The 1,153,433-nt window shown below is 41.4% G+C and overlaps 4 protein-coding genes and 1 pseudogene across 12 annotated transcripts; 4 read left to right on the forward strand and 1 right to left on the reverse strand.

Annotated features, from left to right (window-relative positions):
* Window positions 1-66,977: 66,977 nt before the first annotated feature.
* Window positions 66,978-67,655, reverse strand: LOC308242173 (small ribosomal subunit protein eS27-like; the record flags this gene model as incomplete). The annotated part of the gene is made up of 2 exons (XM_080656038.1): window positions 66,978-67,144; window positions 67,583-67,655. Coding segments are annotated over 2 exons (240 nt in total), but the record flags the coding sequence as incomplete, so codon positions are not given.
* A 66,083-nt stretch (window positions 67,656-133,738) lies between these two features.
* On the forward strand, window positions 133,739-193,617 carry DHX15 (DEAH-box helicase 15). Its single transcript, XM_080641246.1, has 14 exons — window positions 133,739-133,971; window positions 141,324-141,750; window positions 146,854-147,047; window positions 165,162-165,321; window positions 166,946-167,164; window positions 173,280-173,447; window positions 176,745-176,831; window positions 179,033-179,182; window positions 179,570-179,678; window positions 180,193-180,384; window positions 183,232-183,354; window positions 186,947-187,137; window positions 191,212-191,381; window positions 193,050-193,617. The coding sequence occupies exons 1-14, from the start codon at window positions 133,901-133,903 to the stop codon at window positions 193,165-193,167; spliced, it is 2,379 nt and encodes a 792-aa protein (XP_080497372.1). The 5' UTR covers window positions 133,739-133,900; the 3' UTR covers window positions 193,168-193,617.
* Window positions 193,618-231,164: 37,547 nt separating this feature from the next.
* On the forward strand, window positions 231,165-886,861 carry PPARGC1A (PPARG coactivator 1 alpha). 8 transcript variants are annotated; one of them, XM_080640301.1, is made up of 14 exons: window positions 231,165-231,710; window positions 427,560-427,624; window positions 794,406-794,585; window positions 848,948-849,142; window positions 851,126-851,248; window positions 852,118-852,322; window positions 856,784-856,829; window positions 856,894-857,012; window positions 869,149-870,064; window positions 870,653-870,757; window positions 870,908-871,028; window positions 880,515-880,636; window positions 880,969-881,120; window positions 886,286-886,861. In XM_080640301.1, exons 2-14 carry the CDS (start codon window positions 427,607-427,609, stop codon window positions 886,387-886,389), a joined length of 2,406 nt encoding a protein of 801 aa, XP_080496427.1. In that variant the 5' UTR covers window positions 231,165-231,710; window positions 427,560-427,606; the 3' UTR covers window positions 886,390-886,861. The 8 variants fall into 8 exon arrangements, with proteins under 8 accessions (XP_080496427.1, XP_080496430.1, XP_080496426.1 ...); XM_080640304.1 differs by having other exon boundaries at window positions 856,939-857,012; XM_080640300.1 differs by lacking the exons at window positions 231,165-231,710; window positions 427,560-427,624 and adding an exon at window positions 585,791-585,958 and having other exon boundaries at window positions 856,939-857,012.
* Window positions 886,862-1,084,766: 197,905 nt separating this feature from the next.
* LOC308242184 (basigin-like) lies at window positions 1,084,767-1,085,564 on the forward strand (the record flags this gene model as incomplete). Its single annotated transcript, XM_080656045.1, has 1 exon — window positions 1,084,767-1,085,564. The coding sequence occupies one exon, from the start codon at window positions 1,084,767-1,084,769 to the stop codon at window positions 1,085,562-1,085,564; it is 798 nt and encodes a 265-aa protein (XP_080512171.1).
* Window positions 1,085,565-1,129,677: 44,113 nt separating this feature from the next.
* LOC308242193 (swi5-dependent recombination DNA repair protein 1 homolog) lies at window positions 1,129,678-1,130,592 on the forward strand (annotated as a pseudogene). Its single transcript has 2 exons — window positions 1,129,678-1,129,990; window positions 1,130,249-1,130,592. The product of its transcript is annotated as a swi5-dependent recombination DNA repair protein 1 homolog (transcript).
* The last annotated feature ends 22,841 nt before the right edge of the window (window positions 1,130,593-1,153,433 follow it).

Genomic DNA, 1,153,433 nt, shown 5'->3' on the forward strand with positions numbered 1-1,153,433 from the left:
ATATATAAAGAACTCTTACAACACAATAATAAGATAATGCAATTTTTTAAACGGATGAAAGAATTTAACCAATGCTTTATAAAGATATACAAATTGCCAATAAACAAATTGTTCATCAGAATAATGGAAAACAAAACCACAATTGAGTATCACTGCACATCAGTATGCTTCCCTAAAAATAAAAAGATTAACAATATAAATATTGGTGAGATTGTAGAGTAACTAGATTTTATGTTACTGGTGAGAGTTTAGAATGGCACAACCACTTTGGAAAACTGTTCAGAAGTTTCTTATAGGGTGAAATATACACTTAATATGTGACCCAATAATTTCATTCCCAGGGATTTATTTAAGAGAACTGAAAATGAATGTCCACACAAGACTTATACAAGAATATACACACAAGCTCTATTCCTAGTAGTTCCACTGGAAACATCACAGATTGTCCATCAGCAGGTAAATAGATCGTTTGTGTTATAGTCCCACAACTGAATACTATTCAGAAGAAGGAATACACTACTGGTACATACAACATGGATGGATCTCAGCAACATTGCCCTGAGGGAAAGAAGCCAGACACAAAATAATACATATTACACGACTATGCCATGAAATTCTAGAACAGGTGAGCTAATCTATTGTCATAGAAATCAGAACAATGGCTTCCTAGGATGAGGTGAAGGGGCATTGGCTGGGGGGGCAGGGGATGTGCTAGAATTAGCTCCAAAGGGACATGAGAAATCTCTCTGGGATGACAGAAGTGTTTTATACATTGGACATGGGATGCCGACATGAGGATTTGCTTTTGTTAAAGATCATGCATTTTATTTATTTTTTTTATTTTATTATTGTCTAAAGTTTTACATAAGTCTCCTTTACCCCCAATTGAGATCATGCATTTTGTTGCTTATAAATTGTACTTCAATAAATTTGAAAAGCAGAGACGTTTGCGAACATTAGCAGAGTGACAAGGCTGGCTGGCAGCTGTTGGGCTGACCTCATGGTGTGAGGATAACCTCAAGTTCAAATTCTTTCCAGTTAAGGTTATTGAAATGGAATTTTGTATCACATGTTGTTGGTCCTTGAAATTCAGTTTTGCAGAGGTTGAGATCAGACCTCTAAAGAGCAAGAATTCTAGAATAAACAGAGAATGCTTTCTTATTCATTGCTGGGATGGTTGTCTTGTTGAGGTCCTAAATAATCCCTGAGACAATGGCTGCTGGACAGTTGACCTCTGATGGAGACATCAAGAGTGGTGAAAGTGCTGCTCCTGACCTCAGGCAAACTAACCCTCAGGCCCCTCACACGGGTCATCCACTCCAGCCTCCATCCTCCCTTGTGAAGACCAGACAGTAATTGTGTAAGGTTTAAATGAGAAATGTATGTAAAAGTAGCCAGCAAAATGCTTGGCATATTGTAACCACCACATTTTCTAGTTTTATTACTTGTTTGTGAGGCTAATTCATTTTCTGAATTGAGCTAGGGAAATACACAAAGATCTCAGGGTGGGGGTGGGAAGATTGTTGTGAATATAAAATGAATTTCTTTATATCATCACAGTTGTCTATTTCTCTTTCAGACTCAAGATACTAGTATGTTTTGCTTCTGTATTAACTAGATCTCCTTAAGTTGTAAGGGACAGAAAAGCCACTCATGCCAATTTTAGCAAAAAGGGGATTTTATCGGTTCATATAACTGAAAAATCCAGAATCTTATATTCCAGTAGCTCTCCAACCCCTAGTACCTCCAACAGAAGTGTCAGGCTGAGTCTCATAGGACCTTTGTGGGTCATGTTCCCATATCTGAACCAACTACTATGTGATGAGGATGGAATGCAGTTCTGTCATAGGCCTATCCCGAGAGCCAGGCATGATGGGGTCAGCATCACCAGAACTGCAGAGGAGAGAGGCAGAGGCATGGCTCCCAGAAGGAAAACACAGGTGCTTCTCTGTTTTTGGACCAGTTCTGTACATCTGGCAGGTGCTTCCTAACACTACGAATCAGTCCCCCCCGTGCATGCCACACTGAATGCCACAGTGGATTATGCACAAGCTGATTAGTGTTCTGGGGAGAAGGAACTCCTGTGAAGCTGCCTACACATCGCATGATCCTGCTGCTCAGTTTTCACATCTATTCCCAGTGAGGCACCAGTTCTTAAAAGTCCTGAAAACATTAGCCCCCCGCTGGAAGCAGACTATTTCTAATAAGTGTTCATGACATTGTCTTGTTATTGTCCAGACTTTGGAAATTTCTTCCATTTAAACAGAGCTTGGGTTTACTTCAGCACCACCCTTTTGTACAGTGAAAGTGGCTTTGTTGGGAGGAAAAGAAGGGAGGGATTGTTTGTTTTCTCAAATATTCTATTTTTATAAGTGGACGACTTGGTCCCTTGGGACACTTTAATGGCTTCCTGTTATGAGACCAGTCAAATAGTATGAATGAATCAGACTATTCAGTTGGAAGCCATGAATGTTAGCTGAATGAACAAGAAAACAAGCCATCTTTTCAGCTGGTAGCCAGAACATGTTCAAAACAATGCTGGTGCTCAGCTGGCAGAATTGTCATCATCGTTTTGTATGTTGGGGCTTCCACATTTTGCAAAGTCCTTACACATGTGTGCCATGCACACTTTTGGCTTCCCATGATTATCAACCCCTGCTTTTCTTTCTAACAGGTAAACAGCTTATTCAGGTATCTAAGGCTACCCAACAGGATTCAGAGGGTCACCAAAGAAAGTTGCTGTCGAATCTAATTCAATTAGCACATGGGGTTCTCCAAGGATGGCCGATCAGAGAGTCTGAGTCCCCGAGGCTGTGATGGCTCTGTGATGATAGCTTTACCTCTGGACTTCCCACTATGTGATCTGTTCTATAAATTAGTGCAAGCCAGGGGTTTCTTTTATTTGTAGCCCCGACTAATACAGTGTGCCATCCCCTGTGAGGAACTGGCCTTTATGCAGGTAATGCTCAATAAAGGATGCTTTTTCCTTTCCCTAGAACCAAGACTACAATTTTAAATTGGGTCAACCCAAGAGTAACTGCCAGGAATACTCTTGGCTGCAAATAACAGAAAATATGATAAAAAGTTCCTTAAACATATAGATGTTTGTCACATGGTGCAAACATAGAAAAATAAAGTCTACTGCTGGCAGGGAGGCTCCATTACATCATCAGGACTCAGGGCCTTCTCATCGTTCCTTTCCATTATCACCAGTGTGTAGACTTCCGCCCTCACGCATGTTGCCTCATGGCTGTAGGTTGGCTGTAACAGCTCCAGACATGGCATCTCATTTCAGAGGCAGGAAGAAGAAAGGAAGAAGAAAGAGTACCCTATTTCCCAGACGACTTTAATTCATGTCTCATGGCCAGAAATGTATCACAGAGCATCCCCAGACCCTTGGGAACCTGGCAGAGCAAGTGTTCTTGTCTGAACATATGGCAACCCTAACAAAATGTAATGTTCCTTGTTAAGGAGGGAGAGAATGTCTATTAGATAGGCAGCTAGCAATGTCTGCCACGCTTGTTCGGATATTTATCTTTAGTTCTTCAAGAAACTAAGGAGGTTCTTTAATTTGGGATTTTATAAAGACAGAAAGAAGATTAGATCAGGAGGACTAAGCTCATTCATGGAATTAACTGCTGACAGTTAACTTAAGCATAAAGAGGCCCCCAACTAATAACTATAACATCTTCTATATTCCTTATCTGAAGGGGAAGGCTGTAAACCCTATCCAGATGAGCTAAGGAAAATGTTTCTCCCAGATCCTCTTCATCCCTCCTCATTTTGTACCATTCACAGACTTTTTTTTTTTTTTTTTGGTCCCACAATAATAAATGGTTGTTTCCCTCTAGCAGAGCTTGTGGGCATAATTGTATTCTCAGTATACACACACATCCATCCATCCATCCACCCTTCCATCCATCCATTCTCTATCCATCCATCCTTCCTTCCATCCACCCATCATCCAACTATTTATTCATTCAATCTAAGTTTTCTGGGCTCAATCAAAACATAGTGTCTTGTCTACAATAGCTTCATAACTTTAGTTTTACTAGTGCCAAGCTACTACCACACAGGTCTGTGTACATGTTCCTTCAATGTGCTCTCAAAATGCTTTGCTTTGCTTCCTCACCCTCAGCGCTGTGTGGCTATTTTCTACCTATCTCTGTTCTGAGCAAGCTCCACTCTTCACGGTAGGGGTGGAAGCAGTTTCATTGTCTGCCCTCGCTTTTGACAGGAACAGAAAAACTTTCAAGTTGAGTATATCTTGGCGCGGAGGGGGGATCTCCTTAGAGAGCTCTCCCTGACTCTCCAGAACTTAGGGGGATGTTCAGTGCAGCATAACTAAGCAACGATTTTCATCCCTCTTCCCAACCAGCCCGCCACCCAGTTCCTAAGCACTGGGTTTTGCTGTTTAACCCCATGTGAGGGGTTAAACAGCAAAGAGGTCACCTGTCTAGCTGCCACTGGGCTGGACATGTGAGCCTCAGATGTTCCTCCATGTGGCCACTCACCCTCCAAGATTTTTGTGTGGCTTTGTTCTACAGCAGGGGCACTCAGATGTCTTATCTGGTGGCTCAAGGCACTGCAAATGGTTCCCTGGGCTCAGAAATCCCAAAACCTCACTTCCTTCCAATTCCATTGGTCAAAGCAATCACAGGCCAAACCCAGATTACATGGAAGGAAGGAATAAACAGAGAAGTTTTAATGCTTAGAATGCCACGAAGAAGAGAAGGCACCTAACAAAACTGCTTCACAGCTTGACTTGTGGGCAATCACCAATGTTCCCTAGCAGACTGACTTAGGGGACAGCCCTGACTGAGGGGCCTGGGTTGTGAAATAGGGCGGTGTAAGATTTTGGAGTCAAGCTCAGAGTCGGTCAGACTTTCAGTAATACACTCATTTCCTCTCACTCACATAGTCATTTCCCCTCACTCATACAGTCATTTCCTCTCACTAATACACTCACTTTTACTCCGTCATCCCACACATGTTTTGAATAACCCTGCCCTCGGAATGAAGAGAAGGCCAGCTTTAAAGCATTTGCAGAGCCGAAACCGGTTTGGCTCAGTGGATAGAGCGTCGGCCTGCGGACTGAAGGGTCCCGGGTTCGGTTCCGGTCAAGGGCATGTACCTTGGTTGCGGGCACATCCCCAGTGGGAGGTGTGCAGGAAGCAGCTGATCGATGTTTCTCTCTCATCGATGTTTCTGGCTCTCTATCCCTCTCCCTTCCTCTCTGTAAAATATCAATAAAATATATTAAAAAAAAAAAAAAAAAAAAAAGAAAATGCAGAGAAATGGCCTCATTTTGCTCTGACCAAGGCAGTCTTCATAACCACCTGTAAGAGCAATTTATTTGCTTATTTAAGCAAAATGTGTTGATTATTTTTAGCATAACGGAAGCCCCGGGAGACTAATGAGGTGTTAACAGTGTGTGTTAATTATGTGATTTTTGCTGTCTTCATTAAAGTTAAGATTCTCCATCCTATTTGCCACCTGAACTCCCAGAGGAGTGGCATTGCTTTTCTGACCCTGGCATCTTTCCGTTTCCCATGGTGCACACAATTCCCCTGCGGAGGAGCAGATGAGCCTGGCTCACACGCCGGGAAGACCTTGAATACCCCCTTGTAAATTTGTATCCATTTTTAATCTCCGTTATTAGTTATCGGAGCTTACAGTAGGCTCCTCGTGCAGGAAGCTAGCAACATGAGCTCATTTTGGATCATTTAGAACTGACTGTCCTTCAAGTCAACAGAAAACTGCCAGAGAAGCTGAAAACCAGGAAGAGGGAGACGCACAAAAATCAGCTTTCGTTGCTTTTCGCAGCATTTTAATTAACCAAGGAATTGTGTTGCTTACACACGACGCTGGTTATTTTAAACTTCTGCAATATATGCTATACCTCTATCCTGGGTAGCAATGCATCCCATCCGGAATAACCTGTTCTCAGGAAGAGATAATCACCTGTCCCGGACTCATCTGAAGCAGCAATCAACATCCCTTTCACGGCTTTGTCTGCGTTGATGATGTGCTGGAGAAACTTTACTTGGCAATGGTGTGAGGGGCCTTCCTGCAAGTCCAGGAGGTAATGGAGCTCAGGATTTCAGCTGAGCGCGTCTTAATGATGGCCTCATCAGGATGTATGAAGTTGGAATGAAAATAGCAGGTGAATCTGACTGCAAATAGCACATTATGAGTCTTCCTAGTCGTTAGAGCTGTCTAAAAACGGAATGGGCCATCACATGAGGTAGCGAGCTCCCACAGCAAAGAATCAGGGATGTTGAAAAGAGGGTTCCTTGTCAGGAAGGGGTTAAACTCGATATTCGTTTGGGCCTCTTCCAACCTTCACCTAGAGTCTATGGTTGCTCTCAGCCCACACAGAGCAGTAGTCTTGACTTTGGGAATTTGCCAGTTGGGTTCCATGATGGAGTGTGCTGGGTAGAAAGTCTGGAAGTCTTGAGTTCCAATTCCTGCTTTGAGCCTTACTAGCTGTGTGACTGTGAGCAGGTTACTTAAAATCTCTGTGCCCTATAAAGTGATGATAGAAATATATTGCTTCCAGGGCTTTTGAAAGAGTTAGAAATAATACATTGAAAACATAAAGCACAAGGTTAAACACTCAATAAATCCCACCTCTAGTTACCCTTAGGAGTCTAGTTCTTTTTTTTTTTTGTTATTCATTCTCTACTTCAATGACAGTCTTGATTGGTTAAAAAGAGAAGAAATGGAGGGCTCACATAGACACTGAAGAAAGATCGTACTAACAGCTGGTCTAGCTGAACAAAGAAGGCTGAACAATTCTTCATAAGTCACCAGGCAGAAGCCTGAGCAGGCAGAAGCCTGCAGCACTGTGCCCTTCCTGGGAAAGGATACTAGCATTGCTGAGTGCCTGCAGTGTCCTGGGCACATCCTTATGATATCTTAATTCTATATACCATTGTCATACCAACTCTGAGAGGTAGATCTGATCATCCCCACTTTACAGAGGGAAAAACTGAGGCTCAGAGAGGTCACCTGTCTAACCCACGGACTTGTGGCCATTCTCCAGATCGACCTCACCCACTCTACCACTGAGCATTCTGCATCTTCCATCCACAGGGCAGACCTCACCCAGATATCCAAGCCCCCACCTGAGGCCATACGGTGAATTTAGCCCAACCAATGGGAGTCTCTGCAAACTTAGTGTTTGTAGATTCTAACTTAATTGTGATCTGCCACTGACTCCTTCTTTATCTATTTAGCTTGGCCTTTGCAAAGGGGAGGTATATGTCTGCTAGACCTTCATACCCTCTCTTGTCCACACAATTCAAAATTTTAAATTATAAAAAAAAAAAAAAAACGCACAGTGAAAGGTCACCCTTGCACCCTGTCTTCCAGGTGCCCAGTTCCCCTTCCCAAAGACAGTTAGTTTACCAGTTTCTTGGTATAGCCTCCCAGAGATTTGTGGTCTTGCTTTTGCCAAACCGGAAGTGAAATTCACATATGGCCTTTAGAAAGTGTGCAATTCAATGGCATTCACAATGTTGTGCAACACCACCTCTCTCTAGTACAAAATGTTTTCATCGACCCAGAAAAAAAGAGACAAAAACTAAATCACCCATTAGGTAATCATCATTTCCCATTTCCCCTCCCTGACTCCGTGGTAACCGCTAGTCTGCTTTCCATCTCTATGGACTGCTTTCCATTTCTTCTGAACACATCATATCAAAGGAACCATGAACCTGTGACCTGTGCTGTCTGGCTTCTTTCACTTATCATGATGTTTTTTAGGTTCATCCAAGTTGTAGTACGTATCAGTACTTTATTCCTCTTTATGCCTGAGTGACATTTGGGTTGTTTTCACCATATTGGCTATTACGAGTAATGCTGCTATAAACATTTTTGTACAAGTATCTGTGTGCACATATTTTCATACTAGAGGCCCGGTGCACTAATTCGTGCAGAGGTGGGGTCCCTCGGCCTGGCCAGCAATCAGGGCTGATCAGGGCCATCTCACACAGTCTGGGGGGAGGGACCGCAGGAGGTTGGCTGGCCACGGGAGGTTGGCTGTGGGAATGCACTTACCACCAGGAGGCACCTCCTATATTGAGCATCTGCCCCCTGGTGGTTAGTGTGCATCATAGCAACTGGTTGACCAGTCATTTGGTTGACCAGTCATAATGGTCGCTTAGTCTTTTATATATATAGATGTCTTGGGTGGGATTGCTAGGTCATACAGTAACTCTGTGCTTAAACATCGAGGAGCCAGAGGCTTTTTGAATGTCCATAACTCCCCCTATTTTTGCACAGTTGTTACCATACCATGCACGCTGTCTGTGCCTTGCTCTATTCACTTGACAATGGGTTTGGAGGATCTTCTCAGTGTTGCGCTAGTACATGTTTAATAACCATCTCTCGTAGGTTAGGAAGTGCCCTGATTGGTAGCATTTATGATTTCCACAGTGTAACTCCTACCACGGCCACTGCCACTATGTGAGGTCTCTGGCCGCGGAGTTAGGAGATGTTAATAGCCTGCCCTCACAAACGTGTCCAAGCCCCTCCAGCAAACGACTGGATCATTCCATTCTGCAGAGCTGCCTCATTCCTTTTTATGACTCCAGAGCATGTCATTTTAGGATGTACTATAATTTTTTAACTAGTCCCTCGTGGTAGACACTTAGGTTGTTTCCAGTCTTTTACTTCCACAAACCAGGCTTTAATGGATAACCTTGTGTGCACGTCATTTTGCTCATGTGCAAATATAGCAGTAGACATGGTTCCATGACTTCATAAGCATCGCTAAGGGAAGAAATTCTCAAAAGGCAATTTATTCCTTCACTGGACAGTTATGGCTGCGAGGAAGCACTCTATGCAAAGAAATTGTCTCTTTTTGTCCCAGTTTCCTTGTGAGTCAAATGGATGCAAATTAACTAGCTCTTGCCAGCATTGAAGAATTAATGTAAAGCCTTGAAATGAAATTGAAAAGCACGTTTTTCTTCTTCAAGATAGGAATTTGTGTGTAAATACAAAGTGGCATGGTTCATACTTGGTGACAAAGAGCTCTCACAGTAGGTTGGTGAGAAAAAATACATCCACATTGTACTCCTACTCTCGAGTCTCATAAAGATAAGATTGCAGGAGAGGGAGCCAATCAGCTGATGAGGAACTTAGCATAGTTAAAGTGTTTTAGCCCAGTTCTTACTTAGAACTTCTGACCAAGTTCGACAATGTTTCTCAGCAGTGATTACACTTTAGAATCATCTGGGAAGCTTCTACAACCTTGATGCTCAGGCCACAGCCCAGACTGAGAGTTGGGGGTCCGGGCATCTGTGTTTTTTAAAGCTCCCTTGGTGATTCCACTGCTCAGCCAAGGTTGAGAAGAGAATAGAAGGAGGTAATCAAATCAGGGACACGGAGAAACATTTGTGTATTAGTCGAGGTTTTCCAGAGACACAGGACCAATGGGGTGCATATACACAGAAAAGGAGCTTTACTTTAAGGAATTGGCTCATGCAGTTATGGAAGTGGAAAGTCCAACCTGTTCAGGGTGGGCTGCAGGCTGGAGACCAGGGAAGAGCTGATGCTACAGTTCAAGTGTAAAGGCTGTCTGCTGTCTTGCTTAGGGAAGACAGTCTCTTGTTCTATTCCTGCCTTCAATTGATTGGATGAGGCCCATCCACATGATAGAGGGCAATCTGCTTGACTCTTGGTCTACTGATTTAAGTGTTACTCTCATCCAAAAATCCCTATCACAGAAACATCCAGAAACAATGTTTGGCTACATATCTGAGTACTATGGCTCAGTCAAGTTGAAACATAAAATTGACCATCACAATTTAACAGTTGTTTGGGGATATCAAAAACTTTCTCTTTAAGGAGTAAATACAGGAGTTCGGTGGTTATTTGAAATTGTAGCTCGGTTGCTCCCCCAAGAAGAACCATGTACTTGTCACTTGTAAGCCCTACTCCCAGAGCTTACAGATTTTATTAAAATTAAGAATTATGAGAAGATAAAGTAGTTTGTTCCATCAGCTTGGAATTGTCTATTTTTATTAGAAGATTATCAATTTTTTTTCATTAGCAGAGTGAGTGTTGTTAATTGTGCAAGGAGATTCACTAGAGTGGATATTAAAAGTTGATCTTAAGCCATGAATATATTCCTTTAAGAAAATCTGATTCCTTCTGCTCTCTTGAAAGAACCACAGTATCAAAACTCAGAATTAAAAAAGATTAGTGGTGAGACTTGTATAGGTCTCAGCAGGAAGGAAACGTGGTTTATTGGGGAAATCATGGGCAGCCTAATTATCCTTTCTCTCCTTTAAAAAAGGGCTTCAGAGTCTTTCCAGGTCACCAGCAGAGGCTTTACATTCTTTCACAACTAACTGGAGTTTAGTTGAGAACCCAGATTTTCTCTACACCTGACCATCAGGTTGCCTGAATATCCCAAAATATTTGATATCAAGTAACAAATGAGGAATTGAAGACCTTTGGCTCAGCAGCAACCTCAGCTCTGTGCTTCCAGCTGTCCTTGAACCTCCTACTATTGCTCAGGCTCCCATTTCAGAGTGAAAACTGGAGAGATTCAGCCCTTTGAGAAGACCCAGACCATGAGTACAATGCAGGGCTGGGGAGGGGGGTGGGGGGAGGAGGTCTGAGGACTCACACTGAGGCTCTCACAGCATTGCCATATGCAATTGCTCTGGTTCTCCAGGATCTTGGGTTCTGCCCAAGCCACTTTTAACCTATAGAACCAGCTGACTGATAAAGCTTGGACTGCTGTGAGTTAGTAGGACACTGAGTCAGCCTCATTGATTTGGAGTAGGAGGGTGTGGGTTGAGTTGGTTGAGGACCTTGGGTGGGTTTTTGTGGTCATGAAAACAGTTTCCTTTTGCCAGCTACGAATCAACTAGCATTCAAGCAGGCCCAGAAGGAGAAGAGCTAAAGTTAAAAATAAGTCAACCTTTTATTTTTAGGCGAGGCAGAGCACAGCCCTAAAATGGTAATTGGGGCATGCGGACCTGCCTCACTTTGAAGATACAGGGGAAAAGGGCAATCCCACGTAGCTTTCTTATCTATGCAGGAGGGTATGTGGAAAGACCTGCCTGAGCATGGGAGGTGCCCTGAACTGAAGCAGGATTGTCCTCCTATCCAGGTCCCAAGTAAAGTTCAGGGGACTGAGAGCCTCAGTTGGCTATCTAAACCCTCAGGCAATGATATCGGGGTGAGGACACCTCTGCTGTGTGTAGGTATGGTGCATATAGGTAGAACTGGTGTGCATCAGTACCCAGCTGCTCCGGTTATTAAAACATTGGGAGAGTTTCATGCTCCTTGGTAAGTAGACATTGATCCAAGTCCTCTGTTTACCTCCTCATTACCAGCTATCCTGGGCCCTCCTCTGGGACCTCAGAGACTTTCCCAGTGTCCAGAAACTAAAGAGTTAATTCCCGGCACACTGGGCCATCCAGAAAATCAGATGCCCTCTGTTTTCTTGAAAGAACTCCAGTATCAAAATCTAGAATTCAAAAAGATTGGTCATGAGAATTCTATTGTCTCAACAGGAAGAAATCTATATTTTATTGGGAAAATCATGGACAACTCAATGATCCTTGCTCTTCTTTATAAAAGAGTTTTGGCCCTAACCGGTTTGGCTCAGTGAATAGAGCGTCAGCCTGCGGACTCAAGGGACCCAGGTTCGATTCCCGTCAAAGGCATGTACCTTGGTTGCAGGCCCATACCCAGTAGGGAGTGTGCAAGAGGCAGCTGATCAATGTTTCTCTCTCATCGTTGTTTCTAACTTTCTATTCCTCTCTGTAAAAAAAAATCAATAAAATATTTTTTTTTAAAAAAAAGAGTTGTGGAGCTTTACTATGTCATCAGCAATAGGATTTACTTTTTTCCACAAATGTTTGGAAGCTTCAGCACCAAGGCTAGCTACATCCTTTGGGATTGGTCCTTGTCAGTTCAGTAGTGGTTAAATACAGTGACTATAGCCAATGGCTATAGATGGATGTGGGTTCCATCAAAGGTCAGTGTTGGGTCAGTAACACAAGGTACTATATTCATGGCCCTGCCTGCTTAGCAGAATATACTCTATTTCACCATAGCGTTTTCCTGTTATTTCAGTTCTCTGGGTGCCTTCTCCCATGAGCTCAGGCACTGACCTTTGAGTTCTGCCACTCAGTCCTCTTCATCATGTCCCTGCCCCCAATGATTCTTTGCTGGTGACTTCGAGGAAGCAAGGGCTCTGCTCCTTATGTCCACTGAATCCCAAATAAAGGTAGGCCTTTCCACTTGGTTCCCACAGGGGATCAGAGACCAGGTTGTCACTTTAAATGAGACCTAGCATAGCTGTAGAGGCAATGACAGTGAAGTGAAATGCAGAAAAAAGCTCATAGCTCTGATGGGCCAGGCATCCTTCACAGCTCAGCTTCCCTGACATGCACCCTTCTGCTGCTTTGGGGCTAAGATCAGCTTCCCTCTGCAGCCAACAGAAAGGGTCCATATGTCCCCCGATAAGGAAGCTACATAGGATTGCCTTTTTCCCCCTTTAGGCCAAGCTGACTCAGCCCAGCTCTACAATAAGGAAGAAAGGATTTTCTCACTGAGCTGTAGGGACTGCTAAGAGCCATAGACAGCTTGGTCAATGGGAAAGAGCACAGGTTTCAGTCAGTCTCTCTCCAAGAATCCAAGCATCCTGCAAAGGAGTCTGATCTGGAGTCAACCAGGTACAGACCCCCTCTTACCATGAGAGTGTTTGTTGTATTGTCATTCCTATTTTATAGAAGAAAAACTGAGGCTCAGAAAGGTTTAGTAACTCAACTAAGCTTACACAGCCTATAAAGCTTCTAAGGCTTGTACCTGCACAATCATTCCAAAACTACTCCACAAAGCACGTCTCTTATGCCGAACTGGGAAATTCTTAAACTCTTCCGTTATCAACGTGCTACAAAGGTGAAAAGGCATGTGGTGCTCTCAAGTTCAGCATGAAGTTAACCTTGAAGACCTCTGGTGGGTTCATGTGGAACAGAAGCCAACAATGAGAAACTCAGAAAAGGACACATCACCAGAACGCTTTTGAAGACTTCCAGCTGATTTCTTTACCAGCTTACAGGTGATACCAGCAGCAGCAGCTTCAGCCACAGCACTAGTGTTCTCCAATTCTGCAGTTGCCTTGTTCCTGCAAACATTACTCACGAGCAGCTGTTTAAGATCTGCAAGCACAGGTGTGGTGATCACAAAGACCTTGACCTGCCACATGCTGTAGTTGCTTTTGTATCAGGCTTCCTTCTGCTGTAGTAACGCTTCATTTGGCATGAGTATGATTGTCTCTCCTGATCTTTTCAAATCAGATTCCTCACTGCTGTGTCTTTCTGCCTTCTAGCTTTTAAATATTTCCATCATTTGGGTCACTAAATGAGTCTTCTGATTTACTTGCCAGCACCAAAAAAATGTCCTTATATATTTCAGGTAATCCCTTTGGTTGTCCACACATATGAGAATCTATCCCTAGTTTTTCTATTCCTTGAGGACAGGGACCATGTCTTAAACATCTTTGTCTTCCCCTCAGCTCCTAGCTCTGTGCCCTCCTGTAGACACGCTGGAATTATTAGGGATTCATTTATATGTTCTAAGTTTTTCCTCAAAGGACAGTTTTCAGTTTGTACATGGCCCATTTCAATGGGATAAGCTCTCCATTTCTCCTTGCCAACCACTTCAAGTCCATGCCATGGCAACTCTGTACCATTTCCACTCATCTTTGTGGTGCAGAGGTGGTAAGAAGTGAACCATCCTCATCCTTGAAACAGCTCCTTGTTTCCTTAAGTTTCAATTAAGTTCATTTTCAATATTTGTTCCATTAGAAAAAATTGCAAAGGAGTATTTTTCAAGATTTTTTTCTTCGTCCTCATGGCAGGCACACAAACTGCCCTTCCAGGTAACATATTCACAGGTTTGGAGGATTAAGATGTGACCATCTTTGGCGGGGGGGGGGGGGGGGGGGGGGGCGCGGGGGGGGCAGGTATTGTTCTGCCTACCACAGGCAGGGGAAGCATTAGATGATGTAAAACATCTCATTGTGTCAGAAAATAAAGAAGTGCTCAATAAATGATAGGGGCATGTCCAAAGGAGACTAGGAACCAGTTGGAAGGGCCTTGTATTAGTCTGCTCTGATTGCCATAATGAAGTAGCACAGACTTGATGGCTTAAACAACAGAAATTTATTTTCCCACAGTTCTGGAGGCTAGAAGTCAAAGATCAAAGTTTTGGCAGGTTGTGCTACTCTTGAGGCCTCTCTTCCTGGCTTGCAGATGGCCACTGTCTCTCTGTGTTCTTAAGTGGCCTTTCCTCTGGGTGTGTAAAGAGAGAGAGAGAGAGAGAGAGAGAGAGAGAGAGAGAGAGAGAGAGAGAGAGAGAGACAGATCCTTGTTGGATTAGGGCCCCACCCTGATGACCTCCTTTAACCTTAATTATCTCCTTATACAGTCACATTGGAGGTTAAGGCTTCAACATATTAATTATTGGAGTACACAGTTCTTTTCTTTTGTACTAGAGGCCTGATGCACGAAAATTCATGCACTGCGGGGGAGGGTCCTCTCAGCCTGGCCTGCCTTCTCTCACAGTCCGGGAGCCCTCAGGGATGTCCTACTGACGGCTTAGGCGACTGGGCTGATCAGGGGAAGATGCCACCCCCATCACCCCGCTGCTGCTGCCACTGCCGGCCAGGCGGCTGCAAGGCCTGAGCCCCAGGCCTCGAATCCACTGGGACCCATGGCTGCCTGAACCCCGGGCCTCGCAGCTGCTGTGGCTTTGTCCGGATGGACGTCCAGAAGATGTCGCTAATTAGCATATTACCCTTTTATTAGTATAGATTATAATCCAGACCTGCTATGTGAGCAAAAGCATGTTAGGAAACTGCTCTCTAGACATCAGAATGTGGGGGGCCAGATGTGATGTGGTTTGGTGTATAACGCATAGATGGCTTTTGACTCTGCATTGATTGCCTGACTGAATATGAGCACATTCTGTTTGGACAGGTTTGTACCGTTTTCCAGTTTCATCATTTGATCTATTTTCTCCTGTTAATTGTTTCATGGGTGGGGGGCAGGATTGGATTGTAATGAATGTATGGAACAGAGTTCTTGAACCTGCAACTAAGAAGAACACAACTTTGGGCTTCTTGCTGGCCCTAAGTTAGGCTGCCCTAGAGGTGTCACACAGAAGTCCGAAAACCACTGCTTGGCTGATTCCCACCATAGCCAGCACTGCCTCCATGTCTGATCAACCATATTATCAATGCCCCAACTCACCCCAAAACCAAGTTCTAAGTGATTTTCATGGCTATTCTAAGTGTAAACTACAAGAACAATGAAAGAAAGGTAATGATAAAATAAATGGAGACAAACAATAACAAAATAATCACAATAATTTTGTGCATTCCTTCCCAGTGTTTTCCACATACCCATTTTTGTGTGTCTCCCCTCAGTGGCAGTGTCCATGCAATTCTATATCCTGCTTCTTGTACTTCATCTTAGAAGAGTCCATATGTTGTGTGGCAGTTTGCAAAGATACCTGCATTCTTTGTCACTCCTTTCATAGAGAGGTGGTGTCTATGTGGCATAAAATTAGACACACAGACCAATGGAACAGAATAGAGAGCCCACATACATAGTCAACTTGGAATCTGCAATGACTTACTGACCTTGTTGTAGCCCATGGAACGATGCTATACAACTTTCAGAACTGGGTCAGAAGAGGCCAGGCAGCTTTTGCCTGGTTCTTTGGGGGTGTTAGCTCTGGGGGAAACTAGCACCATGTCAGAAGACAGGTATCCTGAGACTGCCATGCTGGAGAGCGCACCCGTAGACACTCTGGTAGACGGCCCAGCTGAGCTTGCAGCTGACAGCCAGCATCAACTCCTAATTGTGCAAGGGAGCCATCTTGGATATCTAGCCCAGGCAAGTCATCGGATTTCATTTTATTTTTTTGCAGCCCCAGCTGACATCTTAGTGCAGCTGCATGAGTAACCTCAAGTGAGAACTGTTCAGCTGAGCCCTTTTCAAATTTATGATGCACAAAATTATAAGCAAAATGAAATCGTTGATGTAAGCCACTAAGTTTTAAGGCAATTTTCCGCACAGTGGTAGTAACCAAAACAAATTTTGGTACCTGGAAACGAGGGACTGCTATAATTAAAATGTAAAACATGTGGTACTGGCTTTGATATTGGGCGAGAGACAAGGGCCTTGAGAATTATGTCAGTGAGAGCTGAAGGGAAAGGGAGAAAAATGTTATAAGAAGCTGAAGGAAAGGAGACCAGTGTTATGTAGTGGTGGAAAGTTAGCAAAACCATCACCTGCAGTAATACAGAAAATAAAAAAAAATGCACTCAGTGAACTCTACAATCTAACCAAGGAAATGTAGGGGCAGAGGGTTGAAGGTGCCCCCTGGTTTCTTCCAGTGCCTATAATAAAATGAGAGCAGAGCCGAAACCGGTTTGGCTCAGTGGATAGAGCGTCGGCCTGCGGACTGAAAGGTCCTGGGTTCGATTCCGGTCAAGGGCATGTACCTTGATTGCGGGCACATCCTATGTGGGAGGTGTGCAGGAGGCAGCTGATCGATGTTTCTCTCTCATCGATGTTTCTAGCTTTCTATCCCTCTCCCTTCCTTTCTGTGAAATATCAATAAAATATATTTAAAAAAAATAAAATAAAATGAGAGCAGAGAGGTACAAACAGGTAAACTGAAAAACCAACTATTCAGTGTTCAAGTGCAATTTGGAGGAAATACAAAGGGCCCAAAACAATATTTTCAGTCAGTAGAGGGTTTGTAAAATAAAAAGGAGCCTCAGGAGAAAGATTTTTAAGAAAATGTGGTCAGAGGGTAAGAAGGAAGCCAGAAGAGTGACTTTAAAACACTTTTTAAAAGATTTTCGAAAAATTCAAGATGATATCTCAAGACACTATCATCCAGATAAAAAGCCTCTAAGGATCTTAAGGTCATGCTTTGTAGATCATACCTCTTAAATAAAAGAGCTTCTAGGCTTGTATGGATATTGCCCCTGGCAGCCGTACAGGGAGTCCAAGACAGAGAGGGTCTGTCTCAAAGACCTTCTGTGGTTTTTGTCAATGAAGGGAACTCTAATAAGATTCATAATAACCCACAAAATTTTCAAGAGAATTATATTGGCAGAAGCAATAGCATCCTGAACTGCAAGAGACAGAAGCAGAACAAAATGAAAAGAGGACTTTGGATCCCCAACCATCTGCGGTAAGGAAGCAGAATAAGAAAGCTACCCAGCTGCAAGCACAGGCTATTTATTATGGAAAAGGAAGAACTACCCAAAGCTATCTATAGAATCCATGCAATCCCAATCAAAATTCCAATGGCATGTTATAGAAAAACCAAATCTTAACATTTGTATGGAACGACAAAAGGCTCTGAATACCAAGACAATCCTGAGAAAGAAGAACAAGCTGGAGGTATCACACTTTTTTATTTCAAACTATGCCCCAAAGCTATACTAATAAAAACAACACAACAATACGGTAATGGCATAAAATTAGATACACAGACCAGTGGAACAGAATAGAGAGCCCACATACATAGTCAACTAATATTTGATAAGGGAGCCAAGAATACTCAACGAGGAAAGAATAGTGTCTTCAATAAATGATGTTGGGAAAACTCGATAAGCACATGCAGAAGAATGATATTAAACCCCTACCTCCTGCCACTCTCAAAAATTAACATGAAATGGATTAAAGACTTAAACATAAGACCTAAAGCCATAAAACTCCTAGAAGAAAACATAGGGGGAAAGCTCCTTGACATTGTTATTGGCAATGATTTTTCTTATATGACAACAAAGGCACGTGCAACAAAAGCAAAAATAAACAAGTGGGACTACATTAAACTAAAAAGAAAAGAAACCCTTGTATACTGTTGGCGGGAATGTAAATTGTTTCAGTCACTGTGGAAAACAGTATAGAAGTTCCTCAAAAAATTAAAAATGAAACTACCATAGGCCCAGCAATTTCACTTCTGGGTGTGTATCGAAAGGAAATGAAAACAAAATATCAAAAGATATCTGCATTCTCATGTTTATTGTACCATTATTCACAATAGCTAAGATAGGGAAACAACCTAAGGGTTCATCAGCAAATGAACGCAAGAAGAATGGATATATTAAGTTGTGTATATATACAACGAAATATTATTCAGCTATTAAAAATCCTACCATTTGTAACAAATTAGATGGACCTTGTCTTTTTCCTCTCAGCCACCTTGTAAGGGAGACTTTATTCCTCCTTTTCAGATAGGGACTAGGGACACATAATTTGTAAGTGATGGGGACAGGGTTCAAACCCATGTGTTTGGCCACCATACTTCACTGCCTCACCTGAACTGCCCATGGTCTAAGTGTTTCCTTCCCACTCACCTACACTTCCTGGGAGGAAGGTAGAAGTCACTGGAAAATTCCCATTCGCTCGCTTCAAATATTGACCTGATCCCTATTTTTAAACCATCCTAATTTAAAGTCCATGTCCAGGTTTTAACGATGTCTACATCTCTACATGATGGTGGCATTAAGATGCATCTAACATTTTGTTGGAAATTATTCACAGAAAGTGAGTATAGTATGCATATATGTATATATATACATATATATACACATATATATTTATATATGAACATTTCTCTGAAAAATTTATTCAGAAGACTAAGAAATTTTATACTTCTTAATATGAAAAGAAAAAAAGTATTTTAAGTTATTCTACTTTTCCACAGTCTTTTAAATTTCTTCTCCTTCCTCGGGATAAGCTGTGATATGAAATGTGAAGCCAAAAGAAGAATCCTCTGAGAGACTGGGGAATGAGCTGAAAACATGATTTTACTTCTCTGTAAGGTGAATTCCATGAAAGTGAGGGCTTTGCTTGTTCACTGCCGTGTCCAGAGCACCTTGAACAGCACCTGGCATCCAGTAGGCACTCATACGTGTGGAATGAATGAACTACCTAGCTCCCTGCCCAAGAGTCCTCTAAGTCTCTACAGCTAAGATAATTTGTCATGTGACTTTAGGCTCAGCATCTGCCATGGAACCAGCCCAGGGTTTTTGATACTCAAAGCCAGGTCCTTGAGCGAGCACCTGGAAGCTTGTCCAAAAATGCAGAATCTCAGGCCCCACCTCAGACCCACTACAATTGAGCAAGATCTCTAAGTGATTTTTACCCACATTAAAATTTGCAAATGACTCGATAGAACAGTCTCAAAGTATGGTCTCAAGACCAACATTGTCAGCATGACCTGGGAACCTGTTAGAATCTACTGAATAAGAAGCCCTGGGAGTTGGGGTCCAGCAGTGTGTGCTTGCAACCTCCAGGAGGTTCTAAAGCACCCTCCCATTTGAAAACCACTGGCACAGGCTCACCAACCTTGCTCCTAATTCCACTCAGACTTTAGATCTGAGTTGTAGCAACTAGACTGTTTCCTGATTTCCTACAACCGAACCTGTGGTTGGCCCCCTCTAATGATAGGAAATCCACTTTGTCCTAAGGCTTTACATTTTAAATTTGGATAATTCTGGAAGTTCTTTCTTACCAATCCTTGCACGTGATATGACATATTCCATTCCAAACAGAATTTATCACCTCATTCTTCTAACCCAACCTTTAGAGAGTTCAGATACAGAGTTCTAAATATGGGTTCCAGACCTTAGGAATGGATCCTGTCAAGACTCTTCAGGCCTGTGGATACAGCAATTCCCTGCACAAAGATGCTCCACACAAGTGGTGTGAGAAAGCTGAACTCTAGCCCATGTTCTACTAAGTAATTCACCTCCAGGCTGCATGGCCCAGTAAGATGTCTTTTTCTAATTCACCCAAAGGTTTTGGGTGAGCTAGCCATGGTGCTGAGTCTTACTCCTGTGACTTGTAGATGATCATTTAAATGATGGTATACAATAGGGCCCTACAGTCCCACATGCAGGCAGTGCACAGAGTTCTAACTCTCTGTGCTGTGCCTGTCTGCCTTGATTACAGCTGATGGATGGCTCTCCTCCACTTCTAACTGACAGATGTAGGGCTGTTTGCTCTTCTTCTAATTTCCACTTTCCTCCAAGTTTACTGTTAGCCTTTCACTTGTCAGCTATTTGATCTCTTCTTTAAGGTTTTATTGGTGTATCTTCTTCCATTTCTCAGAGCTCCTAGACATGGCTATATAAATTCTTTTAAAACTCTTAAACACCCATAGGCAAATAAATGCCCAAAACATACATAGTTCTTTTATAAATAAGGTTTGGGCACTGTATTAATTTCAAAATACAAAACACCTATTTGCTACTACAGGTTACAATCTATAATACAACTGCTAAGCTTAATTTTTTTTAAAGTAAACAAAACTCAAGATAAATATGCATAAGTGGTAGAGCTATTGCCTACTGTCACTTATCAGGGTCAGTATTTATAAATTAACAACTTCAGTGTTCACAATAATATATTCTTGGACTGGAATTACAAGGTGAAAATCTATTTCCAGATGTCCTTTGGAAAAACATATTTAAGCATTTCACAGAGAAGGATATGGAATGAAAATGTGTCTGTTTGTAGTGTCTTCCCAGTGATCCTAGATCTGTCTCCAGGGGCAAACAGAACAAACTTTATCCTTCTTCCACCTGTCAGACCTACAGATTTTAAATGTGTGTTTTTTAAAATATATATATATTTGTACTAGAGGCCTGGTGCATGAAATTGGTGCACGGGGGGGGGGGGGAGGGGGGAGGCGGGGTCCCTCAGCCCAGCCTGCACCCTCTCCAATCTGGGACCCCTCGAGGAATGTCCGACTGCCCGTTTAGGCCTGATCCCAGTAGGATGGGGCCTAAACAGGCAGTCAGACATCCCTCTCACAATCCAGGACAGCTGGCTCCCAACTGCTCGCCTGCCTGCCTTCCTGATTGCCCCTAACCACTTCTGCCTGCCAGCCTGATCACCCCCTAACCACTCCCTTGCCAGCCTGATTGATGCCTAACTGCTCCCCTGCCAGCCTCTTTGCCCCTAACTGCCTTCCCCCGCAGGCCTGGTCACCCCCAACTGCCCTCCCCTGCAGGCCTGGTCTCCCCCCACCACCAACTGCTCTCCCCTGCAGGCCTGGGTCCCCCCCAACTCCCCTTCCCTGCAGGCCCAGTCGCCCCCAACTTCCCTCCTCTTCCAGCCTGGTCACCCCTAACTGACCTCCCCTGCAGGCTTGATCACCCCCAACTGCCCTCCCTTGCAGGCCTGGTCCCTCCCAACTGCCCTCCCCTGCTGGCCATCTTGTGGCGGGCAACTTGTGTCCACATGGGGGGAGCCATCTTTGACCAGATGGGAGCAGCCATCTTGTGTGTTGAAGTGATGGTCAATTTGCATATTACTCTTTTATTAGATAGGATAGAGGCCTGGTGCACAGGTGGGGGCCAGCTGGTTTGCCCAGAAGTGTGTCCTGGATCAGGGTGGGGGTTCCCTTGGAGTGTGGGGCAGCCTGGGTGAGGGGCCTGTGGTGGTTTGCAGGCCAGCCACACCCCCCGGCAACTCAAGCAGAGGCCCTGGTATCTGGGATTTATTTATCTTCTACAATTGAAACTTTGTAGCCTTGAGCAGAGTCAAGCCTCCTGCTTGCTCCGTGGCTGCAGCCATTTTTTGTTGGGATTTATTTATCTTATATATTTGAAACTGTAGCGGAGGCCAAGGCAGGCCAGGGCTGCAGAAGCTTGGCTTCCTCTATTGCTGGGGGCAACCCAAGCCTCCTGCTCTTTACAGCTCCGTGGCTGCCACCATTTTTGTTGGGATTTATTTATCTTCTATAATTGAAACTTTGTAGCCTTGAGTGGAGGTCTGGGCCCACCAGAGTGTGTGAAAAGCTTGGCTTCCTCCATTGCCAGGGAAACCCAAGCCTCCTGCTCGCTCCGTGGCTGCAGCCATCTTGGTTGGGTTAATTTGCATACTCGCTCCTGTTTGGCTGGTGGGTGTGGCTTGTGGTGTAGCTGAGTGATGGTTAATTTGCATATTACTCTTTTATTAGATAGGATTGATTCCAGAGAGGAAGGGAGAGAGAGAGAGAGAGAAACATCAGTGATGAGAGAGGATCACATGCCCCCCACACACACCCCAAATGGGGATCAAGCTCGCAACCCAGGCATGTGCCCTGACTGGGAATGGAACCATGACCTCCTGGTTCAGAGGTCGACACTCAACCACTGAGCCTCACTGCTGGACAAACCTGCAGGTTTTAAACAATATCTTTCATACCTTCCCTTCTCTATTTTCACTCCCTCATTTTCTCCTCTATAAAATAAATACCTGTCCCTTTCATTGTTCATCACATGGTAATTTCCATCAATTTGCTATCTTGATTGTTCTCCCCTGAATGTGTTCTTGTTAGTCTATAGAATGCAAAATGTATAGGGCCCAAATGAAGATACACTTTCCCCTGAAAAGCATGAAATAGAGGACTATCACCTCCCTTACAATAATATACCTCTACTTCCCAGCGGTATGGTTCAGTGGGTGAGCATCAACCCATGAACCAAGAGGCCATCAGTTTGATTCTCGGTCAGGGCACATGCCCAGGTTTCAGGCTTGATCCCCCGTGGGAGGCGTACAATACTTCTCTCTCATCAACATTTCTATCTCTCTATCCCTCTTCCTTTTTTCTCTCTCTAAAATAAATAAAAACATATTTTTAAAAAAGATAATATCCGCTACTAATGCTACTTGACATCACAGACTGCTTACTTTGCACCCACATCCTGCTCACATCAAACAAAACCTCAATTGCCATACATGATGTTGTTAAGTAAGGCTACCATAGCCTTCTGGGGTTTCCTCCAAAGTTCATGCCTCTCCAGAAAAGACTACCATCAGCCATGTCCCTCTATGCCATGCTCCTAGGCCCAGTCACAACCAACCACAACAGCCTTTATAACCATTGCTGGCTGCTTATTCACCAGCAGACATGAAAACTTGATTTTTAACAAGAACAACAAAAAAGAAGTGCTATCTATGAGGAAATCTGGTGACAATGATTTGTTATTATTACTGCTATTCCCAGCCCAGATGGCTCTCCAGATGAAATGAATAAAAATTGGATCCTCTTTGTGGCTGGTGACAGGTGCAGACTTGGCCCCTCCAGTGGGATCTCATCAGACACACAGCACACCGCCGGCTCAGAAGCCTCCCACAGGCACGTGTGTGTTGTGGCAATTCCGAAAACTGTCAAGTGAATAATTGGCCTCTTATCTGGAGTCTTTATAAAGATTCCCTTCTGCACATCCCTTCAAAAGCTGTATCAGTCAGGTTCTTTGTTTGCAAGCAACAGAAACAGGCTCTGGTTAACGCGAGCAGAAAAGGTATTTTTGGATGGACATGGGGGTCCTTCCATGATTGATCAAAGGTTAGAGAAACAGGCTTTGTATATGGTGGGAACCAGGGGAGTGCTGGAAATGTAGGTGTAGGGGAGAACTGAGAATCTTGTCAGGGTGTGGCTAAAATAAATGAAGTGCAACCTTTTATTTTCTGTTTTTGTATCACTCTCATCAAGATTCAAAATTTGAGTCAAGAGAGTTTGATGGCTCAGTTTTTGTCTTAGGAGGCGATCTGGGCCTCTGGTTACCAGTCTCAGCAAAGCAGTGCACAATAGAGAGATAATGACATAAAATTATATTGAAGAGGTAGGGTTTCCAGAATGGCAGAGAGAAGAGCTCAGCAAATTCTTTCCACCAAAACAACTATAGAGCTGGACAAAACTGTCAAAAACAACTTTGACACACTGGAAATTGACCAAACTGGCAAGAATTTTAGAAATGTTTATTTAAGCAAACCTACTGAAACTTGGCTGAGGGCAGTTGGACTCTGATATCTTCACCTGGGGGTGTTCCATTAGTACATGTAGCAGGTCTATCAGGGCAGGGCAGGCTTTTCTACCAGAGGAGGCTGACTTGGTTTGGAGTAGGACATGGGGAAAAAATCGCATGTCCCTGAAATCATGGAAAACAGAGTTGACTTCATAAGCAAACAAAAGGGAAAGGCCAAAATCACAATCACAAGCAATAGACTAGAAGCATAGTCAGAAATTAGACAAGGAACATCTAGGGAACTAGATAGTCATAGTGGGTCTAGAAAAATCCATCCTATCCCTAGAGGTCTGAAAGGCTATAATCATGCTCAAAGGCTAAGTGCATGCTCAGGAGAAACTAGAGAAAACTCTAGCTTCTACACATTCCTGAATAATGTGACAGCCTGTGTACATGCAGAGAAGACACAAACAGGTCCAACAGAAAGTAAGAGCAGAAGTATATTTCTAAATTCCCTAAACTTGAATGTGTTCTCCAATCCATGTAGAGATCCACCAGCAAAGGGTAAAAGTCTCACTGGCTCAATGTGTTTGAGTATAACCTCTGACCAACAAGTAAGCTATTCTGAACTAAAGGTGAATAGTAGAACACCAAGTTTAGAAATAAAAACAAGACCAAAAACAAAACAAAAAACTCAGCAAAGATATCAGCTGTCACACACTGAAAGACTACAGAATAAGTACAGTCAAGTCAGTGAACAAACAAACAAACAAAAACCCCACAGCAATAACAATTCCAAGTCAGGAAGTAAGAATCCAGAATTACTACAATATATTATCTAAAAAGTTCCTAATAAAAGATTACAAGATTAAAAGATCCAAGGAAATGTGAAAGTGGAAAAAGCCCAGGAAAAAAGCAGTCAAACTGTCCCTGAGAGGTCCTCTACAATGATGGACTTAGCACAGAAAAACTTCAAAGTAGCTAGTAAAAATATGTTCAAAAACCAAAAGAATTACACTTTAAAAATGAATGGAAAATATGATGACAATAACTAATCAAATAGAGAATTGCAACATACAGGTAGAAATTATATTTGTAAAAGAACAAAGTTGAAATGGAATCCAGCAAGTTAAATGGAATTTTCACTGGAGGGGCTCAACATAATATTAGAGATGGCATAATAAAGAATCAGTGACCTTGAATATAAATCAATAGAAATTATCTAATGTGAAGAACAAAAGAAGCAGAAGCAGAAAAAGAAGGAGGAGGAGGAAGAGGAAAGGAGGAGAAGGAGAAGGAAGAGAAAGAAGAGGAGGAGGAGAAGGAGAAAGAGGAGGTGGAGGAAGAGGAGGAGGAGTGGAGGAGGAGAAGAAAGCCCTCAAAAAGCTGTAAGACCCCATTGAGCACACCAACATACATGTAATGGGAATCTCAAAAGGAAATAAGTGTGAGAGAGGACAAAAATATTTGAGAAAAAAAGGCAAAAACCTCCCAAATTGATGAGAAATATTAATCTACAGATTCAATAAGTTTTATGAATTCCAAGTAGGATAAATATAAATAGATCTGGAAAGCTAAAGACAAGCTTGAAAGCAGCAAGAGAAAAATGACTCATCACATACAGAGTGACATAAGTACAATAAACATCTGACTAATTTTAAACATGGAGGCCAGAGGCAGTGGGAGGACATATTGAAGGTGCTAGGGAAAAAAATCAATCACAAGGAATTAAATTAAAAATCAGCAATAGAAATAAAATTGGGAAATCCACAAATATCTAGAAATTAAATAAGACACTTCATAATAACCAATGAGTCAAAGAAAAAAATCATGATGGAAATTAAAAAACATTTAAAATGAAAATACAAAATATCAAAAATACTAGAAGCCCGATGCGTGAAGATTCATACAAGAATAGGGCTTCCTTCCCTGACCGGTTTGGCTCAGTGGATAGAGCATCGGCCTGTGGACTGGGGGGTCCCGGGTTCGATTCCAGTCAAGGGCGTGTGCCTTGGTTGCGGGCACATCCCCAGTGGGGGGTGTGCAGGAGGTGGCTGATCGATGTTTCTCTCTCATCGATGTTTCTGGCTCTCTGTCCCTCTCCCTTCCTCTCTGTGGAAAATCAATAAAATATATATTTAAAAAAAAAAAAAAAGAATAGGGCTTCCTTTCCCTGGCTGCCAGCACCGCCTTCACTCTGGCCCCGGAGCTGCCTTTCTGCCTTTCCACGCTGCCCAGAGGCCCTGACCAGCTGGGGCGGTGCAGAATGCCTGTGTCGTCACCATGGTGATGACGCAAGCATCCTGCCCCACCCCCAGCTGCTCGGCGCTTGCATATACAAATTAACCCTCCATCTTTGTTGGGTTAATTTGCATACTCACTCCTGATTGGCTGGGGGGTGTCACAAAGGTACAGTCAATTTGCATCTTTCTCTTTTATTAGTGTAGATATGGATTGTAGCTAGAGACATGCTAAGAGGAAAATGTATAGCTTTAAGTGCTTATATTAAAAAATAAAAAAGGATCTCGTATCAATAACTTAATGCTTCTACCTTAAGAAACTAGGAAAAAGGAGCAAACTAAGCCCAGAGCAGACAGAAAAAGAAAATAGTAAAAAATTATAGTAGACATCAATGAAACAGAAAAAATAGTAATACTGAAATATCAATGAAATCAAAGTTGGTCTGTCAAAAGATGCAAAAAATTGACAGCCTTTAGCTAAATTGACCAAGCACAAAAGAGAGAGAGAAATCAAGAGATAGAGAGAAAGAGAGGATATAAATAACAAAAGTCAAGACTGAAAGAGAAGATATCACTACCTACCCTTCAGAAATTAAAGGAATTATAATGGACTAGTAAAAATAATGTTATGGCAATAGATTCAACAGTTTAAGTAAAATTGACAAATTCCTAGAAGCACACTAATTATCAAAATGAACTTCAGAAAAAATTTTTAAATAAGAATAGACCTATAACAACAACAACAACAAAAGAAATTGAATTATTAATTTAAAAAGCCACACACAAACCCCTCCAAACCCAACTTGCTTCATTAGTGAATTCTATCAAATATTTAAATAATAAATAATACCAATCCTCAAAAAATCCCTTCCAGAAAATATAAGTAGTGGAAACACTTCCCAAATCATTTTATGAAGCCAGTATTACCCAGATGTCAAAGTCAGACAAAGATATCACCAGAAAATAAAACTGTAGACTAATATCTTCATGAATATAGACACAAAAATCCTCAACAAAATATTGGCAAAATGATTCTTGAAATAAAAAAAGAATTATACACCATGACCATGTAGGACTTATCTCAGTAATGCAAGATTGGTTTAAAATCTGAACATTAATTAATGTAAAGTGCCATGTTAATAGAATAAAGCACAAAAGCCACATGATTATCTCAATAGATGCAGATGAAGCATTTAACAAAATTCAACACCCATTCAAGTAAAAATTTTCAACAAACTAGGAATAGAAAGGCTAAATCTCCCTCAACCTGATAAAGTACATCTATGAAAAACTTACAGCTAATATCATACTCAGAGGTGAAAGACTAAATATTCTCTCCTTAAGTTCAGGAACAAAGTAAGAATGTTTCTCTCCTGCCACCTTCTATTTAACATTGTGCTAGAGGTTTTAGTTAGCGAAAAAAAGGGGAAAAGTTTTCATTAAAACCATTCAAGTTAAAAGTAAGAAGTAAAATGGTCTTTATTTGAGTCTGTATAAAGAAAATCCTAAGAAATCCATACAATTTTATCTTTAAACTACCAGAATTAATATATGAGCACAGCAAGAGCACAGGAAATAAGATCAATATACAAAAATCAGTTGTTGGAGAAACCAAGATGGCGGCATAAGTAAACACCTAAACTGCTGCCTCACACAACAATTTCAAAACTACAACTAAAAGACAAAATGGACATCATCCAGGACCACAGGAAAGCTGGTTGAGTGGAAATTCTACAACTAGAAGGAAAGAGAAAAGCACACAGAGACTCAGAGAAGCTGCAAAAGGCTGAGGTACGGAGACATGCGTGCGGAGAGGACTGGTGGCTGAGTGCCTGGCTGGCTTTCTCAAGTGGGAGGGAGACGGAAGCTCCTGCCTGCACTAAACCCCAGTTCCAGGTGAGATCCTGGGGACCCAGACTCATACGGGGGAATCTGGACTGTCAGGAAAAGAGAAAAGCACATGCAGACTCAGGGGAGCTGCGAAAGGCAGAGGTCTGGAGGTGCGCGCGAAAGTGCGAGTGGAGAGGACTGACTGCTGAGTGTGCCGCTGGCTTTCTCAAGCGGGAGGGAGACGGAAGCTCCTGACTCCACTGAACTCCAGTTCCAGGCAAGAATCTGGGAACCCAGACTCATTTGGGGAGAAACTGGACTGTCTGGCAGCGGGCGAAACTCGAGAGCAGCTTTCTCTAAGAGGAGCATGCAGCAATTACCGAGGGACACTGAGACCCAGGGGCCTCACAGGGCAGGGCTGACGGGAAGCCAAGGCTGTCTGCTCCACCCTGAGACTCCGCCCCATCCAAGCTGAGCACAGAGGCTTTTGCAATTTTGCAAGTCTTGTTTCATAAGGGTGTCTCCAGCACAGAAGTTCTCCCAGCATAGACACAGCTGATCCTCACAGCCAGTTGGCCTGGAGGTCAATTCCTCCCAGTGATACCAACAACAATCAAGACTTAACTACAACAAGGCTGTGCACACAGTCCACAAAGGAGTGCACCAAGAGTGTCCAACTCAGGTAACTGGGGAGGCTGAGCCACTGGGCCATATAGGACACCTAGCACACAAAGCCACTCTACCAACTCAGGGAAGCAGCAAAAATGCGGAGACAAAGAAACAGATCACAAATGAAAGAAATGGAGGAAAGCAAATGACTGGATATGGAGTTCAAAACCACAGTTATAAGGTTTTTTCAAGAATTTCCTAGAAAAGGCCGATAAATTTAGCGAGACCCTCAAGGATATGAAAAAGGACCAACTAGAAATTAAACATACACTGACTGAAATAAAAAATATTATACAGAGACCTAACAGCAGACTAGAGGACTGCAAGAATCAAGTCAAAGATTTGAAATACAAAGAAGCAAAAAACACTCAATGCAAAAAGAAAAAAGAATCCAAAAATTTGAAGATAGTGTAAGGAGCCTCTGGGACAACTTCAAGCATACCAACATCAGAATTATGGGGGTGCCAGAAGAAGAGAGAGAGCAAGATATTGAAAACCTATTTGAAGAAATAGTGACTGAAAACTTCCCCCACCTGGTGAAAGAAATAGACTTACAAGTCCAGGAAGTGCACAGAACCCCAAACAAAAGGAATCCAAAGAGGACCACACCAAGACACATCATAATTAAAATGCCAAGAGCAAAAGACAAAGAGAGAATATTAAAAGCAGCAAGAGAAAAACAGTTAGTTACCTACAAGGGAGCACCCATACGACTGTCAGCTGATTTCTCAACAGAAACTATGCAGGCCAGATGAGAGTGGCAAGAAATATTCAAAGTGATGAATAGCAAGAACCTACAACCAAGATTACTCTACCCAGCAAAGCTATCATTCAGAATTGAAGGGCAGATAAAGAGCTTCACAGATAAGAAAAAGCTAAAGGAGTTCATCAACACCAAACCAGTATTATATGAAATGCTGAAAGGTATTCTTTAAGAAGAGGAAGAAGAAGAAAAAGGTAAAGATAAAAATTATGAACAACAAATACATGTCTATCAACAAGTGAATCTAAAAATCAAGTGAATTAAAAATCTGATGAACAGAATAAACTGGTGAATATAATAGAATCAGGGGCATGGAAAGGGAGTGGACTGACATTCTCAGGGGAAAAGGGGTGTGGGGGATGTGGGAAGAGACTGGACAAAAATCGTACACCTATGGATGAGGACAGTGCGGGGGAGGTAAGGGCAGAGGGTGGGGTGGGAACCGGGTGGAGGGGAGCTATGGGGGGAAAAAAGAGGAACACTTGTAATAATCTGAACAATAAAGATTTATTAAATTTAAAAAAATCAATTGTATTTTGACATAATAGCAATTAATAATTCACAACATGTAAACAATTTCATTCACAATAGCATTAAGAAGAATAAAATATATAGGAATAGATTTACCAATAAATGTAAGACTTGTACACTGAAAATTATAAACCACTATTAGAGAAATTGAAGAAGAGCTAAATATAAGGGGAGATATTCCATATTCATGGATTGGAAGACAAAATTGTTAAAAAGTCAGTTTTCCCCATAATAATCTGTGAATTTAACATGACCTCTATTAAAATTCCAACAGTGTATTTCAGAAATTAACAAGCTGGTCTTAAAATACATGTAAAATGGCAAAAGTCTCTGAATAATCAAACCAATTATGAAAAAGAAGAAAAATGTGGGGAGAAATTTCACTTCAAAATTTACTATAAAGCAATAGTAATCAAGAGAGTGTGATACTGGTGTAAGGAGATATGTATATATTTAAATTAAACATAATTGAGTCTAAAAATAAACACATTTTTGGTCAATTGATTTTCAACAAAGATATCAAGACAATTCAATGGGGGAAAGAATAGTCTTTTCAGAAAACAATGCTGAGACAATTGAATATCCCATGTGCAAAATGATTCATCTACACCCTTACTCCACACCACACACACAAAATTAATTCAAAATGGACCATAGACATAAATTTAAGAGGTAAACTATAAAACTTCTAGAAAGAAATAACAGGAATAAATTCTTAGGACTTTGGATTAGACAAAACCTCTTAGATATAATACCAAAAGCATGATCCACAAAAGAAAAATTTGCTAAATCAGATTTCATCAAAACAGCTTTTTATTGATGGTAGCCATTCTGGCAGGTGTGACGTAATATCTCATTGTGGTTTTAATTTGCATGTCTCTGATGATTAGTGACATTGTGCATCTTTTTATATATATTTTTTATTGATTTCAGAGAGGAAGGGAGAGGAGAGAGATATAGAAACATCAATGATGAGAGGGAATCATTGATGGGCTGCCTCCTGCACACCCCCTACCGGGGATCGAGCCCGCAACCCAGGCACGTGCCCTTGGCCGGAATCAAACCTGGGACCCTTCAGACCGCAGGCCGATGCTCTATCCACTGAGCCAAACCAGTTAATGAGCTGCTGGACTAGAGATAAGGACTGGAGGGGACTGCGATGCCTGGAAATGTGAGGCACTGAAGGCTCCTATCATCCACTCTTAACAGGAATATATCTCCTCGGCCATGGAAATGTAACAATTTCTAAGTTCTGCCCACTTTTTCTTGCCCTTCAAATGAATCCAAAGATGCTGCTGCTCTCAGCGAGTCCTTGGAGGGGCCATCACATTATCCGTCTGAGAGGTAGGCTAGGAAAATCTGTTACCGCGGCAAATAACTCCATCTCCACGTGCTGGAGGATGAAGGGTTGCAAACCACCAGTCCCTCCCCTCTAGGATCTTAGAACTTATTCTGGACCCTGAAACATGAGGCTATAAGTAATGTTGCTCTTATGTGTAAGGAGTACTTCCTAAATGCCAGGCACTGAGCTGAGGACCTAACATGAATTCCATCATTTACTTTTCACAATAACATCACCAGGTTAATATACTGCTATTACCATCTCACAGACAAGGGAAAGTGCAGGAAGTCACCCACTGTCTTTACTAGCAGAGAGGTGTGGACAAGGAACCCGGAATGCTGGTGACCCTTGAGCCCTGGCAAAGGTCAGGGCTGTACACCCACTGTTTAGTCCAGACAATGGTAGCTGAAGCAACTTCCCTACCAGATAGTCATGTAAATCCTTACTGATAAGATACTCTGTCTGTTACTGGAAATTGCCTGCCTAAGGGCTATAGGTATATCCCAAACTGAATAAAAGGATGGCAAGGCCTGAGCCTAACCAGAGTCCTTCCACTTGAGTTGGGCTTCCGCCTGGTCCCCCAATATTTCCAAATTACTATTTCTTGTCCCGTCTCTTTCATTTGCGTGTGGCCCCTCTTCCAGAGCCCGAACCCTGAACCACGTGGGACGTGGGTCATTCACAGGAAGGGAAGCTCAAAACATTCCTAACTTGCTAAGTGTAGATGAGTGGTGGACTTGGGACTCACTCTCAGCTCTGACACAGCGTCTGCATTCTTTTCCATGAATGTGGGGAAAGAGAAAGGTATTGGAGTTTGAGAAAGAGAAAGGTCTTTGTTTTTGGGGTACTGATAAAGAGCCAAGATCTCCTGAAAGTAGAGTAGTTGAAGGAAACTCACCTGGAAAGAGTAAAAGAATTTATTATAAGCTTTTCTTTCTTTTTTCCCTCAGAGTGAGACAGTGAGGCACAGCAGGGGACAATGAATCTTCCAAGGTCATGCCACAAGTCACTAGCCAAGCCTGGCCTGTCACTCACAGTTCTGAATTCCCAGCTCACTGAATTCAGCAGTCAAAGCAGCCGTGGAGGGGCTATGTCAAATAGGTCTGGAAGACAACACCTGCCTGCAGTGTTTCCCTCTCTCCCTCTCCCTCTCTCCCCACTGTGTCCCCTGCCCCCTCCACACACAACCCTCTTATCCTCCCTCCCACCAGCCCATAAACTGTCCCAGGAAATGCCAGGATCTGAACACCATATTGGCCGTGAGGGACTCGGTCAACTTCTTTGCCTTCTGTCTGTTCTAAACAAACAAAGGGCATTGCCCAAGTTATTAGTAAATACCAAGGCTTAGTTTATTGTATAAAACTTCAATCCAACAAATAAATGAGCCATCAAGTTTGAATTTATGTAGCATTCAAAACACATTAAAGCCATTTGACCATGACAAAGGCCTTTCCTGCTTTGAATGATGAAGCCAGCGCTTGCAAATACCCTTCGGATGAGACATTAAGCGAGGTCCTTTCAGTTTGTCTCTGGAGACTGTCAAGGTGGAAGGGAAAGGTTCTGGCACTCTTTCTAAAGAATTCTTTTGGGAAAATCCCATCTTGGCTAAGTTTCCTTCCTCTGAAAAAGCATTTGTGAGCCCATTCAGAACAATTACAATCACTCGGCTAGGTCATCTAGCTGACCAGCAGGAGGCCCTTACTTACCTTGGGATAATCCCAGGGAGACATCAAGGAACAAGTTCTCATTAAAGGAGGCCGGTCACTGATGTCACGAGGTTCCAGCTGCTTTTGTGGCCTGTCTCCGAGCAGTTTCTCCATCTGCAAATTGGTTATAAATAATACCTCCAAGGGGTTGGTGAGAAATTAATGAGATAACACAAGAAAGAGCCTTTTATCAATCCCAAAGTCCTGTTCCAATAAAAGGTGTTATTATTAATAATATGTAAAGGTAATAAGTCAGCCCCACCTTCTCACTCCATTTCAGTTTGTTTGTTTGTGTGTTTGTTTGTTTGTGTTTTGCTACAATGGGAAGTTTCTCATTCAGCTGGTGTTTCTGCTCTTGCAGGGAGCTCTTGGGGCCAGCAGTCGCTATTAATGACTGGGGCTGACCCCTTGGAGTTGAGCTCCATCTGGCCAAGGACTGAGCCTCTCCATAAACAGGCAATTTTCTGGCAGACATTGCCAAGAGACGTAGAGAGCCTGGGAGAAATTATATTTGTCTGGGCTTCTTCCTATTGCACCCCCAACTGCCACCCAAAGGAAGATCAAAAACAACCTTAAAAGTATCTCCTCCCCAGCCAGGCTGGTGTGGCTCAGTGGTTGAGCATCAACCTGCGAACTAGGAGGTCATGGTTCAATTCCTGGTCAGAGCACACGCCTGGGTTGCAGACTCGATCCCCAGTGGGGGGCATGCAGGAGGCAGCTGATCAGTGATTCTCTCTCATCATTGATGTTTCTCTCTCTCCAACTTCCTTCCTCTCTGAAATCAATTTTTTAAAAAAATACCTCCTCCCCAGAAAACACCAAAAAAAGTAGATGTTCAGTAAATCTGGGTGAGAGGGGTTAGAAAGAATAGTCACTCAATAAACTGATTGGACACCCACCATGTGCCAGCACTCTGTCCAATGCTGAGTTGGAAAGATGAGGAAGACACAGGCCCTGCTCTCCAGGGAAGTTAGACATTAACAGACGTGCCGGTAACAGATATGCTCTGGCTGGAAGCTGGGACCAACTAGCTGTGTCTTGCGGAGTCCAGCTCCATGCCCTTTGTTTCAGCACCTTTGGGGTTAGGACTGATTTGTATATATCAAAGTTTCAGGTCATTTTAGCATCTCTCTCTCTTCCAACTGTGAAAACCTGGATCATTTCCTCCTCAATCTCAGCCTGGGGTGATTGATTTCGCTGGATACACGTTAAGGGACAACCCATGCACATTCTCTGCTAGAAGGAATACTGGGTGACATGGGAGAGCTAAATATCCAAGGGTTCAAAGAGGACAAAGAAGACAGATCAAAGGGAAGAAATCCAGTCCTTGCCCTCCAGATGTCTGAACTGTTGTGTAAGAGCTAGAAATAATTATAAATATGCCATACTCTCAATCTCATTTACGCATCACAACAACGCTGGGGAGCAAACCTTCACTGCCCTGTTCTACAGCTCAGGAGTAAATATTTTTCCCAAGATCCACAGCTAGTGAAGTCAGGATTCGAACTCACACCTTGCTGACTTCCAATCTGGACTTTGAACTGTGCCATGTGCTGTCCCTGCCTGAATCCTTTTACCTTGAGCTCCCTGGTAAAGGCCTGATATTTTGGAAAATATGCTTTGAAGGTTAAAGCTCAGATGAGATGATGGGTGTAAAGCACCTACTGTAATACCTGGAACCTAATAAGTGTTGAATATATGACAGCTTCTTCTCCTTCTACTATTATTATCATGCCATGGTGGGAGCTCAGAGAACAAACTCCAGCTCTGGGAGAAGATGTTGGGGAGAAGCCATGTAGGTTATCAGTCTATTCAGGGCAGAATCCAAGACCTAAGAAAACACAGAACTGGGCAATTTCCTGAGGCTGCCTATGGAAAGACAGAACTTTGTGCCTAAGCAACAAGGTTCCAGAGTGTGTGTGTGTGTGTGTGTGTGTGTCCATTCATCCATCCATCCATCCATTCATCCACCATCTATCCATCCATCCATCCAACAAATCTTTCTAAGCATATCTCATGTGCCTGGCACTGAGTATAAAACGATGAATGAAACAGACATAGCTCTGATCCCATGAAACTCATTGGTGGGGAAGATGGACAACAGTAAACACAGAAACAAATAAATATGTCATCACAATTGAGAATAGCATCATAAAAGTGATGTGCTGGGTGCTAGGTTAGAGAACACCTGAGGAGAGAAGCTATTGAGAATATCAAGGAAGGCCTGTCCAAAGAGGTGACATTTAAAATGAATTTGAAGATAAGAAGTCAGCCAGGAGAAGGAGGGGGTGGGGCAGAGTGCATTGAGACCTGCTGCTCATGGAGCTGCCCAGTGGACCACCTGAACAGCAGATCCTGTAGGCACAACAGCTCACCCGCAAGCCCGCAGTCCTGTGGGAGTTGAAGCTAGTGAATGACTCTCCCTGCACCATTGATTTGGAGACTAGGGGTTCTCTGGTTGTAAAGGTAGCCTGAGAGGAGGTCCTGAGGAACCCAGGATGTCAAAAATAAGGATACTGATGAGTTGCCATCCAAATGCTTCCCGAATTCCTCATGAGATGCATTGAATGAAAGGGTTGGGAGTGGGTCTGGGGAATCGGGTGGGGACAGGCCACCCAGTGAACTCTAGTTCAATCTGCTTTCCAAAGCCCCACAAAGAGCATGACTGCTATTTACATTTCAATGTAAACCAAGCCGCCTTCAACCAGCAAGGCTGTGTAAACTTGTGTTTAATGTCAGGTTTATATTAATATTTGTATTAACAAGATTGATCATTTACATAACAATGCATACGTAGAGTCACAGCTAGGTCTGGGTTTACACACATTTGCATAATGTTTACAGATTGATTGATTGGACAAACTGAGCATAAATCCAAGTAAACTGCCAGCTGTTTGTTTGTTGTTTTCTGTCGGGCTCGGTAGCCTGTATCTTAATGAATGGGCTAAACTGAACCTAAGTCCTCCGTTATAACCTTCACAGAGATTTAATAGTTCTGAAAAGTAATTTTCATTGAGAAGAGTCAGATGAAATCATCAGGGCTATTTTTCCCTTTAATCTCTGCATTGAGCAGTGACGAGCACACTGGCTTTAAACTCCGCTCTAACAGAGATAAAACCAGGCCGCAGGCAGAAAATTGAGATTCCAGACTCCTTCTGCCTTAGCCCTGGCAGAGAAGTTCAGGTTTGTCAGGGACCTTCATGGGCCATCTGCAACTCTGTTACCCACTGGTCCCAAGAAGCCAGGACTGAGTGCAGCTTCCTTTTGTGCCTTGAGCGCCTCCTTCTGGTTGAAGAATATGGGGATTCATGCAAGGCCCTCACCTCTATTCCAATTCTTTCCTCGCCTTCATGGGGTACCACTTGAATTGCCCGGGAGATCTATGGGGATCATGAAAACAAATGAAGACCAACGTAATGAGAATAAGCAAAGGCTATTTATTCTAATTTTGCTACAGCAAGGTCAGCCAATATCACTCACATTTTGACAAAGACTTCAAGGCAGGCAGAAGAGTGAGAGTCTTATAGTAGAAAAAGGGGAGGCTTCAGGTGCAACCTGATTGGAGGCTGTTGGCCTGGGGCAGCTGAAGGTGAGCTAAGTAGAAGGGAGGTATTCTATGTGTTCAGTCAGGGATTCGTATTTGGCCTTCCCAGGTTGGTATCCTAAGTTGGAAGTGGGGACAAAAATTAGGAAAGATGTCAGTTATGAAGTCCTGGCCTTTTGGGGCCAATTGTTAACAGAAGTTCTTGTTTAGCATCCTAGACTGTTTAGCAGTCTGACTTCCTGCAAGATGACTTACAGCAAGCTGCCTTCCTGGGCTGGTTATTTTATACAACTACTGGTTGTTGGTTTCCTAGGCAGGTTGCTGCAGGCTGTGGGTCAATGTTCCAAAACCAATTATAACTTAAAGCTTTGTGTTCAAAAAGCAAATCATTGATAGTGGTCAAATATCTCAGAAAATATTGGCTATCCTAATCTTGGAGGCTCTGATCAGGGTTAAATATGGTATGCTAAGAGCTTTTCAGGGATCATCTTGACTCGTCTTTTCAATGAAGTCCTTGAAATGGGGCTGCTATCATTATCATTGTCATCATCATCAACAACTTTATTCCTATTTTAAACATGAGGAAACTCAGGCTTATACTATTTAAGTATTTTATCCAAGCTCGGTGTATCTAGAAAGTAATGGCAGTCAAATGCAAATCCAGGGAGATCTAATGCCCACCCAAACACTGGAGAAATCAAACTCTTCCCAGTACTTTAAAAATAATGATTAGAAGCTCGGTATTTCCATCAGTTGAGGTGCTAGTCTCAAGTGGTTATGAATTATTTACTGAAACAATTCCCAGTGGGATCTCTATTTGCCAAGACTTGGTCTCATTCTCTTTATATTCTGATCTCTGGAAAGACTTCATTTCTTCAGAAATGCTCTTGGTCAGACTTCGTTAGTTCAAACAGGGAACCCTCTCCCCTCCAGCTTTCCCCTTTGTAACACTCGTGATTCAGAATGACGGAGCTTGTATTTTCCTGGGATGCTCTGCGGTGGCTGCAATGGGAGACATTGACTTTGGAGGGCTTCCTGGAGAAGGTGCCCGCTGGTCCTTAAGTACCACACTCCCCTCACTCCCGCCACATTGATTTCTCTGGGGTGGGTCAATATGCCCAGCTTGCTGGCGCCTCAGACTATTTGCATTAGTTTCCTCAGCCTGTGAGAGCTGTCTCCCAAATCTTCCATCAGCTGACTCCTCTTCATTCAGGTCTCAGCTCTGTGTTACCACCCTCAAAGGCCCCTCCATGATATCCATATCTAATATATGCCCCTACCCCATTCCCGGCCCAGCACATGCCACTCCCTAGTTTAAATTTTTGTCTTTGTAGCATGTTACACTGTCTGTAACCATCTCATTCATTTTAAATGCTTGCTGTTGAAGTCTCCCATGAGAATATTACTTGTATGTGGACAAAAACCCTGTAGCTTGTTCCTTAACATCCCTGTTCCTGGCACCTATGAAGTTCTCAGTAGAGATTTGTTGAATAAATTATCCCATGTAATCTTCCCAGCAACCCACAGGGCAGGTCCTGCAATGCAGCTGAGGGGCTCAGGGAAGTTAAAACATTTGTCCAAGTCACACAGCTAAAGACTGGGGGAGCACAGAGCTCGACTTAAACCCAGGTTCATCTGCCTCCTGTTGTTTTAATTCCCTCTCATTCAACCTGTTGGTGAGGGAGGGAGTCACTCCCCAGGGCTATGGGGCCACCAAATACAAGACACCTGACACTGGACAGATGAAACCAGAGCAGTTTATAAGTCACAAACTCACAGCCCCAAGGGAGGAGGACACTGTGCCGTGCAGGGACACAGGGGGTTGCACTAGGGAACAGAGTGAACCACAGGGGACTGTGGAAGGTTTATCAAAAGGGTGGGGAGCCCCTGGTTCCAGCGGGAGGACACGATTGGCTTGTGTGAACGTCTTGGAGCTGGAGAGGAATTGAAACCTGCTCCTTGAAGATGAGCAAGAAGCACACCCGGTCTGTTTACTAAGGCAGGTTGTGTGGCTGGGAGCCCTTATCTGTGGGAGCAAGGTGGGAACCTCGGGGTTAGGCCACTGAAGGCCCTCCCCACTTCACCAAATGCCAAGGCAGCCCCTAATACAGGACCTTAATTTTAGGCCTTCCTCCACACTCCGATTAAAAACTGTGCTGATGGGTAAAAGAGGACTGGGAGCAAGGAGACGAAGTAGAAGCTGCCATTGAATAAGGCAACCTACATTTGAAGAGGGTCAGCCAGCAACCCTGAGAGGAGTCCCCAGCTCTTTCCAAAATGTGTCGCAATCTACAGAAGATTCTATCTTATTTCGAGAGTACTGGAGAATTGGCAAGCCTGGTCTTTCTGAGAGGAACCTCAAGGGCACTGTGTTAGGGCATTTGAGCTCATGTAGATTATGGGTGTTGGCAGACTTGCATCCTGGAACCTATTCAACACCTACCGATATAGTACCCGTGGGTCTTGGTAGTGTGATTTTAAACACCCATAAAAATCAAGCTTTATTGATAGGGAAAGCATAATAACTCCTTGGAAGTGGGCCCTGTTTTTGTGCAAAGAGAGTATACACGGTGTTCCCATTATAGATAACTGACCCAGGAGTCCTCTGGGGTCACTGAGGCCGCGAACATAAACTCATCTGAAGAACTCGTTAAAAACAGTGATTAGCATCCAAATCATGGCACTCTTGCCTGCATTTCAGATGCTTTGTTGGGTCAGACATCAAATTATTTCCATTATGTGAATGAAGAGATGTTTGCATTTCTTTTTCATTTTGTTTTGTGTGTGTGTGTTTGTTGTTATTTTGCATCTTCAGTTCATTGCGATTGAATTCTTTCTCTACTTTTACATCCCCACCCAGGAAAGAGGAGGTGGACATCAGCCTGCATCCCCTGGCTTGCTGGGGAAAGGTGCAACCCCCTTATATGCATCACTTGGAGAGGTATCTCCTATGAGCCCTTCCCCTCTACCTAACATGTGAGTGCATACATACACATGTATGCACATACACTTACACATACGTACACAATACACACATATGCGCATGCACACACACATACTGTAGTATACTAATGCCACAGACAGCCTGGGTCTGGCCTACCTTTTGCCACTTACCACCTTCCTCTTTCACTCCTGCCAGAGAAAACATGGGCCACATCACGATTTCTCCACCCCCTGACAGTCCTTCTGGATCTGTTCCCTTCCCCTTCTCTCTTTTTACCTCCGACCCTTACTCTCTTTCACTGGCTGACCCATGGCCACCCGTCGGATCTCACTTCCTCAGAGAGATGCATACGTGAATTATGACCTACATTTCCCATCCTGCAATCCTCCATGTTCAGAGGCGGCCCTGGGAGGTGCAGGCAGCAGCCGCTCGATCAGAGTGGGCAGGGGCCAGACCGCAGCACCAGCTGCGGGGATTGGACCTGTCAACGTCTCTCCTGAATTGTTCTCTCCATTCAACACTGTTTTCTCCACCTTGGTTCAGACCACCACGAATGTCCAATGAACTACGGTAGCAGCCAATCTGATTGGGTGACAGGGCATGATCCCTACCCTTGGGCTTCTGGCCTGGGCTACATACTGCATAGGGTCCAGCTCTGGCTCTCCCTCAGCTGTGCCCCACACTTGGGGTGAGGAATCACCATGGGACCAACAGTCTTCCGGCCAAGGGGACGTTCCCACCAAGGCCTGTGTGTGCCCCCATCCCCCAACCCTGCCGCATAATTTGAGACCTTGATCCACATACCCAGGACAATGCATTCCTGATACTCCAGCTCTGAACACATTCTGACCCTACACGGGACCCCTCCCAAGTCCACTTCCCTGAAGGCAGAGCTTGACCAGTGTACACACCACCAGGCCTGGGGAGTGGCCAAGGCAGCTGTTTGCCTGGGAGTGGGCATGGATGAAGCCTGAACATCGGGTGCAGAAAGCACAGGTCTGCCGAGTGGGGCAGAACTGGGAGGAGAGGCCACAGGCTGGGGTCCCTGTGGTGTGAGGGACAAGCCTGAGGGCACTCCCTGTGGGACCATCAGGGACTCCTTACTACCCTCAGGAAACCATCCAAACTCCTGAGAATGCGATGCAAGGCCCCAAAGGTCTTTCCTTTCTGTGCTTCTCTAGACTCAGCCTCTTCTCCCAGGCTCCCTCTCCAATTCGCATTCCAGATCTACTGGACCATTTGCATACCCTTAGCAGATAATTTACCCTATTTTATCATAATTTCTTTACTTTCTGATCCCCTTCCTCCCCTCCACCCCCTGCCATGCCCTGGTGTCTCCCTAGCACTCAGGACTGGGCGTGGCACATGGCAAGGAGCAGCTATGAGATCTGGGTTTTCCGCCCAGGAGATGGATAGCCTAGAACCGTGGTCGGCAAACTGCAGCTCGCGAGCCACATGCGGCTCTTTGGCCCCTTGAGTGTGGCCCTTCCACAAAATACCACGGCCTGGGGGAGTCTCGTTTGAAGAAGTGGCATTAGAAGAAGTTTAAGTTTAAAAAATGTGGCTCTCAAAAGAAATTTCAATCGTTGTACTGTTGATACTTGGCTCTGTTGACTAATGAGTTTGCCGACCACTGGCCTAGAACCTCTGCGCAGCCCCAGTCCATACCCCAACACCCAGAAGCTTCTGTGAGTGTTATGCTGGGGGAGGGAATGGGAAATAGAGACATGAGCAGAATAAAGAACATCAGTAGGCATCTCCATTATTTTAGTCCTGGTTCCCACATTTGCAATCTATGTCAGAGGTCAGCAAACATTTTCTGTCAAGGGACAGATAGAAAATATTTTAGGCTTTGCAAGCCTAACCTCTCAACACTGCCTTTGTGGCACAAAAGCGGCCACGGACAATGCATAACTGAATGGACATGGTTGTGTTCCAATAAAACTTTATGTATAAAAACATACAGAGGGCCAAATTTGGTCCACAGTTTGCCAACCCCTGATCTCAGTGATCTAGAGCCTATCAAACCTTGTCTGAAAACCATTGGGGACATAATATCTACTTTATAGCAGGTGAAGAAATGTTACTGGAATTACTCTGAAAATTATAATGAAGTAGAGCACTAGGGAAGTAAACATTATTAGTATCAGTAATGCTAATATGCTATGGCTAGTCCCGTTAATAAATTTATTGAGTACTCACCTTAGTGCCTTGTATTCATGATTCAATCCTCACAAATATCTTGTGAAAAAAATACATCTTACCAATTTACTGATGAGGAAACTGAGGCTCAGAAAGTGGCTCAAAAGTCACCCCGGTGGTTGGAGGCAGGGCTGGAGTCTAACTGCTTGCAGTTTCTGCATCCAAAACAGTGGCCTCAAAAAGGGAAATGTAGCTGTGTGGGGTGTGAATAACAGAGAAATAGATGGTGGCATGGCTGCAAACAGATGGGCCTGTTGTGTTCCAATAGGAGGGCAGAGCCAGGTCATATGCCCCTGGCTGTCACATGAGTGCCTGTGTTTGCCATAGCATCTGAGGCTGACGTTCTTCTCCGGAGGAAGGGAGCTTTTCCCAGGCAGGGTCCCAGGTCTAAATCCTAAACACAGCCAGCTACCTCTGCCAGCAGTGCAGAGCTGGCCTTCTTTGCAAGGGGTTTCCTGAGTCACAAGGCAACTCTCCAGAACTTTCTGGGCCTGCCTCAGTCCCGAAGGGAGGCTTGAGAGCCGGTGCCACTTGAACACAGAGTCCCCTGCCTTGAGGAGGCCGGATTTAGCAATCTGTCACACACAGCCCACCTCAACGTGCCACGGGGCTCAGAGAGCAGGCAGCTTGGGCAAGCAGACAGGGACTAGAGAGCACGGGGGAGGGTAATTATGGCACTTGCTTGCCTCTAAAGCGCGCATCAGGAGGAAAGGATTAAGCGAATGGAAGAAATCTCCAGCGCTGACGTCAACGGTGGCTGCCGAGCGATTGTTTTATCTGCATCTCACCTGCTTCTGAGAGCCCAGCTTGGGGAGGCCTACCCACATACATCTCCGCTTTGTCCCCAGCAGCTCTTTTCAGAAATAGTTTGAGTTGGCGTTAGCCATTCTGCAAAGGAGAGGGGAGCTAAAAATAAGTGCATGCGAAGGAGGTTCCTCGCCTTTTTTTTTTTTTTTTTTTTTTGAAACTTCCAAAGCTCACATCATGTTCCCCAGAGGAAGATGGAGTTGATTTTCCTGAGGTTTCACTTACGTGTGTGTGTGTGTGTGTGTGTGTGTGTGTGTGTGTGTGTGTGTGTGGTTAAATCATGGTACTGAGAATGCAAGTACTACACAGGGACAGGTGGCCGCCACTCTCAAACTCTCTCTTTTTTTCCTCTCTCTGGAGCCTCCGGAAACCTGTGCTCCTAGGGGCCATGGTCATGCAAAGAGAAAGCGAGGACTCCAGGGCCATTGACCTTGCTCTCCGTCCTCCAGCGCCACCTTCAGACCCAAGCATCTCCAAACGCAGAGCCTGCGAGGGGTAGGCTGCTGTCTTCTGCCCTGCAGTGGGACTCGGGTTCTAGGTGCCTGGTGACAGATTTTGGAGTCCTCTCTGTAACGAATTGGAAGAGGCCGTAAACAGTAATAGAAAGGTTTCTTCTTTTAGTTCAAGGCATTATACTATGTCTACCAAATAATATTTGACACATGGACTGCTGTTTCCTGACAAATAAAATAACACATCTGAAAAATATAGCCAATTGCCTAATGTGTGCCATGATGCATTCTTAGGCAGCCTTAGAAAGCGGATTGCCAGGTGAATCTGGGAATAGGCATTTGAGTGCTTAGGCCTGGAAACCTGGCATCATTCTCTGTCACTCTCTCTGACCTTGGGTGAGTTATTTCAACTCTTTTTGATTGTTTTCATTGGTGACATGGGGGGATGATGCTCACTGCAGGGGGTTGTGAGGATTACATGGGATGGCTCAAGAAAAGCATCTGGCACATAGTAGGCGCTCAAGAGTGGGGGCCATCATCATTGCCATCATCATCTGCCAGAAAATCCTAAGGCATCAGGTTTTGTATTAGTCAGGCCTCCCCAGAAAAACAGAACCAACAGGATGTGTAAATAACATATATTTGGATTTTAAGGAATTGGCTGGTGCAATTGTGGGGGCTGCTGGCAAGTCCGAAATTTGCTGGCTGGCTGTCACGCTGGAAATTCCAGTGGGAGTTGTTGTTGCGGTCTTGAGTCCCAAGGCAGTCTGAAGGTGGAATTCCTTTCCTCTGCCAGGGACCTCAGCATTTGCTCTAAGGCTTTGAACTGATTGGCTGAAGGCCACTCACATTTTGGAGGATAATGGGCTTTACTCAGAATCTACTGATTTAAAGGTTAATCACATCCAAAAAAATACCTTCACAGCAACACGTAGACGGGTATTTGACCAAACAACTGGCTGCCATGGCCCATCCCTGTTGACACACAAAATTAACCATCACAGGTGTCAGCTCTCACTTCAGGAAAAATCATACCTGACCAAATTGTGAGCATGGAGATGCAGAAATAACGCAAAACGTACAACCAATCCCCTGGGCCAGTGGTCGGCAAACTCATTAGTCAACAGAGCCAAATATAAACAGTACAACCACTGAAATTTCTTTTGAGAGCCAAATTTCTTAAACTTAAACTATATAGGTAAGTATATTTGTTATTAACTTAATTAGGGTACTCCTAAGCTGGCTTTTGCTAAAAACTCAAAGGGCCAAAGATATGCATGTGGCTCGTGAGCCGCAGTTTGCCGACCACTGCCCTGGGTAGCCTCTCAGAACCTGCCGGAAGTGGTGTGATGGGAAGCACTCCTTGCTCAGAGCTGACAGCACAGGTTCCAGGCCGCCCCCACCCCTGGATGAGTGTGTGGTTTTTAGGCAGATCACTAATGTCTCTAAACTTTCTCAGCTGCAACTCATAACACACACATCTGCCCTGCCTGCTGCACATGGCGATTGTGAGAATAAAATGAGGCAACTGTTGGAAAGGGCTTTGAAAGTAAACTGTTAAGTGTCCTAATACAGGGCATTGTCCTACGAGGAACAGAATGCTCTTTATAAAGAGTCCAGTTCTGTATACCAAAGTAAAGAAAAGGCTACCAGGTCATATGTTTGACCTAATTCTAATATGTTAGCCGACATAATCATTAATGTCTTCAGTTAAAGTCAATTGTCTTGCCTTCTTGGGATTTAGAATGATTTCTTGGATGTGAATTCGATGACCAAGTGGTCTGAACATTAAACTTTTTCCCCCTCTCTCAATAAATTTTCATTGCGTTTGAGCAGAAAGCATTTCATTGCATTGGAACAGGGCTTAAAGCAGCAGGTCCAACAAATGTTGTCGTGGGTAATTCATTCATTACAGAGATATTTATGGAGCTCTCACCATGTGCCGGGCACTGCTCCGGGTCCTGGTTGCAGAGGCTTGTGACTTTAAGTGCTGAGCTCAGTCATGGCTCGGCGTAAGTGCTTGATAAATGCCAGCTATTTACTATTTGTTCATACATTACTATGTGGCCATTCTTGGAAAAGAACGACAGGATTCATGCTTTAAAATGAAGACAACCTCTGCAGGTTCCCAGACCTGCAGCTCAGCATCAGGTCATTATCACTCTGAACTCCAGAAGTCGAAATCCGGGCGAAATCCGGGCGCCAGGAGCCCAGAATAGTGGAGCCCAAAAGACTGAGGCAATCGCTCTTTGGAAAACTTCACCATCAAAGGTAATTGCCCTGTGCTGTCTCTTAGAACACTTCACACTTCATTGAGAAGCTATAAAAACAATTACCAGGTCATTAGTAAAGGTTATTATATTTTTTAAGATCCAAAAGATTCTCCCAGAGTGACCTTAGCAAGCATTTCAGGGAGACACAGTTGCTTTAGTGGAAAGAGCGAGAGCTTTGGAGTGGAAACCGAGAGGCCCTGCACTGGGCACTCAGCCTTCTCTGAGCCTCAGTTTCCTCAACCCTGTGCTAGAGCTAGGAGTTCCTGCCCATGTCTGTGGGGCGCGGCTACAGTGTTGGGACAGGTTCAAGCCTTGGACTGACGAGAGGGCACAGTCCTCTTGTGGCCATGTGTGAGTCCCAGCTTGGAGGGCAGAGCCCTCCCTGCACAGTTATAGCCAACAGCTATAGTTGTAAGCTTGAACCTATGGCTCCAGGTGCCTAAGTGATAGAGGCTGCAAGTAAACAAAGCTTGGTCAGGTGCATGTAATTAAGTAGGATCGAAATTCACAAGAATGTTGTAAACATCTTGACCACGCCCTTACGTTGCCTCGTGGCCCCTGCTATAAAATAAAGACGGCTTGTGGGCGTCAGCTCTGTCTCTCAGGGAGCAGCGTCCCACCGAGACCCAGCTTTCCTTCTCTTGTCTGTCTTTTCTAAGCCTTTCAGCCGCCCCCACTCAGGTTCAGCCTTGGCCGTGCTGGCGCGGCACAGAAGGCGCCCTGGGGCTGAGTATGCCATGGCCCTGCCGGCGCGCCACACATGTCGTTGGGCTGTTGGAGAGGTTGAAATAAAATGGCTTTGGGAATCACACCTAGCACCACCCTGAGCACTTGGAAGGCACGCTGGAGATGCAATTCCTTCCCTCCCCTGGCTCCTTGTTGCCTGTGTTTGGGGTCAACATATAAATGGATAAAGCAGGAAGCATTGAAATGGACATTGGATCTAACAGGACAGGCTGGTTGTAGGCTAGGCTGCAATTGTGATCTGAAAACCTCAGCAAATCCATTTAAAACCACCAAGTCCATTTCTCACTCACACCTCCTGTCCGTCATGGGCTGAAAAACAAGCTCACTTCCCAAAGCCACTCAGAAATCTGACAGACAGAAGCACTATCTTGTCACGTGATTCCAAGATCATAGGGGGAAATAAAAGGAGCATGATGAATTATGGTGGTTCTTAAAACCTCTGCCTGGAAGTAATGCACATTAATCCCACTCTCACATCACAAAAGCAAGTCATGTGACCGCACCTGAGTCTACCAGGGTGGCAAGGACTGGAGGTGTAGGATCAGACTAGCATATAGGAACATTGAATTCATCCATGTCACACCATTGGACCAAGGCAATGTTCATATACAATAAAAAGGAGGTGGGACTCTAGCAAAAGTTGGGACTTTAAATATAATCCATCCTGTCACATCAATGCAGAGTATTTTCTTTAATAAATAACTTCCTTTAAACATACAGTCCTTCACTTACTCAATAATTTGGTTACACACCTGCGATGTACCAGGCATCACTCTAGGCTCAGTGAACACTAACTAGTCTCTGCTTCTTATGCAGTGGATCTCCTAGAAGGAAGGCAGACCAAAAAAAACAAGTAGGAAATATATACTGTCCTTTCAAAGCATAATAAGTGCTACAAAGAAAAAGAAAGCTTGGTCAGGGAACCCAGGGTAACTAGAATGAATTATGAGATTCAAGATGTATGTTTGAGGACATTGAATGAGTTCAACGGTATCCCCTCAAATTTTATTTTATCTCCCTTCAGCCCCTTAATGCTTTCTGGAAGATAATGCAGCTCAACATCATTGGTTATTATTTATCAGGCTCACATTATATTCCAAAAAATGTGCTAATAACTTTACATATATTATACACTACATATCACTTCATATTTAGTAGATTATGTTTATGCCACATCAAACCTAGGAGGTGGGTCATTGCACTCCCATTTTGCAATGAAAACAGAGGCTCTGAGAGGTGATGTCAGAGGTTCTAGAGGTGACTGCTTTGAAATAATGGCAGTGACAACAACTTTAAAGTCATTCGCATTGACTTTACAGGAGAGCTACATGTTTTTCCTACTCCTATTGTGGACCCCGGACACTGGGAAGTGCTCCACATTCCTGCTGTTCCAGAGGCCCCATGGGAACAGAGGGTGGAAGCCCTTAGATTAAGGCAGGACAAAAATATGTAATACCTTAATCAATAAAGAAAGAAAAATAAAATAAAATAAAATGCAGAGCAATCTTCCATTAAAAACACACACACACAAAAAAAAACAACAGCCTCCACCAGTGCCTGGGGTGATGACATAACCACGGGCAAGACCTCACCCTTCCTGTGCATCTGCACTGATCTAGAGCATCATTTATTTACCTTCACCTGTGTAAGAGGCATTAGGTCACTGGTCAGGAGCAAAGACAGAACTGGAATAGTGGTGGGTGGGCTGTGAGAGAGGCAGATGACTTTCATTTACTGAAGCCCTCCACTGGGCCAGCAGCTCTACAGACATACCTCCTCTGTTTAACCTTCACAACATCCCCATGAGGTATCCGTGTTTAGCCCCAGTTTGCAGATAAGGAAACTGAGGCTCAGAGAAAGAAGGTAGTTTGTTCTAAATCACAGGGTAAGTGCCAAAGGTGGGATGAGAGAAACCCAAGCATGTTCTACTCATCCGTGCTGACTTCCAACTCTCTGCCAGGCCTACCCTTTCTCCCTTGCATTGCCTTTGGGGCGGCCATTATCATCAGTAGTTCAGCCCTGCAGGTGGTTCTCCAAATGCACCTGGTCATTGATTGTTATTTTTCAAGCTCATATTATATTCCAGAAACTATGCTAATGACTTTACATATATTATACACTACAAATCATTTCATAGTCAGTAGATTATGTGTATCCCACATCAAACCTATGAGGTGTGTCATTATAATCCCATTTTTGCACTGTTTTCAATGCAATGTCAGACTCTAAAAACCACCCTTTCACCCACTGTGTCACGTGGCCTCCAGAAACCACACTGCTTTTCCAACAGGCCTGCAGGCTGCTGTCACTCTCTCCTGCAGCCTCCCACAAGTGAACTTTGTTTGCTGTCCCAGACTCCTTTAAAGATCTGATGAAAAGGATAGTCCCTCCCCAGAAAAAAATGCTCATAAAAACATAAATGGGAAAAAATTACATGCAATACTCTTATTATATTAAAAATGTATTTACTTCATATATGTTTGACTTTTTTTAAAAAATTGATTATAAAAAATGAATGATTAATTTCAGGAAGAAAAAAATGCCATAAAATAACATTCTATCTCAAATTTGCTCAAAAATAAGTTTCAGTTTTAAAAGCATAGTGGTGTTGACCTTGAAATAGAACTTGAAACTGCAATATACAGTTTGACATGGTCTGTGCATGTCATCTTTCATATCCAATCAGTTTGACTTTTCCTTTGGAAAATGTTAAATGCTGACTCACAAAAGGATCAGTGGCCCCATAGCTCTTTGCCAAATGAAGGAAGACTTATGCCAAAGAGCACCAGCACCATTCTCCAAGACAGGGTTCTCCAATCACGGATCCTATCTATTTGTTAAGCTGCTTTGGAAGGCAAGTAACAGAATATTTAAAGTGATTTAAGCCTTAAGATTGTATTTCTTCCCCAGGTAATAAGAAGAAAGAGAGTTCCAGTGTTAGTTCAGCAGCTCCACAATGTCAGAATTCTGGGTCAGCTTCTCTGCAATTCTCTTGGCCTTACCCTCATGGTCACAAGATGGCTGCAGCCGCTCTAAACAACACGTCCTTAATAGGACATCACATTAAATGAAATGTCAATCATCCCAGGGAGGTGTCATCATTTCACAGAGGTATTGCTTCAATTTTCTTTATTTATGGCAAGTCCCAAATAAGCTAGGTCAAATTCACAAAACAAGGACTTCTCCAAATCTCTCTATACATATATGGCTACTTTTTTTCTTAAAGGTTGAATAAGCAATTGTGTAAGATAGTTCAACTAAATGATTTTGTCCCAAGACAATACAAGTTTAAACACAGTCCAGCCTTTAAAAATTAAGCCTTCTCATGAAAAGTGTCCAACATATTTTAGAATGAACAGTCATAATTTTGTGACACAATAATCATCATGGCTTTTGGGGAAGTGTGGGGAGGGAGTTCTTATGATTATTGAAAAAAAATTATGACTAGGCCCAACATAAGAAAGACAGAAGTGCACATTCAATGAGAGGGTGTAATGTCTCCCATTTTTATCAATGGATGCTCCTCTCATCAACAGGAAGTCAGGGTAATCACTAGTGTATCTACTACTAACCATCTATAGTAACATCCTTTCCATCCCACATTTGTTTGCAGTGAAACCACATCTATAATAATAAAAGTGCAATATGCTAATTAGACCAGACGTCCTTCCAGACAAAGCCAGGGCCACGAGGGAAGCCCGGATCCCGGGTGCTGGAGGAAAGCCTGGGTCCCAGGTGCCAGAGGGAAGCCAGTGCCGGCAGCCAGGGAAGGAAGGCCTACTCTTGCACAAATTTTGTGCATCAGGCCTCTAGTATCCAAAATATTTTTACATTAAAAAAATATTATTTTCATAAAGGTAATTTATAAAGTGGCACCAAAAAAAAAAAATCCAAAAACTAGAAAAAAAATATTTTTCATCCCACCAGGAGATCATTCATGGACCAAAGATTAAGAAACTTTGCTTATAAACAATTCCCCTCTTTTCCCAGTAAGACAGATGGTAAATGCTCCTCTACATGTGATCTCAGAATTCAGTCTCTAAGAACACCACCTACAGAGGACAAGCTAACAGACTGAGATACAACCAATTTTCAACCCTTTGCTCATTACTTACTCAAGGGTAGGTTAAACAGGCTGGAGAGACAGTGAGGGTCTCTTTGTAGAAAGGAAACAGTGTGATCTGCAGAGTGACACAGACTTGTGTCATGGGTTTGAATCCTGACTTCCCCACTTTCTACCTCTAGGACTTTTATGAAATCATTTGTTTTCTCTAACTTTAATTCCTTTAGCTGAAAAAAATGAGGATAATATTTCCCTCAGGGGGACTGAACATTTTTAAATTACTAAAATTGGTACTCTGCTTAAGACTTTAGTCATTTTTAAGTGATCAAAGGATGTTTTATTATCTAAGAGTGACTTGTGAGTTAATCGGACCGGCCTCAGTTTCTACCTACAAGCCGGGGAAGATGCAAACATAATTCTATCCCCCCCGCTTGTTCACAGTTTCTGTTTCTTATACATAGAAATCCATCCTGGGTATCCTAGCCCTCCTGAGAGGCAGCAGGGAGAGGGAGAGCAACCAAGGCTCACATTTGTAGGCAACTCACATCAACCCCTCAGTCCCACAAGGAGAAGATGTCCTGCCACCCTGTGGTCTACAGACAAGTCAATATAACGGTGGCAACAATAGGATGGGCAGGGCAATGTGGGAGGCACCAGCACTTGGTTTCTTTATTAATTTTTTTAAGTTTATTTGAGAACAAGAGTGAAAGCTTTTGCACATCTGACCAGCTAGAATTGCTCTAATAATAAACGCCACCCATATTCAGCTCTACCAATATTATCACAAGTGGAACATGTTTTTTCTAACAAAGATATAGGCATAGGTAAAGGACTATGATGAAACAGAGCCAACGGAAAGGTGAGGCCCCAAATCTTAACCCTTACATTGATTCACCATATAGGATTTAAATCACACCATCCAGTGGTTCTTAACTTGGCTTCCTATCAGAATCCCAGGGATTTTTGAAAGGCAATTAATTCCCATAACTAGATGGTACCCTTGGCCAAGAGTCTCTGGGGGTGGGACCCGGGCATCAATATTTTTTTAAGCTTCCCAGGTGATTCCAATGTATAGCTGAGGTAGATCGCCACTGCTCCAGAGGCAGGTAGCAATTATTAGAGAGTTCCTCAGGCCATCATTTGATCAGGCCAGAGGGAGAAGCAATGGCTGTGTGAAAGTCCAAGCTCACAACTCTATGTCTTGGGCAAGTCACTCGACCTCTTGTCTTCTCCCACCCTTTCCATTTACTTCATTGCATGTGGTTTTGCTCATTAGCATGACCAGAGTAACCAGGAGAGAATCTGGTGCCATCCATCCTTAGCTGAAACCACGAACATATGTGCTTAGTCTCTACCTGCATTCTTAACGCACTTCATTTTGTAGGTTGCCAGATTGTAGAGTCTCATGTATTTTCACTATATTGCTCGTCTTACTAGTCAAACATGCTCTTCTCAAACCACTTATTGAATACTAGAGGCCTGGTGCACGAAATTCATGCACTGGGGAGGGGAGGGAGGTTCCCTCAGCCCGACCTGTGCCCTCTCGCAGTCAGGGAGCCCTTGGGGGGATGTCTGACTTCTGGCTTAGTGCTGCCGCGGAGGTGGAAGAGGCTCCTGCCACCGCTGCTGCGCTTCCCAGCTGTGAGCCCGGCTTCTGACTAAGTGGCGCTCCCTCTGTGGAAGCACACTGACCACCAGGGGGCAGCTCCTGCATTGAGCATCTGCCCCCTGGTGGTCAGTGTGTGTCATAGCGACCAGTCATTCTGCTGTTAGGTCAATTTGCATATTAGTCTTTTATTATATAGGATATTTATTTCCACATACATAGCATAAGTTTTTCTGTGTGTGGAAATGAATGTATACATATATATGTACACCATCTTATGTACATCAAATACATCTTATGTATTTACTATCTAACCAAATAAATGTCTTTCCCCCTGTTCAATAGATTAAGTTCTTGAACAGTAGCCATCCTTCTACTCGTTGCAAATTTCAGAGCCCACTTTCTTTAAATGACTTTAAAGTTTGCCTTTGGTTGAATTCTCTGGTTTCTGAAAATGAATCAGAACTCAGTCTTACTAGAGCATTTTCTACGGGGTTCTGACAAAGGCAAAGGAGAATACCCAGAATTCTAAAAAAGAAGCATTTAGAGTCACCCCTAAGAGTTGCCAGGAAAAAAAATGCTCCCGCCTGACTCTTCTTCCATTTCCCTTCAATTCTCTCTTCTGATAAGCAGAATCTAGATGCTGGTGCTTCCCAGATATAATTGCTTCTTGCTGAATCCCTGAAAAGCCCGGGCAGAGATATTTTTCAAAAATCTGGCCACTTTGATATCAACGGTGACTGGGGCCCAGTGGAGAATGTTGCTTCTTATTGCCAAATTGCAAAAACGTCCTCTTGAGTTTCCAAAAATACCTCTTGGCTGAAGAGTCCTTTGCCTTAGAGAGGAAGGGTGATGGGTCGAAACAGCCACTGAGTAGAAGGCAGCAGACATTAGTCACACAGGGGAGAAGTTGCAGATAAATTTTAAGAGCCACTGCAAACACGGGACCATCTGGTGTCCGGGGGGCATTTTTGTTTTAGCAGATATATCTTGGGATCTCCGAAGAAATGGTTGCACTGCCAACTCGTCAATTAATCAACCGTCCCAAGGTCACCAGGGACGCTGTGGATTGGGCCTGGGCAATAGGGGCCTGGAGGAACTGGCTTTAATTAAAGGATTTGTGCAGTAATGGAATCCTGAAATCCTTTGAGCAATGTTGCATGAACGGGGCCTTTCAATCCCTGTGTGCATTTTCCATGGCTGCAAAAAAAAGCGACAAATATCCTGACCAAGCACTTCGAGGGAGGGTGTTGTTAACCCATTTAGAAACCCCGCTGAAGGACACATGGTTGGGAAACAAGCCCAAGCAAATGAAAAAGAAGGAAAAACCCCTCAGTCTGCAGCAGCGGGGAGGATATCTATTCTCCAAACTCCAGCGATAAAGTCCTGATGTGGTCGTTACTATTTTAAAGAAGAATTGCTTTGTGGACGTTAAGTGTTGGCATTGCCTGCACTTGAGTACTCGCCAGTTATCTTCATTTGAATTGTTAGTTATGGTTTGGATGGAATAATGGATACCTGAGAATAATAGTCTTGCTGTTTGTGAGGCCCACAGCCCGGGGATTCTCCAGATTAAATCTGCCTTCCATGGCTTTTGGCGTGCAGAATATTCTTGAAGGGCATCTATTGGCTTCTGAAAAGATCAGCTACCTTCTTTGGACCAGGTGTGTACCCTCGGGGCCCACTCCACACACAGTCCCCATCTGTCTGGCGTTTGAAGGTATTTTTTCTTTTGTGACCTTGACTAGACATTTTTCTGAAGCTGGGCTAACCTCTTTTCCTTCATTTGGCACATGTAAAATTCACGCACATGCACACACACACACACGCACACACACACACACAGACCATTCTCTCAGGAGTGTTTCAACTTGTGAGCTGCAGCACAGAAGGTATGGGCTGGACGTAACACCAATTCCTGGATGCCATCAGGAGCTGCACCTTGCAGCTGATGGCCACACACCTCTTCTCCAGTCCCATGGCCAGGAAGCTCAGAAACTGTCTCATGAGACTTGGTTCCCAAAATCTCTTCAAAGAACTGCGACTGAGCTTTCAGGCATCAGCTTTTTACCAGGAGCTGTTACAAGGTCACCTTACAGTGATTTGAGACGCTGCTATCAATGCTAATGTATTGTTCAATGCCTCTTATCAGAGTAACCTGCAGACTGGGTTACTCTCAGGGCTCAGAACTGGGAAAACAGTTTGTTTTTTTCTTGATAATCAGACATGTACAGTACATGTCTTAGTTAGCTCAAGCTGCCATAGCAAAATACCACAGGCTGGGTGGCTTAAACAACAGAAATTATTTTCTCACAGTCCTGGAAGTTTGAGATCAGGGGGCCAGCAGGGTCAGTTTCTGGTGACATTCCCTTCCTGCCTTGTAGACCCCGCCCAGAAATAGAGAGAGCTCTCTGGTGTCTTTTCTTATAAGGACACTAACCCTAACAGGTCAGGGCACTAACCTATGACCTCATTTCACCTTAATTGCTCCTGTAAAAATCCTATCTTCAAATACAGTCACATTGACCATTAGGGCTTTAACATATGAATGGGGAGTTGGGAGGAATTACAATTAAGTCCATAGCAACACATGTACATAATCCATTCAATTTTCTTTCTTCCTTGATGTTAATTAAGAATATCATAGCAAAGTTTTGGACTCAATTCCATTGACTTCTTGAACCTTCTCAAATACATCCATGTGTGTAGTTGTGTTTTAATGATAAATCTTCCAAATAAATTTTGGAAGCTGATAGAATGTAAAACAATGATCAATACAAGAAAAGATGTATACCATGACACCATGAGGAAAGATACTCTTCAGAAATGCTTGTTCGTCTTGGAGATCTGCTCAGCTTGTTTCTGAAGGTCTTAGCTCGCAGCACCCCTAACGCTAATAACGGTTTGTTGGAAGGCACAATAACAATGGGTGGTGATGCTGAAACACAGATGAACTCTGTCTTCTGTACTTTTCTTTAGGAAAGTTACTCCAAACAAAGGAGTTTAGGAATCAGGAACTGGATTCTTCATCAGCCATTGACTCAATAACTAGTCATCATCTGCCCGGCTGACATGGCTCAGTGGATGAGCATTAACCTATGAACCAAAGAGGTCATGGTTCAATTCCCGCTCAGGGCACATGCCCGGGTTGTGGGCTCAATCCCTAGTGTGGGGCGTGCAGGAGGCAGCCGATCAATGATTCTCTCTCATCATTGATGTTTCTATTTCTCTCTCCCTCTCCTTTCCTCTAAGAAATCAATAATATATATATATATATATATATATATATATATGTGACTAGTCACCTTTTGCTTAAAATCATAAATATTTGACCTGTAACTAGATTCTTCCCTCTTATTTTCATGCTTCATATCCAATCTGTTACGAATTTCTGCTGATTCCACCTCCTTATTATCTCTTAAGTGCATTTCTCCTCTTCATCTCCTCTACCCTCACCTTAGTTCGGGTCCTCACTGGCTTTTTCATGTACTTGTCATGTTTTTAGACACCTTTTCTATATTTTGTAAATGTCTTTATCTTCATTAGACAGAAGCCAGAAATAGTTTTCCCAGCATCCCTTGCAGCCAGGACACAGGCATTGATTTGGCCTCAATCAAACATCCACACATGAGACTTTGAATGAGAAGTGATTCAGTGAAGCAGAGGCCACATTGAATTTCCCTGCCAAAGGTAAGGGCAGAATCTTCTGGTTTCCAGGAACTGTGGCTCTGAAGGTCATGCTCAGCATCTGTGCCCCGTGATGGCACAGTGATGGTGATGGTGGCGTCACCACTGCCGCTGTTCCCAGGTGTAGTTTGGGTCTCATTGCTGGCTTCACAACTCCTCTGAGGCTCTCCACGAGATGCTAGGGCTTGTCGATTATCCTCTAATAAGCCGTGTTCTGTTAAAACCTTCTCGAGTGGTTTTCTGTTATTCACCACTAAGTTCTCTATGTCAGACAAGATTTTAGTTTTACACGACAGAACTGACTCTGACTGATTCAGTAGAAAAGTAGTTGATTAAAAGGATACTGAATGACTTGCATCTTCAGGAAGATGCAGTAGACATTCTTTCCCCTATTTTCCCCACCAAGGACAACCGAAAACACTAGGCATTACGTGGGCAAATATAAAAAGTCTCTGAAACAAAGCTGACTAGTTGGGGAACATGAGATCCAAGCAGTGGTGTAGGGATGAGTTCCCTGGGTTATCTTTTTGCCTTGCATATTCCAGATTGGGTATTGGAGACGTTACAAATCTAGAAACACCAAGGAGAACCGACCAACGGTCTCTGCAGAAGCCTCCCTCTCTACCGAAATGACTAGGACAGAAAACATTTAGACAATGAGTACCCTACTCCAGCCAAGTGCCACAAGAAAACACTGTGGCTCCCCTCCACCTCTGCCAGCAAAGGCAAATGCCCTAGACACCCCCTCTTTGCCCCGCTGTAGTGTGGTACCCCAACCTCCCTCCTGGGGTAGTGTCAGAAAAGGCCACGCAGGGAGCCAGGATTTCGTCCCCAGCGGGTAGTAACCTAAGGGAAAGGAGGAGGAAGCCACTATTTCCCAGCCCACGCCCGGCAAGGTCTGGCTATGCTTTCTACCCTTGAGTTTTATCAGTTTCCCCTCTTTTAACAAATTCTGCTTTTAACTTAAGCAGTTTAAATAGGTATCCAAGTCTCATATCTAAACGTATCTCTGCTCAGACATACAAAATTCGGCAGGAAGCCTGGTACCTGTACCTAATAATTGTTCAAAGATAGTGTTGGTCATGCATCTGCCTCTTAAAGTCCTCCCCACACCTCCAGCACAGCTGCCTTTCTCCAGTGAAATGCCACTTTTGCAAAGAGGGTTTCTCTAAACTGCAGCTCCAAATCGTGCCTCTAAGCGGCCTCAGGCCCCCCTTTGAGTCCTAATCACAGGGGTCATTGCACATTCCTCCATGACTGCTGGGGCCCCCTGGGTAGAGGCAGCATGCTATGGGTCAAGTTCACATACCCAGCAAGCTACAAAGCACAAGACGCACAGTAGGTGCTCCACAAATAGCCCTTGAATAGATGAGTCTCTGAAGCAGGAGGAGCAGCCATTCCCTGAATACCTCTCAGGCTTCTCAGGATAACAGGGGAGGTGACACCTGGCCAGGTATGCAAAGGCGGGTGGGTCAGCCTCCTAACAACAACCTGTCTTCTGGTCCCCTCCCTGCTCCCTGGCCAACCTGCTCCCCTCACTGGGCAAACTCCCAAAATGGAGGGGCTGACTCGGATCTCCCTCCCCACTTAGTCCATCCCGCCCGGAGAGGAATGGCCAGGAAGACAAAAGGCTAGGAGGCAGCACACCCATTTTCCCCAGAGGGAGGACCTGGTGGAGTCTGCGGCTGCGCGCAAGGACGGCTCGGCAGCTCCTGCGATCCTGCCAGGAGGCTAGAGAATAAACTCTTGGTGACCTGCAGCCATGAACTCTACGCCAGTGTCGAAGCAATCCCCTCCGTCTTCCAGAATTCAAAATATCAGTGTGTTTTGTCGACCTCCGTCATTTTAAATTGGTCACATAAGGAGCGCGCGGCACTGGCCGTGGTTTTAAGTGAGTGGAAGATACGTTTGCACGGAGACCTCTCCTTGGCCGGCTGCTGCCCCGAACAAATGTTGCGATCAAATTACAGTCCCCTGGAAATAGCAGCCTAAACGGGAAATGCTGACAACGTCTAACTTGAGCCGTGCAAATGGCATTGATAGAATATCTGAAATAAATGAATATAGGACAGAAAAAAATTAAAAAGCCTGAGGTATGGGTTTCCTTAACACAGCAGAACCATGTGACTCTGGGCCTTCTGTGAATGGGAGGGAAGGAGCCGCCAAGGCATGCGGTGGGGAAGCCTTTGCTGACCTTTGCACAGTATTGTGTTCCGACAGCATTGTTCTAAGTAACAGAAGGGACTCTGTAATGAGGGCTGGTAATCGGAGAGGCCCTGTCTCCGCTGCCACCGCCAGAGGACAGTGCCTCTGGGGCCACAAAGAGTGCATGAGATCTTATGTGCATGAGGTCCTGCATTATAGAGCTCTTTATCTCATTCCGGGTTCTTCTGAAAGAGACAGGACAGGTTTTTAACTCTTCATTTTACAGGTAAAGAAATCAGCATCTAGTCACCGCTCACCCAGGTCCAGAGCTCCCACTTTATGGTCCATAATCCAGTGTTCATTCCACCAAAATCATGTTTGGAAGCTTAAATGTGATAATGATCATTATAGTAATGATGGCTGTCATTTATTGAGCACTCATCATGTGACAGCTACTGCAGTATGTACTGCAATGATATCATCCCATTCCTATGAGGTAGGCACGACCTTATCTACATTTAATGGATGAAGAAAATAAGCCCAGAGAGGTTAAGTAATTGTCTAAGGCAGGGGTGGGCAAACTTTTTGACTCGAGGGCCACAATGGGTTCTTAAACTGGACCGGAGGGCCGGAATAAAAGCATGGATGGAGTGTTTGTGTGAACTAATATAAATTCAAAGTAAAGGAGCGGAGGGGAGAGCAAGAGAACCAGATAGAACAGCCGGATCCGGCCCGCAGGTCGTAGTTTGCCCAAGGCTGGTCTAAGGTCACACAGCTGTCGCAAATGGCAGAACTCAGAGCCAGAGGCTCAACCCCTGTACATGAGTTCAACATTAAGAGAAAGAGGAACACTGTTTAACTTATTTTGTTTTATTTCTTTCTTTCCTTATTATAAAAGCTATTTAGTTACATGGTTTAGAAATTAGGGGAGGTTCACTCAATGGATTCTTCCAGCCAAAATTGGAAGATTACTTAATAGAAAGACGTACCTGATAAACATTTACATCTAAAAGCAGGATACAAAATTGTAAATACACTAGAATTATAACTGTATAAAATAAGCATAGGAAAATAAAAATAAAGCTATAAAGAAACACACCAAGTTTTTATCAGTAGTTGTATTGGAGTTGTGTAATTCTATGTTGTTGTTTTTTCTTAATGTTCTCTATTTCTAAACTTTCTGGGCTTGTGGTTTTATTTTTTGAAAATAAAATTAAGGAAATGTGAAAAGCCTCCCAAAACATAGCTTGACTTAGAGAATCTATTCTCGGGCATTTTGGGAAGCACAGAGAAAAAAAAAAGTGTATAAAAAGCAAGAAAGGTGGGTGCAACTTATGTTTTTTCATTTTTATTGTATCAAAACTTCAAGGAATTTGTCTTGATTATACTAGTAAAAACTTGTCTTCATTGCTGAGAGAGAGAAAAGAAGGAGGAGGATGAAGAGAAAAGAGAAGGGAGGGAGGGAAGGAGGGAGGGAGGAAAGAGAAAGAAAAGGGGGTGAATTTTGTCGCACAGCAGAACCATTAAATTCCATTGCTTTGTTTGGGAACTACTTAAGTCCACAAACGCTAATCTTGCCGGGCAATTAAAACAGTGTAAATGTCACTGTTGCGATCTTTGACATTTGGTTGGGGTCCTGACAGGGCAGAGTGAATTACAGAGAAGGAGTCTGCCTGTTGTGAGCACATGTGTTTATAATCCGGGCACAAGGCTTTACTGTTCCTCTAGATATTTGAGCAAATCTGTACAGCTAGTTATATGCCCTTCCTTCCGCACTTCATCACACGCTGCTGGTGGCGCCTCCTCTGCTGCTGTTTGTGCTGTTGTGTGGTTGTCTTGAATCATTTTAACTTCCATGCATGTGCGTCGGGATTTGCCCTAAACATGGCATCTTTCCTGAGGGCACAGATTGTGCTGTATTTCTTAGTAACATAATGCCATATACACCAGAGAAGGTCAACCTCATTTTAATAATCTTATAATAATAAAAGCATAATATGCTAATTAGACCGGAAGACCTTCTGGACGAAGCCGGGCGGCACAGGAAGCACAGGTCCCGGGTGCCTGCCAGCGGCTGGAGGGAAGCCCGGGTCCTGGGTGCCAGAGGAAAGCCGGTGCCAGCAGCCGGGGGAAGGAAGGCCTACTCTCACACGAATTTCGTGCACCAGGCCTCTAGTAAGAATAATAATAGCTATGACTAATTGATCACTTACTATGCACTAGACACTGTGCTTTTTTACGTACCAAACACTTGCTCATTTAAAGAGAATCAGTGTGTGCAGTGGTTAGAGCAGGCAGCCAATCCCAAGTCTACAATTTACTAGTTCTATACTCTCTGACAAATTTCTCAGAGTCTCTGTTTCTTAGTATCATCCTCAGTATAATGAGAACTCTTTCCTCTCCTAATCCTGATTTCTACTCTAGGCATCCCCATCTCAGTACATGGGACCACCTTCCTCCTGAATGTCCATGCCAGAACACAAGGCATCATCCTTAACGGCTTTCTTTGCCCTTCTCCAAAAGCGAAGTCCTGAGTCCTCCCACTGGATTCCCTGCTGTAGCCTGGCCTGGGTTAGGGCCTGCTTCCCCATGTGGTAATGGACAAAGTACTGGAATTCTCATTTGGATAAAAGTAGAACCTCCATCAGAGGGTTGTTGTGAGGACACAAGTAATCCACGTAAAGCACTTGAGAGAATTCCTGAATATGGAAACCACTGAGGCAATGATAGTCATTGTCAGTGTTGTCATTACGTCCATTAATTCCAGGCCGGTCCAATCTGCAATCAGCTCTCACTTGGGCTGAGGCTGTGGCCTCTTAATTAGTCTCCCTACTCCAGTTCTTACCCTTCCGTCCCTTCCCCACACAGCCACCGAAGGGTCTTGTTAATCTATAATAATAAATATGCTAATATGCTAATTAGACCGGACAGCCGAACAACTTCCGGACGACCTTCCAGATGTAGCTGGGGCTGCGAGGGCCAAGCCCCTTGCATGAATTCCGGGCCTCTAGTATGTAAATAAAACTATATCTCTGCATTGCTAAGAATCTTTCAATAGTTTCACATTACACTTGGATTAAAAAAAAAACAAACCCTCAGCTCTGGCTTACAAGTCCCTGTATGCGATAACCCTGTCTACTCTGACCTCAACTTGGACTGTTGTCCTCCCCTCACTAGAATCCCGGGGCACCAGCCATTTTTTTAATGATCTCACTTAGATGTGGAATCTAAGAGTCAAACTCAGAGAAGCAGAGAGGGGGGAGCAGGAGGTGATGGTCAAAGGGTTCAGAGAAAGTTTCAGTTCTGCAAGATAAATAGGTTTTGGAGATCTAACATACAGCATAGTACCTATAGCTAACAGTGCTGTACTGTATCCTCAAAATTTGCTAAGAGGGTAGATTTTATGTAAGTATTTTTACAATAATAATGATGATGATGAAGGTGGAAAGAAACTTTAGACGTAATGGTTACATTTACGGTCTTTATAGTGGTGATGATTTCACAGGACTATACTTATCCTCAAATTCATTGAATTTTATATACATTAAATATGTATAGATTTTTACATGTCAAGCACACCTCAAAAATGGTTTTAAAAATAGGCATTTATTCATGATTTGGTTTGTTTTTATTGCTTGCAAGGGTGTTTAACATAAACTAAAAATCAAAGAAGAAGAAGGAGGGAATGTGGGATGGCAGATACTGATAGAGACGTCATGAAATGCAGCCAGCCCTAGAGCTCCGTGAGAGCAGTGGCCTTGCCTACTTCATAGCTCCAGCACAGTGTCTGTCACATAGTAGATGATCGATCAATATGTGTTGAGTCAAGGAATTAAATGCCCTATAAGTATATCATCTTCATGTTACAGATAAAAGAGTCGCTACTCAGTGAATGACTCAAGTAGAAACCCAGGTCTGGCTCCAACAGCTGTTTCTCAACAAATTCCAGACTCCATCCCCTGCCCAATATTGAGCACTGAATCAACAAAGAAAAGAATAAAGGGTCGAATTAGTCTATGTCTTCCCTAATGAAATTATTCTAGTATGACTAATTACCATTCGGATTCTATCATGTCTCCAATTTTCTTCCCAGATATTTATTTCCCAAATGTTTTAGTGCTTATTCTTAACACAGATATGTACCACATGTCCTTTTTCAATGGGATCAGGATGCCAAGGCAGCTGCCTCCATGTAAAAGACCCTGAGAATGGTTAAGCACAGCTTTCCACAGACTCCAGCCAAGGACTGTCTAACCAGCCTTCCAAACTGAAAGCATCTAAAGACTCCTTTCATTGTCACTTTCTGTAGGTTAGTTTCTGGTCTCAGCTGGTGATGGGGTAGTAGGGAATCTGGGTCATGGTTCAGAGGAAGAGCGCCACCTACTGATGACCTGCTCTACCTCCAACACCTCTATAGTTGGCTTACCTTCCCCTTCATGGTCAAAAGGGTGTGGGAGGTCTTCTGAGCAGAACAGCGGAATCTTGGTTTTGACCTCCAACTCTCGTATTTAAAGTAACACTGATAGAGACAAAAATCATAGCACATTGAATATAGGGCAGGCCAGTGTGGTTCTATGAGGAAGAATGGTAACTCAAGTGGGAAAAGAGTCTTTCCAAAATACAGCTTGCACTTTTCTGGCAAGCTTCTTCACTGAACACTACTTTATTAGGGAGAATAATCCCATAGCATATTTAACATTATAAGAAATAAGATGGACTGACAAAGGCATAGAGAGATGGATTGATGTGTTATAAAGCAAATGGACAAAAGGTTAATCACTGTAGGATCAAGGTCTTGTGCATATGGGTGTTCACTATACGATTTTTTCCATTTTTCTGAATGTTTGAAAATTCCCAAAATAAGTAAAAATAAATGAAAAAAGTACCCAATCTGATGGAAATTGTACATGTACCCACCTCCAGGTTGAAATAACTTAATAAAATATAAAGTTTGGACTGCTTTGGGCTAAAAGGATCTCAACTCAGTTATTTTCGTCAGAAGAACAGATTGGGTATTTCAGTTGTCACCAATTAATTGTTTTGAATGAGACAATTTTTGATTCTTAGGTGCCTCTGAACTTCTTGATACATCCCTGTAGTATTGGTGGGCTCTCAAACTAAAGTAATGAGGCCAAGAAAAAAGATACTGCTTTACCAATTATTTGTACCTTTCTGTAACCTCTTAATCAGCAAGAATGTTTTAAAGAATGGCTGGGACCTGGGCAACAGTATGGTGATTATCTGAGGAAAAGGGGATGAGGGACGGTAGAAGAGGGCAAAAGGGGAATAAATGGTGATGCAAAAAGACTTGACTTGGGGTGGTGAACACACAATATAATATCCAGATGATGTATTATAGAAGTGTACACTTGAAACCTATATAATTTTATTAACCAACTAGAGGCCTGGTGCATGAATTCATGCACGGGTGGGGTCCCTCGGCCTGACCGATCAGGGCGACTGGGGCTGGCCATCTGGGAGGAGGGACCATGGGAGGTTGGCCAGCTGCGGAAGATTGGCTGTGGGAGCACACTGACCACCAGGGGGCAGCTCCTGCATTGAGCATCTGCCCCCTGGTGGTCAGTGCGCATCATAGCTACTGGCCGGTCATCCGGTCATCTGGTTGTAAAGGTTGCTTACGCTTTTATATATACTAGTATAGATGTCACACCAATGAATTCAATAAAAAATTAAAAATAAGAATATGACATAAAGAAGCACAAAACAGAAAGGAAAAAAAATAAATAATAAATTGGATTTTTTTTTTAAAAAAAAAAAAAAAAAGAAGAAGAAGAAAGAAAGAATGGCTGGGAGCCTGTCCTTCCCCAAGCCTATCACCTTCCTAGCTTTGTACTTTTTTTTTTTTTTTAACAAGAAAACCTCCTCCTAACCATCCTGTCTCTGGAAAGAAGCTGCACACAAAAAATTCTTACTTAGGAGAGCCAACAAAGCTTTTTAAGCCATTGAGTGGTTTAAGCAAAGATGAACCAGAAGTATACGAATTAAATTTCCCCTCAAGTCCTATAGAAATCCAATAAATAAATTAAATGCATGTGGATTTAAAAATTAAAGGCCGAGAAGGCTTGAGGCAAAGTGCATTTGACATTTGAAATAATAGAAACTTGAGAGGAGGCATGTAGCAAGATGTGCCCTTATGTGGTGTGATAGGGGCCCTTGGTCACCGCTCTGCCTGACTCTGTGTTTACAGAGCATAATGGCATTGTAGGGAAATTCAATAAAACTCTCTGGGCGCCAGGTGTGACTTGAGTGCCATCATTTAGAAGACAATGTCAGCGGGCTCCAGCTCAGCCTCAACCCAGGAGGGCCATGATTGCTGTGGTTCTTAGTTCCTTCCCAGTTGCCATTCCTTTAGAAAAGGTTTGCCTATAGTTCCAAAGCACACCTGCAAAGGGGGCTGGCAATAGATTTCAAGAGCCTGAAAGATGTCCTCCACTGTGAGGAATTTATTTATTTATTTTTTTTTTTTTTAATATATTTTATTGATATTTTACAGAGAGGAAGGGAGAGGGATAGAAAGTCAGAAACATCGATGAGAGAGAAACATCGATCAGCTGCCTCCTGCACACCCCCCACTGGGGATGTGCCCGCAACCAAGGCACATGCCCTTGACCGGAATCGAACCCGGGACCCTTGAGTCCGCAGGCCGACGCTCTATCCACTGAGCCAAACCGGTTTCGGCGACTGTGAGGAATTTAGCTTAAGCAAGGAATTCTGAGACATAGCCAAACTGTGTGGACAAGGATATTCATTACTGTGTCTTTCAACACAGTAGAAATTTTTAAGCAAGCGTATGTCCAATAAAAGGGGGTTGGACAAATACTTGTTGTAGATCCTGCTTAACACAGTAGTTAAGACAATAAGTATGAATTTGAGACCTGGCTTAGCCACACCCAGTGGCTTTGGCACTTGGGCCAGTTCTATATGTAATTTGGCTGAACCTCTGCTTCCTCATCTATAAAATGGGGATAACATTACCTATGGGCCTGTTGGAAGAATGAATGAGACAATACAAGTAAAACCCTTATTCAGTACTTGATTACTATGTATGATTATAGATATATATAGATAGATAGATATAGATAATAGATATTCATATGTATGTGCATGCATAGTATTCTTATGTAACTTCTAGGGGCCCAGTGCATGAATTCGTGCACCTTGAAAGGAACTGTGGGCCATGAGGCTGCCATAGGCACAGGGGCAGGTCTTGGCCCATCCTCTGTGCCCCCTCCCTTCCCCTCCTGCCAAGGCCCCCAGTCCCCTGTCTGCTGGCAGCCCCGTTCCCGCTGCCACCGCTCCCATGTACTGACAGCGCTGGCTCCACTCCCACCCACTGGTGATGTGGAGTAATTGGGGTCAACGCCAGCAGCGGGTGCGAGCCGCAGATCTGGAGCCAGCTGCGAGTGTGAGTGGGGCCAGTGCTAGCAGTGGGTATAAGCAGCAGCTCTGGCACCAAGAGCGTGTGCAAGTGGGGCCAGTGCTGGCAGCAGGTGCAAGCGCCCGGCAGGACCGTGGCATGTGGGAGCAAAGAATTTTCAGTAACCACCAGAGGCTCACCCCAATGACAGTGACCGGCACCCCACCTTGGTCTGGTGCCTCAGCTCGCCTGCTCCACCATCCCGCTGTGGCCAATGCCCGCCATGTTCCGCACACAGCCCATGGTGGTCAGCACACGTCATAGCGACCAGTAGTTCGGTTGTTCTATTGTTCTGGTTGTTCTGCTGTTTGGTCTATTTGCATATTAGCCTTTTATTATATAAGATTACAAATTATATTATTTAAAGAATATTTAATAGCATGGGAAATGCTATATCTTATTAAGAAAAAGAAATAATACAAAATTGAACATAAAATACAACTCAATTTTATTAAAATAGACATTTAATGGACATGAGAGAAAAAACTGGATGAGGCAACCATCAAAATGCTGTTATTATCATGTCTGATTGGGAGAATCTGGATGATTTAAATTCTGTTTTTTATGTTTTTCTCTATTTTCAAAATTATCAATCCAGATCACATATTACTTTGTGCAAGTTCCTTTCAAATAACATCTATTAGTTTACTTCAATAGTTGAATATAAAGAAAAGAACAAAAAGAGGCCCACTATCTTATTACCCAGAAAATTCTATTGGCATTTTTAAAAAGGTAATATATAAACATGATTAGAAAATTGAGGGCCTAGCAAAGTACAAAACTAATAGTGGAACTTCCTGTCTGCTTACACCCTCTGTCCATCTCCCCAAAGGTAAACACAGTTAATGGTTTCCTTCGGGGGGTGGAGGGGAAATAACCAAAATTTATCAGTGCACGTAGATCCATCTCATTCTTTTAATTTTTATCAAATTTTGTTTACATTCCATTCAAGGAAAACTGTTGCTTTTGAAACCCTGTACCCATCACCCAATCTGGGGCACCCTGTCCAGCACAACCACAGGTAGCAGCTCCTTTAAGAGTCCTCTGATGTCAGTTCCTATGCATTTACTTCCATAATGACACCCTCACACAGCATGTGGCATTGCTGTGGGGCCTTTCTTTTTGATGTAAACAGTCTCACACTCTGCACATAGTTTAACCACAGCACAGTTTTCTCCAGTATGGCTACCCCATCATGTTTATATCATTTCCCCTATGCATGGGACTTAGCCTCATTTCTGTTTTTATTTATTAGTTTCATAATCAGAAGGAAATATTGTTTTTAGGTTTCCTTTTCACTAAGCCTAAAATAGATATACACATTTTAAATGGGATGTTGGAAGCAGAGAATTCAAAGCCATATGGCTTATTGAGTATTGAATTAATGAACCCTCTTGGTGGTTCCACGGTGTTCATCTCCTCTGGGCACTTCGAATGAACTGTGCAACCTCGATCACACTGGACCTCAGAAGTCAGCACTCCACCCCAGGGACTGCTCCAGGCTCCCTCCAGGTTCACCCCCTCCACCATGAGGATGCTCTTCCCTAAATACATGCCTTCTTCTCTGACCTCCGCTGAGCCCCACAACCCAGTCTCCACTTCTCCTCCCAGCCAGGAGGTAGCCAATCCAGCTTTGGACTTGCTCTCCCATGTGACTCAGGTTTAAGTGGTCCATCTTTCAGTTCATCGCCGGTCTTTTGTCGCCTCAGGAGTGCTGACTTCTGAGGTCCAGTGTGATCGAGGTTGCACAGTTCATTCGAAGTGCCCAGAGGAGATGAACACCATGGAACCACCAAGAGGGTTCATTAATTCAATACTCAAGTAAGCCATATGGCTTTGAATTCTCTGCTTCCAACCTCCCATTTAAAATGTGTATATCTATGTTAGGTTTAGTGAAAAGGAAACCTAAAAACAATATTTCCTTCTGATTATGAAACTAATAAATAAAAACAGAAATGAGGCTCAGTCCCATGCATAGGGGAAAGCTAGTCACCAGTAGACAATGAATAAAGGGGTCAGAAAAAAAGAACTTTCTCTTGTTTTTACACCTGAACAATAGAGAAGTCGATACCTTGAAGTAGGGTACCACTGTAATATCCCCTTACCTAGTACAGAAGTTTGTATCTTTTTTTTGTATCCAAAATGTGTTTGTTGGATGGTTTCCCACTCATCTTGATTCAAGGCGCTTTTAGTCCTGCTTCCTTCTAAAGGAGCATCCTTCTGTAAGCCTTGCTTTTCCTCCTGTTGGCTGACAGGGAACAGTGGAGCAGCCAACACGCAAAACGACCGTTTCTGCATGGCTAACGGCGGTGGTGATTTTACAGCACCCTGGGCATTTCACTTCCATGAAGTAGTGTAGGAACCCCTTTCACGTCCCGCGTGGTTCAGGGTTCCGGTTCAGGGTTCGGGTTCTGGAGAAGGCCGCACACAAATGAAAAGAGACTAGGAAAATATTAATTTGGGAAATGGGGGCCAGGCGGGAGTCCACCTCTAGTGGGAGGACTACCGCTAGGCTCTGGCCTTGCTATCCCTTTTATTGAGGCTATGGGAAACACCCATTACCCTTAAGCAGCTTTGGGAAACACCCATAGCCCTTAAGCAGGTAATAAGCGGATTATCATATCAGTAAGGATTTACATGATTACATGATGGGGAAGTTGCCTCACTTACCATTGTCTCAATTAGATAGGGAGTGGTTGGCTCTGACCTTTCAGAGCTTCAAGGTTGGCCAGCCTCTTTCTATTAGTGAGACAATGATTGGTTTCCGGCAAAGTAGGAATTGGGGCTCGGCACCAGGCGGTTCTTCTTTGTGTTTCCTCTTCTCCCCTTCTGGAGAGGGATGGAGGAGATCCTTAGCCAGAGGTATATTGTTGTGGGGAGGTCATGACCACCGGAAAGGCCAGAAGTTTCTCTTGAGGTTAGCCTGAAACATGTGGCTCGGGTTTAAGTGGTCCGTCTTTCCGTTCATCACCCGGTCTTTTGTCGCCTCAGGAGTCTTTCCAAGCTCCAGTTCAGCTTCCATGCTGCCCACTACTCAATAGTTAGTGGTGAGTGGGTCACGACGCTGCTGTCCATTTTCTGAAGCAGAAACAACGTTAAAAGAGAGAACAGGAGTGATCTGCCTCGTGGGGGAATCAAAGATCCCAAATATTGTTACTGCTGGAGGGGACTTAAGATATCCAAAGTTCATGTCCATTATTTTACAGATAAGAACAGAAGCTTGCCCTAGCCGGTTTGGCTCAGTGGATAGAGCGTCGGCCTGTGGACTCAGGGGTCCCGGGTTCGATTCCAGTCAGGGGCATGTACCTTGGTTGCGGGCACATCCCCAATAGGGGGTGTGCAAGAGGCAGCTGATCGATGTGTCTCTCTCATCAATATTTCTAACTCTCTATCCCTCTCCCTTCCTCTCTGTAAAAAATCAATAAAATATATTAAAAAAAAAAAAAAAAAGAACAGAAGCTTGAAGAGGGGCATGATTATCTGAGCCCCTACAGGTAGTTAATGCTAGAGGAGGAAGGGTCTGCATCCCCAGCATGAGGGCTTCTGCCACGATCAGTTCAGATACCTGGTCCCAGATTGCTAAGCATTTCCCACATTGCCCTGAATGCATAAAGGAAGTATTTTTCATTTGGATAAGTTTCAAATTAAGAAGCAGGAGACTAAATCAGAGTAGGGGAGGGGCAAGGGGATTGTGTGTGAGCATGTCTGTGCATGTGTGTGCGTGTGGTGTGTGTGTGTGTGCATGTGTGCATGTGTAGTGCAGAGAGGAAGTGATGTGAGTTCAGGAGAGCTGCTTCCACACTGACTTGCCTCTTCTGCTCCAACCACTTGGCTTCCTGGTCACACCAGCTGCACTTCCCAAAGCTCATCTCTTCCTGGCCTGCCACTGACAAATCGCATTGATTTACAAAACAGATAGCTCTGAAATTGCCTGAGTACATTTAATCTCTTCAAATTAAGCCAACTTCACATTCGGCATACCATATGGAATTCTTCAGGGTGTTTATAAACACAGTTACACTTAGGCCCTCGTCCACTCTGCTTAAACTGTAGCAGAAATAGTACAGAGAGCCAAAAACGTACAGATTGAAGGGACAGCCTGCTGCTAGGCCAAATCCTTTCCGATGGGGCAAAGACTTTGGACAACATCTAGTCCAGAGGCTGCACCCTCGAGGTTCCTGGGCTGAGTTCGGCACACAGATATATTGAGTTTGGCTCTCTGTGTTTCTGAACATGTTTGCACCAACATTTTTTTTATTAATTTCTTTATTGATTAAGGTATCACATATTTGTCCTCATCCCCCCATTCCCATCCCAAACCCCTCCCCATGCATGCCCCCACCCCCCTGTTGTCCTTGACCACTGGTTAGGCTTATATGCATGCATACAAGTCCTTTGGTTGATCTCTCCCCCTTACCCCCACCCTCCCCTACCTTCCCTCTGAGGTTTGACAGTCTGATCGATGCTTCCCTGTCTCCGGGTCTGTTTTTGTTCATCAGTCTATGTTGTTCATTTGCACCAACATTTAAGAATTGGAAGATTTCACATAAAAATCCACATTCCCTGCATCTTTTGAAAAAAAAGTGGAAATGTGGCCACACTGAGCCCTCATTCCCACACTAAACCATCAACTGAAGACAAGTAGTAGTAGAAGGCAGGAGTACCCTTTCCCATTGGCCATAATTTTTGTAACTCCCTATTATCTTACACTAAAGATTTGCACCCCTCATTCTCAATACTTGCCTGACCCTGAAGGCATTTGAGTCTGCCATCCTCATCTAAATCACAACCTTCATTTACGGAAGAAGAAACTGAGTCTCGGAATCCAAACACGACCTGCCTAAAGTCACATAACTGGCAAGTGATGGAGCCGGGATCAGATTCACAATGCATAGCAGGAACAGCAGGCTGACCTTGGGGTAGGGAGGCTGAGGGAGATGTTGAGAGCACAAGGCTGCCCTGAACCCAAGAATTTGCAGACAGTCCAGAGAGAGCTTTGGACTTCCTCAGCCCATGGAGTTGGCTGTGAGGAAGATGGAGGAAGGCAAGTTAATTTGACCTACATTTTGAGAGCCCGAGAGACCAACGATGACTTTGGGATTAGATGAGAAGGTGAGATATTTGGTCCTCAGCCTTTGCAGATGTCCATTCATTCATTCATGCAACATGTATTGGCTTTCATGAGCTGCTTTAGGCTCTGGGGAGACAGAGATATGAAATCGTGATTCTGGTCCTCAAGGATCTTACAGTTGAGCAAAGAAAAACAGACACATGCAATGACATGAATTCCAAAGGCCCTTCTCCCCTCTCTTCTTGTCAGATCTGTAGGTGGAGGGCAGTACAACACAGTGGTTGAGTGTAAGATAATAGAAAATAGATATTGGTCTCTGCCTCGTGTTCCTCGCATAGAGCTCCTGAAAAGCTTGTCATTTCCTGGGTGATAGGAGTGCCTTTTGTTATAATGAGCTGACCCTGGGTGAACTACTGGTTGGCTCCTAGATGGGGTGGGCATGAGAAAGAAGAAGCCATGATTCGAAGCTTGGAATTTCCAGCACCACCCCCCATTCTTTCAAGAAAGGAGAAGGCCTGGAAATGGAGTTAATGATCAATCATTCTTCTGTGATGAAGCCTCCATAAAAAGTCTAATAGTTTGGGTTTCAGAGAGCTTCCAGGTTGGTGAGCAGGTGACTGTGCAACTCTGCACCCATTCCCACACACCTTGCCCCTATGCATCACTTCCTTCTGTATGTTCATCTTTATTCTTTTTCTTCTCCTTTTATAATAAACTAGAGGCTCGGTACACAAAATTCGTGCATGGGGAGGGTGTCCCCTCAGCCCAGCCTGCATCCTCTCCAATCTGGGACTCCCCAGGGGATGTCCATCTGCCAGTTTAGATCCAATCCCCGGCAGTCGGACATCCCTCTCACAATCTGGGACCACTGGCTCCTAACTGCTCACTAGCCTGCCTGCCTGATCGCCCCTAAATGCCCCCCCCCCGCCAGCCTGATCACCCCTAACCACCTCTGCCTGCTGGCCTGATCACCCCAACTGCCCCCTGCCGGCCTGGTCACCCCCAACTGCCCCCCCCCCTGCCAGCCTGGTTGCCCCCAACTGCCCTCCCTGCCAGCCTGATCACCCCTCACTGCCCACCCTGCCAGTCTGGTCGCCCCACATAGCCTGCTGTTCAGTCGTTTGGTCGTCCCTCACTAACCCCCCTGCTGGCCTGGTCGCCCCATGCAGCCTGCTGTTTGGTCGTTACTGTGATGGCATCCTGACCAATTTGCGTATTACCCTTTTATTAGTATAGACTAGTAAATCTAAGTACCTATTTCCCTGTGTTCTGTGAGCCATTCTCTCAAATTAATCAAATCCAAGGGGTAAAGGTCAAGAGATCCTTTGATTTGTAGCCAAGTCAGACAGAAGTTGTGGGTAACCTGGGAGCCTACTGCTTGTGATTGGCATCTGAAGTAGATGGTATCAGAATTGAGTCAAACTGTGGGACACGCAGCTGGTGTCCGAGAATTGCTGGGTTGGGGAAAACTGAAAGTGTCCGAAGTGAAGTGTTCTACATGAGTGATAAAGGCAAAGACACGCAGGAGGCAGACAGGACTGGGCTGGCTTTGTTTTTGTTTGTTTGTTTGTTTGTTTGTTTCACACATTAAGGGAACACACTTTCAAACTTGGATTCGAATATTAATCCTGTCCTTTCTTAGCTTGGACAAAATGCTTCTCATCTAAGCCTCAGTTTCCACATCCCTATTAAATGCCTAATGTGTAGCATTCTTGTAAGGAAATATTTGAAAAATTCCCTGCACGGAGTGAGCATTCAATAATTGGTGAATTCAATAATTCTTTTTCTAGAATGAATTCTTCCCTCTTCTGTAACTCCTTCTTCTTTTCTTTTCCACCCATTTCCTTTCTCTCTTTCTCTCTAGTTTGTTCCAGACATTGTTTTAAATAAGGTCTCCAATATTTTCATCACTGGGTGACAGGCAAGCCTTACAATGAAAGGTGCCTGCACTTATTAAAATAAACCCATGTGGCCTTGACTCCTGCAAGCAGTGCATTGTTTGTGTTACTTCATTGAAGGACAGAAAATTACTAAGGAGTGAATCCTTAATTATTTGGTATCTTATTCTCATGGAGTATCTTGGTTGACGGTCCTGCTCTGGGGTTCTCACACACACAAAAATTCTTCTGGGCCTTGAGCATTCCAGATTCAAAGGTTAAACAAAGAGCCAGAAAATCTTACATGTTAATCCCAGGATAGATACTGGTTCCCTTGTTGGCCACAGGCAAATTATCTCCCCCGTCACTTCTCCCACCAGAAATGCAATCAATTATTTCCTGGCCTCACTTGAGGGCTGAGAGAGTTAATTAAGCTTTTGGAAGATGGTTGTTAGTTAACCTAATTCTCTCCATAAACTAACAATCCTCTGCTTTCCTAATCGCACCTCCCAAATTTTCATAAATTAGTCCACTTTTCCTAAAGTCAGAATGTCGGATGACCCTTCTTTTACTCATTCACCTCTATAAATGGCTTTTAATTATATTATTACCACTCTCCTATAAACAGGCCCCTGGTAGAAAAATTCTGATGAAGAAACTATAACCTCAGGGGTAATCAAAACCAGAGATGCTGGAGAAAGACCCATCCTCTCCAGAGAGAAGTGTTATCTTTGTCCTTGAAAACTGAGAAAGGTCTTGGGCCCTTTAGTCTTAATCTAAAGAGAATTGTGGATTAGATTAAACTCGCTTATTCTGCAGTGGCATAAACAGAGTCCCTCCTGGCATAAGCAAGAATCTCTTAGACATACGGTAGGTTCAAATCCTGCCTCCACCTCTTCCTAGCTGAGCGACCTTGAGCATTTACTCAATTTCCTAATCTGTTTATCTGTAAAATGACAATTATAGTCTCTTTCCCAGGCTTGTCATAAGGAGGAAGAGAAGACAAAGGAGTTCTCTCTTCACATTCCCTTTTAGAGATTTGGACAAATGTCCAGTTTCCACAACTAGATTATGATAAATCCCTGGAGAACAGGGATTGCTCAAGTGTATCCAGCCTTTTTCAACAGAGGTTCCACAAGAGAATTAAACTCCACGGAAAATTAGGTGAGTGACTATTTTCTAGCACCATGTTAGATGCAAAGGACAGAAGTTAATTCATTTCCTACAATGGTTACCTCAGGGCATTAGGGATTAATTCTTTCCTGCAATCTGATTAAGAAGCTCTGGTAACACCAGTCATTATAGAAGATAAACTCCAAATATTCAGTGGTTTAATATAATAGAAGTTTGTGTCTAATGGGTGTTCCAAATTGGCAGGAGCAAAATCATTTCAGAGCTTCCCTGCTGTCCACGCTCAACTGCATTAACAGGAAAGAGCGGGGAGGAACAGGTTTTCTGTTCAGATTCCATTAGCTTAAATGCAACCTCAGTGGAGACTGGGAAATGTAGTTGATCCGTAGAGCCAGAGAAAGGAAGAAAATGCTAGCAAGTCTCTGCTATATACAAGCATTATTCTCCTGTTGTTTATGTTTTCTTATAGTATTATACAGTCGGTGACAGCGTTCCATAAATTGTTACATTGATAAATGAATGAGTAAACCAATCCTCACATCTTCACTTCTCTGTTTATCTCATGTCCTGTTTCTTCTGGAATAAGACCCTGACCAATTGATCCATAGCATGAAACAGTGTTTGGAAAGAGTACTTGACCTCAACTTTCAAAACCTTGGATTTGAGTCTCAGCTGGGTGTTACCAGCTGGGTGACCTGGGACCAGTCACTTTTTATCTGTTCTTACAGATAGGTATTACATGCTCCTTTGTCTGTAGTGAAAACAACGGTTTGTGGCCCATCTCATGGTTTGGGGGGAAGACCACAAAATGTAATACACGTTAAGATACTTGGGTAAGTGTAATACACATGTAAATGTTATTGATATTCATCCTTAAGTTATTAGCTGGAAACACTCAATGCATTTCTCCTCAAAGGGCATCTGTGTTATGACAGAATATTCTGAACAGATTTCTAATGATAAAATATCAGGCACTTCCTTACAACGCCGTGCTTTCTACTCAATGTTTCTGTTTCCCAGTGGTTACACGGTAAAAACTTCCAAAACTGCCATCACAGGGGAACCAGAGTGCAGGCTATTGTTTGAATCTGTAAGGACGATGAGCTCCAGGATAGGGAGGAAAATGCAAACATGAGACCGTTACATCAATGAGATTCAACCCAATCTGGGGACAGGGAAGGGAAGGAGGGAGAGAGGCAGGGAGGGAGGCACCTGTGTAGTGTGTCTCTGGCAACAGAAATGAATATCAACGGACCCAACTGGATTATTTCCTTCAATTATTTCCTCCAAGGGAAGCGCTATAGAGAATCAGGGAGAAATTCAAGGTTTAAGGACTTTCCAATGGGGCAGAAGTAAAAGGCCTTTGTCATTTGCATGGAACTAATCCAGGTAAATTCTAAATCAAACCATTTCCCTTTTGTGGAACAAGTTCAAAGGGCAACCTACTGCCAAAAGGGCCTCTCTCTCTCTCTCTCTCTCTCTCTCTCTCTCTCTCTCTCTCTCTCTCTCTCTCTCTCTCTCTCGCCTTTTGCGAAAGGGAGGGGATTCGCTGTCATAGAAAAACACTGCTGCTGGAGCCAAGCAGAGCTGGGCGCAGATTTTTGCTCTGCCACTTATTTCTAGTTTGATTTTAAGAAAACCTATCAAATTTTTGGAGATAATTCCTGTGTCAAGAGTTTGTCAAAAAGACTAGGTATAACAATATGCCTGTTGGCCTGCCTAGCACATAGTAGGTATTCAATAAGTGTAAGTTTTTGTTATTAAAACAGACCAAAGCATCCATCTCCCCTAATGATTTAGTGACCAACATGCTCATTTCTGGACAGAAAAGAAACTTTACAAAGAGAATGGCATTGAAATATCACTGTCCCTGGGGGAGGGGTTTTTCCTGGCCACCCCACCCATTGTAAACCCTCCTGGTGACCTCAGAACTGGGCATGCGCCCTGACCGGTTTGGTTCAGTGGATAGAGCGTTGGCCTGTGGACTGAAGGGTCCCAGGTTCGATTCCGGTCAAGGGCATGTACCTTGGTTGTGGGCACATCCCCAGTGGGAGGTGTGCAGGAGGCAGCTGATCGATGTTTCTCTCTCATCGATGTTTCTAACTCTCTATCCCTCTCCCTTCCTCTCTGTAAAAAATCAATAAAATATATTTAAAAAAAAAAAAAGAACTGGGCATGCATTTGTGTGCTTGGGTTTCTTTCTGTCTTTTTAACCAAAACATAAGCTCCAAGAGGGCAGAGAGCTTGCTTGTCTTGCTCATGGGGGTTCAGTGTGTGACACAGCCTAGCCTGTCACATGCTCAAAAATAGCTGTTGGAAGGAAGGGTAGGGAAGAAACCAGGGCCGCCTGAATGATTAATAAACCCTTTAACACTGACAGCCCCCGCATCCCACTGAGAGCTCTGCATCCTGAAACGCAGGTGCCCCTGGGAAAGGCCGTGGTTGACTGAAATGCGTTCTGACGCGTAAAGGACTCCTAGGAGATCCCTGCTGCAGAGGAGTCTCCAGAGAAGCGGGGCTGGGTGTTGGGGGCAGGGAAAGAGCTTGCCTGGCTGCCACCTGGGCACAAGAATCCAGGTGTGCAAGTGGGTTAGGAAGAAGCCCTCCCCAACCCAACCTGCCCAGGCAGAACCCAATTTGCATGCCTCACCCACGCCCTCGGTGCAACATCCATCTTCCTTTTCATCAGCGGCGGTGGGGCAGGGAGGAAAGTACCTTTCAAGACCAGACATGAATCTTGCAGTAAACAAGCTTTACTCTGCCCTGTTGTGTGGGTTTCAGCCGTTCATAACACCCAAGGGCAGATGCGGGGCTGGGGGGGTGGCTGAAATAATTCGCAGTAAGCTTCCATGCTAGACTGGGGACACTCCAGCTGTAAAAAACAAACAAATAAAAACGCATGTAGACCTACATTCTTTGTTTGCTAGGCTTTCTCGGGTGCCATCCCTTCTTCCTGCCAATTTCTCTCTCTCTCTCTCAGGAAAGGACCTGACATTTATGAAGCATCTATTATGTGCCTGGCACTGAGTTGCTGGGAACACCTACATGTATCATTTCATTGAAACTTCCCAATTAGCCACCGAGCAGTCCTTGTCTCCACCATATACTCAGACTGAGACTTAGCAGTTAATCTGTCTGAGATCCCACACCTAATCTCTCAGACTTCACTAGCCAAACTGCTTAAATATTTTGAATGTCATTCAAACTGAAGATAAATGGCTATGCTATGTCCTTTCACCCATTAGTGTCATTTCCTCTGGAAATAATCAAAGGTATACACAAAGACACAACCATGAGACCTAATTACAGCATTATCTTTGATGGCAATAACAGGGATTGGTCGAGTCAATTATGAAACACCTATGAAGTGAAATACTGCATGAATAATGATTGTTTACCTATTGCCAATGAAACATGTTGCTGACTTGTTATTTAAGAGAGAAAAAACAGGTTTGAAGCACTATGTAGAATACCATTTGGCAAATAAATATACAGGCAAATATATGCACCTAAAAATCCAAGAAAAATGTAAAAAATGAATAGTTTATCTTTAACGGTAGGATTACAGGTCGTTTTTATCTTCTTTTGCTTCTCTGTACTAGTATATTGGAATATGCTGCTACAGTGAGCTCGCCTACTTTGGGCAGTTTGTTTGAGTTTTTCCTTTTCAGGAGTAATTTTTAGAATGATTAGAAAGCTGCTTTCTAAAACTTTTTGCTTGAGGGCCCAGCATTTGGAAACATCTCTCTTCTTTTTCAGCCACTACTGAAAGCAGAAAGAGAAATCCTAGCCAAACGCTGACAGTTGGCCAATATTGTTTCTTTTGGTAATTACACTGTAAATCGCTGATTAAAATGTAAGTGCCTGAAAACAGAAACGTGTCCTTTCTTCCGCTTTAATCCGTGTCCTTTTTGGTGATCAATGACTATGCCCGCTGGTTTGATTTCTTCCCTTGACTCCTCTGGTTTTGGTCCGGGGTTGTTTTTTGTGGAGTTTTTTGTTTTGTTTTGTTTTGTTTTCCTATTTTACACAAAGGTTTATTCATTTGGATCCTTTTTAATTATCGTTTGTGAAAATTTGGAAAATTCAGACAAGACTGAAAGTGATGTTTTTTCTTTGAATAAAAGTTGGGTTTGTTGAGTGAAGTGTCCATGTAAGCAAATGAGGTGGGAGGGGTATATTCAACCTACTTGGAAAAATACTTTTGAACTCTTTACAAGATCCTTTTGTGCCCAGTTAATTAATGGGCTAATGGATTATAATTCATTGAGTTGATTTGGCAGAATTTCCTGCTGGCGGCACTCAGCTTCCTATGAGTTTGTGCGACTTGCCAGCATCGAAAGGGACAGACACATCTACTTTGCCTTACAAAATATTCACTAACTCTGAGCCTGTCCAGAATCTGACTGGGTCTTCCATACTCTTCCAATTTTTTCAAACGTTACTGTGCTTCAGAACCCAACCTACCCCTCTTTAACATAAAACCATGCTTTTTAAAACACAAAGGTGTTTTTTTCTTCCCTAAAAGAGATATAGAACACAAGGTATGAATGAAAGTATCGCTCGTGTTCATGGAGGAAAACCAGTGCCACAGTGTAACCGGGAAGGCCCACCCACACCCAACTCTCCCATCTCCACGAACAAGAGCGGAGGACTTGCCCTAGCTGGTTTGGCTCAGTGGATAGAGCATCGGCCTGCGGACTAAAGGGTCCCAGTTTCGATTCCCGTCAAGGGCATGTACCATGGTTGCGGGCACATCCCCAGTATGGGGAGTGCAGGAGGCAGCTGATCAATGTTTCTCTCTAATCGATGTTTCTAACTCTCTATCCCTCTCCCTTCCTCTCTGTAAAAAATCAATAAAATATATATTTAAAAAAAAAAAAGCGGAGGACTCCTGCCAGACCTGCCTTGTTTCTGTGCAGAATAGACTGCACTTGCACTTCCACTTTCACGTGTCCAGACCCATCCGCAGGCCCGGGGCTGGGGCCTCCTCGTTCAATTGAGGCGGTTGAACGCTGTTTGGAGCCTCTCATAGGACAGCCTCAGACCTTACACAGCCACTTCGTACCAAAATGCCAATGTAATAGCCTTATTGGTTTTCTGGTTTTGCAGACTGGCTTGTTGTTTTGTTCTGTTTGCCAAAAGCAAACTCTTTCATCGTCTTCCAACTGACAACATGCTTATCAGGTAACTACTTCCTTCACTAAAAACCCGGCACTATAATAAGCATAAGAATTGACATTAAGAGCACGTGGAATTGAGGACGGCCCCTCAAGGTCTGTACTGACCAATAAAGTAGCCAGCAACACAGGTGGCGATTTACATTTAAATGACTAAAATTAAATAAAATTTAAAATCCACTTCCTCAGTCACACTAGCCACATTTCACATTCTCGATAACCACACGTGACTCGTGGCTACCACAGACAGCACAGATGGAGAATACTGCATCACTGGAAAGTTCTATTGGACAGCACTGATCTATATGAGACAAGACATGCGATACCACTAGTGAAAGGCCTCCCTCAAAATATACCCTGAGTGGCCAGATTATTATGATCTCTGAACGCATAATAATCTGGCCACTCAGTATATATATATATATATATATATATATATATATATATATATATGTGTGTGTATATATATATATATATATATATATGAGGCCCGGTGCATGAATTTGTGCATGGGTGGTGTCCAGCCAGCCTGGCCAGGGGGAGGGGACATGGGCGGTTGGCCGGCCTGCCTGCTGGTCGAACTCCTGGTCGAGGGGATAATTTGCATATTAGCCTTTTATTATATAGGATATACACTGAGTGGCCAGATTATTATGCATTCAGAGATCATAATAATCTGGCCACTCAGTGTGGCCAGATGTATGTTTTATTAGTAAATGTGGCTACAGACATCTTTTACTTCGTAAAACAGCTGTCTTTCAGAATATAGAGCGTAACTGGAAGAAGGGGGGGTATTCCAGGCACCTTCCATCCTAGTTCTCATTGTTGTGGAGCAAGCCACCCCAGAAATTAACACCTTAAAGCAACAGCAATCACTTGATTATCTCTCCAGGTTCTGGGGCTGGGCCCAGAGGCGGGGCTGAGAGGCAGTTCTTGGGTCTGAGTGTGGTTGCCAATGGTGGCTGGGGCGGGAGTCAGCCTCCTCCCCAGTGTCTGGAGACTGATGTGACTGTGGGCTGGGACCTGGGCTGGGGCCTGTCCTGGAGGAAGCGGTGACACCTTTTAGGACCTGGCTCGGGAAGGTGCCTCAGCAGCACACACCCAAGTCCTCACCCTCCCCTAATTCAAGAGGAAGGACAGGAGGAGAGTTACCATTGTGTTTCGGGGTGTGGGGTGGGCGAGCTTGGGAACCACCATCTGCCGCACCTTCTCAGGCCAGGCCAAGTGTCCCTCTCCGCATCACCGCCCTCCTGGGCCCTGGCCCTGGCTGCAGATGGGAGCCCCAGCTGGGAATTGATCGCATTAAAGGAAAACTAACCACATAACTTCTGTAGTGCTTTTTCCTGCCAAAGCACGGATTCTGAATCTTCCCTGTGCCATGGGTCCCTTCGGCAATGCGGTGGAATCTATGGATGGACTCCTCGGGATCATGTCTCCAAGGGGGTAAGATAAGCCATAGGATCGCAAAGGAAATCAGTTCTATGGAAACCAGTTACCAAAATGGTTAGTTAAATCATAATTTAGTAATATCTGGCAAGCTCTAGCAACAGGTCTCATGGATATAATGATTTCAAAATTCTGATGAACCTGGGTGATATTTTGAGATATCTGCTACAATTATATGTGATATAGAAATATCGGTGACTTCCATTGATGACATATTCACAAATTCTGCTAAAACTGTGGTGCTTTGTTCCTTACATTCATCTTTAGGAAATGCTAAAATCCAGATAAAGGCTGGTGAAAATAAAGATGTGGGTTTTTTTCTCATCAGATTGTTGCTCCCTGAATCTGTTTTGCTTAGGAGCCTCTGAGCTGGGGGGAGGAGGGGGGGGTGGGGGAGGGGGTTGGGGCAGGAGTCCTTTGGGTACCAGAGCACCAGAAAGAGCTTTGGGTAGTGCAAGGGGAGGTATAGGCTGGGTGCGGGCTGGATGGAGGGCTGAAAACAGGCTACCCTGCTAGGGACAAGAAAATAACAGGAATCTGGATGGGGAAGAAGAAGGTTCTGGAAGGACAGAAAGCTGGAAGAAATAGTCAAAGTAGAGGCCCGAGGGGAAAATTCCCTGGAGAGGAAACTGCTTCTGGCTAGGATGGCCAAGGAAACACTTAGGCCTCTGACTGGGATCCCTGTACTAGATTTTGCCTCCTCGCCCCCAGGCCGTGGTTTGAAGTTACTTATTGTGGCCACACCGAGCTACTTCCCTTTTCCTGCTAGTCTAGACTTTCTCCCAGGGTCTGCAAGCGGAGTTGTTACCACAGCGCCTTCCCTGAGCTGGTTGATCCAGTCACTTCCGTCGGAGCTTGAGGGAGCTAATTAACTACATTGCTCTTCTCGGTGCCCAAATCAAAATCAGAGAAGAGCCAGGAATGAATGAGTAGCAACATCTGCTTTGTTGCTACTAAAATCTGGAGTGGAGGGTACAACTTAGATGTGGGCTTCCTGCTTCTCCCTGTCTCTACCACCAGCTCTCCCTCATTCTCAAGCTGGGCACTTGCAGGGGCAGGTGGAGCCTATGGACCAGACACACCTCTCCAGGAGTGCTGCCTGGCACTGATCTAAGGGAGGGGGAGGGGTATTGGCAGGAAGAGGGGAGGGGGTGGCAAACACACACACACACCCCTTTAGTATTCCTCCCCATCTGAAAACATAGACCAATGACTGTCACTTACCAACCAGGTAACTCACTCCATCTCCAAGGAGAGGAGTAAGGGGCATGATAAGAGGCCAGGAGTGCTTAAGGAAAGCTCGCCATGAAATCTGAGAGACGGAGACAGAGACATAACCCCCCTCCAACGTTCACACTCTAAACTTTCCTACCCAGGTATAAATAATAATTAAAATTTTATTATTATTTTTATTTATTGTCATAAAAAAAAAAACAAGAGAAAGATCAAGAGGGCTCCTCCCTACCTTGTGATGGAGACTCGATGAAAACTTTTAATGCATAACCTCATTTAATATTTATAATGAACCTCTATCATAGCTGGGTGAACCATATGAGATTATTGACGTTAGACTTACAAAAATGGAAGTTTTGTGTCCTTTGACCTAGGGGCTCTCCGCCTCACAGGCAAGGTCACTGAGATTTACAGAAGTTAAGTGACTTGCCAAGGTAACACATAGCCAGGGAGCCATCTGAAACTTAACTCGGGCCTGGCCCAGAGCGCATGGTTTGAACTGCTGTAGTAAGACAGAGGTGCCCTGTGTACCTGGAGGTGCACCTGCAGGATTCTGAGTCCCATTTCAAAGAATAGCAACACCCAACTTCTCTCTTCCAAGCCTGTGCAAGGGTCTGAGAATAAAGAGGTAAATAATGTACAGGTCTGCCTTGAATGGTACCTGGCCTATAGCAGGTGCTCAAGGAATACATTTTAATAGGCTAATTAAAGCCTCCAGCCTTACATGGTCCAGCCCTTTACAGTTAACAAGGCTCATTCTCACCTATTCTTGGAGCTGGTATGCCTCTTTGTTAAGTGCCTGATGCAAAGCTGAAACTGATGACTTGGCCTGCCTCTGGAGGAAAATCTCCCCTGCTCAGAATTAAGCAGGTTTGCAATAGAAATCAAGGTCAGAGTGGGAGTAACCTTGGGCCAACTGAGAGAAAGGAAATGCTAGCGATTCAGATGCAGGAAAATAGCATATTCCTTTTTGCATTTTTCCTGGGCATGAATTCACCCTGGAGATCGTGTCATGACTTCAAATCACTCCTGGGAAACAGGTTCTACATCAGGTACAATCCAACTGGGGATCCACCTCCTTGGGGACCCTGGTGGTAGTAGGACCCTGGGGTACCGAAACCCTGCAGCCCAGGCTAGGAAGGCTGTGTCTGTGGCATTTCAGCCCTTCACTCCCAATTCCGCAGTACTGGGGTCTGGCCAGAGGACCATCCCAGCCTGGCCATTCTGCCTCCTAAGTACCTTCAGGGTGTATCCACTGCTATTGCTACTGTCACCACCTAAGTCCAGATGGCAATAGTCTCTACCCCACATTTTTGATCTGTTAAACAACAAAAATCAGATTGTGTCATCATCTCTTTCCAGACCCTTCAGAGTGATTCCCCACTAACTGTAGAATCAATCCAGACTCCCTCACCTGTGCCTGCCTAACCCCACAGCTTACCTCTTCCTCCCCATCCCCTTCTCTCACAGCCAACTAGACTTTTTTTACTGCACACATATGTCATTCTCAAGAGAGCCTTTCCTCCAGGCTGCCATGCCCACTGTACTTCTGCCTGGAACATTCTCCCGTCTCACTCAGCTTAGCCACTACAACCTCTGATACTTTCCCTGGTGCCCCTTTGGGCTCCTATGTTACCCTGCATGTCCTGCATCCTAATGCTTTCACTGTCCATCGTACTTTCTTGTTCCGTTCTCCGCCTCTCTCATCGGTGTGTCTGATTCATAGGAGGGTTTCAGTATATGTGTTGAATGAAGAGATAAATAAATGAACAAATAAAAGATGAAATTAAAGATCCATACGCCAGAGGATTGAAAGGTCTTTAAAATATGTAGCCAGTTATGGACCTGAGAGAACTTCAGTTCTGCTCTGGGAGAGAGACAGACAGTACACAGGCTCAAATGACACACATATATCTGGATGGATCCCAAACCCCATGAATGGCTCAGCACCCGCCAGGCCATGAGGCGTCAGGGCTGGGTTCCCATTGGTAGTGGCTATAAATCAGGATTCACTCTTCATGCTACAGTTTTAAGCCATTCAACAACACCAGGCCTAAGTCTCATCAGAGATGCATACGACTTCTTAATTTGCTTTTATTTTTCATTTCAAACAAGGTGAAAGCAGGTTTTCCCCAATTTAAATGAAGAGCTCAATTTCTTGGCTGTCTAAATGAACACAAAATGGGAGCAGCCTTTTTCAGGGACCATTTTGCTTTAACAATGTCATTGCTGCTGTGTCCTCAAGGGCAGAGGCTAAGGTCCCGTGTAAACCCTATGGAGACCAGTGCTGCCCACCCTGCAGAGACCAGGAGTCAGGAAGTAATTGTTGCTCACTGCAAAGAATCTGGTGGTTGGCATTTTTAGACAAAATCACTAAAAGCTAAGACTAAAAAGTTATTTATGCCTTAAGGACAACAACAACGCTTTTAAAATCTATATTTCATATATAAACTAAATCCAGGAAATAAAGTTGCATTACATAAAAGTTCACACAACTAATTCTTATGGGGAATGCCTTCTACAGCCAAAAGATATGATGACTAAAGCTCTGCTGAGCCAAAAAGGAGCATTTCCAAAGTGGAAACATCCCATTAAAGACCCCAGAGTAATCCTGTTGATCTCATCCATTAGCCTCGATGTCACAGAATGAATCAATGTCAGAGAGACCAGGTCCCAAGCCACTGAGTGTTGTGAGAAGATAATAAACATACAGTATGGGTGTATTCACACTTGGCCTTGCTCCACAAAGCTTTTGGAAACAAATAAATAAAAATAGTAAGACTTAAACAAACGAATCAGAGAAATTAGCCATGCAGATGGCATGTCAGGTTTGGATTGAGCATAGTTTGAAAAACCAAAAAGGTTTATGCGTTATTATAGACTAGAGGCCCAGTGCACAAAATTCGTGCATGGGTAGGGTCCCTAGGCTTGGCCAGCGATCAGGGCCGATCAGTTTCCCCGCCTTCCCACCTCCCCGCCTCCCTGCCTCCTCCTTCCCTCCCTCCCTCAGGGCCCCACCACCGCCATCACCGCTGGTCGCCTGCCGTGTTCCGCACCGCCCCTTGGTGGTCAGTGCATGTCATAGCGAGCCATTGAACTCCCAGTCTCCCGGTCGAACTCCCGAGGAGACACTTTGCATAGTGGCCTTTTATATATATAGATGAGCTGCAAATTTAGTGTTGAGTGTTCAAGTGCCCTGCATGAGAAGGGAATATAACTAGTGACAGTCAACATAGTACCACAAGTTGTCTTTTAGATCTGCACATCATAGGGGTAGCCCTTGCCAAAGAATATGTCCATTGTCTAAGAACATTGAAAAATTCCAGGTTCTAGCAAGACAGGTATGATGGAGTTCTATTTTACCTTAGTGAACCGCTCACTTCTTGCTGCTCCTAAATCACATTGTAAAGGTGACAATGTAGTTTGTCCCTTGTAAGTCTGTCCCAAGGCTCTGATTGGGTTCATTCATTCAACATGCATTTACAGAGAGCTCCCTCTGTGCCAGGCACTCTCCTGGTATGGTGGGCTCTGATGTGCTGCCCAAGGCCCCTTTGGGCACGAAGTGTTCTCCTTTGGCTCCCAAGAGCCCTGCCGGCATCCAGCCCTGCTGTCCACTCGCTTCAGGAACTGCCTGCAAAGATGGGAACCCCCTCGCCAGGGGTGGCCCACATCTGATGACTGATCAATGGGGGAATATAAAGGCCCGGCCCCCTTTTCTCAGCGTGGGACAATTCTGAAGGGATATCCGGGCTTCAGAACACCCCACAGAGTTGTCTGAGCGCTCCATAGAGACTGCATCACAGCTCAACTGCCACCTCTGCCCAGTCCTGCTTCCTTCCTTTCCCTGTAGAAAGGCACCAATCTCAAGAGCCCTTCCTAATAAACCGCAGGCATACTACATCCATCTTGAAGCAAACTTGCAGGGAAGAAAGAAGAGCATCTATACCTGGTTTTCAGTTGCTTCCTGTCTGGGAAGTCATAGCAGAAGAAAGGAGGGAGGGAGGGGGGATGCTCCCGTGTCCCGGTGTTCAGGAGCCCAGGTGGTCCAGCTTCCACTATCCTTCACCTCTCTCCCCACTTTCCTCCCTCATTATCAACAAATAATCTTGGGCTAAGTTTTCCTACACTTAAAATGAGAGAAATGGAATAAATGGTTTGTAAGCTCTATAATTATGATTCTTTGCGCATTTTAAAACAGAGTCACGTTCCTTTAAATCTCAACCACTTATTTTAGAGAGTGCCAGTTTATGCAAATGCAAACTAAAGGACATCACAATATACTATTTATTTTTTCAATGCAGTATATTTTCGTAAATACATTTTACGTCACCATCATTGAACAACATTCAATGAGCGCCTGCCAGATGCATCGTGTTGCACTTGAAAAATCTGCAATTGTTGAGATGTTGACATGTTTAAATTTGGCTCATCTTACATGAAGCAAATGAGAGTGCATAACTTAGATTGGGAATTACATTCGTGCTACAGAGCTGTTGTTTCTTCTTTCTCATCTTCTTTTTCTTCTCCTTTCAAGCTGCCAGATGGTGTGGATCAAATTATTCTAGGCTGCAGAGAGCCTGGGTTTCTGCAGATGAGCATAACTGCCAGTGCAGACTTCTGTTTCCCTCACTGCCACTCACAGTGGTGTAATCTGCTCCCACCAAGACCCCCCAGCCATCCATGCTGCTCAGGTATGAGGGTCGTTCCAGCGACAATTTTAAGTGCACTTTGAGAATTTCTGGAATAAAACTTTCGTTTTATCTCTTTCACTTATTTTGTTAAACTCTGAGAAATATAAAATTTATCTTTAGTTTAAAAATAAACTGAACTACTAAGATGCACTAAAACTTAGTGATTAAAATCCCAGCTTGAAGTGTCAGATAGACAATGATGATAGACAAATTTTATTAAGAATTGTCTATCTATTAACTTACTACCCTCACAATAGTGTCTGCATTTCACAGAGGAGCAAACTGAGGCACAGAGAAAAGGACAACTTGCCAAAGGTTGCTAATAAGAGGGAGAGCCAGGATTTTAACCCAGGCCATTTGGGTTATATAGATCATGCTCTGAACTTCTTCCCGCTACTAATACATTGTCAATTAATATCTCTGTGACTCCACATCCCCATCAAAACACAGGGGTACGGACATCATCTTCAATATAGGGTTGTTGTGACGTGGAAGCAAGGAAAGCATTTGGCTCCCTGCCTGGCACATAGTAAAGACTAGAATTCATTTATCACAATTAAATTTCACGGGGGCTCTATCCAGGAAAATGTATATATCCCCTCAATATATCATTATTGAATCAGACTTGGAAACCTGATCCTTGATGAGCTCAGAACTTTGTTCCTTAATAACACTTAACCAACAAGGATTCTAACTGTTGAGATGAGCATGGCTCTGCTGTGTGTACATGTGTGTTCACACCTTCCAGAACAACCTGGGAGTCTCATGCTCATGTCCCCCGACCTCCAAGATACAGAAGAGACCAAAGCATGAACAAGGGCGACAGAAACATTCAGCTCCATCTTTTTAGTACTGAGTTCCTACTCTTATACTTGCTGGTGAGAAGGTATAAACTGGTACAGGATTTATACAGAATGATTTAGCAGTGTCTGTCAACACTTTAAGTGCACACACCTCAGGTCCCAGCAGTGTCACTGGAAGAAATTATATCAACTGTATAATAGTCACTTCAGCAATATTTATTAACACAGAAGATTGAAAATCATGTTGATGTCCACCCAGTATGGTATAGCTATACAATAAAATGACAATATCGCCAATAAAATAATGAGATAGCTCTCTATGTTGACAAGGAACAATTAAGTGAAAATGCAAGGTGCAGAATATTATTATTCATGTAAAAATAGATATTCATATACATACACATGCACACATATGTGTATGCATAGATATACATAATTTTATATACATATATACATTTTTATATACACATATATACATAATTTTAATCTGTTTGGAGTGCTATAACAAAAATTACTCAGCCAGACATGGCTCAGTGATTGACCATCAATCTATGACCCAGGAGGTCAAGGTTCAATTCCTGTCAGGGCATGTGCCTGGGGATGTGGGCTCGATCCCCAGTGTGGAGTGTGCAGGAAGCAGCCAATCAATGATTCTCTCTCATCATTGATGTTTCTATCTCTCTCTCCCTCTCCCTTCCTCTCTGAAATCAATAAAAAATATTTTTTTAAATTACCATAGCCTGGGTGGCTTATAAAGAACATGAATTTATTTCTTTCAGGTCTGTAGGCTGGGTAGTCCAAGATCAAAGTACCCATAGATTTGGCGTCTGGTGAAAGCCCACTTCCTGGTTCATAGTCATCTTTATGCTGTATCCTCACATGGCAAAAAGGGCAAGGGAAATCCCTGGGGTTTCTAGGGTCTCTTTTATATAAGAACACTAATTCCATTCATGAGGGTCCACCCTCATGATCTAATCACATCCCAAAGACCCCACATTCATATACTATAACATTGGTGATTAGGTTTCAAAATATAAATGTTAGGGGAACACAAACACTCAGAATATACATGCAGTATTCCATTACATATACAAATGTATATGTAATATATAATTATATAATATGTAATGTAATATATACATGTGTAATGTAACCTATACATATATATTACATATGTATTGTTCACCTAGGCAGTTATTTTCTCAGCAAAATGTGTTCATTCGGGATAGCGGAGGAATTTAGTTCAGGACAGGCAAATAGAGCTTGCTTTTATAAGGGAAAAAGAGGAAGTTGGGAGGGGCTGTTTTAAATAATTCAGGATGGTAATAGCTTCTCATTGGCTGAGCATAGAAGCTTCTCATTGGCTGGTTGTAACCAGGAGCCCAACCCTGAAGGCAACCAACTAAAGAGGTTCAGGCTGCAGTTGGCAAAGGTGGAGGAGTTTTGTTGGGCAAGAAAAACTTCCTTCCTCCTGCTACGCTATGTCCTCCTATTTGGAGTCTGCGTGGCAGTACCTGAGAGCGCCCCCTTCAGGGCTTCCTGACTCCGTTTTAAATGAGGTTCATTTATTTTTAACTGTTTATTACATAACATATACGTATATATTACATTATATACATATATGCCCAGGGGATGTCTGGAAGGAGATTTAATCTTACTCTGTCTGCCCCTGCCAGAAGTAGGCTCCACAGTAATGGGGGTCATTCTAGTCCTGTTCTCACTGTTTCTCCTGCATCACGAACACTGCTTGGTTCAAAAGAGGTGGTTGTTTGAATATTCCAGAGTGTTGGAGAAGGAGAGAAAACACAAATGATGATGGGGGGAAGAAAAGGGACAAGGCAGGAACCAGAATGGAGATGCCGTGGAAGGCACCAGCACAGCTTCTACTGCTCAGAACTGGAACGAGAGGAAAGCTTTTTCCCCAAAAGGAGCTCTGATACCTTCCACCAACTCCTCCCCACCTTCTGCCAGGCGCCTCCCAGAAGCTAGAGCTGGACCACGATTTGTGGGGTGTAGCGTCGTCAGAGGGAGATGGCGTCTCTGTAATGACTGATTTTTGATGCGTTCAGATGGCTTTGTGCCCCATTTACCAGATCCGTGTACCTTTTGCCAGTGCTGCAAACAGGCAACCGAGAAAAAAGGAGTCTTTGTTTCATCACAGTGAAGGCCTGCTCCCCCTGAGACTGAACAGCAGAACTGCCATTGTTTGAGTCATTGCTGAGCTATACTCATTCTCCCTCCCACTGTGGATCAAGTACATGTCCCTGCTCCATAGACGTTAGGCTTAGCTTCATAAGGCCAATGGAATGTGAGTTATAACATGGCTAAAGGCCTTAAATGCACCAGCCTATTTGGCTTAGTTCTTGACTCTGGTGACCCCCCAAGGAAAAGCATACCCTGCATGACCACTGCCCTTTCACCTGGGAGTCAACCTGAATCCTGACTCCCAGCCTGGAGCCTTTTCACAGAACCCGCAGCCTGAAGCAGAGTCACCCACTGAGTCCAGCTTTGATCACCCCAACGGCAGTCCACCCACAGACCTGAAAGCATGAGAATAAATGCAGGTTACAAGCCACTGAGTTTGCCGTGGTTTGGTAAGCAGCATTATTGTGGTGATAGATGGTTGCTTCATTGGTAATACCTGCTCCAAAGTCAGGCATGACCTTTAATAATGGCGCTTTCCCTGCCAGCTACTTGGCCTTGGGTAAGTTAACCTTTGAGCCTCAGTTTTCTAATTTATAAAATACAAGTAATATTAGTATTACTCTGGGCGTTGTTGTAAGGATTAAATGAGATAATCTACATAAAGGCACCCGGCCCAGAGTAAACATTCTATAAATCAGAGGTCAAAAACTGGAAATGTGTTTTCAAAAAAATTCAATCAGTGATCTCTATTGGGATCAACTCTCAACTGCCAACTGGGGGATTGCATGTGAAAAAATAAAAAAAATCTAGACTGCAGGGAGTGGGGGTGGACTGGAAGAGGTTAATGGAGGAAAGGGGGACATATGTAATACTTTCAACAATAAAGAATTTTTTTTTAAATCTAGACTTACATCTTCTCTTGGAAAATCAGATCTGGGGACACTGGGCCAGCATTCCTACATGGCAAGAATGGATAGACCAAGAGGAGGGGGCAATAAATCTCTGTGTGAACAGCAGAAAATCTGACCCCCGGGGCTTAAACAGATAAGGGGTCAATTTTTCTTATGCAGCAAGAAGTCCGAGAGTCAGAAATCCAGGGCTGGCGCTGAGGCTGAGCAATGTCATCATAGACTACTGTCCTCTGCTCTGACACCTTCAGCACGTAGTGTTTGTTGCTACTTATCTCAGGGTGGCTGCTGCACATCCGGCTACGGCATTTGCTCTTCAGGCAAGAAAAGGGGGTGGAGAAGGTGAAGGGACCAATAACATAATCTCTCCTAGCAAGGCTTTGTGTTTTTACATGGAAAGATCTCCCAGGGACTTCCCTTACATCTTAAAGATTGGAAGTGAGTTGTATCTACCACACCTAGCTGTAAATTTGGCTGGGAAATCGAGCATTTCATTATTGCCTCCATAGTTTACAAGGGAGGGAGCTGGAAAGGTGTTGAATAACTCCAACTGGAGTATCTCAGCTTAACACAGACCTTTCCCGGGCAGGTTTATCATTTCCCTTCCCTCCATGGCCCCTGGTCTGTGTTTGCAGCTCCTGACATATATGGTACCTGTTCTCATTATTCCCAGCAAGTCGAGCATTGTTTCAGAGAAGGCTCTTAAACCTCTCAGCTCTGCCTAGGCCTTTCTAAGCTCACAGCAGATCTGAATTTCCAAGGCCTCCCCCTCCCCAGATAGTTTGTCCCATTCTTCATCTTTAGCTTCTCACCGGGGGCGGGAGAAATATACAATATGCTCAAAGAAACAGCAGAAAGTTTCTGGACCACCACTTGAATGTAGCTCTGACCACACTAGCCACATTCTTGCATGGCCTTGGCTAATGCTGAGGAAATGGTCTTTTCCCTCTACTCCATTTGTCCTATTTTTCCTTCTGATGGACTTTGATAGTTTCATATCATTTTTCAAAGCAGACTATAGAAGTTCCAGGAGGTGACCTCTATTTACTACAATAAAATTCATGATTTATAGGAAGTCAGCATTCCACAATCCCCCACACTCCCCTTTTATCCCTAACTCCTGTCAACAAAGCACCCAGCATCCGGTACGGTTCAAAGGTCTGAATTGTGTTGCAAAATAAATCATTTTTTAAATCCCAATGGTAATGTATGGTGGGAGCACTCTTAACTTGAACTGAGCAGGGAGGAAGAGGGCCAGCGCAGCCAGCCTTGGCTGTGATATTACTCAAGTTGATGTGGGGCAGAGAAGATTGGATATTTAATGCCAGTGACACCGTGAGGGGGTACGGGGTGGGGGGTGTGTGAAAAATTCCAAGTTCCACTAGAAAATAAAGAAGGTAAAATTTAGGTCCCATCAGCCCTTGCTTCTTTTTCCCTTCCGCTCCCCCACTGACATTCTCCCCGTTTTCTTTTCTTCCTCCTTCCCTCTCTCCCTCCCTTCCTTTCTATGTCTACTGTTGAAGGCCTTAGCAAATGTTTCACTACGTTGGGGCCCTGTGTTAGGTTCAGTGTTGACTTTCTAATACTTGCTTATTCACATGCACTTGATGTTGTACTTTAGATCACAACGTGCAAACCTAAATCTCTGGAGCGTGCAGAGATTTAGCCCAAAAGCTGTATAGAGTTTGCCTCTTCAGGGCAAATTGGCACATTCAAGGTGGCACTCACTCCAGGAGGCTCAGGAAAAATAGAGAAGAAAGGGTTGTCCTTAGTGGGATAGACTTGACTGCTCACTGGTACCAGCTCACTTCAGTTCAACCAAGTTGTTTTAGCTCCTACTATATCCAGACACAGAAGTAGGTGCTGGGGATACAACGATCCAGAAGATAAGATGGATCCTGCCCTCAGGAAGTCCGCTGTAACTGATCCCCAAATAAATTATTTACCCCTCCAGAAGAACTCTAAGTGCCCCAGCACAATGCTTCTCACACTTTAACGTGCACACAGATCCCCTGGGCTTCTGTGGAAATGTTGATTTGGATTCAGTAGACTTGGGAGGGGCCTGAGGTCCTGCACGTCTAACAAGCTCCTGGGTGATGCTGCTGGTCTGGGCCTCACATGCTGTAGTGAGGTTGTAAGGTTGGATATCAGCTGCGAACAGGAAGCCTCAAGGGATGCCACAGTGAAAAGCCCCAGGGAGCAATTAGAAGCTGCTTGTCTGCACCTCAGAAGCATGTGGCTTTCACTCGGGAAGTATAAACAGCCGTCCGGGTTTTGGCCATCCCGCTGCAATCGCCTGTCACTGTGTCACCACAAACCAAAGGAGCATTTTTCAGCTGTGGGCTGAGGGATAGCGCAGTTTCAGGAGGTAAATATTTGAAAAGGAAGCAGCAAACTATTGTTTAGGGTTCGGGGCTTAAGTGCACTCCTGTTCTCCTTAGGACATGCTTCTTTTTTGTTTTCATTGGAAAAGGAGTTTTTCAGTGCACTGCAAATTCTGTAGTTCTCCTATTGTAGAAGACCGAAGAAACCCAAGCGACGCTTAGAGAAACGGAGTTACACAGCTTTATTACGCCAGCGGTCTCAGAGGAGTTGCCTCCAAAGTCTGAGCAAACCAATACGGTGGAAGCCCTTCTTTTATCCCTTTTGGTTTCTTTGTCCCCCAAATATGGTTGGGGCTTCCGGACCTTTCGTGGGCTTTGCAAAAAGCCCCGTGGGTTGGGATGGGGGTCTTGAAATCATATCTAAAGGCCTGGCCTGGTGCCAGTGCTGATAACCCCCGCCAGGGGTTGTGTAGTGTTCATGGTTTATGGCCTCTGTAAAATGTGAGCATTTAGGTAACAGGTCTTGCAAGACCAGATTGTGGAGAAAGGGGAAGTGACTGAATTATAGATTATCAAGAATGTACATTAGGTACAAGAATGTACCACAGATTCAGATTGCTAGCCCCCCAAAACCTCAGGGTTACATTGGAATTAGCCTATTAGCCTTCTCACTCCACCAACACCCTTTTCTCTGTAGTCCCTCCCCCACATAAAGTTACTATACTTGTCAGAATTTATATGGCACTGCATACACAGTAGGCACTCAATAAAAGCTTTAACAGTCCTGAGCAGAAAACACATGGAGATCGCATTTGCCATTTACTTTTTAAAGCCTGAAGCCAGACTCTAGGGTCTCTTTTGTTCTTCTGACTCTCCACTTAGAAAACTTTTTCTTTGCTTTGCTTATAAAGGATTGTGACAGGAATGCACTGTGTGAAAAACCATTAGAGATCAATGAGTTTCCTGTTCATAAGACTCCAAACGTGTACTATTGTGTCAGCTACCTATTGTCATGGCTAATGCTGTGTGACAAACAAGCCCTCAGAAGCCATTTGAGTATTATTCATGCATCTGGTGGTTGGCTGGGGGATTTTGCTGATCTGGACTGGACTCAGCCACATAACCAAGGTTATCCAGTTGTCCTGATGGACAAATGGGGCAACTGGACTCTGTTCCATGTGTCCCATCTTCCAACAGGCTCTCCCAGGCATGTTTTCACAGCAATTGTGGAGGGGGCAAGAGTGCAAGCAGAGACATACAAGTGATTTTTTTCAAGCTTAGGCTTGCATTATGTCTGCTGAAATCCCATCGGTCAAAGAAAGTCACACGACTGGGCCAGAGTCACAGTTGGGAGGGAGGGCTCTTCAAGGTTCCATGGTGAGGGCATGGGTACAGGGAGGGGAGAAAAACCGGAGCTGTGAATGCAATCTAGCTATCACAGCTTTCACATGCAACAGAGTCACTTTCCGGTTCATAGTTAAGCTGATCCAAGCAACATCTTTGCATACAGCAAACATCTACCCTTCTCCGCCCTGGGAAAGGCCGAGCAGCTGCAGAAAGTCCAGGGAAAACAAAGGCATCTGAGAGGAGGGGGAGCAAGCGCGTGTTTACTGACAATGCTCTATTCATAATCCACATTTAATTCAAACTCTAAAGGATATATTTACAATCTGCTAGGTTTTAATATTCCACCCTCCCCCCTTAAGTGGCTTCACTGCAGCCATAGAAATATCAAGCTTCCTGCCTCTTTCAAAAGCAAGGGCCTGCGCTTGCCAGGTAAACAAAGGGTAATGAAACAGCAAATGGCAGAGTGTCAGGTTGTTGGAAGGTGTCTAGCAGGATGCCACGGGGATGTGGTTTCATTCTGCTCTCATTTAACATCTTCATTAATGACCTGGAAGAGGGAGTAAACAGCACATTAGTTATAATCACAAGTGATGCTAAATTGGGATTTGTCGCCTGTACCAAAGGAAGGGGGAACTGAGCAATTAGAGGGATCCAGCTTGGATAAGGCCAATGGCACCAAAGAAAACATTGCAGCACATGGCTGGGGAGGGAGCAAGTCATTTGGAAGCAAGGAGGCCCCAAAGCAAGGAAGCTACCTGAAATCCTTTCTGGAGCAACCCAAGGTATTCACAAATAAACCACATTGGGGGGGGGGGAGGGGCGGGTGTAGATCAAGGAGGTGGCATCAAGAAATTAGATACAAGCCTGGCTGGCATGGCTCAGTGGCTGAGCATTGACCTATGAACCAGGAGGTCTTGGTTCAATTCCTGGTCAGAGTATATGCTGGGTTGTGGGCTCGATCCCCAGTAGGAAGTGTGCAGGAGGCAGCCAATCAGTGATTTTCTCTCATCATTGATGTTTCTATCTCTCTCTCTCATCTCCCTTCCTCTCTGAAATCAATTAAAATATATTATTTTTTAAAAAATGAAATTAGATGCAAGTAAGCTGGAGAGGAGAGGGGAGGAAGACAGCCATGGTTTAGAGTATGAACTTGGGAGCAGGGGTGCTTGCCTGTTTTTCTTACACAGCTTCCTTCTCCCACCAGGAGAGTAGCTCCCCAGCGCATGCATTTGAGTGGATATGTTTTCTGCTATGTCCCAGCTCTTGGAAGTATGCTTGGGACATAGCAGCCACTTACTGAATACTTGTACAATGAATGCCCAAATGAATGAATGAATGAATGAGGAATGGGGTGTGACTTCTGAAGAAGGAATCAAAAGAGGCTTTCTCTCCATAAGATACAAACCAGTAGAGACTGATTAAAACAAAGACACAAAACAAAAACTGGGTGGGAAGGAAATAAAGTGAAAACCAACAAAGCTCCCTAGAGAGCAGAGACCCTGTTGGTTTGATTTTACAGTGCTAGGAGTAGTAGCAGTAATAATATTAATAATGGTGGTTGTAGGTGTCTAGCACTGTTCTAAGAGCTTTGACATGCATTATCTCATTTAATCATCCCAATGAAGCTATTGGGGGGGGGGGTTCCATGACTGCCCTCATTTTACATATGAGGTACAGAAAGATTAAGTAAAACTTCCAATGTCCTATAAGGACCGTGGTGGGATTTAATTATATGTAATCTTAGCCTATGCTCTTTACTACTCTATTACATTGCCTGCCACACTGGTTTAAGGGAAAGAAGAGAGATGTAGGGGAGGGGACAGGCGGGCATAGAGGGAGAAGGAAAGGGAGGGGGGAGGAGAAGGGGGAGAGAGAGAACAAAAAGGAAAAGTAAACAGTCAGAACAGGGCAGTCTTTCCCCAGCATGAACCTGGGACCAAAGACCTAATGCGGCCCTTCTCCCTGTAGCTGGGCTCACACTGAATATCATTGTATAGTATTTAAAGATAGAGGGGGGGGGGTTCAAAATGCCCCTTAATTCTAAACTGAGTTCTTTATCTGGTGGAAACCATCTGTAGTCTTTATTTTCTTCTTTATTACTTTATTTCTCATCTCTCTTTTATGAGTAAAAAATTTGGACCTTTTGTTGTGTATGTACTCGCTGTTTCTCTGTACATTATTCATTGTTTTCTGCACCTGACTACATGCTCTGTCATTTGTACATATTGAGAGTTGAGAACATAGAACCACAGATACTGTTCGGTACTTTATGAGTGATTTAAGGGATCATCAGGGGTAACTTTCTTTCGTACACTGTGATATTAAAACAAAACCCCATTGTCCTGGGCTTCTCCTCCTTTGAAACCGCTCTATGTTACTTAACATTTTTGCCATGGTTCTCATTTTTAAATAATTGTCCTTGTTTTGCCTGATGTTTATGTGACTCCTTGGAAGTCATGAATTTGACTTCTGTAATCACCAGCATCCATAGAGGCAGCATGGTCTGTGGTAGGACAGACTGAAGCTCAGGCAGAGACCAGTTCTGGCTGAGAGAGAATCCTGGAGGCATCAAGAAACTGGGTCCAGCCCCCAAGGACCCAACGGTGCTCTGGTTCCTGAAGTATTTCCATCTGTTTCTATAAGCTTCTTCCCCAAATTACTGTACTTATCTATTTATTTGTTTGTTTTTGCCTATTCAAATTGAGTTTCTGTCTCTTTACAATTAAACAGTTCCTTAATAATACAATATTAAATTGGTCTGTCCAATTTTAAACAGTCTATGTTTGATTCTGGGATTCTAAAGCTAACTTTAATGGGAGCAGGGGGTCAATTTAGAAGTGTTCCAGGTTACAATGGGAAACCATTGTTCCAGGTCATTTTCATCTGGTGCTCAACTAGAGATTACTAAGAATTGATTCTACATCTACATTTAATACCTAAGTGATAAAACTATGCCATCAAAAAAGAGTTCCTAAGGCTGATCCAAGGTGATTCAAAAGAAAAATAATACAAAAACATTTTCCAAAGCATGGTCCTGTGAGAACAGGGCGACCATATAATTTACCCTCCAAACAGGTCCACTCTGGGGAATGAAAGGGGGTGCCTTAACAATTATGCAAGGACAATCGGTATAAAACAGAACTGGTCACCCTATGTAAAATACACCTTAAGGGGGTTACTTGGCCCAAAAGTCTTCATACTATCATTCCATTTTTAAGGATCACAACACCCCTTCTATTAAAAGCTCTGAGTTCTGTAGTGAAGAAATCCACTGAATGTCATCTAAAACAGCATTTTCCAACTGATTTGATTATGGAATCTTTATTTTTAATAACACTTACTACTATTCCAGGGACTTGGTGTTCCATAGAACATGCTCCAGAAAATGTTGACCTTGAACATGTGTTAATCAGATACAGTGTAATCTACTACCTGCATGAATAGCCTGTATCTGGAGGCCTCCAAACCAAAAATAACTTCCCTCCAGCTCCCACTTGCCTGAAATTACTACTATTATTTTCTTCTTTAAGGAGCTTTTAAAGGATATGCACAATGTAACAGGGTTAGGCATTATGTCATCTGGAAGCAATAACTCATTAGCTAGCTAAACATTCATGATAATTAGTTTCTCTGAATAGCCACTTACCTCCCATAGATTCTGAGTGGAGAATGGGTCCCCAGGAATTGTCTTCATGGGAGGAATGGGAAAAAGGGGTCTGGAGCATGGGACACTGGCCTGGCCTGTGCAGTACTTTAAGGGAGGGTTCTACAGGGGTTGGCAAAAGTAGGTTAGTAATAATAATTATTATTATAATTATTACTATAATTAATAACACAAGAATAAACTCTGTGTTTCACATACTCACAACTATAAACCCAATTTTGCCCAACTCTGTATATTAGTACAATTCCCAACCTTCACTCCACCAAAGATCACTTCTCTGTATATTAGTACAATTCCCAACTCTGTATATTAGTACAATTCCCAACCTTCACTCCACCAAAGATCACTTCTCTTTTCCTGCTCCCCCATATCCCTAATTTTAAAAAATGTTGCCTCCCAAACAAACTGAACTTATTCAGCAGTAGCATTTGTAACTTTATTATCACCTATTTTTTTCACCTGCCCTTTACCTTCCTTATTCTTAGAATGTTCCTTCCCAACTTCACCCATGAGGTTCTAGAAAGGGCTTCCATAATCTTCTAAAACCCCCCTTTTCTGGATCTACAAATTAATCTAGGAGTGAATCTCTGGACCAAGCTGGGCCAATCAGTGTCCTTCCCTGGGATTTTTGACATTTGAATCAGAATAAGCAAGCCTCAATCCCTCTTGGGCTAACAAAGTTGTTGGATGTGGGCCTGGGAGGGGCCAGCAGCCATAGTTTGGGCCACAAGGAGGTAGCCTTAGAGCAGGATTTCTCAACTACTATTGACATTTAGGGTCAGATTAATTCTTTGTTGTGGGGGCTGTTCTGGGCACTGTAGGATGTTTAGCAGCATCTTTGGCCTCAACCCACTAGTTATCAGTAGCACCCTCCCCCCAGTTGTGACCAACAAAAATCATCTCCAGATATTGCCAAATGTCCCCTGGGAGGTAAAATTCCTCTCCAGCTCTAGCGGAGAGCCACTGGTCCAGACAATAAAGTGCACTCATAATAAAGAGCACAGGTGACAGCTAGGGAGTGAGAGTGTCCTGGTGACATTTAAGGCCTCAGTTCCAGCTGTCCCTGAGGCTCAGCACACCCCAGTGCTTGCTGTGGATTGATTTCATGAGCCAATTAGTTCCATCTCTTTTCCTAAGCTGGCTCAAGTTGAATTTCTGTAGTTGCACACAGGAGCACTGTGTTCATCTATAATTTCCATTTTGATTTTGACAAACTGAAAATAGCTCATTTCCTTGCTCTCCTCCTGTCCCCTCCCCTACCCAGGTCCATGATTACATTCAAAGACCCCTGTGAGTCTTGCTCTACATCTGCACTAGACTGAGAGGTTTGAGGCATGAGCACAGAGGTAGAAAAATGAGCCCTGTGCCGGATGTAATCTACATACAACCAAAACACTTCCTCTCCTTTCTCCAGTAGCAGTAGAAGTGGGCTTGCCTAAAGAAATTTTCTTGATTGGGGGAGGGGAAAGAATTTTTTTTTCTTTCATGGTGGGACTGAGCTAAGCGAAAGTTAGAAAGACTAGAAAGCCAAAATCTCAGTACTGAAGGAAGCCTTTTCCTAGGGCTGCTACAGGCTATAGGGAATGCCCTGAGCACTAATGCCAGTGGGCATGCCTGCTGGGCCTGGGGAGAGTCTGGGGCCTGTCTTGCCAGCTCTGAGCTCTACAAACATAGCCTTCCTGAGTCACCAGGCCCTGGGCCTCTGCAATAGAACCCCCACAACTGCCTAGATTGAGCTCACTGACTCCCTCCTCCAAAGTGCATTGGCCCCATGCAAGGTAGAGCTTTCATAGGCCCATCTTCATGCTAGCTTTGGAGCTTAGAGCAGGGTGCTTGGGAAGGGACACAGGCCAGTACACAGTCAGGACACACCAGGATAGCCACAGGCTGTCAATATTAGACCACTTCCACACTGGTGGGGAAATAGATCCTCCGGAACTAAAGGATTAATGCTGCCCAGCAGTGGGCTCAGGACACTGCTTCTGAGCAAGGCTGCTTCCATTCTGATTGGTTCATGCTGGTGTCTTACTGGTTGTTACATATTTTTAATATTGCACTTGAAAGGGACAACAGGGGGAAAGGGTTGGGAGGGTGGCAAAGACTTCATTTATTTTCCATTTCTGCCTTGGAATGGTCCTGCACTGTCGCTTATTCTATATCGATGTGTTTCTTCTGAAAGCTTTGGATTTGCACTTAGAGATGGGACAACATTGACTCCTGCCCAAGGCACTCATGGTCTAGCAGGGGAGAGAAGAGATGCTCGGTGGGCATGGTAAGCAGGCATAGGTGATGGAGAAGGTGCTCGAGCTGAGTCTTGGGGACTCAGAGGACGGATTCCTTTGTTTCCTCTAGCAGTTGCTCTGGCCTTCTGCAGTGTCCCTGGGAGTTGGGACAATTGGTATAGTGCATCCATGCTCTGGTTTGGTCCCTCCTGATGGGCTCACATTGGCAAGTCCATTGGTAGGAATATTCAGCTACTCATCATCCTGGCCATGTCCAGGCTTTGCTGCCACCAAGGCCATGTGTGTGCCATGAGACTGATGTGATCAAATGGAGCTAAATTTAAACTGGAGAGGGTTCCTTTGTAGCTATTTCCTTAGATTACTTCAACTCTTTCTAATTTAGGCATGGCAAAGTAGAAAAACTCAAGCATCCCTTCTTAATTCAATTTGTGCTCAGGTCAAGGAGAATAAACCAACCATTGTAAGGCTAATCCTGAGAAGGCAAAGAAGAGGGCTAGGGTAATGGTGAGCAGAGTTCATTCTGGTCAAAATATAAGAAAGACCCAAAAATGACCCCTTCAATAAATGCTCTCTCTCCTTCTTCCTGAGCCCATTTGCCCTTCCGCAGTACCACCCCATCCCTCAGCAATCTGGCCCCATTAAAGCAGGATCCTATGTTCATGCAACAGTCAACTATTAACTGATAAGGCTGAACAACTCCCAGTAGGTATTTGCATTTTAATAGAGAATTATTGAAGAGCACAAAGCTTTCAGAACCCAAAAGAACAATGCACAGAATTAGAGGCTGTGAGGTGGATATTTGGGGACACAGAAAATTGTCCTAGTTGTTCTCAAGTTTTATCAAGTCTATTTTGTCTCCCTTACAAGAGACACCAATTTCCCAACCTTCTTTTGAAGTTGACCCCTTCTACCCCCATCCCAGCCATGTCTGCTAACACATTAGCCATCAGTGGTTTGTCTGTGGGGTATCTAAGAGAGAGAACTGTTTTTATTTAGTGAAAATTCCAATGGGCCATTCTGGTTAAGCCCTCAGGGCATAGCCTGCCTGGGTGGGAGGGAAAGGAGGGAGACTTGAATTGCTTGGCTTAAGAAAATATCAAGAAGAGAGGATAGCTGGATTGGTGACTATCTGCTAAAATGGAGGAAGTAAGAAGAGATGCAAAAAAAAGAAAAGAATGAAGAATCCTATATAATAAAACCCTAATATGCAAATCGACCAAACAGTAGAATGACTGGTCACTATGAACTGACCACCAGGGGGCAGATGCTCAATGTAGGAGCTTCCCCCTGGTGGTCAGTGCGCTCCCACAGGGGGAGTGCCGCTCGGGAGTGCCGCTCACGGCTGGCAAGTGCAGCAGCGGTGGCAGGACCCTCCACGGCAGCACTAAGGAGCAGCGAGCCAAGTGGTAGGGAGCAGCAAGCAGGCAGGCAGTAAGGAGCCAGGGGTTCCAGACTGCGAGAGGCCACAGGCTGGGCTGAGGGACCCTCCCACCCCCACCCCAGTGCACGAATTTCGTGCACCGGGCCTCTAGTATTGATATAAGGCAGGGGTGGGCAAACTTTTTGACTCGAGGGCCACAATGGGTTCTTAAACTGGACCGGAGGGCCGGAACAAAAGCATGGATGGAGTGTTTGTGTGAACTAATATAAATTCAAAGTAAACATCATTACATAAAAGGGTACGGTCTTTTTATTTATTTTATTTCAATAGTTTTATTCATTTCAAACATTTTAACAAGAAGAATGTAAACACTAATTATTATAATTTGAAACTTCAAAAAATGGAGGAATCATAGCACAATAACATACCTTATATTGAAGATGGCAAAGGCAAAATAAAATTGCCTAACAAAGGAAAGTTACAAAAGCCTTTCAAATTAAACTTAAATATAATAAAATAATTTAAAACTAAAACAAATAGAAAAGAACAAAATGTGTAAACAGTAAATTAAACATTTTCTTTAGTGCAACTTCCAAATTATGCCCAGGACGTAGATGTAGATGGCAATGTAGACTGGGTTGAAAGGTTTTTGGTCTTTAAAACATCAACTTCAGTGGGAACAGTGTTGTTGGTCTCCTTTTTATCTAATGCTCTGATACTGTGCTCTCCAGGGGCGTGTCTCCCTACATCACCACGATAACGTGTCTACGCATTCCCAGGGTGATGTCGGGGGACGCGTCTGCGGGCATTACAAGGAACCTCTGGAAGATTGAGAGGTTGTTCCTTCTACTGAATGGGTGGATATAAATCCGCCCACTCAGAAGAAGGAGCTGCGGCCGTGTTTCCCGACGTTGCCATGTTAACACTGCTGCTGGTGAAGGAGCGGAGGGGAGAGCAAGAGAACCCTCTGCTCTTTCGGCTCCGCGGGCTGGATCCGGCCCGCGGGCCGTAGTTTGCCCACGGCTGGGCCTCATTTCTACATGAAAGACTGGCCAGTAAATGAATTTTTAAATTAGGGATGTTTAATGTTTGATTTTAAGTTGGGAATGTGTGTGCTCTATTGAGTTAAAAACAACCCTCTATACCTTCAAAATGTCAGAAAAAGTTTGCTATCCTTATGTCAATGTGGAATTTTAGGGAAGAACATATCTGAGTAAGCAATGCTAGCTGCGGCAACGGATACACCTTACCCCAACAGGTTTATTTCTCTCTCTGGTCACAGTCCAGTGAGGACAGGACAGTCATTTGGTAGCTATGCATCTGAAACATGTGGCCTCCAAGGTCAAAGACCTGCGTGGTGGTAAGAATGAAATCCATCGGGCAACGTGGAAAAGGAACAGCGTGCCCAAAACAGAAGGCCATAGGATGGAGATGGAGAATTTGATGGAGGCAAGAAATTAAAGCCAGAGGTGAAGAGAGGAATTTAAAGCCACAGAGACTTGTAAAGGATGCTGGGAACAGTGCTGGTTCCCAACAGAAATGTGATAGGAATCTGAGTTGATCTTTAAATCTTAAAGGACATAATGACTGCAGGGTGAGAGAACTGGGGATGTCTAGATAGCCAACACTGAGTCACTCTGAGACAGGGTGTTTATCTGCCCCTCCCCGGACTCTACTTGGAATATGCGACTGTTTCAGATATTCTGGCCATCTTTACTGTGGTCGGGGAAACAATTTCCCAGGAAAAATGGGAAGCTGAGCCCCAACATTTCTGCTCTTGGATACAAAACCACAAAAGAACACAAGCTGCAAGCTGCAAACCATTGGGCGTGAAGTGCTTGCAGCAGCAGCATCCTTGGGTAGTGGTGCGAGGCTCTCTGCAGGAACAGGACACAGGATGGACGTGCCAGACCACGCCCAGAGGGAGCTCGGCTTTCAGACCAGGTTCCAGGTGAAAAGAGATCCTTTCCACCAAAGAGGGTTCAAACACTGCTCACATGATTACACATGGGCTTGGGGAAACAGACCAGAGAGAGGGGGAGAATTATGAATACTACACAGGACTTCCATGGGCTCTGCTCAGCTGCAGAAACCCAAGCTGACCCAGGTCTGGCCAACACAGAGAGAGTCATAGGCCCAAGAAATTAGATCAAAAATGTACAAAAACCATGGGAGAGAAGCCGAGCCTCCCTAAAGAGAATACGTAAAAAGGATTTTGAGCATTGTGGATTCAAGCACCAACGTCTATCTGCCAATAACACTAAAGGCAGGGGTTGGCCATCCTGGGATCGTTTTTCGTCCTTCCCCTGCTCTGCTCTGCATCCTGCAAGGTGTGTGTGTTAGAGGTGAGATGGGCTGACTCCTACGATGTGGTTCTCAGGTTGCCTGGGTCCAGCCGCTGGTAGGCAGTGGTGGGAGACTGGAGCAAGAGGAAGGGAGAAGTGGGGGCTTCCCTGGGCTCTGGAGAGCTCCCAGCTGCCAGCACAAAGCTGTAACTACAGTACTGTTTGCACAAAGATCATTTAGACACCGTGTCCAAAGGTGGGGGAAGGATTAAGTAAAACTATGGTACACTCACATGATATAATATAAGGCAGCCATTAGGAATTCGATTTTGGGGAATTTGTTAATATTATAAAGTGCTTTTCTTCTGATATTAATAAGAAAAGAAGAGTCCAAAATTAAATATATAGTATACATGAAATATATTAAGGTATGCATACAAGAAAGCCTAAAAGGAAATGTAGGAAAACATCTTAGTAGGAGTTGCCTCTATGTGGTAGGATTATGTGTTTTTCCCCTTCTTTTTACTTTCCTTTGCATTTCCAATTTTTCTACAATGTGCCGGCACTCCTTTTAGAGTTAGAAAATATAATTAAAAATAAAAAGAATCAGGAAAATGTCCCCATGCAGGATGAGTGACTAAGCAGGCGGTATCTCATGTTTGCTCTGCCTGCTACATGTTTCAAACTCAGTCCCAGGTTCTGCAAAAACACTTCTTGACAAACAAAAAGACCAGCTAAGAATGGCTTCAAGGCCATATTGTAGCAAGATCCTGTACCTGGACCCCTGCTCCAGCCTCCATTGTCTATCTGTCAATATCTTATCCATCCTTTAAAGTGGATAAGTTAGCAGAGCCTGAGACAAGGGCTTTGATGCAGGTGGCCTTTTTGAAGAGGAAGGCGATAAGGCGTATGTTAATTTAGCTCAGAGCCTAAATAAATATTATCCCCATTCCCTGCCACCCAGGCTTAACCTGGTGGAGGAACAGTCTCAGAACTATTTACTAGTAAAGGACTGGTTAGTGATTACAAGGTGCTGTAAAACCTTCAGAAGGAAGGAGAATGTTTGGGGGACTATTTGGGGTTTTGTGGGTGTGGCAGTTTTTAAGTTATTTGTTTTTAAAAATAGTACTTTTTAATGAAAACAACTTGCCCAAAAATCCATCACAGAATTATGAGACTCATTAAAACAAAGTTTAATGAGATAAAAAACAAAACGAAACAAAAAACACTCTCACACAAGCATCCTGGAATGTAGCCCGGGAATGTAGCACAATCAATCGCCTATTTTTGGCTTTTCCCAGAGATGTTTTTCTCGTTTTTCATCTGTTGTCTTGTGCCGGGGAACTGTGGCCCCTGTGTTTTAAGAATGAAATTGATGGGATAAAAAAAGAAAGCAATGATTTAAACCATATTTTCCAGCTCTCTGTCAAAATTGCCTATCTTGTCTTTGATATATTTGAGCATATTAAGCGTAGTTATTTTAAAGTTCAGACAAAAAAAGGTTACTACAGACAGTCACCTGGGGCTCAGTCCCTCGGAGATCGTGGGAGCAGCTATGTAACCTGTGGGACAGGGTAGCTCCACTGAGGAATGGAAGAGTTGGGGGACTGATGCTCGGCTCCTGTTCCACCTGGGTTGAGAGTTGCCCCTGGAGGCATTAACACTGACACCTGCAGGCTGCCCTGCAAGAAGGTGAGCAGACTTAGACAGAACAGGAGGAAGGCTGGAGCAGGGGAGCGAGCAGTCCCTTGAGGTGAGAGGCTGGCAGGCTGCCCACCACAACTGCGGAGAACTCAGGACTCGGAAGTGGTCCTGGTGAGAACTGGGCCAGGCATCAACAGCAACGGCCAAGCGTCACTGCGTCCCCACACCAAAGAAGTTTTCAAATCTCTTGTAAAAGCACCACGCGCCCCCTTCACCTATACGTCCAGAGCCCTTTTGCTTCTGATGCCTCTACTTTCTGTGTGAGCTTAGGTACCTCTCTATGCCTCAGTTTCCTCATCTGTAAAATGAGGATAATAGTCCCTGTGGTAGGTTACAAAGGGGGCCACAATTCTTCACCCCTCTGGTACCCATGCCCTTGACAGCATAACTTTGCAGCTCCTCTTATCAAGAGAAGGAGCCACGGCCCTAGCTGGTTTGGCTCACTGGATAGAGTGTCCACCTGTGGACTGAAAGGTCCCGGATTCTATCCCAGTCAAGGACACATATCTCAGTGGCAGGCTCGATCCCTGGCCCTGGGCAGGGCATATGCAGGAGGCAACCAGTGGATGTGTTTCTCTCTGTCTCTCCCCCTCCCTTCCACTGTCTCTAAAAATCAATGGAAAAATATCCTCCTCGGGTGAGGATTAACAAGAGAGCGGGGATGGGGGTGGGGGTGTGTTCCCCACCATTCCCTGAATCTAGGTTATCCTCGTAAGTTTGCTTTGGCCAAGTGCACATGCAGCAGAATTGATCGTAGGCCAGTTTTGAGGTCTGGCCCCCAGAGGTTTGTGTGCTTCCACATGCTCCTTGGACTCCTGCTTCTGCCCTGAGAATAAGCCGGAGCTGGGCTGCCGGAGGAAGAGTGAGCCGGTGACACGGACCCCAAGTGTCTCATCTGAGACCTTAGACCAGCCAGCCCCCAGCCACCCAGATGCACAAGAGAACCCAGCCCAGGTGCCTCAGCCAAAGGCAGCTGCCCCAGAAGCAGAAGCTCCCAGCCGATGCACAGACTCATGAGCAAAAAGAAATGTTATTGCATGCGGCTGAGGTTTCATGGTCGTTACACAGCATTATTACGGTAATAGATAGCTGATACAGCACCAGTTTCACTCAGGATTAAAGGAGTAGATCAACACGGGCAGGATTTAGCGCAGCGCCAGGACCATGACAATCTTTCCTTAAATGTTAATTGTTCTTGCTATAATATTAATGCGCTGTGTGCCATGGTATCAGATTATTTATGTATAGGTCGGTTTCTCCTACTAAACCAGGGGCTCCTGGGTGATGGAAAACCAGATCCAAGTCATCCCGGATGACATATTTCCCACTCAGGAGCCCATCATTCCAGAGGGAGACAGATGTGTGCCTCAAGTCTGCCGTGGGGACTAGAGAGAGCCAACATCCGGAAGTGCTGAACAGAGGGCTGAGCGAGAAGAAGATGCCCAGTCATGATAAAGCCGAGCATCCCATGTTGGGGCACTGCTGGGGAAGGTACGCTCGATAAGGACCAGGCTGACCATCACCTCCTCCTCGTGGAGCCACAGGCAAAGGAATGACGGGCTAATTTGGCCGTTTTATAGCCATAGCTGCGGCTCACGCTTTAATGCTCTCTCTGCCTCCAGAGACCAACCATCACATGATGAAAAACTAATTAGAGCAAGCCTGGTGCCCAGAATAAGCAGCCTATTAGGGAAATCGGAGTCAAATGAAAGCAAGAGGACATCGATTATAAACATATCCTTAGCAAGTATTTATTTTGGTTCCCCTCCCCCAAACTTTCCTAAGGTACTTTATTGTTTGAGAAAAGGCCTGGTAAAAATCAGAATATTTTTACAGTGTCTCCTGATCCCCAGAGAGGATCCCGGCATAGGGGCCCAGCCGGCTGCATGGCGTGGCTCCCAGCAGGCAGCTCGTGCTGAGCTGGACAGCAGTGTAACAGAGACCCAGACAAATTCACCTTCATTTCATTTCTTCAACAGCCTCTCAACTCAGGTCAAGTCAGAGGCAACCCAAGCGGTTTTACTAGGGGCAGGGAGAGGTGGTGGAGAGCACGTGGGCTAACGTGGATTCCATTCCCAACTCCACGACCCACCCGTGGGGGGGGGGACTTGACCTAATTACTTCATTTCTCTGCGTCCCAATTCCCTCTTCTGTACAATAGAGATAATGAGAGATCACCTTGCTGGTCCGAAGAAGAGACGCCAAATGTCTAGCTTCTCATGGCAGGTGTGTAGGGGCAGGGTAGCCTTGTGGCTAAGCAAACAAGTTCACTATCCACGTGGCCTGTGTTTCTATTCCAGCTTTGGCTCTTGTTAAGGATCCTTACTTAGCCTGTCTGTGCCTCGGATTCAGAAAAATCAGTAAAGGGTGGGGGCAGATCATTGCTAGCTCTACTTAGACTGTTGTGAGGATTGAATGGGTCCGCATGTGTAAAGTCCTGGGAGTAGTGTCTGGTACATGGCAAGCACTTGGTGTTAGCTATTCTTCTTCTTCAAATAGAATTAGTGAAAGAAATCTCTGATGGCCAGAGACCTCCTCCTCATCTCACTTTGGTCCAGATATCAGCTGCAATACATTAGCGCGTGGGCACAAATGGCAAGAGTGGATGTAAGCAAATCGTAATTCAGGAAGTCACGATTCCAGTTGATAAGCAGAGAAGCACAATTCGATTTCATAGGCAGCTGGGCTGCTAACTAAGAGGAAGCCCTTCATTACAGCGCCCAACGTAGGAGACCTGCCTCGTGCTCCCTCGTTCGCCTTGTTTTTTCTCACTGCTTCTCTCGCAACCTATCACCCATCCATTTCTCTGCGTAGTGTTTGTTTCCCTGTCTCCGTAGAAGGGTTGTCATTTGTCTAGAGACCTAAATACTGAAACTGCTCCCTGGCTCTAGAACTCACACATCTGGGCTTGAAGTAAAAACAGTGCTCAGCTATCCAGGCTGAGGGGAAGGGGGGTAGGAAGGGGACGGATCCTGAGGTTAAGGCAGAAAGACTTGGGGGAGTAACAGGAGTTTGGGCTGAGAAAATGGTCCGTAGGATTTGCCCAAGGGAAATGAAGACCTGTGTTCATATAAAAGTATTCGTACAGATATTAGCAGTGGCTTGATTCATGATCTCCAAAACCTGGAAACAACCCAAATGTCCTTCAACTGGTGAATGGATATGCAAACTGTGATACAGGCTCACAATGGAATACTGTTCAGCAATAACAAAGAACAAACCACCAATCTCTCTCTCCCTCTCCCTTCCTCTCTGAAATCAATTTAAAAAAAAAATTTTTTTTTAAAGAAAAAAGAACAAACCACCGGTACAAGTGCATCATGGGTGTATCTCAAATGTGATAGCTGAGAAGAAGCCAGATGCAGAAGGCTACAACTTCTGAAAAAGGCAAAACTATAGGGATTCAGCCCTGGCCGGTGTGGCTCAGTTGGTTGAGCATTATCCCATGCATCAAGAGGACTCAGTTTGATTCATGATCAGGGTACATGCCTGGGTTTCGGGCTCGATCCCCAGGAGGGGTCATGCAGGAGACAGTTGATCGATGTTTCTTTCTCACATCAATGTTTCTCTCTCTCCCTTCCTTTCTCTCTAAAATCAATAAAAAAAATTTTTAAACTATTTTTAAAAAACCTATAGGGATTAAAATTAGATCAGTGATTGCCAGGGCCTGGGTTGGGGGATGGGGTTGGCTACAAAGAGCCCTAGGGAACTGTAGGACGGACTGGAAATGTTCTCTGTACTGATTGTGGTGGTTACGCAACACATGTGTTTGCCAAAACTCATAGAGCTCTAGACTAAAACAGGTAAATTCCACTCCATGTAAATTAGACTTCAGGAAACCTAACTGTAAAATAAAATGGTCCATAGGGACCATGGAGCAGCAAAAAAAGAACCTTAGCATTTTCCAAAGACAAAGAAATACCTTTATTTTTTCCTGTCTTTTATTTTTACTCTAGGCATTTTTTTTTTACATTCTTGATAGCATTCTTAAAATATGCATTTGTAGCCAAAACCGGTTTGGCTCAGTGGATAGAGCGTCAGCCTGCGGACTGAAGGGTCCCAGGTTCGATTCCGGTCAAGGGCATGTAACTTGGTTGCGGGCACATCCCCAGTGGGAGGTGTGCAGGAGGCAGCTGATCGATGTTTCTCTCTCATCGATGTTTCTGACTATCTATCCCTCTTCCTTCCTCTCTGTAAAAAATCAATAAAATATATTTTAAAAAAATATGCATTTGTAAACTGGGGGCAATTAATCTCATCACATGGAGTAACACTAGCATAAGAAAATATTTATTTTCCCAAATAAAATCAGTCTTTTAGGAAGAACTGAGTATAAATTCTACTGGGCAAAAGCTCTTACCCATGGAAGATGATACCCAGGATGGGATGTAGGTATTCCAGACTCTGGAGTAGAGGGAATAAGGGCTGTCAACATGTTTTGTCCAACTGACTGCAATGCACAGTGACCTCAACACCTAGGGAAACTGGTCCCACAAAACTAGGGCAAAGTCAAATATAGACAAATGCCAGATGGATAGTCCTAGAAGAATAGCTTTGTCCAAGTGAAAGATGCCAGCATGGATAACAATGCAAGAATTCCCATTCAGAACACCCCAAACTGCCCAGCGTCTAGCTTTGCAGAAAGAGACCTGGTTTTCTCAGTTCATCACAAATGAATAAAAGATTGTGGATTGATTGTCATGAGCCTTTTTCACCATTAAAACACTTTATCAACTTAAAACAAACTTTATTGATGAATCATTAGTGTCAGCTTTTCAAAGAACACAACAGCTCCAAAAAGCATCTGGATAAATGGGTGGAGTAGGGAATGGCAGAGTGATATGAGCCACCAACACTGAGTATTTGCTAAGCACAGTCATGCATGATCTGGTCTTGTCCCACCACAGTCTGTTAGGAAGATGTCATAATCACCACTTTACAGACAGCAACTGCAAATGATGACTTCTGAATTAAATTCAGACAGAGGGGAGGGGTGGCAAGAGGAGAGAAAACAAAATCATAAAGAGATGGGTAGAAGTGTGCTGGTAAGTGTTTAACAACTTGCTCTGGGATAGAGAGGGCTGGGTTATGGCACCTCTACCATGGCCAAGTTGACCTCCACGTGTGGTCAACCAGCTTGCAAACTTCTTGACAATTTAACAATCAGCTAACCTGAGAACTACTGGTAGGAAAATTTTTGGTGAAAAATATGTGCAGAGAAAACCTCAAAAGAAACCTGGGTAAACTAGAATGCAGGATTGCGACAGCAGGGTAAATGGAAAAGGAAAGAGACTGAGGATATGGGGGAAATAATAGGGGAAGACAGAATTCAGGGGACATATTTAAGACTTGCTGATGAACATGTGAGACCAGCGGAGGTTCTGCTGAGGAGTTAATAAAGGCAGGAAAGGCCCGAATTACCTTTTCGGTCCCATGGCCCCCAAAGTTTAAGCTGTGGGTGGACGGGGGGACTGAACAGAAGCCCCAGCTTAAGGAAAGGCCAATGGATTTGCTTCTAATGACTAAATTCTTGTATTTTTTTTTAATATATTTTATTGATATTTTACAGAGAGGAAGGGGGAGGAATAGAGAGCTAGAAACATCGATGAGAGAGAAACATCTATCAGCTGCCTCCTGCACACCCCCCTACTGGGGATGCGCTCGCAACCAAGGCACATGCCCTTGACCGGAACCAAATCCGGGACCCTTCAGTCCGCAGGCCGACGATCCATCCACTGAGCCAAACCGGCTTCGGCTAAATGCTTGTATTTTTAAAATACAAGCATTATTTTTCAACATTTTAAAATTTGATTACAAAAATACTTCATACTTATAAAAAATAAGAGACCATAAAGTAAAAAGCAAAGTCTCTCATATCTTTCTCCTCTCAGTTCGTTTCCAGAAGTGGCCATTGTTAATATATTGTGTATTCTTCCAGATAGTTTTTATATAAATGCAGTCATGTGCCGCATAATGATGTTTCTATCAATGACAGATTGCATATATGACCATGGTCCCATTAGATTACAGTATCTGCCAACCAGCAAATCCATGATGAAAAGAAAGAAGCAAACCACCATGAACACAGTTCTGAAAAGAGCAACAAGAAGAGCCTCAGGCTGGTCCTTCAGGATGTGTTCCAGAACAAGGCCTTGTTACCTTAGGAGAGGACAGCTCCCTGGCTGTGATTGCCTCTGAAGGGATTTGTCCAGGGGACAAAGTGGAGGTGGGAGGCAGTGAGTGATGCCGATGACCCTGATCCTGTGCAGGCCTCAGCTGATGTGTGTGCCTTTATCTCAGTTTTACCCCCAAAAAAGTTTAAAAAATAATTTATGAAATCAAATAGAAAAAAGGTTATAGAATAAGCTAAGTGTTATTACAAAGAGTCAAAACATTTTTATAAATTTAAGTTTATAAAGTTAAAAAATTACAGGAAGCTAAGCTTAATTTGTTGAAGAAAGAAAAGTTTAAAGAAATTAATTTAGTGTAGCCTAAGTGTGCAGTATTTATATAGTCTACAGTAGTGACAGTAATGTCTTAGGTCTTCATATTCACTCACCACTCACTCACAGACTCGCCCAGAACAACTTTCAGTCCTACAAACTCCATTCAGGTGTACCATTTTTTATCCTTACACCATATTTTTACTGTACCTTTCCTATGTTTAGGTATGTTTAGATACATACATACTTACCTTTGTGTTACAATTGCCTACAGTATTCAGTACAGTAACATGTTGTACAGATTTGTAGCCTAACCTAGGTGTGTAGTAGGCTTTACCATCTAGGTTTGTATAAGTGCACTTTATGATGTTCACACAATGACAAAATTGCCTAACAATGTATTTCTCATCGTTAAGCAGCACGTGACTGAATATGCAAAGTATACTTTCCATATATACACTCTAAAAAATTAATGGGGGGGGGGGCCTGAGTGGGAAAAGATCAACCAAAGAATTTGTATGCATATATGCATAACTCATGGACACAGACAATAGGGTGGTGAAGACCTGAGATGGGGGAGTGGGACAGAGGCAGGCTAGAAGGGGTCAATGGGAGAAAAAAGGGGACATATATAATACTTTCAACAATAAAGATTTTTAAAAAAGAAAAGAAATGGTGGGACATATGACATAGCCAAAAATATTAACATAGATATCAAGTCTACAATCCATATCAATAAAATAATAAAATAATTTATTTGATGCACAAGTAAAAAAATAAATAAATAAAATAAGTGGGATCATATTGTACCACTGTTCTGAACTTGCTTGTTTTTTCAATTAATGATATAATAGACACTTTTCCATATCCTTCTATTCCAGTATGTTCTAATTGAGCTGTATAGAAATCCATTGCATAGCAGTTATATCATAGTTTAATAAATCAGTTCTCTACTGATAAACATTCAGGTTGTAGCTAGCATTTAGCATTTCAAACAATGAAACAACAACAAAATCCTTAAACATATTTTTGCATGTTTGTTCTAATTTAAATTTTTAAAAAATATTTGTTTATTGATTTCAGAGAGGAAGGGAGAGGGAGAGATAGAAACATCAATGATGAGAGGGAATCATTAATCGGCTGCCTTCTGCATGCCCCCTACTGGGGATCAACCCCACAACCCGGGCATGTGCCCTTGACCAGAATCGAACCCTGACCTCCTGGTTCATAAGTTGATGCTCAACCAGTAAGCTATGCTGGCCGGGCCTAATTTAAATTTTTAATAATTACAACAAACATGCCCCTACCCCCAATTTTTTTTAAATCCTCACCTGAGGCTATGTTCTTATTGATTTCAGAGAGAGAGGAAGGGAGAGACAGAAACATCGATGTGAGAGAGAAACATCGACTGCACCCGTTCCAGGAATCAAACCCAAAACCTGAGTATGTTCCCTGACTGGGAATTAAACCACAACCTTTCACTGTATGGGATGAGGCTCCAACCAATTGAGCCACACTAGCCAGGGTAGCTTCCCCATAATTTTATGTTTCTTTTCACCTTTACTAATTATTTTGGGAATTCCCCCTCTCTGTAGTAAACATTATATGTCATCTTGTTTTCTTTTAATTTGCTAATCTGATAGGTAAAAAAGGTAACATCATTGGTTTATTTTTATATACTTTTATTACCTTTTTACATATTTATTAGTTCTCCCATGGATTTTGTGTTCATATCCTTTGTCCACTTCCTATGAATTTTATTGCTGTCTTTGGATTCGGTGTTTATATCCTTTGTAGATCTCTCTAGGTCATTAATCTTTTTCATATACCAGTAGATTAGCATGAACTCTTTGCATATGAAAGAGGTTAGTTAGTCCTTCATGTATTACAAACATTTTTCTTTCTGATTCTCATTTGTCTTTTGATTTTGTCTATAGAGGGTTTTTTGTTTATTTGTTTTTTGCTGCATGGAAATTTCAGGATTTAAAAAAAGTTTTTTAATAATCTTATCATAAGTGGTTTCTTAATTTCATGTAATGCTTAATATGGCCGTCCTTATTATTTTTTAAATTTACCCATGTTTTCTTCTAGGGTTTTGTTGTTGTGTGGCATTTCTTTGAAATTTTAAGGCACTGAATTTCCTTCCATGAAAAAAGTGATGTACAGACCTTTGTCAAATGGCTTTCCATATTTTACAACATAATTTACCAGATAGGACATTTTTTTACCACTACTTTTATGAGGCTAACTTTATCGTATAATATGTTCATATATACTTCTGATCATTTCTGAATTTCCCATTCTATTTATTTAATAGAACCTTTCTGTTTCCATATTAGTTCATAGCATGTTAATTACCATAATTTAATAAAACATTTACAAATTTGATAGGATTATTTTCCTTCTTTATTTCTGTTTACCTGTGGGATTGTCTTCTGGTTTTTATGTCATTTTTGTTTTTACTTGAAAAACAAAGTTTTAAGCTTTTTTAAAACCCTGCATTCTGACTGGCATTACACTGAATTTATAAATTAATTTCAGGAGAATTCCTATCTTTTTAATAATATTTATATCTTTTTAATTCCTAGGCAAAAAAGAATACATGCCATCAATGACTTCTTTTTTTTTATTTTTTCCCATCACCAGCCAACAATGTCTTCTTGAACAAAGTGTTCTTGGACAAATTATTGCATTGTGTTGCATATCTTTGGTTAAGAGCTTGAGGAGGGAGATCTTTTCTATTATTCTATAATTACTATTTACATTTGTTTTACTCTGAACTAATTCATTCTATAAGCAATTATGAGGTACCTACTGCATGTACCACACACCATGTTAGGCAATAAAAAGATAATAAAGCAAAGACATGGTCCCTGATCTAACAGCTTCTCAGGTGGTCATTTCTAGGAGAGAGGATAGTCATATAAATAATTGCAGAATATTGTAGTGACTGCCATAATAAGAACAATACAATATGTTATGGAATGTAGAATCATAGCATTTGAAGAAGAGCTTACTTTTCCTAAGTGTTGGTTAGGGGCTACCAAAACATTGTGTGTCAACTAAATTTTGAGGAAAAGAGAGTACTGGTTAATAAGACTATTATCCATTCCTGTATCTATTGGTGTGTGATGTTACTCAAAAATATTGTTTTAATTAAAAATTTTTTTAAAAATGAATATGACAGTATTCATGAAAAATTGGATTTTATATATAAGCAAATATTTATATATAGGAGTAATCCTTTAGATAGTATAGATATGAATTTATGATGGTTATATGTGATGCAAATACCATCCCAGCCAGCTTTATTAATTTTCATGGTACAGAGATTCAAAAATTTTAGATGGTTAAAGCTGTCATTTCGCATTTAATTTCTCCTATTGTTTCAATCTTTCAAAAACTACCATCTCTACAAAGGTTTGGTAAATAGGGTCCCAGCTTGGCCACCACGTTTCAGTAATCACATGAAATTGCTGAATAGCATCCAAAAATGATAAGAAATGAAACGCAGTTTTCCAATTTTTCATGAGTAAAAATTAAAATAGAACAGACCAAAGAGAGAACTTGTGCATTACGCTCTATATTATTCTCTAAGAATAATATAGAGCATAATGAGCAATGATTTTCCATGTCCAATAAATTTTGATGAAGAGAAAGTGAGTGTACAGTTGTCGATGAATACAAAAAAGAAGTTATTTACTATCAGGTTGCAAGAACAATGGAAAACACTTCAAAATAAGATGAGGGCCTCCATTCCCATAGATTTTCCTAAGATATTAGAAGTCATTTATACCAATTGGTTTACAAACTGGAATTCTTACTTGGAGTGTCCTGGGGAAGGTAAGGGAAAAGGATAAGACTCAGCAGGAGGCCAAGGACATGAGTCTATTGGTTGAACATAAAGATCTGGAAAAACTGGTCTATCCAGTTGACAGACAGGGTGTTGATAGGTGGGGTGCTGACCCAGCTGATAAGCTCAAGGTCTCTTCTCAGTATTGGCTGACATGAGTAGACAAAGGGCAAGTCACATTCTTAAAAGTAATAATTTTGGCCACAGTTTGGTGATTTTGTGATCTGTATTAATGCATGTTTGGCCTTGGACAAAAGGGTTCACAGTAGAACTTTTCCCTGCAAATCCAAAATAGTCACAAATTGTTATAAAAGTGAAAATCCAAAGGCTTTGAGAATATAAACATTTTAAAGGAGGGAATAAGCATGTTTTTCTGTGGTTTAGGAATGCTATGCTGGAAAGAAAGTTAGATAAAAATAGTTTAGCACACTCCCAAATTCCCAAATTAACCAAATTTATTTTCATAGGGCAAAGTCTGGTCTTTAGTGACTTTGAAAATAGGCATAAAAAATGTATATTTTACATTTTGAAAAGTCTTTAATTGAGTAGAAGATCCATGGTAAAAGGAGATTAGAAGTTTTTTTAGCTGCATAAGATTTTCAATGAGTTCCCTAAGGATGTGGGTGGATATCTTTAATTTTAAGTTTGGGTGGATTAGTAGAAAGGAAATGTGGTGTCAGGCATTAGAACCTCATTTTTATTATCTAGCATTTATGCAATTCATTTCCTCTGTGAATTAAAAAATGCTTTATAATATCTTAGTATGAGAGCAGTGGTCCATTTAACCAGCTGGAGCTGGAGATATTAGAGGAAGGCCAGCTGGTGGCCAAGCCAGGCCTCACAAGGTTACATTATATTGATGGGGTCACCAGGGCCCAAAGTACAGTAACTCAAGTTCATTAGATTCACTCAGACTCGGAGACATTGACGCACACTAATAAACCTCAATTCTCTGAGGTCAAGAATGGCGAAAGTGAGTACACTCATCTGCCTTTCCTTCCTCACCAAATCCTGTGAAATCAACCAAAGGAGGACTTTTAAAAAGAATAAATCTATAACAGTGTGGGGAAAACAATAAAAACCTTCATTAGTAAACCAGAAATTTGGAATTATTTCTAAAAGAGAAATGGGGGGGGGGGGTGGAAATCCTGTAGAACATCACAGCTCAAAACACATGCAAGAGAGAAATCGTAGCACTGGGAAGACTGTTTTGAGGGGTGCTCCATGCTTTTATTCAACAAATATTTGCTAAGCACCTATTATGTGTCAGCCACTCTTCTAGGCATTTGGATAGTCAGATCAGTGAACAAAACAAGATTCTTGCCCTCTTGGAACTTATGTCCTAGTGGGCTGAGCTAGACAAGGAAGGATACTCGCTAAGCATTTCAGTATATCAGGAAAGGATGACTGCTATGAGTAAATGGGGGAAGGGAGATATGTCAGGGTGGGGTAAGAGGGGCTGTTTATTGAATGACATGGTCAGGGCAGACCTCATTGAAAAGAAGAGGGTAGAGTTACCGAGCAGCCATCTGGAAGAAAGACATTCAAAACAGAGGAAGCAGTAAGTGTGAAGACCCCAGGATGGGAGTGGTGTGTCCTATCATATTCTAGCAACTTCAAGGATGCCAGAACGGCTGCGGAGGAGTAAGCTAAGAGGTGAGTAGAAGGAGATGAGATCCACAGGTCAGAGGGAACTGGATTGTGTAGCCCTTGTATGAACCTTGGGTTTTAACTAAACAAAATGGGGCCACTCTCAGGGGATCTGTGTAGGAGAGAGAGAGGACTGCAGATTTTTGAGCAAAGGAGTGATTTGACCTAATATATATTGTAAAGGGTTTGACTCTGGGTGTCATGTTGAGAATAGACTGTAGAGGGCAAGAACAGACTCCAGATGACCAGTAATGCAGGTGAGGGAGGATGGAAGACATGGAGGTAATGAAAGCAGTCATTTCTGACTATATTTTGAGGGTAGAACAAACAGGATCTCCTGATGCATTGGGTGTGCAGTGTGAGAGAAAGAGAAAAGGCACAGGTGACACATTTTCTGGTCTGAACAACCAACCTGTTAGCTGGGTTAGGTGGTTGTCCCCACTGAGATAGGGACAGCGGCAGGTAGAGTGAAATTTAGGAGTGGGGGGTGGTAGTCATGAGTTACATTCTGGATGTGTTGAGTTTGAGATGTCAATTAGACAGTCAAGCAGAGATGTCAATAGGCAGTTATCCAGGATGTGGCATTTGGGAGAGAAGTCTGGGCTGGAATATATATTTGGTAGTTATTGGCAGATGTATGATGTCAAAAGCTACAAGACTCGATATGGTCACTACCTGGGACAATATAGGTACCGAAGAGTAAAATGAGGTATGTGCCATAGCCAGTTTGGCTCCGTGGATAAAGCATCAGCCTGTGGACCAAAGGGTCCCGGATTCGATTCCGATCAAGGGCACATACCTCGGTTGCAGGATCCTTCCTGGGCCTGGCCCTGGCCCTGGTCAGGGCGCATGCAGGAGACAACCAATTGATGTGTTTCTCTCACATCAATATTTCTCCCTAAAAATCAATGGAAAAATATCCTTGGGTAAGGATTAATAAAAAAGAGAGAGAGAGTGAAACCAGTTGATCATCTCAATAGATACCAAAAAGGGTTTTGATAAACTTTGAATAGTCATTCCTGGTTAAGAAAACAACTATAAGAACAAAATTCTTAGCAGGCTAGAAATATAAGGAAACTTTATTTAAGAGGAAAGAAAAATACCTCAATATATAATGAAAGATATTGTGTTCTCTAGATGGAAGACCCAATATATATTTTTTCTGCTTGATATTTCTCAAATCACAAAGCAATGCAGCCTTATTGTAACAAGTGAAACAGTACAATGATGTGTAAAGAAAAAGTTAATCATCATTTTATCCCCATCTAAATTCCCTTTGAAGTAACAAATGTTAACAACCTGGCATTTATTCCTTCATATCTTTTCCATGGCTCATTCAGTACTGGTATTACAAGCATTATGCAGCCTACAGAAATTGAGGGCTTTTTGTTTGTGCTTTGTTTTGACAAAACAGAATCATATCATACACATCAGCAGCTTTTAAAAATTTAATAACTTATCATGAACATCCCTGCAAATATGTAGATGTAGATTCAACTCTAGCTCTTTTCCAAATATATATCATATATGTACCGATACATACGTTATACATATATACTGTAACTATGTGTACATATATAATGTACATACTGGTACATATTAATGTGTATATATAATATGTAATATATAATTCTAATACATTTAATATATACACATTAATAGACTATCATTATTCTAGGATATCATTTAGCTATCATTATGCTATAATTTAAAAGAATGAGATCAGATTTTTTCTTCTACCCTTCTTCCAGCATCTATTCAAATCTTATCCCAACTCCCAACCTGGCATAGCCCCGTTAACAAACCCATGCAGGACATTTTATGTTTTTCCCCCCAAGCTCATCCTATATAATAAAAGAGTAATATGCAAATTGACCATCACTCCAACACACAAGATGGCCACCACAACTTGGCCATCAGGGGAGGGCAGTTGGGAGGGACCAGGCCTGCAAGGGAGGGCAGTTGGGGGCGATCAAGCCTGCAGGGGAGGGCAGTTAGGGGTAACCAGGCCAGCAGAGGAGGGAAGTTGGGGGCGTCAGGGCCTGCAGGGAAGGGCAGTTGGGGGGGGACCCAGGCCTGCAGGGGAGGGCAGTTAGGGGTGACCAGGCCTGCAGGGGAAGGAAGTTAGGGGCAATCAGGCTGGCAGGGGAGCAGTTAGGCATCAATCAGGCTGGCAGGGGAGTGGTTAGGGGGTGATCAAGCTGGCAGGCAGAAGCGGTTAGGGGCAATCAGGAAGGCAGGCAGGCGAGCAGTTGGGAGCCAGCAGTCCTAGATTGTGAGAGGGATGTCCGACTGCCCGTTTAGGCCCGATCCTACCGGGATGGGGCCTAAACGGGCAGTCGGACATTCCTCGAGGGGTCCCAGATTGGAGAGGGTGCAGGCTGGGCTGAGGGACACACACCCCCGTGCATGAATTTCGTGCACTGGGCCTCTAGTGTAAGTATAAACAAACAAGTTTGTATACAAATTATGCATTTACGCACACACACACACTCATATACATATACTAGTTTATCACTGGGAACCATAGTATACACAATTCTTGGCATCTTGCCTTTCTAACTGAACCTCTTATAGAAACCCTTCTAATTAATGGGCAGTGGTTCTAATTCCTTCTTCTTAGTAGCTGCATAGTATGTGATGGTGCAAACACACAATTTGTTCAACCATCTCCTTATGGGTGCATAGTCACTTTGTTTTTAGGTTTTATTACTATAACTCTGCAATAAGCAAGTTTACCTTCTGTACTGGTTCTTTTATTTCCACTGGCTACATTCCCAGGAGTGCAATCATTGGGTCAAAAGGTATAGGGATTCTTTATTTCAATAGGTGCTGCTAGACTATTTTTTTCTCAAAGGGCAATAACAACTCACATTTTCACAAGCAGTGCATGAGATTGCAATAGATGATATCACTCTTTAATTTTGCCACTCTGACTTGTGTAATGTCTCATTATTACTTTAATTAGCAGTTCTCTGACTGCTAGTGAGTTTGGGTACCTTTTAATATGTTTATTAACCATTTGGATTTGCTCCTCTGTGAATTACCTGTTTATACCTTTTGCCCTTTTTAAAAATAATAATAATAATTCTTTATTGTTGAAAGTATGACATATGTCCCCGCTATCCCCCATTCCTTTTGCCCTTTGTAAAAATAGGAAGGATTTATATTTTTCTTATCACTTGGTAAGAATGTGTTGTAAGAAATATTAACCCTTTATCTGTTATCTGCATTGCATATCTTTTTCTAAATTCATCTTTTGACTCCTGACTTAGTTTATAGTATCTTTTGCTGAATAAAAGTTTTAAATTAAATATGTCTGCTATCTTTTATACTTTCCAGGTTTCTGGTGTTAGTAAAAAAGGCATTCTCTGACCCCTAGATTCGCATGCAGTCACCTAAATGTTCTTCTAAGATTTATTGTTTACATTTAAGTTTTTAATCCACTTGGCATTTATTTTTGGATTTGTTGTGAAATTGGGATGCAAGTTCATTTTGTTCTAGATGAATAACCAGTTATGCCAGCACTATTTATTAAGTAAACCATTCTTTCCCACAGAATTGAAATACTACCTTTGTCACATATTAAATTATGATGTATACTAAGGTCTATTTTTGGATCCGCTCTTCTGTTCCACTGATTTGTCTACTCTTATGCCAATACTATGTCGGTTGTATTACAGTGATTTTTATTGCAGTACCTTTCAGTTGAAGGCAAAACTCTCATTATTTATCTTCTTCATAGTTTTCTTTGCTATTTAGGCATTTATATTTCCATATAGATTTTAAAATAATTTTATCCAATTCCTTCCACCCCTCAAAAAGAAAACTGCTGGAATAGTAAATGAACTTTATTTATTTAGGGAAGAATTGTGTGGTTTTGATATGTAAGAATTTCTGTATTTATTTCTTTTTTAATGCATTGTCTAACATAATATATTTATTTATTTTATTTTTTATTTTTTGATTAATCTTCACCCAAAGATATTTTTCCACTGAATTTTTAGAGAGAGTGAAAGAGAGGGGGAGAGACAGAGAGAGGAAAACATCCATGTGAGAGAGACACATTGATTGGTTGCCTTCCTCACGCACCCTGACCAGGGCTGAGGATAGAGCCTGCAACCGAGGTACATGCTCTTAGTAGATTCCATGGAATCTAACCCAGGACCCTTCAGTCTGCGGGCCGAAGCTCTATCTACTGAGCCAAATCCACCAGGGCTGTATCTATTTCTTTAAAAAAGAAATATCATGATCACATCTTAAAAATTAACAATTTCTAGCCTAGCTGGTGTGGCTTAGTGGTTGAACGTCGACCTATGAAACAGATCATGGTTTGATTCCCGGTCAGGACACATGCCTGGCTTGCGGGCCTGATCCCCAGTGTGGGGCGTGCAGGAGGCAGCTGATCAATGATTCCCTCTCATCACTGATGTTTCTATCTCTCTCTCCCTCTCCTTTCCTCTCTGAAATCAATAGAAATATATTTTTTAAAAATTAACAATTTCTGAATATAATTAAATGTGTATTTCAGATGAGCTGCTTTCTGTGAATCCTCTAAAGGTGACCACTAAGTTTTTGTTCTGTTAAGAACTTGTGGGCATAAACAGATTGGATGTGTCTCAGTCTAGTATAGTAATTATTTTTATGTTTTATGGCCATGTGGGAGCCTCTTCAGATTGGCTTGTGAGGCCATTGGACACAGCCCTGGGGATCTCTGAGGTCACACCAGAGAGCAGGAAGCTCAGATGCTCATGGCAGGCAGTGTGTTCCCTGCCCTCAGCCCTGTCACGGCTGAAATCCTTGGGGCCTGCTGCCTTCTAGGAGAAATGGGATTTAGGACAACCATCTGGGCACTCGATATTACTGGTTTAGCCACTGTTTCTGGACTTTTTCAGTGGACAAAATACAAAATGGAATTTGTTGGTAAGATGACATATGTCATGGGTTTATACTAATGATTGCAATTCAAATTAAAGACCACAGTGTTTTCACTTAGCTCATCGTTCTGCTTTCTGTCGCACTGAAAAACGTTGGTTGTTGGCAATCCCAACAGAACTACTGTTTACTTTAAGCCTCTGGTATAGCACAGTCTCAGAAATAATGACTCTACAGTGACTGTCTTTAACACATGAGATTTCTGAGCTTCAGATCTTTTCCGAAATTCTTTTTATGCCCTTAGGGCATATCCCACTAGGGATGGGCTATCAAATTACTGTGCTTTAAAAGTCACTTTAAATTGGTTCTCTCTGTGTAGCTGGGCCACCAGCCTGATTCCAGGTGGGTTAAGTTCATTTGCTTTCTTTTACTTTTAGTGTTTAGGGAGCGCTCTTTAAAAATGTAAGTTTGATGTATAATTGTGTAAAATATATATGGTTTTAAACTCCAACCTGAAAGTGAGGTAGATAGTCAGAAAAGTCCACCATCTGTCTCAGCTTGTGCACTACTTCCCACACAGGAAGAAAACTGCTTTATAGTTAATAAACATGGCATTTTTTAATTTAAGTTGTTATAGATTTATGCACATACACACACTGTCTATGTGCATGTGTACCTCCTCTTTGTTATGGTAGAAAACCACATATACTTCTCTCCATCTGGTTTTCTCATATAACAAGCTGTCTCAGAAATCACTCTGTCTCCTTAATCTTTACTATTTTAGTGTTTTTATCCAGTGGAGTCCTCCTTCTTCCCCAACCCCCCACCCCTGCCAGCTTCTCAGCCTTATCTTGGCCAGATGTCCTTCCATTGGGTCTTGTGTGTGTGTGTGTGTATGTTGTTTTTATTTTATTTTTTATTTTTATTTTTTTATTTATTAATTAAGGTATTACATATGTGTCCTTATCCCTCCATTGCCCCCCCACCCCACCCCCACTCATGGCTTCACCCCCCTGGTGTCTGTGTCCATTGGTTAGGCTTATATGCATGTATACAAGTCCTTTGCTTGATCTCTCCTCCTTACCCCCACCCTCCCCTACCTACCCTCTGAGGTTTGATGGTCTGATCAATGCTTCTCTGTCTCTGGAGTTTATGTTTTTCATTATGTTCCACAAATGAGTGAGGTCATGTGACATTTATCTTTCTCTGACTGGCTTATTATTTCGCTTAGCATAATGCTCTCCAGGTCCATCCATGCTGTTGCAAATGGTAAGAATTCTTTTCTTTTTTACCACAGCGTAGTATTCCATTGTGTAGATGTACCACCGTTTTTTAATCCACTCATCTGCTGATGGGCACTTAGGCTGTTTCCAATTCCATTGGGTCTTCAAATGCACATTCCAATCTTTTCATGTGTCCTCCCTTTCAGGCCATCAACAGCACTAGCAGCTGAGAAGTTATTTTATAAAATCAACTTTTCCCATCCAACTGCAAGGTATATGCAAATGCAAAATATTAGAGGCCAAAGATCATGGAGCCATAATCCTGCCTATTACACTGGGCTTCTTAGAAACATTTAACATTTCCTTCTTAATATGCTAATTATCCTTGACTTAAGATACCTGGTTTTGACGGTTGATTCCTTTGTCATCTTTGCTGGTTTTGGTAGTTGATTCTTCTTAGTTGCCATTACTGACAAGTGAAAGGAGGACACCAGAGCCTGCTTCTCACTCTCCTTCTCAATGTGGATGAAGTGATCTCACCTAGTTCCATGTTTTTATTTTTTATTATTTTTATTTTTTATTTTTTAAATATATTTTTATTTATTTCAGAGAGAGGAAGGGACAGGGAGAGAGAGACAGAAACATCAATGATGAGACTCATTGATCAGCTGCCTCCTGCACACCCCCCACTGGGGATAGAGCCCACAACCTGGGCATGTGCCCTGACCTGGAATCGAACCCTGACCTCCTGGTTCATAGGTCACTGCTCAACCGCTGAGCCTCGCCAGTTGGGCTTCATGTTTTTAAATAACATTTTTTGCTGATGGCTCCCAAATTTACATCCCAACCCTAAGCTCTAGACACTTGTTCAGCTGCCTACTTGATATCTCTATTTGGATGTCTAATAAGCATCTCAGACTTACCATGACCAAAATAGAACTCGTGATTCATTCCCTCCAAGCCACCCATCACAGTTCTCCCATCTTAATAAACATCCATCCAGTTGATCAGACATCCTATATTCTTCTCCTTTCTCTCTGCTATCCTGAACTTCTGCTGGGCAATCCATTAGCATGTCCTGTTGGCTTTGTCTCTAAAATATATCCCAAAGCCTATTACATCTTATCTGCATTATTGACACTATCCTAGATTTAGTCACCATCATTTCTCACTTGGGCTACATCAATAACTTCTATACCAGTCTCTCTGCTCCCACTTTTGCCTTTTCCCCCCATAGTTGAGTCTCCAACAGCAATTGAAATGATTGCCCACCCAGCGTAGCTCAGTGGTTGAGTGTTGACCTGTGAACCAGGAGGTCTCAGTTCGATTCCTGGTCAGGGCACATGCCTGGGTTGCAGGCTTGATCACCAGAGTGGGGGGTGCAGGAGGCAATCAATGACTCTCTCATCATTGATGTTTTTATCTCTCCCTCTCCCTTCCTCTCTGAAATTAATACAAATATATTTAACAAGTACAACATAAAATTGCTCACTTGTTTAAAATTTTCCAATGGATTTTCTTCAAGATTAGTATAAATCCAGCCCTAGCCTGTTTGGCTCAGTAGATAGAGCATTGGCCTGCAGATCAAAGAGTCCCTGGTTCAATTCTGGTCAAGGGCATGTACTTTGGTTGCAGGTTCCTCCCCAGCCCAGGCCCTGGTCAGGGCTTGTGCAAGAGACAACCAATCAATGTGTTTCTCTTATATTGATGTTTCTCTCTGTCTTTCCCTCTCTCTTCTACTCTCCCTAAAAATCAATGGAAAATATCCTCGGGTGAGGATTAACAACAACAACAAAAAAAATAGTATAAATCCAAACTACTTAGATGACCCATGGGCCCTACACAATCTGGCTCCTGTCTACCTCAATGACCTCAGCTTAGCTCACTCCCTGTTGTTCACTGCCTCCCTCCACTCTGGTCTCCCTTTTTCTTTTTTACACTCATACTCATTTCCTTCCTCATACATGCTCTTTTCTCTGCCTAAAATATTCTTCCCCAGTTCCTAAAAGGCTGAGTTCTTCTTATCTTGGCTCAAATGACATCTTCTAACCAGCTTATCAGTGTAGCCTCTCATACTTTCAGCACTTCTACTCACTCTCTATCATCCTATCCTGTTCTATTTTCTTCATGGCACTCACCAATATCTAAAATTATCTTACTTGTTTCATACTTATTATTTGATAACCTCCACCAGAATATAATTGCTACAAGGTCAGGAACCTTTCTATTTTGTTCACCATTGTAGCCTTAGCATTCAGAATAGTTCTTGATGTATAGATGGTGCTAAAAAATATATTTGTTGAGTGAATGCATGTATATATTAAACATTCAAACTTTCTGACAATTTATTGAGAATTTTTTTGGAGGCTGTTTATATTGAAAATAAAGAATCCAACCATAATATCTTAAATTGAGTTTCCCAGGAAGCAGACCCTGACACTGAGATTAACATACAGGAAGTTTATTAGGAAGTGCTCCGGGGATCAATGCCAGTAGAAAGGAAGGGAAGAAATAGAATGGGGAAGAAAGAAAAGGTTGGCTGTGAGAGTCCCCAAAAAGCCTAAGTCAATCCCAATAGAAACTAAAGCTAGGATAGCCTTTTCAATTTGGCCCAGATTGTGAAGGGGACCAGAACTTATACACTCATGATGATTAGTCATCAGACATAGGCTACCCTGGGAAGCAAGTGTGTCATTGGGGTCATCCACAGACACCACCACTGCAGTAGGTCTCAGTACTTTAATTAACACTCATCATCTCCCTCCTCTGCTAGCCACCTACTTTACCCTCACACTCAGCAAGCATGCCTGGTGCTCCTGGTCACTTACCTTGTAGAATGACCCAGACCCTCAACTTTTAAGAGTCTGAGTCCCTGGTCACTATGCTATTCTCAGGCTATAGCTGTTACATGTGTCTATTTACTATCAAAATTGCACAAGAGAGTACTAAGAGACACTCAGCTGGATCACCTATGTGGAAAACATATTATATTTTGCCCCCATTGTATAACCACAGCCTTACCTCCTTCTTGTGACCAGGATGAATTTTACTTCTATCAGGCTAGTTCTTCTGCAGTATGTGATATGAACAGTGGATCTCATAGTCATGTGCCTGTTCCAGCATTTCCTTTAATGTTAAGTTCCTTTGTCTGACACAACCATATGATGCATTTTATACTAGAAGGTTAAACATTCTATATGCTATTGGATAATGGTACTGGCTGAGGCCCTGCAGGCAGAAAAGGCAAATCCATAGACTATGAGACTATTTTTGTCATAATGAATGACTACCCCTTCCAGGGTAAATGGTATCTGATATAGTTAACTTATCACCAAGTGGTTGCTTGATGTCTCTGAGCAATTGTATCATCTTGGGCACTCAGCAGTGATTTTTGTTGCTAGCAGGTTGAACATTCAGTGATGGCAGTAGCTACATCAGCTTTGTTAAGTGGAACCCATGCTTTTGCATCAATATATAGCCTCGATCCCAGCTACCAAGTGAACAGTGGTGGATGATATGAACTATATGCATGCTATCTGCTCTTGCAGCTTGCTGTGCCTCTTGTCTTATTGACGTTCAATCCTAGGTGCACCTCTTCCATCTGAATCTACCCCTATATTATGGCTTGGAGAGTGTGATAGAACATAGCTCACAGAGTAGTCCTGGTGTGGCAGGCACAGGAGTGGCTGATGGCAGAGGCAGGCTTGTTTCAGCTGAATAATATGTGGTTTTCTAGTGCCTCTTCTATGATGGATGCTCTCTGATGGTCATTAATATGAGAAATAAAGGCCCTCACATTCTATGTCAACTTCCATATATTCATCCACATGGTTTACCCTTGTCTTCATTATCCCCCAATCTTCCAAGTTTTCTGCTTCCAGACCCCTGACAAGGTGGCCTAGCTATTCAGTAGCCCACGAGGCCCTGTGTGTTATAATTTCAGGCCACTTCTCTTTCTAGACAAAGTGGCTGACCAGGTGGGAGGAGTTCCCCTTACCACATCTTTCAAGACCATGCTGAGTAGGACAGCAGTGCAGATGTCATCCATTTAGCTTATACCGACAAACCATGTTGAGTCATTTGTGAATAAAGCTCAGGCTTTTTCCTCTGACATCAACTGATGATCAAGGATACCGCCTCCCCCTCATGCAGTAAGAGATGCAAGTTGAGCAGTGATGTACTGGTAAATATTTAACAACCAGTTTTCTGAAAAGGAGAAAAATATCTAATTTGTAGCATTAGCTAATTTTCATGGTGTAAACGCTTCCACTATGGTCAGTTTCAAACTACCAATGTGATGTCAATGTCTTGACGGTTTAGCAATGAGTTCTCATGAGCTGGTACAGACTGGCTCAAGCCCACCACTAGAGCTGAGGGAGAGGTGCTGTGTAACAGTGGTGGATGATATGAGCTACTGCATGCCATCTGCTCTTGCAGCTTGCTTGTGCCTCTGATCTTATTGACATTTAATTCTAGGTGCACCTCTTCCATCTGAGCTTACCCCCACATTATGGCTTGGAGAGTGTGATAGAACATAGTTCATAGGGTAGTTCTGGTGTCACAGTCACTTGATGTTCCATGGTGAGGCATTTGTCTTTATCAGGACGTATGGATACCCCTAATACTATATGGTCTGCTGGTCTGTGTGCAAGAAGTCAGCTGCTTGCCTGGCATCCTGGACTGTTATAGAGTCTTTTCCTGCTATGTCCACCCCCCGCCCCAAATGGCATCCTTTGCTGTCAGGTGTTATTGAGCTAGAGCAGTACTTCTGGAAATATATTGCTTCCAGAATCTGATGAGGCCTATGTAATAGGCATTGCACTGCCTTGCTCATGATGGAAGCCACAAGATGCAGTAATTACTCCCTTATTTTGGAGGGGCTGTTATGGCATACCCAAGATCACTGGACTCCAACCTTCTAGTGACTTCTTGTTCATTTGGTCCATCTAGCATGATGTCATCATTTTACTGAACCAGTGTGATATTCTGCGGGATGTCCAGCTGGTCTATATCTCTTCAGACTATGTGGTGACAGAGGACACCTGAGTTAACATAGCTCTGGGGCAAGGATATAAATGTATCCTGTTGCACCATCCAAAGGAATGTGAATTGTTTCAAATTCTCTTTTGGATAGGGATAGAAAAAGAGTTGATTTGTCAGGTCATTGGCCATGTTCATGCTCTTGAGTCCATGCTAATCTGCTCTAGCAAAAGTAACACACCTGACATATCAACTGCAATTGGGGACACTATTTGGTTAGGTTTATGATAGTCTATTGCCATTCTCCAGAATCTGTCGGATTATGAAGAGGTCAGACTGGTAAAGTAAATGGAAGTATGATGGGGACTACCACCAATCTTTTAGGTCTTAAGGGAGGCAACCATTTTTACCTTTTTTTTAATATCCCAAATATATATAACATAAAATGTGCCATTTTGGCCATTTGAAGTATGCAGTTCTGTGGCATTAAGGACATCCATGTTGTGCAAGCACCACCACCGTTCATCTCTAGGCCTCTCAGCATGTCATTTCACTCAGCATAACCTCTTCATGTTTCATCTATGTTGTACATGTGACAGATTTTAATTCCTTATTAGAGTTAAATAATATTCCATTTTATGTATATGTCACATTTTATTTATTCATCTGTCAACAGACATTTAGGTTGTTTCCACATTTTGGCTATTGTGAATAATGCTGTTATGAACATGGGTATACAAATGTCCGTTTCAATTCTTTTGGGTATGTACTCAGAAGTGGAATTGCTGAATCATATAGTAAGTCTATATTTAATTTTTTGAGGACTCATCATACTTATTTTCACTGTGGCTTTTCATCTTATATTCCCAATAGCAAGGCACTTAGTTCCAATTTCTCCACATCCTTGCCAACACTTACAGGCTTTTTGTTTTTTAGAATAGTCATCCTGATGGGTACAAAATGGTTTTTCACTGTGGTTTTGATTTGTAGCTATCTAATGATTTGTGATATGGACTATCTTTTCATGTGCATATTGGCCAATTCTTTACCAATTTTTTAAGTGAGTTTTTTTTCTTTTCTGCCTTCCCTGGTTTTAATTGAGCATTTTATGTGATTCTATCCTATCTCTTCTCTTACCATATCAATTATACTTAAAAAGTTTACAACTCTAATCAGTTTGGCTTTGTTGATAGAGCGTCACAGGTTCAATTCCGGTCAAGGGCATGTACCTCAGTTGTAGGTTTCTTCTCTGGCTGTGGTCAGGGCATGTGCAGGAAGCAACCAATCCATGTGCCTCTCTCACATTTATGCATATCTTTCTCTTTCTCTGTCTCTCCCCTTCCCTTCCACATTCTCTTAAAAAAAATCATTGGAAAAATATCCTTGGTTGAGGATTAACAAAACAAAAAAATTTTACATTGCCTTACATTTTTACTTATTTAAGTCCATCTTAAATAACACTATACAGCTTCATGCAATGTACAGGTAACTTAGAATATTCCAATTCCTCTCTCTCTCATTTATCCCTTAAGACTCTGCTGTTATTTATTTCCCTTATCCACTTGCTATAATCACCCAATACATTATTCTATTATTACTTTAGCAATAAACTGTTATCTGTTAAATAAATTAAGAATAAGAAAAATAAAAAAATATTTTACCTTTATTTATTCCTTCGCCAGTGTTTTCCTTTCTACTTGTAGATGTGTGTTCCTGACTTACATCATTTCCTTTTTCCTAAAGAACTTCTTTTAATATTTTTTGCAAGGCATTCTTCATTTCTGTTACAGTGTTTTAAAATTCTAACATTTGCTTTTGACTCTTTTTTAAAGTTTCTATCTCTCTACTTATATTACCCATCTTCTCTTGTACCTTATCTACTTTTTCCACTAGAGCCCTTAGCATATTAATCATAGTTATTTCAAATTCTCTGTTGGATTCCAATTCCAAATTGATTGGAATTTGGATTGGAATTAGAAATCTGGCCTTAATTCCAAAATATGTCATATCAGAGTCTGATTCTATTACTTGCTTTGTCCTTCAGACTTTGTTTTCTCTTGTCTTTTAAACTGCCTTGCAATTTTTTGTTGAAAGCCTGCAGGATGCATTGGGTAATAGAAAAGTGAAGTCAACAGTTGGCTTTATGTTAATGAGGTTTTATGTTAATCTGGATAGAAGTTGCGCTATGTTTAACATTTTCTGTAACTGAAGGTGCTAAAGTTTTCAATGTCCTTATTTAATCTCCCCCTGTTAATGGTGGGTTTTCCTAGATATTTGTCCTCAGAGTCTGCATCTTACAGCTCTTTCAGTTGTAATCCACTATTATTATACAGGAGCCCTATTGGTGTCTGGTAAGGAGTGGGGAGGGGAAGTGTTATGGTGTTGTAGACTCCTTGCTCCTAGGAACATGGCTTCTCCTTTAATCAATGTATTCCAGATCCAAAAACTTGTTGTAGAACCAGTACTAAAATGGAGTCACTTACACTGGGGACAAAATGGAGTTTGTCCATGCCGGTATATTAAAGGGAAATGAAACTCAACCTTACCTAAGGAATTTACAGCTCTCCTCAGAAATCAGCAGAAGACTCCAGCCAATTTCCAATATCAAGTCTGTTCATGCCATCTCTGGATTTTCTTGTTCCTCTGACTCAGCTACCCTGGTCCAAATAAGAAAGGAGACCACTAGGCAACCAATCAATTAAAAAGCCAAGTAACTTCTGCATTTGTCCCATAAAAAAACCCTTTACTAGTCTTTGAGCAACTCAGAACTCATTATTCCAGTCGTCTTGAGTTTTCCAGCTTTCAGGTCAAAATCCTCGCCATGAACACATCTTTCTGCTTTGTTTTACTCAGTGTGCAGGTTTTTGTCATGGTTCGAGTGCAGAAAATGCCAGTTTTCATTGGAGCAACTGCTCTCAACCTTCCGATCATCCAATCCTAACTTATTTTGGTTGTTCAGATAGAGACCTTGCTTTGATGGTTGCTCATCCAATTTGCCCCAGAGGCCATGTTCTAATTACCATCTCTATTTCCTCTGTGGGACAGGGCCCTTTGACTATATTCCCACCTTAAAGCATCCACCTGGCTTCTGATGTTTCAATGTTGCCATGTGACCTCTATGTTACAGGCCCCTATCATCTCTGCTGATCTCAAGGAGCCCAGTTCTGAAATGTCATCTTCTGTCTTCATCCTGAACTACAGGGAGAGCCACTGCTGAACTTCTGAGTGATGTTGATACCTCCCTCACTAGAAAATTCCTTATTGCTTTGGTAAGTGGTATATTCTCTGAACTTTCCTGTAGAACATATTCATATGCTGGGTTTTCCACCTGTATATAGGTATTTTCACTGTAGCACATTCACTTCTTTGAGCTACTTAATCCCTTCTTACATTGTTAACCACAACAGTTCTGGCATTTCTACCTAACTTGGTGTACCTGGCCATTGATTTTGCCACACTTCAAGATGACATCCTAAGTGTGTTTTCACCATCGCCTGGGTTCCTTGTATATGTTAAATCATGTATCCTGTGCTACTACTGCCAAATTGATAAATTTTCTCTTATTTAACTTTATGTTCCACTTCCCCCCCTCTCTTCTTTATCCAGAACCTTCAGGATTCATTCCCATGCATACTTTCCTGGCACCTGCTGGTACTTCTTGGTTAGGTTCTAGAGCTTCTTTGTGATTGCTTTCCAATATTATCAGCCGCAGGAAAAGTCCCTGGAATATCCTATGTTGTGACTTAAACCTAATTATTGCCTGGTATATCCTGAGAAAGGTGCGTTTTGTCCCACAGAGAGGAGTCCTCCAATTATCTCACATGGAAGGAGAACTAGCTTTCAACAGGGAGGAGTGGGGCATTTTGGCAGGTTCACCAGGTGGAAAGGAATCTAGGGATTTAAAATTTTTTCAGGTCTAGCAAACTAAATGTCCCCATCCCATGTGTCAGAGGCCCACTCTTTCCCAACCAGGGCACTAACCTTGACATTTCCTGCCTGCCTATGTGGAGAATTCAATCTTCTTTGGAAGTTTCCACTTGGCCTTATGTTACTGATATATTTGAATCCTGGGAATAGCCGTCAGATTTCTCTGTCTTCCCACCACAGGAGATGAGAACCTGTTTATGTTCTCCCCTGAAGGTCTTCTGGCTTTCATACTTAACTTTGAATTGCAGATTAATCACTCTCAGACTTTCATTATCTCTCTCCAAAGTATCAAGTCCACTTATCAATACTCAATCAAATCCCAATATTCTTAGCTATTATTTCCTCCATACTTTGACAACAGTGCATGCTCTTTCCCAGTATAGCACTGGTGAAAGTTTTAACAATTGCTCTGCTTTCTTGTGGCAATTATGTTCTACCTGTCACCAGTGAGTCATTGCCGGCCAGCAGTGGGTGGCCAACTCCAGAATCCAAATCATAGTGTCTGCTTTTTTGGACCATTCCTGGCACCAAATCTTTCAGGCTGGGTTCCATGAAAAGTAGAATCTGAAGCAAAGATTATTGCCCAGAAAGTTTATTAAAGAGTACTAGGGTCAACACCTGTGGGAAGGTAGACGTGAAAGTGGGATCAGACAGAGGGGAAAACTGGGCTATGATGCTGTAGAGGGGCTGGTGGATGGCTCTTCTCTATTCTGGAGACTGTTCTACCTGAAAATCTAAGGTGGATCACCTAGACCCAGAACTCTACCCCTCCACAGAAGGAGTGTGAACATCCTGGAAGATTCTGGCCCTTAGTTACCCTTGTAGATTCCAGAAAGGCCAATATTACAGCTTTCTATAGATGAGCACTGGGATCAGGGAGAAAGTCTCGTCACCTTGATTTCAGTTCCTCCTTTACCAAGTCTTATTGCCACTTGGGAGAGGCTGATGCCTCTAAGGGTGGAGAGCTTCTATGGGGAGAAGTCTAACCTTCCCCCTCATTATTTCTCCAACATTTTAGAATACTTTATAGTTGTCCTCAAACTGGGAACCTGGAATATTTAGACTGAAATCTGAATTTTAATTCTGACTTTGGCACTAACTGGCTGTATGAGCTTGGGCATGATCTGGGGCTCAGGTTTACTCATTTTAAAATGACTTAAAAAGAGAAAATCAGGTGGAAACGTTTTTCTAGGTTTACAATTCAGTGTTTATGTATCATGACCTCTGATAAAAGTCAATATACTGTTAATTAGGGTAGAAAGTTGTACTGTATCTGTCATAAGTGAAGATATTCACTTTTCTTTGTGCTGACTTTGAAATGTGAATTTGGTGCAAAGATTTTTTAAAAATATATTTTATTGATTTTTTTTACAGAGAGGAAGGGAGAGAGATAGAGAGTTAGAAATGTGGATGAGAGAGAAACACTGATCAGCTGCCTCCTGCACACCCCCCACCAAGGATGTGCCCACAACCAAGGTACATGCCCTTGACCGGTATCGAACCCGGGACTCTCTAGTCTGCAGGCCGACGCTCTATCCACTGAGCCAAGCTGGTTAGGGCGGTACAAAGATTTTTTTTAAAACAACCTCTTTATCAGCTACAATATTAAGGTTGTATTTAACCTTAGCAATTGCAGTTCTGAGGATTGGATAAGATCCTGATTAGGTCTTCCCAGGCATCCAAACATTCATTTTCCATACTACATAGATCATCCAGCTTGGTTTGGTCAACAGATCTTTTTCTTGTGCATTTTTTCTGGGGATGAATGCAATTGAGCAAGCAGATAGAGTCTCGGGGAGAGATCCACAAAAGTCATAAGAGTCATCTTATCCCCAAAACTTGCTACGACTTTAGGGACAGCTCTAATGGCTGTGAGACTTCTGAACCTTCCTCTGCCTTAGAGTCCACATCTATAAAATAACACCTATCTTGCAGGGTTACTGAAAGAATGAGGATAGGGGTAGGGTTAAAACACCATGGCAGTGTATTAAAAAAGCACACGGGGAGGGGCGGGGAAGCTAATTACGTCCTTACTACCAATTTTCTCTATTCCATGTTAATATTAAAATACTAATAGGTTGAGCACATGTTGTTCGGGTTGGGTAAAAAAAGAAGGAAAAAATGGGTTATAGCTAGTTTTGACATTTTTCTCAGCTCATTTTCTTCCCTGCAATTGAGAGTGTCTCGTCGGTGGCTTCAAGTTCTAGAACTGGAGTTATAAAATAGTTGGGTTCCAGTCCTGGCTCTGCCCCTTACCAGCTGTGTGATCTTGATTGGTTTCTCAAACTCTCGGAGTGTCAGACTCTCCTAATGCCGGGGCACTACAGATAGATAGGATTTCCTCACTGGGACTGATGGTTTTCCTCTCTCAGTTTCCTAATCAGAGGGGCGTGAAGGCCTTTGGGGATCATCCGCTTAGCAGCAGCTCCAGTGCCATACAAGCCTGGAGGAGGAGGAGGCCTGCGGAAGAAGTAGGGCGGGCCTGGAATTCCCGCCTCCGATGCGTGCGCGCTCACGTACGCACGTACGCACGGCACGCTGCGGAAGCGCGTACGCAGGCCCAGCCCTCGTCGCCGCCGCCATTTTACCTCCTGGTTCCGGCCGCACGGTGTAGGCTGTTGTAGCGGGAGGGGTAGGGGCCCTCCAGAGTTAAGTAGCTGCCGTCGACTGCGCCGATAAGGCCGCCAGCTTCTCTGTTTTACTTCCTTCGTAATCGCACGCTCGAAGATGTCCAAGCGGCACCGGTTAGACCTGGGGGAGGATTACCCCTCCGGCAAGAAGCGTGCGGGGACCGATGGGTAAGCCAGGCCGGGGGCGCGAGGCAGCGGCTCGGGCTTTGTTGGGCGTCCCGGCGGGGAGCGGGCCAGGGCCAGTTTGGCGGAGTGGGGCCCGGAGCCCGGCCCTTTGTTTTCCTTTGGGCTCGCTTTACTAGGGCGGGTCGGGGAGAACGGCGCCACTCCGGGCACTCGGCCGGGCAAGGGCGCGGGGAGATGTGTTGCGCGGCCACCGCCCGGCCCATTGGGGAGGGTGAAGAGGCCTGTGGTGGCCACGAGGGCGCCTCTCCCCGGATTGAGCCAAGCAAGAGTCACTTGGAGGGGAGCGGGCGGGAGGAAAGTGCGGACCTCGTGGCCTGGGTTCCCGGGGTGAGGCCTGATGCCCAGGGAGGGGATGAGGCGGGAGTATTGGCTTCCGAGGGCATCAGGCACTTCTCTGCCCGAGCGGCCGGGGAGAGGGCCTTGGGGGCCGGTGGGGGTCCAGCCAGGAGAAAGGAGGAGGGCGGAAAGTGAGAGCCGCGCGTGGGTTCTTGGTGGCTGGTATGGGGGTGGCGGGAGTTGAGTGAGGCATGCCAACGGGGGAAGGGAGAGGAGAGGGCCGGCCGGGAGAGACGAAAACGTGGAGTATACCTGATGGGCCGGGAGGCCTGTGCTTTTATACTTTGGCGGGAGAGCGCGTGCCTCCGTCCATTCAAACAGTGCAAAGTAGACACTAGGCAAACTTCCGCTTTCTGCCCACGCTCCCGCCATCTCCTTTATTTCCTGCTTTGACCAAAACAGTGGCTATTGGGCATTCCTGGGATAGGCATTAGAAGGCATCGTTTTTTGCCAATAAGTTCTTTTTTTATTTTATTTTTTTATTTCTACCCCTCCCGCCTTCATTCGTAAATAGCTTTTGAAACAAGAAGACCCTTTTCAAAAAATGTTTTTAGTATTTCTGGCAGAATATCGCCTGTGGAGAGTTTGAGAGTCCAAATACTACAGACTCGTGGTGTTTCAGATTCCTTGCCCTTAGCGTTTCATGAAAGGTACAGATGAATTTAACAATTGCATCAAAATCATTTCTTGTTCAGTGTGAACTTTTATTCCTGAAGTAAAGGTATTTATTTGGATAATTCAAGCAAAACCACAAAAGTCTGGGTCTCCAAATAGTTTTATGGTTTTATTGTGTGTATTTGTTTCAGAATCACTGTTTCAGGTCATCTATATAACTTTGGTGAATTTTTGTTCACCCAAAGCCGTGTCTTTAGTATAAGCCAGGACAGGTTAAGGGTGTACTTTTTGACAACCTCCCTTGTGTTGAATACAGGAAGCAGAAGTATGTAGCATTTTAACCGTGTAAATTTCTTAGTTTACAATGTTAAATTTAGAAATCTCTAGTCTTTCCCTCCCCCCCAAAAAACACACAAAACTTTAGAGTGTTAGAGCTGCTTGTCATAGACTGTTTAGAATTGGAAGTGACTTTAAAAGAGAGTGCAATCAACTCCGCTTCAGGGATGAGAAAGGGAGACCCAGAGTTGTTAAGGTGGCTTATGCAAACTTACACAGTTCACACAGCTGGATTTAGATCCTTGATTTTTTATTTTCATTCTTAGCCTCTTTATTACAGCACACATACTATGACTAGTTAAGAGTCATTAAAGCCTATTTTAGGGACATTTATGATGGATCAGTAAAGTGGGGAACACTTGGTTTTTGGTTCCTGTGAAGCAAAATTAATTGTCATCTGGCTCAGATGCAATTGATGTCTATATGTGCACCATTAAAATGCTTTTCTTGGCATTAGTGGTCCCATTGCACATGGGTTGCTCCCTTTCTCTTGCAGAACAGGTATCTTTCTAGGTCAAAGGTGGTGACCTTATGATTGATTCTCTTGGTTATTATATGACTTCTACCTGTAATAAGGCCCAAGTTCTGAGATATTTTGGAGGGACATTTGTATAGTTATTTCTGTGTCACCTGAATATCATCTCATAAAACGAATTTTCGTTAGCAGTGAGTTTACCACGTTTATTAGTGCTTGGTTTTTTCCCCATGTATGTTTTATAATTTAAAAGTCACATTTGCCCTAGCAGGGATGGAGCGTCAGCCCTTGGACTGAAGGGTCCCGGGTTCAGTTCTGATCTGTTGGAGGCTTGGATCCCTGGCCCTGGTGGGTGCATGTGGGAGGCAATCAATGGATGTGTCTCTCACATCTATGTTTCTCTCTCCCGCTCCCTTCCACTCTCCCTAGAAATCATTGACAAAAATGTCCTCAAGTGAGGATTAACCAAAAAAAAAAAATCACTTTTGTTGACTGTCATGCAGTCTTGCAGATTATTTTTTTTAAGCCTTGGTATTAGCAGGTGGTTTTATCTGAGAGGGTAGGGTTGTCAGTATTGTGAACTTCACTGCCAAACATGGCTGTTCCATTTCCCCAGTACTGAGAAGGGAAAGTGATTGATTCAGGGGAGATTTCACTCAGATTCAAGCTCCCAAACTATATACAGGTTGGGGCTAACGTAGGTTTACAGCTTTGAACATGCAAAATAGTTTATTCTTTTTTTTTTTTTTTTTAAATATATTTTATTGATTTTTTACAGAGAGGAAGGGAGAGGGATAGAGAGTTAGAAACATCGATGAGAGAGAAACATCGATTGGCTGCCTCTTGCACACCTCCCACTGGGGACATGCCCGCAACCAAGGTACATGCCCTTGACCGGAATCGAACCCGGGACCTTTCAGTCCGCAGGCCGACGCTCTATCCACTGAGCCAAACCGGTTTCAGCCAAAATAGTTTATTCTTGTATTATTTATTAGTTATTGTATTATTTTCCATACAAACAATTATAAAATTACTTTTTCCTCCAGTCTGTATAGATTTACTCCTGTGTAGCTTTATTTATTCCTGGTATATTTTAATTTTGGGATCAGGTGGATAAGTTAAAGGTTTATGATAGAAACTGACCTCATTTTTTCCCCCATCGTCCCACAAGTTTATACATATAACTGAAAAGACAACTTACTATTGAAGTATGGGGGACATTTTTTGAAAATAGGGACATTTTTCACTTTGATGTTAGTTTAGATCAGTGGTCGGCAAACCACTCGGTTGCCGCTCTGTTGACTAATGAGTTTGCCGACCACTGGTTTAGATGCTTTATATGTATAAGCAACAATCACTACAATCCTCTGATGTAAGTGAGATTAACTTGCTCCATACATGAAGATATAAACAAAAAGGCAAAGAATTCCATGAAAATTTCATCTGTCTTTAATCCTCTGATGAACTTTTTAAAAAGATTGAATATTTGTTCATAAATATGAATTATATTTAATATCAGTGGGATGTTTCGATATATGTTTTTATTTATTTAGAAATATGTCAAATTATAGAATAGGACTACATTAACCTTTTCATTGGCTGCATAGTATTCCACTTGTGAAGGTGTGTCATAACTTTTTAACCAATTTCCTGTTCTTTGATGCTTTGGTAATTTCCCAGTCTATCATTTTGTAAATGAAAAGTGTGATGAACATCCTATGTGTACATGTTTGCACACTTACATCCTTATGAGAAGTTCCTGGAAGGAAGATTATTCTAGTACCTGTTATTCCATGTGGAATTTTAACATGGTATTGTAAATTAAAAAAAAAAAAAAAACCTTGAATGATAAGCAATATTTCATTTAATTCTTGAAATACCCCACAGGACATATGAGTAACCACTTTTTAAAGAGGAGGAAATAGATAACTGGTCATCTAGTTAGCTTAATTGCTGAGCTAGGATTGAGTACAGAACCACTGTTCAACAACTGTCATATTTTCCCCTTGCCAGTATTGTGGCTAAGTAATTATAAAGCACTGCTTTGATAGTTTTAAAGCATTATACCTCAACTAGTATATCTTCATAACAATGAAACTCCTTTATAATAAAAGAGCCTAATTTGGTCTAGCTATGTTGGCTTAGTGGATAGAGCAGCCTTGGACAAACTACGGCCCACGGGCCGGATCCGGCTGTTCTATCCGGTTCTCTTGCTCTCCCCTCCGCTCCTTTACTTTGAATTTATATTAGTTCACACAAACACTCCATCCATGCTTTTGTTCCGGCCCTCCGGTCCAGTTTAAGAACCCATTGTGGCCCTCAAGTCAAAAAGTTTGCCCACCCCTGGGATAGAGTGTCAGCCAGTGGACCAAAGGGTCCCAGGTTCTATTCCCGTCAAGGGCATGTGATTTGGTTGCAGGTTCCTCCCTCCCGGGCCCTCGTTGGCTTGTGTGGGAGGCAACCAATCAATGTGTTTCTCTTACATCAGTGTTGTAGCTGCCCTGCCCACCCCCGGGACCTATGGAGTGCTATAAATGTGAATTGTTTTTACTTAGATCAGTTCTTTAAAGATTCTTTTATGTTCTGTGATTTTTAAAGATATCCAGTCTTTGAACCATTTGTGGCTACAGTGCTTCTTATTTTGCTGGGCACATTTCTATTATAAACTGTTCCTCATTCACATTTTGGGGCAATATAAATACTTATTTAATTAATGAGCACCTTAGACCAGAGGCAGAATGAGAGAAGCAAAGAAAGGATAACTAATAGAATGTTTCAAAGATAGGCTAGGAAGCTTAAGATTTGAATTGATACTTCATCTTGTATGTTTATTAAGTTTTCCTTTTTTTCTTTGAAATCCTTTTGTGCCAAATGGGATGCGAGACTATCATCCCAGCTTGTATGTCCTGTGGTGTGCATTGGGATATATGTATGTGAATATAAATAAATTCCCATAGAATAAACTCTTCTATACTAATAATAGACATATATGTAAATTGACTGTACCTCTGTGATGCCTACAGCCAATCAGGAGTGAGTATGCAAACTAACCTGACAAAGATGGGGTGCCTGTGGGCAGCGTGCAAATGCGCAGGCACCAAGCAGCCAGGGGCAGGGTGGGACGTCCACCCACCCTCCATGTAGTTGGGGCGATGCAGTGGGCATCCCCGGGACCCCACCCGCTTCGAGCCTGTGGCCGGGGTCCTGGGACGATGCTGGAGTGTCTGGTTCTGTCAGCCCAGCCTGAGGGCGGCTGGAGTTCGCAGTCCTTTGGGTTTGTGCAGCCCCTGGACCAGAAGCGGAAGCCCAGAGCGCGGGGAGCACCAGGAATGCTGGGAATCGTAGTTCTGGTGGCAGACCCGTTGCGGGATCTCCTAGACACTAGAGCAAAGTGAGCCTGGAGCAAGTTACTGTTGCGGGTGGGGGATGGAGGGAATGCAAAGGTGAGAGACATAAGTAAAGTCACAGTATTGAGGAAAAATTAAAGGGAAGATATCCTGCAACTTCTAGGAAATCTCCACCAATGGAGCAAAGAAAAAAAAAAGGTCTCTATTCTGTGAGCAACAAACCAAACTGGGTCGGGGTCTCAGACAATTCACTCATATGATTGCAAAGACAGAAACTCTCAGATTGGAGAGGGTGCAGTTTGGGCTGAGGGACCCACCCCCCATGCACGAATCTTCATGCACCGGGCCCCTGGTCCTATATAATAAAAGGCTAATATGCAAATTGACTGAACTGTAGAATGACCAGTCACTATGACATGCACTGACCACCAGGGGGTAGACACTCAATGCAGGAGCTGCCCCCCTGGTGGTCAGTGTGCTCCCACAGGGAGAGTGCTGCTCAGCCAAAAGCAGGGCTCACAGCTGGCGAGCACAGCGGTGGTGGCAGGACCCTCTCCCACCTCCGAGGCAGTGCTAAGGATGTCCCACTGCCGGCTTAGGCTTGCTCCCCGAGGGCTCCCGGACTGCAAGAGGGTGCAGGCCGGGCTTAAGGAGCCCTCCCCCACCCCCCAAGTGCACAAATTTTGTGCACCGGGCCTCTAGTATATATATAAAAAGCCAGCGACGGGAACGCTGTAACGACCCGTATCTATGACATCCACTGCGGTCAGCGAACCGGCCCGATGGGGGGTGGGGCCAGCTGGCCAACCTCCCGTGGCCCCCCACCCCCTGGCTAATCCCACCCCTAATGGGGCCTCACCATCCTGATCGGCCCACAGCTCCTCCTTTGCTCGGCCTCCTATCGGGCAGGGCTGTCTGGCCAACCTCCTGCCATCCTCCCCACAGGCCCGGCCCTGATCCGCCCTTATTGGGGCCAGGCTGGCCGGACCCCACCTGTGCACGAATTCATGCACTGGGCCTCTAATTTATATATATTTGGGAAGGACGAAATCAAATTGGTTAGTTTATTTCTGTAATTGGGGCACCATCCTTCCTTCTCTTGGGTTTAGCATTTTAGCTGTATTCTACCAATTGGGGGTTACTGTTGCCCAGCTGATGTGCTGTTACAGAGAATTAATGGTCTTCCACTCTGCTTCTGACAATCAGGGTGTAGGAAATTTGTATGTCTTTGAGTGTTATGAATAAGGAGCAGTGACATATCTAGTGGCTTTTGTCATAGCTCCATGTTGTCTATTTCAAGTCTAGGTCCAAACACCTTGTGGCAAGTTTGTCTGCCATAGGACTTGGTCTGAAGTAAACTGGATTTGTAGAATGAATAAGCATAGATTATTTTTAAATTACTGATATAGGGATCATCTGTAGTAACGAAGTAGATACTAGAATTGACTATTTAAAATTGGCCTAGTTTCATATAGTGCACATCTGTACAATTTTAAATAATGTAGTAGTGTACAGAGGTTTACAAAGTACTTCCAATGTTTTACTCTTGCTTTAAGGATATCATGCAAGAGTAAATGAAACAGAAGAATAAAAACTGTTTATTCTAAGAAAAACTAATTTTAGTTTTTCTTATACAGCAATGTATGCTTATTGAACAAAATTGGGAAAATGCTGAGAAGTATAATTCATATTACTATAATGTGAAGTGGAATTGTCTTTGTGTCTAGAAGCAGTATTCTTGCTAAATTTTGAACACAATGCTAAGTGCAAAAAAATACCTTTTTACATACTTGGAGGACTCTGGGCGTTTTTGATGTCATCCTTTCTTTTTATCTTTTTCTTTTTATGCCTGATTGGCTTCTATCTTTTCCCCACCCTGCCCTCAGTATTGAACTTCTACCTAGAAAGGGATTTTATTTTACTTGCAGAAGATTGAGTTCTTGTGTTATCTGATGGCTAAAGGTTGTGAAGAGACTGTCCCTTAACAGAATTTGAGGTGTCATCAAGAAAGGGGGAAGGATGTTTAATGCGTGAGGCATGGAGAGTCCTTGGTTATAAGTTCTCTTTTATTCTGGTACTTAAGTAATTCATTGAGTTTTATATCAGTGTATTGATTTGGTTGTTGGACATTTACTTACTTTGTGAATATAACACTGCTGTGAACATAAATTTTACATAAAATTCAGAATGTGAATTCTAATTTTCTTTCTTTCTTTTTTTTATAGGAAGGATCGAGATCGTGACCGGGATCGTGAAGATCGGTCTAAAGATCGGGACCGAGAACGTGATAGAGGAGATAGAGAACGGGAGAGGGAGAAAGAAAAAGAGAAGGAATTGCGAGCTTCCACTAATGCTATGCTTATCAGTGCTGGATTACCACCTCTAAAAGCTTCCCATTCAGCTCACTCAACCCACTCAGCACATTCAACACATTCTGCTCATTCAACACACACCGGACATGCAGGACACACATCACTTCCACAGTGCATTAATCCATTTACCAATTTGCCCCATACTCCTCGATACTATGATATTTTAAAGAAACGGCTTCAGCTCCCTGTTTGGGAATACAAGGATAGGTTTACAGATATTCTGGTTAGACATCAGTCCTTTGTACTGGTTGGTGAAACTGGGTCTGGTAAAACAACACAGGTGAGTTATTGTATACCATGCTACAAGTTTTATTAATGTTTAAGTTTATTAAATTATGTTTATTTGATCTTCCTGGTCATTCTCATTGTCTGCTGCCTGGTAGGGTATCTTGAAAAATGGCTGCTTTGGTGTTTCATACTTTTTAGTGACTTTCAGAGTTGGAATCCAGTAGGGAGTACCTATTTTCTGGAGTCTGTAAGGGGAAATAGCAGTGCTGTTTTTTTTTCTGGTTTTGTTACATTAAGGATGGCAGAGTGGTGTTCTCCCTCCCATTTTGACTCTGGGGTTGTACAAAATTGGGGTTAAGGTTTATTTTCTAGTGCTTGGGTGAAGAAATCTGAACCTTTGAAATGGTTTCCACTTTTGTCATTCTTGCTTGTTTCTTTGCATTGATTTGTGTTTTGTTTAGTAATTGTTTTGAACCATGTGATTATTATCTGTTTTTAAAATGGAAGAGCTAAAGTTAAAGTCTCTTTATTCCTGACCTCCATCCACCTAGATAACCACACACACACACACACACACACACACACACACACACCCCTCCCCCCCCCCCCCCTCTAAACACTTACTAGTATCTTGTTAGTAATACAGCCAGAGCATTTTCAAACATGGGTGAGCCATTTTTGCTGGGTCCATGTTATTGACATCTAGGCTGCTCTAATGGTTGCTTTGTATGAGCAAGTATTATCTGTAGGATAAATTCCCAGAAATGGGAATTGCCAGGTCAGAGGATTATTTGTGTAATTGTGATACATAAAGCCAAATAGCTTCCTATAGGTAACATATTAGTTTACCTTTCCATGAGCATGCATGACAGCATATGTGGGAAACGATTAGCATGTTCTACTGAACTTGAAGCTTGACAAATCTGATAGGTGAAAAATGGTATTTTAGTGTGATTTCAATTCACATTTTCTTGCTAAGACTGAGGTTAACCATATTTTCATATGTTCTAACGATCCATCAGTTAAAATTTTCAACTTGTAATTCTTGGCCATTGTAGGAAATTTGGAAAATTCAGGGAAGTGTTGAAATGAATTTAATGATTACTTACAATTATTAATATGTTGTGTTTCCTGCTGGCCTGTTTTCCATGTTACGTACCTATGATACATGTTTATATTTAAGCATACTGCATGTACAAGTTATCCTTATTTTAAATTACATATGCCACAAATATATCAGTTTGAGTATTTCATGGAGGCATTTTGAAGGCCACAATAGCAATTAATGTAGGAAGCTTTTATTAAAGTCTACCCATAGTGATTTTTCTTTTTAAATGAAGGAAAACTTAGTGTTGATATTAGGAACTGAAACTTGGTTTACTTTTATCACCTGACAGAAATTTAAAGAATCAAATACATGAAAAGATATAACTCTGAAGCTTATTAATATCATAGTATTTTTAATAATCAATTCAACTAGCTTATGTCATTTGCATAGTATTAGCACCCATTTAATTAGGTAAAGCCAGGCACTGTGTACTTTGTATGTATTATTTAAGTTTTTCAACATTTCTGCAAGGAAGTTGTTAATCACCATTTTATGGATGAGCAAAATGAGGTTTAAATTTATGAGAATATTAGAGAGGCTTAGTGGATTTCCCTGGGTTACATTGTAGATTTAGATGGGCTCAATATTTAACTTTTTCCCTTTGTCTCACAGCCAAAGTTTTGTGTTGTGTTTTTTTTTTTTTTTAGATGAGTTGAGTAGCAGTTAGTGTAGAGAAAGGTCCATTCAACTCAAAACAGGTTTATGATTATTTTGATTTTTTTGTTTGTTTGGAGATTTAAAATATTTTGATACTTAGGATTGCAGGAGATTTGAGGGGAAACTGAACAGTTAAATAATGAATTTCACCCAAATGCTCTTTGGTATACTCTTAGTAAACTCAGAACCATTAAGAGTACTCAGCCATATTTTGTTTATCTTACTGTGCCTAGCAGAAAAATGAAATTCTCCAAACAGAATCAAATAATGACTGACTTGATTGAAATTCAATAAAGACATTTTACATTGCAATTCAGTATGCACATGTGGTTCCCATGTATAAGAAACTAAAGCTAGTTCAGCTAAGGGACAGTATGAGCAATGTCACAGGTTTAGAGAATGGAAAGCATTGTATGCCCTGGATAGAGTGTTGTATGTTTAGAGTGAGGTGGGGTTGGTGAGACTGGAGCAGTAGGTTGGGCCTTAATATATCTTGTTGTAGATTGAGGTGCCATCAGCTTTTCTTTTTTTTCAATCTTTATTATTGAAAGCATTACATATCCAGCAAAGCTTTATAATTGGAGGGGAATGACAAGGATTTTTACAAAATGTCCTGTCTGGTAAGAACGTTGGTGACAGACTATATAGGAGGTTAAACAAAATTTTGACTCTGTATGGGGTAGTAGAGTGGAGAATTAACGATAGCTAGGAATTAAGGTGTAACTTTTTATTAAGTAGGGGGCCTGGGAGGAATTAATAAATATTTGGAAGAAGGTGAAATAGTTTTGGTTTTAAACTTGTTGAATTTGGGATAGCAATAAAATATTCTTCAGGTGGAAATGACCACCAGGTTAGAGTTAGGATTGACATTTGATGTATTATAGGTAGTATTAGAAGTCAGAAGAATAAGGCCACTCAAGATAATATATAAAACAAGAAGACTAGAGGGTTGAGGATCTGTTTTTAGGAAGGTGGTCACAAATGGAGGAAGGAAGGAGCTGAAAGAAAGAGTTTTAGAACATCTGATCCCTGGCGTGAATAGCCAGTAGCCTGCATATTTCAGGGCCTACTTCCTTTCTCAATGCTATTCTTAGAAATATGAATAGATGGATTAACTTAGCGACTCCTTAAATATTGTCTGGGAACCTGTGAAAGTCCTTGAAACTTACAAAGTTCCTGGATTTTATTTGTACTCATACATGCAAAACAAAAGTATTGCAGAACATTCAAAATAGAAGCAGATAAAAGAATCCAGTTGTCTTCTGTTATCCTAGACAGTAGAGATAAGCAAAAATGTAAAACATGTATTCTTGCTAGGCGTTTTTTGCTTTGGAAGATGTAGTTATTTTCATAGAAAATGTTTGTTAACATGGTATGAATTTTTATTAGGAATTAATATTTTAACTTTAATTTCCTAATACATAAATCTATTAGTTGTTTGGCATCCTAAGTTATTTTAAGAGTATAAAGAGTTTCTGAGATCAAAAGTTTAAAATGGCTGAAGTAGCCAAAACTGTTTATATCTTATTTTTAAAGTGAGCAATCCATTTCACTGGGGTGAATTTTAAAAACCTATGAGCATTCTTGCCTTGAGAATTTTGAAGTAATTTTAAATAGCTTTAATTGAGCAGTGAATTTTTTTTATTTCATTTTGTTTGGTTTTATGAAGTACTTTTTGTGTTTGTGAGAGGCTTGCTGAAATGAAGACTGACCATCTGACTGGTAGCTATGATGCGCAATGACCACCAGGGGGCAGATGCTCTTGCAATCTTCTGTCTATATCTGTATATATGTCCTTGAAGGAAAACCACTTAAACTTTTTGGCCTGTAGGTTTAGACTCAGAGAGCCACTTTTCTTGTAGTTGAGTATTTTTATTCATTTACAATCCTTTAAAGATATGCATTGCCCTGGCTGGTTTGACTCAGTGGATAGAGCATCAGCCTGAGGACTGAAGGGTCCTGGGTTCGATTCCTCTCAAGGGCACAGTCCTGGGTTTCGGGCTCGCTCCCCAGTAGGGGGTGCAGGAGGCAGCCAATCAATGATTCTCCCTCATCATTGATGTTTCTATCTCTCTCCCCCTCTCCCTTCCTCTCTGAAATAAAAATATATTTTTTAAAAAAAGAAATGCATTGTTGTGTTCCTAGAGAAGCAGTGTAACCACCCTTCCCTCTTTCAGATTGTCAGTAACAACACATCCCAAAGTTATAGAAGTAACCTAACTAAAACATAATACTAGTACGCAATTAGTATTCTTTAGGTATTATTGTACAAATTCTATATATAAAAAAAAATCCACATGCTTTTTTTTTTTTTTTGCATTAGAGTCTGATGGGTTTTTGAAAGCTTTGATGGAAATCCATCATGTCCTTGTATCGGTGGATTCCCATTTAATGTAGAAAAGTGCCTAGAGTTTTCCCATGTGTTTTTTTTTCCAGGTAATGAGTGAAGAACCATGAAATTATAGACCTAGTAGCTTTTATTGATGAAATAGGGAGGAAATGCCCTGTCATCATGGCAGTCAACCAACTTGTGCTTGCTGGTTTTTCTTCCTTTCTCCTTGGCTGCCCTCCTTTCTTCAGGGAAATGCTGCTGCTGCTTCTCTAGGTCCTGTTAAATCTATACGACAGTGACTAAAATTGACTTTTAGTATGGTACCTAAGGTGTTGCCAGTTTGCATACCTCTCCTAGGTTCTGCTGGCTTATGAAACAAATTTGAATTGAATTAAAAGATAACAGCTATATAATTATAAGTGGATATGATTTCCAGTTTCCTGCATTTTGTAACTCAAATTGTATAGGAATTTAAGTTATAGTTTCTTTGATTTTTTCTTTTTTTGAAACTAACCTTTGTTATAAAGTAGAATTTTTTCTTAGTTGGATTTTCCCCCCAGTGAGTAGAGAAATGGTCAATGGTGGAACTATTGACACTGTACAGCAGGGGTGGGGAATCTTTTTCTGCCAAGGGCCATTTGGATATTTATAACATCATCCTCAGGCCATACAAAATTATCAACTTAAAAATTAGCCTGCTATATTTGGTCAAACATGTAACTAACTCACTCTAATACCTTGGCAGGGCCAGACCAAATGATTTTGAGGGCCTAGTGCCACTGTTAGCCGCATGTTCCCCACCCCTGCTGTAGAGCATATTCTGGAAAGCCTCAGTGGACCTAGCCTACTCAGGAGTACAGTTATGTCAGTGTTAGTCATTGACCCTTCCTTGGCTTAGAGTGCTCATTCTATTATAAGTTTGAGTCATAAAAAATAATTTGTGGTGTGCCTAATTGAATTTTGTGTTCAATTATTCGAATGTGGTAAAGTACTTAATGTTAAATATACTTGATATGCAGGCAGAGTAGAATTAATTTAAATGTGAAATTATTTGATAGATTCCACAGTGGTGTGTGGAGTACATGCGATCATTACCAGGACCCAAGAGAGGAGTTGCCTGTACCCAACCCAGGAGAGTGGCTGCAATGAGTGTGGCTCAGAGAGTTGCTGATGAAATGGATGTGATGTTGGGCCAGGAAGTTGGTTACTCCATTCGATTTGAAGACTGCAGTAGTGCAAAAACCATTCTTAAGTAAGTACTATCTTTAAAAATGGACACTTTCTCTGAGTTTTCTGGTGGAGTCTCAAGTCACCCAAATTTAGAGTAGTCCAGAGTAGACCTTAGACTTACTAGATAGCATTTTATTATAGATTCTGTTTCTTGGTAGTAATACATGTTCAGTAGACATTGACATTCAAAGGTCAAATTTTAGTTGGTGCCAAATTTTAGGTGAAATTTTATATCATTTAAATGTGATAGAAAAATAGACATACCTTAGTAAAGGGCAGTTACTTTTAGAAAGAATGATGTGGGGTGGAATACGATTTATTTAGGGGAGAAGGCTTCTAATGTTAATTATACAGCTTCTAGAGGCCCAGTGCACGAAATTCATGCATGTGTGGGGGCGGGGGATGTCCCTCAGCCCAGCCTGCACCCTCTCCAATCCAAGACTCCTCGGGGGATGTCTGACTGCCTCTCACAATCCGGGACCACTGGCTCCTAACCACTCACCTACCTGCCTGATTGCCCCTAACCCCTCTTACTGCCTGCCTGATGGCCCCTAACCACCTCTGCCTGCCTGCCTGATCACCCCTAACTGCCCCCCTGCTGGCCTGATCGCCCCTGACTGCCTCTGCCTTGCCCCACACCCAGGACCCAGGATTCTCTCCTCCAGCTGGTCACAGGCACTCAGGACTTGGGCTTCCCTCCCTCTGGCCGGCTACAGGTGCCCAGGACCACAAGGCGGGTGGCTTGTCCCTCTCCCGGGCCACAGTCTGGCTGGTCCCCATTCCTCTCTCGCAAGCTCATTTGTGCCTGGCTGGTCCCAATTCCTCTCTCCCCACTATTGAGTGTCTGAGCCATGATGGCTTGACAATGTGAGGGTGTGATGACCATTTGCATATTAGCTCTTTATTATATAGGATTACCACACATGTTATGAACTAAAGGGAGGAATCTTATGTTCTGTAATACACTCTTGGAGTCTCCTCAAAAGTCCTCATTCCTCTTCATTATTGCATGGCACACGATTGACTTCCATATTGAGCTTTCTAACATTTTATTTAGCTTTCTTAATATTTTGTTTTCTTCTTACTTGCGTTCTGCATAAGTTGTGATATATGTTGCCTGATGGTAATTCTTTTGAAAAATCTTTCCCTTTTATTGCTGTTTATTCTGTATATATTTGACATTTAAATCATTTTCTAAAAATGATTTGTCACCATGCAATCTTTCCCTAGAAGTTGTTTATAAAAGACAATTTTGGAACACATTATATGGGCAGTAACGTGAGTCTTTGATGGCAGAAATATCTACAGTGTTATGGGAGGGAATGATATATATCATATAAATTTTTTAATGTATGCAGAAGTACAATAGAGTAATGAACTTCAGTGTATTTATCATGAATCTTTAATCATGGCCAGTCCTGTTTCATGCATATCCCAATCTTTTCCTATCTCATAATTTGAAGCAAATCCTAGACATCATACTGTTTCATCTGTAAATACTTCTGTGTATGTCTCTCAAAGATAAGGTTTTAAAATATGGTAACTGATATCTCATCTTAAAATTTTTTCTCAGTCAAAATACCCAGCTAGTTTCTTTGATATATATTTTATTTTATTAGAACTTGAGATTAATGAATTCAGTATCATTTTAATAGCAGTTGAACTTTTATTTACTTAAATCAGCTTGTCTATGACTTAAACCATTGAATAAACCTTTTAGTCTAGTGATAATCACAGGCTTGTGGTTTTATATTACTTTAAAATGCGATAATATCCAGGATTTGTAGATAATAAAGGGCAGCTTTTACTCATTTTTAGGAGGAATACTCTGACATTTACTTCACTATGCATTGGACTTTTCTTGGGAAGCCATAGTGGAGCAGGGAAAACAGAATTTGGAAAATGGGAGATGAGAAAGTTATATGCAGTATTGGGGCAGAGAGAGAGAGAGAGAGAGAGAGAGAGAGAGAGAGAGTGTGTGTGTGTGTGTGTGTGTGTGTGTGTGTAGGAAGTGGTGGGCTTTCAAAAGATGTATGCTTGTGCCCTGACCGGTTTGGCTCAGTGGATAGAGCGTCGGCCTGCGGACTGAAGGGTCCCAGGTTCGATTCCAGTCAAGGGCATGTACCTTGGTTGTGGGCACATCCCCAGTGGGGGGTGTGCAGGAGGCAGCTGATCGATGTTTCTCTCTCATCGATGTTTCTAACTCTATCCCTCTCCCTTCCTCTCTGTAAAAAATCAATAAAATATATTAAAAAAAAAAAAGATGTATGCTTGTGAAAGAATCTGGTTCCATTACTAGGGATTAACAAGTAACAGATTTGATAGCTCCAAATGAAGGTATTTTTGACATTGTGATTATTTTTTTAATGGAATGGTTTCCAAAGGGCAAAACTAAACTTTAAAAAAAAATTTACTCTGGCCAGGGTAAAGTTATTGGGATTTCTTTTCAAATCTTCTGAAGAGACAGGGGTGGGCAAACTTTTTGACTCGAGGGCCACAATGGGTTCTTAAACTGGACCGGAGGGCCGGAACAAAAGCATGGATGGAGTGTTTGTGTGAACTAATACAAATTCAAAGTAAAGGAGCGGAGGGGAGAGCAAGAGAACCGGATAGAACAGCCGGATCCGGCCCGCAGGCCGTAGTTTGCCCACGGCTGAAAGCTAACCTAGTAATATCTTTAAGTGATGTTAAATCCTGTTTAATAGTACTGGTCTAGTGGTAGTTTTCACTAATGGTAATGCTCCATTAAAAATAGTGTTTATGAATCCCTAGATATATTTTATATTGTCATCTATCAACTCATCTTGAGAACATAGATGTTAAAAACAGTTAGAGCCTTAATTAAATGAATGAAAATTGGCTACATAATTAGGTAGGAAAAGTGAATACATTAGATAACCATCAATACCTTCCATTAGATATTTTCATATGTAGGTTTTAAATATTTATGTGAAGCCTTTCATTTTTTTACCAAAGGAGGATGGTAAAGAGGACTAACTTCTGAAGTTTCTGCCTGACGGACTCAGAATTTAGCCATTATCTTTTTTTCATTCATGTTTGACAATAATAAGTACTATTTAAATGAGTTTGTTTGAGAGTACTTTAGCTAAATTAATCTTTAATCATCTCTATACAGATTAAGGGTCCAAAGATAGTTTCTTCAGTGTTTGGGACACTATACATAAATTTTAGGTTCTAGGTATAATATTGTGTCAAAATAAGAGCCCAGGGCAACACTGCTACAATAAGGAGCTGACTGGTACAGAACCTTTAAGGTTGACATTGGGGAGGATTATCAGGTACTGCTACAGCAGATGCTTTGGGGCCCCTGGAAACAACAGTTTGAAGCACCAACTGCATATGGCCTATGTAGAGATTTCAGAGTGGTTTTCAACACAGCAATCTCATTTCAAAATAGGTGGCTTAAGGAGAGAATCAAAAGGAAATAGATCCTGGAACACAGGCTTCAGAATCAGTGCCTGGTTGTGTGCCAGCTCTGCCACTTGTTAGCTGTGATCTTGGCTACATTAATGAACTTCCCTGTGCTTAGTGCTTTTTCGGAAGATGGAGCTAAAAATATCTATTTCATAGGGTTGTTCTGAGATCAAATATGTTAATTTGTGTACGGCCCTTAAAGTAATTCCTGTCACCCAGCAAGTGCTAAGTCAACATTGCTACTCTGCTGCTGCTGCTGATGATGGTAGATTTCCGTTGTGAGAAATTATTAGATCTTATTACCAGTTAACTTAGTTCTCCCGGTTAATTAGAAAGGGGTTTATTAAACCAACTTAGTGAAGTCCTTTTAACACAACAATTGGATTACAATTTGGGGGATTTGACTTGAATTAGACCTTGATATTACTTGTCACTATGAAATGAATGAATCCAAATATTCTTTTAAGGCTGGAGGTATGATATGGAAATAGGCCTGTTATTTTGGAGATCAATAATTATATAAACATTAATTTTAAATTAATTTATTGAACATCTGTTAATTAGTGGTAGGCTTTGTTTTAATTTAAGTATAGCACTGAAGTTAAAGGTAGTTTTACTGGATATTTAGAAAGGGTGTGGGGCAGGGGAAAACACTGTACTCACTCTAGAATTAGAAATCTATTGGCTTGTGTTAATTTATAGAAAGCTAACTTGATTTCCTAAAGGTCTGCATATATTATTACACTAGGGGCCTGATGCACGAAATTTGTGCATGGGTAGGGTCCCTAGGCCTGGATGGCGATCAGGGCCAATCTGTGGGGCAATGGGGGAGGGGGCGCTGGCACCTGTCTTGGCTGGCCTGGGGGCAGCTCCTGCGTTGAGCATCTGCCCCTGGTGGGCAGTTCGCATCATAGCAACCAGTTGTTCCACCGTTGGGTTGATTTACATATTAGGCTTTTATTATATAGGATATGATTTGAACTTTGTGCTTATACTTAAGCTGTGCAGGATATTAGTTATAGAAGGCCTTTTGTTTAGAGTGCCAATGTCTTTAAAAATGTAAAACAACCTAGCTTTCTGTAAATTCTCTTGTGAGGATAGTTAGGCATTTTCTTCAAAACCTGTGAAAATTTGAGGAATGGATAGTGGGGTGGGTTGTTTGGTTGGTTTTTTGATCCTCACCAGAGGATTTTTTTCCCATTGATTTTTAATAGAAGGGAGGGAGGGAGAGAGAAACATGAGTGTGAGAGAGACACATCGATTGGTTGTCTCCTGTACACATGCCTCAGCAGAGGATCTAACCTGCAACCCAGGTACTTGCCTTTGACCAGGAATAGGTTTGCAGACCAATGCTCTAACCACTGAACAAATCAGCCAGGGCTGGATAGTGCATTTTGAGGGGGAAAATTTTTTTTCTGTTCTTCTAACTCTGAAATACATACTGAATGTATTTTTTAAGACATCTTAAAATTTTATTTATTTGTTTGTTTGTTTGTTTGTTGTGTTAATCCTCACCCAAGGATATTTTTCCATTGATATTTAGAGTGGAAAGGAGGGAGAGATACAGAGAGGGAAACATCGATGTGAGAGAGACACATCAATTGGTTGCCGCCTGCAACTGAGGTAAATGCCCGTGACCAGAATCGAACCCAGGACCCATAGGCTAACGCTCTATCCACTGAGCCAAACAAGCTAGGGACCGAATGTGTTTTAATTGCAGAAATAAAGCTGTGTGCTTTGACTGCTGATATTCTGTCTACTTTTTGTCCATTTTTTGTTGTATTAGGAATGCATTAAAACATTGCAGATTTCAATTTATTCAAAATAATTTGTTGCCTTTCCATGTGACTGTTTACATCTACTAGTTCTCATTGTAAGTTCTCATTCTTATAGTAAGACTAGTGTTGCCTCATACTGTAATGTTTTCCTAGGAATGTGTCATATTGAACTTGAACCTATGTAAATCTTTGTTTATCCTTTACCAATGAAAAGAACATTAAGTATATAAAGAAACTGTTACTAGTGTCACTGGCACTTTGCCTTGGTTGGGGAGGTAAGCTGTGAAGCAGTTAAGTCTATCCACTAAGCCAAACCGGCTAGAGCAAGATTAGGTTTTAAATAGGGTAGAAGTTTCCATGCTGCCTTGATTTGCAGCATGCTTAATGTCAGTAATTTTTTTCATAGTACCCTAGGTCTAAAGAAATAATTCAGAATTCTATTTATGTAGTAGTTCAGTCCTAACAACTTAAGTATTTATGTTCTAACAACTTAATAGCACTTTAAACGAATACCACACACATAAGTTGAAAGAAAAACAACAACATTTTAATTTCATTCTTAACCACCATTATTTACTAATGTGATGTCTGTGCCAGTGGAACACTGCAATTTCTTAAATGTTGGAATCAGATTGGGCACTGCCACCTTTATTTTCTGTACTGATTTTTGCCTCATGCAGTTGACCCTTGAACAACCCGGGGGTTAGGGTGCTGGTCTGTCATGCCCATGTCAAAAACTTCAGTTGTCCTTGGGTATCCACGGGGGATTGGTTCCAGGGCTACCATCCCCGCACAGATAGCAACAAATGGCAAAGATCACTGTATATTCTGCATCCATGGACTCCCAGCCTCAGATGGAAAATAGTGCAGGTATTTATTGAGAAAAACCTGTATAAGTGGATCCATGCAGTTCAAAACTATGTTGTTCGAGGGCCAGCTACACTTTTCTTTTTAATTAAAAAAAATTCTTTTATTTAGATTTCAGAGAGGAAATACCACCACAACATGTCACTTGCCCCTTCCAATTCATCCTCAACCCAGGCGCCAAAATGATCCTTTAAAAACAAAGGATCTTCCTGTCACTCTTTAGTGATTTCCCATAGCTCAGGAGTGGTAACACCCAGAAGGTATAGCATGATTTGGATCTAATACAATTTTTTTCCTTAATATGTTCTTACTGATTTCAGAGATAGAAAGGGAGAGGGAGAGAGGGTTATAAATATCAGTGATAAGAGAGAATCATTGATTGGCTGCTTCCTGCATGCCCCTACTGGGGATCGAGCCCACAACCTGGGCATGTGCTCTGACAGGGAATCTAACCCGTGACCTCTTGGTTCATGGGTCACACTCAGCCACTGAGACATACCAGCTGGGCAGCTGTACTTGCTTTTTAATCATAGCAACTATCAAAAGTCCAGCTTTTCAAAGATGACATCTTGAAAAGGAATGTAGCATGATACATAATTGAAAGTCTGAACTACCTCAGGCTAGTCCTGTGGTATCACATGTTGAGAGTATGGGAAACTAATATAAATTGCTTTGAATCTTTAAGGGCGCAGAACATAGTTATTCTTCTCTGGAAATAGGCTAACATTTAACAGATTGAATATGTACATTTCCTTTATTGCTTAAGTAACCTATTTATACCCAAGAAAGTAGTTTATTCTCTTGACTGTGATGGAATAGCCTACTACATACCTAGGTTATATGGTATGTGTGGTCTGTTAACATTTTTACACAGTGCATGACTACATACATCTTAAGGTTATACAGCAATCTAAACTCAGATTGTGCTGGGGGGTTATACATAAGCATCCTTGAGATCTTAATATTGAACTACAAAGGTCTTGTTTTTTTTTTTAAAGCTGTTGTATTCACATGGATCAGGTTTGTGAAATTGTCTTAATTTCATAGACGTATATAATTAAGAAATACAGTGCTGTACCACCACAGCAGGCATATAGTAATAGTCATTTTAAATCCAAAAATAGCTAGATAACTTCATTTTAAGCTAACATGTATACTTAGATGATCAATTTTTTTTGTACCTGTGGCCATACAGAAGTAACATTGGAAGAAATTGTTTTGAATGAAGGGAGATAATTTGATAACATTTATCTGTAGTTATTGAATAAGTATAGTAGCATTCACTGTGATCATGTTTGAAATTGTTTTCTTTTTTTGGTAATCAACCATTGTATAGTGTTGACATTGTGAAGGATGGTTAGGGTGCTTAGTTTTACCATATTTAGTAGTGAAGAGAGCTGTGTTTTAAAATTCATTGTACTATACATAGTCTGTCTTCTAAAATAGTTCTTGATAAGTGAAAGCTGTTTTTAGCTTTGTCGTTCTTCTGTTTCTTACTGTTGTCATTCAAAAAGTATTTTACCAGTAGGTGCTAAACACAAAAATATGTTACATGGTAGGGAAAATAAAAGAATAGTTATTTATTCTGGTTTGGTCATAGTCTCTTTCAGAAGTCTTAATCTATTATAACTTTGAAGAAATTACGAAATGCAAACCCATTTGTGTAAGCATTTTAATTTGTGGGTGGCTTTTCTTTAATAGAGGCACTGGTGATTTGACTGGATTGTAGTGGGTTAACCTAAAAACTTAGTGGTAGATAGGAAATTTATACAAACCTCAAATATTTTCTTTTTCCTTTTTATCAATTTATTGATTTAGGACCAACGTCATTTCCTGAATGTGGAGCCTTTGTTTGGAGTTCCATTATGCAGTAAGATGTCTAGTTCTATTTTATATGTTTTTATTGATTTCAGAGAGAGGAAGGGAGAGGGAGAGAGAGATAAAAACATAGATGAGAGAAATAGCAATTGGAACATCAATTGTCTGTCTGCTGCACATCCCCTACAGGTGATCGAGCTACAACCTGGACGTATGCCCTGATCAGGAATCAAACTTGTGACTTCTCAGTGCATAGAATAATGCCCACCCAACTTAGCTACATCTGCTGAGCTAAAAGTCTAGTTCTTACAGTGAAGTATAAACTTCAAACACTTGCAAAATAAACAGGTGTTGCTTTTCTGGAATTCCAGACTCCTTTCTTTTATAGTTACCCTCATCCATTTGATAGTTTTTATGTGTATGTGAGACTCATCTTTTTAAAAATTTTCTGAAGCATACAGCTTAGAATATGCAACAATGTTTTTCGGTGCTAATTTTGTTGCTTCATGTCAATTATAATTAATTCAACTGGTAGGGATAGAAATGTAGCTATAATACTACAGTATGTTTTATAGAGGGTAAGGTTATCTCAGTTTATTAGGTGAAAGTTAAGACTGTAGTACACGATTCTATATTGAATACTTTCCAAGTGCAAGGCAGTTGGTATAATAAGTGCTTTATATATATTGTTTTGTTTAACACTAGCCACCATATTCTCATTTTACAATGGAGCATTAGAGAAGTTGAACTTGTTCAAGGTCAGACAACATTAAGAAAGCAGGAACTTGAATTTATGCAACAAGGATGTCTTAACCACTGTATGTGTTATTCCTTTCCATCCTTACAAATCTCCATGCAAATCTCTGTGTGTTAAGGATCTGTAAATCTTTCCTAGGGAAGGCAATAAACCTAATTACTCAGATTAACCAATGCCAGTCATTTATAATATACTAGTGACCCGGTGCATGAAATCTGTGCACATTAACGGGATTAATTAGCGGAAATAATTTAATATTACTATTTGCCCTTTCTCTATAATAGAAGTGTCAGAGATGAAAGAAAATTAGTAAAATGTATATGAAAACCTTCCTCCTGTCAGAGTCTGGGGCACACCACAGGACCCAGAGTCAAGTTCCCGCCCACCCACATGCACCTCAAAATCGCATGAGATCAGACCCGGCCATTCCCACCCTTGTCAAGCCCTGCTGGGCAGGGGTCATAGCCTCAGGTCCCCTGGCCAGGCTCCAGGATGGTGGGGCGTGGCCTGAGGTCCTCCATCAAGCCCTGCCTGGTGGGGGACACTGCCTGAGATACCCTGTCAAGCCCTGCTGGGTGGGGAGGCATGGCCTGAGGTCCCCCGTCAAGCCCTGCCCGGCTTGGGGGTGCAGCCTCAGGCCCCCGTCAAACCCTGCTGGGGTTGCAGCCTGAGATCCTCTGTCAAGCCCTGCCGGGCAGGGGGTGTGGCCTGAGGTCCCCTGTCAAGCCCCACCTGGTGGGTGGTGCGGCCTGAGGTCCCCTGGCCTGGCGCTGGGGCGGGGGGAGCAGCCTGAGGTCCCCTAGCCCAGCACCAGGACAGGAAGCGCACCTTGAGGTCTCCTGTCAAGCCCCACGGGGTCCCTGCTGATTGCTCCTTAAGGGAACTTGGCCTCAGCTGTGGGTGCAGCCATCTTTATGATGGAATGATGGTCAATTAGCATATTCCCTCTTTATTAGATAGGATACTTTTTAAAGCAGATACTAAGAATTTCTTTGCATCGTGCTGAGGCAAGTTTTAGATTATTTAAAAACACTGTTTTTATTTATCTGCATATTTAGTTATCCAGGGTAACACCTGTACTTTGAAAGGTAACCAAATCTTAACAGTATTGGAATAGCACTTCATAACTAGGATTTTCAGAAAAAAATTACCTTCAGAGTTTATATCAGGGCTGTTTATATCAAGACATACTGCTGCTGCCCTGGCCGGTGTGGTTTAGTTGGTTTGGTGAACTTCTGTGCACCAAAAGGTTGCAGGTTTGATTTCCGGTTGGGGCACATGTCCTGGTGGAGGTCTTGAGGCAGGGCGGGGGGCAGGAGGATGTTTGTAGTTCACAGTGATTCCCTCTCTCTCTCTAAAAATCTTAAAAGAAAAAATACAAACCGATGCTGGTTTCACTTACATTGCATTTTGGGGATTGTTCTAGAACAGCCGTGGGCAAACTACAGCCCGCGGGCCGGATCCAGCCCGTTTGGCTGTTCTATCCGGCCCGCGGAGCAGAAAGAGCGGAGGGTTCTCTTGCTCTCCCCTCCGCTCCTTCACCAGCAGCAGTGTTAACATGGCAACGTCGGGAAACACGGCCGCAGATCCTTCTTCTGAGTGGGCAGATTTATATCCACCCATTCAGTAGAAGGAACAACCTCTCAGTCTTCCAGAGGCTCCTTGTAATGCCCCCGACATCACCCTGGGAATGCATAGACACATTATCATGGTGATGTAGGGAGACACGCCCCTGGAGAGCACAGTATTAGAGCATTAGCTAAAAAGGAGACCAACAACACTGTTCCCACTGAAGTTGATGTTTTAAAGACCAAAAACCTTTCAACCCAGTCTACATTGCCATCTACATCTACGTCCCGGGCATAATTTGGAAGTTGCACTAAAGAAAATGTTTAATTTACTGTTTACACATTTTGTTCTTTTCTATTTGTTTTAGTTTTAAATTATTGTATTATATTTAAGTTTAATTTGAAAGGCTTTTGTACCTTTCCTTTGTTAGGCAATTTTATTTTGCCTTTGCCATCTTCAATATAAGGTATGTTATTGTGCTATGATTCCTCCATTTTTTGAAGTTTCAAATTATAATAATTAGTGTTTACATTCTTGTTAAAATGTTTGAAATGAATAAAACTATTGAAAAAAAAAAAAAAAAAAAGACCGTACCTTTTATGTAATGATGTTTACTTTGAATTTATATTAGTTCACACAAACACTCCATCCATGCTTTTGTTCCGGCCCTCCGGTCCAGTTTAAGAACCCATTGTGGCCCTCGAGTCAAAAAGTTTGCCCACACCTGTTCTAGAACAATAAAAATAAAGTTGCCTCATTCTTTTTAATGGCTGCATAGTTTATTTATTTCTATTGATGGGGACACAAATTTGCAGTTTTTGTTATTAAAAATTGCCTCAGCCTGCGGACTGAAGGGTCCCAGGTTTGATTCCCATCAAGGGCACAGGCCCAGGTTGCGGGCTTGATCCCCAGTGTGGGGCGTGCAGGGGGCAGCCATTCAATGATTCTCTCTCATCATTGATGTTTCTATCTCTCTCTCCCCCCTCTCCCTTCCTCTCTGAATTCGATAAAAATATATATTTAAAAAATTGCAGCTGTCCATAGTACCTCTTACAACCTTATACATACGCTGTTTTTCACACATTCACAGTTGTATTACTGAAATGAGTTTATTACAAATCAAATTGGTTGGGCCAAAGGGTATGTTTGAATTTTATTAACTGTTGCCAGATTGCCCTCCATAGAGATTTTACCTACTCTGACCAGTAAGAAATGCACAAATGGGCATCTGTTTGTACCCTTGCCAACAATGTTTTTGGAACTTCTTTTATTTTTGTCAGTGTCTTAATGAAAAATGGAATCTCATTATTGTTTTAATTTGCATTTCTTTTATATGAAATTGAGCGTCTTCACATGTGCTTATGAGCTCTTAGTATTTTTGCAATCTGAGGCTTTCTTTCCAGAAGTATTGCTGCCTGGTTGACAATCACTTGTAAGGTTCTATTTAAAATGCACCCCAGTCCTGGCAGGTTTGGGATTTGGCAATTTGGGATTTGGCTTAGAGCATCGGGCTGCAAACCAAAGGGTTGCTTGCGGGTTCGATCCCTGGCCCTGGGGTGTGTACAGGAGGCAACCAATTGATATCTCTCTGTCTCTCTCTGTCCCCCCCTCCTTACTCCCTTCCACTTTCTCTAGAAATGAAAGGAAAAAATATCCTAAGGTGATTATCCTATCTAATAAAAGGGTAATATGCAAATTAACCATCATTCCATCACAAATATGGCAGCGCCCAGTCCTCCCAGTCCCGGGGGGTCGGCTGCTGAGAGCGGGCAGCATGAGCCTCCTGGTGGGATGCTTGCTTCATCACTCAGACGACAAGGCAAGTGTTTCGCGCCCAGCTGCGGATAGGTCTCTGGACCCCAGAGAGCCTCTGGGCAGCAAGGTGCAGAGCGGCCAGGCCCCGCAGAGAGCTACTGGCGCACGGATTCGTGCGCAGGGCTACTAGTAATAAATAAGTAGATAGACAGATTGCATCCCAATAACACAGAAGGTAAATTTGAAAAAATTTGTGGTATTATAGGATTAAATTTAATGTCTTCCTATTTTTTGCCTGTTTATGATTGTTTGGCCTTTTTCTTAATGATTTGTAGGAGCTTTTAACAAAATTAGCATTCTGTATATAAGATGCAATTTTTGTCCAGTTGGTATTTTGCTTTGTTTATTATACAGGGGTGGGCAAAATAGGTTTACAGTAGTGAGTACATAAAACAGCTTATTCTTTTTTTTTAATTTCTTTATTTTTTAAAGTATTACATGTCTCCTTTCTCTCCCCCCGATTGACCTCTCCCTGGCCACTCCCACCCCCCAGCACATGTCCTCACACACACACACACACACACACACACACACACACACACACACACACTCACACACACACACACACCCCACTGTCTGTGTCCATTGGTTATGCTTATATGCATGCATACTAGTCGTTTGGTTTGATCTCTTATCCCTAACCCACCCCCATTCCACTCTCCCTTACCTTCCCTCTGAGCTTTGACTATCTGTTCGATGCTTCTGTGTCTCTGGATCTATTTTTGTTCATCAGTTTATGTTCATTATATTCCATAAATGAGTGAGGTCATGTGATATTTATCTTTCTCTGACTGGCTTATTTCACTTAGCATAATGCTTTCCAGGTCCATCTATGCTATTGCGAATGGTTAGAGTTTTCTTTTTTACAGCAGTGAAAGCAGTTTATTCCTGTATTATTCATTATGATTAAAACCTTCTTTTGCCAACTCCTCTACTTAATGCCATACAGAAACCTTGAGTTTTATGCAAGTATTTAATTAACTTTTTTTTTTTTAATCCTCACCTGAGGATATTTTTCGCATTGATTTTTAGAAAGACAGAAACACATAGATAGGTTGCTTCCCACATGAGCCCTGACCAGGTCCAGGATAGAACCCTCAACTCTTCAGTGTGCAGGTCAGTGCTCTAACCATAGAGCCACCGGTCAGGACAACAACATATTTTTTAACATTGGATTATACATCATACCCTGCTCAAGATTTTAAAACTGTATATTCTGGTATTTTGTCTTAAACATCTCTGATAAATCAGGCATTGGGGGGCGGGGTGGTAAGTTTTAAGAGGGATTTAAGAAGGCTCTCCCCCTCCTTTCCATTCCACCCCACTGCACTCCATCCCCCTGCACCAAATAGCATAGCACTAAGTTACTGGGGATTGCTTCCCCACATGGACAGTTTTTTTTTTTATCACTCATAACTTGAACATTAGTCAATATCATTTTTAAAGTTATGAATATGTGGTGTATTTAAAAATTTTTATGAATACAGAACTATAAACAACACATTTGTAGTACATAATGTTTTGTCATGCTTTATATCACAGTTGGTGATGTTGACTGGGGTCAGGGTTGGCTGTTAGCTTGTAGTTGTACTATGCCATCTGTGTGTGCCCATTGCAAAAATACATAAATTGATACTACTCAGCACACTGGGTTTCTTTTGGTTTCTTCATTAAACAGTTGTAGTTGGAAATATAAACTCGTTCTGACTTACTCCAAGGATTTTTTTGTTTGTTTTATGTAACTACTTTGCTTAATCTACCTCTTGTTAAACTTGATTAATTTAGACTAGTGCTTCTCAAACTTTAGCAAGCATCAGGATCACATGAAAGCTTATAGAACAGATTGCTATGCCCTGCCTTTAAAATTTCTGATTAAATAGGTCTGGGATGAGGTCCAAGTTTTGTATTTCTAATCAGTTCCCAGGATATGCAGATGACTTTTACGTGAGTCTTTGTCCCAAAACAGTTAGAAAAACACTGGATAGTAGGGTATCCAGAAAAATGCAGACTTTGGCCATCCTATGCAATTTTTGTTTACTTCTTCATTATTGAAACTTTCAAAATTATATAATTACAATTCTATTATTATAACACCCTATTCTTGTGACTCGCCCCTCAGACTGGGTAAATTATTTCATTACTACTATAAAATATAGTAAAAGTTAACTTAGGTAAAGGAAAATGACTGGTTTTTATAGGAACACCAGTACCTAGTTCTGCCATTTTTTCTGTGCTATGTCAGGTTCCTTTGTTTTTTTTTTATTTGTTTTTTGTTTGTTTTTTTTAGAAAAGGTGTTCATGCATCTAGTAGTACAGAGAATTATCAGCTTTTGCTATCTCTATATATAAAGAGGTAATATGCTAATTGGTCCTAACAGTGTCACAGTAATGACCAATCCAATTTGCATATTGACAGACCAGCAGGAGGTGGCGCGCACAACAGGGGGCGGGCGGGCGGCCGGAGCCAAGTTCCTGGGGGTCTGAGGAGAGTGCCTGACAGGAGCCCAGACTGCAAAGAAGGAAGAGGAAGCAGCCACAGGGAGCTCTTCCAATCCCCCTGCACAGACACCCTACCCCAGCCCCCGCACCCCTGGGGGGACGGGGAGAAGACCCAGCCTCCGGGGTAGCTGCAGTCCACTCCACACCTGTGACTCCCGATCTCTTCCCCCAGCACCCCCGGGGCCTGCAGCCCGCCACTGCCGGGCCCCCTCCACTGGGGCCGGGCATGCCTCTTCTCCCTACAACTCCAGACCCAGGTGGAGGCAGGCCTGAGCCACCCCCGCCCCCCCTCCCGAGTCAGACCCTTCTCCCCCACCCCCACCCCCCCAGCAGCACAGCCATCTCCAAAGCCGAAGCATGCTGAACCTCACTTGAGGCGCGGCTAATCCCACCCACCTGGCTCTGCCCTGGCCCAGCCCCAACCCTGCTCCCACTCCAGGAGATTGGAGCCCCACCCTGAGCAGGTACAGCTGCGAAACAGCCACATACAATTTAAAGAGTGGTGCCAAGCGGGAAGGTTTAAGTGGGGGCAATTTGAGAATGAGATAACTGAATTTTTTTGCATTTCTTAGGTTTCTAGGGGGCCTCATCTACAATGTAGCCTACATAATAAAAGGCTAATATGCAAATAACCGAATGGTGGAATGACCGGTCACTATGATGTGTGCTGACCACCAAGGGGCAGACCCTCAACTCAGGAGCTGCCCCCTGGTGGTCATTGTGCTCTCACAGGGGGAATGCCGCTCAGCCAGAAGCTGGACTCACGGCTGGCGAGCACAGCAGCAGTGGTGGGAGCCTCTCCCACCTCGTGGCAATGCTAAGGATGTCCGACTGACGGCTTAGGCCCACTATGCCATCAGTTGGACATCCCCCCAGGGCTCCTGGACTGCGAGAGGACACAGGCCAGGCTGAGGGACACCCCCCCCCCCCCCCAGTGCACAAATTTTGTGCACTGGGCCTCTAGTGTGTGTATATATATATGTGTGTACACACACACACTAGAGGCCCAGTGCACAGAATTTGTACACTTGGGGGGTCCCTCAGCCCAGCCTGCTCCCAGGGCCTAAGCTGTCAGTCGGACACCCTTAGTGCTGCCGCGGAGGTGGGAGAGGCTCCCGCCACCACTGCTGCACTTGTAGCCGTGAGCCCGGCTCCTGGCTGAGCGGCGATCCCCCTGAGGGAGCACACTGACCACCAGGGGGCAGCTCCTGCCTTGAGTGTCTGCTCCCTGGTGGTCAGTGTGTGTCATAGCGACCGGTCATTCTGCCGTTCGGTCAATTTGCATAGTAGCCTTTTATTGTATAGGATGTGTATGTATGTATAAACACACATATCTATCTGGGACTTTATGGAAAGTGTTATTGTAGGAGGGGCCCAAGATTGGAATTGGTAAACTGATACCTAGTCTTGGTAAGCTATTGACTGGATTTGAGACCTTGGAAAAGTTAACTGCTAATAATTCGTTTTCTTCACTGTAAAGGCAACCAATTTGTATCTTAAGAGATCTTCCAACTATGACAATGTCACTTTTTCCTGAAACTCTATTATAAAAATGGCAGTCTTCTCATATTAACTGGTGATGTAGTACATAAGTAGCATCTCTGTGAATTGGATGTTCCTGGGTGATGATCAATTAAATAATGAGGAATATCCAAGAGTCTGACTCTGGAACCTAGAAGTAAGAGGATTCGGGCTTATGCATAGTTGTTAATAAAACAAGGAAAATAATGGTGTCATTAATCTAATACACAATATTTATAATCTACCATTTGTAACATTTTCCTTCAGAAAAATGTAAAAGAATGAATATTTGGGTCAGCTCTGCTTTTGAATGCCTCTATATTGTGGTTGTCTGAAGCTTGATGAATGTGAGAAGGTAAAAGATCAAAGTAAAGAGAGTGGCTTTTTTTAAATGAGTTTTAAGGAGTTTTCAAGTTAAAGTTTAATACTTAATCAGTTGTGACTTTTTCTCACATTTTTAATATGTGAAATTTGTATTCATTTTATAATCTATGAGAGTCTTATAAACTGTTGGTACTTTGGTTGTCACTGCCTATGAATTCTTGAACTTGATCTAACTATACGTATTGTCACTTCAGTTAAGTAGTGTACATATTTTGAACTACTTGTTGAGTTATTTGCTAATTAAAATGCCTTCAAAAATATCACACTAGGATTCCATGTTGAAATAAGTAGGCTTGGAAATTAAGCACAGGTTGTACATTTCATCATATTTAAGCAAATATTTGTTGTTGGAAGAGTGACCAATTCTTTTTTTTTGGCCATGAAAAGCAGCAGTCAAGAGCTTTGTTGAATCCAAAGAAGTTACCTACAAGAAGATGAAGCTATTATGTTTTGCTATTGAGATAATGTGCAAAAGGATTGCTTAACATCTAAGACAGAAGAAATTACTAAATGTCCTCAAATAGATCAAAGACAACTAGACTGTAATGTAGCTGATTCATGCTACACTATCATTAAGCCATTGAGTCATAGTTTAATTGACACTTTTTCTTTCATGGTCTTAATATAAAATAATCTTGCGGATAATGCTGTGTCTATTCCAGAAATGTGTTCAGTTGAATTTAAGAGGATTCATTTCTCTTGTACATTGTCAGTTTGTTGAACTTAATGCTCCAACAGATGGCATCAGCTAAGAATATCAAGTTGGTCCATGAAAGATTAGGTTAGACTAATTTATGAAAAATAGAGCCAAAATAGTTAAGTCATAAAGATTCCTTCAGATTTTTATACCGCTTTTAAATCTGTAAATAAAATCATAGATTTATATTTAAAGGAACAAGCTGTGACATCGGCATTTTCAGGCAGACTTTATGTTCAGGCGCCAAATTAAAGGTAGTTGTTTTGTATTAGTGACAGTAATAGAATCGAATGGACAGGAGATGGCTGACCCATACAACCATTCTGCAAACCACCCTTCAACTAGTTCCTGGATTCTATACTAGCTGACTTCTCTTGAGTCATCCCCTAAGCCTGGTTTCCCTCTCTTTGGTTCGTTCATTAACCTAGCTGGTGTACATAGCTCTTCCATATACTGTGTATTTGTCAGCATTTCTTTATTACTAATGCTGCTCTTCATTCCGTGAGTGTATTTTTGTGCTTCTTTATGATTACTTCATTGAATTGGGTAGGGCAGGAGAGAGATGGTAGACACATGTGCTCTCTTAGCCCTTTTGAACCAGGAGCCTGTTGTAGTGCAAGTGGAGAATTTTAAAGGTTTTAAAGAAATGCACATTTGCATGTAGTAACATATGCTTCGATTTTGCTTTGGCATTTGTGTGAAACCATGTGACCATTATATTTTGTAATCAGACTTGTTTTCTCCATGTATTTCAGTATTGCAATCATACTTGACTAGGTTTGATAATGTATAGCTTTTCTTATATACACTGTAAGTTTTTTTTCTTAAAGCTTAATTTTGCAAATGATTATGAAACAATAGCACATTTATTTTGGGCAAAGGTTTTGGGCAAATTTTGATTTACCTGATGTTTTTACATTTCATTTTTATGTCACAAAGTTTAGTTTTAAAATTCCCTAAGTGAAACTTGACCAACCACATTCTTTTTGAATACAGATACATGACTGATGGGATGTTACTTCGTGAAGCTATGAATGATCCCCTCCTGGAGCGTTATGGTGTAATAATTCTCGATGAGGCGCATGAGAGGACTTTGGCTACAGATATTCTCATGGGTGTTCTGAAGGAAGTTGTAAGACAGAGATCAGATTTGAAGGTGAAGTAATCTCTTTACTCATTCATAAAGCATATGTTGTAAATACTGCTGTTTCTAATCTGTTTTACTTTGTCTTCATTTTAGATTTGAACTATACTTCTACTTTTGAGTAATGTATTTTTAAGCCAAACCTTTTCAATTTCTAACCCACCCAGGTTTTTTTAGTTTTTTAACGATCTAATAGCAAGGTAGTTTTGTAACCCTTCTGCTCACCCTACCCTTTATTAAATACAGAGATTTCTAAGGATCAAATCTTTATCCACGTCCCAACACAGTGCTGATGAGTGGGAATAGCTATACCCAACCCACTTCTTAGAAATTCATTTGCTTATCCTAGTGTGTTTGTTCTTTCCGACTGTTATACCAGGTGTGCTCTGACCAGTTTTACTATGTTGATAACGGCTTAAAACTGACTAAATGTTCTGACTTAATTTTTTAATGTCTATGTTTTTCTTACAAAATCTAAATTATGCTTTTAAATAATGTATTTGAAGAACTATGAATACTACCTTATTGATTAAGCTTTATTAGTTATTGAAGTTTTTGGGAGAAAGGCAAGTAGAAATCAAGTAAAAATTAATTCTGTAGTGTAGAATGTTTTGGGGGGGGGGTTTCTATTTAAGTAAATTTTTAATGAGCTATATAATGTATAACTTACATAGAAGGATGGTAATTACACAGTTGTGCACCTGCACCTGAACAACCTTTTGTAGTTGTGGCTTTTAAAGAAGGAAACCTATGTTTATTTTAGGAATCTACCAAGGAAATCATGCTTATTAAAAGAGATTTGGAAGAAAGGATAAAGTTTATATCTGCCACTGATTCTTTTTATTTTTTTCCCCCCATATACAAGGTTCTTGTGTTCTGTTTTAGTAAACGGAGCAGTAATCATACCACATATTAATTACTAGAGGCCCGGTGCACGAAATTCGTGCACTGGTGGGGGGGGGGGCCCTCAGCCCGGCCTGTGTCCTCTCACAGTCCAAGACCCCTCGGGGGATGTCTGCCTGCCGGCATAGGCCCACTCCCCATGAAGCTGGCAGGCAGACATTCCCCCCAGGGTTCGTTAGCGCTGCTATGGAGGTGGAAGAGGCTCCCACCACCACTGCTGTGCTCCGCAGCCATGAGCCTAGCTTCTGGCTGAGTGGCGCTTCCCCTGTGGGAGTGCACTGACCACCAGAGGCAGCTCCTGTTTTGAGCGTCTGACCCCTGCTGGTCAATGCACATCATAGCGACCAGTCGTTTTGCCATTCGGTCTATTTGCATATTAGCCTTTTATTATATAGGATACCTTTTACCAATCCCTTTTACATGTTATGTAATTTTATAAATTTTTGTTTTTAAGGTATTGCTTCATGAAGATAATATGGTAGCCCATTTATTGGATATCAGGTTTATGTCTCGTTTTATTAAATGTAAATAGCTTACTGTAGCTCAATTTTACTATATTTGATTTTTTTAATCACAATTTATTGGTATGAAGACTTGTAGATTTTTTATGACTGATAGACATTATAAAGAATGGGAAACATTACTTGTTTTTTCTTTAAGACCACATTAGAATCCTTGACAACTTAGATAACTTACGGTTTTGTTTTTGTGTATGTGTTTTCTTTTTTGCCAGGTTATAGTTATGAGTGCTACTCTAGATGCAGGAAAATTCCAGATTTATTTTGATAACTGTCCTCTCTTAACTATTCCTGGACGTACACATCCTGTTGAGATCTTTTATACTCCTGAACCAGAGAGAGATTACCTTGAAGCAGCAATTCGAACAGTGATCCAAATTCATATGTGTGAAGAAGAGGAGGGAGATCTTCTACTTTTCTTAACTGGTCAAGAGGTATCGTCATTATTTGCTTCATTATTTAGCCATGCCATATTACTTCTATATGCAACAACTTTTAACTTAAGAAATTGGCATATATTAACCATTTTTAAATCCCAACATTAAAATTATTTCTTCAGCATGATTATATTTATGTATCAAGTAATATAAACCTTTTTATCCATGCACTCCTAAGAATACTTTTTTATACCATTATTGTTTTTGTTCTAGTTATCCTAAGAATGTTAAGTACTTTTAGAATTTCAAGATTTAACAATTTTGTCTTGGTTTTGGAAAGATTTAGATGGTCAGTAGTATGTGGTAATTTGCACTTTTGCTGAAGTATGAATTTTAATCACAGCGATGTGAAATCAGGTTATGATAGTTATTTAAGCTTGTGAGCGAGCTCGGGTAACTTAGGTGCCCATCCACAGTCCAAGAATGTTTTTGTCTTCTTCCACATGCTCGCTGAGGATTGGAAGGAATCACTGAAATTTCTTAGAATTTATCTCATTTTAAGATATGAATTTTAGCCCTGGTGGGTATGGCTCAATTGGTTAGGCCGTGTCCAGTGCACAAGGTTGCTGGTTCGATTCCTGTTCAGGGGAACATTTTTTTTTTAAATATATTTTATTGATATTTCACAGAGAGGAAGGGAGAGGGACAGAGAGCTAGAAACATCGATGAGAGAGTAACATCGATCAGCTGCCTCCTGCACACCTCCCACTGAGGATGTGCCCGCAACCAAGGTACATGCCCTTGACCGGAATTGAACCTGGGACCCTTCAGTCCGCAGGCCGACGCTCTATCCACTGAGCCATACCGGTTTTGGCTCAGGGGAACATTTTTAAAAATCTTTTTTTGAAAGGTATGAATTCTCAGGTACAGCAAACTCGTTTTTTCAAACTCGTTTCCAACAAGATGTTTATAGTTTATAGATGTGCTGTGAAATTCTTAAATGCGTACATAAGGTCAGGAAATACTATCTGTATAAAATGCTTTTTATAAAGCCTTTTAAGAAAGGTTTTTCTTAGAGCTTGTCATTTGTTCTAATGGGCTTTGTGAATTTCTATAGAATGTGCTCCTCAAACTAGTAAACATGCAGATCACTTAGAAAACTTGCAGATTCTCATTCAAAGGTCAGGTGGGGCCTGAGATTTTGTATTCTTAACAAACTTCCAGGTAATGCTGCAGTTCTCAAGGGATAAGTAGCAAGGTTCAAGAGTGAGCAGTGCTGTCCCATTAGAACATTCTTCAATGCTGGGATATTCTTATCTCTGCTGTTAATGTGGTAGCCACCAATGACATGGCTTTTGAGTATTTTAAATGTAGATACTGAGAGGAGGGACTGAATTGCAGTATTTTAGGATTTTCATTAATTTTTAAATTTAAGTATCTACATGTGCTGCCCCCCTCTCTCTCCTGTTTGTATAACTACTGGTTAATATTTGCTTTTACGTTTTTAAAGAGTTGTAAATTAAAACAAGGAATATGCCACATGGGTAATATATGGATACAAAGCCTAAACTGTTTTGGCCCTTTATAGTGAAAGATCTGACCCCTGTTCCAGAACATTTTTGCTCAAGTGTGGTCAGTGGATTGCCTGCCTAGGAGCATAGAGTTTGCTAAAGCAAAGGAGGTTCTTGACCCTGTTCCAGACTTGCTGAAACAGGTGAAATTTGAGAGTGAAGTATAGGAATCACATCTTCCACAAGCTCCTCAGGCCATTTTTATATTTCCTTAGGTTTAAAGTTCTCTTCTCCAGAGAAATGTTTTAGTGGCTTTGGTACGCTACTGCCACCACCTAAACAATGTTGAGGGAAATTGCCCTAGTTATCTCAGAGGTCTGCTGTGTTACTGCCTGTCTCCACTAGAATGTGAACTATTAATTTGTATTTATTTCTACAGGAATCCTTGGTATATAACAGTGGTCGGCAAACTGCGGCTCGCGAGCCACATACGGCTTGCCGACCACTGGTATATAATATTGGAGTAATTTTTTTGTTCATTTCTTCAGTATTGTTTGTATGATTTATAATTTGTGCCCCATTGGCTATAGTTTCTTTTCTGTAGAGTAAATTTTTTCAATCTCAACACTATGTTGAAGACCAATTAGTTCTTTGTTGTGGGGTGTCGTGTGCGTTGTAGGGTATTTATTAGAATATCTGGCCTCTATCCCTAGATGCGGTAACACTCCCTCCCCTGGTTGTCATAACCAAAAATGTTTATAGACTTTGTCAAATGTCCCAGGAGGGATTAAAAATCATTCTCGGTAAAGAATGAATCATACTTGTTTTTTGGGGGGGAAATAAGATGTGTTGCAAATTTAGTTTTTACAGATAAACCTCTGTTAATATTAGTCTTCCTTTCTATGCATTTTGAATGAAAGAAATTTTGTATATTGTGTAAGCAAGAGTACCACATGCTTTTTTGATGGCATATAAACCATATTTTGTTGAGATATTCATTTTGTCCTTTTGTGTCTGGTCTTTATAGTTTCTCACTTCTTCCGAAATGCATAGCATATTTTCTTAAATGACTACTAAAAATAATTATTTTGTCCAGGTAACCAAGCATATTAGAATTCTGTCAAAAATATCAGATGTCCTCATGAGGACCTGAAAGACTTTTATATGAGTTGACTAGAGAGGCCTGGTGCACGAAATTTTTTTGGGGGGGGGGGTCCCTCAGCCCAGCCTGCACCCTCTCACAAACTGGGACCCCCACACACACCAGGGATTTCCGACTGCTGGTTTAGGACATCCCTAAACCGGCAGTCGGACATCCCTCCAGTAATCTGGGACCGCTGGCTCCTAACCACTCTGCCTGCCCACATGCCTCATTGCTCGTAACCACTTGCCCACCTGCCTCACCGCCCCTAACCACTCTGCATGCTTGCCTCATTGCCCCTAAGCCCTCTGCCTGCCTTCCTGGTCATCCCTAACCGCCTCTGCTTGCCTGCCTCATCACCTCTAACTGCTCACCTGCCTGCCTCATCGCCCCTAGCCGCCTCTGCCTCAGCCCCCGCCCACCATGGCAGCAGCCTCTGCCTTGCCCCCACCACCGTGGCGACATCCAGAAGGTTGTTCAGCTGTCCAGTCTAATTAGCATATTATGCTTTTATTATTATAGAAGATACTTTGTGCAGTTGATATTTTGGCAACTTTCCTATAGCTCGGGGAGGGAAAGGAGCAAGCTCTATGGTTTTCAGTGTGTTCTAGAGGGGGAGTATAATCTGTCTTCCAATGGAGTGTCATGGTAATGGCGAACTAGGTTTATATGTGCCCTTTAGGTGACTAGTCTTAAAGACCTTTGGGGAGAAATTAGCAAAGAGCCTAATGTACTTTGTCTCATTGATTGTGTATAGTAGCCCTAATTTAAAGATATGTAAGACTAGAGGCTCGGTGCAGGAATTTGTGCATGGGTAGGGTCCCTAGGCCTGGCCGGCGATCAGGGCCGATCAGGTTCCCGGCCTCCCCGCCTCCTCCTTCCCTGGCACCCTCAGTGCCCCTGCCGTTGCAGCTGGTCGCCCACCATGTTCTGCACCGTCCCCTGGTGGTCAGCGCAGGTCATAGCGTGCTATCGAACTCTTGAGGGGACAATTTGCATATTAGTCTTTTATTATATAAAACTAGAGCCCCGGGTACACAAAATTTGTGCATGGGGGGGTGTCCCTCAGCCCGACCTGCACCCTCTCCAATCTGGGACCCCTCGGGGGATAACTGCCGGCAGCCGAACATCTCTCTGCAATCCAGGACCACTGACTCCTAACCACTCGCCTGCCTGCCTAATGCCCCCAACTGCCCTGCCCTGCAGGCCAGTTTGCCCCCAGCTGCCCTCCCCTACTGGCCTGATCGCCCCTAACCCCCTGCCGGCCTGATCTTGCCCCTAACTGCCTCTGCCTCGGCCCCCACCACCATGGCTTTGTCTGGAAGGAAGTCAGATGCCTGGAAGATGGCTGGTCGACCAGGTCTAATTAGCATATTATCCTTTTATTAGTATAGATAGGGTAATTATTCCTCCTGTTCTTGACCTTTTGTTATTTATTCTTAGTTAAATGGTAGATTCTGGGAATTCATTATTCATAAACTTGAATAGCGTCCATAAAGTGTATCTTGTGAAATTTTAAAATGATTTTTAAGAACATATTAAATTACCATTTTGACTACTTAAACAATAATGCCTCTATAATCAGCTGACTTAATTTGGAAGAGACCAGTTTTAATTGGTGAGAGGTTGGGAAAGATTTGAATTGTACAATGTTTTTTATGTTATAGTAATGCTTAAAATCTGAACTTATGAAGTCTTTGGGGAGCTACACTACTGAATTAGATAAGGGTGTAATTGGAATAACCAATTGCTTGTAAATGCATACTTGAAGATGTTAAAACCCTTCGTTCTTTAAGCAACATTCTTTTTAATTTTCCTGAGTAAAACATCTTACACATCTAGTGAGTTCAGATTTTTTATATTAGTGGTGTCCAAATTAACATATATGATCCTTTTAGAAGTGAAAGTCTTCTCAAATCAGATATTTATGTCTGAAATTTCAGTATCGCTCATGACTGAGCAGATGGTTGCTTTATGATGATGACTGAGTTTTGTGGTCTTCTGAACAGTGTGTCAACTTTATCAAAGTTGTGTAAACTTTAGGAGAAAATTTTGTTGCAGTTTAGATTGTGCTTAGCAGATTGGATAGTCTAGTCCCCTCAAGTAAAGCTGGAATTATCTTCTTGTTAAAATTCTGGAATCTGCAAATTTACAATTTTGCAGATATTAGCTTAGCTTTCTAATATTGTATGTGAAATCTGGTGTTTGGTGACTTCTAACAATTTATTTTCTGTCCAAATATATGATTAAATTAATAAAGTTGTGACTACTCGGGATATTTGCAGCCATTTTCCCTTTTTTATTGTTGAGAATCTAGTTTTGCATTTGTATTCAAACTTTTTGATTTGGAAGATACCTAATTTTGTGTTTGTATACCAGCAGGGGGCATTCTAATCTCTATACAGCATTTGAAAACAGTACTTTTTAAAAAAAATTGTTTCATTTGTTAATTATCTTTCAGAGAATAACATTCTTTGATTTTCTTTTAGAAACTTTAGGTCTCAAAGGGAACTGTTAACATTGAATCCTTGATAGTTTTCTGTGTCTATACCTGTTTAAGAAAACTAGTATGCTTAAAATGATCCCAAAAATTTTTTTAAGTATCCAAGAATTTTGCATGATTTAACACCAAAAGTTGCACTTTGACTTAAAATCATTTCAAGGAAAATTCTAGTTTGAAACAATGAAAATATGCAATAAGTTTACCTGATAAGTTTTTTTCTTTTATAAAAATATTGCCTTTTGGATAAAAGATAATTTTTTGATAAAGATAGCTTATGATTGGGTCCTTCACTGGACAGGTTGCCATTTGTTCAACATACTTCTGAGTTTAACTGAATTAATGCTTCAGTGAAATTTAAAACACATCTCCCTCCTGATTTTTAACTTCCTTTGCCAACTGCTAGAGCCTCTACCTACTTTACCTTTCTCTGACTCTCACACTCTCAGTATTCATTGTGTGTCCTCTCTTTAAACCTGGATTTGAATGCAAATGTATTGAAATAGTTTTCTGTGATGGGGACATGTTTGAAGGTGCTCTAAAGATATTTAGGTTAGCCTAGTTCTTAAGTATGTTGATACTGTAAAAGGTGTATGTTCTCATTAGGAACAATGAAACAAATCTTCCATATAATTGCATTAGTGATAACAGGACATTACAGCCTAATTGGCTTCTTTAAAAATCTAGCACATCAATCTCTTTTAGGTTGTGAAAATTGAAAAGGTTATGACTGCAGTTAAATATTCCTGAGTGAGAAATTCAATTTTAGTACAATTTGTTGAGAATTAATTAGGACATCCAACTTTGAGAAAAGGGGTGTGGAGTCAATAAGGCAGTTGTATGTTTGTTTGGCTACAGAAATCAAAGTTTTTAAATTATTTTAAAAATCCCAATGAAATTTGCTAAATTAGTTTGATTACTAAATTGAAAATATGCCACATAGAAATGGGATTGTGATAAATACTTAAATTGTTTTAGGGTGTATTTGTTTTGTTTTCAGACTCAAACTTTATTTTGTAGGAAATTGATGAAGCCTGCAAGAGAATAAAACGTGAGGTTGATGATTTGGGCCCTGAAGTTGGTGACATTAAAATCATTCCATTGTACTCTACACTCCCACCTCAGCAGCAGCAACGCATTTTTGAACCTCCACCTCCAAAAAAACAGAATGGAGCAATTGGAAGAAAGGTAGCATAGACGTGCTCTGTATAAACATTTTCTGTATATTATGAGAATTTTTTTAAGAGATCAAACTATATTGAATTACACAGAACTAAGTTATGGGTGATTGTGAACTGGTTTATACACTACAAGATAGCCTATAGTTCAAAAGAAAATAGAAAAAATATAGTTAGGTGGAATTTTTGTATAACTCTTGACCTGAGAGAAAGAGCAGTAACTGCTTTCCATCTGAGCAAATAGAGGTTGGCTAGGGTGAGTTAAGAAAAGAGGAATATGGCCAAGTGCTATCTTTCTATTAAGTCACATGGCCAAAACTAAGCACTTTTTCTTCAGTGCCTTGGCTTCTGCTTAGAATTTTCTTTAAGGTCTAACCAAATATCATGTCCACAGGTATGAACTATTGATTGCACAGATCTCTAGTAACAGTAGCACAAACTACACTGTATAAATATGTGGGTTTCTCGAGTGCCAGAACTATGGATCTTACTGGTGTAGATATGTACCTGGCACTGGAAGGGACCAAGGGTTTTCCAACCCTGTTTCTGGGTGTTTTGTTGGGGATGGGAAAGGGATCTGAGTTTTCTAGTTTGAAACATTGCAGCCATGCTTTTGTATTTAACACATGGTGACTCTAATAGATTCTTTGAAAATAAGATTGTGTTGTTTGAAAAGGATTGAAAACCACTAAATGGAAGGTATTGGCTGCCTTTTTTAAGAGCCCAGTCATTGATTAAGTTATAAGATAGCTACATGTAGATTTCAGTAAGGTAATTAATCTCTGGTTTTAAAGTTTCGCTTTTTAAAGTAGGTATCATTACTTTCATCACCTTGACAGATGATTGTCAAGGATTAAGCTTGCTGTATATAGTTACTAACATCAAGAACAGACTAGGTCCTCATGGTATTTACAAATTTCTTGAGCTTTATATGTGTAGAAATAAGTCTGACTCGAAATATTACTCATTTATGATATACTTGTCAAATATGGTATATACTGCTTTTCTTACTTCTGTGTTCAGAACTAACAGATCCACAACTCTTTTTGCTATATTTTTTTCAATTTTTATGCTAATATTTTCAATGATTATTAACAAATTACAAAATAATGAAGATATTTAACTGTATCATGGCTAATTCTTTAACATGGCTCTATAAAAGTTAAATGAACCCAAAACACTTTTTAATTGTAAGAATTTACTGAATGGATATGCAACACCAGCCTAGTGGAATATGAATTAACAAAAAATTGACAGGGGCCCCAGCTGGCGTGGCTCAGTGGATGAGCATCAACCTATGAACCAGGAGGTCACAGTTCGATTTCTAGTCAGGGCATATGCCTAGATTGTGGGCTCGATCCCCAGTGTAGGATGTGCAGGAGGCAGTCTATCAATAATTCTCTCTCATCATTGATGTTTCTATCTCTCCCTCTCCTTTCCTCTCTGAAATCAATAAAAATAATTTTTAAAAAGTTGATGGGAGTAAACCAGTTTTTTGAGTTTTTCATAGATCAGCAAGAGTAGTGAGCGACTAAAAAATAGTCTGATCCTAGTTTCATTATGTTGAACCTTCCAATTTCATAGTGTCTCTAGAACATGCTAAGATATTTTTCTTTTTGTTAGTTTATGTGCATCCTGAACTTTGGGGGATACTTTTAGTATAACAGTTTTCAAGTTGATTTTGTTGACTAAAAAGTACTAATTCTCTGTGAAATTTTTAGCTTGATTCTATATTAACAGAAGTATGTAAACTAGCTATTTCTTACACATTTCTGTAGGCAAGAGGAGTTAACGCATCCACCAGGCTAGGGGATTTTTCTTGTATGTGCATTTTTGCATTCGTTTTAATATTACAATGGTGATTTTATTTATTATTGCACAAAATTGTCATGCAGCAAGAGTTACTGTTGTCTTTTCATGTAGTTCTCTTCATTCTGTTTTGAGTTACTTTGAGAAGTATGGGTCCACACTGATTAATCTTATTTTACGGGTGTGCCCTTCTTTGCTCTGTTAATTTAGGTGCCAGTTCAATGCATGATACATTTTGTAGAATCTACAACTTAAACCCATGGAGTAGAATTAGTTATTTAAAGCTAGTCCCAGCTTGCTTTTTGTGTTCTAGTAAATCCTAAGAATATTGAGGAATATTTTTCACTGAAAAGAGAGATTCTTCAGCAGCTGGTTGTAATACCTTAGCTTTTAATTCAGAATCAAAGCTAAGGGTCACAATGTCACCTTGTCATCCATTGATGGTGCTTCATTCAGCTAAAGCTACAGGATTTTTTGCTGGAAAATATTTTATCGCTTGGCATGAGTCATATTCATCTTTGAGGTTAAGAGCACTGCCATACCCTTCTTCGATGATAGAGGGAGGGAGAACTTTTTTGGCAATTGATACATCATTCTTATTTTGAAGAAGAACCCTTGAAGCCCATGTTTAAGGGAAAGTGGAAAATTTTTATAGAAGGGTAGTTCATACAGGAAGATTTACTCATCAAATCATATATTTTTTATACTGAGTAGGGACGCTGTCTGAAAGGAGGTGGGAGGGATGCTAGTTTTCAGCTCGAGATAGCTGAAACACACTGGTCAAGCACTACCCATGTCTAATCCTCCTTTACAAACTGTAAAAGCTATAAGAGCAGACTATCTGGTTTATCTTCTCAAGTTTCTAACCAGTTTCCCAAATACATCTAAAATATAACAAAACACAAAAACGCAAGCTATATTTGTATGTAGATGCTTTAATTAAAAAGTTCAACTGGTTCTTAATAATTGCTTTGAATGCAGTGATATAATACATGTTATCTTTGATATTGTATATTTACCCAAACGTCTATTTTTGATTCTCATGATCTTCTTGTATTATAATTTGAGTTTTCCCCTACATGTGCCATTTTGCTTAAAATGTTGAGTTGAGGTTTGGTGATAGAAAAATTTCCTTTGTAAATATTGCAAGATGTACAGGTGTGGAGTAGGTTATTAACCAAGGAGTGTTCTATTAGGGAGATAGTCTACATGGTAAACTGATATTGCGTTATTAGTGATTTTCTTTTTATGGTATGTTTCTGTTTCAATATTCAAAATGTACTACCTTTGTTGAAAAAGAAAGTTGCTATGATGAGGTAAATGAAATTTTGAATTGTTAAATATAAGTCTTTTTATAACATTGGCCATTGAACATCAAACCTTATTTCAAGTTTATTTACTGGATTGAAATTTGATCTTAGTGAAAGTTAATGGCTAATGTTACTGTCGTTTGAATTTTACTTATAATAAAATTTATATACTGCTTATTTCTAAACAGGTAGTTGTGTCAACTAACATTGCAGAGACATCTTTGACAATAGATGGTGTGGTGTTTGTGATTGATCCTGGATTTGCGAAACAAAAGGTACATGTTTTAGTACAATAGTCATACACTTTATAAATTAGTATAAGCTTAACAGTAGTTACTACTACTCATTTACTGGCTGAAATTTACTTTTTAGACTTTTTATATCATTTTTAGAAGACTGTGTTAAGAACCCTTTGTATTCTACCTGTCTCTCAAAAATTAAGTCCATTTTAATGTTTACTTTTAGAATTTTTAAAAGGTTTTATTTCTCTTGAAGGTTTTATTTTCTTTGTTTCTAAATAATAATGGTAAGTGTTTTGGTTTGTATGTTTATTTAAGGAATATGGGGTTACTAATAGTATAAGATTATCATCCTTGCAGATCAGTTACTTACCACTAAATTGAAATTTCTATGAGATGACACACCTAAGTAGTAGTACTAAATACCAAGTACTTTTGCAAAATGAAGTGACTACTCAATAAATACCGTATGCTTTATTATTCAAACACATTTGATTACATTTTATGGGTATGGTTGAGAGAATTAATGGTATATAGTATTCATATTTTTGATGGAAAACTTTCCTTTTAAACTGAAAGCATGTAACTGACTTGGACCAAGTTTAAAATATTTTTCTTGATGCCCACTTTGAACATCAGGTGTTGGAATTGACAGATTCTTTTTAAGGCAAAAGTCTTCAGCACTATCCTATCTAATAAAAGAGGGTAATATGCAAATTAACCATCACTCTGCTACACCCACAAGCCACGCCCACCAGCCAATCAGGAGGGAATATGCAAATAAACCCAACCAAGATGGCTATGGCCACAGAGAGCAGGAGGGACGCTTGGGTTTCCCTGGCAATGGAGGAAGCCAAGCTTTCCGCCTGCCCTTGCCGACCCAGGCCTCCACTCAAGGCTACAAAGTTTCAATGATAGAAGCTAAATAAAGCCCAACAGAAATGGCGGCAGCCACGGAGCTGGAGAGAGCAGGAGGCTAGGGTTGCCCGTGGCGACGGAGGAAGCCAAGCTTCTGAAGCCCTGGCCTGCTTTGGCCTCCGCTTAAGGCTACAAAGTTTCAATTATAGAAGATACATAAATCCCAACAGAAATGGCGGCCACCACGGAGCAAGCAGAATGCTTGGCTCCACTCCAAGTTTCAATTGTAGAAGATAAATAAATCCCAGATCCCAGGGCCTCCGCTTGGGTCACTGGGGGGCATGGCCGGCCTGCAAACCACCACAGGCCCCTCACCCAGACCACCCCACACCCCAAGGGAACCCCCACCCTGATCCGGGACACCCTTCAGGGCAAACCAGCTGGCCCCCACCCATGCACCAGGCCTCTATCTTATCTAATAAAAGAGTAATATGCAGATTGACCATCACTCCAACACACAAGATGGCTGCCCCCATGTGGTCAAAGATCCTGCCCCCATGTGAATACAAAATGGCCAGCAGGGGAGGGCAGTTGGGAGGAACCAGGCCTGCAAGGGAAGGCAGTTGGGGGCGATCAAGCCTGCTGGGGAGGGCAGTTACGGGTGACCCGACTGGCAGAAGAGGGAAGTTGGGGGTGACTGGGTCTGCAGGAAAGGGCACTTGGGGGGGACCCAGGCCTGCAGGGGAGAGCAGTTGGGGGGGGGGGGGTACCAGGCCTGCAGGGGAAGGCAGTTAGGGGCAAACAGGCTGGCAGGGGAGTGGTTAGGGGTTGATCAGGCTGGCAGGCAGAAGCGGTTAGGGGCAATCAGGAAGGCAGGCAGGCGAGCAGTTGGGAGCCAGCAGTCCTGGATTGTGAGAGGGATGTCCGACTGCCCGTTTAGGCCCTATCCCACTGGGATTAGGCCTAAACGGGCAGTCGGACATCCCTCGAGGGGTCCCAGATTGGAGAGGGTGCAGGCTGGGCTGAGGGGACCCCCCCCACACACACATACGAATTTTGTGCACCAGGCCTCTAGTTTACTATATAAGGACAAGGTAAAACTGGTAGAAATGAGATTTTTAAATTAGTAAAGGTGATCTGTGTGTTAGATAAGAGCTTTTCCATGTTAGCTTGAGTCTTTCAGAATGATGGAATCAGAAATGGCTGAAAAAAAGTTAAGGTAAAGGATGACAGATTCTGTTTCTTGCGGGAGCATGATTTGTGGTGGTCATCAATACAATGTTTATTTTAGGATTAGCTGTGGGCTTTGGGTACTTCTGTAGATCACAGTTTTGAATTTAATTGAAGAATCATTCTGCTGTTTATTTATGTTCGAATAGGTGTACAATCCTCGAATCAGAGTTGAATCCCTTTTGGTGACAGCTATTAGTAAAGCTTCAGCCCAACAAAGGGCTGGTCGTGCTGGACGTACCAGACCTGGGAAATGCTTCAGACTTTACACAGAGAAAGCTTATAAAACAGAAATGCAGGTAAGAGATTTACTGTATCCTTCCTGTGTGTTTGGAAGGTTAAGCTGAATTTGTTACCAGAAGAAAATGGCTTCATTTAATTCATCTTCCCTTTTGGCACCATACGCTCCTTAGTTTTTTTCCTGAGTCAGATTATGGTGTAATCTAGCAGTGCAACTCTTGTTACAGTTTGAAGTTGAGGTGGACAGCAGCAGTAATACTTAGAGTACTATGAAGATAGTTTACAGAAAGTGAGTGCTCTCAAGTCTGTTCCACAGGTATTTTTCTCATCTGAGTCAGTGGTGTGGGAGTAAAGAGCTAAGGAGGAAGAGAACAGATATGTTTTGTTTTCTGGAGCAAGATGATTAAGGAATATTTAACAGAACAAACATTTTTGTTTTTTGCTAGGATAATACCTATCCTGAGATTTTGCGTTCTAATTTAGGATCAGTTGTGTTACAGTTGAAGAAACTTGGTATTGATGATTTGGTGCATTTTGATTTTATGGATCCACCAGGTATGAATTCTCAGTATATTTCATCAAATCTTATGACCAAAATTGGCTGTTTTTCTCTGTATTCTATTTAGTACATATATTAAAAATATTTTACCTTTTCTTCCAGTAAGCATCAAAATAAATCCTGTGTGTGAGCATTAAAACTAAAAGAGTGACAATTATATGAATCAATTTTTTCCCCTTCAGAATAACTAAATTATTCTGGGAGCTATTGACTAGTCATGAAAATGTGAGAAATTTTCTAATTTATCTTTTATAAAAAATAATTTAATGAACACATGTTGAATGAACAGTTACTTATGAAGATGACTATTTTAGCTACTATACAGGAAAGTTTTGTAATTCTATATGATTCATTGTTTGCTAGATCTCGGTAATTGAATTTGATGACAATTTGAGTTTTTAGTTTGGTCAACTATAGAATGAAAAATAAGACTGCTTATAATGCCTTTTACTTGGTCACACTTTTGCTTGCTGAAAACAGCTTGACTAATAGATTATCTTTACCTCCTAGCTCCTGAAACTCTGATGAGAGCCCTAGAACTTTTGAATTATCTGGCTGCTTTAAATGATGATGGAGATCTGACTGAATTGGGATCCATGATGGCAGAGTTTCCTCTAGATCCACAGCTCGCTAAAATGGTTATTGCAAGTTGTGACTACAACTGTTCTAATGAGGTCCTATCTATTACTGCTATGTTGTCAGGTAATAGAGGGAAAGGAACTAAAAAAAACCCAGCTCTTCAAAGTTTGGGTGGACTTCACTTTTGGTTTTGTTTTTTAATATTTAGTATTATAGTGCATTTTATAGATGGTCTTAAGGAACTCATTTTGTTTCCTAAATATCTTGTAAATAGCTTTATAATTACATACAGTATTTAGAAAAGTAAAGTAAATCATTGTGCACAAAATATAGTAAAAACTTTGGCTCCCTTTAGTGCAAATAAAAATTGAAATAAGAAAAAACTAAGTCTGAGCACAATTGTAACTGAGTTCTTTGGTAAGTCAGTCAGTTTTGCGCTTTATTACTGACAATTCAAGAAGAACTTCGTTCTGTACTTCGCACTATTAAGTCAGCCTGAGACAAACCCAAACTATCATTTAAAGTAAATTTTTCCTGCTTGTGTACATATGTATTTCTGTGGCAGTCAAAGATGAATTTCAAGCTTAGTATCAGATAAATAGAAATAGTAATGTATAATTTTAGCCTTAAGATCTAACCTGGTAATTCTTTTACCATGGAAGACAGACACTTGATAAAAGAAATATACATGAGATAAAATTGTTAATTTTGAAAATTGGATCATTAAGCAGAATAATAGTGCTGTTTTAGTAGCAGTAAAGATTAATCCACAATTGAGTAATAACTAGGAAATTACATTTTCCAAAAAGAAGAAATATTGTTTACATACAAAGGAATACTGATTGTTTTGATTAAACCTAAGTTTTTATTCTACTAGTTTTAGTACTGGGAAGAACTGACTTCCAGACATGGAGTGGTTTATTGGTCTTAATTACAACTTAATGCCTCAAATAATTCAAAATCTTATGGAATTAAAGAATAAATTGAAATTTTTTCCAAATATAAAAAATTTTGGCCTACTTTAGATCTATGGTATATTTTAATGGTGTGAAATTTGTTTTAAGAACTAGCTAAAATGTTTTTTGCAGAGTTATGACTGATCAGACTCAGAGCAGATGGGCAGGGCAGTGTATTGAATCATTTTAATTAAATTGTAGTCTCACTTGCGGAGGTGGTGGTAGGTTGTTGTCTGCCTTTCTTATTATATGTTGTTTGATAGATTCTCCCACTGTGCTTATCCCAAGATTTTAGTTTTTAGGTCAAGAGCAGGACAAGAGTTAACAGATTATTTGTGTATTTACTGTATACTTATTGTTACCTATCTAGTTTTTATTTTTCCTAGTTCTCTTATCAGGCATACAGTTACCATTGTTTGAGTTAATATTAGTTCCTTTAAAAGGTGGTCATTGTGATGCAGTTGAAATCTTCCAACTACATGTCTTATTTGTAATAGGAATTCTACAAAACAGGGTTTACTGGTCGTCATCTTCAGCACATTAAGGGAGTGAATATTTATGTGCAGCAGTTCTTAAGCATGGCATTTGGGGGTGGGAAATGTTGAAAGGCAAGGAAGATGTCATGGAGCAAAAAGATTGCTGAGCTTGGAATGCTTTGTTTTCCATTTAAGTAGTTTCTGAAGTTTACAATGCAAATCCAGTCATGGAGTTCTTATTCCCACTAACTGGTAGCTAGTTCACGTTAACTCACAACTCTGCGAGGTTTATGTACTTTAATGAATTACCTTGCTTCAGTTACATTAAGCAAGACTTAATATTTACTGTGATCATGTGTCTTTGTCTCTCTTTGGCTTCTTTGGCATCTTTTTAAAGGGGAAACTGTATGGAAACAAGTAATTTGATACTGTATATGATTTCATTGTCGGTTATTCCCATTAACTTCTATCTGAACTGATAATTATTTGAATTGACAAGGTTTTAAAAGCTTTAAAAATGTGTTGACAAAGTCCCAAGCTGTTAAGTAATTTTATTTTCATATTGCTTTTATGACTATGGAATTGCTAAAGTGAATTAAGGAAAGTTGTATTTCAAAAAATGTAGTGCACGCTTTGTAACAACTTCAAGTTTCATGTGAATTAATATTGAGGCTCTAAACACTGTAGTTACACATTTTGATGACCCTTGAAATGATGACTGTTTCAGACTAATTGTCAACTTTTTAAATACTGGATTTTGCTTTCATGTTGAGGTTTTTTACTTAAATAACTTTTTTTTTTTTTTTTTTTTTTTTAGCTTGGGACTTTATTACTAATCTTTTTATTAAAATGCTGGAAAACTAGGCTGAATATCCATCCAAGCCTTTATGAATTTTCTTAATTCAGAGGCGGTTTAACCTTCCACCACTACTGCTATCATCAAAACCCAAGATTTCATGATATTTTTTATGTTACATATGCTTCTGCTCACCGGTGCTAATAGTGATACCCACCAGTTGGTAATAGCCACAGCACTTGGGAAAAAATTAAAGTAGGAATGTGGCAGTAGACTGGTTTGAAAGTTTTTAGCCCTGCAAGTGTAGCTTCGTAACTTTCATAGCCATTCAGTAGATTCATTGGATGGCCTTTTGAAAAATTACATCTAGCTAAAAGGCTATTGACACCATAATTCTGGTTATTGGTAGAGCTATCAGCACTGGTTTTTTGAAATAAGTTGAGCTTTCTAGTATCTTGATGGCCTTCAGAATAGCTGTCTTTTAGATCTACTTTTAGATGCCTACTTTTAGATCTAGTTAAAATAATCAGGTACTCTGTAGCTTTGCAACCCTCTTGTCTTACAGATGTGGTTAGGTGTTGATGTACCAAATCAAGGTAGTACAGTCCAAGATGCAGTTGGAGGCCATCCTGCCCTGCCCTATGCTCTGTGAACTGACCTAGCTAGGCCTTGTTCCTCTATCTGTGAATGCGTGACTCATCGATATGGGCGTTTGTGTTGGGCCCATACCAACCTTGTTTAGTCCCACAGTGTTTTGTTCGCCCCACGGAGGCCAAGAAAGCTGCGGATGAGGCCAAGATGAGATTTGCCCACATAGATGGAGATCATCTGACACTGCTTAATGTATACCACGCTTTTAAACAAAGTAAGTGAAAAACAGATTAAAGGCACTTTTTGTCCAAATGTCATGTGCATCGTATATGTCTTCATCTCACTTTCATATATTTGAGACAACTTTACATTGGAAAGCCAGAGGTACCTTTTAGAAAAACTCCTGACTAGCATTTTAAGATAGAAATTGATTATCTTTTTTTAAGTTTTGCTTTTATCGGGGTGGGGGGGCAGTTACAGAAAGCGAAGTTCAACTTTTCAAGATGCATTATTATTATTATTATTATTATGTACCATTTTCTTACCTATATAATTCGCAAAGGCAATTAAAAAAAAACAGCTGTGTACAAGTGGGTTTAGTGGAATAGTCATACAACAGAAGTTGGAATATAAATTGTCATCTTTGTGAAAAGCAGTAGATCTTGTGTTATCAAGAACTTTAAGAAATTCACTCTTTGACCCAGAAATTATCCTTTAGTATCCTGATATGAATAAAGAATTTAAACCTAAGAATTATTTAATATGTTATAAAAATGGAAACTACCTAAATGCTCACCAGTAGAAAGATGATTTAGTGATTTATGCTACAGCCACATGATATTCTAGCTTTAAGTCATGTTTTCAGGCAATATTTAATGACATGAGAAGCATGTTATAGTTACTTGAAATTGCAGAAACATAGTAATAATAAAGTTATTGCTAGATGCTGTTGTTGTTATGCACCATTTTTAAAATTAGATGAGAGGAAAACCTAAAAAGAAAAATACAGACATAATGGTGACTGTTTCTGAAAGTGTTTGATTTCTACATATATGTAGGCTAACCCTGTTGGATGACAGGCAGTCAAAGATAGCCCTACATCATCATCACCATTACCAAAAATATGGGGTTCTCAGTCATGCTGAGTTTGTGGTTTCTGCTAATGTTAGATTTTTAATTTATAACATTGGTGTTCACATTTTGCACCTCTTGCTTTATTTGTAACTCATTTCTATTATCTCATGAGAATTCTATTTATACTTCTAAAGTAGTCTGTTAACTTTGGCACCTCTCTGTAGGAGTGATGGTGAATTTACTCATCTCAGGGTCCAAAAAGTGCTGGAGGGCCAATATGTGGAACAAAGAGCATAGCAGCCAAGGTTCTGCACATCTGTGTTTTACCTGTGAACCCTGGTATGAGCTCGATAGAATTGATGGTGTCAGGTGAGAAAAAGTGTGGAACCCTTCTCTGCCCGGGTCTGACAAATTAGGGGCAGGTAAGGGAGGTAAATGAGAATCTAAGAGATAGTCAGTACATAGTTTACTTCAGAGCATTTATTTTATCCCTCTTGTGCCTGAAGTATTGGAAATGCATAATTTTAAAGACTATCACTTATAGGATAAGTCAGTTCAAGAAATCTCTCTTCCTGTTGTGTGCCAAGCTGTATCATACTGGTTGATACAGTGTGACCATCAGACACATCACCTACTCACAGACTGACACCTGCTGTAAAGGGAGGGCTTTGAGAAGGAGCAGATTCACTTCCATCATGGTTCTCAAAATCTTTGATAGTATTAAGATACTGTTTTAAATGGAAATTAAGATTTCTAAAGGAGCAGATGGTTTCTTTAGCCTATTATTCTCACAGGATATTTTAATTCTTTTAAAATGAAGAGATTCTATTTTGTCATTAACTGCACTAAATGATATTAGGAATTTAAGATTTAAAACTGACAACATTACTAAATAATACTAGTTCTTTATGCTGTATTTATACTTGGGAGATTCCTGTGAAAATATTGAATAGTAGATACCTACAAAAGCTTTTTCCTACTCCTAAATAGGACTAGCAGTTAGAGGAAGTGTCATGAGTTAGAATTGCAGCATGCACTCACAAGTGCAAATATCAAACTTCTAGGCATATTTGGACATTTCATAGCTATTGAATTTAAATGTTTTCACTAATGATTTATTTCTAAACAATGCTATATTGTGTTAATTGAAACAATAAGTATATTTGAAAAACAAATACATTTCTGATTAGTCAAGAGGATCTATTTTATTAGATGCAATGAATGATTACGTAGTAAACCTAAAATTCATTTTAATACTATTTGTTTATATAACACTTGAAAAACAACTAGATTGGAGTTATTTTGCAATGCCTTAATTTCTATGTGTGTTTGTATGATTTTACTCTGAAATTGTTTGCTTTAGATCTTAAGTGTAGTTTACTGTATTGGCAAGAAATATATAACTAGAATTGTTTTTAATAAATGTTTCTTTTATTTTATCCCTTCCATTTCTCACAAGTTTAGATAATGTCTGATAGTTCTGTATATCTTGACAACTTAGTTTGTTTGTTACTCTTTGTGTATTCTAAAACTTTAGAACCTCAGAAAAGCTATACTCCAAAGCGTAATCAACACTTTTCAAAAGTTCCCATTTTTATTGTTTTAGTTTTGACATTGTCATTGCCTTTGAGCTTGTTACAAAGCATCAACATAAGCAAAAATATCTCTAAAGCGTACTTTCTGTTTAATCTGAACATATTCAAGTGCTTTGTTTTAAATGTCAGTAAGTTCAGATTGGTACCTTTCATTTCTCATTCTAAATGAGTTAATTAATGGACATTTTAAAACACTTCAATTTAAAGATCCATTTTACTACCCCACCTACCCACCTATTCTGTTTATGAATGTGGCTGCATTTTATAGTATGTAAACATTTATTAATATATCTGTTGTTCCTCTGAAAAGCTATTAAGAAAATGAAGATTATAATTGGTAGAATCCTGAAACCAAGGAGAAAAGAGTATGTCAAAGATTAATGAATATCACAGTAGCTGGAGAAGGAGCAACATGGTTCCAATTTTTAGGTCCCCATTCCCTCCGTTTTGCAATGACCCTCTTAGGTTTATTTTTCAAAGGGCCTCCTTGTGATTGTCTTTGGTACATAAAGATGTTACTGTATATTTTCATTATGCTACAGTTTAACTCTTAGTGAGCAACACTAGGTTAGTAGGAAGCTTGTCAAGGGTTCATCAATGGGGAAATTCCTTTGATAATAAATACTTGTAGGGAAATTACTTAGATGTGCTTAAATATAAGCCTTGCTTATTAAACATGTGAGTGGGGGTTCCTGACATCCTTGTAAACTTTATCACTTGCATTTTAAACTCTGTCCAACACTAAGAGGCACATAGTAGTGAAGGCACAATATAGTGAAGGATTAAGAAGTACAACCAATTGATGATTCTCTCCCCCTCCCTTCCTCTCTAAAAATCAGTAAAAACATATTTTTTAAAAAAGAAAGACATGGCATTTTACCAAATTCCTTCTACTTACCCCCTCTTAGACCATGAATTGGAAACAATAACTCAATTCATTAAAAAAGGTTTATTAAAAACATCATTGTTTTGTCATCCAGTTGCCTAAAGCCATTTATTTCTGGTTTTGACCCTCGCTTAAGGGTTTTTAGTAAAGTGATAACATTGTGATTCATTTATAAAGATGATTTGGGTAAATCCCCTTTCTGGGTTACTTAGCTTACTCTTTATAACAACTTTCCTGTTTAATTAGATGATACACCTGTTTGGATGATTCATGTGCCTTCTTTTCCACCCCCTTTCTCTTCAACTTTGTAGATCATGAATCGGTTCAGTGGTGTTATGACAACTTCATTAACTACAGGTCCCTGATGTCAGCAGACAATGTTCGCCAGCAGCTATCTCGAATTATGGACAGATTTAATTTGCCTCGTCGAAGTACTGACTTTACAAGCAGGGATTATTATATTAATATAAGAAAAGCTTTGGTTACTGGTTATTTTATGCAGGTATGTGGAAAATGCAGGAATACAATATCAATATTTACATAATATTGCTTGTTTCCTATAACAGCCCTTTGAATCTACTTAAACACAAGTCAGTTTAAGGAAACCTATGAATATTGATCTTAAATGTTATGCCTAGAGTCTCAAATGAACTAATATACTAAGATATTTTATATGTCTAATGAATAACAAATTCTCTAAATAGCAAATTACCAATTCAGTTAGGTAGAAATCATTTTTAGAATTCTTTATTAATGGAGTGTTTTTTATACCAAATGGATATGTTGGCTGTTTTCAGGTGGTATTAGCTATTTATTCAGTATAAATTTCAACCCTTGACTTGGATAAATGTATTAAAATTTCCTTGAATCTAGAGCACCGTTGGAGGCATATCATTGTAACAGTACTGAATGGAAGTAGCTGTCTGGGTTGGTCCAGAAGTATAGTTCACTTTCTTCTTTATGTAGAAACTATCACTCCAAAGTTCAAATATTCAAACAGTATAGATCATTGGTATTTATAACTAAGACATTTGGGTGTTACAAAAGCCAAAAAATGTCTTTTGAACTAAGTAATAAAGATGAAGTCATTTTAAAATGTTTACCTTAGTTTTAAGTGTACTATATTGGAAACTATAGGAACGGAAGTGAAACTTTTCAGGCAAATTTAGTGAACATTTATTTTAAGGAATTTAAAATTATGTTTTAAAAACTCAAATTTTCTGGTGATAAAAGTAAAAACAAATCAGTTTATTACTTGGAATGTAATCTCTTCTGTCTCCTTCTTGTTTGTTCATTCTCTCCTGCTATGTCTGTTTAGCAGGATGTTGTGGCTGGCCTTAAGGCCATATGAGCTCAATAAATAAAATGGACTTAAAATGCACTGAGTTCAAATAAAAGCATATTGGTGCCTTGTCTGTATTTGAATTCAAAGTAACTGTAAGAATGTTTATACCAGCATCCTATATAATAAAAACCTAATATGCAAATCGGCTGGTGGAATGACCAGTCACTATGATGAGCACTGACCACCAGGGCGCAGATGCTCAACACAGGAGCTGCCTGCAGCCCCCAGGCCAGCCAAGGTGGGTGCCAGCGGGGGGCCCCGAGCGCCCCGCCAGTCGCCCCACAGATTGGCCCTGATCGCCGGCCAGACCTAGGGACCCTACCCATGCACAAGTTTTGTGCACTGGGCCTCTAGTCTTATTTTAAGATCTTACGCTTATCAGAGTTAGTTGAATAGAAGAGTTTAGTTTAAAAGTTCTCCAGACTTTTAACTGCATAATATGTACTAGTACAGTGGTCTGCAAACTGGCTCATAAGCCACATACGGCTCGCAAGCCGCTGTTTGCCACTCCGTTGACTAATGAGTTTGCCAACCACTACTAGTATATACTAGTGTCTTTTTTACATGTCCTTAAATTTGCTTTTAATAATTCAAAGAAGATGGACAAAGCCATATTCAAGCATTAATTTGTTAGAAAAAGGGCATGCATCACAGTACCTTGTCAGTAGGTGCTTACTAATTATTGATTGAAATTGAGTTCATTTTATATTTATTAATAATTTTTATTTATACACTTATTAGAGTTCTAGAATTAGAAGGGGCAGTTATCTGCTTTAGCATTTGTTAAATATTAGATGAAAATCATCAATCAATGTCTTTGATTATAGATAGAAGAAATATAGGCAAATCCCACATGCATCTTCTCTTTTTCACCCTTTGTTTTTCTGATTACTCAAAGTTGTTTTTTTATAGTATACTAGAGGCCCGGTGCATGAAATTCGTGCATGTTGGGGGGTGTCCTTCAGCCCAGCCTGCACCCTCTACAATCTGGAACCCCTCGAGAGATGTCCGACTGTCCGTTTAGGCCTGATCCCGGTGGGATCAGGCCTAAACGGGCAGTCGGACATCCCCATCAAAATCCAGGACTGCTGGCTCCCAACTGCTCGCCTGCCTGCCTTCTGATTGCCCCTAACCGCTTCTGCCTGCCAGCCTGATCACCCCCTAACCACTCCCCTGCCAGCCTGATTGATGCCTAACTGCTCCCCTGCCAGCCTGATTGCCCCTAACTGCCCTCCCCTGCTGGCCTGATCACCCACAACTGCCCTCCCTTGGAGTCCTGGTCCCTCCCAACTACCCTCCCCTACTGGCCATCTTGTGGTGGCCATCTTGTGTCCACATGGGGGCAGGATCTTTGACCACATGGGGGCAGCCATCTTGTGTGTTGGAGTGATGGTCAATCTTCATATTACTCTTTTATTAGATAGGATAGAGGCCTGGTGCATGGGTGGGGGCCAGCTGGTTTGCCCTGAAGGATGTCCCAGATCAGGGTGGGGGTTCCCTTGGGGCATGGGGCGGCCTGGGCGAGGGGCCTGTGGTGGTTTTCAGGCTGGCCACGCCCCCTGGCAACCCATGCGGAGGCCCTGGTATAGGGTTTATTTATCTTCTACAATTGAAACTTTGTAGCCTGGAGCGGAGCCAAGCCTTCTGCTTGCTCCATGGAGGCAGCCATTTCTGTTGGGGTTTATGTATCTTCTATCATTGAAACTTTGTAGCCTTAAGCGGAGACCTGGGCCAGGCAGGGCTGCAGAAGCTTGGCTTCCTCCATCGCTGCGGGCAACCCTAGCCTCCTGCTCTTTCCAGCTCAGTGGCTGCCACCATTTCTGTTTGGTTTTATGTATCTTCTATTATTGAAACTTTGTAGCCCTGAGTGGAGACCTAGGCTGGCAAGGGCAGGCAGAAAGCCTGGCTTCCTCCATTGCTGGGGAAACCCATGCCTCCTTCCTGCTCTCTGTGGCGGTAGCCATCTTGGTTGGGTTTATTTGCATATTTCCTCCTGATTGGCTTGTGGGCGTGGCTTGTGTGTAGCGGAGTGATGGTTAATTTGCATATTACTCTTATTGGATAGGATTGCCTGGTACTGATGGGATGGGATGGATGTGGGCACCCATTTCCCTGATTGGCATTGGATGCCCATCTCCATAACCATGAATGTGGCCAAGGTGCCACTACTCTGCATCATGGTTTTCCCAGTCCCACCCATTGGCTCCCCACCCAGCATTCCAATTTGGAGACAGGAATAGGTGCCCCAGCCGCCATGCCCATGGCATAGCCCATCACAAAGCTGGTCTTCAGGCAGTAGAAACAGCTTGTTTGCAACTGTCCATAGGGACCCAGGACCACTGGCATCTAGCTCTTGGCCTTGGTGGCTCAGCTCTGCCTTTTTCTCCAGTCTTATATCTTTGAGGTACTTTTTGCTTCTCCATTTTTACTCTTTATTTTTCTACTAGAGGCCTGGTGCACTACATTTGTGCACTTGCAGGGGGGAGGGAGTTCCTCAGCCCAGCCGTGCCTTCTCAGAGGATGCCACAGAGGCCAGCCGTGAGCCCAGCTTCTGGCTGAGGGGCATTCACCCTGTAGGAGCACACTGACCATCAGGAGGCAGCTTCTGGGTTGAGCATCTGCCCCCCTGGTGGTCAGTGCGCATCATAGCAACTGGTCATTGTGTTGTTTGGTCGATTTGCATATTAGGGTTTTATTATATAGGATTTTAAATGTGAATCTTCTAGTAATTGCTAATCTACTCCATAGTTGTCACCTGGTGCTAAAGAACCCACTCAAAGAGTCTACCGCAGGGAAAAGGACTGGATAGTATGTGTGTCAGGCTTTCTGGCCCATTGGACCCCTGTTGAAACTACTCAGCTGTGCCTGCTCTTCTAGTGCAAAAGCAACTATGGACAAATGGGCATGCCTGTGGTCCAACAAAACATTACTTATGGACACTGAAATTTAAACATTATGATCTTTCCGCAGTACCAAATGTTGGTAGATTTTTTTACTCCCCTACCCCAATTACTTAAAGATGTTTAAGCCATTCTTGGTTGACAAGCCTTAAAAATACAGGCAGTGATTTGCATTTGACCTGCAGTACTTTGCTCATCCCTGCTTTTATCAGGCAGTGATAAATAAGGCTAGCCATGGAATAAAAAGCAAAAGGTGAGGCCTTTACACCACTTTAGTTTTATAACCAGCACATCAGAAGCATTGTATTAATTTACTGTGTTTTGGTTTCAGGTGGCACATTTAGAACGAACAGGGCATTACTTAACTGTGAAAGATAACCAGGTGGTTCAGTTGCATCCCTCTACCGTTCTTGACCACAAGCCTGAATGGGTGCTTTATAATGAGTTTGTTCTTACAACAAAGAATTATATTCGGACGTGTACAGATATTAAGCCAGAATGGTAAGCAACATCTTTTGTTCATTAGCTTTTGTTATGCATTTTGCTTCAAATGGAATCTGGTTTTATTATAGGAGAGACGTTCTTCCTTTCTCTCTTTAAAATATATATATCGGAAAGGAAAGGAGAAGGAGAGTTAGGAACATCAATGATGAGAGAGAATCATCAATTGGCTGCCTCCTGCACACCTCACACTGAGGATCAAGCCCACAACCCGGGCTTTTGCCCTGACCTGAAATCGAACTGTGACCTTTTGGTTCATAGGTCTACGCTCAACCATTGAACCAAGCCAGCTGGGCTTTCCTTTCCCTCTTAAAGGAACTTCATATTCTATATACTTCAGTGTGTAGTTAGTGGCATTGACCTCATAGTATGGTTGATCTCTTAAAATCTTAGCTTTGGTAAAAGGACAGGGGGATTATTGGTACACATATGGGCAGGATTTAGAACCAAATATAAAAAGCTACGGTTGACTAACATCAAGAGTGTTTTTGGAGCCATTCTCCTGCTATTGTGATTAATTCAAATTTCCCGGTTCCAGAAGTCAGTCAGTCTTTGTATTTTATCTGTCCCGTTGTAATTGGCTCTCAATTATTTATTATTTATATGTGGGTGCTTTGGGAGCTAAATAAGCAAGCATAAAAATTATGCCTGTCTTTGTATCTTAGCATACTTGATCCTACAAAATGTAATCAAACTGTGTAATTTTAAGCAAAATTAGCACACCCCCCACCCTTTGTGTGTGGGTGTTTTGGGGCTTCTTTTTTCCCCTCCAGGAATCCATTCAATAATTTATGATGGCAAACATCAGCCAAGAATGGTGGGACTGAAAGCACTTATTTAGTTGATGTCACTTTGCTATATATTGTGAGTCTTCTTTCATACAGTGATTTATGACTTTTGACACTTAAATTGTATAGGACATTACCATTTTATCTTACATGCTTTGTTGAGAAAAAATTATATGGCTAAACATTAAAAAGATTTCAGTCAACTGTATTCTTTGGGATATCTACTTATATTTATAGTTATTAAAACTTTGAAAATGAAAAGATCCAATCATTTGAATACCAAGATGTTTCCTTTATAGGACCTGTATTACTATAACCTCAGAGAGATTGGTTTAAAATAGTGTTCTAGAGTGAATAAATGAATGCCTTTATGTTAATAGCTTTAATGTAAATAAAGGGTGGTTGTTTTTTTTTTATTTATCTTGATTTTATTTTTAACTTTATGGAAAGTCCAACATTAGAAAACTTAGAGCTTACTAGAATTGTACATTGCTGAAAGAAGTGTTTATAAGGATTTAGGCAATTTATAATTTTAACATTGATTTGGATTTGTAGATTTGCCTATACCCATGGTCGGCAAACTGCAGCTCGCGAGCCACATGAGGCTCTTTGACCCCTTGAGTGTGTCTCTTCCACAAAATACCACGGCCTGAGCGAGTCTATTTTGAAGAAGTGGCGTTAGAAGAAGTTTAAGTTTAAAATTTTGGCTCTCAAAAGAAATTTCAATCCTCGTACTGTTGATATTTGGCTCTGTTGACTAATGAGTTTGCCGACCACTGGCCTATACCATCAGTTTATTCATGGGCAATGCCAATCTTATTAGCACTCCAGAACTTAAATTAAATGTTAATTTGGTAATTTTTTTCCCTCCTCTGGACAGGTTGGTGAAAATTGCCCCTCAATATTATGACATGAGCAATTTCCCACAGTGTGAAGCAAAGAGACAGTTGGACCGCATCATTGCCAAACTTCAATCCAAGGAATATTCACAGTACTGAATTCAATGCTTAGAACTGAAGTTATTCAGAGGACAGCTTTAAAAGATGAATGAACTGAAAAGTTCAAGTTGTGCTCTTCACGTTGGTTCAATAATGGCCTTTATTTGAAAGCTTTTTAATTTTTCTTTACAGTAAATATTCCATTCTGATTTCATAAATTAAACATTTATGCCTCCCTTTTGTGTTGACACTGTAGCTCATACTGGAAAAGTCGATCAATGTTTTGCAGTTTATTGAAAGTAGTTCTATATATAACAATGTTATAAGCATTTCTTTAGAAATGGTTGAAAATGCTTCTAAAATGTGATTATCGACCATGGTATGCATGATCGTTGTAATTGTTGACATTCCTTTTTAGAAGTTGTGAAATGTTACAACTTGTGCTTATGTAGACACAATCTTCTGTCTCAGTACAGAGGCACTGACTTCAATAAAGTCTATTTATACTAATTTTGGCCAAAGTACTTTGATACCTTTGTTCTATTCTCTTTAAGTCTGGCTTCTTTTCTTCCCAAGTGTGGGCTTGTTTAAAAAGTGTAAGTATACTCTGATTACATATTTAGCATCTTCCCATAAAGACTGCTCTTTAGATAAAGTAGTCTTTAAAGCAATAGTCTTAAACACACAGCTTTGCACTTTATTAATTGATTAGGATCTGATCTAATGGGATAAAGTATGTGGTTTTTATTCAAAATTGGATCCGAAAAGGAGAGCTTTCTCTTCATCTTAAAGTTCATTTCATAAGTTTGATAATTTATTATTTTTGTTAACCACATTTTTAGCAAATCTTTTTGTTAGAGAAACAATCCAAGCACTATACTATGGAAAAAAAAAATGTTTATTTGTATTGAGTAGGTAGTAGGGAATGATACTATATGGTAGATCTTGGTCTTGGTTTCAGTATTGGGTGTTTTATATGTGATGTACAAAAGTAATTAGTATAGTGTGTAAAATGTGCATTTGACTTTCCATTCCTGTAACAGGCAATAGACAAGTTACAAAATCTTTCTTAAACCATAAATAAAATGTTTTTGGTGTGACCCATCAAAGGGTCTGTAATTACTTCCTTTCGCTTAAAAACTAAATACTGTACTCATTAATGCCTGGACACCCTTCTTCAACCTCTCCCCCTTTAAAAATATTTAAATGTTAAAGGAAATTTATAAATGTGTGTATAGTTGGAATTTAAATATACTTTGAAGCATAAATCTAGTATGTGATTTGAGGGAGTTAATTGGGCAAATTAAAGAGTATTTCAGGCTACGACATACTTTGGAGTGTAGGTAGTTGTTATTAAATGATGCCTGGTGGCTTAAAGGAGTTAATGTGCTTCTGTAAGTATCTGATTTTTGTTCCTGTGGAACAATTTACATGCTGATAAAATATTTTAGATTACTTTTAAATTGGTTAACATTTTATCCTACATTAAGTATTGGCGACATTATCTGCTAGAGTTTTTTAGAGTTAGGTTAAGAAAGTACTTGGTCCATCTCTTTCACAAAAAAGGCAGCTCTTGCCAAATTTATATGTTGCCTACTCACTGTTTCCAGTTTTGCAAGTCTGGTCACATCATATAAAACTGGCAATTTAATATTTTGTTAACCACATTTTTAGCAAATTTCTTAATCATTAATGTTATTGGAAAAGCTATGGCTTTAAAGCTCGTGTTCTCCAACCCCTTTGTTTTATAGATTTGGCAACTGATTACTAAAATGGTTACAATTTCCCATGTTCACCTAGGTGGTTGCAACAAGAAAATTAAAAACTTTTTCTATAATGTGTAGAAAATTGTTTTTGAAGATTTTCTGAAGCATTACCTACAAACACTTGGGATTCTCTTTTGAATAACTTTTAATGGCCATCCCTCTGCTCAGATACTTTAAAGAAGTCCATTACTTTGGAAGACAGCTTAATAGTTCTGTTAGAAATGCTGAGCTAAAATCTGTTTCTAATTCTTCCTTCCAGAACAGTTAGTTAAGTAAGACTGTTTCACAATGCCATTTAACTGTCACCTTCCTTTATTCTTAGGCTGAATCACCTGTTTTCCCCTCAGCCTCCTCCTCTTTGACATGGTTTCTGTATATCCTAAACAACCTCTGCCAGGCATTCAGCACTGTGGTCTAAAATGGGCAGCGTGCAGTGGAACTTAAAATTCCCAGGGGACCAGACATGCCATCATTTCTGTTAATGCAACTTATGGCTAACATTATAATGAAGTTTGATAACATAATATGATTTATATTAACCTTTCCAGCAAGCACAGCACGCTTTCAGCTTATAAATCTTATTATAAATTTAAGGCATCTAATTATTACATGATAGTTTTGGATGTGGCTCAGGGCTGAGAAAAGACCCTTACAGACCTTGGACCATGGTAATCTTTGGAGACTTCACACATTTAAATGTATCCATAGTTGATCCAATAAACTTTAAAATATCAAAGACATTTTTAAAATTGCTTCTAAAATTGGGATAGGAATGTCTTAATTATGCATAATTTATAATGAGAAACATGCATTGTTTTCAAATTCAGTTTTTATCAATATTGCATTTAAAAATAAAGTTAACAGATTTGGTATATACTTCATTAAACATCTATTTGAATTTTATAATTTCTTCTAATGTTAGAGAAAGTATGGGAGGAGATAGTGTTCAGAATTTTTAGTAGTGGCCTGCTACCATACCTATGGGTAAATGACCTTGGAGATAACCATTGCACAAGTGGTCAAGTTATCGTGCCATCGCCAAGACAAACATGTTTATTGAGCATTTCTTATTGCAGTGATTTAATTGTGGTATACACTGCCCAGATTATGGGAACTTTCTTATTTTGTTTACTTGAATTATTTAATTTGAACTTGATAATTCCTCATTTTTAGGATATTTGAACTTAACCAGCAAAAAACTCTAGCACCTGTATTATTCACTTAGCCCAGGGGTTTGCCACTCTGTTGACTAATGAGTTTGCCGACCATTGACTTAGCCCAAACCTGAGAGTTACTTATATTTAGCAAGGTTGTTTTCTTTAATTACTATATGGGCATATTTTACTGTTTGAAAAGATGCTATTTTTGTAGTCTTCATTTATAATTAATAGTAGACTAATAAATGGAATCTGATTGAGAACTCAAATCATAAACATGGGAAAACCACATTTATGTATGTTGGTTTTGCTTTTGATGTTTTCAAACCTATCCCCTGACTCCAGTTTTGTTTTGCTTATAGTATTCCTTTATAGAATTTCAGTATAAACTGCTCAGTGATACCCGATCATTGTTCATTTCATTAAGCACTAACTATGGAAGGCATTGTGTGAGACTATAGAAATAGGATAGCTCGAATTATGGGCTAGTTGTAGCTTTAAAAAATGTGCAAAGACCTGTATTGTAAAGAAAGGTATAGTTAATGTTTTAGTGAAAAGATTAAAGAGCTATAGTAATCAGAAAGGAAAGGTGTGTTAAGATTAGGCAAATATTGAGGAAAGTGATATAAATAAGCAAATGAAACAGTTAAGTGTGAGAAATTGGACTGAGATTAGCTTACATCCCTGGTTCTAGCCAGTTGTCATGTCAGAATTCCTGATAGTATTTCAAACAAAGCTGGAAATCCAAATTTATATATAAAATCTTGTTAGAAATTGCAGGGTTCCTCTATTTTTTGTTTCTCAAACTCTTAAAGCTGGATTCTGGGCAGCTGTATATAACTTCTGCATTAAGTAATCGGAAAATTTTTGTGAAGGAGGTTTAACTGGACTTCAAAACATTAATTTCAACAGCACTAAGGATTTCTTAGATGATTAACAGCATTTCAGGCCATGGGCAGTTTTTAAAGTTGGGCTTTAGTTGAAGTACACATACAGTATAAAGTATCACTTTTTAGCTCTACAGACAAATGTATACAGTAGGTCCTCGGGTTACCTCAGAGATCTGTTCCTATGGCATGACGTGATTTTCACCATAAGTTGGAACCCACCTACATAAGCACCTATGTCACATGGCGCACATACACAGCTGTAATGAAGTAAAACAGTAAAAAGAAAAAAATTAAAGAACAATTCCTGACCTTTACTTGTGGTAAATCATCTATACTAATAAAAGGGTAATACGCAAATTGGTCACGACACCCTCACAGTAACAACTGAACAGCAGGCTGTGTGGGGTGACCAGGCCAGCAGGAGGGTTAGCAAAGGACAACGAAAGACTGAACAGCAGGCTGCGTGGGGCGACTAGGCCAGCAGGGGGGCAGTTGGGGGCGACCAGGCTGGCGGAACAGTTAGGGCAATCAGGCTGGTGGGGCGGGGGTGCAGTTTGGGGTGAAGAGGCCAGCAGGGGGTGGCAGTGGGGACAACCAAGCCAGTGGGGGGGGGGGGCACAGTTAGGGATGATCAGGCAGGTGAGCAGTTAGGAGCCAGCGGTACTGGATTGTGAGAGGGATGTCCAACTGCCAGTTTCGGCCCAATCCCTGGGAAACCGGCAGTCGGACATCCCCCAAGGGTTCAGGCTGGGCTGAGGGGACGGACTCCCCCACGTGCACAAATTTTGTGCACCAGGCCTCTAGTATCTAATAAAGAGGTGATATGCTAATTGACCCTCACACCATCGCAAAGATGGCGCCCATAGCCACAAGATGGCTCCCAGTCCCCTCAGCCCTGCTGGGGTGGCTGGCTGCTCCATGCACCTGCCTTCGGAGTCCCCCAGTCCACCCAGCCACCCAGGGCCACCCGAGGCTCAGGTAACCAGGGCTGGCTGAGGCTTGTGCGGCCGGCAGTGGCAGCAGCAGAGGTGTGATGGGGCATCACCTTTCCCTGATCACCAGGTCGCCTCCTGCCCCTGAGGGCTCCCGGACTGTGAGAGGGGGCAGGCCAGGCTGAGGGATCCCCCCTGCAGTGAATGAATTTTCATGTACCGGGCCTCTACTAAATAATAAAAAAAAGCACATAAGTACATACATCAAAATGACAGAACTTATTTTTTTATAAATAAATGGGAGATGGCAACATAACCACGAAACAATGTATGTCGAGTCCGATGTAACCCAAGAACTGTCTGTACAGTTGTATAATCATTATAATCCATATATAACATTTTCAACACCCCAAAGGATTTTCCAAGTGCTTGGCAACCACTAAAGTTTCTGTCCTTTTCGTTTTTCCCCAGGTCATAAATGGAATCATACTCTGTATAGTGTTTGTGTCTGGTTTCTTGGGAATAATGCTTTTAAGAGCCATCCATATTGATATATCAGTAAATTCCTTTTTATTGCTGAATTAGAGGCCCAGTGCACGAATTCGTGCAAGGATGGGGTCCTGCCGCCCACCCTGATGGGGGCCTAGTGGGGCCAGGCCAGCAGGGGGGAGGGGACGCAGGAGGTTGGCTGGCCAGCCACGCCCCCGATTGGGATGTGGGGGCCAGTTGGGGATGGGGCCAGCCTGGGGAGGGGCTGCGGGCAGTTGGCCGGCTGGCCCTACCCCTTATCAGGGTGGGGGCCAGGCCAACCAGGGGGAGGGGCCGTGGAAGGTTGTGGGGGGGGGGGCCAATCAGGGCCCCAATTGGGCTGGTTAGCCGCCACAGTGTACAACATAGCGACCAGTAGTTCAGTCATTCCCTTGTTCTGGTCACTTGGCTTTTATATATATATAGATAATAGTTCCTGATGTGTATGTGTGCTCCATATTTATTTCTGTAATTACCAGTTTCTAGAAAGGTGGGCATTTCTAGCCTTTGGCTATTATTAATAAGTAATTTGTATACTGGCCTTTGTGTGAATATAGGTTCATATTGCTCTTGGGTAAATACTTAGGAATGCTAGGTTGTGTGATAAGTTCATGTTTAATTTTAAGAGAAATTGCCAGATTTAGGGTATATACATGAATGAATGGCTTGGTGTGCCAACTGAATCTAAGCTTCAGATCATTTATTGAGATCCTAGTTGCCACCTAGAAAAAAATGGCAGAGATTATAAGTATAAAATCTTTAATAAGGGAATGAATGGGGTAGGTGAGGGGGAGACCAAGAAAGAAAACAATTTAGATAGTGCAGTTTCGTGTTGCAGGGAGATAGGATGGTTGAGCGTTGTGAATCTAGAAGGCAGTTGGAGTTGGTAGTTTGCTCTTTAGCCAGCTTATGTAGGTTTCAGGTAGAGGCTACGAACAGGTAGCCAAAAGAACCAGATGTAGCCTGACCATCTGTTTTATGGAGCCTCGTGGGATGTGTTAAATCAGAGCCACTGATTAGAAATGGAGAGATATCACATAGTTTTCAAATTTTCCATAGACCGAGTAAGGACAGGCCTAGCTAGCCGCATTGGGGTTATGGCTGTCCCCTGTACGTAGGCACATGTTCTTCAGTTTGCCAGATCCCCTTGCATAAATTTATCCCACCTACCTGGCCTCTGTAGGCACAGCTAAGTACAAGGGGTTTTTAAGTGGAGAAGGCTTGCAAAGGCTACTTTTTTTTTTTTTTTTAATATATTTTATTGATATTTTACAGAGAGGAAGGAAGGGAGAGGGATAGAGAGCTAGAAACATCGATGAGAGAGAAACATCGATCAGCTGCCTCCTGCACACCTCCCACTGGGGATGTGCCCGCAATCAAGGTACATGCCCTTGACCGGAATCGAACCCGGGACCCTTCAGTCCGCAGGCCGACGCTCTATCCACTGAGCCAAACCGGTTTCGGCTGCAAAGGCTACTTTTTACAAGAAATTGTGTGGTTAAGACACATCAAGAAGAGGGATACTTTTTAAAGAAAGAAACTACTTTACATTTAGGCAAAACTTCCACCAATGTCTTAGGAGAGACTGGGATTGAGGCCAAGCTTGGTGGCATTAACCTTGGGAATGAGAAAACTTTAAGGTAAAAATGGAAGGAAGGGTAAGGGACCTCAACTCATGGCTTCTTGGCAGCGGGGGGAAGGGGGGTATCTTGATCTGAGTGTGAAGCAGTTTAAGTTCATCTTGAACGGAGGGGAATAATGTCTGAATGAGACTTGCCAAGTGATTTGTGAATAAGCTATGGATTATCAAAGGGATCTTCAGGTCACAGTTGGGTTTAGAGCTTAGAAGTTGGTAGTGGGTTCACTCTCTAGGGTTCTCTTCAGTCATCTGTAGCCTGGGAACTGAAAAGAAGGAGCCCCGGGTTGTTGAGGAGGGGTATTGTAGACATGGAGACAAGTGGTAAAGTCTAAGATCTTGCCATTAAAAATCATCAAGCAACGCCAATGTTCTTTAAACTTAAGGATTAATGCATTCTGCGTACTTAGATTTGGGTGGCAATTACACTCATGAACTCATCTAGTATCTGTGAATTCTTGTTTTCCTATGATTTGGGGTTAGTGGCATTGGTGAACACATTCTACTCAGTAATAGATGTGACATCTTTACTAAGAGATGTCCTCAGATTATTCATAAGAATTGTTGGACAATGGAAAGAAATTTTGACTTAGCGAAATCTGAGGCATGATCAGAATGAAATGAGGTATGCTATCATTTTTAAGGAGTGACTTGTTTAAAACAGTGGACATTTTAATGCTTACAGAGGTGTGTGTTTTAATCTAGATTATATAAAGAAGTAGAATTGCTAAATTAGATGCCAGCAACTATTTCAGCTCTAACACTGGCATTATTTAGTGCATTGTCAAAGAACTGAGTATTTGACTCACAGGGAGAATTTACCAGTGCTGACATTCTTCTTTAAAAGGGAAACATTTTGCCTTAGCTGGTTTGGCTCAGTGGATAGAGCATCAGCCAGAAGACTCAAGGGTCCCAGGTTCACTTCTGGGCAAGGGCATGTACTACCTCTGTTGCAGACTCTAGCCTCGGCCTGGGTCGGGCACATGCAGGAGGCAGCCAACCAATGTGTCTCTCACATTGATGTTTCTGTCTCTCCCAACCCCTCCACTCTCTAATAATCAATGGAAAAGTATCCTCAGGTGAAGATTAACATAAAATCAATAGATAAGGCTCCACAGCCAAATAAATAAATAAATAAATAAATAAATAAATAAATAAATAATAAATAAAATTTTCATTTTTACAGAATGATAGATAAACCTTTACAGAAAATTATAAATGAAATGATTAGAATTTCATCTCTGAATTGCAATAGTGAGTTATATTGTTAGTGTATTTGCTTTTCATTGTACAGTCTCAGTCTGTTTAGTACAAAAACAAACAAGACTTTTGTAAAAAGTTTACTTAAAAATTCTTAAAGCTATATTTGGCTGTTTTGTATAATTGCTGCTTCTCAAGATTAATTACATTAATGAAATTTTTGTGATTAAAAAATTTACATTTCATTTTGTTATTGTTTACCTTTTTACATATAAAAGGGCCTGGACTGATGGCTTTAAAAGTGTTTTTTTAAAGCAGTGAATGTCTGAGTCTGTACTTTCCTTTCTAAAGACATTTAATTACCTTAAAGAGACAGGAATTTGTACAGAAATGCCGACTGCTTTAGAGATGTCTCCTTAAAGGAATGTAATCAGGATCTGCTCATATCAGTTTTGTACAAGGCATTTTGTCTATCAGGGGTAAGAAAAGTCTTTGAAGCCCACATTTCCCCCAGTTTTTGTTTTATTATTATCTATATATATAAAAGCCTAAGCGACATTTACAACTGGTCAACTGAACCGGTTGACTGGTCGCTATGATGCGTACTGACCACCAGGGGGCAGACGCTCAATGCAGGAGCTGCCCCCTGGTGGTCAGTGCACTCCCACAGCCAACCTCCCACGGCCAGCCAACCTCCCACGATCACTGGCCAGGCTGAGGGATCCCACCCATGTATGAATTCGTGCATCGGGCCTCTAGTAGAGAATCTATACTAATAAAAGGGTAATATTCTAATTATACCGGGTCGACTGGACATCTTCCAGACATCCAACTTCCTTCTGGACAGTTAGGGGGCAACCAGGCCAGCAGGGAGGCCGTTAGGGGGTGACCAGGCCAGCAGGGGACCAGTTAGGGGGTGATTAGGCCAGCAAGCAGAGGCAGTTAGGGGGCTATCAGGCAGGCAGGGGTGCAGTTAGGGGGCGACCAGGCCGGCAGGCAGGGGACCAGTTAAGGGGGGATCAGGCTGGCAAGCAGGGGGGCACTTAGGGGGCAACCAGGCCAGCAGGGGACCAGTTAGAGGGCAATCAGGCCGGCGAGCAGAGGCAGTTAGGGGCAATCAGGCAGGACAGCAGGGGGCAGTTAGGGGGTGATCAGGCCGGCAAGCAGGCGAGCGGTTAGGAGCCAGTGGTCCCAGATTGTGAGAGGGATGTCTGACTGCCAGTTTAGGCCCCATCCCTTGAGGGGTCCCAGATTGGAGAGGGTGCAGGCCGGGCTGGGGGACCTCCCCTCCTGTGCACAAAATTTGTGCACCGGGCCTCTAGTATAATAATATTGGTGCCTTTTACTACAGAGGACTTTTTCAAGGAACAGATAGCTCTTGGACAGTAAGGTAGACAGACTGAAAGAGTAGAAATGATGGGGCCTGGTAGAGAAAGAAAGTGATCAACAGCAACTTTTCAAGTAATTTATAGGAACTCTTCAGAGTCCTTGATCAGAACTGAACCTCATAACTCTGTGGTAGATTGCATTATTCCCATTTTTTCCAGAAGTACTGAGGTCCAAGGTCATGTGGCTGTTTACCAGCAGAGCTGGCCTTCCTCGCTCTGCCTCTAACCTCTCCTGGACTTCATGCGTTTTCCCTGGGCTGTGTATTGAGGAATTTGTATCTGTAAAGCCTGGTTGGAGTCCTTGATTCGCTGCCTGGTTCTGAGATTGCGGTGCTCACCCCAAGTTTAGAACATTTTACCCACATTACCTGTTAGGCACCCGTGTGAGTGAGGTGAGTCTGGTTCTCCATTCTGGTTTAATGTTCACACGAAAATGGGGAAGGAAAGTGCACTGCATCCCAGGTCCATAAGTGAGAAGGCGATCTTGTGTTACTTGTGACTTGCTTCTTCTTTGCCGCGTGGATTTTCAGCGCAACCCTTTCTTGATTGTGTTTTAGAATGGGTCGGTGACATCCTAGTTGGAAGTGAACAGAATCCAAAAGTCACTTGTTCCGTGTTAGGATGAAAAATACTTCCAAACCAAAACGAAGCACATGTCTTCTTGCTTATTCACATGAAATGCCTTCCCCCGGGACGTGGCGCCTTCGCGGTGACCACTGTGGACTCTGCAGCTGAGCTTAGGAAGGGCTGGAGCAGGGGTGGGCAAACTTTTTGATTCGAGGGCCACAATGGATTCTTAAACTGGACCGGAGGGCCGGAACAAAAGCATGGATGGAGTGTTTGTGTGAACTAATATAAATTCAAAGTAAAGGAGCGGAGGAGAGAGCAAGAGAACCCTCCGCTCTTTCGGCTCTGCGGGCCGGATAGAACAGCCGAAAGGGCCAGGCCATGTGCCACTACGTCCCTCGAACCTACCCCTAGGCCTGGTGTGCACCTACCTTGTCAGCTGATATTTACAAAACACACCTGCTGTGGTTTCTTGTGTTTTTTTTTTTTGTTTTTTTTAAAATATATTTTATTGATTTTTTACAGAGAGGAAGGGAGAGGGATAGAGAGTTAGAAACATCGATGAGAGAGAAACATTGATCAGCTGCCTCCTGCACACCTCCTACTGGGGATGTGCCCGCAACCAAGGTACATGCCCTTGACCGGAATCGAACCCGGGACCCTTCAGTCCGCAGGTCGACGCTCTATCCACTGAGCCAAACCGGTTTCGGCTTGTGTTTTCTTTTTAACAGTGTGTTTCCTTCCTCACCGAGATGATGGGACTTCTTAGGCCTGTCCTTCTACCCAGTTGGCCAGAAGCCAGTTTGCCCAAGGAGGAGGGTAGGAATATGAGGTAAAGAACTTCATAAACAAACTGATTGGTTTTAAATCCCAACTCTGCCCTTATCCAGCAGTGAGAGCATGGATTTGTGACTTACCTAACCTGCCTCCTTGTTTATAAAGGGGGGATTGGTTTTAAAACTTTGCCAAAGGATTGATTTCACTAAACGAAATAATCCATATAAGTAATACCTGGTCCAGTGGATGGATGCTTGTAAGTGGGAGGTATTTCTTGGGACCTGACTAAGCCCAGTCTATACTCGGACTCTGAAATATTTATTGTGACCTCCGTCCAGAGAGGTCTGTCTTGCTTAATCCCGGACTCTAGGATTCTTAAAGTCACCTGGAAAGAGATTCCCCTGTATAAACAAGGATACTGCTATGAATATGACAAGATTTAGGAAACCTGAATGCTTTCCTTCCCTGATTATATGGCAGGGATGCTTGCAGGGAAGTTTCCAGAAAGAATGTATTGAAGGAATCCCAAGCTTTTCGTGGATAATCCACAGTGTGTCTGTGAATTGACAGTGTGGTGCCCCGTGCCCGTGGCTGTTACAGATGCTGTGCTGTGATCTGCTGAAGTCGGTGTCTGATTACAAGTAAAGGACCCAAGTATTTGTCTGCAGGGCGGGGGGCAGTGCAGTTAGGTAGCAGGAGCACTCAGATTTTTTGAACTGTTCGGCAGAAACAATTATTTTTCTTCTGCAGCATCTTTTTCCAGTCCTATAAGGGAAGACAGAAAAATAATTCAATGACATAAGTAAGGACATTCGCTTACTATATTTTATATTAAACAATAATACTGATAGTGTTTATATAGGTATGATATCTAGAGAATCATTTTTTTCAAAATTCATTTTCATTGTGAGAAGGAATATTAGGTATCTTTTGCCAAATTTATCTGGTTAGTGACTATAAGCACTATTGATCATAAACTCATACTTTTTATTATTATATTGGAACAATACAAAGACCTACTAGACGTAACCTAAAAGTTTTCTGTGTTTTTGGGGTTTCCCAAAGAATTTCTAGGCCTGCTAGATTTATGTTTTCAGTTTAAAGTTTTTCTCTCTATTAAAAAATAGAAAACTTAGAAAAACTGATAAATGGCAGTTCATCACTTTCCCACTTTTTATTTCCAAGTCATTATCTCGTTTCTGAATATGGCATTGCAACCCTAGTTTGGTTTTTTTTCTTTCTTTTTTTTTTTTTAACGTTTTGCACTAAAGCATTTGAGATAAGTCCTAGTGTTGAGGAAATCCTGAATCCTAGCCCCCTGGGGTTAAAAGAAGTACAGTGACAGGCTGTGAAATAGTGTTGTCATAACTTATCAGTGGCTAGTAAATAGGGTAGTTGCCTTCTGACACCATTTTGAGTGAAGGCGGTTTAATTGCATTGCCTCTGTTTAGATAAGCATTTGGGATGTGTGAATGCTGTGGTTAAAGTATTTCCATTCTATGAGATTTGATTTCTCAAGTGATTTTTCTTTCTAAGTTCCACTTTACTCAAAAGTTATTTGGACAATGTCGTTCACTGTATGTGCACATGGAGAAACAGCTCTAAGAATGTATAAATCCAGCGACTGTAAAAATCAAAATGTGCAAACACATGATTGACAGTTGGTGATTTACCTCCATGCATCACCCTCCCCCCTTCCCCCCAAATACTAAAATCCTACGAAAATAATTCTGATTAAGAATTTGTAATCTTTAGTTGTGTTGTTTTCCCTTGGAGAAGACTCCCTCCCTGCCAGATGAAGATCCCGGTTTCCAGGCATATCACAGTCATGCTTCCAGCCTCATTGCTTCCTGTAGCATGAACAGTAAACACTTAACCCACCAAGCTTGTACCACTCCGAGAGGAGGACTACAGCTCTTTGCGCTAATTTTTGCTTGCTTTGTCAATTCACATTTTCTACTAGTGGTTGAAAATCCACTCTGGTTTGCAGTGGTGATGGGTTTTATCCTGATGATTCAACCTTTTTGATTTTCGACAGAGAAGAGTTTTAACCTCAGCAGTTATGTAGCACTTTAAAATGCAAAACAAGAATTTGATTCTGGCTCTTAAAATGATACTCGGCGGGCTGTTTTTGTGGAACGGGTGGGCCACATGGATGGATAGTTTTTGTTGCAATTGCAACAGCTGTCATAAAATCAGTGCTGGAAGGGACCTCTGAAGTCACCGATTTCAAACCCTCCTTTTCGAAGAGAACCAAGGACCTGAGATAACGAGGTTCTCTTCAAAGTCATTCAGTTTGTTATTTTTTCATTCTAAGGGCTGACTTTGCCCCCTCCTGCAGTTATATATACATTGTAGCTTTTATGTATAATTCCAGTTGATTTCTCCTTTCCCCTGGTAAACAAAAAAACGTTTCAATTATGCCAGTGGCATTAAAAGAATTTGGATAATAGTTACCCAAAACATTTGTGTGTATTAATGGAGTGATTTAACGGTGGAGGAAGTTTTTTGTTTTGTTTTTTTATATATTTTTAAAAAAATGTATTTCAGAGATGAAGGGAGAGAAAGAGAGAAACATCAGTGATGAGAGGAAATCATTGATCGGCTGCCTCCTGCACACCTCATAGTGGGAATTGAGCTCCCAACCCAGGCATGTGCCCAGACCAGGAATCGAACTGTGACCTCCTGGTTCATAGGTCAATGCTTAACCACTGAGCCCGGGGCCAGGCTGGAAGAACTTTGAACCTTTGTTAATTTCAGCCTTTTTTTTTCTGGTCATTTGATTAGCATCTGATATAGATGTGAAATCTTAGTCCTTTACAACTAAAGATGAAGTATATTTCTCATTAAATTTTCAGATAATACATCACCATTTCTTGACTTTCTTAAGGAAAACTGTTGAGTTGTGGAAGAAAAACATGTTCTGATTTGCCCTACCATTTTTTGAACACGACTTTTATGTACCAGGTACTGTGCTAATTCAGCACTTAGGCACTAAATTTATCAGTTCTTCACAACAGCCCAGCCACGGAAAGTGAGGTGCAGTGAGGTTATGTAACCTAAGTAAGGTCTAGGACCAGTAAGTGAGAGAGCTGGCTTTGAACTCTTGAAGGTGGGGGTGGAGGTGGGGAGAGTGGGGCCCCAGAGCCAACTATATCTAGAGCGATGTTCTTTCCCGTAACCCACCTTGCCCACTGCAAAGCTGAACCTCATTGTCATATCGGTGCCACCTGGGATGTGCTCTTTTGAAGGCTCAGGATTTATGTAGAAATTGCAGCTCTGCTCCCCCCTTTCCTCCCTTTCCTCCTGCTGTCTTGCCAAGTTTGGCAAATGTCAAAAGCACACCCAGTCACACGTCCATATTTGAATTTTTAGTCCTTCCATCCTCATCCTGGAGGTTTCCCCTATTTTTTCTGACTTGCTAAGCTATGCATTTTGAAAAATATTACATATATTTATATTTATTATGTGTTACATATATTCCCCCTGCATTTCCAGGTGTTACAGGAAGTTTTCAGGTTATGTGGATCTAGAAGTTGACCACTCCCCGTTAATCTTTAAATTGAGAGAAAATATTGCGGTCACATCACAGTGCCGTCTAATGAATTATTTGTACAGATGCAGAAAAGATAAATATTTATTGATGTGAGCAGAGGAGTGAAGTTTAGTGAGCTTTCCCTGACATTGACATACATGGGCCATCCAATTCTCCCTCCTTTAACAAATCTCACTTGAGCTCTGTTGGCATAATTAAATGGGCTTGGTAAACCCTCTCTCTTTTCTTTTCCCCAGGTGCCTGACACCTAGCTGTCGGGCTTTGAAACCCAAACACTTCCTTGCCCAGGTTAACTTAGAACAGTGAAGCCAGCTCTTAGCCTCATGCCTCTCACACTCTCATCTCCCCTGTGGACACAGAAAAGGTGGCTGAGACACTGAGTCGGGAGCCAGCTGGGCGGAGCCACACAGTCTTCAGATGAATCTAAGCTCTGCCTCACAGGGACCTGCCTTGAGAAGATGGGGATGCTGAGCCACCTTCTTGCTCAGTGTCCTTATTACTTGACTGTTGAGTTTTTGTTTATCAAAGGGATAAGGTAGCGCCTCTTCTTCCCTCCACCCCCAGGGGAGTCAGAATCTAAAGTCAGTCCTTATGGCAAAAATCATGATATACTACTAGTCCAAATTAAATCTCCCCGAGAAGTGATGTGTTAGCTGTGATACATGCTGGGCTATTTTAAAGAGGGTAGGGGAGAAGACCAGTTTTTCCTCCAATATTGAAAGATCACAGTATTTAAGGTGATACTGTAATAGGCCATCACTCAGAGGCCATTTTACAGACAAACAGCAAAATGAGAATTCCATTCACAAGAAACACTAAGAGGCAGGCAAATCTTAAGCAAACAGCAGGTTCACACCTATTTCATAGACTCAAGGTGTTTTCACTCAGAATAGTGGGCAGCTATTCAAACTGTTTATATTGGGTTTTCTGTTTTTCTGGGTGTTTGATGACACCTTATAATTATCACGTTTAATTAATTGATTGCTATCTTGGATATGTGAGAATTACATTGGATAATCATTGTGACAAATGCTCTATAAACTGAGATCCTTGTGGTTGTCATTAATGCGATTCTCCAACTATATCTGGTTCCAGGCATGTGGTAGGTTTTCATATCTCCCTAGGAAGTTAGGTATGGCCATGTGACTTACTTAGGCCAATGGGACAGAGCAGAAATGACATGGTTACATCTGAGTAGAAGCGGTAAGTCAATATCAACTTCCCTTCTCCCTCTCCCTCTGCCATGGCAACATTCCAGAGTGTGGTGACCACAGATGGAGATGAGCAAGAAATAAATGTGGTGTGGGAGCCACTGAATTTTGGGGATGTATAACTTAGCCCATCCTGACTGATGTACACACACGCATGCAGGTCTTATGTGGTCTTGTGCTATTTGACACAGGGCCTGAGCCAATCAACAAGGCTTATGGTGAGGGTGCAATTTGAATAGAGTATTTAAAAGGAATACTTTTCAACTTTAATGGAAAAAAGATAGCCCTATGATCCTTCAAGGATATGTTTGAGTCATGCCCTATTTCCACTAACCTAACATGAGCATTCATATAAAAGGGGGGAAATTGCTACTTAGTGAGTCCCTTCTCTGTTCCTGGTACTAATTGCACAAATGAACTCATTCAATTCTAAGTAGCACTGGGGAGAACCTTGGGTATTATTTCTATTGCTCAATATAGAACGTAAGCCTGAGAGATATTCAATGTCCCAGGTCACACAGCTAGCTAATAAGCAGATGAGAAAATTATTCTAGAGGCACAAAATGCTACTTTAATGTACAGTGACAACTTCAGCTTAAATCTAGAAATTGGATAGGAGTACCTGCTTGCTGAAGATGAGTTGCCCAACTTAAGGGTTAATTATTCTTATTCTGAGTTTAAAGGGGAAAACACAAATCATCCCCACTATACCTTGACCTTTCTCAATGACCTTGACCTTGCAAAAAGTCACCAAAATATAAACTTCAACATAACAAAGCCCTAACTCCCCTAGCAATTTGGAAGTTAACTTCCTCCTGTTTGGGTGAAATTGTTGGCTAGACATTGTTTTACCAGAGCTGTCTGTTTTCATTGTTTGATTCATTATCCCTAATTTACATTATATCTTCTCTCAACAACAAAAAAAGCAGCAATCCAGCCCTAACTGGTTTGGCTCAGTGGGTAGAGCATCCGCCTGTGGACTCAAGGGTCCCAGGTTCGATTCCAGTCAAGGGCATGTACCTTGGTTGTGGTACATGTTTCTCTCTCATCTCATCGATGTTTCTAACTCTCTATCCCTCTCTCCCTTCCTCTCTGTAAAAATCAATAAAATATTTTTAAAAAAACCCCAGCAATCCAAAAGGATGTGTTATCAGAATACTACACCTTTAAAATTCAGATTTTTAAAAAAATTGCTAATCAAACATAAATATGTTCATGTTTAATATAAAATAGTATGAATAACTGAGATGAACATTTAATTGCTTAAGAATGTCATTTACCACACATTATGAAGCCAGCCATCTTATTTTAGTTTGTTATACAGCTATATGAATTCATCCTTGCATTTGTGTGCATGAACATGGAATGAGAGGTGAGCAATTTTCCAATTTTTAATGAGGGGCTATTTTAAAATACAGTTAATAGTTCTCAACCTGGCCCTCACCTTAGACCAAATAAATAAAAATCTAGACATCTGGGTTCCAAACAATCTTTTTCCCCCAGAACTCTGTATTTGGTTCTAAAGTAAATGAAGAGTTGGGAATCACTGGGTTAAAATCATGGACTCTTGCTGATGAGACAGACTTGGATTCAAATTCTGGGTCCACTGAGGAAGTTACTTAATGTTTTAGTTTTGTCATCAGTAAAGTGGGAATAGTAGTAGCATCTACCCCAGACATTTGTATTACGTAAAGAAGTGTGTAATATGTGTAGAAGAGCATAGTCTGTAGCCAAACCAAGCACCCAGTGAATTGTTAGGACCTGGGAATATATCAACTTACATTCCAATGGGGACTTTGCAGGTGTGATGAAGGGTTTTGAGATGAGCAGATTGTCCTGGATTATTCAGTGGACCCAAGGTAACCATAAGGGTCCTCATTAGAGGGAGGCAGGAGGGACACAGAAAGGGACATGATGACTGAAGCAGAGAGGTTGGAATGATTCAAGGAGGGGGCTCGAGCCAAGGAATGGAGGCGACTTCTGAGATCTAGAGGAGGCAAGGAAGCAGGTTCTGCTCTGAAGGAATGCCAATCTGTCGACACCTTGATTTTAGCCCACAAGACCCATTTTGGACCTGGCTTCCAGATCTCCTTCCCTCCCTCTCTTCCTTCCCTTTCTTCTTTCCATCCCACTGGAAGCACTTGCTTATTCAGCCCCAAGCACTGACAGCACTTAGGCTCTGGCTATGCAAGAGAAACTTACAGACTCGCATGAGAAACACCTTTAAGCCATTACAATACAACGTACAAAGAAAGCAAAGGGAAATCAGCAAGCCAGTGGGGCCAGGGAAGCAAACGTATAGGTGGTGTCTGATAAATATGAATTATTTGGTGATTGATTTGGCTCTGTTTGCTCCCCAGGACAAGCATCTGCTCTCATGACTAACAGAGCATGTGGGTAAAGTAGTTTGTAAACAATGAAGCACTTACAAATGTAAGGAAACGTGCCTGGGGTCACCTGGCAGGTGAAGTACCTGAAGCAATGGAGACACGTTCAGGGTTCAGGTTCAGGTTCGGGTTCTGGAGAAGGCCGCACACAAATGAAAGAGACTAGAAAAGTATTAATTTGGCGATATTGGGGGCCAGGCGGGAGCTCACCCAGAGTCAAGTCCCCACTCACCCACATGCACCTCAAAATTGCATGAGACCCTGACCCGGCCACCCCCCACCCCCATTGGGCTAGATCCAGACCCGGCCAGTCCCACCCTTGTCAAGCCCTGCCGGGCAGGGGGCATAGCCTCAGGTCCCCTGGCCCGGCAGCAGGAGGGGGGACAGCCTCAGGTCCCCTGTCAAGCCCCATCGGCAGGGGGGCGCAGCCTCAGGTCCCCTGGCTCGGTGCTGGGGCGGGGGGTGCAGCCTGAGGTCCCCTAGCCCAGCACTAGGACGGGAAGCGCACCTTGAGGTCCCCTGTCAAGCCCTGCTGGGTGTGGAAGGTGGCCTGAGGTCCCCTGTCAAGCCCCACCGGGTGGGGGGCGAGGCCTGAGATCCCTTGTCAAGCCCTGCCGGCCTGAAGTTCCATCAAGCCCCACGGGGGCAGGGCATAGCCTCAGGTCCCTGCTGATTGCTTGTTAAGGCTCCTTATGGGAACTTGGACTCAGCTGTGGGTGCAGCCATCTTTGTGATGGAGTGATGGTTAATTAGCATATTCCCTCTTTATTAGATAGGATGGGATACACCCATAGCCTTTAGGCAGGCAATTCCAATAATAGGCAATCAGCATGAATTTACAGAAGAGTAACAGGTGGAGGCTGCTTCAGCTACCAATGTCTCAACTAAACAGTGAGTGATGAGCTCTGACCTTTCAGAGCTTCCAAGGTTAACCAGCTTTCAGGGTTCCTTTCTGCAGCCAGCCAGAAGGAGACCATATGTTCATGAAAATTTTCCATCACCTACAACTTTTCTTTTCGGCGGGAATCTGAGGTGTATCCAGACAAACTCACCATTCACTCTACTTTTCTCCCACCTATATGATCCCTAGCATATTCTGTGGATTCTTTCTCTAAAGGGCTTTCCTTGTCATAAAAGATATTGTAGACAGACAAAACAGTGTTCCTGTGTGACTTTGGGTGAGTTTTTTAAAAAATATGTTTTTTATTGATTTTTTTAGAGAGAGGAAATGAGAGGGAGGGAGTGAGGGAGAGAGAGAAAGGGAGAGAGAGAGAGAGAGAGAGAGAGAGAGAGAGAGAGAGAGAGAGAAAGAGAGAGATTGTGACCAGGGACCCAACCTGCAACCTGGGCCTGTGCCCTGACCGGGAATCCAACAGGTGACCTTTCAATGTACGGGAAGATGCTCAACCAACTGAGCCCTACTGGCCAGGGCTGGGTGAGTTTCTTAATATGCCTGAGGCCAAAGCCTTAATTTAATCCTCACATTTGTTCGGTTACATACCTACCTCCGGAAGGCTCTTAGGAAGATGGCAGGTAACAAAGCACCTACTTTGGTGCCTACCAGATAGTAGAAGCTCAATGAAATTGTGTTCCAGCCATCTACTAATTTTTGTCAAATGACCTCAAATTCAGTGGGTTGTAACAACCATTGCTATATTCCGTGAATGTAGGGTCAGGTGATTGAGGGAAGGCTTGGCAGACGGCTAGTTAGTAACTCCCTGGCTGAAATGGCTTGAGGGGGCAGGCAGATCCCCTGCCAAGATGGGGCCCTCACCTGGCTGACAAGGGGGTGCTGGCCGAAGGCCGGAGCTCAGCCCGAGCTCCACGTGGCCCTTCCTTGGGCAGCTTGGTCTTCCTCACACAGAGTGGCTGGGGTCCAAGAGACTGTGCCAGGAGCTGCAATGTTTCCTAGGACCTAGCCCCAGAAGCCGATGAGCATAAATGCCGCCGAGCATAAATGCCGCCATAGCTTCTTGGTCAAACCGGCTCGGTTTCCAGGGGAGGGAAATTAGACCACACCTGTTGAAAGGAGGAGGCCTGATGGATTTGCACCTGGCTTTCCCCAGCCAAGAACAGCAAGTACTTCTATTCCGTGTGGTCCTGGGGCAGGAGGTCAGCACAGGCTGCTGGGCTCTGTGCTGACCAAGGTTCTACCCAGCTCGGTCCCGCAGCTGCTGCAGCTGGGAGCAGCCGCTGGGGCCCTGCCTTGTCTCCCGTGGCCGCTCGCTGAACTGGAGAGAACAGACTGCAGAGCCAGCCGTGGGACCAGCTGTCCCCGGGGACTCCACTCTTTCTCTCCTTTTTTCCCTTCTCTCTCTGTGTGTGTTGATAACTTTTATCTATCAATCTATTCATAGTTCTCAATTTTATTTTACTGATAATCCTTGAAGTACTGGTTTCCATTTTTTTCAGTTTTATTGAGATATGATTGAGACACAGCACTGTGTAAGTTTAAGGTGGACAGCACAGTGACTTGTATTTAGTGGTAAATGATGATCACAGTAAGTTAACATCGCCACCTCATATATTTATAAAAATCTTTTTCTCCTTGTGATGCGAACCTTTAGGGTTTACACTCAGCAGCTTTCAAATAGAGCAGTGTTAACTAAGTCATCATGTCGTGCAGAACATCCCCGGTACTTATTTACCTTATGATTGGAAGTTTGTACCTTTTGACCACCTTCATTCAATTCCTCCGCCCTCCACCTCCCATCACTGGTACACAAATCTGATTGCTTTTCTATGAGTTTTTTTATAAGATTCCACATATAAGTGAGGTCATACAGTATTTGCCTTTCTCTGTTTGACATAGTTCACTTAACATAATGCCTTCCAGATCCATCCATGGTGTCCCAGGTGCCAGGATTTCTTTTTTTTATGGCTGAGTGGTATTCGTGTGTGTGTGTATGTGTGTGTGTGTGTGTGTGTGTGTGTGTGTGTGTGACATTTCCTTTATCCATTCATCTGTCAGTGGACACCCAGGCTGTTTCTACGTCTTGGCTGTTATAAATAGTGCTACATGGACTGCACTCTTCTAAGCTATTCAAATGCACAGCCGTAGCAAAACCTCTGGTTATGTTAGTGAACAGAGCAGCTTCATGAATAAACTTGCCTTCTGTGCTAATTCCTTAGCTCTGACCCCCCTGGTGTGAAGCAAAACTTAATGGCGATTTTATTTATTTTGTCTTCTGGATTCTATCTGGGAGTCCTGGCGAATGCTGAAATGGTTTCGCATAATGTAAAGACTATAGGTTTCTCTCCGGTTCTGGTTCAGTTTTTGTTTTATAACTTGGGTTTTCCATTCGTATCTTGCACGGACACGTTTTTCTCTGTCTTTGAGGCATCTGTATCTATTCACTATGCAAGTGTTTAAAGTCTTATCTCGTCACTTTCATTCTGCTCCTTATTTGACAGAACCAGCATGTCTCAGCGTGAACATTAAAGGATGTCATGTGTCTGTAAAAACCCTGATGTCAAAGAGGCCGAGGAAACGCCGACTGGCTTCAACAAAATCCAGCAGACCGTATTTTTTTGCTGCAGGACTTCTCAGGACCTTTAACAAGTGACTGTGTACGTTGTATTTCAGAGAAAATAGCGAAGGTCACATTTTATAGATTGTATGACCCTAGACCCTTTTCAGAGAGCACCCCCCGACCCCCCAAGGACTTACTTTCTATGGAACACACTTGGGGAAATGTAGGCCTAAACTGATGCTCCTTTTGTGGTGATGGGGGAGCTGCACGGGACACACCATTGTGTGAGCGTGTACATTTCAGGTTTCTGCACACCTTCCCTTCCTCCAGGCAAAGTTGAGTGCTGCCCTCTCCTGGGGTCCTGGCGGGCAGCCTGGTAGAGTAAGAAATTGGGGTTCCATTGCAGTTTCTCCTCTTAGCTCTGTGATCCTGGGCAGGTTAGGTTCAGATCCGCCAGGTACGATATGGGGTTAATAGAACTTCCCGAGCTGGGGCAGTAGTAATACACACACAAGGTGGGGCTGGAGTAGGTGTGGGCATATGCCAGCTTCCCTTCCCCATCCTGGGACTGATCCACCACTGGGGACAATGAATGAACGCGCTCGCCCCCTAGTGGGCACTGATGTCTCTGCCACCCGAGTCCACCCATCCTGATAGAGGACTGGATGGCTCCTACTGTTGGCTCCTTAGTGATTGTTCCCATTGGTCTGTGGGTGATTCATTTTAGATAAATGAGTCAAATTATTTGAATGAAGGTGACAGATTTGAGAGCAGAGATTGTGGGTTCTCTCCCCAGCAAGAGACGAAGTACCATCCCCATTTTACAGATGCTGGCCTTGAGGTCACACAAATGTGACAGGGTGACCCTGGGACTCATGGATGGGCCATTTCCACACAGCTGAATGCTTTGTAGACAACCAGGATCAAGATCCTCTTATTCCCTTTATCAGATGTGGCTCTTAAATGGGAGAGGAGAGAGGTGTGATTTGCCTGATTCTACCTGTGATTCAAGTTTATCTCTAATACCTATCGGCCTTGCAAATAGTAGGCAGTCAGTGATAACAAAAGTTATTGTTCACTGAGAGCATGGTCTGCGAGAAACCATCGAAAGTGTTTTACTTCTTTAATCCTTACAACAAGCCTTGGAAGATGGCAGACTGTCTCTCAGTCCCACGTTAGAGCCGAGAAAACAAGCCCAGAGCATTTGAGTAACTTGCTTAAGATCACACAGCAAACGCGGGACAAAACCAGCAATCAGACCAGCACAGTCTGATTTAGCACCTCGGCACTCCCACAACACCCCCCACTCGCCCCCAACCTGCCTTTCTAAACATCCCTTGTCGGCCCCCTTGGTCACAACAAGTATTTACTGGGTCCCCGCTGTGTGCCCACCCCTGTGCCAGGAGCTGTGGAGGGTACAAAAGATTCATGAAACTATTTGGTATCTATGATTGCTCCAAAATTGGTTTTGACTTCTTAATAAATGGTAAAATCCCCGAGGAAAAAACTGAATGAGGACATTTAAAAGAGCAAGTTTTTCAGAGTAGGAAGAAACTGGTTAATAGCAGGCTGAAGGGCAAACATGTTTGAAAAAAGAACCAACGCAGGGAAAACCAACACTGTGTTAGTGACACATATGATCTGTATGCCTGTGAGAGGAGGACGGGAAAGGGGAGAAAGCCGTCTTCCCGGTCCGTGAAGCCTGGAGGCTCACGGGGACCATAAGGCAGTGTTAAAGGAGGAAGCCCTGCCTTGGGGGTGGCAGCGGGCTGTAATAGAAACCGCGTCAAGTAGGTGCAAATTGGAAGCGGGGAGATGCAGAGGCACGATCTGAGGAATACATTTACCCAAATATCAGATAAATAATAAATTATTAAATCTGTTAAAAGCTAAAAGGATCTTTGTGTCTGCAAGGCTCTTACATTCAAGAGGAAAACAATGGCAGGTTGGTCTGGTCCGAGAGGGTGAAGGGAAGGGAATGGAGCCGGTCTGGCTGGACCAGTCCTTCCTCTGAAGACGGAGATTACCAGGCCCAGGCCGCACGCAAGTCCCCCGGGGAAGTGACGGCACAAGGTAACAACACCAGGGCCCCGGAGAGAAGGGGAGTCCCTGCCCTGCTCTCCTTCTGTGCCCAGGAGCCCCGGGGAGGAAGTTCCCTCTGCCTGCACAGGAGGTCTGGGCCCACCAAGGCCCTGTGTCCCCCCAGGCTGCCCTCAGGCCCTCTCGGCCACTTGGTTCCCACCTGCTCAGGACAGTGGGAGACAAAAATCTTCAGATGGCTGTGCCCCGGGCTGGGAGAGCCCTTTGGAAGGTCGCCTCCTAAGCTCTGTGGCCCCTCTGCTACCTCTCTCACCGGTTTCTACCCTGCGGGCAGGAAGGAAAGACTCCTCACAGCTCAGGCCCTTGGTCAGCTGGGTGACCTGGGACAAGCGACTCCACAGCTGGTTTGTAAAAGGAGAATGAGGATGGTTGCACCTGGCTGGGCCCTGCAGGTGCTGTGGCAGGTCTGCTCTGCCAGGGGCTGCACTGGACGCTGGACTGTCCTGTCCCCTGTCCCGTGAAAGTTAGTGTCAGGGGCTCCCCCTTTGGCCCCTCCCTACCTGTGTCTCCCCCCCCTGCTGGGCATTTCCTCAAGCACCTCAGCAGCTTTAGTTTAGTTCAGTGGTTGGCAAACGGCGGCTCGCGAGCCACATGCGGCTCTTTGGCCCCTTGAGTGTGGCTCTTTCACAAAATACCATGGCCTGGGTGAGTCTATTTTGAAGAAGTGGCGTTAGAAGAAGTTTAAGTTTAAAAAATTTGGCTCTCCAAAGAAATTTCAATCGTTGTGCTGTGGATATTTGGCTCTGTTGACTAATGAGTTTGCCGACCACTGGTTTAGTTCATGGTCACCCTCCTCCTGGGAGGTCATTGCTACTATGTCCCTCAGGTTACAGACCAGGAGGCCGGGGCAGGGACAGGCTCGGTGGGGACGAGGGGGCACTTGCTCCAGTGGATGCCATGCCAGATGTGCTGGCTGCGCTCTCCACCCCGACTTCATACGGGACGCCAGTAATCGCAGGGACAGTGTGCAGCTGTCGCCCCGTGAGTCTCGAGCAGCACAGTGGAATGGTTTTTCTCACACCTCAAAACCGCAAATCACCTTGTTCATGTATTTGCTTACTTGTTTTTTTTGCATGGCTCAACGCACTGGGCAGCAACTTCTACAACAGTAAGGATTGTACTGGTCCTCCATTCTCCTCTGAGACCAGCAAATTCCCTGCGCACAGTGGGTGCTCAGTGTCTCTGTTGGGCGAACAGAACCCAGAGTCCCAGGCAGGTCATGGTTGTTCCCCTTAATTTCTGCCAATCTATTAGCTTCCCAGTCTCACTTTTCTCATCTGTAAAATAGAGTTCATAAATAGACAACAGAATACTATGCAGGCATAAAAAATGACATGCAAACACAGGGATGGCCGGAAGAGATATTCCGATGTGGTAAAGGGGGAAAAGAAATCAGGCCATAGAACAGCCTGTCAGGGTGACCCTGCAAAGGATGCGGGATATAGAAATTAAAGGCCCAGGCTATGCTTCCAGGCTGCCTGGTCTTTAACCTGAATTCCCTGTTTACTAGTTGTGTGCCCTTCGGTCAGTGACACTGTCTGTGCCTCAGTTTTGTCTTCTCTAAGATGAGGATGATAAGAGTCCATCAAAGTGTTGTGAAAATTAATGAGTTAAGACGCTGACTGTGTGTGAGAGGGGTATAGCACATAGTAAGAACCTACTAAAGAGGATCTGTTGTTATTATTGACTAGAGGCCCCGTGCATGAAATTCATGCACGGGTAGAGTCCCTAGGCATGGTGGCGATCTGGGCTGATCTGTGGGGCAACTGGCGGGGCGATTGGGGGGCCCCTAATGGTACCCGCCTTGGCTGACCTGGGGCCTGTGGGCTGGGGGCAGCTCCTGCGTTGAGCGTCTGCCCTCTGGTGGTCAGTCCATGTCATTGTGACTAGTCATTCTGCTGGTGGTTCCACCATTCGGTCGATTTGCATATTAGGCTTTTATGATATAAGATAACACTACTGTTGTTTCTATGGTTATTGTGATGTATCAAGTGAACATAAAAGATTGTAAAATGGCATGTACAATATAGTCCCATTATTTGAAATAGATGTGTCTATATGACTTGGAGGTATGCAGATCAAAATGTCATGTGATCTCTCTGGTATATGTTTTCTTATTTTATTTTGTTCTTTCCTCTTTCCCTCTGTCTCTCCCTCTTTACCTTCCTTCCTGTCTTCCTCCTTTCTTTCTTTAAGCAAACAGGTATTACTTTGTGTCATGAGAAAATTAAATCAAGACAATAATTTAATACTAAAAATAATCCTATATAATAAAGAGGTAATATGCAAATTGACCATCACTCCAACACACAATATGGCCACCACACGATGGCCGGAGTGGGAGAGGAGTTAGGGGCAACCAGGCCTGCAGGGGAGGGCAGTTGGGGGCTACCAGGCCAGCAGGGGAGGGCAGCTGGGGGTGACCAGGCCTGCAGGGGAGGACAGTTAGGGGCGACCAGGCCGGCAGGCAGAAGCGGTTAGGGGCAATCAGGCAGGCAGGCAGGCGAGCAGTTGGGAGCCAGCAGTCCTGGATTGTGAGAGGGATGTCCCAGATTGAAGAAGGTGCAGGCTGGGCTGAGGGACACTCCCCCACCCCCATGCACAAATTTCATGCACCGGGCCTCTAGTGAAATAATAAAATGGGCAAGGCATTCTTCCCAGGCGGTAGGGGCAGTGGGCTCTGGTCTCGATGCTGTCACTATTGGTGTTCCTCAGTACAGGAGGCCTCTGCACCAGGGGACACTAAGTAACACTTTCCAAATGCTTTATAATATGCCAGGCATTACTCCCAGCCCCTCACATGCATTACACAATTTAACCCTCTTGGCAGACCTGTCCGATAGGTGCTGTCATCGCTGTTACACAGATAAAGAATCCAGGGCTCAGAGAGGTCAAGTATTTTGTCCAAGAGGCCCCAGCCACCAAGGAGGCGGTCCCCAGTCAGGCCTATTTAACTCGGAGCTTGAGGTCTAAAGCCACATCACTGCAATCATGTGCCCCCGGCCAGTAGCATCAGCATTGCCGAGGGGCTTGCCAGAAAATGCAGAATCTCAGGGCCAACTCAGCCCTACCAAGCCAGGCTCTCCATCCTGACAAGATCCCTGGGTGGTTCCTGTGCATGGTCAAGCTTGAGAGACCCTGGTCCGACCACCACGCAGCCCAAGACTCTCAGGCCACCTGTGCCTGGCTCCAATGCCTTGCCCTACCTGTGGTCCCACTGTCCAGATCTCAGCGGGGGAAGTGGTGGAAGCTACCTCCAAATCACTCTCTCTAGTGACTACTTAGCAGCTCTGGGATGAAGGTCTGAAGAAGAAAAGATGTTTGATTCCACAGACCTGATGCGGGGATGATCGATGGAGTGTCTTCTAGACCCATGTTATCCCTTTCCAAATACTGAGCTGCAAATAGGATATTTTTGTTATTCAAAGAAAAATAAATACCGCAGGCTTCATAACCAGAGGCCCTCCTGATATGCTTCAATGCAGTTCAGGGCGCACTGATGTAAGGTTTAGCGGCAGAACAGCGAAGGTGCATTCTCCCGGCTGGCCGTGGGTGTTTATAGATGATGATGGAATGCAAACAAGCATTGTTTGGCTCTGAGAGCAGAACCGGGGAAAACTTCATCTAGGCATTTAATTATGCGGGGCAGGGTGGAAATGCGCCTTTATTTCCTCCCCGGCCCATGGCTGGCCACTCTAAATCAAAAGGCATTACAGTGTGTCAGAAGGAGCTGGAACATAACATTTAGCAGAAGTTTTCTGCCATTTCTGGTCGTGTTCTTTCCTGCTAAGGCTGTTTGCACTGTGTAATTCATGGATGGAGGTGAATAATGTGGTTGGTGCGCGGGCTGGTGTGCGCATGCGCGCAAGCACACACACCCAGATACAGGCTCTGTAGGGTTTACGTGAGAAAACAGAAGGATCAGATATGGTAATTGTGCATTTAACCCCGCCTAGGTAAAAGTAGGGTTGGAGACGAGCATTTCTCCCGGGTATGTATGTGTATGGGTTGCACACATAAAGTCGAGGTGCTGGGCCATCGTGTTTGTTTTTGCCAGTTTCTGATGAAATATCAGGGTACATTCTCTGGTGATCGAGCCAAGGCAGAGAACTGGAAAGATAAATGATTTAATTCGGGCTGTCAGGTTCTGTTTGTTTGGAAGCAAGGATTCACGAGGAGAAAAAGCACATTAATTGAGGTCTCAAGGTGGTAGTAGAACACATTTTGTTTATTACTGCTTTCTGTGCAGGGGGATTGATTTTTTTTTTTTTTTTAGCTTAGTTTATTTGGTCAACTTTTATTGAGTAGGTAGGTCCTGTGCTAGGTGGGAAAAACAGAGTGAATAAGAGCAGCTTGCCCACCCGGCGTGGCTCAGTGGTTGAGTGTGAACCTATGAACCAGGAGGTTTGAAAAACCATGCTAAAGGCCAGACTTGGGGTGGGGGCTGGCGGTTAGATTGGAGGAATTGGAAGGGGTCATTTTAAGCATTACGGCTTTGATCCAAAGAGCAGTGGAGGCCATGGAAGGGCAGCCATGATTACATATGGGCTTTGAAAAGATTGTACTATTGGCAGCATGGGGAATGGTTGGTAGAGGGCAAGAGTGGATACAGAAGGACCTGTCAGGATTTTACTGGAAGGTCCTGGCAAGAGAGGAAAGTGGACTGGCATACCAGGGTGATGGAGAGAAATGGACAGAAGTGAAAGTACTTAAGGGGAAGAAACACTGGATATAGGTTTTGAAGGGGAGAGATGTCCAGATGGTTCATACAACACAATCCAGACGTCTTCCTAACTGCCTTCCACAAACACAGCGTGCCAGTATCATGTGTGTCTTCAAATGGCACCCGGCACTGACAGGTGTGTTCCAGGAGGGGTCTGAAGAGTACAGGCTTCTGTGGACACCTCAGCTCCTGGCATCTAGAGCTTCTGAATTTTATTTTATTTTATTTCATTTTAGCAAATGTCAGAGCCATGTCAGACAAGCCAGTGTGGCCCGTGATCAGGTCTTAAGTCCAGCCTTGATTGCTTCTCTCTCACTGAACTCCCCTGATCAGCTCTATGGTCGATATTGTAAACCACCTCATCAGGGTCTACTGCAGCACTTCTTAATTAACCATGTGGCACTTAGACACCAGAAAGCTGAAAACTACATTTCCCATACTCCTTTGCCGGTAAGGTCATACATGGGATGGTGCCTCCAAGAACACACACCTGCTCCAGACTGACAGGCAGAAATGAGCAGTGTATGGTGGCTGCTAAGTTCTGGCCAACCAGGTGGCAAAACCTTCTTGTTCTTCCAGGGTGTCAGCTTCTTTCTCTGTTCCTATTAGTAGCATCCAAACCCAGTTCTTGAGCTCTCCCAGGAGTATCTACTTAAAAGTATTGAAGTGGATTCTATTGCCTGCAAATCAGAATGTGTAATTACCTTTCTTTATTGCTGTATGTTTTCTCTGTTGCTCTATGTGTAGTGTTACTCTTCTCTGGACAAAGTAGGAGCCCATTAAAAGCAAGGAAGAGGTCATGTGTGATGTCAACCACTGTGCGGATGTGGATGAAACAATTTTGGCCTGCTTGACAGCCAATTATCATTCTTCTAGAAATAGGAGATTACCAGATTGTGCCCCAATTTTCCTCTGGGGATCCACTTCTTCTCCAGTCTCAATTCATGTGCGTTGGTGGTGTTGACTCCACCAAGAGAGTCAGGGAGGGGCCTGTGACTCAAGTCTGGTCAATCAGTGAATTGCATGCCACTGGCTACCATAGTTAGTGGAAAGATGGGCTAAGCACCAATCAGAGCCAGTGATCAGAAACCATAGGGTGTTTGCTGGGACTGTTGAGAGAAACAGGCATCTATCTATTCTGTCTGTTAGGACCACTGGTAAAAAGGAAGAGGTGAACCAGATGCTGCTGGAGGCTCCGTGTGGGGATGAGAGTGAAGGCGACCCAAGGCAGGCAAAACCAAGAAGCGGTGGTGTAGACGTTGCTTGAGCCTTTCCTGGGGACAACGCTATTCTTGGTCTCTTCAGTTAGGTAAGCCAATGAATTTTTTTTTTTTTGCTAGTAAAGGGTTTTTTTGTCAATTGCAACTGAATTCTAAAACAGGAGTTGTCTCCTGGCTGGCATGGCTCAGTAGTTGAACATCAACTCTTGAACCATGGTTCGATTCCCAGTCAGGCACATGCTGGGTTGCGGGTTTGATCCCCAGTGTGGGGTGTGCAGGAGGCAGCCGATCAATGATATTTCATCTCTCATCATTGATGTTTCCCTCTCTCTCTCTCCCTTCCTCTCTGAAATCAATAAATATATATTTTAAAAAAAAAGAAAAGAAAATTGAAGGCCTTAACTCTATATTCTTTTTAAATTTGTTGTCACTTTTGCTCTGGCCTTTCTTCAAGTGACCATCAATAAGGCATGGCACACTTTTAATGATTTGATGGAACAAACAATTCAAATAAGGGCGAGATGCATCCTGATCCATTATCCTCTTAAACAAATTGGCAGCGGCTTCTGGAAGGAAAGAGGCTGCAAGTGAAGGCTAGGCAATGAGAAGGGTGATGTGGCTCTGGGCCCTGGCCTGTGGTAGACGCTAATTGCACTGTGGAGCACTATAGTTAAGAACATGGGCCGGAGCACTCTATGGGGAAGCAGGGTTCCTTGGGTTTAAATATTACCTCCACACTCATTAGCTGTGTGGTCCTGGCCAAGCTGCTTAACTTCTAAGAATTAAGCTCCAACTGACTTACAATAAAAGAGGAGTCCATTGGTTTACGCACGTGGAGCTTCCAGGGAGGTGTCTAGCTTCAGGTGGGGCTGGATCTAGTTTCTCAAAAGATGTAAATGAGGAATCTGTGATGCTTCTTTTCAGTGCTGGCTTCTCAGGCTGGTTCTCCTCTGGGCGTGCTTCACTCTCAAGCAGCTGGGATCATTGTTATGGGAGTAACATGACCTAGACACGCTCCAGGCTTCTATCCTTCCAGCTCTATTTTCTTGACAGGAAGAGCACACCCCGGGCCCATGGCTCCAGCGAAAAGCTAAAGTAGAGCTCTTCTCAGGTCAGCTTGGGTCACCTGTGCGTGCCTGGAGTGAGGGAGTTAGGCCGGATCACTGAGGCGGAGAAGGGAATGTTTCCCAAAGGGAAAGGCAGGGAGGGGGCTGTTACCAGAAGAGGGAATTGGTGCTAACTGGGTAAAAACAACAGATGCCACTTCTTACGCTCCTAGCCTGTGTTCTCTTAGGAAAAGGTAGAAATGTAATAGTTCCCACTTCATAAGGTTTTTATAAAATGAAGTGAGTTAATGTTTGAGTAGCAGATGCTCTTGATGCCCTATCCCCTCACCAGGTTCTCACATCGGCCTCTGCATCTATTTGCCTGAGGACTTTCTCTGGCTGCCAGACCCACTATGTGCTACAGGTTGAAGGTGCTGGGGAGTTAATAACACTAGGGGAGCAGAACTGCAGCTGAGTTGGAGGATCAATACCCTGGATTCCTCACCCCTTGAATGGAGTAACTTGGAAGTGTGTGTTCTCCACTGCCTCCCAGTGGTTCTCAAGAAGGATTCAGCTCTGGTTGCCATGGTAATGCTTCCTTCATTTCTTTATCTCACTTCCCCTACTTCCTTACCTGTGTTCCCAGGATCTCCTCCCAAACTAACATCTAGCACTCCAAATGTCGTCTCAGGAAAGTCCAAAGAAAGAAAGACTGTCCTGTGCCTAACTTCATTCCTGGCCTATTTTGAGCATTCTGTTCATTATTATTACTGTTATAGTTACTTTGAGGTTCATTTTTTGCCTTAGTTTCTTTAAAAAAAAAAAGTATTTATTTTTGTTGATCTCTGAGAGGAAAGGGGAGGGAGAGAGAGATGGAAACATCAATGATGAGAGAGAATCCTTGATTGGCTGCCTCTTGCATGCCCCACACTGGGGATCGAGCCCGCAACCAGGGCATGTGCCCTGACCAGGAATCGAACCATGAACTCCTGGTTCATATGTTGATGCTCAACCACTGAGCCACGCCAGCCGGGCTCTTCCTTGTTTTTTATACCCTTCCTCTGGCCCCCAACTTTTCCTTGTCTCACTGCTTTTTTTTAAAATCCTTACTGAGGATTTAATATCCTTACTGAGGAGTAAGGATATTTTTCCATTGATTTTTTTTTTTTTTTGAGGGAGTGAAAGGGAGGGGAGATGGAGAGAGAGAGAGAGAGAGAGAGAGAGAGAGAGAGAAACACTGAGGTAAGAGACACATTGATTGATTGCCTTCCACTCTCACCTGGATCAGAATGGGGATGAATCTGCAACCGAAGTACATGGTATGCTCCTGACTGGGAACTGAACCCTCGACCCTTCAGTCCAAGTACCAACGCTCTAACCACTGAGCACACTGACCAGGGAATCTCACTACTTCTTTGTATTTATTTTTTTACTGTCTAAACTTTTACCTAAGTCTCCTTTTCCCCCAATTGACCCCCCCAGGCATTCCCACTCCGGGCAAGCCCCCACCGCCCCTGTGTCTGTGTCCATTGGTTATGCTAATATGCATGCATACAAGTCCTTTGGTTGCTCTCTAACCGCCCCCCTCCCCTGCCATTTGTCTCTGGATCTATTCTTGTTCATCAAATTATGTTGATCATTATATCCCACATATGAATGAGATCATGTGATATTTATCTTTCTCCGACTGGCTTATTTCACTTAGCATAATGCTCTCCAGTTCCATCCATGCTGTTGCAAATGGTAAAAGTTCCTTCTTTTTTATAGCGGCCTGGTATTCCATTGTGTAGATGTACCACAGTTTTTTAATCCACTCATCTGCTGATGGGTACTTAGGCTGTTTCCAGATCTTAGCTATTGTAAATTGTGCTGCTATGAGCATAGTGGTGCATATATCTTTTCTGATTGGTGTTTCTGATTTCTTGGGATATATTCCTAGAAGTGGGATTACTGGGTCAAATGGGAATTCCATTTTTAACTTCTTGAGGAAACTCCGTACTGTCTTCCACAATGGCTGCACCAGACTACATTCCCACCAGCAGTGCACGAGGGTTCCTTTTTCTCCACATCCTCGCCAGTACTTGTCATTTGTTGATGATAGCCATTCTGACAGGTGTGAGGTGGTATCTTATTGTTGTTTTGATTTGCATCTCTCGAATGATGAGTGACTTTGAGCATGTTTTCATATGTCTGTTGGCCTTCTGTATGTCCTCTTTTGGAAAGTGTCTATTTAGATCCTTTGCCCATTTTTTTTGATTGGATCATTTATCTTCCTTTTGTTAAGTTGTATGAGTTCTCTGTAAATTTTGGAGATTAAACCCTTATCTGAAATATCATTGGCAAATATGTTCTCCCATGCAGTGGGCTTTCTTGTTGTTTTGTTGATGATTTCTTTTGCTGTGTAGAAGCTTTTTATTTTGATGTAGTCCCATTTGTTTATTTTCTCCTTAGTCTCCATTGCCCTAGGAGCTGTGTCTGTAAAGATATTGCTATGACATATGTCTGCTATTTTGCTGCCTATGGAGTCTTGTAGGATTTTTATGGTTTCCCATCTTACATTTAAGTCCTTTAGCCATTTTGAGTTTGTTTTTGTATATGGTGTAAGTTGGTGGTCTAGTTTCATTTTTTTGCATATATCTGACCAAATTTCCCACCACCATTTATTGAAGAGACTGTCTTGACTCCATAGTATGCTCTTGCCTCCTTTGTCAAATATTAATTGAGCATAATGGCTTGGGTCGATTTCGGGTTCTCTTGTCTCACTACTTCTTAACATTAATCCTTCCCCGGGGTAATTATAATTTTGGTGAGAGGATGTAAAATGTTAAACAATTACCAAGAAAAATTGGTAACTGAAAAAAACAAAAACGGGTATACCAAACAATATTTGTTGAGACTGTAAACTTCTTGAAGGGAGGAATGAGACGGTTTTCACTTTGCATGGGATGGGCACACATGAGTTTGTATTCAGAGGGCTTTTTAAAATAAGACAAATTAGCAGACTTTATTTTAATAAAGGAAGGAGACTGAGTGAAATCAAACTTCCTCTGTACATTACATCTGCTTCCCATCTGCAGTTTTAGCTAAAACGATCATTTTTTATCCACATCCACAACAATTTGGCCTCTCGCATCTGCAGAGCAGAGCAGCCATTCACTAAATGATACCCTAGTGGTATGAGCATGTTAATGCACCTCATTTATAAACAAGGAAACCGCCCAGCATCATCTGGACTACCAACCAATTACCAATATGAAATTAATGCAGAACTTATTTCTTGTGGGGGGGAAGGGCTTATGAATAAAGATGGATTTTCTCATTAATGGAGTGATAGCAATTCAACAAATTACACATTTTCAAGTGTGGCAAATTGTGACTTGGCAATATGACAGGAGTGCATGCGGAAGAAAGTTTGGTTTGCCTTGAGAAAACCAACCACAGTGGATTTGGAAATCAAGAACTTTCTGGTTTGGGTTTCCATCTTCAGACTTTTGTATACTGCACAGCAAGGAGTTGGCAAGGTGGCCCGGGTGATCTTTTCTCAATGAGCGTGCGGCTCCTTCTGTTTCCCAAGGGGTTGGTTGCCTCCATCTGTTCTGGGCCCCTGTGGGGGCAGAAGGGGTTGGCTTGTTTTTCTGTTGTTGGGAACCAGCAAACAAACCTCCATATTACTGTGCTCATGCCAGATGAGCAAACCTACCGGGGAAGAATTCCTTCGGAACTGAAGGGCTGCCCGCGGGGAGCAAGCTGGGCAAAGAGGAAGGCATTTTATCACAAGTCTATCCAGGTGGCGCTCTTTGGGCCTCTCCTGTTTAAAGAAGAGAGAGCTGGAAATTTAAGGGGAGCCAAGTGTTTGTGGCTAGAGGCCAGACTTCATTCATACAAATGTTCCCCTGTTGCTCAGAGGAGAGCCCACCTGCTCCTGTCTCTCCCTCACTGGATGTCTCTGCAGGCCCCGGGCCTGCTTGGTGGATCCATGCGTTTGGAGATGGGATAGATTAAATTTCAGGGAAAGAGAAGTCACGAACCAGAAGTCTTTGGTTCAAGACCCAGCTCTGCCACCTGCTAGAAGGAGGTAAGATGAGGGAGTCGGGGGTCTCTTCCTGAGCCTCAGTTTCGTCACCTATAAAACAAAAATGATAATAGCTTCCTAACAGGGTCCTCTTGAAGAGCAGATGAGCTAGTGAAAATGCAATCAGTTTATTTTTTGTTTGTTTTCTTAAATATATTCTTATTGATTTCAGAGAGGAAGGGAGAGGGAGTGAGATAGAAACATCAATGATGAGAGAGAATCAGTGACTGGCTGCCTTCTGCACGCCCCACACTGGAGATGGAGCCTGCAACCTGGGCATGTGCCCTGACCGGCAATTGAACCGTGACTTCTTGGTTCACGGGTAGATGCTCAACCACTGAGCCATGCCGAGCAAAGACCAGGTGGCTGCAGGAACAGATGGCAACTTGAGCTAAAACACTATACAGTATATAAAAAGCACTTTACCTAGAAGGGGTCACAGGAAAAAGGGGGACATATGTAATACTTTCAACAATAAAGATTAAAAAAACAACAACATATCCTTGGGTGAGGATTAAAAAAAGATAAGGGGCCCTGGCCAGTGTTCTCAGTGGTTAGAGCATTGTCCTGTGCACTGAATCTATGCTCTGGATTCCATGTGACATGGATTTGGTGACCACATGTGTTGGGACACTTCATATACACAGCTAAAAAAAAAAATGAATAAAAGCATTTTACAGCCCTAGCTGGTTTGGCTCAGTGGGTAGAGCATCAGCCTACAGACTGAAAGGTTCCAGGTTTGAGTCCAGTCAGGGGCACATGCCCAGGTTGCAGACTTGATCTCCAGTAGGGGGTGTGCAGGAGGCAGACAATCAATGATTCTCTCTCATCACTGATGTTTCTATCTCTCTCTTTCCCCCTTTCCTTTATTCTCTGAAATCAATCTATACTAATAAAAGCCTAGGTGGTCCTCGAGCCCCCGCACAATGCCCTCACATCATCACAAGATGGCCAACACAAGATGGCCGGCAGGGGAGGGCAGTTGGGGGCGATCAGGCCGGCAGGGGAACGGTTAGGGGGCAATCAGGCTGGCAGGCAGAAGCAGTTAGGGGCAATCAGGCAGGCAGGCAGGCGAGCAGTTAGGAGCCAGTGGTCCCAGATTATGAGAGGGACCACTGTCTCATAATCTATTATATGGGGATCAAGAGCCCTGATTCTCCCAGGATAATTGTGAGGAATAAAGCCATTCATTCAACAAACAGGAAAGGGGATCCCAGAGATAAAATTAACTTCTGTGGGAGTAGAAGTGGGACCCGAGCTGAGACCAGGCCCTAAACTGGCAGTCAGACATCCCCTGAGGGATCCCATATTGGAGAGGGTGCAGGCCGGGCTGAGGGATACCCTCCCTGTGCACAAATTTCGTGCACCGGGCCTCTAGTAAAAAAATAAAAAAAAATTTTAAAAAGCATTTTACAAATTTCTATGGTGCTTTGTATATATATTATCTAAAGGACTTTATGTAGCCAGGAAGCCTAAGAAATCCCAGGTGTTGGGCCCAATTTTATATTGTCCAGTCCCTTTACAATTAATATTTATAGGAGTGGCACTGCAGTGGGATTAAGTGGGGGACAGCATGAAGAATGCATCCCTCTTGCTCCCAGCCTGGAGGCACCGGAAACAATAGAAGGAACAATGGAGGAGAAGCCCCTCTGTTCAATATTGGTGAGATCAGCACTAACTTTGATAACAAAATAGAATTTCTGTGAGTCTAATACTTTTCTTAAAAAACGATTGTATTTTTGAAGCCAGGTCAGTCAGCATTATTTGGGCCTGAAGTTAGTACATTAAATTTCATCTTTCAATGTTCTTTCTGACACCATTTTTTAGGAAAAAAAAATCTTTTTCTCCTTTATTAAAATCTATGGTGGCCAGTGCAGGTAAGGACCACAGATTTGAAGCACCATTCTTCAGGAACCCAGAAAAGAGGAGGATGACTTACTTTATTTTTTAAGATCATCTGGCACATGTTTGAAAAATAAGTCCATCTCAGAAAAACAAAACAGTATTTAGCCAGAAATCTAATATATTTCCTGAATCTCTAATAGAAGCAACCCTACTCGCAAGAAAACAGCAGCTGTCTGTCTTCCTAGAGAAATCTTTTTCTCCTGCTTTAGTTCCCCTCTGAAATAATGAGCCGATGTTTCTGACATCACTGGGTTGCTGTGGGAATGTTTATTTCACAGAGGATTTGAACCTCAAGTGGAGAATTGACAAGAGGAAGTGTGAACTCTTAGGAAAACACAACTGGTTTGAAGAAAAATGGACAACATTTGGAAAAAGATTCAGAAACAAAACAAAATAAATTGCCTGTAACAGGTTGTTTCAAGTATTTTTTGTGAGGACTCAAATACTTGTAAGAGCATCTTACACAGATATGCCCATTTTTATTTTGAAATTTGCTTACTATAAATACTGTACAAAGAGTTAGGGGGGGAAGCAAGTAAGGAATGTCTTTTTGCAGAAACAAACTTTCAGCTACACCAATCATTAAGATTGAGAAAAAGGTTGGTTTGGTCCTAATATACCATCGTGTTGTGTGTGTGTGTGTGTATTTACATTTTTATAACATATGATAGACTTAATAGAACAGCTCGATGTAAAGAATTGCGACTGAAGGGCCTGAATTTTAGTGCAGGAGCTACAAAATCCGTTTTCGTTTTTAACTGTTAAATCAACAGAATGCCAAATTGGAGCCTTTCTTCCTGCTGGGGCAGTATTGTCCCCTAAATCCACTTTCCAGTTCTCTCAGCCTAGCCTAGTTTGATGTAGCGTTGACTTAGCTTAACTACAGCAACTGGCAAAAGGAAGTGGGTTTGCATTTGGGATGGGAGGCGGCGGCCACGGGTGTGCCTGTGCCTGCGTGTGTGTGTGCGCGCGCGGGGGACCAGCGACGCCGGGAAAGAAAGAAAATCGAGACGTAGCAACTGTGTGAAAAATAATTTCTCCGTGGCTGGAAGAGGGGTCTCTCTGCATGGGAAGGCAATTTTAGGAATTCAGGGGGGAAAAAAAATCTTCCAAGAGGGTGGGAGCAAGGCCAACCAGGAGGGCTCGGGGCGTAACGTGGAACCTGTGCGTCTCGGCGGGCATCTCCCCCCAACCCCCCCGCCCGGGCTCCGGACCCCCCACTCCCCACCTGTCCGCGGGGCGCGCACGGCCCGGCGGGGAGGGCGGCCTGCGACTGGGGGGGCGGGGGGGGCTGCAAAGGTCTGGCGGCGCTGGCTGATTTAGTGGCCCGGGCTGTAGTACAGGCTGTCCCCGGCAGCCGGCGGAGTCAGCGCGCCCACGTGACGGCCCTGGCTCTCCGGTGAGCTCCCCAAACAGACGCACACCCAGCCACACGCGCGCGCGCGCGCACACATACACACACACACACACACACACACACACACACACACACACGCACACACACGCACGCACCCCCCGCGCGCGCACACGTCCGCCCGCTCCACCACTGCGCCCTCCATCCAGGCTCGCTCGTTCTCCCGCCCTCTCGCTTCCCCTGCGGTCTCTCGCTCTGCGCGCACACATCACACACACGCACACGCACACGCACACACACACGCGCACACACGCAGCCGGCACAGGCGGCGGCGGCGGCGGCGGCAGCGGCAGCGGCTGCCCAAGTCAGGACGAACCTCTCTAGGTACCGTCTTGAGAAGGCGGCGGCGGCGGCGGCGGCGGCGGCGGCAGCCCGAGCATCACTCAGCCGGAGAGGCAGCACCGCCAGAGTTTCCGTTCCCTTCGCCGTTTCCTTCCCCTCCTTTTCTTTATTTTCGAGAGAATTTCTTCTTCGCTTATTGGTTTAATTTGATTTTGAAAAATTTTGGTTGCTTTTTTCTGTGTGCTCCCTCCACCCCCCCTTTCCTCATTTTATTTGCATCCAGAGCATGGCGGGCTGCGGGCTGTCGGAAGATACCTTCTTCTCTTCCTTCTTTTACAACTACGGCTCCTCCTGGGAAACCCCTTCCAACCAGGTAAGGGGTGGCTCAGGGCCGGGAGGCGTCGCGCCCCATGCCCCCCGCCGCGCTCTCACTTGGCACTCGGCGGGGAGGCAGAAGCTCGGGCGGGGGTGGGGAGGCTGGGGGGCCAAGTGGGTCGCACTGTCTGGGTCAGTGCCAACCGGCGAGAGGAGGTGTCCCTCTTCCCCCAGCACCAGCTCTCCAGTCTCCAGGGTCTGTCGCGTCCCTCCGGTGCCCAATCTGCCACCGACACCTACCCCGCCCCCACCTCCCAGCCCAGCGGGAACCCAAGAAAGAAGCTGGAGCCGGCACGTTACCCCGAACAACTCCGGGCAAAACCAAGGAACTCGAGCGCAACCTTACCCAAGTCGCCGCGGGCGCCGCGCCCCTGTGCGCCCGGCGCCTGCCCGCCCTCCAGTTGCGCCGAGGGGCTGCGGAGCAGCGAGTCCCCCGCGATGTGCTCTTCCTCCTCCACTCCCCCCGGGCCCGGAGCCACCTCTTTCCCTAAAATGGCTGCAATCTCAAGTGGAGGCGTCCCCTGACCCCGCGGATGGGGGAGGGCAGAGTGGATGCTCCGGTGCCCATAACCCCGCGCCTCCCCCAGCGCGCACAAACACCCCACAACCACACACACTTAACTTTGATGACTGTGCAATGCAGTCTGGCAGCATCGTGCCCTCGACACTCCCCGCCGCCGGCCTCTAGGTGTGCATGTCGGTGTGACGGGTGGGGGGTGGGAAGCGGGGGGTAGACTCCGGAAGGGGGGGGGCGTGGAAGCAGATGGGTGTTAGCGGGCCACTGGTAACCTGGAAAGGCAGGCGTGTGCTCAGGTTCTAGGGGTGCAAAAGCTATTCTGGGAGGCAGAGCGAGAAAGAGAGAGAGGAAAAATGCCTTTTAATTAAATAACTGTTGTAGTCTGCTGCCCCCACCGCATGCTTGGTGAAAGTCTACAGGCATCTGTCATTCCCAAACTGCACGGGGAAGTGGAGCTGGAGTCGAGGGAGGAGGTGTGTGTGTGTGTGTGTGTGTGTGTGTGTGTGTGTACGCGCGCGCGCGCTCGCGTGCTCTGGTCCAGGCTGGGAAAGTTGGGGCCGGAGGCGAGGTGAAGGAGCAATGGTGAAAGGCACAGCAACTCGGTGGGCGGTCTGGGGCGCGGGGGATTCCCAGGCTGGAGGAGCGCGCGCCGTGTGGCGGGTGGGGGTGGGCGGAAGAACGGGCCGGCGGGGATGCGGGGTGTCCAGGAAAAGAGCTCAGTTCGGCCCGGCTCGCCCGGCCGCCGTGGCGTCTCTTCTTTCCAGCCCGCCCGCCAGCCTCGGCGGATCGCAGGGCCGCCCGCCGCACACGCCGGCTCGGCGCGCTCCCTCCCGGGCCCCGGGCTCAACGCGCTCCTGCGAGCTCCCCGCAAAATAATCCAAACCTTCAGGGCAAAACAACTGAAAAAATGTGCTCCACCTCACCCGCGTCACCCCCAGTTTTCAAAAACCCTGAAATCGCCCAACTAGTAGTTGCCAGGTGAAGACCTGGAGTACCCGGAGTGGCTCTCCAGAAAGCGCCGTGGCCGTCCCAGTGAATAATACATAAGGGCGCCTAGGGAGCCTTGGAAAGGCTCCTGCCGCCGCGCAGCAGCGGGAGACGGCGGCGAGCTCCGGCCAGACCGCCGGGCCGCCGCCGCGGGCGGGGGCGTCTGGGCCGCTCCCGGGAAGTGTGCCGGCCGCTCTGGGGGCGCGGAGCTCCGGGTGGAGCTGGAGGGCGGCCCAGGCAAGTGACAAGGGGGTTCCGGGCGAGGCAGCCGAGAATAGGGAGGCCCTGTTGTGAGTAGAAACTTGCAGGAATGCCGGGGTGGTCGCGCCAGCGCTGGAGTTGGGGGGCTCGGGGAGTTCTATGGCTTTCCGTGGCCGGCCCTGGGGGCCTTTTCCAGGCCATCCTGCCCCGTCTGGCGGGGCCTGGGTGCTCTCCACGCCTCCGGGTGCGGGGTGCGGGCTCCAGATTGCTGGGAGCCAACAACCCCTTTGGTTTCGCAAACTCCAGCTCTCCGGGAGCGGGCGTCCGCGCACCTGTGTGTGTGTGTGTGTGTGTGTGTGTGTGTGTGTGTGTGTGTGTGATTGTCAATGAGTCAGAAACCGACCGCAGCTCGCCGTTAAGGACCAAGACCCGTAGGGAAAGGCTCGACCCACGCACCCGGCACAAGCCCGGCGGGGATTCGGGATTTCTCGGCCGCGGCCCCCACCCGCCTGCCCCGGCCTGGAGTCAGATGCGTTAGGATAAGTTTCCCTGTGTATCTCCGACCTGCACCTCGGGGCCGCGCCACTTTGTTTTCCTCCGAAGGAGACCGAACGGAGACTCGGGTGTAAGAAAGCACGCAGTGATACAGCTTTCCAGCGACGGGAGGATTGGCAACAGCTTTAATGAGATAGGAAACAAGTCGTTTAGAGCGTTTGAAAGCGAAAGGCTGCGGCCAGATTTTGCAAGACAGGCAGTCACGTGCCAGCTCCTTGGAAACCATAGGAGGTGGGCCAGAGGGAGGGGTGCGGAGCAAGATTGGAGCGAAGGAAGGGGAGAACCAGAGAAGGGGGTGGGGACAGCGTTTTAACAAGAGGAAAACTGTCGGGTTCTTTGGGTAAAGTTAGTTAAACTTGGCTTGGAAAAGCATTTCCCCCCCTAAAGGCAAGATCTTTCTTCTAGGAAGGGAGCCTCATGCTGCTAAGAAAATCGGAAAGAATTTCTGATACAGCGGCTGGCGCTGCTCTGGGGAGGCCGACTCGCTCACAGGCGGGGGATTGGGTGGTGTGCTACCCTTAGCGCAGTGGAGTGGTCTGGTGGGGAGAAGGAGATTATTTGAAATATTGATTTCTTCTTCCAGTGGTGCTGTATGAACTTTAAGATAAAGTACAGAAACAAATGAGCGGTGGACATCATTAGAGGAAGGTGCCCTCAAGTGCTACAGAAGCTTTAATCGCTGGGGGTGAATGCAGCCAGGCAGTGCGGTTTCCTACGCGGCCACGCCACCATTTCCAGGGATGAGGCACATACGTGCGTAAGGACCAAGGTTCTTATTGATTCCCAGTTTGCCCTTTCAGTGTTTGAGCATGGGCAAATGACTGAGAAACCTTCTCCCAACTGTTCCTACGGAGGAAACATACACACACACACACACACACACACACACACACACTCACACACACACACACACACACACACACACACACACACACACAAACATCCAAAGGCAACACTTTAAATCGCATCTTGACTCTGGGCAGGGCTGCTAGGGAGAGGCCCAGGCCAAATTTGAAAGAGTAAGACTTATTCATGATTTTTTTTTTTTTTTACCTGAATTGCTGCCAAAAAGCTTACAAATCCTCCGTTCCCTAAAAATAGCAATGCTCTTCAAATATAATTTGTTTACTCTACCTCAATTAAAAATAAAACTCTCTTCCTAGTGTATAAAGTACTTATGAAAGTAAGGGTTGCCTGTACTAAAAAAAAAAATCAAGCTTTTTATTTCTAGATCAATATGATGTGCTCTCAACATCTAATACCATGTAAAAGGAGCCTTTTTACAACATCAATAGCAGGCAGGCATGTCTCCCTAAGAAGCTCGTTTCCTGGAATCACAAGGCATTTTTGATTACTTTCATTTTCACAGGAAACCTGATTATGACACCTCTGGTTATAAACAAGCAAGTGGAAAACATAATAAAGGTGGGGGTTCTTTATCGAGAGACCTGGACATTTGGGAACAACGAGGGTATTTTTTTTTTTCATTGCTGAACACAAAAACAAAAACAATCATCGTTGGCTGGAAGGATTTTAGTTATTCTGTGACGTTCTATTATTAAAGCTGGGGGTGGTGGGGATTGGGGTGATTTTTTTGGGAGAGAGCCCAGTGTGTATTAGAGCTGAAACTGCATCTGTTACCATTTAAAAACCGGGAAATTCCATCTTATATCTGAGTAGACCATGTTGTAGACATTTTGCACCCACTTGCCAATGTGTAAAACATACCATAGGGAGAGAGTGTGTGTGTGGGACAAGCATCTGCTTAGGTGGAATTTATTTCTTCAATTAAAATGAAAACCCCAATTAAAGTGTGTATGTGAAATGCCTCTGATTTGGCTCAGTGTAGCAGACAGCAGACCATTCTTTAATTTACAGTTTCACGCCTAGGGATGGCAGTAGTGCCAGCTTCCAAACCCAGCTTTATCTTTTCATGTTGTGCTTTGCAACCTGCAGGTCTCTCCTGTAGTTGTTTAAGCTTTCTGTCTCCTTTGTGAAGCTGACTGCGGAGTGGTCATTACGGCCTGCAGTGTGGACCTAGGTCACCTTATTAGTTGTCACGATGTAAGCCCAAATCGAAGCAGGCCAGGTCTGTATGATATTGAATCAATCCATTGAAAGTGAAAAATGGAGCCAATTAGCCGACTGCTTGGGTGTCCATGAGGCCAGACATCTGACTCGATTCACCTGATTGACCAGGTTTTTTGTTGTTTTTTTTTTTTTGTTATTGGGTAGCTGAACTTCAGTTTGTGAAAAAGACATTACCAACAGACTTGACTATGCTTTTTAACTTTTCTTTCTCTCTCCCCAAACCCCTGCCATTCCCCCAGATTTTCCAGACTGGCAATATAAAATGGCATCCTTATAAGGAGACACATAACTTCTCCGAGTAGGCAGTGTCTGTGTGGAATCCAGCCCTGGACTTTTGTTAGCCAGTACCTGTAATTCTTTGTATTCCCTCTATCTTTTCAAGCAGGATAGACGTTTCAATGCAGAATCATTAATGGATGTGGGTAAGTTGTTGAAAGCTTGTGCTGACTGCCATTTTTTTTTTGGCTTGGCACTACTTTCAGGCACATGGATAGCCAAAGTGGAAAGCAGCCCACTGAGGAACAGGTCTTTCCTCTCCAGTCCAAGCACTATAAAGGATTTAGTATTTCCCCCATCTTCTCTGGGTGTTTCAGAATTTGTAAAGTGGTAACAATGTTTGGATCCCTGGACATGAGCCAAGCCTTGTAAATGTCCTCCATTTACAAAGTTGTTAGAAAGCCAATATCTCAAAGTTAAAAAAAAAAAAAAATAGAAACTGGGCTTCTATACATTGCAAACATTTTTATTTTCCTGAAGATGTATTATGATCTACAAAAATAGGTGTCAGGTACATTTCTACATACTTGCCTTTAGTAGATACGTTTTAGAAACCCGCCTATAAACCCAGCTCACCTGACCTCAGTTTTTCAAATGTTAGGTTCTTTTAGGGAGACCGAACAATACAAGAGACTTGTAATAACTTGGGCTTGTTGGGAGGTCTTCCAGTAAGGCTAGCTTCCTTAAGGCAACCTCTTGAAAATGTTGCTTACTTTCCTTTGTAAAGTTCTATGAACCTAAAGCTTGGGAACCAAAGAGTGGTGACAATAGCTATCCTTCATCAATGATGTTCCAAACACTTTGCCTGTATTTGACTCATTTAATCTCCATGGCAACATAAGGGGTAGGTACTTCTATTATTATTCCCATTTTACAGATGAGGAAAGTAAGGCAAGTAGAGTTACGTACCTCGCCTAAGCTCTCAATGCTACGTAGAGGCAAGACTGGGATGTCCTCCAGGCAGGCTAGTTTCAGAGCCCAGAGTGCGGACTTGCTCTTACTTGCTGTACTCAGCTGACTCCAGCACAACCTAGAGACATCGTGCACATGTCTAGCAAGTGTGAGATGGTGCCATTCATTTGCCGGCTTCATGAAATAGTGACGATCTCCTCTGTTGGCCAACTTTGCCCGTTTTTTGTTTTTGTTTTTTTTTTCTGGTGTTTTATATAATCAAATAGAATGCTCTGGTGAATGAGGCAAAGTCTTCTTTTTTAAAAAGAATATATATTTTATTGCTTTTTTACAGAGAGGAAAGGAGAGGGATAGAGAGCTAGAAACATCGAAGAGAGAGAAACATCGATCAGCTGCCTCCTGCACACCCCCTGCTGGGGATGTGCCCACAACCAAGGTACATGCCCTTGACCGGAATCAAAACCAGGACCCTTCTGTCTGCAGGCTGATGCTCTATCCAGTGAGCCAAACCGGTCAGGGCGGCAAAGTCTTCTTTTTTGGTGAATCAACTATAACTACTTGATCTTTCTTTTTTCTTCTCACGGTGATAGACTAAAAGTTTGCATTTACCATTCTTTTTGGTTTGGAATGGCTGATCCAGTGTGAGAGACAGACAGGGTCTTCAGGTCGGCAGCTCCCAGCCTCAAAGGGTTATGATTTCGTGGCAAGCTCATTTCAAATGTACACATCAGGAAAATAACACTCGACAGAGGAAATGCAATTTTAAGATTCATTAATAGAAGAATTCTATAAATAATCATTCAGATACAGCAAAATCCTATCACAAATATGTATATATCTATTTACTTTCACGTATATATTTTGAGGCATAAATTCACTCTCTCATAAGCAACCCCATATCATTTTGGGTTTTCACTGTATATATTTATGCTTGTGGTTTAGCCTGAAATTCACCTTTCTTATCATGGCCATGTTATCAGGTGTCCTCCGTACCGAATCATGCACCTAACATTTATGCCCGTCATGAACTAATGCCTTTTCGTGGTTCATCCCTCATATTGTGATCTTCCAAAATACAGGGGAGGGGAAATATTAAATGTCAGTGGTCACAGCAAGACAGTCTCCAAGAAGAAGGCGGCGCGTTTCCGCTGGCCTCACGCGCCTGGGCCCTCGCGGAAATGGAAAAGTGCAGGCTTCGCGTTGGAATGAGAACGGGGTCACCTACCCTCTGTAGTCATCACCCAGAAAGCAGAACTTCCTTCCAGGGAGACCATAGGAAATCGATGGCCACGCTTTGCCAGTGAAGAGGTGAGCGTGGACAGCAGCTGGCACGAACTAAAAGGGCAGCAGCGCAGTGATTTCCTTTAGAAGGCAGTGCGGCTTTTTGGTCCCTTCAAAGAATTCACATGTTTGATATCACAATTACATTGAAATATTTCTTCCTTTTGGATCCTATGCTTGAAAAAATAAAAAAGGAGCGGAGAAAATGCCATTCGGCGATGTTCCCATCGTTGCACTTGAAGGTGGTTATTTCAGGAAAGCACAGTGCGTGGAACAGGGTACCAGACCCCACCTGCCCTTATTTTTGCGTTCCTGAGAATTGACCTGGTTTGTTCAAGTTACTGGATTTCTGTTGGTCTGACACGGAGGGGAAGCTTGCCGTGGGGGAAGGCTCACTTTGACAATAAAGTGTGCCCCAGGGGTCCAAGGACGGGAGAGGCTCAGGGTGGGGAGCGGTTGATCGCTGATGTGAAGGGACATGTAGTTGTGGAAGCTTAATGAAACGTGGCCGCGCAGGTGTGCCGTTCCGCTATCTGCCCCTCTTTAGCGTGCGCTTCTGATTGCTTTGTGAGCACATCTTCTTGTAAGTTTGAAATAGAGAACTGCAGGTAACAGGGAAGGGGCAAAGTGAATGTCTGGCTTACAACTGGGAGAAGACCAAACATCCTTGTCATCTCTTGCCTGAAAGAGTACCAGAAAGTGTGTTACTTCTGTAGCAGTGACTCAAAACGGGCAAAAAAACCCCCCAAAAACACACACACACACAAAAAAAACCACACACACCAAAAGGCACAAAGAAAAAGAAAACTCTCACCCAAAAGCTTGACCACATTTTGCTCCACTTTTATTATTTCCAGTAGCAGTTTAGTTCCTGATGTTAACAATGAGTGATTATGATTCCGTAGTTTCGTTTACAGCATAAATTAGCGTTTTGTTTTCTGTTACAGCTCTTGAATGAGGAATTATAATGTATAATTTGCCGAAAATAGATGTTATCTCTTAGGATGAGAGCAACCACATAAACTTGAACAAATGATAAAAATGGAATCAATTACATTTCAGATGGAAGTAGTTTACAAACCTCCAAATACAAAGTGGCAGTAGTAACTGGTTATTGTAACAAATAATTAGGTTTTTTTTTAAACAACATTTATTGAATTCCATTGATGATTTTGGTAATTGTTCCCAGTCGACCTCGCCCTCCCTCTTCCAAAATGAAATGTGGCGGGGAACGACGGCCCTTTATACGTTGTGGCCTGCCTCATTATTTAGTGTTGCAACCAGAATGTATACTTATTTGCCTGTGGAACCCTTTCTGAGTAACAGGAAAACACGGAATTGAATAAGATGATAGTTGGTGGCTTAATAGAAACACCCAAGGGATGGTGATTGAGAGTGTTGTTAGGTTCCAAAGGAAGAAAAGAAGCGAGAAGTCAAAATGGGTGTGAGTACATGTGGGAGGGGGGAGCATTTTAAATGATTTAGCAGAATCACATTATATTTTCACTTCAGCAAGAATTAATTTCACTTTGCCACTCCAGCACTCTCATCGCCAGAACGCTTCTCTCTGGTATTGTCCTTGTTTCTGGGTGACTCTCAGCTTCCAGTGGACTGAGTAAGCTCCTTGCGGGAGGAAGCATGCCTGCCTCGGTTCTGGATCCCCATCATGCCTGGCCTGCAGCAGACAGAAAAGCAGATGGGTTGGATAGATGGCCGAAATTTCAGGAAACAATTTTCATAACATTAACTATCTCATTTTATTTATTGTTCTTTGTTTCATCTCTTAGGATGATGATGGCAATTCTGCCACGTTATTGAAAGTTTATTATTATTATTGATTTCAGAGAGGAAGGGAGAGGGAGAGAGAGAGAAACATCAATGATGAGAGAGACTCATTGATTGGATGCCTCCTGCATGCCTCACACTGGGAATCGAGCCCGCAGCCCAGGCATGTGCCCTGACCGGGAATTGAACCGTGACCTCCTGGTTTATAGGTCGATGCTCAGTCACTGAGCCATGCCAGCCGGGTTGCCATGTCATTTTTGAAAATGGAATTTGACTTGGAGAATAAATGAATCCGGTCTTCATTTAAGCGTCCCCAGGGAAGACCATGGTTGGTTTACGAGACTCACTAGACCACTTCATTTTTAAAATAAAAAATTATGAAGTATATACTTCAATTAATAAAGTCAGAAACGATAAAGAAGGAAAAATGGGGATCTGAGGTTTTAAAATTTTTACAGTTTTTTTCTTTTGGTAACTGCTGCATGCTGAGTGGGTCATTCATTTTTGATTACTTCTAAAAGATTAATCTATTTCTTTAAAGTTAATATGCAAAGAAATATGTTCAACATCACTATTTTTAGACCCCACAATTTAGTCTGAAACAAATCAGTGGTGCATTATAAACACACAAGAATGTATCTAATGGCAGGAGTCAGGCTGAACAGATGCTAAGAAAGATGCTTCGTGTGAAGTTGAGGGAGCTGCAGGAGGGGATGGAAAAAATCTACAAGTCGGGGGGCTTGTGAGGTGAACTGTGGGGAGACTCACCATCGAGTATGTGTGCGCGGTTCAGAGCAGAAGAATAGGAGTGACACCCATCCCTGGAATGGTTGTAAGGATTAGATGAGGCCATGGACTTGGGAAGACCTTGTTATTAGTGAATAAAGGGCCGAGTCAGTCGGTCCTCAAATGGGGAGGCAGCCTAGCAGAGTGCCTGGCAGGTGGTGGTCTCTCAGTAAATGCTAGTATTGCATCAATGATAATAGAATCCATGTACTGAACACTTACTATAACATTCCAGAAGACGTTTTAAGTGTTTTACATGAATTAACTCATTTAGTTATCATAATAGCCCCAGGAGGTGGGTACTATGATTAGTATTACAAATGAGGTGCGGAGGCACAGAGAGGTGAGGGGACTTGCCCAAGATCACAGGGCTAGTAACCGGTACAGCCAGGATTCGTATCCCTCATGTCTGGCTTCTAAGCCTATGTTTTTTAATTTCATTTATTTTTATTTTTTTTTTTATTGATTTCAGAGAAGAAGGGAGAAGGAGAGAGAGATGGAAACATTAATGATGAGAGAGAATCATTGATGGGCTGCCTCCTGCACGCCCCCTACTGGGGATTGAGCCCGAAATCTGGGCTTGTGCCCTGACCGGGAATCAAACCATGACCTGTTGGCCCATAGGTCGACGCTCAACCACTGAGCCATGTCAGTTGCCAAACCCATGTTTTAACCATCATGCTAGGCTGCCTTCAGGTGGATGAACCGATGGATGACAGAGGAGACTCGAAGATGAGTAAAATGTGCTGTCTTCAGCATGGGTGTGAGTTTCAGGCAGAACCTTGCCAGGGGTGAGAGAATGGCTAGCTAGATTTCTTATATGGGTGTGGGCAAAGGTAGGTTTATAGTTGTGAGTATGTGAAACAGTTTATTCTTTTAAAAATATATATATTTTATTAATTTTTTACAGAGAGGAAGGGAGTGGGATAGAGAGTTAGAAACAGCAATGAGAGAGAAACATCAGTCAGCTGCCTCCTGCACACCCCCTACTGGGGATGTGCCTACAACCAAGGTACATGCTCTTGACCAGAATCGAACCTGGGACCCTTGAGTCCGCAGGCTGATGCTCTATCCACTGAGCCAAACCAGTCAGGGCGAAACAGTTTATTCTTGAATTATTATTTGTTTATTACTGTGTTATTTCTTTGTTGTTTTTTTTTATATATATTTTTATTGATTTTTTACAGAGAGGAAGGGAGAGGGATAGAGAGTTAGAAACATCGATGAGGGAGACATCGATCAGCTGCCTCCTGCACACCTCCCACTGGGGATGTGCCTGCAACCAAGGTACGTGCCCTTGACCGGAATCGAACCTGGGACCTTTCAGTCCGCAGGCCGACGCTCTATCCACCGAGCCAAACCGGTTTCGGCTGTGTTATTTCTTTGTATTATTTCCATATGAACAACTATAAACCTACTTTCACCCACCCGTGTGCGCTTCAAGAAAGGAGCAAGATAGTATTGCTGTGGTCATTTGGACGAAGGGGAGTTACCCTTGGCAGGAAGAATCACAGAGGTTTTAAAGAAGGCAGTGGCATTTGATTTGGGCTTTGAAGAAAGGAGAGGATTTTGGCAGGGGAGAACCGGGGTGGGAATCGGGGGGCATGCAAACAGGTGGGAGGCACAGGGGGAATTTGCCAAGGAGTAGCTGTGAACGGTTGTCCTTTTTTGTTGTTGATTTTTTTCATTCAGCAAGATTTACTGAGCACGTACAGTGTGCTTGTTCTTGCCCTCATGGAGCTTTAGTCTGGTAGGAGATATAAATCCCACGGTGTGCATGACATATCCAGCCCCCCACTTCTCTGCGGGGCATCCCTCCCAAGTCCCCCATTCTAAGTACCATGGATAGTACCAAGCCCTATATATACTGTTTTCTCCTAGATGCACATACCTATGATAAGGTTAAATTTATAAGTGAGAGACAGTAAGCGATTAACAGCAACGATAATAAAATAGAACAATTACAACAATACACTGTATTAAAAGTTATGTGATCTTTCTCTGTCTCAAAATACGTGAGCACTGATCTGATAACCCAGTTGGCTACTAAGTGACCAATGCGGATAGCACTGGTAGCATGGGTACACTGGACTGAGGGATGACCCACGGCCCTGCTCAACGGTGCCAGATTTCGTTTCGCTACTCAGAATGACACATCACTTAAAACTTAAGAATAGCTTATCGAATTGTTTATTTCTGGAGTTTTCCATTTATTATTTTCAGACTACGGTCGTTGGTGGGTAACAAACCACGGAAAGAGAGACCATAGATACGGAGGAGACTGCTGAATATAAATCATTTTGTGTTTATATCTATCTATCTATCTATCTATCTATCTATCTATCTATCTATCTATTATCTATCTATCTATCTATCTATCTATCTATCTATCAGCTATCTACCTACCATCATCTCCTTTAAACTGTGTAAAGTGCCAAGAAGGGAAAATAAAGAGTGTGTATAGCTAATAGAACAAGTGAGGGGCAGGGTCTGCCCTACTAATTGTTTCAACTTTGGAAATTTCCAAGTGCGGACCTCTACGGTAAATCTCCACTTCGCCCTTGGTGGTACTGATTCTCCCACCAGCAGTCCCCCGCCCTCTCTCTTACTCAGCGAAGGGAAGGAGCTGGCAGAGCTGGAGTCAGTGTCTAAAGCGGAGTTGCTTTCCACTCTTGTCACAAGCAAGCATGAAAGCTTTCAAACTTACCCGAAAGTTAAGGTCCTTGCTTCATTTAAATCTGTTCTATTGACAATGTCAAGGGAACTGTTTAATTAGTAAATCAAACGTAAAGTTTTATCTTGGATTTTATTGCACTTCAGTAGTTTACTAAACTTTTTCTGGATTAAAATTAGTCACCCAAGCTAGAGAGTGAAATAGCACCTGAAGTTGGGGACCCTCTCTGAAGACATTTTCACTTCTCTCTTTGTGTGATGTCCCAGTAAAAGGGGTACTTTGCTTTGTGAAGAGCCAAAAAAACATTGTAAAAGGAAATGGAATCATCATTACAGTGGAGGCATCCTAGGAAGTAGGACTCCATTGCTAATTGATTTTTTGACCCTGCTCATAACAGTTGCATTAGGAATAATTTTAAAATTATTTTCCCCAATTAAACTGGTCTTAAAGAACAAGTTGCTAGGGAAAAAAATGGGTTGATTCTTTGTTCACAAGTATTAAAATACTGACTCATTTCCTCAAATTTTGGCCATATTCTTTCTTTTCCTGTTCTAGCATAATCAAGTACGATGATGTTTGGGGAGTGTTTGTTGGTAAACTGTGAAGTGCTTTCTTAGTCATTATTGTTATGCTGAATGGAGAGTTTCTCTTCTGAAAAGAGAGACTTTTGTGTGTGTGTGTGTGTGTGTGTGTGTGTGTTATAGTAACATTGAATACAGGCCCAGAACTAAAATAAATGTGAAATAAATTCACAATATACTCACTTAGGTAGTTATTTTTAAAATGCTTGCTTACCGTGATATTAAACATTTGCATTGTGTTGCCTCACTCCAGGAACAATGACTGAATCTATATTAAATCTCTCTGCCTTCTCTGTGACCCATCCGGTCAAGCGACCTCTCCAAGCATCCCAAACAAGCATCGACCGAGGTTGTTTCAGGCAAATGCGTCTTCCTTCAAGCATTGCTTACTTGTTTAAATAAAGTCATTAGATAATATTCTGTCATCTGAGAGCCTTTGAAAATACTTGAATATTCCTCTTTTCTGAAGAATTTTGGGAAAGTGACTCATCTTACCTTTGGGCACATAGAGTATTTAAGAAGATAGTAAGCACTGATTGAATGCTTGTTGTTTTTATTAATTCTTTCATGCCTAGATTGTATTTAGGGTAAACAGCTACAGTTTTTTTTTTTTATCTTAGTTGGTGTATAAATATATTTTTTAAACATTATTTGCATCACCTAAAACAGCGCTTTTCAACTCTTGTGCTGCAAGAATTTTTTTAAAGTTCTTTTTCTCTCTCTCTTTCTTTAAATCTTTATTTTTGAGATTATTACAGATGTCCCTCTTCACCCCCTGCCCCTCCCGCTCCATAGTCCTCCTCCACCAGTTTCCTACCCGCCCCAGGCCTTTGCCACCCTATTGTTTGCATCCATAGGTAATGCTTTTATGCATATAAGATCTTTATTTAATCTCTTCTGCCCACTGCCACTCCCCCCCCCCCCCCCCCGCCACCTTCCCTCTGAGAATGGTCAGTCTGTTCCATTTCCATGCCTCTAATTTTATTTTATTCATCAGTTTATCCTGTTCATTAGATTTCTTATACGTTTATTTTGATTTTTAGATTCAATTGTTGATAGATATGTATTTGTTGCCATTTTGTTGTTCATATTTTTGACCTTTTTCTTTTTCTTCTTCTTTCTCTTCTTAAAGAATACTCTTCACCATTTCATATAATCCTGGTTTGGTGATGATGAACGCCTTTAGCTTTTTCTTGTCTGTGAAGCTCTTTATCTGACCTTCAGTTCTAAATGCTAGCTTTGCTGGGTAGAATAATTTTGGTTGTAGGTCCTTGCTATTCATCACTTTCAATATTTTTTACCACTCCCTTATGGCCTGCATAGTTTCTATTGAGAAATCAGCTGTCAGTTGTATGGGCACTCCCTTGTAGGTAACAAACTGCTTTTCTCTTGCTGCTTTTAAGATGCTCTCTTTGTCTTTTGCCCTTGGCATTTAATTTAATTATGATGTGTCTTGGTGTGGTCCTTTTTGGGTTCCTCTTATTTGGGGTTTTCTGTGCTTATTGGACTTGTAAGTCTTTCTTTCACCAGGTAAGGGAAGTTTTCTATCATTATTTCTTCAAATGGGTTTTCAATATCTTGCTCTCTCCCTTCATTTGGCACCCCCATAATGCAGATGTTGGTACACTTGAAGTTGTTCCAGAGGCTCCTTACACTATCTTCATATTTTTGGATTCTTTCTTCTTTTTGCTCTTCTGGTTGGGTGTTTTTTGCTTCCTCATACTTCAAATCATTGATTTGATTCTCAGGATCCTCTAATCTATTGTTGAATCTCTGTATATTATTCTTTATTTCAGTCAGTGTATGCTTAATTTCTGACTGGTCCTTTTCCATTTTTTTGGCATTCTCACTAAGATCCTTGAAAGTCTCACTAAGTAACTTGGAGGTTTCTAGAAGGTCCTTGAGTACCCTTATAACTGTGGTTTTGAACTTTATATCCAGTAGTTTGCTTTCTTCCATTTCTTTCATTTGTGACGTGTTTCTTTGTCTCCGCATTTTAGCTGCTTCCCTGTGTTTGTTTCTATGTATTGGGTAGAGCTGCTATGTCTTCTTGAGTTGGTAGAGTGGCCTTGTGTAGAAGGTGTCCTTTGGGGCCCAGTGGCTCAGCCTTCCCAGTCACCTGAGCTGGGAATTCTAGGTGCACCCCTTTGTGGGCTGTGTGCACAGTCTTGTTGTAGTTAAGACTTGATTGCTGTTGGTTTCACTGGGAGGAATTGACCTCCAGGCCAATTGGTGTGAGGACCAACTGCCACTATAGTGGGAGAGCTGCTGTTCAGGAAACACCCCTATGGAGCAGGACTTGCTTCAGTGGGGCTTTGGTGCTCACTGAGTCTGCACCTTGAGTGTGTCACTTATGGATGTGAAGAGTTGTAATTTGGTATGGTCTGACATTGACCACTGAGTATACTGGCTCTTGGGTATCCAGGGAGGTGCAAATTCAGCCACTGCCTGGGGCCACCCAGCAAGAGCTAAAGAGAGATCTGCAGATTCCTCCTATTTGTTTCTGGTTTGGAAGTGCTTAGACGAGGTCCGGCTGTGAAGTAAGGCAGACTGGTGCTGGTGCTGGGTCTTGGGCCTTTTATTTATAGGTTTGGGGCTCCCTGACCCAGCTGCAGCTTGTTTGAGAGATTTTAGCTTGAGCAAGGACAGGCCATTCAAATGCAACAGCTTGGGTGGGTTTGTAAATTGGATGAGGCAGGGTTCAGGGCAGAGCAAACAGAAATGGCTGCCAGTCAGCCCTGTGACTGGGGAGGTCTCAGCTTAGGAATAATGACTTCTGCCAACACCCACATCTGGGAGAAAGCCATCCTCAAGTTCCTGCCCCGATGCCAGACAATCCAGTTCCTCCTTGTATGTGTCTGGATTCCCCAGAGTCTCGCCCTGGTGCTGGAGCTCAGAGGAAGCAGGACCTTGTAAGTTTAGTTCATGTGCCAGCCTTTTAAGAGGAACAGCTGGATCTCTAGCAGCCTCTATGTCACTGAGCCCCAATCCCCGCTGGTTTTTACAGCCTGTAGTTACAGGGACTTCTTTTCCCAGCTCTGGGACCTTGGGCTGGGCTTCTGGTGTGGGGCTGGGACCCCTTGCTCCTCCAGGTGGTCTCTGCAGAGATGATCTCCCTCCCAGTTTAAAAAGCGGCCCACGTGGGTGCCCGACCAACCTCTTCTGCTCTTTGCGCTTCCTACCAGTCTCATTGCACTTTCTTCCTACTTCTCTGCTTGGAGGACTTCCATTCAGCCAGCTTTCCGGCGGTTCTGGATGAAGGTTGTTCTGTATTCCAGCTGTAATTTTGATGTGGTTGTGGGGTGGGGGGGGGGGGGGGCGGCGAATACAGGCATTTGCCTATGCTGTCATCTTGGTTCTCTGCAAGGATTTTTAAAAGATGCAAAAGAGGGCACTGATCTCTTTTCCCTTAGATTGTCAAGTAAAAAAAAAATGGCAACAGCCAACATAACAATAGCCATCTGATGTGAATGAATAAAATATTTTTGGTGTTCTGTAGACTTCTAGTAATTAGTTTATGTGTGCCATGAGATGATAAAGTTGAAAATTGCTGACCTAGAACATTAAATACAGTATAGGGAATGAAGTAGGTGCTAACTAAAATCTTTATTGATGATTTAAATAGGGACATAACCTTTGATTCATTCTGGGACTTTAAAGATACCAGCCCTTAATTCAAAAGGGGTTAGAACATAGAGGGGCAGGAATGTTCCTTTAAGCATCAGCCCAAAAGGACATTTGCTAAAAATGAAGTTTTCCCCTCGAAATGTGGACCAATAACTCTTTTGTTTTGCATTTTCAGGTATAGGAAATACTTCCTTTATATTTTACTATTTAATTTAAAAAATATATTTAAATTGGATTTTATAGGGTACTATTTTTGAATATCATAGGCTAGGAAACTGATAAAAGCATATTATTACATTTTCTTATTGCAGACGTGATACATTTTTATTTTGGAAATTTTTCTTAGACAAATTCTTAAAAAAAGAGGAAAATTAAAACCATATATATAATGCAAGCACCTAAAGCTGATCACAGATAATATTTTAATATGTATCTTTCTATCCTTTGTTCTAGGCCTCTGTGTGTTATTTTAAAATTAAACTCCAATGTAACTGTATGATTATAGCTTTCAGTTCTGTCAGTCATTCATTTCCAGTATCTTTGGTCCCTGCGCTACTCTCTCTTTTTCTTCCTTCATCAACAGTCCCCTTCCCCTCACTCTTTTTTTAGCCAGCCCAGAGTCCATGATTTATCACTTGAACCAATCTCTTGCCAAAACCTCAAAGCCCTTAATCTCTTGGCCTTCTATATCTGTCCACAAAATTCCAGTCTTGAGTTAGTCCAGCCTTGCTTGCTTCTGCATGTAAGCTGTTGCCTGTTGTTGGAAAATCCCCAGTCGTGCCAAGGAATGCCACTTTAATTTTATTGTCTTCAAATCAGTGCCATTCAGTAAGCCTTGTGTGGGTCATCAAGCTCATTCACTGTCCACATCCATAACTGCAGACACTGCCCACTGTCCTCAACTCCCTTGCCTACCACTGGCCCCCTTCCCAGGTGATGATGCACTGTGGTGAAAGTCTTCTGACAATGACTTCAGAATTCCCAGATGCTGGGGACCCGTATGTATTTTTTTTTTTTTTTACATTTCTGTGACTTGACCCTGTCAAGAAATTTCTTTGTCTTTGGTGACATCTTCCTGTCTTTCATCATGTCTGCTCCTCTCTCTCATTGACTCTCTGGCTCTGCCTGTCCTTAAATGTATTGTTTCTGGGCTTCTAACCTGGACCTCCCCTTCTTGCATTCTGTTCTTACTCTCTGGGGTAATCTGCCCGTGCATAGAAATCAGTCACGTGACTGTCTTTCAGATCTGTATTTCCAGGCAAGATCTCTCTCCTGAGCTTCAGAAGTATTCAGCCAGCTGGGCTATTGACAGCCCCATCGATAGTCCAAGCACATTATGCCAAAGAATTCCTTATCCAGTTTGCATTTCTCTGGAGTTTCTTATCTGGGCAAAGGGTGACAGTACTCATCCTACATGTTCTTCGTTATCTTGCACTGTATTACAAAATTATCCCAAAACTTTGTGGCTTAAAGCAACAACCATTTCTAAGTGCACAATTTTATAGGTGAGGAATGTGGGCTGAGATAAGCCAGGCGGTTCTTCTGCTGAATCCAGCTGGGTTTGCTTCAGTCACAAGACAATTGATGGCCTCATTCAACAGCAGATGGTTGGCTGTTGGCTGGGGATATAGGGCTAACTGAGCCATGTATCCATTGTCCCACCAGCTAACCCAGGCTCATTTACCTAGTAGCAATCACAGGATTCCCAAGAAAAGCAAGAGGGAGAGGAAGGTGCCAGGTCTCTGGAGGCCTAGGTTTGGACTACTACAGAATCATTTCTGTGCATTCTATTGGTCAGAGCAATTCACCAGGCCAGCCCAGATTCAGGGAGTGGAGAAACAGATTTTTCCCTCTTGATGGGAGGAGCTGCAAGGCTGTGTCACAAGGATCTGCACGTGTGGGATGGGGCTAAGGGGTGGGGAGATGGGGATGAGTGGGAGGGAATTAGTGGCTACTTTTATAATTTCCTACACCCATGACTCAAGTCAACCCAATCTTGCTTTCCTTCTTGTTTCATGTCTTTCAGTCATAAAATGAGGCCAATTATGCATTCGTGGTAACTCGCTTATTTGTTCCTATGTTCAACCACTGGGCTAAATCATTCTTAAGCTTATCTCTGTCTGCTAGGGCTGCTGTAACAAAGACTGGGCGGCTTACACAACAGAAACTTATTTCTCACAGTTGAGAAGTGTGAGATCAAGCTGTCAGCTGGGTTGGTTCCTTCTGAGGCCCATAAGGGAAGAATCTGTACCAAGCCTTTCTCCTGGCTTGCCGATGTCTGTCTTCTCTATGCTTCTTCACATCATCTTGCCTCTGCATGTGTCCATCTCCAGATGTCCTCTTCTTATAAGGATGCTAGTCATATTGGATTAGAGCCCGCCTGAATGACCTCGTTTTAACTTCATCACCTTTGCAAAGACCCTGTCTCCAAATACAGTCATATTCCAAGGTACTGGTGGCTGGGACTTAAACATCAATTTTTTTTTGAGGGGGAGGACACAATTCCAGCCATAACAGCCTCCCTCAAAATCTTCCACTCCACTCTAAGATAGCGATTTTATAGTGGTAGGGTAGAAATCTCAGCTCTTCGTTAGGATTGTTAAGGCCAAGTGATGTTATATTTTTTGCCATTACTTTTATTTAAAAAAATTTTTAAAATATGTTTTTTATTATTGATTTCAGAGAGTAAGGGAGAGGGGGAGAGAGAGATAGAAACATCAATGATGAGAGAAAATCATTGATTGGCTGCCTCCTGCATGCCCCACACTGGGGATCGAGCCTGCAACCCGGGCATGTGTCCTGACTGGGAATTAAATTGTGCCCTCCTGGTTCATAGGTCAATGCTCCACCACTGAGCCATGCCACCTGGGCTTTATTTATCTATTTATTATTTTATTTCTTTATTGATTAAGGTATTACATATGTGTCACCTGGGCTTTATTTTTAATTTTAAAATAATTTAAATTTTTCAATTACAGTTGACATACAATATTATGTTAGTGTTAGGTATATAACCCCGTGATTAGATCTTATATAACTTGTTAAGCCATTATTATTTTTTTCAGCCACAGTTTACATTCAACAACCAGTTTCCGATGTACAGCAAAGTGCCCAGAAAACCATGCACTCTACAGAATGCCCCATCTGATCCCATACCTCGTTATCTCGACATTATTGACTATATTCTCCACATTTCACATCTCTGATTTTGCCGTTATTCTTTATGTCTCCCTACTAGACTGTAAGCTCCCTGAAGGCAGCACACTGGTCTTTGTGTCTCCAGCACATGGAACAGTAGACCTGCGCAGTGTTAATTTAAATGAATGACTTCCTGCTTGTGAAAAAATAAGTAAAACTAACTCTGGGAGATGGCCTCCCAGAAACACAGTGATGTCAAGATTTGTGATTTAGAAAAGGATATTGATTTTTGTGGCCTCGTGCCTTTTGACTGATCATCAACAAGGAAGTGAGATGATTCCAGCTGTCACCCATTCAGATCATGTTAGAACTAGTGCAGAATGATTGGAGGTTGAGAGACTAGAACTTCTTAGACCAACCTGTGCAATCAGAACATGTTCTGTTAACTAAAGAAAGAAGCTGACACCACATTGCAAATGACAGCAACGTTAGACTTTTCAGAAACAGTCTGTATTAGGATTTTCTAGAGAAGCAGAAGAAAGAGGGTGTGTGTGTGCATAGGGGGAGAGAGAGATGTTTTAAAAAACCGGTTCATGCAATTGTAGAGGCCTGGTAAGTCCAAAATCTGCAGAGTAGGTCAGCATGCTGGAGATCCCGGTAAGAGCTGCCCTTCAGGTCCAAAGGCCATCTGCTGGCAGAATTCTTGCTCAGGGGAAGTCAGTCTTTTGTTCTATTCAAGCCTTCTGATTGGATGAGGCCCACCCACATTATGGAGGGCAATCTTCTTTACTCAAAGTCCACCAATTTAAATGTTAATCTCATTTAAAAAACACCTTTATAGAAACATTCAGAAGAATGTTTGATCAAATATCTGGGCACCATGGCCCAGCCAAGTTGACACATATAGTTATCACATAATCCAACCCTCCTGGTCCCATGAAGTGGTTCATGAAATAGAATGTAATGACTGGAATGTAGGCAGAAGGATTGGACTAAAATAAATAAGCAACTGACCTACATACATATGTAAAAGAGACTCCTGATGAAAGTACCATTAAGGTCTTGCCTGATGTGGATGTCAGCTGGCATTTGAAAAAGATAATTAGTAGTCTAAAAAGGAACAGCCATATGATGTTCTGAGTGTTTAAAGAAAATTTTCAAATTCTTATTTTATGGCGAACTTAATACCAGTTGATAAGACACAACACAAACATAGATACAATATTCATTTTTATGCAAAAGTGAAATCAAAGTTTCTGGTATGTTCTGGGAAGGGGTATAACAGATTAAACAAAAAATGAAGATCAAAGAATTATTTGATTAGAGACCCAGGCTGAAGTGCTGATTATGACAGCTTAGTAATTTCCCTTTACTAGTACTCTTAGATCTAGTTGTGATTCTAATCAAATTCCCTGCAGTTTCTTGACTTTGAGCAGACTCAGAGGAGTTGTGAAAGGAAATAATTGTTTTCTTAGACAGTGTTTGGATTCTGAGAAAGTCTTTCATAACAGAAGAGGCCTTGTGGGTGGCCATTTGAGGGGCAATTACAGGCAGGGAGCTACATTTCCTTTAAGCCTTAAGAACATTTATTAGGGTGAGGAATTTGAAGAAAGCTATTTTTTTTCTTCAAAGCTGAATATTCAGATGGTGAAATACTGTTTTCAAAGATGTCTCTAGGCATCTGGCCCAGACTTAATATGCAGTGTTTATGAAGTCAAGGGAAGAGAGAAAGGTTACTTGTAATGATGAATTTAACACAATTATTAATACTGTCATAGTGTTTACTAGTGATTATCATCCTGGCTTCAGATTCCTCCATTTTTACTCAGAAGCAGAGAATCTTTGAAACATTTATATCTTCCCAGACAGGTTTGTATACGAATTCTAGATTGCTCTAAAGTTTTGACCACTCCAAATTGAAATCTATCCACATAGAAGTTCTAGAAGAAAATTCAAGTATAGTCTAATGGTGGAGGTCTGGTACTTTACAGCCAGCTCTGCAAGTTACTAAGTGTCAGTGTTGTGATCTGTAAAATGGACATTGTAACATCTACCTTCTGAGGTTATTCCAAGAGTTTAATGAGATAATACATGTGAAAAGCTTAGGGTAGTGCTTGGCATTTGGGAAGCAACAGAGCTACAATAATGATCTATACTAATAAAAGAGTAATATGCTAATTAGACCAGGAGACCTTCGGGAGACCTTCCGGACATCCTTCTGGACAAAGCTGGGGGCTTGGCAGGCCTGCAAACCACCCCCAGGCCCTCGCCCAGGCCACCCCGCCCCCCGGCCTAGGCCATCCCGCCCCCAGTAGGAACCCCCACCCCATCAGGGGGCTGGCCAACCTGCAAACCACCCCAGGCCCCTTGCCCAGGCCGCCTGCTCCCCAATGGGGACCCCCACTCCAATGGGAGTGTGGATGGCCTGCAAACAGCCCTCAGCCCCTCACTCAGGCTGGCCACGCCCCCCAGCAGAGACCCCCACCCCATGGGGGCGTGGCCAGCCTGAAAACAGCCCTCAGCCCCTCGCCCAGGCCGGCACTGCCCCAGTGGGGACCCCCAACCTGATGGGGGCATGGCCAGGCTGCAAACCACCCCAGGCCCCTCACCCAGGCCAGCCCTGCCCTCTAAGGGGACCCCCACCCTGATCCGGGACCCCCTTCAGGGCAGACCAGCTGGCCCCAACCCATGCACCAGGCCTCTATCTATACTAATAAAATGGTAATATGCTAATTATACCTGATGTCCTTCTGGACAAAGCCATGGTGGCGGGGCCAAGGCAGAGGCAGTTAGGGGTGATCAGGCTGGCAGGGGAGAGCAGTTAAGAGGGATGTCTGACTGCCAATTTAGGATGACATCCCCTGAGAGGTCCCAGATTGGCGAGGGTGCAGGCCGGGCTGAGGGACACCCTCTCCCTGTGCATGAATTTCATGCACCGGGCCTCTAGTGTTAGTATAAAATGAGAGCCCTAACCAGTTTGGCTCTGTGGATAGAGCGTCGGCCTGCAGACTGAAAGGTCCCAGGTTCGATTCTGGTCAAGGGCATGTACCTTGGTTGCGGGCACATCCCCAGTGGGGGGTGTGCAGGAAGCAGCTGATTGATGTTTCCCTCTCATTGATGTTTCTAGCTCTCTATCCCTCTCCCTTCCTCTCTGTAAAAAATCAATAAAACATATTAAAAAAAATGAGAAAGAGGGACACACACACACACATATGGCACTTGTGAACAGATGCTAACCAGGTTAACGAGATAATTTGGGGGAAACTGTAATATCCATGTGACCCCATTTTTTCTCTGTCATCTTCTGAATTTCCCCCCACAGACCACGGCGATGAGGTAAATTTCAATAAAATATTTTCTGGAAAAAAGCACATTTATTCTTTTATTGAGAAGACTTCTGTCCTAATATACAACAGTCAGGTCATTTCTAGGTTTGTTCTCTGCTTCAGACTTTAATACTTTTTTCCTGATTTGCAAACAAAATGGAAAAAATTGCCCATTTATTTGCAGGGAATAAAAACATGTAAGACCAAAGAAAATTAGAAGGTAAAACTCCAGAATAATATGATTCTTCAAAAAAAAAAAAAATACAATCCAATTATGTGAGAAAGGTAATATCCAGTTCTTTTTTTGGTTGACCTATAATAAATGTAGATTGCTTAGGTATTTAACATAGAGTGGTATTTCAACCCCAAATGGTGACTATTATTTCTATTATCAGTGGAAAAGAAATGTTAAGGTAGAAATTAGCACTTTGGATTTATAAATGGCAAAAAACTGTTTCGAGTATAACCACCTGAAAAATTGTAACTGCATCTCAATCATTGTTTCAACAAGTATTTTTGGAGGCTCTGTTGTGCTCCAGGCACTGTGAGAACCTGGATAAACAGCAGAGAGCAAGGAAAAAGGCCTTGGCTTTGGTGAGATTTGTAATCTGGCAGGTGGAGCCAGAATAAAAATAATAAAATTAGCTCAGCCTGCATGGCTGCGGAATTGAGCGTTGACCCATGAAGCAGGAGGTCATGGTTCGATTCCCAGTCAGGTTGCTGGCTAGATGGGGGTGGTGGGGTGGTGGGAGGGGCGAGGGGGATGCAGGAAGCAGCTGATCAATGATTCTTTCTCATCATTGTTTCTATCTCTCCCTTCCTCTCTGAAATCAGTAAAAATTAAAAAAATTAAATGCAGGCACAAGATAATTTCTAAAAGTGATACATGCTATGAAGATGATAAAGAAAAGGGTGTGATGGGGATGGGCTGAGTGAGATGGAGGGGGGTTCCGACTGGGGGTGGTCAGGGGAAGTCCCCGGTGGAGGTCTCTGTGGAGCTCTGCAGCCTTGGTGTTTGGTGCTGGGCCGATGTGAGAAGCACGCAGCCGCCCCCCCCCCCCCCCCCCCCCCCGCCGTGGCTGCTGCTGGGTGAGTGTGGGGATGTGGCCAGAGGGAAGGATAGAGGTTAGTGGAGCCCAGATCCTAAGGGACTGCAGATGTAATGTGAGGCATTTAGAATTCGTTCTCAGTGGTAGGGGCATCCGCTGGAGGTTTTGAAGCAGGGGAGGGCTCTGGCCTGGCTTACGTTTTCTAAAGATCTCTCGGCTGCTTGAGGAGGGTGGGTGACAGCGAGGCAGGGGTGAGGCAGGGGCAGGACTGACCCCTGGGAGGCTCTTGTGTAACCGGGGAGAGAGCCGGTGGAGGCAGAGACCAAAGATGGAGAGTCCTTAGCCTAAACAAAGAAGAGTGTGGGCGGCTGCCTCTGTTTACCAGCATCAGAAGGACTTCTGAGTGGTAAGCACGCCAATGAGGCCTGCCAGCATGGCTCCGTGGGAGAACACTGACCTATGAACCAAGAGGTCACGGTTTGATTCCCGGTCAGGGCATATGCCTGGGTTGTGCGCTCGGTCACCAGTGTAGGGCGTGCAGGAGGCAGCTGATCAGTGATTCTCTCTCATCACTGATGTTTCTATCTCTCCGGGAAAAAAAAAAAAAAAAGGAAAAAGAAAAAAAAAAAAAGGTTGCATATTACTGACTTGAAGTGGGCAACTCAGACATTAAACTGTGTACAGAACCCCTGGGCCCAGGCCAGCTACTGTCTCATGCGTGAGACTGTCATAAAGTGTGGAGCAATGTTACATCCAATTCTATAGGAAAATGGCGTTTGTTGGGGGAAAGGAGAGGTTTGAGAACACTTAGGGTGACAGAAATGAAGTGGCACCTTCAGGACAGGTGCCCGTGGTTCTCAGCAGGGAGTTGAGTGCCAGGGGTGAATGCGCAGGGGTATTCTCGAGAACCGTGTGCTGTTTTCAGGAATAAGTGCTTTACCTGATTAAATGGGTGGGCCTCTGTGCTATTGTTACTGTGAAGAACGATCACCCAGTTTGAAAGGTTTGGTGCTGACGTCTTTAGAAGCTCCTGGTCATTGTCTCCATTGTTCTGTGGGAAGGGAAATCTTCTGGCACTGTTTCATGCCAAGGATTTCTCCTCTCTTTTAATATAATATATTATTTATTGACTTCAGAGAGAGGAAGGGAGAGGGAGAGAGAGATAGAAGCATCAATGCGAGAAAATCATTGATTGGCTGCCTCCTGCACGCCCCACACTGGGGATTGAGCCTGCAACCCAGGCATGTGCCCTGGCCGGGAATTGAACTGTGACCTCCTGGTTCACTCAACTACCGAGCCACGCTGGCGGGCCCGCTCACACATCTTTGGTGGATATTGGATGTATGTCGGGGATTCAGACACATCATAGGATTCAGGGTCAGAAAGTGAAGCCACGTGTCCTGTGAAGCAGGGCCAGGCCCTGCAGAGTCGGAATAAAAGCTATTTCCCTCACCACCTCAGGAGCCTCTTACTCCCCTGACTCATGGGGCCCAAATGCCAGCCCAAATGGCTGCCGATCCTTTAACCCCCAGGTCCCTATCCCAACTAATGTTCCTTCTTTGCCTTATTTTGATCGGTTTCCCAGAGGGCAGTTCTGTTTGGCTCAGCCCCTGCACTCACCTGCCTGGTCCTGGTTCGCGGTGGTGGCCTGGACTGGCCCCTGTCTGTGCACCTGGGGTGCTGGGCAGATCAGTGAGATTCATGACAGATGAGCCCAGTGTAGCTGGTTGTGAAGTAGAGCATCTGGGCTTCCCCACAGCCTGGGCCACAGGAGGTAGAGGAGGGTTTTGGGTCATGCCGAGCAGGGGGAGAGGGCCCTGCTGGTGCGGGCTGGGCCTGTTGGAGCAGGGGTGGAGGAGGGTGTGGCGGTGCGAGCAGTCAGATGAGAGATGCTGCCTCTGGCTGAGGCATCTGCTCTCCAAGGGATGCTCTACATGCAGTGGTCAGATGTTCACTCATAAAATAAGGCGAAGACATGAGACAGTTCTCCAGTAAATTCAGCATTTCCCATCCGCCATCGTCAGGCTGGGCTGTGAGGCACCGGGTGGCTTAGGAACGACAGACATTTATTTCTCCCAGTTCTGGAGGCTGGAAGTCTGGGATCAGGAGACAGACAGGGTCGGGTTCCGGTGAGAGCCCCCTTCTGGGTCCCACAGCCAACTTCTTGCTGTGTCCTCAGGTGCCCGAAAGAGTGAGACTTCTGGTCTCGTCCATCCTGGGGGCTGCACCCTCATGACCTAGTTACCCCCCAAAGGCCCCACCTCCTAAAACCAATACATTGAGAATGATGTAATGAATTTTGCTGTAATGATAACAGCATGTGGATTTGGAGGGGACACAAAAATTCAGCCCTAACATCCTCACCTTATCTCTGCTGACAGAGCCTTACCTCTTCATTCTGGCCATAGGAGCTCCTTAGCACCTTCTGTGTGATTATTATGTTAAAAGTGTTTTTTTTTTTCTCTCTTTCCTCCCCTTGAGGGAATTAAAATATATAAGGAACTCCTACATCTAAATAGGAAAAAAACTAATAACCGGATTTTAAAAAATGGGCTAAAGACTCGAGTAGACATTTCTCCAAAGAAGACACACAGATGGCCAACAAGTAAATGAAACGATGCTCAACTTGACTAATCATCAGGGAAATGCAAATCAAAACCACAATTAGATGTCACCTCACACCTGTCAGGATGGCTGTCATCACAAAAACAGAAGGACAGCATGTGCTGTCGAGGATGTGGGAAAATGTATTTCTCATCTGGCTTTGATGTGTGCCAGGTTCCAGGACAAGGTGCTGGTGGGTGATAGCAGGTGGGATGAAAGAAACGGCTTCACCACTGTCTTAGTTCAGGCGGCTTTAACCCAAATACCACAGACATGGTGACTTAAATGAGAGCCATTTATGTCCCATAGTTCTGGAGGCTGCATGTCCAAGATCAAGGTGCTGGCAGATTTGGTGTCTGGTGAGAACCCACTTCTTGCTTCATAGATGGCCATCCACTCCATGAGTCCTCATGTGGAAAAAAAGTTGCGAGAACTGTCTGGGGTTTCTTATAAGGGCACTAATCCCATTGGTGAGAGCTTTGCCATCATGACCTAATCACCTCCCAAATCCTCAACTCCAAATACCATAATTTTGGAGGTCAGGACCTCAACATATGAATGAGGGCGGGGGGGGGGGGGAGGGCTCACAAATATTCAGACGATAACAATATGGAGTGAGTCATTTCAATGATATTGAATGATTATCTTTTAACCAAAAATGTTCTCCAGAGTCTCAGAATATTATGTGGCAAAGGTGGGGAAGTCCTTCCTGCCCAAGAGAAATCCAGAAGTGCTTGATGTTGGGGTTTTCTGTTGGGTTTTGTGTCCCCCTCCCAGATTGAGACCAGTTACAGATGTGCTGTTAACCTCTGAAATGCTTTCGATTCCAAGCTTAGCAGGTGTCAACACATTTCTTGAGAAGTCTGGAAGAACCGAACCCTACGGATGCAAATTGTTATTATTTTGTAATCCTAAAGCCCACAGCTCTATTCCGAACAAGCCCCCCCACCTCCCCGTAAAGCACTCGGAGCCAGTTCTGAAAATCTGGCCTCGTCGTCAGAATAGACAAAAAGGAATTGTGAAGATATTGATTTTATATCAACACAGGCCTCCTGACACATGATTTAGGAAACATTTAAATAAAAGGCCATTCAGAGAAAGGGGATTGTATGAGTCTTCAGGACAGGGAGACGATCAGTCTCGAGATCGGATTTAATGTTCACAGGTGACTGCCGTTGACTGCACAGGGCTGGGTCCTAGACGGTTGGGGTGAATGTCTTCACATTCATGGGTGTTTTCTGTAGGGTGGGTCATTCCGTCACGGGGGTGTTTTCTGCACGTTCTGAGAGAGGATATCAGATTTGCTGAGCTGACTGCTTCGGTGGGAAACTCTGCTCTGTAGCATCAGGCTGGTGTGAGGCTGCCCAACAGCTGTCTCCTTCCTTTCTCTCGAGCTAACACACTCAGTTGCTCACCAAATCCTCACCAATGTCTCCTGAATCACTTCTCGAGTTGAAGTCTGGTCTTCTCAAGGGGGCCAGTCCTGACTTTCTAATTCCCATCTTCCCTAAGGTCCACACAGTTATTAAATGGATTGTGAATGACCTTGAACTGCTCTGTTTTCACACATTAGTTTTATCTTACAATCTGGACAGTAGGCAACTTGGGGTAGAAACGGCTCTCAAAACCGGCCCTCAAAACCAGCCCATCCTTTTGCCACAGTTCGCACTTGCATCAACCTCTTTTGCTGGATGAGAGCAGTAGATTCTTTACGGATCCACCTAAAAATAAAGTTTCTAAAACACCCGTCTGGCTGTGGTCATGCCTTGTTTAAAAACCCTCAGTGAGTCCCGCTGCCTCGGGTTTAATGTCGTACCGCTGGTCCAGCCCTCCCAGGCCCGGGGCTAGTGCCTCGGCTCACTCCCTTCCCCAGGCCCCAGCCGGCTCTGGGTGTTTAAGACCAATGTGATCTCATGCCACGGAACCTTTGCTCCGACTAGCCCCTTCCCCAGGCCTCCCTTTCCAACTCTTACAGTTCTGTAATTTTTAGCATATTATTAAAAAAGTGCACATTTTCTGGACTAAAATAGTGTGACATTAAAACTGAAGGGAGAGAGGTAAAGGATGTATGCAATCATGTACCTTATTTGACCAACCAGACAAACATATAATTTGTGCAGGTTAAAAAAGCATATTAATAACTTCATGAGGTTAACCAATTTAGGGCTCAGTTAGAAATGTGATCCCAGGAACTTACATACAAATTATTATAATTACAGTGACAGGAAATGGCGCTCCTAGGAAAGGGTAGGAGGCAGAAGTTTAAAAGGGAAATATATTATGTAAAAGTCGGGCAGCTTGTCTTTGCGGCCCTAAGCGTTGAATTGGGAAAATTAAAGATCTCTGATCATAAAACTACCAGCAGAATGAAGTACTGAGCTAATCCACTCAGCAGAGAGCAGCTCACCACCATAATTGGAAATACAGGCTTGTGGTTCCTTAATAGAAGCGAACATTTAATCATGTCAGGGCCACTGTGTGCCATAGATTTAACACACCATCTCTAACATATTTTGCAACTTGGGCAATTAATTCCACACCTGTACTGCCCCGTATCCAGATTTATAAAACATGTCCTCCCCATAAAAATAAATGTATGTGGCAAGTAGCCCTCTCTCTTGTTTGCCAAAAAAAACAGATTACTATCAGGAAGGCCGAATTATCACCTGCTGTCAACAAATGGATTACCCAAGTTAAGGTCATTATCATCGCTGTCATTGTCTTATATATTGAAACGGTAATGTATGAACACAGGAACGAAATGGATGGACTTGAATTTATCTGGGGTTTCTATTAGACCTTTTGAACTTCATTTTGCATGCGTGTAAGATTATGAATTAAACTATCCATGCAGCCGCACATTTTAAAAAATGAAATCTTTTTCCTTACTGCTAAAGGTTTTAGATTAACTCAGCATCCCGTGAAACTTTTCATGTTGTCATCTACTGACATTTTTCTTTCTGGATTTTCAGAACTATAATACAAGATAAAAATGCACTTGGAGGGGAAACAGCCAGAGGTAGAGATAACAAGAATATTTATTTCGTTTACTCTTGCGCTTTTATTTTTCCCTCATTATTTACGTCATTTGTGTTTCTACTTTCTTTAACCTCTACAGTCTGTTTTGGTTAACTTTGATCTCCACGATTCTATTTTATTTAATTAAAGTTTCTGAAGACTCCCCCCGCCCCCATTTAAATGAAACATGACTGAGGAGGGAGTGGATATAAACATCTTTGTATAACTGATACGTTGAAAAATGCATGACTACTTAAATGTCACAACTCGGGGAAGCACTTCTTTTTCACTCCAGTGCTACTGAATTTTAAGGACAAGCCACATTTGCATTTGTAGCTTTGCTAAAACCAGGCAGCACAGTTCTCTTGGGCTAAGCACCATCTCAGCGATGCACATGCTGAGATCTCAGAGTTTCTCCCACCCCTGTCCTCGTCTCCCCTCTCCCCTGCCTCCTGCCTCGCCCCACTCCTTCCTCCCTTCCTCCTTTTCTTTGGCAAATAGCCAGGGCTGTGGGCATGACAGGTGTGAGGCCAGCCTTGGGCTGAGGCAGCAGGGCCCACAGTCAGGGCAGCTGACCCTCCGGCTTCCTGTGCCCCCCCCCCCCCCCCCCCCCCGCCCTCAGGCCTGCTCCTGAGTCCCGCGGGTGCAGGAAGGCCCCAGGTTACTTTGCTGTGGCGGTGCACCTCTCCCCGCCCCAGGTGCTCATTGACTTGCTCTCCAGCAGTCAGGCTGCGGTCGCTTAGTCTCCAAGAATGAGGTAAGGTCTGATTCAAACGTCCTACCAGCAGGATCCCATGCACAGAAAAGGGCAGGGGAATACAAATCTGAAAGGGAAATCCAAGGGCACAGAAACAATTAGGCTATTTTGAGACAAAATAAATGAGGTAGAAGAAGAATGTAAGGACAGGGGAAGTGGGTCAGGATACTATGGTTTCCTAAGCACTTACCACGGGCAGGACGCTCACATGACTGTGGGAGCTACTCGGCAGGGACACGTGGCTGAAGTGTGATGGGTGGGTGGTGACGGGGGTTGGGGGTGGCTTGTCAGTTTGTCACAGTCCCTACCGTTCCATAGTGTCTCTCTAACACACAAATGATGACTTTTTAAGGGACAAGAACTTTTAGATCATCTCAGATCTTGACTTAACATTGCATGCGATTGCTTGGAAATGAGGAGGACACTGTGAATCAGAAAAATCTATGCTTCTTAGCTCTCGCCAGTTGTTACCAGGTAGGAACCCATGTAGAGTGACGAGCTCTGGTTTTCAACAGAAGGCGTGTTGCAAGTTTGTTAGAGTGCATTGTGTGAAATCCCCCGATTTTCAAATGTTGACAGTGAAGTGAACATTTAAAGAAATAACGAACACTATCAGATATATGTGTCCCTGGGGCTGGTGGTTTATGACGGTGTTGTGCATGAACTAGCCCGCTTCCTTCTCAGCCCAGCCTCATGGGATGGGTATTGCTATGCCCTTTCACAGGAATTAAAGAAAGCTGACAATGAGCTTGAAAAAAATTGAATTCAGCAAGTCTCTCCTGGGCACCTACTATGTCCCAACTGCCATGTTATTCCCTGTGCAAAGAGGTAAGAGACTTTCTGCCCTACAGATACTTCTGGTCTACCTTGGGATCCTGGTAGGATGTATGAAAAGTTAATCGCCATCACAATCTTTAAATAAGCAACAATACAAGGTCTCCCATGATTAATTGTCAAATGAATTGCACAAATAACCATTGCTATAGGAACTCCCAAGAGGAAGAAAGACCTCCATTTGGGCAAGGAATTTGAACCAGGATCAAAAGATTAAGAATATTCTCCAGAGAACAGGTTGGATAAGGAGGACAGAAAGTCAGCGTGAGAGACTGGGGCAGCTTCTATTTTGGAAGAACTTCTTCTGGGGATAGAAAGTCTCCTTGGCCATATGGGATTTGACCCAGTGGGTTGGGTCACTTGTCTGTGACTATACAGTAAATTCATGGTAAATCTGGACCTAGAAGTCCAGGTTTGTTTGTGTAAATAGGCCATTTTACTGGCATCTGTCTTGGATCTTTGATGGGAAAGATCAGGACAGTTATAACAGGAGTCTTGACAGAGTGACTCCCTGTGCCAGCTGCTTAGAAGCTGTCTAATGCTGTCTTGGAATTATTCCTATTCCTTCTGGAAATCCTTTTTTTTTTTTTGTGTGTGTGTGTGTGTGTGTGTGTGTGTGTGTGTGTGTGTGTGGAAGCTCTTGTGGTAGCATCCTGGATAGTGGCTGTGCAGTACCAGGAACCAGGTCTGCCCAATAGCAGTTGAACACATAAATAGTCATTGAGGCTGCTTTAATGCCTTCTAGCTGGGACCTGGAAGAAGTCAAGAAGATAACAGGAAACAGCAATGCAGAGAGCGGAAGGGAGCATACAGGTAGCCTCTGGCTGGAATGCCTACCGAGTCCTGGGCTGCTCTGTAGAGTAGCGATTTCCAAACTTGATTGTGTTCACTACAAAGCCCTCTGTTCAGTTGAACTTCTCACTCAAAAATCCCCCAATTTAAACAGATGACACGACCCTCCTGACTTTCTCGTGGCCTCTGCACCTAAGCCCTTAGGGTTCTGCATTTAGCCCCAGTGACTGGGAATCCATGATCCAATCACTTCTCTCCAAGAATGAGAAGGAGGGATAGAATATGAGATGGGGGAGGGGTGCAAGTTCTAGGCCTGTTTTTTCCAAACTGTGGGGCATTAATGGGGTGGGGGACGTGGAAGAGCAATGCAGAGGGGGAAGAAGGTATTAGAATTTTGTGTCTTTTTCTTTTGTATTCCATCCTCTTCAAGTTCTTTTTGGTTTATATGTTAGAGGCCTGGTGCATGAATTCGTGCACAGGTGGGGTCCGGCTGCCCACTCCGATCGATCGGGGCCGATCAGGCGGGGCTGGCTGGGGGGAGGGGACTCAGGAGGTTGGCTGGCTGGCCCTGCCCCCTGCTCGAACTCCTGGTCGAAGGGACAATTTGCATATTCGCCTTTTATTATATAGGATGAGTGCTGTAGAAGTAATTTATAATTAGGTCACATTATTTTATAAATTAAAAGGCACATTTGGGGGATATGTGCTCAATTTTATGTTTTGTTTTACTAATGAGGTACAGGGTCAACAATGGAGACTGCTATCCTAGCCTGTGACTTTCAGCCTTTAGTATTTCAATTCTTTTACTAAAGGGCCCCGATTTCTCCATGATAGAAACAAGAAGCTCCGTTGTCCAGGAAGTGCATTTAGCTGCTCACAGGCGTTCTGTAATTTGTCATTTATGGCAGGTTTTGAGAACATCAACATTGCAGTGGTATTTTTGAGAGGAAATTTTTATCATTATAGCTCCAAAACACATCACAAATAGAAACAATAATTTCATGAGTAGTTGGAAATTGCAATAATGCCGTTGAATATAAATTTCACTGCTATGGTAATTCTAAGACACAAGGATGATGAATAAAAAATTGCAGCAGTATTATTGGGAATAAACTTTATTGCCATGAGTAAGACACAAGTGGGAGGATTGATGGAGACTAAAATTTGTGGTGATTGTTTTCAGCCAGTAGGTATTATCAGTGGGAAGGTATGATTTTTTCCTCCATTATCTTACCCCCATCTTGGATGGGAAAATCCCTCCTCCACAGGGAATGGGATAATGGTCTTCACTCCAACCCCAACTCACATCTGTTTCTTACTCAGCCTCTCATTACCTCAGTAATGCTATCCCGTTTCTTAAGCCAAAACCAAGCACTGTTTTTTCTTTCCCTGTCCCTCCACATCAAACTCATCACCAAGGGTTATCAGTTCCAGCTTGAGTCAGCTTGTCCTCTCCATCTCCTCTGCTACCCCAGGTCCAGTCCTGGACCACACAGTAACCTCCTTCTATCTGCTCACTCCCTGTACTGCTCCCTTCTAACCAGTTCTTCACTGGTTCTTTGCCATATGGTCATTGGATCAACCACTTTCCAGCTAAAGCCCTCACGTGTCTTCCCCTTATTTACAGATTCCAACCCAAACCCCTTATCGTGGTCTTCAAAGCTGCAGGGTGGCCAGCCTCCGCTCCTGCAGTTCTTTCCCTGGACCACCGTGTCTAGCTACTCACGGAGCCCTTCTAGTTCTTGGATGCTGCTATGGACTGAATCATGCTCTCCACTCCCCTCTTCACATGTTGAAGCTCTCAACCCCCTTTGGTGTGATGGTGTTTGGAGATGGGGCCTTTGGGAGATCATTACGTGTAGATGAGGTCATCAAGGTAGGGTCCCCAGGCTGGAATCAGTGTCCTTATAAAAAGAGACTCCAGAGAGTTTGCTTTCCTCTCTGCCATGTGAGGGTACAGCATAAGATGGCTTTTTGAAAGCCAGGGAGAGCACCCTTCCCAGGAACCAAATCAACCACCTTAACTTGGGACTTCTCAGCCTCCAGAATTGTGAGAAATAAGTGCCTGTTGGCATCTGTCTTAGCTCATTTTTTTTTCCCGTCAGTTTTAACCTATTGCAATAAAATATTATCTTGATTACTGAGATTTTGGTGCTGACTTAAGTTTTGCACCCAAGGCAAGTACCTGACCAGCCCCGCCCTCTTCCTGGCCCCGGCTGGAAACCTTATATTGATCAAGACTATAAAGGAGTGTGTGAGCAATCGAAGGCCTCATTTTGGCTCCGTGAGAGAGTGATTGATCAGTAACGTGGGCTGTGGTTTGCATGGCGTTGGATTGCCCACCCTGCTTTAAACCGACAGACAAGAACAGTATACGTCAGGGGCTAGGACAGTTCACAGGGTTACTCATTAACAGCCCAGCATTGACGGAGGCCTGGGAGCAGGGTTAGGCAAAACGGCCAGGAGCGCAGCGCTTGGGACTTTCATGGCCTTGGATTCAAGTCTCACTTTTGCCAACTTATTAGCTGTGTGATTGGACCAAGGGATTTATCATTTGTTAACATTTCTTTTTTTTAATTTCTTTATTGATTAAGGTATTACATATGTGTCCTTATTCCCCCATTACCCCCCACCTCCCATTCATGCCCCCACCCCCCTGTTGTCTGTGTCCATTGATTAGGCTTACATGCATGCATATAAGTCCTTTGGTTGAACTCTCCCCCTTACCCCCACCCTCCCCTACCTTCCCTGAGGTTTGACGGTCTGATTGATGTTTCTCTGTCTCTGGATCTATTTTTGTTCATCAGTTTATGTTGTTCATTATATTCCACAAATGGGTGAGATCATGTGATACTTATCTTTCTCTGCCTGGCTTATTTCACTTAGCATAATGCTCTCCATCTCCATGTTGTTGCAAATGGTAAGAACTCTTTCTTTTTTACCGCAGAATAGTATTCCAATGTGTAGATGTGCCACAGTTTTCTAATCCACTCATCTGCTGATGGGCACTTAGGCTGTTTCCAAATCTTAGCTATGGTGAATTGTGCTGCTATGAACATAGGGGTGCATATATCCTTTCTGATTGGTGTTTCTAGTTTCTTGGGATATATTCCTAGAATTTGTTAACATTTCTGAGCCAAATGTCCAAGCAGCTCTCATGGGCTCTGCCTACTTTCCCCATGACACAGTTGAGGTTGGGGGACATTTTAAATGTTTCATCCGCTCACGTGTTTCCAGGGCCTGTCATGAGTGGACAAAGACTAGGTGAGAGGGTGAGTCAAACTGTTGAACTTGAAAAGTAATTTGAAAAACGCATGGAGGGGGCATTTGCGTTTCTAAATGGCTTGATGTTTGGCAAAGCTGGAGGTCACAGAACAGGTGGAAAGGGCCGCTAATTCCGTCCCTCCACCTCATGCTTTCCCAAGCCCGGCGTGACCTCAGAGAGCGTGAGTTCCCAAGCTTTTCCTTGAGACACTGTGCAGTTAGGATTTGTCACACAAGTGCCATCTGTGGCAGCTGATGGGGCCTGGAAACTGTCCCGGAGTCCACCCGAAGATAACGGCTTCCATGGTCTTTTGCATCTGAACTCATGACCCCGAGGTGAGAAATTCTCGCTCCATTCCTGATGCCCTTGCTCTCCCAGGCCTGCTGATACAGACGTGACGCGCAGAGTCATGTGTGGCAGGCTGCATGGGCTCAGGTTGGAAAGCCACTCCAGACTGAAAGCGGATCCTCCATGCAAATCCCAAGATGCCAGCCTAGCAATGAACAGCTCTGACTTTCCTGAGGGGGCCTGCGGGGAGCTTACTCATTGCCAAACTGTTCAAAATCCCAAAAGAGGGCTGGAGAGGTCATAGCAAACACCCTCTGTAGTCTGTTGTTTATGCCTCTCATTAGCTTAAGTGCCGTCTTTCGCTTTCTTTCCTTTTTGGGGGAGAGGAGGTGGTTCTAATGGGTGCTCTGCAAGGGGTCAGGGGAAGATTCAGGGCATCTGGGAGGTCGCAGGATGTTTTGACAGTGATGACAAGAATAGCAATCAACAGGTTGTCCTCCCCATCTAGGGTCTTCTGTGGGTGGGAAAAGGCAGCCATTATGGAGGCCAGTGAGGCTTGGTGTCATTTTGTTAATAAAGGCTTTGTAAGAACCAGGAGAACACCATCTGGTCCTGGGGCTCTGCCAGGTTGAGGAGACTTTAATAGCTTCTTGAGTTTCAGCAGTAAAAATTGGGCTACCCAGGGACCGGAGCATGTGCTCGGGACTGGTGAGGAGTCAGAGCTTACTTAACAAGTGAGGGGGCCTCAGCTAACCCTTTGCATTGGCACAGGCCAGAGATGGACTGCGAGGCCACAGCAGCTGCTCTAATGATGCAAAAAAGAATAATTTATGGCTGCAAGTTAGCATTCCAGGTGACACCATTGTCTGGGATCTGCGCATCCGCAGCAGGAGGAGACTTGTTATGTAAAAGGCTGTCTAAGAATCCTTTAGGCAAGAGACCTCATTCATAAACTCAATGCCCTAGAAAGGAGCGTTTCAGGGGAGGGTTTGTATGTTCCTTTTGCAGATCATGGTAATTAGCATAGGTGAAAGGAGATGGGAATTTCTTTAGTTTATGAAACTTGTAGGCCAAACTGAAACCCGGTGACCTATTTCATGAAGTAAACTGTCGAAGAGTTGACAGTCACCCTGCAGAGAATTGCTTGTCCCCCCTAGAGCAAAGGAAAATAATATTTATTCATGGTATTAAAATATTTAAATTAAGTCATCCCATAGCAGTTTCCTGGAAAGAGAGAAAAACGTACAGGGACACTGGTTAGAAATATTGCTATAGATTAAGACTATGGAGGCAATTAATATTGAGACAAAGTCAATCTAGCAAGGTAAGAAATGGAAATATTTATATAAAAAGTTTAAAAAATATCCTATTAGCTATTACCCAGGTGGACATATCTCCATGTAATTATGGATCTTGCTAACACAAGCAAATTTCTCTCACCTTGGTTCCATCTCTAAGGCATTGGGGTTGGCAGAAGTTCTTTTCATGGGGAAGTAATTTAAATAGATGCTGAAGGAGGCAAGGGTCTCCTCTGCAAACTGTTCTATGCTCTGGGTAAAAAATGTGACTCCCGTGGAGCAAGGAGAATAGTCAGAGAGAAGGAGACAAGCAGGTGTCTAGTAGGTGTTAGGTGCATCCTTGTTGACCGGTATTAAAAACATGGCAAAAGACTGGTTTAGGGGAGCAACAAGGCGAGTGACCTAAGGAATACGTAGGAGTTGGCAAAAGTCATTCAAAGATATTGTCCTATTTGAGCCCCCCACAAGCCACTGAGACTAGAACAACATAGTTATTGAGAAGGAGCTCATAGAGGTATGATGACTTGCTCAGGACCTGGCCACATAAAGGGGCTAAAACTGGGACTAACTGCTCTTATTCGTAGAGAAGAAGGGTAGGCTTTCTCCCAGGATAATTTTTGTCACCACACTGTGGCAACATGGTGAGTCTATTTTTTTTTTCCTTTGCTTCTGCTCTGGGCTCCAAGCTTTGCTAAAGAAGTTCCATGACCATCTGATGGACCACACCTTGAAGTTATGGTTTCTAGTTTTGGTTAGATCTTTGGTGCTTCTTGAAATCTCTCTTTTTTTTTTAAAAAAAAAATATATTTTATTGATTTTTTACAGAGAGGAAGGGAGAGAGATAGAGAGTTAGAAACATCAATGAGGGAGAAACATCGATCAGCTGCCTCCTGCACACCCCCTAACTGGGGATGTGCCCGCAACCAAGGTACATGCCCTTGACCGGAATCAAACCCGGGACCCTTCAGTCCACAGGCCGACACTCTATCCACTGAGTCAAACCAGTCAGGGCCCTTCTTGAAATCTCTTTGCTCTCTCCTAGTTAGCCACCTTTTCCATCCAAAATGAATGATTCCTTAACTTCTGAAGATTCTGCAGGTAATCTTGCCTCATCTTTCATAGAATAAAAGAGAGAGTCTGTCTATTTGGGGATTTCCTCATTTTCTTTGCATATCCCTGCTCATTTACCCATGGCAACCCACATATTCTTCCCTCCTCTTCTGTAACACAAAAAGCTTATGAAAGTCAACTTCTGCTATGGTCTGAATGTTTGAGTCTCTCCAACCCCAAATTCATATGTTGAAATTTTAACCCCCACTCTGATGGTATTAGGAGGTAGAGCCTTTGGGAGGTAATTAAGTCATGAGGGTGGGGCCCTCATTAATGGGATTAGTGACCTTGTAAAGGAGACCTTAGAGAGATTTCCTTGCCCTTTTCACTAAGTGAGGACACAGTTAGAAGATGTTGTTTCTGAACCAGAAAGTGGGTCCTCACCAGATACTGAACCTGCTGGTGCCTTGATCTTATACTTACCTGACTTCAGAACTGTGAGAAATAAATTTCCATTGTTTACTAGTATAAGCTACCCAGTGTATGGTATTTTATTATAGCAGCCTGACAAGACAAAGACAACCTTTTCATTGTATACTTGTTTTCACTTATAGACTTCCTAACTCTTTCCACCCTTTTCACTGCCTTATTCCATTGCTTTCCCCCTTTTTTATCTTAAATTTCCTAGTCATGGAAATGTATACATGATCTGAGATTGCTTCCATCTCTTCTCTTGCAAATTAACCTTCTCCTGACATTTCCTTCTATTTTCTTGCAACTGGGGCCCTCACCCCATTTTCTTAGAAACCATAACAATTTAGCTTTTATCTGAACACTTATTGAAATGACTCTTGCTAATGTTACCAACGACCTAATTTTCAAAACTAATGACCTATTTCAGTCTTCTTCCTTCTTGATTCTTTTAAGCAATTGCCTGTGTTGACAACTCCCATAATGTGAAATACTCTCCTTCCATGGCTCACATTCTTTTCTGTATTCATTCACTCACTCAACAAATATTTATTGGGTCCCACTATGTGCTAGGGGCACTATTCTAGGTTCTGGAGGTACAGAAGTGCATCATAATCTAGTGGCAGAGGCAGGCAATAAATAAAGGTGGAAATGAATATGCAGTATCATGCTGGATAATGATGAAGCCATGATGATGCTCTCTCTTCCAATGCCTTTGGTTCTTCTTCCTGGTTTTTCAATTTGATATTCCCAGGGTGACATGTCTGTTCTTCTCTCTGCTTTTTTAATATGACCCTCTAGGAGATCTCATCTGCCCTCAAGGCCTTAATTATCATAATTATACCAATTACAGCTACATCCACATTTCCATTCAGACATACCTTCTGAAACTTGGAAGCATCCATCCAATCATTCATTGGAAATGTCCTATAGTAAACTCATTTACCAAATCCAGACAGACAGCCTTCTATCACCCAAACTTGTTGTGCTTTCTGTGTTCTCTATCCCAGTTAGTGTTGGCATCATCCCATTAGTCTCACTCTCTCTAGAAACTTTATCCTCATTTCCACTGTAATAAGTCACCCAAGTTAGTTGATTCTGTGGCTTGAAGGATCCAGAACGTGGGTCTGCTTTCCATTTTTGGAGTCATTGCCTCCGTTCAGGTTTATATCATTTTTTCCCCCCTTAAATTTATTTTTATTGATTTCAGAGAGGAAGGGGAGAGAGAGAGAAACATCCATGATGAGAGAGAATCATTGATTGGCTGCCTCCTGCATGCCCCCTGCTGGGATTCAAGCCTGCAACCCAGGCTTGTGCCTTGATCAGGAATGGAACCATGACCTCCTGGTTCATAGGTTGATGCTCAACCACTGAGCCACACCGACCGGGCTATCTTATTTTTTGTGGATTGTTGCTTCTAGCAGGCTTCCCTAATTCCAGAGTTTCAACTCCAACCCACCTCTCACTTTGCTGCCAAAATTATCATCCTAAATTTACCTGGTTTTGTCAATTCCTAATTAAAAAACTCTCTTGCCCTCTCTGTGGCCTGTAGCAGGGCTTAACAACTATAGGATACAACTGATGTGTATGGGGTTTGCATCAAACATTCAAAAATATGAAATGGAAAACAGAATGAATTTAACGTAGAAAGTGTGAGTGTTGTTTTGTAAATGTTTCTTTCAGTTATAAATACATATGTGTGTGCACCAAGTTGTGATGGAAAACGTATGTCTTATCTGGGCAGCACCAGAAAACTTAAAAAAAGTTCTGGCTTCTAGAATGTAATCTAAATTCCTTGGCATAAAAGTCCCTTCTCATCTATGCCTCAGTCTTCTTCAACTGGTTCTTACATTAGGCCCAGCACAAGAAAATGCTCCCCAAGTCACAAGTAAGAAAAAATCTCACTGTCTCTGAGCAAGTCTGGGTCTTTGTCTCTTTCATGCCTTTGGCCATGCTGCTCTCTGTGCTGTCCTTCTCTTCTGCTGCAAACCTCTCCTTGTTTTTCACGTCTCAGCTTTGATATATACTCTCCATGGGCAGGACTCTTCATCCTCCTCCTCTCGGAGGCAACCCCCGAGCTTCCAGTGGGGCATTGATCTCTTTGGAAGGTGATTTACCTGTTGATATGTCTTGGGCCCCTCGTAGGCCATGTATTGGATGACTGTGAGGCCAATTCAGGTTTGTATCTTTGGCACCTAGCACAGGACCTGGTACATAAAAGAACTCAGGAATGTAGGAGAACATGTGTGCGTACGGGAAGATGCATGTTAGTTTTACGGCATTAAAAATATGGTTGTGTATGCACACACAGCTCACTTCTGAGGTCGTTTACTTTTGTATATTTACCACCTCGGCCCAGTGCCCTTGAGACCAGGCACTGATCACAGGGTGTACAATGCCACTGTGGCAGGTGAGCTAGATGGGAATTTGTGATGAAATTCCACGTGCATTTTGTCAGATGCTAGCAGCACTGTGACACTGGTCTCTGCCCTTGTGTTGGGTCTCCTGTCACTTACTAAGGCCAATGGCTTATGGTATTGCATCCAATGTCAATAATGCTCTGTCCCAGAAAGCCCGAGATTACCCCATGACCCGAGGCTCTTAAAAGAAGGCATTTGCATAGATAGTGATACAAAAGATACAATTTCATTTTTCAGCCCCTGAATGAATTTGGCTCATAATCACTACAGAAAAGAGGGAGAAAGCGTTGTCCTGAAGGGAACTCCCTAGTACATGATCCTTATTCCTCAACTACTTACGAGTATTTTGGAATTTGTTTTAGAACAGGGAATGTTTGATGTTTCTCCCTCTCTCCTTTCAGCATGACCAAATAATGTCCCAGGGCGTCTTTTACTGGGAGAACACCTGGCCCTGGAGTTTGTCACACACAGGGTTTCACCCTACTGACTTAGTGACTTTGGTGACCTTTGACAAATTACCTTTTGTGAGCTTCAGTTTCACTCTGTAGAATTAGGGATATTCTACTTCCCTTGTAGGGTTGTTTTGAAGATCATTTAGATTTAACTGCTTTGGGAACTGGAATACTCTCCAAATGAAGCATTTTGAAGGCAAAGAGAAAGAACAGAGAGTAGAACAAGAGAGAGGGAATGGGGCGTGGTGAATGGGAGAGAGCTGGAAACAACAAATGGAAGAAAATGGGACATAAAGTAGGAAGGAAAAGCCTGGGCTGTCTCTTGACCCTCTTGTCATAGGTTGCTTTGATAGTTCTCCACCAGCATCAGCTAGACACCAGGGAGGTGCTGGGGATGCATTCATGAACCTGTCCTAGACAGCAAGGAATCCAGCCCAGTTTCTTAACCTCCCCACTATTGGCATTTGGGGCTTATAATTCTTTGTTGTGGGGGTACTTTCCTGTGCGTTCCTTAGCTTTATCCACTAGATGCCAGTAACCCCATTCCCACTCCCCCAGATGACAATCCAAGATGTCTCCGGACATTGACCAGTGATTACCAGGGCCAAAATCACACCCATTGAGAGCCACTACCCTAGACAGGTATTCGCCCATCTGCCTATGGCCTGTTTAGCTGTGAGGCCGCTCTGATGGTGTTGGGTAGATTGCCACTGGCATTGTAGACCCTGAGCTCTGTACCTGAAAGACTAGGTGGCTAAAGCTTTGAAGCAAAGTTGACTTTTAGCTTCTTCAGGAAAGACCCTGCCAACAATCAGTTAAGTGAAATAGCTTTCCAGATAGGCAAGGAGAGAATGAGAATGCTAGTAAGTAATAAGAAAACTAGGAACAAAAAAGGCCCTATGTTGATTTTGTGAGCTATTCACAGCTTTCGGCTGCAAACTTGTGGTCAAGGGTTGAGAACCTGGGTTCAGCTGTGACCCAAGGAGCCAGTGCAGATGTGTGTGTGTGGATGAACTAGCTCATTGGAGTGGAAGACGGGGATAGAAGCTGGTGTCAACGTGTTCCTGCTTTTGTGTTTCAAACAACTGAAAACAATATTTTTGCTATAACTGGGTTTATTTCATGTTTTTGAGGAAATGCCCAATTTTCTGTATTCTATCCACCATGGCTTTGCCAAGAAATAACCAGTGGACATCTTCAGAAAGCTGGTAATTCTTGATAAAGCGGTGGGACTCTTTGCTCAAGTCTTGGAGCGGAACATGCGAAGAAGGCTTTAGATCTAGCTCCTCCCAGACTATGCAGCCTTCCAGCTTGGCCAGAGACACATTTACAAAGATTATTTCATGTAAAAAAATTAGTTGAGCAGAAAGTTTACAAAGAAGAGAACAGATGCAACATTCCCTGTACATTTGAAAAAAAAAATTAAAAATGACCCAAATCCCCTAGTTTGCGCGAGGCAGGAAAGGCATACAACTAGATCTATGATGAAGGCATTTAAACGTTGTGAAAATATACTTTCTTGCAAGAACCCAGGTCTGCCCAACAAAGCAGTTAATTCTCAGTGTCATTACCGTGTCCCCTGCCCAACAGGTCAGGTGGCTCACCTGCACCTCACTGTTTTGACTGCGAAAGGGGAATATTGTTATCACCCCATTTCGCAGACATGACGAATGTATTAACTAAGATCCTTGCAGCTTTCCTGAGAGCTGGGCCTTCAGAAGGTCAAAAGATTCTTCCGGAGTCTTCAAGGTATAAAACCAGTGCAAGGACCTGCCTTCCGTGTGTGGTTTCAATGACTTGGGTCTAGGTATTTGTCTCTGCAGTGCAACACAATTACCCTCAAGTATGCGTTTACCAGGTCATTCTAAGGTTCCTGGTGTGAGAACGCTGGCGAGGGAGAGATCATGCCTGTGAGGTGGCCTGGAGCAGTTGGAGCCTTTACAGCGAGATTGTATTGCTTATTTCTAAGCCCCACATCTGCGATGCGCACTGGCCCATACTTAAACCATAATGTATGGGTTTAAGGTCGCTGCCGGTTATTATCTGACCGGTAATGACCACAGAAGTGTACATTATGGCTACTAAGAGTCATTTTTGTACTATTTTCAGTTTTCCTTTCTATTGAATTGTGCGGACACCCCCAGAGCTTTAGAGTTGGATTACAGTGGCTGAAACGCTCGGTAATTCCACCGGGGTTTGGGGTGAGGCTGGCACATAGCTGCTGTTTTTGTCCAGATGCTGTCAAGGGACTTGAAGTTTATTTGAAATGTTCCTTTTATTTGGAAACGGCACGTGGGACTTCCCACCCTCCCGGCCATATTTTCTCCCTTTTAAATTAGGGATTGACGTTGGAGGAGGAGTTGGCTTTGTTTATTTTCTTTCTTTCTTTCTTTTTTTTTTTTTTTCTGTTGTTGTTTTCTTTGCTAATCCTCACCCGAGGATATTTTTCCATTGATTTTTTTAGGGAGAGTGGGAGAGAGAGGGAGAGACAGAGAGAAACACCGATGTGAGAGAGACACATCGTTTGGTTGCCTCCTGCAGGTGCACCGATCAGGGCCCAGGCCTGGGAGGAGCGTGCAACCAAGATAGGTGCCCTTGACCGAGTGGAACCCGGGCGCTTTGGTCCGCAGGCCCACGCTCTATCCACTGAGCCAAACCAGCTAGGGCGGATTTGTTTATTTTCTTACCCGTTAGGAATATTTAGCTGTCGCGTCTCAGGAATAATCACATGTCCACATTGTGTATGCCGGAATGGGAAAGCATCCGTCAGCGGCGTCACCTGTCGATGAGAAGGAATAAGAATGGGGTCCAACATGGGCTGAGTGTGTTTCCCAAGACTTGTCATTTTCAATCACATTGATGATTGTTTGTGTTCCCGATCTGACTGAGAAAGCAGTAGTGCTGGAGTTCCAACCAGTAAGATCTTTATTTTTCCGAGGCATAAGCATTCCTTTTCTGGAAATTTTTACTGTTCGAGAAAATGCTGGAGTGGTTTGCTGCGTGTACAAGCTCGTTATGTCGTGTTTGGCCTCAGTCAGCTCTCATTTCCTGTGGAGGGTCATGCGGTTATTTGGAGAGGAATACAAGGGGAAGGAATCAGGAACGTGGCACCCCGACAGTTTGATCCCAGTTGCGGATTCTCTCCCTGAAAGCACACACGTGATAGGGAAGGTTTTATTCAGCCCAGCAGCTGGCTATGAAGGTCTTAATAATGAAACCTCATTTTGACAGCTTTGGCCATTGGACAGCAAGCTTCATTTTATTTGCCGTGTTGATTTATTATTGTTAACTTCTTTTACATATGTATGCACGCGATGCAGCAATCTCAACTGTATCTCTCCCCCCTCTTCGCTCCCCCCCACCATCGCTGTATGGCCTTATGAAGGGATAGATTAACACTTTTTAATGGGAAATTTTATGTAGGAATAAGAAACAGCAAACGAACATTAATTATTATACTTGTCTAAAGTAGAGAAGAATCTCCACCGTATATCTTTGTCTATTTATGTAACTGTCTAATGGTGGATAAATTATTCCCTGGTTGCTGCTGCAGTAAATTAAAAAAAATAATAATAATCCAAGCTAGAGAAGCAGTTTTATAAATTTCTGGCTCTACAGAAATATTTCAGGCGATGATGAAGTTCCTCCAAGACTTTGTTATTATGTCACGTACAAACCTTTGCTAATGGGTGTCATTGTGGTGCAGTTATTGAGAAAATAATGATGGCCGGTGATATTATAAAGTATCCTTTACCGTATTTACCCTCCTCGTCTTTCCTCCGATAAACAACAGTCAGATGGGTGGAAAGTTACGCTTGCTGTGATTCTTTGTCTAACTAGAGCGTTTTTGAGTGTTTGGATGATGACAGAACGATCTCTCTTATACTCTTAAATACATAATCCCAAGAAGGTTTAAATCAATGTGTTAATTGGTAAGTGATACTGTAATTATATGCATAATCAGGGACATTTTGAATCCAGATTATTTACTGGCTCTCAGGAAATTAATCTGCAGAGGTCATATATTAGATTGCTTGTTTATTAAGTGGAACCCCTGTAGTCACAGCGTGCCGGCTGGCTCTGCCCTCCACGCGGGTTCTTCTGGATGTTCCCAGCAGGTGTCCACAGCACAGAGCTCCAGTGCTTATCGATCCAGATTCAAACAGTTCATTAATCTAAGCACACATTATATAGATTTTCCAATGTAATTTTGAAAGGGTTGAAAAACTATATTGAATGATGAGAGATGATACTCAAATTATGCTTTTTATAGCGCGCCTCCCCGGGGATCGTGGCATTCTTACAGGGAGGTACTGGAACACATGGGATTGAACATTTCTTTCGCTTCCCTATTACCAGGTGGTTACTTAAACAGCTTGCCCGGCATTGCTCTTTTATAGTCCCCACCCCCCCTTCCTATTTGGCATAATCAGTGAGGCTCTCCCCAAGATGTAAAAAAATAAAAATCGGCTATAGAGGTATGAAGGCTGCAAAAAAAAAAAAAAAATCATGTAGAGAACAAATTCTATTTTTTTAGAATGTTTTTATCTTTCTCATGAATACAATACAATTTTCCTTGGAGTTTTTCACTTCTCCTCTATGTCTTTATTTTTTATACAGGTACCAGATAGTTTCAAATAATATTTTTTTCTGTTCTGAAATGAATGAAGTGTCTCTGAGATCTGGAAAGAGGGCTAAAAATGATCACCATGTGCATTTTATTCTCCCCATCATTGCCGCCCTTTTGTACATCTCTAGTTGAGCCAGGGTAACATAGCACCTAATCAGACTTGACCTGTAGGCAGAGGTAGGTAGTGTTGGATTCTTTCTTGGCGTGTGGCACAGGTTGCCAGTTCCTTTAATTTGGGATAATGCCTTTAGAGCCTCTGCTAGAATTGAGGCTGGGAGAAGTAACTCATTCTTATTCATACTAATGTGCAAATGACGGATATTGGCTTATTTCCTAAGAGAACAAGGAGAGTGGTAGGCAGGTGAGAAGAACTCAACAGGAAGAGAAAGGCCCCTTCCCCAACATGGCTCAGGGTGCATCTTGCCTTGATCGTCATAACTTGTCCACCAAACTGGATTACAAACAGAATGTTTCTTCAGTCAGTATGGAAAACATTTCCTTAGTTTTGCTTTATTCTGCTAGTTTCATAGAAACTTGTGGTCATATTCTCCTTGGATAATTTTATCACTTCTTTTAGCCAAGACATATCAAGACCTATCACGTGGGAGGCACTGGAAAAAGCAAGCCAAACAAAGACCTTGATTTAGAGGCAACTGATTTGTCACCAGATACAGGAATAAGGCGAGTTTGTGAGGCCTGGATTTTTAAAAGCAACCAGAGTCTGTAGACATCCAGAAGGAGGGGCAACGAATTTTGCCTGGGCCGGTGTGGAAAGGTTGATTAGGGAGGTGACATTGAGCTGGAATTCATGTATCTGGTAGTTTCCAAGGTGGAGGGATTTTTAGAAACATTTAATATCTGTAACAGCACAACAGGGGCTGTATTTTAGTTTAACTTAAATCCAAGGTGCCCATATCTTCTCCTCTTAGTGGGAATGGGCTTGAGATGCTTCCGTACTGCTGACCTGTTGGATTAGGATACATCATGCTTAAGGATGCTTAACTAGCGGGTGCAATTGTGCTTACTCAGACATTTGCAGCTGATTAAAGCTTTATTTCCAGAGCCTACCCATTGTTTCAGAAGTAATTTTTGCATGATTATGGAAGTTACTGTTACCTATTTATGCTAACTTGAACATATTCTGCACTAAAATATTGAGTTATTGAGTTATTAAAAAGGGTTTGCCTAATATGGCCATATTTCTCTATAAGAACAGATGGCTTAAAAAAAAATTCTCACCTGAGGATAGGTTTTTATTGATTTTAGAGAGAGAGGAAGGAAGAGAGAGAGAGAAAGAGAGAGATGGTTGTGAAACATCGATCGTTTGCCTCATATGTGCCCTGACAAGGAATTGAATCCATGGCCTTTAGATGTACGGGACGATGCTCAAACAGCTGTGCCACCCGGCCAGGGCTTTCTTTGCACGTTTGGGGAGAACATGATAAAAGGCATGTTGGTGTGTTTCACGTAACAGTTCCTAGAACAGGGTGTAGGTGGCTCTGAGTTAATAAGGGAAGGCTTACTGGAAGAAGCAGATCTAACTCCAAACCTTAAGCATGAGAATGAAGGAGGGAAAGCCTGGCAGAGGCAGGCATGGGAAGGAGGTTAATGAAAAGAATCTGAAATGGGGAACGGAGGACTTGTCGGCTTCAGCCTTTGTTGTGCCATATATTCGCTGTGTCCAAAAATAGCTCCGTCATGGGACTTTCAGAGTTCTGTCTTTCCTTTTGACTTTTTGGATGAGTGACACTTTAGGTCATGGTCAGCAATTTTTTGTAGAGGGTCAGAGAGTAAATATTTCAGGCTCTGTCAGCCAGATGGTCTTTTTTTGCAGCTACTCAGTCCTGCTGTTGTTTCATGGAAGCAGCCATAGGCAATACATACGTGAATGGTTGTGGCCACATTCCAATAAAACTTTATTTATAAAAACAGTGGGCCAGATTTTGCCCTGCTTTAGGCCAGTGTTTCCTGAACTTCAGTCCTTTTGTACCATTGTCATGATATTGCTCAATCTGAGCAGCATTATTGTTTACTTAATTTTCTCTCTTACATTGATTCACTTTCTTTTTTTTACAATAAAGACAGTTTTATTTTAAAAGGAATTCTACATCACTACCATAAACGGAAAAGCAGCATTATGTGTTATTAGTAAGGGGTCACCCAATAACAAATACAATGAAAACAAAATACAATCGTGTACTTCTCATGGTGTGAACACTGTGTTTGGGGAACCATTGACTGAGGCTAGTATCCGTAACCACCAAGATGGCTGAACATGAGTCTCTCCGAGTTGATGACTGTTCACCTAGATGTCCTGAAAGAATGACGTGTGGACTCCTCTCCTTCATCGTGGAGGAGCTGCAGGGGTGGGGGGGAGACTGTGGGGAGCGGGGACTGTGGCATGGAAGACTGGCTCATTATGGGACACCCAAGAGGGCCCTGGGCTGGGGTGGGTGGATAAAATACAGAACACTCATTAAATCTGAATTTCACGTAAATAGCAAATAATTATTTTAGTATGAGTATGCTCCAGGCAATATTTGGGACATACTTGTGCTAAAAATTTATTTGTTGTTTATCTGAAAATAAATTTAACTGGGTGTCCTCCCCTTTTTCTTTTTTGCTAAATTTGCCCATGGGCAAGGGGTCAGTGTAAGAACACATGGGTTCGGGCTGAAACCGGTTTGGCTCAGTGGATAGAGCGTCAGCCTGTGGACTGAAAGGTCCCAGGTTCGATTCCGGTCAAGGGCATGTACCTTGGTTGCGGGCACATCCCCAGTGGGAGGTGTGCAGGAGGCAGCTGATCGATGTTTCTCTCTCATCGATGTTTCTGACTGTCTATCTCTCTCCCTTCCTCTCTGTAAAAAAATCAATAAAATATATTTTAAAAAAATTAAAAAAAAAAAAAAAAAGAACACATGGGTTCGGAATGGGTGACAGAAAAGCAGCAACTCAGCCTCCTTAAAACTGGGGCTATGGTAGGTCTCAGCAGGGGACAGGAGAGAGTCGCCCTGACCAGGAGGTATGGGTCAGAAATGAAGGCAAGTTCTTGCAACTTGGGGTCCCAGCCAGGAGTATGGACACAATCTCGTTCGGCCCTCGAAACCACGGGAGGGTCAGTGCTAAAGAAGGGCCTGTGTGAGGGGACAGAAAGAATCTTTCCAAGACCTTGCCCGGTAGCCTATTTATGTAGCTGTATCATGCTCTGGAAACATAATCAAAGGGAATTTAGAACTGTTCTCGGACTGTCAGTTTTTCATCTAAAAATGTTAATGTACATTTAAACTTTTAATTAAAAAAAGCATATCCCATCACTAACTATTTTAATAGGGAATTTTTAGCGGCGCTGCACACATTCTGTTCTGAGCTCTGCCAGGCTATTAGCCGGAATAATTTGGGTTTAAAAATGAGCTGAATTAGGTTGCATATCCCCAGGTTAAGTCCCAAACAAATTGCATTATTGAAACTGCCATCCTGGCCGTGCGCGGGCGAGTGTTTGGTGGTTCTGTGCAGGATGAAGGCGCAATTCCGTTGTGCGTTTCTGATGGCAGCAGGCGTGGCAGCCGTGGGCAGGGCCATTTGTGGGGAAGAGAAAAGGCGGGTCTCATTACAGAGCTGCAGAGCCTGTTTTTCATCTTCCTTTTTGTATTAAAATGACCTTATGTATATAATTGCAGGCCGTGAAGACTTTGAAGGCCACACATGTGCCTGGATGTAGACTCCATAGTGATGCACGTTTGTGAGTTTGTATGAGGATGCATTTGGACATGAAAATCTAATGCTGACAGGAATTTCCTAGCCTCTTGTCTCTTCCCAGGGATTCGGATGTGGTTATAATCAGGAACTAGTTTGAATAGGATAGAAGCCCGGTGATTCCTAATTCTAGCCGTCACGTGCCGCAGCCACTTCTGTTTCTCTTTGGAAATGAGCAGAGAGTCAGGGGATGGAAGTTGCTTTTCCAGACCGAGGAGTGCGCGCCTAGCTCACCTGGCCACCAGGTGGCGCTGCAGCCATAAGGAAGTGTGGTCACAGTTACATTGTTTGGCTGTGGCATTAAGGAAGTTCTCCAAGGCTGGAATTGGGAGAGGGACAGCCTTTGTGTCTCTGGCTTCTCTGTATTGTAGGGTTATTTGGAATTGGCTGCATATTTTGTGTAGCTAGGAGGCTGCTGAAAGGGGAGAGGATTATTTGATTAAGGATGTGATGTTTCTTGCCTTGTGTTGCAAAGTACACACACACACACACACACACACACACACACACACACACACACACAGATTTGCTAGGGATGGGTGTTAGTTGGGGAGTGGGAAGTGAATGGAAATATCACACTTGCATAGTTTTTGAGCCAGGTGGTCTGTTCCAACTGAACAACAGATAGTGTTCTGGCCTCTGGCCCCTGGGCCAGAAGAATGTCCCTTTCTCTGGTGTGTATCTGCTGGAGGGGCCATGGGATGTGTTCTCTTAGAGACACCAAACTTCTGGGTGATGGTAAGTCTCATAGTATTTCTCATTACTGCAGTCTCCTCCTTTAGCTGTTTTCTCTCGGTTTGTAACTAAGAAAAAAATACCACTGTCCAAAAGAATATTTTTTTTTGTTTTCCCTTTTTGAAAAGAAGCCAAGTATTTCAAAACTAGATGCCCACTGTCTCCCCAAAGAAGAAAAGAAACGAAGGGAGCACCTGGTAGGAGTGTCAAAGAGTGAAAACTCAACACCAGCAACACAAGTTGCTCTCTGAACACCAGAATTCTCTCAGAGAGTCAGCAAAAACATTTCCTAAATAGTGAAAGAAGGGGTATTGATCAAAATTGAAGTGTGCGTGGTGAAATAGAAATTGCTATCAAATGATTTAAAGACAGATTTGCTGAGGGGATAGTGATAATTAAATCAGTAATCAATGGGATTTATAATGAAAATGGTAATAGCTATTGAGGTCCTACTATATGCCAGTTCCTGGGCCAGACACTTCTGCATAATGGCTTAACCTTTATAATTTTTTTTTTAAAATGGGTGTTATCACCCTATTTGGCACATACGGAAATGGTGGTTTAGTTAAGTCAAGTTCCTGGTTTGGGTTCTTAGACCTTTAAGAGCTCCAATTTAGAATGAAGTCCCTTAGGTTCCAACACTGGGTCTCGGTGTTTAGGAAATGGCTCCATCAGGGACTATAGAGGTAGAGATACTGTCTGTGTCACTTCTTGCATCTCCAGGACCTACCACAGGGACTGACTCATAGAACGACTTTGGTATGCATTTGTTCAACCAATAGATAAATACCAGAAGACTGAAAGTTATCCCCGATGTTTAGAATGCAGTCATAGCGTTGCATTTGGGTGGTCCTTTCCAGGTTAGGATGGGAACACTTTTTATTTCATTCAACCAACCGCAGACCGAGTTTGCTAGGGTGGGGAGTGTCACCACATTGTGCAAAAGGAAGAAGCTGGAGCTCTGTGGTTAAGGAAGCTTCTGGAGTTCAGGTTCTCCGACTGGCGAGCAAAGGGCCCGTGGTCCATGGATGGCCACATCATTTTCTGTAAATTAAAATATGTATAAAGAATAACATCCCTGTTATTTTTGTTATGTATATATGATAAGCACTCCTACAGAAAACCCAGACTACTGTAGGTAGTCTGAGGGAAGTGGGTAGGGTTATCCATACAGAGAACATTTTACTTTTAAGATATGTTTTTTTGAAACTCTTACCTATTATAAATATTTAATCTCGAAACTTAGAAAATATACTAAGAAGAATGAAATATGATGAAAATCACCCATATGTCCTCTACTTTAGAGATAAACATTTATAACCTCTATACTTTTTTTCTATGCATATATATGTTTTTAAAAATGAGATCATGTTCTTACAGCTTGCTTTTGAAATTTAATACATGGCACACATTTTTATGTATAAACAAATTATTTCTACATCATGATTTTTTAGAAAATCCTTACCAAGGATTTTTAAAATTGATTTTAGAGGGAGAGGAAGGGCAAGAGAGAGAAACATCGATCAGGTGTCTCCCATACTTGCCCTGAGAGGGGGTGAAACCTGAAACCTTTTGGTGGATGGGACGATGCTCCAACTAACTGAGCCACCCAGCCAGGGCTCTACCTCATAACTTTTAAATGGCTACAAAGTGAGCTGCTCCGTGAACATACTATAATTTATTTAACCAATCCTTCATTATTAGACATTTGGGTTGTTTCCCATTTTTTACTGTAATAAAGCAATACTACAATGAACATCCTTGAATATATATCTTTGTATAATTAATCCTGACCCATCATTTTATAGATGAATCTACAGAGACCTAGAGAGGTTATGAAATTTATATGACAGACAGAACTTGGACCGGACTCCAGGTCTCTTAGTTCTTTTTCTGTTACATCAGTGGAGGCCACTGATCGTGTCTGGTGGCTGTGGCTGTTTCCTTCCATGGAGAGGGAGGGAATCCTGGCTTGTGCTGGGAGCCATTCAGCATCAGAGCTAAGCTATTCCCAGAAAAAAAAAGCACATTAAAAAAAGACAGATATAGTTATTTTATGCTTTAATAGTATTAATACAATTCTTTCTTTAAACCCGTTTCTTCTCTCTTCTATAACATTATATTCCCTTAGTTTCTCTACGGCTTCTCTGATCTTTTTTCCCTCCCTTCCTCCCTCCCTCCTTCCTTCTTCCTATCTGCCAATTGCCCACATTACTTGAGTTTATGTCTTCAAATTTCTTTTCTCTCTACTCTTTCTCTATTTTATGGCTTCACCTATCACTTCCAGATAAATGGCTGCCAAATGTAGACCTTCACTTCAGATGGCTCCCCCATAGGCCAGATCTATGCATCCTAGGCTTGCTCACATCTCACATTCCTGGAACCAGCACTTCCAACGACAGCCACTCATTTCCTCAGGCTGGACCCTGGAGCCCTCTTATTCCTCCCTTGTCTGCAGTCTAATCTCCCACGTCTTGCCAAGTCTAGTCACTTCTCTGTTCTGGCGCTTAGCCTTCCTCTACATTCCCACTACCTCTGCCCGAGTTCCGACACGCGTTACCTCTCGCCTGGACTATTGCAGTGGCTTCTTCTGTGGTCCCACTGCCCTTCTTCTCTCCCTGGCCATTTCATCTTGCCCACGCTTGGCAAACTCATCTTTGAGGTCACTGCTTTAGTCCACACTGTCTCCTGAACAGATTCCAACGCTGGCCTCCCAGACTCTATGTCATTTGACCCAGAACTACTTCCATAGCTCCATCTACCCTTGTTCTTTAGTGTAGACACTGTGCTTTAGTCAAACCGGACCCCCAATGCTTTCTTAACTGGCTCTGAGCCTTGATCAGGCCAGTTCCTGGGCCTGAAGGGCCTGTCCCCCTCAGACTTTTGAGATCTTAAAACATGGATGCCACCTCTTCCATGAAGCCTTCCCTGGTTTCTTAAGCCAGAGGTGATCTTTTTCTTCTTTAGTTAACCATCACCCTTTGCTGGCAGTTCTAAGCATCCACTATAGCTATTTGTGTACATGTTATGTTCCACTCAGATGTTAACTCTTTGTGCAAACCCTTTCTCAAACCCACTTCCCTTAACAAAGTGTCTTCCCCATACTAGGTTCTCAGAAAGTATTTGTTGAGTAAATAAATTAAAATAATTTTGGATTTAAGAAATTTTACATAAATTTATCAGAAACAGAACTGTAGTATAATGGAAATTTTAAGGGCTCACTGTTCTTAAAGAAAAAAAAAACCCCAAACTTTATTTGTATTCATAATAGCTACTACTTATCAAATCTCCTTGCTCAACGATCTGGCAACACATATGAATGGGGTTCAAAAATAGCTGGTCAGAAGGTCAGGAGAGTGTTCTGGAAAGATCTACTTTTGTAAGAACCGACTTTCTGTCCTTAAAATATCCTCTGCCCCATTACCTCTAGCAGAAAGGTCATAGGAATGGAGTCAGAACACTTGGCTTTTGTAACTTATAAACTGTGTACCTCTGGGCAACTTTCCTCATTTGTGACATACTGATGCCTATTATGTTACTGAAGAATTGCATTTGGCTGTTGGTCACAGACATTTGATATGGCGGCTTGAAAAAAAGGAAGATTTTTATATACATATTTGCCTTCAAAACTAAGTCTATAGATAGGCCTATCGATGACACAGCCCTACTCTGTTTTCCCTCTTGGTGTGTGGTTTTTCATCTTCAAAGGTAGCCTCACAGACCAACATGGCTGCTTGGGTTCCAGCGGTCATGTCAGCATTCCAAGCAAGAAGGAGGAAGGGCCCAAGGTCACCGCCTCCTCGCTGAGTAAGCTCCCTTTAAACAGTTTTAAAAGAATTTACCCAGAATTCCACCCAACAACTGTGGCTTAGAGCTGACGCAGTGCTTCTCAGCTCCAAGTACATGTTTGAAACATCCTTTAAAAAGTACTTACGCTTGCCCAGCTCGTGTGGCTCAGTGGTTGAGCGTCAACCTATGAACCAGGAGGTCACGGTCGGATTCCTGGTCAGGGCACATGCCTGGGTTGCGGGCTTATCCCCAGTAGGGAGTGTGCAGGAGGCAGCCGATCAATGATTCTCTGTCATCATTGATGTTTCTATCTCTCTCTCCCCTTCTCCCTTCCTCTCTGAAATCAATAACAATATATAAAAAGTGCCTACACTTAGGCCTCACAACAAATGAATTAAGCCAGAATCTCTGTGGTTGGGGCCAGGACTGAATCTTTTTAAATGATCCCAGGTGATTGAATTGCGAAGCTGAGGTTGAGAACCCCTTAGCTGGGTGTCCACATAATTGATCATCTAAATGGGGACTCCTGAGAGTGAAGGAGGGACAGTGGGCTTCAGCTGGGCTAGTCTTGGGCAAACTCAGAGGGACAGGGATCCAAACGGTCGTTCACCTCTCCTCCGATCTGTACGGCAGCGAGGCACTTAGTTTGCTTCTGCTCTGGAGTGAGAAGAAAGAAGGGGAGAAAAGATATTGGTTAGGCATTCAGGGTTTCCTTCCATCCCTACCTACCCAAGCTTTGGGCAGGATGAAATGAGAGGTATGGGCATGAAAGCACTTGGTAAGCAGCAATGTATCAGAGATGTGTTTGTAAGTATGACGATCACAGTGTAGTGCAAATAAGCACACGTGAGGGCCGGAGGAACACGGTTTAGATTCACTCAGCACATGTTGGGTTACTTGCCTTTGAGGTCGTTTTTGTACCCAATGCTCACGGGGAGATGGTGGCTTATGGTGGTTTTGATGGTGGAGTGTGAACTTTGGAGGCTGGTAAAAGCAACCTGGGTTCGAATCCAGCTCCTTCCCAGTCTTGACTGTTGACTGCTCAAGGTCACTTCAAAGTCTCCATGATGGTACTCAGCTCAAAGGGTTGTTACAACGGTTAAAGAAGGTCACACACGGGAAGGATTTAAATTGGGGCCTAGCTTGTCGAAATGTTCAATAATTGGCCACTGTTATTCATAAGGTTACTTTGGGGGATGCAAACCCTCCACCCCCCCACCCCCGCCAAAAAGGCCATCTTTCCTGTCTCTCTATGGTCTACAGAGTCAGTGTTTCCAGGCTGGCACTGGCAGTGAGCTCTGAGCTCTCTCCCTCCCCTGGGCTGGAGCTGAGCTGCGGCCAGAAGGAATTACAGATTCACCAGGTCTTCCCATTCCTCCGGCCCCCTGTCCTCACTGACCCCCCAGCAAGAGCCTGGGTTGAAATACCAGTGGGGATCCCAGCGGCAGAAGAAGCTAATAGTCAGAATTGCCTCCATTACTTCAGCGACTGGATCCACCCGATGGGAGATTTGCGCATTTGAAATAACCTTTGCCTGTGGCGGTTTTGTCTCCAGCGAGTCTTCCTTCTGGCCACCGTGTTCACACGTAATCTCCCTTTCCATCCACTCAGTTGCTAACTTGTAAACTCTCTTCCCTGGGGCTTGCTCCTCTAATCTCGCCTTCTCCGTGTTTTGCTGTAGTCTTGTCTTCCTTTATTCATTCTGCATCGCTTTTATCTCCTTACCTTTCCGCCTGCTGAGTGTAAACAAACCTTAAGGAAAAAAAAAAAAAAAAAATGAAGCCGGGCAGGATGCTGCCGCGCTCCCTGGAAGGGGAAAGCAGTCTAAATCTTGGAGGCTGTGCACTTTGCTGTTGGCAGTCAGAATCCAATACTTTCTTTCAGCTGGAGCGTTGCCACCTGTCCAGGCTACTGTCTGGGGAGAGGCAGAAGGGGAGTTCCGTGGGGAGGGAAGCGCAGAAGGAACCTGCTTTGGAACAAATGTTCCAGTTTGTTGATCGAAGACCATACAAAGCCTAAGACTGTCTTCCTGGAGATGATACTTCCTTCTAACCGGGGCGGATTCTTCCCCGCAGGGCTGAGTGGACGTTTTTCGGTAAAGGACCAGATGGGAAAGATTTTAGGCTTTGCGGGCCTTGTTCTCTCTTGAGCAATCACTCAGCTCTGCAGGCACAATGGATAAACAAGGAGTGTGGCTGTGTACCAATAAAACTTTATTTATATAGACACAAAAATTTGAATGCCATATTTCAGTTGCCAAAGAGAGAGCACTGGTGATGCTACAAGTGGAACGTTTTAAACTCTGGACTTCGGGCGCAATGATGTGTCAACGTAGGTTCATCAGAAGTAACGAAGGGCAAGGTGGTGGGGAAGGCTGTGTGCGCGTGCGTGGGAGATGGGAGGAGGGTGTAGGGGGGACTCTATACTTTCTGCTCCATTTTGCTGTGAACCTGGAACATTCTAAAAAAAGAAAGTCTATTTGAAAAGCAGGGCTAATGACATCTGCTCAGCCTAACTCATTGCGGTCCAGCAGAGTTAGCTGTGAAGCACCCAGTAAACAGGAAGTGAGCTACTGAGAACGAGCAGGCTCTCTTCTTCTTTCTGAGATGCTCAGAGGAGCAAGAGTCTGGAGAGAAGTCTTCCAGGAAAATGTCTCTGGGTACCTCTAGAAGGTTATTTATTTATTTATTTATTTATTTTTAAAATATATTTTATTGATTTTTTTACAGAGAGGAAGGGAGAGGAATAGAGAGTTAGAAACATCAATGAGAGAGAAATATCGATCAGCTGCCTCCTGCACACCCCCTACTGGGGACGTGCCCGCAACCAAGGTACATGCCCTTGACCGGAATCGAACCTGGGACCTTTCAGTCCGCAGGCCGACGCTCTATCCACTGAGCCAAACTGGTTTCGGCTAGAAGGTTTGTTATTTAAAACAACAGCCACAGAATGCAAAACCCTGATTAGGTTGCTTAACCTGTCATTTCCCAAACACACACATGACTTCCAAAGACCACTAATACCGCTCAGGTCAGGCGGCCTGGGGGTCTACAGTGTTTCAGTTTGTGCCATCGAAAAGATAAACACACGGGAAACTCATTATCATGAACCTTCCCATCTAGTAGACAAAGGCAAGGACTTATTTTATTTATTTACTTATTTTTAAAGATACGTTTTTAATGATTTTAGAGAAAGAGGAAGGGAGAGGGAGAGAGATAGAAACATGGATCAGCTGCCTCCTGCGTATCCCCTACTGAGGATGGAGCCTGCAACCTAGGTTTGTGCCTGACCGGGAATCACACTGGCGACCTCTTGGTGCATGGAATGACGCTCAGCCAACTGAGGCATCCTGGCTGGGCAAGGTCTTGTTTCATACTGACATTTGTTTTATGGCAATTTGATGTTACCTAGCATATTATATTTCATTAGAAAATTATGAGCCATTGGTAAATGTGTGGATTTAAGCTGCCTTTTTAAGTTAGATTATTTTATTAGTTTTTTTTTCACAATTTATTTCAATAATAACAGACCACTGGAATGGAAAGGCAACTTAATGGAGGAATCTGCTTCAGTTACAGATATTTGGTTTTCTCTGTGCTCACTACATAAAGAGAGATGTACACAGAATTTTAGTTTTCCATATAGCAGCACACATATCAGTAGATTAATTTAATTTATTAGCGAAGTTAATGACTTGTTAGCCTCGTTGGCATTGTTTGGAGCACAATCAGCTCCTGAAATACGTGCATTTCTGAGCTGCTCCCTCTGCAGGAACCTATGTGGAGCTGCCCGGAGTAAGAAGCAGTTTGATTGACCTCTCCTTTGTGACACACTTCTTTGTTGTTGTTTTTTAATTCTTTACGGTTGAAAGTATTCCAGATGTCTCCTCCCCCCCGCTTGACCTCTCCCAGCCCGCCTCTGCCCCCCACATGGTTTTCTTGTCCAAACATGGCACCGGTTCCTGCTGCCCTGGGTGATGAGTGCCTGTCTCTCCAATATGCACCCCAACTCCCAAAGGAGCCTATCATAGCTTGCATGGCTTATATTTTCACCAGACATCCCAAATGCACCCACTAGCATGAAAACAGCTCCGTCCAGCTCTTGAATGTAATGTAATGAACACAAATTCAATGTTATTTACTCTGGTAGGCAGACGACCTGTAGTGATATAATAGTGCCAGGGCCTTAAGAGTAAACAATTTCCTTTCCATTTCAGCTTGCAACAATAACATCTAGACTTTTATAGCACTTTAGAGTGTACGTCGCCCCTTTAACTGTTAAAGACTCGGGCAACCTCATCAGGAAAATAAATCCTTTGCACATGAAGCAGTGAAGCCCAGAGATGTTGGAGAACGTGCCCGAGGACTCGCAGCTAGAAGGAGGTGAAGCTGGGGTTGGAATCCTACTCCCAACTCCAGGTTCTGTCAACGCTACTGGCTGCCTTCTCAGAGATGGATGTCCTGTAGTTGGACAGGTAATAATGAACATATCAGTGCTGCACATGGAAATGATATCTGCAATGCCTACCACATAGAAACACCTAGTAGCGAATATTCTCTTCCCGGTAGCCTTGAAACTCCGTCTTGATAAAGCCAGAGCTCTTAAGAAAATTGTCATTAGAAAATGTTTCAAAAATATTCAAGGATGGAGAGAAGAGTATAATTGCTCCCTATGACCCAGTTTCCCTGTTTTAACAGTTAGCAACACATCGGCGAGCTTGCTGCAACTATACCCCCACCTCAACTGGATTCATTTGAAAATCCCAGATACTTAATGTAAATGCTTAGGGAGAGGGCTCTCAGAGATAAAGCTTTCTGATGACTTTGTGCTGCATAACAAACCACCTATGAATGCAGTGGCGTAAAACCGTCGTTGATGGTGATCTCCTGTGCTTCTGTGGGCTGACTGCGCGCAGCTGGGCAGTTTCCATTTGGGGTCTCTAATGCGATTATAAGCAGATTTCAGTTGGGGTGGCAGTCACCCAAAGGTTTCACTGGGTTGGATCTGCAAGGTGGCTCACTCATATGACTGTCAACTGGGAACTCAGGTGGGCGGTTGACTCTTTAGTTCTTGCAGATCGTCTCTCCACGTGGCTGGGGCTTCTCCCATCGTGATTGCTCGGTTCCAAGAGGGAATGTCCCAAGAGCAAGCGTTCTAGACACATGGGTAGAAGCTGTAAAGTTTCTTACAATTTAGTCTTGGAGGTTATGGCCATGGCTTCCATCACATTCCAGTGGACAAGGCAGTCACTGGGCCATGCCGGAACCAATGGAGGAGAATCGAAGAAATTCAGAATCAGTCCTTAATATCACAAATGTGCAGGTAGTGTTCAAATTGCCCCATTTGAATGACTGGTATTTTATACTGGCTTTGTTCAAAGCAGGATCAAAATGAGGTCCACATTGCATTTGGTGGAGATGACTTTTATTGTTCTTTTGACCCAAGATACTCCTTTTTAAATTCTTTGCCTGACACTCACTTGTCCTGCTGACTTCCCCACAGCCTGAGTTTTGCTGCTTGCCTCCTCGAGTTCCTCTGTCCCTGTTATATTTTCTTCTTGGAAACTGTTAGATTCACAAGCTTGATCCAGTTCAGGTCCATGATTTTGGTAGTAACACTTCATAGGTGGTGATGTGGACTTTTTATTGCATCACACCGGGAGGCACAAAATCAGTTTGTCTCTCTTTGGTGAAGTTAAAATCGATTTGTGGGTTCAGGTGTTGAATGACTCCAATTGAGCTTTTTAGAAAAAGCTTTTAAATAGTTGCCTCCATTTTGCCGGCTCAGGAAGTGGAATGAGTCTCTATTTATATCTCTCAGTCTGCATTACCGCATGGTGACCATGCGCCAGGCATCTGATCAGAGACTCTACATAAACCGACTGATTTATTTTTCATACCACCCCTAGACAAGAGGTATGATGATTATCCCCATTTTACAGAGAAAGAAACTAAGCGTTCCCCCCTGCCCTGCTGACATCCAGACAGTGGATGCCTTCAGCTAAGTCTCATTTACAAAAAAGGATTCATTCTCATTTTCAGGATTCCTGGGGGAAACCAACTTGGGTCCATGAGCAATGGAATAAGGTCAATGGGAGGACAAAACACGGGAGTCACCTTTTCAGTTGCCTCCTCTTCAAACCCAGAGACTGGATCAGGAGGCTGGCCAGGCTAATTCTGCCCCAGCTCCCCAGGGTAGGAGGATAATTTATTTAACAATAACATTTCCCGCTTTGCCTTATTCATTGTGGAATAGGGTCAGCAGGGCGTGGCCGGCTACCTCTGCCATGGTGGGGATGGCGCCCCGTTTCCGTTCGTGTTACTTGCCTTACCCAGACACTGGGCGCCTGCAGGAGGCTCAGAAACGCAATTTTATTTTAAAGAAAATATTTTCAAATGCAATTTGCAGTTTGTACATGAAGAGTAATGAGCAAAATGGATGCAGCTGTCTTTTAAATTAACCCTGCAATGTTACCCCAGTTTACTTTCCTACAAAGTGATAATGTAGGCAGCTTTTGTGCCTTTTGTTGGGACTTCAGAGCCATCCAGAGCTAGAGAGAGCAGAGAGAGAGAGAGAGAGAGAGAGAGAGAGAGAGAGAGAGAGAGAGAGAGGAAGGAGAGGAGTTGGGAAAAAGTGTGTGCATGCCTGGAGGTGCCTGGCGTCTACGGCTGCCATAGCTGAGGAAGAAAAGGCTGGAAGGAGCAGAACCCGAGCAAAGCACAGCGAGGCTGCTCCTGCTGGAGCATGCGTAGCGAGGCTGGCCATGGAGCCCTGAAGGGCGCTGTCTAGGAGCAGGACCGCTCCCCTTCCTCCAGGGAACGTTTGAAGGACACAGCAGCCTTTCTTGCGAGTCTGTGCAGCTATTTAGAGCTGATGTGGTGCTGGATGTCCAGGCTCACGTGGTCTAAAGCAGATGCCATGCTCTGCCAACCTCAGGAGGCTGTGCTCCGCCTTCTCACGCAGGTTCTCCTGCACTGTTGGCGCTGGTGGAGCCAGCTGTGCCTTCCCCGGACGACTCAACATCCTGGAGACCCTGACCTTTGGGTCTCCAGGCTCATGGGCATTGCATGTTACAAAGCCTATTCTACTTCTTCTTCTTCTTCTTTTTTTTTTTTTTAAATATTTTTTATTGCTTTCAGAGAGGAAGGGAGAGGGAGAAAGAAATAGAAACACCAACGATGAGAGAGAATCATTGATCACCCCACCCCACACTGGGGATTGAGCCTGCAACCCCTGGTTCATAGGTCAATGCTCAACCATTGAGCCACCCCAGCCAGACACAAAGCCTATTTTTAATAGTGATTGAAAGGTGGGGGAGAGACTAGTTTAGAAGATGCAATTTCTTGGCATTCCTAGCATTTGCTCTTAGTTAGTTTAAAGGACACTGAGCGACTTAAATCAGAGAAAGTCCCTTTACAAAGGCAGTGAGACAGGCACACACTCACATGCTTTAATGTTTTGGTACCCGGTTTCCATTGCTCCAAGCAGACACATAAATGGTGCGGATGACACGGGGAAAGAAGGTGGACACCTTGGGGGTAACTCAGGGACACAGATCCCCAAGAAGTTTCCATGGTCCGATGAAGGAGCTAGGATTCACTTGGAGGCATGTAATGGCTTATTCATCTGCAGCCTCAGTTCTTGCTGTGGGGCGATGGATGGCTGTGGCTGCCACATGGAGCCTCCAAGTTAACTCAAACAGATTAGCCACTCAGGGCCGGGGCATTTTTACTGACCAAGCAGTTGCCTCATTAAGAGAGTGATGACATTTTATGTGAAGCACTGTGGTGGTTGCTTATTACTTAAAATATTTTTCTGTAGCATGAGCCTTTCCCATGGACAAAGAGCCCTGGAATAGCATTTCTTTGCCTGATGTCTTGTGACTTAGGAATTGAGCCTTATGTTCTGTAGGAGAATAGCAAGGAGGAGAAGGAAGGGAGGGAGGGAGGAAGGAAGGAAAAAAGGAAGGGAGGGAGGGCGGAAGGGAGGGAGGGTGGAAGGGAGGGAGGGAGGTAGGAAAGAAGGAAGGTGGTCAGTCCATTGGCGCTGATTTGAATAAATCGTTGAAAGATTTACTTTTCCTCTCCTGTGTTCTTTCCCGAGCTAAGAGCATTGGCCACACTGTCGGGTTGGAGGCCAGGGAGGCCACCATTAGGCCCATCTTCATCTCTGGGTAGCAGTGCCAAGTCTCAGGCGGGGCAGAATCCTCAGCCATGACGTAATGAGAGTGTCTACCTCATGCTTCTATGTCATTCACACAAGTGGAGCATCATGGGAGCTGGGCTAGATCGATGGCCCCTCCAAGAATAGCACTGGTTATAGAACAGATTTTCCCATACACAGGGCCATTTTTAATCGACTGCCTACCACAGCTGCCAGCCTGCGAAGATAATTCCTTCCAGCAGAATAGCTCTCGATTATTACAGGGAAATCAAATTTGCATAAAAGTGCACTCTCTCTTTCTAAGTTGCCAAGCAGATACTGTCAGTTACTTTTGTTGGAAGAGCTTTTTCAGGGGAGGGAAAATATATTGTTTACGATGCCACATAAAAACTTTCCATGCAACTTTGCAAGATGTTGAGGACTAACATTTAGTGACACTTCACATTTGATCCGTGCTCCACTGTATTCACAGTGCTTTTCAGTTCAGCAAACTTTATTCTATTTTGATTGAACACAGGCCCTGGGGACCTAGAGAGGAAGGGCTCCTGCTTTTGAAAAGCTTCTTTTATTTGATTCATGGAAAAAAATTGTGTAAAATGAGTAAAGCGGACAGACATCCTTAGACCCACTTCACAGATGAGGAAATCGAGGCCCAGAGAGACTTAAGTGACCCTTTGCAGGTGTGCTTAACTGAAGGATTGAGAGCTGGAGCCCGTGCGCTTTTCTGGACTCGTTCTGGGGCTCCACGACGTCACTCAGGAGGGGAAAGGTTGCAGTTGAAAGTTGGCAGCCTGCAGTTGCTTGACCAGGCCGTTTGGTTTGACATTGAAAAATCAGAAGGAAATCAGAAGGTTTCATTTCTCCCCACGCCCACCCCCCCAAAAGAAAGAACTTCTGACTTCTTCAGAAAAACATCCAAAAATCAGACAACACGGAGCCTGTATTGCATGAAAGTAAGCCTGGTCCATCAGACCAAGCATGACCAGCGGCCACCACTCCCCACCACATCCTGATGCCTTGGTCACTCATTTAAGTTACCGGCTCTTGGCCCAGAAGGTTTGGAGTGGCCCCCGCTGCTGAATCTCGAGAGAAGAAGAATGTGGGTATTTTGTCGTGGGAGTAGCATTCTTGCACTGTTCTTAAAATCATCTTTTAGTTTTTTCCATTGCCTCAAATTTTAGCTTAAAAAACACCTTAGCAAATTTTCAGCTTTAACAAAAAGAGCGTCCCCTGATGATTCGGGATGTGGAGACCCACAAGAGAGTTTTCCTGTCCTAGCCACCGTAGGCTGATACTCTACTTGTGATCTGGAAGACTTCTGTGGCTACTCTTTTATTTAATTGCCATCTGTTCTCTGGTCTGTTTTAAGGCGTCTTTTGGGAGATTAAGAGTATGCAGAAACCTAGCTAGCCTCAGTTTTGCATTTGGGCTTTGCTTTGTCTGAATTTGTTGGGCAAATTTCTATGCTGAATAAAGGTTCTCATTAGGAAGATGAGGATAAGCCATTACACGAAGTAAATGGAGAGATGAGACTTGGTGTTGAAAACGCCTTAGCTACAAGGTGTTGCTAACTTCTAATTTACCTCAGAAGCTTAATTACATCGTGTGATTTAACCGTGGAAGTTACAGGTTAGACGGATCACCCAGGATCTAAACACAGCCCTAGCCTAGAGCATAGGGGGCCTCCGGGAAGGGACTGTATAAACACATTGAGTGGGTTCTGAGCCCCACCTGCAAGTATACCTCTTCCTGCCCTTACGCTCTCACTCTTTTGTTCCATCAGAGTTGAGGTGACAATCTGTTGAGGGTCCTGCAATGGGTGGAAGGTTGTTTTGGGTGCCCTTTGCATAATCCAAATCTGGGGATTCTGCGTGCCACCCAAAACCTGGGACGGTGGCTGCGTGCAGGCAGTGTGGTTTGATTTCAGAGCTAGGGACAGCCCTTCTCCCACCAATACCCCCATTTCTCCCCAGGGCTTAAAATTCCACATACGTTGTGCTATTTTGGTGTTAGGCTTTGATTCTCTGTTAAAAATCGGTTATCAACCTTTGCAAGTGCCGAGTTTGCAAAGCACATTCACATACCTTATCTCATTGGATCTTTATAATAGCCCTCTTAGGTAGGAGAGTGGCAGTGTCTCCTTTTGGGAAAAAGAAATACAGAGGAAAGGGTATGATTTGGGAGCTAGAGATGTGGGGTTTGAGTCCCAGCTATAACTAATTTCCTGTGTGACCTTAAAGAGGGGATACAACCTCTCTGAACTTAATTTATTTCCCTACAGACTGGGGATTAAAATTTTACTTTACAGAGTGGTTGTAAGGATTAGAGAGAATATTTTCATTCATTCATTCATTCATTCATTCATTCATTCTTCTACAAATACCTATTCAGCCCCTACTGAGACCCAGGCACTACACTAGGCTCTGAAGATAAATTAGTAAATGTGACAGACCCTGTTCCTACCCTCATGGGGCTTACAATCCAGCCCTGAGCAGTGTAGATCACATAGTAGTTCCTCAATAAATGGTGATTGTTACTAATGGCCGGTCCACAGTCACTTGGGGAGCACAGAGCAGAGCAGGAGCAATGCTCAGATTTTCAAGTCTTTGGCTCCAAAGTCTTTGACTAGTGAGTTCTGTCCTCCAGTCCTCGGGGGGGGTGGGGTGGGGGTGGAGGGAGGGAAGGGAGCTTCGTACTATTGCAACCTGAGCCATTTATTGCAGCCGTTGTCTCTGGTGTCCACTGTCACAGGAGAGTGCCTCAGTCTGCTCAGGCTGCTGTAACAGAATCCCATAGACTGGGCAGCTTAAACAGCGGACATTTACTTCTCAATTCCAGTGGCTGGGAAGTCCAAGATCAAGACATCAGCAGATTGGGTGTTTGGTCAGAGCCTGCTTCCTGGTTCACAGACAGCCTTTCTGGGGAGGGGTGAGGGAGCTCTTTGGGGTCTCTTTGATAAGGGCACTAATCTCATTCATGAAGGCCCCACCTTCATTACCTCCCAAAGGCCCCACCTCCTCTTATGATCGGGTTTCATCCTGTGAATTGGGGGGGTCAGGGTGGGGAAGGCACACATTCAGTTTATAGCACCGTGTGTGATTAGATGGGTTATGAGCCAGCTCTGGACTGAGCCTGGCTCTGCTATTTAGTTGCATGCCCTTGGGCAATTTACTCAACTTCGCTAATCTTAAAATTCCTCATCAGAGGAATTCTTGTGATCGGGTTGTCATGGACTTCAGGTAAAGAAGTCCCTGGAAGGTGCCCAGCACAGTACCTGGCACACCATGAAGTGTTTGTTGTTCTTGTTGGTTGGCCGCTCAGTGTAGGTACATGTCAGTGGGGAAGACGTGTCTCTCGGTACTGGCTGCCCTTTCTGTGGCCACGGGACAGAACTCACAGCAGCCGCTGGATTCTGGGGGCTTGTGGCTTATATCTTCCTCCTGCTCAGTCCACATCCTTCATTTTGCAGCCTCGCAGGACCGTGGCAGGTCCTGGAGGGGGGCAGGCTAGGGAGACAGGCTTTTCTGGGGCATGTCTTGGTTTCCATTCATCGAACCTTGCCGGGTGGGGTGAGACACTTACGTTTGAGGGGGAGGCTTCAGAGCCACACTGGAAAGGATGCTGTGTGTCAGGCTTCTGCTTTATGTTGAGTCTGAAGTCAGACTGCCCAGCTTCAAGTCCCAGTCCTGCTTCTTACCAGCCAAGTAATTTGATCTTAAACCCCAGTTTCTCCCCCTGAAAAGTAAGGATAATCACAGGTAATACGTGTAACATTCACTATGTCCTAGGCACTTCGTGTATACCTATTCACTTGTCCCTGCATCAGTTCTCGGAGTTAGCACCAGTGTTATGCCTGCCTGCAGACCAGGAGGCTGAAGCATAGAGGGTCTAACTCGCTTTGCTCAAGGTCAGTGACAGCTGGGATTCAGACCCAGCCAGGAGACTCCAGGGCCCTGTGCTCTTAACCCCACTCTACTATGCTCCTTCCTCAATAGGGAAGGATAATTAGCATCTACCATATAGAGTTTGTGTGAGGCTCGGAGGAGATAAGCAGGAAAAGCATATAGTATGTGCTTAGTAAACACATTTTTGTAATGAACAATTTTAATTTTGTGCTAGCTAGTGTTTCTTTACCATTGCTTCGGATGTTTAAGCTTAGAATTCCATCGCCCTTTTGGATTTCAGCTATATTTCTTTATTTCCCATGTTTTCACCTCTTGCATTTTGGATATTTAATTATATTGGTCACAAACAAGTACAGGTTTAGAAATGTTACATTTGCCCTAGCTGGTTTTGCTCAGTGGATAGAGCATCGGCTTGTGGACTGAAAGGTCTCAGGTTCGATTCTGGTCAAGGGCACATGCCTGGGTTGTGGGCTCAACCCCCAGTAGGGGGTGTGCAGAAGGCAGCCGATCAATGGTTCTTTCTCATCATTGATGTTTCTATCTCTTTTTCCATCTCCCTTCCTCTCTGAAATCAATAAAATCCTATATAATAAAGAGGTAATATGCAAATTGACCATAACTCCAACACACAAGATGGCCGCCCCCAGGTGGTCAAAGATGGCTGTCCCCATGTGGACCCAAGATGGCCACCACACAAGATGGCCAGCAGGGGAGGGCAGTTGTGGACGATCAGGCCAGCAGGGGAGGGCATTTGGGAGGGACCAGGCCTGCAAGGGAAGGCAGTTGGGAGTGATGAGACCTGCAGGGGAGGGCAGTTAGGGGTGACCAGGCTGGCAGGGGAGGGCAGTTGGGGGGGACCAGGCCTGCAGGGGAGGACAGTTGGGGGGGACCAGGCCTGCAGGGGAGGGCAGTTGGGGGTGACTGGGCCAGCAGGGGAGGGCAGTTAGGGGCAATTGGGCTGGCAGGGGAGCAGTTAGGCGTCGATCAGGCTGGCAGAAGAGTGATTAGGGGCGATCAGGCTGGCAGGCAGAAGCGGTTAGGGGCAATCAGGCAGGCAGGCAGGCGAGCGGTTGGGAGCCAGCAGTCCTGGATTGTGAGAGGGATGTCCGACTGCTGGTTTAACTGGCAGTTGGACATCCCTTGAGAGGTCCCAGATTGGAGAGGGTGCAGGCTGGGCTGAGGGACACCCCCCCCCCCCCAATGCATGAATTTCGTGTACTGAGCCTCTAGTGTGTGTGTGTGTGTGTGTGTGTGTGTGTGTGTGTATAAAGTTACATTTAATTATTTGTTTTAAAATTTTATTTAATTGTGGTAAGAACATTTGACATGAAATCTACCCTCTTAACAAACTTTTAAATGAGCATGTTGTTGGCTAGAGGTACAATATTCTACAGTAGATCGTGAGAGCTTATTCATGTTGACTGAAACTTTATGCCCTTGGTCAGTACCTTCCCATTTCCCCCTCCCTCAGCCCCGGTAGGAATATGTGCTCAGTAAAGCTAACTGTCATTCTTAGCTCCGAAGGTGGGTAAGCAGCGGTCCCTGAGAACCCTGGTGTGGGGCCTTCCTCAGAGACGGGCTCCTGGGTCCACGTTTCTAGCTTGGCCTCCTGCTGGAAGTTTGAAACCCAATGCTCACAGTGGCCCCATAAAAATACTGTGATGCCCTCGTGGCAATACTCATATTTACTGTCAATGTGAAATATTTATTAAGTCCCTACTTAGACATGATGCACTTTCAGATGGCTCCAGGTACAAGAAAACAAGCCTGTTTCATACCCCTCTGGACTTTTACGTCCGAAACAAAGAAAGCTCTGTTTGTGCTGCATTGATTTTAGTTTCCCGTCATTTGGCACATCCATCTCACATTTTACATGGCGCCTTTAAAATGATCAGCATCTTCATCATCATTACTATCATCCTCTCCACCATCACCATTACAAGCTCTTACTGTGCACTCAGTGCTTTGCCTGAACCATCTCATTGAATTCTCACGTTAAAACATAAAGTGAAGATTTATGCAATTTGGTCACCTACAAGTGAAAGCAAATGTTGTGTAAATATCATTGCTAGCAATAGTTATAACAGCGGGAAGGAGAGAGAAATATATTTCAGCTCTTTGAGTATTTAAGAATTGGGCTATAGCCTGGCCAGTTGGTTGAGCGGTCGACCCATGCACCAAGCAAGCAGTCTCTCGTTAGATTCCTGGTTCCTGTCTTTCAGGCTCGATCCCCAGTAGGGGGCGTGCAGAAGGCAGCTGATGGATGTTTCTCTCTCATGGATGTTTCTATCTCTTTCTCCCTCTCCCTTTCTCTCTCTCTAAAATCGATAAAAACGTATTTATAAAAAGGAAAAAATTGTGCTATAGAAAATTTGAGGCTATTACTTTGGTATAAATGTCCACCTGCTTAGAATAATAGGATATTATGAATTCAAAAATTTTGACAAAATTCTGCTAGTACCCATTTCCAAAATATTGCCTAGTGGACATGAGTTTTTAATTTTGTTAATATAAATATTTAATGAGCAGCTACTATGTTCTGACAGCTCAGTGTTCTTCCATACCCTACTTTCTCTGCTTACCTGTGGAAGTTCTTGACTTACATGTGATGTCCTCTCATTGTGGTGATGAATTAACAGTTAATTTTATTCTCATTAGGTGCAGGGATTTTCCTGGAGCTGTTTCTCAGTGCTGAATGAGTTTTAGTGATGGAAAAGCAATCTGTCAAGGGAAGTTTTTAAGATAGTCAATAGATAGGATTCTCTTCGTTTCATAGGGGAAGTTTTTTTTTTTTTTTTTTTTTTTTTTTTTTTTTTTTTTTTTGCGCTTAAATTTCTTCTGATTATAAAAGTAACATAAGCCTAAACTCTGATTCTGGCTGTACTCTGAGAAATCTTCCTGCTCAAATGACCTAAGAATGCTGGGAAAAAAATGAATGCTGGATAAAGTATAACTAATGACATGTTTAGTGATATCTGCAAAAAAGCAAGTGCAGTTCCCAGGGGCTAGGGAGAAGCATAAACTGAGGCTCTGTCTGAGGGTGTTTGCTGAGAGCAAAAACTTAGACTTGAGTTTTGACTATTGTACTAGGGTTCAGAAACCAGGCTCTGGGCCCTTGCAATATGGGAAGTCGAAACTGAGACCATACTATAAAGCTGGGGCTCTCCAGGGGCACACCCTCCATGAAAAAGGTAGTTAGAAAAAAATCCCCCTGCTGGCCAACAGAGATATCTGATCCTTAGCACTGGGGGAGGGGGGGGGAAGGGAGAAAGGGGGTGGGGGTAGGGAAAATTCTCCTTCCCCATATTTTAACGACAGTCCTGCCTTAATTGGGTTTGTGAGGTTGAATTTATACTATTGGGTGATTTAAGTGAAGGCCCAGGTTGGTGGTGATCAGAGTGTCTAGAAGATAAGAATGCAGATACTCTCTGAAGAAATGCACCTTTATCCCAGACCCTATGGCATCTCTATAGTTTCAGATGAGTCTCATGTGATCTCACAGTTAGGAATTATAAACACACAAAGAATTTAGTTCTCAAGTATTTAAAAGTCAAGGGAAACAACAGATAGCAGGATGAGACCCTCAAATATTTCCTATATTGGAATTATGACGATACAGAAAAAGAGACAGAAGATAAGTAAGTAAAAAATGTTCAATGACATAATAGAACTGAAAACATGAGCAAAGGCATTGACTATTCCCTAGTAATATATGTTTGAGAAATCCATTAAAAAGACAAGAAAAGATTTTTAAAAAGCCCAAGTAGAACATCTAGAAATAAAAATAAAATTTTTGAAATTCAAAGTAAAATATGCTCTTTGTAAGATATAGGTGAAAATAAAGGAGCTCCAACAAATTAACCATTATTTTATCACCCAGGAGCAAGCAATATTAATATTTTTATGCAACTCATTCAGTTTTTTCTATGAATTTTTACAAAGTAAACATCATATTCTATATGAATATAATTTTATGCTATTAATAACTTTCTACATAGTAAACAGCTCCCATTGTGCTGTATAAATATGTTAATAAAGAAGTGCTATAATATAAATGTTCTCCTACAGTTGAGTTTATTTATTTATCTGTTATTTATTATTTATTTACAAAGACTATTTTGGCAGAAGCTGCCAGGCCTTCTTAATGCTTAGGCTAGAACTAGCACAGTGTCACTTTCCCCACATTCTACTGGTTTAGGTGAGTCATTTGGCAAGCTCAGATTCCATGTGGGAAGAGACTATATAAATGTATGGATAATGGGAAGCATGATTCATTATGGACTTAGCTACCACATACATAGTGTTTTTGTTTTCCTTTTTGTATACAATGGTAGCATATGACACTGTTCTGCATCTTGCTCTTTTTCAATCAAATATTTTGTAGTACATTCAGTATTAATACGTACATTTTTGGGGATTAGGATTGACTGCAAACAAAACTCCAATTTATAGTGGCTTAAACAAAGTGGAAGTTTGTCTTCTGAATTTAAAGTTTGGAGGTAATTGGTCCTGCTTTTTCTATTTTGTTGCTTCATGACATGTAAATTCCATTCTCAAATCACCTCAATATCTAAGATGGCTGCTGCAGTTTTAGCCATCACGTCTGCATTCCAGCCAGTAGGAAAAGAGAAAGAGGAAAATAAATTATGTCTTTCTTTAAGGGTACTACCTGGAACGTTCAATGATCATTCTAACTTACATTCCTTAGTCTAGACTAGAACATATTTATAGGGCCATACTTAGCTGCAAGGAAGGCTAGGAAAATACAATCTTTTAAAAAATATATATTTTATTGATTTCAGGGAGGAAGGGAAAGGGAGAGAGAGATTGAAACATCCATGATGAGAGAGAATCATTGAATGGCTGCCTCCTGCACGCCCCCTACTGGGGATCAAGCCCGCAACTGGGGCATGTGCCCTTGACTGGAATCGAACCCGGGACCCTTCAGTTTGCAGGCGGACACTCTATCCACTGAGCCAAAGCAGCTAGGGCAGGAAATATAATCTTGATTACAAATGGACATATACCCAGCCAAAAAATTGGGTTTTCTATACCTAAAGAAGAAGAGGAGAATGGCTATTGAAGGACCATGGTATGTTAAGGATTGCCTCATGTTTTATACATATGAGTTTCAACTTAAGACTTTGGATATATTCTTCTTTATTATTTTTAGGAAGATTGTACCAATTACAGTCTATTTCAATGCCAGTTTTATGCCACCCTCATCAGCACTGGGTATAATGAAGTTTATAATATTAGCAGTCAGTTAAGATTATGTTGTGTTCTAATTTAGCCTTTGATTATTGGTGTGGATTCAAATTTTATTCTATTGTTTATTAGCCATTCATATTTTATCTTGTGTGAACTTCTGTTCATGTCCAATGTCCATGGATTGATTGGGCTTATTTGTTTTTCTGAATATTTATTAATCACTTTATATTAAGGTTACTGACCCTTTATCATTTAATTAAAGAGCAAAAATAATGTTTCAGAGAGTCCTGGAATAGGGTGTATGTGAGAGTACCCTTTTGTAATTGTGGTGAGTAGTGAAGAACTCTCTTCATTGCACTGTAAGAGGGCTAAGATTTGTACAACGTTTATATTTGAGATAGTAGACTTTTTTTTGGCAGTTTTTTAATTGTAGAAATTAGAGTATCTTTCTATGAAGGAATCAGAAGAACCAGAAAGGGCATGGAGAAAGGTGTGCCATAGAGTTACATTCAGTGTTTTTTAAACAGCTGTGGAGGTCAATACAGTGTTCTTTGACATGTAAACTGATTGCCAGGGCTTCCTGAATCCTGGATTTTCAGGTCTCAGAAGAAAAAAATATTGGACACACATACTAAGATGTGAATTCTCTTATTATTTCCATGATAGTGAAGGTTGCAATGATACCACCTATCCATTAGAGCAGTGGTTCTCAACCTTTCTAATGCCACGACCCTTTAATACAGTTCCTCATGTTGTGGTGATCCCCAGCCATAAAATTATTTTCGTTGCTACTTCATAACTGTAACTTTGCTACTGTTATGAATCGTAATGTAAATATCTGTGTTTTCCGATGGTCTTAGGGGACCCTGCTAGCGGTTCTCAACCTGTGGGTTGTGACCCACAGGTTGAGAACCGCTGCTGTAGAGCCTAAGACCATCGGAACAATGACCTGCTGAATCTCCCAGAAACTTGTTTCATCTCATGAAAGGTGGGCGAGAGATTGAGAGCTACTGTGAAAGCTTGCAGGACCCGCGAAGAACAAGTCACGCACCAAACATGAGAAGACAGAATGTGGATGAAGAGCAAAATGGTGTATGTATGTATGTGTGTTTATTAAAAAAAATTAAATATATTTTTATTGATTTTCAGAGAGGAAGGGAGAGGGAGAGACAGAAACATCAATGATGAGAGAGAATCATTGATCCGCTGCTTCTTGCACGCCCCACACCCAGATGAGCCCGCAACTCGGGCATATGCCCCTGTCATGAATTGAACCGTGATCTGATTCATAGTTTGCAGCTCAGTCACTGAACCACACTGGCAGGCTGTCTGTGTTTATTTTTATATTGTTTTTATGATGTGGGAGCATGGAGTGGGTGGGAGGAGCACCACATTTAGAGCCAGATTTGGGCTTTCTTCCAGGCCCAATGACTTACAATGGGGTGACCTCTCTGGATCTCAGTACCCTTTTCCATGAGTTGCAACAATAACGCCAGAGCTTTCCTAATGCCCAGGCTCAGGATGAGGCTCCGATTGTGTTGCAGCTTGAATGCAGTTAGTAAAGTGACTCACAAACTAAAGAGATGCTTCTCTGTCAATAGGAGGAACAGCTTCCTCCTTCCAGGGGTTGCATTGGGGTAGATCATCCCACATTTTCTCTTCAGGCCAACTCACATTTACAGAGTTATTGGTATCCAGGAGTGTCTTGGAATAGGAAATTACAAGGAACTGGAATCTGGGATTGTAAATCAACTCAAACAAACCCATCTGTATGCGACCCAACTTTATTTGTGACCAACCAGTCCTCATATTTCAATGTATTTAAATGAGCACCTATAAAGCAGGCAAGGATAATCTAAAATCAGTTAGTACAGTGGTTCTTTTTTTTTAAAAAAATATTTTATTGATGTTTTACAGAGAGGAAGGGAGAGGGATAGAGAGTTAGAAACATTGATAAGAGAGAAACGTTGATCAGCTGCCTCCTGCACACTCCCTACTGGGGATGTGCCTGCAACCAAGGTACATGCCTATGACCGGAATCGAACCTGGGACCCTTGAGTCTGCAGGCCGATGCTCTATCCACTGAGCCAAACCGTTTAGGGCAGTACGGTGGTTCTTTAGGTCTAAAAAGTATAAAAGGAAAAAAGTTGTTAACTATATTACTACAAATGGTAATTAGCTTTCATTACAAATTAATTGTGACAGATCTGGGCAGGAAAATGTCCAGGTTTCTTATCTTAAGTTTTTTACTGGGTGTGTGTGTGTGTTTAAATATTGAAAAATATAAGAGCATTTTACAGATGAGCCAACAGAAGCTTTCAGGGTGTGTTCCTCATTTAACATGTCACATGTACTAAGTGGCAGAGGCAGGACTTGAATCCAGGGTCTTCCCAGCTCTGCTCTGAATCAATGCCCTCTATTGTTTTGTCTCCAAAGTCTGATAATTTACTGTTCTACTTACATCAAGCAGGATGTTGTACCAGATATGCTTTTTCATTGTTTTCTGAAAACCAATTAACTTCCAAGCTTTATATTATTTGCTTTTAAGCAATAGTGATTAATAATGTGTCTCATTGATTCCAAGACAAGCATCCCCCCCCCCACATTTTAACATCTCTGAAATTGGATTACTTCTTACAAGTGATGGTGTATCATCATTTAATTGGCAACATTTTTCTTTCTTAGTGGCATATAAAATAATGGTGCATCTCACAATGGATAGTGTCTTTGATGAAATGCAGTAACAATGACTTGGTTTATATAAAGAATACAACAGTGTGCAGAAACATACAGCTAACCATGGGGTGTCCTTGGGTGGGGTACCATTGGGGAACAACATTACCTGTTATCTGTCCCTTCTATTTTTCTAGTTAAGACCGTTGGCTTCTGTCAAATGAGCTAATATCTTAGCTTTTATCTCTTCTCTGCCATTTTATCTTTTGTACCACAATCAGTTTTCTTCTTAAAGAACTGCCTACCTGTAATGATTTTCTAGCACCTCATGTGAAGGCCATCCACTGGCATGAACTTCAGGGCCCACATGAGTCCAAAATCTGCTTTCAGCCTTATTTCTCATCACGTCTCTTCTCAGTCAGCTCTCGAGGGTCTTTGATCTAACCTAGTGTTTTCCAGAGTGTAGGACAGTGATGTCAAATGACTTTAGGTGCTATACTAACATTGTATTGGAATTCTCTCAACCTTCCAGAGAAGCTTGAAGAGAAAGTCTTTATTTAGTGCTAGGAAGTCTTCAGCCTCTTGCCATGCTAGCTTCCCTTTGTGACAAAGAGAGGGCAGGCTCATCAAAAGCATTTAGGTAGAATGTCACTGTTTTGTTTTCATTTATTTTTTACTAGAGGCCCAGTGCATGAAATTAGTGCACTGGGGGGGGGGGTGTGTGTCCCTCAGCCCAGTCTGCACCCTGTCCAATCTGGGACCCCTCGGGGGATGTCCGACTGCCGGTTTAGGCCTCATCAACTGGCAGTCGGACATCCCTCTCACAATCTGGGACTGCTGGCTTCTAACTGCTCACCTGCCTTCCTGCTTGCCTGATTGCCCCTAAACTCTTCTGCCTGCCAGCCTGATCGATGCCTAGCTTCGCCCCTGCTGGCCCGATTGCCCCAACTGCCATCCCCTGCCGCCTGATTGCCCCCAACTGCCCTCCCCTGCCGGCCCGGTCATCCCCAACTGCCCTCCCCTACTGGCCTAGTCACCCCCAACTGCCCTTCCCTGCAGGCCTGGTCACCTCCAACTGCCCTCCCCTGCAGGCCTGTTTGCCCCCAACTGCCCTCCCCTGCAGGCCTGTTTGCCCCCAACTGCCCTCCCCTGCAGGCCTGGTCCCCCCCAACTGCTCTCCCCTGCAGGCCATCTTGTGGTGGCCATCTTGTGACTACATGGGGGCGGCCATCTTGTGTGAGGGTGTGATGGTCAATTTGCATATTACCTCTTTATTATATAGGATAGTTACCTTTTACTTGGGGCAAGTGACACTGGATTTCCATTTATAAAAATGACATAAAATTTCCTTTAAAAAATAAACTTGCCCTAACCAGTTTAGCTCAGTGGATTGAACATTGGCCTGTGGACTGAAGGGTCCTGGGTTCTATTCTGGTCAAGGGCATGTACCTTGGTTGTGAGCTCGATCCCCAGTAGGGGGTGTGCAGGAGGCAGCTGATCTATGTTTCTCTCTCATCGATGTTTCTAATTCTCTGTCCCTCTCCCTTCCTCTCTGTAAAATCAATAAAATATACTAAAAAAATAAACTTATGTCAGCAAAAATGGAGTCAATTAAAAAATATTAAGTAAATACCAGTACAGGTGATATGTAGATACGGCAAGAATTGTGAATGTGGTACTCATGCTAAAGATGTGGGCAGCAGCGATCTGTTCCAAATACTTCACTTCTCTATGTATTTGTGCATACTTGTCCTTAATTCGGGGTGCTCTTTGCCCTACTTACTGATGGAACTCCATTGCTTCCTTTTCCTTGAAGCCTTCTCTGATTTCTCTCATCAGAATCAATTGCGGCTGGCCACAGGACATTGCTTTAAATTTGATTGAGTACTTTTGTTATTCTCATCCTAATTATATCATCAAATGCCCATATCTATTGGGATTGGGAGCCTTTTACTGGCAGGGACCACTTCTCTATCCATCTCCATGGCTTCTTCCATGCCTTATATGTGGTTATAGGAAAGAATGAATGGATGCGCTGGAAATTCATGTCAGCAATTATTTTATGCAGGTTCCCCCATTCTGCAGAAACCTGGCCTGGTTTTAGACAGCTCATTTGCTTGGCTTATATTTCAGCTTCAGTGTAAGTAGCAGTTTTTGAAGCATTTATCGAAACTGCATTGTTTTTCAGCATAAATATTTTGTAAGGAAGGTCAGAGAATCATTGGAAACCTAAGGTAAAGTCAAGGAAAGGCCAGGAAGAACTGTGCCTCTGTGTGTGCCTGTTTGTGTGTGTGTGCATGTGTGTGCACACTCGTGCGCTCGTGTATGCGTGCGTGTGCTGACAGAGCCGTGATCGATTGGGTTTGGAGCTGTACCTTCTGGTCTCCCTGCTCTTTCTCTGAAGCCCAAAAGACAGAATTCAGTGACCAAAGAGAATGGTAATCTAAGCAGAAAGAAAGGGAGAGAAATAAAATACTTGCAGTTTTTATACTCGAGCAGCCCTGTTATCTTTTTCAGTCTTAGATAAGGAGCTTTGCTCAGCCTGCCTGAACTGAGGCAATGGGAAAGCGTGCAGAATTACAAAGATAGGTGCTGTTTCTGGGGAGAGGTCCGAATCCACGACTGAGGCTGTCTTCTGGAGAGACAAAGCGGAAAAAGACCTGGTACCACGACACCAAAAATGACATTGGATGTCACTTGGTGTTCCAAGCAGCTCCTAATAAAGCCCACTGCCTACTCATCTTATCTCTGCTAAGGAGGGGCGATGTCCATGTGGGACAGTGCGCCTGGGGAAGGGGCCATGATAAAAACAGGAGGCAGGTTTAAGGGAACACACCTCTATCTTCTTATAACACATTCAAAGCGTATCTGGCTGCTTCCTATCAAAAATAGCACTGCTCACTTCATAGTATATTCTTCATGATTAGCCATCTGTTTTTTTCTCTTTCTCCTTTTAGGATTCAACTGCATTGAGGTGCAATCAACGTGATAGTTTAATTGTTCTCCAAGGAATGCTCTAGTACAATCAAGACTGACATATGATGGTCCATGAAATGAGGATCTTTATTTAAAAAAAAAAATCTTCACCTAGTTGTCAGTCATTTACGAAAGAGAGTCCGGTTTTAATGATTGATGGAATTGGACACATCTCACTGTCCTTCCTGGACTGACTTTTTCTGGGCTGTTAGTTGGCAGATCTTGGGGAGAAGGGAATAGCAATAAAACTCTTACCCTGGCAGGCTTTCCTAGGGCCTCCCTCGTGCCCTGGCAAACTGAATCGGAATAATAATTAATTTGATAAATTTTACATTAAAAACTAATTTCTGCTTGTATCTGCCATATCCTTTGTCAGGGTACAACCCCGTGGTCTGCTGATCTTCAAAAGAATATAGAGCGTATCTGTTTCTGAGTCCATTGAACGTGGCTTACTATTCACGTATTAAATGTATGGGACAGTTGGTCTTGCTGCAGCAATACAATTATTCTGGGAAAGAATTTTCAATGATGAAAATGAAAAAAGTTAAAGTAGTCATAATTTACTGCTCCAGAGTGCCTGCCGGGCAGCTGTTTTCTGCCTCGATCTGTATTCTAATAAGTCTTTTAAATGAAGAGATTTATGAGATTATTTTAATTTTGATGTCTTTTTAATGCTTCATGCATTTTAAATACAACCTTTTAATAGTTTTTGAGATTGAAGAATTTAATTTTGTTTTATACTGCAGAAATAAATGTATTCTCAGGAGACCGCACCATTATTGTAGCTCTCTCTTTCTCTTTTTAAAACCGGCGTATCTGCTACCTACAGCTCAATTGCCAACCAGAACCCACAGTCTTTCTTTAGTTGGGGAGCCAGGAAACTGGAAGAGAAATGTTCATCACTAAGTTACCTTGTAACTGGTGCTACTAGAATTTTTGTGGGTTTGGATGTGTATTTACTCCCCAGCAGGGAAAAGATTTCCTGATGAAAATGACCCAACTTTATTTGAATGGGTAGTCACAGATGAATGTGAATTGAATATATACTTGACCCTTGAATAATACAGGGTTTAGGGGGACTGACCCTCCTCCCATCCAATTGAAAATCCACATGTAACTTAAAAAAATTAATTTTGTTGTTGAGAGTACTACAGATGTCCCCCATTTGGGAAGAGCTTAACCACGTGTAACTTTTGACTGCAGTTGGCGCATGGCATGCAGGGATTCAACCAACTGCGGATCTAAAACAGTATTTTCGCTCCACAGTTGGGTATCTGAAGTTGGTTAACTACTGCTAGGAATGCAAGACTACTGTTTTCAAACCACGTTGACTCTGCAGAGGCGAAACCTGCAAATAGGAAGGGATGACTATATTGAAGCAAATGCAGGTGTAAGTGGACCTGCCCAGTTCAAACCCGTGTTCTTTAAGGACCTACTGTACATGTAATGCATTGCTCGTGACCCAGATATGACCAAGTTAAAGTCAAATTTTAGATCGCTGTGGTGTATATGACCCATAAACTGGTTTTAAAATTACAACATCATGGCCAACTGGCGTGGCTCAGTGATTGAGCATTGACCTATGAACTAGGAGGTCACGGTTTGATTCCTGGTCAGGGCACATGCCAGGGTTGTGGGCTCCATCCCCAGTGTGGGGTGTGCAGGAGGCAGCCGATCAATGATTCTCTCTCATTAATATTTCTATGTCTCCCTTATTCTCGGAAATCAATAAAAATATATTTAATAAAATAAAATAAAATTACAACATCATGGATAATATTCATCCAGAGATGTTAGAAAAATAGTAACTGTTACTATTAACTTCTTAAGGCACTGAAGAAGCTAAAGAATTGGATTGAGAAGTGGTCCCTGCCCATAAAAGGCTTGCAGTCACAATCGATATGGGCATGTGGGCTTCATAGCAATATTTTACTTTTTTTTTTCCAGGCAGGGGAAAACCATAATGCTAAGGAAAGCTGACATAGCCAAAAGGTTTCAATTACTCAAGGCAGGTCTGTTAAAATGCACACACAAGGGATTATCTCTAAATAAAAGCTTCCCCCTGATATTTTAAGGTACAGCTTGTTACATTTCTAAAGTTGTTTTAGACAACATTACGTGTATTTATTGCTGTTAACAGGGGTCATGACACTTAGAGTTCTATATTATGTCAGAGAGATTTGAAATGCAGAAAATTCTTCAATCGATGTACTATTTTAAAAAGAGGAGCTATCCAAACCTAAAAGCCACAAAATATAGTTTCAAACAATGTTTAATAACACGCGCAATACTCTTGATATCATGTTAAATGAAAAGCAACACAAAACTGCATATACAATAGTATCCCAGTGATGAGAGGGAGCAATTTTCGTGTGACATTTAAAAAGTTATAAGCGGCAGGAAACTGGAAACCAAATTCTGTCTTGGGGCCATGTAAATAAATAGATGTCCACATAGGCACATCACACATGCACAGAACATTACACAATTAAGAGTATTTATTTTGAAGTTGTGGATGTTACGAGGAATTTTCACGATTTTCCACAATAAACGTATGTTGTTATGTAGTACCAAAAACTAATAAAAATACCTCTAGTTGTGTAAAATAAGGCATAAAAGGAGCCAGAATTTATTATACAAATTGCTAAAAATCCCATATTCTTGTTGCAAGCATAGGTGTTTTCAAATAGCAATCTTCTCTTAATTTGAATTTGAGGGGGAAAAAGCGCCAGCTTCCTGTCATGTGACTCTGGTCTAATTTTGCAGCTGGAAACAAGGACTTGTTTGAGGAATAATCACGTTGTAGGAACTTCCAGGATATTGCTGCTACAGTACAGTTTTCATGGTGCTGCTGCTTTCTGTGGCTCGCTCTTTCAGTCATTTTTTTCTGAAAAAATAAGTTGCTCACGATTCCCACTGTGATTAATGATTACTCAAGTTTTACTATACCATTTAAAATTCCAAACCCATGCAAATTGCTTTGTCAACAAAAGGGCAGGCCATAAACTCTCAACCAGTTCCCTCCCCACCCCCACCCGTGACACTGGAAGGGTTGGCCACTGCTTATATATTTTCCTCTACTCTGCAGCTTTAGAACAAAACCTACCTCCACTCTTAACTAAAGTCGTCATTTGGGGGCAATCCTGTCAATGGCATCACTCTCCAAGGCTTTGGTTTCCTGAGCTATATAATGAGTTTAAGACCTGTCTTAAGAGGTAGCAAAATCAGAGGAGGTAATGCATGGAAATGATGGCATGCCTGGAGAAGTATAATAATACTAGTATCCTTATTTATGTCATCATCAGTAATAGTAATAACTGCAGGCTCCCTCTAGGCCAGAGCTGCCGTGCTTCTGTGTATTCTTACAACATCTAATAATAAGATCAGCGAATATGACCTGTGTGCTTTTTGGGTTCCAGGCATATCTCTAAGTACTCTCCATACGTTAATCTCACTTAATATTCACAAGACCTCATGAGCTAACTACTTCATCCCCATTTTGCAAAGAGGAACCAGTGGCCCAGAGCATTCCTGTAACTCATCGAGGGTCTCCCAGGTAATAATTTTGGAGCTCCAAAGCAAACAAGCCCCTCTGACTCTGGGCTCACCTTTCTAACTAGTACAGGCTGTCAAAATCATAAGCGAAATAAATAATTGTCATGTGAAGCATTATTATAGGTGGCAAGAAGGTCAGTTCTCATGGAAATGTTGGGAAATAGCTTTTGTTAATCTAAAGTGATTAAAATTGAAGCAAGGCCTGGTGACAACAGGCTAATCCAATTCTACCTTAGTGTTATTTGAGCATAATAAAAAAATTACTAGAAGTATTAAAAAATTAAGTTTATTGTAAATAGTATTCAGCTAAAAATGCAGAGAAACTTGCTAACTTTAGCACTTTGCTAACAATAGTTTACTTATGCTGGAACTGTCTGCCATGTTTTTTTTTGTTTTCCTTGTCAGTAAAATTGGTTAAAATATTTTTATATCTCCAGATGCTGACTGTAGAGATACAAGGTACCTATTGGTATCATTCAATGAGTCATAGTTGCAGATGGATAACTCCATTTAACCTGCTGTCAGTTCTAGACAGGGCTTTAGAGTCTACAAATGAGTCACAGTCTACAAATAGTCGACAAATACGTCGAGGTACATTTTAGAATTCTTTTTTTCCTTAGGACTGTTTTCTCTTCACTGGTTTTGATCTTCCGTTATTTTCCCAATACCTTTCCTCCCTCCCTTTCTTCCTCCTTCCCACCCTCTCTTCCTCCCTTTTAGTTTCTGAAAATTCTTATGACCTTAAAGGAAAATTGGAAAAAAGACAAAATCTTCCTTATTCCTGCAACATGACTTTTTTTCTTTTTGAGTTTTTGTGTTACATTACCTTTAAGAATTTTTTGGTTTGCACACATAATTTACAATTATATGATCGTGGTCAAAGTCAACAATTTCATTCAGTTTTGTTTCATGCAATTAATGACTATATATTATTTCATCAAACAGATGTTCATAATTCATGTAGTTTCCTTCCCATTGTTGAATTTTTAAATTGTTTCCATGCTTTAGATATTCTAGATAATGTTCTAGTGAATATGTTTGTGCCTATGGCATTTTCTACTATTATATTATATGACAAAGTCCCAAGAGCAGAATTATTGGGTTAGAAATAATGAATCTTTTTATGGCTCTTACACATATAATGAATTTGATATTTCTAGGTGAGTTGAAGGAAAGAATGGTATAGACTTTGACTTCATTAAGGGCTAAAGTTCCTAATAATTAAATAGACCTATGAGAACCACAACAAAAATGAAGTTTTTAAAATTTCTATGCAAACTTCTTCAAGTAGTTTATACTATACAAGTGGATTTTTATCTAATCAATCTCAGGTCTACTTAATGTTGAAAAAGCTATTCAGTTAATTTAAAACATCTTGGCCATTCAGTAGATAATTTAGCTAAAATGAATTCATTCCTGGTTCTAAATTATTTATAGTTATCAATTATATTCCTTATATTAGCCAACTCTTTCAATTACCTGAGTAACATTAAAATTTAAGGTGATACTTTGGAAATGGGATATCAGAATTTTTTTCACACTGACCAAAGGTCTTGTGATGTGGATGTTAGCACACATCTGGATAAATGTCATACTTTTTGTTTTGTGCTCCTTCCCCGCCCCCCCCCCCCCCTCTCTCTCTCTCTCTCTCTCTCTCTCTCTATATATATATATATATATATACACACATACATATATATTCACACACATATATATATACTAGAGGCCTGGTGCATGACATTCATGCACTGGAGGGGGAGTCCCTCAGCCCAGCCTGCACCCTCTAGCAGTCCAGGACCCCTTGGAGGATGTCCGCCTGCTGGCAAGCCCTAAGCCAGCAGGCAGACATCCCCCGAGGGGTCCTTAGTGCTGTTGCAGAGGCGAGAGAGGCTCCCGCCACTGCCCCTGCACTGGCCAGCTGTGAACCAGGCTTCTGGCTGACCAGTGCTCCCCCTATGGGAGTGCACTGACCACTAGGGGGCAGCTCCTGTATTGAGCATCTGCCCCCGGTGGCCAGTGCATGTCATAGTGACCGGTTGTTTTGCCATTCAGTCTATTTGCATATTAGCCTTTTATTATATAGGATATATAATTTTAATCCTCACCCAAGGACATGCTTATTGATTTTTTTTTTGAGAGAGAGAGAGAGAAAGAAAGAAAGATCCCATTACATGCTCCAACCGGGGATCAAACCTGCAACTTAGGTATGTGCCCTGACTGGGAATTGAACCCGCAACCTTTTGGTATATGGGATGACTCTCCAACCAAGTGAACCACCTTGCTGTGGTGATATGACTATATTTGTATTAGGTGAAAAAAAGGTGACTTCACTTCCTTGGTAGACATTACTGTGATTACAGGGCATCACCTATTGATAAACAATCAATGCCCTTCTTTCCTAGTCATAAGTTCATCTTCAATTTTTCACTCTCCTCTTCAGGTCTTAGTTTAAATTTGTGGATTATTCCCCAATGCGTTATAAGCTTCTGACTATACTACCCACCCAAACTACTCCAGCAGTGGTCAAATGAAGATTTTTATTATCAAATCTAAATGATGCATTTTGGCCTTTGCTTATTTGACCTTTAGAGCCTTTCACAATCTTGATCACTTGAAATTCTTGAAATTCTCTGCTCCTCGGCTTCCGTGACCTCGTTCTCCCTGCGCATTTCATTCTCCCTGCCCATTTCATCATGGTTGCTTTTGCTGGCTCTGCATGCCTGTCCCTAAATGTCGATGTCCCCCTGATTTCTGGGCTCCTTAACTCACCCAATCTTCTAGGGTGGTTCTATCCATTTATAATCTGTTAAGCACCTAGCTGTATGCTGAATGTCCTCAAGTGTTTCTCTGACTTGCATACTGATCCATGCAGCCTACTGCTTATGCTTATGTGGGTATCCAGAGTCACCTTTAATTTTACATGAACAAAATCAAATTCACTGGCTTTTTGCTGAGATCCACTTCTTTTAGGTGGTGGTACCACTGTCCATCCAGAAAGCTGGGAATTATCTCAGGCCCTTTTTCTCATTCACCCACATCTAACTGGCCACTCAGCTATGCCTATTCTTTTTCTTAATTATCCCTGGAGCCCCATCTCTCCTTTCTGGTTCCACTGTTCCTTCCAGAGATAAACCTATCAGAACCTCCTACCTTGTCCACCTGACTCTAGTCTTGCCTTCCTCCAGTTCTCTGAGCTGGAGCTAGCGATTTAAATAACTCATATAATCATAGTACTTGTTTTGATCTAACCCCTCCCACGTCCCCTTCCCTAGCAGGCTTTACCGGGGATGTAAAAATGTTGAAGTTGGATCTTTTCCACAGCACTCAAGGTCTTCTAGGAACTGGCATGTGCTACCTCCATCATCATCTTCTACAATCTCTGGCCATAGCCTTTGTCCTAATGAAGTCCATCCGCCCCATTTCCCTGTGCTTTGTGCTTCTGTGCCTTTGCATATGTTCTTTCTAGACTGCCCTCTCTGTTATTATTGAATACCTGCTTACCTTGCCAAGCGCCGTTCAAGGGTCTCTTCTGTCTATTCTGAACCTCTACCTTGGTTACTCCCATGGTACTCTATACTCTCTCCTTTCACAGAGATTATCATACTGACTGATGCTTTGTACTTCTCCAGGAGAGTGGAAGGTCTTGAAGGCAAGGATTGTAGTTTCGTTTTCCCTTAGAAAAGGTTCATGTTCCATGATTTAAAAACAATGTGTTGTCAACAATTTAAGTAATAAAGCCTAGAGAAGGAAATAAAATCACAGTACCCTCAGCACTCATATTTATTTCATCCAATTTGCTTATGTGTCTATATACAATTATTTCTTTTGTAAAAATGTCATGATTTTTAGGTAATTTTGTGACATTAAAAAAAACTAATATTGTATTGTGCAAATTTTTCCATATATTTAAATAGTCTTAAAAATAGAATTTTAATGGCTGTATTGTAGTTGAAAAAATTAAATCATATAAACATACCATAATTTATTTAACCATTTCTCATTACACATGTTTAATTTTTTTCAATTTTATTAGATAAAGCTTTGTTGAGCATCCCTTTTTGTTGATATTTAACAGATTTCTTGAAATTGAAGGAGACAAAGATCTACGATAATATAAGTCTAATTTTCTCAAACTTTACAATTCAGTCAAAGGGAGATTTTTATGACTAAGAACAATTGCCTGGTATAGTAAAAGCTTTGTTAACCCTTTGGACAGTTTTGTTAACAATATTGATAATTAAATAGGTTTTAAAAAACATAACCTTTTTTGTAGATTAAATATACAGGATGCGTGAGGGTGACTTGCTGAGAGAAGCTGAGCTTCCCCATTTTCTGACTTTGCAGTAATGCAGCCTTTTATATAACTAGTTCATATTTGTGAAGAGCTTTGAAGATGAAAGCTATTATGTTGGGGCAAAATCACTTCATAAAAATGTTACATATAAAATACGAAAATCCATAGACAGACTTTAAGATTTTCAAAGTAACATCAACTCTTTCATGTAATCATTTATAACCACCATCTTTAGACCAGTAATCTAGGATTCATTTATAGATTATTCTTGGAGTGTTTTAGTGTTATCCATTACAGTGAAATTGTTTTTATAGTCCCAGAAAATGGTTAGCAATGACGTTATTCTTTTTAACCATGGCTATTGAAGTTGTAGCACAATTTATAAATAGGTGAGGATAAATAAAAATTGGCCATAAATATAAATCTTTCTTTCTTCATCGAACATTGCCACCTCGCAGATTGGTATTTTAAAGAAATAGATTTCATCATGTGTTGTTTAGGTTTGAAAGTAGTAGCAATCATAAATTACAGACCATCTGATATCTGTAGCATATTCGAAGAAAGAGTGTACAGATTGTGTGAGCAATGGCCCTGGGGAGTTAGCCAGGTGTTAACATAAGGATTTTTCCCTGTGTACAGCACTAAACAATATTCCACACAGACAGTGTGTCATACCTACACTGAAGGTGTCCTGATGTTACCATGTGACTCTTCTATGCACACAATGCTTTTTATTTTAAAACATTGCCTTTAAAGTTTCCCTGATGTCCCTGCCCCTTCCTACGTTGGCATTACTAAAGTGAGGTAGTACTGCTGTGACCTGGAACTGAAGGTATGTATTTGCAGTGATTGCTTTCAATGACAGTAGCGCTCTTCACACAGACACAACTCGACAGACTGACTGCAAATGCTCACTGAGCCATCCTACGCTACGCACTGTCTTTGGCCAGAATTGAATCTCACATCTAAGATCAGGAGCCAGAATAGTAATAGTGCAAGGAACCAAGAATCAGGGTTAACTTCGGGTAGAACTGGCATGTCGTGGGTGAAGTCCCGTCATTTTGCTTTAGTTTTTATGCCTTTTAGACAGTGTTGATGTATATTTATGCAATATGACTTCAGCTTTGGGAATTGAAACCAAATGAAATATTTTCTATCTAACTCCCCCCTCCCTCCTCATTCTTGGTTCTTACTTCCCCCTGTACTGGGCTCCTCTCTTCTATCATTACCCTGCATCCCTGCCGCCCCAGTCTGGGCCTGGTTGGTTTCTGGGGGTATTTAAACCCAGGCATAATATGAAGTATGAGAAAATTAATGTTCCAGAAATCTTTTTCTTTTTGGCTTCTGACCTTTTTGTGCACTTGAAATTGCATTTAATATTTCATTACTACAGGTCTTTCCATTTAATTTCCTGGACTTTTTTTTTCCACCTGAAAAAAAAATCTACAAATTTGGTTTTGCAGTACAGAATTATGGGGGCTAATAATTCTCCGGCCATGACAGTTCAGTAACTGGTGCCCTCCAGCATTTTATTGCGCACAATTTTATTGCTAAAAGGTTAGGCCATTTGACCATTTTTTTAAGGCTTATCCATCAAACATTGCTCAGAGAGTACTAAAATCATGCACAATTTAAAATGTAACCAACATCTAGTCATTTCCTTGAAAGGGATGTCCTTAAATTCATTATGAGAAGAACCACCTAGAAACAAAAGAGATGGGTTCATGAACATGGGAAGGTGGGTACGGATATAGCATAGGTATGTCTAGTACTTCATGTAGTTAACCAGGCTGTAGTGAACGTAATGAATACCGACTACTCCAATAGTCTTCCCCTTTTAGTCACCCATAAATATTTCCAGAACATTGACCTTTAGTCAAATGGTGAATTCTTTCATCCTGACACGACAAGGGAAGACCAGTGAGCTAGTTAGGAAAACTCTCCTGCAATCCATTTTCTTTTCCAAATGGCTTAAAAGCAATCAAGAAAACTGAAGATTGGAATTCCATAAAATTTACAACTTCTCTGGTGCTATGGACGGGTGCTTTGTACAGTCGGGCACATCCCTTCGTCTGCCTGGGCATTGACCTCTATCCACATAGCCGATTGGGTGCATCCTGAGCGTGACCAGCTCTCATGGACAGCTGACCACTTCTGCAATCCCTCCTCTTCACTCCCAACAGGGCCCAAGTGCCCTTGTGCCATTTGCTCCGGGGGACATGCAGTAAATACCCAGTTGCTTTGGGATTTCCCTGATTGGATGAAGGCTTCTTCCACTGTCTGTCGTGGAAAGTTTATGTGCTGTGTGCTAAATGCATTAAAGAGCTATGCATCACACTTACAAGTTCCTTAGTGAGGCTGGTGATCATATTTAATAGTGATCGTTTCTCTATTCTAAGGAAAGTAGAATGTATGAGCTGTTAGGTATTATTTAACGTGTCAACGGAAAGTCCCTAAAGAGAGAAGAAAGGCACCATGTGCAGTTTTCTTTTGAATGTAAAGTCTCCCATTTAGTGGAATCGGCACAGATGATTTCTAATGGTGTTGCTCTTAGTATCATCAGTGACGTTTGGTGTTGCAAGACACAGTAGGCTTGCCCTCCTCCTTACCTTCCAGACCTGTGTGTCCGTGACCACAACAGGTCTCACTCAGGACCTCCCAGTGTGCTCTTTATTTTGTGTGGGACCCTCTTCCTTGGCTCTTACCATGGCTGCCTCCACTCCATCCTCCCATCTCAACCTAAATGCCTTCCTTCCTCGTCGAAAGGAAGCTTGCTTTATTTTTCTCTATCACAACAGATTAATTTAATTCCATGATGGCTTTAATCTCAGTTTTTACTGATTTTACTGAATTATTTCCCCAGCGCCCCCATCATAATATAAGCTCTACACAGGCTAGGCTTTTGCCTTGTGATTTGCATATCTCAGACTTTCCCCACTGTCCGGCACAGAGTAGGTGCTCAGTAAATATTTGTTGAACGAAGGAATAGATACACAAGTGACCCACTTACGCATCATTCCTGCTGCAACCGGTTGACGTGACATTTTCCTTTTTGGCTGTCTTTCTGGTCTATCCCATGTTCAACTCTTCAAGAGGCTGACTGATTTTGATGAAACTGGGTACCCTGCTCTGTGTAAGTCCCATCCTGAATTGGATTTATAACTTCGTCTGTCATCTTGAATCCAACTGGTGGCAGATAAAACTTGACAAATGAGACTTGGAGCAGATTTCAGTATAGTTTGGTACACGGGTCGATGTCCTATTTAATTGAAATGTGTGGAGTCTGGATTTCACGGACCCTTAAATCCTAACCTTAGGCTACCCCAACTCTACTTTCCCTTTTAAGTATACCGCTTTCTCCGAAACCTAACGTTTGTGGCTAGCTTAAGGTGTCCTGGGAGGTAAGAATTCACAAGGAGTTTCAATGGTGGATATTTAGCAGTTTTCTCTGAAAGTCCCCCCTTCTCGTAACTGGGCAGTGCTGATGGGAGGCACATGGCTTCTCCATGAGTGCTGGCAGCCGGGCCAGGCGGGAAGGCCTCTACAGATAGTGACAGGGTGGGATTGCTCTCTAGCTTCCCCCGCACTGAGCCTGTGCCAGCAGCCAGAGATAGATGCTGATGGAAATGCTGACCGCAGGTTAGGGACAATGGAGCTCTCCCGCACGGAAAAACCTGTCCCTCCCCAGGGGTGGTAACGGCCATGGTTTTGTCCCAGGATGCGTTTTGAATGTTGCAGGAACATTTTAACTCTGACACCTGGGATGGCCCTCTTGGAAGTCCCTGGCACCTTGTGTGAAGTCCCAGGTGTTTTTATGCTGGAAAAGCACTGGCCAGTGATGTCTTCTACAACATAAGCCCCTCCTTGGCTCAGTTTGGTTTCTGTGCTGTGCTCGGCGCTGGGTTCCTCGGATCAGCATTCCTCCGTGTTCGGTTGTGTTTGCCCTCACGCAGCAAGTCCCAGCTTCCGAAACAGTGGAAAAGCCAGCGTCAACACTGCAGGCAGAAAGGTTAAAATATGGACTGCCGACTTCCCTGCTCTTTGCACTGGTTAATTCTGGCCCCAGTTCTCCCAGAAAACATGGGCTCATGAATGGTTAACCCGCCCGCTCTGTTTGATCTTAGACACACAGCTCTTTTTGCTGTCTTAATCTTGCTTCCTCCCTCTTCACCCACCATGAGCCTCTTTAACTCCTTGTCTTTCTCTCGTTTATAAACGTGTATGACATCCTTCATTGGCTCCGTTTCTTTTTTTCCTGATAATAAAGGACACTCATATTCATTATGGATTTGCAATCGTACATCGAAGAGACTAGAAATGACCCACAAGTCCACTGCTTGGAGGCAAACCCTAGTAGCATCTTAGCCTGTTCTCTTGTAGCCTTTTCCCTATGCCTGTGTGTGTGTGGAGAGGGTGAAGCTCACTCCCCGCCCCCCATCTGCTCCCCCCTCCCCCCAATCTTATAGCCGGCCTGAACATTTCCTTGCTGCTTATTCTCAGTGGTCTGAGAAATTCACTCCACGGCCCTGCCAAAGCTGGAAAAGGCAAATGTCTTTTATTTTCCCAGCTTTCCCTCCCTCCATCTGTTGCAGAGGCTCCTTGCCTCAGTCGCACGAGACTCCACTGTTTCCTCACCAGGCCCCTCTGACCCGTTGCCCCTCTCTCCCTGCACATTGGGCTGCAAGAGGCCGAGACTGGCCTCCTTGTCTGCACCCTGCAGTTCAGCGTGCTCACCTGTAGCTTCTCTCTCCTGGGCTGGAGGGCTGGAGGGCTGGAGGGCTGGAGGGCTGGAGGGCTGGAGGGCTGGAGGGCTGGGTTTAATTTCCACTTCTCTGCAGCTGAGGGGGAGGGAGGATGCTGCTGCTTTGAAGCTCCAAGTGCCTCTCTGGCCAGCATTAATCTGCTCAGCCAGAGACCACTATTGGGTTCTAGAAAGTCAGCCGGGTTGGCCTTCCTCCAGCAATTCCCTCTGTGAGCACCAGACCCCTGGCGCTTGCAGATTGTAGGGAGGGAGGGGCATCGAACATTTATTCAGCATTTACATACCTGTACCTTGCATGCATTTTCTCCAGACAATGGCCCGTGAAATAGGCATTACCGTCACATTTTGGAGATGAGAGGGCTGAGGCTTAGTGAGCTTACGAGGCCTGCTCAAGGCCGCAGCACTAGGATTCAAAAACAGGTGTGTGCAGTTACCGAGCCTGTACTTACCCAACTGCCAAGGCCCCTTTGGTAGAAGCATGAGCGCCAACTCCTTGGTGTTGGCCGGTCTCTGGATGAGGCTCAGAACTGCAATGGTAGCCGAGGCAAGCGCCTTACAGAGAGAGATGGGAAAGGAGAGAAGGCTGCCAGACCCTGAATGAGGTTCAGAGGTTCCAAGAAAGAGCTGGGCCCATCCTTAGAGGTCATCTATGCCAGGGGTCCTCAATCCCCACCTCGAGTTACAACTATCCGGAAAGCTTTAAAAAAAATACAAATGCCCGGTCCGGGCTAGCACAGGAAACCATTTAATTAAACAATGAAACGCAGCGAGTTTCTGAAGATTAAAGCTGGACCCATCCTCCTGACCTTGCATGCTCTCCGGAGGAAGGCACAGGCTCCGTGCTCCCACCTGACTCTTGGATTCCTCCCACCCCCCACCTCTACCTTTCCCTTCCCTCCTAGGCCCTTGGGACTCCTGTTGGCAGAGCTGTCCTGTGGCCTCTCCTTTGGAGAGGGTGGTGGGCGGGAGCCGGGGACAGTGCGGGTAAGGGCTGATACCACCACACAGATCTTTTTCAAGTTTCTAAGCAACTTGATTATTCTGAAGGAAGTGTATTAGGGACAGTAAAGTGCGTCAGGCTTGGAAGCAGGATGAAATTGTTTCTGATGGATTGAAGGCGGTCCGTGTGTTTCACGTGTGGTCTAACAATGAACATGATGGCGATGAGAGAAGGCAAGAGGAAGGTGACCAGAGGGAGGGGGGCTGGGTGTCCTGTGGTCTTGTTTCTGCTCTAGCTGATCTGGAATGAATTGGATGGAGCACATGCTTCCCCTTTGTGACTGGCCCGGGCCACAGGCAGTAAAAATGAACTTTTAGAGGGAAAACGTTTCTTTTATCCCTCATCTGAGTTTGAACATGAGGTGGGAAGCCGTTAGACTTCAGTTCTGTTTAGACTTTGATAGCTTTTGTCTGAGTGTAAAATAATGTGCCTGTTCTATTAAAACATTGACAAAACAGAAATACTCACAAAGAAGGAAGCAGCAATTGCCCCTGTTCTCACGATGCCCTCCCGGTCTTTTTTCTCCGTGCTCATAGCAGTTTACATGTATCTTTGCATTTGGTGGCCTCAGGAAGAGACCATACATTCGCCCAGGCTTTAGTCATCTTCTGAAATGGCTCTTGTCAGAGCAGCTGGGGGCCAGCAGGGGGTTGAAGAGGGAGAGTGAGGCCCAGGAAGGTAAGGCTCATCCCATTCCATTGTCAGGAGAGTCTGTGTGTCTTCTCATGACAAAGAGAGCATAAAACTCTTTGAAGGAACACACTCAACAGGCCACAAGAAAATGGCCATCTGCCCAGCCCATGTGGCTCCATGGTTGAGCATTGAACTATGAACCAGGAGGTTCTCAGTTCAGTTCCAGTCAGGGCATGTGCCCGGTTGTGGACTTGATCCCAAGTAGGGGGCGTGCAGGAGGCAGCCGATGGTTGATACTCTCTCATCATTGATGTTTCTGTCTCTCTCTTAATTACAATGTGAGTCAGTTTATTGCACAGCCTGTTGGGAGCAGAAAACTTAAAGGTCTTGTTCTTTGCATTTTGGTAGTGTGGATTATATGATCCAATGTATAGAGTAATCTATTAATATTAAAAACAGCACCTTGTTCAGAGGCTCTGCTTAAACTTACTAGATCTGATCTTGAAGAGAAAAGCCCCCGAATTAGATTCCGTTGTTGTCGGGATCTTAGTTGCCCAGCTTCAGATCACAATGTAGAAAGAAGAAAACTAGAAGTGGTATCGGGGGGGAGGGGAGAGGACATTTTTTTTTTTCTTTTTTGAAAATGGTTCTAAGTTTGCATGCAGGTCACCATGACTACAAAATGTCTTGATCACTTATTGAAAGTATCTGCTAAATTTCCGTGGCTGTCCCGTCCACGGCTACATTTCAGGATTGCCACCCGACAATTACCGGGTATTTCACAGCTGCCCTTGTCGCAGATTACTGCCTCTGCGTTGGAGTTGCCCAGCTTTTACGCAAATGGAGCTCAGAACTCACTCCTTCCTGCGGTTCCCAGCTCACGTTTGACTCAGATGGTTAAGACGATTCGAGTCTGACATCGCAACATACAGCAGTGTTTAGGTCTCTGTGGTGTGAAAGTGAATTGGAAATAGTCATCGTGGCCGGTTGTGGGAAGGAGTTTTTAGAAAACCTTGCTTACGTAATTCTGATGTCTTTTGTGTTCTCTCTTCTTCATGTGGAAACCATCGGTGGAGGTACGGAAGTATGGCGTTTCGAAGAGCAAAGATGTTTGTGTCCCTTGAATGAAAGGTTCAGATTCTTGGCCACCACCCTGGAGGGCTGGAATCTGATGGCCGTGATCGCCCTGTTCATTGGAATGTTTTATGGTTTCTGATCATGTGGTTGTTCCAATCACGATCTACCTCTTCAAGCACAAAAGGAGGCTAAAAGTGGCCAGGTCTATCTATCTACTATCTGTCTGTCTAGCCATCGTTCTTTCTTTTTTTTCTTCGTTCCTTCCTTTTTTTTTTTTTTTAAATAGTAACAAAGAAACAACAAAACCTTTTTTTAGGCAGTATACATATTAATACAGGGCTACTCAATAACAATGCTTATAGAAATTAACGTCTGCTTTGAAGCAAGCAAGAGAGGGAAAGGCTTTTTCAGGTGTTTTAAGATGCCCATGCCATCTCCCCACTGCTTCCTCTACATTACTCATTATTTGTCTTAATCTGGAATTACTCTTTTCTTACCTAATTGAAGCCCGAGTTGTTTGCAATCAGGGGTGGCTTAGCCGACCATCTTCCTGGCGTATTTGCTCACTGCTGAGCCCATTTCATTTGGAATTTTCTTGTATGTAAGCCTGTCCTGTGGCTTTTAAACCGGTGCCTTTGAAGTCCAGGTGGCCACTGAGGATCAGAACGTTTCTGCTCTTTCAACCTTGATTCTGAACTAAGCCGTTGATTCTCGTGACTAATTTGGTGCAATTATGGCTATTTAGTGTGCGTTTCTCTGATGATGGAAATTTGGGGTTATCTTCCCTGGTGATTTTGCTGAGGACTCTCCCCCCATTTCTTCCTTGGGCGCCCACTTTCCTCCCACAGGAGTGGTTACTGACCTTGGGCTACCAGTGATTGCCAGCCATTAACCCAAATGCTTCTCTTGACAGCGATTGCTTTCCAAAAGGACAAAAGCTGCATTTCAACAATTTTCTCCATTATGACCTATTTTGAACGTGCACACCGGAAGAGAGCCAGAGTGTGGAAAAAATACGGCTGGTGGTTTCTCCATGAGTGTGCACATCAAATAACGGTCCCGCAGACACTCTCGCCCCTCCTCCTAAATGTCCCTGGATGGAATCCCAGCATAGTTGTCATCTTGTGAGCACCATCGGATTTGGGATGTAGCAGAAAAGGGAGGGAAACATGCATTTTTATTTTCGAGAACAAGGAGACCCTGCCTGGTATCTGTGGAAATCTCCTGTGAATGACCTCGCAGAAGGGCCCACCCATGTTAAGTTTTGCTGGCTCCTAATTCATCACAATGGAGCACTGACTACAAATACATACGAATTTTGATCTTGAGAGGGCAGAGTAGAATGCCTTGCTTGAACCAGGGTTAGGTCTTTTATTTTTTAAAAAAATATATTTTTATTGATTTCAGAGAGGAAGGGAGACGGAGAGAAAGATAGAAACATCAATGATGAGAGAGAATCATTGATTGGCTGCCTCCTGCACACCCCACACTGGGGATCAAGCCCGCAACCTGGGCATGTACACTGACTGGGAATAGAACCCAGGACCTCTTGGTCCATGGGACGATGCTCAATCCACTGAGCCACCACAACCAGGCAAGTCTTTTGGGTACCATCTGTTGTGGTAGGCATGGCCTTTGGCACGTCCAAAATATTTAATGCTGCTAGTTTAATCGGCATGAGTTTTGTGTCATCCAGTTCTTCTGAGCCAGAGGAAAAATATTTGCTGTTGGTCCTGGTGTGAGGAGGCTTAAAATAGAAGATAAAGGCAATAAAAAAACCCCAAACAAACTCTTTTTCTTCACTATATCACTAGCAGTTGAGTCAAATATTATGGTAGGAAGTTATCAATCAATCCTTTCCGGAATGGAAAGGCTCCAGGTAAATATCAGCCCTCACGTACATTGTACAGAGTCAATAAAAATTGGCCTAATCATTTCAATAAACATGACATGATTTCTTCCCTCATTAAAGATTTAAGGAGCAATGCTGTAGGAATGATAACTCTCTTCAACAAATGAAACTGAATAAAATATGTGAAAAGAATATTTTGGCTGGTTCCAGGGAGGAGAGGCTGGGGTTTGGGTTTAAATGCCAAAGAATCCTATTTTCAAGTGAATATTTCGATGCTGTGAATTTCAACTCTTGGTAAGGCGACTTCTGACTGATGACTCTTTCAGACTGGTTCAAGCCCAGTGGTTTTCATCCAGGAGATCAGAGAGAGAGAGAGAGAGAGAGGGGAAATGGTCAGATCTTTTCTCGCACTTGCTCTCTATCCCTCCCAAGTCGGTGATTAGGAGAGAAGCCAAAATTGGAAAAGTGTAGCACATACTAAGTGATCTGGCTGTTCTGAACTTTTCATTGTATATTCTCTAATTTTGAACCTGTCAAGTATAATCTGTCAATCATCTGCATATAGCTTGTTAAGATTACAGAGCCGTGAATGTGCATAGGAGACTGACTGAATCCTGTGATTAGCAACAAAACCCTTAAGAAAAAAAGTTGAAGCATGTATTAAAAAACCTATTGCTCATAAAGACCTCGATGTTTACTTATGAAAAATAGAAAATAAGTGATTGGGGGGCGGGGAGCGGAAAGGATGTTGGAGAATGCAGCGCACACTGGAATTTATCTGATGTACGTTTAATAATAAAATGACAATGCGGCTGCACTCATGATGCTTAAGAACAAGAGGGATTATTAGATTTGTGCGTGGAAGGTAAAATTACTGCAAAGACTTGCTTGGGGGAATATGCAAGATACAGGGTATGAAATGAAATAAAACAAATACAGGGCAGATGACTGGTTTCTCTGTATTGCTGGGCAGATTTAATTAATTGCTAATAGAGCATTGAGTCATGAATTACTCAATCATTGTTTCAATTGTGGAATTTTCCTCTTAAGTACAGATTCATTAGAAAAGAAGAAAATGCCACTGAGCTGTTAAGTACTGAGCCATCTTGTGAAGATATTTTGGAATAAGTTGGAAGCGTTCTGTTTTCTTATTTTGGTGCGAGGCCTTCTTGTCTTGAGGAGTCCCATCGAAATTTGAAATAAAGCAGTGAACTTTTCAATGACTCCATGCCATCTCGGCAGTAACGTGTGCTTGTAGGCATTTGAGAATCGGCAGAATGACGTGGTGAAAAAGGCCAGGGGTTTAGATTGAAAGCAGACCTGGTTCAAATCCCAGATTTAGCATCTGTCAGAAGTGTGACCCTCAGGAAGCTACATAACTGCTCTGAGTCTCAGTCGTCTGCTGTGTATGGGCATAGTATGAGGAGGCGTGATCATTCCTTCATCTGCTGTTACTGAGGACTGACAATACATGAAGCGCTGTGCTAAATGCTCTGGGTGTAATCCAATGATCGTAACGGTAGCTAATGTGTATTGAAAGCTCGTGAGGTGTTGGATATTGTGCTGATCGTTTCGTGTATCAGATCTTGTTCAATCCTCACAGCAACTCTGTAATACCTACCTGGATGTAGGTAGGTACATGTATACACACATATATGAACAAAACATATACATAAATAATTTCATAGTAGAAGTGGAAGGATGTTTTCTCTGGATAGATCAGTTTCCTCATCCGAGTGCCTTTAAAATTCTTCTTTGCTTTTTCTTCCCTTCTTACTATTCTTAGAAGAAAGGCTCGGATATTACTAACCTGCACAATGAGAGAGAGAAACAGTCAGAACATGATGTCATAGGACTGCAGCCGCTGCCCTCCTGCGGGGCTGGCGGCTGGGCGCTGGAGGCCGCGGCGGGGATGTGCGGAGTCAGTGCTTGCCACTGTTCGTGTGGCACTTGGCGTCTGAGCGCCCCTCCCGCGAAGGGTTCTGCCGTTTGAAATGTCATGCAAAGCAAAGTTTGCCACGTATTAATTCAGAGAGAAACGGGGTGGTGTCATTGCCCACAGGAAATCCCTTCATAGAGTTTGAATGTCTTTATTATAAATAAGCCTCCAGCACCTTAACTGGAAACGCTTTATATGCCTCGGCATGGCCTGCTTCTCTTGCCATGTTTGAAAGCTGGGGATGACGGATCATCCGCTGTGGGTCGTTGCAGGCCGTCCATTCTGCAGCTGTGGTGGTGGTTACAAGAGGTGGGCTGATTCCTGGCCATCTTGGGCATCTCAAGCTTAATCTCCTAAGAAAATCTTCAGCCAAGTCAGGTTTTCAATCGCCGTGTTAGTCATCCTACTGATTGCATAAGGAACACCGTAGGAGCATTTCAAATGCCACCCGCTCTTGGCAGCGGAATGACAAGGAGGATGAAGTATGAAAAGCGAGGTGCCCATAAAGGCAGGCTGGGGAGAGGGCCTGCACTCTGCTCCCCAATCCGCCTCAACAGTAACTCTGCTCCCTTACCACAGTGTTCGCTGGAAGAAAAGCATCATCTGAATTAATTATTTGCCCATATGGTGTGTTCCTGATGTCAGCTAATGCTACATTAAGGACTTACATGCTGGGCACCCATTAAATAACCAAGTAAATATTTGTATTGTTCATGAAAAGCTGGCTCCTCCTGTGGGTATGTTCGGTGCCTTGGTAAACATTCCTTTAGTGGGCAGACTCTTGGGGCTTCATCCCAGGCTTAAATCCGACAAAGAGGCCTCACCCCCACTGTGGGCTTTTGGAGCTCAGTGAATATTTAGCAACACTTCAATATAATAGCGGTATTATTATGGTACGTTGCCGGACTGAATGCTACGTGAATGACATTAGTCATGTGGACCCATTCTTCTTCTTCTTTTTTTTATATGTATTTATTTAAAAATTGATTTCAGAGAGGAAGGGAGAGGGAGAGAGAGAGATAGAAACATCAATGATGAGAGAGAATCATGGATTGGCTGCCTCTTGCATGCCCCCCACTGGGGATCCAGCCCGCAACCCCGGCATGTGCCTTTAATTGGAATCGAACCTGGGACCCTTTGGTCCGCAGGCCAATGCTCTATCCCCTGAGCCAAACTGGCTCGGGCTCGTGGACCCATTCTTGTCCTCGCCTGCCTGTTCTGTGTACTTCTGTGTGACTTCCACAGTATCCCGTAGTAATTAGGGATACAGTTCCTGCAGCTGGCACCCAATATTTATACTGAAGCAACATGAGTGTTAGGTTTCAAGGTAAAAGTGGGCCCAGCCTCTGAAGAAAAGACTGGGGCGAGGCAAGTGACCCCGTTTTTCTCTGGTGAAATACATTATGTAACTGGAACATACACACGGTTGATAAGTGCTCGGAGGACATGAATGAGGTTGACTTTGCACAGTGTTCACCGAAGGTCACATTGTCACGTTGTCACATGGGGAAATATGTCAAGGGATCATCGCGAGGCACGTTTTTCTGAGAAGAAGCCAGTGTTTGAGAAAAGCGTGACATGAGACTGGGAGACAGTGTCATCGAGTTTAGGAGGCACCTCAGGACCTGTGCTTGGCAGTTGGCTGAACATACATTCCTAATGATCGGGGGGCTTTTTGGAATAAGGTCCTTATGAGGGTTCTTTTTCAGAGAGCTTTAGGACATCTTGGTTTTTTGCATGCTTGATATTTCAAAGGGGCCTCTGTATGCACTCTCGAATGCCTTTTTTTTTTTTTTTTTTGTCTCACAAATGGAAGGTTTTCGCCTGCTTGGTATTATTCTACTTAAAACTAAGTTGTGGAGGTGATGGTAGCACTTCCCTTGATTCCTGGGATCGACCTGTGCCTGACTGTCAGCTAATGCAGATTAGTGCACCTGGGTGAACAGACTTGCAAACAACCTCTGCACATTTCTGGGAAAGTGAAAAGGATCTCATTCTTTTTCCAAAAGTGAGGAGAATAGGCCAGTAAGTACTTCTGTTTATTTTAAGGCAATGCGGCTTGTCATTGGCTGCTTCTTGACTATGGAAATTAATTTGTGGAGGGAAGAAAATCTAATGATGCTATCTTCCCCTGCACCCTACTTTTTAAAAAACTTCTAAGTGAATTTACTTCACTACCCCTAAAGGCAGATCTCTGATCTCTTAATAAATGAATTCACCCATTCATTCATTCATTGATTCACTTGTTTAACAAAGTTTCATTGATTGCCTGCTAGGCCTCAGGTATTGTGTGTGATTCTGAACTTGGCCCAGGATCCGGAACCTCTAGTTTGGGGCAGCAAAATGAGATGGTGGGAGATGTATGTTCAGAAAACAGGAAGATTGCCCTGGCCATTGTGGCTCGGTAGGAGTGTTGTCCTGTGTACTGAAACATTGCCAGTTTGATTCCCAGTCAGGGCACATACCTAGGTTGTGGGTTTGATCCCCAGTGGAGGGGCATACAGGAGGCAACTGATCACTGTTTCTTCTCACATTGATGTCTCTCTCTCTCTCTCTCTCTCTCTCTCTCTCTCTCTCTCTCTCTCTCTCTCTCTTCCCTCCCCTCTCTAAAATCAGTAAAAGCATATCCTCTGGTGAGGATAACAGAAAAAGAGAAAAAAGGGAAGATGGTCACAGCTAGTATCTGAAGTGGATAAGCTGAAAGGCAGGCACTGGGGAGCAGACACCCACAACTGGAGTCTCTTCAGAATAGGACACCAGGGACAGGATGTGAAGAGCCTCCTGGATAAATTGCAAGACTGAAGGAATATGAGTTTTGCATGGGACTTGCTCTTGCTATTCTTAAAGTTTATGATAACTGAAGAACTCCCTTAGCAGGTCAGGTCAGGACCAGCTTACCTTTTAGCCTTTATTCCCGGACAATGCATTGGGTTTGAGGAGACTGTTTGGTCCAAGAAAAGGAAGGTGCTTTATGTTCTTCGTGCCTGGAGCCACCCTGTTCCCTCTGCTGCCTTCTGTCGGGGTGTGGTTTTTTAGGGGGTCATGCAGCCTTTCTGAGCTCAGCACATGGAGTGCACACTGATACGTGGGCTAGGAATGCTAATTCTTTCTTTGTGTTGAGGTCCTGAATATCAATTGTCTAGCCTTCACCTGGGCATCTTGCATGTAAAAACAACACCAGCTTTTTGTCTTATTTTTTTAAGCTAAAAAAGATAAATCAGAATTTATTTCAACAGTACATTATTAAATGCAGGTGTTACATATACAATCTATATAGAAAAGGATATCGAGAGAGAGAGGGAGGGAGGGAGGGAGAGAGAGAGAGAGAGAATACAAGAGAATGAATTAATCTCCATTGGGAAAACCTCATGAAATTCGCCCTGATAATGGGTGAGAAGGGAAAGACATCTCCGTTTCAGGCCTTACTGACTATCTTGCTATAGGAACTTAGCAGTTCAACTCTCAGAGGTAAACTGGGGCCCTCTAGGTTCTCACCGACTCCCTGATGTGTTTCCTATGGGCTGTTTCCCCGTTTGTCATTTGAGTCAGATCATGTCTCTCCCTGTCCGAGAATGTCGTGGGGGATCTGGCCTGTGATCCATCTCACTCATCGTGGGCTGCCTTCCCTCTCCTCTGTCTCTTTCTGGCCCCTCCCTGGCTGCCGTGGTTCATTTGTGTCCCAGCCACACTCACCACTAGCGAGTAGTTGTCTTCAGACCTCATGCAGGTCCCTGCCTCATTACCTGCTCGCATCCGCCTGCAATTCCTGTTCTCACCCACCCGCCCACAGGTAGTTAAATCAAAGGACACCTTATGACGCCTTCCCATTTTATTGAATTCTTACCTGTACTGGGCCCTGCACACCACACATTTTTTATCTCTATTTAAGCTATATATAAGCTATATATAAGCTATATACCTGTATATATCCATATTTAAGCTATAGAGTAGTTGATTTAGACTGCGCTATAGCTCAGTGACTTTCAACCTGTATGCCACAAGAATGTTTAAAACAGGCAATACCTGCCTATTTAGTCAGGGGCACTGACCTTTACCCCCTTAGATCATAAAAAAAAGAAAAAGAAAAGAAAACAGACAGCACAACAATAGCCATCTGGTGTGAATGAATCAAATACCTATTTTTTGGGTCAGAATTTTAGTAATTAGTTTATGTGTGCCATGAGATAAAAAAGGTTGAAAATCTCTGCTATACAGTATAGCTGACTTAGACTACACTAGAGCTTATGCTATATGTAAGCATTGCATATCCCAGGGGATAAGTGCTATTATGATTCCCCTGTTAGGGATGAAAAGAAACCTGAACTCTAAGGTGGAGTTAGGCACTGCCCTTGGCACCACCCCCCCCGCCACCCCACTGCTGTGTGAGTGCTCTCGTCAGCACTGCCTTGCTCAGCAAATGGACTGAAAGTCTCAGATGAGCCCAGTACTGTTCCAGTGCCTGTTCCACTGCCCTGTGCTCACGGAGCTCCTCTTCTAGGGAGGGAGACAGACACTACACAGGCCCATGTTTAACACCCCCCGCCCCATTGATGCGATGAGTGCCAAGGAGGCAGATAGCAGGATGAGGGACAGAGTGAGGAAGGGGTGCTGTATCGATGGCCTCTGACCCGAGGGGAGGTTAGTGTGGCTGGAGCAGAGTGAGGGATGGAGAGAGGCCGGGAATGAGTTCAGGGAGGGGATATGGGGCCACAGGAGCTGGGGTGGTGGTGGGGGGGACAGTTGTGAACTATGGTATATTGTCTGGATTTAATTATGGAGCCATGGGATGGTTGAATCAGGAGTCAAATAATCTAGCCCATGTTATACACACACACACACACACACACACACACACACTGAGTGGCTAGATTATTATGATCTCTGAACACAGATTATTATGATATATATATTAGAGGCCTGGTGCATGAATTCATGCATGGGTGGGGGGTCCGGCCAGCCTGGCCAGGGGGAGGGGACATGGGCAGTTGGCCGGCCTGCCTGCTGGTCGAACTCCTGGTCGAGGGGACAATTTGCATATTAGCCTTTTATTATATAGGATATATACTGAATGGCCAGATTATTATGCATTCAGAGATCATAATAATCTGGCCACTCAGTGTGTGTGTGTGTGTGAGTGTGTGTATATGTGTGTGTGTATATATATATATATATATATATATATATATATATATATATATTTCAGAGAGGAAGGCTGCTTCCTGCATGCCCCACATTGGGGATTGAGCCACAACCTGGACATGTGCCCTGATTAGGAATCAAACCCTCATCTGCTGGTTCATAGGTTGACGTTCACCTACTGAGCCACAAGAGGAAAAGTAATGGAGAATTGGCCCGACCACCAGGGAGAATGGATTTACCTTCCACTCAGATGGATGTGTGGGTTTTTGTGGGTGTACTCATTTTCTAGGGCTGTTGGAACAAGTCATCACAAATCTGCGTGGCTTAAAACAACAGAAATGTATTGTCTCACAGTTCTGGAGGCTTAAAAGCCCAAATTAAGGTATTAGCAAGGCTATCCTTCCTCTGAAGGCCCTAAGGAAGAAGACTTTTTTGCCTCTTCTAGCTTCCAGCCGTTGCCATCCTTTGCATTCCTTGGCTTGTAGATGCATCACGCCAACCTCTGCCTCTGTAGTCACATGGCCTTCTCCCTGTGTCTCTGTCCAATTTCTCTCTTTTTATGAGGATACCATTCATTGGATGAGGGCCCACCTTAATCCAGTCTGACTTCATTTTAACTTGATTACTTCCCCAAGGACCTTATTTCCAGACAAGGTCACGTTCACAGATACTGGGGAACACAATTCAACTCACAACAGTGGGGACCACGAATTTGATTTTAGTCAGGTTAAGTCTAAGACAGAGAGATGGGCATGCGGGCGCTTGAACAGAGGGATGTGGAATTGGGGCTGAGTCTGAGCTGGAGGAACAGATGGGGCAGCACAGTGTAGAGGTGGTGGTGGAGGCTACAGGACTCTGGAGAAGAGGGTGTGACCTGAAAAGGCGAGGATTAAGGACCCAACCTGGAACGCTCTAGTGTTTAGAGGTCAAGAGACAGAGAGGAGGAGGATCTGGATGGAGGTGATTTGGTTCTGTGTCTGTCTGTCTTACAGACTCTGAGCTGCTGGAGAGCAGCAAACCATCGTTATATTTCTAGCTGCAGCACGGGCGCTGGAGTAGAGAGGCTCTCCTTACATGCTTGCTAAATAAATGGACAGTGAAATTTCTCTGTTTTAAGCCATATGTAAATGTACACCATCACTGGAGAGGTAATACCAACAGAAATTCAGGTGCTGACCTGTCTGTAGCCAGCTAATATGTTTGTAATCACAGATACTCGTCCATGCTGTCCGCCTGGGATGGGAAAAGGACATTTGTGTGAAAATGGGCTTGGAACATGATGAGAACATCTACTCTCTGCTGAGCTTCAGCGTGGGACCCAGTGCTAAAAACGGCCAAGGCACCCTCAGGCTTCACTAACAGACCCATGCCCTGCACTGGCGCAAGGGAAGCTATTTTCACATTGTGCTGTGCAGTGGTCAGCCCACCGGAGAGCCCCAGTGCTGAGAACTTGGCACCTGGGACGTAGAGTTTCCACAGGGCTCGGATGATAGGGTGAAGGGTTTTGAAGTTGAGGCATTGTTAGCCAAGGGAAGGCCATGTGAGAAGAAACAGGATCGCCATCTTTAAATGTCCCTAGTTTTATCAAGGGGAAAGGGATGAGGCTAGTTTTATATTCTGGAAGGCAACACTAAGAACCATGGGCAGAAGAGACATCAAGGACATTTAGATGTAGCCTAAGGATTTGTGTCCATACAGAGTGTCATGGTTAAGAGAGTTACCAAAAAGTAGTGTTTCAGAGCATGAGCTGCCAGAGAGCGTGCGTTTGATTCTGGTGTCTGCCATTCACCATGTAACCTTGGCAGAGGGAGTATGGGTGGGCTCTAGCAACATCTGCCAAGATAAGTCGCTTGAACTCTCTAAACCTCGTCTACTACTCTCTAAACAGGCATAATGATAACATAAGGCTCATGGGTCTTAGTGGAGATTAAGGGAGATAATGAATATTCAATGTTTAGCTCACCACTTGGCCATGGAAAGCCAGCAAGGGTAGCTAGTATTGTTCTAAAAGAGAAATGTATGAACAAGGAGACCGTGCCTTTCAAAGAGTAGTGGCCATGGACTCTACTGAGGAAATAAATTATTAGAGGGAGTTTGTGTCCACTTAATTTGCTTGGAGAAGTGCCCATAATAGAATCTTACACACTTGGTCACTTAAAAGAATTATGTGTGGCTGACACACTGAAGTCCCATTTATCCACTCGGAGAGAAGGTTCATCTTGAGTATAGAGCTTGTAATTTACTTACGGGTGTATATGGTGGGATAAGTCAGGTTAATGTCTGGGAACAGAGACCAACAATTAGCAAGTTAATTAGGGTCCTGATTTCTGTAGTGAAGGATAATCATTTATTAGTTTAGGTCAGACCCTGGGTCTTCCTGCGACGTGACTTTCTATGAAAATATTGACTGAGAGGGACTCCCTGTACCTTCCCCAGCACAATACACACATGCTTGGGAAACTCATTATCTCTTCCAGTGACGGCAGTGAGGATTACAATAAGTTCAGGAGGCCTGGCTTCAGCTGGCCTGTTTGAAGTTGATGGTAGAAATAGAAGTAAAATTCTAATATAGGCACACCTCCTTTTATTACACTTAGTTTTATTGTGCTCCACAGATGTTTCATTTAAAAAATATATTTTTATTGATTTTAGAGAGGAAGGGAGAGGGAGAGAGAGATGGAAACATCAATGATGAGAGAGAATCATTGATCAGCTGCCTCTCGCACGCCCCCTACCAGGGATTGAGTCTGCAACCCGGACATGTGCCCCGACCAGGAATCAAACCGTGACCTCCTGGTTCATAGATTGATGTTCAACCACTGAGCCATGCTGGCTGGGCCTATTTTTTTTTTTTTTCAGTGAATTGAAGGTGAGGCCCTCCACCAGCAAAAAGATTACAGGTCATTTTATTGCGATACTGGCTTTATTGCAGTGGTCTGGAACCGAATCTGCACTATCTCCGAGGTAGGCCTGAGCAACAGTAGGAACAGCAGTCCTTGGACCCTACCCAGGCTCTTCAGGCGCCGTGATGCTGGTTTGTGACTGGCACTTTCCTCTTTTCCAGCCAATAACCTCACATAAATGAACACGATCATTTCATTTGAGGCATTTGTTGAAAAAAACAATGTAGAAAGAATTCTATTATTATGCTTGGGGCTAAAAGCATTAGGATGTGGGAATCTTCTCTTTTTTCTTGTTTTTCACAGTGACAGCCATTGACCTGTACCTGGGATTCAGTAGAAGGGGCTGGAGATTATAAATCCCATTGAGAGAAGAGGCGAGGGCATGGGTTGAAGCTGCGGATGGAGATAGGAGCGTCAGGGGGCTCCTCTTCTTGGCAATGAAAGACCCGGCGTTCATTGTGTTGCTTTTGTCTTCCTACTCGACCCTTGTAGCTTCGCTGTGGCACTGGCGCCCACTGGGCCTGGTTGGAAAGTTACTTAGAGTGTCCCTGGATTAATAAGGTGGAGGCTTGGCCATGCTTCACGAGCTATAGAAAGGATGATGGACAAGGCTTTTAAAATCTGTTTGGCTGCTGTTCTCGATGCCATCAGTCATGGGTTGTAAGAGAGTTGTTTCTGTTTGTCAAGTAGGAGCCGAGATGAGGTCGTGACAAATGTGGCTTTGTAAGTCACTTCGGCTTTCTGATGGGAGCGGAGCCGGGCGAGAGCGCTCCCGCTTCTCTCCGCGGGGGCAGATGACCTCAGCACTTTCCCCATTTGGGTTTAAGCTGAATCTGCCAAAGGAAATGCCTACTATTAAAAGTCCAAGCCAACAACAAAGGGGAGGTTTTAAGTGACATGTCACCATTGTTTTTTCTCAACGCTACCTGGGTAAATGGAATTTCAGCAAATAAAAGAAAGCAAAATGGTGGCAATAACTGCCTGTGGTCCAGGTCTCAGCAATCCAGGTGTGGATTGGTGCACATTTTTATGCATTGTTGATATTTAACAAATACTATTTTTTAAAAAAATATATTTTATTGATTTTTTACAGAGAGGAAGGGAGAGGGATAGAGAGCTAGAAACATCGATGAGAGAGAAACATCGATCAGCTGCCTCCTGCACACCTCCCACTGGGGATGTGCCCGCAACCAAGGTACATGCCCTTGACTGGAATTGAACCTGGGACCTTTCAGTCCGCAGGCTGATGCTCTATCCACTGAGCCAAACCAGTTAGGGCAACAAATACTCTTGTGTGGTAAGTAGAATAATGCCCTGGTTACCACCCCCCCTCCCCTGCCAGAGCCCCTACAGAGCCTCAAGAGTTGACTGACATGGCCAAGGGCACTTTACAGACGGGGTCAAGGTTACAGACCCTGAGATGGGGAGATTGTCTTGGATTTCCTGGTGGACCCAGTCCAATCACATGAGTCCTGAAAATCCGGAAAATTTCCCTGGCTGTGCTGAGAGAGCAATGGCAGCCTGGAGGATCCAATGCCCCATGGCTGGGTCTGAGGTACAGGGACTGTGCCCAAGGACTACATTCTGCCAGCAGCTTTAATGAGTGAGGAAGTGGCCCTCCCCTGGGGCCTGCAGAAAGGAAGGCAGCCCTGCCAGTGCTTAGATGTGAGCCTGGTGAGATCGTGTCAGGATCTGACAGATAGGACCGTAGGAAAATACGTCTATATTGCTTTAAGCCACAGAGTTGGACGGAATGTGTTGCAGCAGCAATAGCAAACAAATCTACCTTAGTTTCTCTGGTCTAGAGTTTTTCTAATGATGATATGGTTTCTGAACTCGGTGTGTGCCCTACAACCTGTGGTCTGGGTTGCTAGAATGTCAGAGGAGGCTTGGCTGAGAGGACCCAGCAGAAGTGAATGACTATTTTTAATTTGTTTATATTTTTTATTGACTTCAGAGAGGAAGGGAGAGAGAGAGATGGAAACATCAATGATGACAGATAATCATTGATTGGCTGCCTCCTACACGCCCCCTACTGGGGATTGAGCCTGCAACCTGGGCATGTGCCCTGACAGACTGTGACCTCCTGGTTCATAGGTCAACACTCAACCACTGAGCCACGCCTGCTGGCTGAGCAGAAGTGAATGACTATTCATGGAGCATCCCCTATGCTCTAGGGGCAGCCATCCTCTCACTTAACCCTTTAATAATCTCCGAGGTGGATATTATTCCATTTTACAGATGAGAAAGTGCTTCCCAGTGGTTCATTGGCTTTTCTGGGCTTACAGAAGCTGGGACACAGTGTGAGCTCAGAACCTCCAAAGAATGTATCCTTTCTACGTCCTGCCCTGCTCTTGCTTCCTTCTTAGCAAGCCATAGGAGTCAGGAAATCAAGAACGCAGTGGCTGAGTCTTCTGCTGTAGAAAATAAGAAGAGGGAACCACTTGCCATCTCTCTCCCATGTTTCTTCAGTTGATGAAACATTGATGAATATGAAAGACACCGTCCCTACTCTCCCTCTTCTTCCCTGCTTCCCTCAAAAACCCACAGTGGAGGGAGCAGGACCCAGCGGACTGGCTTACCCCTCCTACACTCCATTTCCCTGCTATGCTCAGCTTCTTAGCTTCAGTGCAGCTCTGTGGCTTGCAGAATAAGCACCTAGTTTGTTAGCAAAAGAATCAGGTTGGTATTTAAGACGTAAGAGTATTTGGAAAAAAAAAGATTGATTATTTTAAAGGGTCCCTTGGGACTGGCTTTGCAGATCTTACTGCATTAAGCCAGATTTGGGTTCGATTGCTTGCAATGCCATTTGCATTAGATGTGTGCATCGTGTTTCCGAAATCCCAAGATCCTCTGCCTGCCATTGAGCAGCCCTCCATGTGGTCCAGAGAGAACATGGACTGTCAGCTAAGGAACCCCAGCATCCCCTGCTCCCTCCCCATGCAAGAAGATGGACTTTTTAAATTGAGCTGTAATGCTGGCAGAGGCCTCCAGACAGGATTTGTTTAATGGTCGGTTTTAAAGCACTCACTTGCAGCATTAAGTTCTGCGCGAGCAGGAGCAAAGCATGAAGAGTGCTACCTGCTTCGAAGGAACATCTGGTCTAGAGGGAGCGAGAGGGCTGTTTTAAAAGATGAACAGGTTGTGGTAAACATGTAGTCCTGTGCTCCACAGGTGAGGAGACTCAGAGGCTACCTGGGCACATGCAGGTCTGGAGCAGGCAGTCAGGTGTTGGTGGCATGCGTTTGTTCATGGGTTGGTTGGCCAGGATGCCTAAAACAGTCCCAGCACCTCCTTGGCTGGAGAACTGAGTCCTCTGACCTTGGCCGGACCTCAGTGTGCTGTTCAAGAGCCCTGCATCTGGATGGACCCCACCCCTGAGGTCTGAGGTCTAGAGGGTGAGCTGGGCATCCTCATCCATAGGATGTTGAATGGTAGCTTGTCTATTAGTTCTTCAGAATTCCCTTCCTAGAGCCGGATCATGCTTCTAGAACCTTCTTTTTTGCCACTGCTAGAGTTTTGCCTACTTGTGTGGGCCATTCCTGTCCCACGTGCCCCTTCACCTGGCTCCTGGCTGGAGCCGGTGCTTTCTGTTGGATTGATGTTTTTGTGTTACTTGCCTCAACTTATAACTTGCTTTTCAGACTCAGAGCTCTCTGCCCCTTATCCATCTCTGCCTCTGGGTCAGCTTCCACCCCCACCCTGTCCCTCACATCCTGGGCTGCCTCTGGCCTCTGGCCTCCCACTCTCTGGTGGTTCTGTGTTAAAGTCCCAGTGTGCCTCATTTGGGAGTGGGAATAGCAACAGAATGGCCCCCCAATTCATCCCTGTGGGCTCCTTGATTTACACCCATGAGGTTTACAACTCCCCTCCAAGGCTTTAGCAGTGACCCTAGAACCCAAGCAACACAGGACCCAGCTCTGCAACTTCTCTTTGAAATGGCCTCACAGCCTTAAATAAGATTCTTACTGAAATAAAACAAGTGAAAACCTCTCTCTTCTTTGCTGACTGCAGGAGGCCTTTTTATAGATGATCATATTATTAAAAAAAAGAAAGTTAGAAAGGAAGACACCAACTGTGAGTTTTCGGTTAGGAAACAGTCTCAGAGTACACTATGCCCCAAATCAGGTGGCTATGTGTTTTCTATTCCATGAGATCTTTCCCTCTCAGCTCAACTCTTAAACTAATTTTAAATACTTCACACTAAACACTTCTTACATGAGATAGTGTCTTTTTGGAAAGAGTTCTGGGTTATATCTGGGTTTATTTTTGTAAACCAATTTTTTTATATTGAACTCTACAATGTGCATTGTAATCGTTTTTATAAGCACTCTACATCAAGGGAAACATCTGTAGTCGGAATAATCTGTTTTAAACACCGTGTTCAGCATATCCCAACTCCGCTTGGAAATTTTGGGTGGCTTCCTAATCTCTTTTCCTTTCATTTAAATTTGAGTATCTGACTTTCCAGGTCTCCTGGCACCCGACCCCACTTGACCTTTTCTTTTCCAGCATGTCTTTTTGTTGTCCTTTCTCCACGTTCAGCTCAGAATGAATGAGAGGTTGTGTTATAATTAGTGACAAAGACCCCAAAGCCAGAGTTCCTGGTTCAGGTCATGGCTACGAACTGCATGTCTTTGGAAAATGGCCTAACTTGCCTGTTTCAGTTTTTTTTATCTGTAAAATGGGATAATAATGTGACTTACCTTCTAGGGTTGAGATGAAGTTGGAATCTGTTGTGATGAAAGTATGAAAGCCTGCTTTCTAGCACACAGTGAGTGTTCAATAGGTGTGAGCTATTATTTTACACCCTCTTGTAGGGGTGGAGGGGATTGGTAATTTGGATACCACAGGTGTAGGTATCCTTATACTTGGTTTAACCTGAAATTGGCATATCACTTGGAACATTTTTTCCCTTTATTTTTGCAGATGCAGGATAGATTCGGGTACCTTTGACCATTTAGAATGTACTGACTAAAGAATTTTTCTAAAAGTAGCCAAATCTCTATCTTCAGCCCTAGCCATTTGCATATGCACACAAGGTATTACCTAGAATCCAGAAAGTCAAATACATTTTAGGTTTGAATCATTTTTTTCTGTGTCCACCGCGGTATCATTGAGACCAGCTTGGGAGGTATAGGTACAGGGTAATTCATCTTTGATGAAGGGTTGGTTTGAATCAGGAGCCTGTAGAAGCAGAGTGTTTTAGTGGTGGTTTTTGCTATTTTGGAACTTTCTATTCTGGTTCCCTAGCCCCCTTCCTCCAAATGAATCCCACAAGCCAACTGACCTTCAGAGCTTGGTTTGAAGCTCATTGAGAACATCAGAAAATGAGACTGCCACAGAGGGCCCGATTTCCACTCTCTTTAGCCCAGTTTTCTGTCACCAATATAGGGGGAAGTGTTTTTGTCTTTTTTCTTTTTAAAAATATATTTTTATTGATTCCAGAGAGGAAGGGAGAGGGAGAGAGAGATAGAAACATCAATGATGAGGGAGAATCATTGGTCAGCTGCCTCCTGCACGTCTCCTACTGGGGATTGAGCCTGCAACCTGAGCATGTGCCTTTGATCAGATTTGAACCCAGGACCTTTCAGTCCACAGGCTGATGCTCTATTTACCGAGCCAAACTAGCTAGGGCAGAAATGTTGGTTTTTAGGAGAATATGTCATAGATCTACCACAAATGATCTTCAGGAAGTCAGGGGCTCACCCTAACAGCTAGCAAAGCCAGGGACCCCAATGGGTCACATTGGGTTGGATACCTGGATGGAACCTAAGGAGGAAGTCAAAGGCTCAAAGTCAGATGCTGTGAAGTTTTTTAACTGACTCAAAATGTAGTTTAATGAAAAGAAAATAGTTTTGTTTTTTATCACTTTGCCCATTTACTTTACAGAACAATCCCCTTTCATTTTACCATAGCTGAATGCATTTTTTTGCATTATGAATTTAAGTCTTGGTGATATAACAAAGGAAAGACTTCCTTATATATCATCCAGTAGTCATTCTATATATTTCTCCCTGAAAGAGAATTCAATGGGGTTCTTATCTTTATATTTTAGTTGAGGGATATTATTAAGTAAGAGACCAAATTATTCTAGGGGGTAAAAGATTTGGTAAACATCATCTTGGGCAACCTCTGGAGGCCTTTGTCTTCCCATTTGTAATTGGAAACAAAAATAATGAAAGATTCTCTCTCCCTCCCCACTCCCCCCCCCCCCCCCCCCACACACACACACCAGATTTGTTTTTGAAACTTGAGTGAACCAACACACACGAAGTGCTTAGGACGCTACCTGGCCTATCTCAGGATGCAGTAAATGGAAGTTCAGTCAGTAAAAAAAATACGTAAGTCCCCTTTTATTCTGTGCATGTAAAAGGCACAGGGGCCGCACAAGTCAGTAAGAAATGCCTTCTGCTTCTGAGAATCTTACACTAAAGACACCAGGTATAGGAAGTCTGTGGGTTTAGTCAATAAAAGAGGAAACACTTAGTTGTGGGCTTGTTAGGTGCTGGGATGAGCTGATGGCACTATCTTCACAAGGGCGGCAGGGCCACCCAAGATGTGGCTTCTGCCCATGTGAACAATGTGAACAGCCTCATGTTAACTGCTCCTCTCCTCACTTACAGGACCCCAGCCACACTGGCCACCTCTCCTCACTCAACAGCCACTTAGTAGATATATATTGAGCATCTTCCATGAGCAAGACACTATGAGCAATATCAGAAGGCTGCTTTCCTGGAATGTATGTGCTGCCAGTGTCTCAACGTGCTAAGCTCTTTCTCACTTAAAGACCTTTAATCACATGTCCCCCCTACCAAGATTGGTTCCTCTTTGATGCCTTCTTCACACTAACTTTCCTACATTCCCCACTGACCCCCTCTAGTTTACACCCACCCCCAACCCTCCACCCCAGGCCTTCACCATCTTATTGTTAGTGTCCATGGGTTATGAATATATGCATACAAGTTCTTTGGTTGATCACTTCCCACCCACCCTCACCTGCCTTCCCTCTGAGATTCTGCAATCTATGCTTCTATGCATCCCTCTTATTTTAATTGTTGCTTTCTCAGACAAGCCTTGCTGATCTCCTATCCCCAATCCGATCCAAATGAAATCCTGCTTTAGCATTTCTCACTGTATCCTCACCTTTTATTTAAAATGCACTCACAATTTATTTGTATCAATGTTCTTTTACTGACTCATCCACTAGATCAGCCTTGGGCAAACTACGGCCCGCGGGCCGGATCCGGCTGTTCTATTCGGTTCTCTTGCTCTCCCCTCCGCTCCTTTACTTTGAATTTATATTAGTTCACACAAACACTCCATCCATGCTTTTGTTCCAGCCCTCCGGTCCAGTTTAAGAACCCATTGTGGCCCTTGAGTCAAAAAGTTTGCCCACCCCTGCACTAGATGGCCAGCTCCCTGAGGTCACAGACTGTATTGATTTTATTAATTGTATCTACCACATCTAGGACTTAGCTGATTAACAGTAGGTTTTTTTAGTGGATCACAATGGGTCGGATGCCATTTGTTGATTTAGTCAGAATGGACAGCATTAATTTTATGAGCACTGATGGAAAATGTGTGCAGATTTGGTGATAATGCATTTAGATAGGTAGCCTTATTTTGGTTCTGCTAGCTGATTGTTTATAAGTGTACATACTCTTTTAATTGCTAAATTATGATCCCGGAGACTTATTCTTTATATTTGAAGAGCTTTCAAACAGTTTTCTTTTCCTCCCCACAGGATTGGCTTTTAGAGTGAATTTTTCTTGGGTCTTTGTCATGTTCTATAATCTTTATAATGGCCCACGTCACTCAGTATAAAAGTCCTTGGGTGTTTCAGAGGCTCATTCTTCACATGGAAAATGGAAATTTGCTCCCTTGATTGCCTGTGCTGTCAGGGTAACCCCAAATTTCCAGATAATGTTGAGCAGAAAATGAAAAAATGGATAATGCACCAAACACATGTCATCCCTTTGTTTGCCTGCTGGAGTGGGGAGCAGATGGGAAAAGAAGTGTTTGTTGGGTTTGCATGTCTACAGCTGACATTCGCTGGAAGCATTGGTCAGACAGAAACCTCTTTCTTTGGCAAAGTTGATGAGGCCAGCCCACTGTGTTCCTCTCCTCTTGGAAAGTGTTAGTTGAGGTTTCAATACTACTGTGAAAACAAAATTTGCCATCATGGCAAATGATACCCTTGGATGTGGACGGAAACCCCATAAAATTGTATGGGTGATATTAATTTAGTTACCTAGGGCTTAATAGTCATTTTATGGACAGTAAAAAAAAAAGTTTTGGAGCCATAATGTTTTATCTATCTTTATGGTCTCTTATGCTGTGTTTAATCAGTGTAATTATGTTAGAAGATAATCAAATGTAGTACTGTACAGTTCTTAAGATTTTAATGCTGTTTTACGAATTTAACCACAAAAAGGATATATAAAATCGAATCATAAAGAGAACTATCCAGTCAGAATTTTCAGTAAGCAGTTTAACAATGAAGGTACAGTTGTGTCTTTTTTTGTTAGTTTATTTACATCATTTACTATATTCTTATTTATAACTGAGAAGGAAAATCAATAGGAGAATATTTATACTGTTCTTTGAACAAAAGATCTCTCTTTAGTTCAAAATGGTTACCTTAGAAATAGTCTACCGCCCCCAAAGGCTACTCAGGACTACAGTTTAAAGCTGAGATCGTGCATGTAATAAGAACATTTATTTGAATGAAAACAGGGACTGATGAAGAATTGGGGAATGTGTTCTGAACTGTCCTGCTTTAGCGAAGCAGCATTGAGGTCCCATTTGCTGGTATTAAGTTCCTGCTGCTCTTATGAAAGCACATGTCTGACAGCTGGTCTGATTGTAATTGATGGGTGTCTTGAACATCGTGGGTGCCTGATAGGTCTCTCTTAATCCATGCTCACGTGGACCTCTGTGATGGAGCAGGTACTGAGTAGAGCTCACAGAAGAACAAGGATTCAAGAATGCAGGGTGGAGGGTGTGCTGGGATGGGGAGCCAGTGTGAGCAAAGGTGAAAAGGCTTGAAATTCCTGGGGAAGAGGCAGAGCTATGTAACGGGAAATCAGTTAGGGGAAGGAAAAAAAATCAGACCAGAATGTGAAAGCTTAAAAGTACTGGACTAAATACAATGGAATATTATTCAGCCTTAAAAAGGAATGAAATTCTGGTACATGACCAACATGGATGAACCTTGAAGATATTAAGCTCAATGATATAAGCCAGACACATAAGGGCAAATATTATATTGTTCCACTTATATGAGGGACTAGAATAGTTAAATTCATAGAGACAGAAGGTAGAATGGATGTTCCCATGAGCTGGGAGGAGGGGGAAGGTGCGGCTATTTACTTAATATACTTTTATTGATTTCACAGAGGAAAGGAGAGGGAGAGATAGAAACATCAATGATGAGAGAGAATTATTGATTGGCTTCCTCCTCTTTGCCCCCTACTGGGGATCCAGCCTGCAACCAGGGCATGTGCCCTTGACTGGAATAGAACTCTGGACCCTGCAGTCCACAGGCTGACGCTCTATCCACTGAGCCAAACCGGCTAGGGCAGGTGCGGTTATTTTTTAGTGGGTACAGGATAGTGGCTCCACAACACTGTGAATGTACTTAACTGCTGCCGAACTGCACACTTAAAAATGGTTAAAATGGTAAATTTTATGCCATATATATATATATATATATATATATATATATATATATATATAATTTTTTTTACTAGAATAATAAATAATTTAAAAGTACTACAATGAGCCCGGCCAGTGTAGCTAAGTGATTGAGCATTGATCAATGAACCAGGAGGTCATGGTTTGATTCCCTGTCAGAGCACATGCTGGGTTGTGGGCTCGATCCTCAGTGGGCATGCAGGAGACAGCTGATCAGTGATTCTCATCATTGATGTTTCTATCTCTCTCTCCCTCTCCTTTCCTCTCTCCAAAAGAACCCCACAAAGGTACTGTGCTGAATTCTGTAAGCAATGAGAGACATTGAAGGTTCTTGTGAAAGGGAGGGTAAGCTCCAAGTGGCTTTCCCCCCACTAATATGTTTTATTAAATTTTTTTAAAAAAAGAACTTTAAATTTTATTCTTTAGTTACAGTTTAAATTCAGTATAATTTTATATTAGTTTCAGGTGTGCAGCATAGTGGTTAGACAATCATGTACTTTACGAAGTGTTCCCCCCAATATTTCCAGTATCCACCTGGCACCATACATAGTTATCACAATATTATTGACTATATTCCCTACCAGTGGCATTTTGGGATGAGGACACTAACAGGGCTGATGGCTGGAGAATGAATAATTCAGAGTGGAACTGGGGTGGCAAAGAATGATGGAAACCAGAGCTGGTATCCCATATTGGAAAGACTTCTTGGCAATCGTGAAGAAATTTAGGTTTGCCCATGTGCTTTAGGAAACAAGCTGGGTGAAGCACCGAAACCTCATGTTGAAAGTTATCAGCCTGGAATTTATGAAAAATGTGAGACCAGATCCTTAGGTTTCAGAGTGGTTTCGTGCACTAAATTGATGTTGTGTTCCTTTTCATTTTCCAGCAAATATATTCTCATTGTGCGCTCCCAGGAAATGATTCAAAAATATCATTAAAACACTTCTCCTTTATTCTTCATTGGAAGAGGCCACAAGTGTCTGCTTTTCCAATTTGAACCAAAGCCTCGCTTTTGCATTCCGATAGCAGCGCTAAGTGCTCATGCGTGGTTCAGTGGCTCCTGGGATTTTACACCAGGCAACTTGCAAAGGGGTGCACTCATCATTGTTTTGATCTCCTCGCTTTAGAGACAGAAGCTGTGGCCCGGAGAGTCATCATTGGTGCTTTCAAAATTCTATCCATTTTCTGGCAGTTAGAACAAATTTATAGCCAAATGGCAAGGCTGGCCAAAGAGAGGCATTTCGGGTGTATCAGGCTCTGGAGAAAAGGAAAGTCCACACTGAGCGATAGGAGAGTGAAGGAGGGAAGGCACCACTTGCAGGACAAAGCAAGGGAGTTAGCGGGAAGGAGGCAGGTTTGAGGGATAGATACCTCTTCCCCATTACACGTGGAGCCAGGGAGTTGGATCAAGTCAAGGGAGCTTTATTTGGGCTGAAGGACACTGAGTGGTGGGCCTGGGATGAGCTTGATGGTGGAGCTTTGAAACTAGATATGGGGTTACGTTTGGTTTCATTGCTTATTAGGTGTTCTTGGTCAAGTTATTTATTTCTCTAAACCTCAGTTTTCTCATTTGTGAAAGAACAATGGAAGCTCCTTAGTGGAGGGCTCTGAAGAAAAATGAGGCTGTGCTGGTAGGAACAGAGGAAGGGCCCAGGAAGAGGAACTGTTAGGGCCCTAGTTGTTTTGGTTAAACGGCTTAGGGGATAGAGCATCAGCCTGCAGATGGAAGGGTCCTGGGTTCAATTTTAGTCATGAGCATGTACCTCGGTTGTAGGTTCCTCCCCAGCCTGGGTCCTGGTCAGGGTGTGTGCAGGAGGCAACCAATCAATATGTTTCTCTCACATCCATATTTCTCTCTGTCCCTCTTTCTTCCAGTCTCTCTAAAAATCAGTGGAAAAAATGGTGAGGATTAAAAAAACAGCACAAGAGTAACTTACCTGTTATCGTGTTGTTGGGGGAATGGTCAGGTGTCATTTCCACTGGGAGGTCTTTGGACTCCTCTCCCCCACCCTCTATAGGTGCTCTTCTAGGAGGCCCTGGAGCACCTGGAGCCCTTGGGCCTCCCTTTGTGGAGCTCCTACCTCCTGGTGGTGGAGTTTATTTATGTCTGTCTGCTCCACCACACCCACGTTCCATTAGCTTAGCAATGATGTTCTACTCATTTTATATCCTCAGCACCTGGCACAGGGCATAGCAAATAACTGCTCAACAATTGGTTGGATGAATGTGTAAGAGAATGGCATTATTTGACTTGTCTTGGGAAAGGAGTGACAAAACTTAGAGGGCATAAGTGGTTGACCCTTCAAAGGTAGCATGAGGAAGTGGAGGTGGTGAGAGTCAGAGGGAAGAGGGACCTCGATTTTTTTGATCTGTTCAGAAATGACAAATCAGCAGGTGATTGTATGCTTCAAAAAAATATGTATGTACACTAATAAAAGAGAAACATGCAAATTGACCATACCTCTGTTACACCCACTAGCCACGCCCACAAGCCAATCAGGAGTGAGTATGCAAATTAACCCAACCAAGATGGCTGCAGCCATGGAGCGAGCAGGAGGCTTGGGTTTCCCTAGTGATGGAGGAAGCCAAGCTTCCTGGCCGGCCCTGGCCTCTGCTCAAGGCTACAAAGTTTCAATTATAGAAGATAAATAAATCCCAACAAAAATGGCAGCAGCCACAGAGCTGAAGCAAGCAGGAGGCCTGGGAAAAAAAAGGGTGGCGGAATAAACAGATGTGTCCCGAGCCTTGTCCTGGAGCAGATAGAAAGAACAGCTGGGGGTTGCAGGGGAGTGTTTGTTGGTGAGTTGAGGGACAGCTATACTCCAGGAGATGGTGAGGGACTGCTGGATGGGGCTCCCCTGACCGGGCAGCCCCCACTGCTGCTGGGTTCCCTCCCAGAGTGACTTGCTCAGATGCAGAGACCGCACCATCTTGAAGGGGAAGTGGATGTTATCAGAAGCCTGAAAATCTACAACTACGGCACCCATTGAATAGCTGCGAACCCCAGAACACCGGTCCCCAATTGGCACAAACACACGGATTCAGAGGAGCTCTACACTCCACCACGGAAAGGTCAGATTTCGCCTGGGATAAGGAGAGAGAGAACTACATAACCAGACACCTGGAGAAGAGAGACCATGGGGAGACAAAGAAACAGCCTGCATATGAAAGAAAAGCAGGCATCAACAGAAAAGGAGGCAAGCAACCAGTCAGAGAAAGAATTCAGAGAAATGGTCATAAGGTGGCTGAAAAGAATGGAAGACAAATTTGACAATATGAGTAAGAACCAAGAGGAAATGAAGAAGAACCAACAAGAAATGAAAAAATGACATTGCTGCTGTAAAGAACTCAATAGAAAGCATCAAGAGTAGACTACAACAAGCAGAGGACTGCATCAGTGAGCTAGAAGACAAGGCAGGAAAACATATCCAAGTTGAGCAGCTTCTAGAAAAATAAATTAAAAAGCAGGAGGAGAGCCTAAGGGAACTTTGGGACAACATGAAACAAAACATCCACATAATAGGGGTTCCAGAAGGAGAGGAAACTGAGCAAGGAATAGAAAACCTCTTTTAAGAAATAATGACAGAAAATTTCCCTGATATAGGGAAGAAAACACCCACACAAATTCAAGAAGCTCACAGAGTACCAAGCAAAATGAACCCCAAAAGACTGATGCCAAGGCACATTATAATTAAATTGGCAAACACCAATGACAAAGTAAGAATCTTAAAAGCGGCCAGAGAAAGACAGAAAGTTACCTACAAAGGAACCCCCATCAGACTAGCGACTGATTTCTCAATAGGAACTCATCAGGCCAGAAGGGAATGGAATGAAATATACAAAGTCATGCAAAGGAAGGGTCTGAATCCAAGAATACTGTACCCAGCAAGGCTATCAATCAAAATTGAAGGTGAAATCAGGAGCTTCACAGACAAAAAAGGACTAAGGGAATTTATTACCACCAAACCAGCAATGCAAGAAATGCTAAAAGGTCTGCTGTAAAAAAAAGAAATAGGAAGCGAAGAAGGAACACAGGGGTAAAGAATAAAAATGGCTACAAATAAGTACCTATCAATAATAACTTTAAATGTAAATGGATTAAATGCCCCAATCAAAAGACATAGGGTAACGAATTGGATAAGAAAACACGACCCATATATATGCTGTCTACCAGGAACCCACCTCAGAAAAAAAGACGCACACAGACTGAGGGTGAAGGGATGGAAAAAGTTTTTCAGGTGAATGGAAATGAAAAAAAAGCTGGGGTAGCAATATTTATATCTGACAAATTAGATCTCAAAGTGAAGGACAAAACAAGAGATAAGGAATTATCTATTTAGTACACTTCATAATACTAAAGGGAGCAATCCAACAAGAAGAAATAACTCTAGTAAACATATACGCACCCAATACAGGAGCACCCAAACACATTAAAAAAAACTCCTGGAGGATATCAAGGGAAAGATTGACAGCAATACAGTCATAGTAGGAGACTTTAATACCCCACTATCACCATTGGACAAATCCTCTAAACAAAAAATCAGCAAAGAAACATCAATCCTAAATGACTCACTAGACCAGATGGAATTAATTGACATCTTCAGAACATTTCACCCCAAAGCCACAGAATATGCATTCTTCTCAAGTGCACATGGATCATTTTCAAAGATAGACCATATGTTGGTCATAGGCAAAGTCTCTTCAAATTCAAGAAGTTAGAAATCATATCAAGCATCTTCTCAGATAACAGTGGCATAAAACTGGAAATCAACTACAATAAAAACAATCCAAAAAAATCAAACACATGGAGACTAAACAGAATGCTATTAAACAATGACTGGGATACCAGAGAGATCAAAGAAGAAATAAAAAACATCATGGCAACAAATGACAATGAAAACACAACAATCCAAAATCTGTGGGACAAAGCGAAAGCAGTCTTGAGAGGGAAGTTCATAGCTCTACAAGCCTACTGCAAAAAACAAGAAACAATGGTAATAAATTACCTAACCCTACAACTCAAAGAGTTAGAAAGAGAGCAGCAAGAAAAGCCCCGTGTAAGCAGAAGGAAGGAAATAATAAAGATAAGAGCAGAGATAAACAACATTGAGACCAAAAAAAAAAAAAACAATACAAAAGATCAACAAAACCAAGAGCTGCTTCTTTGAAAGTATAAACAAGATTGATGAACCTCTAGCCAGGCTCACCAAGAAGCAAAGAGAGAGGACCCAAATTAACAAAATCAGAAATGAAAGAGGTGAAATAACAACAGACCCCACCGAAATACAAAGGATTGTTAAAAAAATACTATGAACAACTCTATTCCAACAAACTGGACAACCTGGAAGAAATGGATATATTCGTAGAAAAATATAACCTTCCAAAACTCAATCAGGAAGAATCTAAATATCTCAATAGGCCAATAGCTATGGAAGAAATTGAAGCAGTCATCAAAAAGCTTCCAGCAAACAAAAGCCCGGGGCCAGAAGGCTTCACAGGGGAGTTTTTCCAAACATTCAAGGAAGAACTAAAACCTATCCTCCTCAGACTATTCCAAAAAATTCAAGAGGAAGGAACACTTCCAAGCTCCTTCTATGAAGCCAGCATCACCCTAATACCAAAACCAGATGAAGACAACACAATGAAAGAGAATTACAGGCCAATATCCCTCATGAACATAGATGCCAAAATCCTCAACAAAATTCTAGCAAATCGGATCCAGCAGTACATCAGAAAGATCATACACCATGTACCAAGTAGGATTTATCCCAGGAATGCAAGGATGGTACAATATCTGCAAATCAATAAACGTGATACATCACATAAACAAATGGAGAGATAAAAATCACATAGTGATATCAATTGATGCAGAAAAAGCATTTGACAAAATCCAACACCCTTTCTTGATAAAAACTCCCAACAAGGTGGGAATAGAAGGATCATACCTCAACATAATAAAAGCTATATATGATAAACCCACAGCTAACATCATACTCAATGGGCAAAAACTAAAACCATTTCCCCTAAGAACAGGAACAAGACAGGGATGCCCACTCTCACCACTCCTGTTTGACATAGTACTGGAAGTATTAGCCACTGCAATTAGACAAGAAGAAGAAATAAAAGGCATCCAAATTGGAAAAGAAGAAGTAAAGCTGTCCTTATTTGCAGATGACATGATATTGTACATAAAAAACCCGAAAGACTCCATCAAAAAACTAACAGACTTAATAAATGAATTCGGCAATGTAGCAGGATACAAAATTAACACCAAGAAATCTATGGCATTTCTATACACCAACAATGAACTTACAGAAAGAGAGACTAAAAAAGCAATCCCATTTTCCATCGCACCAAAAAAATTAAGATACTTAGGAATAAACCTAACCAAGGAGGTAAAAGACCTATATGCGGAAAACTACAGGACACTGAAAAAAGAGATAGAGGAAGATGTAAACAGATGGAAGAACATACCATGTTCATGGATTGGTAGAATCAACATCATTAAAATGTCCATACTACCCAAAGCAATCTATAGATTCAATGCACTCCCCATTAAAATACCAACGGCGTATTTCACAGACCTAGAAAGAACTCTCCAAAAATTCATCTGGAATAAAAAAAGACCCCGAATAGCCACAGCAATCCTGAGAAAGAAGAATAAAGTAGGAGGGATCTCAATACCAGATTTCAAGCTGTATTACAAAGCCACTGTCCTCAAAACAGCCTGGTACTGGCACAAGAACAGACATATAGATCAATGGAACAGAATAGAGAATCCAGATATCGACCCAAACCAATATGCGCATTTAATATTTGACAAAGGAGGCATGAGCATACAATGGAGTCAAGACAGTCTCTTTAATAAATGGTGTTGGGAAAATTGGACAGATACATGCAAAAAAATGAAACTAGATCACCAACTTACACCATACACAAAAATAAACTCAAAATGGGTACAGGACTTAAATATAAGACGGGAAACCATAAAAATACTAGAGGAATCCACAGGCAGCAAAATCTCAGACATATGCCAAAAGAACTTTTTCAGTGATACTGTCCCTAGGGCAATGGAAGCCAAACAGAAAATAAACAAATGGGACTACATCAAAATAAAAAGCTTTTGCACAGCAAAAGAAACCATCAACAAAACAACAAGAAACCCCACTGTATGGGAGAACATATTTGCAAATGGTATCACTGATAAAGGTTTAATTTCCAACATCTACAGGCAGCTTATACAACTTAATAAAAGGAAGATAAAGGATCCAATAAAAAAATGGGCAACGGACCTAAATAGAATCTTTTCGAAAGAAGACAGAAGGAAGGCCAAGAGACACATGAAAACATGCTCAAAGTCACTAATTATCCGAGAGATGCAAATCAAAACAACAATGCGATACCATCTCACACCTGTCAGAATGGCTATCATCAACAAATCAACAAACGACAAGTGTTGGTGAGGATGCGGAGAAAAAGGAACCCTCGTGCACTGCTGGTGGGAATGCAGACTGGTGCAGCCACTGTGGAGAACAGTATGGAGTTTCCTCAAAAAACTGAAAATGGAACTCCCATTTGACCCAGTAATCCCACTCCTAGGAATATATCCTAAGAAACCAGAAACACCAATCAGAAAGGATATATGCACCCCTATGTTCATAGCAGCACAATTTACAATAGCTAAGATTTGGAAACAGCCTAGGTGCCCATCAGCAGATGACTGGATCAGAAAACTATGGTACATCTACACAATGGAATACTATGCTGCTATAAAAAAGAAGGAATTACTACCATTTGTAGGCACTTGGATGGAATTAGAGAACATTATGCTAAGTGAAATAAGCCAGTCAATGAAAGAAAAATACCACATGATCCCACTCATTTGGGGATAATGAAAAACATTATAAACTGATGAACAAAAAGATAGTTACAGAGGCAGTAAAGCATCAAACAGACTGTCAAATTACAGGGGTAAGGTTAGGGAGAGGTGGGGGAAATAAGAGATCAACTGAAGGACTTATATGCATGTATATAAGAGTAACCAACGGATGCAAAACATTGGGGGGTGAGGGCATGTATGGGAGTGGGGTGGGGGTGGGGGGCAATGGTAAGATATGTACACATATAATACCTTAATAAAAATTTGAAAAAAAAACAAAAAACAAATGGAGAGATAAAAATCACATAGTGATATCAATTGATGCAGAAAAAGCATTTGACAAAATCCAACACCCTTTCTTGATAAAAACTCCCAACAAGGTGGGAATAGAAGGATCATACCTCGGCATAATAAAAGCCATATATGATAAACCCACAGCTAACATCATACTCAATGGGCAAAAACAAACCATTTCCCTTAAGAACAGGAACAAGACAGGGATGCCCACTCCTGTTCGACATAGTACTGGAAGTATTAGCCATTGCAATTAGATAAGAAGAAGAAATAAAAGGCATCCAAATTGGAAGAGAAGAAGTAAAGCTGTCCTTATTTGCAGATGACATGATATTGTACATAAAAAACCCGAAAGACTCCATCAAAAAACTATTAGACTTAATAAATGAATTCGGCAATGTAGCAGGATACAAAATTAACACCAAGAAATCTATGGCATTTCTATACACCAATAGTGAACTTACAGAAAGAGAGACTAAAAAAGCAATCCCATTTACCATCGCACAAAAAAAATTAAGATACCTAGGAATAAACTTAATTAAGGAGGTACAAGACCTATACGTGGAAAACTACAGGACACTGAAAAAAGAGATAGAGGAAGACGTAAACAGATGGAAGAACATACCATGTTCATGGATTGGTTGAATCAACATCATTAAAATGTCCATACTACCCAAAACAATCTATAGATTCAATGCACACCCCATTAAAACACCAATGGCGTATTTCACAGACTTAGAAAGAACTCTCCAAAAATTCACCTTGAATAAAAAAAGAGCCCGAATAGCCACAGCAATCTTGAGAAAGAAGAACAAAGTAGGTGGGATCTCAATACCAGATTTCAAGCTTTGTAACAGTATTACAAAGCCACTGTTCTCAAAACAGCCTGGTACTGACACAAGAACAGACATATAGACCAATGGAATAGAATAGAGAATCCAGATATTGACCCAAACCACTATGCTCAATTAATATTTGACAAAGGAGGCATGAACATACAATGGATTCAAGACAGTCTCTTCAGTAAATCGTGTTGGGAAAATTGGTCAGATACATGCAAAAAAATGAAACTAAACCACCAACTTACACCATATACAAAAATAAACTCAAAATGGATACAGGACTTAAACATAAGATGGGAAACCATAAAAATACTAGAGGAATCCACAGGCAGAGAAATCTCAGAGATATGCCAAAGCAATTTCTTCACCGATACTGCTCCTAGGGCAATGGAAGCTAAAGAGAAAATAAACAAATGGGACTACATCAAAATAAAAAGCTTTTTCACAGCAAAAGAAACCATCAACAAAACAACAAGAAAGCCCACTGTATGGGAGAACATATTTGCAAATGTTATCACTGATAAAAGTTTAATCTTCAACATCTACAGGGAACTTATACAACTTAATAAAAGGAAGATAAATGATCCAATAAAAAAATGGGCAACGGACCTAAATAGAATCTTTTCGAAAGACGACAGAAGGAAGGCCAAGAGACACATGAAAACATGCTCAGAGTCACTAATTATCCGAGAGATGCAAATCAAAGTGACAATGTGGTACCATCTCACACCTGTCAGAATGGCAATCATCAACAAATCAACAAACAACAAGTGCTGGCAAGGATGTGGAGAAAAAGGAACCCTCATGCACTGCTGGTGTGAATGCAGACTGGTGCAGCCACTGTGGAGAACAGTATGGAATTTCCTCAAAAAACTAAAAATGGAGCTCCCATTTGACCCAGTAATCCCACTTCTAGGACTATATCCCAAGAAACTAGAAACACCAATCAGAAAGGATATATGTACCCCTATGTTCATAGCAGCACAATTCACCATAGCTAAGATTTGGAAACAGCCTAAATGCCCATCAGCAGATTAGTGGATTAGAAAACTATGGTATATCTACACAATGGAATACTATGCTGCTATAAAAAAGAGGGAATTCTTACAATTTGCAGCAACATGGATGGACCTGGAGAGCATAAGTGAAATAAGCCAGGCAATGAAAGAAAAATAACACATGATCTCACTTATTTATGGAAAATAAAGAACATTATAACCTGATGAATAAAAAGATAGATACAGAGGCAGTAAAGCACCGAACAGACTGTCAAATTCCACGGGAAGGCTGGGGAGTGTTGGGAGGGAGGGAAATAGATCAACCAAAGGACTTGTATGCATGCATATAAGCACACCAATGGACACAAGACACTGGGGGGATGGGATGAGGGCATGTGACAGGAGGTAGGGTAGGCTTGGGGAAGGTCAATGGGGAAAAAAAAGGAGATATATGTACTAATATATGTAATACTTTAAACAATAAAAAAAAAAATTAAAAAAAAAGCAGAAAAGCAGGAGGCTTGGGTTGACCCCGGCGATGGAGGAAGCCAAGCTTCCTGGCTGGCTCTGGCCTCTGCTCAAGGCTACAAAGTTTCAATTATAGAAGATAAATAAATCCCAGATTCCAGGGCCTCTGCTTGGGTTGCCGGGGGGTGTGGCCGGCCTGCAAACCACTACAGGCCCCTCGCCCATGCCGCCCCATACCCCAAGGGAACCCCTACCCTGATCCAGGACACCCTTTAGGGCAAACCAGCCAGCCCACACCTGTGCACAAGGCCTCTATCCTATCTAATAAAAGAGTAATATGCAAATTGACTGTCACTCCAACACACAAGATGGCTGCCCCCATGTGGTCAAAGATGGATGCCCCCATGTGGACACAAGATGGCTGCCACAAGATGGCCTGCAGGGGAGGGCAGTTGGGAGGGACCAGGCCTGCAAGGGAGGGCAGTTGTGGGCGATCAGGCCAGCAGGGGAGGGCAGTTCGGAGGGACCAGACCTGCAAGGGAGGGCAGTTGAGGGTGATCAAGCCAGCAGGGGAGGGAAGTTAGGGGTGACCAGGCTGGCAGAGGAGGGAAGTTTGGGGTGAGGGGAAGTTGGGGGGGGAGCCAGGCCTGCAGGGGAGGGCAGTTAGGGGCAATCAGGCTGTCAGGGGAGCAGTTAGGCATCAATCAGGCTGGCAGGGGAGTGGTTTGGGCGTGATTAGGCTGGCAGGCAGAAGCAGTTAGGGGCAATCAGGAAGGCAGGCAGGTGAACAGTTGGGAGCTAGCAGTTCTGGATTGTGAGAGGGATGTCTGACTGCTCGTTTAGGCCCGATTCCGGTAGTATCAGGCCTAAACGGGCAGTTGGACATCCCTCAAGGGGTCCCAGATTGGAGAGGGTGCAGGCTGGGCTGAGGGACACACCCCCCGTGCACGATTTCATGCACCGGGCTACTAGTATATATATAAAAGGCTAATATGCAAAGTGTCCCCTTGGGAGTTCAACTGGGAGACTGGGAATTCAATTGCTCGCTATGACATGTGCTGACCACCAGGGTTCGGTGTGGGATGAAGGAAGACCCTGGCTGGCAGCTGGAAGGCCCTGATCAGCCCTGATCACTGGCCAGGCCTAGGGACCCTACCCATGAACGAATTTTGTGCACCAGGCCTCTAGTTTCTTTATAAAATTTACAAAACAATTCATGGCTTGGGAAGAGATTTTGAGAGAGCACAAACTTCTTGGAACACAACTTAATAATACAAAGAACCTTAAAAGGGCTCATAACCTATGACCCAGTGATTTTACTTTTGGAATTATTTCCTAAGGAAATAACAGAAAATTACAGAAATAATTTTTTGCACAAAGTTGTTCATGGTAGAATTGTCTATAATACTAAAAAAAACTGAAAAGAAAAAAAAAAGTTAATTATCTACCAAAAGGAGTTTGATTCAGTATCTTCTGGTAAAATCACACATTGGAAAAAGATGAGAATTTTAATAACCTAGACAATGTATGTATACATGTAAAATTAGTGATATATGCAAGTTTATGATATATGTTAAAAAAGAGGAATAAAATACATGCACACTTAATAGTAATTGCTTCATTCTGCAATAATAATGGGCACTAACTTTCTTTATATGTATATAAAATCATTATTAATTTTTGTTTATCCTCACCTGAGGATATTTTTTCCATTGATTTTTTTGAGAGATAGAGGGAAAGAAAGAGAAAGAGAAACATCGATGTGAGAGAGAGAAACATTAATTGGTTGCCTTTCACAGCTGCCTCAACCAGGACCAGCATTGAGCCCACAACCCAGGTACACGCCCTTGACAGGGAATTGAACCCGAGACCCTAACCACTTAGCCTGCCAGGCTCTTTATATTTTTTATATTTTCAGTAAATATTTATTAATTGTATAATCAGAAAATAACACTAAAAAATCCAGTTGCTACAACCCATTTAAAAAGAGACGCGGGGCACAATTCTCATTGTGCATTCCGGGAGGCATATCCTAGCCCCGAGGTGCACCAGCTCCATCCCCATCTCCTCCCAGGAGCAGAAGAGGCTGATGAGGCAATATGTCTGAAGTGACATAGAGACACAACAGGGAGGTGGAGACGCTGCCACTCCGACGTCTCATCTTGGAACCAGACACAAAATACCAGGGAGAAAGTGCTCAGGAGATAAAGGACACAAGAGTCCTTGAAACGAGAGACAAAAGATGAGATTGAGAGGAAGGATGTGGAAAACAGAACAACCTAAGAGGAAGGAGAATGGAGGCAGAGAACGGGGGAAAATAGGAATGACAGAGAAAGACAACTAGTGTTTTGGGGGCACGTGTAAGGAAGCCTCAATCAGTCCCTTTGATGGCTCTGTGCCTCCATGATATTCTGGTAAAGTAATACATCAATAGGTGCTTTTATTTATTTGCTTGTTTTTATTTAGTAGCGGTATCATCAGGCAGTAAACAAATGGGCATATCCACCTGAGTCTCTCCAGGAAGCATTTGTAATTCAAATCAGAGGCAAGACCAGTTTTTTCTCCCATGTATCTCTGTCAGCTCCAAGCAGCTGGTTCACACTGTGCTGAGAACCTCGGCCGTGGGTGATGGACTGTCGTGTGACTGTTGTCTACACATAAACACTTTGTTTTCCTAAATAAAGGATCCTTTGCAGTGGGCCCCAGTGCTTATGGCAGAGGGCTGAGGCCTGGGGTTTAAGAATGCATTCCATTCTGAAACCTCTGACCAGTAGCTTTGAGGGATCACCTTTCCCTACTATGAGCAGATCCATAAAATGGGAATACCTTACTAACATTTGTCATCGGCTGGCATTTACAAAGACTTCTGGTATCTGGGGAAGGCCCTCGATGGAGGAGGGAGACAAAAAAAGGAAAAGCAGAGAAGCAAGGAAGGAAACGGCTTAGTGTAGTGGAGAGAAAATTGCTTTTGGCGTCATGCACCTGTGGGCTGGCATCTTAATTCAACTACTTACCTAATGACCTGGTAAACATCACTTAACTTTTATGAGTCTCAGTTTCCTCATCTAGAAATGAAGATATTCATGCCTAATTCAGGGGTTATTATGAAGACTCAAGGACATAGTATGTTCAAAACACCTAATGCATACGAGGTGGTCATTTAAGGGGCTCCCTGGCCCACTTACTGACTGCCTACCTTATGCCAAGAACTGTGCTAAGTGATTTCCAGGGCCCCTGCCTCGTAATTTAAACAGACAACTCCCATTATTTCCTCTGAATGCAATAAAGTTGTTTTGAGGATATCCTGATAAGTAATTGCTTCCCTTAATGATACTCCAGTGGAATACAATATGGAAACCTCTGAAGGTTCTTATTCTTGAAACTAATTTTTAAGTACAAGTGCTTACAATTAGTCTTGCCTCGCCGTGATTTGTAGCATACCAAAAAGCCCTGGGTGTCTAAATAGAGATATCAAGATACCTTGAATCCTGGGAAAGCCAAATCAGAAAGCCTTCCACAAAACGAGGGTGTGCTCACACAATTCTCTAACACAACTGCTTTATCACATTATCAGGAACCCTGTCTATTCAGTTACTCAGTGTCTTAGAAAGGGAGGTGTTCGAAAGAAAAAAAAAAAAGACACAACAGAAAGGGAGGTGTTTGATTTGTTATTAACTAATCCCCCATCCATGCACTCTACACGCCCCTCCCACCTTACAGCACACAGGAAAGTTCTTGCAAAAACAAGCTCAGTACTTAAAAAAAAAAAAAAAAATCCCAAACCCATGGATGGCAATGCTCTGATGGCTAGTACTTTGCCAAGTTGCTGGTTAAAAACTAGCCACGCAGAAAGAAAAATGACCGAACTGCGGGCACGTGCCGAGTGAGATTCCTGGAATTCCACCACAGTGAGTTATTCTGCAGCGGGTTGAGCCCCGTGATGGAGGAGTGTTCCGGGGCTGCCCCTGCTTTTGACCTTGCTAAGCACGTCATAGATACCATGTCTTTTTGATCCTCATAAGATTTCTGACAATATTTTTTTGGTAATAGACCTTATGAAGGCTGCCCTGAGTTGGTGAATCGCCAGGCTGGACACAGAGCCGAGCGTATTGTTTGGGCTTCAGTTTCTTCATATATGAAATGGGTGTAATAGCACTTACCCCACAGGATGCTGGGCAGAATCGAGGAGGTTCATGGATGAGAAGACGGGATGCTTGGTTCTCAGAGTGTGGTCCTGGGACCAGCAGCATCAGCGTGTGGGGCCGCATCATCCCAGGCCTCTAGAATCACAAACTCTGGGGGTGAGGTACGGCGACCTGTGTTTTACCAGCCCTCCAGGTGATTTTGATGCCCCCCACCCCAAATCTGAGAATCACCGGGTCAATTTCTCTTGCACCGATTTCTCTTCTGATGACTAGTTTGTTGTCCCAGTGGTTACTGGTCCTATTTTAACCCACAGACTAGGTTGCCAAGAGTTTCGACTTTCGTTTTAAGTGCTATTGGGTTTGCTTTGTTAGGTTTTCTCATAAGCCGTCAGTAACTCTTGTATTCGTCATTCACTCATTCATTCATTCATTCATTCGACCTCAGCAAGCATTCAAACTTTGATCATTCAAACACTGGGCGCTGCACCGAGGGCTGGGTGAATAGGACGGACACAGCCGCTGCCAGTAGGGAAGCCGAGTTTTAAACCAATAGGCACCCATAATGAATTGTTTGTGACTGTGCTAACGTCTGTGAAGAATGAGCACACGGGCCCCTCAGGAGATCCTAAGGGAGGACCTAGCCAAGTCTCTGCAGATAACAGTCAACCTGGAATAAGAGAGGTAAGGCAGAAATGCCAGGTAAAGAGCCCCAGGAGCAGGGCCCAGCTGGAGCAGAGGCTGCAGGTGGAGAGGAACACCTGGTGCTCGGTTCCACGTGGTGACCCTCGTGGTTGAGTGCTGTAGACTTTGGGGCCAGTGGCAGGAGCAGGAGCTGGCGAGGCGGGCAGGACCCCATCCTGCAGGGTCGCGCAGGCTAGTGGAGAATTGCCGATTTTATCCCGAGGGTAATGGGGTTCACAGGAATGGCGGTACTTGAAGAGGTCCCCAAATTGCTAAGTCTTTTTGTCTGAAGAAGAAAAAAAAGTATCTTGAAAAGATGGGAGATGGTGTTGAGGGATGAACTTGGCTGGTTTCACTTGAACAAATAAATCACCGGCTGCCATTTATCCCCAATCAGCAATAATCTCAGCATTCTCACCCCGGGTCAGTCTGGACAAAAGCTGCCCACACTGCTCCGTTCCACATTTGTCAGCCCGTAATAGCATCCTTATCTGGGGAAATCTCTAGATTGCTCCCTAACGTAAACTCTTTGCTGGGCAGCCAGGGGCAGCTGTGCCTGCTAAGCTCCAAGGCTGACCCAGGCGCCCTCTTTGAACTGCAGAGGGTTCAACGGAATTGAAGCGGCAGGCCGAGGCGGTGATGTTTACTGATGCAGGGTTGGGTCTGGGACTGCAATTTCCTGGCGCTTTGGAAAACCACCTGCAGTAACCAGTTCACAGGCTGAATGGTCAAGTACTGCTTGCAGCCCAAAAGGACACTGCCCTCAAAAACCCAGAGCGTTTATTTGTTGTTTTTATTTTTTTAAATCCTCACCTGAGGATATTTTGCCATTGATTTTTAGAGAGAGTGGAAGAGAGAGGGAAAGACAGAGAAACATCCAAGTGAGCGAAACACATGGATCGGTTGCCTTCTGCATGAGCCCCGACGAGGGCCCAGGCTGGGGAGGAGCCTGCAACCGAGGTACCCTTGACCGGAATCGAATCCGGGACCCTTTGGTCCACAGACTGACGCTCTATCCACTGAGCCAGATAGGCTAGAGCAAAAACCTAGACCAGTGGTCGGCAAACTGTGGCTCGCGAGCCACATGCGGCTCGCGAGCCACGGTTTGCCGCTCTGTTGACTAATGAGTTTGCTGACCTCTGGGATAGGGGCTTAATCACAAGGAACAACAACAGCCTGTAATTATTGGAATTGAGAGTCTCAGCCGTTGGCAAACTACGGCCCACGGGCCGGATCCGGCTGTTCTATCCGGTTCTCTTGCTCTCCCCTCCGCTCCTTTACTTTGAATTTATATTAGTTCACACAAACACTCCATCCATGCTTTTGTTCCGGCCCTCTGGTCCAGTTTAAGAACCCATTGTGGCCCTCGAGTCAAAAAGTTTGCCCACCCCTGGTAGGTCAATCGTCAGCAAACTCATTAGTCAACAGAGCCGCAGTTTGCCGACCACTGACCTAGACCATTTAAAACCAGCTTCAATCATGCAAAGAGCAGGGTTTCTCATAGACGAGGCTGGGTGATGTGGAAAAAACTCCTCAAATTACAAAACCAAATACAACCAAAAAAATACACACAGCCTCCACCTTTTTGGGGCCGACATGGGAAGGGAGTGGATTTTAGTAGCGAAACTCCTATAAATTATCTGCTGGATAGGCTGCCTGGGTCTAAATGCTTTATTTCCAATGGGAAGTTTGGGCTGAAAAAAAAATCCTCCTTGCCCAAAGGGGTTAAAAAAATGTAGACCGAGTTTCCTAGGCCTCTTTTCTTTAGTTAATGGGAACTGACATTGCCTACAATCAAGTGGGCCTGAGCCTAATCATATTCTTCCTGACAGAAGAAATTAAGGTCTGTGGTGGAAGACATTATGATTGTGACAGAAGTTTCATGCTCTCCAAAAGCCCCAATTACTCTGTTTACTAAAATCACATGTTGGCGGGTCTTTGTTTTAGTGCCCTCATTCGGGGGGCCTGCTCATTTCCGTGTTGTGGGGAAGAGGTGGCCTTTGGCGTTGTCAGCAGCCTCCCACCATTTATCTTCAGATGAGCCTGAGCAGATAAGTGGCTCCATCCTCTGGGCCTTTGACCAGGAAAATCTCCCCCATGCTGTCTGACTTCGGGGCTTGGGCTGGCTGAAGGCAGCAGTGAGAACTGACTCATTTTGTTTTTCTCCAAGGCCCAGCATGGTTTCTTCCTTCCCAAATGATCTGTTTGGGATCTACCAGCAGTAGAGCTGTAAATTTATTCAGCAGAGTACCTCAGGTATTGAGTTGTACACTCAAACCAGGATGGTTTTGTGAACCAATGTCACCCCAATGCATTCAATTTAAAAAAAAGAAAAGAAAAATATATATACATATTTCTGGTGATGGATGATTTGATAGTACCTGCTGTTTTTCGATTATTATATCCAAAGAAAAAGTAGGCTTGCAGCACCATTATTTTGTTACACATGGCTGAGGATGAGCTTCAAAATGTTGTACGTGACCAAACACTGCAGCCGGTCAGGATGGTGCCTGTGTAAACATCGGGCATAGCTGTAGCCATGGAGGGCTGATACATATTTAACAACTTAATCTCCCTCCAAAAAAATGTCCCATAAGCCCTGACTCATAGTGCATGCCGATTTCTGTGGTGTAAATACTCCCACCATAGTCAATTTCAATTCACCGAGATGATGTCCATTGGTTTGCACAGTTCCTGCAAATTTAACAGTTAGCTCTTGCACAGCCAGTTCAAGCCAGACCTGCACAGCACACGCCAGTTTAATGGTATCTCTGCACACATACACAGGGATATGCATGCATCTGAGAGCTCCTTTTCTCCCTCCAAAAAAACGTGCAGTTAAAAATGACACAGAGGAACAAGTCAGCTGGGAATAACGTGTCTGAAGTGTTACCAGATGAGCCATCAGGGTTGTCAAGAGGAAAGCCCCAGCTTGATTACTTTCTGCTTCCCCATTGCGGTGAAGCTGCAACTCAAGCTTTGTTTGCAAAATGCATTTCTTACTCAAAAATCTTTTTAAATACCTTTCATCTGAGGGGAGAAAATAATGTTGTACCCTGGCCACCAGTGAAGCTAGCTCAACAGTCACCAGCTTTAAAGAACCATTTTCCAATTGGGTATGTGGACAAAATAAGCGGAGGCTGTAATCAGGAACTCTGCTTAAGAGCAAATGGATCTGAGCTGATTTTAACTCGGTGGGTAATGAATTCTATCGCATTGTAGTGGGAATAATTCCTTGTAAGGCTTCTTGGGGCAGCTGCGTTCTAAAAATGCATCTCTTAGGCCCGGTCTGTGTGGCTCAGTGGTTGAACATCGACCTGTAAACCAGGAGGCCATGGTTCGATGCCCAGGTGGCGGGCTTGATCCCCAGTAGGGGATATGCAGGAGGCAGCCGATCGATTCTCTCTCACCGTTGATGTTTCTATCTCTCTCCCTCTCCCTTCCTCTCTGAAATAAATAAAAATATTTTTTTAAAATGCATCTATTTGGTTAGTGTTCTCCATTAACCCATGACCTATTTTGGAAGGAAAAACAGTCCCATGCAGCCGGTGAGATTTTTGATTTGAGCACCTTGGTCAGAGGCGGGTTATTTCTCTTCTGTGGACAAGCCCGGAGTTGCTCCTTGCAAGTGCAGTCCTTACAGGGAATTCTAATAGGCATCCTGCTGGGTGTTGTCTGTTCTTGAGTCTCTTTTCATTTGAATTGGAGAGAAATAGCAGTCAGTTGAAATACTGGTCTCTTTGGCAGTGACCTTTGCAGAACTAAACAATACGAACCGGCGCCCATCATCGCACATTACGACAAAATCATTTCAGTCAAGTTGCACGTAGCAGATGGATGGTGATGTGTGTATGGTCTACCTTCTGACACATTTCCCGGTCTAGCCATAGATGTCTCTATCGGTGCCCCTCCGCGTTCTGGAAAAGTGGTTCCAGCAGGGTACCGCTGTGAAGAAATTAACGTCAGGGAAAAGTTGTCCTCTTTGCCTTGATTTCTTTACCGATTGCGATGACTTTCAGATTCCCACTTGAGAGAAAGTAATACAGAAGCTGCGAGTGGAAAACCTGTCTTCAGTTATATTTAGCAGGGGAATGAGTCAAACTCTTGAGGGACTGCCAACTCCATCATTGTGGGATTACGCATTTTAATGGGCCACGTGTTCTATGGCCTCCGGGTTTGAATGTTGCATCACAACACGTTTTATTTTTCCAAGCATTTGCAGGCCTGGAATTCTCCGTCATTTTTAAAAGCCAGGTGTTGGGTGACTTCTGTTTCTTTTTGCTTAATTTTATTAAAAAAAATAGATTTTTTTTATTGATTTCAGAGAGGAAGGAAGAGGGAGAGAGAGATAGAAACATCAATGATGAGAGAGAATCACTGATTGGCTGCCTCCTGCACTTCCCGCACTGGGGATGGAGCCTGCTACCCATCCATGTGCCCTGACAGGGAATCGAACCGTGACCTCCTGGTTCATAGGTTGATGCTCAACTACTGAGCCATGCTGGTGGGCCTAATCACTTGATCCTCCTTACACTGTATGGTTTGGGATAAAGGAACCAACACCATCAAATTTGATTAGAAGGGCACCTCTATTTTGGAAGCTTGACATGATGACTTAACAGAGGAGTGAATTTCCTCCTCTTTGGAGCTTGCTTAGCTAACTCAGCTTGCACAGGGAGGAGTCAGGCCTTACGTCTGGCAGCTCTTCGTTAGTACAGCTGGACTAGGTCAGAGAAAATGGGGCCCACATAGCTCCATGGCCTTGAAAGGCTTATTTCCCAGAACTGCTGGGAGGAATAACGTGGTCATTCCAGGGCACCATGAGGGCCGGCTTCCTGGGACTCATTTTCTGGCGACTGATCGTATTTGTACAAGTGCAATTTTTGTCAGATTAACAAACAGGTCTTCAGAAGTTTATGAACTAGCTTCTACAGTCATCTATGTGTGTTTGTCTTGGCTAAAACCCGTGAATCTGGCTGGTCTCCAGGACACGCCGAGAGGTGTCCTTATGTAAAACCTTTACACCGAGTCCCGGGAGCCTCTCTGAGCTTTTTGCAGGGGAGACACCTGGGTACCGGCTTGGGCATCAAAACCCATCTCTCTGTTTTTATATGAGAATGCCCATTGTTTCCAAAGGACGTTCCTTACCTGGCAAAATACTTTATTTTCAAGTCCCTAACGCCTAAATATGTATTATCTGGGAAATGTCAGAAAGAGTGAAAGCCACGTCTTCATTTTAAATGCATTGCCTCCTGGAGAAAAGAAAGGGAGCGAGAGGAGGAGTGTGTATTTTGTGACTAATGTTGAATGCAAAGATTGTTTGCTTTCCTTCGGACCTTACCGAGTAAAAAGAAATCTCGTAGAATAGAATTTGTGAAGCATATTACTAATGGCATTGCGTTTATTTTCTGTGAGGGAACTATATTAAGCTACATTATTTATTCTAGAATTGAAAAAAAAAAAGATGCAACCTTTTCTCTCTCTTCCTTCTTATGATGTGAAACGGAAGCTAGCAGATCATTTTAGAAAACATTGCTGAAAGCTGCAGGTGACAAAATGCCTGGGGAAGGTTTCAGGGAGGCGGTGGCAGTGGTTTGCAGCACGGACAGTTTTCTAAGGAAATCCACTGTTTGGAAAATGAGGTTTATGGAATGAAGGAACAGGAACCCGCTCTGGCGTTCCGCTCAGTGGTGCCTTCTCCTGGCGCTGTCTCAGTGCACTGTGAGTCATTCCAGTTGTTTTATGTGGACGTTTTCTGGAGGCCCTGTCTTACAGGAACGTGTCCAGAATGACTCTCACAGGGCAGTTGTCTTTCTTTTGGATGAGCCACCTTTTAGACCACAAAAGTGAATAAAGTAAAAAAAATAAAAAAATAAAAAAAATTAAAGAAAAAGAAAAGAATTACTATGAAATCAGAGCTATCCCTGTGGACAGAAACAGGTATTTTAGATAAAAGGAACATATCCTTATAGTGCATTCAGCTCGTTCTGCAACAATGTAATCGGATGAAGACACTCCTCTCCATCCCAAATGTCTGCCTCGAATTATGAGTTTCAATGACAGTAGGCAGACAGAATGGTTACTTGGATGAACACATAATTCCATTAAAAAATAAAGCACACTAAGCTACTTGGGACAAGAGTATCCATAGAAGCGGATCCCAGAAGCTAATAGTGTTATGTTCAAAGTACTTCCTCAACTCATTTATTTCCCCCTCTCTTTAATTTCATGGGGTGTTTCCTTGGTCGTGCATTGTGGCACAAGGTAACTAAGAGTATCCACCTGGTGTATTCATGAAACCTCATTTATTAATTACTTTATTCGTACTTTTTATCTTTCTTGACACTTCTCTATTTTCACAATGAAGTAACTCTCTTCCCAGGACAAAGTAGGTCTTTTCTCAAATGAATGACTTCATTTCTGATCTCTTTACCTCTCTGCTCCTGATTGTTTTTTTGTTTTTTTTTTAATATGGAATCATCTCTATGTTCCTATCCATCCATGGAAATAGTACTTCCTCTTAAAGTTGACACCTGCGTACTACCTTGTCTGGGAAGTTCTTCAAACTCTGTTGGCTGCGTTATTTATTAATGTGGCACAATCAGCAATACTCATTTCTTTTGTGTTTGTGAATATACTGACCCGATTGCAGATTCTCTGGATAAAAGGATTCAGGGGCTCCCCAAATGACACACTCTTGGCTTAATCAGTATTTGTTGTTTCATTTCATAAAGACCCTTCTGATAACATCGGAGATAAAGATAGGATATAAGGCTGATGCAGGCCACAGCCTAGGGATACGTTGCTGTGTATTTTTCAGGGCTTTGAAAAAATTGCTGCGTAGGATTTCCTGGCACTTTTGATGATGCCTGACTAAGAATAGGTGTTCTCATGTAGCCGTCCACCGGGATGCTTACAGCTTTCTCTGAAGAAATGATCACTTATTCGGAACCAATCGAGACGTACAAAAATAGCAGGGCGCAAAGGTCCCCCTTTGCCTTTCCCGATGCGCCTTTTCATCATGGATGGCTCAATTTCCTTCATTCTTTTTATTCCTCGGGTTCATCCTCAACTTCCAGTTGAAGAGTGTGAGCTGTTTTCACAGGTCTAAGAGCCCTTAGCCCATGTCTTGTGCAATCCCATCACTTCACAGATAAAGCAAGGGAGGCACAGAGACGTGTCCTGAGGTGTCCGGGTGGGGCGGGGCTCGCTGATGCTCGGCCAGCCCAATGCTTTCGATGCTTTCTCCATTCCACCGGGCATTCTCCTGTCATCGCTCCCTGCATTTTCCTACTTACTGTACTTTGTTTGACAAATCATTAAAAATAGATAGCACAACACTGGCCTCAGGGCTAGTCTTTGAGCGGCCCCATTATTTTCAGCTTCCCATGTGGAAAACGGGCCATTATTCCTGCGCTTACTTCCCTCCTTCCTTAAGAAGCCTTTAATCACGACAGAACTTGACCTTTCACCCTGCCGTTCCAACCTGCCTGCCTGGCCTTAACAGCCTCCTAGGAGAGACACCTTCTCAACAGCCTTCAGGAAATCTAAATAAATGATGCCCACAGACTCCTTTTTATCTGCTGTGTTTCACACATAATTTTCGCAAATAAAAATGCAGGCCAGGTGCACATCCGTCCTGGTCGGTGCTTTGAAATGCCTTCCTGTGGGATTTATCCTGTTCTCGTGGCCCGGGAAGGATGGGTGCTCCTCGGTGTCTGGGTCTGGGGCCCCGCCTGTGAGTGAACAATCCGCCCCACGACTGGCTTCTCTGTGCACAAGATGCCACGCAGCCGGTCTGACTGCATATGTTTTTAGGGACAGCCCTTTCTATGCTTGTAGTCTCCGCTTCTTGTTTGAGTCCTGCTAACACTGACTCCTCACAGTCAACTCTGCTAGGAAGCCTTTTCGGATCTCCATCCCTTTATCTCTTTCCCTCCTTCAGTCCCCAAAGCAAGTAGGAAGGAACCCAGCTACTTGGGGTTCCCTGGTTCCCTCTCCAAACTTCATCCTGGAGCCAGCACTTTGGCATTCTTCCATTTCCCTGATGGGATCACACCACCGGCACCAGACTTCCCTGTGCTGTGAGTGACGTGCAGTGAGCACACAGTCCGAGCCTGCTAAGTGAATGCCTCCTGTATCCCCAGTGCCTGGCCCAGAGTTAGCATGTAGCCAGAATCCAGCAAATGTTTCTTAATGTTTGAATGAATAAATGAACGAAGAGGGTTGAGTAGCCATGGTTAAAGGAGGCATGCTCCCCAACTAGCTGAGTGGCCAAGGGTAAGCTACATCCCTAACCTTTCTAAGCATTGTTTTTCTCATCTGTATAATGGGGATAATAATATTATCTACGTCATAGGGCGATGGTGAAGGTTAAGCCGTAGGACAGACCTCAGCTACAGCGTGATGTCTTTTTTTATTTTTACTCGTGAATCAAAACGAAGTGATTTTCTTCTTTTCCCACGTGCACACACAGCAGAAATGAACGTGGGCCCTGCCGGAGGGTGGCAGAAATGGTAGAAATGTTTGTGGTCATAACTGTACAGAACCAGCCCAACACATGATGGCTTAATCAAAGCCTACCTTTTTCAGACGACTATTCACAATTCATTACTGTTGTCAGAGTTCTTACCATGAGCCAGGCAAGTTACATATGTGATCTCACTGGTTTCTCAGTACCAGTCATCAAAGGTGCGCGTTATTCCCACTTCACAGATGATGAAACAGGAGCTCAGAGCCCTCCAAGGCAAGACCGAGTGAATGGCAGAGCCACTGTGCACTGTGTCTCACCACAGCCCCGGTGTGGCAGCACAGCCGGCTGTGCCTGATTTGAAAGACACTGTTACAAAAGTGGACATGGAAGGTTTAAAAAGTACTCTTAGGTTAGTGTTTGAGGATCAAGTTCATTTGCAGCTAAGCTCCCTCAGCAGTATAATCATGCCTCTTCATTAATTATTATTATTAAAATAATTTAACCTGTACTTTTAAAAATTGTTGACACATTTATAGATGTCCCTCATATCCCCCGCCTTTACTCCTCTCCTCCCCTTCCCCACTCTGGCCATCACCGCACTGTTGTCTGTGTTATGGGTTATGCATATATGTTCTTTGGCTACTTTCTTCACCTTCTTTCATCCAGTTCCCCCACCTCCTTTCCCTCTGACCTCTGTCATGCCTGTGTATTCATGCCTCTGGTTTTATTTTATTTGTCAGCTTATTTTGTTCATTTGCTTCCACATATTAGTGAGATCATATGGTGTTTCTGTCTGGCTTATTTCGTTAGCATAATACTTGCCAGGTTCCAAACATGCTGTTGCAGAAGGTAAGCATTCCTTCTTTGATACAGCCACGTAGTATTCCATTGTGTAAAGTACCCCAGCTTTTTCACCCACTCATCTACTGATGGGCACTTGGGCTGTTTCCAGTTCTTAACTATTGTAAATTGTGCTGCTATGAACATAGGGGTGCATACCTTCTTTCTGATTGGTGTTTTGGGTTTCTTAGGATATATTCTTGGAAGTGGGATCATTGGGCCAAATGGCAGTTCCACATTTAATTTTTTTGAGGAAACTCCATACTGTTTCCATAATGGCTGCACCAGCCTGCATTCCCATATTATAAATTTGTTGTATGTTTTACTATTGTATTTTTCACTCTTTACTCATCTATCTATCTATACACACACACACACACACATACATATACATACATATACATATATGTATATATATGCATTTGTAAAAAAGTACTCTATTGTTTTAGGTGTTATTTAAAACTTAATACACAAATTTTGTCATACTATTTGTATCCTTCTGTCAACTTGCCTTTTCCAGTCAATATTTTGCAACTTGGTACATGTACATCCAGTTAATTAGGAGTTGAAGACTTCCTTTTGTATTTCATTGTATGAAAATACTTTATTTATCCACTAGGGGCCCGGTGCACGAAATTCGTGCACTTGCGGGGGGGCGGGGAGGAGTCCCCTCAGCCTGGCCTGTGCCCTCTTGCAGTTCGGGAGCCCTTGGGGGAGGTCTGACTGATGGCTTAGGCCCACCTAAGCTGTCAGTCGGACATCCTTAGTGCTGCCGCGGAGGCACCCCCGGCTTCTGGCTGAGTGGTGCTTCCCCTGTGGGAGTGCACTGACCACCAGGGGGCAGCTCCTGTGTTGAACATCTGCTCCCTGGTGGTCAGTGTGTGTCATAGCGACCAGTCATTCCACAGTTCAGTTAATTTGCATATTGGCCTTTTATTACATAGGATAACTCTATTTATGAACATTTATACTTTTACCAATTTTTCACCTTTAGAAATAATCTTACAAGGAATGTTTTCTCCTAGAGTTTCTTGAGTGTGTGTACCTAGCAGTGAATGGGTAGTTTGTTTGGCATACACCCATTTTAAACTTCACTGGCTGTTATAAATATTCTCTAAAGCAGTATGAAAATTTCCTTTTCCATACATTGTCCGATGAACTGGATTAAAGCTACCTCCTCATGTTTGACTTTTGATCAACAGCCAGTTGGGTTATAAGATACTGGTTGGATATTTTGCAGCCTGGAGATCATTTTACTATAGAAATGGAGTCAATTTTCCAACCACAAGAGAATATAACTTGCTTTCCAGTTCACCAATGTAGGCAGCCTTTTAAATGGCAAATGATAAAGCCATAAGGACACAGAGATTACAGGCATCCTGTGCTCCTGGACTCGCTGCCGAGGGCCTTCTGCTTAGGCTGGAACATGGCAATGCCTTCTCTCACTTTTCATTGACTCATGGATTCCTTTGATGTCTCAATCTGAGCTGAGCTGCTCTTCCACATAGTAAGATTTTCCTCCCTTGCCTCTGTTGCCTTATTCTCCAGCGTGAAAACGGATGTAAATACATTATTTAGTTTCCTTGCAATCTCCTTATCCTTTTGAATATCTCCTTTGTGCACTGCTTGTCTAGGCGATTCCCTGATCGCTTTGCAGCAGTCTTATTTCTGATATACTTAAAGAATTTAATATTATTTGTTGTGTTATCATTGGCTGTTTTCAAAAACCATGTTTAATCCTCTCTAATCTTCACTTTACATCTCACCTGCTAAAGTTTATTCTTCTGTAAGCCTCACACTGGAATGAATTTCAATTTTTTTAAAGATTTTTTTTTTCTTTTGGTCTCAATAAAATTCTGAACCTTGTGGGTTTTATGGTTTGTTTGTTTTTTTTGCCACTGTTTTAATTTTTTGTTCTGATGTGACTTCTGTTCTGATTATAGATTACACTTTAGTATTTCTCTTTTTCAGGGGACTTTTCATGATAGAATTCCTGGGAGAAGGTAATATTCAGTTTCATTTTGGGATAAAAGAATAAAAAAACTAACAAAAATTATAGGAAAGCAAATTTCCTTGTGTTTTAACAAATCACTGTGCTTCATACTATTGTTCCAGTAACAAAGCAGAGATAGAGGTATTGATAGTGGGTCAATGAGGGACTTTCATGTACTAAAAACAAATGAAATAAAGTTGCAACTCATTGGTGACTGGATTTGTAGAAATAAGACAAAGAGAAAAGGAAAACATCAAAGCTGATTTTCTGATGAATAAGAAAAGTAAAGAACATCTTCTTTGTTGATTCTTCCTTCAGTGGAAACCTGTGAATACTGCAGTGCTTGAAGGCATCATCCTTGAATCCCTCCTCTCCTTGGTCCACCTAGATGGTCTCATCTAACATTCTAATTATATGTACATGTTAAAGGTTTTGATATTGCCTCACAGGTCACTAAGCCTCTATTCATTTTTTCCCAATATTTTCCTTCTGTTCTTTAGATTGTGTATTACCTATTGATCTATGTTGAAGCTCATGGAATCATTTCCCTGTCATCTCTATTCTGCTGTTAAGCCCATCCAATGAATTTGTTTTTAAAATTTCAGATGTTCTATTTTCAGTTCTAGAAACTCCATTTGGTTTGTTTTTCTGTGGTATCTATTTTTCTTTGTGAAATATCCTATTTTCTAATTCATTATAAGCATGTTTCCTTTTATCTCACTGAGCAAATTTCTAATAGTTGCTCTAAAATGATACTCTGTTAAATCTACCATCTGGGTCATCTTATGGTCACTCTCCATCCATTGTCTTTATTTTAATACTGGGTCACACTTGTCTAGGTTTTTGTACTAGTATGTTGAGTAATTTCAGATTGTATCTCAGACATTGCATATTTTAGGTCATGGAGATTTTGGATTATGTTGTCCTCAAAGAATGTTGATATTTTTTGTTTTAGAGGCAATTAAATTTGGTTGTTCCCAGTCAGAAAACTCTATTTCTTGCGTACCAGCAGCTGAAATCTCTGTTTATTTATTTTATCTTTAGTTGGGTGGCTTTCAATTGGTCCCATGCATTTGTGGTCCAGGGTCACATAGATTTGCTGTCCTCTAATTCTTTAAGCCCAAAACACAGGTTTTTTTTTTCTTCCCCTAAATAAACTAAAAGTGGTAAACTCACCTATGAAATCTTTTTCCAAGTATTAATTCCTTTCCAGAATCTGCCTTCTTGTAGTTGTTTTGTCCAGAGTTCATAGTTATTATCTATGGATGGGCAATCTGATAGGAGCATTTATGCCACATTGGAAATGGATCTCTTCAACTTCATGTTTTTAAATGCCATCTCTATCCTTATGAATGCCACATTTTTAGCTGCAGCCCTGAACAACTCTCTTAAGCTCTGTGTGTGTATAGCCAGTGGCCTATGCATCATCTCCATTTGGATATCTAACAGATATCTTAAGCACAAAATACCTCAAATGAATTATTTTGGTTTCTTTATGCAAAATATTCCTCCCCCAGCCCAGCTTGCATGGCTCAGTGGTTGAGTGTCGACCTATGAACCAGGAGGTCATGGTTCGATTCCAGGTCAGGGCACATGCCTGGGTTGCTGGCTCGATCTCCAGAGTGGGATGTGTAGGAGGCAGCCGATCAATGATACTCTCTCATCATTGATGTTTCTCTCTCTCTCTCTGCTTCTCCCTTCCTATCTGAAATCAATAAAAATGTATTAAAAAAAAAAGAAAAAGAAAAGAAAAAAATATTCCTCCTCTATTCTCAATAAATGGCATTTAATTCTCCTTGATATTCAACTAGGAGTCACTCTTGACACATTTTCCCTCACTACTCCTCCCCATTCGATCTAGCAGCAAACCCTATTGGCTTTACATGCAGCATATCCTTTGAATTCATTCACTTTTCCCCATTACAACATCACTACCCTTACCACTATCTCTTTCTTGGCTAATGCAATAGCCTCTCAATATTGGTCTTCATTGCATCTACCCTACACCCCCTACAAACTAGTTATAACACACCAGCCATAGTATTCTTCCAATATAAATCAGATCATGGCTAAAAACTCTTCAGTGATTTACATTCTTTGCTCTTAGAATAAAATCCAGTTTTAAACCTTGGTCCACATGGCCATCTGTGATCTGCTTCCGTTTACCTTTCCAACCTTATCTTGACCATCATCTCCATCGGGCTCTGGCCACACTGTCCTCTTCTCTGTTTCTTGAATAGGTCCCAATCTTTCTTGCTTTGGTGATTTTGCATTTAGAATTCTTTGTATCTGGAATCCCTTCCCTATCCCTTTTGCATGACTGGCTCCTTTTCTTTCTCCTGCTTAAATTCGAATATCACTTCCTTAAAGTGACTGTTCTTAACCAATTTGTAGAGTTACTTCTATCTCATGACCTTATTTTCCTCAAGGTGTGTATCACATCTGTAATTATTTTGTTTATTTATTGATTAGTAATTTTTTTTCTTTTTCTCCCACTTTGGAGTGTTAGCTCCCTGAAAGCAAAATCCTTTCCTGTATTTTAAAAAATATATATATATTTCATTGATTTTTTACAGAGAGGAAGGGAGAGGAATAGAGAGTTAGAAACATCGATGAGAGAGAAACATCAGTCAGTTGACTCCTGCACACCTCCCACTGAGGATGTGCCCACAACCAAGGTACGTGCCCTTGACCGGAATTGAACCTGGGACCTTTCAGTCCACAGGCTGACACTCTATCCACTGAGCCAAACCTGTTTCAGCCCTTTCCTGTCTTGATTGCTGTTCTTCCTCAGTGCTGGGCGCAGCATCTGGTATGTAAAGGTACTCAGGAATATTTCCTGAATAAATGAATGAAGTCGGGAATAATGAGCCTTTTCCTTTTCTTTTTTTAAAAATATATTTTTATTGATTTCATAGAGGAAGGGAGAAGGAGAGAAAGAGATAGAAACATCAATGATGAGAGAGAACCATTGATCAGCTGCCTCCTACACACCCCACACTGGGGATGGAGCGGGAAACTCAGGCATGGGCCCTGACCAGGAATTAAACCATGATCTCCTGGTTCATAGGTCAACGCTCAACCACTGAGCCAGGCTGGCTGGGCTGATTTTTGTCTGTCTGTTTGTTTGTATAAATTTCCTTGGAGATTTTACCCTCAGTCTGTTACCAGTGAGCTGGATGATCTTGGGTAAGTCTCCCACCTTCCTGGGGCCAGATTTTCCCCATTAGTGAAATGAGGGAGTAAAATGAAAATCAGTAGTTTATAATGCTGTTTGTAACACTGTTAAAAAAATAGCAGCAGGAAACCTTTGTCTCTTTTATTACCATGAAGTCTTATGCAGAACCTCAGACAGCTCCATTTAAAGTGAGATGGAAGGCCTGTGCTCCTCCTCTCGCTCTCACATTTGACCCGGATACCCTCAGTAGCACCGGAGGTCTGCAGGATGCAGCCTGAAAACTAGTGTGCTCAGCTCAGGCAGCCTCTGACTCCATCTGAGATGAGCTCTAGGTAAATAAGTCCCTTTCTTTCCGTGGGGTAAAGAGCATAATTAATCCCTGTGCATTACATACATCAAAAATATTTGCACTTGTTAAAAAACTAAAGCAAGCAACTACAACCCCCAAACCCAGCAAAGGAAATAAAAGTTAACCTGATTTCAAGGTACTTCACAGAAGACATGCTTTCAAAGTCACCTGTGTTTTCTTTCCTCCTGAGGGAAGAGCCGTGCCCCCTGTTCATTGGGAAAGGCAGGGATTTGGGCTTTGGAGCTCCTGCCGGCTCTCTAAAGGATGAGTGGGTGTGTCTCTGCTGTTGAACTGTCTTGGGGATTCATTAAACAGGCGGGGCAGGCAAGGGGGAGCGCGGGGACTGGACGTGGAGGTGGCTTCATGAGCCAGCTGGGACTGCGCTGTTAATTAAGGCCTCGAACAACTTCGTTTTCTGAAACCCCTTCTCTGCGGGGACCAAATCGAGACTTCCTTTCCTCTCTTCTACCCGTGCTCCTCAGAGAGTCTGCCTTTATCAACTCATACTATCTTTTTAGTCTTTTTAAAAATATGATTGATTTTTAGAGAGAGAGAAGAAAGAAGAGGGATAGAGAGATAGAAACATTGATGAGAGAGGGACATCATTGATCGCTGAGCCCTGCACTCCCCCTGCTGGGGATCGAGCTAGGAAACCCCAGCAAATGCCTTGACGGGGAGTCATACCAACAACCTCTTGGTTCCTGGGTCAGCACTCAACCGCTAAGCCACACCAGACAGGCTCTTTTTAGTCTTTTCAGTGCTTCCCACAGGCTCTTAAGTCTTCTGATTCTTTTGAACCATGTCCAGTAGCAAAATAGAATAGTTTTTAGCTTCTTGCTTGCCTCTCCATATTTTGGGGGAAGAGTATGAGCTTCTTGATGCCAAGTTGGGATATTGGAGTTGCCTGCAATTCACAAGAGTGCCTAACATAATGTCAGGCAAACATACTGTGCCTTTGGTACATTCAATTCAAGCAAATGTTTAGAAAAGTGTATTTTCCTCTCTGTGAAAGTAATATATATTTATTGTAAGAAATTTAATATAAGCAGAAAGGAAGAAGTGTATCCAAGTGTCAGCTGGGAAGAACTGCCACCAAGGTCTCGATAGATTGGGTGAAACCCACTGTACAACTAGTAGGAACCTGAGGCCCTTTTCATGATACCACGGCCTTCGGGCCATGATGATACCTCATAGGTGTCTGTCTACTTTGGACTGCAGACACCTGGAAATGAACCTCTTCTTCCTTGACTCAATTTTTTTTTAAGTCCCCACCTGAGGATATGTTTATTGATTTTAGAGAGAGAAAGAGAGAAAGAAACACTGATGTGAGAGAAACATCAATTTGTTGTATGGACCCCAATCTGGGATCCAACCACAACCCAGGTATGTGCCCTAACCAGGAATCAAACCTGTAGGCGCTGCAACCACCTGAGCCACCCGGTTAGGGCTAACTTCATTTCTTTTCTGATGGACTATTAGACTGATCAAGCAGGCCATGCTGTAGATAGTGTGACTATTGGTTTTATCAGTGTATTTGACTAAGACCCTGAAGGTTGTTTTTCTTTTGGTTGGGAGATAATAGCTAAGGTGGAGAATGGGAGAGTGATACATAGAAGAATCTGCCGATCAAGAACTATGTCATAGATTTTGATATGTCAGACTATTGTGGCCTCTAGGCTATCACCTCTACCCCATAAGCCTTCTCTGGTTAATGGCATCATTGTTCATCTTTTTTTTTTAAATTTAATAAATCTTTATTGTTCAGATTATTACAATTGTTCCTCTTTTTTCCCCCCATAGCTCCCCTCCACCTGGTTCCCATCCCACCCTCTGCCCTTACCTCCCCCACTCTCTCCTCATCCATAGGTGTATGCTTTTTGTCCAGTCTCTTCCCTCACCCCCACACCCCTTACCCCCAAGAATTGTCAGTCCACTCCCTTTCTATGCCCCTGATTCTATTATATTCACCAGTTTATTCTGTTCATCAGATTTTTTATTCACTTGATTTTTAGATTCACTTGTTGATAGACATGTATTTGTTGTTCATAATTTTTATCTTTACCTTTTTCTTCTTCTTCCTCTTCTTAAAGAATATCTTTCAGCATTTCATATAATACTGGTTTGGTGGTGATGAATTCCTTTAGCTTTTTCTTATCTGTGAAGCTCTTTATCTGACCTTCAATTCTGAATGATAGCTTTGCTGGGTAGAGTAATCTTGGTTGTAGGTTCTTGCTATTCATCACTTTGAATATTTCTTGCCACTCCCATCTGGCCTGCATAGTTTCTGTTGAGAAATCAGCTGACAATCGTATGGGTGCTCCCTTGTAGGTAATTGTTTTCTCTTGCTGCTTTTAATATTCTCTCTTTGTCTTTTGTTCTTGGCATTTTAATTATGATGTGTCTTAGTGTGGTCCTCTTTGGATTCCTCTTGTTTGGGGTTCTGTGCACTTCCTGGACTTGTAAGTCTATTTCTTTCACCAGGTGGGGGAAATTTTTTGTCATTATTTCTTCAAATAGGTTTTCAGTATCTTGCTCTCTCTCTTCTTCTGGAACCCCATAATTTGGATGTTGGTATGCTTGAAGTTGTCCCAGAGGCTCCTTATACTATCTTCAAATTTTTGGATTCTTTTTTCTTTTTGCTTTTCCAGCTGAGTGTTTTTTGCTTCTTTGTATTTCAAATCTTTGACTTGATTCTTGTGGTCCTCTAGTCTATTAGGTCTCTGTATAATATTTTTTATTTCAGTCAGTGTATATTTAATTTCTAGTTGGTCATTTTTCATATCCTTGAGGGTCTCGCTAAATTTATTGGTCTTTTCTAGGAAATTCTTGAAAAACCTTATAACCGTGGTTTTGAACTCTATATCCAGTCATTTGCTTTCCTCCATTTCTTTCATTTGTGATCTGTTTCTTTGCCTCTGCATTTTGGCTGCTTCCCTGAGTTGGTAGGGGAGCTTTGTGTGGTAGGTGTCCTATAAGGGAACAGTGGCTCAGCCTCCCCAGTTACCTGAGGTGGACACTCTTGGTGCATCCCTTTGTGGACTGTGTGCTCAGCCTTGTTGTAGTTAAGTCTTGATAGTTGTTGTTATCACTGGGAGGAATTGACTTCCAGGCCAATTGGCTGTGAGGATCAGCTGTGTCTACGCTGGGAGAAGTTATGTGCTGGAGACACTCTTATGAGACAAGACTTGCAAAATTGCAAAAGCCTCTGCTTAGCTTGGATGGGGCGGAGTTTCAGGGCAGAGCAGACAGCCTTGGTTTCCTGTCAGCCCTGCCCTATGAGGCCCGTGGGTCTCAGAGTCCCTTGGTAATCGCTGCAAGCACCTCTGAGAGAAAGCCGCCCTCGAGTTTCGCCCACTGCCAGACAGTCCAGTTTCTCCCTGAATGAGTCATGGTTCCCAGAAATTGCCCGGAACTGGAGTTCAGCGCAGTCGGGAGCTTCCATCTCCCGCCCGCTTTAGAAGGCCAGTCGCGCACTCAGCCGCCAGTGCATTCAGCAGTCAGTCCTCTCTGCGCGTGCGCGCCTCTGGACCTCTGCCTTCCGCAGCTCCCGAGTCTCAGTGTGCTTTCTCTTTTCCTGACAGTCCAGATTCCCCCTGAATGATTCTGGTTTCCCAGGGTCTCACCTGGGACTGGAGTTCATTGCAGTCAGGAGCTTCTGTCTCCCTCCCACTTTAGAAAGCCAGCCGTGCACTCAGCCTCCCATGCACACAGCCACCCGTCCTCTCCGTGTGTGAGTCTCCATACCTCAGCCTTTTGCAGCTCCTCTGAGTCTCAACGTGCTTTCTTCTTTTCTTCTAGTTGTAGAATTTCCACTCAGCCAGCTTTCCTGTGGTTCTGGATGGTGTCTGTTTTGTCTTTTAGTTGTAGTTTTGATATTGTTGTGTGAGGCAGCAGTTTAGGTGTTTACCTATGCCGCCATCTTGGTTTCTCCATCATTGTTCATCTTGATGCTAACACTTAAAAGCACAGGGGCATCTTCAGTGTAAGCTTCCTTCTCATTGTCTACATTAAATCTTGTCAATTCTAATTCTAAAATGTTTGACTCTGTACTTTTCAACATCACTGCCACTATCCTGGATTAGGCCCTTGTTCCTTTTTACTTAGATCAGTTCCTTTTTACTTAGACCTTGTCCATAGAGTGGCTTCCCTCCTGTATTAGACATGAATATTCTTTCCTTGTTACTCATTTGACCATATCACACCCCTCCCCCCAAACACCGGCTAGCTTCTCACTCCCTACAGTTTGGTTTATACTCTCCTTTCTATTGCTAGTGCTAAATCCTTCTGACTCCTCTCGTCTTCTCTTTTTTCCATTATTAATCTGAGAATACCCACCACTTCTCAAAGTGGTGCTACTGGGAGCTTCAACTTTGCTATATTATTCACTCACTCATTCACTTGCCCAATGAGTTTCAGTGAACATTGAGTTAGGTATTAGGGAGATACGGATGGTAAGACATAGTGCTAGTTTTCAGAGATTCTGCTACAATCACATATTTGAGTAGTTGCAACTGAGACTGGATAGCCTGCAAAGTCTAATCTTTTTACTATCAAGTCCTTTTCAGAAGAAGCTTGCCAGCCTCTGGCCTAGACCATCATTCATAATTTGCAGATAAAGGAACTAATATCTGGAAGTTCACTGTGTTGATGGAGGTCTTGGGGTAAATCTATCACACAGACAAGAACCCAATGAGCATATTGACCATGTTTCCTTTTGAGCCATCTGTTTTTATGGATTCTTAACTTAGGGGCACTATAAGTTAAGAAATAACTTGACCATTATCTTGTCCATTTTTGGTGTCATTCAGATTTTTTCCCACAGTTTGAAGAAATATCTTCGATTTTACTAGACTTATCTCTTTTAGGCCACCTTCAGTTTTGTACTAATTCAACCAGATAAGTATCCTTTAAATTCTATACACCTGCTGGATTTTGAATCTATGTAGGGCATGAGGACCCAGGCATCTCAACAATGATAATGACCACCACCTTTTAAGCAGTGTTGAACAGTGTGTTAAACATGTAACATACATTATCTATAATTCTCACCCACTTTGCATTGAGAATTGATTATATTTTGTAGAGAATAGGAGACCCAGAATGGTTAATTAATGTGCCCCAATTCACACAGAGAGTAAATGGTATAGGCCAAATTAGAATCCAGTCCTATTTCCCTGCCAAATTTATATTCTTTCCACCATAACAACCTACTTCTTAGCAATAGCTTAATGTACATGTATTCCACTTTAGAGTGGCCTCAAACAACCATTCTTGTGTATGTTATTTCATTTGATTGATTTTAAGCCTCACAACAACCTACCAGAATGTAAGCTTCAAGAGGGCAGGCAAGGACATTGTCTGACTAATCTCAGCCATAATCTTAGCATCTGGCACAGTGTTGGACATGTATTGGCACAGTGGGTACTTAGTAGTACTTTCTTGATTGAGTGGGTCAGCTCACTATCCCTCTCTACCCTTTCTTACAAACCAGTTACACATCACTTTTGCTTAGGTCTTCTGTTATCATTCACTCTCTCTAACGTGCACCTTCTTTACAACCAAGGGGATATGTTTCCCTATTTGTAGTTTGCGTCTCTTGCTTTGGCACACTTATTAATAGGACACCCTTTTACTTTCAGAAGGGTCTTGATTTGGTCGATGAATTGTATGCTCATTCACATATAATATTTAAAGCATTGCTGAGCCCAGAGGGGTTGAATTTAGAAGTCTGGTGGAGAAATGATTGTGAGTTCAGACTCTGGAGTCAGACCACCTGGGCATGGATCAGCCATATATTCGCTTTGCAGATTAGACAAGTAACTTAATCTCTCTGTGCCTGCATTTCCTTATGAATATAAGACTAAGGAAGACCTATCTCACAGGGTTGCTTGTGAGGATTACATAACATAATTATGCAAAATGCTTAGTGCAGTGCCTGGGTCATAGTTAAGATGCTAAGTTATAGCTGTTAAGAGTACTCTGGTCTTTAACAAGTTATAGTAAGTTTGGGGCCCATTATTGGAAATTTCTATCCTTCAACACTTGCTACAAGTTAAACAAAATGTATAAAGCTCCCCTCCAAAAAGCTTCCCCATTGCAACACAAGCCGATAAACAGCCAAGCATTTATTAGATCAAAATACCCTCATACAGAACAAGCAATTTTACTTCAAGCTCTCCCAGCCATCCCATATAAGTCAGCTTGTTCTCTGGTGGATGGAATCTTCCAGAACAGAAACATGTCCTTCCAGATTCTCCTTATATTTCACGGGAGTTGGGGTGGGGGCTTGCAAAAGGGTGTCCCCTTTCAAGGTCTGCCACTAGAGCCGATTCATAGTCTCTTTGTGCATTTCTTACCGGGACCAACCCCACAGCAGGAAGAATTTTGCTTGTACATTTCCGCCCCCTTCCTGGCATTTGCTTTTCTAGTGAAAGCAACACAGAATTCAGTTAAGCTGGACATGAGTGCCTCTGGTTTAAAAGGCACCAGAAATGAACAACAACCAATTTCAACCTTTTTCCCCTTCTTCTGTACAACACTGTTTATTAGACCAGATGATGTACTCAACTCCAAAACATTCGTATAGAAACAAAAAAATTGAAGAATTGTGATTAAAATTGATTTTTTCCCTTTGGGAAGTTGGAATCAAAAATGGTTACCTGCTCATTTATGAAACAGATTTATTCTGTTGACATGGAGGCTTGTTTGAAATGTAATTGAATTTCTGTTACCTAATGGAAAGTGACAGTTAACAGTATTTATTTTCCATTTGTGTCTCAGCAGATAACATAACACAATTTTGATTTGTAGTTAGCTTCGGAATCTGAGATTGTTCTATCTCTGTAATTGAAAAGATGGGAGTGTGATGGCCCCAATACAATCCTTTTTTTGTTTTTATACAACCAGTAAAGGTAGCTTTAATACAGCAAACAGCCTCTCTCCCATGATGCTAATGGTTCTATTCAGATGTACTGCGCGCAGCCTGTCTTTCTTATTAGGCTCTAACACATCTTTCTATGTTGATAATCTCTCCATTTAGAGTCACATTTTTCTCTCTCTGCAACTAATTTCTGTAAATAACCTCTCCTCTGTCTTCTCCCCCTCCCTTTTGTGCAAAAATAACTTCTGTCTTGGAAATAAGGACTATTCTCTGCGAGGATTTCAACTGTTCCTGTCTAGCTGACATTTCTGGGCACCTGTGTACAGGAGGTGGGAATTGTGAGGAAAGGATGACTTTTGAATGTGGTCGTATTTTGATTTAACACAGGGGGTCGGGTTTTCATGTCAGGTAACGGAATGCTCTCTGACTTGCTGCTACCCTTTCTCTTTATCTGAGTCTAGACCAAGAGGTACAAGACTATGACTTTCACCATAGACTGAAAATGGGAAAGAATGTTCATTAAGATGGTTTTCTGCTTCATTTAGAGAAGTTGAAATCAGAGCTAGAGCCTGTCTCTCCAGGCATAGACTCATTTGTCTCCCTGTAACTTTATTCGTTGCCCCCCCTGCTTTTCCAGAAACCCCTTGGGATGGATAATTTATTTTTAAAAATATGTTTTTATTGATTTCAGAGAGGAAGGGAGGGGGGGGGAGAGAGAGAAACATCAGTGATGGGAGAAAATCATTGATTGGATGCCTCCAGCACACCCCACACTGGGGATCAAGCCAACAACCCAGGCATGTGCCCCGCCTGGGGATCAAACTGTGACCTCCTGATTCATAGGTCAACGTTCAACCACTGAGCCACTGTGGCCAGGCGGGATGGATAATTTCTGAATGCCACTTGAGAAACACTGAATGTGATGACAGATGGCAGAAATGGAGGTTTCATGGCCATTGGACTCGATTATGGAATGCCTCGCTTGGCCCTGCCTTTCTAAGTGACCATGGGAAGTTCACTTCATCCACCTGCTATAAATGAGGGCCTTAGAGGCCTTCAACAGTGGTTGAATGAAAGGTCGTCAGTGAAGCTACTGTGTTTTAATTCAATAAAACTAGTTCTCTGCCTCAGGGTTGTCTCCATCAAACACCCTGTCTAAGTGCCCAAGCTTAAGACAAGTAGCCACGATAGCCTGGGAGGTGGGAGCAAAGAAGGGATCTGCCAGGTGCTGACCATTCATAACAACAGCCTGCAAGGGGAGAACAGACATGGCAGCTCTTACTGATTTTAACATTGCCCATCAGTCTCTGTGGGCTGTGTTGCTCTTTAGAAATATAGTATTTCAGCAAGGACGTCCCTCAGGACATTTTTTTGGGGGGTATATGATGTTTGTAAGCAGCAGCCATGAAACCACACCTTTTATACATCAGATATCATAACCATCAATTATTATTCTATCATCAAACCAGTTCATTGTTCATGCTGAAAAATGAATCCAGAAGGAAGATGGATTTTCAGAGGTGACTTGAATCTAAGAATGGCGAGGGACTCCTGAGAATGCGGAGTGTCTGCCCTGAGAGAGGGACAACTTGGGGGGGATTAAAGAGACCAGGAAGTGGCTGCTCCCAATGCAGGAATATTGTCACTTCAAAGTGCATGTTTAATTTCAGGAGCAGTATGCCTCACAGGATGATTTTAGAAAGTGGCTCTTCAGCCAGTAAACATTTATGGGGCGCCTATCACCTGCCCAGCACTGTGCTAGGTTAGGGGGCAAATGATAAGAAGACAGACAGGATCTTTGCATTTGAGTCAGTGGTTCTAAGAACCAAAACCTCTCAACTGCCTGCTTCAAACACATGCACACACTTTTTATTTTTTTGGATATGGGTGGGGAGGGTGCATTATAAATTTTTCATTAAATGCTGATCCTCAAAGAATCCTCTTTGATGGCCTTAGACGCGAACTGAATTCTCTCTCAACTGCTGTTGTTCACGAAATAGACCCCGGGCTATTTAATGACTTGATGACTCAGTTTCTCTGTCAATAAAATTATGTAGTAATTTCACCTACCCCATAGGGCTATTTGCAATTTGCTACAATTTTAGGGATGAAAGGCTCTAAATCACTACTGGTGTTATTATTTACTTAACAGCCAGACTTCAGTTCTCATCAACATGAACCTCATTAACCCTGGACTTGGGTGGCTTTGCCAGATAAAACCCTTTCCAATCATGGGGTCTGAAAGATCTTCTGCTTCTTTTTATGATAAATATTGAAAAAGAAATAAACTTTTATTAAGGTAAAATCTGAATTGTATTTATTTATTCACCATTAATGGGATAGGAAATGATGATTTTGACTTTTAATGTGGTTTCCTTTATACATACTGAATTAGGTAGCAATTACACACAATTAGCGGTTTGTATTTGTTCTATCTATAAATGAAGACCAGAAATAGGCCCTTTAACACATTATGGTCACGCCAAAAATTTATTAGGGACCCAGGTTTTTGGTTTTGTTTTAATCTTTCTGTTCTTTGTAGTGTATGGGTTTCCTCTGGAAGATGAAAGACCGTGGCTGAGTCTTTAGCCATTATTTCCATGTTTCAAATAGGAAGGAAGGGGAAGGGCAAGGGGCAAAAAATGGCAGTTCTAGTCTTCTGTCATCTTTGAAGGACTTTTTTTTGGACATGCCAGTCAATGACTTCTGCCTGCATTTAATTTGCTAGAACTTACCTCGCTGCATGTAGCTGCAAGGGAAATTATGAAGTGTAGGCTCAACTGGGTACATGTGTGCTCCAAATGAAATAGGGCTTTATTATTAAGGAGAATGGGAGAATGAATTTCAGGTAGGCAGCCTACCTAATAGGTATTGGATAGACATTCTCTGTAGCATACATGTACCAGTTTATAATGGGTCACGTTAGTAACAGGTTTATTGCAGATGTCAGCTTACTACCAGGTGCCAAAGGATGTGTGTGAATACACACCTATTTTTTACACAATCATGTATTTGATATATGCTCATGTAATGCTTCATCACATAAGTATGCATGCACGCTGGTGGGCCTATATCATGTTAGTTTTTAACTTATGCAAAAAATGCTCTCGTTTGGAAAAATACCATTGCTTAAAGGAAAGGAAACATAAAAACAGTAGTAAAGCAGTATTGCTTTATTTCTAGTGAGGTCCTATATATCAAAATGTGCCAAATGGAACAATGGTATAAAAATTTGAGGAAGATACAAATAACTAATGCAAATTGCTCCTGTAAAGAAGCCGAGAGGAGATACTGAAGGCGGGAGTGCAATCCTCACGTTTATTTCATGCTGCTCTCACCTAATCAGACCTGACCTTTAGAAGGTCTCCATGCATGGGACCTTCATCAAATTGGAAATAATGAATTAAGTAAAAGCTTAAATTGCAAATATGGAAATGTTTAATTTGCACACCACAAATACAAATCCACATGATTTTTATGCAGACTATAATTTTTTGGTTAATCCTCACCTGAGAATATTTTTCCCATTGATTTTTAGAGAGAGTGGAAGGGAGTGGGAGAGACAGAGAGAAACATCGATGTGAGAGAGACACATTGATTGGTTGCCTCCCACATGTACCCTGATCAGGGCTGGGGATCAAACCTGCAACTCAGGTACATGCCCTTGACTGGGAATCACACCCGTGACCCTGCAGGGCGTGGGCCGACGCTCTAGCTACTGAGTATACCTGCCAGAGCATCACCACACATGGTTCTTATAGGTGAGGTTGACCAAGATGCAATTAAGATACAAAGATTTATATTTCTCCGAAAAGTGCTTTCTCACCTGGACTTTCTGGCCTGGACCTTGCCTCTAGTGATGCTGTTCGTATTTTAATGTCCGATGGGCCTTTCTGGAAGGATCCCAACAGCCTAGTTAAATAGGCTTGTGACAGTTCCTAAGATGGAAGTCACTTATGAATGAGCGTAGGGGTGTCCTTATTTCATCATCGTCTGTGACATAGACATTTAATTGGGTACCTATCCATGTACACATGATCATTTCACCGAGTCATCTTTTGACTTATTTGGAGGAGGACCCAGTTATGGCCCACATTTCCCAGACTCGAAACAGTGAGCTAATTGTTTAGCTCCACTAGGGCTGAGCAAGGTGGGTAACCATTTCAGCCCCCTGAGAAACTTCATTCGGTAAATTACTATCCAGGTGCATGCTCCAACCTTAAAAAGCCCACATACCTGCCTCTGTGAACAAACCTCCACTCCAGATAGAGCTGAGACCTTTATGTCACAACTACTTAGGTGGTAATGCTCATGCACAGGATGTAGGCTTTTTAACATTGCAATGTCAATATATTTTTCATTGTACTGGAAACTATGGCTTTAGTGAATACTTTTTAATAGAAAAAGTCCCATTCATCAAGTAGGTTCTGGGGTCGGCTCTAGCGATCTCTGCTGACAAATGAGGGAATCAGTGACTGAATTTAAAATCAGGTCCTTAGAGAAGTTGTACAATAAAGAGCACAGAAATTTCACTACAGCTGTTCTTTGTGTTCAGTCTGTGTATTTGGCTGTGACTTTTGGCAGCGTGTATGCATTGGTTTTGGTATAGAATATTTTATCCCCTTCTTTGTAATGAGACCTATGGATTTAGTTGACTCAGTTCTGTACTTCTTTTTACTGCTCAGTCCACCAGTGGCCTATTAGCTGCTGTGTTACTGTAGCAAGAAGAGTTGTTTAGGTTCTTATCATTAAACATTTAGCAAGCACATTTATTAAACACATATGTAGTGTAAGTGCTGTTTCACAGAAGGGAACTCAGGTACATGCCCTTGACTGGGAATAGGTGCTTCTAGATGTTTACCTTTTGAGAAGAGTAAATTTGTACGACAGATTCCAGTAAAGCCCAAGAACTTTATAGGAACTGTGCCTGTTGAACATCTGTTTCTGGGTTTTATTTTTGGTGTGGAAGTGAGCATAGAAAAAGGTGTGTTTTATAGAAACAGTATACATTTTCTACCACATTTTAAGCTCAGACAGTGCTTTTTTAAATGAATATTCATCGCTTTAACCAAAATCTGGTACTGCTTAGTGTGTGTTAGTTGAGTTGAACTAAACAATCTGGAAGGTAAAATACCTTGTTAGTCAGGATAAGAGAGATTATGCTGCATTGATAAACAATCCTTGGGTTGTGGTGGTCAATAGCAATCATGTGTATTAATGATAAGAACTATGGAGTAGTACAACTAGTAAACATTATTCTAAAGAGTTTACATGGATTAACACTTTTTAAAATCATATGTTTATTGATTTTAGAGAGAGAAGAAGAGAGAGGGATAGAGAGATAGAAACATTGATTGCTACCTCCTTCACGGCCCCTACTAGGGATCGAGCCCACAACCCGGGCATGTGTCCTAACAGGGAATCAAACCTGTGACCTCTTGGTTCACGGGTCAACACTCAACCACTGAGCAACACTGGCCAGGCTGGATTAACTCTTAATACAACAACTAAATGAGATGTGTGCCATTTTCATCCCTGTTTTATGGTGCAGGAAACACAGGCACCAAGCGGTTAACCTTATCCAAGGTTAGATAGTTTGTGAGTCTCAGTGTCTAGATTCTAACTTTGGAAGTCTGGTTTCAGTGTTCAAGCTTGTACCCACTACACATTATTTTTGTAACCAATTAATGTTTTTGTCTGCTGAAACCTCTATCCTCCCCATCCCTTCTTTTGGTAATATCACATGAATTTTATTCCCACCCTCCAACTGGCTATGTGATTAAAACCAGGCCAATCAGAAGTTGTCTCCCAGGTCTGAAATATTGACTGTAATTGGAACTAAAATATGTCTCCATGGAGGTGGCTGGTAAGAAGATGGATTAGTTCCTGCTGCCTAGGTCCCTGTTCTTTCTGAAGCCTGATTCTACAGTCTTTCCTTTAGTACTGTGGTTACCATGTGTCCTCACTTTCTCTTTGTAAAAAATTAAGTGGGCTTATATTAGCCGATGATGGTTTCTGTTGCTTACAACCAAAGAACCCTGATTGACCCAGGGCATAACCAACAGGAGAGGGTTACATCTTAGTGACACATTTCTTTTTTGTCTCCACTTCTCTGGATATGAAACAGTAGAGGCTTTGGGTGCAGGCACACTAGGCTGATCCTATGGACCAATGGGATACTCACTCAGTGGTGATTGAATTGAATCAAATTGTGATGGGATCTCACTTCCGCTACCTCCCTCAAAGCTTATGACAAGCTCCAGCTGTTTGTTAGTTACTTTCTGACTCCTGCGATGGAAAAACAACAACACAGTTGAAATTGGCTTTGTCTGACCTTATGGTAATAAATCCTACCCCCCTTTTTTTACAGTGACCCTTTGCTTCTAGATAAAAAGATTTATTTTAGATATGGATGAATGAAATATGTTCATTGACTTTTGTGGAATATTTTACATCCGTTTAACACTCCCATGACGGCTCATGAAGGCAAATTGTATGTTGGTATTTTGAGGTGAGCTGAAGACTGTGGAAAGCTCATGGGAAGAAAGATGCTTTTAAAAGTACATTTCTGAGACGAATCTATATCAAAGCATCACAATCTTGTGGTTTAGAGCAGCAGTCGCCAACTGGTGGTCCTTTCGGTTGGCGACTGCTGGTTTAGAGTATGGATGAGCTTTGTGGGAGTGGCACCATAGGGATGTGGGTTAGAGTCTTCTGGAGCTACTACTAGGCATCTCTGGGAAAACTATTTATTTAGCCTCTGTCTCATTTCCCCATTTGTACTAGTAAGGCTGTAATGCCTACCTTGTGCCTATTGTAGAGCAGCTGTTTATCAAATGATGCTCATTATTAGTAATATTGACTTGATGTCCAGACCCGTTCTAGTTTCAAGTGAGAGTCACTTTGACACTGCTCTGCTGTCTTGTCATTTATTGTGCCTCAGTGCCTTTGGTTTGTCTTCTTAGCAATACTCAAGTCCCTTGTCTTTTGCCTTCTTCCCCCACCAGCAACCTGAGTCAATCCCCAGCATCTAACACAGTCTTCCACACATTACATATTTACAATTGAAAAAAAAAGTATTGATTTGAATGATGAGATAGAAGGATATACTCTTGGGAGTCGGACAGACCTTGATATCCATCCTGGCACCTCCATCTTACCAGCTGTGTGACCATGGACAGGTTTATGCAACTTGCTAAGTGAAAAATAATTCAAGCTTCACAGAGAGGTGAGGATTACATGAGCTGGAGTTATAAAGGACTACCACAGAGACTGGGCTCAAAAATGAAAGCACTCTTGATGACATCATTTTTTGCTTGAAATGTGAATGGGCTACCACTTTAAACCCACATCTCAGGGACACACAGCTAGGAATGCTGAAGTGGTAAAATTTACAAAGGTGACAGCAACCGACCAGGTTGCCATGAAGACTAGGTCATGAATTTGTGAATAATTTAAGCAAATTCTCTACCAGCCTAATTGATTTAGATGAAGAGGCTAGCCTTTGATGAGTTTGCCAGTGTGACTTAACTCGCTTTCTCAGGATCAACTTAACTTGTTTGGAGGTAGGATGGAAAGATACAATACAGGACAACCAGTTAACTTAAACTCCAGATAAACAATAAATATGTTTAAGTATACTAGTAAGTATGTCTCATGCACTATTTGGGACATACTTATATGAAAATAACAATTTCTTATTTATTTGGCATTCAAATTTAACTGGACACCATCCTGGCCAAGTGGCTCGGTTGGTTGGAGTGTCGTCTCATACACCAATAGGTTGTGGGTTCCATTCCTGGTTGGTGCACATACCAGAGGCAACCGATGGATGTCTCTTTCTCTCACTTTAATGTTTCTCTCTCTCTCTCTCCCTCCCTCACTTCCTCTCTCTCTAAAATTAATAAACATATCCTCGGGTGAGGATTAAAGAAATAATAATAATTAAACAAATTTAACTGGACATCTTCTATCTTTATTTTCTAAATCTGGCAACTCCTTTGTGGCCATATAGAACAAGCCTTCAGGATAAAGATGGGTTTGTCTCTCCACTGGCCCATGGAGAGACATCAAGGCTGTCTCTGATGCTTTTCCCACAAACGTCAATAGAACCCTGTTTTACATTAATTTTGTGTTCATCTATTTTAATCCATTTGATCAGATGAACAGCATTAATTTGTCCTATTTATATATAATCTATTTATAAGCACTGAAAAAAAGAGGGTATATTTGGCAGGAAGTCCAATTCCTCTTCAGCAATTGGCAAGTGCCAAGAGAGGTTTTGCTTCGCTAAACATCTCTAAAAGTTGTGATGGAGAGAAGGAGATTATTACCACCCTCTTCCTTTTTGGGTAAACTTAAAAAATGAAAACAAACACACACAAACATCTCATGATAAGGAACGGAAAGAGGTTTTGCTTTTATCCTTACGGAAAATTCTTTGAGGCTGTTTCTGAGTCCCAACTCTCAAGGCACTAACTAAACAGCTTTGCATTAATTGAAGCGGCATCTGGGTTGAAAGCCGAGATTGATGCCTCTGATTGACCACGGCATGGCCAGTGGCCCATGAAACTGCCTTTTCAGAAGCCTTCCCAAGGGCTTGCTGGTGCAGGAGGGGCCCAGGGAAGGCAAGGGTCCTGGGGCTGTGCTGTGTTACTGCACAGACTTTGTAGCTAGGGCTGCCACCCTCAAAAAGCCTGCTGGTCATCATCCCAGGACTCCAGACAAGATTGGTGGCAAAGAACTGGGAGCACCTATCACCTTGTCATTGCTTCTTTGTGGCATTGTGGGGAAAAAACATGGATGGAGATCCTTTGCTTGGTTTCTTATCTCTCAAAGGGAGTGATTAAAATTTCACTGTGTAGTCATTTGGTAGCTGTGGGTGAAGAGACCCATGTGAATGCTGACTCTTGTTAGAAATCTCCAAAGTCAATGATTCTCTATCCACAGACAGCTTGTTTGGGTGGGGGTGGCAGCAGGGTTAGATTTCACAGGCTTTCTTGGCAACTCAGCTGGTTTATGTTCATTCTCACTTATTCTTTTATTTGTGTCCTAACTGTACTTCTGAATTGCTTCCTATTTATTTTAGAAAAGAGAGAATTTTGTAGCAATAGATATGCAATATTTATTCCCAGAGAGAGACTTTAGAAATGAAAGCTCATAAAAATTAAGCCTTCCATGGAGATGCTGTAATATGCATTTTAGGGACATTAACTGTGTATTCATGGACATTAAAGCAACATTTGAGTCATATTTTCTGAGCGTTAACTATGTACCAGGCAAGGCACTGGAACTATTAAAATAGGGATAATAGTAACAAACAGTTATATACGTTTTCTACCTGCCAGGGTCTATTCTAAAAGTTTATACATTTATATATGTATCTATCTCCTCATTCACTGTATAAAAGTAGCCTCAGCCATGGTCCAGGCCTTCTCTAAGAAAACGCAGAAGGGAGGAAATAGAAAAAACACCATTTCTACATGGAAAGACCTGGATTTAAGTACCAAGAGAAGGCGTGCATACCCTTAACAATCAGAAACAATTTAGGGTGACTTGCACTACCAGGATTCAGAGCAAGGGGAAGGTACTTGGGAATGAGATTATTCTAGAAAGCACGGAGGAAAATTATCATCCTTGATTTAGGCTTTGAAGAAAGCTTGGGCTTTGAAGTGGTAGAGAAGATCGGAGGAGAAAAAGCACCTGGGAGGTGGGGGTGGGAAGAGCACACCTTGGTAGAGAAGCGAGGCAAGCATGACAGGGTGACATTTCCCAAGTTTTTCTGGGAAAGGGCATCCCTGGAGATGGAACGTCACGTCCTGACCCACCTGCCTATTTGTAATTGACATTTTCCATAGAATCGTGGGCAGCGGTCCTGATCTCTTCTTTCTTCCTAGGCCCTCCCTCCCGCCCCTGCTTTCTTGAAAGCAACCAGAATTGACATAATCAGGCCATTCAAAGCAAATCCTAATATTCCTCTTTCAGTGAAGGACATATTTGTTGAGCGACTGTTTTGTGACTGAAAGTTTATATGTGTTTTCCTGGGGTTCCTCTCTATGCTGGGGGGAGAATAGAGGCCCAATTTTCAGGACAATGCCCGTGTAGCAGTAAGTGTTAGAGAGGCTGCTGTGTGGATGTACCTGTCTGGTCATTTCAGCCCTGCACCCTCCTCTGGGCCTGTTTCCCTGCCTTCTCTGTCTCCTGCCTGCTCTTTCTTCATAAGTTTTTAAAAAAATATGTCTTTCTTTATCGATTTTTAGAGAGAGAGGAAGGGAGAGGGATAGAGAGATAGTAACATTGATGAGAGAAACATCATTGATCGGTCACTACCAGGGATTGAGCCTGCAAACCCAGGCATGTGTCCTGACTGGGAATTGAACCGGTGACCTCTTGGTTCCTGGGTCGATGCTCAACCACTGATCAACCCAGCTGGTCTGCCTTCTCTTTCCTCATCTTCACCCACTTCTTCCCGTCTGAGGAAGCAAGGCTCCTCTCCCCCATTTTCTGTGCTCCCTGCTGCCCAGCATCTAAAGTGAGAACCCTTATTGTTCTGTGTCCACCGTTTTCTCCTCACATTCACTTATGTCTTCCTTTCTCACATTCTCCATTGAATCCTGTCTCCAGCTCTTTCACTCTTCACTGATTTCATACCAGATGTTTCCCTCGGACTTCCTGCTTTCTTTCTGCTCCTTTTCTCTTTTAATTAATTTATTCTTCAAGTCTCCTGGCCCCCACTCCAGGCTCCCCGGCCCCTGAATTCAGCTTAAATGTTCAGGCTGGTCCAGTGTGCAGGCCTTGGGATTAGCTGGACCTGGTATAAAAGTGACTGGTTTGGTAGCTGTGTGTTTGGTTGGTTCTCTGAGTGTCAGGATTCTCATACTTGGGGATCAAGCTCCCTATCTCCTAGGGTTTTTGTGAGATTAAATGTGGTAGGATGTGTGTGGGGCTCAGCATCATGACTGGCAGAAAGCAAGAGCCCAAAATGAGTGGCAGCCACAACTCTTGTTTACTGTTTAATGCCATCCTAGTTCAAGTTCAAGGACTACTTTTTACCATTTACACGGTACATACATTACATAGAATGGGTGCACGTGACCTCTTGTCCACTACAAAACTAAGGTGGGGGAAATGAGGGGAAGAAGTTCATTTGCTGTGTCACTAAGAGATATTGAGAGACGAGAGAGAGAGAGAGAGAGAGAGAGAGAGAGAGAGAGAGAGAGAGAGAGGAAGGGGGGAGAGAGAGAGAGAGTTTTAAATAGGCAGTAGGCAGTTTTATCAGGCTCAGGGGTTTGGACTTGTTATAAAATGTGAAGGAGGCAAACTTCTTGAATAAGAGAATAATACTAGATAATACTAGGCACCCATTTCCAGGGGATTTGGCTGGCTTTTGCGTGGGATACTTTAGGGAGATGGAGATGGGAAAACCTCTCAGGAGGCTACAGTGATGGTCTGAGAGGCAGAAAGTGGGATCAAGACCCAGATTACAGTGACAGCAGAGAGGAAGGATGCGTGGAGTACAGGATAGTAGGGGAGTAGTAGGGGGCAGGAGAGAGTAAAATGTGAACCAAGATTTTGTCTGTAGGATATGGTGAAAATGGTTGTTTCAAATAATAAAAATGAGCTCTTTGTAAAGAGGAATCAGTAAGAGAAGAGAAACTAAATTCAATTTTAGGCAGACTGTGACTCGAATGTCATATGAAATGGATCTTAAAATCAAATTCAAATAGAGCCAGAAATAGGGGGTGTATTTTGGAATTACCAGCACTGAGTCATTAATTGAAATGTTCTTTCTTTTCATTGGTTCAAAATATAGTTTTTCAGTGTCTAATCTGTGCAGGCATGTTTCTATGAGTTAGAGATATAGGAGCGAACAAAACAAAGTCCCTGCCTGCTTAGCGCTTACATCCCAAGGTGGAGACGGGAATGGGTGCTCAAGGAAATGATGCTCATAAATCACATTGCCTCTGGGATGGCACCATGCTCAGCACTTTATTTGGATTATTTAGTTCTTTATTTCTTAAAACAACTCACTGAGATAGATACTATAAAAATTTCCATGTTATAGATGAGGAAATGGAGGCTGAGAAGCTAATGCAAGAGGAAGGGCTGAAGCTTAAGACCAAGTTATACAGGATATTGACCAATGGAAGCAGAAAGGAGAAGTAAGGAAGAAAGTGAGAGAAGTGGGAGAAAAATCAGAAGTGGCTGGTAGCAGTGATCAATGTCAAGGGCCCTGGGAAATTAAGCAGAATAAGAAATGACAAAAGACCTCCAGATTTGTCTGTCTGGAAAGATACTACTGATGACTGCCCTGTGGTCATTCTCCCCAAGTACTACAGTGGATGCTGGCTATCAAATTCCTCCCCAGATTGAGGAAATGTCTGGTGAGAAAAATGAACACAGACCACTCAACTCATGAGTTAGACAGAAAAGGAAGCAACATAAAGTAGCAGTTAACCAATATGACCATGTGAAGTTATTCTATTATGTGGAGACAAATTTTTTGGGAGGGGAAGTACGGAACCAAGAATAAGATGCTGGCCAGGTAAAGAGAAGGAAAAGCCCACGTGACTCGAGGAGATGGGACAGAGAGCAGCAGCGGAGGGGCCACTGTTGATGGAAGGGCTCAATTCTTGAGTGCAGGAAAGGATAAGAAAGATGTATCGTGGGGCTTGGCTGAAATGAAGCAAAGTAATGGATAGGTGGGACTCTTCAAACAGTAACATTCCATGTCATCCAGGTGCAAGTCTTGGTCAGCAGACCAGATTGGGTTCTGAAAAGAGGGACGAATAGTCTTACCATTGAGACTTACCATTCACTTGGTTGTATTGTTGATGTCTGCCACTATTTATTTACTTATTTTGGACTTTTAAAATAGCTGTTCCTCTTATCCTGTTGGTGCATGTCTCGTTCTTGTAGAAAAAGGCTGGTGATATTAAAAGGAAATTTGTATTTGCAGTTTCGTTAGTCTTTTGCATCCTCTTCCTGTCAACTTTATTAGTGTGAAATGCCATTAATCATTACAGTGTCATAAAACACATTTTACGATAATGTTATTTCCCCTTAAGGTTTATTCCTACCATTCTAAGAGATATTTGTGTTGGAAATAGCTTTCATTTTGAGCCTTTTATCTTGAACTCCATAGTTATTCCTGGGGCTGTTGCCCCTTAGTTGATAATTGGTTTTGGATGCCTGTTATAGACTTTGTAATCTCCTGAGGGAGCTCCATGAAGGAATGAGTTAGGCCAATAAAAAGACCCTTAGTTTTTGAACAAAAATCACCATATGGTCCTTCCCCAGGACCAGGTGTTGAAAGCCTGGGGGGCTGAGAAACCCAGCTGGGGTCATCATAAAGTAGAAGGGAGTTCTTTGCCTCTGGGAGGCTATACAGAGTGGTCAGCTCCTGAAAGATCTGACGAATGAAAGGGTAGTTTGTAAACTTAATGAGTTCCTATAGTTCAAGTTTGGGGTAAGTTAGCCAGAGAACTGGAGTGGGTTGAGAAAGAATCCAAGTTAAATAAAGAGTATTTAACTTGGAGGGCACCCTGAAGAAGTGGGGTATGTGTATGGTGAACAGGCACACATATGAGAGAAGGTGCTACAGGATCAGCTGGTTATCATTCTCCTTTGCTAGATGGTCAATGTTAAAGTCTTCTGAATGGTAGATAAGTCTTTTTCATTCAACTGTATACCCAGTCAGGTCAGGAGCAGACTTTTTCTGAGCATGTGACATTTACTAAATGCTTAAAAACTATAACTGGTTATTCTTTTTTTGAAGTAGCAGCATTTTTTAATTGCTGCCCCTAAGATTCTGACTTTTGTGTTGTCACCATTCAATGAAAATGCACAAGATGGGGGCAGTTAAGGTCTTTGCTTTAGAAACGGTGTGTGTGTGTGTGTGTGTGTGTGTGTGTGTGTGTGTGTGTGTGTGTGTGTGTTGTGAGTGCTGAGCACTTTATTGATCTGGAATGGGAGCTATTGGTTCTTTCCCAGGACTCAAGTGCTGAGTCATTTCATTGGAAAGCCTGGTGCATTGCTGGACTTTATTTAGCACTCTTGAAAGATGGGAAAAGTAACAGTTGTAGTAGGAGGTGAAATAAGTGACTGGTCCCTTTGTTTCAGTTAGGGAGATGTTGGCTTTAAATAATCAAAAGATCAACTTTCAATGGCTTAAATATTAAAGAAGTTGATTATCTTATAAAGCAAGTATGCAGGCTCAAAGATGGCTCCCAGTGGTCCTTGCTTCTTGGTATTCATGCCTTTGTGTAATTATCTCCCCTTGGTGTAGGCTAGATTTTTTCACTCAGCTCAGGGTGATTGTTCCCCAGGGACATTTGACAATGTCTGGTGACTTCTTATTTTCTTACAATTGAGGGTGGCGGTGGTATTACTGCCATCTAGTAGATAGAGGCCAGGTATGCTGCTAAACATCCTATAGTGCACAGCCCCACAGCAAAGAATTATCCAACCTGAAATGTCAGTGGTATCAAGGTTGAAAACCTGTGCATTAAAAGAATAGACTATAGTAGCAAGTAACCGGGTGTCACTTCTAATATTATGTTATAAAAAAGACTGTGGCTTTCATGTTGGGTATTCTCCTATAGTCTCTCTTGTATTGTTTACTCTGGAGGAATCCCCACCCTGTTGCGAGGCAGCCCTTGGAAGTGGCCTGTGTGAGTGACCTCAGAAGGTCTGAGGCCTGCAAACTGCCACATGAGTGAGTTTGGAGGTAGATCCTCCCCCGGTTGAGCCTTGAGGTGATTGCAGCCCTTGATGGTAGCCATGTGAAAGACTATAAGTCAGACTCCCTCACCTACAGCACCCTTGGATTCCTGATCCACTGAAGTTGTGAAATAATGTTTGTTATTTTAAGCTGCTAAATTTGTTACACAGCAATAGCTACCTAATACAGGAGAAATCTGGAGGCAAGGTGATTCTGGAACTGGATCAGAGATTCAGTGATGTCACCAGGCCCAGGTTCTCTCTGTGCCTTTATTCAGTCATCTCTGTGCACTGGCTGTTCCTTGGGCTTTCCCTTTATGATCGATCATAAGATGGCTGCTCTGGGCATTACACATTCAAACCCAAGAGCAAGAAGGAAAGTTACTTCTGGGGCATCTCTTTTTATTCTGATGACAACTTTTCACAGGAGATACTTACGACGCTCTTCTCAGATTCCTGTGGACATGGTTAAGACATATACCAATCTCCTAGATTAAGGTGGATTGGGAAAGTAAATACAGGGGTGGGCCAAAGTAGGTTTACAGTTGTTCATATGGAAAAATACATGCAGGTTATGATGGTTACAATAGCTTTATCAACTCAAAGAATGTCACAATGCAACTGCAAACCTACTTTTGCCCACCCTTGTTTTAGGCATTCTTAGCCTATATGCTGGCAAGTGGTATCTCTGAGCGAAAAAAAAAAAAAAAAAAAAAAAAAGAGCAAGGCTGCAGAAGAGACAACTCCATATTTTTCCCGCTGGGAGTGAACACCTGTAGCTTTGGGTAACTTTCCTGTGGTGGCAATAGCCATGTCCCCAGTTCAGGACTCTAGGTCTCTGGGCCCTGACTGCTTAGGCAATTATAGGTGCCATTTATTCCTTCCCTTTTTGTAACGGATATTTTCCCACTGCAATAGGCTTGCATGCAGGGACTCAGTAAGGAGGGAGAGAAGGCCTGGGTTGGTTCAGGTATTTTGCTTTTGGCTGCTGGATGAATCTCAGGGGACTGCTGCTGTAATAGGGAGCATTGTTTCCATGGAAGTGAGAGCAGAGTTGTTGAAGAGGGATGGACTGTGGTTTAATAGTTTTGCTTTCCTGTAAGCTTCAGTGCAACCCCTGCTGCTTCGGACTGTGACCATCGCCTTCTGAGGTGGAAATTATGGAGAGAAACAGAATCACATATTTTATCTTCATGACTGCTTTTGAAGTGGTGGGGAGATGAGGAATACATACAAGGGGAAAAGTTTGTAAACACACTGATCCACAAAGGGATGGTTGAGCACAAATTCTGGTTTAGTAATAGAGACCCCTGGTGGTATCTGAGTTTCAAGAGCTGGTATTCAATAGACAGGCAGAGGGTTTAGAGGTAAGATTATGGGATTTGGAGAAAAACGTGTTCACATCTCAACTCTGCCCCCTATTAGCTGTGTGATCTTGGGCAAGTCATTTAACCTTTCTGAGGCTCAGTGCTATAATCTGGAGTTCATAAAAGCACCTAAAATAGAACACAGTAACTACCATGTATCTGTCTTTCTCATGAAAAGTCAAATCAAGGGGCTTCTCTTTGGTGGAATTTTGATTTTTGTTTCCTTTCCCGCAAGCTGTTTTTTAGGGCCCCCTGTCACCCTTTCACCCCTCATTCCTCCTGAGTACATCCACGTGCCTATATCTCTGGCCATGTGGGAAGGGATCTGAGGAACACAGCCACCACTGGGGACGGGAATTTAATTTCTTACTCATCAGAGGTATAGTTGCATTTGGAAAGAGGAAGACCAAGTGGATACAAGCTAAGTGCAAAAGCATAAATCATGAATAGCAGGATGTCAGTAGATAAATACTTTTTTTTTTTTGAGAGGGGAACTGTGTCTTTCCATGGCATCTTATTTAGGGAACCCTATTTAGGCAACCACCTCTTCCTCCTCTGCCCAAGCCCAACTTTACAAATGCAAAGTTTCATTAGAAGAAAGGCTTCATGCAACAAAGTGATGTCCTCTTTGTCTCAATGGATGACTTGTGACTTCTTTCTTTCCTTTCTAAGGAGTGAAAACTGTGCCCTTCCATCCTGCTTCAAAGCAGGGACAGCCTGGGAGGGTTCATTCATTCTTGATAAAGGGTTGGAGGAGATGGAGCTGAGCTATCCCTAAGTCTGTAGTACTTTGGGGACCTCTTCCCTGCTGGCCCTCTGGAGATACCTTCTTATTATGGCTTTGGGCTGCCCTGTGGGGTGTTTTCCCTTTCAAAATATCCATCTTCAATTGATCTCAAAAGGCTAAAGAAGTCTGTTGGTCCAGAAACTCACAGCTAAAAGCTGAACCCAGCAAAAAACTAATGGAGTGGTTAAGAACTTGGGCTTGAGACTTAGATAGCCTGGATCAACTCCCCATGCTTCTGCTCAATAGTCCTGACCTTCAACATGGCATTTAATTAATCTCCCAAAGCCTCTGTATCCTCATCTATAAAAATGGATTAATAATAGTAATAACATACAATGGTTATCTAAGCATGTATCCCATGCCCAGATCTGTTCTTTTTTTTTTAAATAAACACTTTAAAAATATATTTTTGTTGATTTCAGAAAGGAAGGGAGAGAGATAGAAACATTAATGATGAGAGAGAATCACTGATTGGCTGCCTCTTGCACCCCCCTCACTGAGGATGGAGTCTACAACCTGGGCATGTGCCCTGACTGGGAATCGAACCGTGACCTCCTATTCATAGGTCGATGTTCAACAACTGAGTCACACCAGCCAGGCACCCAGACCTGTTCTAACACTTCATAGACATTGATGCATTTAGTCCTAATAGCAACCTTAAGAGCTTAGTATCATTATGTCCATTTTGTGTGCAGAGCTGAGGCAGGATAAAGTTAAGTGACTTGCGCAAGGTCACACAGCTAGTCAGAGAAAGAACCAGGATTTTAACCTGAGTAGTATGGGTCCTGCTCCTGACCACTCTACTGTCCTGACTTCATAGGAAACCTCTGAGGTGTCATTGAGATGTTACAAGCAAAGTGATCCAGTGGCCCTTTTGTTGCTAATGTCATTACTATTTTCTATTTATTGGGTTACTTTCCAGACAAAATCTGAAGTGTGTTCTTAAATGTTGATGAGGTTAAAGAGTTATCTATTACTGACCCTTAGAAATTGTCAGAAAAAAAAGTAATGAAGTCTTTTTCCATCTTTTGTTCCCTCTTTCAAGTTCAAATGCTAGAAAGAGCACTTGAATGTTTCAAATATCTGAAGGTGGAGAGGTAGGTTTTACAACCCTCGTTTAAAGCACGAGAAAGGGGAAGCAGTGATGGATCACATGGCCAGTGGTACAGTGGGGACTTACTCTCCTGGCAACCCCCCGACCCCAGAGGGAGGTTGACTTGGATATTGTGGGAAAGTAACTAACTGGAACCTCAGTGGTTGAGAACAATTATGTCTGGTTTTAGATCTCGACCCTTTTGGATTCAATCCCAACGCCATGTCTTTGTCACTACATAAAGAGCATCACAGGAGGGTGGCTTGTGGTGGAGTCAGTCGTATGTCTTGGCCTTCAAATGGCTGCAAAGGAGAAGTGAAGGCCAATGAGTGAGTTGGTTTGTAAGGACCATGGGAAGTAGCAGCCGTATTATTGAAGCTGACCTGCTGCTTAAACCTGTAGCCATTTCATCAATCACCCACCTTTGGGTCTCCTCAAGGTCAGTCAAATGATTTCGTTAATCGCCTGCTCATTCTCTGGTTCTTGCTTCAGGAGTAATAAATTTTTTAAACTTTTTAAAAAATGAAAAGTTGGGTGACAGGTGTGTATGGAAGAAAAATAATCAGACGGAAGAACAGTCATTTAGGAGCGAACCGTCAGAGCAAGTGCTGGGGAAATGGAAAAGTTTTCCAGGGCTGACGAAGACCTCCCTGACTCACCGAGCCTGGGTGAGAGCGGGGAGGTCCTTGATTTGCCCAGGGTATGTAGTCAGCGCCTCTCTGTTCTGTATTCCTGGGGATTGAGTGTTTCCACTACCGAGTAAGCAATGCCCAGAGCCCGAGGCAGGGACATTCGTTACAGAATTAACCACACAGAGAATGTCCTCCTCGGTGACAGGCTCTGATGAACAGGCTCCTTTGAAATCAGAGAGCTGCCTGACCCACTTCTCACTTGTCATCTAAAATATCAGCCTTTCTTTTGTTATACAGCTTATTGGGAAAAACAAAAAAATCACACAGACCCTTAAAGAGATATGTCTGCTTCATTGCAAACAGGTTTCTTTGTGTGCAAAACCAGATGCCATTATGTATAAGATGGAGAAATGGCACCCTGAATAGAAGCACTAAGCAGGGAGTTGATTGGTCACATGGTTTAAAGCACCACAGTTTTATCAAGATCATGGACCTCTGTGTTCAAAAGGCCTGAGTTGAGTTCTCATTCTGCACACCTAGCTGTGTGACCTTGGGAAAGTTAATTGCCCACTCTGAGTCTTAGTTTCCTAATTTGGAGGTTGTTGTAATGCTTACATGTGAGCCGTTATTCATTCAAAAAATGTTTATTGGTGCAATAACATCCTGCAATAGCAAAGAGGTTAAAAGCATAGATTCTAGAAGCACCATATCTGTGTTTGAATTCTGGTTATATCACTACTTGAACAAGTTACATAAAGCCTCTGAACATCAATTTCCCCTCAATTAAAAAGTAGGGAAAATAAGAATGTCTACCTCACAGGGTTGTTGTGAGGATTTGATGAGTTTCTATCAGTGCTATGTGTTAGCCATTATTATGTGGTAGGGACAATGGCAAACCAAAAGAAAAACAAAAGGAGAAAGTAACAGAGACAAGTTCTTTGCCTCTCATGGAATTGCAGGCTTATTGGGAGAAGGTGAGATACTATAGGGAAGGTGAGTGCTATAGGGAAGAGCCTGGCATGTAAGTATTCAATAGGTGGTTGGCTATAGGTATCATCATTGTTACTAAATTTATTTGGCTTGAGTCACCAGAAGCCAGAATCTGAAAGGCAGAGATGAGCTGTAAGTCACATCTAGTCCATATGTCATGCCTACATCTCCTTCTCATTCCTCATCTTGCACATGGGATGGATGTATCCTTTGAGATAGGCAGGGGAATAGAGGTGGTTGCTGACGGCCCACTTGTAAGGTCTATTTTTACCCATGATGAGAAATGTTGGGTTTCTCCATCTTTTGTTGGTTGATTCAGTTGTACATTTCCTTTGCCCAAGAGGACACACACTGCAGCATGCCAGAGTGTCTTGAGTGATTAACTCCATAACCCTTCAGCAAGGACTTGCTGTTGAGAAACAGGTCACAGGAGGCCAAAGGACGAGATGCAATAAAGAGGCCCACCCAGCAATGTCTTCATATATGTAACGGATACACGCCCGAGGTTGGGGACCAGGTGAAAGGAAACCTATTTTCTCATGGTTTCATTGCACATTTGGAGATTAAGTCCACTTAAAAAAATTGACTTCCAAATCTCTGATTCTCATAGAAATGTGTGCTATAAGAAATAGCAGGCTGTTTATTGTCTTCTCAGCCAGTATTGTCTACTTATTAGTTGGGAGACAAATAATGGAAAAGGTTTTATTTCCCTTCCCTCTTCCCTCCTTCCCTCCCTCCTTTCCTTCTCCTCCTCTCTTCTTGCCTTCCCTCTCCCCACTCTTCCTCCTACTTTCCTTCTCTCTCTCTCTCTCTCTCTCTCTCTCTCTCTCTCTCTCTCTCTCTCTCTCTCTCTCTGTCTCTCTCTCTCTCTCTGTAAAAGAGCATGCAAGGAACAGGATAACAGAGACACATCTAAGCTGCCAGGATGCAACTCTGAAGCAGGTCACAGCATATTTCTGAGAACAAAAACTGTGATCTCCTGCCCCTTCCGCTTCCTGGGAAGTTGGTTTCTTTATTTGGCATTTGTTTAGAATTTATTTACAAAGTTTAGACAGCAGCTGTGACTTCAACAGGTACACAGAGAGAAGAGCTAGCAGGTTGCCAAGTTCCACAAGTACAAATCAAGTGTGATGCCCTGTTCCTCGAGCTCCTCATATCATGTGAAATTGAACTTTGGACCGTTAAGTTGCTGTATGAGAAGGGATGCTTCCACTGATGTCTGCAAGCCCGTGGTCACCGTTAAAGATGAGACACGTGTCTGGTTGGGATGCATCAGCGCAGTCCTATTTGAAAGGGGGCGTGTTGTGAGGGGCACTGTTGTGGGGGAGGGGGGTGGGAAGAGCCAGCGGATGGGCTAGATATTGGCTTTCTGGTTGAACTGGGCTGGCCTCTCTAATAATAGCTCTGGGAGGGAAAGGCCAATTTGCTCCCCTGCTGCTTTCTAGAATGCTTAAATTCCTTTTTCTCAGTGGCCCAGTTATGTACCTTAAGCATATGGGGACTCCAGCAACTATTTGCCCCAAATCATACATCCTGAGCACGTTTCTCACAATGTGCGTTTTGCTGGGGTGCAGAGAGAAGGGGAAGGGGGCGTTGAAGATGGCCCCATGGCAGCTGAGAAGGGGGGGCTGTCTGCCGCCCTTGCAGAGGGACAGCAGGGGAAGTTTCTGGGCCTCGGGGTGGTGGGCACGGTGGGTGTCAGCGGAGCACTGCCACCATCTGCATTGGGAGTGGGGAGTAAGGAGACCATGTGTGAATCGAGGCGGAGAATCTGGTTCTGGCTGGTGAATTCTTTGTTTGATTTTACACTTTTTTCGATTTAGAGAGCTAGACACAACAATAACAAATGCTCGGCCTAACTCTACAGGATTCAAGACAGAAGACATTTTCTCTCTCCCCCGGTTACTTCTCTCCCTCTCATATGAACCCCTCAGTGTTCCCTCTCTCTAGTTCCAGCCTTCTCTCCCTGTGACCCAAGAATAGGGTTGTACAAGGACCACTCAGTAGATTCATTTCCTTCCTTCCTTCCTTCCTTCCTTCCTTCCTTCCTTCCTTCCTTCCTTCCTTCCTTCCTTCCTTCCTTCCTCCCTCCCTCCCTCCCCCCCCCTCAATATTCCGGGGAAACCACTAAAACTTGCTTTGTTCTTTGCCCAACGTTGAGTCAATTCAAGTCTTCTTGTTCAGCGGCACCATTTCTTTTAGGGAAAAAGGGAAACTGCCAGGCTATTGGCTCACTCTAGCCAAAGGCCACTGTATTGTTCCAGCACATGGGACAGAGGGGAAGGTGGTTTTTGCCACGTGGTCAGATCGCAGAAGCTCAGTTAGAATGCCGAAAGGATCAGACGGAACAAGCAGCGGCCAGTGTTGCTGAGCAGTGGAGTGACAGTGCTAACACCAACAACATTTTTCTCAGCCTTGTATGCTTTCCTTTTCGTTTTAGGAACAACCAGGTTGTGCGTCATATTTTGCTGTGGGAGATGTCTGGAACTCAGCGGCTTAAGCTCAGGGACGGGCTTTCTGGTCACTAGGGATATCCTAGGGGAGGGGCGACCTGGGGAGGGGTGACCTAGGGGAGGGGTGACCTAGGCGAGGGGTGACCTAGGCGAGGCTTTCCGTTTAGAAGCAGAGTCCCAGTCGCACACACTCGCTGGTGAGGGAGGGGAGAAAACGATGAACAGGACTTTGTCTCTTGCCTTATAAAGCTCTCAGCGAAGGGGTTTGCTAGTTTGTTAAATCAAAATGGTAACACCATGTGGAAATTCTGGGACCAGCCTTCGTTCGGGAGCTAAGAGAGCCCAGGGGAGGAGCTGGGCTCAGGTGTCTGAAGGCTTCTGTGAGGATGGTCACACTTGTCTGGATTCACGAAGGACACAGAGGACTTAGCCGAGTGCAGTGTCTGGAAGTCTGCAAAAATACTACGATTCCCCCACCACCTTCTTTTCTTGTGTGTCATCTAAGTGTTGGTACTGTAACCTTTTAAATTAGCGGTTAAGCTTGGACAATGCCCAGTACCTAGGACAAAGCCCGACACATAGTTGATGCTCATAAATATCAGTTGAATGAATGCAAATATCTCATGGCCTGTTGCTTGGATATGTGTGGATTTTTTTTTTTTTTGGGGGGGGGTAGCTTATTATTTTCTCTTTTTAAAAATGTGTTTTTATTGATATTTAGAGAGAGATGAAGAGAGAGGGTTAGAGAGATAGAAACATCAACAAGAGAGAAACATCGACTGGCTGCCTCCTGCATGCCCCCCACTGGGGATCAAGCCTGGAACCTGGGCATGTGCCCTGACCAGGAATAGAACTGTGACCTCCTGGTTCATAGGTCAACACTCAACCATTGAGCCACACCAGCCAGGCTTCTCTCTTTTTTTGTATTATAATTTTAAAAATAGGGATGTGCTGCATGTAAGAGCCACCATCTCGAGCTCCAAACATATGCTTTATGTATCAACACAGCAACGGTGCCAGGGAGTTTATTACCTGTACTTTAGAGGTGACAGAAATGAGACTCAGAGAGGAGGCAGCCCGTGAGGAGTGCAGGGAGCCTGTTTGGTCCTGTCTGTCTGACCCCAACCCACCCCTGTCCCCACGCCCCTGCCAGTCTCATGCTAACATTCACAGCTGACTGTGAAGTCCGTCTTTTAAACAAGGGAATCCGTGAAATGAGGGCATTTTATTTCCCATCAGATTTCATCTCTCTTAGAGAGATTTATGTCCCTGGATCATATTTCATGGGGCCTTTTACCAGGAGCCAGATTTATAGGTAATAATCAATAGAGTGCTGCGCCGGGTTCTGTTGCATACATATACCTTTCACAAAGAGCAGGGAACACGGATCAGGGAAGAGCTGGTCTTCATAGTCTCCCGCATCCTAACTGAGCTGACACTGGTGGGGGGAGGGGGACAGATTCTACCCTGGGAGATGCTCAGGAAATGGGGGTGCAGCTCTGAGTTTGGAGAAGGCAACCCATCAAAGGAGCCATCTGTCAGGAGGGAGCATGCACGCACACCAAAGTCTCTGTGTGTAGGTTTTTTAAAAAAACCATCTGTTTTATTGATTTTTAGAGAGAGGAAGGGAGGGGGTAGAGAGATAGAAACATCAATGACGAGAGAGAAACATCATTGATCGGCTGCCTCCTGCACATCCCCTACTGGGGTTGAGCCTGCAACTTGGGCATGTGCCCTGACCAGAAATTGAACCGGTGACATCTTGGTTCATGGGTTGAAGCTCAGGCCCTAAGCCACACTGGCTGTGCTGTGTGGAGGTTTTTGAAATGGATACCCATGAAGGAACACCTGTTTGGAGCTAAGTAGATGCTGGAACACATTAGGGACTTGCATGTGAATACCTTTCGATGTCAGACTGCACTCAGCAGAAGGAGATGGAGCTGGGATGCTTGACCCTGATACCCACGCATTTTGTGCAGATGGTGAAGACACTCACTGAAGCCATGTGTGTTTACCTTATGTGTGCAGGACTGGGTCTGTTCCTGTGTCTTGATAACTTCCTTTTATGGATCACTTTCTTACCCTTTTGGGGGTGTCTTGTTTAATTTCTGCAGGGCTTTAGCATCTAACAAGACGTGATCTGATAGGAGAACTTAAGCTATTTTTTCTCCTAGGTATATGTGAGTTAATTTCAGTACCCTTGGAGACCAGAAAACCTTTATTTTTTATTTTTTAAAATATATTTTATTGATTTTTTACAGAGAGGAAGGGAGAGGGATAGAAAGTTAGAAATATCGATGAGAGAGAAACATCAATCAGCTGCCTCCTTTACACCCCTTACAGGGGATTTGCCCGCAACCAAGGTACATGCCCTTGACTGGAATTGAACCTGGGACCCTTGAGTCCACAGACTGACGCTCTCCACTGAGCCAAACCAGTCAGGGCCAGAAAACCTTTAAAAGGCAAAAGAATGAATTACTAATTATGAGATTCCTGGGTATGGAGAGAGCAGTGTTATAATAATTTCTGGGCCAAAGGGCTCTTCCTACATGACTTTCAAATATGATCACAGGCCACTGGGTCCTAAACTTGGAGATGCATCAGAATAACTCGGGGATCTTATTACAAATACGAGAGGTCTAGAATAGGGCTCATAGTCAGGACATGCATGTTTGGAATAGGACTCAAAGCTCCAACACTTCAGACCCTGCAATGGAAATGGCTGCTTATTTTGCTTTTTCTGTGAGGACTGGAAGTCTGCGCTGTGAATGTGTGTGTGCATGGGCATGTGTGTGAGTGTGTGTGCACGTGTGTGTGAGTGTGCATGGGCATGTGTGTGTGAGTGCATGGGCGTGTGTGTGCATGGGCATATATGTGTGAGTGTGCATGTTATTATGTGTGAGTGGGTGGGTGTGCATGTGCATGAGTGCGTGCATGTGTGTGCATGTGTGTGAGTGTGCATGAGTGTGTGCATGTGTGTGTGAGTGGGTGGGTGTGCATGTGCCTGTGTGTGCATGTGTGCATGTGTGTGTGAGTGTGCATGGGCATGTGTGTGTGAGTGCATGGGCGTGTGTGTGCATGGGCATGCGCGTGTGAGTGTGCATGGGCGTGTGAGTGTGTGAGTGGGTGGGTGTGCATGTACATGTGTGTGTGTGCATGTGTGTGTGCATGTGTGTGTGTGAGTGTGCATGGGCATGTGTGTGTGAGTGCATGGGCGTGTGTGTGCATGGGCATGCGTGTGTGAGTGTGCATGGGCATGTGTGTGTGAGTGGGTGGGTGTGCATGTGCCTGTGTGTGAGTGTGCATGAGCATGTGTTTGTGAGTGTGTGTGCATGTGTGTGTGCGCTCCCCTAGTTGCACATGTACTTCAGTACTTCGGGGTACTACTTTAACTGCAGACATGGCTTCTCTCTCAAGAAAAGGAGACCAGGAGGCATTTTCCTTATTTACTGGAGGGATTCAGCCACTGCTGTCTGTTTTCCAAGTCTTGGAAGTCTACTATAAATGTATTCCCAACCCCCTAAACTTCCATCAAGGCATTTCTGTGTCCTGGATAGCCAGGAGCATCCAGTGGTAGGATGTAACTGTTACCTTACAATGTGTTTATATTTATGATTTCTATAGCTTTTCTTATTCAAATACAGTATCTTCCTTCACTCCTTTCTTCTGTCCTTCCTTCCTCATTTCTTTCTTTTCTCCCTTCCCTTCCCTTCCCTTCCCTTCCCTTCCCTTCCCTTCCCTTCCCTTCCCTTCCCTTCCCTTCCCTTCCCTTCCCTTCCCTTCCCTTCCCTTCCCTTCCCTTCCCTTCCTCTCTCCCTCCCCGCTCCCTCTCTCCTTCCTTTTATCCTAAGATAAGGAATCGGTATGAAACTTAGTATTCTGAGAAGCATCTCTGTAGTTTTTCCATTAGCCGGTGTGTATTATATATGCGCCCATCACTTGTGCATTTGTATTGGAATGTGTGCTTATAAACGCTGCCATAAACTCCGCTCTTCCATTGGGATGAGAATGGAGTTGTTACAGACAGTTGATGAGGTGGCATCTGTTGGCTAACAGTTTTACGCTGCAGTAGCTCTGAGCAGATAACATTAATAGGAATCACATTTTAAAGTTGTAAATTTGATGTAAAATACTAAATTTGACAATAATTGCGTTTTAAAGCAAAAGTTCTATTTATTAAAGGGCTCCGTCTCTCCTTCGTGTGAGGGGCTCTGGAATTCTTGCTCATACCTGCCCCTAGCAATTATCATGCCTTCTCCAAAGTTCTGTTTTATTTTTCCATTTTCATAACAACTACATTATGATGTGACATATTTTTTTCCAGATATTTTGCTTGAATAAATAAATAGGATATTAAATTCAACTGGGGTATTAGATTATAAATTAGTTCTGTAATAGGCGTCATAATGTTATTTAGATTTTCAGTTTACACAGACCTTGTAGCAACTCCCCAGAGCTATGCTACAGAATTAGAAGTAGATAGAAGTTGATGCAAGAAAATTGGTTTTTGTAATATGCTGATGCCAGTAGAGTTGTGCTGTGTGTAAAGGTATTTAAATGCAGCGTTCCTACTTACTTCGTGGCACAGACAAAAGATTGATGGTGATTTCAGGGACAGACTTGTTGGTGCTAATATTGGCCACATGCGAAACTAAAATATTTCTTCCCCAAATTCAAGCAGTGTTTATGTATGAAGGCTAAAAGTCCAGCAGTAGAACATATATCAACTGCTTCATGGATATTTTTCTTTTATCTGGGCGGGTATAATAATAATCTCACAACTGTTTCTTGGTGACCAATTCAGTGCTTTCAGTTATATTTCACTGAAAGATGCCCACCAAGGAAAATACTCACCCAGGAGCTGGGAATGATTCCTGAAGTCACCAGCTAGCAGGCTGTAACTGATATGGTTGTAATAACCTGGTTATTATTTAACAGGGAAGGAGCAAAGGAGAGACTAGATAACATAGACATGCCATTTATATAGCTTTGCCAGGAAGCTGTGGTTAACCTTCTCTAAGTCTGTTCCCCATAGATCGCTAAGGGAAGGGATTGGACAAAGGCATTTTAGACGCATGCTCAGTAAGGTCTGGGTGATGTGGGAAGATGCTTACCTGTAGGTCACACCTGGGAGTGAGTCAGTGGCTAGAATAGGCGTGGCCACTGCAAAGGCGCGAAATCTGATATTTAACTCTTTCACTCACGTGCTCTTGGGACTCCTGTTGCAGAGGACGTGCTCCCCTGCATTGGCCCATGTGGCTCACGGCCGTGTGGGACCCACACAATGGACCAGTAGACTGAATCCAGCTCAGCCGTGGGCAAACTACGGCCCGCAGGCCAGATCCGGTCCGTTCGGCTGTTCTATCCGGCCCGCGGAGCCGAAAGAGCGGAGGGTTCTCTTGCTCTCCCCTCCGCTCCTTCACCAGCAGCAGTGTTAACATGGCAACATCGGGAAACACGGCCGCAGCTCCTTCTTCTGAGTGGGTGGATGTATATCCGCCCATTCAGTAGAAGGAACAACCTCTCAATCTTCCAGAGGTTCCTTGTAATGCCCGCGGACGCGTCCCCGACATCACCCTGGGAATGCGTAGACACGTTATCGTGGTGATGTAGGGAGACACGCCCCTGGAGAGCACAGTATCAGAGCATTAGCTAAAAAGGAGACCAACAACACTGTTCCCACTGAAGTTGATGATTTAAAGACCAAAAACCTTTCAACCCAGTCTACATTGCCATCTACATCTACGTCCCAGGCATAATTTGGAAGTTGCACTAAAGAAAATGTTTAATTTACTGTTTACACATTTTGTTCTTTTCTATTTGTTTTAGTTTTAAATTATTTTATTATATTTAAGTTTAATTTGAAAGGCTTTTGTACCTTTCCTTTGTTAGGCAATTTTATTTTGCCTTTGCCATCTTCAATATAAGTTATGTTATTGTGCTATGATTCCTCCATTTTTTGAAGTTTCAAATTATAATAATTAGTTTTTACATTCTTCTTGTTAAAATGTTTGAAATGAATAAAACTATTGAAATAAAAAAAAAGACCGTACCCTTTTATGTAATGATGTTTACTTTGAATTTATATTAGTTCACACAAACACTCCATCCATGCTTTTGTTCCGGCCCTCCGGTCCAGTTTAAGAACCCATTGTGGCCCTCGAGTCAAAAAGTTTGCCCACCCCTGATCTAGCATGATGCTCTGCTGGACTCAACTCCACCATGGGACGGAAGCTCTGCACACTGGCTCTGCTTCTAGCTTTATTGAAGCCCCAGCTGTATATTTCCCAGGACTGATTTGAAGACAATGGGACTTTGGAAACAGAGAAATATAACTGCAAGCAAATAAAAATAATTCATTGTCCCATGCGAGTCTTAGAAAGTTCCTTTTCTGAAGATATCACAAGAACCCCATCCCCACTAGCGATGGAGGAATTCTACCCACCCAGTCCTCGGACAACATAACCTCATTGAAGTAATCCCTGTTGCACAGCAGTGGAAAAGCATGCATACTTATTAGGAAGTCAGGCTTAGCCAGGTGAGTGCTAACGGCAAGGTATAAAGAGAGCATCTGGGTAGCAAAAGGAAGTCTTCTTTGTGGTGAGAGCTGTCATAGCTCCAAACGGGGTGGCAAGCGGCACTCTGGGGGACACAAAACTGGCCCCTGGCCTTTATGGGGATAGCTCATGAGCTGAGAATGAATGGCTTTGTGAAAATCAGAAGAAGAAGAATGCTTTGTGACACAGGAAAGTTATTTCAACGTGGATAAACAAAGTTTTAACAACACAACCATGCTCATTTGTTTACACATTGTCTGTGGTTCCTTTCACACAACAGAGTTGAGTAGTTCAGATCGAAGGAATGGCCTGCAAAGCCTCACATAGCCCCTCTCGCCCTTTATGGAAGAAGCTTACCGACCCTGCTTTCAACCCAAACCGGGTGGGCTGCGGGGTGCTGGCCTCTCAGAAAGCCCCAGCCTGGGGAGGGACTGAGGTGGAAGCTCTGGTCACCGGCGCACAGTGGTGCTTTACTTAAAAGGGAGAAAATGAGTTAACAAATGAGGAGAATTGTACTCCTGGGCCTTGGTTAAAAAATGCCAAATGTAGAACCAATCCAACGAACTGCTGTAGCGTGAAAAATATCCCTCTGGGCTCCGCTCCCTTCCAGTTTTATGGAACTTTTATCTGAACACCAGAAGGTTGGTGGCCCACGAGACTTATAAAGGCGCCCCAACAGGGCAAAGTCTATTTTAGAGTCTGGTCAGCCATGTGGCACTCCTGGAGGGCGGCCTTGGTGTGGCCAGGCTGGACCTGGGACTGTTTGTCGCCTGCCGCCCTCACCAGCCCCAACACTTTGGAAAAATCTTGTTCTCTCTCAGGCCTCAGTCTGCTCATCTGTAAGCGGATGAGTGGTTCATCCCAACGACCGCTAAGGCGAATTCGGTTCTGAGATGACACGGTGTCTCTGACGATGGGCAGCGGTCACTGGCATAAGAAGGTTCCAGGCCCGGGGAAGGCGCCTGCTGGTTTTGGCTTCTTTTGTTGCTTCCTCTTGCCTCCAAAATGCTGCCTCCCTTTAAGGGTTCACAAGTCCTGACATGTTTGTAAAGAGAGGCAGGGCAGGAATTCATACGCCTCGCCTCATAACCAACATGTTGTGAATAACCTATATTTGGAACACAATTTGTCATAGGGACGCAGGCAGAGTTTTAAACCCGCGCAGCCTCTGCAAGGCAACGCTTTATTCTTCTCCAGCAGACCCCGGCCTCTGCGCTCTGCACCTCCTGGAAGGGACGGGAGCCTTTATTGGAGAAACTGCTCTCCATTTCCGAAGAATGGGAACATTTGCATTAAAAGATGCAAGAAATGCCATTGTAATTTCACGAGAATTACCCTTTCCAATGAATGTTAGATGAAGAACCAGGTTAAAATCCCTTGAAAGTGGCTGGAAGATAAATGAGAGCGGAGCTGCAGTTAGGTAGAAGTAAATTTTATTCCTTCCCTTTAAAATGGTTTTTAATTGATTTGGCATACTTTTTAAGTTAATAATGAATACTGTACCGGCTCTGCATGATCACTCCGGTGAATTAGATCTATTGCATGGGAAAGAGCCTTCCCTTACAGAGGACGGCGGTTTTAATGAAGAATCTTTGCTTATTGCACCGATGGAAATGTGGCTCGCGGTGGCTTCAGATAGTTCTCTAATTAGCAGTCCAGTCTGCTCCCCTCAATATTTTACCTGAAACAGTTTGAAAATGTAGACAGGAAAGGTGCTTTATCATTACGCGGGGAGTTCCGCCCCACGTTGCAGGAGACCATGCAAACGCAAGGAGACCTGGGAGCTGGAGAGTCCTGCAAAGGCCTTATTATAAGACCCAGAGATCTTTTAACTTTATTTATTTTATTTTTTAAAAATATTTTTATTGATTTCAGAGAGGAAAGGAGAGGGAGAGAGAGATAGAAACATCAATGATGAGACAGAATCATTGATTGGCTGCCTCCTGCACGTCCCCCACTGGGGAACGAGCTGGCAACCCAGGCATGTGCCCTTGACCGGAATGGAACCTGGGAACCTTCAATCCACAGGCCAACGCTCTATCCACTGAGCCAAACCAGCCAGGGCTTAACTTTATTTTTAATGTTGAATAAGTCCAGAGATCTTGAAAAGGGGTGAGAATAGGTAACTCTGAATACTCAAATGGGTTTTATGTTAGAATAATAAATTTAACATTTTTTAGGGGGGGGGTTGGAATAGATGGGGTGGGTGGAAGGTGGGGAGAAGGGCATTAAATCCCTAAATTAGGGCCAGTGATCAGATGTTAAGTTGTAATATGGGTGGAGGTGGGCGTTTCATGGTTCCTCTATTCACTTGTGGGATTGGAGTTTCTCAGTGTCTCTCCAGTGTTACCGTTATTGGAGCATGCGGTGTGTGCTGGACTATTTAGAGGCCATGGTCAAAGCCAACATGGAGATAGAAGCCAAAAACAGGATGAGCCAAAGCCAGACATTCCTGTGAGGTCAAAATATAAAGAACAGGTCTTTCCACCCACTCACAACACTGAGCGAGTGAGAAATGGAGAGAACATGGGGAGGGGGAAGAAAGGAGAAACTGAACTTTGGAGAAGAAAGTGTCCTGAGGGATAGAAGCTAACATTCAGCACATTCCTACTTTAAGTAAGATATCTGGCCGAAACCGGTTTGGCTCAGTGGATAGAGCGTCAGCCTGCGGATTGAAGGGTCCCGGGTTCGATTCCGGTCAAGGGCGTGTACCTTGGTTGTGGGCACATCCCCAGTGGGAGGTGTGCAGGAGGCAGCTGATCGATGTTTCTCTCTCTTCGATGTTTCTAGCTCTCTATCCCTCTCCCTTCCTCTCTGTAAAATATCAATAAAATATATTTTAAAAAAAGGATATCTGGTTACTAGTATTAAGACTGTGGTCTCAAGAGTTTAGGAAAATGATTGATCAGGTTTATATTAATGTAACATGATAGACACCGTGTTCCAGGTGCTAGGATAAGTACTACACACAGAATGATCTAATTCAGCTGCTAGTAGCATCCTCAGGGGTAGGTAGGTCCTACTAGGTTTTCCATTTCAAAGACAAGAAAACTGAGGCATAGAGAAATTACTGTTAGCCAAGTTCACGTGGCCAGAAAGTGATAGCATAGGGATTTAAACCCTGGAAGAATACTGATTCTGCAGGAGAAACTGGGTTCACCATTTGCAGGTGGAGAAAGAATTGTGCATTTCCTGAACTTGGATAATGGGAGTCAGAGCTAGGGCTGAAGAAGACCTGCTGGTTCCCATAATGCACTTGGAGCTGTAGACGGCTGCATGTGCTCTTGCTACCTAACTATAATTAAAATTGTCATACAGTATAATGATCTCTAATACATTTCAGAACAAATCACCATCTTATATCTGACATGTTGTTAATGTTTACTACCATAATTACCAATTTGAAATATAAGGCAGCAATTTTTATTAGTGTTTGGTTATGTATAATTATGTCAAATATGAGACTGCAATTTAGATTGAACTGTATTAGCAGTGATCATATAAAATGATTACGGTGTATACTTGACACCCCGGATAGTTTATGTTTCTATAGATTTCCCCTCGCTCCAAACCATAAAGAATTATTTAAAGATCACCCAAAGGTTATTTCTAATGCTTTTCATTTAAAGGTTTTTAAAGTGTGGGGATGTACATACTAAAAATGGAATATTCTGAATCACAGTTTAACAGAGAGGAATGGAAGGTTCCTATCAATGAACGTGCCTGATCTGCCAGACCCGCTTCTGGGTACTTTGTACATGTAATTTCTAATCCTTAAAATGAGCGTGTTATTTTCCCCACCCCTGGCTAGATAACTGGGGCCAGAGAATATAAGATGTGTTACCCATGTAATGAATAGTGGAGCTGAAATTGATGATCTTTCTGGGAGTTTGTATGCTGGGAGGTTAGAAAAGAGGTCATTTTATGGCAGACTGTTGTCTGAATGTGCGTTTCTATCAAATTAGTAGCATCCTGTATTTAATGAGGTGTGTACATGCTGGTCCTTCCATATACATTATCTCATTAAATAAGTTCTATTAGATCCATTTTAGAGCTGGGAAAACTGAGAGAGAAATTTAAGAGTTTTCTGCAAGTTTGCACAGTTAACACGAGAAGTGCTAGGACTGTGAATGAAATTCTAATGTTTTCTCAGTAAAGATGGTTACCAGCTTCCTCTGTAGTTGTAGCCAGGATACTCTGAAGCCGCCCTTTATTACAGTAGCCCTGGAGTTCTTTTTGTGGTGGTGGTGGTGGTGGTGGTGGTGGTGGTGGTGGTGGTGATGATGACGTAGTGTGGTGATGAAGGCAGCTAGCAGTGATCGAGGACTACAGGCTAAGCTATTTATATTTCTTATACTAATTTAATTCTTGTGATATCCCCCATTGTGGATGAGAAAACTAAGATGTGGAGAGATTCTCACTATAGAGTCATAGAGCCAGGACTTGGATATAAAATTTGTCTGCTTCCAGAGTTCATTCTCTTCTATGCTCATTTCCCACAGACACAATAATCAAGTTACTTCTTGGGATAAATGACCCTGATTCCTTATCCTTTTCCAAGAAAACCCATTTTCTACTCCTCAGTATGTTTTTTGTTGTTATGTTTTCCTGAACACTATTTTCTTAAAATATTTCTAAAATTCAGTGATTAAAATTTCTTCAAATGTTAACATTTCAATGAGTAATATTTCAAAAAACAAATGAACAAACAACAACAACAACAAAAACAAGATCCAGAAAGATTACTTCCTGATTCTGGTGTATAATCAAATTATTTAAAGGAAATACATATTTAAAATTTTAAAAACAACAAAACTATATTAGAAAGAAAAGAAAATAGAGTAGTTATATTTATTACTTCAGTTACTGATATGATTTGGTGACTTTCTCCTCAATTGCTCATTTACACATCCTTAAAAAAGTTAATAAGTACTACATAGGTAGGGACTATATCTGTTTTGTTCACTGTGCCTGATACTTTATACAATACTTGATATATAGTAGGCATTCATGAACGTGTACAAATTAAAGAATCAATGAAATATAAATATTAGTTTGTATTTTGCTAGTTAGTATGCCATATACATCTTTAATTATAATTCTTTTAAATCTTGCTTAAAATTAAATTTACAAAATAATTGATAATTAGTGGAGAAACATATCTTAATCAAGAGTGAGATTTTATCTTTTTTAAAAAATAATTTTATTGGTTTTAGAGAGAGAAAGAGAAAGGGAGAGGGAGAGAGAAAGAGAAACAGCCATAATGAGAGAGAATCATTGATTAACTGCCTTCTGCAAGTCCCACAATGGGGGTCGAGCACACAACCAGGTCATGTTCCTTGTCCCATAATGGAACCCTGACCTCCTGGTTCATGGGTTGATGTGATGCTCAACCACTGAGCCACACCAGCCCGGCAGATTTTTATCTATTTTGATGTTCTCAAACTGCATCTTCCTCTTTTGGAAGGACTCAAAGTCTTTGTAAAACCAAAGACTGCTCTCTCTGAGGTCCTATTTGGTAGTCATGGAAATCTTTTAAACAAATATCTCCCTGTTTTGTCCCTCATCTATAAAGCCTGCGCCCAACAGGAGGAAATTTATTAGGAGTCCCTATTCCATCAGTGGTGAGGGGTTTGTTGGCTCATCCCCACCAGCTTGGCTTGCGCTGGCAAGGCCAGCATTCAGAGCTGCACAAGGCAGGGTTTGACCATGTGTCATAACTGAGTGAGCTGGATCCTGATTCAATGTGTGGCAGTGACCTTGGCTAATGCTGGCTTCTATCTGAGCCACAGGGCCACCGGATCAGATCACATTCATTGACAATTAACTTGCCCTTTCAGCCAAAATGAAATAAAAGAAAATCTTTTACTTATGATTACTTTTCTGGACTTTATAGTAGAGCCTCATCCTGCTTGATTAAAAAATGTCCAAGATCCAGACCCTTACCATTTTAATAAATCAAAATTACATTTTGTCATGGTTGTTTTTGTTTATCTGTTTCAAGTGCTTCCAGTGCCACAGAGATGTAGGAACAAGTCCTTTTAAAATTTATCATGAAAAAAAAAAAGCCTTAGAAATCCTTTAACCCAGTTTTAAAATTGATCCCCTAAGAAAAGTTAAATATCACCGTTGTTTGTAGATTGCTGGATCACTACAAAGATAATTCTTTCATAAATACAGATGGTGCCCTTATGGAAATTACATGACAGTAAATAGATGCCAAAAGGAAAAAAAAAAAAAAAAAGACACGTTGATTAGCTAATAAAATGGTGTTCAGTAGAATTATGCGTCTCTGCCTAATTTATGGCTTATTTGAACTCGTGATGCCCTGTTTTCATTTCGGCTTTGAGGAAGTGTTCCTTTAAAAACTTTTAAAATGTAAAATAATATGATTTTGATTGTCTTGAGCATAAAATGCTAATTATCGATTAGCAGTGAATCACAGCCATAAAGCTTCCACCTCCTCACCCCCTCTTCTCACTGCAAGACATTCTTATGAATTGATGAAGCTGAATCAATTGCCAGCAGGCTGAAAACACAGCACTAGACTGACAGTGAAAAAATGAGCCAATGAATATGTTATAGGCAAATTATTGATATGAAAATCAATACTCAGGGTTTTGGCATGCAAGGGGAAGGGGAATGGGGAAAGGAACCAATATTTACCGAGTGCCTAGTGTGTCAGATCGTGGGAACAGCTTTATATTTGGGTCCCTGCAGGCGCTTTTTTCTTTTATTTTCTCTGAGATATATTGTATTAAAATAGCCACCCCCCTTCCCCCCCCTTTCCCCCGCACCAGCCCCCTGCCTTTCTTAACATTGGTTGAAAAGGGTGGAGAGAAATTTTATCATGGGATCAGGACCTGGAGGGCATTTGAAGAATTAGCATTATGTTTTTTTGTTTTTCGCTTTCACGACTCTTGTTTGTTGGTGGGTGGAATGTTGAGCAATGTTGCCCAACCTTTTCCAAATGGCACGTGAATAATCCTGTAATCAGTGTAATGTATTCTGTTATGGGGGTAATCAAGTCATTCAGCTTTGAAGTAAGACCCAGTTTTTAAAACGTGGCTGATGAATGCAGTCTCATTTACGTAGAGGAGGCTGCTGTACCTGGGCTATTTGGGTCTTCTGGTGGAACTGGGGAAAAGTACTTGAGGAAACTGAAGTGGACTATTCTAAAAATATCAGAGTTTCAGGATACATTTTCCTAGCAGGTGAAGTGCGCAATTTAAGATTTTAAAATTAAACATGTCAGTGTGCTTTTGAATCTAGTATTGCCAAAGCTCAGTTGATTGGGAGTGAGACGCCAGAAGGTGGTGGCCTCTACTAAGCCTGTTCTTTCCCTGGATCTTTGCAGGTGGGATCCTTCTCCTTATTCAAGTGGCTTAAATGCTCTGTCTTCAGAGAGGCCTGCCTGGACACATTTTCCTGCCCCAGACCCATAATCTTCCTCAATCCCTCCTTTCCTTTTTGATTTTCTTCATGACTCTTGCAATAGAAATTCTTACTACTTGCTGGTGCCCCTTCTTTTTTTTTTAAATCTTTTAAAAAATATATATATTTTTATTGATTTCAGAGAGGAAGGTGGGGAGAGAGAGAGAGAGAGAGAGAGAGAGAGAGAGAGAGAGAGAGAGAGACATTAATGATGAGAGGGAATCATTGATTGGCTGCCTCCCGAAGGCCTCACACTGGGGATCAAGCCTGCAACCCAGGCATGTGCCCTTGACCAGAATCGAACCTGGGACCCTTCAGTCCGCAGGCTGACGCTCTACCCACTGAGCCATGCTGGCTGGGGCTGGTGCCCCTTCTTTAAAGCTCCCTGAGACAGGACTTCGCCTTGTTTACCACGGTATCTGCAAGACCCCCAAAATTTCCAATAGGCTCTCATGAAAGACTGATCATCGAAAGAACTTGCTTGATTCTAACTCAGAGGGTGCCCCTCTACGTGCCTCAGTTGCATTGCTAAAGGATTCAGCAGAGGCCACCGCTCTCCTTGCTCCAACTCCACCAACCAACACCACCAGGCGACTCCTTAGTGGCACACCTAAGGGTGAAGGCTCACCTAGAGGGTCCTGTTCCCGGTGGGACGCTGCTGTTTACTGGGCCACTTGGGTTCCCAGCCAGGCTGTGAGGCGGCAGCAGGCATGCAAGATGCTTGGAGTCTCTGCTAGTTTAGCTTCATATTACTTAAAACGCCTTTTTTTTTTTTTAAACCAACTCCGGCATCTGTGGTTATGTCTGTGCTTGATTCGCAAAGCTTTAGCAGTCCAAATCCCACCAATGCCAGAGACCTTGCACAAAGCCTTTGATACTGACTTGGGTCAACTTCATCTATGGCCTTGTTCTCTCCCCCAACCTTAGGCTTCTCAACAACTCTTTTCCTTACCTCTCTCTCTTTTAAAAAAATATTTTTATTGATTTCAGAGAGGAAGGGAGAGGAGAGAGAGATGGAAACATCAATGATGAGAGAGAATCATTGATCGGCTGCCTCCTGCACACTTCACACTGGGGATTGAGCCTGCAACCCAGGCAAATGCCCTGACTGGGAATCTAGCCATGACCTCCTGGTTCATACGTCGACGCTCAACTACTGAGCCACACCAGCTGGGCTTGCTTACCCCTCTCTTGTTTTCTTTCTCTATCTTACTTATTCTTCCTCCCATCTCCCCATCTCACAATTGAATTCTACACATGTAAGGAATAATCTTGGCCCTAGCTTCCCCCTCTCTTCCCCCTTCCTCTTCAGATGTATCTAGTGTTCTAACATTAAGTAAGATCTTCATGAAAAAGCTCATATATAAAAATCTCCATGTCCAAGTAGGTAATCTGGGGACTAATCATTGGTGTATCAACACCTCCCTGTAGCCTTTCTTTTCTTTCCTTTCCCAGCATTGATTTTCTGTTTATGAAAGTAAGGCGCGCTCACTGCGAAGCGTTCTGATAATAAAGAAAACCCAGAGTGACTTTAAGCAGCAGGTTTCCCAGTGGAGCCAGAAGAGGATTTGGCTTTAAAGAGCATAATTAACAGAACTCGTTTTAAGAGCCCATTTATTGCAGAAAATAGGGGAATTACCTGTCCAAGGGAATGAGAAGTGTTCAGATGCTGCCGACTCTTCCCCCAAATGCACTGTGGTCCCAGAATAATGGCTTCTTTTATAGGAAGAGGAGGGGACATTGCCCTGGTCCAGCGGGTAGGAGACACTGCAAGTAAACTTCCTTGGTTTACAGAAAATATGCCCAAGTCATCCTTTTCAAAGAGAGCCACCAAACCACATAGAGTCAAATAGGGTATATATTCCTTATCTTTTTTGTTGTTATTCCTCAGTAGAGGATATTTTTCCACTGATTTTTAGAGAGAGAGTGGAAGGGAGGGGGAGAGAGAGAGAGAGAGAGAGAGAGAGAGAGAGAGAGAGAGAAACATCAGTGTGAGAGAGACACATCAATTGGCTGCCCTTCACAGGCACCCTGACCAGGGTCAGGGATCGAGCCTACAATCCAGGCACATGCCCCTGACTAGAATTGAACTCTGGATCCTTCAGTCTGCAGGCCGACACTTTATCCACTGAGTCAAACCTGTTAGGGCTATCTTCCTTACCTTTTGATTCATTTGTTACAGCAAACTCACATTTCCCAAAGTCTGTCCCATTGAACACCTGTCTGTTATGATTTTTCCATGCCAGAGGGTTCCCCAGTCAAATAACGTGGGGACACTCATCCCATTGTACCCATTTCTTGGAGACTCGTGATGCACATCAGCACAGTAAAGAATAGGAGAGCTTCAAGGACAGAGGCCTGGGTTACTTCGTTTCATTGGTTGTTTCTAAAGGCAGAGGAGGTTGGGGGCGGGGGGCTGTAAGAGATCAACCGAAGGACTTGTACGCATGCATATAAGCATAACCAATGGATAAAAGACACTGGGGGGGGGGGGGGAGCAGGTAAAGGCATGTACTGGGGGGAAGGGGAGGCCGGGGGGAGGTCAATGGGGGGGAAAAAAAGGAGACATATGTACTACTATTTGTAATACTTCAAACAATTAAAAAAACAAAACAAAAAACAAAAAAAAATAAAATGCATTTGATGTGGATTTTATTTTCTTAAAAGTAATCTGCTAATTCCTCCTAGAACTATTTGGTTACAAAACAAAGAAAACAAATAAGAAAAGTAGCTGGTGCATACAGTTGACCCTTGAACAACACGGGTTTGAACAGCACAGCGTCACTTATATGCAGATATTTTTTTAAACAAATGCAGTAGCCTTTTGCATCTTCAGGTTTCATGTGCCAGGTTCAGCACATCGATGACTGGGAAGAGTATTTTCTCATTCCCACCTGCAATTTCCCAACCTCAGATGGAAAATACTGTTTTTGAGCCAGGATTGGTTGAATTTGCAAGTGCAAAGGGGTGACTATAGAATCAAAAGTTATACCCTAATTTTTGACTGGGAGGGTCAGCGGCCCTAATCCCTGTGTTGTTCAGGGGTGAAGCATACTTACTCTGGGTGTACAGTCTTTTGTTTGGGGCTTTTGAATTCTGATTCTTGTTTTTTTGTTTTTTGTTTTTTTTTGGGAGGGGCCTGGATGAGAAGATGAGTAGGTTAAGGGCTAAGCCATCAATTCCTTAGTGCCAGGCACTGTGCTGGGCACTTTCTTGGCATCATTGCCTTTGAACCCCACAGCAACCTGTGATCCTGGATTTGTAGACATGGATCCTAAAGCTCAAAGAGGTGATGAAACTTGCTTCCAGCTACTCAGTGAGGTGAGAGGTGGAGCAAAGCAAGGATCATGATTACTGACCCCATGCTTCCGATGCTCAGTGCTTCCGACACTCAAGCCCTTCAGCACTTCAGACACAGACCCCACTTCACCTGTCCCACTTTTGGGGTCCCTTAGAGGCACTCACTGGTTGCCCTTTAAAAGAAACTGCGGTCAGGAGTGTACCATCACACATGGATCCCTCTTGGTGGGATCCATACCTTTCGCATGTCAATAATTGGAAATCACGCATGTGATGTGCATATATATCCATATCCACACCTATTCATCCAACCATCCATATATCTACCTCCATCTCCATCTCTACATCATCCACATCCATATATCTATATATCTATATATCCATATATCTATATATCTATATCTATATCTATATCTATATCTATATCTATATCTATATCTATATCTATATCTATATCTAATCATCTATATCTATCTGTTCTGGCTTCCCCAGAATCCATTCCAGGGCTGGGAACAGTAGTAGGAGCTTGGTGACAAATGTGCATTGGCATTAAATGGAGAAATCTGCTCTATGAAGTATGAGTTTATGCCCTTATTATACACTCTAGCCTCCTCTGCTTTGTTTCTCTTCATAGCATTTATCTCCACTGGACATATAGTTACTTGTTTATTTGTTTTACATTTACTTGTGTATTTGCTTACATGGTGTCTCCCCACACTTGGAGGTGAACTTTTTTGGGGGAAAGTCCTTCAAGTCATTTATTCACTACTGTGAACCTAGAGTAGGTGCTCAGTAAATATTTGGTGAAAGAATAAATGTTCAAAACAAGTTTTTATCATTACTTCTCCTTCCCCCAAACTCCTCAAATTGCTTTCTTTATTCATCAACTTCTCTATCAGGAGTAGTTGAAATCTACTTAGGGCTGTACATAGAGGAAGTCTACATTCTTAGCTACTCCAGTGTAGCAGCTACTGAAGGGCCCTAGGTTAATGGGCATGGGCTGTCTGCAAGGCAGAAGCAGCAAGGCGGTCGAGTGCACAGGAAGGCGTGTGGTCACAGGGACGCGTGCGCAGTCCCCACGTCATGCTTTCTGTATGGCCCATCACTGTCACAGCACAAATCTCTTCAGCAGAAACCCTGAGTTTTCTTCTAAAAAGTGCAGATAGCAGCTCTGCTTCCCATCCACTAAAACCACACCCTGCTGGGCTTCTTAACCTGGGATGGAAAAGTATTTCAATATAATTAATCTCCTTTGCAATCCTTTAAAAGCCATTCTTCTTGGAAGGGGGTCCACAGATTTCATCAGACAGCCAAAGGGATCTGGAAAAGATAAGGACCCCTGAGCAGCCTGGACTAATATAGGCTGGGAGCAATATTTTACTTGGTGCTTAGGTAAGGCAAAGGGTTGAAAAATGGGCTTCCTTTAATCTTTGAAGTAAAAAAAAAAATTGTGCGTTCAGCATTTGCCCATTCTCTCTTCTCCCCTCCACTTGTGGGTGGGTATAGTCAGAATCACACACACACACACACACACACACACTTCACTCCTTTATGGCAGAAGTGATTCTGATATCCTGAGGTTTAGGAAGGCAGGTGACTCGTTGTTTCCAAGGCAGGGGGTCCTGGCCACCTCCACTCTGTAAAGGCATGGGAAATGATCTCAGGACTGGTGCGGAATACAGAGAGCAGTTGAAAGGCATCCTGCCAAAAATGTTTGCCGACCCAATGGTAGTGATTTAAGCCTGCCCAGCCTTGATTGAATTACCTCAGTCCCAGAAGCACTTTCATCTCAACTGCTGCTCCTTGGGGTGGGGAGGGCATGGGGAGGAGAAGTGATGATTGAGATGTGGGTGTTGTGGAGGATCCAGAGGCTGGAGCCTCCCAGCTGTGGGGCTGGAGGTGGGATTGGTGAAGTGAGGGGTTCTTACGTATGGGTCTGTTGATTACTTCCCTTTAACCTGGAGTCTGGTGTATGCGATTTTTATCCGAACAGGTTTTAGCACTCACAGCCTGGTGGAGGCAGGGTGTGTCTCAGGCTGATTACATTTGGGGAATAAATGTAAGCTTTAAGTAGTGATACACTTTCGTAATGGGCGTGTGTTGGTGGAAAGGTGAAGGGGAAAAAAGGCTGGATTCTTAAGAAGCAAGGAACCGTTTAATAGCCAGAGACAGCAAATTAGGAGAAAGGAATGGAATAGAGCATGAATGAAATAGAATAACCAGAAAAATACCACCCAAATAAAAGTTGTTTACCCAAACACATACTCGCATCTAACAATAAAGTAGTTGAAAAAATTTAAAACACCTCCTTGGAACACATTTATTTTCATAAGCCACATAGAATAAAGGAAATTATAATAGGCTATGATTAATTACATACAAAGTAACAAAATGGGGATAAACCATCATTTCTGCCTTTTGGGGCTCACAGTCCATATATAAGGGAAGGCGTCCTGTAATTAGAGGTGGACACCTTGGTCATGAGAGAGACCAGATGACCAAAAGGGTTGGGAGGGGAGCTGAGGACTGAGCGGCTGTGGTCAGGAGAAGTCCAGGCTTGGAAGGTGGAGCCATTTACTCTCTCTCTCTCTCTCTCTCTCTCTCTCTCTCTCTCTCTCTCTCTCTCTCTCTCATTCTCTTTTTAATATATTTTTATTGGTTTCAGAGAGAAAGGGAGAGGGAGAGAGAGATAGAAACATCAATGATGAGAAAGAATCATTGATGGGCTGCCTCCTGCACGCCCTGCACTGGGGATCAAGCCTGCAACCTGGGCATGTGCCCTGACTGGGAATCGAACCGTGACCTCCCGATTCATAGGTTGACAGGTTGACATTCAATCACTGAGCCACACTGGCCAGGCTGGAGCCATTTACTCTTCAGGCTGAGAGAGAAGAGTCCAGGGCAGGGTTTAAGACTGTGGTCCTAGGGAGGTAAAGAGATTTGCCTGGCATTGGTATTTCAGATGGATGCAGAGAAGAAGGCTAGGAAATGGGAGGCAGGGAGAGTGACAGTGGAAACATTTATTACTCAGGGTAAAAAAAAATGGGGGAGGGGTGTGCTGGTTTCTGGAATGATATTTACGAAAACCAGGTCAGGAAAACTTACAAGGAGGCAAGTGTAGAGCTCATTGGAATAGGAATGTCCCTGTCTTTCTATGTGCTCGGGAGGGTGGGGGGTGGGGGGGATGTTTGAACCCATGGGGATGCAAGTAAGTGGCAAAAGTTATTGGGGAAGTGTCAAGGTGGAAATTCATAGCTATTATTTTCGTGGCCTCTAGCTACAAGAGCTAACAGGTGAAGGTAGTCTAGAGACCCAAAGTGGGGAAAAAATGACATTTTAACATTTTTGTCAGGTAGGCAATTTAAAAATAAACTTGAATTTAATATATACCATTAATGCTAGAGGTTGTGTTATAACGATGCAAAAATGCCTTCTTTTTCAATAGCTGTTAAAAAAGAAAGTATGTTGAAGGGGGCTGGGATTCATATATAGAAGAGCCATATACGGTACGGCTGGGACAGCCACCCTACACAGCTATTGAAAACATACCAAGCATCTGCCCTCCAGAAATAACACTTTAACCTATGTCAGGGACTCACCATTATCCTAATATCTGCTCTTGGATTCTGTCCAGTCCCATTAGCGATTCCCATGTTGATTGCTCTGTTATTCGCCAATGTTAATTGCTTCTAAATCCCGTTGGATGTTCAGATGCTTGGGGAAAAAAATTCCAACTGGCGAAGTTGTGAGTTTTATTAATGTGCAAGTAAACAAGAAATCTGACTCGAGATTCCAGTGAAGTGGCTGTGATTCAGGATGTCATAGACAGCGGATATGGCATCTTTCTTGGCATGTCTGTCGTGTGTTGGTGGTGAGATCATAGGGGGAGGGGGAGGGTTTCAGTGATATTGGTGGCATTGGTTCAAAATGAGCATGTTTGTAGATATTATTAGATAACCAAACCCTTCCCTCTTGGATTCCTACTTGCTTAATAGGGAAGAACCTGGCTACCTTTGACATAGTGCTAAGCTTAGACATAGTGCTATTAAGTCAGAAGATGTAGACATATGAGTATAATTTGGCCCACCAGCTATACATTGATCTTCATAATTTCTGAACCAGAAGAAACCTTGGAAATAAGCTTCTGAAGCTTCCTTATTTTTCCACTGGAAACAAAAGCCCTGGAGGATGAAGAGGTCAAAGCCTCAGAGAAACTCGCAGTAGAACTGGGTGGAGAGAGAAGAGAGTGAGGTTGCCTGACTCTTGGCCCAGTGCTCCAGCAATCAAGAGAAGGGAAAAGAATAAAAACTGGTGTTTATTGTGTTTTCAGGAACATTTCATTTCAGTGAGTGTTGGTGGAGACCTTCTAACCACCATGGGTGGAAAAATTTATGATGATCTAGTATGGAATTTCATTTATTTGTAATTATAACGGTATCCCGGTGAGAATAAAAGGAGATGCAAGAATAGGGCAGAGCACCCATTATAGCATTGTGATTAATTCATTCAACCATTATTTATGGAGTGCCTTGACCCTGGGATTCAGTAGTGAACAAACTGTTTTTCCTCTTATGGAGCTTATGTCCTAGTTAGGGGGAGGCGCACATAGGAGAGTAAGTTAAGAGAGGGAACAAGTAATGGTAGATTGTGGTGAGTCTGATGAAGAAAAAGGAAGGGCAGCAGGGGACAGAGTGTGATGAGCTATTTTAGGTGAGTGCTCAGGGGAGACCTCACTGAAGAGGCTTATGAGCAGAGATCATGGAAATATCTACAGAAATATAGTCCCAAGAAAAGGGGACAATTGGAAGGACAAAGTTCATGAGGTGGGACTGTGCCTGGGGATTTGTGGATGAGCCAAGAGTCAGTGTGAGAAGATAGTGGGGGATCATGACCCTCAAATCATGGGCTTTGGGAAGGCTCTGGGTGATACATTTTTAAGAAGACCCATCCATTTGCATTTCTGTAATCCCAAGTAGTATGGCTCATAAACAGAGCCCAAAGTCATCTTTTTGGAGAATATTTTCCGAAGGTGCCATCCTCCTGGGATTGGTGTCTATGCCTCACCAGGAGTGTCCAGAAACCATCAGATCTTTCTGGGGAGTTTTATATCAGAGTGGTTTTCACTGTACTCACATCCTTGAAACATACGTTGATCAAGTATACATAGTAAGAACCCAGCAAATACAGATTATTTGGTCAATGCATGAGTAAATAAATGGCCTGAGAGTGGTAGAAAGGATGGTTGTCCTAGAAAGAGTTGTTAAAAATATACCCTTCTAAAAATGTTGTTAGCAAGATTGTTTCTGAAGCTTTCTGACTTCCTTGGAATAATTTTTAAAGACATGTCCATATGCTGACATGTGAACATAAGTATATAACAAACTGAACAGTAGTAACGTTATTTTCAGGCCAAATTTTTTCTCCATGTTAAAACTGGATATGGGGAGTATTCCAGTCTTTTCTCTGGTATTAAAGGAATATTGGAGTCTGGGATCATTCAACTAATGGGTTACTTTCAGCACTGTCTTTACTCTGAGTAAAATGTGTTCAATATGTTGAGATCATGGTGAAACTCGCATGGGAAATATCAGTCCCCAAGGAAAAGGTGGGTGAGTAAGTTGTACTGTGATGGGGAAAATGAAAGTGCAATTCTTGTCCTCCTGTAACTGAATTCTCTCGCTATAATGGACCAGTAATTTATTTGTCTATTGCATTTCAATATCCCCAGCTGTGAAGTGGGGGTAACACAAACTTACCCTCTGCCTTTCAGGTTTTTTGCGAAAATCAGTGAACTAATATTGGTAGAATTGGAGCCCCATGGATGAAGGGTACTTTGTAAGTATAACACATTATTGTCATATTCTGTTCTGTTACTGCAAAGTGCAAATATCAGATGTCTGTTCTTGCCATATTAGGAAATCACTAACACTGAGTTTCATAGCCAAATATCAATAATCTGATTTCTTTTGAGGAATTTAATATTTCTGAAGTCTCTAATGGTCCATCAATATGTTGGATGTAGAAAAGCCTGACCCACTCAATAGTCAGTCAATGTTTACTAGATAATTTAGAAGAATACACGTCTGCATGTTGTGTAAAAATGTTGATATGATCCCTGGATATGAATGCAGGTATTTTTATTTCTCTTCCCCCACCTCTCTGTCCCCCTTTTTGACTTGCATTTAACTCTGTGTTTTGAACAGTGGTTTGTGTCTTAAAGAAATGGTTGGTTTCAGGGAGAGATTGAATGTTCCACTGAGGTCAGCAATGTTTTGTTAATGATGAAACTAAATGAGACATTCCTTAGGCAAGTTGCTAAGTATTGTGTTTCCAGACTGGATAAAGGAGGAGGCCAACTAGAATGATGAGCTAAATGTGGATCACCCCTCCCTGACCATGTTACCGCCCAGGTGGCTTGGGAGTGGCCTCCTGTCCATGGAATGGCCAAGGGCTGCAAGCCACAAAACTGGAGAGCAGGCAGAAACTGCAATCCCAAAGTGATTTTCCCTGCTGAGTGTTACATCTTTTAGTTTGCTAGGTCAACCAATGCCCTGGCATTGTGTGGACAACAGTAGACTGGCTGGTGACATGCCCAGTTCTTAACACGTGGTACTTTTTTGGAAAAGGTGGTTGCACCCTTTAAGAACTCCTGACATAGAGAAATACAAAAAGTATTGTCATTGTATTGAAGCCCATTTTTGTGAGTCACCCTGAGATTCATGGGCCTTAGGGTCTTATGTCTGGAAGGGTATACATGCCTCATCTAGTGCTATTTCTACTACAATTTGAGGATTCCTCTGCTGGGTGCCCAAGAACCTCCAGAGCAGGGGTGGGGAACATCCGGTCCACGGGCCGTATAAGGTCTGGCCCTACCAAGACCAACCATAGATGGGACTAGGAATTCAATAGGCCTAGGAGCTTTTTTTCGTAGCAACATACATTTATATTAAGTGAGTTATATTAATCAAATGAAGTTGTAAATATCCAAATGGCCTTTAGCAGAATGAAGGTTCCCCACGCCTGCTCTAGAGGCAGATTGACTACCTCAAGAGGCAACTCTTTGTTGTTACTCAAGTTGAACCCAAATCCACCCTCTCTGTATCGTCTACCCTTGGGCCCTAATTTTATTATCCATCCCTACAAAGAACAAGTTTTCCTCCTCCGAAGCGACATCCTTTCAAGTGTTCAGGGCTCTTATTGGGTCCCCCTTAGAGTGGTATCTGTTAGCTTCAACAACTGGAGCTTGTGTGCCCTGACTCCAACTCTACCCTCTGGGAAGGTTCTCATTTGTCTGTATCTTTCTTAGCAAGCTGCCCTGAGACTCTGCCTCCTCCAGGCCCCATTCTGCATCTCAGAGTCAAGAGATCTAATCAAAGGTATGGAAGAGAATGACCTCGAAGAGACCATCTGGAGTCACGTGCGCCCATGGATTGGTTTGAGTAACGAGACAGCAAAGCCCACATCCTTCTGCGAGGTGCAGATGATTGACAGGGAGAAAGTTGTTTTGGTTAATAATACAAACTGCTTGCCTCCCGGAGACACAGCAGCAGCTTACTAATTCGTTAGAAGTGAATTAAGGTTGTTTACCGATGTTTTAAAGTAACTGTCAGAGTGAAGAAAAAAAAAAAAAGAGTTGGTACTAGAGGAGACCACTCTCCCACTTCAGAGTTGCTGTTTATTTTAAGCCATGTGCATAAATAATATATTGAGATACGAAGGGTGATTTGAAGCCTTAGAACACGGAGCCTCCTGTTTACTAACTGTCATTGGGCTGAAGAGCATTTAAAAGGCACCGAACCTTTGTGTCTGTGAATACGAGGCATGAAATTAACTTTCCTTTCATAGTTAGCGGAAATCATGATGAAGGCAGTCTTGTTAATGTGTCTGCTGCCGATCTGGGTCTCTCGCTATGCAAGACAAGCCTTGGCGATAGGATGCTCCCCGTGTCTCCATCGAAACAGACCGCTGCCACCCAACCCCCAACTCCCAAAACAAGGATTGTCTGGGTCACTGAGTCAGTTTGACTAGACTCGGTTCCAGGGGTTCTAGTCCTCACCTCCAGTAGCCCTTTCTGAATATCTCTTTTCTCACCTGTTGAATGAAGGTAATAGCATCTGCTTCCACTCCTTTACTTGAAGATGGTGAGACCCTAATGGGGTCATCGTTGTGAAATGGCTTTGAAAGGTATCAGGTGTCATATCTGGATAGGAAAAGGCTGTGTTTTAGGTGACTTACCTGTGCTAACTCATTTCCTCTGCCTGACAGCCCTCTGGGATAGGTACTGTGATTGTCCTGATTTTGTCACTGCAAAAACTGAAGCACAGGGAAGTGAGGGGACTTCTCCATCATCTCAGAGATGACAAGGCAGATTGGGATTCAAATGCCAGGCAGTTGGAGTCCAGAGTTTGTGTTCTTAACTGCTACTTATTTGGGAGAATGGATTTGTGTTCACCTCATTGAAAATGTAATTTATACAACTGCTTTTTTATTTATATTTACATTATATTTATATGAATGTCAAAAGAGGAAAGAACCTCAAGTGATTAATGCAAACAAAAATGGTGGGAATTTGCAGCTTGTGTTCCTACATACACTTGTGCCTCTTAGTCATGCTGAAGGAAATGAAACATCATCACGAATAGCCTGGACCCATTTTAGCTTGAGAAAAAGCAGGTATGGCTTTTCTGTGAGTGATTATCAGCAAGGAGGCATCCTATTGGCTGGAGATGTAGCCGACCCTATGGAGTAATTAAGTTTTATGTGTAAAGAGCCAGGCGATTCTTAGATGAAAAGCCGTAAGTGAAAAAAAAAAAAGATCTATTACTCGTAATGGTTTCAGAAACAGGGAATTTGATTCACTTTTTGTCCCTGTAAACTTGAAAGTGTGGTAGCCTATTTTGGAGTATGGAGAGACTGTTAGAGAATGAATAGAAAATGTATGGAATGTTTAATTTTGCATGATTACATTTCATATTTGCCGAGGTAACTGTGGCAAACAGAAGTGCGCAATAATATCACGGCATATCTATTTTAGATGTTTTGATGAATACTCTGGGTTTTACAGTCTGATACATGAACCCTTTGGGATAAGTCCTTATTATGCAAATGAACAAGAATGGATTTGTGTTCGCCTCGTTGAGAATATGTAATTTATATAACTGCTTTTTTATTTATATTTACATTATATTTATTTGAATTTCAAAAGAGGAAAGAGCCTCAAGTGATTAATGAAAACAAAAATGGTAGGAATTTGCAGCTATTCCCTCCTGAAATACGTTCAGTCTGGAGGGAGGTCATACTCAAAAGTTAGAGTGGCAAGCCTGGGGCCTGATTTGCTTTGGATTTCTGAATGAAGCAGTTCAGAAATAGGATCATTTTCATAATCCCAGAAAAGTGGACGGACTCATAAGAAGTAAGCAGCTGAGGGGAAGAATAAATTCTGCAGCTCCTAATGGCCCAAATCTCAGCGATGGCTGCTGTGCCCTAGCACTTGTTCATACAATCAGATAATTGCATAATTAAACACACGATGGAATGCCAGTAATCCGGAGCTTAGTTTTCTCATCACAATATGCAACTTGCTGGTGTTGGAAATCATCTCGGCCTTTTATGGAGGGAGGCCGGCTCATTCTTTCACCTCACATCCTCTGCGGCTCTGCTGGCGGGTCTGAGCCACTTCCCCTCAGTTATTTTTAGTTGGTTATATTTAGACAAGGTGCAGTTAGGCAGGAAGTCCCCCCAAGTCTGCCCTGCCTGCCCAGGCTGTGAGAGGTGAGGATCATTTTGCTAAAAAGTGTCCCTGTGCCTTCTTGATCTTTCTAGGTAATAATGGGCGCAAGGCAAGCTGTAGAGGAGTGCTGTTTGAAGTGGGTTGTACCTCTTTTTGTGTTTTTTTTTTTTTTTTTTTTTTTAAATTCTCACCCAAGGATATTTTTTCCATTGATTTTTAGAGAGAGTGGAAGAGAGGGAGGGGGACCCAGAGAGAGAAACATCGGTGTGAGAGAGACATGTTGACTGGTTGCTTTCCACAGTCTCCCCGACCAGGGCCCGGGATAAGCCTGCAACCAAGGTAGGTGCTCTTGACAGGAATCAAACTCAGGATCCTTCAGTGCGCAGGTCAATGCTCTAGCCGCTGAGCCAAACCAGCTAGGGTTGGGGGGTACCTCTTTGGGTCCTAATTCTGAGCTTGCTCAGTGGAGTGCCTGAGAGGACAGACTCTAGAGCTGGGCTCCTGAGGGCAAACCCTGGTGTGGCCTCTTCCACGCTGGGCGACCTGGGAAAGAAACTCACTCTCCCTCGGTTGCTTGTGTGTAAAAGGAGAATCTTAGTGTTGCTGGAAGGCTAGACTAAGTTCATGTATGGAAAGAGCTCGGAAAATACCTCAGGCAGGCTGTAAGCACCCAGTAAATGCTAGCTAGTAGTATTAGGCAGGGAGTTTCATATCCATCTGAATGTGGCAAATCTTTGAGGAAGAAAAATAAGTAGATTTATGGTTTCACCCTTTCAAGAAAAATTTATTGATCACTTTATCTGCCACCATTTGGGGTGTCAAAAAATAAAGATGAATAATAGCTCTTCCCTGCCCTGGGAATTGAATTGGGAAAATAGACATGTCAACAGATGATGATGATGATGATATAAATAATAGCATTAAAACAAAGTCTGCCAGATAGTAAGATAATTTACTTTAGCAGGACCTGGTCTGTCACAGTGACCCCAGCATGTAACATGTAGACAAATAAATGGATGACAGAAATTTGGTCTAAGATTAGTTTGTCTGGAGTCAAATGGTTTATCAGCACAGAGTAGGTTCCTAGTTGAGTAGTCACTTAGCACATGGCTGGGACTCAGTATATGTTTGAAGACTGAGTCAATGAATGCATGGGTAAAATTGATTCTAAGCTTCTTCTCTTTTGAATTACTACCGTGAGTTTCAGAAAGCAGTGAGTTTGCTAATGTTGAGTATTCGGTCTGGCTCTAGGGTGAGGCGAGTGAGATGATTAAGGTGCGAAGTTGACGGAGGCGCTCCCTCTCAGGGTCCTACCCATGCCTCCTAAAATTTTGCACCTTAGAGCCTCACTTTCCTCTCCCTCGTCCAGGCCCTGTGGAATATCCTGGTCCTACCTGTGTGACTCTGCTTCAGCTGGATGTTGGTTCGAAGAACATTTCCTCCAAATTTTATTTTGAAAAATTTCAAAGATACAGAAAAGTTGAAAGAATAGTACACGAAGCTGTTCTTATGAATGGTCAATGTTTGGCCACGTTGACGCTATCTCCCTCTACAGACATGGCTTTGAACCTTGTCCTAATGCACCGGAGAAATCATGAGCCCACGCGGCATCCTCCCGGCTCTAGTGCACATCCTGTAAAATATACTTTCTAAACCCTGCAGCCCCAAATGATAAATTTTAGAAGAGAAAGCCACAAAGAGCATTAAGAGAAGTTTGCTTAAATATTTTTTTCAACTTTAAAAACTGCTTCTGGAAACATATTGGTAGGCTATTAATATACTGAAATATTTAGAACATGGCCAATGTAAGATGCCTAAAGTTTGAAAGGTTAGAAAGGTTTTCTTGCACTGACATTCTCTTTTACAAAGGAGAGACTTTTTTTTTAAACGCAAATTATCTTGATCATTATTTTTCTGAGAGCCTTTCAAAAGTAGACAGTAGGCCAATAATTAATACAATGACATTATCATTTTCCCTGTTAAGACTGTTCACTGTAAGAGGGAACTTTGCAACTATAACATAGGGGCTATTTATACATTTGATGATATGCTCCCAGATAATAAGAAATACACACTCGACTTCAGACTACACAAATTCATGAAAAAAACCCTTCTCTGATAAACTTGAATGTTTATAAAAAATGAAGTGTCTGTCACTATAAAAGTATGGCCAGGGCCAGCTGATGTGGCTCAGTGGTTGAGCATCGACCCATGAACCAAAAGGTCACTGGTTCGATTCCCAGTCAGGGCACATGCCCGGGTTGTGGGCTCGATTCACAGCAGGGGGTGTGCAGGAGGCTGCCAATCAAAGATTCTCTCTCATCATTGATGTTTCTATCTCTCCCTCCCTCTCTCTAAAATCAATAAAAAACATATTAAAATAAAGTGTGGCCAGATCTGCCAGAAGGTTGTGTGATTGGAGTCAGGGGAGGGGCCTCAGAGGCACCATAGGTGGTGAGGGCCTTAGGGAAGGCAGGACGGCCAGCTCTTGGGAAACCAGGCCACTCATTCCATTGGCGGGTCTCGGGTATTATGTGCTTCACTTTGTCATTTGCTGAAGAATCAGTTTCCAGGAATGTGTTTTGAAGCTGAAAAGAAAGAGTTTGGAACCCACCGAACCAGCACTGGTGGCTGGAAGAAGGAATCGGAACGGCTCATGCAGCAGTGTGGGTTGGCCGTGAGAAATGATAGCTGACAGGTTGCAGGGTGGGAGAGGTCAGCAGAACCACGAAAAGCAGCTGCAAGAACTGAAATGCAGTCCTGTCTGGGAGCACTCAGCAGGTCCAAATGCCCATACAGAGCCTAAGGTGACGATTCTGCAAGGGGGTGACTCCGGTCTTTAACCCAGAGATTCTGATTCAATAGGTCCAGAGAGGGGCCCCAAGAGTCTGATTTTTTGAGTCACCCCGTACCACACAGGCAAAAACTATCCTAAAATCATGTTTGTGTCTTAGAACATGACAGTATTTGGTGTTGATAAAGATGACTGGAGTTATTACAAAAATGTTTAATTCAGTCCCCTGTAATGCAACCCTTTTTCAAATATAGGGACATTTTAGAATGATTTTCTTGCACAATGCTTAAAATAGAAAAAAATTATCCTGAGGAATAGAAGGAAACAGGCCAACAGATAAAGCATGATATTATGAGGTAGAATTTACTAAGTCTGATGGGAGGGAAAGAAAGCTATGTCTGGGTGGATGCCATGATGATTCTTGGAAGGACTTCATGGTGGGGCCTCGTGGCTTAACGTGATCTGTCTAGGCTGTGGAGTCAGATGGACTTGGGTTTGAATCCTGACTCTCCTACATAGTAGTTATAGGACCTTAGGAAAATTACAGGTAAATTAAAGATTGAAAATAAAAGCTAAATGAGATGATATACTCAAAGTACTGAGCACAGAACCTACAAAATAATAGATGTTTAACAAGCCGTTGTAATTATTATTATATCTATTTAACACTGACCTTAAATAGGTAGGCATCAAGAGGGTAGGAATGAGAGTGTGTTGTCCATTGGTTTGTTTTGGGGTTTTGGAAGAGGGGAAAGAGGGAGCACTAGAGTACCCCCAAGAAGGCGAATAGCGTAAGCAAATCTTGAGGTAAGAGATGGTATATCCTTTTGTGCCTTCAGTGTTCCCAATAGTGTTGCTCATGTAGAAGGTTCTAGATGATACAAATATTATACAAATGTTAACTAGTTTAATCCTCATTGTGACTGTGTGACATAGGTATTATTATTTAACAGATCATGAGGCCAAGGCACAGAGAGGTTAAGTAACTTGCCCAAGATCACACAGCTGGTAGTAGTAGAGCCAGGGTTTAAAATCAGGCGGCCTCTTACTTCTAACCACTTATGCTATGCTATTTTAATAATAATGACTTATATTAATGTGTATTAGGAAAATCTAGCACAGGAAAAGCCATGGTTTTGTAGATAGGGTTGCCTGGAACAATGGTAAAACTTAAAGAAGTAACTTGATTTAAAGGAGTCACATAAAAAGAATGATAGCAGGGGTGACAGCTAATAACAGGAAAATCCCCAGATGATTCTGGCCTGGGAAATTCTGGGGCGAGGAAAGATTAAAGCTACCCCAGGGGACTGTTGCCTCCCAAATCATTGTTGTGTAAAATAACAATAAAACCTTCAAGTTCTGGGGAAGAAGCAAGTGGTCGACCCTAGGGTGAAAAGCTAGGGGAAGGGAAGGCCATGCTAAGTTCACTCCCATTCCGCGCCCCCTCCCCCCACAGTTCCACTGGGGAGGGGAAAAATATCCCCCTGGGCCCTGAAAGTCTGTGGAGGAGCCTGACTGAGATCTGGGCTACTTTGCAGTTCTTCAGTTTCTCCTCCTCCTCTCCCTCCGCCCCTTCCCCTTCCTCTGCCTTCTCTCTCCTTCCACCCCTCCGCCTTCTCCTTCTTTTTATTGTGCGGAGGACAGGTTTTCAAGAGGTCAGGCCCCAAGGATGCCAATGCTTAATGCAACCCAATGGGAAAAAGAGTTTTGATACTTGACATGGCGTTTTAATTTGCCTTTAGCTTTCCAGGATAGTGCTCGTGTCTCTCCTCTGGCTGTTTAGGTAATCCTAAACTAATCCAGGCGCAGGCTTTTTTATATTTGCCGCAGATTTACCTTCCTAACAACTGTTTGAGGCCAGTATTAAAACGAGTTTGTATTCCCTGGGCAGATGAGCACAGGAGTTAGTCTACAAGTTGCAGGAAATCAGAGTGTACCCGGCCACCCTTGGGCAAGGAATTTGGGGATAATTCTAGTCTTCCAAACCTGGGGGTGGGATGCCTGGGCTGCTGACCTAGAGATAACGGTGCTCTGCACACAGTTCTGTGCATTTCCTCTGCATTACCCCGAGGACTAGCATCATCCTTTGTTCTTATTCCCACCATTTAGTACTGGACATGTGCTATGCATTCAATACAGAAACTTTTGCCCGTTGGTTCAGGAGTGATATCCGTAATTCAGTATTTCTTGCTTCAGATTGTTTGAGCACTTACTATGTGATAGGCATTGTGCCAGGGGCTCCCACACTATTCTCACAGCAGCCCTCTTCACCTGTCCACAATGGGGAAACGCGGGCTCAGGGAGGTTAAAAGAGTCAACCAAGACCACACATGTGGCTCTGCACACAACATTCAAACCCAGATATCCCAATTTTCAGGTTCAGATTTCTATTTTCTTTATGCTACTTTCCCGGGCCTTGCAAACAGTGAGTGGGTTTCCCCACCCCCAATTAAACTGGAATTTCCTCACACCCATCTCCCAGGATCTCCATCAACCTCACATAGAAGGAAAGCGCCCCCCCCCCCCGCCCCCCAATCAATAAAGACTCTGTCTTCCTGGCAGGAGACCCTGAGTATCACCAAATGCCACTGCCCACAGCGAATCTGGGAGCAGAAGCTGCCATGGGAGCAGGCTGTGTGAGAAAGGACCTCAGGATCAGCCCTGCACACGAGTCCCCCAGGGCTGCCTCACAGAATAACATAGTTGTCCTGGTGACGAGGCAACTGACTTGGTTAAGCCTTGTGGTTTTAGATTGTTTTTGGAGAGTGAGTAACTATGATTTTTACTTGTCACTGGCTAAAAGGGGGGGATAAAAAGTAAGAGTGAGACTTTGTAGCTGTTTTTCTTCCCTGTATGTTCATAGTGGTTATTTATGTCGGGGAAGTTTCTGTTGGGCTTCAGTTCAGGGTACAGAGCCGGCAGGGTGGCGGCTGCCCTCCGTGCTGACATCTGACAGGCTGCAGGCCAGGCAGGATGGATTTCTGGTACCTAGGTAGATGGCGCTGAGGGCCAGGTGTTGGGATTGTACTGTATTATGAAATGGATTTATTGATCGAAATCTAAAAGTGGCCCGTTGCCTGTCAATATCAGATCTGTATCAATAGGTTTGATGAATTGGGGTCCCGGACCCTTTGTTTTGTTTGCTTTATCAACTCCACTTGGCAGGAACAATAAAAGACTCCAGGTGGTGCATTGCGCATGGCTTATTGCACTCGTCCTGTGTGCTGCTGACCTAAGGGCCCACAACACTGCCTATTCTGTAACCACTCCCAAGTGCACTGCTGTGCCCGACATCCTCCCGCGAGTTAAACATCCCCCCACAATGCTGTGTTTCAATATCAGCTTCGTGCATTAACCTTGAGACGCTGTGCCCATGCGGTAGGTAGCATCTTCATTTTCCAGATGAAGGAATTAAGACACTGTGAGGTTAAATGAGCTGCCCAAGGCCACACGGTAAATCTCTCATGCAGCTGGGATCCAGGCAGAGGTGTCATGGTTCCTGGGTGAGGGTACAATACTTTCCTTCTCTGCAGTTGCAAAGTAAAAGGATTTGAATGTGCAGAAAGCTTGCGATAATATACGTTCTCTCCAGATGTGGTCAGGCTGTCATCTGATATCTGAGTCTTTTGGGGAAGAAATCATCCCTGAATGGGAAGCAGAGGGTTCACAATGTGGTTTATTTGGTCTTTGCAGCCATGGACGAAGGTGTGGACTTCTGTATCTCATGGGATGCTCACTCCCATAGGATGGTTCTTGTCATGCCGCAGGACTCTTTTGGGAGGCAGTTACCTATCCAGTCAGGTGTTAGATGATATAGGGGGTCAGAGAAACAGAAGACACAGTGCTCCCCACTGAAGGGCTTCCATTTCAGTTGGTGGGAATGGTTGAATGAATGCAAGAGATCTTTGGTAAGTGATCGAGGCCCTGTGGCTCCATTTATCAGACCACAACCACAACCGGTAACAACGAATGATTGTGCTGTGCTAAGAAGACACTTGGCACACACTCATTCAGCCAGCCTGGCCACGGCCTGGAACAAGGTTAACAAAGGTGTCTGGAGTTGGCCATCCCTGTGTGTGCCATGTGGGGCTCAGGGATAATTCTGAAGATAGAGCCCATCTCCTTGGCATGCATTATGCCACTTTTTACTTCTGAACCTCTTCTGGAACTCTGAATTAAGCCACTTGACTCTGCCATCATAGTGATGATGAGCTGGAATAGAAAACCAAAGAGATAACTTACTGGCAAAATAGAGCAAAACCTTTAAGAACTAGAATGCTTAGGAGGTAAACTGAGTTTTATCAAGTAAAATTACCACCCTCCCCCCCATCTTTTTGGTTGAAAATTCATTTTATAGTGAAAAAATATATCATGGAAATAGGCTTATAGCTCTGTTTTCATGCCTTTTTCTCCTTGCTGAGCCTCAGGGATATCATTCTGAAGACCAGAATATTTTTGTAGGTTGAAGGGATGTAGGGCATTAACCAACTTATAATCTTTAGCACCGATTTTTTTAAAAAAATATATTTTTATTCGTTTCAGAGAAGAAGGGAGGGTGAGAGATAGAAACATCAGTGATGAGAGAGAATCATTAATTAGCTGCCTTCTGCATGCCCCACACTAGGGATCTAGCTCACAACCCGGGCATGTGCCCTGATGGGGAATTGAACCGTGACCTGGTTCATAGGTCGATGCTCAATCACTGAGTCATGCCGGCCAAGCATAGCACCAGATTTTTGACATCATTTTATTTTAAATGCAGTGGGTTAACAAGTACATTGCCCACAATCTCAGTCTCATTTGCTTCCCCTGTGCCCTGGAAGATTGTCTATTAGTATGTTTTTGCTTTCTTTCCTTTATCCCTTCAATCCGTATTCCCCAAGACTCAAAGAAGAATGCCAGTTTCACCTGAACGTATTGTTAAACACGCAGATCCCCCAGAGATTCAGATCCAGTTGGTTTTGAATGGCATCTAGCAATCTCCATTTCTACTAAGCACCCCATCTTTTCTAACAAGCACTCTAACAAGCTTATTAGGATCTTTCTTTCTTTCTAGCAAGCCGTGTTCTGAGGCCCACACTTTGAGAAACTGTTAGAGGCCGAGGAACTGCCTCCTGGGGAGGTGCCACGTGGAGTGTGAGACGGGATATGTGTTCGAGGTAAAAGTCCCTCTTCCGCAAGGTGGTTTCATGAATGATTTGGTGATGGCTTTTAGTCAATGGCCAACTATACGTACATCTTACCCCAGACTGAAGTTTACAAACATTTGTTGAACACATTCTCTTGGGATCCCAGGATCTGAATGAGACAGTATACTATTGATCGCCAGGAAATATATTTATTATGGGAGCGGTTTTGCATAGTAGGGAGAGTTTATTTTATGCAAAGAATATATTATTTGATTGTTGTTATCAGATTGTAAGAAGTCTATGAAAAAAGAAACAATAACACCAGGAAATTATTACATTAGAGTTGTTCATCCAGCCATTTGTATACCATATAAGTAAGCACTCTTCAAAATCTTTTGTTACTCTGTTGAATAGAGAAATTATTCACAGAAAACATTTTCATTATTTTCAAAGCAGCAACACTAATATAACTAGGAGAGAGAGAGAGAGAGAGAGAGAGAGAGAGAGAGAGAGAGAGAGAGAGAGAACATGGCTTGTGGGTGTATATCAGCAAACAAGTCATGAACTAATAATAAAACAACAAATTAGCAGCAATTTAATTAAGCACAATTTATGTCAAAATCTCTGAATAGGGAGATGATTACATAATTATATGTAAAAATTTGAGGGGAAAAATAGATCTTTTTATTCTTATATTCAACTCCACTCTCCGCAATTGTCCGGCAGCTGTTTTCTGAGCTGCCAAGCTGGGTCCCAACTTGGGCCAAACAATTTCCGAAGGAATGGCTTGGGCGAGCTGGCGGCTGTCAAGCTGTGTGGTCCTCGCACTAGCAAATGAGTAAATCAGAGTTCTAAGTTGCAAATGTGCCTCAGATTAACTTCTGCATTGTAGGGAATGAGCTGGGCATAATTTAAAGTCCGGCTCAGCAACAGCCTTCTCCCGTGGCAGCCGCATCAAGGAGATGATGGAAAATGAAGGCATGGTGGGCCACGGAGCTTCCATGGGGCATGCACTCGGTGTACTGCGCTGGAAATGTCACATTCCAAGAGGTCCTGGAATGAGCAGGCTCAGTGTCAGATCGCTCTGTGGGCTCTGTTCACATGATGCCGGCCTTTGCTTATCTGACCAGGCCTAAAATAAGACGCTCAGATGCTTTATTTATGAGCTCAGGCCACCCAGGACCGTGATGGAAGTAACCTTGGGCTACACAGCATTTGATCACTTCAACTCCCATTAACTACCTGTTTCTAAATGGGGAAAAGCATTTACCCAGCACATTGCGTTATTCATGAAGACACAAAAGCAGCCTGTTGAGCTGTCACCGGGGCGGATTTCCATGTAATGCAATCCAGCTGTTGAAGGCTGCAGTGTAAATGTCTAATGTTAGTTTTCTCATTTTTTTTTTCTTCTCTTTCCTTTCTTTTCCTTCATACTCCTTTTTTTTTTTTTTTAATTCTTAAAAAGAATCAGCCAAGTGCAGACATTGTTAAGCATATAACTGTATGTTAAGAAGTCACTAGCTGTTTCCTTTTTAAACACAGAAGGTCATACGTTGGTGGCAGAGGCCCCTTTTACGTAATAACAGAAGCCTCTTGTGTAGAGTTTCTCGGCTTTGGCACTGTTCCTATTTCGGATCTGAGTATTTTTTGTTGTGGGGCTTTCTGTGAATTATAGGATGTTTGGAGCATCCCTGGGCCTCTGTTCACTGGATGACAGTTGCACCTGCCCACTTGTGACCACGAAAATGTCTTCAGACATTCCCAAATGTTCCCTTGGGAACCAAATTGCCCCTGGTTGGTCTAGTGTGACAGCTTACTGAGGTTTCATTATTGAAAAACCTCACTGACTCTCTCTGACATGTGGTTATCAGATCTGGATTTAAAGGCAGAAAACCTGGGTTGGAACCCTAGCTCCAACAGTAATTGGCACTAACTGGTGTGACTTTGGGCAAGATGTTAAAATTCTTCATCTATAAGATAAGGATAAAAAGACTTAACTTATAAGATAATTGAAAATCAGTGAATGAATATGTGTAAAGTATATGGCATATGATCCATGCTCAAAAATTGATGATCTGATTATATGACTTGATATATAAAATACTACCATTGCCAACATCGACATGCAGTGAAATAGAAGGCCGACCTGTGAGCTACTTTTAGCATGTGTTGCTCAATTCTTATCTTGACCTTCTTGTCTTTCTCTTTACTTCTATCCCCTAGCCATTCTTGTATTGCAAAACTGACTAATTATGACCAGAGCCCTGAAATGGGGAGAAAGGAGAGAGAAATGGAGAGGGGATGGAAGAGAACAGTTTCCTGGTAGGATCATTCTATGAGGAAGCCCCTGGAAGAAGCATGGGCAATTCATTAGAAAGGTTGTAGAAACTAAGGAACCCTCCCCACGACATTAATCTGAACCCCATTCTACACTCAACCAATGCCAAATCTACTGTGTTTTTGTTTCAGGAGAAAATGAAATCACTTTCCTTATTCGGGAACTTGGTGAAGAATGTGAAATCTGTTTTCGTAGGAAACAGCTGAGAAAACAGTTAAGTGCTGCCATGTGACTCGCACAATTTTCTGCCTGGGTCTTCAAAGTCTGGGCCCCTTTCAAGTTGCATCTAAATCTCAAAATAAGGGCCAGGCTATCAATAAGCGAGTAGGCATCAGCGAGGGAGTTAAGACTGTAACTTTGACATCTTCAGCCATCACACGCCTGTTTTACAGAGCCTCTCACGTCTGCTACTTGCCAGCAATTAAGAAAACATTGGCAAAAAACCTACTCTTCCCACTTTCCCTGAACCCCTCCTGTCTGGTAGTGTTACAATTTCTTTCTTTCTTTCTTTCTTTCTTTCTTTCTTTCTTTCTTTCTTTCTTTCTTTCTTTCTTTCTTTCTTTCTTTCTTTTTTTAAAATATATTTTTATTGATTTTTTACAGAGAGGAAGGGAGAGGGATAGGCAGTCAGAAACATAGATGAGAGAGAAACATTGATCAGCCACCCCTGCACACCCCCCACTGGGGATGTGCCGGCAACCAAGGCACATGCCCTTGACTGGAATCGAACCCGGGACCCTTCAATCCGCAGGCCAATGCTCTATCCACTGAGCCAAACTGGTTAGGGCAGTAGTGTTACAGTTTCACTCGTGTTCTGTAGCTCTCTTTTCCTTATATCCATCCTTTTCCTAACCCTTTCTAGTTGCACCATAGAACATGAGGGTTGGCAAGGATAGGAACAATGATCAAGTCCATTGGTTGAATTGCTTCTAGACCATTCCCAGCATGTTCTGTCTGTCCTATTCTTGAATGATTCCAAAGATGGGAAGCTCACTGTTATGTAAAGGAGGTTTCTCAAATGCTGAACCACTCACTCTACTTGTTAGAGGCATAGAAATCTGCCCCCTCCCCCCACACTCAGTATTAATATGACAAGTGCATCCTGAGGACCCCCAGAATGCCAGGACCCAAATATGAATAAAATATAGCTTCTGTCCACAAGGAGTGAATTGTAGTTTTGGTGATATTTTGCATGGGTGTAAATCATTCATTTATTCATTCAACAAACATTTATGAGCAGTTTTGATGAATTAGGTACCTTGCTAGGGACTGGGGATACAATGGAGCAAGAACACCATTTCTACTCTCCGTGGAGCTTGCAGTCTGCTAGAAGAGAAAGACATTAATCAAAAGTTCACCTTCATAAATATATAATAAGATTATGCTAACTTAAGTGCAGTGAGGGAAAGGGGTGTGGTTCTGTGTGTATATAATCATGAAAGCTGACTCAAATCATGTTGAAAAGGAGGACCGGGAAATATTTCCTCACCAACCTGTTTCTCTGAGCTGTGAAGGATGACCGGGAATTAAGCAGGATCTCAGGTTGGAAGAGGAAGAGTAGGTTCAAAGGGTGAAATTGCCTCCTGTTTACCTCAGCCTTGTAGCAACATCCCCCCCCCCCCTTCCTACAGGTGATCAGGGGAATGGCAAATGGTGCAACAGGAGTGAACATGGGGACCCAGGGGTGATGGAGGCCACAGGACTGGACCAGACAGCAGAGATGGATGAGGTCAGCAGGGTGTTGGAAATGATAGATTTTGGTCTCTACCTTAAGACCAAGGCTGTTGAAGGCAATTTGAGAGCTCCACAGGGGGTAAAATGAACCGACTTGGTCATAGTTGGATATGGACCAGATCAGACCAGTGGATGGACAGGATCCATGGAGATCCATGCTGTGAGAACACCAAGGATGAGCCATCGACCCTGCAGGTGTGGACACAGCAGGCTTCATGCAGACGATAACACCTGAATCCTTGTGATATAAGAGTGGACGTCTTCCAAGCTGGTGTTCAGGTAGGGAAGCAGCAACTACACAGACAGGCTGGCCTGAATATTTACAGGAATGTTCCAGAACACAGCAAGTCATCCTTCACGGGCTGGAGCGCGGGGCCAGTGCTGGTGGTGAGTCAGGATGTGTGGCTGGAAGTGGGGGTGGCTGGCCAGCCAAGAGCCCCATGGACGGTGCAGGGGTGTTGTGCTTCATTCTGGAGATGAGGCTTTGGGGAGCTTTGAGAGGGGGATCCAGATCCCCAGCAGGGGGCTTTAGAACAGTCACCTGGCTGTGGTGTGGCGGTGAAGACGGGAAGCCAGACTCCCCAGTGATATCTCTCCACAGGGCAGCAGCTCTGGGCTGGAGCTATGAAGGAGAGGGAATCTACAGGACTTAGTGTTGGGGCTGTAGCATGCCACGGACACCCTGACTTTTGCTTCCCTAACACCTGGGGGCGTGCTGGCTAATGCTCACATTATTCTATACAAAATGGGGCTTGGAAGAAAGCCCTATGGCAGAGCAAAAGGACAGGAATAAAATATTCCAACGCGTCTCTCCCACTTTATCTGCTCTTCTGGATTGCCCACGCACCTCTTCATTTTCTCTGTCAAAGGCGGAATACTATTTATAAAATGCTGTCCTCTCCCCCAAACATCTGGATGTTTGGAGTAGCACCAACCAAACATCTGGGTTTAGGCCTGAAGTTTTGTCTCTCCTTCCAGATGCTCAGTGTCCCATGCACAACGCCCACCCGCCCGTGAGTCTTTGTGAAGAGACAGCTCACAACACTAGGTGCTAACCAGGGCTCGAGGCCGGGGAGGAGTTTTAAGGGGGTATAAGAATAAATAAACCTCATACAAAGGTGCTATAAAGTAACCAAACTCATTATGGATCCAAGGGTCTGAGAAGTTCTCTGGTTGACCAAAAGGGATATGAAAGAGTGCATGTAAGCTTGTTAGGAATACATTTTCAGGGGCATATTTGTTTTAAACACCTGGGGCTGGGAGGTCCGGGGAGATTAAAATGTTACGCACCTGGTGGGTTCTCCAGTTGAATTCAAGTCTATCATTTAACTTGGCTGGCTGACAGAGAGTCCAGGGACTGGAAGGCGGAGTTCATTTGATCCTAAATAGTGCTTTTCATGACAAAAGTACTTTCTAGGCTTTTTGGTTAACGCCTTGTGATCTTTTGTAAAAGAACATCCATAAAGAGTTTGGGCAATTATTTACAGGAATTAGTCACAAACTTTAGAAAAGTATAGCTTCTTTACCCATGGGGCAAGAGAAACATGGGAGAGAGATTATGCTAACGATGTTGATATATTGTGAGTCAACAGTCTTAGCCATTCCTGGAACTAGGGGTGTGTGAGTTTATTTTCTGCACCCTCCTGCTGCCCTTGTCACCAGAGTTTCTCTTGTATCTTCAGATGTTTTCATGTTTGGATGGGTTGGGGGGATGTGACTTGGATAGGTCATGCCACAGAAGCCCCAGGGTTCTATGAGGCTGCCCCGGTGGACAGGGGGATGCCCTCTCTCTCACCCCACCTCCTGTGTGTCCCCCCTGAAGAGTCTTGGCTGAAAAACCACTCCCCCTTTCCAGATAGGCCGCTGCCCCAGGGCCAGGGTGTCTCTACATTCCTGTGCTAGGACCGCCTTCATTTGAACTACTGTCAAGGCAAAATTGCTTTATTTTCTAATTTTGATAATATTAGCAAATCCATGTAATGGGAAATAAAATTAATCAGTCTGTGCTTGTGAAATTGCCTCCTGTTTACCTCAGCCTTGTAGCGCCCCCCCCCCTCCTTCCTACAGGGGTTATTTTAATTAACAGCGTGAATTTTTGGTACTTTAATTTATTTTATGATTGCGTAAAAATACTCCTTTGTAAGGGTTTATATATAACTAGCCAGCTAATTAGCAGTAATATTTTAACAACAGCTGTAGAAGCAGGGAGTCCCATGAAACATGGCTTCTCCCCTCAGACCGCCGGGATATTTATTGGTGTCTTTCCTTATCAGCGCTAGCTGGAGGCAACAAAGGAGGTAGTGTGAGCATCAGATAATTAAAAGAGAAGTAAGCTTTCAAGTCCTCCTCTCACCTGACACACACAACTTCCTAAAGACTTCTGTGTCTCCCAGTCTCTGATTTAAGGCTGTCTCCTTGGCATCGAGCTCTTGCAAAGTCTATTATATATTCCTCGTGGGCCTCAGATAAGACCTACCTTTCTGGAAATTATGGGGAGTCTTTTAACGACATGCACTTGAACCAATAACAGTCACTGGTATTTGTACTACACTTTCCACGGCTGCAAAGCATAAAGGGAAGTGAACCTTGCATTCGTTTACTTTACTGGGATTCTAGTATGAAACAGGAGAGAGAATGGGGGTGGGAGGAGGGTAAGGGAGAGGGTGGGAAGAGTTGGTGTAGAGACACAGACATGGAGAGAGAGAGAAAAACAAAGACAAGCAGAGGCAACTCTTCACTCGGCAACCCATGATCAGTTCCCTTCCACCCCCTCCTTGTCCCCAGCACGGATTGTGCTGCTTTGGGCTTGGGTTTGAGGAGTTGGTGAGGCCATACATGGAGAGGACTGAGGAAATGGAGATGCTTTGGGGGACCAGCCGAATCAAGGGCTTCCACTGTTCCTCTGTTCAGGGTGCACGCTCATTGGCCACCCTGAGTGAGACTCCAGAGTTCAAAGAAAAGGGGTTTGTTTTTCTCACCTCATTTTTTATTCCCAAAGGCAAGCCAATCGCTTGCTCTGGAGCTCAGCATGAATTCTGCCTGCACAGCTCTCCCCGCTACGTGTGTAGATTTTTGATTCGAACTCCTGCAGGTGTGGGTCATTCTCATATCTGTGGGAGGGTGGATCTCCTTAGCATGATTTTGTATCCCTAACCTGATTTTAGAGCTAGGGACACTAAGGGCTGGAAAAGTCAAGTAACCTGCCCAAGATCACACAGAAAGTTGTGGTAGAGAGGCAACTAGTACTACACTCAGCCCTTAAGTGTTTGTGTTGTTTTGTCTCCGAGAACGCTTGGCAAGCATTAGTATTTCTTCTGTGCACCCATAGCTTTTCCCCTTGAGTTTAGGACAGTCGATCCCCATTTTCTTGTTGTGGTTAATTTGCATGTTATTCCTCTCACCAGCTTGGTGTCAGGTCCACAGTAGATGCTCAGTAAATAATTATTATGTGAATGAAAAAAATCATAGTAAGTCAAATCTGACTCTTCCAATGCAAATTTCTTTAGAATAGTGAGTTGACATTTCTCATTAAGTGCTTGTTATTCAACTCCTTATACTGTCAGTTGTGTCTAAAAATACTAGGTATGCCAGGGGGTATAGTCCCTAAAACAGAGTAAGGGTCCGAGTGTTAATTATCATTATTTCCTTAGCTTTAGTAAATTAGAGGAAAAGTATCTATAGAAAGTACAATGCAAAAGTTTCCAAAGAGAGTCCAAATCAATAAAATATGGGGAATCAGTAATCACACACACACATACCCATGCCCCTGGTTTGATCAGATTTACTTAAGAGATCTGGAGAGGGAAAATGCCCAGAGGGGGATTGGTAAAAGTTTCCTAAGAAGTGAAAATCTTCTTGTGCTATATAATCACTCCTATGACCAATATAATGACTTACAGTTTTTTAAAAATATATCTTTATTGATTTCAGAGAGGAAGGGAGAGGGAGAGAGATAGAAATATCAATGATGAGAGAGAATCATTGATCGGCTGCCTCCTGCATGCTCCCTACTGGGGATCGATCCTGCAACCCAGGCACGTGCCCTGACAGGGAATCAAACCATGACCTAGTTCATAGGTTGACACTCAACCACTGAGCCACACTGGCCAGGCCTAATGACTTACATTTGTAAGTCACTTTATATTTCACATCCAAACAGAGGAACGGAGACATGCAGAGTCAGGGAGAGAAAAAGCAAGACAAAGACGACCCCTCCCTCTATGCCTAGCACAAACCCTCAACCTGCTCTTCTCCATGCCTTTATTGTCACCAAGCACCTAGTTGCTGTTTTGGGTTTGGTTTCGAGGATGGGGCACAGGAGCAGAGAGGCTGCGTACCTAGCACTTTAGCAGTGCCTAGCACATACTAGTAGTAGGCACTCAGTTAAAGACTGAATGATTGTATTTGGCTTTCAACATAATCCTTCAAGGCGGGTATTGTTATTGTCTGTATTTGGCCAATGAAGTTAATGTTTCTGATGAAAGTTCCCTAGCTAGTCAGTGACAGAACCAGGAGTTAAACCCATGCCTTGGTGTTCCAAAGTTTATGCTTTTTTAGTTATTGTAAAATAGCATCACTAAAAATGCATTTATGTATGTGAATATATAATAACTAAGTATAAGGTCAACTGGTGGTAATATTGAGATAATAGTTCTGTGTAGTCATTACAGGTAAGGCTCTTGGATTCAAGTCTTGATTCTGCCTTATTATTATCTTGACACACTTATCATCTGTGTGTCTTTGGGCAAATTACCTAACCTCTCTGTGCATCAGTTTCTCAGCTCTAAAATGGAAGAACTATCAGCATCTACCTCATGAGTTGTCTTGAGGATTATGGGAGATGATGCCACTGGCTGAGTGTTGGGTGCAGAGTCAGGGCTCACTGGTGACAGGTCCTGACTGTCCTTAACTGCAGTGTGAACGTCCTGGGTCAGACTGTCCTCATCTGGAAAGACAGGCTGGATGACATGACCCATAAGGACCCTTCCAACTCTAAGATCAGTGATCCTAGCATAATTTTGTGGTGTATCACATCTAATGTGATTTCCCCTCTGAATTTCTGAAACATTTTTATTTTCTGATTAAGGGAGAAAATAATAACATGAAATAGAAAGAGAGGAGAAAAGTGGAATTATAAGAGCATCGGTAAGGGATGCATACAGGAGTGGGTATCATATGACAAGTAGCTGAATTGACCATTATGGGTATCGAACTCCATTTGGCGTGTAATAGTAGGTGAGTACTTGGCCATATGAAACTCATATCTATATATCACCTTTCTCCAAACACCATCTCAATTAATGAGCACTGAATGAGGAATGGAGATTTGCCTGGGCAGAGATAACGGTAGAAAATATGAGAAATAGAGGTATAATATTGTAATTAAAGGAAAACCGATGTGACTTATGGCCTCCATCTCCATTCCTTTTCTTTCGTTGCCTGTTAAGCAGCATGAAGCAAGAACTGTTATGGAAAGTAGATAGAGGAAGTGACATTTCTTTAAAAATATTTTTTAAAAAAATTCAAACTGGGGATTTCTATTGATGGGGAAACAATAAAGTGTTAGATAATTCTGAGGTTCTCACTGCAAGAAAACAATAATTGCATTTTGTGTTTTATTATAATAATAGGTTCCCGGCTAAATGCACAAATCTAATAAAACCATAATACCAAGCTACAATGGGCTTCATGAATTGGAAATGGAATGAATTTAAATGTTTTTGGCACCTGCCACCCAGTTCCCCAATAATAAGATCTATAATTTCCTGATAAGGGTGTGCACAAGTCTTGTGAACTTATCTCTATTGAAGAGCCAAAGGCTGTTTTCAGTGTTTATGTCAATTTCTTACTGGCCTTGGCAGGCCTACTCCTTCATGGCTAACCCTTTTGCCATTTAAAAGCATTGAGAGTACTGAGATAGATTTTGTGACTTTTAAAGGGATTCTGGAACATATAATTAGCTGTACAGGACCAGAAAAATGGTGAGTCATCCCGGGCTTATTTGAGTGTTTTAAAAGCACGGGGTGTCACTTATACGCATTTAAAGCACTCTCTGTGTTTGCAAATGGAGCAGGGATGTTAACGTGCACTGCTAAGGCTCAGGGCACAGTGGAAGAAAGCTGCTGTTGCTTTGAGCTGAGTGCCCTGAACGTTGAGTGCAATTTTCCTGAGTGCAGGGCACAGGTGTGGGCGTGGTGAGCGGGGTAAGAGAGAGGGTTTCATTTCTTTGCTCAGGCCCTTGGTCCCTGGCAAGGCCTCTAGGCCTATAGCAGGTGCTAATTGGGCTCTCACACACAGCATTTCCATATACATCCCAAAATCCTCGCAAGTCCCCTTTCTTCCAAAAAAGGGGGACCTCATTGGTGGGGCAGACATCACGTTGGATCCCATTTGATGACTTTCCTAGTGCCAAGTCCCCAGGGCATAGATGGAGGCGCCACCAGGAGGGCCTTCTGCCTTCAGATATATCTTGTTCACCCCACCCAGACTCAATGCCACCACGTGGGTGGCTGCTGATGGTCTGACACGAGGGTCTGGGAACTGCAGTCTCATTATAGCTCCCCGGTGCATGACGAAGGTTTCAGCACTGTTGGCTCATCACTAGAAACCAGTGGCAGGTCTAGCTCCCCAGTTCTCCTTCCCCCCTCCATTTAGGACAGGCCACCCCACAGCAGGGGTTTTGTTCCTTTAAGCTCCTGCTGAACCTTTGGATGTTGATGGTAATTTAATTGCTAGGGGTGAGGGTTTGAGATATTTTGAGGTAGTTTGAGAGACAGGACCAGGATGAGAAAAAACACACCTCTGAAAAACTTGCAGTATCCCCCTTCCCACCTCTGTCCCCCAACACTGCCTAACACTTTCTGCTTTCCTTTCTAGCCTGCGGGACACACTTCACTTCAGCTGAGTCACCTGCCTCTGATCACTTCCTTATCAGCTGCGGATGAGTCTACCTTGACTTTGCCCCCCAGTCTCATTTAATTAGATATAAGCCTACCTCAAAGTCAATTCATTCTGTTTCTTAACATTGACCGCAGTCTCTCTTTTGGCTAACTCCTTGCCTCTCCCTGTGATTGAAGCAGTGGAGGTTGATAATTCATTTTGTTCCGCCATTATTGATTTGGTGGCTCTGGTCCAAAATTGGAAAATTTCTCCACGTTGTTCTTGCCCTTGGTTTTTACAAAGACATTGCATAAAATGAAGGGTGTAGGTCAGAAATAGAAGCGTCAGTGCTACTTTAGGGTATGAGGGTCCACTTTCAATCGTGAAAGAGGCTTATTGTTAATTACAGAGGTTTCCAAGGGTATCACACACTTCTCCTGCGGCGGCTGGGAAAAATCCTCCTTACAAATGCTTTCTAAACGGAGAATGGATTTGAAAGACCATTGTCTGCCCTCGCTCAGAAATTATTCCCTCATAAAGGACTTGGGTAAAGGTTTTCAAGATACCTTTATGTGGAAGATAAACTATATTAAGGGCCCAAGAGCTTCTGCTCACCACATTTGTACTGAAGGGTTCCTTTCTTGATTCTTATAAATGTCAGTTTCACTGGAGAGTTTCTTAAAGTCACCACCTCCCTTGTAGTAAGGATTCTGAACCCAAAACTAGAAGCTTCTCTGACATCCTTTCTTTTTATTCTGGGTACCTTGGTGGGTGTCAAGTGTCCAGTGGATTTTTTCTTGATGGCTCATAATGAGATTATTGGTGGGCTTATAGATCGCCTTAAAAATATTTTCTGTACGAGCAAGAATTTGTGTTGTGGGGCACTTGTGAAGGCTTACATTTCTCCATGATTCCTCTAGCATGTGTTTTTTTTTTTTTTTTAAATTTTATGTTGCAAATAGTTGTCATAAGGCCTATCCCTAGGAGAAAAAAAAGGTAAAAGCCTATTTTTCTTTGTTTCATTTCCCCCAATTAATATGGCATGCTGAGTCAGGGACCTGTTAGGATCTATTTATTGGATGGTATGAAAGAGCAGTGGAAATGAGCAGGATGCATTGTTTTCCTCGTGTTACATTACTTCCCTGCCAAGATGGGTCCTTGGAGTTAGTTCCCAAGCACAGTGGTATGTAAGCATCACACTTCCCTCCTTTGATTTTTCTAAAGGCAAAGATGGAACCCGTGACATTGTCTTATATCTTTAGAAAACTTCCAGAGACACTGATTCTAAATAAAGCGAAATTCCTCTCTCTCCCCCTTTCCACCTAATCTGATATCGCAGGTCTCTATAAATAAAACAAGCCTGTAATGCCAATTTCTCATTGGCTTAGAGATCAACTCAGCCTTGACCTCATGCCTATACTGAGCTCTGTTTCCTGTGATCAGATCGTGAAATCATAACCAAAAAAAGTATTTTCCTGAAGCTAAACAGAGAACCCAACGATGAAACCATCACCTAAGGCCTTTTTAAAACATTTCCCTCCTGTCCGTCACGACTGTTATAAACCAGGTAGTGCAAAGATGTTCATAAGCCTCGCTGACTGTCAGCTGCCAATGTATCCAGCCAAAATTGGGGAAAACTCTTACTGTGTTAAGTATTCTGGCTCCATGCAGCAAAATCCAAATCTGCCCTTTGTGCTTTTGTTTCAATGGGCCCTTTAGATTCCTAATTACCACACGGGCTAATTATGCAGTCAAAGTTCTGAGCAATGCTAGATTGTCGAGTGCGGCTTTCTTCTTCTCCCTGCCATTATTATATTGGTTTTCCAGACCCTGTCAGACTGAGATTTAAATTCTTAACCTCACGTTCCTTGTGTTCTGTGCACCAGCCTCTCCTGCCTTTCCGAGTTATGTGCCCAATAAAGTTCTCATCTCTGTTGTAGGTCAGGACTTGGTCTTTTATAAATTCTGAGGCTGGGGTCATTTAAATTCTGCTTTTGATTTTATCCTGCCTCTTGCAATTATTTGCTCTGTATGTATTTTAATGTTTTGGTCGTTAGTTCTAGCTTCTTAGGCTATTGTTATTATTTTTAACCTGTGTGACCACCGAAGCAAATTTATAGAAAATCTCACTGACCATGAGGTAGTTGAATTCTGGAGAGCGAATAGAAATATTTGGAAGATCTTTAAATGGGAGTATTTGCCAAATCTGGTGTGTGTGTGTGTGTGTGTGTGTGTGTGTGTGTGTGTGTGTGTCTTCAGTGCAGGTCACCAAGGGAATCTCCAGCTACCCTACCAGAGCCTCTTGAATTTGACATGTAGGGTATTCTGCATCTATGAATTTCCTCCAGAAAATTCTTTGGGTGATGGGTTTCAGTTTTATTGGGACAACGTCTTAGTGCTCTCTGAATCTAATTGAGAGAAATGAGAAAGAGAAAAAGAAAGGAAAGAGAGAGAGAGAATGAATAGGTTTGGTACTATGAAAGGCTTATGATACATGAACAGGACATCATATTTGCTTGGTTACTGGGTGACTGGTCAGAATATATTTGTATCTTTGTTGTGAGTTGGAGAGGAAATTTTCCGATCTCATTTTATTTGCATATGCCTCCAAGTGAGACTCTCTGGGCTGTGCCTACAAATTCCAAAGACACATTAGAGCCACATTGTTTCTGGGTTTTATTCAAGAGGAAAGGGGGCCAAGGCAATATGGAAGAGCAGACATCGATAGGCCTGTCCAGCCCTGTGACCCGGATACAGCCTTGGGGCATCTTTTGTTGGCATTCCAGCCACCGGACATTCTCCATCAACTTCTGCCTTCCCTGGATTGCCCTCCATCCTTCTCCTCATCACACACACCTGCCTTTAACCCCTGTCCTTGAAAATTTGCTTTCTGCCAGCTAAATCCAGAGATATATCCGTGAAGTATGTTAGAAGCTACTATTTACCCAACATGTTACTCCTTCTAGGTAAAATATTTGCATTTTAACAGAATGCTTCTGGAGACAATGCCTTGGGTAAAAATGATGGTTGGTGTTCAGGTAAGAATTTCATTTGCATCTGTGGGGATCTCCAGTGCGGTCAGGCTGGAAGCCAGCTTCTCTGTGTAAGCATAAGAGCTAAACCAATTTTACCTGGAATAGCAGCAAATCTTTCTTTGTCAATTTTTAAAAACAGTGCAGTTATGTAATACATATATATATATATATAAATGTGTATATACATATATATGTCTATATATATATTTTTTTTCTGGGTGGATAACTTATTGATCCCAGCAGCCGTTGAATTTTTATATGCCATTTATGATTATTCTTGTGATATAATTAGATATTCAAAGCAAATTTGATCAGTGTTTCTTAAAAAGGTCAAGTACTTCTATATAACTTTAGTCTGCAGACATTGCAAGGTGTTCCCTGCCCGTCTGTCCAAAGGGAGGTGGACAGGTGTATGTAACTAATGGACTCACAAATTGGAGGCTGGCAAAGTGGCGACAGAAGAGTTTAAGCAAATGCAGTTCTGCCTCAGTAGCTGTCCTTCCCTGAGACCTGATGGGGATAGGGGGTGGTGTGGTCCCACAGGGTCACTGTCCTGGGCAGATAATCAGGTGCGATTCCGTTTCGGGATTTTGCCAGTGACTCCCCTCCACCCCCCACCTTGGGAAGTAAAGAATGGAGTCTGACAGTGATAACAGCTGGTCAGCTGCAGCCTGATTCAGTCATGTCACAGCCGAAGTGTCTGGTAATTTCATTGTCAGACTCAAAGACAGATTGAGACATATTTCAAAAAAGTGTTCCGTGGTGACCTGAAAGGTGATGCATTTGAAGACGGCCACAGAAAAGCAGACATTGTAGCTCCCATTTTGTGTGAATTTGAAAAGTTTTTCTCTTAAATTGAGGGGAAACAGGAAGAAAAGAGACCAAATGTAGGGCTATTTTCTTTGCTAGAATAGTGGTTACTTTTTTTTCCCCTCTGGAAAATGAATAGGTTACTATCTAGGTCTTTGTGTTTCTCTTCCTCAACTTTGCGGTGTCTTGTCAGTTTCACTTTGGCAGTATTATATTTGAAAACACAAGGATTGGATTTTAAGTTGGCAAAATATAAAAAGTAAAAAGTACATATCCCAAATATCCAAATGATGCTTAGTGGCAACCTCATTCTCAGTTTTCCCTTATGGAAATATAATTGCTTCCTGAGTGGAAGTTTCTGGAAATAGGTATTTGATTTTCCCCTACAAACTGTGGCTTAACAGCTAATTTGGGGAGGATTACAGTTCCCTCTCCAGAGGCCTTTTTATCTAGGGTGAAGTTTCCATTTCCTAAGATTTCTGGTATTGAGCACTTTGGAATGGGCCACTGTGGGCGTCGTGGCGAATCCCCTGTGCTGGGAGCCCTTAGAGGAGATATCAGGCCCGACTGGAGAAAGCCTTGTGTCTGTTTGAAATATTTTTATCAGGGCTCTGGGCGGCGGGGCTGGGGCGGCGGGGGGGGGGGGGGTCCAGACTTTTTAGTGGGATTTATAGGTCAAGATCCCAAGAGACACAATGTGTAGGGCAGTGAAGCACCGCCCTGGTGTCACAGAACAAGTGAAGAGTGGACCCAGGGTTTCAACCTCCAGTCTTTCGCTGTAGAACACTGACTCTGCTCTCTCATCTTCGTAGTATGGTCCATAGCTGCAGCGAAGGTGTTGGTCGTGGAGAGTGAGAACAGGAAACTACGGCAATAGAAAGGGGCTGGGTAATCAAGGACTTGGGATTTAGACTATGGACTTTGGGCATTCTCTTGAAAGCGCTACAGAGCCTTTCCCCCTGTCATGGCTTTGGATCATTTATTTGTTCTCTGTTCTTCTGCATCTGATGAGAGCTTTCAGGTTATAAACTTGCAGTGACACTGTAACTTGTCAAACAATAAAACCTTTTCTTTTTGTCCGTGTATTTGATCATCTGTCTGGTTCCTTTCCCTTCCCTGTGCCTCTCCGTGAGGGGTACAGCTCCTTGATCCACACTCCTCCCCCACATGTCTATAGCATGTTTTGGGATCCATACTGAGCCAATTTACTTGACTTACACAGTTGGATATTAACTCTGTCAAGCCTAACGTCCTTTGTCTCAAGATAGCAAGATGCGGCCGGCTTGTGTTGCTCAGTGGTTGAGCATCGATCTATGAATCAGGAGGTCACAGTTTGATTCCTGGTCAGGCTATATGCCCTGTTTGCAGACTCAATCCCCAGTGTGGGGCCTGCTGGAGGCAGCTAATCGGCTATTCTCTCTCATCGTTGATGTTTCTATTTCTCTCTCCCTCTCCCTTCCTCTCTGAAATCAATAAAAATATATTTTAAAAAAGATAGTAAGATATAAGTACCATCCTTGCTTTTGTCCACTGTTGAATCTTTCCTAACTTCTACCTTGAGTTCCCTTTCTCTTCTCAGTATCGTTCTACTGTGGAACTTGGTCTAATGTTCCCAGATTTCCTCCCTTCTTTTGGTGTGCACTAATGGTTCAAGTTAGAGACCAAATCTTGGGATAAAGGCAGGTGCTCTATGGGGTGGGTCCAAAAGTACCAGGGAGGGGTTAAGACAAAGTGTGTTCTGCTCACTGCTCCACTAGTAACCATTTGATGACCTTAGGTGGGTTAATTTATATCTCTTATCCTCACATCCCTCATTTTTTAAATGAAGCAGCCCATAGAAGAGGCAGCTGACTCCTATTAAACTCAGGCTCAGACCCTTGTCCTACCCATGCCTCTCCCCAGAAAGAAAATCTAGAGGACCAAAAGAAGAATCCCCAAAGTGGGGGGCTTTTACTGTCTGGGGTTCATTTCCCAGGCAGGCTAGGGATTTGAAGATGATCTTTATCACCCCAAAATATATGCTAGTTTAAATGCTAGGGCTTGTATACACCTATGTGGTCACTCACTAATGACGATGGGTACAAAGTTGGAACTTGGTGCTAAGAGCAGAACCTGAATGCATAGGATTGCAATGTTGATAACACCCAGACATCTGGTTATAGAGATAGACATTGCACTTCATTTGGAAGTGAGTTAGAACTACAATAGAGCAAGGTGGGATGAGGGCCTGGGCTGCCATGAGTGGTAATGCACTTGGATGATGGTGCTGGGACTTTGGAATTTTGGTCTGCGTTTCCAAAAATGCCTTTGGCTACCATGTTATCTGCAGAGGAACAGGAACTCTGAGACCAGGAGGTGTCCAGGGAACTGAAGGCCTTCCTGCCATCATCACCAATGCTTTAAAGAAATATTTTTTTAGAGGGAATGTACCAATGGGTCTCACCCAGATTGCACATTAGCATCACCTAGAGAGCTTTAAAAAGGCCAGCCTCACACCCAACCAATGAAATCTGAATTTCTGGGAGTGGGTCCCAGGTGATCAGTACATTTTAGAGCTTTGCGGGTTATTCCAATATGCAGTCAAGGGCAAGAACCACCAGCTATAGACCTTACTTTCCAAAGAGTGGGACTGCCTTGGGAGCTTGGAAAGGACACAGTGACTGACTGAGAAGCCCAGGAATTGGAGCCTGCGCATCTGCATTTTAAATTCCCCAAGTGACCCTGACCACAACCACTAGCAAACAGAGAGATGAACTTTGGTGAAAAATATCTACTTTTGAGGACATAAGCAATATGGCCTTCACTGGTTGGTGATAATTCTTATTCCCTGTGATGGGTGTAACTAGATAGCATTAGATCAAACACCAGAGCTGATCTTCACTGTTGGGGGCCTCAGAGGGGTCCTACCATTTTCCCTACTTGGGTTTTGAACAAATTGAGAAATAAAGGAGTCAAAGGAGGCCACATCTCATCTTTATTTCCACTGGGGCTGATATTAATTAGGCTTGGCTATGACAGGCAAATGGCCCATCACTCTAGCCCTGGATGAGGTCAATATATCCCCCTGGTCATGGCGGGATGTTCCCCGCCCCACCAATGCCATTGGCTGGAAGAGCTGGGAATGCCTACTTCCCTAGGGCAGGCCATGGCCCGGAAGGATGGAGCTGAGCTGAGCTGAGCAGGCTCAGTTGTTCTTCCCAAATTCAAGCAAAATGAGTCACTCAACTGCTCCACTGGAATGGGATGGGAAAGGCAGCTGTTTCCCACGGAAGCACATTCCCCATGGAAATCACGAGTTAGGGAAAAGCTGTTTCTGTCTACCATTAGAAAACCCTGTTAAGTTCTGTTTTGCCTCCCACCCCTGTTTTGTACTTCCAGGGTTTAGGTGCTCACTGTCCTCCTCTCTGGAATCCGCCCTCCAATTTTTCATTCATGTCCAATTTTATCTCCCAGGTACAAGGACTCTGGAGTGCTTGGACCAGGCTGGGTTCGGAGGTCTGGAGCCTGAGCTGAGGTTTGGGTTGGGGTGATAATGGGTGGTTCTCTCTCAGTGGAGTAGTGGCCCTTTGTAGCAAATCTCCCCTGTTTCACTCCTATAGTGGTCTCTGTTTTTGTGACTGGACCGGTAGAGTTGGAATTTTACTACATATATATATATATATATATATATATATATATATATATATATATATATTAATCCATTTCAGAGGGGAAGGGAGAGGGAGAGGGAGATAGAAACATCAATGATGAGAGAGAATCACCAACCAGTTACCTCCTGCACGCCCCCTACTGGGGATCAAGCCTACAACCTAGGCATGTACCCTTGACCTGACCCTGGACCCTTCAGTTTGCCGGCTGACATTCTATCCACTGAGCCAAAATGGCTAGAGCACATTTATCCTTTTATTTAATCTTCTCAGAAACCCAGATTTCTTCATGTTATTCTATTTCCATTTTACAGACGAGTCCACAGAGATGTAAAAAGAAATTTGTTCAAGGTTGTATTTCTAGAAGTGCTGGAACCTAGAATTCAAACCCATTCTGGCTGAATGCGAAGAATATGGTTTCCCACTATTCCATGTTCCACCACCTTGCCCAGAATGAAGATCCAAGAGAGGATTTCTTTTTTTTTCTTTTCACTCAAGATCCCACAAGAGAGTCTTCTTGGAGAAGGTGTGGAGGGTGACTGATCATATCTGGTCCCTGCACATGGCTCTGAACTCCTGCCCTTGTGCATTTCACAGCCTGTGAACATCACACAGCCACAGACCTTGGAGCTGGAACGGCGTGAGCCAGATCATCTGGCCCAGCAGCCTGCCTCCTGGCAGCTACCGCTAATTATCATTATTTTTCCAAAAGAGACTGCCAAGCACTGACAGGTTGTGTGACTCGCCCAAGATGACACAGCGAGGAAGTGATAGTGCAGGCCCAGGCCCCAGGATTCTGGGGTTGATTTCAGCTCTCTCCAAACACAGAGCCAGAGAAATCAACCCCAAAGGAAAAGCTGTGAGATAGCTTTCCCAGGATCAATCCCGAAGAACTACTTAAAAAAATACACACACACACACACACACACACACACACACACACACACACACACACACACACTAGAGGTCTGGTGCACAAAATTCGTGCATGGGGAATGTGTGTCCCTCAGCCCAGCCTGCACCCTCTCCAATCTGGGACCCCTCGAGAGATGTCTGACTGGCCGTTTAGGCCCGATCCTACTGGGACAGGCCTAAACGATGCTCAGTCAGACATCTCTCTCACAATCCAGGACTGCTGGCTCCCAACTGCTCACCTGCCTGCCTTCCTGATTGCCCCTAACCACTCCCCTGCCAGCCTGATTGATGCCTAACTGCTCCCCTGCCAGCCTGATTGCCCCTAACTGCCTTCCCCTGCAGGCCTGGTCACCCCTAACTGCCCTCCCCTGCAGGCCTGGTCACCCCTAACTGCGCTCCCCTGCAGGTCTGGTCCCCCCCAACTGCTCTCGCCTGCAGGCCTGGGTCTCCCCCCCCCCCCCCCGCCAACTGCCCTTCCCTGCAGGCCCAGTCGCCTCCAACTTCCCTTCTCTGCCAGCCTGGTCACCCCTAACTGCCCTCCCTTGCAGGCCTGGTTTCTCCCAACTGCCCTCCCCTGCTGGCCTGATCGCCCACAACTGCCCTCCCTTGCAGGCCTGGTCTCTCCCAACTGCCCTCCCCTGCTGGCCATCTTGTGGTGGCCATCTTGTGTTCACATGGGGGCAGCCATCTTGTGTGTTGGAGTGATGGTCAATTTGCATATTACTCTTTTATTAGATAGGATAGAGGCCTGGTGCATGGGTGGGGACCGGCTGGTTTGCCCTGAAGGGTGTCCCGGATCAGGGTGGGGGTTCCCTTGGGGAGTGAGGTGGCCTGGGTGAGGGGCCTGTGGTGGTTTGCAGGCTGGCCACACCCCCCTGTGGCCCAAGCAGAGGCCCTGGTATCTGGGATTTATTTATCTTCTATAATTGAAACTTTGTAGCCTTGAGTGGAGTCCAGGGCCGGCCAGGGTGTGTGGGAAGCTTGGCTTCCTCCATTGCCGGGGAAACTCAAGCCTCCTGCTCGCTCTGTGGCCGCGGCCATCTTGGTTGGTTTAATTTGCATACTCGCTCCTGATTAGCTGGTGGGCATGGCTTGTGGGTGTAGTGGAGGTACGGTCAATTTGCATATTACTCTTTTATTAGGATTTATTGATTTCAGAGAAGAAGAGAGAGGGAGAAAGAGATAGAAACATCAATGATGAGAGAGAATCACTGATCAGCTGCCTCCTGCATACCCCACAGTGGGGATCAAGCCCACAGCACAGGCATGTGCCCTGACCAGGAATAAAACCATGACCTCCTGGTTCATAGGTCAATGCTCAATCAGAGCCACATGAGCTGGGCTCAAGGACCTACTTCTTTACTCTACAGCAGCCTTCCCACCTAACTTTGAAGGCAAGGGCAGGGAAAGCTGCTGACTGGGGGTACTCTACCTCATCTGTCCTCCCTCTACATGTCTTCCTAATCCTCCTTATTGATGGTGAGCAACTCTTCCCCAACCTGTCTACACAAGACGCGTAGAGGAAGGACCTTGGAACAATTCCTCTTGCACGGCAAACCGGTTTTCAGAAGCTGGGGCTGAGTTGACAGCGTGTGATGCAGAGGGCCGGCTGCCTCTGCCCCATGACCAGATTTCCAATTTCCATTGATCCTACAGCCTAGCCTGAATGAGCACCTTTTAGACACAGCTGCAGAAAATCGTCTTGTCACTGGTGTTCCCTGTGTCAGAGAGCAGCAGGTTCAGACACGTGCTCTTAGCTTAGCACAGTGAGGAAAAGGTTGGGGAGACACTCAGACCTCCACAGAGGGTCACGGGAGGGTGCCCGATCCCTGACAGCACACCACTCAGAGCCAGCTCTCCCCTCAGGTCCTCACTCTCCTGCTCTAACCTGTTTTATAGGTTCTCTCCTCCTTTCTTTTATTGAAGGATGAATATTATGGTTTTAGCTTTCTCTCTCCTTTGTTTTTGTCCCATTCTTTTTTAATTTTTCTGTTCTTTGACCATTTGTTCATATATTTGTTCAACCTAACGTTGTCTATTGGACAACTCTGCTTGAATACCTAATAGTTGTGAAAGCTTATTTTTGGTCCCGAGAGCAGACTCTTGGTCTTCTCAATCCAAACCTTACCCATCTCAGTACACAGAAGCCCCATTTGCCTTTTGTTCAGGCCAAAAACCTTTGGAATCACCCTTGACTCTTCTCTTTCTATCATACACCATATGTATTCCACTTGCAAATCTTGCAGGATCTATTCTTAAAATATCCCCAGATCCAATCACTTTTTAGTGCTTTTTAATCATCACTTTGGTTCAAGTCTCCTAGCTGGATTATTAAAATAGACTTCAAGCTGGTCTCCCTGTTTCTCTTTTTTGCTCTGTGGACTATTCTCAAGACAGCAGCAGATCCTGTTGACTTTGGTCAGATCATGTCACCCTTGTGCTCCAGACTCTTCAGTGGCCCCCATTTTACTCAGAGTGAAAGCTTTAGTCTGAAAATGGTTTGTAAGGCCCAACTTCTCCATTCCCTATCTGAGCCCATCACTCTGCTTCACCTGCAATGGCTTTTTTACTCAACTTTGAACATCCTTTACACACTCCTGCCTCAGGACCCTTGAATGTGCTTTTTTTTTTTTCTGGCTTCCACATCAACCTCCTGGCATCTTGCTCCTTTTTGGCCACCTGTCCTGTTCCTACTGCCTTATCTTCACTCTCCTCCTCTCTCTGTGGAGCCCGGCTGTCTTTGGTCCAATGTGGCATTAGGTCCGCAGTCTACCTCAGGTCCCCAAATCTACCTTAGGAGTTTGGCTTGGTTGTAGACTTCCTCCCAACCCACTGCTGCTCTCAGGGGACAATGTACTCAAGGATTACCCCTCCCCATCTCTGCCCCTACACATCCCACTGGAAGGTAAGGAGGAGATCAAGATGAACAACTCTTAAGTTTCTGGTTCTATGAACAAGACTTTTAGGTGGCTTTTCTCTCCCATCTTGTTTCTATTTCTGCCCAGAATTTCATGGGACGTGGATGTCAGAAATGGCCTTTTCATTCTTAAAAAAACACACAAAACAAAACAAAAAACAAAGCATGGAAGAAATGTTAACACATGCATGATATCATAGTAACATTAATGGAATTCTGAGTGAGAGGAAGAAACAGTATTACTTGCAAATCAAACTCCACTTGTCTACATTTCCTTTCTACTCTAAACCATAATCATAGGAAATTTATTGTGGTTGCAGTCTATATTTTCATGCTTTTATACAGCCTCCGTGTTACTATTTTTAATGGCTACATACTATTGCATTTTCTGGATCATAACATGCTACTGATCTTAAGATATACCATTTCCTTCATAACAACTTTTCAAAGAGGAGAAGAAATATGACTACTTTAAAGGTGCACTTTAAATGCACGATGTAGTTTAATTTCAGAGATGTTGAAAATTTACCAAAAAGGGTGTCTTAAAATTGAGAAAAGTAACACAGTTCACAGTATGTATATTTATTTTACATTTACACTTACTTTACATCTATATTTACATAATTTACTACAAATAACACTGCTGTGAAAGTTTGTGCCTATAGCTTGTGTCTTTTGAATTGTTTCCTTGGTATAAATCACAGAGGTACAAACAAACATTTTTATGATTTTGAAGCATGTTGCCATGATGTTTTTCAAGGGGCTAACCAATTTTAGCCTGTTACCCAAAATGTATATTTGAGTGTCCATGTGTAATGGCAACTCTGCCACCATTAGGTTTTACCATTTTTATTTTTTGTGTTTTTTTAGCTAACTTAAATATATAGGTTGTTTATTTGCATTGTTACAATTATTTGGGAAGTGGTATAAGATACCTTAGTAGCAAATTTAATGCTATATTTGAACTGCAAGGTGTTGATATAGACAAGGTGGTATAAGATTATCTTATTTAGATGACAAAGACTGGAATTTGTTCTTCCAAGTTCCTGCCTTTGGCTGGGGTGGAGGAGAAGATTCAGTGACTAGAATTATTGAAAAAGAAAATCAATTTTTGTTTCTGAGAACAAATCTAATTAGACTTTTGCCATTTCCCAAGGACCTTTAAGAGAAGGTACCACAGTCTAACCTTGGGATTTTCAAGACTTTCTTTTGGGAGCTTGGATACTGCTTGTTTCTGTTACAGAATATGTAAGGAGGGATTTAGTTTAATCACTTTGAACATATGCTAATAACAGCAACAAACATTCATGTATGGCATTTACCATTTCCTGGACAAAGTTGCAATCACTTTGTATACTCATTGAATTCTTACGATGACCCCATGAGGTAGGTATTATTATTATTTCCATTGATGGCTGAGGAAATTGAGACACAGAGAAGTTAATGTACCTAGTAAGTTAAAACACTGGGATACCAAACCAAGAAACTGGCTTTGAGCCTATTTTGTTAACCACCCAAAGTTACTTCGTTTAGGAGAGTAATGTGCTATGGTATAGACAGGAGGCCGGGAGGTTGATGGAGATGCTAGATCCCGGAGGACTTTCCACTCTGTGCTACAGAGCTCACTGCCCATGTGTAGGGTGGGATGATGAGGTTTTTTTCTCTTGCCACCTGAAAGTACATTTTCCAGCTACCTCTGCCTTTTGACTCACGTTCAGAGCTAAACACCCTGGTGGTATCTTTTGCCCTTGGAGATGGCCCCTGGATTATACCCTTTTATTGTACCCTTAACCTTTCTCCCCTGCCCCATATTATTAATGGGTGCCTTGCATAAGACAGATGTTCAAAATACTGGGACTTGCTAAAATTAATGCAAACATTCCAAATGCTGCAACTTCTGGGATGTTTCTAGAACAGTTTATTTCTCTACTGGACAGAATGGTGAATTTTGAGCAAAGAAAGGTCTTATTGTTATTGGGACAAATAATTTAAGCTAGCTAATTTAACTGTAATGATTCCATTGCTCTTTAAAACTTATCATTTTATGCCTTTCCTTGTGCTTTTCTGTCACACGCAAATATCTCCTGTGTTTGGTTGTCAAGAGTTAGGCATAGGTTTTACTTATATGAAATTGTATTCTTATTTGGAAGATAATGTAGCCTAGTGAATAAAGAGCATAGGTTTTGGGGTCAGAGAGACCTGGATAAAATCCGAGTTTTTACACCTTTCATTCTGTGACCTTAGGCAAGTTGTCCAGTTTTCTCAGGTATGAAATGAGGGTAACACCATCCTACCTCATGGGTTTACTATAAAGATAAATAAAACCAATGAGCTAATTATTATTATAAAATACACTGGCAGTATATGGCACATATTAAGTGTTCTATAAATAAACTAATAATATATATGTAATACAATTTTATTTATTTATTTATTTTTAAAATATATTTTATTGATATTTTACAGAGAGGAAGGGAGAGGGATAGAGAGCTAGAAACATCGATGAGAGAGAAACATCGATCAGCTGCCTCCTGCACACCTCCCATTGGGGATGTGCCCACAACCAAGGTACATGCCCTTGACCGGAATCGAACCCGGGACCTTTCAGTCCGCAGGCCAACACTCTATCCACTGAGCCAAACCAGTTTCAGCTGTAATACAATTTTAATGCAATGTAATAAATATTTAGGTAAAATCCAAACTCAGATCTCTTCTGGGGCAGCGTTTCATTATTTTCCCATTTCTCTTTCTCTAAGTCAATATCTGCCTGCCTCTCTCACAGTTGAATTTTGTGATCTCCTCTCAAAAAGTTTCCCCTAAAAAGAAGAATAAATTAAGATTTATTTTGTCTGTGGAATTTTTAAAAATAATGTCAGAGATTTTTATGAACATTAGAAACATTCTCATTTATTCCCCCATCTGGGGGTAGGATTTACTATTTCTTTTAGTAGTTTTTGGAGTTCTACAAAGGAATTGTAAAACAAGTGGGGTCATGTCCAAGGAGTAATTTTCAAACTTCATGTTGACAACTGGTCCAAATAGGGAAATCACATCTGTGTGGCAGTGGGGCCTCTTTCTGGGATCATCAGGGAGGGCCACTCAGTAGGAGAGATGGACGGAGCAGGTATGAGCTCCAGAGTGTGGCAATGGCCTTGGTGTTGGCTCATGTCTGAATGGCCTTCAATACCAGATCCAAGGTGCCACTCATAGAGCTTCAACTATCCGAACATCATCCCTAGCTCCACATCTTTAGCTAGTCTCAAGAGCATCTGTATTCCATTGAGGGTGGGAATGGGCATCTGGAGTTCAGCCAGTGGCTGCACCTGTTTAGTGAAAAGCAATAGGAGTTAAGGGGATAATGGAGATAACTCATTGATTGATTGTTAACTGAGGCTTTATCTTGGCTCATGGGGTGGAGGTAGTGATGCAAGTGGTGACACAAAAATGCCCACATCACTGAACAGTTCAGAGGAAGCAAGAACCCAGTATAACAGAGCAGATAACCTGGCTGCTGCTGTTTGCAAGATTCTACCTGGGACGTAGAATGTAGCAATCCCAGCCTGCGGGCATTGGTCTGACAGCTGCTCTCAGTGATGGAGAGAGATTTTGGACAGTTGCTGCCAGATAGAAAGAGTTCAGAGCCTGCTGGCTCAGGTTTGACTGCTCCCAGCTATGTTCTGGCACTTGCAGAAAAGCATAACAGTCTCTCTGGCTCCATAGCCAAGCGCTGTGGGCCTGAAACATCTCCAGGACGTTTGACTTGGTACCACTCACCCTGTGTGCTCATGGTTCTGCCATCACTACCCCTGAGTCAGCTGAAAATTTGAGCCCTAAGCAGAAATAAGTACCCTTTTCTTACTCCACCCCTGTAGCAGTAGTGTTGTTTTAATTGGAAGAGGACTGACTGTGCATTCACCATCTTGGACTTGGCGGTTGCATTGGTAAAGGACTGACACATTACCTCCATTTCAGACTCTGTGAGATGGAGACCTACTATGTGTCAGGCACTTTGCACTATTATCTCTTATGTGGTCTTTACAGCACTGGTAGTTATGTTATTTATTTCTGTTTTAAGATGAGGGATGGGCACAAAGAACTTAAACCATGTGCCCAGATCACTGTTTCAAAGCCGGTTCCTGATGCTGTGAACTCTCTCTTCTCAGGGAGAGTTTTGGATGATTAGAAAGTACAAGGGCTGTTGCTAACTTACTCTCTTCCTGGGTAAGATGTCCTTTCTATCCTTTTTCTGGTAGTAAGATTTGTTTCTAGGTTCTGGAAACTGTCTCTTTCAAGCAGGTCAAACTCGCGGCCCGCAAGTTTGACATGCTTGTAAGAGGCTGGGTCTCCCGATTTTTTTTGAAAGCTTGGTTTCATGGATGAAAAAAATTTAGCCTAAGAAAAAAACAGAAGGGCAAAAAAATTCTCAGTGGATCTTCTCAACTATCGAGAACCTCATTATCTCCTGAAGAAAAGCTGATTTTGAGTAAGTCAGCTCCGTGATGTATCATCATATAAGAAGTCAGTCTGGGCCAAACTGTAAGGTAGTTCCAATACAGTAGGGACGTCTGGCAAGGCTGGATAAAAACACCAGCCCAATTATAAAACCTGCCTCAGCATTTTGCCCACAAATTTAAATAGGAGCAGAGAAATGTTGACTGAGTTGCTCTGGCCACAGCACCTCCCCCCTGAGGCATTTACCGTCTCACTTATTCTAGTCTGGGACTTTGGCTACAAGAACACATGTGCACAGGCTTTGCCCTTTTCATAGAAAGCACATTCTCACAGACACATCCCATTGCGTGACAATCCAATCTGCCTAGGACAGTGACTGCTTGATAAATGTTTCTCATGGTAATTCAGTGTGGATACTACAGTGGGGGGAGGACCATGGGCATTCACATGTTGTTATTTCATTTACTCTCCCTGTCAAACCTTCCTAAGTTTGTTGGAAAACTTTGTCATTTATGTCTCCTTTATCTTCTATATTAAGTGTAGCATTATTTTAAAGTTGCATGCAATCCCATTAAAAAGACATCACACCCCCATTGATAAAAAAGGTAAACTCAACTTCCATGAGATTAAGTCACTGGTCATTGGCAAAGGCAAGGGTCACTACCAGGATTATCTGGTTCCTAATGCTTTTTAAAAAAAATATTTTTATTCATTTCAGAGAGGAAGGGAGAAGGAGAGAGAGAAACTTCAATGATGGGAGAGAATCATTGATTAGCTGCCCCCCACTGGGGATTGAGCCCACAACCTGGGCATGTGCTCTGACTGGGAATCCAACCATGACCTCCTGATTCATAAGTTGACGCTCAACCAGTGAGTCACACTGGCCAGGCCTAACATTTTTTCCCCCCTCTCAAGAAGGACCCTAGTAAATTCCTCTAAAATCATTTATTTTATTTTATTTTTTATATATATTTTATTGATTTTTTACAGAGAGGAAGGAAGAGGGATAGAGAGTTAGAAACATTGATGAGAGAGAAACATCGATCAGCTGCCTCCTGCACACCTCCTACTGGGGATGTGCCCGCAACCAAGTTACATGCCCTTGACCGGAATCGAACCTGGGACCTTTCAGTCCGCAGGCCGACGCTCTATCCACTGAGCCAAACCGGTTAGGGCAACCTCTAAAATCATTTAATGAGGCCAACAATAACCACTGCTTCCATCAGTGAAATCCAGGGAGGGTCTTCTTAAATGAATCAGGTGGCAGCATCCTCCCTGTCCTATTCTCTCTGCATGTGACTCTCCGTGGCTGTGTGACGTGGGAGCTGACAGAATGCTGGTGAAATCACAGGATGGTCTGAAGCCATTTGTTTATTTACAGCCTGGGCTCATCCTGGGGAGCCCAGGCCCCCTCTCTCTAGTCTAGAACCAGTGCCTCTGGGGAAGGGAGCCAGGGAGGTGAGTATTCCTTGTCTTTTGGCTCTGAGATTTACTGCTAACAGATGTATACTTCGAGCTCTCTGTGGTGGTGACCGGAATTCTTTCTTCCATTGAAGCCCCAGCCTTGAAGATCCATGATTCAGAGCCATTCTTTCGCTTACAGAGAGTGAGGAGCAGCACACTTGTATGTACAGATACCAAGAACCCAGACTCCCCTGTGTAATTTCTGCCGTTTACATGCTTTGCCTTTTCCCTTCTTTGAGCTCAGAAAATGCTTTGCTTTCTGCTTTCAGAGCCTTCCCTTCCTCGGAGTGAGAGTTTTAGTCATGGAAGAGCGTTAAGGATTATTGTTCTAGTGCTTGTGTCTCTCCCCTTGGTGCTCTGCTTCCTGTTCTAGGCAGACAGGACCAGCCTCTGCCTGAGGGGACAGGCACAGCCTAGGGATAGCTGGAGATTTGGAGGGCAAGACTGGGGAGGTGGCACATGCTAGTCAAGGAAGTGACTGAGAAGAATCTGTAAGTCTGTATCCTCACCATCGTGCAGCTGTTGTTTGGGGTCCATCTCATGCCTCTCTCTCTCTCACAAGATGATAGTACCCACCTCTGAGGTTTTTATGTTCTCTTCCTCTTCTCTGCTGCCCAAATTCTTCCAAGACATTTCTAGAAAGCCCTATTCTGTCATTCTTTCTGCTCAACTTTTCGATGGTTTTAAAGGCACGCATCAAGCCCTACCACCCACTCCAGCTTTTCTGAAATCCTTAGGAAAATCATGTGCAATAATGCTGTTGTTTTCGGGGAAGCATGTCATTTGTTTTACTGGTCTGTAGTTGATTAATTTGCAAATGATATTCCCAATAAAGTGCTTAGAAGTAGATAATTACAACTATATTAACAGTTCCCGGGGAAGCAGATGGTATTCTGAGGAGCTGCCATGTAGCATTAGCACTGACGCTCCACCGTAATGTACCATCTACCCCCGAAAACCACAGACAACCAGCACAAAGCCTGCTGATCATCCAGATTGGGAGGAAATTGTGCTTTTGCCTCCCATTCCAGTCTTATCGGAATTTTTATGTGCACTTTCCTGATCGCTACAGTGCTCAGTGAACTGGTGAGTTTTATGTTGAGTCCCATCACTCTCCAACTCTGTAATTCTGAATTATCCCTATATTAAGCTGGCATGAAGCAAGTTTTTAAGCTATTCCTCCTACCATACCAGATATTTATAAGCATAGATTATCTCTGTACAAACATATCATTTCAATTTCCCAAATTACCTGAGCCAACATGCCATGTTAGATAATCAATGAAGAGTGTTTAGGTGCAGAGGAATCTCTTCCTCCTTCTTTCTCTCTCTGTGTCACACACACACACATGCGTGCACACACATATGTGCATGCATGCCTCTGTGCACATGTGCACATATGCACATGCTCTTGTCTAGTTAACATCATATTTTATTAAGCTGCCTGATATAAAAGGATTGTCCTTCAGCTTCCAGCTTGGAGGAGAATGGCCACATGTCACGCATTCCTGTCTGTACATCACAGTAGTCCCTCTTAAGTAGGCAGGGATACATGTGTTAATACACAACAGGACACAACAGAAAAAATAAGCATTTGTTCTGTGGTTATGTGAAGACTATTGGGCCATGAGAAGAGCCAATGATCACCAAGAGCAAGGTGTAGGTGTGACACAGATCCTCTCTGGTGACCACTGTTGGGTCTTTGCTCTAGGCAAGGCTAGCAGGAGGCCACCAGCCTTGTCATGTCTGGGGTCTCCCTTCAGTTGCTGTTACCTCCAGGTCACTGCTGGCCTGGAGAGGCTATGACAGGCCATTGTAGTAGGCCTGGAATGACCACTCTCTTCCTTGCCCAGTTTCATAGTCATTTCTGCTGAGACAGCAGGAAAGTCCATTGTTCTCTCTGCTTTCCTTAGGGGAGAATGGTCTGGAAGCATCCTTGTGGGCTGTTGAGTGCTCTGTGCTTTATTTAGAGCTGTCTCTGAGCATATGCTCACTGCCTTCCCTAGACGCAGGCCTTGTGGTTGTTGCTGGAGGGGCCTTACACATTAGGGGGCTTTATTTGAGATGTGAGTAAGACTCTAGGGTTCCCCCAAAATTGCCCAATTAATACCATAAGCCCTTTTACTGTTAATGTATGTTAGAAACTCTTAGTTTTGAGACTGCATCATGCACTAGGCACTGTGAGAAATAACTTGAACACGTCATTCCACTGAATTCTCACAAAATTCTATAAAATAGACAATAGCTGCATTTAATTAAAGAAGAAATAGAGGCTCAGGGAGGTTAAGTAACTTGTTCAAGGTCACAGAGCTAATAAGTGTCAGATTTGAGATTGAAACTCTAATCTGCCTGCCCTCAAAGCACAGGCTCTTACCCATGCCACTATTTGGTATTCAGTGATTTTGTGAAGTTAATTCAATGAACATCACCTAGTATGCTTTTATAGTTCTGTGCAGGTCATATAGGGAAATGATGCATCTCCTTGGTTTTGCATAGGGTGTGCTCAGGATCAAGAAAGTAGACCATGTGAAATGATATGGCTTGAATGGGAGTTTAAGTTAGACTAAAAAAGATCTTGACAGTCACCTGAAGGAGTTTGGATAGGCCGTGGGGAAGCCATGGGTGTTCAGGAAAGTGAGTAACGTGATCAGATGAGGATTTTAGAAAGAGTTTAGAAAGAGGATGCTTCAGGAAAACGTGTACAATAGAGAGGCAATCTAGTTAGGAGGCCTTTGGGACAATCCAGGTGAGGAATGCTAAGGCTCTGGCTCACATAGGTGATGGAGAGTGGGAAATAGCATCAGGGAGGTAGGATATATCAGTGCAGGAATAACAGCAGCCAGTATTTATTATCCTATTACCATGTACCTATCATTATTTTAAGCATTTAAAAAAAGTGTATGAACTCATTTAATCCTTACAACATCCCCTATAAAGTAAGCAGTATTATTTCTTCCCTTTAACAGATGAGGAGATAGAATGAAAAGAGTGCCTGAGGTGACATCAATTATAAGTGACTGAGTTGCCTTCAATTTTAGACACACTTACCCCAGGTCTTAATATCTGGCTAGCATGATGTCAGACCTTAGACCCAGGTGTCAGAGTGCAACTCGTCTTTTCCTAGACATGCCAGCCATGCCCGACATAGGGACATGTCCACCTATCCACTTAGGATAAAGTGCATGCAAGGCACATGGGAAGGGAACTGGCATTAGCAACTGTGATGATTCTGTTTGTCCTCCTTTAGGTATACTGGCAGCTCTTTCAAGGCTGTACTCAGGGGAGGGACATTCAGCTTTCTATTTACCTTCCGTATTGGTGCCGCTGGTGAAATTGAGATCAGACAACCTGGGTTCAGGACTGTCTCTGTAATTGACCAGAGCATGTTTTGGGGCACATGACTTAAGGTGTCTGAGTGTCAGGCTTCTCATAGTTAAGGTGAGGATGATAATATTCCTTCATCTCATCATGCTTTCAGGAATGGCTATTGAGCACCTACTAGCAGTCTTACGCATACTGGGGAGGCACTGGGGGACCAAGACTTGAACAAAAACAGGACCAAGGCCTGTTTTCTTAAGGAGTTGAGTTTAGTGGTTGAAATACGTAAATAACTAATTGCAATTCAAAGAATCAAGGAGATAACATTCATTACAGCTTTTAAAAATCTAAAGTGCTTTAAAATGGTGTGCTATTATATTGTTATTAATTATACTAGGGGGAGTGGAAAATCAGAAAATGCCAGAGAAATCTAGGTTGGGGTTGAGTTCCCTGCGTCTCCAGGCTCCCACTGGGAGAGGTTCCAAGAGAGCAGGCCCCTCCAAGGAGGGTGCCATGGCTCCCGCCGGCTTTTGACCTTTGTGGAGAGTGCTTACATGAACACACTTCATTTTCAAAAGTTTAAAAATATGCACTTGGAATTGTAGATGATCAAGCATGAACCCCAGGCCATATGTGTGTGGGAGAATTGTGCTGATCTGGGAGTGTGCAAGGCCATGCGCCCTGCAATTTGACGTCAGCATAGTCCGGGAGGCACGCAGAGTCAGTGCCCCTCTGCGTGGTCAGTCTGTGATGCAATGTGTTTTCACAGCCTGTGAATCAATTCCCTCTAGGAAAAGAAAAAACACACACAAAAAGCACACACCATGCTGATTAATGCGATATACCACTGTTGAAATTCCTGATTTTGCAATATTTAAGCATTTTTTTGAGCTAAGACGGTGAAACAGGATAAGGAGAAAATAAAAAGCTACATGTATTTATTAGAATTAAGCCCTTTCCTTTTTTGAATGTTGACCTTTGAGTTTCTAAATTGGGCAAAGGAATAATTATCAGGAATACCTTGATAAAAGTTTGTATGACCACAATGTAGAAAAACAATTTCATATTTATAAGTCATTTGTAGCTTTGGTAGCGCTTTAATATAAACTAATTTAATCCTTCATGCCAGTTCTGCAAAGTAGACAGAACACTCATAATTAGGTCATAGATGAAGACATGTGGGACAGAGAATTTGTGGCCTGTCCAAGGCTCTTACACCTAGGACAAAGGGGAGAGGGAAGAAGGTAAAGAAAATGAATGTTTATTGAGTAGCTACTATGTGTTAGGTGCTTAATACACAATTGAATTGAATCTGTCATAGATTCCTGGGGGGATGAGTCTTCTTATTCCCATTGTATAGATGACTGAGTTGGGTATTGAATCCCAAATATCCTTTATTCCAAATCTATAGCTCTTTCTCTACATTTTCAACATTCTCTGATTATTTGCTCTTATCAGTAAAGTGTTTTGAACATTTACCTCATATATATATATATATATATATATATATATATATATACACACACACACACACACACACACACACACACACACACAAAGTATTTGCACACACAAAGTATTTGCATGTACTATTGTACTACTAGTTTATAAACATTATGAAATACATGCAGGGAATCTATACTAATAAAAGGGTAATATGCTAATTAGACTGGGAGACCTTACAGGAGACCTACTGGATGTTCTTCTAACAAAGCCATGGTGGCAGGGCCGAGGTAGAGGCAGTTAAGGGCCAAGAGGGGAGGGCAGTTGGTGGTGATCAGGCCAGGATGGGATGGCAGTTGTGGGTGATCAGGCCGTTGGGGGGGCCATTGGGGGTGATTAGGCCGGCATGGGGGGGCAGTTGGGGGCAAGCAGGCTGGCGGGGGGGGGGCAGTTGGGGGTGAGCGGGGGGGGGGGGGCAGTTAGGTGCGAGCAGGCCGGCAGGCAGAGTTGTTAGGGGCAATCAGGCAGGCAGGCAGGTGAGCAGTTAGGAGCCAGCAGTCCCTGATTGCGAGAGGGATGTCCAACTGATGGTTTAGGCCCGATCCCACAGGTCCCAGATTGGAGAGGGTGCAGGCCGGGCTGAGGGAGCGCCCCCCCCCCCCATGCATGAATTTCATACACTGGGCCACTAGTTAAAATATAAAAATGTAAAAGTATGAATAGGAGACATATTATTTTCTTTCTGTACTTCATTTTGAAGACTGCCATCTAGGCTACACTCTTCTCTTGGCAAGTTAGAAGCACAAAGTTTATTCCTGTGGCTCATTTTCTTAGAAAAATCCACTAGGCAGCATAGGGATACTTTAGGACAGGGCTTCTAGTAGTGGCACTTTGGACCAGGTAATTGTCTGTTGTGAAGGGCTGTGAATCACAGGATGTTTCAGTGGCATCTATAGCCTCTATGCACTAGATGCCAGTAGCATCTGCTCCCCAATGTGACAACCAAAAATGACTCCAGACTTTGCCAAATGTCTCCTGTTGGGGGTCGGGGAGCAAAATCACCCCCAGTTGAGAACCACTACATTAGGGTAGTCAGTAGGAATGTTCTCTTTGCTAAAGCCCAAAGAAGAAGGCATCAGGCAGCACCAGGATGGAAGACACCCTTTCTTGCCCAATGAAAATCATCTGGAGGGCCCTTGGGCTTGTTCCACTTGTATTGGGGAACTCCTGAGGTTGGTCAACCAGAATGGAGGTCCAGCTGTTCAGTGATGATATCAGCCTCTGGTTGGCTCCTATCCCCATACATATCATGTCTAATTTTAATGTCTGTGTTTCATTGCCAATGGAATTTGACAAAGCTCAGTGTGGGAGATCACGGTGGTCCAGTGTTGGGTATGGTATGGCATGGTGGTAAAGAGCATGGGCTTTGGAATAAGGTAGATCTGTGTTCAGATCTGTTTTCTGCCATTATTATCTGTGACCCAGATAATTCCATTGATCCCCCTAAGCGAGTGGTCGGCAAACTGCGGCTATGTGGCTCACGAGCCGCGGTTTGCCACTCTGTTGACTAATGAGTTTGCCGACCACTGCCCTAAGCTGCTGTTTCTTCATCATGATAATACAGATAAGGGAGAAGGACACTTGTATCATAGTATTCAACCCATTGACTGTTACTGGCTCTTAATAAACAATAGTAGCTATTATTTTGATTATGATGATGATTGTAAAACACTTAGACTCTTGCCTGGGACATAGTAAGTACTTAATGAATGATCCATATTATTATAATGTTCAGCGTAAATATATGTATTTTGAGTTTAATGAGTTTGATTACAGATTCTATGCTACAGGGATCAGACCTATCTTATTTAATACTTGATCCCCATTGCCTACTTCAGACTGGCCTGCTATAGTTGGTCAATAATTATTTGTTGTGAATCCTTGAATGCAAGTGTTCTTCATTGGAAGCCATCAAACATTATGATTACTATCTCTTTTGGTCTACGTTAATCTCACCCATCATGGCATTCTCCCAGAAGGTCTCCTGTGCAACTTAATGTGAATGAATATGTTTGGCTCTACCTTAGGAGGAAGGCAGCTCAAACTTTTCTTTTTTTTCTGATGAATTCAAGCTCAAGGAGAGGGAATTCTTTATAATTCTGTCCAGTCGATGGAAGTGCAGAAACGTCATCATCAGGATTGTCTAATGGTTCCCTTGGATTTGACCAAGATGCTCGCTATCATGGTATCTTCCTGAATTCCATTTCATAATGCAAGTTTGCTTATCTGGTTTCAGGTTTTTGATTTATTCTCTGCTTTTTTTCTGGCTAGTTTTAGAAAAATTAGAACTCTTTTTCTGGCTTTACAAAAAAAAAAGATAATGTATGAGGTTGAGGAAAATTTTTTTTTTATTGGGAATACATAAAAAATCATCAATAATTCAGACATAACAACACTTGATAAATTTAAGAGAAAATTGATTGCAGCAGCAATAGCGGATTTAAACTTGTGCCTGGTTGCATCATTACTCAAACAAACACAGGAACCACATCAGTTTTAATTTCTGTCTTGTTTAAAAATGAGCGAGTTTCTTTTCAGCAAATGCCTGTTGATGATCTGCATCTTTACATTAAAAAAGGGGGGAAATTTTCCACTATCATCTGACTCATTGGTGTTGTATGTTCTTCCAATTTTTGGCACCTCAAACCTGTAATTTTCAGAATATGTTTTATAAAAGTGAAATGAGCAGTGTGGACTTGTTTTTGTGTTTGTATGGGTATTAGAAGTGTGTTGGAGAGGTGTGTACGTAAGTATGCCTGTGGTTTTTGTCGTTTAACCTAAGAGATGTGCAATTGGAATGTTCTTTTTGTTCCAAAAGCATGTGTTCAAAAAACATATTGCCTCTCACCTTCACTGAATAACCTCTCTTTAGGTATTAATGGAGTGAATGAATAGAAGCTTCCATTTTGCTGTGTCTAGTACCATTCAAAGACTGATTTTATGTTAAATTACATGTAATTGCCTAGCTACATCCAAATAGTAAAAAAAAAAATTGAGAGCAAGAGTAACCAGCTTATTATTCCTACTGTGTCTAGAAAGGACTTTGAGATTCAAATGACTGAGAGACTGGGGGTTTCAAATTTCTCTCCGTCTCCCCAATTATAATATGGACAGAAAAAAAAGTCAAAAGAAAATACTTAAAAGTTACATAAAGTTCTGCCATCTAACAGCAATGGCTGTTAGCATTTTCATAAAGTCTCAGCCCTTTTTCTGATAGACGGGCTCTAATAAAAGAGCTGAGAGCATATTGCACTTGTGTTTTTGTTTCCTGATTTTTCTTTCATGTAACCATAGTCATGTTTTTGTGTTATTGCAAATTTATAGCAGTATAATAACTCTATCGGTGAGTACACCATAATTGACTTAGCTGTTCCTCTATTACTAGCTATTAGGTTGTTTCCATTATCTTTGTTACACAAAGTTGAGGACTTCTTAATTAGGTGAGAGTGCTCTGGCCCAGATATTTATTCCCTTTCTCATACTTTTGTGATTTGCTTACACCTCTTTCTGTGGTATCTTAATCCTGCTTTTTCACTAAGCCAAATGGCCTGGTCTACTTGGCCCTCTATCTTTCTAATACAAATTTCACATCTTTACCAGGGGCTAGTCTCAGGCCTAGAGGACCCCAGTGAATTACTGCAATTGACCTCCAAGTCTTGACCCTGGTATGGAAACATTATTGCCCTGAGCCCAGAGGATGGAGCTATGTTGCCTTTAACCAAGAGAATTTGGCTGTACTTGGCCTTGCCTTTTAAAGCGGAGTCTTAATAATTCAAAGGTTTGCTTCCCCCCAAACCTACTTTAAGTCTTAAATTGTCAGAAGTTTCTTATGTTAAGCAATAAATTGCATTTACTGAACATGGGTTACTTTATACAGAATATGTATGCTTTATTAATCTGAACCTGCAGTGGAATGATTCCCAAATATCCCAACTCTGATTTTAGCATTTTCTACATAAATATTGTGTTTAGAGCAAAAGCCGTACCATATGCTGATCCTGTATCCAGGTTGGAAGCCTAGAATCACGTGTGTATGTCAATTTATTGTGTGGCGAGAGGTCAAGGGTGAACATTTTGAACGTCGGCTTTGTTAAGGTTCAGTTTTCCCTAATTTCACATTGTAATTTTCTTGACAGATAGTATTTGCTAGATGTCTGTACATTATGTTTAATATGTATCTGCACACCTGAGGTCTCTGCTTTTGGTTGGTAGTTCTGGTTTTTCAGCCAATTTTTCTTAGTGTTGTGTAACCTCTTGTTCTTGTCTTGTTGACTGTTGATTACACTGGTGATACCCACAGCTGCTCTAGTCAAAAGGAAGTTTTCCTTCTTGAAAGGTGTGCATTGAGCTCTTGCTATGTTCTAAGAGACTGCCTATAGGAGGAAAATAATTTAGTATGAGATATGAGGGGCCAGGTGATGCCTTTAAGATGCTCCGGATCAATACCAGTAGATGTCCATGTGGCCTACCCCATCTAAAACTAAGAGGAAAACATGAGGTCCGTTGCATGGAGTTTTCTGCTGTGAATACTCAGTTCTAAACTTGCTAGGCCCCTGTCTATGTCTCTGTCAGGCCCTGTTTCTCAACGGGCAGGATTAGGTAAGCAAACTTATAAAACAACTAGTAAGGCGCAGAATGGTAAGTGCTTGAGAAGGGTTGTAAACAAATGTTATGGCATCACAAAAGAAGGGTGATGAGTTTGACTCTCATACCCTGACATTCACTGTTCCCCGGTCAGCTTTGCTTCTCTGGTTCCATCTTTCAGGATCCTGAGGGTAAATGGATATTGGAAGGAGCAGTGTCCTGGAAAATTATCATAGGAAGTCCATTCACTGAAGAAGATAGGCTTCTTTATCTTCTTTACCATGAGCTTGGCCTTCCCGCCTTTCCCTTCCTTCCTTTCTTCCTTCCTTCCTTCCTTCTTTCTTTCTTTTTCCTTTCATTTATCATTTAATTTATATAACAAATATGTGTGAAGCAGCTACTATTTACCAGGATGGAGACATAGTGATGATGAATATAGATAAGGTTCTTGCCCTCAAAGGGCTTATATTCCAGAGGATCAGCCCTATTAACACCAATTGAAGGAGCAAGTGGCAGAGCTCCACATGCAAACATTTCTGCCGCAGTCAACTCATGCTCTCTTAGCAGAAGAGCTCCCACTGGCCTTTTAAGTCCTTTAACTCTTTGCTGGCCCCATGTGAGATTTACTAATATCATGCTGTGTTCATGGTAGGACCTCATTAAGTACTTGTTGAGCAGTACTTGGCTAATTCTGAAAGTTTCCTAATAGAAAGTTTAGTTTTTCTTTAAAATTTAGTCTTCTACATCTTTGACTTATCTTATTTTCAGTCTCTGCAGGAGTTGACTCAGTGATGGTTTCAGTTCTAAATCTATAATAAGCAAATCCCTTAAACATTTATTTTTAGAGGTTATGCTCTACTCTTACAACTTAATTTCACAGCAACGAGGAACGATATATTTTCCAGTGAAGACTTTCAAGCACCCATAGGCATAGCGTCAAGTTCACTGCCTGCAAGTAATCCAGAATTTAAACTACTCTAAGTCAGTCCTTTGCCACATTCCTTTTCTTTCAAACAGCTCTGAGCAACTTGCCTGCTTTATCTCCCTGATCCTCATGTTACCCATCAGACGTTCACGATGGGGTTTCATCATTACCTCACCCTCTGTGAGTCTTCAGGCAAAAGGATGGATTTTTATATTCAAAGATGTGTAATGCTTTTGCATTTTAAAGGCAAACTCATAAATACTTCTAATTCTCGTTCCATATTCCCTTTCTTTTTCTTTTCCTTGTCTATCTTTCTCTTTAGTTTTTTTCTTCCTTCACTTTTTTTGAATAGTTCATTATTGCTGTAGTGACAGAATGGGTCTTGAGTATTGTCCATTCTTAGTAAAAAGCAGCCATGCGGAGGATTTCTGTGCTCCCACTGGCTGGTGATCCGTTCATTATCTCCCACCATGAAGTCTTCCTGTGTGTGGACCACAGGCCGTATTTTAAAAGCCATGCTCTGTTAAATTGATAATGGTTCATTTTCAGAGCTGCTTCTGTGGTTATGGATCCCCAATCTGTCTTGTAAGTCCTTTCGGGGGCCACAGACCTCTTGGGAGGGAGAAGCTTTTCTTGGTGAGGAAACAGACACCACCTCGGCTTCTCCTGCTGATTTGATGACTTGGCCTCTCAAAGGTTGTATACCTGGTGGGCTCTTTAAAGCTTGTTTATCTGGGAAAGGACTATAGATGGGAGATAGAATCCCTGCTGTCAATGACTCTTTTCTGAAATAGGGCCAGGGAGATAAGGAGAGTTTCTGTTGCCAGGTAATGACCTTGCCTGGACCCACTTGAGAGAGGAGCTTGGCAGCATCTTGTTTGGAGGGGTCTGGCAGAATGACGAATGGGTTGACTCTGCTTGGGAGGAGAGGACTGTATCCTCTCTGTCCCCAAAAAGGAGTAGGAACAAGAGAGTTGACTCACTTTCTGGACAGTTTGCCAGCTTTCTGGAACAATGCTATTTCATTCAAGTTGTCGAGGCCATTTAATATCTATTAAAGTGTCTGCTATACATGAGATGCCTCTTGTCAGCTTTCACCCCAGCACACTCCCCCATGAGAGGACTAGAGAGAGTGGGAGTGCCAAGGTCACAAATGTATTCAACTCATGAGCATCTCTTGAGTTTCTTGCATGTGCCTGGCTCTGTGTTAGGTTCAGTAGAACTACAACAGAAGCATCCATGGCATACTCATTCCTTCCCGACTGTTGCTTAAATCACATTGGGGCCTGAGGCAGAGATATATGAAGCCACTAGAAAACAATGCCTGGCTATGTAGAATTGAGTTTCACAAGCCAATTAATTGCAACATTCTTTAAAATTGCAATGAAATTAGAAACACCCTTTATGTCCATCAGGATGCTTAAAAATGATGCTATAAGTAGGATATCCTGCACTTGTTAAAAAGAATGCTATAAACAGAACTATAGGCAATGATATTGAAATATTGCCAAGACTATCAAGTGAAAAGCAAGAATTTTACTTTCACTATAAGCCATTTAAATTAAAAATATGTATCTATGTTCATGAATGCAGATAAATGCATTGAAGAGAGACTTCCATAATATTTACATGGGGACGTTCATTTTTCTGTATCATAAGGATAACATTTCTAGTTTACTGACACAATTTAAAAAGTTAATAAGGAAGCAAGCTCTGGGTTACACAAGATCAGAAGAAAGGAGGGACAGAAGGAGTGCTCTTTCCTTGCCTCTGGATATTTGGGGGTCTGGAGTCGCTTGTTTCCAGTCCCAGCCAGGGGAGTCACCCCAATAATCCACATGACTTTAAAAATGGCTGACTCTACTTGTGAACAGCACCCAGGAGGGACCCACCATTGTCTTCATTTTATCCTTCTAGCCAAAGTGTTTGTGATAATGGGGTGAGGGCTGGCAATGGAACGTTTAGCTCCTTGGCCTCCAAAAAGTCATAACCGGAGTGTGTAAGGTTCTTTTCTGCTGTTACGTTTTTAGATCTTGACAACTACTGAGATATGAAAGAGCCATATCATATTTATGGCTGCAATTTTATTTTGTGCTGACACCAACCATGTACTAATAAAAAATAAGGTGAATTAGGATAATGCAGTTTTATGGCATATAATTTCTATATAGTTAAGTATTTGGGGCTACTTGAATGTATAAGTCCTTTGTTGACAGATTATATACTCATTGAAGTTGGGGATTTTGACTTTTGAGCTAAAAGCATCCCCTCTAGTTATGTAGAATGGTAGCTTTTTATATAATGGGCACTTAATAAATGCTCATTTGAATAAATATTTGAATTAGTGAATGGAGTAAATAGTCTATGCCTTTTTGCTTTAATTGAGAAAACAGAGTCATCTTAATAAAAATGAGGCCATGGACTTAAAACTGCATAAAATAAGTCTCTTTCAAGTGAAATTCCTTAAAAATATGAAGTCTTTTTGAACAGTAAAAAACCCCCAAAACACAGACTAATGTAACAAATACCCAAGAAACATCCGTGTGTCCAACGTCCACATTTAATAAATGCTCACAGTTTGTCATGTTTGTATTAGATTTTTTTTGCTTAAGGAATAACACATTTTCAGATAAAGTTCCATTTATCCCTTCTCCAATTTCATTAGCCATTTTTTCCCCTCAGAGGTAACCACTACTCTCTTCTAGGAAGCTATACATTGGGTACTTCCACTTTTTACGTAAGAGGACACTGCACAGTCTAGAGCTTTGTGAGTTTGAAGTTTACATAACAGTGTCATAATGCATGCACCCTTCTGGGACTCGCTTTCTCTTCTCAATTTTAGAACAGATTTCTCCATGTTGATAACGTAGACCTAGTTATTTAATTATCACTTCCCTATAAATGAGTTCCATGATTTATTCATTGCCTATTGATAGATATCTAGTCCCCTATTGGTGGAGACATAGATTCCCTCCCTCCCTCAGTTTTTCATAATTATCATAATGCTGTGAATGACACCCCCTATGCTTGTGAGAACATTCCTCTTGAGCATGCGTACCTAGAAGTGACACAGCTCAACTGTGGCAGAATTATACTTTCAACTTTACTAGTTATCAATTAATTGTCCTCCCAAAAGGCTGTACGGATTGGCACTCTACCAGCAGGGCAAAAGAATGCTTGCCCTGTACATTTTCACTAACACTTGGTATCAGAGTTTTCCCCTTTTAATATGTAAGGGGATTTATTTCTGGCTGATGAAGGCAATGTTACAGAGTTCAATCCCTGACAATGTACCTCATGTTCCAGAATTGTGTCATGTCACACAGCCCTCTGAACATCACAAAAGCCATTTCCTTGGCCAGGAATGCATTTGTTGCTTTTGAGTGGCAAACTCTTACTCATTCATCAAGTCCCAATTAAAATGGCCCCATCTCTGTGGCACTTTCTCCGATTCCTCGGTTACTTATTGTTCCCTCTCCCAGCTTTCAGAGATTTCTGTATACATCTCACTGTTGTACTCATGACATTATATTATTATTACTTTCTATGGCTGTTTTCATCACTGGACTATGATATTCTCCGTGGCAAAGACAATAGGCATGGAGCTCAACTCAAGCATCTCTTGATTTGACATACATTGCATGTGTCTGACACTGTGTTAAGTTCCATGGAACCACCATAACAACAACAAAATGCATGATATAGTCCCTCCCTCCCAAGTGTTGCTTGAATATCCTTGGAGCTCAAGGCAGACATCTATGAGGCAGCCTGAAAACAGTGTCTGATTGTGTGGAATTGAGCTTCTGTCACTTCCGACACCCTAGCACTTAGCCCAGGTATAGCTCAGTCAATGTTGACTACATACATGAGTCAAAAAACAAACAAAAATAAAAACAAAAACAACCTTATCCAACAAAATCTTCCTAGCACTTTCTAGGTGTTGGGGATGTATGTAGCAGAGGACTGACCTGTTAACTCTCTGTTCTCATTGAGCTTACTGTGTGTGTTTGTTGTGTAGTGTTTGTGGGGAGGGAAAAGGGATAGATAGTAAATAAATCAACAAGTCAATATCCACTAAACCAGGGGATGGGAGCTGCTGGGAAAGAAACCCAAGTGAAAGAGGTGGCAGATGCTGTTGTTGCCCTATCCCACATCCCTTCAGCCACCTCTGACTTCAGCAGAGGAAGAAGTCCTTTGCTTATGGCAACTGCCCACATGCAGCATTTTCTCCAAAGCTGAGGAGCTGTCTGGCTCATCCTGAGTGGAGGACCAGCCTTTCCTCTGGCAAGTTTGAGCTCCACGGCCCACGGCCCACAGCCCACGGTAGTCTCCAGCTCCTTCACTGGCCCTCATTGCCTTTCTCTCATGCCCTGCTTCCCTCCCCTCGCCACCCCCTCCCCCACGCCTTCACATCAGCTGCCTAGAACCATCTTTCAAATAAAGTTTCAGCTCACAAGTTCCTGCTTGAGGGAGGAGCTCAAAATAAGAAGAGGATGCTAGAGGGGCTTCTAATTAATAAAGGGAAGGATTCTTTGAATGAAGAGAGTAAGCTGTGGACATCTGGAGGAAAGGTGTCTCAGACAGAAGGAGCCTGAAGGTGACATGTGCTTGGCATGTTTGAGGAACAGCTAAAAGCAACAGCTGGAGCCCTGGTGAGCAAGGGAGGGAGCAGGAGATGATCTTGGAACAGGATTAGGGACCCTGTAAGCCAAGGTAAGGGGTTTACAATTCATTCCAAGTGAATGAATTGGATGGTTTTGAATAGAGGTGAGGCAGGATGCAACTGAGGTTTTAAATGAATGAAGTAATTCAGGCATGTGTACTTATGATTGAATCAGACCTAACAAATAATTCAGTTGTTTTAGAGATTCCAGTTTACACAGATCTGAGGAACAATTGTATTTCAGGAGGCAGTGTTGAATCACAACCAACTCCTCTGGTCAGTGCTGATGTGATTCCACACTTAGATATGCCTGGAGTTAGCTGCTGTCGAAAGTGGCTTTGCTTGGGTAAGTCTGTGGAGGAGGGAGGAACAGGAAGGGGGGAGCAATGGGGATTTGAGGCCAGTTGGAATTTTGCTAGGTACTGAGGGTTTTGAAAGTGATGTTGGAGACTGCAAAAAGGTCACAGACTACTTGTTGCTGTGTGATGGGTGCGTTGAAGTCAGGATGTCCTTTGCTTAGCAATGTTTTCTTACAGGTGGGCTGCAAGTGAAGGTAAGCTTACTTCACACAACTCAACTTCACAGCAAAAGGGCACGTTAGCTAATTCTTAAGGTTTGTAAGAAACTGTTGACAGCTCGATTACTTTTGCGATCCCTGTGGCAGAGCCAGGTAGGGTTATTGGGGTCCAGGGCAGTTTCTCTTTTGCAAAGTGGCACCTTTCTGCGTCATTGCTGGGGTTTTGGAAAGATGCCTTTATGGTGTTTATTTACTGCTCTGTTGAAAAATGAGCACCCTGATCGATCACTAAATGAGATGACTCAGAAAAATGATTTCCCTTCCTTTTTAAGTCGTAGGAGCAAAAGGGCCTCGTGGTGTAGGAATTCAGAAAGACTGGATAGAATTACCCCAGGCCAAGTGGTCAGGGTGTGAGCACCAAACTACAGCTGCTAGAAGGAAGATGGTGGAGGTCCTGAGGAGAGAAATGCTCCTTCCCTTTATGGGAACTCAGGAACAAATAATCCCACACTAATCTGATTTTCTCTGGGCATCTCCTTCATTTGCTCTGTGTGCGTTAAATTGATCATCACCGGCGTGGCTGGAAAATGGAGGTCAAATTTCATTTTGGCCTGCAGTGTCATAAAAATGACCCACAAAAGGTAGATGACAGGTTGTTATTTTATGCCCTGAAAAATAGCAAAATCGGATATGCCTCCTCTTTGTCCTCCTCTCCCCCACCTCTTGGATGGCTGATACTAACTTTCGTTAGTATCATAAATGCACATCCTGATTTGTGAGAAGGGTGGTCCGGGTTTAAAACAAGAAAGATCTGTTTCTAACTAGCCACCTCAGCCAGTACAGGTTGACTGGGCACCTTTGGCTGGGCCAGTTCTTTTCGGAACCACTGACAAGTCATAAAAATATCCAGAGCACAAGCATGACATTCAAGCACACTGTCGTCTCTCTCCTGCTCATAGTTCATTGACTCCCAGAAGTCATCTATTTATAGCTATTAATGATTTCTAAGCAATTAGATCTCCCTGTTTCAACAACTATCATGTTGTAGGCTAAGTCCTTCCTCCCAGAAATGCATGTGGCAGGCAGTTTCGGATATGATAACTGAGGCCAAAGTTAGGATGCATGAGGCAGGGAAAATATCTGTTTTCCAGCACTTGAGGTGGGTAGAGTTCACATCAAATAAGGACCATTGGGAATTGCCTCTATGTCAAGTGGTATTTAACCTTAGGACGGATTTACCCTCCACCTAGCCTTGCCCTCCAGAGCGAGAGTGATAGCACCTGCCTGTCACTTTTCTAGGGGACAGTCTGGCTGCTGCCTGGCAGCCTTCTCCACTGGAGGTCCTTCCTGAGTCAGTACTGCTTTGCTTTGCTTTGCTTTGCTTTGCAAAGATCGTTGCAAGGGCTTATCTTGGGTAATTGTTATTACTACCATCTGCGTTACGGCATAATTACCTTTCCAAAATGCTAGATCTCTTTAGTTGATGCTTACAGATAAGTAATAGGCAAATAATTGCGAAGCCTTTAGATTCCGAGCAGGAGCTCTGCAATAAAAGGTGGGCTGTATTTACGACACCTGCTTTTTCTCTACCGTTTTCACGTTTCCTTTTTGCTCTGGGAGGGGTAGAGGGGTGACTGGTTTTCCTCCCCAGCTCTCCCTTTATTTTTACCCAGACTCATGACTAAGTCATTGTTGTAGAATTTATCCTTGTGTCAATCTGATCTCCAGCCTACACAACCGGTGGATGTGGACTGTGACATTCAAGAAAGTCAACTTCCGGCCCGGCTAGCGTGGCTCAGTGGTTGAGCATTGACCTATGAACCGGGAGGTCACAGTTTGATTTTTGGTTAGGGCACACCTAGTAGGGGGTGTGCAGGAGGCAGCAGATCAAGCAGATCAATGATTCTCATCATTGATGTTTCTATCTCTCTCCCTCTCCCTTCCTCTCTCTGAAATCAATAAAGATATTAAAAACAAAAAAGAAAGTCAACTTTTGTTCATCAGAAGTCCTGGTCATACATCCTCTCTCTGTTCCTGAGGACCGAGAGTGAGAGACAGTGACTTGCATTAGAGAGACGTTCCGTGCTCTCATTTGGATCAAAGAGCAATATTCGGTGTCATCTCGTTCTGACTCCTCAACTTTGGAATATGCTGTTGGTTGGAGTTTCTGTTTTTGTGGAGCCGGATGCACTGAGATTTGGGGTCCGGTTTAGTACTGAATGAGCATGATCCCTCAGCAGAACCTTAGCCACATGGGAACCTGGTACTTTTGCTGTAAGTCCTAGAGTATCTAAGACACAAAACTATGGACAGGGAGGCATAAACTTGAAAAGAATGGAGAAAATGAAGAAATCTGGGGAGAAAAGTATGGATTAATTTGATAATGCAGAGGAAAGAGCACGACAGTTTTATGATGGTTTGCTTAAGGGACAGTGTTGAATTTATGGGTTTAAAATTGCTGTTTTAAATTTTGCTTGCTGTTTGACATTCTTGTTTTTCTGGAAATTCATTTGATTAAGCAAATCTGGTCCAAATATTTATCTCCTTAACTTCTTAAACAAAGAGGGCAGATGAATTACTCTGAGCCATGCAAATTCAAATAGAAGGTAACATATACCCACAAAAGTTGGGGTAAGTTCTAGCTTATGAAATACCATCATTCCCCAATTCACTTTTGCTGTGAAAACTTATGGCAGACATAAGAATAATCATGATGGCCCTGGCTGGTTTGGCTCGGTGGATAGAGCATTGACCTGTGGACTGAAGGGGTCGCAGGTTCGATTCCAGTCAAGGGCACATGCCTGGGTTGTGGGCTCCATCCCCAGTGGGGGGCATACACGAGGCAGCTGATCCATATTTCTCTCTCATCAATGTTTCTAACTCTCTGTCCTTTTCCCTTCTTCTCTGAAATCAATAAAAAAATTATATAAAAAGAATTCTCATGATGAAGATACTTAAAAACTACAACCATTTGAGAGTTAGTTACTTTGTGTGAAGACCTATGCTAGGCTTTTTATTAGCATCATCTCATTTAATCTACACAACAGTCCCATGAGTAAAATTATTATCCTTTCAATTTTATAGATGAGGAAATGGAGCCTTAGAAAGTTTAAATAACTTGACTACAATCATATTAGTTAGCAGAGCTGGGATTTGAACCCAGGTCTATCTAACTTAGGCCTAAGTCTCTGCCGTAAATTGCTAACATATGACATATGTACTCTAGTCATCTAGCAGATTAGATGAAATAGCTATATTTATATTCATATCTATGCAGATTATATATATATATATATATATATATATATATATATACACACATATATGTTTATCTGTTATTGTGTAATATGACCATCAGATACCTATTTATCTTTTGTAAGCCAGGATTTATATTGGGCAAACAGTAAAGAATGTTAGTTTTTAAATCAACCTCATTCTCCACCCCAGTGGAGAAGGTATTTTTGGAAGAGGTTTTGTGGGCTGGTATTTATTTGCAAGGCTCAATGAAGCAATCATTTGAGGAACATTTCCTATAGCCCCATTTTAAGAAATATCTGCACCCATCAGAGCTGACATTCAAACAGACAAACTGTGTAGCTTCCTGGTGTGTGTGTGTGTGTGTGTGTGTGTGTGTGTGTGTGTGTGTGTGTTAAAGCAGAAGAAAAATGTGCCTTACTCCCTAAAACACATTCCTGGCCCATCGGTGTTGGAAATTCCTGTTAAATCTTTGTTCTTTTGGCATAACATGTTCTTCCATGTTCAAGGACAAAACTTCTAGAAGGAGTGTGGTAGTAAATCTTGTCACTTACCATAAGTATTTTTAAAAAATATATTTTTATGGATTCAGGGGGAGGAAGGAAGAGGGAGAGATAGAAACATCAATGATGAGAGAGAATCATTGATCAGCTGCCTCCTGCACATCCCCTACTAGAAATCGAGCCTGCAACCTGGGCAGGTTGATGCTCAACCACTGAGCCAGCCAGCTGGGCACTGTAAGCATTTTTATCAGATGTTTTCTAGAGAAACAGACTTGGGTGAGAGCAGGTAAAGAAAGCTTGAGGAGAGTAGAAATCTCGTGGGAGTCGGGGGGCCAGTGGGGTTGGAGTATAGAAAGGCAATGTTAAGAGACATGAAGGTAGACTCCACCTTCCCCACTTGTCATTAAACCAGCTCTAATTCTGGTCATTTAATTGTATTAACAAAGGAAGGAGTTGAATCAGTGCTGGCTGCTTTACTTCAAGTTTTCATACTTAGCACTAAGTTTACATTCTTCATAGTAGAGAGCTGCCTAGTCTATGGTCTTTCTTCTTCCTCCCTTTGGTTTATTGGAGGACTCTTGATTGTGTCTCTGCTTTGTAGGAGGCACTGTGCCTCCCTGGAGCAGGACAGAGAAAGGCACAGGGCCTGTCCTCATGGAGATCCAGCCTCGGTGGGCACACTAGGATCAAAATGCCTTGGGCTTCATGAAGCTCAGGCAGGGATTGACTCCGCTGGAGTGATAGATTTCATAAAGGATGATATTGAAAGCATGAATGGCATCTCCACGTGTGGAAAGGAGACAAGGTGCGGAACATTCTCAGGAAAGCCTCATTCTGGAATCAGAACTTTCAGGTCCTGATGAAGCCTCAGAGAGCTTGCAGTGAGAAGAATAAACCAGCTCAGTCCCACTGTAGGATGCTCACTGCCAGGATGTACTTCCCAGCAAGGTGGGGCTGAGCTGAGCGGCCTGGGGTCCTCTCCCTTGCATTCCTCTGGCGTCTCTGAAATGGATGCAGGTTAAATTTAAATTCCTCCTCTGCTACTGTGGTGAACATCTCAGCCACTGAGAACTGGCATCACCCATACATCCCCAACCTCGCCTCAACTCAGGTAAAGGCAAGTACATCCCAAACAGGTACATTAATGCATTTTCAACAAAGAAATCTAGGAAAGACGCCCCAAAATGAAAAAAAAAAACAACAAAAAACAGCAACATACCAAATAGTTTGATATTTTTTAGAAATGTTATTTATTGAACACTCTAAAATTTGCATTACACCTTAAACATGCTAAGGCTTTTGCATTTATAAACTCAGTAATTGATCTAGATACCTCTTCTTGCTTTCTCTTTTTCAGTGTTCTGGTTCTGAGAAAAAAAACAAAACACCACACAACATTTCTAATTTACATGTCCAAATTAGTTTCAACTTACTTATATTGAATGATAATAGATTTCTTTTTCTTATAATTAATGTTGTCTGAAAACATAATACAGATTTAACTTATCATTGTAAAGATCTTAAGATTTTAATATTTTTGCAGAGGCATAAATACAGTGTAGCTATAATTATTTCATTATGTATGTATAAAAATAGGATACAGCAAAAAGTGCATGCTTTCCCTCACTGATTACTCTTAATGTCTCCCAAATTTCCTGATTTACAATATTCTCTAAGGATGTAGATTTTTCTAATTGAAGTACAGTAATTTGCATATTTTTAGACCTTGTTGACACAGTTAATTGATATGTCATTACTTATATCATGCTGAATATAATTTACACTCTTTATTCAAGGCAGACTTACAATGCTGTCCTTTTGGGGAAGAATTCACAAAGTAGTGTTCTTTGTCTCGCTTTCTTCTCTTTTGCTTAGCCAGCCTTTGCCCAAGGAAAAACAAAGGGCATAATGGCCAATTGGCAGGGTTTTCTGTTCAGCGAAATATTAACCCCTAACATAATAATCTAATCAACTGTAGCAATGGGGGTAAAGTGTACATTTTTCTGGTAGTTTGCTATTTTCCAAGGCCTTTCACATATTATTATGTCAGTTAGTCCTATACCCCATGAAATAGGGACAGTTACATTTCTTTTCCTGGTGAACAAGTGGAGACTAAGGAGACTGTGAAGACTGGTCCAAGGTCATATAGTTAGAAGATGCAGAGCTGGGCTTGGAGACATTGTCTCCCGGTCCCTGGTTTTCCCAGTGCACAGCAGATTCCACCAGAAAGGTAAGGAAATAGGAGTAGAGGAGTATGAGAGAAAGACCAGGAAGTCAAAGAAGAAATTCTAGTGGAGCCATGGACCAAAGGTATAAGCACATCAGTGGTGTCTGGTTAGGTGTGTCTGAAAAGTTAAATGTTTCTCAGCACAGTTGCTCATTTCCCTCTCAATCTGAGAATTCTGAATGGGAGTGCTGTGTATTCCCTGTGGGTTGGGCCCAAGCTTTTTGCTCCTTTGTCTCTCCCACGGTGCTGTGCTCAAAAGAGGCACTCAAAAATAATGATGGAGTGAATGAATGGCGTTCTTCAGACATTGGAGTTACGGCTTCATGGTTCTCATGGTGCGCTGTGACTATGTCTGTGCCAACTTCGGATGCCCAGACCCAGCCACATCATATAGGCTTCCTCTGAGGGTAGAATTATTTTTTGTCTTCTCCTTTTCCTTTTCTTTTTAAAGCCCCATTACTCAGGCTAGAGGGTTCTCTTGATAAGACGATGGTTGGAGTACGGCTGAGCGTTGACATGGATTGCTAAAGATGTAGGATCTGCTTTGGGTGGATTTCAATGTGTGCAATCCATGCGAGCAGCTGAAAATCACAACAAATGGAGTTCAGGCAGCATGGAAAGGCGAAACATTATCGGGTAATGGAAAAAGCAATTGGCTGGGAGCGAGACAGACCTGGGCATGGATCCAAAGTCTGCCATTTGCGAGCCGTGTAACCTCTTGCAGATCACCTCCCTGTGCCTCAGTTTACTTTTCTGCACAACAGGAATCTGGCTAATGCTTCTCCCTGAAGGCAGTTTAGAGAGAAGGTAAAATGCCTAGCCAAGGGCCTGCTGCCTGTGGATGCTCTTTCCCTTCCTTTGTCCATGTGCAGGCAGGACACTGACCCCATTTAGATGAGTCATAACTTCTGTTCAAGGAATGCGCACAGCTCAGTTCTTCATCCCTGGATGCGGGATCTCAGGACTTTCTCCTGCCTTGTTGACGTCATGGTTTGTGCTGAGAACTGGGTGGGCACGGCCTGCTGTCCACTGTGAGCGCAAATGGAGGGGCTGCTGCTCTCTCCCCAGCAGCTCTAGGGCTGTTCATCACACTGAAGCTGGGGGATCACAGAGCTTCCCTGCTGTCTGGGTGGGGGCAGTGTTTGGGCCCGTGTAGGACACTCCTCGCTTCGCTGGGAAGCTCTTTTCTGACGAAGGGCAGGCTGATCTTCCTGTTGAGAGGATGGCAGCAATGGACCACTTGCACCAGTGGTGGGGATATGCTGAGCTTGAGAGGAAAAGAGGGCTGACGACTTGTGGTGGTGGTTTTCCTTCATTTCTAGAGGAGCGAGGGGGTAGAGAGAACCCAGGCAGCGGAATCCTGCCTTTGGCACTAACTATCTGCATGGTGGGTTTTGGTAGTAGGGGGTTGGGGGGGGCAGTCACTTCCTGTCTTTGAGGTTACATTTCGCCTTTGTGAAGTGGGGCTAGTAAAGCTGAGTATATAGGCTTGGAGAGCATTAGACTCTGGATGTTAGGAGTTCAGGAAATTACAGAGATTATTGCTTTTATTATTTTTAAGAGATGACTTACAGGCCAGTTGTGTCATGAGCAGAGTTGGTAGCACCCCTGTGCTGTGGTTTACCGAAGACTGACTGCAGCAGGGGACCCCATTGCTAGCCAGGGGCTCACAGTTCTCACAGATCTCCTGTAACTGGGCATTTTGATTGGGTTACGGCATGATGCCTCTGCAAGGGAACCTCCTTAGCTAGGAACTATGTTATCAAAGACTCATTTATTGGAGCAACCAATTCCCATCCCTGAGACTTTGTGGGAAGTGGTAGGGTCGTGCAGAAATGGGATGCAGAGCAGATGTGCTTGGGCAGAGGATGCTGGGAAATGGTGGAAGGAGTAGTGCTGTCAGGTGAAACCCTTTGGTTCCACAGTCTGCCATGGATGGGGCATAATGGGCGGTGAAGGAGAGTTAGTGCTACCCAAGATTAAACCCATTACACCAAATACATGCCAAGTGAGGGCTCCTCTGTGCCAGGTGCCAGCAAAGAGACCTTTGGCTAAGTCAGCCTCCTTTCTCAAATTGCTTACTACCTGGTGTCCTTTTTGCATTTCTGAGACATTTGGCCAGGTGTATGCCTCTGTCTCTGCCTGTCTGTCTGTCTCTGTTTGGGTGCCTCCCTTATCTCTCTCTTGCTCTCCCTCACTCTCTCCTCCTCCCTCCACTCCCCCCATCCTCTCTCTGCCTCACACAGGGCTAAAGTCTCCAATCTGCACACAGTCTGATAATTGACATGTTCGGCAGCGGTATCTCCATGCCACAAATTCATGGACATTCAAATTGAACTTGCGGTATATGAGTGAGCAAAGATAAGTTTAAGAAAATTTCTTCCTTTCTCCACTTTCCCTCTAAATATCTGCAAATAGAATCTGGCCTAGGGACGATTCCTCATCAATATAATGCTTTTGCTGCAAAGGGGAGGAAAAAGGTAAAAATTCTGAAGCCCTGAAAGAAAGCAATATTCTCTAAAAAAAAAAAAAAATAATAATAACATCCAATAAATCACTCATACAAAGGGCCTAATCTTTAAACTGAAAGTTGGCGGCTGCTCTAACTTGCTTTTGAGACTGGTGAGGGGAGAAATACAAGGCCAATGTCAGTCCTTGGGAGAGGGCATGGGGGTACGTATTGATTGTGTACATTCCGAATATTGCAATTTAGTAGATGAGCATGTCCGGGGTTCCGGGGGTGTGCAGTCTTGGCTCTCTGAGAGAATTCCAAGGCTTGCTTTGTAAATATGAGTCTGATTGAGTCTTCAGTTTCAAGATAAAATCATCTACCTCTTGGTTTCTCAGGTATATGACTTAAGAATTTTAATGATTTTGGAGTTACATTGAAAGAGCTCAAGGTTTTTTTCTCTCTCTCTCTTTTTTTTTTTTTTTTTTTCCGGAGGGTGGTGAAGGACATAATTACCCAAGTTTCAGGAAATATCTGGTATTTCATAAGGGAAAATGTCAACATTTGGTACATCTGATGATTTCATTTTATATGTGTGAAAACAGAGGCAAATGCCTGTATTTGAGCAGAGTAATTGTATAGATCAGTGTCTGTACTTTTCTCGAACGCACTGTTAAAATAATAATTAAGCCCTCACACCTGTTAAACTGCGAACAAAATCCTCTTCTCAGAAAACAGTGCCTTTCAGGAAGCTTGCGGCATCACCGAGACAAGGATGGGGTGGTATACAACCCCCCCTGGCTCTCCTCCTTCTCTCACTCCTGTTTCATTTTCTTTATTCTTTTTCCTTATCTTTCTGCCTCTTCTCAGAACCCTCTCCTTTTTCTCATCATTCCTCTTTGGAAGAAAGTGATTTCTTCATCCTAGAAAGTATTTTGTTCTGAGCCAGACTGGGATTCAGCACCTCCTTCTATGTTTCTCAAGCTAAGTGGAGTTTCAGGTGGGCTTTGAAGAGCCTAGAACAGTGCCTGGCACACTGTCAGTCATATAATAAGGGTTTTCTTTCACTACTCCGTCATTCACTAAGGTAGGCATGGGAATGAGGCTACCTCTTCAAGATAGTGGCTGCAGCAATTTACCTTGTCATCAAAAGTGCACAAGGGTTCCTTTTTCTCCACATCCTCGCCAACACTTGTTATCATTTATCTTTCTTATGACAACCATTCTAACAGGCATGAGGTGATATCTGATTGTGGGTTTTGATTTGCATTTCCCTGATGATTTGTGATGTCAAGCACCTTTTCATATACCCATTGGCCATTTATGTTTTCATTTCAGAAATGTCTATTTAGGTCATTTGCCCATTTTTTTAGTCAGTATTTTTTTGGTGTTTTGCTACTGAGTTGTATGTTTATTGCAGCATTATTCACAATAACCAAGATATGTAAATAACTTAAATCTGTTGATAGGTAAATGGATAAAGAAAATATGGTGTATTATCCTATATAATAAAAGTCTTATATGCTAAGTGTCTGGTCGTCTGGTTGTCTGTTCAACCAATCAAAGAGTAATATGCTAATGATATGCTAAGGCTGCTCAACCGCTCGCTATGATGTGCACTGACCACCAGGGGGCAGTCGACCAGTTGACCAGTCACTATGATGTGCACTGATCACCAGAGGGCAGACACTTGGACTGGTAGGTTAGCTTGCTGCTGGGGTCTGGCTCATCGGGACTGCGAGATGGACCAGACACACTGTGGAGCCCTCTTGTGGTCCTTGCCTGGCTGGCCAACTTCCTGTGTCCCTCCCCGGCCCTGATCGTGCAGTGGGGTCCCTCAGCCTGGCCTGTGCCCTCTCATAATCTGGGACCCCTTTGGGGATGTCGGAAAGCTGGTTTTGGCCTGATCCCACAGGCCAGGCCAAGGGATCCCACTGGTGCACAAATTCATGCACTGGGCCTCTAGTAATGGAATATTATTCAGCCTTAAAAAATAAGGAAATTCTGCCCAGCCAGCGTGGCTCAGTGGTTGAGAGTTGACCTATAAACCAGGAGGTCACGGTTCAATTCCCGGTCAGGGCACATGAGTGGGTTATGTGTTCGATCCCCAGTGGGGGGTGTGCAGGAGGCAGCTGATTAATGATTCTCTCTCATCATTGATGTTTCTGTCTCTCTCTCCCTCTCCCTTCCTCTCTGAGGCCAATAAAAATGTATTAAAAAAAAGAGAGAGAAGGAAATCCTGTCATTGCAAAAACATGGTTGAACCTGGAGGACATTATGCTGAGTGAAATAAGCCAGACACAGACAAATACTACAAGATCTTACATGTGGAATGTAAAATAGTCAAATTCATAGAAACAGAGAGTAGAATGGTGGTTGCTAGGGAGAAATGGGGAGATGTTGATCAAAGGGTACAAAATATCAGTTATACAAGATGAAAAAGGTCTGATGATCTAATGTACAGCAAGGTGACCATAGTTAATAATACTGTATGGAATGCTAACAGGATAGATCTTAAGTGTTCTTACGACAAGAAAAGAAAAGAAAAGAAGAGAAAAGAAAATGGTAACTACGGTAGTCACCCCCCATATGTGATTTTGATTTCTACAGTTTTAGTTACCCATGGTCAACCGTGGTCCTCAACATAAGCCTGTAAGTATTAAATGAAAAATTCCAGAAATAAACAATTCATAAGTTTCAAATTGCATGAAAAATGGAAGTTGTATACATGTCAAAGAAAGTGCTTTTTTTTTAAAGGAATATATCAAAGTAAGATTTTGTTTTTATTTTGATAAGCCAGTTGTTTTCACACCAGGGCCCTATGTTCATGGAGTTTTATGCCTTTTCTTCAACTTGCAAACTGGTCATTTCCCAGAAGCACTCCTGTAACATTTCATTACAAAAAAATCTCTTCCAGCCAAGGCACTAAGTCTCATCTTGCATTTTCTCTTTCTATCACAAGCAGATCCTTCTCAAGATCAGATGTTCCTGATATAGGTAACAAGGTCATTGGAGGGAGAATGAAAGAGCAGAGTAAGGAATAAAAAGCAGTGCACATGATAGGATTATATCACAGGAACTGCGAGTCAGTTCTGAATATAAACATTTAGTTTTCATCACAATCTAGTACCCAGGAAGGTGTCGGAAGCATGCCCGATGTCCAATGACCATTTGTTGATTGATATTCACAAAGCTCTTTTTTAAGACCTTAAAGAAACATCCTAACTTTGGTTCTGTTTCTGCCCTCTGGTCTACCTCAGAACATGGACACCCACTTTCCATGAGCTGATCCTTTAGTACATGGAAGGAACAGTAGCCAAGAGTTCATGCTTTGGAGCCAGGCCATGTGGTCTAGAGCCTGGATCTCGCTAGTTTGCAACTATTGCGATCACAGGTAAACTTTATTGTCCCAGAGGGGTCATGTTTTTGTCTTGATTTTGTAAATGACACAGGGAAGTATGGCTCTAAACGCTTCTACTTACAGGCTTATGTTGAGTATCAAAAATATTCAAAAATAGTGTGGGGCCTTGGGAATACTCTAACAGCTTTGCACATCCGTCTTCTAGTCCACGTGGATGAGAATGACCAGTTTCAAGGCCTCCAAGCCATTTAAGGGTTGGCGATTTACCATGCCCTGCCCCAAGTTGCTTATTCCGATCACGAGTGCCGGAAAAAGTGAAGAACACAGGTGGGACCAGTGAAATAGTGTCTGCCTGTTCTGCGTAGGGCTAGAATTCCTGTTCATGATTGGTTCTTTAGATGGCAGGGTGTTGCTCAAGTAAGTGACCAATAAAATGGTCAATCCATCAGAGTTCCCTTTGGCCTATAAAAGCCTTATAAGCTGCCCTTCCCCTGTAGCTGATATGCAGAGGTGACGATTGAAGTTATTCAAATGTGGGTAATGCGATGTTTCTCAGAGTATACTAAGCAGGATGATTTAGGTGGTATGCAGATGAGTGCATGCATTTTTATTTTAACAGTTATGCACAAAAACATATAATTAGTTTATAAAACAAGTGATCTTATGGGTATTATTGCTGGGGATTAGGCAAAGTGGAAAATGTGAGTGAATTTGAATTTCACTTAAAGAAAAACATTCAGTAAATAACAATCTAGGCAGTTTGCAGATTAGCAAAAATTATGAAAGTAATACATAAATGAATAAGGTTTGGAGAATATTGGACTAGTGCAGTGTTGATTAAAAATGTAATGTTATGTATGTAAATGCTATTAAAAGTTTTTCATGCTTATTTTATTTTCAGAGCTCAAATTGGGCAGGTGGTCACAGTGGGTGAAGACATTCACTGCAGGAAGAAGGGCTGATAAATTGGAGAAGTAAGGCAATAGTGATGGTAAATCCTAGAGAGACATCACTCCTTGGTAGGATGGTAGGTAGGATCTGATAATGAAACACGCGCGCGCACACACACACACACACACACAGACACACACACGGTTAATTAACCACTACTCATTGTTTAAATAAAATAATTTCATGTTTTTGTCTTTTGGTATTACTTTAACCCTCCCACCTTCAACATTTATTTATTTTTATTTTATTATTTATTGATTTTAGAGAGAGAGAGAGAGGAAGGGGGGAGATATCAATTTGTTGTTCTACTTATTTATGCATTCATTGGTTACTTCTTGTATGTGCCCTGACTGGGGATTGAACCTGCAACCTTGGCATATTGGAATGGTGCTCTAACCAACTGAGCTACCTGGCCAGGACCCCAACATTTATTTTTGAGTTATAAAGTAATCTAGTTTTTCTGTAACAAATAAAAATTATACTAGTTGAAACTGTTTGAACTCTGTTTTCAGCCGTGTCACTGTATCAGTCAGCTCTTGCTGCATAACAAACCACTCAGAGATTTAGTAGTTAAAATAACAACCATTCTTTTTTCTCACAATTCTGTGGTTCTTCAATTTGGGCTTTTCTTATCTGGGTACATGCACACCTCTGCAGGTATGCTGATGGTTAGCTAGGCAGCTGTGCATCTGCAGCTCGGCAGGCTATCACCTGGGATGATGCGGGTGTCTGGGCCATGTCTCTCATAACCCACCAGGCTGCCTGGCTTTGTTCTCTTGGCAGAGGAAGGGTTCTAAGAGAGAGAACATGGAAGAGTACAAGACCCCTTGAATCTCAGAACTGGCACATTGCTGCTTCTGACACATTTGATTGGTTCAAGCACGTCCCAAGGCCAGTACAGATTCAAGTGGGAAGAGATTCTGTCTCTTGGTGGGAAGCACCGTGACGTTACGTGGCGAAGGGGAGTGGTTACCAGGAAGGGAAACACCGTGGCAATATTTTGCAGTCTATTATAACCACTTGGCAAACATGTCACCTTGGACGAGTCACTTTATTTCTGTAGGTCATGGCATCCCTATGTGTAAAAACAGAGATGGCATACTAACTCCTTAGTCTCAGAGTTGCAACCAGGCCACACAAATCAAATCAGACCAGCTATGTAAAAACACTTGAAAATGACTAAGTCTCTAAAAAGGTACAGTTTTGCACTTGCTTTGTACAGATCCTTCTGTAGAGCAGGACATCCTAATAGGACATGCCTCATAAAGAGACACAAAGAGTCTGTAAGATGACGATTGCAAACTGCTTAGCACAGTCCTGGCACAAGGAAGGATTTCATGAACATCAGTGGCTATTTTTATTATTAATAGAAAATGAACAGAAGCTATTGGTGGGGAATACTCAGTGGGTTGTGATTAAGAGAAAAACAAAGAAACAAGCAAGCAAAGATAAAATAAACCCATTGTAGTGAAATATGAGCTTACCCCCACATCTCCAACAGCTTTACTCTAAAATGTATTTGTTCCTCACCAGGTGATTGCTTTAGAAATCATTTATTTTTATTGTCTAACAAAGGGCGCTTTGTCGAGTGCTTCATTATCTGTAGAAATGCTTTAGTGTTTGCACCAAAGCCCTGTGCTCAAATGCTGGCACTGGCAATACCTCTTAGTGATAATTTTCGAATTAAGTGTTAATACGTCTGGTAAATGATTGTGCATGTAAACGGGCATTTTAGATTGTGCATTAGCAGGTAGAAATGGACAATCTTTTCCAAAGAATATTCAACTTTTCCTCCGTACAGTTAACTACATCACGTAAGATTGTAGAACATGCTGTGATGTTGTGCAAAGTCAGATTAAAAAAAAATAATAAAGATCTGAAAGCCGTTAGCTCTTCCAAGAAAGGACTTGGTACATTTGATGTTTCCTTTTTCCTGCTGCACAGCCTCCCTGACGTTTATGGTGTTATTTGAGCAAGGCTACTAAAAGACACCTGTAGCCGTGTGCCATGTAGAACCCATGGCCTTTACTCCTCACAGGGCTTGTTTTAAAGTACAGACACCCAGATCTTATAATAGCCTGGCTCCCCCTCTATCCAATGTGCTTCTGGGCTTGGTCTTTCTGTCACTAGATTGTATGGCTCTGGAAGGTATGGGTTAGATTTTCCTTACATCTCAGTGCATTGTAAATAGTAGGTGTCAAGTAAATGTAAATTAAAATGAAGAACGAATGAATGTATGATGGTGGTTTATGGAGAACAGTTGTGTCTCATTTAGGCAATATTCTTGAAAGCCATCTTTTAACCAAAATCTTACATAGTCCATTAAAGACACAAGAATACATCCCACTAGGGCAGTGGTCGGCAAAGTCATTAGTCAACAGAGCCAAATATCAACAGTACAATGATTGAAATTTCTTTTGAGAGCCAAATTTTTTAAACTTAAACTTCTTCTAACGCCACTTCTTCAAAATAGACTCTCCCAGGCCGTGGTATTTTGTGGAAGAGCCACACTCAATGGGCCAAAGAGCCGCATGTGGCTCGCGAGCTGCAGTTTGCCGACCTCGGCACTAGGGGTTTCCACTGTGCTGTCACTCCCCATGCTGTTTGCAGGAGTATACTCCTAAAAGGTAACCTGTATAGACATACAGAGAAACCAGTTCCCTGAGAAGGTAACCTTCAAAATTGTAGATATTTTCTTGGAAATGGAATTTGCATGATGATACGTAAGTGGTGATTCACTCATTGCATTCTTCTGTTCTAAGATGCCCCAGATGTAACTAAAGTGACCTGTTGGTACCCTTATTGAGCGGGTCAACTCCTTGAAGACAGAGAAACTGTGCTTTGTCACTGGTATGCCTGTCACCTCTCAGAATGCCTGTTATCTATTAGGCACTAAGAAGTCCAAGAATTCTCCGATAGCTTGAAGGAATGACCCAGCATCCTCAAGGAGCTTCTCACGTGGTGTAGAGGCAGCAGAGAGGCATAGAGGAGTTTTTTTTAAATTCTTTATTGTTTAAAGAATTACATAGAATATTACATATGTCTCCTTTTCTCCCATTGGCCACCCCCACCTCCCAGCACATGCCCTCAATCCCTACTGTCTATGCCCATTGGTTATACTTATATGCATGCATACAGGTCCTTTGGTTGATCTCTTACTGCCCCCCCCGCCCTCTCTCCCCCGCCCCCCCACACACACCTTCTGCTGGGGTGATATCCAGGATCTGGAAGGGTTCAGGAATCTGGAGAAGGACTGCATGTAAATTAATAAAGAGACTAGAAATATAATATAAATTTGTAGTCCATAGGGGAGCCAGAGGAGGGCTTAGCTTCAGTAACCAAGTTCTTTGAATCACTGGACCCCTCGCTCTTTTTTTTAAAATTTTTTTTAACTTTTTAAAAATATATTTTATTGATTTTTTTACAGAGAGGAAGGGAGGGGGATAGAGAGTTAGAAACATCGATGAGAGAGAAACATCGATCAGCTGCCTCCTGCACACCCCCTACTGGGGATGTGCCTGCAACCAAGGTACATGCCCTTGACTGGAATCGAACCTGGGACCCTTCAGTCTGCAGGCCGACGCTCCATCCACTGAGCCAAATCGGTCAGGGCTGGACCCCTCACTCTTTATTAACACAAATTGCCCTAAAGCAAAGCAGATATACATATCAAAGGCTAGTACACAGAGGCATTGTCAGTTTTGGGGGAACTGCCTTCAGCTGTTCAGGTGTTTGGCCAGCAGGAGGCAATAACATGTAGAATAAAATGCCCTCAGCTGTCTGGTAACAGGCAATAATATATGCAGATCTTTAGGTTTGGGGAAATGCCTTTGGCCATTCCTGTAGGTAATAACATGTATTCAGCCCTGCTGAAGCCTCAAGGTTCCATCACCCATTTGATGAAACTTCTTGCATTTATGACATGCTGGAATTAGCCTCTGGCAACCTTCCCTCTGAAGTTTGAGGTCTGTTCCATGCTTCTCTGTCTCTGGATCTATTTTTGTTCATCATTTTATATTGTTCATTATATTCCACAGGTGAGTGAGATCATGTGATATCTATCTATCTCTGATTGACTTATTTCGCTTAGCATAATGCTCTCTGTGTCCATCCATGCTGCTGCAAATGGTAAGAGTTCCTTCTTTTTTACTGCAGCGTAGTATTCCATTGTGTAGATGTACCACAGTTTTTAATCCACTCATCTACTGATGCGCACTTAGGCTGTTTCCAAATCTTAGCTATTGTAAATTGTCCTGCTATGAACATAGGGGTACATATGTCATTTCTGATTGGTGTTTCTGATTTCTTGAGATATATTCCTAGAAGTGGGATTACTGGTTCAAATGGAAGTTCCATATATAATTTTTTGAGGAAACTCCATACTGTTCTCCACAGTGGCTGTACCAGTCTGCATTCCCACCAGCAGTGCACGAGGGTTCCTTTTTCTCCACATCCTCGCCAATACTTGTTTGTTGATTTGTTGATGATAGCCATTCTGACAGGTGTGAGGTGGTACCTCATTGTTGTCTTGATTTGCATCTCTTGGATGATTATGACTTTGAGCATGTTTTCATATGTTTCTTGGCCTTTTGTATGTTCACTTTTGAAAAGTGTCTATTTAAATCTTTTGCCCATTTTTTGACTGGATTGTTTATCTTCCTTTTGTTAAGATGTTTGAGTTCCTTATAAATTTTGGAGATTAGGCTCTTATTGGATATAACATTGGCAAATATGTTCTCCCATGCAGTGGGCTTTCTTGTTGTTTTGTTTAAAAAAATTATGAGGATCTTTAAGTGACTTTTGTGCAGAATGGGTAAAATAGAGCAAATTGGCTTCCCACCAGGGGTTTGAGGTATGTTGCTTGCACTCCTTACCTTTGACCTTTCTTCCTTGGCTCTGTCTCTCTGTCCTCAGTTCTGTCTTTTCCATGTGGTTCTCTTAGTTGGCATTGTTATTATTATTATTATTCTAAAATCTGGGGTTATGCTTCTCTGAGGAAGGTGACAATGAGGAGTGCAGTGGGTCTTTGGCCAAGAAGTGGCATCTCTTTCCATGCCTCATGGGGCTGTATTTGACACAGGGCTTTGTTCATGATACAAGTTCAGGAAATATGGTTGTTTCTTGTTAATGGTCACCTGAAGATATTTTTTCCATTGATTTTTAGAGAGAGTAGAAGGAAGGGAGGGGAGAGAGAGAGAGAGAGAGAGAGAGAGAGAGAGAGAGAGAGAGAGAGAGAAACATAAGTATTTGAAGTTCAAAGACCAGACAAAACCCAACAACCTTGGCATCTGAAGTAGGATAGTGGTCGCCCTTGCCAAGAGAAAGATAACTAGGAGAGAAACATTGATCTGAGAGAGACACATCAATTGGTTGCCTTCTGCAAGTGCCCTGACCAGGACCAGGGTTCAAACCTGCAACCCAGGTACATGTTTTTGACTGGGAATTGAACCTGCAACCCTTCGGTTCATAGGCCAACACTCTAACCACCAAGCAATACTGGCCAGCACAGGAAATATAGTTCTAAATGATTAAATAGAGTCAATCTTTGGTTTAGAGCTGTTTTTATGATCCCTTCCTGTTACAATTTTCATGATCCTCTTCTGCCTGTCAACAGCATCATATTGCTCTCCTTCACCCCACTCTACACTCAAGGATGATTCTTGTGTGTGTCCCCATTCCCCTCTTCCCATGGCATCTTTTTGTTGTGTGGCAGGACAAATGAGGGATAATGGAGACTCAAGAATAGGCCATGCCTGCCCAGGGTGGCTCAGTGGATTGAGTATCATCCCATGCACCAAGAGGTCACCTGTTGATTCTTGGTCAGGGTACATCCTAGGGTTGTCAGTGCGATCCCCAGTAAGGGGTATGCAGAAGGGAGGGGTCAATGTTTCTCTCTCATTGATGTTTCTATATGTCTCTCCCTCTCTCTAAAAATCAATAAAAACACATTAAAAAAAAAGAATAGGCCACGTAATAAAACAGTTGAGGCATGCCACAAAAAGGAAAAACAAAATCACCAACTGAAAAGGCAGTTGTGCTCTGTGTCAGCGCTGTGGTAGGAGCAGGGACAAAGCAGAGGATAATGTGACTGAGTCATAGGATGGTAGGGCTGGAACACACAGAAACTGAATAGCCTCAGATGCCAAGAACCGTGGGGAGTGCTGGGAATACAGCCATCCTTAGTCCAAGGTTCTGAAGAGGGGCTGTTTAGGGAGGAGACAAAGCCCCAGCTCAGCAACCCTCAAGACTCGAGTGAAGGTCAAGTCCTTGCTATTCATTGTGTTTCTAGTTGGAATCCCCTGAGTGGCTGCGTGTGAGGATTGGTCAGTTGACTCTGTGCCTGTAGCTTCTTAGCTTCTGAAGGCCCTGGAGACGAGAGGATGCCATATGCTGCCTGGTTAAGTGGTCATTACTGGAGCCATGAAATAAATGAGATTTCGGAGGATTTTTGTGCTCTCTTCGGCTAAATAAAGCTATGAATGGGACTACGATGAATTCCTTAGATATTATTTATGGTTAGCTTGGAGCCATTAGCTATCTATAAAGTAAAAGACAAGCTGTAAAAGTAATTCCCAAAATCAGAGGAAGCTCAATGGTTGCTATCGCAAAATGGGATCATCTCTTTATCACGAAGAGCAGGGATGGGCCTTCATGCCTCCCCGGGTGACGTTCCATTTTCTCCAGTAAATAATACAGGGTTTCCCCATAATTACCTGCTAGATTGGAATAGCTCCTTGGGACCCATTTCAGTCCATTGGGTAAATGATATGTTTTCTTATGGCATTTTTATCCAACAGTGAGCGTGTGAACTAATGATATATACAGTGCGGGCTCTGTAGGGAGCAGTGTTGAGGCGGTGGTTACTTTTATAAAGTTATCCTCTGGGCCCAGAGCTACTAGATTCCAGGGAGACACCATTTGTATTTAGTATCACCAGAGAAAATAAACACTTTGCAGGCGCATTCTCAGGGCATTTTCACAGGATGTCTACAGAGGCCATGCGTCGGGCAGGGTGCCATTTCCAGCCAGTGACATCCCATTTGCTGTGCAGCTGCTCTTTGCTGCTATGAAAGACATGTCGGAATTAGTCTGGGAAAATCCCATGACTAGTCCCATATGGCTGCCTGGATCATCGGCCTGGGAGTGTTGATGGAGGAGTGATTTAGATTGCTGAGGCAACCATGAGGTCATGGAAAAAGGCCCCGAGTGGTGGGCATGAGTCACAGGTTGAACCCCAGCTCTGGCATTGACTGGGCACATCACTCACCTCGCTGAGCTTCGGGTCTGTCTTTAAAATGGGGATAAGCATCCCTGCAGCACAGGGGAATTGGGAGGATGAGAGGTATGCCTCATTCGCATTTCTGCGGGAAGGTTCCTGGCTCACATCAGGCCCTCAGTGTGGGGGGCTTATTAAGAAACCAAAGTGGCCCTAGCTGGTTTAGCTCAGTGGATAGAGTGTCAGCCTGCAGACTGAAGGGTCCCAGGTTCGATTCTGGCCAAGGGCACATGCCTGGGTTGCAGGCTCGATCCCCAGTAGGGGTGTGTAGGAGGCAGCCGATCAATGATTCTCCCTCATCATTGATGTTTCTATCTCTCTCTCCCTCTCCCTTCTTCTCTGAATCAATAAAAATATATTAAAAAAAAAGAAATCAAAGGGACAATGAATGGTTTGGCACTGGAACAAGTATTGTCCAAATTTGCCTGCTCCCATGAATCACCTGGGACTTTAAAATACAGGGTCCTGCCTGGCCAGCATGGCTCAGTGGTTGAGCGTCGTCATATGAACCAGGAGGTCACAGTTTGATTTCGGATCAGGGCACATGCACAGGTTTCAGGCTCAATCCCCAGTGTTGGATATGCAGGAGGCAGCTGATCAATGATTCTCTGTCATCATTGATGTTTCTATCTCTCTCTTCCTCTCCTTTCCTCCCTGAAATCAATAAAAATATATTTTAAAAAAGAAGGTATCTCCAGAGGGCCAGCAGGGAAGCGGTTCCCCCAAAGTGCTACAGGGTCCTCCTACCTGGCCCATTAACTAAGACTTTGCAGAAGGAGTACTGGGAACCTCATTTACTAAGCATCCCAGCGACTATCAAGGTCAGACCTGGAAAACAGTGCTGGAGACCAGAAGCTGCAAAGGTTTCATCGTCATCTATGGGGCTGAATCAGGCACATGGTTTGGTTATCTGTCCCATTCGAGTAGCCCTGGTCAGTTATACACTGATTCAGGTGTGTGTGCTGATGTGGCCTGAGACTCCGTCACCACCACCTTAGCTGGTGGCTTGGCTGCTATGTTTCTTTGAAAGAAGGATTTTTATTTTCTTTTTGTGAAATTCCAAATTGCAAGGCACACACATGTATTCTAAACTTAAAGTATCAGTCTAAGAAGCCTGATTCCCCAAAGAAATAGAAATCAAAGTGACAAGCCTGCATCGCTCTCACAGCCCTGACCCAGACTGCTCCCTGCTGCTTCAGTGCTGGCTGCCTGTGGTCTGCAGCTTTCTTTAAAATGCTCTCCCTGGAGTGGCAATGAACCCACCGAGGGGTCTGCTCAGCCAGACACTTCACAAGATGCCTAAGAGGTGCCCATGGTTCGAGCTATGGTCTAGCCAGCCTGGCATTTTACCCGGGCCTGTACCTCCCTAGTTCTGTTTGTGGAGCATCTGATAGTTTCCATGCTGACCATCTAGAGAATTGGACACTTCAGTGGAATAAGAATTGATAATCAGCCCTAGCTGGTTTGCTCAGTGGTTAGAGTGTCGGCCCTCAGACTGGAGGGTCTCAGGTTCGATTCTGGTGAAGGGAACGTACCTAGGTTGCAGGCTCAATCCCCAGGCCCCAGTCAGGTGTGTACAGGAGGCAACCAGTCAATATATCTCACTCACATTGATGTTTCTCTCTCTCTGTCTTTCCCCCTCCCTTCCACTACCTCTAAAAATCAATAGAAAAAATGTCCTGGGGTGAGGATTAACAACAACAACAAAAAAGAATTAATAAATCATGGTCACAATATCCAGGAAGCGTCATATATACCGCTTTTCAAATGTTATTCCATTTAATCTTTGAAAAAAACCTCTGAGTTATTATTCCCATTTTACAGATGAAGAAACTGATGTTTAGAAAGAGGTTATGCAACTTGCTGAGCTACTATATCAAACTGCGGAAGTGAAACTAGAACCCAGTTCCAACCTCAAACTTGCAACCATCATTCTGTGATAGTCTCCCCCAAACGTACCCCAGTGTTGCAGACTTTTCCAAAGCTGCGGTGTACAGGTGTAGCCCCAGTGCTATTAATGCACCCAGGCTCCCCTTCCTTGACTTCAGTTTGTCTGGTCTTTGACAATCTGCCTCTCTACAGATGTTTCTGAAAATTTCTGTGGGGAGGAGGCTTATTTGTCCTGTCCAATACTGACTGCTGCTATTTTGCTTTTGTAAAATCTTATGGATCTATAGCCCACATTTTGAATAACAGAGTTTCAGAATGAGAAGGACTTGACCGATCTGCCTCTTAGACCAACCCTTGAGCAATGTCAGAATGATGACTCACCTATCTCTGACCTATCACTGCATCCTCTGTGTGAATGCCTCTGGGGATGGGCAACTAGCTACCATCAGAGGCATCTGTGACAACTCCAGGCAGACAATACAACCTGTTCATGTTGTTGATGTAAGAAACATCTAAACCTGTCGAGAATTTTTATCAGAGTTTATTTGAGCCAAACCAATGACATATGTCAGAGAGTAAGATCTCAAATGCTCCAGAGAATAAGAGAAATGCAGTTTCTCTTATGCATTTGAAATTAAGGAGGGCCCGTAAGGAAGATTACATGGAGGTGGGAGAGAGCAACATGGGACTCAGATGACCTCTTGCATCCTTAGAAGGAGGGGTCTGACAGGAGGCATTTCAAAGGGGTGTTAACCTAGATATGCAGAAACCATGGACAGGCCTTGCTTCAGGCAAAGATAAGCTTCGTAGTAACCATGACCTGCCCATTTATAAATTTACTAGAGGCCCAGTGCACGAATTCGTGCACCAGTGGTGTTCCTCGGCCTGGACTACGGGATTGGGTCGAAATTGGCTCTCCAACATCCTCCAAGGGGTCCCGGATTGTGAGAGGGCACAGACCAGGCCTAGGGACCTTATCAGTGCACGATCGAGGCTGGGGAGGGATGCGGGAGGCTGGCCAGCTGGGGAGGGACCGCAGGAGGGCTCCAGGGTGTGTCTGGCCTGTCTTGCTCAGTCCCAAACGTCCGGACCCCAGCAACAAACTAACCTACTGGTTGGACCGTCTGCCCCCTGGTGGTCAGTGCACATCATAGCAAGCAGTTGAGTAGCCTTAGCATATCATTAGCATATAATGCTTTGATTGGTTGAATGGCCGACTGGATGACCAGACACTTAGCATATTAAGCTTTTATTATATAAGACTAGTAGCCCATTGCGCGATGCATGCAGTAGGCCGCCCACTATTTCCACGGGAGCTGCACTGCTTCTGTGGGAGGCGGGCCTGCCATCTCCTCTATAGGCCTGCGCTCAGTTGCAGAGGCTGTAGGCCGGCCGCCCTGCCCCCAGAGTCCCTCTGTGGCCAGGTGTCACCACGGTGATGAAGCAAGCATCCTGCCCTGGCTGCTCCACGCCCACTGCCCAGAGGCCCTCCGTTGCCCCGGTGATGAAGCAAGCATTCCACCAGGCCGCTCATGCTGCCTGCTCTCAGCGGCAGCCACCCCAGGACTGGGGGACTTTGGCGAGGCTGAGGGGACTGGGTGCCACAATCTTGTGGCTATGGGCACCACCATCTTTGTGACAGAGTGATGGTTAATTTGCATATTATCCTTTTATTAGATATGACTAGAGGCCCGGTGCACGAAATTCGTGCATGGGGGGGTGTGTGTGTCCCTAAGCCCAGCCTGCACCCTCTCCAATCTGGGACCCCTCGAGGGATGTCCGACTGCCCGTTCGACTGCCTAAACGGGCAGTCGAACATCCCTTTCACAATCCAGGACTGCTGGCTCCCAACTACTCACCTGCCTGCCTTCCTGATTGCCCCTAACCACTTCTGCCTGCCAGCCTGATCACCCCCTAACCACTCCCCTGCCAGCCTGATTGATGCCTAACTGCTCCCCTGCCAGCCTGATTGCCCCTAACTGCCCTCCCCTGCAGGCCTGGTCACCCCTAACTGCCCTCCCTTGCAGGCCTGGTCCCCCCCAACTGCTTTCCCCTGTAGGCCTGGGTCCCCTACAACTGCCCTTCCCTGCAGGCCCGGTTGCCCCCAACTTCCCTCCTCTGTCAGCCTGGTCATTCCTAACTGCCCTCCCCTGCAGGCTTGATTGCCCCCAACTGCCCTCCCTTGCATGCCTGGTCCCTCCCAACTGCCCTACCCTGCTGGTCATCTTGTTGTGGCCATCTTGTGTCCACATGGGGGCAGCCATCTTGTGTGTTGGAGTGATGGTCAATTTGCATATTACTCTATTATTAGATAGGATGATCAGGTCACCCTGTGAGGTTATTTTCCCTGGAACCCCCCTTTTTGTACACAACATTTACTTCCACATACAGCCCTCTGTTGGGCTGATGGGGAAGCTTGAAGGTCCTAAAATACCATGTGCAATAAGTAGTGGTTGACTGAATCTGGGGCACAGGATCTCTGTGTTTTGGAATAGTTACTTTCAAAGGGACTTCACATCAGAGCTGAGGAGAAGGGTAAGATGGCAGAAACCGAGGAGGCTTTTAAATCCCCAAGGGGGTGATGCAAAGGAAACACTGGTGTTTTCAGGATGAAGGGAGAGAGTCTAAACCAGCCAGGGTAAAGTACCATGTTTGCATTTTATTGATTTCCTAACCTATTGATTTTAAAGGCTGAACTGTCTGCCAGAGAGAAAGAGACTGACAGTGAGGTGGGAACCTGGGCTGCCAGGTCTTCAAGGGAGGGAGGAGTTACATAAACTCACCTTAGGTGCTCACTTCTTTCACAGTCAACCTGTGAGCGCATCCAGGGTGTTAATCCTTCCCTTGGATCCTGGGGGAGATTGGTCTGGCCACCTCCTCCTTTCTCCTGGGCCTCCTCCTCCATCCTCCCAGGAAAATTCAGCTGTAAGAAGAGAAGACTAGGGGCTCCCATTTAGATCTCACTGAACTTTGAGTGACAGTATCAGAACTATTCTGGGCATCACTGTGTTTGATGCAATTGTGTGTCCCCAACACCTAGCTAGTGACTGTACAAAGTAGATGCTCAATAAATATTTTGAAAAACGAACAAAGGAATGCATGCTGAATTGCTTTCTTTGGGGGGCTCAGGCATTCAAATATTCTTAAATTGGGAGTTTGATAAACACCCAGAAGGGTGGGCTTACTCTTAACTTCCTTTTTTAGTGCTCTGCTGGGATATATACTACATCCTGGAGGCCTTGGGGTCCAGGATCACCCTTTCCTCCCTTTGATGAGACTAGGGGTAGTTTTTGCTATAGCAGAGGACAGATGTTGGAGTCTGTTCTTCCCAGGCCTCTTCCCTCTGTATTGACTGGGAATGCAATAAGATAATGCAATGATAAGCTAAGATGGTTCCTGAACACTTTTTAAAAAATTTAAAACATCTTTATTGAAATATATTTAATATTTAATAAAATAAATAAAATCTACCTGTTTTAAGTGTACAAGTCAATGACTTTTTTTATAAATGAATAATTGTGCAATCATCACCTTATCCAAACTTAGAATGTTTCCATCACCCCAGAAAGATTCCTCACGTCTATTTGCAGTCAATCTTCAATCCCACCCTCAGCCCCAGGCAACCACTAATGTACTTTGTGTCTCTATAGATTTGCCTCTTCTGTATTTTTAATATAAGAGGATTATAGACTATGTGAGTTTTGCTTCTTTCACGTAGTGTAATGTCTTGTGGTTTCATCCATGTGGCAGTATGTATCAGTAGGTCATGTCTTTGTTTTGCTGAATAGATTTCCATTGATAGACACACTACGTTTTGCTTTACCATTTACTAGTTGATGGACATTTATATTTATTTTTGCTTTTTTATTATTATGCTGCTATGAACATTTCAGTACAAGTCTTTGTGTGGACACATGTCAAAAGCAGTGACCTTGGCTCTGAGTAGAAGAGAGGAAGGAGAAATGAATTTCACATATATTTCTGAACTTCCCATTCAGTACATGAGTAAGAAACAAAAGAAACGTGTGCCATTATAATCACGTTTAATATGTATTTTCTACACCAAAAATCTTAAAAAGACTTGTTGATTAAGCTTATAATATAAAAGTGGAATGCCTTGTATGTATCATGAATTAACATTTTTATAGTGGTGGGGTATAAGGTTTTTATAAATATGACCGGCTCACAAAATAGAAAGTTTTGCCTGAGAGCTAAGAATTTATTCATTTATAAATTTATATGAATTTAGTGACACATGTCAGCCACATTTCTGAATGCTAGGAGTATAGCAATGAGTAAAAAATCCTGACTTCACAAAGTCTATACTCTAGAGGGGAAATTAATGCAATAAGAAATAGTTAGGCCTGGCTGGTGCGGCTCAGTGGTTGAGCGTTGGACCATGAACCAGGAGGTCACGCTTCCATTCCTGGTAAGGACACATGCATGGGTTGTGGGCTCAGTCCCCAGTGGGGGTGATGCAGGAGACAGCTGATCAATTTTTCTCTTTCATCAGTGTTTCTATCTCTCTATCCCTCTCCCTTTCTGTCTCTAAAAATCAATAAAAACATATTTTTAAATAGTAAAAATATAGTGTGTTAGATGATGACAAATGCTGTAGAGAAAATTAAGCAATTAAGGAGGACAGAGTATGGGGGATGGAGTATGGGGCAATGGGAAAATTTAAATAAATGGCCAGGGAAAGCTTCACTGAGAAGGTAACATTTGGGTAAAGACATGAAGAAGATGAAGAAGCAAGTCATGTGCGTATATGGCAGAAGAGCATTCCAGGCAGAGGAACAAGCAAGTGCAAAGGCCGAGGCAGGGGTGTGCATGGAGGACATAAGCAACAATGAGGAGGTCAGATGGTGGGATCAAGCTGGGCCAATGATGTCCTCGGAACATGCCTTGAAAGGTAGGGAGGTCCTTGTTCCAAGGAAAGGCTGAAGGAGCCTTGGCAGGGATCCTATGGTGATGGATCACGTGTCAAATGATTCTCAGGATATACCAGCTTTTCAGGTCCCTTGCAAAACTGAGACAGACCCATGCTTCTTTGAGAATGAAAATGGCTATTCTCAGAGTGGATGAGGTTTGAGCCAGAAGGCCTCCACTCTGTCAACAAGCTGATGGGATACTGCCTGGCCTTTGCTCTCAGTGGGGGATGTGAAGTGAGCAGGCTCGGAGGGTACAGCCCAACATCTCATTTTATCGCCTGGCATCTAACTTTGGTCCCTCCCTGCCCTGGCATTGCAATTTAGCTCAATTTAAAAATCAAGACTTATCCCCCTCCTACCTCCCCCCGCCCAGTAGATTATACCCTCTTGGTGTATAGTAGGAGGGAAAATAATTTAGCTTGTGAGGTTCCAACAGGTACTTTAGAGCACATTAATGTCCACTTAGCTGCCACATGGATGGCACTGTCAATACTTGGTGCATTTCAAGTTGCCATTTTAGGATCCCTTTTGCCCTGGGTGTAGTGAACCCCTTTCACGACCCGCGTGGTTCAGGGTTCAGGTTCAGAGTTCAGGCTCTGGAGGAGGCCGCATGCAAATGAAAGAGACTAGACAAGAAAGTATAAATTTGGGAATATTGGGGGCCAGGCAGGAGCCCAACTCAAGGGGAAGGAATCCACCCTGCTCTGGCCTTGCTATCCTCTCTGCTAGTGAGGACAATGGGCGCCTTCCAACACCTGGGTGCAGACACACTCCAGCTGAAGCCGCTGCCTCTTCCTCCCCCAGCTGTGAGTGACCGCTTTCCCTCCACCACCACTAGGATTGTTGGGGCTGGAATCGGAGAGCACAGGTGGTACCTCCTGCCACGCTTCTCGATTTTTAAAGCTTTCCTTGTTTCTTTAGCAAATGTAGCTTCAGTCTTTTACTGTTTGGCTCAATGTTGATGAAGGATGGCTCACAGGTTAAGGAGGATCTTACGATTTTTAAATATTGACTGTAAACCATTTAGTGGCTCCAGCTTTGGGGCTTCCATGATGGTCAGTGCATAGCAGTCATTGAGCTTCCTCAACTGAATTAAGGCCTATTCTTTGATCTTGTGAAATGGTTTATGTGTCACATATATGGCATGGGTAGAGGGAGGTTATATTTATGTATGTATGTATGTATTTAAATGTATATTTTTATTGATTTTAGAGAGGGAGAGAGATAGAAAACATCAATGATGAGAGAGGATCATTGATCGACTGCCTCCTGCACACCCCCTACTGGGGAATCAAGCCTGCAACCTGGGCATATGCCCCAACCGGGACCTTCTAGTTTTTAGGTCAGTGCTCAACCACTGAGCCATGCCAGCCAGGCAGGTTTTCTTTCTTTTTTAAAAAAAAATATATTTTATTGATTTTTTTTCACAGAGAGGAAGGGAGAGGGATAGAGAGTTAGAAACATCGATGAGAGAGAAACATTGATCAGCTGCCTCCTGCACACCCCCTACTGGGGATGTGCCCGCAACCAAGGTACATGCCCTTGACCGGAATCGAACCTGGAACCCTTCAGTCCGCAGGCCGACGCTCTATCCACTGAGCCAAACCGGTTTCGGCCAGGTTTTCTTTTTTAAAAAAATAAATATTTAGTTGTAGATAGGTTTTAAATTTACAAAAAAAATAGCAAAGATAATTCAGAGTTCCTATGGACCATTCACTTAGTTTCCCCTCTTATTGGCATCTTACATTAGTACAGGATATTTGTTACAATTAGTGAACCAATATTGATGCTTCACTATTAACTGATGTTCATATGTATTGAGCTTTCCTTGATTTTATACCCAATGTCCTTTTTGTTGTTGTTGTTCTAGGATTCCACCCAGTAGAATACACTACATTTGGTTATCACATCTTCTGAGATTCCTCTTGGCTGTGACAGTTTTCCCAACTCCTCTGTTTGTGATGACCTTGACAGTCTGGGGGAGGGCTCATCAGGCATTTTATAGGTTGTCTCTCAATCGGGATTTGTTTGAAGGTTTTCTCATAACTAGATCTGGCTCATGGGTTTTGGGGAGGAAGACTGCAGAAGTAAAGTGCCATTTTCATCACATCATATCAAGAGGACATGCTATCAACATGACTTACACTGTTGACGTTGACCTTGATCATCTGGTTGACGTAGCATTTGTCAGTTTTCTCTACTGTAAAGTTGTCCTTTTACTTTCCCTTTTCCATACTGTATTCTTGGTAAGGAAATCACTGCACAACAGCCCACACTTAAAGAGTTGGAGGTACACTACACCTGTTCGAGGGAAGCATATGTACAGAAATTAGTTGGAATTTTGCTGCATGGGAATTTTGCTGTATCTTCTCTTTCTCATTTACTCATTTATTCAAATCATTTACTTATATCACTATGAACTCATGGATATTTATTTTGTACTTCAAATTATAATCCATCCTATGTTACTGATCTTGTCCCAGCTTTGACAATTGGAAGCAATTTTAGTTGGCTCCTGGTTCCCTTTGACATGCTCCTGTCATTGTATATGTGCATGAGTGTGTGTGTGTGCATGAGTGTGTGTGTGTGCGTGTGTGTACTTTCTTACTTGCTGTCACTGCAAGAAGCTGCAGGGTCATTTTGTGTATTTCCTGCCCCAGTTCAAGAATCAGCCATTTCTGCGAGGAGCCATGACTTCTTTTATTAGAGAACGGCATAGAAACCAAAAACTAGGCAATAGGAGTGCTCGTGGCTAGGATGTTATTGCTTCTATGCCCGGAGGGGTATCTTTAGCAGAACATTTTTGGAGGAGACAAAGTTGTGATATGGTAGAAGGGGCTTTGAACTAGAAACTGTTATTTGGGGCACTCACCTGCCCTCATCCACGTAACTGTGTGTGCAATGCGAGCAAGCCTCTTAGCTGTGAGCCTCAGTTTCTTCTGTGATATATAAAATGGGGACAATAAAGAAATTTTAAAAAAATGGGGACAGTGGTGTCTTGCCCACCTCATTTACAGGGTTGCAACAGAGACTCAGAGAGTTCATATCATTTCAAAGTATTTTGTGAATTGAAAGTCTCTATACAAAAATTTGTTTTTATTTTCATGATCCTAATGCTTTTGCATATATAGTGCCTTGTCATTGTCCTAATTCTAGTTTGACCAAATTTCATGCATTTTCAGGTACAGGATCCTGAATACCAACATTCAGTTATTTTATTTTATTTTTTATTGATTAAGGTATTACATATGTGTCCTTATCCCCTTATTCCCCCCACCCCCCCACTCATGCCCTCATCCCCCTGTCTGTGTCAGTTGGTTAGGCTTATATGCATGCATACAAGTCCTTTGGTTGATTTCTCCCCCTTATCCCCACCCTCCCCTACCATTCAGTTATTTTTTTATCTTTAATCTTGAAATTTATTTGGTAATATGTCCATTAGAAATTTTTTGTTGTTAAAAAATTCAAATATTTTGCTTAAACTATTTTTCTTTTCTCAAGTGCTTCCATGTTTTAAGAGGTTTAAAAGGAGCCAAATAGGTCAGATACTAATCAGGAGGCTATTGTAGTTGTGTCAGAGCACTTGGAGGGACTTTGAACCTTCTCCCACCAAGTGAATGTGCTATGTCGAAACAGTGCACTTCCAGTGCAAAATGTCACATTGAGACGGCTCCCTGCAACCCCCTTTCCAACCCTCCTCCCTTTATAGAAATTCTGGGTCTTCACTGTGCAGAGCCAGCAGGTTTATTTACCCTCTCATCTGTGCACCAGGCACAAAGCAAAGACCAAGCCACACTTTGCCCCATGCGCTGCAAGCTACGGAGGCTGTGCATCCTACGCAGTGTGGCGGAGCTCTCGATAAATTGAAAACAGATTCTCCAAGGCAGCTAATTGGAAAGGGCACAGCAACATCAAATCTAGCCCTTTCTGTTTGATGTCCCTCGTGTAAACCAACTGAATGTACGCACATACTGAGGAGATGTAGATGCCATGCAGTTGATATATATGTGGCATCAAGGAGATAGAGTCCGAGTCTGAGGATGGGAGGCCTAGCTCAAAGCTATCAGTCTCTGGGTATTGCTCCCTGGCCTGGTGACCCCGTGGAATAACCCAGCTGTGGGCTATTAATCTATAAGTGATGTAGAAGGGGTGGGGAACCATCTCAGCATAAAAGGACACACATTTTGCTGGCGCTGATGTGTTTGTGCTGCTTACTGGAATTTTAAAACATGGTCTCATCTGGAAACAGGATCCCTGCTCTGTCCCAGCAACCAGCGATGCTGAGATTTTGCTTCTGCACTGGTGCCAGTACGACTTTGCTGTTGCCTGACTCAACTTCGTTTTCCTCCACAGGGAATTCAGCCCGCTCATCATATCTGTTTACATCAGTTTATTCATCTTTTCCTTTAATTAAGCGTTAATGTCATAGAGAGGAAAGACAGAAACAGGAAGATAGTTGCCTATTGTACTATGGACACAATACAGAGATCCTCATTGACAATGAGAATTACTTTGTTGGAATGGGATTTTCATTTTGCCCGGAAAGTAACCAGCCTAAGGCGAGATGACCAAGGAAAGCAGGGCGGTGGAAATCCAGACTGCTTGCAAATGTGTGTATTTAAATGAGCCGGCATGGTATTCCAGGTCTGATGTGGGACGCGGGCCTTCTCATTGGTTTGGGAAGAGCTCCCTATGGGCTGTTCCTCTTAAACACAGCCTAACGGAGTGCTGCTTAATGAGAGCAATGCGGATCCCGAATTCAATTTGGTTTCCTAACGGGCTAAAGCACGCATTTAACTTTGATCTGTAAGTAGGAATCAGCAGCGCGATTGGCTAATGTTTGACTTCCAGTTGGCCTAATGAGATTTTATGAATATCAGTATTGCTACAGCATCATAATGTATTTGCTGGCTTTTTTTTTTGTGGTGGTGAGAAAAACATTGCTGTCTATTAGTCTAATAACTGGGTTTCATAATGCCACAGTAATTAGTCCAATTTCTCTTTGGTGAGTGTGGGCAACTGCTTCTTAATTTTTGGAAAGGTCAGCATATTTTTGAAATTGATGCTTAGTCTGACTACATCTAATGTCAGTCAACTGTTGTTAATAGCTCTATTATAACACAGAAGTGCTGATATTTTAAATGTACTTGGTGAACCCCACCAGGGCTGTGTATTCAGGGCCTCTCTGCAAGGTAGCATTAGTCATTCCGCAGCGGTTCCGAATTTATGTCGTTAAATTCATTTCAGCCATTGAAACTTGACAACTAATTTTGGATAAGAATGATTGGAATTGATAAACTCTCTTATTTTTGGAAGTGGCTGTTTTTCAAAACAAATCTTTTATCTAGCCTGGCACATAATTTAGTGGAAGCATACACAAATTGGCATTGCTGTTGATCATGGGGGTGGGGAAGCATTCAAATCATTAGATCCTTTATTTTTCAGAACAAAATAAAGAATATTGTGTGAGGGCCATGATGCCCACCCAAAACAATACACAGTTGACAATAGTTGTCAAAGTATTACTTTTTAGAAAGGGAGATGGAGACAAATACTCTTGATGTCTGTTTTTCATAAATCTTCTATTATTACATTTAGACGAAAACAAAACCCTTGGGCAATTCTGGCATGGCCTAAAACACCACCAAGAAGGAAAGAAGGGAAGGCCATTTCATAAGTGCCTTCTGCAATAGGAAAGGCTCTTTACATATGCATCCCACTTAATCTTTGCAAGAACTCTGTGAGGTAGCTAATATTAACCTCATTTTCCAGCTCGGGAAATAGCTTTGGGGAGGTCAAATCACTTGCCCAAGACCAATTGCTACAATATGGCTGAGCTGGAATTCACACCCGGATGGGCCTGGCTCCAAAGTCCATTTCTTCTCATTAAAAAGGAAGCTTCATGCACAAGTGGGTCATATCGTTTTTGTTCATCTCCGCGTCTCCCAGGGCCTGATGCGGCAGAAGGCACTCAGTGACATGATCGCTCCCGTCAGTCCCTTCCCCGACCTTCCAATTTACCATCTGAACTTCTGCATTCTGTCTTTTCCTCTAAGCTACTCCTTCATATTTCATCCCCCAATTAAATCAAAAGCCCCTTGACTTATCATTTGTTGCCTGTCTAGCGCCATTCCCCTTTCTGAGAATCCCCTTATGATATTTCACTACATTCCCACCAATGGGTTAGGTCCTTTAAGCTTCAGTTTTCAGATGAGGAAACTGAGGATCAGGAGAGTTAGGTGGCTTCCCATAGGTTCCCAACTTGTATGGGATGGACCTGGTCTCTGATTTCAGATGTTCCCCACTCCAATACCTGGACTCTTTTGGCATGGAATCTGGGTTCTGTCTTGAAGGTTGAGATTGAATTGTGTTGAGTTGGACATTGTAGGGGAGGGCAGGCTGGGATGAAGAATTATGAGCAGAAGCTCAGAGGTGAGAGAGCACCTGGCCGGTCCCCAGAAGAGGGACCCTTGAATGAAGTCATTAGGACCTTGGTGTTTTTGATTTGTTTGCTAAGGGAGGACCTGGATCATTTAACAATACTCTGCTCTTTCTTTCTGACCCAGTATCCTTGCTCTTCCTTACTTATGATCAGCCAGTAGCACTTGGGAACCAGCCATTGGAGGGTACCTCTAACTCTCTGACAAACTCCTTTTCTACACCCAGCAGCTGCCTCCCTCCTGTTTAGAGGGCTCTACACCCACACTGTGCTATTGTTGCCTTTTCCTAGGAATAGAGGAAGATTTGGCACAGTCCTCACTTGGAGTTTTCACTGTAAAGGCACAGCAAGGTACACCACTTACACTGTCTTTACTGTCTCCTACTATGTCTTCCACAGTTATGAGGGAGAACATTTGATGGAACCACAGGTTCTCAAACGTCCACCCCTGATGAAATGGTTTTTATTTTTCTCCTCTCATACTGTTAAGTTTTAAGTCTCTGTCTAGGAAACCTAGTGTAGTTAAGAAATGAGACCACAAACACTGTCACCGCTGGGCTCCCGTGATAAAGTGGTGTAATGTGAAAGCCCAGAGACATGAAGCTTGTCAGATGTTTATTGGAGACCATGCAACAGAGGAAACCCCTTGGCTGTTGGAGTCCTGCCTTTGGAGGCTGAGGGAAGCAGATGTTCTCACCTGACAAAGGCTTCTGTGTTGGCCATTGTGTTGGTGCTAGAAATTAGCCCCCTTTTTCCTCTGTCCCAATTCTTTCCCATTGTCATGAGAATCAGAAGCCTTAACTGTTGTTCTTGGCAAACAACCCATTGTCTGCTCAGGTCTCAGGAATGAAGACCAAGGCTGGGACTCTTTACCCCTCTCACCCAATGCCTCTACCTTCTCCAGAGCCTTGCAATGCAATGGAAATGTAGGTCAGCTGTGCAGTCCCCTTCCCTCTATTTTACAAAATTAGCACCTATTATGTGTTAGCTCTGGGCTAGATCTGGGGATGCAGTGACAAACAAGAGAGATAAGGCCCTTGCCCTTCATAACCTTTATTTTTTTTTTACTCTTCCTAGTCAGGTTTCTGCCGTTCAAGAGTTTTCTACACATAAAAAGCGACTCCTTTGTTATTTTTCTGATCAGCAGGTAGCATTGTGAACTCTTTCTGCCCTTTTATTCAATCAGCTCAACATTTTATTAACCTGAAGAGTTTGTTTTGCTCAGCAGAGCTGGGGCACTGGGTGTGTACTTCTATTCAGATCATTTCTAAAAATATTAAAGAAGGTCAACATCAGCATAGCCTGTGGGGCTCCCCCAGGCTTCACCCTGCCCTATCCTTAAACCAAGTCACGTGACACAGGTTGGGTGTATAATACATGTTCAATAAATTTCTTGTTGATTGATTGCTCCTTTTTCCTGGTCAGGCTAGCTCCCCCAATCTCAGCATTACTCAGTGTTTTAATGCCCCTGGATCTGAATATTGTCAGAAAGCCTTTCTGAGGCTAAATAAACCATATGAATTCATGTCTCCTAGTTCCTTCTGGCTTGCCTTCTCATAGGAGCTACAAGCAGATCTGAATTCATTGCCTCTCGCCTCAAGCCTGTTCCTATTCTCCTGTTGGTTTTGTTGTCTTCAGCGTGCAGTGACATGAAAACTTTGATTCTGAGAGTTTTTGGGTCTCCAAATGCAATGGAGGGATTTGTCTTTCCAGGGTTGGGAGCCAGCCTCTGTAGAGCCTTCTGCCAGCGCTGGATCACATTGGCTGCTACTAGCAAAAGTTCCAGTGTTTCGCTCAGGTGGTCCCCAACTTTAGCCTGGAGTCCAGCGTGTTTATAAATTCCAGCTGATATCACTAATGCTCATTCATGCAGCTAGATATTCAGTGCCAGACCTGCTCTAGGGGCAAAGAGCAAAGGTCACTGTGCTCAGGGAGCTTCCATTCTAGTGGCGAACAGGACAAGAAAGAAGCAAAATTAGAAACTGGGAATTTCAAACTGTGATGAGGGCTCTGAAGCCAACAACTGAGGTAAAGTGGTAGAGAGATGGGGCCAGGCAGGGAAGAAGAGGTTGGTTTAGACAGCATCTCATCTTTAGTTTAAACAGTGACATTGGACTGGATATGGCACGAGAAGGAGGCAGACATGGGACGATCTTGAAGAAAGTTCTTGGCAGAGGAGACCCTGAGGTGGGATCTGCTTGGTGCTTTATAAATAATTCCTGGATGGATTTTAGCTGAATACCAGTTTCAATCATATTACCTGATGTTAATACTTCTATTTAATAACTTTAATAATGACTATTATTTTTTAATAACCACATAATATGCTAGATGCTCTATATCCATTCAGACTAGTTAAAATGTAAGCCAAAGGGGGCAAGGATATTAATCTGTTTTGTTCACTGATGCAGCCCACATGCACAGAGAAAGTGTCATGAATATTTATGAACTAAACAAACCCTCACCCCAATTCTACAGAGGAAGAGGCTCCTCTCCTAATTCACATATCAGAGGTCCAGAAACATGAAGAAGGGGAGTTGGGGTTTGAGGTTGAGCCTGTCAGACTTGAAAACCAATGCCTTTCCTCCTATGCTCTACCTCTCCCCCGACAATGCCTGTTCCAGTTCATTCAACCTACCTGCTTCCAAAGTCTAATCTTGTTAGCGTTCCTCTGAGTCAAGACTGAGCAGGGAGTTAATTTGGCTACTCTGCTCTCCCCTGTTCATCACAGAGCGGTCCTCTGGCAGCCCCGTCATTATATGGCCCCACTGATTTCTGAGCTAACTCGCTGCCTTTGATGCGGGCTCAGATCTTTTCAAAAAGCCAGACCTCAGCCTGACTGCCAAGGTTTGCCCTCTGCGAGGTTTTACATAAATCATGGAATCAGGGCATGGTTTCGCTCTTACATTGAGGCGCAAAAGGAGCAGAAGGAAAGGGAGCGCACACGGACTGGACATCTGCTATGTACCTCCCTTGTGATGGGCATCAATTAAGTTATTGATTTAATAATTAATAATTGTTGTAGCAGAATGGTGATGAGAATTGGTTTGAGGGTCAGATAGATGTGGATTCAATTCTGGGCTCTAACCCTTAGAAGCTGTGTGACTTTAGAAAAGTTCCTTAATCTCCCTGTTCCTTAGTTTCTTGGTTATAAACTAGGACTAATGTTATCTATCCTGTAGGCTTATTATGAGGGTTAATGGGATAACACTTGTTTATGCTTGCCTAAAGCCAACATTCAATGAACATAACTTATAATAAATTACCATACATTTTTGAGTCGAGGATGGCATCTTTTAAGTATCATCATTTTGTATACCACTAAGAAAAGGTGTTTCCAATTTAACTACCATGTATCAATTGTAAGATACATTCTGATACCAGAGAGGTAAAATGTGGGGGAAATGTGCATTTTAGAATGGTTGAAATATTGTGTATGCTACAGGTTATGTAACCCACTAATAATGACAGTATATTAACAAATTCCTGAAGCATCTGAGGCAAATCATTGGCTGTTTGTCAAGTGCCTTAGGAATTGAGTGCTGACTCAATTCCTTTCTTTACTGCTTCTCTCAATTATCTGTGACCCTCAAAACCAAAAGTTTTTTCTTACAGCACATCAAGTTGCCCCACAACAATTTCGGCCAGATTCTGCCTGTGTATTCCATTCTGCAGACAATAAACAAGTAGTCAGTATCCTCAGAACATCATTTAGTTGCTTCTTAACTTACAACTTAACATACCTTTCTTTCAGATTAATTACCATATTATCTAGGCCTGCAAAACATCTCAGCAATGCAATGTGGGTAAGTTCAGGGAATGAAGAGATTTTAAAAGTTTGCTCTCCATTCATTAAAAAGTATTTATGAAGAGCTTAAGATATGCTGGTTCTTTAAGAATATTGGGACTAGGACTGTGAACTTGACAAGGTGCCTGCTCTTACGGGAATTTGGAGGAAGACAGGTAATAAATGAGTAACAAAGAAATAATATTTCTGATAGTAATGAAGTCTATGACAAAAATAAAGCAGGCTAATGAGCTAGAAAGTGACTGATGTTGAGGCCATTGTAGGTAGAACAGTAGGGAAATTTCTCTGGAAGATTACTACTGAGCAGAGACCTGAATGGGGCTGAGGAAAGGAGATAATCTGGTCAGAGGCAATAGCAATTGCATAGACCCCTAAGGCAGAAATGGGCTTGGACTATTTATGGAAGAGGAGGAAGTGGAGCGTGTAGTAAATGTGGGGGAGAGTAGGAGAAGGAACGTGGAGAGGTAGGCAGGGTCTAGACCACAGTGGGCATTGACAAGGCCAGGGGAGAGAGAGAGAGTTTATTCTAAATGTAAGAGGAGCAGGGTGGGTCATTGAACTGGGGAGTGAGCATATCTAATTTGCTTTGTATTTTCTTTTTCTGATTTCCGTGGCTGTGGAGTAGAGAAAGAATTGTGGGGTGGGGGACAGGGGCAAGAACAGAAGGAAGGAGATCAGTTAGAAGGATGCCATGGGGCCCCAGAACAAATCTAAAATGGCAGGGTTAACAATGGAGAGATGTGATCCCATCAGGCAGATTTGGGAGATGGGGTCTGGATTTGGGAGGTTGAAGAAAAGACTCCTCGGCTTTGGGACTGAGCTGTAGAATGGATGGCCCTGCCACTTACTGAGGTAGGAAGAGCCGGGAAGAGCTCATTCAGGGAGACATCTGTGGTTAGGTTACCGAGATGCCTATTAGCCATCCAGGTGGAGGGGCAGAAGGCAGCTCTGTGAGGCAGGAGTTCAGGGCAAAGTCACTGGGGTAGTATTTAAATCTCAAGTGAGATGTTCTAGGGGAGAATGCAGAGTTGAGATGTTTAGAGGATAAGGAGCCCACGACAGAAGGAGCCCCCATGAGGGTTGATGCCATGAGAAGATGATGAGCTTTGCTGGTCAACTGAGAGGAGGGAAATGAGCAGAGGATTAAAGACATGGAGGCTGGACCAGGCCTGAAAAGTGATGGACTCATGTGGGCTGGGAGTCTGGTAGAGAGAGACTTTTCCTGTGAACAATATCGATGATCAAAAGAACAGCTACCTTTCATCTTATAGACCATGGGTGGGGAACCTTTCTTTCTCTGCCAAGATCCCTTTGGATACTTATAATGTCATTTGCAGGCCATATAAAATTATCAACTTAAGAAGTAGCCTGCTATATTTGGTCAAACATTTAATTAACTCATTCCAAAGGCCTTGGCAGGGTCAGACCAAATGATTTCTCAGGCCTTATGCAACCATTGGGCAAGATGTTCCCCACTCCTGTTATAAAAACTGAAGCACAGAAAAGTCCAGTGACATGGTTAAGTGACTTGGTGAAAGTGACAGAGTGATAGAGATGGCCTCCAGCATCTGGGTTGGTAACCGGAATACATACTGGCTCTCGGTGGGATTCTCGAAGAAGTTCCAGTTAAATGGAGGGGAAGCGAAGGAATGCTCTGTCTCAAAGCAGCAGCAGGGTTGGCTTAGTGAGAAGGTACATTAGGTCCACTTCGCCATTTGGGAGACAGTGCCATCTTGAAAGAGGCCAGGAACATTCATGATGAAAATAGATGTTGTTTGCAATGAAGAGAGCAGGCAGAGTTCATTTTCTCCCCTTTCCTTTCATGTAGTTCTGAGCAGTAAAGACCACCAACCACTATTCATATCTGATTAAACAAAAGGGGAAAAAAATAAAAGAAAGCAGAGAAAAAGTCTGCAAGAGCAAGTGGCAAGCTTAATCTTTGGTATTTAGAATGATGAAGAGAAGCAATATGTGAAATCCACTTAAAATATGATTTCATGTTCTAATATACATTTTGAATTTATGGGGAACTGACTTCTGCCATTTATTCAGGGAGCAAAAAAATGCATATGCTATGCAGCTGAACTTATCATACCATAATGGGACACCTAGCATTTTTCACAAGTGATTGATCTTTCCCACCCCCGAACAGTCCTTTCCTAACTGTTACAAAAAATGGAATTCATTTCAAGCTTCTCTTGAGTTGAATTGAGCAGAAAACCAAAGAAGCCACTAATGCTTGCCAGCTTTAGTAAGAAAAAAATAAAAGACGTAGGGGAGTGGGGAGAGTGTCTCCTTCACTTTACAGAAAAGGAAGAAAATTTCAACGGGGAGAAACACCCCGGGGGTGGATATGTTAATTGGAATATTCCCCACTAAGGTTAAACAGAACTTAAACACTGTTTGAAGCCTGTGTTATAGATCCCAAAATACATAGTGAACCAGGAGGTAAAGAAACTGGGTTTCATTTCCAGCTGTGTCGTTGATTTGAACAAGTTGTTGAACCTGTCTCTGGAGCTCAGTTTATCCATCTTCAAAATGAGAAAAACAGGGCTTGCCTGTACCCAATAGAACCCAAAGCCAGGTTTCATATTCAGAGTTTGGGGTTCTATTTAAATTTAGATGTTACGGTGAGTGAATCTTCTTTAGAAAAAAAATGTGCAGAATTCCGAGATCACGAAGGAAGTGAAACAGCTGGATGTAGAAGTCCAGAATGTCCTTACTTGGTACCAATCCTCCTTGATCATCCAGATCCTTGTGCTAGTTCCTTTTTTTTTGGAGCTTTTGTGTAAATTGTAACTTGTACCTGTCCAGTAGGATGACCAACTCATGATGTTTGTCTGGGACTTGCCTGGACTTGACTTTCATCACTGAAAGCCCCATGTTCTGGGAACTAGCTCAGTCTGGGTCAAACCTGGACCACCCTAATTTCCATTGAGCAATGGGTCACACTTGCCTTGTGTGTATGTGTATTTGCAACCTTACTGCAAGTTTCATGCAGGCACGGAAAGTGAAGTGTACATATTATTCATACTCCCCTTGTATTTTTGGCAGTGAGTGTTGGATCCATAGAATGTTCCTCTTGCATACTTCATTGATTGGTTGGTTTCCCAAATGCACCCTAAGTTCTTTAGCCTTTGCCTTCTACAAAATATTTGGCCAGGCAATTTCAAATACAAGAGTCCATGGAGGGGAGCAGTGACTTTCCTACCTGTAGCTACATAAACTGGAGTTCAAAAAAAGAGTGGTTCGCGTAAGGTCATCCATCTTCTAAGTGGCTGACCTCAGACTAGAACCTGGAGCTTCACTGAGCAACACCCAGCCCCTCTCCTCCAGAAGGTCACAGTTTGGCTGGAGAGCTTTCTGTGCTTGTAATATTCTTGTCCTGCTTGTTTAGTGGGTGTCTGATACATTTCTCAAAACTTAGCTCAAGCAACTACTCCAAGAGTCTTTCTCCAATGCCCTTGCCTGTTAACATCTCTCTTTTGCTTGTGTTGACATCATTCATTTTTGCTCTGGGACTTAAGCTTACCCTACCTTTTATGATGTTGGTTTTCATAGTTGTTTCTTGCTTTATGTTTCCTGAGTCATTGTGTGCTTCTTGAGGACAGAGATTAGAGCTTCACTCATTTTTGAATTCCCAGGTCCCGAGTACCTGCCTATTAATTTGTTCACTCACTCATTCATTCAAGGTTTGATGACTCTGTTTACCAACATGTTGATTGTAAAGGGACAGGGACATGCCCTTCACCTGGCTTGAAGTGAGTGGAAAAATTTGATACTCGAAAGCAGAGAAGAAGTCTTTAATCAGGTTGGCTGGCCATGTATCTTCAGTTTTATTCAAGTGCCATACCACCATGACTTGCAAAAGACTCTTCACATAGCATTTTCCCCAAGTTTTATTACAATTTCTTAAAGCACAAAGAATCAGACAATAAAAATGTTCAGATCCTCTGAATATTAGAAGAAAGTCATTTGCTTGATTAATTTACTCGACAGGCACTTTTTGGGCATCTGCTGTGGGTGGGATGTCAGGTCCAGGTCCTGGGGGATTTGTAAAGCTCAGTTCCTCTCCTCCAGAAGCTCACGGACTGGCTGGAGAGACCCCTCAATCACTGTGGTAGAAATCAGCTCTGAGTTCACAGGTTGAGAGGGAAAACATCTTGCAGGTGGTAACACTGGACAACTTCCTGGAGGAGATGGGATTCAAATTGGGATTTGAAATTTGAATAAAATAAAGAATAACAATGATTATCAATTTCAGATGCCTTAGTGGGAAGGGTGGCTCCTGAGTTTGGGTCTGTGGGTTCCTTTTCTTTGTTCCATGATCCTCTATCTTTCTTTTTGTGAAAATCTGGCTTTTTAGAGATAATTTGTCCTAAACTTCTCCCTTCTCTCCCTTTCACATATGTCTCCCCCTCCCAATTTGTTATCTGGAGGATTCTTCTTTTGTTTGCAATCTCAGCATTCTTCTCTGGGGCCAATGGACCAGTTTGTTCTCAATTTGATCTTGTTTCCAGGCTTGTAGTGATAGAAACCTTACAGTTGAGCCCATAAAATTCTGATCCCACCACTTCATTCATCAACAGAGTCACCGTCCACCCCCATTAACATGGCACAGGAAAAGATATCATTAGGTTTCCATGTAAATGAAGAACATGGGGAAATGTTTAGAGCATTTTATGAAATTTTTATAGACTAAACAGTGATTGACATGTTAATAAACAGCATAAAAATGGTTTGGGTTGCTTTCTAGTTATCCTGGTATTGGAAACCTGTTGTCGACAAGCATATGTCTTCCATGCCCAGTGTACACATGCCTGCTTATAATTGCTATTTATACTTCATTTACAAAGAAATTCTGGAGGCACATTGGAATACCAGCCTGCACCATCTAGTTTCATTTTTATTCAGATCAAATATTCTTGTTGCTGAAAGGAGGGTGGTGCTAATGCTTTGTATTTTTTTTTTCAAAGCATGCCAATTTTTTCAAATGTTATTGAAATTATTTTATTTATGAGTGTTGAAAGCCTGGCAAAAGTAATAGAACTGTCAGTATTTGGTGCAAATTCTAATATCCATTGACTAGGTATTCCATTTACCAGTGTCCTGGGTTCTCTCCTATGTAACCGTGTGAACAGCGATGGTACAATCGGTGTTTTCAAACACTCTGTGATCCTCTTCGGTGCCTTCTCCACATCTGAGCTCATTTTGCCTCCAATAGCCAAGTGTCTCTCTGAAATCAGAGTCAGTGCTATTATTATTGTTGCTAACAATAGCTTGTGTCCACAGCAGGGAAGAACAATTAACAAATTCATGAATTGTGTTTGTTTACATGTCTGAGCTCAAGGCTAATTATTTAATTAATGTCTTCGTCTTGTACAGAAGTGTTAGCACATGGAAGAGTAGCTGATTGGCAAACGAGGTGAGATTTGAGAAATTCCGACTTATTTGTATATGTAAATAGATATTTAGTCATTGAAGATCTGGAGTTAGGGTAGGAGTGTTTTAATCTGAACAGTTGACTTGGGGAATGCTTGATAAAGAGTTAATGAACTTAGCTAATGTCTTTGGTAGTCATTGGAAGGTACTTCATAGCTATGACTAATCATTATAGAAGTAGTAGTAATAATAATAATAATAAATGGCAAATTATTCAAATGTTTCAACAAGGGCTTTGTCACATTTCATGTCGTAGTGTTGGACAAATGTATCTGTTGATTGTTCACCACCTCAAAGCCCAGACTCAGTCTTGTCTCTCCCATGTGCTCCCTAAGCTCCTCATGTATATTTTCCATGTTAGTGGTACACTTCTCATTGTGTGAAAAGGTACCCTCTCTCTCCGCAGTGTTATTTTACACCTTGGTGTCTCAAGATCAGTCACAGTGTTTCACACATTTCAGATGTTCCATAAACGTTGGCATAATGGAGGCTGATTTTCAGAGTTTCATTGATTTTAATACCAACTAAGGAAATAGTTTGCCTTTAGAGCTGCTTCTTTTTAAATAAGTAAGTATAGCTAGGATAGTGACACACATACCAGTCTTCTATAGATATAATAAAAAGTTTCTTTTAAAAAATATTTTTATTGATTTTAGAGAAGAAGGGAGAGGGAGAGAGAGATAGAAACATCAACGATGAGAGAGAATCATTGATCGGCTGCCTCTTGCACACCCTCTACTGGGGGTCAGGCCTGCAACCTGGGCATGTGCCCTGACCAGGCCCTGACCAGGAATTGAACTGTGCCCTCCTGGTTCATAGGTCAATGCTCAACCACTGAGCAATACTGGCTGGGCATAAAAAGCTTCTTTTTACAGTTATTTTTATGTTTAGGATGGAAGTAGTTTATAAAAAAGGAAGAAGAACCTTGAAGTTTCCAACAGTCCCTCAGTTGAGGAGCAGTGCTTTCCTCAACAGAAGACCAGCATTGGCACCAGGCCATGCATTTCCCCTTTCTGAGCCTTATTGTTTCAATAAGTGGACCAGTGGCATCTGGAGACCACACACTCTGAGTTGGGTTGAGTGTGATTATTCCAATCACTCTGTAGGTATTTCTATGTTCCTGACTATGGCTGAGGCACTTTGCTAAGTACTCTTTTAGAGGCATGAATGTGTATGAGTGTGCCCTCTGGAACCATATGGTCTATGTTCATTCATTAGCTCCACCTTGTCTGGGCTTCCTTACTGACCACTCTGTGCCTTTGCATCCCCATCTGTAGGACAGAGACAGTGCAATAGTACCTATTCATAGGGTTATTGTGGTGAATGAATGAATGAAGATATCTAATCAATAAATGAGCTTGGGAGAGTGCTTGGCACAAACATATGTACATTCAGTCAGGGGTCCTCAAACTACGGCCCGCGGGCCACATGCGGCCTGCCGAGAACATTTATCCGGCCCGCCGGGTGCCGCTGCCTGTCCTGCTTAACAGCCGACTCGTCCCAGGCCCACAGTGCGCATAGGAATTTGTTCATAATTTTTTTTTTTAAACTATAGTCCGGCCCTCCAACGGTCTGAGGGACAGTGAACTGGCCCCCTGTTTAAAAAGTTTGAGGACCCCTTCGGGTGATATGGACTGAAACTTTGTTTCTGTAAAATTTGCATATTGAAGATCTAACTCTCATGTGAAGGTATTGAAGGTAAGACCTCTGAGAGGTCATGAGGGTAGAGTTCCCAGGATGGGATTAGTGAATTTTTGAGAAGAGGAAGACACCCTCTTTTTCTCTCCCAAGTGAGGACACAGAAAGGAGGCTGACACCTTCAAACCAGAAAGAGGGCCCTCACCAAGACCCGAATCAGCCAGCACCTTGATCTTGGACTTCCCAGCCTCCAAAACTGGGACAAAGAAATTTCTGTTGTCTAAGCCACCCAATCTATGGCATTTGGCTATAGCAGCCTGAGCAAACTCAGATACTAGACACACCGTTTCTGCCCTTAGGCAACATCTAGTTAGTGATGGGGAGGAGAGGTAAGGTAGAGAAATGCAGAAAGGGTAACACGTTAGATGGTAGTAGGAATGCCTTGTTGGCAGCACCGAGAGGCAATAGGAATTTAGGGGAGACAGTGCTTACAGCAGAACTGGAGGGATGATAGACTCTAAAAAGTGGAGGGGATCCCCAAACTGAGGAATTCCATGTGAAAAACTGTGCAAGTGACAAAGCACAAGGTATATTTGGGACATTAAGGAGATATGTGAGAATAGAGAAGAGAGAGTGTGGGGGGAGGCAGTGGAAAATTAGGAGGGGCAAATTGTGAATAACAGTATCCAGCCATAGTATAATGCATGAGGAATGGGCTTTGGAATCAGACTGACCTGTGGTGTATATGACCTTGGGTATGTCCCTGTACAGTTCTAAGTGTCAGCATCCTCTTCTATAAAATGAGCTTATTTTTACGTAAGTCCTAACGCTCCAGGTACTCAAAAGATGGCCAAAAATGAGCACATTGGAGTTTTTGCAATTCAGGAGTTACACTCCAACAACAATCTTTTACAGTTAATTGGCAGGAGAAAAGAAAGGTTGTCAAATTTCAAAGGAGTTGGGCTAATTGGGGTGGATTAAGCCCTCTAGTTTTAATGTGAAGGGTTGAGTCTATGTTGATAGGTTTTCTTCTGAACATCATTTAATCAAAAGCTGAAGCAAGAGGTCTCTCACTCATACTCCCATGAGGAGAACAGAGGCTTCAAAGCCACCAGAATACTGGCTAATGGACATTTATAGAAGAATAATCCATAATTTACATTTGTGTAGAGCGCCCTTTTAAGTTCTACCCACTTGTCCTTTCCGCATTGCAAATTCCCACAGCGAGTTGGTCTCCACTGACCTTACTTGGTAGTTCCCAAGTGCACCATCCTGGGAGCAATTTTAAACCAGGAAACTCAGCCCCATGTACATCTTCAGTCCGTGACTGAGGATAAAACAGGATTCTCTCATCTTGTTTGCACTGCGATTTTTAGCTCTTTATTGATTTGAGATCGCAATGCACAATTTGTTTTTCATCTTAAGTAAGGATATTCTGTACCTGTCATCCCATCTGTGAGTTATTGATTTATTATGATTTGTAAAAACTCTTCCAAAAGTTGGGGGCACTCCACCTTCCTGAAGGGTTTTGGAAGGATAGTCATCCATCCTATTCCAAACAATGAAGTTCAACTCCCCCGACCCTGAGGTTTGCTATTACTTAAGGAAAAATTAGATTTCAATTTGGATGAAAACAGTCAAGGCTAGGATGGCCCCCTCTTAATTTCTATTATTTCATAACTGGCTTGTTGGGGGAGGATCTATAAGTATATATAAACTGCTGAACAAAGCTTCCACTCTGCTCAGAATTCATTTCCATTTGTTGATAGTGGTAGGCATCATGGCATTTCTATTCTATTTCCATTCTGTAAAATCAAGCGCATTTTAAGAAAATGTGCATCCATTGCACCATTAGAGGACAGCTTGTCTGTGTGCTTACAAACTGCAGCACTCATTCACATCAGGAAATGTGTGTAAATTGTGAAATATATGAAACCCAAGCCTTTAATGGCAGCGAATTGATTCCCTAAATGAGCAAAGTAAATTAGTCATAAAAATGGTAACCCAATAGGCCTTTTCGCTTTAACCTCAGCCTAATTCTGTAGACACAGATTCTGCCTTTTTCTTGCCAACTTATTTTTTATTAGCAGGTTGTCATAAAACATGCTAATATTAAAATCTTTTGGAAACTTCTAAATCTAACAACTCATTAATACTGCTTACCTTGGCCTTATCTTAGAAATATTGGCTTTAGGAGCAAATAATGAATTATGGAAATACATACAGGTGGCATGTCTTCATTATTCTTGATTTGCCACGCAAGATGGATAGAACTAATAATAACTGTACTCATATAGAAAACCCTTGATCGGGAGAGCTATTTTATTCTTTAGTTCCATGCAGTTGTGAGCATTCGCTTTGTATTTTGACAATTTTATTTTTGTCATTAATTTCAGTGTGCTTTTTCCTTCCCATTTAAAGATAAGTGCAGTAATGATTCCAATGGGCCTGGTGAAAGGGGAGACCAGCCAGTGATTAATATTTGGGCACAGCATGACTTGGATGCTGTCTTTGATGCCACTGAGCATGTTAGAGTTTTGAATGATAAATCAAGCACGTGTTTACATTGTGTTTAGTCTTATGTCATTAATGGGTCATTTCAGGTACTGCTTGTGAATGTCCTTACTTATGAAGAGGAAGTACTTTTTATCTGCCTTGACAAACATGTATCATGTCATGTCTACATGACATAAGCATTTCTAAGTACATTTATCTCCTGTGTTGTGCAGACACCTTTAGTTTTGATATGGTGGAGCAAATAATTCCTTTCCCTGATTCATCCTGTTTCAATTTAAGATTCATTACAAACGGGCACCATTTCTGACCCTAAACCTACCCAGGAGATCTCAGGACTCTCAGCCCGTTTGTTGCTCTGTTTAGTTCTTAAAATTTTGTGCTGCAATTTATGTTGATGGGCTAGTTTCTTTCTTTTTTTTTTTAAATATACTTTATTGATTTTTACAGACAGGAAGAGAGAGGGATAGAAAGTTAGAAACATCGATGAGAGAGAAACATCGATCAGCTGCCTCCTGCACACCCCCCACTGGGGATGTGCCCGCAACCAAGGTACATGCCCTTGACTGGAATCGAACCTGGGACCCTTCAGTCCGCAGGCCGACGCTCTATCCACTGAGCCAAACCAGCTAGAGCGGGCTAGTTTCTTTTTATCCTGCTAGGAGCTCCTCGAGGTCAGAGACCATGTCTCCCTCATCGTCATACCCAGAACCTGATGGAGCATGTAGTAACTGCACAACACACAGGGGAGGGAATTTCAGTAGGTGCCACATGGGGTTTGAGATCATGACTGAGTCTGCAAGGGGAGTGATAATTTGTTCTACTGTGGTTCAAAGAAGACTTTAAAAGGAAGGTATGGTTAGAGCAGGGCCACAAAGGAAGGGTAGAAAACAGAATTTATGTGGCTAGCCCTGAAAACACAGATGCCAAATGTGAATGCCAATGTATCTTAGATCCAAAGAAGGTGCTGAAGGCAAGAGTATATTTGAGTGGGAGGCAGGAAAAGCCACACAGGCAGGTTTAAGTAAAGGGTGTGTGTGGCAAGGTTGGGGGAAAACTCACATGTACAGGAAATGAAAACTGGTCAGGCCTTAGGTGAGTTTGAATTTGGTATCTGCTAGGGGTAGAGGGCATCTCTAGCTGTCTCTGAGGGGGTGGGGCCTGGCTTTTCAAATTTCTTAACAACAGAAGCCATATAGCATCTTGTTCCTGCTTCTCTCCAGCTCCCCAGTGTTTTGATTAGTCCCACTCCCTGATTGGCTAGGACCTCCCAGTTGTGTAGTTCATCACCAATGGATGACAGCTTTTGTAGCTCAAAGATATTCTCTCAGGAGAATTTGAATTGATTGGACACTGGTCAGGCAGTGGGTTGTCAGGCTGTGACCTTGTGGTCATTTCTCACCTAATTGGCCAAGATTGGGTGAGGAGGCATGCAGACCCATCTGGGGTGTTTGAGTGATTCAGGTTCTCTAGAAGGGATTTTGGGTCAGACAGTCAATAAAATATGCCCAGTGCAAGAAAAGGCACAGGGAGGGGTCCTCTGAAGTCTTTAAAGGCCTTGACATAACCCTTGTGGCCAGAGGGCTGTATAAACGCTTGGTGTTGTCTACTCTGATGCAGGAAGCTGGGAAAAAATCTCCTTTTTTGAAGATCCTGATGGTGCCTCTACTCGGGTTCTGCCTCCCTCACCCTGACCCCCCCCCCTTTTGTCTTTTCTTCAGTAGGACAGGAAATTAAAACCCAGGACTGTCATCCCTTCAGGCAGGGTATCTGATCACCTGAATCACAGTTTCCTAAAAGCAAATCGTTCAATCAATGTTCAACAAGTATTTGTTGAGTGGTTACTCTGTGGCCAGCGTTGCTCCAGGAATGGGGACTATGGTGATGAATGTATATGACCTCAGTGAACTTATATTTTAGTGGGTGCACACAAGCAATAAAAATGAAAAATAATATAATATTAGACCATAAGTGCTGTAGAGAACAACAGGGAAATGGTCTGGAGAGCCAATGGGGCTCTCTCTTCAGATAAGGTGGTCAGGGAAGACTTCTCTGATGATGGGGGACTCTGTCAGAAGGTGCTCAGGTCTGTTGCATGGAATTCACCTGGTGCCCATTCCAGAAAGCCCCATTCCAAGCTGCTGTGAAGGTCCAATGTTGGTTACTGTGTTGATTTCATCTTTCAGACCTCATTTAGGTTGCACACAGCTTATTTGCTAAGAACAGTCCATCTTTGGGAAAATGTTGATCAGATTAGGATATTTAATCTGTATATCCTTTAGCATCTAATAACACTGTGCCTCCCTAGTCAGTGGGTGAAGGTGCCTGTGGTCCCTAGTGTAGGGACACTTGAGGTTATATGAAACTTCCAGCTGACATTGAGAGTGGGGAAATGCTCGTGTGGACTTTTGAGGTTCTTTGTTGAAGCCCTGATTCTAATTTTATCGAGTCCTATTCACTTAGGACTTCACATTTGCAGAAATGTGCTTTCTCAGGTAATCCACAGGAATGCTTCCACATGAGGATATACAGCTTTGCTAGGCCCAGGCATACACATGGTTGATGCTAAGGAATGAACCTATGTAGGTTTTGTTTATATTTTGGTTATGATTCAGTACTGGTGTATGCCACCATTCTTTGATTTAACATCATTACACTGGTGTTATATGGACTAATAACCAGAGCTGTCTTCTTTTGAAGAAAATTTCTTTGGTCCATATTCAGAAAATCTGACATAGTATGTGCCATCGTGGAGATTCAGAGGACACATTAGCATCTTACACAGTGTTAGAGATTTTGAGGCAAATCCAATCTGTTGCACTCTCTTAAACTCACAGTCCCAAACTTGTTTGGCCATGAGCCTAAGGCCAAATAGTTGTATTAGGCATGTACACATGAAAATACTCATCGGACTTTTATTTGCCAACTTTGAAATGTTAGGCTTAGAGAAAGTACCACATAGTTGTGGAAGTTCAAGCACATTATCACTCACTTACAGGCACTAATGACTCCCATAATGAGTGAAGTTTAGCATAAATAGGCTCATCATTAACGTTGATGGCAGAAGTATAAACAAGGCCCACACTATTAAATTTGCTATTTGTTCATTATGTATCTGGAATTATCCTCCTGTCTTTAGCTGTCTCTAACTGGGTGCTTATAAACTTAAATAGAATATGTTATTATTTTATTGTTTTGTGAGTTGATTTTTTAAAACACTACCTCTTCTACAAATGGGATCACCAAAGCAGGAAAAGATGGATTTGGGCTTTTCCAAGGCATCGTCTGCCATTCTGGTCATAAGCTTTCAGAATATCATGGTTTTATAGAAAAGACCAGCAGTAGATTCTGGGAAATGGGTTAAGGGTCTGAGGGTATGACCTTGGCAAGACCCTTAGACATGCTGCATCTCTGTGCCATTATCTGATACTAGAGATGGTAAAAGCAGCATTCTCTACATGAAGGGTGACACAGGCACCTTGCTGTCACAGGCACAGGGTGGATTTGGAGCCAGACTGGCTGGGTGTGGTTGCTGGTATTGGCTGAGGGACTTTGGGCAAAGTTCTTCATGTCTTACTTCCTTTATAAAGTGAAGATGATAACAGAGAAATTGTGAGGATTGAATGTGTGAAGACTTATAAAGTGCTTAGACCTGTATCTAGTGTGTGTGTGTATGTGTGTGTGTGTGTGTATCTATAGATATAGTTACACACACACACACATATATATGTACATATATATACAGTATGCATGTGTATGTATATATATTCAATAAACACTAGCTTTCACATAAAACATATGTATTTGAAAGTGTAGAAAAGTGTGCAGTCATGCAAGATATTAATTATTCTGGCTCTCAAGGATCCAGAGACTAAAAGTAAAAAGAAAACCCGAAACACGTTATTTGCCCTCCCAGAGCTAGCGCGTGAAAACACACGTGCCCCTAGCTGAGATACAAAATCACATTTGGGTTATTTTGCCCAATTCCAACATTAGAGGAGGACTGATGTTTATTTAAAAAGTACGGATATTTTGTAGGGATGCTGGCTCTGTTCTTTTAACACCTGGATGAGGTGATTGACAATGAAGGTTTGAAGGAGGCCAGATAAAATGGAGAAAGTGGAGGTAGAGGGGACAGGCTATCTGGGCAGGAAGGAGGAAAGGTGACCATCCTTTGCCATTCCCTTCCATGCTGCCTGATCTCATAGTCTGACCTCAGCCAGGAGTCCCCTCCATGCAGCTCTATAAAGCAACAAGCAGGCTTCCTTGGGTCAACACCTAGGCCAGCAGCAGTAGGCAGAAGGGTCCTTGCGTGGCTGCAAGTGTCAGCCTACAAATCTGAATATGGAAACTCTATTTAAAAAAATAGGTTTTTATTGAATTTTTAGAGAGAGAGGAAGGGAGTGGGATATATATATATAGAGAAACATCAATGAGAGGGAATCAGTGATTGGTTGCCCCCTACCTGCCCCCTACTGGGGATTGAGCTGCAACATGGCATGTTTCCTGACTGGGAAGAACCAGTGACCTTTTGGTGCATGGGTTGATGCTCAACCACTGAGCCACACCAGCTGGGCAAGGCTTCTTTAATTCCAGTTTTCTTCTAAAATTCAGCTGCATCATCACTTCCCCTAGAAAGTTGTAACTAGGCTGTCAAGCAGACCTTTCCCCTACTTCTTAATTGCAGATCTGTGTATACCTCCATCAGAGTGTTTCTTAGGCCACTGAGTGTCCTAATAATAACATGTACCTTGGGGAAGTTTACATTGTAGATCATTTATGCTGCCACGGTGAGGACAGTGAGCATTTGGAACTTTAAGATAATCCAAAGAGTTAGCATCAGTCCACCTTGTTTGTTAAAGTGGAACGTGTTACTCATTACATGATGAAATTGTGCTGACACTTCCCTGGGACACTCTCTATATTGGAAATGTTTGATGTATCTCATCAAATAGGCTGTAAGCTACTTCAGGGGAAACTTCCTCCATCTCTATAGCTTTACCTCTTAGCACAGTGTCAGCACAGAGCATGTGGTCCCTAGGGACTGGCTGAATGTGAATATGAATATGAATAGGTGAGATCACATAGTCTCATTGTTCAGTCCAAAGCATGCGAAAGAAAACCAGTTTAGCTGCTATTTTTGCAGCAAATTTGGTGTAAGACTGCCAGGTTTCTGAAATCCATCACTGGCTCATCCCCAATTTGCTCTAATGCCAAGTGGGAGTTCTGAGATCTTGGTTTTGCCTCTGATTTGACTTAAGCCTACCTTAGAGCAGGTACTGTGTCTGTGTTATTTATAATTGTATTCCTAGCACAGTTGCTCCCATATACGAGACAGTCAATAAATGCTGGTGAGTGAATGAGTGATCAAAATACTTGGTAGAGTCATATAATCAAGTAAGACTACACACACACAAACCAAGTGTGACCACACACACACACACACACACATACATATACACACACACACATTATAATACACATATATTTTGTATATATATCTTTGTGTGTATATATATATGCTATTTATATCCACACCATTTCATGCTATTCGGACTGACATTCCCTCATTTATCGTACCTTTATCTTACTTCCACAAACAGGCCTCTTTCCTGCCTCAGGGCCTTTGCATATGCTAGTCCCTCATTTAGAAAGCTCTTCTGGCTAGTCTTACATGATCAGCAATTTTGATCCTTTTGGGCTCAACTTAAGTCACCTCCTCACTGAGACTTCCTCACCTCTTTCTCCTTTACCCATTATTCTCTATCTCAGCTATCATTTGATTCTTCGAAGCATATGTCACAACATGTAATAGTTTTGATCATTTCCTGTTATGAATATTGCCCCTCTCCTTATTAAAATGTCTGCTCAGGAGAGAAAGGCCTCTGTCTGTCTGTTCATCATTATGTCTCCAGTGCCTGATCCATAGAAGATTCTCCATTTACATTTGCTTAATGAACAATTGAGGGAATCAAAAAGAAGGGAACAAAAATAACTTTTAATCTTCGTAATTCTTTCCCTCCAGAATAACCACTGTTAACACTTTTGGTGTATTCTCATATTTTTAGAAGATAACATTGTACATATGTGTTTTAGTAAACCTAGTTTTACCCCATGCTGACAGCTTTTTTACTCAATGTTGCTGTTACTAACCCTTTATTACAGTCACAATGGCCTCTTTCCTATTCATTGACCATCCCCGCCATGCTGCAGCCTCAGGGCCCTGGCACATTCCACTTCATCTGTCTGGCATGCTCTTCTTTGAATAGCCACATGGCCAATGCCCTCATCTCCTTTAGATCTTGTTCAATTGTTCAACTATCTCATTCTCTGTGGGATCTACCCAGACCACCCCTTTCCCACTTCTAAATTGCAATCCCAGCACACTCTCCTTTTTTTCTCTTCCCTGCCTTTCCCCCCATACTGCTCATCACTGTTCAATATAATACACATTTTACTTACTTATTAGTGCTTCATTGCCACTCCTCCTAAAATGCAAGCTCCATGAGAGCAGGAATTTTGTCTTCTTTGCTGCATTCCCTAGAGCAGAGTGCCTGGACTACTTCTCTGATGTTGGTCTCAACAAGTCTTTGCTGGATGAATTACCCCTCAACACCATCATTTTAGGTGGTTGGACTATGTGGGCCATGATGATTTAACTTGAGTGAATGTAATTCCATGTGCTGACTCTCTTAGACTAGAATAATATTGTGAAGTGAATGAGTTCTTTGAGTGCCACAGGAAAGGGTCACAAATTAGTTATGTGGGTGGTGGTTTTTAGCATGATGCCATGTGTTTGAGACACTGTTTGATAGCAGATTTTGTGCCCTGATTAGCAGTGGGGTCCCTTTTCCTGGTAGCTGTTCTTAGAACTGGTCGGCCTGTGGTGTCTTATTTTCACTGAAGGAAACGGAATGTTTCTTTGCTTCAGTTGGTCACATCTTTAGATCCTGAAGCAAGAGATGCAGCTCGTTCTCTCAGGAGTCCAAATGCAGCAACAGATTTTGCCTCCAAGCAAGTAAAATATGCCATAAAAACAAGCAACTCTCCTTCACCAGCCTGGCTCTCATTTGAATTGTTGATGCCTCGGTGGTCATTTCGAAAAGAGAGCTAGCAGTAAGACAGCCTCTGCATTGGAAGAGGAATGCATGCCCCGTTTCCCTCAGGGCCTGCTGCTTTTGCTTGATAAAGTAATTTTTTTGGATTCCATATTCTCCACCTCTAGCCCCTTTGCTTGGAATCCCTGCTGGTTTCTCTGAGAAATGCATACATTGACACAGTCAGTTAGTAAACCCCAGATCTGGGGTCAAAGTCTATCAGCCCAGCCATTCTGCCTGTGACAGCTGTGTAGATGCTTCTAGCAATGCATTCATTCCTGGGGGGGGGGGGTGGAGGGGGGTGGGCGAGCTCAGAATAGAGCATGGACTCTGAGGCCAGTTGACTATCAGCTTGCTCTCCACACCTCTTCACAGTCTTCTGAACCATAGAAGGCATTTTTTTTGTCTCTTACGTTGAAGTTCTCCTGGAGAGACAGATGTTTCCTGCTCCCCATTTCTCTCTAACTCACTGCATCTTTCGATGCCTCTAATGGCTGTGTGAAGCCCATGTGTAGCGATTAGCCTTCCCGAGAGGTCTTCCAACTCCTATTAGTCCCTTTGTTACCCAGAAAATTATTCATTATGGTTCAGGGGAGGAAAGATGATAAGTCTGCATCGCCATGAACACACTCCATCATTTTTGGGTGGGACTCTCTGTCTTTGTTTTCTTTGGGAGAGTTTCATGTGGGATGGGGATAGTGTCTCCTACTAGTCTAAAAGGGCTGGTGTCTCTTGGTGGTTTTTGAAGAGAGTACATTCATCAGGAACTTGGGGTTTGAAAGAATCCTCTTAAGTCACGCTTCTCTCAGGTGTGTGAGCACAAAGAAACAGATTCACCTTCCTTTGTCTCTCTTTTCATCAGCAGAATCCTATTTTTAGGCCATTGGCATACAATCCAGCTGCCCTTCCAGCCAGGTCCTGGCATTCTTTTTAGGAATTTCTCGAGCCATTAATGGTATGTGACGGAGTTGAGGGCAGAGTGTATTATCTCAGTCCTCTTCTGGCAGTACAAACGTTGGAAGAGCGAGCTATTTTCAGAAAGTTTCTAACGTGTCACTGTCCGATGATCAGGTCACGAAATCACAGATCCTTGGCGTTCTCGTGAACAAAAGAAATTCATTGTTTCTATCTCAAGGCAGGGTCATTACAGGGCCTGTGATCAGATCAGTGAGCCAAGGTGGATGCCTTCCTGAATGTGACTCAGGTTTATCTGTACCTGTTCCCACCGTTAGCTCTGAGAATGTCTTCACATTGGAAGATGCATGCCCATTGGATATATTTCCAGTCCTGTCCTCCGCCGCACCTTGAAGTCACCCTTGGTCCTTGGCTGAGGGCAAATCATTCTCTTCCTCATGCCTCTGTGGTCTAGTGTCTCACACAGCCAGGTGGCAGGCAGGCATTGCAGGCATTGCAGGCAGTTGTGCTCCTGACTGAGGGATGCTCTCCACGTGACCTCTGAGTGGTGGGCAGAAGATAGAGCTGTCTCTGCTTGGTACTCTGAGATACCCCAGCTCATCCCCATTCTCCACTGGGAAGGGGCAAACCTGTTTCTGTTTGTTTGTTGAAGGACCTTCCAGTTGGGTTTTCAGATGACCTGGCTTCAGAAATGCCATCTTTTAGGTTTAACCATGTGGGTGATTGGGCCATAATTGACCAGAGTTTTACAGCCTTTCTTTGGGTGCACTCAGTTCCAGCACTTAAGCTCACCAGTGGGCACTTCCCTGCGAATCATTGAGCCTGCAGTTTGCCTGATGCTTGTGTTCAAGTGCTTGTTAATATGTGGGAAGGAAGGAAGTGGACCCTTCTGTGCGGCAGGCACAGGATCCTGCCACACACCATCAAGAATCCTCAGGTATCCTCAGGGCCATGAGAATGGGAAACAAGTCAAGGGGACAGCCAACAATGATCTTCCTGCTGGGAGTCTGTTCCTTCTCACTAAGACAGGCTGGTCGGGATGCTATTGCACCAGCTACTAGCCCAAGTCCGTTTCTCCACTTACTCTGTAAAGAAGAAAGTGATGTTTACCCAAGCAATCTGTATTTCACACTTAGAGTCATTAATGTCAGTTGATTTTTTAAAAAAATAACCATTTAGCAAAAATTCACTGGTAAACATATGAAATTAAAAGTTTCTGACGGTAGAGAAAAAAGACTTCATAGCTTGCATCTTCTGAAATAGTTTAACTCACTTTTTGCATTCATCATCGATTCAAAAGAAGAAAACGGCACTGGAGAGCTCCACAGAGTTGAGGAGGAGGCACTGGTAATGGAAACAGGCTTCCCTCGGCTCATCACAATATATGGCCCATGCTATAGATGTTAGGAGAGGCGCTGGATAGAGGCCACAGAGTGTCTTGTAGGTTAAAGGAGCCTTCTCAAAATCAATACTCTCTTGTAATAGACAGTTTCAGGCAAGGGGAAATGTATTCACATGCACGCACTAGGATCTTTGCATTGACAGGATTTCTCCCCATGTTTCTAGTTGAATGGAGTTGGCAGGTTAAACGGAGAGCTGGCCATCTGAATGGCCAAAGGCTCTTGCTGTTGTGAGAAGAGAGAGAATTCTACTCTTTTGCTTCTTAACAGGAACAAGCAGGAACTGAAGCCTGTGAGGCCTGGTAAGACTTAGGATTTGCAAAAGGGAATGTTTTTCATGTGACCAAGCTGGTTACTCCCAGGTACATACTTTGGGATTTCACCAGGAACAACCGGAGGCCCCAAAACAAACAGCCTTGAAGGATTTGTGAACAGGAAGCGTCTTTCCCTTGTTGACCTTAACTTATATGTTGAGTAAACAAGTTCCCGCTCTGTCGACCCTGGTGTGTCTAAGGCAGCCTCTAATTTCACTGCAATTGGATGGCCTCCAATTGTCCCTTTGGTTCTGGTTCTTAAAAATGCCAAGAATTGGAGGTTGGGAGAGACCTGACTTAACTAGAGACACTGACCTGGAACAGGCTGTAGGTGGCTATGCATGTTTCTTAGGTCTTGGGTGAGTTACCTGACCTTCAGGGGGGATTAGGAGGGGCACATATGACCTGGTGTCCCTGTCTGACCATAGTTTAGCTGCAAACCTGGCAGTGTGTTTGTTGTTCTAACTTTTAGATGTCTCATAGCTGGTTTAATCTGGTGAGCACATGGACGATGGGTGTGGGCATTTATATACTCAGGATCTTGGGTTCTGTGCCAACCTTGGCCTTATGGTGCCCTGGTTTTCTCTTTGGCATGAAGTTCAATGCATGTGACTGAGAATGGTTTTCACAGTCATGTTAGATGGCTTTTTGGGGGAGGGGGTGGTAGTTAGGGTCTGGGCTAGTTTTCATCACAGAATTGTCAGCTGGTTTTGTCTGTAGATGAGGGAAAAGAATGGGTTACACATGGCTTGATTGTTTGAACAGCACTTCAGAGAAGGGATTTTTGACAAAGCTATTTGTTTGTACACAGTGATCTTCTGCTGACCCCTTGCTTGTGGCTTAGAAACGTTGATATTACATTGAGATATGAATCTGCCCTTGGCCAGAAGCCAGGAATGTCATCTAGGCCTTTTGTTTGACATGCTTCCCTACACCTGCTGGGCTCCCATTTCCTTGTGGTGGGCAGGAGGGTCCAGTAGACCAGGTGTGCCCTGGGAGTGGGGACTCTGAAATTTGGAAGGTGACTTCCTCCTTCCTCACTCACTCTATCACCTCTAGGCAACTCATCTTAACTGCTCTGTTTCTATGTATAATGGGGTTGGGAGCGTGGAATGGGAACTCACATCCCCCAAGTCCTATGCTATGCTGAGCACCTCCCTGTTGAGTCTGACGGCTTCGGAGACTCAGAAGCATTTGTCTGTTGGGGCCACCATAACCACGTCCTACCAACTGGCTGGCTTAAGCAACAGAAGTGTATTTTTTCATAGTTCTGGAGGCTGGAAGTCTGAGATCTAGGTGTGGGTGGGGTTGATTGCATTCTGAGGCCTCTCTCCTTGGCTTGAAGGTGGTTGTCTTTTCCCGCCTTTCTATATGGTCATTCCTCTGTGTTTCCTCTTCTTATAAGGACACCAGTCATAGTGCATTGGGCCCCCATATGTCCTCATTTTGCCTTAATTACCCCTTTAAAGGCTTTCATCTCCAACTACAGAACATTCTGAGGTCCTTGGGGTTAGGCCTTCAACATGTGAATTATTGGGGTGGGGTGGGGACACAATTCAGCTCATAGCATGACCCCTCTGAAGTGGGTCTAATATTACAATTTTTAGGTGAGAAAACAGGCTGGAAAAAACCATGTAACCTGGCTTACGTAGAGAGAAGCAGGGCCAAGAATGAGTCCCTCTCTGATTTCTCACTTCGTACTCTATTTTGTTTTGCTGTTTGTGCTGAAGCAGACCCCCCTCCTGGGCACAGGCAGTGCAAAGACTCCACAAGCCCAGCATGTCCATAGCACTGTTCTCATGGTTCTTCACTGTGGATTTGGACCTTCTGAAGGGGGTTGGATAACTTAGAGTCTGCTTGTCTCACACTCAACAAGAGATTCTGTTATGCTGTTCACATGTTTAGCAATGCACCATAACTCATTGTCTTCCTCTGCTGCATCAGAAATCCACTACAGGGCCATGGATCTTGGAATTTAAGATTATGCTCTGTGAAAAAGGCAAACGCACTTGTCATTCCCTTTGCATCACCTCTTCAAAGCCCGACTTCACAGAATAAACGCTCAATGACCCGGTTGACGATCTCCTTCATAATCTTAAAACAGTTCAATTAAGTGCCCGTACAGTGGGGCTCCATATGTTGGCTGGATGTGAGGCGCCAGTATTTCGACACTGCTTTCTCATTAAAATGATCAGAGCACAGGACTGGAAGATTCCAGTGTGGGCCTCACCTGGGACCTCCCCCAGGGAAATGCGCCTGCCAAGGAAACCAGAAATAGTGTCAGAGAGGAAGCACCCCCCTCCGCAGGCTCCCCTCCTGGATGAGTCCTTAATGAGCACTTCCTACCCTTGGCAGGACCAGGTAGACTGGAGAAGTGTACCTACCTCCTGTGGTGCTCAAACGCGTTCTGGTTACTCCCATGATAGGGATGTGCGAAGCATCAACATATTGACACCCCCCCAGAGTATATATTAAATTCTGAAGGATTAATCAAACCTGCACCATGTGTGTGCAATTAAACCCTTGAAAGGAAAAATAAATTTGCTGGAGCAGGAGCAGCTCTCATACCACTTCTTGCTGGAATGAGGCGTTTTTCAGTTCAGTTACTAACAGATGAGTTTTCGCTACGGTGTATTTTTCAAGAAGTGGGATGGGTCAGGAGGAGTGTCTGCAGAACATTTTAGGGATGGGAGGGGAACAGGGCGGTACCCTTTGGTACTGGGTAAGTACCCAGCTAAATCCTTCCATTGGACGGAGTACTGGATTGTGCCATTTATCTTATTAGAGGAAATAACCCAAAGAGTCGTGTCAGGAATAATGGAGGATGTAGAAGCTGAGCTATCTGCTAGGCTCCCCCCGCCCAACCCCCCCAGTGGGGATGGGTGTGCCCCACAAGGAGGGCCTTAGGAAGGATAGCTGCTCGCTTAGCCGTGCTCCTACGTTAATGAAAGTCACCGTGTGGTGGACATTTCCAAATCCAGTTTCAGAGACTTGGAGAAAATTCTCACGGAGGAAAAAGGGGAGTCCTGGAGGAAACATTGGGAGCTCTGCACTCCTATAGAGATGTTTCGGTAGTGCCAAAATTGCACATGGTTTAGTCATTTTAGTTTATTGTATTTTTTAAGGATTCAATCAGACTGTGTTGCAAAGAGCTAGGGAGCTGTACATTCAGTTCACTAAGGAGTGAAGAAGGAAAAGTTAGGTGTGGGAGCCATGTAAGGTCTGCCAGAAGCGGGTTAAGAAGTTGAGCTAGTCTTAATGGAGGCATGAGTGAGAACAGAATTATATTTTTCTTCGCCCACTTTTTTTTTATTGTCTAAAGTTTTACATATGTCTCCTTTCCCCCCAATTGATCCCCTCCCCCATCCCTTCCCAGCCCGGGCAAGCCCCCACCACCCCAGTGTCTGTGTCCATTGTTTATGCTAATATGCATGCATACAAGTCCTTTGGTTGCTCTCTAACTTCCCCCCACCATTTGTCTCTAGATTGATCTATTCTTGTTCATCAAATTATGTTGATCATTATATCCCATATATGAATGAGATCATATGATATTTATCTTTCTCTGACTGGCTTATTTCGCTTAGCATAATGCTCTCTAGTTCCATCCATGCTCCTGCAAATGGTAAAAGTTCCTTCTTTTTTATAGCGGTGTAGTATTCCATTGTGTAGATGTACCACAGTTTTTAATCCACTCATCTGCTGATGGGCACTTAGGCTGTTTCCAAATCCCAGCTATTATAAATTGTGCTGCTATGAACATAGGGGTGCATATGTCCTTTCTGATTGGTGTTTCTGTTTTCTTGGGATATAGTCCTAGCAGTGGGATTACTGGGTCAAATGGGAGTTCCATTTTTAACTTTTTCAGGAAACTCCCTGCTGTTCTCCACAGTGGCTGCACCAGTCTGCATTCCCACTAGCAGTGCACGAGGGTTCCTTTTTCTCCACATCCTCGCCAGCACTTGCCGTTTGTTGACTTGTTGATGATAGCCATTCTGACACGTGTGAGATGGTACCACGTTGTCATTTTGATTTCCATCTCTTGGATGATTAGTGACTTCGCCCACTTTTGACAATAAGTTTCCTGTGCTAACCACAGTGCCAAGGCTCAAGGAAGACTCATCAAGATGGAGAGTGGAGCACACCACTAAAGGCACAATTTGTCTCCAGGTCTCCTGTTCCACCGGAAAAGAAAAAAGCAAATCAAGGTGCCTAAGTTGCTCCCATAGATAATCCAAAATTGTATTCACTGCAACAAAAAATATTATGTAGAATGATGTGAAATCCTTGAATTAATAAATTCAGAAGCTCTCACCGTGCTAAATGTAGCAATTAGAAAAATAAAGATAATGTGCTTAATTTATACAAAGTACATTTGTTGTTTTTTTCCCCAAAGTTCGGAAATAAATTTTATTGGGAGCTGCATTGAAAACTCTCATGACATCTGGAATATGGAGATCTAATTGCTGATTCAATGGCATTGCGAACACGCAAACATATTTCCTTGGTGAAATGTCAAAAAGGCAGCAATCAAAATGAAGCGTTTAAGCATTAAAATGAAGAAATGATGACTGGGTTGATTTGTAAACATTTATCTCCAAGCTGACTTTATGAAAAAGAAGGAATAAGTTTAGGAACATGATGGCAATTTTGCACATTCTAAGTCCTCCTATCGCGAGGTTGTGGAAATCTCAAGATGCATGGGGAGTTCAATCAAAATGTGCATTTCCCTAAATCCCCATCACCCCACTTGGCTTTTTACGTGGGGTTTACTGCACTTTATGGAGCAGCAGGGGGATGCCAGGGGATTAGGGAAGGAGTAGGCTTCTTTGGAATCCCCAGTTTAGTGATTCCGAGATGGAACATTTCTCTATCTTGGAAATAATTACTTTTTCATGTATTTTGGAGCCCTTTCCTTGTCCTGTGATGTTGGTCGGTGACAATATTTACTTTCACTTGTGTTCTTGAGGAAGCGAGGTGAGGAGCCCCTGGTTCTGGCCTCATCAAACTTCAGCTGGACGGGGCAACCCTGCAGCTCCTTGTCCCGAGCAGCCGTGTTCGTTCTCTCTGACTATATTCTGAAGAGACGGGTATGATTTCAGGATGCATCTCAAGTTTATCCTCCTTCTGGTAGAAGAAGCACCTACCTACTGTTAACTGGGGGCATGAACTCTAACCCAACATATGCTAAGCCATCGCATAGAGAAGGCAAATAAACTCGTCGCTGAAAGAATGTTGCTTTGCTTGTAAAACCTCTGCTTCCTAGAAAAAATGGCCCAGAAAGAAGTTTCTAATGAAAGCCAGGGGATTGTTACATCTACGAAATCCCCCATCTAGGGAGCGGCTCACACTTCCCTCGGCCACTACATGAATAATCTCCCCCAGATGCATATATTTTCAGAGTCCCAGATTATGCCAGTCATACCCAATGGGACCCCTCTGACGGGGTCCTGAGAAGGAGCTAGTCACCTGCCGTCTTTCCCGAAGGCCCTGGTTGTGTAGGGACTCCACTGTGTTGTGCTTGCAAATGACATATATGCCTGCAGTGTAAATATGCAAGAGTTCATTTTAATAAAAAAGTAAGCCCTAAAATAAGATAAAACCCATGACTAGACTTGCATTGGAAGATTTAGAGTGTATTCATCTGCTGGTTTTCGGTATAAATATTCATTGGTTTGGAGCTCTCAGGTGCTGGAACTTTTAATCTGCATTCAGATGGAGGTGCTTTAATCAGGGAGTTCATAAAAGTCTGCAACTCCCCCCCTTCCCTATCCTCCCACCACCAAGAGTGAGAAAACAGAGTAACAGGTAGAATGAAGGGTGCCAGAGCTTCAAAATAACCCAGCACGCTAGACTGTACGGCTGGAGTGGGCAAGTAAACACCAAATGCCATTTTGTACCATAATATCGATATTCTATTAAAAACATATCTCTTGCTGTTAGACTGAAAAGTCTCAAAAACCTGTCACTCGCCTGCAGTCGTCCGAGATGACTGATTATGGGGAAAGAATCCCATAGCATCTGTTTACCATGTACTCACACGCACTGGTAGGAGGTTTTTAAATGTCAGCAGTAATGCATGCCTGTGTATTAGCAGTCCCAGAGCAGTGCTGCCCCAGGGACGGCATCAGGGACCGCTCTAAATGAGGGAGGTCAAGGGACGGAGGCAGTGGAAGAGCCCTTTGAAAGGATGCTGTGTGTCTGGGGTGGGAAAAATCTGAACTGCAAATGTTAATACGTGAATACTTGGGGAGCCTCCTAGTGGGTTTTGAATCCAACTTTAAGTCACAGGAGAGTGGATCAGGACCCTCATGCTAAGGTCAGGGTGGGGAGAGCCGAGGGTACAGGGGAAGCATTCCGCATCAGATGCATTTCCCATTAGCAGGCTCTCAGATTTCTCTTGGTAACCTAAGCACATATCAAGAGAAGAGAGTCGTTGAGATACAAATGCTGACTAAACAGTGGGATGGTGACAGCATGGTTAGCAGCTGCTGTATGACGTGAGAATCCTGCGCTATTTAACTACTTAGAGGGGAACACTGCCTGTCAGCCCAGCAAAGGCCTGGGGACTCCACACAGTCTTCACAATGGACTTGAAAGCATTATCACTTATTTCTAAAAACAAAAAGAGGTTTGGTCAGTGATTTTGATAATGGGTTTTATTTTTTTCTGAAATGGTGAAGGCCCAGGAAGGTAATATGGCAAATTGGTGGTTGGGGGGATGTAGAAGAAAGAACTGAGAACAGATTTTGGTTCCATCATGTGCAAGAGTGATGTTGTTCATGTTTAACGTTTCACGTCTCTGCCTCAGTTTCTTCTTTTTCAGTATCGCGGTGATACTAGCATGCCTTTGTGGGGCTGTTGGAGGGATTTGGTGAGATTCCTCAGCCCTCAGTAAATGCTCCAGGCGAATTCAGTGGAAGGCCTGTGTGAATTAGTGGAAAACCTACACTCTACCAAGTTTAACGTAAATGTGGGTTTGTTATTTTCAAGTGTGCGTGAGAATCACACCATGCTGTCCAGAGAGTTTTGCCCTAATGATTCGGTGGCACGATTTGTGATCCACACATCACAGCTGCTGGCCTCTGTGTGTATCACCAGGGGTGTGTTTATGTACAGAGTGGTTCTTCCTCAAGAGCTTACAAGAGTCAGCTTCCTTTCTGATATCACTTTGAGCATTAATTGCCTTATTAAACGCCTTTTAAAAAAATTGAACCAAGGTCACCTTTAAAATACCTTACATTCTGGTTCATATTTTAAATTGTGGTGCTTTCACGAATGTGGTTTTATTTTGTTTGACCAATCCTATCAGTCGCAGAAGGGAAAACATATAGAATCAAAGTAAGTGATTTCTTTCCTTTTGTCCAATCTAATTACTTGGGGAGGTATTCAGAAGAATGCTTAACCTTCTCTCCTTTGTCCCAGTATAACATTTATCTCTCATAATGTGTGTCCTGTTGCAATATCGTTACTGATGCACACAACAAACCTGTCTTCCCAGCTAGCAGGATTCTACCAGGGCAAGGACCATGCCTTATGTAGTGATGCAATATATACTCTCAGAGCAATGCCTGACACTTCATAGGCACTCCTCTATCTTTTGTTGGCTGATTATAGTTGTAAGGGTATGGTGGTAATGGAATTAGTGAAGTCAGTTCTTAATGCTTTTAGAGCAACCGGTGGATTAAATTTTGGGTGCAAGATATAACCTTGGTGCTCAGATTAAAACCTTTCTTTTTTATTCAACTTATTGTGGTGACATTGGTTAATAAAATTATATGTTTCAGGTGTACAATCCTATAATCCTAATATACATCGTCTGTATATTGCATTGTGTTCACTACCCCAAGTCAAATCTCCTTTTATCAGCATTTATTCTCTCTATACCCTCTTCTAGCTTCTCCCATCCCTCATTTCCCTCAGGTAATCTCTATACTGTTGTCTTTGTCTATGAGTTTTCTATTTTTTTCCTTAATCCTTCACTTTTTTCACCCAACCCCACACCCATCTCCCCTCTGTCAGCTGTCAGTCTGTTCTTTGTCTCTGAGTCTATTAAAACCACTTTCAACACTTTCTCAGATTCTAAGTATTTTCTCTGCTCATTCAACAAACATGTTTCTCCCAAGCCCTGTGTGCCTAGCACTGTGCTGAGTTCTGAAAATAGACATGATCCTTGGGTGCAGCTGAGGGAGGCAGCCATCAGTTAAAATAAGTGCAGTGAAATAGAAGCGGGGTTATGAGGGGCCCAAGACCAGGAATTGGTCAGTTCCATCTGAAAGAGAAGCACTTCCTGCAGGAAGTTAGTGGGGAAAATCTCAGTAGGTTTTGCTGGGTGAAGAATGATAGGGGGAGAGTATTCAGGCTGAGGGAATGAAGTGCAGACACATAGCTCAGCAGGCTGGGTCTGGGTGTAGGGATAAGGTGGGTGCTTGAGAGATGAGCCGGAAGAGAGGAGTGGGGCTGAGGAGGTTGGACTATATCTTGCAGGTAGTTAAGTGATTGCTGATGGGTAGTAGGTTGTGGCGTGAGTTGACTTTCAATTATAGAAGCATTGAATGTTAGAGCTGGATGTGGATTTAGAATAAATATATTATAATTTATTCTAAATAAATTTATTCTAAATCCACCTATTTTACAGATGACGAAATTCAGGTCCAGAGGTGTGAAGTAATTTGGAAGTGATGATCCTAATAGAAAGTCTGAGGGTATTTCTTAGAGGACAGTATGTGGTCAAAATAGGGTCTGACCATCTTATTAATTGTATTTTATTGAACAAGTCACTTAATTTCTCTGAACCTCAGTTTCTCCATTGTTAAAATGGAGATCATCATTTGACCTGCCATACGGTCGGTGGGTAGGCAGGTATTGTTGTGGGGCTCAGTGAGGCAATGTTTGGAAGGGCCTTTGAGAGCCTGATGTGCTGGAGAAATGTGAATGTTTGTTAAATTGGTTGGGTTTGAACTTTGGCTCCTCCACTTTCTAACAGAACAGTGCCAGGCAAGCAGCATAATATCTCCATTTCTCAGTTATACATGGAGATAATAACGGTACCTACCTCATTGATTGTTAATAAGTGTTATTATTTTAGTTATTATTAGCATTAAATGTTAATACACACAAAATGCAGTTCCCTGCACATTGCAAGCTCTTAACAAATTCTACCCATTATTAATTTATTTTAATTATTATCAGTCTAGAATTCTTTCCAATATACCATGTTATTTTTCTTTTGACCCTAAGATAGCTTTAAAGATCTTGGAATTAATCAGATGGATATTCTAAATGTTACAATGATGAGCCAACGTGCAGACTTTGGCTGTTCTGTCCTAATCCCATGGAAAGTCAGGCACCAGTGATAGATCTTTACCAAGCAGTTCTCTGGTTCCAACTAAGGTCACCTTCCTCACCCAGGTGGTCTTGGTCTCAGTGGTGTGTAGAATTGAAATCTGGAAGATTAAATCTTCTACCAGCCACCCATTAGCATTACTTTAAAGGCAGTTTTGTTACACACACACACACACACACACACACACACACACACACACACACTTCAAATGACTAGAATATCCAATAGGTTCATTTTAACCTTAATACAAAATATAGAAGTTCTTAAACTATGGATTCACCTTTCAAATTGTTGCCATACTTATATGATATATTTCTATCATTTCATGTCCTATTGAAGTAGTCTACTCCTCTGGCAAAGTAGTCTGGGTTGCCTACCTTCTTAGAGGGTGAAGAGTGTTTTGTCATTTTCTGCTGTCATTTGCTGGGAGAGGCTTCATTAGTTATTAATGGGGATGCTACTTCATTTTACTCCAAATTTCTCATCCTTTTCTCAGATCCTGGGTGATGAGTCAAGTCCTGTTTGGGGCACCAAGCTATCATGTAGGCCCTTCCCTAGCCAGGCTGAAGTGGTTTTTAAGAGAGGATGGGGGAAAGAAATGTTTGTTTTTCTAATTTCTGTAAATCTAACATAATGATACTAAAGAAAAAATTGAAAATAAAGGTAGACATCACCTATATATTAGTCCATTTCCTCCCTGTCATTGTCCACACAATGTGATAGGCTTGGCAGTTGATTTTAGCTCTGGGGGCTGACATTTATTCTTTCTTTTACTGACATGCAACTTCTCAGGACTGGATCCATGATTCACCCTTGCAGACAAATAATAATAATAATAATAACAACAACAACAATAATCACCACCACCACCACCACAACATGTAATTTATTTAATACTTAGTACATATCAGACACTATTCCAACAGCTTTATACATATATCATTTCATATAATTTTAACAACTACCCATATGAGCTATGTCCTATTATTACCCATTATAAAAAAAAGAAAACCTGAACACTGAGTCACAGTGAAGTTAATTGACTCAGAGCTGGTGAGTGATGAAGCCAGGATTTGGACTAGATTCTCAAGGACCACACTGGGCTTCCAGGTGATGGTGCACTGAGCCTGCGTCATAAAGGAGGCTCTGCTGTGGGATGGCGGCCTGCACTCTCTGTTTTTAAAACAAAAGATATTTTTATTGATTTCAGAGAGGAAGGGAGAGGGAGAGAGAGATAGAAACATCAATGATGAAAGAGAATCATTGATCGGCTGCCTCCTGCACACACCACACTGGTGATTGAGCCTGCAACCTGGACATGTGCCCTGACCGGGAATTGAACCATGGCCTTCTGGTTCATAGGTCAATACTCAACCACTGAGACATGCTGGCCAGGCGACCTGTACTCTCTTGACCACCTGTCCCTCTTTTCTATAGATATGTTTGGAGGATGCTAAGTGAGATGCAATGAGATGCAGGCACACAATGACTTGGGTTCAAGAACAGTGTTTAGGATTTGTGTTTGGTCTAAACATTAATTACAGAACTATTATGGGCATGGAAACAACCTTGGAAACTACTCTTTGTCTGATTTTATTTTGGGGACTCATTTGGTCCTTTATGACTTATTGTTGGTCCTTTGTGATTCTTTATAATTGTTGTATTGAAATTCTAATTGCCAAAGGACTATCCATCCCATTTCAATACTTTCCCCACCCAATAAAAATGTTTCTAAACAAAGACTTTGATGTGATAGAAAAATCTTCAGATTTGGTTTATGATGTAAAAAGGTTCCTGATCCCCCAACCCCACCCCAATTTTTATTAGGTGAATCTTCTAAGCACAGGGTACATTTGAAACTTTTCAGATACAGCTACTGGTGGATGATGTCATGATTAGGAAGTTTCTCAAAGCTAATCATTTTTCAAAGGGGGAAAAAATAAAAACAAAAAAAACCATGTAGATTAATAAAAAGGGCACGGTGTTCTTGATGAGGCAGGCAAAATCTCAAGGCATGGCTCATCCTCTCTTTTAATTATCCAGTTCATTTAGTCAGCTGTGATCCAGGACTTCGGGAGGTCATCTGCAGTACAAAAAGGAGCTATGGCAGCTCTTGACCCATGGTTTGGCTCAGGGATGGAAAATGGCCTCTCAGGCTGACTAGTCCTTTTACAAATGGAACCTGAAGGGCAGGGTTCCGGGTCTGATGTGTGGGGCTGAGAAGACCTCCTGATGCCCTGAGGTTTCCTGAAATTCATCATAAAAAAGTAATTATGTATGAAAAATTGGCAGGTCAGCCAGCTTTTGTGATGGCTCATTCACTTGAGCAGAGAGAGCTCCAGAATTGAAAGTTACAGGTAATGTACCTGGAACACAGCCCTTGGGAAGTCACACTGGACATCAGCACTGTTGTCAGACCTGTGGGTGCCCCCACCTTTTTCCCCACTTCTGCTGTACACTGGGCAACTGATAGCTTCCTGCTATCATGGCAAGGCCACCTCTGAGACATTATCTTAAGGCAGGGGGAAAAGGCCAGGAAGACTCACCCACTTTCTGCTTCACTATCTCTGAGACTCACTTGTTCTAGGATGTCTAAGGTACCCATCCCACTCCCAGGTTTCTATTCAGTCCTCTTGAAGTAATACATCCCAATTAAGTGATACATCCTTTCACCAACTTGTGGCCCCTTTAAAGTATGTTTCATCCAAGGAACTAGAGAAACGATTTAACCCTTATGTAACTTCAGACTGCAAAAGGGCATTACGAATTAGTTAACCTAGAATACCTTTTGGGTCAATTTTCCCATGTAAAAAATGATGGTGTCTTTGTATGGTGACAAGCAAAGCCCAGTCAATGTCAACACTAGGTGAGGGGGGAGAGTTACTCATTGTCAAATGGTATACGATTGGCATCTAGACAGGGTTGTATGAGCCATGCTATCTGGACTGGAGTCTGGTCCTGTTATTTTGAATGGTCAGTTACTATCCTGGGTATATCGCTTAACTGCTCTGTTTAATGGTTTTTCCTCATCTGTAAGATGATGACTACCTTGGCAAGGTCATTGCGAAGAATAAAGAACAACCTTTATTTTATAGCCAAGGGTTTAACAAATTACACTTGTGAGTGCATCCTCTTCTTGGTTTGGTTTCAGTGTCCTAGAGGCAACGAGAAGTATTCACTGATTTAGTCAAGGAGCCCCATGGCACCTCTCGGTGGAGGTAGGCAGGTCAGACATATGAACAGAACCCTTTACCTCATTTCAAGGAACCAAGGAGCTAGTTGTCACACTGTAGAAATAAGTCACATTTAGTAAATCTGGGGTACAAGCTTTCTCTCTCTCTCTCAACTCTTCTTATATGAATTTCTAATGTTCTACAAAACTTTTCAGCAGCTTTGTGGATTTGATGCCATGATTTATAAATTGCTGGTCTCTCCTACAGAGATAACTACAAAGAAAGGGGGTTAGGAAGTAGAGATGGAGAAAGAAGGAGTGCTGGAGTGGAGTTTTCCACAGAAGCCTAGTGGCTTCATGAAAGTAGACGGGTTGCTGGACTTGGAGAACTGTTTCTGTGTGAAGAGACGGTACCCAGCCAGGCATCCTTGAAAACAATGCGGATGCGTTAGGGTGTGTGGGGCTCCCCTGGAAGACTCAGAGACCAGGAGTCCACAGATCTGTATGACATAATCAGAAAGATGGTGCACATTTGCCTGGAGACCACCTTGGGGAAGGGGATGGAGAGGAAGCACCTCTATGCGCTCACTGACTGTGACAAAAAGAAATGAATTTATAGGCATTTTGTTGGCACTCTAGTGGAGGGAGGACCTGGCGAGTTTCTCCAAAGCCCGGAATGTTAATGATAAGTGGGATTCGATTATGTGCTCCCCATCCTGACTAATCTAAGATGTGTAAAACACCATTGTTGAACTCCATATAACAGGGGATCACTAATTCTGCATGTAGGTTGTGTTGGTCATAAAACATATTTTGAGAGCTTTTCACAGTGCCGTCCTAACATCAGGCTGTCCAACCCAATAATTTTTATGAAGCCTTAAGTTCCCAACTGTGAAATTCAGGCGTTTCCTGTACTAACTGCCATCCCATGTTTTCTTTCATTCAGAGGAGGAGTGTAAAGTCTTTACTCTGAGAAATTGCAAGACTCAGGGAGGTTCGCTAAAATTCTGTGCTCCCCGTGTTTACCATAAATCTGAGACAGTGATATGATCAGCAAGCTTATTTATGTCTGGGCATAAAACATGCATACAATTTAAACAGAGCAGGCTCCCTTCCTAGCATCTCTCATCATAGGTTGAATATGACTCTTATAACCACGGTGGACAGTCTGTCCCACCATCAGATATTGATTGGTAATTTCGTTTGCAGTAAATTGTTCTCTGGACTAACATTTGCATCTCCTTCCTAAAAAAATATGTTTCTACCTTCAGCACCCTTTCCAATGTCATTTGAAGACTGTATCTGGCCAGCAAGTGAGGGCTCCCTCCTCCTTCTTCCCCCTCGGGCTTCCTAGGGAACAAGTCACTTCCGGCAAAGATGCGCAGCTCAGGGTTTCGGTGCTGCTCTGAAGTGACACCCAGATGGCAGGTCAGGGCTGTCAGCGTAAGGTGTCTGTTGGCATCAGGAGGATGACTCCTCAGGAAGTGAGAACTTTAAAAATGTATGATGAGTACCACTGAATTAGACAGATGGGCTGATTTGTGTTATTCCTAAAATAACTGGCAAGTAGGTGTTTATCTCATTTTACAACAGGACGAAATTGCTTTTGCAGTGATTCATTTGTGATCCCAGCTAAGCTGTACTATTAATTTGCTTTACTTCTGACTGGTGTATTTGCCTCAGTATTTATTGTGTTTCCCATCAGTATTGTCAGACAGAGGTGCTGCTATGACACCTCGACATTTACATTTAGATTATGGGGCTCTGAGTTAGCACTGTCAGATAGTGTATCCAGGTCTAGCGTGGCTATTGAAGGTGTATTCATGGCCACTTCGGTCATCTTCCCTCCAGAAAGTTCCTGTCTTACCCTCTCCCCATTCCCATCACCCATTCTGGACACACTGTTGCTTGAGTGATTTTTTTAAACATGCAAATTTGATTCTGTCACAGCTCCATTTTTTTTTTTTTTAAAGCAAACCCAGATTTCTGAGGGATCAGGCTTACCAAGGGCTTGAATCCAAGTAGGTGTGATGGGGCCTCTGGTGACTAGGAGAGAATACCCCATCCCCCCAAAGCAATACTATTCCAGCTAATGGGAAAGTCAGCCCAGCTTGGTAAGGAAGGTCAGCCCAGCTTGGTAAGGAAAGTCCAGGTTTATGCAGCTGTCTTGATTTTGAAAACTTTTCATAGACCAAACAAATTGCAACTGAGTACAACTTGACTTTGCATCCCTGTCTTATAGTTTTTTTCTGGTCTCCCACTGGACTTCAAGATAATGTCCAAACTCTTTAGCCTGGAATACACAACTCAATAATCAGGCTTTGTTTCCATGCTTACATACATATTTTTTACATTGCATGCCATTCCCATTAGTTTCTGTGCTATTCACACTGAACCAACTATAGTAAGACCTTCCATAAGGCAATGAGTTGGGTTCTAAAAAGTTAACTGTGTAGAATGAGGGGGTCGGGGCATTGGCTATGAAGTGGACGAGATGACTGGGGCGAGCCTTTTCATCTAGGCATCTGGGTTTCAGAGATCTTGCTGCAAGATCCAAATCCATCCCAGTCCCATCTGTAGTTTGGTACCCCATGGTGATGGTGCCTGAGCTCTTCTCTGGTGTAGTTCTTGATCGGAACCCTTCTGGTTGGCTGGGACGTTCAGGATAGCAGAGTGATATCAGGAATCCCTAGGTAGTTGTCATCTGTTTGGTTGGCCCACTCTTGGGACAATTGAGGTGAGACAATACTTGGCATGTGGGGCCCATTGTCAGCCTCCCTTTGTCTGTGTGAATACCAAGTGCATGTGCAAGTGTGTACACACTCTGATGGACACATACACATGTGCACAGTGAACTTTAGCTGTCCCCATTTGAGAACGGGGGCTGGATGGAGAGCAGAAGCTGATTCTTAATTATGTCCAAATTCACATTATTGCCCAACAAAGCATCCTGGGGTCTTCCTGTGGTTGTAGTTCCTCCAAGGTCAGCATAAGCTATGTGTAGCCTCTGGGCTGTTGTAAGGACTGTTCTCTCTGGTGGTGTCACTCTGATGAACTCCTCTTGATCATTAGGATTCTATTTCTATTTAACCATCTCCTTGATGGCACCTCCACACCCCTATGAGGAGTCAGGCACTTCCTCTTCAGAATTCTTGGTACCTCAAAACAACTTATCATGTCTCTGTAATTGTTTCAGTCCGCTCTGGGTCCTAGACTAGCCCTGGGCTGCTCAGGGGCAGGGAGCATGTTCTCAATACCCTTTTCTTTTCCTAGTACCTTGTGGTACCAGCAAGTGCTCATTAAATGTCGAAGGACTGAAAGAATGGGAAAAAAATGTAGCCACGTGGCTGCAGAAAAGGTTGCCAAGTAAGAATAAAGCAATTAGTTTGAAAAAAAAGGATATACATTGATATATTACATATAATGTATAAAATATTCAGATATCTATCTATCTATCTATCTATCTATCTATCTATCTATCTATCTATCTATCTCATGTGTTTTGGCTCCTACAGAGGAGCTAAGAAGCTATCTTGCCTTTTTCTCCCCACCCCCCCACCAGACATTATTCCATGTTTTAGTTTTGCTCTAAGCTTCCTGGCCCAGAACAAAGGTCTCCAGGAGTGAAGCCTTTTTGCTGCTTCCTGGCTTGGCCCGAAGTCCGATGCCACAGAAAGGAACCTCACAAATAGGCCTGCTCTTGCCAGGTCGCCAGCCAAATTGAGGAGACTCGATACGCTCGTTGAAGTTCTAAGCACCCTGTCGCACTGTACCCAAACTCTGCCTTCCTCTCCCGCCTCCCCATCCTGAGCATTAAGGTTTTCTAGCTCATTTCCTGCCTCCTCAACCTTCCCAGCCCCTTTGAGTCAGCATCAGTGACATGCTCTTCCCAGTCACCTGGAAGCTTGAGTCTTGCTAAAACGAGGTTCTCGGGAACAAAGGGAACTCAAGTTCAGGGTTAAGATGCTAAAATGAGATTGTTCTCCTCTGGCAGTAAATTGGTATGCCACTCTCTCCACTGCCGCAGATAAAATTAACCATGCGTTGAAATCATTGCAATAGGCAGTGTCATCAAAGCTTATTTGTAATGAAAATATGATGTTTCAAACCTAAACTCAGGAGTATAATGAATGTAGGACCATATGTTCCCCTCCCACGTAGGGCTGCAGAGAGGAGAGATGCTGTTTAAAATACTAGGATAGAGCTGTGGATGGGGCTCAGGTTTTCTCTGCATTCCTTGCCCCTCCTCACCTGTAGGTGGTCCAGAAAAGAGGGCGGGTGGGGAGGGGGGCGGATCATAGGTGCCCAGGCCTGACAGAAATGGCTCCTCAGTTGGAGGTCTTGCCGGTGGGGTCTGTGGCTTGATCAGCTTCTCTTCTTGTCTTAGTTTTTTAGCAATCTTCCCCTGATTGCTACTTTGCCCCTGGCAGTTGTGCTTAGGCAGCTATTGTACCGGGGAGGAGAAGGGACTGGTAGGAGGTCAATTCTAGTGAGTGTGACCCCTGAGACATGATCAGGCTCAGAGGATCGTGAGGGCGGGGTTGGATGCTGTTGTAACTTGTTTGAAACCCAGCAATGGAGGAAGAAGGTTTCACTCCAAAAGCCAGAAGCCCATGTTCTTTGTCGCCAGCTTTGGCCAGGCTCTCTGAAGGGCTGAGCACTGTCATAGGGCCATGAATCCAGGTGCTTGGCCTCCGATGAAGCCACACTGGAGGTCCCAGATACGTAACTCTGAGTCCTCACAGCAACTCTGACCTACCCTTGTTTTTCCCATGAGGAGACTGAAGACCAGAGAGGTTAAGTAGCCTGATACAATGATGACCAGCAACCTGAGAGTAAAGCAGAAGAGTCTAATTACCTGGTGTGAATTCTGGCTTTGCCATGTCATAGCTATAAGACCTTGGGCGAGTTACTTATTCCGAGTCTTGATTTTCTCATCTTTACAATGGGAGTAATGCTGACCTCAAAACTTTTTGTGGGGATTAAATGAGAGATAGCAATGAATGGACAGGAATTGGTGCATAGTAAGTGTTCATTAAATCTTGGTTAGGAATATCGTGCTGTTGCCAGAGTTTGTGGAATGGCTCTCTGTCTGCTGTGTCGGAGCCACGCCTGCCCACACCTCTGCTCCCAGCTTGGTGAGATAAGACCAGACAGTGGTGTTAAATGTCTTCTTTAAGAGTGTGTGTGTGTCTTTGTGTGTGTGTGTGTGTGTATGTGTGTTTAAGGATTAAATGAGATGATATATGTAATATTCTTGGTACTAAGTGAGTGCTCTGTACCTGTGAGATGTTTCCCCCTCTCCTATCCTCAGCTGCCTTCCTACAGTCCTTACATTGCCTGCAGGACTTGTGCAGTTTCATCTGTCCCAGGTATTCTTACAACCTAAGGAGGCGGCTTGAGAGGCCCAGAAAAGAGTTGAAGACTCCAGGAGTACATTTCTGACGGAGGAATTGCAGGCCCCTTTAACAAGTGTACAGTGACTCTGGATGCGTGAAGAGGGGGTGGATTTTCTGCGGGGTTGAGTGGCCCTGGATGACTCCTGCAGTCATTCCCATTTCCTCACCTCATCACAGATACACGAAGGTGGATAAAAGCATCCATGTCTCCCCTTCTTCTTCTCCCCACTGGAACATACTTCGTATTATCTCAATTAAAATTCTCTCACCAGTTGCTACTATTTTCTTTGCCAAGTACGTACCCTCCATTCCCATAGAATTGGGCAGGCCTTCAGCACTTGGTTCAGCCTGTTGAAGTATTGAGGCGCAGGTGAGAGGAGATGGGGAGCTCCCTGCATGCCACTCTGATCGCCTGGCAGTGGGCTCAGGGGCCTACAGAGATGCATTTTTTCCTCCCTTCAGTGTTTACAACAGAAAAGTTGGCAGGCTTTCAGGTCTAGCAAACAATTACTTTTGGGGCATCATTCTGACTGTGTGTGTGTGTGTGTGTGAGAGAGAGAGAGAGAGAGAGAGAGAGAGAGGGAGGGAGGGAGGGAGAGAAACAGTGGCATTGGGAGCCACCAGGGGTCTTTAGACCCGACCCTTAGCTCTAAGATGGAGAGGTTTTGTTGCCCAGCCATGCGGGCCATGTGTGGGGGCGGGGGTGGGGGAGGAAAGTGTCCCTGTCTCATCCTCTTGGTTTTGATCAAATGTCATTTAGAAAAGCTTCCCGACAAGAGAGCTTCCCTCGCGCCGGCAGGGGAAGCGGGCTCGGCATTGTGTTTTGCGTTGAGACAATGCAAAGCAGAATCCCTCCCGGATGACCGCCTGCTAAAGGAATAAATTGACTGTACAAGGTGATGCATTTGAGAGGTCATTCTGGCGGAGGCACCAGAAACACCTTCTATTAAGAACAAAATGAGGACAAATTTGTTATGCACCTTCTGTTATTTTTAGATTGCATTCACTCCCCCCGCCCCCAGGTTGGAGCTCCCTAATAAACAGGAGTGACTTAGAAAGCGTTTCATTGTGTTGACCTTTACTTAATTTTCTATGCAAGTGGAAAAAAAGAACTATTAGGGAGGACCAATCAACACTTTAAATACCTCGGGAGTATATGTTATGCTTATAAGTAGGTGTGGGTGCAGCTTTTGAGTATATTTTTATCAGCCTGTGTAAGGGTAAATGGCTTATTTAAAAAAATATATATGTCTCTATACTTATCTGTTTCTGAGAATGGGGAAAATGGTTCATTTAGGACCATTGCGGTCCCAGGGATCGCAGGGCTGCTGAAATGTTAAAACCGGGTAGAGTTCTAAAAATAATAACATTCCACTGTGGCTTGCCGTTGGTGAGAGCTCTGCGTGGGGCAATTAGACAGAAATGATATTCCGTTGCACTCTTTCCTCTTCAGCAGAAGGGCAGCGGCCGGGAGTTGAACGAAAAGTGTTCGCAGGGCCAGAGAAATACCACAAGGAGAAGCACCCTTTGGGGAGAAGCACCTTTTCACGTTTGGGGATTTTTCTTTTCATTTCCTTCAAACGTGCAGAATGTGTGGGAGTTTTGGGTAACGCAGCTGTTCTTTGTAGCTTCCCCTCTGGCAGACGGACAAGAAAATCGGAGGGCTGCTTGGAGTCCCCAGCGTGGCCCATAAATAGCCACCCAGCGCAGGGGTTTGAAATGCCTGCGAGCTCCTGGACCGTGCGCCTCGGCTGGGATGCTGATGGTTTATGTGGCCTGCAGGTGACAGGAAGATTTCTGCAGGCAGGACTTTGTTGTAAATCCAGTCCGCCTCGCTGCCTCCTCCCATCAGAGGAGGTTTCCGAGTGATCACCCGCCTCGTGAGTTACCGCGTGGGCGACAAGGTGACTGATGGGCTGGCCTAACACAGCTGTTGCTCCCGGCGCCTGGGATTCCAGCAGACGCCTGCGAAAAGATTGCGCTGCCGAGATGCTGGAATGGGAAATGAGGCCCACTGTGTAACGAAGGGGGGACTTTGTGGGGTGACCCTGTAAGAAATGCTGTGGACTTGAAGGTACCGCTGCAGAGCGGCAGTGGACATGAGCATCATTCATCCAACACACGTTGATCTTCCTTATTATGACTGACTGTTATTTACCGCGATCGTATCTTGTTCCAGCAAGGGACTGGCACAGTGTCCTCATATCTCTCATCGCAGTTTATCCTCCTACCAAGTGGCGGGTATTTATAGAGGGGCTGTGGTCTCTCCCAGGGAGCCACTGGGCTCCTTTTGAAGTGCCTTGTGCAACTGGCACAGTTGAAAGTTAAAGAGACACATTTCCTGCCCACTGGGCACTGAGAGGCAAGAAAAACAGGAACACTGCAAATGCTAAGCGTGTAATAGCTGTCCGCCAAATGCCGTTGACAAAGAAGGAGAAAGGGGTGAAGATTCTTTTTTGTCTGTTGCTCATCTCAATGGACTTGCTCCTCGAGAAATAACGCTGGTAAACAGTAGCCCATTTAAGAACATTAGTGTGCGCCTGGCCCTGTGCTTGCTGGCACCTGGAGTGGTCTTCCTCCTTTAGTGGCCACAGCAGCGGACACGCTGGGCTTCCCAGAGCTCTGCTTTACCAGCCAGGAAGCCAACGCATAGAAGCAGCCCAGGGCCACGCAGCTGGGAGAGGCGCTGGCAGGACTCGAATCCAGGCCATTTGGTCTTCTTGGAAATGTGGGAAGCTCTCTGTTTACGGGGATACTATTATTTTATGCTTCCAAAATGCCTCCGGGATCCCCCCTGCTCAGCACAGATGCGATCCTCTGAGAGGAATCGAAAGCGGTTTCTTTCCGATGATTAGTTACCAACTTCACTGGGTAGCTTTCTGTCACCATCATCTTCTTTTTAAGTTTGGGAAGGCCTGAGGAGAGTTCCGTGGGGAGTGCAGTACAGTTCTGAGGGTGGGCTCCCCGAGGGCCCCTGGGAACAACCCCAGGATGCGAAGAACAGGGCTGTGGTGTGGGGAGAGGCAGGGTTAGAGGTCTGAAGGGCTGAGATGGAAATTAGGGAGTTTTCACAGAATCCTGTCTGGGCTTTGGTTTCATCCCTTGCAAAACATAGAAAATCATATTCTTTTTGCCTGTTCCTGCATGTTCCTTGGACTTGCCTAGATGGTTCTCCCCTCTGAGCCTTTGCATATGCTATTCCTTCTGCCAGGAGTACCCTTCCCAGGTCTTTGCAACATCCCTCATCATGCTCACAAGTCAGCTTCCAGAAAAGTCTTTCTTGACTGCATTGCTAAAGTAGCAGCCCTCTACTCTTGAGCTCCTATTGCATTATATTCTTTCATATTTTTATTGTTTATTATATTCTTAGGATACTTATTGCTTCTGGAAGCAATCTTTTTAATTGCTTGCTTGTTGGTCATTCATGACCCCAGATGCACTAGAGCAGTGGTCGGCAAACCGCGGCTCACGAGCCACATGCGGCTCTTTGGCCCCTTGAGTGTGGCTCTTCCACAAAATACCACGTGCGGGCGTGCACGTACAGTGCGATTGAAGGAGTACCCTAATTAAGTTAATAACAATGTACCTACCTCTATAGTTTAAGTTTAAAAAATTTGGCTCTCAAAAGATATTTCAATCGTTGTACTGTTGATATTTGGCTCTGTTGACTAATGAGTTTGCCGACCACTGCCCTAGAGTGTCAGCCCCTAAAGACAGGGACCTTGACCATCTTGCCAACTATGTCATTCTGGTGCCTAGAACTGTGCCTGGAGTACAGAGGGCACTCAATAATATCTGTTGAAAGAAAGAATGAGCAGATGATGGCGTTATCTCATTGGAGGGTAAAGTAAATGAAAACCGTATGTACAAACTACCGTAAACATCAAGCACAAATACAGTGCAAACAAGAGAGCAGGTTTTTGAGATGCTGCCATATGTTTTACCAGAAACTGTGCTTAGGTGGCCGCATTGGACTCTTCTCTCATCTGCTTGTGTCATTTCCAATAACTGGAAGACAACAGCTAACTTAACATTAAGAAGCCGCTCCCCCACTATCCTCATCATAATGCTGGAACCGAGTAAGTAAGTTTCTTGGATATGTTCTTGATTGGAATTGAATAAAAATCAATATAAAGTGAAACCCCAAGCCTTCCTTTAGATCTTCCTTTAGACAAATTTTCATGTCTCTGATCTTATCAGGGAGGACAGTGAAAGAGAGGATGTGTTGGGTCAGTCTTTGGATAAAAGGGAACTCAAGCATAGCCATTAACGGTCTTCTAATACTTGGTCAGCACGAAAGGGCTACATCATTGATATACGAAAACAATTGCATTCCTGGTAGTCACACAGAGATCTCGTTTTACTGGGAACTGTATGAGAGCCTCTTAGGTACACTGCCACTTTGCACTCTAATTTATTTGGAATAATATGAATCCTGGTTGATAGTGTTCAGAATCAGAAAACCCTCCAAATAGGATAGCAGCTACCATTCAAAAAAGGCTGAAACGGAGATGTTTGTCTCCACATATCCCATGGGGAAAATGATAGACACGAAGATACTCATTTTTTTGCAAGCAACAGGGTCTTCCAAGGCACGGATGACTGTCTTTGCTGTCTCTCCTTTACAAAAAAAAAAGTTTATTTAAATATTGTTCCATCCCCACAAGCACTTTTATTATTTACCGATTAAAAAAAATGACATCATTACTTTTCTTCTGAATTTTTTAAAGCGACAATTGTGCAATTAAATTACTGAATTCATTTATATTTAATTGTGCTTTTGGTTTTAATGTGCTATTGGATGGCGTTTCTTTCTGGGGCTGTTAGTTTTCCACGCAACACGGAGAATCTCAGGCTATATCAAGGAAATATACTACATGGGCAAGACAAAGTCTCATTAGTGTTATTTATAGCATGCTGAAACCTCATTAGGGGAAGGTATGCTGGATTCAAAAATGCATTACCGGGAACGCTTTATATTTTTGTACTGGAGAAATTGCTTTTATTGTGTTTCTTTGTCACAAGCATAGTGGCTACCGGACTTTTTGGTTTCTTAAAGTATGAAATAAATTAAGTTGGAAGAAAAGAGTAATTAATCCACCAGCAAGTGTAGCCTCATCATATTAGTAGAATGGCCTCCACATGGTTTTAAGGGATTTCTATTTACCCATGTACCTTACCCTCGGCCAACCATTAATTTGTAATTTGTTTCACCTCAGGTAAGATGCAGTATTTTTCAGGGCAGTAGTTAGCATCTTAAAGAGTAATAATGGGCTTTTAGTGCATCTCAGATCAGAGATGAGTGAGACTTGAGGTGCAAAGTCACAAATTTCCCAATTTAGGAAGTCGTATTTGTTCTAATGTGAGCCATACATCCAATCCTGCATAAATGTTGTTCGGGAGACATGCCAGAGGACTGCGATTTGAAGAAAATGGGAAAAAAGAATGAGTCCCTAAGTTGTCCAAATGAAACTCATTTGGAGTGTGTGGTAGCCTGATGAGGTGGAGCAAGGAAATGTTGGACTGTTGCGGTTAACATTCTGCTTTTGTTCCAAGACTTTGCCCTGCTAAGGGGTGGGATAGTGGAAGTAATTCAGACCCAGCCACTAATTTTTCTGCTCCATTATCCTCCTGACTATGGTTGTTTATTGTCATCTGTTTGGGGGTGAAAGGCTGTATCCATAAGGAATAATTTCCACTGCAAGATTCAGAAAACTCAACTAATATGATATAATTCTATTTATTATTTACTTAATAGGAGGTATAGGTGGTGGTTTCAACATTTGTTCATTAGCTCAGCTGTGTCCATTAAGGATTCAGGTTCTTTCCATTCTTCTTTTCTATTGTTCTCAATTTTCTCTCTCTGTGCTACTGCCACATGGTCTCAAGGTAGCTGCCACAGCTCCAAGTATGACATCCTCACACTAAGTGTTGCAAACAGAAAGGGAAGGGCAGGGGAAAAAGTCTCATAATTTTGTCTGTTGTTTTTTTCCATAGAAAGGAAGCTCTTTTCTCAAACTCTGCAGGCTTCTTTTTAAGTTTCATTGACCAGAACTGGTTCACTTGATCTTCTCCTCCCCCAAACAAATGACTAATTAGCAATGAAAGTACTAGCATTGGACTAGGGAATGGAGAGGGATCCATGATGCCTAAGATCAAGGGCTCTCTCTGCAAGGAGAAAGTGGGCTGTTGGGTAATGAGGATGCAATATTTGTTGTCTGTCTTCTTAGCCACAGAGCAATTTATAAGATGGTTTTTGCACAGCAAATATTTTCATTAGTCACATTTGTAATCATGCTCTTTGTACCAAGATAGAGAAGATTTTCCCCTCTCTCCTTCCTCTTTCCTTCCTTCCATCCATTTATCCATCCACCCACTCATCCATCTACTGACCTACCTGTATGAAGAATAGCTACCACTTAATAGGTACATATTAATTGCTTTGTGGGATAGAGAGATAAACCAGACATGAATTCTGCTCTAAAAGGAACACTGACGTATTTTGGAAATTAGACATAGGCTCAAGTAATTGTAATTCTAGATGGAAAATATGAATTGACCTGGGAGTTCAGAGGTGGGAGAATTAGGGAAGCTTTCTGGAATAGAGTGGATTTCAGCATTTTCTATCTAACCCCGTATTAAACTCAACAGTCCCTTTTGCAGCCTTCTCATTGGAAAAAATTTCCTTGATTCTCTCAGGAGTTTTGTTTTTTTTTTGACAGCATTTTGTGGCCTAGCTTCCTGTGGCTGCCAGGGACACATCTGGGCGTGATGTGGTCTCTGGTTAAGAAAGAAGTGCCAGAGGTGGGTCTTGATGTTCTCTTGCTTCTCTTTCTAATGAGCACATTTGAATTTGTGGATGGATTGGGTGACTGGTTTTGATGAGATTGCTATTGGAATTATGTCACCAATGACTCCATGTGATGCATCCTGGACAAGCTCACTACAGCAAAAACCAAGAGAAAAATAGAAATCTTCAGCCACATTAGCGGTGATGAATGACCATGGCATTGGTGTGGCCTTTTTTTCCCCTCTTGGAAGCAGATAGCCCTGTACCTAACTACATTTCCAAGACATAATGACAAAAGTAGCTCCTAGTGTACATCTACAGGTGGCCTACCTGCCAGCTTAGACTTGAAGTCAGAAACCATTTAGGGCAGATGGGCAATTGAAGCTTGTGGGTCACATCCAGCCTCTAGTTATATTTTGTTGGGTAAATAGTATTTTAAAATGTGAAATTTCAGCCCTGGCTGGTGTTTCTAAGTGGTTAGAACATTGGCTTGCACACCAGAGGGCCCTGGGTTTAATTCCCAGCCCCAGTCAGGGTGCGTGTGGGAGGCAATCAATTGATGTGTCTCTCTCAAATTGATGTTTCTCTCTCTCTCTCTCTCCCTATCCCTCCCTTCCACTCTCTCTGAAAAAAAAAAAAAAAAAAAAAGGAAAAAATATCTTCACTCCGTGAGTGAGGATTAAAAACAAACAAGCAAAAGTGAAATTTCAAAAAATATAATTTCAGATTTTGGGCTATTTTTTTAAAAAATGGAGCGATTCTGGGTCCACATATTGGCACCTCTGCCTTAGAGGTTTTAGTTCAGATTTAGGCAAGAGAGAACAGATACACTGTGTCCGTGTAGAAATCATCCTACTCTTCTTACCTTTCAAAGTTCACAGAGGAAGCTTACCTGTATCTTCTAAAGGCTTTATTGTTTTGTCTAAAGCCACGAATAACTTTATATTTGAATTGCTAAGAGCCCTCTTTATGATGTGGTGACATTTCGGTTAGCTTTCTTTGTGTTTTTAATTTTTATTTTTCATTTAAAGTTTACTTTCAATATTATTTTGTATTGGTTTTTGGTGTACAGTATAGTGGTTAATCAATCACGCTTTACAAAGTGTTCCCACTGATAAGTCCAGTACCCATGTGGCACTATACATAGTTCTCACAATATTACTGAGTATATTCCCTACGCAGTACTGCATCCCCGTGACTATTCTGTAACTACCAATCTGTACTTATTAATCCCTTCACCTCTTTCACCCAGTGCACCAAACCTCCTCACCTCTGGCAACCATCAGTCTGTTCTCTGTGTCTGAGAGTCTGTTTCAATTTTGTTTGTTCATTTATTTTGTTATTTAGATTCCACATATAAGTGAAATCATATGGTATTTGTCTTTTTCTGACTGAATTACGTCCCTGAGCATTTAACCTCTAAGTCCATCTATATTTTAAATGGAGTAAAATTGGTTGGGCAGAATTAATCTAGCTAGCTAAGTGTTCATATGAATGAACACACAACACCCCCCGCGCCCCCCCACCCCCACACACATACACATGAACTCTCTACTGGGAGTCATTTTGGAAAGCAATTAACTCTTTTAAGAACTGCCATTAAACCATCCCAAGTGGTTTGAAAGAGTTAATGAACTTCCCAAGTATGCAATTTACTTCGTTGGGACACTACAAATTACAATCTTGGAAAATTGGTTTGAGTTATTGTGTTGTCACTATTGCTGATACGTAGTAGTAATAGTGGATTTATGTAGCACCTTGGCACCACAGAGCTAAAAACAATTACATTTAAATATCAATTTAATTTAATGTGAAAACAAGTTTTGTCTAATCATCATAGCTAATTGCCATCCTCTGAAAGCAGTTTCCACAACACTTGTATTAATGGTCTGCTAGCATGTTAGCTGTTTGGAAGTTTCTTGCATGAAGTATCATACAGCCTGAATTTATGTGTCAAAAACATCTCCTTGAATGTATTTACTAGCTGATGTGTATATAATGTATGACCTGCTGAAGATTAGAAATGTCAGTGGAGTGAACATGTCTTTGAATCAAATGTGTCTGGAGAATGTTCATGAGGATAAGGTGAAGGCTTCAAATAACAAAGTCAATACACAAAACAATGAGAAGGGGCGGTTGGCCCACCCACTCCTTCTGTCAACTAGGGATCCCTGTTAACAATCAATAGGTGTTCAGTGAATACCCAGAGATCAAAGAGGACTGTAACAAGTCATGTTTTCGATAATCTCCTGGAGCAATGCAAGATGTGTGATGTCAGAATAACGCCAAATAAATAAATAAAGAAAGAAAAGATTAAATACCTTAAATGCTTTCGCCCTTAAACCCTTAAGATAAGAGAGGATCAAAAAGCCAAAGTCAGTGGGAAATAAACCAATAGCTAAGTTGTTTATATATAATGACCAGACAGGCTGATGGGCTTTGAAGTCAGAAGACCTACTTTTCAGACCTGATTCTTCCTCTTTTGGACTGTGGGACTTTAAGCAAATTATCAGACATTTCAGAGTCTTTTTCAATATCCCCCTTTTCAATAAAGATAGTTCTAACATATATTTCAGAGGTTTGTTGAGAAGTTTAAGATGATTTACGTGCAGAGCTTGCACAGTGCTGGGCACATTGGAGATGTATAATTGGGTTTGTCAAGTGTCGAGTCCAATTTCTTCACAAGAAGAAAAGCGTTTTTGCACCTTGTATGTTAGGAATTTTCCAGAAATGGCCAATATTATTGGACCAAGTTCATGGAAATGATCTGGCTGTTCCTACCTGTGTTTTGTGCCTTGTCCGAAAATGCCTAGGTCAGCACTTGAACCTTCTTTCCTAGTGATCATTTTCCTGATGATTGGGTGATGCCTGTTGCAGAGCTGGGGTAGAGGTGGTAGGTTTGGAGCGAGACTTGAAGTCCCGTAGCACTAAATTAGGTGATTTAGACAGGTGTTTGTTTAGTGTGTGCTACTTAGGCAACTGTCAGTCTCTTCCTCATTCCACATTCAGGACAACCTGTTTCTAAAAGCAGTCTGGCTGAGATATGATAGTTCCCCCTATCCATGGTGGATACATTCTAAGACCTCCCCATAGATGCCTGAAACCCTGATAATACCAAATCCTATAGATAATATGTTTTGTCCTATGCATACATATGATAAAGTTTCATTTATAAAATACACACAGTAAGAGATAAACAACAACTAATAATAAAACACATAAATTATAACACTATATTGTAATAAAAGTTATGCAAATATGGCCTCCTTCCCTCTTCTTCTCCTTCTTCTTCACCCTCTTCTTCTCCTTCTTCTTCACCTTTTTCTTCTTCTTCTTCTTCTTCTTCTTCTTCTTCTTCTTCTTCTTCTTCTTCTTCTTCTTCTTCTTCTTCTTCTTCTTCTTCTCCTTCTTCTTCTTCTTCTCTCTCTTCTCTCTCTCTCTCTCTCTCTCTCTCTCTCTCTCTCTCTCTCTCTCTCTCTCTCTCTCTCTCTCTCATCTGATAACCCAGACAGCTACTCAGTGACTAACATGTCCCAGGTGGGCTGGAGCAGCTGGTGCGAGATTTCATCGTGACTCTGAACGGCGCGTAATTTAAAACTTATGAATAGTTTATTTCTGGAACTTCCCAGTTAATATTTATGGATCATGGTTGATTGCAGGTAACTGAAACTGTGGAGTGAGAAATCATGAAAAGTGAAACAAGGAAGGGGGTGGGGGACTACTGTATTGGAAGTGAAGCAGGGCATATCAAGCTCTTAGGTTAAAAGCCGGTTTTGTTTTTGCCACATTTGGGCCACACTTAATATGACCCATCGGTCTTGAAACCTAAAGCTAAGTCATGTGGTCCAGATGGGTAGGGTAGATCAGCTGGCTAGCTGAGGCCAAGTTGCTCAGGCTTGATGAGGTAGCCAGCAGAACACTAGGCAAGCACAGAAATGGTGTGGAAGGATGTGCAGTCTGGTCGCCACCTGTGAAAAGGATGGGATGCTCGGAGGGTAGAGTCAGAGACCCCTGGTGTGAGATGAGTGGTAGGAGCCCCCCTCCCCTCATGCCTCACCTCTTCTCTAGGCTCCTGGGGCTTCTTCCTTCTCCTCTTCCTTTGTGGGAGTGTTGAACTCATCTGCAGCTGCAGGGGAGGATCCCTCGCTCTGTGCCACCACTTCTGAGGCAGCAAAGGTAGACCAGGGAATGGAGTTTCAATGAGGGAGGCTCCATGTGCCTTGCCTCCCTGCCCCTCCCCCCTTCTCCCACATCCTTGAACTTGCTCCTCCCTTCCACCCCATTGCTCACATCTGCTGTGGAAGTGCAATGAGGAAAAGAGGTAGGGGCTACATTACTACTTAGCATCTGTTTTTGATATCAATTGTGGGGATCAATAATTGAGCAATGAGTTTTAAATATGAAGTGCCATATGAATGCTAAATAGACTTTCAATTGATGGGGACTCTTAACGTTTCAGATACCATATGGTGGGATGGGAACATATAGATATAAAGGCTTATTCCATAAATATCATGACAAGGTAATATACTCATTGGTTCAACAAATATTTGTCGAGTGCCTGAGTGCCTCCTAGGAACCAGGAATTATGGTAGGTGCTGGATACAGAGTGAACAACCATAGAAATCACAATTGGCTCTCCACCCATGCCCAAAGAACTTAGTGCTGATGGGGAGAGATAAATGATAAGCAAAGGAATAAGTAAGAGATATAAAATGACAGAGTAGTATTAAGTGCTAAGGAGAAAAATAAAGCTGAGAAGGGGATAAGGAGTAGGAGAGCAGTGAAATTTTAAATGAGATGGACTAGATAATTATATTTTAATAATCATTTCTTACCAAGGAGTTTAGATTCTCCAAATTAAAATCTGTAATTGGGTAAAGGATGACTTTTCTGTTATGTAGATATCCTTTCTAGAAATGACATTTATGGTTGCAGATGTGTGTGTTTGTGTGTGTGTGATATTTCAAAGCTCCCAAATCAGGATTTCTGTTTTCACCAATACTTGTAGGCTCCACTAATTTACTAATCCTTTTTTCCAATTCTTTCCAGTTCTTTCAGCCTTCCTCTTCCTATCTCATTCTTTCCACATGTCTGTTCTGTTCCCTAAGTTTAGTAGCATCCACTGGCCAAAGTCACCCCTGTGTGTGCTCCTAGAAAATCAAATTTAGAGGCCCTTGAGAATTCATGAATGTACACCAGGCTCCACTGGTGGTGTGTGAAAATGCACACAGCTGTGACATGGTGGTCAAGAGCAAAGGCTCTGGAGTCAGGACTGAGGTCTTGGGCATGTTATTTGTTCAAGGTCATCTTTCTGGACCTCAGTTTCCTTGTCTGCAGAATAATGATACCTCTTTCAGAATGCTGTGGTTAAATGAGAAGACTCCAGGAAAATGTATAGCATGTTGCCTGACCTATGATATGCTTAAGAGGTATTAGCTGCTCACCTCCTGATTGTTTCCTCATTCTATATATTCTACATTTTGGAAGATAATTAGTATAGTATTTATCTTAGAGCTAGCGTGGATCATGGGAATCATCTGGTTTAATGGTTTGCAAATGGTTATTATTTTTTCAAGTCACTAGAAGGAACCCTGTTTTTCCAAATGAAATTCAGCGTGGAACCCCAGTACCTAAGGAAGATCAGTGGGATTAAGCTTGTTGAAATGGGAGCAAGAAGTGTAGTTCCTGCTCACTCAGTGTGTGTCCCTTGAGACTTCAACCTGCTCATTTCTTCCCGTAATAGCCTGTGGGGCACTTCTGAGAAAGACTGGGGTTTCTCGGGTCTTTTAGAGGAACCAAAGTCATTTATCAGAGGGAAGGTAACTCTAATCTCCCCTCAAACGTTCTGTATCCTTAAATCCTCTTTGTAAACAGTCAATATTGCCTCCTCCCTAGAAAAATTGGGGGTGGGAACTGTAGTTTGGATTTCTCACCTATCTATTTCATCCCATTCCCTTTCTGTATTCTTCTGAAGTTTTTTTTTTCCAAGGCCACCAGAGGCTATCTACTTGGCAAATCCAATGGATTTTTCAACCTGCTTTACCTTTATGCAGAATCTGCAACTGACCATCTAATCCTTTCTGAAACTCTAACACTGGGGCTTCCATGATCCTTCAGTAAGGGCCTGAGGCATCTCAATAATGTTTTCTATAGCTTTTATTATGTCACTTCCTTTCTCAGAAGCCCTCCATGGCCCCCTATTGCCTACAGAATCATGTACACACCTTGTGGCCATATTTACTTTTATTGATTTCAGAGAGGAAAGGAGAGGATGAGAGAGATAGAAATGTCAACAATGAGAGAAAATCATTGATCACCTGCCTCTGGCATGTCCTCTATTGCAACCTGGGCATGTGCCCTGACTGGGAATCAAACTGGTGACCTCTTGATTCCTGGATCAACGCTCAACCACTGAGTCACACAAGCCGGCTTTATCCTTAAATTTTATGACTGCCCTGGATTACCTGAATCTGCTCTCAACCTCACAAAATGTATTTTCAGAGTTGAGAAGTTTACTTAAAGGAAAAAAAAATAAGGTTCAAGTTAGGAAAGATATAAAAGAGAAAGGACCCTTCATCCAGACCTGGTAAGAAGGTAAGGTTTAAAATAGTAGAGATGGCAGTAAGAGCTTGATGACATAGAGTATTTGCCTTTATCAGTCCTTCTAGATAGAAGTTATTCGAGATCAGGGACTGATGTGTTATTCATTTCTGGGATGCCCACAGTCCTGAACTCGCAACTCTGCTCACCACAATCCTCAACAAATGCATGCACAAAAGAAAAAATGACCCACTCAATTAGAAGTCTAGTGAACTTAAAAAATTTGTACAAGTTAATATAGCCTATTAATAAGTAGATTATAAAACCTTTGAAAAATGAGAACTAATATAGAAATGTGTTTTTATTAGCTAATTCCCTAATGTGTTTTTTGTTTTATAAATGATGCAATTATGTTATTACAGTGTATTTGTTTTATTAATAATTTTGTCAGGGCAAAGCCAGTGTCCTGTTGGAATTATTTGTATACCTGGGCTTTTTATCAGGGCTTTTCCAAAGGAAGTATATCAGTTGTTTATTTATTCTTTTTTTGTTGTTGTTAAATCATGCTGCATCACAAAGCACTCTAAAATTTAGTGGCTTGAAGCAACCACTGTTTATTATTTCTCATGAGTCTAAGGGCCATCTCTGCTATTTGGCTAGTCTCAGCCAGGCTCAGATGATCTCAGCTGGGCCCATTGTTTTGTCTGGGCTATTAGGTGGCTCAGGTGGGAGCTGGCAGGTCAGAGGATAACCTTGACTCTGCTCTAACTGGTCTCAGGCTAGCCTAGGCTTTATTTCCTTGGTGAAAGCAGGCGAAAAAGAGATAGAGAACATCAGTGTACAAGGCCACTGGGCTCAGATCACACACACTGTCCCATCCATACATTCTACTGGCTAAAGCAAGAGACAAGGCTGCCAAGATTCCAGAGATGGGTAGATAGACCCTATTTCTCAATGGGAGAAGCTGTTGAGTGGATACAGGGAGGGGGAGAGAACTGAGGACATCCATCTTTATAATCACTCTTCCACAGGTCTACATACTTTGTCAGTTTTTCTGGGACTGAGGAGACCAGGGAAGATGTGCATGACTCCAGCTGGCAAGACCATGAGCTTCCTTTGGCCTCATCAGTACTCATGCTGCTACTTGAAGGTGCTCAGAGTCTCACCATTCAATCCGGCCCTGAAGCTGATGTAGCTGTCGAACAGCTAATTCTATATTCTGTCCTTTTCATGCCCTCTTAGTTTCTTATCTCCTAACATAGGAAATGATAGATCAGTTGATTTGTTGCCTTTGTGTCTATAATAAGTACAGAAAATAAAAGACTTTGGGAGGTTCATAGGAAGCAGATATGTAGAGAAACAAAAAGAGGTATCTTTGGTTTGCCTCTTTCTTATTTCTTAGAGGCAAAATCTGAAAGAAAGTAGAGTCTTGGGGCATATTGTTTGGTTTGGGGAAGAGGTAACTGGGTGTGTGAAGTGTGTGTGTGTGTGTGGTGAGGGGGAGTGAATGGAAGTGCTGATCAGGAGTATTGGAAGGTATGAGAAAGAAGGGTCTGATCAATAGCTATTTTTCAAGTGCGGAGCATAATTTGTGGCAGGCTGCTGAAATGAGTTAGTGCTTCGCAGTTAATGGCTGTGAGCACATTCCTTTATTGCACACTCTCCAAAATGTTTGCTGTCAACAATTCTAAAAGGCTGTGAGTGACTCACAACGTGAGTAATGCTGGTGCTTCGTGAGCTGTGGCCTCTCTTCCGAAAACCTTCCACTTGGACTTCGTGTCTCTGGATTGTCATCTCTGGTTTGGCTGTCCCTCAAATCAGCCAGCATTCTTGCCATCTGGTTTGGACGGCACTCTTTTGCAAGTTGCCCTTTTCCTCGCAGTTCTTTAGTAAGCCCTCAGGAAACACCATTCTCCTGCTATTCAAAGTGTAGTCCAGGGACCAATAGCCTAGGTGTCAGCTGGGAGCTTATGCATTTCAGGTACCACTCCAGACCTACAGAGTCAGAGTCTGCACTTGAACATGGTCCCCAGGGGATTCTCATGCACACCAAAGGATGAGGAAACACTGTATTGTTGATTTTCACCCCTGCTATTTCTGTTCCCTCCCTGTTAACCTCTTCAAGGTCAGAAAACACTCCTCAACTTTTCACTGACCTCTCCAAGAGGGATTCCAAAGTGTGATGGGCTACACTGGCAGCGGTTGAAATCAAGTCCCATGAAAAAAATATACACAGGAGTGGACATAAGTAGGCTTGCAGTCATAATACACATAAACAATGCAATGATTAATAGATGATAATATAAGAATAAATTCTGTGTTTCGTGTACTCATAACTATAAACCTACTTTTGCCTGCCCCTGTATGGCTTTCAAGATTGAGTATTTGTTTTGGTCATTGGAAAGTGGTGGTGGCTGTGGAATCTTATTCCTCTTTATAGTGGTATAAGGCACAAAGGAGCCTGAAAATTAGACATCTACAAAAAAGCAAAGGCCATGCTAACCTTACTGTCACCACACCCTAATGAATGTTAACCAAGAGTTTCTGCCAGAAGAGTGGGGGCTCCTGTGAGTAGAGGCACCTTAGAGATTCTTTCTAATTCAGAGAGCCCCCTATGGAGTGAGATATATGCATTCATACAGTGCATTCCAGAAATCATGTGCCACGCACAGAGTCAAGCATCATATATCCATGACATGACTTAATCAGCATGTCAGCCCAATGGTGTATGATCCCCATTTTACAGACGACAAAATTGAAGCTCAGGGAAGTAAATTGCCCAGGGTGGCACAGCTGCATCCTTAAATTTTACTAGTATGTGATTTCTCCAACCGGAAGTTCCTTTCTTTGGTTCTACAAGGCTTTTTTCTCTGAGTTTACCAGGCATCTATTTTGAGAAGAGCCGTTATGCTAAGCTAATTCCTGACCTTCTTCCACACCTGTGCTCAGGTATTTTGAGTTCCCCATCATCATCCTTGTCTTTATTGTCTGTTTCTTTCTTTCTCTCTCTCTCCCTTTTTTAAAATCTTTACTGTGGAAAGTATTAAATGTGTCTCCCCCCACCCCCACTGACCTAGCTCCCCCCACCCCCTCCTCCACCCCAGGCCTTCAGCACCCTATTGTCTGTGTCCATGGGTTATGCATATATGCATACAAATTCTTTGGTTGATCTCTTTCCACCCAGCCACCTTCCCCTGCCTTCCCTCTGAGGTTCAAAAGTCTGTTGCATGCTTCTATGTCTCTGGATCTATTTTGTTCATCAGATTCCACATATGAATGAGACCATGTGATACTTTTCGTTCTCTGACTGGCTCATTTCACTCAGCATAATAGTCTCCAGGCCCTGTCTGTTTCAAATGCTGCCTCTGAACGAGCTCCATTTTGATACCTTCCAACAGGATGTCACCTTTCTCTTTGAATTCCATCACCTGTGGTTGTCTGAAAGCTTTACTTACTCGTGGAATTACCTGGCACCTTCTCTAACAAGGAAGTTCCATCCTTTTCTCCTCTCAGCACCCTTTGCCCTGCCTGGCTCTGTGCCTGCCACATCACACACAACACATATTTGTTCAGTGAATTGAATCGGAGCGGGTTTCTCTCTGCCAGGGACCTTGGGAGTGTCAGCACTCCGCTGGACAAAAGGTTGTTAACAGAGGAGAATTTCTCTACGCAGACTATTTCACACTTTTCACCAAGATTGCTCTTAAACTTCAGTCCACAAAGAACTGAGGCCCAGGGGTTGATGGGTAGGAGGCAGAGCATGTTACAAAACCTCAGTAGCCACCTGCCTGGGCCTCTGAGCAAAGGGGAGCCCATCCCACTGCATTGGCTCCTTAAAAAATCTCGACTAGAAAGCAAGCAAAAAACGTTTAAAACTTCCTCTTGGAAAGCGCTGCTGCCTTTGATTTCTCAGGATGTCTTCAAGTGACTTGGGTCTATTTTTAATACCTGTGAGACATGATGTTGTAAGGAGAGCTAAATATAGGGGCCACATCCCCGTCTCTTTTATTCATTGGCCTTAATCTTCCTAAGAGGGGAAAAAAACGCACGCAGTGTTTCACCACCGAGTTGTGACGTTTGCCCTGATGCGCCCCGCTGGAAGAAAATTCATAAATACTGTGTCGGAAATAAAGGTAATGAATGGGTTCTTTTTTGGAGAAAACGTTAAGTGGGAGTTTATGTTAGACCTCCCCTGTCTGCTGAAGACTTCGAGATAGTTCCTTTCATTTGCCTTGGGGTCCTTTGGGGACAGCAGCCAGCCTGTGTTACTAGAGCAAGCTTCAGCACCCGCCACCAGAATGCAGAGGAGCAGGACGCTCAGCCAAAAGCAGCACAGGCACGGGCAGCAGCTGCCATTCCAGTTCATTATGAATGTCCAAGGCTGCTGCTGCTTTTCCTCCTCCCTCCTCCCCCTCCTCCCGCTCCTCCCCTTCCTCCCCCTCCTCCTTTCTCTCCCCCTCCACTCCCTCCTCCTCCTTCCCCTCTCCCTTCACCCCTCCTCTTTCTCTTCCTCCTCCTCCTCTCCCTTTCCTTCTCCTCCTCCTTTTCCTCCTGCTTCTCCTCCTCCTCCTCTCCCTCTCCTCCTCCTCCTCCTTCTCCAACCTCTTCCTTCTCCTCCTCCTTTTCTTCCTGATTCTTCTCCTCCTCCTCCTCTTTCTTCTTCTTTTTTTAAAAAAGGGCATTAAGTGCATGTTAAGAGCAAACAACTTTATGTGTAACCACTGGACCAGAAGGGAGAGACTAGGGCTTCTTGCACCAGCTGTAAGCCTGAGGGATCTGTGCTGGGAGGCTCTGCTTTCTCCATTTTATGTTTTTTGATGCCTTCACGTTTCCCACACACCTTCAGGATCCATCATTTACGATGGATCCCCATATTGTCAGTGTCTGGGATGGGGCCTGGAAAAGTCCCTGAGGTGAGTCTTTGATCTGGTGCCGATACCATCACTGCCATTAGCTGTGGTGGAGGTTGACGAAGACAAGAAGGCAGTTGGGAGTGTGGCTAACAGCACGGGCTCTGCAGTCCCCCACTTGCTCTTGGCCTCACTCCTGAAAAACCATAGGAGCTTTGGAAAGTTATGTAACATTTCCACGCTTTGGTTTCCTCATCTGTCAAAGAACGATTGTGAGAATAGCTAGCAGAATTGTTTTAAAGATTGAAGAGCATGGCACATAGGAAGCACTCAAGCTTTGCCTTTAAACCTACCACAGTAATGAAGGGTGGGGCCTGTGAATATTCTAGAGCTGTGACGTGATTCAGGCTCCTGCTGGCATTTACATTTACTGTTTGGACAAGCACCTGCAAGGATGGTCTTGGCTTACTTTGCTTCTTGGTCCTGATGCCCAGTGTTGCTCCAGGTAGGATGGCACATGTGGTATCTGTGCTCCAGTGGGCTGCCTGTTGGAAGCGAGGTCTTCCACTCTTTGCTTCCTTGGCCATTCCTCAATAAAGAAGGCCACCCACACGCCCTGCTCAAGGGATAGGTCTGCAGCTGGAAACACTGGAGGATTCCTTCCAGTGAGGTAGAAATCAGAGGTCTTGAATAGATAGCATGCTTTCTGCCCAAGTCCAAGAAATTCTGTCCCACCTACTCCCTAAACCTTCCCAAAGAAGCTGCACTTTATAATCTCTGCTTGCTGTGCTCCTGTCCCTCTGTCTTCAAGAAAGGAGTGTTCCCAAGGAGGACAGCTTTGTTAAGTGCCTTTGCTTAACAAAGAGTCATTAATGCATTGAACAGACTGTCCAACCTATGAGGGAAGACGGGGGTGGGGGGGTGGGGGGGCGATGAGGGGGGCAAGATATCAACCAAAGGACTTGTATGCATGCATATGTGGATAGCCAATAGACACAAATTGGGGGGAGCATGAGCTGGGGGGTGGCGACTGGGGAGAGGAATGGGGGGAAAAGGAGACTTATGTAATACTTTTAACAATAAAGAATAAAAAAAAAGACCGTGAGCTTCTCTGCTGATTTCTTGTTGCTCTGCCTCTGAAAGAAACCTTTGGGGAAATAGCCTCGGGATGATTAGGTCAGAAGGACCCTTGTTCCCCCAATTTGTCTGTTTATACAAATCATTGACTAGAAGCTAGCAGAGGAGAGTTTGTTTGTCTTATAGGCATCCATGGATATTTGGATTTGGAAATGAATCTAAAAAACAAAAAAAATTCAGGGGTCAGAGTGCCATGAAGTATTGTCACTGGTTCTGTGGTCTGCATAGCTGTAGAAACATTTCAGAGCTGTTTTATTTTAAAACATAGCCACCTAAAACCTTAAACCTCGATTTTATACTAAGGGTTGGGGCAGGGACTCATCTGTGCCACTCTTCTCCAAGGATGTTGTAATTTTAGCGGGACTCCTGGAGATGAGCTATGTCCGCGAGGAAGGATGGGATGGGTCCTTGTGTTCCCTTCTCCACAGCTCAGGTGCTGCTTGTGGCTGAGATGGTTTGCTTACCTGGCTGTCTCCCTCACAGGATGGTAAGGGCTTGTGTGTGCTTCCCTCATCTCTCAGTCACCAGTACCCAGCACCATCCTTATCACACAGTAGGCGTTTAAGACATGCGCATTAAAATGATGTAAAAACACCACTTGGCATCTGTTTATTTATAAAGAAAGACATTCATCTTGATTTCTGTTATAGGGCTGAATTTATCTCTGATGTCAGTGTAAGACCCAGAAAAAACATTTGAATTTGAATTCTATTTGGTCTGTCTATGCATTTATGGTTTATTTGATAGCTCTAAGAGACACATATAAAAATCTAAAATGAAGTGAATTAAATAAATTGTAGAGTTGGTCTCCCTTCCCCTACTCATACCACCCTGAAACTGTTAAACCAATGTGTGCTCAGTTTCATTGTTGCCAGGTTAATACCTGGTCTGCACCTGCAAATTGGAGTTTGTTGTAGAACCTTCAACAATTACGGCTGTTCAGACAGAAGCTAGAAAGTATGGGTTTAGCTCTGATTTTGTAGTTCTGTCATAATGCTTTCCTGGAAAAAAATAAATAGATGAACAGCCATGTTTGTCACAAGAGGCCTTACCTCTAAATTATATTGTTTTGTGGTTTTAAGCCAGATCCTTGATGTTACTTTAACTTGGTTTTCATGGTTTAATTTATTTTAGTTGGTAAAGATTATTCATCACTCATTTAATTCCAAGGTTATCTATTGATTCTTTTCTCCTCATTTGGTATTTTCTGACATTTTGTGGCACTTGGTATTGATTTATAGAACAACATCAGTCACCTCAATGTTCGCAGGAGGTGTCGTTCACTTGTCATCAGCTGTTTTTCTGAACTGGTAATCGGGATAGTTATGTATGTCCAGGTTGTTGGGTGAGAGTCCTGCCCTTCCCACCTACTGGATCCTGCTTATAAAAATCCTTACATAATTTTATAACTGAAATCACTGACAAGGTTCTCCAGAGGTAGCACCATGCAGCTTCTTAGTGGGGGCTCAGTTCTTCCCTGTAACATTTACCAGCCATTCTGTTGTTAAACTGTGCTAAATCTCCACTCTAACTTAAAATAATAACAATAATAATAAAGCCTGCTGTGCAGATAGACCTTTAAGGTAAGTCTCCCTAGCCCATTGTTTCCTAAACTTAATGAATCAGCCTCGTTAAAATGCAAATGAAATTCTGTAGCTTTGCAGTGGGGCCCCAGATTCTGTGTTTCTAAGCTCCTAGCTGATGCCAATCTGTACAGTTTGAGTCACAGGTCCTTAGCCCATCTTCCAACCAAATTCCCACCCTAATTTGCCTCGATTTTGAAGTCCTCAACCTGTGTCTGAGGTTTCCCTTGCATTAAGATGTTAGGATTAGGAGGAAATACAGAGAGATGTGATGTGACTCACTCCCAATTTCATTTATATTTTAAAACAGCGATGAGAACCTAGTGTGTTACAAATATGTAAACCAGGGGTGGGGAACGTCCAGCCCGTGGGCCGTAGAAGGCCTGAGAAATCATTTAGTCCAGTCCTGCCAATGCATTAAGGGAGAGTTAATTAAATGTTTGACCAAATATAGCAGGCTAATTTTTAAGTTGATAATTTTGTATGGCCTGAGGATGATGTTATAAATATCCAAATGGCCCTTGGCAGAAAAAAGGTTCCCCACTCCTAGTCATTGTAAACCAATTGTGTAGTTTCTAAAAGTCTTCAATCAAAAACTTTGGTGGTTGGTAAAGTCAATTTCATGAGTTCTTGAATTCATGCTTCCTATATTTCTTTATACCCGAGGGACTTTGACAATCCGTCACCTCCTCTCCTCCAAGCCTTTCTCCTCTTCTGAGGTTCTTCTTGTCACCATCGCATTCCTTGCCTGGTTGTAAAGAGTTTCACCCTCCAAGCCCAACTGGAAAATTACTCCTGAGCGTGTTAGGAGATAAAGCTTTAGGCTACCCCTGCTAGGAGTATTTGCAATTTCATAGACAGTGACTGAAACGTTTTTAAAAGCAAAAGATATGACTGAGGGAATTTTAGCCCCATGACAGTCTACTGGTGGATATTTTGGGGGCACGGAGGGTGGTGAAAAGGGAAAAATGTTTCCAGCCTAGTTCTCATTCATTCTACTCATAAGATCTACCTTACTCCTCTACTCATTAATCCATTGGTTATTAGTTCTGTGGTCTTATGACTTCAGTTGGTCTTTGAAGTAAATTCTCTTAAGAAAGGATTCTTAATTCATCTCAGCTGTTTAACATCGGCTAAGGCAATGCTCTGTGTCTCTGGCTCCCTTGATGTCTAGAGTATCTCAAAGTCAGGAACAGTATATAAACATACTGGAAGGGGAAATATTATTTTTATATTGGATTGGGAAGGATGATGTATGGAATGCCTTCACCTGGTCAGACTTAGATTTGATTCTTCTCAAATCAGCGACAGATTCATATGTAGAGAAAAATTGAGGTTCTCATCTATATGTTGTCTTTTTATCACATTATTTTGCTTGGGGCTCAAACACATCAAAGTAATTCAGACACTGTGGATGAAATAATCTTATTTTCATCAATAAATGTCTACTAAATCCTTCCGATTATAGGCAGTTGTTATTAGTACATGGTTATAGGAAGACACGGTAATACCCTGCAGTAATTAATTGGAGTCTATGTGGCTTAGATTTATACAACGTTTAGTTATAGCCGGGTTGTTCCTCACATAAGTGATATAAGTAGATTTAGGTATTGAAATAGATTCTGTTCCTTGGTTTGAAAATTCGAGTCTATTGCTTTCTATCTCTGTTCATTACGTGTAGGTTAAGAAGTAAGTCCTCCCTCGTTTACCATTTTCTTTCTTCCTTTCTTTCTTTTTTAAATCACAGAAGCCTTCTTATTCCATACAATTGAGAATGATTGTTGACTGATTAATCACATAAGCTGATTAAGTTGGGAGATCATAAGTCATTACATACACAAAACATTTGACTTTTGTTTAAAATCTAGAAATGCACACTTACTCACCACTATTTTGCTATGGAGCCAGGGCCTTTTACTAAGCAGAGGTCCACAGAGTGGAATTCTGGAGTCTTTATTTGTGTCAGCTACATCCCTAATGGGACGTCTGCAAATTTCAGTTTCAATTCCTTTAAAGTGAATTGGGAATTTAAAGACAGTGTTTTTAGTAGAGAGCCTGTGTTGATTTTTATGATTCCCACCCCTCCAATAGCAATTTTTCTTTATTGGGTCTTTCCAAAGCATTTGACTAGTTTCATGAAAAGCAACAACTCCCTTTCCATTGAAACACATATTTTATAGATATACTATTTAATTAAATTATGTAATTACATTAAGGAGCACAACTGCATAAGTAGTATTGTAACAAACACGCAAATCTTGATAAGTATACAGCTCAGCTACACGGGAGCCAAAGTGTGTGGGTTTGGGGACACGAGAGAGGGTCCCACCAGCCACTGTGTCCTATTAGCACATCCTGTGGGCACCACTGTTGTTCAGTGTAGCTATTTTACAGAGCTTGTGGTAAGCATTAATTATTCTACTGAAACAGTGAACTGGAAAGGATATTCTATTTTTTTTTCTTTCTGAAATATGACCCTGACACCAGGGTTCATCCTTTTTAAACATCACTCTTAGGACAGCCATTTTTGTTGGTTTGTTTTTGTTTTGTTGGAGTTAATATACAGACACCTCTCATGTTCTGCATCTGACACATTATTGTAGTTGTTTTGGGAAGCAAATTTCTGAAGATAAATACCTTACCATTAGTTTCCAATAAAAAAAAAAAGCAAAAACAGAAGTAAAAGTTTGTGAGAAGTATCTTGGAAAATTTCATTGAGGATGGATTTAAAGTGAGAATAAATAATCAAAGGGGCGATAGAAACATAAATATTCCAGCCCAGGTGCCAGATGTTAAAAACAAAGTGTGTTCAGAATCCTCTCTGTGGATGAATGACCCTCACACTTCCCCTGTGCTTGGGGCCTCCTGTGCTCTGTACTCATTTTCCTCATGTGCCCCGTCCCCTCCACTCCAGGCTTCCTTTCCTTTCCACAGTGAATCATCTGCATCTAATAGAACAGGTTCAAATGCCACATTTTACCAGCAGAGAACACTGTTTGTGGTTTAATTTACTTGGAGACATCTTTATTTTCTAGCCTTTAGATTCTTAAAATGAAGTATTAACATGTTTTTAAAGTATAAGTTAAAGAAATTTACTTTAAAATCAAGGGAGGGCTGATGGGTGATACACTTTGTATAGTTTTTTTCCTTTTTTATTTTTATGTGTAACTTTTCCATGAGGGAAATGTTACAAATTCTAAAATGCTTTCTATTTCTTATTCGTCAGCATATTCTTAATAACCTACTTATCTCGAGGCCAAAACAGTGAGTTGCTGGCAATGCTTGGCATTCCTTGGCTTGTAGATGCATCGCTGTAATCTCTGCCTTCCTAGTCACCTGGCATTCTCCCTGTGTGTGGACTAAGGCCTATCCCAATGACTTTTCTTTGGCTTGATTATCTTTGTTGAAGACCCTATGTCCAAATAAAGTCACATTCTGAAGTACTAGGAGTTAGGACTCTTTGGGAGGACACATTTCAATGCCCAGCACAAGACAGAGTTAACAGTACTTACATTTGAAAAACCGTTTTAAAAAAATATTTTTATTGATTTTTAGAGGGAGAGGAAGGGAGAGAGAGAGAGAGAGAGAGAGAAACACTTATTGGCTGCCTTCTACACGTCCCTCACCAGATCAAGCCTGCAACCCCAACCCCAATAATGGGCCCCTCTGAGATATCCAATGGCAACCTCTGGGTACATGGGACAATGCTCAACTAACCGAGCCACACTGGCCAGGGCTAAAAACCTTTAAAAAAGAGACTCTCGCAGTGGTGTCCCAGAGCAGGGTCATGTTTTGAAATGTCAGTGCTGTGATCTGGCCAGAGTGTCATTCATACTTTCCTTACACTTGGTTTTCATAGTTGAGACTTCCTTCAATGAAAACATTTAACAAAGACAGAAACAAAATGAATTCGTTTTCGACTGCTTGATTTAAGAACAGTGAATAAACACCGGGAGAGTTAATAAGCTCCTGTATTCATGTATGTTCTCATTATGTTTACATTTCGGAGACGTGCACTTTATCAGTAGCGAATTTATCCTGAGCTACACTGATTATTTGATGCTTCATTTTGCTTTCGTTAATTTCCTTGTGAAGTGATAAGCAGCATTAAAGTCATGCTATTCTGAGTCTGCTTTCAGAGACAGAGTGATGTGGCCTTATTGAATACTTTCACCCTTTCTTTTTAAAATTCATATTTCTACATCATCTATGGAAATTGCCCAGCTAAATGCTACTCACTTATGAGCAGGCAAAACCCAGGCTGTAAAAGAAGGAGGAGATAGTGGAATATGTAGGACATGGGTAGAATAAACTGGGTTGGTAGTGGAATCTATTTAAAATAATACTTCAGACATACTCGATGCTTGTTATAAAAGCTCTAGTAGATTATTTCATTATTCCCACAACAAATCTGTATAGTAAGGGCAGTGTATTGGTTAGGGTAGGTGGGTTATACTGATGGAGCAAATAATTCTAGAAGTTTATTTCTTATACCCATAATGTCTCTTATTAGTCCAGATGACTCTGCAAGGAACCGTTATCTATGAGTTGGCTCCGCATTTGGTCTGCTTTGATATTAACACGTGTCTTATCAACAACACATGCATTAACAGTCACTGAAGTGAAGGGAAGAGGGGGCTGAGAGTCAGGGGCAATGATTAAACCTCCCTATGGAAAGTGATGCCCGCTATGTTTCTTGTATTTCATTGCCCCCACACAGGTCATGGTTATGCCTAATTATAAGGGGTTTAGGGAAACACAATCTTGCTATGTTCCTAGAACAGAGAGGAATCAGATATTGATGAACAATATCTAATTGAGACAAAAGTGTGCCCCTTTTACAGATGTGGAAAGTAGGGTCCAGAGAGGTTGGGTATCCTTCCCAGGGATATAGTGCGAGGTAAGAATGGAGTAGCTGATCAAACCAAGGTCTGTTTGAAGTCAAAGACAATGTTTAAGCACTTTGTATTCTGTTGTCCATAGGAACTGATTCAATTACCTTGCAGATGGTGTGATTCAAATGGTAAAAGTAACTGCTCCCAGTTTTTTTTTAAATTCCTGTGACGAGGATTTGGAGGTGACAAGGAAAACCAGATGACTAATGAGTCTTCCATTGAGTCTGGTCTCTAGGAAAACTTTCTGGACTCTTGCTCCGGCCTTTCTGTCTTACACTTCAGGGTAACCTCCGGAGAGGCATTGAATATTCCCAGTAAAAAGAGAGGAGCCAAACAAGTAAAGGGAGGATTTTATATGTAGGTGGAAGGCATAATCTTGTGATTATTAAAAAGATAATGATGTTGCCCAGCTGGCATGGCTCAGTGGTTGAGCATCGACCTATGAACTGGGAGGTCACAGTTCGATTCCTGGTCGGGGCACATGCCTGGGTTGTGGGCTTGATCCCCAGTGGGGAGTGTGCAGGAGGCAGCCAATCAATGATTCTCTCTTATTATTGATGTTTGTCTCTCTCTCTCTCCCTCTCCCTTCCTCTCTGAAATCAATAAAAATATATTAAAAAAGATAATGATATCAAGTTAGCTTTATATGGCAACTTATAGTCTACAAAAGATGAGAAGAAACGCACATGTTCTCATTGATTGTGATGCCATAACAGTGAGGTGTGCTTCAGACTGTATCAATGAAAGGCACCTACTAGCATGAAGTAAGGACCAAGAACACAGGCCTTAGAGGTAGGCCAGCCCATCCAAGGCCAATGTCTTCGTTGCTTTAGGATTCTTCATCTGTGAAAAAGGAGCACAATGCTAACTTCATAGAATGTTAGCAAAGGGTACACAAGGTAAGGTTAATAAAGCACCAAGCACAGTGCTGCGTACCTAGGGCCATGCTCAGCCAATGCTGGCTGCTCTTCTTCTTATGGTGGTTATTGTGAGGAGTTTTTAAACAAGGCATGTGATCATTAGATTCTATGTGCAATGGTAGATCATAGCATGAATATTATAATTGCTTCTGGAATATTATAATCACTATCACTAGAGATAGTGGAATATATTTTGAGCACAGCAACCAGGTAGGAGAAATTACCCGACACAATCTTACATGATTTGCTGAAGGAATTAGCAAAATAGAACATGGAAAAGAAACACTCATAGAGACATGAGGGTGGGGGCATAGTGTCTGTGGGTCTCTGAAGCATTGTCATCCCACAGAACAGCCTTCAGTCTTGTTCCTATGGAATTAAAAATTAGTCCAGCCATGGCAGTTGCAGGGGAAGGATATGAGTTCATTTTGAGACAAAGCTGTCAACCATGGAACAGCACCCCCTTGGGAGGTAGTGAGCTTACCGTCATTGGTGGTATAAGCATTGTTTAGATGGGTACTGAGAAAGTTGTGGGGATTCAAGTGGCAGCTGAGTGATTAGAGAAACCTTAAAGGATAAGACTGAGTTTTGTGATTCTAATTCTGGGTGCTCAATAGAATTATCCAGACAGATTTTAAAAAATATGCCACTGACTTGGGCCCTGCCCTAGACCAGTGAAGTCAGAATCTCTGGGAGGAGGCCTCAGCAATAGAATTTTTATGAAGCTTCCTAGTTGGGTTCTCTCTAGTCTATTGTGCTGTCAAGGTGGAGAACCACTGCTCTAATCAAAAAGAAGTAGGTACCATGCTAGGAACCCTAGTCACATATCTTAAAACTACAGATAATCGACTCAGAACTCTTGGAGGGAGAGGCATTCTATGTGAGCAACAGTAAGGAAGCAGGGCAGAGTGTGGTTGGATTGGGTTTGGTTGAGCACCAAATTTTGAAGAGTCCATCTAAATAGAAGCCTCTGATAATTTTGGATAATGGTTTGAGAAAAGGCTTGTGGGTCCATGGTCAAGTTGAAATGCCTGTTGCAGAATGTCTTCTGGGGGAGGGGACATGGATGCTAGATGCTCAGGATTCAACTTCAGGCATGTGCCTAATTGTACCCAAAGGAGCTTGCTATTCTTCATATTTACTGGTTGCTGAGTGATTCATACAGTATTAGGGGAGATGTGTTCAAATGAAATGTGTGGCTTCTATGTAAAGTAGCTAATTTCTTCCAGGATATTCCAGCCTACTGATGCAAGCTTGCAGAACAATGCAAATTCTGGTGTGTGAGTGTGTGTGTGTGTGTGCGTGTGCATGGGTGTGCGTGGGTGTGTTTTGGGATGGGAAAACAGAGCACACATAGAAATGCTTATTTCTAGGGCATGGAACATGCCTTCACTTCCCTCCTCTGACCTTTACACCAAAAGCATAAGAATGACCCATTGTCCACTGGCCCTGGTTACTCCTCTGGATGCTCAGTGGCTGAGATGGCCTCCCACCTGGCCAGTTGGCAGCTGTCAGGGTAGCCCCATGTGTCCCAAATTTGTTCCAGTGTGGCTTCTCCCTGCCGATCCCTCATCCTCTGGCATGGCATTTTCTCCATGACAGTCTGCCCCCTCGCTGCGCTCGCTGCCACTTTGGTAAAGGCTTGCAACGACAGAGAGTAACAGCCCCTGGTGAACCCAGTTTGTGCCGGCAGCATCAGCAATGGAAGAGGCCTCCCCCAGGCTGGAAGAAGACTGGAAGAAAGGCCTTCAACGAGAAGCGAGCTGGCAGGTAAGAGATGTCCTCAGCTCCAGACAGACCCAAATCTCTCAACTCTTTCAGCCCAAGTCTGGGCACTTCCCATCAGTCTGTTTGAAGAATTGCATTGTCTGCAGGCACATTCATTTGGGAAAAGTCATCATTAGTTTTCATTTCTTTTTAAACCATGCAGATAGGACTCCAGATGCATTTACTCTAGATTATTGAGCAAGCTAATAGAATTTTACAAATCTATAGGTGCTGCTAAATGTATGCTTACTTAATAAAATCCCTTGAATTAACAAGTTGCAGGTGGATAGCAAAGGGAACATACAGATTTGGTTGGTGGGAGTGTATGTTCCTTGCCGTATAAAAATTTAACACAGCATCTGTCATCAGACTTATTTTATGGTGGCAGCAACTTGGAATGAGGGGCTTGGTTTTAACTTATTTCGATGAGTTGACCATTCTTTCAATGCAGCTTGTGTGCCTTCCTTATTTATGCTGAACTCATAATAGCTAGAAGCTCTGTGGCATGCAGAGAGTTCAAGCTAAAGGATTCATTTTGGTGTAGAGGCAGTTTTCATTAAAATATACAAAGCAGTAATGTTTATACATTATAATACCTATTTCAAATTAGCAAAATTATATGCTCCTGTCTCGTGAGCTGCCAACTGAAATCCCTTCCTAAATCCTGTTGAATGGCTTTGATTACTCTTCTTCACATTACACATTACACACCTCTAATGCATATTTTTACGCATCCACTCCATTGCCATTTAATTAGACGACAATATTGAAGAGCGATGCCAGAGCTTTTTTATTTTTTTTTTCATTTTTTAAACTCCGTTGCCTTATGGAAAAAGAACACTTCCATGCACGAAGCATTTCTTATGGGTGGTGTTGGTAAACGCGAAACTGTGATTTTCCATTTAGTCGGCGGCAGAAAGTTTCATATAGAAATGGTGATGGGGAATGAGTCGATTTCCAACATCAATATTTAAAAGTGAGTCTTCCTTTTTATACAAAGAGGGGAGCTTTTCATAAGCTTTCTCCTTTGCAATAGAAAGTTCAGCAAAATGTAGTGGTGATATTGACAGGTATGCTCTGTTCTGAGCAATAGTGATGATGTTAAGTTAGGAGCTTCAGAAAAAACATCCTGTAACCTGTGGTGAAATGAAAGTCCTTTCACTCCTAGTGGGAGTATTGTTTAGGAAGTAGAAAGTGATACCAAAGAAATCTGCCTGCTGCTTTAATGATGTCATGTGGGGTTTCCAGGGAGGGCGTCTAAACAAATATTCATAGTCTATGCTATGTTGATGTATCTTTTGGACTTTTGCCTTTTGTTTACATGTTTTCTTCTAGAAAGTTGGCATCTTATGGAGTCTTCATTTCTAAGGAGGCCAAAGGGAGGCAGGATGTGAGTGATGACTCAGAGAGCTCTGTGAACAAAATCTTTAAACTAGAAACATGACATCCAAATGTGTATGCATCCTATCAATGTGAGCATCCCATGGACCTTTAGCCGGGTAATTTCCCCCAAGGCAGATCATAGAAATGTTCTCTGTGCTACTTGCCTTTGCTTCCAAAGATGTGATCCTGTACAGCTGGTCAACCCCTGTCATTTCCACTGTAGTAACCAAAGCTCTCCCTATAGGCAGCGGTTATGAAATGGGCATCTTGCTCTCCCCAAATCTTGGTAATGCATGACGCTGGGTGGAAAGGATGACACAAGGTGTTAGCTTCAGCGTCACCAGTCTGGCCTTCCAGCCCTCCGTCATCCTACTTGCCACCCCCACTCTCCTGTCACCCAGATTGCCATGCTGGATCCCACATGCATGGAGCCACCCCATTGTAAGATGATAATCTGTTCCTAAGGGCCCAAGAAAGGAAATTTTAAATCTGATAGCACTAGATGAGGGACCTACTTTGGCCATCCATGGTAGTGATGGAGTTGGGAGAAACTTTAAAAACCAATTGTGATTGATGTTCATGCTTTAATTTAGTTAAGTACTGCATTTCTTATTGAAACTGATCCAATACTACTTTCCTACCTAGCTACAATTGACCAATCACAGTGTCAGGTGTGTGTGTGTGTGTGTGTGTGTGTGTGTGTGTGTGTATGTGACATACATACACCGACCTTTCCAAGAAGCCTAGAAGGAAGGCATGATTACCCTCACCACCCCCACTTTACAGATGAGAAATTAAGACTCAAGGAGGTTATAGAACCTTCCCAAAGCTACCCAGTATTTAGGTACAGGCTTGTTTGGCTCCACTGCCTGTGTTCTTCCCATTTGGGTTGCTGTGCCATCTGAATTGAATTTTATCTTATGGAATAATAGCTTCTGAGCAGCTGTGATGTGGGCAGGCAGGAAGCAGGAGGAAGAAAGGGAAAAGTGTGCCGCTCTTCTAATGGATTAATCAATCTCTGAGGCATTAAGACTTTAATAAAATGTTCTTTAATAGTTTATTTGTTAACCCTTACTCTAGACCAGGCACTAAGCTACATTTCTAATTCTTTTAAGTACTCTGACAGATAAGATCTATTGCTATTATACAAATGGGAAAACTAAGGCTCAGAGGTGGAAGGGAATGTACCCAAGGTAACACAGCTACTAAGATACTGTAAAGGGATGTGGACCTGCTTGGATCCAAAGCCTATACTATTATACAAGTCTGCCTCTCAGAGTGTATTTTCAAATTACATTTTGATCATACATATTTTAACTATCTCATCTCACAAATGATGTGATGAGATTTAATCCTTGAGATGTTCCCCTGATAGTATTTTTAAAATAAATTAGGAGTTGGGCAAAAATGCCTTACTCACTCACTTCTTCAGAATGTATTTTAATTGGGTGCCGTTTGCCTTAAATGAACCAGCTTGCCCATTGAGTTGGAAATGAACTAGATACAATTTCTAGAATCAACTGTAAATCTGAAAATACATTGAAGCATCTAATTTGTATTGGAGAATGAATAGTGGCTGTGTCACAGTTGATATTCTTATCTTGCATAGCCCATCTCAGCTCTGGGAACAGCTCAGGAATGAAGACGGCAGTGGCTTCTGCCACCACATAACCACCTGATCACTGGAAAACTTACTCAAGACAGTGCCTTTGCTTCTTCACTCGTAAAGGCAGATGCTTATGCTCCAGTGAGGCCTGGAGGGAAGATGGGAGGAGATTTGATGATGCTTCATTGTTATGGGCAACTGTCAGTTGAAAGATATTATGAAGGGGCAAACAATTAATTTCTGGGTGATGTTTTATCTTGGGTTGGTTCCCTTTAAAATAACTGATGTAATTGCCGTGTGGACCAGTCTATCGATACTGTTTGTCTGTGCCTGTCTCCCCCACAAGAAGATGAATTCCTCAAGGACAGAGATGCATCTTGTCTTTGTGTCTCTGCACTTAGTACTGAGCCTGGCATACACTCAACCCTTGATGATGTTTGCCTAACTGAAGGGAATTGCAAATTTGATCTGGAAGGAAGCTGAGACATGATCTGGGTCTGACTTTGCACTTGAAGAACTGAGGCTGAGGGAGGCTGAGTGTTTGTCCCAAGTTCCACAGCGGTTAGTGGGGAGCAGGAATAAGGCTCTCTCTGTTCAGCCTTCATTCTTTCCTCTGGATTGCTTCATCATAAACTTCCTGTGCCTTGACTTTTTTATCTGTAGAGTTGGAACTAGAGTATATTATCTATTCCTGTTTTTTTATCCCTAGAGGCCCGGTGCATGAAATTCATGCACTGGGGCGGTGTGTGTGTGGGGGGGTGGGGAATCCCTCAGCCTAGCCTGCGCCATGTCACAGTCCAGGAGCCCTCAGGGGATGTCCAACTGATGGCTTACGCCCACTCCCTGGCAGTCGGACATCCTTAGCGCTGCTGCAGAAGTGGGAGAGGCTCCTGCCACTGCCGCTGGGCTTGCCAGCTGGGAGCCTGGCTACTGACTGAGCAGCACTCCCCCTGTGGGAGTGCATTGACCACCAGGGGGCAGCTCCTGCATGGAGCGTCTGCCCTCTGGTGGTCAGTGCGCATCATAGCAACCAGTTGTTCCAACGTTCGGTTGATTTGCATAGTAGCCTTTTATTATATAGGATGGTATCCCTCCCTGGATAGGAGCTATAACATAAGGGTTGAGAATGAGATCTAGAACCTGACTTCTGCATCCTAACCCTGGTGTCATCAATTTTTAACTATGTAACGTTGGTAAAGTTCTAACCTCTCTGGGCTTCAGTTTTCTCACTATGAGATGGAGATAATTGTTCTAGCTATCTTATAAGGTTGTTGTGAGGATTAAATGAGTTAATTTATGGAAATTACTTAGCAGAGCACTTAAATAAGTACTGTTTAGTGACTATGGGGTATACTGTACATGTCAGCTACTACCTATCTATTATCTAGTTAATGAGACAGCCATTTAATATGGTGTGTGTGTGTGTGTGTGTGTGTGTGTGTGTGTGTAAATACCTATTGTGTGAAAACACATCCATACTTAAGTGTATGAGAAAGTGATCAGACATGTTGCTCTTCAACTTGAAGTCATGGTGGGTAGAATATAGCAGGTCATAGGTGTCAGATAGTAAAAAATGCTCCATGTATCATAGAAGCATTGAGGACTGGCTTCCAATCTGTCTAAGGCAGTGGTTCTCAACCTTTCTAATGCCGCGACCCTTTAATGCAGTTCCTCATGTTGTGGTGACCCCCAACCATAAAATTATTTTCGTTGCTACTTCATAACTGTAATGTTGCTACTGTTAATAAATCATAATGTAAATATCTGTGTTTTCCGAGACCCACAGGTTGAGAACCGCTAGCAGGGTCACCTAAGACCATTGGAAAACACAGATATTTACATTACGATTCATAACAGTAGCAACATTACAGTTATGAAGTAGCAACGAAAATAATTTTATGGTTGAGGGTCACCACAACATGAGGAACTGCATTAAAGGGTCGTGGCATTAGAAAGGTTGAGAACCACTGGTCTAAGTAGTTACATATAGGGGGTAATAACAGAGCTAATTAAACAAAAAGGAGTTAAGCCACACAAATAAACTGTTTAGGCCAAGAGAGAGAATGCATCATAGGCACAAAGAAATGAGATTCTAAAGTATGTGTTGAACCACCAGTTATCCTTTGGTGCTATCCTTTTAGAGTGAGGCAGAAGTAGTGGTGATGAGTCCAAAGAGACAGGAAGGAGAAGGTCCCGTGTGGTCAGACCAAACAGCTTCAAAGAACAGCAGAGATCCGTAGATGTGTTGTAAGCAGGGGCATCAATTTAAAAAAAAAATTTTTGTGTGTGTGTGTGTGTGTGTTAATCCTTATCTGAGGATATTTTTTCCATTGATTTTTAGAGAGAGTGGAAGGGATGGAGAAGGGAGGGAAGGAGAGAGAGAGAGAAAGAGAGAGAGAAAGGGAGAGAGACACACACATCCATTGGTTATTTTTACTGGGGCAGGGGATTGAACCTGCAACCCAGGTATGTGGCCTTGCCTGGGAATCAAACCCATGACATTTTGGTGGGTGGGCCAATGCCCTAATCACTGAGCAGCACTCGCCAGGGCATAAACATTTGTTTTAGGAAAGATAAGATCATTCTGACTTTAGTGTGAGGATAAATTGAAGTACAATAAGACTAGAGTCCAGAAACACAGTTAAAAAGCTGCTTCTCCACTTTAAGTGCAGGCTGGCTGGATCATGGACACAAGATGGAGGTGGAAAGGCACATTCAGAAATATTAGAAGATACGGCCTCAGGATTTGGTGAGGGATAGATGCCAGGTATAAGGGTATGGGAAGAGTCAAGTGACCCCCAAGTTTCTCTTTAGGGTGGCTAGGTATATATAGGTGCCACCATCTGAAAAGGGATAGGCAGAGAAGAAGGTGGTCTCTGGGCTCAAGATGGGATTGATAATAACTAACAAAATAAATAGTGGATTGGAAGAGAGTTATAAGAACAAGGAATAATATAGGTTATTTTTTTATACCAGGAGGATAAACAAAGCTCTGTGAAGACTCAGAAAACCCAGGAAGAGTTAGAATTGACCAAGAGCTTACTTTGTGCCAAGCGCTGTTTTAGGCATTTGATTTATATTAACTCATAGAACCTTCACCATTGCGGCATTAGGGAGATACAAGTAGTATCCTTGTTTTGTAGATGAGGAAGTTTTAGAGACATTAAGATCACTTAACAAGTACATGGGACCCAGGAGGCCTGGATCCAGAGCTTATAAGTACCCTAGGATTATGTCCATCCACGTAGAGCAAGGGAGCAGGACAATTTCACAGAGTAGGTGGCCTTTGAGCCAGGCTTTTAAGGAGGAGAGTAATTTGTGAGCAGTAAAACCCTGGGTTAGGCTCCAGGCTCTACTGCTTCACTGATGCGGGGTATGCTCGACTTGCAGCACAGAGAACAGTCTCTTGCATGTCTCTGGGTTCAGCTGTTGTCCTAAGGTTATAGGACTAACTGAGTTTGTCAAGGTGGTGCAGGCCAACTCCACAGCTCCCAACAGAGGTTGCACATGGTGAAGGGGGCCTCTAGCAAGGCTGGCCCAGTGCCCAGCAGGCCACGGAGTCTGGGAAATGGTAGGCCTGGGAACTAGAAGGCCTGGCTAGGGAAGGTCCAGCAGTCCTAGGTTTGTGACCTCTGGCAAGTCCTCACTTCTGTGAGCTGTTTCCTTCACTTAAATGTGGATGTGCTTGGCACATAGCAGGTATTCAAAGATGAAAAACAAAATACCCAGATCCTAGGTAAAAGTTCAGTGAAATAATGTGTGTTCAAAAGAATGTTGTCTGATGTAAAGTGTTTTTACAAGCATAAAATTTTATTTCTACTAACTGAAAAGAAAGAGAATTGTATGTTTGAGATAATACCGAATACAAAAATAGCTTTGTGTACTCTTTATCTTCCCTTCAAATTCTGTTACCATTTTGTGTTTCAGTTTCCACATAGGAAGGAAAACAACAGGTTTGATGTTGTTTTCTCCTCTCAGGAAAGGATTCTTTTCTTCACATTTGAAGCACCTTAACATTGGGATCAATGGAGTAGTGGTTCATATTTGAGTTTACTTCATGTTTAGAAAAATCTGCTGTAAGACACTAATGTTATCTATCAAATGAGGAAATCATGATGATGGGTCAAAATCAACACCTAAAGATGTAGCCTGACCTGTTGTAACTTTATGTCAAGAGTGTGATGGGCCCAGCAAGAAATGGTTTGAAGGTAGAAGCAGAAAGAGTTCAGGTTCCCCAGAAAACAAATTTCATCTCTTCTGGTATTGTTGCATTTCTGGCACAATGGTATGTTTGAGAAGACCTCTTTCCTCACTGGTTGTATTTACTTGTTGTTGCCTTGTAAATATTGTGGGACTCATTCATTCATTCATTCATTCATTCGGTCAAAGAAGGTGAATGTTTGATGTATGTCTTACATTAAAATACCATAGATTTATGAGGCTAGACAGGACTTTGGGATGACATGTCATTGTTTTCGTCCTAGATACTCCTCACTCTGAACGGAAGCAACTCCAAAAGGCTGAAGACAGATGACCTTGTAGAGCTTTCTCTATAATTCATTCCTAAGGTCTAACAAACAATTCTTAAGCTGAGGAAATTCTTCCTTGGGGTGGATTTAAACCACACCCATTACAGCGGAAGGCCAGTCCCACTCCTCCGTTCTTCCTGGAGGTGGAGAAAAACAGCTCAGTCACTGTCCTCAGGAATCAGCCTTCCCGGCCTTGAAGATCATTATGAAAGCAGCCCTCAGCTTTTGCTTCTCAGGGCTCAGCAGCCTACATCCTTAGGTGTAATTCTTCATTTCCATCTTGAGTTTCTGTGAACCTTCTCCAAGTCTGCTCATTACCCTTAACTTTTAGAGGCTAGAACTTTTTAAGAGGATCTAGCTAGGGCTAACCAGTGGTGATCATCGGCTCATTTATTTAACCAGCTAATACCCTTGTACAGTACAAGGGTATTAGCTGGTTAAATAAATGAGCCGATGATCACCACTGGTTAGCCCTAGCCAAGGGTATTAGCTGGTTAAATAAATGAGCCGATGATCACCACTGGTTAGCCCTAGCTAGATCCTCTTTGAGCTTGACATTTTAAATACTGGACCTTTAAGCAAAGCCCTGAGGGTACAATGATAAATAAAAACAGCATAATGTAGCACTTAGAAGACTGGTTCATATCCTGGATGGATCACTGCTTATCAGCTGTATGACCCTGCATTTTACTTAAACTCTAAGTCCCAGTTCCCTTATGGGCAAAATGAGATAATAATAGTACCTACCTCATAGGGTTGTTGTGTGGAAAAATACATGTAATATACTTGGAATAGTGGTTGACACATAGTTATAGTCATGGAACTTTTAAATAAAATAAAAATTAAGTAAGATGCATACCCTGACCCCCAGTTTGTACCCTCTCTACTTGGAAGGATAAATGAATAAACAAACAACTAATTGTGTGTTCAGTGCTCTAGTCACAGTCGGAGTGTGTGGACTGAAGTTCAGAGGACCAAGAGGAATTATTCTTCAGGGCATCAGGAATGGTTTCATGGATCAAGGAAGATGAACTGTTTCATATACTTAAATTCACGTACCATTGACTGATAAGCTGGGTGAGACCTTGGGATGACATCTCATTTTTCATTTTTACCTGTTGGATCTTAGGAGAAGACTTAGGGCTATCTAGGTGATGAAGAGGGTGAGTAGGTCTTTCATTCAGAGGGAGCCTCATGAACCAAGAACCAGACGAGTAAATGTTGGGCACATGTTTGAACAGCGGTCGGGGCTGGTTGTGCCCTCGGGTCTGATGGGGAGTGAGGCTGGGAGGAGGTTCTTCCATCTGGGTGGCATCAGATCATACACGGAGTTGGAGGCCTCAGGGAGGCTTTCACCTTATCCTTAACCTAATCCATGCTCATGGGGCTTTATTTTAAGAAGCAGTAGATCAGTTAAGGAGGCTGCCATAGCACTTGATGTTTCTCTTCTAGTCATTTTTTTCCTCCGTCTTGGGTCAGAGTTATGTGTCAATCCCCGGAGGCCAGAATCTGAATCTTATTCATTTCTTGTTTCTCTCAGGGCCTATCCTAGCACCAGGCACAGAGTAGGCTTCAGCCACGTGTGTTGAAATCAAGTTGCCATGTGCAAGCAGTGCCCTTGTCTGCCTGTTCTAGGACGACCCATTGCGCTTATGCATGAATGAACAATGCAAAATACATGAACCCAGCAATTCTACAGTTTTCAAATTTGACTCAATTTCGAGCATCTCTTGGGAAGGGAATAGTTTTGTGTAAAACTCCAGAAATCCAATATGAGAAACAAATTCTCCCTGTGGCGTCTTTGCCGTTCACATTCAGCTTCCTGTTCTCCTGGTGCCTCATTCAAGGCAGGTTATTCTGACTGGGGCCTGACGAACCCCGAGTGAGCCTGACTTACACTCTTTTCTTCTCCAGCTCCTTGAGCAGCGACTTTCCTAGCTTACAATTCACGCTGACAATGGCTAAAGCACATTTGAGAGGCGGAGGGCAGCCTTTCAAAGAAGGTTGAGGGGAAAAGGCAGCTCTTGAGTATCTAAGAGACAAATATGTTTTACATCAAGTTCCCCTGAAAAAAATGTCAACAGCAGTGAGAAATGCTCAAGTCGTAGCAGCTGGTTGAATATAGCGACTCTCACTTGGGGCACAAAAGCCACAGTTTTCTATCTAATTCTCTACTCAATCATTCCATGGCCCCTGTCTCAAGCTCAATTTAAACTCAGTCCCCAGTACACAGAGCCACTGCACAGCCTATAAAGAAATGACTGGCTGAGGGACTGAGGGGCGGACAGAGCCATGTGGTGACCCAAAGCTAGAGTTACCAAGTCATTCTGGGGTCACGTGACATCCCTCCCCAATGCCTCTCACAAAGTCCATGTAAAATAGGTCATTTCTCCTTTAGCCTTTAAATTGTGATTATCTTCATCTAATAGGATAATATGCTTCTGTTCAAAATGCTCATTCCATGTGTTGGGGAAACAGTCAAATTTAGTGGAGACTGGCGTGGGGTCGAGGATGGTGGGGGGAGGGAGGGAGACACTTGAATTGTAAGTTTGCCTCCAGGGCTTTGAATTGAAATGGAGCTGGGCTGGCTCTCAGCAAAACTCCATTACAGTTGGGGACTGTTTGTCTTTTTCAGAGGAGTTTGGGTGAGCAATAAATATGACTGCTCTGTAGGGAGAGCGTCCTAGAAACTGTTGGATCTTTCTTTACACATGTCAAGTGTATTTCAGTTTTCCTAAGCACCTTTCCATGCATAGTCCCTTTTCCTTCTCATAGAAGCGATAGGGAGGAAGGGGCAGCAGGGTTGTTATTACCCATAGTCAAATGAAGAAACTGGGGCTGGCATGTTAAGAGCCTGTCCCAGTAGGATTTGGACTAGAACCTGGGTCTGCCGTGTAATCCTGTGCTTGTTCACTCAATCGAGCTGCCTCTCTGTTCACTGGTCAAGTGTAAACTTTCCCAAAGCTTGTAAACAATGATGCTCTTCAATGAATACTTAATTAGCCTCAATCAATTGCCCTCTTCTTTAAAACATGTGACATTTAAAGCTGAAATCTTTTCTGTGATTGGTTCAGAGGAAGGAAGAGGTTCTCCCTCTAGCTCCAGCCACAGGAAACGTCTGGTGGAGAGGCAGGGTGCTCACATCCCTCGGTCCCTCCGTGCTGGTTACAGAGCTGCAGGCCTGGGCTTCGTGCAGCAGTGGGGTCCAGCCAGCTGTCACACAGTTAGTAACCCAGGATGTGCTGCAGAAACACGTAATGCGTGTAACACTCTCACAGACTTTATTCTTAGCATTGCTGGAGTCCTTTCTGACCCAGGGAAAGGAGGCACTCCGTCTCTGACAACAGCTCCTTGCCGAGATGGACTTAAATAGCGTGCATCACCCCAACCCCACCATGTGGGGGAATCAACATTCCAGTGCATCTGAGATTGAACTAATGAGGCCCAGATGTTTTCTTGAGATGTTTTTGGAAACTGAAATGGCCAAGAGCTGACCCACTACAGCTTTGTTGTTATTATTTGTGTGGGAGTGATATAAACTCTTGGGTGCATTGGTCTTTGAAATATTTCTTTAGTTCTTGATCTTGGTGTTCACACAGAACTTGGGGAACTGCATCTTATGTTGTACTTTTCCTGCGTCATTAATGTACTTATTTATCTTTAATTTCACCTGCCTGGAATCAATCTGCTCTCTCCCATCTCCTTTCTCAACCAAAAAAACTTCAATAGAAACAAAAAAACCCCTCATAGTCACCCTTAAAAACTCTGATCATTAACTCATGCTACCTTGAAATTCTAGAATATAATCATAGTTATATTACTTACAAGAATGAGCTCTGGAGTCAGACAATGGGAGGTTGAATCCTGCTTTGCAATTGACTACTTGGATGAACTTGGACATATTTCTCCTCTAAAGCCTGTTTCACTCCCTTTAAAATGGGATTACAATAGTGACTTTCTTTTAAAATAGTTATGAAGAGTAAAAGAAATGATATAGCTAAATCCCTTGGAAAAGTGACTAACATATAGAAAGCACTCAGTAAAAACTAGCAATTATTATTGTCATTGTAAAGGTGTTTCCATATAGACCAAGAGCGTGACAGTGCTGTTCACAATTTCATTCATTTCAACCTGCTAATACATGTGACAGAAGTAAGATATAAAAAAGAGGAGACAAAAATAATCATATTATCAGGTAAAATTATTGTCTACATAGGAAAGTAAAGATATTCAGAAAAACAGAAAAATTATTAGAAAAAAATGAGACTTGAGTTGGTTGATTTTATATATATATATATATATATATATATATATATATATATATATTAATAACTTTCTGGTTTAGCAGTGATAACCAGTTAGAAAATATGAAGATAAAAATCACTGAAAAGATCACTAAAATATAAACTATCTAGGAATAAGCTCAGTAAGTAATAGCACAGACTCTGTATACAGAAAATAGTAAAATTTTAATAGAAGACATAAGAGAAAGCTTGGATGGAAAAAGGTGCCATCTTCCTAGAAAAAAAGGGATTAATACTGTCAACCCTTTGATTCTTCTTAAATGAATGTACATATTTAATGTAATTCTAATCGAAATCATGTTGCTGCTGTTGTTTTCTGGAAACTTGACCAAGTATTTAAAGTTCATCGTGAATAATAAATAGAGTGAAAGAGCTAAAATCACATTTAAAAAGAAGAGCAGTAAAGCAGGCTTTTCTCTAGTAGATATTATAATGTACTATAAAGTTATGATAATTAAAACAGGATGTTATGGTGTAAGAATCCATAGACGAATGGGGTTGGAATAGATCAGAGCAGGCTCTAGTAAATATGAGTATAGGATGGGAATGTGGTTAGGGTTAGATGACGTATTTGTGTAGGAACTGACAAGTGTGCAATAAGTGTTTTTGAGTCACCTGACCAGAAGAAAATACTACAAGTTGAATTTCAGAGGGAAAAGAGTAAAATATAAAATTCAAAAAATAAAAATAAAAAGAGAAAACATAGATTAATATTTATCTAATTTTGGACTGGGAATGCTTTGTAAGCATAGAGGAAGAGAGTGATAATTTTCATTTTGTAAATATTTAAAAATTCTCTATGTCAGAAATGTAATAAACAAACAAAAAAACCAACTAACAGTAAAGTGGAAAATATTTTTGACAAACCTGGTCTAAAAGGCCTGATATGTTTAACAAATTAAACGTCCATGCAAATAAGACGTAACGTAACATTATACTGGGGAAAAAATGAGTTAGATTCCTGAGCAATTAACAGGAGATATTTCTTATCAATACATGTATGAAACAAGTTGTAGTCATATTTGTCAGCACAGAAAGCCAAGTTAAAACAATAACAAGACACAACTGGTAAAGATTTTGAGAAACAATGTTGGTGGCGATGTTGGGGATGATGGGGTGAATCCCACATGGCTACTGCCTCTGCCTTTTGAGGCTTTAATTACTACCACCTTTCTGGAAATAAACAAGGTAATATGTATCAATAGCTTAAATAAAAAAAAAAACACATGAATTAATGTTATTCTAGAAATAGATCCTAAGAAAGTTTTCAGAGACGAAGATATAACTTCATGTAAAAGGATATCTGTTTTAACGTTGTTTATTTTAATACTAGAGGCCCAATGCATGAAATTTGTGTAGGGGCTCAGCCCTCAAAGCCCCGGCTTCGTCCAGAAGATTGTCTGGACGGTCGTTCTGCTGTTCGGTCTAATTAGCATATTAGCTTTTTATTATATAGGATTGTTTGACTCATCTTAAATTTCCAGTTATAGATTAATGGCTACATACTATACTATTATGTAGGCATCAAAAGTGATGCTTTAAATGTTTTATGTAGGGAAGTTTGCTTTTGATATACTATTAAATGAAAATAGTGAAAAATATACTTTGGATTAAATATGGTACCTGAAACCCAACAAAAGACAGTAAAGATATAAAAACTGTTTAAACCTCAAAGGACAAAGAGAATAAAAGAAGAGATGACATTGGTGAACAAATAACTACATTTGAAAGCTCAGAAGAGAATAAACAAATGGTAACTGGCTTGGCACAGCATTAAAATAAGAATGAAATTTAAGCTTGTAGGGGGAGGAATCAACAAAAAGCAGGCTGTTTGCACTGCCAAATTCTGGGAGTGCTCCAGAATCAGATATACTAGATACTTTAGAAGGTGAGGACGAGAGGCGGAATGGAACACAGGTGAGTAGGCTGAAGGTAGATAGAAAGAACAGAGCCCAGATCCCACTGGTCCAAGGCAGAAAACAGATGGTTCAGATCCTAATACAGTTGAGCCAGATAAGATTTGGATTTGAGGACAATCAGGCATCTTGGAGAGACAGGCAATAATAAGGAGGTTTCCGATGAAAGTCTGCAAACTGAACAATGAGACACCAGTATTCTCTTCCCATTCCAAAATGTTGGCAGCTTACCTTATGCTCTGCCAGGGAGGAGAGTGGAGGATTCCTTTCTGGGGAAACTGACTGGTTAAATAGAAAAGGCTTCCTAGGAAAAGGTCAACTCTGGTTCATGTCACACTGCAGCAAAGCCTACCCCTGGGATCTCCTTCCCCTGCTCCTGGAACCGCCCGTCAGCCTTGGATGTCGGACTCTGTCATGGAGCAGATGATCAGATGTTACTGAAAGGCCTCTAATATGAAAGAGAGAGACAAAAACAGAAACATAAATGAACTGGAGCAAATTCAGGCAATGCAGAGCAGAGGGAAACAGCCTCTGCCTTTCTCTACTTCTTTCCACACTTCCCAGGTGGATGACTCAATAGAAATTTCATCCTCTGTAAACTTGTATGGAGTTAGTGATTGTCTAGCCACTATGCCGTACACCTGAAACTAATACAAAATAATATTGAATATAAACTGTAATTGAAAACATTTAAAAATAATTTGAAAAAAGCAGGAGGATTTTTATTATGTATTCCATGTGAGTTTCATTCAAAGAGTTAGGAATTGTGCTGTTAAGAAAAGTATTTTTTTGAGGATAGGCATAATTAACATATAAATTGTGATTTGAGTGGGCTGAATTTGTTGTTACTCTGGGTTTAGGTTCGAGGGCTGACTCTTCTACTGATTAGCTGTTTCATTTTGGGCAAGCTACTTTATCTCTCCAAGCTTTGGTTTTCTCATCTGTAAAATGGAAATAAAAATAATAGGTATCTTAGAGGGTTAAATCAGATAATGAATGTAAAGGGATGAACACAGTCCCTGGCTCATACAAGAGTTTAGGGCATGTTAATGATCCTGGGAGCAGTAGAAGCGTAGTGTGGGTTAGGGAGGGAGGAGATTAGTGGATCCCAGTAAACCCTCTACAAATATTGTACCTCTGGTCATATTTGTAATGTTGAAATTACATTAAATGGCTATTGGGAACTACGACAGAAAAATGTGAGAGGAACATGGAGATATGTAGGGAAACTAGTCAAAGTGATGTGGTACCCATTTTAGGTCTCACACCTTCACCAACCACTGTCCTGGGTAGAAGCTGGCTCTACCTCTGGTTGTGGTATTTAACAATTGGAGCAAAACTAGTATTAGCAATATATTACAAGTTTTATTATTTCTTCCAGTTATCCACTTAATACTTCATGAGACATCTCTGAATATAAAGTAGGTCTGAGAATTACTTGAGAATTTCATGGGTAACAGTTCTAAGAAGTTGCTAAGCAAAAGTGGAATGCTTGACCTTGATCCCTTGACTTTAGAGGTGACTGGTAGAGACCACCAGTGGTCACACATTTTCACAAGGAAGCAGAATGGACCCTTAGGTTGCTGGGTCTCTATAATGTCAAACCGGTGTGACGGTTTTCTTGTTTTTAAGAAACACACCAGTCATGGTACAGAGTATTTTGAAAACATGATGTATTATTTGATGACAAGTTCTGTTCCCTGATATATGAGGTGGAGATGGGTTCATATAAACCTGAAGGTTTCTGCAGAGCGGGGGAGTATATGATGCATTTCTCTCTTTCACCTGAAACTGTTCCTTGGCTCTTTGGATTTGAAGGGAAGAGAATGATCATGAGGGCTCACTTAGGCATTGCCAAAGCAAAACACTGGCATCTGTGAGGGTGCCAGGAGGGTCTTCCTTCTGCTTTCCGGGAAAGCACTCCCTGTCTCTTAGGGAAGGACGGAGCTTCCTAGTCATTGTATTTTGTTCATACCATGGTTCAGAACACCCAACATCTCTCTGTGCAGATTTGGGGATGTAGGAAACACTTGGTCAGGCAGATTCTTAAGGGCCAAAACATTCAATTATTTGTATCCCGCTGCACTGGGCAAATAACTTCAGTTAGTGGAAGTTCCCACAGGGAGAACACTCTACCAAGCTTTCAGGGAATTCTATGAAGGAATGAAAGGGCTAGGCTGACTTCAGAGTACAAAGATGAGGGGAGGGAAAGAATGAAGGGGATCACGTGGGAGAAATGACTTCCACGGCGAAAGGTGATATAAAGATGGAAATCATCAGGGGAATTGGGGGAAGGTGACTGAGGAGAAAGCTGCTAATGTGTGTGATAGTTTACATTTAATTCTCACACCAAACCTAGGATACAATTCTGTAATTATTCCCATTCACAGACAAGGAAACAGAAGGGTGGAGAACTTGCTTCTGTGTTGGGTGCCCAAGCTCACACGGTGCTAGTAAATGATGTCTTCTCAGGTCTTTCTGGTTCCAAAGGCCCTCGTGTTTCTTCCCCTTGCTTAAGGAACATTAATTTATTTCCAGGTATTTTGCAGTTACTGGCCATCCTCCTTGCTGGGATCCTCTCTTCTTAGTGTTTGTTGGGCCAATCCACTTTTTCTTCTGGTAACAATTTGCTTTAACAGAACCCTCTACATGAATGAGGAGGAGGCTTTGGGCATCCAGGCTAAGTGCTGTTTTCATGTGTCTCTTTGGGTGTGGGCTGGACACCCAACAAGAGACAGGAGAGTTCAAAGACATCACAGCTCTTCCTTGCCCTCTCTCTAGCTGGCTCACATTCCACAAACTGAGATACACGGGCTAACAAGGCCTTGTAATTGCCTATAAAGAGGAAAGGCCAGTTTAATACTTGTCGGTAGCATGCAATTGTCCAATCCTGGCTCCACCTCTAGAAGCTGTGAGAACTTGACAATTTACTTAGTCTCTTTGTGCTAATCTTTGTGTTTCCCCATCTGTAAAATGATGATAATAATGGTAGCTGCCTCATAGGACTGCCCTGAGGATTCAATAAGAAAATATCATCACCATCACCATTACCATCATCATCATGGCACTACCATCCCCAAAGAACCTGCACATACTGTGTGCCCAGGATGTGTTGGCTCTTTTCACCTGGGACGGGTTTTAGTTACTGGAAGTTTGGATTTACAGGAGGAAGGGTGAGTTAAGGGAGGAGTCAGGGTTCAAGAGAAGGAAAAGCAGAAATAAGACAGTGCTTGTGAATATAAGCTCCCACTAAGTGCTTGATGTCTCTCCTCTTGACTCCTATGAACAGTTTACCCACCTCACTCCACCCATATAAACACACACACACGCACACACACACACACACACACATTTTTATTACTGATGAAGTCCACCATTCACCAGAATACTCTGAAAACGCTTTCTCAGAAAAATGAAAGTTTTCTGGATCACATTTATGTAGTGAATGAGAGAAATATTAGGGAGCATTTTAGAAGACACCCATTGGAGCTTTTGGAGCTATTGTTCATACTTCTCTTAAGTGTAACTCTAGCTGGACTGAAATTTGCAACTAAATGCAAATTTGACACTGCAAGTCTTGAGTGTTTTAAGGAACACCCACCTACCGACTTTCCCTCCAGCAAGTCTCACTTGGCCAGCAATTCCCTGTGTAGTTGTATTGTACCAACATGTCCACCTGGTTTTGTCTCCCTGGAACCAATGGGCTCTTTGAGGAGTCACTGATTGCTCCAGCATCTCAGCGCGGCTGAGTCACCCTCAGCCTGTTAGATACCAGAAGCCTTTCAGACGATCAATCATAGTTCAAAGTGTTGAGGCTACTGGAGGTTGCCTGGGGAAGTTTGTATGTGTATTTCAAGAAGGGTAGTTTAGAAATCTTTGGTCATTGGGTGCACAGGGCCTGAAGATTGCCACTGATGGGAGGGCTGTGCACTGGGGAAAGTAGCTAAGCCTTTATGAATCAAGTTTCAAAAGCCATGAATTCTAAAATAATGTAAAATAAGAAATAGGATAAAGAAAATTAAAAAAAAAGAATCAAATTTCTGCCTGGTCAGAGTGGCTCAGTTGGTTGAGCATTGTCCTATGTACCAAAAGGTTACCAGTTTGATTGTAATGTTTCTCTCTCCTCTCTCTCTCTTTCCCTTCCTCACTCTAAGAATGTCCTTGGGTGAGGATTTAAAAAAAAGAAAAGAAAACAAGAATCAAGTTTCTTTTTTTTTATGTGTGTGTTTGAATTCCTAATTTTCAGATTTATAAGAGCAAGTAATTATATCACCAGTTAAATCAGTGAAAAAATCTACAAAACTAAAGAAATGCTACTCTTGTTGAATAATATACGTACATAAAATCAGAGCAGTGCACAAATCCAGAATCCTAATGTTATATTAGATGGTTGCGAATGCGAAGCCTATGTTCCTATTTCCATTGCAGATCTGTTTTCTTTCAGTTTGAAGGAATGTTTCCCTTAACAAAAAAACTCTAATGTTTTATTTTAGCCTAAAGGGATACATTTCATGCAAGATCTGTTGTAAATGATTTTTTTGAGGTTTTGAAGAAATAAAATATTTTTATTTTACTCCCATTATTTTTGTTAATTTTGTTCTGGTAGGAGTCAAACATAAATGAACTTTAAAAGTTGAAACTTTCCACCTGTCTAGTTCCCAGGGAGGCGAGATTGCTCATGAACTAAGAATTGTTGAGAGAGAAATGAATGGAGAGCAAGTGAAGTATGGAGCCTGGCATTGGGAGATTAGGAACATCTTCTCTTGACCTTTGTAAACTGTTTGTAAAATTAATATGCATGTCTAAAATTCAACAGCATTTCGAGCCCCATCCAGCAAGATGTGAATTGGAAGTGATCTAAATTTCCTTCTAGCTTTAATTTAAAAATTAAAAAAAAATATATCAAAGTCTGTGCTTACAACATTTTATTTAAAAAATCAAACTTTTTCAAAAGGACTTTATAATGAAAAACAATGGGCCCACCTCGCCTCACTTTGAGCCCTATTCCTCTGTGGCAAACACCATTGCCCCTTCCTGCTTTTTAGGCTATAACTAAGCAGAACAAAAAGTTAAGTATTCTGATTTAAACTGCCGTTTAACATTTCAAATGCTTAAATGACACTTAGTAACGCATTGGAGTTTGTGGGTGCGTTATGCTCCGAGAATTAGGGATGTGAGAATAGGAAGGCTCCTCATGATGTAGACTGTCTCATCTATATCATTAAAGAAGTAAACGAAGTCTAGAGAGGGGCGGTGACTTGTCCAAGGTCCAACAGTCATTTTAGACGTGCTGTGAAGTAAAACTTGAGTGTGATGCCCTTTCCCTTCTACCTACTGCTGCCCAGGATTTATTTTGTCTCAATTCAGGCACATCCTGACTAGTGCTATGATGAACTAAGACTCATCTTTATTTTCTTTTTTAAAAACATATTTTTTATTGATTTCAGAGAGGAAGGGAGAGAAAGAGAGAGAAAGAAAGATCAATGATGAGAGAGAATCTTTGATCGGCTGCCTTCTGCATCCCCCCTATTGGGGGTCAAGCCAACAACCTGGGCAGGTGGCCAGACCAGGAATTGAACCATGACCTCCTGGTTTATAGGTTGACATTCAACCACTGAGTCACACAGGCCAGGCCTAGGCCTGTTCTATAGACAGTGAGACAATTTTAAAATGCCAGTTAACGTGAATGCAATAGCAATGGTGCATTTGCCAGTGAGAGATGAGTGCAGGTTACTATGTACTTATAAAAATTATAATGTACCTCTAAGACTGACCCAGTTTGGCAGGAAAAAACCAACACCAGGCAATTTGGAACAGGAAAAATAAAGAGTTATTGATACAAGGAACTATGTAACATGTTAGAAAGTATAATTGGTACAAGTTTTTCAACGTTAATATTAAGTTCTAGTCATATCTTTTCATAATTGGTTTCTTCAGTTATTAGATGAAGAAAATATTGATAATTTAGGAATTATGAAAAATATATGATAGGGAGACCTAGGAAAATGAGAGTGTAAAGATTGGGGAAATAGAATTTGTGGTGCACGTGTGCTATTTGAATATATATGGAGGCGATGATGGTCAATTAGAGGCAGAGTGCAGGGAACGTTCGGGAATTCTGAAACTAACAGAGATGGACACATTTGAAATCTAGTCTTAAGGTCAGAAAGAGTTTGATTATGTAGTAGCTAGGCCAGTTAGATCAGTTTCACAAACTGAAAGAAATCATAATTGGCCTAGACAAGGAGTTGGCAAAATTACTCTGTAAAGGACAAGAGAGTAAATGTTCAGAGCTTTGCTGGCCAAAAGGTCTCTGTGGCATTTACAGATGGCAAGAAAGCAAATGAGCGTGGCTATGTCCAATGAAACTTTATTTATCATCCCATAAATTTGAATTTCATATGATTTTCACATGTTACAAAATATTCTTACTTTAATATTGTTTTCACCCATTAAAATATAAAAAGCATTCTTTTTTTAAAATATTTTATTGATTTTTTTTTTTTACAGAGAGGAAGGGAGAGGGATAGAGAGTTAGAAACATCGATGAGAGAGAAACATCAATCAGCTGCCTCCTGCATACCACCTACTGGGGATGTGCCTGCAACCAAGGTACATGCCCTTGACTGGAATCGAACCTGGGACCCTTCAGTCTGCAGGCTGATACTCTAACCACTGAGCCAAACCAGTCAGGGCTGTAAAAAACATTCTTAACGAATGGATCAAGAATACAAACATAGGCGGTCAGTGGGATTTGGCTCAAGATCCCAGTTTGCTGATCACTGGGCTAGACTAACAAAGGGTTAGGGTCTATTATTTAAGAAATGGATGTGTTGTCCTGCAAACAAGCAGATTGGAGCTGCCACTCTTTCTTCTCTTTAATTTTGTGGTTTCCGGAATCTAAGCGCTCTCTGTTTTGTTTTGTTGTTTGAAGACCAGAGTCTTGACAGAAGACAGAATAAGGTCTGTGTGTGATCTTTTCACTCTAATACCCCATTTCCTGATCCACAAACACCTCGGTGGATTAAACAAAGAGCATTCTTTACTGCCTTGCACAGACCATTTGCTGAATATGTTGCCATCATGACTAAGGTGTAGGCACTTGTAAAGATTTCTGTGTTTCTGAAGTGCAATCTGGGCCCTGATTGGATTCTGTATAGGGTTTCCACTGGTGGGAAAACCTTTCCATGAGTCCTCTGGGTTCTAATTCCTCCTATGTTAGAAGGGCTGTATTAGCTAACAAACCCCAGAAATGCACTCAGTGGAGAATACCCAGCTGCATCCCTTACTGATCACTGACATCCCTGAAAATGGGGGATTTATACTTAGTATAATTCATACTTCAAATCTCTATAATTTTGATTAATTCCTGGCCCTTTTTATGACACTAATACCATATACTAATGGTGTGCTTTAAGGTGACATTTCTTCCTTATAAGAACTCTGATACTGATGGCAAACTGCTACTTAAGGAAGTCACACAGTGGAAAGTGTTGGAACTATAACTCAAAGCCAAACCTGACTCCAGTTGCATCAGCCCTTCTGCTCAGCCACACTGCCTTCCCTCTAGTTTAGCATTCATAGGGCTTGGAATCTAAAGCCACTTGTAAACTTTGATTTGATGAGGTCAATTTTTCTTAAAATGTATTGCCAGTAGAGAGAGTTTATGTATTTTATTAATGTGTTTGGTTCCTCCTAAGCAAAAGTCATTGACTTGAGTGTAGGAAGGCATCTCATGAGTGAAAAATTAACACCCACATTTAAATTTGTTGAACAATTAGCCTGTCTTTTCCTCTGTTGACCTGGGGTCTTTGGCTTTGGACATTAAAAGAAAATAGATACTTAAGGAAACAGGATAATTTAAATGAACTATTAGATAATAAATTGAAAGTTAAGTTCCTTTGAATCTATAGGATGGATGGACATAGGTACAAAAAATTCTCAACTAATTTATAAGTTACTTGTTTATTTTCCACATCCTGTATTTAGCAAGTGGATGTCTATAGTATTTACTTATTCTCTGTTCTGCCAACTCACTTTGAAAACCCATGCATGCCCTTAGAAATGCCCTGGCTTCTGGGGAAGATACTGGAGAAGGTGAGACATGCAGTGTTGTTGGAGATACCAAGAAAGCTTGAGATAATTCAATGACAATACAAAACAGTACGGCTGGTGCCAACATTAATGACAGATGTGCTAATCTGGAAGGGATTTCAAAGAAGGAACACTGGAAAAGACTTCAGAGAAAGTGCAGATTTGACCTGGGTTCTGGAACTGGGTAGTGTTGCAGAAGAGAAAATAAAAATTCCTTGAGTATGTATGGTGCTGGGCACTGCAGTGACTCATTTATTCCTTACCATCTCCACTTAGAAATCGAGGAAACCAAGGCACTCAACAGAGTAGGATTTCTGAGGTGTTAAGTTGCTCTGTGTTTGGCTCTAAGCACTACCATGAAAGACAATGAACCTTCCTATGCCTTAGTTTCCTTCTTGGTAAAATAGAGATTTTAATAGCACTTCCTTTGGTAGCATTATTATGAAGTTTGAATGAATTAATGGACAGTAAGTGCCCGGAGTATATTAAATGTTCAATAGATGCCAGGTATGGTTATCACCATCATTACCAAGCACCTTGCCTAGATTGGAGCATGGGTCTGGCCCTAACTCTATGCTCATCTCATGCCAGCCCGGTTGTGGAAGGTGGTCCGGGTGGACCCGGCACCATCAGAAGGCTGACGTGCAGGATGAGGTACCACGGTGGTACCAGGAGGGTCCATGAGGAGAGTGCTGTGATGAAATAGAGGATTTGGAGTGATGGTTGATATGAGAGAAAGTTGGGTGTGTGGGGGAAGTACTAGTGTTACCTGTCAGGGCAGCATACACCGCTCACATAGGCAGTTTGGTCAGGCTATGACTAGGTAAACATAGTATATAACTAGTCCATCGACTGGTTCAGGCTGGGTCTGTGGGAGTCCTGTTTTAATATTCCTGCATCCCATAATATACACACATGTGCACACACACACACAGTGGCACTCAGCATAAAATCCAAATCTTAAATGTGACAGGGCTAAGCCGTGCTCCTAGCCCTTGTCCCCAACTCTGCTCCACATAGAATTAATTTGTAATTTCCTGAAGTCCATTGGAGTGTGAATCCTGTGAGGCCAGGGCCAGTTCTATCCCGCCTCTCGGTATCCCTACCACCGAGGGCAATGCCCAGCACATAGTAGGTGCTCAGTGGATGACAGATGAAAAAGTGAAGGACTTAGTAAATGAGGGTCTTTTGCATATTCTGTTCCCTCTGACTGGAATGCCTTTCCATCTTCTGTTAATTGGTTGGTTTTGTCAGTCACCTCTTCCAGAATGTGTGACCTACTCCTTTCTTCCCCATTCTTTTCCCCCCGCCCCTTAATCCTTACCTATTTTTCCATTGGTTTTTAGAGAGAGTGAAAGAGAGAGGGAAAAACAGAGAGAAATATCTATGTGAGAAAAACTCATCGATTGGTTGCCTCCTGCATGTGTCCTGACTGGGGCCGGGCTGGGGAGGAGCCTGCAACCGAGGTACATGCCCTTGACCAGAATCAAACCCGGACCCTTCGGTCTACAGGCTGATGCTCAATCCACTGAGCCAGACCGGCTAGGGCTCTTCCCCATTCTTAAAATCTGAGTTAAATGTAGAGCACCCCCTACCCCCCCCCTCTTATTCCTCCCCGGACATATATCACAGTGTATACAATTCCCCCTTTATTGGTCTGTCCACCTCATTACACAGTGGCTTCCTGGAGGGTGAGGCAGAGGTTTCCTCACTCAGCACCACATGTGTGCGCCCAGCAGAGTGTCACACGCCCAGGAGGGCTCCAGGCCTGCCTGTGAGCACAAGCGCGTGGGCACACCACGCACACACACTCACGCATCCTTGCAGGAGCTGGCCCCTCCAAGGTAAGTAACAGGTGAGGCAGGCCAGTGGCAGATGTCTCCTTCCCGGCAGCGGAGGACGCGTGGCTAGGCCTCCATAGTTCCCCTGGCAATTGGAATTCAGAGACAGGAGCCGCTGACAGCAGAAGGGAAGAGTGTGAGACGGGAAGTCCGTCACCAGCCTCAGGGCTTTTAATGAGCGTTCTCCGGAGCAGTCTCTAACACGCCACCCTGGACTCCGTTGATCAGTTTAATTGGAGGACAGACAGTCTTAAGCATTTAAAAAAGCTGACAGAAGGATGGGATCCCCTCCAGCTACACGGGTACCGCGGAAGCTCACTTCCCTGGACACGTGCGATGCTTGCGTGTTGACCTCTGGTGGATTCTAGATCGCGATGTTCCCAGTTCTGTTTGTGAGCATGATCTTAATTTTGTCCTTTTGAGCACATACAGAACGATACCAAACTTTCCATTCGTTCGGATGTCTTGCTACTGGAAATCTATGTGAGCAAGGGATTGCTTTGGAGGAATTTCAATGCCTGTCTATTCCACAGATTTTGTTTCTCTGTTGTTATAAAGCACATTTAAAGCTAACTCTGTCATTTTACTCCCCGACTGTTTATTTAGGAGTCACAATAGAATTTCTTATTAATTGAGATGATTTTTTTTCATTAAGTGTGTTTTGTTTTCTTAGCAAATTAAAATACTTGGAAAATTCAGTTTTTGTATTACTAATATGTATCATCGAAGCTGATAAATGTGAGATTAATGGCCAAAAAGAGACATTTCAGACGGATAATTTAGATTTTTATCATTTATTAATCATGGAAAGTAAACCTGCTGTATAAGTAATTTTAGTTTTATCAAGAAGATAAATTGTTCTGACTAATGAATGTATAGATATTCTATGCCAAAGGCATTTGGAGTAATCTGTTAATCATTTAACTGTGTCAGGGCATATGCTACGTCTTCATAAAGCAATTAAAACACATAACTTTCTCCACTGAAATGTGCATTGGCCTTCGCCGCCTAAAGCAAATTAAAATGGCATTTGTCTCAGACGAGGCTTCAGTGGCACAATATCTAAAGGCAAAAATCCTGGGAGGCTGTCGATGTCACGGCAAAGGAAGACTAGTTCAATCTCTCACTTGTGGGCTGAGATGGCAAATCATTCCCCGAATGGAGCTGTACTAATGAGGAAGGACTTTCCGACTCCCCAGTGCTATCACAGTGGATGGCTTCTTGGCGGCAAATCCCAGGAGACCTCTCCCCTGGCAGTGCCTGGGGATTTACATCTGTAGCTCCCATTAGCACTAATGGGTGCTCCCCGCATTCACTGTCCTCTCGCCGATGGAGGAACAGACAGACCCAGGAATAATATTCTCGCTGCCTTTATCTGGGGTTTGGAGACAGAGGGCTGACTAACAGAGCTTTGATCATGTCATGGGTGTCATTATGTGGAGAGAGACTTGTGTCCGCTCTTTTTTAGAGAGTCATAAATCTACTTTAAAAACTCTCTTTTGATAAATCTACTTTGAAAACTCTCTTTTGGCTGTAACAAAATTTTAAATATTAATATTCTTTCTTTTCTTTTCCTTTTTTTTTTTTTTTTTCAAACGAGCAATCACCACCACCACCACACACACAAAATAAATGGCTGTCTCACTCACTGAGCAATGGTGGTAGGTGATTTTCACTCTCTTGTTTTCCAGATATTCTTGCCCCGAGCTCAGGGCCCAGCGTCAGTCCTCGTCCCTGGGTGCTGTGTCATTAACGAGTCTCAGAAGCTCAGCAGAGAGCTTCCTTTGCCACCTGTGGAGAGCAAAGGCAAAGAGAGGTGAAGGAGTAGCTGGAGAGTCTGTGGAAACTGGAGGCTGAGGCGCACCTGTCTTGGAAATCAGATTTCTGATTCCTGGGTTGGTGGGAATCCAACAGGCAGGTTTCCCCTGGAGCCTATGAATAGGGATGGAAGGCACTGGTTTCTAGCTGGGCTTCCGTTGTCTTGCAGAGGGCACTGTACACGAGGGTTAGCAGTGAATGTGTACTGAACGGACCCGTGTACAAATGGACACATCAGATGGGTGTTGGCTTTTGTCATTTTCTCTTACTGGCTTCTCAAGTCTCAGTTTCCTCACCTGTAGCCCAGGGAAGGCAATTCCAGGCATCCTCAAACTACGGCCCGCGGGCCACATGCGGCCCGCCGAGGACATTTATCCGGCCCGCCGGGTGCCGCTGCCTGTCCTGCTTAGCAGCCAACTCGTCCGGGGCCCGCAGTGCGCATAGGAATTTGTTCATAGTTTTTTTTTTAAACTATAGTCTGGCCCTCCAACGGTCTGAGGGACAGTGAACTGGCCCCCTGTTTAAAAAGTTTGAGGACCCCTGGCAGACGTTCTAGTGCCTTCATAGGGAGTGAAGGATTTATTCACGAGAAAGCTTCAGCCTTGAGCTGAGCACTCAAACTTGGGGAGCAGGGCCCTAACCGGTTTGGCTCAGTGGATAGAGCGTCGGCCTGCGGACTGAAGGGTCCCGGGTTCGATTCCGGTCAAGGGCATGTACCTGGGTTGCGGGCACATCCCCAGTAGGGGGCGTGCAGGAGGCAGCTGATCGATGTCTCTCTCTCATCGATGTTTCTAACTCTCTATCCCTCTCTCTTCCTCTCTGTAAAAAATCAATAAAATATATTAAAAAAAAAAAAAAAACTTGGGGAGCAGGGAGGACAACAGTGTTACTCTGAATGACACCTTCCTCCATGGAAACAAGACAAGTGGGCAATAAACGTTCCCCCTAAACAGGTGGCAAAGTGTCCCTGAATCCATTCTTTAAAGGGCTTGGTGCACAACTTTCTTAATTATCTGCTGGGACAAAGTCCCCCAAACCTTTATGCTATAGGATGATGATCTTAATTTTCCCTCATATTTTGAACCCCAACATCCACTAATCTGGGTTGTATGGGAGGCCCATGGGGCAATTGTGAGGAAAAAGGCAGGGCACACAGTGATTTTATCGTTAGCGAGATGTACATGTTGGCACTTTCAAAAAATCCAGAAAGAGCAGTGTTCTGTGTAGATGGAATCTGGGGAAAGAAAGCAGGGCTCGGAGGAAGGAGGAAGTTGCTACAGAAGCACACAGGACGGTGGGGGGTCATGTGGGAGATGACAGCTGCCTGTGTCTATATACTAGTATAGGGCTTCTTGAGCGGCCTTTTCATCACTTATTCTGCAGAGACTCGCTCCACAGCGTCTTCCGGCAACTCAGCTGCTGCCCTCTGCTCCCTGACAACTCCAGCCGGGTCTGATTGTCCTGCTGGCCAACCTCGGGACAGCTCTGACTCCCGCTCATGTCAGGGGAATTGAGGGGAGTGACTCCCATCCCCCCCTCGTCCTACTTGCCTCTCCCTGATCTCCCTGGCAATGGAACTAGTGCAATTAGCAATGGACTTATTGCTCCTGTGTCCCACGCTGCAGCAGGCCCGACTGACCCGCCCCTCCACCACATCTCCAAAGACAGTCCAGGCATGTTCCGGGTGGTGGTCACTGTCTTGTTATGGAGCCAGGGCATCTCATTGCAACAACACCCTCCTCTTCTTTCTTATCACCATCGAATGATCGTCTCAATTCTTTCTCCTCACTGAGTTCCTCTTCTGAGTTTCTGTCCTGAAATAAAATCAGCCTTTTTTTCTGGTCACAGAGTCTGTGCACAGCGGTCTTCGCTCCTTCTTGGTGCCTGGGGGCCTGAAGAGCCCCTCCCGGGAGGGGCGGAAAGAGGAAAAGCGCTGCCAGGCAGCTCGGAGGTGGGTGTCTGGCCAGCTCCAGAAGAGTCTCAAACACAGGTTCCCTGCTGGGTAGCATGTGGATGCCAGCAGACTGCCAGGCGGGGCCCCCGATGTTTGTGATACACAGATCCATATCAGCTTTATGATGTTCCATATTAATATGATGCTAAATAGGGATTCTGACGCTGGCAAGGGCGGGGGTGGGGAAGCATTGAAGGAGGTCACCAGGAGAAATGAAAGCCCTGGGCCAGGCTTGCAGGTGATTGTGAGCTGCATTAGCAGTGGGGGAAGCTCGGGCAGCATCTGCCCGCATTATTCCTGGTTCCAGCCCAGTGCCCCCACTCTCCTCTTTCTCATTGAATTTGATGCTTTATGGAAGCTGCAACGTCATAAAAATAATACTCTGCTGCATCCTTCACCCCGGGATCTCCAAGCCCTCTACAGACATTAATATTTATCGCTAGGAGCCTGGGATGTCGGTTGAGAAATATTATCCCAATTTTACAGATGAGGAACTTGAGATTGGGTGGTTAAGTGACTTGGCAGAAGTCACTCCCTACCTACTGAGTGGTGGGGCCATGCCCTGGACCAGATCCCAGAGAAGTGTTCCGAGCCTTTGGCAGGATGGGAGGATGCCCTTTGTTTAAAGGGAAGAAAACAGAGCGTGTCCTGGAGGAGCCGGAGGAAGGCAGGACACACGGTCTCCCCTCCTCTCTCTGACTTTGATTCCATCCTGCCCAGCTTGAGGGAGTCGGCTCCCATGGCCTCTTTAGTTTTTCACTTCTCTGCCAACCTTGCCAATGAAATCTGCCACCGTAGATTCGTGGCTGGAGCGTAGTGGACATTTCAGTTACAGAACTTTGAGGAAGCATGAAGGGGCCACTTGGGAGAAGGTTGTCTATAATGGTTAAGAAGGGGGACCTGTCATAGAAAGACAACCCCCCTCCCCCCTCCCCCCAAAAAAAGGGAGAGAAAGAGAAAGAAAGAAAGGAAGGAAGGAAGAAAAAGACTCTCAGTCTAGAGAGATAGAGGCTGACAGGAGAATATCATCTAAATCAGGGGAGTCTGAGGGTTTCCAGAGGTTGGACCATCAGTTAGAAGGTCTGGAATTCTAGAACTATGGGCATATGTTCCTCTTTACCTTGAAATTGTTCAGGAGGGTTAAAGGGTAGTTATACCCTTTTCTGTGTAAACGTGAGAATTTCCATGTCTGGAAAAATACACAGATCATAAAAAATTGGTTTAAAGATGTATAGATGAGGCATCTATTTGGAAGGCACCTATCTGACTATTTGAACTGCTACCAGGAGCTGATGTGGTGGTTCTGGGTTCCAGGACCCCATGTCTGGCTGCAGAAGAAACTAAGAGGGTGGGTGTGATGTCGCTTTACTAAACATTTGCCAACCATTTGTAAAGCTCTGACCATGGCCTCCGGGAATACGGAGCTGCACACACGGAGTTCCTGCCCTGCCAATGGGGGCCTCAGGCTGGTTGGGAGGCAGTAAATAATTCTGGACTTGGGAGACGAGCTGCTATAGAGATCGGCACACTGTGCCATAGGGGCACCGAGGACGAGGTGTCAGGGAAATTCCACTCGCAGATTATATTCTCCCCAAACTGGCCTTGACGAGGCTGGCGCAGTCTACCTATTAGCAATCGGATGGTGACAACCGTGTTCGTTTTATGGGTAAACAAAAGCTGTTCTGAAACACTTGATTGAGTTGACTGTGAGTCACGTCCTATGGAATTTTCGGAGGCGTCAAGAATTGAGAGTCTGCTGCAGGTCTGACAATAGTGTCCTTGTCACCTGAAGCACATTCTGAATCCCAGAGGGAAGGTCAAAAGTGTTGCTTTCTTAGGGCCAAGTCATTCTATTTTCTTGTTTCTCGGGTTTTGTGGGTAATCTTAGAACAACATGCTAGGCTCCCATTTGCAGAGGGTGTTGTTTATTGCTTGGATATAATAGATAGTAGGATGTGTTGTGTGGCGTGCTGTATTCGGTAGGGTCCAGGATCCTTTGTGCTAGAGCCTTGACCAGAACTGCTGTAGCCGGAAGTGCCTGAAGATGATGTAGAAGACCATGTGAAGTAACCCATGCTAAAATAATAATAGAGACTGTGTTCCCCGCCCCAAACTCTGTGAAACCCAAGGTCTGGTCACCTGGCCAAGAGAAGGTGGTTGAGGACTCCACAACCCACACTGAGGACACCCAACTGGCCTCCTTTCTCTTGGTTTTGATTTCAGCTCTCAGCTTGTCCTAGATGTCATTTGTGAGCATCAATGTAGAGCACCAGTTCCTGGAGAAAGGCCCCAGAGATGCCTAAGAGCCTGGATCCAAAGGGACCACACAGGCGGACTCAGCAGCTTGGAGTTCCTTCCCTCATCACACCCCTCCAGCAGTACCATGGCTCGGTATAGGAGCTTTCTCCTAATCCCGACTCCTTTCTGGAGGAGAAGTGAGTGCACTGGTTGTGTTGAGGGAAAGTCTTGGCACTGGAGGGATGAGGATCTTTCTCTTCCTCTCATGGTTGGTGTGAGCCCCAGGGCGTAGAACGGGGGTGGCTGTAGCCATATGTTTTATGCAGTTTCTCAGGCACTTGCCCAGCATTCCCTTTGGCCAAACTTGCCCAGTTCAATGTGCACAGCAGAGCCTCTCTCAAGTTGCCCGCAGGGATGGAGTCAGGTCATCAGGCCACTCCTGGAACCCAGCCAGGGGGCTGTTCTCAGCATGCTGAACTCCCCTGCCTTCGCCATTTAAGGCTGGGACAGTGGAAACTGGGTCAGCTTGCAGAGAAAGTTTATCACCCCTCTGCTAGCAGTGTGGATTCTAGAAGGACGTGGCTCTGGCTGGCATGCCTCTGTGACGTTGAGCACACCCTGTAACACGTTGGTCCTCTTTTTCTTTATGTGTTTAGAACAAAGAAAAGTATGCCATGAGGAGAATAATGAGACTTGGGAGGATGAAAGTAATAATGAATGTAGACTATTCAGCCTTGGACCTGGTATGTGGTGGGTGCCTCCATGTCCTCATCTGTAAAATGGGGTTAAATATGATATAGACCTCACCGGGGTTTTGTTAGGAGTAAGTGGGTTAATTCATATAAAACACTGGTGTGTAGCACCTGGCGTATAGTGAATGCTCAATAGATGTTATTTTATTCCTACATATATAAATGTGTAGGAATGATAGCAATGAGTATGAATTACTCATTTCCAGGGAAGACCTCATGTAGCTTCCCTTTCACTCTCACCTGGCAGAAAGGAAGCTTTGACTAGAAAAGTCCAAGTGGCCAGGGGATCGTTTTCTACAACCTGAAAGCATTTCCCCAACATTTCTTTTTGAAAAATGACATATTTCCCCGACCTCAGAAAGGCTTAAATATTAAAATGCACTTTTGCTTTTATAGTGATTTTTTGGTTTTGTTTTTGTTGTTCCACAGAAGTACTTTTAAAAATAGCACAACCCAGTAGTAGACAAATGTTTATCCCATTATGTAGGCACATCAAGCAGGAGAACATAATAAGGTAGAGTTACTAGAAATTCTAAATGTGAAAAACAGGCATATTAAAATGAATGAAAAATTATAGATATTACTGTCAGTAAGCTGCTTGTAATATTCTTTAACAGTGTATATTTCCTGCAACGGTGCTCCGTAGCGATTTGCTTGCAAAATGAAAGAAAGCCGGTTTCCAAGGAGTGTTTGTGTGGAGGTTTGCTTAACCAACAAATACTTACAACTTTTGTGTTTGTTTATTGCATCTTTTTTGTTTGTTTGTTTGTTTGTTTGCCTTTTAACTTTCTGGCTCTAGGCAGGTGAAGTTTATCTTATTCGATGTGGACCTTCAGAGCTTAAAGCCACAGGCTGCTGGTCAGCTCACGTCTGGGAAACCAGGTTTGTAGGGAACCTTCCTGGAAGGCAGATGGGGAGTGTTTTCAGAGGGCTGAGCTGAGGCAGAGCCTAAGGTGTGCTGTGCGTGTTGCAGGTGGAGGTACAGAGAAATGACCCCATGTTCACTCCCTCTAGAGTAGGTTCTAAGAGACGGGGACCCAACTGACTTTGGGGTTGCTGTGGCTTTGAAGGAAATGATCATTTCAGGCCTCATTGCTCTAGACTGTGCTGTCTGATGGGAATCACACTGAGATCACAAGGGATCCTTATTATAGGGGTGGAAGCAAGCTGAGGACCACAGAGGGGAGGATGGGGGAAGATCTCCCTGTTGGGAGCCCAGCCCGGGCTGGGAGTGCAGTCGGGAAGCTGACATTTAGCTGTTGTTCTGATTGAAGGCGCTCTTATACTTTTCATGGAAGTGACCCTTGTCAAGAGTGTGTGACAGCACAGCTGTGCCCGGGATGGGGGCCTGGGGAGTGAAGAGCACAGGTACAGAGTCAAATGCAGCTGGCTCTTTGCAGGAGGAACAACGACTGTGGCTGCTCCTTTTCTCTCTCCCACACCAAAGAACACCTCACGCGAGGCCCAGGGTGCTTGTCAGAAAGATGAATGGCTGAGTCTGAAGTTTGAAATGCAGGCTGTTTAGAAGAACGTTCAAAAGCAAGGCTCAGTCTCATCACGGGGACAATGCATTCCGAGGCACACTTGGGTGAGCCTTGAACCTCCAACACTGCAAGTCCCACCAAAATAGACGATGCCTTGGGTGGATTTGCATCGATACATGGGATAAATTCTGAGGAAGGTCCTGTAATCGTTGAGTCTGATGAGGCCAGCTGCTGCTCCCTGGAAAAGGTCAGCATAGCATTGCATTAAAAGCACAGTTTCATTTTTTTGCTCCCGGTAACTCATTAGGCATTTTGTTCAGACTTTGCCCCCTTGGCTGGCCAGAGTATTGGCATGTTCCCTTTGGTTAAAGTGGCAGAGCTTGATTGAAATCAACGTAAAAAAGTACTCAGGAAGAGATCTTTGGATGGGTTATATTGACAAAACACAATTAAAAAACCACCTCTAACCCCTTCTCCCCCTGCCCCCATCCCCGCCCCAATACACGTTGCTTTTTCCTTCTTCTCTCTGGTCAAACGTACTCTAGAAATGCATTATCCTAGGGCACTCTCTCATCTGCATTTTCATGTGTCCTCACAACCGCACTTTTCACTAGTTGCCCCGAACTCATCCTGTTCCTTTTCCAGATGCATTGTTTATCTCATAAACAGGAGGAGGAGTTTGCAAGATCAATGTCTTCCCAGGGCTGGTGGAGGTGGGGGGGCGGGCTAGCAGGAATTGGGGCCCCTCACTGGGGCGAGTGCAAGGGTACGTGCAGGTGGCAGATGTCAATTAGCTTGCAGATTACGGGAGAGCCTGTCACCAGTGTCCTCCACCAGGGATCATGCAGAGTGCCAATTACAATCGATCTCTCAATAAAATTGTGTTCAACCTTCCCCAACATGAGCTGGGACAGAAATGCCAGAGAACTGTAGAAAACTGTCTCGCATTAAAAATTTTATTCTTTTCAGTCAATTTTGTTCTTGGAGGTTTATTATTGTTATTAGCCTTGGACTGTGAGACACGCTCACCTCGCTGACTTCCCCTGACTTCACAAAACAGGCAGAGTCAGCTGAGGAGGGAGGGGTGGGCCAGCCCCCTGGCCAGCCCTCTCAGGCAGAGCTTCCTGGCTGCCACAGGACGATGCCACTGGCCCTGAGATCCAAATGTGCAGGGCTCTGTTTTGAATCACGTGCCCTGAGCCCAATGGCTCTTTACAGTCAACTGCTTCCCTTCTCTCCAGTCTACTCTCTCTCAATCTCTCCCTCTCTCATGCATGTACATGCATAAGCACATACATGCACACACACACCCCTTGCACTCAGAGTCTGTTGCTTCGGAAACCACCAAACAACCAGCCCAATTAAAACACGTTTTTCAAACTGCTGGGGCAGTTCCCTCAAGGCTATGCCTTGGCGCCATCACACTGGGCCTGCTCAGTTTGCCACCTGTATTCAGCTCCCACAGAGGCTCGTCTCGTGCAAAGGAAGTCAGTCCATTTAGTGTTGCTCTGCACTCTGAGACTTAAACAGCATGCATCTTCCTCTCCGGAGGCTATGCTCGTCTAAGGAGGTGAGCTGCACAGCCCTGCATTAGTATCATATGACTACCCTCCTCCCCCACTTTCCGCCAACTGTACCAACAGGTCAACATTCATTGAAGCATTCCAGTGGGCCAGTACAATGCTAACTAGTTTTTCTTTTTTCATTTCAGGATATATATACATATATATATATATATAAACATATATATATATATATATATATATATATATATATATATATACTTGATTTCAGAGAGGCAGAGAGAGGGAGAGATAGAAATATCAATGATGAGAGAGAATCATTGATCAGCTGCCTCCTGCACGCCCACTATGTGGGATCAAGGCCTCAACCAGGCATGTGCCCTGACCAGGAATCAAAGGGTGACCTTCTGGTTCATAGTCAATGCTCAACCATTGAGCCACACCAGCCAAGTTTTCAGGCTTTTTGAGGTATGTTATTGCTCTGCCAAGCTGGCTGTTCCCATGACTTAAAAAAAAATCACACATAATCTTAACCATTTTTAAGTGTATTTTAAGTATATTAAGTATATTCACATTGTTGTGCAACCATCACCTCCATCCATCTCCAGAAGTCTTTTCATCTTGCAAAACTGAAACTCTGTAGCCATGAAAAATTCCCCATCTCCCCTTCCTCCAGCCCCTGGCAACCATCATTCTACTTTCTGTGTCTCTGTATTTGAATCCTCTAGGTATTTTGTATAAGTGGAATCATACCATAGTTGTCTTTTTTTATGACTGGCTTATCTCACATAGTATAATGCTCTCAATTTTCATTTATGTTATAGCATGTGTCAGATTTTCTTCCCTTTTCAGGCCAAGTACTATTTCATAGCCTGTGCAAACCACATTTTGCTTATTCTTTCATCCACTGATGGACACTTGAGTTGCTTCCACTTCTTGCCTGTTGTGAATAAGCTGCTATGAACATGAGTATAAAATATCCCTTTGTGGACTTGCTTTCAAGTCTTTTGGGAGAAGTATAAACTTTATACGGTAATTTTATTTTTAATTTTTTGAGATACTGCCATACTGTTTCCCACAGCAGTGATACTATTTTACATTCCACGAATAAAGCAAAAGGGTTCCAATTTCTCCCCATTTTGGCCAACACTTGCTATTTTGCTTTTTTTTTTATAGTAACCATTGTAATGGGTGCAAGGACTAAGTACTTGATATGCCCATACCACTCAGTGCACTTGGCAGATTATTTTTTTTTTTCATTTTAAGGATCAGGAAATTAAGGCATCGGGATATCAAATAAATTGTTCAAGGTCACACAGCTGGCATCTAGCTGGCTCTAGAGCAGTGGTTCTCAACCTTTCTAATGCCGCGACCTTTTAATACAGTTCCTCATATTGTGGTGACCCCCAACCATAAAATTATTTTCGTTGCTACTTCATAACTGTAATTTTGCTACTGTTAATGAATCGTAATGTAAATATCTGTTTTGCGATGGTCTTAGGCTCTACAGCAGCAGTTCCCACAGGTTGAGAACCACTAGCAGGGTCGCCTAAGACCATCGGAAAACACAGATATTTACATTACGATTCATAACAGTAGCAACATTACAGTTATGAAGTAGCAACGAAAATAATTTTATGGTTGGGGGTCACCACAACATGAGGAACTGTATTAAAGGGTCGCGGCATTAGAAAGGTTGAGAACCACTGCTCTAGAGCCATTCTAGAAAAATTAGGCTCCTGTTCTGTAAGTTCCCCTGTGCTGGTTCTATCAGCAGCATATCAGCAAAGAATTGGGGGCTTTTCTTTTTTCATTTAATGGCTAAAATGGCTATATACCTTGTCAGGGAAACAGAGCTCTGCACATTGCATATGAGCACCAAGAAGACATTATTCCTTTATTATTCTAAGAAAAGCAAAGGAAAAAAAATAACTAAACAACAATGGGGCAATTTATTCTTTATACCATAATAACTTTCCTAATTGGGCAAGTAGGAACCGACCTAGTGATACCTCCTAGGGTGGGAAGGAGAATGGCTTTTCTGTCAGCCTACGCAGAACATGCCTTTAGGAAGAAGAATTGGTAGCCCAGAGAATATTATTTTAGATCCAAGGTGAAAGGCACAGACACATAAATGTATGCATTTCATTGCCACCAGTGAAGCTTTTGTTTAGCAATCCTATAGCTGAGACCTAAATCTGCCATTTCCTAGTTAACCTTAGAAAAACGTACTCATTTCTTTGAACCTCAGTTTTCTCATCTATAAAATGGGAATAAAAATATCTTGTTCATAACATCTGTCCTCTTCTTCCCAAAGAAAGGGTGAGAACAAACTAAATCTCTATGACAAGTTCAGTCCCCATCACAGCTCCCTTGGATTCAGCTTGACCACAGGTATTCCTGATTAAAATTTATTTTGTCACTAATCAACCCTGGGGATAGAATGTCTCAGCTGATATGTGTTCTAGTGCCTGGCACCGGTTGGGGAAGCAAGGGGGCATAACAAAGATGCCCCCCGTGGAGTTGGATGGAAACATGGAGACTGGGCATGGGGAGGCCCAGTGTATTGGTCCAGTCTTGGATTTAACATTAAATTAATGCTATTGATTTGGGACATACCATGGAAGCTCTCCCAGCTAAAGTTCCCTAATCTGCAATACGAGGAGCTTTCTTTTCCTACTGAGTCAATCCAGTTTTCTTAATCTTTCTGTAAGTTTAATGTCATTCTGTCTTTTAATCATTTTTGTGGCTCTTTTTCTGAATTTATGCTCCAGTGAAATGAGTTCTTATATATAAAGTGCTCAGCACTTAGTAGTTGTTCAGTAAGTATTTTTTCTTTCTTCTCTTCTCATTCCCTCCTTCTTTCCATCCTTCCCACTTACAGTATGGAAATGAGCAAGAGTTTCAACTAAGGCCTGTGGCACCACTTTCCCAATACACATTCATTTTATTTTTTCATCACTACCCAGACCTAACTTATAGCTACTCCTTGGATAAAGATGGATAGTCATATACTCTGAACTCATGAAGGGGTCCCTTGGGACAATATTTGCCCAAAGGATATGGGGACCTCCTAAAAAAGAACTGAGCTCTCTCCATAATCAGAGACTGCATTCTGGAATCCCACAGGCAAGGGCTGGAATCCAAGTTCACTCCTTGTAGTCATGTAAGTGAGGCGTGTGTACGGAAACATTACAAATCTCAGGTTCTCAAGTCTTTCTAAATTTAAATTCCAGCTCTGCTGCTTAATAGCTGCGTGATCTAACCTGCTTATTGTGCCTCAACTGTCTCACGTGTGAAAAGGGATAGTAATAGAACTTAATTTATAAGGTTGCGAGACCTACACGTGATAAACACATATGGCTCATTTAGAACAATGCCTGGTACAATTCAGTAATATGTGGCTATTACTATTACTACTGCTACTACAACATTAATATTATTATTTCTATAGTTACTACTACCAGAGTCACCTGCCTGCCAAAAAGCGTTACTCTTTCATGACTGTTTATTGGATTTAGATACATCTCATGAAATACACCTTACAGCACAATTGCTAGGTGTTATGTACTGACTTCAAGTTCGAAAGGCATTACATTTATTTATTTAAATAACATTTCTCAAACTAGTAATACAATATGTAATAATAATTCAGTTGCTAGTTGAGTGAGATTATGTTTTTACCACAAGAATTAAATATGTATGTAAAATGCAAATTATGTAACATTTTTACTCATTTGAAAAGATCTCTTCAAGCACCCACCACACTACAGTGTAACTTTTTCCAGGGTACAAATAAGATTAGTGATAGGGAGAAGAACGTAGTATTTAAAAACACTAGATAGACATATGCAAAGCATGACATTGAAAATTCAAGTGAAATAAATACCGCCAAAAAACTGCGTTTTCCGTGTTAGGCTATTAGCTCAGATGGGTGACTTTCTCTAGCTAACATGTGGTCTCAGTGCCCAGATAGTGTTGTTGTTGTGTTTTTTTTTTTTTTAAGAGGATATTAAGAGGGAATGAGTTTCATTCCCTCTACTGACCACCTATCCTCAGTAGCAAATGATACTGTGCATATAAAAATGAGCATTTCTTTCCCCCTTATGATATTTCTTCTTAGAATCACATTCAGATTCTTATAATTCTCATACCTCAAACAGCTGGTTCTATCCTCTAATATTCTCTCCATTAGATGATTCCACACTACTTTGAGTAACTGATGACCCCAATCTCCTTAATCCAGTGAGCTGTAATGCTAGACCAGTAACTAGTGCATATTTTTCTAATTTACTCTACATGTTTTCTTGTTTCCTTCATGTGTGCACGGTGTCCTGATGATGGAGGCAGTGTTCCATCCAGAGTTTTGTTGGCAGAGGCTGGAAAGGGGGGTTGAAGGAGCAAGACTCGGATTTCTTTTTTCTGCCTTGGTACCGAGCACAGTATGACAACATTCTAAATAATAGGATGTGCTTTATTGAGCAATTTACTGTGCCCCAGTCAGATGCTGAGGAGTTGAGCACATTATCTCATTTAATCCTCACAATTAACCTGAGGCTTCACTTCCATATTACAAATGAGGAAACCGAGGCACCAGTCACTCAGTTAATGGGAAAAATGGCTAAGATTCCAACCCAGATCTGTCTGACTGAAACCGCATTCTTATTCACTACAGATATATAAATGGATCTATCTAAAATTCCATTTTTAATGGTCTCAGAGATTTAGGATTGATAGACCCTGTCTTACTTTTTATTTTCCTTGTTGCCCCTATTTTATCTTTTCTTTAAGCTACTCCTAAGGCAGGGTTATGGTCATCAAAGCTGGTGCCTAGTCTTTTATGTGTATGATTCTTCACCAATATACTCCATTTCCTCTTCTATTTTGCCCTTTTCACGTATGCTTCATGTCTAGTGCCTGACACAAGTCTAACTCCTTAGGTTATTTGGGTAGCAGTTTGGTACATCTATTTGACTTATATTCTTTTTTTTATTGTTTGAAGTATTACAAATAATAGTACATATGTCTCCTTTTTTTTCCCTCATTGACCTCCCCCCACCCCCCGGCCTCCCCTGCCCCCCAGTATTGAGTTAAAAAACATTGTATTAACTGTAGAGGTATTGGTTGGGCCTTACTCCTTATCAGAGAATTTAAAAGAATGAGAAATTCTGCTGGACTTTATTAAAAATTAAAATCAGACTGCATGACAGAAGAGTTTCTTTGAAATTACTTTTATAAATTGAATGTTTGTTTATTACACTGTCTAAAAGAACTCAGAGAGTTTTAAAGAGAATATGGAGAAAGGGAGGAGCAATTAATATATTTGGCCACAACAGAGGCAAATTAAAAAAAATATTAAAGATCACAGAAAATGTAAATTATTTTCAGGGAAAATTCTGTGGGATCTGATTCTATTTGGAAGGCTCTTCCATTTCCTTGAACTCATTCATTAATCCACTCATTCATCCTTTCATTCTTTGTAAAAACATCTGTATGCCTATGATATACCAACTATTTTGTCAAGCTCAAACTGACAACCTTTTCTGACTTATATAATTTTCAATAATGGCAATAAGACGCATCAGCTTCAGAGCCTCAGAATCATTGTTTACACCTTTCAATAAAGTCTAATATACAAATTTTGCCCATTTTTTTCTGCCATGTCCATGCTTTTTACTTAATTCATTACTACCCCAGCCCTAGAGTATTATTATGTTATTCTAATCAGTCTCAAGGCCTCCACTTTTTGGTTTGTTGTGCACATCACTGCTAGGAGAGTTTCCCCAAGTTGACACACTCAACAAGTTTCTGCCCTGCTCAAAAGCCTTTAGTACCTCTTCCCTTCTTTGCAGGTTTCAGTGCTCACTCTATAACCTGGCCCTCAGAGAAGTTCAAGTCTATTCTGTTAGCCTGCATGTCCATTTCTTACTTCCATTGCTCCCTGACTCAAACTTCCTGTTTAAGCTACTCTGTTGTCTTCCTACCCCTCTTCTTAAAAATAATTAATCAGGTATCAATTGTGTGCCTACTACCGGCCAGACACATTCATGCTCATTCTACATTTTTAGAAATGAATTCTAGCTCTGCCACTGGTGAGCTTTATGATTTGGGCTAGTGCCTTACTCCCCTTAAGCCTCTATATTATTATCTATAAAATGGGGATAACAATAGCACTTAACTCATAGGGCTGTGGTGAGTATCAAAAGAGAGAATGGACATGGAGCCCTTAGCATAGAGACATCTCACATAAAGTAAATACACAAAGAATAGTCTATGTATAGATTAGGTTCTAAATAAAACGTTTATTAGATTTGGAAGCAAGACTGATAAAATTGCCTTTGAAGTAAGTTCATTGTCAATGAATATTTCAGGACCAGACTTGCCTTGGACAATTTGCATGTTGCACAAAAAGATTCCATAACAAAAATCAACCACACCGAAATATTTCTTCTGAGCAATAGGATTAGAAAGTGAAGGAGAATCAGGGCCAGACAGCCCTCTGCATGTGAATAGGGAAGCTAGATGACTAAAAAACTGTGATTTGAGGGAATTAATTAGCAATTACTTGGCCTACTCCTTTAGCTAAATTACAGCAAGGAGAAGCTTTGAGGAGCTAGAGTTGAGGAAATTTATGGTGGGAGAGTCAGAAAGCTACCTAAGAGGCCAAATTAAAGAATACTCTGGCCACTAAACTATACCAGAGAAATCAGCAAAATTATATTATCTACTTACTCCAAGCGTTCTTAAAGAGCTAAGAAAAATTATAGAATAAACATTAGAAATGATGGGAATATGTAATTCTCCACACAGTCGGTCCTTGATTAAGCATACTAACAAAGGAGAATTCAGATAAATCAAATTTGTGGATAATTCTCAAACTATTGGTTTGGTTTTGAAATGCTTCCATGCTTGTCCCTTTTACAGCAGGACAATGAATCTTCTAGGTATACTTGCTAATGTCCTACTGAAATCTCTTGCTAATGTCTAGGTTAGTGGTCGGCAAACTGCGGCTTGCGAGCCACATGCGGCTCTTTGGCCCCTTGAGTGTGGCTCTTCCACAAAATACCACGGCCTGGGCAAGTCTATTTTGAAGAAGTGGCATTAGAAGAAGTTTAAGTTTAAAAAATCTGGCTCTCAAAAGAAATTTCAGTCGCTGTACTGTTGATATTTGGCTCTGTTGACTAATGAGTTTGCCGACCACTGGTCTAGGTGAACATTAACTTAAGTTGGGAGCCAATGTCTCAAAAAAACATGCAAAGGTTGAAGTTGATTCTTCTGGATTTGGGGAGGGGAACCAACCATGGCTTTGGATAATGGAAAAGTGAATGATCTGCAAATAATCCTTATAAAGCCAAACCTCTCATGGAAAGGATCAAAGTAAAAGGAAAATAGTCATTAACATTGACTTGAGTTTTCATTGTTTTCTCTCCAACAAATTAGTTTAGCAAATGATCAGAAAGAGGGACATATATAATACCCACAACTTCTTTCCTCTGTTTCTGTCTTGTCTTTTAGATAGACAACAACCATTCTCTTCAATACTCATAATCTTTTCCCCATTCTCTCACAGAATTTCCCAAGTCCACTATAGGAAGCTACTGACTTATTTTTCTAACCCATGCCAGTACCGATATATTTTTTTAACTTTTTCAGAATAAATCTCATCTTTGGTCATTCTCACATTCTCAGGTTTTCTTCTTCATGGACTCTAATGTACATAAAATCTCCAAAAGCTCAGAGGAGGAGAACACACCAATACTAGAATATTCTGGGGGCTGGGAGAGTTAAGGGAAGATACTGTTAAAATCAGTGTATTGTCCATGTAACAAGGATATGAATAATTGAGAGTTTCCTACGTAAAGAAATGCTTAATGTTGAATATCATCTCCATGTTACACACAAAGAAATTGATATTTAGAGATGTCATATATTGACTAAAGATAGAAAGAATTTTCCTTGATTTCCATTGGTTAGAATTCGTTCATCAATTAGTTGACTGACAGTTTGGAAGAGGTTTGTGTTTAAGCTTGGAGTATTAGCACTAGAAGGTGGGGAATGGGTGGGAAATAAGGTCTGTGGACACTTTGGGAGGAATTCTACAGAGACATGAGAATAGCAATACAAAATTTTCTCTCCTTCATAAATTCTTTAGGCTCAGGTTGGGTATCAAAAGTGTTCTCACAGGCACCATGTGGGATGAAATGCATTTTGTCAATATTGGAAAGGGCGACTTCAACCCTGTCTGAGTCCTGATTTTCACAGGGTGTTGCAAGGGTCCATTTATAGTTTCTTATTATATTCATCACTCTTTGTAATTCTTGAGTTTTAAAAAATTGGGCCATAAGATATATTTACTTGTGTATATCAAAGCAGGACAAAGAACCATTTGTGACCATTGAAGATAATTGGGGGAAAATGAGAAAAAAAAATGAATCTAGGTAGAGAAGGAATGTGTTGACCACAGAGCTGAGCAAAAGAAGAGAGAGGCCAATAATTATGACAACTGGTGTCAGGAGAGGATTCTGATGGGAAGACTGGTCCTGGATGCTTGAGATTGGGGACTGTGTGTTTGTGTATTTGTTAGAGCAGCATTTTGCTTTAAAAAAAGATGAAAAGGAAATCCTGCAAGCCAGGATGCCGAGAATGATAAATGGATTAGAGGGCATGACTTACTGTATGAAGAGAGATTGAAGTAATATAGAATAGATAGCCTAGAGAAAAAATAGCAAAGGAAAAGGGAAATTACTAATACCTCTAAACACCGGAGAGCTTGTAACATGAGTGACATTTATTTTGGAACTTGAGCACATCAAAAGACATGCTTAGGATAGTCTGGAGATATGTATTTGCCCATTTACCCACTAAGTTCAATGGCAGTGAACCAGAAAAGGCAGGAAGTGAAGTGTAAAATCTGAAGAGTTGGAAAGAAAACATTTTAAGTGTTTATGTTACCTTCAAGAAATGATATTATTAACTTTCTGCTCTGTAAGATTAAGAGTGACATTAAGCATGAGAGATTGTATAGCTTCTCTGTGTGTGTTCATGAATAGAAACTCTGGAAGGTGTCTGAGCCTTTGAAGTGGCCTGGGATAGGCTTGCTGATTGCCAGACCCTGGGTACTTTTCCTGGTGGCTTCCAAGGACTCATTACAAAGCACTTAATGATTTATAAGCTAGTAGTTAAGTTAAGGGTTCTTTATCATCTGCCTGGGTTAAATCCTGACTCAGTTACGTACTAGCTGTGCAATTGAACAAAGAGCTTACTCTATGTAAGCCCTAGGTTTCATTTTGTGTAAAATGAGAATGAAGAATAGTATTATCTCAAAGGGTTCTTGTGAAGATTAAAATATACACCTGTGAGCACACTGCAAGGCACATTGTAAACACTTGAAATTATTAGTTGTTATTCATCCATTTGTTCAAGAAACATGTTCAAGGGTCTACTTTAGAATTGGCTAATCAAGGTGCTGGGAATACAAGAGTGAAGTGATTAAAGGTTCTCTTCCAGAGACTTAATTTCTAGTGGGAAAGAGAGAGTAAACAATTATGTACATAATGTTTCAAGTAGTGGTGAGTGTAATGACGAAAAATAAGTCAGACAACAAGATGGAGTAGTGAAAAGCATCACTCAATGGACCCAAAGTCAAGAGGAAAATAATGAGTTTGGGCAATCATAGTAGTTCACTGAGGCAGAAAGATGGTATGGAATGGAAAAGAGTAATGAATGAATGCTGGGACTGGAAAATTTAGTAGGGATCAGAAAACTCAGGGCCTCAAATGGTGTATTGGTGCCAGTGCTATAATGAACAACCATTATAACCCTGCAACTTAATACAATATAAGTTAATATCTCACTCATGTAGCAAGTAGTTTTCAATATTATTCCAAGAACCCATACTCCTTCCATCTTGTGGCTCTACCTTTTTCTGAGTCTCAGGGCTCTGTAGTAGGACCCTCTACCTTTAATTGCAGACTGGGAGAGAGACAACATAATGGATAGCATGAAAGATTTTTATGGACCAGGTTGCAAATAGCAAAATGCATTTCTATTCACGTTCTATTGTCCAGAGACTCACTCAAGTGGTCATACCTGAGTGGGCAAAGAAGGTTGGGCAATGAACTTGAGCCCAGAAGAGGAAGAAATGAGTTTTGATGAGCACAAAGTTGTTAGTGCCTGCCACATATGGCATGCTTAGGATCTTGGATTTTATTCCTAGGGCAATAGACAGTCATTGAGGTAATTTAAGCCAGTGAATGATCAAGTTTGCATTTTAAAACAAGGAGTCTGGTAGAAGAAGGATTGGAGGGGCCAAAAATTCAAGTTTAACGAAGTCAATCTGACATACTGTGAAGTCTTAACTAAGGGAATGGTGTGGGGACGGGGAAGAGAAGGCTGATTTGAGAGATGTGGAAGAATTTAAATGGACAGGGTTACATTTAAATTCTTGGATGGAGTGGAGAGTACAGGAATTGATGTTAAAGGATTAAGAACTTTCAACTGTCATTTACTGAGAGAAGAGAAGAATTTTCTGAGGGGAAATGAAAAGTTTGAGGAAAAGAACACCCCATTTCCTTTCATTATAACTCATATTTTAGTGAGCTTGTTTTTCAAACCAATATTGAGACATCCTTTTCTGACCTGCACCAGTGAAGTTGCAGGACCAACATATGTATAATTTGGATTATTTTGGAATTTACAGTGTACTGTTACTTTATATCTACTGTTCTCTATAGTTTATATGTTTATCCATTCACGATAAATGCTCATTTGACATTAATTGAAATCTTAAAATGTGCCAAGAATATTGTTTGACACCTATAACTAAACCATGACATCTATTGCCCGTGAAACAAATTATTGAGGTACTTGGCAATTGATGCTAAAGAATACAGTGCTTTGTTTGGTTGGGCTATGTGACATAGCACATATGTTGCTAGTTTTACTGGTTTTAAACTATGAGTTCAGAGGATGCCTTATGTGCTTGTTATAGATTAAGTTGTGCTCCCTTAAAAGATATGCTGGAGTTTTCAACCCAGAATCCATAAATATGACCTTATATGGAATTAGAGACTTTATATATTTGATCAATTTAAGATGAGATCATACCATGTCAGGGTGGGCCCTAATCCAATTACTGGTATCCTTATAAGAAGAGTAATAGTTGGACACAGATGTACAGGAAGAAGGCCATGTGAAGACAGAGGCAGACATTAGAGCGATGCATTTATAAGCCAAGGAATTACTAGAATTTCTGACACACATCAGAATCTAGAAGAGGCAAGAAAGATGTATTAGGATTTTCTAGAGAAACAGAATCAATAGAATATATCTTTATATTTTATATACAGGGTGTCCCCCCAAAATGTATAATGCTTTCAATAATTTTAATTCCAATAGTTAAATCTGAAAAGAAAGAAACATCAATTGAGCTATCAGCTGTTAAAGTGTGTATACACTTTTGGGGGACACCCTATATATGTATATATATAATAAATCTATAAATTATTTATATGTACATGTACATATAGATGTATACATATGATTTATTATAAAGAATTGGCTCTAGTAAGCATATAGACTGAGAAGCCTCACAGTTTGCTCTCTCCAAGCTGGAGATCCAGAAAAACCTGTGGTGTAGTTCCAATCTTAGTACAAAGGCCCAAGGACCAGAAGACCCAATGGTTTAAGTTCTAGTTCAAGGGCTGGAGAAGATTGATGTCTCCACTCAAACAAACAGAGATAACAAATTTTCCCTGCCTCTGTCTTTTTGTTCTATATAGGTCCTCAGCGGATTGGGAACGGCAATCAGTTTTTCTCAGCCTACTGGTTTGGATGCTAATATCACCCAGAAACACCCTCACATATACACTCAGAAATAATGTTTAGTCAATATCTGAATACCTTGTGGCTCTGTCAAGCTGCGTCATGAAATTAATCATCACAGAATAATTCCTTTCCTAGAGTTTTAAGAGAGGCTATGGCCCTGCTGACACCTTGATTTTGGATTTCTAGCTTCCATAACTGGGACATTATAAATTTCCGTTGTTTTAAGCCACCCAGTTGGTGACACTTGGCTATGGCAGCCCTAGGAAACTAATGCATAGTGTGGTACCTAATGGCACCAAACATAGAGGTATTTTGATAGAGAGGGATATCTTTGCGCAGCATATAAACAAAACATTAATTGAAGAATATTTTATACTACCAAATTATAAAACTATTTTTTACATATTCCCATTCTTATATAACATAATTTCTACCGTAGAGAAGAAGAAACAAAAGCGTAGTGAGTTAAGGAACTCCCCCAGTTCACATAGCTAGTGAGTGGTATTGAGGCCTGAGGCTTCAACACTCATTTCTGGAACTAGGGTGATCCCTTCTGTGCTAGAAGTAGGAAGTAGGTTCTTGCTGAGTCATCAGGTACCATACCAGGGAAATTAGAAAGCAGTGACCCCGAAGGCTGTGGGGAGTTCCCCCGAGGACTTCTGTGCTCAGTAGGGCTTAGAATGCTTGCCTGTGAGGCAAGGCTTACCTTGCTCCCTCCAGGAGCACCTCCTGGGAAGTGCAAAAGACACTCAAACAAGGGATCTCTTCTTGGTTGTCATGTGAGCTGTATGCAACTTTTGTCCGATTAAAATGTTTCTTTGGGTATTGCCCAAGTGGCCTTCTAACTGCTGGAGAGTGAAGGGTACTTTCTAGCAGCCAGCCTTGCCAATTAACGGGGTGCCCTGTGCTCTGGTGGGACTCTGTGTCACCTTATGTCATTTTGAGATGCACCCGGTGCTCTCTCGGCTCAGAGGTTCTGCAGGATGAATGTGTATGATGCCTAAAATGTCTCAGAGCCACTGAATATGCCTCAGCTCAGATTTTCCACTCCAGGCACTTGATTACAGAAGCAATCTTTAGACAGAACAAAAAACTGCTAATGCTTGGTGGATAGTTCCCAGGCGTGTCTTCCTCACCAAAACAAGTACAAAATGGCTGCTCTGATGCTTCCTGAGCTTTCTGTGAGGTGGCCGTGATTTTGACTAAGGAGGATGTATTTCCTAACTCTTTCTGCTATTCTTACAGGCATCAGCGTGGTTCTTTTAGGAGAAGCATCACAGTACACCTGAGATTAAAAACTGACCCTTAATGTCTTTTAAAAAGAGGCAGGGTTTGTGAGAAACTGCAGATCGTGATGACAACGTGGCATCTTGTTTACTTTCTGTGTGAGTGAGCGCTCAGGAAAGCTGAGGAGCAGGAGATGGGCCTGCCTCAAAGACAGACTCAGTCCCTTTGATAACAGTGGCAGCGGGCCCGGTGATACTCAGCTGCCATCTTGCTCAAAAGGGCTTCAGCCCAGGTGTCTGGTTGAAGTGTTTTAGAATTCACTGAGGGACAGTGCCGTGACCCAATTTAACACCCTTTGTTAAGTGAAAGCCAGTGTATGCACATGGCATTTCCAGGCCAAATTGATCTGCATAAATGATATACTCAGAATCTAAAGCTGTTGGCTCTGTCTTTGTCCCAGAATTGAGGACGTGAAGTTTCTTTCATATGTTTCCTCTGTGCCTTCCTAAGTTATTTATACTGTGGTCGGAGCAGTGGAAGATAGAGAATAAATCACATTCAACATTCAAGTTTCTTACAACATAATAACTGGTTTAAGATAAAAGCAATAACAATGCAGCCACCAATAGACCGTGTCTGTACTTTAAGTGTCTTATATATTTAACACTCCTCATAATTACTTATCATTGTCAACTCTATTTTACAACTAGGTCAACTGGGTCTATTAGTGTACAAATAGGTAAATTCCTACCAAATAGATCCCGGGGGATGGGCTGGATAGGGAGGTATAGAAAAGGTGGCATAAGGTGTTATGGATGAGGTAACTTTAACTGCGTAAGAAAAGGCATTCTGTCTGTGGTAGAGAGAAGAGATGAGCAAAGGCATGATGATAAAAGTACAGGGTGCTTCCAAGGAATGATGATGTAATTCATTTGGAATCCATAGTAACACGGAGCAAAGTAGAAGTCGGAGTACAGACAGTGCCGGGCTGTAGTTGTCAAAGAATTCCTTTTTTTTCCAGTAGGACTGGGAGAGCCCTTGAAGGGCTTTGAACAGGATGGGTGGGGGGTGGGGTACCATCAGGGCTGTGCTATTAGGGAGATTAATTTGGCAGCCGTGTTTAATGGACTCAGGGGTAGGGTCCTTAGGTGAGCTGGAGACAAGGAGAGAGCTCTCCTTTGGACTTCTGAATTCAGTTGCATGTTCATTAATTTAAGATTAAACAGAAGTCATCTCCTGATTCAGTAGGAGAGGATCAGTGTGGGGAAAGGATGAAGGAAGTCATCACAATTTGCTGACTCCAGAGAGCTGCCTACAAGATTGGTAGCTTCATGGCAGATTAGGAACCCCTGGGGGACAAAAAATATCATTTTAGGATAGACCACTCTCTCAGTACTGCTGATGATTGATGTTAAAGATGGTCACCAAAATAGTCAAGGATATCTTTGTTTATAAAATAATGTAGGAAAACAAAGGCTCTCTACTACTAATAAAGTGTGTGAACTATGGGGTTTATATGTCCATGTATTCTTTAACATTATAAACACCCACATAAAGGTATTTTGTATGCTAATCTTATTTTGGGGACTAAAAGTAATTTACTTGCCCATAGGACACATACAAGTTTATATAAACGATATCTTGGTATTTAAGCGAGTTTATAAAAAAAGGTGACTTTTAAATACAGGGTCATTAAAATGACTGACGTTAGAAGGAAGACTTCAACTAAGGGTTTTTTTTTTTTTTCCACATAGTCTTCAGTTGACATTTATATGGTCTGGTGTCTATTGCAATGGTTCTTTTGTTCCCCTCTGAACCACATAGAATAACTTAAGCTGCCAGTAGTTGAAGGAGTATAAGTACCGTGTGTTTTCTGAAGTCAAGAATTATGCAGTGCACTTTAAATTTTAATAGCCACTGATAGAGACCTTAAGAGATTCAAGCACACTGGGGTGTTGGACTTCAGCTTTCTTTCTTTTCTTTTCTTTTTTTCTATAGAAAAATGCTCATCCTTGACCATGGGGAAGGCATAGAGGCAGAGAGGGTGACTGTTTGAAGTGGAATTTATTTTTCATCATAATCCATGCATGTTTTCTTTTGGGGCAACTTAGTGTATACATTTTTAATATTATGAAGCCACCAGTGTTAATAAAAAAAACAGCTGAATACATACCAGCCTCCTTAGGGATCAGGCTTTGGAGTGCTGAGTGGTTCTGGTAGATGGTAAAACTTTAAGAAATCTCTTTTAGAGATTTTAAAAGACATTTGCTTATCAGTAGTCCAGATGGCACTTGAAATGATGACTAAAAAATCTTTACAAGTTGATAAAAAATTGGTTAATGGAAAAACATTCAAAGGGTATATGTGATATGAAAAAGATGATATAAAAAACAAGGACAGAAGTAAAATTAAAGATGTAGCATAGAGTAATATATTTTATATTTATTATTTATTTGGAGGGTTGTTTTTAGGTGTGGGGTATTTTCTTATGACTTTATACTCCACAATCTGATATCCAAAGTACAACATAGTACCCATATAATCCACTCCTGACAATAAAATTTGTTTTCTTAAAATCACCTTACCATAGTAAGGGTTCATATTTGGATTCCAAGAATGTGTTTTAAGGTGTCTGTCAGCTCTTTGAAATTGTATCAGACCATTCACATGCATGTGACTGTGCATTTTGGCAAAGAGAGGTCTCTACAATTGCTTTTATTTTTCTCATTTAGGTTCTCAAAGGTGTTTATAACCCACCACGGGTAGAGTACCACTGGGTTAATGGGAGGTAGACATATCAGTCAGGATTCTGGCATGTAACAGCTGGCACTCTCCAATGGGATAAGAGTTTAATGAAGAAGCTAATGGAATCAACAAGTGATGAATCACCAGGGCTAGCAGCAGTAGAAGGCCAAGACCATCCCTAGACCTAAAGATGCAGGGGCTGGAGATGGTTCTGGAAGCCAGAGAGCTGTAGCCATAGTTGATGGCTAGGGTGCAACCTTTGATGGAGGAACAGAGTCCCTTCCAACCTGTGCTCAGCAGGGAGGGAATTAGAGGAAAAATACATACCTCATTTTCCTCCAGGCCTTGAATTCGTTATTAGTGGCTCCCAATAACTCAATCTAACCAAAAGTGGAAGACAAGGAAGCCTGGGACACAATCTCCAAAGGTTAGTCTTTGAGGGTACAGGCGGTAGAGGAGGATGAAACATGCGACTGGAGGAGCAAACAGAGAATGTTGGGCACAGTGAAGCTTAGCTACCATGCTTCATTATAAGCCTAATGCCCGTTTTCCAATGCCCATGTGAAGTGAAGCCAAATTCTGCCATAATAACTTTCTCAGTTTAGAAGTATTCACAACCTAGACCAATGAAGCTTTATTTCCAGTTAGGTATTTTTCATTCTTCTACTTCTTTATTTTGTTTGTTTTTTAAAATATATTTTTATTGATTTCAGAAAGGAAGGGCGAGGGAGAGAGAGAGAGATAGAAACATTAATAATGACAGAGAAACTTTGATCGGCTGCCTCCTGTATGCCCCCCAGCTGGAGATTGAGCCTACACCCTGGACATGTGCCCTGACCAGGAATTGAAACATGACTTCCTGGTTCAGAGGTCAATGCTCAGCCACACGGGCTGGGCTCAATCTTCTACTTCTAAGGATGGTTTCAAATTGAGCCATGTGGACACTAGAGGGTCAATTATATAAAATTAATTTTATGTTAAGATAAGTATCAAGGATTTGGGGAAAATTTTAGGGCAGGTAGACATCATATAAGCATATGCTACTGGAATGCTAGGGAAGCAAAGAGGACAATAGTCCTTTATTCAGTCCTAGTGAAACAAAACTGTGGTTATACTATATATTCAACAGAATTTGTACTTTGTTTTTATTTCAGTGAGAGACTCAGATGTGTAAGCTCTAGTATTGCATTAACTCATTGTTTGGAGCTCATTATTGTAATTAGACTGCTTTTTAAGATTATTAGTGGACTCACTAATGTACTTTTAAAAAGCTTTATTTGGAAGGAAGTCAATATCCAAAGCCAATAGAACCGATGAGCTTGTGCCACATACTCTGTTGCTGAAAATCGTGTTATCAATTTTCATGTGACTGTTAATCAATTAGAGTGACAGAGAGATGATTTGAAGTCAATTTTCTGTTTATTGTTAAATTAGCCGTTGATCACATGTGCTTATTTGGGGTTTCAAAGCACCTATGGCTTCCTTTGTCAAGAGACAGAATGGAGGTCAATGATGGGAATAATCATTTGTGATTTAAAAATAATTGCATAGAGTCTACAGCTGTTGGTTGCAGAGCTAACATGGCAGATCTGTGCATGTGTTTGAGTTGAGACAGCTAGCATAGGAAGACTATGGTGAAATGTTGTATCTGATGCAATCATACCTAGTCAACATATAACTCAGGAAATAAATCAAGCATTTGATGCTTAGAGGTTGGTTAGCATGTTGTCTTTAAAATGGACGGGGATCCAGATTTTCAAATGGAAAAATGTGCTGTAATATATACTGTCTTCAGGATAGGATAGGAATTCTAGCTATTGTGGAATAGTAACCATGCTATGTTGTAGCCAAATTGTTGGTTAAATATTGATAATATCAATAGGATTTAAATAAAAGACTGAAATGATACAGTGACTAACACTAGACATGATGATGGAGGTGGTGGTAGTGGTAGTGGCAGATAATTTTTTATTGAGTACGTAATGTGTGCCTAACACTATGCAAAGTGCTTTAGAAAACAGAATCTGTCAGTACCTCTAGGAGCTGCTCTCTATTCATTGCTAGTTGCTTTATGAGTTGTCATCTCTATTTAACAGAGGAAGAAATAAAAGCATCTTTATTTAACTAGATAATATTCTCTATCTAGTTGCTCTAGAAGTTATCATCTTTAAGAAGAAACAAAGGCATAGAAAGATTAAGTGGCTTGTATATCATTAAGGTTGAATTTTCTCCAATTACAGAGATTGTGAATTTGACCATGATGCTAAATTTTCCGAATTGGAGTCAGAAGGCCTCTTTTTGAGACCTCCCTTTGCATTTTATAACCTGATTAATCTTTGAGCCTTCATTTCCTCATACATAAAACAAGGGGTTAAGCAAGATAATCTCTAAGGGTCTTAGTAGCCCTAAGTATTCAGATGCCAGAACTATCCAGAAGGGAACAATTGTAGAATATTATTCAAATGTAGACTATTATTCCAATATTTCAATTATAAATCAAATGCTAGGGAATCTAGAATGCAGACATTATATTTCTCATAAGAACCTCAACTCCCTGTAATTGGGTATTTTCAATTACTCAGTGGTGTAATTGAATCACTAAAGTATGGCTCCTTAATTTATGTTGGATAGCAGGTGGACAAGTTTACTATCAGAAGTGTTGCACATTCTGACTTTTCTTCCTTTAAGATATGCTTCCAATTGGAAAGCAGAATAAATTACTGAGGATTTGTCGATGATTCACAGTTATAGAGGGAACATTAAAGCTTTAGGATGACAGAATATATTTTGTCCATATATTTGGACAAGTAAAGTTGAGTTTAAATTACTTATGATAATATTTAATGGTGGGCCAGTAAATGCACTGTTGTCTATTTCGTGAGTGTAATTAAATTGTGTAAGACAAGACCTCACTGTGGCTCTCAGCTATTAAATCTCAGTGGTGACGTGAGCTAAGGCTGCCAGTGTTCTGTGGGGAATTACCAAGCCAGAGGAGTTAAGCGGAAGAATTTGCCAGCTTCTGCCATATATCACTGGCTCTATTTGGATTCTGGAAGGCCCATCTCAGTGCAGTGTCTGGGGTGCACTTACAAGGTTTAAATAGAAATTAAACTGGAGATGGGTCCATTGCCAAATCTAGCCATTTGCTTCCATAAACACAACTAGAGGGAGAAATCAACAAAAAAGAACCGAAAAGAACAATCGCAGCCAACAGCCCATAGAGAAAGACTCTTCATCGGCTCTGAGGATCCCAGAGGGAGCATCACCCTCAGGGAGCCCAGTGAGGGTGGTGCCAGGCTCTGGGTTTGGAATGCCTGTGCTCTGTACTCACTGGAAGGAGGGTTAGCATTGCAGGCTGGATCCCAATACCATGAAAGGTCAGGATCAGGAGAGGTAATTACTTTGGTATCTGGTCCTTGAATTATAAATATCACTTATAGACTTTTAGTCTGACCTTGAGTTAATTGCATTGGCTTAGTAGGTACCTGAGTTATGGACCATGGGTGCTACTGAGTCTCCTAACAAGAAAGGTTTGGGCCACCTCCACTGTGTGCAGGTCAACCTCCCCATTAGTTGGGCATCCCTTGAGTTACAGAAATCTCAATTTGAAGTGACAAAGATATTCAGATCAGTTTTATAGAAAGGACTGCAGATAATCCTGAGAGTTATGTGTATATAAAATTTGTATGTGGATATATGTGTATTTGTACTTGTGTATGCATGTATTTGTATATGTATATGTGTATACAATGTTTATAACACTCCAGAAGGTTCCCTTGTGCTCTCAACAAGTCAATACCCCGCTCAAGCCACAGGCACTCTGTGTTGTTTTGCTCCACAAGGTCATCGTGTTCTTCTGGTCATGCATTTATGCTTGGGCGGCTTGTTTACTGCACAAGGGGACTTGGTTTGAGAGGGCAAGAGGAGGGCTGAAATCCAGTCCATTCTCAGCTGGCTAAGCTGTGTGTCCTGGTGTGGGACTGCTTGTGCTGGAAGAAAGGGGTCACTTTGATTTCTAAAAAGCTGCCATTTAGGCTAGCAGCACCCTGGATCATTCTGGACATTTAGGTCAACCCAAAATGGTTGAGAATCTACTTTGTACCGGGCATCATGCTAAGTTCTGGTGGGCATGGAATGAGCAAGCTGTGGCTTCTGCTTTTTAATCGTTTGTGATCTAGTGGGGATGACAGCCAGGTGAATGGATAAAGGTGCTCTTGTGCTACCTATGCGGTGATAAAAGTGCATACAAACAGCATGCCATAGCTACAAAGAGGAGGGAAGCTTAGGTGGTTTGGCAAGGTTGAGGAAGGCACATTTAGGAGTGCAATACACACATGTGCAGAAGCATACACTGATTTTTTTTTTTGAGGTTGTTAGAAAATCTGTCAGTAACTAAGAGACCAATGCAAACATACAGCTAGGGACTCTGCTTTCTCGGCTGGTAATAAAGATAATACTTAAAAGTAACATCAAAATTGATGGCCATATTGACAGGTTTTCATAAGCATGTTGCTAAATAATTTGGAGTTCATACTCCCATGTGATCTCAAAAGATCATTTAGCATTTCATAGGTGATGTCTACATGAACATCTGAAATGATTACAACAAAGATGAATCTGGGAACATAGCTAAACTCACTTGTAATTAATGTCGCTAAAACAGAGTTTTAGCCCTGATCATTCTTCTCTGTAAATCAAAGGTTAAATAAACTTGACCCAGTCATCCCACTTCTGGGATATACCCCCAAAAACCTGAAATACTCATCAGAAAGAATATATGTACCCCTATGTTCGTAGCAGCACAATTTATAATAGCTAAGACCTGGAAACAGCCTAAGTGCCCATCAGCAGATGAGTGGATAAAAATACATGGTACATTTATACAACAGAATACTATACAGCAATGAAAAAGAAAGAACTCTTACCATTTGCAACAGCATGGATGGACCTGCAGAGTATTATACTGAGCAAAATAAATCAGTCAGAGAAAGATAAGTATCACATGCTCTCACTCAATGTGGAATCTAATGAACCAAGTAAACTGATGATCAAAAATAGACCCAGAGTCACAGAAGCATGAACAGATTGTTGAACCTCAGAGGGAAGTCAGGGGAGGATGGGTGGGAAGAGATAAACCAATGATCTTGTATGCATATATGCATAACCTGTGAACACAGACAATGTGGTGGTGAGGGCCTGGGGGTGGAGGGAGGATGGGTGCGGGCTGGAAGAGGTTAATGGGGGAGAAAAGAGAACCTATGTAATACTTTCAACAATAAAGGATAAAAAATATAAAAAAACAGTAATAGTAGATAACTTAAAAAAGATTTTTATTAATTCTTAGAGAGAGAGGAAGGAGGAGAGAAAGAGAAACATAGATGTGAAAGCAGAACATCCATTGGCTGCCTCTTGCACACCACCTACAGGGGATTGAGCCTGCAACCTGCGCATGTGCCCTTCCAGAAATTAAATCCACAACCGTTTGGTGTACGGGACAATACTCCAACCAACTGAGCCACCTGGCCAGGGCAATAGTAGCTAACTTTTTATAAGCATCTTACAATAATCTTATGAAGCAGTATCTATTATCAGCTATATATTAAAGATAAACTGAGCCACCAGGATGTCAAGTTGCATGGCCATGGCTGGTAATTGGCAGAAACAAGGATCAAAGGCAGGTTTCTCTGACCTCAGAGAATGTATGCTTAATTGCTACATGTGATACTGCTGCCAGAACAGTGACTGGAACTAGTTAATGGAGTTCCTCAAATAACTTGTCCACTCGTTAGGATGGAAACTGTATTGGGTAACTTTTATACCATCATAACATATTTAGGCTCTAAAGAAATGTTGTAGACTTTTTGAAATGAATATATAGCTAGAAGATAAGAGTAAATGTTAGTAGCACACTTCTAGAGTTCTTACTATGTACTGACATTGTTCTAAGTAGTTGTATTACAATTTACTTTTGATCCATGTATAAAATACAATAAAGTGTGTGAAGTGCTTTAATCTTAAGTGTACAGCTCAATGAATCTTTTATATATTATACGGTATTTCCAACACTCAAGAAGGTTCCCTTGTGCCCTTTTCAAGTCAATTCCCTACCCAAGAGGTTATCACTCCCAGAGATTACCCCTATCGTTGTCAATTAGTTATGACTGTTCTTGTACTTCATGCAAATGGAATCATACATTATTTATTCTTTTGTCTATCTTGTTTTGCTCTTGAAAATGTCTATTAGATTTACCCATGTTGTTAAACATATTAATAATACTTTATTCTTTTTGTTGTGTGGTATTTGATTTTATTGATTTACCACAATGTATTTAGTCTTGCTGTTGATGGACAGTTGGAGTTGTTTCCAGTTTGAGGCTAATATAACTAAACATGTAGAAGCATTTTCATACAGGACTTAGGTGGAAATGTACACTCAGTTCTCCTAGATATAAATCAAGGAATGTAGTTCCAGGGCCACCGACTAGGTTAGCAGATACTGTCAAATAGTTTTCCAAAGTGGTTGATCCAATTTACACTCTCATCAGCAATATATGAGAATTTTAGCACTCCACATTTGTGCTACAACTTGGTATTGTCAGTCTTTTAAATTTTAGCCATTCTGTGGATATATAGTAGAATATATTTTTTTCTTCTAAATGCTTTAAATTTAATTATCATATAACAACTGTAGATAGGCACTATTATTATCCCCTTTTCAGAGATGAGGAAACTGAGGCACAGGGAGGTTAAGTAATTTTCTCAGGGTCACACAGCTAGTCAGTGGCAAAGCCAGTACCCATAGAGAAAGACTCTTTATCAGCTCTGAGGATCCCAGAGGGAGCATCACCCTCAGGGAGCCCAGTGAGGGTGGTGCCAGGCTCTGGGTGCTCTGTACTCACTGGAAAGAGGGTTGGCATTGCAGGCTGGATCCCAATAACCCTGCAAGGTCAGGATCAGGAGAGGTAATTACTTTGGTATCTGGTCCTTGAATTATAACTATCACTTATAGACTTTTAGTCCGACCTTGAGTTAATTAATGAAGCGAACAATAAGTCTTGTTCCAGAGTCCACATACTTAAATGCTTTGCTACCCAATAAGGGTATTTATGAGAAGCAAACAGGTAGCTATTCTCTGGGATTCTGCCATTTAAGTCTACAGTTCTTTCAGCTGATGAATAGTGCCTTTAAGCATTTTTGCCATAGTTCCTTACCAATAGTACAAATACTTAGTAAGCTTATTTAAAATATGTCATTGTAGCCTCTTCCTAAACTATGGAATCTATATAAATTGAATTACTTTCATCTTAACAAATATTAAAAATAACTATAAGTCTTGCATACCATCGTATGCAAGGATATTTTAGGAAACATCCACAAGCTATGAGATAATATGCCTGCTCAAATCACCCATTTCCCAGAAATTTTTAAAAATTGTGTTGCTATACATAAAATCATAAAATATTAACATTACATTCAATGTGTTGGCCCCACAGAGACACAAACACTGCTTCCATAGTTTCAACAAGTGTTTTTCACACGTCGACCATGTCCCAGATATTATGTATGGCTCATTAGGGGCAAAGAGATAGCACAACCACGTCTTAGTGATGGTCAATCTCATGGAGATTACAACCTACTGGAGGGTTTGGGGTTTAGCACAAGTGACTCCATGTGGGGCCTGTTGTCCCTATTTTAACAATAGTGAACACTTTTCATCTATATATTAAGTTTTCTTTTTTCCAAATCTTGAAATGTCATTTATTTGAACAGTTTGCTTGAATAAGGATCTAAATAAGGTCCACATGATGCTATTCATAGATATGTCTTTTAAGCTTCATCTACTCTATAGATCCCCCTCCCCATTTCTTTTGCTTTACCTTATAATTTACTTATTAATCACTTCCAGCTTCTGAGTTTACAATAACAAAATGGGATATAGATATTAGAGTTTCTCTTCTTTTCATCTTAAGCATCTTGAAAGAAAAGAACCTTAGGATTGACTTCTGAATTATTCCCTGGGAGAAATAATGAGGCTTCCTTATTTGTTTACAAATATATTTTTTGCATGTTCAGCAGATATCTACATAATTATTTATTTATGGTGCTATGGCACTGACAACCTGTCTAAGACTCTGCTCACCCACCAGTTTAGGGAGATGAAGGCAAAATGGATCACTCAGCATCCTGAGGCTTGAGAGCCAGAACTTTGCCATTTTGATATGAATGTTTTTGAAGGAAAATTGACTTGAAAGCAGCTTAAATGTAGCAGTAAATGGATATGAGTCAGAGTTAAGTGTCTCATCAATGGGTACCACACAGCCCCGTCTCTTGCAGCCATCTGAAGCCCTTTTCAGAACTCTGCCTCGTCAGTTTCACAGGGTAGTGGCATGGCCCTGGAGTAACTGCTTTGGTATATTTGCTGTATGCCATTTTCCCTTTATTATTCACTTGAAGGCTTTTTGGAATAGTGTTTTTTTCTTTTTGAAAACAGCATAGAAAGCTAAATTGAATTCAATGCTAGAGACAAGGATGTGTTCCTTCAACTCTAAACAGACTGGCAAAACCCTACATGCAAGATGTTATTTCCTATGGGGCTGATAAAGATTATTTTTTCCTATGGTACTTCTCGCTACCACTCTTGATTCATTCTTGTACTGTTTCTGATTGGTGTGTGTGTGTGTGTGTGTGTGTGTGTGTGTGTGTGTACTTGTTTATTCCTTCTCTTTCCTTAATTATGAAAATAGTGAGCAGTATAGAGGTATTAGCTATTATGTGCTAGGCAGTGTTTAAAGCACTCTGTGTCTATTGACTCAAATGTTCCTTACAATAACTCTTTCAGGTAAGTATTCTAATTACCTCCATTATACAGATGAGGAAAGTAAGGCAGGGAGAAGTTACTGGTCCTGGACCACACAGATAGTAGATAATGGACCAGGGATTCACATCCAGAAAGTCTGGTTCCAGAGCCTGTGTTTTAAACCACTGCTCTCTTCTTTCTCTCTGGAGATATATATGCATATATATATATATATATATATATATATATATATATATATATATATAAAGTTTTCTCTTTTTCCAAATATATATATATTACTTTGGACCATGTGCTCCTTCTGGACTGTTTCTGGGCCAATTCTATGTACCAGCTGGATGACTTTGAACAAACCCCTTAAAAATATCTGCTTCTAGGTTTTTAACATTAAAATGAAAGTTTTAGGGAGATCAAATAAGATAATATTAAAGAACAAAGTATGCCTGTCCCAGTGCATGTGTTTTATCAATTCAGTTTGGTTTCACAAACATTAGTTGAGCATGTGTTCTGTGCTCGGCACAGAGGTTGCAAGAACAGCCAGGACAGGTTTGGTCCATGCCTTCCCATCTAGTGGGAGAGGTGAGCAAAATCAACAAACAATGGTCCTCGCTGGTTTGGCTCAGCCTTTGGACTGAAGGGTTCCGGGTTTGATTCCGGTCAAGGGCATGTATCTCAGTTGCAGGCTCGACTCCCAGTAGGGGCCGTGCAGGAAGCAGCCGATCAATGATGTTCCTCTCTCATTGATGTTTCTATGTCTTTATCCCTCTCCTTTCCTCTCTCTAAAAATCAATAAAAACATCAATAAAAACATTTAAAAAAATCAATAAACAATGACCAATCTTGACAAGTACTGATAAAGAAATAAACTACTGTGAACTTCCCTAGACATGCTGAGCCTTGAGCTTGGCCCAAAGGGGAAGCTCAGCAAATACTTGCTGCATTAGATGGACTACATCAGCTGCTGAAGAGTCAGAAAAAGAAGCTTCTCTGAGTGGGGTCTGGAAGGATTAGTAGGACTTGCCTGGGAGATGAAAAGGTGGAAGGAAGCAGTCCAAATCACTCTCAATGGAGAACACTAAAGATGATAGGCCCTTGGTAATTCACCCCTGAGGGGTCTCCAATGGACAGACGTGCAATCTCAGAAAATTGATGGGAAAGCATGGACCAAATGTGGTTTAAAAATGCAAATATCAGCCCAGCAGGTATGGCTCAGTGGTTGTGTGTCGACCTATGAACCTGGAGTTCGATTCCCTATCAGGGCACATGCCTGGGCTGTGGGCTCAATCTCTAGTAGGGGCCATGCATGAGGTAGCCCATTGATGCTCTCATCATTGATGTTTCTATTTCTCTCTCCCTCTCCCTTCCTCTCTGAACTCAATAAAAATAAAAAAAAATGCAAATATCAGATGAGAGTGTGTTCAGAAAGGGCAGAGGATAGAGCAGGCTGCTTCAGATGGAATGACAGCCAGTGCAAGTCAGGAAGAGTAGTAGGATGGTGGCACAGTGGGGCCAGCTATGGCCACATGACAGAGGAAAAGGCAAGAGGCATCATAAGTCATAAGCTGCGAGTCCCATGTGGATCCTGTCTCTGCTTTTGCCCTGTTCTGGGACCATGGACAGGGTGTTTTTTTTTTGTTTGTTTTTTTTAGCCTTTAATGTTTGTTCGCCTTTAGTCTGTATTCTGATTTATAAAAATGGAGCTGGGAATATGTACCTTGCAGTATTCTGTGACTCTTATGTCAAAAGTTTATGGGAGAATGTAAAAAAAGTTCTTAGAGAAGTGTCCAATATGTTGCAATACTTAGCACTAGTTTTGATTATTATTGTTATTCACTATTATTATTATAGCTTTATTATTTTAAGAAATACATCTATATTGCTACTAAAGCAATGCTAGTTTATTTATTTATTTTTTAAAATGACTCAAAAAATAATGTCCTATAGAAGCATAGTGTGGTGGAACGATTCTTGTCTGAGTGGCAAGGGGCCTGGGACTCATTCTGCCACCATTGGAGGGATAGACTTCAAATAGCCAGTTCCCCTCTCTGGGCTTTGGTGTCCACACAAGCGAAACCTGAGTTGGGCTGGACAAGCTCCAAGCTCATTTTTAATTTTGGGAATCTGTGATGATTTTCTGAGATTGCACGTCTGTCCATTGGAGACCCCGCAGGGGTGAATTACCCAGGGGCCTATCATCTTTAGTGTTCTCCATTGAGAGTGATTTGGACTGCTTCCTTCCAGGGACACTTGTCTATGTCTGGAGCCATTCTGATTGCCACACCTGGGAAGTTGCTACTGGCTTCTGGTGGGTAGAGGTCGGAGATATTGCTAAACAACTAACCAAGTACAGGACAGACCTGTAAAACAAAGTGTTAAGGCACCGAAGTTGAGAAATCCTTGCTCAATGCTAACCTTGGGTTTTCTAACATTGGGAGCTGAGTCACAATTGTACCTGCATGGATGTCCCCATTTAGTTATTTTACTAGGCATCTTGGCTATTTGAAGGGGTCACATGCTAATCTCTTTTTCCAGGAGAGTTTCTTCCCCTTCTTTTCTGTCTCTTCATGTCAGTCAGTTGGGAACAAAGACGAGGTGTCACATGATAGAAGAAATGGAATCAGGGGCACCTTAGAGAGGAAAGCATAAAGGGCCACAAAGGGCATGGAAGTGGGCCACCATCTCTCTTGCTAAGGGACTGATGTGCAATGAGTGATTGGATTCTCATGAGAATTTCTTTGTGTCATTAAATCATTCACTGGTGGGATACCTGTTGCATGCCAAGCTCTGTGCTATTACTGGGGATAGACCAAAGAGCAAAACCTAGCAAGTCTCTGCTCTTTATTTGAGCTTTCCTGTGCCTTCCACCTTTTCATCTCCTAGGCAAGTCCTACTAATCCTTCCAGACCCCACTCAGAGAAGCTTCTTTTTCTGACTCTCCCTGGGTGAGCGAGGTGCCCTCCTGCCTCTTCCCACTGAGCCTGGCATGTCCTTTCAGAGCCATCTGATTATCTGTGTGCTTCCCTGTAGGGATAAGATCTTGTTCTCTGCATCCTGAGCATCTTGCCTCATGCCTGGCCCTGCCTGAGCAGGCACTCAAAAACCGTTTGTTGAATGAATGAGTGAGACAGGAAATAAATGAATGAATGGATGAGGCAAGGCTTCAAAGACCAGTCTTTACGCAGTTTTGTTTTTTAATCCTCTCCCCAGGATATTTTTCCCCCATTGATTTTTAGAGAAAGTGGAAGGGAGGGGTAGAGGCAGAGAGAGAGAGAGAGAGAAACATTGATGTGAGAGAGACACATTGCTTGGTTGCCTCTTGCATGCTCCCTGACTAGGGCTGGGGATCAAGCCTGCAACTGAGGTAGGTGCCCTTGATCTGAATCAACCCAGGACCCTTCAGTCTGAGGGCCAATGCTCTATCCACTCAGCCAAACCAGCTAGAGCTTTATGCAGTTTTTAAGACATTTTCTCCCTTTCACCTTTTATTCCAGTCTTCCTGTGTACCTCAGATTGGAAAGACAGAGGAGGAAGGCAAGGAAGACAGCTTTGTGCTGAGGTCTCATTGGGGTGCATAGAGGTGACTGTCACTTGGAGAGAGGGACACTAATGGGATCTCAGGGCAATTTTAACACAAGCAAGAACTGTGGCTAAGCTGATGTGGTGGGTCAGGAGCTGGAAAGTGATCAAGAGAAATAATGGGACCGGTAACTGCTCTATTATGGGGAAACTTTAATGATCTCCATAAAGATGGTATATGGCTCAAAAGGTATCATTTTTAGTAGATATCTTTGATTTCTATGAATTAATAAAGAGCAACTTGGGTAGTGGAACTCATTAACTTCTCAAATCTAACTTATTTCCACTAAATATAAACCTTTCTCAGACTGGTGGTATCAGCCATTATAAATGGGATTCCCAATGTAAATTGCATAATCTGGTAGAGACTGTATTTTTGTCTTAGGGTGTGGGGGTGAGGAGTGGGTTTTCTGATGCATTGCAGACCTTTTCATAGGCCACTTCATCTTTTGTTTTTTAATCTTCACTCCAGGATATATTTTCCATTGATTTTTTTTTTTTAAGTGTAGAAGGGAGGAAGGAGGGGGAGAGATACAGAGGAGCGAGAAGCACTGATGTGAGAGAGATACATCTATTGGTTGCCTCCTGTATGCACCCAGGGTCAGGCACTGAACCTAGAACCCAGATAGGTACCCTTGACTGGGAATGGAACCCATGACCCTCTGGTGCACAAGCCGACACTCTAACCACTGAGCACTCGGCCAGGGGAGTGGCTTCATCTTTTGTTACCTACTACCCTCATTGAAACCAAAAGTTCTGACCCACTGGGAAGACATTTACAACCAATCACATGGTGACTGTATTTGTAAAACCCTGTTCTGTAGCAGTAGGTCATTCCATTCTTTTTTTTTTTCTTTAAGCTGGCACTTTTATTTTTTATTTTATTTATTTATTTATTTATTTATTTATTTATTTATTTTTATTGTTTGAAGTATTACAAATAGTAGTACATATGTCTCCTTTTTTTTTTCCCTATTGACCTCCCCCCGGCCTCCCCTACCCCCCAGTACATGCCTTTACCTGTCCCCCCCCCCAGTGTCTTGTATCCATTGGTTATGCTTATATGCATGCGTACAAGTCCTTCAGTTGATCTCTTACAGCCCCCACCCCAACCTCCCCTGCCTTCCCGCTGTAGTTTGACAGTCTGTTCAATGCTTCTTTGCCTCTGTATCTATTTTTTTCCCGATTTCTTTCCTTTAAAAAATCTTGCCTCTGCAGACTAGAAATAAACATATAATAACAAAAAATGTTTGAGTCCCAATTTCAATGTCCAACAGTTCTGAGTCCCTGTTTCAATGTAAAACAGTTCCTTATGTGTACATGTCAGCAATGATATCTGGATGGTGGGCACATGGTGGCAATGCAGGTCCGACCCTCTCTGGTTTGGTCCTACGCAACCTGCTGTGTTGCACAGCTTCTGACTGCTAGCGTGGCAAGGCGTCCTCAGCGTCTACCATCTCTGGACTGTTTCTCTTCTTGTCTTCGTGGTTGGAGCAGACCTGTCAATTCCTCTCTGTTGCAGGAATCCACATGGTCTTGGAAAAAAAAAAGGACATTCCATTCTTTTTGAACCGCTAAATTGGTCAATGGACTCTTGTCCTAGTCAATAGATTATTAGTGTTAATTTACAGTGCAGTCCCTCCTTCACTTCACCAGCAAAGGCCCTCTATCTGCCTGGCGGGTGGCTGATTGTGGAATGGGGAGCCTCTCTCTGCTATTGGTTTCTCCCTGGAAACCCCTTCCAGACCAACACGCCTCCTTTATATGAAGAGTCCTGGCAGCTGTGCTTCCCCAGCAATTGATACATTGGATGTTTCCCCCAGGTCTTCAGTTAATGGCCTCACTCACTGAACCTTTTTTTTTTTTGGCAATGATAGGAAAGTGATAGCTTTCAGATTATTATTTTCCTGTGGTCCAGCAGACATTTTGGAGTCTTAGCTGAAAATACATAACAAGAGGGAAGCGACTACCAAAATAATTCTTAGACTTTATTTCTTTCTCCCCACCCACCCCTAATAAGAATGGGAAGGGGAATCGAGTCTGTTGGGGTTTTCACTATGGCATCCCATTTGACCTATTCTCCAAGATTGGCATTATCATTTTATTTATTCGGATGGAGAAATCAAGTCTCTGGGACAGTAGGTAACAGATCTGTAATAACAGAACCAGTAAGTGGAGGACTGGGATTTCCAATCCAGATGTATCTTTGCTCCAACCTTCTGGTGCATCCCATCAAATACTATCTGTAAGTGGAAGGAGAGGACAAGGGAAAGTTCAAGGCTAAGGACTTTATAACTAGAAAATATAACATTGGCCATGGAGTGCCGGAAGAAGTTGAGGGATTGAATTATTTTCCACTATTTCTGCTAATGTGCATCTTCGAAGCCCATTGATCTGATCCAGCAAAACCCTTGGACCTTCCTCAGAGTTCCTCCCCATAGATCGTCAACTAGGGCATGGAAAGGGTCAGTTACTAGTGAAATTACCAGCATCCTACATCTTGGAATTTATCTTCTTGATGCTGCTGGAATTTTTGACACCTTTTGTAGAAAGTGGAGGGGCAGGGTAGCAAAGAAGTATATTACTAGCTAACATTCACTGAAAATTTTCTACATGACAGGTAAGCAAACTTTTAATCTAATGTTTCTGAAACTACTTGTGGGGAAGGACCCCCTTCTTTCTTTTTTCTTTCTTAAATTCTAATCTGTCTTGGACTGTTGCCCTAGTAAAATATGATAAAAATTAATATAAAGAGAAATTTAAAATGGCAGAGAGAATACAAGCCTATTGTTGTACTCTAATTTGAGTCAATGGACATAAACATGACTCCCTCAGATGGTGAGTGCTGGCATCTATCTGATCTTGGACTGGTGACATACAGGGTGCAGACTGGCATGGTCCACAGACTGCACTCAGATGAGCCCTTCTCTAAGCAACTTAGCTGCAGTTATTTTTGAATTAGTTTCCCCATGTTACAAGAGAAAGGACAGAGGCACCTGATTAGCATCCCAAGGCTACAGAACTAGTGAGATGAGGAGCTGACACTGGATGGCAGGCAGCTGGTTTCAGAACCTTCCTGTTAACTTCTCTGCTTTCTGCCCTGACTCAGAGGACACAGTTTGGGCTCAGACTGGGATGGACTCCAGGCAAGTGCTGGCTTGATCATTTAGTGCTGTTGTGCCATTAGGATAAAATGAGAACTCAAAGGCTCATAGGTGGCCCTTGGCATGGCATAAGGTACTCAACAAATGGAAGCCATTCATTTTGACGACAGGATTCTAAATGGCACTTTGAAAATGGTTCAGGGTGGGTTATTTGATTTGGTGCAGTTAATTTTCCACATACCAATGTGTCTGTACTGTCATGTTTGTTATGGTTTGTTCCATGAAAGAAATTAAGTTTAACTTTATCATTTTCATGTCTCCGCACATTTATTTATAAACCTTGTGGCAGAAATGGCCAGCTACAAAGCTTATTAGGAGAACAGATTTTTATTTCCTTGAGGATCTAGAAAAACAAGTGTGGGGTTCAATGCCTGGTTTAAATTCCAGCTTTTGCAATTATTAGCTGTCAGCCCTTGACTAAGTTTTTTCCCCAAACCTCAGTTCCCTCATCTGCAAAATGGGGACAACAATAACATGGCCTATTTCATAGTGTTGCTATGAAGATTCAATGAGTCAATACATGAAATATACTTGACACAGAGCCTTGTAAATAATGAACATTTAGTGAATATTAGTTCTTGTTATTGCTGGGGATTTGTGGGGAAAAGCTAAGATTTCAAGACATCACTTGGCCTTTAACTGAAAAGTTTGCAAAAATTAATGAAATATTAATGGTTAATTAGCCCTGGCCTGTGTTGCTCAGTTGTTTGGAGTGTCATCCTGTGCATCGAAGGATTATAGGTTCATTCCCAGTCAGGGCAGATACCCCGATTGTGTACAGGAGGCAACTGGTCCATGTTTCTCTCTCATCTCTCTCTCTTTCTCTCTCTCTCTCTTTTCTTCTCTCTCTCTTTCCATCTCTCTCTCTCTCTCATTTCCTCTCTCTCTCTCTCTCTCTCTCTCCCTCCTCTCCATAAAAATCAGTAAAAGCATATACTTGGGTAAGGATGAAAAATATATCTATTAATGGTTAATTATTAGAACTAGTTTTCTAAAAGTTCTGTACATGCTGAATCTAGTGCTAGTCATTTCCACACACATTGTTGATGTAATTCCAGCAGCATTTTACTGACTGGTAATTAAATCTCACGGTGGTCAAGTAACTTGCCCTGTGTCCCACAGTGAGAGCATCAAGGTGCCCAAGTTGAACCTAGGATTCACCTGACTGTCCGCTATACTGTTTTTCAGCTAATTCTCCCCAGAAGCAAAGCTGATAATAAATAATGAGTTAGCACAGGGATCAACAAACTGCGGCTCACGAGCCGCGGTTTGCCGCTCTGTTGACTAATAAGTTTGCCGACCACTGGGATAGGAGCTTAATCACAAGGAACAACAACAGCCTGTAATTATTGGAATCGAGAGTCTAGGTCAGTGGTCAGCAAGTTCATTAGTCAACAGAGCGGCAAACCGCGGCTCACGAGCCGCATGTGGCTCGTGAGCCGCAGTTTGCCGACCACTGAGTTAGCATTTACTTAACTCTATGTTTTGAGCCCTGTTCCAAGTACTTGACATGAATCATCTCATTTTATCCTCACATAGTCCTAAGTGATAAGTATCACCATTATCTCCATTTTTATAGATGAAGACATAGCGTCAAGGGAAATAGGGGGGCTCAGGTAGTGAGGATAGAGCCAGGCAGTCAGGTTCCATAGCCCACACTAAGCTAGAAATGAGGGAGAAACAGACACATACACACATAGGCCTGAGGGCAGGCATGTATTATCCTGTGTCCTGGGTTAAAAGTTTTCCTCCTCTGTAAAGAGAGAGGGCTGCATCAGGGCCTTTTTAAAGTTCTTTCCACCCCTACAAGCCTAGGACCCTGTAAGCAGGAAGATAAAAATACAGCTTTCCTTGTTTGTCCCACCCTTTACCTGACCCGTTAGAAAATGGCCATCACATGAATGACTTAATTTATACTTAGGCCCTATTTATACAATTTTGGGGAGAGAAGTCAGGATGGAGGCCCAACAGAGCAATTTAAAACACATCTGAGCGTCTTACTTGGATTAGTCCTGGAGCGTGTGCTCCCTTCCAAGCACACACAGAGGCATTGTGGGCCGCGGGATTTCTCCGGTTATATTTCCTCTCCCACAGCTTTCCCCTCCAGCCAGCTCCTCGGAACAACTACAGATGATTGCTGTTGTGCAAAGTGGACACTCCATGACTCAGAGTGGAGGACAGGCGATTGTTTGGTGGAAGCGTGTGTCTAAAGATTTGCCAATTTTCCCCATGGAGTCTTTGAATGTGCTGATGGTAGTGGCTCATGGGTTGGTCTACAGAATTTTTAAAAAAGTCTTTTGTGAAACTCTTAGCTTTCTATGCCTATATTGAGAATTTATTTTTATTTTTTTTTGAAAAAGAGGTTTTTGTCTTTCACTTAAACTCAGTGGGAGAAAGGGACCTAAAAGATGGTCATGCACAATCTTTATTCTATAGACAAGGAAGCTGAAGATCAGAGATGGGACTTGGCCAAGCTCGAGAAGCTCTGGACAATGGATAATCTACACAAAGGGTGCCATCCACCTTTGAACCTCTACAGTGAATTTTGTGTGTACCAACATTTCTTGGACAAGAGCTTTTATGGTAGGAATGAGAAACTCCTGGGACCACAGATCATGCAAATGAGGGACACAGTCAGGTACAGGGCAATTGGGATTGGCGAGGAATGTGACCACCTGGATACCATATACCCCATTGTAAGGAAAAGTTGCTACTCAGCATCAGCCACTCATTACCGTAGGGTCATGCTGGCTTAGTACTATCAGACCTTTGAACTTCTCAAGAAAAACAAATTTTGTGGACTTTATGTAAAATATTTTAATGTTATATTATGAACTCATTCACATTTTTAAGGTAGTGCAGGCCAAACACAGCATGATGCTGGATTAGAGATAAACCGTGGGTCACACATTTTGCAAACACAGATTTATAAACTCTCATCCAATTCTCGAACGAAACCATGATGCGGAAATCATGGGGAAATACCCACTTCCCTAATGATAGTTTCAGCACCACGACATGGGTTTTCTCCTGCTTCTTTCCCCCTTGAATTATGTAATGACTTTTTAAGATCGCCTTAACCTGGAGTTATATTTTAGTCAGTTGAGAGCAACTCCTCCTTTACTGAACATTTTATATATTTATGACAGTGTCTCTTATCCATCTCCCTCCAGGGGTGGCACTTGAGGCTGTGCCAACAACCTGTACTTACATCCAGACCTTCTTTCCTGGGGCCAATACCCATTGGTGAGGGCATGAGGCATTGGGCAGAGTGACCAGCAGCTCTAAATAAGTATTAGAGACATCAACCTCAGTTAAATAATTGATTAGAAGGGGAGCCTGGGGACAGGGAAGGGACCTATGATTCTCAGGGAGGGAGGAGAGAGTAGTCCTTCAAGAAAGATGGGAAAAATGAAAGCGAATTGAGAGAAACTGGAGATTTTATCACTGCAGATAAATCTCTGCTACACTCTCCAAATCCAGGGCCTTAGCTGTGACATAAAGATGATGGTGTGTAGTCAAGTGTATTGAAACTCCCACGGATGTTTGAAGTTCAGTGTGAATAAAACACATAGGTGCATCTCTCTATTTCTCTTTTCCTCGTGTTCTTTCTCTCTTTATTCATTTATCCTACTTAGCACCTGAAGAATTCCCCTTTTCCGAAAAGGCAGTGGATAACTCATTGTTCCGGGTGGACCATATTTAAGAGTGTCCGAGAGTAATCCGTTTTAAAGGGCCGAAGATCATTTTCAGCTTTAGGAAAAGAAATCCTGAGTTTAGAGACAGGGACATTTTATATTGCAACTTCGGAGCAGCATAGGTGTTCGGCTCACCTGTCAGAAGGACTTTATTTATCAGTCCTAAAAGTACTAAGTAACTTGTCATTACTTCTCTAACAGTGGGAGATAATTAAGCCCTCCACGCTTTAAGGAATGAAGCCAGGGTCAGCACTGTTTTGCATACAGCATGCACAGATGAGGTGAAAGCAGCCTGTTTAGACTGTCACTTGATATTATATTAGCTCTTAGCTGAGCGGTGGTACAGGACCGTGGAGCACAGCGGATATTGGGCAGCTCCTCTCCATCCTCGCATTCTGTTGGAGTGTGACCTGGCCGGCATCCCTCATCTGGGAATAACGTGATACACGTAGACAGTGAGAGAGCCTGATCACTGCCCGGTCCGCTTAACTTGCCATTAAACACCATAATGCTTGGTGCTTTGTATTTCCAGGGAACCTTTGAAGTTGGTCTCTGAGAAGGACCTGGGCAGGCTGAAGTGGATCTAAATTGCTGCCTATTAGAATTTGGGACAGTCACACAGGGTTGTGGCAGTGATGTGACAAGGCTGAAAAGGCAAGTCGGAAACTGGGTTACAGAGGAAAGTGCAGGTGGACAGTGAGGGTGGAAGCGGAGCTGCTGCTTGTGAAACAAGCCGGGGAAGAACTGGCCGCTGATGCCGTGGGGAGAAGGCAGTCTAGGGAATCAGACCCTCAGGGATTCCAAATCTGGTTCTGTCACTCACCGACCCGCTCACCCACCGTGTGACTTAACTTCTCAGCCTCAGTTTCCTCATCTGTAAAGTGGGCTCATGCAAGGTGCCTGGGGCAGGGCTTAGCACATAGAGCACACCTTGGCCATGCTGGTCCTGGCAGGATCAGAAGGCTGACCCTGAACTTAGTAAGGTGTCCATTGGGGAGTCTGCTCCAAAATGCAGAAAGGACATTTGCCACTTCTTATTGTAGTCTGCTTGCCAGGTGTGCTGGCCTGTGGCGCCTAGGTGTTGATTATACCCAGAGGGAAGGCAGAAATAAGTAAGTTACAACATGGGCATCACAGGGTAGCATTTTAGCTATAAACTGCAAGAGAAGTTGACTGCCCTTTGGAATGCACTCCTGAGAGGAGCTGCAAATCCACCTGCTTTGAAGGTTTGTAACAAAGCAACCTCAGCTATCTTCTGTCGGGGATGCGCCTGCTCTGATCAGCCCGCATGCTTTATTTTCACTTTTCTTGTGTGACTTAGCATTTCTGCCTTGCATTACGGTGTTCGGAGGTTTTTAATCTCGTCCAGTGCAAATCCCTGTGTGATCCAGCTCCCAGGCAGCCAGAGCACCCAGGACAATCCCTGGCTATGGCAGGAGCTCACCAAATGTTTGCTGAGGGAATAAACTGTTTGCTCAAAGGAGGGAGGCTGATTTTATTGACCTGTCTTGGCCAATGATTATATCACCTCTACTTTAAGAGTCCAAAGGAAAGAAGATGGAAGTCAATGGCCCCGTGAGTGTATGTTTCCTGGGATAGCAAACCCGTATCCTTGAGATATCCTGGCTGGGAAAGTCTGGAGTCTAGAGGCAGGGGTGCCCTGAACATTAGGCCAGAACCCCATGAGTAGCTCCAAAGAGCACTGCTCTCCATCTTCTCCACTTATTGGTAAGAGTCACAGTTGGCTCTATCTGTTCTTTTCTAAACCTGTTTCTTTATTAACTTAGACTTCAGAAGCTACCAAAAAGGGACACTGGGCTGAAGCCACCGCAGGATGTGGCAATCAGGTGGGCTGTGACCCACCCTGCCTCCCAGGGCCCCAGGGCTTCTGGTTACTCTCCAGTGTGGGGCAAGTGGTGGTGCTGACTTTGAAATATGACTTAGGGAGGTTTCCTGTGCTCCCCCCACCCCCTTCAGGCCTCCCCCCCACCATCTTCAGACCAGTCACTCACCTTCACCATGGTAGCAACAAATGCCAGATTCACTACAGAGTGACTACCATGTACCAAGTACTTTCCTAAGCCCTTGGGGAACGTCAGTGAGCAAACAGGTAGAAAATCTCAGCCTGGTGGACGTATATCCTAGTGGGCAGAGAAAGGAGTCCAACTAGATAAACACAGTAAGTCAATAGTAGCTTGTTGGGAAAAGAGCAAGTGACAGGAAGACACAGACGGGGGAAAGACAGAGAGACAGATTGAGATAGAGGGGGAGATTCACATATACAGTGAGGGACAGGTAACCAGAGATAAGACATAGTAGGAAAGAGAACTGGGAAGGAGAGTGAGGAGATAGAAAGAGTGAGACACAGAGACAGACAGACAGAAAGATGGAGAGCCAGGAGAAGACTGGTCATGCCAAAGAGCAGTGATTTCCACCTCCTTGGCCTTCACCAATCCACCGGCTCCTTTGTGTTCTAACTCTCTCCCTACACCCTACCCTCTCTGTTGGGCGTCTTCTCACATCTGCCATTGCCATCTTTGTACCCTCATCATTCCACCATCTCAATCCTGCCTGAATGTCTCTAGTCTTTCCCTGTTGCCCTTAGGCTATGCTCATCCCCAGGATGGCCACTCCCACCTCCCATCTCAACTCTGGTCATGACCCCACCCTGCCCACATTGCACACGTGACCTTTCTTAGAGATAGAGCTCTTGTATCCACGCTGAAAAGACTTCTCTGAGCACCCCACTCCTGTCTGAAATGGGGGCCCACTTTCCTGGATGCCCCTCTTTGTCTCAATTCTCAGTGACCAGGCAATGCTAATGCCATTCCCAGCGCACACGTGGGACACTTACTAAGGGCTGGCACTGGGCTGAGAGCTTGTGGATTAGCTGGTTTGATCCCATAACAACTTTGTAAGGCAGGTACTGTGACGACCTGCACTTTAGGGTTGATGAAGCTGGGGCTGGAGAAGTTTAGAAGCTTGCCTGAGGTAACACAGCTTATAAAGAGCAGAGCAGCCTACTTCTAACCTAAACAAATATATACACTTTGCTCATATTCCTAACACTAGTTTTATCACCATTTTGTGAGGATTCTATGCCTTTTCCTCCTTTCCTCCAGATAACACAGACTTCCAGATGGTGAGCTGCTTGAGGACAGAACAGGAACTTAGGTGCATAGCTTAGCACCTGGCAGAGCCAGCTCCAAATACATCACTGAGGAGGGAAGGCATGCATCCCCACTAGAAAGCTGGTCAGAAGAGGGGCCAACAAGGGACCTATGTGTTTCTTAGCCTTGGCTTTGGGAGACCTGGGTGACCCTGCCCAGGCTAAGCCTGTCTGAGGAATCAGAGAATGCTGGAGGAGGAGGTTCCTGGGTGAGGGGACCTTGGAAGTGGGCGGGCCAGCAGACTGCAATATCTCATGTGCGTGAGAGGGAGAGAGGGATAGATGAGGGGGACCCTGCTTACCTCCCACGGACCAAGAAGCCTGCCAACAAGCCAAGCTTTCGGGTGCCCTTTCAAAGGTTCTGATGGGCTCTGCTGCCTGGAGGACCACCCAAGTCATTGCCCAGAAGCCTGGGGAACAGACAGGGATCATTCTTGTTTTCACAACCTTGGAACCAGTACACTTACCACTGAAGGCAGGGTGGTGGCCAGGCCACACTGGTCTGAGCAGGACCATTGAGGCCACATTTGAGCTCTTGTCAGTCAGCATCTTTGTTGGTGTTTTCAATTTTCTTTTCAAAAAATATTTTATTAATTTCAGAGAAGAAGGGAGAGGGAGAGAGAGATAGAAACATCCATGATGAGAGAGAATCATTGATGGGCTACCTCCTGCAAGCCCCCCTCTGGGGATTGAGCCCACACCCAGATGTGTGCCCTGACCAGGAATCGAACCATGGCCTCCTGGTCTATAGGTAGATACTCAACCACTGAGCCATGCCTGCCTGGGCTGGTGGTGTTTTTAAAGGATTCTTGAAAGAATGGAGAGTTTCTGATCTGATAGAACAGAGAGAACACAGAATAAACGACACCCAAAGTGTTGACCCGCTTCCACGGCGAGAAAATACACGTGATCCTTGGGGGCTTCAAAGAGAGAAAGGGTGTAAGACATTGAGCCCCAGATGCAGAAGCAGAGAGAGGGGTGCTGAGACCCCTCCTCTGTCCCATTCCCTCTCCTGTCTCCACTCTCAGCATCCATCCCACCCCCTAGCCCAGGGGGCGGTGAAATCACAGGGTGCTGCTCCCCCATCCTGATCCCTTTGGAAAGATAATGAGAGCCCATCTCCCTACAAGCATTGGAGTTACTTTCTTTAGTAGCCGATTGCCTTACACGGGTGAAGTACTGTCTTGTGGGGGTAGAGAACAGAGTGCAGGGGAAAACAGAAAATAAATAAGAGCTTCTAAGACAGTCTGTATTGATATTATACTTATAAAACCTAAAAGCCCCTGCTGACTGTGGAAAATTAATGATAGGTGCGGTCGATATTAATTGTCCCTCCAGAGGGCAGGGGGAGAAAGCCTCCCAAATGAGGATCGATATCATCCCCTGCCAGGGCCATATTGAGCCTTTCTTCCCAAAATATATTTTTTAAACCATTGACAGGGTTATTTAGGAAAGTGTTTACTTAGTCCTGCTAATGGAAAACCTTGATAATGATCTCGGAACAAGGGGGTTTAGAAACATCAGCTCTTGGGTGCCTACTGGCTTCCCACTGTCGAAGCTGCAGTGTTTCTTTGAAAGGGGAGCAGCCAGGACTCAGGTGGAAGGGGTTTGGATACCTGACCTCCCCTGTAGAGTTGTATTTTTTTTCTTTTTGCATTTCTCATGAATTATTAAATGCAAATCCAGCAAGGCAGGGGAGGAAAGAGCAGGTGACGTCTCTTGGAGTTTGCCGATTGGCCAGTGGCTCCGTGCAGGCAGCTCTCCACGTGCTTCTAGTTTCTATAAACGTCCGTAGAAATGGAGCATGATCGTCCCTGCATCTCAAGTGAATGATTTTTCAATTAGCCTGGAGTTCCTTTGCGGTATTCCCTTCGCAGTCCTGTGTGGTGATGTAGAGCAAAGGTTTAAGAGGCTTTAGACAATTTATGTGGTTTGGAGAGGCTGTTTGTCAAGACCCAGTATCTACAACAACTTTTATGTTCAATTTGAGTCCCAGGTTTTGCTTATTTTTATAGCACTGATTGCTGAGATGTTACAACAGACTTAAAGGCAGCTTTTCAATGCTGTTCGTAAGGGGTGTCTGCAGGGGGCTGGGTGAGCTGGGGAAACCATTTTCCAAGCATATAGAGACCGTGGACATTGGCTTCACTGGAGGGCTCTTTGGCGAGTCTCAATAAAATACTTTGAACCATGAGTATTGTTTGAGCTGAAAACTTCACCTCAAGGGTGGGGGAATAGTGTGGGTGGATCAAAGAATGGGTTCTGGATTCTAGCAGGTTTGGGAGATCTGGGAATACCACTTCTTAAGTCAAGCTGCCGGCAGGCATCAGGGATATTGTGGGTCCCATTCCAGACTACCACAATAGAGAGAGTTGTAATCCTTTTGCGGATGGAGGTTCTTGCCTTCAATTTGGAAAAAGATGTGATATCGGAGAAGCACAATAAAGTGAAAAGCATTAAAGTGAGGCATGCCCGTACTTCACCATATCTTGGTTTTCTAACCTGTAAAACTGGGATTGGTACCACGCTTACCTGAGCTCATGCATGAAAAGGGTTTGGTTAGAGCTGCTGTTAGGAATCAAGCTTAGGACAATGGATAGGGCCGTGTACAAAGAGTTAGTTGGAAAGATGTTCCTCACAGCATTGCTTATTACGGAGAGAAATGGGATTGTGTATATATATATATATATATACAAATAAATATAGTGGCTATTGTATGATTTGGCTACTAAGGGCTATGTGGTTGATATTTATTGATAGAACAGCATTCCCAATATTTAAGTGAAAATTAGGTTGCAAAGTAGTATCATCATATTGCTTGTTCAAACAGTATAGGCATAAATATGTTCTCACACACCAAAAATGTATAACTAGGTGTATTTCTGGGTAGTGGGATACAAGCTTTATATGGTTTAAAAATATTTTTTTTATTGATTTCAGAGAGGAAGAAAGAGATAGAAACATCAATGATGAGAGAGAACCATTGATTGGCTGACTCCTGCATGCCCCGACTGAACCCACAACCCAGGCATGTGCCCTGACCAGGAATCAAACCGTAACTTCCTGGTTCATAGGTCAAAGCTCAACCACTGAGCCACACCGGATGGGCCAAACTTTATGTTCTAATGAGTTTTATGTATTTATTTTTTACTTATCTGAATTTTTCTTCAATATCTAAATGCTGTTCTTGATTCAAATCTATTTTTGATTGGAAAAAGGAAAACCTTGAAATGAGGCTCCCAGCAGGGGAATATTCTTTCTAATGGGGGGAAACGTCACTGTGTCAGTATGGTTTTATCAGAGACTCCAGGACGTGAATTTGGACAGCTTGAGGTTGTGTCACTCCATCAGAACACATAACAAAGCAATGAAAGCTCAGGAGCATTTGAAAATGAGATCATGAGGAATGAGAACTATACAGCTGCTTGGCGCCATATATTTTTTTAATAGAAGACATACTGACATTTGAAAAATGGAGACCCCTGCCACTGGCTTGAGGTTGATTGGCACTTTGGGGCAGTAGGAGGCATGATTTGTCCCCGCCTCCCCTTCCTTCACTTTCACCCCTCATCCCAAGCCTTACCCAGCCACCCTCTGAAATAAATTGGATAAGCTATGAAACTTTCTGAAATGGCTATGTACAGAAAAGACTAGTTGTCGTTTTCAATGTAGGACTTAATCTGGATAGAAATTTGAAAAAGTAACTTGTGACATTTTAAACACTTTTACTGATGCTTGCTAAAGAAAAACATAAAAAGAAAGAAAAAAAGAAAGTTGCACCTGTTCACAGAGAAAAAATGAGAAGAACTGAGAATAGTTTCATATCAAGCCTTTATTGAAACAGTTGGGTCTAAATCTCAATGGATTTTGTAAAAATTGAAATAATGTTTGCCAGGAGCACATGATTGCTATAAATATCTATTTATATTCAGACCTCAGGAGTGGGCTGGGTCCCTTAATTTTCTTCAATATTTTCACAAATGCAGGTTTATCATTTTTATGCTACCACTTGACCCTTAGGGTTCTGGAAGTTTTAGGACTTCCAGCTAAATGTATTTTTAGAAGTAGGTACATGTGTCCACATATAAGGTGGCAGGCACCCAAATGCTTGAGAACCCTTCCTTTTTCCTCCAAAATGTTTAAGCATATTATGAATATTTTCCCTTTTAAGTCCAAGTTTTTTTTTGCAAGGGAAAAATTATATTTGCCTGAAAACAACCATGCTCTCAAATATACCCACAGGCCCTTGTTTAATTCTAGGAATAACAAGTTTTCTTCTGGAGTCCCACATATCTTTAATACAACTCAAAAGTTGAGCATCATAGTCTGCTGAATGCTATAAAAATCAGGACATTATTGTCAGGAATTTCTGAAAGCTATTTTGCTTGCAAGACTGTTCTAAGTGAAAATTGACAGGAATTACATTCACTTCCCTAAAATGCCATTTTTTTTCTTCCATTTTTTTTCTTCCTTATTTCTGTGTTCTCCCTCTCCCTCCTCCTCTTATGCTTGCTGTCTCTCTTTTTCTCTGCTTATCTGTCTCTTCTTTCTTTTGTTCTCTCTGGTGGACACCATTTTTATATTTTATGTACAAAACCCTCCCACTTTCCTCTAATCCCCTCTCCTGACATGGAGATCTTAAGTTCCCCATTAGATTTATAGTCATCATTCATTTTCTTTTAGTTGTCAAGAATTATATTATTATATTACTCTAATTTCATGCATAATATGAAGAGATGAAAATGCCTTAATATTCAATGGTCACAACTGGCTACCAGGTTTTTTTATTTGTTGTTGGTTGTTTTTTTTTTTTATCCAAATACTATTTAAGTTTTTTTTAAAATGGTTTCTATGGCTTTAATATTTTGCATGAAAGTTTGGATTATCTTTACAAAAATATAAGAAGCTTTCACCTTCCTGCGTACCTTACCATATGGCAATACTGAGCTGAAGGGGAGAGGCAGCTCCCAGATCTCTAATATATCACTGCCGTCTCCCCACCCTCAGGGTCTTCATTCACCTATGTTAGTCCCTGACCACTATTAGGCATTTGACTTTGCCACCCCTGTGCTCCTTCCTGCTCTTACAGTTTCCTCTCCTGGGACTCCCTTCCCCTACCCGAAAGAAATAAGAACAACGGGAAGTCCACCTACGATGTCTGGGTCAATCAGAGGGGGTACCTTTGATTAACCCTCAGGGGACTTCTCAGCTAGTATATAAGGTTGGACCCAACACAGAGGTTGCTGATAAAAGAACTGCTATGAAACAGCTTCTAATGTCATACGAGGTCATTGATATCTGAGTCGATCAGCCACTTAGATTTATTGCTGTATTTGTCTTCTGGTATTTTTCAGATGTATTATTCATTGTTCTGAACTTAAATCTATTTTATCACCATTTGAACAGCAACAAAAGTTGAAAGAACTTAAACATTCTGTTAGTGCATGTCTAGCTTCCACGAATGCCCGCGTATTCATGGTTCTTCTGGGATGTGGAGGGGGTCTTTCAAGGGGTCATATCTGAGTTTTCCTTTTTCCACACAAATGTTTGATGTCTTTCCCCTGGTGCTGCCTCTTCTGGCTGTGCTGATCCCTCTCAGTGTGGCAGGCGTACACGGGTGCCTGGCCTATGCTCAGCATTCAATAGAGATTTGTTAAATGAGTGAACGCGGTTATATATGTTTGTGGAAATGAGGCAGAGATTGGAGAAACAAGTTGGCTTAGGTCATAAGTGAAGTCACTGAGAAAACTGGGGGGTAGATTTGGCTGTTCAAACATTTGTTTAAGCATTTCTTCCCAATTCCCATCACACTGCAGCTGTAACCCAACATCTCAGTAAATATTCCATTTTCACTTGCCATGAGAAATTGTCATATGCCTTGGCGATTCTGATTCTAATTCATGTTTCCAACAGAATTGCACTCAGACAATGCTTTTCAATATTGAGAACACTTCTAGGCTGTCTCCTTGCTGAAGCAGCTGGTGGGATTCTGGCCTTTAGGGTTCATAGTTTCTTGTTTATATTGCAAACTTCTCAGCTTGTGGAACCACTCTGTTGGCAGGGGTTTTGTCCACTGCAAGTATACGCCATCCCATATTTATGTGCATTTATCACCTGAAAACATGTGCTGTGGGGCTTGTCCACAGAAGTCACTCTCTCCTCTCTTAGCTAGCAGCTGGTGGCATTGAAACCAGCATGTTTACTGCGAGTTCATGTACGATGGCTCCTTGAAGTTTTTCCACCTTGCAAAATGAGCATCGGTTTGGTTTTGCTTCGTTTTCTGCTTTGGGCAAGGCTTTCTCTGTGCAGTTGTGTAGGAGTTGCACGCCTTGCCTGTTACACCCGACTTAATTCATCTGTCAGAAATGACAGGTACTTTGGAGGCATTTCCGTCCTGAGTTTCCCAAGTGTATGTACACATGAGCACACCACACTCACACACACACAGATGCACATATGCCACGGGGAACTGAGTGGCTTCGGGCTGCTGCTGATCTGGGCAGTCATAAGGAAAGCTTCACTGAGCGATGAAAGCCTGGACTAGAATGAGCTCTCTCTCACTTCTCCCTTCCTTGGGACTGCATTGTTGCTGCAGAAATGGAGATGAAGATGACAATGAGGACCCACTAAAACAGAGAGTAAATGATGACTATTTTGCCGCCAGAACCACTGAAATCTTAGCTTAAAAAACATAATATGCACAAAACTGGAAAAAAATATTCATGGGTACCCCAGAGACAGTGTTTCAAAAGGTTCACTTTATGAAAGGAGACCGATTCTCTCTCTCTATCTCTTTCTCTATCCTCATTTTTTTTCCTATCTCTGTAGCTTTATGTATATCATTTATACCTATATCTAAATCTTTGTTTATACATGTATATGTATGTACTAGAGGCCCAGTGCACAAAATTCATGCACTGGGGAGAGGGGGTCCCTCAGCCCGGCCTGCACCCTCTTGCAGTCCAGGACCCCACAGGGGATGTCTGCCTAAGTCGGCAGTTGGACATTTCTCTCGCAGTCCGGGATCCCTCGCTCTTTACTGCCCACCAGCTCGCTGCTCCTTACCGCTTGGCTCACTGTGTCTTCCCCCTGGTTGGGAGGGACCGTAGGAGAGCTCCAGGGTGTGTTCGGCCCATCTTGCTCAGTCCCGATCGATTGGCCAGACCCCAGCAGCAAGCTAACCTACAGGTTGGAGCATTTTCCCACTGGTGATCAGTGCATGTCATAGCGAGCAGTTGAGAGGCCTTAGCATATCATTAGTGTATTACGCTTTGATTGGTTGGATGGACAACTAGACGACTGGACACTTAACATATTAGGCTTTTATTATACAGGATTATTGGTGATTTCATATGGTTCAACCCAATATCTCTGACCACAGAATGGGTTCCTACCTCCCTTCCCCATCCCGTTCCCCCTATTTTCTTCTCTGCTGGAAAAGGGACTAGGAGCTAGAAATGTCAGGTGAGAATTGCAACATTATGGTAGTGATATTTCACAATGGTTTCCCAGACTTTCTTCCTGGTGTCTGTGCCCTGTATAATCCATCCCCTTGAGTGTGGTTAAGAATTGTGCATGTGAAGTGATGTCACATCTGTGATTAGATTACATTATCAGGCAAGGGTGAAGGGATCTTACAGATGTAATTTAGGCCACAAAAGAGAGATCATCCTGGGAGGGCCAGACTTAATCAGGCAAGAGCTTTAGAAAGAGGGACTGGGTTCTTCCTGAAGAAATGGACACTTCCCACATGTTTATGACAAAGAAACCAGCCATAATGTGAACTGTCTATGGAGAGGCATGGCCTCTAGGAGCTGAGAGCTTCAGTCTTACAACCTCAAGGAACTCAGTATTGCCAGTAATCTGGTTAAGTTTGAAAGAAGGCATTGAGCTCAGATGAGGACACAGCCTGGCCAACACCTTGATTGTAGCCTTGAAAGAACCTTAGCAGAGGACCCAGCTAAGAAATGCCCAATCCCCAGGACAGTGTTGCTCAGTGGTTAAGCCTCGAGCTATGAACCAGGAGGTCATGGTTTGATTCCAAGACAGGGCACATGCCTGGGTTGCAGGCTTGATCCACAGTAGTGGGAATGCAGGAAGCATTTCTCTCTCATCATTGACATTTTAATCTCTCTCTCCTTCTCCGTTCTTCTCTGAAATCAATATAAATATAATAATAATAACAAAGCAGAAAAAAGAAATTCTCAGATTCTGACCCATAGAAACCAAGAGATAATAAATGTGTGCTGTTTTAAGCCACTAAAGTTTGGTTTGGATGCATGGTTGTGCAGCAATAGAAAATGAACACACATCAGAAGATCTGCAAGATCAGTAACAGGTCCCATCATTCCTGGGCCTGTGACAACCTGCCTCTTCAGCATCTTGCTTCATTCACCTTCACCCACAAATGAAACCAAGGAAGGATCTAGGCGAGAGTCTAGGGTGCGAGAAAGTCTCATGTCCATTCTAGCTTCTGCTGGTGCTCTTGCATGCATCCTGTGAACTCAGCTTCGTTCTTATTTGTTTTATCCCATTACTGCAACAGAAATAAAGGAGAGTTTCTCTTTTCAGGAAAACAGTATATTTAGCTTGCTCTTGGTTTAGAAATATGAGACACTTGATGCTAGGAATGGTGCCTGAGTCATTCCCTGCAGACCTGTCACCCTATAGCATTGCAGGAGGAAAAGGGCGTGTGGCTGCCATCGCCTGCTGCTTTTATTTCCTTACTCTCTTTTAAAATGCTCTTTCCTGTTCAGGCTTCTGGGCTTTTTCTTTTCTCTTTCCCTTTGTGCGGCGGCATTTGCCTTGAATGTTGATGAGGAAAACTTGGTCCCTCCCCAAGAACTTATTTGGGGGTAATTAATTCTTGGCTCTGTAGCAGTGCTTCACAACTGTGACTTTTTTAGGTACGAATTGACTGAGTAAATGTCCAGGCATGGGACATGTGCAATTATTGCATTTCCTGTTGCCAAAAAATTAATCGTTCCTTGAACTTGCTGTAGCGGGATGGGAATGATGACGATGTGCAAGGGAGATGAAGGACAGAGTTCACATGAGGGCAGTAAGAGAATCCTTGAGAACCTGATTCTAGTCTCTCTCTCTTTTTAAAAAAAATCATTATTGTTGAAAGTATTACCTATGTCCCCCTTTTCCCTTACTGCCCTCTTCCCCTGTCCCCCTCAAGGCCTTCACCACTCCACCATCCCCCTCCCCCTCACCTTCCCTCTGAGGTTTGACAGTCTGTTTGATGTTTCTAGTCTCTTAAGTCATTGTCTCTACAATGTTATGCTGTGGGGCTCCGGAAGAGGACCATTCAAGGAAACTGAACTATGCCTCGGGGAGATTACCATCTATGAGGGCAGCAAGTGTATAAAAATGACGTTCATGGATTTTCAGTAGATGTGAGAACAAAGAGATGAAGCAGAGAGGATAGGGAGACAGACTGTGTGCTTGAACTAAAGTTGGATAGGGAATTTGGTCAGGAGGAAAAGAATATGTGGTGATGATGAATTCATTGATTTTTCAGCACACATTCAACTTGGATTTGAAACTGGGCATCATTTTAGGGGAATTTTTGTACAATCCTATGCATGGCAAAAGAAAAATGAATTAACTAATACTCTGCTAATTAAGAGTTTGAGAATTTGGACTGTAAATTTCACCAGGGAAGGTGTCATCTTAATCTTGTTCCCTGTTTCATCCACAAGATTTGCCTGAAGTGGGTGTTCAAACACAACTGGGACCTCAATGAATGAATCTCACCACTGGGCCACTGTTCAAAGGGTTTTCTAATAAGATTAATTGTGTGATTGCAATTGTAAAAACAAAAAAAGTGGGAAGAATGAACTGTTTACATGGAAATGATTGCTTAATCACAAAACATTGTTCCCCATTCATTAAAGCAGGCCTCCAAAGGAAGGATGCCAATGAATTCACTGATAGCCTAGTGGGATTCACTGTATATTTTGAATGTACAATGAAAAAAACAAAACAGTATCTCATTCATTAGTCTCCTTTCTGTCTCACTTTCTGCATGAGTAAAGATTTCATGAAGTTTTGGCAGGTTCTTCTTTTTGATATTTTACCAGGTTGAGGGACAATGATGGGCTATAGAGGCTAAGTAGTCAGCCAGCCTGAGCTTAGACAAGTGATCCTGATCTAGAAAGTGTTATGAGGCAGGGCTTCAGAGCAGAAGAGCAGGTCAGTACCAGGCAGGCCATCAAGAAAACAGGCCAGGGGGAGAGCCCCATCTAGATGGACTGGCAGTAGTCATAGACTATGTCAAAGGTCGAAGTCCATGATGTCTATTGAGGTGCAGCGAAGTGTGAACAGCAGATATCATATGTCCAATCTGATTAATGGGTCCAGAGTGTAAGATGTTCAGGTCAGCCATTAAAAGCTGAGCTATACTTCTTGACAGCAGGCTTTTCTCCTATCACCATCCTCACCTAGAATTTACCAGCTTGATGGTTGCTCAGTGAGATCAGCTGGTACACAGCACAAGAGCTCAGAGAGAAGGGATAGAAAGTTTTGACCTTTCTGAAAAAGATGACCCTACTTCAAAGTCTATTTTTCAGTTGACTTAGTTCACAGTCACAGGAGAAAGAAGGGGTGGCCGCTGGGAGTTTTACATGTAGCAGACGGGATGATGGTGGTTGCTTCCATTTGTTCTTGAAATGGCAAGGTCCTGCTTCTGCTACCAGTTCTTCAGACATCCTGGCACATTCCCCAGAGAAACCCACTACCCCTCATTATCATTGCTGAACAGATGGTTCAGAGCAGTCCTCTGGATTTCTGTATGATGCCAAGTGAAAATTAACACTCATGGGGACTCTGTTATTCTAAAACCATGATCTTAGTTTTGGATTTGGTGACCCTGTCCCAACCTGGAATGTGGCAGTGGTGACAGTTTCAGCATTTCTAGGCCTTTTAGGCAAATATTACAGGGATGCAGGCTGCTTTGAGGACACTGTGTGGACAGTTTTGAATTCCTTCATTTCTTTAAATATTTTTTCTTTCAGTTACAGTTTACATTTTATTTGATTTTGTATTAGTTTCAGATATATAGCATAGAACAATTGTCTTTTTTCCCTTTTTAATCCTCACCCAAAGATATGTGTGTGTGTGTGTTTTTAATTGATTTTAGAGAGAGAGGAAGGAAGAGAGAGAAACATTGATGTGAGTGAGAAACATTGATTGGTTGTCTCCCATATGTGCTCCAACTGGGGATCAAACCCTCAATCTAGGTATGTACCCTGATCAGGAATCAAACCCACAACCTTTCAGTAGACAGGACAATGCTCCACCTGGCCAGAGATCCTTTATTGCTTGATATTTTAGGTATATATTTATCAAAAATTATTATGCAGTGATCAGGAAAAAAGTGATATAATCTCAGTGATTTGTATAAAGTCATAAGTAAATCTACATTAAATGAATGAATGAATAATTATTATACATCATTACTTCCTGACACTTTATAAATTTCTTCATATAGTTTTTATCAGTCTTCTCCACTAGAATGTAAGTTTTATGAGGGCAGGAATCTATTTTAGCCACTGCATTTTTCTCCCAACAGATGATGGATATGATAGATACTTAATACATATTTGCTAAATGAATGGGTCATCCATGAGAACTGAGTGAGTGAAGAAATGGTGGCAGCAATGTGAAATTCCACTTTTGGACATATTTCTGAGTTACCTTCTCCTTTAAATACTCCAGCCTGCACACAGATGCCTTCAAAGTTAATATGTATTGAATGGTCTACTGTGTTGCAGGCCCTGGGATAGAATTTTGTTGACATGTGAATGAATCTTTCATTTACGATCCTATGAGGTCTGAATTACGATTGTACCCAGTTTGTCAATGAGGAAATTAAAGTTTACAAAGGTTAAAAACTTGCCCCAGAACATGGGTCGAATAAGGTGAGTGGCCAGGTTTTGACACCAGGTCTGATTAACCCCTTGGACCATTAAAGTCTTTCCATGTCTTTCTTTGACTTGTTTATTCACTCAACCAGTCAACTGCCCTACTCTTATGGAGGGCTTTCTAGGGGTGCCTGGCGGTATGATTCCTGCCTTCACTGTGTGTTAGGAGGAGAGGAGTTGGGATTGAGGAAGCAGGTATGTGGGTTTCTATGCAATGGTAGCATAAGCTGACAAGTTTCAGCCAGTTTGCTTCAGGAATGTTCCCCAGGGAGGGAGGCGGGGATGAACAGCGACATGCCCCACAGCCAGGTCAGAGTGACAGTGCGTTTGCAGGAGGTGGTGGCTGCTTCCCAAAAGGACCTGTGCTGTGTCACGAAATGGAGATCTTGTCAGTTTCCCTGGAGTCAAGTTAAACCCAGATGACTGTCCCTTTAAAATATTGATCTGGTCTATGTTTTATCCACCTCACTTCTTCTTCAAGTGGAAGTTTCCAGAGAGTTTGTGGTTATCAGAAGAAAGAAGGAAGGTAGTTAATACATTGTCAGCACCGAAATGTGTAGCTTCTCAAGGCTCATCATCCTAATGGGCTGATTGGCTCTTCAGCACTGCTTGTTAGTCTTCATTTAGGGCTGTATTATTTTCATGTCACTCAGTGCTCCAGGGTCCCCATGCCACCTCCAGGAGGCCCTCCAGGCTGCAGGAGGGGAAGCCGGCACTGTTCTCTGCATGAGAGCCCGGACCACCTTCCTTTCTTGCTTCTTTGCAGACTCACTTTCAAAATGTTTATATTCGCTTACCAATGCAGGGCTGTATCGGAGGGGCTCTGTGCGTGCCAATCAAGCACTCAATTAATTATTTCAGATTCTTGTAAAATAGCAAATAATCACCAGAAGTGTTTTACCTTCCCTTTTTCCCCCCTTCGCTGTTTTCTTTTTCTTTTTTTTTTTAAATAGACTGTGGGACACATTGCAGCAAATATTTCACAGGGGAGTTGGTGCCACCATAATAATTAATGCCAGAAAGTTATGTGAAAGTCTTCCTGTATAAAGTAAACTAGCCCTTGCTGAGAATGAAAGATGAATGGTGGGAGAGTTGAGAAGAAAGCTGCTGTGAAAACCACCTAAGATTTAAGATATATAAACTGTAGGAAAAGAACCCACATATGTTTATCTTTGCCCAGAAAGGTGACTATTTTTCTAACACAGTAAGAGAATAACAACATCTTCAGTTAGCAAATAATTGCACAACTGTGTGATCAGATGCTTATAGATGTTGCAAGGAACTGTGCTTTGCCCAGTTTTTATTTGCGGCACTTTGAGTGATTAGATTCTGTCAATCAAAAACTGTTTTTATAGCCCTGGCTGGTGTGGCTCAATTGATTGGAGTGTCATTCCATGCACCAAACGGTGGCGGGTTAGTTCCCAGTTAGGGCACTTGCCCAGGTTGCAGGTTCTATCCCTGGTTGGGGTGTGTGTGGGATGCAACCAATTGATGTTTCTCTCTCCCTTCCTCTCTCTCTAAAAAAGATTGCTTTTATATAAAAAGCTATTAGAATTTAGATCTTCAGTACCAAACTCGAATGCAGCCAGAGATAGCAGTTACTCCGTGGCTCACGTTTTCACAGGGGTGAATTATAGGTATTGGCATTGAGCTTTGTAAACTGGGCTTACCTAGGGATTTTAATAAGCTATGGATTGCAGTTTTATGTTTTCCCTTCCTAAGAACATATAGCATTTGCACACTGAGACTTCATTCGTTGTTCATATGGCTTCATCAAATCGCAATTCATGGGGTAGATGTACAAGGACTGGAAATAGATATATCCAACCAGTGGAATAAGATCTGTTTGTAAGTCAATATCTGCCAAGAAAAAAAGGTCCTGAGGATTCTTTGTGTTCCCTTTAAATAAAGAGCTCTTTTTCTTCAAGCATCAAATAAACTTTCATCTTCTCTGAGTTGATGCAAGACCTTCAGTGTATCTAACAAGGACCAAGCCAGAGGGACAGTAGGTTGACTTGACATTGGGGAGGGTCCAGGCTGTTCACATAAGTTCCCAGCTCAGTGAGACCTGACAGGGCACATGGCCCTGCTTCCTACCTTTCCTCTTGCATTGCCCAGCCCTCTCTCTTGTCATCTTTGCTCAGGGTTCTCTTCTGTCTGCAGCAGGAACCTTTATTGAATATTCTGACCTCATTCTCTGGGTATTGCTCCCAGGATGTCACTGCAAGGTCTGTGTACAGAATAGGTGACAGAAAGGGCTGCACTGCAGAGCTGAGGTCTGCCTGGCTGAGCCGGGAGTCTGTATTTATCCACCAATTATTGTCTGGACCACTAGAAGAGCCTCCTAACCCGCACCTCCAATGGACCCCACATGACACCTGAAATGCTGTGTTTGATCTGAGCATCTTGCCTCGCTCCTTCTCCTCCTTCAGTGCCTTAAAATTCTCTTAAAGATAAAGACAGAGCCCTGCCATAGTCTGACTCCTGACTCATTTCATGCCACATCCCTTGTTCTCTGGGCTCCAGCAACATGCCCTTCTTAAAGCATTACTTCTGTCTATCAAAGGGCCCTTTGATATGAAATTCCCTCTTTACAAGAGGCACTGTCTTCAACCTTGACCTATGCACTTCTCAAGCATGATATCTTGGCTCATTCTTCACTCCTCAGAGAAGTCTTCCCACCCACATCATTACCTTGCTCCATACACCTTCATAGCAGCATGCACTTCTCTCAAGGACTTTATCTTGTAGCTTTACATGGCTGTGTATGTGTGTGCTATTTTATCAATATCTGTCTCTCCCTGGTAGATGGTCAGGGACCCCTTCGGCTGGGCTTGTCCTCTCATTTCCAGTGCTTAGCATTTTGCCTGTTACAGAGGAAGCACTTCATGAACATTAGTTAAAATAAGAAAAGGACAAGAGAATGAGGGAGAGTGCTAGTGATAGAGCATGGGCATGGATGGGGGTGGGGGAGAGAGAGAGAGAGAGAGAGGAAAAGAGAGGAATTCACTCTCCTGTAGCCTGTGGAAGGTAGTGATGACATTTGCTCTCCATTTCTGCCTTGAATACTGTTTTTCATTGAGTCTAAGATATCATAATTCTATGGTACACAATTATTTTTCTTATCACAAAGAAAGAAAAGAAAACATTGCCAATTAAACTGTGACATACTATTGATTGTAAAATGCTTCTCAAGTTTAGACATCAAAATTTCAGATGGAAAAATGTGAAAAGATGTGACTCTTAGAATTGATGCGCATTAGAGTTAGCTTATGTTAAATCTAGGAAAAAATTAAGCTAAATTGATAGTCAAGTGCATGTGGATTGAATAAGATGACCATGATGCTTGGTGTTATTGCACACTGACTTCTGAATATCAGAATCGTTCTGCAGCAGTGTTTTTTTTTTCTTTCTGGTTATAAGATATGGTCTGGGGCACATCCAGTCACACAGATGTCCCTTTGTCATCTGGTGATAAGTAGCACTTTAGTGTCAGGTGGTTGGGATTTTGAGGGACAGTCTACAATGTGGTAAGGGAAAGACATCATGACTATCAATGGTAAGCACTAAACAAAGGACTAGAAATTTATACACAGTACAGCATGTAGTCCAAAGAGGTGCCCAAGCATCCCTTTCCCATGAGTTCCTAAAAAGTAGCCTAGTTATGTATCTCTCTGGGATTGTTTCTGCTCCATGCTACTTGAAAGAGGAGTGATGGATTAACAGTTTGCACCAATATTTAGGGATATACCTGGAAGAAGCAAAGCTATCACTCTTCCAATCCCCAGCTGAAGAAGGAACACTAACTGGTTAGTAGTCAAGAATCTAGGTTCTGATCCCAGGTCTATCATGAGCCAAGTGACCTTGGCAGATTATTCCACTCCTGTGCTCCTTTGTGGGATTGTCTGTCCCCAAGATGTGTCCAATCCTCACTCTTAATATGAGCCCACCTCCCCAGATGTTAATGAAATCATAAGCTTTCTGGGACTTGTGTAGGTTTATCCTCTCTTGCCTACATTCCTCCATTGGTTTCTATCCATCTTTCTTTCTAACCAATCAACACATTTTCAATGCCAATTGCTATGTGGTAGTGATGACTTCTGCCCTTCTTTCTGTTGTGTTTTTTTCCCCCTCCTTCCTGGTATTTGTTCCTTTCCTAGTTCTAATCCTATGTCCTTTCCACCAGCTTAGGTGTAGTGCCTCAAATCCAGACACTTGCAGTTGTGTCTAGAAATGATAATGTGAATAATATGGCACTTAACACTGTTCTTAGACCCTGTGATCTCATGGCCATAGAAGTATAGAAAGGTTGGGTCTGGCAGGTTCTGTAGAGATTGACTTAGCTAATTAGCTCATTTAACCAATGAGAAGACTTTCAAGGGGATAGGGGGCATGATTTACCAAAGGTTATGCAGCTGGTCATGGGAGACGTAGGACCTGACTTGCCAGGCTGCCATCGCAAGCTCTCTCTAGTGCACCACACTGACTTCATTCTTAGCAATACCCAGGACAATAGATTCCTGTGCCCTATTTTAAGTTTCTATTTACTTTGCCTCTGCATTTTGCAAACCTGTTTTGAAAAAGAATCATCTTCTTTTCAGAAGCTCTTCTTTTATTTCACATTAAAAATATGAATATGAATTCCCTTAGAAGTTGAGTGCTTATAATTTTCTTTAAGTCACCAGCTTCAAGACTCTTTGTTGCTGCTTTTTGAATTTAAATTCTCTTTCTTAAGAATAACCTAGAGACGCAGGACATTTATTTAGTGTCCTATCTTAAGGATTCTCCTTTCTTGGAGATCTAGTCTCTATTTGTAAGCAGATTGTCTTAGTCTGTTCAGGCTGCCATAACAACAGTAATGTAGACTGGGTAGCTTAAACAGCCAACATTTATCTCTCACAGTTCTGGAGGCTGGGTAGTCCAAGATCAAGGTGCCGGCAAGTTCAATGCCTATAGAGGTTCATAGATGGCTGTCTTCTCCTAGTATCTTCACATGGTGGAAGGCGCAAGGAAGCACTTTGGGCCTCTTTTATTAGGACACTAATCCCATCCATAAGGGTTCTCTCCTCATGACCTAATCACCTTCCAAAGGCCCCACCTTTAATCACTATCACACTGGGACTTTCTAAGTCATGAATGCTGTTGGAAAGCCCTTAAGAAAGATAAAGGTGGGCAAACGCACAGCGTGAACGTTTTCTGTGTACCTACTATGTGTCTTACAAATATGGTCTCATTTTAACTCTCCCAACAATCATCTGAGAGTATAACTTTTATTTTACAGATAAAGAAACTGAGACACAGAGAGATTAAAAATAATGGATTGACAAATCGCCCAAGTAGCAAAAGGCCCAACCAAGATTCAAACCCATATCTGTCTCTTTATGAAGCCTGGTAGTATGCCTTTTCAGATACAAGAACTTGAACTTTTCTTAATGTGTGTGTAGTGTGTTTTTTTGAGCTGTTGATTTAATTATTTATCTTTTGCTGAGGACGAGTAACACAATAAGTGATTTCCCTAAAGAGATTTATGAATTGTCCCTTTCATTTTCTGTCTTATCTGAACATCCCTGGGAATTACCATCAACGGGCAGGGCTTTAGAGGTGAAATATTCCTGGGGTTAACAGTGCATTGTCACTACCATAACTGGATGGTGACTGGCAGAATGAAATCCATTTGTTTGGACTGAGTAGCAGGACAGGGCTTTTCTACTCCTTGATGGAAGGAAATCACCAGTTGTTTTAATCATCCCAACTGATCTGGACCTTCCATCCTAGAGTCCTGGAATGTTGCCTCTTCTCAGTGCAGAGGCTGCATCTCCATCCCTAGGGCCACACAGGTCACTTCTTCTAGGAGCAAGAGGATCTTTGAGCTCTTCTTTGTGCAAAAGTATGATTTCCTCTATATTCAACTTGGAAAACTTAAGTGACAGAATTCTGAATGGTCACAGCTTTGAGCACCAGAGACTTGCCCTTGTTAGAGTCTGTGTTTTCTTAATCTGTGCAAAGCAACACAGATGGCTTGAGTCCCAGTGACGACTCAACCCAATGATGCCCAACATCAGTTTCATCTTGCCTCCATGTTAGAGATCTATCACGCAGTGTTTCAGAACATGGGCAGGCCATATGCTTTTGCCTAGTGCCAAAGTTTAAGACTTTCCCTGAAAAATATCACTGCATTATTACTTTTGAAGACTGTGATGCTGTTTGCATAATGACATCCATTTAGATTTTGCCTTGACATTTTTTTTCAAAAGGACTTTCATGTATGTTATCTCAGTCTTATAATCCATTTTTCACACTGCAGCCAGTCATCTTTAAAAAAATATCAATCTGATGCTATCACATCATTGCTTAAAATCTTCCATTCATTTCCTGTTGCCATCAAAACAAATGCCAAATTCCTTTCCACAGTTTGAAAGATCCTACAGGAGCTGACTCCTGCCTGCCTACCTCTCTACCCGGCCTCCTGCTTGCTCAATTGTAGCAACTTGGTTTTTTTTTCCTATTCCTGGAATTCATTGCTACTCCAGGGTCTTTGCACTTGTTGTCCTCTATGTCTGTAATGCTTTCTGTGAAGATGTCTGGGTGGCTGGCTTCTTTACATCTGAAACAGGTGTCAGCTGAATGGATCCTCATGGCCTAGGGAGTACTCATGGGTATTTACTAATGTCAGGCCTTCCGCAACTGCACATTTTTCTGTTCTAGTTCTATTCTTTCATCTACTGAACATTTGTTTTAGGACTTATGTATTGTTGAAACTATTTTCTTTTTCTTGTTGTTAATATATATTTATTGATTTCAGAGAGGAAAGGAGAGGGAGAGAGATAGAAACATCAATGATGAAGGAGAATCATTGACCGGAGCTGCCTTCTGCACGCTACCTCCTGGGGATCGAGCCCACAACCTGGGCATGTGCCCTTGACCAGAGTCAAACTCGGGACCCTTCAGTCTGCAGGCCGACACTCTATCCACTGAGCCAAATCAGCTAGAGCATGTTGAAGCTATTTTCATTTCAGTTCCAAGAAGCTGAAGGTGCTGATCTTTGATTTTTTTGGTGATTTCCTTCCTCAGTGCTTTTTATCTGACAGTAAGAAGATATAAGGTTTGGGGGGCTGGGTAAAAATGGTGAAAGGATTGAGAAGCACAAAGTGATTGTTACATAGTAGTCACGGGAATGCAAAGTGCAGCATAGGGAATATAGTCAATAATATTCTAGTAACCATGTTTGGTGTCAGATGGGTACAAGATTTATCAGAATGATCACTTAGTAAGCCATATAATATCTAATCACTGGGGTGTACACCTGAAACTATTATAATATTGTACATCAACTGTAATTGAAAAATAAAAATGATTTAAAACATAATAAAAATAAAATTACAAAAAAAGAAGATAGAATGATTGGCAGCATAGTGGGAGACTGAGGGGATTTGTGTTCACGATTGACCCACGTGCTAACCAGCTGAGTGGGGGAAGGAACACATTCACCCTCTGGATCTTACAGCTTCCTGTTCTGGAAAATGAGATGTTTTGGACTCCATCTCATTCTTCTAATTCATGGCCAGAGTTTTCAAATATGACCATGGTTCCTTGTGTGATCACAAAAATGGATTTCTCTATAGTAATCAAAAGAGGATCAGAAGAAATAAATCCAAGGAGCTTGAAATGAACATGGTGTTTGATTTCTAATTATTTCTGTTTTGCAAAAGATTCAAGACCTTGTGAGGTGGGCCCAGTCTCATGTAACAGGGGTCCATGTCCCCCTATGATTATGTTTAGCATGTGGGACTGGGGTAAATCATAACAACAGAAAGCGGGTCGTTTGTGGGCTTGTGTGTCCTGCCAGGTGGCTGGATGCAAACTGTGAGATGGTTGCATACAATGAAGGACAAGGCGAGGTGCATTTTCTAGTCCTTCATGTTGAGGTTTCTATGGAGAACCTGCCAACTCAAAGTTACATCTAGTTCTTTTTGTTGGTGTTTTTGTGGAAAACAAAGCTAGGAAAATATTGTCACTATTGTCATGATTGCTAAGAAAAAAAAAAAAAAAAAGCTGGATGCATTTTTGAGAATCATCATTAATGCTGGGATTGTGCCAGGATCTTTTGCTTGATTTTTGCAAAAATCTTTCCACTGTCTCAATAGCAAGGAGATCGACAACTTCTGCTCATTGGAAATGACAAGTTGAGTCACTGAATTTCTAAAGTGTAGAATAAAGTTTCAGATTTCCAGACACTCCCAGAAATGGTTGTCTTCCGGTGCTCTGTCCTGTGTGCGGTTATCATCAATTTGTGTGAAATAGGATAACTAAACCACAGTGAATGACTGAAGGTCCTGGCGTTTGGCTGATTGGATGGTCCTCTCCTTCATTTCTTGGTGTGTTTTGTGATAGAGATATGATTTGGCTGAGTCTATCTCTTACTCCTTCAGCGAATAGATTCGGTAAATCTCTGCAGATGCTTAAAGGGTGTCTATTTTGGCGCTATACTCTAATGAAAGGCTGGGACCAGCTGTAGGAGTTTACAGTTCTTTACAGCTTTTCCTGCATTGTCACATGAAGTTAGCTCTCTGGGAAGACAGGCTGAGTTTACAGCACTTAATGCTCTGGAGGAAGATTACCATAATTACCAGTGATCAATGTTTAATGCCTCTTCGGCCAGCCTCACCTTTGCCCCTTTAAAAGACAAGATGCAGAAGAAAAAAATAAGTCAGTGATAGCAGCTTCATAGCGAGCTTGATTTAGTTTACAGGAAAACGGATTCTGCCCTGGCGTTTGAAATACACCCAGGCTCCACAGTGCACTGGTTCTGAGTATTCTCCGGGATGTCAGTTGCTAGATTGGTACTACATTTTTACACAATGAATCAAGGTCCTTTTGAAGATGTACCATGCTCTCACTTAAAAAAAATTACCAGGAGATAAAAAATCATTTGATTTCTTCCTCTCTGTTCCTTACAAGGGCAATCTATATAGTTCAGTACGAGAACGGTGGTGGGTGTGAACGCTAGCAAAGCGCTCGAGGTACTGTAAGAATTCAACATGGAAAATAAAGGTACATCTTGGAGAGATGAACACCCCCTCCCCATCCCCACTAATTAATAGTGTATTATACCAAAGGAAATTATTAAAACGTGAAGGTATGTTTTTTCCAGTCACATTTATCAAACATGGTAAAGTGGTCCCCGAGCCCTATTAGGCCCTGTGTATTTTTAACATGATGTATGGGTTTTCCTTTTCTATTGTTCAAATGTGAAAATGTTTAAAAAAGAAAAACATGCTTTTATTGCCATTTTTTAACGTATTGAAGGGGATAAAAAGGAAAGTATAGTAAGAGCAGTATATTTTTATGTCAAAAGTAACCTTTCTATAGTACTCTTTTGATAAACCTGATATTGGGAAAGAAAGGGAAAGATAAGTAGTTCCCTTATTCATCTTAGTCCAAAATCTATTTTACTCACTGCTGGTTGTTGGCATTGCGTGATGATATGACATAGTACCAGACGATCAGATTATCCGAAAAGAAGGAGAGTCCCAATTTAATGGCTCCTCACCAAAATTTTGCTCTTATCTCTACATCACAGAAAAATAAGTAGTTGTTAAATTTCAAATCCCGTAGCCTTTCTGATTTATCATCAAATCGTGGATGCACTTAGCTGCCTGGCATCAGGGAATCCAATAAGTCCTGTCACATAAGAAGAAAAGGAAAAATCCCATTGGATAATGGGTTACAGTCTCCCCCGTGGTGATTTATTTCTGTCACAGACTTAATTTTATCATGAGGCAGATGATCTGTCTGTATCAGTGTATTCATTTCTGCATTTATCTGCTTCATTAAAGAAAAAAGCACCTGCTGCATTCGGGAGGATGTATTTGGCTTTATTATATGCCCCGATGACCCAATTGGGTGCTATTTAATCACAGCTCGAGTTTCTACTTTTTGATGATTTGAAAATGCCTCAGCTCTTTTATAAGGTGAGTCTGATGGGAAGGGGTGCCACTGCCAATGAAATTGCACTGGGTAACCCTTACAGCGACAGACGGCGTGAGTGTCTGAGCTCCCTGCTCCCCAGTCTCTAAGATTCATGTCAGAGGGGATAAGCGGAGCTTACCAGGGTTATCAGGCGATACCTGGGATGAAGCTGTGGCTGCCTCTGTTCGGAATTAATTTTGTTGGCCTGCGTGTGGAAGACATTGTTGCCTGTCACATCTGCCAAGTAGACCTAATATATGTACTTTATGAATATATATAGGGAGAAGAAAAAAAGGCGGAAAGGAAAGAATAAAGAAAGGAAGGAAAATAGGTAGGAAGGAATGAAGGAAGCAAGGAAGAAAGGAACTTAAAGAAAAAATCCCCTATTTTTATTTGGTCTGAGTCACCACACCTCAGCACAGAACACTTTAATGACGTGTGCTTGTGTCTCATCAACTGGACCCTCCCTCCAATCTGCCACTTCACGGAGACTCTGCTCCTCTGAATAACCATCCTTGTTCTGGGGCAGCTGAGGTGCACAGGTTGGAATCCGCCGCCAACTGTCACCATTCCAGTGGAGCAGCCACATCTGCCTGCCACCTTGCACCTCCTGGCAGCCACTCCAGTGCACAGTGCCTTCGCCTTTTCCTCCTGCTGAGCAAGGAGGTCCCGGGCAGGGATGGTCAGGTAGCTGAACTGTTCCATGAGCTTAGAGGATCTGCAGGGCCCATTTTGGCATTCAGTCCAAAGGTCTGTGCTGTTGTCAGCTGCCAAGACAAAGTGACAAAAACGAACTATGACTTCTAGGAAGTTTCCTAAATCCCTTCTTTACTGTCTTAGGGTTTCTCTTCTTTCCATTCTTGCTTCCTCATCGGATTTCCCTGAAAAAAAAAAAAAAAATCAGCCCAGACAAGCATTTTTTTTTTTTTTTTTTGCATCAAAGGGGGCACAGAGGTTAAGGTAGATTGTGATGCTGAATTCCCCAGATTTGCATTTTAGTGGGATCGCTGCAAGAAAGCTAATAGACAGGAAAGGAGACCAAGTTAATGACAATTCTCCAAACAGCTGTTGTACCATTCAGCTTCACTACTTCTGTTAATTAATCAGCACCTTGCTGGCAACTCTGGGGGAGAGAATCGTTAGATACTGGTAGCAAACAGACAATGCTTTCATATCAAATATGTTCAACACCATCGAATACAGCGATAACTTCCGCAGAAGAGGGTAGGGAATACCCGGGCGTATAAAGGCGCTCGGGAAGAGGCCCTGGGTATTCTCAGAGACACAGGCTTGCTGAAGGGCTGCATGTGCTATTTCCTTTGCTGTCTGTAGCCAGCCCCAAAACAGGGGCAGGAGAATCTCCAGGCGGCCCCGTTCCCACAGATGGCTCTGTTTTATTGGAATAAATAAATATGTGTTCGGAGGTTGATCGCTATGTGCACCATACATAATAAATCAAGCATCTTCATTTCTGATTTTAGTCACAGGATCCCATTTGGAATTTTAATCATTGAAATAGTCCTCAAACGTGACGATGACAGAGGGAGATCAAAAAGCGGCCACTCACCAAGCATTTAGTATGAGAGCTATTGACTCTGAAGCTTCTCCCAGACTTTTATATTCGAAAGGGAAGCAACCTCTTTTCTTCCCCAGGAAGTCAATAAAGGCATGCATATTTTATGAATGATAATGCACAGAAATCTTAAACACACAAAATTATGTCTATATCTGGCCAATGTCCTCTGCGTTTTCTTACTCTCCCCAAATTGTTGTCCCCGAAGTCGGTTGTCCTGGGTTTAGTGTCACAGTTGTTTTACTAGAAGTTTCCTATTATTCCATGGCCTTTCTCATTGATTTATGAAGAAGATGCCATTTGCATAGTTCTTACTTTACTTTCTCTTTGTTACTTTATGTCTGACCCAGCCATTATACAGAGATAATGACAGCTGAAAAAAAAAAAGATTTTGCATCAAATGGTATATCCTTTCTAGTTAAATTTTAAATTATTGATTAATGAGAAAGAGAATATTGATCACAATAAACAATCTACATTATTATTACCTACACCTTAAAAATGCACATGTGTGCATTTTATATGTGTATATGATTTTTACCCATTGTTATCATTTTCCAGTTTTAGGAATAAAATTGTGAAGTAGAAATGGTCTATGTGGTTAAATATTATCATGCTTTAGAAATATTTCCATTTGAATTCCTTTCGCTGATATTCTCACAAATGGGATATAGCCTTCAGTTTCCTGCCCACCTGCCAGCGGTCAGATGGAGAACTTCATACCAAGGGTTGAGGTTGTATTAACCAATTCATTTGGACAATTTAATCCACTTGGCCCGCGTGTACTGATGGAGACCATTATAGCTTCAGTTCTTTAATGAATCCTACATTATGGCAGAAGAATATCATTGAGTCTATAATACTCCAGGGAACTATAAAGAGAAATGTCCCTTTTAAATTAGCTTTATGGCACTGAAGCTTTATGTATTTACTTGCAAGTTCAATATTAACTCAAAGTATGATTCTTAAACCATCTCTGTTGTCGAAAGGGCTTTCTTAGCAGTTATTAATGGTGACTGTTTAAGGAAGAACAATTCCCATTTGCTACAGTTGCTTTGCTACAGAGAGGGAAGGATGCTTCCTTAATTCCAGGTAAGCTGATGAACAAAACTTAGACAAAAAGTAACTTCTGCCTAATCCAGCTTCTCAAAGTGTGGTTTACTTTTAGATTTGGTCTACAGATCGACTTTTTTACTTTGTTCTTTTTCTAAATGATAGGTTCCTGATTTGTGACCCGTTTAGCATAGAAGGAGGTGAATTTTACTAGTCAAGGCGGTGATAGATGGCAGATTGTTGGTTTGCCTATCTCTTAGCTTTTGTGGGTCTTGGGCTATTTGAAAACTATGTATTGTTTCATGGCATCTTTAAAAATTCATTTGTACTGACATTTGACCCAGTGATCCCACTGCTAGAAATATATCCTAAGAATTCCAAAACACCAATCAGAAAGAATGTACGCACCCCTCTGTTCACAGCAGCACAATTTACAATAGCTAAGCCCTGGAAACAGCTCAAGTGCCCATCAGTAGATGAGCAGGTGTAGGTGTGGGTCCAGTTCCTGAGTAGAGGAGCTGGGGATTGAGAAATAAAAGAAAGAAAGAGACCAGACACAAAGATAGAAGGAAAAGCTGGGAGCCGGGTGGGACCGCCGTCCTCTCTGATGGAGGGACAGGGACCCAGAGCCCACATAGCAAGTTTATTTTATACCCGCAAATACCAGGGGGTTTCACCAGAACTTAGGATCAAAGGAGATTATTTGCATTCTTGAGTAGGCCTGAGCATTCCTGGTGCTTGACTGGATTTACATATCAAAGTCACACTACCAGATACCTGGACAAAGGTAAAGTCAGTACTGATAACACTTCCGCCTTCTTGGGGAATGTGTATCCAAGATGCGGCTCTGCCTGTCGCCTTGGACTCAGCTGACAATAATTTAAAGAAATGCCCATGTGCCTTCCCAGGCGCTGTCTATAAGCAGGTTAAAAAGATGCAGTACAGTTACACCATGGACTACTATGCAGCTGTAAAAAATATCTCTTACCTTTTGAGATAGCATGGAGGGATCGGGATAATATTATGCTAAGTGAAATAAGCCAGTCAGTGAAAGACAAGTACCACATGATCCCACTCATATGTGAAATCTAATTAACAAAATAAACTGATGAACAAAATAGATCCAGAGACATAGAAGCATGGGACAGACTGATGAATCTCAAAGGGAAGAGATTAACCAATGAACTTACAAGCATACTAGAGGCCCAATGCATGAAATTCATGCAAGAGGCTTGGCCCTCACAGCCTTGCCCATTGGTGGTTCTGGAAGGTCATTCTACTGTCTGGTCTAATTAGCATATTAGCTCTTTATTATATAGGATATGCATAACCCATGGGCCTAGACAATAATGCTGTGAAGGCCTGGAGGTGGAGTAGGTTCAGGGTGGGGGCGTTCAAGGGGAACAAAAGGGATATCTGTAATACTTTCAACTATAAAGATAAATTTTTAAAAATCCTCACTTGTTCTCTGAAATCTTAACCAAAGATGGAATATATGGCACATATACCACCCTGATCTATAGCACTGAGCCATTCTCAATCGAGCCCTGAGAATCTTTGTGAGAACCCAGCTCCAGAAAGCCAACTCATCGGTTAAAGCTGGCACCTGAAATGCAATTTATTTACTGTCCTTGATCTAGACCAGGGGTTGGCATATTATAGCTCATGGGCCAAATAAAGTTTTACTGCAATGTATTGTCTATGGCTGTTTTCATTCTACAATGTCAGAGTTGAGTATTTGTGATAGAGATTGTGTGGCTCTTCAAGCCTAAAAATATTTACTCTTTGGTCTTTTATTGTTCCAGATTTTTATAGGTTTCCTGTGTCTAGGTTTTTCTTGTTTTGAAGAAACAGAACATTTTAAGAAGCTTTCTCAGGGGAGCAGGGTGGAAGAGATGGAAGATGGAGAATGAAGTAGAGGGGGAAGCCTGGAGCCCAACCATGCTTTGTGAGCTGACCTTTTAGGGTTGGATCAGATCTGAGTGGCATTGAGAATGAGACAGTGAACTTGCTTCTTGGGGAATCTGCTAACTGGGAATTTCCTTTTGTTAAGATAGGTAAAACCAATGAAGGGAAGGATTTCTCTCATTAGCGGAAGCTGTGTTGTAGTGGGAAGATCTTAGGCTTTCCCTGCATCATTCCTGAGTAGGAATCATGAGCACTACTCACTTCCTGTGTGACTTTGGGCTTTGCATAGTGAATGAGGATGACACTATCTCTTCAGGTGGTTAAGTCATATAACACATGAAAAGTACTGGTAGGAGGTATGAGTGCAATCATTGTTAGTGTCTATCACCTATCTTTCATCAAAGGTAGAAAATGCTATCTCAGCTGTGAAATACTTTTGAACTGTTATGTATGTCTAGGTGAAAATGCTTTCTCCATGGCTTCTCTAAAAGTTTCTAGACTTACATTCTTTCTTTTCTTTTTTTGGAGGGGAGGGGGGATGGGGAGGGTTGGGAGTGGAGCAGAGGTATATCGGACCAGAGCTGCTCTGTGCTTAAACTGACCTGGACAGAGGCACTTATCTACACCTTCCATCTCTTAAAGGCTTCAGTTTACCCCTCTGTGAAATGGGCACAGAACTAACAAAATCTATTCATTTATTCAATAAGCATTTCTTGTGCACTGTAATATCCCAGACACTATTCTAGGCACTAGAATGAAAGCTGAAATCTTAGATCAGGTACCCGATCTGACAGCGGTTACATTCTTTGAAGAGATAAACTAGATAAAAAAGTAAATAGCAATTGAGGCTTACATTCTTTCTTGCCTTTGAGGATCTTCTGGAATTGGCCCCAAATCAGGTTCCCTGTGGGAGGCTGACTAGAATTGAGCTCGACTTTTAAAGCATCCTATATTCCTAAAAGGTATTGTTCATTGTTTCATTCAGCTAATCAATTAACATATAAAACTGAGTATGTCTCATGTCCTCCCCACAGTTTATTAGAAGAATAATCAAGGAAATGACAATTGGTATGAGGAAGGAAGGGATGGCCCATGGATGCTTCTAGGGGGTCTGGCTTCTTCCCTGGGAAGTTACTTTCCCAGAGAAGGAACTCTGTAGCCAAATCTCAAGAGATGTGAAGAATGCATAGAAGGCAGAGGAGGGCCTGGGTACAGTAAAGAGGTGAAAATGTGAAAATCAAAGTGATAAAAGGTACACACAGTTGGGTACTACTGGCTTGTGGTAGGAGACAGGTATGGGTAAAAATCGCAACAGTCTTTATGTGTGAAGCTAAGAGAATTTGAATTCTACCTGCCATACCACTGAGGACCACTGAGGGATGTCAGCAGAACAGTAACAGGATCAAATGATGAACAAGTCTTTAAGAGAGTATTTGGAGAGGAACTGTAAACTGAAATATGACCCTTGCAAGGAGAATAAGACTTTGGCAAGATGGAAGAGTTCAAGGGGGTGTGTGTTTCTTTTTTTCAGGGAGTCAGTCTTCACAACTTTCCCACATTGTTTTCTGCTGTACAGCCCAGGATGTGGATAGGAATGAGAACCCACCAGGCCTTTTTTGGGTTTTCTAATATTTTGCGGACTTTACTCTGACTTGAGAAGTGTTGATCTAATCAATGCCATTGTTTTTTTTTTTTTTTAAACTAGAATTTGTCACAAAAAAGAGATTGATTAGAAAACAATGATTTAGACTCACACTAAATTATATTAAACTGCTAACTTAGGTAGGGCCTAATCAATTTCAAACATACTATTGTAAATGTGAGTCTCTTAGGGAGCGATCCTTCGTGGAGGGAATTGGTAAACATTTTACATCTGGGATGGTATCATTCCTGCTCAGTTGATTGTTGCTTCTATTGGTCATCTTTTACATCCCCTAGAAAATGATGGCTCTGAGGCTTTATTAGAAATCGTGTTTTTCTCTCTCCCCTTGCCTGCCCATTCTGGGTGAATGTTTTCATCAGGTAAGCCTGTTTCATTAGCAAGAAGACTGACTTCTCCAGAGATTACTTATCTTCTGTACCCCCTGGAAGACTTGCACCCCAGGAAGCAGGAAAGCCCTTTTCTATAGTCCTTTCTGACTGGCACACTTTAAAGTCTCTACTGAGTCTTACAGGCAAGATCAAAAGAGCTCTGAGCTCCTGGAGCTTCAGAACATTTTAAACCTGCTCAGGGGCCTTTGACTGCTAACTGCCTACACACAGGGATGACACAGAGGGAGGTGGGGTGGGCTTAAGTGGAGACAGAGGGTGAATGGCCAGAGTGTAGTGCAAAGAGTGTTTGCCTGGATATGAGGTGGCCCAGGGTTCAAATCCTCAGCTCATTACCAGCTCATTGCCTGGGGGATAGTACCTCTGACTCACAGTACCTGAGAAAGTCTGCTCTCAGGAGAAATTGTCAAACACAAATGATAATCCTTTTAATTCCAAAGTTCCTTTAAGAAGGAAAATGTGTTCAATGGATTGTTTTAAGCTCCTAGGATGCCACTTAGAAAGTTACTCTTAAGGGTATTGAATGGCATCCCAGTCATTCAAGCAATTATTATCCCTTTGCTGTACTGTTTAAGAAAAAAATTATTTCCTTTCTTCTGTTCTGTAAATGCTTGCTGACTTTTCAATAGCCCAGAGACTGCATAGGTAACAAGCAGCCAAGAAAGATTTTTAGCTTTGTCCTCAAGAGCTTGGACTTGGGTGCTCAGTCCAAACCTGGTCTCAAGCCCTAATGAGCTGTGTGCCCTTTGGCAAATTATTTACCCTTTTTTCAAGCCTGTTTCAACATCTGTAAAGTGGGGCTGATAACATTAGGACCTGCATCATAGAGGTAAACTCTGAACATCTATATATATAAAAGGCCTAAGCGACCATTACAATCTGCTGGCAGAACAATGGGTTGATGGGTTGCTATGACATGCACTGACCACCAGGGAGCAGACGCTTAATGCAGGAGCTGCCCCCTGGTGGTCAGTGTGCTCCCACAGCCAACCTCCCACACAGCTGACCTCCCACAGTCCCTCTCCCCTCTGCTTCTCCCCCGCTTTGGCTGACCCTGATTGGCCCCCATCACCAGTCAGGCCGAGGGACCCCACCCATGCACAAATTCATGCACTGGACCTCTAGTCCTATCTAATAAAAGAGTAATATGCAAATTGACCATCACTCCAACACACAAGATGGCTGCCCCCATGTGGACACAAGATGGCCACCACAAGATGGCCAGCAGGGGAGGGCAGTTGGGAGGGACCAGGCCTGCTAGGGAGGGCAGTTGGGGGTGATCAAGCCTGCAGGGGAGGGCAGTTAGGGGTGACCAGGCCAGCAGAGGAGGGAAGTTGGGGGCAACCAGGCCTGCAGGGAAGGGCAGTTGAGGGGGACCCAGGCTTGTGGGGGAGAGCAGTTGGGGGGGACCAGGCCTGCAGGGGAAGGTAGTTGGGGGAGACCAGGCCTGCAGGGGAGGGCAGTTAGGGGTGACCAGGCCTGCAGGGGAAGGCAGTTAGGGGCAATCAGGCTGGCAGAGGAGCAGTTAGGCATCAATCAGGCTGGCAGGGGAGTGGTTAGGGGGTGATCAGGCTGGCAGGCAGAAGTGGTTAGGGGCAATCAGGAAGGCAGCCAGATGAGCATTTGGGAGCCAGCAGTCCTAGATTGTGAGAGGGATGTCTGACTGCCCGTTTAGGCCCGATCTTACCGGGATCAGGCCTAAATTGGCAGTCGGACATACCTTGAGGGGTTCCAGATTGGAGAGGGTGCAGGCTGGGCCGAGGGACAACCCCCCCCCCCCATGCACGAATTTCATGCACCGGACCTCTAGTAATATATAAGCAGCTAAAACAGTGGGAGCGTGGTTAATTTCAAACATGCTACTGCCAATGTAAATTTATTTATTGACCATCACATCTTGTACCTGGAGGATGTTGGCAAACATTTTCTGGCTGGGGATCATTAGATGTCAGTGTTTCATTCCTATTGTTGGTCTAGGGGACTTTCTCCCATTTGCTATCTTCTGTGTATGTTTCAGGGGTTAAATCTACTCATTTTGCAATGAGTTGCTATCTGATGTGATTCAATGTTGAAGGAAAAAAAAATCTGTGTAAGGCAGTTGGTGAGTTAGCTGGCACATAATGTACTCAGTTGTTAAACATCATCATTATTCTCACTAGCTTCTATAGCATACAGCTTTACTTTTCCTTAATTTTAATTTTTTTGGTTAATCTTCACCCAAGGATATTTCCTCCCCACTGATTTTAGAGAGTGGAAGGGAGGGAGGAGGAGAGAGAGAGACATTGATGTGAGAGAGACACATGTGATTGATTGCTTCCCACATGTGCCCCAACTGGGCTGGGGGATTGACCCTGCAAGCCAGGTATGTGCCCTTGACTGGGAATTGAACCCACAACCCTTCGGTGCAAGGGCCAATGCTCTAAGCTCTAAGAACACCAGCCAGGGTCTTAATTGTTTTTTATTGCTATGTACACAGAGTTTGCCCTGTTTGAGTACTTTATTTGTTTGTTTGTTTTAGTGGCTCTTGTTTTCAAGGGAAGACTAAGTAGGGCCAATTCCATTCAGATTCTAGGATTAGTGGATGAGGCTAATTTGCTATCTAAAGGGGATACAATTAAACTTCAAGCAATAATTTAGATATCAAGAGAATCTGATTAAAAGCACCTAAGGCTCTTTGAATTTTTCAGAAAGAAAGTGCTGTGTGAATTAAATATTATTTAACTGAGGTAGAGGGTATGCTTTCATTGGCTCTTTAAATGTTGAAAGATGGGCTGGCCGGACCCTCGGACTGGGTTCTGATATGTAGAGGGCAAGAACAGCAGATGGAAGGAGAAGCTTTTAGAATAGAAGCAGAAACGCTGCAAAGGGAATTGAAGAGATTTTGGTACAAGTGGGTATAAAATTAATGGGCTATATCGAGCCTTTCAATCACTCGTTTAAAATGGGAACATGCAGCTTGTCAGAAGGTATGATGTACAGCCTCGAAGCTAGGTGTCCTCCATTTATCGGTGGTTAGGAAGATGGGCCCATGGTGTTAAACCCACTTGAATGAGTTCAAACCCCAACTCTGCTGTTTTCCGTGTGCAGACTTGATAAGCAAGTTACCTAACCTCTCGGGCTCCCTGTCTCCTGATTTTTAAAAAAATGGAGACAAATAACACCTATTTTAGAGGTTTGATGTGTGGATTAAATGAAATCATGTATGCAGTGCCTAGAATAATATCTGGCACACGATGAGAATGGAACATAATAGTAATTATGTTACCTGATGATGATCATTGTCCGTAGAATACTGTCAGGTGCATTCCTGCCCTCTAGCACAATGGCATAAAGGGACCTACTAAGAGACTTCTGGTTTCCATGTGACAGATGCAGGGAATATGATTGAAACTTCCCTTCCCAAGGACTTAGAAGGAGGGCAAAAAATCATCACGCAGTAGTTGACGCAAGAATCATTTATTACATTGTTCAATGCATTTTATAAAAAGAATACCGTGGTAAATTCCTTCCAAAATGCAGCGGCTGTGAACCATGTATTGTGTTGAGCTGAGAGCTTGCCTGTCTGAGCTAGAACTTGCTGGATTCGAGGAAATGGCACCGATAATTTTGTGCTTCAGTGTTGTAGCATTCCTCGGCTAAGTTTTCTTGCTCTGTTTTTCTTTTTTTGTCTCTCTTTCTTTATGTCTTGGACTTTGAGCGTTGTTACATGTTCATGTTTCTGTGTAGCTGCTGAAATGCCTGAGAACATGAGGATGAGTTGGGAAACCTATGTTCATTGCTGCTCTGCCTTCTGTGAGGAAACATTTTGAGCAACTGATTTAAGCCCTCCCAGTATCCGTTTTCTAACTGGTCAAATGGAGCTTTTAAAAGTAACTTGGCAGCCCAGGTGAGGATTTGACCCACAGTGGGCTCTTGTATGTCACTGCCTCAGCCACCTGTTTCCTTTCAAACCCTTTGAAGCTTTCTCCCGGCATGCTCCCTAGATCAGCGTGGTGGAGCCCCCAGACCCGAGGCCAGAGAAGCAGAATGTGCATTTGTCTTGACTATTTCCTCAGGGTCAGATGCTTCTCTTATCTAGTTAATTTTTTGTTACTTCTAGATTAATCAATTATCTGACTCATACAACAAATATTTATTGAGCAGCATTGTGCTAGGCACCGGGGAGGACCAGGGTGGAGAAGTCGTAGCTCCCAGTTTCACACACATTCATAGCACTTTCATTGTAGTCTGACATCCTTACTTCTCAGAACAACCAGACCATCTGCCTGCCCATCTCTCTGATTTGGTCTCTGGGGGAATGGCTGTCATTTCCAGAATGTGGAGTGGCCCTGTCCTTTGTGACCAACCTTTGGGGCTTGAGCTTGTTGCGGGGGGCAGAGGGGAGTGGTGGAGGGGACTGTCTCTCCTAGTCTACAATATGATTCTGGAGAGTTCTTTGTTTCTTATTTTAAATGGGTATGTGAAAACTAAATTTAAACAAGTCTTCTACTCAGAAGGATGATTTGACTGCAGCTGCCAAACCCTCCCCGGGTGAGATGTTTAGATACTTTTATGTTAGCATTTTGGGAGCATCTTTAGCAGCAGATGTAAATTTCTGTATCAGATGGTGATGCTTCCATCCCTCTCCTGCTTGACTTTTCCTTTGTCAGGCAGTTGTGCTTTATTCCCCCCATTAAAGGAATTGATTAAAATGTGTGCCTAAGTCTCCAGCACACTTGCCTTTCTGTAGATCGTCTGTGAGTTCCTGATGCCCGCAGAAGCCCCGAGTTCAGGTAAAGCGGGTTTCACTTCTGAGCTGACCCTGAGCCGCTAATTCACTTCTCCAGCTCTGAGTAAGGACTGACTCTTCAGAGAGACCAGCAGAGCTCTGACTGCATGAAAAGGAGATGGATGCTGTTTCTTATGTTTCTTGAAAGCCTGTGGCAGTTTTCTTATGGATAATGCAGTGCCCTAATAATGAGTGTAGGAAAATAACCTGTCCTAGTGAGTATTAGTTCTGCTTACTACAACCTAGGATACACTACTACTGAGTGCAATGCTCATATAACGTAACTTACTATTGTTGGTATTGTTATTCTGTACATCCAAGGCACCTGGTAAATTATCGACAAAGAGGCTTAATACTTTTTTTGTTATTATCACACATGAAATAGAAGTGAATCTTAATGGTAGGGACAGATTATTTAAGAAAATTAATTTAAAAAAGACTCTTCAAGTTTTTGTCTTTTGGGGTAGGGGAATAAACATCAACTGTCTGTTTTTTAATATCTATACATTTTTTTCTTTAAATCATTTTTAATCTTGGCAAGGAATAGTCTGAAAAAAAATAGATGTCATATATTAGGGAATTCATGAGCTTGAGAGTCAGGAAGCCAGAGTTTGAGTCCTATGTTTTGCAGAAAACTTTAGTATTCATTTGCTCATTCATTCACACATTCATTATTTCACTCAATTGAGCAACAATGCTAGGAGTAAAGCAAGTGACAATGATAACAAAAAGTTGACAGTGTCCTTATTCTCATGGGGTTTCTTAGGTAACTTGTATGACTTTTCTGCATTCTGGTTTCTACAACCCTATAAGACAAACAGAATCGTGTCTTCCACCTTCCTATCTGTACCTCTTTCTCTCACCCCAGCTTCTTGGCAGGGTTGATGTACCTGTCAAATGAGATAATATATAAGAACACTTTAGAGCACAAGTTAAAAATGTAAAGCCCAAATGCCTCATGTCACACTTGCCTGTTCCCTCACCCACTCTCACTTCGTTATGAAGACAAAGCATACATTTAAAACATCTGTCAAGGGGGCGATGCAGTGTCGAACTGCTACGGAAACCATTAATTATTGACATGACCTCTTGTTAACCGAGGATTGAAATGTGCATTATTAAAAGAAAACTCCACCCCAAATTCTAAAGCCATTAATCTGAAAGTTTAGAAGGTATTAGATCTTGTAATGATGGGGACATTAGAAGCACTTTGATAAATATATACTCCCTGGCAACCTTTCCAACCTTGCTTTTCTGCGTAACTGTGTCTGCATCAGGAGGTGTTCAAATGTACGATTTGTTCCCTGGAGGTCAAGGAATTAGTATATACACACATAAACTTATGATAAAAATTATTTTATGAATAAAAATAAGTTGTGTTTTATATATACACTAGTGGCCCAGTGCATAGATTCGTGCACATTGAAAGGAAATTAATTAGAAGAAATATTTTAATATTGCTATTCACCCTTTCTCTATAATAGAAGTGTCAACCAAATTCACGATCAACAATGACAAATCGGAACACATGTGTGCAATTGGTGCCAGTGAGAGCTTTATATGTATCATGCATGTGCGAGTCAACTTAGTCTTTTATATACATAAAATAAACTTGCTTAATTAGACTTGCTTTCTGATTTAGCTAAACTTTGTCCAGCTCAGTGAAGCACCTTAACTTGTCTTTTAGGTAATTGTCAGCAACACAGCAGTAAATATCAACACGAAGCAGATTATTGTAGATCACGCAGGGAGAACAAAGGGTAAAATATTTAACTGTAGCAGTGTTTGACTATCTTGTGCGCAGTGAGAAAACCTGAAGTCATTTACAAGTTCCACGATTTCTTACTTCTTTTCAGTCGGGTCAAGTTTCTAAACTTTCTAAATCTCTGTTTTCTTGCTAATGAGGAAGAAAATAGGATTCTAGTGAGTCTTCTATATACCTACTCTAGGACTTCTGTGAGGACCAAATGAGATGAGGCACATGAAAACACTTCACAGACATTTGGTTAAAGTGTAAAATGTTTGCACCTGGCTATAAAGTAAGTCATGTTCCTGGGCTCGAAGAAACTGCAAGGAGGCTAGTTGCTAGGGAGAGGAAGCCAGGTATTGCTACGTGACATCATTACCCAGTGCTCACAATGATCGTTTCTGGGCTGGGCTGGGCTGTGGGTCACATTTTTTGCCATGGGGTCTTGGCAGCGTTGGCTGAAATTTGGTAGGGTGTTGCTCCGGGGTGGTGGTGGGCCTGTGTCCCACTTGGGGGAAGCTGAGTGTTGGTTTGCCGGCACCAGGTCCGTGGTGCCATTTATTTTTAAATGGCCAGTGCATGTTATGGCAGCTCCTGCATTAAGCGTGTGCCCCCTGGTGGCCAGTGCGTGTCATAGCTACCGGTTGGATGGACACACACACACACACACACACACACACACACACGTGTGTGTGTGTGTGTGTGTGTGTATGTATATATATATATATATATATATATATATATAGTGCATAAATTTATAAAGAATATGTATGCATATAGACATTCATAGATATACTTGCTATAATTTTCTCTATAAAGAGCTGTAGACCCATATATACTATTTGGATGATTTCTACTATTGCAAAACATAACTATATTCTAAATTCTTAAGAGAGCAAGAAAAATTATTAATCTTTAGTGTACTAAATTTCTAACAAATTTGTCTTTTAAAGGTTTGTCTGCTTGACAATAGTTTTTTGCATTTAGATATTTCTAACAATATCAACCACCAGAGTTATTCATTTTCGTTCAATTCACAAGTTTTTATAGATAACCTGCATTATGCTAGTATTAACCAGGGAGCTACTGATACAATGGTGAACAAACTAAGCTTTTACTCTCCTGGGGTAAGAAAGTGAGTGAGGAAATCAGACAAAGTACAGGTGGTGATAACTTAGAAATGTATGTGCGAGAACACAGAGGTGATAAGATGCTCTGGGAACATGGAGGAGAAGCTCACTCCTCTCACAGGCATGGGGTGGGGTGGGGATGGGCAAGGGCTTCCAGGAAGCAGTGACACATTGACACCTAAAGGAAGAGACTTGGGGGGCCACTGGGAGAGGGGCACAGGGTGTCTGAGCTGCATGAATAGCATGAGCTAAGGCTCAGAGGCAAGGATAGCATCATGGGCTTAGGGAACCCAAAGTAGTTCTGGAAGGCTGCAGTGTATTGAGGAGGGCAGAATGGGGAGGAATGAGTGATAACATCAGGCAAAGAGTAGAATCTGTACTGGAAGAAACCCTGCTATGATGAAACCACTGTCTGCAGTCTTCTAGATTTGGAGGGCATCGTGTGTGTGTGTGTGTGTGTGTGTGTGTGTGTGTGTGTGTGTGTTATCTATGGCTTAAATGCAGACATGCATGCCTGAAAGGGAGGGAGGTGGCAAAACTTAATATTCTTACTAGTGCTTTCGGCAAGTGATTTTGTGATTCTGTGCCTTTGGTATGGTATTTCTACCACGTGGGCTACCATAAGGAAGACTCAATTTTGTATGACCAGGTATCCATAACACGTGCCACTGAAGTATTGTGGGACCTCAGATTGAAAGAAGCCCTAGATTCCTCAGGGTTTACTTTTACAAGCTCTGGGTTCTTCTTGGTAGTAGAATTACTAATGAAATACTCTTTACCAACCTGTATTTGCTAAGTTACATGGAAGAATTTGAAGATAAGAAAGAGCAATACTATTCTTGATGTTTGACATACATTTTGTGCCTTTCTTTTTGAGTCCCTCTCTGAACACATCATTTATTTGGCATGGAGGGTCAATAATGCCTCATTGTTTGCTAATATCCTCTGGAGAGGTGATAGCTTGTGATCCAGAGAACAGGCATGCCTGAGTTTGAATTTTGTTTTTGCTGGATACTGGGCTGTGGGACACAAGGCAAATTTGACTTTTCTCAGCCTCAATTTCATCCTCTATAAAATGCAGATGATGCGACCAAGTGTTATTGTGAGATTGAAACAATGAAATGAGATGATGATTATCAAATACCTAATGTAGTCAGGCTGCTGTAGGCTTTCCCTGTAAGAGCTGCCCCTGCCTCAGGAAGAGAAATTCAATTGCTCAGGGTTTGTTGGGAAGCCGTACAGAGCTGTGTTCCCTTGGTGAATACTGCCCCGTTACCCTTGCAGGTAGAGCCTCTATTACTTTTAACTGAACATTAACCTGGAGTCATAAACAGATCATTTTAATTTGAAAACCTGAGTCAAAGTGTCATTACATTTAAGTTTAATTGATGAAGAATGCCTTGAACCACAAAGGAAGGTGCAATCTTTCTGTTTTTCCCTAGCCAATCTCTATTAAGTGCAGGTAAATATTTTAGACCTTTTTACTCTGCCTTAAGGCATTTCAGTTTATACTGCGGTGCATCCCAGTGAATGCTTTGCTTTCCAAATGTTTACTAGAAATGCTCTAATTTTCCGATTGACACGAAGGAGGCCCTCAATACATAGCTTACCTTTAATAACTCTTCAGAGATTGAAAATCAGAGGCAGGGTGTTTTGGAACTGGAAAGGGCCTTGGGCAGTGCCAAATCAAGTAATCTCATTTTACAGGCAAGGCAACTGAGGTGTAGAGAGATGAAAAGTCATTGTCCAAGGTCACGTGGCTGGGCACTGTGGTGTTTACTTGGGGTTTAGTCTCAGAACACAGGCTGGAAGGGCAGGACTCTCGTTTCTTCACCAACATTTTAAGTTAGTTTACCACTTTTTTACCATCATTTTTCCATTAAAATGTTGGTTGAAATATGATATATAACATTATCTTGGCATAATTGATTTTCATGACAAATAGCCCCAATAAGAGCCATTCTATTTTTGTTGTTGTTCATCAACTTGATGATAAAGTAGAATCCTCTAAGTTTCCTTGTGTTCTCTCTGTAAACCCTTGAGTGTGATTTTGTATTTCATTCTTTTTAAAATTCATTCTCAAAGTTGAAAGCACCTTCTACTGAGACTAGTAATTGATCAAAATCACCATATGTACCAGGTATTCCTTTACTTCTGGTTCCTACCTGTTTAGCCAAAATATTTTTTTCTAAATATACTAGACATCAATGTCTGCAGTTCAGGAATGGTCAGCAGAAAAAAATGTGGGGATGTTTCTAATTTTCCTGCCCTCTCTTACTTTGTGCATAACAGTGACCTCTGAACTCTGGACAGGGCGAGTCAGCAGGAACTAGCCCGACTCACCTCTTCCATTGACTTCCCATCAAAACCGACCCAATGTTAGGGAAGCCCTCCCTCTTGTCATCATCGGGGAACTAGATCCAGGCTGGGAGTGAACTCCACAGGCGAACAGCCATTACGCTCACCTAGGTAATGAGTGAATAGAGAGTGTGTCCTCACGTCATTTAAAACCTTTTCCCATTTGGTTGGTTGTCTTTGGAACCTAAGAGCACCTGGCTACCCAGCGGCCATCTATAAGCATCCATGGACCTGAAGGCTGTTAGTAACTCAGCTCTCACTCTCCATCCTCCAAACTTTCACCGCAGCCCTGTAATCTGTCTGTTTTAATTCCCAGGGTTTTAATTATTTCCCTTTCTGTCTTCTGGCCACTCTGAAATGTTTGTCAGTGTAAGATGGCATTGCAAGTAGTGTTCTTCTAACAGCGCCAAGTCATGTCTTCCCCAGGGTGTCAGGAACCTCCTGCTGCCTGGGCTTGCTTTCCACAGCCTGCTGGACAGCGGCAGTGTGGACTGGGGGTGGGAGGCTAGCCTTTGAGTTCTGCTATCAACCAGCTGTATGGCTCTATGCTCATCAGGAAGATGGGGATACAAATCTCTGATCTCATCTACTGAAAGAGGCATTGAGAGAATCTCGTATGATTACAGATAGAAAAGCCTTTTTGAAAAAATGAAGATGTCCCCCAAAAGTGATCTGGGATTATTTAACTGGCTGTACCTTACCAGCTACCTTCTTGATAAGGCATTTCTTATTTTCTAAATCCGTCCTTTCTAAAGCTTTATTAAAAAGCACCCGTTTCTTTTCTAGAATAGTTGTATGTATTCATTTCATCAGTGTTTAGTACGACCTACAATGTGTCAAAGCACACGTGATGAGGACACTCTCTGGTAAGGAAAACAGACACAATCTCTACTCTCAAGAGAGGCTGAAATAGACATTGGAAGAGATATTAGAATTGGTGATGGGGTGCAGTTGGCAGGGAGAGAGGGAGAAAGACATTAATTGCATAATTACAAATGAGCATGCAATTTAAACTATGGCAAGTACCATGAAGAAGTAGTAAAAGGAGTTATAAGAGCAAAGAAGAACAGTACCCTCGTGCTGTGAAGGGTTCTCTGAGGAAGTGACCTTGGAGATGAGACCTGAAGTACAATGAGTGGGGCAGAGGCTGGGGAGAAGAATTCAGGTGTGTATGTTTACAGAGTGTGGGAAAACATGGAAAATTTACATTTTTTACTTTTGGCATTTTTAGAGAAGAACATACATATACAATTTGTATATGTATATATAAATATTATATGTATATGCATACATATATACATGTATATATGTATTTTGTGAATGACTACAAAGTCACATATTTGAGTGAGTGCTAAAATATTTTTGCTAATAGACATGTGCAATGAAAAAAGGGTAAAGAGCTTTGGCCGGGGTGGCGAAGTTGGTTGGAGCATTGTCCCATACATAGGGGGTGGTGGGTTCCATCCTTGATCAGGACACATGCAGGAGGCAACCCAGTTGATGTTTCTCCCACATCAGTGTTTCTCTCTCTCAAATCGATTTTTTAAAAAGGAAAAAGAATACTGATTTAGCCAGATAGAACAAAGTACATAAACATTCTGATAAAAGAAGGAGGTATATGGACAGTTTTGAGAAACTTCAAGACTAGGAGTATGTTTGGAGACCAGAAAATGGGAGGGACTTGTGGTGTGTGAAGAGCCTGGAGGGAGATAGGATAGAAATCTTCTTTATTGTAAGAACACTGGACAGCCATAAAAGCCCCCTCCCCCTCAACTCCTCCTCCCTCCCTCCCTCCCTCCCTCCTTCCCTTTCTTCCATTTAAGAAATATTTCTATTGACCTAGCATTGTTTCATTTTCTTCTACATTCTGTGTTTCTAGAAATTCTTGGCTTAGATAAGAATGTCTTCTTTATGTGTATGTGGATGCTGTTTTTCCTACTCACATTTCAGATAACCATTCCGGGTGCACACAGCTATCCCTGGTGTAACTAGCCTGAGGCATTGCTGCCCTGGGGGCTGTGCCAGGGTTTTAAAAGCCATGCATCTGAGCTTAATGCATAAGCACCTCAAAGTGAGAGACTTGATTTTATCACATGACGCCTTGCTCGCATTGAGTAGAGTTCTTGTAGGACCAATGGTCACCATACATCAAGGAAAATAAAAAAGGCTAGAGGTTATAAAGTGTTTACTATGTGCTGGGCTCAGTGCTAGGTGCTTTACATAATTTATTTATTCTAGTTTGTACAGTAATGCTATGAAGTAGGGATCATGACATTTGCAACCGAGGAAACAGAACATTTGCGACTCAGCAAAAAAAGATTTGTTTCACCTTATACAGCAGGGTTGGCAAACTTTTCCTAAAAGGACCAGAGAGCAAATATTTTTGGCTTTGCAGGTTGTGCAGTCTCTGTCTCGACTAGCCACTCTGCCATTGTCATGTGAAAGCAGCCGTAGACAGTGAACAAACAGTACATTTACACAAACAGCTGGTGGGCCAGATTTGCCTCAGGCTGCAAGTTTGCTAACTCCTGTTAAAAATAATAACAATACAATATTGGTAATTGTCACGTATCAATTACCAATTCCATGGGTCAGCTACTGTACATGTATTATGCCAGTGAATCTTCACCACTCTTCTGTGCAGTGAGTGTTCTTACCCTTACTTTACAGATGAGAAAACTGAGTCTTCACCAGGACAAGTCACTTGTTTAAGATTAAGCAGCTGTTCAATGACAGTGCCCGAATTTTATCCCCGGTCTTCTTTATTTCTAGACTTTTTGGCAAACACTGCTCGCTGCCCCTCAGTATCTGTCATTTCTTCCTTCCTTTAGTACAGCATCTCTGAGTCCAGGCTGAGTTCCCACCTGCCCAATTATAGATGCATTTCCTTGCCTTTCTTGTAGTGGGGCGTGGCCATGGGACAGTTCCATCAATGAGTCAATGCGATGTGAGTGAGTGCAATGTTTGTAACCACCAGGCCCTGTTCATAAAAGGAAGGAGCATGCAGATCACCTTGTCTTGTTCCTCTTCCCGCTGGTGGGAATGCTGTCATGATGGCAGGAGCTGGACCAAATCCGCAGGTCATGGGGTGGAAGCAGTGTGTTGAGGATGGTTGAGTGCCTTGCATTCAGGCTGAGTACTGGAAATGGACCTAGCCTTTCAGCCTAGGACTGCATGTTACTTGAACTACTATGTGAAACGTAAGAACTTCTCTTCCCTTGTTTAATACACTGTTACTTTGGGGATCTTTGGTATAGCAGTAAATCTATCTCCTTACTGATATGAAAATCCTTAGTGGAAGAAGGCACATCCTGAGGAAATTTTCAGGAATATCTTTTGCTTATGGGTGGGAGTGGGTACATTTTCAGTATTCAAGAAGAAATAAGATGAAAAGGCAGCATTTTCTTGATGTGTAGATCTCTAAACATCTTGCTTTTTGGTTAACTCAGGGCCTCTATCTTGGACGTATGTTTTCTTTCTTGCCTCAGGACCCACTTGCCCTGCAAACACTTTGACTTTCCTTTTCTTTAATTCAGTCACCCTCTTCCCAGCCCTGAGCTTTCTCTCCCCACTAGGCCCAGCATCTCCTTAGCTTCCCCATTCCTTGTGACCTCAAAGAAAATGACACCTGCCAGTTACTTTGTGACCAAACAAACCAAAGCAAAACAAAACAACACAAAACTAAGCAAAACCAAAACCAAATGGAATAATAATAATAATAGTTTCTAAAAATAAGATACATCTGGAGAAATTGCAAAGCTTAAAAGTGGAGTTCCTGCATTCAGGCCCTTGGTCTCTGGGTGTCGACTTCACCTTGAAGGTGTGGAGCTCCCCTCTCTCTTTCCGTACTGAGAAAGTCCCTTCCTCTTCCTGCCCTCTTCTCTTTGAGAGATGGTGCTGATCCCTTATTCCAACCCAAACCTAATTTCCCTCAAGCTGTCCAGTGGGTTCCAAGGCTCTAAGAGATTTAGAGAGGGAATTGTTATTGCAGTGGCATCCTTGAAACATTTCCTCCTCCTCCTTCTTGGAAATACGATGTCTCAGGGTTGGTGTGTTGTGAACTTGGTCCTGTAAGTTCAAAAGGAGAGAGCAAGCATGCAAAGTTGTTTATGTATTTTTAGGTAGGAGACCAGCAGTTTGAGATAATGCGCATCCAAGGAGCACAGGTTCCTGACTTCTGCCCTCATGGTGTATTTACTGAGGATAATACATAAAGTGTGTTTTCACTAGGAAGCCCAGCAACTTCTTCATCTTCAACAGAAGTCCACTGCCTCGTCTGTGAAAGGGATCACTAGGAATACCCCATTGGGTGTTGGGAAGGTTACAAGAGATGATATGCATGGGAATGTTCTGCAAATCATAATGTGGTTGAAATGTGTTAATCCAGTTGAACATTTGAGATGCAGATAATAAGTTAAAGGAGTTTAGAGACAAGGGAGAAAATGATATATTAGAAAGCTTGAAGAAGGGATTATGGAAGAGGCAAGGCCATCAGGGCTAGTCTAGTGGACATGTGTCAAGTTCATGGTCATCTGGCTCCATATGTGTTTCTGCCTCCCTGAAGACAGAAGACAGGAATTTGTTTCCTGAGTTCTTTGTTTCTAGGGAGCGGTATGGGGTCTAAATTCTGCACTTGTATGGAATTTCAGTTTGGAGACACATTTCAGGAAGGAGTAGCTCCCCTCAGAACCTGCTATCAGAGGCGGCAAGGGGAGAGAGTCCAGGGCAACCTTCCACGCCAGCCTCTGTCCTGAAGAGTGGGGAGTCTGTGGCCTGCCTCATATGCTTTGGGTCCCAGTGAGGGGCCTGGGATGCTAGTTGAACATTGCTCTTGTTTGCTTACCCTCTGGCCTGATGCTCTTGGAGCCTCTGGGAAGTACATCTTTTTTCTTCAGCTTAGGCGAGCACACATGGGTTCTGGTGTTTTCAGCGAGGCATCACTGCTGACGAAGATGGGGAGATTTGTTTGGTGGAATGACCCAGAGAACATGTATATGCTCAGAAAAGAGTGTTAAGCAAGGAAAGTGAATTCACTCAATCAGTGAGTTCCTTGGGGTGGAAAGTGGGAGTTAAGTTTGGATAGACAGGGCGGGGCCACTCAACGAGAGCCTTGGATGCCTTGTGGAAGAATGAGGCTTTTAAACCACAGAGAAGGGGGGCTTCTGAAGATGTATGAACAGATAAATGACATCATGGACTAGGAGTTGGGAGGAAAGTAAAGATCTAACTGCTCATGTCCCCTTCTCTGCTGGCTGATGGTCTGATTTCAAGCCACAGGAAGTGATGCCGGCTAAATTCTACAAAACAGAGAAGAAAGACGATGCTTATTGAATCAGAGGAAAACCTGAAAGACCAGCAAAGGAGCATTCCTGAGCATTGCTGACTCTAGGAATTACACAGCAGTCTTTCTATGAGCTGGTGCCTGTGCTCACCCCATGGCTAGGAGAGAGCCAGGTACCCTGATTAAGTGTCTCCATAACACAACGCAGACAGAGAGAGGTGGTTCTTCAGAGAGATCAGGCACTGTGAGCAAATGCGAGAGGCAATGCCCATTACACCTGTCCTCAGCAACGGTCCTAAAGGCACAGGGAATGAAGTGGTATGAAGCCCATCTGAGTCTATCTGAATAGAGGTGACGCAAGACCAGCAGAGTGGTTATTTCCCCTCCCTGCATAGCAGGGACCCGTGGAAACATCCCTTGATGGGTTTACAGCAGCTCTTGTCCCCCCTGCCGGATTGTGAATGAGGATCATTAAGTTTTAAGTTGTTCTGCTGCCTCCGTGTAAGTGATCATGTAAATATCAGGATGCTCGATGCGGGAAGCAAGTAACGGCATGAATCTCAAGATCCTAGATTATTGCTTATTAACTTTCCCCGAGAAAAACCTTAAGAATAGCACCCGCCTCCCCGCAATCGTAAGCGGAGCACACTTTATGAGCACTGCGTTAGGAAGGCAAAGCTAATAATTGTAACCATGTAGATTCAGAAACTATTAATGTTTCCCATGCCCTGTGGTAGGAAGAAATATATTAAAAATTGATTTTTGGTTTCTGCCTTTGTCTGTGTAACATTTACAAGAAAGGATCCAGGTGAAAGTATCCTCTAAAATTGATATTTCAAAGCATTTTGGGCTTGTTGGTGTTAAAATAAATTTTTATTAATGGTTTCAAAGTGCATGATAAAAGGTCAGCATCTAAATATGACAATTTTGTCTTCTTAAAAAAATGGTGCTGGCATTCTTCAATAATTATATATATGCCAGAATTTTTGCTACATTATTGGGTTAAGCCATTTTTAGACATGAAATTATTCTTTGAATGTAACATGGGCTAAGTGTAGTAAAATGGGCAGCTTTCATTTCTTTTCTCCACTTTCTGTCTCTTTTTACTCTTTTCTGGTCTTTCTCTTAGTGTAATAAGGTGTAGCTCGTTTCCACGCTGTATGTATGGTAAGCGGTGAGCCATGTGTTCATATTACTTCTTTGTCTCCGGGATTCTATTATCAGTTTACTCTTTTATAATTGAAGGAGCTTTTGTTCGTCTGCGAAAACACATTTCATTTTATTATGTTCCTGTTTCAGCTTCTTGGACATGATGTGGTGAACATACAATTCCGAGGCGTGTGTTTTTTTTTTTTCCCTTTCCCAGTCACTTTAAATAAAATATACTTCTAAAAAACCTGCCCCATTTGTTCTGAATGCTTTAGAACGTATCTGAGCTGTAATTCCCCAGAAATGAAATGTCATGGTGTACTTTCTGATGGGTTTTCATTAATCTGTTATAGTTTTGCTGCTGATTTGAGTTTATCAAATAGGGTTATAATTTGATAGAAAGAAGGCTGTCAAGTGCTTGGATTTATCATATGTTCTGTAATTCTGTAGATGATGTGGGCAAGATGGATCTATATCAGAAAGCAGACTTTGATTTGGAAGAGCCGCCGAGGCTCCATGTGTTAATTGCCAAGCCCCCTAAAGTGTATAAAGAATGCCATTTTATGCTCCCTTGTTTATCACATTTTTAGAAAGACTATGTGATGGATTAATAAAACATAGCAAATCCTCTATGCAAACCAAATGTTTATAATCAATGGAGCATAATCTAACTGTTCTGTTATAAAATGGATTCAAGTAGTCTCTAGCCAGTAATCTCAAACAGAATGGAGGGGGATGGTTAGGTGACCCCATCGGGCAAGCATTTTACTATTAAATACATAGTTTCCTTTCCAATCGTCTTTCCCCCCCATCCCCGGCCAGGTCACGTTAGAGTGGGTTCAAAGTAATGCTGCAATCCAGAGCTGGTAAGTAAGTAAAATTTGGGTGCAAATTGGATGCTTTAAAGGTGGGGGTGCTAACTTTGGCCATTCATCTCTGAATGGTGTTTTCTATAAACACCAATAGAAAAAAATGCCATTTTGATGTGCTTCGTATTGTACAATGTAGTAGTTTTCTGAAACTTTGTTTGGCACCCATTGTCTATGAAAAGAGAAGGCAAGTGAATATGAAATGTGATGAGACTATATCAGGAGGCTTATAGTATAGACATGTCTCAAAATACTTTTTACCTTTATCATTGGCAAACAAGCTCCATATTCTGTTTGCCAGTAATAAAGGTAAAAAGTATTCTTCTAAGTTGGAGGAGAAGGAGGGATGATAATAGAAGTTGAATGAAAGTGAAAAAATGCTTTACTTTCTCCTATTTGTATTCATCTTAAAACCATCCATTTCTTTTTAAATTTTTTTTTAAATTAAAAAAATTCCCTCGTGTTGAAAGTATTGCAGATGTCTCCCTTTCCCCAAATGACCCCTTCTAGCCTGCCCTTTCTCCCTGCCCCAGGCCTTTACCACCCTATTGTTTGTGTCCATGGTTTATGCATAAATGCATATAAAATCTCCGGTTAATCTCTTCTCATCCACCCACCTCTGCCTTCCCTCTGAGATTCCACAGTCTGTCATTTCTTAGATACTTTAACTTTTCACTCATTACAGCCATATATAAGGTGAACAGTGCCTTTGAGATTATGCTTATTTTATTTTTAAACAATGAGACATTTTAGAGATAGCTGAGCTTCCATTCTATTCTTCTGTTTAAGGTAGAGATGCCTTTATTTGAAGTATCATTTTGCTTTGAGCTTAGTTTCAGCGAGTGCAATGGCCAGGAACACTACTGGGTGACAAGTTCTCATGGCTTTAATGTGTGTGCAGAAGGGGGGCATCTACAGGTCACCCCTGGGGGACTGAGCTCTGTAGAGAGCAAATCCCATTGTCAGCAGAGGGTCATGGGAAGACTTTTCAGCAGTGATGGTTTTATATCATGGCTCTGAGTGATGCTGACGAATGTTGTTCATTTTCTCCTCCTCCAGCACTTCTTCCTCCTCCTCAACTCCTTGCTTTCCTCCTCCTCCTCCTCCTCCTCCTCCTCCTCCTCCTCCTCCTCCTCCTCCTCCTCTTCTTCTTCTCCGTCTTCTTTCACAGGTAAGCAGAGAAACTCTTGCTAAGGCTGCCATCACAAGCAAGATACACAGACCTGGTGACTTAAATAAAGGGATTTTCATTTCCTTCCTCACAGTTCTGGAGGCTGAAAGTCCAAGATAAAGGTGCCAGCAGGGTGGGTTTCTCCTGAGGCCTCTCTCCTTGGCTTGCAGGTGGCCACCTTCTCCCTGTGTCCTCTCACGCTCTTTCCTCTCTGTGTGTGCACACACATCTGGCGTTAAGTCCCTTGCTCCAGAATGCACAGCTTGTAAGTGACTGAGCAAGAATTTCAACTCTAGAAGCCTAGGTGTAGCCCCAGCACTACTAACTGATACACTGAGAGGAGTGGACAGCATGGTTTAGATCATGAGGAGATCCCAGGAACCCTTCATAGTTCAGCTCAGAAGAAGAAACCGAGGTCCCAAGTGATTCTAACGTTCACATGGTCACACTGTGCAATGTCACCCAACAAACTCTAGGCAACTGGAATTTCTATTTTTATTACAAACAATAACAATAATGTTTACCAGTTTTGAACACTTAAGTATCACTTTGTCTACATACTCACAAATTTTTGCAATGGAATAAGATACATTTCAATTCCCCTATTTTACAGATAAAGAAACTGAAGTTGGCAGAGGGTAATTAATCACACAGTTAGTTATAATGTACTCCAAACTCAAATTAGGTGGCTCTCTGGTAGTATAACCATGCTCTTTTCTCGCCCATGGCTTTTCACAGTGCCAATAGCCATGGCTCCGAATCCCGAGGCCCTCGAACCCCTTGCAAACTTTGAAAGGAAAGCTGATGCATGCTCTTGTCCCGCTTTAGGTGGTGCTGCATGAATAAAACAGACACAGGCCGTTCTGGGCATAGGCAGCCTCTGGTACCACTACCTCTATTGCTTCCTAACCTCTGCAGGACTCTCAGAGACTCACTTTCTCATACATAATGAGGGACAACACTGGTGACCACATCAATGCAATGCTTATTAACTTAATAAATAGTTATTTAGCACCTTTTATGTGACTCTGAGCCTAAGAGACTGGGTACCGGACTCCAAGGTCACTGTGAGAATTAAATAATACACACAAAGGGCTTAGCCCAGTCTTCTTGGTCCATAGTCAGCACTCAACAAATGTCATGAGGTGTCATTTTTATTACTGTTTATTATTTTGAGTCCCCTGGCAGAGATTTCTGTTCTTCTTGACTAGAGCATTGTCACAGAGGTTGTGTGGGAAACACACACACACACGCATATTATTAAGCAGACAAGTTTTCTCCATGCTATCATTATTGGGTCCTTGATAAATAGTGAGCCTGATGCCACTAATTCTAACATTTAAGTGTATCCAATACTTGGGCCTGCTGTCGATGGCTTTGTCTTCTCCCCTCCATCTTACTAGACCACTGGGAGCCCCTCTCTTTGTTCTCCAATGGCTTTCAGAAAAACCTGGGAAAGCTTTTTTACCCCATGAGCCACTTCACTTCGTTCCTCCCCTGCACCTACTATATAGGCTGGTGATGAAGTGCCTCAATCCTGGCACCAATAAATTTGCCTTTTTTTTTTAAATGTCTTCATTGATTTTTTTAGAGAGAGGAAGGGAGATGGATAAAGAGATAGAAACATAGATGAGAGAGAAACATTGATAGGCTACCTCCTACACACCCCCACCAGGGATCGAGCCCATACCCGGCATGTGCCCTGCCCAGGGAATCGAACTGTGACCTCTTGGTTCATGGGTTGATGCTCAACCACTGAGCAACACTGGCTGGACTGTTTTGTTTTGCGTGTCCTCTACCAGTGGTGTTGTGTGCTTTTCCCTGAGCTTTTGGTTTTATTTCATAAGCAGATCCCATATATTCAATTAGGAACACTTAAAAAACTTCTTTCTACTGGTTTATGGTCCCATCTGGAGGAAGGGAGGTACTCTGCAGAATAAATTGAGTGTGAAATTTGGCTATGCAATAAGAATTCACTTCCGTTAAGGCAAAGAGAAGAGGTGCATTAAAATTCAAATCATGCATAGAATAAATGCTTTATCTTTAAGAAACATATAAATAGACATCAAACACCACAGAAACATAGAGGGTTTCCTCTCTGTGTCTGTGTCTCTTTTTTAGAAACAAATTTGCGTGCAATTTCATAGCAAAAACTTTGCAAGGAAAGATTATGCATGTCCAATGCTGATAAGACTGCCCAAATGAAAATTTTATGATGCATTTCCTTTAGAATTCCATCTTTCTAACAGCGCAATCAAAGAAAGGAAAAAAAGTTTGAAAGCCTTTGGAGAGCCAAGTGCAGGCACCTGAAAAAATCGGGAAAGAATTGAGACCCTGATAGTGCAGCTAATTTGTAACATTTTTGCTAAGGCTGCTCTCCTTAAAAGAAAGCACTTGCTCCAAATTTTCTTTCCTTTTTCATCCAGAGTACTGCCCTTCCTGCAACACTTGCCAGTGATAAAAATTCAGGGTAGGATGTGAGGGGGTTAAGCAATTAGGGAAGCTTGCAAGCCAGCATCCTGAGCCCAGGAGGACCAGGTGGGAGGGCTTATCTGATCCTGCAGGGAGTTGACATTGGGTAGAACTCTGCACTTGAATAATAATGCGGTAAATCTTTGCTTAACCAGCAGCTGAAGGACCTCAAACCAATATCACCCATGCAGATAGGGAGTCACAGGTAGAAGGCTGAGAGAGCCCCTTTGCAGACCCTTAGGGCCCGACACCTGAACATAGGCATGGAAAGTTCATCTTTTCAAAACTCTTCCAATAGCATAAGGATAATACCTTACAATTTTATCATGTAACATTTCTCAAATAATGACATAGAAAAATGGTTTCTGTGCTCAGGTAAATTGGGGTCATACTGATTAAAGAAAGCAAAAAAAAAAAAAAAAAAGTAGTATGATTGCAGGACTTCTCCGAGCCTTTCATAGATTCATGAGCATGGTGACTATCTAAGTGAGAAACAGGGTGAAATAGTAGTTTGCTTTTTCACTAAGTATCTCACAGGTCTTGGATTCTTTGAAATACACTTGGAGATACACTAGTTTAGTGCTTCCCTAAGAACTTTCACACAGATTATGTCTGAACAGTGAGCGCATGTAAATTCCATCGAGGATGTGTTCAATAAAATCTCAGCTACCTGCGGGGTTGCAATCCCTCCCCTGTAATCCACAGAGTCACACACAAAAATCTTACTTTGACCATCACCACCCACAATCCCCTGAAACTTTCTGCCTTTCACATCCGTGCTTTCTATTTTTAGGAACTGCTGTTTATTTGCAGGAAATATTGGATTCGTCCTCCTAGACGAGCTTTACTCTACTGGCAAGAGATTTCAGATTTTCATTTTTATCATTATCTCCTTAAACCTGATTGTGTTTAACTTCTTATAGTTTCATTATTCCTAAGCACCACCCCTGACGTTTTATATTTCAAATTTTACTTTATTTCTTTAAATGTCTGTGCCTTTCTTCCTGTCCTTTGGGGGAGACGAATGTCCTCTTTTCCATCCTGCTTAACCAACATCAGATCACCGCGTGCTGTTTCTCAGCTCATATGATGGTCCGGAGGACAGCTTTTGTATTTGTATTCGGTGCAAAAGTGCTGTTTCCTACTAAAAAATATAAATTAGAGAAAACTCAACCAATATAGTCAGATTCCTGAAAAATGAGTCCATGTCCTTTGGGGAGAGGGCCTTTGCTACAGGCAGTTTCCCTGAAGATGTGGATTAGCCTTGAGCAAGCTAGAAACTAGGGAATGCTAAACACACTATTCCTCAATCGTGTTGATTACATGAGTTATTACTATAATATATTCCCAAGTTTATATGGAACCTTACCTCCAAGGAGCTCTGTTCTTGCACATGTTATCTCATGTATCTAGGGAGGATATTTGGAATATATAACCATGGGTACAACAACTCGGATAATAACCAATCAGAATGGGCACAGGTCTCCTCCAGAGCAGATTGTGGAGCCCCCTGCAGGGCTGTGCTGCCAGGTGATCCCCTCTTAAACACTGGGTCGTGGTGAGGTCTGACAGGTCTCGGCATGAGCACTGGTGAGCCCAACTAGCCAGCACAGAAGTGTTTTAATCTTTTAACAACCAATGTAGCTATTCTATGCTGAATATCAGACCAGCATATGTCGCAAGAGAAATGCTAGGAAATAGAAGTGGGTGCCGTTTTTCTCATTGTAGAAACATTTCAAAGGAAACAAATCTGGGGTATCAAGATGTTTGACCCATAACCAAAATCATTGACACTACTCAGAATTGGTTCCAACCTGCTATTCTTTCCAATGAGGCGGGAAGAAAGGATGTGTAGTTGTGACCTGAGGTCCCTTACCTGTGTGTAACGCATGTTGTAAGGATTGGCAAATACAAGAAAAAATTGAGCAAGGCAAAGAACATAGCATACAACTCCATGAGTTGTTTGCACCATTCTCTGAGGGTCAAATGCAAGCTTGTTACTTGTGCTAAACCTTCATGTAGTGTTTCCCTATGGTTACCTATCCCCTTCTACTACCCACACAGCACAATGCCTACACCAGACATAGGCAGCCAAGCATGTAAATTATACTTTGAAAAATTGGAGGGCCCAGACTGGGGACATGTGGCTAACAGCTTTGTTTTTTGCTAAGTTGCAAAATAGCAGGGCTGTGCTCAGAGCTGCAAGGTTCATCTGATGTCAGAGCATGCCGTGAACTCATCTGGCCTCAGGTTCAGTAGCAAAACCCAGATGGGCTGCAACCTGAACACCTCAGCCCTTCTGGGCAATGGAGAAGGGGCCATATGTACCTCTCGGTTTCCTGTCTTATCTAATGGCTGCTGCTATGGTGCGTTGGAATCTGTGGTCCTCTGGCTTTTTTCCAGCCTGCTACAGACGGATGCAGGAATCCTTAACCCAGAGGTAAAGGATAGCTGTGAAACAAGAAGTCTGCTTGAATGTTAGCAAGTCCACATTGCTTTGGTGAATGAGAAGGGGGGTAGTCACATGCTAAACCATCCCATTGATGGCAACGCATGTGCGTCTATATCTGTGTCACTGTCTTGTGCCTTTGGTTTGATTTGAAATGTGGAGGAGTAGTGTCTCTTCATCTCTGCGGGAAAAGAAAATGGGAACAGAGAAAATCCGCATCCACCCCAGGAGAAAAGAACAAGGGACAGAGTGGGATGTTGTTAACAAGTGGTATTGAAGTTGCCTCGTGTTGAGAGTGTGGCTGCACCTGAGGCAGGCATAGGTCTGGGTGTCCCAACGTGGGTGACCCAGTGGCAGAATGAAATGAAATAAGATAATGGACAGGGCAGCCATTGGATAAGACAGGGCTGGGCTGCAGGTAAAAAGACATTAGAGAAAGTTGATGCATGGGCAGTCGTGGTCACCATAGGAAGTTTATAAGAAAATGAACAATCAAAGCCTCCTGCTTTTCCAATATACTTCTACTTCTGATGATAAGCTGTTACAAATATTAATAAATAAATATTAAGGGAGTCCCAAACATTCATCATGTTCTCCCCAAACTGAAGGATCCCCAGCAAGTGTACGTAAGAGCCACGCTGTTACCAAGAGGCGGCGTGCACAGTAGTTAAGGGATGTGCGATGGAGCTGGGCCAGGTCTAGGTCGCAGCTGCATCGCTTACCAGTTTAGCAGCCCCAGATGAGTTGTTTAACGTCTCTGTGAGTCATTTTCCTTGTGTGTGATAAAGCATGTAATGCTAGTCCCTGCCTCACGGGATTGTCATGCAGTCAAGGTATTTCGAGCATATAACATGTTTAGTATTAAACATGTTTAGTCATTTGCTATTATGACTGTGAGGTGTGGGTCCTACCTCTGCTCAACCGGGAAGATGCTGTGTGGCTTCAGAGAAGTCCCTCAGCTTCTCTGAGGCACAGGGCTCTCACAGTAAAAGGAGGATTGTAATGCTTGCCCCCACTGACTGAGGGCTTATTGTACAGATTTCCACTACAATCACTCTGGGGGGAAGTCCTTTGCAAGCTACAAAGTTCTAGGCAAGGGCCAAGTCTCAGTAGGTCTTATTTTTAAAAAGGCATTGATTATGAAGAATAAGTTATGATCTGGTTGCAGAAATAAGGTATGTAGAAGAATAAGATGACTGTGTAAGAAGATAGTATGCATGGAGAATGAATGGGAAAGAAAAGGTGGGCTAAAGGTATTCCAGGTGAAGGTGGGACCTCCAGAGTGACCTGGGAGGGCTTGTGGGCACTGTGGGACCAGCACTGGGTTCTGAGGGAAGGGTAGTCACTCGATCAGCTGACAGGAGACGAGAGCCTTGTGACAGATTCAGAGACAGCAATGATTATGATGAAGATAACAAAGAGGTCACCCCAGGTATTTAGGAAGCCTGAAATAGGTGCTGCAATACATGCTCTACTCAAGGCATTCTCAAATTCTCACAAAAATGCTGTCAAGATTCCCATTTTAAAGATGTGGACAATGAGACTTAGAAAGGTTAAGTCACTTTCTCAAGGACATATGGCTAGTACGAGGTGCTTAAATGCTTTGGGTGCTGTTCTCTCTTCTGCTTAATTTTGGGGTGAAAGCTTTCAACCACTGGGGCTCTGCTGCCTCTACCTGAGAGGGGGCAAGGCTGGCACCTGCTGCCCTTGAGGACAGTGCCAAGGGCCTTCTTCCTTCTGGTTCTTCTTGTCCCTTGTTCCCATGGCCTGAAACTTTCTCTCCCTTCATCCATTTGGCTCTCCTGCTCCTTTAGTTTTTTTTTTTTTTTTTTTTTTTTTTCTAGGAAGGCTTCTTTGATATTTTCCTCCTCATCCCTGGGGAGAGTGTGTACTTTTCCCAACATAGTCCTTGTTGAACTGTTGTGTCACAGTTTCTGTGTCTATAGCCTTCAGCTGGACTGTGAATCTGTGAGAGCAGAGGTGGGGGTCTGCCTTACTCATTACGGTATCCCCAGTGCAAGGAAAGAATAGGGATGGAGGGAAAGGAAGAAAGAAGGAAGGAAGGGAAAGAGAGAAGGAGACTTTACATAACAAAAGATACACCTGATAAGTGGCTTTGGAGATTCAGATTGGGGAGTGATTTTTAGAAGCCTTTTTAGTACAGAATTCCTGTATCCCTTCCGCTTCCCATGCACACATATGGGAAATACGTTACTTTTCCCCTTGATCCTGAAGCTCTCAGGAGCTAATCAGGAGCCCAGTGTCAGGGTCAGACGACTCATCCCATCAGAACCTGAGCCAGTGTTGTCTGCAAGCGTCTCCTTCACCAGCTGACGTGTGGGCCCCATTGCTCAGAGCCATTGCAGCCAATTTGGTTGATAATCTGCAAATTAAAAATTCAATAAGTAGTTCCCAGAATCATTTTCAAAAGCTGGAACATAGAAATTAACATGTTAATAATAGGTGCACGGTGGGCTGGGTTGTCTGCTGTGGATTCTCATTGCTTTAATTTGGTATTACAAAAAGGCCACGGGATGCATCCCTTTAATTTTGCCACACCGGGTGCTCTTAGGGGTGTCTTGTAAGTATCGATGCGGATAATGATATTGCACATGGATATCGTGGCAACTTAGGTAGGAAATAAATAGGGTGCGGTAGGATTCATCAGAGTTTCCTTTAATAACAAGGCCTCACATCTGGGCTGCACTTTTCTTCTTTAGCACCTTTTCAAATGGATCTCGCATATCTCCCAAGGAGCCTGGGAGGCAGCCGGGCCCGATGTTTCTTCCTGTACCCACGGGGAGAGCATATGTCCAGAAGTGCATGACCTCACCTGATGGCTGGTGGGCAGTGAAGGCTCTTGATGGGAAGCGGGCTCTCTCCAGTCCTAGGTGGAGAGCTCTGCTGAGCTAACCACAAGCCCCGCAGCTCTAACAGATTCCTACACAGGTTGCCCTAACAGCTCAGGTGTCATCACATCAAGCCGGGATGCCTGGTCTAAACGCCACTCCGAGAGAAGCAAAGCTTCCCAAGACCTAGGTTCAAATCTCTGCTCCATCACAGTGACAAGACTTCGGACTTGCCACTTAAACATTCTAAAACTTCAGGTACCTCATTTAAATGATGGAGATAATGTGCGATGAAGCTAGCCCAGCCCTAGCTGATTTGGCTCATTGGCCTGCGGACTGAAGGGTCCTGATTTCAATTCCGGTCAAGGGCATATACCTTGATTGCAGGTTCCACCCCAGCCCTGGCCTGGTTGGGGCGCATGCAGGAGGCAACCAATCGATGTGTTTCTCTCACATTGGTATTACTTTCTGTCTTTCCCTTTCTCTTCTATTCTCTCTAAAAACTCAATGGAAAAATATCCTAGGGTGAGGATTAAAAATAACGGCCCCATTGGGTCAGGGTCAAGGGTCAGAAGGAAAGCAGAGAGAATGTGTGAGAAGGTACTCCATGGATATTCATTGTGAATCCCAGCATTTGAAATTGAAGATGTGTGGAAGGAGGTATCTGAAATGAAAGATACAAAAAACAAACTTTAGTCAACTGGCCCTATGGTAGCCTCCTTCTGCACACATCCAGCTTCCAGTAGCCACGTGAGGCTGGTGGTTCCTGTACTGGGCAGAGTATCTGCAGAGAACATTTCCATCATTGCAGAAAGTTCTGGGCATCACCGCCCTCAGGGAAAAGACCTCGGAAACAGACAGGGGAGATGCCATGAGAAGTCTAGACATCACGTTGCCACAAGAGGAGGCGGGCAGGAAGACCTGGGCCAGTGGGTGCCACTTCCTAGGGTTCTTGCTGTTTGCATGGTGGCTATGCAAATAGTGCGTGAGCAACCCAGGGAGGTGCGCCGAAGGGGCCCACTCCAGAACATCCTGCTGATAATTGCGTGGAGCGCTGAAAATGGTGGGTAATTTCCTCTCAGGTGCCCGTTCTCCACGCCTGTTTGGCATGCTTTATTGCCGGGTGGATTTACACTCTGCATTTGCCATAAAAACTGTTTCCAAAAGAAACAAGAAGCGTGGCAAGATAAAAAGCGACATAAAAAGGGTATTTTGTGATTTATTTATGTCAAATTTATGGAAGATGACAGGAGGCATTACAGTTCTAAAATTAGTTGTCACAGCCAGGCTATAAATCCTGCAGGACAGAAGAATGGGTTAGGCACCGGGACCCCTGGGTCTGTGAGGAGCCCAGAGAAGTCCAAACTAGGCCAGGGATTTCTGAAATCCTCCACAGAGGGGCTGGGCCATCCATCCAGCTAAGAAGCTGACACTTACCAGCTAATGCTTATTGGATGCTTGCTATGTTTTAAGCACGTTCCCTTTATAATCTCATTTAATTCCCACCGGCTCTATTTTACTCATTTTATAGCTGCGGAAACTCGGTACTGTATTCTGCACCAACAGGTGCAGTGAATAAAGGGTGAAGCCAGAATAAGGTGGAGGCTGATTGGAATATGTCTGTTATGTGTTCACTACAGATTAAATCTCATGCATGGTCTACAAACATTTACTGAGCACCCTCTAGGTGCCAGAGACAGCACCAAGCACTGGTGGTATAGCAAGGCTCAACTATGGCTCCTGCCATCAATGAATTTTTGTTCTAGAAAATGATTGAAATTAGATTAGACAAGAAAACACAAGCAATTTTGATATTAGACTCCCAAAGTGATGCAGTATAGATATGTGTGGAGTTCACTAGAATGACAGGGGAACATAGGTTTACCTCCAATGAGAGAGCATGGAAGAGCTTCGTGAGATGAGTAATAGAAGGGTCCTGCACAGTCAGAGATGGAGACAAGGATGAGCCAACTGACTTCCCCTTGCCTTAGGATGTGAGTTCTCTTATTTTCCCAGGAAATGAGCTGGCAGGGTACTAATCAACCTACACTGTCTTTTTAAAACCCTTGTGTTTGTTTGGGGAGTGGTATCTTCAAGAAGTAAGTGGAGGAAGATTAAATATTTTCTCCAATTAAAAACTGTAGTTTTAAACCAGAGAAAGACCATTGAAACCCTCTTGTCTCTTGGCCTCCACCGAGCACTCTGCTTCTCCAGCTGCTCCTTTCTGCTTTCCTTTAAGTGCCCCTATTTGCTCAACCCTTACATGTTGGCGTCTCCCCTTCTTTCCCAGAGGCATCCTCTTCAGCCTTCTCTCTTTTTTATTCTAGACACTGTGTGTGTGAGCTCATCCACTCATGTGACTCCAATTCCCAAAGTATTTTCTGATGACTCCCAAATCTATAACACCTTCCCTAACTTCTCCCTTGAGCTTCAGATCCATATATATATATATATATATATATATATATATATATATATATATATATATATATATCTGTTAAACACTGTGCCTGAATAGTTTATAAATACATTGGACTTGCTCAACATGTGCCAAACAGGCGTCTATTCCCAACCACCGTTAGAGAAACCATGGGCTATCACTTCAGCCAAAATGCCTGGAACCATTCTTGGCCGACCTTTCTCTTGTCATCCAGTTCTTAATGTGTCTTAAGTGTGCCTCCACTCCTCACTATGCCCTTGGTAATTAATAGATGTTGCTAATATTAGAGGAGTGGTAAAGAGCACAGATTTTGGAGATGGAGAGTATGGATTTGAATCCTGGCTCCATAACTCAAGTTTCTAATTCTCTCTGCTCCTTAGTTTCCTCACCTCTAAAATTGAGGCAAAACATAATATCTACCTTTTGAATTGTTGGGAGGATTTAATGCATAATAGAAGAGTGCCCAGCATCCGTAAACACAATTTAAGTTTTTGTCATTCTAATTGAACTTTTTTGGTACTGAATATTGTGCCAAGCAATTTACATTTGTCTTATGAAATTTCCACTATGGGGATTTTTTTGTTAGTCCCATTTTGCAGATGAGAAAACTGAGTCTTCAAGAAGGGAAATAAATCACTCACACATCTGGTGAGTAACATTACTGACTGGCTCTTACCCACTTGTGCCCTTACCCACTATGTTTTCTGGATTTTCCCTATAAAGACCTTCAAACTGACTCCTGGCTCCCCACCTTGCCTTCCTTTAATGTCTTCTCCACATTGCTGCTTCACCATGTTATAAAGAACACTTGTTTTAAGGATATAAAGACATAAAAATCTTTAATATTTCCTCCTTGGCTAGCCTCACTCTAGCCCTACTCTAACACTTTGACTATCTATCTCTTTGGCCAACGTTCCAAGAGTACTCACAAGTGAACGCAGAAATGCCAGGGTTCATAAATGCAATTATGTGGTTAGTAGGGACTTACTATTTATGGACAGTTAAGCTGCCTGGAGGGGGCTGGGAAATGTATCCACATCCCTACAGTGCTTTAGTCAAGCTCCTGCCTCCATGCGGACCCTTCATTCTTCCAGCGTTTGCCACCCCTACCAAGAGAAGATCCCTCTTATTGCAAATGAACTGTGAGGCTTAACTAATGATTATAAAGGGCTTACAGGTGCTGGAAGACAAAGGCATGACTAAAATACGCATGTAATATAAATCATATGTGAATAAAGAGAGACAAATGAATTAGATCAGCCAAAGGTCACTCATTTGCTCGGCTGGGCACTCTGAAAGTTCATCCAGGATTGTTTCTTGCCAGGAGTGAATGGATTTGAAAGTAAAGATTTTCAATGGTGTTTTGCTCACAAAAGTTTCCCGCGGTGGGTAAAGAATGATATTGCTCATGGTAATAGCAGCGAGAGAGACTAGTGAGGGAGAATAATTGGAAAAAAATGAATGTCTTTTGCTATTTTCCTTTGACGAGCCATCATAAAAGACCTTTGGGGTTTAGTGCCAGGTCCCCGTTTCTTGAGCCTGTGTTCTAGAAAGTGACCGATTGTAGGTTCTCGCTGGGTCTCCACCAAGTTTGCATCACAAAATGTGACTTTGTAGTCAGATGGCCCCCATCTGAAAGGCACTGGGGAGATGCCAACTGCAATTCAAAAATCTCAATTTTCAAATATACCTTGCAGCTTATTCCCGGTGAGAAACACTTTCCCCCCCTCACGGGCACGCTAAGTGTTGTGCTGAGAAAAAAGGTGGAGAGTGTTCTTTGGAGGGAAAGGAAATTTGCAGCTAGGAGCTCAAGTCTCTGAAGCTTAAGAGGCCTCTTTTTTTTTTTTTTTTTTAGTGTTTCTTGCTGTGCAGTTTTCCTGTGGGCTCAGGTAGCAATAGGAGACAATTGAAATAGGAGACATAAAAGACCCAGACTAATGGCGGTTGTGTTTGTCACCTCCCCCACTTGAGCTCCGGTCAATGTTATAATCTATACATGCAGGTGCCCAGCAGGCCCTATGGACCCAGTGGACTGAGTTCATGCAGTGAGCTCTGGGCAAACAGGAGTCTTGCACTGACATTTGAAATCGCTCAGAGACAGACAAATATCTTTCTGGCTGGGAAAAGCCGACCCCAAGTTCCAACACCTGTTTGGATTTGGGAGTTGGGACACTGATGGCTTTGAACCTAATGCTCTTATGAGAAAATTGTTTGAGGGAATCCTTCGCCCCTCTCTGTCTTTCTTCTCTTTAAAATGAAGGTGTTAGAATCACTGTCATCGAAAAGATAAGACACAAGTGTTGATAAGGATGTGGAGAACAGGGAACCCTTGTGCATTGTGGGTGGGATTGTAAATTGGTGCAGATACTATGGACAACAGTATGGAGGTTTCACACAAAAAATAAAAAATAGAACTACCATGCAATTCAGCAATTTCAGTTCAAGGCATTCATCCGAGGAAAACAAAAGCACTCATTTAAAAAGACATATGTACCCCTATTTCACTGCAGCATTATTTACAATAGCCATAATATGGAAGCAACCTAGGTGTCCACCCACAGAGGAATCAATAAAGAAGATTTGGTAAACAGGCATATAATGTAATATTACTCGGCCATAGGAAAGAATGAAATCTTGCTATTTGGGACAATATGGATAGACCTAGAAGGTGTTATGCTAAGTGAAATCAGTCAGAGAAAGACAAATACTGTATCATTTCACTTATGAGTGGAATCTAAAAAACGAAACAAATGAACAAGCAAAACAGACTCATAGATACTAAGAACAAACTTGTTGTCAACAGGGGGTTGGGTGATGGCAGGGTTGTTGGCGGGGAGGGCGCAAAAAGGTGAAGGGGATTATAATAAGTCATGAGGATGTAACATACAACATAGGGAATACATACAACAATATTGCAGTAACTTTGTATGAAGATACATGGGTACTATACTTCTCATAGTGATTACTTCATAAGGTATATAAATAATCACTATGTTGTACAACTGAAACTATTATAATATTGTATGACAACTGTACTTTAATGAAAAAGAACTTTACAGTCTGGGTCAGTGTGGTTCAGTTGGTTTGGTGTTGTGTGTTCTCCCATGCACCAAAAGGTTGCTGGTTCAATTCCTGATCAGGGCACATGCCAGGGTTGTGGGCTTGACCCCCAGTAGGGGGCGTGCAGGAGGCAGCTGATCTATGTTGTTCTCTCACATTGATGTTTCTCTCTCTGTCCCTCTCCCTTCCTCTCTCTCTAAAAAACAACAAAAATATTTTTTTAAAAGATCTTTACAATCCAGAAGGAAAAAATACTGGTGTTGGGCCAGGTGACCTCATGATCCTAACATTCTGTGTTTAGGTGACTAATCCAGGTTCAGTCTCTTTCAGCGATGTTTTGCTTCCACCCACAACATACAACAGAATTTGATAATTGTCACCAAATGGATATTCAGACTTTTCTGGCCCACTGTATTTTATCTAGAAGAAAAATTACCCCCTTGTTCCTTCTGCTTTCTTATTGGTGTCTTTAAGAATGAGAAAGATTGTGAAGATGGACCCATTTGCTCTTCTCAGCAGGTTTGCTATTTGATTTTTCCCCCTTGAGCCCTTTTCTTATTGGCCAGAAGGTTTGATTTAGTTGGAAATGGCACCTAACAGTGCAAATGCTCATTATCTTTATTGGTCATGATCTTCGCACCCATTTCTTTGCCCAAAGCCCTCAAAACAGCCTATTAGTTAAAGTATTCACTTGGACACATTTCGGGCTGGTGTCACTGTGTGGGGAAGAGGAAGATTTGGGAAGAGACCTGTGCGATAAGCCTCTCCTCCCTGCATGACAAGCGCAGGAGCCTTAGGCTAGGCAGAGAGGGTGGCCACTAATGCCTGTCCCAATTGCCCCAGTGAAAAAGGCCAGTTCTTGCGGTTATAATGCAATAACAGGTGAGGTGGGAGGGTGGCAGACAGTGTGTCCGGGGTGTCCTGTGTTGCCCTGGGAATTGGATTCATGCTGAAATCACCCACAAGTGTTCTAAGCTTTCATAGGAAGATATTGCTGGTGGGAGTGATCTGATGGCCGGTTTCCCTGGTAGGTTCTTAACATAAAATTGAACCCCCTGAAGGCTTCCTGGTACCCTCCAATTTCTACAGGAACCTAAGGATGGATCAGGTCCTATTCTTTGGCTAGATCCCTGATGCCCTCCACAGGTAGAAGGGCTGTGCCCTGAGCCTCTGGTGAGGCGACTCGGACCTGCTTTCACGTTTGTGAAATTTTGATCAGAGGGGAAATTAAATTGAAATTGCTGTTCTGTCATCAGAGCTTCAGCTATGGTGGCAGATGTTTTATGGAGAGATGGTATTGTTATGAGATGAAAATAGTGAAATGGCGTGATGACTCCTTCCCTGACATTATCATTAGCTGCCTGACCTGTGATTATTTTTTAGAGCAGTGTCTAGCTTTTCAGCCATCTTTTTGCTTTTACCTCTCACAGGTAGACTCAGCTAAATTAAAACATAGAGACACAATTAATGCAACTATTCCTGGAATATTTCATTGATAACTAACTACATGAGAGCACTCTCTGATCAGATGGATTTGCCTCACTACCATTGTTTTGCCCTGTGCATATATGCCCACAAGTCTTCCAGGTTCCTAGGTAACTTGGAAAGACTTACTTTTGTGACACTTAATTTCGTTATGAATTTGGGCAGATTAAGGGGAGCTTAGAGCCTTAGGCTCTGTAATGATGGGACAACTCTTACCCCAGGTGGAGGTAACAGAGCTAATTGAGCATGCTCGTTAAATCTTCCACACCTGCAGGACACGTCATGCAATTCACAGTGATGAGGCTCTCTGCCAGAAATAATGATGACTCCACTCCTTTTTGCTTTTAGTCGTTTTCACAGGACAAGTGCGTTAGGCTCAACAAGGCACCATATGGGATTGACCAAGGCCTGCCCTGCGGAACTTGAGGAGACTTGTAGGTTTTACTCATGCCTGCTTCTCCAATCAGGAGCCAGTGTTTGCCAGCGCACTTTTATAGGTCAAACTAGCTATAATTTACTTACTTTTTATGTTCTGAATAAGGGTTTCTTGATAATATCTCGGCACTATTGACATTTTAGGCCACATACAATTATTTTTGGGGGAGGGGTGCTGTCTTGTGCATTGTAGGATGTTTAGCAGCATCCCTGACCCCTGTGTACTAGATGCCAGTGGCATCCTGCCCCCCATCCGCACCCCATGGAGTCACAACTAAAATTGCCCCCCCCCCCCATTGCCAAATGTCCCCTGGGGAATAGAATCACTACTGCTCTAGAGACATTTTTGACACAAAAGGATGAGAATTTAGGCCTTCGTATCTAAAATCCATGCTGAATCTATCGGGCCACTTATTGGGAGATTTCAAATCAGTTTTTAAAGGTTAGCCTAGATTGCTACCTGATTCAACACAGCAGGAAAAATCATACCATGTAGCTTGTGAAGTGACTATAATTTATTAGCTCATTAGTCAGGCCGGGAAATAGCCATTTTGAGCCCTAGCCCAGGCTGACCAAGCTTATAAGCTGCGGTGCTGTTTTGCAGACTCAAGGCCTCCTCTCTGCTGTTGGGCTGTTCATGTAGGAGCTCCCTGGGCGTGCCATGGCCTGGCGCCCTGACCGATAAGCAGCCTGTACTTGTGCATCTAAGGACTGGAGACCTGCTGTGGCCATGACCGTCCAGCTGACACAGAGGCTCTGGTCTATGAACGAGAAGGACAAAGACATGTTGATGGAAGAGTCCAAGGGCCCACAGTCCCTTGAGGGTTTAAAAGGGCAGCAAGAGTCACTGCGTCACCGTTGACACCTTTCCAAATGACCGCGATGAAGGCAGGGAGAGTGATTTTTCCCTAAAGCCACCCTGTGCTGGTCTGTCATCACTAAAGACATAGGGAGGATCCTCCATGAGGAATCCCTTACTCTGCTCACCATATCTCATCACCGTCTGCTCTGGAGTTAAAAGCCAGCCCAGCCCATAGAGGAGCTTTCTCCATACGGGGGTGTGTCGTACACATTCTAACGCCACAATCATGACCGAAATACGCAAGAAGGGCACGTTTCATTTTACCTTGGACTTGATGTCTGCAAATGATGTGGAGACTGGGCAGCCAAATCAAATGCCCTGATGGATTTTTATGGGACCAGGTGTTCACTTTGTTGCCTGCTTCGTTCTCTGTCAGCAGAGAGCCCCTCCTCATGTTGAGTCCGTTGAAGAGGGCCATATGGTGGGCACTGCCTCCCCTCCATCCGTGTGTTCACATTTGCATTCATCCTCTGATGAGACAGTAAAGGGGAGATGCCTCCCCCGGGGCCGACATCCCTGTGCTTGGAGCAGAACTGAATATAGAGGCGGAGGTGTCTTTTTTTTTTTTTTTTTTTTTTTTTTTGTAAACAAATCAAGGGTACTTGCTAAAGTCATTTATGTTCATACTGAAGTTCTAGGATATGTTCCAAATTCTGCTCCTTTTTGTCAATAGGAATGAATCTTTTGGGGATAAATCAAACTAATAAATATACTCTTTTAGTAGAAGTTAAGGCAATTAGGATTCTGTTTGGATACATCTCCACCTACATTTATTTTCTAGCCCTCCTTGGTAATAAGGGAATATGAATCTATTTTTATTCTATGTCTGAGTTTATGCTAAAGACAATTCTGCTTCATAAATACCTTTAAGTATTTCCTAGAAGTAATTTTACTATAGACATTACAAGAATAAAAACTTTGTTTTCTGTTAGCTCATTTTCATTAGCTCTACTTAATTCTACTAGCTATTTTCCATTAGCTGTGTTTTCTATAACGACATAGAAATATGTTTTCCTATAGAAAGTGCTATAAGTTATATTCACAAACATAGGTATATATTGATATCCATATAAGACCATTTATTTGAAAACTGCCCTGCACTTGAGCACAATGGATACCATTAAATGAATTGTCAGGGTAGATTTCAGTTGATACATATAATTTTACTTAAAATGAAGTAGAATAATTATAAGATAAAGAAAAATTCTGAGTTTTCATCTTGTAAACTATGTTTCGGCCCCAGGTTCATATCTATTTTTTGCTATGAATTTGTGGTTGGTGTGCAGTCAAGTTATCTTTCGTTTTTCACATCAACATACCAGTTTACAAGTTCATCTTACTGGGATTTTTTGGGCACATTTATAAGGATTTCAGGTGATTATTTTTCTATAGGTATGTTATATTTCTATTATAACTATTATTCTATGTACAGTAAAAATGACCAGTAACCAAAATCATTATTGTTAAAATAATCCAGTACTTGGAACTTAATTCAAACTTGAACTGAATGAAGTTAAATCATTTTTACTTTACAGATACAATTAAACAAACATTACTTTCCATGCCTCCCAAAGACAACTGTTTCTGAGGCTATGGAAAGTTATTGTTCCTTTGGCTTTTCTTATTTTCATTGTCCTCATTTAAATACATACCCAGGAATGGCATGCTAGCAACAATGTATATAATTGCAAACCCAGTATAAGTTTTAGGCCCCAATGGACGGTATAACCAACCTGAACTCAGGTATCCTTCTATCATTTTGTCAAAGTTCCAAATTCTCCCCATATTGGTAATTCATATTCTTTGAAGACTAGAAGGGACTGATTCTAATATGAACCTGAGGTGTGTGTGTGTGCATGTGCATATGCACGTGCACACACACACACACACACACACAAGTTGACTAATATATATATAAAGAACTAGGGTCCGTAACGACCAAGGCTCCACCGAACACCGGAAGTCAGTACTGGCGCAGCGACCTAGCACTGACTGCCACGGGGGCTGCAGATCAGGCCCAGAGAAAGGCCTGCAGAGAGAGAGGCAGGGTCTGATCCCCAGTGCAGATCAGGCCCAGAGAAAGGCCTGCAGAGAGAGAGGCAGGGTCTGATCCCCAGCCTCCATGGCAGCTATTGATCAGCCATTGCCTCTCACTTTCTCTCCCAGCTTCACCAGCAGCTGCACCTCTGTTTCTCTCAGGCCTCCTCAAGGGCTGCTGATCAGCCCTGCCTCTTCGATCAGGCCCAGAGATAGGCCCGGAGACACTGACTGGCATAGAAACTGACCAATCAGAACCTAATGTGAAGTGCCAGGAGCCAATGGTTGCCTAGGAGGCAGAGTTTTTGACGCTGACTGGCATAGAAACTGACCAATCAGAACCTAATCTGGGTGAAGTGTGAGGAGCCAATGGCTGCCTAGGAGGCAGAGCTTTTGACACTGACTGGCATAGAAACCGACCAATCAGAACCTAATGTGGGTGAACTGCAAAGGTAGAACCTAAGGTGGGGATTGAAGAGGGGTTTTAAGGGCAAAAGCTGTTTGGTGTAAGGTGTAAGAAAGCGGTTCAATTTTTTAATGACTGGTTTGGTAGTATAGTGCATATAGCTGGCTATCAGTCCAGATATAGGGATTATGTGTTTTGTTTTTTTTCTGCCAGGAGCATCTCCTCCTGCTGAAAAAGGATTCCCCCCACAACCATTTAAGCAATCCTATCCTATATAATCCATCTATACTAAAAGGGTAATATGCTAATTAGACTTGGTCAATCGGCCATCTTCCGGATGTTCGACTTCCTTCCAGAAAAGCCATGGTGGTGGGGGCCGAAGCAGAGGCAGTTAGGGGTGGTCAGGCTGGCAGGGGAGGGCAGTTGGGGGCGAGATCAGGCCAGCAGGGGAGGGCAGTTGGGGGTGATCAGGCAGGCAGTCAGAGGCAGTTAGGAGCGATCAGGTAGGCAGGCAGGTGAGCAGTTAGAAGCCAGCAGTCCCAGATTGCAAGAGGGATGTCCGATTGCTGGTTTAGGCCCTGTGGGATCGGGCCTAAACCAGTGGACAGACATCCCCTAAGGGGTCCCCGATTGGAGAGGGTGCAGGCTGGTCTGAGGGAACCCCCCCCCCCATGCACGAATTTCGTGCACCGGGCCCCTAGTCTATATATATAAAAGCCAAGTGAACTGAACACCAGAATGACCAGTTGCTTTGATGCGCACTGTGGCTGTGATTGGGCCCCCCCAACCCCGATGGGGGGCAGGGCTGGCTGGCCAACTGCCTGTGGCCCCTCCCCCTGGCCGGCCCTACCTCCGATGAGTCCCCCCCATGCCAATCAGGGCAGGGACGGCTGGCCAACCACCCACGGCCCCTCCCCCTCGGCCAGCCCTGCCCCTGATTGGCCCCCCCAGCCTGATCAGGGGCAGGGCCAGCTGGCCGACCTGCAGCCCTCCCAGCCCCTCGCCAGCCAGGCCCCAATAGGTCCCAGTCGGGGTGGGCCAGCTGGACACCACCCGTGCATGAATTTGTGCACCGGGCCGCTAGTAAAATTATAAATATCACCTATAAATCGCTCTCTGTTTGTTATGCATATGTGGATATTTATATAAAAGATATATAAAAGAATGCTCCTTTAGTCGGCTTTTTCCTCTCTATAGCATTTATCACTGCCTCACATTGCTCTCTCTCCCCCATCAGATTGCAAAGGGAACTGGGCAGGAATTTTGCTTTCTTTGCTATGATATGATCAGGACCTAGAATTCTGCCTGGCATGCTGTAGACACTTAGCAAATACAGAGAGCTAGTGAATGAATGACTAAATAGATGATGGATCTTGGTGAACACAATTTAGAACTTATCTGATTCAATACCTTCTTTATACATATACAGAAATTAGGCTAAGGATGGCTTATTAAATTGATTTTCATTCCATTTATTTATTACTCAATCTTCTTGTTCATCCATCACATATTTATTGAATACCTACTACTTCTGAACATATTATTAACTGATGACATTACCAGCAAAAAATAAAACTGAGACCCTGTCTTAAGGGAGGCCAATCTTAGCAGAAACATAGTAACTCTGTGGACATCTCTATACTTTGGGGAGAGGAGCAAGAAGTGGTGAGGTGCAAATGGAGTGTTTAGACAGGAGAAAGCAAGTGATGATGAACATGAAGGAGGTTATAGGCAGAGGATGAGCACCTGCCAATACTTTGGGGCAGGAAATGATGTGGTCCAAGTTAGGAACTCAGCATATTGAGCACATGAAATAACTTGGGAAGGAGAATACCTGTGGTTAGGGTGTGGGCTCTGGAGTCAGGATGCCTGGATTCAAACCCTTACCCTATTGTTTTGAGTTCTGTAGCTTTGGGCAACTTGAGCTCTCAATGTCTTCATTTTCTTATCTGTAAAATGGAAATAATAGAACTTTCCTCCTATGATAATCTGGAGCACAGTTTAAAAGAAATAACATTGTGCTTTATATATAAGAGGAGCTTAACAAAAGTTTGGGCTTAGTTTTATCATTATTATAATTGGATGCAAGACAAAATCGGCAAGGTTGGTTAGGTGAGACTGTAAAGAACTTGGCATTTGAATTTTATTCTGTATGTATTGGGCACCCCTGAAATGACGTGAGTCAGGGCAGAAAATGTTTGGATTTTATTTTAGAGTGTTGGCCAAACAGAGGAAAGCCTTCTAAAGAGGAGGGACTGAAGGCTTGAGAACTGCTTGGAGGATGTCATTGGGCAATGGCATTGGGAGTGGAGAGAAGGCAGAGCCTCTGGAGAGAGTTCAGAGGTGGAACAGTATGGATGGGGGAGGGGCTCTAAGGTTCCCAGCCTGGACAACTGTGTGCTTCAAGCAAGGGTATTCACCAAGAGCCTGGATAGAGGAAAATGAGCATTTTTAGAGATTGCTTGAGATCACTTTACAGTGTAGAGCTTAGCTCCTCAGAGCATGGCCCATGGGCTGACAGCATCTACATCACCTGGGAGTTTGTTAGAAATTCAGTATGTCCAGTCTCCACCCTAGACCCTCTGAATCAAAATTTGCATGTAGTCAGATCCCCAGGCGGTGAGCCTGCAGATTAAAGTTAGAAAAGCACTGGCCTGCAGCTGGTTTTACAGACTCCGGCCCCCTGACCAAATCTGTCATTGTTGGTTTTAGCCTGTATGCTAAGAATGGCTTTCACTTTTTTGAAAATATTTTATTTCATTTGTTCCATCACCATTTATCCCCTCTATGTCCTCTTCCACCTCCACCTACCCTCGCCCCTCCCTCCCCCACAATCACCACACTGTTGTCTGTGAGTTCTCTCTCTCTTTCTTTCACTTTGGTTCTATCCCTCCCCTACTCTTCCCCACCAGTATTGCTCCCCTCTCCCCGCAGCTATCAGCCTGCTCTCTATCTATGAGTCTGTCTCTGATTTGCTTGGCTGTTCAGTTTGTTCATTAAATTCCACTTATGAGCAAAATCACATGACACTTGTTGACTGAATCCCAGACAATGTTCATGGACATGTGTTCTCAGGGGCAGAGGTGAGAAGTTGCCACAGAGAATGGAATACCCACGGACTGATAATATTTACCATGTGACTCTGCACAGAGAGTTTTCTGGCCTCTGACCTAGAGAAGGGACTTGGAAGTTAGGAAGACCTGGGTGCTAGTCCTACCACTGTTTTTACCAACAAGTAGTTAGTGACTTAAGTCTTTGTGCCTCGAGGTTTCCTTCTTGTACAGTGAAGATATAATTTGTACCCCATGGGACCATCAAAATAAATAGAATAATGTATGCGTTGTGCTCAGCACTGGGAAAGTGCTCAGCACACATTGCCTGTTAGTACCTAGAAGCATTAACTGATGGCCATGGCACGCCCCAGGTCTTTGCTTTAATGCTGCCTCTTTCTCAGCAGATTCCTTTCAGGCACATCTCACTCGGCTGCTACCTTCTGAACATCCGCTCTCAGTTACCTTGATTTCTGCCCTTGTTATCTAACTGATTTTAGAGGAATGCCTAGCAATAAAGAAAATTGTTCCTTTACATCAGTAGTTAGGCCTGTCATGAATAACGATATTAATAACTAATAACCTACAATGTGATTAGATATTTGGGAGTCATTTATTTTGATATTTTTATGCCATCATAATGATTTTGTTTGTTATTCATTGTAACTCTACTTTCAAGGCATAAATCAATGTTGTTTTATATTCTGGGCAGATGCTGCGTGTATTTTCAGAGGTTTGCCAGGGTGAAGAATTAACAGTTATTAACAGTAACACAAGCATGGGGTGTTCTGAACAGATTTTAAAAGCATCAATAAAGAAATCACTGCCACAGATATTTTTTCCCCCATTTTGAAGGAAAGCTTCATATAACCACGCTGGTATTTAGTACTTGGACCTAGATTTGAAATTAAATTGAATGTGCATAAACATTTTTGTTATCTCTCCATTGAAGTATAACATTTTCTCAAAAGAAATACATATATTGTTTCCAAGAAAATGGGATGTTCCTGCCTTTTTACCTCTGCCTTTTCTTATTAGCCACACTCTGATATCTCTCCTAGCAAATACTGATATCCAGGAAGCTCAGTGCAAAGAGCAAGACCACAGTGAACTTGAGAATTTATGTGCTGCAACTTCCTGGTTGTGAATACGATATTTGGGCTGTGGTGTTAAGTATCAGATAATTTCCTCAGATCTTCAATTATTGTGAATTTCCTCTCTTCGTACAGACTTTAAGAGTTAGAAAATACAGAAACTGACTCAGATTTCTCACAAGCTGTAATTGTCACAAATGAAAAAGAACACAATATTGCCTCTTAATATGAAGCAATCTATTTCTTTGCAACTTTGCAAGGACGGATATATATATATGTTTTCTATTTATATTCTTAATCTCCATCTTATTTTGCATTGTTGATCAATAAACATAATATTTTAGATTGGCATCGACTAGAATTATGCTAAAATTATGTAATTATTGAGAATATTTTTAAAAATATATTTTTATTGATTTCACAGAGGAAGGGAAAGGGAGACGAGATAGAAACATCAATGATGAGGGAAAATCATTGATCAGGCTACCTCCTGCACATACTCTACTGGGATGGAGCTGCAACCTAGGCATGTGCCCTAACTAGGAATCAGACTCTGACCTCCTGGTTCATAGGTTGACACTCAACCATTGAGCCACAAATATTGAGAATATTTTAAACTTTCATTTAAACTTCGTCAAACACATTACTAGTATATGAGAGCTCTTTCTAGACCTTAAGTTGTAAAACAGTGTGGAAGAAATCTCTAGAATTCATTTATGTGAAAGTGTATTGCATTTGAATTACTAATAGTACAAAATTGTCCAAAAAGCCTTTATAATAACCATTGCGTTCTCTCTCTCTCTTTCTTTTTCCATATATATAAATTACTAATGTATGCCAGGAGCCAGTCTATTAGTAAATGTGCAATATATATGAAAATTGGGGATATTCCCACAATTAGCATTACTAAATACCTAAGGTGGAAACAGTAAGCATAGTTATTATCTGTACCACATTTAATTTAGTATGGTTAGCTTGTTATGGCAATCTAATTGTCCCATGCTTTTCCTTCCCATCCTAGAAATACTAACATAGTAAAACATTGACAATGCAAATTTCAGCTTGGTGGAGAAAGGTATCCGGCAGCCATAAGGAATTCAAACTCTTGGCTGTGAAGTTGCAATGAATAGTTTGGAAAAAAAAATCCTGACTGGGGAGTTAGGTGGATAACTGAGGATATGGTGGAAAAGAAAACAAAAAGCCAGATTTCAAAGGAAATTTAATTGAATATTTCTTACTGGACAGTATGGTCTTATGAAAAACCTTAGTAACAATGAATGTGCTGTTCTAATTTATCACAGAGGTGCCTGGAATACCATTGTATATTTCCACATGTGACAATGTAGCCCTGTGTTTTCTTTCTGGCACAATGCTTTTAGACTTTCCAACTTTGGAAGGTGAAGTTGTTTGATGACTTGAATCCATTATAAAATGGCCACTCTTTCTTTATTACTGAGTATCCCATCTGCGGCTATTAGCCATGACATGGTCCTGAAAATGGAAACAACAGGTCATACAATACAACGTTCAGGGAAATGAAATCCTGGCTACATCACTGGGGCCATTACTCTGTACTTTAATGATTGCATAATCTTTAATGCATAGACTGGCTGTTGGAATAAAGGCAAGGGGCTGATCCGTCAAACACCTGCATCTAATGCCTACAGAATTGTGTACTCTTTATGGTCAGGGCCAAATCAACGTGGTTCCATAACAAAGTTCTCTCTGTTTCTGTAATATCATAACACTTTGTTTTGGGTGTCTACTCAGAGGTTTATTCCAAAGGAGCAGCAGGGAGTTACTTAGAAATGCTAGAGAGCGGCATTGCAATTACAGCTGCCACAGATCGGCACTGACCAAACATGCCTTTGGAAAAGTACCATCATATTTCTTTTATGCACTTAATGAGTGCCTGCCCAAGCCCTTTAGCTTGTGACCTGCTTGGAAAAGCTCATAAGAGAGGAACGTGTTTTCTTCTAGGGCTGCCTAGTTCCATTTTCTTACTTACTACTTTTGGGAAGAGAGCTGAGATTCAGATGCCACACTAAGTTATGGCCAACTTCAAAGTGGCCCAGTAAGTAGGCAGTAGGGAAGAAAGCAAGGTTATCTATCAAATTTTCACATAATGGGTAGGAATTTGCTTATCTGCAAGGATTTCTGCAGGACACACATCTACACAGATTTGTTTAATGAAGGGACGCTAACGAAGGGACTCCTTCTAGAAGTGTGACTGTGTAAAGAGGACAGATACGCAGGTTAGGGCACCAGCAAAAGCTGGAAATCTTCAGAGAGAAGTGACTTATCACGGAGCTAATCAAGCTTCGGCTTTAGGGTTCCTCACCTCATACAGACGGACTCCGTCCGAGGCCCTGAGAGGGGCCAGCAGTATGTTCTCCTGGTCGTGTCTTTTTGAATAAAATGCCCAAGTTTAATTATGCAAGTTGTGGAGCCCTTACAACGTGGATAGCACCATTTTGTGGTTTGCACTCTAAAATCAGTGGTTGTTTTTTCCTAACAGTAGATTTTGGGAAGAACAAAATGCCACACGATGTTTAAAGTTGTACTGCAGTTTGGTTTGTACAAGAGCCTCATTCAGAGCAAGTAACAGAACACAGAGCATGATCATTGGCCAGCGGGTCCCATGCGGTACGTCGTGACAGGGGAGTGGAAGGAAGTGACCATGAGTTATAAACAGAATTGTTCAACCCACAGACACTTTCCAGACGAGAACTACATTTTGTCCTGAGCTTTCATTAATAGCTGTTCAAATATTTACACATATCACTGATGAATGAATACAAATGTTAGACTCCTGAAACTTTGTCTTGGAGTTGAAGGTAATGGCTTTCCTGGTGGGGCAGAGGGAAAAGCATTTATTTTTCCTGAATGGGTTCTAGATTGAGATGTTGCAAATTACTCAATTAATAAACTGAGGAGGTTAGAGTGGGATCATTAAACTCTAGCTTTTTCTCCTAAACTCTGAGGTAGTTTTCTGGTGTCAAAGGGAGTCAGCTTTTCAGCTTCCCTGAGACTATTGCCCCATCATTGTATGTATCCCACTGTTCCTTATTTGGGATATAGATGTTTTCTTAGGATCTATCAAAAGTCCGGGATTTATAGAGGGGAATGCATTTTGTTTATATGTTTTGATCTTTATTTAAGAAACACCGTGACGTATTGATGGTAAGGAATCCTTTGATAGTGTGTGTCACCATTTCTCATGTTCTCAGGTTTCTGTCCATACTCCCTTGCTTCATGTTCCAGACCTTGCTCTTTTATGTTTGTTTCCTGGTAAAAATGAACAGTATGTAGTTCCTTGGAAGGGTTCCATATAGGATTTTGTTTGTGCTGTTCCCTCTGCCTGGCACACCCTTCCCGCTTCTAGTCACTCATCTAACTCCTACTCATTTTGATTCAGACCAGCACCCCTTATAAGAAATCATCCTTGATTCTCTGTGTATTTTATGTCATCATTACCACATCACATATTACATCAAATCGGTGTGATCAACTCTGCCTTCTGGACCTTAGGGTTTTCTGAGTCGGGGAAAGTGTCTCATTCTTATTAGTATTCAGCACACGCAGAATATGGCATGAAGCAGGTCATCAGTAAGTATTTGTTGAACTAAACACAGTTGTATAATTGTTAAAAAATGTATTTTCTCCAAAGCAGGAAACACTGTAATCCTCAAGGTAGCTCTAGTGTCCTAGTTAAAACTTAGTCCAATGTGTAAAATTTAATTATCTCTTTCTGATTAATTGGCTCCTGAGATGACTTTTGGATTTTGCCTGTGCTTGGGGTAAAATTAGACCAGTGTCTGCTTTATCGCACTAAGCTACCTAAAAGAGTAAGCTGTACTTTTTGTTAAGATTAAATTGCTGATTAGGTAATATCTTTTATATGAAATAGCAGAGAAGGGAAGTAACTCTGATTACCACTCTCATGCCAAGTTCACAGTAAGCTGACAATGACAATGTCAATTATCACACTGGATTCTCACACCTACTCTGTCATTCACCGAGAATAAGGGTCTTATTGTCATTTTTTAGCCACAGATCAAGTAATTTCCCTAAGGTCATCTTTCTGGAAGAAGCAGGAATTGAACCCTAGTGTTTCTGAGTCATGTCCAATGCTTTTTACCCATTTCCAAGATGTCTTACAGCTCTGAGAGTGAGCTCCATCATGATCAGGTATTGTTTTTACTTCCATGTGACCAATGCTTGCTACTTTATATAGCTTCATGCCACCTTGTGCATTGGGCAAATGCTGGAAATTTTCATCAATTTAATGAGAGTCAGTTTTGGAGGTAGTATTGGAGAAGAAAGAGTCTAAAGAAGAGGAGGAGAAAGAAATGTTAGAGATTGATGATATATTCAATACGCAACTTCTCTTAGGGCAAGAAAATAGACTCTTTTGAAGATAAGTTTCTCAGGGAAGATTTATATCAGGATTCTTAAAGATGCATGGACTATATACCTTTCTAAGAAGTAGATTGGAAATCCACTTTGGGTCTATACCTATGATGAGTCAATTTGCCAATGAAGTGTTTTGGGGTTGAACTATTTCCTATCTGCTTTTCTAAGTACCCAAGTGTTTTATACCTTGCCAGGCATCATCCATTTCAGAGGAGAGCACTTTTAAAATGGGTTTCTGTCTAAACTCAGTCACATTTTCAGTGCATGGTGAAATTCATTTGAATAATGCACTTTATTTTCTGTGTGCTTTCAGCAGCACTACGAGCATGGAAAGACAACAAGGCAGATTAGTAGGGTGGCTGCAAAGTGAAAAATATGCATTTGAGTGAGTGATGGCTTGTGGTTGTTTTTATTCCCCCACCTCTTGTGGGCACTTCCCAGGGTCTCATTAATGGGGGATGGGTGGCTCTTGTCCTTGGATCCATATCAGGACACTGGGACACTTCACAACAAAAATTCTAGGAAAAACAAACAAAACATCCCGAGATTTGCAAAGTCTAAAAAGGCCCGGGAAAATGGATTCCATTTGCTTAAAATGGTTGGGAGTTTGTTTACTGGATTAAGTTGTGAAGTATGTTGATAGCAGATGGAATGAGTGATCACATGACATATTTAAATAGTCTAAGGATAACCTCAATGTCCTGGTCAATGTTCCTTCTCTCGATTAATGCCACTGCTAATTAACTGGCACAAGTGTTTCTAGCCATATGGGGGATGTTTTTGAAAGCCGGCTGGCAGCCTCTATTCAGCCACTACCTGTACGTAATTTAGTGCTTTGCTTGGTGCGTTGGGACTTCCATAATGGAACAGCCCAGCACAGAAAGAACGGTGGTTGCAAGCGTCCTGCATGATGTTTCCTTTGTTTCTTTTGTGCACCTCATGCCAAACGTGGTTGAAACAGTAGAAATTGTGTTGACTTTTGTGGGGTAAGTGAAGCTGTACTTGGTCCCTACCTGAATGAGGGCACCTTGTGTCTCTGAGTGGTCTGTTAATTGATCTTTATCCTGATTTTCTAACGATGGGCAGCCTATTCAGAAATAATCATCATAGAGCCAAAGCTGTGCCATTCAGCTATCTATTTGCCTTATGACCTGAAATATGAAGGAAGAACTAGTTTAGGCCAATAGAGAGTATTGCGGTTTGGGAGACAGGTTCTAAGTCCATATCCAGCTATGATTCTACAGGAAGTGAGTGTGTTAGGGGACAGAGTCCTGGATTTGGACTCTGTTAATTTGGGGGAGAATCCCACTCGTGTGCAATCATGTGGCTCCTGTCCAACAGACTGCTCTACCAGGCTGCCACACACCTGGTGTGCAGTGGACGGACTCAGACCCCGAGAATGTCATCTCTTCTGTCAGACCAGAGAGGAGCCACGTCTCTGCATGTAACATCTGTGAAATCTGATGGGGCAAGTCTTGACTTAGTGGGTATGGTTCCCTGTCTATACCAAGAGACAGTAAATGAGCATTGGGGAGTGGGGCATGAGCAAACATTCCCTGGTGGATATGGGTGTGATTAGAGCAGTGAAGCAGTGTGCAGGCTCTAGGGTTACACTGACTGGGTTCCAATCCCGGCTCCCCTAATTAATAGTGGTGTGACCTTGGGCAGATGATAAAATTCTTCAAGTGTCCATTTTTTCCCTTCTGTTAAACAGTGATAATAATCACATCAGCCTTACAGAATTATTTTGAACATAAAATGATCATCTATGTAAAGCATTTAGTATAGCACTGAACACACAGTAGGCACACAGTCACGATTAGCTGCCACTCTTCATGTTAGTACCAGCGGGATCATCAGCTTTATTATTAATGGGTTCTGAACCTGACCCTTCGTTATCCCAGGTTCTCTCAAGGTGATTGTTCCAAGTTAGCTAGCACTGGGGAACCTCCGGGGGCAGGGGGGGTGAGTAGGTATTGTAAGACAGGGAATTGTCACATCAAGTATATTACATGCTTCAGTAGCCAGGGACTGATTAGTACAAATTGAATTTCGCACTAACCTGCCAGAGGCATAGTGTACAATTGAGCTCCGTGGGTTCAGTGTGATTTTTGTAAGGAGATATTTACATGAGAGGTGCCATGTGAATATTAAAAAACAACAACCCTGTCTTTGTATCTTTGTAGCAGTAAAAGAGCAAAATACATTCATAATACATATATATATATATATATGAATATGTATATATATATATGAATATATATATATGAATGTATATATATATATATATATATATATATATATATATATATATATATATATATATATATTTAAGCCTCTCCACTGGGAAAGAAATATATACACCTGAAAACGATCTCAGACTTGAAGCTTGAAGTCTGGAATCCGCCCTGGAGAGAAAACAAAAAGATAAAAAAAAAAAAAAAAAAGGAAGCAATCCCTCATGGTTGGGAGCAGGTATGCTGTTCTCTTTCCCAGCTTGCCTGTCTGGGTTGCACGGCCCCTTTCCCGCTCCTCCTGCTAATAGTCTACTGTCAAGTTCCTGGCACCCAGAGTGGGAAAGAATTTTCTGTGCTGTGAGCTTGCGCTGGGCACTGGGACATCCTCCTGCCCTGGATTTGTGGCCACACGATGCCATTCTTCAAGCTGGAGCCATGCTTCTGCCCCCGCGCCGGGTACTCTGGCCATTGTTCAGCCAGCCCCGCGTTGGCGCGTGAAGGGCTCCGTCGGATGGAGAAGAAAAGGGAGCTTCTCCTTTGTGCCTCCATCCGCAGCTCTCTGCCGATGAAAATAGAACCTGCTTTCATCTACTGGGCCCGACCAAGAGATAGCTCCCAGACTGCGAGTCAGCATTTGCCCGCACGATTGTTTGGCAAAATCTATTTTTAAAGTCCATACATTCTCCTGGTAGACAAAATGGGTACCCTTTCTGGGGGGAGTGGGGAGGATATATATACCCCATGATGCACCGTCACGTCCTGAAGTGAGAGCCATTCACACCTCTCCTCGCCCACTCTCTGTCTGGGAGCACATCCTAAATTGCCCATGTCAGGTTATGCCACCGAGGGAGGGAGTGGGTTCTGCCCCCTCAGGAGGGAGGGCCTGGCCTGTCATCCTGTTACCGCCTCCAGCTGTTCCGGGCTGTGTGCCTTCTGCATCTCCAGCCCTTTGTGACTCACATCTGCAGGTCACATGAGGCTGACCGTCATGCCATGTGCGTCACGGGCATTGGCAATACGAGCTCAGATATCAGGTTAGGCTTCTTTCGGCCCGTGATTCCTCTTTCTATGCAGTGGGAGCAGATTAGGAAGGCTCGGTGAGAATTTTATTAGTCAGGAGTCCTAATAAAAACCAACCTGGGGACTGGACTTGGGGATGATGAAAGACCCAGAGTGATGGAAGGATATAAAAGGCAGGCTTTGTGCCTCTCAGCAGTACATCCTATGCATCCCTAACTCTGTGCTTTTGCTGACACTGTCTCTCCTGCTAGGACCACCTACCCCATCCACTCTATCCCCAAGTGGTGTCTCATAGACTCATCCTCTCCTTTCTCTCAAATTCTGTCGGGATGATGCCTCTTGCTTGCTCCTCAGAGGTCATTTTAAGGCATCTTTGATATTGCTTTACTGAGTGGGCCTTCAACTTTTCTGCAGCGATTCTGCCCTTGTGTTTGCAGCTAGATTGTCAAGTACTTGGAGGACAGGTAATATCCTATGTGTCTTTGCTTTGTATCCCCAGTATATGGGTATCACGTGCTTCTTTTCTTTGTTATTAATCTTTTAATAAGTATAATTTATTTTAATTCTCTAAAACTATGAATAGAGATAAACAAAAATAAATGTAAAGTAATTGAGAGCCCACATGTGAAAATGGTAATCATTGTTCATTTTAAGTGTATAACTTCTAATATATGTACTTTCAATCACTCTATCTGGGTAAGGAGAGACAGAGAGTTGTTGGGAGGAGAGAACAATGTGTTTTCTGCATATTAGCCCCTGAATCCTCAGAACAAATTTATGGGGTATGTGCAATGATTATCTTTGTTTTAAAGATGAAGAAACTGAGGCTCAGAGCTGTGAACTGACTTGCCTAGGTCATATAGCTAACATAGGATAGAGCATGATATATGTAGTGTTTTGTAATTTACTTTTTTCCAATTGACAGGATGGTAACCTACTCATTTATTTAACAGGCATGTATTAAGTACTTAATGTATGTGGTGCATAGTGTTAGGAGAATTTTGCAAAGGATAGAATCAGCCTCTGCTCTCATGAAGCGGGAAGGAAACAGTGGAAAAATCAAATACCTGTGACCTATGCTCTGTGATAGGAGGAGTTCAGGGCATGGTGGGGGCATACGGCAGCATCTAACCTAACCTCAAAGTGATGCAAATATTTATTTATCATCATTGTTCATGACTGTGTTATTTCACATAAACCTTTTATTTTAGAATAGTTTTAGATTTATGGAAAACTTGTAAAGATAGCTCAGAGAATCCCCACATACCTTATACACAGTCTCAATTAATTGAATGTCCGATGTTGTGCAGCTAATGAGCCAATATTGATACAGTACAATGAACTAAACTCTATACTATAATCAGATTTTGTTAGTTTTCCCCTAATATCCTTTTTCTGTTCTAGGGTCCCAACCAGGACACATCATCTCATTTATTCCTCATGTCTCTTTAGGCTTCTCTAGGCCGAGACAGTTTCCCAAACTTTCCTTGCTTTTTATGAACTTGACAGTTTTGCAGAGTACTAGTCAGGAATTTTATAAAATATGCTTCAATTGGGATTGGCCTGATGCTTCTCTCATGATTAGACTGGGGTTATGGAGTTTGGGGAGGAAGCCCACAGAGGTGAGGTGCCATCTTTACTTACCGCATCATGTGAAGAGTGCATGCCTTGAATTATGATGAGGTTAACCTTGATCACCTGGCTAAGGTCTGTATGTCAGATTTCTCCCTACCCCACATGTCAGAGTGTACTCTTTAGAAACAGGTCATTAAGTATAGCTCACACTTAAGGGGTGGGAAGATAGGTTCTACTTCCTTAAGCAGGGAGTGTGATTGCATTTTCACACTGCATGGGTGTTCCACAACCGATTTCCCCAAGGCCCTACTGGTAGACATTGAGGTTTTCTCATTCATATCAACTGCTAAAGCAATGCCACATGAATATCCTTTATAAATATCCCGAACCCCTCAAATTACTTTCTTTAGAATGAACTCCTCTATGTAAATTTGGGTCAATGGGTAGGCATTTTTAAAAGGCTTAAATTTGTATTGATAAATTACTTTCTAAAGAGCTAATACCTATTTGCACTGGTGAGTACTAACTTCACTGAATCATAGCAATGTTGTGTATTATTCCTTTTAATCAATGATAATTTGATAAGCAGATAATTTAAGCATGTAGTCATGTAATGGGTATACAATTAATAGCGGGATATAGAGTCCAAGTTCTATTTTGACTGAGAAATCATAATCACTTCCTTATTTTACAATAGACCAAACTCAGGTTGATTAAAGTGTTCATTCAATGGGTATTTATCAGACCATGTTCTAGATGGAAAAATAGTTCCTACTCCCAAGGATATTTCACCTAGAGATGAAGGCAACATAACAAAGCATGAATTATTCCTTCACTTCCAGTACTACTTACAGTTCAACTTGTACTTATATTTATTCCAATAAAAATTCACAAAATACCTCTTTCGACTGTCTATATGACTTTTCATGCTAAAAAAAATGGTGAAGATTGCTTGAAATAGTTCTGTAGTGCTAACATTTATTTAACATGAAATTTAGAGACCTACATAGATGGAGAGGTTATTGGTGCATGAACGAACCTACACTCTAAACAGAAATTGTTTATGTAAATATTGGACTCTGAACAGATCTTCACTGAGGAAACCTGTCATTGTGAGTTCACAGATGCCAAGTGGGATGTGATTATGAAAGAATTATGTATTCCAACATGTAGTGTTATGTGCATCTAAGTTTAGATTCCCAAATGGACCAATTTACTATTACTAAGTGCATGAGCACTAAATGGGATATGTGAAAACAGCCTCACAGATTCAATCAGTTTGGATGTGAATTTTAAATAAATAACAGCAATGTGAGTATTTCAACAGACTTTTGTTCTAAATCCTGTACTTATTTAGGATCATCTTTTTTGTTGTTGTTGTTAATCCTCACCCGAGGATATTTTTCCATTGATTTTTTAGGGAGAGTAGAAGAGACAGGGAAAGACAGAGAGAAACATCCATGTGAGAGAAAAACATTGATTGGTTGCCTCCTGCACAAGCCCTGACTAGGGCCAGGGCTGGGGAGGAGCCTGCAACCGAGGTACTTGCCCTTGACCAGAATCGAACCCGAGACCCTTTGGTCTAGTAGGCTGACCCTCTATTCACTGAGACAAACCAGCTAGGGCTAGGATCATCTTAATGTACTACATCTATATTGGTTACCAGAGCAAAAGAGAAAGATTCTGAGAGTATTCATATCAAAATCCACAGGCTCTGTTGAATCTGAACATGGAGAATTGATAAGAAATTGAGAATCATTTGGATACAATAAAAATATAAATATTGATACTAATTCCTTCCCCAGAGGGACATTTTTAGCTGTTCTTCAGTGAATTCAATTACCTATTCATCTTATTGCTCCTCAGTTCCTTGTTTATGCCAAGGAGAACTAAGCTGTTGATGGAATTGTTTTAGAGTATACTTGTTTTAGGAGGGAGAGAGATGAACTTTGAAAATCATTTCATTAAGGTAAAAAACCCATAAGATTCTCCTCTTCCTTATCCTCTGGCTTCTTCTTTGTCTTCTTTTCCTTTTGCCTTTTGAACATTCAGTTTTCTGCAATAGAAAAATTATATCTTCTCGTAAAGTATGTGATATTCTTGGGTTGTTGATTTAAAGAGTGAAAGTCTTTGTCCAGCTTATGGTAGGGAGGACGGAACTCTGGCCCATTACTGAAACAATGGCAGTTTTTTAGTCACCCATTCCAATTAAAATCATTCTTAGTAATCCAGGTAAGCAGGAAGGATATTTTAGTTATTCTCTGTAATATAATTGTAATGGTGGTCAGTGTTGTGGCTTGGGTGCACTCAATAAGTTTCTTTAGTGACAATGCCTAGCATGTATCCAGGGAAATAATACTTGAGAGGATCGATGGATATGAAGCCACTTAGTGGTGACACTGTGCCCTAGGACTGTGTGTGGCCCCATAAAGCTAGAATGGTCTTACATTAGAATTCCCGCTCCAAAAAGCAACACCAGGTGCCCTCTGACATAGAAATCAGTCACCAGAGCCATTCTCCGTTCTAAAATGAGTATGTGTGAAGGGAAATGGAATATATATCCTATCTGTGGACTTTATAAGTCCCTGCAGGGACAAGGTGAAAGGTGGACCATTGTTTCCATTTTAGAAGGTAATCCCGAAATACTTGGTTTATATTTAGGGCCCATCTGGTCCAATTGGATGGGTGTCGCACTCCTATCTGTAAATTGTATCTTTGCTTTTTCTTATAAAATAGTGTGGATGAGTTAATTCATGTTAGACATAAGGCATTGAAAACTATCTATTTCCTGTGATTTAGAGTTCTGGTTTTGCCAAGGTCTCTGTTTAACATACAGTAATTTTATGAGACATCCTAGCTGAAGCTGCATGTTAGCCCCTAGTTAGAGGACAGCACATCTGGTGCTTTAAAGGTCATAGACTTCATACTGAGTTGAGTTGTGATCTAGAGTCTGGAGAGGAACAATCTGACTCTGACTCTAAGGCTTTTAAGTAGCAAGCAACCAGGAAGGACCCAGGCTGACCAGAAGTGGGTCTTTGTGAAGCCTGCATCTAGTTTGTTAGCCCATAAAACAAGACAATTCCATGAACTGACTACAAAACAAAAGCATCATTACCAACACACACACAGTTATGAAATAAATATATTGCATGGGTTAATGGAGTTGAATGGTTTCCTCTTTGTCAATGTCATCTTGTTTCATTTTGCTGCTCCTACTGACCATACAATTGCTATTCATATCATATAACTAGGGGCCCAGTGCCCAAATTCATGCACCTTGAAAGGAACTATGGGCCGTGAGGCTGTGGTGGACACAGGGGTGGGTCTCGGCCCATCCACCTTGCCCCTGCCTGGTCCCCTGTCTGCTGGCAGCCCCACTCCCATGTGTCGAAGGCACTGGCCCCACTCACACCCGCTGATGGTGCTGAGCAATTGGGGCCAGTGACAGCAGTGGGTGTGAGCAGGGCCAGCACCATCAGTGGGTGCAAGTGACAGCTGCTGCCCTGATTGCCCCTCAGGAGCTGGGGGAGGTGGAGAAGCCCTGAGGAGCGATTGGGGCAGGTAGCTGCTGCTGGCTCACACCCGCTGATGGCGCCTAGTGATTGGGGCCAGCAATGGGCACCAGCAGCAGATGCAAGCAGTGGCTCTGGCGCTGACATGAGTGGGGCCAGCGCCAACAACAGGTGTGAGTGTTGGGTGGGACCTTGGTGCATGGGAGCAAAGAATTTTCAGTAACCACTAGAGGCTTGCCCCAGTGACAGCAACCAGCACCCTGCCTTGATCTGGCACCCCCGCTCACCTGCTCCACCATCCTGCCGTGGCCGGTGCCCACCATGTTCTGCGCCCACCCCCTGGTGGTCAGCGCACGTCATAGCGACCAGTTGTTCAGTTGTTCGGCCGTTTGGTCTATTTGCATATTAGGGTTTTATATATATAGATCATAAGTATGTGGAGTCAGTGAAGATGACGTGTTCCCTCCTTATTAGATTTTACCATGAGAACAGGAGCTATAGCATATTCTCAAATGGAAATAGACAATGAGCTTTATCCTGTCCTCCCTTCTTTGACAAGTGCCTGTTGCAGTCACCTGAGAAATTTCAACTCATTTTTTAAATACTTAAATGAACTGTCACCACCTCCTGAAAGTTTCCCTGGAGCTAAAGGGAAGTGTTGGCACTTTCTCTACCATGTCCCATGTAGAACCTTCCATAGTTCTCTGCTATAAGATGGAATTTATTACATTGCTGCAACTATTTATTTCATGTCACTTGAGTACCTCAAGGCAGAAATGGTATTCTTTCACCTTTGTGGATAAACAGAGGAGTGCATGGCAAAGTAGGCATTTAACACTTGTTTGGTAACATGTATTCCTGAGTGAAGAGAGAACCCCTCATTCCCCACATGCACCACAATCTTTATAGGTTCTGGTAAATCAATGATTGTATTTTAGAAATTTGGACCAATAAGGAGAGGCTTGAGGACTTGCAGTTCTAGGAATGACTTAGGGATGTAAAAAGAGATACTTTCAAATGCATAGAAATATATGCAGATTCTGACCACTTTCAAGTGAGGGAAGATGAGAGGAGATAATTTAAATTAATGAGAGTGCTTCCCCCCACCCTTGTTGTTAAGAGGTTGCTATTTTTAAAGAAAGATTAGACTTTGAAGGTTCTTATTCTGTCCTTCCCCTTACTAGTCATGTGTCTTTGAACCTCAGTGTTCTTATAGGTAAAACTAGGGTAATAGCAATGTCTTTCAGAGCTGCCATGAGAGTTAAATGATAATGTCATATGTAAAGTCCCCAGCGTTAGTGTCTGTACATAGGTGGCTAATGATAGCCATTGTTAGTGTTGAAGTCAGGATCTCTCTAACTCTGAGGTTTGTGGCATTTATTAGTGAGCTACCCCTGATCCTTTCCTTACATATAGTTTTAGACTGGAGTAGAAATTCTTTTCCCAGAGAACATTCACAGCAAAATCTCTGAGAGTCCGTACCACCATAGAGTCCTCTGATCATGAAAATGGTTGAAATGTGCTCAGAATACATTAAGAGAGTGTATAGATATATATAAAAAATGTTGTTACTTTTTAAATATTCTTTGACCTAGAGGACAATAAGGTAAGGCACACATTTCTGAGGATGCTCCTTGCATTTATATATTATTTTTGCCCATCTGTCAATGAATTAGTCTTTAATTTAGGCTGAGCCATTTCAAAATAAACATATTTGGAAACAGCATAGAAGAAATGTCATTACAGATTTTAATATGTTTACTATTCTTTATTTTGGGGGATTTTGATATGCAAAATTCCTATTGAAATGCAGAGGATGTTGCCACCATTGATTTGAGAGCTAAAAATAAGATGTAGCCATATTCCACCCCCCCGCCCCCCCATTTGAGTAATTGTATGGTACAGAGCTAAATGACAAGGAAAATAGAATTCTAAAAAGCAACACTGGGTAAGCTGCCCTGACCAGGCAATCATCACCATGGACCCCATCCAGCCTAAAATAGCCTTGACGAACTTCTGAGCAAGAGCAGCTGTGGAGGCTTCTCTCTGACTCCAAGGGTTCACCCACGGGGGCAGCCACAGGATGCCTTCTAGCTGCCAAAGGCTGACCTTTGCTGGGCAGCAGACACACTGTCTCCTCACAGCTCTGACTTCTCCTATATGGAAATGATGTCCTAGGGGCTCGAAGGAATGTGCACTTCCCAGACATTGTCTCTCACCACTCCGCTGGCCTTTGTTTCTAGCCCCCTTGCTGAAACCTCCTTTTTTTTTCTTTCTTCTTTTGATGTGATTCCTACCTAATGAAAGGGGTCATGATAGTATCACTCCCTGATGTGTCCTTCTCTACTTCTTTGCCCCTTATGCTGCTCACATTCATTGTTTGATTGTTCACGGTGTTTTACACCTGACATCTTCAAGGAGGTCTTCCTTGGCACCTTTAGAGTTAGTCAGTTTCTCCTCTCTGCTCCCTTAACATTGTGCATTGTAATCAGTCTTTTAGAGAGTGCTTTTCTGACTCTATGGCAAGTTCCTTGAAGGCATGTCTTATTTGTCATTGCATCCTCCAGTGAGGATGTACTAAGTGTGCCATAATTTAATGAAAGAATGAATAAATGAATGACCTTGGTCAGTGGTAGGCAAACTCATTAGTCAACAGAGCCAAATATCAACAGTACAACGATTGAAATTTCCTTTGAGAGCCAAATTTTTTAAACTTAAACTTCTTCTAACGCCACTTTTTCAAAATAGACTCGCCCAGGCCGTGGTATTTTGTGGAAGAGCCACACTCAAGGGGCCAAAGAGCCGCATGTGGCTCGCGAGCCGCAGTTTGCCGACGATGGACCTAGGTTTTTGGACAGGGAAGATATGTGAGATTTTCTCTTTAAATGAAGAAGTATCAATTGGTGTCTCTACTTTCCAAGGAGGGACTTCTCCTTGTTCCACAGACTTTCTCTAACGTTCTTACACAGGATACCCAAAGATGTTGAAATTAAGTCCAAGGTAAGAACCATTTACATGGAAAAGAGAGGACAGGAGATACCATACAATTTCCCCAAGATCCCCATGTAGCTTCTACCGATTTACTCTACTTTTGCCTCCACCTCTATGTTAGTCTTCCAAGTGAAATTTAGCAGAAAACATTTTTTTTTTTTGCTGGTTTTTCTGTCTCTGTGCAGCTCTTCTACTTGTTCAGTTCACTTATTTTTATAACCTCTCTGGAGCCTTGACTCTGGATCTCATAGGACCCATTTTGGCCACTCTGGGCCTCCCATGGGCCACATCAGCACTAGATAGTTTCTTTTGGACCTACCTCCAAGCCCAGTTGTGCTTATGCATATTATTCTGACTTAGCAAAGTTCTATTGAAATGAATGGCATATTTGTCAAAGCACTTCCCTTTGGGACACTGTGAAAAGGGACTGACCCTAAATAACGAGAAGTTGTATAATCGAATGGACTGTGATGATGAGGCAGAAAATATTACTACAAACAGCTCTGCTCTTCCTCCTGTGGAGAGAGAGACAGAGAGAGAGAGAGAGAGAGAGAGAGAGAGAGAGAGAGAGAGAGAGAGAGAGATCATTTCTGTCCTCAGTAGAGATCTATTAACTTTTTTTCTGAATTGCAGGGTATCACATGAGAGACTAATACCAAAGAAGTGAATTTATGCTCAATAATTAGACAGTTGGCAGTACCTTCTCACCTTTCTGGAAGAAGTAGACCTGTTGAGGACAGGCAGAATGTTAGCTTATTTTAATAGGAAAAAGGGGAGAACCAATAGAGATTATTTCTGGGTTAACTTTATTTTTCCAGTGAAAATAATAGGGAAGTTGTGGGCTGAGAATTGGGACTCTTGGGTATGACCCACAATTCTGCCTCTGGTTTAGTGCCAAGTTTTACTTTGGGCCAAAGCACTGGAACTTTCTGACCCAAATTCCTTCTTCAGAATGGGATCAGCAGCAATTTTAAATGCATCATCATACATTGCATGGGCTCCCTATGTCAGTGGGGAAAAAAGACATAAAATAAATGAAAGCTGAATTTCACTTGTAAGACTAACATAGACGTGGTGGCAAAAGTAGAATAAATCTTGCACCATTCTGTGAATTAAGTGTGTGGTTTGTTGCTGTGGCAACTGTCCTTCATGCTACCATTTCTGGTCTCTGGTCTTCTTAGCAATTTTGCACAGAAAGTGCCTTCTCATTCTGGCCATTATCAAGAAGTCTATGCTTTAGGTGTCTAGTACATGCAGGGGCTGGTGCTTTACCCTATTCTGGGAGCCTGTTTTTTTATGATTACCCTTCTTGACTCTTGCTGCTGCTTTCCATGTCCTACTGATCACGCTCCTCCAGATCTTTGAGCCAGTAGAATAGAATCCAGAGCCAGACTGCCCAGTTAAGAGTCTGGCTCCTTAACATACCTGTGTCACATAGGCCTAATTTAGTACCTACATTATAAGGGTGTCTGGGGTATGAGGCATGCTACAGAAATGACTTAACTCTACCTAACACATAGTTGATACTCAATGTGTGCTAGCTTTTGTTATTGGCTCTTGAATTCATTTCGGTGAGTCAATTGTGTCTAAAGGATTTGTGATGATATTAGCTTATCACTTAAATTGAATGAAATCAATTCATTTTTTTCTGGATGTGGGTATGAATTATGTAGTAATGTCAATACTTAATATTCACTAAATTAAACAAGTGCACTAAAAAAAGGTCTTACATATTAAGAGGAAAAGAAAATGTGCCTTTTTGTCTTGAAAAAAAAAAAAAGAATTAAAGGTTGGCTTATAGATAGGGTCAACATTTTTATTCTAACATACTCTGTACTTCTTTATTAAAGGTTTATGTCTAACTTATACTAGAACGTCTGTTTGGGTAGTGGCATAGTTAATAACATGAGCTTTGGACTCAGAGTCTTGAGTTTGAATCTAGCTTCTGCAACTTATTAGTTGTGTTACCATAGGCAAAAATCTTTAAACTCTCAATACGCATTTGTTTCCTTATCTGTGACACAAAGATACTAATGCCTACAACATGGTTTGACTTTATGAGAAAATGAGATATTGCGTGTAAATCACTTTGGTGCCTGGCATAAGGAAAGTATTCCATAGAAATCGCCATATTGTACACCTCTGGGGGCACTTTCTATTAAACTCTATGTAAATTGTATCCCTTTGAGTTATGGCCCTGAGATAAAATACCGGTATGCATTAACATTATTATGATTATGATATAAGTGGGAAAAGGACCTATGCACCAGAAATTCTTGATCATCTGCTTTTTCTCTGCCTACTGTGTAAGCAGAAAATAATTGGCATATTAGATTCTACCAGATATTATCTCTCTTTAATTTTACCAATTAATATCTGAGAGATTTCCAGAATGTGTGTTGTATTAATCAATGATCAAGTCTATGGCTGTAATAAAACTTCATGGGAAAAAATTGGGCATAATCATTTCTTGCTGGATATTCTGGGTGCCTGTGCTTGATCCTGCCTACCCCACCTGCCAGGCACGCGGGTATTGTAGACAGCTCTCTCAGGAGGTGGTACCAGGACACAAGTAGTATTTTGCAAGAAGGCTCCTTGGCTTTGCCTGGGGAGCAGAGAATGTGATCCCTAGCTGGGAGCCAAACCACAAGCATGTGAGCAGTACCTCGAGCTTGGTTTCTGCCCAAGTACATGTAGGGAATTGAAAAAGACAGGGAACCTTTGTGCAAATGATGCAGCCTCACATGCAGAGACAATTCCACAATGTCTGGTAGGATACTCCACCTTTGTCCAAAAGGGGGGAAATTGTTTCTTGTTTAACTAGAATCTTCTCCCTCCATTGGAAAGGGAACCTACTCATCCACTTGCTGGATCTGGGGTTTTAGACAAGTCACTTAACCTGAATGAACCTCAGTTTCTTCATCTATAAATTGGGACTGATAAGAACTTCTCTACCTTATATCATAGTGGCTGGCCCAGAGTTATTGCTCAATCAATATTTGTTGTAAATATAACCAATATGAATAGCTTCACCGGCATGAGCCACACAGTTATTAATCTACTGAGCCACACAGTTATTTATCAACTGAGTATCTTAGATGCCATAGTTGCAGGAAGTTGAAATTGCCCTCCATCATCTCATAGGTTACAATATTAATTGTTCCAGATAACTTGGGGTTTATTTAATCTCCAGGGTCCAGTCTGTTTTTTTAAACACAAGCCTAGTGGACAAGTGGATGCCATGGTTTTTCTAATAGCACCATTACCTCTCTTGCTACCACACGGTGCTGCTGTTGGACGGTGACTCTGTGTAGCGCAGTGGAGGCTGGTCCACTGATCTGCAGGGACCTTGCAACTATGGATCACTACACAGCTAATGACATCTCCTGGCTTGGGCTCCAGCTTACCACTTTATTTCATCACAGCCCACGCTCAGTTAGTGCTCACCATAGCATTATACCAAGACAGGGTAGCATACCCTGAGTGGATTTCTAGTCTCAGCCAAATCTATTCTTCCCCATGTCACCCAGTTAGGCTGTGGGTCCTCTTTTGAACCTTAGCTGAGAGTCCCCCATTCTGATAGAGAGATTCCAATAACATTGAACATCAAATGAGACCTTCCAATTTTTCTTCCCAGACAACTACTTATTCTCTAGGACAATGTGTTCACCGCTTCCCACGGGACAGTTCTGAATAGCCAGGGATACTGGGAGACACCTTTGTTAGACAACACAGGATAAAGGACACCATTCTTGGAAGGAAGTGGTGCCTATGAGTCTGATCTTTGCATAGCTAACGAAGATTTGCTTTGCCCCCACTTGGCTGATGAGTGGCTGGCTACTGTCTATACCTGGTGTAACATGAATGATGAAGTAATATATGTAAAATGCTTCCTAAACCAAAGTACTCTGTATAAAAGTAAGTCATCATGATTATTATTAAATGGGCAGGAATGATCTATACCCATGTCAAGGCAACACCAGCACTCATGAACTTCAGGTGACAGCCAGAGAGCTGTCTGAAATAAAATGATTTCTAATGCCTTAGATCAGTGGTCGGCAAACTCATTAGTCAACAGAGCCAAATATCAACAGTACAACAATTGAAATTTCTTTTGAGAGCCAAATTTTTTAAACTTAAACTTCTTCTAACGCCACTTCTTCAAAATAGACTTGCCCAGGCCGTAGTATTTTTAAAAAAAATATATATTTTATTGATTTCTTACAGAGAGGAAGAGAGAGGGATAGAGAGTTAGAAACATCAATGGGAGAGAAACATCGATCAGCTGCCTCCTGCACACCTCCTATTGGGGATGTGCCCACAACCAAGGTACATGCTCTTGACCGGAATCGAACCTGGGACCTTTCAGTCTGCAGGCCGATGCTCTATCCACTGAGCCAAACCGGTTAGGGCAGGCTGTGGTATTTTGCAGAAGAGCCACACTCAAGGGGCCAAAGAGCCGCATGTGGCTCGCAAGCTGCGATTTGCTGACCACTGCCTTAGATCATGCTGGGCCAGTAGGCTACTTTCCTTAACACTGAATTATGTTTCTTTGTGTTTCTTTTTTTTTCCCCTCTGGTTTTCTTTGTTCTTTTATTATCCATTTTCATGTTAGTTTCTCTTGCTTAAGGTTCATAAGCCTACAACCAGTATGGGCTGAGCAGATAAGCATTAGTCTAACTAACAGCCCAAACTTGTGGAACAGCAAACACAGGCTCCTTGAAAAAGTAGGGAAATAATAGTATTAGTAGTATAGTGTGCCAGGCACATCTCTACTCTCTCCTTTAATCTTTGAAAAAATCCTGAGGACTTTCTTTTTACATCTGAATAAAAAGAGAAGTAGGAGAAGAGTTTTAAGGACAGGCCCAAGTCCACACAGCTCTTGACTGGCAGAAGAAGGAGGCAGGCTTCCTCATTGGTGATTGCTTTCTATTCTAGGGCACTGCCTGGCTTCTGGACAGGAAATGGCCCCCATTTTTCAAAAATTCACACTGTGTCCAGACATTTTGGCACCAGAATAATTGGGGAGAAACTCCAGACAATGGCCCTGATTCCTTCTGGTTGAGCTTCGCCTTTGCTTCTGGTCTTCTAATAAGTAAATATAGAGGAAGGGAGAGAGAGAGATAGAAACATCAGTGATGAGAGAGAATCATTGACTAGCTGCCTCCTGCACATCCCCTACTGGGGATCAAGCCTGCAACCTGGGCATGTGCCCTGACCAGGAATCGAACCGTGACCTCCTGATTCTTAGGTCAATGCTCAACCACTGAGTCAAGCAGGCCGGGCTGAGTCTTCTAATTTTTATCCCATTAGAGCAGTGGTCTGCAAACTCATTAGTCAACAGAGCCAAATATCAACAGTACAACGATTGAAATTTTTTTTGAGAGCCAAATTTTTTAAACTTAAACTTCTTCTAACGCCACTTCTTCAAAATAGACTCGCCCAGGCCGTGGTATTTTGTGGAAGAGCCACACTCAAGGGGCCAAAGAGCTGCATGTGGCTCGTGAGCCACAGTTTGCCGACCATGGCACTAGAGCCATTGCTTGTAGGGAGAAGTGTGCCCACCTGACCAATGCCAGCATTCTCCCTTCTCCGTGAAGCACCTGCCTAATGCTAGCAGCCTAGAACAGCTGGCCTTGGATTCCCAGACCCCATGTGTGGTGGCTTTACCTTCTACAGAGCAAGTTGTTGTGGGACTTTGTCAAGGAAATCTTAGCATGGGCAGGAGCCTGAATAAATCACTCTTGGGTATGTTTGCAGGAGAGGTCTAGCTTTTCTCTTCCCCACTGGAATTCTTTCCACTTAGGTTTCCCCATGAAATCCTAGCTTCCTTGATTTATCTTCAATAAGATGTCTTTCTACTGAGTGCAATTTTTACCACCCATTTTAAGGTTTTTATTTTGTCAAAATACTGTTTGTATTTATTAAAAAAACTATATTTTCCCCCATTTCTCCCACTATAAACAGGAATTTTTATTCATTGCTATTTATTGCCTTTCATGTATTTGCTAATGTTTCTCTACTTATATTTAATTTTTGCTTGTTTTTTCTTACCCACCTATCTTTCCTAAAACAACAACAACAACAAGCCACAAACAAACAAACATAAAAAGGGCACTATCCCACATTAGGCCCCTTATACCACTTATTAGCTGTGTAATCCTAGACAAGTCATTAGGGATCTCTGAGCTCCAGTCTGTAAAATGGGAAGATTAACATATTACCTCCTTGGAGGCAGAAGGAGGATAGATTGGGTAATTTCCAACTAATAAAGGTATGATTCATTTCACTCAGAACATTCTCTGATGTTCTCTGTCTTCTCATATATTTATGTCCTTTGAGAAACCTTTTAATTGTTTTTTATCTTTACCTTTATTATTATTTATTTCCTACCCTTTGCATAATTGCTACTTTTACTTATACTACTTGCTCTTTCCATTTGCTGAATAAATGAATGGATTTGCTTTCCTTCTACCTACCTACCACCACCACCACTTTACTATCTACTGAGTACCTACTGCCTGCTTGACTTGTGCTGAGTGTTAAACATTACCTCTGCAATCCCTTTCAACAATCTGACGGTTAGATATTATTATACCCATTTCACAGATAAGGAGATTTAAGGCTCAGCAAGGTCACATGCTAGTAAGTGGTAGAGTCAGAATTTGGACCTGGGTATCTCTGACTCCCAAGATCACCATAGTGTGCATGGCTTCCCAGAAGCTTCTATTTACCCAGCATCTCCCACATATAAGTTACTTAGCATATATCACCTCTTTTTATCTTGAGAGCAATCTTGTAAAGTAGGTATTATTATTCCATTTTACTGCTGAGGATAGGAAAGCTTAAGGAGAGGTGTTAAGTAAGTTCCCAGAGGCACACAGCCAATAAATGTTCTCAAAGCTAACTAATGTCAGATGACCTCCTTCTCCCTTGCCTTCTGCTGTCTGCTTTGTGAATGAATCAGTGAGTGAATGGGTCACCTTCCTTTCTTCCCCTTTTCCACTATTCTTTGCTTCCTTTATTATTATTCTTGAGGAAAAAATGACTTTGTTGTTCAAATTAAAAATCTAAAACATGCTGGAGTCAAAAAGGGTGGGTGGGAGCAACATAAAAGCGCGCGCGCGCACGCGCACACACACACACACACACACACACACACACAACAAAAAAACTCCAAAAAACCAGAGCCAGTCCTTAGTAACCTTCCACCCAGAAGTAATCACTTTCCTTTCTCTCTCTCTCTTTCTTTTTTTTCTATTTTCTCCTTCCTCTCCTGCCCTTGCCTTTGTGTCCTCTTGGGCAAGAGTCACATTCCACCTCTACCCTCTTCCAGCACAAACTCCCTTTGGGGGTCCGAGTTCCCCTGCTGTGGCAGTTGGCATAATGTGCCACACACACATTTGCAAAACTAATCAACTGTGGAAGGGACAGGGAGTCCCAACATCGGCTCAGGAAGGCAGCCACAGCCACAGAGCCCCTCTGCGTGGCCCCAGAGGTGGGGGTGGGTCTGCGACTCCCTGTGACTGAGCCCCAGCTGCCCCTCAAGGGATTGTGAAGCAACAGAGGCCCTAGCAACGGAAAATGCCACCAGACACTGCAGGTGGCGGCATGTGCAGGACAGCCTCTGGGAGGCTTTCGTTCTAAGCCAAAGTTCAGCTGAAGGGCAGTAGCCAAGCCAGAAAGTCATGTGGCTCTCATGTTGGTTAGTGTGTCACTTTGAGCAGCTCTTATCTGATAGTATTATGACTAACCCAGTGCTGACAGCATGGGACAGATTATAGGGGCCATGTGACGATTATTTAAGGCATCACTGAGGGCACTGTGTGGCTTTTATTAACCCATTCTTTCCTGGATCACTTTCCTGCATGACTTCATACCCTTGAGAGTCTGGGTAGGGAAGGGGAGGAAAAAGGGGGAAAAAAGTCTATTGGACATTGAAGGGTCCTATGGGTCCCCATTTGAACAGCCTCTTAGCAACAGTTTACTTTTGTCCCCAAAGCTTCTGTGGTATATGCTCTTTGGGCTAAAAAAAAATCGATGATGATGCTTGTTCATATTTTAAAACCTTTCTTTTCTTGCACCTTGTACGGATACAATTCTATGCCTTTGTTGTTGTTGCTGCTGAGATTAATCTTTAAGATATTAGAGAAGCACATTGAAGTCCTAGCTAGAGAAACAGTCCGTCAGCATGTACCTAAATGTCAGCAGTGAGAAGTCTCTGCTCCCCACAATAGGATTGGCACTTTGGATGGGGCAAAGCAAACGCCAGAATTCTATGCTATTATTTATTATTTATATGCTGTCCTGTGTGTACAGGGATCAGCATAATGGTAGTCAGCTGCATGAGGGTTGTGGGGAGGAAGGGGCTACCACACCAAAAATCAAATTTAGCCCTAGCTGGTTTGGCTCAGTAGATAGAAGGTCAGTCTGTGGACTGAAGGGTCCTGGGTTTGATTCCTGTCAAGGGCAATACCTGGGTTGTAGGCTTGATCCTCAGTAGGGGGCATACAGGAGGCAGCCAATCAATGATTCTCATCATTGGTGTTTCTATCTCTCTCTCCCTCTCCTTCTCTCTCTGAAATCAATAAAAATATATTCCAAAAAAAAAAAATCAAATTCACAGCCACTTGTGTGGTGGAGAGAGATTTTGCCCTGCTCAAAGCCTTGTGAGGCAGTGAGCATGATCTTCATGTTTGAGTGAGAAGTAATCTCAAACCTTAATAGGGGACTTAAAAGTAAATAAGATCGAATGTTTGGGCCAAAATTCAGATGACATCACCTAAAAAGATGTCCCAGGTTCTGAAATATTAATCTATCCAGTGGGGTACCCTGCAGTGACAGACAATGGGATCTGCAAACAGCAATGTTTAAAGATTTACTTGGTGAATTCAGGCCATGTTAACATTCAGCTGTAAAGTGTAATAATGATGGTACCTTCCTCATAGGGTTGTTAAAAAGATATAATGAGAAGAGGCTTAGAAAGGCAGCCCTGGGGCATAATCAGTGCTATGTGGAAGGGGCAGATGTTATGCCAGTTATTATTCTTGATATTGTTGTTTGTATGCTCAGCAGCAAAAGGTAGAAATCTTTGGACACAGACTGAAATGTTGACATTTCCAGGGTGATTTCAATGTTGGGGTCACTACATCCTTTTTCCACTCTGATTCACCCCTTGCCATGCATGCAATGCTTCTTCCTTTTAGTAAAGTGTCTGCTGTTGCCTTTGCCAGTGAACTTCAACAGTGTTCATATTATGTCACTGCAAAGGAACCAGGACCAATTTGAGCAAAATGATGGAGCAAGTGGGAGGACTTCTGGAGGCAGCATTAGTCTCACCCCTATTGCCCAAGCAATTCAGCTCTGGCCCCACACTTGCATATGCCATTCAATGACACAAAAGATCTGCGACTAACTGGGCCTACATTTTAGATGGTGATTTAAGGAGTGTCTATTATGGTATAGAAGTTAATCATTGTGAGTTGAATTTTGACTGAGGCCAATTGAAGAGCCTCGGTTGCCTCTTGATTCCATTCTTTCTGATTTGTATGCCTTTGGATGAGTTTTTCTTGAGGCTTTAGAGAAAATGCTTTACCCCTTTCTATAGAAGGGAAGAATAGTACTACATAGACCCCCCCCCCCATATTTAGGACAACTGCAAGGGCAACTTAATTCAGGCATATAAAGACCCCAGAATAGTGTTTCAACAAGGTATATGCTCAGAAAGGATTATTACTTATTATTGTTATTAGAAAGTTTGGTAAAGCTCATGCTCATATTTGATTAATTTCAAAGCCTCTTCCCTAATGGTAAAACCAAACAAAACCAATAAAGAAACTACAACTTTTCTTGAAGGTTGTAAAGAAGTAAAGAAGTTCTTATTTTACTGGCATGTAAATGTATATGTAGTTCTCATTATACTATATTTAATATATTAACTATCTATACATGGGATATATGTATATATGTGTTTTTGTGAGAGAGATCGTGTACTAACTCTGGTTGTTATGTGCATGGTGGATATAGAGATGAATATAGAGATCCCCTGTGGTCAATGAGCTCATTATCTATTTGGGGAAACAGGTGTATAAACCAATGATTATAATGTTCTAGGGACAGTGGTAGATAAATATACCAATCTCTGAGCAGAAGGACCTAACTTAGCCTCAAGGGGTCAGCAAGACCTCCTAGAAGAGCTGACATCTTAGCTGATTCTTAAAAGATGAAGAGATATTAGATAAGGAAAGAGGGCCCAGAAGAGAATCTAGATAAAGCTTGAGCAAAGAGGTAGGGGTGATAAGATGTCAGACAGGAGGTGTGGGCTGGGGCCAGCTCTGAAAGTGCCTGGCTGCTGTGTGAAAGAACTCTCTCTAGGTTCAGGTGGAGGCACTGCCATGTTGTCTCCTGGTGGAGTGTGGTCAGAGCTATGTTCTAGAAGATCATTAAGGTCAGGTTGATGAGGTCCTGAACTAAAGGAGGGTATAGAATGGATAAGAAGGATGAAGATGAAGAATTAAGCGATGACTCCATGTGTTTGGCTTGGGTGGATCTTGCTGCTACTTTACAACTGATACAAAAAAACAGACAGAAAAGCAGCCAGGTCTGGGAGAGGAGTCCTGGACTGAGTTTAGGTCAACTCTTCTCATTCCCTGGACCCATTCCATTTTCTCTCATCATCCTCAAAATGCATTCTCTTCACTGCTTTTCACATCCTTTTATGAAATGTTTGTCCTAAATCTCTTTTATTTTGAGTGGCACTTATAAACTAGACTCTAGCACAGAGCAGATGTATTCATTTAATAGTTTGCTTTGATGGCTCCTTGAAGAGGCTTTATAATCTTTATATTTTACCATTGGGTTTGGAACTTTATGCTCTTTTAACAGGTGTATTACCTTCATCAGAAGTTTTCATTTTAAGCTGTTGACTTATAAACACATGGCCTGCGGGGATTGGTGTGCAGAAAATTTATTCACTTACAGATTTATTCTATCTGTTTTTGTATTTAGTGCAAGGCTATGCAGACAACCGTAGATTGATTGATAATGACAGTTCATTTGTCAAAATGACTCTTTTGATGACCAAAAATAATTGTTTCCTGTAGTTGACAATGGGGTGGTGAAAGATCACTCGTATTGAGAGGAATTTTAGAAAAGTCAATTAAAAGAAAAATGGTTTCAGGCCCTTATTTAGTTCTCCAGTTTGCATTTTAGGAGAAGACTGTGCTTACGGCCTTTCTACTGAGGACACTTGAAGGTTTGTCTTTTAAACTATTTAATTGTTCAAGTAGTTTATACTTTTCAGAGCCTAGTATATTTTTGCTTGAAACTGATGTGTTCTGTTCTTATGACCATGAACCCATCGCCTTTCTATGAAAGAAAGGAAAGGGGAAGAAACATCCTCCTTCTGTCTGGCATTTGAAGAAGGATGGAGCAGGAATGTCTGACAAGGAAAAATGTGTGTAACAAAAGGGCTGTGATGGTGGCCACATCTCCTGTATTCTTTGGTGGTGTGGACAAGGGGGATTCAATGAGCAGCTAAGGGTGGAAGCTGGTCCTGCCCTCGGGTGGTGCTGCATGGATGTGTGAATATGCAAAAGGTAAACTGTCCTAGAGCCTTGTGATTGTGGAGGCCTGTCTAGAAAAACAAATGGAATAAAAGACTCTTTCTTTACTTTTTGTTTTAGAAACTTGAGCATCTCCTGTGGACATTAATTGAGCAACCCTTCCTCTAAATAGCGCTGATAGTGCCTCAAAGTGTGGACCAGGCAATCTCAAAGGAGGGGTAGGGCAAAAGCATTTGTCTACACAGAGAGGAAGGCTGAGAGGCAGAGACCGGCCCCTTCAGTGTCTAACCTATTTTACAGTATTATAAAACAAAGTCGATAGTGAAATCCAATTCTATGATTATCTTCATCATAAAATCACCGTAAGTGACTCAGCATAGTTTGGTATCATTTCTTCCTGTGCCCAGAAGAGGCCAGGACTGAGCCAGCACGGAAACAGAATTATGCCTGTTTCCCAGACTTGGAAATGCTATATCCCTCCTTAGTAAAGAATGAGGGTAGGCCAACCTTGGAGGGAGATTGCATGATTTCTCCTTATGCTCTGAGTTGTGGTCCTTCCAAATAAAACTCTTTGGCTTCAACAAGAGCAAAAATAAGGAAACTATGAAGAAGATGTGGAGAGTGGGAGTAAAGAAAAAAGGAGATGGACAAATTATTTTGAAAGGGGAACTTTTTAGAAATATTGTATCCCAGGGGAAAGGTGGGGAGTGGATATGATGCCCCTCTCTCTTTCCCATCTCAGGAGGTAAAGTTAACAATCTACTTCAGTATAATTGGAGCATTTTGGAAATCTATTTCTAAATATATGCATTTCACATTATACTCCTTTTTTTTTTTTTTTTTCTGACAGCTCTTGGACGCACTTATTTCCTAGCAGCCATTTTTTTTTAAATTTTTATTTTTTGCCTTAGAAGTATTTGTTGACATGGATTTTCCCTACAGGACCATGAATTCCGTGAGGGGAGCCCCCATATCTTATTTACTTTTTTGTTTCCATACTGGGCATCCAGTCCTTCCACAGTACTCTTTCTCATATAGGTACTCATTTGTTGAATGAATGAATAAATGCAAAAAATAAATGAATGATGGTGCAAGTGAAGACCTTGTGACAGGAACTGAGACCGATATAGGATTGTTAGCAAGTGGGTGAGTCAAGCATTCAGCCATGCTTCTCAGCCATCCCTGCTGACTTGTGCAACAGAATACTCTCAACTTAATCCCATATCTCAGTCTGCCCATCTATCTCCCGTCTTTAGAAATATCTCTCTAACCCTCAAAACCATGGTGAGACTCAGTTGTTAGGGGCAAAGAACCTTAATATCTCTTTGCAACACTCTCCCCCCACCCCCACCCCAAGTATACCAGAGGCTCTATTACTTCCAGAAAAAATAACCTGGGGTTGTACAACACCAGAGGAGTGAACAGCAGCCAACAAAATGAAAACGAAAAGCTCCTGGGGAAAAGTCAAGAATTAGAAAACGCAATAGTTAGTTGATAAAATGTCTGCTTCAGTTTCGGCCAACTTCCTTGAACCTTGCCCCATTGCAGTGGCCCCCAGTGGAAGTGGCAAAGAGGTGTCAGTGATAAATCACCTGCCATCAAACAGCACAAACTTCAGTAAATTACATGTGGAAGCCAGAGTGGGCACAATAGTGGTGCAGCATGGGTGAGCCAGCAGGCCTCCAGAGGGGCTGAATGTTTATTCTTCCTTAGCCACAGGATGCCTTCTGTTCATTCATAGATGGAAAATGAGTTGGGTATTTTTCATTGAAGCATTCCATTGTATCTGTCAGGAGTAAACCAAACAAACACAAGAGAGCCGGAATGCTAGCTGAAGCCCTCACCTCCAACCCGGAGAGTAAGTGCCTGCCTGTTGAAGTCAACTCCTGCTTTTACTCTTGGTTTGATTTTAATGTTAAAAAATTCAAAGGAAAAAAGAGATAAAAAATATGAACAATAAATGACAATAAATACATATCTATCAACAATTAAATCTAAAAATCAAAGTAAATGAACAAGGAATCTAATGAACAAAATAAACTGATGAATAAAATAGAATCAGAAACATGGAACAGACTGATGAATCTCAGAGGGAGGGGGCAGGCGGAAAGGAAGAGCTAACCAAAGAATTTATAAGCATATATGCGTAACCCATGGACACAGACAACACGGAGGGGGCAGGGCAGTATCCAGGTGAAGGAGGGCAAGGGTGGGAAGAATTAGAAGGGGGGGGGCATCTGTAATACTCTCAACAATAAATGTATTTTAAAAATCAAAGGAAAGTGAACTAACTGAACTAATAAAGCTAATCCTCTTACAACATGAAAGAGTTAAAAAAATGAAGCTTAGCTGTTGTGTGAGCACATCTACCCCCTGCTGTTACTGAGGCAAGGAAAGAGGAAAAACCCCTAGAATGCTATAGAAATTCAGACCACACATGGATGTGTACCTGCATATCTTGGCAAAAAAGTGCAGTTGTCTTAGAGATGCTCCTTGCTCCATGTGATGCGATGTGGAGGGTTCCCTGCCTCCTGTTGGACACCAACACTAAGCAGTATAGTTCCCCCAGCTGGAATCAATTTCTCCTCGAGTGCCAAACACCCAGTCCATTAGAGGCCAGTTTCTAACCTGCCCAATGTTTCTTCCCTGCACTGAAATATCTCTGGTGTTTGTGTATCGATTTCCCCATCAGGCTGCAAATTCCATAAGGTCAAAATCCAGCCCTGATTATCTGGATATCCTTGCCTGCTCTGCTCACCTTCTGACCTGGGAGGAAAATTTCATCAACATTGTGGATATCCATTAGATATATGTGGAATGAACGAGTTATCATTCTCTGTCGATGGGTAATGAGGAAGGCTCAAACATATAGAAAGTGTTCTCTAATATTTCTGGCACCACATTATAAATTTGGGACCAGCAGAGGTGCGTTATTTAGGTAAATGCCATGTTTTCCTTAAAACCATGGACTTCCAGATTGAGCTTCCTATTGAAAACTGAGTTCCAATAACTCTTCCTCCCAATGACCCATGAAATATGCACGGGTAAAGTTTCACTTGCACTCAGTAAGGCCTTTTACAATAAATCCCAGAGAGCCAGGCACACATAGCCTTATTAACCCCTCCCCTGCCACTGCCTGCACTTATAGGGCTCTGAGCATTTGACACAGTTCTGTTGTTGCCAGTGACATGTCAAACAAAAGTGTTCCTCCTGCCAGGGGCCTTTTTACAAGGAGCTACCAGCACCCTGGAGTCTGCCCTGGAGTGGAGTAGTGCATTTGTTAACCTAAGGCAGCCAAATCGAATCCAAGCTTGGCATGGCTCTAGGTTGAGAACTGGAGAGGCCATCAGGAGAAACAGTTTTAAATTACAAGGTGTTTCACTCACATGCATTTCTGTTTGTGAAGACTTTCTCAGTAGTTGAAGTGTCCCTTCTCATTAAATTCAGTTCCTTACACACTCCACCCCCACCACACACACACACACACACACACACACACACACACACACACACACTTGGTTATCTGAGGACAAGAGTTGGGTTGTTTACCATTCTCCCAGAGTACAAAGTCTTGAAGAATTTAATTGTGAATGTAATCTGAAGAATCAAAGTCAGCCCCATTCCTCAGAAGAATGTGACGAGTAGGAGGAAGGAATCGTTCCTTTGCCCGGTGCTCAAAGTGGTGTGTCCTACTCCTTTCTCTGGGAGACAGGGGGGTAGGAGGGAGGTGGGTGTGTGGCGTGGGACTCAATTATCCTTTTGATAGTAGAACCCCTAGTCCTCTGAGCTGTGTCTTCTTGCTGTTTGCTTGGTGGGTAAGCCCAGGCTGGTTGTGTGGCCTTTATGTCCTCAGCAGAGATTGAGTTCTGGCTGGGACAGAATCCCTTTTGCTGCAACTGGTTTGAAGAATGTGAAGAACCCTAGTCTGGCCTGGCTCTGGTCATTTCAGGAGGGCAGGCAGGAAGGAGGATTCTGGAAGCTGAATGATGGCATTACAGGTTACAGGAGACCACGTAAAGAATTCCAGGAAAACTTGCCCTAATTTTTTCTTTTCTGAGGTTGGGGGAGGGTTGGAATGGAGGTGATGGGAGGAGGAAAGTTGAGGTGGGAAGAGGAAATGACATGAAGAATACAGTTGACCCTTGAGCAACGCCAGTCTTAACTGTGCAGGTCCACTTACATGCCGATTTTCCCCCCAACAAATACCTGTACTGTTTTTGATCAGTGGTTAGGAATCTGCAGATGTAAGGGACTGACTGTATGCATTGACCTATGCCATTTTATATAGGGGATTGTATCTGCCACGAGCCCTGGAACCTGTCCCCCATGAATACCGAGGGACAACTACATTTTGGGGAGGTCAAAAGTTATACGTAGATTTTCAACTGCTTGGGGGGATGGTGGTCAGCATCCTTAACCCCTGTGTTGTTCAAGGGTCAACTATATTTTCAGGGTTCTTTGTAGATAAGTCTAAGGTTTCAGGGAAAATGAACTTTGGTTTGTCTAAGCATTACTTAAAGTGAAAGGCTTTGGGGAATTTATGACTGAATCAAATTACTCTGGGGTCAGAGACACTGCTTGCCCACTTGTGGGTTCTATTCCCCTTAGCACATTGCCAAGCTGCTGGTCAGGTAGTGTTTCTATTAGTGTTAAGGGATGGCAAATTGAAAGCTTGACCACAGTATAAACAAACTACCATTATGAGAACTAATACAGATATTAACATTTGGTTCCATTTTTGACTCTTTAAAATTTAGATAGATTAAGTCATAGCAGACAGAAGCTACTTTCTAGGGAGAAGACCTGGTAGATCACTGAGTTAGTTCATCACCAGCCACAGAAGAGTACAGTCCCATCGTAGAAGCTTCTTTACACTTGATCTTAACCCATGCCATTATATTTATGATGATCCTTTGAACATTTTATGTTTTATCTTTTAAAATCAATAGATAGATTCTGACAGATTGTGATGGGATTTCTTTATGCATTCTACTCTTCTGAGTTAAAAATTATGGTCTCTAAAATGATTTCATTTACATTTGATCCTATGTAGACCTCAAGGGTCGAACAGAACAGAGCAAGTCAAGCTTTTGGATCTTCTCTCTTTTCTTAACCTCTCACCCACCGCTGGCAATGCTTACTTTCCTGATCCCATTGTCTTGTTGAATATGATAGCTTCTGTTATATCCTCTTAGCAAGGTCTCTTATTAGCAAGAAGCCCACAATGCTGACTCAATTCTTCCACTTTGACACAACTTTCAGGTACTTTTTCTTTGTCCTCCATTTACTCTCTCTGTGTCTGCTAAGCTACTTTATCAGCACATGAGCAGGGAGTACATTCTGTCAATAACAATATTGTATCTAGGGCTCCTGACCAATTAGTGTAAGGGCCATCACTCAAATCCTATTTTCTATTAGTTTGAGAGTGGGCTTTTTTTAAGGGCTGAAGCAAGAGGACAGAATCAGCATTCATTTATTGGGAACTTAAAATAGAGAGTGAGGGAAAGCTGATATGCCTCTCAAGAAGATCCACAATTCACGTCTTTATCAAAGGAAAAAAAACCACTTTTGTTTTATTAGATAAAAAGAGATATTTCAAGGCACAAAAGTCCTCTTTGAAATACAATGTCCTCTAAGATATGTAGAACCATTGATTTCTAGGTTGATTTGGGAAATTAGAGATTTTCTATGGCCACATCTCTATTTCAGAGATGGGGAAACTGAGGCCCCAAATAGTTGCATGAATTTGCACGAAGTCATGTCTGTGGAAAATGGAGAACTTGTGTATGACTCCAGGTGTTCAGTGCTCTGCGATGGACCCTTTCTCCATGCAATCATGAGAAAAATGTTAGTTTGCTGAGCTCACTTGATAGAGCTAAGCAGTGTGCTGCAAGGCTAAAAAGAATAAAGATAAAAGTTGCTGCCCTCAAGGAGCTACATGATTTTATTTAAAACACTAAGACATACCCAAAATGAAGAAAGTGGAGAAGGGTGAAACTTGACATTTAATCAAGTACTAGATGGTGAAGTGTGGCTGGGCGTGGGGCTCTATATTAACCATGTTGGGTCATTGTTTATGAAATAGATGGGTCCTCAGATAACTCCCAGAGAGCTAGTAAAATAGAGTTATTCAGAGAAGCCAGCAAAAGACAAAGGAGCAGGTCAGTATGACATATACCAGTAAGATGTAAGAATGACAACTACTTGACACACAGAACACTTGGCCAACTCTTTATTCATGACAGACATTACTCATTGATTGCAGAATTTTCCTTAGGGTTCGGATGTGGTTGAATCATTTTTAACAATGAATTCCTGGTGGCCATTATAAAATAGTTGGAACAGGTAAGAGACAATGAAATCTACTTGCTAAGCTCTATGTTGGGACAAAAAGATCTTCCTGGTTAGTGTGATTTTAATATTAGGAGGTAAAAATATACAAGCCCTAGCTTTGATAGTCATGAATAATATTTGTCTTGATGATCTATTGTTAAGAGACCCAAAATGTTTATGGATAGCCTATTTGAATTTCAATTATTAATTTTTGTCATGTTGGACCTCCCTAAATCTCATGCTTGTGGGGTACATATTGGCCATGCAGTAAATATTTGTCGAATGAATGAAGCTCATAGGGAAGTTAATTGTAGTCTTGAAAAGGTGAAAGGCCAGAGTTTTATAAGCTGAACCCATCCAACTCACACTGGGAACTAAACCAGGAAGACATACATCTGCAATATATGTCAATGTACAAGCCACCTTCTCTTGCAAAATTGCTATCAGCAGGGCCCTCTGTTTCCTGCCATGCACCTTTGCTCTAAGTCACAGCATTAATTAATAGAGAAAATTTATTGTAAAAAAAGAGTAGCAATTCCAAATTACTTGTTGTTATGCAATCCAATGCCCTACCCAACTCCATCCTACCAGAAATAATATGGCAGGTTTTATTTTCTGAGAATACATTGGCACTTATATTTTAACTTCAGTTATTAATCAATGAGATTGTAAAATAGTGAGATCAAGGTCTTCAGTCATTATTTCAACTGCTCTCCTTGAGTGAACAATATGCATTAACTATCTACTACTCTTGAAGGCATTCTATCAGGCAAAGATGAGGCAACTGAGAAAGATGGGGCATATTTTCAAATCTCTAGGAACTCAGAATATAGGTGGGGCAATTATGTAAATTAATATAGCTGCAAAATCTGCCACTTCCAACATGTGTACCGTAGCTGGTAGCTACTGAATAAATACTTATAGATAGTTCATCTCTCCTGCCTTTTCCAATTGTTTTATAATGGTTATTTGGAGTTCAATGTCAATAAAGATTCTGAAGCCATGGGTGCATTCTGAAAAGGCAGCAATAAGAGAGTGATGTCCCTCTTTGAGCAAAGGAGTGTGAGTGAGGTGGTGCATGCCAGGTGAAAGTACACAGTCTTTGTAGTGAGCTAGGCTCTTGGAAATAATCCTCATCACCTCCTCTAGGTCTGATTTTGGAATTTGCATGTTGTTTTCTATTCAGACATGGGATCCCTAAATGTGAATACAATTAGAGTGAAGCATCATTTCTAAAGGGTTAGAGAAATAGTGAAAGAAGACCTTTCAGGAGTTTTAATGGTGAAGTCTAGATGTTTATTTTAAAAATAAAGGTGATGATAGTTGACATTTGTATATTACCTTGTAGTTTACAAAGCACTTTCACAAATTGGAAATAATCTAACTGTGAATAGAGTATAGGCTAAATAAATCAAGGCACTTTCAGACAATGGAATACTAGGCAGCTATTACATAGAAATATGTAGATCTTTATTTGCTGATATGAAATACCACTCATGATAAGTTTTTAAAAAGCAGGTTTCAGAACAGTATATTATACTGTGTGTGTCCAACTCTGTTAAACTTATCCTATATAATAGAAGCCTAATATGCTAAGTGTCTGGTCATCTGGTTGGTCATTCAACCATTCAAAGTGTAATATGCTAATAATATGCTAAGGCCACTCAACCGCTTGCTATGACATGCACTGACCACGAGGGGCAGACACTCCGACCAGTAGGTTAGCTTGCTGCTGGGTCCAGCAGATCAGGCCTGAGTGAGATGGGCCAGACACTCCCTGGAGCCCTCTTGCAGTCCCTTCTTGGCTGGCCAACCTCCTGTCCCTCCCCAGCCCCAATCGTGCACTGGTAGGGTCCCTCAGCCTGGCCTGTGCCCTCTCGCAATCCCGGACCCCTCAGGGGATGTCGGAGAGCCAATTGATGCGCAGTGACCACCAGAGGGCAGATACTCAACGTAGAAGCTGCCCCCTGGTGGTCAGTGTGCTCCCACAGGGGGAGCGCTGCTCAGCCAGAAGCTGGGCTCAAGGCTGGCAAGCGCAGCAGTAGTGGCAGGAGCCTCTCCCACCTCTGAGGCAGTGCTAAGGATGTCAGACTGCCAGCTTAGGCCTGCCCATCAGTCGGACATCCCCCGAGGGCTCCAGGCTGAGGAACCCCCTACCCACCAAGTGCACAAATTTCGTGCACCAGGCCTCTAGTTATTTTCATAAACACATATCTTTATGCCGACATGACATAGGAAGAAATCTGGAAATTTATATAAGCAAATGCTAATAGTGGTTGTCACTGTTTACTGAGATACACAGGATTTTTACTCTCTCCATCTTTCTGAAAAAGTTATGATGATCTTACACTACTTTCCTGAAAATAAAAAATAAGTCATCTATTAAAAATGTAAGCATATTAACATGTATTAAGATCACTTCATCCTCATGACTACACTGAAGGTAGTTATTATCCATGTTTTATAAATGAGGGTCACAAGTTCAAATTAACTGCCAGTACTTAGCTTTTCTATGTGCAAGACAATGTTCTGATTGATTTACATATATAAATTCATTTAATTCTCAGAGCAATCCTTTGAGGATATTATCATTATCCACATTTTACAGAAAAAGAAACTAAGGCACAGAGAGGCTAAGTAAATTGTCAAAGGTCACACAGCTTATGAGCTTTCAGAGCCAGGATTTAAAGCCATGTTGCTTGTCTCCAGAGTCCATGTGCTTCACAGTTATGCCCTATTGTCTGATAGGACGCACAGGGCAGGAGGAGGTGACCTTGGTAGTTGAACTTTGATTTTCTGGTTTCAAATTCTGTTCCCTTGTCACTACACATTGCATGCTCCTTTTAGGTTATGCTTCTCATGCCCATTATCTCCCCTCTCCAGCATAGCCTCATAGCCTGATGTAGTTTATTTAGGGGACTACATGATACATTGCTTCTGGAATTCAATATTCAGGATAAAATCACTCTATTCTATGTGTGTCGGGCACTACTCTAAAAACACAAGATGAAATAGTGAACAGAACACAAAGACTCCTGTTCTCATGAACCTTACTTACATTCTAGCATAAGGAAACATAAAATAAGCAAAAGATATATAATTTAGAAAATTGATTAATGCTTTGAAGGAAAATATAGAAGGAATAGGGATAGCACTGGCTAGGTATGGAATGGAGTTACAATTGAACTAGAGAGGTCAGGGAAGTCCCATTTCCTTGTGTTGGATAATGAATATTTATTTAACTCTACAAATTTTGATTTTTGTCCAAGCAAAGATCTTAGCTAGGAAACACAGAACTAAATTCAGAACTCAGTTGCAAGAAAAGCAGTGCATTCCAAGTATATGCTAGCATTTATTTCCTTGCTTCTTTGAACTGGATTTGATCTTGTTTTCATTTCTATTGTCTTGTTTCATGTGTCTAACTTTGTACGTAATCTTGTTTTTATTTTTATTGTCTTGTTTCATGTGTTGAACTTTGGAAATGGATAAGATACACATTTTATACATTAAAAAAAAAGAATGGAGTTAATGAAAAGTATGAAATAAACCAATCAAACAATTTATCTTTAGCTCAAAGGACTCTGTCCTTTTTTTACCCATATTGACTGTTGGTAATCCCATCTCTGATTTGATTGGGACTCTTTCTTTTCTATTGCTTTCTCCATACTGCACATGCTTCCCCACCCCCTCTCCTGATTTTCACTTCCAGGAAGGTCTAGATTTGTGTTTTCTTGATAGAAGTAGTCCTTTTCTTTTAAGATACAAAATCTTTACTCTTTCGTGGCTAACCTTTTTGAATGACTGTGACTTCTTAGGACCACGGTGATGCTTCATAGGAGTTGTGAGTTTTGATGGATGTTGTAGTTCTCCTGAGTAATTAAAACTACGGTTATTTATAAGCCTTCATTTAGAAAGTGTTGCAATATATAGTTGCTGTTAATGGATGACAAAGTCATGCTGTTCATCAATAACTCAAGATATTTATATGAGCATCTTCTGAGGCTGGGCTCATACTTCCAGTGATGAGATCTTGAGAAACCATGCTTTATGTCAGCGTTAGTGGCTTGAAAACACTGGTGTTGACTGACACCCCAGGTATTGACCTGCTGTTAACATGGTTTATAGCCCTTCCTTAGTCACACAAAAAGAGAGTTGTTTTTTTTAAATATATATTTATTGATTTCAGAGAGAGGAAGGGTGAGGGAGAGAGAGATTGAAACATTAATGATGAGAGTGAATCATTGACTGGCTGCCTCCTATATGCCCCCTACTGGGGGTCCAGCCCGCAACCTGGGCATGTCCCCTTGACTGGAATCGAACCCTTCAGTCTGCATGCTGACACTCTATCCATTGAGCCAAACCAGATGGGGCGAGTTTTATTTTTTAAATGTAATTTTGAAAATCTATCTTTTATGCATGTTAACAATATTTCTCTTTGGTTATTTTCACTCTCAACATATTTCTGTTGTTTGTATTCAAAATCAGATTCTCATGTTTTCAGGAAGTTTTGGAGATGTCTTACTTATGCTTATGACTAGGGCTTTGCAAGACCATAGGAGTCATAGAGCCTGAAATTGTAGTTATTTGTGGGTATGTCTGTCTCTACCACTAGATTTGAGGACAGAGATTGTGTTCATCAAGTTGGTGCCTAACAGTGTAGTGTACCTTTCAGATAGTAGGTGATCAATGACTCTTTGAGGAGTATGTGAATGTATGCCTATATGATTATGTTATAGAAAAGAGTATGGAAATACATACCAGATTCCCTGTGGCATGAAGGGGATCAGTAAAAAAATATATAAAGGGTTTAGAACGATGCCTGAAACATAGCAAGCAGTCAATAAAATTTAGCCATCATTAATATTGTTTATTATACTGGGTGTTCTCAGAATAAAGCATAGTGCTTGGCACAGAGTTCACCTTGATAAAGATTCATTTAAGAAATTGATACATGAATGAATGAATCCTTTTCAGAAGAGGCTAGTTGTCCATTCTCTGAGCTTCCTAGCACTTCCTGCATGGCTTTACTCCAGTCTATTCTACTAATATAATCATACTTGTTTAATCCTCTGCTCACTTACTAGCCTACGGTGCTCCAAAGGGAAGACTTTTGTCTTTATCCTCACAGTCCTAGGGCTAGCACAGCTTGTGGCACTTAGCAGCACTCAATGACTATTTTGTGAAAGGTGGGTGTAGAGATGGATGAATGATGCTCTGTTAGCTCAGAAATAAAAATAATTTGGCTTGATACAAAGTAATAGGAAAAATTGTTTTTCTACTTCCTTTACATAGCTATGGGATTCTAGAATTCATTTGTTTTCAACACATTTAATGTATTAAGTTGTTCAGTCACCATTTAAATTATGTTCTTATTTTATTTGCATTTCCTCTCTTCTAAGAATTCTAAATTTGCTTCTAAAATCACATTAAGAATGACATTCCTGGGCTTTTAGACATTTCACCAGTTGATTTACTGCTGAAGAAGGGCCTACATTCTGTATGTTTATTCATTACATGGGGGTGGGGTGAGAGAGAATACAGGAGGCAATGAACTGATGTTTCTCACCTCTTCTCTCTCTCTCTCTCTCTCTCTCTCTCTCTCTCTCTCTCTCTCTCTCTTTCTCTGAAAATAAGTAGAAACATATCCTCAGGTAAGAATTAAAAAAAAAGAAAGAAAGAAAATGCCATCTCTTCCTCTGTAATTCTTCTCTTTGATCCACCCCCAGTCCCTGCCTTAAAATATTTTCTGAGACATTTTCCTATTTAAAATACGAGTAGTTTCTCATACTGGGTATCTTTTCAAAATAATTGTTATGACTTCTTTGTAGTTCCTTTCTATTTTGTGATAATTCAGTTTGTAATCAGTTACACTTGGGGACACACTTAGTTCCTGAACTGACTTTAAAAGCCACCAATATACATTTTAGTATGTATTTCTTGCTGAAATTCATAGTCACAAATCATCATTTTTCTAGTCCATGCTGGACACTGTCCGTTTTTTTGCCCACTTGGAAAGTTATGAATGAATTACAGTTTAGCACATGTTTCTTGGTTAAATGCATGGCCACTTATCTCAGTCTATCAACAGTCAATAGCAGATGCTGTCAGACTGGTGGCCCATTAGGAAGATCATCAGATAACTATGAGAACCTGCTGTGTGGTTATATCAGGACTCTCACTGTATATGGTGTCTGTCATCTCAAGACTTCAGATCATCTCCACACATCACGTGATCTCATGTTGGAATGGAGTCCCTGTCTCTGTCCCCACAAGATTGAAAATGCCTTGAGAGGATGGACTGTATTTCATTCATATTCGTGACTAAGAGCAGTGGGAAATGTCATTATGTTATCAATCCAAAGATGACAAAGGCAGTTATTTTTACCAAGTGTGCCCTATGCTGAGCTCAGCACACACAGAATGGTTTCAAAGTTGGGGAGATGGGAGAAAGGTCCTGTTGTATCTTCCCCACTCTCTTCCAGGCAGCCTGGGTTTCTCTGTTCTCTGTGCTTCACTCATGTGTCCTGCTGATCCCTCTATGGCTCCAGACTCATCTCTCCCACTCTCCCCATTAGCCTGTGGATCCTCTGAGACCAGGAGCCAGGTCTTATTCAGCTGTGTAGCTTTAGTGCCTCTCACAATTTTAATACGTGAAGACGTAGAACGATGGCAGGTAGTAGAGGGTGGTAGTTTAGTGGAAGAGTGAAGGCATGTGCTCTAGCACCAGGCTTCCCAGGTTTAAGTCTCAACATTACCAGCTATTAAATGAGTAGATTTGGTTAAGTAACCCTTTGTGTCTGTTTCTCCCTCTGGAATAAAAGGATGGGTGGTGATACCAACAGTTCCCATATTATCAAGATAATACATATGAAGCACTTAGAATAGTAGTAGGTACATGGCAGACATACATTTGAATTTTATATTTAAAAAGCCTCTTAGCCATTTTTTTATTTTTATCTTTATTGATTAAGGTATTACATATGTGTCTTTATCGCTCCATTGCCCCCCCCCCCCACCCCTCTCGCACTCATGCCCTCACCCCCCTGTTGTCTGTGTCCATTGGTTAGGCTTATATGCATGCATACAAGTCCTTTGGCTGATCTCTCTTCCTTACCCCCACCCTCCCCTACCTTCCCTCTGAGGTTTGACGGTCTGAGGTCTGATCGATGCTTCTCTGTCTCTGGATCTGTTTTAGTTCAGCAGTTTATGTTAAAAAAAGAAGGAATTCTTACCATTTGCAACAACATGGATGGAACCAGAGAACATTATGCTAAGTGAAATAAGCCAGTTAGAGAAAGATAAATATCACTCATTTATGGAATATAATGAACAACATAAAATGATGAACAAAAACAGATATTATCCATTTTTAGCTGCTCTTGGTTTTGTATCTCTTGGCTTACAGTGACTTACTGGAATGTTGTGGGTTAAAGACAGGTTTTCAATAAGATCACATGAGCAGCCGCATTCCACTGCCTGGCTGAGAGCCAAGCTTTGCTTCTCACTACCTTTTATATTTCTTTGTATTTCCCTGAGCAGCTAACACTAGACCTTGTATGATTCATCACTTGTCACCAGGACTTTTTATTTCCTAGTGCCCTTAGTATTGAGGAGAACTAGCATTTAGCAAATACCTACCAGGTGCCAAGCTAGGTATCGGATCCTTACTTTCTCCATGAGGACAGTGGTGTCATCTCTATTTTATAGGGGCCCAGGGAGATGAAGTATCTTCACTCATTTCAAAGCATAGGCAGTGTTAGAGCCTGGCTCTGCCTCCACTTCTGTCTTATTTCAAAGGGGAGGCTGTCTCCCCTAATTTTCCTTCCTCCTTCTGCCTCTTGTCTTTCTTGGATCCCAGCAAGCACCCCATAAACTAGAGAAATCCACATGCTTTTTTCCCAGCCAAGTATGCCTCTTACAGGCCTTTATTCTGGATTCCAGAACTTTTATTAAAGGACCTATGAATGAATGGGAAGGTCCTGGCAGAACACATCTCTGTTTTCCTTCATTTGTATGTTGGCAGGATTACCCAGTTCTACACTAAACTGGTGAGTAGGGTGCCCAGCAAAGCAAGACACTCAAGCAGGGGAACCAACATTTTCCCTTTGAAACACTATTATATTTGATCCTTTAATGTAATCGTTTTAGCTCTATGATGACAATGATTAAAACTTTATTGGGCTTCTCTATACGTACATAATTTAGTCATAAGTCTGATTTTTATTGTTTTATTTTCTAAAAAATCTTTTTGTTGAAAGTATTACTTATGTCCCCTTTCTCCCCGCTCCCTCACTGACCTCTTCTAGCCCACTCTTGCCCCTTGCCCCAGGCCTTCACCACCCTATTGTCTGTGTCCAGGGGTTATGCATATATGCATTGAATTATGTATGGTACACAGGCCTCTAAACATCTAAACAGGGCCTGGCTGTCATCCTCAGTCCAGGCGTTATAAAGTTAATTAGATCTATTTTCAAGCCCCTCACTGATCCCCGCTTCTTCTCCCTGAGCACTTGCTATTGTTCACATGTGGGTATGTAGATTGATTGTGAGGGCGGCCTTCCACTCACTGTTAGACCGTGAGCACATTCAGGGCAGGAAGGTATAAACTCTTACACAAGGTAAGCACCTGGCACATTGCTGGGCCATCATTTGGAGGGTAGTAGATTCCTAATAATTTACCAACTTATAACAGCTGTTTCCCCTTTTATGATCTACATATTTGCCGGGAGGTACACGTATTCCCACACTTGTGGTGAGGTGTAGTGAGATTTGTATCTTTTAGTCAGTTCTGGCATCCTGGAGCTAAAGTTATTCTCTGATCCTGGTAGAATCTTTTAGGAAGGGTTTTTAGTTTTCATTTTAATTTTTAGAATAGACTTTATCTACCTTCCCAAGGTAGGGAGACTGAGAATGGTAATTATTCACAGAGAGCTCATGTAGGGAAGGAAGTCCATTCCAAACCCTTTGACAAGTCTAAAGTTACTGTCTGAGACTAAAAATAACGACTGGGGCTGTGAATTAAGAGGTGGATTCTTTGTGGATAATTTTCCAAGTGGTATGCTGTTTTCTTTGCTGTTCCCTGTTACCCTTCAAATGGTGGTAGCACTGATCATATTAAACACACACACACACACACACCACACACACACACACACAATGTATGGATTCTGAGAATACATTTTATGTCCCTAATGTGACCAGTTGGTTCAGTGGTTTTACTTATTTACTTATTTGTTTGTTTGTTTATTTATTTATTTATTTATTTATTTATTTATTTATTTATTTATATTTTTTATCCCACTTATACCCTCCTCCATCCTTCCCCACCTACCCCTCCCCCCTAGCAATCACCACACTGTTGTCCATGTCCATAAGTTCTCTCTCTCTCTCTTTTTTTTCCCTTTTTCGCTCAATCCCTCCACCTCCCGCAGTTTCACTCCCCTCCCAGACAGGTGTCAGTCTGTTCTTTATCTGTGAGTCTGTCTCTATTTTGCTTGTTAGTTTATTTTGTTCATTATATTCCACATATGAGTAGAGTCATATGGTACTTGTCTTTCTCTGACTGGCTTATTCATTTAGCATTATGTTCTCTAGGTCCATTCATGCTGTCGCGAAGGGTAACATTTTCTTTTTTATGGCCAACTGGTATTCCATTTTGTAAATGTACAACGGTATTTTATCCACTCATCTACTGATGGACAGTTGGGTTGCTTCCAAATCTTGGCTATTGTAAATAATGCTGCAATGAACACAAGGGTGCATATATTCTTTTAAATTAGTGCTTTAAGTTTCTTTGGATAAATTCCCAGAAGTGTAATTGCTGGAAGTTCCATTTTTAAATTTTTGAGGTAACTCCATACTGCTTTCCACAGTGGCTACACTAATCTGCATTCCCACCAACAATGCACAAGAGTTCCCTTTTCTCCACATTTATTAATGACTAGAGGCCTGGTGCACAAAATTAGTGCACGGGTAGGGTCCCTAGGCCTGGCCGGTGACCAGGACCGATCGGGGCCTTCTGGCAGCAGGCCATGGCCTTCCTTCTGGCTGCCAGTTGCCGGCTGGGGCCTTCCTTAGTTCCGCACCACCCCTTGGTGGTCAGCGCACATCATGGTGAGCGATCGAACTCCAGGTCTCTGGTCAAACTCCCAAGGGGATGCTTTGCATATTAGCCTTTTATATATATAGATTGCCATTCTGACAGGTATGCGGTCTTATATCATTGCGGTTTTAATTTTCATTTCTATGATGATTAATGATGTTGAGCATTTTTTCATATGTCTGTTGGCCATCTTTAAGTCATCTTTGGAGAAGTGTCTATTCAGGTCCTTTGCCCATTTTTTAAAAATTTGGATTGCTTTGTTTTTTGTTTTCTTTTTGTGTTGAGTTTTATAAGTTCTTTATAAATTTAGATATTTTGCCCTTATCAGATGTATCTGTGAATATGTTCTATTTAGTGGGTTGTCTTTTCATTTTATTGATGGTTTTCTTTGCCAAGCAAGAACTTATTAGTTTGATGTAGTCCCACTTGTTTATTTTTTCTTTTATTTCCCTTGCCCGAGGAGATATATCAGAAAAAAATATTGCTATGTGAAATATTGCATTTTCTTTAAGGATTTTTATGGTTTTGAGTCTAACATTTAAGTCTTTAATCCATTTTGAGTTTATTCTTATATATGACGTAAGAAGGTAGTTTAGTCTCTCTTTTTGTTTTTATGTTTTTGTCCAATTTTTCCAACATCATTTAATTTTACATATTTTAAACTTTGAGCATTTCTAGAGTAGTCTTATTCTTTTAATATTGAAAGGAAGCTTTGGTGCATAAAAGTAATCTAACTTTCAAGTTTTCCTTTATTTTTTCTGAGCTGGAAATTGCTGCTTCACTGTTTTTGAGTTTCCAAAGTTTTGATTTAAAAAAAATATTTAGTCCTTGATGATATTACCTTTAAAAACCTGAAGAGATAATTAAAGTTGGATTGTAAATAATGTAGACATTGTCTATCACTAGTTCTTTTAAATAAAGTGATGTTTGGTGGCAATTTGTACTGTATCTTTCCTCAGACATGCAATGTCTTTCCCCAAACTTGCAATGACTAAGCATTGGCAGTAAATCCAAATGTCTTTTTTTTCATTTTAAAGTTTTCAAGATTTTTTCCCCTACACAAATATTTGATCTTTAATATGATTTCACTTTTATGTGGATTCTAATGAACAAAATAAACAAACAGTATAGAAACAGACTCATACAGAAAACAGAATGACAGCTGTCAGAGAGGAGGGGCGTTGGGAGCTAGGTGAAAGAGATGAAGGGATTAAGCAAAAAACCCCCAAAACACTCACACACACAAAACTTTGTAGACGCAGACAACAGTAAAATAATTATCAGAGGGAAACAAGGTTGGGGAGAGATAGAAGAGGATAAAGGGGGAATAAATAGTGATGAAAGGAGAACTTGACTTTTTTGTGGTGAACACACAATACAACATACAGATGATATAATATACAATTTCATACTTGAAATCTATATAATTTTATTAACCAACTAGAGGCATGATGCACGAAATTCATGCAAGAGTAGGCCTTCCTTCCCCCAGCTGCCTGCACGGGTTTCCCTCCAGCCACTGGCAGGAACCTGGGACCCGGGCTTCGTCTGGAAGGTCGTCCAGAAGGGTGTCCAGTCTAACTAGCATATTATGCTTTTATTGTTATAGATAAGTAAATAAAAATAAATAAATATAATAAATAAATAAAAATGCCTCTCTTACACATTCCATTGAAGCTCATTTTATTCTCCAAGCAGAAAGGCTATTCTTCATGCTCTATATATGGGCAAAACACCCTCAGAGAGGGACACACGAGCCCTGGTTCCCATACCTGTTTGTGTATTCATCAACCTCAGTGTCCACTCCATGGGATAAGAAGCACAGAAATCTGATAGCATGTATTTTATCTTAAAATATCTAGAAAAAGAAGGAAAGGAAATGTTGAGAGGGCAGAGAAATAGTTAGAGCTGAGAAACTTGACCAATGAAGGAACTGGGCATTGGTATAGCATCCACTATATACCAGGCACTCTGCAGGCTCCTTCCCTACGTCCCTGCAATGCATCCTGTTGAATCCCTATGATAAGCCTGTGGGGTAGGTATTATCCCTGTTTTCTAGATGTTAAAATGAAGACTCAGAGAACTTAAGTGGTGGTATTGAGATTTGTGGTATTGAGGGGGAATGCGCTGAACTGGCTTCAAGTTCATGTTCACATCCCTAGTACACTCTGCTGGGTGCTCGGCCTTCACAACCAACCTATCCTGCATTCATCTGAGTTCTGATTCTTCTGTGAAGTGTTTGTTCTTGCAGCATAATTTGAATACATAGAAAGGGATCATAAACATGGGCTTGGCTTAATGCTCTTTGAAAAAGTGAGTGTTTTTTTTTTTTTTTTTTTAAATCACCACCTTCAGATAAGACCTCAAAATAGTACATAATAAAAAGCATGCAACTTTCATTCCTACCATTATAATGAGTGTGGTTTTGATTTATTGAGGTGTGGTGGTAATGTTGGCCATGGGGATATCAGAATTAACAACGCTGACTTCCCCAGATGGCCATAGACCATCCCGGTTCCTCTTTGTTCTTCTAGACTCCTGAAGGTATGAGGATATCAGAGGAGGCAGCCTATTCTGGCTTTGTATTCTGGGCCATTTATGTTGGAATCTCTTCCTCTGAATGTCAGCCCTCCAGTTTGCCAGGCCACCCAGGTATTTGGGGTTTAGTTAATAACTGTTTCAAAATAAGAGCCATAGTGTTCTCCAAGCCTACATTTAAAAAAAAATACGTTCAATGGAATTTGTTTTATTTATATTTCCTAAATCAGAGGAGATTAGAAAACCATATAATTTAGCCCCCCTTTCTGAAGACTGGTACTACAATGAGTTTTGAATGGCTCTAACTCATGTGACCATTTCTTATTTGACCACACTTCCAAGCAAAGGCTATCATATTTATAGGAAATTGATTCAATGATTGGTGTTAATAGTCAAGGTTAAAATCTATTTGCTGAGTTTTATTCTAGAGTAAGATAAACACATTGAATGGACTTTATGGTATAGATTTGCATGGAAACACATTAGTGGCATGGGAAACATTCTTGTAGTATGGTTTGCCATGTGGTCTTGAGATGTGTTCTAATATGGCCTTTATTTGCAATTGCCATATTCAAAGGAGTTCTAATTTCACTTAGGGAGAAGGGTGACAATATAATAAGGGCTCCTTCTCCTTTGGGGGTGCTCTCAGTGATCTAAATCAGACGCCCCATGTTAACTTTAGAGGTTGATACACAAAGAAAGATGCATTCCTTCTAATGAGATGCCAGATCACATGTATAGGCACATGGATGGCTTCCTTGGACCTGAGCAGGGTGCCACGTGCTGGCTGGGTTCCTGGTGGGTCCTGACTTTTCTTAACTTCCCTGGCGGTTATAGCTGGATGTGCCTGGTGTTCTACTTTCCTTCCCAATGTGAAGCTGTGGTTCCCTTCTCATTTGTGGAGAGACTCCTAAATGTCTAACTTATGTGACTGTTGGAAACAAACAAAAATGTATTTTTTCTCTGCACAGTCTTGCTCATTAAGAGAAAAATGTCTGAAGTCAGACAACACTGACTTCAAGTCCCAGGTCTCCCTATACCAGAGTTTTGTCTTTAGAAAAGTTACTTAACGTGTCTAAGCTTCAGCAAGCTTATCCCCAGAATTGACATAATAATAGTGCCTGTTCTTACTGTCAGTGTAAGAATTAAGCGAGATAATCCACATCACTACTCAGCACAGTGCTTGTCACACAGCCCATAACCACCAAATGTTGGCTATCTTTTCTTTATGGCTATTATTTTTATTTGAGTTCAAAGAGCTGTGGACTATGAACTTAAAGATGTGGTAGAGAAAACACTGTTCTTTGAAAGTTGAAGGAGCATAGGGGGAATACCCTGTTTCATTTTCCATTCTTCGGACTTGTTTATTATAGTGGTAGGTTACCATGGAAACCTTCAGGATTAAGATGGCATTATTGAGTTAAGCATTCAATGACTATCTCGGGAAAGAAAAGCTCTAACATGTATGCATGTCATATGTGGCTTTCGAGTGAAGGAGTTATTCGGGGCTGGGGGTGAACAGGGAATGGCGTTTGCTAACTTCCTTGTCTCATGGAGTTTCCCGAATTCTCTGAGCGAATTATGATCAAGAACTGACACTGTGCTCATCACCCCGCGTTTGCCCTTCGCAGACCATTCCATAAAGTTGTCAGCAGTTACAGCCAGAATTTCAAAACGGGAAGCCGCTCTGTATGTAGCAGGGAGTGTGTCTTTCCAAAATAGATTCTGAAGTCAAAAAGAACTCGGAGTGTTTTTTGAGAAGGGTTGACCTCCTTTCATGCCACTTACTGTGAATTAAAGCTGCGAGGGAGGACTAGTTTGGGCATGTGGTAGAGCACTGAGAGCCGCCACTGCCAGGGAACAAGATTTGTGTTTCTAAGGAGATACAACAAAAAGGAGAATGCTCTAAGAGCCAGCGGCTGCCAGAGTGTAAAAGTATCTATGTTCCGAGAGGGAAATGGAAGTCGATTTAAGTAATTTTATACACACGTTACAGGGCGCCCTTCTGCGAGTAATTCTTAAATGCAAAAGCAAACAGTTGTGGCCACAAAGGGCTTAGTACTTCTCAGCTGATTTCAGTTCTCAGACTCAAACTGGATCAGATTGGTATTGACCTGCTCCACGCATGTGATTGTAAGATGGTCTGACTCCCGCCTGTCATTTTGTTGGGTTGTATTAGGAACACGGGACAGAGGGTGACATATTCCAGCAGAGGTTTCAGCAGCCACTTGACAACCTGTTCTGAATCAACGGGAGAAACCCCAGCTCTACCAACTGGGGCAGCTAACAGAGTGTTCTACCTGTGTCTTCAATGCGGTTCTAGCCAGTTTGCAAATGTTTGGTGATTAGCCTGGAAGCATGCCCTGAAAGGGTGCGTTGGAGAAAGTGTCATCGCAGGACAGCAATCACAGGGAGAGTGCAGCAAGGAAAAATTACAGTACAGCTATATTTACTTACTGCCTCTGCAATAGGGTTTTATTTTCCACACTTGGAAAGGGAACCACCTGTCTGAACTGCTGATGTCAGAGAGCTCCCTCGAGACCCAGGGCTGTTGAGAGCACATGATACTGTATGTATTTGCTCTTACGTCCATATCTGGCTGAGATTGGGTTTCAGGTTTAAGTCCTATTGTGCCGTTCATTGAGCGGTGACTTCCAAGTGCCCTCCCACGTCACCCTGCCCTTGTGAATTAAAAACTAGCGTGTGTAAGCCCCCAGCATGAGTAGTCCTTCAACTTGCATACATGTACTTGCCCTGCATTAAAATGAATGACCCGCGTCTTGGGGGTTCTCATCCATGGATCCGGTTTTGAAAGTGAGTATTAAGAGGCATGCTCTCTGCACCTAGAAGCCACTGTGCTGCTGGTGCTCTGGATTTTCTTTGATTTCTCATGATCAGGATTTAAAAAAAAATATGTGTCAGATTTGAAAGTGTTATAAAAAGAGTATGTGCCTGTCTTTTTTTTTTTTTTTTTCTTTTTTCTAGTGGCATGGCAGTGTGAAGAAATTGTTATAGAGGGAATGAAATGATGAAATGCCTAATTTGGAAAAACTGGATATTATGACCATGCATTTCAAGGGACCTATCATTGTTATTATTATTACTTTAAGATTTTCAAGTTGTACAACCCACTGCTTCTGTTCTTTGTGCCCAGTGGACAATTAGGTCTTTGAAACATAGCTCTTTAAGGAAATGTGAGGGCCACGGCATCACACAACTCCAGGGGGCACTGTTTATGTCATAGTCAAGTGACTCCTGCTTGAACTATCCCGTTGACTATATGTTCAATCCCAGGAAATATGATGCTCTCAGCGTTATGCAAACATTTAAAAAAATAGATGGATGAAAAAGGTGAAGGGGCTTAAGAAGTACAAACTGCCAGTGATAAAATAAGTCACAGGGATGTAATGCACAGCATAGGAGATAGAGTCGATATCATAATAACTATGCATGGTGACAGATGGGTACTAGGCATTACTGTGGTGATCACTTAGGAAGGTATATAAATGTCTAATCCGTGCGCCTGAAATAATATAATATTGTATGACAACTATGATTTAAAAATAATTTGAAAAAAAACACTAAAACCCAAGATGAAACAAATAATAGAATTGTTACTAAGAATTGCAGAAAGCTTATAGTGGAGTTGCTCATTGTTTTAATAGTGCTATGCATCTGGATTTGAATTTCTTTACCAACTTGAAAATTATATGGTTGTTAGAAAAAATAGGTGGAAAATAGAGCCTCTGAGCAGGTAAATTATATTCTTGGGCCACATCAAATCAATGTCCTATTAGGGATCAGAACCAGGGCTTGTAATTCCCAGCCATTCCAGAGAATTGCACACCTGCAATTAAATTAGTATTTGTAGTGGTGTTTGGGATCTTTTTCTCAAATCCTGAAAGTAGAGTAAATAGCATGGGCTAAGACCCCTTGGTTCATCTAATCTTTCCCCCAGGATTTTCCTCTGAACCATTAAAAGTGTTAGAATATATGATTGATATTAATTAGTTTTCTGCAAAGTACTGCACTCCTTAACATGAACTGAACTAGAAATAAATATATTACCATGAATTAAGATTTTATTAGTTGCAAAAAAGAATTGGATGAAGGCACCTATGTGAAATCCTAAGTACAGGCATCAAGTTGAATTAATGCCAGCACCGCCATGAGATTAATTTGAGCGCTGAACAAGAAATAGTATACCATAACATAACTGTGTTTACTGAATCATTTTTGGCATCAAAAACTAAAGCTACATTATAGATGCAACAGCAGGCCTTTCTCCCTTGGAAGAGAGAGGTGGGTGCGGGTGCATTTTGTAATTAAAGTGAATGTTACCCTCTGAAAAATGCCTCTGGTCTCCCGGAAGAAAACAGCCTTCCTGAGAACATTGCATCCCCGTATATATCTCAGACTTCACATACTCGGTGTTGCTCTGGCCTTCTGCATTCCATTAGGGTTTTATAATGGGATCAGCTCTATTTTCTACCCTCTTAATCTGGAGTACTGGGTAGACCTTCCTTTATAAATTTGCATCTCATTACTATGGATATGTTTGGGAAAGTGTGGAAGGTGTTGAAAAGATGTATGGGGTTGCCTCTGGGATGTTCTAGGAGGGATTCCTGATTATGTAGGGAGGATGGATTAGACAGCTTTTAATACAGGGCTGCACAAGCTGAATACAGTAGAGTTTCCACAGATCACTTTTCACGGACTGGGATGAAAGGGGTGCCCCCTAGAGTTGTGCGTTGCTCAGGCCCTGCACTGATACCCTTTTTTAAATTCTGAAATTCCCTGATTTTACAATTTATTTTTTATTTGCATGTATGATATCACTCATTTGAGGGTAAGTGTAAAACTTTAAACCAGCATTGTCAAATTAGATGATTATGCATATCATCCACATAATTTAAATTTTCTGGTAGCCATGTTTAGAAAAGGTATATTTAGTTTTATCAATATATTTATTTTCCCTAATGTATCCAATACATTATATCAACATGTAATTAGTATAAATCATTAATATGATATTTTAGTTTGATTTTTCATGCTAAGGCTCTGAAGTCCTATGTATATTTCACATTTATGGTGTTTCTCAATTTTGACTAGACACATTTCAAGTGCTTGGTAGTCACATGTGGTTAGGGACTGCCCTGTTGGACAGCACAGTTTTCAAGTTGGATGCCAACTTGTCAGCATGTCATTGCACAGAAAAATTACTTGCTAAATTTTTTTTTAAATATCTAAGAGAAAATATAACATATCCTTTATGTCATTTTGTTAGTTTAAAAAGGGATGGCAAGATTAATCACAAATTTTCAAGAGGAATGTGACTACTAAGGCAATTCAGTTAATAGGCCACTGGTGGCCAAATGGACTTTATATTGAACCGTTTTGCTCCTGTGGCTTTGTTTTACATTCTTCTCCCATAGATATCATCATTTTAAAACATGATTTGACACTTTGAGGTTCTGCTCTCATTTGCAAACTCACGGTATCTTGTCAGTTTTCATGCACCATATAGATGTCTTGTTTCTTAACAGAGAAAATCTTGACCTTTGGCTCAAATAGCTTCTCTGGCCAGCATAATGGGACCAAGAACTGTTTTCTGCACTTGCTGATTCTGGTTCCTTTGGAGAGGGCCAGGTCAAGACCAGTACATGGCTGGATTTACTTTTCTTCAGGATATATGAAAAACCAATAGACCCTTGGTATCAGGGCACAGCTTAGGTGATTCTGTGTGCACTCATAGTCAGCTTAATGTAAGACTTCAAAAGAAAGTCTGCTATGCATTGTGTCTAGATCTTTTTATTTTTTTTAAGTGAGGAAGCCAGGCAAAGAGCAAACTTATGCAATTACTCTTATGCAATTATCATTGCTTGATGTTAAATTGAGTTCTAAGTATTTGTATGTGAATAGCAGGTATCATTCTGGAGTACTTAATACATGCCAACACTGGGCTCAGATATATTTCACTTAACCCTAATTCCAGTCATGTAAAATAGATATTTATAGTGCTATTTTCACAGATGAAGAATCTGAGGTCCAGATAGTTTAGGTAACTGTCTTTGGATCATACAGATGGACCTAAGTGTCAGATGTGCATGGACTTGACCCCAAAGGCTGTGTCTCTGAGAAGGGGGTCACGTTTTCAAACCAACTCAATGACACCCTTTAAAAATGAATTTTCAACAAAGGGCAAAATACTACAGTTTTAGAGTTGGCAGTTTCCTCATTTCATTCATTTAAGAAATACATTCAGAAAACACCCAATCCTATCCCATCTTTGATAGAAGAGAAAATAGATCTAGAAAGGGGAAGTGGCTTTGTCCGAGGTCAAACAAACAAATCTGGACCACAGGTCCTTTGATTTCTGCTCCACTCCTGTTTGTCCACGTGGTTTAATGGCTTCTTTAAGAAGATAAGGTGAACATTAAGAATTTTTTAAACAGAAAGATAGCAAACTTTAATGTTTTATAATGTAGGAAAGTCTCCTTTCTCTTCTCTGTGCATTTTAGAGTTTTGATTATAGTATATGAATACTTAAAAGTACATATATTATAAGGGTTTAGCGCTATGAATTTTCACTAACTGAACATACCCTGTAAAAAGCACTGACAGCAGTAACTAACTTTCTGGAACCCTTTGCCCAGACCATGCCCCTAGCTCTCAGCCACCACCAAAGCCAACCTCAATTCTGACTTCCAAGTGCATAAATTAGGTATATATGTTTCTGTACTTACTTATATAAAGAATAGAATAATAAGGTGTGGACTTCTGTTGGTGTGTCTGCCTTCTTTCACTTCATATTATTGGTGGAATTTATCCACATGTTGATGTACAATTGAAGTCCATTCGTTTTCATTGATTTGACTATACTTTTAAAGTATAAAGCCTCCACAACCATAATATTGGAATTGTAATTAATAGGTTTATTGAACACTAATTATTATTTAAAAGACTTCCTCCCCTAAGAACATTATTAGCTGTAGTTTCATTTGATTCAGTCTAAATCAAAATAACAAATCTCAAATATGCTATCCTAGTGGTTGCAGTGCAAGATACATCCTAGCAAACCACTCTTGGCCTGTGTTTTATTCAATATTCAACATAGGGTAATGTAACAGAGAAGACAAAGAGGGCACCCTCTGAGAATACCCACAAGAGAGTGCTGAGTTAGATTCACACTTAGTAGCATTGTATGGCTGTGCAAAAGGTTAGGTGTGGCCTATTTTTAGATGCACTACATGGAAATGGATCTAAGATAGATGGTAGAAAGTTACACCTCAGGAGCTGATAGAGATTTTTGTTTTTAAAATATATAACAAAAGAATCCTTTCTGGATCATCTCCTTGGGCCAATGAAAAACGTGGGATCTTCAAAGAATAATAGAACTTGGGGCCTGTTTAAAAGGGAAACTCTTACTAACTGCCTTTTGGAGGTTGTTTCATAGGCACAGAAATGAAGTTTTATTTTGTTAGTTTTCTTGTTGCCTCTATCCCTGGTTGCAGGAAAAGTAAAGCTAACTATATCATGCTAGTGACTACTGCTTGACCAGCCAGCATTGAAGGAGGGTCACTGGTGGTTTATTAAGGCTTTGTCCTAAGGAGGTTTATCATATACCTGGTCTTACTTTGCTTACCCCGGTGCTCCCTCTTCAAATTGTCTGTTAGGAAATGTAGCTGCTTGTGGCTCTTCATTCAGCCCTAAAGGAAAGTCTCCAAGCTGTGTGCATTAGATTGCTCTGAGGCACAGACCTGCCTCCTGCTCAATAGGGATGTATGCACAAAGAAAACAGCTGAATAGGAAAACTCTGTAACTCCCACTGATGCATCAACTGTCTATCCTGTGATATGGCCTTGGCTTAATACAGCTGCTGATAATTCCATGATAACATATTTTAGGCATGTGTCCTTCTCTCCTCCTTCCACACCCTACAGTAATAACTCATGATTCCCCCTCAAATTAAAAAAGAGGAAGAGGTGACGTCTCCATTTACCAAATATAATGAGCTTTTTATTTAAGGGGGGAGGTGTTGTGGTGGTAGGAGGCAAAAGGATTATTTTAAGCTCTTATTTCCGTAGGTGCTATAGACCTTATTCCTATGTACAGAATGCTGAATTTAGGATCCATCCTCTTTTCTAAATCTTCTTTCTGTGGATATACTCCTAACCTGTTGTAAAACCAAGTCACATGTAAGTATGTTAAATTGCACCCACATGCTGGCATAAGTAAAAAGTCTCTTTCACATCAGTGTGTGCTTTTCACCCTTATTGTGCAAATAGGGATTGGTTCTACTCATGATTTGTGCCACTTAATAAAATGAACGATAGACAAGAGGACAGCTTGCTGTTTCTCTGGGGCAAATACCTGAGATGTGTAAGAAACCTAGGTGTGTAGAAGTTGGTCTTTTCAGCAATATGCATGGTTGGAAGTATTATAAATAACATATTATATTTCATGAGTTCTCTTGCGATCTTTTTCTGGAATGGTTAGGAAGTAAAATATGCATATTTCATGAAAACTGATGGAGCCATGTCCTATTGGCAAAGCTGAGCACTGGCTACCTTTCTTATACCTCCTCCCTGATTTCCAGTGCCTTTTATGTGATAAAATCTTTGGATTCCCCTTGCCAAAGAGGTCTTCCCAAGTTGCCTGTCTCTGTCAAGGCAGACACATCATTTTGCTTGAGAGTTGACAGGGATCTTAGATGTAATTGAGTCTGGCCATCTCCTTGGACAGATAAGGAAACTGAGGCTGAGAATCATTAAGTGGACTGCCCAAAGTTGACTTGTGGGCTAGTGACACACCTGAATAAAGACCCATGTTCTTTCTACTATCGTTTTCCTTCCATTTTGGGCTAAATTAAGATTTACAAATTCACTCTACTTATCAGATAAACTTGATCCTATGTAATCTCATAGGATTACATAGGGTCCTATGTAAGCTTGGCCTTGGTTCCAACCTTATTACTTCTCTTCCCATGAAAAATCTTATTGGCCAAAGTAATGGTAACCCAAGTGAAGGAAAGGTGGTTTGCAGGGAAGGCCCATGAAACTGTGAACACTGACTCGAAGAGGCTGATAGCAAAGCTTGTCTTCCTGTGCATCTAGTCAGCCTTCCATTGGCGAGAGGGGAGTTCACCTTTCATGTGACATTTGGAGGTCCCAGAGCGAGCTTTCTGCCTAAGCACAGGGCTTCAGGATGGCAGCATGTATATAGGTTGCTCCACATTTAGGAACAGACTGTGTCCCAGAAGTTCACTGGCAAGTCACACTGGCTTGAAACTTGCACCGCATTTTCCTTACCTGGTCAGTTTCAGTTCCCTCCAGTAGAAGCCACATTTCCAACAGCTCATGCCTAAGCCTTCCCGGACTGCCCTTCTTTTTCCCCGTCAACAAAATCCCTTCTTGAGAAATTTTCTTAATAATTTAACCATGACATTCTTAAAGCCTTTGCTTTTCCCACTCCCCAACCCCCTTGGCATGTGCTTGTGAACTTTATTAGATGCTAGAAGGGAAGGGAAAAAATAAGACTAACAAATAAATGCTTTTGTATAAATAACTGAAATGCCCTTAGTCCTACCAAGGATAATTACATTTTTTGAGTGGGAAGTTTATTTAACTTAATTGGAAAAATTACAAGTTGAGGAACGAAGTTCAGAGGGTAGTGGCAGCTGGGGATCAGTGGCATAGGCCCATCTTTGAGGGAAGCTAATAGTGGTTAATACCTTCCCTCTCCCCATAATTTAGGGCTCAGAGGGCTCCAAAGGGCCAGGTAGGAACCTCCCCAGGGCTGCTCAGGAGCCTGAGTGGAGGAGCTGCTAGACTTGCTGAAATAGAGAGAAATGGCTTCCTTTTAAACACAAGATATATGTAAGTTTATCACAGAAAACTTAAAAATTACAGAAGGGCACACACACAAAGAAAATTAAGAAGTACTTCTAATGTCATCAGCCACTATTAAACCTTTTTATAATCTCCTTGTCCTCTTTCCTCTTGTTTTTCGGAGTGTATATATTTATATGTAAATTTGTTCTGATTATAGTTTCTTCAAACATAATTTTAAACCTTACTATATTTTTGAATATTTTCTTAGTATGCTATTACATATATTTTTACAACAGTTTTAATGATATTATTGGACATACATAGTGAATTTATATCTATGAATAAACACACTGCTCTATAATTTATTTAACTAGGTCATTACTGTCGGACATTTGCACTGCTTTCAAGTTCTCAGTAATGGAAATAATATAGCATTGACAATCCTCACACCAAAAGCCTGTGCACACATCCCTCTGTTATGTCTTTAATATGAATTTTTAAAAATAGAATTTCTGGGTTCACAGGATGCCCATTTTAAACATGCTTGATACACATCACCTGCTTGTCCTCTAGAAAAATGTGTACCCATTTTTTATTGTTCCAGTAGCACCTAACATCTATTTTTGATTGAGCTGTAAGTGTGGGGGTCAGTCTTCGAAGTGGTCTTCTGGGTATAGAATTCTACTTCAAAAATCTCGTGTCTATTTGGGCTATAGCAAACACAAAGTAAGATTTGATGTGTCATCCAAAATTTAGCTTAGACCTTAAGCTAATTGCTTCTCAATATGTGAATTTATTTTCTTTCTACATCACAGTTTTAGGATATATATTAGCTCTGCTAGAGTGAAATTCAAATATCAAAGCGTTGTAAAAATGTACAACACAAAGAAAAGCAAAATAACCAAAACTTTCCCAGGGCTTGTCTAATGGGATTAAAAAAAAGATTAAAAAAAAGCTTCACTTTCTTAAGTATTCTAGTTTGAGACTAGTTGAAAAATACAATTTTCTACCCTAAAATCACAACAACTTAAGTTCATTAGGGCCCAAGTTCTAGAAATAAGCACCAGGGGTAAATGTTTGACTAACAAATATTATTTTAAATGTAAGAATTTATGTACCTCAGTTTTTTTTCTGGCCTTCACTAACTGTAATTGGGGGATAAAATATCTTTGTTAGTAAGGGAACGGCTCTGTTTTTCTTTTTTTAGGTTCAGTAGCACTTTACATTTTTAAATAGCACCAAACTTAATAAAATATGATGTGCTTTATTTTCAGTTTTAGTAAAGACACATTGCTAAATAATCCTGTTGAACATTTCTTGTCTTAATAATCAATAACTCACTTCATTATAGGTGAAATAACCTGAAATAATTAAGGTAAATGGAAATGTCTGTAGATGCACAAATACAGGAGTGTTAAACATCAGACAAAATCAGATTTTAACCATATATATATATATATATATATATAGTCTCTTATCTGTGGGCCTAATAAGCATACTTCTTGCTTTCTGTTTAGATTAGTCCAATTGACCGCAACTGAAATTAATTTGCATGTTATCTTTTGTTTTAATGTGAAAAATGCCAAAGGTAGATTTTGAGATTCCCATTAAAATGCAGGCTGACTCAGTTGCGTAGAGCTGGTCTGCAGAAGCTTTTATTGGAGATGAGAGGTAGTTACTGAGGTTGTCTATCACCTCCAGTTTAGGAAAAATAAACAAATAAATGGATGCTAGGGGCATTACAGCTGCCCACCGACTCTCTGTTTCCCCAAAGGTGCTTTTGTGTAAAATAAGATTTGATTTTAGAATGTTCATAGGCCAGAGGGTTTTGTTAATATCCTACCTTGTTACCGTCTTTGGTGCCCTGCACAGCCTCAGCTTCCAACATGTCCCAGAGGCTCAGAGCCTGTGCTCAGAAACTGATGTGGGATATTGGGATCAATTAAACCCTCTAAGTATTTAAAGCAAGCAATTGAATGCCTGTTAGTAATGATTAACTTTAGAAATATTAGCAATTCTTGGAAGATCCCTTTCTTTTGTGGAAGAATGCTCTAGACAGGCAGTATTCCCAGGCATGTTTCCAGTTATATAAAGTTGCCTCAGGAGTCTTTGCAGTGCTGTTGATGGGGGAATGAATATTATTTTGATGTATGAAACTTTAATTCGTCCTAGAAGGGGTTTCAGGAATCTGTATGCTCTTTTCAGCTGCTATCAACACTCTTGTTCTTATTTTTCTCTGTTGTAAAATGGGTACACAGATTATTCTGATTGGGTTGTTTGAAGATAAAATGGATTGAGATGTGGTATATTAGATACTGATTTTAATGTCTATCGCAGGCAAGCTCTGGAGTATCTGTTTCTTCTGTTTTTCTTCCTTGAAAGGTTTTAGCTTAAGCTTATTCTTTTATTGTTTATTGTAAGCTTATTAATGATGGGCAAAGATATTCATACTAATAGCTGTTTAATTCTGTGTTGTCACCTATGTGCAACAATGGCATCAAAATCAGTTGTCTTTGCTATTGTCTACCTGGGTATTTGAATCCTATGTATTTAGGTTTGATTGTGTTTCAGTGTTAGAAGTGGGCAGTTGTCTGAAATATGGAGGGTGGGCAAGTCTGTCATTTTGGGCAGGAGTAGGGAAGGAAATGCAAATCTTATATACTTGGTCAGATTTTTTTGTTATTAAATTAAATTATTCTCCGAAGGTTTATTTTCTCTCTTGTCATTAACTCTAAGGATAGATTCTCCTGCCTCTACCCATGTAGGAGCTTTGGGAAGTGTTAATTGAACCATTGAAGGGAGAGACTCCATCAGTGTTGATTCTAGACTCTGTGTAGATATGAAACATTATGGACGCTCAACAGATGTTAATAAACACCTCTTTCTATTGTTGAGACAAAATGGGGTTGATTTGGGTGTGACTTGTATTGGTTAATGAGAGAAACTTGTCCCTAAATAGGGAATGTTTTAAGGAGAAAAGAAATCTGGACATTGCATGAAGGAACATTGTTTTTTCATATCAACTTATTCTCTGTTTTTAAGGTCTGTCATTCCCCCTAAAATTGTGAGTTCCCTTGTGTTCATGTCATATGCCTTCTTGGCAGTCCTTGTGATGCTTTGCTGTGGACACAGTAAGGTCTCAATAGATCCTTGTTGATTGAAACTAAATGTTTGGAAATCTTGGAGGCAGAGTTGACGAAGGGGTGAAAGGAGGGTTTCGGGGAGAGAGAAGAGAACAGTCAAGGCAGACACACAATTAAATATAGAAACTGCCTGGGGAGCCAGAAAGGACCACGGTTGGGAAGCAGCTAACAATTTATGCTCTCCTGAGAAAAGAGAAAAGAGAAAACAAACAAACAAAACCTAGACAGAAGAGAACTTTTAATCTGAAGAGCTAATTAAGCAAATTATAAGACCTTTATAAAAGATCCCTGTCCTTAGAGTTGTACTTTTTAGACTTAAAAAGATAGTAGAAGGTACTCCAATTTGTCCCAAGAATCTATTTATATTTTGGTTGGTACAATAAGAGAAATTAGAGGGAAAAATACAATATGCTGTAATTTGTAAATCACTTCAGTGATTTGACTCCTACTAACCCTCTTTGTGATGGTAAAGGCAAAAAAAAAAAAAAAACAACAACCAAAAAACAAAAAACACACACAATAAAAACTCTCCAAAAACATATAAAAGGACCTCTGGTTTCATGTGCTGATTTGACTAAGGAAAAGTGGAATTGGGTGGCAAAAAACAAATAAGAAAACCCCAACAACACAATGTGAGCAGGTAAAAATGTCAAAAACAATAATACAAAATGTTCCAGTGTAAAGAACTTATCTAAAAGGTGTGAATGGGATTTTTAAAAGATGTAATGGAAGCCTCACATTCAATGAACACAATGGAAAGTGTCAGAGAATATCACGATACAGGGATCACTTGATAATAATTAATAAACATCAACTCTTCTTGGTCAACTGACCAATATTATTTCACAGTTGACTGTGTTGAAGGTAGAGCAAATGACCTTTCCCATGAATTTTAATAATTTACTGTAGTTTTACATTAAATCAGAATATAATTTTGAAGGAAATTAGTGTTTTTTTTCTGGGGAGTGCAGAGTAATGCCATTAATTGCATGCATAAAAGCCTTCCTGAGGTTATATTTTCCTGTTCTTTCTTGATTTCGAAAATTAAAACTACAATAATTTTCCACTATTTGTAAGAAGGAAAATGTGCCAATAAAATGTATTCAGCTAACTATAAAGTGCCAAAGCTTTTTATGTCCAATAATGATAAACTGTCAATTTCATAGCATTATTCAGGAATTTACTAGCAACTTGTTGCAGTTTTCAGAAGTACACAAATCTCTTATAATACATGTGGTCTGAAAGAGGAAGCAGCCAGATTTTTTTTTTTGTTTTTCTTTTTTTCACTTTAATATTTGAGGAACTTTATATTTAATATAGGTGTTAGAGCAAATTACCATTTTTTTTTCTTTTTAAGGAGATGAACAATAGAGAGCATATGAAATTAACCTCAAAAGTATAGGTGTTTAAGTTGATAGTGCTTTGAAAATTATGTTTAGACACCTGGGGACTTTTTTTTTCAGATAACTTATCAGTAAAATAATTGAGCTGATTTTAAAAGTATGCTGGGCTTAAGATTTTATAAAAGCATATATATTCACAAATACATACACATGTGTTCATTTGCCTGGAACTTGGAAGGGTTAAATCAGACCACTGGAGTGTTAAGGAAAGTGTTTTTCGCTGGTGTCTGGTACCTTGAGTTTGTTATGTATTCAATGTGTAGTATCATCATAAAACAGTTGGACCTGCATTAGCCCTCATTGTCTCAGGGTAGAAGCTGGGGGGAAAAAAAATTAAAAAGCTCAGGAAATGAATATCTCTGCTAATAGCGTGTCGGTATTTTTCCTCACTCCACGGACATTCTTGATCTCGAATGCAAACTGCACAACCCAGGGCACTGGGGTTGGAATCCAGTGTTTATTCAAAAAGGCACCCTAAGGCAGTCAGAGAGGAAATGCTACATGTATTAAAAAAAAAAAAAAAAAAAAAAAGGAGCCCAGAAGCTAAGCTGATCTGGGCACAGCAACCCTGGCTGTATTTACTAACACTTGTTTTCTGGGCGCCTAGGAGAGAAATGGAAAGAATCAGAAGGGACCCGAAAGGGTGGTATTTTGTTGCCTGTTCTCCTTATAAGGAGCATATCAAACTGCAGTGACACTTCAGGCGCTGGTGTTCCTGCCACGGGGACAGCCAATTTCTGGGCGGAGGAGTTTGTTTATATCTTAACAAATACCGGCTGTTTTGTTGATTAAACAAGCAAAAAAAAAAAAAAAAATGCATGCCCCATTCTCTGCTTTCCAGCACTTCTCACAATTAGAAAATGTCTCATAAAAAATGCATCATGTGATAAGCTCTTGTTTTAGTCCCAAACGGAGCTGGAGTCCCCTCGGAGGTCTTAGGATTCTAGTCCTTTGGGGAGTACACGTTGTAGCTAAGAATATAGTTACTCTGCCTTGAAACAGGGAGCTTTGCTCCTTGCTTATTTTGGAAGGAAAATAAATTAAAAAAAGATTGCAGGGGATTTTAGTTATTATATGGCCAGGGCTCTGTTTAGAGTCTGTGGCATTCAAAGCTGGCTTTAATCGCAGCAGGATGCTCAAAGCCTCCAAAAGTCCAAGTGTTTCCTTTCTTTCTTTCTTCTTTCCGTTTTTTTTTTTTCTTCTTCTTTTTTTTTAAGCCTTACTTCACTGAGGCAGAGGGCTGCCTTTGAGTGACGTCACGAGTTTGAGCAGCAAGCTGCACAGGAGAAGGGAGGCTGGGTGAGTGACAGCCCAGCCTACTTTTTAATAGCTTTGTCATGTGACTGGGGACTGTAGTAAGACAGGTGCCTTCAGTTCACTCTCAGTAAGGGGCTGGGTGCCTGCATGAGTGTGTGCTCTGTGTCACTGTGAATTGGAGTTGAAAAAGCTTGACTGGCGTCATTCAGGAGCTGGATGGCGTGGGACATGTGCAACCAGGACTCTGTATGGAGTGACATCGAGGTGAGCTGGGGCTGGGCTCGGCAGGCATTGCAGCCAGGACTGAAGCTTTCCTCGCAATGCAATTATTCCTGTAAGGGGAGAAGGGCCTGCGTGAAGAGGGGTGGTAGGAAAGGAGTCTGGGCGGGAGCGTTTGGAAAGGAATCTTAATCTTATCTTAACTCCAATAAGTTTGCTATTTTAAGGTGGCTCTGGGATGCCACGAGCAAATCAAAGCTTAGCTGCTGTCATCCGTATCTGTTGCAGTTGGAAACTCTTTCCATGTGCCTTTGGCTCTGTTTCTACTCATATGCAATATTTATGCTCTAAGATATTGATATGAATCAGAAAGCTGAAGTCTTTCCAGTGGTATTTAGTGGCCTGGTTGGAAAAATGCCATTTCTATTTATAATAAGATGAAGATAAAAATATTAAAATGGATGTGCTCAAATAGAGTCAGTTTTGACTCCAGTCTGGATTTTTTTTTTTTTTTCTCATGTCTCTGTGTTCATCCGACAGAAAACTCAAAAAATCCTAAATAATCCTGCTGGGCTATTTTAGATTGCTTTGCTTACAGAACAGAGAACAACGAAGCTGATTCCTTTAAAACTCCTCTGTGTGTGTGGTTGAAAGGTTTGGCCAGCAAATAGAAAGGAAAAAAAAAAGTAAGGTGCAAGGTTTTCCATTCGCATCGGTGGCAGGGAAGCCAATGGTTAAATCTCGCTGTACCACGGAGAGCTGCCTGAAGCCAGAGAGAGAATAGAGTTTATGCAGGACTGTGTGTGGAGCTGCTCGCTGCTTGTGTAAAAATAGACGGCAATACATCAATTCCACAGTCTCTGCTGGCTACAATTCATACCGGGGGAAAAAGCAAGCCGTTTCCTCGTAATCTCTGGAGTCTGGAGTGACTGGCGGGGGGTCGAGGACCTGGCATGTTTGCATTCCGCACAGTGCAATGTTCTCGGAAAGTTTGGGCAACTTGGGAAACAAGTGAAACTTTCTGTGGACTCTGGTGCGATGGAACCGAATTGAGGTGCACGGCGGATCCGAGCTGCGAACAATGAACCTGGCACAGGACTGCAAGTGCTTCCTCTGGGTAGCTGGGGGCACGTAGGGTAAGGGGGAGGGTCGAGCGCCACACGTGATTTGATTAAATAAGATGTTCATGTGGTGCAGCGATACACATCTAAAGTGAAAATAATTTGGCCCAGGCCGGCTGCGAGTGCATTTTTCCTATCTAGCCAGGCATGCCCTGGATTCTTAACTCTTTGCTGGGTTTGCAAATGTGGGCTCGGCGTGCCCGCCCTGCCTTGGCAGGTCGTATTTGCAGATTGCAATGGTTCTGATGTTGTTGTGATTTCTCGGGAAGGCGGGATAGATATGGATAATTCATAGGTCCTAGAGCTATTATGAGTCAGGGTTCTAAGTGGCGTCAAAGTCCTAATTGTCTTCGAGTAGCTGGCATGTCCTGTGGGTGCTTGTCTGGCCGGCACCGTGGGTCTCAGCTGCTGTAGTTTCATTTTTCCATCATGTATTATTCCTGATGCTGCTGGGAGTCGATGGGGGAACGAGATCATATGGAAACACGGCAGATTTGCTTTAATCATTGGAATTCCTGGAGTCATTTTAAACAAGTGACAGAACCATGTAGGACAGTGGCCCCTTCCTTTCTGTCTCGAGGAGGAGGTGAGGTCTCAGGCTAATTGTCCAGCCGGGGATTGAGTTGTCGGTTGGCTGCAACTGGCCGGTCACTTCTCCGTCGCACGGTAGGCAGCAAGCTGCTGGGAGCCTGGCGCTGGCCACGGCAGCTCTGGGAATCACCTCCGCCCGTCTGACATATTACCAGCAGCAGGTAGCGCAGGCAGCTTTCATTTTTTGAATCATTAATGTTTGCTGTCATCCTAAAACGTATGATGCCCTTTTGCACATAATGACAGGACAGCGCGTTGGTGAATAAAGGCCTGTATCGCTACGGCTACTCGGAGTCCCCGGTGTTTCACAGTTTAATACGAGATGATGTGCAATAAGGTTACTGAGATGGATAGAGACGATTCACATAACATACACTCGCTAAGACTGTCATTCTGAACTGCCCCCTCCCTGTCCCCTCTCCCCTGTCTTGACTAATTTTTTTTTTAAAGAAGTGTGATTCTTTTTTTCATTAATATAATTAATGTGGCCAAGTCCACCCTTTCTTCTCTCTCTCTTTAAAATTTACCATCCATGGCACCAAAATTCCTGCAAAAGGTTAATGGAGAATTATACTTAATTATAATGATTCATTATCATCAGTGCAGTTAAGCTAATTTATTGTCTGCTCCTTAACTAAGAGAAAAGTCTGTTGGGGTGAAATAACGTACAATAATTAGCCTTTTGTGTTTAGTAACCGCTTTATCCTCTTAAATCTTCTTATAAAATTCAGGCTACGGTAGTGAAATAGCTGTCATAGCTGCAGAGAGCCAGGAGAGTGTGGATCCCTCCCTGTCATAAAGCACACCTGTTACAGATGTATAGGGAAGCAGTAAATAGCAGCGTGGCAGATGAGGACAGCTACAGGGCCTGGACTGGTAGGTCCGGCACCCTCCAAGGGCCACACATAAATGAATAACAGGAACACTTGCTACCGCTAATGTGTTTTAGTGTTTTAGATCATCAGGAGAATGCCCCATTCAGAAGCACTGATTTTATGAGCATGTCAACAGTGGCAAAAGCATGGGCTCATTTTTCAATCATAACATAAAAGTGAAAATGAGAAGTGGGGGGCGGGAGAGGAGGAAAGGGAAGAAGTAGGTGAATGACAGCACCGTAAAACACACCAAAAAATGGATCTGATCTTTTTCATGGTTTTCAGAAGTAACTTAAAAATGCGTATTTATGAAAGGTCGAAGGGTTTTGAAAGAGCCATGGCTAGCGAGGGCAGTTAAAGAGAAAGATAGCAAGAGGTTGCCCCCAGTTGGTGGGACAGACACCTCAGCATTCCAGAGCAGGTCTCTAAGTTCTGCTCTGCACAGCGGGAACTTGAGCCAGATATAGAGATCTGATGTTTCCTAACTTTAATTTTCATTGTTGCTGTCTTGTGTGTGTGTGTGTGTGTGTGTGTGTGTATGTTTAAGGACTATCCCCCAGTTAAATCCTAGTAGTTTTTGTACCACTGAAAACGTTCTCCCCTGGTCTCTGAGTTGGTCGTGGTGTGGAAGGGTTAACACGGTGTGTTTGTGCTTAGAGGATAAGCAGTGAGGGAAGTGTTACACCCAAAACAAACCACGGACATTGCACCTGAATGAAATCACTTCAGCCCAGCCTCCCCTCACATATCACCCTCGTCGAGTATACTGACCTGTAACTTTGGCCTAACTCGGATAATAAAAAAGGGAAGACCAATAAAATGATAAGGAGAGAGTTCTGATGTGGAGAAGAGGGCCCTTTCTTTGCATTGCCTCTGTGCCTGCCCTGTGGGATCTCACTGGGGCCTGGAGTCTTAGGGATTTCCAGGCACCTTCCTGCCTCCCCTGGCCCACTGCTGGCTGCATTACCCAGTAGCTGCTTCCTCCGATCACGCTGCTGCATGCAACCCATGAAATGCCGCCTGCCAGGGACGACAGGGGTGCTCGAGAGCAGGATCTGCATACAACTTATTTTATTCAAAATCTAAATGTCAAGCAGGATCTTCAGCTTGATGCCCAACTACTGCCTGTATGTGAATGACTTCACAGCGTCCCTCAGACCTCCCAAGGCAGGGCCAGGAGGGTGCCACTTCAAAGTGGACGCCTGCTGGTTTAGACACCTTGGCGTGCGGTCAGATAGAGTCCCATGTGTCTGGCATCACGAGATCCCTGCAGTAGGAAGTTTCGGCGGGGTTCTGCATCGTGTGCAGTGAGGAAACAGCGGTCAGATGGCCAGTTCGAGATTAGAATACGACCTGACCTCTTTGGTGAAGGGGTCCACTTTCCTCCAAAAGCCACAATGAGGGACAGTAGAAAGACCACCTCCTCCATGCAAGGAGGTGAAAGACTATGGCAGTCTTAGGTGGCCTTGGTGACAAGCAGCCCAGCAACAGTAGAGCATATTTTAAACCTATTAATATATCAACATCATTTTTGAAACGCCAAAGAAAAGTTGCTTTGAATTCACTTATAGTTTAGGAATACATGAATGATAAAAAATAATATGGTTGTGATATGCTATCGTGATTTTTCTTCCCAGATGTCAGGTGATCCCAAATCTCTCTCTCTCTCTCTCTCTCTCTCTCTCTCTCTCTCTCTCTCTCTCACACACACACACACACACACACACACGACTTGTGTGTTAGACATAGTGAAAGATATAAAGGTCTTTTAGGAAAAAAGATTTTTGTCCTTCATCGCAAGGAACTTGATTTTGACTTGTTTGAGATGAAGTTCAGAAGTTCATGAAAAGTCAAGTGAGACTAAAAGATTTAAGTCACAATGCAAGAGAACCATGGACAAGTTAGAGGACTTGGCATCATTAGTTGCTAAATGAATTATATGGATTTTGATGGTTTAAAGGAGCGTACATGGAGAAAGTTTGCCCAGTAGGGTTCTTATGTTCTAGTTTTCATTTAGCAGTTGTTTATTCAGTGCCTGTTACCGGTGATGTCAATTCCAAGGTAAAATCAAATCTGTATCCCTCCCTCAAAGGGATTATCCTCTAAGGGTAGAGTGAAATTTTACATGTAGTCAAACAGAAAATAATTTGAAACTTGCTAAGTGCTGACTATCAAAGGGGCCCAAACCAATCTAGTTGATTTCTAACTGGAAGAACTAGAGAAGGTTTTGTGGAAGCATGGATTTAGAGGTAGAATTTTGGAGCGAATGGATCAGGCAAAGTACCCTTTGAGAGCAAAGTGCGTTAAAGAAATTGGGATGTTTTTTTCCAGGGACTGAAACCCTGGAAACCAGCTTTGGTGGTGTCGTTGCATTAACCAGGCTTAATTCCTCTCACATGCTATTGCAGTTTAATAAATTCCTGAAGTTAATGAAGGTTTTTTCCTTTCCTCCTGCCTCCTGCAGTGTGCTGCTCTGGTTGGTGAAGACCAGCCTCTTTGCCCAGATCTTCCTGAACTTGACCTTTCTGAACTCGACGTGAACGACTTGGATACAGACAGCTTTTTGGGTGGACTCAAGTGGTGCAGTGACCAATCAGAAATAATATCCAATCAGTATAACAATGAGCCTTCAAACATATTTGAGGTAAGGACACCCTTTGGTGAAAATTAATTTCTCACTGAACTTGGCTTGGGCCAGACGAACACGATTATTATTGGCCTGAAAACATAATGGCTTCTTACATTGCTGTCCTCAAAAGACTTTTTATCACTGTTAGGCACTTCCTATTTTGTGAAAAAATGTTTGGAACACACATGGACTTTTTTTTTTAATTAGGGGGCTAAGGACCCACAACACAGTGCATTAAACTATGTTGAAACACTAAGGGATTGTGAAAGAATTAGTGACAAAGAAGAACAAAAGTCTACACCTGTTTATCCCTATTTCCCACAGAAAATGGTGCCTAATATAAATTAATGCAAAAGAAGACATTTCTTTTTAACCAAGGGGTTAGATATATATCTTTAATTTGTTTTTAAATTAAGTGAGCAATTTATTATTATATTTTTGACCATAGCTCTGATGTCTATATATCTTGGAAACTTCAAACCCAACTGCTCTAATATTTACTTATACATTAGCCAAAATTTATTACCTTTTCAGTTGTGAAAATTGCCTCCCAGGCTCTATACTCTTAGTATAAGTTTACTCTGTAATAAAGAATATTAACACACCCTTATTAAAGTGTTACTTTGAGGAAAAAAGTTCTTTCTCACATCATCGGTACTCATTGACTCAAGAATAAATGGTTTCCTATGAGGACAAACATTGAGTACGATAGCAAGTAAATTGAATATAAGTTATCAAATCTATTAGTTTCCAGTAGCACCACCACCATCATCATCTAACAGGTTCTACCTACTGTGTGCTGGACTCCAATAAAAGCACTTTGAGTGTATTTTTACCCACCGGTGGAGACATTTCTTACACTTCAATGTTATCTGGTTGAAAGATCGAGTCATTAGGAAAACCCATTTTATAATATTTAATGAGTGCTTCTAGCAACCAGCACATAGAAGCGCTGATTGAATAATGAGTGAATGGTGAATATAGACATGTTAATAACAATCTTAGTAATAACAAAATGGCCAGATTTTGGAACACTTGTGCTTGATGTATATCATTTGACTCATCCCTCAAAACAGCCCATTGCTTAGGCACTGGTATTGTCATTTCCATTTTACATCAGTAGACACTGAGTCTCAGGGAGGTGAAGTGATTTTCTCCAAGTCACACAGTTGACAAATAAAGAGCTGGGAATTGAACCCCTCAATTTATCTGACTTTAAAGTCGATATCATTTATAAAAATAGAGTAACAGTGAATTTGGGTGACAGCCATCCTTTACAAAGACATATCAAGCTGTTTCTTTGCTCAATATATTTAAAAATAGAACAGAATCTTTCCTCCCAGTGTTGGTTGACATGAGCAGGGAGAGCTGGTCAGCTGAGGTGGCTGTAGGTTCTGCCGATGGCTCAGATTCTCTAATCCGTCTGGGGCCTTACGTGGGCCTGAGAAGAGGCCTTAAGGTGCTGGAGGCAGGGCTGGGGAGGAGGAATATGGGGGAGGAAATGCTGAAGGTCTGTGGTTAGTTACACTTTCCCAGGCTTCTCAGCCGGGTCTTAGAGAGTTCATGTGAGGACATGGCTGGTTAGAACTGGTAAAACGAACATTCCTCATCTAGTACACTTGTCAGGTTGCAGGCTCATTTTAAGTCATGCTGCATTAAATAAACAGTACTTTTGAAAATGTCCATCTCTATAGACTCTTATCTGAAAATCAGCTATTCCGTATTGGGTGAATGCCATGCATTTTGTAGATGGTGGTTCTGGAATAAATAAAAGGTGTATGTGGTGGGGTGGCATGGTAGTCAATGCCTCCCTAGTAGGCTGGTTTCAAAAAAGACAACTTACTCCATGACCTTGCATCCTCATATTTCCTGTTGTAGCCCCTGCATGAGGTAGTCCTCATTTACACCTTGGGATACTTGGTTCAGTAACTAGTTTGTTATCTATAGATGCTTATTCTATGCAAAGACATACTTTTGTATTTTCCTATATAAGTTTATACCACTGATTGAATTATTTTCAGTGCTCTAAGACACAAGGTTCATTTATTTTAATCTATCCTTAGGTTATTTTAACCCAGTGGTTCTCAACTAAAGGCAGTTTTGCGCCCCCTGAAAACATTTAGCAATGCCTGGAGAACTTTTTCATTGTAGGGACTAGGGGCAGGGGTTGCTACTGGCATTTACTGGGTGGAGACCAGGGATGTTGCTAAATATTCTACAATGCACAGAACAGCCCCCACAACAAAGAACTATTAGGCTGCACCTGACAACGTTGCTAAAGGTGAGAGATCCAGCACACACAAAAACAAACCAAAAAAGTCGTTGAAAGTTCCCTCCATGAAACATTGAAGATGAATTGGTCAGATTTCCCAGACAAAATACAGTTCAGGTAAATAGGGAATGAAGAATCAGAAGCCAGACAAAATAATCAAGATGCCCGGGACCTCAGGATTGATATGTCAGGAATTCTCTTGGTGACAGACAGCAAAAGTGACTGTTTAGATAAACCCCCCTCAGAGTTTTCTCTGATGTCACAGGACCCATTCTTCTTTGTCTGTGCAAAGGGTAAGGCATATGTAGCAACACCGTGGCAAACAGCAGCAGCTTCCCCAGCATTTGCGTACAGCCCGTGCCTCTACTCTTTGCCCTCTAGTGCTAAATTCAGACATCTTTTCCTCTAATGGGGGGAAAAACGGGCACGTTGAGCTTAGGTGGAATTCTAAAATTGTGTCTTTTCCTGTGAAGAAGGACCATCTGCAGCAAAATAACCCTTGAGTGGCCGAGGCTTTGTGCTGCATGTTCCATGAAGTGAATTCCCAGAGCCTGTGCCTTTAAACCTCCCACCGCGGACTTCAACCTGTGCTTCCTTCCCTCCAGTTCCCAAAACCCTGCCTCATCACATTTGTGAAGGCCTTGTACTGAGCAAGCCAAAAACAGTCACGGTCTCTGCCACCTCTGATCTGCCAATAACAGGCGGTCTCTACCTCGGATTCTGAAAATAAAATACGGCCCTAGAGTTGCACGCTTCCCCCTGACTCACAGATGACACCACTGGCACAGGGTTTCTGAAGTCAAATCAAAGCAGAAAGAAAAGGATAGTTAGAGCTACAGACAGGAGAATGGTCAACGCAGAATGTTAAAATCCTGGGAGTAACTAGGCATTTCTTCGTCTGGCTTATTCCATACTTTTGAATCGAAGTTTAATTTGTATGTAATGTTAGAAGGAGAAAAAAGAGGTTGGCATTGAATGTCACAAGTAAGGAAAGAGCGAATTCCTGAGTGCGAGCAAGGTGTGCCAACACGCAGTTGTCCACGTGGGTTGAATAACTGTACACACAAATAGCGCTCTCTGCTTGCACAACCTGTGTTTAGATGTGCGAATGCAGGTAGCCAAGTGTGATTCAGAAGCCACTTAGGAAAACAGGACATGAGGCCCAGTGGTGCGGCCTCCAGTGAATCCAACCCATGTGTCAGGAAAACAGGATACTGTCCCTGGACTGGCTGGGAGCAAGATTTATGTTTCAGAAATATTGCAACATAACTTCCTTCCCTGTCCTGCCTTTGTGCTTTGTTTGAAGGAGGAGAATAAAGGACTGTTTTCACCACATGGCACTGTGTAGAGATGGGTGGCATAGGGTTAGTTTAAATAACACAGTGACCCTTCTGGGTCCCTGTGAGCCACCTTGTCCCTGCTTTATTTTAACATCTGCTTTAATGGGCATCTTTCATTCATTCTTACTTAAGAATGCAGCTACTTGGGGTTCTTTAGAACAAGGTGAATGAGAATGTCGTTATCTCACAGTATGTTCTGAAGCCTGCCTTTGTTAGTGGGGAGAGAAGGGCTCACAGCTGTAGCCAGCACTCACCTTGGGCAATTACTCAACTCTCTGTAAGGTCTGATACTGTGAACGTTTACAGGACAAAAAGTGGGGAGCAGTGTCCTGTTATTGTCTGTAAGTTATCCTCTGTATGCCACCAAAGGAATGCTGGCTTAGAGCTTTCAAGAATATTTGATCATCTTGATAGAAATATAGATTTTACATTCCTTCTTTAGACTTTCAATTATACTTGGTTTCTTTCTAAAATGAGCATATATGCTGTACTTATCAGAAAGTTCAACACAATCTTGGCTATTCCATGGACTGTGAGCATTTTGGGGGGCAGGAACCTGCTTGTCTTATTCACTGACATTTTCCTAGACATTTTCTTAGAAAACAGCACAAAGCACTCAATAAATATGTGCAGCATAATAAATGAGTTGACCATCACGTATTTTTAATGGTATAGACTGCACTAGGTAATGTGAAGATTACCTATATAGCACTAACGGTCTGTTTCCTAATGAAAAAATTTGGGAGGCAAAATGAAAAAATGTGAAATAATTAGCAAACAATGCAAGATTGTGTGTGTGTTTGTGTGTGTGTGTGTGTGTGTGTGTGTACTAGCTAAGGAGGGAATTGGTAAGAATAATGTCACCAAGGCTGATAAGAGAATTAGAGGGAAATGTTTTCATAGAGGGAGTCAGGAGATGAGGAGCTTGGTTTTCTCAAACTAAAATATACATTTCCGGGAACATAGGAGGAGTAGTACATTTGGATTTGGGGTGGGTACAAAATATAAGCTGGCATGAGAACCCGGTTAAAAATGTTTAGAGTTTCTATGATAGGTAGGAATTAGGGTATCCTTAGATAGTTTTTTAAGCAGCATAGTCATAAAATGGAGCTGGTACTTAAGAGTGATAATTCCAATAGCTGCAAGAACCATGGTCAAGTAGATAGTAAGGGAAATGAGACAGCAGGCCCAGCCGCATTCCTAACCCTATGTGAGGCAGGTGCAGGGAAGGGACAAGGTGACAGCAGAAGGGATAGTGTCTAGGGAACCAAGACTTGAAATACCTTGAAGGAAAATTCCATCAGCCCTGATGAATATGAGTTGGGTTAGGGAGGGAGGTGAAAAGAATGCTAACTCAAAAATGTTCCGAAGAGAATCAGAACTCCATGGCTGGCTTCCTGGTTAAGTTTCTGCCCACCTTCAGGAGTTGAAGTACTTTCTTAGACTCGTGAATCCTTTTACAAAGGGGCTTTCCATCTCCCTGCTGCCTCGGGCAGAACATTTTTAACCCAATCCACCAATTTGCATGGTGTCTGCTTTTTCTCACTTGTCTCCTTGGAGGAAATTCTGCAGCCTTCCATGGTAATGAATTCCTGCTTCTAACTGTGCCGCGGTCAGACAGACTTTTCTATGAATGGCAAACCTCTCGGAATTTTAACAAAACAAACAGAGCAAATGAAGTGTGTGTAGAAACCATCTCACCTGAATTCAATCATCAGAGGCATAAATTCTCCTCTGTTACGTAGAGAGACTGAGTTAATTTGTAATAATCGCTTTGGCAAGATTTCTGGAATTTCCAATTTGCAATCAATAAATGTTTGTCATTTAAATTAAATTTACAGCCCACCACCAGATTTTTGCCACACTTGGTAATGACACTTATGGAGCACATAGACTTCAAGTTAGAAAATAATAGCCATTTAAGTGGGGAGATAATTGGCTGTAACATAAGAACATTGAAGAATGTTGAAACTCATGGAGACTTATGGAGTATTTAAAAAATTTATGTTGTACTTATCTTTGCATTTGTAGTCTACCACAAAATTCCAAATTCTGGGAATAAATCAGCGAGATGTTCATCCCGGAGAGTCACAAATCAGGGAGCAATGATCTGACCCAGCCTGTGTGCTGCTTAGTTGCACATTCTCCTGTCGGCTTATCTTGCGGGGAGTCGAAATAGTTTTGTTCCTGTGTGTGTGTGTGTGTGTGTGTGTGTGTGTGTGTTCATCACACCTCTGTTAAAGGCGGCTTTAGACTACGTGGCTTGATAACATCTGCCTTATCTTGGGAACATCTGGTTTATCACCCTATTTCTTCCCCGCCATTATGCTGACCACTGGAAAAATACAGCTTTGGCATCCTGACCCATGGCGTTATGTCTATTGGCATCAACCCCTACGAATAAATAGCAAGTCACAGGGTGCTGGTTACATGACCATCTCTCACCATCATGAACTTTCCTGGCGGGTACTTCGGTGAATATAGGTTGTGGTTATAAGAGATGAAGTTGTCTGCTGGTTTTTTTTTTTTTTTTTTCATGGAAGTCAATCCAGTTCTTAGTCATTTTGGAAAGTGAGAATCTGTATGTTTGATTAGGCACACTGCTTGTAGAATCTACTGTTTTGTGTTTTTCTGGGTAAAGACCAACTATTTTGTGGCAGATACTCTGGGCACTGCAAGAAACTGGTGAACCATTTTAGGGGCCTGTCCTAGGCTTTTCCCACCTCCTGGACTCTCCACGAGGTCATCTCAATAAAAATCACTCCAGTTGGATATCTTTGAGGCCAGAAAAATGCAGACTCACATTCACAAGGAGGAAAACTTGGAGAGGAATCAGGGAAAGAGTGGTTCATTGCCTCTTGATTTACTTCAAAGATATTAGACTCCATTAAAGTAATCATGAATCAGGATGCTACATGGGACAGACTGTCTGTTTGTATAGCAACGGTGTGGTAACCTTATACATATTCTGTGTCTATTTGTCTCTGTCCCCTGTCTCCATACAATGTCGTGGAAACACAGCCCAGCAGATGGCTCACCTCTGAATGAGATCAACACACAAAGCAGATAAAAAGATGAACACGAGAGACCGCCTTGTTAAGCCAAATGGCTCCCTCTGTGCTCCATACCCCAGCTTTACATTTTTAACAAGGTTAATTTGTTCCTATAATTATGCACCCATTCTTTTAGCAGCAGAAACTTTTATTGTGGCTTTTATGACATGAATTGCCTGTGGTGTAAAACCATTTTGTAAAGGACCCTCTTCTCCCTTCTTCTTTAACCTCTCAGGTTACTTTCAACTCAGTGCGCACTGAGGTCTAGAATTTAAAAGCAGAGCTGGGTGCTGTGTTTTACCGGGGCCTGCTGAACAATGCTGAATTACAAGCAGCTAGAATGAGAGCAAGGGAAAGGGCCGAGAGATAACACAATGAAATACACATTCATATTCTTGGCAAGAGCAACATTTTATGAAGACAAATGACTTCTTATCCATGACGTCATTAGTCACAAAACAATGATAGGAGATACTTTCGTGTTTTTTTCTGGCCCCAAATAATGTAATAACTTGCATAGTTTCAGATTCTAAACACTAATACTTTATAGACCTGCCCATCTCCATTACTACTGCAAGTTATTCATTCAAGGTTTGTGGCAGGATGGATTAATGAATTACCAGATCTTGCATAAAATGACTTGGCCTGACTTCTATACAACTACCTTCTTTTTCTTTTTCGGACAGTCTCATGATTGGTGTTAATGGGCTCTAGATACCAAACCCCCTGTAGATAGTTTTTTTTTTTTTCCCAGAAGTAACTTCCTTAAGTATTTCTCCTACTTTCTCAGTCTCTCCCAAACTTCTGCTCAGCGGGTGGCAGTCACTTCAAGGGGGTCCAAGCAGGCTGGTAGGGCAGGAGGAAGGAGAAGACTCAGTCGCCAAATCCTTGGTGGTCGGTGCCCTGCCTTGTGCCAAATTAGCACGATTTACCAGAGCCCGGTCTTTGGTACCACAGGGTGGAGAGCCAGTTCCTTGGTGTTCCTCACTCCGTAGGCGTAGCTGGAGCTCGGAACTTTGAAGGAAAGCCTCAGAGCTATTTGCAAAGTGCCGGTGCTTAGTGAATACTAAATTACACTTAGGAAATAGTCTACTGCTAGCAGTTATACTTCATTTTTATTCTTGACACAGACACCTAAATCAGAGAACAGTAACATTTCAGAGATTATGGAAGCAGTTTGGGTATGTTCCAACACCATAATAGGATCAGAATTTTCAGGCCTTTTGTATTATTACCAATAGTCACTTAGCTTCTACTGCAGTGTACTTTGTAGGGAATTACAGCTTTTACTAAAAAGATTAAAATGCTATTATGCAAATGATTGCAGTATGTTATTATGTTTACAAATTAACATCCATGGCTCAACACACAAATTAACTAACTATTTTATCTATGTTATTAAGGATTTAATAAATAACGGTTAATAAAAATGGGTAGCTCAGAACACTTAATAGCAAACAATTGTGATTTAACACAGAGCTTGAGCACTGCGTTTAATGTTCTAGGTGATATAGTGGTAAAATAAAGTTGAGCCAAGCGCAGAGAGGAACCGGGGCCGTGTGAACTGCGGAGCGGCCTGTCTGCCACGCCGATGACCATGAACTTGGTAGCTGCAGGCTATATCGTGTACAGTGGGCAGCATATCAATACATCTAAGCTAAGCATACACACCATCTTCTATTAATGAATAGTTCATTGAAATGATAATTGCTCTCCGTGACACCTTTGATGTGTTCCACACACGCAGAGAATACTTACATTATTCTGAAATGGAGCTCAGAGCAAATTTTGCCAGGGTGAGTGGGATTTAGCTGTGGAATCCGGCCGTGTGATAAAAGAGGAGAAGGCGAGGTTCAGACTAAGATGGCTTTACAAACAGGCTGCAGATTGCTATTCCTGGCTGTTCCTAGGAGATCATAAAAGCAAGGAGATAAGAACCGCCAAGGTCCCCGAGAAATGAATGTATGTGATTCTGTTATCGTGTGAGTTGGATTTACTAGACAGACCAACAACATCTTGACTTTAGTCCAAGAGGAAAACTAGAGAGAAAGGCAGATTTTGGGGAGTGAACTTTGTGAGGATGGGGAAGTTCCTAAACACTATAATTAAAATGTCTCAGAAGTGATCCAAGATTCTGGTCAATGAATCCTTTGCTAGATTTCAAAACATGAGCTAGGGGTGTCACCTAATATTAAGCACACAAACAAACAAAAAGGAGGCAAAAGAATGACCAGAAACCCTGGAACAACTTTATCTGTATTTCAGCTGTTTTGGATTTATTTTTCTGAAGAGTCAAATAAAGATGTTGAAGACTCTTGGGTAAACAATAGCTTTGATAGGTCTCCCTAAAAATAAATAATTCAATTAAATAATAAATTAGTAAACCATAACCTTTTTAGGTCTACCTGCAGAGGGTAACTAACTCGAGCTCCTTCACAGGACTTTCTGGGTGTACTTAGGTAACAGAGGAGCAAGGAAGGGACCACACACTCGGTCAAGGTTGGGACCCTTGCATACAATACAAGCAATTAATTTTGTTCCCAATAGCTCCCTTGTCCTTGGAAAACTACTTATGCAAATTTTTTATATCTAACTTGAGCAAGGTGCCTGGTTCCTTCAATTCCTTCCACATTTGGATAAATTGTGTTATTCTCCTCTCTTCCAAATTTGTCCTTGTGGGAGTAAACACTTGCACATTGGTGAAAGCCTGCTAAGAGAAAGAAAGGGCAGGGGTTTGGGGGAAGAGAAAAGGAGGAAAAATCTGACCAAAAACAGTTGCTGGGGCAGCTTGGGATTTGATGGTTTGTGGCCTTGTCCTGTTCCCAGGCACCTGATCAAGAAAAGTGGTACAATCCTGTTATGCAGGCATTCGAGAGCTTTTGCCAACATTCACCTGACACGACCAAGGTTTAAAGTACTTGTAACTTTACACGGTACCATGGAAATGTGTGCCTGTGTGTGTGCATACACACTCACATTCCTTTTTTCTAAAGGGAAAAAAAGTGATACTTGCCATAGAAGGGTGGTAAAATAATTAGTCCAGGAGACAAATGCCTTGGCCCATGTTTAAACAGAGCTTTAAGGACACAGTGTTCCCAACAGTCACATATCTAAATACAAACCGGTGTCAGCTGCCATGCAGACCAAAATGTAATAGCTTGCTTTCACATAGGTCATCGTCAATCCATTTTGGTCGCAGTCACACTGCACATCTGTTTCTGCACGCTGCAGCTTCTTAAGGTGGCATTTGGACCTCCTAAGAACACAAACAACCAAGCTATAAATTGCCACTGCTGGAGTTATTTTGAATAAGTGTATACCGTTTCATATTTATAATGGTGAAGCTTCATAATATTCACAGTGAATATATAACACCGATCAGTTCAACAAGCATGAAATTGTATGTTGTCAACTTGTCACATAAATAGAGCCATATTCTGGCTGGCGATAATGTTGAACTAGCATTTCTCCCCCCTCACCCCCCCCCCCGAATTGTTGAGAGGGTCACAAAAATGTGGGGAGGCAGCCCTTGCTTTGGGTAGATAAACTGCCAGAGCTATTGTAAAGTTGATATTACTGTTGATGAGCTCCTTCCCCCCCTCTCTCCAAAGCATTTGCTTTTCTTGGGTGAATGCTAATTGGCTAATCTGGTGTGTTTCTTCTGTCATCCAATGGTATCATTTGCAGCCAGTGCTGGAAGCCTTTTTTCGGTTGTGTATGTGTGACTAGCTTTTTTTGTTCTTCTTCAAAACAATTTTTCGGTGTTTTCTTTTTTCATTCTTGTAGTGCAAATCAGTGCTAATTGCCATGAAAATCTCTAACTATACTCTGGAAAGCCTTCTCATTGCATTTACAGTTAATTCTTAATTCATTACCAGAACACTGTTAACTGTGAGCTGAACATTTTGGTCAAACTTTCCCATGATGAGAGATGCAGAAAAGAAATGATTGAACCAAATGTGCCACGGGTAGGAAAGAGGCAGGAGGGAAAATGAAAGGTGCTCACCAGTAGCGAGGGAGCAATGTAGGGCATGTCCACAGTGGCTGATATTTCTGCACCAAAGGCATGTGTAGAAATGGATGCTGAGGACTTTTTTTCACTTTTGAGAAATTCTTCCATGTGTTCAGATCCTCCCCGACTTCCTTGTAAGGCCCTGGATGCAGAAGGTGTTGCATTCTGTAACTGCAGTCGCTTGTCATCCCAGGTCACCCTGGTAGGGGTGGTCCCATTTTCTCCCATGAGAAACGACGTGCTGGCCAAAGCACTGGGTCTCCATATTTGCAGATTTTCCCATGCTCCTGCTTCTGGATTTTAAACGTTTCTCTGTTCAGTCACTGGTTTATTTACCATTCATCAAAAATAAAATAATGGTTGTCAACCATCAGAGCGCTCATGGGCATGCCAATGTCTGCGATACAGTGATTCGAAGGTGACATGGTCTGTGGCTCCATGAAGCTCATGGTTCCTGATGAAGACAGGCCTTTGGAATAGAGTGAAATCAGCTCTCTGACCAGGAAGTGGTGCAGGGACGTCCCCAACCTGCCTGGTATCCTGGTCATCGCTGACAGATCACTTCTGCCCTTCTCTGGATCGGCGCACTTACCATCCTCAGCAGCACATTCACCTTGATGTTGAAGTGGGATTTGTAGAGAGCATTCCTCCAAGCTCTTGGGACCTTCCATTACAAAGTTAGAGCACAGGTGTAGGGGCCAGTGAACGCCGTGTGGTGGGACTGAGCATTTGATGTTGAGAGACCTGGGATTTGCGGTGTTCTACACATCACATTGCCTATTGATACAAACAGCAGTTGGCTTCTGGCACTTGATGTGGGAAGACGAGAGGAAGGCACCTTCAGGGAAGAGAGCGAGGCTGTCAGCAGAAAGCCCTTTAACCAGCTTACAAGGCTGATGGGACAAGAATGTGGTGCCCCTGGCAACGCATGTGGGGAACCCTTTGGAAAAAAAAAACCTGTTTTGTATCTTTTTGGGCCTGTTGACCTTTCTCTCTGAGAATGATATTTCAACCCTGCCAGCAGGGCGGACATGTTCTTTTCCTATATTCGACATCCTTAACATGTGGCTTTTTGATCTCTTGGAGCCTTCTTCTTATTGTCTCATGGGACAGTCCCACACAGGGACAGTCCTGTCCCTTCCAGGAGGCATGCTTCCTCTCCCCTTCCTCTTGTTACCCCTCTACTGAGCCTTTCAAACAGTTCGCTGTGGCTTTCCTGTAATGCTCCGGCTCAATCTCTTCTCCCCCGTCCTTTCTGCGAAGTTTATTTCTGCTCGTGAACAGTGCTTACACAGGGAAACTGTGCCTCTATTATAGGAATGCCCTTGGTTTTTCCATGGGCTCTTGGCCTAAGGACCTTAGCTTCCTTGGGTGCCATGTCATTTGTTCAGATGAGAAGTTGGAGCCTCTGTGTTCCAGACACAGTTGCCCTGGGTGTCCAGGGATCCCTGCCAGCTCAGATTCTGTCCAGAAATGTTCTCATGTCAGGATCTTCCTGCGTCTTGCCAGCACATGCTTTGCAGCGACACCCTGCTCTCCTCCGAGCTGCACATGGCAGCCTGGCTTTTTCTTCCAGGCAGTGCTACCTGGCGGGCAGGCTCACCTCTATCCTCACCGGGGCATCTGAACACAGCGATGCTGCACAGAATTTGCGAATTCTTTCCCCAGCTGGTCCCTGATTCCAGGGCTCTGGGTGCAACAGCTTTGCGAGTTGAGTTAGGTCACAATGCCACTTTCTAGCTCCTTTAATCCCATCACCTGCCCATCCCAACACTGGAGCTGAGGCGGCTGCTCCTGTCTTAAAGGAATCTGTGTCAGTTTCTCTTGGGACACATCTACTCTGGACTGATTGGTGATATTTGTTCCAACTTAAAAAGGCGACGGAGACGTTCTGTCCACACAGAAGCGAAGACTTTTCTGTGTTTAGGTGCATTTGGAGATAACTGACGGTTGCCTGGTCCTGGCAGATAACTGAGTCTGGAGATCCAGGTAGCATGATCCGTGCCCCGTTTCATTTGTCTTTTGAATGGCAAATGTGTTTTTGCTCTGAGTCAGCAAAAGGCACGATACCCTCTGACAGTACTGTGTGACCTCCCCGCTGTATCTGTGGAGCAGAAAGACAAAACACAGGTCCCACCTTTTCCCTTCAGTTGCCGGTTTATTGCTATTTGCAGCTACACGTTTTGGAGCTGAAAGAAAAGATGTATGCTCCATAGATAGGGTGCATTTTACTTAATCACAGTGGTTATTTTTATAATTCATATTAGTAGACCTCATTTCTCTGGCCATTATTAACTCAGTATTATTAATTGTCTGAAATATAGCTGGGAAACACACCATTTGTAAAAATGTCTCTGCGAAGCCGAACCAGATGTGGAAATATCATACCCCGAACCAACTGCATTTTATTCCCAGATGAGCTTGTCCAGCTCTCAACACTGGCTTCCTTTTGTCTTACTTACAATGTAAGCCATTCTAGTTATCTGTTTCCCAAGCACATGAGAGATAAGAAGAAATAATTTAGAAAGTTAAGGAGCTGGTAGAGGCAAGGAGATCATAGCAGGAAGTGGGCCCTGACTAAAAGAGATAAGACTAAGAACTACTGAAAGTAGACAAACACCCAGAATATGACTGTCTGGGGCCATATGTGTGAAAGCAAATAGCCCTGTATTTCTCAGGGCTGTATTCCTAAATAGCTCCCTATAGTCACTTTGCAACATCACAACAAGCTACAGAAATCAATTCTTACAGTATTTTGGATGGGGGGAATATGTAGATGATTCAGAAATCTTTTTATTAAATGCGTTAATAAAAAATGTGGTGCTTAAGTGTGATCAACTTCTTGGTTCATCTGCACAAATGCCTTTGGGGAATAAGGCCTGATGATGAGAGGTCAATGAGGCATGAATACAACACACATCCATATGTTTAGAGCTCCAAGATGTTCCTGGAGCCTTGATGTCATCCTGTAAGTCTTTCCCAGGTAGCAGAGCTAAATAAGAAAATGTTCCATGAAATATGGAATTTAATTGTATCATCTGTCAGATTACTTCCTCCCTTTAAAATACACAACTGTCAACATTTCCTCAGATGAAGAGACCACCGATTAATCTTTTCTTGTCTAATAGTAAATACAGACCACTCATGGGTCAAGATGGATACAGCTCAGCAGAGTTACCCTTAAAACTAACTTCCCCACATTACTTTAGAATGAAATTACTTTCCACCCATCATGATTTCCTACCAAGTCTCCACATTAACCACCACTGGACAATGCATAATTCACATGTATATGTTCATTTGGAGCACACTAAATTGTAATATTAGTACTATGACTAGTTCCTCCTTTCCCCCCATTTTGTTTGGTGATCCTTGTAAATAAATCACCAACTTTAGCAACTGCAAAATAATTGCTAAAATGTGCTGCTTGGTTTTGGATAAAGGATTTCAGATAACGTACAGGGTTGAGTTCCTTTAGTCTAATTTCTGTCTAGAAACCCAAGCAATGCCATCACTGTGTCTTCTTTATTCAAACTCTCTCATCCTGTTCTCTCACCTTTCACCTGAGGTGGGAGAATGGAGAGCTCAGGTTTCTCTATTCGGACCCGAGCTTTGGTAGGTAGTGACCCCTCATTAATATTCAAACTTCGGCAATTTCAAAGAATGCTGTCCGCTCTGAGGACTGGGAGTAGCCCGGCTCCCCTGGTACTTTCTCACGCTTATCTTTTGTACGAAGGCATTTGTGTCTCTCTTCATGTCCCTTTCAGGAGTAATTCTTCCCTTGTTCAATTTTTCCCTTTCTCTTTATGGCTGTCATAATAGCCCCTGATACAGTCAGCCAGCAATGACCCTGTCCATCACTCACCTGTAAGCTATTCTGGAGCCAGCGGATGGTCTCTGGGTGACCAGATTAATGGTGCCAGTGGTGGGCCTTTCCACCCGACCTTTCATCCAAGAGCATGAAAGCTGGTTCCAGGCTGTGTGCAAGGCTGGCTGCCCTGCCATCTCACGGCCCTCTGTGGAGCTGAGCAGTGGAAAGGAGAGTGTCAATGCAAATTAAGTGCAGAGGCAGGGATGGAGAGAGGCATGCCGTTGGGGCTTGTCAGAAATTAAACCTGTCCTCCTTTGAGTGCCACTGGAAATAAGTCTGCAGTAGTGAGAGTCCAGTTTTCCATAGGCACCATTTTCATAAACTGTATTATAACAAGGAGCTATTCTAAAGGCAGATTGTTTTGGTCTGTGTTCAGCTGGAGCTCTTACCAGGCAAAGGATGGACTATTAAGTCCCTGAATTTAGGACACTATTGGTGGCCCTCTTGGGCACGAAGTCAGTGTTTTTTTGTTCCATGAGTAAAAGGGCATCTTTTCATTTTGTGGAGGCCTTTGCATTGTGGTTATAGCCTTCTAGGTGATCGTGTCCCTCAAGTTATATTATGAACTGTGTGAGGGAAAGGATATGCCTTCAGCTGGTGCCTCGTCACCTCCTCGTTGCCCAGTGCAAATCCATGCACATTAGAGCGCTATTTTGATGTCTGTTAATGGATGGATTTACAGCAGTTCTACCAAATTGAGAGAGAGAGAGAGAAAGAGAGAGAGAGAAAGAGAGAGAGAGAGAGAGAGAGAGAGAGAGAGAGAGAGAGAGAGAGAATATGACCTTTCAGCCATTCAGACCAATCATGCTAAAAATAAGACATATCAAAGACCTGAGAGCATGTTCTCTAAGAGATGGTTTGTAAATGGAGCCAACAGTGACAGCAGTATGTTGTGTGCCTGCCAGAGTGGCTGTGAACTTGCCTTCTAAGTCACTGAGGAGACTTGGTACTCCGATTAAAATATATGGGTGGTTTTAATGGTGGTTCCAAGACACGTGGCTGTGTTAAGCCAATGTGCGCTGGCATGTGAAAGCACCACCATATTTCCATAATGGTCATTGAGCATTGGCTCCTCTCCTCCACCGAAGAGGAAACATTTCTCACACTCAACAAAGAGCTAAAGAATAGGCCCTTACAGGGTTTCGGAGCGTCCGAGTAACTGGGCCCCTGTACCAGGAAGCAGCTGTCACCTGGGAACTCATGAGCTGCATGGCCACAGGGACTCAGTTCGCTGTCCCCAGCACTGTGCCCACATTTCCTAACCTGTTTGACCCTCTCAGTGCATCCAATCTTCACAGTTTTGCAAATATTTTGTTATTGAAGTTTTCTTGTCAAAAATTTTAATAAAAAGAATTTACCTCTTGTGGAAAGTGATCACATGACTAAACACTGTGCCATCCTTGTAGGGGAGTTACCTGATACCTTGGAAAAATCAAGCATAGGATAAAAGGGTGGGATGGTGAAGGATGGTTAATTTCCCAAGACATTTGGGCTTTTCTGAACTTATGCATGTTTGTGGCCTTGCTTTAATTTATACGCTGTGATCATAGAAATCAGGGTACGAAAAGAGCAAAGAGAGAGGGTCCCATTTACCCGAACTTCTTATAGGTTTCTGTAGAGCAGTGGAATGCATGCTCATCTTTGCTATTTTAGCAAAGGCCTTGATGCACTGTCTTTTTATAAGGGAACAGCTTACCCAGCCCAGGGCTATAAGCTGACTCATGTGTTACATTCTGTATACGGTTTATTACACAGGATGCTCTAATTGACTCATTTATCAACATCTAAAGTGCACCAAGCATGGGCCAGGGACCAATTCAGGTACTCAAAACACAAGGATGTATTATATACATAATTCTTTTTTAAAATATATTTTTATTGATTTCAGAAAGGAAGGGAGAGTGCAGGAGAGAGAGAAACATCAATGATGAGAGAGAATCATTAATTGGCTGCCTCCTGCACGCCCGTTACTGGGGATCAAGCCCACAACCCAGGCATGTGCCCTAACTAGGAGTTAAACTGTGACCTTCTGGTTCATTGGCCAACACTCAACCACTCAGCCACACAGGTCGGACTATAAAATCATTCTTAAGAAAGAAGGAGAGTTGGTTATCTGGTGAAAAAGTCTTCAATCACTAATTATAAGGCAACAGGATGAATTTGGTGGTAAACCTAGAAATAAAGTGCCATGAAGACACAAGCACTAAAAATGTCCCTGAAAGGGGTGAGCAGATAGGACAATTGATCATTGTTGGTAGATTATTTACTCAGGAGATTCTCACACTGAAAGTGAAACATATGCCTATTGAGTTATAAAATGGAGCAAACTGCATTTCTCACCTCTTAGGGGGGAGACAGAAGGGTTGAGAGAAAGGAGGCACATAGTAGGCTCCTAAGAACATTTTCTATGAATCTGCCTTCCAACAAGGCCTGTCTACATTGAGCCAGCAGTCTCACACCTCATTAGATTTTAACAAAAGCAGCAGAGAGAAATAAGAATTCCTCAGTCAAGCAACCGGGGCCGAATCTTGGAGAACAAATGTGACAAATTGAGTCCGAAATGAGTTAAATAGTCAGCTACGGCCAGCCAAACTAAAAGAAGGGAAAAAAAAAGCCCCCAAATGACCAAAAATGGAAACATATTCCAGTTATCTGCATTCACAGTACAGAACAAATTTGGTCGTATTTAAGATAATTCTCTAGTGCCTGCTATTTTTAGCTCGGGTAAGCTCCTCTAAGAGCCTTTCGGCGTTGCATCCTTTAACCTGGCCTAACGAACTAAGCCAATAAGCTGTCTGCTTTTCCCTGTCTGTCCAGGAGGAAGAGAGATAGCTAAAACAAACCATTTGCAGGGAAAATGTTTGGCCTATCTTGTATTAAGAGCTTTTTTCATATAGATTTTTAAAATATCCCAATATTAAGTGTTGCCTGTCAGAGACCAAAATGTCAAGCTTTGCTGTTTTGAAATTGTAGGCTCACGGTTATAAAAAGAGGATTTTATAGGCCCAGTCTAATGGAAATAAACATTACTCCATTACCTTCAGTAAAACCAAATCTTTACAGTTCAAGCGATCATTATTAATGTCTATGAGAAGAAAGAAGCGTTTCCAGGGGGTTTATTTATTTTTTTAGGCAAAGGAAGACCGGCGAGCTGTACCATAGCAAATGAAAGTTTTCTTAAAGCTTTCTCCTCGGTGACTTTGCAGTGTGTAATTTAAAAGCAGAAAGCCAAGAAAATGCAGTTTTAAAACACACGGCTGGCTATTCCTGGTATCTTTCTTTCTTACATATTAACAACTCTTGGTGAGACTATTGCTCTGTCAATTCTTGTCTGTCTGTGTCTATATAGTGTATACAAACAACTTTATCAGCCCTTCCTTGTTCACAACCTTCTCTGCCTGTGTGTGTGTGTGTGTGTGTGTGTGTGTGTGTGTGTGTGTATTTGGAGGCATTGGTGTGAGCTATTTCAGTTTAAATCCTATAACCACAGGTGTGGAGTACAACACTCAATGTAGTCTCATCTACTCTGCTCATCAGAAACAATGCTGTTAATCAGCAAAGGTTAGTGGGCCAGTTAACTGAAATCCAGAAGACTGGATTTTCCAGTTGGATATGGGCTGGATTGTAGCCACAGATGCTACCTGTCTAGCAATCACTGGCTAGATATTGATTGAGCTCATATTATATGCAAGGTGTCATTCCAGATGTGGTGGGCAGAGGCAGAAAGGTGTTTAAAGCAGGACCTCAGTCAAGGTGCCTTGTCACTGAATTGCTCAAATATGATCCCCATGCCTGCAGCATGGCACTCAGGGAAGCTGAGGGCATTTGTAGAGAGCCTACTGTGTCCCTTGCGCCATGCCTGGGTGTCCTCTCTTACAGAGCAGATCTGCCTCAATTATCAGCTTTCTCATAAACATTTTATTGAGCTGAGTGCTGCTCACTACTCTTGGTTATGCATGGTTTCTGTCCTCCCACAGATCAGGAATTTAGGAGTTAGTATTAACCAGGACTCCGATGTCCTGGTTACCATGGCTTCTTCTCAATGTCAGGAGGATGGAATTTGTATTTTCTATCAGGAAGCCTCAGTACCACTGGCCGGTTGTATAGCCACCTGCAAGGGTATTTCTGCTTTATTGAGATGCTCCATTGATGGTTACGTGATCAAATGCTGCCTATTTATGCAGAGAATGCACGGGCTGTGGGCATTCGTCACCCTGCAGTTGCTGCCTGCTGCCACTGAGGTGTTTGTCGCTCTGCAGGCTGGCTCCTGATCTTTTGTCCCCTTTAAGACCTGCTGTTAATCTTTAGCACAGGCGGACTCTGCAGCACAGTGCGCACCAGGTTGCCTAACTTCTTGTTTGTGTGCTCTCAGGGATCTGAACCCAGTTTGCTGTTTTCCCCTCAAACCACACACCTTGGGGTCACTGTCTCTGTCTTTCTGTCCTTTGTTCTCTATGTTCAGTCTGCTGCCAAGGACTCCCCTCTTGTTCTTAGGTGAAGGTTCCCCCACTTCCCCGGGCATTTCTCTTTAGTCCTCACTAACTTGTGCTTAGGTGATCACAGCCTCCGTTACCGCCCCGTTCCCCCGCCCCCACCTCCTGGCAATGTTCCAGCTACTCCTGCAGGTGTCATATCCCGCACGTGCCCTACTGGGCTGTGGAATCAAGCATTGTTGTTCAGTTCTGTTTGCCTAGAACTTTGCCAGAAACGATGGCACACAAGAAGTACATGGACTTTGGGGATTATCTTCCTTTGGGGATGCATAGCTTCATGAGAAAGCAAGACTTACCCATGGGGCACAATGGGTGAAATGTGGATGGTTACTCCATGAAGTCCTATTTCAGGCACCATGTAGAATATAAGAGTCAGGGACCTAGCTCCTGCTTTTATTTTCCATTCAAAACTAATTGTCCCGTAAGGTAACATGTGATGTTAGCAAACTGCTCTAAGATTTTCAGAGGTGAGAAGAGACTCATGAGACCTGTGCGGGGAGAGGGAAGCCAGGCTGTGGAGGCAGCCTCTGAAATACATTTTTGAGATGAAGAGAAATTTCCATTGGAAGAGAGGGAAGGAAAGTATGTCTGACATCAGCTTTCATCTCATTATTTACTTAGCATATACTTATTCATCACCTACTATGTGCCAGAATTTATGCTAGGGGTTGGCATAGCAAACTGGACAGAGACAAGGGTATGAACACCATTATAGTGGTGAGGAAAGCCCAGGGGATGATTGGGAAATAAAGGCTAATCTAATTGAGCGGGAGATAAACTAGATACAAGTGAATGGAACATTATAATAATACAACAGTTGGCTCTTGAACAATGCAGGCTCCTGGAGTCAATAATTCGAGTATAACATTTGACGCCCCAAAAACATAACTACCAATAGCCTATTGTTGACCAGAAGCCTTAACAATAACACACAGTTGATTAATACATATTTTGTATGCTATATGTATCATATACTGTGTCCTTATAATAAAGTAAGCTAGATAAAAGAAATTGTTTATTAAGAAAATCATAAGGCAGAGAAAATACATTCACAGTATTTATTTTAAAAATTGTAAGGGGACCCATGCAGTTCAAACCCATGTTGTTCAAGGGTCAACTGCAAAGTAATATGAAGAGAGAATTAGTCTAGCAGTGGGGAGACTGAGGCCCAGGCACTCCACTGACTTACACAACAGATATTGGTGATAAGTGAGGATGAGCAGTGAGAAGAGGTTTAGAGGGTTTGTCATCATGGCGGGAGGGTTATCCTGGACAGAGGCTGCAGGCAGGAGCCCGCTCTTGTTGGCAAGCTGGGAGGGATCGGGCTTGAATCAGGGGGTGATGCTGACAATGAAAGGAAGAGATGGATGTGGGAGACTTTGTGCAGAAAGAATCGATAAAGATCTTGATCATGTAAAGTGATAGGTTCGATGCTGCATTTAGAAAAAGGAATAAAAACGGCTGTGGGCAGACTGAGAATTTGGGGTCAGTTAAGGAAAATAAGAGAATGAGAGAGGATATGGTCCAGGGAAGGATCCAGGAGAAAGGAAGAAGAAGGTAATGTGTGTAGATTGCACAGCGCATGGGATGGCTGCTATTGGAGGTCTGTGAACAACTTATAATAGTTGCGCTCAGGAACAGTTATGGAAGTTATTGTGATGAGAGTGCCTTGAAGGAAATATTTATTCTGTAGACACAAGAGAGGAGGGCTCTCAGGGTTTCCATTTGTCTGACATACTGAAGATGTTTCACTTTTGCTTTGAGGTCGATAATTTGCCAGATTTCTTCTTGCCAAAAATAATTGTAAATTTGGATATTATGTGCCAGACGCTGGGGCTGAGCATTTTTATACAGTGTTTTAATGTAAAAATATTTTATGAAGTTTAATTTAGTAAATTAAACTAAAGTCAATGCTATATACAGATGATGTATGATAGAATTACACACTCAAAATCTATATAACTTTATTAACCAATGTCACCCCAATAAATTTAATTGAAAAAATCTCATCTGATTCTCATAATCATCTTGATGGGTTGAGGTGTTGCTTCACTTTACAGTTCAGAAAGTGAGACTTAGATAAGTAACTTGCCCTGGGCCAAGGTACAGAAAGTAACCAGAGGCACTGAGATTGCCTAACTCCACACTTAAATATTTAACCACACCCATATACTGCCTTTCTTACTTCATACCTCCATTGCCAGGTTCTGAGCTTTGCATCACCTCCTACTCCCAGCCTTTTTCAAATTTTCTGAATGCCTAGAATTATTTCTGTCCTCTTGTTTTTAATCCTCCTGAATCTTAAAATCCCAGGAAACTCTCAGATTCAGAAAGTGTTTTCTGATTAATTCCACCTCTACCCAAACAGTTGCAGACCTTGTTGGAGTAGATTTCATGTTATTTAGTGGGGAAATCAGCATGAATCCTTTCTGCCACAGACTGGTCTGTAGATGTTTTCATTTGCAGAGGATGATGCTTGGAAGTGTAGATTAAAATTCTAAGGCCAGGAACTGTTTGTGATATTCTTCACCCCCAGTGTATATAATCTTGATTATTATTGAATGACCAAGGGTTTTGTTGGCATCTGGTTGAGGAAGCAGACAATTACAAACCCTAAACTTGCCTTTGAAGTCCTTTATTGAACTCTTGGGCATGACTTCATAAACTAGAGATTTGGTAGACTATGTCTGTAAGATAAGTGTCCCGAAAGACAAATTTAGTGTCAAATATATAACTCTTGTAAAATGCAATTGAAAACAGATATATTCCCCCAAATAAACAATTTCTTACAAATTTCACATTCTCCTTCCCTTAGTATGCACCAAATCATTTTGCATTTGAGGCTGTACATCCTTTTTCTTAATATTTTGGCTTTCTGTTATTCTTCACTTAAGGAATGAAACCATGCCTTACCCATTTTTTTTCCTCATATACAATGCCTTGCACATAATAGTAGCCCAATAAACACATAATAAGACTGTGTGTTATTCCCTCAGCCAATTTATAAGTAAAAATGATGGTTTTTATTTCATTTGGTTCCTGTTTTCTCCTAGGAGTTCTTCAGTTCCTAGTTCAAAATTGTGTGCACAAAAGGCATTCAGTACTGCCTAATGAATAAATGAATTAATGGCATTTAACTTGTGATCTACTAGCCGTCCTGGAAATATTTTTAGGGGACAGGGAAAATTACCTGAGTAATAAGATCTGTTGAGTAACTGCCAGGCTGGGTCTGGTGACTGTATCAAAATCTTTGGTTAGGCCAATGATTCCATTTCAGCTTGTTCATTCTTTGATTCAAATAATACAAGTTTTTGTGCATTGATGTTTAAGATAAAGTGGTGCCCATTTTGCATTTCTGGTTACGTTTACAAAACAGGGTTTTATTGCTGTCTAAACATCAAGAGTTCTCACAACCACTCCTTCTGCGGCACTCTGAGAAAGGACTGTTATGTGTACTTGCCCTTCATTTGAAATATGTTGTGTGTAGAGGTCAGAGTGTTCTGGTTTGGGTAGCAAATTATTGATCAGGGTATTATGGTAACAGCTTTATTGCTGATTGGATAAAGGTAAATACCAAAGAAAGCAACTGGTATTACCTGGCATTATTGTTTTTCCCAGGTGTCCCATCATCACATGAAGGCTAAGAATGGTCAGTGGGTGAATATTATTAGGCAGAGTACAAGCCAGTGGTACCCAGTACCCTCCAAGCACTGCTGTTTGGATTCTGGGCCTTATCTTCTCCTGCATTCATTTCTTTACTCTTTGTTTAGAATCCCTGGACTTTGGAATTCCTCTGTTGCTCCCCACTTTTTTTTTCTTCTTCGTGTATTAATCCTCATATTCTCATCCATTTTTTGAAGGATTATGAGGAGATAATCATCACAGAATTCTTAATCATCTAATATAAAGTCCTTTATCAGGTCCTCATTCTTCTGGAAGTTTCTGTGCTATTTCATTATTCCCCGTTGACCAGAATGTAGTGAAACTCTTTGCTCCCTTGGTATTTTATTTTAAAAGTTTTCGTTTTTGTTAATGTGTCTCCTTGCAGTGTCCTAATTTTCTTCCTACTTTTTTGAACACATCTTTTCTCTTTCCTTTGCTAGGAGATGCTAAAGGTACCTGTTCCCTGACACTTTCAGCATGCAGGCTGACTAGAGCTAATTGGACAGGCCAAAGATCACATCTCAAATGGCTCAGCAGTGGCTCTGTGTTGATGGTGTTGGCATCATCTCTGAGTTGAGCCCTATCTTAGTCTGACTTTGAAACTACCATTTTAAGCAATATCACTCTTCCCTAATGAACAAAGGCAACACAAGGAAGACTGGTTTATGAAATGATGCTGGGGAAGTCTCCTAGTATAAATTATTCCTTGGGAGTTCCATGGAGTGGGTGATGTATGGAATGGGCTGCTATTACAAATTATTACAATAATACCTTACTTTATATTTATAAATCTACTAGAGGCCTGGTGCATGAAATCCGTGCACTGGCGTGGGGGGTGGGGTGTCCCTCAGCTCAGCCTGCACCCTCTCCAATCTGGGACCCCTCAGGGGATGTCTGACTGCTGGTTGGGATCAGGCCTAAACCGACAGTCGGACATCCCTCTCACAATCCAGGACTGCTGGCTCCCAACCACTCGCCTGCCTGCCTGCCTAATCAACCCTAACCATTCCCCTGCCAGCCTGATTGACACCTAACTGCTCCCCTGCTGGCCTGATTGCCCCCAACTGCCCTCTCCTGCTGGCCTGATCTCACCCCCAACTGCCCACCCCTGCTGGCCTGATCTCGCTCCTAACTGCCCTCCCCTGCTGGCCTGATCACCGCTAACTGCCTCTGCCTGCCTCATCGCCCCTAACTGCTTTCCCCGGCCGGCCTGATTTCACCCCCAATGGCCCTCCCTGCTGGCCTGATCTTGCCCCCAATGGCCCTCCCCTGCCAGCCTGATCTAGCCCCTAAATGCCCTCCCTTGCTGGCCTGATCACCCCTAACTGCTTCTGCCTGCCTCATCACCCCTAACTGCCCTCCCCTGACAGCTTGATCTTGCCTCACTGGCCCTCCCCTGCTGGCCTAATCTCGCCCCCAACTATCCTCCCCTGCTGGCCTGGTTGCTCCCAACTGCCTTCCCCTGCCGGCCTGATCTCACCCCCAACTGCCCTCCCCTGCCAGCCTGATTGCCCCTAAAAGCCTTTGCTTTGACCTTCAACACCATGGCTTTGTCTGGAAGGAAGTAAGATGTCCAGAAGATGGCTGATTGACCTGGTCTAATTAGCATATTACCCTTTTAGTAGTATAGATAGATTATATAGGATAGGATTGCTTAAATGGAGTGGGGGAGAGCCTTTTTCAGCAGGAGGAGATGCTCTTGGCAGACAAAAACACATAATCCTTATATGTGGACTGATAGCCAGCCATATGCACTATACTGCCAAACCGGTCATGAAAAAATTGAACTGCTTTCTTACACTTTACACCAAACAGCTGTTGCCCTTAAAACCCCTCTTTAGCCCCCACCTTAGGTTCTGCCTTTGCAATTCACCCAGATTAGGTTCTGATTGCTCAGTTTCTATGCCAGTAAGGGTCAATAGCTCCACCTCCTAAGCAGCCATTGGCTCCTGGCACTTCACCCAGATTAGGTTCTGATTGGTTGGTTTCGATGCTGGTCAGGGTCAAAAGCTCTGCCTCCTAGGCAGCCATTGGCTCCTGGAACTTCACCCAGATTAGGTTCTGATGGGTCAGTTTCTATGCCAGTCAGAGTCTCTGGGCCTATCTCTGGGCCTGATCAAAGAGGCAGGGCTGATTAGCAGCCCGCTTGGAGGCCCAGAGAGAAACAGAGGTGTGGCTGCTGGGGAAGCCCAGAGAGAAAGAGAGAGGTAACAGCTGATCAACAGCTGCCACAGAGTCTGCGGATCAGACCCTGCCTCTCTCTCTGCAGGCCTCTCTCCAGGCCTGATCGTCAGACCCCTCGGCTGTCACTCCTGGGTTGCTGTGCCAGCACCGGCTGCAGGCAGTGCTGGGTCACCATGGCAACCCAGCACTGACTTCCAGTGTTTGGTCGAGACCTTGGTCGTTATGGACCCTGGCTCTTTATATATATAGACTAGAGGCCCGGTGCATGAAATTTGTGCATGGGAGTGGGGGGGCGAGTTGTGTCCCTCAGCCCAGCCTGCACCCTTTCCAATCTGGGACCCCTCGAGGAATGTCGGGCCTAAGCGGGCAGTTGGACATCCCTCTCACAATCTGGGACTGCTGGCTCCCAACTGCTCACCTTCCTGCCTGCCTGATTGCCCCTAACCACTTCTGCCTGCCAGCCTGATCACCCCTTAACCACTCCCCTGCCAGCTTGATCGATGCCTAACTGCTCCCCTGCCGGCCCGATTTCCCCTAATTGCCCTCCCCTGCTGGCCTGGTCACCCTCAACTGCCCTCCCGTGCAGGCCCGGTCCCCCCCAATTGCCCTCCCCTGCTGGCCTGGTCACCCCTAACTGCCCTCCCTTGCAGGCCTGGTCCCTTCCAACTGCCCTCCCCTGCTGGCCTGATCACCCACAACTGCCCTCCCCTGCTGGCTATCTTGTGGCGCCCATCTTGTGTCCACATGGGCGCAACCATCTTTGACCACATGGGGGCAGCCATCTTGTGTGTTGGAGTGATGGTCAATTTGCATATTACTCTTTTATTAGGTAGGCTATTTATATGATGTAAATCTATATTTATATGTTGCTTTAATTTATATTTCTAATTTTCTTATAAAATATAAATAGAACTTTATATTTTAAATTTATATAATTTAAATTTATATAATTTATCCTATCTAATAAAGAGGGAATATGCTAATTACCCTCATACCGTCACAAAGATGGTGGTGCCCACAGCCAATAAGGAGGGAATATGCTAATTGACTACCCCACCCTCAAAGATGGCGGCACCTACAGCCAACAAGGAGGGAATATGCTAATTGACTGCCCTGTCCTCAAAGATGGCAGCACCCACAGCCAATAAGGAGCGAATATGCTAATTGACTGCCATGCCCTCAAAGATGGTGGTGCCCACAGCCACAAGATGGTGGCGCTCAGTCCCCTCAGCCCCGCCAGGGTGGCAGGCTTTGCCGTGCACCTTCCTCCAGAGTCCCCGAGTCCCCTCAGCCCCAGCCACCCAGGGCCAGCCCGAGGCACAGGCAAGCCTCAGATGGAGGCTGCCCAGCCAGCCAGGGCTGGCCTGAGGCACAAGCAAGCCTCAGATGGCAGCTGCCCAGCCACCCAAAGCTGCCCGAGGCTCAGGTAACCAGGGCCAGCCAAGGCTTGCACTGCTGGCAGTGGCAGCAGCAGAGGTGTGATGGGGGCATTGCCTTCCCCTGATTGCTGGGTCGTCTCCCACCCCTGAGGGCTCCCAGACTGTGAGAGGGTGCAGGCCGGGCTGAGGGACCCCCCCTCCAGTGTATGAATTTTCATGCACCAGGCCTCTAGTATTTATATAATTACATATTTATGTATCTTAATTTACTAGTATATGTGTATTTCAATGCATAGAGTCAGTCCATACAACATTTGCTAATTTTTTCTGCCTTCCTAAAAGGACTAGAGGGCAAATGTTTTGCAGTGTGGAAGGCATTCTCAGAATTAAGGGGCTTGCCAGTCCATAAGCTGGTGCTGGCAAAGGTGAGATTTGACTCTATGTCCTCTTCCAAGTTCAATATATTATCTATCTCTACATGACATTGTCCGTATGTACAAAAAAAAAAAAATGAAGGCCATATCTGTACTTCATAATGAGGAAACCGGGAATTAGAGGGGCCTGCCCAAGCTTCTGAACATCCGTGACACGCTTTCTTCTTTGTATTCCAAGAGTCTGCCAGCATAGCAGGATGGTTCGGAGATTGGGTCCCGGAGTCAGACAAGTCTGGGTTTTAAATTCAGGTTCCATAACTTCTCTGCAATGGGATCAGGGATACATAACCCATCCAAGTCTCAGTTTCATATTTTGTATAATAGTGCCTGCCTGAGAAGGTTATTCATTCATTCAACAAATCTTACTGATCACTTATTACATATGAAAAATCTGGTAGTCACTGGGATTCAGTCGTGAACGAGGGAATGGAAAATCTTGCCCCCCTGGAGGTTATGTTCTGTTAGAATGAAATGAGATAATGGATTGAAAGTGCTTTGCTCTGTGGCTGGAATATAGTGTGTGTGTGGTAAATGTTTTTTGACAAAATGAACAAAAAGTTTATAAATAGCTGGAGGTGATGATATTTACCTTTCACTTGTAAGTATGTCTACAAAGATAGTCATTGTAACAAAGCCTTTACTTTTGCAAGAATGAGTCTAGTCCATGGAGAAATTCAGAATTTATAGTCATTGGGATTTTCAGAGTTTTTTTTTGCCCGCAAACAACAGAATACAAGAACATTTCAATCTGCTCCAACTTCTCCAAGCAGAAGAGCAGGACGATATCAGGGGCCATGGACTTGATGAGAGGGTGTTGAACTGGGCTCAGAAGCCATGCAACAAAACAGCAAGAGAATACTGATCACAGTTCCAATTTTAATAGGTTTCCCCCGGGTCCTGTGCCAGCCCCTGTGTGATGAGCAGAGAGTGAGCCTCTTGCTTTCTGGCTCCCACTGTGTGTCTAGCGGAGAAGAGATGATTCTGTTAAAGGAAACGGTGGTGCTCTTTCAAACATTCTGGGTGGTCAGGATACAAAACACGAAAGCTCCAGGATTCTAAAGGGGGTTAGAGGATCTTATGAGCTATCACCCAGTGGCTATCCTCTGCAATTCCATGAATTGAAAATAATGCTGATATTTTAATTATATGTGCCTTTTAAATATAAATACATATTCATACACACACACACACACACACACACACACACACACACACACACACACACTAACTGCATTTCATGAAACCTTGCCTCTGATATTATTTGCCAAGGGGGAGTTCTCCATCTGTGGTCTGTGCATTTCATTGGCATTCCACAGTATGCACTCATTGCCTTATAGTGACCCCACAATTCCAGAAACATGCATGGAACACTGGCTATGAGCATCTTCTGTGAGCCCAGTAGAGTGCCGGCTCTGGGAATACAGAGGGATGCATTAAATTACTTTCTACCATAGCATATATTTGCTATCCCTGAGGAACCATTCATGTGTCTCTGCCAAGAAACATTAGTCTTTTCATTTTTTAAAAATTTCCAAATAATATATGTAGAATTAATGTAAAGGAAGTGCATAGTTCAATGCTTGTACATAATTGGTAGTCAATAAATGGCAATTTGTAGGAACATTCAGTACCTCAAACTTCCTGGATAGCTCTGTAAAACCAACAGTGTCCTTGGTAACAAAACTGCGAGAGAATCTGGGCAAGATTCAAATTCCGGGGAGGGAGTGTCCAGCAGCCAGCCCCTGGGCTCTGTGCCAGCCCCTCTGTGATGAGGGGGAAATGGGGCTGTTTACTGGCTGCCTAGTGTGCATCCAACATGTACCTTTCATCCAAGGTAAATTCCACAAGGGCGGGGCCGCCCTTATTTTCATCAACTACTGCACCCAGAACTTTGCATGGTTCCTAGCACATGGTATGCACCCAAGAAATATTTGTTGAAGAAATGACCAAATTGGGAAGCTCTAGACAGAGGCCAAAGGAAAATGACTAAGCTACTTGCTTGAATGGCTATCATTAATGCATAATTTTCAAAAGCAATCCTAGAACAGGCGAGATGTTTAATCTCTGTCATAAAATGTAACCTTTGGAGGGAAGACGAGCAACCACAGTGTGACTCCTCAGATTGCCCTGCAGCTCCAAGCACGCAGGCCTCGCTCTGATGTCGCTGGTGAGAGCCAACCAGCAAAGGCATTTTGTATGTTAAAGTGAACCACATTTTAAGTGGCCTACACTACATGACAGAAAATATTGACACAGAGTATCTTCGCTCAGCATACTCCTTGCAGAAGTTCAGCATTTGGTATTTGCAACAACTGTGGTCTGATTTTCTTTACAGTTGTAGTGGCATGTTCTGGAAAGGCAGTAAGCTCTCATATATCATGTGTGAACAATTTGGGGTGGAGTTAGGGGAAATAAGTCTTTTTGTTTTTGTATTATAACTATGGCCACGCATTTCCAAATACCATACTTTATTTTGGTTCAGGGTAAGATAAGTTGGTGGTAGTTAAAGGTCGATGATTCCCATAACATAACACATGCATAATTATTCCCTTAGTCATGACTATTTATTGAACAGCTACTATAGGACACTGGCTTTTTCTATGTGTAAGTTATATTTTTTGTGTTTAGATGTAGCACATCACTTTATCTGTCTTTGCTTGCCTAATTCTTTATTATCACCCAGACTCCCCCTTCTGCATCACTTCGAGGCTACCTCCTCCCTCTGGTTCCTAAGACATCTAGGTGCCCCTACTACATTCTTTCTCCTATGATTTCTCAATCTGACTGTTTCTAGTCTATTCCGTATCTCCTACTGGGTGGGAAGCTATTTGAGGGCCTGGCTGTGAATTTCACTAATCCAGTCCCATTACCTAACTCAGTGTCTGAAATATATTAAGTTCTTAGTATGTATAGATTGAATGAATAAGGAACTAAATAAACCTGAAATTATTTTTAGAGTACATTATGCAAAGGCGCGATGCTGGGTCTTGGCGGACCCTCGAGCATCAACTTTGTACTTACTTGTCCTAAAGCAGCTTCCAGCTAGCTCAGCCATTCTCATCTATTTGACAAGTGTTTTTGCAAGGCCTACTATGTTTCTGGTCATCATCTCTTTGGAAGTAAAGATGGGTATTTGTAAAGATGACTAATATTAGGTGTTGTTTGACTCAGTGCTGTTAGGTTCAAATAAGAAAATGAGAAGTGAAGAGTGGTGTGGGTGGGAAGATCAGGTGACGAGGCTGGTAAAACATTCAAATCTATTTTATTTTGAAATACAGCCTTTTTAAATCTCCTTTGCCCTGTTTTCGTCACATTTATTAATTTGCCCATCTGGGATTTATTCAGAATCTGCTATATTAGATACTCAGAATATAAAAATAAATGTCATGATCCTTCTTAGGAAATATATACCGTTAAACGTTTTTTAAAAGTGATCCCTGCCATTGAGACAAACACATTAGTACAATGCTTATTATCATATTAAAACACACCTTTATTATTGACATTCAGATAATGAACTAAAGGGTAAACATGATAGCAAAAATATGGATTGCCATTTTCTGTTGTTGGTGGTAAATCTCATTATGTGAAGCTTTTAAATGGACCTGATAGGCTTCTTTTATATACTTAATATAAAAAACACACATACATACATTTTCCCAATTGTTTCAAATGGCCCTCTATTTTAATTTTAGATCATTCCTAAGTTGTATTCATGCTTCTAAAATTACCAGGTTTATAATTGCAAATGTTGTAAATATAATAAAACTCCACCTCTTTACTGGAATAAAAGATACATCGATTGTTTTTAAAATTTCAATAAAAGTAATACTCATCTTTGTGGGATACCTTTGTTTATGGATATTTTTAATGTATTCTCTGAAGCTATGTTTCTTTGCTAAGCCTGTGGAATTATCTGACTGTATCTCCATTAGGCCAGATGAGGTAGAAGGCCACTGGCAATTTCTACATGTTTATGGTAGTTGAATGGGTTCATGATCAAGTTTTGTGTGAAGCCTACATGTGCTAATGATGTTTCATTCTCCAGGTTGGAGGGAAAACCCAAAAGTTAGGAGAGGTCTGTTTTGTAATGGTTGTCAGGAGGATTTTATGACCAAAGTAATGTAACTGCACAAAAAACTTTTATGACTTAATACAATTCCCTTGCTTGGATTTCTGGCAACATTATTTAAGACTGAAAATGATTCTTTTCAGAACTAACCCTCAGTATCTTAATGACTTAGCTGGCATTTGTCATATATCCATGGCCTTATGGAGTTATATTTTCATTGTTCCTGTCCCACTTCCTTGACTAGATTACAAACTCATTAGGGGTGAGAAAAATAACATTTAATCATAAGTGATTCTATTGAAGGCCTGTATGTGCCAGACAGTATTCTAAGCACTTTATGCATTTAATTAATTTAATCTTTGCACCAATCTTGAGGCAGATATTTTATAATTATCTTCACTACAGATGGAGTATAAAAGTTTAGTAGCTTGGCCCAGGTCTCCAGTTTTAGTTGGTGGCAAAGTAAGGATTCATGCCCACATAGTCTGGCTCCAGATGCTGTACCCATTGTTTCTTTGTTGCATAAATTCTTTACATACCTCATGCTTACTGCATGGTGCTTCAGACATGAAAGTAGCTCCAGAAATATTAAATGATTGATTTATCAAATAATTATCACATGTTTTCATAATTTTATCAAATTTATTTTTATTTATTTTTTCATTATAGTTGACCTGTGCCCTCTCGCAATCCGGGACCCCTTTAGGGGATGTCAGAGAGCCAGTTTCGGCCCGATCCCCACAGGCCAGGCCGAGGGACCCCACAGGTGCACGAATCCATGCACCCGGCCTCTTGTATGCATACAAGCTCTTTGGTTAATCTCTTCCTGCCCTCCCCGCTACCCCCTTCCCTCTAAGATTCATCATTCTGTTCCATGTTTCCATGTGTGTGCATTGAGCGTCTGCCCCCTGGTGATCATTGCGCGTCACAGCTAAAGTGGTATCTGTATAACCTTCTGTATAAGAGACATAAGGCAGTTATTATTACTTTAATATTCTTGGTGAGAATTTAAATAAGGAGCAGGAATTATTTCAGGTACAGCATAATAATTTCCTGAAGAAATCTTTCCTCATTCTCATCACTGAAAATTCATGGTAGCTAAATGCTCATCAGATTCAGATATGGAAACATGTGTGGCTCCCAGATTTGAGATTCATCTAGTATACATTCAGTCCTCAAAATGGATTTAATTTTTTTCTGAGGCAACATAGTAGTTATAACTTAGAAAATCTTTATTTTTTACCTGTTTAATAAATAATAGTTCTTTGGCCCATTGTGATAGAGCATATGAAGTATCGTGACCCTAAAGTAAATACTGCTTTCATGATGAATTTTCCGTACAATCCTTCTTTCCTATATGCCTTTCACTTGCCCCAGTCTAAGAGATGTTTTAGAGAATCCACTAAAAATGATGCCTTTTTTTTTGTATTTAACCTTTAATCACGCTATGAAGTTTTAAAGAGTTAAAAGTATTGACTATGGCTTTGCTTTCTATAACCCAAACCTTCTTTTATTATAGAAAACCAATATCCTAATGCCACATGCTTAAATGAAAAGAAAAATATTCTTTATAAATCCCTTATACAAAATGAAAAACCTGTGAAAGGTGAACTATCATAGCTTCAGAAGAAAAACAGCAAATAACCTTGCTTGTAATGACTTCACGTGAATCATCCTGTTAACCTGCAGACACCACAGCACATTGTAACATTCCCAGTGACAGTGACAATCTAGTTGAAAATTGGGGTGATCGGTGTACAATTGCACACACATACACACACATGTGGATCTGAGTCATGCATCTTGTACATATCTATTTCACTACATGGAAAAAGGCTGACAAAAATATGCTTATGAATAAAAACTAGGTTTTAAACAATAACATAAAACATGGTGTGATGTGCTAAGGTATGTTAGAAGAGCTAAGCTGGTGTGCTGAAGTAATATTTAATGAGACAGAAAAATTCCAACAGGATCTTAAGCTATACTTAGGATTTTTATGAGGAAAATAAATGGGAAAAGTATTTTATATTGGAGATGCCATAATGAGGAGGTAGGAAAAATGTGGGAAAAATGAAGATCAGAGGAGCACGTGACTCCAAAGCCAATGAGAAATACAATGAGGATGGCCACAGAAAGTCTACATTACTCAAGGCTATAATGTGTGGGGGAGAGAGGGATGTGGAGGGGTCATCTCCTATGTAGTGATCAGCTGCTTCTCAGGTCTTCTGATCTGCTTTGTTTTGAGAAAAACAGGAATTCTAGATGAAATCTTCAGTTTAGTAAATATCACTAACTAACCAAATAGTGTTTAAAAGCTTTTGTAGGCAGATACCGCATTATCTAAACAAAACATATGTCTGGACTAGTTCTGGCCTGAAGACCTCGGGTTTGCAACCTGAGCTGGAATGAGTGAAGTGATGTAAAATAAGTCTTTATTCAGCGGGTATGGCGTGCCTTTCTAGTAGAGAGCAATTGTAATTTCTGCCTTGCATGGTGGGGGAAATACTATGGAAAACATGCCAAGCAAGTTTGATGAAGAAATGAAGAAAACTGGAGTCTTACTATTCAAACTGTGTTCTATGGACCAGTAGCTTAGAATCACCTGGGAAGTTGTTAGCAATTCAAAATCTCAGAGCACGCCTCAGACTCCCTGAATCAGAATCTACGCATTACCAACATCCTCAGGTGATTTGTATGCACATTATTGTTTGAGATCACCAGGTTTAGTATACTTAATACTAGTATTATTGTTTATAAATAGCTCCTGTAAGATAAATCATACAGCAAAAGTTTGAGCAGATAGCAAAGTTTCTGAGAACTTTACTGTTACTAGTGGAACATAGGACCATACAAGTTCACTCTTACTGAAGCTTGAACAGAGCAGTGAACATATTAATGTTGACACATCCTTAGTGCTTTCACAGTGTTAACTTCTTTAGAAGCCGGTAAGCGAAATACAAAGATCAACACAAGTAACACATTTATTTGGTAATCAGTAAATTACCTTATATAGTCAGTAAATGTTCAGTCCTCGACAACTGATAAGATAGTTTGCTTTCATGTCCTTTTTTATTTTATTTTAAAATTGTGCCCAGTCTCAAGTATAAATTGAATAGAGTGACTTCGATGCTCTGTGAAATTGACTGCATTTCCTAAGATTCTGTGGTTTCCATTACTATACATTTTTTATATTGTAATGACTTCCACTGTACTGGCCCCAGCATAACAATAGCTGGTCACAGGGCAGCTGTTCTCATGGCAGCATGTTGTTACCTGCATGTGTGTGAGCATGTGCCTGTGTATGTTCCAAATCAGAACTTCATCTCCAGTGCAGGAATAATAGGCAATTCACCCAAAGCAAATCTAATTGCCAAGTGGATTGCAACATGTGAATAACTTTTGGTCCCATGATGGAAGTTGTGTTCTAGGGCGCTAGCTGGATCTCGAATTTGCGAGATGGATAAGTCAATTAGTGGTTCCTCAGTTTTTTAGAAACTTAATTGTCAGAAGGTAATGGAAACTTCTGAACTGCAGCAACTCATTAGAAGCAATGAAACATGTGACTTTTTTTTTCTAGAAGTCTATTCACTGAACTTTATTTTTGCCCCAAAGAGATATTAAAAATAAAATTAACAGTTATGCTCAAATGAACACCTATGGAGGTATGAGGTTTGAATTCTACCACTGGGAAAATACTCTGGAAAAGTTAGGGGCACCAAAGAGAGGGGGACCTGGGTTCAAATTTCCAGTCGGCCATATTTGTTATGGGACCTTAGGCAAATTTCTTAACCTCCATAAGCCTCAGTTTTTTAATCTGTAAAATGGTAATATAATAGCTATTTCAGAGCATTGTTAAGATAAAAGAAATAGCATATGCAAAGTGCTAAGAAGCAGCCCTAACAAGTAGCAAGAGCTCAAAGATTATTATTTTCTCCTAATTGTCAACCTTGATTTTTTTCAATTGGCCTTTATCTTAAAATAGTTCAATTTTAGAGCAACCTTACTTTTTTCAAGGTTCAATCATTAGTAAGCATGTCTCCATTGTATTATCTACTAGAAAGGGGTTGCATCTTTCTGTGATGTTTACAGAAATTGACAGTTTTTTCCAAAATAGGAGTTTACTCTCTAGTTCCCTGATAGATTGTGGTTTGATTTTATTTGGCCTTTATGGCAATAATACTGTCACTGAAGCTCAAAGAAAACTCCGTTTCTCTCCTAATGCTTTATTACTGCTGTATCCCCAGAGAAGATCTGGCAATGTTTAAGAGCAGAGAGCAGTTGAAGAATTGTGCTTGGTGACTAAAACTTTACTTCACATTTCACAGAGAGTAATTATTTTCTGACGCCCATAGCTCAAATGAAGAGTATAATATGAAAAGAGTATTTCATTTCCAACTAAAAGTGATGATAAAATGACGGATTATCCAGTTCTTCTTCTTATTCCCTTTCCTCTGATTTTCAATTTTCTTTTTCCCCATGTTTTCATTTTTAAGTCCACTTTTCCCTTAATTTAACATTTAAATAATTATGTTCTATACCCGTGGTCGGCAAACTGTGGCTCGCAAGCCACATGCGGCTCTTTGGCCCCTTGAGTATGGCTCTTCCACAAAATACCACAGCCTGGGTGAGTCTATTTTGAAGAAGTGGTGTTAGAAGAAGTTTAAGTGTAAAAAAATTGGCTCTCAAAAGAAATGTCAATCGTTGTACTGTTGATATTTGGCTCTGTTGACTAATGAGTTTGCCGACCACTGTTCTATACCAACAACTGCTGGCAGCCAGGCTGTAAACATCACGAGGACAGGGATGTGTCTGCTAGAAACACTGCTGTGTGACTCAGACACCTGCCACCCAACAGAGATTTTCTAAATCTACAAATGAATGAAAAAAAGGAGGGAATGAATGACATCAAATAAAACATGACCATGGACATCAAATACCCACAATGCTCTTGGAAATGAGAAAGTAAATCTTAGCCATTTTACATTAATTGACAGAATAATCTGGTACTGATTAACTTCCTAACTGTCTCCTTCACATCTCTGTTCCTGAGGCTGTAGATCAGTGGATTCAGCATGGGGATGACCACTGTATAAAAGACAGAGGCCACTTTGACCATGAGCCATGAGTTTCTGGAGTTAGGAACACAGTAGAGAAAAAGAATGGTCCCATGGAAGATGGTAATGGCAGTCAGGTGGGAGGCGCATGTGGAGAAGGCTTTGTGGTGCCCCCCAGTTGAAGGCATCTTCATGACTGTGATAAAAATGAAAACATATGAAGTAAGAATGATCATCAGGCTGCTTATTTCATTGAATGTGGCAGTAACTAAAATGATCTTCTGGCTAATGTAGGGGTCTTAAATTTAGACTGAGAACTTCTTCCCTCTTTTTAAAGAAGCATTCTAAATGATGTAAGTATTCACCGTGGGCATGATATCAATAGGAACAGAAGAAAAACAAGAGACCTTGGGTTAAAGTTTCAGGTATCTTGAAGGACCCAATGCTCTTCCAAGGACAAGTTGAGTACTATAATGACACAGAACTATTTTTCTATCAATTGCTAAAGCCTTATGTTTTCATATTGTGCCTGGAGGTGAAAGGGTCTACTCCAGGGACACTGTTAGCAGATAGTATCGGGTGTTTCAGCCCTGAAAGGATTATAGCTGGCTGACACCATCACCACAAATAGACCTGGAAAGTTCATATACAACCAGTGATGTCACAGGGAAACAAGACTCAGGGTAGAAGGCACAAATGGTTTCTTGTCTCTGTTCATGGCCTTTGCTGTAGAATCTCAGGCAAATTCTGTCATTATTTTTATAAAGGTTGTTATAGTCATCTTGAGTTGTGAAGTGTTATAAGGAAGTAATAATGTGAAGTAAAGTATTCAACTATGTAAGTATAATACACATCTATAATAATAAAAGCGTATATGCTAATTAGACCAGATGTCCTTCCAGAAGACCTTTTGGAAGAAGCCAGGGCTGTGAGGAAAGCCTGGGTCCTGGTGCCTGAGGGAAGGAAGGCCTACTGTTGCATGAATTTCATGCATTGGGCCTCTAGTTTAGTAAATATTGTTTGAGTGATTTTAATCTGGGATACATATATCTTTAGCACTATGTTTTTATAGAATGCTTCTTACTCTTCTGCAAAGCACGACATTTTGCTATTTTTATTTCCAGTAACCTTAAGTGATAGACATGGCAGGTTTCACTGCTGCCCTTTCACAGATGAGACAATTAAGGCTTAAGGAAAGTGGATTCTACGCAAGGGCCAAAAGTTGAGTGGACCTGGACTTACCTTGATCAATTATTCAGTCACACTTAAGTTTTTCTCTTGTCCTAGTAATCACATCCTATACATGCCTTTTATTTTTATATTTTAATTTTATTAATAAAAATATGCTTATTACATGTAGATTAAAAAAAAAAAAAGACAAATCAAAGTCATCTGATGTTTCACTCCCTTGTAATAATTTGGAGTTTATTCTTTCAGCTGTTTCCCAATATATGTGCATAGGTCACAGGGTGAACAAGTGCACTTTTCCAATTTTCTTGATTGCTTTAATAGTATCTAATGAGTATGTTTCATTTTAATGCTATACATCTATGTTATCATTTTCATGGAGGTAGCATGTCACTGTGTGGGTTCTGCTGGGTGACTTTATGTTCAAACTCAAGCTTTCATAGCCTACTCAGCCTATGGTCAGAGGTCACTGTAATGTAATCTGTGATGGTTTTTGTTTTGTGGTGGGCACATGGTCCTATATACAGATTTTGTAAATTAGTATCCACACATGAAACCTATATGTTCATATTGACTAATATCACCCCAATAAAATTAAAAAATATATAAATAAATACTAAAAAAAGGAATCTAATCTGATGGCAGCAGTCATTGTAATAGGCTCTTGTCTGATGGGTATCCTGGCCATACATCACAGAGATCTATATGATGCACTTATGGGTATTGAAGAAGGATCTAGCACTGGAGAAAGATATTGACAAGAACTAACTAAGGGGTTCAAATGTCAAAGCTGTGGGTAATTGAAGTGGGGACTGGGACCCAGGAAATATAGCCTTCATAGTACAGGGACAAGACTTGATACTCACTGGATGAAGGCGAAGCATCCGCCTTCTGTGGAAAGATGAGGGCTTCAGGGCATCTTAATGTGGGACTCTGGTCTAAATTGATGGGAAAGTTTTCTCTACATCAGCCCATAAGATAGATTATAGCAAATATTTCATCTTCCCTCAAAGACTCTGTCATTCCACCTTTCATAGGAACAAGATTCTTTTTTTCCCCCCCAAAAAATATTTTTTATTGATTTAAGAAAGGAAGGGGGAGGGAGAGAGAGATAGAAACATCAATGATGAGAGAGAATCATTGATTGGCTGCCTCCTGCGCACCAAGCTGCAACCCAGGCATGTGCCCTGACCAAGAATTGAACTGTGACCTTCTGGTTCATAGGTCAATGCTCAACCACTGAGCTACACAGGCCGGGCAGGAATAATTCATAATACTGAAACCCATTATATTCCCACCATGGTAGCATTTAAAAACACCGGCTCCCATCTCCAAAAATACTGACTTAATTTCTCTGGGGTGAGTGGAAGGCAAACAAAAGTATTTTTTAAATGCTCATGTGATTCTGATATATAGCCAAAGTGGAGATTCACAGCTCTACAGGCATCTTTCAATTTGTGTAAAAGACTGTCAGCAGGAAGCTTTTCTTTGAGTCAAGATTTTGTACTAAGAATTGTACTTTCAACAGTTTTACAGATTTAAGTGTTTCTAAGTTATCCCAGTATGAAAGCTCCTCTAAGAAAAATAACTATGCCCTGCTTTCGTAAATAAATATGATTTTAATAATGATTTGGCTTTCCTTAAATAAAAGTAGAGTTCTTATTGCTTTATACATTTATTTATTCCTCACAGTAGTTTATTTTATTTACAGGAATTGATTTTGTTAATCATTTGTGTTCTCCTGCTAAAATAAACTTGTTGAGGGCAGGAATGCTTAATTATTTTGTTTACTGCTATTTCCTCAGTGTCAAGAACGCCTGGTGCCCTGGCCAGGTAACTCAGTTGGTTAGATTGTCTTCCCTATATGCCAAGGCTGTAGGTTTGATTCTTGGTCAGGGCACATACAAGAAGCAACCAATGGATGCATAAATAAGTGGAACAATACCTCTCTCTCTCTCTCCCCTTCTCTCCCTCCCTCCATCCCTTCCTCTCTCTCAAATAAATGAATTTTTTTTAAAAAAAGAATGCCTGTTATATAGTAGATACTCAATAAATATTTGTCAACATTTTTTGACATTCAGTTTGACATACAAATCATGATTCATTTTCCCAAGAAGCTTACATCCAGTGTTTCTATAGAGGTCTGCACTGGCGACTTCCCATTAATAGTATTTTAAACAATGTTCAGGCCTCAAGAAGAAAAATGGCAAGTGAAAAAAAGAAAAGAAAAATGGCAAGCGTATGAAAAGGGTTCTTTGCTATTACCATTTATGTCTATTCTTCTGGGAAGCAACATGGTATAATAAAGAAACTAAGGGGCCCATAGGATCCAAACAAATGCATAGTTTGACTGTTACTTATTGATCTAGAGAAAGTTTCTTTAACTCTTTGGGCATCCGTCTTCTCATCTCCAAGATCATGCATTTGGATGAGTTGACTCTTTTCTAGCTCTTATATTTTGTATTTCTGTGACTACTACATCCGATTATTATTGGAGCCTATCATCAAATGACTTTCTCTCCTTTTGTCATTCTATAAGTCTTAAATATTTATTCAGTTTGGTTTGCACATCTTTGGTCCATTTCCCATGTTGTTATAGGCACATATACTTTTTTTTTTAAATGCAGTTATCAAGGTCCCTTTAAAAAATGTCCCTGTTGGTGTTAGTAGTCAGTTTGACTAACGAAATGTCGAACGATACCCTACTGGGCATGCTCACCACATATACTTATAAACCAGTGATAATTATGAGTGATTCTGCAGCATAAAGTATTTAAAGATTCTTCACAAGGGGTCCACTCTGCCTGGCATTAAAAGAAGCTCAATTTCTAAATCCTAGGAGATTGCAGACTTAGATGTTTTGGAAACTTAAACCCACATGGAATACTTAGATACAAAGTCATTGAGAAGATGAATTTCTTATATTGTATTTATTTGGCAAGTGTTTATTGACAACCCACAACTCTATGCAGAACACTTTAGTGGAAAAATAAATTTTCTCAAGGAGTTTAAGGCCCAATCCCAGCCTGTAAATGGCTCCCATTCTCTTGGGGGAAGGGCCAGGAGCAGCAAAGAGTATTATCAGGAAGCACACTTTGATTTCCTTCATCCTAGATAGCCCCACAGAGGGGACAGCCTTGCCTCTGAATAGCTTGTAACCACCTTGAGACAATTTTCTCCACTTTAATGCTATTGCCAGGATATTGCAGTAATCAGATCATTTGACATCACCCATATCTTGGCATCTCCAACCTTAATATACCACATAGGTCTGATCCAGGCACCAGGGATCTGCAGCTGCATGGTGTACACACATATCTCATGGTGTTAAGTCTTTATGAACAAACTAGAGGCCAGGTGCATGAATTTGTGCACGGGTGGGGTCCCTTGGCCTGGTCGGCAATCAAGGCCTATGGGGGGGATCCCTGGTGGTTGGTCAGGTGGAGGGGGGAGGGACCCCTGGAGGTTGGCCGACTGGGGGAAGGGCCATGGGAGGTTGGCTGTGGAAGCACACTGACCACCAGTGGGCAGCTCCTGCGTTGAGCTCCTGTGCATCATAGCAACTGGTTGACTGGTCGTTCCAGTCATTCTGGTTGTTCGGTCATAATGGTCACTTAGGCTTTTATATGTATAGATAGCACTAGCTTTGGGGATGGTGCCTTCTACATTGGGGTAGAATATGGGCTATCTTATAGATAATTTATTAATTGAAATGGGGAATTCCTATAAAATATTTCTTACAGAGTCAGTCTAAAAAATCTTGCATATGCCCAGGGTTAATATCTACTAATTTGTAACCGTAAAACTTTATGAGTCATTTACAGTAGGCCTCCTTTCTGAAATCCTGCTGCTGCTGTGCTCATTGATTAATGCCTGTGTAATGTTTGTTAAATATTTCCAAATGCTGTCTCTTTTCCTGCATATACGCATACACACTCTCTGTTCTCTCTCTCATATATGTATACATACAAGTTCTAAATATATCCCCTATCTATCTACCTATCTAAACTCTATGTTCTCTCTTTATATATGTACATATGTATGTATACATTCTGTCCATTTCTCTTTCTATATGTATGTATATAGATATATAGCTCCATATACATATATCAGAAGGGGCTCGTTTGTTTATTTTCTGCTATCCTCTCTCCTCCAAACTAAAATTAATTCCCTAGAAAACATTATAGCACATAGTATGCACTCATTAAATATGTGTAAGTAATAAATATATCTGTACCTGTAAATATACAATAAATATGGTACAGGTCTGCAAATGTGTGCAGAGCTGAGGGTGTGTCAAGTGTAGATGTCATAGTTCATCTTGGTGTGGATTTCAGGTGGTTGTTCTATGCAATAAGCATACAAGCAGCTAGTGATTATATCAAAGTATGTTCTTTAATTCTAACTTAGCAACCCCAATAAGTAACAGATAGGCAATGACCTTTATACGAATGTAAGGATTTCTGGGCATTCATGTATTTAGTGATTTTAATACTATACTTAAAATCTCTATATTTTGTAGGCTTCCCTTATAGAAGAAAGAATATTCTTCCCTTTCCCTTTCATTTGTTTATACCTATCCCCAACTCAAAGTCTAACTTTAATGTTCCCTTTATTATGGAATTCTTTCCCAACAAATCCACATTTTGTTTTACTTATTTTGAATTCAGTGTAGCGGATAAGGACAATAATATAATCACAGCAATAATAATAATAGCAAACATAGTCCTCACTATACACCAGGCACTGATTTGCACTACATGTATGGATTAGCTCAGTTAATGTTCAAAATACCTCTACAATGTAAGTCTTATGAATATAACATACTTCTCAGACATGAAATTGGAGACACAGAGAGGTTAGGTAAATTGCTGGTGATTACACACCTTGTAGGTGATGAACTCAGTATGCAAACTCAGGCATTCTAATTTCAGAGTCTGTGTTTTGCCTCACTGCCTCTTTCATAACAACATAAAAAATCTTATATGGCTTTTATGCCCTTTCTGAGTTGTAAAAAAATCTCAAGAAGTCGAGAAATGTTTAAAAATTCTGTGACAGTATTTAGACGAAAATTTTCAAGAATCATTTAGTATGGTCTATGTAATCAATTAGACTTTAACCAAAATGAACTTTATGATAATTGTGATGGTCAGAAAATGTTGAAGAAAGAGGAAGATGATTGGCAATAGAAAGAAAGAAATAGCATATGACTAGTCAAAAAGAAAGGTATGAAGTTAACAAACAATAAGCTGTAATTAACAAGAAAGCGTAGACTGTGAAACATCTAAGTATATTAATGTGAAATATAGGGAATAAGAATTCACATCAAATAAATAAAAATATGTTATTAATAACTATTAAGAGTTTTTAGAATTGCATGTGTTAGAGGGGATAAATCTAGCATAATTGAAATTGTAAATTCCAACTTGATATATACACTGTTCAACAGCCACAAAACAGCAACTTAACCAACTTACATGATTATCAGAATCACTTGACTGCTCATCAAAACGTCAGCATCCTGGACTATTCCTCAAGCAATCAGTTCTCTACTGTGGGCAGTTTTGCCTTCTGGCAATTATTTGGCAATATTTGTGGAGACATTTTTGTTATCATAATTGGGAGGTACTACTGGAATTTAATGTGTAGAAGCCAGGGATGCTGTAAAACATCTTAAAATGCACAGGGCAGACTCCCACAAAAAGGAATTATCTAGCCCAAAATGTCAATATTGCTGAAGTTGAGAAACTCTGATATGGAGATTTGGATTTGGTGTTCTGCAATGGGGCCCAGAAATTTGTACTTCTGTCCAGGGATCCAGGTTATTCTTATGAAGGCTTTAAGAGCTTGAAGATACAAGTATGAGCTGGATTTGTTCAAAAGCATCCCATTAAAGAGGGAACACTTAAAGTAGGCTTTGGCATAGGGAATGATGTAAAAAAATGAAGGAGAAAGGGAGGAACATTCTAGTAGGAGAGCAAACCACTACCAGTAGGAGTAAAGGTAGACCACACAGTAACATTGGGTTAGCAATATACAGTGAGAAGCAATCTAAAAGCAACCTCCTCCTTCTGTGCTAGTCAGAGAAAGACAAGTATCATATGATCTCACTTATATGTGGAATCTAATGAACCAAGTAAACTGATGAACAAAACAGACCCAGACACATGGAAACATGAAGCAGACTAATGAATCTCAGAGGGAAGGGAAGAGTGGGTATGAGAAGAGATAAACCAAAAAAATTATATGCATATGTGCATAACCCATGGACACAGACAATAGTGCCATGAAGTCTGGGGTGGGGGTGGGAGTGCAGAAGAGAGGGTCAATAGGGGAAAAAAGGGGAGAATATCTGTAACACTTTCAACAATAAAGATAAATTTAAAAATAAATAAATAAATAAAAACAACCTCCTTGTTCTACGTGGAAGACTAATTCTGCTTTATGGGATGACATTGAATGTCCCTGCTTAGTTTTTATCTGTTGATAATTAGCTGATAAGAAAAAAGATTAGACTAGCCTGTATTTATGCCCATTTTTGTTCTAATAATTTTCATTAAATTCCAATATATACAGGGAGTGAGAACAGGATTTTATCAGAAAGCTCTAGTTTGATATCCAACTCGCCTGCCTCCCATTAGCCCCATGAGTTTGGAGATAATACTAGGGTTAATGGGTGGTTTAAATGAGATAATACATGGAAAGAAATTAACTCAACAGCACATAGAAGCACTTAGTAAAGGTCAGATGCTATTGACTATTTTTTAAATTAAAATAATATTTATCTGTTATAATAGTTATGACACTATTTAAATGAACAGAAAAAGGTGACATTGGGGTTTAAGATGATAATCGGTATCTTATATCAATCTTAGCAACTGATTATTTTGTACTTTGTTTTGATCAAAGAGGATTGAGAATATTCTGCTTCATAGAAATGAGTATTTGTAAATGGCTTCAGGTTTTAACCTGATTACCCTTACTTCTCAAGATATTTTTATTCCTGAGACCAACACAAAATGATTCATATTGGCAGGTTAATGTAGTAGTAGTTTCTAGTGCATTGAAAAGGTAACACATTTGAGTGTGCACATTGCTTTCCAAAAACAAACTCATTATAATGTGTATGAGTTCAATTTTATAAAGAAAATAATAATAAAAGTGTGATATGCTAATTAGACCAGACAGCGGAACGACCTTCCAGACATCATTCTGGATGTCCTTCTGGATGAAGCTGTGGTGGTGGGGGCCGAGGCAGAGGTGGTTAGGGGGAATCAGGCAGGCAGGTGAGCAGTTAGAGGTGATCAGGCAGGGATGCAGAGTGGTTAGGGATGATCAGGCAGGCACACAGTTAGGATCAGGCCTAAACTGGCAGTCAGACATCCCCCGAGGGGTCCTGGATTGTGAGAGGGTGCAGGACAGACTGAGGGGACTCCCCCTGCCCTGTGCATGAATTTCGTGCACTGGGCCTCTAGTATTATAATATTTATGATCAATCCTTACAGTAACTGGATGGATGTTCAGGGTTCCATGGAATACAGTTTGGAAAAAAACCTCTGGCTAAGGCCATGAGTGTGTTATGTAGTATTGAATGAAGAAGTACACTCTAGTCCAGATAAATCACATCAATTGTTTTCTCTTGATTAGGGAGCCTGATGTATGGACAGAGATAGTAAGTTAGACTGGCATGATTTTTTTCTCCTAAATCGTCTTGGCTCTTTTGAGATATTTGCAAATTAATTGCTTGATGATGCATTCTAGTGTCCTCCCAAACACTAGAATTGGTATAATTCTCTGCTTTGACAAGATGCATTCCAACCCCTTCCTTTATAAAAGATGGACAATTTCATTGACTCTTACAGATTCAGTGCTTTGGGACTAATTTCAGAATTAGCTCCTCTGTAGTTGTCGCTGTTTATATTGACTTCTTTCCCACTAAGAATATATTGGCTACTTGCCTGACCTATCAGCTGGTGTATGAGAAATGAATGCAAGCTAATTGTAAGTCATAGCTTAAGATAAACATTAATAAGATACATCTGCCGGAGGTGGAGAGAAGTTGGATGTACAGACCAAACAGCAATGACAACAATAGGAAACGAAAAGTCACATTAGCTACTTAGGACTGGTTATACTTTTTAGTTATTTTCCTTCTTTATTTTTATTAAACATCAACTATAGTCCAAGTGTTTTGATAGTTTATCAGCTAGGCATAACAGACCTTCTACTTTAGGTAGATCACAAACAAATCTATATTGAGTAACAGAAATAAGTGTCAAAGGGAAAATAAGCCAGGAAGATAGATAGAATGTGCCTTCAATAGTTGGGAAAGTCTCACTGAGAACATGACATTTGAGTAAATGAGGGGATAAAGGGGGAAGCCATGTGGCCATCTGGCAGAAGATCCTTCTAGCAAGGGGAAACAGCAGGTGCAAAGACCTTGGGGCAGGAGAATGACTGACATTTTTGTAGGGAGAATGCCTGACATTTTTGTGGACTTATGAAGAGGTCAGAGTGATTGGAAAGGATTCAGACAGATAAATGGGGGTGTTGACAGGGTAAGATGATGTGGATCTTAGTATAGGATCACTAACCATACATCTCAGTTAACCTGCAATTGTCTGGATTAACCCCTGAGTGGCGGATTATCTAGAGTACACCCCCTCACTCAGAAAAGTGTTCTTGGCTTGGATGATACATTATATGGTGATCCTAGTCTAGTAGGTCACTCTTAAAACTTTCACTTTTACTCTTAGAGATATGGGAAGCCATGGATGGTTTGGTCAAAGGAAGGCCACAATATGACTTAGGTTTTATCAAGATCACTTAGTCTTCTGTGTTGAGAATGGACTGTTGGGATGGGGTGGAAAATGGCAAGGGTGAAATCAGGGAAGCTAGTTGGTAACCTGTAGGATTATCTCTCTGGTTTGCCCAGTGCAGCCAGAGTTGAGTTCTTTCATTTGAGGCCATGCAGCTAGATTATAGTGCAAATGAACCTAGAAGCAATTCTTCTGACTTCCAGTCTGGTGTTGTTGGTTTTTCTTACACAGTGCCTTGTTTTTCTTAGTTTACTAGTAAATTTGAGGATGTGTTTTGAGAAAGGGAATGAAACCCTCTCCTTCCCCCACACCCCCTAAGTAGCTCATTTTGAGTGAATCAACTCTGATTTTCTTAGATCTTTCGTTTGAACCTCTGTTTTTATACTTTTAGCTCATGTAATCTCTTCAGAGGAATGAATCTCACATGTTCGGTACATGCTCATTAACTCATGAGTGTAAAATATATGCTAATAAGTTAGAATGGAGCTGAAGGACAGATGTGAATGTACATGTTTACCTACTTAAATGGAAGCATTGATATTAACAGGAATTATATAGACTTCAATAAATCTAAATATATCTGAGGAGAGAATTCAGTTTTGCTTATATTTGTTTCCACTTGATTCTTATTTTTCTTTATTTTTGTGGGAATTATCTTCAGTGTATCATCATTGCTTTCCTTAGAATAGATAATTGGAAGGAAGAATCCATGTGCTTATTATATACTTATATAGTCAACTACAATTGAATATGTGGGACTACACTTAAAAGATTGAAATGTATTTGCGTAGATTCTAAATATGTGCACTTGATATGCAAATTTATGTGTGTCAGGAGGGGTATGGGATGTTATGTATAGACACATTTACATATATGATATTTTAAGTAGACTATATGTCCATGGTGAGTTACCCAGATAGTGAAATTAAATTCTGCATTCTTTCTACTAGCCACTAAATCAGTAAAACCTTAAATTCCGGCAACTTTGGTATCCCCCAGGGCAAATACTTATCAGATAAAGTGCTTATCTTATCTCTCCCAGGAATAATTATAGGGGAATAAGCTAACTCTTAGGGCATTTGTAAGAAATAAATAGATACAAAAGTGCTTTTATAAGACATGTATAACATAATATGTTGTGGTCTTTATTGTCTTGATTATGTTTCTGTTGCACATATAGGCTTGAGATTTCTTACATCCTTTTTATCCTACCTTCAAGGGCCTACCCCCTTTTGAAAACCCTTTATTCCAAATACTAAACATAAAGCTCATGGTTCATTTTAGGGACTCTTCCTACTGCATGGGGTATAAGTTAGTAATGTATAAGAAGCATCATGTGGGGATTCTGCCCATTTTCTGTTGGGGTGTAAGAAGGTGGGCAGACACACTGTCGGTGCTCTTTCCTGGGTATAAGAGAAGCATTTAAGGAGATAAAGAGAAGAAAAAGGAAAAGAGACAAACGGTGTTGTTTGAAAGTGGGCATTCAAAATATTAAACAACCTTTTCGGTACAGGCTCAGACCACTGAGTGGACATGCACAATAAACAATCAGCAACATGGTATCTGTACTATTTAAAATGTTTTTTAAAGAAAGCTAAAACCCTCCAATTCTATTTCAGTGGTCTAGTCTAAATTGTTATTTTTTACATTTTATTTCAGGAAAAAAAAATTTCTTTATTGCGAATTCAGCTACTTGCAAATCTTGAATCACACTTTGTACATCAAAACCAAAATTTATACATGCACAAGTTTTTTTTGGCTTTTTGTGCATGAAACTGAGGTACAGAACTTTATGTACGGGCATTCAGGAAATGGACTCCTAGTTATTTGAACTCCTAAATCTATCATAAAGTTGCTTTCTCACTTATTTATTTCAACTTCTGGTGGGGTCTAGTAGAACAAATAATCCAAAATAGTGGATAATCCAAAAATGTAATTTATATCTGGCTTCAGAATACATTACCAGATGTTCCTGTAGCAGATTTCCCTTCCTAATTAGGCCTCTCTTAAAGTAGGAGTTAATTTTGTCTTCATTAGCTGCTTCCAAATTAGCAGGATGGGGCAAGAGAAACCCCAAGGCATGCTGGGTATTTAGGAGGAAGCAGGCCCAGTGCTAAAGTCAGTGGTAGATCTTGCTCAAAGAATGAAATTCAAATCTGGGTAATTGAAAAGATGGGCATGTACACTGAAATGTTTATTGAGCACCTTCTTCAGAAATCCTCAGGCCGTTGTCTACTCTTTTTATCTCCCTATTAATTATGAGTGCAGAAAAAAATTCTATAATAGGAATAGGCAGATAATATCTTGAAACTTTATATAGAAAAATATAGAGGCTCAGAGAGGTGAAGCGACCTCTCACACAGATTGATCTCTGAGTAAACAGTACCTAAGATACTGAAACTGATTAATGAGTGATAAGAAGATCCCACTGTTTCCGTCTTATTGATGATTTGAATAATGAGGAAACAAGAATCCTCCTGGCCTAATTCGCATTAAGAGAGCTAAGATAATGAAGCTGTGATTAAATGGCTATTAAACTATTTTTATCAAACAGAGATCAAGCAAGTGTGAGAATCTAGGGACACAGAGTGTAATTGCAATTCTACAAGAGGTGGAAAAAATGACTATCTTGAGCAAGGCATGGTCCCACCATAATAGCCTGCATTTAGAAATCTTGGGGATACCACATGCTGGTTTCACTCTGGTTTCTCCCTCAGGTGTCTGTTAGCACTTCAAAGTCCCTGATCTCCTCTTTAATTTAGTGGATTTATTCACTCTCCATGTGTAGTTGGATGAGTAGAATGCACTGTCTGTCCCAGAATATGTAACCAGTTGGGAGATCCTTTTGCCAATTGCTCACAAAGGAAGAGGGCCCAGTGATTATACACTGGATCCAATATTTCAATTTTGAGGTGACTCTGGGCACCCGAAGGGGCAGAATTTTCCTTCCTTCCACTGTGCCTTTTGAAATACAGCACACTTTGTACAGGTCACATCAGGACCCAGCAGTCCCAAAGAGCAGTCATGAACTTTCTGATTTTGTTGACTGTTCTGAACTCTCATTTATTAAGGATATGACATTGCTTTGGAATTGTTGCACTTTCTAAATTTGGGTTGTTCATATTCATGTATGCGTATCATCTGTCACTGGAAATTCTTTATACCTTGAATGAGTTATTGTTGATGTGCTTTCTTTATTCTTGGAGAGCCCTTAGAGAATGAAGTGTTACAGTCACATGGACCTTTATTTAAGTTGGGAAGAATAGCAGTGGACTAGCATTGTGTAAGGAGAGCCCAAGGTTGAACCCCACCATGGAAAATGCTGCTTGATTGCTCTAGAGCTCAATGGAGGAGATGCCTATTGGCTGGTTTGTACCTTGCTCCACCCATCAGCGGTCAGTTGCAAGGCTGAGCTCAATTTGTGTTGCTCTGCTCCACTACTAAATTGGTGATCTGCTCTCTCCTCCCCATGCTGCTTTTTTTTTCTTTTATAAAAACTTATTTGAAGCTAATAAGTATGTTTTTGTTAGAACAGTCATTTGCAGTATCAGAGTTGAATCTTTGAATGGTTATCTTGCAATGTGGTTGTACTGACTAATGTGTTTCCAGGAACTGTCACCTGCGAACAGACATGTGTCACTAGCCCAGTGAGCTTCCTCTGCAGCAACTTTGACCTGTATATAAAGCAATAATGAAAAGTGACATTGATTGTTTAACAGAGTTCTTTTTGTCACATCCATTGCCTTTGTGGGGGTGTTTGGTTGTTGAAACTCATGGTAAACTAATTGAAATTGCCATGGTTAGGGGCAATGTCCACTCAAGTTTACATGTAGGAATATCTGTTGAGCTTCAACAGAAAAGTTTCATTGATAATATCAGACTTTCCCCCAGTCTTTTATGGTTAAAGAAAGCAGAGAATTTGAAATAATAACATCCTTTTCTTCTTAATTAAAGAATGACCTTCCTAAAATAATTGGTCTTAGAACCTCTCTAAGTCATCTACATATAGGGATGATAATTAAGAGGTTTAAATTACTTCTAATGGACACTTACTGATTAAAGCCCTCCTGGTCCATAATAGTTGAACACCAGACTGCTCTACCTACATACCCCAACACACACACACACTCACTCATACACAATTCAAATCTTCCATCCCATAACACTCATTCCTTATTGTGGCTCCAGTAGAGAGGAGAATTAAAATAGTTGGCCATTTAATCAGATCTTGTAAAATAATTGTAACATTATCAACCTCCAATATTTCTGGCATTGTATTTGGTATACATTCATCCAGGCTTATTAAGGAATTTTGGGGAAAACTAGTTAATTTAAGTGATCTTTGTCATTTTGACTTGATTGGAATTATTGTAGTTTGTTTACACCAGGGATAAAACTAAGGCACTATTGTATTATGTGATTGAAAGCAACTGGAGGCTTGTCATATTACAGGAGAGTCAAACACAAAATTTATATTGGTATAAACAAAATTACTTATTTATTAGTGAATATTCTTAACTATTTTTTCTTGAGCTATTTTTAAATTTGAAATAAACATTTTTAAAATTAGGACACCTGGAAAAATATCCAATTTATTGAAAGTATATGTGTGTTTGTGCTTGAAACATTTTCCAAATTATCTTTATTAGATAATATGGAGATATTTATAGAATATAAATTTCATGATTTGGAATATTTTATATAATATATATTTCATCTTATTATAATTTTTATTCAGAACAGTTTAATAACCTGCTTTGCTTTTTTTGGTACATGGGGAAATCTAAATAAAAATAAAAATAAGAAGATTGGAATCTTTAGATACCAAATTATGATCCTGGCTAGAAAATAAGGGAATATACTTCAGTATCTTTATTATTACAATTACATTGTCCAGAAGAACTGAGGGGTAAAGAGGGGTGTTCAGTAAGTTTTATTATTGAATTGAGCAATTTGGATATTAAGGAATTGGTCAGTTGCTAGAAGTAGTGCCATTTTGAAGTTAACATTTTCCTGGTGCATTAGAGTCTTAAAATTCATATAGCTGTCACTCCACGCACAATACCGTCCAGTCCAGCAGCATTAGGCAATAGAGAGGGGCATTATGCAAATGGAAAACATGCCGAGTAAAGTCCACGGAGTAGTAAATAGCTCTTTGTGGCCTCTTGAATCCAAAAGAGAAAAAAATTTGGATGGGGGCTGATCAGTAATGAGGGAAAACAATTTTTATGTGAAAATAGAATGTGTACATGATAAAGACCTGCCTAATTTCTCCAGTGATACAATTTGATTTTCTGATTAGCTGTCTTATTCTGTGATTCTTGTAATTTTGTCAGGTCAATTAACTGGAGTTCACTGCTAGAGAGAAAGGAAGTGTGGGCCCTGCTGGCTTCATTAGATGTCAGCAGCTTAGGTGCATTTTGTAATAGGACCTGTATGAGATAATTTAGCTATTGTTAATGTCATAGCACACAGAACCTTTAAAAAAGGACCTATGAAACAGGTCAAATTGGATAAACTATGTGAAGTGCTAAAAGAAGAAAAGAAAGTGATATACACAACATATATCCTATGCAATAAATGCAGACCAGTGAACTATTTAGCAAGTAATCAGTGACTACCTATACTATGTGCCCAGCTATCTATATATATAAAAGCCTAAGCAACTGGAATGACAGGAACAACTGAAACGACCGGTCACTATGATGTGCATTGACCACCAGGGGACAGACGCTCAACTCAGGAGCTTCCCCCTGATGGTTAGTGCGCTCCCACAGCCAAACGCCCCTGGCCAGCCAACCTCCCATGGTCCCTCCCCCAGGCTGGCAGGCCCAGATTGCCTGATCAGGGCCTGTTGGCCAACCTCCTGTGGTCCCTCCCCCTCAGCTGGCCAACCTCCTATGGTCCCTCCCTATAGTAAACAGGCCCTGATTGCCCAATTGAGACTTGCCCCCGGGCTGGGACAGGGAACCAAGGGTGGGTGGCTGCGGACGTGGGCCCTTTCCCAGGGGTGCTGAGGGCCAGCTCCCTCCTTGGGGCTGGTGGCCAACCTCCTGTGCCCCATCCCTCCCCCTGGCTGGCAGGCCCTGATGGGCCTACTGCCCGCCTGCCACAGTGGAGGCATGGTAGCGAGGGAAGGAGAAAGGGGGGAGGTGGAGAACCATGTGGTGGCAGGGTGCTGATAATGGCAGTGTTGGCATCTGGTGTCTGTTCCTTCTGCACCCGGCCCAGCAACTGTAGATTTCTTTCTAGCCTGGCCCTGATCGGCTGGTCCTTGGTTGGCCCTGATTGCCAGGCAGGCCTAGGGGCACACACCCCCGTGCACGAATTTCGTGCACTGGGCCTCAAGTATTAATTAATTATATTATACTAGAGGCCCGATGCACAAAATTCGTGCATGGGGGTGTGTGTCCCTCAGCCCAGCCTGCATCCTCTCCAATCTGGGACCCCTCGAGAGATGTCCGACTATCCGTTTAGGCCCAAACCCGGTAGGATAGGGCCTAAACGGGCAGTCGGACATCCCTTTCACAATCCATGACTGCTGGCTCCCAACTGCTCACCTGCCTGCCTTCCTGATTGCCCCAACCACTTCTGCCTGCCAGCCTGATCACCCCCTAACCACTCCCCTGCCAGCCTGATAGATGCCTAACTGCTCCCCTGCCAGCCTGTTTGCCCCTAACTGCCCTCCCCTGCAGGCCTGGTAACCCCTAACTGGCTTCCCCTGAAGGCCTGGTCCCCCCCAACTGCCCTCCCCTGCAGGCTTGATCGCCCCCAACTGCCCTCCCTTGCAGGCCTGGTCCCTCCCAACTGCCCTCCCTTGCTGGCCATCTTGTGGTGGCCATCTTGTGTCCACATGGGGGCAGGATCTTTGACCACATAGGAGCAGCCATCTTGTGTGTTGGAGTGATGGTCAATCTGCATATTACTCTTTTATTAGATAGGATAGAGGCTGGTGCATGGGTGGGGGCCAGCTGGTTTGCCCTGAAGGTTGTATCAGATCAGGGTGGGGGTTCCCTTGGGGCATGGGGCGGCCTGGGCGAGGGGCCTGTGGTGGTTTGCAGGCTGGCCACTACCCCCAGCGACCCAAGTGGAGGCCCTGGTATCTGGGATTTATTTATCTTCTATAATTGAAACTTTGTAGCCATGAGCGGAGCCAAGCCTCCTGCTTGCTCCATGGCTGCAGCCATTTTTGTTGGGATTTATTTATCTTCTATAATTAAAACTTTGTAGCCTTGAGTGGAGGCCTGGGGCGGCCAGGGTGTGCAGAAAACTTGGCTTCCTCCATTGCTGGGGAAACCCAAGCCTCCTGCTCTCTCCGTGGCCGCAGCCATCTTGGTTGGGTTAATTTACATACTTGCTACTGATTGACTCGTGGGCGTGGCTTGTGGGTGTAGCAGAGTGATGGTTAATTTGCATATTACTCTTTTATTAGATAGGATAGAACATTTCCCTATAAAAAAAGTGCATAAGTTCCAGTTTTGGAGGGCTTGAAAGCACTGAAATAAATACTATCCTTTATAATAAACTGTTTATGGGTCCTTCCCTTCCACTAGAGAGGTATTAGAGGGGTGCAGTTTTGTATTGTTTCTCTTTGTACCTTCAACACCTAACATGGTTTTGATGTAGAGTAAGTGGTCAAAAATATTTGTGGAGTGAATAAGTGAAAACAGCTTTTCAAGAATGTGTTTGTGGGAATGAAAGTGAAAAATGACTTAGAGTATAGATGGAGGATCCACCACTAGAAGTAAGGTTGCACTAGAATCATGCCCTTGGCCTCAGAAATGAATGCATTTAAGAGATGTTACAAAGTAAGATTGTACTTAGTGACTGAACAGCTAAAGAGTACTCAAAGTAGTTCCAAAGTTTAGGTCTGAAAAATTGTTACCCAAACATGAGAAATCAAGAGAAATAGTAGTAAGTTTGAGTTTGGAGATGAGGGAGCTATTATCAGGTAGAAATGTCCAGTAGGCAGTTATAAATTTATGACTAAAGTTGGGAAAGGTGTTAGGGAAAAAAATGACTAGGAAGTATTCAGTGATGAGATTATAACTGAAATCATAAAAGTGTAGTTTCTCTTGGTATAGTTTTAGCTTCTGGTGATGTTCAAGCAGAGTGTTCTAAACATTTCGGCAGGTGTGCTGAGTAGGATGAAATAGATGATGGTCAAAATTCTCTCAAGTTGCGTCAGACTCTCTAAATCACATCATTTTAGATAGGGAAACAAGACATAAACATGTGGAAAATAACCATGAACAAGACAGAATTATATACAGCCGTATTAAGCACTGACATAATAAATTGCTAAATTGGACAGGTCAACAATCAGAAATTGGTACAGAAGAGGTATTAATTAATTGTGTGTTTCAGACCAAAAGTGAATTTGGAGTTTAAGGAAGATGTGATCTTAGTTCTCTGGCATGAACATTCAAAATTTCATGTATTTTCTTACTCATTTGGCTAAACATGTCCAATCTATGCTGATTAATGGTGTTACCCATCTCCCAATGTCAACTCAATCACGTCGTCTTCTGTTTTTGCAGAAGATAGATGAAGAGAATGAGGCGAACTTGCTAGCAGTTCTCACAGAGACACTGGACAGTCTCCCTGTGGATGAAGACGGATTGCCCTCATTTGATGCGCTGACAGATGGAGATGTGACCACTGAGAATGAGGCTAGTCCTTCCTCCATGCCTGACGGCACCCCTCCGCCTCAGGAGGCAGAAGAGCCGTCTCTAGTAAGAACCCTTCCTACTGTTTAACAGGAATTGGAGTTGCCTCTGGCTACCCGCTGCATGGGTATGATGTAGTAACAATAAGGTCTGGATTTTTAATTTAAACTGATGCCAAAACAATCCCCAAACATGCTTGGAGTTGCAAATTCTGTTGTTCTGTGATTAAACATATTGACAATACAGTCTTCATGTGAGACTAACTGCAATTTTAAACTATCTTTTGTGTCAATGTTTTTTTGCTTTTTTCTTAGTATTACTTACATTCATGGTAGAAATTTAGAAAATGTAGAAACCAAAGAGAACAGACTAAATATTGTAATTTCTAATAACTTCTAATATGCAAAATAATTGAAATCTCTTTCATTAAGATATAATATTGACATGTTTGTGAATTTTAAATGTATGCATTATTTCAATGGTGGTATAGTATTTTATTATTCAAAGATGTCTTTAGTTTACTAATTAATCCCTGAGGTTAGATATTTAGTCTTTTTTTTCTATTTTTTTACTATTATAAATTGTTTAATAATTGACATATTTGTAGTTTTATTCTTATGCATGCAATTCTAGAAATAGGAGGTATATCAAGGGCTATGTAATATTTTAAGGCTTTTGATCCATAATTCTTATGAAGATTGAAAACTAATAGCACGCTTGCAACCCTAGGTACCAAAATTTATGGTAGGCAATGAAGAGTGAATTTGTTGGCAATGAAGAGTGAATTTTCCTTTCAATGCAGTGCTTGACCAGAATTTTATTACTTCTAAGACACAGTTTTACCTTCTCATCTGTGGTAGCCATTTGTCATTTGCCATAAATCTGATGCAAGAACACACTATGTAAATTACAGAATGCCATCCTTCAAACTTTAGTAATGTGCTTCTACCTGCCATTTAGAGTTTGTTTCTTGCCCATTTCTACATTTTTAAATGTTAAAAACACTCCATGTAAACATATGGAAACCCTACATGTATTCTTTTGCCTTCTGAGATTTCTGGTCTAGAAGAAAATCTCTCGTAAGTGATTGTTATTTTCCCCCATTTTCTCCATTTGTCAGTATTGTTGGCTTTGCTGTCTAGGACTCTGATTTCTTTACATTCACCCACACATTTGGCTCACCTAGGAGGTGCTGTTGACCGAGAGTCATACTACATGTCTAAGCAGGGAGGTCCTAGAAGACCATCAAGTTAAACAAATAAGCAGGTCAAAAGACAGTAAAGTCTTTGTCTAAGCCAGAACCCACATCTCCTGACTATTCATTTACAAATCATATATATTTGATTTCTGAGAGGAAGGGAGAGGAAGAGAGAGATAGAAACATCAATGATGAGAGAGAATCATTGATTGGCTGCCTCCTGCATGCCCCCTACTGGGGATCCAGCCCACAACCTGGGCATGTGCCCTTGACTGGAATGGAACCCAGGACCCTTCAGTCCGCAGGCGGATGCTCTATCCACTGAGCAAAACTGGCTGGGGCTGTTTTCAAATCTTCACCAAAGATAGCCATTCTTTTATTCCAAGTATTCTTTGAATCAGTCAAGTATCATACTTTATTATGCAACATGATTCAGAACATCATAGAATCTTTAATTTATTGCCACTTGATTCATTTGGGTTATTGATGGGAAAATGTCCATATATTCCCTCCCCACGCCCCAAATCCTCATTTAGCAAGGCAGCTTTTCCCACCCGGTGTGGTTTGGAAATCCTGTCAGGAAGATTCTTTCCCCTTACTTTATATAAATGAAATATTGAGGTAGACAATGCTAATCTCAAATGTAGGAAAAGGAAATAGTTTCACAGGTGGTAGTATAATGCCAACTTTTTAAAAATACACGTTTGTTAGTGCTTTTGTGCTGAGGTGTGATAGAATTACTTTTTAGCGTTACAATTACTGAATTGTAAGTTTGAAATTTTAATAACTTATTCTAATGCTCAGAAGACTCCTAACTCCCTTGCTTTCCCCCTTCTCTGATATGTTTCTAGCTTAAGAAGCTCTTACTGGCACCAGCCAACACTCAGCTAAGTTATAATGAATGCAGTGGTGTCAGTACCCAGAACCATGCAAACCACAGTCACAGGATGAGAACAAACCCTGCAGTCGTTAAGGTACGAAAGCAAACTTTTTCATTCAGGAGGGAACGTCACAGATGGTTTTTGCTTGAAGCTGTAAAACAAGTCGTGGGCTTATTTGTGGTGTTCATTGGGCTGGGCACCTGCAGCTGCTTCCCAACGCTGAAGCCGATTATGAAATGGGTGTCCGAAAGCAGCACTCTGGCCGCTTTAAACCAGGCAGAGTCCATTTACACTTCGTCTTCGGACAATTGGAATGGAAGTTCTGCCGTCTGTTGCTCCATGCCCATTTTATTAATACATGCAGCAGTGCGGGCTACAATTCAATTTGCTGATAGGCTGGTATTAACTATAAGTGACTTCAAGATGCAGGGTTGCTGTTTTGCCAGCTGTCCAACCTGAGAAAGATTGCTCTGGAATCACCGCAAAAGATCCGTCTCTGCCATTAATTGGATGGAATGCTGGCAATGACATAATTCGGTTAGCGGGCTGTATTAAACAATGTTTGTCTTGCCATTCACTGTGAGTGAAAACGGAGCGTTAAGGGGTACTTAAGAGAATTGTGAATACTGGGCTCTGGCAATCAGTGGCAAATTAAGGTTTAAACCAGCTTATTTTTTTTTTTTTATTCACAGTAAAGGCGCTGTAGGGTCTTGTTAGTTACATGTTGCTGAGTAAGAACATTGAAATGTAGGAGAAATGAAATAAAAAGCTGCATAAATGTCATTTAGGAATTTTAAATGTAATTTTCTTTCCTTGTTCTGCAAACAATTATTCACAGCTCATAGATCCAGTACACTTAGACTGAACACTTCATTGAAAATCTCATCTCTTCAGAAAACCTATATCCATTCTGCTAAGGTTCAGTTCACTAATTTTAGCTTTCTTTATGCCTTGTTTTTAAGACCGAGAATTCATGGAGCAATAAAGCGAAGAGCATTTGTCAACAGCAAAAGCCACAAAGACGTCCCTGCTCGGAGCTTCTCAAGTATCTGACCACAAACGATGACCCTCCTCACAGCAAACCCACAGAGACCAGGAACAGCAGCAGAGACAAATGCACCTCCAAAAAGAAGTCCCTCACACAATCGCAGTCGCAACATTTACAAGGTAGGTTGGGGACCAAAACAGACTCTGTGGGTGAGAGCGCGGAAGGGTGAGCCAGCATACACCGGGCTGGCGATGCCCAAACTGCGGGCTTCCATTCCCACAGTTTCACTCTGGAAAGAGAATTCAGCACTTCACTGTAGATGGGAAAAAATCCTTCCGTGGACACAGGTTGAACATATCCTATTTAGCTGATATGCAGCCTGCTTCACAATCACCCGGTGGCCCCTGAAATGTTAGCCGAGTGGGTGGGTGACGAAGTGGGGAGCATTGAAACCTCAGATGAGGTTCACATGAGCTCTGAAATGCTGAGGTCATTGAAGTTCAGGGCAGGCTGGGCTAGGTGATTCATTACAGAGCTTTCATTTTTTTTCCTCTTTCAGTAATGGAAAAAATAAGGCATTGTTGACTTGCTGTGTATGTACCTTAAGAAATTGTAAATAACAATTATTCAGCCTCTTGTGGTTATTAAGTGCATTCTTTCCTTTTTTTTTTTTTTAAGAGTACATGTTAGGCTCACAGATTTTATTTTATTTTTTTGTAAATAAGGATTTGGAAATTCCTAGAATTTTAAAAATTTGCTTTCTATCTGAAGAAATGATTGCCTAGAATAAATAAAACAGCTAGATTGATTTTGTATTACCCCCATACATTATCAGAAGGCTTCTGGGGCAGATCAGGCTGATTTGGGAAAAACCTCTCTTGGCAGAGAGAAAACTGTCTTTTGTTTTTGGCTCCTCCTTTCAAAATATTCTAGTCTTACAGGTGCAAAAAGAACTTGTAAAAGTTGCCTTTGCTTAAAAACATCCCAGTTTCCATGTGAACTTGACCTCTACCCTTGTAGTGGAAGTAGGCCTTTGCTAATGTAGAATTTATAAACACCCACCTCTTTTTTTCCCTTTTGTTTTCCCAACTTCCCCTTGCAGCTGCAGAGCGGGAGCCCCGCCTCCCTGTTATGAACCATGATTGCTTTGCACAGGTATGCTGCTGCTGCTGCTTTTCAACAGTATCTCCTTTCCCGGTGTTTTGACTTTCCCCTTCTCATCCCCAGCTCACCATAAGCCCAGATTTTTCAGGAACCTTCCTTTAACATGTTAAATTGGCTCCCAGTTAGGTTTTTCCTGGTGGCTATCTCAAAATCACTACCCATCCCTTTCTGCCAGTTCAGGGAAATATATTTATGGACAGGAGACAAATTCTCTTAGCTTGCTTAGGCCTGAGGGGCCCCTCACACACTGGAGGAGTTTTTCCCAGAGCAGAACCGGTCTGCTGGGGGACAGACACATAGCTGTCTAAGGCCTCAGGTGAGGGAAAGCCAGCTGGGCTTGTGAATTGAAGAAGTCACTGCTACTCTCCACCTTCTGCTAGTCATGCATTCATTTTCTGGAGCTGAATATGAAGTCCTGAGCTCGATGAAGCCTTGGAGTCAGTAAACCCAGCCCAGCAGCATATTTTAAAGGTCTTGTTTTGGAACTTTAATTGGCCCTTTTGGATTTTGAGGTTCTTTTTTTTTTCCCCAATGTTTAAATTTGCTTACCACTAAATATTACTGTAAACTGTTGCAAACCATGGCAGTGAGGAACTAAATTGGCCTATGGGGGAAATATTCTTTAGAAGAGACATGCTGTATGTGGTTTGTTTTTTTTTAAGGTATATGTCTGTGGTAAGGCTTTTGACAATATACACTGAGTGGCCAGATTATTATGATTTCTGAATGCATAATAATCTGGCCACTCAGTATATATATATTAAAGGCCCGGTGCATGAATTCGTGCATGGGTGGGATCCGGCCAGCCTGGCCAGGGGGAGGGGACATGGACAGTTGGCCGGCCTGCCTGCTGGTCAAACTCCTGGTAGAGGGGACAATTTGCATATTAGCCTTTTATTATATAGGATATACACTGAGTGGCCAGATTATTATGTGTTCAGAGATCATAATAATCTGGCCATTCAGTTGTACATATTTATTCCTGTAGTTATTAAAGTCCTAAAACAAAGCAAACATGGCTGGCTGTTAATAAGCAACAGGAAATAAATGCTCAGCTTCAGGGGTTACTTAAATTATTATCAAAATTTGAAAGTGAAAAACACGTGAACTCTCGGAGAGGATGACTGAGAGATTCTGCTGAGATTACCTTTCTTAATGGATTGTAATTTTTTTTCCTCACTGAACTTCCTGTTTGTTCTTTGTAACATGGTGAGGTCAGGTTCTTTTAAGTTCCTTAGGATAATGGTCTGGCCTTTGGCACCTGTTGGTGTTCCCCTCATTCACTTATTCATTCATTTGCTAATGTATTCATTCACTAAAAATACCATGATCTGCATGAAAAAGATGAATTGCTGCCCTCAAGGATCAATGTGGATTAAAATCTCTGGAATAGTGTGGATTAAACTCTGAGTGAACCAGATCAGTGCCCCTTTAGTGAGTTTTTGTGAGCCTGGACATATTCAGCCATTAGAGTCTGTTTGTGGTTTGAACTGTACCCTTCCCTATGGCCCTCATTTCCTGTTGCCTTTGGTCCCATTAAATATCTCCATTGCCTACTCTCTCCTTCCATTGCCCTTGGCCTTACCTATACCCAACTACCAGAATTTTGGGGATCTTCCTTTGAGCATTTCAGAAAGCCAACTCTACACCTTGAAAACTGGAATTCTAGTGACTGATTTTCCATGTGCTTTTATTGTGTGTGATAGCACATAGTTCATAGATAGACATGTTCTATAGAACCTGCATGCATTATTATAATTATTAGTTGAGCACCTTAAAAGCTGGTAAAGTTCTTTCATAAGTGTGTTCTTTTGAAAGATTCATTATATCAGACATACTAAAGAAATAATGTAAGACCAGTTCATTTATCTGTTTATATGGAAAAGCCAATCAATCAATGTACCTAATTTGTAGAAGACAGCATGAGCTTCGTATTACTGAATGCACATTGGATAGATGAAAAACCATTCCGTTGTTTAAAAACTAAATCTAAATCTACAAATTAAATATGTAAATACTATTTATCCAAGTACCTAATTTCAGCCTAATTTGGATATAAATAATATTTTCACATTTCAAAGGACCTTAATTACTGGGGTTGATTAATTTGCTTGAATATCTATTGGTTGCAGTCCATTTTGATAATAGGAGAAAGGAAACATATTCTGGGCCAACTCTGCCAGTAACTAGTTTTATGGCTCTGGCAATATTTTTTAGCATCTCAAAGATTTTTCTCAGGCTTTTCCCCCATAAAATAAGGAAGATTATTCTAAAGACATTTTTTTATTTCAATTCTGTGATTGTCATTATTTAAATGACTACCTTTTGAAAGTAGTTATTTTACTGAGAAAAAATTGACATATGTATACATATATCTTTGTAGATAGGCATATATATATAAATAACTAGAGGCCCAGTGTATGAAATTCATGCCTGCGCCCTCTTGCAGCCCAGAACCCCTTGCTCCTTACTGCCTGCCTGCTCACTGCTCCTTACCGCTCGCTGCTCCTTAGAGCTGCTGCGGAGGAGGGAGAGGCTCCTGCCACCGTTGCTGCACTCGCCAGGTCAGTGTGCATCATAGTGACTGGTTGTTCTGGTTGTTCCACCCTAACGGTCGCTTAGGCTTTTAATATATATAGACTAGAGGCCTGATGCAGGAAATTCATGCAAGAATAGTTCTTCACAGCCGTGGCAGCTGCTTCGATCCCTCCCTTGCAGCCATGTTGGCTGCCTGGATCCCTCTCTGGCAGTCGGGGGCAGCTGCCTGGATCCTGTGGCTGCAGCCCCAGCTCACCCTTTATAATTGGGAAATGGCTTCTGTAACAGGTAAAATTTAGGAAGCATAAAGGGAAGTAGGTGAGCTTTCTTTACAAAGCTCTGGGTCTCTCAACTGATAAACATAGTATCTTACTTTACTTGTTTATCAGATTTGAGAATCTGAGCCCCTTTTCAACCATCTGGATCAATGTCCAAAATTTGCCATAATCTCTCAATTCATTTTTAGTGAAGGGAATGGTTATTGGGTGAGCTTTGGCCTCATACAAATAACCTATTCTCAGGCTAGATATAAAATTATATGTTTTAGGAGAAAAATCAACTGAATATTCATAACGTTCTGTCATCTTATAGTTACTCTGCTCTTTTCTTGTCTAAACAAACAGTGTACTGTATTCCTAATTCAAATAAAAAACATTATTTCTTTCTGATGGTATGATGCACATTTGGTATCCTTAACAGGGATGCTACTTTTTTTTTTTTTTAACTCGATTTTTATATGTTTTTTGAATGGTAGTTTTCTGATACAAATGTTGCTTGGATTTTTTTTAATGGACTGTTGTCTGACTTTGATCCAATATTCAGGGATTTCCTTACTTTTGATTTACAGTTTCCAGTTTCCCACCTGACTGTTGTAGCAAGAAAACAAATCTAAAAAAACACTCAATATTTCATAATTAGTTTCCTTTTTTTTCCTTTAGCCAAACCAACAACTTTATCTCTTCCTCTGACCCCAGAGTCACCAAAGTAAGTATTAAGAAATGTAACCATTTTCAGAAAGGGAAGGGGGTTCTAATACATTTGGCTACAGCAACTCCATTTCAGTTTGTTTTTATAAATGTGCCATATCTTCCAGTGACCCCAAGGGTTCCCCATTTGAGAACAAGACTATTGAACGAACCTTAAGTGTGGAACTCTCTGGAACTGCAGGTGAGCCTTACATTTCACTTGCAATTGCGTGTGTGTGTGTGTGTGTGTGTGTGTGTGTGTGTGATGAATATATGTTAAATAGATTATTTTCTTTATGTGATTAATGGCATTAATAGAGAACAAACAACATTGGATAAGAAGTTGTCTATAAATATTTCTAGTTGTTTACTTTCTTTAAGAGAAAATATTTATTGTGCGTCAGACTTGAGCCAGAGTCTGATGTATACAGGGTGGGACAAAAGTAGGTTTACAGTTGTTTTTATGGAAAATAATACAATCTTACCTAATAATAGACAAACATGTAAATTGACTGTACCGCCACTATGCCCACAGCCAATCAGGAGTGAGTATGCAAATTAACCCAACAAAGATGTAAGGTTAATTTGCATATGCAGGCATGGAGCAGCTGGGAGGGGCGGGACACCTGCTATGAGGGGGAGCGGGAGGAGCGGAGGGAGCTCCAGGATTGGTGCTCCGGCTGGGAGTGAGGACTTGAAGTCTCCCGGGCGACCCGGGAGCGAAGCCAGAGGAAGGAAGGCCTATTCTTGCACGAATATCGTGCAACGGGCTTCTAGTTATTAATAAATAATACAAGAATAAACTGTTTTGCACACTCACAACTATAAACCTACTTTTGCTTCCCCTCTCCCTTCCCCCATATGTATTACTGCTTTGGATCCTCAAATAGCCCTGTTTCAGATTAAGACACCAAAATCTGAGTAGAAGGAGAAATGAAGATTTACTGATATCCCTCTCAACAAATGTGCCAGGCATATAATTCATTTGGGCTAATTTCATAAGACCTCATAAGGATGGTGGTAGTTCTCTCATTTTTAAGATGAGGAAATAAGGTTCAGAAATGTTGAGTAACTTGCCCAAGATCACAGAGCGAGAAAGCAAGGAACACAGGTTTAAAGCCAGGTTTACTACTTCTCGATGCTTCACTTGGAATGTTTTCTCACTCTCTGGTGTGCCTAATAGTGCAATGCTCTCCTCTGTATGTTACCATTTTAATATCTTTTCAGCAAAGGAGAAAAATGAAAATATACCCATTCACCAATACAAAACGTTCTTATATATATTTTAAAGAAGAGCAATTTCCTTCACCATTTGGACTTCTGAACTCATTTAGCCAGTCTTGACTTCACATACTGAAGAGGAAGGAGCACTAAAAACTTGGACTGAACTCTGAGAAACTTACTAAACCAAGAGTTCCAAAGCAGACTTCTGATTGGGTTGTAAATGGTGTCTTTGCACAGAGCTTTAAGTTTCGGGACTTGAACCCCACCAGAAGGTGAACCTTAGAATGTCTGAACAAGAAATTTCTAGGCTCTGGCCATTGCTGATAAGGGTTAAGGAACAGTAAGTTAAACAAGATGCTTTCGACCAGAACCACGGTGCCTACATGCACCGTGGTCATTATCGCTAAGTTTAATTTCACACTTTGAGTTCCTTAAATTACCTCCATATGAAAGGTCTATTGCATGATCGCATGATTTGGTAAAGCAGTAGAGTAGTTAATTTCATGGTATTTACATATATTTTATATGTGTGTGTGTGTATATAAACTCATATATATGCATATATACAAATATATCTTTAAATGCATACACACATATACATACATATATATTTGCCTATAAGCATAGACATACATAATTGCTTAAATGAATTATAATTTACATATATGATTATAAGTTATTCTTTTGTGTATATACTATGTGCAGTAGAGGTCTTCATATGAGAATGAGTTTTTGGTGTTTTAGCCAAAGTGTTGATTAAAGTATACATTTGTCTTGTCATTTTACTTTTGCTTAAAACATAAATATACATTAAAATATCAAATTTTGGTGGAAAACAGAAACTTTTACTTTGAACTTAAGTAGGCAAACTGGGGAATCATTCATCTTTCTGGCACAAGCTTCACTAATAATGCATTGTAGATGGTCCCATTTTTTGTGTCTTACTTTTTGAAAGAAAAGAGTTAAAGATATTTGTGTGGTAGTCCTAGTGTAGAACCATTCTAGATTTTTATGACTTTCATATAAATTACAATCATAAGTCTCATTTTTCCTCAGTGCTTTTCATTAGCACCAATCTACAACATTTGACAGCCCTTCATTTAGTCTTTATGGGGTCTTTTTATAGAAACAACTTTTTTACTGATATTTTATTTACATGATATTTTATTTTCTCACATAATTTTAGTCACCAGTATAATGGACATTAACTGGTTTGAAAAAATGGCCTACTGTGACAAGTTAACTGAAAGGAATCTATTAACTAAGAATGTTCAGAATGTTGTATTAGTCAGTTACTTTCTTTTAGAGAGGATTGAAAAAGTTTCCATGGTATATATACCAAAACCAAGATTTGTATTTTAAAAATACTGTTTTATTATTCTTTAATTATAAATAATAAACTTTACTGTAAAAATGTCAGTAATATAAACTGGTAGAAAAATTATTCATGGTTCTAAGATACAAAGATATCTATGCCATTGTTTTCTATGGATATTTTTATATATCTGTGATCTTTTTGTATATATTCATATATATGTGAATTTGCTTCCCCAGTTTTCCATTAACATTTTAATAATAAATTTTTGTATCATCATGGCCCTTTATTATAATGCTTTTAGGATGCTATATAACCTTAGTTTGAGTAGGTACATCTAAATTTACCTATTCATACTGTTACACATTTAGGTTTTCACTGCAGTGGACAGCTTCATTCATAAACGTCTGACTCTGATTTTCTCAAAATAAATTTCTAGTAGTTATTCATATTGAATATAAGGACATAAATATCTTGGGGGCTTTGTGATAAATATTGCCACATTGCTTTCTGAAAGGGGTATTTCTATCTATAATCCTATTAACACTCTTTGGATATACTTGCTTTATTTCCTCCTCTTTAGCACTGGGTGTCTTTGTTTTTAAAATGTTTTGTTAATTTATGTGTATGAACATATCATTTATATTGCATTTCTTCTATCAGTGAGATTATGTTGTTATAAAACATCAATTACTTTGATTTTTTACCAGAAGTTTTAATGTTTCTCTTATTGATAGATAACTAATTTTAAGCAATTTAGTCATAATTTTGATAGATAGTAGCATACACTATTGAAAGGCAGGTAGAGATTTATAGAAAATACTTTAAAAATACTTATAATCTTTAAAAACATATACAGTGGATTTATTTCTGTCAGTGTACCAGAATTCTTCTACTTGTTTAAATCCCCTTTGCTTGGTGCTTTGAAAGATTATTGGGTACAATGGAAATCAATTTAACAACATATTTTTCATGCCTGCTCTATGCTTGCAATATGATAGCTCTTGGTTGATGGATGCACAGCAAGTGTCAAACAGAGAGACTAATCCATGGAGCATAGTACAGAGAGACTAATCCATGGAGCATAGTACCATAGTAGATGCTAGTAAATGTTTTTCTGTTTAAGGTGTGGGCTTATAGGCTGTTTGGAGAAAAGAACACATTGTATAAGAAACATGAAGGGAAAATATCATTTATTATTTATAATGTTCAGTTACCTCCTAAGAAAGGTGGACACAAGGGGTATTTTTTAGTTTGTTGAGCATGGTGGTTGTAAGTGTGAAGATGCAAGTCAGAGAAGCTGTGGTAGGCCAAATTGCATTGCATCAGAGAAGAAATTTAGAGCTATAGGAAAAGAAGGGGTGAGGAGGAACTTGGAGGATGCTGAGGAAAGCTGGAAGGAGTATGGAACGTGCCTGGAGGGTGATGTATGGAGGAGACTGGTGGAGGAGAGTTTTGTTTTGCTTTTTTGGCAGAGATATTGCAGATCTGAAATGTGTGATGTACATGATCTCCATCTCTTCTAAAAACCTTGAGTAAAATTTGTTGTGTAGTAGTGTTTGGAGAATGTGACCAACACCAGTTATGCCTAGAGAATCACCGAAGGGAGGAACAAAGTTATCAAAGGGAACCCTGTAACATGGCTTCAAGTTATATATGATGATTACAGAAGATTGAAAAGAAATACAAAGGCAGTTCAGGACTGAAAGAAGCATTAAAATAATCTGATTATACAGTGAGTGAGTGAAGTGATCCATAGAAAGGAGTTTGGAGGGAATTGGGCTCTCCACACAGTAAATTTGGGATCCTTAAGGGAGAAAAATATGTGTATCAGACTTTGAAGTGTACAGGTAGGAAGGGGAGAAGATATGGTTGGAGTAGAAGCAAGAAGGAAGAAAATCAAAGGGATGTTTAGGAGAAAGGAATTTGACAGGGGCAGTGAAATCAGCAAGGAAATATGCAAGATAACACAAGTACTTTCCCTCCTTCATCTTTTTATTTCTAGAACATTTTTCAATATCCTTAATCTTTTCTAGGGCTGAGATTCCTCAATTTTAAAGCCCTATTTATAATTCCCAAATGAAATTACTGTCTGGCTCAAAGGACTAAATTATAGGCTCAGACTTAAAATCGCCAGTATTCAACCATTTTGACATACAAAAATGACAATTTCATGTAGTTTAACCTGAACCAATACACTTTATAAGCAGCAATGCTCCAAATAAAAGTAATTTATTTTGATTTTCAAAAAACAGACAGTGTAGCTTAGTGAAGCTGTGAGGAAACTTGGCTCTGATACAAGACTAAGCTAAGTTCAAATTCTGAATCTACCCCTACCTAGATCTATGGCTTTTGGTCAATTTAAGAAACTTTTGTCATTCTCAGGATCTTTATGCATCAAATGAAGATGATAACTATACCTACATTTTATTGAGTCACCATGAGGATTAAATGAGAGAAAACATGAAAAAGACTTGGTCCAGTACCAGCATATATGTGTTCAATAAATATTAGCTATTTAACTACTGCATTAACTTCATGTACTAAGGTCATTGCACATCTTTTCATCTTTTGATGATCTTTACCTGTCCCCTTTAATTGAGTCAATGGTATCTCCTCTTTGGCACTTCAATATATGAAGTTATGTGTTTTTATGGCAAAATCCCATTAATTCCCCATGAAATTGAACATATACTGCTTTTTGTGTGGGTGTGGGATTTACCAAATCAAAGTAGAAAATGTCCTCTTTGATATTCTCTCTACAACAGTTACTATTGCTACAAATTCTACAGCATAGGCACTCCCTAATAGCACCGCACAGACATCATCTTTTTTACTCTTCCCAGTCAATTGTTGAGGAAAAAGTTTTATGTTGATTCTAGCTCCGTGGTGAACCTAGGGTTCAAAGCAGGTCTGTCTGACTAGACATTATGTTTCTTTCCTGAAGCCTGGATTTTAAAGATAGTAGTCGACATCTGTTATGTTAAATAGGTTTCATTTCACTTGCCAAGTGTCATTGATTGGTATTGGCTGCCAGGAGCGTTGTGTTGAGAAGGATTCTAAGGCCAAGTCTGTGCTCAGTAGGAATGTCATGATCAATTAGTGATGTCTGCCATAGGTGCAGCAGGGGGGTGGACAGGGTAGAAACAGCATTCGTGTTGTTGATTTGTTGATCCTGGGTCTACAAACTTAATCTGTTGGGTTGTGGCAGAAGAATCATATCAAGCTGTTGCCCAAGCTTTTCTGATGTCTTGTTTTTCTTTACTCTCACGAATTTTAGTGAAATTTTCCAAACATTTCAGTAGATATATAAAGAGTCAACAAAATTCTAAGACCTTCTGAATAATCCCTATGTTCCATCTGCAGAGTCTTTGGAAAACAGGAGGGATGAGATAGGAAGTTTGCTTTAGTAGGTGTTGCCAGCTGGTCTGACTTTGTGATTGTCCCAAACTAGCTCATTTTGGCTGATAAAAGAAACACTTCTCTTTTACAGGTGTAAAAACTAATGTGATTTCAAAATAGCTGTTAGTAAAGCAAGATGAGAGAAAAGAGAATGCTCTTTTGGCAGACGGCATTCAACTCTATTGCATATGGAGATTTTCAGAGCACTAGACTTTTTGTTTCTCAAGTGGGAATGGCAAAGCAATGTCAGCTGAACAAGATGATGGTTTTAACCACAAGACAGGGAGAAATTTGGTTAGGGACCAGAGTGACTGACCCCAAAATTTCATGGATATGTATATGCACATGCATATGTAAGTTGTTTTATTGTTATTACTATACAAGTAATAAAAAGCAATATAACTAATTTATAACTAATTAGGGAAATGAGAAGAGCAACATAATCAGCAATCTCACCCCCCTAACACACTAAGTCTTAGCAATCTTTTTCTTCCTTTGATATATTTTCCCCCCATGGTTTTGATGATAGTGGGTGTATAATTTGGTCTCATTTATTTTTCACTTAATGTTTTTCCTCGGTTTAAATGGGCAATCATTCAAAGTGCACATCAATGGACTTGCATTTAAAAAAACCCACTCATTAACCAATCAATTTTTAACTTTTTAGTCTTCTTTTATGTGGAGTTTTATATTTTCTTTTTTAAACTTCCCACTTAAAAGTTCATTGTGCTGGATGGGATATTGACAAACAGCATAAATTTGCTCTGCTCTGTCTGTATATACTTCTTTTGTATGCGACTTACCTTTGGGGAAATAAACCAAAGCAAAATATGAGCCATGGTCATTAGTTTTCAAAGGAAAAACCACACCATCAGAGAACTGGAAAGTGATTTTGACAGATCATATCATCCATTCCTGGGCCCGAAGAGTCCAAGGAACAGAGACCCAACAAATTCTCTTTACAGCACATTGCAACATTTGCCAGCTCTGACTGTCAGGAATTCCTTCCATATTTCAAACATATCATTCATTTTCTCTGTTTAATCTCATTCATCTTGACCCAACATTGGGAAAGATAATTTCTTTGTTCTGTATTCTTTCTGGAAATGGTACTATCGTGTTTCTTTAAATAAGAATCACAAAGCAATTTCCTTTCCCTTATTAGCTTGGGAGGCTTTGGTGGCAGACACCTGGAAAACCAGGTCCTTCTTATTCTCACCTTGCTCCCCTTGCTGCACCTGCTCTGTGGGAGAGTGCACAGGGTCAATGATAAGATCTTCATCTTCCCTGAGCAACAGTTGGGGAATTAGTCACATGCCACAGGAATGTTCTGAAGCTTTGCAGCAAGGCCGGTTTGTTCCCCTGCAATCAGGGGTGATATAGGAAATACTTAAAAAAGTAATAGGGGTGGAAGCACTCTGGGCCAGAGCAGGGTATAGGGGGGCCCTCCTTGTCTACTGTTAACACTTTGGTTGCTGCTCTCATGGAGCTCCCAGGAGTCCTGGGGGTGGGCAGAGGGCACTGGAGGAGCTTAGATTAAGAAATATTCTAATAATCCGTGTAGCATAACAGCTCATACTGAGTATCAGCCTTTCCTATGTCCTCTTGACACCTCCTCCAAGTTCTCGAGGCCCAAAGTATGTGAATAGAATAAGTCACGCACTTCTCTTGGCCCGCTTCTCCTTTTTTGGTGAGTTTTTAAACATACAGATACTCATCTTCTCGTTGTTTTTCCTTAAGCAACATCTGAATTGGCGTGCGACAGAAGAAAAATCTCACTGTCAAATACACTCCAAAGCAAGTCCCAGATTTAGCAGGAGATTCTGTAAAATGCTGTAAACTATTGCAATAAAGATCCCGCTGCAGTCATTGGGTGGATAGTGGAGCACAGAAAACAGAGCAGAGGACTCGCCATTTACCAGAGCCATTCAATTAAACAAAGAAACCCAAAAGAGAACTCCTCCAAGAAAATCGTTTTATGGCACATAATGAAAAAACAAAACAAAACAAAACTTGCCTTCGACTTTTTTTTTTTTTTTTTTTAAATCGAAGGGCTGTTTAAAAAGATGACTGTAGAGTGTGCGCCACTTCTCCCGGATCTGCTGTGCAGAAGTGCGTAAGTGTGAGTGATGTAGAGGTACTTGTTTATTATAGAGCACATTTCAATGCAGTAATCATAAATATTGCTAAGGTTGTGCTCTGTTGAAATATGACCTACATACTCTTGATTGTTTGTGTTACGTGATTTGTCTGACACCCATTACATTCTGGGTAATAGCAGCCATTTGTTGCTCTGCACAGCAGGCTCTTTTGACAAAAGAAAATAGGCAGCAATAAAAAAGCTATAGGCTGAATTACATTCTGCACAGAGCTGCACTGCTGAGAGTTTGTGCAAGTGTGTTAACAATGCTCTGAACTGCCTCTTGTCAGCCTTCAGCCTGTAATGGCCATCTGTCCTCCCATAAATCTGTCGAAACCTGCTAAGTTCAAGAGAGAGCACGGAATATACCTTGTACTGTCAACACCAAAGTGTACACATTCCCCAGGAAATCAACACACGGGAAATAATCTGGAGGTTATGGGAGGCATTAGACTGTTGGTTTAGGCTGGTGGGATGAAATGGAGGGTCTGGCGATTAGTGGGAAGATGCGCAAAGGTAGTGGCATAAAGGAATTGGTATTGACTGCCCTCTGACCACAGGGGAAAAAATCTGGGTAGGGGAGATGGGGTGAGAGAAATCCAATTAGTTTGGGTGCAGCAAGGAGTCCCCTGTCCCATCAGCTGCTCTTAAAAGTTTGACACTACGTGGAAAGAAAAAAAGAAGTGCTTCTTACATTGTTGTTTTGCTTTGGGTTTCAACTGTCTCTGGAAATAGATTTTCAATTAGGCACTGGTGGTTGGAGGTCTTGTGAGTCTTAAGATTTCTCAGTCTTGCTTGAAGGCACTCCCTGATTAAAGATGCTTCAGTAAACAGTAAAAAGTTTAAGGAATTATCTGCCTGTCCAGCTGGGCTCAGTGGTTGAGCGTCAACCTAGGAACCAAGAGGTCACAGTTTGATTCCCTGTCAGGGCCCCTGACCTGGTTGTGGCCTCAATTCCCAGTGTGGGGCATGCAGGAGGCAGCCAATCGATGATTCTCTCTCATCACTGATGTTTCTATCTCTCTCTCCCTCTCCCTTCCTCTCTGAAATCAATAAAAATATATATTAAAATTTAAGGAATTTCCTAAAATATTTTCCCCTACCCACCTACTCACTAATCCTAAAGTAACTTCCATCCACTAAGCAAGAAACTATTTGTTTTAACAAGTAGTGCCCATAGAAATTTACAGCCCTGATAGTTTCACTCCCAGAGTCTATTTGGTTCTCTCAGGGTGTTTCTATACATTTTAAGCACATATGTAAGAATATACACTTACTTCAAATTTTAAAGACACATTTTAATTTTGTCTCTTTATTACAAAGAACTGTGCGGCCCCTGGGGCGGAGTCTCTGAAACACCAGCGGCTGGTGTGGGTAGCATCCAACACACAGTAGGAGTTCAGGGACTGTCCCTTCAGTTGCCACAGGCTGCCCCATACATGAAGGAGGTGAAAGGCTCTGTTTTTAACTCAAAGACACTACAATCAGGGTATCGCCACTTCCAAGAGCAACTTGAGAGTCACTTATTTAAGTGGTAATGAGCTTAGGTACTAGGACAAGGGTTTCACATGTTCAAGACTAAAAAGGATTTCTATATTTAAAATCCCTAGATAGCTGAGTTATTTTTAGAACTAGTCTCTCTTTAATAGTGGCCTAATTTGGTGTTTCTGAAGTTTAGGGTTTCTTTTCATAAGCCTAGAATGTCTGTCAAAATACATGGACCTGAGTAGGCGGCAGTGCGCCTCATGGGCTCTGTAGGACAGTGGCTCTCCTTATGTGGTCTGTGAACCAGCTCATTATAAATGTTTAACCAGCTTCTCAAGTGATCCTTGGGCCACTGAAATGGGGGGTTCACCAGAGAAGGAGGATCTAGAAAAAGGAAAACAAAGAAAGAGTACAACTTTTTGCAAAAATAAGCCCAAGTTTTTGCAAAAATAAGACATCCTCTTAAGAGTTTATAATCTATTTGAAGAGACAAGATATAATTCACATTCAAAAAAGACAAGCAAGACTATACAGCTATCTCTGATAAGTATCAAGTGGTTGATCCTGGCAGTAACTTATTGGAAAAGTAAAAATTACCTTAATCTGAGGTGTCATGAAAAGATTTATAGAGTTAGAATTTTAGAATGTTGAATGTCATTTCCCCTAATTCAAGGGCTATGTCATTTGGAATATTTGACTGTTATTTACTCAGCAAAGATGGATTATCCAGCATTATTTCTTTGTGCATTTTAGCCTTCTATGAGAAATATTTGAGAACTTGTCATTTCTTTGCTGGGTATTAGTATCTTTAAATTTGTTGCCATGGTAATTGAAGGTAGCACGTGGTAGAAATCAGTATGTGTGAATGGGCAGTGCAGAAGGTAAAGAAACAAGAAAAAAGAAAGAAAAAAGAGAGAGAAAAGAAAAGATTGATCACATAGGAATTTCTAAAATTGAGTAAAAGACATATTTGTCCATGAAAAAGGGAAGAAAGGAGAGTTTGTCTTAGTAACCTGGGTGGTTCATTCAATAATATGTCACCTCCTTATTATCTATAAGCTAAGAGGGGTAGCCAGACCTCCTTATTATCTATAAGCAAAGAGGGGTAGGCAGAGGGACTGTTAATAAAGGGAGGCTTTTATGAGACTCAGATATTTCTCTTCTCTTTGTGTTTGTATTTCCTGGTCTTTCTGAACTTTTCTGGGATGGATTTCCAAAGTGAAACCACTTTGTATTTTTGTCCCCTTTCTTTCCACATAAGGCAGAATTAGCTATGCATAATAAAATTGCCAAAGAGTGGCAGAAACAATTTCATTTTAGGTAAAATGTCCATTTCTTCCATCTCTTTATTGTAAAGTAGGAGAGAGAGGCAGCGTCTTTCTGTTCATACCAAATTTTCACGTGGCTCTGTGACCTACTTGGTTCTCTCTATATAAACACACACACACACACACACACACACACACACACACACACACACTTTTTTTCCAGTAAGGTAGAATTTCTCTGCCTTTCCTTGAAATATGGAGTTGCCTTAAGTCTAACCCCAGGCTTGTTAGCATACTTGAAGTTCTTTTTTGCTGAATAGCATTCACCCATTCTTCTAAATAGAAAGTGTATTGTAAACTAAAATGTTCCCTCCAAAGCATGAAGTCATTTGAACTCCAGTTTTCCCTTTTTCAAAGTTCCTTGGACTCAGAAGCTGTATTGCAATTACCCTTTCTCGGTCTAAGGGGATGAGCATTACCTACTGGGGGGGATGCTTCATGAGGCAACTATACTTCACGGACTCTCCCACAGGGACTGCTGATGGAAATTTCTGCCCTTCTATAGAAAATCACGAAAGGCAACAAACAACTGATGGGGTTTCCCCCTTTTCCTTTATTTAAAAAATTTTAAATTAGTTAGTTGCTGAAGCTTGGATTCCTTTCAGTCCTTCAGCCTCATAACCTGCCCTAATGTTGAGCTCTAATAAAATGGTCCCCTGTCACTGCAATAATTCATGTTACTGTTCACTTTGGTTTCTGCTGCCGAACCATATTTTAGACAGAATGTATTAGTTATGCTTACAAGAATGTATTATACCTACATTAGCCACGGTTTACTAAGTTAATGAACTGTGGCGACAAAGAATTGTTGCCATCGAGTTGTAGAGTTGTCTAGTTCCCTGCATTCATATATTGTATTTTACTGAACTTACCTCCACGTTGCCTATGTCATTCCCGCATTTGCCATCATCCATCTATTTTTTTGTTTGTTTGTTTGTTTCCAAATTCTTTGGCTTCACCGGTAGATTTCCTTGATTGAACAAAAATCCTCAGCCACTTGCATCATTGGCAGTATTCTTTGCAGACAAAAGCTATCAAAGCTGTTCCATGATTCTCCTGAGCCCCGCTGCGTGCATTTTCCATAACGCAGAAGATGTGATGCCCTTGAAAATCTTTGGTGGTGCCTGGTGCCATGGAGGCCGGGAGGGATGCATTAATGTTTCCTATAAAGCAGGTCTGTTAGCATTGGTGTTTGAAATACACAATATCATGACTCGCACAGCTGCCTGGCACAGTTGATCCATCTTTTCTTGGAGACGGGAGCTTAGGGGGGAGAGAGTCATTTTAGCAGGTGTTGTCATGAATTTGGTTTTCTTCTTTTTCACCCAGTTTTAACCATTGTCTGAAATCTCAGTAAAGTTAGGAAAATGTATCCTGGCATTTAAAAACATTGTCTCTTCTCTCTTTCTCTCCCCACCATTTTTTTTTTTTTTTTTTGCCTTAGGCCTAACTCCACCCACAACTCCTCCTCATAAAGCCAACCAAGACAACCCTTTTAGGGCTTCTCCAAAGCTGAAGTCCTCTTGCAAGACTGTGGTACCTCCGCCATCGAAGAAGCCCCGGTACAGTGAGTGTCCTGGTACCCAAGGCAACAACTCCACCAAGAAAGGGCCCGAGCAGTCTGAGTTGTATGCGCAACTCAGCAAGGCCTCAGTGCTCACCAGTGGACACGAGGAAAGGAAGGCTAAGCGGCCCAGTCTACGGCTGTTTGGTGACCATGACTACTGTCAGTCAATCAATTCCAAAACAGAAATACTCATCAATATATCACAGGAGCTCCAAGACTCTAGACAACTAGAATACAAAGATGCTTCCTCCAGTGGGCAGGGGCAGATTTGTTCCTCCACGGATTCAGACACGTGCTGCATGAGAGAGACTCTGCAGGGGAGCAAGCAGGTCTCTCTTTGTAGCACCAGGAAACAGCTCCAGGACCAGGAGATCCGCGCTGAGCTCAACAAGCACTTCGGTCATCCCAGTCAAGCTGTTTTCGACGACGAAGCAGACAAGACCAGTGAACTGAGGGACAGTGATTTCAGTAACGAACAATTCTCCAAACTACCTATGTTTATAAATTCAGGACTAGCCATGGATGGCCTGTTTGATGACAGCGAAGATGAAAGTGATAAACTGAACTACCCTTGGGACGGCACGCAGTCCTATTCATTGTTCGACGTGTCCCCTTCCTGCTCTTCCTTTAACTCTCCATGTAGAGATTCCGTTTCACCACCCAAATCCTTATTTTCTCAAAGACCCCAAAGGATGCGCTCTCGTTCAAGGTCCTTTTCTCGACACAGGTCGTGTTCCCGATCACCATATTCCAGGTCAAGATCAAGGTCCCCAGGCAGTAGATCCTCTTCAAGGTAAATCTTGTCAAAACCCACCCAGAGCATAATGCATTACCAGGAAGTAAAACAAACAAACAAACAAACAAACAAAAAAACACCACAACCCACCAAAACCAAAAACATTTAAACCCACAGGCAGGCCAGCTCCTCACCATTGCATTCAGGTGTCATTGAACTAATGAGATTGTTGTTACACATATATCACTCCTCATCTTCTCTTAAATCTGTCAGCCTTGAGCATAGTGCCTTGAGCCAGTCAGATCAGAGAGAGCAATTTGTAGGAAACTTGCTCATCTAACTTTTTCCATTACCTGGAGAGCTGCCCTGTGCAAGGATAGTTGAGATCCATGCAAGATAAAGCTGACAGTGTACCAGACTGGCGCTCGGCGTTAACATCAATAAGAGATGCTGGAGAGAACACATCACTCCCAGACCTCTGAGCTGACTAGATGATCAGAAACTGTCACTGGGAAATCTCACTAGTCTCTAGGAAGAAAAAGCCAGTTTATGTAACACAGCGTTCCTGGGCATGTTCAGTCGTGCTGATCAACGGGGTTAAGTGGCAGTTGCAAATGCCCTTTTTGTTTTTCTCCTCTCTCCCAGATCTTGCTACTACTATGAGTCAAGCCACTGCAGACACCGTGCACACCGAAATTCTCCCCTGTGCTCGAGATCACGTTCAAGATCACCCTACAGCCGTAGGCCCAGGTAATGATGCGTGTCATTTTCCTTGGACTCCTCTCATCCCGGCCTTTAGATGACAAGATGTTATCTAAACCCTGCCCCTCCCCAGTTTATTATTCATTTTGCTCGTGCCACTGGAGGTGGTTGACTTAATGATGAAGTTGTGTTTCTCAGGTATGACAGCTACGAGGAATATCAGCACGAAAGGCTGAAGAGGGAAGAATACCGCAGAGAGTATGAGAAGCGCGAGTCTGAAAGGGCCAAACAAAGGGAGAGGCAGAGGCAGAAGGCAATTGTAAGCAGCTTGGAGCTAACTTTTGTTTTAAAGGAGGGTTTCTCTTTTGTTTCCTTTTCTCTCCTCTGCTCTCCTCTTCTTCTTCTTTTTTTTTTAGATTAAAAAATAAACTAAAGCCAAGGCTTTGTTAGAATATACAATATCCAGCCTCTTGACATTAAAACATCAGCGAGTCCCCAGTCTCCCTTCACACAGATTATTGGAGAACCAAATGTTAAACCAGTATAGCTCATTCATCTCATTCATCTTGAAACTCATTACTGTGTTAAAAAATGGAAGCAGAAGAGAGTTATTCAGTCAAGCACTGGTTCTATCGGGTCAACGGATGAGTTCTTCTTGCTTTTTTCCCTGAGTGGAAAATGAGGAGGGATCACTGTTCTGTTTTTTTGGCAGGTGTGAGGATTATATTGTCCATGAAGAGACTGGGTCTCTTAGATTTAAAGGTGGCAGTAGAGGATAATTTGCTAAGAAAGTCATCATTTCTTTCTTGTGCTGGGTCAACACCTAACTGGGCAGTTGACTCATCACATTTCTTATGAACTATTTGTCAATAACCCATTATGTATTTTGGCACCACTTATGGCAGGGCATTACATTCACATGACATATAGACCGTACTGACCCTTTACTGGAAAGATCCAGGTTATGTTAAATTAATTTTTTTCCCTGTGTGTCAGTATGTTTTTAGCAGCTGCTTACTAACTGATAGACTTCACACCACCTCCCACCCATTGCTTATCAATCTAGACCTTGGAAGACAGATATGAGACACTCCAGTTGTCAGTGTCTAGTGCTTGTCCATGGCAGACATTCCTAATTGATTATGGCACTGTTTCCCACCAAAGCCGCCGTAGAGCCTCAAGGTGCTCCAGGGAGCCATGGCTAGTCGGTTAGAAATGGTACTGCTTTTGTTTATTGCAACTGCTGCCAGGCTGCTGAGAATCATTTCCATGAAGATCAGCTTTTGACATATCTTGCATACAAGGAAACCAAAACTTAGGGAATGGAATTTTAAAGGGTAGATGGATATGGTTCCTTTAAGAAAACCTACTACCATCAATAAAATCTTGACAAACCTATAGAAAAAAACTGACTAATGAAGTCAAAATCAAGCATTGGCCAACAGTTATCAGCTGGAGGAAAAAGGTTAAATGAGAGATTTGTTAATCGTAGGCACTCAAGGGGAAAAAAGGGAGATGTAATTGAATACTTAGGCTAAAGGTCTAGGGTGTTTGCTGTCACTTAACTTTAAATCTACCTAAGACTGAATCATGGGTCTTTTGAAAATTACAATACTTTTCCTCATTTTTTCTCAACTTTCAAATGAGCTGTGTTATTAAGATCTGCCAGAGTGTCATTAGTTAACACTTAAGAAGACTAATGAAAATTAAAAATTCAATATTTCTAATTTTGCTGTTTTTAATTAATAGCCTATTCAATAATTATAATAACTCACATTTATATAGTGCCATGTAGTTTACAAAGCCTTTTAATATGGCATATTATAGTTAATCTTTATAAAAGAGAATCATGTTGCATAAGCCTGTAAGAAAAATAGTTATTTCAGTGTTTGCAAATTCATATTTTATAAAAGCCTTCATGTTTCTTTTTAGAAGTATGCCATTAAAGAGAGAGATTAATTATTTAATAATATACTTACTCATTTGGGCAAAATACAGCATAGCTATAACCAAAGCTATATAAATAAATGTAGATAAATTACATGTGCTTATTTTATTCCTTCCAAAGATAATTTAGTGCCAGATACTTAGCTAGAGTCAAGAAAGGAAGGTAGCATTGAACAGACTGTCCAATCTATGATGGAAGGTGGCGGGGGGCGGTGAGGAGGTAAGAGATCAACCAAAAGACTTGTATGCATGCATATGAGCATAACCAGTGGACACAGATGGAGGAAGGGGGATGAGGGCATGTGCTGCGGGGGGTGGGAGTGGCCAGGGAAAGGTTAATGGGGGGGAAAAAGGAGACTTATGTAGTACTTCAAACAATAAAGAATTTAAATTAAAAAAAAAGAAAGGAAGGAAGGTAGGTACCTTTTTGCTAGTTTAACTCTTTCCAAATAGATCAAGTAACATGATTGATCTACAGTCCATAAGCATCTTGAGCCAAAAGCATTATGAGGTCATCAACCTCAGCTTGAAAGCAGATACCACCCCACCTTCTCATTATGTCACAAATGTTGAATGTTCATAGTTAATTATTTGACTAAGACAATCTTTTATCAGTTTTCTTTGGAAGACGGCTTTTATAATGCAAATGACAACTTGGATTATATTAAATAATTGTAAAATAACCTTATATTTTTGAGAATTTTGACTTTTTTTTAAAGCAACAACCTATGACCTAGAGATTGTTTACTGACACAGTGACCTATAGGTAGTAAGAGCTTAATATAAAGATTTGGGACTCACTGTTAAGCCAATACCCACTTCAATAACTATTTCTGTTTAACATAGTGAAAGCTCTACTCTTTAGGTGACAAACATTTGCTTGGTGCTGAGGATATAAAATTAGGTAAGACTTGGTGCCCTGCAGCCAGGGAGCTTCAAGTCTACTGGGAGATAAAGATAAACAAAGAGGCAATGGGGTGTGTTAAGTGCTATTGTAGAAGATACATCTAAGGTACTATGGTGACATATGGATGGGCATGCAGACCTGGGAATGAGGGAGGTCATCCCTGAAAAGGGTGAGATTGATCTGTAACCAAAGGGATGGAAGGTAAAGGTTTGCTAAACCTGTGCTATCCAACATAGCAGCCATTAGCTAAGTGGCTAATTCAGCTAGTCCCAAATTTGAATGCACTAAAAGTGTGATTGGCACTATATTCTTCTTGGACATTGCTATTCTAGGCAGAGGCTATAACTTATACTAAGTTTCTGGAAAAAAGCAAGGTATATTGAATCTTATAGTCATTTAACTAGAACACTTGGGTATAGGAGCAGCAAGAAATAAGTCTGGAGGGCTCCATGGTAGCCAGATCTTTGAAGGGTTCTGTAAGTCATGATAAAGATTTTGAAGTCTATCTTGGAGGCATAGTGGAACTACTTAATGAGTTTACCCACAGGAAGATTTTCTGATTGATTTCCTTCCTCAAAATGATCTGCTTTCTTATGCCAAAATGTATTTTGCAAAGTTTATTTTTATGTATTTGGGCACAGAGATACAGGCAATGATTTTTGAGTCATTGGACTAGATTAGCTTGAAAAGTCATTCATGAAACAGCTAAAGAAACTAGGACAGTCCACCCAAGTTGGTCGGGTAGGTGATTTCCCTTCAGGTTTTTGAGATACCCTTAAAGTAATGAATGAGTCGCAAATTATGTTTGGAATACTTTGGGTGTAGTGCAGGATTTTACATTAATTCTGATCAATCATATAATTAGGGGACCAACAAAGCAGAGTTACCATAAGGAAAAATAATGTGAAAGTCATTTAGAAATAGGTATTTTACAAAATTAAGGTAGTCTTTGTTACCTTTGTTTTGTGGTCTATTTTGTTTTTGCTTTGAGCTCTGTAAGGAGATGGTTTGGGAGGGCTGTAAAGTTTTCATAGCTATTCCTCTAAAAGTCTATCCAGATTGACTTGAGTTTACCACATCGGAGAGTTAAGTGAAGACTACTGATTAGTAATTACTAACCCGGAATCATACATTGTGGTTGAATATTGCTATTGGTTCAGTTGATACTTTCCTCCAATTTCCATCTAAACTCTCAGAAACCAATTCACCCTCTGCCTTTCTCAGTCTCATAGACTTGAAACAATTCAGATTTTATTGGAGCTGAGCAAGCCAGACTTTAGTACTTACTGTCTAAACTGTCACTGCTCTAATTTCTTGTGGATTTCTAAGTCTAGCTCCATTTGCAATTTGTACAGTTTCCTGCCAGAAAACATGATAATGGGATGTTAATTAAAAGGGCAAATCTAGACATTATGATATGGCTCAGTGCTTAAAACCAAAACCAGATGTGCTTGGGAAGTGGCTGTGGCATTTCATTTCTCTTCTCCTCCATTGGTTAGTATGCAGCCCAGGAGCCAGGGACAGTGCATCATCACTGATAATGATCAGCTTCTTCCAAATGAAAAGAAATGCGTAATTTCTCTTTTTATGGAGAAAATTAAGTAGCATTCTATTCTAGCCCTTTTCAAGAGATATTTCAGGTGGGTGAATATATTTTGAGTTCTAAGCTCACTATTTAGAAATTAGTTTTATCACAAGTAGTTATATATACTCTGAGTCTATAATTTTCATGTTTTCTGACTTGTCACTGGGTTTACTTGCATCTTAGCTCTTACTTGCAGATTGTCTATTAAGTAGACTAACCTGGGTTTATTCCTATTTATCCCACCTTATACCCTAAGAAGGAACATGTCTGAGCACTTCTGGGATGGGGGTAACTTGGAAAGCAGAATACTGTAGTTTTGTTTTCTCCTTAAGAGTGCACCCTAGTAGTATAAACTCATTTAATGGCTACTGAATTAGTTGGCGTGTAATCAATATTAAAGGCAAAAGAAAAAAATCCTTTTGTTTTTGGATTTTGTCAGAGTTTTGGCATTTTGTTCTCTCTATCCATATCTTTTTATGGCTACCCCCTCAGGTTTTTCCTTTTGATAGAGGACCTAACTATTCCATTGATTCTAGAAATGGCATTGAATTTATCCATTCATCTCATCTATCTCATCTATAGCATTTGTAGTATCCTTGGAATTTTTGAGGAAGTCAGGTTGTAGCTAATGTGACAATGAACACAAATCTTTCATTGCCAAAGTTGACATGCATTTTTCTTAGCAAAGGAGGAGGATTTTAAATTTATTTTAATTTTGAAATGTAGAATAAAAGTTCTGAAAATCCAAATTCTATGATGCTGTTCCTTGTTGTTAGTAATGCAGAACATTTTAGTGAGATAACCCATGAAAAGCATGAACCAGTACTTGATGTATTTTAGACGATAAATGTTAGCCTCCTTACTAATTTTATTTTTAAAATATATTTTAACCCTCACCGAAGGATATGTTTTTATTGATTTTAGAGAGAGAGGAAAGGAGAGAGAGAGAGAGAGAGAGAGAGAGAGAGAGAGAGAGAGAGAGAGAGAGACATTGATGTGAGAGGAAGGTATCAATCAGTGCCTCCAGTACTTGCCCCCACCAGGAACTGAACCTGAAACCTACATACTATGTGTCTTGCCTAGGAATCAAACCCACAACCTTTTGGAGTACAGGATGAGGCTCCAACCAGGTGAGCCACCCATCTAGGGCTAATTTTATTTTTATCCATAGTCAAATCACTTTTATCAGGAATAGCTTATTATTTGATGAGGAACATTGTTTGCTTTCTCCAGCTAACTGGGAGGCTCTATACACTTTCTGATAAAGGCTTTGATAATGCAAAGTCAGTTCATTCAGTCAGGTTTTACTTTTCTTTATTTATCTCTCCTGTTTTGATATAATGAGGATTTACCATACCTGTTAATGCAACATAAATCTTTAATTTTATTATCCACCCCATCAGCAAACTAGCTCTTGTGAAAATTGAAGTTAAAAGATATTTGATAAATATTCCATCCTCCTTGATAGTGAAAACTGGTCTGAAAATCATTTTTCAAAAGCTTTTGCCAAAGGTTTAGAGTTCCTCCAAGCCTTTAAGAAGTTGGAAATGTTATTAAGCATTTTGATTTCTTTTCCTTTCATCTCCTGTTTAGAAATTAATGTCTTGAAAAATTGGCTGCAAATGTTAAGGTTTTTTAAAGATATGCAATCTATTCATCAGTCTAATAAAACTGCAACATGTTAAAAATAATCAGTTCTCTGCTAGACATTTTGGCCAATCTTGGAAAGATTTTTGTCTTTGCTTTTTAGATCTTCTGATGCCTTTTTAGTTTCATTTTTAGCACCGGGAAAACCGAGCACTCAAATCATTTTATTTTAACATGTATTCAATCTCTGGTCTTTGTAAGGTAGCAAGATGTGGCCCTAGTCCTGTGTTTTATGAAAGGAGATAATAGACAAGTAGATAATACATGACTGTGGACAGCCTTTGGATTTCTGTTCCTCCCATCCAGGCTGTCTTCCTTTTCCTGCAGAATGTATCCATAGCTGATGTAAAAGGTCTTCTGGTTTATCTCCTTTGTGGGATCATTGTTGCCTACAGCTTTGTATAAAGAAGCAATTCAGAGACTGTCCCAATATGTCTGCATATGGACGTGCATATGGTCGATTTTATCTTTAACTTCGAATTTACTTGAATCTGTAGGCTATGTGTATTCCCATAATGGTAGTTGAACAATTTCCTTGTGATGGTTCAATTTCTTTCTCTCTCTTCTGCATCTCCTCTCCTTTTCCTCTATACAGTAGTAACCTTCCTAAAAAGGCTCATTAAAAAAAGAAATTCAGAACACCCATGCAAACAGGCGCCAGGAAGTTTAGATAGCGGTCCCATCACATTCAACTGTTTGGCTGGAGCTGGATGCATAAATAGAATGGAATGTGATGTTATGAATCCCTTGCTCAAGTGCACAGCATTGCGCCAGGATGGGCCTCACCATCCGTTTATATTTATTGACCTCCTGATGTGCTGGCTGCTATGGAACAACACGGTGCAGCCTTTAATTGAGACATACAATCTACATGGAAGTGAATCAGGCAGCCTGCTCTATTTGCTGTATATCATCTGGTCAGTTACTTAGGCTCAATAGCCACTGTCAGGGGAATTGGGTTTTGCCAACTGTTTTAGCTAAGCCCTGATTCTCAGAGGTGATTTTTAAGAGTGAAAGTCCTACCAACTTGTAGCTATTCTACATTTCTTACACTTTAACCTGTACTAACAAATCATTAATTTACTCAGCTGAGCTACCTGGGCAAGGTTTATCCTATGATAAAGCTTCAAACCTGGCTTTCTTTTGCTTCATAAAGTACAGACCACACTTAGGCATCTTTGATGTAATGGAAGGTATGGAGTAAGTGTTAAAAATTATTAATTGATTGGTGATTGATTGATTTTTCAACAAATATTCATTGAGATTGATATTTCAGGTATCATGGCAGATATGATCTCTGCATTCATGAAACTTTCATTGTAGGGGAGCTAGACATTAATCAGTGAATAAACTGTTAATCATTCAATTACAATTGGGCATAGAACTATAAGGGATAAATAGAGTGTCCTATTAGAGCAACTAAAAAAATCCTGACCTTATTTCAAGACTCAGAAAGAAAATGATTGTTGAGTTCAGTGTAATTCTAGACAGTATGTATATGTTGGTGGAGGGGAGCAAGAGAAAGTGTAAGATGGATGTTTCAAGTAGCAGGGGAATGGCTTGCTCCAAGGCCCTGGGGAAGGAAGCAGCACAGTATATACTAAGGACTGATGGATGCTCAAGGTGGCTGGAAAATAGAGTAAAGGAAAGAATGTAATGAGGGAGATAAAGCCCATGATGATGACAGGTCCAGACTGTGATGGGCCCTGCAGGTCCTGTTAATGATTTAGGACTTTCTTCAAACGTTAGAAGAAGCCCTGGGAATGTGGTAGACAGTAATTGGCTACTCAGCCTGAGTGAAAGAATAGACTAGAGGAAGGTAAACATAGACACGGGGTCCAAGTTAAGAGGCTGTCTTACTAGTCCAGAAGGAGATGCTGGCAGCTTTATTTAGGGAGATATAATAAAGGAGATGGACTAGAGAGAGATTTAGGAGGTAAAAATCAACAGGACTTAATGAGTGATTGGATATGAGGGAAGAATCATGGAAGGCACTCAAGTTTTTGTCCTGAGTAACTGGCTAGATGGTGTTAACTTCACTGACCCAAGAACACTGAAGAAAGACCCACTCCTGGGGAGAGGGTGGGACTGGGGGGTTTGGTTTGGGTGATGTTGGTCCAGCTAGAGGTGCCGAGGGGATATCTAACCAGAGATGTCAAGTAGATAGTTGGTTATTTGAGTCTGAAGCTCAGAGGAACTTCCTGATGAAAACAGAAATAGGAGGGTTGCATAAGATAAAAGAAGATGAAACATGAGTGATTAGATCACCTCAGATGATATCTATTACAGAGTCTGAGTTGTTCAGTTATATTTCACAAGTACTTATTGAGTGCTTGGTCTTTGGCAGGTCCTTCACTAAATATGGGGCACATAAAAAAGAAAGAAATTGAGTAAATAACATGGGACATCTCTTTGCCTTGGGCCTAAATTACTTTTCACATCATCCAAGACAGGATATCTCAGTACATCCAGAGAAAACTCTGAGGCAAGCAAAATCTGTACCTTGGTCCTGTGCTTCCTCGTCTTTGCTTCCATCTAACTTAAATCTCAGCAACCTGAAGTTCATTCCATTCTTGTTTGTCCTTGATAGACATGTAGCCTAGTTGGTAAGCACATTCTTTATATTAACTCCTTGCCTTCTTGCCTCTCTCAGTTTTAAGGAACATCGTGGCCTTTGGCCTGTCTTTTTAGAGCAAGATTTATAAGATTGCTTCTTACATTAAGAAATGCATACCTGTCTTGTTTTTTATTTTTATTTTTGAGAAATATATCCACCGGCTATGAAATATTCCTCTCATATTGTGAAGGTTATAAATTGCTGATGACTTTCAGATTATGATGGTATTGACTCTACTAGAGAAAATTAGGCCACACCCTTCTAGTCTGGTTCTAAAATAAGATTCATTGGCAAAGTGAAATTGATAGCCTCTTTTATAGCTCTTATTCTTTGGAGACTCATGGCTTAAAATAGTCTACATTTTAAGACTGTATTTTTCAAATTATTGTCTCTGGACCACCTGCGTCAGAATCACTTGGATGTGCTAGTTAAAAATGAAGATCATTGAACCATATCTTCCAAATATTTTTAGTATAGCTCGGATAAATCCCAATAGTTTACATTTTTAATAAGCACCTCAGGTAATATTTATTTATACTAGAGTTTAAAAAATCACTCTTTTGTGGTATTTCAAAATTTGTGTCAGTTATTTTTCAATAAAATAGTGATTTGTGTCAGTTATTTTTCAATAAAACTGGGAAAAATTGCACATCTCCATATTCTGAGTTAATGAGAAATTATACAGTTATGTGAGCCAAGTCAGTTTCTTAACAATTTTGAGGATTAATAATTGAGTCACAGGAGTTAAAATATTTAACAGGTATTGTTCAGTTATTCAGTGATAAAATGATCACATTACACATATTTCTTTTCTAACATATAAAAATTCATGTGACTGAAGAACAGAGATGAGTAGGAAAAGTAGGAGAGAATGGGGTTCCAAAAAGAGAGTATGTAAAGGAAGAGAGTGATATTGACGAAATGGAAATTGAAACTTGGTTCCAGCATAGGCTTTCATTCAGTTTAGTGTATGTTTTGCTTTAACTGGCATGCTCTGTAGGTTCTTCTTCTGCATGACTGTCCCTTTATGAATATTTCTAGAGGTTCAACTTCTTTCCTGTCTCCAGAACTAGCAAGTCTCTCTTTCCTCCCCCACCCCCAGGAAGAACGCCGCGTGATTTATGTTGGCAAAATCAGACCTGACACAACACGGACAGAACTGAGGGACCGTTTTGAAGTTTTCGGTGAAATTGAGGAGTGCACAGTAAATCTGCGGGATGATGGGTGAGAATCTTCAAGATTATTTCTTGTTTAGAAGCTGACATATGTAAAAAATTATGGCCTTAAGATGACTAGGATGGGGATGCTTTGACAGATGACATGTTGAGTTCAGAACCTTATTTATTTTCTTTCATCCCTATTTATTAATCTTTCTAGTTGAGATTTCCTGTCCCAGAAATAAGTATTTAGCAGCTTGACAGGACAATCACACTGATAAATGGGCACAGTGGTTCAGACGTGGGCACCAGCAGAGTCTCCCAAACTAGAAAGTGTTATAGTCATATATGCTAATGCTTCCTCACTAGCTTTGAACTTCTCCTCTTTGTCCATTGCAGAGACAGCTATGGTTTCATTACCTACCGTTACACCTGTGATGCTTTTGCTGCTCTTGAAAATGGATATACTTTGCGCAGGTCGAATGAAACTGACTTGGAGCTGTACTTTTGTGGACGCAAGCAATTTTTCAAGTCTAACTATGCAGACCTAGGTATGGATTTTATTGTACATGGAATGAGGAATCCATAATGTAGAGCTCAAAAAGGGAGTAAATGTAAACTGAAGGCACATGGGGTTGAACCATTATTTTACTAGAGGGAATATTTGAATAGAAATTTTATATTATTATTATTTTTTTAATGCACGAGACAGTTTCAGAAACAAGGGGTGTAGGTTTGGGCAACAAAAGAAGGAAGTAAATTTGTTGTACTGTCTTCCCAGATGCTGAAATTCTGCATTGTTTATATATGGAGGTGGTATGTTGTGTTTTGTGTGTGTATGTGTTGTGTGTATATGTGGGTACAGTGTATGTCTGCATGTGTCTATGTTGTATGTGTCTTTGTCTATGTATATAATCTGCCATTGTTTTCTGTTCCCATCCCTGAACCCTTTTTTCCAAACCTGTAGCATTGCCATCATTGTTTTATGGAACAGAATGTGCAAAAGTCTTGTTCTTTTTTATTATCACAAAGACTTAGAAATGTTAATATTTTCAACAAAGTACACCTTGAGAGAAGAAAATAAAATTTTATATGTTAGATCACACTATACTTTCTTTAAGAGAAAATGTTATTTTTGAGTACTTCTGTATGTTAGGCACTGTGTCAGGAGCTTTGCAAGTGTTTTCTCATTTAATTACCAGAACAGTCATGGAAGATAGATACTATCATTGTCATTCCCATTTTACAGATAAGGAAACTGAAGCATCCATAAGTATTGATTTTTTCTTGTTCTAAAAGTTGTACAGAGTCAGGGGTAAAATTTAGGAAATATAAAAAAGTTAAGAAAAATAGGAAAATCAGCTATCAGCCTATCACCTAGAGATAACCACTATGACAGTGTGTGTTGTACATTCCAGTATTTTGTCTCAGAATGTCTAATTTCTTATAGCTGAGGTCATGTTTTATATATATAAAATTTTAAATTCTACTTATCTCAATTAATATTATATAAGTTCATTTTCCACTGTACTCACAGGATTAAAAATAATTTATCAACACTTTTTAATGGTAACACAGTCTTCTGTTCAGTGAATAATGCCATTATATTTCAGCCTTCCATTATAGTTAAACATTTATTCAATTTTTTAATATTATAAATAATGTCACAATTGACATCTTAATTTCCTTTCAAATTTTAATTTTGTTCTTTTGCATGTGATTTTTTTAATCTAATATGTGTATTGTAAGACTTTAGGTTCTTTGATGAAGGTAGGAAAGTGGCAAATGTCTGGTGCATATGACATACTTATTTGAAATCAATTACGCTACTAATCATAAAATTAACATATACATCTAAACCTTATTATGTTTCTATCTGCACTTACTTTGGCTTGGTATAAAGAAAGAAATGAATACCAAATACTGGGATTTTTTTTCTCCCTTCCACCAAAACGATGTCTTCCTAGAGTAAATGATATAGGTAGTGTGCATTGTTCAGGGTGAATATGCTATAATTCACTTCAAAAGCTAAATATATAGTATGAAGCAGGAGAGAGGTAGCTGACTGTTAGAGAGATAGAGGCCTAGGGATGAAAATATAAACGGTGGCAAGTCATTTGTTCAAATGTTGGCTGATAAAAACAGTCAAGACAGATTGAAGTCTTGAGTTGATTTGACTTATTTCCTTCAGAGATGAAGGCCAGGGTGTTTCTAGTCTCTCAAAACATCTAGAGTTTAAAATAAGCTACCTAGAGGGGCCTTTAGATCACGATTCATCACTGGGAGAGGGAGGATTGAATGGTATTTCCAAATTGAACTAGAGCCTTTCTGAAATATTTCTAAGAAGAATGCTTCCCCTCTCGTTATCTCACCGCCTCGCCAGCAGCAATGAAACGTTGCCGTTGCTAAGCTAGCTCTGTATTTTCTGAAAAGTGTGTTTGATGTGCACGGTAGTACCATGGGCTTTTCCAATCCCCTCAAGCCCGCCAATTGCATGAAGCACAGTCGATCTGAGTGAACACAGCAACAGTGTAGTCAAAAAACCTGCAGAATTTTGGATTCCTGCAGACTTGGGTTTGAAACCTGACTTAGCTTCTGACCTTAAGCAAACAAACTCCCTCTGCTTCTGGTTCTTCATGGGTAACACACCTTATACTGCTGCTGTGGAGACTGAATTAATGTTTGTGAAGCTGTTAACAGTGTCTGGCATAAAGCAGTTGCTCAATAAAGAGTAGCTATGTTTATCATTTAAAGTGATGGTAATGAGAAGTTGGAAGTTTCAAATTATTTTAAAATGGAAGAATCAGCATCAACTTCTAGCTTTGGAACTGAACAACATTCATATGTGTCTGGTTTTTGTCCCCTGAAGAGTTCACGTTCAATGTGTCAGGTCACGGCCACTGAATGTGATGAGCAGAAGTATATACTGGACCATTAGAGGGATTGTGAGCTGTCATGTGTGTCAGATGTAAAGTGAAAATGATGTGAGGCAGACACATTTTACCAAGAGTAAAGTGACCGAGTATTTTAGATAGATTTAACCAATTTTATTCTGTGTTTTATTTTTGCTACCCCAAATTAGGTTAGCTTGCCCACCCTATTTCAATACTCTTGAGGCCACTACAATAATATTAGTGCAAAACATGATGATTCCAGTTACGATTTATGGGACAGTTTTATAAATGAGATTCAGATTTTAAAGAGACAATCAAGGTTACTATGGTGAAGCCAGGATTTAATTCGGGTTTCTATGACTCTGTAATCTGTGTGTCTTTCTATTTACTGTCTTATAAAAAAAATGGATCTTTCTGAAAAACCCCAATGAAAAAATCTTAAAGAGGAAGGATAAAAATTAAGTTACAACTATCTGACCAGAAGAGAAGGTTGGGTCAATACAAAAAAAATATAATAATTTTGATCACAAATTAGTTATGGTATAGAACTTAAACACATAAGAAAAAAAATGAAGGAAATAAAATATCCATCACAAATTTTTATGAATATATACATAACTTTTCATAAACCCTTTTAATTTATTGGTAAATCATTCCCAGATCCCAACACAAATATTTTCACCCATAACTTTAGTAAAATTTAACAAATATTAAATTTAGTACCTACTTTGTGCCAACAGTTTTCTGGGTGCCAGAAATACAGTTGTAATGTGATTTGTTCCTACTTACACAATGTCATTATTTGTAACAATTTATTTAAAAAATAATTAGAGTGGTTTTTGGGTTATTTCTATCAAACTTTGTACTATATTTGACTTGTGTTGCAGCATCCTTCCTTTAGTGTAGAAAAAGAGGTGGAATAGATGGCATTGCCTCAGGAAGTACATGTAACCACATTCTGTCTTCATGCAACAAAAAAGACTTTAGAGTGCCTACTGTGTGATGTAGTATGCTCATATATGTGGGTATATATGTAAATTCCAGCCTGCGTATTTCACAGTGAGGAAAGTCTTGAGAACCACTGTTTCAAAGTATTTTTAGTATTCGCTAATAAAAATGTGGAAACACTGAAATTCTGGGTTTCATGCAGAATAATTTAAAGTTAAGACATTTTAATTTTTCTCCATATTTTCTCCAAGAAAAGATACATATGTGTATTCCTGATGGGCCCATGCTGACCTCAATGTCACGCACACTCAGTCATCAGCAGACTCTCTCACCTTCATCTACAGTGCAACTGGAACTCTGATTCCAGGCTAATCTCTAGCAATGAACAGGGTTTTCTTGCCTTTGGTTTTTACAAACAAGATTTTGATTTGAACATCAGCTTCTGGTGAGGTTTTAGTAATATAAGCAAACCAGTCATTTGGCTATGAAGAGAATGGTGGGAGCCATTATCATTTAAGAATTAACCATATAAGATGTTAGTGAGGAAAGACTGGCCATTTCTGTCCTTGCTTTTATGTCTGGGTCTGACTCTAAATGTTGTTGTTTTGTTTTTTTCTTACCTGAAAAAACTTGCTTGACACAAATCCCGTAAAGACAAGGAGTGGTGAGAATGAAAGAGAAAAAGAAGGGCAGGGATTTCTTTGTTTCCGAAAGCTAGGATGGTTAGAGTGGATTATAGCGAGGGCTAAAACATCAGTCTGGGTCTGCAGGGTTTGAGGGATTGCAACCATTTCAGCACAACTTCTTGTGAGGTCAGTGATCATGCCTCCACATTACTGAGTCTTATACTCCTCTGTCATGTTGAGCATTTTATTTTCGGGACTTGGTCTGGGTAAAACATGGAAATGTTCATATTTTGGTAGGATTGTTAATGTTTTCCAGAAAGGATTGTTTTCCCTTCGAAATCTGTGCTTTCAAGAGAATGAAAGTATTTGCAAGAGGTTTTCCATTATATTTCCAAGATATTTTTTCTCACTTGCAAGGCCGGAAAAATATCTGACTTTTTTTTTGAGATGTCAATGGAGAAAATCAGAAATAGTTAGCAGATTTTCACTTTACATCCAACGTTGCTGAAACACATTGATTTTGTTAAGGGCTCTTTGAACTAGTATGTGGGACTTGGCACAAAAGCTGACGTGGGCTAGTTTAAGGATTCAAGAGAGACCATGGCTTTATTTTCACCTGCATATTTTCTGTCTCCTATAAATTAGTAAAGAGACTGAATTTATGCTCTCTAGACATGAAACATTTCCCTAAATCTTCTAATTTGTAGGATTTTGTGCCACTAGTCATTTCTGGGGTACCCAAAGGTATGTAGTAAGTGACTGGGTCATATGTTTCTCTTACCTTAAGAGAGAGCAACAGGATGGGGAGTGGGTGAATTTCTGATTCTCTCCCTACAACTCAGCTGGATTTTTGCTCAATGAGATTAGTCTCATTGAATAGGAAAATTAGTTTCAGCTTCTACTCTTGTCTCTCCACCTAAGTTGTTGAGGAACCTTAGGTGAGTTGTTTAACATGCCATGGAGGGAGTGGGGGATTATTTTCAAAGGATATCATTGGATAAGTTGCTATTGAATAGTTGCTATTAAAGTCTATTTTGACTACCTTCCAGGAGAATTTAAATCTAAAATGCATCAATAGATGAGTATTTTGAGTTCCCACCACACCTTACCCTGTATATATAATTTTGGCATATTTTTAAAGTTTATTGATTAGATAAGCTGCTCTTACGTAAGGTCTTCTTGAATGCGATGATTGAGTTGATGACCATCAGGAAAGGGTGCATCTGACCTGGCTTGGATTTCTTTCAGATTCAAACTCAGATGACTTTGACCCTGCTTCCACCAAGAGCAAGTATGACTCTCTGGATTTCGATAGTTTACTGAAAGAAGCTCAGAGAAGCTTGCGCAGGTAACATGTTCCCTGCCTGAGGATGACAGAGGGACGGTGAATACCTCACGGGACAGTGCGTCCTCCCCTAACAGACTATTGCAAGTCATACTTAGGAATTTCTCCTACTTTACACTCTGTACAAAAACAAAACAAAACAACAACAATACAACAAGAACAACAACAACAATGGTTTACATGAACACAGCTGCTGAAGAAGCAAGAGACAGAATGGATATCCAGTAAGCACATGTTTATTCATGGGTGTCAGCTTCGCTTTCCCTGGAGTCTCTCGGTGATGGTGAGTGTGTGTGTGTGTGTGTGTGTGTGTGTGTGTGTGTACGCGTGCATGTGTGCCTGGTTTGGGGAAGTGTGTATGTACAGGTGGGAACTGGGGGCTCCTGATCAGAGTGTACCAGGGCAAACCACTTCAAATGGCAGCAGTTCCAAGAAGACACACGTAAAACCTAGAACTTCAAAATGTTCATATTCTATTCAAAAGGAAAAAAAATGAATAAATTCAAAAGGAAAGAAAACCAATCAACCAACCAACCAACCAACCAACCAACCACAAGCCACCCTAAAATGACAGCCGCTGATGTCTGGGCATCAGCCTCCGTACTCTTGTTTTTTAAGAAAGTACAAAATCAACTTGAAGCAAGTGTTCTCTCATAACATGATTATATGACAACCCCGAAGAAACAACAGGTTCCATAGAACTAATATCTTCTCTCTCTCTCTCTCTCTCTTTCTCTCTCTCTCTCTCTCTCTCTCTCTCTCTCTCTCTCTCTCTTTTCCTTTTTTTTCCCCTTTGGCCATGGAATCTGGGTGGGAGAGGATACTGCGAGCACTGGAATGCTAAACTTTCCTAACATTTTGAAGTTTCTGTCATTCGTCCTTTATCCTGACACCCATGTAAATGTCCACAAATGTTGATCTTCCACTGCAAAATTCAAAAGCCTTGTCCATGGCCAATCGTGCAGCTTGGCCAATGGTTCTTTCCGAGGAGCGGGCGCGGTGTTACATTACAGAATGAGAGTTGGGTAGAACTCTCTGCGATGTGTTCAGATAGTGTAATTGCTACACTCTCCAATGTAGTTAAGTATTTACAGATGTTAAATGGAGTATTTTTATTTTGTGTACATACTATACAACAATGTTCTTTTTTTGTTACAGCTATGCACTGTAAATGCAGCCTTCTTTTCAAAACTGCTGAATTTTTCTTAATCAAGAATATTCAAATGTAATTATGAGGTGAAACAACTATTGTACACTAACCTATTTAGAAGCTGAACTTACTGCTTATATATATTTGATTGTACAAAACAAAAACAAAAAAGACAGTGTGTGTGTCCGTTGAGTGCAGCAACAAAATGATGCTTCGCGCGTATCCATCCCTTCTTAGGTGAGCTTTGATCTAAGCATCTTGTCAAGAAATATCCTAGCCCCCTAAAGGTATTAACCACTTCTGCGATATTTTTCCACATTTTCTTGTTGCTTGTTTTTCTTTGAAGTTTTATACACTGGATTTGTTAGGGGAATGAAAATTTTCTCATCTAAAATTTTTCTAGACGATATCATGATTTTATGTAAAGTCTCAATGGGTAACCATTAAGAAATGTTTTTATTTTCTCTATCAACAGTAGTTTTGAAACTAGAGGTCAAAAAATCTTTTTAAAATGCTGTTTCATTTTAATTCTTGTGATTTTAATTTGATACAAAATGCTGAGGTAATAATTGCAGTATGATTTTTACAATAATCAATGTGTGTCTGAAGACCATCTCTGAAGCCAGTCTCTTTTCCTTGGCAGAGTATGATGATGGTATTTATCTGTATTTTTTTACAGTTATGCATCCTGTATAAATACTGATATCTCATTCCTTTGTTTACTAAAGAGACATATTTATCGGTTGCAGATAGCCTATTTATTATAAATTATGAGATGATGAAAATCCTTAAGCCAGTGGAAATTTTCTACCTAGGATGCATGGCAGTTGTCAGGGTGGAGTTTCAGTGTTTCGTTTGGGAAACTCAGCTTTTGCAGAAGCAGTGTTTCTGCTTGCACTAGCATGGCCTCTGATGTGACCATGATGTTGTTCTTGATGACATTGCTTCTGCTAAATTTAATAAAAAAAAAAACTTCCGAAAAACCTCCATTTTGAGCATCAGGATTTCATCTGAGTGTGGAGCCCTGGAATGGAAGTCAGTACAGTTTGGAGTGTGTATTCACGTTTCTAAATTGAGATTCCATCAAGGTTTGGCTGACACGACTTTTCTGGAAGACATGATAACGCCTACTTAATCGTTCTTTTCCTTTCTCTCTCCCAACACGATCTTATAAAATGGATTTCACCCCCAGGCCAATGCAGCTAATTTTGATGGCTGCATTCATTTATCACCAGCATATTGTGTTCTGAGTGAATCCACTGTCTGTCCTGTCAGATGCTTGCTTGATTTTTTGGCTTCTTATTTCTAAGTAGATAGAAAGCAATAAAAATACTATGAAATAAACTCGTTCACAGGTTCTGCGTTACAACAGTAACACATCTTTAATCCGCCTAATTCTTGTTGTTCTGTAGGTTAAATGCAGGTATTTTAAACTCTGTGTGAACGCCAAACTGAAGTTTACAGTCTTTCTTTCTGAATTCTGAGTATCTTCTGTTGTAGAATAATAATAATAAAAAAGACTATTAAGAGCAATAAATTATTTTTAAGAAATCAATATTTAGTAAATCATATTATGTGTTCAAGGACCAGATGCGTTCTCTATTTTGCCTTTAAATTTTTGTGATCCAGTTTTAAATACATTCTCCTTCTTGCCCTGGATTGTTAACATGAGTAAGAATACTTGGTTCCTTTTCTTACTTATCAAAAGACAGCATTACAGATTTCATGTTGAGAGTTAATTTATTCCCCCTCTGGCCTGACAAATATTGTTCCCACAAAGACCATAGTTTTTTTTTTTTTTTCTTTTTTCCCATGGACTTCAAATTGCATCTAAAATTAGTGTAAAGAGAGAATCACTAAACCATACGAATAGAGCTTTTGTATCTTATGCAGACACCGTGGGTAGCCCATCAAAATGTAAACTGTATTCTTTTTATTTTTATTTTTTTTTTAATTTTTTTTGGAGAGGATCTTTCAAATGAACACATGCACCCTATCACCACTGGAGGCAAATTTCAGCATAGATCTCTGTGTTTCTAGATGACCGCAGGCCATTGCCTTCACGCTGTGGTAAGTACCACATCTACAATTTTGGCGACTGAACTGGTGCTTTAGAAATGTGGGTGTGTGTGTTTTTTTTAAAGAGATGTAGCAGAATAATTCTTCCAGTGCAACAAAATCATTTTTTTTTTGCTAAACGACTCCGAGAGAGCAATGCCTGGGCTGTCAACATTCAAAGCAGCAGAGAGGGAACTTTGCACTATTGGGGTATGATGGTTGGTCAGTTGCAAAAAGGAAACCTTTTCATGCCTTTAGATGTGAGCTTACAGTAGGTAATGATTATGTGTCCTTTTCTGATGGCTGTAATGAGAACTTCAATCACTGTAGTCTAAGACCTGATCTATAGATGACCTAGAATAGCCATGTAATATAATGTGATGATTCTAAATTTGTACCTATGTGACAGACATTTTCAATAATGTGAACTGCTGATTTGATGGAGCTACTTTAAAATTTGTAGGTGAAAGTGTAATACTGTTGGTTGAACTATGCTGAAGAGGGAAAGTGAGCGATTAGTTGAGCCCTTGCTGGGCTTTATTTTTTCTTCCCCACCTGCCAATTCTACATGTATTGTTGTGGTTTTATTCATTGTATGAAAATTCCTGTGATTTTTTTTTAAATGTGCAGTACACATCAGCCTCACTGAGCTAATAAAGGGAAACGAATGTTTCAAATCTACTTCTGCTTTTCTTATTTACTGGAACCACCCTTGTGGCATGTTCCTCAGTTGAGGCCACGGTGCTCCTTCCTTATTATTCTCTTTCCCTTCTGCATCGCCCTCCTTTCTCCCTGCTTTTCCATATTCCTGGATGGATTTCCGCTCTAAGGTAACGTGTACCTTCTGTATTTTACCTTGTCTCCTTGCGAATGGCAAAGGCAGAAGCAGTGACTCCTTGAATGAGAAGTGATGTGGGACTTGATTCCACAGATGAGATCTGTTTTTCTACTTACCTCCAGAAAGTGTGTATTTTTAAGTACAAGCCAATCACCTCTAGTGAGTAACCCGCTCAACATTCAGCTTAGGAAGCGGTTCTACTGTGGAAGGAATGAATATTTTTGAAGACTTATCCTGGGAGGCAGTCCCCTCTCCGCCGCCCCCCACCCCCATCATATGTAAGTCATCGGGTTAAATATGGGACAAGCTGATAGCTGCCCACACGGCTTGCTGTTCGGATGTCCGCTGTGTCCACTGTGCCTCGTCTCCAGATTTCCCATGGTCGGCTGGCCCCACTCCCAGCAACTTGTACTGAGAGACCCAACAAAAGTACTGCATTGGGAAGAAGTGGTTAGATATACACCTCCCCCTCGCCTGATCTCCTAGAGAAAAAACATGCTTTTAATTATTAGAAATGTGGTAGAACTATCCATTGTACATGAGTATCTGCTAATGAACACAAGGAATACTCCCCAAGGTCCTACTTCTACTTGATACCAGTTTCAGATTTGCCTCTTATTTAATCAAAGTACAAAATAAAAACTTGCCATTATCTTCCCCAAATAATGTGCTCACCTAAAACCATGGTACTCAGCACTCTGAGATGCAGTGAACAAGCCTCAGATACAGGCTTATCTCCACTGACCCTTAAATTGTGTGGAATATTTTTAATCTTCTGGCTGGAACAAGCAAGGGCATCAGAATAATGCAAGTCTTTCTTTTTAAAGAGTTAACTTTTTAGCCTTTAAAATCTTTTGAGGCTAAAGAGGGATCTTTAAGAAACAGCAGATGTAGATGCTGGTCCAGTACCGGGACATCCTGATGAGTTGTAAAGAATTTATTTGATGTTCCTCAAACTTTAAATCACTTCCATCCTTGATGATCCTAATGGCAAACTACTTAATAAAACCAAAATTAGGCTGGCTAAAGTAAATGAACATTGGATATGAATAGTTTCTTTTAAAGAACTTTGTTTCATTTCAAAAGTCCTCCAAAGTCTGTATAAAATATATTATATGATATTGGTTCAAAAACTCCTTTGCAGGGTAGCCAGTTTTCCCTTCATTGTAGCATTATTTAGCTAATCATTGGGTATAATTTACAGCCATTACAACATTATTATACTCATTTGACACTAGTGTTAGTAGCTACACATAACTCAGTATTAATTGTAGAATATTTTAACTGAAGCATACTTTTTGCAATCTTTAACTTTATATTAATCTTATATTTTGCAATTCTCATTGCTATTTCTTGTTTTCAAACACATTATACACCATTATAAATCAATCTTCGTACTTTATTAAACAGCAGAGAGTAATAAAGAAGGTCACAACTCATAGAGGAGTTCCTTGGAGGTTTGTAACATTGTGATTTAAATCTCAGAAAGATTTAATCAAAAGCTGAATTAATCCCTGGGGGGAAAGATGCTATATAGATTCTATTGATGGGCAAAAAGCAGTCTATTTCTTTTCGTTGGTCTCTGTTAACATGTTCAAGAAATGGAACATAGTTTTTACTGCGAGAAACACAGTAGGATTTTCTTGGTGGGGGAAGAATGATATGCGATGACCTTTGCGTGGTGTTGCTACCCTTTCATTCACAATAGCCCATTTTATTCTTCCTGTGGCATTATTTGTTCTTCTAGTGCTTAGTTAAGTTAAATGTCCTCCACCTTTTTGCTCACCTAAATATATTCCATGTGATTCCAGTAATTCTGCAAGGTGCCCAAAGCTCCAGTCCACTCGAGCATGTGGAATGTGTGGGTCACATGAGTTGGGTTCCAGGGCTTCTGTTGTAACCAGGTGACTGCCCCTGGGCACATTCTTAAGGGCCCTGCAAACTTGCAGGAAGAAATGACCATAAAGTACAGGTGTTTCTAGGACAAGGTTCTACTGAAAAGCCTGCCAGTTTCCATGATGAGGATGTAGGACAAGAGGTCACCACCTTCCCATATACCTCTCTTTTGTTCTTAATCCATAGGAATTTCACCATACTCCTTTTAGCTCAAAGACCATTACTGAACATCAGCTGACTTCTCGAAGGGGCAAAGTGGAATTAATTAACTGAAAAGAGTCAGAGAACTTTTAGAGGAGAAAACCAAATGATACTATAATATTTTCATGATTAAATTAAATGAGCATAATTATGCATGCACATATGCACACCAAGGCATTATTATAATCAAGGATCTTAAAATATTGTATTGTTTCAAATTTATGCATATAGCACTTACAGAAGGCAAGGAGCTAGTGTGATATTTGAATTTGCATATTGACCATTTTCATACATTAACTTCTAGTAGGAAGAAGCTGAATTATGAGAAAAAACCCTGGGGTGATTTAGAAAAAATATTGTGCTTCTGCTCGTTTGGGAACATCAGGGGCACTTAGCAACATTATCTTTTTTTTTTTCTCCACGTAGTTTTCTGTGATGGATTTTCAACAAGATGACATCCAAGTGAAAACCGAAATTAAATGGGAAGGAAAGAATGTTAAGTGGTAAAATCCTAAATAGCTTATTAGACTACTTAATTGGAGGGGATTTATTTTTGCCGCTGTTAGGAACTCTATAGTTAAGCTTCTCTTCAACAATACTAATTGATGAAATGAAAGTGGCTCCATAATACAGTTACTGCACAATACCCTCCAGCAAGTCATTTAAGGGAATTCACAGGTACTTCCTTTGTTTGACTTTGGTGTTGTTGAAAATCATTGTCTTCATTCATATCATTGCTTTCTCACTTTGTCTCCAACCAGGTCTCTTTTCTCCTCCTGGAGCTTCCCTGTGCACCTAAAATATAGGAAAGGAAATGAGGTTGTGCTTGTTCTAGTTTAACCACTTAGCAGGTTTTCAAGCTGGTTCCTATACGCTTTAATGACTAATGTTTCATGGTGCTTAGGGGTAGTGCCCTCTGTAAGCTTTTCACTGTTACTTGTCGGGGATATGTGTACGCTATCACGGAATAATGATTAATTGCCCTACTTCTTAGAGAAGGATAAGTTAGCAAACTGGTCACACAGCCTGTGATATGGTCATTGTTGCTTTCATGTCAGGGACCTTAATGATCAAGGGCCATGAGTGGCCTAATCAAGGACTTTCATTGCCCTCCAATTACCTGGCTACCTGAAATCAACATTCTCATACCTATTCAGTAAGCTGCCTTTCCTATGGTCAACAATCTGAATTGCATTTCAGATGGTCCAACAGGAAAATAATAGGAGGAAAGCAAAAATTAGAGTCCATCACCCAATGTTTGGAGTCAGTGGCTGAGGGTGGGAAGTACCTGCATGGTGGGGCTGACATTTTTCTATGTATAATGACAGATATGGTGGCACACAGAGAGAGTGCCCATGTGTGTGCCTGATGAATGAAACAATTCATAAAGAGCTCATAAGAGTTTCTTTGTCACATGGCGCCAGGTTCTCGCGGAGGCACCTTCTGCCATGGCATGCCATGGCAAGGACCAACTCTAGAAAGGTCAGCTGAAGGAAAGAGAAAAAACAAATAGAAGGTTAACCAAACACATTTGAACTTCGGGTACGGAGCAAGATTTGGGCAAAGACTTCCCATGGTTTCTTATTTGCCTTTTATGTCCACTCACTCTATGGGATTATATAAACAAAAGAGGTGATTGTACAGCTAGGGCAGTAGAGATGGGAAGCAGAGAACAGACCTTTCAAAGCAGCTGGTTCTGTGTGTGTGTGTGTGTGTGTGTGTGTGTGTGTGTGTGTGTGTGTTTCTGTATCAGCTAGACAGCAATTGGCTTTCACCAACCTGGTGTCTGCTCAGAGGAATTGATTAAATCCTATAAACTGGGTCCATGAGTGTCTAGTGCTGGATTTCTGAGGTCATCCTAAGACCTGACTGTAGAAAGGTTGGCAAATACATCTGAGAAGTTGAGCACTCACAGCTCCAGTTTATGGATGATCTTTTGGGGTAATGTCCTTGTTGGATCTGGCACCAGTAGTAGAAAACAAGAGGGTACGTTTATCTGGGCTCTATTCCCAATCCAGTGGGCAAACTCAATGAGGTTAGTTAAAATTATGAAGTGCAAAAGAGGGGTAGTTGGTCAAGGACTTTGGTCTTTGGAATTCTATGAACCTTAACAAAACAGCCTATGGCTTGTGGGCCACACAGTGAGAGGAAAATGTCCAAGAAATGACTGATTTAACAATGGCTGCAAAACAGGTATTGTCACGGACTCTTTTAACTATGTTTTAAAATTATAATTAGAAAACATTTTAAACACACACATAAATGCATAAAATAATGGAATAGAACTCCATACATACACTTCCTGGATTTATGAGATCTTAACATGTGTCCTGTATGTCTAAGATTTCTCCTAAAACAAATCACAAAACCCATCTCCTTTCTCTCCTTCCCTTCTCAGTTGTGACCAGTCTTTTGTGATTGGTGCCTGTTATTCCCCAGCCGTACATCCAGAATAAGATGCAGTATATTTTGTGTCTTTTACAAATTTGCATAATGTTTTCTTACTGTATGTATCCTTTTTGCAATTTGCTAGTGGTGCCTTTTAATGCAAATGCAATTAGAACAATTCAGCCTTGGTGGAAGCCAGAAGGAAATCCTTCCTTCCAGGTGTTTGGAGTTGCCTTAGCAGCTGCTTAACCTTTCCCGGCTAATCATTCTTCACAGTGATCCTGACACTCACGTTGCTTTCCTATTTATCACTTTGGTTCATGTGCATTTACCCAATATCTTTCAAAGTTTTTGACCCTTGATCCACTCTCAACTTGCTTATGGAGTGGTTATAAAGATATTCCAAGGGAATAGGAGGTCATAAAATCACAGCATAAAACAGAAATCCATACCTAGGCAGTTATTTCATATATATATATATATATATATATATATATATATATATATATATATAAAAGAGGGAATTATTTGCTTTTTCTTCTTTGTGAAATCAGACATTTTTGCCAGATTTCTAGCCTTCTCGTTCCCACATACCCGTGAATGGCCGCATCCTCTCCAGAGAGGACATTGGGGAGTCCCGGCACTGAAGAAATTATTTCTTGTAATAGTAACCGATTAAACTAGTTACCAGCTGGGGAGCATGTTTGAGCACTTAAGTTAATTGAACTGTTGCAAACTAAATATGATTCTAAATTGTTTCAGTATTCCAAAGCACTTCATGCGTGCAGATAAAAATGAAAAAAAATTACCAAATCAGTCTGAAATGTGCAAATCAGGCACACAGCGCTGACATTTAGATCTATGGCCTGATAACTCTGCAGTAGGCACCTTGGAGAACTTTGTGGGCTTTTCTCCTCTTCTGCGGCTGAGCTCTCCTTTGAAACCCCTGAACCACTGCTTCATGTGATATTCAGCAAATGGAAGTCAGGCTGCAGTCAGAAGGGGAACTGTCTGCATCGGGGTTTTTCTACCAATTTGCCCCGGAAATTATCTCTTCGTGGTTCATTTCACGGGCCAAGTAAGAAAGGAATTGTTGAAAGGAAGTTGAGTTTAATAGAGGAAATGCCATATTTCACGCTAGGAAAATCTGGCTGGAATTAGGTTGTGAATCTGTTTGGAGGGCATGGTTCTGTGTGAGGTGGTGGGCTTTTGCCTATTTAGGACCACTGTGTACAATCCATGCGTGTGTACATTCAAGAAGGAGGGCGTCCTGACATGAATCTGTATGGCGGAAGATACTTCTCCCCCATCTGATATGTCCCTTCCCCTTCTCCTTTTTGTTCCCTCATCACCCAACAACTATATAAATGACATTCCATTTCCAGAATTTTCTGTTGCTATGATTTTTCTAACCCTCCATATAGATCGGGACACAGGCTGGGATTAAATGGGCTGTTTGAAAGGCTCAGATGGTGTGTGAACCTCTTGGCAGCTTAATGAATCATCCCAAGGAACAAGTCACACAAGATGGTAGAAATCCCTACACCCCTCTGAGGTCAAGCCCTCCTCCTTCCAAAGGAAGCCTAAGAATAAAATAAAGTGAAATACCATATCTGTTGTCTTCATGAACTCTTATTAGTGAAGATAAGTAAAACTCAGAGAATTATAAAACTGATGTCAGGTTGAGAGGGTCTTGAAGACACAATCACGGATGCTCAGGGAGGGTACATAGGGAGGGTACATTTCTGGCTTCAGCTCACACAATGTTAGTGACTGAGTTAGAATATAGGCTATCATTATTATTTCTGTTACACCACAAGTTGCCAGACACTATATACTATCAGAATACTAACCAGCAATACATTGACAAAGACAAACTCATGTGGAACAAACCAAGTCCATAAGGACAACATGGATATTGACTGTCCAGCCATGTGTGGCTGAAAAGGAAGGCAGAATCAGTCTTGTTACAAATGAGGCAGCTGCAGCCACAATATTTGTTGAGAGGTCCATGGCAGAGGCCTTTCTCCAAAATATCTCTTCCATGGCTTACAACTAGTACTGTAAATTCAACATTTGGTGGTGATTCATATATATTTTTTAAATTGAACTGAAAATACCCCTGAGAAAGATAAACTATTACCAGCTCTATGCCACTATTGCTCAGGTAATTTCAGGATGAAAACCACTTATGTTATGGCAAGAGTGAAAGAAATCTTAATACCCACATCCTCACTTTCTAAAGGAAGGTAGGAAGGACAAGGACACTGGGTAACCAGAAGGACATATGTATCATCAACTCACTTATATTCTTATAAGAACTTTCTCACTCATTTGCATTTTTTAAAATGTTTTTATTGATTTCAGAGAGGAAGGGAGAGAGAGGTAGAAACATCAATAATGAGAGAGAATCGATAGGCTGCCTCCTACACGCCCCCCCCCCCCCCACTACTGGGGAACCAGCCCGCAACCCTGGCATGCACCCTGACCAGGAAATGGAACCTCAACCTCCTGGTTCACTGGTCCATACTTAATCACTGAGCCACACTGGCCGGGCTCATTTGCAATTTAAACATTTATTGAATGTCAACTTTGAACACTGTGCTAGAACAAATAAATTATGTAGTTCCTACCTTTAAAGAAACTCCTAATCAAACATGGAAGCATATATAGTACTAGAGGCCTAGTGCATGAGGGGGGATCCCTCAGCCAGGCCTGCCCTCTCTCACAGTCCAGGAGCCCTCAGGGGCAGGAGGCGACCAGATGATCAGGAGAAGGTGACACCCCATCACACCTCTACTGCTGCCACTGCCAGCAGCGCAAACCTCAGCCAGACCTGGTTACCTGAGCCTCGAGCGGCCCTGGGCGGCTGGGTAGCTGCCATCCAAGGCTTGCCTGCACCTCGGGCTGGCTCTGAGCAACGAGGCAGCTACCATGCAAGGCTTGCCTGCACCTTGTAACTGCCCTGGGTCACTTGGGGGCTGAGGGGACTAGGGGACTCTGAAGGCAGGTGCACGGAGCTGCTGGGCCCACCTGGGGGTAGGCCCGGCCTTGCAGGATGCCTGTCGCTCCAGCGGGGCTGAGGGGACTGGGCACCACCATCTTGTGGCTATGGGCGCCACCATTGTTGAGGGCAGGGCAGTCAGTTAGCATATTCTCTCCTTATTGGCTGTGGGTGTCACCATCTTTGAGGGCGGGGCAGTCAGTTAGCATATTCCCTCTTTATTAGATAGGATTAGACAAACTTTAGAAAAATATCTGCTATGTCCCAGACATTGTTTTAGTCACAAAGTGACAAGCTGAATTAATAAGAGACCCTGACCTCAAGCAATTTGCAATCTAGTGGATGCATACAAAGTAATGAATGTATAACTAAGAAATATTCCAAGATCTACTGGAACAAATCTACTACTCAGAAAGGAGGATGGATAGTGAAGGCCCTGTGGGATCTTTATTGCCTCAACTGACCCTGGTGGGTATTTAGAACTGGACAGTGGGAGAAGCAGAAGTGGTAAAACTCTTTTTTCCCCCAGATCTTTTCTGGAATTGGGAGCATTCAAGATTTCCCTAATCTTTCACTGATTTAGTTCAAATGTTTCATTTTTTACAAAAACTTTTCTGACCTATGTCTCCCTACTTTCTGCCCCAGATTTGTAGAACTGACACCTTGATTTTTTTTAAATCCTCAACCAAGGATATTTTTCCATTCATTTTTAGAAAGAGTGGAAGGGAGGGAGAGAGAGAGAGAGAGAGAGAGATAGAGAGAGAGAGAGAGAGAGAGAGAGAGATATGAAAGATTGGTTGTCTTCTGCACCACCTGGTTCAGGGCTGGGTTTTGAGCCTACAACTGAGATACCAGAATTGAACCTGGGACCCTTCAGTCTGTAGGCTGACGTTCTATCCAGTGAGCCAAACTGGGTAGGGTGAAACCTTCATTTTTGTGTCTTTTGCACATTCATCTCTATCATAGAAATGATAATATATTCTTATTTCTTAATTTACCTTTGTTTTGCCCTTTGAGTTTGTGAGGAAGTTTGCTGGCTGACTGGATGGATGGATGAAAATTGACAGAATTTTTATTTTTAGCTAAACTAATCTGCAAATGGCCTGGCTCTGAATTGTTTCTTGAATATCATTCTTCTCAAGATCACATGTAAGTGGCAAGTAATGATTCATGAGTTGGGATTCCTCAAGCCTTCTCTGAGAAACTAGGTGTAAGGAATACTCATGAGGTGGCATTTTCCCTCTTGGCTTATTAAAAGAACCGTCTTCTGACACAACAGTTTTGCTATGACAACAATGTGATTTCCTCTTTTGTGAGTAGTTATCACAAGCTCACTCCACCTGGTCCATGCAAAACATGGGCTGTTTTTCCTGAAAGCCTGACAATTTCTCTCCCAACAGGCTAGGCTGGGGGAAGCTCTCGGTGCTTCTTGCTTCTCAACATCTTTTGGTTTTCTTTTCTAGCTGCATGGTTCAGATTTGGAATTCCTTGGATTACACATTACCCATAACAACTGTTTTGACTCTTTACCTCAATTGGGAATTTGGATCAGGCAAGGGGGATGCTGGTGACTGGGGCACAGAGCTGGCTTACCCAGAGCTGGCCATTATTTTAACAATCTAGTTATAGTTTTAGGAGACTTCTCTGCGGGAAGAGAATTTGTGCTTATCCTAAGGACTTAGGGAAGCTTGATTCTTAGAGCAAAAGCCTCACCTGACCTCAAATGGATGAAATCAGGGAAGATTTGCTTATGCCCTTCCAAATATCTGTCCCAAAATTTTCATTTCTGCTATTTCCATGGCCAAATGAATTGTCACATCATGTGCATCCTTTAACCAGCAATCTATTTATCAAGTAAGAGAGGCCTGTTGTCTCCCAATTTCTGCTTTCCAGGTGACTGATATTAATTAGTGTGCTGCCAGAACAATTTATCTTTAGCTGAAACCAAAGCAGATGAAAATGCTGCCGTGCAGTGAGATTTCTTTCCTTGAAACGATGAATGGGATGAAGATACTTATCTGGGCGAACAGGTTTCAGGTGGAGCTTCCATCAGCAGTACTTTGAAATGCATTGTTAGACTTTGGCTGATCTGGGTAAGGAATAAAAATAGCATGTCATATTTTGACTACATTAACTCATTTCCAACACAAGAGGCTGAGTCCCCTGCACAATGATAGACTTGCTTTGAAAATAGAAAGTGCTGACTTTGTTAATAACTCTGGAGCCAGTTCTCAATTACTGGCATTTCTTGAGAGATATCACTGTTTTTTTTCCAAAACTATGGTTCAACTTTAGAATTCACCTCAGTTCCCCAATACAGAGATCAAAGCTTGTAAATCAACCTACCCCCCTTTTTATTATTGATCGCTCCCCTAAAACTGTTTCTCTGAGTAATATGCCTGTGGAGTCTGCACTGGAACTCCATGTTGACAAACTGAGAAATAATTAGGACAACCTGACAATGGAACAACTGTCTACCTTATCTGTGTGACCTAATAAATTTATTTCTTTACATCTCAGCCTCGATTTCTTCAATATAAAATGGAGAAATAAAGTCCATTTTGTGGAATGGGTCTGACATTTCCTGGGCTTGTCTATGTAAAAGAACTTGGCAAGTAAAGCGCATACTCCCCTGTCTTCTTAGTAGCTCAGATGGGCAATTGAAATGACTTTGAAAAAATGGAAAGCTATGGTGAAATCTGAGGTCAAAGTATACAACTTTTTAATTAAGATTTTTTTTTTTTAGTTCCTATACATTATTGTAGACAGTAAAGTTAAAGGAAACAAACAAATAAGTAAATAAATAAATAAATAAATAAATAAACAAACAAACAACCCCCCCCCTCCACACACACACTCACACACAAAACACTGACCTACCTAGTTTGGAACTAGAAGCTCTAAGTTCTAGTTCTGATTTTAACATTGAACAGCTGTAAGTGACTTGCCAATGCACTTCACCTCTCCAGGCACTACTTTTTAGGTCTCTAAAGTGAAGGGGGAGGATAGCTTCTAACATGCTATGGAAATAGAAAAATAAACTTAGTGCATTGACCTATTATCTTTTCTTTCCACTCTGGCTACGTGTACATATTCTCCTTTATTAGTTTCTTTTCCTTTACTTATGTCTTTCATGTAGATATTCCCCTGGCTTTTTGCTTTAATCATCTCTTCTCTATGTATTTTCCTCTTGGAATATATCATCTATCCTATATAATAAAAGCCTAATATGCTAAGTGTCCAGTCATCCATTCAACCAATCAAAGCATAATATGCTAATGATATGCTAAGGCTGCTCAACTGCTTGCTATGATGTGCACTGACCACCAGGGGGCAGATGCTTTGACCAGTAGGTTAGCTTGCTGCTTGGATCCAGCTGATCGGGACTGTGAAACAGGCTGGACATGCCCTGGAGCCCTCCCGCGGTCCCTCCCCAGCTGGCCAACCTCCCGTGTCCCTCCCTGGCCCCGATCGTGCACTGGTGGGGTTCCTCTTGCAATCCGGGACCCTTCAGGGTTGAAGAGCTGGTTTCAGCCTGATCCCACAGGCCAGGTCGAAGGACCCCACTGGTGCCCGAATTCATGCACTGGGCCTCTATTATTTATATATATATAAAAGCCTAAGTGACCATTATGACCAGTTGCTATGATGCACACTGACCACCAGGGGGCAGACGCTCAATGTACAGGATCAGGCTCCCTCCTTTTTGGACCAGGCCTGCGGGGATCAGGCTGAAACTGGCTCTCCAACATCCCCTGAGGGGTCCTGGATTGTGAGAGGGTGCAGGCCAAACTGAGGAACCCCACCAGTACACGAATCCATGCACTGGGCTTCTAGTTAACTATAATAACATTGGTCTCCCCAAAATCATGAAAGATGACTTCTAAACCAATTATTTTAACTGAAATAACTCCCCTAACCTTCAAACTCATAGACCTAACTGCTGGACATTTTCATTTGAGTTTGCTCTGCAAATTTAAACACAATATATCCCAAATGGAATGCATCATCTTACTCCCTAAAGACAATGTTACTCCCTAAAATTCCTTTTCAGATATTGTCATCAATTCAAACTACCCTGGACAAAAACTTAGGAATTATCCTAATTTTTTTCCTTTTTTTATTACCATATCTAATTTCACCAAATCTATGATTACTGTCTTGTTTATTCTACTTCTTTCAAATATCTCAAATTGATCCATTTTGATCCTCATTATTCCAGTTATAATTAATTGTACTATGTCTTCCATTTAACAGTCAAAATATTGCTTCTAAAACTCTAATTTTATCCTACCTGCCCTCATTTAGAGCCCATGGATAGTTTCAAATAGCTCTCTGGAACTAAATGCAAAATTACTAGTATTCAGTATGAGTTCATCTAAGAATGGTCCTCACCTTCTCCCCAAAACATTATTTTTCACGGTGCTCTTGGCCCTGTTGCTACCCTGTACTATAGCTCTACTCTTACTCCATCCTTGGAATATACCTTACTCTATCATATTTATGAAACTTTGTAAAAGCCATTCCCTCTGCTTGGAATGTCCTCCCTCTCCTCTATCAGAGAGGTCCTGGTCTTTTTCCTTGATTTCATGCTTTGGGGTAAGACTTACACACCTAAGATAAAATCTCAAACCTAGTATTTATAAGGCCTGTAATGATAGATAGATTATATATGTTCTCTAAAGTTCAGTTATATTATCACCAGAATGTAAATAACAGAACCTGCTACAAAATGTTGTTCTAAAGATTAAATATGATGCATCTAGTATGATACCTAACACACAGAAACTTTTAATAATCATTAACTAATATTTGTCCTTCACAAGTAAACTCTAAGCGCCTGCAAGGTCCCTCAGCCACACTTCTCTAGGTTCTTATCTGGAATTTAAGCTCTATAATATCAGGGACTGAGCCTATTTTGTTCACATTTATTTTGCATTTGTCACTGTGTCTGACACACAGCAGGCCTACCAAAAAAATTTTGTCATTTCTATCAAAATTTAATTCAGACACTGCTTCTTTTAAGAATTTTTGTTATACTTCTCTAATCTTCCCTCCAAATTGGTTAAATACTTCTCTTAAGTAATAGGCTCTGCTTCTACACTATTGGAATAATTTCTCTTAATTCTCTAGACTTGTGATTTTCTGGAGGACAAAGACTAAGTCTTTGATGTCTTTGAATCCACAAAACCTTTCGCAGATCCACATAGAAGACTCCAGGAAAACTTTTTGAACAATTGAATGAACTGGTTCTCTATTTCACCCATGCTTCTTTCTCTCTTTGTTTTCCTCTTACCAAGGTCCATTTGTGTTCAGATTATAAAAACAAGACAGAGAATGTGGAAACCACATTCAGGCAGGTGAGACTACTCCTTCAACCCAGAGGAGACATCATAAATAGCCTCCTGGCGTTTGGCTAAAGTAATCGTATGGATAGTGGCATCTGGATGGAAAGGTTCTTCTATCTTTGGAACTTTAAGCCTTCCCCTGAGCAAGGTCATGAGAATGGTTCCTGTGCAGACCTCCCTGAAGGAAGTCTTGGAAATTGGTATGTAGGGAGAGTCTACCCTCTGACTCTGCCCATATGGGATTGAGTGAGAGTCTGGGAGGGCTGTTAGTTTCTTAATGCTCAGGTGAGAATGGCTAGAAATGGTCTGAAAAGAAGAGGAAGAGTTCTCTCCTCTGTTCTCTGGACCATGGCCTCCAAACCACCTTGCAGGCAAGGCAAGAAAGCAGAGTTGACCCTGATATGCATCGAAATGAAAAGGATTGTGTGCAAACCAGGGACGAATTCTTTCAGCACCAACAGGACCAGTGCCAGGGAGTTAACATTTGGAAACCTCAGCTCAGTGCCAGGTCGTTGTTTGAAAAGCAGCAGATCTTGGAGCTAATGCCAGTGAGGTACAGAGGGGCAGAAGTGAGGACAAGGACTCCAGAAATTAATTATTCAAGAATGTTTAAGAAACCTGATAGCTCTTTTCCTTGTCAAAAGGAAAAAAAGAGAGAGAAAGAGAGAGAAAAGGACATTCAAAGGCGCACTCGTGGAAGCAGGCTCCTCAGGGTTTTCAGGGAATCGGGAGGGCAGATGCTACAAGGTTATTGGAGTCAGTGTCAAGTGTGAGAACAAAGTGGCAGTGACATGAGCTAAGAAATAACTAAGCACTCACGGCCTAGAGTCACTAATAGATAGATCCAAATGCCAAGTGAAGCAGTTGTCTCAACTCATTTGAATACTTCTGAAGAGGAGATGAAAAGTTACAGGAGAAATAGGACTTCTCTTCTGGAATATTCCAAGACGAGAAGACAATATAACCTTGCTCTGTTCAGCTGTGATTGTGATTGACCTACCCTTCTTTTTAGTCACTTTCTCTCGAGTTTCAGAGGGAAGTTTTGGGAACACTGCACACCAACTTTCCACTTGATATGGGGGCCTTTACTCTGAAGGAATCATTCACTTGCTGTGTGGGACATCCCCGTGAAGCTGCTCAGAGTTTTCAGTTGAAGAGCATGGTTTGGGACTCAAGCAATTAATCTTTTGGTTAATACAGAACTTTCTTCGTCCTCCCATTTGTTTCTCCTTTTTCATCAGTGTTTGGGGGAGAATGAAGAATTAAGGTTTGAGAGTTATGGTTAAAGTGAAGAGAGAAAAGTTAGAGAAGACAACATTTGTATTAGGGATTTCATTCTCTCCCAGGAAGTGTTTGAGTAAATGGCGCAGAGTAGATGCTTGATAAATACTAGTACTCCAGGCCTTGCTTCCCTCTCTCCTGTTTCAGTGTCCTCTCTCCCTATGTCCTCTTCATTTTTTCACTATTAGGAAGGATGTATATTTCTTAGAAAGGAATCATATTTATGCTAAAAGCTACCATTTAAAAATTTCTCTCCCCTACTAGACCCTATAGTAGGCATTTTTGTGATCTCAGTTATGCCTCATCGCCACACAGAATGGCAGAGGCAACTATACCCACTTTACAGATCAGGGAACTGAACAAACGCAAACTGAGTCACCAACCCTCTAGCTCAAAAGGGATGGAGCTGGAAAAATTCACGTTTTCCAGACTCTAAGCCCATGATTGTTTAATGTGCTGTGTTTCTCTCATGGACCATGCAAAGGTGGTTTTCTTGGAGCAAACCCATGCTACTCATGTGGCATGGGGTCAGGGCTAGTTGACTTCGTGAGTTAGGTTTGAGTGGCCCTCCCTTTGCCATGATCCTCTTCCCTCCCTCTGCTAAAGCGACATTAATCATGCCACCCATTTGGTCAAGCACGTTAGATTATCTCCTGTAACAGGAACTCACCTACCCCTATATCTTTGTCCTTTAGGGGCCCAAGGTCTCAATTGGCTAATTAAAAATAAATTTATCTGGGCTAACAGCTCTTAATGCCAAATCAGTGCCCTTTTTTAGGTACTGAAAGAAGAGTCAAAGATAGGAATTTCACCTGGTAAAAGGTTGCTGGGAGAAATAAATTTTTGAAGTAGACCAAACTTTGCTGCCTCTCAAATCTCACTGAGTAGCAGTCCCCTATTCTACCTAACTGCTAGCAGTTCCTTGCTCACAAAAGTCCCACTGAAAGGCCCCCACCACGTTTTGGGATCCAAGAATCTAATTTTCTGAATAATAAGCTCCAATTAGGAATAACTTTCTCTGATTTCTAAAAAAATATTTGTTGAGCACCTACTATATACTGAGTTCTATTCTTAGTAGGAGATTTAGTGGGGACAAGTTTAAGCCCCTGGAGAGGTTCTATGCCACTGAACATTTCCTTGGTCATGGACATTTTTATAGCTTCTTGAACATGTAGGAAGACACCCTTTAAAAAAATCAAGCATCAAATGACTAGGGAGAAAAAGAATAAGACAAAAAAGATATTAGTTTTAAACTATTCACTTAGAATTACTAGTTTCAATCAATAACAATTTTTAAGATATTAAATCTATTCTGGAATAACTTGTCAAAAAAGAAAGAAAAGAAAAGGTGCCATTACTGATATTCCCCAAGGTTTTTCTAATAAGCTCAGGGTCAGTGATGAGAAATAAGATGGAAGATGAATAAGTTGTCAGAATGCAATTGAGTTCCAAGGAGTTGCTGCAACTTCCACGAAAAAGCAGCATGAACAACTTTGTTTGGAGATAATGACAAAGGAGGCTTTCCTGAAACTAGCCCAGGAAGCGGCTGCTGATTTCTCATGAAATAAAATGGTGTGGGACCCTCCTGGTACTTAGCCTATGGAAGGCATTTCTTGGCACTTCGCTCTGAGTTAAGGCAAAGAGGCAGCCACATGAACCCCTCTGCTCCTCTGATTCTGCATTTTTTTCTATTTTGTCAAAATAAAAGCCATGACAGATTCTTCACACAGCCCACCTGGCCCCAGATCCTGGCCCCATCAGTACTCACCAGCTGTGTGACTCAGCAGGCATGTAACTCTGCTAAACCTCAGCTTCTTTGTCTGTAAAATGGGAATCATATTAATAGTGGCTAAAAACAGCAAGCACCAATAAGGTAATTGCTTCTCTGTTCAAGCACTGCAGGGCCGGAGATTCATCCCCTCCTTTGATGCTCATAGTCCCCATAAGTTAAGTGTGATAACCTACATCAATAGCTATTATTATACAGAATCATGGTCACAGTTTAGAAATCACTAGAGCTGACATTTAAAAAAAATCATGATTATCTTTTTATTTTAATTGCAAATGACTGCAACTTCTGTGATAACCATCTCTGCCAGGAGGAGGTTTCCATCCTTTAATAAATGGCATACTTTGGAAGGGATTCAGCTCCCCAGTAGACAGCACTACCTGCAACTCCCACCAGTCCTCTTAGACAGTAGGGTAGTGAGTCATTTAAATGACTGAAAATATACTAGTATACTGGCTAGTAAACACATATGAAGATTCTTACGTGGAACAGTGATTTCTTGCTGAATGCAGAAAGAGAGACGAGAGAGAGAGAGAGAGAGAGAGAGAGAGAGAGAGAGAGAGAGAGAGAGAGAGAGAGAGAGAGAGACCATATGCCTTATTTAGTACCCTGGGAAGTGAAGCAGGAAATCAATGTCCCCAACTGTGATCCTGATTCTGTGACATGCTCTATGACTTGGTTTTGAAATTCCAACCTTACAGAACCCAAGGGATGCATGGCTTTCGTTTTCTGTAGACTCTGGTGGGGTCTCCTCTTCAAGGGGCTCTTCTCTCCAATGAGCGCATTCTTCTCGAAGGAAAGGAAAGTCCCTTTAGTTCTACTGTCTCTTTTCTCCATCCCTGGCAGCCTCCAGTTCTGTCCTGACCCACTCTTGCTATGGGATCTGGAAGAAAAGAAAAATCAATTCTGTAGTTAAGGCCAGCCAGTAAAATTTTTTCCTAGGTCTCCTAACCCCAAGCTGATGAATCCAGCTAATTTCTCCTGGTTACAGTTGCATAAAGCTTCTTAATGGCATTTATCAAGACTTCCCTTCACACAGGCCCCTTAGCAGCCACCTTTCATGATCATTTCTAAACCTTGGAGGCAGATAACTTTGTCTTTTAGTTGTCCCAATCATTTGGGGAGGTGAGTTGGATTGGGAGGGGGTGGAGAGAAGGTTCACAAAAACAAAGCCCTAGGTTTTTAGCAATACTTAGGTATTCCATTTGGTGTTTGAAGCAAATTATGAGCGTAACAAAAGGTAGCCTCAGACAGCAGTGACTGGCATTGGCTTGAGATGGTTACTTCCTGGACTTCACCTGGTTCCTGAATCACCAAGCTGATCTTTCAAATTATTCATTCATTTCCAAAAGGTCATGGATCAGCCTCTACTCTATGCAAAGTAATATGGCTACTGAGAAGAAATAATACCAGCTTGTTTCTCACCATCTAAGAGGGGAGACAGACCAGCAAGCTAGTGAGGTCTCTGCAGTAAAGGCAATGAGTCAAGGAATCCTCAATTGCTTTCAAATGGGTAGAGAAGCTCCTGTTCTACCCATAGGGGCAGGGCATCAGAAGAAACCCTTCTAGGCATGGTTTCAAATCACTGAGTTTTGAAACTCACAGATGAATTAATTAGGGAATGAAGCAGAGGAAGATATTGTTCCTGGACATCAAACAAACCTATCCTGAAATTCCATGTCTACCACATGTTAGCTCTGTTACCTTACACAGATTACCTATCCTCTCAGAATGCAGGTTCCTGAGCTCTGAAATAGATGTAGCCCACTTTTCAGGGGTTTTGGTGAAAACTAAAAAAAATATATGTAGGCACAAGTCTCATATAAAACACTGGGTAGACACTCAATACATGAAGGCTGTTTTTGCTATTTCTGTGTATGATAATTATTTGCTTTATATTATGAACGTATCAAGGATCAACTCAATGATATTAGATGTGGAGCATGATTCATTGAGGAAATTTAAAAAAAACACACAATTTCACTAATATTGGAAATAGGTATGAGGAGAGAGGTAGGAACCCTGGGTAGGTGACCCGTGGGGACAGTCAGGCATAAGCCATGCTTTGTAGCCTGCATTAAGGAGTAGAGATTGTCTTCTTGAATGGAATTGAAGTCATTGTAAGTTAAGCACTTTTTAGGAAGCAACTGGAAATCCTGATGATGGTAACACTGTGGCCCTTACTATTGTCAGCTCTCTGATCTGGCTTGCAAAGCCTTGGATCGTTCACCAGTTAGCCATGGAAAATAAAAACTCAGCCACTCTTTTGCCTCTGAAGACGTCTCAGCAATTTTTCTGAGAGTAAAATATTCTCTGTGAAATTTTTGAAGATTTCCTCCTGTCACTCTGAAATGCCCTGAATTTCAAGCAGCTATAATGTTGCTGACTCACTTCCAGTTTCATAAGGATCTGGGTTAAGTTGTCATATGTTATAAATCTCTAGTTCATGGAATCTCTCTACTGCTGCAAGGATAGGCCTGAAAGTGTGTCAAGAATTCAAGGTGGGCTAAACAAAAGTTGAGTTTAAAAAGTGTCCTCTAATTGTGCTCTTTTTTTTTTTTTTTTTTTACTCAGTAAAAGGAGACCTATAATGTTTTTATAGAGAATCATTATTTAATTTTGTCTTCGGGAGGAAATGTCAAAAAGTGGATTTCCATGATGTATGTCTATGTAAGACTGATTGTATTTAACATAAATGTCCCAGGGCTTCTTTTAATTCTTTATGAATTCTCTCTATATCATTCATGGCAAATGTATGTCAGTTCTCTGACAGGAGGCAAATTTCTCTTCTTAGGATTTTGGCTTGATTTTTTCTATCACCGACAGAGACATCTAGGAACTTTGGGAAAGTGGGCACCCACGCCTATTGTTAAACAGGAAATACAGAGTTGGTAATGCACAGGAAGAGAAACACGCTAGGCAAAGACATATATTACTTATGTCAATCTCTCCTCCTCCCATGAATCAGCCCTCAGAAAAAAACTCTGGGATTTGAATATGACTTTGCAAGCCAACTTATATCAGGGCTCCTCTTTTCTAGGGAGGATAAACTTGCCTATGACTTTGCACAAGCTGCTCACTCCTATTAGAATACATGGATGGATGGATGGATGGATGGATGGCCGGCCTAGAACAGCAGGCCTTGCTGAAAACATCGCTCCTTAACCCATTATATATATATATATTTACCTTTAAAAAAGAGGTTTTTTTCTTTTTCTGAATACTTGGGCCTTATTATTGTTACTGATTTCTTATAGATTTTTCTATTATTATACCTTGATTTATTCCCTTTTCTTTGTGAATTTAACTCTCCTTGGCCTAAGGCCAAGGTCAAGAAAAGCAACCTGCAATAGCTACTTTAACTTCACCTACTGATGAGGAAATGGAATCTCTGCCTTTTACCACGCCATAGTTTCCTATAGGAAGGGATGCTGACTCATGAAACAGGCAAGGCTATATATACATGCAAATGTGCAATTTATCTCTTACACTGATTTCATTAGACAACAGGGCTGTGGTATCTGAGAAGTTGTCAAATACTCAGGTTTAATTTTACATAATTACACAGTAAGGAATGACATTATCTCTGTTTCCTTATTGCTGTATTACTTCTCCCTCACTAGAAATGTAAGCTTCACAAGGGTAAAGGTTCTGAGGTTTTTGCTAACTGGTATATACTCATCACCTAGAATAGTGCTGAGTACTAGTAAAATCTCACTACATGTTTGAATAAAAGAATGAATGAATACAAAGTCAAAACTTCCTTCTTCATTTTGTCCCTGGCTTTACGTCATGGTATTTCTGTTTTCTCCCTTGGGGGAGTTGGGGGTAGCTCACAGAGTCACTTACAATAAGAGAACTTACAGTTCTTTTTCGAGATCATGTCATTTTGTCATGGGGAGCTAGAATTTTTGTGCCCATTCTTTCTCACTGACTGTGGATGCTTTTATATCATACTTTCTATATTTTCACACACCTTATACTGTTGGTGTTGCTTTTAGCAGATGCCTATTTTTCTTAGATTTTTTTTATGTACATATACTTATATCTAAAATTTTACTGAACTTTACTTTGTTTCCCACAAACTATATTTTCTTTTATTTGCACCTTCTTATTTGCTCTTCTCATATATAATTCTTTCCTTTCAGGTCACCAAATAGAAATTGCCTGAGTTTCTCGATAACATCTCTCTTTATTTTGTTATCTTTTAGTACTCTTTCAGTATAGCCCAGATCAAATAAGTACATTCCATGTACTTGGCAGGAAAGTGTTAAGCATTAACTCCCAATAACCCTTCTCCTTTTTATCTGTCCTTTAAGTTGCCAGATAGAATTGAAGTAGGAAATGGAAGGTCACTCAAGCAAGGATCTATTTTCCTTATTGGAGAGAGCAGTCTTCTGAATGTCATATCTAGTTTGTTTTGTCCAAAAGGGAAAATTAATAATATTTTGTAATGGAATAGTGAAGGCATCTTTTTATACATAACAATAAGAATAGTTTTGACCAAGTTTCAAATGTTCAGGTGCAAAGATAAAGGACAGAGATAAAAGCAATAAATTATCAATAAAAAGGGCATCAGTTGTTTACTAGCTATAGTGATAAGTACAATGTTACAGTAATGTACAATGACATCAGAATAATTCAATCATATTCTTTGCATCATCTTGACTAGGCAGACATGAAGATGACAAGGTCAATTAAGATTTAAGGTTAATAAAAGGTTTAAAAACAGGTGAAATACTCAGTGGGTACACTGCATTCTCCTTCTGAGAAAAGATATTATCAAATCCTGGTGAGCATGGATTTGTGTTTGGATCAAAAACCTACAATTTACAAATATGCAACTGTTTAGAAATACAGATAGCTTTCACATTATGTGAAAGCTTCAATTACTTGGTAGGGTTTGTCTGGAACTTTTCATCATAAAGGATTCTCAGGTATTAAGTGGTATCTGTGAGAAAATGGGCTGTAATCATTAGTAAAACCTATCATGGAAATGGTGCTTGGAAGTCCTTGCTTAAGTTTTAGGAATTTTCCATTGTTGGTTCATGTCTATTCAATTATCTTTTGTTTCCTTCTGATAATTTTTTGGGGGTTCTAAATTGTTAATATAAAATTTGATTCTGGAAAGATTCACATATCATGATATCCATCTGCCTCCTTGTGTTGTTTGCCCACTTGGAATTCTTACAAAACTGTACACTGACAGATTTTATAGCAAAAAAAAAAAACAGATATCCCACATGCACTGTGTGGAAACAGAGAGGTTGACCTCAGAAAGGATAAAAATGTAAAGTGCAAACTTTACCATTGTTTTCACTTGAATAATGATGTTAGAGACTTCAATTACATTACAGAGGACTGTGCTAGTAAGAATGCTTTCAGCTGCAAACAACAGCAAAGCCGGTCAAGAGTGGCATAAACTAATATTAGTACTTGTTTTTCACTTAAGAATCAGGATGTTGATTGTTGCTGACGTGTTCAGTAGCATAGCAGTGTCATTGCTTGTAGTTCTTTTACTCTCTTGGTGTTTTGTTTTTTTCATAGTTATCAGAGGGGTGGCATATCACCAAGTCTCATGTCTACCTTAAGGTTAGGAAAAATGCGGTAAGGAAAGTATCAGTGGTGTCTTCTCTTTTTATCAGTAAAGTAAAAGTGTTCACACATTACCTCTGACCTTCATATCTTTTTGTTTAGAAATGTGTCATATGGCTCACCCTGGTTCCAAGGAAGCCAAGAAAGCATATATTTAGCTTTTTCTTTCTTTTATTCTTTTTGCCTCTATGGTGGATTGGGCAAGGAAAAAGGAGGTTGGAAGTATTGAATTAACCAATCAATAGTCCCTGACGCAATCTACCCTTTAAACTAGCGGGCATCCATGATTATCCTTCTTCATATACATACATTTTAATAGAGTCTATTTATCTGTTATATAGGAAGTAACCCTAAATATCATTCATTTTAGAATCTAGCTTGAAGTAAATCATCTCAGATGATGTCCACACCTCACTATCAGATCCAGATATGGATTTTCTGGTCCAGTGATTATCTGCTAAAAGATAACTTATCTATTCCTTCATCTAGTACAGAACAGTGGTGAAGGAACAAGTCCACTACAATAAAATCTTCATCTTGAAAAAAGAAAGAATGAAAATTATACACAAATTACTGCTCTATAACGTACAACAAATAGCAAGGACATTGCCCTGTCAGTGGAGTTAACTTTTTTGTTAAACAATCTTACTATTCTTTTCTAGGAGCTCCTTAATATCTATCATGGTTATATTTGAAATAGACTTTAAAGAAGATGCTCTTCCTGAAGAACCTATAATATTCTCAATTCATTTCTTATTTATAAAGTTCTAAGGGCTTTTAAGGTTAAACAGTCACAAGTTTGAGGTTTCTTAAGCAATATTTTTCCTTATAAAACATAGTAACCTTGGTGGTGATTTTTGCCTCTACATGGTTTCTATGTGTGGCACTAAAGTCAAATATACATGTAGGCACAGTATTTGTGAAAATCCTGTGTCCTAGTCCCTAAATTTAAGAATTAGTCTAATGGACAATGCATTGTAGAGATATAAAAATATAGGCTTATGTTGGAGTACAGAATCCTAGATAAAATCTTTGCTGTGGTATAGATGTAGAAATGTTAAATTTTGGGATGCTTTCATACCACTGGGTAGGTACTTTATTCCCCATGTCCACATTCTGCACCCTTGATCTTTTAAAGAATAGCTTGCCTCACCTAGTATGGAACCTTCCTGTTGCCAACATTCATTGTGATTCCTCATTGCCTCTGCCTTACCATGAATTAAATATTTTGTACATTACCTCTGGCTTATATACCCAGTGAGGGCAGTACAGATGTATGATCATTGGTATGGTGGATCCTGGAATCAAGCCAAACATTTTCCATGGAAATTTCATATTAGAAGAATGCTCATCAAAGCCTTAAAAAGAACAACATTAAGTTGAAAGGCAAATTGTAAGGAAGTAATAAAAATAAGGAGAAGGTCAAAAATAGGTTGGTGTGAGACAAAGTATGAATTGGTTAAAAGTAGATTCAGGAGATAATTATGCTAATATAGACCAACCACTGTGGCATTCTTCTACTGTGTGTCTTGGCACAGAGCATTGCCCAGGGGCATATCCTTAAATATACTGGCCTATCCTGAGTACAAGCCAAGAGAGGAAGGGTCAGGAGCAGAAGACCAATTAAGAGGTACCACCAGTCTAGGTGGGCAACAGACCAACAGTCAGAAGGTCACCTAAGACAGGGGGGAACACAAAGATATAGATCTCAGAACACAGGCAGGGTCCAAAGTTTACGAGGTTAGGTATTTGCCAGAAACAGCTCCAGTAGTAAGTGTTGGACTTGGATCCTACAGCAGAAAGTGCTCCATTATATTATACTAGTGGCCTGGTGCATGAAATTCGTGCACAGGGACCAGGCCTAAACTGGCAGTTGGACATCCCTCTCATAATCTGGGACCACTGGCTCCTAACTGCTCACCTGCCTACCTGCCTGATCACCCCTAACTGCCTCTGCCTGCCTGCCTGATTGCCCCTAACCCCTCTGCCTGCCTGCCTGATTGCCCCTAACCCCTCTGTCTGCCTGCCTGATTGCCCCTAACTGCCCTCCCCTGCTGGCCTGATCTCACCCCCAACGGCCCTCCCTGCCAGCCTGATCTCACCTCCCACTGCCCTCCCCTGCCAGCCAATTTGGTTTTGATTGGTCGGTTTCTATGCCAGTCAGCGTCAAAAGCTCCACCTCCTATGCAGCCATTGGCTCCTCACACTTCACCCAGATTTGGTTCTGATTGGTCGGTTTCTATGCCAGTCAGCATCTCCGGGCCTATTTCCGGGCCTGATCAGAGAGGCAGGGCTGATCAGCAGCCCCCGAGGAGGCCCAGAGAGAAACAGAGGCTCAGCTGCTGGTGAAGCCTGGAAAGAGAGAGGCAATGGCTGATCAACAGCTGCTATGGAAGCTGTGGATCAGACCCTGTCTCTCTCTTCGGGCCTCTCTCTGGGCCTGATCTGCAGCCCCCTTAGCAGTCAGTGCTGGGTCACCACAGCAATCCAGCACTGACTTCAGGACTGACTTCTGGTGTTCGGTCGAGCCTTCGGTCAGTCATTATGGACCATGGGTTTTTATGTATTAGGATTACTGCCTGCTAAATGTGGGTGAGTTGGGACCACAGGTGCTGGGAATTTTCAGGAAGTCTCAAAGGCAGGACAGAGATATCAATAAGAACTTATGTAGATTTTACTGCTGAATTACCTTTTTATATGTTATTCATTTGTCACATTTCTTGAGAACATATCATTATTTCTATTACTAATGGCTTACTTTTTTGGAGGAGTATGTACTAGTATAACATGTCAGACTCAATTCTGTGTTTTACATATAGTAGATAGCGAATTGAACCTTCACAACAATTATATGAAGTTTGTATTTTTATCATCTCTACTTCATAGAGGGAATACTATGCTCCATCCACTTTTTTTTTTTTTTTTTTTTTTTTTTACCAAGCTCTCTACCAGGCTCATCTACATCCATCCATCCATCCATCCATCCATCCATCCATCCATCCACTTTTTTCATTGAACAAGTGGATATGCAAGTTGGTGTTCTAGGTGCTGGAAATAAAATGGTGACTAGAATCACAAAGTTCATTTCTTTGAAAGTTTATAGTTTCATGAGAATCAAGCAGCTATTATCATCATAAGGAAAATAGTAATATGCAAGATACACCGTACACTCATAGAAGGGGCAATTGGTATTATTTATCAAAAGGTAGAAAAGTTTTGATGAATGATATTTAATGTGAAAAACAAATAGTCACTAAGAGTTCAATGAATAGGAGTAAAATTATGTTCAAGCACTAGAAAAGTACACATTTCCTAATTTGAACATAAAGGGGAAAGGACAAGAAGATGAGAGATTAGGCAAGAAAGAAAGGCAGGATGCCATGCTACAAAGGACATTCTGAAGGACTTGGACTTTATCTTAATGGCACTAGGAAGCTTTTGATGGGTGATAAATAGGAGAGTGACATGATTCATTCATTTTGAAATCTAGAAGCATCACTCCGGCTGTAGTGTGGAGGATGGATTGGATGAGGCAAGAACCGGCAGAGTCATTTGGGATGGATTCAGTCATAGTCTCCAGGTGAGAGATAGTAATGGCCTATACTATGGCTATGGTCATTGAATAGAGAAAAGTGAATGGGAAAGTAAGCTAGGCAGAACTTGATTAGGCCTTCCGCATGGAATATATAATATAATGTATATATTGGTATTCATCTGGAGTAAATAGGACTTAAGAGTTCATGCCATATTGTTAACATCTAATTGAGTGACAAGGAGACAATGGGAAACCTATGCCAACAAAATGCACGTTTTCATATTTTATAATATAGGAGAGGAGAACCTCTGATGAAAATACAATAGGTTCAATATTTATGGCAAATAATGAGTTGCATTAGAGCAGTAGAGAGCTTAGTGTACAGTTGATTTCTTTTCCTGCATTTATGAAACCAAGTGGGGGCTCCACTGAAATATGGGGCTTACTGGGGAAATTTAGGGAAGTTTTTTTCTGCAAGTAGATGAGTAGTTGTTAATTTTGAAAGAAGAGTCTGGTAGTAAACATTGTCTTGCCACACTGATATTTGACTCTCCCTTTCAAGTTACTTTTTCTCTAAATGAAGAAGGACTTAAAGACAGATTCTAAGAAAATAAATTGACAGCAACAACTTGGAAAGAATCTGAGCTCAGCCTGGATGCCCATGATATGACATAAACCAGAGAAGCCTCATTTTTTATCCATTTTATAATTAGGAAGTACATAAATAGAAGACCCTTTTTGGTTTTATGTTGCTGCTCTATTGTATTTAACTTCTGTATGTGTTTTGCTGCTAGTCATCTCAGCAACTATTCAGCAGCCCATCGAGAGCAGTTGTTTTTTGTCTGTGGAATATACTTTTAGTGTGTGTTTTTTTCACAGTATATTCTGTAATCTACTAATATTTTTGTGGTGTGGCTAACCAAGGCCTAATCATTAATATGTTATCATTTCTGAGCTTTATCCCCTTACATGGTGTCTTGTAAAGGTTTAAATTGTCCATTTATATTGGCATTCAGATAAAGCTAGATATAAGGGTTCCTTCTGTCCTTCACTCCATAGCTTCCTTGTCATTTCCAAGGGAAGAAGAGGGTAGTTAGTTTTCATACAACTTTCAAAGTGACCCATAATCAAAATGTTAAAATTAAAGGATTACAGAAGTATAATAGTTGTGAATGAATGATCCTCAAAAGATGATGAAAGCATGAGGATGTGATTCTTTTGGGTTACATTTTTTTAAAAAAATCAATAATTTTAAAAGTACTAATAGCCACAATATATAAAGAACTCTCAAAATTCAATAATAAGGAAATAAATAACCCAACTTAAAAATAATAGGCAAAACATTTGAATGGACAGTTGACTAGAGAATAAATATGGACGATAAAAAAATACACATGAAAACATGTTCAACAGCATTAGCCATAGAGAAATGCAAATTAGAGCCACAAAGAAATACCACTACACGGTTATTAGAACAGCTCAGTTTTTTATATTGGTGGTGGAACTTCAAATTGGTGCAGCCCTTTTTAAAACAGTTCAGTAGTTTCCTATGAAGTTAAACATATACTTACCATACAACCCATCAAGCCATTCCTTGCTATTTACCAAAAGGAAGTGAAGACACATGTCTATACAAAAACCAATACGGCAATGTTATAGTGGCTTTATACACAATTTTTAAGATCTTGAAACAATTCAAATATCTACCAGCTAGTGAATGGTTAAACAAATTAGTTGTGCCATCCAAGAAAATATAACTCATCAATAAAAAATGAGTAAGTACTAAAACACAGAACAGAATGGATAACTCCCAAAAGTACGATGCTAATTGAAAGGAGCTAGACTCAGAAGGCTACAGTATTGTATGTTTCTCCTTACATAACCCTCTGAAAGGCAATGCTAACAAGGACAGACATCAAATCCCAGGTTGCCAGGGGCTCGGCATGAGGAAAGGGGGTTTTCTACAAAAAGACACAAAGAAATGTTTGGAGTGATAGAAGTATTCTACCTCTTGATTTTTGTGTGGTTACATGAGTACATATAAGTTTATTAAAATGCATAGAACAGTTCACCAAAAAAGAATATATTTTCTTATACCTCAAATTATACGTAAAACATGTAGGAAAAAATGGAGCTTAGAGTGCTACAAAAAAATGTGCTCTCGCCTGGCTGGTGTGGTGCAGTGATTGAGTGTCAACCTAGGAACCAAGAGGTCACAGTTCCATTCTGGTCATGGCACATGCCCAGGTTGTGGGCTCAATCCCCAGTAGGGGGTGTGCAGGAAGCAGGTGATTGATGATGTTCTTCTCTCATTGGTTTCTATCTCTCTATTGCTCTCCCTTCCTCTCTCTCTAAAAATCAATAAAACATATTTTAAAAATGTGTTCTCCAAGAAGCATGATGGGTTGATTGTAAAAATAGGTTTAGACTATTCTTTATTTTTAAAATATATTTTTATTGATTTCAGAGAGGAAAGGAGAGGGAAAAAGATAGAAACATCAATGATGAGAGGGAATCATTGATTGGCTGCCTCCTGCATGCCCCCGGGCATGTGCCCTTGACCAGAATTGAACCCGGGACCCTTCAGTCCACAGGCCGACAATGTATCCACTGAGCCAAACCGGCTAGGGCATGGACTATTCTTCTCAGCATTATATTTCACATAGAGTTTATTCTCTTTGACCCAGTCACTTCCCAGTTACAGATGCAAAGCACAAAATCCCTCAAGGTTTTCTTTTTCTTTTTCTTTTTTTTTACTAGAAGCCCGGTGCACGAATTCATGCAACAGAGGGGTCCCTCGGCCTAGCCTGCGGGATCAGGCTGAAACTGGCTCTCTGATATCCCCCAAGGGGTCCTGGATTGTGGGAGGACACAAGCCAGGTGGAGGGACCCCACCTGTGCACAATCAGGGCTGGGGAGGGACCCGGAAGGTTGGCCAGCCAGAGCGGGATGGCAGGAGGGCTCCAGGGCATGTCTGGCCTGGCTGGCTCAGTCCAATCGGCCAGACCCCAGCAGCAAGCTAACCTACCAGTTGAAATGTCTTCCCCCTGGTGGTCAGTGCATGTTATAGTGAGTGGTGGAGCAGCCTTAGCATATCATTAGCATATTACGCTTTGATTGGTTGAATGGACAACCAGACTTAGCATATTTGGCTTTTATTATATAGGATTTTTTTGTTTTGTTTTGGTTTTACTAAGAAGATCTTATGTGGTAACAGTGGGAAAATGATTCCATTGGAAAAATAAAAATCAAAGAAAAACATTTGGACCACTCCATAACCAGAGTCTTTTTACCAAGTTATTTTCACTAGAACTTTGAGTTGTATTAATACTGAACTCCTATGTCTTACAGCATTATACTCAAAGGAAAACTTGTGCCCCAGGAAAAAGTAATCAAGTTAGTTTTTACCATTTCTACTGCACCTTAGAGAACAGTAGTGGGGATGAATTTATTAGGTATTTTTACACCAATTGAAGCATGCCTTTCTTAGAATGCATGCTAAGTAGGGGTGTTTTCTTTTTTTAAAAAATATATTTTATTGATTTTTTACAGAGAGGAAGGGAGAGGGATAGAGTGTTAGAAACATCGATGAGAGAGAAACATCGATCAGCTGCCTCTTGCACACCCCCTACTGGGGATGTGCCCACAACCAAGGTACATGCCCTTGACTGGAATTGAACCTGGGACCCTTCAGTCCTCAGGCGGACGCTCTATCCACTGAGCCAAACCAGCTAGGGCTAGGAGTGTTTTCTTAAAATTAATTATAGAAGAGCTTTTTTTTTTTTTTTTTTTTTTTTTTTTTTTTTTTCTGAGTTCCAAGCATAGATGGAGCATAGTACTACATGAGGCTTTGCCCAATAAGCTCATAGCATTAAAGAAGTAGACATGGGAGAAAAATAAATATAAGTGATGAGCAAGAGGAAGTGAACTGGGACTAGAAAAGTGCTAAGAATAAAATAACAAATTCTCATGACTGAATCTTTTCAATACCAAGCACATATAGTAAGTGTTCTGCCTATTATCTATCTATCTACCATCTATCACCTAATCTTCAGGTTTTAATTACAATGAATTGAATTGAATGGTCTCAACTGAAAAGAAGAGATATGGTTTTGAGTCATGGCTACTAAAAAAGTAGGTTTTAGTTATTAGTGGCCCAAACATAGGAGACATACAAAGCTGCTACTATATCATTGTATGAGTGTATAGGGGGTTGATTTCTTCATTCTTTTACCAGAATCTTAAAACATTATCCACTGACCATCATAAAAAGTAGTAGAAATAGAGAAAGAGTAAATCATCAAAACATTTAGCTGCTTCAGTCCTGCTTTGGTAGCTGGTCCTGGGGTCTAATTTAGCAATCAGCACTCTCATCTCCTACTACACATTTCAGGTTCCTCATACCTTCTGGCATCACCTTGGTTAGATGGGTGATGATCTGAACCTTCATTCCCTTAGCTTTGCATCTTTAGGTATGTTATCTTTTGGGGAGAATGTGGGGAAGAGGTTGATTCAGTTTTCCGTTTATTTGTACTATTGGCTCAGGAGGTACTAAGAGGTGACTCAGGGGATAGCCTACATTCACACATGGATACAGTTGGGGTTTCTGAAATTTTACTGGTCACGTGGAGTGCTTATTCAATTACAGTTTTTCCGACCCCACTCCAGCCTAATCACATTGAACTCTCTGGAATAGAAACCACTGCATTTTTAATGTTCCCTCTAATTCAAGGGTGGGGAAACTTTTTCTCTGCCAAGAGCCATTTGGATATTTATAATATCATTCATGGGCCTTACACAATTATCAACTTAAAAATTATCCTGCTAATATTTGCTCAAATATTTAATTAACTTACTCCTAATGCCTTGGTAGGTCCAAACCAAATGATTTTGTGAGCCTTAAATGGCTCATAGGCCAGAAATTCCTCATCCCTGATAATGCTCCACCCTAGTTTCTTATGACTGACTCTTCAGAAAATGCCATTTCAGGTTATTTCTAAAGTCCACTTCTGCTACAATGATCTGTTGAAACTAAATAAAGGCCACTATAGCAATTAACCCATTAACTCATATTCCTCAGTTTTTCACCAATTAGAATAGGTTCTTGAAGAGTAAGGCATTGGATGGGTAACTTCTGATGAACTGAGAGTTTGGAGAAGCAGGAGGCCCAGATATCAGGTACAAGTGAGGACACTTGGATAACTTTAGGGTAGAATAAGAGACTCAGGGATAAATTTGGGGATAAGAAAACTAAACTCTGAATATCTTGATATATATATGTATCAAGAAGAAACAGGCTAAGTGTGCAAATCATGAATACATTTATAGAGATGGCTAAAAATGGTAGTGTAGATCTATATTTATTGAAATGGAAAGATGTACTAGATGGATTTCTAAGTGAAAAATAAATGTTTCATATAGGTTTTGCTTTTTAAAAATGTCTCTGAATTTGAAGACTATACATTTGAAATATGGTGAATTTCTCTGGGCAGTGAGAGTTCAGTTCATTTCTATGCCTTCTTACTTTATGTATGAAATGAATTTTTTTTTACAATGAGAATTCAATATTTTGTAATCATCAACAGCAATAAAGCCCTTTCTATTCTGATCATAAAAGAGAGCAGGTTGCCTAGGGAAGGTGAGGGTGGTGGTTGCTGATGGACACATGAAGTACCAAACAGATCGGGTGTGAGGAGGAGTTGGATGGAGAGTGAGGAATCAGCCCAGGGCTATAGAGGAAAGGGAACTGAAAGGAGAGGCAAGGATGTGTAAGCCAGGGGATGCCTGCATTCTCTTAGGTCCTTATCACTACTCTTGCACATTGGCCCAGGTGGCATTCTTGCACTTTGTTCCTTCCCGGGGCTAGTGAGGAACCCATGGGTCAGTGTGGCAGGGATAATTGCTGTGCTCAGGCCATACTGGACTGTTTCAGATTTAACCCCTCTGCTGCCAGTTGCCAGCCTGCAAGCTTGCCTGGGGCCACTCGCTCCAAAGACCAAGGTCTTTATTTCTGATATGCAACCCAGGATGGCAGGATTGATGAGCAGCATGGAGGAAAAGCAAGGGAATGGAGGCTATTTATAGCAGAAGGCAACAAAGATCCCCTTTCTTTCCTTTACCACGAGTTGTATTTCTCTGAAACTCTGCCCAGGTTGTGCAGAAACCAAAAAGGCTAGAGAACAAGTTCTTCAGAGCTGGCTGGAAAGTTCCAGCACTCTGTTTATAGAGCAAATCTGCCAGCTTCAGAGGAGGTTGCAACCACCCTTGGTTTCTAAATCAGCTTGATGATGGTACAAATAGATGCAAATGAGGGTCAAGCCAATTTCCATAATGAACCGCACAAGCCTAGCGGACTCCTTTCCACCTGACTCAAAATTACTAGAAAATCAAATGAGGGTGGAAAAAGAAACAAAAAAGGAAATGCAAACATCTTAGTGACTTGAGGACGGTCGTCCTTTGCATCTGGGAAATGAAAACTGAGAGGTCCAGGAATGAGTCCAGACTTGATTCTGGAAGCTTGTCCAGGAACGATGGGTCAAGCATAGCTCTTTGGAGGATTTTGGTCATGATCAAACCTTTTGTTTTTTGTTTGTTTGTTTGTTTGTTTTTGCCATAGTTCATCCTTCCTCATTCCTAGGCTCTGCTTAATACCATAACCAGTTTTGTGGGGTGTTGTTTTTTTTTTTTCCTTTATAAAAGCTTAAAGAGATAAAATTCACCTACTAAAAATTCACCCCTTTAAAGCATACAATTCAGTGGTTTTAGTATACAGGGTGTCCCAAAAATGTATACACACTGTAACAGCTGATAGCTCATCTGAAAATGAAATGTATTTTAATAAACACTGCCTTTATAATTATACAAAGTATGTGAATATATTTTTGGGACACCCTATATTTGTAATTCACAGAGTTGTACAACAATCACCACTATCTAATTTTGAAACATTTTTATCACTCTAAAGAGGAACCCCATACCCATTAGCAGTCACTCCCCATTACCCCTTCCTTTGGCTCCTGACAATCACTAATCTAGCTTCTGTCTATGGATTTGCCTATTTTTGGAGATTTCATATAAATAGAATCATATAATGTATGGACCTTCATGAAGGGCCTTTTTTTTTATTGGCATAATGTTTCAAGGTTCATCTACTGTGTAGTATGTATCAGTACTTCATTCCCTTTTTATGGTGGGTTGGCCTTTTTAAGCAGAACCAACATGAGGGTTATAAACCTCTGTGTCTCAGAGGACTGCAGTGAGCTCCATTTATTTCATGGAAAACCACATGAATTTGGAGATAATAGTAACATGACCTAACCTTATTACTTTTCCATTAAATCTTTGCCCACTGCATTTAGCTCTCGATCTCCCTGCATTTCAGAAATTAGCTTCTTGCCATTCAACTAATACTGAGCTGAGTTGACTTATATTTATAATTAACAGGTATTTTTATAAGCCACAATACAGACAAGTCATTTCCAAAGACTGTTTGGTACTCCTGGCACAGCCTATGTCACTGCATATGGTTGACTTGCATCTATGAAAGAAATGAGAATCACTAGAATTATAATGCATATGGGTCATTGACTGAACCATCTGAGAAATGTTTAATTGGTGTGAATATGGAATGCAATAATTTATACAGATCCATTACTTTTATATGCTTAAGTATATGGCAGGAACTAACCAAATGGGTTTTATTTTCTGGAAGGTCCTGAATGTCTTTGAATAACCCCAAATTTTTTCATAAAGAGCTCTACGTCCATGCAACTCAATTTCTTTAACACTGATTTATCAAAACTTCTCTTGTGAATGCTCATACTTTGAAGGAATGTGGTGTCCATCACTAATCGTGCACAGAAAACCTTCTGCTTTTGACTGTACACCAATAGAACTTCACATTTAACCAGCAAATGCACAGGCAGATGGTAGGATAAAAAGTGAAGTGAGGTTCTTGATGATGTCTCTGAGGCAGTGCTTAAATTCATAGGGGGTCACCAGAGTCAAGTTCAACCTTCAGTTGTGTGTGTGGTTGAGGGCTCAGGACATCTTTGACAAATAGGTGGAAAGGACATGCCAGAAATCTCTTTCCCACCAGGTACTAACAAAAGAGAAATCTTCTGGGAGAGAACTTACTTATGCAAGGCTTATCTGGGATTCTGATGTACCACATGAGTGTTTCAGTTACTGTGGTCTTACAGAGGGCACCCCAAAGCCTTGAAATGGAGTAAAAGATCTGGAGGAAGAATGTAATTATTCTATATTAATGTAATATTGTGGACAGAGTGCCAAAATAGAAACATTTTTTTTCTAAGATAAAAGATGAGACATCAAAGAAATTTTGCTCTCATGCCAGGCCATGTTTAGTTCTGTTTCCATACAAGGATTTATGTTAACTGTGCATTGAAGTTGGGTGGGGAAGTTTGAGGACTATTCACTAGAGTGAATTTCTCTTCTACGGAAAGAGAAAGAAAACAAATTACCTGTGTCTAGTCATCTGACTCTGATACATGAAAGGGAATTAAAGTGATTCTAATAGAAGAACGCTTGCAGTCACTTCGATTTACCCCCAAACTATGGCCTTAACCTCTACTTCCCAAATCCTAAAACCCTATAAAATATTGGGCCAAAAGACAAAACCATTTTTGTGTCTATGTCACAAGTATAACACAGCAGATGGTGGCAAAGCGCTCTTTTCACTTTGGCACAGATTCAGTGTTGCTTTGGCACATCAAGAGCTGTTGTCCATGAAATACCCAAGACTTGGGTGGCAGGGCAATCTGAGGTGGCAGTGCCTAGAGGTGGCTTTGTCCGCTATGAAAGTGCTCAGAGGGTCCAAGGGAGGTAGAGGGTCAGAAGGTGAGATGACTGCACCAGTGGGACTAATAAAGAGTCACATAGTTTCCTGAGTGGATCTGCTGAGGTCACAGCATTTCTTTACCAAGAGCCCCTGTTTCTCCTCCCTGTGTGGGGAAGGGTGAGATGTCATGTTCAGAAGCACATTTGGGGACACCCTCTGGGGAAGCTCAGAATAGGTGGGTGAGGTTATCAGGGGCCTGGAAGTCTGCAAGAGCAGGTTTGGGTGAAAGCCAGAGAAATAATAATATTGATTGAAACCATAAAATTCACAGCTATTGAGTAGACCGTGTGCTAAGGCTCTGTGCCAAGCACTTTACATTCAGTTTCTTTTTCAGTCCTCACAATAACTTTTTGAGTTAAATACACTTATTATGTCCATAATGGAGTTGAAGAAACTAAAGCATCATAACTTATATTTTCTCATAAGAGATACTGTCTGTTCCTTACTCCTTGCCCAAGCTCTTAACATTATCTCTTAGATGATTACTGTAATAAGACTAACTTTTAGCCATTCATATATTGTATCTGTATGGGTATTTAACAACAATAATATTTTTTTGGGTATGCCATGTAAAAACTTGGTTTACATACATAAAGATACAACTATACCTGTGTATCCTAATAGGCTATACTCACATAGATAAATAACTACATATGAAAATCTTTATAAAAGAGTAGATTACATTGTGAATAAAGATTGATAGAGTTAAAGAAGCATTTTTATTAGTTTTTAAAGTAGTTTCACTAAAGAAAAGCAGGAAGCAAGAAGTGTTTGCTAAGCATCCTGTTATCTGACAAATATTATAACACTGGATCCTCACATCAACCTTGTAAGGTGGATATCATTGTATTTATTCTGTAGGTTTTGGAAAGGGGGCTCCAAGGTACTAAGTAATTCCCCCAAAATCTAAGGCAAAAATGAGACTCAAAATCATATATGACTTTTAGCCCATCTATTGCACCATTGGGGCCAATTTCTAGCAGATTGTTAGAAAATGGAAGGACTCACTTTCTTAGTTCTCAAACATGGTTAAACATGGAAAATCTATTTATTCAATTCTTTCAACAAATACCTGTAGAGTACCTTATATTATATTCCAGGTACTATGCTAGCTTCTAGGTGTTGCATCTTAGCATTGACCTTGGGGTAGAGAAGAGTCTACTGAACAATGGAAGAGACAAAACGTATCCAGGTCATTCTAGATAATAAAAGCCTAATATGCAAATTGTCCCCTCGACTGGGAGTTCCATTGGGAGTTTGATCGCTCGCTATGACGTGTGCTGACCACCAAGGGGTGGCATGGAACATGGCGGGCATCAGTGTTGCAGTGCTGGCAGTGGGCAGCAGTGCAAGCACTGCCAGCCCTGATGGGCCCCGACAAGAGTGGGACCACGGTGGGATGGTGGAGTAGGTGAGCAAGTGGCGCCAGGCCAAAGCAGGTGTGAGCGGGGCCCCAGACAGCAACCAGTGGCGGCAGCAGCAGAGGGTGGGACTGCTGCCCAGCTCCCAGGCACTGAGGGAGCTGGGCAGAGGGCCTGATGACTCAGGCATAGGGGGGGCGGGATGTGGGGGCTCAGGGTCACATATGCTGCCCAGGGCCCAGAGGTCAGCTGGGACCTGCCCTTTCAAGCCAGACTCTCCCACTTCAATCACTGGCTAGGCCTAGGGACTGCACCCATGCACAAATTTCATGCACTGGGCCTCTAGTTAATTACTATGCCAGAAAGACAAGGTTTTATTGGAATAAAGGGAGGAAGAAAAATTTGTGGCAAATTGTACAGAGGAAGTGACATTCAAGGAGGATCTTGAGTAAGAGTTTGCCAGGTAGAGAACAGGATAAAGGAAAGAGCAAAGACCATCCATCAGTTATAGTAGAGGCCAGTTTGGGAAGAGAAAGATAATTCTTTTGTATGGCTAGAAGGTCTGGTTTTGAGATAGGCAGTGGAGAAACAAAACTCTGATGGCTTTTTTGGGGGACCTGGTTTTAAAGAATTTTGTATGCCCAGGTAATGAATCTGGACTTTTTCCTATGTTAAAGCTTTCACAGAAAATGTGATAAAATTTTTGTGTTAGAAAAATTACTATGTAAGATTTGAGATTATATGTTGAAGTGTAGAGAAAGGAGCACTAGGGTTATTTTTTTAAAAGGCTAATTATCTTGAAGGCATTCTTGACTTTTCCTATAACACTCCACGTGGCTGGTCTCCAAGCCCTAAGGAATTTCTTTTAAATCAGGTGCCTGTTCTCTGCTCCATTGCCATTTTCATGGTCCTTCAGCTTGTCTTGTCTTATCTGGGATTTTGCCCTAATCCCCAGCTCCCACTTCTGAATCTCTGGTCTCCTATGACTCAAGCCACTGGGAATTCCAGGGCTAGAGGATCTACTGGCACAGATGAAATCTCAATTATTCTTCCTTACTTTCCCATCTTTTCCTAAGCAGAGGGAGGTTGCTCTTTGCATGAAGTTGAACTTTATAAGGCTATTGAATGCTTCCTTATCGGTTTGACCCTAATAGATTGTAGTTGGCAGAGATTTGGATGCCTTCAGTCTTCAGGATAATCTGGCAGGATGAAATGGCTTAGAGCTCAGAGCTGATCACTTGAAACTACAGACATCATCGTCCATTTACCCTCATGACTCATAAAATTAGTGCCATTTTCTGTATATATCATGATGTGAAATCATAATTGAGGAGAACTCAAAAGGCAAAATTGATCTTGAGGGGATGAGATTATAGAAAAAAAACAGTTCAGAGTTAGAGAAATATACTTAATTTAACAATTCTCACAGTAGACTGGAAACATTTCCAGAGCTCTGAATTCTGTTCTTGGTTCTCTTTATAGCTTGTTTTATGACCTTGGCCAATACAATTAACCTTTCATTCCTCAGGTTGACCTAAGTAAATTTAGACTAATATATCCCTGCCTGCTTGGCTCCCAGGCATGTGAGGTCGAAAGGGTTAATGGGAGAAAGTTTAGAAAGTATCCAAAACACTGTTTATTAAAAAGTCTGCAGTCTGTTGTGATAGGCAATCTATATGTGAGTGTGCTAGATAGTAGAGGGTTGGTAACAAAGATTATTGGGCACAGTTACTTCCTTTTCTTGGAAGCCCTCAATTTACAGGGTTAACGAGCACCTATGTACTGGGTGATATTCAAGGTTAGAGGAAATGCATGCCTTACTACTGTAATGTAACAAATCAGTTAATTACAGGGCAACCTGTTCTTAACAGCCCCAAAGGCACCAACTGACCTTGTACCAAGGCTGTGAAAAGACACGTTCCTGACAAGGAAATAACTAAACATGTGAGGGCTCTCCCTGTATTCAGGTATTTACAAGGGGAGCTAAATGCAGCAGTTACAATTTCCTTTGAAAGTCACCACACCTCCTCTTTCTCTGTGATTTCTCAACTTTGCCCAGAACAAAACAGTAGCACATAGAAAGTAGGAGTTTGCTTGGGCATTTTAATGACTAGACAAGGGGTGGCCAGTGATGGAACAAGCACACACCGTATTATCACTGGTTTACAAGTGAATGTGAATCCCAGTATAATATGCAGGCAGACCAGGAAAACATGGATAAGGCCTGCTTTTAATGTCACATTGAAATCACATTGGCAACACATTTTAAAGAGTGGAGTAAAGAAATATCAATTGGCACAGGCTGATCAATACACATGGTTTAGAGACTTTATCAATATCTCTTAAGATTAAACCTTTGTGTACTCTGTGACTCAGTAATTTCACTTCCTAGCCCTATAGAAATAATCACACTGTGAAAGAACCATAAACATAGACAAATATTCGAATATACTTTGCAACTTTAAAAAAAGAGGAGTCAGGGATGCCTTAAATTTGAGGAATGGGTAAATGTGAAATGGAATATTCATATTGTGGAATAGAATGCGATAATTTAAAAGAATGTGGAAAAAATATGCTCAGTCCACCAGCAAATCACGTTAGTTTTTCTTCTAAAATATACTGTGAATCTGAGCAATTCTCACCAATTTCACCATAGAGGGCTTTGTCCAAGGCACTATCCACCGTGATTCCTGTGAACTAGGACCTAGCAATAGACTTCGTACTGACATTTCAGCCTCTTCTATCGCCTCCTACAGTTTATTTTTCACTCAGCTACCAGAGTGCTCCATTGAAAATGCAAATCTGGTCATATCACTCCTATGGCTTTTCATCACAGCACCTAAGGTTGTCTTGAATAGCACCTGTTAGGCCACATGTGATCTGAGCCCTGACTATCTCACAACATCAATTTCTTACCATTAGCTTTTCCCAGAGCTCTCACAAGCTCCATAATGGGTGTTCAATAAAGCATTGCTGAGTTCATGAAAGTCTCTATGCACTGAAATGGAAAGATCAGCAAGACACACAGGCTGTATTGTGGGTAAGCATATTGGCTATCACTGAAATGCCTGAGTTCAAACCCTAGCTACATCACAGTTTTCAGCTGTGTGGTCTTATGCAGGTAGCACATTCCATGTATCTTTAATTTCTTCTCTAAAATGAGATTAGTAATGTTATTTTTCTCATAACTGCTCTGAGGATTAAATAAGCTGTTCTTATAAAGCTCTCAGAGCCATGTCCTACACAGAGTAAGTCTCAATTAGCATCATGTCATAACTTTTGGATCCCCTATGACTTTTTGATTTTTGCCTCTTTGTATTTTCACTACATCATGTGTCATGGATGCTATTATATAAAGTGTGATAAGTAGGGACTTATGGAAGAGACAATTTTAGTAGAGATTTAATTAAAGACAGTGAGGCTGAAGATCAAGTAGCTTTCTTGAGGAAAGAATAATTAGGCAGAAGGAATAGCTGGAGGAAATGTCTGAGGAGGGGGCATCCCTGAATCTCTCTATGAAACAGTACCCATAACACATGATGTGGTGAAAAAATAAAGAGAAAGAAAAAAACAACAACATAGAGGCTCCAAATAGTAGTGATACAATAGAAACTAAGACCTAGTATGAGTAAGATGAAGCTCTAGGTAATGTAATGTATAAAGTATAATACAACAGTTCTATGAAGTGGGAGCATTCCTGAATGTTCCATGGAGAGCAAGCAAGGGGGAGACAAAAGAATGAAAAGAAAAAAAGTAAGAGCAAGAGGAGTCAGGGCTGTGACAAGGTGAGGTGAACCATAGAGAATGCAGATCTTCAGGGATCATGGTAACAATTTTGGATTGTACTCTGAGGGACCTGAGAAGCTCCTGGAGGATGAACATATTAGAAACATCACTGGGTGGCAGTGGTGTTGTGTCACTTTGGAGAATAGGATAGTGATCTGGATAAGAGATGCTGGTGGCTCTCACAGGAGCAGAGGACTTCTGTTGTGATGATAGAACTCAAGCTTTGCTGAAGAATTGGAAATGGTGAGTGAGAAAAGTCAAGAGGACACCAAGACTTCTGGTTGAGGAATGATAGACTTGGGCTGCTCTTTATTGTATTTACTAAGTGGTTGTGGGAGGAGGTTGAATAAAGAATTTGGTTTTAACATCCAATTAGAAATGTGAATAGGCAGATGGATTATTGAAAACTAAACATTTAACTCTCTAGGACTCAACTCTGTGCAAGACCTATAATGATTTCTTTGTCACCAACAAATGTATTTTGGGATGTATGTCAGAGGTCTTTCTTATTTTATTATTTTTTAAGTTTCAGTTCCAAGATTTATCTGTTTGATCTGATTTTTTCCCACCCATTCAGGAGCTGAAGAAAAGAAGAAATAAGAAGTTTTTTTGGGGTTTTCCCCTTTAGTTTTTATTCAAAATTGTGCTACTTTTGAAAGAAAACAATGTAAGAGTTGGGTGACGAGAGAGAGAGAGAGAGAGAGAGAGCGAGAGAGAGAGAGAGAGAGAGAGATCCTCTAAACTGAGGATAAACAGTAATTATAATTATTTTATATATGGAGGGAAAAGAAAACGGCTTATACAATTTTTTATAATGTGAGATTTCAGTGACATGTGCTTAAAATATTATAGAATAGATGTTAAATATATTAGCTAAAATATATTAGCTAAAATAATACAAAGGGTATTAGTTCTGATATTTCAAAGGTATATTACTTATAATAGTAATATTATTTTTAGCTACCATTATTTTCAATCATTCTTCTTGTTAACTTAAATTGTTTCTGAGATCAAATAGCATGTTGGGTGCTTTCCTTGGTGCTTAACATACATTACCTTATTTGATCCTCACACTTCGGTGTGATATTACTGCTATCTCTGTTGTTCAAAAGAAGAAATTGCAAACATGTAGTTGCTTTAATATGGGTAGCTGTGGGCCAGAATTTCCCAGTTATTTCACAGAATATTAAGTACTATGAAAAGAAAATGGTGGCTCCAGTAGGTTGGGGAATGTTAGGTTAAATAAATATAACCATGCTTTTTAGTAGGATTTCTCATGTCATTGATATGTTAATATTTTATTTTAATTCTCTAAAAGGGGCTATAGCCTATAGCATATCTCAGTTATTTGAGCACAGCACCATTTTTTTTTCAAGTTTTAATGCTAGGAAGAATACATTTTGGAACTTGTCTTTTGCAGACAATTTAACCCTGAGAAATGATGTATGCCTAGAACTCTATCTTTTTGTGGTATTTTTCTCAAAATCTTCTTTCTTGGGCCCCCAATGTCGTATTGCTATAGGCATTTGATGCTACCTTATTTCTCACAACATCCTGGACTTAAATGTACATTTTGATTGACACACTGTTATTGGTCATGTAAACAGGCTTTCACTTTGACCATGATTGCAATTTAATAGATGTCCAGAATGTTTGTCATATGAATAGTGTCTGGCCACACAGGAATTTCCTTTGCCCAGTTGCAGCTACAAGCCATCCCTTAGGCACTGGATGCTTTGTGCCCAGTCTTGGTCTCTGTTGACCTGCCTCTGCTCTCCTTAGATGCTCACAGTTTGTCTCCATTCATGGGTTTATGTACACACCAACTGACTTTGCACCAACTCAGATAGAGAGTGCTTACTACTCCAAATACTTCCTATATCTACCAGGGCTTAGAATGAACACATTGCCCTGGAAATGAGGGCCTGGTGCTCCTTGATAAGAGTGAGGTTCTACCTGGCTATGAAGTCAGAGGCCTTTGTTCCTACTGGGTTCAGTCTTAATGTGGTCAGATAACATTTCTGCTCTGGTCCCATTATTGAGTTCCTATATCATCATCCATTCAAAAGCTTAAGTTATGCTTATAGGATTTTATAGGCTCTTGTCAATATCCCTAAAGATTAAATATTTAACTGTTAACTTTGGTCTCTGGTCTGGAGATCAGCTATCCAGAGACAGATGCCTCAATGTTTCGCTTAGAGTTATAGGCCTCTATTTCTTAATCAAGAGCTTCTTTAGTTCTGCCTCACCTGCTATTGTTACAATGACACATTGATGCCAACACCAGAAGCTTCCATTTTATGAATGCAGACTATGTAGAGGTTTATGCTAAGGTTTTTATAAATATTACTAGTGACTCAGTGCATGAAATTTGTGCACAGGGGAGTGTGTCCCTCAGCCCGGCCTGCATCCTCTCCAATCTGGGACCCCTCGGGAGATGTCTGACTGCCCGTTTAGGCCTGATCCCAGTCGGACATCCCTCTCACAGTCCAGGACTGCTGGCTGCCAACAGCTTGCCTACCTGCCTGCCTGTCTGCCTGATTGCCGCTAACCGCTTCTGCCTGACAGCCTGATCACCACCTAACCACTCCCCTGCCAGCCTGATTGACGCTGAACTGCTCCCCTGCTGGCCCAATTGCCCCTAACTGCCCTCTCCTGCTGGACTGGTCACCCCTAACTGCCCTCCCCTGCTGGCCTGGTCACTCCTAACTGTCCTTCTCTGGGGCCTGGTAGCCCCCAACTGCCCTACCCTCCTGGCATGGTCACCCCTAACTGCCCTCCCTTGCCAGCCTGGTTGCCCCTTCAGGCCTGGTCACCCCTAACTGCTTTCCCCTGCAGGCCTGGTCCTTCCCAACTGCCCTCCCCTTGAAGGCCTGGTCCCTTCCAACTGCTCTCCCCTGTGGGCCTGGTCCCCCCCAACTGCCCTCACCTGCAGGCCAGATCATCCCCAACTGCCCTGCCTTGCAGGCATGGCCCCTCCCAAATGCCCTCCCCTGCTGGCCTGATCAAGCACAACTGCCCACTGCCCTCCCCTGCCAGCCATCTTATGGTGGCCATCTTGTGTCCACATGGGGGCAGCCATCTTTGATCACATGGGGGTGGCCATCTTGTGTGTTGGAGTGATGGTCAATTTGCATATTACCTCTTTATTATATAGGATTTTATTAAACAGCCTTATAAGATAAGCATATTATCCCATTTTAGATAAGAAGATGTAATTTCTAAAGGCCCTGGCCATCTTCCTGATATGTCAAGGTTGTGGATTTGATTCCCTAGTCAGGGCACATACAAGAGTCAGCCAATGAATGCATAAATAAGTAGAACAGCAAATCAATGTTTCTCTCTCTGTCTCTCTCTCCACTTCTCTCTCTCTCTCTTTCAAATCCTATCTAATAAAAGAGTAATATGCAAATTGACTGTCACTCCAACACACAAGATGGCTCCCCCCATGTGGTCAAAGATGGCTGCCCCCATGTGGACACAAGATGGCCGCCACAAGATGGCCAGCAGGGGAGAGCAGTTGTGGGCAATCAGGCCAGTAGGAGAGGGCAGTTGGGAGGGACCAGGCCTCTAGGGGAGGGCAGTTGGGGGCAACTATGCCTGCAGGGGAGGGCATTTGGGAGGACCAGGCCTGCAGGGGAGGGCAGTTTGGGGCGACCAGGCCTGCAGGGCAGGGCAGTTGGGGGCAACCAGGCCAGTAACCAGGCCAGTAATCAGGCCTGCAGGCAGAAGTGGTTAGGGGCAATCAGGCAGGCAGGCAGGCGAGTGGTTGGGAGCCAGTAGTCCTGGACATTCTCAAGGGGTCCCAGATTGGAGAGGGTGCAGGCTGGGCTGAGGGACACACACCCCTGTGCATGAATTTCATGCACCGGGCCTCTAATCAATAAATAAAAAAAGAAAATGTAATTGCCAAAGATGATGTCCTTGCCACTAGGTAGGGGCAAGATGCAAACCAAGATTTTCATCCTTATGCCTATGTCCCCAAGACAATGTTACCTTCTCATATATATTTAGTACATTCAATTACTATGCTTTACCTGAATTTGCTTAGGTTGTCTTATTCTATATTTAAATAGCACTTATTATAGAAAGCAACAGTTACTTTGTATCAGATCTAATTAATTAATTCATGTATTCATTTGTTAATTAATCAAACATTTACTGAGGGCTAACTGAGAGTCAGACACTGTTGAATGAGGGCAATGAAAAAAACTTTAAAGATAAAATCTCTTATTTTAAAGGGCTCCTGATTTTAAGGAGACAGACTCCAACAAGTATACGGAAAATATAATGGTTGCTATTATAAGAAGTCATACCTTTATAGTCCTATATAGTACTTTATAATCCTTTAAAGAAGTAGAATGATCAGGAAGATATTGCTAGCCCCATTGCCTAGTGTCTTCAAACTGAATATATATAAAAAATAGTGCACATGCTTATTATATGTTCTAGTAAATGTACAACTGGGAAGGTTAGTGGAATATCACTTCTGAAGTTACATAAGTGATGGTGTTCCCTTTAGTGAGTCATTTAGAATTCTCTAGATGTGCGAAGAATTGATGAAAATCCAGAAAGTAAAGAATCAGGTTGCCCAAGGGGATGACAGGCAGGATGCTTCCTTGCAAATTACTTATGCACCAGGCTAGACCCTCTACCAGGAAACAGGAGCTGAGTGGGAAGGCCTTAGGTGTCTGCAGGGTTTAAACTAGCAAATGTTGTCATTCAATGCATTGACATTCTTCCTTGGAAGGATATAATAAATAAGTAGTTCCCCATTTGGGTGCTGGAGAGGCAAGACGGTGTCCTCCGGCAACGTGGCTGACAGCCAGACTGGGAAGGAAGGACCATAGTGACAGCTGTGCCAAACACTTTCAAGAATGTAATTACGTTAAGAATAGGAATTCAGGAGCTGTGAATGCTCTCTACTGCATTTCTTAGGATGTATAGAATCAGGAAAACACACTTGTTAAGATGAACTATGTAATGAACTCTCTCACATGCATTGGATCTGGTTATGTTTTCAAAAAGTATATTTTCAAAATGTCAGCCTATTTCAGTTATTCTAACGATAAATAAGAGAGGAATTTGTAACCAGAGTTTGGACCAGAGAGAAAAAGAGCTTCCCTACCAGGATAGTAATGTAAGAGACAGAGAAAATTCAATGGGAGAAATAAAATTCTGAGTGTGGGAGGGAAGCAGGAGAACAGAAAATAGCATCAATGATTTCAGAACACCATCTACTCAAAAATCAAGGATTCCACAAAGGGAGAATTCTCTGGTAGACAAAGAATGCGAAACCAACCCTGTTTTGACTGTACTACATGAGTCAATCTTACCGGTGAGTCTTGGATTCAAAGATCCTAGAAGAAGAGACATTGGTAGCATGGACAACATGGTAGGGTGATCATTTGTTTGTTATCTGCCTCATCAAGCAAAATTATACTGGCCTTTCAAAAATTCCAGAATTCTATTCTCTCTGCCCCACCCTCTTCATTCCGGCAGCCTTATTATTGACATCTTAAGAAAGTATGTTTAGCTTCCTAATGTGAAATGGTAGGACTGCCACAATGTGGTGAGAAAATAGCAGTCAGTTTTAGCTAAGAGGAAAATTGCTATTTGCATCAGTTTATCAAGTGTCCTTATGTGAGTCTCATTGTTTGCTGAAATAGAAAGGTAAATGAGTTTGATTATTTATTCATTCAAAACTCTGCATTGCAAGACTATAGATAAGCAAGAGAAGCAAGAATATCTGTTTAATATCACAGTCTTATTTTTGATAAATTTTGTGTCCAGAAAGCTCTAGAAGCACAGAGAAGAGAAAACTTACCCAATACTGGTGGTCAACGGTGGCTTTTTAGAAAAGATTATTTAAAACAGAGGCTTAAAGAATGACTCGACACATGTATTAGAAACAGACTAGCACTTAAGTAGCAAGATTTAGAGAAAACACAGATGAGTCCGTACTCTAAAGTGTCTTCACTCTCTTTAAAGATTTAAGCAGCTCTAGAAATTAGCATAACCATGAGACAGTAAATGATTATTAGCTGTGATGTGTGATAGAGATAAGTTTATAAGAGGTCAGAAGTGGAAAAAGATCTGCACGATTACCAGTCTGACCAATTTATAAATGACTTAATTTGGACACCCACTCTGATACCTTGCCATCTGCTTTAACCAAATTTCCTTCCATTATGTAAAAAATAAATAAATAAATAAATGGCCATGGGGTGGTGCCTGTATAAAGGAATTTTTTTTTTCCTTTTAGGAAATCCTCATGTGCTCCATATCAAGTTGAGCAACAAAATCAGACGGCTTTAGGTGAGCATGCTGTTTGCCACTTGGCAATTCTAATCTATCAACAGCTGTCTGAGTAGAGCACTTTTGTGCATAGGGCCTTTGGAAGAAGTCAGAGCTAAGGAAACCCACCAGCTCCTTTAGAGACAAAAACTCACAAGGCATACACCTACTGGTCCAATCTTTATGGCTGAGCAGGAGACCTGCTGTACAATTTTAGACTTTTTCTTGGCATGTGGAATCTGATACTCCTGAAACTTCAAAATGTACATATTTTCCCCAAATGAGATGTAATTCAGTTGAGTTAATTATCATACAATTATAGCAATGGAAAAGAAAACCCTAATCAAATGTGAGCAGCTTGTCTAACTATTAACCAGGCCATGGTGAACCATTACTTATCTCAGAGTTGCATGATCCATCATAGACTTTTGGTCCCCTGTGGACAAATGCTTAAATGAGTCCACAGTCATTTAAAACCAAGAGGCCTAGCTGCCTGTGATCGTGTGATTGTCTTTAAATTGTTTTGTCACTATACTGTATTTTACTGGCATCAAGTTACGGAGACCTTACTCCTTTCTCCCATTGCCATGTGATGGGAAGGGGTGGGCAGGACATGGCAAGAAGGCACAGCTTCCCAGGACTCTGACCTACAAATGCATTGAGTTGTATTAAAACACTTCTACTTATGTTTTCTTAAGCTACAACAATATTAGAAGTAAAATGACTCTAGATAAGTTTTCTTTCTAGGAAAATCCAGAGTCCAAAACATCAAATTTACAGTATCTTTTAATATTAATCTACCTTGATCTATCTGTAGATCTATTCAAGCTATTACCAATATTCCAGCAGTTAAATACAAAAAGAGTCAGATGTGGCATAATAAACTTTTGGTTTCTCAGTCTTAAATACAGGAGGTCAGTTCATATAGATACAGGAGCACGAAAGTAGGGTTTGCTCTGATTGAAAGGAGTCGGTTGCTGGGACTGGGAAGGAAAATAGGAAGAATAAAGCTAGTGGGATGATCTGGTACCACCTTTAGGAGCAAGTAATGAGACTGTGGGTTCAGTGGTTCAATTCATCTACAGGCACACTAGAAACCAGGCATAGTACCTCGTAACAACCAACTATTTGTTCATCCTGACCTCAGCCACTGGGCTTGCCTTGGTATCAGTCACAGGAGGGTCCAAACCATTTGGAAAGGCAGGAACTGGCATTTCCTATGGGAGTGTATGGTGTCAGGTACACTGTCAACATAACGGCTGATTGAATGTTGGAGAAGATTCATCTGTCTTGAGCTTTGACAGTGTGAGTTGTTTAGAAATAGAGGCCATTATCTGATTTTAAATGTGCAAACACAGGCTTAACTACAGCAAATGAGATCTTCTAATGACAAACAGATCCACATAACATGTTGGTTTTCTGTGGTTTCCTGGTTACTAGAGTCTGAACAAAGGGAGTGGGGGAGGGAGATGTGGAAAAAAGACCGAGTGGAGGTGAATCCCTGCTAATGGTGTTGTAGAAGCTGCTATAGAAACCACAAGTGGTAACCAACCAAGGGCTCTATGTGTAAACAAATTGGCTATTCCCATGATAATCTGTCTCTCCTAAAACCAAGATCAGCAATCACATTGTGTCTTCCTTTTCTCCAGTCAAGCCTTCTACTAGCAAGAAGAGAAAAGCAAACATCTTGGGGATATGAAAAGCAAACATCTTGGGGGTAGGGGAATATCATAGGAAGCCTTGACTGTCAATGCTTGTCTTCCAAACTTAACCTTGCTTTCTCTAAGAGTTTTGAAAAACTGAAAATTAACTTTGGATGAAATCCCAAGTAGAGATTTGCATGCAGAGAAGATGCCAATGAGAATAAAGCATATAAAAACAGGACCAGGGCAAGGCTAGGAAGAAGTCAAACTAATAAGAAGCTACGAAATAGGAAATGTATTAACAATTTGTGGAGACGTGTGATACCTGCAGGAAAAAAAAAAAAAAAAAAAAAAAGAAGGACAGAGCGGGAGAGAGAGAGGGAAAGGAAGAAGAAGAAAGAAAGAAAAAACAAAAACAAAAACCGGAAGAGGCTGAGAAAGTTCTGGCTAAAAGGAGCAGACTCAGCCAAGAAGGAGTAATAGTGTTCAAGGATACCAGTGTCGTGGTCAAGGACATTCCACAGAAGCTCTTTGGCATTAGAGCCCAGGTCAATCTCTCTCATCTTTATATGAGCTGGAATCTATTGAAGGTGATGAATCCATTTCCTGCATATATCTCATAAAGCATTTCCTCTAGGGAAGATGGGAGATAGAGATTTCTTCATAGAGAAATAGGTTGATTTGATAGAAGTTCACATAACTACATTCTGCTTAGGAAATAAAATGACAAGATTGTGTGGCAAGTTAGTGGCCCAAAGGGTCATGTGAGTATTTCATCTTTAACGTGGAATAGGACAGGGATGGGTGCCAGACCGGCAGGACTGAGTTCTCAGTGTTCTGGAGGCACAGCTGTGACCCTGAGTATCTTGCTCAAATAACAAAGGACCAAATTCTGCTTTACTAGATTATGTGCCCAGAAGATGTGAGACAGCAGGAATTACACTGGGGTGATTTTTAAGCATTTTTGTGGTCATTTCTGGTAATTTTCCCCCAATGAAGCCACTGATCAGAACTGAGGGAAGTATTCTGGATAAACTGCTCCTTTAAAAAGGTAGTGAAGCACCTAGGGTAGTAGCTACACAAGGACTTTGCAGAATCAGAGGATTAGATTCTGAAAGGGACAATAAAATTGTTGGGATAACTCACACCTCCAAGATAGTTTTGGATTCTACTGCCCACTAGATTTCCCCAATGTCAATTGACACACACTTTACTAAAGGTTTTGCCCTCTGATATTTTGAATAAATAATAACAAAAAATTCTGTGTGACACAGATAGGTAAGAGCCTTTCCACTCATCATCGGTTTGCTGTATGGCTCTTAGCAATACTGTGGGGTAATCTGTTGAATATTTCTGTCTTTGAGAATGTCCCCCATCACTCTGGATGAGGTATGACAATTGGATTCACCCTTTCCCTTGTCCTGAATAAGTAGTGTTTGTTCACTCTTATTCTGTTCCCTTCTAACAATAAATTAATATTGCCATGGAATAAGTCAAATGCTTCATTGAGATTATGTTACTTTATAAGATGGCTTTGTATTAAAAGAGTAATAACAACAGATACCATGCATTGAGTGCATACTATGCCAGACAATGAACTTTGCTTTTACATGCCATCCTGTTTAATCTTTGTGGAAACTGTGCAGGGTGATTATTTTTGTATCCATTTTAGAGATGAAGAAATCTGGGACTGAAGAACATTTCTCTGTGTTTATACAGTTAGGAAGGGGCAGAGCAGAAATTCAAATGCAAAGATAATTTGTCTCTAGAACCCTCAGGCATAACCTTTAACGTACATAACTTCCCTAAGGCAGCTGATAAAAGTCTATGATAGCAGTCACTAAAAAATTTGAAAATATTTGAATTGAATTTAAAATTGAATTGAAAAACCATCCCTCTGTAGTCCTTGTCCTCAAGGTAATATGGTCCTGACACTTTATGTGTCTGACTTTTAGTGTCATAGCCAACCTGAGGTGTGAATTGTAAACCTGGACAGATCTATGTTCCCATCCTAATTCCTCCACCTCTGGACGTGAGCTTTTGGATTGGTTATTTCACTTTTCTGGACCTCAATTCACTCATTTAGAATTTAGATAATTCCTTTTTTTATAGAGTTGTAGTCAAGATGATGTGATGTAAACAATGAATGCTCAGCAGGTTGGTATAGATTAGATCCATGAAACACCTTCCCCTCTGTAACATCTATATGGCACTATTCTTTAACTAGACAGTCTGAAAACTTTCTTTCCTAGAAAATTATATCAAATGCTTCATATTTTGGTCTTTAAATCCAAATATTTTCATATAAGAACAAAGAATCACAATATATGTAATATTTATACCTTCTCCTAAACGAGAGTGTAGTCCCCTAGTTTTCTACTTTTTAAATCTTGATTCATGTCTAGGAACTGTCAATGTCTCAATAATTAACTACTATCTTCTCCTAGTGACAGAAGTTAACATTCTATATTGATTGCTGATGCCTCCTTCCTATCAATAGACGCTTTAGTGACCAAGGGCGGTAGCGACAATTGTGGGTCATTACAGATGAGTTTGAATTTCATTGAAATCTGGAGAGCAGGGCTAATGGGATATATTGTCATCCTGTAGATAACGCAAAAGCTTTGGTGGTTTACTTAATTTGAAGGGACATTTCATAATTCTGGCTAAATTGGAATCACAAGCCAGATGAAATTTAGCAGCAAATTATAGTGATCTTGCCCTCTAGAGGCTTTGAAAGAATAAGTCGTTGCTGCAGTGGGTAATGGCTACTTGATGAAGTTTCTTTAGCTCAAGAAGGAAACTTATTATTTCAGAAATTGAGAGTTTCTGGAGTCCAGTGACAGTAATAATCAATTCTTCACAAACTCAAAAAAGCTTATGATGTAAAAGGGTGAGAAGTATTAGTGTTTAATGAAGCAGTTTGAAATTAAAGCATTTTAAGAAATATTTTAGGAGGTCATAATGAATAGTCAGGAAAATGGCTGCACCTAGTGTTTGAGTTCCAATACCAAGTTTAGAGGAGAAAAATATTAAAATAAGGTATTGGGTAATTATTCTGTGACAGGTCCTGTTGAACACATTATATATTTTGTTATGTAATTGTTATAACAACCTTGCAGATAATATCTAAATTTTAAATCTGTGGTTCAGAAAGATTCAACAATTAGTCTTAGTGCAGATAGCTAGTACACTGCATGACTTGGACTTCAACTCAGAATTTGTGATCAAAGTGTGCTCTCTTTCAACCTGTAAATGTTATGACCTGTCTCATGGCTTGTAACCCTTCAGTATTACTCAACTGCCTGTTACCTTCATGCTGGGGAGATTGGTCCTCTCATTCATTTGTTTAAGGTGTATATTAAACTACCTTTAGCATTCCATCAGGGACCAGTATTACTCAAAAAACAAGAGTAGGATCTGAAGTCAGCAGAGCATGAGTGGAAGAGATATTTGAGGGATACAATTGAGTTGGGACAGATCATAGGCCTATTTCTGGATCCATATGAGAATTGTGCTCTGCACCTTTGTCCAGGTATCTTCCTGTATAGAACAAGGAGCTATCCATGATGAGTATGAGTTAAGGCCTGATCTTAACAACCATCATAAGGCAATAGCCATTTATTGAGCAGCTACTCTTTCTTAGGCTCTGTACTAGATGTAAAACATCTAGCTAAAGCTCTGGTACACTTAATGCTTACAGTTTTTGTGGTTAAGATAAAAGGAGGAAAGTGTCAAAAGGCAGCACTTAGAGAGATCAAGCAAGTTGTGCAGAATCACAGATCTAGAAAATGACAGATCTGAGATCTAGGTCTATCCAATTCCAAGGATTCAACTTTAACCTACTCATTAGTTAATTACCAACATTTACCTGCTTTGTGTTAGGCCCAGTGCCAGGTACAGGGAATCACAGACAAATAGAGAACAAGTCATACCCTCAGGATTTTATGTATTTCATGTTGTAGTCACGCCTCTTCTAGTAGAAAGAAAGCTTCATAGTTCCTTGAATAGTACTGAGTCTTGTTTTCTGTTCCTCTGTTTTTCCCTGCACAATATTAGGAAAGCATAGGCATTCAACAATACTACATAATTGGCTTATTCATCTCAAGACCTTGCTCATCCTACCATCTACAACTTGGAGAGGTGAAACAGGGCCATTCTACCTTGAATCCTGATACTTGGATGCTCTAGAGAATTTCAACCTTGTCATTCCCTTGCATTAGCATAATAAACAGAATTCTCTTCTATTAACAGAAATGGAAATGAGAGTGGTTAAGGATATAATGCCAACTGGCCATGAAAAGAAGCTGGAAACATGAGCAGGAAAAAATGTGTCATAATCTCACAGGTCTTTTCCCCCTGGATTTCAGTATTTTTCTGCTACTGCCAATTTTTTTTTTCTGTGCTTTTGCCCAGATCAGTAGAGAAAGGCAAAAGAAAAGAAAAAAAACTAAGAATGGAAGTTGTAGGTGATGTCATCTCATTCCGCTTTTCTCTCTTCTTTGAGATAAGGGATGGAGTGGGAATTCAAGTATTACCAATTTCCTAGCCTGGACAACCAAATATCTCAACTTCATCTTCTTTTTTTTTAATTGAATTTATTGTGGTGATACTGGTTAATAAAATTATATAGGTTTCAGGGTACATTTCTATAATACATCATTTATATATTGTATTGTATGTAAATAGTGACAGAGGAGAAGTCAAGTCTCCTCTGTCACTGTTTATTCCCATTTACCCTTTTCCACCTTCCCCAACCCCTTTTCCTCTGGTAATCACCATACTGTTGTCTGTGACTATGAGGTCTTTTGTTGTTGTTGTTTAATCCCTTCACCTTTTTCACCCAATCCCCCAACTCCTCTCCCCTCTGCTGGCTGTCAGCCTGTTCTCTGTATTGATGAGTCTGTATCTATTTTGTTTGTTAGTCAAACTCATCTTAAAGCTATTCATCCCAAGAACATCTAGAGCTCTTGTGAGATGCCACATGCTTAGAATAATGTGCTTCATAGATAAAGGTAAAATTTCTCCAAATCTTGCTTTTCTTTTAGGACTTGTAAAAGCATATCTCTCTCTCTCTCTCTCTCTCTCTCTCTCTCTCTCTCTCTCTCTCTCTCTCTCTCTCCTCTCATATTATTGCATGGATATCAAAATAATTTTAAAGAATGAGTAGTGAGTGAAGTTGAGGGAAAGATAAGCTATGCTCACTGGCACCTAGTAGTCTGTAATACTATAGATTTTTACTAAATTGAACAATTACTTTGGATATATGGATACAAATAAACCGATAATGCTTGTCTATTCATTTGTTACCCATTCTGTAAAAAAGTAATCTATTGGGTGACTTTTATGTAAAAGGCATGATTCTAGGACAAGAAAATGGTGGATTAATAGACTCTCTCTCTGCCCTAAAAGACTTGACAATCTATCGAGACAAATACTAGTTGTATTAGTTAATAATGCAGACTTTTTTTTCAATAGATGGGAGTTATACATATGTTGATATATATGCAATTTGATATGTATGCTATTTTGTTGTATTGACAGCAAGCTTTAAAACTTCATATGTCAAATTTGCTGAAGGTGTTAACATCATAGATATTTTTATGCTTAAAAATGTCAAATTTCATGCAAAAAAAAAGGTCATTTGTGGGAAGTCTTAATTCATTACTTTATTTTGAAAAAAAGTGATCATATACTTTGGGAAGCTTATGGTGAACATGCTCCATCTCAAGATACTTGCGAACGCTGGTTTAAATGCTTTAAAAGTGATGATTTTGATGTGAAAGACAAAGAATATACAGGTCAACTGAAAAAGTTTGAAGACCAACAATTACAAGCATTATTGGTTGAAGATACATGTCAAACTCAAAAACAACTTGCAGAAAGATTAAACGTTGCTCAGCAAACAATTTCTGATCGTTTACAAGCAATGGGAAAGATTTTAAAGGAAAGAAAATGGGTGCCACATCAACTGAGCGAAAGACAAATGGAAAATCAAAAAGTCATCAGTAAAATGTTGCTTCAGCCCTAACTGGTTTGGCTCAGTGGATAGAGTGTTGGCTTGTGGACTGAAAGGTCCCAGGTTCAATTCTGGTCAAGGGCATGTACTTGGTTGCGGGCACATCCCCAGTAGGAGGTGTGCAGGAGGCAGCTGATTGATGTTTCCAACTCTCTATCCCTCTCCCTTCCTCTCTGTAAAAAATCAATAAAATATATTTTTTAAAAAAATGTTGCTTCAACGGCACAAAAGAAAGTCCTTTTTTTGCATCTAACTGTAACTGGCGATGAAAAGTGGATTTATTTTGAGAATCCCAAACGCACAAAATCATGGGTTGATCCAGGTCAACCATCAACATCGACTGCAAGGCCAAATCGATTCGGAAAGAAGACAATGCTCTGCGTTTGGTGGGATCAGAAAGGTGTGGTGTATTATGAACTTCTAAAACCAGGTGAAACCATTAATACTGATAGCTACTGACAACAAATAATCAATTTGAACCACACTTTGATCGTGAAACGACCAGGATGTGTCAGAAGACATGGCAAAGTAATTTTGCTTCATGATAACGCACCATCACACACTTTGAAACCAGTTAAAGACACGTTAGATCTTGCCTGGGAAGTATTAACCCACCTGCCATATTCACCAGACTTTGCTCCTTCAGATTACCTCTTGTTCTGATCGATGGCACACACACTTTCTGAGCAGCACTTCAAGACGTACGAAGAAGTGGAAAATTGAGTCTCTTAATGGTTTGCCTCAAAACCAAAAGACAAGTTCTATTGGGACGGTATCCACAAATTACCTGAAAGATGGATAAATGTGTAGCTAGCGATGGACATTACTTTGAATAAAGCACTTTCGATGTTTCTCTTTAAATTATCGTGTTTTCTTTGATTACAAAATCAGCCATTATTAACTGGTACACCTAAATTTAGTCCTAAATAAAAGAATGGACAAATATATATGGCATATTCTTTTATATTAAATTACAAAGAAAATGACTAAGGTTCTGCTCTCAAAGTAGTAAAAAGTATTTCTGTCTACACAAGTCTTTATGTTGTTTGATCTCCTCTTTCTTTTCCTCATCTAAATACTCTCCATTTTCTTTTGTATTACTCACAAAACTCTGAGCACATTATCCTATACTTTGTGGGATGCATAAAAATTAACCATCATGATTCCTATGAGGAATTACTATGACAGATTAAGTAATGTTTTTCAAGTTTATACAACTGGTAAGTATCTGGACTCAGCTATGACCCAGCTTCTCTTACTCCATGGTGTGCACTTGATCCCTGTGCTCATGGGTTCACAGAAACATAGTCTAAAAACACAGTACAGCATATTAGAATGCATTGCATATATAAAAGAAAATAAAATCTGGGGAAATTTTCAGTTGTAATTACACATCTATAGACACATAATCACTATAAGAGTACAGAGTCACAATATAAGATTCATTTCTTATATGCAGAACCTCAGAAAAGACTCAGAAGCACTGCTACTAAACCATAAACCCTTAACACATTAGTGCACAGAAATCCACTCTTCATCCCGGAAGTGCCTACTGTTGAAAATGGGTGTTCGGGAGAAGGCAGTATGCCTTTTGAAAACTGCAGTGCAGGTCACGGAACCAACACGTCCATGGGTTCCATCCTCCATGCCTGGGAGCCTCCAAAGGAAGAAGGGCTCCCAGAATCACGACTTGTTTGGCTTATGGCTTTATTTTTAAAGCCATGTATCTATTCACTTCCTCCTACTTTCTTGTGATTTATTTGGCTTTTATATTCTAGTCTCTATGCTAAATGTTTTGTTCCTTTACTTATTATATATTTCAATTTGCAATAAAAATCACTAAGAAACTCACCAACTTTCAAAATGGATGCATTGAAGCTGGAAGGTGGGGAAACTGGGAGGGTAAAAGGGTATAAACTTTCAGTTATAAGAGGAATATGTTCTGAGAATCTAACATCTGATATAGTGACTGTGGCTGGTAACACTATCCTATCTAATAAAAGAGTAATATGCAAATTGACCATACCTCCGCTATACCCACAAGCCATGCCCTCAAGCCTATCAGGAGCGAATATGCAAATAAACCCAACCAAGATGGCTACAGCCACAGACAGCAGGAGGGAGGCTTGGGTTTCCCCAGTAATGGAGGAAGCCAAGCTTTCTGCCTGCCCTTGCCAGCCTAGGCCTCCACTCAAGGCTACAAAGTTTCAATGATAGAAGATACATAAATCCAAACAGAAATGGTGGCAGCCACAGAGCTGGAAAGAGCAGGAGGCTAGGGTTGGCCACAGTGATGGAGGAAGCCAAGCTTCTGTAGCCCTGGCCAGCCCAGGCCTCGCTTAGGTCTACAAAGTTTCAATTATAGAAGATACATAAATCCCAACAGAAATGGCTGCCACTTCGGAGCAAGTTGAAGGCTTGGCTCCGCTCCAGGCTACAAAGTTTCAATTGTAGAAGATAAATAAACCCCAGATACCAGGGCCTCCGCTTGGGTTGCCAGGGGATGTGGCTGGCCTGAAAACCACCACAGGCCCCTTGCCCAGGCTGCCTCATGCCCCAAGGGAACCCCGACCCTGATCCGGGACACCCTTCAGGGCAAACCAGCTGGCCCCCACCCGTGCACCAGGCCTCTATCCTATCTAATAAAAGAGTAATATGCAGATTGACCATCACTCCAACACACAAGATGGCTGCCCCTATGTGGTCAAAGATCCTGCCCCCATGTGGACACAAGATGGCCACCACAAGATGGCCAGCAAGGGAGGGCAGTTGTGGGCGATCAGGTCAGCAGGGGAGGGTAGTTGGGAGGGTCCAGGCTTGCAAGGGAGGGCAGTTGTGGGTGACCAGGCCTGCAGGGAAAGGCAGTTGGGAGGGACCCAGGCCTGCAGGGGAGGGCAGTTAGGGGTGACCAGGCATGCAGGGGAGGGCAGTTAGGGGTGACCAGGCTGGCAGGGGGGGCAGTTAGGGGTTACCAGGCCTGTAGGGGAGGGCAGTTAGGGGCAAAGAGGCTGGCAGGGAAGCAGTTAGGCATCAATCAGGCTGGCAGGGGAGTGGTTAGGGGGTGATCAGGCTGGCAGGCAGAAGCAGTTAGGAGCAATCAGGAAGGCAGGCAGGTGAGCAGTTGGGGACCAGCAGTCCTGGATTATGATACGGATGTCATAATTATGATAGGGATGTCTGACTGCCCGTTTAGGCCTGATCCCACTGGGCAGTCAGACATCCTTCGAGGGGTCCCAGATTGGAGAGGGTGCAGGCTGGGCTGAGGGACAACCCCCCCCCATGCACAAATTTCGTGCACCAGGCCTCTAGTCCTATATAATAAAAGCCTAATATGCTAAGTGTCCAGTTGTCTGGTCATCTGTTCAACCAATCAAAGCATAATATGCTAATGATATGCTAAGGCTGCTCAACTGCTCACTGTGATGTACACTGACCACCGGGAGCAGATGCTCCAACCAGTAGGTGAACTTGCTGCTGGGGTCTGGCTGTTCGGGACTGAGTGAGACAGGCCTGACATTCCCTGGAGCCCTCCCGCGGTCCCTTCCCGGCTGGCCAACCTCCTGCATCCCTCCCTGGCCCCAGTGGTGCAACAGTGGGGTCCCTTGGCCTGGCCTGCACCCTCTTGCAATCCTGGACCCCTCAGGGGATGTCAGAGAGCCATTTTCAGCCCAATCCTGCAGGCTAGGCCAAGGGACCCCACTGGTGGGTGAATTTGTGCACCAGGTCTCTAGTATTGTATAATTGAAAGTTACTAAAAGAGTAGAATTGAAATATTAATTACATACATAAAAAGGATAAATATTGAAAATGAAGTTGTATTAATTAACTCAATGGGGAGAATTCTTTCACAATATGTATGTATGCTAAATCATGTCCTACATTTTAAATATCATACATTTTTCTTCATGAAGTACAAGTCAATCAAGCTGGGAACAACAGTAAATGCATTTTCTGTCATTTACTAGTATGAGCTTCTGGAGTTAAAAACAGCTGAGTTCACTGCCTCAAGCTGTAGCCAAGGATGTTGCACATTCTTGAACAGTCCCATGTGTCCTCATCAAAAATGAAATAATCAGATTTTCTTTGCAAGGTTATTGTGAAGATTATATGAGATATCAAATTTCAATTGCTTGACAAACTGCTGATGTTTAACAAACATCTTGAGTGCCTTCTCTTTTCCCAACACCCCCCACCCCCAATTTATGCTCTATATGCCTTAGAACATGTTCAAAGAAACTCCTAAAAATCCCATGAGTTGGTTGTGTGACCTTCAGCTATTTGGCACACTTATCATATCCAAATATTTGCTTAGGCTATGATGACTAAGAAGAAGCAGGCCATCTATTCTTTTAGGGAATATGTACTGGAACAACCACTCAAGGTGGCCAGGAGCCAGGATCTTCAAATATGCCCACCCAGGTCATACTCAAAGAATAAGGCAATGAATAGAAAATAACTTGGGTAAAATGGAGCCAAGCTTCTCCTGGTCTCTTCAACATCAGTAATGCTGTAGAAAGTGAAGCTGCTATGACAAGTCACATGTTGGAAGGATTCATGGAGATCCTTTGAGTTTAAGGCTCTTTAAAAAATGGAGAATTGTAGAAACTCCCTCTTAGGTTACACTCCCTGAGAACTATAAACCTGTATTTTTTCAGTTCTGTAAAGACTCTTGCACTGAAATCACACACAAACACACGCACACACAAACACACACACACACACACACACACACACAGATGCTCCTTGAGCTGTTTTCACCTATTAGATCTTTTTAAAAAATTTTTTATTCATTAAGGTATTACATATGTGTCCATATCTCCCTATTGCCCTCCCACTCCACTCCTGTACATGCCCTCAACCCCCTGCTGTCTGTGTCCATTGGTTATGCTTATATGCATGCATACAAGTCTTTTGGTTGATCTCTCCCCCTTACCTCCACCCTCCCCTACCTTCCCTCTGAGGTTTGATGGTCCCGTCGATGCTTCCCTGTCTCTGGATCTGTTTTTGTTCATCAGTTTATGTTGTTCATTATTTCCCATAGAAGAGTGAGATCATGAGATATTTATCTTTCTCTGACTGACTTATTTCACTTAGCATAATGCTCTCCAGTTCCATCCATGTTGTTGCAAATGGTAGGAATTCCTTCTTTTTTAGCGCAGCATAGTATTCCATTGTGTAGATGTACCACAGTTTTTTAATCCACTCATCTGCTGATGGGCACTTAGGCTGTTTCCAAATCTTAGCTACGGTAAATTGTGCTGCTATGAACATAGGGGTGCATATATCCTTTCTGATGGATGTTTCTAGCTTCTTGGGATATATTCCTAGAAGTATGATCACTGGGTCAAATGGGAGTTCTATTTTTAGTTTTTTGAGGAAACTCCATACTGTTCTCCACAGTGGCTGCACCAATCTGCATTCCCACCAGCAATGCATGATGGTTCCTTTTTCTCCACATCCTTGCCAACACTTGTCATTTATTGATTTATTGATGATAGCCATTCTGACAGGTGTGAGATGGTACCGCATTGTCATTTTGATTTGCATCTCTCGGATAATTAGTGACTTTGAGCATGTTTTCATCTTTCTTGGTCTTCCTTCTGTCTTCTTTTGAAAAAGATTCTATTTAGGTCCGTTGCCCATTTTTTGATTGGATCATTTATCTTCCTTTTGTTAAGTTGTATGAGTTCCCTATAAATGCTGGAGATTAAACCCTTATAGGTGATAACATCGGCAAATATGTTCTCCCATGCAGTGGGCTTTCTTGTTGTTTTGTTGATGGTTTCTTTTGCTGTGCAAAAGCTTTTTATTTTGATGTTGTCCCATTTGTTTATTTTCTCTTTAGTTTCTATTGCCCTAGGAGCAGTATCAGTGAAGAAGTTCCTTTGGCATATGTCAGAGATTTTGCTGCCTGTAGATTCCTCTAGTATTTTTATGGTTTCTTGTTGTATGTTTAAGTCTTTTATCTATTTTGAGTTTATTTGTGTGTATAGTGTAAGTTGGTGGTCTAGTTTCATTTTTTTTTGCATGTATCTGTCCAATTTTCCCAACACCATTTACTGAAGAGACTATCTTGACTCCATTGTATGTTCATGTCTCCTTTGTCAAATATTAATTGGGCATAGTGGTTTGGGTCGATTTCTGGGTTCTCTATTCTATTACATTGATCTATATGTCTGTTCTTATGCCAGTACCAGGCTGTTTTGAGAATAGTGGCTTTGAAATACAGTTTAATAACTGGTATTGAGATCCCACCTACTTTTTTCTTCTTTCTCAGGATTGCAGCAGCTATTCGGGGTCTTCTTTTATTCCAGATGAATTTTTGGAGAGTTCGTTCTAGGTCTGTGAAATATGCCATTGGTATTTTAATGGGGAGTGCATTGAGTCTACAGATTGCTTTGGGTAGTATGGACATTTTGATGATGTTGATTCTACCAATCCATGAACACGGTATGTTCTTCCATCTGTTTATGTCTTCCTCTATCTCTTTTTTCAACGTCCTGTAGTGTGCTGAGTAGAGGTCTTTTACCTCCTTAGTTAAGTTTATTCCTAGGTATCTTAATTTTTTTTGGTGCGATGGTAAATGGGATTGTTTTCTTAGTCTCTCTTTCTGTAAGTTCACTGTTGGTGTATAGAAATGCCATAGATTTGTTGGCATTAATTTTGTATCCTGCTACATCCTATTAGATGTTTTTATTGTTTGTTTGTTTGTTTTTATTTATTTTCTTTTTGGTATCATTTTATTTTTTATTTTTATTTTTAATTTTAATTTCTTTATTGATTAAGGTATTACATATGTGTCCTTATTCCCCCATTACCCCCCACCTCCCAGTCATTACCCCACCCCCCTGTTGTCTGTGTTCATTGATTAGGCTTATATGCATGGATATAATTCCTTTGGTTGATCTCTCCCCTTTACCTCCACCCTCCCCTACCTTCCCTGAGGTTTGACGTTCTGACTGATTTTTCTCTGTCTCTGGATCTATTTTTGTTCATCAGTTTATGTTGTTCATTATATTCCACAAATGAGTGAGATCATGTGATATTTATCTTTCTCTGTCTGGCTTATTTCACTTAGCATAATGCTCTCTATCTCCATCCATGTTGTTGCAAATGGTAAGAATTCCTTCTTATTTATAACAGCATAGTGTTCCATTGTGTAGATGTAACATAGTTTTCTGATCCAGTCATCTGCTGACGGGCACCTAGGCTGTTTCCCAATCTCAGATATTGTAAATTGTGCTGATATGAACATAGGGTTGCATATATCCTTTCTGATTGGTGTTTCTAATTTCTTAGGATATATTCCTAGGAGTGGGATTACTGGGTCAAATGGGAGTTCCATTTTTAGTTTTTTGAGGAAACTCCATACTGTTCTCCACAGTGGCTGCACTAGTTTGCATTCCCACCAGCAGTGCACGAGGGTTCCTTTTTCTCCTTCTCCTCGCCAACAGTTGTCATTTGTTGATTTGTTGATGATAGCCCTTCTGACAGGTGTGAGATGGTACCACATTGTTGTTTTGATTTGCATCTCTCTGATGATTAGTGACTTTGACCAGGTTTTCATATGTCTCTTGGCCTTCCTTTTGTCTCCTTTTGAAAAGTGTCTATTTAGATCAGTTGCCCATTTTTTGATTGGGTTGTTTATCTTCTTTTTGTTAAGCTGCATGAGTTCCCTGTAAATTTTGGAGATTAAACCCTTATCATTGATATCATTGGCAAATATGTTCTCCCATGCAGTGGGCTTTCTTGTTGTTTTATTGATGGTCTCCTTTGCTGTGCAAAAGCTTTTTATTTTGATGTAGTCCCATTTGTTTATTTTCTCTTTAGTTTCCATTGCACTAGGAGCAGTATCAGTGAAGAAATTGCTTCGGCATATGTCAGAGATTTTTCTGCCTGTAGATTCCTCTAGTATTTTTATGGTTTCTTGTTGTATGTTTAAGTCCTTGATCCATTTTGAGTTTATTTTTATGTATGGTGTAAGTTGGTGGTCTAGTTTCATTTTTTTGCATGTATCTGTCCAATTTTTCTAACACTATTTACTGAAGAGACTGGTCTTGACTCCATTGTATGTTCATGCCTCCTTTGTCAAATATTAATTGAGCATAGTGATTTGGGTCAATTTCTGGGTTCTCTATTCTATTCCATTGATCTATATGTCTGTTCTTGTGCCAGTACCAGGCTGTTTTGAGAACAGTGGCTTTGTAATAGAGCTTGAAATCTGGTATTGAGATCCCACCTACTTTGTTCTTCTTTCTCAGGATTGCTGTGGCTATTTGGGGTCTTTTTTTATTCCAGATGAATTTTTGGAGAGTTCTTTCTAGGTCTGTGAAATATGCCATTGGTATTTTAATGGGGAGTGCATTGAATCTCTAGATTGCTTTGGGTAGTATGGACATTTTAATGATGTTGGTTCTCCCAATCCATGAACATGGTATATTCTTCCATCTGTTTATGTCTTCCTCTATCTCTTTTTTCAGTGTCCTGTAGTTTTCTGCATATAGGTCTTTTATCTCCTTAGTTAAGTTTATTCCTAGGTATCTTAATTTTTTTGGTGCGATGGAAAATGGGATTGCTTTTTTAGTCTCTCTTTCTGTAAGTTCACTATTGGTGTGTAGAAATGCCATAGATTCCTTGGCATTAATTTTGTATCCTGCTACATTCCCGAATTCATTTATTAAGTCTATTAGTTTTTTGATGGAGTCGTTTGGGTTTTTTATGTACAATATCATGTCATCTGCAAAAGGGACAGCTTTACTTCTTCTCTTCCGATTTGGATGCCTTTTATTTCTTCTTGTCTAATTGCAATGGCTAATACTTCCAATACTATGTCGAACAGGAGTGGTGAGAGTGGGCACCCCTGTCTTGTTCCTGTTCTTAGGGGAAATGGTTTTAGTTTTTGCCCACTGAGTATGATGTTAGCTGTGGGTTTATCATATATGGCTTTTATTATGTTGAGGTATGATCCTTCTATTTCCACCTTGTTGAGAGTTTTTATCAAGAAAGGGTGTTGGATTTTGTCAAATGCTTTTTCTGCATCAATTGATATAACTATGTGATTTCTATCTCTCAATTTGTTTATGTGATGTATCACGTTTATTGATTTGCGGATATTGTACCATCCTTGCATTCCTGGGATAAATCCTACTTGGTCATGGTATATGATCTTTCTGATGTAGTGCTGGATCCGATTTGCTAGAATTTTGTTGAGGATTTTGGCATCTATGTTCATGAGGGATATTGGCTGGTAATTCTCTTTCATTGTGTTGTCTTTATCTGGTTTTGGTATTAGGGTGATGCTGGCTTCATAGAATGAGCTTGGAAGTGTTCCTTACTCTTGAATTTTTTTGAATATTCTGAGGAGGATACGTTTTATTTCTTCCTTGAATGTTTGGTAAAACTCCCCTGTGAAGCCGTCTGGCCCTGGGCTTTTGTTTGCTGGAAGCTTTTTGATGACTGTTTCAATTTCTTCCATAGTTATTGGCCTATTGAGATGTTTAGATGCTTCCTGATTGAGTTTTGGAAGGTTATATTTTTCTAGGAATATGTCAGTTTCCTCCAGGTTGTACAGTTTGTTGGAACAGAGTTGTTCATAGTATTTTTTAACAATCCTTTGTATTTCGGTGGGGTCTGTTGTTATTTCTCCTCTTTCATTTCTGATTTTGTTTATTTGGGTCCTCTCTCTTTGCTTCTTGGTGAGCCTGGCTAGAGGTTCATCAATCTTGTTTATCCTTTCAAAGAACCAGCTCTTGGTTTTGTTGATCTTTTGTATTGTCTTTTTAGTCTCAATGTTGTTTATCTCTGCTCTAATCTTTATTATTTCCTTCCTTGTGATTACACTGGGCTTTTCTTGTTGCTCTCTTTCTAACACTTTGAGTTGTAGGATTAGGTAATTTATTACCATTGTTTCTTGTTTTTTGCAGTAGGCTTGTAGAGCTATGAACTTCCCTCTCAAGACTGCTTTCGCTGTGTCCCATAGATTTTGGATTGTTGTGTTTTCATTGTTGTTTGTTACCATGATGTTTTTTATTTCTTCTTTGATCTCTCTGGTAACCCAGTCATTGTTTAATAGCATGCTGTTTAGTCTCCATGTGTCTGATTTTTTTGGATTGTTTTTATTATAGTTGATTTCCAGTTTTATGCCACTTTGATCTGAGAAGATGCTTGATATGATTTCTATCTTCTTGAATTTGAAGAGACTTTGCCTATGACCCAACATATGGTCTATCTTTGAAAATGACCCATGTGCACTTGAGAAGAATCTATATTCTGTGGCTTTGGGGTGAAATGTTCTGAAGATGTCAATTAATTCCATCTGGTCTATTGAGTCATTTAGGATTGATGTTTCTTTGCTGATTTTTTGTTTAAAGGATTTGTCCAATGGTGATAGTGGGGTATTAAAGTCTCCTACTATGATTGTATAGCTGTCAGTCTCTCCCTTGATATCCTCCAGGAGTTTTTTTTATGTATTTGGATGCTCCTGTATTGGGTGCATATATGTTTACCAGAGTTATTTCTTCTTGTTGGATTTCTTCGTTTAGTATTATGAAATGGCCTTCCTTATCTCTTGTTATGTCCTTCAGTTTGAGATCTGATTTGTCAGATATAAGTATGGCTACCCCAGCTCTTTTTTCATTTCAATTCACCTGAAAAATCTTTTTCCATCCCTTCACCCTCAATCTGTGTGTATCTTTTTTTTCTGAGGTGGATTTCTTGTAGACTGCAGATATATGGGTCGTGTTTTCTTATCCAATCCGTTATCCTATGTCTTTTGATTGGGGCATTTAATCCATTTACATTTAAAGTTATTATTGATAGGTACTTATTTGTATTCTTTACCCCTGGGTTCCTTCTTCACTTCCTATTTCTTTTTCTTTCTTTTTTCTTTCTTTTTTCCTTTCTTTCTTTCTTTCTTTCTTTCTTTCTTTCTTTCTTTCTTTCTTTTTTTTTTTTTTTTTTTTTTTCAGCAGACCCTTTAGCATTTCTTGCATTGCTGGTTTGGTGGTAATAAATTCTCTTAGTCCTTTTTTTCTGTGAAGCTCCTGATTTCACCTTCAATTTTGATTGATAGCCTTGCTGCGTACAGTATTTTTTCTGTGAAGCTCCTGATTTCACCTTCAATTTTGATTAATAGCCTTGCTGTGTACAGTATTCTTGGATTCAGACCCTTCCTTTGCATGACTTTGTATATTTCATTCCATTCCCTTCTGGCCTGATGAGTTTCTGTTGAGAAATCAGTTATTAGTCTGATGGGGGCTCCTTTGTAGGTAACTTTCTGTCTCTCTCTGGCCGCTTTTAAGATTCTTAGTCGTTGGTGTTTGCCAATTTAATTATAATGTGCCTTGGCATCAGTCTTTTGGGGTTCATTTTGCTTGGGACTCTGTGAGCTTCTTGGATTTGTGTGGGTTTTTTCTTCCCTATATCAGGGACGTTTTCTGCCATTATTTCTTCAAACAGGGTTTCTATTCCTTGCTCAGTTTCCTCTCCTTCTGGATCCCCTATTATGTGGATGTTGTTTTGTTTCATGTTGTCCCAAAGTTCCCTTAGGCTCTCCTCCTGCTTTTTAATTATTTTTTCTAGAAGCTGCTCTACTTGGGTATTTTTCCTACCTTGTCTTCTAGCTCACTGATGCAGTTCTCTGCTTCTTCTAGTCAACTCTTGATGTTTTCTATTGAGTTCTTTACAGCAGTGATGTCATTTTTCATTTCTTCTTGGTTCTTCTTCATTTCCTCTTGGTTCTTGCTCATATTGTCGAATTTGTCTTCCATTCTTTTCAGCCATCTTATGACCATTTCTCTGAATTCTTTCTCTGGCAGGTTGCTTGCCTCCATTTTGTTTACTTCCTTTTCTGGTGATGCCTGCTTTTCTTTCATATGTGGGCTGTTTATTTGTCTTCCCATGGTCTCTCTTCTCTGGGTGTCTGGTTATGTAGTTCTCTCTCTCCTTATCCTGGGCAAAATCTGACCTTTCCGTGGTGGAGTGTAGAGCTCCTCTGAATCCGCGTGTTTGCGCCAATTGGGGACCAGTGCTTTGGTGTTTGCAGCTGTTCGGTGGGTGCCGCAGTTGTAGATTTTCAGGCTTCTGATAACATCCACTTTCCCCAACAAACACTCCCCATGTGACCCTCAGCTGTTCTTTCTATCTGCTCCGGGACAAGGCTCAGGACATGTCTGTCTATTCCGCTGCCATTTTTTTCCCCTCCTGTCTGTTTGTTTTTATATTTGTATTGATTTCAGAGAGGAAAGGAGAGGGAGATATGTAAATATCAATGACCAGAGAAAATCATTGATGGGCCGCCTCCTGCACACCCCCTACTGGGGATTGAACCCACAACCCAGGCATGGGCCCTTGAGCAGAATCAAACCTGAGACCCTTCAGTCCCCAGGCCTATGATCTATTCACTGAGCCAAACCGACTAGAGCTATTAGCTCTTTAATGTACCCTAGAAGAGAGCTCTGTTTCGTAATAGCAATGTGTTCAATCTGGGTAGATAAGCTAGTGCTAGTCTGACAGCATTAAGGTGCAGAGGAAATACCACAGACCAATTACCAATTCTCTTTCTTTACTTCAATGACTTTTCTCTCCTCCTTGCCCCTGCTTCCAGCTCCTACCACTCTTGCCCTCACCGCTCTCCCTACCATCATCACCTTTGTAGTTGAAGACAGGGATGGAGATGTGTTCCAACTACTTAGTTCCAATCAATCCCAGCTCTCTTTAGATATTGAAAGGCTGTATTTATGTTGTTTTCTTGAACAACATTTGCTTTTATTTGACTCACAGTTCCAATAATTGGGAAATGGAATCTTCTCTGAGAAGATAGAAGTGAATAGGACCTAACAGTTCCAATTCAGCTAGAGCTATAGAAAATGCATGAGGGTTACAACCCTTGTCAGAGCAAGACGCTTGCTTTTATGAAGAGCATATATTTGAAAAATTGCAACTAAGTACAGTTGTCCTAACCCCTGCACCCATAAACAGCGATTGTAAATGGTAACCTTTAAAAGAAAAAAAAAAGATTCTTAGATGTGGATTGACTGGGTTGAATTGCGTGTTTGCACCAGTTTTCAGCTGTGTGTGTATAAAATTATATATATAATTTTTTATATTCTATTTTTAAGCTTTCTTCCTAGTTTATTCAAAAAATTTACCATTATTAACCTTCAATCTTAACTCATTTCTTTTTCTTCACATCTGCTTACTGATGCCCTGGTTAAGAAAACAAACATTCACCTTCAGCCATAGGCATCTACTGAAATGAATACCAATGAAAACATGACCAAAAGTCAATTGAAGGAGAAACAGAACACATTCGAATTCCTTGTGGCTCCCCCTCCTGGTTTCTTTCAGGCCCCGGGCAAGTGAGTATGTGTTAATTTGCATGGTTGGCTAAATGGCATGCTTAGACCCCAAATTTGCATCTCTGCTTGGGTTCCAAAGTGGGTCCCTGAGCCAGTTTCCCTTAGCTCCTATGTTATTTCGCACTCATAAGTTCAACCCCTTTGGGAATGCTACTCACCAGGGTACAACTTAATACAGAGAAGCAATAATTGGCTGGGCCCCATTCTTCCTTTAATGTGGGGTACAGCCAGCTGGTACTGATGTGATGGCATAAGGAAAGAGAGAGGAAGGGATGGGCAAGAGAAGATAATTTCCAAGGCAATCATACAAGAGGCATGGAGTGCCTTGCCCCACTGCCCCCCTTCCAAGGGAAGGAACTCACTATACTTAAAGGCCTAACTTTTTATCTTCCATCCTGCCCCCAGGCCTGATTGTGGAGGTAGAATTAAAAGCAAGTTGAACTGTTTTATATGGACCATACATTTCTGTGTGCCTTAATTTCCTTACCTGTGAAATAGGAATCAGATACTTGCCTGATCTAATGCATTGGATTCTAGAAAAGGCTATTGTGGTATTTTGAGATGATTTAAGGTCCAGAAATGGAAAGTAAACTTTATTTTGTATACTATGCTGAGAATGCTGAGGCAGAAGGTCCTTGGAAAAAATGCCAGGATTGGTTCATAATAACTGCCATGGGGGGATGGTGTTGCATGTACCTCCCTGAGTCCCTCTGATCTACTTCGGCCCCTGCCATGTAATTGATAAGAAAATTAAAACCCAGAGAGTTGAAACAACTTGTTAAGTTGAATTGTCAAAGTGAAGTGTTCTGCAAAGGTAAGGCCTCTATACATTTATGCAAGTAATGAGGAATTTATTAGGGTGCTGTTTCAGGCTGTGTTAGGAGAAAATTGAGCTGAGTAAATGATACTTTGGTGAGTGTATAAGTTTGTTGCAAGTGTCAGAAACCTAACCCTAGCAAACTATTCTCTGGAGCAGTCATTTATCAACTTGCGCAATCATGGCAGATTTGAACAACAAAGCAAGGGGAGGGGATGGATCTACCTGAGCCTTAGGGATGCTGGAATCGGAGGTCTGGTTGCTGCAGACCCTCCCTCCAAGTTTCACAGCTCTGTCTGCATTTTACCTTTATTTTATTTTACTTTTTTATTTTTCACCACATGTTCTGTTTCTATGGAGTCATATTAAAAAAATAAATAAATAAGCAAATTCACATTTAGTTGATTTTGGCCACAAGAGGGAGACTGTATCACCTTGTCTGTGCTCAGACATTTAAAATATCTCAGGAAACTGCTGGGATTGGTCCAGACTCTGGAAGAGGGTGAGGATCTGGAAAAACATGGCAGCTCCCATCAGGAGCATGTGGATGGAGTAGAGTGGGGGTTGGTCCCAGAAGAAAACTAATATGATGAAGTTACTTAAAATACATATCTAATCACATAAATACAACCACAGGTCCACTGGATGCCACCGAGTTCTCTCTTTTATTGGGAATTAAGAGAGATGGAACCGATGTTGCCACCATCAATCTCAGCTTCCACACTGTGCTGGGGTGTTTTCCATATGAAACATCTGCTCTATTTAAACAAATGACTTTCTCTGGTGCTCAACTGAAGAACAGAGGAAAAGCTGGCACTAGAGGACCTGCTTCTGACCTGAAAATAGTGTGTGGTTCCCCCACAGGCTGCCTTTCTTGTTTTCCTTTTATTTTTCAAGTCATTTGACTTGATCTAATCATCACTTAGTGCTCTGACTTGAATCTCCAAGTACAATGGGATTGCTCTGACCTTGTCCACACACAGATTTTTCAAAGCTGGGCTGTGAATTCCCAGGAGACACCTTCATCTTCTCCTTCATTTCTGGGGTGTCACATACTGGGTTGTAGTTTGTCCTGGGCTTGACAAGTTAATAAGGCACTTGTATCTTTCAGTATGCCTAGTAATTAAACAAACCAACTAACCAAACGCTAACTGGAAAAATTGTAACTCACCCAAGACCCCTGGGTGGCTATAAGTGCAATTGAGGTGACATAAACAAAAAAGGCCCAAAGCTACTTTAAAGGTGGTTTTGATGTTCTAGCTAAGTATTACCCAGATTCGAAATACAAGGTATTGTGATTGTAAGGAATGTATTTTGACTGCCTCTAAAGTACAGCACTTTATAAATCAGTAAAATATTGTTATGTTTCTAGAGAAAGGAGGCTTTCCAAGTAAAATAAAATATCTCAGAACTTAATTGCATTTTTCTAATAAAAAATAACCCTTTGTTTGGCCTACAGATATGGCTTAATGCAAATAAGGCAATATTTTTACATTCATATTGGGTTTTAGGTTTAACTATAACATAGATTTAACCAGGTCAGGGACTGTAAAAGGGGGAATCATATTTATCATGTACTTTTGTCAGGGACCTTGTTTCATTCTCTATTCAAAGTGGAGCTATCTTACCTAATAATAGAGAAACATGTAAATTGACCATACCTCCGCTACACCCTACAGCCAATCAGAGTGAGTATGCAAATTAACCCAACAAAGATAGCAGTTAATTTGCATACATACCTGGTCCCAGGAACTTCCTCAGCACTCAGCTCACTCCCAGCCGGCCATTGGGTGGAGGCTTTAGGCTTGGGAAGGGGCTGAGCCTGTGATCGGAGGGGCAAAGGGGTCCCCCTTCCCAAGTCTAAAGCCTGGGGAGGAGGCTTTAGGCTTGGGCAGGGGCCGAGCCTGGGATCGGACGAAAGGGGAAAAAAATCAATGGAAACATATCCTCAGGTGAGGATAAAAAGAAAATAAAGAAAGAAATGTCATCTTACCTAATAATAGACAAACATGTAAATTGATCATACCTCTGCTATGCCCACAGCCAATCAGAGTGAGCATGCAAATTAACCCAACAAAGATGGAGGTTAATTTGCATACACAGGTGCTGAGTGACTGGGGGTGGGTGGGACACTAGCATCGTTGCCATGGCGATGACACAGGCGTTCTGCCCCACCCCCAGTCTCTCAGGGCCTCTGGGCACTGTGGGAAGGCGGGGCCAGAGCAGAAAGAGGCAACTCCTGGGCCAGAGCGGAAAGAGGCGGCTCCAGGGCTGGGTCAGAATGGAAAGGCAGTGCCAGCAGCCAGGGAAAGGAAGGCCCATTCTAGCACGAATCTTCATGCATCAGGCTTCTAGTAGCCTATGAAAGATACATCTTAAAAATACTTAAAGAAAGTTGTCATTTTTTTCATGGTGAAGGGACTGGAGTCCGTGTTGATGAAAATACCTTGGCGGCTGCAGTGACTGGCAGTGGCCTCAGCAGCGGGATGATGGGGCTGGTGCCTTCCCCTGATCAGCCTGGTCGCCTCCCGCAAAGGGAGGCCAGACTGTGGCTTAGGTCCACTCCCAATGGAGAGTAGGCCTAAGCCATCAGTAGGACATCCCCTGAGGGCTTCCAGTATGTGAGAAGGGGCAGGCTGGGCTGAGGGACCCCTCCCCAGTGCACAAATTTTGTGCAGTGGGCCCCTAGTCTTATATAATAAAAGGTTAATATGCAAATTGACCAAACAACAGAATGACCAGTCACTATGACATGCACTGACCACCAGGGGGCAGGTGCTCAATGCAGGAGATGCCCCCTGGTGGTCAATGTGTTCTCAGCCAGAAGCCCTGAGCCTGGCTTATGGCTGGTGAGTGTAGTAGTGGTGGTGGGAGTGGGCCTAAGCTGGCATTTGGACGTCCCCCGAGGTTTCCTGGACTGCGAGAGGGTACAGGCCAGGCTGATGGACTCCCCCCCGCCGCCCCCAGTGCACAAATTTTGCGCATTGGACCTCTAGTGCACCCATAATATTGAAAGAAAATGAAACGTTCCCATTGTGTAGAACAAGAAGTTCTTTTCTTTTCTTATTTTATTTATTTATATTTTAAAATCTTTATTGTTGAACGTATTACATCGGTCCTCTTTTTTCCTCCATTAAACTCTCCCAGCCCACTCCCATCCTCCCCTGCCCCTCACCACCTCATTGTCTGTGTCCACGGGTTATGCATATATGTATAAGTTCTTTTCTGAAAGGAAATTAAAAGATCCATTACTTTATTAGTATACATATTGCTTGTTGAGAAGTTAACACTTGGATGGCACATTTCATGTAGTAAACAGGAAGTTTATAGAATACTTAAAAAATTCTTATGCCAATCCTCTGAACTAGACTTTATCTACATGTTAGAAATATGAAAACTGAGATTCTGCAACATTATTTGACATACTCAAGGTCACACAGATATTAATTGGAGTGGCCTTGGTATGTCTGATCCTTGTAACCTCTACATTCCCCACCACATCACTCTGCCCCTATTTTGTTTGGCAGTGCTGACTCAGGAATGAATAAGGTATGTTCAACCCTACTGGAAGCTCGGCCATTCACATTATGTCTTCAAGCTTCCAAGAGAGATGACTATAGTTGGGTGTTTTGTTTTTTTAAAATCCTCCTTCAACTTCACATATTTATGAATGTGTCAATGGACACTTTAAGAATGTATCTATCAATATCAAATGCAGTTTTTAGCAGAAACCTTGAAAAAAATTGCAGAATTATCCTCTGAAATATTGCTTCTATTATTTTTTAAAATTGCAAGAAAATGTTCTGCCATTTCAGACCATTTATCTCTGTTAACAAGACACTCTTTTAGTTGGATAGATAACATACCCCCATCTGGTCTGCAGTTTCTTCATTTACTGTGGTAATAATAACTGAAGGCATTTCTCCAATGCTTTGCCATTGTCTGGGCCAGTCTCTTGCCTTCCTGCTGTTGATGTGGGAAGCAGAAAACAAGAAGAACCTGGGACCTGATTATAATACACAGACATGCCATGTATAATGTCATTTCGGTATTGAGAAGGGAGCAGTGCTTAAGTGTTAATGAAAGCGGAACCTTATTTTAAACATCCTTGGCCATTCAGTAGAGAGATAGGAAACTGCCACAAAATATTTTTATGTTTTTATTAGACACCACTCCATTCTTTTATCTTCTAATTCCTGAAGTTCTCCGATACACGGTCTACCCATTTGCAAATACGTGTGTAATTCTGATTTTTTTGCCTGAGTTATGCAGGCAGATAAAGAGAATTACAAAGAATGAGACCAACTTTTCACTTGGCTTTAGGTCTGTTTACCACAAAAATGAGAAGTGAAGCATTGAGACAATTTTCTGAAAAATCAAGGTGAAGAAAAATAATTTGCTATAATCTTGAGGTTCAGTAAAGACTTCTTTAGCATCTGCTGAAGATGTAGTTGCTTTGTTTCTACATTTGCTTTTCTATATTCACACAATGGGTACATTGACATAGTTTGCCTGGGAATTCTAGAAGGGATTTTTTTCTTATAAACTACTAGGGGTCCAGTGCACAGATTTGTGCACCTTGAAAGGAACTGTGGACGCTGAGGCTGCGGTGGGCACAGGGGCGAGTCTCGGCCCATCCTCTGCGCAACTGCCTGGCCCCTCCCACCACGGCCGCCATTCCCCTGTCTGCCTGCAGCCCCGCTCCCACAGCCACAGCTTCCACAGGTTGATGGTGCCAGCCCCACTCGCACCCGCTGATAGTGTGGAGCGATTGGGGCCGGTACCAGCAGTGGGTGCGAGCAGGGCCAGCACCATCAGCAGATGTGAGCAGTGGCTGCTGCCCTGATCATCCCTCAGGAACAGGGGAATGTGGAGAAACCCTCAGGGGCAATTGGGGCCGGCAGCCACCACTCGCACCCGCAGACAACGCTGAGTGATCAGGACCGACACCAGGCGCTGGCTGCAGGTGCGAGCAGTGGCTCCAGCGCCAGCTGTGGGTGTGACTGGGCCTGGGGCTGGCACTGGCAGCGGGTGCAAGTGGGGCTAACACAGGCAGCAGGTGTGAGCACCAGGCACAAAGAGCAAAGAATTTTCAGTAACAACCGGAGGCTCGCCCTGATGACAATGACCGGCACCCAACCTTGTTCTGGTGCCCCGCTCACCTGCTCCACCATCCTGCTGTGGCGGACGCCCACCATGTTCTGCATGCACCCCCTGGTGATCAGTGCACGTCATAGCAACTGGTTGTTCAGTTGTTTGGTTGTTCTGCTGTTAGGTCTATTTGCATATTAGGGTTTTATATATATATAGATAACACATGAATGTTGATCCTGAGACTACAAGCTATAACTTCCCCCATTCCCTTTTGTTTCCATCTCCTCTGTGTTTTCTTTCCACCCTATAGTTTTCCTTTCTCTTCATTATCTCTAAGGCTGCCTGATCCCCTGTTAATTAGTTCTATTGAATTTAGTCTATCAAAATACAGTTGAATTCAGGTAAGTTTATGTTTTGTTTTGAGGGAATTATTTCCTCTTTAACGAGTTGTTTTGTTTTGCGGAAATACAAGTAAGTAGTGGGCTTATTCCAGGCCTTTCTTGGGAGGTAAACAGCCCTGCCTTCTTCCATTCACCTGTGGAGTCTTTGAACCCCAGCCACTTCCCAGGCTGGGTATTTTGAAAACAATGCATAACTATTTACTGATTGAATTCAAGAGGTGGTTAAAAAAAAATCAAATAGGTCAATAAAATTCAACTGGTAGGGCCTTTGTTTCAAAGCATTTTCTTTGTGTAGACAAGGGTACTTAATGCTGGGCAGCAGGAGTATCTATTAAAGGTTCCCTTTTTTGTTAATTGTCTGGCATAGTTTAAAAGTATAGCCATGTAAAAATATGTCATTCTTGTTTCTCCCTCCCAAATGCTGTTAATTTAATTATTTTCAGATAATGAACTAAAGTGGTATTCTTTAAAAAAAAATCAGAGCTTTATTAAGGTGGAGTAGACATACACCAGCAACATACATTTAAGGTGTACAATTTTATATGTTTTGACATATGGTTATAGTGTCAATGCAAAATTAAAAAAAAAATCTGGTTCATCTTTATTTAAAATTGGCTACACTTATTATAATGAGACAAGGCTATCTTTATTTGTATGAACTAAACTTTACAGTAGAACCTAGAATTGGAATTGAGCATATTAGAAATGGTGTTATAAGATGCTTTCATTTTACAGATGAGGAAACTGAGGATCAAAGAAGTGAAATCTCTTTTTCAAGGTAAAATATTACTTGTGGTACAGCTCTGGCAGGTCTCCTGAATTTCAGTTCAGTCAGTTATAGATATTCCCTATATCACTTTCACTCTTGATGGTAAGGAAAATATATGTGCATTTTATATTTATAGTTTTTTAATTCACTATAGATATGCAAAACGTCAAGAAAAACTTTTCTCAATTTTATGTTAAAGCCTGATTGAAATGCAAATATTCTTCTAAATTTCTGAGGAAGTAAATAAGAGAGAATAACTAGAATCTTCCTTTAATGTGTGTGTGTGTGTGTGTGTGTGTGTGTGTGTGTGTGTGTGTGTGAAGGATACATTCCAAGAAACAAAGTCATAAGAAAGCCATACCAATATTGGCAGGAGCATATCATGTAATAGGACTTCATTTGTTTGTTTGGGATTTTTTGTTTTGTTTTGTTTTGTTTTGTTTTGTTTTGTTTTGTTTTGTTTTTGCCATTCAATAATCTCACACTGACCAAGTTAAAAATGCAAAATCCTTCATGAAGCTAACCACCTCATGAGCACACTCGGTGGGTCCAGTATCCCTACTTCACTTTTTCATTCTTGTTCTGAGATGTTATTGATTCTTTTCCAGGTTTTTCTGTCCACCCTTCTTCTTGGGAGAAGGACTCTGGGCTTGGGAGGTCACCTAAAGTTTTAAAAATCAACATGGGGGGCCTGGCCACATTTAAACTATGAAATAAGCTCTTAAAAAGAAGCACAAGAAGATGGAAGTAAAGGTAGGCATGCTAACTATCCCCTTTCTGGCTAAAAATGATGTGTAATGTTTGAATGTCAGAAACCTAAACCAGTGGAAAAGCATCATATATATCTTCAGATAGAAATTTCCCGTCTCTGACATCAAATCAGCAAGCATGAAGTCAGAGGATCAATATGTTGAATATGGTAAACTATCTCTTTTCTATATTGTGTTTTATAGCACACAAAATAATTTTTTCTGTCTTTTAATATTTAGCTTAAATCTTTATAACAATTCCACATAGCTAACATTGATATGGTGTCAAAGCTCTACATATTCAAGGAAGCACCATAACATAGTAAAGCTAGGACATAATGATTCAAAGTAGTGTGAGAAAGTATTTTTGGTAAGAAAAAATATTCAGTGGTATATATAAAATATATTTTATAATACCACTGGCATATGGCATTACATTTCAAACTTCTCTGTTCCTGATGTATCATTTTGTGAGTTCCCCGAATGAAGGAATCTTGTTTTTCTCCTTTACCATTGTATCTGTAGTACCTAATACTTTACCTGAATTGGGTCCTCAATGCCTTTAGTTAATTAAATGAGTGGTCAGATTAAGTATTTTCCAGGCCACTTTTAACCAATTATAACCCAATCACTTGGGACAATGCCATTATTAACTCAATCTGGCCAGTGTTCTATCTTCTCTCTTGCTTAGTACATAAGTATTGATTGAACATCTTCTATGGCCTTTGAATGTTCTAGATACTGGGGTACAGCCATGTGTAAGACAGGTGAAATCCTTGCCATCTTAGAGCTGGCCTTATATTGATGGAAGATGATAAACACATTTACAAATAATTTCAGACAGCACTGTGTAAAAATTAAAATAAAATAGTGAGATGGAGAAATGGATGGGGAGTGTGGGTCAGAGGATAGTCAGAAAGAGTGTGCCTCTGTAAGTCACATTTGAGTTGATATCTGCTCAAATGTCATGAGAAGGCAGCTGTGGGAAGCTCTCTGGGGATTATTCCTAGGCAGAGGGAACAGTAAGTGGAAATAGTTTAGGTAAAAACAAGATGGAAGTATTTGAGAAACAAAGAAAAGGTTCATGTTGCTGGAGTGAAGTGAGGGAGGGGAGATTCCTAAGAGGTGAGGCTGGAAACGTGGATGAAGGGCCAGAAGATGGCAGGCCTTTGGAGTCACTGCCTGATGCTTACATTCATTTTAAATAAGCTTTTTTTCATTAAATACTAGAGCTCCTGACATCTTTAAAAAATATCTACTTTATAAAGATAGAATTTTAAGTTATAAAACAAACAGAAAAGCTATTATTTTTAATGTTTCTTGAGGAATTATGATATTCTTAGATGGGTTAGATAAACATGTCACAATAATGCTCCATATGACCCAGTGGGTACTTAAGACTTGCCACAATGAGAAAGTATTTGATTTATAACAAGGGTTGGCAAAATTTTTTAAAGATTATATGGTACATATTTTAGAGGCAAAATCTAGATGATTACATAGGTTTTTGTAGAATATGTGTGTATGTGTTATCATTACAGATAGCAATTTTATCCGTGGTTGAATGTACAATTCCTTACATAACTATTTATAATGTAACCATTTAAAAATACAAAAATCATTCTTAGCTTGTGGGCCATGTAAAGATAGCCTGTGGGTCAGAGTTAGCCATGGGCCATTGCCAGCCAACACCTGGCTTACAGAAACATAAGAAATTCACCTTTCAATAAAATAATTGATGCTGACACAAAAAAAGTATGGTGTATCCCAAAGCCAAATAACTTTTTGTTTAAGCTGTTAATGGACAAAGTTAGATGACTCTTTTATATTGAATACAGACCCTATTGGCTTTACATTTGCCAATTTAAAGAAATATTGTTTCATGAAGTTCACAGAATGTTGACACATAGCATTGATACCTGTGATGGTTAAATTTTATGTGTCAACTTGGCTAGGTTCTGGTGTCCAGTTGTTTGGTCAAACTCTTATTCAGATGTCATTGTGGAGGTATTTGGCAGATGTGATTAACATCTATAATCAGAGGGAACAGCAAATAATGTAAGTGGGCCTCATCCGATCAGCAGCCTGGAGCACAAACAAGTTTCCCAGACAAAAAGGAATTCTACTTCAAGATGGTAACATGAAAAATCCTGCCTGAGTTTCTAGCCTGCCAGCTTGCCCTACAGATATCAGACTTGTCAGCCTCCATAATTCAATAATTATGTATGTCAATTCCTTAAGATAAATCATTATGTATGACTATATCTATATCAATCTAGTGACATAGCTAGCTACCATCTATTCACCCATCTCTCTATCTTCTATTTGTTCTGTTTCTCTGGAGAACCCTGGCTTGTACAATGCCCTTAGTATGTATGTATGTATGTATGTATGTATGTATTTACTTATTTATTTATTTATTTATTTATTTATTTATTTATTTATTTATTTCCTCTGAGAAGATTAAAGCTGCTGTGACTTTTTGGAATAAGATCCTATGTTTGGTTTTTAGTTTCTAAGCTTTAAGATTCATTATCAAAGACAACACAGACTTAGGCTATATATTGGAAATTCTCTGCTACTGAATTTAGAAAGAAGTCAAGAATTTGAAGGGTGCCAACCTAAGATTTTTTTTTTCAAACCTTACCTACCACTTGCCTTTGGAAAAAATCCTCCAGTCTATAAATAGGATGTGAAATTGTTCAGCAAATGGATTCACTCTGTATGCGAGTCTCAATTTGTATGTTTCCTCCCTTGGCCTTGTAAATAATCCAAACAAATCCTCCAAGTATAGTTTATGGGAGTTCCTCCTCTCAATTAGTAATAGAATGCCATGAAGTGGCTGTATCTGTTCCGGAGAGAAGTCTTCTCTCCTCATTAACTCATCGCTTCAGAGAACTCAGTGCCTAGGGGAACCCTCCTCTTGTATCAGGGTTTCAGGCTGTGTGATTTCTTTTCCCTACGAATTGAATGATTGTGCTATTGGGGAAATAGCATCACCTGTGACAGATAACTTCTTTATTGGGAAGATGAGTAACAGTGACTGCAGTCCTGATATCATACTTAAGAACCTAAAGGGGAGGAAAGGTGATAGTGGGTATCGCCCAACACCTGTCCATAAAGCTGATGATTCATCACACCCAGACAATTTTGTGGGAATAATACATTCATTGTGTCATGGCTGCCGAATCTCCCCAAGTTTAATAGCTGCTGCAGATCCATGGTGCAGGAGAAGCCTCTGAATTAAGATGATTCAGTAGGTTCCAATTCATCCTAAATAAGTGGCTGTCTAGATAAATGAAGTTCATCAAATTGCAATGAATACCATATAACAACCTTGCTGGGACTGCATGCCCCTGGGACACGGACCGTGTCTAACTGTGTGCTCTGCAGCATCTCCTGTGCGGGCGCTTTGCAGTCTGTTCAATAATAACAATATGGCCGTGTGTTTGCCCTGAGTCATTTTATTTTTTATCAGCAACATTAATGCTTTAACTACATCAATTAAGTCACTTAAATTCAACCGGTTAATGAAATGCCCTTACGGAATGCAGCCTTGAAATCATTTTGTGAAAGCAGCAACACAACCAAACCAAAAAATCAGTATAAATTACATCTCATTCAATTTACTTAAAAAACAAAACAATTCAGATTTAGCTTTTATGTTAATTAATGATCTGTGTTGATGAAGTTGCCTTAGTGATTCAGGGTTACTTTTTGCCTACTAACTTTTTTCTCTAAGACACACTAGGGGACACCTGGCCAATGAGACAATGTGGTGAGAGGAGCTGAATTTTTGGAAAGTGACTCTGGAATGCTTAGACACTGGGCTAGTGGGGCTAGCTCCTTTTCCCAGTGTTCTCCCCCAGGGTGAGGGATTATGCTCAAGTTTATCTTTCATGGGATAGGAGCTCCTTCCTTCTGGTAGGGAAACTACAAATTCTCATGGTGCTAAAGACTCCAGAGGTGGACAATACTTATAAATAGCTGCTCCCCACATCTAAGCTATCTGATGTTAGGGAGCCTGTGCATTCTCTATTGATAGAACTGTTCTCTCACACTTGCCTAGCAAGGGGCACAGACTGGTTCCACCCCTAGAATTCGACCCCACACAGCATGCACACCCATATTCTGGTCCTGGCCTAACTCTCTGTGGGCTGATGGAAGGATCAGGCAGACCCTTGTCTTTCCCTGTCTAGCCAACACTTGGCTGCTGTAATGTTTCTCCATTCTCCAAAAATGCCTACTGATGACCTCTATGTGTGACATTGCAGAATTCATTGTGAACTTCATTGGCAAGATGTGGCTGACTCAGATAGACTCATCTTGAACAACAAGCAGCCTACACTGGCCTTTTGAGACCTCATTTCTAGGCATTGCTTCTGTCCCCAAAGCCCAACAATTTTGTTTCTTTGAGATGGAGTGTGCCCTTGGCACCAGCTGAGATCGCCTCTTTGGTCTAATGGATTTGCATATGGCACTGTGCTGCTTGGTCACTGAGGGTTGATGGTAAAGAGTCTCCCAAACATTCTTTCTAAACTCTCCTTCATTCTGCTTCACCACTTGTGTGGAGCACAGCTCGGCTGTGGTTTCCTCCGTCATTGGTTTCCCTGTCATGAAGGGCTGTGCATCCATTTGTCTGAAAGAGGGATATTCATGGGCCCATCACCAAGCCTGTGTTTTTTATTATTATTATTGAGGCGACATTGGTTAATAATCTTATATAAATTTCAGGTGTGTAACATTATAATTTGATACTTGTGTACTCTATTGTGTGCCCACCACCAAAAGTCTAGTTTCCTTCTGTTACCATATATTTGATCCCCTTTACTCATTTCATTCTCCACCAACCCCTTCCTCTCTGGTAACCACCATTCTGATATCTATATCTTTGAGGGTTTTTTTGTTCTTTTTGTTACATTTTTGTTTTAAATTTCACATATGAGCGAAATCATCTAGTTTTTATCCTTTTTCATCTGACTTATTTCATTCAGCATGATAACCTCAAGATCCATCCAAGTTGTCACAAACAGCAGTATTTCATTTTTTATGACTGAGTAGTATTCCATTTTATATCTATCTATATCTATATATCTATATATCTATATATCTATATATCTATATCTATATCTATATCTATCATCTATATCTATATCTATCATCTATATCTATAATCTATATTGATATCTATATATCTACATCTATCTACTTAATGATAGATATAGATATATAAATAACACAACTTCTTTATCCATTCATACATTAGTGGGCACTTGGGTTATTTCCATATCTTTTTACCAAGACTGTTTTCTGCCTTGACATATTCAATAGGAAAATAGAACTTAGAAAATGGATGTATTTTTTTTCAGACCCAGAGCACAGTGTTAAAATATATTGACATTTTGCAAATGTTTTTGTGGTGTGAAGGAAAAACAGTAGATTCGGGATTTGAATATGAAATGTGAAACCCCTTCTACTATTTGGAAAGTCCTTTCATTTTTCTGCTTCTCAGTCCATGCAATATGGAATGGGAAGTTGAGAGAGTGGAGGTTTACTGCTAACCAAACTCTCCTGGATGGTTTGTATAGTAAGCAAATAAGTTGCTGCATTAAGTGTTCCTTATAAAATTGAGAAGGTTTGCAGAGATGTTTTAGTGGGTGGTCTCTTGAGTAGAATGGAGAAAATGTATTATACCCATTGCAGATACAGCAAATAAGGAATAGAAAGGTGAGGTGAGTTGACCAAAGTCATATCATCAGAGAGTGACAGCTGGGACTAGACCCCAGAATTTCCAGCTTTAGTCTCAATTCTTCTCTATACACTTTCTTTTCATTTTAGTCAATGATACTTTGGATATGGTATGACTCATAATTAGAAAAAAAAACACAAAAACCTGGAAGTACTGAAATCCTCAAATTCTGAGAATTGCTCATTGACTCATCACTTCTTCCACAGCAGAGAGCAACCAGACAAGTTCCATTGTCTGCACTTAATTACTTGATTTTGATGTTATATGAGGTTAATAGAATATTTTTTAAATTAATTAATTTACTTTTTATTAAATCTTTATTGTTCAGATTATTACAGTTGTTCCTCTTTCCCCCCCAAAAAACTTCCCTCCACCTGGTTCCCACCCCACCCCATGCCCTTACCCACCCCACTGTCCTCATCCATAGGTATAAGATTTTTGTCCAGTCTCTTCCCACACCCCCCACACCCCTTTCCTTTCCCCCCGAGGATTGTCAGTCCACTCCCTTTCTATGCTCCTGATTCTATTATATTCACCAGATTATTCTGTTCATCAGATTTTTTATTTACTTGATTTTTAGATTCATTTGTTGATAGACATGTATTTGTTGTTCATAATTTTTATCTTTACCTTTTTCTTCTTCTTCTTCTTCTTAAAGAATACTTTTCAGCATTTCATATAATACTGGTTTGGCAGTGATGAACTCCTTTAGCTTTTTCTTATCTGTGAAGCTCTTTATCTGACCTTCAATTCTAAATGATAGCTTTGCTGGGTAGAGTAATCTTGGTTGTAGGTTCTTGCTATTCATAACTTTGAATATTTCTTGCCACTCTTTTCTGGCCTGCATAGTTTCTGTTGAGAAATCAGCTGACAATCGTATGGGTGCTCCCTTGTAGGTAACTAACTGTTTTTCTCTTGCTGCTTTTAATATTCTCTCTTTGTCTTTTGCTCTTGGCATTTTAATCATGATGTGTCTTGGTGTGGTCCTCTTTGGATTCCTTTTGTTTGGGGTTCTCTGTGCTTCCTGGACTTATAAGTCTATTTCTTTCACCAGGTGGGGGAAGTTTTCTGTCATTATTTCTTCAAATAAGTTTTCAGTATCTTGCTCTCTCTCTTCTTCTGGCACCCCCATAATTTGGATGTTGGTACACTTGAAGTTGTCCCAGAGGCCCCTTACACTATCTTCATATTTTTGGATTCTTTTTTCTTTTTGCTTTTCCAGTTGGGTGTTTTTTGCTTCTTTGTATTTCAAATCTTTGAATTGATTCTTGTGATCCTCTAGTCTGCTGTTGGATCTCTCTCTCTATCTATCTATCTATATATATATATATATATATATATATATATATATATATATTAATTTCAGTCAGTGTATGCTTAATTTCTAGTTGGTCCTTTTTCATATCCTTGAGGGTCTCACTAAATTTATTGGCCTTTTCTAGAAAATTCTTGAAAAACCTTATAACAATGGTTTTGAACTCTATATCCAGTAGTTTGCTTTCCTCCATTTCTTTCATTTGTGACCTGTTTCTTTGTCTCTGCATTTTGACTGCTTTCCTGAGTTGATAGAGTGGCTTCGTGTGCTAGGTGTCCTATAGTGCCTAGTGGCTCAGCTTCCCCAGTTACCTGAGGTGGACACTCTTGGTGCACCCCTTTATGGGCTGTGTGCACAGTCTTTTTGTAGTTAAGCCTTGATTGTTGTTGGTAACACTGGGAGGAATTGACCTCCAGGCCAATTGGCTGTGAGGATCAGCTGTTTCTACGATGGGAGAACTTCTGTGCTGGAGACACCCTTATGAGGCAAGACTTGCTTCAGTGGGGCTTTGGTGCTCACTGAGTCTGCCCCCTGAGTGTATCCCTTATGGATCTGAGGAGTTGTAATCTGGATGGTCCTACTCTGACCCTTGGGTACACTGGCTCTTGGATCTCCAAGGAGGTGCTAATTTAGCCTCTGTCTGAGGCCACCCAGCAGGAGCTGTGGAGAGATCTGCAGATTCCTCTTCTTTGTTTGGGTTTTGGAGGTGCCCAGATGAGGCCCAGCTGTGAAGCAATGCAAGCTGCTCTGGGGCCTTGGGCCTTCTTTTGGATGTTCTGGGTCTCTCTGACTCAGCTGCAGTTTGTTAGGTAAGTTTAGATTTCAAAGAAACAGGCCATTCATATGCAAAAGCCTCTGTGCACAGTTGGATGTGGCGGAATCTCAGGGCAGAGCAAACAGCAATGGCTGATCCTCAGCCCTGCCCTAAGAGGCCCCTGGGTCTCAGTGTCCCTTGGTAATCACTGCATGCACCTCTGAGAGAAAGCCGACCTCCAGTTCCGCCCACTGCCAGACAGTCCAATTTCTCCCCTTATGAGTCTGGGTCCCCACAGTCTCGCCCGGAACTGGAGTTCAGAGCAGTCGGAAGCTTGTGTCTCCCTGTGGATTGAAAAAGCCAGCCATCTACTCAGTTGCCAGCCCTCTCTGCTCACACCTCCGTACCTCTGCACTTTACTTCCGCAGCTCCTCTGAGTCTCAGTGTGCTTTTCTCTTCCCTTCTAATTGTAGAATTTCCACTCATCCAGCCTTCCTGTGGTTCTGGATGATGTCCGTTTTCTTTTAGTTGTAGTTTTGAAGTGGTTGTGCAAGGCAGCAAGTTCAGGTGTTTACCTATGCCTCCATCTTGGATTCTCCCTTGGTTAATAGAATCTTGTATGCAATGTATCTAGAGGATTTGTTGGTAGAAGGAATAGGGACTCCTTTAATCCATTTGTTGCAAGAGGAGTAGCATACTGATTAAACATTTTATATCTGTCTGAGCCTCAAATTTTTTAATGTTACCAACCCTTTCTTATTAGGAATTTTAAAAGACTCTGCCTTGCCTTTAAAATAATTGCAGCAGTGCAAGAAACTTAGAACCCTGTGTGTGGTTCTATGAAGGTCATTTGATTAAGTAAATCACTGTCTAAAAGAGGTTGTCCCCATTGCAAGTGGGGGTTTTTATCTTCATTTCATGGTCCTAAGGTAGCCATCTTCTGTGCTATTTAAATTCCCATTTAGATCAGGATTTTGATGACCAATTTTCTCATCTGCTTAGGCTCAGCCTGGGGCCAATGTTGTTCCATGTGGGTGGCTCTTTCTGGTTTGTATTTTCCTGGCACTTATACCTCTTAGCATATTCTGGGTAAGGTATTGTTCTCAAGTCACAGAGAAGGAAATCCTTTGAGCAAGGACTTTCTGTGAGTGGCAAGAGCAGGAAAGACTTAGTTCTGGCTTGTTTCTATCTAGCTGAAAAGATCAGGATCAGCTTCTATCTCATCTGCCCAGCATGCCATAATCGTGTGGGGAAAAGATCATGTGCATTACCTGAAAGATAATGAACATGAAAGATACAGTTCTTACCAAATCCAAGTGCTATTCTCAGGAAATAGAAAACCTCTTTCTTCTGTAGGCATAGCTAATGTTATGATTTTAAGCTATTTCTTGTATTAGACAAATCAGTTATGGATTTCTTACTTTCTTCTCCTATGAATGTATTCAAAATAGGATATTAAGTAGATGTTGTTTATCAGCATCGATGTTCAAACACTATCGATTCTGTCTGGCTTCTCCCACTCCAAGTTGCAATGATACAAGGTCAGTTGCCTGCAACTAATCATTTGGTCCTTGGTTATACAAAGTCAATAGAATGTGAGGATACATGAGGTGAATGTGCTAATATAAATCTTTAGTCAGTGGTTGAGTGGGCATGAAAGAGTTATACCCAAGACCAGGTAGGAAAAGGCAACATTTTGACCATGCAAGGACCTCTAAGTACCAAGCAGGAAATAGTTATGATGGGAAGAATGCATGAGTAGCGGGAAAAATTTTTTAGAGATTATTCCGCACATGTATGTTTCTTAAACAAAAAAGGACAAAAGCCTCAGTTACTAGTAGAAGCAAGGGAGCATTCAAGATACTCAGGAACCACTGTAGGTTATTCACAAAATACTCTCAATCTCATGTGCTTCTTGGTTTACTTAGCTTTGTGAACTAAGATTTCAGGGCAGAAAAAGAAAAGGAAGCATGGAAAGAAATATAGATTTACCTTGAAGATATTGCTGACTGAGAGGCTGGGAATATTTGTATTATGTACATTATCATTGAAACCAGAAATAAATTGCCTTGTGGAAACCAGCATGGAACAAAGAAGCAGAGAAGCAAACCATATACACTAAGGCTAATGAATTAAAATAGAAATGTGGTAAAAAAAAAAAAAAAAAAAAAGGCAGCCCTATCTGTGGATAGAGTGTTGGAATACAGACTGAGGGTCCAGGGTTTGGTTCCAGTCAAGGGCACATGCCTGGGTTGTGGGCTCGATCTACATGGGGCATGCAGGAGGCAGCCAATCAATGGTTCTCATCATTGATGTTTCTATCTCTCCCTTCCTCTCCGAAGTCAATAAAAATATATTTAAAAAAAGAGACAATGACATCATCACAGATATTTCCAGCTAAGAGACACTCTTATGCATAGGGAGATGTCAGAGACTGAGGTGCATCCATACTTTGCCCTGAATTTGTATTTATTCAGTGCAAACTTATAGACCTGGTAGGGAAAGTAATATAACAAAGTAATTAAAAGACAGGTTTATGAGTCAAATTGTCTGGGTTTGCATCCTGGTTGCATAGCTTACTAGCTGTCTCAGTCAGCTATTGCCACAATAATGCTGAGTAACAAATCACTCTCAAACTCAGAAGCATACCAACTAAAATATTTTACTCAGTCATGTATCTGTGAGACAGCTGGCATTTAGCTAATGTAGACTTGGCTCTGGTTTTGCCCCTTGATTATGAATTATGGAAAGTTTACAAAAGAAAATCAGTGTGACCTTGTGAGTAATGGATGGTCTCAATGTGAAATTTTCTCCCATTTGTTTTGTATCTTCATGTTTCTCTCTTTAGTACTCAGGATAATTATGGGTGCTTTTTAGTTTTCCTCATTCTTTTAATCAAGTTGTTTAAACAACTGGGTTCAAACAACTAACTTGGTATCAGGCCTCTGAGTTTCAATGTTAAACATTTAGCTTTACTTAATGTGTATCAGCTGTGTATCCTTGGGAACGTTAGCTAAGTTTTCTGAGCTTCGGTTTTTGTTTCCCAGGAACATATCATATCTTACCTTGGAAGGTTTTTGCAAGCATTAGAGAAAATGCACATTAATATTGAATTAACATTTTCATACCCATTCTGCTCTAACCAGGCTTTCTTCTTATTTATTTAATTGCTTGAACAAGATATGTTTCTTCCTATCTTAGGGTCTTCCATATGCTCTTTACCACTCTTGCCAGTGACAACATTCATTCATTTATGTATGTAAAAGGTATTTATTGTGTGCCTTCTCTGAGCCAAACATTGTTCTTAGTGTTAGGGATGTATCAGTGTACAAGATAATGCTTTCCTCCATAAAGCTTACATGCTAGCTAGGAGCCACTATCTTAAATACGTGTTAGAGGTTTATAAGGGTAACGGAAAACAAACCAGTGAAGGAGATAGGGAAGATTAGGGTGGGGGCTGCAATTTCAATGAGACGGTCTGGTACAGATTACTAGTTCTCTGGGCTTACTGGTATCTGAGGAAACTTTCTCAGTCCCTTGCTGCTACATGGCCCCATATAGCAGCAAGGGACTGAAAAGCAGTTTGGACCAATGGGTTAGAAGTGAATGTGATGTGCACTCCTCCATTCAGGGGGTTTAAGAGAGGCTGTGCATTCTCTATGGCTATTCTTTCTCTGCCAATGAGTCAATGGAGGCTGCACAGTCCATACATGGGTCTATACATATGTATGGACCAGGTAGCCTCCATTGACTCATTGTCAACTGGCTCCCTCAGTGATTGTGTTGGGCAACCCTCTGGACACACAGATGAGCAAGAAAACAATGTTTGTTGTTTTAAGTCAGTAATATGGTGTTAATTTTTTACCACCATATTTTCTAGCTTATGCTGACCAATACAGTGGGTTAGACAAAAACTCACCTAAAAAGATGACATTTTAGTCACTATCTAAATGAGGGCAAGGAGTGAGCAAATTTTTCATCTTTAGATGGCAGCTTAAAAATGACTCTTCCTTACTATTTACTTAATGCCACAAGGTCTTAAAACTCCACAGGTACAAAGCTGCATTTTTTTAAAAATTAAATTTCAGCATTGTATGAATTCAATACATTTTTGAAAATGTATAAATGACTAAATAGATCACACAAAAATTGTTAGGACATAAAAAATGATAACCATTTCTATTTAACATTTATTATTTTTTCCTTTCTTATTTCTCTATCTTGTCATTCAAATAAAAACAATAGTAGATATTTATTTAATTAGGCTCTTTTGATTGACAGTGATAGTAATTATGAGATACATTTGGACATAAGGGAAACAGGATTATATTGGGGCTGAGAGGCTGCTATATTATATCACTTTTATATAGTTGATGATAGCTAATAATGTCCCTTATTTATTTATTGAAAAATAACTATGTGCCTGCAATGTACACAGCCTCCATATGGGTTAACTTATTTCATCATTCTAAGGGCTCTAATGGTAGGTCTCATTGTGTCCCCATTTTATAGATGAAGAAACCAAGGTAGTAGAGAGGTTGAGAAACTTGCCCAGATTCCCATAGCTAGAGCTAGGACGTGAGCACAGCTACTCTGATGCCACAGTTCCATCACTAACAATTTTGCCTATAGTCTTCTGTTGGATGACCTACTAGAAGTGACAAGGTCCTCAGCAAAAAGGTTCATTGGTCTCAAATTTAGGCTTTGCCATCATGAAACTCAGCTGCATTTAATATGTTTATTTCTTTATGGGCCTGTTTGCTCTTTCTCCATAAGCTCATTTATTCTTTCTATCTAAAATCTTTCTGCCCTTTGCCACTTTGCTTATGCCCGTGGTCGGCAAACTGTGGCTCGCGAGCCACATGCGGCTCTTTGGCCCCTTGAGTGTGGCTCTTCCATAAAATACCACGGCCTGGGTGAGTCTATTTTGAAGAGGTGGCATTAGAAGAAGTATAAGTTTAAAAAATTTGGCTCTCAAAAGAAATTTCAGTCGTTGTACTGTTGATATTTGGCTCTGTTGACTAATGAGTTTGCCGACCACTGGCTTATACTCTCTTTTCATAAGCTCTGAGACCCTCCCTACCTTGGCCTCTATAAATCCATTCAGTTCCAGTCCTTGTTACTGAAACTCAAGCAAGAATGCATTTGATCCTTGGAAGTAGTTCATATTTTAGCACCAGGGCAGGACATAATTTCTTGGATACCTCATAAATCGCTTGTGTTGGACGTGGTTACCATTTGTGGACTCATCTGTTTACAAAAGGGCTAAGCCTAATGGTTAAAACAATGTTGTCTAAGGATTCTCAGAGCTAAGTGCTTGAATGTGCTGTTTACTTAGAAAAGGTTATGGGCATGGCGGGAATCCCAATTAACATATGTGCCCTCATTGTCTGTGATGAGCCAGGCATCTACTAGACACTTAGACACATTGGATAATAACATTACCATGTTTCAAGGTGGACATTATCATCATGTCTATTCTATGGTGGCAGACACTGAGTCTCTAAATGTACCCAATGGTCCATGGCTAGAAAATAGCAGATCAGATATTGACTTCTTTGGCATTTTTACTACACTGAACTAGAAGTTGCCTTTGCACATGTTTATTTTATTTTAAAATCACTGCTTCCTTTCTACCTGAAATAAATAGAGCACTTGAAAGTCACCACTACTGTCAATATTAGAGACATATCAAATGCTGTCACTTAGCCAGAAAGCTGCTTGGGAGAAACTGTGTAATATTATACAACATGACAAGCTCTCATCCACAGTGGCAGCATTAAAGCCAGGGGCATGTGGCTTGTGCAAAACACCAAAGCCATTAGCTGAAATCCCAGGACCAGAGGCTGAAGATTTCACCACCAAACTCAATCTGTTCTTAGCCCTGGAGAGCAGAGGCCACTCTCCACAAGTAAGTTATTTTCATTCAAGGCAAAATGTGTGCCCACATTCAGCGTTCTGTTCTGGAGATAGCTGGGCACGTTATCTTCTCAGTGTGGACTGGATGAGGGAAGTGAGAAGCAAACAGCAAATTCTTGGCAGCCAAAGGCAGGCAGGCAGCAGAGAAGAAGGGGGGGAAGCTGTCAGAGGACTGTTGTGGAGTGATTTGACTCTTGTGATGTTTTTGCCATTTTCTTCAGTCAAAAGTGTGCTGTCTGCAGGCTTGATGTTTTCTTAATAAACTAAGGGTGGGAGGGGATTGTAAGAATGAAGGGACTGGAAGAAGTCACCTAATTTTCTACCTTTATCCAGCACATTTTTAGCAGTTAAGATTCTTCCAGAAACAGGAATGTCAAAGTTACAAACAAACAAATAAACAAAAAACACCACACATTGAAATAGCCTAAATAATTTTAAAAATAATTCATAATTCTATATAATTCTAAAGCCCCAAAGTTAGAGTATTAAAGTAAGGTTTGCTACATCTGCTTCTCTCTGTTTGTTTTTGGTAGCATTGGCTTAATCCAGAGGTGGATTTTTCTCTTTGTTGACAATACAGTAACCCAGTAGTGTCCAGGCTGCATGTTTCCTGGTCTGGAGGAGAGAATGCTATTCTCAATAGTTCTCCCAGAAGAGTGAAGGAGATTCCCTTCCAAAAGCCCAGCCCAGATATTCTCCGGCCTCATCTGCTACACTTGAGCCACATGTCTAGTCCCAATCCGATTACTATGGCCAAGTGAGTGGGCTTTGCTAATTAGCTTAAGTTGAAGAACTATTGGTGGAGCTGAGGATGAAGTTATCTCACTCAAACTGCAGGCTAAAGGTGGGGGCAAGGGTAGTTCTCCATAATCCTGTGTGCCACCAGGGGAGGAAATATATTCAGGGTAGCACTAACAGATCCCATGAGGCCCTTGTCAAATCTCAGCTGGACTACTACAAGTCTGCTCATTGAGCTTCCTGCCTGTAGTCTTGTCCCCTCTGGTCCATCTTTAATGCTGCTCCTGATGACAACCCAATAAAACTTAAGCAGCTCACAAGGCATATAAAATCTTTTATGAATTGTTTCCTATCTAACTTCTAGTCTCTTATTTCCCCTCTTCACAATGAACTGGGTGAAGCTCCCTAAACTCCATGTGGCATACTGTTGTTTGTCATTCATCAAGGTTCAGCTTAACCACTGCTCTCTGGATGTCTTTTATGACTTTAATAAATTGGGCTAGTTTTACTTGCCCTTTGCTTTCAGAACAATCTGAATTTACCCTCTATCATAGAAACATCCTACTGTGTTTAATTGCTTGTCTTTTATTTCCTGTTCAAGAAAAGGAACAGCCCACAGCTTTGTGTCCTTAGATCCTGTGTACTCCATATAATGTAAGCATTCATTCACTCAATGTAAGTTTACTGAGTAATTGTAATTTGCTAGTAAACTCTGCTAGGTGGTGTGGGAACCATGTAAGCTGAAAATAAAATCAAGCCCTGGTCCTACTATCTTACAGCCTTCTCATTAAAAGAATAAATAAAGAATAAATAACAAAATGTCAGAAGGCGTGTGAGGCATCTTCCAGCACCCATGAAAAGAGCATGACACTGGTCTCTCTCCCTGTCTATTCTCATTCTCTGTCTTTGAACTGCATTTTCATCACCTATAAAATAAGAAGTTGTCCAATGCTTAATGTTTTTTAAAAGCTAATTATATTTTCACTACATTCTACCCAATCTTACTTCCTTTGTTTTTCTAAAAACTGGAGAGGAGGACATTGTTTTCACCCTGAGATATTTGTGTCAATATCTGGAGAAGCAGCAAGCATGCCAATTCCTTGTGAACATTCAGTTGCCCTTCCCTTAAGCAGGTAAGTGTTCAACAGTGGATTGCCTTCCCTAGAGTACTGGTTGATTTTCTTGGGTGAGAATCAAAAGGCATATATAATATCAACTACTGATGCCAAGACTGAAAATAAAGAATATTATATTAAGTGGAAATTTAGTGAATTTAGTACCAATCTAAATCTCATCTTGCTCTTCTGCCTATGCAACTTACTGCCAAATAAATTTGTAACTAATTTTTAACTAATATTTAATGTTGGAAAGATCTAGGGACATAATTTTTACTAGTATCAATGATACATCAACCTAATGAATTCAAAATCAGCTTATAATTAAGACAACAAATGAACAAAGGATACATTTGTGATGCAGTGGACTCAAATTATTGCCATTTTTCCCCCCCTTTCCCCCTCACTTGTTAATTCTAAGAATTCAATAATCTTTACTGGGTATCCCAGTAATTGGTATGAATTAGCAAGACCCTCTGAAATTCACTGTAATTTACCAGAGACAGAGTTTTAATAAATGGAGAAAAGGTTTTAACAGAGATCAGTGTGGTGAAGCTAAATTATGGAAAAGACCAAGTTCCTTTGGTAACCAGGCTTTCCTTAGGTTTCCATATCCTATATTCTCTGTTATCTTATAAAATAAAAATACAAAATAAATAAGTCCTTGGGAAAAAAACCCTAATAAACCCGAACTTAGGTTTTTAATAAACTTAACATTAATAAAGAATTTGCATGATTAGGGTAAGGACCTCTAATCAATCCAGACAGATAAGATCATAATTGCATTGGATATTATTATTTCTTTTTCATTTACTTAGACCAAATGCAAAATAAAGTCTTGAGATGTCTACAAATGGAAATGAAAACCACAGTTTTTCAGTGATAATTTGATAGGAAGTAATTGGCCACCTGAAGAGAAAAACTCTCATCATGTAAATAATTACAAATAATTGGTTACTCTAAGATTGGATTACATTTAATATACTTGGTACAATGAATACTCTTAACTAAAGATACTAACATGAAGGTTGGAAGGGTATTATCAACCATGTATATTGGAGATAATAAAACAGTTTATAGACTGACTAGCCACTATCCAGCTTTGACTCACCTATTTAATTTATTTGGCCAACAAAGATATTTTGAAATATCTTTTAATTAGCTGTCAATACTTAAAGATGCAGATTTTTTACACACAAATTGGATTTATGGTTTTTCTTTAAAAAAAAAAAGAGAGATATCAGAGGACACTAGGCTCTTATTGCCACAATGGCAACAATCCTGTGGAACCAGAGCAGAAATTGGAGCCATCCACAGGCCCAACTGACCCTCCTCATACAGCTGGAAGCCATCCTGGCCCAAGAAGATGTTTGAGTTTGTGACTCCAGCTCCAGTAACATCCGGTATTTACATAAGATGTTTGAATTTTATAGAAAGCTTAAATTGTTTAACTTGATCCTTATAACTTTATGGAATAAAGAGAGTTTGCACAAAAATTAACTGGCTCACCCAAGGAAATAAATCAGGAGTTGAAGAAGCCATGATATGAATCCAAGTCTCTTCACTCATAATCTCCTAACATTTCTACTGAGCCTTGCTCATTCTTATTTGAGATCAACTATGATTTTTGTTTTGTTTTGTTAATCTTCACATCAGACTATTTTTCCATTGATTTTAGAAAGATTGGAAGGGAGGGAGCAAAGGAGAGAAAGTGAATGAGCAAACCATCAATGTGAGAGAGAGACGTCAATAGAGACGTATCAATTGGCTGTTTCCTGCAAGCACTCCCACTGGTACCAGGGATTGAACCAGGTATGTGCCCTTGACTGGGAATCGAACCCGAGACGATTTGTTGTGTGGGTCTACACTCTAGTCACTGAGAAACACCAGCCAGGGCAATTATGAAACTCTTTATTAAAATAATACATGCACTGAGGTGAAGTAAACATCCTTTATTTGGACCCTAAAGTACTAGTATTGGATCTTGGATGAAAGAATTATCTTATGTGAAAAATAATACATGGCCAACCAACAAGATATGCTGCCATGCTCTGAACCATAGAAAAATTTCTGCAACGTTTCTTGGGTCCATTTGTTCAATTAAAAAAAAAAATTCCACTCCTTGATAGAGCCTATTAGGTTTTTCACCTGGTAGGATGAATATCTTTCTCTCATTAGGTGCTGGACTTGCTCCAACTTAGAACATTTGACTTTGAGCTGTCTTGAGGGAGATTAGACTCTTGAACAAGTTGAGTAGATAATGTTATAAGTAGAGCTTTCTATAACTAAGAGTACGTGAAATATGACATAAATAGTAATTTAGAATCCTTAGAAGTTTCTGAGAATATTCTCAACAACCATTATTGGATAGAAGGAAACATTGAGTTGAACTATTTACTTGTGGTGGGTCTCATTGTGCTACCACTTTTGCAGGAATTACATGGGCATTAGCTGTGCCATTGCTTAATAGATTTCTTTCCTGATTCAACTTTGTAATTCAGAAAGAACATTTCTCAACAACAATTTTCCACCCTTTTATTCATTTTATGGTCAGGTTGAATGAGCACCTCCACAGAAAAATGGATATGAGTGAGCATTTTAAAGAGAATTTACTTAAATGGCCAATAAGCATATGAAAAAAAATATTCAACCTTACTAGATAGAAAGAAATACAAATTTAAAACATGTAGTTTAAACAAAATAACAATAATATATTATTAATTGTCAACTAAAAGGCCAAGAACTTTAAAATTATTCTACCCATTGTGTCCAAAATTTCTGAGGTACTGGTATCCTTATACATAACCAGTATGAATGTAAATTGGTTTAATTTTTTGTAGGGAAAAAGTCTTGAAAATGTGGAAATAATTTAAACTGGTATTATAGTTACATGATTTAGAATTTATCATTTATAAATAATTAAAAGTGTACACAAATATCTATAAGAATGGACATCATCCCATTGTGTTATATCAATCAAATATACTAATAAATTGGAAGCAAGTTAAAACCCTAAGCGTAGTGTATCATATCAATTCTCAAATGTCCATACACTTGAATTGCCATTGATACCATGAATATATAATGACATAAAAATATGTCTTGAGTGTAAGTAAAAAAAGTTACTGACATTTTATATCATGTGATCCTATTTCTGTGTACACACAAATGTGTGGATGTTAGAAATGTATGGAAGAATATACTCTAAGATGCCAACCATGCTTATCTGGTGGTAGAAATGTGGGTGACTTTTTGTGCCTACTTTATTTCCATAATTTGTTTCAAAAGTGTATAGAACTCTTGTATTAATAAAAAGAGAATTGAACATTTAAAAAATAGCTGCATATTATTGTTTTGGGCAAATTCAATAAATCCCATTTAAATGACACAACCCTAGATCATGTTGATTGAAAAGTATCAGGGATTATTTAAATCTAAGCTTCTATCACATCCTGTTTGGACCACTGCAGTAGATTCCTAATTGGTGATGTCATTTCACAGTTTAAAACTCTCCAATAGCTTTCCAGTGCACTCGGAATCAAATCCAAAGTGTGAACACAGTCTTGTTAGAGTTGGTCCCTTGTCTGACTCTTTCATCGCATCTCACATCACACACCAATGCCACTGTTTCTCCCACAGACTAAAATCTTTCTGCCTTAGGGATATTGTACCTGCTATTCCTCCTACTGGGAATGTTCTGCCCTTTCCTTTCCTGCTGCAGGCTGTTCACATGATTGGCTCTTTCTTACTTTTTGGGTCTTAGCTCAACAGTCACTCCACACACACACACACACACACACATACACACACACACACATACACACACACACACAACTCTCTGCAGCAGCACTCTGTTTTACAGCCTGTAGAGATCTTCTCACTGCATCTATGTTTCTTGCTCAGCTACTATTTCACAGTTATTAAATACTGATTACTTCTATAATATTGACTTTTTTCTCCCAAAGTGCAAGCAGAAACCTGCTTGGTTTGTCCACTATTACATCCCCAAGCAAAGGCAAGGTGCTTTCTATGTTGAAGATGCCTAATAAAGAGTTTGCCTCCCGGCATAGAAGGTTTTCTGTGAAGGTACACATACAAAGCCTCAGAAAGAATAGAAATGAAGCATGGCTCCGTGTGCAAGGTAAGAACCTTCAGAGCTGAAATTGGAAATGTCTTCCCTTTGCTTGTGGTTAGTCATTCCTCATCTCAGCTTTATGTTCTGTCATCTACTCTTTATAGAGCTGGGATTCCTGACCCTCTGCTTGTCCTATATATTTTCCTCTCTTCAGAGCGTCTACTGACTCATTTCTCATAATTTTGATTTGCATACAATACCTCCCAGTTAGAACTTCTATAAAGTAAAATGACCATATAGCATTCTGGTAAATATTTTACATAATTTTAAAATACCTATATTAACACTAGCATTAATTTCAATATTTTAATAAAAAGTAAAATATGGCCCTAACCGGTTTGGCTCAATGGATAGAGCATCGGCCTGTGGACTGAAGGGTCCCAGGTTCAATTCTGGTCAAGGGCATGTACCTTGGTTGCGGGCACATCCCCAGTAGGGGGTGTGCAGGAGGCAGCTGACCAATGTTTCTCTCTCATTGGTGTTTCTAACTCTCTATTCCTCTCCCTTCCTCTCTGTAAAAAATCAATAAAATATATTAAAACAAAATAAAATTAAATACTTTTTTAAAAAAAAGTAAAGTATGACTGCTATCAACTCTACCCCAGTCCAACCCAACATAAATATAATGCAAGACACATATCTAATTATTAAAATTCTTAACCACTTTAAAAAGTAAAAAGAAACAAATGAAATTAATATCAGTTATTAAATTTTACTTAAATATTCTAAAATATTTTTCAGCAGTTAATCCATATAAAGACATTGAGTCTTTTAAACATTTCTTTATTTACACTAAGTTTTTGAAAGCCAGTATGCACTATAACACTTATGGAAGATCTCAATTTGAACAAGCCACATGTTCAAGGCTTGATAGCTATTGGTGGTCAGAGGTTCCTGCATTGAGCAATAATAGTTCCACACTTTGTATCAGATTCTATTCCACGTGAGAGAACACCAAGGTTATTCTGCCCTTTGGGGGAGACTATCCCCAGGGAAGATGATGGGGCAATATGGCCCCTGTTAAGCTATGTATTAGTGTTCATAGTGCTGGAAGGTTGGCAGTGATGAGGTCCTAGAAAATGGATTTGGTCTTATGAGGATAAAAGAGCAGAATAAAAGAGGAAACTGAGCATTAAGAGAAAGGAGATAGTTAGGCTTGGGAGAGCCTCCCCACCTTTTCCCTGTTCTTTTATATCCGAATCTCCTTACCTCACCCTCTTTCTATTTTCCTTAAGGCACATGCTACCACTCTAAGCCAACCCTTTCAGGGCCTTCAGAAGTAAGTATGAACCAATTTAGTCGGTGTGTATGAAAAGGATTAATAAACATATGAAAAGATTCTCATCTTGGAAAGAATTGAAACCATCAACAGAATACCTGGGAAGGATTTTAAACAAGGAAGCAATATGGCTACAATACTTTCATACTAGGGCTTTGTTCCATCTCTTAGTGTACTTCTAAAGTTTTAAACAATTCAGATTTCAGATATTTTTTTCAATGGTGAAATAATCATATAGTAGAAAAAAATACCAGCATTTTGGTATGTAAAACTATCAGGGTACACTCTATGTAAGTTAATAAAACTGATATTATAATTATAATCTAAACCATCCTGGTCTCTTTCTTGTCTCAACCCTTATTCTCATTGTTTAAGGACAAATTATCTCTGCATTTTTAATTTAACTTCCCTAATGATAAAATCTTATTGTTCCATTTTTTGCATTTGGCCAAATATTCAATTGCTGGCCTGTCTCTAGATCAACAATTCTTTTTTTTAAATATATTTTTATTGATTTCAGAGAGGAAGGGAGAGGGAGAGAAAGATAGAAACATCAATGATGAGAGAGAATCATTGACTGGCTGCCTCCTGCACGCCCCCTACTGGGGATTGAGCCCATAACCCGGCATGTGCCCTTGACTGGAATCAAACCTGGGACCCTTCAGTCCACAGGCTGACACTCTATCCCTTGAGACAAACCAACTAGGGCTAGATCAATAATTCTTAAGCCAGACCACTAGTAGTTCAACTAGCTGTGGCCAGGTATAGCAATGTTACCCCCATAGAGCTGTGGACAGGTGGGCATAACAAATTATATGTTTTAGTATATTTGTGCACTGGGCAAGGTGGGTGGCCAGCTGCCAGGCTGCTTGACTTTCTTTAAGGAAATATAGACCAGTAAATATCAGCATGGACTATGGAATCAGACTTCGTGGGTCCAAATATTGATTCTACCAAGAACTAACTGGATATGCTCAGGCAACTTACTTAACCTCTCTGCAAATTTATCATCTATATCATGTGTCTACATGATACTAAGAGAGTCTACCCCTTAATTATTGTTAGGATTAACTGAGATAATCTATATAAGTTATTAGAGTTGAACCTGGCATATAGTTAGTGCTATATTGTATTATTATTTTTTTTCTTTTCTCATTTATGCAGAATTAATCCTACCCTTGGTAAGCTATGCTTTGTCTTGATAATCTTCACAACAGCTAAGAACAATGGGTATTGTGATCCCCATACCACCTATGAGGCAATCAGGGCTAAAAGAAGGTTAATTAAGCAACCTGCTTAAAACTACACAATCAGTAAATGTCAGGGATGGGACCCAAAATACCAGTATAGGCTGACTGACTTCAAAGGCCAATTTCTCTGTTTTACTACACTCCAAAAAGAAAACAGATAGTAAAAGAGCTGAGTGTTGAGAACCAACAACTTTGGTGAAATTCATTTCAATGATATATGTTTGATTATTTCAGAAAATCATCAGGATCTTATTTCCATGAGGCCTCAACTCTAGCCCTGTGTTCTATTCATTTATATGCTTGGGCTGCCAAGATGTAAGACCTACCACTGAGCCTGCCTGCTCTGTGCCATTGGGTCCCATTGGGGTCAAGTCATCACCGATGTGTTGAAAAGGTGTGTTCTGGTTTGCTTTGCAGAGGATGAACTGATGCCTCTTTGGGCCAAGATCAGGCACACTGTTCAAATAACATGGCTGTAGCACCCAATCAAAAGGACCAGGCTCTTGCCCCAGGGACTATAGTGATGAAACAGCCGGCAGCCTTCCAGCCACTCACTCTCTGACTTGTAGTCTTGAAATCGTTTGCATGACTCTGCAGCTTGACCAGAAGCCTCTTGGATTTGCAAAACATTTTCTGCCATGCTTAGGCTTTTAAAAAAGAAGTCTAAGCTTTGAATTGTTCCCCCAAAGATAGACTTTGCTTTGGAAGCTTTAGCAAAACACACACACCTGTGTAGAAAGTGTGAATGTGTCACATTTCAGGGTAGAGTCTTTATAAACATTGGTGTTGTTAAATTCTGAAAAATCAGGACTTGGAAGGGAATGCCTTTGCTGCTGAGTGCACTGTAACTGGTGCAGCTATAATAGGCTCCAGACACTACTAGAATAGCAGATATCTGTGTGTGACTACAGAGGAATATATAAGAAAGAAAAAGACAGATGGTGTACTTAGGTGCACTTAAGTCTGATTGCATGAGTTGATAATGAATGTTTAAATATGGCACTCCCATAAAATCGGATACCTGTAGACAATACTGGAATAACTACAGACTTGCTAGAGGAAAAAAATGAAGTTGTAGATTCTAATTTTTGTTTCTGTCATTATGATGATTGTCTATTTACTTGTATGGGGAGTTTCATAACTTTCTCAGAGCCTAATCATAAAACAAAAAGCACAATCAGTAGCATAGGAAACAGATTCTTAGAAATGAGAGGAAACTTAAAGATTATTTCAGAGTGGTGGAAGCTCAGGGGCCAGATAGGTAAGATGACAAAGGTCAGGCATACTGAGGATTAAAAGCCATGTCATGCATCCCCTTGCCCAGCTCTCAGGCCACCACAAAGCACCATGATTTCTCTCCAAGACTATAGTAAAATATTGTAAACTAAGCAATAATCATAAACAAAACACAACTGACATTGTTCCAAGTGTGGTAGTCTTCTACCCCCATAAACAACTTGGGCTTATGTATTTTATTGGTCCCAAACCTGATTAAAATGGTATTTTTACAAACCTTAATAAAAGTTGGACTTCGCCGAAACCGGTTTGGCTCAGTGGATAGAGCGTCGGCCTGCGGACTGAAGGGTCCCAGGTTCGATTCCGGTCAAGGGCATGTACCTTGGTTGCGGGCACATCCCCAGTGCGGGGTGTGCAGGAGGCAGCTGGTCGATGTTTCTCTCTCATCGATGTTTCTGGCTCTCTATCCCTCTCCCTTCCTCTCTGTAAAAAAATCAATAAAAAATATATTTAAAAAAAAAAAAAGTTGGACTTCCTAGTGGCAACTATGCAATCCATTTTCCTAAGGGGCTTCTATTTTAACGTCTTTTCTGTATCTGTCAAAACAGCTCTCCAGTTAGACGATTAGAATTCCAAAAAGTAAAAGCTCAAAGATCTTGCTTAGATCTGATATCAAAAGATGGCTATGGCAACAGGCGATTCTGGAGAAGGGCGTGCACTTCGTGTGTGCATAGGATTGGTGGGGGCACCGAGGGAAGCCATGCAGACCTGAAGTGCACGCTCCACGCAGAACGCAGACATCAATCAGGAGCCGTAAATAAATTGGACCTGGCACCTTAAGTGCCTTAAATGTTTGAAGTTAAACCTTCAATTGCATCCTTATTCTTAAAGGAAGCAGCAAGCCTCCCATCAAAGAGACTGGTGGCATAATCAAGATGAGTTATGCTGCCACATTTTGAGAGGACCTCACAGTCTGAGTGGGAAAGGCAGTCCCCAGTGCAGGGAGCATGAAAAGTGCACACGTCACTTATCATGAGCGGGATCTGGGTGCTGAAAGACACACACGCTTGAAAAGTAGGCAGTGCTGACATGTATCGGATGCTCTCTGCATGGTGGTGGAAACACTTTCCAAGCACCATCTCAAAACAGGGTCCGCATCAGGCTCTTGGCTATTTCGCTAGAACACAGAAGGTTCTGAAAATGACACTTGGAAAAGCAAGGAAGGGGGCCACTTCATGTGCAACTTAAAATTACTTTAGAATTTTCAGTTTATACATTACGTAATTGTGTAAATGCAACTCGAAGATGACTTATATTCCCCACGTGAATAGATCCATCTAGTGTACAAACACGATACAATTGTCACTCTCTAGCTCCCAGAGGGTTTCTTACTCCAACCTACCAACATGGCAAGATTCCATTAATTGCCATTTGCAAAAGTGAGGTAGGTACTATAAAACTTGTACACATAATAGCAGACTGCAACAGAGGAAGAAGTACCATCAGCAAAATAACACAAACCTTATATAACTCTGGAAAATGAGAAATGTTTTTAAAAATGATAAAAGAAAGCTTTCCAATCACACTTATAAACATATAAATAAAAATTCTAGATCAAAATTTAACAAACAAGGTCAACAACTTGTTAAAATAATATCATATGATTTATTATTCTTACTAAAGAGTTATTTCAAAAATGGAAATGTCCATTTTATGTTAATGATAACCAGTTTATTCTGATGAGCTGTGTATATACAGTGTGTGGCAAAAAGAGGATTACAGTTGTGAGTACATGAAAGATTTTTTCTTATATTGTTATTTATTAATTATATTATTTTTCATATGAACAACTGTAAACTGACTTTTGCCAAATACATTATTTTTTATGATGTAAAGAAGTTTGAGACACTCTTTTTTAACTCAAAATGCTTATTATAATCACATGTACAGTGTAAGTTCATTCATGTTAAAAAATTGTGTGTTTGGCATGTGAGTGTATATGTGTATTTCAAATTATATAAGAAAATATCTGGAAGTATAAGCCCAGTATTATTCTAAGTGGTTACTCTAAGGATGATCAATTTATTTTTGCTAAATGTTGAATCTCCTACATTTACCACAGTTATTGCTACATAGAAGGGTCTACATTTGTTAAATGAATAGATTAAATAAATTGAGTTGGGGTATAATACAACTTTCACTTTTTGCTATAGGTATCTATATTGTTTAAATTTTTTTTAATGAACACACATTGAATTGCATTAAAATTATATATTAAAACTAGAGGCCTGGTGCACAAAATTTGTGCATGGGTGTGATCCCTCAGCCCGGCCTGCACCCTCTCCAATCTGGGATCCCTCAGGGGATGTCCGGCAGTCAGACATCCCTCTCACAATCCAGGACCGCTAGCTCCTAACCACTCACCTGCCTGCATGCCTGATCGCCCCTAACCACTCAGCCTGCTGGCCCGATGCCCCTAATTGCCTCTGCCTGCCGGCCTGATTGCCCCCTAACTGCCCTCCCCTGCTGGTCTGATTGCCCCTAACTGCCCTCCCCTGCCTGCTTGATTGCCCCTAACTACCCTCCCCTGCTGGCCTGATTGCCCCTAACAGCCTCTGCCTCGGCCCCCACCACCATGGCTTTGTCTGGAAGGATGTCTGGAAGACATCTGGTCTAATTAGCATATTACCCTTTTATTAGTATAGATTATATATGTATATACACACAAGAAACATTTAACTACTGTTTCCTCATTAACAAATATTCTTTGAAAAAATATTATGTGTCAGGCACTGCTCTAGATGCTTGGAATCAACCAGTGAACAAAACCAACAAAATATCTGTCAAATCCATCCATCTATCCATTCATTCATTTTTAGGTTGTGATTATTTAATCATTTACTAATCCATAAAGCAAACTGATAACTTAATCTATTTCAGATACTCTGTTAGAAGGAATATATTGAATCTTATAAAAATAAAATTTTCTTATATTTTCCCATATGTACATGAGAGAAATTCACAGAAAGTAAGTATTCCTACTCATTGTTCTTTATTCATAGTTGGGCAGAATTCACCATCAGGTTAATTGAATTCGATTAGGACTTTCTATAAAAATAACAACGCGAGTCAATTTTAAAATAGAAAGATAATAAATTGTTTATTATTTATATAAATTATAAAAATGCAAAACTTTCTAACAATGAGAAATGATCCCAGAACATTGATTTGACATCAGGTTGACCTGATTGTAAATGCTGTATTGCATGTGGGTGTAGCTCTGCAGTACAGGATTTAACTCCCTGACAAGGATGCAGGTGCTGTGCTGCATTCTGCTAGGGGAACTCTTAGAAGCTTGGAGAAAGTTATGGTGCACATTATGTGAAGTGGAAATACTATAATTCTCACGGCACACCATGGAAGAAGAGCTCAAAAAACTTCAAGAATGGGTAGGTTAAAGTGGATTATGCCTGAAAAATCTGCTGGGTGATTATGTTTCCATGGGAGAACCCAGAAACCATTTTTATTTTTACCAAATTAGTAAAGAGTTTACTTGTGGGAAGCTTATCAGCAGCACTGAGAAACTCAGGGATAGTTTTCTGCTAGGCTTGATGTTGGGCACTACTGTTATACAAGTTATACAATTGACGTATAGCATTGGGAATGATAGGGTATCAGATGAAAGAGGCCAGGTGGTGGTTGCTTAATTCTCAGAACCCAGAGGGCTGTAATGATCATAATGAACAGCGGGGTTGGAGTGGCAGCCAGGATGACCTGACCTATAAAAAGCCATCAAGATTATACATAGAACAATAGCCAAAGGCATATTGTATGATCTTTACTAACAAAAGAAATGAAGATTGGATGATCGGGAGACTGAGAGTAGCTACCCAATCAGAGTCATGATCTCTTGTTTAGCTTTTACATAGAAGCCAATTTTTATATCTGGAATCCATTGTCTGAAAAACAGGCCAAATCTTCAGAAGAAAAAAAGCCTAGAACACCACAACGAGTATAGAGCAATATTTCCCCAATAATTCGCACAGTGGTCTTCAACTGTTTACAATAGGAGAAGGGGAATAGCCAAGTATTTGAAGAACAGAGAATCCTAGTTCCCATTAAAACCCAGGAAAGCTCCCTTGGTGAAGTGGAAACATATGGAAGCCAAGTAATAAATGGCATTCTGGCCGAGGTCTGGCTCAAAGTGTGTCCAATGGCTCCAAGGACCCACCCAGTGGTCATTTCTCAGTTCCTGAATGTGTAATTGGAATAGACATACTCGGTAGCTATGTTCCATATTGGGTTCTTTGCTTGTAGAATTAGAGTGATTGTAGTGAGAAAAGCCAAGGGAAGTCTCCGAAACAGAACCTGTCTCTCTTGCCAAAATAGCTACAGAAAAAAATCAGGAAAGTGGCAGAAATTAGTGCCACCTAAAGGCCTAAAGAATATAGGGTAGTGCATCCTATCTCCATTTAATTCACCAGTCTACATCTTATGAAAGTCAAATGAACTCTGAAAGATAATAGTAAGCTAGTGCCAATTCAATTGAGTAGTATCACAATTGCAGATTTAATACCAGATGTGGTATATTTGCAAAAACAGATAAAAATCGCCTCAAGTACATGGTATTCAGCTATTGATCTGGTGAGTGATTTTTATTTTTTCCCCATCCCTATCAAAAAGATGGAATAAAAACACTTTACATTCACATAAAAGAAATAACAGTATGCATTTATAATCTTGCCACAGGCTATGTGAAAACTCTCGTGTGTTCTGTCAAAATATAGAATGAAGAAAGCTGAACTTTCTAGACATACCTTAGAACATCACACATGTCCATTATATAATGACATCATGCTAATTGGTATAAATGAGCAAGAAGCCACAAGTATATTAGAGGCCTCAGTAAGACACATGCCCTCGAGAAAATAGGAGATAACATAATGAAGATTCGGGGGACTGATACATCCGCGCAAATTTTAGGATTCCAGTGGTCTGAGACATGCTGGGACATACCTTCCAAACTAAAAGGGAGATAATTCCAGTTTCAACCTGTGATAAAGGAAGCACAATACCTCACAGGTATTTTCAGGCTCTGGAGACAGCCAATGTATACCACACTTGGGAATATTGTTCCAATCATATCCTGAATGACCCCAAAGGCAGACATATCTGAATGAAAATCAGAGCAGAAAAGGTGTCTGTAGTGGGTTCGGGTTCCAAGTAAGGGGTTCTGCTATTTGGATCATATGACTTGGTTAACTCTATGGCATAAATGGGTTAGTGTCAGTAAGAGACACGTGTGGAGTTTATGGCAAGGTTCACGGATGAGGATTAGGCTCATTTCACCCAGTGCACCACCCAGCCAAGCCAAAGGTGTGGCCAAAATAAAGAAAAAAATTTAGAACTGTGAGTAGAGAGGGAGAAATAATGATGTACTTCATAGTTAATAGCTTTCTAAACATTTATTTTGAGTAAGTTAGAATCTTTCTGCATTTTACTGTTCTTAAAAATAATATTAATTTTGAAAGACAGAGTTAGTGGAAAGAATACCATTTAGGGTCATAAAATTCAGACAGAATTCTGTATCCATGAGGATTTCAGTTAACCTCTACCTTATGTTGTACACCCCCTATTTATCACAAGCTATCACATTATTTCATTTAAGCCTCTACAAGTGACAAGTGACTGGGCAGTGATCCTGAATTGGCAAATATAAAATCCAAAGTTTCAGGAAGTTAAGTTACTAGACAAATTAACAGAGTTGGTACCTTTTGAGTGGTTGATTTTTTGTTCATATAGTTATGCAACTTCTTTTCCTGCTGAGAACCCATTCTGATGACTGGAGAAAAACTGTAGTCATCAACTCCCCATGTATATATTTGGCTTTGTATATTTTAAGCTCTGCTAGTGCTTTTGAAATCACAGAAAAATAATTACTTTATATTCATCTTTTTATTAAGCAGAACGCATAGGCTCTGCTTCCTGATTCATTCGGTTCTTGGTAATTATGTTATAAGGGGTTACTTTCAGCAACAATAACAACAGCAACAACAAGAAAACTAAAACTAAATGGGTTAAGTGTGTTTTGTGTACAATGGACTGTTCTAAAGACTTGTAATCTATAATTAATTTAATCCTAAAAATAGCTTTCAGAAGTAGGTAAAAATGCCATACCTATCTTATATTTGGGAAAATTGAGAACAAAAACCTTAAAAAAACCACCTTGTTCAAATTGATACAACTAGAGAGTGGCAGAAACGGGTTTTGAACTCATACCATGCAGCTGCTTTGGCCATTCTCACAATCACATGCCATACTGCGGAAATGACAGCCAAACACTATAAAGCTTAAATATATGGAGCTCTGAATAAACTCTCAGTTCTCGTCCGGTGGTTGTATAAAGGCCGAGCAACTACTGAAAGACCAGTTTTTGGAATGTCGTACTGTATATGGTAATTGCAAAAGAGCTTTCTATTTGACAATAAAACTAGAATTTATTATCTATGCTTTTCAAATGATATTGCTAACTTAGAGTGGTGGGATTAGTAATTATGTAGACAAACAGTCAAGCGATTTGTACATTAATCTTAGTTTTGCTATCATTAGCTGGGGAACCATAAGCAAGTCATTTAACCTTATGTGACCAAGTGTAAATGGTTATCAATATTACTACCTCTTAGGACTGTTTTAATGATTAAATGGACTAATGTTTATAAAGCACTTGGTAGAGTGTCCCCATGTCTTACAAGAAACAAACAAGCAAAAAAGCCACAAGTGATTTATAAGATTGTTGGGTAACTGACCCTCCATCTGTTGGGATTTCTGTCCTCAATATCACTTTAAATGTCTCTAGAGCAGTTTTAATATTCAGTAATATGCATAAGTATTTAAATGTTGTAAAGAATTTCACTATGTACTTTTTATAGTCTTACTAGAGGCCTGGTGCATGAAATTCATGTATGAGGGTGGCAGAGGGCCCTCAGACTGGCCTGCACCCTCTCACAATCTAGGACTGCTGGCTCCTAACTGCTCACCTGCCTACCTGCCTGATTGCCCCTAACCACTCTGTCTGCCTGCCTGATTGCCCCTAACTGCCTCTGCCTGCCAGCCTGATCACCCCTAACTTCCTCTGCCTTGGCCTCCACCACTGTGGCTTTGTCCAGAAGGACATCTGGAAGATGTCCAGTCTATCTGGTCTCATTAGCATATTACCCATTTATTAGTATAGATGGAGTTTTACAGAGTAGCTCTTTTTCTTTTAATTCTATGGTGAATTAAACACCAGACTTTAAAAAATATTAATTTCTTCTTCTGATATCTGCACCACAATTTTCCTTTGGAGAAACACCAATCAGCCCCTCTTGCCACATACATTTTGGGAGGGAGGGGTAATCTTGTTCTTCGTTTCCATAAGTAAAATTTTAGTTTTCATTTTTTTATATATTTTAGTGTTGATAGTATTACAGATATCTCCTATTTCCCCCCTCCATTATCCCTCTCCTCCCAGCTTCTACCCACCCCCTTTGGTCTTCACTACCCTATCGCCCATGTCCATGGGCTATGCATATAAGTATATATGTTCTTTGGTTTAATCTCTTCTTGTCCCCCCATCCCACATGGAGGTATGTCGGTCTGTTCCATGCCAGGAAAATGTAAATGGGTCATTAGAGGAGGCCCGTGTCTGACTAATCAGACAATTACATTTTCTGGCCATAGTGACTGGTCCAGGGATGGACATATGAACCAAGCCAGGCTAATCTAAGTCAATGAGACTCATTTTGGACTTCTTTTTAAACTGTTGGGAAAGAAACACACTCTTTCTACTGAGGTTTCTGTGAGAATAAATGCTAAATTAACCTTGAAGCTGCTGGCAGCTATTTTGCAGTTACGAGTGAGGACTCTTCCTGACACTGGAAACAATGCAGAATAAAGCATAGTTAAGAGATGGATAAAGATTAAGACCTAAGGATACCACTGATTTCCTGTGGATCCATCTATATCTGATCCAGCATATAACCAACATTTTTAGTTACCAGGTCCAAGAGATTATCATGTTCCCCTAGGTACTAGTAAAAGTGGTACTATACAATGTGCCACTAAACAACACAAAGATAGTTATTCTCTTGACTTCCAAGTGTTGGAACTGCCAAATCCATTTGAAATGCTCAGCACCATTGGCAACAAATATTCCAAGCCTTTAGACTGCTCAACTACGCTCTCATGTCTGTCTCAGGATCTAACCAGTGAACTGCTCTGCTCAACTTCTGCTCTTGCCCCTCTGTCTTTGACTTAACAATCTGAATCTAGGATTTGAGGTCTTTATTACAGAATTGCAAGACTGTTTTGCATAAATGCACTGCTTCTTCCAACTCATTCCCAAATGAGTCTTCTCCATCAGAGCATAGAGATGCCCATGGCATATGGCTCTAACCACACTATTACATTCACTCCCTACAGAGATTCTCTGGGTCAGCTCCGGGAGACAGTAATTACTCCTTGCATAGAAGTAGCTGTTTACCACTCAGGGGCTTTTGTAATTGATGTTTCTTACACCAGCGTTTCTTTCCTTTCAGTGATGCCGCAGAGAACTGCAGACTAACTTCTTTAGATAGCATTTGCTTTTTTGTGTATTTAATTTTTTAAGCAAAGATCATCTTGTGATGAATTTGGTCCATTATTACAAATACCCTGGATTCACATCAGACTCATTGTTTTGATGATGATAGATAACCTCTTGAAAAGAGTCGTTGGGTATTTTGGAAAAAGGAACCATATTTAATTATTTACAATTATGACATCATCTGAAATTGCAAAGTAGCTCTTTAATATGAATATTAAAAATTCTATTTTGCAGGCAAGGCACTTAACTTTCTTGGAATTTGAAGACTCACCTTCTCTTTTTTATTAGGCAGAGTACCATGTTGCCTCAAAATTTTAACACAAGGAAATGTAATTTGTTCTCACCTCTTTAGAAAACTGCATTTAACATTTCACAGATTTGAGGCTCATAATAACCGTGCAAGCTGAAATTATTAGGACAGCGTCTTAGTTGGGCTAATATGAGTATAGAAGAGGAAGTTTTAAGCATGTGCCCATCTGATAGAGGACCTTATTTGAAGAACATTATAGTTAAATTGGAGAGAGCATAGGGCAACAGAAATGATAAATGGAATGGAAGGGATTACTGAACATATGAGAAGAGATTAAGAAAAATGGGGTTGTTTAGTCTTGAAAGAAGATGAGTCTGAGGTGAATTGATTGAGGAATTTGAGCTAGCTAAGGGCCACAATGCAATTAAGTTTGATCCATTTGAAGGTGTACCTTTAAGCAGAAAAGTGTGAAAGGCAAATTAAAGGGCTCTTATTTTACAGAAAGTGTGGTGATAAGCAAAGAAAGGATTTGTAAGTACTAAGCTAAAATAACATTGTATTATCATACCAGAAAATATTTGTACTGATTAATTGAAGACACATAAGCAAAGGAGAAAGGCAATGTGAATAAGTAACCAAGGTCTTGGCACATATTTTAGAGACAAAACACTTCTGTTTATTATTTTCTACACATATTGTATTGGAATAAAAATATTTAAGTTGAATTCTAACTTATCCACATGCTATTTAATTGATTCTAAACCTTTGTTTTCTTTTTTATTAAAGAGGTAGCAGAGTTAATATTTGCACTATTTGTTAGGTATTTAATAACTACACAAAATCTGCAAATCTGTTTAAGATATAAAATATGTATTATATATGTATATGTTATATTTATTGAAGCCTTCTTCCCAATGTAAATGTGGCCAAGCAGAGTTTTGTGAAAGAATATATGTTGTAGAAAACACTTTGTAAAAAATTGAAATAATTTACCTGTCCTCTCCATCTTACTCCAAAACAACCACTTAAAGTAGCAATGAAAAACACAAAAATAAACCAAAATATTCAAAGTAGGTGCAGTATGAAAAAAAAAAGTCAGAAACATAAAATGTAGCAAGAGACAAGGCTAAGTCATATATCATGTGGACTTATATGGATAGACTACAAATTTCCTCTAAGTCTTCTGTCAACCAAGTAGAAAACAACAAACCAAACCTCACGAGCTACACAACATAGTATATTCAGAATAAAAACAAACACACCATATGGCAAACAACAACTATTCTTGGCATTATGGCCAAAAGAGTATGTTTTCTTAGCGCTATCCTAAAAAGAACAATATTATCATAATAAGCAAGTTTTTCAGTATGTTTAAAAATACACACCATAACACTTTCGGTAGGACTCTTTATTTTAGTGCTTAACAGTATAAATAGATGTTAAAAAACCAAACAGAATCTAGTAAATGCAGTTCCAATGAGTCTTGTGCAAACTGATGAAAATACGTGGTTCTTTCTTAAACTCAAAAATAATAAATTCTATTGATTCATTAATTTAGTCATTCTGTCAGTTCACATTGAGTATCTACCATTTGAGAGCATTAGGTAAATCTTTAGTTCATATGGAAATAAAGAATACCCATTAATAAAGTCTGCTTTTGGATTTAATGAAATAGCCAGTACTAGGCTGAACCTCTCACCAGAACCACAAAAGAGGAAAACAACAACAACTCAGTTATTTAAAGATTTAGAGAACAACCAAGGCAATCAGGATTTGTGAGACACAATTTCAGGAAGATATTCCTAAAAGGCTGAAAAGCTAAATAAAAGATTAAGCAGTTGTTTAGTGAAATTCAGGGAAATGAAGGAAGAGAAGCCTAGGAAAACAGTCCACATTTTCTGAGAGCCTGGAAGAGTTGTGTTCTGGGCATAGAGGCAAATGATAAGAAAGTGAGCTTGACTGGTATGATCATATTCTAGCTACTGGCCAGAAAAAAATAAAATTTACTGAAAGATAACATTAACAGAATTTTTAATATATTGATATGCATTATCTAGCAGTCAATTAAAGAAATTCCATGAAACAATAAAATGACCCAAAACAGAAGTAACACAGACAATAGAAAGAAGACCTTGGGGTCTTCTTTCTATTGTCTGTGTTACTTCTGTTTTGGGTCATTTTATTGAGTTACCCAACAAAAACTTTAAGATCACTAAAATTATTGTGTCAAAATTAGAAAGAAAGATAATATTAACAATATTTTAATTATATGAGAAAAATGTAAATAGAAATCCTAGAACTAAAAAATAGTAGATATTAAGAGATTAGATTTTTTAAAGTAGAAGATTAAACACAGTAAGAGACATGATTAGACAATGGGAAGATAGAATAGTAGGAATTTTACTCAGTTTGTGGCATAGAGAAAAAATGCAAAATACAAGAAAAGAGCATACTAGATATCTAGAATATAAGATGTCTAACATACTTGTAACTGAGTTCCAGAGAAAGGGAAAGAGAGAGAGTAGGGAAAAAAATATTTTGAATAGATGCTGACATTTTTCAAAACCAATGTGATATATACAGCCACAGATTTACAGAGCTTAGAGACACAAAACATGATAAATGTAAAAAAAATATATATATAGTCACATTAAAGTAAAACTAGAGGCCCAGTGCTGAAAATTTGTGCACTGGAGGGGGTTCCCTCAGCCCAGCCTGCACCCTCTCACAGTTTGGGACCCCTCGGGGGATGTCCACCTGCCAGCTTAGGCGGATCCCCTGAAACCATCCCCCAAAACTGGCTCTCCAACATCCCCCGAGGGGTCCCGGATTGCGAGAGGGCACAGGTCAGGCCAAGGGACCCCACCAGTGCATGATCAGGGCAGGGGAGAGACACGGGAGGTTGGCCAGCCAGGGAGGGACTACGGGAGGGCTCCAGAGCCAGACCCCAGCAGCAAGCTAACCTACTGGTCAGAGCATCTGCCCCCTGGTGGTCAATGCATGTCATAGCGACTTGTCGACAGGTCAACAGTTCAACTGTCTGCCCCTGGTGGTCAGTGCATATCATTACAAGCAGTTGAGTAGCCTTAGCATATCATTAGCATATTACACTTCGATTGGTTGAACCGCCAACTGGCTGACCAGACACTTAATCATATTAGGCTTTTATTATATAGGATTGTTTTTAAAAAATGAAAACAAGAACAAACAGAAAATATAAAAGCCAGAGAACAAAGACACATTTTTTTCAAAAAAAAAGCTATAGAGATAATATATATATATATATAGCTAACTTTATATATATATATATATATATATATATATATATATATATATAGCTAACTTTTAAACAGAAATGATAAAGCCAGAAAATAATAACTTTCAAACTGCTGAAAGAAAATAATTGCCAACCTAGAATCCAATTGCTATCAATAATATGCCTCAAAAATGAAGGTGAAGCAAAGGTATTTAAAATTGTATTCTGTTGCTGCCATTGCAAATTACCACAAATCTGGTGGCATAAACAATATAAGTTTGTTATCATCTTATAGTTCTATAGATGAAAAGTTTAACAACAGTCTCATTGCACTACAGTCAGTGTTGGCTGGGCTAAATTTATTTCTGGACGTGGGGGAATTCATTTGTTTGACTTTCCAAGCTTCTAGAGGTCACTTACATTTCTTGGTCTGTGGCACTTTCGCTCCATCTTCAAAATCAGCAAGGATGGGCCAAGTCTTTCTCACATCGCCATCCCTTTGGTTCCCTGAATTTGGGAAGGGTTTTTTTTTGTTCTAAAGATGCAGGTGATTAGAGTGAACCCTCTGGATAATCTGGGATAATCTTCTAATCTCAAGACACATAACCTTAGTCACATTTGCAAAGTCCCTTTTGTCATGAAAGGTACCCTATTGTAACACATCACAGGTTCTGAACATTAAGGTGGGAATATATTTGGGGGCCAATTTCTGCCTACCACACAAACAAACAAACAAAAAAAAACACTTTGAAAATTGGTTTCAAGCAGACCTTACTAAAATAAATACTACAGGGAGTACTTCAGGAAGAGGGGGAAGTAATTCTAATAACAGCAATGATAATGCAGGGGAAAACAAAAATCATCAAAAAGGTCAATAATGCAGACTGGTGCAGCCACTGTGGAGAACAGTATAGAGTTTCCTCAAAAAATTAAAAATGGAACTCACATTTGACCCAGTGATCCCACTTCTAGGAATATATCCCAAGAAACTAGAAACACGAATCAGAAAGGATATATGTACCCCTATGTTCATAGCAGCACAATTTACAATAGCTAAGATTTGGAAACAGCCTAAGTGCCCATCAGCAGATGAGTGGATTAAAAAACTGTGGTACATCTACACAATGGAATACTACGCTGCTGTAAAAGGAAGGAACTCCTACCATTTGCAACAGCATGGATGGAATTGGAGAGCATTATGCTGAGCAGAATAAACCAGTCAGAGAAAGATAAATAACACATGATCTCACTCATTTGTGGAATATAATGAACAACATAAACTGATGGACAAAAACAGATCCAGAGACAGAGAAGCATCGATTAGACGGTCAAACCTCAGAGGGAAGGTAAGGGAGGATGGGGGTAAGGAGGAGAGATCAATGAAAGGACTTATATGCATGCATATAAGCATAACCAATGGACACAGACAACAGGGGGAGAGGGGGGGATAAGTGGGGGAGCATGGGGAGTATAAGGACACATATGATTCTTAATCAATAAAGAAAATTTTAAAAGGTCAATATGTGAAAAGCATAACTGTTTAAAATGATAATAATATCTTGAGGAATTAAAATATAGAGTACAGTAATGTACTAGAGCCAGCTCACACTGGTTTGAAGAACTTAACTGCTAAATTTCAGTAATTCTGAAAGTTGATTGTTAAATACATTGTTGTAACCATTATTAAAAATTAAATTATAGAATATTGCAAAAATAAATTATAGTAAAAACAAATACAATAAATACTCAAAATTCATTCCCTCTTAATTATTTTGATCTATTTTATTTTGTCTAAGCCCCTGAGATTATGTCTATTATATATGCAAGAGGGAAATTCTACATAATGGTATACTAATGCACATTTTTTCCAACACTCATTCAATGATGTCATGCTGTAATTTAGGTTTAGTTATCATAATAGTACTTATACTATAAAAATTGGCAAATACTACAACTCAAGGCTTGATTTATTGTTTTAGTTGATTGCCTAAAAAGCAACAAAAATGTTAATTATGCAGATTAACTGTTATCCAATTTAGCAAAGAAGTTGCTCATGCCAATGTGTCAAGCTCTGACATTTATCTTTGTTATCTTTATTTCATTTTTGTCATGCATGTTAATATAACTGAGATATGAGCCCATTCATGTCATGACTAGAGTTATTCATCAAATTCAGCTATAGTTGTACTAAGGATAGAAGAGTTTGGAAAAATTCAATGTAAGCATGCTGTGAGAATCAATTGACTCTATGGTCTTTATAACAGAATTGTACATTTTATTTTTATTTGTAAACTTAGCACTACACGTTCTCTATAGGAAAAATGATAACAAACTCATATATGTATGCATGTAACTTTCCCCAGTGCATACCGAAATAAGCCCAACACATGTTAGCAGCACAAAAAGTGGAGTTAAAGTGTTATTACCTACATTGTTTGAGACACAGTAAAAGTTACCAATTTAAGGTCTAGAATGCAAGTTGTAATTTCTAGCCTGGGCACTTATAAAGTAGTAAATAACAACTTTATATAATGGAAGAAGATAACCCCAATAGATGCTCTTATCCAGAAAAAATAATGTGCTTCATCCATTTCCATTTAATATAATTACTAAGTGTTTGGACTAAAAAAGATAATCCCATTATTTTTATTTAGTCTATCTAATTTTGTTTTTTATTTTCTTTCTATTTTCTCTGTGTATGGTTAGACTCTTAACAAAATTGTCACCATTTCTGTATACAGATTTGTAGTCCAACTTTTCACGACATGTTATATTACACACCATTAAATATTCTTTGAAAACATCATTTTTTATGGCAACATAAAAATCTCATTATATGTACTATTATTTATCCTCTTCCTTATTGGTTGATATTTGCTTTTTTATGAGCTATTATGAGTAATGCTATGAAGAACATCCTTTATCACACATTTCTTTGGCAAATCTCTGATTAGTCCCATAAGGTAAAATCCTAGGTACAGAATAAAAAGTTATGATTTGTTTTAAGCATGTCATACATATTACTAATTGACTTTCACAAAGGTTGAGCTAATTTTCACTCCCTCTAGTAATAAAAGAATCTTCCTTCTTTACTATAGTTTCTTTAACATAGAATATAATTACTTAAAATATCTTACCAGTTTTTTTAAATTGAAAATATATATTTCACTGTGATTCATATTTGAGTTTCTTTGATTAAAGCTAAATAGCTTTGCAAGTTTTATTGGCCATTTATATATATTTCCTGTGAATTGTTAGTTCAAGTCTTTTGCCTTCATTTTACAAATGCCTTCTTCCTTTCTAAAATGTTCCTATACCTTCAATGAGCAATTGATCCATGGAATACCAATATTAATCAATTCATTAAATATTTACTGATAATTCCTAGTTTTTAGACTTGTGAGAGATATAGAAATGTATAACATATATAATACCCAGTGGAACTCATAAAGTTAGTGGCTAGTTGTCAATTCATCTGATAATCCAATTCATTGCAAAGTATATCACTAAGGAGAATACATGCCAGGAAATACTAGCGATTGGCAAGTCTTTTTGATGGAGTTGGGGCATGCATTGAGTCTTGAAGAGAGAAGAGTAAATAGATTAGGGAAGGAAGCTGAAAACAAATTAAATGAAGATAGAATCTGTATATGTGGATGAGTAGAAAGAGGGGGGTCTGTGGGCTAGTGCTTTTAGCAGATGAGTTGATGTCAACATTAATTGAGGTAATTGGTGGCATTAGACACTTGACTTGATCTAGCATCTAATAACCTGTCCCTTTCCAATCAAAATTTATTTCAAAATACCCTATTGAAGTGAAAGGGAATAATGGTAACAAGTGGACAGTGATGGCCCCAATAATAAGAGAAGAGGACAATGTGCCCACCAGAGGGGGTGCCATCTGCAAAGCATTTTAGTGTCAGCCCTAAATAAGGAAGGTTGAGAAAGATTGTTCCTGGAATAGACATTACATACAATAAGACACTCTAGGAATGTATAAATCCAATAAGTAATTGGATGTACCTCTCTCTGCTATAGAGAGGAATGACAAATGAGTCCTTAATTTAGGATTTTTAAATAATTCTCTTGGGATTATAGTTTTTAGGCTACTTGAGCAATGTAAACATTTTTCCCCCAACACTTCTTGTTTCCTTTAAAAACAGCAAAAGTAATTTCCTAATTGGTACTTACCTGCCCTCCTGCTGTTAAAAAAAAGAAGAAGAAGGAAAGAAAACTAGTCAAAAATTATGAAGCACGAGGAAACAGGCAGTGCAGGACAGAGGGTGAAACAAATGATGTGAGCTCCACCATGGCCCAAGCTTTCTATGGGGAAGTGCCCTCTGCACTATAATCTGGAAAGGGGCATTTTACACCCAGCTAACAGAGCACTGTAGTCTCACTGAGCAGAGAATAAAACAGCAGTGAGCCTGTTCAAATACTGAGTCAAAAGAAATCACTCCTTCTCTCCAGACACCCACTGGTGGCTTCCCACTTCCAGGAAAAAGCATCTATTGGGCACTAAAGGCTTCCCTCCTCACCATTACCTCTGCCCTTATTTCCTTCCACCTGGTTCACACATCTTGAGGTACTCAGAGCTTCTGAATCTCCAAAATTTTCCTCAAACAAGCCAGGCTCTATTCCTTATTTTTCTTTTCCCTAAAACTCCTTCCCTAAGACCATCTCCACTTCCTTCCTCCTCACTTCCCTGCCATTATACACACATGGATTTTTTTTTCTTACTACACTCAGGTCTTCACTCAGTTCTTAACTGTACAGTCAGGCCCTCCATGGCCACCATACATAACTTACTTCCCCCAACTCATCATTCCCTGCTACACCCCTTATCTCCTATTACTAACAGATGCTAGATCAAGTCAAGTTAATGTTGACCCTTCAACAATGCAGAGATTAGGGTGCTGACCACCCATGCAGTCAAAAATCTGCAATATAACTTACATTGGCCCTCCACATACTTGGATTCTCAACCATGGATCTGAAAATAGTAATTATCTTCATAGTATTTATCCACCTGAGGACATACTATTTTTTTGTTTAGTGAGTATTTTTTAACAATACTTAAAGTCATGAGTTTACAAATTTGTCTATTTTTCTCTACTTTTCCTATGCCCAAGCTCTGGTACAAAGCAGATATCTATATATATAAAAAAGCCAGAGACCGGAATGCCATAACGGCTGGAATGACCAGTCTCTATGATGCCCACTACAGCTAGGGGGTGGTGTGGCCGGCCAACCTCCCATGGCCCCTCCCTCCAGCTGGCCCCACCCCTGATTTACCCCCCCCTACCCCAGTAGGGGGCGGGGTTAGCCAGCCAACCTCCTAAAGCTCCTCCACCCACCCGGCCCCACCCCAGATTGGCCCCCTCCCACCCTGATTAGGGGCAGGGCCCTCTGGCCAACTGCCTGCAGCCCCTCCCCCTAGCCAGCTCTGCCCCTGATCATCCCCCCCCACCCCATTTGGGGGTGGGCTGGCAATCCCACCACCCACAGGACCTCCCCATAGCCACGCTTCACCCAATCGGCTCCCCCACCCCAATCAGGGGTGGGGCCTGCCAGCCAATTGCCCTCAGCTCCTCTCCCAAGCCAGCCCGGCCCTGATTGGGTCCTGATCAGGGTGGGCTGACATGCCAACCTTCTGTTGTCTCCTCCTCCCCACAGGCCTGGCCCTGATCTGCCTGGATTTGGGCTGGGCCGGCTGGACCTCACCCATGCACAAATTTGTGCACTGGGCCTCTAGTATCTTAATAAATATATATTCAAATGAATGAATGGCTAATTCCAGCTAAGGGGAACAGTAAGTGTAGGCTTTCTGGAGGTCATTAGAGAAAGAATTTCATTTAGCTGAAAACAAAATGCCCAGAAGTATCAGCATACACAACATGAAGTGAAAGATTAGGAAAAAAATTTCAGATCAGTTTGGCTGCAGTGAGGGGGATCTGAGGGAGCATCAGAGATAAGCCAAGTGGGGGAGAGCCTTGAATGTCAGCTGAGGTTTTGTTGGCTTGTTTTTTTAATGTACCTGGACATCTTCAAGGGTGACTGGCACCAAGGGCCTTTCAGTGGGAGAGCTATTTGTTTAAAGTAGTAAGTCCATAGGATACACTGGGCCTCAGAGAGAAGGAAGCCACCTGAAAGCAAGATAACTCCTGAGCATCATCAGGGTCCAGTTGATTAAAAGGGTATCTGAAACACCAGCTCACTATCACAATAATATTGAGCTTCAGAAATTGAAAAAAAAATCACTAAAAGAGGACACTTTATTTTGACTGTTGCTTGCCAAGCATTCTCTGTGGATTATCAAAGGACTACATAAAGAGAAGGTTAAAATATACTATTACCCTTGTAGGACAGCTATTATTGTGAATGATTGATTTCTCTTCCCCAGTCCCCAAGGACATTGTGAGGTCAATGCAGGGATCTAATAGAAACTTCTACACAAGTGCTCCAAATCCATCCAGCTGAGTCATTCAAAGGAGAAAGATGCAAGTTAGTCACCTATGAGTTTTATTAGAATTAATAGCCCTAAACATGCAGGTTGTCCCTCATTTCCAACTTCACTCTCAACAATTAGTGATTGCTCTCATTAATTTGTTATTTTTCAGAGCCCTAAGAGGCAGGGCCCATTTTATTGATGAGGGATCTCAGGTCCACAGAAGTAAAGCAATTGCCCTAGATCTCCATGTTACATCTAGATTAGGCAGAAACTAGGGCATGGTACTATTTTTTTTATTTGTTTTGTTTTTACCTTTCAGTTCATTAAGTCATGCTGGATCATTTTTCTTATTAATATATAAATTTCTATGTATGCACTTGTACTAGAATATTGTACACATGATTTTCAAAAGGGACCCCAACATTTGGTGATATCTAATTATCAGAACTCAGTTCATATCATCTAGGATAATGAAAGGTGGTCAAATAGATAACCATTCAATAATAATGAAAGTCAATGATTTGATGCTTTTAATTTTCCAGACTTTCATGTCAATTTCTTTCATATAATATTCACTATATCTTTATGAGTTTAGGGAAAGTAATCATTATCCCTACTTTATAATGATTTAAGTGAGTTAAAGTTTGTTTGACTGCTTCTCACATGTTTAGAATCCCATTTATTATGCCTCCTTCATTCATTTCATTAGACATTCATTTTTATTACTTGTTTAGCAAATATTTGTGAGCATCAACTATATGCCAAACATTGTGATAGGCTCTAGATATATTTTAATGAATAAACTAGACAAATTTATGCATTAAAGTACTAGTATATCTAGAGTCTATGTGTAGATCTCACATTGCAGTAGAGGAGACAAGAAATAAGTAAAATAAAATGTGTATTTGCAAATTGAATGAGGAGATAGAAGGGGATTGGATGAAATATTTTAAAAATGATAGCAAGGGTCCTGCTTTGTTAAGATAATCAGAAGAAAAGCCTCTCTGAGAAGATTATGTTTAAGGTTAGACCAACAAAGAGAAGGGAACAGTCATGCAAAGCACTTGTGAAGGTATTTTCAGGCAGAGGTAGTAGTGAGTATGAACATCCTGAAGAAGGAAACATTTGACATGCAGAATAAACTGAAGAATTAATAACAGTGGCAGAACAAGGGAAGACAGCAGGAGTAGGCAGGGGTCATATCACTCAGATTCAGGTAATCATAAGGTGTTTACTTCATTCTAGATAGAGGAGTGAGAAAGTAATAATTATTGGTTAAGAAGAGCATGTTGGCTATAGTGTTGGGGAAAGATTGAAGGTAGGGTGGATTGGGGATGAAAGAAGACTGAAACACCAAAAGGTAAGCTTTTATTGTGGTTGGGATCAAACATGATGGTGGTGCTAATATTAAAAATAAGACAGATTCAAAATGTATTTTGGGGTGTGGAACCAATAGGACTTGAAATGCATTTGATGTTGGTCAAGAAAGAAGCAATCATGGATGACTTCGAGTTCCTAGCATTAACAGCTGACAAAGGCAGAGCCCTTCATGTCAGTGAAAAGGGGAGAATCCAGATTTTAGAAGGGAACAAGTAGTCAGGTTTGAGCAGACAACTTTGAGGGTGCCTGTGAAACACCCAAACGGAGAAAACAAGTATGCTGTTGGGTATACAGGTCTGGGACTTAGAAATAATGCCACACTTGATAGGAACTTGAAAGCCATCTGCATAAAGATAGCATTCACAGACATCAGAATGGAGGCCAGCACTTACTGAGTGTGCATAAGAAGGGAAAAGAGGGTGAGGATTAAGCCCTGGAAATTTTTCAGATTAGCAATGAAATACAAGAGGAAAATCCTGCTAAGAAAAATCATTAAAAAGTACAAGGAAAGAGGCAGGAGGGATACCAAGAGCATGTGTTTTCATGAAAGTCAGAAGGATGATATATCATTCAGGAATCCTTCTCAGCCCTGTGGGCCTCTGTCCAAAATTCAGCTCCTAATGTAGGAATCCCCTTTTCTGGAATGCCTTTCCACATCATCCTTTGGACTCCCATGAACCATTTTTGATTGCTTTATGATTGTGTTACAAGAGCAACTATGTTTGTCATTTATTAAATACTTAAAATGTACCAGCAGCTATACCATGCACTTGACATGCACTTATTATATCCTATATATATTCATTAAGTAAAATGGATTACTGTTTTTTTCTCTCAACTTCAGTTGGAGTAGATAGTAAGAGCTACTTTGGGATTCTGTTTAGAATAGAGAAACAAGTAGTCACATGCTTGGCATAATCTACTAGGTAGAAGGAACAGAAAATTAACAGGAGATTATTATTATTTCTTTCACTAAAATACTTAATGTAGTACAATTTATAAATTTGCTCTTTGCAATTTATAAATTTAGAGTGTATACATTTATCTCTCCTATAGACTGTGAGCTCTTTAAGGCAAGTATTGGTTTTTATTCATCTTGAATCCCCAATAGATATTGCTGGGTATGTTTTATGTGTACAAAGAGTTTTACGCAAGTGTTAATGCCTATTTTATATTGCAAAGGTAGAGGATTCAAATCTTAGATGTGTGCACTTGGCTTGGCAGCTGCTTTGAGCTCGCTGAAGCTCAGTTGAATGTGATGTGCACTAAAGAAGAAAACTGATAATGTTGACTGAAAATCTTAACAGTTTATATTAGTCAACTTTGTTAGATATGTGCTATTGAATGTATTCAAGGATGATTTAGGAGTCTTGACTGGGCTAAGTTTTGGAGTAAGACTTAGTAAGGGGATGTGTCACAGGCAGGGAGTGGGGCTCAAAAGTGAGATAAGGTTGTCTGTTGTTCAGACACTTGGCAATAATAATTATAATAAAGCTTTAAGTTTACTAATAGAAGCTTACAGAGCATCCTTAGTGAAACTACATACATGCTTGTACACTTTTCAATTGACATCTGAAGTTTTTCATCATATACTTAAATATTTTCAAAAATGTGATTTCCTGCATAGAGGAAATACTAACATTTTAAAATAAAACTGTTAGATCATACCTTACATGTTTCCAATAAAGTGTAAACATCATAATAATAAATACTTGCCATAATTAATGCAAAATACATGAATAAGTTTAAATAGAACAACATTCCTTTTACTTTTCAAACTATTACTTTTTATTCTATTTTCCTCAAATTTTTTTATCCTGATTTTATGTGTTTCATGTTTAGGACTTTATTATCACCTTAACATACTTTTGTACAATAAACCATGTATATAAATTAAGACGTAACTTTTAAATGTTTCCTGTAACCATAAGATTAAGTATTACAATTGTCTTCTACATTAAGTTATTATAATTGTCATAAGTACACCATTCATCAAAATAACACATTATATTTCAAATGTGAGTAATAATTATTAAGCATAAAAGTAATATTTTATTGGAAATTCATCTCTTAATGAGATAAATGTCTTTTTATGATTTCATTGGCTCATCTCTCTGTGGATGAAGACTACTTATTGCTAGAATCACATAGCTACTATATGAGTTCTCCTATTTTTGGTTTTTATAGATGTAAGCACTGAGAAATTCTGTTCACATAAATAAGTACATGGGAATGAAAGAAGCACTGTCACTCCATTCTCTGATCTTCTTCAGATATATATGCCCAAACTCACATAGTTACCTAGCATCATAAATTAGTTTTAATCTGTTAGCTGACAACTTGATTAGGTCCTCTTCAATTCTGCTGAAAGTGAAGAATTGGAAACCAACTGACTTTCAGAAAAGATCGTCACCTCATCATTAGAGGTATTCAGTTTTTCAGCATCTCCACCAATAGGTGTCCCTATATTTGGTGTCATTAAAATGTATACATCTCACAATAGGTAGATTCTAAGATTAGTGAGACTTGTGCCTTTCTTAAAGTATAAGGAAAGAAGTTTATGTTAGAAGAGATGAAAATAAAAAAATGTGCATGATGTCTTTAATGTTCTCCAGGAGACTAATTTTAGGAAAGAGCACCTAAGGAACTTGAGAACTCAGAAACTCTTAGAAATACTTTATTTCCTGCAAGGGTGCATGAAACAGAAGTACCACAGACTGAAGTGCCTAGCATAACCTCTTACCATTAGCCTCACTACCTGACAGCTAGTTAGAACCTCTTCCAGAGATGACTACCCACTTTATAGATTCATATAGTAGGGTTGATATTAATCACCTATGAGATATAAATATATACAGCACATTATAAAAAATAGATAGTAGTAATTATGCCAAAATAGAACAACATGCTAAAATATAGAAAGATATTATATTAGACTAGAGGCCTGGCGCACAAATTTGTGCACAGGTGGGGTCCCTCTGGGTGGCCTGCAGGGACTGGGAAACCTGCAGTCCCACGCCGTCTACCTGCTGTTCCCACTCATCCTGGACCCACTGCATCTGCTTCAGGTTTGCACCCAATCAGTCACGATAGGGAGAGGCTCGCGCCCCCTCCCAAGGGGAGTGGCCTGCGGGATAGGGATGAAACTCGCTCTCTGACATCCCCCGAGGGGTCCTGGATTGTGAGAGGGTGCAGGCCAGGCTGAGGGACCCCACCGGTGCATGATCGGGCCAGAGAGGGACCACAGGAGGGCTCCAGGGTGTGTCTGGCCCATCTCACTCAGTTCTGATCTGCCGATACCAACAGCAAGCTAACCTAACTGGTCGGAGCATCTGACCCCTGGTGGTCAGTGCATGTCATAGCGAGCGGTTGAGCAGCTTTAGCATGTTATTAGCATATTACGCTTTTGTTGTTTGGTTGTTCTGCCGTTTGGTCTATTTGCATATTACCCTTTTATTATATAGGATAGTGGTAAATAGAATGAAGAAAGGGTTAAAAAATGCTAACTGATACATTTGATATAGTTACACATCTGGGAATCTAATAAGAAATGTTCTAAATAAAAATAATTTTTGCAAACCAAATATTTATTGCAATGTTATTTACAATGATTAGAAATTTAAATCAACTTAAGTGCTAGCTAGCTCATGATATATTGGTTTAATAAATATGGCACAATTCTTCAAGAAATATTTTCCAGACATTAATTATGTTTGTAGAGATTATGGAATAATTAACTAACATAATGTTTGTTATGTTAGTTAATTTATAAAAATTAGTAAGTTTGTACAACATACTACTAGTATGTCAAATGCAATATAAACTTTGTGAAAAGTATGCATACGAGGGAAGAAAATTTAGGAAAGTAAAAATTATCTTGTACTGATACCCATATATTTTTTAAACTCAAATGGAAGCCCTTATACTACCTTTGAAAATGAGAAAGTATCTAGATAATTGTCAATACAAAAAGTAAGAATTGTGTTGAGACCTGAATAATAGGTGGAATTTGTCATCAAATATGAGGACTATAGTCAGTATAAATAAAAAAAAATAAACACAAGAATTGCTATTACAGAGGCAAAAATAGCCTAAGGTATGTTTCAGGAGAAGGAATGGTTGTTTTGCTGGAGTATTTTACAGACTAGTAGGAGATAGGTCTTGAAAGACAGGTTGGAAGATCACTGAGAATATAGAACATAGAGTTTATTTTTTTATTCTATGGAAAACTGGGAGCTGTTGAAGGACTCTGAGCAGAGAATAAAACAATCATAGCTCTTCTTCAGAAAAATGAATTTAGATGTGGTATAACAGATAAATGATAACTGTACACGGGGAGTTTATTTTAGGGGATTACTATAATAGTTTCTGTATTAGCTTTCTATTTTTACATAACAATTATGCAGGAAATAGTCATTTAAACCAGTTTCTGTGTGTCAGGAGTGTGAGCAAAGATGAGCTTGGCTCTTTGTACAGGGTCCTACAAGGCTAGGATCAAGATGTCAGTTGGGGCTGTGGTCACATCTGAGGTTTGGGCTTCTGCAAGCTCACTCAGATTTTGGCAGAATTTATTTTCTTACAACTGCAGAACTCATGATGACTTGCTCCTCAAAGCCAGTAGTTTAGTCATTGACCTCAGGGAAAGCCTAAGCTGTCTTTTAATGGGCTTTCCACTGAATAAATCAGGATAATATCCCTTTTGATTAAATTCAACTGACTTGAGGCCTTAGTTACATCTACAAAATTCCTCTACCTTTGTCTCATAATGTAACGTACTCAAGGGGGTGAGATCTATTAACTTTCAATATAATGAACTTAATCATGAGCATAGCACCAAGTGGGTAGAGATCCTTAGGCCATCTTTGGACTCTGCTTACCATAGTCTCTGTAAGAGATGTTGGGCATGATAAGCAGAGTGCCTTTACAGAGACACATGAAAGGAATCCACAGTGTCGTAACTCGGCTGGTGTAGAAATAAATAAACACACAAACACACAATTAAACGTAAGTGATAAGTCCAAATACAGAGGCATGCATAAGGCACCATGATAGTTTGAAAGAAGGAGCCCCCAATTTCTTCTGGAATGGAAAAAAGATCACAGAGAACTCCCCAGAAGAGGTTTCTCTTGAAAGATGAGCAAGATTCATAAGATGAATAAATACAGAACAGATAGGCAAAGTGAGAGGAATAATTATCAGCAATAAATGACATTTCTAGTAATATTAAAATACTAGAGGCCTGGTGCATGAAATTCCTGCATGGGTAGGGTCCCTAGGCCTGGCTGGCAATCAGAGCCAATTGGGGTCTTCCTTCCCCTGGCTGCCAGCCGGGGCCTTCCTTCATTCCGCACCGCCCCTTGGTGGTCAGCGCACGTCATAGCGAGTGGTCAAACTCCCAGTCAGTCAAGCTCCCCAGGGGACAATTTGCATATTAGCCTTTTATATATAGGATATTTTAACAATTTGATATTTTCATCCATTATGGACTTTTGCATTTAGTTTGATTTTTTAAAATATTGCATTAAAATATTACTTAATCATTGGTTCTTTGGGGGAGGGCATATTCTTAAGTTTTGCACCTTTGGCAAATGCCTCACTCTTCTCATCCCAATGCTGGCCCTGAGATCTCCAGGGAATTGTGGTTATTTAAGTATGGCTGAAATGTAAGGCAGGAGTGAAGAAGTGGCAGGGAGGGAAGCTAGAAAAACTGGCTGGGGTAAGATTAGGAAAAGTCATTGTTCTCTGAAGAAAATCTCCAAAGACCTTACCATGAGGATCACAAGGAAGAGTCATGATTTTAAAAACTGGAGAGTGACCAGATGAGACTGCCATTTAGAAAGATTACACAGGCAAAAGTCAGAGGCTACTTTGCGGGGGGTAGGGGGTGGAAGTGGGGTGGTCAATATTCTCCATGCAAGGAGAAAAATTAGGAGGCTATTGTAGTAGTCATTCAAGGTAAGCAATCATACTTATGTTACCCATAGTATTTGGCTCATGGAAAAGGATTTTAATTTGGGGATTCACCAGCAGAAACTGAGAATTTCTTTTTGGAGAGCATGTTAAATGGCTTTTTTGACTTACTAAATGATAGACTTTTTGCTTAATGTGATTTTTTTATGACAATCACATTTGTGGCTAAAGCATTTCTGTAACTATATGCAGCTATTTCACCTGAGAAATGTGCTTGATAAGATACAATGTTCTGATATGTGATGCCAGGATTGAGTCTGAGCCTATAGTTCTGTTGCATTTATATTCCGTGATGTTAGGCTAGGAGTAAGGCAAATGAATTCTCACCATACAAAATTGAACAACCCTGCTTTATAATTGCTTCAGGATAGTCGAATGCCTATTTTGTCTTTGTTCAAAGCACCCAAAGGAAATCTTCCTAGGGCCATTGAAAGTATCAGAGTCTGCAGATGGAGATCATAATGATATAGTATTGGCTGTATGTTTAATATACAACTAGTGAAAACTGATTCAAGGGAGAAAGCCAGGATTACAATTGGATGCTTGATTAGAAGGGCTGATATAACCAAGAGGCCAATTTATAAAAGGCTATTTTACATAGTAAAAAAGTGGCATAGAAAAAAGTATTTACTGCCTTAAAAATTCTAAATATGCACAACAGAAATGCTGATAGAATCATATAGTTCTTTATATGTCAACATTATTTAATGTCTCTGATAACAATCCCATCCCACACCTCCATATTTGGGGCATTTTCTTTTGTTCAAACATGTAACTACACCATTCCCAGATTGTTTTCTCTCTTATTGATAAACACTGAAGATGCCATAAAGCTTTATTTATTTATTGGGGTATATATTTTTCAATTAGAACAGGACTTACATTTTTTTAGAGTTCCTTATCATATAGAATTACCATCAGTTAACTAGAAAATTTCATGAGTAATTCTTAAAATTAAAGATAGATCTCTTCATCTTAGGGCTGTCGTGTGAATTGTAAGATGTTTAGCAGCCTCTCTGGCCTATACCCACTAGATGACAGCAGCACCTCCCCAGTAATGAAAAGCAAAAATACCTTCAGAAATTGACAAATTTCCCTTGCATGCAAAATCACCCTTGGTTGAGTAATGCTGCTTTAGAGGATCCTATTGTATAAATATGTATTCCCTTTTGATAAATATTTAGGTTGTTTTCAGTTTTTGAAATCATAAAAAAATATCCCTGCAACGAGCCTGTCAAATCCATCCGTCTCTGAATAAATGTATAAGCGATAAATTACCTGTAGGATAAATTCCTAGATGAACTCTCAGGTCAAAGAGGATATGTAATTTACATTCATATAGATTTTGCCAAATTGCCCTTCTTTTATACCTATTTTACCTTAGAACCACTCTGTCAGAATCTCTTGCTGATCTCTGGGTGGGAAAGAGCACACTCAATAAATGTTTAAATCATATACTCAAAAGCTTTACAAATGATGACAGCACCAGATGTCAATTGCATTGACCAAGGCTATCCTGGAGGACATGACATGTCAGATGTTTAGATTTCAAGGCAGGGAGAGAGTAAGAGAGGAGGAAAGCCAGCAAAGTAGGAGGGGAGGAGAAAGCAAACATTGATTGCATGTGTTCTATGTTCCGTTGCTGTGATATGCACATTACATATGTTACCTACAGTGTATTAGGAATTATCATTATGGCCCCTGCAGGGACTGGCTTGGGTCTCTGGGCACAAACCCAAACCAGATGGGCAGACTTAAGGACTAAATACTGCCAGTGTCAGGGCAGGTGCTATATCTCTTGTGCAAAGATAAGAACCACGTCCTCAACAGCCTGAAGATAGACTCAGTTTCATAGCAGGCATATTTCATGAAAACAGCCCATTCCTCCAGCCCCTCCAAGGGTTTTGTGATAGATGCTCGTGTCCTGTTTTAATTCCAAAGTCACAAACCAGGCGCTAGTAGGTTGGATTGGCCCACACAAAGGTTTGTTTGGACCCTACAATGTTATATAAAACGGAGCCAGCATTTGAAAATCAGGCAAAGTTATACAAAATCTCGAGTTCTGGTTTCTCTTTCAAAAGGATAAAGATCTCCAACAGGCATTCCAACTGGCAAAAAGTGGTGCAGCTGAGTGAGAAGCAGATGCCCCTTAAGACAGGGCATATGCTCTCCAATTCATTCTGGTCCCTGCCACTCCCCATTGCCTCCTTGATATAAAAGTGTAGGATCAGTTTCTATGAAATAATCATCGTGAAATTTATCTTCCCCTTGAGAAGCTTCTTGTTGTAAATATCCTTTAAATTACCGAGAAAGGAAATTAAAAGGGAGCCACACACAAATAGAGAAATAGGAGAAAACATAAGCCTAGCTCAGTGGTTTTCAAACCTGTCTACATATAAGAATCTCCTGAAAAGTTTATCAAAAATGGTGAGTGCCTGAATCCCCCACTTTCATTGATTTCATTACAATCCCTGGCATCGGTTTTTTAAAATTCTCCAAGCAAAACTAACGTAGAAAAAAAATTGACACCTCTAAGTCCTAATCTGGGTCACTATTTGTATAACCGGGCATCTATAAGTATTTCAGCTTTGGATTTCCTGCTCCAAGCCAACCACTGAAACCACACTGCTTATGCAATTGTCACTGAAGGCTCGTTTACCCCAGGGAAGCATATATTCAAAGCAAAACAAAGTGCAGGATATAGTACGGTAGATACTAAATAAACTACAGTGGTGTCTTAACTTGAGTCTACTTCTTTGCTTCTTCTCTCTCACTTTATCTGACTAACCTAGTCTATCTTATTTTCAAATTAGCACATCTCTTTCCTTCCACTCTGCTTACATCTTCCTCTCATTGATGATTCCCATTTTCAAATGAAGAAACTGGATCTCAACAGGGAAGATCATCCTCCTGGTAAGGGGCAGACCCAAAGCGTTCTGACTGTCAGTACTCATGCTCTTCCCACTGTACTGCATTGTTCCACTGTATTATTACCTCTCCTCTTATTTCTGAGAGTCCTTTGGAGATAAAGCCTTTTACTTCACAATGAGGAAGGGATCTTGCAGGAGAATGCCTCTGGAGGGATGAAGTCATGACACAAAACCACACTGATGTATACATAACTAATTGCAGATCTTTTCCTGAGAATGGATTGGACTAAAATAAGACATTACCTTTGGCTGGTTATGGGAGTTTTACATGCTCACTGGAAAAAAAAATGGAAAATAGATAAAAATAAAAAGACTACATTTGCTAGAGAATGACAACCCTTGAAAACCATTCTTAATAATTTGATATGCTTTCTTCTGTTTTTTTTTTCTCTGATCATATGATAGACACAATTTTCTCTCCCAATCCATCACCTAGTATTTACTGACAATTTCACCAATTCATTGAAAATCCCTTAAAAATGTTTGCAAAATATCTTGTGAAGAACCACTGTAATTTCACTAGTTTTAATGGACTATGCTAGAGCTGAATTTTGAAAGAGGTGGGGGTATTTCACAAATGGACAAGGAAGCACAGGGGCTTGTATGCCAGCTCTATCTCAATATTCACGGCCTTGGTTTGCTTCCCAAGAATCACAGCTGTAGCTGCTCTATGTTCATGGTTGACTGTTTAATTTGGATTTGAACTGAATCTTTAGGGAGTTTAGATTATGCTAGTTTTTCAAGAAAGGAAGATCGAACTTAGAATAGACAAATAAAAGAGGAAACAGAGTCAAAGAGGATTATTTTAAATTGGAAATGTATAGGTGACTTAACCTTTGAAAATAACTATAAGAGGGCAGGCAGGACTCTTTAACACTCTTTAAACATTGAGAGAGAGGTGATGAATCTGGCATTTGAACATCTTGCTTCTTGAACTAGCATTATTACTAACTAGAGGCCAGTGCATGAAATTCGTGCATGGGGCGGGGGGGTGTCCCACAGCCCAGCCTGCACCCTCTCCAATCTGGGACATCCCTCTCACAATCCAGGACTGCTTGCTCCCAACTGCTCGCCTGCCTGCCTTCCGGATTACCCCTAACCGCTTCTGCCTGCCAGCCTGATCACCCCCTAACCACTCCCCTGCCAGCCTGATTACCCCTAACTGTCCTCCCCTGCAGGCCTGGTTGCCCCCAACTTCCCTTCTCTGCCAGCCTGGTCACCCCTAACTGTCCTCACCTGCAGGCTTGATCACTCCCAACTGCCCTACCTTGCAGGCCTGGTCCCTCCCAACTGCCCTCCTCTACTGGCCTGATCACCCCCAACTGCCCTCCCCTGCTGGCCTGGTTGCCCCCAACTTCCCTTCTCTGCCAGCCTGGTCACCCCTAACTGTCCTCACCTGCAGGCTTGATCACTCCCAGCTGCCCTCCCTTGCAGGCCTGGTCCCTCCCAACTGCCCTCCCCTGCTGGCCTGATCCCTCCTAACTGCCCTTTCCTGCTGGCCATCTTGTGGCAGCCATCTTGTGTCCACTTGGGGGCAGCCATCTTTGACCACATGGGGACAGCCATCTTGTGTGTTGGAGTGATGGTCAATTTGCATATTACTCTTTTATTAGATAGGATAGAGGCCTGGTGCATGGGTGGGGGCCAGCTGGTTTTCCCTGAGGGGTGTCCTGGATCAGGGTGGGGGTTCCCTTGGGGCATGGGGCAGCCTGGGTGAGGGTCCTGTGGTGGTTTGCAGGCTGACCATGCCCCCCGGTGACCCAAGCAGAGGCCCTGGGATCTGGGATTTATTTATCTTCTATAATTGAAACTTTGTAGCCTTGAGCAGAGGCCTGGGCTGGCCAGGAAGCTTGGCTTCCTCCATCACTGGGGAAACCCAAGCCTCCTGTTTGCTCTGTGGCCACAGCCATTTTTGTTGAGATTTATCTATCTTCTATAATTGAAACTTCGTAGACTTGAACGGAGGCCTGGGTCAGCCAGGGTGTGCAGGAAGCTTGGCTTCCTCCATTGCCAGGGAAATCCAAGTTTCTTGTTCGCTCCATGGCCACAGCCATTTTGGTTGGGTTAATTTGCATACTCGCTCCTGATTGGCTGGTGGGCATAGCGGAGGTGCGGTCAATTTGCATATTACTCTTTTATTAGATAGGATTAATTATTATCTTTTAAACTATAACATTTAAGCATTATTTATTGGACATGCATACTCTGCAAAACAAGACATCCTATATAATAAAGAGGTAATATGCAAATTGACCATTACACCCTCGCACAAGATGGCTGCCCCCATGTGGTCACAAGATGGCTACCAGGGGAGGGCAGTTGTGGGTGATCAGACCAGCAGGGGAGGGCAGTTATGGGTGACCAGGCCAGTAGGGGAGGGAAGTTGGGGGCAACCAGGCTGGCATGGGAGGGCAGTTATGGGCGATTGGGCTAGCAGGGGAGCAGTTAGGGGTCGATCAGGTTGGCAGGGGAGTGGTTATGGGGTGATCATGCTGGCAGGCATAAGTGGATAGGGGCAATCAGGCAGGCAGGCAGAAGAACAGTTGGGAGCCAGCAGTCCCGGATTGTGAGAGGGATGTCTGACTGCCGGTTTAGGCCCGATCCCCGGAAGAGTCCCAGATTGGAGAGGGTGCAGGCTGGGCTGAGGGGGGACATCCCCCCCCCCCAGTGCATGAATTTTGTGTACCAGGCCTCTAGTTAAGGATATAATGATGGGCAAGAGAGACACTTGATTTACTTCTGATTTATTTAGAAGATAAAATAACAATATTTTGCAACTTACATTTCTTTATTTATAAAATAAGGGAATCTCTATAGCTCCTTTCAGTAATAAAGTATTATTTTCTCATGTAATTCACATTCACTTATTTAAGAAACTAGAAGCCTGGTGCACGAAAATTTGTGCACTTGGGTGGGTCCCTCAACCTGGCCTGCGCCCTCTCGCAGTCCAGGACCCCTCAGGGGATGTCCACCTGCCAGCTTAGCCCTGATCCCTCAGGAATTGGGTATAAGCTGGCAGTCAGACATCCCTCTGGCAGCTCGGGGACCTCAGGGAATGTCCATCTGCCAGCTTAGGCCTGCTCTTTGGGGGATTGGGCCTAAACTAGCAGTCAGACATCCCTCTGGCAGCCCAGGAGCCTTGGGGGATGTCTGACTGATGGCTTAGGCCTGCTCCCTGTCAGTCGTACATCCTTAGCAGTGTGGAGGAGGCGGTAGAGTGTCCTGGCACCGCTGCTGTGCTCGCAGCCATCAATCCGGCTTGTGGCTGAGTGGAGCTCCCCCCGTGGGAGTGCACTGACCACCAGGGGGCAGCTCCTGCATTGAGCGTCTGCCCCCTGGTGGTCAGTGCACGTCATAGCTACCGATTGTTCTGCCCTTAGGGTCAATTTACCTATTACACTTTTATTATATAGGATATTTATAATGTGAATACTACCTTGCATGCACTTTGCTAACAAAGTCACTTGTTCTTAAACTCATTGTATAGTGAGAGTAGGTAATAGGAACATAATTTATAATGAAATGCAATGACTTGCCATTATGGAAGTACACTCTGAGTGATTAAGGTCACACTGAGGGAGCATCTGTTTTGCTGAGGGGGTGGGACATCTGGGACAGTGTAGAAGAGAAGACAATGAGTTGTCACAACACAGAGCAAATGTTTTACATGCAGAGAATCTTGGAAGTAGCATGTCACCTATACAACAGCACAGGAGAATGCAGAAATGTTATATATTCAGGGAATAATTGGAATATAAGTTATATTTATTAATTTATCCATAACACAAACATTCATTGTGCTTCTAAAGTGCTAGGCATTGCACTAAACCTTGGGAATGAAATGGAGATCAACAGAAATATAGGCCCTGACTTCAAAGTGCTTAAATTTTATTGGTGGAGTCATATAGCAGACAAATAATCACACAGGTCAGTGTGTAATTACAAATAGTCACAGGGGCTATGAAGGAAAATTCTCAAAGTCACCCCAGTAGGATTAAGAAGTTTAAGAATCATCTGAAGGAAAAAGTGGAGGGGTCTCCTGAGCCTTCATAGTTGTGCCTGGAGTGTGCCCTGAGCATACCAGGAATAAACATAGTGTACCCAAAAGACAGAAATGTCCAGGAGAAAAATGCCACCCACTTGCATACCATGTTATCTATTTACAGATTAGCCTAAAGGAGGGTAGAGGAGATACACTCTTTGTAAGTAACAGAGAGTGTGTCAGGGGTTCCCTGGGCCCAGAAGCTGGGACCAGTGAATAGTATGGGTCAGGTCTGACCCTGGACATTCCAGGAATAGCCTTGAGGAGCCTCTACATGCTGGATCACCAATACCAAAGACCGGGGGATTTTTTGTAAACTGGCTCAGTTTGGTTCATTGCTGAACCCCAAGAATAAAAAGAAAAAAAATATTACCCCTGTTTACTTACTTAACCAAAAGTAGCACTGACCCATCCTAACTCTTAAAAGCAAAAGAAGACATCAGATTCAGAGACTTTGGTAATTCAAGCAATAGTAATTTGCATAGAACATAAAAAATCCCATTTATGGAGACTCCCTTTCCTGGGGCATTTTGGGTATTGGATAAAGTGGATGTTCTAGAAGGAAACACATTTTTTCAGAAAACTTGTCTAAAGAAAATTTCTCCACCATCTAAGAAGGCAGTTCCCTTAGACCATGTGTAGGAGACAGATATGAGGCTATCCCGAATATCCTATATAATAAAGAGGTAATATGCAAATTGACCATCATGCCCTCACAAATGGCTGCCTACGACCAGGCCAGCAGGGGGGGTTAGTGAGGGACGACCAAACAACTGAACAGCAGGCTGCGTGGGGCCACCAGGCCAGTGGGGGGGCTGTGGGGGGTGACCAGACTGGTGGGGGGGGGGAAGTTGGGGGTGACCAGGCTGGCAGGGGGGGGGCAGTTAGGGATGACCATGCCGGTGGGGGGGGGGGGGCAGTTAGGCACGACCAGGCTGGCAGGGGGGATTCAGTTGAAGGTGACCAGATTGGCAGGGGGGGCAGTTGGGGACAATTAGGCTGGCAGGGTGGGCAGTGAGGGGTGACTAGGCTGGCAGGGGGGCAGTTGAGGGGGATCAGGCCAGTAGGGAGGGTCAGCTGGGGGTGACCTGGCCATCAGCGGGGGTCAGTTAGAGGCAGTCAGGCCAGCACGCAGAGGCAGTGGGGGGTGATCAGGCCAGCAGGCATTAGTTATTAGGAGCCAGTGGTCCCGGATTGTGAGAGGGATGTCCGACTGCCGGTTTAGGCCCGATCCCTGGGACATCCCTTGAGGGGTCCTGGATTGGAGAGGGTGCAGGCTGTGCTGAGGGGACCGCCCCCCTCTCCCCCCAGTGCATGAATTTAATGCACCAGGCCTCTAGTAGCCTAACAAGTGGGATTTGCCATCTGTAGTGTGTGTTCAAGTTTCTCCTTCTAAAAGAAGAATTGGAATTGTACTCTGTGAATGAACAAGAAGCTCATTTCAGGGAACAATGAGGAAAATTGTTAACAAGCAAAATAAAAATAAGCCCAAAATGATTGTGTGGTCAATTCGGTCTAGTAAATATTGTTAAACATGTGCAGGACTTTTCAGAGCTTTTGATAAGTTAGTTTATGTTGTGACTCTCCAAAGAGGTAAAACTCTAATCATGATTTCCAAAATTTATTTAAATAAGGAAACCTTTTACTTTTCTACCTAGATTCTTAAAGGACTAATTCTTGTAATAATACCATTAATATTAATTAAGCACTTACTATGTGCCAGAAAGTACTATAATTGGTTTATACAAATTATTTAATACTCATGAGGAGGCTTAAATGTAGAATCTATTACTCATCTCATTTTACAAAGAAAAAAAACCAATTAAACAATTTTATTTTTAAAATATAAAATTTAAAAAATACAAAAATACTAAACATCATAAAAAAAAATCTTAGCTGTTTTTCTATGTCCCTCACCTTGAGGTGGGTGAATTTTTAATTAATTTATTTTTAAAAATGAATATTTGGAGACTCCACACACTCTTAATACACACAAAACCAAGATTTTTCCTTGGCTTCTATCCTTTTTAGATCACATTCCAGTCAGGACAAGGACTATCCTGAGTCAAGAACTCTAAGTTCTAGTAAAATAAAGCATGCTAGAATCTCCAACAAAAAGCCTACCATGGGCGTATTTCTGATTCTGTATTAAAATCCCTGGCCTTTTGACAGTTACAAGCTTCCTGACTCAATGGGCACATAGTTCTAGGAGACTAAGTTCCTCTTAGTGATGACTAGTGGGGGTTACTTGGTCCATGTATCTGTCCCTTGTGATGTTTTTAATTGTGTAGTATTATAACTGTTGGTGTAACTTATCCTGAGCTCTGAGGAAGGTGATGGGAACCATTTGTCAGGAGAGGATTTTCTTGAGAGTAGCATTAATCCCCAACATGCTGAAGGAGATACAATGGGTTGAAGTTAGGATTCCTTTTATTCTTTTGAAATGCTATACAATTTTTTTTAAATATATTTTATTAATTTTTTACAGAGAGTAAGAGAGAGGAGAGAGATAGAGAGCTAGAAACATCAATGAGAGAGAAACATTGATCAGCTGCCTCCTGCACACCTCCTACTGGGGATGTGCCTGCAACCAAGGTACGTGCCCTTGACCGGAATCGAACCCGGGACCTTTCAGTCTGCAGGCCGACGCTCTATCCACTGAGCCAAACCGGTTTCGGCTAAATGCTATACAATTTTGATAGTGGTAAAATCCTGAGAAGTAGATGAGATTCTGTTAAGCCAGCGATTTTCAGCCAGTGTGCTTCAAGAATTTTTAAAACATGTAATAACTGATGATTTAATCAGGGGCACTGCCTTCTTTTCCCTTAGATCATCAAATTAAAAAAAAAAAAAATGACAAGCGCCAACACAACAGTAGCAGCAGTCCAATGTGAATGAATCAAAATTATACCTATTTTTTGTCAGATTAGCAAAAAATATATTTTTGGGGTGCTGCAGAATTTATTAATTAGTTTATGTGTGCCATGAGATGAAAAAGGTTGAAAATCACTGTTAAACAATCAGGAAAAGTTAATTTGCCACTGCATTGCAGGTGAGGAACAAGGGCCTCATCTCAGTCAGACACTCTCTGATGACAGCGATATTAGATATCCTATCTAATAAAACAGTAATATGCAAATTAACCATCACTCCACTACACCCACAAGCCAATCAGGAGCGAATATGCAAATAAACCCAACCAAGATGGCTACGGCCACAGAGAGCAAGAGGGAGGCTTGGGTTTCCCTGGCAATGGAGGAAGCCAAGCTTTCCGCCTGCCCTTGCCGGCCTAGGCCTCCACTCAAGGCTACAAAGTTTCAATGATAGAAGATACATAAATCCAAACAGAAATGGTGGCAGCCATGGAGCTGGAAAGAGCAGGGGGCTAGGGTTGCCTCCAGCGATGGAGGAATCCAAGCTTTCCGCACACCCTGGTTAAGTCTACAAAGTTTCAATTATAGAAGATACATAAATCCCAATAGAAATGGCTGCCACCACGGAGCAAGCAGAAGGCTTGGCTCTGCTCCAGGCTACAAAGTTTCAATTGTAGAAGATAAATAAACCCCAGATACCAGGGCCTCCACTTGGGTCGCCAGGGGGCATGGCCAGCCTGCAAACCACCACAGGCCCCTCGCCCAGGCCGCCCCATGCCCCAAGGGAACCCCCACCCTGATCCGGGACACCCTTCAGGGCAAATCAGCTGGCCCCCACCCATGCACCAGGCCTCTATCCTATCTAATAAAGGAGTAATATGCAGATTGACTATCACTTTAACACACAAGATGGCTGCCCCCATGTGGTCAAAGATCCTGCCCCCATGTGGACACAAGATGGCCACCACAAGATGGCCAGCAAGGGAGCGCAGTTGGGAGGGACCAGTCTTGCAAGGGAGGGCAGTTGGGGGCAATCAAGCCTGTAGGGGAGGGCAGTTAGGGGCAAACAGGCTGGCAGGGGAGCAGTTAGGCATCAATCAGTCTGGCAGGGGAGTGGTTAGGGGGTGATCAGGCTGGCAGGCAGAAGCGGTTAGGGGCAATCAGGTAGGCAGGCGAGCAGTTGGAAGCCAGCAGTCCTGGATTGTGAGAGGGATGTTCGACTGCCCGTTTTCGGGCAGTCAGACATCCCTCTAGGGGTCCCAGATTGGAGAGGGTGCAGGCTGGGCTGAGGGACAACGCCCCCCCTCCCCCCGTGCATGAATTTCGTGTACCAGGCCTCTAGTTAGATATATAAACACCACAGGGACTTCCATACTTTGTGTACTTGTGTGAAAGTAGGGATGCATTTAAGTGAGCTTTTTCTGAGGACACCCCTCACCCCAAGTTCCTGAATATATTAGCATCTAAGAAAACCCTTTGATTTATAGATAGCTTTATATTTTACAAACCAATTTTATGTATGAAGACTTCATTTAATCTTCACAAAAATCTATGATGGTTATTTTTTCTCTATTTTGTGAATAAAGAAAGAATCTTAGAAAGGTTAAATGGCTTGTCCTGAGTCACACAGCTAATAAACAGACAAGTTAGACTTCAAAATTAGGTCCCTCATTTTCATCTATCTCCCACTAACCCTCCAGATGCTCACCAGCATTCACAGAAGTACAAAATTAGGAAGTATAACTTAAACTAATAGATAATCTATTTTTATGATGAAATTGTCATTTTTTAAGTTAAAATATTCAAATCTGAAGATATGAGATTTGTTATTCTAACATTTGCCTGGTACATTAAAAACCAAATAAAGTTTGCATGTTATCAGAGTTTGATAAGTTTCAGATTTTAAAACTAATAATTCTACTAAAAAGTAATGACATTTAAGTTAAAATGGAAAAAGAAGTTTATGAACCAAGACGTGTATTGCCAAAGATTATAGTGACTTAATGGTAGGGAATATCATGCAACCATTAAAATAATATTTACAAGAAGCTTTTTAATAATATGGAGAGTTCGTGTTATGAAGGTAAGAAGAAAAGCAGAATGTACTAATACATCTATTTAGAAAATAGCAAACAAAGAAAACAGAAGAAACTAACTGGAATCTCATCAGCAATTAAATTGATGGAATTATGAGTAATAACATATTCTTTTTCCTGCCACTATGCCTTCCCAAAATAGGAAGGCATAGTGGCAGGAAATAATTTATAATTTAAAATCAAAATTTTAAGAGGTTATAAAATGCATTAAAAATAAGTTTAAAGCATTTGCTGCACTAATGTGATATTTTGGCTAGTGCCTTTTCTTGAATTTTGGAAAACTAGCTGTGTCCAGATTGTGTGTTGCCCTACTGGGTCGATCTCCCAAGATCTTCTTTGCACCCATTTGCTATGACTATTGAACCAGAAGGATGATGTACCAGCTTTTGGCTAACCACATTCAATTCTGTCTTCTTAAGAGCACCCGGATGCGCAACCTTGATCCGGTGGGTTCTTGGATGCGGTGTTAAGTGGAGGTTACTTAATTACCGGTGGGCCAGGTATTTCCTGCTGTCAAGGGATTGCCATGTTCCTCCTAATCCTCAGAGCTCTCTTCATGCCAGCTTAGTTGTAAGCCTAGTTCTCAAGTCTTCCATCGGTTCTGTGACCTCCTTCTTTTTTTTTGTTTTTGTTTAAATATATTTTATTGATTTTTTACAGAGAAGGGAGAGGGATAGAGAGTTAGAAACATTGATGAGAGAGAAACATCGATCAGCTGCCTCCTGCACATCCCCTATTGGGGACGTGCCCACAACCAAGGTACATGCCCCTGACCGGAATCGAACCTGGGACCTTTCAGTCCCCAGGCTGATGCTCTATCCACTGAGCCAAACCAGTTTCGGCTGTGACCTCCTTCTTATCTTTCCAGTGAATCCCTTTCCATTGGATTTATCCAGATCACCTCCATTGCTAACAATCCACTGAAAACGCTGACTGATACCCACACTGACAACTGTCCTACATCCTGAGTATCCGCAAACACTTTCCTCAGCTCCATAAAAGCCAGAAAGGTGGCATCTCAGTATCCAAGTAAAATCAGAAGTAAAGGCTACCTGCTGGAGCATCACACTTTGCTCAGAAAACCGAGTAAAAATGCCAAGGGCCACGATATAGCAATTCAAAGCCGAAAGGGTTTTAATGTCATAAACACGTTTCAGGCTCCAGTATGGTCTGAGAATCAACTCTTTTATAGCCACAGAGGATTGGCCACATATGTCACCTGCCGTCGTGAAGGAAGACTGCAGGGCATTGCAGGATCCTGGAATTTTCACAGCAGCTTGCACATGGACACATTTTTTCTTGTTTGGTTATTACTCTGGCTATTCTTTAAGACCTTGGGAAGGACATAGTGTTTGGCCAGTTTAAGCCACTCTCCGTGTTCTGAAGATAACCTGCTAATGCCCCAGTTGCTTTGTAATTAAATTCTGTCTGAAGTGGTGCAGTGGATTTGTAATAACTCTCTCACGATAGTGAAGCCAAGTGGAAGACCCAAGTCATCAGCCTGTTTTCTCCCGTCTTTTGTGGAATAACAATCCCCAGGACCTTAAAGCAGCTTTAACTCCAGGAGGCAGGTTTTCTCTTATTGGGTCCAGAAACCCGAAGCAACTTTTCAAATAGGTAGTTCACCTAATTGGCTTTAAGGTCTGTCCTAAACAGATATTTTGTCAGCCTTGGCTCTATTTACTTAGCAAGGTGGTTAAGCAGGATAGCATGTTTGACTTGCAAATATATTTCTTCAAAAGAATATAATAAGCAAAGTCACCATCCCCTCAAAAACAGCAGTGGGGCAGGAGGCTCCTGGTTGTGTGATGGGGCAGGGGGAGCTTGTGTTTGCTGGTTTTTATAGGGACCATCTCCCTCTTTCCATCCCCCTACCCCTCCCAGTTTATCTGGGTGAGAAGACTAGGCTGGCTGCCAGGCCCTCGGAGCAGGTTACAGGAGGAGGATGACACAGCAGTTTTAGGAGTCCAGCAGACAAAGAGACTCTGCCTCCTTTTGAGAGCTCAGGCAATGCCCCTTCTGTGGCCACTTACACTTTTGTCTGGTCCCAGGGACAAAACCTCTCTTCTTTATTTCCTCCCAGCCACAACAGTTCTCTCTTCCCCATTCTGGATGATGCCTTCTCAACCCCTTATACCAGGTAAAGACTTTGTCTCCGAACCTCGGTGGCATAGTGTTGCCTGTAGTATATGTTCAACCTGGCTTTCTCCACCTTCCTTTGCCCTCACCTGACTATGACGGTTTCAAGCAGACAATTCTCTTCCTGCCCTGCTTCCCCAGCATTCTACTTCAGAGACACCCCTTTGCTTGGGAATCCCTTTTAGTTTTACTCACCACTGAAGCAATATATCCCCCATGTCCTCTCTTTTTTAGGTACAGTTTCACATCAATCCTTGTTTTGTTTTGTTTTTCTATTCTTACTGTGGATCAAGTATTATGAGCACTGAAATGCAACAGTGCTAGTCACAGATGGTCCCTGCCTTCAGAGCTTACCATCTAGTAGAGACACAGAAAATTAATTACAGTGCATGTGATATGGGATGGAAGAACACAAGTGCTTTGGGGATAATGGCCGTGGCCCTTAACCTACATTGCTTGGATCAGGTATGTCCTCAAGAAACTAAGAGCTGAATGAGCAGGGAGATTATGTAGGAAGCAGATAGATGAAGTAGGTGAGTTTAACAAACCAAGGAAACAGTGCTTCCCCTTACTATTATTTTTGTCCATTGTATAATTAGTTAATCAACATACATTGTGAATTTTTAGAAACATAGAAAATGATACAGAAAGAAAAAACAATTATCTTAATTCCTGTCATCCAAATATCACTAACCATTAACATTATGACACCTTTTCTTCTAATGTTAGGGAAGGAGTATGGTGAGGAATGAAAAAGTAATGTAGAAATGAGCAAGATTTTGTATGTTTCAAATTATGTACTATATATAGTTTTGAATTCTGCCTTTTTTAAAACTTAAAATTGTACTATAAGCTTTGTTTCACTCCATTAAAACTTTCTAAAACATTGTCTTAATAGTTCATTTAGCCTTTCTATATGAGTCTGTTCGGGTTTCTCTCACTCATTTGGTCACCCCAATAATTCTTCTTGTTCATGCCTCCAAGTCAGACTTGCCTTCTTAGCATTCCCTTGAAATTGATAATATTGGTCACATTTGTACTCCCCATCATTTGTGTGAATTTGAATGGCCCAGTGCCCCCACATGATTAGCTAGAAGATGCCTAAGCACATGGTGTTCCGGGTATCTTCTCCCCTGGCTTTAGGACTCCCTTCCATGTGTGGTCAGTAAGTGTTACTGACTAATCTATTAACTGATCTTCCTTTAAAACATAAACAAGAATCAAAAGCTAACACACCTTGGTTAAATCTACTTTGAACCTTATTTGACTCTTTTCATTGGGCAACATTTCAGCACCTCACACTGTGAGTAATTGATTTTGCCAGTCATCGTTTGTCCTAAAACATGCCCTTTAACCAGGGTTAGGGTGAGGGTTAGGACGTCATGTGCCAAGTATTGATATTGCCGAAATCCACGCATGGAAGTTACTGTTATTGCATCTGTATTCTCCCACATCATTATTATTATCACCATTGTCAACATCATTGTTATCATTGGTACCATGCCAGCCCTTGTGCTTAGTGTGTTACTCATATTATCTCATTGAAATTTCCAAATAAACACCTAAGATAAATATTATTTGCATTCCTACTTCTGAGAATTTAAGTTAAAATAACGAGAACACAAATAAACAAGACATAGCTAGCAAATGGGTAGGTTAATGATTGACCAGATTTACCTGATTCCAAAGTGAGTGACTTTTAGAGATAAAATATGAGAAATGTATGTGTGTGTGTGTGTGTGTGTGTGTGTGTGTGAGAGAGAGAGAGAGAGAGAGAGAGAGGAGAGAGATTGGGAGGAGCAGAGACAGAAAGACTAGAGAATGTCTTCACTTAGGGAGATTTGAGAGCACTCATTTGACCAAAGATTTCTGTGGAAAACAGGAAGATGTAGCTCACTTACAGTCCTGAAATCTGTTTCTCCACAAGTATTACTGTTAAACTGGTTGTTCTCCTTCTGTACCAAATACAGGCTTTCTGAAGTGAGGTATGCCTGAGTGAGACTGAGGGGGAGAAAAATCACATAAAGACTAGGGCATGCAGTCATACTCTGTGAATACTCAGCTTGCTTGTTTTGCTTCTCTGAGCTGAGCATTGGAGTGAAATTTATAAGAAAAGTGAGTGGTGCCAGTGAGTGGTGTGAAGGGGGTTAGGCTAGGCATAACAAAGGTCCCTTAATGGTCATGGATGGAGACAACTCAAGGCCTAAATTTGCCCTTTCCCTTTAGCTTTCAATAGGGTTGAATTTATGGATAATTAGAGGCTGTCTTGGTTGTTTTCCTTTGATGCTTTCAGAGCTGGTGGAAGACAGTGCTCCACAAAGAAAGCGAGGACTGGAGTATTGCGTGCTCACTGAGAGGATTGTGTGCTCACTTCCTTTGCTTCCCCCCCCCCGCCCCCCCCAGTCCTAATATCCAGCTAAGACTTGGACTCTGGACACTTTGGAGATAAATTCTGGTGTCAGCTCTGGAATGGCAGTTTCTCTCAATGAGTTTTGGAGAAGGTATGGCCACACCTTCCAGGCCACCATTCATGAGATAAAAATTAAATCATGGGATGACATTGAAACCTAAACAAAGGCAATGAAGTAGAGTATAAACACACACTATATCTTATTTCCAAAATGTTTTAAAATGTGGGCTTCATGGACATTTGTGTTAGTGGAAAAAAGTGCGACATGCAATTGATTCAGGCAGGTGTATTTAGTGTGCACAGATGTATTGAAGGACGACAGATGGGGTCCATGAAGGTGGATGTATAAAAGCAGCCAGATATGTGTAGCCTGGGCTGAGGACTTGGAAAAAAGAAGGGAAAGGTGAGAGTAGATACACAGGTAAATGTGGATGGTGACGAAGGTTACCCCATTATTAGTGATAATTCCGTTCTCCTGAGAGTATTAAACCACACAGTCCACAAGCCTTGGATACAAGAGAAATGTACAATAGCACTTAGACTAGTCTTTGAGCCTCATAGTATTACAGTGCTGCCAAATTAGTAATATTAATCATTGTCTTTTTATGTTTGTATTGTAACATCTTCGATTGCCTTCTGTGCCTCTCAACTATTAGTTGTCAATGTTCAATTCCTTTGCAAAGGATAACTTATTTAAGAAATAATATTTTATAACTCTTTACAAAATTAAAAATTTAATTTCAACATAATACATATTTCTTCTCATATTAAAAGAGAAAACATTATAACAACTAAAAAAAACCTGTTTGTACCATGTGCTCATTCTAGTCTGTGTCCTTCTCTCTGTGCTTAAGTGAAGACCTGACAAACTTTTCACATCCATAAGTAATGCAGGGAGGAAGAGGGTAGGTCAGTTAGACACATGCCCATGCATGAGGCATGTGCAATGTCTCTTGCCACCTCCCAAGCCCACTTCTAGCGCTGGGAATGAGAGAGAAAAGACAGCATAGCAAACTGACGAATGAGAACCACAGAAAACCAGGAGTATCACTTTACAAAATAATCATGTGATCCTTTAGAAACTAAAATATACTAAACCCACGTCTTGCCGCTCTCTCTCATCTTTCTCCAGTGATGGCAACCATGATACAGGCTGCCCTTACGGTAGACTCAGGAAAAGCTGGAAGGAGTTATTCTCCAACTTGAGGAAATGTCTGACAGAATATAATTCCCCTTCTTATATAGGGTGATATAAAAGTATATATGAATAAAGATATATTTTATCTGAATTGAACATTGCAATTCATCAGCATACAGTGTACGTGTTGTTACACTGGTAGCAGCACTTGTCTATTAAAATATAAAGTTGGCATTATCATTCTAGCTTTCCCAGTTTATTGAAATAAAAAGTTCCAGAATAAAGTAATTCAGCCCTCAGAAGTAGTGTGTGGGAATATATCAGGGGGAATAGATAATAGAGATCGGTGATTTTCAACTGTAACTTCATCTCAGACAAATCTGTGGAGCTATTTGAAAGTGCCAACATGGCGTGGATTGAGTCCTACCCCAGAGCCATGCCAGGTTGGGGATCCAGCATTAGCTCTTTTTCAAAGCTCCCCAGGTGATTCTGAGGAGCAATTAGGTTGACCAAACCCTAGAATGGAGGAACCACGGAGGTAGAGATGCAATGGATGGCTAGTGTTGCCTAAGGAAGTGGTTTCCTGGGGCAAAATGGACAGGGTGTGTGAGTGTACATCCATTAATTATTCCAATCAGTCAACTTACATTAGCTTGCTCTGAATGGTGATACAAGCTAAGATACTAATTCAAGTTAACTGAATCCAAAAAGTTTCTTTTGAAAGTGTTTGAGTTCATTTCTGGTCCAGCAATTTTCCCCCAAAAAGTTAACAAAAATTAGTCAGAATCTAAAAAGACTTGTCCAAAATTGTTGGGTCTACCAAGATAACATAGGCTCTACAGCAGTGGTTCTCAACCTGTGGGTCATGACCCACAGGTTGAGAACCGCTAGCAGGGTTGCCTAAGACCATCGGAAAACACACATTATGATTTATAACAGTAGCAAAATTACAGTTATGAAGTAGCAACAAAAATAATTTTATGTTTGGGGGTCACCACAACATGAGGAACTGTATTAAAGGGTCGTGGCATTAGAAAGGTTGAGAACCACTGCGGGAGGTAAGGCATAATTCCCCACTCCATGAGTATGGCTTTCCCATAGTGATTTCAAAACACAGATATTTACAATACGATTCATTAACAGTAGCAAAATTACAGTTATGAAGGAGCAACAAAATAATTTTATGGTTGGGGGTCACCACAACATGAGGAATTGTATTAAAGGGTCATGGCATTAGAAAGGTTGAGAACCACTAGGGAAGAGTATCTACATGAATTATTTGGAATTTCTGCAAGGGAGGTTTGTCTCTTCTCCCTCATTTATTTATATCAGTTTGGACTCATGGATGTTTATTTTATGCTTTAAGTTATAATCCAACATTACTATATTTTTTTGTTGTTGTTCCAAGTGTTTCACCTTTTTCCTACTGGAAGCTCTTTCAGTAAATCCCTGGATCCCGTTCACATGTCTTCATTTTGGATCATTTTGTGTTTGTCTGGGTATGTGTGTGTTTAGTGTCTGTCACTACCATATGCTCCAGCCATCTTGTATATTTCCTACCCAGTTTTAAAATCAACATTGCTTTAAGAAACCCTGGTTTCATTTTTGGAGTATGGCATAATAAACCGAAACGTGGGTTCTAGACATACCCCTTGTACTATTGTGCTTTCAGCCGACAGACTGAGAAGATGTATTTTTGTACATATTAACCTGTGTATTTACATACATCTATAAATATTTCCATGCCTAACCATCTGTGTCTATATTAAGCTAAATAGAAATTCATACTGATGTCCCCAATTCTAACCCCTTACAACATGGATCATTCTATTATTTTCTACTTGCTTATCTGTAACCTCCCACTCTAACTGTGAGAAATCTGGCTCCCATCCTCATTTGGAGCACAGAAAAAGATACCCCATTCTTAGCTTTGAAGGAGTACCCATTCATTTTAAAGAGAATAATATTTGGAACCTAAATATAAGTGATAGGCTCATTGCTTTTGAGTTACCATTGGTTTTAGCCTTTTCATTGCATAGGGCTATAAAATAAGTGATTTTAAAAAGAAAATATTGCCGAAACCGGTTTGGCTCAGTGGATAGAGCGTCTGCCTGCGGACTGAAGGGTCCCGGGTTCGATTCTGGTCAAGGGCATGTACCTTGGTTGCGGGCACATCCTCAGTAGGGGGTGTGCAGGAGGCAGCTGATCGATGTTTCTCTCTCATCTATGTTTCTAACTCTCTATCCCTCTCCCTTCCTCTCTGTAAAAAATCAATAAAAATATATTTAAAACATAAATAAAATAAAAAGAAAATATTATGGTTATATACTATTTTTATAAAGTTTTTTAATATTTGTTATTGATTTTAGAGAGAGATAGAGAGATAGAAGCATCGATGAGAAATATAATTGAGTGGCTGCCTTCTACACACCCCTGCTGGGGATTGAGCCTGAAACCCAAGCATGTGACCTGACCGGAAGTTGAACCCATGACTTCTTGATTCCTTGGTTGATGCTCAACAGCTGAACCACACCAGCCAGGCTGATTATATACTATTGATAGCAATTCAGATGTGCTGTTATAAGATTTTCACTTCTTTGACTATATCCTCTCATTTGTTTTCTCTTACTCTGGAAAGCTTTGATTTCTGGTAATTTTCATAAATTATGTTTTTGCATTGTTTTATGATATAATAAAATAATTGCAAAATCACAATTGAACATTGCTGCAATTAGATTTCTAAATGTGCTTTCACACACACTTTCAGTTTTTATTATCCTTTGAACATTGACTACTGAGGATGAACAGCCAAAATATTGTGCTTAACATCATTTTAATTCACATCTCTATGATTGTGTAATCAGCTTGGTACACAAGTGTGTTCATTTCATTTTGTTTATAAAATTAGCAATTGCTTTTTATATGTAATTTTATTTTGGGGTATGCAAAACTTACAAATAGAGAGTATAGAATATAGAGAGTATATTCAGAAAATCTAACTTATCTTCTCCAAATACCTGATTCCTCCCTGTTTTTCCCCTGTGATAACCATTTTCTTAATTTGTGGTTATCTTTACTATCTTTCTTTGCAGCACATGCATATTTCTCCGCTATATTACACAAAAGCACTACAATGTATATTATGTTCTATACCTTATTTATTTCACTGAATAAATATTATGGATTCACTTCATATCAAGCTATAGAAATTTATTTTTATGGCTATTAAATGTTTTTTTGTGTGAATGTATCATGGTCTGTTCAGCAATCTCTTATTGATAGATATTTGCCATTATAAACAATATCTCAGTGAATAACCTTATGCCTAAGTCATTTTGTACATAAATCATTTTGTATATGTGGGTTACACTTGGAAATGATTTTTCTTGGTTGAAGGGTAAGTGCATATATAATGTACTAATTATTGCCAAATTATTCTCATAGAGGTGAAACCATCACCTTCCCACAACCACTATAAGAAAATCCCTCTTTCTGCCAGCATACCCAGCAAAATATACTGTTAAACTTTTGAATTTTGCCAGCCATAGGAGTAGCATTTCAGCTTAAATATTCACTTACATAATTATAAGTAAGGTTGACCTTCTTTTCATATGTTTAAGATACACCTTCTACATTTTGCATATTTTCATACTTTTTTATTTTCTATTCCACTCAAACTTTAAAACCTTTTTTTTTGGAGATATTATTCTTTTATGAAAGAATATAAAAATATCTTTTGCAGTTTATTCTTTGCATTTTGACTTTTATTTGAGTAGGAGATATTTTTCCCCAGTCAAAATGTTCTTAACAATATCTTTTCTCTGATGTGTCAATACTGTCTTTTATTATCTGTATTTTGACTTTAGTTAGGAAACTATTTATCCCTCTCAGTTATTAAAGGTTTTCATACATGTTTCATACTAGAACATATGAATTTAATTTTTACATTGAAATCTCTGATTTATTTAGATTTTATCCTGGTGTACATTGTGAAGTATGGTTGTGATTTGCTCATTTTCTTTTTTTTTTTTTTAATATATTTTATTGATATTTTTACAGAGAGGAAGGGAGAGGGATAGAGAGCTAGAAACATCGATGAGAGAGAAACATCGATCAGCTGCCTCCTGCACACCTCCCACTGGGGATGTGCCCGCAACCAAGGTACATGCCCTTGACCGGAATCGAACCCGGGACCCTTGAGTCCACAGGCCGACGCTCTATCCACTGAGCCAAACCGGTTTCGGCTTGCTCATTTTCTTAATAGCTATTTTCCACAATATATATTCCCTATTGTTATGAGTTGAATTGTGTCCCCCTAAGAAGAGATGATGAATTAATTATCCTCAGTACTTCAGAATGTGACTTTACTTAGGAATCTGGTCTTTACATAGATAATCAAGTTTAAAAGAGGTCATTGGGGTGGCCCCTAAACCAATAAGACTGATGTCTTAGAAAAAGGGAATTAGAATGAACACAGAGACACACATAAAAGGAAGACAATGTAAAGAGACAGGAGAAGATGGACATCTAAAAGCCAAGGAATGACTAAGGATGTCAGAAGCCATGAGTGAGGCCTGGAACAGGTCTTTCCTAGAACCTCCAGAGGGAGTGTGGCCTTGTTTACAACCTTGATATTGAACTTTTGGCCTTCAGATTTGTGTGTTAAAACAGTTCCCTTATTCTAAGCCACTCAGTTAGTGGAAGTCCTAGAAAACTCGTACACCCCCTGATTTGAGGTATCATCTTTATCATAAATTTTCACCTGCAACTTGGGTCTACTTCTAAACTTTGTACTCTGTTCCATTTGGATAATCTGTCTATTCATGTATCCATACCATAACATTGTCATTAAAGGTGGTCTATACTATGTTTTAATATTTGCTACAGGTTCTCCCCCCGTTTGTTTTCTTGTTGCATTTTTCCTCCATACTCTTTATTTTATATTTCCATATGAGAGTTATTAAAATGAGCAATCAAGCAAATAAAAATATTGTTTCTCCAGAAAAAAATATATTGGTATTTTTATTAGAATTGCAACATTTTCTACTTGAAATGCTCACTCAAACCAGACTCTTTCAACTAGCCTTCCAGTCCCTATCTCCAAAATCAGTATCTCCCCTTTCTAGTCTCTCTAGTTGCCTAGATTTCCAAAATGGCTTCAGTTGCTATGGACATATTTTTTCCACTAAGATTATAAATTCCTTGGATACAAAGCTCTCTGAAAAGTTTTTTCCTATCCTCAGCAGAACTCTCTGGACACATACTTAGTCTCAATAATTATATATTGAATGGATTCAAATTGCATAAATACCAATTTTAAAGTTATAGAGGAAGATTTATTATAAATCATCTGTTATTGAGACTTCTAAATAACTCAGGATGTAATTGAGGTAATATAGTGTGGTGAAGTGAGTGCTGGATATTCACTCTTAAAACCCTGGTTCTAATAATCTCACTCTAGCCGAAACCGGTTTGGCTCAGTGGATAGAGCGTCGGCCTGCAGACTGAAAGGTCCCGGGTTCGATTCTGGTCAAGGGCATGTACCTTGGTTGTGGGCACATCCTCAGTGGGAGGTGTGCAGGAGGCAGCTGATCGATGTTTCTCATCGATGTTTCTAGCTCTCTATCCCTCTCCCTTCCTCTCTGTGAAATATCAATAAAATATATTTAAAAAAAATAATAATCTCAGCTCTATTATATAGAATATAATTACATAATATATATTATTTACATAATAGATATTTATATATTCCATTATATCTGATATAATTATCCTATCTAATAAAAGAGTAATATGCAAATTGACCGTACCTCTGCTACACTAACAAGCCACACCCACAAGCCATGCCCACCAACCAATCAGGAGCAAATATGCAAATAAACCCAACCAAGATGGCTGCGGCCACAGAGAGCAGGAGGGAGGCTTGGGTTTCTCTGGCAATGGAGGAAGCCAAGCTTTCTGCTTGCCCTTGCTGTCTGCTTGCCCTTGCTGGCCCAGGACTCCACTCCAGGCTACAAAGTTTCAATGATAGAAGATAAATAAATCCCAACAGAAATGGCGGCAGCCATGGAGCTGGAGAGAGCAGGAGGCTAAGGCTTCCCCCGGTGATGGAGGAAGCCAAGCTTCTGCAGCCCTGGCCTGCTTTGGCCTCCACTTAAGGCTACAAAGTTTCAAATATAGAAGATAAATAAATCCCAACAGAAATGGCTGCTGCCATGGAGCAAGCAGAAGGCTTGGCTCTGCTCCAGGCTACAGAGTTTCAATTGTAGAAGATAATTAAATCCCAGATACCAGGGCCTCCACTTGGGTCACCAGGGGGCGTGGCTGGCCTGCAAACCACCACAGGCCCCTCGCCCAGGCTGCCCCACACCCAAGGGAACCCCCACCTTGATCTGGGACACCCTTCAGTGCAAACCAGCTGGCCCCTACCTGTGCAGCAGACCTTTATCCTATCTAATAAAAGAGTAATATGCAGATTGACCATCACTCCAACACACAAGATGACTGCCCCCATGTGGTCAAAGATCCTGCCCCCATGTGGACACAAGATGGCCACCGCAAGATGGCCAGCAGGGGAGGGCAATTGGAAAGGACCAGGCCTGCAAGGGAGGGCAGTTGGGGGTGATCAAGCCTCCAGAGGAGGGCAGTTAGGGGTGACCAGGCCAGCAGAGGAGGGAAGTTGGGGGTGACTGGGACTGCAGGGAAGGGCAGTTGGGGGGGACCCAAGCCTGCAGGGGATAGCAGTTGGGGGGGGGGCAGGCCTGCAGGGGAGGGCAGTTAGGGGTGACCAGGCTGGCAGGGGAGCAGTTAGGCATCAATCAGGCTGGCAGGGGAGTGGTTAAGGGGTGATCAGGCTGGCAGGCAGAAGTGGTTAGGGGTAATCAGGAAGGCAGGCAGGCGAGCAGTTGGGAGCCAGCAGTCCTGGATTGTGAGAGGGATGTCGGACTGCCCAATTGTGAGAGGGATGTCGGGCCTAAATGGGCAGTTGGACATCCCTCGAGGGGTCCCAGATTAGAGAGGGTGCAGGCTGGGCTGAGGGACACCCCCCCCCCCGCCCCATGCACGATTTTCATTCACAGGGCCTCTAGTATATTACATAATTATATGTATGTAATATATAATTATATTAATTATAAATAATTACATTAATTATAAGTAATTATACATACTATAATATAATTATATACACTATACAAGTAATACTATATTATGCATTAGATACATATTTATTGTCTTATTCAACATCATATGTACTAAGACAGATAATAACTTTGAGACCAGTTTCTGAGATTCCTGCATTTCAGAATCTAGGGTCAGAAAGGCCCCCTCACCAAATTATTATGAGGATGGGATGACACCCATTTCCTGCTGGGATATCTAACTACCTCCTTGGTCCTCATTTTTTACCATTTCTCCCTCATTGGCTCAACTCCAAACACAGTGACCTCTTTGTTCTCCGTTGAATAGGTCAAGGTCATTCCTGCCTGTGTCCTGGGCACTTGCTCTTCCCATGGCTGAAACTGCCCTTGCATCTTTACTCAAGTTGCTGTGTGATTTCCTTAAGTTGTAGGCTCCCACACAGAGTATCATGTGGCCTTCCATGATCACTTCATATATAATAGCCTGTCCCCTCAGTCACTCTTAACCTGCTTTGTATTTCTTCATAGTACAAATTTATATCTGAAATTCTACTGCATGTTTACTATTTTACTTGTTCTCTCTTTCACTGTGATCTAACTCCCTAAAGAGAAAGATACTGTCTTCTTCACTTCAATATCATCTGGCTTATAACAATGTATTAGGTGCTTAATAAATATTTGTTGAGTGAATAAATAAATGGACACAACATAGTTTGTGTAAAAATCTTGGCACATAATAGTTGTTTAATGGATGATACCTTCCTTTTTTACTTTTCTCTAAAAAAGTGATTTATTGTAGTAACACTGAGCACACATGTAAAATGTACCTCATTTCTTCCCTACAGTGTACATCCCTGACCTCTGGCTGATAAAGATCTAAATAATCTGATTTCATTAGTTGACCTGCTTGTTCTGTGTTGTTTTTCCTTGGCCCGGGCCCTTCTGCACTTGACCAGAAGCTACCGCGTTTTTAAATGTTCCCTCCCTGTCATTAATCACACTGATTTCTTGGGTTCTGGGCATGCTCCTGTGTTTAGTTATATCCGGGATGTTTGTATCTCCGATGCTAGCAGAAAGGACATCTCTGCATTTGCTTGTCACCATTGGATCTCCAGCCTGTAGCGGTGTCCCTCTTGGTAGCTATCATTTTGCCCGTCAGGACTAAATGGTGCTCTCAGCTGAAATCAAAGATATTATGGCCAGTTTGACTTCCCCATTCTTCAAATGGAAAGGTCCTGGCATCACTGATTTTCTTTAAGATTTTGCAGAGCAATAGTCTAAGATTGAGGTAGGGAATTGCCTGTCTTACTGGAAATTTAGAAAAGTATGCAATTTTGGAAAGTTTCTGGCCTAGCTTGATATTTCTCTGCATGGTCATGGTCCTGGCATTCAGGACCAGGAGGAGGCATGGAGTTCAGCCTCTGTGGTCATGGCCCTTTTGATAGACATGATGAGAGGGTCTAATCACCAATGGGGGGGCATTTAAAGTGTGAGGAACAGGGCAAGTGCCAGATGACTGAGAAAGAAATGGACATGCACTGAGTATATATTGTGTACATGGCACAATGCTGAGAGGTAGGGCAGAAGCAAACATTTAAAAAATGTCAACCATGAACCAAATACAGTTCTGAATACTCTGTAAATCTGAACGCATTTAATATGTTCAAACCATTTATTGTAATTCCCATTTTACAGGTAAGTAAAGGCACTAAAGAGAAAGTGGAAATTCTGTGAAGGTGATGCATGGGCAAAGCTGAGATGCAAATAGAGTTATGTCTGACAATAACGTATGTGCTTCTTCCAGTAAAAATCCTAAAGAAGAGAATCCATTGGCATTTAAAGATATGATATGCAGGGCTGATAATTCCTCTTAGACGGACAAAAACTCAATCATTTTTGTGATTCAGATAGCCACAAAATATATGTTTCTGATTCAAGTTGCACTTACAGTATGAAAAGACTATTTTCAAAGAGCCATTTAATGTTCAAGAGCCTTAAAAATAGCGTCAGGCGACTCAAGGTGGCTAACTGAGAAGATATATTTCTTGTTTCAGTCTTACATGTGCTGAAATGATATCCAATTCATAATGCCACTATTGATATGCCCAGAAGGTAGAATCCTGTGACTACTTAATCTCATGTTCCCTCAGAGCAGAGGACTGCATAATCTTTCATTGTGTGAGGGCACCATAAGTCATTTGAGCATTTATCTCTTTTTTTGGATATTTAGGTTGGTTTCATTTCTTTGCTTATATAAATAATTGTATTATTATTAGTTTTAAAGTCCAATTTGATACATAACAAGGGTATTTCATTTTGAAATGGACTTCCATTGTGTATGAGTTTACAAGTGAGTATGTATGTGAAATAGATATTGATTTCTTTAAAAAAAAATCAGTTTATATACATTCTGCAAGTCTATATTTGTATGGTTGCCTTTTCCTCTTTGACTTGCAAGTTCCTGAAGACAGAGTCCTTGCTTGTGCTATATTCTCAGATGCCAGAGTAATACCAGCCACAAAAATAGGTAAGATTAGTCAAAAAAGACCCCCTGTGGTTTAGGTAGGAATTATGTCAATGATCTTAGTAAGAATTTTCCTTAAAATCCAAATGTTACACAAGCTAGCACAACATTTCAATTTCTCGTGCATTTTCCTGGTCAGGCAGAGGATCCTGAGTCCAGACTTCACGATTTCTGGGTGTCACATAGATCAGACATTGGTCAGAATATCTACTTTCTCACTGTAAACTTTTAACTCAACTCTAGAAAAACACAGATGTGAAACACTCCTCTTGGGGCCTTAAGTTTTAAATGACAGCATTCTGTACAGAAATGAGAAATGGGCAAGTCAACAAATATTTGTTTAAAAATAAGAGAAGTCCAAATTGCAGAAAGCATTTATGAGTATGAAGAAGGGACAACTTATGAGTGAGAAGTTGTTATACAGGTCAAACTTTTATAAGAAAAGAAAAGAACAAATAAATGTTTGCATTGTGATAGAATTGCTAAATTTTTCATGTTTGAAAGGTTTACTAAATAACCCAATTTAAATTCTTAAAACATGAATGCACACACCCCCTTATACACACAATAAATTCACTAAAACTTGTTTTACCCTAAGAGAGAATGTGCAGTTGAGAGGTGGCTTTCTTCTAGCTCTTACTATGGGTTAAGCATTCCCCAACACTTAATATTAATTAGCTCAGTTAATTCTTCAAAGTATTATTGTTATTGTTGTTATCCCATTTGACTGATGTGAAAACTGAACCACAGAAAGTTTAAATAACCAGTTCCACTGGAAAGCTCCCAAGAAGAAGCAAGATTTCAACCCAGGCAGTCCAACTCAGAGTATGAATCCTTAACCAGTAAACATAATTCCACAAGCCAAGGATTCTAATCCTTTGACATATGCATGTCCAGTTTCTCCTCTTCTAAATAATAGTTTACAACTTTTAGTGTTGAATCTGTGCTGGGCACTGATCTAAGTGATTTGTTACACATACTAATTCATTTAGATTCCAAAACAGCCTTGTACAGGACACACTACTATGATCAGCTCCATAGTGCAAATGAAGAACCAAAACAAACTGAGGTCAAGAAAGTAGATCTACGTTATATGTTTGTCAGTGCTAAATCCAGACTTTGAGCAAGGCACAAAGGGGCTGAATCTTGTTTTTAAGCCCTTTGCATGCTCTATTTTTCTTTCTCTTTCCCTTTCCTTCTCACTTTGACATTATTCCTCTCCCCTGTTATTCATATCTTCCCATCTCTTCTCTTCAATCAAAAGATTATACCCAGCTTGGCCATTGTGGCTGAGTGGTTGAGCATTGACCTATAAACCAGGAGGTCACGGTTCAATTCCTGGTCAGGGCACATGCCCAGGTTGAGGGATCAATCCCCAGTGTGGGGCATGCAGGAGGCAGCCAATCAGTGATTCTTTCTCATCGTTGGTGTTTCTCTTTCTTTCTCCTGCCCTCTCTGAAATAAATAAAAGTATATATATATATATATATATATATATATATATATATATATATTTAAAAGTATATATTTTTAAAAAATATTATACCCACATATTGTCCTCCAATATTTTGATTTTGAGATGACTCCAATAAAAAAATGTTATATGTGGGTAGGATGGTTTAATATTGTAAATATGTCAATTTTCTGAATTAATTTATTAATCCAACTAATCCCAGCTGAAATATTAATAAATCATTAAAACAAAATTGAGAATCCTGATACCAACTTAAATATATACTGAAACTTAATGTATGACACAGATGGTATTTTATATCATTGGGGAAAATAAAAATTAATTAAACATTTCAGAGGAAAACCTGGCTAAGCATCTACATTGGATTTGTAAGTAATTTCTTTTAATAAAATGCAACCTGGAGTGACCAAACATTTATATAAAATATGTTACCATAACATATTGAGGTGAAAACATGGGTTTCATGGTTTATCATCTTGAAGTATAGAAGACATTTCTAAACATGATATGAAAACTGAAAGGCATTTTAAAAAATTATAAATTTGAATCCATAATATTTTAAAACTGTCAGTGTGGCAAAACAGAACTGAACAAAACAAAATACCCAGTGTTAGTAAGTCTGCAAGGAAATGGACACCTTTATGCATTTTGGAGAGGGACATAAATTTCTACAACTTTTAGGAGGCGAGTTTGCCAATTATGTCAAGATTTTAGAAGTTTATTTTCTATGATCCAGTGATGGTACTTGGTTTATACAACCAATACTTATTAAAGATCTAATATGTACCTGGCGTTGTGATAGGTTCTGTCAAAAATAAGTAACTACAAGAAATATGGTTCCCAGCTGCCTGGATTCAGATGTTTTCTTAAGGAACGAGGCATATTTTTTTCATCTTGGTAAAAAGCTCAAGGTTTAGCATCCCTCATTTTTATGACTTCATTCCAAAACTTTAGATATTTTTGTGTTTAAACTTAAAATTTATTTATTAACAAAGGCATTTTTAGCCCACCCCCACCCCCCTGAAACCTGATTCTGGCCCTGCTTAGAATAAAATCAAACCAATTTATAAAAATGTTCACTTACAGATTTTTCTTCATCATAGTTATGATCATGGTGGGAAAAGTATAATCTAAATAAAATATTAATAAAATAACATCAAATAATTATATAGTTCTTCATCAATAGGCAATGCATGAAAGAAATCATAGTGAGGCCATAAAAGACAATCTTACAGAATCAACATGACAAAAGAAATTTCTATTAACTGACATGGAAATATGTCCATTACATTGTTAAACAAAAAAGTAAATATCAATATAGAATTGGCTGTATGATTCATTTATGTAGAAAATTCTCTGTTTTTATTATTCTATATTTACTTTGACCAGATCCATATCTAATCTATGTTTATAGGTTGGATCCATTTGCATAGAGAGTTCCCTGGTAGAATGTTCTTCAAAATGGTGTAAATTTGTTTATTTCTGGGTCAATAAAATTTGGAGTGGTTTTATTTTTAAATGTTTCCTAATTTATAATTATATACATTGCATGAATTTTTAACAGTGAAAATATTTTGCTCATTGACAAAATTATGTTGCTTTTGAAGAGAAAATATATAGCACAGGTAGGGAAAGAAATATGTTACAAAACACTATGTATGTTTGGCACATTTGTATAATCTAATTAGCAGTTTATAATCTGAAACAATATATAGCATAGAGTTAGTAATATCTATGTAATAGTATTGTAGCAAACTTTAAAAAATATTTTCTTATTTACATTCATTTTTCAATTTTTCCTCAATGTGCATGTTATATTCATGTAATAAGCGGTAACACTGACCTATCAAAAAAAAATGTCACACATGTATATTCCATGTATAAGTAATCATTTTTGATCTGCAAGCTCATTAAATATATTTTGATATGTTTCTTCAAATATAGCTTTAATATCAATTCTGTTGGTCTGTGTGCTTCTCAAAAACCAGATGTGCCCATATTTGACCTCTCATTCTTTGTCCTTCATCCTTACTATCAGTGTCTGCACATTTGAATTTGTGTTCTTTATTCTGCATTTCTTCTGCAGATTCTACAGTTCAAACTCATCATCACTAATTCTACAGTGTTATTTATGCTCTTTATTGCTCTTAATACAGATTTCTATTCTATTTTTGCATTTTTAATCTCCTTATAATCTTTGTCATGTCAAACTCCTGTTTTTATTTCTACCTGCCTCTCAGCCAACTCTCTTCTTATCTGAACTTATTTTCATATAATCTCATCTTTCATCTCTTTATTCAGAGACTGTAGTTTTCATTTCTATTAAGATTACAAAGCAGACAATTTCTGCAATTTCTGTTTCCTTTAGTGACTTTTAAACTTCTTCTTTTGCAACTTGATTGCTCTTTCCTTTTTTTTTTAATGTGCACAATATTTTCTCTGGAACCATTTATTTTTCTCTTTTCAGTGTTGTCATCTTTACACAGAGGGGTATCTATCGATGGTTGATGGAGGACTATATCATCCTCTTCCACTCAGCCCTAGATTACTGTTAAAATCCTCTGTTCAGATCTTAAGCAAAAGTGTTGCTTGACATTCATGGCACAATGCCACATTTATGGTGTCTAGCAGTGACTTATTTAATGGAGATGTTGATCTTAGGAGGGTCTCCCTATTCCTAGGGTACTTGCTGTGAGGAGGCAGTAAAATGCAGTAATTAGTATATTAGCTATGTATATTAATGGTACATTCAAATTCTGGATTTATTAATTATTAAAAGAGTCATTTAACCTCTTCATGACCCACTTTATCTGTGAAATGGGCACTATAATAGCACATATCTCACTGTGTCTTATGAGGATTGACACTGATATAAGATGGACATTGGACCGAACTACTTCAAACATAACGCACAGAATCCTCCCACATATTTTTGTTCTCATTATACAGGTGAAGAAATTGAGACAACCATATACTAAGTAACCTGCCCTAGGTCTCATAGCTTGTAAGATATAGAACTAGTATTGGAATCTAGGTATTAAAATAGTTTCCAGTGAATTCGTTGCATTTACATATGATCAATATTTGTGATCATTATTACTAGGGGGGGAATTTATTTATAGATAATTGAAAGCAGTGAGTAGTTCTTCCTTTTCCTGAAACAATAAAGGCAAAACTCAGTGTTCTACCTCTGAGCTTTTTTCCCTTTTCCATTGAATTCTAACATGAAAATTTGCCATAGCTTAATTCTTCTCCCTCAGGGTATATAGAGTTGCTGAAAATTAGAATCTCTGAAAACATTTAAAAAATGTCCAAATTAGAGAATCTGGGGTTGAATGTGTTTGTGGGCATGTGTGAGAATCTTTTCATCCACATATGTACATTCACATATGTATCTATATACACACAGCTACTTTGGACACCATGCTCTGTTTGATAGAACTGTGGCTATACATTCTATCTATGGTTGGCAATTGTCACAGACTCTGCTTTTCTGAGCTGAGGCATAGAAAGTGTGTTGATGTGGCTCTGCACTGTCCTTCATGTTGGCAGTTTTGATCTCCTGCAAGTGACAAGGCAAGTGTTAATGTCACCTGACAATTGTGTTTCTCTTTTCCACCCCATGAATATTATAATTAGAGGAAATTCCTCTAAGATTCTGCCAGTAGATTAGTTGTCAATCTTAGTGTCATGGTTTATTATGCACTCTCATCTCTTTCTGTGTTTTCCTAGATATTTTGTGATAAAAATCACAAATTCTGCAATGAGGGATGCTCTTCACTTTGTTCAGCTGCTCTCTCCTCAATTCCACCTTTTCTTCCCAATTGCATGCACACACACGCACGTGCACACACACACACACACTATTGGAGAACTTGAACATATATTCATAACAATGATACTATAGCAACAAAGAAAGTAATGTTAACATTATATAAGAGAAAAAAAACAGAGTAATTTTCTTCTTGCTCTGTGCCACTTACTCTAATGGCATGAGGTACTGAGTCAAAACTAATATAGATATAGATGGACTAGCGGATATGAGGGTTTAAGATTTCATCAAATTTCCCTTAATTGCCAAAATTGTAAGCAAAAAAGTAAGATATAAGGCCATTTACACAGAGTAAGAGAAGTAAGATTGGGCTTGAGCTATGAGAGACATGGCAAAAATTTGCAAAAGTTACTATTTCCAATGGAGATGAACCATTGTTTTATGAGGATAAGGATCTGTCCACTGTAACAAAAACAAAAACAGTGGTGGCTTAAATAAAAAAGAAGCATTTATCCCCTTCATGGAACAATCTCAGCATAAGCAACATGGACTTATTTAGTGGCTCCATAGTCTTGGGAAACTAAATTCTTCTGTTTGGTTGCTCTGTGTTCTGCTCTCACCTACATCATTTGAGATTACTTCCCACCATGTCCACATTCCAGGCAAGAGAAGGGAGGATGAAGGGCCAAAAGAGAGCTCCTCTGCTGCCTTTAAGGCCACTCAGAGGAAGTTGAACACATCACTTCTTTCATATTTTATTACAGGAAACTTAGTCACACTGAGCTGCAAAGGAAGCTTGGAACTGCAGAATTCAGCTAGGCAGCCATAAGCACAATTAAAACTTAGTGGTTCCCTTACTAAATCAAAAAGGCAAGCTTGCAAATTGCAGGAAAACAACATTCTATGCCATAATCAACTGGGGCCATATATTTATGGGTCTCAGCAAGTTGTTAAGTGAGTCAAGTTTGCTTTTGAAGTCTTCCTCTTTCTTTCCATTTGCCCTCACTCCAGTGTTTTCATGATTTTCCTCAAATGTTTAGTGACTTTTACAGCTATGTAGGGCAAGGATATCATATCTACCCCAGGTTCCCAGCTATGATACTTTCAGGTGGTCAGCTGACCTCTGCTTATACATTTCCAGAGCAAAAACTCAGGACTTCATTGGATTGTTAGATAACTCTGATTTTTAGAATATTCTTTTTTTTTCAAATGAGTTGGTAATGTTGTTATAAAAACATGACAGATAAAGTCCATTGCATGTTCAACAGTCACTCCCCCTTTCTTTCCTACTAACAAACTCCAGTTTGTTTGGGTAGTACCTAGGGTCCTTTGATTGCTTAGGATTTAGACACTTCCCCTAGAATGCATCATGATATTATAATCTAGTCATTGTAATATTCCCATTGGACAGTCTTGTTGCCCAGTTCTGGACAATGAGACAGCAGAAGAAATCATGGCACTGGTGACTGGAAAATTTTGACCCCAAATTAAAAACAAAACCAAAACCCACATATTATACTGGCAATATTTGTTAAATAAATGTAGAATAGCCTTAAAATTATGGGGAAAGCAGGCAGAATCAGCTACTGTGTTAGGCTGGTTGTATACTACATACCGGTACATTGATGCTTTATAGTTAGAAATTTCAACTGACTGCAGTAATTAGAATAGGAAGTTGGAACTCAGCTAGAAACAGAGAAATTGAAGAACGAGTACCTGGGGACAGGACACACACTGAACTAGCTTTACTGAAGAGAGGAATGAATTCTGGACCAAGGAGGAAGTTAGGAGGTCCAGGTAGTTAGTGCAGAGATGACATGAAAGAGATAGGGAGGGAAATAAGAGCCCATCCAGTAGGGAGAATTGGCCAGTAAGTAGATAATCCTTGCTAGGTGACTCAGAAGGTGACTGAAAGAGGTAAGCCATTGGGTTAGTGAAATTCAAAAGTGGGATTATAGCCTTCAAGAGGCCTCCTTAGGCCTATAAGTAAATAAATAAATACAGCAAAAGCAACCAGTAAATCTGAGGGGGGCAAATATACTAGGTAGAACCTAAGGAAGGAATGTAGGTAATAAAGAACTATTCAGGGAAATGATTTTTGGGAGTCAAGAGTTAAGAAAGGACATCATGCCTTTAAACTAGAGTGTCAAGGCAGAACTTGTAGAAGTTTACATTTCTGTATTGGGAAATACCAACATGGAAACATCATTCCTCACTATTTACCTCTGCTCATTAATTCCAGGGCACCCCTGTTGTTTTTTTTATATATTTGACTGTATTTGCCTTTGCTGCTTCCTTCTATATTTAGAGCTTGTACTTGACTCTCAGCAGTCTCTAAGCATGTTGCCTCTAATAATCCTTAACTCTGTTTTGGGTTGTTTCTTTCTTTGTTTCTTTTATATCCTGCAATTTAATCTTCAGCCTGGACATAGTGCTGGATGGCTGGCACCTTGGGTAGATTTGCTCAGTCCCCATGCGGGGGAATTTGATAGAGTTAGGCAGATTTTTGTCATAGCTTTGTCACATTTCCCAGATTGGAGATGGAATGTAAAAAAATCAATTTCAGGGGTAGGGAAGACTCTTTCATGTAGAAAGAGTGAGGCTCCTTGCTTGAATGATGGGGAATAATCAGGTAAAAGCTGTTTGCTAACCAATGTTAGAACAAACGGCCACCTATTGATCCTGGTAACGTGCTGAGGGGTAGTGGTGCTTTTTTGAGATCCCACCCTTGGTTGGACATTTTTAGCAATAGAAAGATGTCTTCTTACCTTTATTATATTAGTTGAGACAATACCAGAGGTCTGATACTACAATTGGCAGCTAGTTGTATCATCCTGTCTTGTTCTACTTGTCAAACAAGTTTGAAACTGTCACCAGCATCCTGTCCAATTCGCCCTGCCTTGTATTTCTTGGCCCCAGACATCTGGAGAGTTGAGACCCTGCTATTAGATCTCAAATTTTCATTCCCTCTAAGTCCCAGCAATGCATGTCCCTGGTTGAAAGGAAAATATATTGGATGTATGATCATCCCATCTCTGAACTACCAATTCTCAGTCACATTTCATTTTCTCCTTCAAAAATGATTAGGTGCTCTGCTGGAGATGGCCTCTGTGCTCTGACCTGGACTTCTCACTATGTTCTGAGGCTTAACTCCCTCATACTCTCCCTGTGTCCCCCTTAGCATCAATAAGCTGACTATTCCTCTTCTTTTCCCTAATATTCTCAATCCCTTTTTATTTTTTCTATCTCACATCCTTGGTCCCTTCTTTGTATGCATTTCCATTCTCTAAAATTCCTTATAAATGCTATGTGGCATCCTCCCCCTCCCACAATGGTGGCAGGAAAAAGACAGATAAGCTATTGTAGGCTTTCTCTCCAAGATTCATAATTACATTTCAACAAAAAGATTATTGATTGCTAAGGTTGTAGTGAAAAAGTAATAAAAAAAAGACAGTTCCTGCCCCTGGAAAATCTCATAGTCCTATGTAAAAAGAACAGAGATACATAAACAAATAATTGCAATACAGTGGGGTACATACTATAGAAGAGAAATGCTTAAAACTGTAACAATATTAATGATGGGGCAATATATTATTTCTATAAAGTAAAAAGATCTATAGACTAAAATCAACAATTAAATGCCTTTTTCTCCTTATATACTCAAGAACTTATGTAAAATTGTAGAATGCTAGAGATAAGAGTATTCTTTGTTTTATCTGTAAGAAAATAGACATTGAACAGCCAAGTGACTTGCCTCAAATCACTGAGCACATTAAATAATAATGGGATCTTATGTATCAGTCAGGAAAATTAACACTAGCTGCTACAATAGACAAACCCTCACAATCTCACTGGCTTAATACAACAAAAGAGGCTCCCTCCTCCTTCATTCAAAATGCATTTGGCTAGGTGGTCTTCATCCATAGTCTTCAAAATTGTTCTAACAGAGGAAGAGAGGAGTAAAGAAAACACATTATCTTTTACTATCTTTCCCTATAAGTGACAAATGTCATTTCTCTCATGATTCATTGGCACACACAAGCCTTATTGCCTCAATAAAATAAATGCATAAGAATATAGGTACTATTTTTGCCACATCTAACCTCCCGTGGGAATCCTATCTCTACTATCAATGAGTATTCTTCAATGCATGCTGCCAGTGGTGGTGAAGTACTAAGGATTTGGTATATGTTTGAGTTAGATAAACGGATGGATGAATGGATGGATGGATGGATGAACAGATGGATGGATAAATGTGAGATACTTTCTGACTTCATTGCCTTCATTGATTTAACTGATCTTCTTAGCTAGGTTGTTATTTATTTTTTATCCTATTTAAAAATGTATATTTTTATTGATCTCAGAGAGGAAGGGAGAGGAAGAGAGAAAGAGAAACATCAAAGATGAGAGAGAATCATTGATCGGCTGCCTCCCTCATGCCCTACACTGGAGACTGAGCACAGTCATGTTCCCTGACTGGGATTCTAACTGTGATCTCCCAGTTCATAGGTCAGTGCTCAACCACCAAGTCACATGGGCCAGGCTACCCTACTTTTTTAATTAGTTGATCCCCATGCTCTTCAGATGAAGGGTATGAACATCCTTTTGTCCAACAGAATTCAAGATAATTTTGATAATGCAGCAAAGAACATCATTGTGTTAATCATTTTGTGACTAGTACTGCAGAATAAAATGCCCAGCACAGTAAATAACAGCATTACAGCTGTCATTGAAAGAAAAGGTCAATATTATACCTGCTTGCTGATAGGCGAGATTAATATACTCTTGCTATTAATAATAGTAATTAGACTCTATTGCTTTAGCTGATCCTTAGGTCCCATTTATAGGAACAGTTTAATGTTCTTCCTGAGCATGACTTGGCATATTTTAGTACATCATTGCAAGCACTGAAAATCAGTGCCAAGATCTTCTTATCATTTTATTAGCTTTTTGGCACTTCGATTTTGTATTTGTATTGGGCTGACTTTTCTTCTGCTAAAACAGTTAGCAGGGATTTTTATATGAAAAGCAGAAGACCATTTCTTAATAGCATTTTCTATTGGGGGGCGTAACTATAGATCTTTGTGTACTTTGCACCATTCAGCACAGCCCCTCTTGCAAATTAAGAGGACAGGCATCCTTGTCAGGGCAATTAACACTTGCAGTAGAAAACTGTTCTTAGCCTTGGGGGGAATACAGCTTAAAATGAGGTTCTTATACTGAGAAACCTTTTGGTATTGGGAGCAGGGGCAGAGGAGAGAGAAATGGAACACTGGGTGTTTGGTGAGCCGATGATCAACCTCTTTCCTGTTACAATTTCTCTATCAAGATCACCCCTGAGTGCTGTGCAAAGGGTGTGCAGAGGCATGAAAATGTGCCAGGATATACAACGTTTGTGTAAAGACTAAACATATGGAGGGCACTTTCCCGAGTTCCCTCCTTCCAATGAATCCTCGTCTGCCTTGGATTTCCACTAATAATTCCAATTTTGGATTAAGGCACCAAAGGCCTCTATCAAAACAAACCATTGTTACCTAGCAGGGGTAAAGCACTTACTCTTTATCATTAATGTCTTACTGTGAATAATTAAAATGAGCTGATTTTTTCCCCTTAGCTAAGCCTTAAGAAATAACAGTGGTAATGTTTAAAAACTTAAAACGTATGGCATGCTAGAGTTTATAATGCCAACTGAGTGATTCATCCATGTGTTTCTTATAATAACCTTGTGAGATAAGATAGGCAGAGGGGAGAGTAATTCTCAGTTAACAGATGCAGAATCTGAGGTTCTGACTGGTCAATCAGTGTCCTGTTAAGGACATACTGCAGGGCTGGGTTCTAGATTGAATAAGAAGTGAGGAGAGGGAAGGAGGAAATGGAGACAGCATACACCAGTAGGAGGGTCAGTTCTTGTTGGGCCAGTAGGGAGCACACCAGATAGCCAGGGTAGGTGTGAAGGTTTGGAAGGTCTTGAAGGGGTTAGTTTAGAGAGAGAGGCTACTAACAACAGCTGCATTATTTACCTTCTCTTGAGTGTCTATTTACCTGCTACCAGACTAGACTCTTTCTTATATCATTTTTTCCAGTTCTGTTTATATCCTACAAGGTGGATTATATTCCAAACTTTCTGATGAGAAAACAAGGAAATAGAAAAATTAAAAATCTTGCTGAAGGTTTTTCAGCGACAAGTGGCAAACTCTTTCCCCTTTTCTAAGCCCCACATTCTTTCACAGTCGCACGCTATCGTGCAAGAGAGCAAACAAAGAAAAGGTCAGGGCAGGGCCTTGAAAACAAATTTCCCTTTCTTCACATCTGTCTCAGGCTTGGCTTCTCTGCCCTTCACCTTTCCATTAACTCTGTAATCCTGCAAGAACAGAAATTGGATCATACCCTGACTGAAGAGAGAGTTTAAGAATGTCTACCTGGATACTCTTTTTCAGGTTTCAAAGTTTCTCATTCTCCCTTCAGATCCATTATGTGGAGCATTTCACATGTTTATTTCTGTAGCTTTCCTATATTGTTAATGTAAAACAAAGACTTTTTTTTTTTTTTACAACAAGGCAGGTCTTCCCTCCCTATTGAGCAATCTGGTTGACATGCATTTCCTTCCTAAGTCAAAAATTACCCCCAACAACCTTTAGGTGCCATGAAACCTATCATATTTTTTTCTGACCAGATGCTTTTCCCAAACAAGAAGTCATTGAGGGCTAAGAGTGAGTGATAAAATGGAAGGCAGGCAGGCAGCTTAACTTTCCCTTAGCAGTTGCTACCACAGTTGCTATAAACCGGAATTACTCTCCTTGACTGAAAGGTGGCCACCTCTTGGGTGAAATGTGGCAGCTGCTTAAGAGTGTACATTAATAAAACATGATCGTTTAATAGGCAGCAAGTAATGATGAGCTGATGTACTTAATTGACAAGGCAGACAGCGGTTCAGTGGGCTCAGAGGTATTTTTTTAGTTTTTATCTCCCTGTTGAGTGACCTTGAGCAAGCTGCTTCATTTTGCCATTACTCAGTCTCCTCATCTGTAAAATGGGGATAATAACACTTACCTAGAGCACAGAGGCATTGTTCGAATTAATTACCTCAGGCAAAGTCCTCTGAGATGCCTGGGTAAATGGTGCCATGAGATTGCAAATGATTAGCATCCTTATTATTCTGACACTTGCCCATAAGGCCCATCGATCAAATCTGGTTCCAGCTGAACTGGGCAGAGCGATGGATTCTGCCACTGCATTCAATGGCAGTTTGCCCTGAAGATAAAGTCTGTCACACACAATGTCTCCCCAGAGAAAGCTTAAGCTGGTAGCAGTATTGATGCAGGTGATCTGCCTGCCAGGATGCGCAGAGGCAGTTTAACTACAGCTAATTATGGCCAGGAATAATGCCAGAGCCAAGAACTCACCTCTGCTTATGAGGGGATGTTCAAAGAAACTATTTCTGAACTAGATAGATAATCAGGCTGAATTGTCTGCACCACTGGTGTGGGTAGCATTCTGAGGGATGTCAGTACACCTCTGATTTTAGAGGAAGGAAACTTGCAGTAGTTTTCTAGGGGGGAAGAGAACCAGAGAGAATTGTTATCTTTGCAAATTGCCCTTGGTGACATTCATCATTTATTTATATTAGCTGGTTGTTTGTTTGGTTTTGGTTGTTACACAAACATTATTTGTTTGTTGTTAGGATAGAAATGAAAGGATAGAGAGAGCTGGCAAGCAAGACAGGTAAGATGGAGTCCCCATTCCCACAGGAGCTGGTGATCTAAGACAGAGCAAGGTAAAGGTGTACAAAGAAAATATATAGAGTAGAGGAAGTGGGCCTTTGAAAAGCTGCATGTCAATGAGTAGTGTAAGTTTTTGGTGTGGTGTGGTCGATGTTACCAATAATAACATTATAAGCATTTACAAATGTGTATATTAATGAAAATGTCCTCATTTCCATGACTACCACCTTAGTGCAAATTACTATCATTTTTCCAGTGGACTACTTTGAGAACATTCTGGTTGGTGTCCCCTCTTTCAACCCTTGCCCTTCTGTAGTCTATTCAACACACACCAAATCACTCTGAGCAACTTTCTCTTTTGTATAAATCTTTTAAGACTTCCTTCCTCATTGCACTTAGAATCAAATTCAAACTCTTGCCACTGCTTTCTGTTTCTTATTGCCCATCTCTAAACTAATCTAATTTGAAAATCCAGCTGTTCTTTACTAGTAAGCTCCATCCTTAATAGTTTCCTTTCAGTGCCCTGGAAGTCAACCTTTTTCCTATCTCAGGGCCTTTGCATCTGTCCTTCCTGCCTGTAATGTTTTTCCCTAGATGACTTTCACTGACAAGACCTCAATCCTCAAAGTGCCTCAACTTAAATATTACATATTCAAAAGGACTTATCTAAACCATCATCTTCCCCTACTTTGCCAATATCTGGTTAATTGTTGCTACCCTTCATAATATTTTTATTACCCGTAATTCTTCATTTACTCATTCATTCATTCATTTACTTGCTAACTAGTTCTGTCTCCTACAGAGGGCACCTCTCAGAGGAAAAGAACTTGCCCTCACTCCTCATTTGTCAGTACTCAGCACAATACCTGGCACAAACAATACCTGGCCCAGCTGGTGTTGCTCAGTGGTTGAGCATCGACATATGAAGCAGGAGGTCATGGTTCCATTCCCAGTCAGGGCATATGCCTGGTTGCAGGCTCGATCGCCAGTAGGGGCTGTGCAGGAGGCAGATGCTCAAAGATTCTTTCTCATCATTGATGTTTCTCTCTCTCTCCCTCTCCCTCTCCATCTCCCTTCCTCTCTGAAATAATAAATATATTTTAAAAACATTAGATTTCTGAATGGTGTTGAACAACTATCCTTTTTAAGCATCTACTGTATGACATGCACTGTACTATATACTTTATATGCAAATTTCAGTTTTTTAGGCAAAAACCTTGAGAGGTTAGTGTCATTTAGCGGAAGTTTTCATACAATTAAATTGAGGTTTATGAACACTGAGTCTTTAAAGATCACAGGCTGGCCCTAGCCTGTTTTGCTCAGTGGATAGAGCATCAGCCTGCGGACTGAAGGGTCTCAGGTTCCATCCTGGTCAAGGGCACATGCCCGGGTTATGTGCTCCATCCTCAATAGGGGGCGGGCAGGAGGCAGCCAATCAATGATTCTCTGATTCTATCTCATCATTGATGTTTCTATTGCTCTCTCCCTCTCCCTTCCTCTCTGAAATCAATAAAAATATTTTAAAAAATAAAGATCACAGCTTGAATTTAGGGGGAACTTATTTCAATTACAAGACTCCCTGTCTCCAAAATCAGTGCTGGTCCCATTTTCCCCTAATCTGGGGAACTGGCTGAGCAATCCAAATGCAAGAATCAATCATAAATCTGCTCTCAATGGCATTGAATATGGATGGGCTTGGAAAATATTTATAGGACACTGAATCTAAGAGAAAGGCCCATATTGAAAGTACCTTCCTGATGTACTGAGATACTGGTGATGACTTTATAGAGAAGAATTAGTAAAAAGCCTTGAAATAGATAAGCCAAAACAATCTTTTTCTATCCTCCTTAGGAAATTTTCCCATTTATTTTTCAACTGCTTCTTGCCTGGGAACATCTTAATCTTAGGCTTCTGATTACTGCTTCCTGGCAAAAGTCTCAAGAGTGAGGAACATCTTTTCGCTTTAGGGTCGCTTCAGTTCATTTAGGAGTGAAGTATATTTGACAATCTAAATAGATAAACAGCCCTAACTGGTTTGGCTCAGTGGATAGAGCATTGGCCTGCGGACTGAGGGGTCCCAGGTTTGATTCCGGTCAGGGGCATGTGCCTTGGTTGCGGGCACATCCCCAGTGAAGGGTGTGCAGGAGTGAGCTGATCGATGTTTCTCTCTCATCGATGTTTCTGGCTGTCTATCCCTTTCCCTTCCTCTCTGTGAAAAATCAATAAAATATATTAAAAAATAAATAAGTAGATAAACGAAGAACAAAAAATAAAGTATAATACGGTTGTGACTTTTCTCAAACAGACATTTAACTTGTGGTATTTTTTGTTTGTGGGTTGAAGCACTTTCATTATTAATACAAGCAACAGGGTAGCTAAATGACATAAAGTGATCACTTTTAGGATAAAGGCAGTTACAGGGTTTTGTGGGAAGACAGAAGGCCTTTAATCCAGCTTGGTAGCATCATGTCAGACTTCCTGGGGGAGGTGACACCTGGACTGAATCTTAAGAAATGCCTTACTTGCAGGAACACAATGGCAGACTACCAGTACCTAAAGTTTCCTTTTTGCTTATCAGCTCATTCCTTTCCAACGCAACTGTTCTTTTCCTTGGCCAGAGAACATTATTGCCCCACCCAGTTTTCCAGTCTCTCATTTCTTTAGACAGGACAGACGTCTCTCTTTCTGGCAACCATTTGAAAAATCCTAGTGTAAGGTTCTGATTTTCCTTGGTTGACTTTCCTTTCACACCCTTAGCCCAATCATTTTGGAGGAGGAAGTGGTGTTCTCTGATTGGTCTAGCTTTGAACTATCCAATGTACCTAGAATATTAGTTATCTCACATGGCAGCTTCTGTTAAAAAACCCACGACTCAATATGCTGACTAGAAAAGAACGAAATGAGAAGGGGTAAAAAGCATTTACCAGATAAAGCATAAAGGACTGCTGACCAGATGAAATAGTTGATACTTCTAGGGACAATCTTTCAACCTACCAGTGGCTAAAGTAATTGAAGTAGATACATTTTAGCTTGTATTTTTCTACTGCAGAGACTGTCAGACAAGAGGAAACAAACATTTGCTCAGTTATTTTCTGTGCTATATAACCCTTTTTCTAGGTGTTTCACTGTCACCATCTCATAAAAATTCTTACTAAACATTTGAAGATCAGTATGAAGGGTAAGAAACTGAGAGGTTAAATAGCTCTTAGATCACATGGATGAAGAAGTCATAGAGACTTATTTACTTTTTAATTAGCAATCCCATGTTCCCACCACTCCACTGTGTGGGATCTTTGGAAAACAATATCATAGCATAATGCCTAATCTTCCAAATGGCCATAGGTGTGCAAATAGGAGCACTGTTTTGCTCTCTTTTTGCTGACTGTATGGTAAGATTGTCTTCTTTCTTCAGATTTTAATGTGCTGTGTCAGGAGAAAACACATAATGAGGGCTCTGGATTTTCTGTCTTTTGAGCTGATTCTGTAAGACGTATCACATGTCTCTTCCTTAGAGAGAGTAATTAATGGAGTGTATTGTTATTTCCATATGATATCATCTCTGGAAAGATTTCTCTTCAGGCACACAGTGTGGGGGTGAGAGAAGGAGAGGAGGGCCACTTGTAACTGTGAATTTCTACATTCATTTTGAACATTCTCCCAATAGGAAGGCACAAGAAAGCATCAATAATTAATTGGGCAATACCCCTTCTTCTTTATAGAGAGATATTTCTGTTAAGTTTGGTTGACAATTCTTTTGGAAGGATCAGAATTCTAGGCTCTCCAGTTGTGGACTGGCAGAGTATGGGGAGGGCAGTGCATGGGTCACCCAGTGGGAAGTCATTTCATCAATCTTGCACAGGGTTTCCTTGGAAAAAAATTTTCAGGTAACATTAGGCTTAGTTACAGAAGCAAAGGAGATGTATAATAGAGAGGGGGGAAAGGGTGTATCTCATTTCATTACTCTTCTGTGTAATGTAGTAAAAGTTTTGTAAGGAGTATTGTATACAGTAAAACAATCATTTGTCAAAGGGTAAACTTACTGAACGCCGTCTCTCTGTTTTTAAAAGATCCCTTGTGTGTCGTGAACAACACAGTGTTCATAAAGAGCTGTACTCCAGGGTTAGATATTCTTGCTGCCTCAATTACTAGAGTTTTCTGAAGTCTCTCAAGGAAGGCGGATTAAACATTTATTGTCAGGAAGCACCAGGCTGCACTTTGTCCCACGCTTTGACACATTCATTAACCTAGACTCTACATTTTCAATTACTGAATTTGTAAAGTATCACACACACACACACACACACACACACACACACACACGTTAAAATTAGTGAAGGAAAGGTGGGGGAAGCAAAAGCCACAAGCCATATGCACTACAGTTCTGAAGACTGTCCTCAGCCTATCATTTTCATTTGGCCATTAATGAATGATACCTGTAGTTACATTTTAGTCATATACTACTATGATTATTTACTATTGGATATCAGAAGAAAATGAGAAATTTGTTCTCTTTTAATCTTTAGTCTTTAGTGGAGAGTTGATATGAGTCATGTAGTAGATGAGGAACCTGCAAAAATTCCTCCTGGTGAATTGGCAGGGGTAGAACATTCTTTTTCTTTATTTAAGTCCCTAACACCCTCCCTCCCCATTTATCCTCCTACATGAAGAAGTTATCTGAAGAGCAAGGCAAAGGCAAGTTCTATGACATGATCATTCAGAAATTCTAATCTGAAAGACTAGCAAAATTAAATGTTCTGACATGTAAAGTGATTGAAAGTTGTCACTTCCATCCTTACAACGAGAAAATGCCCAACAGCCTGAAAATCAATGACTTTATCTTGGACCAATCAGAGAGTTAAAGTCTCAGGGCAAGTCATCAGCCTGGAGTCTCTTGAGGTAGGTGCATCTATAGAGATACAGCCTGGGCCTGCATACCTGGGAGAGACATCCCAGAGCCATGAACTGGCAGTGACACGTAAGTACCAATTTGATGAATTGCAGGAGGCTGAGTGAGGACTGGCATGAGGCTGAGCAACATCTGGTGGCCACAGTCTGGGGGGTGGAGGGGTGCACTTATCTGGGTTTTCCCTCCAGGACCTCAACCAGGCTCTTTTGGTAAAGCTCCAGGAAAGATACCCTCTTGTCCCTGGCAAAGGAAGCGGGGACGAGTGACTGTGAAACATACCCAGTCACTCCATAACAAAGGCCAGCTCTTTGGGGAAGAGCTTTGACAGAGCCCAATGATTGACCAGCTTGAGGACTGGACTGCTTTCCTCTCCAATCCCTTTCAGCTTTCTGCTCTCACCTAAAGGGGAAAGTATATGCTCAAGGAAATAGATTGGGAACCTGGCAGCTATGGAAGGAAATAAAGGGCAGGTGGCAGAAATTACCCTGGAGAAAGGCCCATTGAAACACTGAAATTTGATCAGAAGATTATAGAATAGGAATGGTTTATTTAGGGAAGCACTAAGAAAAGCTATAAGAAAATAACAATGTATCATTATGAATACACTAATTCTTATAAATATAGCATACTACTAATAAAATACCAATGATGGGAAAAATTGGGTGTGGGCTATATGGGAATCTTCTGTACTTTCTTTACAACTTTTCTGTAAATTTAAATTTATTTGAAAATAAAAAAAATTAGAAATATATATACACAGTAAGAGAGAATAATACTTAGAGTAAATAATGTAACTATTATGGCAAAATGGCAATTGCTTCTTTATATATATATAATTTTTTTAAAGAATTCTTTATTAATTAAGGTATTACATGTGTCCTTATTCCCCCATTACCCCCTCAACTCCCCATTCATGCCCTTACCCCCCTATTGTCTGTGTCCATTGGTTAGGCTTATATGCATGCATACAAGACCCCCTTACCCCCACCCTCCACTACCTTCCCTCTGAGGTTTGACGGTCTGATTGATACTTCTCTGTCTCTGGATCTGTTTTTGTACATCAGTTTATGTTGTTCATTATGCTTCTTTAGTTTGAGGAAAAAAAAACAACTTTACAGAGATTTCAGTAAAGGTAGGGTAGGGTCTCTCAGTTGTGGAACCCACATCTTTAGGCTGTAAGAGTTTTGATTGCCAATCTTGGCAACTAATATTGACTTGCAAAATTCAGACTTAAGTGACTTTTGTTGTACTTTTCAGATATAAAGACTAATAGAAGTATTTGACTGCCATTTTTAAAAAATACACTTTCCATGTTTGTGTTGATGGAAAATCTATCTTAACCCATAAAGCAATTGATTTTCTTAAGCATCCTTTTCATATATTACTGATCTGTATTCTGTACAGCCACTATTACAGGACAGTTTGAGTGTATTCCACTCTCTCCCTTTGCTTGGGCTCTCTGGTTTATTCAAGTTACCAAAGGACAGACATAGCTGCTGTTTTGGCAATGCCCATTCTCTTTTCCTATAAGGAATACTCACTATTTTGCAATGAGCATTTTCAAATGCAAATGACCCTCCAGATTAAGGCAGTCCTCCTCCTGACAGCCATTACTGAACCACCACCTGTGTGTGCTCCTATTCAAAGCTGGTCCACTCAACCCATATGCATCTCCTCCAGTACTTTAGTTGACAATCTGTTTCAGCTTCGCAAGGGAGCTGGCAATTTATGTATTGCTCATTTTGTCAAAGTCATCACTGATGACAATTCCGGCATCAAGAGGCTCATTTTATTCTGCAGATGTTTTTATCAAATAGAAGATAAATCATGGTTCCCCATCTCATTTTGTGTTGTACTTCTGGGAATAATGGAGGCCACAAATAAAAACCCTTTCATTAATAAAGAAAGAAAGGAATAGACTCAAGAGGATCACCATGCATGATTTTCAGATATGCAGTGCACACACTGATAAGAGATTATATTTAGCACCGATATTTAGCTTGGGGTAGGGGGTGATGATGTTGGGGGAGTAATCTTAATCTTTTGGAGATTTATTTATGCTCATTCCTTTTATTTTTTTATTTTTAACATTTTATTTTATTTTTATTCTCTCTTTATTAAGGTATTATAAATGTGTCCTTGTCTCCCCATTGCTCCTCCCACCCCCACTCATGCCCTCACCTTCTTGGTGTCTGTGTTCATTGGTTAGGCTTATATGCATGCACACAAGTCCTTTGATTGATCTCTCCCCCTTACCCCCAACCCTCCCCTACCTTCCCTCTGAGGTTTGGTGGTCTGATCGATACTTCTCTGTCTCTGGATCTGTTTTTGTTCATCAGTTTATGTTGTTCATCATTGTACCATCTCACACCTGTCAGAATGGCTATCATCAACACATCAACAACTGACAAGTGCTGGCGAGGATTCTGAGAAAAAGGAACCCTTGTGCACTGCTGGTGGGAATGCAGACTGGTGCAGCCACTGTGGAGAACAGTACGGAGTTTCCTCATAAAACGAAAAATGAACTCCCATTTGACCCAGTGATCCCACTTCTAGAAATATATCCCAAGAAATCAGAAACACCAATCAGAAAGGATATATGCACCCCTATGTTCATAGCAACACAATTGACCATAGCTAAGATTTGGAAACAGCCTAAGTGCCCATCAGCAGATGAGTGGATTAAAAAACTGTGGTACATCTACACAATGGAATACTACGCTGCGGTAAAAAAGAAGGAGTTCTTACCATTTGCAACAGGATGGATGCAACTGGAGAGCATTATGCTAAGCGAAATAAGTCAGTCAGAGAAAGATAAATATCACATGATTTTACTCATTTGTAGAATATATGCTCATTCCTTTTAGAAGAGTGGGCCCATTTTCATTTAGAATTCCTATATAGAGTAATGTCCACCATAACATCTTCTAGAAAGGGGCAGTGCAAAATATTCCTGAAAAAATAAATAATTCCTCTCATGGATAGATCATTTGAGAGATTATCTCAATGTTTTCATGAAATGTAGCTATGCTCCCTGTGATTTTTGACTGAGGGTCAGTGGATCTCTCATTTTGGTCTGTTGAAGTCTATACTCAAATTTAGAATTGGGGACGGGGAGAGGAAAAAACACACAGAATCTGTCTTCACCCTCAGCTACAAGGTGTAGCTAGTTGATGAAAGTAAAGGAATACTCTTGAATAAAAAGAAATATTTAACATAGGCACTTTATATGCAAAGCAGTGGTATTGTATTAGGATTTCATATGTGTGTTTATCCAGTGGGACAGGTCTCACTATAGTCCCTAAAGATCTGTAGTTTGGTGGGATTGAAATCAGGGACTGATGTGGCAGTTATCTGAGGAGACTGAGCAATGTCAAGAGCTCATGACTCTCCATGATGCAGATGACAACACTGGGTCAGGCAGCCAAGGATGAATATGAAATTGGAAATTCTCTGGAAGATGTTGGTAATAAGAAAAAGAAAATGCTAGAGAGGCAGCTGGCCGCAGAAGAGAGAGCAGTGAATACAACTCAACCATTACTCCTATCATCATCACTGCAGTGACGCTTACCATGCGCCAGCCACATGCCATGTGCACTTTCTATACAAAAGTACTCATTGTCTTCCCAGCCACATCCTGAGATACTATCTCATTCTGTTTTAATATGAGAAATGGTGGATCACAAGTTATGCTACTTGTCCAAGGCAACTTAGAAAGTACTTTCTAAATCATTTGGGACAGTGGCTAAGAGCATAGGATTTGCCCTCAGATGGTCTTTGGTGTGAGTCAGCAATCTGACATTGTTGACCACTAGAACCTTCTTTGACCTGTATTTCTTGTAATTGGTTGAGTGTGGACTGACTTAGCATCATCAATTTACTTCTTCATGGATACCTTTGCCATCTATTCATTGAAGAAATATATGACAAACACTGAACTAGGTGCTGCATAGTAGGGATAGAATATATGAACCTCTTTTCCAAAAGGATAATAGAAGAAAGGAATCCGTGTAGCCACCTCTTGTTCTTCTTGGAGTATCCATGCACAAGTTATTGCTTTTCTATGATGGTGCCCCTTTCAGACTCAGATTAGTGTCTCCGGGAAACCCTTAGGTGTTTGGGATCAGCACTGCAATTTAATATTTAAGGGAGAGACTCTTGCTTATTTCTCAATTGTTCTACCAGCAAGTCTGAATAAAACATAAGCTGATCAATATATAAAGTATCTACAAGACCAGGCCACTGCAGTGATATTTGTGGTGATTGTTTTCCTTCCATTTCCCTTACTTCTGCATGACTTAAAATTAAAGTTAAGGCAAGAACAACAACAGAACAGGAAAAGCAAATAAGATTTTAACAAGCTTTCAATAGACTGACAAAAGGAGATGGGAAACTAGAAACATGAAAATAAGCAGCAGTAACTCTGCCAAGAAATACAGCTTCCAAATGGATCTTGAATGGGAAATTTACTTATTTATTCACATCTTTCAGTTCAGTTTTGCGTTCACTATTTTTCTCTCTCTTGTTTTGAAAACCATTTGGATTTATTGCATCTCCTGTTGTTCTTTTGCATTTTTTTGTTTGCTTCTCAACATCCAATCTCCTTATTTTAACATCTTTTTATGTTCAGATTTTTTAGACACCGTTTACTCTTTTTCCCCCCTACAAATCGTAGAAATCATGGAATGAACAGTTAGAGTTATTGTTAGTGCACAAATAGCTTAAGACAGATCGTAAAGTCCCTAGTGATCAAGGAGCTGTATAATGCTGACTAGCTCTAGCAGCGACAGCAAAAATTTTCATAAGCCAGATGCTTAGCTTCCAGTTTAACCCCATCAACTTACCCCCACCATGTGAGGACCCCCCCATAACTTTTCCAAAAAGTCTATTGTGTTTCTGACCCTCATAGAAATTCTGCAGTTTCTAAGGTATTTCCCCAGCTTTATTCTTTCTATAACTGTATATAACTCAAAATGATGAGGACACATGGCAAAAGACAGAAGCCTGCACTAATTTTTTTTACCAGCCATAGAAAATTCAGATGCAGAATTTTAAAACAGGGGATACTAAAAACTTCTTGGAGAAGAAGTTTTTTACTAAAAAATGGAGATAAATAAAGCAATTTTTAAATTCCTAATGAGCAAGATAAGGTTATTTCATAAACTAGTATTTTAAATATAATATGATTCAAATTACTGTGACTTAGGCTACCAGAAAATGACAAAATGTTCACTATTTTTATTAAATTTACTGACTTTCTTAACCCACAAAAACTCATTTTAGAGTCAGTGTTGCAGCATTAGTTAGGCTGTTAAATTTTCTTTTTAATTTCTTCCATATTGCGCCAAGTTCATTATTATTATATGGGAGCATTGCGTTTTTAGAACTTTTCTCTGATGGACATGAGGACATTAAATCTCAGAAAGATTTTGTGTTGAGCATATCATCTGCATAAATACAAGACTGAGAAGGAACTAACTAGCCAGGAGGGTAACAATGTCATTGGCTCCTCCAATATGTGGTTTTTAGATATTTAGCTCAATGTAAGTCAGCTATATGAGGAAGGCCTCTGCCCTCTGAAGTGAACATAGTCCATGACTGCATGAAGGGAATTCAAGACTCTAGAATATGGCAGGTAATGGTTCTGAACTACTGAGGGCCAGTCTGCCACACTAATACATGCAGGTGTATTAGTTTTCTAGGCTGTCATAACCATCTACTATAGACCAGGTGGCTTATAGTAACAGAAATGTTTTCTCTCCCAGGTATAGAGGTGAGAAGTTAAATCAGAGGCCATATTCTCTCTGAAAAGTCCAGGGGACAATGCTTCCTTGCCTCTTTTAGCTTCTGAAGGCTGCTGGCCATCACTGGCATTCCTGGCTTTGTGGATACAATACTGCAGTCCCTTTCTTTCTTACATGACCTTTTCTTCTACATATTTGTGTCTCTGTCTGTGTCCAAATTTCCTTCTTCTTATAAGGATGCTAGTCATATTGCATTGAGGGCCCACCCTAACACTGAATGTATGACCTTATCTTAACTTGATTACATCTGCAAAGACTTGCCAAGTAAGGTCACATTCAAGCGTTCCAGGTAGACATGGATTTGGGGAAGAATACTATCTAACCCAGTACACTAAGATTCTAAGTTTCATTTGAGGTAACATATATCTAAGAGGCTTCTCAAATTTAACTTGTCTGAATCTGAACTCCTGATCTCCTGTCCTACGATGCGTGTTTCAGTGTCTTTTCCATCTCAGTTCAACAACTGGATGCTTCCAGGTGCTCAGACCTAGAAATAAAGAATTATCCCTTTTAACTTCCTTCTTTCACAGCCCACATCCAATGCATCAGAAATGTCTCCTTCTCCATTTCAAATTATATTTAGAATCTGGCCACTTTTCAGGCCCTAGTATGAGCAGCCATAATCTCTCACATGTATTATTTCGATAGCCTTCCAACTGGTGTCCCACTTCTATCTTTCTTCACCTGTAGTCTAATTTTAAGTTTAAGACACCAGAGGAAGTGTTCCTTTTGAAACCTAGGTCAAATTATATCACTCCTCTGCTAAAATTCCTCCAGTGGCTTCTCATTTCATTCAGAGTAAAAGCCAGATCCTTAAAAGATCTAATGGAACCCTGGCCGCCACTCACACTGCCCCTTGCAATTTGTCAAACATATCAGTTATGCTACCACCTTAGGGACCTTGCATGTCCATGTCATCTATCCAAAAACAACACAGAAGTTACTGAGTCTCTACTTTGCTGGAGAAGTCAAAGTAAGCTGGACAAATTTTGTTCAAAATTATGTAAAATGAATTCATGTGTCATTCCTAGTTCTTTGAGCTAAAGAAAAGAAAATTTATATAATCTACAATAAAGAAATACCTCCTTTTAATTATTTGAATGCTTATAATAATAATAACATGGTACTTTCAACATACTCTTATGCATGTACTAGACACCTTATCAAAGTGACTTTTACATTGTAATGTAATCTATAAACTTTCAGTAAGCCTTAGATCCATTAGGATATTGAAAAGATGACCTTTGAGCTATGGTAAGGAAGAAAATTGTAATTACATGATGGATAGGAAAACCCTCCTCCTTGTCCTTCTCCAATACAGTATGTAAGTCTGGGTGCCTAATCCTGGTTCCATAGACCCATCTATAGCTTAAAGGGAAAGAGTGGATTTGTAGGAAATCCTGAGGCTTCTTCCAACTTTTTCCAATCAACATCCTTGGAGCCATCATCTGTATTTATTTCCTTACAAAAGGAAATTTAATAAGAAAAGATTTTTCATAAACTAACAGATTTATCCAAGGAAACACTAGACAGCTCAGACAACTAGTTAGCTTTAGACTCAAGAGAATGACATCGTTTATCTATGAAAACAAACAGAGAAACAAACAGGTGCTAACAAAAGACACAGGGATTTCAAGCGGAAATTAAAAAACAAAAGTCGGAGATGAAAACCAAGCCGGCAGAGCTCAGGAAGAATATGGGCGAGAACAATAAAACAGAATAGAGAGGAAAGAAAGGCACACAAGAAAGAACAATAAGACATGACTGCAACAAAAAAATGCTGTCAGGAACGTTGCAAATGGGTTTGAGAAAATTGCACAAAACGAAACAATAATGAAATACCATTTCAGAGTGATTACAGAAAATATACTCAGTGTGGAAGACAGAAAAAGAAAATTAAATACATGTAAAAAAGTGAAGTTCCCGAAGATGAGAATAGAACACATGGAACATAAAAGTATGAAAAAAATTATCTTGAAATTTCAGAAAAGGCTTGTATTTGCAGATTAAAAAAGGTACACCTGTCCCTGTCCCTAAATTATTGACATTAGAACATATTGGTGATATAACTGAACCTCAAGAATAAAGAAAAAATAGGGCTTTTATTTTCACTAATGGGATTCAATTTGTTCAGATCAATACTTTTTGCTAAAAATGACAAAAATCACTGCATAATATATAAAAAAATCTTCAAAGTATTGGATAGCTGGAAAGATAGCAAGGGGCTAAAATGACAAACCTTTGTGGGAATGTAGAACTATAAGTGTTGCTTTGCACTGGCATAAAGGACTGTGAGCGTAGGGCATTTGTTGCTGCTGGCAAACGGGCCTTTGGTGGCAAGCAGGGTCCACCCTACACTGAGCCTTTAACATCTCCACCTTAACCTGGGGGGAAAAAGTGAACAGGAAGTAACTCTGTCCTCAGGAGACTCAGGGAAAGTTGCCTTGATGCTGAACAGACAAAGGGTGCAAAATAAAAGTGAATGAAAAACAACACTGAGGAGTTGTGGTTATTGCTTTGCTGTTGCTTGGATTTGTAATTCAGATTCATGTTGCCTCATAATTCAAATCACAAGTCCAAAGACAATTGTTTAAAGTTTATGAATACATATTTTGTACATTTAGTGATCCCCATTTGAACCGAATGATTTATAGCAATTATCTGGTAAGAGTGGGAATGGGAATAAGTCAGTAGAATGAGAAAAGTTCCTCTTACAGCTTTTGTATTTTTACAGTTATTTTTCTATTTTATGCATTATTACTTATATAACAATTTAAAATATAATGTTAATTTATGGAAGTGTCCAGCCAGTAGTTTTTTTGTTTTGTTTTGTGTTTTTTTTTCCACACACCCTGTCTGGGTGATTTGTTTGGGGAGACACTTGAATCTCAGAGCACCCTCCACTCATTTCAGCGTAGGTGATGTCAAGATGAAATGCATCAATTCTGGAATCAGGCAGACATTATTTCAAATTCAACATGTATTATTTACGCTTTTCTAATTTGGAATTCTACTCGGTATTGATGTGGGAATTACATGTGCCTATATTTATATATGGCACTTAGCACAGTGACTGGCGCTGAATATGGGCTAAAATATAAGTAACCACAACAAAGCATTGGGCCGCCACTACTTTGAAAGGCTGACCCCTGGTCAAGCACCCACTCCTCCTGAGAGGCAACATAAAAACTTATGTAGAGTATCGAAGTTGAGTTTCCACCACATTTTATCTATAAAAATACCAACATAATAAAAACAATGTAGAGGCTTTTGAATTTTGTTATAAGGAGCTATGACCTATGAAGTAATTCATTACAATTAAGCTATCTTCCTTAACACGCCAACACTTACTAAATTTAGATGTTTCTTTAGTTACAACGCTATGTTCCCTATCCTGTCTTCTTCCCAGTGACATTTCTCAGGCCCATGAGATGGAATGAGAGTGTGCTTAGGTTGGTAGAAGAACCTTGAGTGAGAGTTGGTGGGCTGTATTTTGAGATCCAGCCATGCTCACAATGAGCTGTGAAGCTTGCGGCAAATATCCTATCCTTTCTCTATATAGCAAGGGTAGTTAATGAATCTTGGTTCACACACTACCCTCAAATGAGTTCATTAAAGCTTTACAGTATGAGGAAAGACATGTATAAAGTACCGTGTATCATGTCCATAACTTCTGGGTTAAGACAACTGGGCCTTTTGTGTGGCTTATTTCTTTTGTACTGACAACATTTAGTGTATTATGAATCATCTCTTTTTTTTGTGTGTATGGATACTTTCTGTTAATATTAATTGAGACTGTAAAAATGACAGGGTCTTTTTTCCCCCCTATTCTTGTTGAGCACATAGTAGATGTTGAATAAAAATGATGTTAATCAATTAATTAATTAAAGACAGAACTCTGGAGTTGGTAAGGGGAACAGAAACTATAATTGCAGGTTTTTTGTTATTGATTTTTTGCAAGATAGAAAAAGGACAACAAACTATAGGAAGATTGGGTTTAAAGAATCTTCTGTTCACTAGCAAGCTTACAAGATCCATTGGATAGGTGTATGATGAATTTAAAATAAAACCTGAAGGAAGTTACTTTTGTGCAGAACCACTAACAACTTAAAAATCTTGAACTCTCTGCTGCTCTGGCATACATTTTTTTAAAAATACATTTGTATTGCTTTTAAGAGAGAGAGGAGGGAAGAGAGAGAGAGAGAGAGAGAGACATCGATGTGGGAGTGAAACATGGGTTAGCTACCTCCTGTATGCCCCAATACCAGGGATTGAGCCCCACAACCCAGGAATGTGCCCTGGCTGGAATCAAACCAGCAACCTTTCGGTGCCCTGGATGTCACCCAACCAAGTGAGCCACACTGGCCAGGGCTGGCATGCACAATTTTTGTAATGTGACCACGGTCTCCAGATGACCGCCTCTTAGAACTTTACACTCTAGAAATATTTAACATTTTGAATTCTCCCAATATGGTTAATGTCTCCTATCTTTGTGCTTCATGTAGAATCTCCCAATTCAAATGTACATATTCTTTATACAAAAAAGTCTGCCTATTTATCAAAACCTAGATCAGTGCTCATTTCACCCCTGAATCTTTCCCTCACACTGCTGACTATCAGGACACTATCAACCCCAACCTTGAAACCCTCCAACCTCAGTCCTTAGACCCTCCAACCTCAGTCCTTAGACCCTCCAACCTCAGTCCTGAGACCCTCCAAGCTTAGTCCTAAAACCTTCTAATCGCACTCCTGAGACCCTTTAGCCTCAGGTCTTGGAACCTGTTTCTTTTATTGCACTCAGCCCTCTGTAGTTTATGGGTATGTTGGATTCATGTACATGTGTTTGCACATTGGTCTTTCTTCCTACCCTAAAACGGGCAAGAGACAGATTTATATTCATTGGTATAATTCCAAAACTAAGGCAAATATTTACTGAACAATATACTTAATGCATTTGTGAGTGAAAGGAGTGGGCTCCATCTCTAATCATTTTGATGGTTTTATTAGTATAAATTTACTAGTTAGCTCAGCAATTTTGTATGTTTATAGCAGCTTTACTGAGATCTTATTTATATACTGGGATGTTCACCCATTTGAACTGAACAATTCTATGATTTTCAGCCTGTCTCTCTAGGTTTGCACTCCTCATAATTTTGCCAGAGGACAATTTTTTGGATATCTTGCATTTTGGACAACTAAATCGCTTTAACTTAAAAATAAATAACAAATAAAGAGAGACAAGGAGGAGGGAGGAAGAGAATGTGATATGATTATTTCAATTCCGTCAACAACAAATACTAGTTAAAGTGAAATATATGATATTAATAACTAGCTAAGGAAATAAACACTTTTAAGTCAGCTTTGTTATATATCTCATCTAGGAACAGTTAAGTTAATTTTCTTTAAACTTCATTTTTTACTACTTTCATTATAGCCCTTTTCACACACTGCCTGATACATCATGTGTGTTTTGTAAATGCCTACGTAAAAAAAGCAAGAATCATAAATTATATTTCTATATTTCTCTTCAGTACTTGTACTATTTTTCACACAGTAGGTGCAATAAAAAAAGCATCAAAATGCATAAATATGCATATTAGGAGTATATCAAACTGAGAAACAAGAGGAAAAATGAGGAAATGTTTATCAAAAAATACATGACAGGAATCAAGATCACAGACCCAGTTTGGTTTTAAAAATATGACTCTCAGGAAATAGTTTATAAGTCTTACTAATTTCATTTCTCCACTTCAAATTACCAGAGAAGGGCTGTCCTTTAGCAACTTACCACTCCAGAGGGACAAGGTGTGTGTGAGAATGTAGCCCTCTATTTCTAAAGATCAATTCACCCAGCATTTCTTGATGAGAGGTTGACAAGCTTTAAATAGTCTCAAGGCAACCTCCCACGCATTTCATGGTAGGACAGAAAGAGAGTAAGGTATTCAATTAAAATCCCAAGGATGTTTTCCAAACTAATTATCCAAATAGAGGCAGTAAAATGGCATCAGAAAAGTGCTTCATCAGCCCCCTAACCCCAAGGAAAAAATACTGAATAAGAAAGTTAAAACATTTGCGTGATCACTTGAATCCTGTGCAACTAGTTCTATGCCCTTGGAGTTTAGTCTAATTCCTTGATTAGTTGAATGTATATTAAATTGGATCTCTTTGAATGTTGGGAGTTGTCCGTCAATAATTAACAGCTTGTTAATTATACGTAAATGTCTATGTCCCTTAACTGGGCGATGTTTTATTTCTCACTCTTTTCATTTAGTGTTTGACCATCCATATTCCAAATTTTTTTGACAGTGTGTATTTTTTTATTAAGTGCCTGCTTATCAATATGCAAGTCCCATGTCACAAGCATCTTAATATTTTTATTGCACCACTAACTTCATATCCATTGCATTACATATTCCTTGCCACCATTGCCAGATACATTCTACTGATTGCAAGGCCATTTACCTTACAACTGCTTTGAAGTGACCCTTGCTGAAATGTCTTGTTCTACAGAAAAGCCATGCCCCCCTGCAAAACAGCAAGTAAGTAGGGGACTGCACCATGGCTCTTTTAAGCAATAATTGGTTGTTTTGCAAGTCTTTGGCCTGGTGCTTCCTAGTTTGTAATGCAGGAGGCTCTGTTCAAAAGAATAACATATTCCATTTCTGTTTACAGAACTAATGCTTGATGCTAAAAGATAAAAATAAGATCGGTCTTTTATTGGTGATAATTATACAAACAATACTGAGCAAGATATGGAAGGATTAGATAAAAGCAAATGAACTTACTTTTTAAATTGAGTTTATTATATGGAATCATATATCGAAGTACAAATCTTTTGGCTCTCCAATTAAAACTACTTTATTTTTCCCAACAACTTAGGGATTCGTTTTTGTTTGTGTGTGTGTGTGTGTGTGTGTGTGTGTATTATTCTGCATAAGTATTTCAACCAATGTTCATAAATTTGCATCTTTGTTCAAAAAGCTGTAATGCCAATTATATATAATAAATGTAATTAATTAATGCATTCCACTGCAACTGCATTCAAGTCTAGTTTGCATTCAGAGACCCGGGAATGGCTAAGTTTAGGAAACTGTGGGCTGGTAAACTGGCAAATGTCCATCCCATGGTCCCCACAGCAAACTGAAAGGTGAGGTTGGGAATGCTTCCCAGAGACATGAAAATATATTGGATCTGGGATGCCTAAGAAGCTTTGTTTCCATAAACCTAATTCAATGATTAAACATAAATACAGCATCAGCACCTGCATGTAACCATCCCTTCTGCATGTAATCCTCCTGCTGATTTGGCCCACTAACCTGTGAGTATCATTTGCTTTTTCCAGCACACCTCTCTGCAGAAGAGAGGTAGGAAGAAGAGGGCAGGGCATGAGTCACTCATGCTTAGTATAAAACTTTGTTGTCTAATTCTGAGTTAATTCAGAGAGCAACAGGAAAGCATGCTATTGTCTTTTCAAGCACATTTAAGGATATCTGTCTGTAGTGTTAGAATCCCTAGAGCAAGGACGATGGGTCAGGTATAGAAACTCACTAGGGAAGAAAGCCATGGATGTTGATCAAGGGGCAAAACTGGGAAAACAAGAACCTCACCCCAAGGGTAATCTTTTCTCCCCTAGCATATCACTGGTCAGAACCTCTGACCTTTCCCTCTCTAAAGATAACATCTAGGCCTCAGTTGTATTTCAGCTCCAGGCCCAGGAAAGCAGCAAAACCAGACAAATGGCACTGCCCTGGCTGCCTCAGGACCAGCTACATTGACTAATGACCCCCTGCCCTGGCACTGACCAATCAGTGGAGACTATGACCCTGAAAGAACACACCTGGGAAGCTGGTGAAGATTCTATTAAGACCCTTACCTGACAGCTCCCCTAAGATTTCCACCTGCAAGAAAAAGATAAATACCTTCAGGAGAAAGGACCCAGTGTGTGCTCTCCCTCCAAGGAGCATGTCCATGCCATTCCCCCATTGGCATGTATCCCCCAACCTCTAAGTGAGACTTGCAACCAGTGGAACAATGGGCAGTGGCGCTCATCCTGGGCTTGGCCCCCTCTTCTCTGACTTCTCAGTGAGCCAGAGCAGCCCAACCTAGGCTTTCCTGTTGCTTCCTCTATTCCTTTCTTGTTTCACTGTCCCAAGTATATTTTTTTTAAATATATATTTTATAGATTTTTTACAGAGAGGAAGAGAGAGGGATAGAAAGTTACAAACATCGATGAGAGAGAGACATTGATCAGCTGCCTCCTGCACGCCCCCTACTGGGGATGTGCCCGCAACCCAGGTACATGCCCTTGACTGGAATCGAACCTGGGACCCTTTAGTCTGCAGGCCGACGCTCTATCCACTGAGCCAAACCAGTTAGGGCCCAAGTATATTTTGACTGCCATCATTGATTGACCAAATGTCCCCTTGTCTTGGTGCTGTGTAGTCCTTCCCTTTGAATATCTCATCCTCATCCCCTTTTCCTAAATAAATTCAATTTTTCTTTCATCACCATCTGAGATGGCTACTTTAGCCTTTCACATAGCCCCTCAGGTTGTGCATTTATGCTTTCCTAGAAAGCTAATGCCACCCAGGTACATGTTGCATGTTTGCTGTTATATAGCAGAGAAATCCTGTAGCTTGGGTTTAAAAACCACGTGCAGCTTGTCAGCTTGGGAGGTAACCTCTTGCTATTTTAATCATCAGAGTAGGGTCTCTGATAAAATTAGAAAACTATAATAATTGGCTGCACTGGACATGCCCATTAGGTAGCTTCAAGTTCCAGTCTATGTACTTAGAATCTTTAATGCAGTGGCCATTGGGCAAGAAGTAAATGATTGGCCTTCTCCTCTAACTCTGAGTTCCATGTGAAGCATATCTTACTAATTTTTTAAATTTATTCTTGCCTGAATGTCCCCTTAGGATTTAAACTATATTTTTATATATTGAAATTTAATAAATATCCAGGAGGGCAGGTTGTCCTTCTTTTTAAAACGTGGGTAGTCTTGAGTTGTTTGAACTTCAAGTCACTCTGCTGGAATCACCTTTTTGTCTTAAGTTTTCATTCAAATAGCACCGATGCCACCAGTGGGGGATCTGGTGGCTCTGGGCTGGTAGGATACACAGTGGGGAGGAAGCAGCCAGGCCTGTTTTCAAGACTTCCTAGGATCCCACCCTGACATTCTTGTTCAGAGGATGAGAGATGTCTGTGAAGGCACCAGATTTAAATATGCAAAGGCAGAGTCACCTCAGGTGTTACACAGACCTGCTATGTGGGACAAGGTTGTGCCTGTTGGGTTGTGGCAGATGAATTGAAAACAATACCCTGGCCTAGTTAGGAGTGCCTTCTGGTAAGCTCTATGTAGAATTATATTTAATTGAAGCTTGTTGTTTTATCCCCCATACTAGGGCTAGAGTTTATCATAATCATGATTTCTTATAAAGCAACTGGGTTTCAGAATTTTTATCTTGGAGGTTTCAAAATGCCTCACTTTTCACTTACTTATGTCAGTGCAGATATGAGGGATATTGTGTATTTTTTCAATAACATAATGTAAATTAACTTGCATGAAGCCCACTTTGGATAAATTTGATTGCTTAATGGTGGTCACTAATATACACATCCCATGACAAGGTCATATAATGAACTGTGGCCAAAACCCATGTGTCCATTAGCTGCAGAAGTGCTTACCACGGGCCACCAAATCCAGTGGCAGTGAAACCACAAAGCTTTTGTCCTATACTGAATGTTTAATGGGATCCCATTTCACTCAGAGATTTAGAAATTTCTAAGAGTAAAAAGGAAGACCTGTTGCCCCAGATTTAGCCCAACACTGTAAATATAGTGGATATCCAACTGGATGATGTTAAGTATTTCTTGTGCTGTGTGTGTGTGTGTGTGTGTGTGTGTGTTTACTCTTTGGGGAGTCTTTGTTGCAATGGAGTATTTTATGTATTTAATGTGTTTTCCTCCCTGGACTTGACCTCATTCATCTACCAGTAGACAAGTTCCCACTGAACAGACAGGGAGGAAAGTGGTCATGGATAAAGTATTTGATTATAGCCTAGTCCAGTGGTCGGCAAACTCATTAGTCAACAGAGCCAAATATCAACAGTACAACAATTGAAATTTCTTTTGAGAGTCACATTTTTTTAAACTTAAACTTCTTCTAATGCCACTTCTTCAAAATAGACTCACCTAGGCTATGGTATTTTGTGGAAGAGCCACACTCAGGGGGCCAAAGAGCCGCATGTGGCTCACGAGCCACGGTTTGCCGACCACTGGCCTAGTCTGATCCAAGTGAACACTTTTAAATGAGAATATCAGCAGAACTATTAAAGTACCAAACTTCACAAGGCAAATATTGTCACTTTGGAACTTGGGGCGATGACAACTTAGATGCCCTTCTTGTCATTTACTTACAAGATGTCCTTCTTGTCATTCACTTGGGTTTCTTATATCTAATAATTCATGTAACAGATGACATTTTGGAATAAGATAACTTAAGGTGATCTTGTCAAACCACCACCTAGATGCATTCTATTTTCTTACATATCTATAATGTGGAACATTTTACAAAGCACATAGCTTATCTTCCCAACAGATCCTTGAAGAAAATAGGTCTGGGTTGGGTTAGAAAAATAAAACTTGGAGTAAATATAAGATGTTTAAGGACCCAGGTTATGTACAGATTTTAGGTATAGTCTGAAATACAGATCAGATATCATTATCATCTCCAAAAACCTTTCTTCATATTCCATTAATGTCTGCTAAGGATGATGGGTCCTGTTACCAAAAGATCGTTGGTTAGTTGAGAAGGTGATGGGTGGGTTAAAGCAAATTTGGAGGAGTAATCATTTTGCAGATGAGAAAATAAAAAAAGTGTGGATGAGAGGAAGGGAAATGTAAAAAAAAAAAAAAAAATGCAGGCAGGACTGGAAAAAGGACAAACATTGCCTGGAGAAAAGATAAAAAAAAGGCTCAAAAAAAAAAAAGAGACAGATAGAAAACATATAAGCTAGGCTTCTGTGTGGGGTATGCAATATACAATCCTTATATTCCTCCCATTTTGTCTTTGAGACAATCTATATTGGTTACAAGCACATTGGTTTGAGTAGACTCTATCTACATAATGAGATATACTAGGTCAAAGTTGCAAATAGTAGTTCATACTGAAATACCTACAGCTAAATTGCAGTAATATTTTGAAATTATTTGTTTATGTTTGCTGCTTAGGCTGGATTATAACCTGCTCAAAAGTGTCTTCTTCATTGTTTTATCTTGTATATTTTTCTCATATGAAATGTGACATATAGTAGGTGCTTATTTTATTTTATTTGAAATTTTCTTACTGTCTGAAACTATATACTATTTGAAAATTTCTTTGCAGCAGTCCTAAAAAAGGATGTCTAGAATTAATAACAGCCCATCACCTAAAGAAATATAATATGGTTAGAGTTTGTTTCAAGGCTTAATTGATTATGATATTTATATAACCTAACTTGTCCCAGAAAGGTTATATGATGGATATATTCTTTAAGGATTTTTCTTTTGTTTTGTTTTGTTTGCTTTGTTGTTGTTGTTGTTGCAGATAATAAAACTCTATAATGGGCAATTTGAGGAAAAATAAATTTACTGAAAAGATATTGGGTAGCTCACAACATTGGTATATACAACAGAAAACTAGACCACACAAACACAGATTCAAACAAAACAAAAACAGTAAAGGGTAGAGAAATTATTCAGCCAGGATACAGGGTGCCAGAGTTAGGATAAATGAACATTACCTGTGTTTTCAGATTTTGAAACTCTTGCTGGGATTCAACATTCCAGGAGAAAAAAATCTGGTTAAATTTAAGTCATATGCAACCTACTTGTTGGCTACACTGAGTTAGAGAGTAAAGACCTGATCAGAGGAGCCAACAATGCCTCCACAGGCTCCTTCGGCTCCTGTAGTGGAGGGAATGAATGATTTACAGTCCCATCAGATTGCAATCAATGCAGGAGAGTGAATTCATGAAAGGAAATAATGAGGGCTTTTGGAAAGCACCCATGGATGTGAGGCAGCCAGAACAGTAAATATCCACAGCATTTGGGCACCTTCTGCAATGGTGCTTTCCATCTTCAGAGAACAAAAACAGTGAAAGCAACCCACAGTGAGACCATGAATAAAAGGCAAAATGAGAAATCAACCCCCCTCTCTCTAAACACACACACACACACACACACACACACACCCCAAGTCCACCAAGATTCTGGAGCAAGATTCATTCAGAGAGGTAAACACTATCACTTCAGCAAAAGAGAGGACTTCAGACATGAACCAAAGGAAGACTCCTGGATTAGTTGTTTTCCTTTGTGTTGGAATTGTTTCCCCTGGATGCCTGGAAGCTAAGCATTTTTTCATTTATCAAAGAAGTTGTATTTCCTATCAAGTGCCACTATCCTCTCTCAGTTTCCAACAGCTGTCTATCTTACAGGGGGTATCTAAGAATATCCATTTTAGAGCATCTAAAAGAATGTGGAATCTTGACTCTGAATGGCTAAGGAGAAACCAGTACTGGGAAGTTGTAAAGATGGGGCTAGTTCAGGAGCCCATCATGTCTATCTGTCACTGACAAGTCACCAGGCCCTTGTAATTCAAAATCATTAGTCATGTCTTCTTGAGGCACAGAGGCAAAGCAATAGAAAAACAGCAGGCACTGAAGTGTTTCTGGAGGAACAGATTCTTTCTTTCCATGCACTGGTCATATTCTGATGACCTAACAGATAAAAAAAATATTACACATGCCAGCACTACCAGACAAGATTCATGCCAACCTATTTTAATTATGCAGCAAAGCTGCAAATTTTGCTGATTCAGGACTCCATAGTCCCAAAAGGAATTCTGATAATCCTGTTGTGAGAATACTATTCAAAAGATGACCAAGAAAGACATTTGATACTCTTTTGTAGAAAAGATTGGAAGGCTGCTAAAGAAAGTTTTCTAAATCTTGGAGAGATAAGAATATAACATGCCAAAGTATCAAATTGAAGCAAAACTGAATTTGTTATATACACATGTTTTGCAAAGCCAAACCATTGCTGGTTATGCCATCTTACATGAATTGCCTGCAAACAGCTTTAAAAATGTACAGAGCATTTTACAGATCACTGAAAACCTAAATACCAAAGAGTCCATTGAGGTGAGATATATTTAGCTCTCCACTGTGCCTATGCCTGCATTCACCATTTTTGCCTGCTGCTATACCAAGGACTTTTAATGCATCAGTTTAAGAAATGCTTCTTTGCAGGTAAAAAAAAAATAAATCTTGATGCAAAACTGCATTGGAGGTTGCAAACATTTTATTCCCTAAAAACGTGCATTTATGCCTCAGGGTTAACCTCAGGCTCTGTCAAGAATACATTCGAAATGAGTAAGAAGTAGTTTGCAGGACTAGAGAATATGGAACAGTGTCTTATAAAAACTTCTCTCTCCTTCCATACACCATTAAATTATATAATCTTGCTTTAAAATGCACAATTCCTATTAAAAAACATATCCGTCAGATTAACCTCATTTGAATATGAGAGTAAACTTGTGCCTAAGAAAGACAGCAGAAGCAACTCCCAGAAGGGCGACCTTGGAACATTTCAGAAACATGATAGTTGGTACATTGGTTCTGGTCCAGATGTCATTGAGAAGGAGGACAGGGGAAAAAAAGGTCTTTGGCAAGATCCCACTTATTTTGATATCAGATATCTCTGTTCCCTCCAATTAGATGTAGTTTCGCCACATTAGTCATATTTCAAAATTGGGTAGACAGATGAACTTGTCCCATTCAATCACTAACATTGATTCCCTCTTGCAAAAATAAAACTGAATTGCCTTGGTACCAAATGTGCTATCCATATGCAAAATTAAAGACAAAGAATAAACGCTCCACATTCCACTATGTTTCTCCTCTAAATGCTAAGGAATAACGTCTGTCCATGCATAAATATTCTTTCCAGGTTAATGATTGATGATCCCAATAGATTGAGTGGTGATACTATCTAAGCAGTATATAGCTCTTTTTCTACTGCATTAAGCCAAAACTTTGTACTGATCCAAAGGTGTAATTTTTTTTTTTTGAGAACCCTGTCAATTTTCCAGACTGGTCTTTGAATGTAATGTTAAAGAGATATGAGGTACCATTACATACATGACCACATTTCCTGATAAAATGCATTAATAACTCTAATTCAACACAAATAAGGCACTTCAGACTTGCATACTAATTTGGAAAATTAGCATCGTAATGTTTAGAGACATATTTTAATATGTAAACATTAGCATGAAAAATGCTTTTGAAAGACTTCTGAAAAATGGGTGATTTCATATGGAGCTATTTTAATAAGTGCTTTTATATCAGAAATGTGTATCAGTGGTTTTTATAATGTTCATTGGGAAACTTGACACTTGTCTTAGTGGGAGTGTTAAAGGTGATCCTTCATGAAACAGAGGAAAGAGTGGGGTCATGGGAGACAGGCATGTTGACCACTGAGCTTTATCTATGCCTGGATCAAGATATTTATGATAGAAAGCTTTGACTGTTTTTCAATAGTCAAAAACACCTCTCCCCGCTATGTTTTGGTCCATGTGCATTGGTATCATACACAGGATCTTAAACCAGTTTAGACATGTATAGCTTGTAGATTCTTACTAGTAGAAAACTGGCCAACCAAGAAGTTTAAGGGGGGGTCAGGGATGGCTAATCTTTCATAAGTGTGTTACCTGGTAACAGTCAGTTTGGGATCAATATCTCTCACAAAAACTACTCGGTTTGTTTGTTTTTTACATATTTATTTGGAAGCAGGCTTAGAAATTCACATGATTGGTTCTGTAATGAAATGCCAGCTCTTCGTTCTGTTTGGTACTGTGACCATCACCTTGCATGATACATTCACTCAAGGTAAATGTAACATCAGGCCAGAGGTAGGGAATGGTACCCTATCTGGCAACCAGCAAACTTCCTAACCCATGGCCTGGCACAGAAACTTTAGGAACTGTTCCTGGACTTCTGCACCCTGTTAATAGAAGGATTAAAATGTCTCTAAAATAGGCAACCCATGTATTTTAAATATTTTTGTCAATGAGAACTCATTTTCAATATCAACCATGGTATTTAACAGGATATTCATGTTGATTTTTTCCTGACAATTGCCAAGCTACTTACTAATGTGTTTTATTAATCTACATATGGGTAACAGAAGCACACGTAGAAGCTAATTCTAGAGTAGGAGTTATTTAATTAGAAGGATAACTACACACCCCTGAGTGTGAATTCCTGAAGAGAGCAGCCATCTGCATATGGGTTAGAGCTCACCCAATTAACAAACCCAAGACGGGATAACATAGAAGGCTATGTTGAAATATTTATAGTAAATTTTACTCCTCTCTCCAACAGCCACTCTGGCTCCATACATAATGGAAGACCAGATACATTTTGTACTCTTGGTTCCATAGATGGCCTAGTGTCTAGGCATCACAGGAATTCATTGTCCTTACTGATTTTTTCCTCCTTATAAACAGTATTGCATGTCAACTCTGCACAAGGCAATGTTTAAGAATGAAGTTGGACCCAAATGTGGATACAATCTCCAGTCTACAAATTGTTGAAGTTATATACATACGACTTTCATTACATTTTATGTACTACTAGAGGCCCAGTGCATGAGATTCATGCACTCATGGGGAGGGAGGTCCCTCAGCCCGGCCTGCACCCTCTCGCAATCCGGGAGCCATCAGTTGGATATCCTTAGTGCTGCCTTGGAGGCGGGAGAGGCTCCCACCACTGCCACTGTGCTCGCCAGCCTTGAGCCCGGCTTCTGGGTTTCTGGCTGAGCAGCGCTCCCCCTGTGGGAGCTCACTGGCCACCAGGGGGCAGCACCTGCAGTGAGTGTCTGGCCCCTAGTGGTCAGTGCATGTCATAGCAGCTGGTTGTTCTGCCGTTGTGTTAATTTGCAAATTACCCTTTTATTATATAGGATTCCTAGGTCCTAACCAATGATAGCAAGTCCTTTGAAAGTGTTCATCATTATTTCATTCATCTTTGAGTGAGCAAAGGACAATGTCTTATACACATGAATGTTCACAGATTATTTTAGAGTACTATGACCATAGTACATAATCAGTAGATATTCGTTATGGAGGTTAAACCATGATGGTAACTCAGTGCCTTGCTTCCTAAGTGGAGTCACTGAGAAAAAGGGAAATGGACATCCTAGTTTGTTTAGAGTTAAAGTCAGAAACTAAGTTCAAGTACTACTGCTAAACAGCTGTGTGTCCTGAACAACACGCTTATTCTCACTGAACATCCATTTCTCTTCTGCAAAGAGAAGTGGAAACCCTCTTCCACTTAGTGATTGTAAAGTTTAAGTAAAAATACATGTAACATTCATAATGCCATGGTTCATATATTGAATTCATTCAAAACTATGAGCAGAGTATATTAATTAGCTAACAAATGATAACTTGTCTTATAATTTTCTCTCCTTGGCAATACAATATAATAAACATCATGGTAGTAATGCTGGATTGGAGTACAGAATTGGCTCATGAGTGTAAACTGATTACATTATATCAGCCTTGAATAAGGACATCATTTTGCCCCACAGAATACCAAAGTAACTGAAATTATTACTTATTTTTGATGGGGTTTTCATATATTTTATTTAGATTCATTTTATAAATTCTAATCCTCAATAGCATTATATTGTGTCTTCATCATTAATAAATATTTGAGATAATGAGTCACCATCTTTACTATATTAATTAATGGAATTTTTTGCTTTTAATTCATGTAAGTTGAATTAAATTCTACCAAATTAATATGGAATTCCTGGCTTTGTATTGAAAATGATGCAAAAAAATATGCTCCTTCAAATATTTGGGGGATTTAGTCTGTTCTAGACAGTATGTTAGAAGACTGTGATCTCATTTAATCCTCATGTCAACCTTTCAAGGGAGGTATTACTGTATCCATTTTGTAGATGAGAAACTGAATATTATAGATATCTGTATTTTTATTTCACACATATTGGAACTCAATGTAATCGGACTTCTATTGTCACCTATCTATTGTAAGTTCACCAACAAATTCCATGTCTTGAACATATCTTTCTGGTGCTTATGAAATGCCTGACACATAGTGGATGGTCAACACATTTTTTCTATATGTATAACGAACCCTGCACTTAACTATGGAAATAAATAAGTGGTAGGTCTCTATGACCCCACCATCAGCTTTTAAGGACATGGTGCTAAATTCTGCCTCTCCAGTGCATTCTCCTTTTACTTTTCCATTACCCAGACCAATTTGTGATAAACCTATGACCTTTGGACTCAGAACCCAGATCCTGGATTAGAATACCATCTTAATAAGTTTATTCACTCATCCAACAAAATGAAAGACATGATGTTCTATATTGGTGACTGGTTAAATATCAATAGCTTGTAAATATTGGGCAACTACCAGATTTTGAAGGGGCTTACATAGCATTATTTCTCAAATTTGTCTGTTTAATACAATCCAGAGGGCTTGTTGAAAAGTATAGATTCACAGCAATGACTCATTTTCCAGACATATTCCCTGTACTTATGGAGCTCCTATTCTGGTGAGAAGGAGAGAAAATAAACCATTGGGGTAAGCACTCTGAAGGAAAGAAAATGCTCTATGAGATGCAGCTCTATGAATACAGCAAGTCATCCTTCAAATAGCTAGAGAAAGTCTGACTGCAGAGATGAAATTTAAACTGAAGGATGAAAAAATAGCACCATGTGAAGAACTGTTTGGAAATGTTGAAGTTAGAGGAAATGTGAGGTTCAAAATGTCCTAGCTAAGAGAGACACATGTGTTAAAGGAATCTGAGAGGGCCAATGCATCTAGAGCATCCTGAGCAAGGCAAGAGGTAATCTGATGTGAGAATAGAAAAGAAAGAAGGGTCCAGATTATCCACAACACTTCAATGAAAAATAAAATACCTTTTGCATTTGGGGCATTTTATTTACTTATTGAGTCATCCATTTGGGAGATTTTGTGCCAATGTTTCAGTAGTTGAATAGCCCACATTCTAGCATCCATTAAGATGTTATATTTGTACTAGGGAAAGGATTGGTTTAATATTTCTTAGTTCATGCTCTTTTTGTTGTGGTTTTATGCAGCATTTGTTATATAATACTCAGTTTTTAACTCTGATAAAAAGGATATATCAAAAATAACATTTAAGTAGTGTAGTAAGGAGATCTTATTAGTCCATATATTATTTGAAATATATGATATTATGTTATTAAATTGGGGGTTATTATTTAATGAAAACATTCAAGGTAGAAAATTCAAGGTAGAAAATTATTGAATGCCAAGATCAATAAGTTATTAGGAAAGGAATAATGAAGTAAAATGAGAGCTAGACCTTAAAAATAAAGATTCTCAAATCATAGAGATGAAATTTTAAAAACACATGGTCAAGTATCTACCAAAAAAGTAATTCTCTTCACATTAAAATGATTTGACAAAGATATCAGTGATTATATTTGATCAGAAATGAGACAATCTTGTCCTGAATGGTCATAATTTTTTATTAATAGGAAATATTCCAGCTGTGTGGATATGCCTTTATAATCCATGTAAGAGAACAATTTCATGGTCACAGATAGAGGCAGAGGAAACCAAGATATTACATTAATGTGAAACTTTATCCAGAAATCACATTTTGAATTAAGAAAAACTACTTGTAACAAATATGCTTTAAAATATAATGTAAAATATCTATCTCAGAAGGTTAAATTTTCAAAGGTAAATTTTAACCAAGGGTATCAAGCAATGCTTTTAGCATTTACAAATGTTGTAATATAATACAATTCATTTGAAACTGACACATCAACATAATTTGTAGATATTGACAGCCTTCCAGTCAACTTCATGGGGAAAAATCATAATTACAAAGACCTTTGTTTTCACATTTATAACATTCTATTGAGTATGCGAACTACCAGAAAATAATAAGAAAAGAATTAAAGTCCCTTTCTTATTTAGTTCAAAAACACACAAATAAACATGGGACTCCATATATTAAATACTTGTTTTAGAGTCAGCTTTTCACTGGACCTTCAATACCGAAGAATTACTTAATTCACCTAAAGAAACAAAAAAGGAATCTATCAACAAGGATTTTTATAGTACTTATGGATTGCTCAGCACTGGGCTGCGTGTTATGGAATAAAGAGGATGAGACAGAGTGAATTGCTGCCTTCAAGGAAATTACAGTTTAGTTGGGAACTTGCATTAGCTTGACAGAATTAATTTTGAAATAATGCAATAAGGAGTGGAGATGATTGAAAAAAATTTATAAAGCAGCTAAGCAAGGTTGGGTCTTGACCCACAAGTAGGGTTTTGAAAGGCTAGAATATAAGGAAAGGAAGATTAACATTTCTTGAGCCCTACTTGGTACTAAACATATTGCTGAATGCATCCTATAATTTATTTTTATTTGTTTTACTTTTAACACTCATAGCAGCCCTGTGACATAGATAATTCATTTTTTGAGGTTGAAGAAACTGAAGCTTATAGAAGTGAGCAGAGAGAATGGCCATTGGGCCATGCGTACCCCTCCCTGTACACTCGCTCCCGCCCCGCCTTCCAGGTTCTTATAGGCCCAAAGGTGGCGGGTGGTGGGTGGCGGGTGGCGGGCGGCAGGCGGCGGGTGGCGGGTGGCGGTTGGCGACAGGGACCAGGACGGCGACATGGCAGCGGCACTACTTGTGGTTCTGGGGTTCACCCTGCTGGACATCGAGAGCGGCTCTGGAGCGGGGAGCAATATCTCGACTTCCATACTTGATGATGGCTCCAAAACACGCCTCACCTGCACCTTGAATTCCAGTGACACGGCCATCCTGGGACACCGCTGGATGAAAGGGGACCGGCTGCTGCAGGAGGACTCGCAGCCGGATCTGACGACTGAGTACGAGGTAGACCCAGATGCGCGCTCGGGACAGTACTCCTGCACCTTCCTCTCGGAGCCTACAGGCAGAACTGCCAGCGTGAACGTGAATGGGCCCCCCAAGATTGAGGCTGTGACCAAGTCCGAGGTTGGCATCGAAGGGGAGCGAGTGGTGCTGGTCTGCGAGTCTCAGTCCTTCCCCCCGATCACCGAGTGGGCGTGGTACAAGGTCAACGATGCCGGGGACCAGGTTCTCAACAACAAGTCCCAGAACAAGTTCGTGGTGTCCTCGGAGACCAGGACAGAGTTGTACATCCAGGACCTCGACCTGAAGGCGGACCCTGGCAAGTACGCCTGCTATGGCACCAATACCGAGGGCAAGGACCGGGACATCATCACGCTGCGCCTGCGCAGCCGCCTCACTGCCTTGTGGCCCTTCCTGGGCGTGGTGACCGAGGTGGTCGTGCTGGTCACCATCATCTTAGTCTGCGAGAAGTGCCAGAAGCCAGACGACGTCCTGGGTGAGGAAGACACGGGCTCTGCTCCACCAAAGAGCAGTGGGCACCGCACGAAGGACAAGGACAAGAGGAACGCCAACTGAGCGAGCGAGAGGTCACCGGTCACAATGCCTGGCATCCTGCCGGCCCTAAGCAAGTCCTGTTCCATCACTGCAGGTCTGTCTGACCTGGCACAGCCTGACTTCAGGGCCGCCGCTCTGAGTTTCCCCCTCCCTGCTCCTGCCATCCCCACGCTGGGAGGCGGGGGAGGGTCTGGGTGACCATCATGGAGTGGGAGTCCCATTCCCACCTGTGCCCATGGTGACTGAAGAAACCCCCTCCCCAGTTGGACCTGAGGCTTCTTCCTCCATAGCATCCTGATTCCCATGGGAGCCCCCAACCCCACCTGCCTGCTCCCCAATAAAGGCTGACCCACTTTTCCAGAAAAAAAAAAGTGAGCAAATTTGCCCACAGGTCACAGCTTGTGCATGGCCACGCCTGTTTAAATGCGGGCCACGCTTGCTCCAGAGTTCACAGGCAAGAAACGTTATGGGGATGAAAGAGGCAAGGAAGGGCATTGGTGAGAGAGAAGAGGGAAAAAACAAACAAACAGTAAATACCCGCTCAGATGTGATATTTTCCCCATAAATACTTCTGATTCCTTGGGCTATTTTATCTTATTAGTGGAATAATTTCCATAAACCAGTCTTCTAACTCAGACAACAGCATTGCTCTGCATCTAGTTGCTCAAGTCATCCTTGACTTCTTTTGTATCTTCACTCTGATAACCCAATTCAATAACAGATTCTACGTCTGTCTCTAATGTATCTATATCTGTGCTTGTGTCTGTATATCTAACCCATATTTATTTCTAAGTTGATAACTATCTGTATTTGTATCTAAACACACACACACACACATATAATTTTCAAATCTATATCTATTTCTATATCAATTTCTATGTGTATATCTTGATCTCTAAACCCATAAAGTAGTTCTATTTCTATATATGTGTATGTAAATCTAAAACTACATAGGTCTCTCTCTAAATCTATTTCTACATCTATATTTATATCTGTACCTACACTTGCACCTGTCCCAAATTTATACCCTAACCTATGTCCCCACTGGATCTAAGCTAGTCTAGGTCATCACCGTTGTCTCATACTTGGATTACTGCGATAGTCTCTAAACTTCCCTTCTGCCTGCTATTTTTGAATCTTTATAATATTTTAAATATATAAATTACCTTGTGCCAATTCCAAAAGTTTACAATGCCTTCCCTCCCACTAATAATAGCATCCAAATTCCTGACCATGGCCAATTGACTCTACTTTTCCTGTCTCATCTCCTTAAAGTTTCTGCCTCAGTCTTCAAGCTCCAGCTACACTAGCCTTCATGCTTTTCTCAAATACATCAATCATTTATGCCTCAGGGTTTTGTACTGCTATTTCCTCTGCCTAGCGTGGTATGCTTTCAGAAGTTAACATTTTAGGGTTTTTTTTTTCTTGTCATCCAGGACTCAGTTCAAATGTTGCCTCCTGAGGAAAGGTATCCTTGATCATTCAACCTCATGGCAGGGACTCCGTGGTCGATTAGAGGTGGCCATGTATGCTTTGGCACTTCTGCCATTGAGAGGTGGATTCCATGTCGTAAGTCCCCGAGTTTGGGTGGGTTCTGTGCTGCTCACATAAAGAGGATAGGGAAGAGGTGATGCTCTAAGCTCTGGCCTTTAGAGACCTGCAATTTTCACTCACACTTAGAAGCAAGTTGCCATGTCATTAATGTAACCCCCTCTGATAACCATACTGTAAGAAGCCCCAGCCACAAGGACAGACTGTGGAGAATGAAATACTCTGGAAAGAAAAAGGAGAAAGGAGAGTGAAGAAGGGAGCTAGGGGGGAAAGAGAGAGAGAGAGAGGCTCTGAGGGGCTAGACATATGTTTGGAAGTGGATCTTCCTGTCCCAGTTGCTACTATGTAGGTCACAGAAAAACCACCCAGCTGAATCCTTCTAGAATTTTCAACTAACAAAAAATAATAAAACATAATGTTGTTTTAAGTCACTAAGTTTTGAGTAGTGTGCTACATAGCACCGATTAAATATGATTTATCACATTATCCTTTCAATTTCCCTGCTAGTTAACACTGGAAATGTCCATCCTCCCTTCTTTATGCCCTCCTTCCTTCCCTTCCGTTTACTGATTTTCTTTCTACCTCTTTTTATTTTTTTCCTTCTTTTTCTTTGTTACCAGGTTATTATCTAAACTCTTTAGATTACAGACCTCACATGAATAAAAACTTCGTGTATCTTTTTGCACACTGAGTTTTGGTATGTAGAAGTGTGCCTCACAGATGTTTGAAATCAGCAAATATTTATTGAATAAATGAAATAAGCCTGAGCATTTAATTATGCTACCTACATGGGGTTGGTAGTTGCTCTATCAAAATTACAACATCAGTCCTTTACATAAATACACAAATAAAAATTCCAACCTAAATACTTCCAAATATAAATGTGGAAGAAATACATGATATATGGTATTCCATAGTTTTACAAGAGGTGGGTTTCAGCAAAACAGGATGCTTGAATTAGCTGGCAAATTACTGCTCTTTGGTATTAGGCTTCAGTGGGATTACTAAATGGTTAGCTCAGTGCCATAATGAGCTGCAAAGGAGCAAATAACATCCACAGACTTTAAAGTAGCTTAAAATACATCCTATGGATCCTCAGTACTAGTCTTATAGCTGGCAGAGCCCCATCCCCCTTTTCATCAGCCTCATGATGACCTGGACCAGGCCATGTGGATCCTGGCTGCCCAGCTGCCTCTGATCTGAGGAGCTGACACAGAAATAACTCCCATTGCTAATAGATGACTCCCCACAAGGGCAGAGTTAGCACAGCTCTACAAATACCAGCTTGTGGCCACTCAAGAACTCCTGCTGTGGAGAAGATGAGGTTTTCAAGATGTAAGAAGAGCCCCTTTCACATCGTCACCCTTTGTGTTTAGTACAAAGACAGAAAAGGCAGTAGAGAGAGGTTCCCATCACCCACAATGTAGCTACACTGAGCTAGCCACTTCAGAGACACTTCCTAAGACACCCGTCCAACCTGTACCCTATGTTCTGCCTCTAAGAAATTCTCTCCCGCCTCTAAGGTCACGGAGGTGAAATGCTGCTCTGGTCAAACTCCAGTGACCCCAGCCTTCTCCTACCTTTTTCAGTGTGCTGTGTCAGTTCCAGGCTTTTGCACAGGCTATTAACTCTAACTGGAACTTTTTAACACTTACCTTCCTCCCCTCTCTCCAAATCAAGGTCTCTGCTTCCATGTTTCTTCCTCTGGGAAGACTTTACTATTCCCCTAAGCAAGATTGTGTATCTCTGCTATACATTTTTATTACATCATTTATAGCAAGGGACACCCCTGCACTTAAACAGGCAGGCCAGGGATGCCTATGTTCTCTGTGATCCATCAATCAATCCATTGTGGAAAGTGTTCTCTAGTGTTATTTTGTCAGTAAGTCCAATAAAGGCAGAAATCAGGTTTGTGGTGTTCTTTTTTGAATATGGAGGACTTAGCATAATACCAGGCAAAGAGCAGACATTCAGTAATTAGTAGTTGAATGAATGCATGAATGATTGGTGACTGGATGGATTGCTGGGATGCTAGATTAGTGGACATTTGGTTCTGTCCAAAACATTTATGGAGGCATTCGGTCCATGCCAAAAGGTCCTTGAAATTTGGTCCTGTCCAAAACGTCCATGGAGTCTTTTGGTCCACACTGACCCATCTATCTAACCCCATGTGCCATTACTAGCTAAGGTACTGAGGCAAGAAGAGTTATTATTAGCAATACAGCCCCAACACAATTATTAGACCAAGAAGACATGATAGTACGGTATTTTTAAAAAGGTATTAATCTATAAACCAAAGGGATAAATAAATGTTGCAGGCTATTTGAACCCAGGGAGGTTTTATAAGTGTAGATATTTTGGGAAGGACCAAATAACAAAGACCATTTGGTATGGCCCAAATATGCTCATGAACATGTTGGACAGGACCACATTTCAAGGACCTTTTGGAATGAACCGCATGTCTCTACGAACGGTTTGGACAGGACCAAATGTCCTAAATGGAAGATGTAATTTTTTTATTGATTTTTCCCCCCTTAGATTTGGAACAATGTCTCTAGTGAAAGTGAGATTCTTCATGCCTAAATTCTTTATTTTTATCCTGATAGGTCACTAATATGTCCCATTGCAGCCTTAGTTGCACCTTAGTTGTAGACCAATCTTGACTTGAGGCAGAAAACACATAAGACTTTCCATTCCCTTCCTCATGAATTTCTTACAAAGTTGTCCTTCCTAGCCAGGACTCTAAAGCCTTTGGTGCTAAATGCTGGAATCCTAAGTACATCCTTTTTGTATGTTCCATTGTGATAAAAGGAAGCCGACACACTTAATTGAAACCTGAGCCTCTCTTGCATGTTCTGATTGAAATTTGTTTCAGTATCTGGCTCAGCCCTTGGCACATTGTAGGCACTTATTAATTGATAGTATTATCAGGGTGATGACTGATGACAAGTCAATGGTCAAATCACCTGGGCAGTTCCTTTTCCCTGTGAGTTTTGTGTCCATTCCTTACATTTCCATTTATTTCACTTCAAACTGGACCAAAATCTTCACCCTGACCCTAATTCATGAACTCAGGTTTTCCTGTCCCTGACTTAAAAAAAGAAGATTCCTATTTGTTTTGTTTTCAGCAACTACAGGTAATTTCTGCTGGAATGCCATTTACTGAGGCTCAGTTATCTGTTGGAACCCCCAGTTACTTTTCGAATCACTATCTTAGATGATCATTTTGAATGAGAATAGAGATAATTGTGATTCTTGGATACTGTTGCTATGTTCCCCAGACTGGAACACTAATATTAGAGACACTTTTTCTGAGCATCTCTAACCTCTAATAGTTAAGAGCTTAAATTCTAGAGAAAAACCGATGAGTTTTGGAGAATAGATTTTCTACTTATTAGTACTAAAAGCTTGAAAAACATATTGAATCTCTAAGCCTCTTTTCCCTCTTTTGTAAAATGGACATCAATAATAGTACCTCCCTCCTAGGGGTGTAGTCAGGACAAAGTAAAATGACATGATGGCAAACGACTACTGGTAAGTCTGTTCTCCCAGGTCAGTCTGTCTACCTGTGATTACAATTTCTTGCTTGGTCTTAACATCTGTCCCAAGGTTTTTCTAGGTGACTTTGGTTCAAGTACTATCCCTGTGTATTAACTGAAGGCACACATATTTTATTGGTCTTCTGGCTCATTGGGAACTGGATTTTGCAAAAATGCCAAATTTTAAGTACTTTCTGAACCCATTTGCTTGGATAGTCTGATCACAGTAACAAATATACTCTTTGTGATTCTGTTGTTTCCTGGGCAACCACTCAAATGAACCGGACTGTTTATTTTTAGTAAAAAACCCACTATAAGTAAAATTATTATTTTAAAAAGTTTTCCTAATGAGACTTCTGCTTCTTGGAGATAGAGTAGACATACTTACTTCATCATCCTACTTAGTACAACTAAGAATACTGGATATAATAAACTGGACATAATATGTAAAACAAATAAAGAAGACTAAAATATAGAGAAAAGACAACAGACTCACAAGAAAACTTAGGATACTGGGAATAACATGGGGGTTAGTTACCTGGGTGTTCTTTTTGCCTTTTATATCCTGACTCTCAGCAGATGAAGTCAGCAATCTGGAAACACCAGCCGGCACAGACAAAAATAGCCCAACAAAAGCCTGTTCTCTCTAGCCAAGGACTAGGGAAAGGGGCAGCCTAGCAAGACAGAAAACTATTGGACAGCAACTGCTCTAAGAACACAGAAAGTTAAAGAACACAGAACTATCTCTAGCCCTACCCTACCTAGGCCAGCAAAGGCTGGTTAGGACCCACTTGAGGATGTAACAAGGAACTCTAATACCCTTCCGGGCTGGAGTTGGAGAAGGTAGGACAGGAGGCAGACTTTTAATTCCTGCTGGCCAGTAAAAAGGCCCCGCCCATGGTGTCAGTGCAGATCACATGGAAGCATAGATTTCCACTGAACTCAGCAGTAATGTTCCCACTCCCCACTAATGTGGGGAGCCCTAATAGAGAAGGGGACCTTTAATCATCACCCAGTGGTAACAAGGTCACCCCCACTGCTGTCAGTGGAGACCACATGCAGAGTCAGAACCCATACTTCTGCCCAGCAGTAATGAGCCCTGCCAAACTTTGGTGTTGATGGAGGCTAAGTGGCAAACCTGGAATTCTATCTTTACGTGGCAATAAATGAGTGGGGTTTTCTCTGGCAGAATATCCCACCAAAAGGACAGGTAAATGAGAGGTTTAATAATATTAAGAAGTGCCTAACATAATGCAAATATGTCCAGGGTTCAGTAAAAAATCACTTGTCACATCAAGAACCAGACAGATACGAAAATGAATGAAAAAAAGACATGAGATGCCAATGCTGATATAATAGAGATGTTAAAGTTATCCGACAAAGACTTTAAAGTAGCCACAATAAAATGCTTTAATGAGCAATTATAAACATGCTTGTAATAAATAAATAAAATAGAAAACCTCAGCAAAGAAAAAGAAGCTATAAAGAAGAACTAAGTGGACATTTTAGAACTGAAAAATACAATTACTAAAACAAGAATCTCAGTGAATAGGCTCAATGGCAGAATGGAGGGAACTGAGAAAATTATCAATAAATGGAACATAGAGCAATATAAATTACCCAATCTGAACAGCAAAGAGTTATAAACAACTAAAACAAATAAATAAACAAAAAGGTAATAGAATCTTAGGGATCTGTGGGACTATTATAAAAAATCTAACGTTTATGCCATTGGAGTTAAAGAAAAAGAGAAGAAAGAGGACAGGGTTGAAACATTTATATATAGAAATTATGACCAAAACTCCCCAAATTTGTCAAAAGAAATAAACCTACAGATTTAAGAAAATGAGTGAACCCCAAACAGAATCAACCCAAAGAAATCCATGCAAAGACATATAATTAAACTTTAGCAAACTAAAGACAAAGAATCTTGAAAGTGGCCAAAGAGAAAATAATATCTTACCTGTAGGGAAAAAACAATTAAAATGATAGCTGATTTCTCATCAGAAATGATGGAGACCAAAACGAAAAGGCACAATATTTTTAAATGATGAAAATAAACGAGAATTGTCAACCTAGAAGCCTATACCCGGAAAATATAATATTCAGGATAAAATAAAAATCAAAACATTCTTAGATAAGACAAACCAAGAGACTATTTCATTTTCTGACCTATTCTAAAAGATTTGCTATAGAAAGTATTATAAACATAATGGGTATTGCAAAATAAGCAACCCTGAAACATCAGTAAAGATAAAGCAATAACATAATATAAAAAATATACAATGCACTTCTTTTTTCCTTTTAAGTTCTCTAATATTTTTTATGACTAAATCTAAAATTTTAACGTTGTGTGATGTAGTTCTAAATACAGGGTGTTTCCCCCAAAATGTATGCACACTTTAATAGCTGATAGCTCAATTTTGAAAATGAAATGTACTTTAATAAACACTGCCTTTATAGTTCTTCAAAGTATGTGTATACATTTTTTTGTGACAACCTATATATGCTGAGGGCATATTTTAGACAATTATATCATAAATAGAGATGTCAAGGGAAAGTTGTAATACTTTATTTGAACTTGTAAAATAATGACACAAGTAGACAATAATTTACACACACACACACACACACACACACACACACACACACATATATATATATATATATATATATATATATAGAGAGAGAGAGAGAGAGAGAGAGAGAGAGTCTACTCAAAGAAATATTCTAAAATAAATCCAAGTAACCCACAAGAAGGCAAGGAAACAGAAAAATAAAAAAAAACCTGAGAATATAAACAGTAAATACAAATGAAATGGCAGGATTAAACCCTACTATATCAATAATTATATTAAATGTAAATGGTGTAAATATACAAATTAAAAGACAGAGATTGGCTGAGTGGGTTATAATATAACTCAACTATTTCAAAAATATATATATTATTCAAACACTGATCAGAAAAATCATAAGTGCATTTCTTACTATCAGATAAAATTGCTTTCAGAGCAAAAATAAATTACCAGAAAGAATGACTTTGTATAACGATAAAGGGTAAACCCACAAAAAGGCACAGAAATACTAAATATGTATGCATCAAATAACAAAGCTGCAAAATGTGTGAGGCAGAAACTGGTAGAATTAAAACAAACAAAAAAATAGATATTCACTCTTATACTTGGATACTTCAATGCCCCTCTCTCAATAATTCATAAAAAGCAAGCAAACAAACTATACAAGGAAACCTCCATAATAGCATTAACCAATAGTTTCTACTCAATATTTTCAGAACAACAAACAACAGTAGAGCACATATTATTATCAAATGCTCATTAATTATATCCTAAGGTAGAAATCCATAAAATAAACTTATAATTTTTTAAACTAACTGAAAGTGCACAGTCTTTTCTCTAACCACAAGAAATCAAACTAGTAATCAATAAGAGGATGATTACAGAAAATCTCCAAACATTTGGAACTAAGTAGTATATTTACAAGTTACCTATTGTTCAAAAAGGGAGTTTCAACAGAAATTTTAAATACGTACATGTAACTGAATGAAAATGAATATACAAATTATCAAAATTTGTGAAACACATCTAAAACAGTGCTAAGTGGGAATTTTTAAAACTAAATTAACTTATTAGGAAAAATATCTTAAATAAATAATCAACCTTCTACCTGAATAATCTAGAAAAATAGAAACAAAATAAACCCAAAGCAAAGAGACGGAAGGAAATAATAAACATAAGTGCAGAAATCAATGAACTTGCAAGTAGAAACACAATAGAGAAAATCAATGACACCAAGAGCTGATTCTTTGAAAAGATCAATAAAGTTGGCAAACATCTAGCAAGATTGAGGAAAGGGGGAAGTAAAAGTATAAAATTACCAATATTATAAATGAAGCAGAGGATACCACTGTAGACCCTGTAGACATACCAGAATGTAATATGGAAATTCTCTGAACAACTCTGCACGTGTAAATTTGACAACTTTGATGAAATGGACTACTTTCTTGAAAAACACAAACTATCACTGTCCACCCAATATGAAATAGATAGCTGTAATAACCTATAACTATGAAGAAAATTGAACTCAACTATTAAGGAATTGAGTTCAAAACCCTTATAAGAATAGTTAATACTGTTTTGTTCATTTATATTTTGGCTAAGAATGTTATAAAAATCTTATCAAGTATCACTTTATGTACATTAGAAGTCGTATATTCGTTATTTTTCCTCTTGCAAGTTTTATATTTACAATTAAATTTATGGTACATTTTGTGTTAATTTTCATGTAGGTGTGAGATTTAGATTCTGTTTTTGATCAATGACTTAAGTATCACTACTAGCTAACAAATTAAAAAAAATAAAATTAAATATCCAAGAGCAGATAACATTTGATTTTTATTTCAATAGAGCTTAAGATTCAGCTTTTATCAGTTTAACTACACCATAGCTATAATCTATAAACCAAGAACACAATAAAATGAATCATGTTCTGTGATTTAGTGAAGTGAGTTCAGGATAGGGATGCCTACTCTCATTTTGGTATATTTATATCTAATTATCTGTCTTAGCTGGGTCAATCACTTACATTCCTTGAGTTGGTCGTCAGAAAGAGTTGTATGAGATTATTTTCTGGTCTTTTCTTTTAGTTAAAACATTTTTGACTCAAATTCAGTGTGTCTCATCAGAACTAGATTAAGGGGCAGGGCAGCCAAGATATCTATCGCAAATTGGATTTTCCAGTGATGCTCCCACCAGTATCAATCCCATCTAACTAACTCTTCTTACAAAATGATATTGACAATCCTCTGTTGAGAGATGAGGTCTCTGGTGCATTCCTCAAACCTGGGCATCCTATCTAATAAGGAGGGACTATGCTAATTGACTGTAACACCCTCACAAAGATGGCAGCACCACAGCCAATAAGGAGGGAATATGCTAATTGTCTGCCATGCCCTCAAAGATGGCAGCGCCTACAGCCACAAGATGGTAGCGCCCAGTCCCTTCAGCCCTGCTGGAGTGGCAGGCATGCGGTATGGCCAGGCCCACCTCCAGGCTGGTCCGGTTGTTCTGTGTGCCTACCTCCAGAGTCCCCCAGTCCCTTCAGCCCCCCAGCCTCCCAGGGCCAGCCCAAGGTGCAGGCAAGCCTTGGATGGCAGCTGCCCAGCTGCTCAGGGCCACCCGATGCTCAGGTAACCAGGGCCAGCCGAGGCTTATGCTGCTGGCAGTGGCAGCAGCAGAGATGTGATGGGGGCATTGCCTTCCCCTGATCGCTGGGTAGCGTCCCATCCCTGAGGGCTCCCGGACTGTGAGAGGGGGCAGGCGGGGCTGAGGGACCCTCCCTCCAGTGCATGAATTTTCATGCACTGGGCCTGTAGTAACTTTATAATTACTTCAAGTATAAGAACATGGCAAAATTTACATTTGTCTGACTTCTAAAGCTAGAATCTCTCTCTTTCTTTTGTCTTGTTCCTTTGGACAGCTGATCTACGATGTAAGTAGTTCTGAAGCTGCCATGTTGGAGATCACAAAAGAGAGGACATAGAGTTACGGAGAGATGCACTAGGGGCCCGTGCTGTTCTCAGATGTCCAAGTCTTCCCAGCTAGGGTTCTATACATTTGAGTGAAGATGTCTTCCTGACAGTAGTGCCAGTCACCATCACGCTGCAACTTCATGAAAGACTGAACCAGAACCATGAGCGGAGCTGCTCGTAAACTCCTAACTCATATAAATCATGAGGAGTAATAAATAATTGCTGTTGTTTCTAGACACTAAGATTTGGGATGGTTTGTTACACAGCCACACCTACTAGAACAGTGTCCACTTAGGAATTGCTAAAACCAATGAAGTAAAATGTAGAAAATTGTGTTTACTGGAATGTCTTAGACTATATCAGTGCATGAATGAATCTAGGGAACCTAGGTCTCACTGATAGTCACAACATCTTAACAAATCAACATTTTGTTACTGAACTAAGGAGGTTCATTAGCCTGTGCACATTACAAAGCCCAATTAAATGTAAACAGGAGTTTTCAGCCAAGAAAATAATGGCTTATTTTTTAAAGGAAATGGTACTAAATCCAATGTCACAGGTGGGTGGTTACTCTAAGACCTGGCTTCCCAATGGTTTCTAGGGGATGGGTTATATGGGAGAAAAATCATTAATCATGGTGACTAAGGGAGTTAGGGTCATGGTCTCTATTGATTGGTCCACACTAGAGTAGTGGGTAGTTGATAATTACATCTGGTCCTGATGTCTGGTTTCGCAAGGGTGTAAGCACTAGGGTCATTCCTTCTTTCTGGGTCAGGAGCTGAAACACAACTGAGGCCTAGATGTTATCTCTAATGTGACTGAAACTCTGTCTCCATGGTCAAAGACACGAGGCTTTGTTCCTAAGATTATTTGATGCTGACAAGAACCTCATTATAAGGGCTTAATGATTAAGGGAGTAGGCGTGCAAGGGTGGGGGAGGTGAGTGAGTCAGGGTGCTAGGCTGGACAAGGCTAGTTTGAATCAAAAAGAAAAAAGTAGCAATGTCAGATCAAAGAAATTAAGTTTCTGAGCAGTTGCAATTTTAGGAGTGCATATTTTGCGTATTTGTAAAACCTAGAGTCAGAGGAATATGGTGGTGGAGTCAACATATTTGCTAGTGATATCTAAGACCAACACATCAGGGGTAGTTCATTTTCATATAACCTACTGAGCAAGACTGTGAAAAGCAATGTCCTTGTGGGGAGCATATCATAGAAAGGGAACTCCCTCAACAGAAAGCAAGAACCTTGAGCTTTCATAGCTCAAGGGTGCATGGTCCTTCTCTACTAAATGTTGAAGATAAATTCTCCACATTAGAAACTCTAGAATAGCAGTAAAAGCTGGGATACTGTATTCAATCCATGGCCTAAGAGAGTAACATAAGCTAGTAATACAATCTGACATAAGTCTTTGTCATGTACTTTGTGGTGCCACTGTGTAGGTGGCAAATACTTTCTTGTCCCATTGGCAGACTTGTGCAGTGTAATCTGAGGGAACATGATGGATACCACGTTGGAGCAGAAGCTTCCAATATAATTGCATAGTTCAGTTTAGTCTTTTGCTTCTGCTTGCTGCTCAGAGAAAGGCTCATTCCAGATAGAGGTTGCTCCTGTAACCTGGGAGTCTAATTAGGGACAGATGGAGCAGACCACTGTGGAAGCAGAGCTCTGCTGGTCTAAAGCTTACATGTAATATAAGCAAGATATAACCTTTTGTGGTATACGACACTGACATGATATTAGAATTTGCTACTTCAGCAAAGCTACCATGTACACAGACCTATGAAGATACTAATAGATGTGCACCTGCCCTGAGATTTAGAGTACTGAGGCCTTTCATCCTTACTCTAATGAATATGTGAGTGTGAGTGTGTGTGTGTGTGTGTGTGTGTGTATACAAATTTAATACAAATACAGGGAGGTTTTGTCTTGGGAAATCAATAACTATATTGGATAATTTAGTTAGTTATATTTATTACCCAATATCTGTTATAACCACATAACAGATTCAAGTAATTTGAAATGGCCACTTTTGATTGGTTTGCACTTATTATATAAAAGCCAATGGAGTGAATTTTATGTACTAGTCTAGATTTGACAATGCCTTTCAAGAATAACTTGAGGAAATACTCTGCTGAGTTGATAAGGGATTGTATTAATAAAGCCTGATTTTAAGTACAGAAACCCAAACCTAGCTTCAGAAAATAATAATGATGATTACTTATAAATAAATGAAATGTTTCCATGTGTCTGTATGCATGGTGTGTATGCCTGTGCCAGTGTGTGTGCATGTGTGTATTGTGGGGGCACATTAATTGGCTTGTATAATTAAAAATATAATTTGAAGGCATGGCTGAATTCAATATCTCAGACAATGTCCTCAGTATTTTCTGTCTGTCTCTCTCTCTTCCTTCCCTTTATTTTCCTTCTCTTTTTTGTATTGTTTTCAGAGAGGAAGGTAGAGGGAGAGAGAGATAGAAACATCAATGATGAAAGAGAATCATTGATCAGCTGCCTCCTGCACATCCCTCACTGGGGAATGAGCCCACAACCTGGGCATGTGTTCTGACCGGTAATCCAACTATGGTCTCCTGGTTCATAGCTCGATGCTCAACCACTAAGCAACACTGGCTGGGGAATCATTTCTTTTGCCTGTGTTTATCTTGCTCTGGTCCATCTCTCTCTACCTCTAAATAACACCTCCTTTTTTTTTTGGCTTCATTCTTAGAGCTGAGCATGTGAGTCCCTTCAGAAGCCACAAAGATTAAGAATATGAGATAAAATTGTGTAAAGGAAAATTCCCTCTTCCGCAACTGTCAGAAGAAATAGATTCTAGGCATGCAAAATTTAAAACAAAAATCTATTAATCTATTATAGGGGTTGATCCCCAAAGAGCATGCTCAAGATAACACAAATATTTGCTAATTGCTTATTAGGAAAAATGAAAAAATGGAGGAAACCATTTTGGGACCAGAACTGAATTGTTTGGAACTACAAAGAAGAGAAAGGAAGTCCAATTTATCCCAAGCATAGTAAACAAGCTCTCCACTAAGGAACACACTAAAGAACATTAAATAATTGTTGAAAATATCAGTTTGAAAAGGGACCCATGCAAGCTTATGATCTCTGCAGGGGAAACTCAGAACTAGCTTTAGCACTACCTCTAGAACCTTGGGTTCTAAACACAACTTTGCAGGGTTTTTGTATAAAAGAGCAAAGTGCAAAGAATTAGAGACCTCTCTATCAGAAAGTGTTATCAGTAGGTCAGGGACCTTCTCTCACTTTAATTCTTTTGATCATATTTTGTGTGCATAATTCAGTGCCTTTGTCTTTATTAAAATACAATTGAAATATGTAAAAAGCTTTTTAAATAAAGTCTCCCAGGTGTCTGTTGAAGCCTCAAGCCCCCTTTCTTTCTTCTTTTGTTCTCTTAATTGTTACTTCACAACAATTAGTTGGTTATTCATATGCAAATGTATGCAAATTAAAATGGGCTCAATATATGAGATTTTTACTACTAGTTAATTTCTACTTTTTTAGTCTAGTGATAAGATCTGCAAAACTGCTTTTTTCTTACCCTTGCTCCTTAGGGCATAAAAGAGAAATGATGGCATGAATGCCACCTAAATATCTCAAAAGCTCTGCCATTGTTAAGATCCTTCTCCAACTTAGAGAGTAGTTTTTAATTGTTTATTCCATTGTCTGCCTTGCTCTCTCTCCCAGAGAACATTGTGTTGAAGCTTTCATTATTTGTTACTGACTCCTTATTCAGGACTCAGAATGGCATTTGCAGTATTACATTCAATATGGGAATGGGTTTGTAAAGGAAAGGAATAAACATCAGAAAAATAAATAGAATTTGATTGATAGATTGAAACCATTGTTTCAAGACAGCAGGACATATTTATTCAATATCAGGAGTGGAGTGAGATCAGAGAAATACATTAAAATATTTTTTAAGCTTCTGAGAAACATCAGAAAATTTGTGGAGTGGAGGAGGTAGTTAGAATCTAACAATTCCTATTTTCCTTGATGTAATAGACAAAATATGTCTGCAAAGTCTTTGCTGTTCTACTCCTAAGAGAGGGAGTCTATTTTCCATCCCCTTAAATCTGAGCTTGCCTTAGGTGATTTGCTTGACCAATGAACACAGCAAAAATGGCCTTCTGGGACTTCTGAGGTTAGGTCCAAAGGAGTATTGCACCTTTACTGGGCTGAAAGAACACTCCTTCTATGGACTCAGCTGCTCTGCATGAGGAAGTTTAAGCAACCTGTGAATAGGCCCTTGTGGATTACAACCAGGTTATCTCACCAAAAGACTAGGCCAAACTTCAGCCAACACCAGCACCACTTACTAGCCACGTGGGTGAGCCATCTTGGAAGTGGGTCATACAGCACCAGTTAAACCACTCCAGTTAGATCTCAAGGAACACAGGAGGCACCCAGCAAAGCATTCTAAATTCCTCATCCATAAAATCATGATCCAAATAAATTATTTTAAGGCACTAAATTTTGGGATAGTTTGTTACTTCAACAGGTGACAGGAACATTAGATATGGATTAAAAGGAACAAATAAACACTCACAGGCTTTGTGAAAGCAGTCATATCACATGTACAATTTCCTTTGCAAAGCTAAATAGGTGATGTATTCACAGATAGTTTAAACACAGGAAGTAATTAAATCTAGTTTACAAAGGCTAAAATTGGCTTTTGATTGGTAAGGTTTCTTTCCCTACATTTAACCTTGGCATTTTTCATCTCTATTCACCAGTGGAAGCCCTGGAGGAGAGGGAGCTGTGCATTGGTGAGGATAAATGTGCTGGCCAAGACTCCAATGTCCTCTGCACAACCTACAGATGCCTCAGTGACTAATCTTCATCTGCAGATAATTCAGAAACAGGGCAGATCCCTTGGATTTGAAAATGGGAACTAAAACTCATCCATCTTCTCCTGATGGCTAAACAGGCTATTATTAGCAGACCAGATGATTTAATAGGCCCAGGATGGAAAGGCACATGTTGATAATTAAACACTCCAGAGTTCCCTTCCAAAGCAAGTGTCCTTTAATAACATGACTAAGGTTTGTTTGCTTTTCAAAACCTTCTGCTGCACTTTCAAGACTCTGGAATGTGTTTAGGCATCAACATAAAAATTTTTGATGGATAAAAATGATGTGTGTCAAACCCGATGTTCCATTGTTTGGGTGACATGCTACAGTATGGAATTACCTGTTCTGAATCAGCTTTGTAAATTCATCCATATATGAATTATAAATTGAACCAGTCCTTTAACATATATGAATTGAGGTCTAAGAGACTGTGGTCAAGTGACAGAAGAACTGTGTTTTGTGCTGGCTCTGCCTCATTGCTGTTTGACCTTGAAAAAGTTAGAGCATCTTTGGTACCTTAATTTTATCATATGGAAGTGAAGAATGCTTTATTCTAAGGTTACTTCAAACACTAAAATTTGTTCTTTCTACAAATTCTATTGTCAGACTGAATCCTCCCCTCAAATATAGTGGCATGGTCAACTTAATAGAAGACAGCTTATTTTTTGCTTTAAGCATATGCATCTATTTTCTCAGTCCTCTATATTTATCATATTACCAAACTTTACTTTAAAAATATTGCTGTTTTTATAATAGTAAGTATTTATTTTACTCATATGCCAAGGACTGTGACAAAGTTTTATAACTCTGATATATTTCTTATGACAATTCATTGAGGTAAGATATAATTAGCCTTACTTTACAAATGAGATAATTGGATCTCTACCTACCAGTTACCTATCTATCATTATATATATATATGTGTGTGTGTATATATATATATATATATATATATATATATATATATATATATATAAATATATAAATATAAATTTATATATTTATATATATGTATTTCTATATATAGATACCTATAGATATATGGATATAATGACAAAAACAACATAAGATTGAAGACTGCAAAGTCAGAAAACTTGGTTGAGAAGGGTTCTGCTCTTCTTCATGGAATGATGTTTGCATCCATTACTTGGGTGAAACTTTTCCATTCTCATCTTGGAATAGGCTTCAGGGAGGAATTGAACTATAGTAATCCAGGGGAAGAAAATAAAATACGTTCTCAGAAAAATATCCTCCATGATCTTTTGAAGTAAAATGGTTTGATGGTATTTTCACTGCATTGTGGTACTTCCATGGAATGGACTTTATGTTTTAAGCTGGAAGATTGCCATCTGCATGTTGTTGGCTGTTTTCCATTTTTAGAATTGCAAACTCAGATGCTTCTTTGGCAACAGACTTCCATTGTTTTGAGAGTTTATCCTGATGACCTTTTAGTTAAATAAATGTAGAACAAATCCATATCCACTCTTCAGAAGAATGAGCAACCAATGACTGCCTTTTTTACTAAGTTAGAACTCAAGCTCAGACTCACTGAGTCTTTGGTGCTCCTCCATGCACTCAGCCATAAAGATTTCAGAGATCAGGGAAATTTGCATCAATAAAAGAGTCTCCTATACCATCTTAGGAGTTTCCAAACATTTAGAACATATTTGATTGATTGAAATTATTGTGATGGAGGCCAACATCAGGATAGAGCAGAAGCAGACAAGAGAAGACCCACTGTAGCTGATATCATTACTCATACTTAACCATATCCACTTGCCTCCTGTTATAGACTGAATATCTGTTCCCCTATACCAGTGGTCGGCAAACCACGGCTTGCGAGCCACATGTGGCTCTTTGGCCCCTTGAGTGTGGCTCTTCCACAAAATACCACGGCCTGGGCGAGTCTATTTTGAAGAAGTGGCATTAGAAGAAGTTTAAGTTTAAAAAATTTGGCTCTCAAAAGAAATTTCAATTGTTGTACTGTTGATATTTGGCTCTGTTGACTAATGAGTTTGCCGACCACTGCCCTATACCCAATTCATTTGTTGAAGCCTTATGCACAACCTAACAGTGTTTGGAGATAGGTGCTTTGGGAGGTAATGGGATCAGGTCATGAACATGGAATTAGTGTCCTTATAGGAAGCAGAAGAGATATCTCTCTCTCTCTCTCTCTCTCTCTCTCTCTCTCTCTCTCTCCCCTCCTTTTCCCATGTGCACATGCACTGCAAAAAAGGCCCTGTGTGGACATAGTGACAAGTCAGTCATCTGCAACCTAAGGAAAAAGACATCACCAGAAATCAAATTGAATGGTACCTTGATCTTGGACTTCTCAACATTCCGAATCATGAGAAAATGAACTTCTGTTGTTTAAATCACCCAGTCCATTTGTTATGGCAGCCTGAACAGATGAAGACAGCTCCTTTTACCATTTCTTTGTATCCCTCTCCTAGCTTCAGTGTGTTTTGGTCTCTAATGGCTATCAGGCAGCTGTCTTCTTGAAAGACAACCCTTGGAATCTTTCCCAGCCCTTCAGATCAAGACAACCTTAAGATGTAATTGAAACTGTAGAGTTTTCCTCCAGCATCAGGATTAGATGAGTACTCTATTTTGGCTTCTCCTTCCTTATTCTTCCTCCATTTCTTGACAGTTTATCCTAGGAACATTTCCTTAATAAATCATTTTCACATGAACCTTAGGGTCTACTTCTGGAGAATCTGGAGTAAGATGGTTTCTATAAAAAGGGGGTGACTACACTGTTGGTTTGGCTAACATTGGCTAGAGCTTAGATTCAGAATATAGCATTAAGGTCACCAGGATAGCCCTGTGCTTAGTGCAAATTTGGACAAGCTGGCAGAAAGTAAGAGGTTTTCTTTTACCTGTAAAATAACTAATCTGAGTTAAATCATTTAACAAATACCTTTTAGGGTGCCCACCCAGTCTGCAACCTACAGACCCATCTCTATTAAGTGCTCTCTCACTTCTAAGGTTACAGAGGTGAGCTGCCGCCACAGCCAAATCCCAGCCATTCTAACCTTCTTCCAACTGGAATGTGTGCTATATTTTCCACTTGCAGGACTTTACACATTCTACTTACTTTTTCACTCGGCCTGAAAATTTCTTATTGCTGACCCTCCTAACCCTATCTCTAGTAATTTAGCTCTCCCAGAATTTTGAGTATGTTTTGGAATACATAGCCCCGTGTATGACACTATCTGAACTACTAAATCTGTGATATTCCTGAAGACTTATTTTTACCCTCTTTAGAAAACCACTGCTTACGTTGTCTTATTTTATATAGTTTTAGTGCCAACCTGGTACCTCAGTTGGCATGACTTCTGTGTTTATTTCTTAATTCTTTCCTCTACCAGCTGTTCCAAATTTCATCTTCTTTCGGTTATTAAGAGTAGTCCTTTGTTAGCCAATATTCTTCTTTGTTCCCAAATTAGCATCATTAACATCATCTAACTGCTTATTAGAAATGCAAATTCTTAGGGCTTATCCCAGGTTGAGAAACTCTGAGGGTGGGCCAATCTGTGTGTTAGCAAACACTTTAACATTTTGATATACACTAAATGTTGTGAACTGGTCTAAGTGTTACAGGACTTTGACTCTTAAGTGGCAAATTCTAAAAATTTAAAATAAAAAAAAAAAACCTCTTAGACAAACATACAAACAAGCAATCTTTCCTCAAGATCTTGGTTCTTGGAAATCCTAAGTGCATCATCTACCAGATGACCTGTATTAATCTGGTCAGGCTGCCATTAACAAAGTACCACAAACTGGGTGGCTTAAAGAACTGAACAAATGATTGTCTCACAGTTTTGAAGGCTAGAGTCTGAAATAAAGATATCAGGACGATTGGTTCTTTCTGAAGATTGTGAGGGAGAATCTCTTCCACATCTTCCAGCGGTTTGCTGGTAATCTTTGTTGTTCCTTGGGATTAGGGTTTCAATATATGAATTTGGGGAATACACAAACATTTAGTCCCTAATACATACCCAGGAAGATTCCAACTTATTTCATCTAGAGTGGAGTCAGTCCATCAGAATTTTTAGAACTACACAGGTTATTGTGATGCACGGTTAGTACTTCAAACTTTTGTCCTAGCCCTTTATTTCTATAAGACATTCCAGTAGTTTTGTACTGATAGTTAACACAGAGAAGAAATGAAACTAGTAAAAGCTGTAGCATTCTGATGGTGTATGTCTTGTCAGCCCACCTTTTCTGTAAGCACCTGAAGGAAAGTCACCTCACTTCTGATAGCCTTTCTCCAAATCCCCACAGAGGTGGTTACTTATTAAGTTCTTAACAAATACAAGCTGATTGATCAAATAAACTATTGGATTCTTTACTTCAACCCCTTTGCTTCAACAACTGCACAAATAAAAAATCAATACATGTACATTATTAATTCTTTTCTGTGATAGAGAAATGCAAGGAACACATGGTAGAAATTTTCCTTTGTCTAGCCAGGGAATGGAGACATTGAAAGACAAACTCAGCCTCTGTTTAGTAATTAGTTCCTCCGCTCTCTATCTCTGTTTTATGCACTGGCTGCTTAGGAAAACAACTCTGATGTAACGGGCCGAAACTTATCCAAATGTTGCTACGAGATATGTTAGGATTGCAAAAGAGATCAAAAGAGATTTATTGCCTATATAGCGAAATTATGGTTGGAGAGTTAGAGAAGGCATTCTTAAATATCTGCTTTTCCCTTCCACTTTCATTCCTCGTTGGCTTTTTTGTTTTGTTATTATTGTTTTTTAAAAAAATTTCCAAGTATTTAGAATGTCAAGATCTTAAGGAATATATTACAAAAATAATGACCTGAAAGTCACAGTCTCCCCTCCCCAATTCTCTGCCAACCAAAGCTGAGCAAAAGCATTCACATGATACTAAGTTCTGGAAAATTAGTTTCCTATCTGTCCACCTATTATAGGATTTTTCTATTAAGCCCAGACACCCTGATTTGTTTGGAGAGATAAATTCCACCCCCAGCATTACTTTAATAATCCTTTTATACTTTCTTCTTATCTCTTTTCTTGCTGCTATTGTTTGATAGGGCCACTTAAACAGGTCTTTCCACAAGGTTACTCAAATTAAACATTAGCCAGCTCAATAAGCAGCTACAGAAAACCACTGACAATATCTAGCAAGATAAACATCCACACACCAAATTGTGAGATTTCTTTATTTCTACCTTGATTGTCTCAAAGAAATGTGTTTAAAGACCACCAGACTTGCTTCCTGTTGTGTTTTCAGATACTAGGATTCTGGTGCAAAGTCGACCATAGGGCATTAATAATTGGCTAGATTTCACTTTTTTTTGGGGGGGTAATCTTCACCCAAGGATATTTTCCATTGATTTTTAGAGAGAGTGAAATAGAGGGGGAGAGACAGAGAAAGAAAAACATCCATGTGAAAGACACACATGGATTGGTTGCCTCTCATACCTTCCCAAACCTGGGCTGGGGATCCAGCCTGCAATTGAGGTACATGCCCTTGACCGAAATCAAACCCAGGACCCTTCACTTTGCAGGTCGACACTCTATCCAATCAACCAAACCAGCTAGGGGCCATTTTTTTTAAAATTCTCACCTGAAGATATTTTTTCCATTGATTTTTAGAGAAAATAGAGGGGAGGGAGGAAATAGGGAGAGAGAGAGAAGCATCAATGTGAGAGAGACGCATTGATTGATTGCCTCCCACATGCACCTGGACCCTGGCCAGGGATCAAGCCTGCAACTGAGGTATGGGCCCTTGACCAGGAATTGAACCTGAGACTCTTCGGTCCATGGGCTAACACTATAACCACTGAGCTACCCCAGGCCAGGGTGTAGGTTTCACTTCATTTTGATGATAGTAAATTTAATTTTACATGGTCTGTGCTTGGGTTCAAGAGAATAAAATTCTATATTTAGAGATTGATTCCTTTGAACTAAACAATAGCAACTATTAAAGAACCAATGTATTATTTATTAACTAGAGGCCCAGTGCATGAAATTCATGCACAGGGTGTGTATATGTGTCTGTGTTCCTCAGCCCAGCCTGCACCCTCTCCAATATGGGACCCCTTTAGGGATGTCTGACTGCCCGTTTAGCCAGGACTGCTGGCTCCCAACTGCTGCTTGCCTGCCTGCCTACCTAATTGCCCCTAACCACTTCTGCCTGCCAGCCTGATCACCCCCTAACCACTCCCCTGCCAGCCTGATCGATGCCTAACTGTCCTCCCCTGCAGGCCTTGTCACCCACAACTACCCTCCCCTGCCGTGACCCACCTCCTCCACTGGGCCTTGCCTCTGCTGTGCACATCTCCATCTTGTGATGTCCATCTTGTGATAGCCATCTTGTGATGATGTTAGGGCGTGATGCGTGAGGGTGTGACAACCACCTTGGCTATAATTAGTATAAGCCAGAGGCCCAGTGCACAAAATCTGTGCATGGGAGGGGGGGTCACTCAGCCCAACCTGCACCCTTTCTGATCCGGGAGCCTTCAGGGGATGTCCTATTGATGGCTTAGGCCCGCTCCCCAGTCTGGACTTCCTCTGCAGGAAGCGATTGGGCTATTCAGGGGAAAGCGTTGACCCCATCACACCGCTGCTGTTGCCACTGCCAGCCGCCACAGCCACCAAAGTGTTTTCATCAACACGGACTCCAGTCCTTTCACCAAAAATAAAATGACAACTTTCTTTAGGCATTTTCAAAGATGTCTCTTTCATAGGATATGACATTACTTTCTTTCTTTTTTTTTTTTATCCTCATCTGAGGATATTTTTCCATTGATTTTTAGAGAGTATGGAAGAGAGGGAAAGACAGAGAGAAACATCAATGTGAGAGGGACACTTTGATTGGTTGCCTCCTGCATGAGCCCTGACCTGGGCCATGGCCAGGGAGGAGTCTGCAACCTAGGTACATGTCCTTGACTAGAATCAAACCTGGAGCCTGTGTTCGGCAGGCTAGGGCTCTATCCACTGAGGCAAACTGGCTAGGGCAGGATATGACATTTCTTAGCCCCTCCAGCAGTGGACCTTCGTTTTTTCCATCAGGAATGATGTGGAAAACCCTAGATCACCTTCTTGGATTCTTATTACCCAAGTTACCAAGAACACTGTGAGTAGCGTACAGGGAGCTTAGCCAATAAGCGGTCAGAAAAGGTGTTTCCTCTGGAGCTCATGCGCAGAGGCGGGGATGCCGGCACACTGTGGCTTGCAGGCCCTGTTCTCTGTGGCCATGCGCCATCTGTGGCTTGTCTCACCATGCATGCAGTCCCATTCCACCCACCTGCGCACACAGCCTCCTCTTGAGCTGTCGTGACGTTACGGCATCCTGGACAATCTGCATATTACCTCTCTCTCTCTCTCTCTCTCTCTCTCTCTCTCTCTCTCTCTCTCTATATATATATATATATATATATATATATATATATATATAAATATATATATATATATATGTATATATATATACATATACATACAGATATATATATATATATATATATATAATGCTAGTCATTATAGTATAGAACTATAAGTTAATACTATACTATTATGAAATATTGTGTTATTATAAAGTAAGTATATTTACCATATATTTCTCTGGAACACATGCTGAGGTGTTTTCTACAATAGTTGGCAGAAAATGTAGGAGAAAATGCAAAATCTATAGAAACAACCTATGCATGGGTACTCAGTTTTCAAGTAATGTGGAATTCCGGAAGAAATAAAGAGTTTTTCTGCATTGGTGTGTGTGTGTGTGTGTGTGTGTGTGTGTGTGTGTGTGCGCGCACGTGCAAATAAGGGCAAGTAGAAGAAAGAGGAGAGAAGAAAGAAGAGCTCAAATGCTGAAGGCTTCCAGTTGCTGAGGATCAATGTGCATGCCTCCTGAAATCCTCTAGGGTGACTGCCTAGGTGAGAGCTGAGAATATTTTCTTTTTATCTTTCAATCACTGCTTTTGTAGGTATAAAATAAGAATATCGATCCCTGGAAGGTGATAATGGTTTCTCAGTCAAAATGTTATTTGCTGTTGGAATTCATTTCCCTGTTGCTTGATTTTTATGTCACTCTCCCCAGGTCTTCAATTTTCTTTAGCAATGTACTGGCAGGTCCCAGGTGGACTTGATGGTTGGGACATCCTTGGAAGAGACCCAGCCTGGGCAGGGGGATAACTTTCCAGAACTCACACCTCAATTCCCAGCCCCCTCCTGCTTTCTACTCTGGGCATAAAGGAACAACCTTGATTTTACCTCCTGACAAGATTGTGAATTAGTATAGTATGTTTCCTTCCCCTGATGCACACCCTGGTGATACCACACAGAGAAAAAGAAACATTTAAATGCACAAAAGCTACTTTAAAAATGTGAACAATCACAGGGAGAGAAAAAGTAGTCACAACTGATGAAAGGAGCAAAAGGCAGACCAGGGAAGGAGAACCCCATGTCATCCACATACAAGAAATTAAAAATACGAATTTAGGTTAAAAGTTTAATACAAAGAATAAATAGGAAAATGTATCTATTCAAAAAAAATGCTGAGCTAGGATATAGAGTTTTGAGATGTTATCATAAGGCAATATAAAACAATAGAGAGATGAAAAAATATTGTGTTGGAGAATATGGAGAATAATATTAGCAGTTTTAACTTATTTATAGGATTCATTAAAAGTAAGAAATACAATAAATGGAAAAGTAAACATTTTTAAGAAATGAGGCCAAAATTTACAACAGTTAATGGCTAAGACCTAAATTTGGAAGTCCTTATAGAGCCAAATAGATGAGAACCTTACATGTAGACAACTTATGGTGCATATTAAGAATAAAAAGCTACAAATGTACTAAAATTTACTAGATAAAAAAAAACATTGAACATTAAGAATCTTATTAACAATGCAAGGAAAAATAGTGCGGTAATTTTAATATTTTCAAAGTGTTAATAAAATACCAAACTTAAAATGTTTAATATGAAGAAATTGTTTAAATATACATAACAAATAAAACTATTTTCATTCCTCATAAGGTTTTTCCCACATAACCCTATTCCTATTTGATAATATTTTTGGAGAAAGTTTTCAGACAAGAAGAGAAAACCTAGACGATATAATATACTGTATATATGTATAGTGTTTTCATATACACACATGAATATTGGGGATGAGTAAATTATCATTAATAAAAATAATCATTAATAAAAATCAATTAAGTTTAATGTCTAAAGAAATAAAGACTATGTATGGTAAGATATAGTTATTAATAATTAGTGAATAAATAAGGCATAATTAACTAGAGACAAAAAATAAAATGTAAATGAAGAAGAAATTGTAAGGAAATTAAATCATACCATACTTAACACTTGATGACAATTTACAAGCATTTCTAAAAGGGAAATTAATAAAGATTCAATGTAAAAAGTTGAATTAAACAAGAAGGAAGCAAATGAAGCAAGAGGAGGGCCCAGCATGAACTGGGCTGGATCTAAGACTAGCCTGGGTGGGTCACCGCCCTGCCTGCAGGGCTTTCAGTCTGCTTTAGTCATTGCTAATATCAGAGTGGCTATGCCAATGCCTAATACATTCCAGGACCTCATAAGTACTTAATAAATGAACGAATAAATAAACCTCAACAATAGAGAAAGAACATTACAAATATATGTTTTTTTTAAATGAAAGAATCTGTTTAGTAAAGACATCTCTGGCAAGATGATTTAGGGGGGGAAATGGATAAAAGGAAACATACAAATCAGCAAAATATAAAATGAAAAAGGTTATATATATATACACACACATATATATATTCTATATATACACAAAAGCTTTAAAAATAATAGCAAGTTATTATAAAGCTATATGCTAACATATTTGAAAGACTAGAAAGAAGAGAGAAATGTGCATATAATATGAAAGCTAGAATTGAAGCAAGAAGAATAAAAATCTGAATAACCAAAAACAATGAGAGTAATTGAAATGATAATTTCAGGCTTTCCTCCAAAGATGCCTGCAGCCCAAATAACTCTATAGCTGAGTTCTCCCATGCTTCCAAGGGGTAGAGTGTTCTTATCTTATAAAAGACTTTCAGAAAATGAACAAAAGGGAGAAAGACATCCAAGTTTTCATGAGACTTGTATATTGATTTCTAAATTGGATCAGAATAAAAAATAAGGCATTTATAGATCTATTTTTATCTTTCGCCACATAGAGGACTAATCATACAACTGTTTTATTAGGTACAACATTCATTTACTAAATTTCAGTACCTATTTTTGACATAAATCAGAAAATCACTTATAGATTGAAAAGTCCCTAGCTTGACAAAGGCCATATAGTTAAAACTTACAACTTCTTATTTAATGGAAAAACTTGAGCCACATACCTTCAGGTTTATAAATAAGTTAATAATGCCTTCTATAATGCCTATTACTTAACATAGTACTAAATTTCCTGACTAATGCTATGGAAAAAATACAAAATTTAAAGATTAGAAAAGTACAAATATAATGTAAGTTTCAGGAAAGACAATCTGCATAGGAAATTCAACATATTCCTAAGATAAAATATTAGACTTACCTGAGTAGTCTTTCAAGTTATCTGGTACAACATCAATTTATAAAAGTCAATCATGCCCCCCTTAAGACAACCCCACTTAAAAATGGGAAATATTTGAATAGGTATTTCCCAAATTTTAAACAAACAACAAAACCAAACATACAAATGGCCAATAAGCACAGGAAAAGATATTCAGCATCATTAGTCAGAGGGAAATGCAAATAAAAAACCATAATGGTATACCACTTCAAACATCCAAGCTTGGTTCTACTAAAAAGACAGACAATTACACGTGCTGGCAAGGCTACGAAAAAATTGGAATACTTATACATTGTTGGTGGGCATGTAAAATAGCAGAGCTGCTTTGAAAAACAGATTGCTAGTTTTTTCAGAAAGTTAAACATAGAGTTACCATATGAACCAGCAATTCCACTTCAAGTATACACTGAGTAAAAAGTAAAACACATATCCACAAAAAAACTTGTACACCGATGTTCACAGCAGCATTATTTATAACTGTCAAAAATGGAAACAGCCCAAATGTCTACAAAGTGATGAATGGACATACAAAATGTGGTTATTCATAAGATGGAATGCTATTCAGCAAAAGAAGGCATAAATACATGCTACAGCATAGATAAACCTTAAGAACATTGTGCTCAGTAAAAGAGGCCAGTCACAAATGCTATATATATTTCATTTATATGAGATTTCCAGGAAAAGGAAAATATATGGAGCCAGATAGGAAATTAGGGATTGCCTAGAGCTGGGAATGGGTTAGATTGCTAATGAGTTTGTTTTGAAGTGATGAAAATGTTGTGAAATTATATTTTGGTGATGGTTTTACAACTTTGTAATTATGCTAAAAAGCTGTAAACTGTATATTTTGAAGGGGTAAATTTTATGGAATTTGAATTATTTCTCAACAGAGATGTTAAAAAAATGTAGTTCATCCTTTCAGCCTTCCTACATACATCTTTGTGGGACATGATTTGGTCATGTAATATATGTTCTATTCTGCCCAGTTAATCCCAGTTACAGATGTGATATACATGTCATTTAAATCTGTAACCTAGTTATTGAACAATACTATAAATCAGAATAGAGACATTACCATCCTTTCTCTAGGCTAGTGGTACTAATTTCTGCTCCTTGCCATGGTCATTCCACAAGGTAAATCATTTGTTTACTTACTCATGAGCACTTATTATGAGGTAGGCATTATATTGCAAGATGAGTATAAAAGGATGTTTCATGCCTGCTTTCTGCCCTCAAAGAGAAGACAGTCTATAATGTCAGCCAGACAAATAAAAGGTAAGTGTTAGAGAAATCAACTCCAGCTCATTTGATTAAAAAAGAAACGTATTTGAATGCTATGGAGTTGCTCACAGTACCAAAGGGAAATCAGTAACTAAGGCTTCCAATGCACAGGAGCCAGAATGGCTTCAAGATAAAAGTCAGGGACCAATCAGTGGTTTTGTAGGGCCGTCAGGCTGGGGCTAATCAGCACTAACAGTTCTCCATCCTGTGCCTCTTTACTCAAGATCTCAGTTTCCAAGAGAGTAAGTTCAGTTGGCCTCGCTTTATCTCAACTTACCAGTTGTTGTAGAGGAAAACAGGGCATCCTAGGTGGCAAACCACCCACACTGCAGGGGCAAGGAAAATCAGGTAAAGAGGGCATGGATTCTGAGAAGACAAAAAAAAAAAAAATCAGAAATGACCTCTATGGTTGGTCTACATCAAGAGAACATAGAGGCATTAGCACTGGAATATCTCTGAGGGATTGAGAAAGCCTTCTGGTTTGAAGTGACATTTTAACTGAAATATGAAAATAAATTATCTATGTGAAGTATACATCAGGGAGTGGGAGTGGGAAATCGAGAGGCATTTTAGACAGATGGAATAATATGAGTCAAGGCATACAGGTTTGAAAAACCATGCTTTGGTGAAGGAATGAAAAATCATTTAGTCACAGCAAATCAAAGGGAGATTTTTGGATAGGGGATATGTGGATGGCTAAAGAAGTGGGCACCAGGAAGACTATGAAAGTCTTTCATGCCTTAGGGAAATGGAGTCTGCATGTTCTTTTGGAACTCAGGAAGGTCTGCTGAGGAGCTTTAAGCAGGTGAGGGATATGACTAAATCTCAAATTCATAAATTCTGGCTATTGTGTATAGAGTGATTGAAGGGCTGGAAAAGGCAGGCAAACTAGTGAGGAGGCTAGTTCAAGGGTCCAGTTGATACTTTAACAGAAGATGGCTCAGATAGTAGCAGTGAGAATGCAAAGAAGAGCTATATGTGGGAGCCATTACAGAACAAAGAAGCAGAGGGCTGGGTGAGTAATTGGATATGGATTTGGGAGGGAGATGTGGAGAGCAAGAAAGAAGTGGAGAAGGTCACCTTGATTTCTGCTCTGAGGGAGTTCTTGAATTTCGCAGGAAGACTGTCACTGTTAACGTTTACTAGAGAAGCTCTTCAGGGTCTCCAGAGTATGACTGCCCTGCCTTTCAGATAATAGTATGGAGACTGCAAGTCACTCGCGTTTATTTCTAGGCACTCATGTTCTAGGAATCCCTATTTTGATCCTATCATCTTTGTTTTGGAGCCTCTAGAGTCTTAGTCTTCGGAGGTGAAAGCCTAGTCCTGTTTTCTCTGGCACCACAATGCTTTGCTGTAGAGGTTTCGCCACCTTAGTAACTGAGGCAAATCTAAAAGATGCTGCAGTGTGGCCATTTATGCAATCCTGAAACATTTATTTTTTTCCAAAGGCAAGATAGGACACTGTCAGTGCGATGCCAGCATTGTTATTACTTCGGACAGAGCAGTCTGTCCTGGCTGCACTGGCCGTGTGGTATGATTTTGGGTCACTGCCAACAGGGTGAAATTCAAACTGACCACTCATTTGAAAGGTTCTCTCTTGCAGTTCAAATTCATTGAACCAGGAATGCAATTTTAACTTTCTAATCAATTCAACCTGATGACCTTTCATCAAGCGAATCACCAGGTTAGAAGGGACACTGAGAGGGCATTGAGTGTAATCCATCTGCATGCAGGCAAGACTTCGCATGAATGCATGGAAGAAGGTAGATGTTTAGGGTTTTCATAAAACATCCATTGAAGCAGCCCCTAAAGGCTCCAGTGCTGTGTGTTGTATCACCAGCCAGGATTTCTAAGTAGAACGTACAGTCCTCTCTTGTCTGTTTCCAAGTCCTTTTCTTGTTCTCGACTCATTAGAAGTAAGGGAATCTGCTTCTTGTCACTCCCACGCTTCTTTATATACTTGGGAACTATTATTAATTCATTATTCAGCCTTCTTTTCTAAGGCTAAATAAACTCGGCTCTTTTAGTCTTTCCTCAGAGGGAATATTAGTCAAACCTTTAATCATTTTAGTTGCTGTCTTCTGGACCGACTCCAAATGTTCCACAGCGCATTTTATCTGGGTGAATTGAAATGGAATGCAGAAGGGTGAAAAAAAAATCTCATTAATCTGGACCCTGCCAATTTGAAATTTGTGATAATTCAGACAGGGACTTGCTTAACTAACCTTTCCTTCATTGACTGTGCAAGTTTAGGCAAACCAAATCAAGAGGATTGGGAGCCATAAAAACATTCTAAATTCTCATGAGTGGTAACTTTTTTCCTCGTGTATCACTTGTGCACTTCCCCACAGAGCCCCTTGTAGGGCAAGCCTTACCTGGACATTTCAGCAATTTCCCTTAAGAGCTACACTAAGTGGCAGTGCAAGGCTAGATGGAGCAGTTACTCTGACCAAATATTCTCTGCTATGATGTGCTTATTGGGCCAAAGACCTTACATTTTTCAGCCTGATACGCTTCCAAAATTGTAGGCTGTAAATCACCATAATTTCTGTATGTAACCTAAATTACACAATTATATTTCAATTTGGTGTTGAGCTTTTAACCAACTCTTTCATGAATCTCTATGATATATTTTTTCTGTGTGCAAAGATTGCATTAATCCACATTTAATTTCAAAGTATGTTCACCTTGAAAATCCAAGTTATTCTTTGTATGAACATCTATTACTTGGTAACTTTGTGCCCAGCCATAATGGTGCTAGATATTATCAAAGAGTAAGACTGGATCCCTATCCTTAAGGCCTCTCAGCCTGGGGATGGCTATTATAATGCAGGTATCAATAAGCTTCATCAAGAGAATGGAAGAAGAGCACACAGTGGTCTATGAGAGGACAGATTCATGATAAACGAGCCCTCAGGAGAGGTAACCTTACCTCAAAGGGAGCAGGGCTTTTCCAAATAGATAAGATAAAGAGGTTATACAAAATCACAAAAGTCTGGGTTCCTTGTTATATGCTAACAATTTAATTACATTTCTCGATGGCTGTTATAGTGACTGGATAATAGTGTTATGAAAATTGTAAAAGGGCTGCCTTGCTCCCATTGATGTATATACCTTAATGGTTTTAAGGTTGAAACAGAATCTCTGATTGATTCTAGAACACATTGAGACACTGGATATCACAGATGAAAGGTATAGACCAAAATTTATTTGTTACTGGGTATGATGGGTGGATGGAGGACACAGCTCAGGTGTGCAGAAACCACGGGTTTCCTAAAATTTCAGAATTTAACCCTCTGTACTAAGTCAGTCTAGAAAACCATAGGCCTCACAAAACAGATGTAGGCCTTTTTCTCTAGGTTTATTTGAAAGAGATCAGATTTCTCTAGAGAGAGTGTGAGATCCCAAGAGAAGTCAGAAGCAGCTAATCCTTATTGGATGAGCTCTGTATCCCAGATTTACCTATTAGGCAACTTAAAGGGCCTGAGGTGCCAGAAATGTTTCTCTAATGAAGTCATGAGGACTGTGGAATAAACGTTCCAATTGGATTCACAACCTGCCCCATTTTCCATAAATCTGGTTACGAGGGTCTATAAAACCAGCACAAGTCCTGGATCTAATCAAGTGCATTGCCACCCTCTGTTCATTTGAGAATCAAGGGAGAGAGCATTAGGAATACAGGATCAGGAGCCACATTGGTGAAATTCAGATACCAATTCAATCCCTTATTAACTGAATGCCTTTGTGCAAGAGACTTAACCTCCCTGTGTAAAATGTGGATAGTAATAGTTTCTACTTCATAGGGTTGTTGTAAGGCTTAAATGTATCAACATATGTAACTTGCTTAAATCAGGATTGGCAGTCAGTAGGTGCTAGATAAGTGCTTACTGCCTAATGCTTGAAGGGTAAATGACTTACAGTAGCTTCCAGGCAATTTTTCATTGATTCAAAATTAAGCAACATACACTATGTGCAAGAGATTGAGACTTCTCACAACTTTATATAAATATTGGTCACCTGGGCATTTTGTTCAAAAGCAGTTCCCATTCAATGATGGAACTCTAAGATTTTTTAGTTCTTGAAGTTCCCAGTTGATGCCAACATTGTTAATGGGTGTACCATATTTTGTGTAGAATGTGCATAGATTTGGGTAGACCTAAAGAAATGGGCTTAGTACCGCTTTCAGATAGAGACATCTGGATTTGGCCACCATAATGTATTTCTTCATTTGTTTAATTGCTCTCTTGATCAGAATCTGTGAAATGCCTATGCCCTACCACTTCTGATTTACAACTTACAGTCTTCTCATTCCTACTCTCGTAATTCTTACCTGAACTCCTTAGTTAAAATAGAGCCAGGAAACATCCTTTGGCCAATTCACAGCTCTGACAAAACTGGGTGCTTAGGAAAGGTTAAGTCAGTAAGGACTTTCTTCTACCATTAGTTTCCAAACTTTGGCATGCAGTGAAATCACATGGAAGACTACTTTTATCACAGACTTCAAGACCCCATCCCAAGAGCTTCTGATTCAGTAGAATAATTAATATTTCTAATAAGGATCTAGGCAATGCTAATGCTGCTGGCTTGAGAACTACAAGTTGAGAACCATAGCCAACAGGGTCTGGGTGCCTGTGAAGAGGAACTGACTGAATTCGGACAAGAGTGACAAATAATATTTGATACCATCGAGTGCAGGGATAGCACAAATGCAATACTCATGTAACCAAAGATTAAGGGTGTATAGAAAAGGATAAATTCTATTTCATAAAAATCCACAGCAGCTAAAATCAGCTCACAGTATCCAAAGCCCTTACCTACTGTCAACCCAGAAAGCTGCTTGAAATGGAGGGAAATTATCATGTGTAAAGGCCAAAGGTGCTCTGTTAATATTTCAAAAACAAGTACTATTGAGGCTCTGGAAATATGCAAATATTTTATTGGAAGGTGCCATGAAGGATCCTAGTTTGGGTATCATTATGTGACAAATTTCAAAATCGTCTCTACCTCCTTGGGGAAGCTTTCTCTAATAGCTTGATGCCGAGGTCAACATCCCCTCCATTGGGTTTTGTAGTATCCATCCATACAACTTAGGTAGTATTTATCTCTTTACTAGTCATCCAGTGCACAAAATTTGTGCACATTAAAAGGGAATTAATTAGAGAAAATATTTTAATATTGCTATTTGCCCTTTCTCTATAATAGAAGTGTCAGAGATGAAAGAAAATTAGTAAAATGTATATGAAAATCTCCCTCCTGTCAGAGTCTCAGGCATGCTGCGGGACCCAGAGTCAAGTCTCCTCCCACCCACGCATGCCTCGAAATGGCATGAGACCCAGACCCGGCTGGCCCCACCCCGGTCAAGCCCCACTGGGCAGGGACACAGCCTCAGGTCCCCCATGAAGCCCCACCGGGCAGGGGACGAAGCCTCCTGCTGTAATGACCATTTGCATATTAGCCTTTTATTATTAAGATATGCATTACCTATGGACACAGACAATAGGGTGGTGAAGGCCTGGGCCAGGGCAGGAACAGGGTGGAGGGGGCAAGGGAGGGAAAAAAAAAGAAGACATTGTAATATTCTCAACAATAAAGATTAAACAAAAAAAACCAAATGGGTGTAGCTGTGTTCCAATAAAACTTTATTTAAAAAGCAGGTGGAGCTGGATTTGGCCTATAGGCTGTAGTTTGCTGACCCATTTTATTTTATTTTATTATTTTAAAAAAATAGTTTATTGATTTTTAGAGAGAGAGAGAGAGAGAGAGAGAGAGAGATAGGGAAACATCAATAGGCCCACAACTGGGGCATGTGCCTTGACAGGGAATCCAGCAACCTCCTGGTGCAGGGTACAATGCCTAACCAACTCAGTCACACCAGTCAGGGCTGCTGACCCCTTTTAAGTAAGTTTGCATTTCTGCTAGGATATTATCTAAGTCTACGAGCTTTTTTGTTTTGTTTTGTTCATTCTCAGAGTGTTTTTCCTTCAAAACCAGCATCTAATTTTTATTTCACATGTGCCATATATTTTCTTAAGTCTGAATATAGTAATAACAGTTTTTTTTTAACTTTCCCCCCGCATATTGTTTCCTCAAAATTCTGTTTGTTTTTGTTATATTAGAGGTTTTTATCAAATATTGATGACCCCTGGTTATCTGTTCATGTCTAAGAGATTGCATAGCATAGCGGTTGCCCCTGTGGTGGGGGAGGTGTGGACTGGGGCATGATGAAGCTTTCTGGGGAAATGGAGATGTGCTATACCTTGAGTGAGGTATGGGTTGCGCAGGTGTGTACAATTGTCAAGAGCCATTATACTGATCACTTAAGACATTTGCATTTTCCTACAATTGCTTAAATTATATAAAAAATGGTTTATGAAAGCAAGCTGCTGAGTAGGCCTATGCGGGGATTGCGGGGTGGGAGTGGGGGGATGAGGGCTGGTTGACTCAGGGGCTCAATACAGAGAGTTGGGGTTAGGTTGTTTCATTGGGAAATCTCTGATGCCATCCTATTTAGGTATTCTTTTCTTGGTGAGTTGGACTCTGAAAGAGAACTAATACCAATAGGAAAAAACCAAACAATTTGGAGAAAACAGTATGCAGGGAGAAGAAAATGAAAACAAACAGGAAATGAAACAACAGTAACAAAATACTTTTTCATATAGTCAGAGATTGAAGGGGATAAATTCTGGAGTGTCCTGTTTGGAGAGTTTAGCCCTGACTTCACCTTCTGGGAGCCAGAGGGGAGGGGCCCCAGGTGATGGGATGGGAGGCGGGCTCCTGGCATTCAGGATAGAGCAGTCCAATAAGCCGCTGGTGGGTCACAGGGCTGCCCCTCCCAGTTGTCCTGCTGTGTCCTGGGTTCAGAGACCTGTTTTATCCTCTCAGGACACTGAACCTTCTGTCTTTGTTGGGGCGGGGGCGGGGCAGCTGCCCAGCTGTGCTGAGTGGAGGAGGAAATCTGAGAATTAGAGCCCTTTGTAGACCAATCCTCTTGTTTTTGGCCCCAGCTTTGCTCCCACTTCCAGGGGTACTTAGTTCATTAACACGGGTGCCCTTTGGGGGTTTTGTGGGGTAACCCCTGGTGCCCCTTCGCTTTTCTGACTCCTGGCTTAGGGTTCACTTTAGAGGCAATGTCCTGGGGCTGCTAAGGCATAGACCACATTCATCCACCTTCCAGATTTAAAGGTTTGTTACTGCTGTCCCTTTTCACTTCATTCTGATTCATCCTGTGGTAGGCAGAATAATGGCCACCAAATGTTGCCTGCTGTGCCACCGGCCTCCTCAGGAGCCAGGTGCACTCCGAGGGCGGGCGGGATCTTCCCAGAAACAGCTTGGGGAGGGCACCTCAGGGCCATTGGGACTGAAGGAAGTGGGGGTGTGGCATGGAGGTGGTGCCTGCGATTCTATGAACAAGGCCAAGCAGAGCCTGCAGGCCGAGCTGAAGCAGTGCCTGTGGGCCACTGGGACTGCTCACAGCCACCCTGGTCATGTGGGGAGTACAGGCCACCCTCCACCGGTCGGCGCCGCCCCCGCCCCCGTCCCTGCTGCCACAAGTCCCCTCCTACCAGAGCCTACTGCACCAGCAGCCTGGTGTTCCGTCAAGCCTCCGGTTGTTCTGGATGTTATGGACCCTGGCTTTATATATATATATAGATTAGGTAGTTGCAAATCTTTACTCTCTAAAATTTATCTGTAACCCCCAAACAAATACTCCTGGTCATGTAGGTACATGTACAGAGTGGTGAGAAATTTGAGTCGCCGAATACACAAGATACTCTGCCTTCTCGTTATAGCTCTCACACTCCAAACCGGTACACTTTTCACCAAAAGTTTACTTACTTTTATTACTTTGAGCATTTTTTTGATGATGTTACTGTTTAAAATGCGCCCCCCCCCCTTTAGTGCAGTGGTGAAGTGTGCTGTATGGTGTCTCTAAGTGTGAAAAGGCTGTGATATGACTTACAAGAAAAATGTGTGTGTTAGATAAGCTGCAATCAGGCTTGAGGTATAGTGCTGTTGGCTGGGAGATCAATATTAAATAATCAACAATATATGTTAAATAAGGTGTCTTTATGCAGAAACACACATAAAACTAGGTCATGTATTGGTCAGTTAACAAAATGCTGTGAGAAGAGGCTCAGAGGAACCTAAGCCGGCATTTCCCCAGGAGCAATAGTTCAATATTATCTAATCAGTGTTCACACAGTCTTCATAGAACATAACTGCTGTGAATAGTGAGAGGCAACTGTGTGTGCAACTAGATAAGTGAATCTTAGTAATATGATTCTTAGAGGAAAGACTACATGGTACACTTTCTATAAAGTTCAAACTTTACTAAAACTAAATGGTACTTGGTTGAAAGAAGTATTTGAATAAAACAAAGGAATAGAAAATTTCTTGCAGTCATTACCTTGTGGGATAGAGAGAATGGTCTTGGGGAAACGCTAATTGGTAGATGTATAAAGAATTGGGTGATGGGTTCAGGAATGTTAGTTTCCTTAATATCCAGATAAAATAGTTAAATAAATAAATTGAAAAGGACATAAATGATGGGCAATAATGTGTTATAAACCAAGGATTATAATGAAATCATTTCTTTGCACTGTCCATGAAAACATATCTGTACTTCTTTCATACCCACAAATCTATGTGGTGAATAAATGAATCAATAGATTTTGCCTCACATAAGTAAGTGAGACTTTTCTCCCTAACTCCATGTTTTCTTTCTTTTATGTTTCATTTTATTTAAAAAATGAAAGTTGTTTCTACAGATACATGTTCTCAATAGATTCTTCTTATATTTTCTTTATTAATATAATAATACTGATAAAACTATTTGGACTTTTTTTCTATATCTTACAAAATCTATAGTCTCATAAAATCAGTAACACGACTTTTCCATTGTCTGTAGTTATCTAGTCACAGACACAGGTGACTAAGTAAACAGGCCTCATCAGGAATCTCCTGCCTGATCCAAGCATTGCAGAGAACAGAACTAACTGAGCACATACTTTTTCCAAAGATAGATCTTGCCCCTTTCCATTTCCTGTCCTACATGGTTTCTTCCCCCACAATTATTTTACCTTGAAAGTAGGTTTATGCATCAGAAAGGGACCATTTGTTTAATTTCCCCTTGATTCTGGGTGTACTTATAGATATCTGATCAAATTATGCTTTCTGGCTTTCAGGACTACGAGGTAGCTTCAGACATTCACTCTGGGAAAATCCACATGCCTGGACACTCCCAGGCTGGCAAGGCCATGGGTTAGTGTTCGAGGCAGCAGCACTGCGGTATTTCCTGCCAGCAGAACGTGGCACCAGCCAACCATGTGAGAAAGCCATTAGGAATGCCCACCCTACTCAGTCCTTCAGATGATTGCAGCCCCGGATAAGAGCTAACTGAACAGTAAGGAGACATTCCCAGGGAGAGCTGTCCAGCAGCACCTTGCCCAAATTCCTGAGCCACAGTGTCCAAGAGAATGACAGCAGAGTCACTTGCTTTACACCGCTAAATTGGGATGGGATGGTACTGCCACAAAACAATTTGGAAAACTATTTTAATACTAATAGTATTTATAAGGATACTATTTGTTAATAAGAATCATTAAGCTCTTTCTTTCAAGGAAAATCATATACCAGCAGATGCATGATGATGTGTGGTGTGGCCAGCAATTTTTATTTTTATATATCAAAGTCTTCTATGTAATTCACTTTATAACTTACTAGAGTCCCAGTGCATAAAATTTGTGCATGGGTCGGGGTGGTCCCTCAGCCCGGCCTTCACCCTCTTGCAATCTGGGACCCCTCGGGGGATGTCCGACTACTGGTTTAGGCCCGATCCCACACCTGGGATCAGGCCTAAACCAGCAGTCAGACATCCCTCTCGCAATCTGGGACCGCTGGCTCCTAACCGCTCACCTGCCTGCCTGATGGCCCCTAATCACTCGCCTGCCTGCCTGATTGCCCCTAACCACCTCTGCCTGCCTGCCTGATCACCCCTAACCACTCTCCTGCCTGCCTCATTGCCCCTAACTGCCTCTGCCTCAGCCCTTACCTCTGCAACTTTGTCCGGAAAGACATCCGGAATGACGTCCAGAAGGTCTTCATTAGCATATTATGTTTTTATTATTATAGATTATTTTATTTATTTTTTATTGTTTGAAGTATTACAAATAGTAGTACATATGTCTCATTTTTTTCCCCATTGACCTCCCCCCAGCCTCCCATACCCCCCAGTACATGCCTTTACCTGCCCCCCCCCCCCCCACCGCAGTGTCTTGTATCCATTGGTTATGCTTATATGCATGCGTACAAGTCCTTCGGTTGATCTCTTACAGCCCCCCCCTCCCCAACCTCCCCTCCCTTCCCGCTGTAGTTTGACAGTCTGTTCAATGCTTCTTTGCCTCTGTATCTATTCTAGTCTTCAGAGGCAAGATTTTTTTAAAGGAAAGAAATGGGGAAAGAATAGATACAGAGGCAAAGAACCATATTTTCTTGACAAGACTCTGAGACAGGAATCCTATGAAGAATTGAAGAACACCGGCCACAGAAAGAAATGATGAGTTTTCAAACCTGAGACCAACAACTGAATTTCTCATTCTATGCTTAACAGTGCAGACAGTTAATGTGTGAACGTGGCACTAACAGAAAGTATTCCATAGAGCATAGCAATACCCCATTACCCTTGTGGAGTTCCAATGCATCCCTGACCCAAGTAGTCAAGCCTCAAAGATGTGAAACAACCATTCTAATGCAGGTAGTGAACACAGATGAGGAACAGTTAGATCTAGTGGAATTTAAAGCTGTCCTTTGGAACTAAAGCCAGTTTAAAACCCAGAATACAATGGAAGTGGATGATACAGAAGTGTCTATAATATTGATACAAATACAAAAAAGGTGAACAGATTTAGCCTAAGAGGTTACAGCTGGGTTACCATGATGGTTAAGTCTCCAGAAACCTTAAGAAAAACAAGGATTATGGAATTTGGGGAAGGGCAAGTAGTATAAGACAACAATATATATATATATATATATATATATATATATATATATATATATATATATTTCAGAGAGGAAGCAGATAGAGAGATAGAAACATCAATGGTGAGAAATAATAATTGATCAGCTGTCTCATGCACACCCAACACTGGGGATTGAGCCCACAACCGGGCATGTGCCCTGACTAGGAATCAAACCATGACCTGTTGGTTCATAGGTTGACGCTCAACCACTGAGCCATACTGGGCTGGGGGGTGGGGGTGGGAGTGTACACTTCTTAAATGGGGAATAAAGATGTGTCCTCGTTGGAAGTTTGCCTTTGATATATGGACGTTGTGTTCCAGCAACCAGTTCCCATACAGTGGTCGATAATTTAGGGTGATTTGTATAATGCACCTTGCTGAAGCATGCAAATGACACCTCCTCCCCTGGCCCTGCTGCAATGGAGCTGGGCTGGTGGAACTGAAACGAATGCCTGAAATTCAAGCAGCATTTAATCACACATTTGGTTTGATTTACTAACGCTATTGTCTTTCCATTTTCTGTTAAGAAATTATTAGCAGGAAGTAACTGGGTCCAAATGCCAGGATATGTTGGATCAATTTAAGAGACAACATAGATCACTGGGATTTCTTTTGTCAAATAGAACCATTAGACTTGCATATTAAAAAAGTATATGTTTCTCTTTCAAGTGTGTAAGTGATGCATTGCTTAGCATTATGCAAAAGGCCACCAAGGAGGCAAGAGGAGGGATGTGAATAAATGGCAGGGAATAGACAATAAATATGTTATTGCTTATGCAGCTTATATTCGACCATGTGTATCTTGTTTTGTTGAAGGTAAGTGCATTTTTCTCTTTTCCCTAAAAAGGTAGCTTAACATATTCTGAGAGAGATAGTTCACTTTCTACTCTACACAAATATGCTGTGACTAAAATATATTCTAACTATATCTAGCTACTTATATGGCTACTATTTAAAAAATGTTTATTTATTGATTTGAAAGAGAAGAAGGGAGAGAGAGGGAGGGGGAGAGAGAGATAGAGCGAGAGAGAAAGAAAGAGAGAGAGAGAGAGAGAGAGAGAGAGAGAGAGAGAGAGATACATTTGTTGTTTCACTTATTCATTAATTCATTAGTTGATTCTTGTATGTGCCCTGACCTAGGATCAAACCCACAACCTTGGTGTATCAGAATAATGCCCCAACCAACTGAGCTACCTGGCCAGGCCTTATATAGCTACTCTTAAGTAAAGGATTTTGATGAACACTGCTTAAAAATCAAACTCAAGACTAGTTCTCTTTCCCTTTGTCCTCATCTGATGCCTTTTCCACCAATGCTTGTTTTTCTGTGTCACATCAGGTCTGTTTCTCAGTGTCCCACTGTCTTTTGCTATACAGCGCATGGACAGAACAGCTGAGTAATTATGTCAGTGTGACTGCAATTTTACCTTTGGGGCCCTCTTGCTACATCTGCACACAGGTGACAGAACCAGGAAGGGTGACATTCCTTGCTGTCAGGGATTGGCCATGTGACTCTATCAACGGGCAGTGCAGCAGGCAGCTGAGTCACACCAGTTAACCTTACAGCTTGGCAGTGTGAGTCTGAGAAAGGCAGGTGAAATGGGACCCTAGGCGCTCTGTCCCCAAAGAGCTTGGCTCCAGACTGTGACTGAACAAATAAGATCTAAAGAGACAGTGTGAATCTGGGAAAGAAGGCTTCTCTGAGCTCGCATTCTAGCCCTATCTAATCTTGGACCAGACCTTTAAGCATCTATTTTCTTCTGTTTAAACTGGTGCTTCTGTTCCACCTCTCACATACACATATTGTGAAGATCAGTAATAATAATAGTAACAATTTCCATAATTTAATGACTTAATGAGTGGCTTTTATATGTATACCTTTAGTAAGTAGGAAACAAACAAACAAACAAACAAAGGCACAAAAGCACAGAGGCTGAGGCTGAATGCATATAGAACAAAAGCAATTTGTAGAAAAGCAAGTTGGGCAACAACAACAAATCAATTCAAAATTAAGTATTTTCTTCCACTGTTTTTTTCCAGTGTTAGCAATGTGACTACACTACAATGTAGATTCATAAGCTTTGATGTGCTTTCAAGTATTTGTCCACGTTACAGATTCTGTTGTTGTTGTTTGCCTATGTTTTATTGTCTTCACACTTCTAATTTACTTCCAGTGGAGTGTTTTCTTCTCTTTGCTATTTGTAGTCATGAAAAGATGCTCATTGGGTGTGCTTTCGACTAGTACCCTATTGCTGGACATTTTGTTTGTTCTGATGAATCTCGTGTTATTGTCATTTAGCTTGTTCCAATTTATGTACTTATTCAAAACCTAGGATGCCTACTTTGGTTCAGCAAACCAGGACTAGTCAAAATAAGAATGACAAAACATAATACAGACTGCAATGACCCCTGTGCTATTGTACTTGCAGAGATCCTGAGCATCTATATGTGCCAGACATTGAACTTGGCCCTGAGGTGATGGTAGTCACCCTGACAGGCAAGATCCTTGCCTTCAAGGGACTTACAATATAGTAGCAAGAGATAGACTATAAATAAGTGAATAGTCAAGATCAAGTGTAAATTCCACAAAGGATATCAAGCAACTTGATATGTTAGGGAGTAACTCAGTGTTTAACAATCTAACTGTGGATGGAAGAAGGACAATGTGATCAGATCTCGAAACAAAGTATTCCAAGAACACTTATAACAGTCTATCAAATATGACTTTTTACAAGAAAAAATATGGCATATGATTGGAAAGATTATTTGGGAGAAATTCTTTGAGAGCATGAGGCAGTGTTATGCTTGAATGGTGTAGCCCCAAAGATGTTAAAATTCTAACCCCCAGTACCTATGTGACCTTATTTGGAAACAGAATCTTTGCAAACCAACAAGTAACAAGGAGGTCATTAGGATGGGCTCTTAACCAATATGCCTGTCTGTCTGAAAAAGGAGAAATTTGGAAACAGAGACAGACGCAGAGAGGGAGAACGCCATGTAAGGATGAAGACAGAGATCAGGGTGATGCACCTACAAGCCAATGAACACCAGAGATTGCCAGTAAACCACCAAAAGCCAGGGCAGAAGCCTGGGGTAGATTCTCCCGCACAGCTCTCAGGAGGAATCCATCCTATCCACACCACAACCTCTGAAGCCCAGCCTCCAGTACTGAGACAATAAATTTCTCTTGATTAAGCCACACTGTTTGTGGTACTCTGTTATGGCAGCCCTCGCAAACTAATATAAGTAGTGAGCCCTGAATCCCAAGGGCTGTGATTGACTTTGTCCTGTATGTGGCATCGTCTCAGAACTTTTCTTAAAATAACCCTCAGGCAGCCGTGCAGTTCAACTGTACTGAGCTCCGCAAGGCAGATGAAACTCACTGGGGTCACACATTTGAAATTTTGTTTTGTTTTGTGATAGGCAATAGGGCACCCTTTGAAAGTTTTGATGAGATAAGTAAGATGAACCAACCTAAATTTTGCCCTCATTTTCCAGTTTAATGGTTGCTAGTAAACCCATGCCATTCCTCTCCACATCATACGGTTGATTTCACAGTGTCCTGCGGGCTGGTTTCTCTGTGTCTTCCCTGCCATTAACTGGGAACTAATTGAGACCAGGAATCATATCATATAGTTCTGGATACCCGGCACCTCTCCCAGGGCTAGTGTCTGGTAGGTGCTCCATAATGACCTGCTTGGGGGTAAATTTAATTATTTCCCCACTTTTTTATTTTGATATAATTTCATACTCGCTGAAAATTTTCAAAAATAGTACTAAAAACTTTTATCTTCCTTTCTGCTTGTTCACAAATGATTAACATTTTGCCCTATTGGCTTAATCATTTTCATCCCCTCTCTATAAGCATACTATTTTTTTTTTTCCTGAACCTCCTGAGAGCAAATTTCACTCACCAAGCCTCTACTCATGAAAGCTTTATAGTATATATTTCCTAGGAACAAAAGCATTATCCTATGTAAACATAGTAAAGGTATTTAAGTCAGGAAGTTAAATATTAATAAACACTTTTATTTACAGCCCATATTCAAATTGTTCCAGTTGGATATTTCTAGAATATTTTTTCTGAACCAGAGTCAATGAAAAATCATCCATTTAATTTACTTGTCATCTCTTTAGTTTCCTTTAAATCTGTAATTGTTTCTTATCCTTTCATTGTCTTTCATCATATTAACATTTTTGAAGAGTATAGACCAGTGTAGACTATTCCTAAACTTGGAGTGTCTTATGTTTTCTAACGATTAGATTTAAAGTTTGCATTTTTAAGCAGAAATGCCATAGATCTAGTTGCATGTCTTTCTCAGAGCATTGCATTATGAGGCACAGAATGTCAATTGATTTGTCCCATTTTGGGTAATTTTAACTTTGATTTCTTGGTTAAAGTGATGGCTGTCATGTTTTTCCCCTTAGTTACTATTTTTCCTGTAATTAATAAATAACTCATGGGAGATACTTTAAAATGTTTTGTGAATATTACATTCCTTATGAAATTTTCACTGGCTACTTTGAGCATATATTGTCGATTTCTATGATTCCATTATTATTAATGGTGATTGTAAATGGTTATTATTCTGTTTCATCTATTACCTGACATTTTGTTTTACCTTTTCCCTAAATGTTTGTCTGTTTATTTACTAATTTATTATTAGTGTGGGCTCATGTATTCTTATTTTGTTAAATAGAGAACTCATTAATATCATTATGTATTTTAATGATAAAATTGTCTCAGATTTGCCTTCCAGAAGCCACTTAAATCTCTATGTATTTATTTAATGATTGAATGAAGTGACATCTGAACTGGGGCTTTATTGTAATAATAGGGGTTTGCTGATCAAATGGTAGGAAAGGCAAGTTCAGGAAAATGGAAACACATAAAGAATGTAGAAACAGAATTTCATAAGGGTAATGTGGAAAGTAGGTCTAACAGTACTATAATATTTATTAAGGTATACGGAGGAGATAAAGAGTAGCTATATAGTAGGTCCTTGGGTTACGTTGGAGATCCGTTCCTACAGCATGACATAACTTAATTTTCTCCGTAAGTCAGAACCCCCCTACATAAGCACCTACATCACTCACATGGAGCACACACAGTAGTAATGAAGTGAAACAGTAAAAAAAAATTAAAAGACAGATTAACAATAAAAATTCCTGACCTTTACTTGTGGTAAATAAATAATAAAAAACATACAGCATATATGTACATATGTCAAAATGATGGAACTTTTATTTTTTTTATAAATAAATGGGAGATGGCGATGTAACCATGAAATGACGTAAGTTGAGTCCTACGTAACCCAAGGACTGTCTGTATCAGGAAAGGAGGAAGGAAGGAAGGAAGGAAGGAAGGAAGGAAGGAAGGAAGGAAGGAAGGAAGGAGGAAGGGAGGGAGGAAGGAAGGAGAGAAGGAAGGGAGGGAGGAAGAGAGGAAAGGAATAGTGATTAAGCAAAAACAACCTAAATGATGATGTTATTTTCTACCCCTTCTCAAAGGAAGGAGGACAGCATTCTGTTTCCAAGGTCATCAGAGGCGCTTATTCAGAGGTGCCCAGGGGAAAGAGGCTAGAGGAGGGCTTGGGATAGAAGTCAGAAGCAGTTGAATTCTAAAAGTTTGTGAGAAGAGCCCTGGAACAGGAGCGCCCTTGGCTGCAGCTAGACGGGTTTTCATCGCTGTGGGGATGGTGGAGGAAGAAGTAAAACCAAGGTAACATTTCCAAGATGGAAAGTCCTTCAGACTCAGCTGTGATTTTACCTAGCACTCCACAGGCTGTGCCAATCTATCATCTTCCCATACAAGTAGTTCAAGAAAGCAACCTATGAGTGCAACACTTAAGAGAATGGTTGAGGAAAACTAAATTTTCATTTAATTCCTATTACAGTGGTAAAGCATCTTAAAGTAGAGAATGAAAAAAATGATCAGAACTTTTCAGATAAACCATCATCATCAACACAAGAAAATTGTTTGGAATTTCAAGATAATTTTAAATACATGGACAGTGAATTTGAAGAAAGTTCATATTTGAAAAATACCGTCAAGAATAATGATCAACATAATTTGATGAACAAGAATAGGTCCAGAGAAAAATGGCAGGGGGGGAGGTAGTTAGAGAGCAACCAAAGGACTTGTATGCATGCATATTAGCATAACCAATGGACACAGACACTGGGGTGGTGGGGGTTTGCCTGGGGTGGGAATGGCTTGTTGCGGGGGGGGGGTATCAAGAGGGTAAAAAGGAGACATATGTAAAACTTTAGACAATAAATAAAGAAATAAATACATTAAAAAAAGAATATCAATGCATGTGGATCTAAATCACTTGAGACTGTCTCCTGCAGTGATCTCCAGAATGGCTTTGATGAGAATCTTCCCCAAAAAGGATTAAATGAAGAAAAGGCAAAATTGGTGAAACAGATTCAGGAGAAAGAAGACCTTCTTATGAGGCTAAAACTTGTCAAAATGTATAGATCAAAGAATGACCTGCTCAGTTACAATTGTTCATGAAGAAGTGGAGAAGCTGCAGCCAACTATTGCTTCATGAGTATCCTTACTCAGTTGATAGACCACTATGGATTAGATGATAATTACTACACTACAACAGAAATGAAGAAGAATTTATAGGTGTTAATTCATAATTTTTTTCTCCAGAATATCTTTGTGAATGACAACTTAAAAAATACTTATACACTTTAAAGGGAAGATATAAACCATTAGGGCTTAAAGTAATGTATCTTGATGAACATCAATTTAGGGTACTCTGTTAGATAAATATGTAAGTTCTAAAATGAATATTTAGTATTTTAGATAATCTACCAAAGAAAATTTGACATTTAAAGATATGTGAAAAATTTCAAATGTTTAAAAAATAATTTGGGCAGTTTTGGAAGTCAGTTAGTTATAATATATTGTTTTATTATAAAAAGATGTTTTATTTTAAATGTTAAAAAAATAGTTTAATCTGGTGAATGACTAAACCTAAACTGATCTAAAATGCCTGACTATCTTCTAAGTTGATAAACCTTGTTTCCATCAATTTACCATATATTTCCATCTGTATGGTCTATTAGGTAATTAAACTAATGTCTAAAATATAAAAATAAGTAAATAAAGGTTTGTGATAAGAGCTTTCCCAAAAGACTGTAAAAGGATGAGTTTTATGACTTATGAGGACCTTCCTAGAGTCACTTTTAACAACACACTGAGGCTAACTCACCTTATAGACCAAGAGCTGTATGGAGTATTTCTAGAAGTTGGGTCAAGGTGCTGCCATGCCCAAAGGAGGCTCACAGGTAACATTCTCACATTCAAGCGATTCAGCGGAACTAATCAATGGCTATTTCAGGAAAGACCAATGTGGACCAAAGTTGAGGGTTCTCTCTGAATTTTGTTAATTGCATGAGACACTCTCTTTCCAACAGAACTTTTGTATTACAGTATGCACTGAGAAGCAAAAAAAGCCCCCCAAATAATTGAGAATAAATTTCCAGGAAGCATGGAAGGCAAAATGCTTAGAGTAGATTACAGTTGGTTTGGATAAATAAAATATACAGACTATATATTTTCCCCTGTATTGTAAAAATAAAGGAAAAAAAAACATTGTCTAAAGATGGATACCTATATAAGGCATTGCAGTCTATGCTTTTATGTAGCCTAAAGGTTAGACAATAGGTTAAAAAATGTTCAAATTTCCAAAAGGGAATCTAGAAAAAAATCCAAAGAAGGAAGAGCTAAAGTTGGGTGGAAAAGACAAAGGTATATGCAAGGTGAGTGTGATGGTGTGATGTTTAATTTTGTGTCACCTTGACTGGCCACAGAGTGCCCAGGTTAAATATTATTTCTGGGTGTGCCTTTGATGTTGTCTCTGGATAAGATTAGCATTTAAATTGGTAGGCTAAGTAAGACAGATTGCCCTCCATAATCAGAGTGGGCATAGTCCAATCTAACCAGGGCTTGGGTAGAAAAGTGGGAGAAGGAGGAATTCACCCCTTTTTTCCTTGCCTCACTACTTAAACAAGGATATCCCATCTCATCTTCTTCTCAGACAGATTTATACCATTGCCTTCCCTGGTTCTCCAGTCTTTGAACTCAGATTGAATTATACCACTGGCTCCCCTGGGTCTCCAGCTTGCTGATGGTAGATCATGAAATTTCTTGGTCTCTAAAATCACATGAGCCAATTTGTCAATATCTATCTATCATCTATCATCATCATCTATCATCATCTGTGTGTATATATGTTTATACATGCATATATGTGTATGTATATATTTGTATATAATCTATTGACTCTATTTCTCTGAAGAACCCTGACTAATAAAGATGGTCTCTCTGAAGGCATGCCCAATAGACAAACCTTTCTCTACCACTTCTGCTTGCCCCAGGCCATGTTTTAAGCTTTTTGGCTTTGGAGTTCTTTCAGTCCTGGGAGCCTCTAGTTGGAATACTTAACTCCTTTTCTTCTCTTTTAGGTTAAACATCTTAAATATTCTCAGTTCCATTTTAGTCACAATAATAAGATCATTTCCACAGGGGAGTATCAGGAGGCCTAATTAGTACCTGTAGAGACTCTGTGATCTTACAAGGAAAGGAGTGTGAGGCACTATTCAACCTGAGAACCAAAAAGGGATGAAGAGATTGCTCAAATTAGTTAGAGTCACAGCCATCCAACACACTGAAGAAAATGTGACTATCTCCATGGGGATGCTTTCCAAGGTCGGGATTTTATAAAGTCAATATTTCCCCACTGGAATAGTACCTTTGCACTGTAGCAATTTGTGAGGCAACCTGCTGCTCTGGAAAGGTTGGATGCACAAGGACTGGGTTCTAATCCAAGTCAATCTGTCACCACGTAGCAGGGCAGAAATTAATTGGTCAATTCACAGCTTCGGGTATAGTTTACACATCTATAAATTGAGTGGCTTGACCAAATGAATTCTAAAGTTATTTTCACCTCCAGCCTATTCACCGCTGAATTTCTCAGTTGTACATTAGACCAGTACATTTTGATCAATATCTACTGAGTAGGTTCCATGTGGCAGGAATTGTGGTAGTGCCTAGGCAAGGTGTGCCTGTTTGCCCAACTTTAAAGGCACCATCAATATAGAAGAGAGTGTGAATCATCACCCTTTAGTAGTGTGCAATGCTATGGACCTGGGGACTCAATTAATGACAACTAAATTCCCATTGAACAGGGAATAGAGCAATGAACTCAGCTGCATTGGTGTGGAGTAAACTATAGCTTCTCCAGTGAATTGATGTCTGCACTGGATTTTGAAATATGAATAAAAATTTTCTGGGAGGCAATGTAGATGCGGGAGGGCTCAATGAAAGTATTCTGGTGAGAAAAGAGAATGTACAAAAGCATCAAACATAGGTGAAGATTTGCTAGAATATATACTTAAAGGGCGCACAAAGGTAATTATCTAATATACTCTTACATGATGATGGGTCTCACTATATAAATGTGAATTTTAAAAGTCTTCCCAAGCCCACAAAAACTGTTGTTATTTCTTATTTGCAGTCAAACTATGTTCAAAAATTGCTATATCACAAGATCCAAAGGAGTTGAGTGAAGCTATATAGAATTAAGCACAAGCAATGCAAGCTACAGCTTGCTCTGGATTTCCTGACCTGTTTAAATAAGAAAATGAATGCAGAGTTCCCATGAAGGCATATAACCTCCGCACTGTGAGTGAGCTTTATTGGGAAATTCAGAGTGTCTATGCCTGGCTTCTTCCAAAACTTGTCACAAAGAAATGCAAATAAGGAGACCAGAGAAGCCAGCCAACCCCTCTCTAAAATTATCCCTGTCATCAGAAACAATTACTACTATGTGCTGCACAGTATTGTCCTAGGAAGAGGAGCCAAAGTTTAGGGAGATTTGCAGATCATATAATTGTGTAACTGGAGTTTATGGTTGGCACCCTGGTTTGTGTGTCAAAGCTTAATTGGGGGGAGGCTTCGAGGGAGTCCAAATGAAGTTATCCAAGGGGTTCAAACACCATTACTAGAGGAAGGAGATAGTTTACATGTTTATAACATCATTGGGAAATCTGTATCATTTCTTTTCATTTTGAGCTAAGCAAATTGATCTGATTCGGTGAAACCCTACAATATGTGTGTATGTGTGTATGCGCACATGTGTGCACATGTGTGCCTGTGAATGTATATGAACTTTTTCTCATTCCGCACAACATTCTTTGGGTGTTGAGTAAATGTCAAAGCATCATACCCAGGCAACCTTTTCAGGTTGAACTAATGGAACCTCAAATGAATTTACTTACACTCCTTTGCTCTTATAAATCCTGAGTTCAGTCACACCTGACATTTGTTATACATTTTAACAAAAGCAAAGTCACAATGCAAGAAAAGACTAATGCAACCAGAGAAAGAAAAACATTAAAATTAAAAAGAAAATGTAATAATCTCTTAGGGTAAACTATAATTTTAAAACTAGTATTAGATTATTTCTACTTGTCTAGCACATTCTTTTGTGTGAGTGGGCAGGGAGGGAGTTCTAATTTCTCTATTACTGATCTTCAACTTAATGGAGACATCATAAATCATTTCTCAAAGTAGCTTCAGAATAAATTTGTAAATTGGGGATAAACAGGCTTCATTCTGACTTTTGTTGTTGAAAAGTAACAGCTCTATTTTGTTTGTTTTATTTTGACATTTGAGAAAAAGCAGAGTTTGAAAGGAAGTCTAATTCATTTATGAATCTATCTCCTGGATGCTAACGGTACTGTTTCTCAAGCTCATGAAGAAAGAGCAGATAAATCAGTATTTGTATTTTTTGTTAGCCATTAAATTTGAAGCTTCTACAATGCAGGCTAATTTTGAGGTCTGTGCCACTCTGGGAAATAAGTGAGAAATATACAAAAAGTAGAAAACTCAGACACAGATAAGGAAATGTTTTCCAAGCAGAATAAAGGTTTTCAGCAGCATATGTGCTTGCATAGTTAGCCCAGCTCACCAAGTTGAAATTCTAGGTAAACAAAAGAAAAATACAAAGCTAGTGTTTTTTGAGGATACAGGGATTAAAGAAAACTACAAAGGAATACCCTCCACCACCCCCAACCAACTCTTCCACCCTATTCCCTAATGGTTTAAAGAGGGCATGTAAATCTAATCTGAAAGACAGACTGAACCTGAGCATTGACAACAGGATTTGCAGGGAGGAAAGAGTGCCACCTACTGAATCATCACCTTTCAGATGTTTCTGTCAGCACAGATTTCCCTTGGAGTCCTACCAACCCTGGAGCGTGACCTTGCTTAGAAATGAAATCTGACCTCATTACAATGCAAGCTTAGCTATCTGCAGGCACATTACAAAATCAGTCAGAACCCCTCATCTGCAGATTTCCCCCCAAATAGTGCAACATTAACTGAGAGCCACAAGAAAGACAAGCAGAGGGGCTACGTAGAACCAAAACAGCAAGAACAGCTGCAGAAGGGGATGAGGCATCTGTGTAATGATATGTTTAGTCACTAAACACAACTATTTTATCTTAAGATTCACTCAAAATTCACTACACATGTTTATGGAAAGTCTTCTTATTCTCAGTCTGAGAAAAGTGCCTTACTAAATGTTTTGTTGGATTGATCCTAATTGTTGACATCTGGAATTGGTTAATGTTAATATTAACAAAGCATTTGGCTAAATAAAATGATATGAGACAAAGGTTGATTCTGAACATTTATTGTGTCATGTTAACATAGGTAACTATACAGGTTAATGAAAAGCCTGCTAACTTTATTTTAAAAATTAATAGATATTAATGATTGCAACCAATATTATTTTTAATGTAGTTTAATCTTAAAATATTAAATCAATATTTTCTGAGTTACATATGCAGGAGGACCTATGTATATATAAATGCATATTTCAAAGATCCTGATAAACATATCTGGGTTTGTCTCCTCAACATATTCATATATTATGAACTATGAGAACACAAGAAATGATAAAAATGTAAAAATATTGAGCATGTGTGCTTTTATCATATGATTCATTTTGGAGTTCTCCACCATCCATTGTAACATATAACTTACCCCTTGTATGCACCTCATATTCCAGCTACCTATGAGTGGATAAATGGAAATATTTTAGGGACCATAGTTTCCCTAAAGAATGGTACAACTAAATGTAAATATTTTAAGTCAAAAGGTTGCTATGCACATTGGTGTTATGGAGGACATGTTTAGATACATTTGCTTGTTTTGTAGCCGATACCAGTGTCCTCCTTAAAAGAATAAAGAATTCAAAGAAATTATGTAGATTGGCCTTGGAAAATTCAGAGGCATCAGCTAGCCTTGAGCTAGATTGAAGAGAAACACTTTAACAGAGCATCTTAACCCAATTAAATGTCTATCCCCAGGCATCTTGCTATAGTAAGTAATTGAATACAATGACAAATGTTCTGTTTTCATAAAGGCCATAGTGTTAGAAAAACCTAAACATTTTCATTTGTTATTATTTATTATTCTTTGAAGGTAAAATGTTTGAAAATACAGGAAAGGAAGTGGTTAAAAAAAAACCCAAGAATGAGGTCATGTCATATGTATGTAAGAGGCGATCTAATGGTAACCAGTGGCCAAAGCTAGAACAATTTGAATAAATGAAATAATATAATATTGGATTACAACCCCAAGTATAAAATAAATATACATATATTTATACTGATATAAATAAATGATTGAATAAGTAAAAATAGAGAATCATAAACAAGTTTTCTTTGCAGAATGTCAATATGCTCATACTTGTGAGTATGGATTGAACTTAGTGACTCACTTCCAATGAATGCAGTACAAAAAGAGAAACATGGCAATTTTTCTGGAACTAATCTTGGCAAGCACTGTCTGTGATCAAAATCAATATTAGCAATGATGTCATATGAATGTTATCTACCTCCTGATGTGATATTTTGAGAAGGGCATTCACTTATGGTGTTCCCTCCAAAAACCCATAACCTCATTCTAGTCATGAGAATATACCAGACAAACCACATTTGAGATGTAGGTACAAAACGCTTGACTAGTACAGCTCAACACTCTTCAGGTCATGAAAAAGCAGGAAAGACTGAGGAAATGCCACAGATAAGTTAAAACCAGGAGACACGACAATTAATTACAATGTGGAATTCTGGATTTGGTCTTAAAATAAAAATCAGAGAATAGTGTAAAAATGGTGACATTCAAATAATGTTTGGATTTTAGTTAAAGAGTAATATACCAACAGTGTTTTCTTAGTTTTGACACATGTAAGATGATAGTATAAAGTGACAACATTAGGAGAAATGCAACTGGAAAAGTAATACAAAGGTAGAATTCAAATTACCTTTACAACCTTTCTATAAATCTAAAATTCCAAAATAACAAGTTTCATTCAAAATGTTTGAAGAAAACATTCCTGTGCAAAGCGTGTCGTAAGTCTCTGGATTTACGATATATAATTGTTCTGAATGTTCTGTACTTTAAAATTATTTGTTGAATTTCAAAGCTACATATGCTACCCATAAAAATTAATGTATTTGCAACATTTCTGTTTAAAGAAGTTACAAATAGCATCCTTACATTGTATCCACATACAATTGAGACTTTAAATCAATATTTGCATACGAGATGATGTTGACTACAAAGAAAGTGGTGGAAAATGGGTAGTTTTGGGATAAATTTTGAAGATAAAATCAGCAGTTCTGTTTAAGTATTAAAGAGTACAAGGCAAACTGCTGATTCAAAGATTTCTCTGTGGTTTTGCACCTGAGAAACTGGAAGGATGGTGTTACCATTACTTGGGATGAGAAGGACTTCAGGGCAACAGTTTTCTGAGAAGGGAAAAGGAAATTATGATTTGGATTGGGATATATTATTATAATATATTATGTTTAGGATACCTATTTAAGCAATACAATGACAATTTTAGATATGTTGTTAGAGGAGATATCCAAGCCAAATATTTAATTTGGGAGCCATTAGGATATAGAGAACAAATGATAATAGCAAGGAAGTGGCTATGCAAAGAAAAAATCCCTGGGGTCCTCCAATATTAACAAATAAGATAGACGAGGTGATCCAGAAATTATAAGTGAGACAGTAAAAAACAAAACAAAAAAACAACAACAGAAAACCAAGGTGAGATTTTTTCCAGGCCAGGACACACTTTGAGGAACCCAGGTAGCCTCAGTGGACACCCTGAATTATTGAGCTGGAGCTGAGAGTTCAAGGAGACTAAACTGGCAAAAATTGACCTGGCAGAGTAACAAAGAAGAGAGAGTTTCAAAGAGAAAACTCTGGCTGGGTGAAGAGGGCTACCTCTCAGGTATTCAGCAGAATATACCCATGAGAAATCAGGATATACCCAAGAAAAGCTAATACAGGTTAGAAAAAGAACCCACTTGAGATTAGAGGGAAGGGTGCCTGGTAGACAGAGGAGGCTGGAAACAGTGCCTAATGCCAACAACCAGATTTAAAACAATAACAACAACAAAGAAAACCAACCCATAATACACCAGGCATTCGGTGAAGTACTCAGAGGAGTTTGTCTCAGAAGAAGAGAAATCATTATTTCTAGACCAAAGGCTGCTCTTGTCCTGCCTAACAAAACTTTAAAGAAAGACTTGAAAGAATTAAACTGCTTTGAAGTAAATATATTGTGTCCTAATACAGAACTTAAACATATTTATAGAAATACACAAAATATATTCAACACCCATCAAGATAAAATGCATGATATCGGGCACCCAATCAAAAATTTAGAAGGCTGGCAAAGAAGCAGAAAAACGTGACCTGTAATAAAGAGAAAACAACACAATGGATTGAAACTGACACAGATGTGACACAGATGTTAGAATTAGTAGACAAGGATACTAAAACAATTATGACTGTACTCCATATGTTCACAAAGATTAAAGAAAAGAATTGAACATGTTAAGTAGAGACATGGAATATACATTTAAAAAGATCCAAATCAAACTCTAGTGATAAAATTTATAATGTGTGAGATTAAAATACACTTTATGGGATTAATGAAAAATTAGACCCTGCAGAAGAAATAAATAATAGTGAACTTAAATATATAGTAATAAAAACTATTCAAAAGGAAACCAGAGAGAGAGAGAAAAAAATGAACACCAATCAGCCTAATATGCTCCCATTTGAGAGGACTCTCATTTGAGTCCCTGAAAGAGACAAGGGGGCCTAAAAAATCAATTGTGGCAGTAAGGGCCACAAGTTTTCCAAATTTAAGTATATCTATAAAGCAATTTATCCACAATACTCAATAAATCCCAAGTAAAAAAGAAAGTAAAAACTCAAGAACAAAAGCAAAACATATTATAATCAAATTGCTCTAAATCACTGGTAAAGAGAAATCTGAAAATCAGCCAGAGGGGAAGAAAAGGCACATGTGAGCTATCTAAGTCAGAAGAAACCTCAGGAAAAATAAGAATCCTATATAATAAAAGCCTAATATGCAAAGTGTCCAGTCATTTGGTAGTCTGTTCAACCAATCAAAGTGTAATATGCAAATGATATGCTAAGGCCTCTCAACAGCTCGCTATTATGTGCAGTGACCACCAGTGGGCAGGTGCTCTGACCAGTCGATGAGCTTGCTGCTGGGGTCTGGCCAATCGGCACTGAGCAAAATGGTCCGGACACACCCTGGAGCCCTCCTGTGGTCCCTCCCCAGCTGGCCAACCTCCCACATTCCTCCCCAGCCCCGATGGTGCACCTGTGGGGTAACCTTGGCCTGGCCTGCACCCTCTCACAACCCAGGAGCCCTCAGGGCATGTCAGAGAACTGGTTTTGGCCTGATCCTACAGGCCAGGCTGAGGGACCCCACTGGTGCACGATTTTGTGCACCAGGCCTCTAGTTAAGTATAATGGGATACCCTGGATTGGGTCCTCAAACAGAAAACAGACTTTAAGTTAAGGCTAAGGAAATATCCATGAGAAAATTTGGTTAATAAATAGATGGAACTGGGTTCACAGTGTATGGGAACTCTCTGTACTACCTCAACAATATTTTAATAAATTTAAGATTAAAAGTTTATTCAAATTATTTACAGAAGGATAAAAATAAGAATAATGGCAAATTTCTTGTCAGAAACAATACCAGTGAGGAGAGCAAACACAATCTTTAATATATTACAAGAAAAACTGTTAACTTAGAATTCTTTACACAATGAAATATCTTTCAGAAATGAATTTAGAACAGAGAATTTTACAGTTATACAAGAGCTGAAATAAGAGCAGACCCTGATGATAAGAAATGTTGAAGGAAGTACTGTAAGCAGAAAGAAAAGGAGATTGTAGGAAAATATGGTTCTATATCAAGAAATGAAGAACACCATAAATAGTAGCCTCTTAGGTAAATAGATAAGAGATTATTCTTATAATTTATATCCTACATAAGTAATTAACTGTTAAAATGTAATTTGCTGTGTTGTGAAAATGCAAAATTATAATATGTAAAATTATAATTATAATATGTAAAAGCAAAATTGTAAAACCAAAACTGGTTATTTGAAATGATCAATAACATTAACACCTAGAGTGACTAACCAGAAATAAGAAAGAAGACAAAAAATTACTATATCAGGAATAAGAGAGATTATATTACTACAGATCCAACTTATTAAAAATGGTTTTGAACTATTTGAAAATTTTATAATAATAAATTTATTCACTTAGGCAAAATGGACAAATTCAAGAGATACCAATCTTAGTAAAAAAGAAACCAATAACCCAAGTAGAACTATATCTACTTAAATTTATAGTTATAAATTAAAATTCTGGCCCAGATGGCTTTATTGGAGAATTCTTATAAGCACTAAAACAAAACAACAGCAATTCTAAACAAATTTTCAAAAAATTACATATGAGGGATTGCTTCTCAACTCATTCTATGAGGCCAGTATTACCTTTGTTAAAATGAAGCAAAGACATTATAGGAGACTAAAATTACAGACCAATGTTTACAATAAATATTGGTGTAAAAATTCTTTAAAAGTATTTCAAAAATAGCATCCAACAAAACATTGAAGGTTAATATAGCATGAGGGTTTATCCCAGAAATGCAAAGATTGGTGTATCATTTGAAAATCAATGAAAATCACCATTTTGACAAAGAAAAATGGAAAACCATACAACTATATCAATACTTTAAAAAAGTCATTTGACAGATTATTACATCAATTACTGATACAAACAAACAAACAAATAAAAACTCACAAAAAAAACCTCTCAGCGATGAAGGGAACCTCTTAAATCTGATATGGAACAGTTATGAAAGATCTCTAGCTGACATCACAATTAATATTGCAAAACTAGATGTTTTACCTCTAAGATTAGGAATAAGGCAGGGTGTCCACTTTCTGCTCAATATGTTACTGTGGGTCTGAGCCAGTATAATAAGATTAGAAAGGGGGGAAAAAAGTAGTCATCCTGAGTGGAAAGGAAGAACAAATTTCTTTATTCACAGTTGACATTATCATCTATGTGCAAAAAATTATTGAATCCACCAAAAAGCTACTAGAACCAATTAAGTGAATTTAACAGGTATGTATGTGCAATCAAGAAACAACAATCAACTGTTTTTGTATATATATAAGCAACAAACAGACTATGCTGCAGAAATTGACAAGTTAATTCTAAAATGTTGATGCAATGTAAAGAACATAGAATAGCCAAAACAACTTTGAAAGGGAAAGTGACAAAACGTATTATAAAGCTATAGTAATTGAGACAGTTTAGTATTGGATTAAACATAAATAAATTAATGGAACAAAATAGAGAGTTCAGAAATAGACCCACATATATGGACAATTGATTCTCCTACCTGCAAATAAAAGGCACACAATAAATGCACAGGATTTGTTAAATAAGTGAATAAATGAATGAGTGAATTAACTATGGATGGATTGGCACTATTTGTACAACAGTTAAAGCATGGGGAAAAACAAAATGATCCTTGGGAAATCATAAAATATCACCTCATTTCAAAAAATCTAATAGACAGTATCTAAATAAGTAGAAAATACAAAATGTTTTATCATGAGTGATGATTCCCAAAGACAGCAGAATTATAAAATGACAAGAGAAAGAAAATAAATCTCTTTTATGTTATTTTAGTGTTAGGGAAAAATAAGTTAATTGTGAACAAATGAATAATCTATATATGGTGCTCACAATAACTTTCATTAGTAAGTACATGCATAATCAGTTAACAAAAATCTATTTTTAAAGTATTTAAAATGTAGTTTCCTTCCTGAAAATCTACAAAATAATAACTAGGGAGGATCATTTTTATTACAGAGAGATTGTTCACTTTACAAGAAAGTTCAGAGGAATTATTGAAATATCAGAATTTACCAGTGCATTCAACTGTTAGTTATCAGATCATTAACTACTTTATAGAATGAGGTTAAGCTGGAGAGAAAATGAAGTTAATACACAAAAATGGAGCATTGGAACTACTTTGAATTGGCTATATAACATAAATAAAAGTTTAAGATCTTGGAAAAAAATGTCAGTAGAAAAGTATGCAATTTAACAAAAATCAGTTATGATACATTTTAAGATGATATCTGTAGTATGATATAGTGTTACTAGAGGCCTCATGCATGGAATTCATACAAGGGACTCCGAGGGCCCCAGCTGCTGTCCCAGCCCTTGCAGCAGCAGCCCCGGCTTCATCCAAAAGGTCGTCTGGAAGGACTTCCAGTCTAATTAGCATATTACGCTTTTATTATTATAGATAGAGGTACATGTGTTGAGGATGCTTGGAACAAAGGTATAAGTGGACTAAGTTTTGTCAAATTCAATACTTATTCTATATAGTTGACAATCCTATATAATGAAAGCCTAATATGTTAAGTGTCCGATCCCCTGGTTGTCCTTTCAACCAATCAAAGCATAATATGCTAATGATATGCTAAGGCTGCTCAACCGCTTGCTATGATGTGCACTGACCACCAGGGGGCAGATGCTCTGACTGGTAGGTTAGCTTTGCTGCTGGGGTCTGGCTTATTGGGACTGAACAAGATGGGCCAGACACGCCCTGGAGCCCTCCTGCGATCCCTCCCCAGCTGGCCAACCTCCCATGACCTCTCCAGCCCTGATCATGCACCGCTGGGGTCCCTCAGCCTGGCCTGCACCCTCTCACAATCTGGGCTGAGGGATCCCCTGACACCGAGTGCAGAATTTCATGCACCAGGCCTCTAGTATTCAGATAAGAACCACCAATGCTTCTCATACTGAATAAGGGGATATATGAAGAAATTTGTGAGCAGCATCTCAAATCTAACAAATGCATTTTTCTAGACCTTCTTAGGCCACCTTATCTTGGCAAGTGTATCTCCAAGGAACCATGGAAAACCGGAGTCAATGAGCCAAAGACATTCCTTTCATCCTCATTCACTATTGTGATCTGATCTCAGTGATGTATGAAACTCCGCTGGGTATGGATCTGTGATCTCTGTAATCAATAAAATTGTGATATGTGTGTATAGTTTTCCATTACCATGCAAGGCAGAACCAGAAAAGAAATAAAAGAACCTGGGTCTTTTATATTTTTTTGGTAAAAAAGTGAGATACAGCTATGTTGCCACCATTTTGCTGGGTCTTACAGACCCTGCATTCTGCTATAATGATATCACTGTAAGTCCTAAGAAGTGCCAGTAGGAATCACATTTGTGTTCACAGATAAGTCTTTCCAGAAACCACAGATTAAAAAATAACAGCAAACTAACAAAAATGCCTGTCTCTTAACCTACTTTTCCTATACTGGAAACCAACATGTTCATTGGGCACTGCTGATGCATTCATTGGTTATATTCATTCTTTTTTTATTTTTTAATATTGGTGGATTGGATAATTGGGTAAATATCTGACTGATGGCTGTTTTTCTTTTGTTGGCAGGAGTGGGCAACCCATAGTGGGTCAATAAATGTTACTGAAGCCCTACTATGTCCCTGGCTCTGTGCTAAATGTTTTCCTTGCACCATCTCCTTGAATTTCTCATAAGGGAAGTAAGATTCTTTTATTTTATTTTTTTATTTTTATTGATTTCAGAGAAGAAGGGAAAGGGAGAGAGATAGATAGAAACATCAATGATGAGAGAGAATCATTAATCAGCTGCCTCTTGCATGCCCCCTACTGGGGATCAAGCCCACAACCCAGGCATGTACGCTTAACAGGAATCAAACCCAGGACCCTTCAGTCCACAGGCCGACGTTTTATCCATTGAGCCAAACCAGCTAGGGCTATATTCACTCTTGCAGTACATTGATGATGAACCATCAGTGGCTTATAGTGGTAGTATGCTTGTGTGCTACCGACTTTCACCAGACATTTTCCTATACTGTAGGGTACTGTCCTGCCCTATCATGTATAATTGTCCTTTCTGTTGGACACCTCTTCTACATCATCCACTGATGTGTCATGACTTGGCAGTGTTAAAGTAGTTCTGTTCATCCAGCCAGTCAACATTCACAGAGGCCTCTAGGTCACAGGAGACAATGATTAACTAAAATATACAGTCCTATTCTTATAAGGCTTTCCATAGAGGAGTTCCATGCAAGGATAGAGAGGGAGAGAGGAGCTAGATTGTGCAAAGTTTCACCCTAAAAGCAATGAGAAGTTATTGAAGTATAGCAGGAAACACACAGTCATATTTGCTTTTTTAAAAAGGTCTGTTGGAAAAAGGAAAAAATGAGTAGTGTGAAGAAAGCAGTTATAAGTGTCTTGTCTTATAACCACCTGAGGCACCGAGAAATGCATCAATCTGAGAGAGTTTCAGAGGGAAAAATATCAACAAGACTGGTGATGGATTGAATATGGGTGATAAAGTACTAAGAGATATTAGGGATGACTCCCAGGATCCTTACTTTCTCAGACAAAGGAATGAAGAAACTCTCTTTGGTGTTACAACTCTTCTAGAACCCCAAAGCAGTGCTCTCTGCCCATCAATATACATTTTTTTTAAAGAGGAAAGCCACAATTTACTGATTTTGTTCTATGTGACAACACAGTGCTAACTTTCTCAACATGTAGTAATACATTAATGCATTTAATTCCCTAAAAAGTCTTTGAGCTGAGTGCTTACTGTCCTTTCCAATTTAAGGACAAGAAGGATGAAGGACTGAACATGAAGTAAATATGTCCAAGGCTATTCAGCTAGAATAGGGCAGAGGTGGGTTGGGAGTTTGGCAGTCTAATTTCAGAAACCTTCTTAAAGGGCTAAGCTGTAAACTGTGCTTTCTCTGTGTGTACTTACTGTCTTTTTATAAAATGCAGAGATTATATTCATGAAAGGGGCGAGGGAGTGTGTGTGCATATTTCCCATGCACATGGGATTATCTGTAGATACATATATGTTTGTGCATCCCATGTGTTCCTGTGTATATATGTATATATGTATATGTGTGTGTTCTTGTGTGGAGGTACATATTTTTATTTTTTAAATATTTTTTATTGATTTCAGAGAGGAAGGAAGAGGGAGAGAGAGATAGAAACATCAATGATGGGAGAGAATCATTGATCGGCTGCCTCCTGCATACCCCCACTGGGGATTGAGTCTGCAACCCAGGCACGTGCCCTTGATCAGAATTAAACCCGGGACCTTTTAGTCTGCAGCCTGATGCTCTATCCACTGAGCCAAACCGGCTGTGGCTCAGAAGGTACATATTTTGCCCTAACCGGTTTGGCTCAGTGGATACAGCGTCTGCCTGTGGACTGAAGGGTTCCAGGTTCGATTCTGGTCAAGGGCACATGCCTGGGTTATGGGTTTGATCTCCAGTGGGAGGCCTGCAGGAGGCAGCCGATCAATGATTCTCATCATTGATGTTTCTATCTCTCTCTCCCTCTTCATTCCTCTCTGAAATCAATAAAAATATATATAAAAAAAGAAGGTACATATTTTTATAATGTGTTTGTGTATATGGTGTATGTGTGTGTGGTATGTGTGTGTATATGCACCGCTGAGCTAAGAGATAAATCATTTTACTCTGACAAGAAAGCTTTTACTCCCAAGTCAGTCTTGTTATGTCCTGATCCTTTATTCATTAACACAGTCTTTTTTCCATCTGGAGTAATGTGCAAATTATTTTAAAGAGGATAATCTCTCAGGTCTCTAGCATGAAACTACATTATTTTTATGATACTGTTTCTTAAATATTTATATGTTTAGAGCTCTTATATAATGTAATGGAAAATAAGTTTATAAATTACATGCAAACAGAAAAAAAAACAACGCTAAAAGTAACAGCATTAATGTACTGTGATGAATGAGGCCGTTTTACTGACACTAAATCCCTCTAATATGAATGTGGCTTATGACACAGTTTTGTCCTTTATTTTTTTAAGCAGCATATCTAAAATTCCTCCACCATTTTCCACTATTCCAGTGGTCTGCAAACCGCGGCTCACGAGCCACATGCGGCTCTCTGGCCCCTTGAGTGTGGCTCTTCCACAAAATACCAATGCCTGGGTGAGTCTATTTTGAAGAAGTAGTGTTAGAAGAAGTTTAAGTTTAAAAAATTTGGCTCTCAAAAGAAATTTCAATCGTTGTACTGTTGATATTTGGCTCTGTTGACTAATGAGTTTGCCGACCACTGCACTATTCGCAATATCACAAACACTTCTTACAATGGATGAGCCTTGATGACATTTGTCCTCCACTTTGTGTTTAAGCAGCATTTATGTATTAAATCATTTTCTCCCTTTCTCTCCTCATTTGCACACAGTAATTAAAATAGCATTATATAAAAACCAACACTGGCACTAAAAATTCTTGTGTTACCTAGTTATAAGTTGGTATGTTCTTACATTTACTGTGTTGATTTATATGATTCAAGTGAAATATAAAACTTAAAAAAACAACACAATTCTTAGAAGTCTTGAAGCCTTATTTGAGAAACACTGCCTTTGGATTTTGTGACCCCATAGAGGCTCCTTAGTATCTCACACAGTAAGTTTCTCTTTGATAGTCCCACTATTAAATTCAGATCCATTAGAATCCCAGAGAGAAACATAGATTGTCCTTAAGTTGCCCCTGCCCCACCACCACTACTATCAAGTCCAAACATATATCTTTTTATACAGATGTAACAGTTATAATCATTGTCTGTATAGCACTCAGTTAAATGGAAACATTTTCATTCATTAATTGCTTCCACAAACATGCACTTTAGACCTCCTGCTTGGCACTAGTCACATGCAAAGATGGATGAGATGCAGTTTCTGCTTTAGGGAGCTTAAACCATCACCAGGTGTAAGAGATATAGATGCTAATCCAGTCTCAATGTCCAGGAAGAGTTCCCATGGCTGGAAACTAAGCTCTGAAAGATAAACAGCAGAAAGTTAGAGAAAGAAGGAGAGGCATTTCCTGCAGCAGAAGCAGTGTGTGTGAAGGGAACTGAAAGAACTTGAGTTTGTGTTGGTCAGAAGGACCATGTCATGAAAAGCCGTTCAAAAGCCAAGCTTAGGAGTTTGAACCTTTGTCCTGAAAGCCATGGGAAGTCTGTGCTGAGTACCAAACAGATCAGCAGCATATGTAAAGTTCAGTGAAGAAAAGGTAAGAAAGATGAGTGGGGATAGGGGGTGTACAGCATGACCAGGATCAGGGAAACCAATTAGTAGGATGAAACAGAAATATGATAGTGGTCGCAACCAGGTAGTGATAATACAAGGCTAAAATTTATGAGATTAATTTTTTTTAAAAAGACACAGTTTTTTAAACTTTCTAAAGGAATTGAAAACATTTTTTTTTTTATAGTTAAAGATGAGGCATTGGTTTGTAGCTGGGATATTAATGGAGGGTGGAAAGTAATAAACATTGAGCATTTGATATATGCCAGATACTAGAATGTGTGTTTGACATTTATTATTTCACTGAATCTTCTTTACCCTTCTTTAGGACTGATGATCCAGATAACTTGCCAATTTTGAAACTCATTCACTCAGCTAGAAAACACAAGAGGAGCTATGGTCATTTGGGGGGTATGGAAGATGAGATGAGTGTTATTTTGAAGAAGTTGACTTCAAGTTGTACATTAAGAAAGACAAAACCTGCACAACACCAGGGAGCACATAGGTCATGGCCACTGCATTCTGAGCCCTGCTGTGTCATATACCTGCAGTTGGATAAAGTTGGTATGCCCTGTATATGCATGTCTGGAAGTCAACATAAAGCACCAGGCTATAGATTTATATTTAGAAGATAGGGCTTTAGTCTCTAGAAGATAAAACACTCTCAATAAGTATTTAATAGGTGTATGTCATATTGATGAGAATTGAAGTCTTGAGTATGAGTGAGATAATTTCAGAAGTTTGTGTAGAGAAGAGGGTTGTATTACATATATACTTCAGGATTGTGGAATAGAAGAAAATGTGATGAAAAATGACTGTGAAGAATTAACCAGAGCATTAGGATACAAACCAGGAGAGTAGTGTCTCAGAAGTCAAAGGAAGGGAAGGTTTCATAACAAGAACCTGGTCACTAGAGTCAAATGCTGCCAAAAGCAAGGAAGATGAGCTTAGAAAGCAACCTAGGGATTTAGGGCCAAAGAGATTTGACAGTAGGCTTAATGCATGAAGAGGAGTCTGAACTAACAAGAGGTTGGTAGATTGCGGGCTTATTAGAATTCATCATATTTCACTTGTTTCAGATTATACATGATTCTAGGGAAACTTACCATTTGGAGCCCTCTGTCATGCCAGGGCCTCTATTATTGCTAAATGTTTGAAATTAAAATCAGACTTATAATTATATTTATCTTTCTTCAGACTTTACAGTGGCCACATATTTGAATAAAAAGGTATAACAGAATCATGACATGTGAAAATCTCAGTTCAACTCATCTGATCTCATTGTCTTCAGAAGAAATTGAAGCTCAAAGAGTCTTATCCCAAATATTGAAACTGGACTGGTACCATTTCCCCCCTATACCACATTGCCTTGCTAGATTCAAATGTTTGTTGTATTTAAACATTTTCAAGGCAACCCCCGTCTTTCTAGAAATAATGCCAGGATATGTAACTTTAAACAAGTAATAACATACTCAGAAGCACAAATGAAGACCCCCATTTTTAAAAACCACACACAACATAACACCTCATTTAAGCTTTGCAGACTGTAGGGATTATAGCAGTTTTTTGCTAAATGGCTTGCTCAAGTGTATTTTCCCTTTCCAAGTTGGTTGTTAGCAAAATTAGAGCTGTAAAAGTCTTCATTCATACAAATAATTGAGTTTATTTTCATAATTAAAAAAACCTTAAATTGTTGAAAAAGATACAAATGATTGGATGGTTCTACTAATTACATACATGGAAAGTAATCACCTTATTCATCTTTATATTTGAGACACGTACAGCACAGCTGTGAGACACAGCTATGACCAAGGCCTCAACCCTGAAGTTGAAGTCTGATCTTCAGACTGAATGAACTATGACTTGGTCTCTAGGTTTCTATGAGCCTCAGCCTTAATAAATTTAGGAACTCAAAGCAGCTAACAACTCTTCTGATTAGACTTGGAAAGCTTAGTGATTATAGTTTCCTTCCTACTTGTTACTAATAATGATACTACTGGCATTTACATAGGATTTCTAAATATTTATCTCATTTTCTTCCATTACCTCATCTTAATTCAGTGACAGGATAAAAGATACTTTTTTCCCTCTGAGATAGATGGGGAGATAAGATAAGAAAGATTAAGAGATGTGTTCAAAATTACAGTTAAGTGGTAGAAACAAGTTTATAAACCATCTCTCCTAACCCTTTGAAGTGGATCAGATAGCCATTCATTGGAAGGAAGCATGGCTAAAAAGAACAGAATTCTTGGTGATGATTTTCAGATTTCCAGACAATTAAGGCAGGGATATTTTTCCTCTTAAGGGAAGATAACAGATGGCTATAGATTCTTTGCAACTCCTGTCATTGAGAGGCAAAGTCTACATTTTTTTTCATGGTGAATCTAGGATGTCCTTGTTAACTTGCTTGAACAACAGAATGTGATGAGAATGATATTTTGTACTTCTGATGCTGGGTCCTAAGAACCCATACAGGTTCTATCTATTCCTTTTGGAATACTAACCCTGGGAGAAGTCAGTTGTCATGTAAGAAATTCTGAGAACACTGTTGTTTAAGGAAGCTCAAGATAGCCATGTGGAGAGGCTACATGCATGGAGAGAGAGGGATGACTGGCCAGCCCCATGTAGCTCAGCCATCCCAATATAGGGACCAGATTTTAAATTATGAAGCCATCTTGGACTTTCTAGCCCCAGAAGACAGATGTGGGAAATAATTGAAAAATGAAGCTGATAAAACAGCTCCTTAACATATGGTTCCTATTGAGCTGTCTCAGCAAATCCAGCCACGTGAGCCACCCTTACAGGGTCCCAGTCATCAGGGAGTAGTAATAACATATTACTGCTCTACCTGTTTGAACTGGGAGCACAATAAAAAAGATGTGTTGCTCCACTAAATTTTGAGGGTTTTTTTTTTTTAATGAAGCAATAGATAAACAGAACATCTTAGGTAAAGCTTTTCATATGAGTTCTTGATTGAGTACCCTTCAAAATCAGAATTGTTAGTCATGGAAACAACACAGTAAAATTTAGTTACACAGAACTCTTGAGGAATAAGTCATTCTGGATGATAGAATGATGACATTTCAAAAGATGGAGGTGATCAATCTTTCAAATGCTGGTGATGTTGTATTTTAATTGTTTAATATGAATAGTTAAATATACAATCATTTACATATTAAAAAATATATATCTTGAACACATGCTAGATGCCAGACTGTATGCTATGCACTTGGTAAGAGTCTTGTACTGGATAGACACAACTCTAGCTTTTCACAAATTTTCAGACGAGCAGGAGAAGCAGAAATACTAAGAAATTTTCCCAAAGTTTCAAGGAATATATGCTTCAGAGCCAGGTTTTTGACCCAGGTCCACCTGACTTCAAACTTCAGGTGAAAATATTTCTCAAGATGTTACAGCTGAGGCCAATGGTCCACTCATGATTTTGAATTTATATATTCTTTTATCATCATTTTAAGTATCATTCCTCAGAGAAATAGTTGCATTAAAATTTATGTATATCTGTCTACAATCTTCTGAATAAGACAAGCTGAGCTACATTGTGGGAATGCATTTTGTTTCTGTTTCTGCATAGTCATAGCTAAGATTTAATCAGCAAATCCAAGTGTAGCAAACTGTTTGCAGTCTTTTAAGATGGCTTCAGTGATAATGATAATGATCCCTTATACTTTTCTGGTGCCTCTCATCTAAGTATTGTAAAAGGCTTTACAAACATTAATTAAGCTTTACAGGATTTTGATGAGGTCATGAAGCACTTTAATTACTGTAATATATGGAGACTTTAAATAAATCAAAAGGAACTTCAGAGTCATATTCTGACGCATCCCCATTGTTTTTCATGGTGTGTACCCAGGAGTTTAGGGATTACTTTTCTATTCCTTAACTTGTTTTCCAAGTTTTTAAGAAATTGTGACCCCTTAATGTGTCCCTTATTCATATTGTAACAGGCAGGAAAGTGATATTATATATGCCATGAGAATTGATTAACCAACACACATTTCACACTCGGTAAGTATCAGGCACTGCTATCCACTCACAAGAACAGAGAATATAATAACTGCCCTCAAAGAGCCTCCAACTCAGTTGGAATACATACAAATAAAATACAATATGATTAGAGCTTTGCTAGAGCAATGCAAAAAGTATTATTCAAGCAAGTGAGAGCATATTTAACTCTGAAAAATAATAGCTAATATCATACAGAGCTTATGCTCTTCCATTCTAAGGCTTCACATGTATTAACTGCTTCATTTTCACACAAAAACTTGATATGCAGGCACTCTTATTTTTCTAAATTTACAAACAAGGAAAGTAAGGCATAGAAAGCTTGAGTAACTTGCCCAAGCTCACCTACCTAGGATGTGGCACAGATGGGATTTGTCGTAGGCATTGTCTGCAAATTCCATACCCTTAACCACTATGCTGGAGTGTAAAAATGAGTAGACAAGAGGTGATCCTAAAGAAATAACAAAAGAAAGCAAAAGGTAAATGTCCCATGCCTATAAATGGCTCTAATCAGCTGGGCTTTGATAATAGTAGATCTGATTTAAAAAGTCAGGAAAAAGACTTCTAATGCCTTTCTCTTTTTTCTTCTTTAAGATTTTATTTTTATTGTTGAAAGTATTACAGATGTTCCCTTTGTTTGTTTGTTCTTCGCATTGACCTCTTCCATCTCGAACCCACTGCTCTCAGGCCTTTACCAACCTATTGTCTGTGTCCATGAGCTATGCATATGTGCATATAAGTTCCCCAGTTAATCATTCCATACCCACCCACCCACTCTGGTCTTCCCTCTGAAATTCTTCACTCATATGTGGAATCTAATGAACAAAATAAATTGATGAACAAAATAGATATAATGTATTTCTGGTCACTACTAACTTCTGGGCTAAATCATCAAAGAAAACTAAATTTCTACTGTTGTTTCCAATACCTGCCCAGTATCTCTCAGTAATAGGCTCAGCTCACAATTTTATGGGTTAATTGTGATTAATGTTGGTCTTTATTCAGTAGCCCTGAAACTCTGACCAAGACACATGATGACTCACTCACACATGAACAGTGAGAAGCCATATATTTATAAAGTTAAGATATACTTTCTCAAACTCCTGAGGTCTTGCCTTTGACACTGCTTATACTTCAATTCTTTAATAATTAAAAAATAATTCTGTCCACATTGCCAAACCTTGGACATCTGCCATCCCTGATTATTCCTTCTCTTCCTTTCTTCTAGTCATGGACTCTGGTTCTCTGTTCCCCTTTAATTCTCTTGAGTTTTACTCTAGCCTCAGAAGAATACCTGGAACTAATTTCTTCCTGGGTCTCCCATTTCTATGGCTCATGGGACTCACCCACTTAGGTTTTCATGGATAATGTTGATCATCTGAATTGAGTTCCTTTGACATACTTAACTCATCACTCTAGATTAAACTCAATATCTCTGTGACTTATCCAGTTGCTCATCAGTTCCATGTGGCAACATATTGACTGACTGTACATGATCTAGCCATAAAAAAAGATATGGGGTATAATTTTAAACATTAAGAAGCCATGTATATTTCCTTTGCTTTTTTCAGAATGCTATATGTTGACTTAGGTGTCTTTCAGTATGCCTAATTAGATATTATAAATTGATGAGAAATGGGGGTAATGTGTGAGAATAATATAAAGACATATTCGAGAAATGATAGTTTGTTGAGTGACTATTATATACAGACACTAGACTAATTGTAGAACATTTCAAGGAGCATATTATTTAGTGCAAGAAACAAATAGCTAACCACGTAATTAGGCCACAGGTAATATGCACTGGGAAATTAGACCATGAAAGTCCTTAAGAGGACCAATTCATCAGGTCTTACTAAGTCAA

Source organism: Plecotus auritus (genome assembly GCF_963455305.1).
Source record: "Plecotus auritus genome assembly, chromosome: 1".
In the NCBI taxonomy this organism is placed as follows: Eukaryota; Metazoa; Chordata; class Mammalia; order Chiroptera; family Vespertilionidae; genus Plecotus; species Plecotus auritus.

Excerpts from the sequence above, each read along its gene's own strand:
- DHX15 (XM_080641246.1), top strand. The coding sequence starts at position 133,901 with ATGTCCAAGCGGCACCGGTTAGACCTGGGGGAGGATTACCCCTCCGGC. Across the intron at positions 167,165-173,279 it reads TTTTCTTAACTGGTCAAGAG|GAAATTGATGAAGCCTGCAA; the intron begins GTATCGTCATTA and ends TTTATTTTGTAG. Across the intron at positions 176,832-179,032 it reads CTGGATTTGCGAAACAAAAG|GTGTACAATCCTCGAATCAG; the intron begins GTACATGTTTTA and ends ATGTTCGAATAG.
- PPARGC1A (XM_080640299.1), top strand. The coding sequence starts at position 789,352 with ATGGCGTGGGACATGTGCAACCAGGACTCTGTATGGAGTGACATCGAG. Across the intron at positions 851,249-852,117 it reads CAAACCCTGCAGTCGTTAAG|ACCGAGAATTCATGGAGCAA; the intron begins GTACGAAAGCAA and ends CTTGTTTTTAAG. Across the intron at positions 870,758-870,907 it reads CCCTACAGCCGTAGGCCCAG|GTATGACAGCTACGAGGAAT; the intron begins GTAATGATGCGT and ends TGTGTTTCTCAG.